Source organism: Ips typographus, linkage group LG5, assembly GCF_016097725.1.
Source record: "Ips typographus isolate SLU linkage group LG5, UJ_Ityp_2.0, whole genome shotgun sequence".
In the NCBI taxonomy this organism is placed as follows: domain Eukaryota; kingdom Metazoa; phylum Arthropoda; class Insecta; order Coleoptera; family Curculionidae; genus Ips; species Ips typographus.
This window is the reverse complement of record NC_138426.1, coordinates 10655016-11609423: the sequence shown is the minus strand read 5'-3', so window position 1 is coordinate 11609423 and position 954408 is coordinate 10655016. Positions and strand designations below refer to the sequence as shown.

General features: G+C 33.6%; 84 protein-coding genes, 2 long non-coding RNA genes and 1 pseudogene across 162 annotated transcripts; 39 read left to right on the top strand and 48 right to left on the bottom strand.

The window, feature by feature from the left end:
* The first annotated feature begins 6789 nt into the window (after positions 1-6789).
* On the top strand, positions 6790-9722 carry LOC145729819 (uncharacterized). The gene is made up of 4 exons (XM_081980739.1): positions 6790-7618; positions 7708-8852; positions 8912-9164; positions 9226-9722. The coding sequence occupies exons 1-4, from the start codon at positions 7582-7584 to the stop codon at positions 9720-9722; spliced, it is 1932 nt and encodes a 643-aa protein (XP_081836865.1). The 5' UTR covers positions 6790-7581.
* A 653-nt stretch (positions 9723-10375) lies between these two features.
* On the bottom strand, positions 10376-12042 carry Trs33 (trafficking protein particle complex subunit Trs33). Its single transcript, XM_081979528.1, has 3 exons — positions 11907-12042; positions 11266-11404; positions 10376-11217 (listed from the first exon to the last, which is right to left on the bottom strand). The coding sequence occupies exons 2-3, from the start codon at positions 11356-11358 to the stop codon at positions 10828-10830; spliced, it is 483 nt and encodes a 160-aa protein (XP_081835654.1). The 5' UTR covers positions 11359-11404; positions 11907-12042; the 3' UTR covers positions 10376-10827.
* A 232-nt stretch (positions 12043-12274) lies between these two features.
* Hph (HIF prolyl hydroxylase) lies at positions 12275-22410 on the top strand. Of its 3 annotated transcripts, XR_014178207.1 has the most exons (5): positions 12275-13572; positions 19356-19538; positions 21645-21807; positions 21867-22059; positions 22121-22410. XR_014178207.1 is itself a non-coding variant. In XM_081979525.1 (4 exons), the coding sequence occupies exons 1-4, from the start codon at positions 12748-12750 to the stop codon at positions 21902-21904; spliced, it is 1209 nt and encodes a 402-aa protein (XP_081835651.1). In that variant the 5' UTR covers positions 12275-12747; the 3' UTR covers positions 21905-22410. The 3 variants fall into 3 exon arrangements, 2 of the variants coding, with proteins under 2 accessions (XP_081835651.1, XP_081835652.1); XM_081979525.1 differs by having other exon boundaries at positions 21867-22410; XM_081979526.1 differs by having other exon boundaries at positions 12277-13572; positions 19368-19538; positions 21867-22410.
* Positions 22411-23913: 1503 nt separating this feature from the next.
* On the bottom strand, positions 23914-27448 carry PolE2 (DNA polymerase epsilon subunit 2). Of its 2 annotated transcripts, XM_081980640.1 has the most exons (10): positions 27221-27448; positions 27007-27169; positions 26563-26954; positions 25713-25832; positions 25521-25662; positions 25224-25462; positions 24523-24706; positions 24290-24466; positions 24142-24233; positions 23914-24080 (listed from the first exon to the last, which is right to left on the bottom strand). In XM_081980640.1, exons 1-10 carry the CDS (start codon positions 27289-27291, stop codon positions 23915-23917), a joined length of 1746 nt encoding a protein of 581 aa, XP_081836766.1. In that variant the 5' UTR covers positions 27292-27448; the 3' UTR covers position 23914. The 2 variants fall into 2 exon arrangements, with proteins under 2 accessions (XP_081836766.1, XP_081836767.1); XM_081980641.1 differs by lacking the exon at positions 23914-24080 and having other exon boundaries at positions 24100-24233; positions 27221-27447.
* Positions 27449-27863: 415 nt separating this feature from the next.
* LOC145729736 (DNA excision repair protein ERCC-6-like) lies at positions 27864-32716 on the top strand. The gene is made up of 2 exons (XM_081980616.1): positions 27864-28138; positions 29584-32716. The coding sequence occupies exons 1-2, from the start codon at positions 28118-28120 to the stop codon at positions 32446-32448; spliced, it is 2886 nt and encodes a 961-aa protein (XP_081836742.1). The 5' UTR covers positions 27864-28117; the 3' UTR covers positions 32449-32716.
* CLS (cardiolipin synthase) lies at positions 32696-34125 on the bottom strand. The gene is made up of 5 exons (XM_081980661.1): positions 33656-34125; positions 33467-33604; positions 33199-33414; positions 32981-33141; positions 32696-32925 (listed from the first exon to the last, which is right to left on the bottom strand). The coding sequence occupies exons 1-5, from the start codon at positions 34025-34027 to the stop codon at positions 32823-32825; spliced, it is 990 nt and encodes a 329-aa protein (XP_081836787.1). The 5' UTR covers positions 34028-34125; the 3' UTR covers positions 32696-32822.
* A 309-nt stretch (positions 34126-34434) lies between these two features.
* spas (spastin) lies at positions 34435-41784 on the top strand. Of its 2 annotated transcripts, XM_081980638.1 has the most exons (7): positions 34436-34966; positions 35016-35186; positions 35262-35357; positions 37101-37325; positions 37382-37659; positions 37711-38203; positions 41100-41784. In XM_081980638.1, the coding sequence occupies exons 1-7, from the start codon at positions 34531-34533 to the stop codon at positions 41261-41263; spliced, it is 1863 nt and encodes a 620-aa protein (XP_081836764.1). In that variant the 5' UTR covers positions 34436-34530; the 3' UTR covers positions 41264-41784. The 2 variants fall into 2 exon arrangements, with proteins under 2 accessions (XP_081836765.1, XP_081836764.1); XM_081980639.1 differs by lacking the exon at positions 35262-35357 and having other exon boundaries at positions 34435-34966.
* Positions 41785-43637: 1853 nt separating this feature from the next.
* LOC145729745 (uncharacterized) lies at positions 43638-55117 on the bottom strand. 2 transcript variants are annotated; one of them, XM_081980644.1, is made up of 8 exons: positions 54951-55117; positions 49387-49621; positions 47563-47958; positions 45821-45961; positions 45614-45765; positions 44196-44389; positions 43957-44087; positions 43638-43888 (listed from the first exon to the last, which is right to left on the bottom strand). In XM_081980644.1, the coding sequence occupies exons 1-8, from the start codon at positions 55077-55079 to the stop codon at positions 43707-43709; spliced, it is 1560 nt and encodes a 519-aa protein (XP_081836770.1). In that variant the 5' UTR covers positions 55080-55117; the 3' UTR covers positions 43638-43706. The 2 variants fall into 2 exon arrangements, with proteins under 2 accessions (XP_081836770.1, XP_081836771.1); XM_081980645.1 differs by having other exon boundaries at positions 43638-43822.
* Positions 48440-49374, top strand: LOC145729760 (calmodulin-like). The gene is made up of 4 exons (XM_081980667.1): positions 48440-48600; positions 48663-48898; positions 48955-49076; positions 49127-49374. The coding sequence occupies exons 1-4, from the start codon at positions 48495-48497 to the stop codon at positions 49317-49319; spliced, it is 657 nt and encodes a 218-aa protein (XP_081836793.1). The 5' UTR covers positions 48440-48494; the 3' UTR covers positions 49320-49374.
* On the top strand, positions 50701-51887 carry LOC145729756 (cilia- and flagella-associated protein 298). The gene is made up of 3 exons (XM_081980662.1): positions 50701-50952; positions 51008-51477; positions 51535-51887. The coding sequence occupies exons 1-3, from the start codon at positions 50772-50774 to the stop codon at positions 51766-51768; spliced, it is 885 nt and encodes a 294-aa protein (XP_081836788.1). The 5' UTR covers positions 50701-50771; the 3' UTR covers positions 51769-51887.
* Positions 55118-58703: 3586 nt separating the features above from the next.
* Positions 58704-81666, bottom strand: LOC145729817 (uncharacterized). Its single transcript, XM_081980738.1, is given in 22 exon segments — positions 58704-59206; positions 59266-59413; positions 59466-59659; positions 59712-59868; positions 59923-60110; positions 60159-60510; positions 60563-60700; positions 60756-60956; positions 61946-62265; positions 63900-64047; positions 64100-64444; positions 64496-64683; positions 64738-64929; positions 64985-65146; positions 65149-65326; positions 66839-67108; positions 73517-74071; positions 74118-74456; positions 75235-75611; positions 75660-75819; positions 75878-76018; positions 81368-81666. Coding segments are annotated over 22 exon segments (5265 nt in total). The 5' UTR covers positions 81566-81666; the 3' UTR covers positions 58704-58892.
* On the top strand, positions 67806-72245 carry LOC145729751 (uncharacterized). 3 transcript variants are annotated; one of them, XM_081980655.1, is made up of 5 exons: positions 67807-68509; positions 68569-68798; positions 68983-69073; positions 69128-70909; positions 70964-71782. In XM_081980655.1, exons 1-4 carry the CDS (start codon positions 68382-68384, stop codon positions 69825-69827), a joined length of 1149 nt encoding a protein of 382 aa, XP_081836781.1. In that variant the 5' UTR covers positions 67807-68381; the 3' UTR covers positions 69828-70909; positions 70964-71782. The 3 variants fall into 3 exon arrangements, with proteins under 3 accessions (XP_081836779.1, XP_081836780.1, XP_081836781.1); XM_081980653.1 differs by having other exon boundaries at positions 67806-68509; positions 68983-70909; XM_081980654.1 differs by having other exon boundaries at positions 67806-68509; positions 68983-72245.
* Positions 81667-82962: 1296 nt separating the features above from the next.
* On the bottom strand, positions 82963-98521 carry LOC145729816 (uncharacterized). The gene is made up of 12 exons (XM_081980737.1): positions 98285-98521; positions 94400-94540; positions 94184-94346; positions 93749-94125; positions 93349-93690; positions 92734-93285; positions 88651-88806; positions 86249-86389; positions 86034-86196; positions 85603-85979; positions 83822-84166; positions 82963-83771 (listed from the first exon to the last, which is right to left on the bottom strand). Exons 1-12 carry the CDS (start codon positions 98441-98443, stop codon positions 83211-83213), a joined length of 3477 nt encoding a protein of 1158 aa, XP_081836863.1. The 5' UTR covers positions 98444-98521; the 3' UTR covers positions 82963-83210.
* Positions 98522-100069: 1548 nt separating this feature from the next.
* Positions 100070-100846, top strand: LOC145729815 (uncharacterized). Its single transcript, XM_081980736.1, has one exon. It carries the CDS (start codon positions 100070-100072, stop codon positions 100844-100846), a length of 777 nt encoding a protein of 258 aa, XP_081836862.1.
* An 8621-nt stretch (positions 100847-109467) lies between these two features.
* Positions 109468-113458, bottom strand: LOC145729747 (ornithine decarboxylase 1-like). The gene is made up of 4 exons (XM_081980646.1): positions 113297-113458; positions 113044-113240; positions 110421-110971; positions 109468-110361 (listed from the first exon to the last, which is right to left on the bottom strand). Exons 2-4 carry the CDS (start codon positions 113228-113230, stop codon positions 109720-109722), a joined length of 1380 nt encoding a protein of 459 aa, XP_081836772.1. The 5' UTR covers positions 113231-113240; positions 113297-113458; the 3' UTR covers positions 109468-109719.
* Positions 113459-113814: 356 nt separating this feature from the next.
* Positions 113815-118722, bottom strand: LOC145729744 (ionotropic receptor 75a-like). Of its 2 annotated transcripts, none has more exons than XM_081980642.1 (7): positions 118447-118722; positions 118026-118328; positions 117849-117973; positions 117291-117461; positions 115770-115981; positions 115246-115720; positions 113815-114039 (listed from the first exon to the last, which is right to left on the bottom strand). In XM_081980642.1, the coding sequence occupies exons 1-7, from the start codon at positions 118567-118569 to the stop codon at positions 113835-113837; spliced, it is 1614 nt and encodes a 537-aa protein (XP_081836768.1). In that variant the 5' UTR covers positions 118570-118722; the 3' UTR covers positions 113815-113834. The 2 variants fall into 2 exon arrangements, with proteins under 2 accessions (XP_081836768.1, XP_081836769.1); XM_081980643.1 differs by lacking the exon at positions 113815-114039 and adding an exon at positions 114722-115185.
* A 3310-nt stretch (positions 118723-122032) lies between these two features.
* On the top strand, positions 122033-127275 carry LOC145729750 (ornithine decarboxylase-like). The gene is made up of 6 exons (XM_081980652.1): positions 122033-122190; positions 123529-123655; positions 124902-125151; positions 126207-126504; positions 126562-127022; positions 127078-127275. The coding sequence occupies exons 1-6, from the start codon at positions 122143-122145 to the stop codon at positions 127145-127147; spliced, it is 1254 nt and encodes a 417-aa protein (XP_081836778.1). The 5' UTR covers positions 122033-122142; the 3' UTR covers positions 127148-127275.
* Positions 127276-130089: 2814 nt separating this feature from the next.
* Ih (hyperpolarization activated cyclic nucleotide gated potassium channel Ih) lies at positions 130090-217829 on the bottom strand. 12 transcript variants are annotated; one of them, XM_081980619.1, is made up of 12 exons: positions 217576-217829; positions 208286-208436; positions 187216-187734; positions 162262-162425; positions 162071-162207; positions 158774-158911; positions 148660-148755; positions 144566-144715; positions 144293-144511; positions 143967-144231; positions 141561-141849; positions 130090-136555 (listed from the first exon to the last, which is right to left on the bottom strand). In XM_081980619.1, the coding sequence occupies exons 2-12, from the start codon at positions 208354-208356 to the stop codon at positions 136228-136230; spliced, it is 2376 nt and encodes a 791-aa protein (XP_081836745.1). In that variant the 5' UTR covers positions 208357-208436; positions 217576-217829; the 3' UTR covers positions 130090-136227. The 12 variants fall into 12 exon arrangements, with proteins under 12 accessions (XP_081836745.1, XP_081836747.1, XP_081836744.1 ...); XM_081980621.1 differs by having other exon boundaries at positions 141573-141849; XM_081980618.1 differs by having other exon boundaries at positions 158774-158917; positions 217576-217827.
* On the top strand, positions 199707-202390 carry LOC145729764 (uncharacterized). Its single transcript, XR_014178460.1, has 2 exons — positions 199707-199844; positions 199905-202390. It is a non-coding gene; the product is annotated as an uncharacterized LOC145729764 (long non-coding RNA).
* Positions 217830-220853: 3024 nt separating the features above from the next.
* LOC145729735 (uncharacterized) lies at positions 220854-228669 on the bottom strand. Its single transcript, XM_081980615.1, has 7 exons — positions 228505-228669; positions 226985-227083; positions 223103-226924; positions 222970-223048; positions 221761-221913; positions 221553-221702; positions 220854-221499 (listed from the first exon to the last, which is right to left on the bottom strand). The coding sequence occupies exons 1-7, from the start codon at positions 228526-228528 to the stop codon at positions 221291-221293; spliced, it is 4536 nt and encodes a 1511-aa protein (XP_081836741.1). The 5' UTR covers positions 228529-228669; the 3' UTR covers positions 220854-221290.
* Positions 228670-228781: 112 nt separating this feature from the next.
* Positions 228782-229650, bottom strand: LOC145729762 (uncharacterized). Its single transcript, XM_081980669.1, has 4 exons — positions 229421-229650; positions 229193-229341; positions 229093-229134; positions 228782-229034 (listed from the first exon to the last, which is right to left on the bottom strand). Exons 1-4 carry the CDS (start codon positions 229521-229523, stop codon positions 228948-228950), a joined length of 381 nt encoding a protein of 126 aa, XP_081836795.1. The 5' UTR covers positions 229524-229650; the 3' UTR covers positions 228782-228947.
* Positions 229651-230226: 576 nt separating this feature from the next.
* Positions 230227-231476, bottom strand: LOC145729759 (uncharacterized). Its single transcript, XM_081980666.1, has 5 exons — positions 231245-231476; positions 231064-231189; positions 230818-231008; positions 230578-230757; positions 230227-230518 (listed from the first exon to the last, which is right to left on the bottom strand). Exons 1-5 carry the CDS (start codon positions 231348-231350, stop codon positions 230423-230425), a joined length of 699 nt encoding a protein of 232 aa, XP_081836792.1. The 5' UTR covers positions 231351-231476; the 3' UTR covers positions 230227-230422.
* Positions 231477-231855: 379 nt separating this feature from the next.
* On the top strand, positions 231856-232945 carry LOC145729763 (DET1- and DDB1-associated protein 1). Its single transcript, XM_081980670.1, has 4 exons — positions 231856-232066; positions 232124-232262; positions 232458-232519; positions 232573-232945. Exons 1-4 carry the CDS (start codon positions 232064-232066, stop codon positions 232675-232677), a joined length of 309 nt encoding a protein of 102 aa, XP_081836796.1. The 5' UTR covers positions 231856-232063; the 3' UTR covers positions 232678-232945.
* An 833-nt stretch (positions 232946-233778) lies between these two features.
* Positions 233779-235222, bottom strand: LOC145729752 (p21-activated protein kinase-interacting protein 1-like). Its single transcript, XM_081980656.1, has 3 exons — positions 235018-235222; positions 234283-234958; positions 233779-234232 (listed from the first exon to the last, which is right to left on the bottom strand). Exons 1-3 carry the CDS (start codon positions 235096-235098, stop codon positions 233796-233798), a joined length of 1194 nt encoding a protein of 397 aa, XP_081836782.1. The 5' UTR covers positions 235099-235222; the 3' UTR covers positions 233779-233795.
* Positions 235223-235409: 187 nt separating this feature from the next.
* Positions 235410-249048, top strand: mRRF2 (mitochondrial ribosome recycling factor 2). The gene is made up of 10 exons (XM_081980631.1): positions 235410-235642; positions 236723-236989; positions 237045-237233; positions 237399-237646; positions 237698-238045; positions 241688-241961; positions 244150-244490; positions 247920-248015; positions 248075-248221; positions 248821-249048. The coding sequence occupies exons 1-10, from the start codon at positions 235498-235500 to the stop codon at positions 248980-248982; spliced, it is 2217 nt and encodes a 738-aa protein (XP_081836757.1). The 5' UTR covers positions 235410-235497; the 3' UTR covers positions 248983-249048.
* On the top strand, positions 248874-282393 carry Mtr3 (exosome complex exonuclease Mtr3). Its single transcript, XM_081980663.1, has 3 exons — positions 248874-249044; positions 281523-281642; positions 281695-282393. Exons 1-3 carry the CDS (start codon positions 249014-249016, stop codon positions 282363-282365), a joined length of 822 nt encoding a protein of 273 aa, XP_081836789.1. The 5' UTR covers positions 248874-249013; the 3' UTR covers positions 282366-282393.
* On the bottom strand, positions 249000-279682 carry LOC145729734 (putative Rho GTPase-activating protein CG5521). 4 transcript variants are annotated; one of them, XM_081980610.1, is made up of 26 exons: positions 279409-279682; positions 279238-279348; positions 278823-278840; positions 277511-277697; positions 277252-277455; positions 276897-277078; positions 276641-276841; positions 273674-274026; positions 273461-273621; positions 273170-273404; positions 272798-273115; positions 270716-270900; positions 270263-270657; positions 269385-269665; positions 269163-269330; positions 268969-269110; positions 265494-265645; positions 260110-260634; positions 258877-259059; positions 258565-258820; positions 258177-258373; positions 257860-258123; positions 256383-256541; positions 252981-253108; positions 252677-252918; positions 249000-249868 (listed from the first exon to the last, which is right to left on the bottom strand). In XM_081980610.1, exons 1-26 carry the CDS (start codon positions 279512-279514, stop codon positions 249675-249677), a joined length of 5547 nt encoding a protein of 1848 aa, XP_081836736.1. In that variant the 5' UTR covers positions 279515-279682; the 3' UTR covers positions 249000-249674. The 4 variants fall into 4 exon arrangements, with proteins under 4 accessions (XP_081836736.1, XP_081836737.1, XP_081836740.1 ...); XM_081980611.1 differs by having other exon boundaries at positions 258177-258358; XM_081980614.1 differs by having other exon boundaries at positions 258177-258343.
* On the top strand, positions 263609-265501 carry LOC145729749 (katanin p60 ATPase-containing subunit A-like 2). Its single transcript, XM_081980651.1, has 2 exons — positions 263609-264786; positions 264839-265501. The coding sequence occupies exons 1-2, from the start codon at positions 264092-264094 to the stop codon at positions 265452-265454; spliced, it is 1311 nt and encodes a 436-aa protein (XP_081836777.1). The 5' UTR covers positions 263609-264091; the 3' UTR covers positions 265455-265501.
* Positions 279798-281372, bottom strand: LOC145729753 (sister chromatid cohesion protein DCC1). Its single transcript, XM_081980658.1, has 3 exons — positions 281164-281372; positions 280035-281093; positions 279798-279982 (listed from the first exon to the last, which is right to left on the bottom strand). Exons 1-3 carry the CDS (start codon positions 281175-281177, stop codon positions 279877-279879), a joined length of 1179 nt encoding a protein of 392 aa, XP_081836784.1. The 5' UTR covers positions 281178-281372; the 3' UTR covers positions 279798-279876.
* Positions 282394-282785: 392 nt separating the features above from the next.
* On the top strand, positions 282786-287415 carry LOC145729761 (uncharacterized). Its single transcript, XM_081980668.1, has 5 exons — positions 282786-282995; positions 283307-283558; positions 284316-284540; positions 284595-284732; positions 287280-287415. Exons 1-4 carry the CDS (start codon positions 282948-282950, stop codon positions 284652-284654), a joined length of 585 nt encoding a protein of 194 aa, XP_081836794.1. The 5' UTR covers positions 282786-282947; the 3' UTR covers positions 284655-284732; positions 287280-287415.
* Positions 287416-288102: 687 nt separating this feature from the next.
* On the top strand, positions 288103-304108 carry LOC145729754 (adenosine kinase-like). Of its 2 annotated transcripts, none has more exons than XM_081980660.1 (4): positions 288103-288225; positions 301449-301639; positions 301690-301854; positions 301903-304108. In XM_081980660.1, exons 2-4 carry the CDS (start codon positions 301482-301484, stop codon positions 302588-302590), a joined length of 1011 nt encoding a protein of 336 aa, XP_081836786.1. In that variant the 5' UTR covers positions 288103-288225; positions 301449-301481; the 3' UTR covers positions 302591-304108. The 2 variants fall into 2 exon arrangements, with proteins under 2 accessions (XP_081836786.1, XP_081836785.1); XM_081980659.1 differs by lacking the exon at positions 288103-288225 and adding an exon at positions 299872-300263.
* On the bottom strand, positions 290273-299740 carry mi (cyclin E-interacting protein minus). Its single transcript, XM_081980617.1, has 4 exons — positions 298218-299740; positions 294913-295511; positions 293138-293430; positions 290273-290963 (listed from the first exon to the last, which is right to left on the bottom strand). Exons 1-4 carry the CDS (start codon positions 299462-299464, stop codon positions 290493-290495), a joined length of 2610 nt encoding a protein of 869 aa, XP_081836743.1. The 5' UTR covers positions 299465-299740; the 3' UTR covers positions 290273-290492.
* Positions 303030-305894, bottom strand: LOC145729748 (uncharacterized). Of its 3 annotated transcripts, none has more exons than XM_081980647.1 (7): positions 305776-305894; positions 305628-305700; positions 305216-305583; positions 304886-305161; positions 304549-304830; positions 304261-304473; positions 303030-303297 (listed from the first exon to the last, which is right to left on the bottom strand). In XM_081980647.1, the coding sequence occupies exons 1-7, from the start codon at positions 305782-305784 to the stop codon at positions 303199-303201; spliced, it is 1320 nt and encodes a 439-aa protein (XP_081836773.1). In that variant the 5' UTR covers positions 305785-305894; the 3' UTR covers positions 303030-303198. The 3 variants fall into 3 exon arrangements, with proteins under 3 accessions (XP_081836773.1, XP_081836774.1, XP_081836776.1); XM_081980648.1 differs by having other exon boundaries at positions 305216-305577; positions 305776-305892; XM_081980650.1 differs by having other exon boundaries at positions 305216-305577; positions 305628-305709; positions 305776-305843.
* Positions 305895-306833: 939 nt separating this feature from the next.
* LOC145729741 (optineurin-like) lies at positions 306834-318876 on the bottom strand. 5 transcript variants are annotated; one of them, XM_081980637.1, is made up of 11 exons: positions 318741-318876; positions 316084-316277; positions 315825-316030; positions 314226-314328; positions 314043-314173; positions 313596-313988; positions 313246-313542; positions 309951-310259; positions 309697-309897; positions 307706-307828; positions 306834-307276 (listed from the first exon to the last, which is right to left on the bottom strand). In XM_081980637.1, the coding sequence occupies exons 2-10, from the start codon at positions 316256-316258 to the stop codon at positions 307721-307723; spliced, it is 1923 nt and encodes a 640-aa protein (XP_081836763.1). In that variant the 5' UTR covers positions 316259-316277; positions 318741-318876; the 3' UTR covers positions 306834-307276; positions 307706-307720. The 5 variants fall into 5 exon arrangements, with proteins under 5 accessions (XP_081836763.1, XP_081836758.1, XP_081836760.1 ...); XM_081980632.1 differs by lacking the exon at positions 307706-307828; XM_081980634.1 differs by lacking the exons at positions 307706-307828; positions 318741-318876 and adding an exon at positions 318081-318229.
* A 152-nt stretch (positions 318877-319028) lies between these two features.
* On the top strand, positions 319029-320254 carry LOC145729758 (optic atrophy 3 protein homolog). The gene is made up of 4 exons (XM_081980664.1): positions 319029-319302; positions 319360-319528; positions 319582-319745; positions 319794-320254. Exons 1-4 carry the CDS (start codon positions 319161-319163, stop codon positions 320087-320089), a joined length of 771 nt encoding a protein of 256 aa, XP_081836790.1. The 5' UTR covers positions 319029-319160; the 3' UTR covers positions 320090-320254.
* Positions 320255-321084: 830 nt separating this feature from the next.
* On the bottom strand, positions 321085-333016 carry GluProRS (Glutamyl-prolyl-tRNA synthetase). The gene is made up of 15 exons (XM_081980965.1): positions 332806-333016; positions 332418-332753; positions 332081-332360; positions 330085-330404; positions 329858-330029; positions 329528-329805; positions 328656-329440; positions 326050-326235; positions 325272-325640; positions 325015-325218; positions 324073-324918; positions 323060-323212; positions 322867-322984; positions 322309-322814; positions 321085-321625 (listed from the first exon to the last, which is right to left on the bottom strand). Exons 1-15 carry the CDS (start codon positions 332840-332842, stop codon positions 321164-321166), a joined length of 5052 nt encoding a protein of 1683 aa, XP_081837091.1. The 5' UTR covers positions 332843-333016; the 3' UTR covers positions 321085-321163.
* Positions 333017-334018: 1002 nt separating this feature from the next.
* Positions 334019-337930, bottom strand: DMAP1 (DNA methyltransferase 1 associated protein 1). Its single transcript, XM_081979697.1, has 5 exons — positions 337681-337930; positions 337397-337621; positions 335132-335298; positions 334256-335077; positions 334019-334205 (listed from the first exon to the last, which is right to left on the bottom strand). The coding sequence occupies exons 2-5, from the start codon at positions 337602-337604 to the stop codon at positions 334095-334097; spliced, it is 1308 nt and encodes a 435-aa protein (XP_081835823.1). The 5' UTR covers positions 337605-337621; positions 337681-337930; the 3' UTR covers positions 334019-334094.
* Positions 337931-338075: 145 nt separating this feature from the next.
* On the bottom strand, positions 338076-339144 carry LOC145729086 (calcium and integrin-binding family member 2-like). Its single transcript, XM_081979698.1, has 5 exons — positions 338966-339144; positions 338806-338914; positions 338585-338732; positions 338420-338532; positions 338076-338365 (listed from the first exon to the last, which is right to left on the bottom strand). Exons 1-5 carry the CDS (start codon positions 339058-339060, stop codon positions 338255-338257), a joined length of 576 nt encoding a protein of 191 aa, XP_081835824.1. The 5' UTR covers positions 339061-339144; the 3' UTR covers positions 338076-338254.
* Positions 339145-339368: 224 nt separating this feature from the next.
* LOC145729087 (ciliary microtubule inner protein 2C-like) lies at positions 339369-340209 on the bottom strand. The gene is made up of 4 exons (XM_081979699.1): positions 339956-340209; positions 339751-339906; positions 339590-339699; positions 339369-339533 (listed from the first exon to the last, which is right to left on the bottom strand). Exons 1-4 carry the CDS (start codon positions 340115-340117, stop codon positions 339386-339388), a joined length of 576 nt encoding a protein of 191 aa, XP_081835825.1. The 5' UTR covers positions 340118-340209; the 3' UTR covers positions 339369-339385.
* A 691-nt stretch (positions 340210-340900) lies between these two features.
* On the top strand, positions 340901-357698 carry asp (microtubule assembly factor abnormal spindle). Its single transcript, XM_081979512.1, has 7 exons — positions 340901-341193; positions 344219-344413; positions 344465-344668; positions 344732-348895; positions 352483-352693; positions 354259-354560; positions 357109-357698. The coding sequence occupies exons 1-7, from the start codon at positions 341182-341184 to the stop codon at positions 357364-357366; spliced, it is 5346 nt and encodes a 1781-aa protein (XP_081835638.1). The 5' UTR covers positions 340901-341181; the 3' UTR covers positions 357367-357698.
* Positions 357699-358117: 419 nt separating this feature from the next.
* On the bottom strand, positions 358118-363239 carry LOC145728944 (caspase-2-like). 2 transcript variants are annotated; one of them, XM_081979515.1, is made up of 3 exons: positions 362943-363239; positions 362439-362876; positions 358118-360980 (listed from the first exon to the last, which is right to left on the bottom strand). In XM_081979515.1, exons 1-3 carry the CDS (start codon positions 363054-363056, stop codon positions 360315-360317), a joined length of 1218 nt encoding a protein of 405 aa, XP_081835641.1. In that variant the 5' UTR covers positions 363057-363239; the 3' UTR covers positions 358118-360314. The 2 variants fall into 2 exon arrangements, with proteins under 2 accessions (XP_081835641.1, XP_081835639.1); XM_081979513.1 differs by having other exon boundaries at positions 362439-363238.
* A 155-nt stretch (positions 363240-363394) lies between these two features.
* On the top strand, positions 363395-371636 carry Wdr37 (WD repeat domain 37). The gene is made up of 9 exons (XM_081980798.1): positions 363395-363716; positions 363814-364043; positions 364933-365040; positions 365108-365296; positions 365348-365520; positions 365574-365826; positions 370531-370669; positions 370731-370946; positions 371001-371636. Coding segments are annotated over exons 1-9 (1467 nt in total). The 5' UTR covers positions 363395-363714; the 3' UTR covers positions 371158-371636.
* A 3182-nt stretch (positions 371637-374818) lies between these two features.
* On the bottom strand, positions 374819-378883 carry LOC145729871 (uncharacterized). Its single transcript, XM_081980801.1, has 3 exons — positions 378743-378883; positions 378560-378678; positions 374819-375635 (listed from the first exon to the last, which is right to left on the bottom strand). The coding sequence occupies exons 1-3, from the start codon at positions 378795-378797 to the stop codon at positions 374838-374840; spliced, it is 972 nt and encodes a 323-aa protein (XP_081836927.1). The 5' UTR covers positions 378798-378883; the 3' UTR covers positions 374819-374837.
* A 384-nt stretch (positions 378884-379267) lies between these two features.
* Positions 379268-398336, bottom strand: LOC145729869 (uncharacterized). Of its 2 annotated transcripts, XM_081980800.1 has the most exons (5): positions 398004-398336; positions 395702-397686; positions 395454-395633; positions 384070-384188; positions 379268-384010 (listed from the first exon to the last, which is right to left on the bottom strand). In XM_081980800.1, coding segments are annotated over exons 2-5 (1116 nt in total). In that variant the 5' UTR covers positions 395703-397686; positions 398004-398336; the 3' UTR covers positions 379268-383194. The 2 variants fall into 2 exon arrangements, with proteins under 2 accessions (XP_081836926.1, XP_081836925.1); XM_081980799.1 differs by lacking the exon at positions 395702-397686 and having other exon boundaries at positions 398004-398334.
* Positions 393429-421167, top strand: LOC145729872 (neuroparsin-A-like). 3 transcript variants are annotated; one of them, XM_081980803.1, is made up of 4 exons: positions 393429-393523; positions 415023-415145; positions 417379-417505; positions 420282-421167. In XM_081980803.1, the coding sequence occupies exons 2-4, from the start codon at positions 415072-415074 to the stop codon at positions 420402-420404; spliced, it is 324 nt and encodes a 107-aa protein (XP_081836929.1). In that variant the 5' UTR covers positions 393429-393523; positions 415023-415071; the 3' UTR covers positions 420405-421167. The 3 variants fall into 3 exon arrangements, with proteins under 3 accessions (XP_081836929.1, XP_081836931.1, XP_081836928.1); XM_081980805.1 differs by lacking the exon at positions 393429-393523 and adding an exon at positions 410372-410672; XM_081980802.1 differs by lacking the exon at positions 393429-393523 and adding an exon at positions 410378-410708.
* A 5711-nt stretch (positions 421168-426878) lies between these two features.
* On the bottom strand, positions 426879-454121 carry LOC145728918 (uncharacterized). Of its 3 annotated transcripts, none has more exons than XM_081979464.1 (5): positions 453816-453852; positions 453530-453730; positions 444184-453477; positions 439429-439709; positions 426879-427397 (listed from the first exon to the last, which is right to left on the bottom strand). In XM_081979464.1, the coding sequence occupies exons 1-5, from the start codon at positions 453835-453837 to the stop codon at positions 427227-427229; spliced, it is 9969 nt and encodes a 3322-aa protein (XP_081835590.1). In that variant the 5' UTR covers positions 453838-453852; the 3' UTR covers positions 426879-427226. The 3 variants fall into 3 exon arrangements, with proteins under 3 accessions (XP_081835590.1, XP_081835591.1, XP_081835592.1); XM_081979465.1 differs by having other exon boundaries at positions 439429-439706; XM_081979466.1 differs by lacking the exon at positions 426879-427397 and having other exon boundaries at positions 439444-439709; positions 444164-453477; positions 453816-454121.
* A 3006-nt stretch (positions 454122-457127) lies between these two features.
* On the bottom strand, positions 457128-458242 carry Dph5 (diphthine methyl ester synthase). 2 transcript variants are annotated; one of them, XM_081980014.1, is made up of 4 exons: positions 457994-458242; positions 457592-457942; positions 457402-457536; positions 457128-457351 (listed from the first exon to the last, which is right to left on the bottom strand). In XM_081980014.1, the coding sequence occupies exons 1-4, from the start codon at positions 458130-458132 to the stop codon at positions 457155-457157; spliced, it is 822 nt and encodes a 273-aa protein (XP_081836140.1). In that variant the 5' UTR covers positions 458133-458242; the 3' UTR covers positions 457128-457154. The 2 variants fall into 2 exon arrangements, with proteins under 2 accessions (XP_081836140.1, XP_081836141.1); XM_081980015.1 differs by having other exon boundaries at positions 457128-457342; positions 457994-458238.
* Positions 458243-458460: 218 nt separating this feature from the next.
* Orc4 (origin recognition complex subunit 4) lies at positions 458461-460992 on the bottom strand. Of its 3 annotated transcripts, none has more exons than XM_081979994.1 (6): positions 460684-460992; positions 460419-460629; positions 460126-460368; positions 459083-459270; positions 458748-459029; positions 458461-458698 (listed from the first exon to the last, which is right to left on the bottom strand). In XM_081979994.1, the coding sequence occupies exons 1-6, from the start codon at positions 460870-460872 to the stop codon at positions 458534-458536; spliced, it is 1278 nt and encodes a 425-aa protein (XP_081836120.1). In that variant the 5' UTR covers positions 460873-460992; the 3' UTR covers positions 458461-458533. The 3 variants fall into 3 exon arrangements, with proteins under 3 accessions (XP_081836120.1, XP_081836119.1, XP_081836121.1); XM_081979993.1 differs by having other exon boundaries at positions 458748-459035; positions 460684-460990; XM_081979995.1 differs by lacking the exon at positions 460126-460368 and having other exon boundaries at positions 458748-459035; positions 460684-460991.
* Positions 460993-461266: 274 nt separating this feature from the next.
* wds (WD repeat-containing protein wds) lies at positions 461267-465962 on the top strand. Its single transcript, XM_081980006.1, has 5 exons — positions 461267-461336; positions 461398-461481; positions 461547-461795; positions 464852-465480; positions 465537-465962. The coding sequence occupies exons 2-5, from the start codon at positions 461451-461453 to the stop codon at positions 465645-465647; spliced, it is 1020 nt and encodes a 339-aa protein (XP_081836132.1). The 5' UTR covers positions 461267-461336; positions 461398-461450; the 3' UTR covers positions 465648-465962.
* LOC145729294 (receptor-type tyrosine-protein phosphatase gamma-like) lies at positions 465886-480772 on the bottom strand. Of its 2 annotated transcripts, none has more exons than XM_081979982.1 (16): positions 480461-480772; positions 476372-476474; positions 476245-476321; positions 473214-473260; positions 472925-473041; positions 472782-472869; positions 472656-472711; positions 472469-472603; positions 469604-469744; positions 469430-469554; positions 469198-469379; positions 468765-469144; positions 468573-468713; positions 468373-468521; positions 466072-466207; positions 465886-466013 (listed from the first exon to the last, which is right to left on the bottom strand). In XM_081979982.1, exons 1-16 carry the CDS (start codon positions 480675-480677, stop codon positions 465963-465965), a joined length of 2145 nt encoding a protein of 714 aa, XP_081836108.1. In that variant the 5' UTR covers positions 480678-480772; the 3' UTR covers positions 465886-465962. The 2 variants fall into 2 exon arrangements, with proteins under 2 accessions (XP_081836108.1, XP_081836109.1); XM_081979983.1 differs by having other exon boundaries at positions 472925-473017.
* LOC145729814 (uncharacterized) lies at positions 480680-488562 on the bottom strand. Its single transcript, XM_081980735.1, has 7 exons — positions 488497-488562; positions 484774-484821; positions 484577-484710; positions 484456-484528; positions 480970-481199; positions 480769-480917; positions 480680-480698 (listed from the first exon to the last, which is right to left on the bottom strand). Exons 3-7 carry the CDS (start codon positions 484613-484615, stop codon positions 480680-480682), a joined length of 510 nt encoding a protein of 169 aa, XP_081836861.1. The 5' UTR covers positions 484616-484710; positions 484774-484821; positions 488497-488562.
* Positions 488563-489674: 1112 nt separating this feature from the next.
* On the top strand, positions 489675-491040 carry LOC145729306 (protein disulfide-isomerase A4). The gene is made up of 2 exons (XM_081980011.1): positions 489675-490469; positions 490752-491040. Exons 1-2 carry the CDS (start codon positions 489769-489771, stop codon positions 490984-490986), a joined length of 936 nt encoding a protein of 311 aa, XP_081836137.1. The 5' UTR covers positions 489675-489768; the 3' UTR covers positions 490987-491040.
* A 2566-nt stretch (positions 491041-493606) lies between these two features.
* On the bottom strand, positions 493607-498516 carry TAF1B (TATA box-binding protein-associated factor RNA polymerase I subunit B). The gene is made up of 4 exons (XM_081979981.1): positions 498167-498516; positions 497908-498112; positions 495361-495527; positions 493607-495311 (listed from the first exon to the last, which is right to left on the bottom strand). The coding sequence occupies exons 1-4, from the start codon at positions 498332-498334 to the stop codon at positions 493644-493646; spliced, it is 2208 nt and encodes a 735-aa protein (XP_081836107.1). The 5' UTR covers positions 498335-498516; the 3' UTR covers positions 493607-493643.
* Positions 498517-498781: 265 nt separating this feature from the next.
* Positions 498782-499995, top strand: Syx16 (syntaxin 16). The gene is made up of 4 exons (XM_081980013.1): positions 498782-498941; positions 498998-499374; positions 499436-499609; positions 499666-499995. Exons 1-4 carry the CDS (start codon positions 498861-498863, stop codon positions 499946-499948), a joined length of 915 nt encoding a protein of 304 aa, XP_081836139.1. The 5' UTR covers positions 498782-498860; the 3' UTR covers positions 499949-499995.
* Positions 499996-500361: 366 nt separating this feature from the next.
* vih (ubiquitin conjugating enzyme vih) lies at positions 500362-501361 on the bottom strand. Its single transcript, XM_081980017.1, has 3 exons — positions 501159-501361; positions 500782-501098; positions 500362-500729 (listed from the first exon to the last, which is right to left on the bottom strand). Exons 1-3 carry the CDS (start codon positions 501263-501265, stop codon positions 500626-500628), a joined length of 528 nt encoding a protein of 175 aa, XP_081836143.1. The 5' UTR covers positions 501266-501361; the 3' UTR covers positions 500362-500625.
* Positions 501362-501512: 151 nt separating this feature from the next.
* Positions 501513-503034, top strand: mdlc (RING finger protein mdlc). The gene is made up of 5 exons (XM_081980010.1): positions 501513-501731; positions 501788-502020; positions 502072-502430; positions 502637-502750; positions 502806-503034. Exons 1-5 carry the CDS (start codon positions 501617-501619, stop codon positions 502984-502986), a joined length of 1002 nt encoding a protein of 333 aa, XP_081836136.1. The 5' UTR covers positions 501513-501616; the 3' UTR covers positions 502987-503034.
* Positions 503035-503243: 209 nt separating this feature from the next.
* LOC145729311 (uncharacterized) lies at positions 503244-504195 on the top strand. Its single transcript, XM_081980019.1, has 3 exons — positions 503244-503466; positions 503516-503742; positions 504068-504195. Exons 1-2 carry the CDS (start codon positions 503244-503246, stop codon positions 503710-503712), a joined length of 420 nt encoding a protein of 139 aa, XP_081836145.1. The 3' UTR covers positions 503713-503742; positions 504068-504195.
* Positions 504114-504864, bottom strand: LOC145729310 (uncharacterized). The gene is made up of 2 exons (XM_081980018.1): positions 504504-504864; positions 504114-504452 (listed from the first exon to the last, which is right to left on the bottom strand). The coding sequence occupies exons 1-2, from the start codon at positions 504750-504752 to the stop codon at positions 504222-504224; spliced, it is 480 nt and encodes a 159-aa protein (XP_081836144.1). The 5' UTR covers positions 504753-504864; the 3' UTR covers positions 504114-504221.
* Positions 504865-505006: 142 nt separating this feature from the next.
* On the top strand, positions 505007-506706 carry LOC145729303 (uncharacterized). Of its 3 annotated transcripts, none has more exons than XM_081980008.1 (4): positions 505012-505246; positions 505328-505750; positions 505798-506010; positions 506452-506706. In XM_081980008.1, exons 1-4 carry the CDS (start codon positions 505137-505139, stop codon positions 506678-506680), a joined length of 975 nt encoding a protein of 324 aa, XP_081836134.1. In that variant the 5' UTR covers positions 505012-505136; the 3' UTR covers positions 506681-506706. The 3 variants fall into 3 exon arrangements, with proteins under 3 accessions (XP_081836135.1, XP_081836134.1, XP_081836133.1); XM_081980007.1 differs by having other exon boundaries at positions 505013-505246; positions 505298-505750; XM_081980009.1 differs by lacking the exon at positions 505798-506010 and having other exon boundaries at positions 505007-505246; positions 505298-505750.
* Positions 506707-507181: 475 nt separating this feature from the next.
* LOC145729295 (delta(24)-sterol reductase pseudogene) lies at positions 507182-511020 on the top strand (annotated as a pseudogene). Of its 2 annotated transcripts, none has more exons than XR_014178328.1 (2): positions 507182-507333; positions 507386-511020. The product of XR_014178328.1 is annotated as a delta(24)-sterol reductase pseudogene, transcript variant X1 (transcript). The 2 variants fall into 2 exon arrangements; XR_014178329.1 differs by having other exon boundaries at positions 507187-507333; positions 507389-511020.
* On the bottom strand, positions 510580-523661 carry homer (protein). The gene is made up of 7 exons (XM_081979996.1): positions 523498-523661; positions 522772-523060; positions 519950-520124; positions 519633-519849; positions 519398-519582; positions 519209-519348; positions 510580-516045 (listed from the first exon to the last, which is right to left on the bottom strand). Exons 1-7 carry the CDS (start codon positions 523521-523523, stop codon positions 515860-515862), a joined length of 1218 nt encoding a protein of 405 aa, XP_081836122.1. The 5' UTR covers positions 523524-523661; the 3' UTR covers positions 510580-515859.
* On the top strand, positions 523634-524264 carry RpS17 (ribosomal protein S17). 2 transcript variants are annotated; one of them, XM_081980020.1, is made up of 2 exons: positions 523634-523761; positions 523825-524264. In XM_081980020.1, the coding sequence occupies exon 2, from the start codon at positions 523830-523832 to the stop codon at positions 524223-524225; it is 396 nt and encodes a 131-aa protein (XP_081836146.1). In that variant the 5' UTR covers positions 523634-523761; positions 523825-523829; the 3' UTR covers positions 524226-524264. The 2 variants fall into 2 exon arrangements, with proteins under 2 accessions (XP_081836146.1, XP_081836148.1); XM_081980022.1 differs by having other exon boundaries at positions 523659-523761; positions 523807-524264.
* LOC145729301 (uncharacterized) lies at positions 524261-528243 on the bottom strand. Of its 8 annotated transcripts, none has more exons than XM_081980005.1 (10): positions 528030-528243; positions 527908-527980; positions 527781-527858; positions 527591-527733; positions 527436-527544; positions 527252-527380; positions 527138-527200; positions 524879-525159; positions 524413-524647; positions 524261-524359 (listed from the first exon to the last, which is right to left on the bottom strand). In XM_081980005.1, coding segments are annotated over exons 1-10 (1143 nt in total). In that variant the 5' UTR covers positions 528061-528243; the 3' UTR covers positions 524261-524358. The 8 variants fall into 8 exon arrangements, with proteins under 8 accessions (XP_081836131.1, XP_081836125.1, XP_081836123.1 ...); XM_081979999.1 differs by having other exon boundaries at positions 524421-524647; positions 527781-527855; XM_081979997.1 differs by having other exon boundaries at positions 524421-524647; positions 528030-528242.
* Positions 527446-542356, bottom strand: LOC145729298 (solute carrier family 35 member F5). Of its 4 annotated transcripts, none has more exons than XM_081979992.1 (8): positions 538214-538508; positions 537698-538159; positions 535461-535643; positions 535254-535407; positions 535047-535206; positions 533113-533358; positions 532984-533059; positions 527446-527557 (listed from the first exon to the last, which is right to left on the bottom strand). In XM_081979992.1, the coding sequence occupies exons 1-7, from the start codon at positions 538316-538318 to the stop codon at positions 532996-532998; spliced, it is 1374 nt and encodes a 457-aa protein (XP_081836118.1). In that variant the 5' UTR covers positions 538319-538508; the 3' UTR covers positions 527446-527557; positions 532984-532995. The 4 variants fall into 4 exon arrangements, with proteins under 4 accessions (XP_081836118.1, XP_081836116.1, XP_081836117.1 ...); XM_081979990.1 differs by lacking the exon at positions 527446-527557 and adding an exon at positions 542338-542356 and having other exon boundaries at positions 532531-533059; positions 538214-538344; XM_081979991.1 differs by lacking the exon at positions 527446-527557 and adding an exon at positions 538786-538804 and having other exon boundaries at positions 532531-533059; positions 538214-538344.
* On the top strand, positions 540974-542184 carry LOC145729313 (flexible cuticle protein 12-like). The gene is made up of 3 exons (XM_081980023.1): positions 540974-541170; positions 541595-541808; positions 541869-542184. Exons 2-3 carry the CDS (start codon positions 541690-541692, stop codon positions 542131-542133), a joined length of 384 nt encoding a protein of 127 aa, XP_081836149.1. The 5' UTR covers positions 540974-541170; positions 541595-541689; the 3' UTR covers positions 542134-542184.
* On the top strand, positions 542216-553928 carry LOC145729297 (BBSome complex member BBS4-like). Of its 4 annotated transcripts, none has more exons than XM_081979984.1 (10): positions 542216-542313; positions 542417-542601; positions 545512-545624; positions 545683-545777; positions 545834-546002; positions 546056-546209; positions 546386-546508; positions 548746-548917; positions 551633-551829; positions 553733-553928. In XM_081979984.1, exons 1-10 carry the CDS (start codon positions 542268-542270, stop codon positions 553853-553855), a joined length of 1377 nt encoding a protein of 458 aa, XP_081836110.1. In that variant the 5' UTR covers positions 542216-542267; the 3' UTR covers positions 553856-553928. The 4 variants fall into 4 exon arrangements, with proteins under 4 accessions (XP_081836110.1, XP_081836111.1, XP_081836112.1 ...); XM_081979985.1 differs by having other exon boundaries at positions 545834-545996; positions 553733-553927; XM_081979986.1 differs by having other exon boundaries at positions 542249-542313; positions 542432-542601.
* A 2481-nt stretch (positions 553929-556409) lies between these two features.
* LOC145729248 (G-protein coupled receptor dmsr-1-like) lies at positions 556410-671694 on the top strand. 4 transcript variants are annotated; one of them, XM_081979927.1, is made up of 5 exons: positions 556440-556555; positions 610592-610716; positions 657893-658450; positions 663495-664181; positions 671566-671694. In XM_081979927.1, exons 1-5 carry the CDS (start codon positions 556553-556555, stop codon positions 671600-671602), a joined length of 1410 nt encoding a protein of 469 aa, XP_081836053.1. In that variant the 5' UTR covers positions 556440-556552; the 3' UTR covers positions 671603-671694. The 4 variants fall into 4 exon arrangements, with proteins under 4 accessions (XP_081836057.1, XP_081836053.1, XP_081836054.1 ...); XM_081979928.1 differs by lacking the exon at positions 671566-671694 and adding an exon at positions 667820-667960 and having other exon boundaries at positions 556442-556555; XM_081979929.1 differs by lacking the exon at positions 556440-556555 and adding an exon at positions 609452-609833.
* Positions 578560-580323, bottom strand: LOC145729071 (uncharacterized). 3 transcript variants are annotated; one of them, XM_081979683.1, is made up of 6 exons: positions 580184-580323; positions 580025-580068; positions 579334-579433; positions 579183-579278; positions 578921-579079; positions 578560-578866 (listed from the first exon to the last, which is right to left on the bottom strand). In XM_081979683.1, exons 3-6 carry the CDS (start codon positions 579427-579429, stop codon positions 578804-578806), a joined length of 414 nt encoding a protein of 137 aa, XP_081835809.1. In that variant the 5' UTR covers positions 579430-579433; positions 580025-580068; positions 580184-580323; the 3' UTR covers positions 578560-578803. The 3 variants fall into 3 exon arrangements, with proteins under 3 accessions (XP_081835809.1, XP_081835807.1, XP_081835808.1); XM_081979681.1 differs by having other exon boundaries at positions 578560-578693; XM_081979682.1 differs by lacking the exon at positions 580025-580068 and having other exon boundaries at positions 578560-578693; positions 580184-580315.
* Positions 585422-587013, bottom strand: LOC145729072 (uncharacterized). Of its 2 annotated transcripts, none has more exons than XM_081979684.1 (5): positions 586873-587013; positions 586024-586123; positions 585873-585968; positions 585611-585769; positions 585422-585556 (listed from the first exon to the last, which is right to left on the bottom strand). In XM_081979684.1, the coding sequence occupies exons 2-5, from the start codon at positions 586117-586119 to the stop codon at positions 585494-585496; spliced, it is 414 nt and encodes a 137-aa protein (XP_081835810.1). In that variant the 5' UTR covers positions 586120-586123; positions 586873-587013; the 3' UTR covers positions 585422-585493. The 2 variants fall into 2 exon arrangements, with proteins under 2 accessions (XP_081835810.1, XP_081835811.1); XM_081979685.1 differs by lacking the exon at positions 586873-587013 and adding an exon at positions 586714-586815.
* LOC145729555 (uncharacterized) lies at positions 590865-593480 on the bottom strand. 5 transcript variants are annotated; one of them, XM_081980360.1, is made up of 6 exons: positions 592487-592618; positions 592328-592371; positions 591638-591737; positions 591487-591582; positions 591225-591383; positions 590883-590997 (listed from the first exon to the last, which is right to left on the bottom strand). In XM_081980360.1, the coding sequence occupies exons 3-6, from the start codon at positions 591731-591733 to the stop codon at positions 590905-590907; spliced, it is 444 nt and encodes a 147-aa protein (XP_081836486.1). In that variant the 5' UTR covers positions 591734-591737; positions 592328-592371; positions 592487-592618; the 3' UTR covers positions 590883-590904. The 5 variants fall into 5 exon arrangements, with proteins under 5 accessions (XP_081836484.1, XP_081836486.1, XP_081836483.1 ...); XM_081980358.1 differs by lacking the exons at positions 592328-592371; positions 592487-592618 and adding an exon at positions 593360-593480 and having other exon boundaries at positions 590865-591170; XM_081980357.1 differs by lacking the exons at positions 592328-592371; positions 592487-592618 and adding an exon at positions 593360-593480.
* LOC145729684 (uncharacterized) lies at positions 594847-597548 on the bottom strand. 2 transcript variants are annotated; one of them, XM_081980541.1, is made up of 5 exons: positions 597449-597548; positions 595628-595727; positions 595477-595572; positions 595215-595373; positions 594847-595163 (listed from the first exon to the last, which is right to left on the bottom strand). In XM_081980541.1, exons 2-5 carry the CDS (start codon positions 595721-595723, stop codon positions 595101-595103), a joined length of 414 nt encoding a protein of 137 aa, XP_081836667.1. In that variant the 5' UTR covers positions 595724-595727; positions 597449-597548; the 3' UTR covers positions 594847-595100. The 2 variants fall into 2 exon arrangements, with proteins under 2 accessions (XP_081836667.1, XP_081836666.1); XM_081980540.1 differs by having other exon boundaries at positions 594847-594990.
* LOC145729909 (uncharacterized) lies at positions 601839-602289 on the bottom strand. Its single transcript, XR_014178481.1, has 3 exons — positions 602189-602289; positions 601979-602140; positions 601839-601927 (listed from the first exon to the last, which is right to left on the bottom strand). It is a non-coding gene; the product is annotated as an uncharacterized LOC145729909 (long non-coding RNA).
* Positions 605687-612777, bottom strand: LOC145729250 (uncharacterized). Its single transcript, XM_081979932.1, has 6 exons — positions 612657-612777; positions 609623-609860; positions 609458-609557; positions 606103-606198; positions 605855-606013; positions 605687-605796 (listed from the first exon to the last, which is right to left on the bottom strand). The coding sequence occupies exons 2-6, from the start codon at positions 609853-609855 to the stop codon at positions 605740-605742; spliced, it is 645 nt and encodes a 214-aa protein (XP_081836058.1). The 5' UTR covers positions 609856-609860; positions 612657-612777; the 3' UTR covers positions 605687-605739.
* Positions 613443-617432, bottom strand: LOC145729252 (uncharacterized). The gene is made up of 6 exons (XM_081979934.1): positions 617258-617432; positions 616974-617202; positions 614815-614914; positions 614150-614245; positions 613827-613985; positions 613443-613762 (listed from the first exon to the last, which is right to left on the bottom strand). The coding sequence occupies exons 1-6, from the start codon at positions 617430-617432 to the stop codon at positions 613697-613699; spliced, it is 825 nt and encodes a 274-aa protein (XP_081836060.1). The 3' UTR covers positions 613443-613696.
* A 2559-nt stretch (positions 671695-674253) lies between the features above and the next one.
* Positions 674254-695220, bottom strand: Cht5 (Chitinase 5). The gene is made up of 10 exons (XM_081979542.1): positions 695079-695220; positions 691755-691811; positions 687848-688017; positions 687383-687548; positions 687098-687320; positions 683419-683542; positions 677171-677368; positions 676826-677119; positions 676519-676776; positions 674254-674471 (listed from the first exon to the last, which is right to left on the bottom strand). The coding sequence occupies exons 2-10, from the start codon at positions 691804-691806 to the stop codon at positions 674346-674348; spliced, it is 1611 nt and encodes a 536-aa protein (XP_081835668.1). The 5' UTR covers positions 691807-691811; positions 695079-695220; the 3' UTR covers positions 674254-674345.
* A 3609-nt stretch (positions 695221-698829) lies between these two features.
* On the top strand, positions 698830-708122 carry tamo (PUB and ZnF_RBZ domain-containing protein tamozhennic). Of its 2 annotated transcripts, none has more exons than XM_081980967.1 (9): positions 698830-699041; positions 699119-699271; positions 699320-699519; positions 699579-699758; positions 702457-702760; positions 703706-704126; positions 706019-706215; positions 706373-706582; positions 707482-708122. In XM_081980967.1, exons 2-9 carry the CDS (start codon positions 699139-699141, stop codon positions 707697-707699), a joined length of 1863 nt encoding a protein of 620 aa, XP_081837093.1. In that variant the 5' UTR covers positions 698830-699041; positions 699119-699138; the 3' UTR covers positions 707700-708122. The 2 variants fall into 2 exon arrangements, with proteins under 2 accessions (XP_081837093.1, XP_081837092.1); XM_081980966.1 differs by having other exon boundaries at positions 699112-699271.
* A 773-nt stretch (positions 708123-708895) lies between these two features.
* On the top strand, positions 708896-711572 carry Trax (Translin associated factor X). Its single transcript, XM_081980968.1, has 4 exons — positions 708896-709052; positions 710374-710596; positions 710655-711058; positions 711184-711572. Exons 1-4 carry the CDS (start codon positions 709037-709039, stop codon positions 711369-711371), a joined length of 831 nt encoding a protein of 276 aa, XP_081837094.1. The 5' UTR covers positions 708896-709036; the 3' UTR covers positions 711372-711572.
* A 6398-nt stretch (positions 711573-717970) lies between these two features.
* Positions 717971-721763, top strand: LOC145729969 (uncharacterized). The gene is made up of 4 exons (XM_081980969.1): positions 717971-718137; positions 718648-718752; positions 718813-718982; positions 721470-721763. The coding sequence occupies exons 1-4, from the start codon at positions 718038-718040 to the stop codon at positions 721563-721565; spliced, it is 471 nt and encodes a 156-aa protein (XP_081837095.1). The 5' UTR covers positions 717971-718037; the 3' UTR covers positions 721566-721763.
* Positions 721764-724387: 2624 nt separating this feature from the next.
* LOC145729970 (uncharacterized) lies at positions 724388-727068 on the top strand. Its single transcript, XM_081980971.1, has 4 exons — positions 724388-724547; positions 726534-726641; positions 726697-726863; positions 726917-727068. Exons 1-4 carry the CDS (start codon positions 724460-724462, stop codon positions 727013-727015), a joined length of 462 nt encoding a protein of 153 aa, XP_081837097.1. The 5' UTR covers positions 724388-724459; the 3' UTR covers positions 727016-727068.
* A 1916-nt stretch (positions 727069-728984) lies between these two features.
* On the bottom strand, positions 728985-734124 carry LOC145729331 (uncharacterized). Its single transcript, XM_081980041.1, has 4 exons — positions 733965-734124; positions 733799-733909; positions 733075-733241; positions 728985-729230 (listed from the first exon to the last, which is right to left on the bottom strand). The coding sequence occupies exons 1-4, from the start codon at positions 734050-734052 to the stop codon at positions 729129-729131; spliced, it is 468 nt and encodes a 155-aa protein (XP_081836167.1). The 5' UTR covers positions 734053-734124; the 3' UTR covers positions 728985-729128.
* Positions 734125-737261: 3137 nt separating this feature from the next.
* On the top strand, positions 737262-737977 carry LOC145728881 (NPC intracellular cholesterol transporter 2-like). Its single transcript, XM_081979394.1, has 4 exons — positions 737262-737420; positions 737473-737583; positions 737633-737790; positions 737846-737977. The coding sequence occupies exons 1-4, from the start codon at positions 737351-737353 to the stop codon at positions 737936-737938; spliced, it is 432 nt and encodes a 143-aa protein (XP_081835520.1). The 5' UTR covers positions 737262-737350; the 3' UTR covers positions 737939-737977.
* On the bottom strand, positions 737968-900927 carry side-II (sidestep II transmembrane protein). Its single transcript, XM_081980734.1, has 15 exons — positions 900831-900927; positions 897490-897622; positions 805762-805970; positions 792160-792259; positions 791892-792106; positions 791682-791827; positions 787363-787507; positions 778024-778154; positions 761486-761645; positions 761030-761130; positions 757257-757455; positions 755293-755592; positions 754962-755216; positions 743089-743246; positions 737968-743028 (listed from the first exon to the last, which is right to left on the bottom strand). Exons 1-15 carry the CDS (start codon positions 900925-900927, stop codon positions 742846-742848), a joined length of 2532 nt encoding a protein of 843 aa, XP_081836860.1. The 3' UTR covers positions 737968-742845.
* Positions 743518-746674, bottom strand: LOC145728880 (uncharacterized). Of its 3 annotated transcripts, XM_081979392.1 has the most exons (3): positions 743850-746674; positions 743680-743788; positions 743518-743599 (listed from the first exon to the last, which is right to left on the bottom strand). In XM_081979392.1, exon 1 carries the CDS (start codon positions 746672-746674, stop codon positions 744413-744415), a length of 2262 nt encoding a protein of 753 aa, XP_081835518.1. In that variant the 3' UTR covers positions 743518-743599; positions 743680-743788; positions 743850-744412. The 3 variants fall into 3 exon arrangements, with proteins under 3 accessions (XP_081835518.1, XP_081835517.1, XP_081835516.1); XM_081979391.1 differs by having other exon boundaries at positions 743680-746674; XM_081979390.1 differs by having other exon boundaries at positions 743518-743788.
* Positions 747076-750603, top strand: LOC145728879 (uncharacterized). 5 transcript variants are annotated; one of them, XM_081979387.1, is made up of 3 exons: positions 747076-750271; positions 750333-750441; positions 750522-750603. In XM_081979387.1, exon 1 carries the CDS (start codon positions 747090-747092, stop codon positions 749706-749708), a length of 2619 nt encoding a protein of 872 aa, XP_081835513.1. In that variant the 5' UTR covers positions 747076-747089; the 3' UTR covers positions 749709-750271; positions 750333-750441; positions 750522-750603. The 5 variants fall into 5 exon arrangements, with proteins under 5 accessions (XP_081835513.1, XP_081835515.1, XP_081835511.1 ...); XM_081979389.1 differs by having other exon boundaries at positions 750506-750603; XM_081979385.1 differs by having other exon boundaries at positions 750333-750603.
* On the bottom strand, positions 890294-892898 carry LOC145729233 (UNC93-like protein MFSD11). 2 transcript variants are annotated; one of them, XM_081979913.1, is made up of 8 exons: positions 892735-892898; positions 892526-892686; positions 892296-892472; positions 891972-892249; positions 891801-891923; positions 891442-891746; positions 891200-891388; positions 890294-890430 (listed from the first exon to the last, which is right to left on the bottom strand). In XM_081979913.1, the coding sequence occupies exons 1-7, from the start codon at positions 892834-892836 to the stop codon at positions 891242-891244; spliced, it is 1293 nt and encodes a 430-aa protein (XP_081836039.1). In that variant the 5' UTR covers positions 892837-892898; the 3' UTR covers positions 890294-890430; positions 891200-891241. The 2 variants fall into 2 exon arrangements, with proteins under 2 accessions (XP_081836039.1, XP_081836038.1); XM_081979912.1 differs by lacking the exon at positions 890294-890430 and having other exon boundaries at positions 891169-891388.
* A 24345-nt stretch (positions 900928-925272) lies between the features above and the next one.
* Positions 925273-947592, top strand: LOC145729017 (glucose dehydrogenase [FAD, quinone]-like). The gene is made up of 6 exons (XM_081979624.1): positions 925273-925621; positions 935303-935757; positions 945246-945884; positions 946636-946833; positions 946888-947226; positions 947282-947592. Exons 1-6 carry the CDS (start codon positions 925331-925333, stop codon positions 947508-947510), a joined length of 2151 nt encoding a protein of 716 aa, XP_081835750.1. The 5' UTR covers positions 925273-925330; the 3' UTR covers positions 947511-947592.
* On the top strand, positions 929537-931120 carry LOC145729018 (uncharacterized). Its single transcript, XM_081979625.1, has 3 exons — positions 929537-930144; positions 930214-930387; positions 930490-931120. The coding sequence occupies exons 1-3, from the start codon at positions 929947-929949 to the stop codon at positions 930991-930993; spliced, it is 876 nt and encodes a 291-aa protein (XP_081835751.1). The 5' UTR covers positions 929537-929946; the 3' UTR covers positions 930994-931120.
* Positions 947593-954408: the final 6816 nt, after the last annotated feature.

Below are 954408 nucleotides of genomic sequence, written 5' to 3'. Positions count from 1 at the left end.
GTAACAATTTGACCCAGCACCGAATTGTTATCAGCTCGTCGCTTTACCAACTGGGCCACCCAGCTGGGTATTACTAGAAATTAGTCAATTTTTTAAGGACCGATAGGTAGATAGGTAGGTAGGAAAACAGCTTAGAGAGTACCAATTGTTAGTAGAAAAACATTTTCTTTCTTGTCTATTTCTATGCGTTTTCTATTTCCTACATAGAAGCAGTTCGCCTCCTGGTCGTTTTGGCTTAGATATCTTTTCCATAACTTATGAAAGCAAAAACCATAAAAACTACGTATGATAATTTAATTATTTTAAAAAGGTTTACACATACTTAGATCCACAACTGGCAGAGTTTTTTTGAACACCCTGTATATGTTAAATCGTGTTGCGCTTAGCACGAGGTGAAAGAGCAGTTCAAGACGAACATTTTGAGATTTTTACAGAAGTTGTGAATTGAAATTTGAACACCCTGTAACTCAGTTATTTTTGGGAGTTCAGGAAGGTTGAACCACTCAAATAAACCGTTTTGAGTTCCTCTTTCCGGTGGTGTAAAGCAAAAAATTCTACCTTAAAAATTGCCTACATGGGTGACAAAAATAGTGAGTGAACCACCATACGTTTCGTGCACACAAGCAAATAATGTCCTGCAAACTTACGGCGTTGGATTAAGAAGTTTCTAATCAACTTCTTCTCACCCTGTAATTCAGTTATTTTTGGGAGTTCAGGGAGTTTGAACCACTCAAATTAACCATCTTGAGCTCCTCTTGCTAGTGGTATTGAGCAAAAAATTCTGTCTTAAAAATTGCGTGTAGGGTGACCAAAAACAGTCAATCTCCATACTTTTCATACACACCCTGTATACTGCAAGAAAAAACGGTCCTGTAAACTTACGGTGTTGGGTTAAGGAGTTGATTAGGAACATTTTTGGTTTCTTGCAATTTTTTTGTAATTTTCACCATTTTTGAGTTATTTAAGAAAAACTGCTTTGGTGCAATAAATTTACAAATCAGTGAAATTGTAATTTGAAAATTAAATACTGTTAAGGACAGTCAGGGACAAAACAACTTGTAAAACTCACTTGGAGTAACCAAATCATGTTTTTAAGCACATTTTTGAAATCCTTATCAAATTTCCCATCTAATGACATAAAAAACACTAAAAAATCAGGTAAAGTCTTGGAGAAAAATGGTGTCAAAGTATAAACTGTCTGAATACGGTTTGAAAGAACAGTTAGGAACAAAATCGACTGTAAAACCCACTTAGAGTGATAAAATGACGGTTTTAAGCACATTTTTGGAATCCTTATTAAATTTCCTATCCAACAAACTGAAAAAAAATTACAAAACATGGTACAATCAGGGAGAAAAGCGATGTCAAAATTTGACCTACCAGAAACACAGTATTTGTAATTTACTGGTAATTTACCCATCACTACTATAAAGTTTGATACAGTCCAGGGGGTCAATTTTTGATATTTTTCGTATACGATTATATGTAAATATAATTATAATAATGCGTGTTGTCAAAAGCTTCTTCGCAAATTTGCGTATAATTTTCATACGTAAAAATGACGATTTCAATTACAGTCTGCGACAAAATCGATTGTTAAACCAACTTGTAATGACCGAATCACATTTTTAGGCATATTTTTGGAATCCTCATTAAATTTCCTATCCAATAATGTAAAAATAACTTCAAAATTTGGTACAGTCAGGGAGAAAAGCAGTATCACAGTATGAACTGATAGAAACACAGTTTGAAAAGACAGTCAATGACAAAACGGCCTTTAAAACCCACTTGGAGTGAGAAAATTACTGTTTTAAGTACATTTTTGGAATCCTCATTAAATTTCCCATCTAATGATTTAAAAAGCAGTACAAAATTTTCGTGCAGTCAGGTAGAAAAGCGGTGTCAAAGTTTGAACTGCCAGAAACACAGTTTGAAAGAACAGTCAGTGACAAAATAGCGTGCAAAACCCATTTGGAGTAAGAAATTTACTGTTTTAAGCACATTTTTGGAATCCTTATTAAATTTCCTCTCCGATAAGATGAAAAAACACTACAAAATTTGGTACAGTCAAAGAGAAAAGCGGTGTCAAAATTTGAACTGCCAGAAACACAGTTTGAAAGAACAGTCAGGGATAATATCGCTTGTAAAACCTACTTAGAGTAAGAAATTTACTGTTTTAAGCACATTTTTGGAATCCTTATTAAATTTCCTCTCCGATAAGATGAAAAAACACTACAAAATTTGGTACAGTCAAAGAGAAAAGCGGTGTCAAAATTTGAACTGCCAGAAACACAGTTTGAAAGAACAGTCAGGGATAATATCGCTTGTAAAACCTACTTAGAGTAAGAAATTTACTGTTTTAAGCACATTTTTGGAATCCTTATTAAATTTCCTCTCCGATAAGCTGAAAAAACACTACAAAATTTGGTACAGTCAAAGAGAAAAGCGGTGTCAAAATTTGAACTGCCAGAAACACAGTTTGAAAGAACAGTCAGGGATAATATCGCTTGTAAAACCTACTTAGAGTAAGAAATTTACTGTTTTAAGCACATTTTTGGAATCCTTATTAAATTTCCTCTCCGGTAAGCTGAAAAAACACTACAAAATTTGGTACAGTCAAAGAGAAAAGCAGTATCAAATTATGAACTGATAGAAACACAGTTTGAAAAGACAGTCAATGACAAAACGGCCTGTAAAACCCACTTGGAGTGAAAAAATGACTGTCTTAAGTACATTTTTGGAATCCTCATTAAATTTCCTATCTAATAATCTAAAAAACAGTACAAAATTTGGTGCAGTCAGGTAGAAAAGCGGTGTCAAAATTTGAACTGCCAGAAACACAGTTTGAAAAGACAGTCAAGGACAAAATAGCGTGCAAAACCCACTTGGAGTAAGAAATTTACTGTTTTAAGCACATTTTTGGAATCCTTATTAAATTTCGTCTCCGATAAGCTGAAAAAACACTACAAAATTTGGTACAGTCAAAGAGAAAAGCGGTGTCAAAATTTGAACTGCCAGAAACACAGTTTGAACGAACAGTCAGGGACAAAATAGCGTGCAAAACCCACTTGGAGTAAGAAATTTACTGTTTTAAGCACATTTTTGGAATCCTTATTAAATTTCGTCTCCGATAAGCTGAAAAAACACTACAAAATTTGGTACAGTCAAAGAGAAAAGCGGTGTCAAAATTTGAACTGCCAGAAACACAGTTTGAAAGTCAGTCAGGGACAAAATCGCTTGTAAAACTTACTTGGAGTAAGAAAATGACGGTTTTAAGCACATTTTTGAAATCCTCATTAAATTTCCTATCCAATAATTTTGATTGATGAGTTTGATTAAATAAAACAAATTCTCTTTATACTCTTTACCTCTTTATACTAAAATGAACTAAAACAAAAAATTGAAAGCAATTTAAATAAATTAACAAAAGAAACTAAATTATGCAAGTCATTCATTCTTTAGAATGTTACCGTCGTTTGGGGTTTATGGTACCAGAGGTCAGAAAAAGAAGTAATTTATTTATTCAGGGTACCATTTTATAGTTTTTTATTTAGTAGCATTGTGTAGTAAGTACTGGTCTAGTTCAGCAAGGTGCCACATTTATTGCCGTCTCAATTATTTTATAGGGTAAGAACGCTTAGACCGGAAAGACTATTTTGCCGGAACAAGACAAACCCAATAAACCTTCGGTCTAAATGGTTTTCAGGTAACTTATATTAGGTAAATGTAGCTAAAATCACGATCCTAAAATATTCTTATAATAAATACCTTTATTGTAAAAGAGTGGCATAGACTGACGCCAATAAAAACTGGCATGCAAGTGCAAAATTGAATTTACTTGCACACCAATTTTTACTGGCGCAAGTAAATCCATGCATGTGTAAACTCTCCTTAATACAAAGTGTATGACATGACATAAGATTAAAAAAAAATAATTATTACACGTGATATGTATAGTGATCCAGTTTCTATAAAATTTTATAACTTTAGCTTCATATGTTTTTTAATTGATATTCAGCTAACTTTTGCTTTGTTTTTAATTAAAATTTGTCTATCCCATAAATCTTTAAACAAAATTCTCATAGTACATTTTGAATTTTTTTCCTAATTTGGCATAATGAACACCGAAAAAAATGAGTCACTTCATTTTTAATTTTTTTTTTCACAATTCACACAATAGCCCTGAAGAAGTTTGTAATATAATCAAAACGTCTGCTTATACACCTACTGAACTAGTCCTAAACATGTGAATACACACTTAATGTACAGGGTGGGCCAAATTGCACGCTTTTAAATGTTCTGCTAATCAGTCATTAGTCACTGGTTTAATCCACCCGCGGATACTACCAATATATAGCATAAATCAAAGTAAAGTGAGATGACGTTATAGTGTAATAGAAACAAATATTTTGAATATACAGTTTGTAAACGTTTGCTTCTTCATATTTTGTCAAATTTAAGATATTTACCTTCCTGTGGCGACCTAGAAGTCTATAAAGTTATATTTCGATTTTCCTTTCTATTACATTATTACGATACATTTTGACAGTTATGCCATTTGGCTGTCAGTTACAGTCTTTTGTTTTGTTCTAAACCTGAAAACTGTCAAATTCCCATTAGAGGTACGAAACAACGAAACATACTTGAAAAGTAACAAAATCAGTGTAACTTTGGTTGAATGCATTTTATACCTTTATCAGTGCAGTTTTGGCATTTATAATATTTGGGTGTGTGTTTCTGACTTAATTTTAGTCTATTTTAAATATGACAACCGTCAAAATTCTTTCCATAGAACTGTAAACCACAAAACAGTCCAAAAATCCAGTAAAATCAGTATAAATAGTACCCAAACGCATTCTATAGCTTTATAGAATGAAGATGATGACTGATTGAATTTTGACAGCTGCGACAGGGTATTGTAATGGCTATTTTCACGTTGACACCAGATGATATTTTAATTTGTTTCTTTCGTTGTAAATACTTACCACAGTCGTAGAAAAAGTATAGTATTCTACAGGCATATAATGGCTATTACTCACTCGATGATTTACAAACTTAATTTTCGGGAGTAATAGCTACCATTACATGCTCGTTGAATAATATACTGTTTTTGATTATAGTAAAGTATTGAAAAAAGTATGCATACTAACATAATTATAGAGATAAAATAATGATTCAACCTCATTTAATTTTTTTCCTATACATTAACAAAATCAAGTTGTTAAGTAGGTACATTTTGTGGAGTAGAAACACAGAAAAACAAACTGATAATGTAACAAAAGTTTGATTTTCTTGTTTTTGTTAATTTTTCTCGAAACTTTCTTATAATTAAAAGAACAATAAAAAAATGCAAAATATGAATTGACACCCCATTGTATATTTAGAAAGCGGTTTGTAAGAAAACAAACAGGGTGTCTGCTGATTTTGGCTCCAGTCAGTGTAGCCAATAGGTAGCCGGATCCGACCCTTAAACGGACCCTTGGCGTGACCAAATAAATTGGGACGTACGGAAAATGGTACCTACTTTTGAAACCGAATAACTTAGGAAGGGATGTTTGTATTTAAGGGCCATTTCTCCCAATGTACGTTCCATTTCCGTTCGAAGTGTCTTTTCAAAAGCATCTTGCAGTTTTTGGAGTCTAGTTCTTGTTCCTCAAGTGTGCAGAATCAATTTGGTAAGTGTATTTTAAATGTTTTTGTGCTTTTGTTTCTATTCAGTGCTGCCTTTTCTTATATTCATTGATTATTAACTAAAATCTAGAGAATCCCTAAAAATATTTAAATTATATCAAAAAATTACGGTAAATTTCAATTTCTCATCTGTTCATTAGGCTTATTATAAGCTTTCCAAAAATATATATTGGTATGCCATTATTTTACCTAAGAAACTGATAATTTAGGATATTTGAAAAGATTTTACAAAAGTAAAGATATCTGATATGCAGGGGGTTTTTTTTGATATTTTTCAAAATAGAATCCAGTAGTGTAAATAGTTTTTTTCTATTGGATACGGTTTTTAAGGCTACGCATATAAAACTGTTTTTTTAAATGAAAGACCCTGTATATTATTTCATTTTTGAAAAGATCTTAAAATTACCATTCTAATGACATATAAGACTTCATAATTTAAAAAATTGTTGGCTTGTACATACATAAAATTTTGCAAATATGTATTAACCCTGAATGCTTACAGTTTAGAATATAAAGAGTGAAACAATTTATTTGTAATATGATTTTTTCATCATCTACTTTTGAAAAGATATTGTGAACGATTTATGCAAAAACACGTCATTTGACAGATTTTGTTGATGCTTTTTTCTTCTTTTTGTGCTTTTACTGCTATTTTTTAAAAATAAACTAAACTAATAACTGCTTTGACAAAAAATTGCTATATTGAGATATTGAAAGCTTCTGAACGACAAAAACATGTTGCAAAATGTATAAGTATCAATTTACAAATTTAAACTGAACAAAAAATGTCCAAATGCTCCTGAAGTAGTCTAAAAAAATGTAAAAACATTCCAAAACACTATAGAACCTTTAGAATGCCTTGCAAAGCTTACAAAGCAGCCTAGAAGCTTCTAAAAGCTTCCAAATGCCTTTCAATTTATCTAGAAGCTCTCAAAAGCTTCCATATGCTTCTAAAGCAGTTTAACAGCTTCCAAAAGTTTCTAAAATCGTCTACAAGGTTTCAAATGCCTTAAAGGCAGTCCAGAACGATTTTTGTGGTTTTTAAACTCTATTCATAAAATAAAGAATAAGGATTAAGCTAAATATTTATTATAGAAATTTTGCCCAGTTTTAATGCACAGGGTGTTTGAGAATTAATCAAACGTTACTTTCACTTTGACAAAGTAGCACAACATTTAAATAAAACGTGTAACTAAATTTGAGTTACAAATTGAGAAAAACTGATCTATTTTACACTAAAAAGTATACTTTTTATGAAATTATCTACCATTCTTGTGATATTTGCTATAATATTTTTTGGTGCGTCTCATTTTATGCGTCTTAAAGAAAAACTTATTTGAAGATACTATTTATACACACTTTTTTAGAAATAAAGAAATTGAAAGAAAATTGTCATTATTGACCGATTTTCACCGTACACTAACGAAAGTTATTGTTTTTAACACTTTTTTATGATCCCTTAATTCGAAAAAATGCAAATAAATCGAAAATCGTAAAAAATGCGAACTTTATAATAAAACAGTTTAAAAGAGCTATAAATCTAATCTAATAAATAAGTTAAATTAAAACCACACCTAAATAAATTTTTCATGTAAATTAACCAGAGCAAAAATTTCATCAATATCAAATTATTATTTTGTTCAAAATTTTGATGTAATTTTGAAAAAAAACGTAAAAAGTCGAATATTGCTAAAACGGTTAGAGTTCAATAATTCAATTTTTTTTTATTATTTCTTGGAAATTTCTTTCTCTCTTTTTTTTTATATGAATAGTATTTTTTGAACTTTGAGAGGTATTTAACATCAACTCGCTTTTATCTAAACAATAAGCAATATGACATTTTGACTAACTGTACCGATTTGTGATTTTCAGATTCATCACATCAGCAATATGGCATGCAAAGCTGACTTAGAGACCATTGAGGATGGTAAGCCTTCAATTAATTGTTATTAATCTTTATTATTGTACTCAATCAAAACTATTTACAATTAACTAATAGAATCATGATTATTTTAGAGATCAAAGAGTCCACGTCGACTTTAGAACAAGCATCCCAGTCAACTGACAGATTTTTTTCGATTAAGGAAAACGCATCAATGGATGAAGGATTCAACAGTTTTGACCAATCCACGTTGAATACTACTAACAATAAGTTTTTTACTCCTAAAAAAACGGAATCGATCGCCGAACATCCAGATACGATCAACTCAGTTGGGTCAAAAGTAAAAGAAATTGCTAAATCACTAGAACATTTGGATTTCTCCGCAATGTCCGTTCGTCACAGTACTCCTGAGAAGTACCTAAACAAAACAGTTTCATGCCAAGATGTAAAGCGCAGATTGGATGAATTTTCCCCAGTAAAATCCCATTCCTTAGGAAACGGAATAGACACTCGTTACCCGCACACAATAACTGATTTAGGATTGTCTCCACGTGCAACCAGACCAAACACTGACGGTTTCAAAGCCCTTTTTGAAGATTACACCAACGATATCTTCAAAAAAGTGATGAAAAAATTGAAGAAATCTCGTATGACGGCTGCTGAAGCCAAATTGAGGTCGGTGATAGACGAGATGGAAGAAGCTATAAATAAGAGTATGGAAGATTGCACTGAACCGATAGCTACACAAGTGTTGAAGCATATAAATGAGAGTAAAACACTTAGAAACCAAATCCTAAATGCAGATGTGACTGTGAATGATCAGGAAGAAGATGTCTCATTAAGATCAAACACTGACGGTTTTAAAACCTTTTTTGAGAATTACGCTTACGACATGATTAAAAATATAATGAAAAAAATGAAAAAATCTGGTATTATGGCTGGTAACCCCAAATTAAGCACGATGATTGACGAGATGGTCATAAATAAGAGCATGGAAGATTCCACTGAACCTATACCTATACAAGTGTTGAGGCATATGTATAAGACTAGAAGCCTAAACGCAGATGTGTCTGTGAATGACCAAGAAGAAGATGTTTCACAAAAACCCTCTGAAGATGCCAAGGAGGACGAGATTTCACAAAATTCTAGCAGTGATATTGAAGATTCTGAAAGCGAAATCTCAAAAACTGAAGATGACATAAAAAAGGTCCCAGTTTCAGCCTTGCTTCTGAAAGATAACGTAAACTGTTTTTCTTTAGCATCAGGCAGTGACATCGTGGTAAGTCCAAATTCATACCCAAAATTAGAATACTTTTTTTAACTCATTATTTTTTACAGACTAGAGATCTGACATACCAAATATTCAAAGACTTCCAAACACTGGCCGGTATTGCATCTTACAATACTACTCTCAGTTCCAGTGTATTGGATGACAGAGGAGACTTGGAGATTGGACTCCGAGAGCACATTTACATCAACGAGCAGATCATTAAGCAAATCACTAAATTGATGAAGTTTGCTTACAAACGCCAACCCAACTTTTTAGGAAGTTTCACCCATTTGGAAGGGGAAAGAATTTTCCTTTTGGCAAGTAAGTTTTGAAGTCCAGCTAGAGGCGCTTAAACAATTTCCTAACATTTTTTTTTTGACAGAAACCAGACGGGATATCTTACTCAGCAACATCTACGAAGTTCCCAAGCCTATTAATGAAGCATCAGCCACCATTAGTGTAGAAAAATTGGCCTGTCGCTTCATCATCTCAAAAAGTTTACATCGACTGAATTTAAATTCGTTCTTCTTGTGTATTTTGGAACACAAAGATACGGTATACAGCACCACCGCTACAATTTTGAGCCCTAGCGGGTCCATCAACTTTGGAGGGCATTTTATCTTTGAAAATGTCTCCAACACTTTCAACATTAAAGTCAGTGTGTATTCATTGGCTATAAAAACTGCCACACCTTCATGCGTAAACTTAGCATTTTTGCGCCGTCGTCCTAAACTGCCCATGATGAGTTTAATAGGAGTTGCACGAATTGGTTTAATGAACGCCAAGGATCAAACGTTCTCCATTAGAAACGCGGGAAACGTCTTAAGACCTGATTACAAGCTTGATGCTGTTGTTGAAGCTAATTTGAACTGCGTTTAACGACGATCAAGAAGACAAGATCTTCGTGAATGGCTGATACTGAAGACGACGTTTGCGTGCTGTTTGACAAGATTAAAGGAATTCTGAAATTGAAACATCAGTAGATAGAGCTGAAACAGTAAATTTGCTTTTGTACTTTTGTTTATTAGGTTTTATATACCTATACCAATATTCTAATAAAATATATATCTTTTATTTTCTGGTTTTTACTGCTACTCCCATTGTAGGGTTACACTACTTATTTATTAAGTTATTTGATCTTAATAATAATACCAAATTTATAAATTAAAAAAAAATTGTTAAAAAACATAATTTTGGTAAACTAAAATATTTCCAGTAGAGGATCACGAAATATAAGATCCATTGCAACACAATTGACTGTTAGGTCATCCAGTTCCAGTAGTATTATCCAGAATTAACGTCAAAAAAATTCCAGTTTCAAGTTAATAAGGTCTCAACCTAATAGGAAATAGAAAATAAGAAAGAAGAAAATAGGATTTTCATTTAAAAAAATCATCATATTTTAAATATTAGAGATACCCTGTATAAAATTAATATTATGTGAAATAGCATTCTGCAAAAGGCTGTAAAAATTCGTTTTGTCAGAAAAATCATTGTCACAGCTATTAATTTTAAATTAATGATACAGCATATTAGGAATTTAGAACACTTTTAATTTCAAATATTTCCTATTGTACCAGCTCATTATAATCAATTGTAAAAGTTTTTAAAGAAGCAAATGTAGTAATCATATGATTACAAACACGATTACAAAGTAATACAATGCAGCATACTCATATTCAGTAAATTAAAGAAAATGACTGATGCTATTTTATTTACATACTGCCATAATTATAAAAGTGGTTTTATTGACTATTTTGTCATCAAATATCATAAATTTACATATAAAATGCATAACTAAATGTATACTAGTTTCACCTTTTAAAACATAAATTACAGACAAAAAGTTTTGCATCTAAATATACCACTACCTAGTTGATTTCATTATTTAAGAATATATTACTTTCTGTTTATAATAATTTCAGGTTACAGCATTGTTTACTCTGAAGTAAACTAAATTTTCATTAAACATCTTAACTTAATGCTAAGTTCTTTGAACTTGAATGTGAAATTTAACAGAAGGTAAACTCTGCACTTCTGCAGTGACCAAACACTGAATATTTAAGTTAGCTAAACTACCCCTAATCATTCCACAAGTAAACGCCACAAATCTGGGTGCAACCTCCAAATACTGTTTCCCATTAGAAAGTCTGCTGAGGAATCTGAAAGAGTTGTCTTGAAGCACATACACACCTTGATGATTGGTTCGAAGATTATCAATTTGTTTTTTATACACTGCAGACCAGAAATCCGTGCAGATAAACTTCATTGTGTCCAGTTCATCTTTGAAACGAGGCATCTCTTTAGTGAGCCTTTCAATCAGCCTGTAGCCTGTTGAGAAGCCAATGTATTCTAATGCAGATAAGTCTTCATCCTAGAAAATTGTTAGTTTTGACTGAAACTGGGGTGTTGTTTAGGTTACCTTTTTGTCTTTATCCTTTTCATCTGCCTTTTGGTTTTGTGTGTAGTGGACTACTTCAGAGTGAAGAAGGTCAAAAATGATGTCGTCTGCCATTATGGAAACTAGAGTTTTCTAAGGAAACGGTTTAATAATTTGTTAAGGGTCTTGTGAAGAATAGCTAACCACGAATTTTGAGTCAATTTTTTTTTTTTGGGTTGGGTTACGTCCTATATAGTACAGATAAAAAAGAAAAAATGCGAACGATCCACAATTTTTGTCACAAAATCGTTCAAAAAATCCATGATTTTACAAGCATTTTGTGGAATTTGATCAGCTGATTTGGAAAGTTCGTCTGCGCTGTTGCCAAATCGCACGCGTAGTCTGAAATCAAATATTACATCATTCTTAAAAATTGTAGAAGTGTTTTGAAAAAAGAATGAATATGAGAATATGTGAACCTATGCTAACCTAGTGGCCGATCACATAGAGTAATCAAAAACATGGTTATGCTGTAATGGTTATTTTTTAAATATTATTAAAAAAAAATGCTTAGGTGAACCTATGCTAACCAAGTGACTGATCACTTAGATGGCAACAGCGGACAAAGCATCTCGTCGTAGTAAATTCATGGTTAGTTATTGTTCACAAGACCCATTTGTTAATTTTATATACTTATGCAGATATCTGTTAAGTATTAATACAAAAAGTTAATAAATTATTAATTTGTAAAATAAACAAAAAATTCAAAATATTTATTTGTCATTTGTCACTGTCAGTTTCAGTGACAAATGTCAACTCGTTAACTCTTCTCTTTTTCTAAGGCAGCATTCGTTTTCAAGCACCATAGAGCGAGCAGGTAGATATTACTCTCGGTTGCAACAAATCTATTACTGACGCAGTTTCAAACCAAACTCGACTTTCCTAAACACTTTTTTTTAAATAATATTTTTTTACTAAAGTCTGGATTAAAGCCCACAGTACTTACTGGAAAAAAGAAGAAGACTTTTATAAAACGCCACTAACCAACAAAAAATCTGTCAAAAGATAACGGTGACGCAAGTGAAATCAACATTAAAAAAATGTCTTTAATAAAAAGCAAACAATATACGAGAAATTGCTGGAAAACTTTATTTATATTATCGACCCCTGTTACATGTCTTTGACTGGAAGGTTATATGAAGTGTACAGAGAATCTGTATCCTTTGTTCGGACACCAAGTCACCCTCTATTTTTAGATCATACATGACTGAAGCAATCCTTGTGTTTCTATTGTTTTTTATTGGTGCATATTAGGATTAGCAGAACACAACTAACTAAGGAAACTATCCGAAGGAAGAGAAGGATGGTTCACTTGTTATATAGAAACTAAAATAGCTAGAAAAAAGTGATAGGTCAGCTGTTTTTAGTGTGTGGCGCCTCCTGGTACAGCGAGCGCAAAGCTGACATTTAAATGGCGCTGTCAAAACAGGGGGATACGTGCATATATTGGACCACATTTCAAAAATGAGTTCACAAGCGATCGTGCCGCTATCGTCCTGTTCAGTGTGCGGCTCTAGTGAACATTTGCTCAGGTGTGCTCGTTGCCGAACAGTTTATTATTGTTCCAAGGAGCATCAACGAAAAGACTGGAAGAGACACAAGGTGCTCTGCAAACAACCAGACTGTGCCAGTGCTCCTTCAACAAGTTCTAGTGTTGAACAAAAGTATGGACACACTTACAGTAACGAATCAGAACTGAACATTTTACCGCTGGAAGGTAGCTCAGAAAGTGAAATTCTGAGTGCTGCAGGTGAAGTGCTTGGTGAGACCATCAACCAAGTGCTAAACAACAACATTGATGAGAAAACATCAACAGAAAAATCCTTAAAGTGTGCTAAGACAGCTATGCCAATTGTGGGGGAAAACATAGTAAAACCTCAGAAAGGTTTGAAATACTTTCCTGAGGTGACACTAGGTAGTAGTGCCCCCCATTTTGAACCTAACATAGATGAAATGTGCAGGAACATTATACAGGACATGAGTGATTATGGGTTGTGTGTTCTAGACGATTTTCTTGGTGACGAAGAGGGTAATAGAGTGTTGGCTGAAGTGTTGAACATACAAAGGAAAGGTGCTTTAAGGGACGGTCAGTTGGTTTCACCTAGGGGCAAAGCAACTGAAGACTTAAAGACTATAAGAAGTGATAAAATTTGCTGGGTGCACGGCAAGGAACCTGAATGTGAACATATAGGTTATTTGATTGGTAAAGTGGACACTCTGGTTACTAAAGCAAATAAAATGGCCAAAAATGGAAAATTGGGACAATACAACATCAAAGGAAGAACCAAAGTAAGTGCTTTTATGTATTGTTTTGTTGACATTTAGAGGTTGGGTTCTTTACTATGACCTTAGCCAAAACAAGCTTTATTGTTTACATTTGTAGGTCATGTCAAGTGTAAGACATCAGAGAGGCAAATTAAGTAATGTTTTGTTAGTTAATTTAGAACAGAAATATTAGAACAAAACTGACTAATCAATATTTCAGTTTTTTAATATTCAGTGTTGCAGGGAGTGTAAATCAAGTAATATCAAAATTTCGCACTAATCTAAACCTACATACATAATTGTATGTTTTGAGGGATTTCACTCTGTATCCAGTACACAAATGTTTGCCAATTTACACTCCGCCCACCGCGCCATCCTCCATCTCACTTCCGCCTGTTGTCCGCCGTATTCATCGATTTATCATCTAGCATAAGGACGTGTGCGGCTAGTCACGTACACAAGGGAAATTCATACACAAGCGAATTTCACACGGCGTCCATTCATTCAAAATTCCATATGATCGTTATTGCGCAAGATCATATTTTGGAACCACCGGAAACTACCAAAAAACAAATCATTTGGATTGTTGGCATAAACGGCAAATGCGTTTTTACAGTCACTTAGGTCCGAAATTTGTTGCCGAAATTATACAGTTTGCCTATGTGACCTGCATTTGCTAGGACTAGTCAAAATTTGATAATGACCCGCTTTCCTTTTCTCTGATTGGGCGGAATTAAATTTGCGCAAACACATTCTGTAGATATGCAAGAATTTTGTTACCAGTTCACTGTATTCATTTAAACTGTATTGGATTACACCAATTTTTATGTTTATATTATGAATTATGATGGTGTTCAAGGGAAGTCTGTTTGTTAAGGAGATCTCGCAAATGATATACCTACATATAATAGAACAAAATACAAAATCTCTTTATTTTCAATTGTGTAACAATTATAGATTGAAGCACAAAACCCTAAATAGTTACAATCCAATATTGAAATAATTACTCAAATAATAATGCTCTAATTTTAAAAACAATTTTTTTCATCTTAATTTTAAACGTTTTCTTATTGGATATAGATTTCAAATTATTTGGCAAACAATTATACAAAAGAGACTAAGTCACATAGAGACTTTTTTCTATAAGTATTGATCTATGTATAGGATATTCAGGAGGGTATTAGAATAAACAATTTTTATGTGTAGAACACTTGCAGAGGCTTTTGGCAATTTTTAGAAGGTTTTCAGTTGTATTTAGGAGCCTCTGGCAATTTTAAACCATTCTTAGGTTTATGACTGGTTAAACTGATTCATTTATAGGCACAAAATGTCACAAGACACTTGTAGAAGCTTCTGGCAATTCCTAGAAGGTTTGCAGTATAGAGAGCTCTAGCACTTTCAAAATGGTTGTAGAGGCATTTGAAAATGCCCTGGGAAAGTTTTAGACAGTTTTAGGGGTAGAGAGGTTCTTAGTAGCATTTAGAGGTCTGTGGCACATTCAAAACGGTCCTAGTGGCATCTGACAATTTAAAACATCTCTGGGAGGTTTAAGACACTTGAAGGCATCTGGCACTTTTTATAAGGTTGTCAGTAGCATTTCGATGTTTCTGGCACTTTCAAGATGGCCCTAGAAGTATCTGGTAATTGAAAAAATTTTTGGAAAGTTTAAGACAGTTGTTGAGGAAACTTTCAAAATGGTCCTAGAGGCGTCTAGCAATTTAAAACAGATCTGGGAAAGTTTAAGACAGTTGTAGAGAGCTCTGAAACTTTTCAGGAAGTTCTCAGTAGCATTTAGACGCCTTTGGTACATTCAAAACGATCTTAGAGACATCTGACATTTTAAAACAACTCTGGGTAGGTACAAGAGACTTGTAGAAGCTTCTGGCACTTTCAAAATGGCCCTAGAGGTTTCTGGTAATTTAAAAACAATTTTGGAAGGTTTAAGGCACTTGTAGAGGCCTCTGGCCACTAAATAAAAATGAGATATGGAGAAGAAGATATAATCATAAAATCTACCAACTTTTCAAGGAGGCACCTATCTCAGATTTCGTCAGACTACAGAGGCTACGATGGGCAGGCCACGTAGTAAGAATGCCGGATAACAAGCTATCAAAAAGGGCCCTCAATAGTAGAATGCAGGGCAGAAGACCAAAAGGGAGACCACGGAAAAGATGGGAGGATGGAGTGACAGAAGACGCGCAGAACTTGATAAATGTCAGAACCTGGAGGAGAGCGGCATTGGATCGACAGAGAGAGAGAGGCCTCTGGCACTTTTTAGAATCTTTACAATAGGCAATCTTCTGGCAATTTAAAACAGTTCTGGTATATCATGGAATGGTAATTTGGTTAAATGAGAACTAAATAGCATTGTATAACTCAGTAACTGTCCTAATTGTCTAGTGTTATCTCAGGCAAAACTTCAAAAATCAAGATCATTTCATTATTAGAAATTGTCATTTGAAACAATTAACTCATCATAAAGTGACATTATCTGAACTATTATAGACTATGTAGAGAGAATATACAGGGTAATACAGAATATGTATTACAAATTAACAGGGCAAAAATGAGCAGAAAATGTTCTCAAGATAACTGTCCTTGAAGCTGTACTTTTGCACTCAAAGTCCAATATTATCAGTGTTTCAGTCAAATTCTACAACGCAGAGTATAGTAAAAAAAAAAATATTTTGGTCATTAATTTGTCAAAATGATTTTTGTTGAGTCAGTTGTTTGGCAAATAATTTATTGTCTTCAGGATTATCTCCTATCAATATAAATATCTTAAAACGCATTAGATAAAAATTTGAAGCCTAAAACATTCACTTAATTAATTTTTTTTGTAGTTGCTGGATCAATGTAGTAATCTACAAAGTATCTCATACGTAGAAATCGTCTCAATTTTGATTGATAATCCAATTCATGGTAAAACATTTGGATCATTTAATAACTCTAAGTAACTAGATATATGAGAACTTACTTTCTAGACAGAGTTCTTCCTATTTTTACCTCTTTAGTGACAAATGCGTTTTTCGTCTTCTATTACGCAAAATTGTGTTATCATCTAATAAGAACAGATAAATAGGTAATTAAGTTGATCAGTTTCTGTATTACTAAACTACTTGGGAGTTGTTGCAAAAAAAACCACGACCCAAATTAGTCCAACTTAAGAACCATGTGGATGTGCTACTACATATGATAATTAAGTAGATCTCAAGGTAAATTTCTAACAACTTATTAAATAAGTAGAGCGGGTCACGATCAAATTTTGACTAGCAGATCCCGTATAATTTCGGCTACGTGACTTTAGGAAGGCAGGGTCTAAAATTCAGACCTAAGTGTGATTAGGTATTTCGGTCTATTTTAGGGTTATTGACTATTTAGGTTGAAAATATTCTTATATATTGTGAGCACATGAAGTACCTTAGGTTAAACAATTTTAAAGAAAACTTTTCTTGTGAACTTTAGGGTGGGTTGTTTCAAATATTACCTCATAATTTTTGCGACAAAAGTGAAAAATTTGCAAGCCTTGGTAAATTAAGTGTTAATGCATTAACCATTAGCCAGTTTATTTGATATTCTCCTGACTCTTAGTGTTTAGAAGTTTTACTGTTTCTTCATCAAAAGTCCTGTAGTTTTCTCAATTGAACTCAAAGAAAAAAAAAGTAAACTCAAGTACAGGACTTTTAGTTTAGTAGTACATGAGAAGACTTTTAAAGAAGCAGCTTTACAGAAACATTAATTTGTTTTTAAGGAAATGTGGATATAAGCACTAACTAATTTCGATTAAAGCTTTGTAGAATTTTGAAAACTAGACATTGTTAAAGTAACTTTTAACATATAAGAGTAGTCACATCATTTACATATATCCTGTATAGTATTACTGCTCTAAAAAGATTCTGTTTTTCTGATTTAAAAAATATATATGATGTCATATTCAACTTGAACTGATTAATGTATCAACCATAGAAATCCATAGTTGGCAATCGGTTCGTAGCTTAGTGGAAGTTTTGGAATGTTCCCAGTATTGTAGATGGTATTAAAAATGCCAGTCAGGAATGTGATGAACTTATCATCAAGAAGCCTGAGGAATTCCGAATGTACTCCATCTGGCTCTGGAGTCTTCCCTTCCTTTTAGAGTAAAACTACCTCATCCTGCATGGGGAGTGGGTCTCCTCTCTCATCAAAAAACAACTGTTCTTTATACTTCTTTCAAGTTTCTCTTTCCACAATCAGCTTTTCTGTATCATTTACAAGTTTTCCCACATTTTTCTTTGTGAACTTTTCTGTAACTTCTCACACTTTCCTATATACATTGGACTCATCGAATCTGCTTTGCAAAAGTTCAGTTTTCATTTTTCCAACATTTCTTTGACCTCACAAATTTTCCACTGTATGTCTCTTTGTATGCTTTTGTACGTCGAGGAGCTGTTCTTTTGTTTTCTCCGTTCTTCCATGAATAAACAAAATTTCTTCATCCTCATCATCTTTGACATTTGTTATTGTTTCAGTCAGTATCATTATTTTTGTCGTTGATGTATTTCTTTATGTTCTTACTATGTTGTTCTTAAGTTTCCTAAGATTATATTTTGGCCGTTTTGTTTTATGTTTGTTATGTGTTAAATTTTGTCCTGTATTCTCCGACAAGTGTATTAGTATTTATATTTATATTGTATCATTTTACGACTGTGTGGTCATCTTGATTTTCCGTATACTCATAAACTTTAGGCTATAAAAACGAATCAGGAAAATATGCAAATTGTTTGCTGTTTATATTTCAGAAACATGTGCAGCCTTCATTGTAACATTGAATGTTTGATCGACGTATTATCAGCACCAACTTCTGGATTTAAAAATGATTCATTTTGAGTATTGGCGGCTTAAATGTAAACAATGAATAATGTGTTAAAATGTTTTAAGAACACAGTTACTATAGGATGCACTATTATAATTTAATAGATGCGGTAGTACTTAGGTAATATTTTATTTAACTAGTAATTTTAAGACAAATCTGAAAATTTGGCCTGAAGTAGATACTGTTATCTATATCTACTATCAACTTATTTTGAAAGCTAAATCAATTTGTAATTTAAGCCATTATTGTCAGTCAATCAAAGTTCCATATTTATTCAAACAATTTTTTTTAAGAAAAAGACAAATTCCTAACAATACAGACAGACGCACCAGTGTTTACATATAAACTGGATACAAAATATTGCCTACATTTTTATCTCACTTTGATAAAAAAAATCCAAGATACAGCTGTTGATAAGGGAGTAATGTCCTTAAATTTGTCTCAAGATACATTTTTTTGTAAAAACTTTAATTGCGTTGCAAAGCCTTCAGATTAAGCCATCATCGCTCCCAAACAAGAATTTGGTGACATGACATCACCAACCTAATCTTGCTAATTCGTGCTAAGCAAATGTTGCCATGCAGCTGGCCGATAAATAACCTGACAATTATTATTACTGTACGTATCACCATTTAAAACTGGGATTTTTTTATGTTTCTCATTACCTTCTGGTTTAAAAACGAGCAAACACAATTGGGGACGATAAACAGAAAATCGCAACTTTATTGACAATACTTGGAACGGGTTTATCTTTTCGTTTTTATTGTCACGTATGCCAAGTGTTTCAAGTATTTCAGGCTTTCAGTTTTATGATTGCAGTTATTAAATGTTTCATTCACACTACTCCTTTGTCATTCACTTCAACACAAGGACAATTTCCTCGTAAATATTATGAATGTAAATTAATGTTACGTTTTCAATATTGTTCTAAATTTGACACACAAACTTTAACTAGGTGTGTTTGCAGGCAATGGTGGCATGTTATCCAGGATCGGGCGCACACTACGTGAAGCACGTAGACAACCCTAACAGGGATGGTCGATGTATCACAGCAATATACTACCTGAACCGCAAATGGGACATAAATAGGTGCGGTGGACTTTTGAGGATATTTCCTGAAGGATGGCGGGAAGATAAAGTAAGTGGGAAAACAGTTCAAGCAAATGCTTTTGAAGATTAGTATTAGAGGCTTAGTGAGTATAATCCAAAGTAGGTAGTAATTAAGTAGAATTTATTCAAGTTGATTTTACATCAAAGTCAACTGTGTGAATCTGACATGAAGAAGTAGTATAATCAATCAATCAATCAAAAAAATAGATTTATTGTCGGAAACTTAAAATCATTGAAACAATATCATTGATGTATATTAAGAACAGCAAAGGTCCAAGAACTACTATAATTTGGTTTATAAAAGAAAACTTGGTTTGGCTTCTAATTGCAGCTGTAACAGAATTGCTGAACAGAAATTATCATCAGCTAAATTAGAGTAAGTAATGATAGATTCCAGTTAGTGACAAGTATGAAAATATAAAATGTACTGTTGTGAGTAGTAAGTGATTCTGTACACGAAATTTGTCTATTCCTTCTGTCCAAGAGGCTCAGACTTTTGTAAACATCCACAATATTCGTACAAGGGAAAATGTTTTCAGGGATAGCATCTTTTCGGTATTGCAACTGTATGATTTCCGTACAGTTATAATAATTAGTACTCAATAGTCATTCAGTGAAAAACTTCTTGCTTTAGTAAAATTCTTCAGATCTTTGAGAAGAACAACTTTTGAGCTTTTTGCTTTTTTATTATTCACTAATAACGAAAGTACTAACACCGACAAATTGCTACATTTGCCTTCACATTCTCCTTGTTACAATATCATTACTGGGAGGATTTAGTTCTTTTCGTTATATTTCCACACTTTGCTGCTCAAACCTTAAAATTTTTCCATATACAAGGTGGAGATTAGAACTTTAGTCAAACTTGTAGCATAGATAGGCGCCCCATAGACAACTAGTTTGAACAAGTAAACTACATACGTCCGAAAACAGCCACAATTGGCGTAAATACTATCAAAAACCTCCTAAAAATTATCAGAAACTTTGTCAACTGTAGTAAACTTTAAAAAAATGTTGAAACTGGCTAGAAGCGTCCAAATACTTCTTAAAATTTGTCAGAGGGCCCTACAAGTGTCGTAAACCTTAGAAATATCGTTTAAAATGACCAGAAGCCTCTAAATACTTTCGAAAACCTCCTAGAAATTGTTTGGAGATTATACAAGGGCCCTAAATCTTCAAAAAAACGTTTAAAATAGCTTTACAAATGTCCTAACCAGTTAAAAAATTGTTTAAAACGCCTAGAGGCATCTAAATAGTATTGGAAACCTCCTGAAAATTGTCAGAGGCGTTCACATGAGTTCTAAACCTCAGAAAAATTGATTACTATCGTAAATGTCCTAAACCTTACTTACAACAATCGTTTAAAATGACCAGATGCCTCTAAATACTAGCAAAAACCTAAAAATTGTCAGAGGCCCCTTCAATTGTTCTAGAAATATCGTTTAAATGACCAGAAGTTTCTAAATACTATCGAAAACCTCCTTACCCAAATCAAGATACGAAAACGTTGGGTATTGAGTTAAAAATTCTGTAAAACTTTGTTTAATTGTACTTTAATCAATGTTTCCTGGTGTGGACTTAGTGGAACTTGTGCACTTCCCATCATTTAGTATTGACAAACAATTTTCCCTTCAATAATAATTGAAAAACCAGCAACGGGAGAATTAGGCACTCCAATGAAATGTCAGAAACAGCTGATTTAAACTTTTGGAAGGGCAAACACGGCCATTAAAACACATTTTCTGGTGAATACATAGAGTTTTACCTTAAATTTTGCAATTTTCTAAAGACTTTCAGTTGATATTTCATAAAATGCCTGCCAAATTGATAAGAAAGTGTGTTTTAATGGCCGTGTTTGCCCTTCCAAAAGTTTCAATCAGCTGTACTTGACATTTCAGTGGAGTGCCTAATTAATAATCACGCTAAAACAGACAACATCACTGAAACGTGCCTCGTGACGTCACACAGCACTTAGCCCGAAATTCGTCGGTTTAGCGCTCTCTTGGTTTGCGTTTTTAAACTTCAATAATTACAAATCTTTAACATTTAATCGAAAGAAAAAAGAGTGCAACGGCTCTATTCTCTTCCTATTCTGACCTTTTCCTAACTGGTTATATAACTGAACAATTTTCAGGTGGCAGACATAGAGCCTTTGTTCGATAGACTGTTGTTTTTCTGGTCAGACCGACGAAATCCCCACGAAGTACAACCAGCGTACGACACGAGGTACGCCATCACGTTGTGGTATTTCGACGCCGCGGAGAGAGAGGAGGCTGTGAGGCGCTTCGAAAAAGAGCGTAAGCCTTTCAAAAATTATCAACTTGAACAGTGTGGTTTTTAGTTGATCATTTTGCAGGTTTAGCATTGGCAAAAACTACCTCGTCGTCAACTTGACTGATAGCGTCGAACAAGCGACCGAAGCTTGTTTGACTATATAACTTTCGTACCTAGCATCGTGTTTGACTTTGAGATACGTGTGATATTTTCTTATTATAGTATTTACCATCTCGAGGGATGCCGAAATGCAATCGTTACGTTGCAACGATTAAGTAAGTGCCATTGGCAAACCGTACTGTTCGGCTAACAAATAATAAGCCTCGTTTATTTCAGAACTGGTTATGTTAATATCTTATCACTTATCTGTATCTAAATCTATATCATAATACAATAATACATCAAAAGTTAGATGTTTTTATGCGACGTCTGATACTGATATTACATTTTTGCCAATTCACTCATTGTACGTCGTTAATGCTGCGAAATTATTCATCATCTAACTGTGTTAGATTGTATCAAATTATGTATGTATAAATACTTGCATATAATATGTTTATAAGTGAGAAACGTCAATATTTTGTTAATAACGATCGAGAAAAAATAAAATTATAACTTATCCCATACTTGAACTTATTGTTTTATTACCTAATGTGCTCATTATTCACATCCAGAGCTAATTAATTTAATTGAAAAATGTAATTCAATTATTTCCAAGTAAATAATTGATTTTTCAATTATTAAACAAAAGTAGTTGCAATTGATAACTGAAGTGGTTTTGTAAGTATGAATTATAGGGAACAAGACCTGTAAGTCCATGAACAACTTTTCTTGATGAAATTCATTAAGTCTGCGAAAAAATTGTAGCTAGTTTAGTTCTCTACCAAAAGTTTACAGATATTTTGTCGTTAAGAGTCTCAGAAGGGAGATATTTGCTTAAGAATGCTTAGTGAAAAGAAAGAAGGACATTTAATTTTCTACGAAAACCTAAAAGGACAATTTGAGTCTGAAGATTTGTGAGTCTCTGAAAAACAATTTTATTCTCTCTCTAAAGAGTCTAAAGAGAAAAATTGTGCTTGTTTAATTCTCTAACAAAACCTTACAGAGGCATTTTGTGGTTAAGAATATCAAACGAGTGGTATTTGCTTAGGAATGTTTAGTGGGTGCAAACTTAATGTCTACTTAGGGAACTTGGCAACCTGTGAAAATTCAGGGAAAGGTTACAATTTGCCCTCAAGGGCTTCAGAAGGGAGTTATTTTACAAAAACTAAAACAAGATCTATAAGTCTATGAAAAACAATTTTATTCTTCTGTATTTTTTTAAGGGAAAAAAGTCTAAAGAGAAAAATTGTGCTTGTTTAATTCTCTATCAAAACCTTACAGAGGCATTTTGTTGTTAAGAATATTGTCACGTTAAGGGTTGGTTGAGGGGGAAGAACACACATGATTCCACAAGTAACCCACTTTATTTAAGTAGTTGTGCCTTATTGTCTAGATAGTTATCTTACCCCCAGATGGCCAAGATGGCTGGGGGCATGATGTGAAACTGGCTAGGCTGAAGATACACGGAGGGCAGCGCTTTAGCGGTGGTGAATGAACCCTAGACTTAGGTCCGAGGGCATTCACCGAGCCGGCAAAGACGTGAAGAACCTAACAAAGGGAGGTAAGCTGGAACGGCAACTTAAGCTGCGCGCCCACACTATTTCCTTTGCTAGGGCTGATCTAGGGTGTGGCACTTGGTCACCTACTGCTCCACGTTAAGTTGCACAATAGGCGTACCCAGACTAACCCAGAGATCAGTCAGTGACCTCCCTCTGGGGAGACCCCAGAGTTCGGTAATCTGTACGTGCTTTTGGTGCAGTATTTATACCCACATCATGACCCCAATTCGCCAATATTGCTGACACAAACATTGTACTGGGGGAGACCGGGGCAACTTAGGGTAACGGCACCTAGTGTAATCTTTATGTTACAATATCAAACGACTGATATTTGCTTAGGAATGTTTAGTGGGTGCAAACTTAATGTCTACTTAGGGAACTTGGCCACCTGTGAAAATTCAGGGAAAGGTTACAAATTTGCCCTCAAGGGCTTCAGAAGGGAGTTATTTTACAAAAACTAAGACAAGATCTATAAGTCTCTGAAAAACAATTTCATTCTTCGGTATTTTCTTTTCCTTGACAGAATTCTTGTTCTTGTTCTCATATTTTTGAACTCACTTACAGTTTGGCGACACCCTGCATAACTAAGATAAATGGCGATTGGTACAACTTTAGTAAAATTAATCTCAAAGGAACTAAAGTAAAGAACTTGTATCAAAATTAAAAAAAATTGTTTAATAAATACAATAACATTACGCTACATCAACCGCACAGTCAACAACCGCCTCGTCTATGTTCTTAGCAGGATAGTACATCTTGAAACTGAACTCTCGAGTACAAAACTGTCCCTAAAACATTACGTAATCAATAAAACGTAATCTAAACACACAGTACAATAACCTACAGGATTCATTACAATGCAACCTTTGTAGTTTTGATCATACCCTTCGGCTTTGTCTCCGATTACTACCAAATCGGGTAAAGGATACAAAGACATGCAATAATCAAAATCCCAGTGTACGTTTAAGGCATTCAAACTTAACGGCGTTAAGTGTCCTTGACCTATTATAGTTTTAGCGATCTGCAACATTTTTTTATGATCATCAACAGACATTTTTTTAATGCAGCAAGTCGTACACATTTGGGAGTTTCCTCTTTGGATGGTTTGTGAAGGGTTCCTTGTATGAATTTGGCCATAAGATCTGCTCTAAAAACCACAATTTCTTTAGAACAGTATTGTATTCTGCAGGGGTTGGTAGCAAAAATTGCGTTTGGCACTGTGCGATGCATTTCTTCACTAACGAATTTAGGTAGTTCTAGTCTGAAATATGTTTAAAGTGTAGAAGAGAGTTTAGTATCTAAGTGACTCCCAACAAATACTGTAACATCTTCAAAAATGTTTGCTAAACAGAGTAGTAAATGTAAATGTAAGAGAAAATTATCAGATAAATTTGTAAAACAGTTTTTAAATTTTATTTGACGCTGGCCTTTGATGATGCCAAAAGAAAAATTGTAAAAAGGTCATAAAGATGTTAATTTAGTAAAATATGTTTTACATCCTGGTGTTACAACTACGTCAGGTCTTATGGAATGACTAAACACTAAACAATAACTCTAATATTCTGTTTGCCTTTAAGTTAAGTTCGTTTTTCTATATTTTAATTGACTTACTAAAAGACTGAAGAAGTTTTGTTTATTCAAACATATTGAGAGTATTGCAAAAGGTAACAAAATTACAATAATGTTCTGTTTATAAAAAGAAATATGATTTACACCAAATTTTAGTACAGTTTTTGTTGGGAGACTATATTCGATTAACAATTAAACAATTAACATACCTGGGGACCACATGAGGCATACAAGGATCCGCCAAACCGGGAACAAATATAAACCGGCTTTGATTTAGTAAAATATTATACTTTGATATCAATTCACCCAGTTGCTTAAAATGTTTGCGCAAATCGTTAAGAGCCTCAATACCATGCGACTCTGACATAAAATTACCCATAAAAACAAACGCGATAGGTGGTGAAAACTGTTCCATTTGCTCAAACAGTTTTTCAAGTTTTATAAAAGTCTGTTAAAATTCACATTTAAAAAAAAAATAAATAAAAATAGTTTAATATATGAAATACCTGAGGATGATCTAACCAAACATCAGAAAGAAACACAAACATTGCTCCAGGATTGTCTAGTAGATGTTTAGTGAGTTTTTTTGAATCTTTCAATGGTTGATTCGAAGGTCCGCCAAAGTAGTTTAAATTTCCAAATGTAGGCCTGAATTTGCTGTTTTAAAATATTATACTCCCAAACATTCTTTTGCTTACCTTGAATTGATATAGTCTTCACCTGTAGGCATAATCATTGTGGAGACATGCAGCACTTTATCTTCGTAATAACCATTAACAAGAACAATACAACATTCAGTGTAAAAGCCAGGGTGATATCTAAAAACTCACAAAATTGGATGCTTCTGATATGTAAAAGATGTTTCACGATAAAAGAGTCATATTTTATGGCCTACTCAACAGAAAAAATAACCCTAAACTTGCTATACAAGGTGTCCTACGATAATGAAAATAGCTTTGACAGTATTCATATTGATTTTTGGTTTACGATTCTCGGTTTGATAGTATGTAGTAGCTTTTTCTTTTTTGGTGGGATCAGGCAATTTCGCCCATGTCCTCTATCCTATCCATCATTTCTTGGATATCCTCTAAAGTTGGTGATAAAATTGCCGTATCGTCTGTATATCTTATATTGTTTATTGAATATCCGTTAATCTTAATTCCTCTACCAGGCCATTTTGCCAATTCCTCTTAGGGCCATTTGAAAGATCTTTTCCAGGTATAGGTATATTAAAAAGTATTCGTGATAATACAGCCCTGGCGGAATCCTTTGCATACATTGAAGGTATCTGTTGTCAGGTTTTTGTTAACTCTTATTTTTCGATTTTCTAAGATATTTTAAATTTTTTAATAATTTTGATTGGGCATGGATAAAATTTTTAACTAATTAAATGAACTAACCTAACCAAAATTTCAGATTTATAGTCATTACATTATTATTTAGGGGTTTTCTATAATGGCACTATATTAATGAATGTATTTCATTGTGGACTAAGCAAACATGACAAATTTATTGTGAAACACCCTGTACATAAAACAAAATAAATACTTGGCATGTGATAAATCAAGTTGTACTGTCCCAGTAGGGTCTTCTAATACATATTTCCCATCAGTAACTTGTAGAAGAGAACCTAAAATTAATGTTCTTTCCAAAGTAACTTCGGACAAAGTTAATAAATAATCTACAGTTTGTAGAGTGAGTTCATGGTCAGGTCCTCTTAATTGTGTTTGGGCAAAAGCCCTTCTAGTTTTTTGCAACACTTGCGAATACCTTTCCAAAAACATTTTGGATTTGGCAGTTGCATCCGCAAGTAACACTCGTTTACGTGTACATGGAAGATAAATTTTACGGTCCTCGTTGTAAAACATTTTAGGGAAATCAAAGGCGTTTATCACGTTACAGATGGTTTCGTGTTGGTCATACCCTGAATGTAAACAAACCTACAAAATTTCACCTGGTCTAGTGGTGGTTCAATGGGGGTGGGTCAAGTACCTCCAGGGCTCTTTCAACCTGCTTAAATTCGACACTCTGCCCAGGTTGGCAATGAGTTTCCAGTACCTGACAGATGTTTAGTACTACTTCGTTGAACCCATTTTTGGAAGACAAATCGACGTTTTCTTCCACGAATTTTTCAACTAAATAAGTGCAGTATTCTCTGAAAAGTGTGAATTACTTAATAAAGTATAATAAAAGTGTGTAAACATACCTTCTTAAGTTAAAACCAGATAGCCGAAGAGCACTTCTGAGTTTTGTCTGAAGTTGCTCTATATTTACCATTGTTTTGAGGTCTTCCAACTAAAAATTGTCTTAAATATCAATTAATATAATAAAACTTTGGTAAACTTGTATATTTTAATCAAAAAATTAAATTTTAAAAACATAAACAATACACATATACACAACAAGAAACTTTTCCCGCCAATTTCAAATTTCTTCTTCTTTTTCTTTTTAGTGGTTCTGTCACTGAACTCTTGACAGCAGTTACTTATACTATATTATTTTTTTTCCATAAACGACTTAAACTTTAGGCGCATTTTGGTGATTATCTTCAGTTTTAAGCTGTATTAACATAGGCCATCTTTTTTCATCAGAAAGAGTTAAAATGAAACAGGCATTGTAAACCAGGATACGGCTTTCATGTTTGTATATGTCGTGATGTCAGTGTCAGCTGATTTTGCGTTGCAACGTTGCCAAATATGGCTAAAATGATCTGTAGTGCAGTAAATGAGCAAATGCCCTAACATTTTATCATAAAAAGTTAAAACTCTTAAGTTATTAATTGTTATAAAACCAAGCTCACCTAACCGGTTGTCAAGTTTCTTAAGTACGAAAATTAAATTCTTCTATTCAAAATATTTAAGCAACATTTATTTATAGGTTAGCAGACAAACTTCAGGCAACATTGCATGTGTCTTAGCTCAGCTGTTAATCACTAATCAGCTGATAAGAATTTGTTTGTTTTCTTTTTTTTTTTCAATAAAGTTAGTTACAGTTACATTATTGGCACATGTTTACTTTAATTAGGGAGATTGTTAAAAGGGGTAGCCAGTATAATTGGTAGATATTGAAGCAGTTTAATTACAAATTGATTTAAAAAATAAAAATGGAGAAAGGGGCAAATCCGGTAAGTGACCATTTCACAATCTTGTGCAGTATAAGACTAAAATAAGATCATTTAAGTTGTAAGGTAACTTTGTTTTTGACTACTTTTTATATGTGTACAGGGTGATTGTTATTTGTACAAATTTACTCAACTGAATCTTTGGTTTAATATGAAACAAAAAATTCATCTGATCCTATGATTCCACAAATGCTTTTATTTAGAGATTGACTTCTACAGTTTCTGAGATATAGGTAGCTATACCTACTGATTGTACGTGCACAGCACTGTCGGTGCTTTGTGATTGGTCAAAAATCTCTCTTCCATCCTCTTAAGGCTATAAATGGCCCCATTTCTTTTTACCCTGCATGGAGCTAGCATTGCAAGCAGAGCGAAGGTGGCGTAATTTGACAGTAGGTCAAATTTGCTCTACAGGTTTGATAGTCAAATTGAATGGGTCCAAAATGTCAAAAATCAAAACAACTCAACCAACCAACCAAATATATGAAAAAAATTTCGTGTACATCCCTAAAATATAGTTTAAAACGTCATTATTTTCATCTTCATCTATGGATGAAGAGGAAGATTCCAAAAGGTCTTCAAACTAGTATAAATAGACAATTTTTTTTTAATGACTGCAAATTCATCAAATATAGTTTCTTGAGACAGTAATGGAATGTATATTATAGTGTCTTACCATAACAAAAAAAAAAAAATATATCTCCTGTTTGCTTGTTACTCTCTTCCAATGAAAGGTTTCAATTATGTTTTAAAAATTAATTTGTATTTTATTTTAAAAAATAATAATTTCCATCAATGTCAAATCTGTAAATTCGTTTTTTTCATTTTTGTACTATTAACTTGAAGGTATTTAGGCAGTTGAGGATAATTTTGAAAATAAAATATTTTTACTTGAAATTTCTTGACAGTTTCTAGTTTTTAATTTATCAAAGTCAAACGGTGCGTGGTACCAAAAAAGTGTATAAAAGGTAAAAGTTGCATCCCATCGAGGTGCATTCTAACCTGAAATGTTCCTGAGATATTGAGTAAAAACTGCAAAAAACGAGAGTCAACTTTGGCGCCCTCTAGCGCCTAAACGGGGCAACTTAGCCGTGCTCGCTCAACGTCACGCGATAGCCCCGTTTATTAGCTTTCTTTTGTTTTACGTTGTGCTTATACAGGGTGTTTCAAATAAGCGAGTTATGGACGATTTTCTGGAAAAGTGCACCAAAATTTCGCTCAAATTGCGAATAAAGTATATGCAAATATCTACAAGATTCTAACTTATTGATTTGAAGTCTAACTTCAAATCAAAATTTTTGGTGGCACATTGAAAGTTGGGATACACTGACAGACCACGTATACATCGTATAAAACTCGATCGGATTAAAAAGTACAGAAAAGGATAGGAACTATACACATACTAAATAACACTTTGTATACATTGAGGCTATTTATATATTTTGCAGGAAGAACTTCAAAGTCTTGTTTCTGAGGGAATCCAAATCTGGAGCACCACTCAGGAAGTTTTAGAAGAACAGGCTAGAAAAGAACTCGAAATATTTGTTGAAGAAAACCACGAGAACCGCAATGGTACAGTTGCACTAACTTCTAGTCCGGTAGACGAGAATCAGCTTCAAATACCTGAAAATGTACCATCAACTTCAACAGGACACTTTAGCGTGCCAGTGCGTCAACGTTATTTGGAGTCAGATGCGTCTGAAACTGAAGATGCTGTAGCAGATGATTCAGGAAGTGACTATGTCCCTAGCGAAGATGAAGTGGAAGTCAATAAAAATAAAAGAAAACCAACCAAATCCAAGAAGAATAGCAAAGTGAATCAGAAAGTTACAGATGATGCTTTGGAATGCAATTATAAAGCCCGGCTAGAGAGTTACTACAAAAAATTAGAAACTGAACTGGAGCAACTAGGAGTACAAAACGAAGTAAACAAAGACTACAAAAAGCTTAAAGGTGGATTGAAAGTTCCTAGGGAAGCTTGGAATAAACTCTATGACTACCAGAAAGAAGGTGTTTTTTGGCTTTGGGAGCTGCACCAAAGATCTAGTGGTGGACTTCTAGGAGATGAAATGGGTTTAGGGAAAACAGTTCAAATTATAGTATTTTTACTTGCATTACAATACAGTCATGTCATATCTAAGCATGGCCATTATACTGGTCTAGGCCCTACAATAATAGTCTGCCCAGCTACTGTAATTCATCAATGGGTTCAACATTTCCATAACTGGGCTCCTGAGTTTAGAGTAGCCATTCTACATCAGTCAGGAACTCATCAAGGTCAAAGATCTAAACTCATTTCCATCATGAACAAACACCACGGCATTATAATAACCACATATGAGGGAATACTAAAATTTAAGGGACACATGGTGGAGCATAATTGGCATTACCTAATTCTGGATGAGGGTCACAAAATTAGAAACCCTACAGCCAAAGTCACAGTAGCAGTAAAAGAAATAAGAACCCCGCATCGGATAATGTTAACTGGAAGCCCTATGCAAAATAACTTAACCGAACTGTGGAGCTTGTTTGATTTCACCAACCCTGGAATGCTAGGAAACCTGGCAACTTTCACTGAACATTTTGCCAACCCAATTTTGCAAGGTGGTTTTGCTAACGCAAGCCCTATGCAGGAAGCCACCGCCCTTTCCGTGGCTTCAACCTTAAAAAACGTGATTACACCATTTTTGTTGCGCAGAATGAAAAGTGAAGTCAAAGCGGATATTCAGTTGCCTCATAAAAGTGAACAAGTGTTATTCTGCTCTTTAAGTGATGATCAACGACTTTTGTACAGAGACTACTTGATGAGTGAACAGGTTAACAATATCCTTGGTAGAGGAGTAAAAACTTTCAGAAGTGATAATTTCTTAAAAGCCAACATTCTCATGGCTATAACAGCTCTAAGGAAAATATGCAATCACCCTGACTTGTTTCTGTATGATGAGGTTCCTAAAGAAAGTGAGGATGTAAAATATGGATTTTACAAGAAGTCTGGTAAAATGGTTGTAGTGTCAGCTCTCTTGAAAATCTGGAAGAAACAGGGGCATAGGACACTATTATTCTCACAAGGAAGGTTGATGCTAAAAATATTTGAGCAATTTTTGGAGCAACAAGGTTATAAATATTTAAAAATGGATGGGGGTACTAGTGTCAGTTCCAGGCCTCGGCTTATAGACCAGTTCAACCAAGATCCCAGTTATGACGTATTCTTATTAACTACAAGAGTTGGAGGGCTTGGTGTTAACCTAACAGGTGCTAATAGAGTGATTATCTATGATCCAGACTGGAATCCTGCAACTGATTCTCAAGCTAGAGAAAGAGCTTGGAGAATTGGGCAACAAAAGCCTGTAACTGTTTATAGGCTACTGTGTGCCGGCACTGTGGAAGAGAAGATGTATCAAAGACAAGTCTGGAAGCAGCTGTTAAGCAATAAAGTTCTAATAGACCCAACTACCAATAAATTCTTCAAGTCATCCGATTTATTTGACTTGTTTTCACTACCAGAGTCCCGCGAAGCTATGCCAGAAACTACAAATATTTTCAGGGAATCCAGGGTGAAGATACAGGAAAAAATTGCCGAAAAAAAGGCAAAGAAAAAAAATAAAACTGAAGAAAACACAGTGACTTTCACAGAAGATCAAGTCAAGTCAATGAAAGAACTGGCACAACAAATTGCCAAAAGCATTACCCAGAAACTTAAACCTGAACCTGTAAAAGATGCTTATCAGCTTGAGTTGGAAGAACAAAGAAAAGCCAAACTAGAAGAACGGGCCAAATTGAAGCAACTAAGCCCTCAAGAACTAATTGATTACAACAGATGGAAGGCAGCTCAACAGGAAGTCAAACTCAATACTTTAGACGACAAAATCGCCCCTGCAAGCTTTGATCAAGCCTTGGAACAAAGCTCTAAAAACGCAAACCTCTACCACAAAATATCCACCAAACAAATCAAACTGAAAACCATTAAAGCTTTAAAAAGAAAACTGGAAGACTCAGAAGAAACACCTGCCAAAAAAACCAAGCGTAATTCATCTATAGACACCTCAGGAAAAATTGATGGTGAACCAGTGGAAGGGCTGGTAAAACGCGAAACCAAGAAGCTTTACTCAAAAGTATCAAAAAGCAATAAAGACAATAACATTTTAGAGCATCTATTTTTGAAGAAAGGTGTTTCAGGAGCTTTGGAACATGAATCAGTGCTGAGTAGTGGCAAGAAGCCGCATAGTCTCAAAGACAGGACTCAGGCTGATGAGAAAGCTTTGAAAGCATTGGAAGCATTGAAAAAGTCTCGACTAGATTCTTGGAAGTGGTGATATTAGTCTTTTATGATTGAATCTTCAGAATCATTCCCGAAATACAAGTACATTATCAATTATTCTGAAACATTATAAAACATTTCGAATAATAATTGTGTTTGTTTAGTGAATATTTTTCACATCCTACATAACAGTGCAAAGGCAAATATCCACGGTTAAAAATGCATAATACCACAGGTTTAACATAAAACTAATCCTAAATGTACTCTTGAAGTAGGTATAGGAAATAATAATAATATTTAAATAAAACCACAATTTCCAACAATTTTATTACCCCACTTGAACTCCCAAAGACAAAATAAAACATTTACGAAAATATACCTTCTAATAAATATTTGTACATACATCTTAAAGAGAATTAACAGACATTTTCACTTACTCTGAGGTTGGGCAGTTTTGCTTAAAATTTTGTATGTATTTTTGGACAAAATATAACTCATTGCTGCTGCTACTGTTGTTCCCGCTGTAACATACCTAAAACATGCTTTAGTAGTGTACAGTTAAGTATGTTTTTTAATTCAAACCATACCACAATCCTTGCAAAGCTGGATGGTTTACATAATCAAATACTGGGGCAGCCAAAGTGGACCCAACTAATAAAAGTTGTACTGCTGTGTTGACTTTACTTATAAAAGTGGGCGCCAATTGGGCTGTTGCATGTGTAGCATCAAAATATCTCAAAAAAGTTCTCTAGAATCATTATTAAAAGTTACGTGACAACTTAATAAAGTCTTAAGAGTAACTTACAGGAGGTGGTAGTGATTTATACCTGATAACAAACCCTGCAATAACTAATAAAACATCCCTAGTTATAATTAGACCAGTTAGTGGAATAGGAATGAGTTCTGCATAGGTTAAAGTAAGAAATAATGTAGCTATAAGGATTTTGTCAGCCATAGGATCCAGAAAACTACCCATTTTGGATGACTGGCTTTCCCATGTTCTTGCAATCCAACCATCCAACTACAAGTTTCTTTAAAACATTAAGCTAATTGAGTTTCAGTAAAACACTTACTAAATCTGTAACTGCAGCAAACCCTAAGACACCCAAGGCAAAATTAAAGTCACCTTGAACTATCAGGAGCCCCAAATAAGGGGACACTACCACTCTAGTGATACATAGTAAGTTTGGGATGGTATAAATGTTTTCTTTCTATAAAATTCAAAATCCTACACATTTATTCAAGCAGTAATAGTAACTTACAATAACAATTTCTTCTACTCTCTCCCTGACTTTACTTTTAGTATCTTTCAAGTCTTGCAGTATAACATAACCCTTTTCTTTCAGTCTTTGTTCCCTGTCCCTGAGTTTTTCCTTGTTATGTTCAAGGTAAGCTTTAATTTCATCTTTCTTTTGGGTGAATTTTGTTGAGGCTCCGTCGGATTTGGTGCAGTACACTCTGCAGGAGTAGCCGCTGAGCCGTTTGAGTATTAAGGATATCAAGGGGTCGTACAAATCGCTGTGCAATTTGATAGCCGATAAAGGACATCTTGTGTATACATTAGGTTTGAGTCTGAGAGGTCGACTTTGATATAAATTAGAGAATAATGAAGTAGGACGTCTAAATAAATTCATAATAATTGTTTAAAAAAGTGAAAAAAATAAACATTTTCTTGAACGAAAAAGTGGGGTTAAGTTTATCTGTATCTGTTCTTCACTTCTTAACAATCGACGTAAACAATACAAATACCTGAAAAGAGAAGAGAATTGACTTGAATAAACCGCTTATATCGCAGTTTTTCAAGCCGCTTACGTTCAAGCGCCTTGATTAAGCCTACGATGTATAGGGGATTCTTTAACTTTTCAGTTTTTCACAGTCTTGGAATGTAATAGAACAAAAAGAAGATTATTTTGATTTCTCTCTTCTCTTCAATTAATATAACATATTTTAAGCTTTGTCACGTGACTATGCATTATAGATAACTTAGAAAGTCACATGATTTCAGTATGTTGGTCTGACAATAACTAAACGAATTGAGCTATCCCTAGTTAAAAAGCCCTTCTCTTAGCCCTATTCCCTTAAGGGTGCAGGGGGATGAAATCGTTAAAATGTCAAACGCAAATGGCACGATTTCCGAATGGTACGTAAAAATCAAACTGGTAAATCTCCGAGTAAAAAATCAAGAAAAAGCGAGCCAGAACCGTCGCATAATGTGATGTTTACCACAACAACATACAGTTCAGTTCATAAACGCAACCTTTATGTTGTCTCCTTCCCAATAATCTTTTTGTTTACAATTCTACGTTCTCTGTTGTATCAAATTTTCGTCATCCTACGTTTTATCTATTGCCGATCCGCGACTTATATCGTTCGTACTCGTAATGAACCAGCAGCCACAACCAACGAAACCGAGTCCAGTAGTTGTATTTTAGTAGAAGAAATCACTGAAATGGCTCAAGTACGAAGTTCAGGGCCAGGCCCTGGAGATCCCTTGTTAGCTAAACAGAAACATCATCACAGAAGAGCCTTTGAATACATCTCAAAAGCTTTGAAAATCGATGAGGAGAATGAAGGTTAGTTTTTTTTCTAGACCTTGAATTTGTTGTTATTGGTGGGTTTAAGGTCAAAAAGAACTGGCAATCGACTTGTATCAAAGGGGAATTAAAGAGTTGGAACTCGGGATTGCTGTGCAATGTTGGGGAGGCCGCGGAGAAGTGTGGGAGCGGGCTCAAAGACTGCACGAAAAGATGAAAACCAACTTACAAATGGCCCAGGATCGACTAAACTTTTTAGGTATTTATTGTTGGTTTGTATGAATGGAAGCAAGTTCGAAGAGAGGTTTAACCTCAAACATATTCTGCTTTATAGAAAATTTGGTAAATGTGCAGAAGTTACAAGTTTTGGAGACTGAAAGTAAAACCAAGTTGAGCAACATTCCTACCCCTAAAGTTATTCCCAAAGCAGGTATTTTATTTTCAGTTTAATTTTTTTGTTGTCCCTATGGTTTTACTAATTAACCTTACATCTACTTAAATAGTTTATAAAAAACCAAACATACTTACTCATGTAGTTATAATTAAATTAACACACATTTAGATAGACTAGTGACATTTTACTTTTATCTGGCTGCTGCCAGAACAAATAAAACATTAAAATCTAGGCTTAAAATGTCTATATCAAAAACACTTAGAACACACATTACAATTACTTATATACAGGGTATCAAACATGTACTGTGTGTCATTACAGGGTGAAAAATGTATATAATTATTGGCCTTTCAAGATAAGAGATACTCCCTCTGTTGATCAGTTATGAAAACAGTTTTGGGCATTCCAGCTGTCATTTCTCCCTTTGTTTAATTTGTTTATCTTGATTTTGGCATATTTTGGTTAGGAATTTAGCCCTGGGTTTCATAAATATGAAGTGACAGTGTCATATTATTTTTGTTATTTAGTGTTTTATTATTTAGATTTTAGTTCAAATGGCACTGCGATCTTAACTTGAAACGCCAATAGTTTAAAACACACTTGTACCACTGTATGTAGATATGTTTGCAGATCAGATACTTGACTAATCAGTCACTGTCACTTTAACTTAAGAAGTAAAATTGAATCAATTTTTGCAAGGGGTAGACCGCCGATAATTGTTTGTACACCAAAATGCCTTTTTGCATACAAAATACCTTGAAAAGCTTTTAAAATATCTCACAATACTTCTATTATTACTCAAAATGCCTTAAACTGTCTAAACTGCCTTGAAATATATTATAATGCCTTTATAGTAAAACGCAAATGCCCGCATGTAAAAGTAGTGGCCCGAGCGAAGCCAGTTTCTGGTTCTTGGCAAACAATTTGGTTATTGGACTTTTAGAGAGAGAACTCTTGTCTTAATTTTAAATTCCACTAAACTTTTGGTGATGACGGTAGTTTAAATATACAGGATGAGTTAGAAGGGTCATATTTTAGGTATGTGCTATACAGGATACATGAGAATTTACTACGAGAATCTGGGAAATCATACAAGATCATTTAAAATGACCCAAAATGTGCGATTTTTACTGTCTTGTGCCGTTTTTATAGGCTGGTTGATCTAAGATGTATGCATTTTCAAGCAAACCGATTTTTCCTGTTGTATAACTTAGAAAAAACTTTAGAAATTCATCTATGTTTTCAAGAATGTGTTGCAATAGCTAGCAAGCTACTTTTTACAGTTTAAGCAAATATTTTCTAAAACTCGAAATTGATTTGATCTGTTTACCTTATACCCTGTACTCCTTATACTGCCATTATTTATTTACATTAGTATTTGAAATTAATATTTACAACAGTGTGGTGGTGCATCGTGTTGTTCCAACAACAAATTGTAAACTTGTTTGTTAACTTTGTTACACTCTTTAAAGAAAAACACTAAATTTTGAACATTTTGAACAAAGAGTCAAGGTGGTTATTGGCCAGCTAGACCGCCAGACTTTAGTCCTCTGGATTAATGTTATACATTATTGGATTCAGTTTAAATACGACCATGAAGCTACTCAAGCTTTTTTGTATTTAAACCTTAATGTTTGAATATATTTGTATTTATTTTGAGTTCCCATGCATTCCACAAATATTAACATTTTCGCCTAACACCCTGTATGAAACGCTTTACTGACATTAACTTGTAAATGATAGTTTTGGAAATTAAACTAACAAACATTACAAATTCAGCTTCTGGACGAAAACTAACCGTTGCGGGAAAACGTGCGACAAACTCGCCATTATCAAAAAGCCAAACCTTGCCTCGCTCAATGGGGTCCCGTTCAGCTCCAATTCAACCAGTTCGGCCTTTTAATAAAGTGTCATCCACACCTCCCGCAGTGAAAAAGCAGCTTAGTATTCCGGGCAATGTTCCTTCTCCAGTTAGACGGGCTAACAACAGTAAAACCACAACTGGTGAGGTCATTTAACTGGGTTTTATGGTTTTGTAATTTAGTCTAAAATATAAACAGATAATCGCAATCGTTTACCCGCGACGCTAAAAGGAGTGGATACGAAATTAGCTCAATGCATTTTGGACGAAATCGTTCAGGGTGGACCTCAAGTGAAATGGGATGATATTGTTGGTCAAGAGACTGCAAAGCAAGCGTTACAGGAAATGGTTATTTTGCCATCTCTAAGACCGGAACTGTTTACTGGGTTACGAACCCCCGCTAGAGGTCTTCTGCTTTTTGGTCCTCCTGGAAATGGGAAAACTCTATTGGCTAAAGCTGTAGCTACTGAGTGTCAGGTACTCACTGCAGTTGTGGAAATAACAATGATCCTACTACTCACATTTCAGGCCACATTTTTTTCAATTAGTGCTGCCAGTTTAACATCCAAATACGTGGGCGATGGGGAGAAAATGGTCCGCGCTTTATTCGCAATAGCTCGGGAGCTTCAACCCTCGATCATATTTATTGACGAGGTGGATTCCTTATTGTCCGAGCGGTCAAACAATGAACACGAGGCGAGCCGGAGGCTCAAAACCGAATTTCTGGTCGAATTTGACGGTTTGCCGAGCAATCCAGAAAGTGAGAAAGTTTTGGTGATGGCTGCCACAAACCGTCCTCAAGAACTGGACGAAGCCGCTTTGAGACGATTTACGAAGCGGGTGTATGTCACTTTGCCGGGTGCTGATACACGTGTGAAGTTGTTAAAAAAGCTTTTGGCAAAGCAGGGCAGCTGCACTTTGTCCCAACAAGAGTTGAAACGTTTAGCCACTGTTACTGAGGGTTATTCTGCTAGTGATTTAACCGCACTTGCCAAGGATGCAGCTTTAGCTCCGATAAGGGGTAAGTAGTGTCAAATATCTGTCTTTTTTTGATGGGATTAATTAAAATCGTCAATTAAGTAGTGAAAAGTGGCTGTTGCAACAACAGTTAATTATACAGCAAGTGACTTACACCATTTTTTATTCACGAAAAGAACAATTAACTAAGTTCTTTGAGTGAATAATAAATAATAAATAATTGTGCCCTTATTTCTGTAACTTTGTCTTGGTCGGTCGAAGCACCCCTGGAGCGATATGCAAAGACAGTTTTGATACATATAGGATACATAGTAGAAATTATTTTTGATACAGCCACAGTCTGCCTTAACTACAACAGAGAATAGCATAACAGCCAGGTTATACTTTTTCGGTTTGTGTTATTTCCAAACCCATCACAAAGAATAGCTATTTAACAAAAAAACAGTTGAGAGAAAACGAATTAGAGAGATAGACTTTTCCTACCAAAGTTTAAGAGACAATCGACTGATATCGGCTTTGATCGTTGAATATCAGGAGTTTTATTGGTTGGTCATTCAGGTTGTTGAAGAACGTTGCCATATCACAGATTACATCAAATATTTGTTTTAAAACATCAGTTTAAAGTTAAGAACAGTTCATAAGGATTGATATCTGCTTCCAATGATTAAGAGGCAAACTTAAAACACTGACTCAAAAGAAATGATGAATGATTATATGAAATTAGTTTATATTTGATCCTGAAAGTTGGGAGATTCTTTGCCCCACTAATAGAATAATTTAGAAGTACACAATGAATAAAAAAATACAGGGTGGTCCAGTTTTAAGTGTCAATAATTCACCATTTGATAGCTAATTAAAAAATAAGTTGACTTGCATTATGTCATTTTTCTGAAAAAGGTTTGAAAGTCCAAATTTGTACTGAATAATCTAAAAATTTTTTTATTACTAGGAATGGTCTTATGATTCGCTTTCTCAGACTGCCATCCTGGTTGAGTGTCTGAAACTGCCATTCAAGAACTAAAAAAAGTCCGGAAATCAAGACAAAAATTGTATTGTGCATGAAACTCATTTTTCACTACTAAAAATAGTATAAAAGTTTACTTTTAATGCTAGAACTGACTTTACTAGGACTAAAGAGTCCAAAAGTATATTTTCAAGACTTTAATTGGTATACAACTCAATTTTCTGGACTGGACAACAAGTCAAGAAGTAAATTAAATTTTCGGACTATTTTATTTCTAAAAATTAGTTCTCAAGACGTATTATTGTAGCATTTGGTACCAACATTTTTTACTTATATTACTGAAGAAACTTGACTTTTGGAAATAGTCTTAAACTCGATTTTTCAGTCTTAAAAAGCACTAAAAACAATCTGAATTTCTTAGAGGTGCTACAATTTATTGCACCTATGAGTGTAGAAGTCAATTTAATAGTGAAGAAGCTTGAAATAACATTTTCAAGACTATGGTCAGTGGACACACTAGCTTTTAGGCCTGATAAGTCAAAAACTTTGTAAAGATAGCCTTGAAACTCGATTTGAGGCACTGAAACCAGCCTTAAAACACTAAAAACAGTCTAGTTTATTAAGAAATACCCGAATTTTTAGCACTGAGGTGTCTAGAAGTCGATTTAATTGTGACAAAGCTTGGAATGCCATTTTAAGTCTATGAAGAATGTAAAAATTGTTTTTTAAGTTTGCTATGTCAATAACTTGGTGAAGATAGTCTTGAAACTCGATTTTCCAAGCTGAAAGCAGTTTTGAAGCACTAAAAATAGTCCAGAATTCGAAGAAAATGAAAAGCAAAGTAAAAAGCACGAAAAGTTCGTTTTCAAGACAATTTTCATGAATCTAATGTCAATGTCCTGCATCTAAGACTATTTTCAAGACTAAAATATTGAAATTTGTCTTCAAATTATGAAAACTTACTTCAAATGCAAATTTTAAGCTTCTGATGTCACTTTTCATTAGTTCAGTTACATTTTGGGGCTCAAGTCAATTTTTAAGGTTTAAATGTTTGAATTTGTAGTAACAAATTCTCGAAAAAGTAGATTTTATGTCTACAAGTAAATTTTTAGTATTAAGTCTCTCGATTTGCATGAAAACTGGTTACAAATACAATTTTTAAGCTTCTGAAATGTTTATCTTTTCTAATTCAATTTTCAAAACTAAAGTCTTTTAGTTTGTCTGGAAACTATGAAAACTGGCTACAATAATATTTTTTAAACTTCTTAAGTGAATTTTCCGTTTCCAAGACAATTTTTAAGTTGGGTTAGGTTAGTTTTGGGTCTTTGACCGTAATAACGTGTAATAAAGTGCTTGTTCCAAATTTGATCAATATTGCTCCAACGGTCTGACAGTTATGACAAAAAAAACGATTTTTTAAACAGAAATTTGAAGGACTGTATTTTCCTTAAGAAGCACTTTTCAGGAAAATGACATAATGAATGTCAACTTATTTTTTAATTGGCTATGGATTGGTGAATTATTGACATTTAAAACTGGACCACCCTGTATAGCAGGAAGGAGCAATAGCAATCAAAGAGGGGGACAAAAATCGTTCAGTATGGCGGCCGTAGACTGTCAGAAAATCAGTGACGATAATCAATCTGCTGTTGCCCACTATTCACAAATCCTAACAACAAATCATTGCGGTTTTTAGCTAACTTTACCCCTAAATATAAACAAAACTGTTTTACGCCTAATTTCGGAAGTTTCATTCAATTGCGCAGTAGGCGAGTGTGGGGGACAAAGATGGCGACTTCCGTCTCGGTCGCTTAATACACAAACTATTTGCTACCTCCTGATACTTGTTCTTTTTGCTCGAAGGAAGTACAGATACAATTTTTATCATAATAATCGCATTTTCTATGCAATTATTATATTTTACTCACTAAATTCTTTACAAATTTCTATTAATAAAATAAATCAAACATTGCAGAGCTACAACCTGAACAAGTGAAGCAACTAGATCCAAACGCGGTGCGCAGCATTACAATGGCAGATTTTCTGGATTCATTGAAGCGAATACGTAGGAGCGTATCGCCCCACAGTTTGGTAGGTTACGAGAAATGGTCGCTTCAATATGGTGACGTATCGCTTTGAACGGCCATTTTATAATTGTTTCGAAGCGCCATTGGTTATTATTTTATCTGTGATACCTATTTTATTGGCTGGATTTTACGGGAATTTGTATGGTTTAAAGAGTTATTGGAGGCATCACAATGTATTTTTTTTTTAATTATTATAACGTCCAGTTTTTTTTCTGTTAGATCATATTATTATAGTTGTCTGTAGCGGATAGTGTAATCAGTTATTGTATTTTACCACTGCAGAAGGTGTTTATAGGGTTAGATTTGCCTATTGTTTTCTGTTTAATGGTTCAGATTGGATCAATAATTTGTTTGTGATTTTTTTACCACTAGCTGTAATAATTAGTAATAGTTAATAATAATTATAGTTTGTTAGAGTGAATTTACTGTATTTTGAGTTGCCTAAAACGAAGAAATGCATTCTTGAGGAAACCTTTCGGACCAAGAAGAACAAATTCTGCTTATTGCTTCTTTTTTATTCATATTTACATTATTTCCATTTTAAGGAGTTTAATAAAAATATTTCGTCTTTTATATCTTTGTTTATCTTGTCCAGTACCAATTACACTATAATCCAGATATTCCCAATGTTGTTCAGGGGCAGTGTTGCCAAGTCAAAACACGGTATAATAATTGGTCAAAACCGTAGATCAAAAAATAAAACATTTTTTAAGGAAACAAATTTTATTTGACATTATTCTACCGGGTGTTTTTTAATAGTGATTGCAATTTTTTTTATTGATTTTATATAAAAAATAATGCCAGTATTCTATATAAACCATACCTCAAAAATACAAATTAGTGACATATATCACGTGGTTTTAATACTGTTAAAATATCTGTCATCTCAGAAACCAATAAATCCATGATTTTTAAAGCTTTTTGAACACAGTTTGACGGTTTTGACGTTAGTGACAGTTGTCAAGGGGTTCTAGAATATTCTAGAATATATTTAGCTAGACGGTCAGCAGACAACTGTCAAAATACCTGTCATAAATCTCAGAAACACGTATTATTTCGAAAACTGTGTTAAAAAGTTCTAGGCAAATTTTCACAGTTTTGACATTAGTGACAGATATCACGTGGCTTTGGAGGATACCTTAGCTAGGCAGCACTGTCAAAATTACTGTCATAAATCTCAGAAACACGTTTTGTATCGAATACTGCAAGAAAATTTTTCTAAACCCTGATTTTTGCAACTTCTGAGAACAGTTTGATAGTCAGTTTTGAAGTTAGTGACAGATATCACGTGGTTTTAGACAATAATTTAGCTAGACAGTCACGTGACAACTATCATAAATCTCAACACGTTTTATATCGAATACTGCAAGAAAATTTTTCTAAACAATAATTTTTGAAGCTTTTGAGCACAGTTTAACAATTTTGACGTTAGTTACAGTTCTGGAGCACTATTTAGCTAGACGGTCACGTGACAATTGTCAAAGTAACTGTCAAATCTTAGAAATCTGTCTTGCTTTGAACAGTGTTTAACTGTAATCTGTAATTCATTCAAATTTGAGTCAAATTTTTCCAGTTTTGACATTATTGACAGATATCACGTGTTTTTTGAGAATAATTTAGCTAGGCAGTCACTTACTTACTGTTAAAATAACTGCTAACATTTCTATAAACCCTGATTTTTTAAGTTTTGAGCACAGTTTGACAATTTTGACGTTAGTGACAGTTGTTACGTGGTTCTTTAACACTATTTAGCTAGACGGTCATGTGACAATTGTCAAAATAGCTGTCAATCTCGGAGACACGTCCTGTTTCGAAAACTGTGTCAAATTTGTCAAGTCAAATTTTAACACTTTTGACTTTAGGGACAGATATGACGTAGTTTTAGAGGATAATTTAGCTTGACAGTCACGTGACAACTGTCAAAATAACTTCCACAAATCTCAGAAACCCGTTTAATAGCAAATACTACAAGAAAACTTTTCTAAAACCAGGATGTTTGCAGCTTTTGAGTACAGTTTGACAGTTTGGACGTTAGTGACAGTTCTCGCGTAATTTTAGAATACTATTTTGCTAGACGGTCACGTGACAATTGTTAAAATAACTGTCATAAATGTCAGAAACACGTATCGTTTCGTTAACTGTATTAAAGTTCAATTCTTGCAGGCTCTAGGCAAATTTTGCAATTAGTGCATGACATATACATCGCGTGGTTTTAAAGGATAATTTAGTTAGGCAGTCACGTGACCCACTTGGAGTAAGAAATTGACTGTTTTAAGCACGTTTTGGAAAAAAAAAACACTACAAAATTTGATATAGTCAAGAATACAAGCGCTGTCAAAGTTTGAACTGTCAGAACACAGTCAGGGAAAAAATCGCTTTAGTGTAAGTAATCCAAGTTGCTGCTGTTGAATATTTAAGTTCTTCAATAAATTAGTAGAAATTTATTCATTTATTACTACTTAAACATAATACTAATAAAACATGAAAATACAAAACTAGTGGGTTTTCTTAGGCCCCGCGTCTCGTCTAGTTATATACGAACTCTCCCTCGACTTATCAGGATCTACCACCGTTACTTCAATTTCCATGTCGTTATTCGGACCTAAACCAGCTAAAACAAATTTTTGGGTGCTTTCATCAGTTTCCTCAATAATTTTTGACTCATTTTTGTAAGCGTCTGCAAGCAGAAGGGTTCAAGTAGCCGCACCAAAGCAACGGAAAGCTCAATTAGGCAATATACTTTACCTTGGTAGCTTAAAGGCTTTTCTGTGGGTTCACCTTCTGTTCCATTTAATAAAGGTGTGACGTGAAAGGGAATGAACGATGGGGAATTTGGTGCTCCTGCACCAAAACCACTGAATAAACCACCTCCAAAGCTGTTAAAAAGTTGAATTATTAACATAAATTTCTTTTAATAAAAAAATAAACAATCCTGTATATTTCCTAAGTAATAACAATTTTACCCAATAATAAACAAGCTTTACCTTTGATCGAGCACGTTTCCACCACCCCCAAATCCTGGATACGGTCCATAACCACCACCGTATCCACCAACTCCCCCACATCCTTGAGGTGACATCATACAGGGTGGAACTTGAGAAAAACCATTTTGATAGTACGGTCCTTGACGATACAGTGGGCCAACACCAAAACTCTCAAAGCATTGTGCAGGACAAGGCTTGTAAATTCCAAAAATATTGATTAGTTTGATGTAGTTTATTATTTGCACATGGTTTCACAAAATTTGATATACAGTGTGTTATACTCAAATTTGACGTGCCCTTACTTCACTGTTATTTATGGCTTAAATGTTAAATGTGACTTAAATGTTACCATTTTTGTCCCTAATTACCATAAAGTCTCACAGACGAGAACAGGGAAAGATTCAGACGACTAGTGACCCTATTAAAGAAACTGTTAAGAAGGAAAAAGAAAGAATGACAAAACAGATAATTAGTTGCACTAAAAGTAGGGAATAATAACACAAGAGAACTTTCTACTACTTCCACCAACTGCTTAATAGAGGAAGTAAGAAAGATCTCTGGATCTGCCTCTGGCGGAGACCAAATCACAGCTGAAAAACATCACAAAATCATCAGTGAAAAGAAAGCAATCCCTGATTACTGGAAGGAGGGTATTATGATACCTAACCAAGAAAAAGCGACAGAATGCTCTTCAAATATTACAGAGGAATGGCCATAATCAATGTATTCTAAGTCCTATCGAACATAATTCTTCTAAGACTCACCCCCTTCACCGAGAAAATATTGGGAGACTACCAATGTGGTTTTAGAGCAAATAGGTAACAACGGACTAGCTGTTTACTATTAGGCAATTGCTGGAGAATTCGACGGAATATCACTTATGCTTTTGCTTGCTAAAACAAATATACAATCAGTCAGAACTGATTAACCCATGGACTAACCTTATAAAGGCACCAAGGTTGAGGTGGGCAGGGTATGTGCAAAGGCAGCCAGAGGATAGAATGGTTTAGTATGGGACAGAACACCAGAAGAAAGACGACTACTTGGAAGACCCAGATTAAGGTGATAATATAAGGGTATAAGTTGGTGAGGGAGACGGTCGGAGACTCCGCCTCATAACACCATGATGTAGTCGTCTCGAATTAATAGTAAACCATTTCCTAAAGTTGATAAACAAACCATTTTGTCATTTAGTTTTAACTGTTGTTTAGTTATTAAATTAGAATTTTCTACCAAGTGGTTTTTGATTCTACCTCTGAAACAAGAACTCGGTAAGGCCGTTTATCAAAGTAATGAACGCACGTCTCGTTTAACTTGTTTGGACAAAAGGGCTTTACAAGTTAACGTGACAATATCAATATTTCAAAACAACAAAAGTATTGACCCTCTTTTTAGTGTGAAAAATTTAAAACTTTTACCTTTCCCTGATTGAAGTTTTGCCCATAACAACCATCGCATTCTGTTGGCGGCTGTATACCACAACTGACATAAGGCCACACACTGGTATAAACACATTTCGGTTTTGGTTGAGGTATGTACGTGGTTTGTTGTTGGCAATTGGCAGGTCGTCCTTAAATTTTCAAATATTTATACTGATCGGAAAAGTTTCTGCTATTCTAAATTACCAAAGCTATCAGTTGAAGTGCATATTTGTCGATTTTCCTCGTGGACAATCTTAGCTGTACAGTACGAACCGCACTGTCTTGATCTAGTATGGAAACATTTCACGTACGGACTTGTAGAAGTACGTTCACATTGTCTTGGACCTGAAATACGTTAATATTTTTAGATTATTTTGAACAATATTACCCTCATTTACACATTTCTGGACAGTTTTCAACGTTAATAAAATGTTTTAAATAGTAATCAAAGTTTCTTTTGAACATTTCTAGATATGTTTGTACATGTTTTAAGCATTTCCAATGTGGTCTGAATATTTTTCCTACAATTTTAAACATTTTTAGGTTGTTTCAAGGATCATTAGATAATTTTGAACATTTTTAGACTTTTTTACACATTTTCGGACTATCCTTTACATGTTTAGCGTGTTTTAAACAATTTAGGATTTGTTTGAACATTCCTAGACAATTTTGACATTTTTCCTACAATTTTAAATATTTTTAGATTGTTTCAAGGATCATTCGATAATTGTGAACATTTTTAGACTTTTTTACACATTTTCGGACTATCCTTTACATTTTTAGCGTGTTTTAAACAATTTAGGATTTGTTTGGACATTTCTAGACAATTTTGAACATTTTTAGATTCTTTTGAACAATATTAGACTCATTTACACATTTTTGGATAGTTTTCAACGTTAATATAGTGTTTTAAACAATAATCAAAGTTTTTTTTTAACATTTCTAGATATGTTTGTACATGTTTTCACTGTTTTAAGCATTTTCATTGTGGTCTGAATATTTTGTTGTCAATTTTAAACATTTTCAAGGATCACTAGATAATTGTGAAAATTTTTAGACTTTTTTGCACATTTTCGGACTATTCTTAACATTTTTAGCGTGTTTTAAACAATTTAGGATTCGTTTGAACAGTCCTAGACAAGTTTGAACATTTTTCTACAATTTTCAACATTTTTAGAGTGTTTTAAACTATTTAAGACATTTTTGAACATTTCTAGACAAGTTTTCCTACAATTCTAAAATGATAAATATCTAAAAAACGACAAAATTTAAAGAGAAACTTTTCATTACTTTTAATTTGCTTTTCAGAAAATTGTCGAGCTCAAGCAGGAGAATTGAAAAATGGTATCAGTTATTAGTGTTCTCGAGCAAAAATCCACTGATTTCATGTAGATGTGGATAATGGAATAACGAATAATGGTTATATACAGAGTGTTCAATTATCAACTCTTTTGCTTTCCATTTAAATATTACTTATATATTGTTATAAAACTCTTAGCCTCCATCAGTGTGAGTTATAGGAAAAATTTGCTAGTCTTTGGCTAAAACACCAGCCATAAAACCACGTTCAATTTCAAATATTTATGGGATTTTGGGACACACTTCGATAAAATACGTCACTGACAATCACGACTGCTAGTAGAAAAAAGCTTGGATAAAAGGAACATCAGGATTATTTCATTTACTATAACAAAAAAGCAGTATTCGAATAGAGCAAGAGACAACGGAGGAAGTCGAGATTTAGAAAAGCGTAAGACAGGGATGTATACTTTCCCCAATTCTATTCAACCGAAGACATCATAAAACTGAGCACTTTCAGAGCAAGATATTAGGACGTTCAGATTGAAAGCGGATGAATAAAGTGTCCAGGGGACATTTTATAGTAGGAGCACAACAGTTTTATGTCTGGACAACTTCACACAACAAATGCAAACACAGACACTCACCTATAACAATGCAACAACCATCCAGTTTATCAGTTTGGTCGTTCTCGTTCAACGTAATATTATTTTGGTTGTGGCACGTCAAGTTGATGGGTATATCCACTAGATTGGTGCTGTTGATCACATTCTTTACGGTAATAATGGTGGTTATATTGGATATCCTAGGGCTGGTGTTGTTGGTAGAGGATTTTTCGGCAGTAATCACAGGTGCCTGGACAATTTTAGGTTCTTCAGGTGGTCTTCGTCTTTCCTGTTCTACCGTATTGTAGCAGGCGCTACGACATGATTTGCGACAGGTAGATGAACGACATTCGGAATTGCACTGCTTATGGCAGCAATGACTGGTTTGACATCGGATATAGTTGGAACAGCATGAATGACAACAATTATCACATTGTCCTAAAAAAAATGTAAATTAGTTTTATTAATTAAAACCTATTAAAAAAACATAGGCACACATCAATCTCCTGAATCATAAGAAAAAAGAAAATCCAATACTTAGGATTAAAATGGTTTACAGATTCCTTTAAACAGCAATCTATAAGAAGGCAGCTGGATAGATAACATTGCATTAACTTTAACCAGACTCAGAAGTGGAAGACTTTTGACTACTTTGCAGAAAGAGGACAGATCATTGCAGAAATGGAAGAACATCAGTCTGAACATAGAATTGATGTAGGCTGTAGCGCTGGTCTTCAAAAAAGACAAAAGATAGAAAACATGTGATACTCTGTCTAGAAATCACGATGAAAACGTACCAATTACTTCATGTGAAAATGATGAAAAAGATGACTTGATAACCCTTTACAGCTCACTATTTACACATTTTTAAGAAACAATTTTTCAGACAAATTGTGAAAACAACGATTCTAAGCAAAATAGTCACAGCCGAAATTTCCATTTTGACATTCGCGAACAGTTTGAAAACGTTCAAAATGACAGAACCAAGTGGCTCGTTAGCTACAATTTCGGAGGTCAGGAACTCCCAAGCGGTTCCAAAGGAAACTCCTCAATCACAAAATACTGAGACCAAAACTCCAGGTATAGATTTCATTTTGTTTATCATAACCAAGCACCAAAAAAATGTTTGTTGTTATTAATAGAAGCTGAGAAACACCATGAAAGGATAAAGCCATCAACATCAATTCTGGGTAAACCAGAGTCAACTTATGACAGACGAGATTCGGACACATCTAGAGATGAAGTTGAGGAATCTTTCGAAGAAATACGTGACGTTTTTCAATTATTTGATAAAGATGGGGATGGCACTATATCAACCAAAGAATTGGGTACGGTAATGAAGGCTTTAGGGCAAGACCCTACTGAAGCTGAGTTGCAGGTTGCATTTACCTAGAACTGTAACAAACAAACCAGTTAACTAGGCAAATTATTTAGGACATTATAACTGAAGTGGACAAAGATGGTAATGGATTGATTGATTTTGAAGAATTTAAAGATGCAATGCAAGGCATTATTAAAGAGTCTAACAATGAAGATGATATCAAAGGAGCCTATAGGTTAGTGCTTTTAACACTTCCGTATACAAGGATTAAGAATATTTTTAAAGGGTTTTTGACAAAGATGGCAAAGGTTTTATTACGGTAGACGATTTGAGGAATACAATAACAAATTTAGGAGAAACGTTGAGTGAGGAAGAATATGAGGAAATTATTCTTGCAGCTGATGTGGACGGTGATGGGCACGTTACTTTGGATGACTTTATGGAATTGATGATGCCCAAAGATAAACACTTATCCTAATGCATTTCATTATTTTCAAGCAAGTTTTAATAAACTTATAAATAAAATAACAAAAGTTTCTACATACCACCACATTGATTGTAAGAGCAAATGTCACATTGACATTCATTGCATTCAAAATCGTATTCGCAGTCTCTTTGGTGGCGCTTCATTCTGGTTCTCACACATTGAAGGTAGTTGTTTCTGTCACTTGTTTCAAGGCAGTCATTTTCGTACTCTTTTTTTAACTCTCCGCAAGATATACTTGATGCGGGAGGGATAATGCAGTAGATGGCCACGAAAAGGCCAAGGAAAGTCCAAGTCTGAAATTTGCTTGTTGGATTATTTTCTAATTTATATATGTACGAAGAGAAACGAAGGTAATGAGTAGTAACTTTGTTGCAAGTTTTTTTACTACTTTTTACAGAAAATTTAAAATGGCGGCCTGCGACGCCATTTTGTCTGTCATTTCTTGAAACTACGTGAAATTTTCTTTAAAATGAGGTGCAAGTGAATATTTTGACAGACAAATTCAAAATGGCGGCCTGCGACGCCATTTTGTCTGTCATTTCTTGAAACTACGTGAAATTTTCTTTAAAATGAGGTGCAAGTGAATATTTTGGCAGAAAATTTAAAATGACGGCTTGCGACGCCATTTTGTTTGTCATCTCATGAAACTACGCATTATTTCCTTTAAAATAAGGTGCAAGTCAATATTTTGACAAAAAATTCAAAATGGCGGCCTGCGATGTCATTTGGGCTGTCATTTCTAGAAATTACGTGACATTTTTTTTTAAATGAGATGCAAGTCAATATTTTTACAGAAAATTCAAAATGGCGGCCTATGACGCCATTTTGTCTGTCATTTCTAGAAACTACGTGAAATTTCCTTTAAAATGAGATGCAAGTCAATATTTTGATAGACAAATTCAAAATGTCGGTCTGGAACGCCATTTTGTCTGTCATTTCTTGAAACTACGTGAAATTTTCTTTAAAATGAGGTGCAAGTCAATATTTTTACAGAAAATTCAAAATGGCGGCCTACGACATTTGAATCATTTCTTTGCCAGGAAATCGGCCGGATTAAAAGATACATGAAATCTGACTAAAAAATATTTACAATAATTTAATATGTGATATTATGGTAAAGGAAATTTGACGCCCTCTAGCGGCCAAACGGTGTTATCAATCAACTCATGGGGGGATATTTTTAGGAAGCTTAAAATCTGCTCTATCTTTCGTTTTCTATGACATTTTGACGTAACTTGTCAAATAAGGGAGTAATTTAGGGTCAAAGCAACGAGTGTCACAAAATATGCTATTTTTACAAAAAGTTATTTCCCATACACTATGTTACTATTGACCAAACTGGCATGTTTCCAATCTCCTAGACAACGATATGTTTAGCTACAAATCAACCCTAAATGTCAGTTTAACAAACCAGTCAGTTTACTGTGAACTTTTGAAACAGAAATGGTCATAATTCACGTAAAACACAAAGATGCAAGCCAATTTTTATACCAAACTCCACTCTCCACTTCCGTGGATGATTTGGTACAAAAAGTGACAGCGATTTACAATGGAAGGCTAAAAGTGCACAGGGTGTGTACGGAAATTGATGAGTTGGCTAAACACGGTACCCTTCTACCTCCAGGTAACGATTTTTTTATTGCCATATCAATTTTTCACTTTCCGCAATCAAATACTAGAAATTATGGGCCTAACGGAAGAACAAGTTGAAGAACTAAAACTAAACGATGATTGGGGTGATAAATGTATTCCCAGCGGGGGTTATACCATCAACAAAGACCCTGTAGAACGTAGAAATGGGAAACAACCGAAAAAAGAGATGCAAAACGTACTCAACGATGCAGTGAAACAAGCCAAAGATATGATAAGCAAAAATTTAGTAAGTCTTGGTCAATGTCTGACAATGAAAAACGTTCAGGAAGCTTTGAACATCTTAAAAGGGGCAGTCACTATAGTGTATCCCATGAAACTACCTCCTCACGATATTATACGTCAGGAATTTGAAAATATTGAGGATTTGAGTGGAACTCAAGCTTCTTTAGAGATAATCGATCCTGCTACAGCTCAAATGTGGTTTTGTGGCAAGGAATTGTATAGATCTGATGGCAAAGTTGTAGCTGATTATGTGGGAAATGTGGAAAATTGCAAGGTTAACAATTTTTAAAGTTTGTAATATTGATTGCTGTTATTAGTAGTTAAATTATAGGTAATTATGAAACTTTCCAAAAGAGGCGCCGGACCTCCAGGTCGTGAACCAATAATGTCTGAAGAAGACCGAAAAAAAATGATGCTGCACGCCTATAGAAGACAGGAAGAACTGAAGAAACTAGCTGAAAACGACGAAGATGATTACATGAACTCTGAATGGGCTGATAATTCCAATTTGAAGAAATCATTCCACGGTTTGCATAATATTTCTTGGAAACCTCTAGCAAAGTGACACATCAGCAAATAAATGTTAGTATGTTGTAGTTAAATAATCCCCATGTAATGGGGTATGGGATGTAATTTTATCTTTACCATGTTTACGTAGAGAAATAAATATTGATAAATTTTGAAGATTTCCTTTGACGTAAATTCCCTGACCTGGTTAATGTGTTCAATATTGACACATAAAATTTGTTTAACAATAACGAAATATTTGATGTTAAACACACTTTATTTTGTATACACTAATTTTCAGTTTGTATTGGCTTCTAAAGTTTACGACAACACGTCACTACAATTTTTTTAAAAAATAATATCTTTATGTTATATTTAAAACAGTTTAACGTGTGGAAAGTTTATTTTCTGTTAAATGTAGAGCAAAACATTAAGTGGTTGGCAACATTTTCTAACGAATTTTTTTGTGAAGGAAAGCTTTTGTTAGGGAAAATACTAAATAACGTATATTTGCAACATTTAAAATATTTTGACATTCTTAAACAAAGTACAAACACTAAAAATTATGTCAGCTTCCTACAACAGCAACAATTTTTTAGTGCCTGTCATTTGCTATTGTTAATCCTAAGAAAATTTAGAAATTTAGTTTGGTGATTTTTTTACCATTGCTGTTGCTAATACGAATAGGACATGTTCTAGTATCACGTGACAACTGCCAGGAACGTCAAACCTGACAAATTTGCCAATTTTGGGCAAAAAGGTCTAAAAATCCACAGTATAGAACGGTTTTCATCACGCGATTGCTGAGACAGACGTCAAAGTTTGGTAAACCAAAACATGAAGCTCCAAACATCAGAGTTCAGTAAATTATATCTTCTTCATCCATAATTTGACAGTTCATATGTCACTATCTAGGTAAATAATGTATTAGTATCACGTGACAACTGCCAGAAACGTCAAAACTGACAAACTTTGACCAGTTTGGGCATAAAGCTCTAAAAATCACAGTATGGAACAGTTTTCTTCAAGTATTTGAGACAAGTAATGGTTTTTATCTTCTCGGTCATTTTTTTGACAGTTGTCACATGACTGCCTAATTAAATAGTTTAACAGTATCACGTGACTGTTGTTACAGACGCCAAAGTTTGCTCAACCTCAAAAACACAATTTGGACCTTTTCCTGCAGCGCTAGACACAAAATGTACTTTAGAATTTTATGATCCCTAAATTGACAGTTGTTACGCAAATTTGTAAGAAAATGGTGTTTTCGTATCACGTGACAACTGCCAGAAACGTCAAAACTGCCAAACTATGCCCAGTTTGGGCATAAAGCTCTAAAAATCACAGTATGGAATAGTTTTCTTCAAGTATTTGAGACAAGTGGTGGTTTTTACCTTTTCAGGCATTATTATGACAGTTGTCACATGACTGCCTAATTAAATAGTTTAACAGTATCACGTGGCTGTTGTTACAGACGCCAAAGTTTGCTCAACCTCAAAAACACAATTTGGACCGTTTCCTGTAGCGTTAGACACAAAACGTACTTTAGAATTTTATGATCCCTAAATTGACAGTAGTCAAGTAAATTTTTAAGAAAATGGTGTTTCAGTATCACGTGACAACTGCCAGAAACGTCAAAACTGACAAACTTTGACCAGTTTGGGCATAAAGCTCTAAAAATCACAGTATGGAACAGTTTTCTTCAAGTATTTGAGACAAGTCGTGGTTTGTACCTTTTCGGGCATTATTTTGACAGTTGTCACATGACTGTTTAATTAAATAGTATACCAGCATCCCGTGACTGTTGTCACAGACGTCAAAGTTTACTCAACCTCAGAAACACAATTTGGACCCTTTCCTGCAGCGTTAGAGACAAAATGTACTTTAGAATTTTATGATTCCTAAATTGACACGTAAATTTGTAAGAAAATGGTGTTTTCGTATCACGTGACAACTGTCAGAAACGTCAAAACTGACAAACTTTGCCCAGGTTGGGCATGAAGCTCTAAAAATCACAGTATGGAACAGTTTTCTTTAAGTATTTGAGACAAGTCGTGGTTTTTACCTTTTCGGGCATTATTATGACAGTTGTCACGTGACTGCCTAATTAAATAGTTTAACAGTATCACGTGACTGTTGTTACTGGCGCCAAAGTTTGCTCAACCTCAAAAACACAATTTGGACCGTTTCCTGTAGCGTTTGACACAAAACGTACTTTAGAATTGTATGATCCCTTAATTGACAGTTGTTACGTAAATTTGTAAGAAAATAGTGTTTTAGAATCACGTGACAACTGTCAGAAACGTCAAAACTGACAAACTTTGCCCAGGTTGGGCATAAAGCTCTAAAACTCACAGTATGGAACAGTTTTCTTCAAGTATTTGAGACAAGTCGTGGTTTTTACCTTTTCAGGCATTATTATGACAGTTGTCATATGACTGTCTAATTAAATAGTATACCAGTATCACGTGACTGATTGGGCAAATAAAATAAATTTTTAAGAAAATGGTGTTTCAGTATCACGTGACAACTGTCAGAAACGTCAAAACTGACAAACTTCACCCAATCTGGACATGAAACTCTAAAAGTATGGTAACAGTTTTCTTGCAGCAAAACACAGTATATGTTTAAGAGCTTCATGATCCGCAATTTAAACATTTGACAACACTTTCATAAACCACCCTGTATATTGAAAAACAATTTTAAACTATTCATCTTAGGCCCAGTACTTACAGTTTAGAATAACTTTATTCTAGGGATAATATCTATGGAAACCGTGAAATCAGACGCTGGCTATTGGTCATTTACGTCATTTCTATAGAAATTATCCTAAGAATAAATTTATTCGGAGGTGTAAGTTTGTTTGATTTTGTTGTTTGAAATGATTTATTCTAAGAAAATCTAAATTGAACAAACAAATTAAAAGCTTAATCAACGAAAACAAATCTCATACAAATTGACACAGAGTTTAATTATTATTATCTACATATACCTACTTACTTAAAGTGATTTTTAATAATTCATTTGATTTTGTTTGTAAAATTTTTAAGTAATTTACTTGTATTGTGTTGTTTGATTCTATATTCAAATTTTGTCTTGCAAATTGAGTGATTATTAAATTAGTTCTTTGATCTCTTTATGCGAAAAATTTTTGTGAATCTTGTTATTATCGTGAATAATTTTACTCAAAAACACCAAACATGCAAAATAGTCCTAAAGTAGCAAAAAAACCAAACTTACCATGCTTGTAGATCTAAAAACCCCTATAGCAAATTTATAAGACCTTTCTTTGAAAAATGGGCACACTGAACTGATATCTATATTAAGCGATAATTCGTTACCTACTTCCATCAATGCTGAATGAACCATTTATTTATTATCTCGGACTTATCTGCTACCTCAGCAAATCGTCTTCCTAAAAAAAATTAAGTAGGTCAGGGAAATAAGAATTGCAACGGACGAGATGACATTTTATCACATTTTTAAACCTATCATATATCATATCACAAATTTAAACCTAGTTTACTTAAAGGTATATTCAGAAATAAAATATCAATGAATAGAATTAAATAAAACCAAAACAAATATGTATTTTGAGCATAAATTTAATTCAAATTAGGAAAGTTAAATTTGCTTTTATAATGAAGTTCAATGAACGAATTGTTGTCATAAAAGTGCTTATTTCGATTCGATACTAAATCAGTTATTATCAATACCAATTTTTTAACCTACATAAGTTTAGTGCAGGGTTTTTACTACATCAGTACTTGCTTGCTAAGCTTTTGATGGATTATTGTTTAACCAAGTGGTATAAAGATACAAAGGTAATCAAAAATAGAAGTTTAAGCGGTGATCAAATTAATGATTATAGTTAAAAAGAGCAATAAAAATACATTTTTAAAACATTGAATTTTTGATTGACTAATTTAACTATTTACACATGGAGTAAAAATCTTTGCGGTTTTATGGCCTGAAAAGTTGCTCAAAAACCAAGAAAACTTTCATGGTGGCAAAAAACCCTTTTTAATAGTGGCATTTGAGTTAGAATTAATAAAACACAAAAAACTAATTTAAAAATTATTGAACTAGCGGACTGTATAAGACCCAAAATAAGATGAAAGAAAATGTGTTGCAAGTTTTTAAAAATTTTTGATTTATTTAAATATCTCAACAACTGCTTTAATAGGAAATAGAACAAAATTGCACTTATCACACCACGTTTTTAAAACCGTTTTCTTATCCCTTGTGGTTTTTGAGATTTTCTGGTCAACTTTAACTTTGTAGCACCCTGTACATTGTATAATGGCTGACATTTCGAGGTTAAGAATCAGTTTTTTCGATAAAAGTACTAAAAATCTCTTTACCTAGAAGATTAGTATGTCAATTAGTTTTTTTTACAACAAACAATATCTTTCATGTACTTGAGCGAATTGCACTTTTCACTGAAATAACAAAACATTGGAATTCTGGTTTTAAGTGTGATTTTCAGGACTAAGTTTAATTTACTAAGAAGGTTAATATGTCAGTTAGTTTAAAGTAATTTAACCAGTAAATGTTTGCGTTGGAAAGCTGCACTTAGAATCCAGCTTTAAACTAAATATTTACAGAAAATGTACAGGGTGATTGTTTATATTTTACTCAGTAGCTAACTGTTAATTTTGATCTGACAGCATAGTTTAAATTAGCAAAGTTGTTGATGTCCAAATTGACATATGTCATTTGTCAAACTTTTGGCATGTATTTTATTTGCCCAATCAAATTTTTTTTGTGATTTCAAATATATCTAACATTGAAGTTATGTTGGTTACTTTTCAAAAATGTAAACTGTCTTGTCATACGTAACAGTGTTGTTGCCAGTAATACAACATCAATTCAATAATTTAACTAATATTGACATTAGTGTCAATTGTGTTTGCAAGTTTAAAATTGCCAAAATTACGTGACGTGTCTCTTTTAAAACTGGCTAAATTTGATTTAGCAGTTTTTCTTAGCTTTTTATGGCCACATAACTGATTTCCAAGTGTCAACGTTGTGCAGTGTTGCAAGCTCACAATTGCAGTGTTACCTGGTTCATACAATTCCAACTTTGACAAATGTCTAAATTTGATTTACCAAAATTTAACGTTTAAACTGATTGCATTATCAAAGTTACGTGACCTATCTCTTACAATCACCATTTACATCTGTTTAAATTTAATTTACCAAATTTTTAACATTTAAGCTACATTTTAAAAGTCACGTGATTATTTTGACAGGTGTCAGCTGTCCTTTACAGCGTTGCAAGCTCAAAAATTGGATTATCCAAATCACGAGGCATGTCTCGAACAATTTCAACTTTTGCAACTGTCGATCTAAATTTAATTTACCAAATTTTGAACCATTAAACTAAATACATTTTAAATCACCTGACTAATTTTGGCAGGTGTCAATTAGCTTTTACAGTGTTGCAAGCTCTAAATTGCATTATCAAAATTACGTGACGTGTCTCATACAGTTTTAGCTTTTAAAAATGTTTATATTAAATTTACCACATTTTTATCATTTAAGCTACATTTTAAAAGTCACGTGACTGTTTTGACAGATGTCAGCTGGCCTTTACAGCGTTGCAAGCTCAAAAATTGGATTACCAAAATCACGTGGCATGTCTCGAACAATTTCAACTTTTGCAACTGTCGATCTAAATTTAATTTACCAAATTTTGAACCATTAAACTAAATATATTTTAAGTCACCTGACTAATTTTGGCAGGTGTCAACTAGCTTTTACAGTGTTGCAAGTTCAGAATTTTTTTTTCAAAATTACCTGACGTGTCTCATACAGTTTTAGCTTTTAGAAATGTTTATATTTAATTTACCAAATTTTCAACGATTAAACTATATTTTAAAAGTCACGTGACTGATTTTGACAAGTGCCAACTAGCCTTTACAGTGTTGGAGGGAAAACTTTTCAGGTAAATTTAGCATTGCTTTGAAAAGCTGCACCTAAAACTCACTTTTCACTAGAATCCTACAGAAAAACATACTTCTGGCAAGTATAAATCACCTTTCTGATTTTGTTAGAAAACGGATCTTCCAGGTAAATTTACCAGTGTCTTGAAAAGCGACACTTAAAACTTAGTTTTCACTAAAATAGTACAGGAATTCTCTTGGCAAGTAAGCCATGACATTACAATAGTTAAGTAGGGTTTACAGTCTTAAGGTTAAGATTTACCAGGAAAGTTAAAATGTAGATATTTCCTAATTTCGTTAGAGCGGTAAGACCTTTCAGGTAAATTTACATACGTTGTGAAGAATTACATCTAAAACTCAGTTATTAAGTACTCTTTACAGGATTGAGGTTAGTTTACCCAGAAGGTTAACATTTCAGTTAGTTTCCTGCTATTGTTGAACAAAGAAACTTAAAAAAAAATAATCTGTGCATGTAAAAGCTCCATCTGTTTTCCTCCAAGCCAAGTTTTCCCTAAAATGATACAAAAATACTCTGTACTATCTACTTTCTACTAGAATTCCAATGTTATGGCAAATTTTCCAGAGTAATAATCGTAAATTCTTATTTCTTCCTTCACACTCTTCTCCCTAACATGCTCTAAATTCTCTCCACTTGTTTTTGTGTCATTGTTTCTTGTTCCTCCACTGTCTCATTCCCTCACTCTCTCTAAAACTTCAATTAATTCTGATTTTTTTTAAATTTTGTATTGTCTGCCTACGAACCTAATTCTCTCCAAAACACATTTTAGATTCTTCGAAGAAACTTGTGCTTCCCCCCTCCTCTTCCTTTTGTTGACTCTGTTACAAAAAATAATGTGTATCTTTCACTTTTCGTAATTTAAGAGGGAAAACAAGCAGAATTTCACTGAAAACTAGGGAATAATTAGCAATTGATGCACGATAGAAAGTTATTGGAAAAATATCAACTAGGTTTGACGATAAGTGAGAGGGATAAATGGGAAAAATATATCATGGGGAGAAAGAAGAGCAAAATAGTGAGCATGTGTTAAATAGCAAATTATGTAATGTACAGGGTGATGATGGTTTATATTTTACTTAATATAGCTAAGTTCGTTAATTATAATCTGACAGCATAGTTGAAATCAGCATGTTCCATTTCACAACAAGATCACAACAAGATTATATCTGTAATGCTAATATAACTAACTAAATAATTAATAATTTACTTTATAATTTACAGTTTAGATACAAGCAACCCCCTAGAATATATTTTATCCCAAAAACGCATTCGTTCCGGCTCTGGATTGCAGTCAATACGTAAACTTTCGTCAATATCCAGGAAAGCAACCTTATTTTGATCGACCACTGGATTCCAGATGATTTCATTGAACAAGGGATCCAGGTACGGACTTGGATTCCCAAATTTAGCAAAATTAGCCCAAAGGCGACACATGCGTCTCTGGGTAATGTCTTCAGAACTACCTGGTTCTGGTGTTGACGTCAGAATGGTGGTGAAGAGATATCCGATTTCATCAGCATGGCATACTCCTACAATTACAAAGGTTGAAGCTTAAAAGGTTAAATTAAAATTGATGATTACTAACTACCTGGTAACTCAATTTGAAGAATTCTTTTGTAAAAACACAATTCTGTATCTATGGACAGACGATACATGTAGATTGGGGTCGATGAAGTTCGACGATGATGTTGTATGGAGCTAAATATTCCTCGCAGGAAGGAATTATCTGTAGTTATCTACGCACAGATTTAAATTATCAAAGGAACATCATTTGGGTGTATTTCTTACGTCGTAAAACTCTTGCAAGTGAGTGTTTCTGGATATTTTGCCACTGCCAAAATAAAACCTAACAATTTCTTCTCCCAATTGTTTGGAAAGTGGACTACCTCTTTCCACGTGAAGTAGACCAGGCACGTTGTATTCCTTGTCAGTCCAGTAAATGTAGTTCATGTCAGGATCAACCATACCATCCACAATCATTCCTGCAAAAGCAAATTTTTAGTTTTAGTTTCAGTTTAGTGATTGAACATTTACCATCTCCAGAATTGTAACCCATTATTAAAGGCACTTTATTGTATTTTCCAGCTAAAAGCAACTTGACAGGATGCTCGGTGAAGAATTTCTCTCCTTTCCATTTTTCCGATTCTACCACAGCTCCAATGAAGCGATATTGGTTTCCTTTTATGGTTTGCTGACCTCCAATGAACAACTAGAATAACTTACCAAGCAAAGTGCCGTAACGTACCTTATCAATTTTGCATTGTGCTTCAAATATTTCTTCAACAGATGCTTGCTGGAGATACTTGAGTAACTCTGCCTCACTCAGGTTGTTGTCCAGCCCTAAAGCTTTCTTAAACAACTCATCTTGCTTGTGAGCATAAGCCCAACTACTGAGCGCAGACCCACTTTGGCAAATAGCTTTGTGGAACAGCCCTACAACAACTGATATGAACATTTTCCAGGACAACTAGAGTTACAAACCTTTAGCCATTGGGGATAGTACCAAGAAATGGACTGCAGCCGCTCCAGCACTGTTACCAAAAACAGTGACGTTACCAGGATCACCCATGAAGTTCCTGATGTTCTTTTTGACCCATTTTAAAGCCAGTACCATGTCTTTGAAAGCGGCGTTGCCTGGTACGTTTAGTTCTGGGTTTTCCAAACTAAGAAATCCTAAAATGCCAAGCCGATAGTTTATGATGACTAGGACTATGTCTTCACTGATGAGTATTTCAGGACCATGCAATTCTCTACGGTTTGAACCAGTTAAGAAGCTGCCTCCGTGAATGAAAACCATCACAGGCTTAAGCAGTTTTGTGTTGGTAGTTCCAAGCTGTCAACATTCAAATGAACTTGAACTGAAAATGGTTTCAAATTAAACTTACCTGAGGGGTGTAAACGTTCAGATTGAGACAATCCTCTGAACCGTCCAGTATTTTAGTAACGTAGTTTTCTTGAATACTGATTTGGCCACTTTGAGTGGTGTCCAATACGCCTGTCCAAGGATCCACAGCTACTGGAGCCTGGAAAAACCTCATCCTGTATATTTATACTTAATTAGTGGTATAAGGGGGTTACCTTGAACCTCCAATCACCTACAGGAGGTTTGGCATATGGTATGCCCATGAAACTATAAAATTTACCACCTCGAACATCTTCAGATACTGTTCCTTTGATTTGTCCTTCCTGAATGGTTACTATAGGACTAGGAAGTGCAGTATCGTTTTGAGACATTTTTGTATCTGGTTTGTAGGTTTTACGAAAGTTTGCAAATTTTCTCTAGAAGTAAAGAATAATATATGCAAGACCAGTTTTGTGCATTTAATTTTGGATATGGCAAGGAAGTGCTCTGGAAGCATGAGTTAGCAATACCAATATTTGCTTAACGATGGTAGAAGCAACTAAAGTTAAGTACGGTTGTTCTATATACGGTATAGTGGAAATACAGAAATAATTACAGAACAGAAATACAGTTTTCTATAAATCTAAAAGTAGCTAACCCCTAAAGCAAAATAATTGCAAAACAAAAAACCGCATAGTTCATTAGTTTACAAGTAAGACATTTTTGATGTTAAGAAATACTTTGGTATTGTTGTATCTTTGTATCTTTGGTAAGGTTGTATCATCTGCATGACCGAAATAATTTAATGGTCATGCAGATGATACAACCTTTATAACTGCTTCACTCATATTTAACTTCTCGAGGAAGTATTCTAAGAAGAATTTTTGTGAATTTTCTGAAATTATTATTTGCATAATTGTGGTGACAAAATAAATCCAAATATCTGGTCTATATCTAAATTACCAATTATCTGGTTTCTAACCTTCATAATGAAACATATCGAATGAACGTGAATTAGCAACTTACCGATTAAACGTTACGTAATAGATTTTACGTAGTATTTTTTTTATTTCTGCACGTTTTTTTTTAAACTGTTTACATTTAAAATATTTTGAATATTTGATATTCTTGTAACAAATGTACCACTAAAATTGCTAAATTGTCGACCTAACAATATATCAAGCAAACGTTGAATGACTAGCGTATTTTATTAAAACCTGTTGGTTATATTTACACTTTTGATCACTGATAACACAGCACATTTAGTAATAATAATTATGGTATATGATTGAAAGTGTTGTAATAACTGATATAAAAAGTTTTGGGTGGAAATTAAAATAACTGGATCTTTGTAACAACTTTTTTATATTAATCAATAAAGTAGAGATTGCAACATTTCATAAAAACAAAAATTATTGAATTATCACAGTTTTGACAAATGAACTTGATGCTCCAGATACACTTTGTCCCAAAATTCCATATACTTCTTGTCTGGATCAGTGAGGAGTCGAAACTCATCGTTATCTAATGATAGGTAATTGAATTGATTTAAAGTAACTGGTTTCCATATTTTAATTTCCTCAACAGGATTTTCAGTGGGGTTTCCGTGATAAGCGAAATTAGTCAACAATTTCATCATTTTTCTAATCAAGTTGTATTCTAAAGTGTCTGCCTTGGGAGGGTCAGTAAAGTTGTTTGTGAATAAGTAGCCAATATCGTCACCGTGTGCTGCTCCTGAGAAATCACCTAAATTTAAATCAATCTTAGTGTCACATTTCAGAATTTACAGAAAAATTATGCAAGAATTAAATAGAAACGGTTACTAATAATACCCTAAAATGCCTTAATTTGTGCAAAAAAAAAATTTCGTTTCTAACTAGGTATTCACAGTCAGACAGTGTTGGGAGCATGACGTTTAAAAAATATTATTGTAGCCAGTTTTCATAGTTTCCAGACAAACTAAAAGACTTTTGAAAATTGAATTAAAAAAGATAAAAAATTCAGAAGCTTAAAAGTTGTGTTTATAACCAGTTTTCATGCAAATCGAGAGACTTTAATACTAAAAATTGACTTGTAGACATAAAAACTACTTTTTCAAGAATTTGTTACTACAAATTCATACATTTAAACCTTAAAAATTGACTTGAACCCCAAAATGTGACTGAACTAATGAAAAGTGACATCAGAAGCTTAAAATTTGCATTTGAAGTAAGTTTTCATAATTTGAAGACAAATTTAAATATTTTAGTCTTGAAAATAGTCTTAGATGCAGGACATTAACATTAGATTTATGGAAATTGTCTTGAAAACGAACTTTTCGTGCTTTTTACTTTGCTTTTCATTTTCTTCGAATTCTGGACTATTTTTAGTGCTTCAAAACTGCTTTCAGCTTGGAAAATCGAGTTTCAAGACTATCTTCACCAAGTTATTGACATAGCAAAGTTAAAAAACAATTTTTACATTCTACATAGACTTAAAATAGCATTCCAAGCTTTGTCACTATTAAATCGACTTCTAGACACCTCAGTGCTAAAAATTCGGGTATTTCTTAATAAACTAGACTGTTTTTAGTGTTTTAAGACTGTTTTCAGTGCCTCAAATCGAGTTTCAAGACTATCTTTACAAAGTTTTTGACTTAACAGGCCTAAAAGCCAGTTTGTCCACTGACCATAATCTTGAAAATTTTATTTCAAGCTTCTTCACTATTAAATTGACTTCTACACTCATAGGTGCAATAAATTGTAGCATCTCTAAGAAATTCAGACTGTTTTTAGTGCTTTTTAATACTGAAAAATCGAGTTTAAGACCAAATGCTACAATAATAGTCTTGAGAACTAATTTTTAGAAATAAAATAGTCCGAAAATTTAATTTACTTCTAGACTTGTTGTCCAGACCAGAAAATTGAGTTGTACACCAATTAAAGTCTTGAAAATATACTTTTGGACTCTCTTTAGTCCTAGTAAGGTCCGTTCTAGCATTAAAAGTCAACTTTTATACTATTTTTAGTAGCAAAAAATGTTTCATGCACAATACAATCTTTGTCTTGATTTCCGGACTTTTTTTAGTTCTTAAGTGCCAGTTTCAGACACTCAACCAGGATGGCAGTCTGAGAAAGCGAATTATAAGACCATTCCTAGTAGTAAAAAAGTTTTTAGACTATTCAGTACAAATTTGGACTTTCACAAGTCTTGAATGTTCAGTTTTAAACTATAAAACGATTTTTTAAATTGAAATTTGGAGGACTGTATCTTCCTTAGGAAACGTTTTTCAGAAAAATGACACAATGCAAGTCAACTTATTTTTTGATTGGCTATCAAATGGTGAATTATTGACACTTAAAACTGGACCTTTTGGATTAATAAAATCTAAATCTACTAACCTTCATCTGTAACTCCACTCATACGTTTCACAAAATTCAACTGAGTGTCCAAATTCAATCTATAAAAATATACCGGGTGTCTGTTGTTCTCGCAGTGTAATTTGGCTGACCGGTACACGTCAGCAGCAAAAGAGTTATGTCCGTACAACTGCAAACTGCATACTTTACATAACATCGTGTATCACCCTCAAAAAATATACCTTCAAAGCCTTCCTCAAATCGTCCGCAACCTCTTTGGATTCATTCCCTTTTATGTCATACACTTTCCGTACCTTTTCAGTCACAATTTTAAATGACGGACTACCAATACGCAAGTTTAAGGTGTGCGGAACCATACTAAAATCATGCAAAAATTGGTTTTTAGGGTGCTTTATATAGGTGTAGAAGAAAATCCCTTCGAATGAGTTATAGCCCATAATCATCGGAACCTTGTTGTAACGTCCTGATTTTATTATGTCTAAAGGTTCCTCGGTTAGAAATGGATCTTTAGCAGTTTTAGGTTCGATTACTGGACAAAACGGTCTCATATGGCTTATCAGGTAAGGCTGAAAATAGTTTACTTAACTATATAGTTACTTGATAAAAAAAGATCATACATCTCTAATTTTATAACAAGCCTGGCTGAGTTCATCAATAGAAACCTTTTGCAGTTCACTTAAAATCAGTTTATCACTGTTACTTTCTATACCCAAATTGCGGGCTACTTCATAGGTGTAGGCAAACTTGCTTCTGGAAAAATTGTTTAAAGCTGTCCCACTTTGAAGAATTGCTTTATGAAACAGTCCTTCAATGTATGTAACATTAATGCGTGCAGCTTTTATCTTTGACAATCAAAAACCTTTAGCTTTAGGGGAAAGTACTAGCAAGTGCACAGCTGACCCTCCAGCACTTTCGCCAAATATGGTAACATTGTTCGGGTCCCCACCAAAATGTCCTACATTTTTTTTAACCCATCTCAGTGCTAGAACAATGTCTTTCAACCCGGCATTTCCAGTCACACCAACTTCTGGATTGGGGAAAGCCAGAAAGCCTGAAGAAGTCTGGTTTACAGTTTAAAGCCCAGTTTTTTGGTTAAGGATTTCTACCTAAATGCCCCAGCCTAAAGTTAATCGTGATTAGCACCACATTATTTTCTACTAAATAGTCGGGGCCAAATAGTTCTGAGCTCCCTGAACCTCGGACAAATCCACCGCCATGTATCCAGAACATCACGGGCAAACGCTTTTTACTGTCAATCTGAAATTGTGCATATTAATTGAGAGTTTAAGTAGTAAAGTTGTATGGCATACTTGTGGTGTGTATACATTTAAGTAGAGGCAGTCTTCTGATCCTACAATAGTATTGGAAAACAGGCTTTTGGCATAACAGTCTGGGCCTTCTTTAGTAGCGTTTTTAACTCCTGTCCATTTTTCGGCAGGTTTCGGTGGCTAAAAGTATAATAATAAACAGTAGTTTTACCACCAGATTTAACGAAGTAGGAACAGATCTACGTAAACTGATCAGGAAAAAGAAAAAAGAGCATGAGACAGAAAAAGTACTTAACTTACAGGCCGACTTCCAGAATGGTAATGCAAGGAGATTCTACAAGGAAGTAGAGGGGCTTAAAAAGGGTTTCCGGCCCAGAAGTGCCACAATGCTATTGCGTAACGATGGTTCAGTCACTGCCTCCAAAGCAGAAGTACTGGAAGTGTTACTTTGACGAGGTGCTTAACAGATTAGTGCAGGAAGAACCCGAAAGTCTTGTATTCCAAACAGCAGAGGTTAATATCCCGCCCGTATCCATGGAGGAGACAACTAGAGCCATTAAGAAACTTCCTAGCAGAAAGTCTGAAACATGGAGGGGACGATCTAGCCATACAAATACATACCTCGTGCAACAGAGGTGGAATCAAGAAATCATTCCCGACGAATGGAAGGAAGGTGTTATCATCCCATTCCACAAAAAAGGACATCAAATGCAGTGTAAAAATTACCGAAGTATGGCCGTCAGATTCTGGAGAAATGTTGGGAGTTTAACAGGAGCCTACATACTCAAAACCGGCATAGATCGATTCCGCTGATGTTCTAGTCTGCATATTTGTTACTTTTGAGCCATTCTACGTCTGCTGGGACCACATTGGAAGCTGAATTTGGCTCCTTCGTGGTCAATCTGTGCCAAATTGTATTCTTTCGTCTCAAAACCGGCATAGATCGATTCCGCTGATGTTCTAGTATGCATATTTGTTACTTTTGAGCCATTCTACGTCTGCTGGGACCACATTGGAAGCTGAATTTGGCTCCTTCGTGGTCAATCTGTGCCAAGCTGTATTCTTTCGTCTCAAAACCGGCATAGATGGATTCCGCTGATGTTCTAGTATGCATATTTGTTACTTTTGAGCTATTCCATATTAACAGACATCCCCAACAGGGGGATGCTTTGTTGCCAGTACTTTTTAACTTTGCACTAGAAAAAGCAATAAGAACATCATCAGGGAAAGCAGAGATTGTTGGCCAAGGAGGTCCCAAACTTATTTTGGCCTACGCAGATGACATAGGCGCAGTAGTACTGTTAGTGTGAAGGAAAATTTCATAAAGATCGAAGAAGAAGCTCAGAGAATAGGTCTAGGAGTAAATGGAGGAAAGACCAAATACATGCATGTCTTTTCCAGTGCGGAAAAGTCTATATTTCGAGAACAATAATAGTGCGGTAATGTTATCATTGGCGCACGCTTGTAGAAAAAGTATTTACAACTTAGGATAGGAAATCAACGATATCAATATTTGAATTTATATAGAGAATTTTGTATTTTGAGCATTTTACAGATTGCAATACTTAAGTCCGCAAAGTTGTTCAGAAACTCCTCTCTATATGACAGGTTGGTTAGAACAGAAATGTTAATGTTAATATTAATAACAATTTCTTACAATTAATAGCAAAGTAAGTAGTACTAAATTATTACCATAAATCTGAGGTTTCCAAGTGGAGGTTTAGCATAGGGAATACCTTGAAAACTGGCATATTTTCGGCCACCACAACTAACACAATATCTACCTTGAACCAGTCCTTCAGCGACTTTCACTCTAGGCGATTCGTTACCATCACCCATGGCGTTCATACACAATCGACTAAAAACACAAAACAAACAGGTTATTCTTAATTTTGTAAAGTGCATTAACTTAAACAGCACTTTAGGATCGGACAATGTAAATTGTTTTAAAAGTTCGCAAACCTGTTATTCGTGACTTGATAACATGTTATTTACTTTTGAAGGAGGCTTGAACTTTGTATCGAAACGGTACGTACGTCTGTGTAGGACAGAATGAATGCTAATCAGTAGTTTTCAGTATTAATCGACCATATGTTTGAATACCGAGGTCGGGCTAAAAATATGAATAGATAAATTTATAGTTAAGGTTTAAGTTTATATAAAAAACATAGTTTGTGTAAAAATACTGTATTAATGGGAATAGAAACAGTGACAAAGTTTCTAAATCGTATCGTACAGTAAGGAAAATGAATTAATCTTAGTTAAGCCTTATCATATTATTATTATTATTATCTTTATTAGAGCAGAAAAAAAACATTTTTCCTATCGTATTATAATATTTACGTTTGCGAGTGAAGTTGAAAATTTTGTAAGATAATAAGTAAAAAATTATCATTTATTAAGTATATTAAAGTGTTGTTAACCGTGGGCTTGTTTCTCCTACTGAAATTGAGAAACTACCAAATAAGAATTTAAATGTAAAAAAATAAATGTGCTAAAGAGGTAAAGATAAAACAATAAAACCAGTGGGTCTTGTGAAGAATAGCTAACCACGAATTTTGAGTCAATATTTTTTTTTTGGGTTAGGTTACGTCCTATATAGTACAGATAAAAAAGAAAAAATGCGAACGATCCACCATTTTTGTCACAAAATCGTTCAAAAAATCGGAAAGTTCGTCTGCGCTGTTGCCAAATCGCACGCGTAGTCTGAAATCAAATATTACATCATTCTTAAAAATTGTAGAAGTGTTTTGAAAAAAGAATGAATATGAGAATATGTGAACCTATGCTAACCTAGTGGCCGATCACATAGAGTAGAGCTCGATTCAGATGAGAAAAGGCCACCGCATCATCAATGACGCAGTTTTTAAAACTATTTCTTTCTCCTTCTACAGTTGCCGTCGCATTAGATATAATCAGAGGCGTCCTATTAAAATATTCCCGAAAATAAATTCTTAAGCGGTCAAAAAGCCACTTGGCAACGTAGTACGGTTTTTTACTTGGGCACAATTAAAACAAATGCGGGTGCGGCCAGGGACAGATGGACCCTTTTACATGCTTTTACTAGCCGGCACTCTAAACGATGTTGCCAAGTTTAAAAAAATGTAGTGGCGGACAGGTTGAGTTTAAAAATTAGGTTAGGTTAGTTTCCGTTTTAGTCTGGTGTTTTGGTTGTATTGTTGATGGTCGCAGTTTGAGTTCACGTGTTATAAGTAAAAATCGTTAATTTGTCATAATGTCTCCAAAAAAGATTGGGAAGAAAGGTGTTGTGATACACAGCCAAGGGCGTGAAATTGTAAGTAACGTCTTAGAATTTATGAAGAAGGAGGCAGAAGGAGTTTCCATTCCTTTGAATAACTACAGGTATTGTCTTTGATTAAAAACGACGAAAACGTTGAATAATATAATAAATATCATTTTAGAGAGAGAACTATAGCAGCTACAGGGGTGTCTAGATCTACTGTGCAGAAGATATCTAGAGAAGCACTACATGTTGAATGGGGAGGGCCAAGCTCATCATTTCACACTCCTACAAAGAAGGGACAGATTAAAAAATTAAAATTGGATAACATCAAACCTGATGAAATCAAAAGAATCAGAGAAATTATTTATGATTTCTATATTCTTGAGAAAAAACTTCCAACATTAAAAGGTAAGTTTATAATACATTAGGTATACCTACAGAGTCTTCAGAGTTTTTCTAGCAGAACTTACCATGTTTTTTACAATTAAATGTAAGCCTAGTTTGCTATATGTATAAACCTTGATAATGTGTTAATTGAAAATTTAAAACAACAAAATTTAGACTAAAATGGGATTATTTTTTATCTTTACAGGTATTTTGCAAAAAATTATTGACCAGCAAATCTTGACTGAATCCATTAGTGTAAGCAGCTTAGGGCGATTGCTTAAGAACATTGGATTTAAGTATGTTTTACATCTTGGCAATCATGTACATCAAAATAACTTTATCTTTTGTAGGTGGCAGAAGACACCAGACAAAAGAAAATTCTTGTGTGAATCATATGACATTCGCTTAAAACGAATAAATTTCATGACTTGGGTAAAAAAGCAATTGCTTCCTAATTTACCTGACCGCTCAGTCCTTATTATAGACAATGCAGCCTACCACAATGTTACTGTTAACAAAAATATTACAACGGCTACTAAAAAAGGAGATATGTTAAGTTGGCTAGTGGAAAAAGGAATCCCAGCAGATCCTCATTTAACAAAGCCAGAGCTGTATCAAATCATACAAGAAAATAAATTTAGATTTCCTCCACAATATAACTTAGATAGGCTGTTAGAACAACATGGGCATCTTGTGTTGCGTTTACCACCCTACCATCCAGAATTAAACCCAATAGAAAAAATTTGGGCTTTGGTTAAAAATTGGGTAGCAGCTCATAATACCACTTTTAAATTGTCTGATACCGAAGCTTTAACAAAACAAAAATTTCAAGAGGTGTCTGAAAAAGAGTGGTTTGACATTTGCCAGCATGTAAAAAAGTATGAAGAGGAGCTCATAAAAAAAGAGCATATTTTTGATGATACAGTGGACCAGCTTATTTTTACTGTTAACACTGGTTCATCTGATGATAGCGATGAAGATTCTGGTGATGATGATGAATGTGATGCCAGTTTATCCGAAGAAGAATTAGGATGCTCACTCCTAGACTAAGTTTTGGATTTTTGTTTTATGTTATGAATTCGTAATTTGTATATGTATATGTATTTATAAATAAACAAAATTATCAAATTTATAAAAATATATGATTATTAAATTTAACAAAGATAACAAATTTTAAATATTACCTCTTCTTCATGAAACCCTGTATATCAAAAACGATGCAAAGGCAAGCTGAAAGTTACTTTGAGACTTCATTTTCAAGGTCTAGCTGCACTGTAGGACCTTCAAATTAAGAATAATTGAAAAAAGAAACCAGCTGCCTATTTTTATCTTCCAATAATTGATTAATTGCCCCAAGACAATGTTTTTTTGTGGTTAACATTGCCCTAAGTTAAGTTATATAATTTGGATTTAAACTAATTGGTATTTAATATTCTTCATCAATCATCACCCTGCAGCTACAGCAGAAAAATAATTTGCACAGATCTTTTTAACCGAAACACACTGTATGTTTTTTTAATTTACCCTTTGCTTGTTTTCTTGTTTATTTTTTAAATTAATATTTAAAGAAATGGGACCAGAGACCTAGGCCAATTTTGTTCTCAAAGCGTCAATATTATGTATGTATATGTATTTGGTTTGTTTTATAAAACCTACTTACCTATCCTGTTTTAATACAATTTATGAAATGAAAAAGCAAAAACTACACCTATTTACGTTAATTAAATTTCATTTCACTGAGCAGAGAATAGCACGCCATTGACTCGCTGCATCAACTTGGAAAGTAACGAAGGCAGCAATATTTAAAGCGAGACGTACAGAGATCGTGACATCATCGTTTGATGACGGCCGTGGCCTTTTCTTAGCTGATTCGAGCTCTATACCTACAGAGTCTTCAGAGTTTTTCTAGCAGAACTTACCATGTTTTTTACAATTAAATGTAAGCCTAGTTTGCTATATGTATAAACCTTGATAATGTGTTAATTGAAAATTTAAAACAACAAAATTTAGACTAAAATGGGATTATTTTTTATCTTTACAGGTATTTTGCAAAAAATTATTGACCAGCAAATCTTGACTGAATCCATTAGTGTAAGCAGCTTAGGGCGATTGCTTAAGAACATTGGATTTAAGTATGTTTTACATCTTGGCAATCATGTACATCAAAATAACTTTATCTTTTGTAGGTGGCAGAAGACACCAGACAAAAGAAAATTCTTGTGTGAATCATATGACATTCGCTTAAAACGAATAAATTTCATGACTTGGGTAAAAAAGCAATTGCTTCCTAATTTACCTGACCGCTCAGTCCTTATTATAGACAATGCAGCCTACCACAATGTTACTGTTAACAAAAATATTACAACGGCTACTAAAAAAGGAGATATGTTAAGTTGGCTAGTGGAAAAAGGAATCCCAGCAGATCCTCATTTAACAAAGCCAGAGCTGTATCAAATCATACAAGAAAATAAATTTAGATTTCCTCCACAATATAACTTAGATAGGCTGTTAGAACAACATGGGCATCTTGTGTTGCGTTTACCACCCTACCATCCAGAATTAAACCCAATAGAAAAAATTTGGGCTTTGGTTAAAAATTGGGTAGCAGCTCATAATACCACTTTTAAATTGTCTGATACCGAAGCTTTAACAAAACAAAAATTTCAAGAGGTGTCTGAAAAAGAGTGGTTTGACATTTGCCAGCATGTAAAAAAGTATGAAGAGGAGCTCATAAAAAAAGAGCATATTTTTGATGATACAGTGGACCAGCTTATTTTTACTGTTAACACTGGTTCATCTGATGATAGCGATGAAGATTCTGGTGATGATGATGAATGTGATGCCAGTTTATCCGAAGAAGAATTAGGATGCTCACTCCTAGACTAAGTTTTGGATTTTTGTTTTATGTTATGAATTCGTAATTTGTATATGTATATGTATTTATAAATAAACAAAATTATCAAATTTATAAAAATATATGATTATTAAATTTAACAAAGATAACAAATTTTAAATATTACCTCTTCTTCATGAAACCCTGTATATCAAAAACGATGCAAAGGCAAGCTGAAAGTTACTTTGAGACTTCATTTTCAAGGTCTAGCTGCACTGTAGGACCTTCAAATTAAGAATAATTGAAAAAAGAAACCAGCTGCCTATTTTTATCTTCCAATAATTGATTAATTGCCCCAAGACAATGTTTTTTTGTGGTTAACATTGCCCTAAGTTAAGTTATATAATTTGGATTTAAACTAATTGGTATTTAATATTCTTCATCAATCATCACCCTGCAGCTACAGCAGAAAAATAATTTGCACAGATCTTTTTAACCGAAACACACTGTATGTTTTTTTAATTTACCCTTTGCTTGTTTTCTTGTTTATTTTTTAAATTAATATTTAAAGAAATGGGACCAGAGACCTAGGCCAATTTTGTTCTCAAAGCGTCAATATTATGTATGTATATGTATTTGGTTTGTTTTATAAAACCTACTTACCTATCCTGTTTTAATACAATTTATGAAATGAAAAAGCAAAAACTACACCTATTTACGTTAATTAAATTTCATTTCACTGAGCAGAGAATAGCACGCCATTGACTCGCTGCATCAACTTGGAAAGTAACGAAGGCAGCAATATTTAAAGCGAGACGTACAGAGATCGTGACATCATCGTTTGATGACGGCCGTGGCCTTTTCTTAGCTGATTCGAGCTCTAATCAAAAACATGGTTATGCTGTAATGGTTATTTTTTAAATATTATTAAAAAAAAATGCTTAGGTGAACTTATGCTAACCAAGTGACTGATCTGAAAAAACTAAATTTGAAATTGTCAAAGTTTAAATGTCAAAAGGATAGAAAAATTGATGTTTAAAACATAATACAGTTTTAAACTTGAAAATGTTGCAGAACAGCAAATTTACACTGTCAAAATTGAAATTAATAAAACAACAAAACCAAAATGACAAAATGCCAAAATGCAAGTGCAAGAAGATGTAACAACCAATCGAATATCAATTAACAGAGCCGTCCGACAAGGAGACACAACATCCACTAAGTTATTTACTCTTGCATTGGAGGAAGTATTCAGAAGACTAGATTGGGACAAAAATCTGAGCAATTTACGCTTTGCCGACGACATAGTTTGAATCAGCAGTACGACGGAAGAACTTCCGCACCTTTCAGGGACACCCTCTATAATCCAGGCTCCAGCTTAGGAAAATTCCACCAAGTCCTCAGGGTACTGATTCTTGACTGACAATGGCAGGTTCCCCCATATATTTTTCTTGATTTGTCTCGTTTCAAGAATATGCACCCAGAGGTCCAACAGATCAGAACTAGTAAGTGCAATACATAGCAATTTTCGGTCATTTAATGAATAAGTTTTCCTTGATTATTATATTTCTTTAAATACACGGTCTTAAATATACTTAACAAAACATTGCAAATTTGCAGCAAATTCTAGGAAGAGTAAAGAAGAGAAGAATAAAAAAGTAAAAATGCACTTCAATCTTCAGAAGAAAATGTCGGAAGGAGTAATAAAGTATGCCCTTCTTTTCAATCAACGATTATATTCATATTTGGTTTCAAGGTGATAAAATTGAATTCTTCATTGACATATTACACGACAAATAACAGGAAGTACAAAAAGTATAAACCTTATTTATCTCATACATCATACATACATCTAACAGCAATTATCACAAAAATTCGTAAACATAATATACAAAATTTCTTATGTTCTGTAATGAGCTTCGTAGATTTCATCCCAAACTTTCAAACGGTCTTCGTCCAAGTTTCCAGTCATTTTCAATTCTTGACCAATATCCAAAAATTCTAAATTATCACGAACCACTGGTTTCCACTTAACCTGATCCAAATGTTCCTCAGTTTGTGGAGTAGGATCGCCGTATCTAGCAAAGTTAGTCCACATTTTTACGAATTTCTGTATGTGTTTGTCTTCCTCGCTTCCCGGTTTAATTGGTGGCGTAAAAAACGTCGAGAACAGATAGTAAACGTCGTCTGCGTGAGAAACACCTTCCACTTGATGTTTAGGTAGTTTACGCAACATTTCCTGAAGCGTTTCCTGCAGTGATGGTAAGTAATTCATGCTTGCTTTACTCAGCAAACAACAGAGAAGCGCTGTTTTAAAGTATTTGTTTAAGGCAAAATTGTAGAAGTAGTTTAGTGAGGTTCGCAGCGTCATCCTGTAGGCGTAAACTGGTTGGTTAGAGTGTTTGGCTTGGAGTTTCAACATCCGATGGATTGCGTGGACAAAGTTGGCATCCCCCTTCAACTACACGAGGATTTCAGCTGAATTACTTAAAACTTGCTTCACTTACCTTATAAACTTGCTCAATTTCATTTTCACTAGGATCGTTGTCGTTAAAGTATTCCTTTCTAAGACGATCTGCGATTGCTTTAGCTTTCTCACTACCTTTTTCTAAACCCAACTCAAAAGGGATTTCTTGTTCCAAGTCTTGAGGGATTCCTACACCGGGGACTGACCTTCTGACCAACTCGAACAAGAGGCCTTCATTTGAGTTGTATCCTATTATGACAGGGATTTTGTGACCACCTTGGAAATGCATAGTTTTGCTCGGGTGTTCTGTAAGGATGGCGTCAGGAGATGGAGGTTCCACCACCGGACCGTATGGTCTGATTTCTCCAGCTGAGAAACACTACAAAACAATTTGTTTCCAATAACACAAAAAGGTTGTAGGAAGATAAACATTTTTAGCGTCAGAGAAGAAGAGTGGAAGAATCTGTTCAAATAGTTAACTTGGATAATTGGCAAGGAAATTTTGATTGAATAATAAGTGAGTGATTTCAAAGTTCAAACATATTGTAAAGTATAATAAAATTTTGTTAGCTTCAGAAAAATAAAAAGTTTTAAAGAATTTGATCGATGATTGATTAAGCTGGCTAATAGCCCAGACATTTTCTGAAGACTGATTTCAAAGGCACTGATAGGATTCAATATTTTAAAGTAAAATTAAATCCTATCAGTGTCAAAAAAGAAGAGCAGAAGAATCATTTCGATTGAGTTGACCAATTGCCCAAAAATTCTGACGACTGACAGCCTCTATCAGAATTTTAGGGAAAGATTGATTTGAATTTGAATGAAAAATTAAATTACATCAGTGTCAGAAAACCAGAAAAAGCGGAAATTTTGAAAGAAGAATGAGTGATTGATTTTAAAAGTCAAACATATTTTAAAGAATTCTATCAGCTTCAGAAAAGAAGAGCAAAAGATTCTGTTCAAATGATTGAGCTGGGGTTTGTTATTTGCTAGTAATGCAAAGATTTCTCTAGTGGATATAAATCTGATGAACACGGAGACTAACCCACACGAAGAGAGTTTTGAACACTATATCATTCAAGTCAAATTTTTTAAATATTACTGACCATTTGGTTGAAACCAGCACCATAAAACATACTAAACCTAAACCTACTTACTTCCCTAAGCCGCCTCTGTCCACTAACCAAACTTCTAGGAGATTCATTCAAAAGCTTATCCAAAATAATTTTTTCGTCATTTTCCTTGTAGCCCAGCGCTTTGGCGATTATCAAGGAGTTGTTGGTACCCCACGACCAACTATTCAAAGCGCTCCCGCTTTGTATTATAGCTTTGTGGAAGAGTCCCCGGGTACTGGGCGCTAAAGTGAGATAATGCACGGAAGCTGCTCCTGCGCTTTCACCAAAAATGGTCACGTTGTCCGGATCACCTCCAAACTTATCGATGTTTTGTTTGACCCATTTCAATGCCATTCGCATATCTTTCAGTCCTGCATTACCTGGAACTTCCAGCGACCGATCTTTGAAACTAGCAAAACCTGCAATTGATTTGGTTACGGGAAGTAATTGTTATAGTGATTACCCACCTAAGACTCCTAGCCTATAATTAATAGTAACCAAAACAATATCCTGGGTGAGCAAATAGTCAGGACCGAACATTGCAGGTTTACTGGAGCCGGTGGTAAAGGCTCCACCATGAACCCAAAACATTACCGGCTTCTTCAGAAGCTCTTCGTTTTCAGGAAGCTATGTTTTCAAAAGCTAAATGTAGTTCTCCATAGAAGAAACCTTAGTAATCACTCACTTCTTTAGTGTATACATTCAAGTTTAAACAGTTATCTTCATTACCGATGTAGTAAGTGAAGTACATGTCGCTGGAAGGACACTCCGGACCTTCTTTGGTTGCATCTTTTACTTCTGTCCATGGTTCTATGGGTTGTGGTGCCTGGAAATATAGTTTAGGTGTTTCTATTCAATGTTTTATTTAAAGAGTGTACAGAAGGAAGCTAATTTACGTCATATGTGAACGCACCATATCATTTTCAGAAGAAATGGTACAACAATCTACAAATAAGTCAAAAACGTGAAAACTCTCTTTGAAAATGTGCATATTTTTTTAGTTTGTTTAGTAATGGGATGTCATTTTGGTTCATTTTTGCTTGAAACTACAGTTCTTATGACAAAACCCAATAAGACAGTGATTCTTATTTTAAAAAAATTTGAAACATGTTATTTGTTGTTTTTGCTGTAAAGACTTTTAGTACCTGGAGGGAATGAAAAATTTAAATCTCCTGTATGTCCAAAGAACAAAAAAATAAACTTTGGGCGTTGCACCCAAACAAATTTTTCTGTAAAAAAATAATCTTGTGACCTTGCCACGAGCTGCCAAATTACTTATTTTTGATAAAAAAGTTTTGTTCATTCAACATTTTTTAATAAATTCATGGTCGGCAGCTAAAATATTGTATGGAGTAATTTTTAGTGAATTGAGCAGTAAATTACTGTACAGCAGGACGTTCCTAATTATAACAACATTAAGTACTCTTGTCATTTTACGCTAATCGATTAGATTTTTTATTACATGCCATTATTAGATACGTACATCAGTTATTAAATAACACCTGCTAATATTTTATATTTTGTAGTTATCAGACAAATTGTAGGAGAAATGTTATCTTGGAAAGATGTTTTGACGTTTTGTAGAATACAATTTACTGACAAGGTTTGACTTATTTTCGAAGATTTTTTAAAAAAGTAATATATATAGTACATTTACAACTAATAGGTCTAATTAATAGGTCTTTTGTTTTTTGTTTCGAAAATTCTGTAAATAATTAGTCATTCGGAAAGTAAGCCAGAAAGTCAAATATGAGTAATCGATCAAACAGAAATCTAAAAGAAAATTGTGATTTACTTATGCATTCTGTTTTAGATAAGTTCCTGATTGATAAATTTTCATTTTCTCTGACATTCCAAAAATAAGTAAACGTGCAGTATTTGCAACGTTTAGATTACAATCTGAGAAGGATGTTTAAGGTTATTTGGATGGGTTCTCGGTTAAAATTCAATGTAAACATGTTTTGATAGATTTATTTGTTTTGCCTGGTATATTCTAATAATTATGACTTTAAGACTACCATCTTATAATTAAGTAATTTTAAATCTCTATTTATCAAAAAATTAGCCTACAAAAAGCACTTTTTTTTATTATCTGAACTTGGTCTATAGTGTGTTTCAAATAATATTTTTTATAAATTTTTGTAAATTTTGCACATATTTTTTTTTAGAAAATAAGGTTTCATTTTCATATTACCTACAGGACACTTATAATTATTAGAAGTAATATCCTATTATTACTATAAAGAAAATTAATATAATTTTTTACTAGATTTTTTGACAAAAAGTTTATACTAGCCGTAATCTAGTATATTTTAATTATTATTTATTTTTTGTGACCTTTGATTTTATAATTAACAGAATGATAAATCTTTGATACAAAATACCATTATGTCACCGGGTTATCAACGTCTGTCTGGTTTAAATATAAATAGACTTTCTTAAGATAAAAAATTTTGCATACAAAAGTTTTTTCAAGAGCTACCGATACCAATAACGTCATCTTTTTACATCTTTGTTTCTCACATATCAAACATATGAAATGAACAATTTTAGCAAAAAGGCACGTTGTTTTATTACAATTTTATTAATTTATGGTAAGGTTATTCTATTTTACTTTGAATTTTGCCATTATACTAGTATTTTACTCTTTCTTATACACAATGTGTTATTCTCTTTATTCAATTGTAGGCTTTTACCTATTTGGTCCTATTTTTCACAGCTTTCTTACTCGAACACTTAAATTACTCGTTTCCTTGCTTTTCTATCAAACATATCTGATCGGTTTATTCTTTTTTCCTCATCTTGTCACTATTTTCCTTTTTTCCATTTATCCGTTCTTTTCTTTTGTCACTAGTATTTTAATTTTTGCTTCTTTTTACTCTGAAATTCTACGCTTATTAACATTGTTTTGTCATTCTTACTTTTTTCTTCATTCTTTTTGTAAAATACCTTTCCTTTAATCTGTTTGTTAACTATTTCATTGTTTGTCTCTTCGATTTTCTCGTTTATCACTCCATTTATTTCCCTTCTTCTTCCACCACCCTTCTTCTTTAATTATTATTTGACATATATCTACTGTTTTGCTCTTCTATCAAGCTTATTCACTTCTCTGATTGCTTTTTTCGCTTTCTGTCTGTTCTGTTTGTTCTTTTCTCCTCATCTTGTCATTGTTTTTTATCCTTTTTTTTCTGTTGTCCCTAATAGTACAATACACATCATCATAATCTACACCTCTGTTACTTTTCTTTTGCCACTTTTACCTTCTTTTTGTAAAGTGTTTTCTGTTTCTCCAACTCTTTATTTTTTCCTCTTAGTTTTGCTTTTTCTATTATTCCAATATTCTTGCTTATATATTATTCATCTTTTCTTTCCCATTCTGTCTTACCCTTTTTCTAGTTATTTGTTTGTCACTGCATTTATTTTACTTCTTTTGGCTTATATCTACTGTTTCACTTAAACCAGTTTCTGAGTGTTTAGTGAAACAGTTTTCAGATTATTTGCCTTTTTTGCTTCCTTCCTTCGCTCTCTGTCTGAAATTTTTACTCTTTCCTGCTCATTATTTTTCTCTTTTGATTCTTCGGCTCTTTTCCTTTGTCATTAATATTTTAATTTTTTCTTCTTATTATTCTCATATTCTACGCATTTTAACGTTTTGCCAATCTTATCAATTCGTTCTATTTCATTTAACTCTTTCATCTTTTTTTCCTTCGTTCTTTGTCTTTCATTCCAATACTCTGCGTTTTTCAACTTCTGAGTTTTATTCTGTCTTACCTGCTTTCTGATGATTTGTTCGCCTCTTATTCATTTGTCACTACATTTATTTTATTTCTCTTTTAACGTATTTGCTGTTGAGAGTGTTTAATCATCTTTTCACTGTGTTATTTAGCATTTTCTCCCTAATTAACAGGATTTTACTATTCCTTCCATCTATTTCCACCTTTCTTTTCATTTATACTTCTTCCCTATTTCTTTGTAATTATTTTAGAATAATTCCATTTTTCTTATTACGTTTTTTTTTATTCTGTAGTTACTCTTTGCAACTATCATTTTTTAATAAACTTTGTATTATTCTCAAGTTTTTTCCAGTTTCTGTTTATTTCTCTTTTTTTCAATTTCTTTGTTTTAGTTTATAATTTTTTTATCGTATGTATTGTAGGTCTAATTTTTTAGTTTTCTATAATTCATTTCATGACTCTGCTTAAAAATTTACATAAAAAGTATAAGTATGTGCTTAGTATATGTATGTTTCAACAGTTGTTCATCTATGTTTATAGTCTTATTGTCATTTTCTTATATTTATTTTACCTATTTTCTCTTTTTCGTCTGTTCAGGCCTCTCTTCCTTCTCTATTTGTCCCTTAATTTAATTTTGTTCCTTATTCAAATAATTTTTTCTTCAGCCCTGTATTCTTCACAACTATACAATTTTCGTTTACATGTTATCTATATTTTGCTATTTGACAAAGCTTTTGTAATCTTTTAATTACGGCTGTTGAAATAATGTACCTTAAATTTGAAACCCCTGTACATTAAAGACAACGTTGGTAAACATAGGATACTGTATTGGTTACTTAATTAGGAAGCAAAAAGTATATGCCGACGTTTTGAAATTTACTGGATTTTTACCAGTGCTGTTTACAAGTAATTTGGATTTAGAAAATTTCTATCTTCAGAACAAAAAAAGATGTATTTTATGCTTAAAATACTGTATGTGAAAATTTTCTGTAAATAGTGGAACTAATACCACAGTTTACTATTTATAAAAAAAAGTTAAACATGTTTATTAATTGTCTTAATAAACAATTTGTTCTAACGAAAACACCGTGACCCAAGTTCATTGGCAATGTACCACTATTCGGAAATTGATTTGTAATTTACTATTTCTATATCGCGTGCCAGGATATTTTATAGGTAATCAATCGTGTATAGTAGGGAGAATCTTTAATAATTTATAAGTCCCGACAAAATAAAGTAAATTACCTTATTTTAAGAATGTTTTTGGTATTTTTCGCAGCGTCTGGGTATATTTAACTGTTGGTAAACAGTCAAAGTGCAAATGCTATTTTTAAACAACCTCACTTAAAGCATTGAACTAAATATATCCTTACCTTAAATCTGAGCTGTCCTATAGGCGATTTAGCGTAGGGAATTCCCAAAAACTTGTAAAAACTTCCGCCGTAGTAGTCTTTGGCTGTAGTGCCCTTTACTTTCCCGGAATGAATTTCCACCACAATATTTGACATTTTCGCAACTTTAACCACTGAAAAACTGAACTGATCGTACTTAATCGTTTTGCTAAACGTTGTAGCTCAGACTGTGTTCGTTGATAAACTGGCGTTGTATTTTGTTCCGTATTCTATAGAATGATCCAGTTTATCTCTTATTTAATTGGAGTAAAGCGGGTTCGTCGTGTTTTGGCCAATTTAACTTCTATTGTGTGGGGTTCATTCATTACAACAATGATTGATTAAGGGTCAAATGTCATCGAAATCATTATTTGCAAACGACGGCTATTGTTGATGACCACAATGCTAAACCTTACACGTAATAACAAATTTTGCAAAAATGTGTTGCTTAATTACAAATTAGATGTTATAGTAATAATTATTGACGTTTTATTGCTAATTATAATTGGTCTAGTATAGAATTAGCTGTAACATGATTGTTGACTTTGCGACAATTTACTTAATTACCAACGATAATTAATTCTGTGCTAGATAATAATAAAATGTGAGTCTTTTAATCTCTTACAGACTTATTGTGTATTGTTGTATTTAAGTTAACTGATCTACGGTAAGCTTCTTTTAGTAATAATAATAATTCTTTAGTAACAAGAAACTTTTTGAAAAGAGAGTTTAGAGCTTAGCAGTTTCTTCAGGGGTTTCAAGCATTTTCAGAAAGTCCAATTTTTATTGTATAAAATTACGTCTAAAACTATCTTTTACTAACAAATGACTGAGGAGTGCATTATTTCACGTTATTCTAATATTCTAAGTTAAAAAAAGTACTTCTGCACATACATTCCACAGTGAAATAACCGAGTTATTAACACATTAATACCAACTTATCTTTACTAAGTAATCCGTTACTTATGCAGTCAAATACTGCATCTTAAGTCAATAATAGCAATATTGATAACACATTTGTTTATATCATTTAAACATCAGTATGTTTACCTTAAATCGTAAGTCTCCAACTGGTGGTTTGGCATAAGGTATTCCCAAAAACTTATAAAACACACCACCATAGTAGTTTTGTCCGGTATTCCCTCTTAGTTTGCCTTGCTGAGTATCGACCACTATGTTTTTCAGTGGTTTACTTATGTGAAAACTTCTCAAACCGTAATAGTTTCGAACTATTCTAAACAACCGCATTTTGCCTCATTAAAATAATGTACTCATCATAAAAATTGCTCGTACATTCTAATGTGTATAGGTTATCATTCGGATGGTGATTTCTTTAAACCGTTTGTAATTGAAACTTTTTATATTTGTGATAATGGTGTATACAGGGTAGTCCAGTTTTAAATGTCAATAATTCACCAATCCATAGCCAATTAAAAAATAAGTTGACATTCATTAGGTCATTTTCCTGAAAAGTGCTTCCTAAGGAAAATACAGTCCTTCATGTTTCTGTTTAAAAAATCGTTTTTTTTTGTCATAACTGTCAGACCGTTGGAGGAAATATTGATCAAATTTGGAACAAGCACTTTATTACACGTTATTACGATCAAAGACCCAAAACTAACCTAACCCAACTTAAAAATTGTCTTGGAAACGGAAAATTCACTTAAGAAGTTTAAAAAATATTATTGTAGCCAGTTTTCATAGTTTCCAGACAAACTGAAAGACTTTAGTTTTGAAAATTGACTTTTCATGCAAATCGAGAGACTTTAATACTGAAAATTGACTTGTAGACATAAAAACTAAGTACTTTTTCAAGAATTTGTTACTACAAATTCATACATTTAAACCTTAAAAATTGACTTGAACCCCAAAATATGACTGAACTAATGAAAAGTGACATCAGAAGCTTAAAATTTGCATTTGAAGTAAGTTTTCATAATTTGAAGACAAATTTCAATATTTTAGTCTTGAAAATAGTCTTAGATGCAGGACATTGACATTAGATTCATGAAAATTGTCTTGAAAACGAACTTTTCGTGCTTTTTACTTTGCTTTTCATTTTCTTCGAATTCTGGACTATTTTTAGTGCTTCAAAACTGCTTTCAGCTTGGAAAATCGAGCTTCAAGACTATCTTCACCAAGTTATTGACATAGCAAACTTAAAAAACAATTTTTACATTCTTCATAGACTTAAAATAGCATTCCAAGCTTTGTCACTATTAAATCGACTTCTAGACACCTCAGTGCTAAAAATTCGGGTATTTCTTAATAAACTAGACTGTTTTTAGTGTTTTAAGGCTGTTTTCAGTGCCTCAAATCGAGATTCAAGACTATCTTTACAAAGTGTTTGACTTATCAGGCCTAAAAACCAGTGTGTCCACTGACCATAATCTTGAAAATGTTATTTCAAGCTTCTTCACTATTAAATTGACTTCTACACTCATAGGTGCAATAAATTGTAGCATCTCTAAGAAATGCAGACTGTTTTTAGTGCTTTTTAAGACTGAAAAATCGAGTTAAAGACTATTTCCAAAAGTCAAGTTTCTTCAGTAATAAAAGTAAAAAATGTTGGTACCAAATGCTACAATTCAAACAAACAATCGGATTTGTTATCTTTTGTTTTAAAATAAGTACAATACAACTCCTTGAGACGTTAATCAAACATCAGTTGAGACTTTAATCTGGAAGCATTTAAAAAATACTTTAAACAATTTATTTGTTGATGTTGTACACCATATTTCTTAAGTATATTACCTACTTCAAATATTGCAGTATATTTCAATAACACAGCAATTTTGTGAAAGCAACAAACCTCTTCCAACTACACCTTTAAAAAGAAATTTAACCTACCATAATATTATTGCATTAAACGGTGCTACTACTGCCTAAAATATCAAATCTTCAAATGCTTCTCGTAGATTTCATCCCAAATCTTCAGTCTATCCCCATCAACGTTCTCAATCATCTTCAGTTCATGTCCAATATCCAAAAACTCTAAATTGTCATGTGACGTTGGCCTCCATTTCACTTTGTTTAAATCTTCGTCAATCTCAGGAGTGGGTTCTCCATGTCTGGCAAAGTTAGTCCACATTTTTACAAACTTTTGAATATGTTTGTCTTCCTCGCTTCCAGGTTTAACGTGTGGAGTAAAATAGGTGGGAAATAGATAGAAGACATCATCGGCATGGGACACGCCTTCCACCTCCTTTTTGGGGAATGTTTGCAACAAATGTGCGATGGGTTTTCGTGCAGATGGTAGGTAGTTGTAGGCAAGTCTGCTTAGCATATTGCAGATAACTGTAGCATAAAAGTATTTACTCATAACGAAGTTGAAGAAACAGTTTAGTGATGTTTGTAGACTCATTCTGTAAGCGTAGACTGGTTGGTCTGAGTGTTTGGCTTGATGTTTTAAGGTTCGATGGATGGGATGGACAAAATTGTTGTCACCTTTCAACTAAACAGCACAAAAGTTAATCAAATGTTGAAAAATTACTGTAAACTTACCTTGTAAACCTTCTCAATGTCATCTTCAGTCAAATGGTTTTTATTACCATCAAAGTATTCTTTTCGAAGACGGTTAGAAATTTCCTTAGACACTTCACTGCCTTTCTCCAAACCCAATTCGTAAGGAATTTCATGCTCAAAATCATTGAGTAAATCCGATTTAAATTCTGACCTCCTAATCAGTTCGAACAAGATTCCTTCGTTAGAATTATATCCAATTATGATAGGGATTTTGTGGCCACCTTGTGAATACATAATTTTATTTGGATTTTCGGTGATTATGGCATCAGGAGATTGAGGTTCTACCACTGGTCCAAATGGTCGGATTTGTCCGGTAGAAAAATTCTGCAAGTAAAAGTTGTATCAAACACTGTTAGGGTTAACGTTCAATAAAATAAGAAATTTAAACTTCCTTCACCCTTTGATTATACTAAACGCAATTTTGTCGATTTTGCAGATACAAGACGCAAATAAGAAGACAATGGAATGAGTTCTTAACTAGGATGGAAGATCACAGGTTAGTGAAGATAGAGAGAGACGAGAGACCAGGAACACAAAAACCATTCTGCAGACCACCAAAAAGATGGAGAGAGCGTTGGACGTCAGCACAACAGGAAAACTGAAAATCGGAATTGAAGGAAAGCTTTTAAGCTTTTAGCTTAATACGAGAAGAAGAAGAAGGAGAAGCAATATTGACAATGACAGTAAGACTAGACACTGTATCAATCTAAAAAAGTTACTCTTACTTTAAGTTAAGATTTAGAAACTATTGTAACTCTAGAAAGGTGTTCATGTCAAGATCAAAATGGCTAGAAATGAAAAATTGTCATGATCAATTTAAAAAAATGATGAAGAAAAGGCTAATAAATGCCCATCAAAAGCAACAATTCAGACAATGGAATTTGGAATTTGGAAATTATAAATTGCCAAGAGGTGTCTTTCTTGGAAGAACTACATTGCAAGTAGTCTTTACAGCTCTATGGAGGCAAATTTGACAGTTCTGAAGTAAAGGAACAATTTTAAACTTTTACGTCACGTGACAACTGTCAGAACTGTCAAAACCCTGTTCACCCGTAACATGAAACTAGAGTAGGGCAAATATGGAAATTTTCGTATTTCTTGCTATACTTTCCGGCAAGATACACGAAACTTTCGAATTAGCAATTTTTGTTTGTGGTTATATGATGTACTTGACATTGACGGTATTGACATTTGGTGTCGTGTCAAACTGTCAATCAACTCGTTAATGTTGTGACGTCACAGACACAACATGTCATGTTGCTTTTACATTACCTTAACATATTGCAAAACTGACGTATTGACCTATTGTGTCAATGACATTTGACATAATAGAATACAAGTACACTAGCTTTACTAGAGTTGCCAGTCGAAAACGCGCGTATTGACTGAACTGACAGGTAAAAATGACATTTGACACTTGACAAATGACGGTAAACGGAAACTTTCTCAGCAAGGTTTATTTAAGTGATATCTTGGATAAATCACATTGCACATTGAATTGAATCAACTGACAAACAAAAAGAAGTGTATAAGAGAATATTCTCGGTAAATTACTGAGAAGAACAAATATACAAAATTCTGAAAGCAATTGTAAAAGAAAATTTTGGATAATTTACCGTTATCCGTAAATTATTCGTGGAGGAAATTACTTTAGGCCATCTCTAATCATGGGTAATTTAAGTACTTCCTTTTTTCAATCAGTTTTTACATACAAAAATCACTAATCTGCTGGAATATGACTAAACAAATAAAAATCATACTTCTTTATGTCGCTTTTGAGCTTTAACCAAATTTTTCGCTGGTTCCTTCATCAGTTTTTCCAATATCGCTTTTTCGTCTGTCTCCTTATATCCCAGTAATTTGGCTATTCTCAAGGCATTATTAGTCCCCCAAGCCCAGTTATTCAAGGCACAACCACTTTGCACTATAGCTTTATGGAATAGCCCTTTTGTTGTGGGTGCTAATGTAAGATAGTGCACTGAAGCAGCTCCGGCACTTTCTCCAAATATGGTGACGTTATCAGGATCACCACCAAACTTGTCAATGTTTTTCTGGACCCACTTTAAGGCCATTCTCATGTCCTTAAGGCCTGCATTACCTGGCACACCAAGTGATTGGTCTTTAAAACTAGCAAAACCTGCGATAGAAATGATTAATTAACTGTCCGTGTGGAATACAGTGGTTTACCCACCTAGAATTCCTAACCTGTAGTTAATAGTCACCAAAACAATGTCCTGAGTTAGTAAAAAGTCAGGACCGTACATTACAGCTTTGTTTGAGCCGGCAGTAAAGGCTCCACCGTGCACCCAGAACATAACTGGTTTCTTCAAAGGCTTATCATCACTTTGAGGAAGCTGAAAGGATTAGTTTTTATATGTGGTGTGTGTAATGCTTGTTATTACTCACTGCTTTAGTGTAAATATTTAAATTTAAGCAATTGTCTTCGTTACCCACGCAGTAGAGAAAAATCATGTCGGTTGAGGGACATTCAGGACCTTCTTTGGTGCAATCTCTTATGCCTGACCATGGTTCTGCAGGTTGTGGAGTCTAAATAATTAAAGACATTCAAATACAATAATAATTATTGTGTTTATTTACAGTTTAGTTATAAAACATACATCTAGCCCAAATTCCTATGGTTGAGTTACATTTTGGATGTCTTATGTTACTAAATTTTCTTACTTTTTTGAAATTTGATAGACTATTTAAAGATTTCTTAGGATGTTTAATTATACTACAAGAAAAAACACGACAAATTAATTACAACATTATGTTCGAATGTGACTTACGACATTAACAGAATTTATGATAATTTTTTTTTCCGTTATGATTTATGTGAATTACTTTCACAGTTTTTTAATTGATAATTAACTGATGTAAGTATGTAATACATAGTCTAAAGTTTGCTTTAACAAGTTTTTTTTAGCATGACAAAAAAGTCTTCCAGTCTCATTATATTGATGATCATTTAGGAAATAACTACTATTAAACCAATTTTGTAAATTATATGGAAACAATATATTACAACAAAAAGTCGTCTGTTTTTAAACATTTATGAGCAGTTTTTAGTAGTAACATCATCAGTGTTGTACGTACAATTTTCTAAAATATAGAGAATAATAATTGTTTTGACCAAAATCATTTATAATTTATTAATAGAAGACATGACAGATAATGTCCACTATTAATCAACAAATAACTTTTTTACACTTAAATAGGACTAATTTGGATTTGGTTGCTAAATATTAAACAAGTTTTGGTTATTTAAGGTTCTCCCAGTTTAATAAAACGACATTTTATTAATTAAATCTTTAGTATTAGTAAATTTAACGAAGGCAGTTAGAAGAAGAAGAATCATTAGAAATCATATCTAATGGAAATTCTTATTTTAATTAGATAAAACACTTAGAAGAACAATAGTCAACTGTACTAAACAGCAAAGTTTTAAACGTCAAACGTCAGAAACTATATTTCTGAGATATTTTTACATTACTTGGCAAGGACACTAGTCAATTGTGCTAAAGTTTAGCTTTGCTGTTTTTAACTCATGGAGCTCTACGTTTTTTTTCAAGCTTAAGAAGAAAATCTTAAATCACTAGGGCACTAGTCAACTGAGCTAAAAGTCAGAAGTTATGATAATATGAAACTGCAATTGTGACAACAGTCTAAATATGTTATTTTAAGTTTGAAAAGGAAAACTGTGAGAAAAATGACCTCGGAAGAACCGTAGTCAACTCTGCCAGAAATAATGGCTTTAAAACAACTAGTAACTGGGAAAAGCTGTCAAAATCAGAAAAATGCTTGTATTTGAAGTACATTTTGAAATCTGTAACAAAGTATGACAGATTTCACATGACAGTAAGTCGTATCGTTGCCAAAAGTGAAATAACATTTAGGATCCAGTCAGTTTGACACATGAGATGTGTGTGTGTCTGACACTGGTCACGTGACACATAACCTCGTCCTAAACTAGCATTGGCATCAGAACTGTCATAATTACATCACTGTCAAAACATGCCACTTGGTTTTTCTGCAGCAAGCAAATATTTGCTTAAAATTAATAAAAATATTTGCTTGTCCGTGCAATAATAAAATTTTGGTTGAAATTTGGATTATTTATTTCAAGGTTTTAAATGGTTCTGATAAACTATATAAGAGCAATATAGTACATACAGAATAGAAATGCCAAAGTTCTTCCTGCTAAAAAAACATATATCTAGAAAAATTAAATGTAAGGTCAATGCCAATGGCTGTAATGTTTTAAGGTTAAATTAACGCATAACAATTATGCAACAACTTAAGCAGCCACTTAGTTATTTGCTTTTTCACTAAAACTTAACCAATATATTAAGAGAACAATTTTGTTATTATTTTAGAGTGCTTTTTTAGTAGGTCTGTGCGTCACTAATATCAATCAAAAACCAATTTACATAATACTAAAAATTGTTTGAATATTCATCAAACAATATGCATCATCGGTCGGAAATTTTATTTTCAGGGATTATTAATTTTAGTTGCTTAAAAGCGAAGGAAAAGAGGTTTTTGTGATGTGCTTGAATGATAATCATGACAAGGTATTTTTCAGATAATAACATTGTAGTGGAACTGATTATAAATGTGATAAGGTTCATGTTACTGAACGGTGACAGTCAAAATACGAGGAATGAATACTAATTACCTCTAGTTCTGACAATATCAAGATCAAAGTTAAAAAATATTTTATTTAATATAAACCAAGAAGGTGATCAGATTTGACAACATTTAACACACAATACAAACCAGCAATATATAAACAAAATGACACTTACCTTAAATCTGAGCTCACCTACAGGAGCTTTAGCATAAGGAATACCCATAAACTTGTAAAAGTCACCGCCATAGTAGTCATTTCCTGTGGTTCCCTTTATTTTGCCTTGCTGCACTTCCACGATTATATCGGACATCTTGTTACATGGGTTTCTTGGTTAAAACAATAAACAAAACTAAGAAAATCGTTTTGCAGCCTGGTTTTATATTTTGCTAGTCGTCGTGTACGCGTTATTCCGATACTGGTGTTCGTTAGATAAATCGTTAATTGGCGCGTTGTTTGGATGATTGCTGATTACCTATGTAATAGGTTTGTGTGTTTTACCCAGTGTCCCAAAATAGTTTTTTCATTTCGGATATCTTTCTTTTTGTGAGATTCTTAACTTTTGATAAAGTTAGCTATTGAATATCTTTCCCACAAAGCACAAATATATACCAGAGGAATACCATAAAACACAAGCCTGGCATATACTAGAAATATATACCAGACATGTGCCTGGCAAAACGTTGTGATGGAAGCTTTCTCCATGTTCATTGCTATAGCTTTGAGAAAGTATAAGAAAACACATTAATGGTTCGTTTTAAGGCTCTAACTTTTAGTTTCTTTTCACTTGGTGAAAAGCAAAATCCTGCAATTTGTGGAACTATTACCTCTACCAAAACTACCTTCTTTTTCAGCATCATTTGAGAAAATAATTGTTACCTATGTAGTTACTACTAACTAACTATCATTCTTGGTTCTTGATTATGCCAAACTTTGTCACAAGAAACCGCATTTTTCTCATTAGAGAGAGATTCTTGCTAGCCATCTGTTTGAGCCTAACTGTACTCATAAAATAACCAGAGTACTCCTATTGCGTTTCTAACAGAAATGTTTCATTTTTAAATCATCATTAAGGATGCAACAAAAAGAGATTTAATTGAAGAAATTTCGATAGGTGTTTTTCGACTTAATTTACAACTGGAATATAGAGCTGGTAAAATATCAGAATATGAAAGAGCTAATCAAACATTTTAGTGACAATATTTAAAATTGGTGCCCTGTGAAAAGAAATATGAAGTTGATACATTTTTAATGAAACACCTTGTATATTTTCTGATGAGTTGATAGATCTGTTTTTACTGATTCTAAAAATATATGATAAGTTGACATTTGGTTTAGCCGTTTTCGAATTATTGGCATTTAAAAATATGGCGAATTTTTGGCATATTATTTTCGAAAATCACAAGTTGGTGCAAAGCAAATTTGACGTCACGATGACGTAGTTTAACACAAAAAAATTTTTTTGAACCAACTGCCAAATAACGTCATTGTGACGTTTTGTGCCTTAATGACGAAAAATGTCAACTTTCACTTTGAAAAGTCTATAAATGACATTTGAACAGTTCGTTTGTGGTAAAGCTGAATAATCAGTTTTGCATAGAATATTGCAAGAAAACTCTTTTGAACTGCGATTTTGACAGATTTTTGACCAATATTGACAGTTGTCACAAAACACTACACCCAAACTTACTAAAACAGTCACGTGACCATTGTCAAAATAACTGTGGTAAAGCTGAAAAACCAAATTTGCATAGAATATTGCAAGTAAACTCTTTTAAATTGCGAATTTGACAGATTCTCGCCCAATAATTGACTGTTTTGTCGTTAATGACAATTGTCACGTGACACTAGACCCCTTCTTATTTAAACAGTCGCGTGACCGTTGTCAAAATAACTGCGGAAAGCTGAAATACAAGTTTAGTATAGAATATTACAAGTAAACTCTTTTGAACTGCGAATTTGACAGATTCTCGCCCAATAATTGATTGTTTGGTCGTTAATGACAATTGTCACGTGAGGCTATACCAGTTCTTATTTAAACGGTCGCGTGACTGTAAAAACGAACGAAACGAAATAAAAACGCGACACGTGATCGTGATAATTTAAATTCGCAGCTGGCAGCACTGTAAAGTTAAATTGACAACTGTCAGTGTCAGTCATGCGACGCCGACACTGTAAAGTTAAGTTGAAACTTGTCAGGAACAGTCACCTGACCCGAAAAATGTAATTTTTAACTTTGAAAGTCTGTAAATTACATTTAAACAGTTGGAAAAGCTGAAATTGTAAAAGCACGGTACGTGGTTGTGACAAATTTAAATTTGCAGCTGGCAAAACTGTCAAGTTAAGTCTAGACTTGTCAACAACAGTCATGTGACCAAAAAAATGTCATCTTCTACTTTGAAAAGTCTGTAAATTACATTTAAAACAGTTGGAAAAGCTAACATTGTAAAATCACGTCACGTGATCGTGACAATTTAAATTCGCTGCGGCAACACTGTAAAGTTAAGTTGAAACTTGTCAATAATAGTCACGTGACCTAGAAAATATTATCTTTAACCTTAAAAAGTCTGTGAATTACATTTGAAAAGTTGGAAAAGATGAAATTGTAAAAGCACGTCACGTGTGATCGTGACAATTTAAATTCGTAGCTGGCAGCATTGTAAAGTTAAATTAACACCTGTCAAAAACAGTCATGTGACTTGAAAAATGTCGTCTTTTACCTAAAAAAGTCTGTAAATTACATTTAAACAACTGGGGAAGCTTAAATTATTGTAAAAGCACACGTCACGTGATTGTGACAATTTAAATTCGCCTCTGGCAGCATTGTAAAGTTAAATTGACACCTGTCAACACTAGTCACGTGACCCGGACAATGTGGCCTTTAACCTTAAAATCATGAAAAACTGTGATTTTAAAACACACTAAAATCACAATCTTTAAATGCCAATAATTCGGAAACGGTAGAATGTACCAAAATTAACAACATACAGGATATAGACACAACATTTTTTTTGTATTGCGTTATTTATGATCAGTTACAAAGTATTCTAATGCCATTTCAATTTCAAATGCACAATTGATAACCTTTACCAATCTGAGTAAGATTAGGCAAGGGTGGCGGTTGGTAATTTGGTTAAATTAGAGGTCAAAATGGAATATGATAAATTTTCAGTGATAGACTTGCTTGATTTAAGTCATTTTTTATGTTGGTTTTCAAAGTTCAATCGTTTAATAACATTGATAAATTGATAATGCTACTTAGTTTTAGAATGTCTTGAAAATGCTTCTAAAAAACACAAAATTGATATTTGTTTGTATATCATATTGTCACCAAATTTAGATCAGAAAAATATATACACATTTTTTAACTAGATTATATTATTCTTATATTTTGATTATATACTGAGCAGTCCTATTTTCTATTAGATCTTTCAGGGACTATACAAACCGAATAAACACATCTACGTTGAAAAAACATTGTACTGAATAGAAGATTGGACAACGTTTAAATAAAGTAAAAATGTTGCTTGAATCAACGTTGTATTAACTTGCAAAAGCAACGTTGATTTGCAAATGGAATTCAACGTTTGCAAAAAATACTTGTTAACGTCTATTTAACGTTATTACTCAATATATCACAACTCCGTCGAAGAAACATTGTACTGAAACGTAACCTTTAACGTTCGTTGGAAAATGCAATTTAACGTATAAGAACGTAACGTTTGTTTCACGTCACTTTGCAAATGTTATAAAACGTTTGTAAATGATGTTGTTGTGCAAATGTATCAAAATAATGTATTAATACATTCCCATTTAGAAGTAACATACAAATCAACGTTGAATTTGAGTGTAATAAAAGTGTTATAAAAACTATACAAATTTTAGAAAAACGTTGCAATCACGTAGAAATTTGATATTTTTGAGATTAACCTCTAGTTATTTAAAATAAGGTTATTATGTAATGTTGTTTTGCCGTTATATGGTGACGGTTTCTGTACAACAACCAATAAACGTATCTTTACTATGCGAACTTTCTTATTGTTACAACATGTTTGCACTCTTTTGAACTGTTACTGTTTTTATCATTGTTTATTAAAATACTGACATTCAAGTAAAAATATGCAACAAACACAACGTTCTACAAGAATACAAATAAATTAACATGAATAATGCTACGCTTAAAATCACTTAAAGCTGAGAGGTTGTACACTAAAACTAACCTTATTTAAAACACCAAAATATCACATTAATTAACTTAAATTTTCAAATACTCTTCGTATATTTCATCCCAGACTTTCAATCTGTCTTCATCAATATTCCGTATCATCTCCAATTCATGTCCAATATCCAAAAACTCTACATTGTCGTGAGATGTTGGTTTCCACTGCACATTTAAATGTTCATCATTTTCAGTTGTAGGTTTACCGTACTTAGCGAAATTCGTCCACATCTTTACGAATCTTTGTATGTGTTTGTCTTCCTCACTACCAATTTTGATTTGAGGAGTGAAAAACGTAGGGAATAAGTAAAAGAGATCGTCCGCGTGGGCAACTCCTTGAATTTCGCGTTTCGGGAGTTTTTGCAGCATTCCCAGCACTGATTCCTTTGCCGATGGTAGGTAGTTGTTGGATAGTTTGCTCAGAAAACTGCACAAAATTGCGGTTTTAAAATATTTGTTCATTGCAAAAGTGTGGAAATAGTTCAGTGGAGTTTGTACGCTCATTCTGTAGGCATAAACTGGCTGGTGTGAGTGTTTGGCTTGGAGTTTTATCACTTTCTGGATGGGGTAAACGAAGTTTACGTCACCTTTGAACTGCAAGTTGAAAAAAATATTATTTAGACTGAAACAGGAAGGTGGGAACTGTGAATGACCTACCCGATAAACTTGGTCTATGTCGTCTTCATTAAGGTGTTCGGTATCATTAAAGTATGCTTTTTTGAGTCTGTCGGACACTTCCTGAGCTCGTTTGGTTCCTTTTTCTAAGCCCAGCTCGTAGGGGATGTCATGCTCCAGGTTTTGGGGCAAAGTCACTCCAGGAATAGTTTTCCTAACCAGCTCAAACAGCATTCCTTCATGTGAATTATAGCCAATGATGATGGGAATTTTGTGACCTCCTTGAGAATGCATGATTTTGTTTGGATGTTCAGTGAGAATGGCATCAGGGGAAGGAGGTTCCACTACTGGTCCCAACGGTCGAATTTCCCCAGCAGAAAACTTCTACAAGTTAACACAGATTACTTCATATCCAGTGATCATGACTTCATTTTTAACTAACCTCCTTAATCCTCCTCTGGCCGCTTACCAAATTTCTGGCAGGTTCCTTCATTAATTTCTCCAAAATCCTCTTCTCATCACAATCCTTGTATCCCATCATTTTGGCAATTTGTTTCGAGTTGTTGTGCCCCCAAGCCCAGTTGTTCAAAGCGCTGCCACTTTGCACGATAGCTTTGTGAAACAATCCCTGGGTGCTTGGTGCTAAAGTGAGGTAATGAACTGAAGCCCCCCCTGCACTTTCCCCAAATATGGTGACATTGTCAGGATCCCCACCAAATTTGGTGATATTCTGCTGCACCCATTTTAACGCCATTCGCATGTCTTTAAGCCCAGCATTTCCTGGCACTTCTAAGGTTTGATCTTCGAAACTTGCGAAACCTGTTTGAATTAACAATAAAGTTGTTGGATTTCCTGGTTCATGCAAAAAACGACTCACCTAAAATGCCTAGTCTATAGTTAATGGCAACCAGAACAATGTCTTGGGTCAGTAAATAGTCAGGACCGTACATAGAGCTTTTGTTTGATCCGGTGGTGAAGGCACCACCATGAATCCATACCATTACTGGCTTCTTCAGAGGTTTGTCATCACTTTGAGGAAGCTAAAAAAAATTTGTTTTATTAGAAATAGTAAAGAAAGTTTAATAAAACTTACTTCTTTGGTATACACATTCAAGTTTAAGCAATTATCTTCGTTTCCAACAAAATAGATGAAGTACATGTCACTTGATGGACATTCAGGTCCTTCTTTGGTGGCATCTTTTATGTCTGTCCATGGTTCTACTGGTTGAGGAGCCTAAAACAATAACGTTTATGAGTAAAGCTATTATAAACTACTTAAAACTACTGAAATTTGACAATTTGTATGACTTGTTTGTCTATGGTGATGGTCAAGCAGGAAACATCTCATCCTTAACCAACTGTCATCGGAGTAAGATGTTTTTTATGACTTTCTTACCTGTATAGTAAATGTATAGTGTTGTCATATAGAAACACACAACCAAATGTTAAAAATGCCAAAAATATACTGATGATGGTATAAAATGCCTTCAACCAAAGTTAAACTGATTTTGTTACTTTTTCAAGTATGTTTCGTTGTTTTGTACCTCTATGGGATCGAATTTGACAGCGTCCAGGTTTAGGATAAAACAGACTAAAATTAAGTTAAAAACACACAACCAAATGTTATAAATTCCAAAAATGTACTGATGATGGTATAAAGTGCTTTCACCAAAGTAACAAGGCTAATATAATGCATTCGGATCAAAAAGCTAAACAGACTGTATGGTAAATAGTCATTTTCTTCCATAATGATAATTCTAATTGATTCATCATCAAAATTGGATCTTATTTTGTGTCTTTATCTCTGCTTTATAATATTCAATTTGAAACAAGAAAGTTTTAACCACTAAACAAATTAATTTGCTATTATCAAACAGAATGGATCAAACAATTTTTTGTCTTCCTCAAACTGTATTTTCATAGTAACTAAAATGTTTCGAAACTGTTATTTCACTATAGATTACACATAATCATCCGATACTGTCAAAAGCAAAAATAATTCTACTTCCTTAAGACGCAAATTTGCGATTAAAATGAATAATAAGTTCTATTGTTCAATAGTAATTTATCAGTTAATTAGTGTAATATACCACAATTAAAAATACGTCTTTGTAATGTTGGTGACTTTGATTTGATATGATTTAAGCGTCATAGTTATCAAAATTTAAACTGTTATATTATAAAAACTTAACTATTTATTGTATTGATAAATGAGAGGAAGAAAAAAATATAAATGTTAGACAATTTCCTTCAATTATATAAAATAAAAAGTTGCTAAATAACAAAAATAAATAAAGTTGTAACGATTCTATTTTTGAATTATTAATGGTTCTACAAATTTGATCACCCCAATCAATTTTTAATTGATTTGTTTGTGAGTTATTTAAATTTAATAATTTCTAAAAAAAACAGACAAAAACAACATTTTGCAACACAGAGAAAAGAAAACTGACGTAACATCTAAAAGTTACATTATTTTGTATAATAATTTCATACTTGCTCGATGACGTTAATGACAGATTAGAAATTTAGCACTGATATACGTTATTAATTTATTTCATAAACTGTTATCAATGTAGATAAAAGTTCATTTATAATGTAACATAATATCGTAATTTGTTTACATATTACATATGATTAAAGTAGCGCGTGTGGACAATCGAGAATTTGCTAAAAACCTTCAATGCATCATTTTTGACTGTTTTCGTTACAAAAAGTTCAAACCAACTGTCGGAATTAGCTCTGACGTTTTATAACAGGCTTATAATCACCTGACAGCTGTCAAAACTCACTAAACAGTGCCATGAAACTGTAAAATGTCAAATAGTCACGCCTCTGATGAACCGTAATGCTGTGGAGTTAAATTTGGCAGTTGTGACATTAAATGACTTATGAATTGACAAATTTGGATCGATGGAACGTAACTTACAATGCAATTCCTCAAAGAAACAAATCTATGTGGCATTCAAGTCACTAGTGAGTGAATTTCGACATTTATAACAGCTGTCTTCTGTGCTTCTTAACGTTTTCCAACTGTCATATTTGCAACCATGTAGCTTTAAACGCAACTTCCAGTGTAATTCCTCAAATTAGCAATTATTTCTAATTTTATTGTTTCAGGTCACTGGTGAACGGGTTTTGATAGTTATGACATCTGTCACGTGACTTAAGAAAACGTCAAAAGTCTGTATTAACGTCAGAACTGACCAATTTGGGCCCATGGAGCTATAAACACAGTTTACGGTGCAATCCTTCAAACAAACCCATCAATGTGGTATTTTAAGCTTTCAGGTCACTGGTGGGTGAGTTTTGACAGTTGTGAATGTTGTCACGTGATGCAAACAAAGTGTTCCTCAACGTCTCAACTGTCAAATTTGGCTCCATAGAGCTTTAAACACAATTTTCAGTGTAAATCCTCAAATTAGCAACTATTTGTAATTTTTCTTGTTTCAGGTTATTGGTGAACAGATTTTGGCAGTTATGACAGCTGTCACGTGACGTAAGATAAATACAAAAGTGTTTCTTAACGTCAGAACTGTCTAATTTGGCTGCAAAGACTACTTGCAGTGTGGTTTTTCTACATTTTCCACTAAAAGCATTTTTTCTTGGAAAAGTATTTGTACGTGTAGTATGTTCCGGCATATGCAACCACAGGAGTCTTTGAACATATTTTGTAGGTACTTCTTTTTGTTATATTTTTTTATCTTTACATGACACTTATTCAAGAACTGGCAACACTGAAAAGTGTTAAAACACACTATTTTGAGGTTAGATTGTAGAAAGTCTGGCAACAGCAAAAAATACCAAATTTTCCTTGCAAAAGTTACACAGAATAAAAAATTCTATAGTTTCATAATATCATGAAGTATACAGACAAAATTTTAGTTAAAATGTTACTCTGCAAATATCAAGTTAAAAATTTTGATATTTTAGTATCTGCTAAACTACTAGAGTTATCTATAGAACATGTTGCATAGATTATAATTAAAATTGAAAATTGTGTAACTCGTGCATTTTTCAAACAACTTATAGAAGTTGCCAGACTTCTACGCACCCAGTATTTAACAGACAAATAACCCAAATAATGACGTAACCGCTATTTGTGTTGGTTGGTACTTTACTAAGAGACACAAATAAAGTAACACTTTTTGTATACCTAATTGGTGAAATGAATAAAGGATTTATATTCACAGGGGAACGAGACAATGGCAGGCTGAACGGAATACATGATTGTGAGATTTGAAATTAGATATACAGGGTGAGTCAGAAGGTCATAAGTAAATCATGACACTACACCAAAAAATAACTTTAGTTGGTTATAGTAGAAAAAAGTATCATTACAAATATACAGGGTGGTAAACCCTAAATTGTTTCTTAATTATTTTTTGGCATTAATTCAGATGCAGGAAGAACTGTTTCAGTTGCCAAACAAAGATTATGACCGTTTAACTCTGATTCACCCTGTATATTACTGCGCCTACTACAATAGTGTTAAGCTCTACTACATTAAGGTAACATTTTGTTGGTCACGTGATAATAAATAATCACACGACATAAGAGGAAGTCACCAAACAATGTTGACTCATGGTCTGCCTTGCAAAATTATGATAATACCAACAATGTTCCACATCGGAAATAATAATTAGCATCGTACCTATTACTAATTAAGGGTGATTTATTTATTAGGTGATTAAATGTCCTGAGTAATTTTAAATAAGCCGATTCTAATCAAGCTAATTGATGATATGACTCCTGCTCATATTTCCTGTGCAAACTGTTTTTAAATTGTTTGGTTTTACAAATACATCCTCATCACTAAATGTCTCTTCCAATAGGAATATATCCACTAAACCTCATTACTTTTCAATTTTCTATCCAGGTTGCGTGCCTGTTATTTTTGTATAAAAAAATCAATATTTCAGTTGGTTTACTAAGAAACTATTCAGCTAGATACTGAATGGTAAATTACTAGACTCACCTTAAATCTGAGGGGACCTGTCGGAGATTTAGCATAGGGAATACCCAAGAATTTGAACAATTTTCCTCCATGGTAGTCTTGGCCGGTCGTTCCTCTCACTTTTCCGGACTGAATTTCCACCACCACATTTGACAGTTGTTTTTTCGATTGAAGTTTCATTGTGTAAACTTGGCTCGACACTAAACCAACTGCTCCCGCGTTTGTGTTCTTATATTTCCCTATCGTTATCGTTTACGCGCTAGACTGAGACTGTGCTAATTTGCGTTGATGTACGTTATGATTCCATTTGCGTAATTATCGTTTAACTTCTTTAAATGAACTAAAAAATCAGTGTGACGTCCTGTTGAAACTAGATTGTGGGATTGCATTGATTGCTGTTGCACTTACGACCTATTCAATTGTTCTCTTATTGGCATAGATATAGGTAGATTAACAAACAGAAAATGTTTTCACTTAGCCCCTTCATATTTAATTTGATAATGGATAAAATAATTGAAAACCTACCCAAAACTGCTGGATTCAAAATGGGAGGCACATTCTTCCATGCCGTCTGCTATGCTGACGATGCTGTCCTTATTGCGGATTCCGAGGAAAATCTCCAAAGATGACTACATTCCTTTAACACTCAAGCAAAAGAATTAAATATGGTCATTAACACCGAGAAGACCAAATGCTTAGTAACATCTAAAGAACCGATAAGATGCAAGTTGGAAATAGATTCTAAAATTATCGAACAGGTAAACCACTTTAAGTATCTGGGAGCAGAAATAACGAGCCATGGAAATCTGTATAACGAAGTTAGAGAGCAAACAATGAAGGGGGCTAGAATTTCGGGATGCCTGAGAGAAATTGTCTGGAAGAACAAATACCTTAACACCGAAAGCAAAACCAGAATATATAAAACGGCCGTAAGACCTATCATAACATATGCGGCAGAGACAAGATCAGACACAAACAGAACTCTACAACTGATGAGAACAGTCGAAATGAAAACATTAAGAACCATACAAGGCAAAACGCTACCCGACAGAATTCGGAATGAAGATATTAGGCAACAATACGAAATACAGGACATAGGAAGGTGGGTGAGACAGAGACGAAGATTTTGGAACAAACATATAAAAAGAATGGAGGACAGCAGACTCGTCAAAACCGCAAAAATGAACAACCCAGTAGGAAAAAGATCACAGGGAAGACCACCAAAACGATGGCGAGAATGCTGGACATCATCCTCCGGGGAGGACATGCTGGCAATGAACAGGCAGTAGCCTACTAATATGGTTCACCATGTTAGAAAGAAAGAAGAAGAAGAAGAAGAAGAAAATGTTTTGTAGTTTGAATGCTATTGCATAAATCGACAACTCAGAGAAATTGTTGAAAGTCAGTTTTAAAATTAACATTAAATGTGATACACAGTCAAAAGCCTTTGAGAGATCACAAAGACCTACAGTCCTAATTTATCTCAAAACCTTCAATAATTTTATTTCAAATTAACATTATGCCAATTGTTCTGTACCTTCATTGAATTAAGAAGGTAGGCCTGTTACAAAGATTTTTTCACCTTCTTTTTGAACCGGTAAAAATTATTAATAAATAAAAGACTTATCACACATTTTACCTTATTTTGTGGACAAATTTCCTTAACTTTATCTCCAGGTGACGTCCTTATGAGTTTTGATGTTGTTTCTTTATTCACTAGGGTACCCATCAAAACGTCTATGGAGCAGATTTTCCACTGGACATCGCCAAATTGTTCAGACACTCCCTAAGCATCACTTACTTCCAATGGCAGCATTCTTCGAACAGAATGATGGTGTAGCAATGGGCAGTCCTCTCAGTCCGGTAGTAGCAAACTATTTTATGGAAACATTCGAAGTAAATGCTTTGGCCACCGCTCCAAAGAAACCAAAGTGCTGGTTTCGATACGTTGACGATACACGAAGACAAACTGCAGCAATCCTTGGTACATCTAAACCTCATAAATCCAAGAATTCTATTTACTATGGAGACCGAAAAAGAAGGACCTTTCCTGGATGTAATGGAAACTTCGAAAACCAACACACACGTTATCGTTATCGCAATAGTGGATATAATCATCAGCCTAGCCAAAAAAGAGGAGTGATCAAAACCCTATCGGAGCGGCCAAGAAGGATTTGTGAACCATCAGAGTTAGAAAAGGAGCTTAAACATCTGGAAAGGGTTCTCGGATGGAACGGATACAGTAGACAACAATTCAACAGATTCACTCGCCCAAGAAACATCCAACTAGGTAGACAACAAACGGGGGATGTTCAAATCAGCAGAGGACACGATATTCGTTTTGAAGAGGTGGAGGTTTTGGATCAATCACAACGTTACTATCCTAGATTAACTAGAGAAGCAATTGAGATCTTTAAACACGAGAACATCATCAACAGAAAGGAAGAGATTACCTTGTTAGAACCGGAGTGGAAACGAATCTTTGATAATGTCCGTCGCAGATGTGGACGAAACATCAGGAAGAAATTCTATTCTACTTTTCTAAACTTCACCATTTTTAGATATTTGATGCTTTTCATTTAGAAATCCGTGTAGTTGGCAGTAACAAATTTTGAACATAGGAAAGGCTGGTTATTCCCTGTCAATTTGTGTATAGGTCTAGCTATACCAGAAAAGCCACGAACAAACTTTCTCTAGTAAGGCACAATTTCAAAAAGCTCTTTAGCTCATGCTTGTCCTTACAAAAATGAATGCTGTAGCTTAAAGAAAATATGCTCTCCTTGTTCTGGATAAAACAAACTATTTTTTACTGAAAACGTGCATGCGACGTCTTTCCAATCGACAAAACATTGATAGCCAACTGAACTGTACAAATTTATTAGCAACACTCTGATTCATCGTGGATCAAACGTCATACATTTTGTTGAAACACATTTGATCCGGTTAGAAAAATAACTATTGATAACCCTAAACGACATTTCTAGTGAAATCAATGATGACGTGTTGTGGGTGGTCATTTGATTGCAGGGTCAGACAAGGATTATCAATTGCGATTTTTGCGAGCACGTGTTTTTGATAGTAATTGCACGAGTGCATAAAAATTACCGATAATTTTGCATAAATGATTGATTTTGATGAGTTTATTTTTATATTTTTTTGGCGAAAGAGCACGACACCGAAGGTCCATCGAACTGGTCCATCTCATTTTTAACGATCAAAAGAAAATATTTTTATACTTGACCCAGTATCAGTAGAAATGTAGTGTATACAGGGTGGTCTTTGATAACGTTCTGCTAGGAACGTTGTTCTGGAAAGAAGTAAAAACTCGTTAATTTTGTTTGTGTGACAGAGAATGGAAAATAAGAAATGATTTGGCTAAACATTTTTTAAAATTGCATATTGACCATAACTGTTGTGATAAATTTTAAGCTTTTAATTTATTGGACAGTATTTTTAAAATAGTGGGTTGACTAGGCGAAGTCAGTAGGATAATCTAATGTAAGAGTTTAAAATTATTTGTAACTTGCAGTGTTAGAATCTCACCTCAAAACTTAAGGAAACTAACTTGGATGCTTCAAATGTTGCTTTTCTGAGTTTCTGAAAAAATATTGACTGGAAAGACAAAAAATTGAACGATTGAAGTGTTTTCTGGCTTGATCTCTGACATTTTTGATAATTTGTAATAACTTGTTTTTAACTAAATTTATCGTAATTTTTTTGTGTAACATCAGGAATATTACCAGATGCACTCTTATCTTATTCGGCAAAATAACAAAACCATTTAAGTACAATAATTTGAATGCTTATTGGAATTTCAATGAAAGTTTATTCTCAAATTTCATATAAATGATAACAAAATGATGTTACTTTGCATCAGTATTTTAACATCCATGTTTTAGAAGGGACCCCATTTTTGTTAATTGAACAATAATTAAATGCGTTTGTACATAAGGCAGTTTAGATATTTTTTTAAATTATTATTGACCATTTACCAATATATTTTGACCTTTAAGGATTATAAAAAATTGAGGAAAATTATAGTCTTTCTAACGCTTGTAGTGCATACGATAATGTTTTATGTTCCATCAAATAATTTTAAGAAAAGGTAGAATAATCGCCAAAAATGTATTCATTGGAGTTATTATTTGTAAAGTGGAGAAATTATAAAGGTGAGATAATGAAAATTAAACAAACCGCAAAATAAAATTTAATCTAACCTAACCTAACCTATTATACAGGGTGAGCCGCCCAAACAGTTCATTAAATGTTTATTACGATCAAATATTTATACAAATTTGAAATTTCAAAAATAGGATAATTAAATGCGTGCTATATTTAAAAATATTTTTATCTTTCTGACAGTACACACCTGCTTTAAAACTTTAACAGGTGATTACAGAGGATTTTAAAGCCTACACAGTGGTCCAAACTGTTTATTTCATCAAGTTTGGTTTTCATGCAATAACTCCCTAACAGTACGCATTTGCTTTAAAATTTAAATAGAAGATTACAGAGGATTTTAAGGGCTACACAGTGGTCGAACTTATAACCCTGTAACTGTCAAAATAATGGGGTTACGAGCTGTCAAAATTAACTGCTTATTTCATCAAGTTTGGTTTTCATGCAATAACTCCCTAACAGTACACATTTGCTTTAAAATTTAAATAGAAGATTACAGAGGATTTTAAGAACTACACAGTGGTCCAAACTAGAACCCTTTAACTGTCAAAATAATCGAGTTACCAGCTGTCAAAATTAATACTGCTTATTTCTTCAAGTTTGGTTTTCATGCAATAACTCCCCAACAGTACAAATTTGCTTTAAAATTTAAATAGAAGATTACAGACGATTTTAAGGGCTACACAGTGGTCCAAGCTAGAACCCTGTAACTGTCAAAATAATCGAGTTACGAGCTGTCAAAATTAACTGCTCATTTCATCAAGTTTGGTTTTCATGCAATAACTCCCTAACAGTACATATCTGTTTTAAAACTTTAATAGGTGATTACAGAGGATTTTAAGGGCTACACAGTGGTTCAAACTAGAACCCTGTAACTGTCAAAATAACCAAGTTACGTGCTGTCAAAATTAACACTGCTTATTTCATCAAGTTTGGTTTTCATGCAGTAACTCCCTAACAGTACGCATTTGATTTAAAACTTTAATAGGGGATTACAGAGGATTTTAAAGGCTACACAGTGGTCCAAACTAGAACTCTGTAACTGTCAAAATAACCGAGTTACGTGCTGTCAAAATTAATACTGCTTATTTCATCAAGTTTGGTTTTCATGCAGTAACTCCCTAACAGTATACACCCCTTCTTTAAAACTTTAATAGGGGATTACAGAGGATTTTAAAGGCTACACAGTGGTCCAAACTAGAACCCTAGTTTGTAAAATAACTGAGTTACGTGCTGTCAAAATTAACACTGCTTATTTCATCAAGTTTGGTTTTCATGCAGTAACTCCCTAACAGTACGCATTTGATTTAAAACTTTAATAGGGGATTACAGAGGATTTTAAAGGCTACACAGTGGTCCAAACTAGAACTCTGTAACTGTCAAAATAACCGAGTTACGTGCTGTCAAAATTAATACTGCTTATTTCATCAAGTTTGGTTTTCATGCAGTAACTCCCTAACAGTATACACCCCTTCTTTAAAACTTTAATAGGGGATTACAGAGGATTTTAAAGGCTACACAGTGGTCCAAACTAGAACCCTAGTTTGTAAAATAACTGAGTTACGTGCTGTCAAAATTAACACTGCTTATTTCTTCAAGTTTGGTTTTCATGCAATAACTCCCTAACAGTACGCATTTGCTTTAAGACTTTAATAGGGGATTACAGAGGATTTTAAGGGCTACACAGTGGTCCAAACTAGAACTCTGTAACTGTCAAAATAACCGAGTTACGAGCTGTCAAATTTAACACTGCTTATTTCATCAAGTTTGGTTTTCATGCAATAACTCCCTAACAGTACACATCTCCTTTAAAACTTTAATAGGGGATTACAGAGGATTTTAAGGGCTACACAGTGGTCTAAGCTAGAACCCTGTAACTGTCAAAATAATTGAGTTACCAGCTGTCAAAATTAATACTGCTTATTTCATCAAGTTTGGTTTTCATGCAATAACTCCCTAACAGTACACATTTGCTTTAAAATTTAAATAGAAGATTACAGAGGATTTTAAGGGCTACACAGTGGTCCAACTTAGAACTCTGTAACTGTCAAAATAATCGAGTTACCAGCTGTCAAAATTAATACTGCTTAATTCATCAAGTTTGGTTTTCATGCAATAACTCCCTAACAGGATACATCTCCTTTAAAACTTTAATAGGGGATTACAGAGGATTTTAAGGGCTACACAGTGGTCCAAATTAGAACCCTGTAAGTGTCAAAATAATCGAGTTACGAGCTGTCAAAATTAACACTGCTTATTTCATCAAGTTTGGTTTTCATGCAGTAACACCCTAACAGTACGCATTTGCTTTAAGACTTTAATAGGTGATTACAGAGGATTTTAAGGGCTACACAGTGGTCCAAACTAGAACTCTGTAACTGTCAAAATAACCGAGTTACGTGCTGTCAAAATTAACTACTTTCAAATGCTAAAAAGCTGAAAACAATAAACTTTTATTTCTCGAAATAAATAGGAATGGTCCAATAGTCTTATAGCAAAATTATATAACTAATCCTAGTCTGACAACGTGACAACACTGTCACAATGTTTTCCCTGTTTAAGACTTTTTATCGGGTTTACTGTCTTTGTCTCGCGCATGCAATTATCAATGTTTCTCTGTCAGTTAAACAGTTTTCCTATGGTCGGTTTGTCTTTTACCACCAGAAAACTCCCTATAAAAGCGCTTTTTGTACACTACAGTGAAAAAAAAAGTAAAACAATCATAATCACGGTACTTGCAATAATCCGTGACTATTCAATATCAATAATAGTTCCTGGTTTTTTTTGCGGTTTTAGTATTAGAACAATAAATCGTCCTTCGAGCTAATACTACCCAGAAATAGCCTTTTTAATTTGATTAGCACTTTTACCGTTAGCCAACAGATAAATTAGCACTAATTAAAAATTTATTATGGCAATATTTAAAAAATCAAGATCAAGGTTCAAGGTAAAATTATAAGGATTTTTGGTATTTGATTTTCCCATTAAAATGGATTCGTTCACATGCAATTAGTGTCGCTTGACAATGGCAAATTAATAGTAATTAATTTTTGACATGTTTGAAGTTATTACCGGAAAATCCACAAGTAATGGTAATAAAAATCTTTTTATAACACTTAAAACAATTTAAAAATATACAACACACAACGTCTGACTTTATAATAGTAAATGTTGAAAAAAATTATTATTTTATTAACATTAATTAAACAAATATATCAGACAGAACCACATACCTTGAATCTGAGTTCTCCTTTAGGTGCTTTAGCATAAGGAACACCCATAAACCGATAAAAAGTCCCACCATGGTAGTCTTTGCCTGTAGTCCCTTTAAGTTTGCCTTGCTCCACTTCCACTACGATATTTGACATTTTTTTTTCACTAGATTACCCGACAATCACGGTTAGTTGTAAACTAATCAGTGGATTTTTATTCAGTGTTTTTATTTTATAGTTCCATTGAAGTTTTAACGTAATCGCCTTGATCGAATGTGTTAATTGTTTTGTTGGTAGGCAGATTTATTTGTACCAGGTGGGTACATTTAGTTCTGATTCCACTTGTAAAGTGGTATACAACATTTTGGTTTGTTTTGAAGTTGATTCACCCTGTTTTATTCCATTTAAGATTGTTTTAAGTTGTCTACTAAAGTCCATAGCAGAGTCATTGATTTATGGTTTTTTTTAACTTACTTAAAACTTTGACACAATTTTAATTATGTGCTACTATTAAAAGATTAAAAGAGAACATCGTTTCTCAATTTGTAGATAATTATTCACCAAAAAGCTTCAAATGTTCTCATTATCATATCATCAAAATATCTTTATTTATTTACTTTTTTTTAAATTTTATTCAACCTGATGTTGCCATCTATACTTAAATAGCGCAAGATGCAAAGATAAGAATAGTGATTATTACAGTTTTTATTTGTTTATTATAAGTGTTATCACATCATGTAGGTAAGAATGTTTTATAGAGTACGCCACATAGTTTATTTGAACGTAACAAGAGCAATCACATAAAAATATTCTACATAGGTAACCTAAATGCTTATTCTATGCATATCTTTTTGGTCACTAATTAGTCTCTAAAAGTCTCTTATTTAAGACACTTGACTCTAAAATGATTGTTAATCTAAAACTCTTAAAAAATTCTTTAAAAACATCCTAATCTGATCCTTTATTTAGCTAGAATAATCCAAATATGAAACTTTTTAATCTCAGAATTACCTCAAGTCAGAAGTTCATTATAAACTACACATTTTCAAATTCAGTTATCCAGTCATTTAGGCAATGCCAGAATAAGCCTTTTAAAATATCATCTTTAAAGTCCGCTTCTGAAGATTTCTTTAAAATCCAAGAAGTAAAATCAGGATATCAAATAGTAAAATTTGCATTTTGAAAAATGTAGAGAAGAATTTGCGTTTGTTTGAATTTTCGTTGATAAAAGTGGAATTCAGTCTCGGTCTTGATACCTAGGAAACCTTCTGACGTTTCGGTGGAAAGTCTACCACCGTCTTCAGAGAAAGAGTATAGGTATAAAATGGCAGTGCACACACTATTGTGCCCTCCATTACTAGAATCTGGGCTGAGGCTCGACTCATCAAAGTTTCTCCTCCATCTTCAAGGCTTTAATATAGGCTAACAGCTGAGTCACGTTTAGAGAAGAAATCCCTCCAGCATTATTGACGTGTAGGGTAGGTAGTGAGGGTTGGAAGAGAAACAAGTTCTTCACAAGTGAGTTTGGTTTATTTAGTTACGACTTATGTTTTAAAAGTTATTCTTACCTCCATAGCAGAAGGATCACTATTCCAACTAACGAAGAGTTTGACATGCTTCACAAGGGTGGCACGCTGCTACAAGCTGCGTGTTCTTATACGGAATGACCAAAGCACTACCTTTGTAACTGATGGTGTAAAGGGTTCAAACGGCCACTAAAAAAGTGCGAGAGAAATCTGCTCTTCTCAGCCTAGATCTCAGATGGCGCCCCAATATTCTTTGGCAGGGAATGCAGCCTCGGATAGATGGGTCAAGTAAGACTACTGCTTTTTTACCCTCCCATCGCTGTAGACCAAAAGGATAGGTCTGGAAGAGGAAGTCGCTACAAGTCTAGGAATTTTCCCTTTCGGGAAGTTCTTAGAGTTGCATCGGGATCCTCTGTCCTGGGAGAAGGATGCCCTTGCTAACGGAGGGGCTCTTCTGGCTCTCTTCTTGTCCTGCATTTCTTCTTTCTTCGTCAACTCGTCCATCTCTGGTGGTCCTGGCAAACTATAGGATGTCCAAACAGCCGTTTTGGTCTGGTGAGTGGGGAATGGTTTTCCCCCTTTTGCGTAGGCAAAGCGGGGGAAAGTGCCAGGAGTGCAGTCAGAGCCCAGTTAGCACCAGGATACCTGCGGAAAGGTTCTACCCAGAGTTTTCTCGCCACCCGCGGGAAAATTCTGGAGGGAATTGTTCTCCTCTTCTTGGCTGGTTGGTCTTGAATTGTCGTTTGTCAACAGCAAGAAAAACTTATTAATAATTACCCGTTATCCAATAACTGGTATCTGGGTCGTTTGTGGGGTGCTTCTAGCTCCGGGTCGTAGTTCACTGCTTCTCGCAATAACTGTCACTTTGTTCCGATGTCCTGCTTGTCATGGGGTACAGTTTTGTTCTGGTCGCTCTGGCTTTCTGTCTGGCGTATTCTATGTGGCTTCCCCACGTGAGTTTTTGTCCATCTTGACCCCAAGGTACGTCTTCTCGTTGCTCCACTCGATGTCCATGTCTTTTAACCTGACGTTGCCTTCTATCCTCATCTTTGGTCTTATTTTGAAGACTATGGTCTGCGTTTTTTCCGTGTGTGAGTCGATCTTCTTCCATTTGTTACACCATTTCTCCAATGCTGTGGTCTACTCTTGCAGGTATTGGGTCAGGATTCGGCAGCTTCTGCACCGGGCCATGATCGCAATGTCATCCGCGTAGAGTGCTAAGCTGGTTCGCTGAGTTCTAGGCGGATCTGAATCATAAATGTTACAGAGAAATGGCCACGGCCAGCTGAAAGAAAAGATCTAATTAGTTTTACCAGTCCGACTGAAAAGCCGGCATCCAGCATCTTAATTAGAAGTCCTCTGTGACAAACCCTGTCAAAGGGCTTGGAGACGCCTAACAGCACGGCTCCTGTCGCTTCTTTCCTGTCGAACCCTTCCGTCTCGGTCATCCTCAGGACTTGGAGTTCCGTTGACAGTGTCCTCCGGAATCCAAATTGCTCGTCGTGGATGACGTGCAGGTCCTCTTTTTGCTCCTTTAGCCTCCTGAGGATGATAACTTCTGTCACTTTTCCCAAGGATGGCAGGAGGCTGATGGTTGGGAGATATATCCTAATTATATATTGGGAAACAATAACAACTGCCGATTCCTTTCTTTTCCTCAATCTTCCCCTCAGTTATCAATTGCAGAAATTGGTACGTCTCGTTGTCACAGAATGAGAGTTCTTTATTGTGGTCAGTCTCTGTTGTAAATTTAATTATTGTGGGTTCCATTGAGTTTAGGTGTGTGATAAAAATTGGTTGATTTGATCATCATGGTATGGACATATTGGAAAAACATAATCACCAAATTGTTGGTTTGTCAGGAATAGCAATGAGTTCACCATTATTTTACTAGTAATATTCATCTTCATATTGAAATATAATATTTATGCTTAAGTTTGTGGGTTTCCCAATACTTTCAGCCTATTTTAAGAAGAAAAAGAAGAAGAACTATATTGTGTATATGAAACGATTGTAGTTGTTGAGCAAGAATGAGCAAAAACTTGCAACTGGGCTTCCCTAGTCAACTGATCTAAATCTTCTGAATTACTTTTTATGGAATTATGTTGAAACCAAGGCACCATAACCAGGAAAAATCTCTACAGAACTTGTATTTTGATTTGTAGTGAAACATTATTGCAAAAATTTGGTTATTTTATTTGATAATCGTGATAATCAATCTAAAATGATCTGTACTGGGTCATCCCTGATTAAAACTACTAATACATTACAAGGAAAAGAAATGTAATGATGGTAAATACTTTTTATTTATATTCTCTCTGTTGGATTACCCACTTTGCACTCCCATTAAGTTAAAAAAAATTACAAAGTTAATTATATAAATTCATATAATAATTTTATATATCCTTCGGATAGAAAAGTAATATTTTGTTCACTAACTAGAATTTCTAGTTATACAGTCGGCAACAACCGATTTTAAAATGAAATCAATAATAAAGCTGTACACATAGCTAATCAGCCAAAATCACATCTCATTGGTTCATCCGACCGTGAGATTGGCGGCAGTGATAGCCGCATAGGCTATCGGCTTCTTCACCGTGTCGGAAGAAGGAATTTTTAAGCAGAACATTTCTCTTTTTTCTGCCAGCGGCTCCTTGACAAATTTGATGTATTCTTGATCCACCGAGAGAACATTTTTGAAAACGGACCAGTCGTTTTCGGTCATCACGTAGTAAACTTTAGGAATGGGGAAACCGTTAAATGGACTAGCCACTGGAAGAGTGTACGCTCCCATATCTTCAAACACCATCCAGTCGCCAATCTTCATGTCTGGCAAGGACATGTTTTCGACAATTTGGTCCAGGGCGTCGCAAGTTGGTCCCCACACGCTGCTCGACACTTTTCTACAGTCTGGGTAATCCTTCAAAGGAATTGGGGTGGGCATTTGGTGGTCGTAGAACATGCAATTAAAGCTGCCATAGACTCCATCATTGATGTAGTACATTCTGTGACTTTCAAACGGTTTGCCTTGGTCATCCTCTTCCGTGACTTTCCGGATAGAGTGGATGTTGCACGCCAAGGTGAAAGCGGAGCTGACATAAAAACGTCCAGGTTCTGAGATGACACGCACGTTCAAGTCGTCGAAAAAGTCATCCAAAGCTTGGTTCACTATGTTAGCAATCTGTAAAATAAATCAAAATTAGTTTAACCAAAAACTGAGGAAGAGAGCAAAGAACAAACCTCCGTGATAGATGATGATCCTTTAGCCCCAGGATAACCACCTCCAAGGTCCAGTAAAGAAAAGCTGTACCCCAGAGTAGCAGCATAGTCAAATAATTCTCTGGATGCTTTAATGGCTCGTTTAAAAACAGCTGGTTCCCTACATCCAGAACCCACGTGAAAACTAACTCCCACCACGTTCAGGTTGAGCGACTTAGCAACTCTAAGCAACCTCGGCGCTTCTCTGACAGGGTCACATCCAAACTTCATTCCCAAAGGACACAAAGCGTCCAAAGCGTCCACCCGAATACGTATAACCAATCTGGCATTCGGGTAAATTGCTTGAATCTTGTATAGTTCGCATTCGTTGTCAAAAGTCATAGTGGACACTCCTACGTCTTGGGCATATCGGATGTGACTGTTTGGTTTGGCTGGGTTGGCAAAAATAATGCGCGCCGGATTCACACCAACAGAAAGTACTTTGCTGATCTCTTTTTTGGATGCGCAGTCGAAACCAGCTCCTAGAGATGCCAATACTTCTATAATGGTGATGTCGTCGTTGCATTTTACGGCTAAAAAAAAGGAAGATATTTATTAGTGACGTCGAAAAATGAGCTAATATGAATAGTCTTGAATATAAATATAAATAGTCTGAAACTCATAGTATGTAGATTATAAGCGGAACCTGGATATCGAAAAGCTATGTGTCATGAGACTTGTGAACTTTTCAAGTTCTTCTGGAACCTTTCAAGTTCTTTTATACTGATTGGGAAGGTTCTGTAAGCTTCTAGTAGTTCTTTCAACAGCTTTCAAGACATTCTAAAAGTTTCTAAACCCTTCCAGTTCTTTCTGAAACCTGCCAAATTCTTCTAGAAGGGCTAAAAAGGTTCTGAAAGGTTCCAGAATATTTTAGTAGTTTTCAACAGCTTTTAAAACCTTCTATAAGTTTCTAAAGCTTTCCAGGTACTTCTAAAACCTAACAAATTCTTTTAGAATGACTAGGAAGATTCTAGAATATTTTAGTAGTTTTCAACTGCTTTTTAAGCCTTCTACAAGTTTTTAAAACTTTCCAGGTACTTCTAGAACCTTCTAAGATCTTCTAGAGTGACTAGGAAGGTTCTGTAAGTTTCTAAAATATTCTAGTAGTTTTCAACAGATTTTAAAACCTTCTACAAGTTTTTAAAACTTTCCAGGTACTTCTGGAACCTTCCAACTTCTTTTATACTGATTAGGAAGGTCTTTTAAGCTTCTAGTAGTTCTTAACAGGTTTCAGAGTAGAATGTACAGAAATTCTGAGATATAGACAACTTCAAGAAGATCTGATGAATAATTATGTAAAAAAAAAGAAAAACGCTAAAAACTTAATGACATTTTACATTAGGTATATCAGAATAGTATATTCTACTTTTTCACTTTTCAGTATGAGATGGACTAAAAAGACGATACCAATTCAACATAATTGTTCTCTTTACAGCTTAAATGCTTTATTGAATGGGAAACTGATATCAGCATTGTTTATATTAAGTTAATTACTACAAATAATAACAATGACAGTAAATAATTTAAATAAAAGTTATCTCAACAGGAGGTGACATTTAGTAGTGGATCAATAACCTGAGTAAAGTGACTTTGGCCTGTTTATAACTTTTAAATAGTATTAACCAATACATGTTTTTATAATGATGTAATGGATATTTTGTAAGTTTTAAGGGTTGAAAGTGAAGGATTATGCCCGACTCCGAAGCTCAGCAGAGTCAATGCTGTAATTGTGGTTTTACGCACTGAATGTTCTTTGTATCAAACAGTTTTTGCAACTTTACCGCCCGTCATTCTGAGAGACGGGCGTAAAGTGTTCATCATTACAGCGCCATTTGTGTAAAATAGTTTTTTACGTGTAGAGGGACGAAAGAAGAAGATTACCCAGCAGAAAGTGCAAAATCTTTCTTTCGGTATTTAATTAAAGCATATTCATTACCAGTGAAATGTATCAGTAAACAATGGGCAGAATCCGTTACCATAGTAGTCATAGTTGACATGAAAATCAGTCAGACGAAATCGATAAAAATCAAGATTTAAGTAAAGGAAGATATTGACATTTTTTTTGGATGAAGTATCATCTGAAGCAGATGAAGATTTGTCGAATTTAAATGTATCACAAGGAAGTCCATTAATACTGTAAGGAAGACAGTCTTGTTGGCGTATCTTAATGATGTGCTATTTTAATTGAACTTTATTATTTTTATTATTCATACTTTTATTACTTAAAATTTTTAGGCAAAAAAGTAAAAAACCAGTTCTGTTTGGTCGAAATATTCTACGCTGAAAAGAACGCTTGTAATGAAGAACATCAACGTCCTACAATAAACTAAATTCCATTTTTAAAGAATTTAACATTCAGCATGGATTTTTACTTTACCATTTGTACCTTTACGAAGGCGTAAAAGGTACATTTTCAGTTCATTTGTGCGTAATCAAATATGCATTAATTGATGATAATTAAGAAGCAACAAAAAAGAGGAAAACAAAAACCGACCTTTAGAGTAATGCAATTTTCATTAAGAAAAATTGTACTAAATAATGATTGATTAGGAGGAAAGTTTTGCCAAAACCTTCATGTAATTTTCCACTAATTTATATGACTTACCATAATGAGGTTCTACTCTCGGCATATTAGCCGTCCATATTTGATGTTTTTCGATGATATCCTTAAGGTCGCAAACAAAGAAAGCTTCTTCCTGGTTGACATTTTTGGCCATATTTCTGATAACCGACCACGTGTCAGTGGTACGGTCTACGTTAACGGATTCTTCGCACAAAGCTTTGATCTTCATCTTGAGTGTTCTGTTTGGTGCAAAAAAATTAAAAACACCGTCGAACCAATCCGTGAAACAACTTACCGAAAAGTTGAGTTTTAAAATATGGATGAAAGAGCTGCGAAGTCACAATGCCGCGACCTGAACTGTGATGTTTCGGAGTTGTTCTCTGAAAGTGATTTAAACTGACTCACTCTACGCTATTTAAACCCTCAAACACCGGCTACGTCACTCTACAAACACACACACGAACCGAAAGTACCCGATATCGTCGCAGGAGGCTTCAAATCATTCAAGTGCGGAAGCGAACAATACAAATCATGTGTAGTACTGGAACCGGGTGACTGTGACGTTTCACCATATTAATAATAGTATTATCGTAATTTGTAAACATCTTTAACCCCTAAAGTGTCCTATTTAATTGAACTGGCTTGATAAGATAAATCGGACGAATCAATTGGGAACACAACGTCGAAAAAAAATGTTGTTGCTATTTGGTTAATAATGTACCTACCGGAAATGATGATGAAAAAACACAAACAAAAAATTACTGATAATTAATTATCCAAACTAACTATTACAACAACAACCAAAGTCCACCAATTGATTTAGGTTTCAATGTTTAATACTGCTTCACTTTCTTCTTGAAAAACTCCATGCTGAGCACCAAAATGCTGACTATGGCCCCCACTAGAAGACAAACTAAAAGTGAATACAACTCTTCAATTCCAGTGCTTATGGTGTGAGTTGGATGGCACTCTTCCTTTTTTCCATGCCAAAATAGGAATTCCTTTTTCATCACCCCACTTTCAGCTAATTTGTGTAAACTGCAAGAAGAATACAAAGAGATTTAGTTTTTTTAAGTTTATAAGTATAGTAAAGTGAAATAGGGTGACGCAACAATGGAGTTGGTTGTGAATGTGACAGAAAAAGAAGCAAATGTTCACATTATTCACATATTGTTTGTTCCTAAGATAACAGAATCTAGTTTTAAACATATTTTTTCTTTCGTTTTCCTAGTTTCAAGGTTTGCAGTACTTCATATCAGTCACAAGATAAAATCAAACTTAAAGTCTCATTGTCTCAAAATCTTCCTCTTCCAAAAGTTTTCAGTACTTTACATTTATTCCACAAGGTATACAGCTGCTTCAAATTGTCATTTGCTAACTTAACGTTACCCAGATTGATAAAACCATCATCTTCAGAAGGTTTTTAGTCTGTTCAACAACCTTCAAAGCGTCTTAATCTAGTTTGTAATCTGCAATGTCACCTTCATAGGGTTTTCGCTACTTCATATCTGTTTCAAAGTTTAAATATCATTTTTTAAGTGTATTCAGACAGTTTTTGATCACCAGGTTGATAAAAAAGTAATTTTGATTTAGTTTCTATTAACTCAGGTCTGTTTGAACGATAGAATGTTTCATTTTAAGCTGTTTTGAACTGGATATGTGCTACAGATTATTGGAGACAGTCGTTTGGTGGTTTGGTGGACAAAATATATACTACAAATTTTTACTATTTATCAGAATTTTCGAGTAAATTAAAGTTCAACAAGCAATCAACAACATTAGATATGCCGACGACACAGTAATTATAACCAAAAACAATGAAGAGCTACAAAATATTATGCAAAACATATACATAGGAAGTGAAGAATATGGACTCTCCCTGAATTAAAAAGACTGGGATCCTTCGAAATGTGGACATATTTTGAAAATATCCTGGACGGAGGCTGGAGTATTTTGGCCACATACCAAGACATGAAAAATACCACCTTCTACAGTTGGTTGTCCAGGGCAAGGTGGATAGCAAGAGAGGACCAGGGAGGAGACGACATTCTTAGTAGCACAACCTACGCCAGTGGTTTGGATTGTCTTCTGTTGACCTTTTTAGAAGCGCGGTAAACAAGATAAGAATAGTCCACGTCCGCAATGGATAAGGCAATGAGAGAAGAAGAAAAAGAAGATCTACCTCTAACAGAGATAACAAATTTATTGCGACTCATTAAATCTTCTAAAACCAAACATACTCACCACACATCCATGATATCTTTAAACGGCGAATGTTTTACATAGTTAGCATAACATTCGATAGGTTTATGTAGTACAACCGTTCCAATTTGACAGGCCTCATTGTATAATCGATGAAACTGATATGCTTTGGCTAATTCCACGTAAAACGCGTATCCTCCATTCCGAATCTTCTCCACGCCATAAGACACATTCAAGTAAATTTCATCTTCATGCCCTTTAATCAAGTTGTTGTACAAGTTTCTAGCCATTTTATTTTTGGTGTTTTGAAAGTATTCTCTGTTCAGTGTGTTATTTTCGATTCCAATGCTCATATTGTACTTCAAAATGTCTTCCACAGTATTGATGGGTGTCAGGTGGATGCTTAGTAGGGAAGAAACCAGACTGCCTGAGTAAAAGTTGTAGACAATTGAGGTGAAGACAATAACGAAGAAGACTGCTGTTCTTCCTGAAGTGGTTGAAGGAATAATAGGGGAGCCTGAGAGGAGAGTTTCAGTATTACTGGATAAACAGAAAACGATGGTTACCTTGCTGGGAAATGATGCTGAAAATTCCAATGATGAAATGACTCCAAGTTAAGTCGTCAACTTCACTCAAATGCCAGTTGCAGATTACTTTGGTGGTAAGCAGTGAAATGATACAAACCACCAAAGCGCAGTACCATACTGAACTGGATAGGGGTTGCAGAAATATGTAGAAATTTGATCTCGAACGCGGTGTGATGAACACAAAAGCAGATCTGAAACATTGTATAGTTTTTAAAGTAGATAATCCTATAATACATCGTTTCGCCAAAGTTACTGTAAATCTTTCAATAGATTTTTTATGTAAAAAAGCTAAATAAATTAGGCGACAGTAGGTGTACTAAAGTAGAATACAATAAAATCCACTTGACTACTGTTTGCAGAGACTATATCTTAAAAGTGATAAAGTCTAATTTGAAATTTTGTCTAGACTGTATAATAGATATCAATCACAAATATAGTTAACGATTAATGTTTTTATACAGGAAAATAAAACAGATTTACAATTTCAGTCTTCTCTTCTTCTTTTTCTTCTTGAAATAGGCTTTCAGCCTGTTTTTCCAGCTTTAAGGAGTTCCTTGCGACTTCAACATCCAGCTATTCCTCCACCTCTTTGGTGGTCTTCTAGAGTGTGGTTTTCCGTCACTCGCAATTTTAGCAATTCTTCTTTGCTTCTATTTCTACTTTCTGGTCTTTGCTTCTATTTTTAGAAAGTAGTTCTTCCATATAATGTTTTTCAAACATCCGGCTATTCTAGAGGTCTTATCTATTTGATTATTTACCACAGATCTCCTGTCTTGATGGGCGGTTATTTCTACCCCTAAGTATCTGCAGGACATCACCTGTTCTACTATTTCGTCGTTAACAGCTAGTTTGCATCTTCTAGGTTCTTTTGCTACAACTAGTGATTTTGTCTTGTTTATAGCAATCGACATATTGAAGCGTTTCGCTGTAAGGTAGAATTGATGAAGTAGTCTCTCATCTTCGTTTTCTGATATAATTGCTGCGTCATCCGCGTAACACAGTATTGTTATTTCATCTTTTTCGGTATCACAGTGTGGACAATTGCTTCTTCACTTTCAACTTCGTGGAAACCTCAAAATTCTATTCTATTCGAACTCAAGCCAGTCACAAAAGTTTGAAGATTTCAATTCTCAACTTTCTTTACAAATATGAAATGTTGACGTAATTGTTTGGTACATCATGTGACCACACAATAGCGTGCAGAGTTTAAGTCACGTGTACTTTGACGTGCAGCTGTGACACATACTGTCATTTACTATTTTAAATATTGTTTGTTTCCCACCAAAAATGTTGAAACCTATTTTTCTGGATGATTAAAATGTTTTTTAGTTTCTCAAAATGTAAAACTGATTTCAAAGACTGAACCTTCATTTAGTTATTTTCTAGGAGTCAAGCTTCTAATATTTGTTTACAAATTACTTGTTACTTATTAGTATTACTTTTTTTTTAAGACTTTTCACTACGTGTAGAATGAATTATACATTAATCTATCTAATTTACTTCAGTGAGTAGGTGTGTCTTCCGTAAGTTATCACTTTAACTCGATCTTCATGCACAAATAGTGGCGATAGCCCAAAATCAGCTTTATGCTTTTGTAACTCTCCAACCAAACCATCCATGGTACCATCTTCTTGCTTGTAGCCAAACGAAGTCAAAACTGTTATTTTGATGCTGAAAAACAACAAAACAAGAATTTTGTTACATTTTAAACGTTTAATTTTTAGGCTTAAGTACTTCAATATTATACAATCAAAATTCATGTTTTTTCTAGATAATCCATTAGATTAAACTTCATGTGGGTTTAAAATAATTGATTAGCTTATTATATTTGCAATCGTGACTGTCATAAAATAGTGAACAAATTTGCAAAGTTTTGCAAGTAGCTCTCCAAATCGGACATAAACAATCAATACTATTGAATAATTCTCAATTATCAAGTATAATTTAAAGTGCAGATATCCGTTCGACATACGTCAAGTTATTTTTTGTTAACGAAAATAGCCGCGTTTACAAGAGGACACTTCAAGATAATTGATGTATATCCGCAATCCTAAATACCTGAAATTATAATGTTTCTGGCAGAATTTCATCAGACGAGCTTGGTACCTATTGTAGGTGTTTATTTCTCGGTGTTTATCATTTTGTATGTAGTCTTCCACTGGAATTGAGTACGGTTCGTGAAGCTGCATTAAAAATAAAATCACAACAAGCACAATAAACATAAAATAAACGTACAACAATAGGAGTGCTGAAAGTCACTCCAGTTAGGTTGCGTCTCTTCCAAAATTTCCCATCATCAATGTTTTTAATTAAATATTTGCTTGCATTTTTAAAGTATCCGGCTTCAGTTTTATGTAAAACACCTCCTCTAGTGGATGAAGGGTTGTAAAATTCGTAAATAAGGTAGTTAGTTGCACTATGATGGGCTACGTAAATGTTGGATTCTACGTTCATTGACACGTTTTCAAACAAATTTTCCTGGTTGGTTGAGAAAATCAGCCAGTAGTACTTTAAATTAAAAAAGTTGTGTCTTTCTGCCTGTAATTTAATACTAACAATATAAAGGGAAAAAGACCATTTTTATTGTTTGTAATTGTTGTAAATCACGTAGTTACTTAATAGACGGATAAGGGTCAGGAATTTTACAATTTCTTACCGCTTGCATTAAATTTCGTGCTTCTTGACAACTCCCATCTAACAAGACACCCATTTTACCATGACCAGTAGTTAAATGGTTAAAAATACTTGATTTTCTGCTAACATTCCAGGTAACCAGCATTTTTTGTTTGTTTATTTTTATCAATTTCAGTTCTTCTGTAATAACAGTTGTAAAAGGTAGACAGCTAATATTTGCGTTTCAAATTTAAGAATAATAATTCATAATATATATTAAGTATAAAATTTAGCACCCGAGTGAGTTAAATCCGGCACTGATAATAATAAGTACTACAAATTCAGATTCTTACCACTTCTGTTCAGACAATGGAAAAATACCGCACGATGTATATTATGAGTTTGCAAAAACACTGACGTTATATTGTTGTTGATAAATGAATTGCATAATATATTCAATTGAAATATTGTAAAAATAAACATACACCGCATGTTTGAGCAATTTAGGACAAGTAGAGCTGGTCAGTATAAAATCTCGATTTAACCGCAAATTCCAATTTGTGTCCAACTACTCAAATCTGTGGTCAGTCATTATTTATGGATTTGTATATCGACTGTTTTGGTCTTAGATACAAAGAGTATCTAGAAAAATGTTTTGTTATTTCTGTAAATATAACATACTAAATTTTTTAATTTTAGAGATTGTTTTAGTATTCTTACATTATAGAACATAACATATACAACGTAAGCTGAATGTGTGCGACAATCCTTTTTTGGACATATCGCCTGAAGAAACGGATTGGAAAAACTCATCGTCCAGGGGAAGATTACCAATCAGGTATGTGAACCACACTGAAGACAAGCAGATATGGAAAGATCTCACAGATGGGTGACCGAATAGGAAGAAGATCTTCATGTATTAGCTAAAATAACTGTATCGTCCGCGTCTCTCCAATTATTTACTATCACAGTTTTAATGCATATGTCCTATTCGTTTTGTGCTTTGTTTACTATATCTTCTGAGGTTAGAGAGAATTGGTGAAAGTAGTAGAAAGAGACTGCTCGTGCACGCAGTTAAAGGGCGGAAAAGACGCTTTCGCAAAAGTACCACTTTCCGAACTTGTTAGGCAAATAACTATATCATAACAGCCATGTCTAGAGCGGTAAGTAATTAGGTATTAGTATTCATTATTTCCTATTCTGATTTATGCAAAAAATTTCATGTCACGGAGTGTTTAGGTTGTTCAACCGAATAATAACAAATTTCCGATAAAAAGAAACTTGTGGTGTAATTTTGATTGATGATATCATTTTTGTGAGTACGATTCATAATTATGATGATAAATTGGCAATTGATTATGTATATTTGATAAATTAGAGAGGATTTATAGATATTCGTTCTTAAGTAGTACTGTATTTATTTTATTTTAGAATGTTCTAGTAGAAAATTGTCGGTACACATTTAGTAGCATTCAGTGCATCAAAATTACTAACCATTTTTGAAAGAACAGTTAACGACAAAATCACTGGTAAAACCCACTTAGAGTCAAAAAATTACAGTTTTAGGAACATTTTTGGAATTCTCATTAAATTTCCTATTCAATAACCTCAAAAAAATTACTAAAAAATTTGGTACAATCAGGGAGAAAAGCGGTGTCAAAGTTTGAACTACCAGAAACACAGTTTAAATAAACAATCAATGACAAAATCGCTCGAAAAACCCACTTCTACTGAGAAAATTACTGTTTTAAGCACATTTTTGAAATTCTCATTAAATTTCCTATTCAATAACCTGAAAAACCAACACAAAGTTTGGTACAGTCAAGGAAAAAAAACGGTGTCAAAATTTGAACTGCCAGAAACTCAGTTTGCAGAAACAGTCAACGACAAAATCACTGATAAAACTCACTGAGAGTCAAAAAATGAGTTTTAAACACATTTTTGGAATTCTCATTAAATTTCCTATTCAATAACCTGAAAAATCAGTAAAAAATTTGGTACAATCAGGGAGAAAAGCGGTGTCAAAGTTTGAACTGCCAGAAACACAGTTTGAATAAACAATCAAGGACAAAATCGCTCGTAAAACCCACTTTTAGTGAGAAAATTACTGTTTTAAGTACATTTTTGAATTTATCATTAAATTTCCTATTCAATAACCTGAAAAACCAACACAAAGTTTGGTACAGTCAAGGAGAAAAGCGGTGTCAAAGTTTGAACTATCAGAAACATAGTTTGAATAAACAATCAAGGACAAAATCGCTCGTAAAACCCACTTCTAGTGAGAAAATTACTCTTTTAAGCACATTTTTGAAATTCTCATTAAATTTACTATTCAACAACTTGAAAAACCAACACAAAGTTTGGTACAGTCAAGGAGAAAAGCGGTGTCAAAGTTTGAACTGCCAGAAGCACAGTTTGAATAAGGAATCAACGAAAAAATCGCTCGTAAAAGCCACTTTTAGTTAGAAAATTACTGTTTTAAGCACATTTTTGAAATTCTCATTAAATTTACTATTCAACAACCTGAAAAACCAACACAAAGTTTGGTACAGTCAAGGAGAAAAGCGGTGTCAAAGTTTGAACTACCAGAAACACAGTTTGAATAAACAATCAAGGACAAAATAGCTGGTAAAACCCACTTCTAGTGAGAAAATTACTGTTTTAAGCACATTTTTGGAATCCTCATTAAATTTCCTATTCAATAACCTGAAAAAATCACTAAAAAATTTGGTACAATCAGGAAGAAAAGCGGGGTCAAAACAATTAGTGTGACAACTCACGTAACCTCAATCTACGTTCAAAACTGACACTCAAGTCAGCCCATGAAGCTACAAAATCCATATTATTTAATAGACAAGCAAAAAATGCTTTTTTCCAACTATTATTCCTGTTGAAATTATTTTGACAGTTCCGCAATAGTCACGTGACTTTTGACCACCTTTTAAATTGACAGAATTGTATAAAAACTCTCGTAATTCAGTCCAGATTGTCAAAACAGTACTACAGTACTTGGTGTAGCACGTTGAGAGTAATTTAAGTCTAGAAATGTCGGAAAACTGGTTGACTTAGTGCTCACGTGACTTTAGGCTACGTTATGGAAGTGACAGCTGTCGCGCAACTGTCAATATTTTTCAAACAACAACATTTTTCAGTTCTGACAGTTATTAACGTAATATTTGACATTTATGGACTTAAATTCTGGCAGAACAGTATTATTTCTATTCTTAACTTAACTTAAAGCAAAACCATTGAAAACCCTAACAAAAACAAGAGGATCCTCTTGTTAACTGTGTTTTGCTTTAAAACCTCTTCCATAGACATACTTTTCAAAAAATTTGAATAGCTTCGGAAGATACATTATTACTGCATTTATGTTTCTTCTCCAACTTTTTTGGCGTGAACTCCCTAGAACTTGCACAGTTTTAACAACAATAAATAAAGTAAACCATAATTAAAATCAAATTTAACACAGTGTAAACACCTTATCATCCGGCTAAAACGGAAACGGTTAAGTTCGAAAGAATGCTACGAAAGAGGATGATAAGTAGATACAATGTTTTTTTTCTACTTAGGAATCAAGTGTTTATTTAAAAATGCTTTGGAGGGGTTTGATGAGTATTAAAGGAAGTAAACTGTCCATAGAATCTTAGTAGTTGAACATCTTTGATTTGATCAACTTTTCTAGTAGTAGTTCTTTGATTCTGGTATAATAAGTTTCGAAATCAATAAGGTGATTGCAATGCCTGCCACTACAATCCGCTCTTCTGGTAATACCTGTCAAACTGAGGTAAGTCTGAGGTTATTTCGTATTTAAGTGTATTTGTAGTAAAAGTGTAACATATTCCTCGCAGATGATGGTAATGTAATTCGATCTACAATTGTCCTAAATCTTTTGGAAAAACCGTTTGAAATGGTCATGGAACTCTACAATCTTTAGAAAAGTCGTTTATAATAACCAGAGAGTTCTAAATACCATCGAAAACATCCTAAAAATTGCCAGAGACTTTTACAAGAATCCTAAACCTTATAAAATTTGTTTAAAATGGACAGAAGGCTCTAAATACTATTGAAAACGTCCTAAAATTGTCACTCTACAAGTGTTCTAAACCATAGAAAAATCGTTTATAAGGGTCAGACTAATTCAGGTCTAAATACTGAAATCAAAATCGAATTTCGAATATCGAAAACATCTTTACACCTATGAAAATCCTAAAAAGTGGGTCTCTCCTACTTTAAAAATTTGAATCTGGCATTATTTAGTATTGACAAACCATTTTCCATTCAATATATTATTTAAGAAAAAAGGAAAGAAAAATTAAAAATCACACTAAAACAGCCAACATCACAAGCGCTAAACGCGGCCGAACTGAAACGTGCCTCGTGACGTCACACGGCACTTAGACCAAAATTCGTCGTTTTGGCGCGCTTGGTTTTCGGTTTAAATTTCAATTGTTAAAAGACTATTAAAAAGGGAAAAACCTTTGCCAAATCGTTTTTCATATGTCATTGATCAACTTAACAAAATAAAAAAAGTGTGCACTTAGACCTATTTCAGAAAACTTGTGTTTTTAATTCAATTTTATCTTTCATTTCTGCATTTCATTTAAAATACCCAATTTTTAATTGAGCTGCTAGTAATGCCATTCTACACAACATTACTTTGTTAACACACTTTTCAAGGTTATGTTCAATGCCAATATCGTTTAAAGATTACCTTATTAGGTTTAAACAATAGGTAAACTATTTAATGCAATAGACTGTTAATATAAACCCAGGACGGTAAAATACAATAAAATACATACACATACAATAAAAGAATGTTTCTAAAAAGTGACACTCTAATTATACGAGTTTTAAAATGTATTATAGAGATAAACAAGGGTCAACAGTTCTTACAATTATTATTATTAACACGTTATCGTAAAACTGATTATAATACACTGACAAAAAACTAAAACTGAACTATTTTACATTAGACATTTCAATAAATATGTGGTTTACTAGACCTAGTTTCCTAGTTAGTGCTAGGAAAATGACAATCCTCGTGTCACCACATAGTATTCCAGATTTTCTGAAAGTAATGCAATTGCATGTGGGCAATGTTAAAAGTGATTCTGATTTGCAGGTTTTCGCCCAAATTAAGAATATCACTCAGCATCATGACGAATCATTCTACGTGTGCAACTTGAATGATGTGGTGGAGAAGCACAAGATATGGAAGAAGAATCTGCCTGGAATCCAAACTTTTTATGGTAAGTTAGTTGTTTTATTGATTTGAGAGTTTACTGAAATGTTTACTTATTCCAACTTAATTCTGCTGTTTGTCCACCATAAACCAGCAGTTTTCTCTAGTAGGTCACATTCTGATTCTTTTCATCTATGGGCAATGAAGGTTATCATTCTTCTTCTAATAAGGTCCTGGGTTGTAGATTTTTTCATCTAAGAACATCCTTAAGCTGGTTACTAGCCAGTACGAAAAAATATCATTATAACCACTATTCTTGCTCTAGATTTTCTATTTTTTCCTTTAGAACTTGATTTTCTCATCAATATGAAGTTTTTAATATAGTAATCAATGAAGCACACTATGCTTCCTGTTTCTTGCTATCAATGTTATTGGCTTCTAATAGTTTAGTTGGATGGTTCAAACTAATTAGCAAAGGACAACTACAGACTGTCCATTCTTAGTGTTGTTATTCACAGAACAAAAATATGGATCATCTTTGGTGTGAGTTATTCTGAAATGATAATAAAGGTCTTAGAACTACAGTAATGGAGATCTTAATAATCACTGGTTAGGAAAGGTCAGGGCAATAATAAATAGGAGAGTAGCTGAACCGGCTGCACTGTTCGGCAACGAAATATGAGGTGAAAGGGCAAATGATTGTAGAGTGTGGAGGTATTTGGAAGCTGCGGAGAAAACGTTTCTGAGGGAGTCGGTCAGGTGTCAATGGCACATCTCCGTGGCATTTGGTGGCCGTCGCAGCCTTCAGGTCTCGAGAATTGCCTGGGAGGGAAAGAATGAGAGATGCAGCGAATGAGAGGGTGGAAGCTCTGGCATGAGGAGCTTGGAAAAGAAGGGTGTGTGAGGATTTGGGTGGATGCTTGCTCGGGTGACTGGAAAACGGAGTAGGATTGGTCATGGAGGGCGGAATATGGTACGACGAGGCGACAAAAAACTGTCTGGAGAGGGGCAGGGGGAGTATCTCCTGGCGGTTGAACTGGTTCAGCAGCCCAGCCTGCATATACACGCCGAGATGGTAGGTTCCTGGGAAAGAAGGAGAAATGAAGGATTCAAAATACCGGATCAAGCCGCCAGAGATGTAAGGTGGTTGAGTGAAAAAGCGTACTGGGGAGAAAAGTGTGGGGGAGAAAGAAGAGTCCTTTTAGGCAATCAACTGCTGGCTGGGTAACATGTCTGCTTGTTTCATGTTCACCTTCATCACTTCTACAACCGTCATCAATCCCCAAATTAATTGAAGTTTTTTTCTCTTTCAGCCGTCAAATGCAACGATGACTTAACCGTCCTGGAAATTCTGGCAGCTTTAGGATGCGGCTTTGACTGTGCCTCAAAAAATGAAATTTCCAAAGTACTGTCACTAGGAGTCAGCCCTGATCGCATCATCTACGCTAATCCGACCAAACCTCTAAGCCAAATTCAGTATGCTTCCAGTGTTGGTGTTGACACGATGACTTTTGATAATGTCAACGAGCTGTACAAGATCCACAAGGCGTTTCCTCAAGCCAGGTAATACTGAAAGCTATCATTGTTACGGACAATGATGGTTAAGGCGTATTTTGACTATTAAGTTGGCTATCTGACTCTCTTTTTGTCGGAATAAGTTAAAATGAGATACACAATGTAAACACTGTCTTCTTCATCATTAATGGATGTTTGCGATGTGTTGGGGTGGAGTGAGTTAATTCTCCTGTGGTTCCTACTTCAGTTCAATTTTTGATATGTCTGAGCCACTTCTTTCTGTCCTTTCTTCCCTCTTTCCTTCTACTAATAGTTGGAGCAAATGGTTATTTGGTTCCATTAAGGGGGTATATTAGGTCTTTCGTTCTATTAAGCTGTTTCCTGCATTTTATCGTATCTAATTCGCGCTCTTTTCCTATCGCCCTCCAAGTTTTCTCGTTGTTTTTATTTTGCTGTGTCTATGAGACTTTCAACATTTCTTGGTTGATCTACATCTTGCACACCCAGCCTATTCATTGTGACACACTTCAATGCCACCAGGAGTCTTTCGAGATCCTTCCTATTGTCTGCTATCAGAACTGTGTCATCCGCGAATCTTATATTCTTGATCAATACCCTATTTAATTTGTCCTTCGAGAGTTTCTTGGAAAATATTTTCATACTCAATGGTAAACATAAGTGGGAAGAGGACACATCCCTGTCACTTCTAAGGATTTTCTGTGCTTTTGTAACTTGGTTGTCAAATCTTTTTGATTTATGTCAAGTTGCCTCAGCAGTTGAACAAGTGTACGATCTGATCATCATCATCAGCCATTTCTTCTTCAATGCTGAACATAAGCCTCTTCCAGGTTTTATCTGTCTTACGCGGTACTAATTAATCCAGTTTCCCGCCACACAACATCATCCGCCCATCTGGTCATCCTCTGCTTAACCTGTCTTCTCTGGGTCTTCATTCCAGGATTCCATTAGTTGTCTTTAGTACGAGCCACGTGTCCATCCCATCTCTGCTTAGATTTTGTGTTATTGTTATGTTCGACATTCTGTCTCTTTTCTATCAGCATCCAATAACCATCCAGTAAACATAAATTCATCTTTTGTTATAGATTGGTGTTGCGGATAAGATCAGACGCTACTCTGTCCCAATATCCAATGGGCATGAAGTTTGGATGTGACTTTCTTAAAGAAGCTCCAAAGTTGCTGCGTGTTGCCAAGTCGTTAAACTTAGAAGTGATTGGAGTCAGTTTTCACGTAGGTTCGGGTTGTAAAGAGGCTACGGCTTATGGTAGAGCAATTGCAGCAGCCCGTCAAGTTTTCGACGATTCCGCTTCTCTTGGATACAAATTCTCCTTACTAGATTTAGGAGGTGGATTTCCTGGTGCACAAGGAACAACTATCAAAGAGGCAAAAACCATTGACGTTTCTAAGAAACTTTTTAGTTATACAACCTCTGAATTACAGATGGCAAACATCATCAAAGATGCGTTATCTCAATACTTCAGTGACCTGGACGTTAAAGTGATAGCAGAACCCGGAACCTTCTACGTGGCATCCGCTTACACTTTAGCCTGCAGTATACACAGCATTCGCAACATCACCAATGACCAGAATCAAGAAATTCGCAGAATGTACTACATCGATAATGGCATATTTGGTAGTTTTAATGGTGTGATGTCGTACCACGACGTTGTCACACCTCTCACTTTGGAGGAATACCCTGGTTGCAAATTGTTGCCTAGCAGTGTTTGGGGCCAAACCTGCGACGGTCTGGACAAAGTTGTGGATGAGGTGTTGTTACCGGATATGCAGATCGGTGACTGGATGGTGTTTGAAGATATGGGCGCATACAGTTTGACGCTGGTCACTTCGTTCAATGGTGCCTCCATACCGAAAGTTTATTATTTGATGACTAAAGAGTTATGGTGAGGAATAATTTAATTTTTACTGAAACCCTTTCTAGGATCCATTTGATTTTAGGTCAGCAGCCAGAGACATAATCTCAATCCCTGACAAGAACATTCGAATAATCGAAAATGGAGTTAAATGACATTTTCTCCATGCAGCTACATATCAAACAGGAAATAGGATCTTAAATTTAATAGATAGTAAGACATTCTGTATTAAGTTTCCTTTCTTCGGCTTGCCAATCGAAGATAATAAAGAGACTAGAGCAAATTTGAGTTTCAATCAACCTTAACCTTGTTGATCATGTTTTAACCAGCTACAACTTTAGATATGAGCTTCAACTTGATATAAATAGTGGTAAATATAAAACACAAGATGGATTTTATGATGTTTAGTGATTACCAAACAGATTCAAGATAAGATAGCCGTGACTCAATGTTATCAGACAGTTGCATATTGGCCCACTATTATGCCACTTTGTGTTGTCAAAATTTAATATTCCTTACTAGATTATCATCCTATTTTAGAAAAACTATCCATTCGTCTTGTTTTGCACGTATTTTCTTCTAAGTAACCTCTTCTACGTCGACATCCTTTAATTTGTTCGTCCTTTATCGATCATCTTCAATAAATACCATCTTTAAAGGATTCGATATGTTATATGATTTAGGAATCAGTCTTGATAAAACCTGTTTACTTTTTAGTATTCTCCAAATGACAGGAAACTCCTGAAGCAGTCTAAAACAATTTCAAAAGCTTCCAAAACGAAAACCTTCCAAAAGGTTTCAGTTACAGTGTCTAAAAGCTTCCAAATGGTCCTGAAACAGCCTCAAAGCTTCCAAAAGCTTTTAGAACAGTCTAAAATCTCTCAAAACAGTTCATAATCTTCTGTATCTTTCTAGAGGAGTTTAAAAGCTTCCAAAAATGTCTATAACCGTCTAAAAGCTTTCAAAGGTCTCTAAAGCCTTTTCACAAACTTCCAAAACCCTATAGAAACACCAAAATGCTTCTAAAGCAGTCGAAAGCGTTACAAAAACTTCCAGAATAATCTAGAAGCTTTCAAAAAGATTCAAAACTTGTCTATAGTAGTTTAAAAACATTCAAAAATCTCTAAAACGTTTCCAGATGCCTCTAAAGCAGTCCAGAAAGTACAATATGCTCTTTAAACTGTCCGAATGCACCGAAAGTAGTCTCAAAAAAATTGAAAAGCTTTCAAAACATTATAGAAACCCTAAACCTCTTCTAAAGCAATCGAAAGCCTTCCAAAACAATCTAGATGCTTCCAAAAGCCTTTAAGCAGTCTAAAAGTTTCCAAAAGCTCTTCAACTAGTCTAGTACCTAGCTTTCAAAATGTTTTAAAACAGTCTAAAAGCTTGCGTATGCTTCTAGAGTAGTTTAAAACTCCCAAAAAATTCTAGAACCAAATAAAAGTTTTCAAATATCTCTAAAGCAGTCCAGAACCTTCACTGTGCTTTTTAAACTGTTCAAAAACCCTCCAAATACTCCGTAACTTGTTTCAAAAGCTTCCAGATGCTCCTGAAGCTTTAAAAAGACTCCATAATGCTTCTAAAGTAGTCAAAAAGCCTTTGAAAAGCTTCCAGAACAGTCTAAAAGGTTCCAAATGCTATGAAACTAGTCTAGAAGCTTTTAAAATATTTCGAAACATTCTGAAAGCTTTCGTATGCTTTAGAGCAGAGCAAAAGTGTCCAAAAATTCCTTTAGTCGTCTAAGTTTTTCCCAATGCCTCTAAAGCAATTCAGAAGGCTCAGTATGCTCCTGAAGTAGTCTAAAAATGTTTTGAAAGATTCTAAAACACTATAGAAACTCCAAAAGCTTCCAAAAACAGTGTCTGGATGTGTCCAAACATTTCTAGAACCTTCTAAGTTTTCAAATGACTCTAAAGCAAATCAGTACTTTCAATATGCTCATCAAAGTAACCAAAAACCTTCCAAATGCTCCTGAAATAGTCTAAAAAGGTTTCAAAGGCTTCTAAAATACCATAGAAACTCGAAAATGCTTTTAAAGCTACCGAAAGCCTTCCAAAAGTTTCCAAAACAATCTAGGAACTTCCAAATGCTTTTCAACTAATCCAGTTGCTCTTAAAATAGTTCAAAACAGTCTAAAAGTATGCTTCTAGAGCAGTTTAAAAGCTTCCAAAAATTTCTAGAACCAGTTTTTTTCGAAACTTTCCTAAATAATCTAGAAGCCTCCAAAAGCTTTTAGAACTGTCTGAAAGCTTCCAAATGCTCTTCAACTAGTCTAGAAGCTTTCGAAGGATTTCAAAACAGTGTAAAAGCCTCCGTATGCTTCTAGAGCATGTTTAAAAGCTTTCAAAAATTTCTAGAATTGCCTAAAAGTTTGCAAATGCCTCTAAAGTAGTCCAAAACCTTCAATATCCTCTTCAAACTGTCCAAAAACCTTCCAAATTCTCCTGCAGTAGTAGTCTAACAAGGTTCCATAAGATATAGAAATTGCGAAATGCTTCTAAAATCGTCATATTTAAGCTTTAAGTAATTTTAGCAAAAATTAGCAACGGATTGCAATTTTCTCTTCTTCAAATTCTTCACTCAAAGCATACAATATTGCCAAGTCTACTAAAAAGCAAAAGTCCAAACTTTTTCACGCAAAACATGTTTTTCTGCCAGATTATTTATAACCAAAACAACACAAAAATGCGTTCAGAGTTTCATAAGTGGCTATTTCCTAGCATATTCCATTATTATTAACCTGCTACTTTAAATCATATTTATGTGACTCTAGTAGGATTCATTCATTTACGCAAACGGAATACTTGAATGAAATTTTTGCCAAATAAAACTATATCTACGTGCTGTAAGCTGTAATCAGTGTCTATTATTGCATAACAATAAAAATTTTTGGAATGCTGGGAATGTTAATTGATCGCTTAACCTTACAATGCCAGGATGCTGGCCAATCTGGATTTTTCTAAATTTTTGCAGAATTTTGTAAATACTTAAGTAATTGTTGTAACAAAGCATCTTGACAAATCAGCTACAAGTAATGAACTGGTCTACAAAAAGACTACTTTTAGTTCAGTATGAAGGATAAAATAAAATTCCAATCTAGATCAATATCTTTTATTTTCTCTAACAATAACTGTGTATGGCTTTGAAAGAGGGCTCAAACCCACAAGACCGTCTGAAATTCCAACCAATCACGACTCAGAACATTCAAGCAACAACACTAACAAACTTAACAGTTGAGGCTTTTGAGCTAGCATGGAATAACAGCGCAGCCCTGGAATCGACTCCCTCATCATTCGTTACTTCCTATTTTGATTTTCGGTTTCCATTCACTTTCGGCTCATGTCCTACCAAAAATTAATAATTGACGTACGAAACGGACGAACGGAACGTTTTAACAGGCTAGTCCTTCTAAAAGAAGAAAGTTTACCCTACTGTAGATAAAACCGTTTTTTTTTTATTATGTAAAATCACTAGTTCGGGGGTGTTTGCTAAAAGAACCCCCTTTTTATTCCTTGTGCAAAGCGCTTAGAGTTTAAATGGTAGTTTACGAGTCAATGTAGTATTATACTAGATTTAAAAGGTTTAGTGTAGAAGCTGTTGGAAATATTGATGATAGTTATGCTGAATATTAAGTTGGAATTGTAGATTTAGTAGTATCTAGTTAATATTGAGTAATTCTTTCTGCCAATGAAAAGACTGAAAGAGAGAGAATTAGGTACTGCATAATTCTTATTTTTACTGTACCATTTCTAAGTGTAATTCAGAACAGTCATTTGAAATTCTGAAATTCTTCCTGATTATACCCAGGACGAGAAGAGTTTTTACGTCTAGAAAAAGCTAGCACCTAATTGGTTGAAAACCGTCTACGTCATATCTAGAATCTCACTTGGTCTTTTCTGAACTACATTTGGAAATATTGTAGAAGCAACAATATTTGGATGATGATATAGCAACAGAACGATGTGTGTACTTCTTTACTATAAAGTTTGATTTACAATAATATATAGAATGGCCACCAGGTTCTCCAGATTTAACTCTCACTAACCCAACAAAAAAAATGTCTATTATGTCGTAACTTTTGCACTTAATTTGTAGAACTAAAGAAAGTTATTAAAAATTATGTTTACAAACTGTTGGCATATCAACACCAATTTGTTCAGACATGACGTAGTTTACTGCAACTATTTACTAGAATTACTACGATTTAATTACTTTAATGCAACAAAAGTGAACTGATAAGCAAATTGTTTCTCTTTAAAACGATAAAGAGTACAGGTCATTTAAATTAATACTAAAAAAGCTACTTTATAAGTGGTTTCAGTACTATTACCAATAAAAACTCATAAAGTACGATCATAGCAGAATAAGGCAAAATTACATATTACTTTACCATTTTTTAAGTGAATAATGTACGAAATTTCTTCCAATATACTGGGTTAGTTAATAAAATCTAAAGTTCAACCTGCATTTACCCATATACAGTGTGTCCAGGATAAGGAGAGCCATTATAGGGACCTTGAAAACGGTTAGAGATTTGGTTAAATGGGAGAAAAGTTGACATTCAGAAAACATTGATTTTTTTCGGTTTTTGACAAGTTTTCATGACTCCCATATATCCCTCCTTATCTTGGCCAAACTGTAGACTATTTTAAAGCCATAATAGTATAGACATAATCAGTCCAACAGATACTTCCAACAACTTCCACGTACGAAAGTAATAACAAAATGTACAATATATTTTACCCTAATATATGCAATCCCTCAAAAAAACTTATCAAAAAAATGCACCCGAGCGACAGCAGACTCTACTATTAAGAAAATCGCGCTTTTTATACTTATTATTGACCGCAAAGTCGAAAATACGACTCTGCCTAGTCGCAGCTTAGTTTCGACAGCTAAACTGATCAATTCCTAAAATGAGAAGAGCTTATTTGTTTTGTACTGGAACAGCTAAATTAAAATAAAACTACTTAAATGTCAGTTATCGATAATTAACCTACACTGTACAAAGAGAGACCCAGTTACTCGAATAAGCGAAAGCTAAATTCGAAATTAAAATAATTGTAGTATTGCTCTTCTATTAGTATAGGATATGTTACATTAAGACGAACAAAAATTTAAATTATTAATTATAATAAAATTATAGTAGTAACAATAATAATGTTGCTATAACAGGGACAGTCACTTGTATTTTAACAAATTTTCAGAAAAACTACCAAAACAATGCAAATAATACAAGTGACTCTCCCTGTAGTTTGTTCTATTAAAATACTAGTTGAGCAAGCTCATTTACAGAATGAAATAATCGATACAACTAAGTATTTTTAACATAGCACAACTGAAATACTGCCTTAAAGAAACTAAGTCCGAAATCTACCGAATATACCTACTAGTCAATGTCATTGTGATCATCTATTATGCATTTTATAGTTTTATGAGATTTTTTTGACAGTTTTGACGTGTAACTGTCTGTTTATTCGATCTGTCAAAATACAACTCCATGAAGCTATGAAACTATTAAAGATTGCTTGAAAGTAGTACAATCAGTACAAATTATATTATTATTTCTGAATTAAACTGAAAATTCAAAAATAATTCGTTTGTAAGTAGTTTTACCAAACATCTAATATCAATCCAAATTAAAGTTTAATGTACTTTTATTCGTTATATTTAAATGTCTTAATGGGAAGTTTAACAATAACAATCACAAATTTGACAATGGTAATGACAAGTTTGACAGTTCCTATTCAGAAAAATGTCCTTTCAAGCACGTAGTAATTTTCCGGTAAATTTCCAAAAATGAAAATTTTCAGATTCAAAAGTTACCGCTTTTACATCCTTGTTTCAGGCTGAATTTTATTTGTTACAAACGTGTTAACTGACAAAATTGGATCCATAGAGCTATTACACTAAAACAATCATTTGAAAAGCAATTAAATAAGTGTTCAAGTTCATACAATGAACGTACTTTAACACTAATTTATTCAGAAGAAGAAGTCAGAAGTTAAATTTAGATAGATGACACGTCTATTTTGAACATTATTAAATCTGTCACAATGATGGTAACTGTCAAACATCACTCCATAAAACTATAAAACTACAAAACTTGCTGAGAAGCACTGTTATAGTTAATACAGATGTAAATCATATTAAATGCTTGTTTATAGGTCCATGAGTAGAAATTTGACAGTCGTGACGTGGTATCTGATTATATTGATCATATTTCAGTCTGTCATAAATTTATAAACTGTCAAATATAACTTCATGAAGCTATCAGACTATAAAACATTGCTTGAAAGTAGTACAATCAGTACAAAATGCTTCTTTATAGGTCTATGAATACAATTTGGACAGTTCTGACATACAAATGTATTTTTCGGACCGAATTTAATTTGTTACAAACGTGTTAACTGGCAAAACCGGATCCATAGAGCTATTAAACTAAAACTACCCCACCTAAATCTGTCTGAATATGTGTTTTCTGTGTTTTCGTCATTTTATCAAAATTTAAAACTGACGATTCGATGAAAAAAAGACTAATGTAAACGATTCACGTAATTGTTCCTTAATGATCGGTTTAAATTAGTAGGTTTGGTGGTTTTGTCCTTTTTCCACATTGGCCAGTTCAGTATTAGTTAGAAAAAGAGCAATTCCAGGGTCAGTTTGGTAGGAAAGTGAGCAGGAAGAGCCAGAGAAGATCCAGTATTATCTATATCTTTACTTTACAACCACTTTTTCACTAGTGCTTCAAAAAAAATACTGTTCTTCCTATGATTCATCTTATTTGGATCGTTTTGCCATTAGTCTTCCTTCAATGGCATCTACTTTGAAAATTTAAATGTTTTTTAACATTTTGACAATAAAAAAGACCAAAATTAGAAAAAATCAATCAAAAAGTGAGTTGAAAAATTGGAAATTTGCCTAGTTTTGACAGAAATTAGTTTAGACTGAATTTAACCAACCTAACCTAAACTGACCAATCCAAATTTCTACAGTGGGGAGGCTTGTAACTTTTTCTTTTGGACAAAAAACAATGAAAATCTGCATGGTTTACCGGATTTCCATAAACAAATTTAACGGAAAACAGTCAATTTGTGTTGTTTTACTTCCTTTATTTTCCCACAACTTAAAAAGTATTTGACAGACTGTCAAAATTGCTGTGTAAAGGTTTACAGCCTTGATTTTTGGCTCAGTTATAGCCTTGGTCCTGTTGATTAAGTGCGAACTTTTTCAGAATTTTTACAGACAAGATACAGGGTTGAGTTGGTCTTGTTTTGGGAGATTTCAAAATTCTTGCTGGCCAAACTGCAAAGTTATGAGGCTCAGTTGGTTTAGCTGGCTATATGTACTTGTTTATCTGACAGAAAACACAAACCTGGCAACACTGTAAATATATGATGTAATTGCGTTGCAGTGATCAAATATGGCAACCACTAAATTTAACGTTGTAAGGTTACAGGGTTGCCAAATCAACCAACAGTAACAGGATTGAGTAACACTTGGAATTTTTTTTCAAACAAGTGGTCACTAGGTGAGGGCAAAGTCACGTGACTATAGCGTGGTTGCCATCTCAGATTTTGTGACGTACCACTCGTACCTCGTATGGTAACTGTCAAATACCACACCATAAAGGTGTAAAATTACAAAAACTGCTTAAAACCGTGTTATAGTTAATTCAGTTGTAAATCATATTAAATGCTTGTTTATAGGTCCATGAGTAGAAATGGGCCTGTCCCACAATTTTTTTTTATTTCATAACTACAAAGACGGATTGGAAATATTATACCCGTATTTTTTTGTTTTCAAAAATATTAAGTCTAAATAGAAAAAAAATGATGATAAAAACTACATTAATGTCATGTTTAAAACGCCCGCCGCCGGTGACGTACTAAACTATCAACCAATCAGCGACAAGAAGTGAAACAGATGGCGTGCAACAGCCAATAAAATCGCCCAGAATTACGTACGTCACATGCGCGCCAAAACAGATCTTTTAAATTTAATGGACAAATTCAAACTAATGTAGGAACATTTACGACCATAATTTTTTCTTCAAGAATATGAAAAATTAGTTTTTTGATCCTATTCTTTCGATTCCAGTCATTAAAACAAAAATTTATGATATGTGGGATAGGCCCATTTGGACAGTTCTGTTTAGTTTGAGCATATTTAAATCTGTCAAAAACTTAAAACAGTTTTAACAAAAAGTAGGTTAGACTGAGCTTAAACCAACTTAACCTAAACTGACCATATTTCTCCAGTGGGAGAAATATCAAATCAAATTAAATGCTTGTTTATAGGAGCATAGGAGTAGAAATTGGACAGTCGTGACGTGTATCTGTTTGTCTGTCATTGGAAACTATCAAAATCTCCATGAAGCTATAAAATTACCAAACTTTCTTAAATCTATTATAATCAGCCAAAATTCACCTTAAATATGGTTTTTAGAGTTGTATGAGCCGGATTTTTTGTCAGATGTGACGTGAAGGTGTGTTTTATTTGGAGCTATTTCCATCATATGTCATAATGCTGCAAACTGTCAAATACCACCCTATGAAGCTACAAAAGTAAGAAAACATTCTCAAAAACCCTTCAGTTCTAACTTTTAAGGAAATTTTTTAAGTTCATGATTGATGCAGATGATTTAAATTTGTTTGAGTAAATTGTGAAGACAAAGCGGTGCCTAGAATGAAAATCTCTATTTATTAAGAACTGAACTCACTCATATTTCCACAGTTTGCCACAAAGTGTATTTTTAAAATTGCACAACTGTATGTCAAGCTGATTTGAATTTGATTGAGTAAAAAACAAAGACAAAGCTGTGTAGAACGTTAAATCAACTGGTAGGTATATTCTATACAAAGGTTGCTAAGGCCGATTACTTTACGTCGCGATTGACTACCCTAAAACCGCAGAAATAAAGTACCTGGCATCACTAAAATTATCGTTTATGTATTGCTTTCAGAGTGTGTTTCTAGTTATTTGTTTTTTTTTAAATGTATTCGACTTTGTTCACGCACTAGCGCCGTGCGACAGAAGACCCTAAAAACTCTTCATTGACAGCGAGACACTTTGTAAGACTCGTTCGCCGGTTCGGTGTATCAACAACAACAAAAAGAAATGCACTCATCCTTACATCCTTCTGACAATAAGCAATTAATCACAGTGAAACCACCGGAATCCGTCTACAAAGCCGACCTGTCAACGTCGCCAGACACTAGTGCGTGGAGTGACGTCATTGCATGTTCATTTGCTTGTGTATGGTGTCCGATTTGTAGAAGAGCGGTCGATCGTTTGAACTGCCGCTAACCAGACCAAGATCTGGGGACGCGAAATTATTTTCCGACTTGGGCCTGGGCAATAATGTCCGTTTTCGATTGGTTTCCGTACACCGAACGTCGCGGTTTTCACTCACGAATTTGGCCACGGATTCCTGGGACATGTTTCCATGCTCGGCTTCTGCTGCCAGCGCGTTTACCACCGCGTTGATCGTTTTGCTCTCACTGCCCATGTCTTCTTCGCGATGGGCGAGAAGTTTCGGGTCTTTGCCGATTTTGTTCAACCTGGAAAATACTCAAAGTATTTGTCAATGTGCTTTAATCTGAATTGTGGACGGCAAACAGGCAAATACATTGTGGTTGAGACACTTGAAATACTTTACTATTTTCATCCGGTAGTACCAAGAACATTTTGTAATACCATGCTATAAAAAGCGAAAGGGAAAGGTCTGGAAAGTGTCCAGAAGTGTGTTAATCATCCTGAAAATCATGCCTAATGACTTTTCAACCATCTCAGTAAAGATTTAGGTTCAATTTTACATTGCAGGGTTAAATTTAACTGAGCCTTACTGTCGAATACATAGAAAAGTTAATTGATGTGATCAATATAACCTCAACCCTAAAACCATGCCTAAACACTGCTTGACAAAAAAAAACAAACTTTTTACAAATGTCAGTGAAAGTTTAAGTGCAAATCTGCACTACACGGTTAAATTTAACTGGACGATTTTGTCGACTACATAGAGAAGTTAATTGATGTGTTAAGCATCCAATTAAACTAAATTTTACTCTGAAAACCATGCCTAATGACTACTTAGTACTACTATTACTTTACTTTAGTAAAAGTTTACCTGCAATTTTGCACTGCACGGTTAAATTTAACTGGACGATACTGTCGACTACATAGTGAAGTTAATTAAGGTATAAACCATCCGGTGAAACTAACTTCCACTTTGAAAACCATACCTAATAACTACTTGACAAAGGAAAAAGAACTTCTTAACAATTTTAGTAAAAGTTTACCTGCAATTTTGCACTGCACGGTTAAATTTAACTGGACGATACTGTCGACTACATAGTGAAGTTAATTAAGGTATAAACCATCCGGTGAAACTAACTTCCACTTTGAAAACCATGCCTAATAACTACTTGACAAAGGAAAAAGAACTTCCTAACAATTTTAGTAAAAGTTTACCTGCAATTTTGCACTGCACGGTTAAATTTAACTGGACGATACTGTCGACTACATAGTGAAGTTAATTAAGGTATAAACCATCCGCTTAAACTAACCTTCACTCTGAAAACCATGCCTAATAACTACTTGACAAAGGAAAAAGAACTTCTTAACAATTTTAGTAAAAGTTTACCTGCAATTTTGCACTGCACGGTTAAATTTAACTGGACGATACTGTCGACTACATAGTGAAGTTAATTAAGGTATAAACCATCCGGTGAAACTAACTTCCACTTTGAAAACCATGCCTAATAACTACTTGACAAAGGAAAAAGAACTTCTTAACAATTTTAGTAAAAGTTTACCTGCAATTTGGCATTGCACGGTTAAATTTAACTGGACGATACTGTCGACTACATAGTGAAGTTAATTAAGGTATAAACCATCCGCTTAAACTAACCTTCACTCTGAAAACCATGCCTAATAACTACTTGACAAAGGAAAAAGAACTTCTTAACAATTTTAGTAAAAGTTTACCTGCAATTTGGCATTGCACGGTTAAATTTAACTGGACGATACTGTCGACTACATAGTGAAGTTAATTAAGGCATAAACCATCCGGTGAAACTAACTTCCACTTTGAAAACCATGCCTAATAACTACTTGACAAAGGAAAAAGAACTTCTTAACAATTTTAGTAAAAGTTTACCTGCAATTTTGCACTGCACGGTTAAATTTAACTGGACGATACTGTCGACTACATAGTGAAGTTAATTAAGGTATAAACCATCCGGTGAAACTAACTTCCACTTTGAAAACCATGCCTAATAACTACTTGACAAAGGAAAAAGAACTTCCTAACAATTTTAGTAAAAGTTTACCTGCAATTTTGCACTGCACGGTTAAATTTAACTGGACGATACTGTCGACTACATAGTGAAGTTAATTAAGGTATAAACCATCCGGTGAAACTAACCTCCACTTTGAAAACCATACCTAATAACTACTTGACAAAGGAAAAAGAACTTCTTAACAATTTTAGTAAAAGTTTACCTGCAATTTTGCACTGCACAGTTAAGTTTTTTTAAGTTAACTATATAGTCGACAGTAACGCTCAACATGCGTTGATAAGGGAGACGGTCGGAGGCTCCGCCTCATAACACCATGATGTAGTCGTCCCGAATTCTGCAATCCGCACCGGGTTCGTAAATTAATTGAATAGTAAACCATTTCCTAAATTATAATAAAACGCGAGTGCCAAACCGTCCAGAAAGCTGCCCTCATCATTGTTTAACAAATGTGTGGATAATTTATTTAATTATTGTAATATTTTGTGCATGTAAAAGGTACGGTTTAAAGTGATACTTTTGGAAATTAGGTTTGAAAGTTTTATTCCGATTCACTAAGTTGATAAACCAACTATTTTGTCATTTAGTTGTAACTGCTATTTAGTTATTAAATTATATTTTTTTACCAAGTGGTTGGATTCTGCCTCTGAAACAAGATCTCGGTAAAGGCGTTTATCAAAGTAATAGACGCAAAGAGAAGAGATTTTTGAACGATACAGCAAGGGTTGTACGTTCCGTTTTCTAAAGTATGGATGAGAGTGAGAATCAGAAAACCCCAACCCAGTGGTGGAGACAGACCGATTATTCTGCTGTTTAAGTTGGGTCTTGGAAAGATCGTGGATAGGAGAGTGAATGTAAGTTTTTTGCTAGTTGAATACATTCTATTGACATTAACATTTGACAAAAACTTTTGGGATCTCCTTTGAATATTATGTCTCTAAAATTAAGGAAATCTATACATATAACAACTATACAATACATAGACTTAGATCCGGAAATCCAGGTGGCCGATGTGCAGCAGTTTGTGAATACAACTTATTCAAATAATTCTTGTCAATTTACGTGAAACTCATCTTCCATTATTCGTGAATCGTTAATAAAGATTCACTACGTTAAAAGTTCTTAAAATAAAGTTTTTAAATTTTCCTGAAAGTTATTAAATGTGTTTTAAACAGTGCTAAGCATAATGGACAGACATTACAAAATTTCTATTATTACATTATTATCTCCCCCTCGATACAGCAATTTGAAGTATGTCACACGCATATAAATCTATTTGAGGTACAAGTACGTAATTGTTACCAGTCAAGATTTTATGAATGCATAACATAAATCAATTATTATTATTAATATAAATGAACGTTTTTTTTAGTTCAACCGATAAAGTATTTCAAGTGTCTCTAACCCAAACGGGTGTGAACATTCTGCAACACCAATACATTTTCTTCAACAAAAAATATGGTGTTGTGTGTGCTTGCGTGTGATGTGTTTTGAATTTTGTGTTGTGTAAAGAACAAAACAAAATTATACAGTGGCCAAGTTTGAAAAAGGATAATCAAATTCTACCTTTACCAGCCATGAAAATGATTTTGATGATTATTAGATTAAGGCTGCTTAGATGATGATAGAATGGGATAAGAAGTGTAAGTCAAAAGCGACACTTTTTACGGTACTACAGGGTATAGTTAATTCTAAGAAACAGTCAGTATACGTCACAAGATTGTTTGTAGAATAGTTTAGTTAATTTGATGTATTTGAGCAGCCAGAAGGAATAACAATAAAATGCCATTTTTGTTGTAAGAAATTAATTCATTCTATTAAAGGGTAATAATGCTTTTAGTACCTATTTATGATGGATACGTACAGTTCAAGACAGTTTCAAGGGTTTTTTACTGTCGCTGAAACACCAAAAAGTAACCAAAATACAGAATTGTGAAAGTTTTGGATACAATATCTCGAAAAGAGTTGCACTTTTTGAAAAAGAAAATGTTTAGAATAACTTTCTGTACCCAGTGGACTAAGTTTACATGCACTCAGAATTGAATAAACGTGATCACAACTGGCAAAGTTAAATTGTTTTTTTAACACCTTGTATATGTTCAATCGTTTTGCAGTTAGCACGAGATGAAAGAAAAGCTTCAGACAAACTCTTTGAGCTTGTTGCAGTCGTTGAAATCCCAAAAATAGTAAAGATACGACACTTTCAAAATTGTGATGCAATTTTCAAAAAAAGTCAAGTATCTCGAAAACAGTTAGAGTTATGAAAATTTTAGATGCGATTAAACAAAAATGTTCTTAATGACATTATGTTTTCTTTTTGTTTTTTGAGCACCTAGTATATGTTCAATCGTGAAACCCCAAAAATAACGAAAATGTTGAACTTTCAAATTTTTGTTGCAATTTTTTAAAAAGTTGTATTTCTCGGAAACGGTTAGAATTACAAAAATTTTACAAGAAACCCAAATTGTTCAGAATAAATTTTCTTACCCCGCGGACTATTAGCTTTCTACTGAAATGTATATGGACGAAGAGTATTGTTCAATATTAACAGATATTTTGTGTTCAGGGTAAAAATTGCACAAAATTTTTATTTCTTTTTGTAAAATAACTTCTTACAACTCTTCTTCATAAGAACCTTGGTTTTTAGCCTAGTATTTTATTTAAAAGTCCGATCTGGAAGAATACTTCCATTTACAGCTCAGAAATCAGGACTGACTTTCTTTTACTACCAAGTTAGATTAAGTATCCAAAATTCCATTGTTTTCACACCAGGGTGCTAATTCATGAAAGCAGGGCTTCTCAGGAGAAGTGCTGATAGAACGTGACAGAAGACTTGATATAATTGGGCAGGTTCTTGTCACATTCTGCATACATTTCTCTTAATAACTCCCTTCCCTTGTTTCAAGAATAGACACCCAGAACAATCTTATAAATTTTCCCCAGTCAGTTGGTTTAAGAGTAACCTGGGAGAGTTTTTAAGCAACCAAGTGAGTTATTTCTACAGAATATGACAGGAACCCGTTATTGTCAGCTTCTTCTGTCACTTTTTCTTTAAAATTCCGTTCACTGCTTTACTGATGGAGTTCCTGCAACCTGGCTGATTGTGTGATCAACCTGTGACGTAAATTGACTGTTTCCTGCACCAAACTATAACAAGACGAGAAAGAGAGAAAAAGAAAGCGGAAAGTCCACCAAATTACACACATCGAACAAGCAAGCGTCACTAAGAATGTAATAAACCCAGTCCGGGTTGTTTAAGTATACGAACCAACGCACTGACCTCTCCGCCGCCACTGATTCCATGGTGCGTCTCATGAGCGGGTACTGGTCGAGTACCGCGTTGAAATGGTCCACGGACAACGAGAACAGGTTGCAGTACGTTTCTGCTCGTACAGAGGCGACTCGTCTCGCGTTGGTCAGTAGGCAAATTTCGCCAAAGTAGGAACCGTCACTTAGGCTGGTGGCCACGTCGCCACTGGCCATCACTATGTCGACGATACCTTCTTGGATAAAGTACATTTTTGTTCCGATTGTGCCTTCTTTTATTATAATATCACCTTCAAAAAGAAAACACAAATTAGTAAATGTTTACCATTAAAAGAAATAACATATTTGCAGAAAAGAGTTGGGCAAACTGATGTAACGTTGTTTACCAGTCAAATTTGTTTCGTATGTGTTAGACAATGATACTGTAGTACTAACATTCTTGAATTCTTAAACTCATTTACCATAAAAGCTACTTTTAGGAGGATAAGTTATTGTTTAATTAAAGATCAATTGTATGGGTGTTGATAAATTTGAATATTAGTAAGTCCAAATGATATGAATAACGTTTGTCAAAATTGTTTAGTAGCGTTGATACAGGAGGATATTGGTCTTTATTTCCCCACTTTATTTTATACGCTTACTGGATATTATTCAAAAATTACAGTTTTTTTAGTTTCCTTGTTCAATTTGGAGAAAGAAGTATTTCTTGTAAAATTTTGATTTAAAATTCTGTTTGCAAGATTACGTTTTAAAACTCAAAAAAAAGAGAGGATTCAAATTTGGTCATCTGGGAGGTTTACAAGTTAATTTTTGACATTGAAAATAGTCAAAGAAATACGATGTTTGGACTAATTTTTTTTTATACAACTCAATTTTCTGGACTGAAACAAGTCTGGAATTCAATTAAACACTGGAAACAGTCCAAATTCATTTTTTTAGACTAATTTATTTCTTAAAATTAGTTTTTAAGACGAATATTGTAGCATTAAGTTCCAACATTTTTAGCTTTATTACTGAAGAGTCTGAAACTTGACGTTTACTATTATAAATAGGCTTAAACTCGATTTTTCAGTCTTAAAGCAATAAAAATAGTCCGAACTACTTAGAAATGCTTCAATTTTTTGAATCGATGAGTGTAGAAGTCAGTTTAATAGCGAAGAAGCTTGAAGTGACATTTTAAAGACTATGTACAGTATACAAACCGGCTTTCAGGTCTGATAAGTCAAAAACTTTGTGAAGATAGTCTTGAAATTAGATTTTTCAGGCTGAACACAGTCTTAAAGCACTAAAAACAGTTTAGATTTTTCAGAAATGCTCGAAGTTTTAGCATTGACGTCTCTAGAAGACAATTTAATAGTGACAAAGCTTGAAATGACATTTTTAAGACTATAGTCTCTAAGTCTCTAAGTCTAAGTCTACTATGTCAAAAATTTGGTGTGAAGGTTGTCTTGAAATTCGATTTTCCAAGCTGAGAGCAGTTTTAAAGCACTAAAAATAGCCAAGAGTTTTAAGAAAATGAAAAGCAAATTTATTTTCAAGACTAAAGTAATGAAATTTGGTTTCATATTATGAAAACTTACTTCAAATGCAAATTTTAAGCTTCTGATGTTACTTTTTATTGGTTCAGATTAACTTTTTGTGGTGTCACAATTTTTAAGCTGCCCAAGTTAATTTTCTCCGTTTTAAAGTCAATTTACTGGTTTCTATGTCAATTTTCAAGACTAAAGTCCTTCAATTTGTCCGCAAATTATGAAAACTGGCTACAAAGACATTTTTTAAGCCTTTTAAGTCAATTTTCAGCCTTTTCGAGACAATTTTTAAGATGAGCTGAACAAAACAATCTTAATGTATCTACGCCACTGGACAATTTTGAGAAGTCATTAACACTACATAATAAGTATTAATTTCATAAGTGTTCCAACGGTCTGACAGTTATGACAAAAAAAACGATTTTTTAAACTAAGATATGAACTGTATTTTCCTTAGAAAGCATTTTTCAGGAAAATAACATAATGCATGTCAACTTATTTTTTTGATGGGCTATCGAATGGTGAATTATTGACATTTAAAACTGGACCACCCTGTATATTAACTAAATATGACGGTAAAATTCCCTGCGGTGTTAAAAATGAGATGATATTTTAATAATTGACACAAATTTGTTTCAAAAGCTTCGAAAGTACCAGAACAATTGCTTCCTAAAAATTTGAAAATACGAGAGCGAGTTTGCCCAATTCCGCATCTTTAATTCATAAACGTAAGCGTAACCTTTCCACCCAAATTGCAAAGTGAAATCCTCCAAATTATTAATTGATGGCCGCCATCCAAGTTTGTGGTGTATAATTTAAGCGAAAAAAACTCGTCTTTATTGCATTTTATCAACTAATTATGCAATTTTCAAACTTACCCGGTTGGAAGACTTCATATTTCAACTTAGTAACCACGTCCGATACGAAATTTGAATCGGCGTTGGCAAAAAATGGCACACTGGCGACCAAAGATCGACAGTTGTAGTTTATGACGTCTTCGCGGAGCTTTTCGGACAGTTCCCCCAGGATAATTTCCTCGTCGAAGAATTTACCCTGGTAACGATGCTCAAAGTATTCTGTGATTCGTTGGCGCATTTCTCGAGGCAGCTTGCGATAGGCCATATACTCCTCCACTTGTTTCACCTACAGAAAATATCATTTCACTTCCAGCTTCTTTTTGGTAGAGGTAATAGAATTAGGTTACCTTTTCCCTGTATTGTCTCCTGGACGAATCCAAACTCTGAATCAAATTAGTGGCATGTCCAAGGAATAGAGCATAGCAAGTCGCTCCGGAAATCATAGAAAGCATCGTCAACCACATATCCACCAATGATTGTGGAGGAAACCGACCATAACCAATGCACAACATGTGAGACATTGCTTTAAATAACGCCCAAGAATACTGTTCCAACCAATAGGCCTCCTACAGGAATACCAGGGTGTGTTTTGGGAATTTAAGCCAACAAAACTAACATACTTGCAACTCATTAATGGCTACCCAAGAATTAGCAGGAAATCCTTGCAACATAGGCACAAGAAACTGCAAACATCCGCTCCAATGGCCGATTAGCAACATCATGCATATCAAGTTGAATATCCGCATGAATACGCTAGCCATATTTAAAAACTGAAAAAGAAGAAACATTATTACGGATAAACTAGGAATGGAAGCGAATAGAGAAAAAGTTCCTTTAAGCCCAGTGAATCCTACCAAAATTGCATTAGTTACCAAGAGAAAAAGGATCTACACTTAAGTACAAAAACACCAGTTGCAATTTATAATACTGTAAATACCATAGCCCCTACAGTTTTTTTTGTGTCCCTCTAATCCTTACTTTGCTGTAATTCCGCATCTGAAACTCAACTTTAAGTAGTATTATCAACATATCAAGTTTTTCATTCAATAAAGGATTTACAATGAAATTGTCTTAAAGACGTCGAATTTTACAGTATCCAAAAATGTGTGGAAAATTATCCATACAAAACCAATGGTAAAGAGACAGAGAGAACCATTGCAAACTAATGCTCGCGACAAAGACAAACCTTCTGTGATTCAGCAATAGTTTATTTGAAAAGAGCAGAGCAATAATGACACTTCTGACAAACTTACAATAAACCTCCTGACGAACTGTCAAATTACGTAACGTTTGTTAGGTTGTCACTGCTATGTTCTCTCGACCTAGGCTTCATAAATGACATGTGACAACCTAACGAGTGTGACGTAATTTGACAGTTAATCACAAGGTGTTCTGTCAAAAGTAGGCAAACTAATCTAAGTCTACATGTGAAGCATTTTCTCAGCACAGTGGGTCGTTTGTGATTGGTCAAAAAAAGCAGCTATCAGCTTGTTGCTTTTTCTTGACCAATCACAAACTACGACAGGGCTGTGTTGTACTACAAATGTGGACATGTGGAATGTTGGTTCTACAATGTGGAATGTTTGCAATGAATATCTCTTTCTTAGTAATTTTTTTAAATGTGTTCACCTGAGGTTAAAGTAAAAATGTTTTAAAAAATATACAGGGTGAAACAAGGTTGTGGTCATATCTAAATCATACATGGAAAGTCAAAAACTAACGGTTGTACTTTGTAAATAAAGTTTCCACACTCTGTATATCAACTTGCTAATCTGCAATTAATTACGATTTTTAAACCACTTTAACCCTGCCACTCTGATTAATAAGACACTTTTCACAGCAAAACTCTGTCTGAACATAACTTGTCAATTTGACAGATTTTTTAATTTTTTGTGTGTGGCGATTTTCATCATTTTATTTATCTTATTACGGACAACGTCAGAAACGTACACACTTCAGAAAAACTACCATTTTTCACTACTGACCATTTTGGAAATTTACTCTAAACTAGACAGGAGCAACAAAAGGAGAAGCTGCCAAAAAATATACTTAATATGGCCATCATACTTACCCAAGCCAATCATCTGAACACCCTGTAAAAATTAAAGAAAATCCCCCCAAACATTGTTTGGAAAGATGGTACGCAGTCAAACATTTTAGATACAATTTATAGTGCAAAAGCTCTGGTGTTTATAATTTGAAACATTTTTTTAACATAGAGTTAGTTAAACCGGATTAAGTACGCTGCATTTTTGGCGTGACTGTGAATATGCAAAAGGTCCCAAAGTGGTGATATTGTTGAGGAAAACCTTTGGTTTAGCACTCGTAAAATTGTGAGGGTGTGTAAAACTTGGTTAGTGACGTAGATTAAGAACACCGCGATTTGATTGTAGTGTCAAAACGAGCCAACCTAAGTAATCATTAGAAAGGAGAAATGTCACATATGAATGAAACTATGTTAGTACATTTCTAAGCCAGCACATCATAAAAACCTGTTAAGTGATATCTGCTTTATTATACCATACAAATTGCGCTTATATCTACTAGTTAATCGGTATTCAAGATCAGCTGATTCTGAGTCTGAGGAACAATACAATAGGATCAATATTAGTCCATTACATGTATGTAGAATTGGAAACATTGGCATAACACTTTTATCCTAGGATGATACTAGGCAGGGTGGATTAAGCTGATACATAATTAAGTTTTCACAAAAGGGTGGGATTTAAGGGGTTTATTTAATGGAGAAAATTTGTTGATGTGCAAGAATAGCTTCAAGTCTAGCTTCGCCAAAAAAGATGACAACATTTCCACAATTGGTGAAGAAAATCTTACTATCTACACATAAAAGCCAAAGTACTGACGCTTGGGAAGATCAGATGAACGATCAACCAAAAAACCTTATTACCACACTTGTCCGGTTTATTCAAAAAATGAGAAATTGCGTTGAAATTGTGACAGCATACAACGGTCTTATATCTTCTAAAATTAATTGGAGCACTCTGGACAAAAGTCACACAAACCAATAAGTTTAAAATCAATGAAAAGGTTTGTTCTTAGATATCAAAGAGGACATCTTAAAGACTTTTCCTCGAAATGAACGTCAATATTCTAATCAACCAGTAAAATGGACAGACTTAGGTCTGTATGATCTAAATAGGCTCCTTTCAATATCTGATGTTTCAACAGATTCAATTAATATCACTGAAGAAAAAGATATTGGTACGCTCACGTGAGAAGAATGGAAGAGGGAAGACTGAAAGAGCACCCGGAAGACCACCTAAGAGATGGAAGGACAGCTGGCAGTCCACCTCCCAGGAACTGATCCAGAGGAACCTGCAAAACCACTAACAGATCGCGCGATCTTAAATATGAATAAGAAGAAGAAGAAGAAGAGACAAAATCGTCATTTGTCGAATAACCACAAAACATTTTAAAGATTTCTGCCTTTTCAAGAAAAGCAATTAAAGAACCCTCGCATGCAAACTAGTCTCCATTAGTATTTCCTACTATTGACCATCTGTATTAGCATTGAAACTTACAGAACCCAAATTTGGATCATTTCTATGCATACATCATTCTTCCTCTGATCTTCCTCACTAGAACGATCTGTAAAAACCACGATAAAGGCAGCAGGAAGAATGGTATACCCTCAATGAGTTTTCTCTCCAGTACTATACAGTGTGTCCCAAATTGCTTCTACATGTATTGGGATCTCGAAAACGGTAAGAGCTACAGAGTCGGTTAAATGGGGAAAGTTTTAGAGAATTTTATGTGAAACTTATTTCCGGTTTTCAAATTAAATTGTCTATCTCGGTTTTCCGGAAAACTGGGAAAACGTCAGAGGCTATTTTACTCACATTCCAACCAAAGAAGATTGGAAGAATGATCTTTCAGTAAAGGCAGATAGTGGTCTAATACATAGATGACTGTCGGAATTTGAAAAAAAAATTGATTGCTAAAAGTAAACTGGCAACAGTGTTTAAAACGAAAAAAACTGATAAGAACACTGCATAAAGGAAGTAAAGAACAGATACATTTAATTAGTAGACTGACCAATGGCTTTCTTTAATGGAAATATTCAATGGTTCTCTCTTCAATGGTTCTCTCTTCTGTATGATGGGCTGGCTGGATTTCACTTAAAACCAATGATTACTTATGGTGGTTTGTTTTGAAACACTGTCTATTGATTTCCCGCTAGAAAACTTGAAAACTAGTCTAACTAGTTAGTTAAAAACTACCTACTTTAAGAGTTTCAAAAAAATCCTACTCAATCAAAAATCACGCATTTGCATCAAGCTTTTGAGCGCTAGTTTCCGTGTCCTAAGGAGCTAGAGACGGTCCCAAAAACAGCCCAAAAAACAGCAAAGTGAAACTAGCTTAAATCGTGTTTATTTAAGATCATTCAAACCTACTGAAACTGAAAAAAAAACGATGCAAATGGGTTCTAATGATGAGTCCCTTACAAACGTCTAATGATGTAAGTGAGTCCCGTTTTCCGGCTCGAGTAACCGCGCGCCCCCTTCTAAAACAAAAAGGAATAACAGCTCTTGTTACTTGAAAAAACGAAACTATATTAACCAACTTGAACTCTCATACAATAAAGAATGTAAGATTAAGTGAAAAATCATAAAATTCTGTGTCGAGACAGATGCGGAAGCGAAGCGCCTGTTCATGCGCAATGCCACAAGCGGGTCATGAAGCACAGTTTTACCTTAAAGATGAGATTGCTCTTCGTGCTCGCCTTGTTCAGGTCGGAACTGTATCTTCCTCTTCTTTCGGTTCGCTTTTTTTGCAGATTCTGCAAGATCTAGAAAGCGAAGAACACAAGATAATAGAATAGGAAGCGTTAGTGGCGTCGGCCTGAAGAACGACGTTCGTTTTTAAAAAGGAAGATTAAGAGACAATGTTAGTGAACTGGCTGCAGTCTCAAGCGCATGCACAGATAATGTGTGATACATTGATAAGCTTTTTTCTTGCATATCATTAAGTGTTAGTGTTTTTTTTTCGTAATTAGTAATATATTATTATTCATTTTCATTATATCTTTTAGTTATATGGTTTTATACTAGAAATGGAAATAACCATAAAACACTTTTGGCACCCGGTTTTTCCAAGAATAACTTAACCGTACTTTATAGTGTTGTCAACTGGGGAATTGAAATCGTCAGCTGTTGGTAGGACAAAATTAGGTTAGAACTACCATTCGTTTGTTCTTTTGTTTTTTTGCGGATTTTTGATAAAAGGATTAGTTGTTATGTTTAATTTAAGTGAGACCATAATTGACAAAACCGTCTACCTGTGCCTAATAGTGTATTTTGTTAGTTATCTCGTGTATTACACTGTTTTGGTTCTCGAATGTCCTAGTTTAGCTGTTTGTGAGAGAGAGAGACTTACGTCATAGTTTGAAGTATAAGAGAGACTAACAATGTCAAGAATATTCCCTTGAATCCATAGAAGCATACACATATAACCAGCTGGGCTAGGACCAGAAGTAGTAGTTAATGATTTGATTGTTGTGTAATGTATTTATAAACAACGTCGAATATACGATGTTAAACAAAAGTATTAGGTGGAGTATTAGTGAAAAAACGTGAGATTGGAGATCCAGGAAAGCAACGAAGACTACGAGGACAGAAGAAACCGACCAAAATTGCAAGAAGTTTGACTATTGAATGCCTTTATGTACCCAACGTTGATGAGATGAAAGCTGAAATGAAAGAGGAAGTGAGAAAAAAAAGCAATTCAAGAAAGTCAAAACCGTAATTTAGAATCAACACCTCTCTTGAGAGTTCCGTTCTCTGCTTTCAAGAATTAGGCCCCTGGACTTGAAGAACTTGAAGAAGATGAGAGCAAACCTGAAAACTCAAAACCAGTTCGAGGCAAAGTTGGAAGCAATGCAAGGAAGTCGAGAAATTAGAGGAAATCAAGCAAGTCAAGACCGTAAGCTGAAGGGCATAAAAGGACAAATTAAGAACCAAGAACAGAAGCTAGATTGTGGGATTAGTAAAGTGAAAAGCGAAATGAAAACCCGGATAGGAACCTTAGAAGAAAAAGTCTACAAGAGAATAGGCGGAGTCGAAAAAACTAAACTAACAGAGGGAAGTCACTAGAACCAATAATGGTTGCTGCTTCGAGTTACTATGCAAATATTAAACTTCTAGTGTTTGACCTTTTAGATTATTTATAAGAAACAGTTTGAGACTGCTGCTGAAGCAACAAACAACTGGACAACGGATGATGAAAAAGGATAGATGAAAGCCATTATATAAACTATGACGACCTGGTCCAGCGCTCAGAAATGAGATTCGGAAACAAGCACCTGGAGAAAGTTTACGAGGCTAAGTTATCAAGCAGAAGGCAGAGAAGCCAACAAACTTAGAACTTATAGAAGGATCTATTTTATTTTCTGCCTTACATCCAGAATCAGCAAATCATATCTGAAATACTTCCATCTGTCACGAAGAACTGATGATTTAGACAGACTTATTGTGTTGGGGAAAGTGGATGGAAATGACCGAGGGGAAGATCACCAACAACATGGATAGACTAGATGAAACTCTTAGTTGGACTGGGAATACAGGTGTTCCTGCAGGCCGCTCAGGACAAAGAAGCTTGGAGAACAACAGATGTTTAAGCACATGCCTTTCAGCAACCCAATCAGACTAGAATTGATAATTGGAAATCCAACTGGAGACCAAACCCATCAAGATTACCAAAGAAACCGTCTACACGATTCTTACGATACTGGAATTGCGATAAAGGACATCAGTGCCTCAAACCAAAAGGAATGGTGAATCAGGATAGAGGAAGACTAGCCAATGTATATCCAAAACGAAAGCTAGCCGAACATCATTATCAAGCTACACCTACAGTTATTAAGGTAACTTGACTTCAGCAGAACAATACCAGCTTAGTAATAAATGGCAAGGTTTAAACTTTGTTTCCCTGTTTTGGGAATCCATGATGCCAATCATATGGTTCTCGTCGCCTACATCTCTGGGTCTGGATCTTATGAAGCCACATAAATTCCATATGAATTTTAAAAATAGTATCATGAAGTCAGGTCGAGACGAGACTGATGTGAAGATGACTGAGCAGGATCTGAAGCAAACAAATGTCCATGAATGTGAAAGAGAGTAGCATTGAGGGATGACACAGTCAGGAAACAACAAATATTGAACACATATCATGGATGCGTCAAGATAGGAATTCCAGGTAAACTCATCCCCGAACGAATTCGATGAGAGAATGAATTTGGAAGAAATGCCGGAACTAGTAGCAGCAGAATCCAAACTGATGACCGGGTCTGATCACATAATCCAGTTTATAAAAAAGAAAAATTGGTCAGATTACATTCGAGTAAAATTGTTTACTTGAATACTCCTTCCAACCACCCAAATTTGGTCTAAGTGTTGCTGGGGACAACAAATATTCTCGAATTTTCTCGAAACGACCAGTAGTGGTTGATTTGAGTGTTGTCCAAGTTTGAAGTTGTCAGTGTCATGTAGTGTGTAGTAATATCGCAACACATTTAAATTTTCTTGTTTTAGAAAGCTGCAAACCTCTAAATTGTAAATTTGAAGGTTAATAATGAAAGAAATCCCAGCAATTTCCACAATATCGCTCAGATTATTGTAGTTTTAGCAGCTATCCGACAAGATTAAACGAGATAATTTAACATTATTTAATTATCCATTCAGAATTAATAAATAAATTATACAATAGATTCATATGATACAATACTGAATCGGTTTCCAATCGAACCGTTAATTACTGGAATAATTATTACACCATATTCATATTGTGATTGTGTAAGTAAATATATTCTTGTTAATGGTAATTTGTCAGATAGGAACTGAATTATATCTGCACATGAATCACAATTTAACATTAATAATCCCATTGTATGCACAAATTGGTTAATATTACAAGGATTCACTACTAAAAATGTACCATTTCTCCATATATTAAGTGCATTGTGTGAATATAAAATTATGTTTGAGAACTTTTTCTCCTAGTTTTTAATTTTTCGAAAAACAAATCGTTTTGTCTATAACTTTTGGGATCATTTGTCATTGAGTATTTCAATTGTCGAACATTTTGTATTCAAATTCGTTCCTATAATATGTTTTAGGTTATGTTTGCCAAGAAATTATTATTATTACATTAGTCATAGGTAGACAACAGAAAGATACACAATACTTAAAATAGATGTGAAGAAAATTGAAAAAACATGCATTAAAAGTCATTCCAAAACACGTTAAACATAGAGAAAAAAAAGTTTTTAAAACAACATGACAAAGGTGTAGAATAAGAATGCAAGAGCTTAAGCCAGTCTAAAATGCTGAAAATGAATGACAGAGAAAAACAGAATTTTCAATGATTTCAAGAGTTATCAGGGGTGGAAATTTCAAAATTATTTTTGGCCTTTTAATGATGCGGACAATGAATGTTCTAGAGATTGTGTTGAAAAGCACTTTGATGCCAAATAGCTTTCAAATGGTGCAGAGTTCCAGAATAATGTAACATCGCAATAAACACACACACACGTTTATTCTACATTAAACGTTTTCTTTGATTATTAATTGTGGGTTTTTAGTTGATTTTATGTTGAGTTAACACGTTACCTAATTTAATTAATTTAGAACTCGTTTCTCAAAAAATTGAAACTTAACAGTTATTGTATGTATGTCAAATTTCAACGTCACTGCAACGTTTCTTAATAAATGTTGAATCAATGTTGCTGTTTCTAATTGATTTAAGCAACTTTTTTACTAAATTTAAACGTTTCTCAATCTACCAAAATCAACGTTAGGTTACGTTTCACTACAACGTTTCTTCGACGTAGTTATTGCTTAAGTTAATTGAAACGATATATTATAATGTGGTGCAATCTTCTAAAATCAACGTTTGGTTGCGCTTTTGCACAAAGTTTCTTCAACGTAAAGTTGTATTTACTGGGATACAAAGTCCAAACTTTGTACAATCACTGAGTTGTGTTGTTCCAAGTAGTTCTCAAAAACGTACAAAAGCTCAATATTGTTCATAGTTATTTGGTAAAACATCTTTCTCCTGAACATTCACGTTCATATCCTTAACTGGCAATAAGTTTTTGTAAATTCCACCTGAAATTTGTTATTGACCAATCAAATTTAGCCAGCAGGACAATCTGTGGTGATTTACCATGTCGCCACTAGAACGAAAAAAACACTTATTACGGAAAAATTTTTAAATTTTAGTTTTTTTCTTCTGTATTTCTGACGCATTAAACATTAATTTGTATTGTTTTTTTAAAAACTGACAGTTCCTGTGATGCAAACTTGTAGTTTTGGCTTATTCCGTCAATTTGATAACTTTTGCGTTACATTTTTAATGAAATGATAAAAATGACAGTTTTGACAGTATCAGTGTTAGAACAGAACTGTCAGTAGACGTCTGAACATCAGGTTTTATTCCTTGAAATTTGACAATTTTTGACGTTTTCCACCATTTTAGTTTACTTACAGCTTTTGATAGTATTAGCGTCAGAATGACACTTTTGACAGACGGAATGACAGATTTTGACATTTTTTTAAATTGTCTAACTAGGCAGCTTTTTGGCAGCGTTGTTACACCATAAAATTTTACTGTATTTCAATATTTTAACACTGAAATTCACTGGAAATAGCGCTCTAAAAATGGTTCATAAAATTTGAATATTTTATTAACGTTTTGACTTTGAAAATAGTCCAGTAAGTCAATTCTCATACAATTTTACTGTTTTACAAAATTTTTACATTGAAAATTCACTAAAATTACTGCAACTAGTCCGGTATGTCAATTTACATAAAATTTTACTGTTTTCCAAATTTTGACTATGAACATTGACTAGAATAATGACTGGAAATGGCGCATTAAATCAAAGTTTATAAAATTTGACTAATTTTTAACGTTTTGACTTTGAAAATTAAGTAGAGTGACCGCAAATAGTTTAGTAAGACAATTTTACTGTTTTTCAACATTTTGACTTTGAAAATTGAATAGGATGACTGGAAATAGCGTGTTAAATCAGTGTTTATAAAATTTGACTATTTTTTAACGTTTTGACTTTGAAAATTGGGTAGAGTGGTCGCAAATAGTTCAGTAAAACTGACTTGACTTGACTTGACTTGGAAAATGTACTACAATGACTGCAAGTGGTGCAGTACGTCAATTCCAATATTTTGACTATGAACATTGACTAGAATAATGACTGGAAATGGCGCATTAAATCAATGTTTATAAAATTTGACTATTTTTTAACGTTTTGATATTAAAAATTGAGTAGAATGATCGCAAATAGTTTAGTAAAACTGACTTGATTTGACTTTGAAAATTGACTAGAATAACTGGAAATAGCGTGTTAAATCAGTGTTCATAATGTTTGACTATTTTTTAACGTTTTAACATAGAAAGTTGAACAGAATGACAGCAAATAATCCTATAAGTCAATTTCCATTAAATTTGACTGTTTTTCAACGGTTTGACCATGAAAATTTACTAGAATGACTGGAAGTAGCGCGTTAAATCAGTATTCATAAAATTTGAAGATTTTATTAACGTTTTGACTTTGAAAATAGTCCAGTAAGTCAATTTTCATACAATTTTACTGTTTTACAACATTTTTACATTGAAAATTCACTAAAATTACTGCAACTAGTCCAGTAAGTCAATTTACATACAATTTTACTGTTTTTTAACGTTTTATTCTTGAAAATTTACTACAATGAATGCAAATGGTCCAGTAAGTCAATTTTCATGAAATTTTACCGTTTTCCAATATTTTGACTATGAACATTGACTGGAAATGGCGCATTAAATCATTGTTTATAAAATTTTACTATTTTTTAACGTTTTGACTTTGAAAATTGAGTAGAGTGATCGCAAATAGTTTAGTCAAACTGACTTGATTTGACTTTGAAAATTGACTAGAATAACTGGAAATAGCGTGTTAAATCAGTGTTCATAATGTTTGACTATTTTTTAACGTTTTAACATAGAAAGTTGAACAGAATGACAGCAAATAATCCTATAAGTCAATTTCCATTAAATTTGACTGTTTTTCAACGGTTTGACCATGAAAATTTACTAGAATGACTGGAAGTAGCGCGTTAAATCAGTATTCATAAAATTTGAAGATTTTATTAACGTTTTGACTTTGAAAATAGTCCAGTAAGTCAATTTTCATACAATTTTACTGTTTTACAACATTTTTACATTGAAAATTCACTAAAATTACTGCAACTAGTCCAGTAAGTCAATTTACATACAATTTTACTGTTTTTTAACGTTTTATTCTTGAAAATTTACTACAATGAATGCAAATGGTCCAGTAAGTCAATTTTCATGAAATTTTACCGTTTTCCAATATTTTGACTATGAACATTGACTGGAAATGGCGCATTAAATCATTGTTTATAAAATTTTACTATTTTTTAACGTTTTGACTTTGAAAATTGAGTAGAGTGATCGCAAATAGTTTAGTCAAACTGACTTGACTTTTGACTTGAAAAATTGACTAGAATGACTGGAAATAGCGTGTTAAATCAGTGTTCATAATGTTTGACTATTTTTTAACGTTTTAACACAGAAAGATGAAAAGAATGACAGCAAATAGTCCTATAAGTCAATTTTCATTAAATTTGACTGTTTTTCAACGGTTTGACCATGAAATTTTACTAGAATGACTGGAAATAGCGCGTTACATCAGTATTCATAAAATTTGAATATTTTATTAACGTTTTGACTTTGAAAATTGAGTAGAGTGACTGCAAATAGTCCAGTAAGTCAATTTTCATACAATTTTACTGTTTCTCAAAATTTTTACTTTGAAAATTCAAATTCATTCATTCTCCTGGACAGGCTGTATTATGCTATCAGTGTCTGACGACTAGGAAAAGCAACTTTGCTAATTTAACTATGCTGTCAGATCAAAATTAATGGATTGAGTAAAATATAAACAAGAAAAATATAATAACTAGAGGTAAGAAAAAGTTTCGATTCTATTAAAAGAGACCTTTAGATCAATCTCGAACAAAAGAGTGTAATTTCGTTGGTAAAGCCGTTCGCTCGATTTCTTATATTTTCCTAAAGGAGGCCTTAGAAATTGGAAACATTACGCCCTATACAGCATAAAAATACTTTTTCTGTCTCTTTCTCCCGCTATTCGCATTGACAATTTGCCGTTTTGCGAGGACTTCAAAAGCTTTGCGCGGAGAATAATAACCTTGAGGGAAAAAAAGGGCATAAGCGTAGGGGGAATGCATTCTCCACCATAATCCCCTTCTCCTAAAGTTTGAACGTGACCCCGAAACATCTCTCCTTACAGCTGATTCTCTCATTTTACGAGCCAGTTTTGTTCTCCGGCTTCAGGACCGTAAAACTAGTCCTATTTCCTTTCCAGTCTAACTAGCAAAAAGCCTTTGTCTGGAATACGCTAATCCAGGAGAGTCAGATGCACTACGGTTGGATTCTGTCCACTTCACTGAAACCACAGCCAGAAACCGAAATATTTTCCTGGCTGGGTTAATAACAAAAACATTCTCCATATCGATCCATGTTTGTCCGTGGCCGCGATCCTCAAAATAAATTTTACTGTGCGTCACAAAAAGGATTCCCAAAGGAATTCCCCGCAACCCGTTACACATGACGGTATACAGGATGTCCCAATAAGGCGTTTGTTTGTCCAAGAGGAAGTGTTGGAAAGAATTTTCAGCTTGCGATACCACTAAAATGTACTAAAACCCTGAAAATGTATAGTTTTTCCATAATATAGTTTCCCCAAAAGCGTTTTACAAAAGTTGGAAGAATCCACTAAAATTCTCCAGAATTTTCAAAATTTTGCTTTTAAACCAACTCTCTTTAAGTGTCCGCTTAAAATGAAATTCTACTTTTTCTTAAAGTATCACGTCTACTCAACACGAAGTTGCTGATTTCAAAACGAACAGAATTTTGTCCTCAGATTTTTAAAACACTTTTAGAATAAGTCACAACCGGTAAAATTCAACTCATAAACCTGTAAAAATTACTTAAAATAATTTAGAAATGAATTGCTTTTAAGGAAGGGTTTTTTTTAAACTTTTATAGCTTCATAGAATATTATTTGACAGATTGCAGCATTTTGACATATGGAAAGACCTCCCAAGAACACAACTTCACAAAATTCCTGCACATGGAACCCTAAAAAACATTTGATGTGAATTCTATCAGATTCTACTAGTTTTAAGAAAGTGTTGTCATTTTGTAGCTTCATGGAGAAGATTTTGATAGTTTTTAAGTTTTTGACAGATTGATTTAGCTCAAACTGAACAGATATATATCAGAACTGTCCAATTTCTACTCATGGACCTATAAACAAGCATTTAATATGATTTACAACTCTAATAACCATAACATGGTTTTAAGCAGATTTTGTAATTTTACACCTTTATGGTGTGGTATTTGACAGTTACTATACGAGTGTTACGTCACAAAATCTGAGATGGCAACCACGCTATAGTCACGTGACTTTGCCCTAACCTAGTAACCACTTGTTTGAAAAGAAATTCCAAGTGTTACTCAGTGCTGTTACTATTTGTTGATTTGGCAACCCTGTAACCTTACGACGTCAAATTCAGTGGTTGCCATGTTTGATCACTGCAACGCAATTACATCACATATTTACAGTGTTGCCAGGTTTGCGTTTTCTGTCAGATTTGTTGATCGTTTACAAGTGTGAGGTAACAAAATCCAAAATGGCACTCGTTTCAAAGGGAATTTTCAGGACAAATTTAAGTTGGCCAGCAAGAATTTTGAAATCTATCTCCCAAAACAAGACCAACTCAGCCCTGTATCTGGTCTGTAAAAATTCTGAAAAAGTTCGCACTTAATCAACAGGACCAAGGCTATAACTGAACCAAAAATCAAGGCTGTAAACTTTTACACAGCAATTTTGACAGTCTGTCAAATACTTTTTAAGTTGTGAGAAAATAAAGGAAGTAAAACAACACAAATTGACTGTTTTCCGTTAAATTTGTTTATGTAAATCCGGTAAACCATGCAGATTTTTATTGTTTTTGTCCAAAAGAAAAAGTTACAAGCCTCCCCCCACTGTAGAAATTTGGATGGGTCAGTTTAAGTTGGTTAAATTCAGTCTAAACTAATTTCTGTCAAAACTAGGCAAATTTCCAATTTTTCAAGTCACTTTTCGATTGATTTTTTCTAGTTTTGGTCTTTTTTCATGCCAAAATGTTAAAAAACATTTAAATTTTCAAAGTAGAAGCCATTGAAGGAAGACTAATGGCAAAACGATCAAAATAAGATGAATCATAGGAAGGACAGTTTTTTTTTTGAAGCACTGGTGAATAATTGGTTGAAAAGTAAAAATATAGATAATGCTGGATCTTCTCTGGCTTTTTCTGCTTCCTACCAAACTGATCCTGGAATTGTTCTTTTTCTAACTAATACTGCACTAGCTAATGTGGAAAAAGGACAAAACCACCATATTTTTTGGAGAACAGTCGCGTGTAGAACTTATTGGGACACCCTGTACATACATACAGGCGTGGTAAAATTGAATCATACATTAAAAAAACCTTTTGCGGCTTAACTACACAAATCCACCCCACGTTTCATTACGCCCATGTAGGGACGAACGAAATGAGGTGCGAAAATAAAAATGACGTTCCAATTTCCGACATGCAACAGAATTGTTCTACGGTATGGTCGGCTCTCTATCGAATTATTTAAAAAAAACAACAAAGCTGGGCCAATCTGGTGCGCGCTTGTCGATACTGCATCTACTCGAACAAAATTTGGAAACGACTTACATAAACTTCCTCCCATTGGCTGACGTAACGGACCAGACGGGATAAACGCAGCAAACGGACCAATGACAGCAACTTTGCTAGACGCAACATTCGTAAGGCTCTTCCGGCGTGCAAGAATTGGAAACTATCACCATATTCCTGGAACTATAATTTTACTAAAAATTTATTCATTTTAGTGTACAAATTTTAAAAATATTTTATCTTTATTCTTCTTTATTTTCAATTACATGAAACATAAAGGAAAACAGCGTTCAGAATGTAATATAAGCATGTCTAGAAGTAGACACACATTCATATGCATACACTCCAAAAACTGTTAATAGAATATTTGACCTAAAATTTCTTCTGCAAAAATTCCTAAAGCCTAAAAATACTTACTTACAGAAAATAACAACTTACCTAGATAACCTAACCCTTATTCCATAACATATCGATGCAAAATTATGTATCAGCCTTTGCACATGTTTTTAAACCCAAAAGTGTTTAAATTACTTTAAAACTGGGTTTCAAGACAATTTTCAGGCCCAACTGTGCCTAAATTACTGGAAAATTGACTTGCCAATCAACTTTTGAAGTTGCCAGTCTATTGTAAAGTCCACAAGAGTCTGAAATACTTGAAAATTGACTTGCCAGTTAAATTTTGGAGTTTTAAGCCAATTTTCAGGCCCAAAAGTCTGATTACTGCCAAATTGACTTTCCAATCAGTATTTAAAGTTTCAGTCCAAAAGTGTCTGAATTACTTGAGAATTGAATTGCTAGTCAAATTTTGGAGCTTTAAATCAATTATTCGATCCAAAAGTGTTTGAATTACTTTAAAGTGACTTTTCAGTTAAATTTTGGAGTTTTAAGTCAATTTTCAGGCCCAAAAGTGTCTGATTACTGCGAAATTGACTTTCCAATCAATATTTAAAGTTTCAAGTCCAAAGGTGTCTGAATTACTTGAAAATTGAGTTGCTAGTCAAATTATTTTGAAGCTTTAAATCAATTATCCGATCCAAAAGTGTTTGAATTACTTTAAAGTGACTTTTCAGTTAATTTTTGGAGTTTCAAGTCAATTTTTAAGCCCAAATATGCCTAAATTACTAGAAAATTGACTTGCCAATCAACTTTTGAAGTTGCAAGTCTATTTTAAAGTCCACAAGAGTCTGAAATACTTGAAAATTGACTTGCCAGTTAAATTTTGGAGTTTTAAGCCAATTTTCAGGCCCAAAAGTCTGATTACTGCCAAATTGACTTTCCAATCAGTATTTAAAGTTTCAGTCCAAAAGTGTCTGAATTACTTGAGAATTGAATTGCTAGTCAAATTTTGGAGCTTTAAATCAATTATTCGATCCAAAAGTGTTTGAATTACTTTAAAGTGACTTTTCAGTTAAATTTTGGAGGTTTAAGGCAATTTTCAGACCTGAAAGTGTCTGATTAACGGAAAATTGACGTTCCAATCAAATTTTCAAGTTTAAATTCAATTTTAAAGTTCAAAAGCATCTGAATTACTTGAAAATTTACTTACCAGTCAAATTTTGGAGTTTCAAGGCAATTTTTAGGGTCAAAAGTGTCTGATTACTGTAAAATCGACTTTCCAAACAAATTTTAACGTTTCAATTCAATTTTCAGGTCCAATAGTATATGAATTACTTGAAAATTGACTTCCCAATCAAATTGTGGAGCTTCAAATCAATTTTCGAACGTAAAAGTGTCTGAATTACTTAAAAATCGAAATTCCAGTTAAATTTTGGAGCCAATTTTCAAGACCAAAAGTGTATGAATCACTTGAAAACTGACTTGCCAGTCAAATTTTTCGAGTCAAGTCAATTTTTAAGCCAAAATATGTCTGAATTACTTGAAAATTGATTTTTCGATCAAATTTTGAAGTTTTAAGCCAACTTTCAAGCCAAAAAGTATTTGAAATGTTTAAATTGATTTTGCAATAAACTTTTGTAGTTTCAAGTCAATATTCAAGTCCAAAAGTGTCCGAATTAATTGAAAATTGATTTGTCAGTCAAATTTTAGAGTTCCAAATTAATTTTTAAACCCAAAAGTGTCTAAATTACTTGAAAACTGAGTTTCAAGACAATTTTCAGGCCCAAATGTGCCTGAATTACTAGGAAATTGACTTGCGAATCAAATTTTGAAGTTGCAAATCAATTTTTAAACCCAAAAGTGTCAGAATTACTCGAAAATTGATTTACCAGTCAAATTTTCGAGTTTCAAGGCAATTTTTAGGCTCAAAAGTGTCTGATTACTAGAAAATCGACTTTCCAATCAAATTTTAAAGTTTCAATTCAGTTTTCAAGTCTAATAGTGTCTGAATTACTTGAAAAATTGACATTCCAGTTAACTTTTGGAGTTTCAAGTCAATTTTCAAGCATAAAAATTTTAAAATAACTTGAAAATTGCTTTGTCAGCCAAATTGACCTTTTCTCTGAGGATTTATGGTAAAATTGTAGTTTTGCAAGTAAAATTTCTGGATGACAGTCAATTTTCCCAATTTATGTAGTCACAAAGAACTAACAAAAATTTAGACACACATTAAACCGACTTAACAGCAGATATCTCAGAAACTGGCATGGATAGATCAGAAACTTTTGGCATCTGTCAACCCCACCTATTACAAAATAGTTGTGCCAAATTTAACAGCTATCACTTGAGTTGTAACTAGACATTTTCACATTTTTTTAGTGGTTTTCAAAGCAGTTTCTAGACAATGGACAAGTTTATGACGGATATCTCAGAAACTACCCAATTGCTTGAAAAAAGTGTAATTTTTTTTAAGGTACTCAAGTCTAAGGGTCGATTGCACTGACATATTTAAGGGTAGCTTGAACTAGGCTTCAATTTGACTGTGTAATCTTCCACTTGTCCTGTCACAGTCAAATTGCAACTTAGTCTAAGTGAGGTTTAGAGTGTACCTAAATGAATAAATAAGTATCTTTAGTAAATGATGTTTATTATGCTGGTCCATTTCTGTTTATTCGTTGAACTTTTTGTTACGTTAGAGCGACATTGCATGACTTATAGTCCTTCACAAAAATACGTATTACATCATTGGCCGTGATTTACTCGTAATAATTCAGGCCCTGAACTAACCGAACGGATCAATTTAAGACACGAACCAACTAGATATCCCATCAATTCGCGGAGGTTAAAAAATAAGGGCAAAAAGGCGCTTGTTACAACCTTCCTCACGCCGGTCGAGCATGAGAAGGCAACTATCGATTTACCTTGAGGGCCCCGAGTCGAAAAACACGGAAACGGGATAGGAAAGTGTTTTCGCGGAAGTCTAGCGTAAGGTTTCCTTACCTTGTTGAAAATTAGATAGATGTAGTCTAAAGGTATCGACGATATCAGGTCCAAAAAGAACCAAGTCCGTAGGTAATGGCTGGCAATTAATTTGGGGTCCAATATCACTTGTTCGGCATTATCTTGTTGCATTATGCCTGCAAATACGTCCAATCACATGATTGTTTAAAACAATTACAAGTAATTCATACCTGTTCTAAAATTAACTACAATATCAATGAGAAATATGGTGTCCGATAGGCAGTTGAACGCTATCCATCGGGTACTCAGATCGTCGTTAAAAAAACTTATAGCCACTGGTAAAATTATCAAGTTAGCCACCAGTAATAATAGCATACACAAGTCCCAGTAAAACCTGGAACAAATAAAAGTCATCAGAACGAGCATCATTAAACACTTGCTACAAATACATAAGTATAGCTCATACAAAAATTGGCATTACGTCATGTAAGATAATGATAAATTGTCACTCATAATTCTTACTTATTTGCCAATCTAAGTTTAGCCAAGCTAAGTTTTGTTTTAAGTAAACGGTTAACAATGTTTGAAAGCTGTGATGGTAGCATTTGCCTAAATTTCAGCACGATGGGTAGTTTGTGATTGGTTAAGAAAAAGCAGCGAGCTGAAAGCTGCAAGTTTAGTGAAAAACTAATGTATCTGCTCTATGAAATACCATTAAATATGGCAATACACTGGTTTTGCACTAAACATGCCCATCAAAAACGCCATTAGATTCCATTGACATATAAAATACTGACATACAGAACTTCAATGACATAACCAAATCACTTCTAACCTTTTAAGTTCTCAGATAATGTCACAAATTTAAACTCCTTAAAATATATTTTAAGGAGTTTAAAAATTATCAGAGATTAGAAGGAATAACGATTAATGTCCAAAAAGTACTTTCCAAGAAAAGACCAAATTGAATTGGAAAACCCTATTCTGGAAACTTCACTTAAATAAAAAATATGAGAAAATGGAAATTTTTGAACGGCAAAATATGCCTTTTTTTGTAAATTAGCACAATCTTGCACAATTTTCGTAACTCTAACCATTTCTGAGATATTCTGAATTCTGTACTTTTTTTTGAAAATTGAAATCACCATTTTCAAACAAAAATCCGCATCCCTATCGTCTTGAACTGCTCTTTCACTTCCTGCTAACCGCAATACGAAGTTATACAGAGTGTTCAAAAAACAAAAGATACACAGTTAAATTAACTAACGTTCTGTATGGCTCTTGCAAAATTTCCTTAATTCTAACCGTTTCCGAGATATTTCGATGCAAAAAGTAATTTTTTGAACATTTTTGATCTTCTGCAACATTTTCCTAACTTTAATCTTTCCCAGATATTGGACTTTTTTACTTTTTTTCGGGAAATTGCATCAAATTTTTAAAAATTCCGTAACTTTACCATTTTTAGAGTTCTCTCAGTGACTGTAAAAAGCTGAAAATGTTTGTCTTTGTCTTTTGTATCTCCGCTATTTTTGCGGATTTCAGCAACTGGAAAAAACTCAAAATGTTTTTCTTGGACTGCTAACCGAAAGGTATTCAAAAAATAAAAAAACTATAGTTAAATTTGAAACTAACCTTTGCTAGTTGTGATCGCGTTTACCAGGTTCTAAGTGAGTGTAAACCTAATTCACTGGGTGCAGAAAGCCATTTTAAATATTTTTGGTCTGATGAAAAATTTCCGTATCTCTAACTGTTTCCGAGATATTCGACATTGTTTACTTTTTTTGAATTGCATCGTTATTGTATATCGGCTACTTTTTGGGTTTGAGGGATCTGAAAACTCAAAATGTTCGTCCCTCAATTGCACTATTGTCAAATTTTGACTAATGAAATCCTGTAAATTACTGGCAAAGCCACACTGATGAGTTGAGCTCTATTCCAACCAGTTTGAATGCAATTATTGTATTTCCTGGAATTTCCAAATAACCCGAAATCTATTCTCCATTAAGCTGGCAGAAAATATTAACGTAATGTTACGTAACATTTCCCTAAATTTAGAGGAATTCTCTATAGTGCCCCTAGTTTTTCCCTAAACTTCAGGAAATCTTTATCTGGTTATGAGGCCTAAAAATTCCTAAAAAATCGTACTGAATTTGAATTAATAAGCTTTTCTACCAAAAAATTTACTACTTCCTTTACTAATCAGAGTATGTATGTCAATTGTATGTAACAAAATGATATTTAAGCTTGTGAATCTATACAAAGAAGTTTGTAGTATTTGTCAATATTCGAACCCTCTGAATACTCAAGACAATCAAGTCAATCTTGGTTAATAAATATGGCTGCACCAGATTATGACTTTATTATGTTAATTTAATGTGGGCAACGTTCAATGACGGTCATTGAACTCCACTGTGTTCAATCAATCATTTTACTTTAACAAAGATTCAGTAAATATGTCAGTGTCAGATATAACATTGGCCACATTCGTTTTTACGCTCCATAGAGCGAGTAGAGCTTTTCTGACGTCACAATGACATAATTTGACAGTTGGTCAAAAAATTATTTTGCTAAATTACGTCATCGAGACGTCAAAAACGCTCTGCTCGCTCCATGGAACTTTTATCACTCATTTGTGTCAAATATACGATGTTGATGACCAAGCAATTTAAACCATTCAAATTGTCAGATATTTGGATAGCAGACGTGCCTTTTCAGCAATCTGCTAGCAAATGCTCATCAATTTATATCCAAGAATAGTTTTATGGTATCTTCTTAAAAGACACCTAAATTAACCCTCAAGTCAAATGTGTTTCTAATTTCTTTCCTATTTTTAAATTTCAACAAAGTGACATTGACTGATGATCTTAATTCCAGTTAAATGAAAATCATCTTACAAAAGGAAACTTCTAATACTTTTAATTCTATATCTCCAATCACTTTAATAATCGAACCGAAAATGTATAAACAACTTTGATGTGACAATAACTTAATAGTGAATATTATAGGTAACCAAATTTTGTGGAAAAAAGATATTATTTCACTGAAATAATAAAATAGAGTCCATATATCTTGCAGCAGCAATTAAACGCAGAACAGTGTACTTCTCTAATTAAAAGTGTCAAAGCATGCTAAAAGGAACAACATGAAAGGATGAGTATATGCCAAATGAGCAATACCAGCTAAAACTCATTAGGAGCTGAAACAAACAATAGAGGAGGGATATGACAATGAATAGAATGGCATTACTCTTTTTGCGTATTCGAGAAAACCTTTGTCATATTTACGGAATTATTATATTTTCCATTTTATGGATGTTCATTAGAAATAAAAGTTATTATTTTGTGCCTTGCTTATCTAAATTATATTGTCAATTTGTTTTCCTCTTTGAAGTGTACCGAAAATTTTGCTTGTTTTCCTTTTATACTGTTCTCTAATTGTTGTTTTTTAGGGTGTTGCCAAGTGATACATAATTGCTTTATTAGAATGAAAGTGTTTGATACGCCTTTTTTATAGTATTAGATTTTTTAAATAATAAGTCATTATTTTATTTGTGTGTTCTGCGTGTATTGCAAGTGATAGAAGTTGAATTGGAAATCCAGAAAGACAGCGTTCGAGGAAAGAAGAAACTGACCAACCTGCAAGAAGTGTACTCGATTACAAAGTGCAAAAATGGAGGACGCAGTGAAACAGCAAAAGGCAATCCAAGAGGAGATTAAAGCAAACTAGAACAGCAAATTTGACGAACTGAAAGCAAGCCAAGCTGAAATTAGAACAACCCAAGTTAAGATCAGTTTGAGGAGAAGTTGGAAGTCTATGAAAGCAAACCAGGACAGTAAGTTTGATGACATAAAAGGTCAACTCGAAGACCAAGAACAAAAATTAGATTGTGTGATTAACGAACTGAAATATTGGAGGAAAAAGTGACAAACACCATTGAAGAAGTTACAGGAAGAATATAGGAGGAGTGGAGAAAACGGTCCAAAATTTACAAAAGGAATCTGAGACTGATCTCTGACAAGTTGCAGGAGAAGACCCTGAAACCAAATCTAGTTGCCAGCTCAAATGCTTGTTCCAACATCAAACCTCCGGTTTACGATGGTAAGACCTCGTGGCAGATTTACAAGAAGCAGAGTGACAAAGCCACCGCTTTGGTTTTGTCACTCAGAGAAGAAACCCTGGAGGTTTTGCAGATCTTGGATGAAAGCCGTTATAAGAAGAACGAAGATTTGATTCAACATCTGGAGATGATGTTTGGGAACAAACAAGTTTACGAGGCACAGCTATCAAGTAGAAGCGAAAGAAGCAATGAAACCTTGCAGCAGTATGAGGCTGATATTGCCCATTTAGTTGGGCTACTCAACTGCCTCTCAAGACATGAGAGGGAGTGGCGGTTTGTGTCTTTGTAAGGGGTATGAAGGATTGTGATACGGAGCAAGCATTACGACTGTCCTTGGAATACAGGAACCGATATTCCATCGCTCAAGCTTTCAATCAGATGTGAAACAATAGTTAGAGACCTTCCGAAAAGAACTAATGGGAGTGTTAAATAGAAGCCAACAGAACAATCGAAATGTTCAAACAAGCTCAACAGCGGAGAGAAAGGTCATAAACACAGAAAAGTAGAGAACAAGGAAATCTGGAATAGGAGAAGACAAGTCAACCAAAATTACGAAACAAGGCCGTCTACACGATTCTTAGAATGCTGGAACTGTGGTGAAAAAGGACATCAGATGCAAAAGCTGACCAGAAATCATTATCAAGCTTCAGCTACAGTTATTAAGGTAGCTCGTCTTCAGAAGAACAATACAAGCTTGAAAGTGAATGGTAAGGTTTGCGGAAGAAATTGTCAAATGGTTGTCGACACTGGAACTTGTTTCACCATAGTAAGACCAGACATAGTGAAGCTTTGCAGAATTAGTGATACCGGAACAAAGTGTGTCTGTTTGCATGGATCTTTGTCGAAAGCTGTTTGTTTGTTTGCATGGTACTTTCATGCATGTTGATTGCTTATTTGCTTGTTTGAATGGTAATTTGATGAATGTCTGTTTGCATGGATCTTTGTGGAAAGCTGATTGTTTGTTTGTTGATTGCTTATTTGCTTGTTTGCATGGTTCATTGTTGAATTTCAATCCTTGTTTGCATGGTACTTTGTTGAATGTTTGGTTTGAATGGTATTCTGATTCACGTTGAATGCTTAATTGCATGGTACTTAATTAAATGTTGAATTTTACTGCTCACATCTGGATTCTGTCAAATTTTACACTTGGTCGTAGATAAAGTCTAGTACGTCACTAAATTTTACGCGCTCATAGAATAACACACTCGCCGCTACGCGGATTCGTGAGTAAAATGCTTCTTACAGCACTAGTTACGTAATATACTAAAAAAACTTTATTTATTGTTATCTTAATCATTAAATAATAACTTAACCAAATATATAACTAAAAAAACATTTTATAGGCTTTTTAAAAAATATTATAATTTGAATTTATCTACAGTCAGCATAAAACACAAATAACCTATAAAACCGGAAACGGACGTTTAATAACCGCAATTCATGCAGATAATGCCGACCGCATAAAACAAGACCGTTTAATACACGCCATAAAATAGAAATCCCGGAAAAGTGGTACATAATTAAGGCACAAAAGTGAGTTATCAATTACCGGGATGATATTAAAATTCCTTTTCTCTAGCTCCGCCATTCCGACGAACCAGTGGGCAATCAATCACAGTGTCTTCGTTTTATTTTTCTTTGATTGCCTTTTATTATAATAATACCGACGTTTCCATGCAAACAATCCTAATCTCAGCTTTCTTCAAACCGTTCTTTGATGTAATTAAAAAAAGCTTACGCCAAACAACACGCCGCTATCATTACATCAGCAGAAAGTCTTTAAGAAACTCTTAAAGGATTTTTTAATTAAAATCAACGTTACTTATTAATGGTTCCTTAAGTTATCAAACAAATTAAACTCACGTTAAGGCCATTTGTATAGGTTATAGTTAAATGCCAATCTGAGGTTTATCAGGAAGATATCAATAGTAATTTCGTAATTTCTGATGGAAGATATAGATCAAAGTTTGGTAATATCCATTTTGAGGGAGACAAAGTGGTTTTATCAAAGCTGTTTGAATGATAAGCCTATACTAATTTACGGTCACCAACACCTACCAATGAGAAAAAATGATGTAAAACTGAACAAAGAAGTTGGAAGAACAACTAAAACCTTAAAGAAAGAAGCATTTGAAGTGAATGAGTCCGAAACCGAGTTTCCTAATAACTTTTTACTTAAAACAACAAGATTTGAAGATTGAAGCAAAGACTGTCGATAATCTGTAGGGATACTACGTAACTTGATCGATAGAGATAGAAATAGAGACTTATAGTAAGATATGCACGAAGTGAGATAAAAAAAGAAGAAGAAGACAAGCCCACCACTTTTCCAAACAAACTACTGATTTACGGTCACCAACACCTACAAATGAGAAGAGAATGGTGTAAAGACGAAATCCACTAAACTGAGCGAAGAAGTTGCAAAAACAACTAAAGGAAGAAGCATCAGAAATGGAAAACTGAATAAATCATCAATGTAGAAGGCTTGTAAGTGACCGAAACAAGAGTTTTGTAATAACTTTAGATTAAAAACAAGAAAATCCAATGATTGCAGCAAATCTGGCGAGGAGACTGACTTGACTTTCGATAATTTGATAACCTAAGCTTGGAGAGAAGTGGATATTAGAGAAACAGAAGATTCAGGTGCATGTCTTTGCAACAAAACCTTCCTTATTTCAAATGCAGTAGAAGAAGAATTTGAAGTACAAAATCCCTTCCAAAAGATCTGGATGAAGCAACAGCGCAAGTTCTGGCAGTCGTCCAGAAAAAAGAAGAATCCTTGACAATGTTTGTTGAGTTAGATGTGACGAAGACCGATAAAACTTTATTAAATCTTTTTCACTGATAAGCCCACCACTTTTCCAACCAAAACTACTGATTTACGGTCACCAACACCTACAAATGAGAAGAGAATGATGTAAAGACGAAATCCACTAAACTAAGCGAAGAAGTTGCAAAAACAACTAAAGAAAGAAGGATCAGAAATGGAAAGCTTAATAAATCATCCAAAAAGCTTCCATAAGATCGAAACAAGGTTTTCCTAATAACTTTTCACTAAAAACAAGAAAACCTAAAGGTTGCAGCGAAGCTGGCGAGAAGACTGGCCTGACTCTTGATGAGAAGTGGCTAGAGAATCTCGCGCTTAAACTCAGTCTGGAAAATGGTTTTAAGACTTCAAAGATATACTAGTAAACAAGAGTTAGTAAGAAACTGAAGAAACAAGAAGCATTTGCAGTAAAACGACTTTTCCAAAAGATCTGGATGAAGCAACAACTCAAGTTTTACCAACATTTAAAAAAAAGAAGAAACCCTGACGATCTGTGCTGTTATGTAAGTTAAACATGCTTAAAAGAAGATGACAGAACTAAATAACGATAAAATAAATGTCAAAGATCCAAAAAGTGTTGTTAAGAAGCAATAGAATATGATGTAGAAGAAAATTTAACACGTAAAACACCTTCTTTATGAGTTTCGATATGCGATACTATTAAGCCTGTTATATTCCATGTTCTTAAAAAGACTACTTTAGAAACGAGTGTTAAAACAATTATTGTTAATGCAAAAGACAATATAACACATACAATAAACATGTTGAAATCACGGAACTGTGTGGAGATGAATTAGTTATTAGCTGAATAATAATCGACTGTTACTGGTTGCGTGTTGTCATAATGCAGCAAACAATAATCACAAAACGTATCGATTTAAAATTTGTTACAATGTCATAAAACAGTTCTTCATTGATTTGTCCACATTATACTGTAATTTCTATCTTTTTTATTAAAGCCACTGTGAGGGTGGTTGTGTAAACGCCTACCTAGCATTACTTAACGCCTCCACTGTTATCAAAGCAATTTGAGGAATGAGACCCTTTTCAGCTCGATAAAGAACTTCCTTCAGGAAGTCGTCATGCCACTGAATTCCCCTTATCGGTTAATAATATTTTAGGGGAGATTTGGGTCAGGGTTGTATCGAAGAACACATTAACAACCTCTTAGGATTGTATTAATAATCGTTCCTTCAAGGAACTCTTAAGGGCTCCTCAATTATAGAATTTTTATCTAATAGTGTATTTTGTTTGGTAATCCCCAAGGAGCACATTTAATTTGGCATAAACAAAGAAGAAATAGTGAGGTTATTTTGTTTGGTTATTTTTTTTTAGAGAAGGTTGGAACGTGGAACACCTTCTTTCTTGTAACAGTTTTACTTTTTGATATCAGTTTAGTATCAGGAATATACGTGGTGTTACCATACTGGTCCAAAAACATATCTCATATAAGAATATCAAAAAGGCCTTAATTCTCACCGACTCAAAAAGTATGTATTGGATGACAATACCATAAACCCTAAAAAGAACCATGTCACTTTAGAAACCAAAAGACTTTTTTAATTGAAGCAAGAGATGCAGGATTTGAGATTTCTTTAGCTTGGATACCAAGCCATTCCAAAATAAACGGAAATGAAGAAGTGGATCAATTTGCAAAATTAGAATTAATGGATAGAAAAAAGAAGACAAGACAAGTGATCTTAAATGCCTTTCCTATATTGTTTGTAGATAAGGTTTCTGGACCCATTTTACTCTCAGCCAGCAGTTCTGTAGTCCTCCTTTGTTGTGTTGTATTTCTAACACTTTCTAGCACCGCCCTTATCAAAGAGGAAGCAAAGCTCAGAAATCACACAATACAACCAATTGATTTGTATACCGAAGCATCAAGAGGCCTGCCTTGGGATAGCCTAGAGTCAAACAAATCCTAGGCAGAAAGAAAACCCCTGGAAAATTGCCCCATAAAGGGAGCAGAAGTCATATTCCCCTAGTTAGATAAAGGATTCAGGAAGGAAGGAAGGAACAAATGACGTACAAATTCACGGTTGACTATCCCATTAGGAAAAATCAACGTAAAACTGTCACTTTGTCACATTTTAAGTGAAAAAACGGACAATTTGATCTTATTTAAGCGTTCCAAATTTTGTGGCAATAGCTATACGAGTTCAGAAAATAAAAGGGGGTCTCATCATTAACGCGAGCACTGTATATCATGTTGTTTACATTCCCGATTGTATCATTTACTCACGCAATTGAATCGGGCAAATATTTAGTCAAAACAATGACGACTTGTCGCAGATAAAGCGGCTTCGTATGGGAGCTCGCTCGGGCTTGTAACCGTCTAATACAAAACTGTCTCGAGCCGTTTTTGAATTATGGCCAACTTCAGGGTTAAACAAAAAAACTGTGCAAACTTGACTAAAGTGGAAGCTGGCTTTTTTTTTGCGGTTGCAGATTATAAAAGTCTCATTGTTTCTGAAGCAGAGGTTGCACTTCACAATTTTCCGGCGTGTTGGTGTGGCATATTGTAAGAAGCCAGCCAAGTAATAGTAGCTATTTAGAGCGGAATTTATTAGCAACATGGTTAATATTAAAAATGTAATTTTCAATTTTTTTTGTAATAATTGGTCTATTTTCCAGTATTTCAGCTTCTGATCCATTTCTGTAGATCAGCATTTCTTAAATTTTTTGATAAGAGAAACCCCTTATAATGTCCATATATTGCTACTGTTTCCGAAAATGTACTGATATAATTTTAGTCAGTATTTGGTCCCATTATCAAGTCAATTTTCATATCTGAAATTTAAATTCCATAAATGATCAACTTTTCAAGTTTCAAATGTCAAAACATAACATGCCTTGTTGATCAAGTTTTAAAGTCAATTCTCTAGCTTGAAACAAAAAAAATGTAAAATTGACTATTTGGTCCAATTATTAAGTCAATTTCCATATCTGAAATATCAATTTGAACAAATTATCAACTTTTCAAGTCATTCTTCAACATTTCAAATTTAAAATCGTGAAAAATGCCATGTTGATATAAAGTTTCCAAGTCAGTTTACAACTTGAAATGAAAAAATGTGAAAATTGGCTATTTGGTCCCATTATCAAGTCAATTTTTATATCTGAAATTTAAATTCCACAAATTATCATCTTTTCAAGTTTCAAAAGTCAAAACATATAAAAAGGCCTTGTTGATCAAGTTTTAAAGTCAATTCTCCAGCATGCAACAAAAAAAGGTTGAAATTGACTATTTGCTCTAATTATTAAGTTAATTTCTATATCTGAAATGTCAATTTGAACAAATTATTAACTTTTCAAGTCATATTTCAAATTTTAAATGTGAAAATTGACTATTTGGTCCAATTATCAAGTCAATTTTCATATCTGAAATTTAAATTCCACAAATTATCATCTTTTCAAGTTTCAAATGTCAAAACATAAAAAATGCCTTGTTGATCAAGTTTTAAAGTCAATTCTCCAGCATGCAACAAAAAAAGGTTGAAATTGACTATTTGCTCTAATTATTAAGTTAATTTCTATATCTGAAATGTCAATTTGAACAAATTATTAACTTTTCAAGTCATTCTTCAACATTTCAAATTTAAAATCGTGAAAAATGCCATGTTGATAAAGTTTCCAAGTCAGTTTACAACTTGAAATGAAATAATGTGAAAATTGACTATTTGGTCCCATTATCAAGTCAATTTTTATATCTGAAATTTAAATGCCACAAATTATCATCTTTTCAAGTTTCAAATGTCAAAACATAAAAAATACCTTGTTGATCAAGTTTTAAAGTCAATTCTCCAGCATGCAACAAAAAAAGGTTGAAATTGACTATTTGCTCTAATTATTAAGTCAATTTCTATATCTGAAATGTCAATTTGAACAAATTATTAACTTTTCAAGTCATATTTCAAATTTTAAATGTGAAAATTGACTATTTGGTCCAATTATCAAGTCAAAATTCATATCTGAAATTTAAATTCCACAAATTATCATCTTTTCAAGTTTCAAATGTCAAAACATAAAAAATGCCTTGTTGATCAAGTTTTAAAGCCAATTCTCCAGCATGCAACAAAAAAAGGTTGAAATTGACTATTTGCTCTAATTATTAAGTTAATTTCTATATCTGAAATGTCAATTTGAACAAATTATTAACTTTTCAAGTCATTCTTCAACATTTCAAATTTAAAATCGTGAAAAATGCCATGTTGATAAAGTTTCCAAGTCAATTTACAACTTGAAATGAAAAAATGTGAAAATTGACTATTTGGTCCCATTATCAAGTCAATTTTTATATCTGAAATTTAAATTCCAGAAATTGTCATCTTTTCAAGTTTCAAATGTCAAAACATAAAAAATGCCTTGTTGATCAAGTTTTAAAGTCAATTCTCCAGCATGCTACAAAAAAAGGTTGAAATTGACTATTTGCTCTAATTATTAAGTCAATTTATATATCTGAAATGTCAATTTGAACAAATTATTAACTTTTCAAGTCATATTTCAAATTTTAAATATGAAAATTGACTATTGGGTCCAATTATCAAGTCAATTTTCATATCTGAAATTTAAATTCCACAAATTATCATCTTTTCAAGTTTCAAATGTCAAAACATAAAAAATGCCTTGTTGATCAAGTTTTAAAGTCAATTCTCCAGCATGCAACAAAAAAAGGTTGAAATTGACTATTTGCTCTAATTATTAAGTCAATTTCTATATCTGAAATGTCAATTTCAACAAATTATTAACTTTTCAAGTCATATTTCAAATATCAAAACATGAAAAATGCCTTGCTGATCAAGTTTTCAAGTCAATTCACCAGCTTGAAACAAGTAAATGTAAAAATTCTTTATTTGATCAAATTATCAAGTCAATTTTCAGGTCTGAAACGTAAATTTGATCATATTTTTGCTATAATTTTTAATTTTAAGAAAGTATAAGTTTTGCTTATTTAAACTTTTTCCTTCATCAATTGATGTGGTTTCAAAAGGAACACACTCGGTATACGAAATGGTAAAAACATTAAAACGAATTCTGTACAAAAAAACGAAATTTTGAAAACAAACTGAAAAACACTAAAAGATATAAGGAAGTTATAGGCAATATAAATATTGTGCAGTAACGAAAATTAAAAAGATTTTTGAAGAAGATAAGAAAGAATAAAGTTATAAAAATGGCAAAAAACTTAATGGAAGACAAATTAGAAGTAGCTAAACAATTATGAAACAAAAAAAAAGAATGGAAGTAACAATGACAACAGTAACTAAGTAAAAATAATCTAAAAATTTTAGTTGGAAAATTAAGATTAGCAGGATAAAGAGGAAGGTGAGATAAAAAAATTGAAAGATTGAGATGATAGAAAATAAAAGAAAATAAATAATAAAACAAAACATAAGTTTAAATCAAACTGTCTAAACACGTAAGGCTATCTTCGTGAGTAATAGCTATCATTACATGTTCGTTGAATAAAACACTATTGTTATCAAATATTTAATAAACTCATTTGTGGTCTCCTGCTGCTGCATGTTACTATAGTTATCATATTGGTAACTTTGGTTTTGATGCCTTCAAGATTGGAAAAATCTGCTTTCAGTATCTTATTCTAGCAACTCTAATTCATATAAAGATGGTCTTTCCAAAACAAAACAGTTTTATATTTCAATTAACAAGTCTCACAAAACCTACCCTATGCAAACTAAACAAATTAGTTTGGTGTGGATGTTCTTTATGAACTAATCCCATTTATCAAACACATGTGAGGTAAAGTAAATGTTTGTTTAAGCTTTATAGGGAGTAAAATCACACCACTTTATGTTTCTCCCCACATTCCAGGGATGTTTTAATAAATCCCTTCAAAACTGAAGTTGGTGTAGCATTTCCGCCTATTGAACTAACCAGGAACTAACCCAGTACGATAATGTTCTATTATCGCTTAAAGCGCAACAGTTCTAGCCGAATATTTAAACAACGCGTTTCCGGAGAGGTCGATAAAACGTTTGGGTCAGTTTAAACTGGCTAAGAGCCCCATTTAGATTAGTGTTACTTGGAATATCTTTCGTTAAGAGCATTTGATAATCTAAGCAGAAATCCCAGTAACTATGACGTAAAAGATCAGACTTCTCAGTTCCTTAATCCAGCCCATTTGTTTAAATGGCACAAATTAGAGAGGTTTTCTATGGTCCTTTGTGTTAATGCTTTAGTCTCAACTAGGGGAAAATGTTGAGTAATTTAAACACTTTAGGTGGTCAAAAGATGGAGAGTTTATAAAAGTAATTGCTTTGAGTGAATACATGCTTTGTGGAAAGTTGTATGATGTTCACACTTGCAATCAAATCAGATTGGGTAAATATTTATAACACTACACACAGACAACCATCATCTAGATGTTTGTATACGTGGAAGTCACCCAGAGATAATAGGAAAGACATCATGATAAGAAATTAATTATATTCTGGTGAATGATAGATACACAAACAGTTTTACAAGCGCGGTTTCCAGTGCAGATGATACAATTCTTCAAACACAAATTTTAATGAGAAGCTCACACAGATAAAGGAAGAGTGTGACAACACGAATCCAGGCCTTAAACAAAACCAACAAAAGTGTCAAAGGAATACTGCTTAAGAGTGATGATAACAACAAAAAATTGTATGTATTCAATTTACGGAAGAAAGGAGAACACATAAGAATGATATTACCAGAAGTACCAGACACTTTACAGAATAGTAGAAAGAAAAATCAAGGAAATGGAGAAAGATGTCAAAAAATAGGAAAACACAATCAAAATTTCTTAATGACAAATCTGTACAAATGTTAACTGGAAATATCCCATAAAGATGGCTTCTATCCAAATTTATAAGTGTTTTCCACCCTCAGTTCGCTTGGTTTAGATCTTGTAGCAATTTTGTACTACCATTAATTAGGTTTTCTTTAAGTTAGTTTTTAGACCAAGTTATTACATCGATCTCCTAATTGTTTTAAAAGATGTTGTGTGTCTTCAAAATTGCTCGTTAACAAAACGGTGTCATCAGCATACCTCATACTATTAATTACTGATCCATTTATAACTATTCCCAATAACTCATCTTCAAGGCTAAAAATATCTTAGCTCTAGAGGTTAAATGGAAGCGGTGACAGAATACTGGTTGGTTTTCTACCATTGCATTAGTATTTTGGCGCCAGTATAGATAACTGATTACTCCAACGTCGTTGGAATCAATGTTTCTACTGACGAGCAGCTGATGATGTAGTCTGTCATGCTTCACCTGGTCAAAGACTCTCTCAAAATCTATGTAACGACACCTTTTGGTTAGCGCCTCTTGTGTTCAAAGTACTTCGTGCAATCCAAATTGTCTGTTTCTTATGTCTTCCTCTAGTTTTTTCTTGGGTATGAGCATAAAAGTGAATGATAGCCATTGTTTAAGAATTTCTCCCTTATCATAAATGCAGTTAAAGATGTCCAGAAGAACATCAATTACATCATCATCAAAGAGTTTGGTAAGCTTTATGAATATCTGATCAGTGATCAGGATCAGCAGCTTTACATAGTTTCCAAGGCGAATATTATTTCTGATCTTAATATTTCCAAGTGAACACTGCATGATGCTAAGACACTGAGGTTTTGGTGGTCTTTCCACATTTCCGACTATTACTCTTTTCACCTTCTCAGTTATTATACGCCTATTTGTATCCTTGATCATATTACTAGCTGCCCTGTTACATCCAGCCATTTCCTTTTATCTGTTTGTGCATGTGAAAGCTGTAAAATGTATTTTCTAATATTTCTAATTCTTCCCATTGAGCTGCTAGATATTCCTCTTTTGCTTTCTTAATTCTTCTCTGCACTGCTTTATTTAGTGTGCTGTACTCATCTTTGTTGCCTTTGCTCTTTTACTTTCTTCCATAATATCAACAATTTCTGATGTCATTAAGGGCTTTTTCTACGTTCTTTTGCTTCTTAGATGTTTTTTAGTTATTACTTCCTTCCACTTTTCACTTTTCATCTATACTAATTTTATCCGATGCACCAATATCTCTCATACAAACATTAACCTCTTCTTAACTCTTTTTAGTTATAAATTTGTCTGCTGATAGTTTTCCAAATACAGTAGGTCACATTCTTAGTTGGCCACCCGGTACATTAACTATTATTGGAGCACAATTAATAATATAGCATTGTGCAGATGCAAATTGTCATTTAAAAAATTCAGTTAGGGAAAGAATGAACCAAACAATAAAACCGTGGTCGCTTTTAAAGGAGCCATTTCGACTGAAAGTAGAGCTCGTCGACCTTGCTCGAACATATTAAAGATCCACATCCGTTGTAGAATCGATTTTTACAACTTTCTTAACACGAACTGGAATCGTCTTTGAGCCAGGAATGAATTCTCGAAATGCAAATAATGAATTTTAATGTCAACCTTCGTCTCTTTGAGACATTTCCCATGCGGTGTACTTTTAAATTATTCAAAGGTTTTCGTCGTTATTTTGTTATCGATTTTAACAAGGTTTTGCTGACTTTCAGTGAAAAAATAATGCAATTTCGGAGGTTTTCAATTTTAATTCAGTCGCAACTCAGATACTTCTGTATCCACTGTTTCAGTTGTTTACTGATTTTCACTATCACGTACATATCTGATTTGGGCAATTAATCAACAATTGATTTGAGGGTGTTTTGGACGTTGTTCAGATTTTTAGAGCGTGAAATGCTCATGTTTTTGGAATTACAGTGGGTGAAATACGAATTAAACCGTCACATATAATTTAAGCTACAAATAATTGTTAATTTGCAGGATATTCAAATAGTATGTGGATGAAATTTAATCTGACCATATAAATTTGTTTGGTTGATAAAATTTGAAAGTGACTGAATTGTCTTGATCTCTTCTGTCAATAAGTGGATGTGGATTTATAAGAGGATACTTGAAAAGATCTAGTAATAATAAGATTGAATCCATATCAAAATTACCCTTTTATGCCACGTAAGAAGCAATTGCAATTTATGCACCATCTTATGTGAAAGAAGCCTTGTTAATCTTTTTTCTCTTACAGCAAATGAATAGTTTTACCAAACTTATATTCTGGTTGAATCGTCTACATCAACAACAATCAATTTTTAATAAGGATTCCAAGAATGTGCTTAAAACTGTCATTTTCTCACTCCAGGGGGCTTTGGCAAGCAATTTTGTCCCTGACTGTCAAACTGTGCTCAAAAGTTGCAAAAATCAGAGTTTAGAAAAGTTTTTGATGCAAAACGTATTTCTGATTTATGATAGTTATTTTAACAGTGGTCACGTGACTGCCCATAGAACATCCTCCAAAAACCACGTGATCTCTCTGTCACTAATATCAAGTAAATAATGTATTTTACCAGAAAAATTGGATCGGTAAATTACCCGTAAATTACATAAACTGTGTTTCTGGCAATTCAAATTTTGACACCGCTTTTCTCCCCCCTGTACCAAATTTTGTAATGTTTTTTTTAGGTTATTGGATAGAAAATTTAATGAGGATTTCAAAAATATGCTTAAAAACTTTATTTTCTCACTCCAGGTGGGTTTTACAAGCGATTTTGTCTCTGACTGTCCTTTCAAACTGTCTTTCTGTCAGTTCAAATTTTGACACCGGTTTTTTCCCTGCCTGTACCAAATTTTGTAGTGTTTTTTATGTTATTGGATAGGACATTTAATAAGGATTCCAAGAATGTTCTTAAAACTGTCATTTTCTCACTCCAGGGGGCTTTGGCAAGCAATTTTGTCCCTGACTGTCAAACTGTGCCCAAAAATAGCAAAAATCAGGGTTTAGAAAAGTTTTCTTGCAGCATTTGATACAAAACGTATTTCTGAGATATTTTTATAGTGGTCACGTGACTGCCGTAGAATATGCTCCAAAAACCACGTGATCTCTCTGTCACTAATGTCAAAACTGTCAAAATTAGCCTAGAATTTGCAATTATTGAGGTACATTTTCCTGTCACACGAAATTTTACTTTACCTCACCAATCGTAAATAACTTGCTTATTTAATCCACACTAGTGATGGGTAAATTACCTGTAAAGTAAGTATTGTATTTTACCAGGAAAATTGGACCGGTAAATTACCAGTAAATTACCATAACTGTGTTTCTGGCAGTTCAAACTTTGACATCGCTTTTCTCCTTCACTGTACTAAATTTTGTAATGTTTTTTTAGGTTACTGGATAGGAAATTTAATAACGATTCCAAAAATGTGCTTAAAACTGTCATTTTCTCACTTCTAGTGGGTTTGACAACCAATTTTGTTCCTGACTGTCAAACTGTGCTCAAAAGTTGCAAAAATCAGGGTTTTGAAACGTTTTCTTGCAGTATTTGATACAAAACGTATTTCTGAGATTTGTGATAGTTATTTTGACAGTGGTCACGTGACTGCTTGTAGTATATCCTCCAAAAACCACGTGATCTCTCTGTCACTAATGTCAAAACTGTCAAAATTAGCTTAGAATTTGCAAGAATTAAGGTAAATTTTCCTGTCACACTGAATTTACCTTACCCCACCGGTAAATAACCGTGTGAACAATTTCAAACTGTAACTTGGCTTCAGGGCAAAATTCAGGAAAATTTTCAGTGAGAAAAATTGTAGAAAATTTGATTGATGAGCCAGAAAAACTGAAAAATCGTTGGAATAAGATCAAAAACGCTGTCAGCACAGGCGTGTTATGTTGTAAATCTTTCATGCAGCCATTCAGTAATTTTCAGTATTTTCATCTGAACTAGACACTGCAAAATTGGAAAAACAAAACTGTTCGACACAAACTCAACAATTAACTGGCCAAAGTGACAGTCAAAAGTAAAACAGAAGTGCAGCCATTCTGGGAGAAGTTGAAACGTATTTTGACTAGTGTATGTTTCTGATACTACCTGCGTGAATGAGAATGAGAAACAGTGGATGAGAGAGAAATGCAGAAAAATTGACGAACTAGAAAGAAGGCACAAAAAGGTGAGAGATAGCTAAAACATAAAAGAAACAACAGACTCTAACGCTCTACGACGAATCAAACCAGCACATTGTTAATGAGACTCCTGAGAGCAATATTTGGAAAACGTATTTAGTGACGAAATACACTCAGGATGCCAGAGGCTGTGTCCTCTCACTCTGAAGGACGCTTTAGAAGACACAGAATATGGAGTGAATGTCAACGGTGACCTACTGAACACATTTAGATACGCAGATGATATCTTGAGTATCTGTGTGAGTACCGTCAATAAGACTAAAGTTATGGTATTCAACCAAGAGAGACATGGTACTGTTCTACTGAAAACTGCCTGAAAGTTCACATTGACAAAATGCCAAAGTTTGACAGAGAAACAGCGTGGAAGTTATATAGGAGAATTCTTCTTTCTTAGGAGAAGAAGAAGTAAAAGGGGAGCTAAGATATGAGAAAATACATTCGACGGAAGTGTACCAGTGCCAATTGAAGAGTACAGCCCAAGGATGATCAGAGACTCTACAAAAATGTGACACATTTGAATAAAACAGTTGGGGATAAACCAGACTGTAGCCAAAGTAATACCTTACGGAGAGATTTTACTGGATTAACTGCAGAATGCACGTAGAAGAATGATGTAAACGAATATGTTCATCAAAGATTGGACCAAGAAGGACTCAAAAACTTGCGAAAGATAAGTTTAAACTAACCAACGACCGGATAAACTTAAGAGTGGACCACACACCAGCAGTTGGAAATTATAAGAAAGGTTGTATCAACCCAGTATGAGCAATGGATTAAGGCTAAGATTGCAACGATCCTAGGAAGAACCATACCAAATAGTCAAGAAAATAAACGAAATACATAATTCAACTGTCACCACGATCTAAACCGAAAGTAGTTTGTGTGGAGGGACTAAGTCCATGTAGAGGAAGAAGTCCTACATCCTGGAACTTCCGGATAAATTTATTCTTCTCAATTCTTATAGAAAACCTCCTCCTGTTCTCCTACAATGTTTATAGACACGACTGAATTGACCAAGAGTAGACAAGATCGATGAATAAAGATGAATAATAATGAAATAAAGACGAAGAAGGATGAATAAACAAAAAGAAATTATGAACACCATCAAGATCCGAAAACTGCAATATCTGGGCCACATCATGAGAAACGACTCCAGGTACTCCTTACTCCAGACAATCATCCAGGGAAAAATCGATGGAAGAAGAGGTCCAGGAAGGAGAAGAATATCTTGGCTGCATAACCTCAGGAAGTGGACCGGAAAAACATCAACCGAACTCTTCCGCATTGCCGTAAACAAGGTTAGAATAAAATTATTCTGAAGTGAAAGAGTCTAGAATTCTTGGATTCTATTCTCTAAATAGTTGTCAGTGTTCTAGCATTTTATCATACAAAGTTTGTAATCAAAGAAGATTGTTTTATTTACCCTGTCATATCTTTTTTCAGATTGCGTTCTTTTGTACTATTAAGATTATATTCTATCTTGTGTTTAATCTGCAAACGGAACTGTAATGAAATAATTATGCTGACATTTTTTTAAACCGTTTCTGGTGAATGATTTGCCTCTAGTAGTTAAGGATATTATACTCTCTAAATCTGAAGAATATCGATGTTCTTTATAGTAGTGATCATTCTCTTACTAAAAAGTTGTTCAAATTGATCAATTTCGTCATAACAGTGAACAGAAACAGTTTTGACTTAAAACTAGTCATCCAATTCACATTCCAAATATCTGTAAAAACCTCCATATATCTCAAAAACAGGTTCTTTTTTTATGAAAACTGAAAATTCTCTTTACGTGGTTCGTAAATTGACTTTCGCAAACGTTCAAATTGACGTACGCCCCTCAGGGTCCCCCTTCAACCAATTTGTCACCCCATAAAGTGTCTTTTAACGAGGAGCAAGTAAATTTAATTTATTATTACACGTCGCACAGGAAGTCGTAGTATTTCCAGGGAATATTGACGGGGGCGAATGTTCGATAAGCGCCATTAAAGTTATCCAGTTTGTCTTATTATTTCCTAAAAAGCTGTTAAACTCGTGAACGAGAATCGTTATTTAGCAATTTGCTTAATGTGCAATTAAATGAGCAACCAGTTATTCCAAAGCTGTTTATATTTTCGATGTTTTAAGTAGTTTTGATGATACTGTTGCATACCAAAATTCTGATACCTGATGGTTTTTAATTATGAAAACTTGTCACGTGTGCAGGGGTTTTACATTATTAATAAAGATGTTTTTGAAATCCGGTTTTATTGGTATGTGGTAAATGCTAATGATTTTTTTGTATCACGTGTCTGTGTGGTTTTGTTGTATGAATTTAAATTGGGTATATAGGCCGGAAGGGTAATTCTATTACTTTCAGGCTCGTAAAGAAAAGTTAAATGCAGTCCAAGGCCAAGTTCACGGGATTAATGGTTTCGTCCCCACTGTTTCGCATGCAATTCGGTATTTAACGTTTCGTGCCAGCAACAAATAGATTTTTCCTATTCAAGCTGAGGAATTATTTTTTAATCGACACTAAATAGTTTCGCCTCCATAAAACTGGACTCCTACGCGTGCTTTTACGAGTCTATAATAATAATTTTTGAGGATATCAATTTGAGCTTGTTTAGAACTCTCTGCGTAATCGCTTTCTAGTTGTTTCCATTACAAATTGTTGTTACAGTTTGCCTTTTAAACGCGTAGCCTAACACTAACTAACTAAACACCTTAAAAAGCAATTTAATTAACTTTTAAGTAGTACTTAAAATTTTTTCGCAATTTTTTAATGGAAACAGTTAGGTACCAACATTTTTTAGCTTTCGGTTGGATTTTTATATTTTTTTATTTTAAGTTAATAAACGTTGAAGAGACTTTTGCTGTGTGATGTCAACCAAACTTAGCCTTTTAAAGCCATAACCTGCCTAAAATTCTAACTGCTAGCCAACTTTAAGTTAAGTGTAGTTCAGACTTTACTCGTTCTGTCACGTCAGAACTAGAAATGGTCCAATTTTCTCCGCAAAAAATGATAAATTATCGAAAATTTTCTTCAGAATTTACATTTTCACATTGCAAAAGCTCTTCAAACCAAATTAGACAAAATTTTTCAGTTTGGCAACATTGCAAACATTCTTCGAAGCAAATTAGTAAAATTTGTTAACTTTGGCTACATTGCAAACACACTTCAAAGAAATTAGTCGGACTTGTCAGTTTGGTTACATTACAAACACTCTTCGAACCAAAATTGTAGAATTTGTTAGTTTGATAACATTGCAAGGACACTTTTGAACCAAATTACCAAATTTTGTCAGTCATTTTGTCTCTGACTGTCCTTTCAAACTGTCTTTCTGTCAGTTCAAATTTTGACACCGCTTTTTTCCTTGCCTGTACCAAATTTTGTAGTGTTTTTTATGTTATTGGATAGGACATTTAATAAGGATTCCAAGAATGTTCTTAAAACTGTCATTTTATCACTCCAGGGGGCTTTGGCAAGCAATTTTGTCCCTGTCAAACTGTGCCCAAAAATAGCAAAAATCAGGGTTTAGAAAAGTTTTCTTGCAGCATTTGATACAAAACGTATTTCTGAGATTTTTGATAGTTATTTTGTTGTATGGTCACCTGACTGCCGTAGAATATCCTCCAAAAACCACGTGATCTCTCTGTCACTAATGTCAAAACTGTCAAAATTAGCCTAGAATTTGCAATTATTGAGGTACATTTTCCTGTCACACGAAATTTTACTTTACCTCACCAATCGTAAATAACTTGCTTATTTAATCCACACTAGTGATGGGTAAATTACCTGTAAAGTAAGTATTGTATTTTACCAGGAAAATTGGACCGGTAAATTACCAGTAAATTACCATAACTGTGTTTCTGGCAATTCAAAATTTGACATCGCTTTTCTCCCTCACTGCACTAAATTTTGTGATGTTTTTTTATGTTATTGGATAGGAAATTTAATGAGGATTCCAAAAATATGCTTAAAACAGTCATTTTCTTACTTCTAGTGGGTTTGACAACCAATTTTGTTCCTGACTGTCAAACTGTGCTCAAAAGTTGCAAAAATCAGGGTTTTGAAAAGTTTTCTTGCAGTATTTGATACAAAACGTATTTCTGAGATTTATGATAGTTATTTTGACAGTGGTCACGTGACTGCTCGTAGTATATCCTCCAAAAACCACGTGATCTCTCTGTCACTAATGTCAAAACTGTCAAAATTAGCCTAGAATTTGCAAGAATTAAGGTAAATTTTCCTGTCACACTGAATTTACCTTACCCCACCGGTAAATAACCAGGACTTTCTCTTGATAATTCCCTTCCCTCGTTTCAAGAATACGCACCAAGGAGAAGAAGAAGTAAAAGGGGAGCTAAGATATGGGAAAATACATTCGACGGAAGTGTACCAGTGCCAATTGAAGAGTACAGCCCAAGGATGATCAGAGACTCTCTCAGAAATGTGGCAACATTGCAAACAGTCTTCGTTCTAAATTAGGAGAGTTTGTTAATTTGGCAACATTGCAAGCAAACACACTTCAAAGAAATTAGTTGAACTTGTCAGTTTGGACAGATTGGAAACACTCTTCAAACCAAAATTGTAGAATTAGTCAGTTTGGCAACATTGCAAACACTCTTTGATCTTAATTAGTAGAATTTGTTAATTCGTCAACATTGCAAAAACACTCTTCGAACCAAAATAGTAGAATTTGTCAGTTTAACAACATTGTAACTAAATTCCGAGTTTGAAGTCGAAATTTAGTTAATTTCTGAGTTTGAAATAAAAATTTAAGAAAAGTAACGCCTGTGGCCCTTCTACGCCTTCGTATGTACAGGATGCCACAAATTCGTGTAGGGGGATCTCGAAAACGGAAAGAGATACAGAGTTGGTTAAATGGAGGCAAAGTTGCGGAATTTGGAGTCAAATCTTATACCGTTTTAACATTTAAAAAAATCCGAAAAAATACGAAATTTTGGAAAAACTTTGTTAGTATATTGTAAGCTTATTTGATGAGATTCATTGCAATTTTTTTCGCTCTAAAACCTGACAACGTCACATTTGAAATCCGACACGTTTCGGTTTTTGCCAGCCATCATCAACTTTATTTTTTTAGATGCCCTTGTTTATTTTTAAAGCAGATTTGGAAAGTTCTTGGTGTTCTGATTTAAATGACTGCAACACTTGATTAATCTCTTGAATTTTAGGTTAGAATTTGCTAAATTATTAATTAGTGATGATGATTGCTCTTAATACATTAGTATGTATGCTGTAAAATCTCAAAAGTAAAATAAATAAAATAGATGATATCGACATTTTAATTTTATGTCCAATAAAAGGCTTTTTTATATCGAAAAGTGCCAAGAAGGAGTTATTCCTATTTTTTATTAAATAACTTCCTCCTGTTAAGTTATTTAATAAAAAATGGTATAAGCTGTATGAATAACTATTAAACGTGCTATTTTTGAGAAAAAAAATTAGATATAGGTACAGGGTGTCCCAAAATTGAGATACGACCTTTCAGTTGACATTTTGAGAATCTCCATTTTTGGTTGCATGTCGTAAAATGTCTGTATTGATACTCAACTATTTTTGCTCTAGTATTAGAGTTGATGGCGGCCAACGCCTCTCAAATCGAGCAGAAATTCCTAATTTAAGCGAAATTTTCGTGCACTTTTCCAAAAAATCGTGAATAACTTGCTTATTTGAAACATCCTGTAGGATACCAGCCATATGACAAAAGAAAGCTAATAAATGGTCTTCTCACGTGACGTTGAGCGAACACGGCTAAGTTGCCTGGTTCGGCCACTAGAGGGCGTCAAAGTTGACCTAGCTTTTTTGTAGTTTTTGCTAATTCAATATGTGATGTAATGAAATTATAGGAAGAGGCAAAACCAGCAAACACCAAAAAAAATTAGGGAAAAGTTTATCACTCGTTCTAGAGACCAAGTAATCAAAAATTGGCCTTAAAAGTCAGTCTAAAAAAAATAGAAGGTAAAGTTTACATTTTTAAAAACATAAAAAATAAAACATTTTAACCTTTGTCTTATTCCCTGTTCAAAATTAGGTTTACTTTGTATTTTTTGAAAAATTAACTGACTGTTTTCTCTACAATTCACAGCAAAAATCACCCCTCTAACTGTTTTGGTTCCCAAAATATGTTTTTTTTTATGTTAAGATGTAATTTTTTGCCTAAACTGTACTTTCTCTAACTCCGGCCCTGTGAAAACCTGCGAAAAGTCCTAGTAGAGGTGTCATTTTTTTGATGTGTCATTCCTGACAGTTTTCTCTACAATTCACAACAAAAACCACCCCTCTAACTCTTTCGGTTCCCGAGATATGGATTTTTTAACGTTTTTTTATTCCAGCCCTGTGAAAACTAGGTTATGTTCCGAGTAGGACTGTGATTTTTTTTAAATATTGTTTCTGAAAGTGTCTTTAATAATTCACAGCAAAAATCACCCCTCTAACTGTTTTGGTTCCCGAGATATGGATTTTTTTATGTTAAGATGTAATTTTTCGCCTAAACTGTACTTTTTTTAACTCCGGCCCTGTGAAAACCGGCGAAAAGTCCGAGTAGAGGTGTCATTTTTTTGATGTGTCATTCCTGACAGTTTTCTCTACAATTCACAGCAAAAACCACCCCTCTAACTCTTTTGGTTCCCGAGATATGGATTTTTTAACGTTTAGTTGACTTTTTTTATTCCAACCCTGTGAAAACTAGGTTATGTTCCTAGTAGTATTTTTTAAAAAGAATCATTTAATTATTGAAAGTAATAACATTACAGTGTAATAATTGCACGTGCTTTATTTTAATTAAATTAAATTTATTCGTGATGTGATGTCATCTAGTCGAGTTCCGGCAAAACCTCCGTTACTCAAATACACACGTTTCCATAAATCTTTATAGAGTAGGAAATAGTACATATTTACACGACTATAGAAATAATAAGATACGGTGGTTCCCACGTAAATTTAATGGAGAATTGAAATGTCAGTGTACCTTGAAAAATGGTCAAATTGCATCGTTTCTATTCACAGGCGATACATTTAATGACCCATAACTACTACCTTGACTGAGCCTAACATTCCACTGTTCCACAAATTTTAAATTTGTTGACCCCTCTAGAGACCTAAAAGCCCATTCTTTTAACGATAAATATGTCAAGTCGGTAACAGATTGTTTCCAGTTCAACTCCGCTTACAAATCAACAAGTCTGAATGGAGGCATTTTTATCTTATTATTATCTCTAGTGATTTATCATTTTAGGACTTACCGAAAACTAGAACAGGGATGTATCACCCAATGGCCAGAATCCTTCTGTCGTATCCGTTCCTTCATTAAAGCCTTCTTCGAACCAAACAGTTTCATCGCCAGCTTGTTGTCGGTGGGCTGAAACAGAGCCTGCAACTGGTTTTTGATGAAGCTTTGTTTCTCCGGTTCCACGGAACCTAACGGATTAGGCCCCGGTTCCTCCTTCGGGGTGCCGTACAACGACATGTCGTCCACCCCAAAATGCACCTTGCCGCTACCCTTGTAGTTCATGTCGTTGGACAGACAGTCGGCGATCAGTAACGTTTCGTCATCCAATGCCGTCACCAGAGAATCCGTGCAGGTGTTGGTGTTTTCTATGCTGATCTTGATGGAGTCATCTTTGGCGAGGCGACGGGGTGGCGGCGATCTGATCTCTTCTTCAGATTGGGCGGCAGCCACCCGCCCGTTGGCTAGGCGCAGGCTAGGAGCTCGACGGGTCGCCCGGCGCTCCTCGCCTCCCCCCTCTCCACCCCCTCCATCTCTGAAAACATAACAAATACCACATTTTATCAAAACTGTTCAAACACTCAAAGCTGCTTTATTTAATCAGAGAACGAGTGGGATGACTTATCAGTAGATTTTATCAATTCGAGTTAAAAAGCTATAAAAGGATGTTGACACCGTTAATTTCTTGAAGTAACAAGCTTCTCCACCACAGACTAATCAGTCTCATGAGTCACACCTTAAGATTATCCACTACAGAATATCAATAAAGTGCGAAAGAAACATCGGATCCACACAATTTGGATTCAGACCAAGTTTAAGCACACATGGACATAGACCAAAAAGACATCCAAAGCCTATACTGGTACCAAATGACTGAAGTCAGAGTTGGTAACGATCTCACTGAAGCAAGACCAATTTGTAGAGGGGTCAGACAAGTGTGTTCTCTCCCCACTTCTCTTCAATTTATATTCTGCAGCCCTAGAAGAACGCAACGTGGGCGTTAAGGTGAATGGTGTATGGGTCAACAATATTCGTTATGCGGATGACACAGTTCTAATTGCAGATAACATGGACGATTTGCGGGATATGCTTGGGACAGTCGGGGAATGCAGTAAGAACATGGGCCTCAATATCAACACCAAGAAGACTAGATTCATGATAATTACTGGAAAGCCACAAGAATTTCCAAACTCAAGCCTAACATATGAGAATCAACCAATAGAGCAAGTAAATACATTTAAATATCTAGGAAATCAGACACAGAAATCAGATGCCGCATTTGAGGTGATGTACAAAATCCTATGGCATATTTCTGACATCAAAATAAGCCGATTTAAAGCAGCAAAAGTTTCTAGAACCGTCTACAAGGCTTCAAATTCCTTAAAAGCAGTTCAGAACCTTCAATGCTCCTTAAACTGTTTAAACACTTTCCAAATGCTTCTAAATTAGTCTTAAAAGGTTTTAAAACACTACAGAAACTCCAAAATGCTTTTCAAACAGTCGAAAGTCCTTCAAAACAGTCTAGAAGCTTCCAAAAGTTTTCAGAACACTATAATGACATTCAAACGATCTTCAACTAGTCTAGAATCAGTTTAAAAGCTTCCTCCATAAGTTTCTAGAACCGTCTATAAATTTTCAAATTCTTTAAAAGCAGTCCAAAACTTTCAATGCCTTTTAAACTCTTCAGAAACCTTCCAAATGCTTCTAAAGTAGTCTAAAATGATTTCAAAACACTACAGAAACTGCAAAACACTTCTAAAGCAGTCGAAAGCCCTTCCAAAAGCTTTTAGAACAGTTTATGCTCTCATAAACATTACAAGACAGTCTAAAAGTTTTCGTATGCTTTTAGAGCAGTTTCAAAGCTTCCTAAAGTTTCTAGAACCGTCCACAATGTGTCAAATACCTTAAAAGCAGTCCAGAATCTTCAATGCTCCTAAAATAGTCTAAAAAGATTTCAAAACACTACAAAATGCTTCTAAAACAGTCTGAAGGTTTTCAAAACAATCTAAAAGATTCCAAATGCTATTCAACTAGTCTAGACGCTCCCAAAAGATATCAAAACAGTCTAAAAGTTTTTAGAAAATTATAGAATCGTCTAAGAATTTTCAAATGCACCTAAAGCATTCTATAACCTTCAATACCAATGTCCAAAAACCTTCCAAATGCTCTTTAAGTAGTTCAAAAAAATTTTGAAAGTTTTCAAAACAAGCTAAAATCTTCCGGATGCTTCTAAAGCAGTTTAAAAAAAAAATATAACTTAAACTCAAAAAAAGTAAAAAAAATTGCATCTCTGAAAGTGTTTTGTGCTGTTTTTCAGATTTTTATGCTTTTTTGAGAAAAATTATTTTGCTTTTTAAGCGCTTTTAGTGCTTTTTAATTATAACCAATGTCACGTGACTATAAGCCACCCTATAAAGTGTCATAACTGTCAAATTAAACGTCTTAAACTGTCATTTGACGTCACAACTGGTAAATTTAATTTCACAGAGTTAGGAATAACAATTTGCGACGTGATTCATCAAAGACACCCAACTACTTGACAGTTTACAGTTTCACGGCACTGTTTTGACAGCTGTCAGGCTCTGTCAAGTGTCAAATAAGTGACAAATTAATGGCGGATTGCACCGACGTAATTAAGGGCACCGTAAGGTTCACCTAAGCTAAGTTGTGATTTGACTGTGACAGATCAAGTGCAAAATGTCATAGTCAAATTAAAACCTAGGTTAGGGTGCTTTTAAATATGTCGGTGTAATTTAACGTCTTAAACTGTCATTTACATACTGTTTATGTTTGTATTTATATTTTTATTAGATCTTGCCAAATTGGCTGAATCAAGAGATTTGGGTCTGGCATCGTTGATTTGAATGTACTTTTCAAGTTTTTCCACTCGGAAAAGGTGTTTTAGAGTTTGAAAAGCTGTCATTTCATCGGTTTGTATAGAATTGTGTTGCAAAACCATATAAAAACTATTTAGCTAAGCTGTTAGATTAGATGAGATGTATTGATAGAGAAGTAGTTAGACCAGTTTTTTTTAAGGGCCAGTACTTTCACTTCAGAATAATTTTATTCCAAAGATAATTTCTATGCTCATTCAATTTTATCAAGAATTCTATGCTCAATTCTGTCATTTCTATAGAAATTTTCCTAAGAATAAATTTGTCCAGAGGTAAGAGTATCGATCCTTAATTGTTAATAAAAACGTATTCCACAAAATAATATGCTGTTTTGAATTCACTTGTGCAAATTAAAATTGAAGACAATGCTTCAGATTTTATGTTTTCATTGTGGTAAAAAGGCATTTATTCACAACCGAGAACATTTGTAAAAGAAAATTCTCGATAATTTACCTTTTAGCGTTACTTTGGACCATTACAAACTTGTAATATGTTTAATTAAAGGAGATTTTTAGGAGAAATTGTCAGTAATTGTAGAAAAAAGTTTTTGGGTTGAATGACCATCAGTATATAAAAAAAAAATCAGTTTAGTACCGCCCAACAGCGTGGTGAATCTCTTGTTGCTAAACGAATCAATGTAAATTGTAAACAAGATTGAATGGCAGTTTAGCAAAATTTCCACCACTAGCCAGTACCTGAACAGTCAACCAAACCAAAGTGGAACCAACACTAAATAACAACGGGTTTACGAACAACAATCGGTCAACGGGCTGAACCTGACACACGCGCGTTTTGGTGGTACCGTTGGTACTCGAAACAATCGAAAAGCGACTCGCATGCTCAGCTGAACCGGCACAAACTGACTGCGGAACGGCAATTTTTTGATTAATCAATAACAAGGAATTGCCCCCCGGGCTGAGGTGACTGATGTTATGATTGAAATTAATTGGATTGAGAGATGCTGTTGGTGGTACCCTACACTCACTTAAACATAAATACACTCCTCGTGGTTTGAACGGCACAATGTTACAGTAACAACTGAAGTTTTAAGACTGTTAGCAATTATTACTGGTAGCCATTGTCAATTCTTGGTTTTTTTTTCCCAACCGGTAAATACTTGAAGGACCTTCATGGCAATGAGGAAAAAACGTATTAATTCTTCTGTATCGGCTGGATCGAATGGGAATAATGAGATATTCACGCGTCAGCATAGTGAAACAGTTTTTATGCGCCGATTCAAGAACTTGACTTAAAAACCCATTAATTTCTATGCAAAATGGGTTAATAAATTTTGGGTGCAGAAAGTCAATTTCGTTATTAACCGGTTATGAAGAATATCATAAAGTTTTTATTCGCGAACAGGTATCTTGGACAACTGTAAAAGATACCGCAAAGGTTAAGCAAGAAGTGTTACGTAACAGAATTTCTTCAAAAAACTTATTTTTATTCCAAATATATTCAAAGTTTTTTTCAGTTTGTTACCTTGAATTCATGCTGCTTTTAGAAAAGTTGTTATGTAAAGTCTTTAAGAAGTGATACGCGTTAGGACAAATATTTTATCCTGCATCGTTTAAATCGTCTATTGCTAATATTTTGTTTTCCAGTTTACTAAAAACAATCTTTTTTGTAGAATTTACCACAAGTTATATGCTTCTTTTGTACCGACTAGAGTTGGCAAGATATAGGCTTAAAGCATTTTTTTAGTTAGTTACCATAACATACCGGTATGCTGACGATACGTCATGTATGAGAATTTTGAAAGAGATACAGAGTTTGTTAAATTATGGCAAAATTGCTCAATTTGAAGTACTTCTGGGTCAAAAAAAAAACAAATTTTGAAAGTTGGTGAAAATAGTTCAGTTTGGCAAATTATTGTAGATAGAAATTGAAAATATACCAAGAAACTATTTCCAAAGATCGACGTAGAAAACTCTGAATAATTTTAATTTTGTTATCAAAATTTGAAGGAAGGTCACACTTTTCTTGAATTCTAACCTAATTTTCAAACTGACAAACAAGTGTTTTTTCAATGACAGTAGTATTTTCACAATCTGCCTTTATTTTAATTATGGAATTTCAGTAATTAGGTACGATTTCACAAACATCAATTTTGTCGCCTCAATTTGGTGGTAAGTACAAATTTTCCGAGAATATTCCAGAAGTTTACCGCTCAATATTTGATCTTAAATGACTAATTTCGGTAATCTACCGATTTTACAAATGTTATTTTAATAGCGTAAATTTACTGGAATAACCCTTCTGAGAGTATTCTAATTCTGTTTTAAGTGCTCTAAAAACATTTTAATGTAGAAGGTTCATCTCTGAATCTACCGAAAATTGAGCATTACAATTGACATTTTTAAAGTCAGTAAAATACTGAAATTAGTTATTTTTCTACGAGCGTGCGCAAAATATAACATTTCCGCACTATTTTTGTTCTCGAAATATAAAATTTCCCGCACTAGGGTGGGAAAATTAAATTATATCAGTTTATGTTTCATAATCTAAATTATTATTCCATATAATGATTGTTTATTTATTATTAGTAAAGTTTTAGTAAGTTTTTAGTAATCAAGTTTTATCTTTAATGTGCTGTTATATATTTTAGTTACATACATTATTAAATTAGTTAAATTTACTATTATTAAAAATTTTATTTTCAATTTTAATTCATCATTTATTTTCAATTATTGTGTTTTCCATTTAAATGATGTTCCTATCACGTGCGGAAAGTGTCTTCCCCGCACTCGACTGATGCCTTAAAGTGTAATCACTTTCCGCACTTGTTAGGAAAATATCTATTTCTAAGGTCAAATTTTCAGTGGAACACCTTTGCCTTTTTGTCAAATCTGGAGCGGAAAATTTCTAGAAAAGTTTCAGGAAGGTTATTCCAGTAAATTTAAGCAACAAAATTGACTTTTTCAAAATTGGTAGAATTCTGAAATTAGACCAAATTACAAGCGAACATTGATTAAAAGCTATGACAGTTTAAAACAAACAGACAGAGCAAAACTGTTTTAATGTCCTTATTTTAAGTTTATGAGATCTGTCATCCGGTAACCATTTTAATTTTGACAGCTGCCAAAAATTTATTATAGTAAAAAAATTAACACCTGTCAAGCTTTGCAGTACATATGACCATAGGTCAGAAAAAGATAAAATTTTCATCTATCTCATTCTAGTTAAAATCTATGACACTTTAAAGTGTAAAAATGTCATTTTTTAAACGTCAATATCTCGAAAACTTTAAATTGATAGGAAAAGTATAAAATCCACAATTTAACAAAAGAAGCATCAAAATAATCGAGATTAGTGAGATGGTAGAAAAAATATTAAACAAGAGAAAATATTGATGGTTTTAGGTTAGGTTAGGTAGCTTCTCATGTTCATGGTCTTCTCGAAGTAAATTTTTCTCTTGAAGAATGTATTAATTATCATTTTTATCATTATTTATCAAGAACCTTTAATCTTATTCTTATTGCTTGGTAATGTTGAAACAATATTATTAGAATGATATAATTGGAGAGTAAAACCAAGGAATATAAATTTTGTACTAATTTTGGAGTATTGCACAATTTGTTACAAAATACATAATTCTTTTGTTTTTAATTGTATTTTTTTGTGGTAGTTTAAATTATCATTTTTAACATGAGACTATTCGTTCGTATCACGTGAGGATTTCACTTTTAAATTCAAACAGATCACGTGACTCACAGAGACTGATAGAAGGGCAACAAAAAATCAATTTTTTGAGCTTTTAGGCCCTACAACCACTCTGAATACTTATAATAGGGAATTGATTGAACCAAACCTATAAAACTACCCCATATTCTCAAATGGTTTTGTTATAAAATACATTTTGAGAGGGACATTTTCAGATTAAATTAATAACATTCGCCCAAATTTCTTAAGTGCTCCATTAGCTCTAATTGCTTTAGAGCAATATATCTGTTTAACTGGAAAATGCGCAGCACAAACATTATTATTTACCTTTAACAGAGGAATATCAATAAAATCTCAAGAAGTAACTATTCTAATCCATTAAGTCCTTTAGTAAATTTGTTTTGGCCAAAAACATTTGCATTTTTATGTTAATGCTTCGTTGATGATTTTTCTAATTCCTTATCACACAGTGCAATCTTTCCCAAATCAATGTAAATTTCCATTTGCATGCTAAACTTATAGCATTTTTCCTGCATTTTTCAAAATTAAAAAAGAGAAAAATGTTTACTTGTTAAACGTTTAAAGTACAAGGTAGCCTAGTAAACGAGGTAAACGACCATATCTCAAGAACTACAAATGCTAGGTTCAAAGAAAAACGTAATGGAAATATGTTATTGATTGTCGCCTTGTCATTTTCACATAAAACTAGTGAAAACCTTCGATTTGTGTTTGATAACACGTTTGCTGTAATTTAAAGAGTTTGCTCAAATAAATTGATGATTCAAGGCAGGAATTTCCAGGAACCTAGCAGAACAACACATGATTTAATAAAACAGAATGATAGAAGTGGGTGTTTGGTAGTTATATTAAATTACCTAAAAAAAGTGGTGTAAAATCAGGAGATTTTGCGAACCAAATCCATTTCAATGTATTTAAATAGTTCAAAAGTCACTTTACTGATGAAGAAATTCAAGTGGTAATGGAGACTAGACATTAATGCATGTACTTATCTGACTCATCTATCCTCTGGCAATTTTACAAATTTCTTAGAAGATTTAGGACACTTGTAGAAGTTTCTGTAATTTTTTGCAAGGTTTTCAGTAGTATCTAGAAGATTCTATGATTTCTATACTATTTAGAGGGCTTTGGCAATCTGTGAGAGATTTTCAGTTGTATTTATAGGTTTCCAGCATTTCAAAAACGTTCCTACAGGCTTCTGTCAATTTCACAAAATTCTTGGAAGGTTTATGACACTCTTAGAAGCTTCTGACAATTTTTGCAAAGTTTTCAGTAGTACATATCTAGAAGTTTCTATGATTTCCAAAATGATTCAGAGGCCTCTGGAAATCTGTGAGAGGTTTTTAATTGTATTCATAGGTTTCTAGCATTCAAAAAATCTTCCTACAGGCTTCTGGCAAGTCTCACAAAACTCTTAGAAGGTTTAGGACACTCTTAGAAGCTTTTGACAATGTTTGCAAAGTTTTCAGTAGTATTTAGAAGTCTCTGGGATTAGTCGGTACGTTTTGCTTAAATTTTTGTTGGAAAATAACGATTAATTAAGTTAACGAATTAATTAGTTATAGATAGTACAATGGAAAATAACAAAACTACTAAAAAGACAACACACTGTAGATTAAAAATACAGAATTTCTCAGCCCACGTGACTGTGACGTATTTTAGTTACCCGTTCAGTACTCCGCTGGACCTTATTCTGCCTAACCTAACCTAATTTTTAAAAAATTCTACCATTTGTAATTTTTCAAGTGCGCCCCTAAAATTTGACAGGTTTGATTAGTGATCCTAGTGATACAGGGTGAAACGTCAACAGGTCATAACTTTAGTTGTGTGAAAGCTACTGAGTGAATTTTTTTACCAAAATATAGCCAAAATAACGTTTTATTTGACCACTGTGTACAACTTGACGAGATTTTTATTTTGTGACAGCGCCAGATGGATTAGAGTCAAAGTGATACCAAACTCAAGCCAACAAAGCACTGTCTGGTTTAACAGACCATAACTTTGGTTGTGTGAGAGCTACTGAGTGAATTTTTTTACCAAATTGTAGCCAAACAACGCTTTACTTAACCACTCTGTACAACTTGAATAGAAAAATTGTTAGTTACAGCGCTAGATAGAGAACTGTCAAAGTGACATCAAGCTCAAGCCAGTAAAGCACTGTTTGGTTTAACAGTTAATTAATATAACTTTGGTTGTGGGAAAGCTTCGGTTTCTCTAGGTTTTTCTACAAAAATATATAAATTTACACTTAAACAAAAAAACTTAAACTTATTTGACTTGTCAATGTTGACTAATGTCAAAGTTTGACAATAAAAAAAAGTTTGAACCCGCTGTATATTGTTAAAAAAAGTATGATAATTATATTCAAAATGTATACCAAAAAACCCAAAAACATACAGTGTAGGCAAGCAAATAAATTTGGAAATAGTTATTTACCTTACAAGTGCGGAAAGTGGTACGTACCTTTCCGCACGAGAGTGCAGTTGTTAGGTAAATACTTCTAAATTTATTTGCCTGTCTGAATTTTGTAGTATGTCATTGTTTGTTGATTATTTAGTCAACCAATAACAAAATGACGAGCATACCATTAAAAAAGCAGAATTTTCTGGCAGCAACTTGTTCCAAATTTATTACCAAAATTTATTTTCGAGACTGAATTAACAATTTTCTGGCCTACTAATAACAATAAAGCAAACAGATCTGCAACAGCCCAAGAATTATATGTTCGAAACTTAGCTCGAACTTTTCAATTTAATTGAGGTTGAACATATATTTCCTAAATTCCGTACCAGAGTAGCAATTTACTGTTTCCGAGTTGCCTTAATTAGTAAAGTTTTCGGTTGAGCATGTAAGTTATTAGAAAATAACCAGGCAATGTAAAACTGCTTATTAAAAACATTGCAAATTGGATTTGTTTTATAATTTTTATGTCAACCAAGCAGTGTTGTTTATTGTGGTTTTGCATAAATAGCCAGTTTTCAACTACTTGACAAACCAGCATAATGGACTAGTTCCATGTAATTAAGTGACAGACGATAGTGTATTATTAAATAAATTATCTAGGGGAATAATAAATGAATCTGGTCGAATTCTATGATGTATCGTTATTGTTGTTGAGAGCTGTCCACAGTGGAATTACTTTAATACAATTACTTCCAAGTAATTAAACTACTATAATTGAATTACTTTTCAGAAACAATAATTGTAATTGATCCTTTAATTACTAAACAAAAGTAGTTTCAATTGGTAATTAATGTTACAATTTTTTCAGTAGTTGAACTACTTTAAAGTAATTCAATTGCTTTTAGAGTACTTGATCTACTTTATTTTAACTGAAAGGAATAGGGTGTTTTGTGAGTATCAATTATTGGGGACAAGACTTGTGAGTCCCTCAAAACAATTTCAATCTTCTGTGTATGCAATTTCTTGACAGAATTCTGCAAAAGTCTAAAGGGAAAAATTGTAGAGCTGGTTTACTTCTCCACCAAAGCTTTGGAGAGATATTTTACCCTCAAATGCCTCAGAAATAAGATATTTTCTCATGAAAATTTAGTGGGTGCTCAGTGTGAAAGTCTACTTACGGAAATTCGATTCCTCGTAACTTGGTCACGTGGTAAAATTCAGGAAAATGTTACAGAACAAACATTGTAGGAAATTTAATTTTCTACTAAAACCCAAGAGGGACATTTTGCCCTCAAAGGCGTCAGAAGGGAGATTTTTGCTCTTCGCTTGAAGGATTGTTTAGTGAGCACAAAGTGTCCGAATGCCAAAATTTCAATTTTTTCCAATTTTAAACCAGCTGATAATATTTTCTAGGACAATGACTAACTTAATAGTTATTTGATAAGTTAAAAAAAATAGTTTACTGTTATGCTGTGACGTCATGCATCGCCAATTACCTTGATTCTCCGCATATCTGCCTACTACGTTGGTTTTTAGTATATTTTTGACATGACAGTCCCCTCATTCTAGAACTCTGGCAACTTTGACATTTGCGGAAGAACTGTCAAAATCAGTGACGTTTGACATTTTTGACTTATCCATGACAGTTGCCGCAGCATACTAGGATACTTTAACGTGAATATTTACGTCACAGCTGTCAAAATACGCGTCGTAAAGCTGTAAAGTTTATCTTGATTTTATTAGTGAAAATCAAGAGTTTTTGACTTGGAACTTTATATTTCTGCTGTCTGTACAGCTAATATTTGACAGTTGTGTGGTACATGACAGGTGTTACATAATCTTAGAACTCTGACAACTTTGACATTTGTTGTTAAACTGTCAAAATATGGATCATAAAACTATAAAAAAGTTTAGTAAAAATCAAAATTGGTCTCTACGTCGTGAATTAGCGACGTTTGACATTTTGACATATACATGGCTGTTGTCATAGCATACTAGGACAATTTAACGTGGATACCTACGTTACATCTGTCAAAATACGCCCCGTAAAGCTATGAAGTTCATCTTGTTTTTGTTAGAGGATGTCAATAGTTTTTGATTTGGAACTTTATACTTCTACGGTCTGTATAGGGAATATTTGACAGTTCTAGTGTACATGACAGGTGTCCCATAGTAATAGGGCTCTGGCAACTTTGACAATTACGGCAGAACTGTCAAAACACCGACCATAAAACTACAAAAACCGTCCTGGGTTAAGTACCACACAAAATCTGTTTCAACAGTTTCAACCTCTGAACTTTATAGCTCTACGTCGCAAATCAGTGACGTTTGACATTTTTGACATATACACGATTGTCACCATGGCATACTAAAATACTTTCAGGTGAATATTTACGTCACAGCTGTCAAAATACTAAATAATAGTTTGTTTTGTTTCTGTAAAAGTGGAACTCAAAAGTTTTTGACTTGGAACTTTATACTTATACGTGTCTATATAGGGAATATTTGACAGTTCTAGTGTACATGACAAGTGTCCCATAATAATGGGGCTCTGGCAAAACTTTGACAATTGCAGCAGAACTGTCAAAATACCAACCATAAAACTACAAAAACCGTCCTGGGTTAAGTACCACACAAAATCTGTTTCAACCTCTGAACTTTATAGCTCTACGTCGCAAATCAGTGACGTTTGACATTTTTGACATATACACGATGGTTACCATGGCATACTAAAATACTTTCAGGTGAATATTTACGTCACAGCTGTCAAAATACTAAATAATAGTTTGTTTTGTTTCTGTAAAAGTGGAAGTCAAGAGTTTTTGACTTGGAACTTTATACTTATACGGTCTGTATAGGGAGTATTTGACATTTCTATGGTACATGTCAGTCTCATAGGGTTCTGGCAACTTTATCTATATCTATGGACCATAAAGCTATAAAACCCACACGGGTTTTGTCCACACAAAAACTTTTTATAGCTCTTATTTACGAATCAGCAATGTCTGACATTTTTGACTTATACATGACATATGCCATAGCATACTAGGACACTTGCACTTTTACATAAGTTTGTTGGCACAAACTGAAACACTATTTTATTATTTAATTAATTATTTAGGTACACTATTTAACTTATTTTCAACTAATTTATCGATATATGAGTAGTTCAATGAATTCGAGTAGTTCAACTACTTTACAAAAGTAGTTGATAATTCAACTACTGCAATTGATAATTGAATTACATTCATACATTTTACAGTACCTACTTAGTTGGTAAATGTAATAATTGTAAACTTTGTTTGTTTTCCATTGGTGGGTTCAATGCAAAACTATTTCAGAGCAATTGCATCCTGCTCTATCAAACATCATTGAAACAGTACAAAACGAAAAACACCATAACAAGAACCACAAACAAAAACTGAACTGATCGGACTTACCCAGAAATCACGTGGTACATAACATTTCTAAACCTGGAAACCGACATAACAACACAGCACCCAACAACAAGCAAATCAACGAATTGGCAACTCGACAAAAACTTTTGCTGATAATAAAATTATTAAGCAGATACATTACACATGCAGCGGTACCTTGCAAGGTACGGAACCGTCTGCGTGTTTCCGTTCAATCATCTTCGAATACCTAATATGTTAAAATATTTAAGGTGAAGCCCATTAGGTGCAATTGGTCAGCAGAAAACAATGGTTTTTTGTTTGTTTTTCAGACTCGGAATCCTCCTTCACGGACATAATTAATGAGCGGTCGTCTTTACGACTTGATATAGTGGGTCGTACCTGGACGAACGGTACCTGTGAGATAACTTTTTCGCTCGAGGAATTTTGTGACAGAACCGGATTCAGTTTAGGGCCGAAAATTGGCCAAACTGATAACAATTGCCTTCCTGGAAGCCCTTTTTTAAGTGAACAAACCATGAATTTTTACACAGAAAGTCTTCTACTTCTATAGCATTAGGTACTTTCGTGGAACGTGGAACAAACCTTTTTGTGTAGTGATTTGCAATGTTTACCTGGTATTGAGTACTACTAATTGTACGTCGGATAGTTTCAAGACTAGATAGCTTAAGTAAGTAAATGTGAAGTTTTTAGGTTATTAATAAGTGAGAAAAAGTACAGTACAGAGTGTTAATGTGATTACTAATAGATTTTCCTATTGAGCAAAGAAAATTTATTTAAAACAAGCCAAACATGTGTAAAAAATTTGACAAGCAGTTGACATATGTCAATTTTGACATTCGATGGTGGCGATTCAAAAAAAAATACTGAAACTTCACTAATTTTGACTATGCTGTCAGATCAAAATTAACGCAGTTTCGGTAATGTGTCTGAATCGCCACCATCGAATGTCAAAATTGACATATGCCAACTGCTTGTCAAATTTTTTTTGACACAAGTTTGGCTTGTTTTAAATTGATCACCCTGTATTTTATTTGCTCAATAGGAAGATCTTTTGAAGTTTTGAAACGTAACGTTTTTACAACTGTCTAAATTTGATTCACCAATTTTTCATTCACATTTTGAACGTCACGTGACTGTTTTTGACAGTTGTCAACGGGCCTTCCACTGTTGCAAGCTCAAAAATGTATTATCAACGTCACGTGACGTGGCTCTTATAATTTCAGTTTTCAAAACTGTCTAAATCTACTTTACTAAATTTTCAACTTTTAAACTACATTTTAAAAGTCACGTGACTGATTTTGACTAATGTCAACTAGCTTTTACTGTGTTGCAAAGTCAAAATTGAATTATCAACATCACGTGACATGTATTTTAAAATTTTAGCTTTTACAACTCTCTAAATTTGATTTAGCAAATTTTCACAGTTTAAACAATTTATTTTTGGGCACATGACTGATTTTGACGGGTGTCAACTAGTCTTTACAGTGTTGCAAGCTCACAATTACATGATTAACGTCACGAGACGTGGTTCTTAGATTTTCAGCTTTTACAACTGTCTAACTCTACTTTATTAAATTTTCAACGTTTACACTACATTTTAGAGGTCACGTGACTGATTTTGACAGGTGTCAACTAGCCTTTACAGTGTTGCAAGCTCACAATTACATGATTAAGGTCACGAGACGTGGGTCTTAGATTTTCAGCTTTTACAACTGTCTAAATCTACTTTACTAAATTTTCAACGTTTACACTACATTTTAGAGGTCACGTGACCGATTTTGACGGGTGTCAACTAGTCTTTATCATGTTGCAAGCTCAGAATTGCATTATCAACGTCACGTGACGTGTATTTTACAATTTCAGATTTTACAACCGCCTAAATTAGATTTTTAGCAAATGTTTACAGTTCAAACTATTTTTTATGGTCACGTGACTGTTTTGACAGGCGTCAATTGACGCTTGCAGAATTGCAAGTTCAAAATTACATTATCAAAGTCACGTGACATGCTTCTTCCAAATTTCAACTTTTACAAATGTCTAAATTTAGACTACCAAATTTCCAACGTTTATATTACATTTTAAAAGAGAAGTAGAAGTTCATTTTCTCTCATCAGGGAAATTTTATGAATTCCACTGTCAAAATTGTAGGTTGACAGCTGTCAAAAATTTCAGCTTCTGTTCTAGTTTCTGAGATACTAGACATCAAACCAACCTAGTATTTAAATGTTTGATATTCTTTTGGGAGCCATTAATTGTTAATTTCAATTCTTCTGGTTGCGGGAAACTGACAGCTATCAAATTTAATACATCAGTCATAACGGCGGGTCAGATTGACAGCTGTCAAAAATTTCAACTAAATTCAATTTAGACATTAAACTTCTCTATAATGTCAAGTTTTTTGATATTCCATTAGAAACAAATGTAATTTTAAATACTTCGGACTAAAGGAAAGTGACAACTGGCAAATTTTGTACAGTTTGTATTGTAAGTTAGAGTGACAGTTGTCAAAATGTTCCGTTTAGTTCATAAGCTAGTTTCTGAGATACCAGACATCAAAGCAGCCTAGTATCCAAGTGTTTGATATTCTTTTGGGAGCCGTTGTTAATTTCATTTCTTTTGGTTGCAGGAAACTGCAAGCTGTCAAATTTAATATAGTTATTACGGCGGGTTAGATTGACAGCTGTCAAATTTTGTACAGCTTGTATTGTAGGTTAGAGTAACAGCTGTCAAAAATTTCAACTACATTAATTAGGTACTCTAAGAAATTAGACATTAAATATCTCTATAATGTCAAGATTTTTGATATTTTATTTGAATCAAATGAAAATTTTAAAACTTTTGGTTAGAGGAAAGTGACAACTGTCAAACTTTGTACATATCGTATTGTATGAATATGAACACTGATTGCACCGAGTGCATTCGTCAGTCTTCACGTCAGCGTTGTCAGCCTATTTGACAGATGACACTAATGATATATTAATGACAGAATTGTCAACTAAACAGAATTTTAATGCATTTATAACTACTGTATCATGCTCTGATTTTTGACCATCACGTGACCAAAGTAACTGGCGGGATTAGACAGTCTTTTTCTATAACAAATGTCAAACGTCAGTTGTCACGTTATTAAATAGTACTAGTGTCTACTGCCTTAATTCGTAGGAATTGTCTTTTGTCTACGTGTCACGTGATGGTCAACTTTCGAGAATTGGACTGTAAGTTCTGTTATTCTTCTCTACAGAAATTAGACGTTAATCTGACAGTTATCACGTAACTGCGCTGATCTATAGTAATAGTACAAAACGTAGTGTCACGTGTCACGTGACAAGTGTCAAATTCCAGTCTGTCCCAGCGGAAAATAACCGAACACAACAAGTGTTAGAATAAGTTGAAGTAGACCAATATCTAAAGACATACTGGTTTTGGAATCAAACATGTCCAAAAGACTAACCAAATGTTTGACAGCTCACTGTTAACAAATGATATTTAAAAATCTTGTCATTTTTGACAAAATGACAGCATTTTAAACAGATACTTTGATTTGGGCGAATCATGATATGAAACCTTGAAGCGTGTAAAGCTTTCTGATGAAGATTGGCTTTCTACAAATCTCAATTTGTTATTATACAAAAAAGTCTATGGTTAGTAGCATGGGAAAGTAGAAAAGGTAATTTAAAACTAATGAAGAATGGTTCTTGTTAAGTACTTTTACGTGCTTAAAGTCTTGATGATAATTGCTCTCCTCCTACAAGCTATGCAGCAATCTAGTTTTTTCCCCAAAATAAAAAACATTATTTCTACACTTGAACTTACTTTCAACTTGTTCATAAACAGCCGTGGCAAGTGATACTTTACGAAATACTGCCGGGCGACAAAGCAATATAAAGGACTAATAAACTGACGTAAAAGATATCCTTGAGTGCCTACTTACTACCCTGCTTGTTTACCCTTTGGCACGAAAACAAACCTATTTTCGTGTAAAGAGTTTTGCAAGTCGCTGTTGCGGCCCTGGCCTGATTCTTTCTCCAAATTAGTTCACCGTTAAAACAGCCCCGGTGCTTATATACGTTTTGTGTATGCAACTTTTAAATAATGGCCTGTTTCATGTCTAAAACTGTTACACCAACGTTGACTGGTTAATTATGTACCGACTGATGGAAGCCCTCCCACTCAATTCTCCTTTGTAATGCATTTTTCAGGAAGCGAAAGCTATACTGTAATTTGTTCAGTGTAAGATGGCGACCAAAGTAGGTTATTGATTTGTAGGGTTTACTTAGTTACTGCTATGTCTTTTAAAACATCTTCCAACAGGGGCAGTTTTATTATTAAAGAAGACATAGCAAACAATGATAAGAAGAGAGAATGAGAATAAATCTTTCAGTCAATGATTCCAAAAAAGACAAAATAATGCAGGAAGCTCTAGGACCTCTAAATATCTCTCTAATACTAGCTTAGTAGTAATTTATTGACATGACTATATCCCTCATCCATTGAAACTCAAATGGAATTTTCACTTGATTACAGAGACAATTGCACTCCTGTGAAAATTGCATTCTTCTGGTGACCATATTTTTCAAATTATAGCTACTGTATAACAAATTGGTGGCACATCTAATCAAATCTGATAACTAAAACTAGAAAAAGGTTATATTATAGAATTTGAATGAGTTATATCATTGAATTGCATGGTGGGTTGCTCTCTAAAAATCACTAGACCTAACGGTTTGCCTTTTTTAAAAATGTATAGAGATTTTTCTGGATTTGATGTTGACGCTTTCTCTGTTCATCTTGATCAAATTAACTGGGATTACCTTTACTCTTAAACTGATATTAATCAAATGGTTCACTTTGTTAGCTCTAATATCTTCTTTTTTCATGTGCCTTGTCCGGTCTCCCTGACGTTGGCGATCATCATGGCAAAAGCTGTACGGTCCTCCTCCAAGCGAAAAAGTTCACCAGCCCCTCTTATGCCGGTCCAAGCTCCCCTTAATCTTGCCCTTTAGTATGAGCTGTAATGGACGATATTTATCACCTCTCAAAATATGTCCAAGATATGATCTTCTATTCTTCTCTTCTCTATAATATCAGAGTTGTGTAAATGAGTTGTCTTTCAGTGTTTGCTCTTCGTAGGAGATTCTCGTTTGTAGCATGTTGTGTCCACGGAATACGAAGCATTCTTCTGTGAAGCCACATTTCGAAAGCTCCAGTTGGTTCATTGTCCTGACTTTCAGAGTCCACGTCTCTATTCCGTACAGCAATACCCACCATACATAGCATTCAACCATGCGTTGTCTTAACATCAGATTCAGGTTGTCATTGCACAGAAAAGATCTCAAAAGTTGCCCGAGCAATCTCTATTCGGCACTTTATCTCGCAGTCCAGGTTTAGATCCTCTGTAACAAGGTATTTGAACTTTGAGACACGTTCAATTTGGCTTCCATTAAGTTCTAGGGTAGTGCCATTGGTTGCCTGCTGAATATCATAAATTTGGTCTGTCCTAGATTGATTTTTAGACCTTGTGTCTCTCCCACGTCACTGATTTTGTTTCTAAGCAACTGTAGTCCCTCGATTGTCAAAATCACTGTATCATCAGCATATCTGATTGTTGTTATTGGCTCTCCATTTATTTTGATGCCGAGGTGTGATATTCCTTCCGATGCTTCCTTAAATATTTGATCAGAATATAGGTTGAAGAGTAAGGGAGACAGTATACCACCCTCGCTGATCGCATTTTTGGAGGAGAAGGCTCATTCCGAAAAGTGCTTCACGTGTTCCGAAAGCGTTTCTGAATCCAAATTGAGAATCAGCTAGATCTTCCTTGCATCTACATCTGATGCGAGCGTGAATGATACGTAGGAATGCTTTGAGCAAAGGTTGATTATAACCAGTCAGATGGAATTTCACCTGTCTCATAGATACTATTAACCAGTTTAACTACGAAGCCAATATTTTCCTCTGTAATGAGCTTTAGAGCCTCGGTCGGAATCTCGTCAGGTCATATAGAGAATGCATGTATCACCTCGGATTTAAGAATAGTTGGTCCCATGCCCTCATGCACGTATACCGCATCAGCTCAATGATCTTTAAAGTTGGCCTCTATACAGGGTGGTCCAGTTTTAAATGTCATCTAAATTCACCAATCCATAGCCAATTAAAAAATAAATTGACTTGCATTATGTCATTTTCCTGAAAAGTGCTTCCTAAGGAAAATACAGTCCTTCAAATTTCTGTTTAAAAAATCGTTTTTTTTTCTCATAACTGTCAGACCGTTGGAGCAATATCGATCAAATTTGGAACAAGCACTTTATTACACGTTATTACGGTCAAAGACCCAAAACTAACCCAACCCAACTTAAAAATTGTCTTGGAAACGGAAAATTCACTTAAGAAGTTTAAAAAATATTATTGTAGCCAGTTTTCATAGTTTCCAGACAAACTAAAAGACTTTAGTTTTGAAAATTGAATTAGAAAAGATAAAAATTTCAGAAGCTTAAAAATTGTGTTTGTTACCAGTTTTCATGCAAATCGAGAGACTAAAAATTGACTTGTAGACATAAAAACTACTTTTTCAAGAATTTGTTACTACAAATTCATACATTTAAACCTTAAAAATTGACTTGAACCCCAAAATGTAACTGAACTAATGAAAAGTGACATCAGAAGCTTAAAATTTGCATTTGAAGTAAGTTTTCATAATTTGAAGACAAATTTCAATATTTTAGTCTTGAAAATAGTCTTAGATGCAGGACATTGACATTAGATTCATGAAAATTGTGAACTTTTCGTGCTTTTTACTTTGCTTTTCATTTTCTTCGAATTCTGGACTAATTTTAGTGCTTCAAAACTGCTTTCAGCTTGGAAAATCGAGTTTCAAGACTATCTTCACCAAGTTATTGACATAGCAAACTTAAAAAACAATTTTTACATTCTTCATAGACTTAAAATGGCAAGCTTTGTCACTATTAAATCGACTTCTAGACACCTCAGTGCTAAAAATTCGGGTATTTCTTAATAAACTAGACTGTTTTTAGTGTTTTAAGGCTGTTTTCAGTGCCTCAAATCGAGTTTCAAGACTATCTTTACAAAGTTTTTGACTTATCAGGCCTAAAAGCTAGTTTGTCCACTGACCATAATCTTGAAAATGTTATTTCAAGCTTCTTCACTATTAAATTGACTTCTACACTCATAGGTGCAATAAATTGTAGCATCTCTAAGAAATTCAGATTTTCAATTTAGTGCTTTTTAAGACTGAAAAATCGAGTTTAAGACTATTTCCAAAAGTCAAGTTTATTCAGTAATAAAAGTAAAAAATTTTGGTACCAAATGCTACAATAATAGTCTTGAGAACTAATTTTTAGAAATAAAATAGTCCGAAAATTTAATTTACTTCTAGACTTGTTGTCCAGTCCAGAAAATTAAGTTGTACATCAATTAAAGTCTTGAAAATATACTTTTGGACTCTCTTTAGTCCTAGTAAGGTCCGTTGTAGCATTAAAAGTCAACTTTTATACTATTTTTAGTAGTAAAAAATGAGTTTCATGCACAATACAATCTTTGTCTTGATTTCCGGACTTTTTTTAGTTCTTGAATGCCAGTTTCAGACACTCAACCAGGATGGCAGTCTGAGAAAGCGAATCATAAGACCATTCCTAGTAGTAAAAAAGTTTTTAGACTATTCAGTACAAATTTGGACTTTCACAAGTCTTGGATGTTCAGTTTTAAAATATAAAACGATTTTTTAAATTAAAATTTGGAGGACTGGATCTTCCTTAGGAAACAATTTTCAGAAAAATGACACAATGCAAGTCAACTTATTTTTTGATTGGCTATCAAGTTTTTTAGTTCTTGTTTTTCCAAAATTAGTTGGTTACTATCATTTGTAAGTGACATAGTCGTTCTCTTCCTGTGGACTCCAGCTACCTCCTTTACTTTTCTGTACGTATTAAAAATATCATGTTTGGAGCAAAGATCCTCTATCTCTGCACAGTTTCTTCCTTCCATCCATCTCTGCTTGGCTTCTTTGATCTCCCTTCTTGTGACCTTTTGCATTTTTTTATATTTGTCAGTTTTGTTTCGCCAGTCTTCGCTGCTTAGAGGGTTAGAATGTGATCTGTCATCCACTTGTTTTTAAGGGTTTAAGGGTCTCGCGGAGATGTAATTTACACGTGTTCACAATGATATTCTTGATGTTATTCCACAGAGTCTCTATATCTTGGAGCTGGTTCTCCTGCACACTTGTTAACTTGTATATTTCTTCGGCAACAATATGTCTGACTTCAACGCTCTAATATACTAACCCTTTTTGTAGTTCATGCTCCATTAAAAAAAGTAAGAATTTCTAAGTCTCTGTTTGATTATATTAAAGAAAATCAGGCAAATTCTGCAACGACTAAAAAACTCAACAATACCAACACCATTCTGATATTTTCAATACATGCAGGTTAAACTAACTTTTAACGTATGTAAACTAAGACAAGATGGATTGAATCTATGTAACCAAGTCAAGTCTACTTTGAGGTATTTTGAGAGACTTTTGTAAGCAAAATGATTCTCTTCGACTTGTCAATATCTTACACTGAACAAATCACCAGCAACCTGTAAATCTAAATGAACTAGAAGAGGTAAAACGATAAAAAAAAGACTAAACTAGCAATACTAAGAGTATATAAAAAAAATCAGATCAGCCGACCTGATTAGCAGCCTGGACGGCTGCCGAAGAGAAGTATCGACTGAGTGAGGCATAAAACAGGAAATGATCATCTGAGGTCTCGTCGGAGATCGGCGCACCGCATCAACACTGCACTAGTCACTGGATCGTCCATCAGTACCAAACTAGGTCTCTAAATTGGGGTGCAAAAGATTGAAGAAGAAGCATTTTCGTGTAACGATTTGGTAAAGCAAATACTGGTGCACGCGAGCATCGACTGTAACCAAAGGACTTGCAACTAGTATATGCAATATCGTCAACGCTAGAATATCCCGAATTTGAATATTCACGCTTTCGCAATTGTTATTAAGAATCCAGAACATACGTACAGAACAAAGCTATTAATCACTCTACTAATTAAGCTGGTTTAGTAACAGTTTCATTAATGCAAAGGCTGTGACTTGACGCATTGCTCACGTGTGTCTGGAACATACTCAATCAAACTGAATATAGTAAATCTGGGATAAAAGGTCCAGGATCAATCAAGCCTACTATATAAGGGAATTTTAATTCATCCTTTAATGTACACCCTAAATAATACGATTTAACGGTTGATGTAAGCTGATAAACGACATGGGAAAATTAAGTGGTTTATAAAAGGTTATTTTTGATGTGGGATTCAATAAAATATTAACGTTTAGTTTTCGTGTAGCGGAATGAAAGTCACTCTAGAACTAAACAATTATATTCAGAATGTTCGATCAACAAGATGTGTGTTGTATAAAGAGTGCTTTATACATGGTGATACAATGAAAAATATGTCTTTTTGTGTACTTTATCTTCTAAATATCTTACTACTAAGATCAACCCATAGGATGCTCTTCTCATTGCATTATTGCAATAAAATATAAAATTTATGTACAAGGCAATGTTGCCAGGTCTACCGTTAAAATCACCATAATTTAAAGAAATTTGCATTATTAACTGGGAACTCATGAAAAGAGGGACACACTGTATAACCTACCGTATTTAATAACATTACCATTATTATGTGAGTTGTGGAACATTTTATTTACTGCATATTGTCAAATCCACGTGATTTATTTTATAGTGTTTTTTCAGGTTATTGGATGATGATTTTGAATTGAATTTAATGACAATTCCAAAAATGTGCTGAAAAGAGTAATTTTCTCAGTCCAGGTGGGTTTTACAGGCAATTTTGTCCCTGGCTGTTCTTACAAACTGTTTCTGGCAGTTCTAATTCTGACACCGCTTTTCTCCCTGACTGTACTAAATATTGTACGGTTTTTTAGGTTTTGAATAGGAAATTTAATGAGGATTCCAAAAATGTGCTTAAAACTGTCATTTGTTCACTCCAAGTGGGTTTTACAGGCGATTTTGTTCCTGACTGTTCTTTCCAACTGTGTTTCTGCCAGTTCAAATTTTGACACCGCTTTTCTCCCTGACTGTACTAAATTTTGTACGGTTTTTTAGGTTTTGAATAGGAAATTTAATGAGGATTCCAAAAATGTGATTAAAACTGTCATTTTCTTACTCTAAAGTAGGTTTACAGGCAATTTTGTCCCTGACTGTTTTTTCAAACAGTGTTTTTGGCAGTTCAAACTTTGACACCGCTTTTCTACCTGACTGTACCAAATTTTGTAATGTTTTTTCACGTTACTGAACAGGAAATTTAATAAGAATTCCAAAAATGTGCTTAAAACATTAGTTTTCTTACTTCAAGTGTGGGTTTATCAGCGATTTGTTCCTTGACTGTTCTTTCAAACAGTGTTTCTGGCAGTTCAAATTTTGTCACCGCTTTTCTCCCTGACTGTACTAAATTTTGTACGGTTTTTTAGGTTTTGAGTAGGAAATTTAATGAGGATTCCAAAAATGTGATTAAAACTGTCATTTTCTTACTCAAAAGTGGGTTTTACAGGCAATTTTGCTCCTTACTGTTCTTTCAAACTGTGTTTCTGGCAGTTCTAATTCTGACTCTCTGACTGTACTAAATTTTTAAGTGTTTTTTTCAGGTTATTGAATAGGAAATTTAATGAGAATTCCAAAAATATACTGAAAACAGTCATTTTCTCACTCCAAGTGGGTTTTACAGGCAATTTTGTCTCTGACTGTTTTTTCAAACAGTGTTGACTTTTGGCAGTTCAAACTTTGACACCGCTTTTCTCCCTGACTGTACCAAATTTTGTAATGTTTTTTCACATTATTGAACAGGAAATTTAATGAGAATTCCAAAAATGTGCTTAAAACATTAGTTTTCTTACTTCGAGTGTGGGTTTATCAGCGATTTGTTCCTTGACTGTTCTTTCAAACAGTGTTTCTGGCAGTTCAAATTTTGACACCGCTTTTCTCCCTGACTGTACTAAATTTTGTACGGTTTTTGTTTAGGTTTTGAAAAGGAAATTTAATGAAGATTCCAAAAATGTGCTTAAAACAGCAATTTTCTCACTCGTGGTGGGTTTTACAAGCGATTTTGTCCCTGAGTGTTCTTTTAAACTGTCTTTCTGGCATTTCAAACTTTGACACCGTTTTCTTCACTGACTGTACCAAATTTTGTAGTGCTTTTTCACGTAATTCAATGGATAATTTAATGAGAATTCCAAAAATGTGGTTAAAACATTAATTTTCTTACTTTAAGTTAATTTTATCAGCGATTTTGTCCTTAACTGTCCTGTCAAACTAACTACTAAGTTTTGTACTTCAACTGTCATGTTTTTACTCTAAGTGGGTCACGTGCCTAACTAAATTATCCTCGAAAATCAAATTGCCTAGAATCTGCAAAAGTTTAACAAAGTTTTCAAAACGAAACCTGCTCCTGAGATTTATGACAGTTATTTTGACAATTATCACGTGACCGTCTAGTTGAATAGTGTTCTAGAACCGCGTTACAACTGTCACTAACGTCAAAACTGTCAAACAGTAGTCACGTGACTGTCTAGCTAAATTATACTCTAAAACCACGTGATATCTGTCACTAATATCAAAACTTAAAAAACAGTTGTGAAAATCTGAATTTTTGAAGTATTTTACTCGATAGTTTGATCTACTGTTATCTACCGTTTTTTGACCGATTATTCTACCGATATTAAACATTTTGACGTGGCAACACTGGTACTGGATGATATTTTATTCAACCGCTAACTCGGTTAGTTTCGATCTGAGAGCTTAGTTTATTAAATTAGCAAAGTTGCAGTATTTTTCCTAAATTGATTTCAGAATTGACATACGTCAATCACTTGTCAAACTTTTGACACATATGTTTTGATTATTTTAAATAATACACCCTGTATTTTATTTGCTCAATCGATAAATCACGTTTTTCTGATTTCAAATGCATTTTTTGCAGTTATATTGGGTATTAATTTATTTTTTATTTTAATTTTTTCTTTTATATTCCGGTCGCGCCAAACGCTGAATTAATTTTATACAATCGGTCACGTGACTTTTAAAATGTAGTTAAACTTTTAAAAAATTGCTAAATCAATTTTAGACAGTTGCAAAAGCTGAAATTGTAAGAGACATTTTTACTTTTCTTTGATAATCCAATTTTTGAGCTTGCAACACTGCAAGCCAGTTGCCACTTGTCAAAACAGTCACGTGACAGGAAAAACTGTGATAATTTACCAAATTAAATTTAAACAGTTGTAACAACTGAAATTGTAAAATACACGTCACTAAAAGAAAATTCCTCACAGCTAAGCTGGCAGAGAGATAAGGGAGTGTGGAGTGTTGGGGAGAGTCCACAGGACAAGAAAAGTGTCACAGTTAAACAGGAAATGTGTAGGAATTAAGTGAAAAAGAGAAAAGCAATACTAGTGGGCAACGCAAGAAAAATGGGACTGAAAGCATATTCGGATGAATTGTGGTACAGAAAGAGAATAAAGAAGACAGCGAACGAATGGGGAATGATGGACAAGAGGAGTAGGAATAGTTCGAAAAACGGAAAAAAATGGGAAAAAAGTGTATGAGGGGTGTAAGAAGATTGGAAAGGAAAGATTGCCGTTGCGTTTTAGAAGGACACAGTTACTCAACCTAAAAGAGTACTTGGCCAAACACAGATTGACACATGTGAGTTTGGTAAGGAAGTAGTAGAGGAGGTAAAGGAATGCGAGAAGGATGTTAATACTGGAGCTATTGGAACAGTTAAAAATGAATGAAGGAAAAAAGTGATCAAAGCAAAAAGATAAAGAAACTCCACCAGGTCCTATAGGTGTCCTATTCTTGTAGGTACAGTGCAAGGAATACAACTTTGGTTCTATCCAGAAAGTTATATATAATATAAGTATATATTATAAATTGTTTCCTTTTAAGATAATAACTGCATAGAATGTTGAAAACAACACAAGTTGCTCTGCTTCCAATGCTCTTTACTGGAATAGAAGGAAGATACTTATCAATTTTCTTTTAAAGTATAATTTTGAAATACTGGAAAGATACTTTTTAAAGTTAATCTATGAAATGAAGAACGCTTAAATTCGGATCTATGCGGAAATCTAGGTACAAATAATGATGATGTTCTCGACAATTTCTTACAAAGTCAAAATAACACAGAAGTATACGGCAAAGTGAGGATTGCTTTCTAATTTCTCACTAAAAGTTATTATTAATTTCTCTTGAGAACTAAATTTTATTATTAGTAATTAATATGAACTTTCTACACCACATTCAAAGATGAGTCACTATGTGTAACAAAAGTTAAAGGAAATTACTTAGTATTACTTATATTATTATCATTCATCAGTAATCAGACCAAGCATATACATCTTAGTTACAAATAATCTATGATTTGATTTATTATTGTACTTTTTTCATATTCTTGATTTGTTTGATTGTTTTGATTACTTACATGTTAAGTACTTTTGAATTTGTGTTACCTTTTTTCACCAACAAATCTACATAAACTGTTCATTTCCTAACACACATTTTTCACTCAATGTGATTGAAGGAAAAGTTTTAGGGCGAAATATCACCTAAGTGAAAACCACTAAAATCGAAGAAATTTCAATAATGGTCGGATAAGGAAATAAGACAACAGAATGAACCAGTCCATTTATTGGATTAAGCAAAAAGCTTCCCGATTTACTTTACTTCCCGAAGGACTGGTGATAAAAAGTTCTGGGTAAACGAGCATGTCGGAAAACCCGAAAAGAAAATGCGGTTATTACGGTTAAGATCTGTTCAGAGAAAAGCCAGATAATTCCACCAGCGTCGGCTATCAAACTGGAAATTAGCCAAACTATAGAGCATACGATCGAAGTGCACAAGTTTCAACCTGGCAAACTTATAGAAAGCCTGTAATTGACGAAAGATGATTTTGGAGAATCGAGTTTCCCCAGCGAATTATAATGGACCTACTTACTAAAGGCTAACGTTTCGAAACCTTACAACGTTCAAATTTGGAATGAATTTCAAATTATGTCAATTTTTACGATTATTAGTGCGTGGCATCCTTAAAAAATTACATTTTTACAAATGGCATAAAATGTCGCAAAAACTACAAAAAACCAAGGTCAACTTTGACGCCCTCTAGCGGCCGAACCGGGAAACTTTTCCGTGTTTGCTCAACGTCACGTGAGAGCACCATTTATTAGTTTTCTTTTGTCATATGGCTCATATATACAGGATGGTGCATATAAGCGAGTTATTCACGATTTTCTGGAAAAGCGTAGGAAAATTTTGGTCAAATTAGAAATTTTATTTTCATTTTAAAGTTCAAAAGTGAATTGCATGAAAATTTACTTCCCAATCAAATTTTGGAATTTCAAAACAATTTTAAACTCCAAAAGTGTCTGAATTAATAATAATAATTGATTAATTAATTAGTTATTACTCAAAAATTGACTTTCCAGTCAAATTTTGTGGTTTCAAATCAATTTTCAAGCCCAAAAACTGCCTTAATAACTTGAAATCACTTGATTCACTTTCCAGTCAAATTTTGGAGTTTTAAGACAATCAATTTTAAAGTCCAAAATTGTCCGAATTACCTAAAATTAACTTTCTGATCAAATTTTGGAGTTTCAAGACTATTTTAAAGTCCAAGAGTATCTGAATTACTTCAAAATTGACTTTTTAGTGAAATTTTGGAGTTTAAAATCAGTTTTAAGCCCAAAAGTGTCTGAATAATTTGAAATTGACCGTACAGCCAAATTTTGGAGTTTCAAGACTATTTTACAGTTTAAAAATATCTGAATTACTTGAAACTTGATATGCTAGTCAAATTTTTAAGTTTCAAGACAATTTTAAAGTCCAATAGTACCTGGATTATTTGAAAATTGACTTTGTAATAAAATTTTGGAGTTTAAAGTCAGTTTTCAAGCCCAAAAGTGTCTGAATAATTTGAAATTGACTTTCCAGTCCCATTTTGGAGTTTTGAGTCAATTTTCAAAGCCAAAAGTGTCTGAATTACTTGAAAATTGACTGTCCAGTCAAGTTTTGGAGTTTCGAGACTAGTTTACAGTTTAAAAATATCTGAATTACTTGAAAATTGATATGCTAGTCAAATTTTTAAGTTTCAAGACAATTTTAAAGTCCAGTACTATTTGAACTATCTAAAGTTGCATTCTGGTTAAATTTCGGAGTTTCAAGACTATCTTAAAGTCCAAGAGTATCTAAATTACTTGAAAATTGACTTTCTAGTAAAATTTTGGAGTTTCAAGTCAGTTTTCAAGCCCAAAAGTGTCTGAATAATTTGAAATTGACTTTCCAGTCCCATTTTGGAGTTTTGAGTCAATTTTCAAAGCCAAAAGTGTCTGAATTACTTGAAAATTGACTGTCCAGTCAAGTTTTGGAGTTTCGAGACTAGTTTACAGTTTAAAAATATCTGAATTACTTGAAAATTGATATGCTAGTCAAATTTTTAAGTTTCAAGACAATTTTAAAGTCCAGTAGTATTTGAACTATCTAAAGTTGCATTCTGGTTAAATTTCGGAGTTTCAAGACTATTTTAAAGTCCAAGAGTATCTAAATTACTTGAAAATTGACTTTCTAGTAAAATTTTGGAGTTTCAAGTCAGTTTTCAAGCCCAAAAGTGTCTGAATAATTTGAAATTGACTTTCCAGTCCCATTTTGGAGTTTTGAGTCAATTTTCAAAGCCAAAAGTGTCTGAATTACTTGAAAATTGACTGTCCAGTCAAGTTTTGGAGTTTCGAGACTAGTTTACAGTTTAAAAATATCTGAATTACTTGAAAATTGATATGCTAGTCAAATTTTTAAGTTTCAAGACAATTTTAAAGTCCAGTAGTATTTGAACTATCTAAAGTTGCATTCTGGTTAAATTTCGGAGTTTCAAGACTATTTTAAAATCCAAGAGTATCTGAATTACTTGAAAATTGACTTTGTAGTAAAATTTTTGAGTTTAAAGTCAGTTTTCAAGCCCAAAAGTGTCTGAATAATTTTAAATTGACTTTCCAGTCCAATTTTGGAGTTTTGAGTCAATTTTTAATACCAAGAGTGTATGAGTTACTTGAAAATTGACTGTCCAGTCAAGTTTTGGAGTTTCAAGACTATTTTACAGTTTAAAAGTATCTAAATTACACTGGAATATTGACTTTCTAATGAAATTTTGGAGTTTAAAGTCAGTTTTAAGCCCAAAAGTGTCTGTATGATTTGAAATTGACTTTCCAGTAGAATTTGGAGTCGAGTCAATTTTCAAGGCCAAAAGTGTCTGAATTACTTGAAAATTGATTGTCCAGTCAAATTTTGGAGTTTCGAGACAACAACATTTATATATTATGATATTACATCATTGTTTGTATCTTGCAATTGGTTGGAGGACACATTATTCTCTATTACAATCCAGGAAATTCAGGGATGGAAGACCATAGATGCACTAAAGTCTTAAGGAGAATGCTTCTGAGTTTGAGCACGTAACGGACATAATTTTCATTTTTTCTCATCATGTTTGGCATTTTTTGTTGTTTGTATTATACTGCATGTTGCAAACCCTTTGTGCTGCTACATCATTTATTATTAATAAAACTACTGTTTAGTGTACCGGGTGGCCAACTATGAAAGCGAGGTAATGTAGTTGGGAAACTATCTAACAGAGAAGCTTTACATGAAATCAGTGACAACAACGGATTTTTGTTTGGCAACTCTAGTAAACGTTCATCTCAACAATTGTTGTTTTGATAGGTATCTCTCTAAATTTTGTATTTTTCGATATTTTACAGGCTGTAGCAGGCGAACTTATTAATAACATTAGATACGCAGACGACACTGCCATCATAGCTAGTAGTCTTGAAGATGTTCAGAGTCTATCACAGAAGGTGTCTGATATATCTGAGGAATTCGGACTAAAACTAAATATCTCAAAAACAAAGTGGATGTGCATTAACGAATAGTAGTAGAAAGACTTACACTAAACCCATAGAGCACGTTGGAAAATAGACATATTTAGGAAGAATTGTCTACAATTCATGGAACATAACCATAGACATCAAATCCAGGATTGAGAAGGCAATTAAGATCAACTTTGGTTAGAATGAATGACATATTTACAGGAAGAAACATCTCACTACCACTAAAAATTAGATTGAAAAAATGTTACATATTCACAGTCTTGGTATATGGAGTAGAAGCATATGGACCATGACAGAACAACTTATGATGTTGTTGATGTGATGTTTGAAATGTGGATATATCTGCGTGTTCTCCGAATATCCTGGCAGAATCACGTCACAAACGAAGAAGTACTAAGAAGAATCGGCAAACAATAAGAAGTCACATTCATGGTAAAGAAAACTGGAATACTTTGGCCATCTGATGAGGGCAAAAGTATACTGTAGAAGGGGAATCTAAGAAAGTGGTTTGTTATCTCGTTTTGTCCTAACTTTGCTGCTACAGCCTTCTAAATATTGAAAAGTTCAACGTTTAATGGTAAATATCTCAAAAACGACAAAATCTTCTGAACAAAAATTGTCGAGATCAAGTAGCAGAATCAAAAAATGATATCAGATATTAGGGTTGTCTAACAAAAAATCCTTTGTTGCCACTTCATGTAGATGTGGCAGCGCTGGAATAACAAAAATATTTTGCTGTGTTTCACTTGGTTTTTGCCGCGAGTCTCTACAATGGTTTTCCAAAAAAGGTACCTTGCATTCTTAGTTGGTCACCGTGTACTGTCGTGACTAGGAAGGCTTCTACTATGTACAGTTCAGTCTATTTTCCTTACTTCTGAAGCTAGCGACACACAGTAAACAGTGAAGATATTCACCATAATGGGAGGATTGTTGAAAAATCATAAAAATTAAAAAGAAAAAAGCAGAAAAGAAAGCCGACGGCCTTAGTTATTATGTAACTCTCAAGTTAAATACCGCTTAGACTCCAGAGTAGTTCTTCGTGATTTGCGACTAACTGGTACAAAATTGACACTAGAAACGAACCGTGTAACTGACAATTTGCAAGTCCTTCGTGTACAGTGGGTGCTGGTTTTAAATTGACATTACATACGAGTCCGTGTCGGTGGGATGTTCCGGCTGTGACCCGGTCCGTCGCAGTCGCCAGATGGCGTGCCGGGCGGCCACCAGGCGGGCGAGATTGTAGCGCGCCACGATGACGAAACCGCGTCGGCACGTGTTCCTTTTGTACTAACTTCGTTCGTCCGCTTTCGCACCTCATCCAACCGACTGCGCAATCGTGCCGGAACGGTTGTGCGCGCCTGTCCGTGACGTCACCCTAAAGATTTCCCGTTTTTGGGCGAAGTCCTTTGGGGAGGATTAATGGCCGGACGGATACGTGTTTTAATGATCAAAGGGGGGGTTGTCTGTACTGACCGTTTTATGGCGATTTAATTATTACGAGAATTTTATTATATCATTTTTAGATCAAAATTTTTATTTATTTATACCGAGATAAACACAAAATTGTGTATATCTCGTAATAAACCGCCTAGTCACCCTCTCTCTCTCCGAGGGATTGCGTGAGTTTTTATATGCAAATATACGTTTCGGCCTTCATGTATTCAATGATATTTATTTATAAGCCTCCCCATAATATGCGGAGTCGGAATTATCGACTTTCCAAGCCAAGGTTTAATGTAGTAATATAACGCTGGCTCTTTTTTAGAAAAAAAGGTCCGGAAACATGAATTACCCATTAATGGAAATCTGGAAAGGTTGTCGGGGTCAGTTTTATTTTTTAGAACCGCTTCGCCAGCAAGTAATACGCTTCATTTGCGTGGGAGTTATTTTAATAGAATAACAGCATTATTGATTCTAATGTGAGAACTAAAAGGAGTGTGCCTTCTTCTTCTTTCTTTCTAATATGGGTGTCCATATAGGTAGGCTAATGCCTGTTTTGTCCTATTATGCCTTTTCAGACGTTTTGGAGGTTTGCTCCAAACTAGCCTAAATGCCCCACAATTGAGTCGTCTCTCTCTCTCTAGTCGTTTACTTGTCCAGGAGTGAATTTCCTGTGAAATTTTTTATTTGGTCCTGTATCACAAGATTTTCCAAATTGTCATCCTTTCTCCTGCTCACATGTCCAAAAAACTTCAGTCTTACATTAATTTGAAGTCTTCTAATATTGACACGTTGGTTCTGTGAGCAAGTCCAAGGAATTCTTAAAAGCCTTCTCCAGACCCACATTTCAAAGCTCTCCAGTTTAGCAATGCCTGTGGCCTTCAAGGTCCAGGTTTCTGCCTCATATAATGCTATTAGCAAGATAAGTGCCTCGACAATGTCATTAACTTAGTTTTTTTGTCGATTTAGTTTTAACCCATACAGACTTGTTATTCTTTCCACTCTTTCAATAAGTTCAGCCATTTCCTGTTCGTCCTTTGTTATAAGTGTAGTGTCATCGGCATCTTCTTCTCAGCCTGTATTTATCCACTCCTGGATGTAGGCCTCTTCCAAATCCCTCCACGCCTTTCTATTTCCAATTCCTTCCTGCAACATTCTGGATATCGTCTCTGGGGCCTACCAATGTTCCGTTTGGTCTCTCTAGGGCGCCAAACTAGTATCCTATGTGCCCACCTGTGGTCGTCCTGCCTTGCCACATGACCAGCCCATCTCCATTTCAGTTGTGCCACAAGCCTTAGAACATCTGTCACTTTAGTTCTTCTACGAATTTCCTCGTTGCTATCCCTTAGAGTGATTCCTATCATAGCCCTCTCCATTGCTCGTTGGGTAATTTGCAGTTTATTGGCAAAATTGCGGATAATTGCCATTGTCTCTAGTCCATATGTGAGATCCATCAAACACTCTCCTTTTCAAATTTATAGGAAATTCACTAGATTTAAGGATAAATCCTAGTCTGCCAAAGGCTGCCCAGGAGAGGCCTATTCTTCTTGTGATTTCAGAAGATTGATTTTCTTTGCCAAGTTGAATTTTGTGGCCTAAGTAATCATATTCCGAGACACCCTTCAGGGGTTGGTCGTTAACAGTCACCTGGATGTCTTCTGTACTCATGATAGCATGTTTTTCAGATCTTCACTTGTGCTGGCAACGACCACAATATCGTCGGCAAATCGTAAATTGCAGTCCATCGATATTAGTCCCGTTCTCTTGCCAGTCAAGACAAGTCATCGGCATAACAAAGGTTATTTATTCATCTGCCACCAATGTAATTCACCATAAATGTTCAATAGCAATAAAGGAGATAAAATACACCCTTGTCTTACGCCTCGTTGTATGCTGAAGGTTGAGGAGGTTTTGTTCTCCGGTTTGAGCCCTCCAAAGCTTTTGCCAGCTAACACACAGTGAAACGATTTTGTAGCAATCAACAGATAATATCATGTTCTCGATTGTTCCAGACGAAAAAGAGACTGGAACATATTGATATCCATAGATCGCTGGTTTATATCCGGCTCGAAGGACCAAAAAGTTCCAGAGTAAAAAAAGGCTGGACGTTCCAAGAGAACACAATCAAACACATTTGTGTCGAAACGATGATTGAGAACCCACTTTAGAATAAAAAACTAAATTAGTTTTCCCTTATAATTACATGTGGTTCACCATATTTTCAATAGAGTACACCGATTGTAATAATACTGAAACTAATCGGCAAAAATCACCGAGTAATTCTGATTCCAAGCGGAACAAAAACGGATTATATGAATAGATTTCAGGCATTTTAGGAAAATTGTGCACGCTCAAAGCTATACAGCACCGAAACCATAAAAACTCTTGACGTTTTAGAATCTAATGAAAATTCAGTATGCACTGTGTGAGTTTTAAAAACAAGTATACTGGTTCAATGTGTAAACAGAGTAAGAGGTAATCAAAAAACAAACAGCAATAAGGCTTCTGCTGTTTACATATTACAATTATGCAATAATAGTCGCTGGTTAGAAGGCCCAATTTTTAAAGCAAAAGTCCCTAACTGGCCAGAAGTAATAGAATTGAAATAGTTTTGGAAAATAGTCTTAAATACAGGATATTGACATTAGATTCATGAAAATTGAGTTAAAGACTCACTTTTCAAGCTTGTCATTTTCTTAGAACTTGTACTATTTTTAGGGCTTTAAAACTGCTTTCAGCTTGGAAAATCAATGGAATCAATGGAAAATCAAAAAGTCAAGTAATTGTTTACTGTATGTATAGTTCTTCCTCCTCTCAGAATTAAGAGTCTGCTTCATAAATAACATAAAACATGGTGTGTCAATCATTTTAATGGCATTTAATAAAAAATAGAATTTCCGATTTATATTGCAATCCTAATTAAAATAAACTTAATTAGATATTATAGAATAGAGACAATAATTAGTAAAATAGATCTCATCAGGCACTCTTCCGGATGACCTTTACCGCATTCCTGATCCAGGGCAATTATTACCGGCCTTGATATACGAAGAAGCCCTGTCAGCATGCGATTTGAATCTGGAGCGCCCTTTTAAAGTGTGATCCAGATAATTCTGTCGCGACCCTATAAGACAATAGCTGGAATATCAGCGTGCTGGCAATTTTTGCCACAGAAAAATCAGATTAAAGAAATTTTTTACAAAAATTTATAAAAGAAAATATAACATATGTTTGTTAACAATGATCATATTATACACAATTAAAATTAAAATAAATGTACAGAGTAAGTCTAGCTTAGGATATGCCGTTGGAATCGCAATTCTTGTCGTAAAACCCCATCAAAAATAGCCTCAGGTTCTATAACTCTTATTTGGGAATGTTTTTTAAGAACTCTGCTGTATTTACTTTTATTCTCAATTGTTGATATAATGTATAAGTTATCAGGAGGAGCTGAAGGTATTTTTGCTATACATTTACCCCCGCAGGACTCTATAGCTCCTAAAAATACACAAAATTAACTACCAACCTACAGTTTTGTACCAGTTACACACCTTTAAGAACGTCAGCAGCACTAGTTACCTGAATATTAAAAGTATAGTCAGCGAGCAATTTTTTGTCTTTACTACGTTTGAGGGACTCTTTCAACGAAAATTGCCACTTATCCTCCGCTTGTTGATCTGTCAAGATGTAATCCCAAGGATCTGAAATCGTTTCGAGGGGTTTTAGTAGTGTGGAAGATGATTGATATGGGAAAGTCACCTAAGAAGTCGTGTTGTTTTTTCGAATCGGTTACCCATTTGGGAGAGCAAATCGGTATGCCAAGCCCTATAGCGCTTAACAACTTTTGTGACCTTTTTACATGTTCGGTGATCAACACTGAACATGTTTTGATCGAATCGACAATGCTACCTCCTGCAAAAGAAAAATCACTCTAAAATACTGTTTATGTAGTAAGTTAGTTTACCTAAAACGTTAATATAGTTAAAGCAAACCTACTTGTATCTTGTATATTAATAAAAAAACATATTCTATTACTTGTAAGCCTTATTAGCTAAAAATAAAAATTCTTGGCACGACATACATGAAACAAAGACTAGAACTTTATCTTATAATGCATCAAAAATGGAAAGATTAAGTGACATTGCACGAAACAGTTTGACCATGACGTCATTGCCTTTGGAAATGGAATCTTCTGGCATAGTTGGCGAGATTAAATGCAAATTACGATAAAGGTGTGAGAAAACCCTTTGAAATTAATATAGTTTCCCATAAAGGTCAATACAGGATAAACTCTAGTGGAAAACCTATGGCCCCATGTAGCCTGGCAGAACAGTATAAAAAGATAGACAGTAATAAAGCAATATGAAGAAACTGATGATAAACAATTCACGAGAAATGTTGCAAGGTTGACAAATTGTCTCTTTCTTTCTTTTCAGAATCTTCCTTTTCGTTGTTAAATCAATTAATTCAGTTTGCAGGAAACTTGTTGACATTAGGCTGACAAACACTTAATCTCTTCGCAGTTGCTGTTCTTGACTTCTAAGCCAGTGAAATTCGAGCCAATACGAGAAAAACAAAACCAACAATGATAACAAGAGAGTAGTAATCAAAACATAGGAGAAGATAGTGCAGTACTGAAGGAAATACCATGTCAAGCGGATGGATGATGTCTTTGTGTCAAATGATAACTAAGAGTTGTTTTTTACAGGCATTAACTTAAAAGTTAAGGGTTTAATTTCTGGGCCAACTGCAGTTAGTAAAAGATTGAATGTATTTCAATTCAATGTATCAAGTACTCGTATTTTGACACCTTATATTTCGTCACAAAATGGTCGAAAAGAAAAAATCTATAAAACAACACAATCTACAATCTAGATTAAACAAATTGCAAGTAAGTACGGCACTATAATTGCTAAACAAGTTTTTTCTAGCGATTTTAAACCACTCCTTATTATCCTCTTAACTTACCCATGGTTTTAATAAGTGATTCCAATTGGGGGCTCTCCATCATAGTAAACACCACTTTAGGTTTTTGCCTTCTTCCACGCTGTGCATGAAAATCAATTTGAAACTAACGCGCTTCCTCGTATAACAATCTTACCTGTGATGTGCTTAACCCAGTCTGGTTTAACTCAATTTTTTGCCTTTTTGGAGAATTGAGATGTTCTACCACCAAATCAGGTTCACTTTCAACTGACTCGATCTTCTTCCTTTTAGCTCTAGATGGTTTACTGTTAGTGACTTCCACAGAAGACTTGGATGAGTCTTTTCTAGTTTTTCTGCTTGTGCCTGGTTCGACTTTTTGCTCTGTTTCTTCTCTGGTGTTGCCTTCAACTGGTCCAGCCTCCGTAACTTTTTCATTGCTCTCAACCAAAGATTCTGAAGACTCAGCTTTTTTGCTTTTATTGCTCTGACCCAAAGATACTGCTTTACTCTTCTCGCCTTTATTTCCCTCAACTTCTTTCATACTATCCAAGATCTCGATATTTTGACTACTACCAGCGGAATCAACGACACTTCCATTGGTGTCAACCAAAGACGCTGAAGGTTTTCGTTTACTTCTTCTACTTGGTGCCACAACAGTTTCCTGATTTTCCCTGCTACTACTAGAAGGTTTAGTACTACTTGCTTTAACAGCTCTATTAGTTCTTCTAGCATTAGGTTTAGCTGGTTCCAAAGTAGTTTCAGCTGTTTTCGTAGCTTTACGGCCTCTTTTTGCTTCAACAGAAACGCTTGCTTCGCTAGCATCTTCAGCTACTGATGAAAGTTCAATGCTGTGCCTTTTTTTAGGGACTGACAGATCAATTTTAGAGACAGTCTTGGCTTTACGAGTTTTGTGAAACTTTGCCTCCAAAATTGCGATTGACTGGTTCATTTTGGTGTTGACGTTGATGGAACTTTCATTGTTTGTTGTATCCTGTTCTGGTGGATTCGTTTGTACAGGCTCAGGTACTTTAGGTTCACTATCTTTCCTGACAATTTCGACACTTGTCAACGAAGAAGCATCACTTTCCACCTGGTTAGCTAACTGTTCTTTAGGTTCATTCCCTTTTCTGTATATATTACTTTCAAAATCTTTCGGTTCAGAAGGAGGGACATTGAAGTTATTTTCGTTATTTTGTACGTTTTCTTCTTGGTCTTTTAAGGTTTCAGTGGCTAATATCATACTTGTCCCACCATCATTTATTTTAGATTTTACAGGGGTAATACCAATAATCTCTGATAATGACTTCTCCAAGTTGCATGGAACTTTTTTGAAAGTAAACACTTTTTTCTTGCCTTCCTCCATTTTTGTACCGGCATCCTCAGTTGCAACTTCTTCTTCCTGTATAGTAGGTGACAACTTGGATCTAGCTCCCACATCAACTATTTGAGTAGGAGCAGAACAAATATCGTCTAACTCAAATTTCCTTTCTGAAGCTTCTGTATTAACTTTCTGTGTTGGAACATCATAAAAATCATCGTCTTTGATATCACTAAACTTCTGGGGAGGAGCCAGACACACATCGTCTTGTGTTGACACTTCTACAACCTTTTGTGTAGGAGCCATAAAAAAATCCGTATCATTCAGTTCATTATTAATGCTTTTTCTGTTAGGAAAGTGAATTTTTTGAGTTGGAGCACAAAACAGATCATCATTTTCTTTATCCACAATTGATCGAGTAAATATCTGTGTAGGGCCATCGTAAAATTCCATCTCTTCCTCAGTTTTCTTGGTTTCTGTTAAAAGTTTCTGAGTGGGAGCCAAAAGCACGCTGTCTTGTGTCGATAATTCTACAACTTTCTGGGTAGGAGCTGTGAACAAATCCGTATCATTTATTTCGCTAGTTCTAGAAGCAAAACTAATTTTTTGAGTTGGAGCAGAACACAGATCATCTTCCTTATCAGCAAAAAGTCTAGTAATTTTTTGAGTGGGACCATCGTAAAATTCTGTTTCTCCGTCACTTTTCTTAGTTTCAATCACGGAAGCAAAACTAACTTTTTGAGTTGGTGCAGAAAACAGATCATCGTCTTCCTTATCCACAACGGGTTCAGTATTTTTTTGAGTAGGACCATCGTAAAACTCTGTCTCTCCTTGACTTTTTTTAGTTTCTATCACGAATTTCTGGGTAGGAGCCAAAAATGAATCGTCAGCCTCCTCATTCACGTTAGACTCTTGATTGGGATGTCTTTCTTCAACCTTTTCGACAACAGTTTCTTTCAAATTAACCACTGTGGACCCTTGACTAGGATTTCCTTCTTTATCGTCAGTCATCATTTGTGTCAGCCCAAGTTTAAAACTTTCCTCAGTTGATTGACTGCGCTGATTGAGATCCTGCGTAGCTGGAATGCAATCAGTTTCATCCAAGTCAGTACCAGTTACATCCTGAGTTGCTGGGATACTGATATCACAATCTGTATAGTCTTTAGTTGATATGTCATAAACCTGAGTCTCAGAACTTTCAGTGAAATCCTGCGTTGACAAAACCATAAAGGACTTTCGACTCCTTCTGGAAGAAAGAACCTCGTCACTTGAGTGATTTATTTGTTCACTGTCAGCAGTAGATGGTTTATCTGGATCGTCCTGAGTTGAGATCACCATTCCACACTTTTTGCTTGTATTTGGTACACCAATAATGCTGTCAGAGTCTTCTGAATCGCTGTTTTCATTTACATCAGCAGAAGTGTTTGGTAGCAAAAATTTCACAGAATCATTACTATCTTCCTTAACTGTATCGGGTGGTTTAAAGTCGTCATCACAATCGGTAAGGTCATCATCATCATTTTGAACACTTTTAGGCAAGGAAGCAGTTGGCACTGTAGTTTCTTTCGGTTTTTCCTCACAATCAGTAAGATCACCATCATCTACATCTTGCTGAAAGGAAGAAGTACTCGCTACTAGAGGAACACTTGCATTATTTGTAGGCTCAGGATCTTTTCTAGAATTCGCTGTATCTTCTTTACTATCAGTAGGATCATCATCATCACACACATCTTGCTGAACGAAAGAAGTACTTGGTACTACAGAAACTTCATTTGTGGCATCAGCTTCAGGATCTTTTTTAGAATTGGCTGTATCTTCTTCACAATCAGTAAGATCATCATCAGCAACGTCACGAAACACTGGACAGGATGGTCTTTCTGGTTCCTCAACTGGTTTACTACTCTTTTGTTCTTCAACACTTTCTTCAGCTGTAACATGTTTAAACGGCTCTTCCTCGCAATCCGTAAGGTCATCATCACTAGCATTCACCTCAACTTCCGTGTTTTCTTCACAACCTACGCCTATACCAGAATAGACTGAATCTGACAGATCATTATCTTCAACTTCAGGATAAAAAGTGATATTATTGCTATGAGCTTCTTCAATTGTTACTTCATTACCAACTAGTTCAACTTCAAGATGGTTTTGAGAGACTAATTCAACATTTGCAGCAGTCTCTGAGTTTTCATTATTTACAATTTCTTTAGTTACGCTAGTTTCATTCTCTTGAACATTCGAATGGTTTATCTGGTCTTTTTTTAGTGTAGTTCCATTTTCTTCAATGTTTGAAGGGATGTTTACTGGTTCTTCAAACACTGCCTTAGGCACAGGAGGGAGTTTAGCCTTACTTTTAACACTAGACCAAGTAAATTCTTGAGTTGGAGCATCGTGAAGATCCAAGTTCTGAGTCGTATTAGTGTCTATCAATTGCGTGTTCTTTTCAAAAAATGATTGAGTTGCAAAACTAGTTTGACTTTGAACTTCATTAGAGAATTCCCCATCACTCACAAAAGTACCGGATATTGTGCCAAAAGTCAGTGTCGAATTATTTGTTAATGGGTGAAGTTTCAGTGGAGTTAATTTAGAGTCATTCAGAAAAGTGCCATTGCTGGATTTCAAGTCGCTGATGTATTGTTTTCCATCTAGGATGATAATTATTGAGTGATTCTGGCTGATATTCTAATATTAATTAAAAACCAAGTTAATGAACTTTTGGCGGCTGAAGTTTGTATTACTTACCAAGTTTGCAATATTTACAACAGCCTGGCGGTTTCGACCTATGGTGTTAACCCCTTCATATAATGGATAATTGCGATTGTTAATTCTTAGTTCTGCCACCTGCAATAACATCATTATGTAATACATAATGGAAAAAGGTTTTTGGGGAAAAAGAGAAACAGGATTTTTTAGTTTTTTATTTTTAAGTTTGGGAAATCGGTGAAAATCAAGGTTAGGGTAAGCAGGGTAAATGGAAATAGAAGCTATTTTTGTTAAAATGGCTGTATTTGCTTTTGCACAGTTGACACATTTTCCTTTTTCAGTTAGTTTTCAAGTCTGCGCACTTGACATGTTAACTTCTCTTTTATTTTTTTAGTTTTTGATTGGCAAGATTAATGCAAAACTATTGTAAATGTATCCTGCTCTATCAAAAGTCATTGAAATGGTATGCCAATTCACTAGTTTTGCACTAAACATGCCAACCAAAACCGTCATGTCAACTTGTTATTTGCTTAAAAAGTATGACAAAGCAGTGTAAATGAAGGGGAGATTTGAATAGGAGGCTAAAAGCCAAAGAGCAAAATATTTAGGAGAATCAATACTGATTGATTTAAGATTTAACCAACCCATCATAATAAACACAACATTCCTTTCTTAACTAGTTTGTTCTGAAAGATAGAAAATAACTCATTAAAATATAAAACATGTTTCCTTTTTTAAGCAGTTAACCCTAATTGTACCCAAATGTTACCATTACCTAACTATTGTCTTGACTCTGATATTTGGTGTGTTATATTTCACATTTAAAATGCACTGCACACTCAACCATTAGGCCCTAATTTAAGTGTACTTTTCAATTAGAAAGAAAATGCAGAAATACAAAGTCTGAACATTTAAGAATTGTCTTGATTGGGCATTTGGACATTATAGGTAATATTGCAAAATTTTCAATCTTTTCTATATAGATTTAGTAGGTATTTGATAATATCAATATCTGTCTTTCATGGTGGGACATCCAGTATATGTAATCAGATGCAACCAAATCTATACAACAGTCCAGTGGTAGATCCAAATGGTGATATGAATAAAGATGACTACATGTTACCTTTAATAGGAATTCTCTAAAATTAAGTAAAACATAAGCCATTTTTGACTTAGCTATAGTACTGTAAAATAGAGTTAACTTCATCAGGGGCACATTAATCAAGTGCCTGGTGGATGTATAAGCAAATTAAAATAATCTTATTAAATGAGGCTTTTCTCTGAGTAATACAGAAGCACCATTGACACAACAGTTGTCTCAGATCGTAACTGAAAGGGAAAAGGAACTTGTCTGTCCTATTCGAACTTCTTTGCCATTTGGAAAACTACTAGTCTATTTAGGTCCAATTTAAATTGTCAAATTAAATTGTCATTTACATAGAGTATACTTTTATAACTAGTTAAGCATCCACAAATTGTGCATATTTTAAAAATACCAACTGTTAAATTTACTAAAGACAATTTGGAACCAATCTTCCTACAGTTTACAAAGTACTTACCGGTATCAAAATTTCTTTCTCCATAATACACTTCCTGTAATTACGTGTAGTTTTAACAATTAGTTTCTGTAAAAAGTTAATAATTTATATTTTAAAATCACTACAAACAACCTCTATTTACATTATTTAAAAATTTCAAATTGAAAACAAACAAAATTTAGTTAAGAATTTGACACTAACCTATAAATCTTCTTTTTTATATTTATCCGACTAGTCGGATGTTATGACAGTCCCTCTAGTGGCGGTTTGGTAAACTACTTATATAGGGAAAGAAAACTTATTATTTACTTTTAAGAGTCAGTTTATTTTAACATTGCACATACAAATAAAAGAACAAGTGCTTACAAACATTTACCGAACCAAGTTTAAAGGAAAAACCTTCAGTAAAACTCTTGAATGTAAGAAAAAAACTTGTTCTACAAAACAGAGACTAAAATACATATTTAGTCCTGTTTAGAATTAGATGTGCTGATACCACAATAGTACCCCACATTGCGGGCCAAATTGACCAGTCCACCAGCAGTGTTTACCTAAAAATGAGTGACTTGAAAAAATCAAGAGTATAATAAAACAAAATATGGGACTTACCACCCCAGTAGCTGCAGACTTTGCATGGTGGTGGACTTCTTCCTATATAAAACATAAATGTGCAGAGTATATGGTGCGCTGCATAACTTTATAGTCTTACCTTGTGTTTATTATAGAAATGATAAGAAATAGCTCCCACTGCAACGCCAGTCCCTACGCAAAACAGTCCTGTCCATGAGCATAACCAACATACTGCTTCCTTGAAACCATGTGCACATTTTGCAACTGCATGCCCCGGCGCAACAAGATCTATAGAGTGGAGGTTAATATAAATTTATTATCATTATTATAATATAATTACTAAACTCATAAGTAAGTTAAGGCTCACCTTGCCAATTTAGTGGTCTGGTAGTTAATCCTCTACTTTTCCAGAATAAAAGATTGTTAGGGTTTAGTTGCTTGGCTCTATGAATTAAAGTTGCCAGGTCCATTGTCTCTGTGAAATTGTCAGAATTGTCTCTGTCCACAACTCTCCTTATAAGCTACAGAGGTAATTTACACTACTTTACAGTTAACAGATAGGATGACAGAAGATACTCATTTACTAATATAAATAAATACGCGTTAAGATCTAAAAATCAGATGACAGCACGATTATCAAATCACATGAAGGACACGTGACCATTGGATTATGGACGTGTTTGGATCTGTAATTACGTAATTTTAATTTTTAAGTAGACTTGTTGAAATCGGTGGTTCCCAAGCCTATCACGTTGTTCGAAAACGAATTGTCGCCAATTTTGTTTGCTGAAATGAATGTTTGTAAACACTTTAATGCCTATTATCTTATTTTAGCACATTCTGACAAAACAATAAGATAGCCTAGAAGTTATTTAAAAAGTTACAAAAAAGTGTAAATAAGGAAAGTTGTAGCAAACTTCATCCTCTACAAGATAGTATTAAGACGTTTTTGCCCTTAAGGAGTTACAAGCCAAAAAGTGACAATGTACACCAAACTGCTTTTTTTAATTAACTGCAACTCGACTGAGCGTAGCTCCGTTATTTACGTTGTTACAAAAACGTCTAAATAAGAAAAGTTGTAAGAAATCTCATCCTCGACAAGATTGTATTAGGGTGCTTTTGCCCTCAAGGGCTTCCTTAAGGAAAAGTGACAGAGGGTGCACCAAGCTCAGGTTGTTTCAAACAGTTTCATTTTATTACAAAAGTGGTTTATAAATTCTGCTGATATAATATTAATCTCAATCTAATACATATTTTAGCTGTCAAAATAAGTAAGTAAAAACATAAAACTTAAAAAGTCAACAATTAGAGAATCAAATCAATTGAACAAAAAACTATTAAAGACAAAAAAAAAGTGCATAAAATACATTTAGTCAGATTCAGGTTTGGAGTCTTTGGGTGCATTAATCCCACAGTAGTACCCCACACTTCGAGCCAAATTGTACAGTCCCCCAGCAGTGTACATCTATAAAAGCAATATTGAGTTAACACTCTAGTGTATTAACCCAAAAGCCTGTAACTTACCACACCAGTAGCTGTATAATTATATGGAGTAACAACACCATATCTCCATAGGTAACTGTTTGTAACAGTGTCTTTAGTACTGCTATAATAACCTGGCAAGACAGCCATGTTACTCACAATGCTGCTTTTTGCATTGTTGTAGTATAAGGGAATATTATTTGCATAATGGTGGATTTGTTCCTTTTTGATTTATAAAATTGTATATAGTTTGAATTAGTTGTTTCACACAATTTGTCTTACTTTGTGCCGAAGATACAAATGATACGAAATAACTCCCACTGCAATGGTAGTGCCTAGGAACAACAAACCCTTCCATGTGCATAGCCAACAAACTGCTTTGTGCAGCCCATGTCCACATGTTACAAGTGTCTGATTTAAGTACTGTCCCCATGAAGGGACAATTGTGATATATTTATGGGTGTACACAAGCTCTGTTATAAAGCTGGTAGTTAATACTCAAGTGCTAGAAACTATTTCGTAGCTGACCTTGCCAATTTGGTGGTCTTTCACTGAATCCTCTGCTTAACCAGTATAGAGGGTTGTTAGGATTGAGCTGATTGGCTCGATTGACCACAGCAAATGCAGTCATTTTTGTTGTTTGGCTGATTATTTCTTAAAAATTTAAAAAAATAGGACTGGGGGTTGTCTCTGTATTAACATCTGTTACCAATCCATTCTAGGGGTTTTCCTGTGAACCCCCTGCTTAACCAATATGCAGGGTTATTGGGGTTCAGCTGGATAGCTCTAAGAGTTATGGCAGCAGCCACGTCCATTGTATCCAAGGTTGATTTCACTTGTAACTTAAAATCAGAATTTCCAAAAACAACTCAAATTCAAAGTTATGTTATGTTGACCTGCTGACCCTTTGAAAATCATCATGATAGGAACAACTTGGCAACAGGCAAGGCGAGAACGCGTGTGACGTCAACTGAAACCTGATCACATGATCGCTTGACTCGATTGATATGCTAAGTTCACGTGATCTAATATTCTATTACGTCACACTCAACATATTGAAGTTAGTTGGAATTGGAAGAACTTAAGAAGGAAGGCCACCAGTGGCGTGCGAACGAATTTCTTTTTATTTAAAATTAACTGATACTTGGAAAAAAGTAAAATTGGTGGTCGACGCCACTGCACGTAAAACTGCCATCTCGGTAAATTTAATCGGCTCACTTTGAATATTATCTGTCTTTGTCTAGCCTGAAAAACACGTTATCAAAAACTGAAACAAAAATACTTGCTGTCATTTGTCAGTGTCAATAGCGTTCACTGTCAATACAATAATCGATACAATAAACACACAACCCACAACCACACTACATTTTTATTCAACATCGATTTACTCATTTGAGATTTTAGCAAGTAAAAGGGTGCTTTTTTAGCAAACTATTCTCATTTCACTCATTTTAAGAAGTAATTAATTTAATAAAAAAGGTAATGATTGTCTCAAAAGTCTAGTTTCTCCGGTACAACCAACTTTAAAATGGTAAGCAACCTTCTTCAGCTAAAAACTAGTCTATTACTAAATCTGGAATGTTTTCAGTCGGTCGCCCAATTTCTCGCTGGTTTGCCCTCTTTCAACGAGAACAACTTTTCCAAGTTTCACTCTGAGGGCAGCCACAGATCCTCTGCAAAACGCCCATCTGTCTATACACCAACTAGGGATATACCATCTCAACAAAGTAAGTTTTTGAAGGGTGTTTTATTAAATTTACTGTCTTAACAATTGCATTATTATGATGAACTTTACAACATTGAGTTAGTTTAAGACTAACAAAAATGATTCAATTTAATCTTCTCTCTGACTTCAACAATTTGTTTTCTGTTCTTTAACTTCCATGTTTAAACCCAATTATAACATATTATCATTGTTTCAGTTATAGTAACCGAAAAACACAGTATTCTCTTAAAATACATGCAGAAACACTGGGATAAAATGGTAAGACTGTCATATTCTTTAGCAATTTAATGTAAAGGTGTATTTTGGATTAGGGTTCCACTAAAAAAAGAGAAGTGGCTCCCTGTGAAGAACCAAGCAGGAAGAGGCCTAGACTAGATCCTCGGACTACCCCTGGCCCTAGTAATATGCAAGATTAATGGAATACTAGTGTATTATGGTAAAAGAACTGTACAGTAAGACAAAAGGTGACTTTAAGCTTTATCAATCCAACTTTTATTAATTTGTGGAAGCTGAATATGATCTAGATTTGGGAAATGAGTTCTGTTGATTGAGTAATTTTTTTAATAGGCATAAATATGGTTTTATATTTTGAGGTAATTTTTAATTTAAAAAAACACATTTTTTCATATTGATTACAAGACTAATTAAGTTTTATTTATGAAATATATTGAATTTTGAATGCAATGTAGTGTTTCTCTCTTCTTTTGGATTATTTATTTAACCTAACCTAACCAGGAAATTCCTTCCTACGCCATTCGAAAAAGCATAAAAAATACTACAAAATAGGTTAAAAATGGCCTCTCTAGCTCCTCATGTTACCGAGATATTGAATTTCAAAGAGTACCTAAAAAACCTCTCTGGTACCCCCCCCATTCTTTCAATTTTTTTGAAAAGTTAAAAATTGTAAAGTGCTTTTTTTGTGCTTATTTCACCTAATTTAAGGTTCCTTTGTATAAATATGTCCTTTGCTGTGCATTGGAACCCTCCTGGAGCAAAATAAAAAATTGCCAAAATTGCACTTTTTGCAAAAAAAGCATTTTTTCAATTTTTGAATGATTGTAATTTTTTATTTGAATTTTTTATTTTGCAGGGAAAATCAAGATTTTTAAAACCTCAGAAAAATTGACAGTGTCATATTATTTATAATGTTAGGATAGGACAGATTTAAATGTCACAATGAAGGTAACTGTCAAAATACCAGTAATACCACTTCATAAACCTATAAAACCTAAAATGATACAGTTTTCTTTGGAGTTTTCCATGTCAAAATGTTACAAACTGTCAAATATTAAGCTATAAAAAGTAATATAGTTTTAAATCATTTTAAGTAAATTTTATATGTTTATGAGTTGAATTTTGCAGGTTGTGGCATTTGCAAAATATAAGTAGAATTAAAGCAAAAAACTTTAAAAAAGTCTGGATAAATTAGTAAACTTTTTAAAAACTCTTTTGAGAAAATTATATAATTTATGGGTTGGCAACACTAATTGTAACCATAAAATAATTAAACACACACAAAAATTTCTATCCCATTTTATTTGCTCTTATTTTTTAATTTATTTTTCTTAATTTTTGATTTTACCTTAAGTTTGTGCACTCCTTCAACTGTAACTTTTTGCTTTTTCTTCACCACCACTGGCCTCTCATTTATATCACTCTTCTTCTTACATTTTTTCCTTTTTGGTTTGGCTGCTTGAACTTTGCTTGCATCTTCATCTGAACTTTGCTCTATTTCCACAATCACTGTGCTTTTAGTCGGTCTAGGTGCTACCATTTCTTTGACAGGTAAACATTTCTCCTCTTCTTCTTTCTTTATGTCTGCCATTAGTTTTGTGATTATCAGACATGTGATTCTGCAGCCTGTATTTACTTTGCTCAATTCTCTTAGTTTGTGAGTCCAAACTTTGATTTCTCCATTGCTTGATGCTGTCACTAAGCAGTCTTCATAATGGGCAGCAACTTTTACTCTTCCTACAAAAATGTAAGCACATAAAACTATTTAGTAAAAAAAATTAACTTACCATTATGACCGGTTTTCTCATGTTTTTTCCCACTTTCCACATCAATTATAGCAATATTTCCATCTTCATAACCAACAAACAACTCTTCATTATTCAACCAAATACAGCAAGTCAGTTTTTGGTTGTGTTCTATAACATTTAACACTCCACCAACTTTAATGCTCCATATTTCACTGTACTTCCCTCCATAGATAACAAAACGCCCATCATCTGGTGCAAACTGTATTTTTTCCAAACTTTTAGGATCTCTGCATTTAGTTTTCAAATTAATCACATAAGCCTCGCGGCCTTTCACTAAATTCCATGTATGCACAGTGGAGTCATTGCCTAAAGTCAAAGCCAACTTTCCACTAGAATGCAGTGCAATATCAATGACAGCCCCCTCTTTGTGAGCCTTTTTCCATTCCTTTTCTAGTTGCCAATTTCCCACTCTCACAATAGCCAAAGCTCCATCCTGACTGGCTGATATGACATGTGAGTGGTTACTAGTGAATGCTACACATGTTAGTGTGCTGGAGTGATGTGTGAGCATACAATGCTCTTTGCGGGTTTTCAGATCGTAGACTATTATTCTATCATCTGATCCACCTGAGGCTAAATAGTTGTCACTGGAGGCAAGGCAACGGATGCTGCCACTGTGGTCGTGCGATGCGAAACTTTGAATTAGTGATTTTTCCTGTAAATTATTTACAATTTTAAGTTTTACTTGAACAATGCAAGAAAGGTTTACACTACCTTAGACGAAAAGATGTATCCCAGCAGGTATTCTTCATAAGTGCCCACTATAACTTCAAAAACTCCTGTATTTATAGACATGTTTTGGGGGCTTCAAATCAAATTTCAAATCAAAATAAAATAAAAAAACATGTTTAAATTGTGAGGTTATGTATTTGATCACGTTTTAGCTATCTTCTTCTTTTCCTATTTTGAGGTTTTAGATTATAACGTACTTGTGAAAAAATACTGGAAACAGACCCTGATTTTCTTAATCAAAATTTACAGACTAAATTAAAAATAAAATAGTTATTAAAGGATTATTCAACATTTTTGATTATTTTCAATTTACAGTTGTCAGTCGCCATGTTTACAAAAAGTAGCGGCAGACAACACAAAGAAGAAGTGGGGTTATGTCAGATAAAATTTAAAATGTTTTGATATCTATTTGTTTTTTATTGTTTTTATGTAATACCTCTAATAGCCAGTACTTTATTAATAATGAATTTGAATAAAAACATATTAAAGTACAGTTCTTACCAAAAATGTAAATATGTGTATAAACTGTTATACAGCACCGGCAATATTCCGAAAAGTGATATTTCTAAAATTCGGAATATTGGAATTAGTGCTCACATAGATGCAGGTATGTGTAATATGAGTTTGATATATTTATAATTAAGCGTTGTGCTAGATATAGAATTTGTCTTGAATTATTGGTATACCATAATCTTCCTAACCGGCAGCTTTTTGTTGCATTTCTCCCTGACTCAAGATAATGGTACATTATTGTATTAACATGTTTCAAACAGTGCCATAATATGGAATAACAGGATTTACTGAGCAACATTTTTACTTTTTAGTATGCATAGGAATTGCCATTAAGGGTAAATTTTATTGAAAAACATACAATTTTATTACTACAGAAGGGGAGGGGTAAACTGCTAGACATTATTGGGCATTAGTAGGCATTACTGAGGGACATTAGTACTTTGAAAAATATTAATAGAATTGGGAATCTCTTAATTATTTTAAGTTTTAAGTTTATATAAAGTGTTGCAAATAAGCAAATTATTCAGGATGGAACAAAAAAAATGTACCAAAAAAGTCATAAAAAATAAGTCAACTTTGACGTCTAACCTATTAAGCCAAGTTGGTATACTTTTAGAAAGCTTATTTTATTGCCTATCCATTGACATATAAAACTCTGCTAAAAATGGTGAAAATAATCGAGTTATTTAAGATTAATCAAAAGCTCATTTCATTGGCCATCTATTGACCTATAAAACTCATGACATATAAAAAAATATTCAAAGTGTTACAAATAGGGGTGTTATTTACGGTTTGGTGACAAGGTGGACCAGAAACACTTTTGGATTGAAATGGAAAATTAGGAAAAACATGGTCATGCGATCTACAAGGCCTACCGCGACGTAATGCTTGAAAATTTCTAGAAAAATTATTTTTGCAAATGATAATTTTGGTAAGGGTCAAATTTGTCTGAAACACCGCCACTATCCTAATGGGTTTTGCGTTATGTTGGCCACTTAGTGCAAACGGAAATCGACCTTAATAATTTTATTTCTACAAATTTGCTAGGGCCCTAGATTCGACAATCACTGTGCGAGGTTTTTGATGTGCATTTAGGTATTAGCCTTTTTTTCCTCATCCCCTTAAATTCTTTAAATTGTCTTGGCGTTTTTCCATTTCTTAAATGTTTCCATAGGGAAAACAACAACAACAGAGCGAATGCTCTACTACTCAGGTCTTATAGACCACATGGGCGAAGTACACGACGGCAACACCGTCACCGATTTCATGGAACAAGAACGCGAAAGAGGCATCACAATAACCTCAGCCGCGGTGACCTTCTTCTGGAAGAATCACCAGTTCAACCTCATTGACACACCAGGTCATATAGATTTTACTATGGAAGTGGAACACGCGCTCAACGTTATGGATGGCGTGGTGGTGATTTTGGACGGTTCTGCAGGTACCAGGTAATAATTCGGTTACGATTTCATCACCAGAATGTGTCAGTTCTAAAGGTGTGGAAGCGCAGACCTTAACAGTATGGCGGCAAGCGGATCGGTTTAGTTTGCCACGTATTGTGTACGTTAATAAAATGGACAGGAAGGATGGGGATGTTCACATGTGTTGCGCTTCTATAGAGAAGAAATTGGATGTGCCTGCGGTGTTGTTGCAATTGCCTGCAGTGAAAGACGGGAAATTGTTTGGTAGGTACTACTTATTTTATACATGGAAAATCAAATTATGCTTTAAAATTATCAATCAAAAGAATGTATGGCAACAATGCACACTTTGTCCGCTGTAACCCAATTTACTTTGATTTTCTGTATATGTCTACTAAAATTGTCTTTATAAACTTGACCAACCTGCAGGGACGGTGGATGTGTTGTCTTTAGAATTAATTGACTTCAGCAAAGGTAAAGGAGTGACCAAAGTGGATTTAAATGAAAAAGATTGGCCCGAATTATACGCAGACGCTCAGCAGTATAGAGTGAAACTTATTGAGCAACTGTCAGACCTTGACGATGACCTGGCCGGTAAAGTTATCACTTCTGAATCGTTTGACAATGTCTGCAGTTCGGACGTTGTCAAAGCAATACAAAAAGTCACACTAAATAGGGTCAGTTTTCTTCACTTTGCCTGAATTATTACTAATTTGTGTACATTTCAGACTGCTGTGCCAGTAGTTCTAGGCAGTTCATACAAAAATATTGGCGTACAAACGTTAATGGATGCGGTAATACTCTATCTCCCTTCTCCGGAAGCTCGCAGTCAACTATTCAAATCGTTTGAAAACCATTTCTGCGGAAGGGCTTTTAAAGTTAAACACAGTAAACAAAAGGGTCCCCTTGTTTTTGTTAGGGTTTTCAATGGTTTTGCGAAGAAGAACCAGAAAGTCTTCAGCGTTCAAAGACAAGAGTCTGAGCAAGCTAATCGACTTTACGTAGCCTACGCTGATGACTTTAAGGAAGCTGATACGGTTGAGAATGGAAATATTGCTGTTCTGTCAGGGCTTAAGGTGAGTTAATAAGACGTCAAATGTGACAGTAATAACTGTCAGAACTGTCAAAAAGTTTGAACATTTATGGGCTTTATTTCTGAATAATTTTATTCATTCAAAACTTTCGTAATTTTAATAGTTTTTTAGATATTCGACAATAACAAGTTACACGGTATTTTGACCAAAATTTTCGAAACGGGCACTTAAATTTTAGAAATTCAGTACCTCCGCCATTTTTTGACTTACAGGGTGCATAAACCACTCAAAATAAAGCTTTTTTAGTCCTCTTTCCCGTCCTACCAGTCACTAGTTCGGTTCTTGTGAAATGTATACAGGGTGTGGCAAATTACAGGGTGAAGTTTGTTTGTTGGACCCTGACGTCCCTTCGGGACTTGGGAGCGTATTTAAAGTTAGGTAACCAGATTCCACGGTTAGTTTTGAACAAATTTGCTCTCATACAAAATTTTCGAAATTTTAACCGTTTATGAAATATCAGACAAAAACCAGTTGAACTGACAGACCCTTTTGAATGGGACACTTTTATTTCCAAAATAGAATACCTCCGCCATCTTTTGACTTACAGGGTGCATAAACCACTCAAAATAAAGCTTTTTTAGTCCTCTTTCCCGTCATACCAGTCACTAGTTCGGTTCTTGTGAAATGTATACAGGGTGTGGCAAATTACAGGGTAAAGTTTGTTTGTTGGCCACTGACGTCCCTTCGGGACTTGGAAGCGTATTTAAAGTTAGGTAACCAGATTCCACGGTTAGTTTTGAACAAATTTGCTCTCATACAAAATTTTCGAAATTTTAATCGTTTATGAAATATCAGACAAAAACCAGTTGAACTGACAGACCCTTTTGAATGGGACACTTTTATTTCCAAAATAGAATACCTCCGCCATCTTTTGACTTACAGGGTGCATAAACCACTCAAAATAAAGCTTTTTTAGTCCTCTTTCCCGTCATACCAGTCACTAGTTCGGTTCTTGTGAAATGTATACAGGGTGTGGCAAATTACAGGGTGAAGTTTGTTTGTTGGCCACTGACGTCCCTTCGGGACTTGGAAGCGTATTTAAAGTTAGGTAACCAGATTCCACGGTTAGTTTTGAACAAATTTGCTCTCATACAAAATTTTCGAAATTTTAACCGTTTATGAAATATCAGACAAAAACCAGTTGAACTGACAGACCCTTTTGAATGGGACACTTTTATTTCCAAAATAGAATACCTCCGCCATCTTTTGACTTACAGGGTGCATAAACCACTCAAAATAAAGCTTTTTTAGTCCTCTTTCCCGTCATACCAGTCACTAGTTCGGTTCTTGTGAAATGTATACAGGGTGTGGCAAATTACAGGGTGAAGTTTGTTTGTTGGCCACTGACGTCCCTTCGGGACTTGGAAGCGTATTTAAAGTTAGGTAACCAGATTCCACGGTTAGTTTTGAACAAATTTGCTCTCATACAAAATTTTCGAAATTTTAACCGTTTATGAAATATCAGACAAAAACCAGTTGAACTGACAGACCCTTTTGAATGGGACACTTTTATTTCCAAAATAGAATACCTCCGCCATCTTTTGACTTACAGGGTGCATAAACCATTCAAAATAAAGCTTTTTTAGTCCTCTTTCCCGTCATACCAGTCACTAGTTCGGTTCTTGTGAAATGTATACAGGGTGTGGCAAATTACAGGGTAAAGTTTGTTTGTTGGCCACTGACGTCCCTTCGGGACTTGGAAGCGTATTTAAAGTTAGGTAACCAGATTCCACGGTTAGTTTTGAACAAATTTGCTCTCATACAAAATTTTCGAAATTTTAATCGTTTATGAAATATCAGACAAAAACCAGTTGAACTGACAGACCCTTTTGAATGGGACACTTTTATTTCCAAAATAGAATACCTCCGCCATCTTTTGACTTACAGGGTGCATAAACCACTCAAAATAAAGCTTTTTTAGTCCTCTTTCCCGTCATACCAGTCACTAGTTCGGTTCTTGTGAAATGTATACAGGGTGTGGCAAATTACAGGATGAAGATTGTTTGTTGGTCCCTGACGTCCCTTCGGGACTTGGAAGCGTATTTAAAGTTAGGTAACCAGATTCCACGGTTAGTTTTGAACAAATTTGCTCTCATACAAAATTTTCGAAATTTTAACCGTTTATGAAATATCAGACAAAAACCAGTTGTACTGACAGACCCTTTCGAATGGGACACTTTTATTTCCAAAATTGAATAACTACGCCATTTTTTGACTTACAGGGTGCGTAGACCGCTTAAACTAAAGCTTGTTCAGTCGTTTTTCCTACCATACCAGCCACTCGATCAGTTTTTGTTATACAGGGTGTGGAAAATTACAGGGTCGCGTTTGTTTGGCGGTTCTTGGGGTTTTGGAGCGTTTTTAAAGTTACATAATCAGATTCTACGGTTATTTCTGAATAATTTTGTTCTCATGCAAAACAGGAACTTGAATTATTGATTTTGACAGTTGTGAGGGAGCACTTTTATGACGTAGTTCACGGTCACGTGATCACTAAACTGTCAACTAGTTTTCTGACATTTCTAGAAAATACTCAAGACTTTTAACTTTGCTTTGAAAAACTGGACCAAACTACGAGTTTTTATCCAACTCGGTCAATTTAGAACGTAGTCAAAGGTCACGTGATTATCGCGGAACCGTCAAAATAACTTCAATAGGAATCATTGTTGGAAAAAGTAATTTTTTGCCTGTCTACAGTGCCTATCGAAGAATATGCACTTTATAGCTACATTTAGTTAACTTGAGTGTCATTAAAAGTTTTGACAGTTTGTGTCATCGTGGCATACGGTCACGTGATCACTGTCAGAACGTTCAAAGTAAGCTGAATATTACCCATAGTCAAAAAACAGCTTGCTAGGAAATTTGTCATTTATGGTTTGACAAATCATCTTCAACAAATCTCAAATCATTCTAAAAATTACAGAGAATTGATTTCCTTAAAAAAAACCCACTTGACAAGTTTGAAAATGAAAAAATAAGGTTAAATTGACAAAAATTGCAAATTGAGCTTGGATAATTCTAAAAATTCCAAAGAACCAATTACCTTGAAGTAATCCTGAAATTGCCTTTGTAGCTTGATAAAGGCAAATTTGACAGTCATAATCTACAGTCACGTGACAACTGACAGAATTGACAAAACAGTGCCGGTATCCACAAAATACAGTTTTAAACCCACCTACTAGTGATTTTGAATTTTATAGTGTCATGTATTAAATTTTGATATTTGTGACACACCCGTCAATTTTGCAGGTAGCCTATGATCACGTGGTTGTTATCACGCACGTCACAAACTCACAAAATACGCTTTACAATACACAAAGTCGTTTTAGACAGTTTAAATGTCACGTGACAGTCACAACTATAGTGACAGCTTAGGGGTTTACCAAAATTTTTAAAGGCTAAATTTCGTATTTTTTAATCGTTAATCCTTTATTAAAAGATGGTTTATGCGGATATTATTTCTTAAAAATTATAACGAAATACAAAATGTTTTTTGTCCCAGATATTGGAAAAACTTTGGTTTGGATAAGCATTTCCTGTTTACGTAAATCCATATCTCTTACAAATTCAAATTTAATAAAAAAGTAGGGTAAAGTTGGGCTTAGTGTTTGTGTTTGTTTACAGAAAACTATGTCAGGAGATTTGGTCACGAGCTCGCAATCCGCATTTGACAAAGCTAAGAGAAACGCTTTAAAACACTTAAACAAGGACGATCAGGAAGCTGATTCGATATTTGGATTGTGCGCCTCAGTACCTGAGCCAGTTTTCTTCTGTTCAATTGAACCGCCATCAATGGCAACACAGCAAGCTTTGGATCAAGCTTTAATTCAACTGCAACGTGAAGATCCTAGTTTGAGAGTTTCGTACAATACTGAGACGGGCCAAACAGTTTTAGGAGGTAAGTTAAGTTGTACAGGATGTCCCAATGAAGGAATTCAGTCCTTTATCTTATTTGACTTAAAAAGATGCGGAAAGTACAGAAATTTTTTGTAGCAAACTGCTTCCTAGTTTGGGATGGTCAAAACAATGCAGCACGCTAAAACCTTCCAACTTATTAACTAAAATTGCAGTATTTTAAATGGAACACCCTGAATATTTTTACGTCATTTAATTTTGCTTGTTAAGGCCTACAAACTAATATAATATGTCCTATAGATAGGGTGTATAAATTTCAAGATATTTAGGGGGAAAGTTGTCATTTCTATCAAGTTTCTTCTAAGCTGTATTAATTGCTTTCAAAGGGCTAAAACTGCACTATTTTAAATGGAACACTCGGTATATTTTTACGTTATTCAATTTTGCTTGTAAATGCCTACAAACTGATCTAGCTATTATCACTATTCGTTTAATTATTCTTTGTTTTTGATTTTTACGAAAAATTTTTTTTGGCCACGCTGTATCAAGTTAGCGTCAGACTTCTGCCATTCAAAGCTCGGAATTAAATTCTCTAAACTCTTTTACGCAATTTTTGCCCTAGTTTAGGAGATATTCGACAAAATCCATTTTGGCGACCACAAACAAAATTTTTCTAAAAAAGTGCTTCAAAATTTTACCTCTCTACAGCTCTGCTGTTTTTTGAGATACAGCAACAATAAACTACTCAAAAAATTCCGTTTTTTCTACTCTTTCAAGTGGTATGCTTCAAAATCACTATTATGGCGTTTGGTGTGCAGGATGAGTAAAAAAATAAAGGTTGTTAAAGTTTGGTCACTTTGTATTCAGTTTTAGTGAGAATTTATCGGTTTAAAGTCCAAATTCCGTTTTCTTGGCCTTTTTTACGCAATTTTCATCCCTTGCACTTTTTTCGTATCTTTACTAGGTTAGGATATATTCCACAAAATCTATTTTGGAGACCAGAAACGCTATTTCCTTGAAAATGTGATCTATACCAACAATTTTCACAACTGTTGCTTTGCCCTTGAATAACTCTTTTATTTGATACACTTCAGTATGACTTTTTGTCTATGGATAGCCAATAAAACGGGCTTTCCATCGACGTATAAAAGTTGATTGGTTGGTTTTCAAGTTTGGCCGCTAGAGGACGTCAAAGTGAAGCGAGTTATCCAGCTCAACCATTTTGACACTCTTTGCTTTAACTTCGAATAACTTCCTTATTTCCTACACTTGTCCAACACTTTTATACGTCAATTGATAGCCAATGAAACCGGCTTTGTATTGATGTATAAACGTTGGTTGATTGGTGGTAAGGTTTTGCCGATAGGGGGCGTGAAAGTCAAGCTACTTTTTCAAGTCAACACATTTAACACTCTTTGTGTTAACTTACGAATAACTGGCTTATTTGACACACTTATGTAGGACTTTTATATCTCTATGGATAGCCAATAAAACGGGCTTCCCATCGACTATAGAAGTTGGTTGGTTGGTTTTAGAGTTTGGTTGCTAGAGGACGTCAAAGTGAAGCGAGTTATCCAGATCAACCATTTTGACACTCTTTGCTTTAACTTCGAATAACTTCCTTATTTCCTACACTTGTCCAACACTTTTATACGTCAATTGATAGCCAATGAAACCGGCTTTGTATTGATGTATAAACGTTGGTTGATTGGTGGTAAGGTTTTGCCGATAGGGGGCGTGAAAGTCGAGCTACTTTTTCAAGTCTACACATTTGGCATTTGTTTGTGTTCTCGTGCTTATTTGACACACTTTTCTAGGACGTTTATATCTCTATGGATAGGACTGTTATAGTTCCATTGATAGCTAATAAAACTGGTTATTAAACGACGCAAAAAAGTTGATGGGAAGTTAACATATTTTTGGAAAATATAATATTTGAAATCAGAAAAAAAGAGAAAGAAGTCTTTTGACATCAGGTTCTAGCTTATTTTCAAGTAGTTCAACCACTATTAGTAATTGGTAATTCAACTACTTTTTAAATTATTTGCAATCAATAATTGAATTACAATTACCAATTTTAGAGTAGTTGGTTTCAATTCCTTTTGAGTAATTGGTACAGTTCTGGATCCAGTGTTTACTTGTCTTTCCAACTTGTTATTAACATTTTTCTCCTAATTGTTGATATCAATTTTTGAATTTAGATCTTTTCCAACTAACCGGAAGCGTTTTAGGTATGGGAGAATTGCATTTAGAAATAATACACGATCGGATTTTGAAAGAATATAAAATCGAGGCGGATTTGGGCCCCTTGCAAATTGCTTACCGGGAAATGAGTCTGACTAAAGTCACCGACAGTGTAAAGGTGGACGTTAAGATTGGCTCTCACAAAAACTCAGTTTTGGTTAAAATGTCTCTGATACCTAACGAGGATTGTGGTACTAAGGACGTGCTGAAATTCGATAAGAATCCTGACAGTGCCAGTTGTATTGCGGGTATTTACCATAAACACATGCAAGCAATTCGGCATGGATTGAATGTTGGGTTGTCTCGTGGACCTAAAGTTAATTGTCAGGTAAGATTTTTTTGTTGTTGTCATTATTGTCAAAATTTTACCAATTTTAAGTTGACTTCAGGCATGAAAAGTATGCTAATTAAGTGCCTTGTAAAGTTTTGATATGTTTTAATGTGCTATAACAAAGTTATTAAAAAACCAAAAACGTCAGAGTATACCAGATTTCAGCTCAGTGTTGCCAAGTGTATTTCACATTACTGAAAAGCAAACTCTTGTACAAACATATTAGACGTTTTAATATTTTATGCTGCGACTTGTAAATCAAAATATCGAATTTTGTTTTCAATAGAAATTAAAACAATTATAACAAAGCGACACAATAACAGGCCAGTAAACACAAAAGATAGAAGCAAATTGAAGATGAAACTAATCTTAAACAGTTAACGGTCAACTCATTCAGCACAATCAGAAATTTAACTATTGTACAAGCTAAGCTAAATGTATTCTTGGTAAATTTGGCATCAGCGTCTCAACAAATACGTCCACGTCACAAATTTTGGGAACGAATGCCTTGGGATTTAAGTTTGTACGTTTAAAATTGTAATCTTTTAGGATTTAAATAAAAATAGGGAGGCAATTAGAAAACTTTAAAATTGATATTATGTCATTTACAAAACATTGCAAGTACCCTATTTAGGCAATCCAATTTTGAACGAGTGATCAACTTTGCCAAAGCCAAAACTTATGATTCAGCCATTTTGGCAACGTCAAAAAGCTCAAGCAGCTTTTAATTAGTGTGGTTGCAATAATTTGGACCAATTTGATGAACCACGCCGCAAATTGTTATTCGAAACCCTGTGAAGTTAAATTTGACAGTTTAAGACGCTAAATTTGACAGGTTCGATACTTTACAGCGTGGCTTATAGGCAGGTGACACTTGTTATGACTATTAAAATACATTCAGCAGTGAGGTGAAACTATCAAATGCTAAACAGAGTTGTACTGTGTGTTTACAGCTCAATAGAGCCCCAAATTTGACATTTGTGAGGCTAAGTGACACTTCGATATGTTTCTTAAGTCACCTGACAGCTGTCAAAACTCATTCAGGGCTAATATATAGGTGTGTGAAAACACCGGGTGCATTCGTTTGCACTGAATTACCATGAATTTACAAATTGTCGTTACGTCAGCATCGACAGCCTGTTTGACAGATGACACTAATGACATATTAATGAAACTTTTAATTTTCATGGTTTACAATAAAAGTATAAGAGTTCTTTAAGAACTGACAAATTTGGCTTCATGGAACTGTAGACACAACTTACAGTGCAATTCCTCAAAGAAACACATCTATTTGGTATTTTATACTTCCAAGTCACTAGAGAGTGAGTTTTGACATTTATGACAGCTCTCACGTGACGTAAGAAAAGTATAAAAGTGTTCTTTAACGTCAGAACTGACAAATTTGGCTTCATGGAACTGTAAACACAACTTACAGTGCAATTCCTCAAAGAAACACATCTATTTGATATTTTATACTTCCAAGTCACTAAAGAGTGAGTTTTGACATTTATGACAACTCTCACGTGACGTAAGAAAAGTATAAAAGTGTTCTTTAACATCAGAACTGACAAATTTGGTTTCATGGAACTGTAAACACAACTTACAGTGCAATTCCTCAAAGAAACACATCTATTTGGTATTTTATACTTCCAAGTCACTAAAGAGTGAGTTTTGACATTTATGACAGCTCTCACGTGACGTAAGAAAAGTATAAAAGTGTTCTTGAACGTCAGAACTGACAAATTTGGCTTCATGGAACTGTAAACACAACTTATAGTGCAATTCCTCAAAGAAACACATCTATTTGGTATTTTATACTTCCAAGTCACTAAAGAGTGAGTTTTGACATTTATGACAGCTCTCACGTGACGTAAGAAAAGTATAAAAGTGTTCTTTAACGTCAGAACTGACAAATTTGGCTTCATGGAACTGTAAACACAACTTACAGTGCAATTTCTCAAAGAAACACATCTATTTGGTATTTTATACTTTCAAGTCACTAAAGAGTGAGTTTTGACATTTATGACAGCTCTCACTTGACGTAAGAAAACTATAAAAGTGTTCTTTAACGTCACAAGTGACAAATTTGGCTTCATGGAACTGTAAACACAACTTACAGTGCAATTCCTCAAAGAAACGCATCTATTTGGTATTGTATACTTCCAAGTCACTAAAGAGTGAGTTTTGACATTTATGACAGCTCTCACGTGACGTAAGAAAACTATAAAAGTGTTCTTTAACGTCACAAGTGACAAATTTGGCTTCATGGAACTGTAAACACAACTTACAGTGCAATTCCTCAAAGAAACACATCTATTTGATATTTTATACTTCCAAGTCACTAAAGAGTGAGTTTTGACATTTATGACAACTCTCACGTGACGTAAGAAAACTATAAAAGTGTTCTTTAACGTCACAAGTGACAAATTTGGCTTCATGAAACTGTAAACACCACTTACAGTGCAATTCCTCAAAGAAACAAATCTATTTGGTATTTTATACTTCCAAGTCACTAAAGAGTGAGTTTTGACATTTATGACAACTCTCACGTGACGTAAAAAAAAGTATAAAAGTGTTCTTTAACGTCAGAACTGACAAATTTGGCTTCATGGAACTGTAAATACAACTTACAGTGCAATTCCTTAAAACTTACAACAGTAACAGTAATGTCCAGGCTACAAAGAGTACAAGACGCCATTTACAAACGCAAAGAGAACAGAATGAAGAGAGCAACCGTTCAACCAAATTTTGCTCTCTACATAACCATTCTTCATCGTGATTGGTTAACGTCAGAACTGTCAAATTTGGCTCCATGAAGCTGTAAAGACTAATTACAGTGTGGTTCCTCCAAGAAACCCATCTATTTGACATTTTATAATTTCCAAATAGTCCAAATTTCATTGTCTTGAATTGTTGCTTTTGATGTGCATTTTTCTTCATTATTCTCTTGAGTTCTCTTTAAAATTCCTTACATTCTATTGGCATTTTCTTTAATGCTTTATATTACACATAATTGTCGCAAACAATAATGACTTTTTGACAGTTAAAATTAGCAATGAGGCTTCTGCCTTGTAGCCCAACATAACTTTGGCATTTATTTACTTCTGACAGTAAATTTTTTTGATTAGACAAAATAACCATATTAACGACCAACTTTTTTGTGAAAGTTTTCCATTTCATATGTTTTATATGCGAGAAAGAAAGATGCTAGCCTAAGTAAGGTAAAATTCAAACTATAGAGGGTGATTTTTTTTAGCTCAGCACCAAACTTAGGCAGATAAAAGGTTAGGTCATTTTAAGAAAAAATATTTGTATAAACATTTGTCCGATTTTGAAATTATTTAAAGAAATGTCTTTGAAAGTAATCACCTTGTATAGTTTCTTGGTATAATTAGACAAATTAATTAACACAAAAAATATTCACAGATAATTAACACGCAAGTTATGTTACACTGGTTTGAGGTAGGCCGAGGAACTTCCGATACTATTATCTCTTCGGCTGTAACACAGCTAATTCAAAAGGTTTGTCTTTAAAGTGATTTTTTAATAAAATTGTTTATAAGGATTAACTTGATTTATAGCTGCTGAACCAGTCTGGAACTTGCGTTCTAGAACCGGTGATGCTGGTGGAAGTTATCACGCCTCCCGAACATTTTTCCGCCGTTTTAGCCGATCTTACACGCAGAAGGTCGATTATAAACAGTATTGACATTAGGGGAAACTCGAAGGTAAACACTTTGTTTATTTTGTTGGTGGATATTTAAAAAAACTAAGGGAATGGATTGAAAAAGCTTGACTTTGAAAAATTACCCAGATTTTAGGACACCACATTTAAAATTAGCTATTCAACTTATATGATTTCCGCTGTGTAAATAGTACCGTAAACCGACCAGTCTTTTTGTATCAGTATTGCCAACCTAATTTGCAATCGCTCTCTTGGTTTCTAAATTTGGTGTATTATAGCTTAATTTTGAATGTCTAAGGTAAGTTTAAATGTTAAATTTACTCAGCAGTAAACTTAAAAAGGAAAGACAGGTTCAATCAATACAGAAACAAAGAGCTTTTGAACATTTTCAATTATCGCATTCACTTTTCGAGAAAATCCACATTTGGCTGAATTGTATTGTTTAATGGCGTTTCCAACTAGGGTATTTGCCAGCTCAATCCGTACGAAGCTCAGAAAGTCCCTGAACCTCTAGAATTTTCACAAAAATTTTTGTAGCCATACTTTGTATAGTTTTCGAGAAACAGCTTATTGGGACACCCTGTTACAACATTTTTTCTTTTGTAAATAATGACTGGTTGTGTGTAAACAATCCTTTTTTAGGTTGTAAACACAACTACGCCACTGGCAGAATTGATGGGTTATTCGACCGATCTGCGCACAATCACATCGGGCACCGCCATATTTTCCACCGAATTTTTGAACTACCAAAAAATGTCGACGATAGACGAAGAAGAGGCGGTGAAAAGCGTTCGGGGATTTTGATTAAAGAGAAAACAGTGTTCAATAGGTGAAAATGGTTTATTATCTTCATAAAGCTTTCGAAAGTAAGTACTCGTCCGTTTTACATTTTTTTTTAGTCGTACAAGTATATAAATTGTTTTTAATACCGATTAATACTGCCCGTTGCGGAAATTCCAAAATCAGGCGCATCCGTAAACAACTTTTTTTTGTATTACTTACAACCTTTACATAAGGTGCATTGTTAGGCGGAATTAAGCTGCCCGAAACGGTAAGACAGTCTTTAAACACAAAAAAAAACCTACAAACACAACACGTAAATGCACAAGTTAGGGCCATTAATATTACAACTATTAAACAATAAATAAGTTAATAAATTATGCGACAACAATAATAAGAAAATATGCATCTGCCTCTATTATAGGTACAAAATACTTTTTTTTTGTTAAATCACTAAACAACAGTCATGAATGCATTGGGAATTGTGGGAACTATTTTTACAGCTTACCTAACCTCCAATGCGATTACGAAAAAACTTTAAATTAATTGAGAATATTTTTCGTTCATCAATTATGTACATCATCTTCTATGTACTTTATTAAATGGATTGTTTGGTGCAAAAATGAGCTAAACACTGGAATTATTTGAATTAAAAATCGATTTTTTCTTGTAAAAGCACTGGAGAAATAAATTAAACGGCATTCTCTAATACTAGACTACTTCCTTTTAGTCATTTGCAACGGACTTTCAGGCGGTGATTCGTAATGTTCGGGTTTATGGCTTTTTTTCGAACCTTTAAGGTTACTGCTCAACTTTTTTAAACTTCTCGGCGATATGCTCGATTCGGCGCTCTGCGACTCGGGCTGATGGTTTAGCCACACTGAATTTCTTGAAGATTCATTGGCTGAAGCTAAAAAGAAAAACTTGCTTGGAAAATGTTTGAGACTAAGTAACTCGACGATTAAATACTGAGACCGCAGCACAGTGGACAAATTTATGGAACAGAGCACTTGGACAGTCTAAAAAGGTAGATTGTAGACGAGTCTACAAACTTTTGGAAGCTTCTAGAGTGTTTTGTAATCAAATAGAACGCTCCTTCGACTGTCAGAAGCATTTTCAAGTTTCTATGGTATTTTAGAAGCTTTAATATTTTTATTAGACTACTTCAGGAGCATTTGGAAGGTTTTTGAACAGTTTAAGAGGATATTAAAGGTTCTGGACAGCGTTGGAGACACTTGGGAACTCTTAGACGGTTCTAGAAATTGTTGAATGCTTGAAACTTTCTTCAAATCTTTTGAGAGCTTCTAGACAGTTTATACAGCATTTGGAAGCTACTAGGCTGTTTTCGAAGCATTTGGAAGGCTTTTGACTGCTTTAGAAGCATTTTGCAGTTTCTATAGTGTTTTAGAAGCTTTTGAATTCGTTTTAGACTATTCAGGAGCATTTGGAAGGTTTCTAGACAGTTTAAAGTATGTTGAAGGTTCTGAACTGTTTTAAAAGCATTTGGAAACTCTTAGATTGTTCTAGACATTTTTGGATGCTTTTAAACTGCTCGAAAAGGATTCGGAAGCTTTTAGACTGTTCTGAAAGCTTTTAGGTTGTTATAGAAGCTTTTTAAAGTCTTTTGATCGGTTTAGAAGGTTTTGAAACATTTGTAGTTCACTTCCGAGCATATTGAAGGTTTTGGACTGCTTTAAGGCATCTGGAAGCTTTTAGACGGTTCTAAACATTTTTGAAAACTTTTAAACTCCTCTAGAAGCATACGGAGGTTTTTAAACTGTTTTTAAATCTTTTGAGAGCTTCTAGACTAGTTTCTATAGTGTTGGACGCTTTTTAAATCCTTCTAGACTACATCAGGAGCATCTGAAAGGTTTTTGAACAGTTTAAAGAGCATATTAAAAATTTTGGACTGCTTTAGAGGCACTTGGAAACTCTTAGACGTTTCTAGAAATGTTTGGAAGATTTTAAACTGCTCTAGAAGCATACGAAAACTTTTAGACTGTTTTGAGAGCTTCTAGACTAGTTGAAGAGCATTTGGAAGCTTTTGAAGTCTTTCTAGACTAGTTCAGGAGAATTTGGACATTTGAAAGAGCATATTGAATGTTCTGGACTGCTTTAAAAATTCTTAGACGGCTTTAGAAAGTTTTAGAAGCTTTTGAAATGCTCTAGAAGCATTCAGACTCTTTTGAGATCCTTTGGAAGCTGGACTAAAAAAAGAGCTTTTGGAAGCTTCTAGAGTGTTATGGAAGAAGCCTTTTAAAGGCTTTCCACTGTTTTAAAATCATTCTGGAGTTTCTGTAGTGTTTTAGAAGCTTTTGAAACATTTTTAGTTTACTTCCGAAGGATGTAGAAGGTTTTTCGAATGTTTAAAGAGCATATTGAAAGTTCTAGACTGCTTTAGAGGCATATGGAAACTTTCAGATGGTTTTAGAAAATTTAGGAAGCATTTAAATTGCTCTAAAAGCATACTGAAGCTTTTAAACTGTTTTGAAATCTTTTGAGAGTTTCCGGACTAGTTGAAGAGCATTTGGAAGCTTTTAGAGTTTCTATAGTACTTTGGAAGCTTTTTAAACCATTTTAGTCTACTTCCGGAGCATTTGGAAGGTTTTTGGACAGTTTATAGAGCATATTGATGGTTCTGAACTGCTTTAGAGGCATCTAGAAACTATTAGACGGTTCTAAAAATGTTTGGAAGTTTTTAAATTGCTCTAGAAGCATACGGAAACTTTAGATTGTTTTGAAATCGTTTGAGAACTTCTAGGCTAGTTGAAGAGCATTTAGGTTGATTCAGGAGCATTTGGAAGCTTCTAGTCACAGTTTTGGAAACTTGAAATCTTTGGAAGCTTTTGAACTGTTCTACAAGCATACAGAAGCTTTAGACTGTTTTCAAATCTATTGGGAGCTTCTAGACTAGTTGAAAAGCATTTGGAAGCTTTTAGATTGTTATATAAGCTTCTGGAAGACTGTCAACTGCTTCAGAAGCATTTTGGAGTTTCTATAGTGTTTTAGAAGCTTTTGAAATCTTTTTAGTCTACTTCCGGAGCATTTGAAGGTTTTTAAACAGTTTAAAAAGCATATTGAAGACTGTGGAGTGCTTTAGCAGCATTTGGAAACTTTTCGACGGTTTTATAAATTTTTGGAAGCTTTTAAATTGCTCTATAAGCATACGGAAGTGTTTTGAAATATTTTGAAAGCTTCTAGACTAGTTGAAAAGCTTTTCGAAAGCTTCTACACTGTTTCAGGAGCATTTGGGAGTTTCTATAGTATTTTAGAAGCTTCAAAATTTTTTATTAGTCTAATCAGGAGCGTATTGAAGGTTTTGGACTGCTTTGAAGTCATTTGGGAACTCTTAGCCGGCTTTAAAAATTGTTAGAAGCTTACGGAAAAGCTTTTAGACTATTTTGAAACCTTTTGGGAGCTTCTAGATTACTTGAAGAGCATTTGGAAACTTTGAGACTGTTTTAAAAGATTTTGGAACGCAAAATCTGCTCAGTTCCAAAACCCTCGCTAATCCCTGTTTTGTTTTAAATTTTCTTGAAAAACATATATTCGAAAAAGCTAGGTTAATAACTGTTTAGCAGCTAGAAATGTAAAAATGAGGTTAAAACGACTCTCATTGGTGAAACTGAAAAGGTTCTCTGAATTGGATTGGCTGCTATAGTAAGTAAGTACAATGAAGGAATTAATCAACTAAAAACAGTTAAACGTATGGACTTACCTCTAAATTTCTGCTGATCTACTCTCGTAGCTTTATGCTGGGCGGAATCTAAAAGGGCGGCAGCCAACGTAGCTGAACTAGTGCTGAACGAACCACTATCGATACTAGAAACGTTGGAGGATCCTCCAAAAGGACTAATAGTAGGCGCGGGGCTGTACACTTTAGCTATAAATTCCTCGAAGGTTGTCGTGCATTTGTGCTTTGTTACCACAGTTTCGAGGGAACGAGCTCGTTCTTCATAGCTAATAAAGGCGGATTTTAGTTCAGGTTGACCTTTCGAAGCGTTATTGCGCTGTAGTCTTACTATTGTTGGTAAAATTGGTAAGTCATGCGTTTAGCACGGCTTGCACAGATTGCGGTCGCCCGTATTAGACCTGGCAGGATGTTGTTCTCGACGATCGCTTCGTCGAATAATACACCAAAAGATGGTACCTGAAGAAGAGAACCTTAATAATGGGTTTGACAGTTTCCGGTAAGAATATTAAATCAAATTATTGAAAATCGTCACGTGACCATTTCCACCTTAAAAGGAGTCACGTATTTTTAAAAAAACTCAGTTCAAACTGAAAAACAGTCATGTGATCTTCAGGATTCCGTTTTGGCATTAAAAAGAGTCACGTATTAATCACGCATTAATAATTATATTCACGCACAAATTATTTTAACTGGAAAAATATTTATACATCTAAAACAGTCACGTGACCTTTAGGATTTAGTTTTGACGTGAAAATGGTTGAAAATCGTCACGTGACCATTGGCACTATAAAGAGAGTCACGTGTGTTCAGGAATATCAGTTTAAACTGAAAAACGATCACGTGATCCTTAATAATATTTTGATATTTAAAACTGTCACCTGACATTATAAATTCCATCATTTTTAATATTAACCGGGTCACGTGACCTTTAGGATTTAGTTTTGACGTGAAAATGATTGAAAATCGTCACGTGACCATTTGCACTATAAAGAGAGTCACGTGTTTTTAGGAATATCAGTTTAAACTGAAAAACGATCACGTGATCCTTAAATTTAAAACTGTCACCTGACATTATAAATTCCATAATTTTTAATATTAAACGGGTCACGTGACCTTTAGGATTTCGTTTTGACGTGAAAATTATTGAAAATCGTCACGTGACCATTTGCACTATAAAGAGAGTCACGTGTGTTCAGGAATATCAGTTTAAACTGAAAAACGATCACGTGATCCTTAATAATATTTTGATATTTAAAACTGTCACCTGACATTATAAATTCCATCATTTTTAATATTAACCGGGTCACGTGACCTTTAGGATTTCGTTTTGACGTGAAAATGATTGAAAATCGTTACGTGACCATTTGCACTATAAAGAGAGTTACGTGTTTTTAGGAATATCAGTTTAAACTGAAAAACGATCACGTGATCCTTAATAATATTTTGATATTTAAAACTGTCACCTGACATTATAAATTCCATCATTTTTAATATTAAACCGGTCACGTGACCTTTAGGATTTAGTTTTGACGTGAAAATGATTGAAAATCGTCACGTGACCATTTGCACTATAAAGAGAGTCACGTGTTTTTAGGAATATCAGTTTAAACTGAAAAACGATCACGTGATCCTTAAATTTAAAACTGTCACCTGACATTATAAATTCCATATTTTTTAATATTAAACTAGTCACGTGACCTTTAGGATTTCGTTTTGACGTGAAAATTATTGAAAATCGTCACGTGACCATTTGCACTATAAAGAGAGTCACGTGTGTTCAGGAATATCAGTTTAAACTGAAAAACGATCACGTGATCCTTAATAATATTTTTACATTTAAAACTGTCACCTGACATTATAAATTCCATAATTAATATTAAACGAGTCACGTGACCTTTAGGATTTAGTTTTGACGTGAAAATGAGTGAAAATCGTCACGTGACCATTTGCACTATAAAGAGAGTCACGTGTTTTTAGGAATATCAGTTTAAACTGAAAAACGATCACGTAATCCTTAATAATATTTTGATATTTAAAACTGTCACCTGACAATATAAATTCCATCATTTTTAATATTAAACGAGTCACGTGACCTTTAGGATTTAGTTTTGACGTGAAAATGAGTGAAAATCGTCACGTGACCATTTGCACTATAAAGAGAGTCACGTGTTTTTAGGAATATCAGTTTAACCTGAAAAACGATCACGTGATCCTTAATAATATTTTTATATTTAAAACTGTCACCTGACAATATAAATTCCATCATTTTTAATATTAAACGAGTCACGTGACCTTTAGGATTTCGTTTTGTGAAAATTATTGAAAATCGTCACGTGACCATTTGCACTATAAAGAGAGTCACGTGTGTTCAGGAATATCAGTTTAAACTGAAAAACGATCACGTGATCCTTAATAATATTTTTACATTTAAAACTGTCACCTGACATTATAAATTCCATCGTTTTTAATATTAAACGAGTCACGTGACCTTTAGGATTTAGTTTTGACGTGAAAATGAGTGAAAATCGTCACGTGACCATTTGCACTATAAAGAGAGTCACGTGTTTTTAGGAATATCAGTTTAAACTAAAAAACGATCACGTGATCCTTAATAATATTTTGATATTTAAAACTGTCACCTGACAATATAAATTCCATCGTTTTTAATATTAAACGAGTCACGTGACCTTTAGGATTTAGTTTTGACGTGAAAATGATTGAAAATTGTCACGTGACCATTCGCACTATAAAAAGAGTCGCACGTCTATCTTTAAAAATATCAGTTTGAACTAAAAAACAATCACGCGATCCTTCAAATAACATTTTGACATTTAAAACAGTCACGCGACATTATAAATTCAATTTTTAATCTTCAAAGAGTCACGTGAGCTACAGGATTTGTTTTGAGGTTTAAAAAAAAGTCACGCGATTTTAAAAATGTCAATCTAAACGTAAAAACTGTCACGTGACCTTTAGAATTTAGAAAAGAAAGAAACGATAAAACGTATCAGTGTTTACAGGTTTTAAGTTTCTAACAATCACTAGACTAAGTCAAATTGACATCAAATTACAATTTGTCCAGTGAAATCAAAAAGTTGCCGTGCTATAAAACGTGTTATTTGGCAACATTGAGGATATAAATCAGGAGGACAAAAATATCGCCGGTACACACTTCGTGAAGTCATTTGACAGTTTGACACGTGACACCGGTTCGTTTTGTAAATATGTTGATCAGATGACACATTGTCAAATTACGGAGATAAGATGCTGTCAACCATCAGACAGCCATAGCCAATAAAACTGCTGAAAGTCGTCTACGTCATATACGCGGCGAAACTGTCGAATTTATTTACGCATTTTCAAAGTCCTGTAAATTACCAAAAAACCTTATTTTTTGTAGATAAACTACAAATTCCGATATTTCAGACTAAGTTTCCCAATTTATTTTGTTTGTAACTAAAATCGGACAACCCGTTCATTTTAACCTTACATTTTTTGTATATTGCGGTACCGTTTCTTCATTACACACGTTTTCTCAACTTCAGCTAACGGAGGAAAATTCCATAAAATTATGAAAACAGTGCTAAATTAATAATCAAAATCAACGTAAGCAAACGGCTTAGAATGTCCGAAAATGTTCCAAAAATTACCACCAGAAAGTGTTTCTCCCACTTGAAACGCCAATAGGAAATGAATTTCTTCTTGTACTAAAATATTAACAAGTACTTACATCAGCTTTACAGTTGACTGTCACCCGGTTCAAGTTATTCCCCAAAGGATAAATCACTATCAAAATATCACAGAATTCAGTGGGAATAATGTCCCGTCTGTAGTCCCTGTTATGCTCCGACCATACTATGTGCACCTCGTCGTTACCTAAGTGCCTTATCTGCAATACCAAGAAAACACCCAATAAAAAAGTAATTCAGTTTTACTGTAATAGAACAAAAAACAGACATTAGCTACTATCTTGAAAATAAGGATTTTTTTTTCAAGAAAATAAAGAAAATTTATTTATTTATATTATAGAAAATGTACATTTTTGTAGGGATGTCAAGTGTTTACCGGCCCAACCGTACTTTTGAAAGCTTCTAGGTTGTTATAGAAGCTTTTTAAAGTCTTTCGATCGGTTTAGAAGCTTTTGAAACCTTTGTAGTTCACTTCCGAGCATATTGAAGGTTTTGGACTGCTTTAAGGCATCTGGATGCTTTTAGACGGTTCTAAACATTTTTGAAAACTTTTAAACTCCTCTAGAAGCATACGGAGGTTTTTAAACTCTTTTTAAATCTTTTGAGAGCTTCTAGACGAGTTTCTATAGTGTTGGAAGCTTTTTAAATCCTTCTAGACTACATCAGGAGCATCTGAAAGGTTTTTGAACAGTTTAAAGAGCATATTAAAAATTTTGGACTGCTTTAGAGGCACTTGAAAACTCTTAGACGGTTCTAGAAATGTTTGGAAGCTTTTAAACTGCTCTAGAAGCATACGAAAACTTTTACACTGTTTTGAGAGCTTCTAGACTAGTTGAAGAGCATTTGGAAGCTTTTGAAGTCTTTCTAGACTAGTTCCGGAGAATTTGGACATTTGAAAGAGCATATTGAATATTCTGGACTGCTTTAAAAATTCTTAGACGGTTCTAGAAAGTTTTGGAAGCTTTTGAAATGCTCTACAAGCATTCAGAAGCTTTCAGACTCTTTTGAGATCCTTTGGAAGCTTGTAGAGTGTTATGGAAGAAGCCTTTTAAAGGCTTTCCACTGTTTTAGAATCATTAAGGAATTTCTGTAGTGTTTTAGAAGGTTTTGAAACATTTTTAGTTTACTTGCGAAGGATTTAGAAGGTTTTTCGAATGTTTAAAGAGCATATTGAAAGTTCTAGACTGCTTTAGAGGCATTTGGAAACTTTCAGATGGTTTTAGAAAATTTAGGAAGCATTTAAATTGCTCTAAAAGCATACTGAAGCTTTTAAACTGTTTTGAGAGTTTCCGGACTAGTTAAGTAAGAGCATTTGGAAGCTTTTAGAGTTTCTATAGTACTTTGGAAGCTTTTTAAACCATTTTAGTCTACTTCCGGAACATTTGGAAGGTTTTTGGACAGTTTATAGAGCATATTGATGGTTCTGAACTGCTTTAGAGAAGAGTCATTGCCGCTAACCCTGGGATAGAGTTTACTTAGCTTCTAAGCAACTGACTACGGGTGAACGTACGCTTTTACCTTGCTAAGAACAGCTTCAGAACTGTCACCAGGCATACGGGTGGCCACATGAAAAATAGCCTCCATGAAACTACTGGCCACGTATGGGGCCGTCAGGCCAGTAGAACCCTGTTTTTGAAGCCCGCCCAAGAACCCGGTGTGATATTCCAATTCAATTTCCCATGCCAAACCGGCTAAGAACTGTTCGTAGGCAACGCTTCCGCTCTGATTGGACAGTATAGAAATTTTGTCTTCCTGACCCGGTGCCACATAAATTACTGCAAACTAAACACGGCCAATTATTTGTGAGAATTGGTGATTGTGGCGGTAATTCTCACTTTATGCGTTTCCCGACAGCTTTGATTGTCCAAATTACGCAATTCTCGCAACAGTCGGTCGTTCTTGTCGAGCAAGTGGACTTGTTTTCTGCGATCCCAACCTGCGAGCCCCAGTTGCGAGAAAAGAAGGCGGCATTGTTGGAAAGCTGTTGGTTCTGCGATGGGTCCTAACGAAGGGATACCTGTTATCAACAAATCTACCTTAAATAAAATTTAAATTTGAGAGAAAAAATATTTTTAAAAGAATCAGGTACAATTTTTTTAACATTTAAGCTAATAATTACCGTTCAGCTGAACGGGAAGTAATATACAGGATATCAGTTTTCTCCTTTCTCTTTTCGAGATCTCCGATAGAAACATCGAAATTTGCCCACCCCTGTAAACTTACCAGATTGAAAATACGAATTGGATTCCGAACTAAGTAAGTTTTGGAACCGTTTCGGTCTCGAAACTGGCTTCCCCAGGACTGACACGCTTTGCTGTATCAGTCGAGACTCCTCAACCTCGACGTTTCTTTGACTTATAACGGAAGCAATCACCTCCTGCTCCAGCTCTAAAGTGAGAGGCGGCGGGCTTGGCTCGTTTAATTTTATATTAGGAGATTCTAAGCATTCTGGACTAGTGTAGCCCAAGTATTGTAGCAGCTAAATTACAAGCTTCAATTAGTTTCCGTTTAAAAGAAAAACGCATGGAAACTTACATCATCTAACTGATCTAAATCAGGTGCGGAATTGGATACTTCTGGTAAAATATTAGGAGGACGGTGCCTCATGGCTCTTTGAGGTAATATTTGGGGGACTAGAAAAGTTATATTTACAAGACTTTCAGGTTCGGGGTTTGGATTGTCTTCGGTTGTTGCGGTCGAAGAATTTTGGTCCGTTTCCTAGAACATGTAATATAATTGTGGCACCCTTTTTCCAATTTCTGACTAGACCAGGCATAACAAATTTATCAGCAATTCAAGTTTAAACGTAAACCAAGCGCGCCAAAACGATAAATTTCCAGTCTAAGAGCCGTGTGACGTCACGAGGCACGTTTCAATTCGTCCGCGTTTAGTGTGATTATTAATTCTTCCTTTGCTAGTTTCTCAATTATTATTGAACGGAAACTGGTTTGTCAATAATAAATGGTGTCCAGTGCACAAGTCTACAACATTGTAAGTATGTAAGTAGCTAATTAACGTAGGGAGGACCCACATTTTTGAGAACCTTGTAAGGAGGTTTTCGATAGTACTTAGAGGCTTCTGCCCATTTTAAACAATTTTTCTAAGGTTTGGGACTCTTATAACGGCCTCTGACAATTTTTAGGAGACTTTCGATAGTATTTAGAAGCCCCTGGCGATTATAAACAATTTTTCGAAACGTTAAAGACACTTGTACAGTCCTCTAACGATTTTTAGGAGAAAATGGCTAGTATTTAGAGACTTCTGGCCATTATAAACAATTGTTCTAAGGTTTAGGACTTTTGTGAAGGCCTCTAATCATTTTAAACAATTTTTAGGGGGTTTACAATGGTATTCAGAGGCTTTCTAAGATTTACGACACTTGTAAAGTCCTCTGACAATTTTTAGGACGAAGATCAACATCAGCAATTTTGAACAACAATTTTACTGCTAATAAATGATTAGATTGAGCTTTTTACAACTCCTTCTTCACCCATTTGGGGAACACTTTATGCAGTTGTATTTTTTTAGCAAGAAAATATATTCAAAACACTACAAAAATGCAACAAAGAATTGATACTTGATAGTGAGTGGTAAAATCGGACCTGAGTAAAACTTCTACTACTTCTAGGCGACGGGACGTGCCTTGTGACGTCATTTTTACGTAGAAGGCAGTGACACTTAGTTTTTTTTAATACGATATCATTTTTTGCACGTTTTGCACCAAATATATTTTTGAAAACCCCTATTGCATGAAATAATAAAACTTACCTCTAAATTACCGTCTGGCGTTCTGTACAAAATTGAGGCGTCCCAGCTTGACTTTCCCGACATATCTCTCAACAACACCCGCACTTGTTCATCCGCCGTGACTAAACCGGCAGTGGCTCCACCTCCCGGTGAATCCAAAGCGGGCAATTCCACCAAACTGGCAATTACATTCGTTGTTAGAATAAACAACTGAATGTTGGGCGCCGAAAATATGACATTGGACAAATCGTCGGCGGGCAAATTAGGCACGTCATCGGGCTCGGATACCAAGGAGCTTAGCCGGGCGGCGCCGATTGCCATCGGGAAATGTCCCAGATGGTTCACTAGATGGGCCAGGACGGTTTCGGCGCACAAGGCGATCGCTTTCTGGCCTTTGGAGGTCGCTTTGTTAGGGGAGAGATCAGTTTTGGGAGAGTAGCGTTCTGGTAAATCATCGGACGCTATTGTAGGATCAAAATCCTCGGAAGATAGTGCTCGAGGTGAATTAGTTTGGACGGTTGAGCCTGTTATTATAGTGTGTAGAACCTGAAATTTGTTAAAAAACATGAGTAAACTATACAGAGTGTCTAAATTTTTTGTTATAACAAATGACTTTTTCAACTTTAAATTTCATAAGAAAGAATGGCAACAATCAAAGTTAAATTGGATGACGGTAACAGTGTAATATAGAAAGATACCTTTATATTAAATTATGTAATGTAAAATACATGTAATTGTTTCGTCGTGTAAGGTTAGGTTAGGTTAGGTTAAAACCGAAAAAGTGACTTAATAGTCTAGTCTTTACACTTCAAAGTCACTTTTTAAACTTACCAGCTGAAATGTTAGTTTTTAAAGCAACTTTTAATAAATAAAAGTTACTTGATAGTCCAGTTTCAAGCTTGCAAGACAAGTTTCAACGTCGAAAACTTAAAAACTGCCACTTTTCAGTATGAAACTGCGTGAAATAAGTCGAAAAGACACAAAAATTGACTTGATAGTCCAGTTTCAAGCTTGCAATTCAAGTTTCAATGTCAAAAACTTTAAATTTGACTTGACTATTAACTTTTAGACGTTGAAACCGAAAAAGAGACTTCATAGTCTGGTTTTTAAGCTTCAAAGTCACTTTTCAAACTTACCAGCTGAAATGCTAGTTTTCAAGTCATATTTCAATCTGTAACTGCTTGAAATAAGTCACAAAAACATGAAAATGTACTTAAGAGTCTTGTTTTAAGCTTGCAAGACAAGTTTCAACGTTGAAAACTTGAAAATTGACTTGACTGTAAAGTTTTAAAACTTTTAAGCCACTTTTCAGCCTGAAATTATTTGAAAGAAGTCTGAAAGACACGAAAATTGAATTGATAGTCTCGTTTCAAGCTTGCAAGTTAAGTTCCAACGTTGAAAACTTGAAAATTGACTTAACTGTAAAGTGTTTAAACTTTCAAGCCACTTTTCAGCCTGAAACTATTTGAAATAAGTCTGAAAGACACGAAAATTGAATTGATAGTCTCGTTTCAAGCTTGCAAGTTAAGTTCCAACGTTGAAAATTTGAAAATTGACTTAACTGTAAAGTTTTTAAACTTTCAAGCCACTTTTCAGCCTGAAACTATTTGAAATAAGTCTGAAAGACACGAAAATTGAATTGATAGTCTCGTTTCAAGCTTGCAAGTTAAGTTCCAACGTTGAAAACTTGAAAATTGACTTAACTGTAAAGTTTTTAAACTTTCAAGCCACTTTTCAGCCTGAAACTATTTGAAATAAGTCTGAAAGACACAAAAATTGAATTGATAGTCTCGTTTCAAGCTTGCAAGTTAAGTTCCAACGTTGAAAATTTGAAAATTGACTTAACTGTAAAGTTTTTAAACTTTCAAGCCACTTTTCAGCCTGAAACTATTTGAAATAAGTCTGAAAGACACGAAAATTGAATTGATAGTCTCGTTTCAAGCTTGCAAGTTAAGTTCCAACGTTGAAAACTTGAAAATTGACTTAACTGTAAAGTTTTTAAACTTTCAAGCCACTTTTCAGCCTGAAACTATTTGAAATAAGTCTGAAAGACACAAAAATTGAATTGATAGTCTCGTTTCAAGCTTGCAAGTTAAGTTCCAACGTTGAAAACTTGAAAATTGACTTAACTGTAAAGTTTTTAAACTTCCAAGCCACTTTTCAACCTGAAACTATTTGAAATAAGTCTGAAAGACACGAAAATTGAATTGATAGTCTCGTTTCAAGCTTGCAAGTTAAGTTCCAACGTTGAAAACTTGAAAATTGACTTGACTGTAAAGTTTTAAAACTTTCAAGCCACTTTTCAGCCTGAAACTATTTGAAATAAGTCTGAAAGACACGAAAATTGAATTGATAGTCTCGTTTCAAGCTTGCAAGTTAAGTTCCAACGTTGAAAACTTGAAAATTGACTTAACTGTAAAGTTTTTAAACTTCCAAGCCACTTTTCAGCCTGAAACTATTTGAAATAAGTCTGAAAGACACGAAAATTGAATTGATAGTCTCGTTTCAAGCTTGCAAGTTAAGTTCCAACGTTGAAAATTTGAAAATTGACTTAACTGTAAAGTTTTTAAACTTTCAAGCCACTTTTCAGCCTGAAACTATTTGAAATAAGTCTGAAAGACACGAAAATTGAATTGATAGTCTCGTTTCAAGCTTGCAAGTTAAGTTCCAACGTTGAAAACTTGAAAATTGACTTAACTGTAAAGTTTTTAAACTTTCAAGCCACTTTTCAGCCTGAAACTATTTGAAATAAGTCTGAAAGACACAAAAATTGAATTGATAGTCTCGTTTCAAGCTTGCAAGTTAAGTTCCAACGTTGAAAACTTGAAAATTGACTTAACTGTAAAGTTTTTAAACTTTCAAGCCACTTTTCAGCCTGAAACTATTTGAAATAAGTCTGAAAGACACGAAAATTGAATTGATAGTCTCGTTTCAAGCTTGCAAGTTAAGTTCCAACGTTGAAAATTTGAAAATTGACTTAACTGTAAAGTTTTTAAACTTTCAAGCCACTTTTCAACCTGAAACTATTAGAAATAAGTCTGAAAGACACGAAAAATGAATTGATAGTCTCGTTTCAAGCTTGCAAGTTAAGCTTCAAGGTTGTGAACCTGATAATTGACTTAACTATCAAATTTTTGACTTTCAATAACCAAATGAGTCAAAACTGCTCTTGAAAATAATCCTGATTGGCCCTCTCGTCCACCTGACTTAAATCCCTTAGATTTTTCATATTTTAGCTGTTAATTTGTTTATTGTTGTCATGTAGTTCCAAACTTTGACAACAATGCAAATGATCTCGTCTGTAACTGGGGATTTCAGACAATTTCTATTGAGAGTTAATGGAAATTCATTTACTTTGACAGGGTTTACACCTGATTTAGTTGAATTTAACTAAAAATGTGACTAAACACATGTATAGTCTGTTAAAACAAATGTTAAAGGAAACAATGTAAACTTAACCTATTTTAGCCAATTTATACTATTTGTTTTGACTGGGTTTACATCTGATTTCCTTCAATTCAAAAAAGAGTTGCTAAACACGTGTAAAGTCTGTTGAAACAAGTCTAAGAAGAAATAATAAAGATTTAGTTTAATTCATTAATATTTAATGAAAATTCCCATTTCCTGGTAATGGAATGTTATTCAAACGGGATTAAGTTAAATTAGGTTGAGGTAGGTTGTTTAGGGATCAGATTGGCCGCTAGGTGTCGCTTTTATTACACTGAAAGCTGTGTTTAGATTAAATATTAAATTTTGTGTCTTACTTGTCAATAAGAAGTTTTAGCCCTAAAACAAAACTAAATTGGTGAAAAGTGAGCCGCCAGAGTGCTAAAGGGGCGACAAAAAAAACTGTCAAGACTTTTGCAGTAATTATCATCAAATATCATTAAATTACAGAAAACTAGTTCAGTTTTATTGATTTTTCACTTCCGCCTATTAACAGACACCCCTGGTAACCTGAAAGTTTAATCAATACTTTGACAAGCAATCAGCAGCCAGTAAAATGGCAAATTGCACTCCAAAACACAGCTACAGACGTCTCCCAAACCATTTGGAGAAAATTAAAAACGAATCTCGTGAACGTCGCCGTAACGTTCTGTACTTAATACTAGGATACTTGAAAGAGAATATGTTAGAAAACACCGCTGACACTCTTATAAAAGAAGCCCAACTGGACGGTTCCTACCAACTGTGCGAAAATGTGGAACTGGACGTGATTTTGCAAGAGTACCAAAGCTACTACTACACTAAATTCCAGAAGTACCCGAAAATTGTAAGGAAACTGGATGAACAGGAGTTGAAACCTCCAGGAGCTCGTGCGCAAAGAAGTAAAAGTGCCAAAAGGGTTGTATCATCCAAACCACCGGAGGAAACAATGGAAAACGAGGATTCAGACTTTCAGTTTGAAATTGTCCCTCTAAACGCAACAAAACCTCAAGAAGAAATTTGTCCTCAATCTCAGGAACTCTTAGTGGACAACGGATCGAAAACCTCCTGGTGCGAATGTATGGGATTGGAAAATGTTGTTGAAGTCCTGAAGGAATCTACCATTTACCCAATAATCTACCCCGACCTGTTCAAAGATGTGGCAACATGGAGAGGAATACTTTTACACGGTCCTCCCGGGACAGGCAAAACTTTATTGGCGAAAGCTTTAGCGTACGAAACCCAGACTACATTTTTTAATTTAACCTGCAGGTGATTCGATTTCATTCAGTAGTTTGTTAGTATTTATTGTTGTGGTTTGCAGCGCTTTTACGAGCAAATGGCGTGGAGAGTCGGAGAAAATGATTAAAAACCTTTTTGAAGCTGCCAAACTTCAAGCTCCAAGCACCATTTTCCTGGACGAAGTCGACGCTTTACTGCCCTCAAATAAGGAAATTCAACATGAAGCATCCAAAAGGTTCAGAAGCGAGCTTTTGACTCAATTAGATGGCGTGATTCCCAACGATCATCAAGTTTTAGTACTTGCATCCACTAATTCTCCTTGGGAGTTGGATGGTGCGGTTTTGCGAAGATTTGATAAGAGAATACTAGTTGAGATGCCTTCCAAGGAAACTCGACAACGGATTTTGAAGCAACAATTAAACAAACTGGCTACTAAATTATCTTTAGATGACCTGGACGAGTTTGGACAGTTAACTGACAACTATTCCGGTTCGGACATTAAAAACATAGCAAAAGAAGTTACAATGTTGGTCATTAGAGAGAGAATTAAGGGACTGGAAAAGGGTAGAAAAAATGTTGTAACACGTGCAATCAGTATGGACGATCTTAAAAAAGCTCTGCACAAAATTAGACCTTCAACCAACAAATCAACATGTAAAAAATACTATCAGTGGCAAAATGAGCACGGAGCTTGTTGAATACAATTTGAAAATATGCTGTAATAAATAAAAACTTACCATAAAAACTTGAAGTAGTAAACAACTACCGCGATTTTCTCCATATTCGTTCGGTTCTAATAATTTTTCTGGTCCTAGTCTCATGCACCACTCTCCCAAACAGAGGAGGAGCGCTCTACTTAACGCTCGATCGTTTTCAGAAGCTGATATTCCTGTAATTGATAGTTTAAATAATATTTTTGTTTGCAGAAGATATTATGTAAATTAGTGCAAATTTTATTCGAAAAATTGAATTGCTTGATTCTTATGAACCTTGAGAGCTGAGAATGAGAAATTACCACGCAGTTAAAGTTTTCAAGAGGAAAAGGGTTAGCAAGGGGAAATTAATTTGCAAACTTATTTGTCGAGTATTATGCACTTAAACAACTTTCTTAAGAAATCGTCAGTGGTGTCAAAGTTTGAACAAACAGTCAGGTACAAAACTCTCTGTAAACCCACTTGATAAGAAAATTACAGTTTTAAGCACATTTTTGGTGTTCTCATTAAATTTCCTATTCAATAACGTGAAAAAACACTACAAAATTTGATACAGTCAGTGAGAAAAGCAGTGTCAGAATTAGAACAGTCAGGGACAAAATTGCCTGTAAACCCCACTTGGAGTAAGAAAATGACAGTTTTAAGCACATTTTTGAAATTCTCATTAAATTTCCTATTCAATAACCTGAAAAACACTACAAAACTTGGTACAGTCAGGGAGAAAAGCGGTATCAGAATTAGAACTGCCAGAAACACAGTTTGAAAGAACAGTCAGGGACAAAATTGCCTGTAAAACCCACTTGGACTAAGGAAATGACAGTTTTAGGCACATTTTTGGAATTCTCATTAAATTTTCTATTTAATAACCTGAAAAACACTACAAAATTTGGTACAGTCAGGGAGAAAAGCGGTGTCAGATTTAGAACTGCCAGAAACACAGTTTGAATGAACAGTTAGGGACAAAATTGCCTGTAAAACCCACTTGGAGTAAGAAAATGACAGTTTTAAGCACATTTTTGAAATTCTCATTAAGTTTCCTATTCAATAACCTGAAAAACACTACAAAACTTGGTACAGTCAGGGAGAAAAGCGGTATCAGAATTAGAACTGCCAGAAACACAGTTTGAAAGAACAGTCAGGGACAAAATTGCCTGTAAAACCCACTTGGACTAAGGAAATGACAGTTTTAGGCACATTTTTGGAATTCTCATTAAATTTTCTATTTAATAACCTGAAAAACACTACAAAATTTGGTACAGTCAGGGAGAAAAGCGGTGTCAGAATTAGAACTGCCAGAAACACAGTTTGAATGAACAGTTAGGGACAAAATTGCCTGTAAAACCCACTTGGAGTAAGAAAATGACAGTTTTAAGCACATTTTTGGAATTCTCATTCAATTTCCTATTTAATGACCTAAAAAAAAAACTTGAAAGTTTGGTACAGTCAGTGAGAAAAGTGGTGTCAAAGTTAGAACTGCCAAAAACACAGTTTGAACGAACAGTCAGGTACAAAATTCTCTGTAAACCCACTTGCAGTAAGAAAATGACAGTTTTAAGCACATTTTTGGAATTCTCATTCAATTTCCTATTTAATGACCTAAAAAAAAAACTTGAAAGTTTGGTACAGTCAGTGAGAAAAGTGGTGTCAAAGTTAGAACTGCCAAAAACACAGTTTGAACGAACAGTCAGGTACAAAATTCTCTGTAAACCCACTTGCAGTAAGAAAATGACAGTTTTAAGCACATTTTTGAAATTCTCATTAAATTTCCTATTCAATAACCTGAAAAACACTACAAAACTTGGTACAGTCAGGGAGAAAAGCGGTGTCAGAATTAGAACTGCCAGAAACACAGTTTGAAAGAACAGTTAGGGACAAAATTGCCTGTAAAACCCACTTGGAGTAAGAGAATGACAGTTTTAAGCACATTTTTGGAATTCTCATTCAATTTCCTATTTAATGACCTCAAAAAAAAACTTGAAAATTTGGTACAGTCAGTGAGAAAAGTGGTGTCAGAATTAGAACAGCCAGAAATACAGTTTGAAAGAACAGTCAGGGACAAAATTGCCTATAAAACCCGCTTGGAGTAAGAAAATTACTGTTTTAAGCACAATTTTCAAATCCTCATTAAATTTCCTATTCAATAACCTGAAAAAGCACTACAAGATTTGGTACAGTCAGTGAGAAAAGTAGTGTTAAAGTTTGAACTGTCAGAAAGATAGTTTGAAAGAACAGTCAGGGACAAAATTGTCTGTAAAACTCACTTGGACTAAGGAAATGACAGTTTTAGGCACATTTTTGGAATTCTCATTAAATTTTCTATTCAATCACCTGAAAAACACTACAAAATTTGGTACAGTCAGGGAGAAAAGCGGTGTCATAATTAGAACTGCCAGAAACACAGTTTGAAAGAACAGTCAGGGACAAAATTGCCTATAAAACCCACTTGGAGTAAGAAAATTACTGTTTTAAGCACATTTTTCAAATCCTCATTAAATTTCCTATTCAATAACCTGAAAAATACTACAAAATTTGGTACAGTCAGGGAGAAAAGCGGTGTCAGAATTAGAACTGCCAGAAACACAATTTGAAAGAACAGTCAGGGACAAAATTGCCTGTAAAACCCACTTGGACTAAGGAAATGACAGTTTTAGGCACATTTTTGGAATTCTCATTAAATTTTCTATTCAATAACCTGAAAAACACTACAAAATTTGGTACAGTCAGGGAGAAAAGCGGTGTCAGAATTAGAACTGCCAGAAACAGAGTTTGAAAGAACAGTCAGGGACAAAAATGCCTGTAAAACCCATTTGGAGTAAGAAAATGTCAGTTTTAAGCACATTTTTGGAATTCTCATTAAATTTCCTATTCAATAACCTAAAAAAAAACTTGAAAATTTGGTACAGTCAGGGAGAAAAGCGGTGTCAAAGTTAAAACTGTCAGAAACACAGTTTGAAAGAACAGTCAGGGACAAAATTGCCTATAAAACCGACTTGGAGTAAGAAAATTACTGCTTTAAGCACATTTTTCAAATCCTCATTAAATTTCCTATTAAATAACCTGTAAAAACACTACAAAATGTAAAACCCACTTTTTAAACTAGTGTAAATGGACCTATGACTTTGTCTTTGAAAATCTTGCTGACAATGTCAGAAAGTTAGGTTAGTAATCAGGAAAAGGTCAGATATTGTCAGTAATACCAATCCTTCTAAAGCAGATTTTGCTTTAAAACGCCAAATGCCACAGCTACAAAATGGAAAAGTGCGCTTGTACCACTTTAGTTTGAAATTTCTAGCATCATAGGCAGGTTTACAATGTACAAAGACTGTCCCACTTTTTTATAAACACAACTGTATATCAGTTATCACTGTAGTGACGTTTTCAGGTTTTATGTCTCTTAAATTAACACCAAACGTGTTGAATCATTAAAATATCCTAACTCAAATGGTGGACAACCTTTCACACTTCATTATTTTTTAATTGACAGACAATAATCACTCACCTGCATGCCTCATTAGAGCAGCACAAAGTTCACTGATGACAGCGTTTCCTAAGCGCGGATATCGACTCCATAAAAGCCCTGCATGATCGCAAAGCAGAAATAGAATGTCGCTAGCCAATTGAGCAATCATTTTATTGTTGAACTGAAAAAATATATTTAAAATTTCCAATCAGATAGTGCTTATTTAATCCTACCTTCAAAGCCAACAAAAGTACATTGACAGCCTCGACAATTTTAGGATGAAAACTATGATTGGTTAACTCCTTATAGACAAACATTCCCAAACCGGACAGAGCCACGCATCTGGCTTTCCCCGACGGTTCTCTTCGGCCAGCCCGCAACAAAATACTAACCACATGCTCCTAAAACAATTTAGTCGTAAATAAACCAACAATTTGAAGTCTGTAAGTCAATACTTTTATGTCCGGACAGCTGCTTAACACAGTTAAAACCGGTTCGGGTTGTAGAACGGAAACCGTGCTGAGATCATCGGGCAAACAGAGTAAATTCGCTAAAATCGAGACGGCTTCCGTTCTAGGGGTTGTTTCCGGTTTGTCTGACGTGTTCAAAACGTCATTACACGCATGCACTATATCGAGTAGAAGGAGACTAGATCCAGGAAGTTGAAGCGACAAAAAACGAGGTCCCAGGTACTTGATTGAAGTGCTTTTTGTTGATTTGCTTGATCCTGTTAATGCTGTTAAAATCGGTGTCATTCGATTATACTTAAAAAGCCTGACGAAATTACAATTAATTTCCAAAAAAGTTTTTATTCAAAACTCAAATCTGATTTTGTAGAGTTTTGGAATATTTTTAATGATTATAACGTCGTTCTTATTGTGATTTGCTGCTTCGTGAAAAATGCGAAAATTAATTATAATCTAATTATAAAAATATTATAACCTAACCTAACCCCCAAAAAAAATATGTAATTCCATAGTGTATAATTTATATTCAGTTATTTTGGGTTTTAGTTAAATTTTGAAAAAACGCTCTTTAATTGCAAAACTCTATTCTGGAAACTGCATAAAAATTTTGAAAAATCTGTATCTTGGAGAATTCTGTATTTTCGAGGTACACTATACAAAAAATGTGTCTACAGGGGTCTCTAGTAGGTACGGCAAAAACCCAACTTACATTTGTTCCAAAATGAATAATTTGTGAAACCCTGAAGTAAGGTGTACAAAAAGTACCGAAAAAGTTTTTCAAAAATTCAATTTGACGGCATCCACAATGACGTAACAGCCAAGTACAATAGTATAGCATCAAATTACTCTATAAATTTCACACTTACCTGTATGAATGCAGCAATAAAATTGAGGCAAACAAGTGCGATACTTGACGTCACAATTCAACATTACGGTAATCAACAGTCTGAGCGCGTTCAATCTGCCCGACTCATAACTGTCGGTTAGGCACAAAGCGCCAAAACACCAAGGAAGAATTAAAGTCAAGGGCGGAACAAGTTCGGACGCTTGCGGAGTACTCAAGTTGTCCAGGGACACGCCTTGATTCTTTTTGATTTTGATCAAGGTGTCGGTCAGCTTGATTAGGTACTCAAACACTTGCGCGTGCAATTTGGGATCGACGATTTGATTGACGTCACCTAAAGCGCCCAACATGCGCTTCCACAAAATTACGGCCACGTCGGGTAGCCAGCCTCTGATCGAACCGCCACAAACCACACCCCTAAGAAGAACACTTTGCATTGCCATTTTCTAAACATCGCCAGTAAATTTCAATTAACCTGTTTTCTCCCGGAATATCGCTTCCTTGATTTTCAACCAATACGTCGAGCGGAATTGGAGAATCTTTGATAGAACTACTCTCGATGCCACTTGAGGGCGCTGGAGACGGTGAACGAGTTCTATCCGTCGATTCAGTATCAGCTGGTGGTAACAACTCCAACGATTTCGTTTTTCTTGGTTTACTCTGTTTATATTCAAACCAGGCAGAGTTATAAAATTTAATTTCATTCAAAAAAATTTAAAAGATCAAAAGGAAACAAAACATCATTAAATATCTGCACAAAACTATCCATTGATCATTTTTAATTTTTGACTTATACACACAAAAGAAAAATTAATAAGAAATCAATCAGCTAGACAAAGATAGTGACAAACTTTATTATTCATTACTAACACTGTCCGCCGAAGCAGATGTGACGTAATTGAGCAGTTGTCACAAGATACCAATCAGACTTTCTGATGACTTCTTTCGACATTACCAAAATGACTGAATTCAACAGGTTTGGCTTTTTTTTGGCTTAGAGCCTGTAGAACTGACATTTTTTAGGTTTCTGACGGTTTCGCATGAATTTATAACGCCAAAACTACTCGTCCAAAATTTCATTGCTTGAATTGTTGTAAATCCATACTTTTCAGTTTATTTTTGGAATCTACTTGAAATTGTAAGAAATATTATTATTATTAACAACAGGTTTGGCTTTTTTTTTGACTTAGAGCCTGTAGAACTGACATTTTTTAGGTTTCTGACGGTTTCGCATGAATTTATAACGCCAAAACTACTCGTCCAAAATTTCATTGCTTGAATTGTTGCAAATCCATACTTTTCAGTTTATTTTTGGAATCTACTTGAAATTGTAAGAAATATTATTATTATTAACAACAGGTTTGGCTTTTTTTTTGGCTTAGAGCCTGTAGAACTGACATTTCTTAGGTTTCTGACGGTTCCGCATGAGTTTAAAACGCCAAAACTACTCGTCCAAAATTTCATTGCTTGAATTGTTGCAAATCTATACTTTTCAGTTTATTTTTGGAATCTACTTGAAATTGTAAGAAATATTATTATTATTAACAACAGGTTTGGCTTTTTTTTTGGCTTAGAGCCTGTAGAACTGACATTTTTTAGGTTTCTGACAGTTTCGCATGAGTTTAAAACGCCAAAACTACTCGTCCAAAATTTCATTGCTTGAATTGTTGCAAATCCATACTTTTCAGTTTATTTTTGGAATCTTCTTGAAATTGTAAGAAATATTATTATTATTAACAACAGGTTTGGCTTTTTTTTTGGCTTAGAGCCTGTAAAACTGACATTTTTTAGGTTTCTGACGGTTTCGCATGAGTTTAAAACGCCAAAACTACTCGTCCAAAATTTCATTGCTTGAATTGTTGCAAATCCATACTTTTCAGTTTATTTTTGGAATCTTCTTGAAATTGTAAGAAATATTATTATTATTAACAACAGGTTTGGCTTTTTTTTTGGCTTAGAGCCTGTAAAACTGACATTTTTTAGGTTTCTGACGGTTTCGCATGAGTTTAAAACGCCAAAACTACTCGTCCAAAATTTCATTGCTTGAATTGTTGCAAATCCATACTTTTCAGTTTATTTTTGGAATCTTCTTGAAATTGTAAGAAATATTATTATTATTAACAACAGGTTTGGCTTTTTTTTTTGGCTTAGAGCCTGTAAAACTGACATTTTTTAGGTTTCTGACGGTTTCGCATGAGTTTAAAACGCCAAAACTACTCGTCCAAAATTTCATTGCTTGAATTGTTGTAAATCCATACTTTTCAGTTTATTTTTGGAATCTACTTGAAATTGTAAGAAATATTACTCTTTACCTCAATCAAAACCTTCAAATAAAATAAACTTAAGAGAATATTTGTAAATGACATTTTACGAACATTTTTTTTCCAAAAGCTCTGTGAGTAATCGTTTTGTCAAAAAAACAAAAACAACACTTATTTAGACACCCTGTACAATATTATAACTTTTCTTAAACTTGAAATATGGACGTTCTCACTCACTTTTAAGGTAACTTAATTTTTGTGTACACCTAAATCAAACAATGTATCAGAAAACTTACCGAAACAGGTTTTGATCCAGAACTCCGTACTTTGGCGCTAACATTTGTCTCACTGTAACTCCTGGACAGTCCAGATTTAAGCCTTTTTGACGAAAAAATATTTCCGTCTGGCAACGAAGAGTCTTGTCGGGACACTGGTTGGTGCAAGTTCTCGTTAGGGGTCTCTGCCGACGCTGTGGACATGTGATTTTCCGGACGAGTCGTTATTCGTCTCGTCCTCTTTGATTTCTGATCGATTAACCGGTCCAATGGCAAATTATTGAGATCCAGGTTGTACACGTGCCTTGCCAGTACTCGAGTTAAAGTCTCCATAGTTTTCTGTAAATCCCTTTAATGGAGAAACACTAAAAGTGCTGGTTGGTAGCAACTTACAGCCCATTCTTTAATAAGCTCCTCCCAGTTAGTTAGGGAGGTTAAAACGTCCAAAAAACGGTCCCACAACTCTCTAGAAATGGCCACGTTTAAGTTTGCTTTAATCCATGTTACTATAAGTGTTTGGAAAATAGCTGGGGCTAATTTACCCCCTAAAGTAAGGGATTTCTTTTTTGGTGGTGTTTCACCGAGAACTAAAGAAGTAATTTGGAGTAAAACCACCAACAACTGCTCCCTAACAAAAAAACAACATTACACCCACACTCTTTATGATCAAGAAGCTATTTTTACCAAGTACTACTGTCCATTCGAACATTCATAACCATGTATCTATAAATGTTTAGAATCCTTTTACACGCGTCGGTTTGCTCTTCAAGTAATCTAGGAATATGAGGGTTTACTTCAAGTAAAAACACATTGGCAGCATGTGTCATAAAAAGTTGATAGAGATTCTGCAAGACAACCCATATCACCAAGTGTTAGTGAAACTAACAAAACTACAACCTGACTACCAGCCCTGACCAGGAGATTCTCCTTGTGAATTGCACCTAAATACGAATCATTCCTCAATCTGCTTGCTCTAGAACCGTCCGTATCGTGCGAGTTCTTGGACGGTATTTCGTCCGGCGGTTCTAAAGCGTACGGAGGCATTTCGGTAACATTACCTTGAATAAGGTCTTTGTATACCAAAACAATTTTCCGTATGGCCACTACGTGACTAAAGTTAAGAAGAAAGGCTTGTCTGAATATTTCGTGAATGAAGTTGACGTTGTCCCGAGTGGAGCACAAGACTTCACGGACGATTTGTTGAGCGAGTTCTTCGTCGGTAGCGGTTTTATTTGTTTGAGCAGATAATGCTGGAATAAATCATTCTTAGAGTAACGAAAATTTTCAAGGTTATCAATTATCATTAAACAGAAGATTGGGAATTAATTACATAAGTGAGTATGTGGAAATTCTATGAAATAACGAACATAAATCGAAGACATTCAGGAATCGTCGTTAACCACAAATATGAAATTGTAACACTAAATACGAATAGAGAAATATTTAGAATACAAAATTAGACATTGAGAGTTAAACTACACATAATAGGGCCTTTCCAATTTTTTTTTTAACTCTCTTTAAAAATGTTAAAATTAAGGACACTAGTCCTCAATTTTTTTGTAGCTTTGTTTAACAGAAAAAGTGGTATTTTTTTTTTTGGCGGAAAACTTGCAGTTCCGCAACATTTTCAAGTTTAAAACTGTATTTATTAAGGTCACAACTGTTTTTGACTATTTTTTAAACATCAATTTTTTTCATTTTATAGACGTTTGAACTTTGACAGTTTCAAATTTACTTTTTCCAGGGTCACCTAACTGTTTTACTGAATTTCAACTTTGACACTTTAAATTTTATATTTTGCTACATTTTCACGATTAAATTGGTATTTATCAGGGCCATGTGACTGTTTTAAGGATATTTAAACACAATTTGAACTTTGACAGTTTAAAATTTAGTTTTTTCAGATTCACATGACTGTTTTACTACATTTCAACTGTGACACTTTAAATTTAACGTTTCGCAACATTTTCCCGTTTAAATTTGTATTTATCAAGACCATGTGACTGTTTTAGTCATTTTTAAACTCGATTTCTGTATCAATTTAAACTTTGACAGATTTAATTTGATGTCCCAGAGCATTTTCAATTTCAAAACTGTACTCATTAGGGTCACATGACTATTTTGACTCCTTTTTTAAACTAAATTTTTTCAATTTGGACTTTAACAGACAAAACTTGACGGCTGAGACAATTTTCAAAGTCAAAACTGCTTTATTTACGGTCAGGTGACTGTTTTAAAGAATTTTAAACACAATTTGAACTTTGACAGTTTAAAATTTAGTTTTTTCAGATTCACATGACTGTTTTATTACATTTCAACTGTGACACTTTAAATTTAACGTTTCGCAACATTTTCCAGTTTAAATTTGTATTTATCAAGACCATGTGACTGTTTTAGTCATTTTTAAACTCGATTTCTGTATCAATTTAAACTTTGACAGATTTAATTTGATGTCCCAGAGCATTTTCAATTTCAAAACTGTACTCATTAGGGTCACATGACTATTTTGACTCCTTTTTTAAACTAAATTTTTTCAATTTGGACTTTAACAGACAAAACTTGACAGCTGAGACAATTTTCAAAGTCAAAACTGCTTTATTTACGGCCAGGTGTCTGTTTTAAAGAATTTTAAACACAATTTGAACTTTGACAGTTTAAAATTTAGTTTTTTCAGATTCACATGACTGTTTTACTACATTTCAACTGTGACACTTTAAATTTAACGTTGCGCAACATTTTCCAGTTTAAATTTGTATTTATCAAGGCCATGTGACTGTTTTAGTCATTTTTAAACTCGATTTCTGTATCAATTTAAACTTTGACAGATTTAATTTGATGTCTGGTGACTTATTTAAACAATTTTAAACACAATTTGAACTTTGACAGTTTAAAGTTTAGTTTCTTCAGGTTCACCTGACTGTTTTATGGCCGATTGCACCAGCGAATTTTTAAGCTCATTTAAGCTAAGTTGCCATTTGCGTGTGACAGTTCAGATTGCAAAATGTCACAGTCAAAACAAGACTTAACTAAGTCAGCTTAAATACGTTGGTGCAAATAGTTCTTATTGAATTTAAACTTTGACACTTTAAAATTTAACGTTCCGCAACATTTGAACGTTTAAATTTGTATTTATCAGTCACGTGACTGTTGTGGTTTAATTAACAGAGCGAAAGTGGGTGCAACTCGACCATGTCAGATTTGATTGGCTATGGACGCATTGACGTAGAAGTACACAGCCAATAAGAATATTAATAGATTTAAATTTTTAAAATGTATATCCAGTTAAATGTCAAAAAAAGTAACACCTAGAACCAATTATAATAAATATGTTTTAAATTTTGATCATGAGGGGAAGACCCCATTATAAAAAAGCAGCAACCTAATCTAATTAACCTAATAAACAATAATCATATATTTTTAGATTTTCATCATCTTGAATAATCACGTGAAGTGAATGCATTTTGAACGTTTTGATCCATTCACAAATAGTGGTAAGATCATTTTCAGATGGTTTTACATTCCTAAATCTCTAAAACCCTGTGCCAAAACCCAGTTTTAAAAAAAGTAGATTTTTGTGATCTCTCAGTGAGGAGAAAGAAATTACACACAGTATTGTTATTTCAACCATAAATCAAAGGCTTGCTTAATCAGTTTAGGATATAAAAATACTTATTTTCAGAAGCTCAAATCGCAACTTAGGTCTCTGGCTATCTTTCTGTGAATATGTACTCGTATCAATGTAATCAATAAACTAAGAACAAAATTAAGTTTGCTCTTTTATAACGTCCCGATGAATTGAAATGTAATAATACTCTTTTACAACAAGTTTACACAAGAAACAAAATATCAGTTTTACAAACTTACTTGAATCTAAGCTCGGATGAGCTGAGTCTCCTTCATCATCATGCACCGGAGTACCAGTACTAACATGACCTTGTTGCAGATTGTTATGATGCGTGTGATCTCTCTTACTTTGATGCACATAATTGGTCACCCAAATAATCAAAGAAACCCGACAGAACATGAATTCAGTCTCGTTTTCCATCTTCCTCAGCAACGGTAGTTCTGGCAAAACCATTGAATATCAGCCTTTCATACAACACAACAAAACCATACTAACCTAAATTTGGTTTGTACAAAGAAGTCTCTTTATTGAAACCAGGGCAAATCTTTGGTAAGTAGTAAATTTTGAACTGTTCCAGTAGGAAACTAAAACACCTGTGGTGATGAGACCCTTTATCCTGCCATTCGAGTTTTATTACAGTATGAACCATATGGTCTAGTAAGGCGTCCAAGTAGAACCTTACAACAATTGGAATAATGTGTGAACATATACGAAAAATCAAACTAAATTAGGAAGACGTCAAAACTCACCTCAAATGAGGTTTTTAGAGAAAAATTACTACAATGCAATTATTTTCGGTTCTGACGTCATCCTAGTTTACTTTGATTTACACAGAAAATGCTAAAGTTACCTGCAAGGATGGTCTAGAGGTTTTTCACTATTTGAAGGTGGTAAAATAGGCAACATTTCGGGGGCACTAACTGGTTGTTGCGCATCGTGAAAAACACTACCACTAGCTTGAGACGCAGTAACTAATTGGTTGTGAAAACCTGGCACTAGTGACGCAAACATTTTATGAACGTATTCAGGGGCGTTATCATTTAAAGCTTGATACCTTTAAAACCAGGAATTTATCACAACAAGACAATGTAGAACCAACTATTGCTTACCACATAAGAAAGTACTTGATGCCTTGTCGTCTTAAACGAACAGAATTGCCTGAATGTAATAACTTGGCAAGCATACGTCCTAGTGAATGTACCTGCCATCTTCGATGGATCAACTCCGGTAAAAGGCAGATTACTTGTTCTAGGATCCATAATGTGCAATCCAGTTCCTCTTTATGCGCTTTATGGACTAAAAAGTTTGCAAATACTTTAGCAATCTTTTTTAATACTGGAGGACTGTATTAAATATTTCAGGCGCATGCGATGTTAACAAAATAGAAAGGAAGGAAATACGATAACTTATTTAACTGTGTTGTTACATAGTACAGACAGTTGTTAGTAAATGTTGCTATTATTTACAATACAATTTCTGAATTTGTGCCATGTTTACATATTGCTAGTTCTAAAATTAATGATGAAAAGACTAACAGGAAAAAAACTTGGACAATTAACAAACAACCTCTTTTGTCAGATTTTGAACCTTTTTAAATTATATTTAGTCTAAAAACAAGATTTTTCAATACTAAACCAAGCTTTTTTTAACCTGAAAATGTACAACCCTAAAGATTCTTTTTTTCCATAATAAAACCTAAACCACACATCCTTATGTTGAAATGAAACAAAAATTGGTTGTCTAATTGGGGTTAATTTGAAAATATACCTCTTTCTCTCTGAGCAAATATAAATGCTTTTCAAGTGATTGTTGTGGAAAATTAAGTAATGGCCATTATCCAAACCACCCTAAATTATTTACTCAGTCAAACTTTCTGTGACTTTAAGCCTCTAAAATAATCCATTGAAAGAAAGTTATACACAGAAAATCATTAATAAGACAGGAAGTAGGAAAAAATGTATTATTAACCCTGGAATCCAAATGTCCTACCATCTGTGCAATTATGCTGTAGCAAAATATTATCATAAGCACAAATCCAGACTTAAGCATTAAAGTTAGCTAAAAGCTATATCTAAAAAGTGTTTTTATTTACACTTAAATACACACTGAAAAGCAAGAAAGATTTTAAGCTGCATATGAAACTGTACATTGCAAGACATTTTAACACAAATAGAAAACCTTGCAATTGAACTAGATGCTGCCCCATTAAATGCCAACAACACCAGTTATGTGAGCATAAAAGTAGGCTGCTAAGATGAATGCTTGGCACTAAAAATAATATAATTCCTTTAATATTGAATGCAATTAACTGAAAATAGGTATGGCATCTGTAGGCAAAGTTACAGTATTTCCTTATTTGGATTTAAAATTTCAAACTACTTTCATGTATGCTGTAAACCAGATTGTATATCGTGGACTTACCTAAATGAAAGGACAGCTCTGGAAGCCCAAAAAAGAAATAGAATCCATATTAGAACTATTTTTACAAAAAGGTCAGCAAAACACCAAATTGTGCTAATTTTATATGGAAACAGTTATTAAATTGTTTATGTGGTTATCATGTAAAACTGGGTAAATGTCTACAATTTAAGGTGTTAATTATTTGGTTAAAACATTACCAAACATCCATAAAATTGCAAATTTAACACAACATAAAGATGACATAATATGAAAAATCAACAAATCTCCTTTGATTTAGTGAATAAATTGTATTTAAACTTAATGCCATATAAACTCCATTAGCTAATTAGTGACAGCCTGTTTACCCAGAATAAAGGTGTAATTGTGTCCCAATTATGGTGACAACTGGTGCATACTAAATCAAATGAGTTGATACCTCTTTGTCGTAAATTTGTTTCCATTTGAAGGAAGCTTTCATATAGAATATTGTAGATGTGGCTGAAATTGGCCTCAAAAAGTCCTTTAGCCTCTGCTGTGTCCACATTATCTACAACATACAATACTATAAGTAAAACTAATCTAGACTGTTTATAAACCAGTTACTCACCTAGGATTAACTTTAAATGCTTTATTCGAGTAGCAAGATCCTTTTTAGGGTCTTGCAGCTTAGCAGTGGATTTTCTGATGTCCACTAAATTTTTTTTGCTGAACATTATAGAAGTTCAGCATTTAAGGAAATTTGGTAAACATTCAAACCTTGTGTTACGCTTTATTAATCAGTGCAGACATAATTTATGTCCTGAAAACTTCTGAATCACCTACATTTTTATTAAAAACAGCATTTACAGTTTTTTTATTGACATTTCTGATATTATCAAAACAACAATGGCGCATGCATAACGATGACATTTGTCAAAAGTCAATTTGATTTTGAAGTTTAGAGGTTAGGTTCACTATTAAAAGTACTGAGGGCGCTGCGTTAAGTAAACAAACAGAAACAGAGTATTTTTGAAATTTTATTTAGGCTTACTTCTATTAAGTAATCACAGATAACAGTTTAAACTAGTTGTAAGTATTACTTTAGGTGCTTAGCTGAGTAATACTTAACACCGTCCAATTTGGAAGCTCGAGCATATTTTGCTAACATTGCATTGACATCTAACTTACTAGTAGCCAGTTTTCTGAAATATACATTCATGTGCTGATGATTTTTTAAAATATACTTACACTAACTTTATGTATGGTGCAATTTCAGGTACCGTCCACTTATCCTTGTTTTGGAATAACATTCTAAACCTTTCATTAATATCATCAGGAAGAGTGTTTTCCTCAAACTCCCAGATAGCTTTAGGGGTGGATTTCCTGTCAATAATTGCCATTCCATACAGCATATCTTCGGTAGGGCTCATTCCGTCAGGAACAGATTCTCTCCAAGCTTGCAAAAATTCTTCCAAATTGAATTTTCCAGCTGTTCGAAGAATTACTTTGGCAAAAAACCGACAAACATCTCTTTCCTTATACTTGTATAACTGTATTCCATCTACAACAACTGATGGTATGGTGTATTTTTTAAATACTGCACTAATCACTTCTTCTGGGACAAAATCTTTTAAGGCATCACAAGTTTCATCATAGTCAATAGTGTCCAATGCCCAGGAATTCTCATCAATTAACTTCAACATGTAGGATAACACCCTGAAGTGATACTCAAAGTCTAACTCTCTAATATAACCATTAATTTCAAAAACATCCATGTCATCTAAAGCTTCTAAAAGCTCTCCATCAGAGGCTTGAATAACATTTTTTAATTCATCCAGTGTGAACAATTTGGCTGAGTCAATTTCACTTTCATGTTCAGGCCCGCTGTAGACTGAACATTTAAGCAATTCTGAAATCCTGACAAACGAGCATTTGCCAATATTGGCTTCCAAACATTCTTGAAATACACTACAAACTGTGGTAACAAGGACCTCTTCTTTGTCAAATTGTGTGAGATTTTCATACAACCTAGCTGGTTTAGTTAGTAGTAAATTATTAGAGGTTTCGGCGGAAGTGACGTGATAAGTGGAGTTTTCTGAGCAAATCACTAAATCATCGTTATCACAACCCTTGATAACTAGTTTTTCATTGTTTTCAATGGACCTTAGCAGGTCATTGTTTAGTTCAAGAAGACGAAAAGCATTAGTGTGCAAGTTGGTATCAGTGAAAACTAAAGCCTGGGAAGCTGGTAGTAAGTCTTCTTTTGACAGCTTTGCAAAGCCTAATATCTCATTGGAAGCAGCAACTGTTCGTCTACATAATAAACAGTTTACTTACTAACTAAACTTATTATAAATTTGCTAAAAATTAATCAGAGACTTACATGGTATTCTCCATACTGTTTGCTTTCACTCTTGACTTAAAACACTGTAAATACTAATACAAACTCTCAATAAACTGAAGAAAAACAATAAATAAATAAGCTTAAAATTTTGGCGCCATTTGTTTATGGTTAGGTTAGAGAGTTAATAATCTTCTTTTTCTCATTTTAAGTCCTTGATAACTGAAAAAGAAGAAGAAACCAACGTGTTTGAAAAAAAAAAACAAAAAAATAGGTTAGGTAATTTTTAAATATTTATTAATCACTTTTTGTTTTTTTCTCTATTTTACCTACATACCGAATACAAAAAGCGCACGAAAATTAATAATATTAAAAAAAAAAAACGAAAAACATGCCTTTAGATTACAGGCGAATAAATGGTCCTGAAGAAAGTGTCCCCTATGAACTTTTCCTCAGAAAGGTAAAACCTTCAGAGGAAGACAGTAAATTGCCAAAATCAAGTGGGGAACAACGTAAAATCTGTAAGTAGTTAATGCATTGTAATACTGCTTGTTATTAGTTAACAAATTTTAGATCTGCAAGCTGGTGTAGTTAGCCAGGCTAAAGGTTCTGCTTATATCGAAATAGGTAAAACTAAGGTGGTAGTTTCTGTGTTTGATCCCAGAGAAATCCCAAACAAAAATGACTACTGTCTTAAAGGGGAAGTTTACTGTGAATTTAAATTTGCGCCCTTCAGCTGCATTAAACGCAGACTGCACCAGCAAAATAATGAAGAGAAACACTTCAGTTCTATTATGAAAAAAGCCCTGGAATCAGCTATTTGCCTGCACGAATTACCAAACTTTCAAGTTGATGTCTATGCCATGGTGTTGGAAGATGATGGGTCAGCTTTGAGTGGATCAATAACAGCTGCTGGGGTAGCTTTGGCCCAAGCTGGGGTGCCTATGTATGACCTGATCACCTCTGTGACATTGGGAATCTGTGATGGGGTGATTGTGGTACCACCCTTTTCAAAAGAAAGTGGTTTAAGTGGGGAGTTTACAAGTGCCAAAAGTAGTGGAGTTTTAGTGGTTTCTAAACTTCATACACACAAACAGATATGTCAGTTCTATCAAAGTGGGTTTATTTCGAAGGAACATGTTAAAGAATGCATGAAAGTTATTTCTGACCAGTGTGACAATCTTGTACCTGTGGTTCAAAAATGTTTAGTTAAAAATGTTTTAAGTAATATTAACCATTCCTGAACAATAAAGTTATCTCATAGAAAAAAAAGTGTTTTTTTTTCATTAAGGCACTGTCAACAACATGTTTATATAGGTTATGTTAAATTAGCAACTTCAAGAAAACAGTTCATTTAATCGGAATCACGTGTCCGTAATGAGTATCTCGCTTAGTTAGTCACGTGACTAGAAACTAGATCACTTGGACCACCTTATGCTAGAACTTGCAATCGATAAACGGATCGATCAAAAACAAACAAAGCAATCTAAATTTGCTTTTTCCTCTTTATTTTTACCGCCTTCAGCTGTATAGACTAATGGAATCGCTGTTTTACTTACATTGTTTAAATTTTCAGTCGATTAATACAGGTTTAAATGGTTAAAATTGGTATTAAAAAAATTTCCCCAGCACTACAATTCAGTTTTGACAGCCCGCAGATGACATTCTTTCTTTACCAGTTTTCCGACTCCGAACACAAACTCAAACGTACGCGGTTGAAAAGTTTACAAATTGCTTTAGTCTAAATCAAGTTTTGAGTGGTCAAAACGCTTTAAATACTTAAAACTCAGTTTCAAGAAAGTTATTCCAGTTGATAATCACCCAAAATGTCAACTAGGACAAAGCCGGACACCGCCGCTGTAACATGCAATTTGGTAAGAGACGCGTTAATATGGCGGTTCTGTATTTTGTTTTTAACAATTCTAACTGTATTTTTCACGGATTGTATTTGTTTAGACAAATTCTGTGTATGTGCTTCTATGTACAACTGATTTAAATAATTCGTTACAAAATTCGCGATATAAATACCACACACATACACAGAGTTTTCCGTAAAACATTACGATGTTGTATTTACAACATGGCGCCGAACGGGGTAACAATCCTAATTTCAATATGAATTTCAAATGTATGTACAGGGTGTCTAATTTTCGACACTTTTGTAGGTTATTTTTTGTTGTTGCAGGATTTACAGCTTAATGACGTAAGAAACGCCGTCAAGTCCTATACACTCTCCAAGAAATATGTAAACCGTTTGGTAAAGATAACAGTGTTGAATGTGTTGTATCATAGAATTGAGATACCTAGGAACGAGTTCGAAAAGAGAGATTTTGATAATGTTCCCTACGTCAGTTTTATAAAACATTCCAAAAATAACTTCATTCGAATTTTTACTGCGGCAGCCACTGGAATTATCGATGCCATTGAAAAGGATTATGTAAGTATATTGTTATTACCCCAATAACACAAATGTCATCAAAATATCACCTACCAGAGTGTGATGGTCAAAAAAAACCAGCTGACCAATCACAAACCACCATTTCGGAGATATTGCACCAAACGGTATTGACTGGCATCCTCTAGTATCCAAACAGTACAATAAAAAGTATTAAGTGATGATATTTTTACACAAAATATGAGGAATTTGGTGAAATTCTGGATTACTTAAAGGCAAAAAGCACTTTTGGTGTTATTGCTGTTAAAAGGTTATTTGTGCAACAGTAGGAGCGTTTTTAATAGTTTAATTTTGACACCGCTTTTCTCCCTGACTGTACCAAATCTTGCACTGTTTTTTAGGTTTTTGGATAGGAAATTTAATGTGGATTCCAATAATGTGCTTAAAACAGACATTTTCTCACTCCAAGTTGATTTAACAAGCAATTTTGGTCTGACTGTTACAACACTAGTTTGTAACTTTTACCGATTGCCCGCTTCAGATTGTCAAAGTTGAACATTTTAGTACACGCATTCTCTTAATTCTGAATAATTCGCTTAATATGTCCATGGATAGCCACTAAAATGGGCCTTTTCCAACGTATGGCAACAACGGTTTGTAGGTTTTACCGTTTGGCTGCTACAAGGTGTCCAAATTCTGCAGTGATTTACCCAAATAGGGACTATCAGTATCAGGCATATCTGTGTTATGTGGGTAATATACAAGACCAACTTATTTACATTAACTGTTTTTTTTGTAGCTAAAACAAATTAACATGTATATAGTAAAAAAGAATACTCATCAGCCTTTAGAAACTTACACAATTAAAGTGAAATATAACAAAGATGAATCCGCAGCCCCAACTCGCAAAAGCCCTCAATTTAAATCCATTACAAAGGAATATCTTGCGGGTCTCAATCAATTGCCAGGAAAACAGTGGAAGGAGGACGAAGTGGATTCTACATTGAGCTTTTGTACAACGAAGGTTGGTAAATCATGCATTTTCGCGCAAAAAATTAGATAAAAGTTTTGTCGTCAGATACTCCAAAAGAGTATGAACCGCCTAACTTCCAATCTGCTGACAAACCATTTGGTTTGATGCCTACAAACTATTTCCTTGTTGGAAAAGTTGACACTGGTTTCCATAAAGTTATCGCTCATGGAAATGGAAAAAAACGTAATAATTCTTTTTATTATAGTTCTCAATTGGGACAGTAATTTTTTCGGTTCATTTTTAAAGCCTCACAGTTTCGAAACTAAACAACGAATTGATTTATTTATTGGACAGACATAAATTAGTGGAGGATAAGAAGACAGACAACTGTGGGTACAACAAAGAACTATCTATTTGACAATTTCCTGTTGCTACAAATGTGGGAAAACGTTAGCACTGGACATATTAGTGAAATCAGTACATTTCGACTCTCTGTTTTCAGCAAAAACCGGTAAAAGAACATGTTTAAATCAGCTTCATTTGGCACAATTTCTCGAAAAGCTGATAAGATCTCATCAGCTCTCAATAAATCCAAATACCTCCTTGCATTACGATTGTAATCAAATGTAAATGGCCCTATTAAACGATTTCCTAAAATGAGAAACATTGCTCAGACATTACTGAGTCGCAACTTTATTATAAAAGTAATATATTATTTGCATATCAATGATTCCACAACAAATCTTGTCTATCCGTTCATTCACAGCCCAAAATGTCTGTTTTGTGCTTATTAAAAACACCACAATTAGTAATCTTGCTTTCATCAGTCCATACAACAAAATTCTGGGTCTTTTTGGCTACCAATTCGAGAAACGCAGTCTTCTGGGATAATCGGGTCTTCAAAAGTCCTTGTACAACTGTTGGCTTATAAGGATGATATCCAGAAGTTTTAAGAACTTGGTGAACAGTTGATTTTGGCACGTTTGTTCCATTGTTGTTCCAGACAGTTTGCAAAATATTCCGATTCCGGATTTCATTATGAAGACGGTATGATCTCTCGGTTTTTCAAAAGCACCGTATTCTAATAAATTAACAACTAGATTTCTAAAGTGGGTCTTGTGAGGTTGGCATCTGTTGGACTGAAGATACAGTGCCAGCATGTCAAATTTCTCTTCATTTGAATACTTATTTTGTGGCATTTTTAATACAAATATTAATTACAACCACGAACGAAAGCTTATCTAATACGAAGCAAAAATTAAATATTTTTAAAACAGTGTTAGATTGTCTATTAAATTCTCTAAAAGTTTCCCCATTTAATCTTTGAAGTAGCTCTTACGGGAAGCTATATACAGGGTGTCCCACGACGAAAGACATCGATTGATATTGGAAAAAGTATAAATAGGAGAGTTTTGAAAATTTGGCAGAATACTGATGTGGGCATGCCCAATCTAACTAAAGTGTAAACTGTAGAATCAGGCATATCCAAAACCTCAATTCAAAGGATCCTGAAGAAACTAAAATAAATTTCACCCTTTTTCATTTAAATTAGTGAAACACTTAAAGAGGGTTGACTTTCCGAAGAAAGTGGTTTTTAGTGAGTTTTTGCTGACTAGTCACTCTGGAGAAGAATTGTTTTTGAATAATATTATTAGAGCGACGAGGCCAAGTTCACTAAAAATGGAATGTTCAATAGACATAATTCACACTACTGGGTATGACATAAATCCACACGTAATTAGAGAGAGAAATTTTCAAGAAATCTGGAGTTTTATGAATAAAAAATGTTTATTCCCAAATAAAACGAAATGGATTGGATTTAGGTATAGGCAAGGTAAATTGAACGTATAGTAATTTTTAATGCTCAAAATGATTTCGTCATAAAAATGTGGCTTCTATTTAAAAACTTGAGGATTTTTCATTTTTTTTAGTAGCAAGTTTATGATTTTTTTTTGACGACCCTGTATACAAATGACTCATTACGCACCCTCAGTTTAATAAAACGATCCTTATTTACAATAACCCAAAGTTTCATTGCAAATGAAATACGGTTTTGACAGAGTACAAAAAGATGTTGAGCGTTGCAATCAAATATTTCGAAAACGGCTAGAGATAGGCATAGGGCATTGTACACAAAAGTTGGTCAGAATTTTGTGAGGAATCCAAATATGTAATAATATATAGGGTGCTCTATCTAAAATAAGAAAGTTATGATCGAATCGGTATAAACGGAAGTGCAACCATCTTGAAATATTTTAGTTAGATTGGGCATGCCCACATCAGTATCCTGCCAAATTTTCAAAACTCTCCTATTTATACTTTTTCCAATATCAATCGATGTCTTTCGTTGTGGGACACCCTGTATACTGTATGTAGCAATAATTAGTAAGATCTCAAAAAGAGAAAAAATAATGAAAACTTACATTTTTAAGAAATTAAAAAACAATTTTACTAATTTTGAACAGAAAAGCACAGTTCTGTTTGACAACTCTGCTAGGGTTGTTGGTACCGCTGGTACCGATCAAAAACAAGTAATTTATGTTTAGTATGGAGAATGTCTGATAAGAAAGGAAATAACATGAAAATATGAGTTTTCCCTGCGGGAAATTGATTCATCCACCTTATTTTGGCAAAAGTAAGTTAAATAAACAATCTGACATCGATTTCATCAAAAAAATAACTAAAAATACAGTGGCACCTAAATCTGGCAAGGTTTTAAAAATCACCCAAAAAAATCACTGTTCCGTTTGACGTGACGCAACCTAATTTATTTTTGCGTATCTAAAATAGTTTGTTGAGTCTCAAGAGTCCACTCCAACTGCTTCACTATTCAATACACAAGATTATATGGATGCAGAGGTGATCGAAATTGAAGATGATGAACCTACCCCGGAAGATTCGACTTTAAAAAATACAAATAAGTCCAAAAACCTAGAAGATACAGCTGTGAGCGGTAAGCATTTAAGAATTTAAGAAAAACTCCAATTTTTCCACAGGAAAAATTATATGCACGAGGGATGTTTGGTAAAATTATTTCCTGAGTTAAATAAACATTTTATTTTAATTAAAACAATAATTAATAAGAACAATAACTTTCAAGCTAGTAAGGGTAACACTATTCTTTATGTTGCTGTGAGGAGTGTGCAATTTTTCGAATTTTTTTCCGGAAAAACTGCTGACAGCTAAGTTGACAGTTGTTAAGTGATTTTTCCACTTAAAATTTACATTTGTTATACTAATTCTTGATAGCGATTGGTCACAATTGATAGGAAGGAAATAATCATTATAACACACGTTTTTACTAGAACTAGCTTGGGGCGAATTGGCTCACACCGATGAAGAAATTATTGAGTCAAGAAGTTGCCCTTGTGCTAACGCACTACCAGAATGGTATAAGGAAGTCACATGCACAAAATGCCATAACGCTGTCCACATTACTTGTCACGGTTATTTTGATTTTGAAGAGGGTCGATAAAAATAGTTTCATCTGCTTAGCCTGTGTCTCTAATCCTGTAATCGAAGATGTCCGATTGTTGATGAGATTAAGGTATTGTTTTTACCACACAAATTTTAGTAGTTTATAGGCAGGAACCAAATTTGTTTACAGAACAACAGTTTACGGAATTCATCACAAGAAGAGTTTGTCAACAGATTTAATGCCTCTATCCAAAAAAGACATAGGCGCCGTTCTGTTAAAGTTACAGGAACTAAACATACTAAAGACAACCGATCCATCGTAAGTATTATGTTTGCTTATTTTTTGTTTTTTTTCAAAAAAAATTTCTTGCAGCAATATTGATTTTAATGAACTGCTTAAAGCAATCGACCAGTTATTTACTGACGTTAATTCTCAATTTTTAGAGTGAGATGAAGCAATATGCTAAATAAGTTTTGCGTTTTTCCTATTACCTGATAAAATTTTGTTAATAATTTATAATCAAAAGTTAACCGTTTGCAGTTAACTTGCATCCTTAAACTTTAAGCCAAAGCTTAAGTGTTGGAATGTCTAAGATGATTATTAATGTTTGTTCGATAATCAAATAATAAAAATTTACTTAAAATTTCAATTGATTGATTGATTTGACATTCTCAGCTTGGCTATTTTATTGGGCTTTTTTCACTTAAGCGTGTCTTTAACACAATTATTTAGAAACAAATAATTATTTGATTGGGGAATGGTACTTGCTTCAATTCATTGATTGATTGACAATCCTTTATCAATTTTTGGTCGTTTTATTCTAGTATCCGCTTGTTATTACTTTGATTTTTGTCTACTTCAATAAATCTTTGTGAATTGTTAATATCAGGTGTGACAAAATTTTCAGAAGAGTTTTGGTACTATCTTGATTCTCACTTTCTCACCCCTAACAACCAAAAATGCACCAAAATTAAGAAACTGTTTACTGAGGCCACAGGTATCACATTTTCCCCTTTGTGTATAGAGTGTCCTAAGTTTTTGTAGCAGGCTTTTAACCAGGTTTTCCACATACAAATATAAGCCTACAGTTTCAGTCTGCTACCAGAGTGTTTCGTAAAGTACCTACTTGTACTCATTTTCAGAGGTACATCATTAATCAATTTTAAGCAAAAAAGTTTGTATAAATATCAGTATGCAATAATTAATTCATTCCTTAAAGTTTTGTACAAGTTCTTTTGACAGCCAAGTCTAATCTAGGTTTTTATTATGCAAAACAATCCAGGGCGGTTAAAAGTGGATTTCAAAGGCTACAAATTGATATATTGAATCACACTGTACCTGCCAAAATAACCGAATTATAGACTGTCAAAGTGACGAGTGTCATAGGATTCAATTTGTCTTTATTTTTAATTTACTAACTCATTTGACATTTGCGCTTTAGAAAACTGCAGGGTGGTTGAAAGAGGATTTCAAGGGCTACAAATTGATATATTGAATCACACTGTACCTGCCAAAATAACCGAATTATAGTGTTATAGTGACAACTGTTTAACTCAGAAATCAATTTGTCTTTATTCTTAATTTACTAACTCATTTGACATTTGCGCTTTAGAAAACTGCAGGGTGGTTGAAAGAGGATTTCAAAGGATAAAAATTGATATAATGAATCATCCTGTAACTGTCAAAGAACCAAGTTATAGAGTGTTAAAGTGACAACTGTCTAATTCAAGATACAATTTAGTTCAATTTGTTTTTATTCTTAAATTAGTAACTCATTTGACATTTGCGCTTTAAAAAGGATTTCAAGGGATACAAATTGATATATTGATGCACCCTGTAACTGTCAAATTAACTGAGGTATAGAGTGTTAAAGTGACAACTGCGTAATATAGGTTTCAATTTGTCTTTTACCGAGTTATTTGACTAGTGCGCTGAAAAACTATACAGGGTAGTCAAAAGGGGATTTGAAGGGCTACAAATTGATATATTAAATCACCTTGTACCTGTCAAAATAACCGAGTTACAGATTGTTGAAGTGACAACTGTAATTCAGGATTCAATTTGTCTTTATTTTAATTCACTGAGTTTACCTAACCTACAAGGTGGTTAAAAGAGAATAAACACCCCAGAGACAGATCCCAATGGTGAGGGTCGAATTTGATTGAATGATCCTGAATAGCAAACTAGGATTATCTTTTTGGCATAGAAGACGTGATTTGCGTAATGTCACATGACAATTGTCAAGTTTCTGTCTACTTGTCCTATCAAGAAATAATCAAGTTTTTGTTTTAAATACGCAAAAAACCACGTTTTTTATTGTCCTTGTTCGCACATCAAACTTAAAAAAGAATGATAAAAATAGACATTTCTGTGAAGCACAGTTTTATTCAACAAGACATTTATAAAATACAAAACTAACTCTTCAGACCATTGGGTATGACAAATGGTTTAAAATAATAAAATTAAAATGACAGATCAAGTTATTACAATTATTAGTATAAAACAAACACTTCTGTATATTTCAAACTACTTCCCGTGTATTTGTTTTATGTTCACCATAAACACAATGTCTTACCTAATCGACACTAAAAGTCGTCCCCGAAACGAATAACTTTCCTAATACGTTCGATCCTGTTATCACTTAGAACCGGTTTACTGCCTTGTTGTTCCATCCGTCTTTTCTCCCAACTCTCGATCGTATTAACGCGATCCTGAAACACGTTCTCTTTCCCTCCAGAGGGAGCTTTCGTTTTCGTTTCGGGCGGCACGTAACCCTGAGGACGTTGCGGCACTTTGGAAGCGCGATTTTTCAAATATTCGGCCACGATTTCGTCCACCGATTTGCCCTTAATGACGCTGATGACATGATAACGCGCTATGCGATGCATCCGTTCGGTAGTGCCCACGTCAGACCGCGCCCCGCCCATTGCAGTCATTTGACTGGTGAAAAAACGTTTTGTCACGCGCGCCAACACTGAGGCGAACACTTTCCATTGCGGATGCGTACTGGTGATGTTTTTGCTCTGTAGAGCGCCACTGACAGCCCACAATAATTTCTGTAAAATGAATAATGTCAGTCAACTTAAGTTACAAAATGTAATAATTTCCTACACACAAACCTTCCCCCATAACTGATGCTATTAAGACAATATAATTAACTAGGTAACTTAGAAACTCGATTTAATATCTAAATTTGTTAATATCCTGATTGGCTATGTCCACTTCGACGTGGGCGTGCTTAGAGCAAATTAAATATGACACAAACCGGCAACTATGCCATAAGATGACGTTGGCTTTCAATTTGACATTAGACCCTTTAACATTTCAACTCATCCAACATTCAACAAGCCATAACCATAAATAATTGTTTATGTTTTTCTGTTACATTGCCTCTAAAGTGAAATCTGTTAGTGATAATCGGTTAATCGGAATTGTGGTGTTCTGGTTATTAACTATTTAAGGCGCTTAATTCAGATACAAAATTAAGGTGTTTGTCAGACATTTTCATCAACATTGATCCTAAAATAGCATGCAGTATTTAGATCACGTGAGTTGCGGTTATAACTGGTCCTACACGCAAATAAAACCGTCAATAATTCACCAATCCATAGCCAATTAAAAAATAAGTTGACATTCATTATGTCATTTTCCTGAAAAGTGCTTCCTAAGGAAAATACAGTCCTTCAAATTTCTGTTTAAAAAATCGATTTTTTTGTCATAACTGTCAGACCGTTGGAGCAATATTGATCAAATTTGGAACAAGCACTTTATTACGGTCAAAGACCCAAAACTAACCCAACCCAACTTAAAAATTGTCTTGGAAACGGAAAATTCACTTAAGAAGTTTAAAAAATATTATTGTAGCCAGTTTTCATAGTTTCCAGACAAACTAAAAGACTTAAGTTTTGAAAATTGAATTAGAAAAGATACAAATTTCAGAAGCTTAAAAATTGTGTTTGTAACCAGTTTTCATGCAAATCGAGAGACTTTGATACTAAAAATTGACTTGTAGACATAAAAACTACTTTTTCAAGAATTTGTTACAACAAATTCATACATTTAAACCTTAAAAATTGACTTGAACCCCAAAATGTAACTGAACTCATGAAAAGTGACAGAAGCTTAAAATTTGCATTTGAAGTAAGTTTTCATAATTTGAAGACAAATTTCAATATTTTAGTCTTGAAAATAGTCTTAGATGCAGGACATTGACATTAGATTCATGAAAATTGTCTTGAAAACGAACTTTTCGTGCTTTTTACTTTGCTTTTCATTTTCTTCGAATTCTGGACTATTTTTAGTGCTTCAAAACTGCTTTTAGCTTGGAAAATCGAGTTTCAAGACTATCTTCACCAAGTTATTGACATAGCAAACTTAAAAAACAACTTTTACATTCTTCATAGACTTAAAATGGCATTCCAAGCTTTGTCACTATTAAATCGACTTCTAGACACCTCAGTGATAAAAATTCGGGTATTTCTTAATAAACTAGACTGTTTTTAGTGTTTTAAGGCTGTTTTCAGTGCCTCAAATCGAGTTTCAAGACTATCTTTACAAAGTTTTTGACTTATCAGGCCTAAAAGCCAGTTTGTCCACTGACCATAGTCTTGAAAATGTTATTTCAAGCGTCTTCACTATTAAATTGACTTCTACACTCATAGGTGCAATAAATTGTAGCATCTCTAAGAAATTCAGACTGTTTTTAGTGCTTTTTAAGACTGAAAAATCGAGTTTAAGACTATTTCCAAAAGTCAAGTTTCTTCAGTAATAAAAGTAAAAAATTTTGGTACCAAATGCTACAATAATAGTCTTGAGAACTAATTTTTAGAAATAAAATAGTCCAAAAATTTAATTTACTTCTAGACTTGTTGTCCAGTCCAGAAAATTGAGTTGTACACCAATTAAAGTCTTGAAAATATACTTTTGGACTCTTTAGTCCTAGTAAAGTCAGTTCTAGCATTAAAAGTCAACTTTTATATTATTTTTAGTAGTAAAAAATGAGTTTCATGCACAATACAATCTTTGTCTTGATTTCCGGACTTTTTTTAGTCCTTGAATGCCAGTTTCAGACACTCAACCAGGATGGCAGTCTGAGAAAGCGAATCATAAGACCATTCCTAGTAGTAAAAAAGTTTTTAGACTATTCAGTACAAATTTGGACTTTCACAAGTCTTGGATGTTCAGTTTTAAACTATAAAACGAAGCACAAAAACTTTCTGCTAAAACTTACCTTTTTATGTTGCTCGCTGAGTTCACTTTGACTTTTATTCAAGGATATGTTCATCTCGCTCTGAGTACGAATCACACTTTTGTTCACGGTGGCCGTCACAGGTTTCACGTCCATCGACATGCTTCGAGCGAATTTGGACGTTTGCGGCACATCGTCCGATTCGCTTCGCTTCCTCTTTTTCTCGTAACCCAGCCACAGTCCATGTTTCATGGGGGACTTTTTGCCTTTGGACGGTGACGTAAACAACGCTCTTCGAAGCTGAGATTTTTCTCCAGACCTCTGAAGATTTGAGGCTGAAAAGTAGAAAAGTCAATATTTGTTGTCCTGTTTGTAATAAGTGGTGCAATCAAGAAGCACACTTTTGTGAAAATAACAAAATATTAATATAAAACAATATTCCATCACTAATAGAAGACAATAGTATATTATTCAAGGAGCATGTAATGATAGCTATTACTCACGAACATAAAGCTTGTCGTTAATCAGTGAGTAATAGCTATTACATGCATGTAGAATACTATACTTTTTCTACGACTGTGGCCAACACCTATTAGATAGTTCTCGGTACTGCATTTCAGAAAATACCGTAACCCTATCTGACAGTTTTAACGGGGCTTTTTATCGTACGATATTTGACAACTGTGACATCAAGTTCGTCAAAAAACATCTGTTTTGCCATTTCCCATCACAAAACATTATACTCTTATGCCCGTTCGGGGTTCTAATCCACATACATTTTGTGTAAAATGATTTTTGGTTGTGTTCTGTTTTTACGTACGTTAAAACTTGGAAAAGAACTTAAAGAACAGTCAAAAACGTTACATTACCGCAAATTCATAACATATCAGTCCCGCGAACTCTCTATTGGTCGGTTTGGTCCCGGACAATTTGACAGCAAAAATTAATGTAAACTGAGTAATACTGATACTTATCAAGTAAGTTTCCTTGTTTTGTCCCTCCATGGGATTGTATTTGACAGTTTTCAGGTTTAAAACAGCACTATTGGCGTTTCAAGATAAGAGATACTCCCTCTGGTGATCAGTTATGAAAATAGTTTCGGGCAGTCCAGCTGTCATTTCTCCGTTTGTTTACGTTGATTTTGGCATATTTTGGTTAGAAATTTAGCACAGTTTCATAAATATGAAATGACAGTGTCACGTTATTTTTAATGTTAGGTTAACGGGTTGCCTGATTTTAGTTCAAATGGCGCTGCGATCTTGAAACGCCAATAACTCACGGCCCAATGTCATAACTGTCAAAATTCCACTCGTAAAGCTATGCTCCATTCATAAAACTGCTGATTTTGCTTGATTTTAAGAGTGTTTTATGGTTCTACAGCTTTATGGAGAGGATTTCGACGGTTCATGTTTAAAAATAAACTAAAATTAAGTCAGAAACAAACAACCAAATGTTACAAATGCCAAAAATGCTCTGATAAAGGTATAAAATGCATGCAACCAAATTTACAGTAATTTTGTTACTTTTCAAGTATGTTTCGTTGTTTTGTACCTCTATGGGATTGAATTTGGGCAGTTTTAGAACAGAACAAAATATGACGTAATAATGTAATAGAAAATCAAGGTTTAGGAATAACACCATGGACTTGCCACAGGAATATTATAAATGAAGAAGCAAACGTTCAAACATTTATGTTTCTATTAACTGTTATGTTAGACCATTTTACTTTGACTGAATCAGTGAGTAATGGATGTTATTATCTATTCAAAATTGGTGAGTAATAAGCATATTATTAAACAGTCATAAAAAATACTTACAGTTTAATAGACTAGAATAGTTATCACGACTGGGGCTTTGAAACAAGGTCCTTTTGGTCAACCTGGATTCACTTTTAGCCGCTTTTACTGGACTTTTAAACAACGTCCTGGACACCGACGAAGCCACCTCAGCTGAATTAGTAACCGACTTCTCAATTTCGCCCGTCAACTTCCTAAACCTCATAGCGAGCTTCTTTTTCGCCGAACTGGACGGAGTTCTCGTTTTCAGTTTGGGACTAGTACTGGGCGTTTTTCTTGGAGTTTTCCTCGGACTTTTCTTCGGGCTTCGACGCCGATTTAGTAACTCGATTTTCTTGGCGTCGACTAGGATTTGTCGCGCCCGCGATCCCACGATCGAGGAACTGTTACCTTGCAAATTAGAGCTGGAGAACGTGATTCGTCTACGTGCCAAATGGCTCAGTCGTCGTCCTGGCGATTTGCCACCCCAGCGCGGTTTTAGGTTTTTGCGTTTTGAGGGACTGTTGGCCAAGTGCGATTCGAAGATGGTGCAAGTTGACTGCGTTTCAGCGCTCACGCAACGTTTCTGATATTTGTCGCACAAGTCCACTATTTCTTCTGAAGTTTTACCGCAGTTGTAGCTGAAATTATAAGAGATGACAACAGTTACATTTTTTAAACTAAAAATAACTGTTAGAAACAGTTTATTAAGAGGACCAGTTACCAAACAAAATACTTTAGCAAAAACTATAAAGATCACAGAGTTTTATAAGTTACATCACTAAACAAATACACTTATGCAATGTTGTCAGATATGTGTAACCTTCTGAGTAGCTTGAGAGTGTGTGAGACAAACATTTGAAACCAATTATCAACTGTGTCTCTCATCAAACAACGACTAATGCTCCATTACTTTTATCCTATTTACTACTATGTCTCTCTCTTCTACACATTCTATCTAGAATTTAAACCAGAGATGGAGGTCTTTATAGAGGCAGTTGCCAAATCTCAGTTGCTGCAAATCCCCATTCAAATTACGCCCAGTATTAAGAAAAAAAAAAACAATTTTTGACCAAAAATATAAAAAACTATCCTAAGAGTAACAAAATATGTAAACCAGTATAAAACTTTGTTTAAGACGTGTACCTAAAATAAATGGTTGATTACAGAAAACCACTTAATTTTTACACACTTGGCAACGCAGCAGGTTTCAATTTACTTACTGGAACAGCTGATTGTCAAACTGTCAGGGGCTTGAAGTTTGATGGTGCAAGTAATTGAAATTTGCTTAAAAGATATCATTTTCCTGTGATGGCTGTCATTAATTTCATTCAAGTGATAAATCTGAATCACTACACTTTTTCATGCACACCCTGTATAGTACCGGCACTGACGGCCTGTGAAACCCCCAGGGATGAGCTTAGCAGTTCTTTAGGAACATTTTAGGTCTCTTTAAAATTTTTCGTAACTTTCACCGTTTCTGAGTTATATAGCAGAAACTGGTTTGGTGCAAGAAACGTTAGAATCAGTTGAAGTTGTGGATTTGAAATTTGAACACCTTGTAAATTGGTTATTTTTGGGAGTTCAAGATGGTTTAACCACTTAAAAGAACCGTTTTGAGCTCCTCTTTCCAGTGGTGTAGAGTAAAGAATTCTATCTTAAAAATTGCGTACAGGGTGACAAAAATAGTGAACCACCATACTTTTGCTGAAATATGAAAATTATCCAGGCTTATAAGCCGTGGTCCAATGGAATTTCTTCCTGACGTTTCGTCCACATCTGCGGCGGACGTCAGTCTGATAAAACACCCTACTTTTGTTGCACACCCTATGTACTGGAAGTAATAACCGTCCTTTGTGATCTGAACATTAAATAGGGTTTAAATAAAGGACAGTCAGGGACAAAATCACCTGTAAAACCTACTTGGAGTAACCAAATCATGTTTTTAAACACATTTTTAGAATCCTCATTAAATTTTCTATCTAATGACATAAAAACCACTACAAAATCAGGTAGTCAGGGAGAAAAGTGGGGTCAAAGTATAAACTGCCAGAAACACAGTTTGAAAGAACAGTCAGGGACAAAATTGCTTGTAAAACCCACTTGGAGTTAGTAAATGACTGTTTTAAGCACATTTTGGAATCCTCATTAAATTTCCTATCCAGTAACCTGAAAAAACACTACAAAATTTGGTACATTCAGGGAAAAAAAGGTGTCAAAGTATAAACTACCAGAAACACAGTTTGAAAGAACAGTCAGGGAAAAATTGCCTGTAAAACCCATTTGGAGTAAGAAAATGACTGTTTAAGCACATTTTTAGAATCCTCATTAAATTTTCTATCCAATAAACTGAAAAAACACTACAAAATTTGGTACATTTAGGGAAAAAAAGGTGTCAAAGTATAAACTGCCAGAAACACAGTTTGAAAGAACAGTCAGGGACAAAATCACTTGTAAAACCCACTTGGAGTGAGTAAATGACTGTTTTAAGCACATTTTTGGAATCCCTCATTAAATTTTCCATCTAATGACATAAAAAACCACTATAAAATCAGGTAGTCAGGGAGAAAAGTGGGTTCAAAGTATAAACTGTCAGAAACACAGTTTGAAAGAACAGTCAGGGACAAAATTGCTTGTAAAACCCACTTGGAGTGAGTAAATGACTGTTTTAAGCACATTTTTGGAATCCTCATTAAATTTCCTATCTAATGACATAAAAAAACCACTACAAAATCAGGTAGTCAGGGAGAAAAGTGGTCAAAGTATAAACTGCCAGAAACACAGTTTGAAAGAACAGTCATGGACAAAATTGCTTGTGAAACCCACTTGGAGTGAGTAAATAAATGTTTTAAGTACATTTTTGGAATCCTCATTAAATTTCCTATCTAATCACATAAAAAACCACTACAAAATCCGATAGTCAGGGAGAAAAGTGGGATCAAAGTATAAACTGCCAGAAACACAGTTTGAAAGAACAGCCATGGACAAAATTGCTTGTAAAACCCACTTGGAGTGAGTAAATGACTGTTTTAAGCACATTTTTGGAATCCTCATTAAATTTTCTATCCAATAACCTGAAAAAACACTACATAATTTGGTACATTCCGGGAAAAAAAGGTGTCAAAGTATAAACTGCCAAAAACACAGTTTGAAAGAACAGTCAGGGAAAAATTGCTTGTAAAACCCATTTGGAGTACGAAAATGACTGTTTTAAGCACATTTTTAGAATCCTCATTAAATTTCCTATCCAATAAGACGAAAAAATACAGTATTCTCTCTCTAGAAACTTCAATTTTCATGTAAAACCTTTACTAACATTTTTGCAATAACAATTAGGAAATACTTACTGTAAACCATGGGTGCGAACATCTGCAACATCAGGCCAAGCTTTCAAAGCATCATCCACTGGTCCAGTTAATAAAAGTGATTTACTGAAACCACTCCCACTATCTTTACTGGAATTAAGAGAGTTGTTTTCACTCTTCTCTCCATTTTCTTCGGTGCTGTTCCAAAACCAGTAACTTTTGTTCAGCTCCAATTTGCCTAATATGTCATCAGCAGACATGTGCACCACTGTAAGACTTGGTGGGGGCAGAACACCGGTAACACTTTTGGTGATTCTTTTTAAAAGTTTTTGATCAAGTTTATCACTAAGTTTTTCACCTTTTTGCTGAGTGATTGGCAGGACTGGTGCACTTTCCAGCTTTTGGGGCTCAAAGTAAGTTGATTGACTAGTGGTTGGGATGATTTCATCATCAAATATGTCAGGACTGATGGAGCAATTCATTTTAGGTAATTGCTTTTCAGGGGTGAGGCTTGGATACTTCCGCTTTACTGAATAAGTGTCTTTCTTTTTGGAAAATACTAGAGTAAGCTTTTTCTTTGTTTTTGGTTCTTGCTGTGATGTTGATGGTAAGTTAGGTGAATGTTCATTCTGAGTGACATTATTTTGTGGCTTCTTTAAAGGAGTGTGACATTTAGATGAATTGGGTTGCACAGTGGGTAATTTACCATCAAAACTGTTGGTAACACCCTCTTTAGTTTGAGTTTGAGTGGTTTCAAGGCATTTTAAGAAACGATCATTATAAAAGCACACTGAACTGGGTTCTTCAATTTCAAGTGATAAATCCCTTTCCGAAGCACTAATAGTAAGAACGTCTTTATCCTCAGTTTCCTCACTTGTGAAAAAACTTGGATTTACCTTAATTGTAGTTTCATGAGGTATTTCTGCAGAACTTTCAGACTCACTGTCATTTTCCAATCCGCTGTAAACAACCTCTTGGCTAGGCTCTGATCCCTCAATAACCTCAGGTGAGAAAAATAGCCTCCTGCTTTCCTCATGATCTTCAGGGTTGATATCATAAGGCAAGTTCACAGTCCAGTCAAAGCTAATATCAGGTTTTTCAAGCAGAGCATCCTCACTCAAATAAATGTTCTGGGGCACAGCAGAACACGGATTCATAGTCACTTCTTTAGAAGACTCGTTACTGGACGATGAGGTAGTTTCAACTCCCTCCACATAACCGCTATCATGATCCATCATTAGCAGCAAACTGGTGGCATCCCTGAAATGTTTCCTAAACTCCAGTTCCATACTACACAAAATGAATAATGGTATGAACACATGAAAGGTGAGCACTTTGTTTTGCCGCCACTAGACACGCGTAAACACTTTTAGCTGTTAGCTTAATGTACTGTTGTAAAGTTAACACACCACCACACTATCCTGTTTATATACAGGACAAGATTTCATTATTCAATTTAGGCAGCTGAATTTTAATTTGGATTGGGCTTTGATTTGATAAATCGCCAAAATGCAAAGCCAAACTTGGGGGTTTCTTGTCAAAAGTCAATGAACGAAACGTACAAAAAAAATTGAATTCGTGTAAACTTTTCAAAAGTCAAAACTAATCTGTCGTTTGTCACTGTCATTTGTCAATAACAGCTGCCGTTCGTTGTATGTGATTGTTTTCTCACAGCGCCCTCTATAGTAGTAGATGTCTTATTTAATTAATTACGTTTTGACTCACTAATAACTTATTTATTTTATTAATTATACCGCGTTTTCTTATATTTTCGTTTTCTATGCTTCGTACATCAATATCCCGTTAAATTGAGCTTGGATAAATCAATACATGTGTAATAAATGCATTGCGTCACAATAATTCCTAACCTAACCTAACTGATATTATTTGTTTTCTTTTTGCCCTTGATCTTGATATCATTTCAATGGAAGAGTCTATTCAAATAACAGGCTTTAATATCCACGTTCCTACTGTTTTGGTTATCTCTGAATATTCTGGCTAGAAGCAGTTAGGAGTAGTAGTTGCCAGACAATAAATGGCTGAGTAAAAACATTATAAACGCCAAAGGTGAAGAAAAAAGATACCGCGGTAAGGTTATTCCTTATTTTTTGTTTTATATTACAATATTCTTAATAAATAACTGTAACTACAAATTTAACATTAACCCAGAGAAACAGGCAATATGAGTTGAGTAAAGAAAAAAGATATAGACTATGGGACATGGGACAGGCAGGGTTGCCACTGTTGCCAGATCTCTCGACTCTATATTTCCACAGTCAAAATAAAAAAAATCCCCAACAACTTGTTATTCTTGGATTTTGATACATTTCATCAGAGTTTCTATCTGTGTCTCTCAAACTGCTATTTTTCTTTTGTTTCTTTAAAGATAACAGCTGTCTTTATTTGACACATGCTAATTTAGTTATTATGACAGCTTGAAGCAGTTCAAACGTCAAAATATAGCCCACAATTTCAGCTTTCTTTTATCTCAACACAATATCCTTTAAAAAATTACAAATAACCGAATTATTTGATCGGAAATAGAGCAGTGCAAGTAAACCAGTTTTAATGAAAATGTCATAATTTGACAGCTCCTAACTTGGTCCCTATGACCGCTAGGAGGTTCGTTCAAACGTCAAAATGGGGCCCAAAACTTCTACTTTTTTTAGAGTTTTTATGAAAACGCACTAATAACTGAGAAAACCGGCCTAGAACACTGTTGTGCACGTCACACTTAAATACAAAACTTTAGTGTACTCCCAAAGATTTTGAAGTGCGTTCCTCATAAACTGTCCCAAAAGGGGTTCAATCCCCCAGAAAAAATATCCCTAAAGAATATACCAAGAAAAAAATCCTCTATTTTTTGGGGAAATTCCGTTGTTAATCAAAAGTACAAAATTTTTAAACTCTTCATAATGTAATTCCTCAAATAAGCAACTATTTGTAATTTTATAGTTTCAGAGGTCACTGGTGACCAGGTTTTGACAGTTATGATAGCTGTCACGTGACGCAAGAAAAGTATAAAAGTGTTTCTGAACGTCAGGACATTTATCAGTCTTTTCTTCCTCATTTTGATAAATTCTCCTAAAATTTCTTAAATTCTCTTTAGAATTTTCTCTCTAAATAAATTTCTAGTCCGATTAATCCAATTTAAATCTCATTTCATCACTCAATTTCATAGTAACCACTTGACAAAACACTCTTTTAATTAGAAAAATAACCCAAAAATTACCTCTACATAATGTCATATTTTACACTGGCTTTTTAACGCAGTTGATCATCAAAAGTGTAAAAAAACCAACGGTAATGAAGTCGATCACTGCTTTCGGAAATCCCCTGTACGACGTCACAATCATCTCAGAAAAACACGTTCCACAATTACTAGACAAGTACAGTCTTAAAGCAGACGGTCAGAAAGAGATCAGTAGATCAGAAATGATGTCATTAACGCAGGATATTAAGGGGTGAGACGCGCCATTTTAGGTCAAAAATTTCGTTTTACCTGATTTAAAAGTTTAGAGCAGTTTATATCTCCTGGAGGGTGTTCTCAGAACACGTTGAGAGTCATGCAATGGATTTTGAGACGACAAAGTCAAGCTACTATTTTTGGATCTGTTGGTAACGATCCAGAGGCGGATTATTTAAGGAAAAGTCTTAGATCAGAAGGTGTCCGGACTAGGTAAGAAGGATTTAACTACTTTCCGGTATAATGTAAAGTTTCTTTCAGTTACATAACCCAAAAAGACTTACCAACAGGAAAAACCGTAGCTCTGGTAAGCGGTCTTAACAGATCTTTAGTGGCTCATATCGGTGCTGCTGAAGTACTTAATCTACTCTCACTGCTTACCCAACCAGACTTCTCGACACTTTTCAGCACCAATGACATTATCTTCATCGAAGCTTACTTCCTTACCAATCGTTTTGAAGCCGCATCACACATTGTTGAACTATGTCAAGACAAAACTTTAGTATTCAACTTGTGCGGCGATTATGTATTCAGCGTAGTGCCTGAACCAGTTAAGCACCTAGTGCTCAGTGCTAACCTAATATTTGGAAATCGTGCTGAATATAATGCGTTAGCGAAACTTTTAAACTATGAAACTACAGAAGACTTGGCAGTTAATTTGGCTAAGACTAAAGGGAAAACGCTGGTGATTACCGACGGTCCAAGACCCGTAAAGTGTTATTCCCTGGAAGAAGTGTTTGAAATTACACCTCCTCTTATAGATGCAACTCAAATAAGCGATACTACAGCAGCTGGTGATGCTTTTATAGGAGGATTTCTAGCTGGATTGGTTTTGTCTATGGATTTGAGGAAATGTTTGAGTGTCGCATGTTATGCAGCTGCTAGCATTATTAAAGAACGCGGTTGTACTCTTCCAAAATATGATCCTCAAATTGATTTACTTTCTTGAATTGTCAATAATGTGTTATCTGATCTCTCTATAAGTTAAAACATGTTTAATTGAGCATTTTTTTCTGGCAAAAATGTCAGTTTTAGACAGAAATTTAACTTAGTTTAGTACTCTAAATTGTAATAAATGTAAATTTTGTGTCTTCTCAATCATTGGTTGAGAGACGTTGGTGACTTTTGCCCAGTCAGGTGCCCCTATATTCATGTACTTTTTACTCATCCGATGATTCCAAAACAATTATAGAGATAGAGAAAATGGTGGAGCAATAAAAATAATAAGGAATACGGCGCTATTACAATTTTTGATTTAATGGCAAGTTTGAGGGCTTGCTTTTCCAGTGTGTGTTGGTACAGCCGAACATAACAATTAGAAGGATTCAGAGAGGATGTAAAACCTAAATCCATAGGTTAGGTTAGGTTGAATGATCCAGAAACAAATGTTATAATGACAATTTTTTTTAATTTCATTTAGTGGCACTTTTTATGATATTTGGCTACGTTTGTAAAGTGCTAGAAGGCGATATAAGTAATATAAAAACAAAATTAAAGTACATATTGCTAATATTAAAACAAGACTATAAGATTACCTTATTTTTTGGCCTGTACATTTTAAGTCATGCAGTGATAAACATGATATTCAGCGTCGCGCTGACTGAAGTTGTGAAAGGTATTATGACACTTAGGACATGTGTAATATCCATGGTAAGGCTACAAAGAAAATGATAAACTGTATTTTCAGATTGTAATTGAAGATGATTGATAATTAGGTACAAATGGGTTCATCCCACATCACATAACGTAAGCTTAGTCTGAAATGTCGGAATTTGTAGTTTATTTACAAAAAAGAAGGTTTTTTGGTAATTTACAGGACTTTGAAAATGCGTAAATAAATTCAAATCGACGGTTTTGCCGCGTATATGACGTAGACGACTTTCGGCAGTTTTATTGGCTATGGCTGTCTGATGGTTGACAGCATCTTCCAATCAGCTGATTTATAACCTCAAAGTTAAGTCTGCAGAGTGCAATGTTGCCAAATAACACGTTTTATAACACGACACGACAACTTTTTAAATTCACTGGACAAAAAGTAATTTGATGTCAATTTAACATAATTTCTTTAGTTTAGTGGTATTGTTAGAAACTTAAAAACTGCAAGTATTGAGAAGTTTATAGAAATAAAGAATGTGTTTTATCGTTTCTAATTTGTCAACATTAATTTGAATCGGTAAAAGTTTACAAACTGGCAACATGAAAGCGGGCCCTAGAAAAAGAGTGGCTCCTCGCACCTAATTGGTTGAAAACCGTCTACGTCATATCTAGCGGACGTTTTAAATGTCACTATAAAATTTGAATCTTTTTATTTAATTCTTGTCATGTTAGACTTAGTAGTAAATATTTAATGGAATGTTTTGAATCGCCTTGTATAATACTTTATTAAACCAAAACTGAAAAAATAGCAAAGCATTCATCCGAACAGACGAGTCATCATAATTATGGGAAATAAAAGTTTCAAAATGTTTTCCCGAAAGGATTTCCTTCAATACACACATTCCCTAAGACAGTGTTTCCCAAATTTACGTTTTTTCCTGTGAGTTTAAGGATTGTTTATGAGCAATAATGTAACATTTGGGAAACACTGCCTTAGTATACAATACAGACTGAAAAACTTACCGGAGGTGGTGGCATGCAATAAGCACTGGGTGCACAGCTCTGAGGTGCATATCCTGGACTATACATATCCCTCCTCAATACATCCACTTCTTCCTGAAGCATCTGATTACTCTTCTGGAGTTGTTGCAACTCTTCTGACATTTTTTTAACTCTGTCTTTCTCTGTTTGCAACGAATTACGTTCGGCGTTAAAATCGGATTTGTACGACTCCACCTGAATAAGAAATACCACCAGTCATACACACTCCACTGGCTTTTGGCTCCCCTTTACCATCAGACATCTCATTACCTGAGCTTTCACTGCAACCAACTCATCTTCTTTCAACTTTAGAGTTTCCAACTGACGATTTGCTTCTGCCAAGTCAGCTTCAGCGATATCCTTCGCCTGTACAGCGTCATTCAGCGCTAATTGAGACTGAACTAATTTCTGACGAAGATAAGTTAGTTCAGCACTATCAGACTGCTGTACCAACAATTGTTGAGCTTTTGAATCCAAATTTCTTTGTGCCCGTTGAAGTTCCTGCTCCAACTCGTTTATTCTGTCTTTTGCTTTAAGATTTTCCAGTTTTACCTATCAAACTCCTGCATATAAGTTGGTCGGGAAGATTAAAAGGGTTTTATTTCACCTGTTTTTCTCGGTTTAGTGCTTTTTGTTCGGTTTCTTGCAATTTCTGTTCCAGACTAGTCAGTTTGGTTTTCACATCCGTATATTCCAGGTTTTTCGCTTGCAATTCAGCAGAAATGTGGTTGCACTGCGCTAACGCATTTTGTAACTTGGATCGTAGTTTAGAGGCGTCCTCAGATGCTTGCCATGCTTCATTCAATTGGGTTTTTAACATTGTGATTTCGTTTATTTTGCGACTGACCTCCATTTCAGATTGGAAGAGTTTTTCTTTTAAATTCTTGAAGTGTATGATAAAATTAATTTAGTTACCTAACTAAAAAGTTCAACTAACCACAACTTCTTCAACATCCGCCTCTCCTTTCGCCTTAACAACCTGATCTTCCAGCCATTTAATTGTTTTATTGGACTCCTCCAACTCCTTTTCATAACCCTCAAACTTCTCCTGCATCAACTTTTTACTGGCTGCGAGCTGTTCATTTTTCTGCTCCTCTACCTCTTGCAATCGACGTTTCAATTGTATGATTGTGACGTTTGCGGCTCTCAACCTCTCCTTGTAATCCTCCTCATTTATTTTCAACGCAGTTCCATACACTTTGTTGCCTCCGTCTTCAGATTCACTCACTCGTAAAGCCTCTAAGTCTTTAATTCTTTTATTAGCCAATTCAAGGTCTTTCAAGGATTCCCTGATAGTGTCTGTAACTAAGAGTGTTGTGAAATTGAAAGGATTAGTGGTGAATTTTTACCTGTCAAGTGTTGGTCCCTGTCAATTGATTGGTCTCTTTGGGGTTGGAACATTTTGGGTATTTCCCTTTCCATCTAGATAAACTTTGATTTGTTAGTGCAATTTTTATGAATAAATATAATAAATACACAATATAAAAAACAACTTACCCTATTCATTTTCAAACAAACGTTGTGTTTAGATGTCCACTTCAGTCGAATTACTCATCAGCTTGTTTGTTCTATTGGCAATTAATCCTGCTTATCTGTTGTGTATCATTATTTTATCTAAGTGATACTATAGATAGAAGACACGTCATAAACGGAAATAAGGCTGTTTTTTAATTATTATTCTGGATTTTTCCACAAAATTTAAAAAAAAACCTCTGCTTTGAGAAATAAACCAGACAAGTCTGAGCGATCAATATCAGAAATTATTTACTAATTTCCTGGTTGTAACCTTCAAAAAATCCCTTAGAGTGCACCAATCCAGTGAGTCAGTCCTGTATCTTTTACAGGACTGATCTAGAAGCAAGTGTTTCATCATAGTAATAATTCCTTCTATTCTAAACTCAATTATCCTGTAATCTGACAGGGACGGTTCAGATAACATTTTCGATATCACGTGCTGATTGTGATATCAAATTGCCGAAAATCATGCGTGAAGGTTGTTGCTCTAGAAAGCTAGCTTGAATGAATTTTATGGTTATTTGGCAAAAAGGGATCCAAAGGAGAAGGCACTTTTCGATCGATATCTTTCGTCTAGGGACACCCTGTTATTATAGCAAACTTGATGCATTATAAAGTCCTGAAATATGACACATTTTTCGTGGAACACCTTGTATTTATTTTTGGGATTCCCTGCAAAGTTATGTTTAGAACTTTTTCAGTAAATACGTTTTTGAGTGAAGCATTTCATATTAAATTTATTATAATAATCACATATTAAGAAACCCTTTATTCTTAGTTTCTGTGTTTTGTCAGATTATATAATATAATAAATTCTAAATAAATACCAAATTTCATAAAAATAAAAAAATTGTCAAAAGGAACATCCTTAGTTTATTTTATTTCCCATTCAAAATTAAGGTAAGCTTGGATTCAAACTTTCTGAAATAATCAGAAAGAATGTTTAACGCGAATATTGTAAATAATAGGTAGTTCCGCAAAAAACTGAATGAATCAAAAAAGGAATAATAATTTTCTTTTAACCACAAATAAAAACAAAGTTTCAGTTAACATAGTTTCTTTTAATATATCACATACTTAAAATATTAACTAACAACTGAATTACTAATAATTTGAATTCGTCAAAAACTAGTTGAACGAAGGTTAATAAACTACGAAAAAGTAAATAGAAAATGCCAAACTATGCCTCTAAAGAAAAGTATTATGCTTCTTTCACATATGAACGTTAACATAAACGCAAAGTTAATTCTTTTCAAACCATTTTTTTACTTTTCAATCCCTAAGGAAAAGAGGCATTACCGTCAAAACGTAAACAGAAAACCTAAACCTAATAAAAATACGGTAGTAAGTTATAACAATGTGGTTATTAAGATTAGGGTAGGCTATCCTCCAAATCAAGGCAACGGTTAATATGAATTTCAGCTGTGCGCAGGTCGTTACAAGCGAAATGGCACTTAGGACATGGATATGCGCCACGCTGATGCTAAAAATCAAGTAAATTTCCTAGTAATTACATTGCATTATACACTGTTTATAGCGTTTTACTGATACGAACAAAGAAACTTAATGTTTTTGACAAAAACAAGAAAACTTTCTTTCACTCCGTATCATTGAAACGCAATAAACTGTATTGAAATTTCACTCAATAGCGCAATAATTGCAGCTAAACTAAGTATACTTCTTACCAGCACACAGGAACCTTTTTCTTCAGAAAACCAGAGAAATTAAACTTCTACAAAATGTGGTAACACTGTATAATAACTACGTACTACCTCTAGATGTGCCTGACATTGAACTAACTTTAAATGTTGGCAAAAATGCATCAATTCGTCAAGTTTATATAAATGAAGCAAAATAATGATTGTTAGTAACATGTAGAAAAAACAAACGGAAAATTGCCAACGCAGCTTACCTAACCTATATCTGACTACCATGGATCGTGGCATGTGCTGAGATCCAAATGTTCGGTGATCATTCTTTCCGAGCGAAACTGCATATTGCAGAATGGACAGGTATAACGCTGCAGCTCCGGCGACTAATGAGCAGATAAAACAGAGGTAAGGCAAACTCGACGTTTTTGGCATTTTTTCCAGTTTGCACAAACGCAAAACAAACAAGATTTGACCGAAAACTACTGATGCGTGCAACTAGAGATGGAAAATTTATTTGCGGAGAAAATGCCAAGCGAATTTAAGGAAGTTCCTTGGAAGAAGTAGTCTTTACAGCTCCATGGAGTCAAATTTGACAGTTCTGACGTTAAGGAACACTTTTGTACTTGTCTTACATCACCTGACAGGTGTCATAACTGTCGAAACCCGTTGACCAGTAACCTGATGCAATAAGGTTACAAATAGTTGCTTATTTGAAGAATTATACTCCATGGAGCTAAATTTGTCAGTGCCGACGTTATGAACACTTTGATACGTCAATTTAATATGTCACTGTCAAATTTCGCTCCATATAGTTATAAATACAACGTGCAGAGTGATTTATCACAAGCGATAAAACTAAAATGTTGGATTGGTAATAAAATTGTAAATTGTAATAAAATTTAACTCTCTGGGGCTATAAATCCAATCTGTCTTGCAATTTATTAGAGAAATACAACTAATTTGCATAAGTTGCATGTCAGCGCTGAATAAGTTTTGACAGTTGACGTAAGAAAGATATGAAAGTGTCACTTGTCACACAAATGTCAAATTTGGGTCTCTATTGAGATGTAAATACAACCTACAACTGTTTTGCCATTTATAGTGTCATGTCACTGCTGAATGAGTTTTAACAGTTATAACCTGTTACCTGACTATGAGCCACGCTGTAAAGTACCATTAAGCGTCACATTTGTCAAACTTTTGACATTTTATAGTTTCACGACACTGTTTAATAAGTTTTGACAGCTATAAGCGTGTCATTAAACGTCATAGCTAGTTTAGCTCGTTAAAGTGTTGCACGTCTGTCCAACCACACGAATTAAAAGCTTCTTGATTTTTTTTAATGTTGCCAAAATGACAACGTTGATTTGAACTCCTCTTTTCACACTCTTTCCACTCATGCTAAGCTAAATAAGCATAGTTGCCAAATGTCCGCAGTGGATCTCTCAAAACGCAGATTCCCTATTATGTTTCTAGGGTCTAGCACAACAAATAATCATAACTCGGTTATTTATGGTCCTTCAGCGTGCAGTAAACGCCCACTAAGATGTTTTTCAAGCCCTCTATCCCATATTGACAACTAAAAACCTCTCACGGCTGGCCAGAGGCCTCTAAATCATTTTGGTAATCACAGAAACTTCTCGATACTACTGAAAACTTTGCAAGAATTGCTAAAAGCTTCTACATGTGTCCTAAAGAATTTTATGTAATTGCAAAACCTCTCACAACTGGCCAGAGGCCTCTAAATTATTTTGGAAATACCAGAGATCTCTTGATATCACTGAAAATCTTGCAAAAATTGACAGAAGTCTGTAGGAACATTTTTTTAAATGCTAGAGTCCTCACTACTGAAAACCTCGTACAAATTGCCAGAAGTGTCCTAAACCTTCCAATAATTTTGTGAAATTTCCAGGGACTCTTTCAAAAAATGCTTGAAAGTATTTGAAAGAGATGCTACAAGTTTTCAAAACCTTCCAAACTTTTTTTTAATTGCCAGAAGAATTTAGGAAGATTTTCAAAATGCTACAGACCTGTAAATACAACTAAAAACCTCCCAAAAATAGTATTTTTGTTTCTTTTCCGCAAAATCGTCACTTATAAAGATGCAAAGCTGTCAGTCAAATTTCCATTTTTCCAGCTCAAGCACGAGTGTTACCAAATGTAAATGACTTTTTTTCAGTTTACAATTGGATGTCAATTAGGTTATTATAAGAGTTTGTTGAATTGAAAGAATAAAAAAAAAAAAACTTACAGAAGTATGTGAGTTACTGGAACTAGAAGGTGGTGCGCGCGGAGCCGTAGAATTCTGCCCCCTCAGTAACTCGACTTCCTCCTGAAGCTGTTGGTTGCGTCTATGCACCTGCTGCAAATCTTCCGACAATTTATTGGCCCTAGCCTTCTCCTCTTCCTTCGCCTTCTTTTCAGCTTCAAAGTCGGCTCTAAACTGCTCCAACTGTAATAAAAAACAACTGCTTCCCCCGTAATAGCACCGCTAGCGACTTTTACCTGAGCTTTCAAAGCAAATACCTCGTCCGACTCTGAATTTCCTCTAGTTTCCAGCTGTCGGGTGATGCTTTCTACTTCTCTCCTCGCCACTTTCAGTTGTGCATCTGTCACCGCTTTTTTCTGAAGCGCATCGTTCAGTGTCAAATGAGCCTGAACTAACTGTTGACGAACGTAAGTGAGTTCGTCGGGATTTGACGACTGCTGACCTAAAACCTGCTGGGCTTTAGCTTCCAAATTCTTCTGGACCAGTTGAAGTTGTTGTTCCAGTTCGGTGATTCGTTGCTGGGCTCTCCATGTTTCTACTTTTGCCTACAGAAACGATAGATTTACAGTAATTTGCGCGTCAAAGTAAAATATGTTGAATATTCTAAACCATGTAAAAGTCTGATTATACTTGCATGGTCCGATTATACTTTAGTTGCATGTCATAGAAAGTAACTCTATTGCTAACCGAACAATAATATTGCGTAGATACGGATAACCGTATACTACAATAAATTTGTCAGTTGAACGTTTTAGCACAAAACGTGAACGTTTTACAGAATGTAAAGCTACTGTTAATAATTGTCCCAACTGCAGTAAGTTAAAACTAAGTGACCGAAATCACACAGCCCGCAATCCAAATTGTCCAGTATTTAACCAAAGGATTCAACGCCAACAACAGCTTACTAATTAACACATCATTCAATAAGTCCCGGGACTAACCCACAGGTGGCACTACAAATCGCATTTTTATATTTTTCCCTTGAAGTGCCATCTTTCAAACGACAGCTGTCAAATCCTGAGCACATTCCCTCCAATATTTTGCTTGTGAGAATTTTTTAAAATGAACAACTTTTGAGTTTTTTTAAATCATGGAAAAAAGTGATTTTCGAGTGCTGATTAAACACTGTTTCCTGATGGGAAAAAACACCGTCCAAACAGAACAATGGCTTGAAAAATGTTACGGGGACTCTTCTCCATCGAAAACAACGATTTGTAGGTGGTTTGCTGATTTTAAACGCGGTCGTACAGACACAAATGACGCTGAACGGTCTGGACGCCCAAATTGGGCTGTTGTTCCAGAAAACATCAAAAAAATCCACAAAATGATATTGTCTGATCGTAAACTGAAAGTGAGTGAGATAGCAAAGATATCAGAAGGTAGTGTGTTAACAATTTTGCATGAACATTTGGGTATGCGAAAGCTGCTTTCGAAATGGGTGCCGCGAGTGCTCACTATTGACCAAAAACAACAACGAATTGATGATTCAGAGCGCTGTTTGGAGCTGTTTAACCCTAATAAAAAGGATTTTTTGCGTCGATATGTGACCATGGACGAAACCTGGATCCACCACTACACACCTGAATCAAAACGGCAGTCATCTGAGTGGACTGGACCCGGCGAAAGCCGTCCAAAGCGACCAAAAACGCAACAATCGACTGGCAAGGTTATGGCCTCTGTATTCTGGGATACACACGGTATATTGTTCATTGACTATTTGGAAAAGGGAAAAACAATCAACAGCGACTATTATTGTGCATTATTGGAGCGATTGAAGGATGAAATCGCACTAAAACGGCCCCATATGAAAAAGAAAAAGATTCTCTTTCATCAAGACAATGCACCGTGTCACAAGTCCATAAAAACGAAGGTCAAATTCAACGAATTGGGTTTCGAATTGCTTCCCCACCCACCGTATAGTCCAGACCTGGCCCCCAGCGACTACTGGCTGTTTTCAGACCTCATAAAAATGCTCCAGGGAAAGAAATATCAATCAAATGAGGAAGTCATCGCTGAAACTGAAGCGTATTTTGAGGCCAAGGAAAAATCGTTCTATAAACATGGTATAGAAAAGTTGGAAAATCGTTGGAATGATTGTATCACCCTAGAAGAGAACTATATTGATGAATAAAGACGAATTTCATGAAAAATAATTGTTTTTCTTAGTTGGTCCCGGGACTTATTGAATGAAGTGTTAGAAAGATGATTCAAGAAATGCTGTAAACTTATTGCTTGTTACTTTGTATATTTGCTATGTACAGGGTGCTGCATTTTCGATGGTTTTACGGGGTACAGAGAAAACGGTAATAGATAGAAAAAAAGTAGCATACGTGTTCCGATCTCATTTTCTGAGCTGAGATGACTGGCGAAGAGTGGGCTGCGCAAACTTCTTTTGTTTCAAAGATACGGGGGGTTTTTGAAAATTGGTCATTTTGGAACATCCTCTGTATTTCATTTGCTATTAAAGTTATCAAAAAAGGAAAAACTGTTTCCGGTAGAAGTTTTGACGTAGAATCCAATGGCGTAGTCAGTTTTTTTCTATTACGTTTAGTTTCTGACATATGACAGTAAGTTATATTTTTTTAAATGGAACACCCTATATATTTTTAGTTCATTTAATTCTGTTTATTTTTCCCTTTTCAACGGTGTATTACAACATATAAGTTTGTAGAGGTTAATCCTGTTATTTTAAAAAAAGGACCTTTGCTAAGCTAAAAAAAGGCCAATATCTAAAATACCAAACAAAATCGGAAATCATATAAACTAACACATCAGAAAATTAAATATTTTTAATAAATCTTATTAAAAATCTAAGTTACAAACAGTTCTACCGTCACTTTAATAAGAAAAGTGGCTATTTCTATTTTCTACTATTTTTAAGTAGGAAGTTAAAAAAACTGTTTATAAACGACATGTAACATGTTAATATGAATATAGCCAAATTTGGTTTCGACTGTGGGTATTTTTATACATATTATTTAGCACTTTTTTATTAAGGAAACGCTTTTTTTCTAATTACGAAGATTAACGTTTACAAACTTATATATTTTAATACACCGTTGAAATAGTAAAACTCAACAGAATTAAATGACCTAAAAATATATAGGGTGTTCCATTTAAAAAAATATAACTTAGTGTCATATGTCAGAAACTAAACGTAATAGAAAAAAACTGACTACGCCATTGGATTCTACGTCAAAACTTCTACCGGAAACCGGTTTTCCTTTTTTGATAACTTTAATAGCAAATGAAATACAGAGGAGGTTCCAAAATGACCAATTTTCAAAAACCCCCCGTATCTTTGAAACAAAAGAAGTTTGCGCAGCCCACTCTTCGCCAGTCATCTCAGCTCAGAAAATGAGATCGGAACACGTATGCTACTTTTTTTCTATCTATTACCGTTTTCTCTGTACCCCGTAAAACCATCGAAAATGCAGCACCCTGTACATTAATAATTGTCTTTAACCAACCTACCCTATAATTGGATGTATTTCTGTGGGGTTTGTAATCAAATAAATAAATAAATCTTACCTGCTCTTCGCGCTCCATCATCAATTGCAAATCACTTTGAGTCTTACATTCGGCTTGCAACAATTGCTGGTTCATTTCGTCCACTCTAGTGTTCAAATCCACTATTTGCGAATTCCTAGCGTCAAGTTCGGCAACCATCCTATCTCGTTCGGATAGCGCAATTTTAAGATCACTCTCAAGTTTGGCGATATCGTCACTAGTACATAAAGTTCTAGCTAAGTGTGTTCTCAATGATTTGATTTCGTCACACATACGATCGTTCGACATTTCGGAAGTGAACAGTTTTTCCTTTAACAACTTATTTGAACTCTATTAAGCAAAATTACTAACCAATTTGTTATGGTACTTACTTTTAATTCTTCAACTCCAACGCTTTCCTCAGTGCGATTTTGTTCCTGCAATTCTTTGATTTGTCTGTAGCAATTTTCCAATTCCTTGTCATAACGCGCGACCTTTTCTAACAGCATTGTGTTGTTCATAGTCAGTGAAGCTAACTCTTCCTTTTTCTTCTCTTCTGCCTCTCGCAATTGCAAAATTGTTGTTTGCGCTTGTAGTAGAGAATCTTCAAGCATCTTCGTGGCCGTTTCTTTTGGATTACTTAAGGTCAGCTGTGCTACTAATCCTTCCAAGTCTTTAATCTTGTTATTAGCCACGTCCATTTCATTATTAGGTGTGTTTATTATATCATTTTCTGCTTCCAGAAAAGCAACTTTGGCTTTCAAAGCGGCTTTTTCCTTTTTCAGCTGAAATGCATTTAATTAACATAAAACCTTTGTAAATCAAATATGTGTAGTTACAGTGTCAATATGAATTTTTGCTTCCAACAGTTTTTTCCTGTGCATTTCGTGCACTTCCCTGGATTCTTCCTGCCAGACAGCAATTTTCTGTTTCTGGTTTTCCATGGTTTTGCTGTCCTGTATAATGGTATCTGTTGAAAATTTAATTGAAATATTTAAACAAAATTATACACGAGTTTGAACCTTTCAAACGTTTGTTATGCATTATTAATTGAGCCACTTTGAATTCAATCTCTTGAGAACAAAAGTCACTCCTTGAGAACTTGACAGTACCCATATCATCTAACTGTAAGAGAAAACATTGGAATAAGCAATAAGCACAACCAAACCGTCTAAAATACGAGGTGCATTCCATTTCAGTTGATCCACTAAGTAAAACTTAGATTTTGCTGAAAATGTGAGATAGATTTTGAGATATGGCCGAGGAACAGTCTTATAAATCACCCGGTACATTTACCCACTCTTTGTTGTAGAAATTAGTCATCCTAGCCTGGATTTAAGTTGTAAATTACACAGGGTGTCCCATTTGAATTTCGTGACTTTTGGAACTTTAAACGCAGTGAATTCCAACAAACAATTTCTTCACGCAGCTAAAGCAAACTTTGACTTCAAACATCTCGAAAAGGGACACTTTTTCTATAGCACTTTTTGGGCCACTGTGTAGTCCTGAGTGTGCGCAAGCTATTTATCTAAAAGTGTACAGAGTGTCCCATTTGAACTTCGTAACTTTTGGAACGTTGAACGCAGTGAAGTCACACAAGCAATTTCTTCTCGCAGCTAAAGCCAAATTTTGCTTGATTACTGTCGTTCATTAAGTATCAGTATCATCATTTTTTCTCTTGTTTCATAACATATTGTTTAGTGGTTCAGGAAAACTGAAAATTTGGCAATTATCTCATTACTCTTGGATTGGGGTTTCCAAATCCAAAATCTTTCTACTTTCGCAAAATTAGCACTTTTTTCAGATGCCTCTTAAATATTACAAAACAACCGTAAAAACATTAATTAAGTCCGTAGATTTTGCGTAATCTACGGACGCGATAAATGCGATATTGGCCTAAATACGGATTTTCATGAATTTGTTCCGACTTTCCTGGAAAAGCAACATTTTGGCAACGCCGCACTATGTTTAAAGGGGTGTTTTGAAATTAACGAGTTCGCGTGAGGTTTTGTCGAACAAAAATTCACGGTTTTGTTCTCCAAGCTTTTAATTTTTTAATCATGCGATATTTCAAAAATAAAACTGCAATTTTGGACATTTTGTTGTGTCAAAATTGCACTAAAAACAAAAGATCGTCAAGACTGTTTTTTTTTGCATTCTCTCATCTGTAGCATTTTGTTGTAATAAAAAATGTATCCAAAGAACTGGTAAAACTAATACAGAAACCAAAGATAAGAAAATCGAACAAAATTATCTGTTTGGCAACGCCGAAATAGTCGAAAAAGCCAAATTGACCAAATTTACTGTTTAAATTTATCTTTTTTTCCATTAAAAATCTTTTCTAAACACTTTTGAGACACACTCTGCTTTGTTCCTTAATAAACTGATGGTAATTTGAAAAGTTTCATCCACAGGACATTAAGGTTAATAGACAGTCCAGATTCTTGATATACCAAACAATTCTTACCTAAAACTGTAGCTTTCTAATTCTAATAGAGGGCGCTCTGTTGAACTTGCGAACATTACCGAAACTTTTAAATATTAATTAAGTAGAATGTAAGGAAAACCAAATTTAAAGACAATGATAGACCAACTGAAATGGAACAGGCTGGTATACTTACACTATCCACTGAAAGATAAGATTGCGTCATCACACTTGATGGTTCACCATTCCCATTTTGAAAACCATTTGTAACTCGCTCAGTATTAGCCTCTGAGTCAGTTTCGTCTGGCGTTGACACCCTCGGAGACGGTAAAACATATCTGAGGTGAGAATTTCGCAGTTCTTCCTCTATTAGCTGTTTGTTCGCTGACAGAATGCTGACATCTGCACCAACGTTACATTCAAATTCAAGTTACCTTGTTAGAAGTGAAGCTTACTTTGTGAAACTTCATTGTCATCATCAGACAGATTATCCAACTCTGCTGCAGACTTAATGATCACAAATGATTGTTCTTCAGGACTATTCGGCGAGGGGACAATATCCCTCAAGCTAGGCACTGGTAAAGGCTCTGAAGGAAGGTAGAATTGAGGTGTTAACCCATTGACATCCATGTTGTTGGGTTTTTGATTTCTGCAACAAATTTATATTTATGTATTTAGCTTTACCAAAGTCGAAATAGGCAAAAAACACTCCTTAAGTTTTTAAGCTGTTCTGCACTGTTCTGGCAGCATCTCATACATTCTGGAAGGTTTCGAAAACTTCTAGAACCATTACAGATGATTTTGTGTGTGTTTTTTCATGGAATTTGCTAGTTTAAGAATGCCATAGATATAATTGAGGTTCAGAACACCGCGCGCAAGTTGCAATATCAAGTCAAAATACTTGTAAAATATCAATCTGAAAGCTTCTGAGAAACTCTTAAAGCTTTTAAGCGATTCTGCACTGTTCTGGAAGTTTCTGGGATTCTGCCATTTCCTCACTCTGATAATAGCAAAATGTTTGATAATTTAGAGTGATGAAGGTCATAATGGAAGCTTAATCAAAATTTCCAATGTGTGTACTATAATAAAAGGAATCCATTAAAAGAAAATATAAGAAAAAAAACCTTATCACAATTAGTAATCATAATAGTTTGTCCCCTTTCATAACTTGACTAACTACAGAAACTTGTTGCAGTGAAAAATATGGAATTCATATACATAATTAAATATTATCAACTAAACATTATGTACTTGTATAAACGTTTTTAAGATTGTAAACCAGTTACACAAACAAATCAACTATAAAAACATGAGAAAAGTAACAAGTTTTTACATACCTTTACAAAACAATAACTCACAAACTTTTAAAACATGAGAATATTAACTAACCATAGAAACAATTCATACTAAGTACTAATAATGATGTGTTTCAAAATTTAAGTTTGATAATGATAAGGAAATATGGTTATTTAAAGATGAGTCATTTGAAGTTTAAACAATTAATCTGGCAAGTAATTATCAATATAACTATTACGACGTCAATTTATCTGGTCTAGATAGACAATTTACTAAACTTATGGAAAGTATAAATAATATGGTATAAAAGAAACAGCATAGAAATTAGCATACTCTAGTCATAAACCATTTTTGATTTGGAATTGCATTTAACAGTCAATGATAAAGATAAGTATAGTAAGATAAGTATTTGACATTTTAGTACATTTAGTACAAGAATCAAATAAATGTATCAATTTTCTTGCATGGTTGTTTTGTTTTACATCTAATCAAACTTTTATATCAAGGCTGTCAATTTAAAACAGTTTTGCCAACTATAGTTAACTTGTAAATTTGTATTGTTGTTTACACTTCAGAAATTAAATATACTTGTATTGTAATTTAAAAGTGTATGCATAATTCCTGATTTGGTGTTCTAAGTTTCAAGTTTCAAGTGATATTTGTCTGTGACTTTTATGTTTGTAATTAGTAAAAATGTTTAGAGTTACTTCTTCTGTGTTGGTGATCGAATCAGAACCAGCCAAATGAGATGGTGGGTCAGAAAAGGGTCAGGAGATTTGATGTTTTGATGAACAAAGGGTAGTTCAGTGAAAAACGTGTGCAAATTAAGTTCCTCAAACTTATTTGAATCAAATGCCCATAAGAACAATACATTTAGAACATAACCCTCTAAAAAATAAGCTGTATCACCATATTGCTAGAATTTAATTTTGGTCTATTAATTAATTAAACCTAAAAAGAAAACCCTACTACACATGTAATGGATTTCATATTAACCAAATATGCTATTAAAACCTTGGAATACTCACTTTAAAGTATAAAGCTGAGTTTTAGAGTCAATGAACTACACAAGCAATGATAATAAAATGATGCATGCCAAACTAGAATTGTGAGTATTTAGAATGTATAAACAGCTGTTGGGGAACCACCTACTCACCTGAAACAGCGCTGCCAACTGTATAATTTGAAATCTCTCTCTTGATACAAAAATAGGTGTGTTATTAAATATCAATTGTCAGTGTGTGTACCAGAAGATGTTTAAATAAAGTAAAATCAACTGCAGGTTATTATGAAAAATGGTGTGATTGAAAACAATCATGAATTATTGATAATTGTGTTGTTGTGAGGTATTATGCTAGTTCTCATTCTAGATAACAGTAATTATTACTGTTATCTTGTTGGGTTAAACTCTCACATAAAAACTTTAGACTGTACTGAAATCCTTATTTTCTATCATTCTAATAAGTTGGTTGGTCATGTTCTTGATGAACAATAACTAATCTTCTTTACTAAAAGTATATTATTGCTTTCTCATCTTAGCAGTATTGGAAGCCCAGTTAATAAAAAATGGGCATAGCTGCAGCTTATCTTTGCATTACAATTTGAGCATTACCAAAATTGGAACTGTTCTATGAGCTAATTTTTCATTTTGAAGAACACAGGAGCACCAAAACATAAAATAAAGATAAACTTGGAGTAAAACTCATCATACACTAGCTAGAACCTTCATACTTCAATTACAACTAAATACTCTTGTTGTAAACACCTATTTGATAATGTAAGACTAATATTCAAAGCTAATAAAATGTGTACTTACCACAGAATTAAGGACAGAGATGAATTATCTAAATGGAAATAGGGGATTCACGAATTTTATAGGTCTTTAACAAAATAACAAAACAAAGAGAAACCAAAAGAAAATAAACTCAGGAACATCAGGTACACTGTCAACAGTGTCAGTTTAAACAGTCAAAACATTACTAATGGGTTTCGTTCATGCCTGATCACATGACCTTTACAAACAATTTATTAAAGTAATCACGTGATGCTAGTTTAAAATAATTTTGATTATTTCAATTCAACAGCCGTCAAAAATTATGTCATCATGGGATTTAAGTGAGGTTAGAGGCAACCATTTTTTTTACTAGAGCAAAATTTTGTACTATGAGGATTGAATAAGGACTAATATTTAATTACTACTCTAAAATTTAAGTGGCAACTAACTTCCTCTATAAATATGGTAATAGGAGCCTTTCCCGCAGCAAAACTAGGTGCCCTTTTAATAAAACAAATTAGTAAACCTATAGCCAGTGTTGTGAAAAACCAGGCCAAGTCTTCCCCAATTTTTCGCAAATATGTTTGTATGCCTCCAGCCCAGTGTAAGTAGTACTCGGTCTAGACGCGAAGTCACCTTAAAATCGTCACCAATATTGTAGTTTATAACTGGTGCGAAATAAAATCTAAAATGTGGATCTTAAATTTGGGTAAGCCAGTTAATATCCCTGTATTAAATGAAGCACAAGCCATAGAATTGGGAGCCAACCTGTTAGGTGAAGCCATTATATTCGTTATAGCCGCTGCGATATTGATAAGTGAATATGCTAGGTTTATTGATTTTAATGTTTTCTTGTGTACATCATTTAAAATCAGAATTCCAGGTCTTCAGCAAAGGATGCAGCAAAAGAGGCTGCTAGAAGACAAGAACTTGATGATTTACGAAATGACATAAGGGAGTTGTACATACAGGCTGAAGAAGAAAGGGCACAGATTAGGGAACTGTTGAGAAAAGTGGGTGATCACCATTCGAAATTAGAACACTTAGGTGAGTGGTTTTAGTGGTTGAATTCACACTAAAATTCAATCACTGCAGCTTCAAAGTTGGGTGTAAAATCAAAGAAACCTCAGGTGGAGGAACCCAGTGAAGGTATTGTTGTACCTCCATATTCTCCAGTAAATGATGATCCAAATCTGAGTAAAATGTGCCCAGCACCACAACAAAATTATCATCTTACAAGTAGCCCACAAAGGGATTCACCAGTTTTGCTGTTAAGGTCTGTAGATGAGATTACTCAGGAATTCTGGAGTTTCTCATCAAAACCTAGAGAAGATAGTTATGTACTACAGGCTTTGTACTATTTAAGTTTAATATTTAGGTTTCGGACATAATTTGTTGTTGTTCTAGTCTGAATTATATGCAATTGTAATTTTTCTTGTATATAACTTTAGTAATTAACTAGGAAAATGTTTATTGGTTGAGAATGTTGTAATTTATTTCAGTAGCTATATGAGGACCTAACATTTTGGTATTATATATATCCTTTTATTTAATAATTGGACTTTATTTCATTTTTAAATCCTGGTTTTCTAGTCAAATCAAAACAGTCAAGTGTGGCGCGTAAACAAGAGTGTTCTAGGCCGATTTACTCAGTTATTAGGGTTTTTTTTCGTAAAAACTTTATTTTTAGAAAAAAGTAGAAGTTTTGAGGTAGATTTTAACCTGGGAACAAATTTCCTAACTGTCACAGGAACCAAGTTAGGAGCTACCTAACTGTGACATCTTTAAAAGTCTTGTTCACTTGCACTGCTTGCAAAATGGTATAGTACATATTATAATGACTGTAGTTGTGTTCACTATGTATTAACATTTATTTAAAAAATCGGATATTGTTGCAAAAGTAATTTTTTCAATTTTTAAATAGGGACTATATCAAAGTAGATATCAAATGAAAAAAATGAGGTGTCAGCAGAAATTTTGAACCTAAAAACATATAAAATACCTCTAAAACCCCTTGAAATTTTTAGACACTGAATTAAAGGTATACTTTAATAATAACTTTCAAAATACAACTACTTCTGCCGAAATGAAAAATAAAAAACGGACATACATAAAAAATAGCTTTTTCGGATTTTTCTCTTCTAAGTTATGTATATGAAAGTTGTACATTTTTTCAATATCTATAACTTTTCACTGAAAATTGTAATAATACGATTTTATCACCTCCTATCCTGTTTACAATTTTCTTATTTTTTTGCTTAAAAATATTATGTTAATTTGCCTGGACTATTACCCTTATGAAAAATCACTAATCACACTTTAAGAGCAAAGGAAATAAGGACGGAAAATTAGTGGAAAATGTGACTTTTTACTCCAAAACTGGCAGTACATAAAAAACTTCTTTTTTTTATTGCCTTTCAATAAATATCAAACAATTTTTTTCACTTACGTTAGCCAGGTCATCTTTAGTAACTTCGTCCAAATAACGTATAGTACTTCGGTTTGTTCGCACAAGCAGGATGAATGCACTTATCCTCCGGCTTGATGGGCGCAGGCTGTTCCAAAGGTATGCACAACGATTTGGCCCCCATAGATGGGGCTCCGGGTTCGGCGTCTTCATCCCTGGTGCTCTCGGCCTTAATGCGATCCTCGCAGTCGCTTTCGCCGCAAAACGGGGCCAGGATTATGTTTTTCTGGTCTAAACTGTTTGAGAACTTGGACCAGTCGGTCAGTAGCACTTTGTGCGAGTTCAAGTCTTCTTGAGCTTTTTTGTACAAGCTGGACTGGATTTGCTCAAGTAAATTGGTGATTTGTTCGTTTGCCGTTTTTCTAGGAAACGTCAGTTTTTCACCGGTGTCCCTTCTTACCGCCACTACTTGGTCTTTTTCGATGTCTTTAGGTCCGAGTTCGATTCTGATTGGTACACCCTGAGAAAAAAGTGTTCTTGTTACTGTACCAGTTTTCCTAGTTGTATCAAAACAGTGCTAACCTAGACTTTGTACGTCTTAAGAATAGATTAACTTTATTCTAAGGAAACCGTGAAATCAGATGCTGCTATTCGTCAATTCCGTCATTTCTATAGAAATTATCCTAAGAATAAATTTATTCGGAGGTGAAAGTACCGGCCCTTAATAAGACGACAAAAATCCTGGACTTTTTTTTTTTGGTGAGAAGAAATTATACAGAAGAAGGTTTACAATACCAATTTTCGCCCTTCAATAGTTTTATATATTTTGTATGTGGGCGATTTAAGACATCTTGAAAGTTGAATTACTAACGCATGTAGATAAATGAAAACATAGATTGGATTTGATTTATTTACAATATTTACATAGTATTGTATTTCGTGGTGCTTTTCCAGGAAATTTTGTATTTCTTTCTTTTTATGTTACGCTCAGTAGCAAAACTTCATGCAAAAATCATTGTAGAAACAAGTTTTGTATTCTAAAACCAGGTTTCCCCAAAAGTTGTAATAGTTTAAAATAAGCAAATTTGTCCTATAACGGGGAGAACCAGCATTGTAAAATGATTGAATTTTTCAAGTCAAATTCAGCAATACACACAATCTAACCTAATACAGTCAAAGTTGAATTAAATGAAAGTAACATACCTTTAACTCCCAATGGTTAAACTTCCATCCAGGCGAATAATTCTGCCGGTAATCTCCTTTTACTCGAACCAAAGACTTAAGCTCAGCTTCAAGGCTATCGCAGGCCTCCTGCAGCTTTTTCTTCCCTTCCTCCGACAAACTGGCGGTAATACCGCACGGGACAATCACCACCTGAATACTGGCAACTTTGGGAGGCAAAACCAACCCTTGATTGTCCGCGTGCACCATAATCAACACGCCAATAGTTCGGGTGGTGATTCCCCAAGAGTTTTGGTAAACATATTTTTTCTCTTGAGTGTCAGGGTCTTCGTATACAATTTCGAACATTTTGGAAAAGTTCTGACCCAGATGGTGGGAAGTGGCGCCTTGAATTCCACGGCCGCTGGCTGAAATAAACGCTTCCACTGTCAAAGTGTAGTCGCCGCCCGCGAATTTTTCTTTTTCAGTTTTCCTGCCTTTGATCACCGGGATTGCGAGCAGGTCTTCGTATATTTGAGCGTAAAGATCTACAAAGTCATTTGTAAGTTCTAGTTCTAGTTTAGATTGTAGTAAATGCACCTAAAATCGTTTTGACCTCGACGTCTGCGTCTTCTTTTAGGGCGTAAGCCGAATGTCCTTCTTGCCAGAGAAACTCTCTAGTACGTAGAAAAGGTTGGGGGTGTTTGAATTCCCACCTCTGAAAAACGTGATTAAAGTTAAGCAACCGTTTTAATTTTAAAAAAAGCTTGGAAAATAGGACACTTTTACTTACAACAACATTATTCCATTGATTTAATTTGATTGGTAAATCTCTGTATGATTGAATCCACTTGGCGTAGGCTGGATACATTACGGTTTCAGAAGTAGGACGTACTGCAATCGGTTCTGCTAAGTCTGAATCGCCAGATTTGGTCACCCAGGCAACCTAGAACAGTGTTGCCAAGTGAAATTTTAATTTTAGTTTATAAAATTTGACTTAGAAGCTTTGATTGTAATAATTGTTTTAAACTGAAAAATTGGTTTTAGAATTTACTGGTCAAGTCATTCTTCACATTTCTAAAGTGTCAGGGCTTAAAATTTGTTTTTGAAGTCAAATTTTATTTTCAAATTTACTTTGGAATGTTTTCAGTACCATTAAAGACCTCTAGCATTTCCAAAATGACTATAGAGGACTCTTAGGACTAAAAAAGGTTTCACACAAAAGGAGAAGCGTCTAACAACTCTTGAGAGGGTTTTAGGAGACATTTGAGAGTTCTGAAATTACCTTAGAAACCTATGAAAATTTTGAAAAATGTTTTGGACACTTGTATCAATTTCTGGGAATTTTTGGAAAGTTTTTCATGGCGTTTAGGATTTCCGAAATAACTGAAAAATGATTAGCAAAATCTTGGAAGGTTTAAGACATGTCTCTGGATATTTTTAGAAGGTTTTCGGTAGCATTTAGAAGCTTCTGACATTTTCAAAATGACTCTAGAGGCCTCTGACAAATTTGAAAAGCTCCTGGAAGGTTTAGGACATTTTAGAGGCTTTTGGCATGTTAAAGAACAATCTTGGAAAGTTCTAGATACTTGTAAAAGCCTCTAACAACTTTTGAGATGTTTTCAGTACTAATTACAGTTTTCTGATAATTAAAAAAAAAGGACACAAGGTTTTTAGTAGTATGTTGAGGCCTCTAGCATTTCCATAATGATTCTAGAGATATTTGTCAATTTAAAAACCATTATTGAAGTGTTAAGAACACTTTCAACCTGACAAACAACCAAATTACAATTAAAAAACACTTACCTCAGGTGCAAAGTCGGCAATATGAGTCTTTTCTTTTTCGAGCACACTTTTGGAGACAAAAATCGGGAAATAACAATTCTGCACGCCCAATTTTTTAATTTCCGCATCGAACCAATCCTTGATCGCCTCCCATATGGCGTAGGACCAAGGTCTGAAGATGTAACACCCCGAAACGTCGTAATACTCGATCATCTCCCCCTTTGTAATGACTTGAGAATACCACTCAGATAACGCTTCTTCCTTTTTAGCTTCCAGGCCGAGTCGCGTTTGTTTTTTCGGTCCGCCGTCTTCTCCCCCCTCTACAGGAGATTTTTCCTTCTGAGCGGGTTTTTGTTTGGCGGCTTTCTGAGGCTTCGGTTGTCCCGAAGACTGCCTACCGGGAGTGGGAAAGTCTTCTCCGGTTAACTGTTTATATGCTGCTTTTAGGTCTAATAAGACCTTGACAGCTGAGTCAATTTGTTCTTTTGGGGCTTTCTTGTTTTTCAAATCGCGCACTTGGTTGCCCTGTTCAGTGATTTTAGTGGTGAGAGTTTCCTTGCTGTCTCCAGCAGGAGCTATAGTTTCGGGTTTCATGCCTGGCTTCCAATCTTGTCCCGTTAAATTTTTGTAGTCAGATTTTAATGCTAGTAACACTTTGACTTCTTTATCGATTGTAGATTTGTCGGCTTTTTGTGTTTTTAGGTCGCGAACTTTAGCGCCTTGTTCGGCTATTTTGGTGAGAAGTGAGTTGGCGTCACCTGCAGGAGGTGTTGGTTCTGTCTGAGTAGGGGTGGGGGGTGCAGCTGCACCAGGTTTCCAGTCCTGACCTGTGAGCGCCTTGTAGTCGGATTTAAGAGCCAGCAACACCTGAAATACTCGTACAATTGAAGACGTAAATAGATGCAAGTTTAGGTAGGAAAAGTATACACTTTAATCAACTAACATCTTCAAAAAGTGACTTACTTTCACTTGAGTGTCAATTGTAGCCTTATCTGCTTTCTTTGACTTTAAGTCTCGGACCTTGTCACCTTGCTGATTAATCTGATCTGAAATTAAAGTTGCATCACCTGCAGGTGCAGTCACTGAAGTTTGAATAGGTGGAACAGCACCAGGCTTCCAGTCTTGACCAGTCAATGACTTGTAATTCCCTTTCAGAGCCAGCAAAACCTGCAATTAACCACCATAAAATCGGCAAACAAAATGTAAACAGAGCAACAAACTTTAACTTCAGCGTCTAGAGTGGCTTTGTCGGCTTTCTTCGCTTTTAAGTCACGAACTTTGTCGCCTTGCGCAGCAATTTTTTGCAAAACAGTGCTGACGTCACCAGCACCAGATTCTTGAGGTTTGGCAACAGGGGCAGCGCCAGCCACCCAGTCTTTCCCGGTAGCCTGTTTGAATTCCGCTTTTAGTGCAAGTAGTGTTTTTACTTCGGCATCAATGACGGTTTTGTCCGCTTTTTCGCTTTTCACTTTTCGCACTTTATCAGCTTGAGCTTGAACTTTTGTGTTCAGTCCCTCACTTGATATTTGAGGCATTGGAGTGGATGATGTGGTGGTAGTAGTGACAGGTTTCCACTCTTGCCCAGTTGCCTGTATGTTGTTAGATTATTTAATAGTGCGTAATTGAAAACTGTACATCATGTTACTGTACAAAATGTTATCATAAAGAAACAAATTATCAGAAATTTGTTTTGTTTAAAAATTCCAAGAGAATTTATGAAATTTTAGGAGAATTTACGACAATGGCGAAGAAAATACTAATAAATGCCCATCAAATGCAAAAAATCAATGTAAGCAAATTATAAAATGCTAACTAACATTCCAAACAGAGAACAAAAAAACAAAATGTTGCATATTTATTATTTTGTAAAAGAAAATCCTCGATAATTTGCCGTCTTCCGTAAACTCTTCGTGAAGTAAATTACCTAATCATAGATAAAACCAAGTAAGAATTTAGGAATAACCCAACACCGAATACAAATTAAACATGAAAACTTACTTTTTTAAATTCTTGTTTAAGGGCAACAAGTACTTTAACAGCTTCGTCAACTTCACCCTTTGGTGCTTTCTGAGCTTTTAAGCCCCGAACCAAGTCGCCTTGTTTAGTTATCTGTTCGTTTAGATCTCCAGAACCACCGACAACTGCAGCTTGCGCAGGTTTACTCGAAGGTTTACCAGCAGTTTTCTGTTTACAAAAATTGTTTATGTTTAAATTTTAGATCAAAAACAAACTCAAGTTAATTGATACAATGATTTAAACGAATTGCTGCGATCAGCTAATAAAAAAATTAAAGGTTAGTACAGCTTGCATATGTTACCGAAATTTCTCACGTGATGCTTTGAACTACTTTCACCAAAACTGGTTCGAAACGATCAACGAGGAGTCTTTGCAGTTGATGGTCGTGTTATTCTTAAATAAGTATATTGTTCCAAAATTGTTTCAACCTAATTTGTAGTGAGTACTGTTAAAACCAATTTGTATGAGATATTGAAATGACTTAAATATATATTTAGACAAAAAATCTCTTGCTAAATTATGTCTAAGTGTTGAAAAAGAAACTATTTTGTATTCAACTGTAATTCAGAAACGAAAAACACACAAATATGTAAAACATTAACCAGTCAAATAAAAAAACAGCACAATAAAATGTAAGGTATTAACAAAACATCAACTACAATTAGTATTCTTATAATTTACAGCTTTTGATCTTGCCTTTTTAACTAATCTGGCATTTTGTTACAACTGACAAAGCCACTAAACTTGACAGAACCATAGACTAGTTTTTTTAGAAAAGTGAGAGTGTAAAAGGGCAAACATAGTCCAGGGTAATAGAAAAGAAACCACCAGGAACATAATGGAAGGAACGTGAGAAGCAAATGGGTGGGATAGTGCGGTGAATGGGAAAAAATAGAACTGACAGCTTTTTATAGGTTTAGTTTAGTTTAGTTTAGTATGCTTTATTTCATAATTAAGATGTATAAAACAAAAATAAAATGAAATGACGTCACAAAAACATTACCCACACAAAAAAGACCTACCCCAATCTTATGTGCCTAACTAAAATAATCCTGAAGACTATATGGTTCGAGATCTATAAGAAACGTTTTTAATTTTCTTTTAAAAATTTTTTCTACAGTAATCTTCTTAATATCAACATTTAATTTATTATAACATTTGATGCCCATATAATATACACCTTTTTCAAACAATGCTAGCCTATGTTTCGGATAAGGAATGTCACTTGTGCGAGTAGGATAATTGTGATTGACATTTGATACAAATTCAGCTTGGTTTTTAAAAACGAACATAACTATTTCATATATGTATAAAGCGTAAACAGTAACCAGTCTTTTAGACTTAAATACTCCTCGGCAAGATTGTAATGGTGACATTTTATAAATTATTCTTAATATTCGCTTTTGAGTAACGAAAATGTTTTGAGCTTTAAAGTTTATTCCCCAAAAAATAATACCATATTTCATTGCTCCTTCGAAATTCGCAAAGTAGAGTGTTCTCTTGGCTGCGTCATCCAGATATTTAGAGACTACACGAATACAGTAGCAAACTTTATTAAGTTTATTATTAAGATATTCAATATGATGAGACCAGTCTAAAAATTCATCAATATAAATTCCCAGAAACTTGGTTTTGTCAGATATCTCAAACTGACTGTCACAAACAAGAATAGACTCAGGCTTAGTGATTCTATTTAATTTAGTTCTAAATAGCATACTGCTGGTTTTAGATTTGTTTAAAAGTTATTTATTTATTTCAAACCAAGAACTTGCTAACGAGAATAGCTCATTTGCATTTGCATTCAGTTCACCCATTGGCGGTACACAAAAAGATATTTGCATTGAGAGGGAATCCATTTAACACACTTTTCTAATCCTACTTCTAAAATAGTTGTGGGAAGATACGGTCTAGGCACGAGAAATGAAAGAGGAGAAAGGCTGTTCTGCCAAGAGACAGACATGGCAGTCATGAATACATTTTGCAAACTACATCCCAGAAGGCTTTATACATGGAAAGCTCCCGGAGATACTCCAGAGCGAATTATGAGGAACCAAATTGATCAAAACTCTATCACCTCAGGAAAAAAAAACATATTCAGGCGCAGATTTCTTCTCAGACCACAATTTAGTTCGAATCAAAATAATTCGTAAGAAAATGACTCCCAAAAAGCACATAATGAAAAAACATAACAACCAGGCAAAAAATCAAAGAAGAGCTTAATGAAAACTTTGCCAAAATAGCTAAAAACTACATCAACGACATAAAGGGACAATGGAATGAAATGAAGACATTTATTACCACATTAACATATTAAAATCTAAAATAAAAAAAAAAGAAACAAGAATGGATGACAAATGGATGTTGCAAGAGAATAGTGAGATATTTGAAGGTGATATGGCTACATTAGGTTGAACCCTAAATGCAAACTTACTTTACACATTAACTACATCTATATTCTATGAATCAGTCAGTTTTTGAAATTTGTAGAAATGTTTATTCACTTAACTGCAATTCATTCCAGATAATTGACAAATATCCGGTTCTAATGAGAAAGTGAGTATTGTAAAATAAAAAATCCAAATTCTTACCTCTTTGGACACGTTTACAGCAGATTGACCAGCTCCACTGCCCAAGCGAGCTTCTTTCGAACTCCCATCCGGCACGTAAAACAACACAACAGGCTGCGCCCTCCCTGTAAAAGGACTTGGAGCTTCGTACGCCCTGTCAACCTTAAAGAACCCTTTTCGTTGTATCTGAATAATGTCGCCCTTCTTCAATTTTCGCAGTTCAGGGTCACCCAAAACTTCCACTTCTTGTCTAGTCTGATGCCCCACAAATTTCTTAAAATCTTCGTCTTTCCCCAGCAAAGGTTTGCTGATCAAATGATCAAAGTAAACACAATACGTTGGTGTGAATGGGGCTTTGTCACTGTGAGCCAGCCAGGTGAGTTTCAATGTTTTTTTGTAGTCTTTATTGTCCAAATTTAGGTCGGCTTCCACTGAGGTTATCTTTTCTCCGGTGGCGCGATGAATTTTCTTAATGAGTAAGTTGCCCCAGTTAATAAAAGTGGCATTTTCGCCCTCTTTGAGCGATTCAGCGTCCGCGCGGTCTATTAAAATTTTTGGTCCTGTCCACACTTCTTTACTACCAACGTCAGGATTTTTCGGGTGTAACGGGGCTGTTAATCGTTCTTGTTTAGCATTGTTTACCGTAATTAATACCGGTTCTAAAGCATCCACTGCGGTGTAGCGTGGTGCTATAGGATCGATGATTTTTTTGTTAAAAGCCCAGATTTTATCCCACTCCATAAACACCACCGAACGACTGGATCCTTGTGCTATGATAAACTCTTTAAGTCCTTCCACTGTCATGCCTGACAAAGCCAAAAACATTTAAAATGCTGTCTGTTTTATTTTCAACATTTTAACACTAATTATTATGATGACAGTTTGGTTTTTACCTCGACGTAATACGCCCCGTACTGTAGGCATTCTAGGATCATCCCAACCATCAACCAGCCCTTCTTCCACAAACCAAGTCAGTTTTCGTTTGCTGAGAACTGTATTAGTCATTGACAGTCTGCTGTACTCCCAAATGTACGGCTTCCTCAGTCCTAACGCATCAATAAACCAATAAAACTGAGCATCCCTATCGTGGTATTCCATCGTTCTTAACGTGTGAGTAACTCCCTCAATAGCGTCAACGATAGGACAAGCAAAATCGTAGGTCGGGTACACTCTAAATTACAGCAGGACATGAATTGATGTAAATTGTTACTAATTAAACTTACTTGTATTTATTTCCGGTCCTAGGATGTTCCTCATTTTTGCATCTGTAAATAGTAGGATCCCTCATACAACCATTAACTGACTGCATATCAATTTTAGCTCTAACGCAGTACTTTTGACCGATCTCTGATCCCTTCTGCATTTCTTGCCATATTTTCAAATTGTCTGCAACAGCTAGACAAAAAATAAATCAACAAACGCTTCTTCCTTGATAAGTGTACAGTCTTACAATCATTCCGATGCACAGACTCTACTTTCTGCTCTCTTTGCAACTTCATCAGCTCAGGTTCAGTGTCATCCACGTAAGCTTTCCCTTCTCTAATCATTTTTTCGCAATATTCCAACATCAAATCAAAATACTGCGAAGTGTGAGTAAACATGTCTGGTTTAATTTCAAGCATTTCTACATCTTCAAGAATCACTTTTTCAAAGTGAGGGTTTTCCTTCGCGGGATTCGTATCGTCAAATCTCATTATTAGTTTGCCTTTGAACGCTTCTTGATAGTATTGATTTAGTAAAGCAGCTTTGGCGTGGCCAATATGTAAGTATCTAGAAATATGGTCCAGTTACTCAAGTTTGTGTAATAACAGTATTCTACCAATTAAAAACGCTTTTATAAGGTGTTTTAAGTCAAATAAACTGTTAAATAATAATCGAGATAGCACAGTTTCAGGACATTTTCAAAACTCAGTATATCTGAAATGTCTTAAAGTACGAGTCTACTAGCGTCATGTACAACATTGATGCAATACAAATATACCCAGTGGAATCGTACATTTAGCCGAAATTAATGATACTAGAAGTAATCAAAAGTTAATTGGTTTTAAAATCTAATAATCTCATAAAGTAACAGAGGCTTTACCGATGAGTACTTATTTTTAGACGTTATTCTGTATTACACTGTCATTGGGCTTGATTTACAGGCTTTTTGCTGACCTGAAAAACCTTACAGGGTGATCAGAGACAGTAAGTTCAAATTGTTCTCTCACTGTAACTGTCTCTAGACACCCTGTATGGTTTTAGCTATAACAGGAGTTGACTTAAAATTATGTCACAAATATTATGGGACCTACACCGCTATTAAGCTTGGTTCTTGTAAATGAATATTCGGACGAAAAGTATGAAAATTTGGTAAAAGTGACAGATATCATAAGTCATTCAAATAATCTAGTTCTCATAGCCCACAAATTTTCTAACAATTCTCACCACAAAAAACGATAATTGGCAACATTTGAACGTCTGACTGACTCACTTATATGAGTATTATTGTTCTTTGTTTTAATTTTATTTTATTTTATTTAGACACCTTATGTGCAAGCTACTCTTTCTTCTGCAGATAAGGCATCGCGGTTCTTGCAAAGTTTTGTAATCTAAGGTCCAATTTCTGACAAATAAATTGTTAAACAACTGTTTAGGTAGGTTTAAATAATAATCATTCAAACACATTTCTTGATTAAGCTCCTTATTCTGGTCTAAGTTAAAAAATCTTCCAACAAGAAAGAAAATTATGCTGGTGATCAAAGGAGACTGAGAAGAATTTTTTTTATTTATATCTATCTGTAATATACACAAAATTAAGGTATGTCACACCAAATTTGAAACACCCTGCAAGCAGTTAATTTGCCAGCTCAATTAAAACTGTTAAAAAGAAAAGAAAAAAGAATAAGATTGGTGTGAGCAAATTTGTACTGTTATGATATTTATTGTCTTTTTGCTTGACTATTTTAAATTTAATGTTCTAAAACAAAAGTTACTATTTATGCATGGTAAAATCTATGGAAAAAAATGTATACAAAAAAAGTAAAGTTGTCATCAATTAACAATGTTTTTGTTTGTTTAATTGAAACCATTTTCCAGCTCAATATTACATTCAGTTATGGTTTAATCTGCTATAGGTACTATAATGCCATACATGTTAGTCTAAGCTAAATTTTCCATAATATTTCTTTTTAAATAATTGAGGGGGTTAGAACAAAAGGGGTCTAAACTAAATCAAAGTAACCTTCAGTCTGTTATACCATTTTTTTTTCTTAATCCTTTCAATTTGTGTTATTAGACTAGAGAATCTGTCGTTTAACAAGTGTTGGTTAGTAAACTGTTGAGACATACCCTATTCATTGTAAAGTAGTGCTTAAAATTTAAAAACAATATTTAAAAATTGAGTGTCAGTATACTTTAAACTATAATTAATTTCAACTGATCTTAAATATTGTAGTATATCTTACCCAGATGCTTCTGGAGGAAATCTGACCACAACTTTGCCCATTTCAGCACCAGGTAATTCAACAAACTTTCCTTCCCTAGCCCTTCCTGAAGCTGTAACATTACCATTTTCCTGAGGGGCATTACTGCCCTTATCCTGAGGTATTAAAGCTGCTTTTTGTGCAGGAGTGAGCTGGTTTAAACTATTTTGCACTGCCTGCTGTGCTGATATAAAACTATACCACCTTTGAATGTTAACTGGCACTGCTTTTTTAGATACTAAGTCTTGAAACTGTTTACTTGCTAAAAAATAAAAATCAACTACTTATTAAGGAAAAACCTTTAAAACTCCATTTTTACCATACAAAACTGCAAAAACAATAAAGTCAGCAATGCTCAACTTTTTGTTGGCTAAATAAGTCACAGGTGCTAAAGACCTATCTAAAACTTGAACAGCATTGAAAAAATCAAATTTGGCACTTAAAGGACCTAAAGCAAAGGTAAGCCAGTGATCCACCTCGGTGGTTTCAATGGCGGTAGTCCCATAAAGTTGGGGTAAAGCTATTTTAGCAACAGCTCTAGCAACATCATTACTGGTTCGACATTGAAAATTCTCCACAAATGTCTCTTCACCCCAAGTGACTTCGACTGGTTGTTTGGAGTTGGATTTTACGTAGTTTGCCACAATTAAGCCCCCTACAGAGACCAAATTTTATAAATTCCCAGGTTTGATGTCAAGACAGCTTACCTAGTGGGGGACTGATAGACTTCAAAATCACTTTCATGATGCCCAAAAGGGGTTTTTACCGATTTTTCTATGGAAGGCTTAGTTCCGGGTGTAAAATATGGAAAGAAGTGGTATGCCAGCCTATTTCCAGACACGTTGTCCTAGTTGGAAAACTTTCAATAGTCCTTCAGCATAAAAACCACAATAAACCGAAAGTTAGGTTAGGGCCACTAAGTAAAAATATCCTTCTATTTTTAGAAAAACTAATCTAATAATTAACTGTCATTAACTTATATCTGTTTCACTCTTTTCTACGGACTTAAACAGAGACAAAACATGTATAGTCACTGCTACCATTGCGGCATTTTGAGTCAATTATTCATCTCCTGGACGACAAACAAAAGTTTTTGCTCTAAAAAAGGAAAAAAAAAGAAAATTTTCTGGTGAAATTTTCGGAAATTTTACATCCCTGCTGACAGTCTTGTCAGCAAGTAGTGGTTACTTAAATCAGCAAAGGACAGGTATTGTCAGTAATACTAGTCCTTCTAAACCAGTTTTTGCTGTAAAACGCCAAATGTCACAGGGAAATAGTGAACAAAGAGCCTAATTTAGTATTTATCATAAACTCTTTTGGAAAAGTACGCTTGTACCTCTTTATTTTGAAACTTGTACCATCATAGGCAGGTTTACATTGTAAAAGTAAAAGTGCCTTCCAGTAGCCATTTTGAGTCATTTATTTATCTCCTGGAGGACAAACACGCTTACTATATTGTACTTGATCAAATTCACTGTTTTGCCTAGAAAACCTCTCTAATACATCCTGAAGAACAAACTGTTTGTCTAGAAAATCGTATTTTTACAGTCCGCACACTTGAAAAGGTGTCCATGTTGCATATTTTTTCTTTATCTACAAATCTTAACAGGTCATCCAAATTGTGCTTTTCCATCCCTGATCTTCTTGAAACTTAGCAAATTTATTAAACACATATTATTTTAATTATGCTGAAAATTTCAGCATTTAAGCTTGCAACTTTTTTTTCAAAGTGCAGTTTGTCTGAACCTCCTGGTAAGAATAAGGCAAAATTCTTACCTTCCTTTGTGGTTCATCCATTTGGGATGATGATTGATTGAGAAGATATTCCAGTGTGCCAGTTTGTAAAACGATCCTCTTCCGATCATAATAAAAATAGATATTAATTTATTTCCTCCAATAAATTGGTAAAAATAAAACATCTTCCTTCAAAGGAACATTATATTTAACTGACAGTTTAACATTACAAGCATTATATTCTTAAATTTAACAGCCTTAGCTAGGTGTTTAAAGGTGTCCCAGGAGACCCCACCACATCAATAATCTCTCCACTATTAACTTTAGCAGCTTCCTGATCAGTATTCGTTAACTGAGGGGGGATAACCAAAGTCTGAAAAACAAACTCAACTAAAAGTCATCAAAATAAAAAATTTAACTTACCTTGCCAGGGGCTAACGCCTCGTATTGATGTCGCAAAGACTGCAGCTCGTAATCGCACGTAGTCAAAGCCGATTTGATCTCCATTAGTAACACTATATCGCTACGGAGTTCGTTAAAGTGTTGACAAACTTCTTCCGAAGGTGTGGGATTTAAGTCCAGTGCCAGCTCTTGTAGGGTTTGTTCGATACCTTTTGACTTCTTTTGACCAATGTTTGCTGGTAGTTTCATGCGTTGCGACCTTAAAGATACGCCACTGTTTTTGTAGTCTGGAAACTTAATGCCAGCAGTTTCCACCACTTGCAATATGTAGTTAGTGTCCACTCTGGATGGTCTAGAAGGGTTAGGGACTTTCTTTTTTTGTATTTTCTTGTCAGTTTTACGGGGAGTGTCATTCTGACTGTCAGCCTGACTAATTAACTTCTGCAAGTCTTGAGTTTTTCGCTCGCGCTCCTTCTTTCTCGCATCAATCTTTTTCAGTTCGCTCAACAGAAATTGTTCCTCTTCCATTTGCTCCGTTGTCCGTTCGTACAATTTGTTCAGTTGTTCTTTCCGTTTTCTTTCATGTTCACAGTCGTAGGTATAGATTTTCTTATCTCCGTTCAGTTTTCCTAAAGTTGCGTGCACTTTATAGTAACGGTCTTTTAAATCCTCCACCGAACGTTTAGAGAACTTTTCCGTATCGTAGCGATCAGACATTACGATGAATCTCAAATCGAACCTTTGGGCTAAATCCATTAAATGATCCGTTTCCTCTTTAGTCCACGTGTCTGATGTTAAGTGTTGTTGGTATTCGACGTCCGTGTAAGTGGGTATTTCGACTTTCTGGATGGTAAAAATGCATAAGGTTGTATTAATGTGTCAAAGACCTGAAAATACCTTATTGAACTTTGCGAACGGATATTCTTTAGGCTCATCGCTGGGTCTGCGCCAGTGATAAAAAGTTGCATTATCCGTTCTTGCAGGGTTGGTAAAAGGCATCCACTTCCATTTACGGGGCTTGCGCATGCCCAGTTTAATCTTTGTTTGTTTATAGCCATTACCAGCTGAAAGAAAAAAAGCCTCACCTCAAAATGTCTAAAAAAGCATTGTATCTGATTTATCCACAAAAATAGATAAATATTGATCTTGCAAAGTGTTAGACTACTTTTGACGTTAAAATTCACATTATTCACGAAATGTGTGTAAAAGTAGAAGAAACTATATTATAATCTATACAGGATGCTTCATATGAGAGCAGTCAAATCACTCAAAATTCATTATACAGTGACGTGAAACTGTGAAATGTCAAATAGTCGCGTTTCTTTGATTGTTATTCGTAACTTTACGGTTACATTTGGCAGTTGTGACGTTAAATTACAGTTTAAGACGTTAAATTTGATAGTTATGACATTTAATGACACTTCACAGTGTGGCTTATAGTCAGGTAACACTTGTTATAACTATTAAAACTTAGTCAGTAGTGACATGAAACTATCAAATGCAAAACAGTTGTACCTTGTAGTTACATCTAATAAACCCAAAATTTGACACTTGTAAGGATAAGTGGTACTTTGACATGTTTCTTACGTCACCTGACAGCTTTCAACTGTCAAAACTCGTTCAGAGCTAACATACAACTGGAATAACCATATTAGTTGTATTTCTTTGATAAATCGCATTGCAGGTTGTATTTCTAGCTCTGTAGAGTTAAACCAGTTAATTCAAAAACATATCAAAGGGTTTGTTAATGTCACAATCAACAGTTGTAAACACAACTTACAGTGCAATTTCTCAAAGAAACACATCTGTTTGGCATTTTATACTTTCAGGGTACTGGTCAGTGAGTTATGACAGCTGTCACGTGTAAGAAAAGTATTAAAGTGTTCCTTAACGTCCCAACTGTCAAATTTAGCTCCATGGGCTGTAAACACGACTTACAGTGCAATTCCTTAAGAAATCACATTATTTGGCATTTTAAACTTTCAGAGTACTGGTGAGTGAGATTTGACAGTTATAACAGCTGTCACGTGACGTAAGAAAAGTATTAAAGTGTTCCTTAACGTCCCATCTGTCAAATTTAGCTCCATGGAGCTGTAAACACAACTTACAGTGCAATTCCTCAAAGAAACATATCTATTTGCTATTTTTCACTTTCAGGGTACTGGTGAGTGAGATTTTACAGTTATGACAGCTGTCACGTGACGTAAGAAAAGTATTAAAGTGTTCCTTAACTTCCCAACTGTCAAGTTCAGCTCCATGGAGCTGTAAACATACCTTACAATGCAGTTTTCCAAAGAAACACTTCTATATTGCATTTTATAGTTTCAGGTCAATGGTGAATGCGATTTGACAGGTTTAACAGGTGTCACGTGACATAAGAAAAGTATTGGAATGTTCCTTAATATCTCAACTGTCAAATTTGGCTCTACGGAGCTGTAAACTCTACTTACAGTATCTACTTAGTATTTTATAATTTCTACATAATTCAAATTCCATTGCCTGAATTGTTGCATTTGATGTGCATTTATCAGTCTTTTCTTCATCATTATTGTAGTTGTTTGCTTATGAGGTATAGCAACACTGCTTTATAAATGTCATGTCAATTGCGGACTGACAGAGAAATGTCACTACTGTCATTGGGGGGGATAGATTTTGATTTTAGAAAGAGAAGTGAGAACCACACTTATGTTTTTAGGAGTTTTAGGGTTTGATGCAATTTCAAGAATTATGATTAAATCCAACTAAAATTAATTCATCTCACCCCCACATTATCTTAAATTCTCCTAAAATTTGTTAAATTTTCTTTAACTTTTTCTCTAAAAATAAATTTCTTTCATTTCATCTCTACATGTATCTATATTAATAAAATGGTGAATGATTTAGAAATTAATTAACCAAATTTTAGCCAGAGAGAGTGTTTGTAATATGATTTTACCTAATACCTACCAGGATCTTGAATATGATTTTCTATTAAACCAACAGTAAAACATGAAAAATATAACAGACTGCATAAAAATCCTTGATATTGGACAATATAATATTTAAAAGACAATAAATTTATACAATCATGATTTTGGCATTGTCCCAGCAATATTTAAGACAGGACAAATTCTTATAATTATCAAGATTAAAAGCATCTTTCAACATAGTTAACACACTTACCAGTATCAGAGGGAAATAGGGGAGGAACATCCTTATTGTCATTATACAATAAAGCAAACACCTCTCTGTGCATACCCTCGGGTCTTTTAGGAGGTTTTGGTCCGGTTGATAGCCTCTTTTTGGGCTTTTCCAATCCCATTATTGCCTCCCGAGTTAGTTCGGGAGTCAGAGGCCTGTCTATTTCCAAAATATCTCGTACGTCTGCCATGGTTAGACTGTTGCGTCCTGTAATATTAGTAAACCCTAATGTAAGTTATGTTCTGATTAATGAAAGAGTTATAAACCTTTTTCTTATTTGTTTTATTATAAATTACTTGGGACACTTCAGAACACAAAACTACTTCATATACTGGTTTTGTATGAACTTGAGTGGTTTAAACTAAAAGCATTAATGTTTATTTATGTGTTTTTTGTAGATTTTTTCATACAGATTGTTGAAAAAGTCAAAAAGTAAACAATTACAATTACAATTTACATAAATATTTTTTTCAATTTCAGCTTGTCAGTTGTCAGTCACTACACAATAACCTCACTTCTTCTTTTCTTCTGTGTTAGCTCCTATACCCATTTTGTTGTAATTGCCGCAACTTTGAAATCCAAATAACGTTCGACTCTGATGATGGTAGAACATACGGCAAAACGTTGATAATTTTCTAAAAAAAGCGGTTTCAATGTCCAATTTTCATTTAAATTGAATAGCAGCAGCATATATTTACTTAAAAACTAATTTAACATTGCGTTAGCTGGATCACATATTTTCACGGACAGTACAATCTTCATTTTGAACTGTTTTAAAAATTGATCGATACATGCACTTAATTCAACTACTAATGTTAGAGTAACATCATTTACTATACTTTAAAAGCGGAAACAAAAAGAATGGGGAAACTCCGACATTTTTCCAACTGCATGAATAAACTCCTGAACTGATATTTTCCCTGAGGCCTCTATGTTCATTTCGTCTATTAACTGAAAATGTTTTCCATTATTAGCCACAAACCGTTTTTATGCATATTGTATTACTATTTTGGTTATTTGGTCTTGCTCTATCTCAGTGATGTACCCAGCTCTACGGGTCAGCCGATCGATTACCATATTCAAATCCTCTTTTCCTACATAATTGTCTTCGTCAAAATCTGCAAAAACCACTTGTGGTCAAACAAATTTTCCACCAAACTGAATTATTACCGAATATTCGAAAAGCCCAAGCAGCTTTAACGGTGTCTGGGCATTTTTCCGACATAACCGAACACAAATCCAAAATATCCTCAAAAGACATTCTCCCATCCTTCTCCGAAGAGAATACTTTGAAAATGCGTTCTCTAAAAGGATTATACTGTAAAACAGTATTATCTTAGTTTGATGATGATAAGTATATACCAAAAACCAAAAGGGAAGTTATGTCATACCTTCAATTGAGTGAAGACTTCTTCAACGTATTGTGAAGGAAATCTAGCATTCACATTCTTTCTCTGGAGAACTCCAGATCGGTCAATTTGGCTAAACACTTTGTATATGCTGACAAAGTAAATATGTATAAAGGTACTTACTACATGGTGTTCTACTCACTGTAAAATTTCCGCTTTGTTTAAATAAGTCAGAGTGGAGTATTCTTCCAGAAGAGCTTCAGTTAGGGCTGAAAATTTGCTTTTGGAACTCCCCATTTTATTTCGGCAAAAATATTGTTTATTGTTTGATACGAATTGTCGACTATTTAGTTATTAACGCTTTTGTGTCTCACAATCAAATCCAATTACGTTTGTTGTAGGAGATAAGATAAGTTTCAATAATATCATGTCCTGTGATATGGGATTTACTTTTTTAGACCATAAGAGCAATGAAGAATTTTATTTGTTGTAAGAATAGTAGATTTGAGAAACAAAGAAACAAGTTACCGAGTAGATTAGATTAACTTTACATGAAAGATAGTTGGAGGTAGAAGAACTTCATTCACTAATAATGGTCCAAATAATGGCATTTAATCATTTATTACCTCCCCACATAACTACTCCTGTTATAAACACCGGTAAGAGCTTTTTCCGGATACATCGGAGCATCATATGACCTCCCTAGAGTTAACGGAAACACTAAGGGGTCTTTGTACTTCACGTATCGCTCAGGAGACTTCAAATATGCACTGAAACGAAAAAAAAATTGTGCAAAAAACACTGAAAATATAAATTGTTGCAGTACTTAGTTGGGTTATCAGGACAATGATACATGTAGGTGGAGGATTTGAAGTAATCCAAAGGGTGCAGGGTTCCTGTATGGTCTTTGTATTGGTCTCGGTGCATCTGACAAGCCTGTAATTCACTTAATTGAGCAAAAGTATCGTTTGAGTTGGATCAACTAACTTTATAAAAATCATCGACTTCTTGTTGTCTGGCAACGTCCAACATGCTAATTTCAGAAGGAGGGAATGTAAGGTGTTTGCTGGAACTTTTATAAATTGACGCGTCTGGATGGGGAGTGTAGAAGCTGGGAGCTGAACCCCATTCATCTTTTACCATCTATAACATTTTGTAAGTGAACTTGTGGACGAAACTGTTGAATTCTTACTCTTAAGCGTGAAACTTGCTCATTTCTGAACGTATCAAAGTAAGCTAAATGCCCTGGATCGTAGGTTGGTGATTGTGGAGGCGGTGGTGGACCTAAGAACCCTGATGTTACTGTGGGTGGATAATGGGATGCGCTGATATCAGTTTTACGCACAAACGCCATGGATAAAGTTTAGATACTTGGAATTTTGGTAGTTAAAAAAAGGGACAAAGAGCTGACGTTTCAACTGGAATTTTTTGACAATATACAATAATTGTAGGTTGACTGGAGTGTTCAATTTGGTATGGTTTGTACTATATAGGTCGTTAGGTAACGACTGAACCATTTTTGTGGTAATAATAGCTATTTATCATACCAAGGGCGTTAGGGCAGGGAACATAATGTCCTGATGGACATTATACTCTCCCTAACGCCTGTGGTGTTAAAGTTTTTTACCTAAAAAGTCAAGGGCATCCTAGGATAGGGAATACGAAGTTTTCATGGTATGGAAGTACAAAAATGCCATTTCTAATATTAGAAACGGTTTCAGGGCGTTATGATAACGCCTGCCTTGGTTTTTCATAACAGTTCAGTATAATCAAATAAGCAGCTGAAAATAGGGTAAAACCATTAAAAGCTACTTTCTGAGGTTCCACCTCCATTTTTGGTCTCATAAATTCGATAACAAATCAATTAATCCCAAAAAACAATTTTAAAGCAAAAAGTACGTCCACTAGCGCCATAGCTTGTAGTATATAAAGAAAATGGTATATGATTAATTAAATTGACAGTTGACATGATCGAAAACCGTTGTCAAGCAGATCCGCCATTGCCAGATCGCCACGAGTATCATTAAAACTGATTATTTACTTGTGTTACCGTCTAAATTTTTAAAAATTTGAACCTCTATTTTAATATAATTCAGTTGTTACCTGTTATGCAGCTTTTTAACTGTTCAACGAATGAATCTCTCTCAATTGAATTATTTACTGGATGGGTTTAGTTTCAGTGTGTAATCACAAACTTAGGGAACTTTGGCAACATTGCTGACCGTTTCATTTTTTAAATGTTGTTGGTGAAACATCAGATTTAAATTTGTATGTCTCGTTTTTTAAGCATATTTTAAGGCAAAAAAGTGAGTTTTATCTTTAAAGAGTGTGTTAGAGTTAATCCTGTAGAAAGTCCCGTCTTTTACCGTACTTTAACTATACAGAAACACTTTTCTTTCTGTTTAGTTCAACTCGATTATGTTTTTCCAGGTAAGCTAACATTATTTTCAGTTTAATTTGTTGTTTTGTGTGTTTTTTCTACTTGTGTATAGTTGTATTAAACGTGGTTGTAGGGCAACGTTGTTAAAACTTAACAGAGAGATCATAAATACAAAAATCCAGGTTGTTTAGACAATATGTACACAACAAAGCATATACCTACAGAATATTACATTACAATAGACTTGTAGCTAAAATGGTCTTTCATTCTATAATTTGATGACATACTACCACAAGTGCTATTAGTAAAGCCCTTGTGGTAGTATATCATCAAACAGAATTTTTACAAAAATATTTCTGGACACTGGTAACTGAGCTGATAATTTTACTCCTAGAGGACAAGTGCTGTTCCTAGTTTTTAAGTTGAAGAAGCAAAGAGTATATAATAATTATATAAAGAGGAGACATTGGTCCAAGTGCTTCATTAATCATGGATCTTTAAATTGATATGAAATGGTAAACCACATTGCCAGTATTTACAAATTGTCACAAACTTATTGGCAATCCTGTAAAATTAATGATTTAGAGCTGGTACTTGGTATAGGGTGGTCCAGTTTTAAATGTCAATAATTCACCATTCAATAGCCCTTCAAAAAATAAGTTGACATGCATTTTCTGTCATTTTCCTGAAAAATTCTTCATAAGTAAAATACATTCCTTTTAAATTTTAGTTGAAAAAAACAGTTTTTTGTCATAACTGTCAGACTGTTGGAACAATTTTGATTGAGAGTTTTTAAAGTTTTCAGACAAATTGAAAGACTTTAAGAACCTTTTCTTGAAAGTCTTGAAAATTGACTTAGAAACTATAGTAATATGACTTTGAAATGGCAAAAATTGACTTTTTAAGAGGGTTAAAAGAGTTTCAAGATTATATTCACAAAGTTTTTGACTTATTAGACCTGAAAGCTAGTTTGTACACTGTACATAGTCTTGAAAATGTCATTTCAAGCTTTTCCACTATTAAATTGACTTCTACACTCATCAGTGTAAACATTTTTAGCTTTTCTAAAAAATTCAGACTGTTTTTAGTGCATCATGACTGAAAATCGGGTTTAAGACTATTTTATAATAGTGAAGTCAAGTTTTGGCCCTAATTGCTACAGAATTAGTTCAATAATTTAATTTGAACTGTTTCCAGTGTCTGATTGCATTCTAGATTTGTTTCAGTCCAGAAAATTGAGTTGTACACCAAGTCCTAAAAATAAACTTTTGGACTCTCTCTCTCTTTAGTTTTAATAAAGTAATTTCTAGCTTTAAGAGTCAGTTTTTAGACTATTTTTAGGTAAAGAATTAGTTTTATTCCTAACAATCTTTGTCTTGATTTCCGGACTGTGTTTAGTGCTTGAAATCTAGTTTCAGACACTCAACAATGGATTGCAGTCTGAAAAAACAAATTTTAAGACTATTCCTACTAGTAAATAACAAGTTTTTAGACTATTCAGTACAAATTTGGACTCTCACAAGTCTTGGAAGTTTAGATTTACCTGACCTATAGGCAAAAAAATTTAACCTCAGTAAAAATTAGTCCAAAAGTCCTGTTTTTTGGCTTTTTAATTGATATACTGGGATTTATTATCATGTAAGCTGAAATTTGTTACTGTTTCACTTTTTTGCGATTTTATTACAGGACACCCTGTATAAAAATTTAAATGAAATTGCTGCTTTAGTTTGACATGTCAACATTTTTGAAACATACTTAAAACCGTAAAAAAACTCTTCTAATTTGTACAGGGTATTCAATTACAAAAAGTGGTGTTTTCCTGTGTGAAAAACTTATAAAAAAACTGTTATTTTTGAATAATATCCAGTGAGTGTAGATAAAAAGAGTGAGAGAACTAGCTATTTTCGCATATACAGGGTGTTAAACCACAAATAAATTTCAGGGCTTGATAGTACATATTTGTAATGAAAAAGTCAAGTTCATTTTCATATGCCAATTCTACATCAAAAAGTGCCCAACAAAAAATAATAAATACATGTGGAGCAAATTATTGAAAAAGTATTCCCTGATTCTGATTTCTTTTGACAACACTGTATAATTTACAATGTTGTCAAAACAGAATTTCAAGGGCTACAAATAGATATTTTGAACTACATTGTAACTGTCAAAATATCCGACTTTTAGCCTGTTGACGTGAAAACTGTCAAACTCAGATTGCAATTGAATCCACACTCTATTTACTATTATTAAATCACTTAGTTATTAAATATTTTGTGTTTATAATATACAGTGTGGTTGAAAGAGAATTTCAAAGGTTACATATTGATACTTTGAACCACACTGTAACTGTCAAAATACCCAAATTATAGCATTTTGACATGAAAACTGTCAAACTGTGACAATATATGAACTTCTGCTTCATTCTTGAATATACCTACTGTACAGAGAGTGTTTTAGTGGAAGCTGCAATAGGTATATTCAAATCATAAGTTCATTATACAGGGTGACCCAGAAACCATGCATAGCAGTCTGGATTTATAGATTGATAAAAAATAAAGGGTTTAATTATAAGCTAAGTACCTATTATAGAAATCATGTTAATTTTATTACTTGCTAATATACTCAAGCAGAATTTTTTTTTTCACAAATTTAATTAACTTAAATAAAATGTGTTAAATTTGAAGGAGTTGTTAATAAAGTTATAATAAAGTGTGCAGTTAACTCATACAGTTTGTGAGATATTGAGTTTTTCACACGTCAAACTCACCTAAATTGGTTTGTGATTTAATTAACTATAAGTGCTAAAACGTTGAAATTCAGTCCAGTACCTACATTTGGATATCCTTTGGTTTATGTCGCATTCTATTAAAATGACAGAAAATTTGTGTATATGTGTCAGTGGTGCCACCTATATAAGCTACAAATTGTAAGAGTTATTGGAACATAAAAAAGTCTTGTGTTAAAAATGAGTAACATTCCCATAATACATTTTTAGCTGATAGTTCATCTTTCCTGCATACTACATATTTTTAATCTGTAATGACCCTGACTTTTTGTGCATGATGTATATTTCAGATATCTCCAGTGGTTCATAAAAGAACCAAACCAGCTGTTAGAAATACAAAAAAAGAAGATGACGACACTAAACCCGAGGTGTTGTCTCTCGCACCTTTTACTCCAAATCCAAAAATTGTATTCAACGATGTTGTAGTAGGCACTACCCAAATCAGGCAACTTTTAATAAAAAACCTCAGTCAAAGCGATGTGCATGTAAGTTTCACGGTGGAAATTACTACTGAGTGTGAATGTTATAATTTACAGCTGTTTGTAAGGAAACCCCTTCCCAGCGAATTAAATCTTAGTTTAAGTTGGGACGAAATTGAGGTAAATCAAAATGAGGAAGTGCTTTTGGAGTTAACGTGGACTCCTACCGTTGCAGAAGCTTGTCGGCATACTTTTACTTTGTCTGATGGGAGGAAAATTAACCGGGATATTGCAGTTATTTTGAAGAGTGTCAATCCTAAGGTAAGTGCAACAGTTCTTTGATTAAACTTCTTTTTTTAGACAAATTGTCTTTTACATTTACAGGGAGTCAATACTGGAAAAACTAAAACAAAAAAATCTGCAACTCTTCCGTTGGTGCGAAGGCCGTCGCCCCCCAAAAGAGTAAAACCCCCAAAAAAATCCCCTTTTAAAGTTACACCATCAAAAAATCAAAACTTCTCGATATATTCACCGACTGCAAGACCAAATGTCCCTCATATCAAAACAAGCGTTTGGCATGACGAAAACAAGGAAAATCATGTGTCCTCATTTACAATCAGTGATCAAATGAAGGAAACCTTTAATTTGGTTGGGAGAGAGACTTATGTGGTACCCCCAACCCCGTTAAAGTTCCATGACAGTCTTGAATCCCCATCAACGACACCATTAAAAGAGTTAAAGAGGAGCAACTCAAACACCCCCACTTTGGAAAGCTTGTTAAACAACCGCACTCATTTGGTGGATAAATTGAATTCACCACGAAAACTCAATCTTTCATCCAGTCCTAACAGTTGCAACACTAGCAGTTTAAGTTTAATGGGTTTTGTACCAAGTCTCACTTCTACAATCAGTAAACCACCTTCTACAAACAATTCTTACGAAACAACGTCATTTCTAGCTTTCAATACTAGTAAGGACACTTATATAAAAAACAATATAAGCTCTGAGACTTATGTCAAAGATTTGTCTGGGGAGACATACGTTAAAGGGGATTTAAGCGCCAAAGATGAGCTTCAGTTAACCCGAACGTTAGAGGTTGGCTGTGTATCTCCTTGTTTTAATCGAACTGGAAGGGTTCCATCTCCTGTGGTGAATTTTAGATCACCCCAATTTCTGTCTGTCATAGCGGAGGAGTCGGGAATTTTTAGTGAAACTAGCTTAAGACCAGGAGCAAAACGTAAAATTTTTACTTCAACCGATCAGCCAGCAGTTAAACGCGAAAAAAACGACAGCAGTTACATAAAAGACTGGTCGAAAACTGGGGTAAGTGCTGTAAGAATATCCAAATGCTCTACAGGTTTGAAGTTAAGACAAAACGCAACTTCTCCCACTCACTCGGCAACTATTACAGAAACCTACACAACCACTGTAATTGTGAAGAATCCATTTTTATACGCCAACATTATTGATCCTTTTATGACTTCCTCGGTTTACCGTAGCGAGGAATGGCTGGATGAGCAAGAGAAAAACTTCACAAAATGGCTTAACGCTTTGTTAACACCTCCGGCGGAGTTAAGCGCTAAAAATGAGGTTGACGTGGCAAAAGTATGGCAAGTTTGTACTAAAAAAGAAGTCCCCCTAGCACCAACTAAGGAAACCGTATCTCTTTGCTATCACACTAATAACAAGTTGGATAAACTGCGGCAGGCGGCTCGGCAACTGTTTTACTCCAAGGAAATGAGTACGGTATTACAAAAAGTGTGTAGCGCAATTGATGCAGGCAAATTGTCTATACGGGAAGACAAAAATGTTCACTTAAACTTGAAGTTAAAGTCTGAAATTGTAGGCTTAATTTTAGGTTACAACCCTCTGTGGTTAAGGCTTGGACTGGAAACAATTTACAACGAAATCATTCCTTTAAAGTCTAACTCTGATTCTCACGGTTTAACCGACTTTTTGCTGCAACGGTTCTTGTGCGATCCGTATTTGTTGCGGAAACACAAATCTACAGTTTCTCCTAAATACACTGCAGACTTGAAGAAGTTTTTATTAAAAAAACTGTTGATGCTAGTGTATTTTTTGGATCAAGCCAAAAATGCTAAACTAATCCCTCACGACCCTTGTTTGTTTTGCAAAAACGCTACAGACAAGGATAGTAAAACAGTGCTTGCGCATTTTGCTCGAGAAACTTTGTCTGCAGTGGGTGATATCAATAAATACCTCAAGTCGCACGGATATGTGGTTACTCACGTACAATCGTATATCCATGAATTTGATTACGCGGTTAACAATTTGGGTGGGGATTTGCGTGATGGCGTCAGACTGACTAGAATAATGGAAATCATACAAATGAGAGATGATTTGACCAGTAAATTGCGAGTTCCAGCTATTTCAAGGCTACAAAAAGTCCACAACAACCAGGTTGTATTCAACTCACTGCTTGAAAGCGGTTATGAGATACAGTTTGAAATAACCCCTAAAGATCTGGTGGATGGTTATCGAGAAAAGACTCTGTCCTTTTTGTGGCAGATTATTTACAAATTTGAGGCGCCGTTAATGTCTAAAAGTGCCACAACCATTCAAAAATGGTTTAGAAGTCTACCTGTTATGCTGAAACGGCGAAAACTGGAGAAAATTCGTAAAAGTCAGGAAGAAGCAGCTTTGAAGATCCAACATTGGTACTTTAGACTAAAAAAAGCTTGGTATTACAACGCCTTGAGTGAATTAGTTCGGAATTATATGGAAAAACGTCGAAGACACAACGCTGCCTTGAAACTACAAGCCTTCTTTAAAATGATCGTTAATCGCAAGCGTTATCTAAAATTACACTCAATTACAATTCAATTACAAGCTTATTCAAAAGGTTGGTTGATCAGACATAATTACGCATTACGAAACACTTCCGCCATAATTATTCAAAGAAAATTCAGGACTTTTATGGGCCGGAAACAATTTTTGAAACTAAAACATTCGGTAATAATAGCGCAAAGAAGGTATCGGGCTAGGAAAGAGGGTAAAAATGCCATGCGCTCTTACCAAGCTATGAAAAACTCCACCATAACTGTACAGAGAAGATTCCGGGCTTTGTTAGCAATGAAGGAGTGTAGAGCCAAATATATTGAAATCAGGTTGGCCACCATAAAATGCCAAACCTATTTCAGAATGTACAAGGTGCGCAAAGAGTACGTCACTTACCGAAAAGCGGTTGTGACAGTCCAGCAACGGTTTAGAGCCCTACTAGCCATGAAACATCAGATGAAAGAGTACCAAAATTTGAGGCAAGCTGTTACTAACATTCAAATGAGGTTTAGAGCCAAACTGATCGCTAAACAACTGCGAGGGGAATATTTAGCAAAACGACATTCAGCAATTACGATTCAACAGAGATTTAGAGCCTGTAAATTGATGAAAGTTGAAAGAATGGCTTACCAAGAGTTCCGGGGTCAGGTAGTGGTAGTTCAGCGAAGATTTAGAGCTAATGCGGTAATGAAAATCTACAAAACTTACTTTGAGTCACTGAAAAAGTCTGCCATCACTCTTCAAAGGCGTTTCAGAGCCAACCAGGCTATGAAACTACAGCGACAACAGTACACTCAACTCAAATGGGCAACCAGTGTAATTCAGCGTGCTTTTAGAGCCCGGAAGCTCCTTCAAACCTGCAGGCAACACTTTATTGAATACAAAAACGCTACGGTAACCATACAAAGGAGGTTCAGAGCTACGATACTAGCTAGAACAGCACAAACAGAATATTTGGAGAAACGACAAATAATCATCAAAATACAAACCCGTTACCGTGCTTTAAAAGTAATGAAATCACAAAGAACTTACTTCCTGGAAGTGCGCCGTAGTGTTGTAGTAATTCAAAACTGGTACAGAGCTACAAGGTTAATGAAAATCCAGAAATTACACTACAACTCGATTAAGCAAGCTGCAGTGACAGTTCAGAGAAGATTCAGAGCTCAACAGGCAATGAAACTACAACTTCAACATTACAACAAATGCAGAAACGCTGCAGTTACTATACAGAGCTGGTTTAGAGCTAGAAAAGCAATGCAAATCTGCAGGTCAGAGTTCCAGCAACTTAGAAATGCCACCCTAGTAATTCAAGGAAGATATCGAGCTGTGTTAGCGGGTAAAAAAGTGCGTGCCGAATTCCAGGAAATACAACAAACAGTAATCAAGATCCAAACCAGATTTAGAGCTCTACAGGCAATGAAAGTGCAAAGAAAACAGTACTTAGAGCTGCGCCAAAGTGTACTAATTATTCAGGTTAGATTCAGGGCAATATTGTTAACGAAGAAACAAAGGGGAGAGTTTGAAGCTTTGAGGTGTGCAACCCTCAAAATTCAAAGATTTTATAAAAGTTACCGGGAAATGAAGAAGCAGAGAGCTATATTTTTGGTGATTCGTGCTAGCGTTCTGCGTTTGCAGCCTTTAATAAGAGGATATCTAGTGAGGAAAAAGTATTCAGCCTTATTGAGTCCAGAAGCAATCCAAGAGAGGAAACTTTTGAAAATTCAGAACGCGGCGGCTGTCAAAATTCAGGTAAGTTTTACGTTACAGAAGGTTGTAAGGGTCTTAAGTACGGTCGTTTATTATGTTCTAAAAGTTTGTATTTTTGACTAAGGTAATTTTCTTAAATTCTTTACAGAAAACCTCAAATTATCGAGATTCGTGTTTTACAAATATTCTCAGAATTTTGAATAGTCCTTCTTCGTTAAATTCTTAGTAATTTACCAAGAATATTCACTTACTCTGACGTCACCTGACTCTGAGTCAACTGTCAAAACACTCAGCGCTAACATACAACTGGAATGCGGGAATTACTTCTATTTCTTTGATTAGTCGCATTGCAAGTTGTATTCATAACTCCACAGAGTTAAGTTTAATGACATTAGCGGACACTGGAAAAGTTTAAGACAGTTGTAGAAGGATCTGAAACTTTTCAGAAATTTTTCAGTATCATTCACAGGTCTTGGCCTTTGACAATTTAAAACAAGTCTAGAAAGGTTTAAGACACTTGTAGAGGTCTCTAGCACTTTTTAGAAGGTTCTCAATAGCCTTTAGAGATCTATGGAACTTTCAAAATGGTCCTAGAGGCCTCTGGCACTCTAAAGCAGCTCTAAGAAGGTTTAAGACACTTGTAGAGGTCTCTGGCACTTTTTAGAAGGTTCTCAATAGCCTTTAGAGATCTATGGAACTTTCAAAATGGTCCTAGAGGGAGGCCTCTGGCACTCTAAAGCAGCTCTAAGAAGGTTTAAGAAACTTGTAGAGGTCTCTGGCACTTTTTAGAAGGTTCTCAATAGCCTTTAGAGATCTATGGAACTTTCAAAATGGTCCTAGAGGCCTCTGGCACTCTAAAGTAGCTCTAAGAAGGTTTAAGACACTTGTAGAGGTCTTTGGCACTTTTTAGAAGGTTCTCAATAGCCTTTAGAGATCCATGGAACTTTCAAAATGGTCCTAGAGGCCTCTGGCACTCTAAAGCAGCTCTAAGAAGGTTTAAGACACTTGTAGAGGTCTCTGGCACTTTTTAGAAGGTTCTCAATAGCCTTTAGAGATCTATGGAACTTTCAAAATGGTCCTAGAGGCCTCTGGCACTCTAAAGCAGCTCTAAGAAGGTTTAAGAAACTTGTAGAGGTCTCTGGCACTTTTTAGAAGGTTCTCAATAGCCTTTAGAGATCTATGGAACTTTCAAAATGGTCCTAGAGGCCTCTGGCACTCTAAAGCAGCTCTAAGAAGGTTTAAGACACTTGTAGAGGTCTCTGGCACTTTTTAGAAGGTTCTCAATAGCCTTTAGAGATCTATGGAACTTTCAAAATGGTCCTAGAGGGAGGCCTCTGGCACTCTAAAGCAGCTCTAAGAAGGTTTAAGAAACTTGTAGAGGTCTCTGGCACTTTTTAGAAGGTTCTCAATAGCCTTTAGAGATCTATGGAACTTTCAAAATGGTCCTAGAGGCCTCTGGCACTCTAAAGCAGCTCTAAGAAGGTTTAAGACACTTGTAGAGGTCTCTGGCACTTTTTAGAAGGTTCTCAATAGCCTTTACAGATCTATGGAACTTTCAAAATGGTCCTAGAGGGAGGCCTCTGGCACTCTAAAGCAGCTCTAAGAAGGTTTAAGAAACTTGTAGAGGTCTCTGGCACTTTTTAGAAGGTTCTCAATAGCCTTTAGAGATCTATGGAACTTTCAAAATGGTCCTAGAGGCCTCTGGCACTCTAAAGTAGCTCTAAGAAGGTTTAAGACACTTGTAGAGGTCTCTGGCACTTTTTAGAAGGTTCTCAATAGCCTTTAGAGGTCTATGGAACTTTCAAAATGGTCTTAGAGGCCTCTGGCACTCTAAAGTAGCTCTAAGAAGGTTTAAGAAACTTGTAGAGGTCTCTGGCACTTTTTAGAAGGTTCTCAATAGCCTTTAGAGATCTATGGAACTTTCAAAATGGTCCTAGAGGCCTCTGGCACTCTAAAGCAGCTCTAAGAAGGTTTAAGAAACTTGTAGAGGTCTCTGGCACTTTTTAGAAGGTTCTCAATAGCCTTTAGAGATCCATGGAACTTTCAAAATGGTCCTAGAGGCCTCTGGCACTCTAAAGCAGCTCTAAGAAGGTTTAAGAAACTTGTAGAGGTCTCTGGCACTTTTTAGAAGGTTCTCAATAGCCTTTAGAGATCTATGGAACTTTCAAAATGGTCCTAGAGGCCTCTGGCACTCTAAAGCAGCTCTAAGAAGGTTTAAGACACTTGTAGAGGTCTCTGGCACTTTTTAGAAGGTTCTCAATAGCCTTTAGAGATCTATGGAACTTTCAAAATGGTCCTAGAGGCCTCTGGCACTCTAAAGCAGCTCTAAGAAGGTTTAAGAAACTTGTAGAGGTCTCTGGCACTTTTTAGAAGGTTCTCAATAGCCTTTAGAGATCTATGGAACTTTCAAAATGGTCCTAGAGGGAGGCCTCTGGCACTCTAAAGCAGCTCTAAGAAGGTTTAAGAAACTTGTAGAGGTCTCTGGCACTTTTTAGAAGGTTCTCAATAGCCTTTAGAGATCTATGGAACTTTCAAAATGGTCCTAGAGGCCTCTGGCACTCTAAAGTAGCTCTAAGAAGGTTTAAGACACTTGTAGAGGTCTCTGGCACTTTTTAGAAGGTTCTCAATAGCCTTTAGAGGTCTATGGAACTTTCAAAATGGTCCTAGAGGCCTCTGGCACTCTAAAGTAGCTCTAAGAAGGTTTAAGAAACTTGTAGAGGTCTCTGGCACTTTTTAGAAGGTTCTCAATAGCCTTTAGAGATCTATGGAACTTTCAAAATGGTCCTAGAGGCCTCTGGCACTCTAAAGTAGCTCTAAGAAGGTTTAAGAAACTTGTAGAGGTCCCTGGCACTTTTTAGAAGGTTCTCAATAGCCTTTAGAGATCTATGGAACTTTCAAAATGGTCCTAGAGGCCTCTGGCACTCTAAAGCAGCTCTAAGAAGGTTTAAGAAACTTGTAGAGGTCTCTGGCACTTTTTAGAAGGTTCTCAATAGCCTTTAGAGATCCATGGAACTTTCAAAATGGTCCTAGAGGCCTCTGGCACTCTAAAGCAGCTCTAAGAAGGTTTAAGACACTTGTAGAGGTCTCTGGCACTTTTTAGAAAGTTCTCAATAGCCTTTAGAGATCTATGGAACTTTCAAAATGTTCCTAGAGGCCTCTGGCACTCTAAAGCAGCTCTAAGAAGGTTTAAGACACTTGTAGAGGTCTCTGGCACTTTTTAGAAGGTTCTCAATAGCCTTTAGAGATCTATGGAACTTTCAAAATGGTCCTAGAGGCCTCTGGCACTCTAAAGCAGCTCTAAGAAGGTTTAAGACACGTCGAGGTCTCTGGCACTTTTTAGAAGGTTCTCAATGGCCTTCAGAGGTCTATGGAACTTTCAGAATGGTCCTAGAGGCCTCTGGAAATTTAAAACAATTCTGGGAAAGTTTAAGACACTTGTAGAGGCCTCTGGCACTTTTTAGAAGGTTCTCATTAGCCGTGACATATCTCATTATGGAATATGGTGTATATTTAAAAGAAAGTTTTCTATCTTCTTCTAGATTTAATAAAGTTCAAGCATGTGTTAGACGACCGTACTTATACTAAATCAGAACAAAATACAACTGTTAAACCTAAAAATCAATTACCAGGCTTATTGGAGAGGACACTCAGTGCGAACATCGAAAATTCCGGAAATTCTTTCGCTGAGAGCGAATCGTCAGAGGAAACGTTGTCCTACTCCCAGTAAACTAGAATCGAAGAGAAAACGAACGTTAGCAGAGCGAAGTGAGGCCGCATTACTTTGCGTAACTGGGCAGAACTCATCATTGAAACAAATGATTACCGCTCTAGAAGATCTAGGTAAAGTTTACACTACAAGTTTTCAGTTTGTCAGATATTTTACATTAAATTTAGGCCAGGTTTACCTAAGTTCTTAGTCGTAATCGTAATCATAAACTTATAACAATACATAAGTAAACAGTAGTAGTAACCTAAGCTACTTGGTTTACTATCCGTTGTTATAGACAAAAATTAAGTTTATGACCAAAAAACTCATTCTTTTTGTTTTAAGCAGTTAGGAAAATTACGTCTCAAGAACCTTTCACGTTATTCAACGTTAACTTAACGGCCTAATGTCAGAGTAATAGTGACGTAAATTAGTTCGTAATAATACGTTGATGAGTTACCAATAACGACCACACCTCAAATGTAACGTCACACAGGACTATACAGGGTCAGCCACCCAAACTGTTCATTAAAACTTTATCAGGATCAAATATTTATAGAAATTTGAAATTTTGAAGTTAAAAGAAATTAGATGATTGGAGTTCTATGTTTTAAAATATTTTCATCTTTCTGTCACTTTCGGTTTAACCAGAAGTAGATGTCAACTTGCTTACTTTAAATGTAAACACCCTGTTTACAGGGTAACATTTGAAATCGATAGGACTATTCAAAAATACAATAATATACCGGTATAATATTGAATCCTAATAATCTTTTCATGAACGGTTTGGGTGGCTAACCCTCTGCAGTAAATATGCATTATTTTTTACCTATCTCCTTAGTGTTTATGAAGCTTATTTGGTTTAAATTAGGTTTTGGAGTGTAATTTAATTTTAATTATCTCAAAAACAGCAAATTTAAAATGTATAATTAGGTTAGGTTAGCTGCAGCTCTTGACAGATAGAATCATACAACCCTAAATATACAAAGTGTCCTATTTAAATTATGGCTTTAAAACCAAAAATTGACAGAAAAATGGCTGTTTGATTTTTGAAACAAAAAAACGAGAGATGTTGCCAAATCTTCTATATTTGCCAATAGGTTTAATGTTTTAGAAAGAGTTTTTTTTAACTGTTAATATGATACACATTATGAAGCGTTGCCAGTTTTTCTGATAATTTTTTTACTTCTTGTTAAGTCTGTCTTTGGTTTGATTTTCCGCTGCTGCCACAGTAATTTTATTAGATATTTTTATGAGCATTGTAGCCTATTGTCATACAGAATGTTCCAAATTGGTGCAGCAAACCAAATTGATAAAATAACAATATGCAAAACATATTCTAGATTACATAAAGCACGTACAAAACCCTTTCAATCAACGCAACCATTCATCGCTTTGAAGTTCATTAGTCCTGGGTTAATTCATTTAAAATTTTGGGTCTCAAAACGAATATGAATTTGAAACCTTGTTGTATAATGTTGTAAGACGTCTTAGGACGTTCCTTCATAATGTAATTTTTAATACATAGAAGGTTACCGTTAGATGTTACGGTGACAAAGCTATCAATTTAGACTTAAATAACGTCTTCTAGTCGTACTTTAACGTCATTGGTCATTGCTTGCTCACTGGGAGAGTACTACTTTTTCCCACTTCGTATCCTAAATAGCTGTGAATCTATTTAACTACAATTTTTTTCCAGATTTCGTTACTAGACACTGTAGAGAGATATGTCAAAGTCTGAGCGATTTGTTGCCTGGCATACTGTACGTTTGTATGACGTCCGCCAGTCGTTCAGCGCCCGAAGCGGACTTGGTGAACAACGCCAGTCTTATCCTCGTCAACTTTTTCAAATATACCGCGACTAGAAACAAAAGCTGGGACCCGGCGCACGTTACCGATCTATTCAATATAATGTTGCATTGGTGCGATAAAGAGACCAATTTGTTTCCATCCGTGTGTACGTTGGTTTGGTTGTTTGCCCACGAACCGAAATGGAAAAGGGTGAGTGTGATTTTTTACTTTTTATGTTTTTTTGTGAACCAGTTCAACCTCTAACTTTGGATAGTACAGTATTTTTGATATCCTAGCAGATTAGCTGCATCTCTTTTTACTTTAACTGTAATATAGTATTTTTAATACCCCATCAGACTAGCCGCAGCTCTTTCTAATGTAAACGAAATGATGGAAGCTAGAAAATTGTATTTCTTAGCACATGCCAGGTGGTTTTACTTTTGACAAACAATCTGACAATTAAAGTCATAATAAACTGACAAAATCAAGAGAATAGATTATTCCAGAAAACTAATACCAAATGTAGTAGGTATTAGTACAGCATGTGTTAGGTACCTAATACAGTTTTGTTTGTTCTTCTGATTTTAAACAAAATTAACTATTATGTGTCTCTTAAAAAATCAAAACTGACGTTTTTTCTCATTTTTATCACCTTTTGGCAATGTTGTCAAATTTCCATTTTCTGTAAATAAAGATAAAACTTGCAATGTAGCTTTTTTAATATTGACAAACTGACTTTTTTCCTAATTCTTACTAACTTCTTAGAGTCTTGTCAAATACTCATTTTCTGTAATTTCAAAAAACTTGTAACTTTGCTAAGTTGACCTTTTTCCTAATTTATTACCAAATTTTTGCAATATTTCCAAATTGCCATTTTTTGTAATTTCTACCCAATATATTTGCAATATGGTCAAATTGACATTTTTTTAAATTTAAATTAAAACTTGCAACGTTGCTAAACTACCAATTTTGCTACTAATTTAATAAATTTTTGCAATGTTGCCAACTGACATTTTTTCTAATTCTTATCAACTACGAGGAGTGTTGTCAAATAGCCATTTTCTGTGATTTTAAAAAAGATTGTATCTTTGCTAAACTGACATTTTTCCTAATTTAGTACCAAACTGTTCCAATGTTGCCAAATGAACATTTTCTCCATGTTATGGTCAATTATGTAATGCTTTGAATTGAAATTTTTTAAATTTATTACCAAATTTTTGCAGTATTGCCTAACTGACATCTTCCTTAATGTTTACAAATTTTTTGCAATTTTTTGTAATTTCTACCAAATATATTTGCAATATGATCAAATCAAATTTTTGGCAATTTAAATGAAAACTTCTTGCTAAACTACAAATTTTAGCAATGTTACCAAACTGACATTTTTCCCAATTTTTCCAATGTTGTCATATGGATATTTATATTTTCCCTAATTTATTACGAATTTTTTCCAATTCAACTGACATTTCACTAAGTTTTACCAACATTTTGCAACGCTGTCAAACTGACATTTTTTTCCAATTCTTACCCACTTCTAGGATAGTCTCAAATAGCCGTTTTCTGTAATTTAATAAAAAGTTGTAACTTTGCCAAATTGACATTTTTTGTAATTTAAAAGAAAACTTGTAACATTGCTAAACTACCAATTTTGCTGCTTTTTAAACAAATTTTTGCAATATTGTCACACTGACGTTTTTCCTAATTGTTACTGAATATTTCAAATAGTTATAATGCAATGTTGCAATAACCATTTTTAATACATTTTAGCAACGTTGCTAAACATATTTTTTCCAATTGATTATTAAATTTTTGAAATGTTGCCAAACTGTCATTTTTCTGATTTAGTACCAAATTTTTCAAATATGATTGCAAAAACTTGTTTATAAATTAGAGAAAATGGCTATTTAGCAACATTTCAGAAAGTTGATAAAAATTAAGAAAAATGATAGGCAACCTTGAAAAAATTTGGTACTAAATCAGAAAAATGACAGTTTAGCAACGTTGCTAAAATATATTAAAAATGGCTATTGCAACATTGCATTATAACCATTTGAAATATTTATTAAGAATTAGGAAAAACGTCAGTTTGACAATATTGCAAAAATTTGATAAAAAAAGGTCAACTTACAACGTTGCAAAAAGTAGGCTATAAATTACAACAATTTTGGATTAAATAAGGAGAAATATCAGTTAGGCAACATTGCAAAAATTAGGACAAATGTCAGTTTGGTAATATTGCAAAAGTTTGTTTAAAAAGCAGCAAAATTGGTAGTTTAGCAATGTTGCAAGTTTTCTTTTAAATTACAAAAAATGTCAATTTGGCAAAGTTACAATTTTTTATTAAATTACAGAAAATGGCTATTTGAGAACACTCCTAGAAGTCGGGAAAAATTTTCAGTTGGACAACGTTGCAAAATGTTGGTAAAACTTAGTTGAAAACGCTGTAAAAATGTGTGTTCCAACTAAACTTACTTCAACTTGAAATACTTATAAGCCAATATTAGGTCTGTTTGCAGAGGCAATCCCTGACTGGTTTCCAAATCAGAAACAGTAAATGTCAAGTTTCATTGGTTGAATGTTCACGTGACTATGACGTTTTCTGACTTGTGGCCAATGGATGTATCTATTTCTCTGATTACTAGTTGGAGATTATCTCTGCGAACACTCTCTTAAAAATTTGTGACGTCATTCTTGTTTAGTGTGATTTGTTGTATACCTAACCAATCTCTATTAACTGTATTTCATTATTTTGTTGCAGGTAATACTTCGAGTGCCAAATTTAAATCAGAAAATAGGAAAAATCTACAGTCTGGTTCACCGTAAACAAAAAATGGTCCTAAAATCACGACAAGTCAATAACAGTTCAGTGTTTGGTCATACCAAAGAAACTAAACTGCCTTGCCTGAAAGCGAATTGGGGCCTCGATTACGATGGTCCTAACGTTTTTACTAACTCAGTTCTGGCCATAAACAATTTAGTAAAAATACTGAATCTCCAGACTTCAGACTTTGTGTAATATCATTCGTGTGTGCCATCCTGAGAATTATTATTTGTTTTGTAAGCATTTTTTTAAACCGTGTTTAAGCCTTTTTGTGTTATATTTTGGTTAAATTTTATTGATTTTTCAATTTAATTTATATAATTATTAGTTTCTTAGTTGTATGATTTTATTTTATTAATCAGACTGAAACAACAGAAGGGCAGTCTGCTTATTGTGTCATTGTCAGTATATCCAATACTATACTAACAATGCTATAATAATATTGTACCTAAAATAACAAGAATATGTTAGTACATTAACTAATTTATCTGTTACAATTATTATTAATAAACACTTATACTTTTTTATTAAGAATATTTTTGCAAATAACCACAACCCATATTGTAACTATAATAGAGGCTACTTTTGGGCACAAAATGAAAGTTTGGAGTGATTACAAACAGTACAACAGAATAAGCAACTTTGTACAGGGTGTCCCATTTTCGACCCTTTTGTAGGGTATCTCACTTATTTTTAAAGATGCGGTTTTCGCGACAGTGTGTTACTTATTTGTGAAATTTAACATGGCGTCAGCAGAATTAATCATATCAAAATAATGTAAAATAATCATCATAAAATCATAATCCATTTGTTGGTAAGATACAGGGGAAAATTCCTCCATTTTCCATTTTTTCCTAAATTCTCCTCAAATTCCTTAAAAGAGTGAATTTTTGCTGACTGAAAACTGCATTTTATACTTGTAGTCAGGTTTAATAAAACAAAATAATATTTACAATTCCTTTATTATAAAATATGTAGTAAAAAAATTGTTTTTGTAATTCAGGTATAAAATATAATTTATAAATACATAAAAAACTATTTTGTTAACGCGGGAGCCCAATTTGAGATACGATAATATATCGCCTTTATTACAGGTCTAATGTACAATAGTACTGGGTGATTCAAATAGATTAAAAATGTATATAATGAATATATGAAAATGATTGCACGATTTTGATAGGCAAATAATTATAGATTAAAAAATAATAAAACAAACACAACTATAAAGCGTTATTGTTTATAAATTAATATCTAAAATTGATTTTAATATTTTTTTACCTATATTTAGTCAAAATGTGAGACACACCCTATATTAGAGTAGATATGGTACAATACAAAAATTAATTTAGTAATGAAATCAAATTTGACTACTTGAATGATGAAAGTTTATTAATGTGCAGGGTGTTCCAAAAAGTCGATATTTGGACACCCTGTACAGTTTTAAAAACGTCCATGGAGTTCAATGATAACTGGAGTTAACTCAACACCCCGACAAAACGCATATACAGGGTGATCCACCACGAACTGAAAAAACTGTAATTCTGAAAATTGTATTACTTTTTAATTACGGTTTTTTCATAATGAATCAAAGAAATGCACACAATATGACAGAGTGATATGATCAAGGAGAAATTATAATACGTAGAGGGTGTTTCGTTATAAATCCCCCCTCCCTTTAACTATTTTGTTTATTATTTTAGAAAAAAACATGTTTGAAAGAATTTGTTCTAAAGATTTGAACGCAACTTACTTGAATTATACGAGATGTCCCCAAAAAGTGTGACAGATGTTTTTTTAAATGGAACACCCTGTATATTATTCAATTGTTGAACAGAGCACGTCGAGACGATTTCAACCATGTATGGTTTGTTGGATTTATCCATAATACTTTTACAAAACCACCCTATGATCGTTAATTCAAAACCAATCAGCTGCGCAGCACTCTGGTCAAACGACAATAACTCGGTTATTTGACAAGTGACAGTAAAAGTGATTAGAAATAAAATTGTAGAGGACATTCCGAGGTTTCCAAAAATACCATAAAATCAGGTGATCGAGTTCACCGTTTGGCCGCTAGAGGGCGTCAAAGTTGACCGTTAATTCAAAACCAATCAGCTGTGCAGCACTCAGTTTAAACGTCAATAACTCGGTTATTTGATAAGCGAGAGTAATTTGTCTGTTATAATACTCGTTTTTTGTTTCAGTTTTTTGGTAAAAATATATCACATAAATCCAACTAACCATATAACGTTGAAATCGTCTCGACGTTCTCTATTGCAACACTTGAATAATAAACAAGGTGTTCCATTTAAAAAAAAAAATAAGTTTGTTCTGTCACACTTTTTTGGGACATTCTGTATAATTCAAGTAAGTTGCGTTCAAATATTTAGAACAAGTTCTACAACAAAAGCATGACTTTATTCATGTAATTTGAACCTTTTATTAATTTCTTTTCAATCTCTACCATTAAAACTCAATGGACAGTACCTTAACTTCCATAAAAAATAATTATTTAGCATTATGCGAATTGCAATCATTCACAGGACAAATATTCTCTAATACAAAAATTAACTAATAAAAATAACACTACAAAAACAAGAATAATAAAAGAGACTCACATATAAATCACGAGCCACAAATAAAATAAATGGGGAAAACCGGCTTAACAACCTAACATGACTTTATATGGCATGGCCACACAAAGTGGCAATATGACACGATAATGAGCATTATGATTGCAATTTTTAGGCGAAAAATTGAACTTAATGTATTTCGATGTCATTTTTAAAGTCTTGGGGTAAAAATTCATACAAAAATATTATTATTGAACCTTTAAACACTAATTACGGAAGATAAAACCAGTGCGGAGTAGCACAGATAATTACACAAACGATGAACAATTAAATAGTAAAAAAACTCAACTATAGAATGACAAACAGACAAAACGTTACCTCCGCACTGGTATGAGCAATACAGCTGGGGCAGTGTTTTAAAAGTGTCATTATTAAACATCCTTTTTAAGGATTTTATGACTTCTGAACATCAATTTGGTTCTAGAAACGAGAGAGCCAAAAGAGCTTCTTTACACTAGAAAGTTGGCTTAGATATCACAAAGGTTTAAGACCACTCCGGGTTATTTAAACTTAACTATACTTTTGCATTTTTCCTTCCGCTTCAAAAATGCCAGGATTTAAATAAAGCTTATTAAATCCTTTGACAGTTTGTTCGGATGTTTGCACCGTGTTATATTCGGATACACGTCGTCTCAGCTCACTGTCCACTTTCATTAGTAGATTATCAACTGGCTCTACTTTGGCAAATTCCATGAAATTCTTGCATATTAACTCAATGTACCAGGTGCCTCTAAATGGGTCACGATGTGCCTTAGAGCCTTGCATTGTAGCGTGGCCGATTAACATATCTTCCACAGGTCGACGACTAACTGGCATTCTAGCATTTTGTTTTTTTCCTTTATCAGTGACATTCGGATGATTGCATTTCCCATCGTATTGGGTCTTTTCCGTCACTCCGATATCCAAATCATGACCTCGACATACTTGGTAAATGATTACTTTCGGTTTGCCTTTAAACAAAGGACAGTTTTTGTTGATGAAATAGTCCTCGATTTCGTTGTCTCGCAAATATTTCCCATCTGATCCGTACACTATGGTGGTGTTCAAATCTTCTGAGCCGTGGCTCATGATAAATACGAAGCAAATATCGTAAGGACTTTCCGGTTCTGCACCGGCAAATTCCTTTAAAGCTTTGCGCATTTGTTCGGCGGTTTGGTTGATAACGATTGTGATTTTCTGCAAATAAATAAATCATCTATGTCCCAAATACAGAGTGAAATAAAATCTCTACTATAATATCTATTTTAAATTAAAAAGAAAGACAATTTTAAATGCCTTAAAAACCTTTGAATAAAATACACACACCGACAAAATTAGAGGAACGGTCAAAATTTAGACTTAGTTTAACATCAATTTCCTCTTCAATCCTTTGCTCGATTTTGATCATCTTTTTTATGAATTGTAGCTTAATTCTACATGAATTCATTTGTCTTATTACGAATTAAAAAAAAAATCTTATTCCTAATAGAAAGTTTATTTATTAAGGTCAAACACAGAGTAAATCTCATTTAAACCATAAAGTGACATACATCATTTAATTCCGAATAAAGTGGGCTTTGAGAATCTGATATTAAAAAAACAATGACTGCATTTAAAAAATTGAGGTTGATGATGGTTTTGCAAAGAGGAAACGTAGGAATGAAAAACTGATAATGCCACTTTAAAGAGCTTTCAAAGTTGCTGTGGAGAAGTGTTATTAATTTTGGCCTAAGTCCAATATTAACATCACAATTTTCCATTCATCCCAACTTTTCTCCCAATTAACCAAATAAGTATGTATCTCTATAACCGTTTCCACAATCCCCATACAAATGTGGTTCAATTTTCTTAGAGGTGGGAAATTTTTGGAAATACTGGTTGAGACTGTTGGAAAAAAAGAAAACTGACAAAAAAACACTTTACAACATTTCTGTTACTCAGATGGTTATAAATCATATTTCAAAATAGTTTCTAACTTAAAGTAAATAAATAAATGATTTAATTAAAATTAAATCTTCAAAATAAGTACTTCTATCTTCACTTTGAGTACTCAGTCCAACCAACCACTTGAGATAAATGATTTCATTTCTTTGTAAAAATTATGACTGTCAGTAAATATAAATAACACAAAAGAAAACTAATTCTCTCTAATGCTTATTGATGACAAATAAACTAAAGTACCTGTTGCAGTTTGTATTATGCACTGTATATCTTAATTTAAAATGCCAATTTTAATGAAATTAAAGATACATATAACCAGGAATTCAAGAAGTATTCCACCAGTGTTGAAATGAATTATATTATGAACAATATTATCTAATATCAAAAATAATTCTTATTCAAGGCTTTGTCTCTAAACAATCTTCCTGTTTCCCTCTTAAACTTTCAACCCTCATTTGAGCCTAAATTAGAAGTGGAACTAACATTTTTATGTCTATAAATCAAAAGCATACCCACACAAAAAGAACCCAAGATAATCTAGTCTAATCACCTACTTTTCAGTATTTTAAGTGACTTTTGACCATCATAACACTGACTGATATGTGTATACAAGAAAACTGATAAATCTCTTCAGTCTGTGATAAAGATGGAGCTAATTGGTTGCACAAAACTATTCACCACAATGTAAGTAAAAACGCAACAAATCATACTCACCCAACCACCCATTTGTTCAAAAAGCTTATTCAAATTAGTTTCATCAACTCCAGCTCCAGTTCTGGGATCATGGTTAGTGCCAGGAAAGTCATAGTTATTGATAATAAGCACCCTCCCTCTATTCTCGGACCTGCAATGATAAAAGGGAACATTGGGGTTGTGTTGTGGTGTGTCCATAAATTCGGTGGCTGGAATCACATTAATTTCCAGTGGGGTTTTGCTTTGGTCAAACTCTTGCGGAGCCTCAGTTTCAATGGAAGTGGAAAACTTGTCATCATCTTCATCTTCATCTACTTCATTGTGTGCATCGAATGTTTTAGGACACATCAATCTGGCTAACTCGTCATGCCCAATCATTTTAAGCCATCGCAGTAACAGGTCAAAAATTTCGTCTATATCTTGTTTAGTAATGATTTCAGTGAAAAATTTTTCTTTGTTCTGAAGTTCATCATTCCCACCAAATAGATTAGATATATCAGTTTCAGTGAACTTGCTATAACTCACTAGCATCCTAGCAAAGTTGTTCACCTCAGTTAATTGCAGTAACTGATTCCAGTGCTTTCTTAGCACATCCCTTGGCTGAACTTGCATGTTTACTTCCTGTTTTTTTTTGTCCATTTCAAGTATACAACAAACTTAAGATAAACGACATTTTGAAGATCGTACAAGTGTTAAAAATGCATTTTGGTACAAATTTTTTCTTGTCTGAACCTGCAATCTACCCTACTAGTCTACACTGATAAACTATCCTAAATGCTAAACCATTGGTTAGTCACTCACATAAACAATAAACAAAGGAGTTGAAAATTAATAGGGTTAAGTTTTTTTCTGTCACTAGTGACACATGACAGATTTGTGGTGGTTCCTTGTGTTCCGTATGCAAAAGAACGAGATAGAAACATTAAAGTGGTGTCAGAAATGTTGTTTTGACAAATGACAATTAAAAATTTGGGAAAGTTTTTAAAAATAGAAGGGAAGCCAAAAAAAACAACAAATGTCTCCAGCTTAGTTGTTTTCCTGATCCATTTAATAACAAACAATTAAAGTGTTGCAGTAAATAGTAAAAAATAACTCAACAATTGTTTGTAACCTTGACCTCCAGTGCGGATTCACCGCTATTGATTATCCATCTAATTAAAACAATTTCAAAAAGTAATTACATCAAAACTACAATCATTACAAAAGAGTGTGGGAAAAAGTGCAAAAGTCAGCTAATTTACTAAACATTATCACCATTGCAAGGTGAACTGTGTCTGGAAGTTCCAATTTAATTCTAATGTAAGGCCTCCATACTAGTTTCAGCATGAAAAAACCTATTTTAACCAAAACCATTTTTGCTCTAATTATATGTAATTTTAAAACCTTTTATTCCTAGGGTCAACATGTCAGTCGGCCAAAGCACACCTTACAGTAAACTCCACAAAACTAAAAGAGGCTCTGTTAATAGACCTCAAAGTGCTGCCATTATGGACAGCGATTTTTCCACAGGTTTTAAAAGTGACATAGAAAACGACTCGGTGGCTATGGCATACAAGGCTAGATTACACACCTTGTTTGCTCAAATTGAGAAGGAGTTTGATTTACTCTACCAGGAGAACCAAAATTGTAAGTGTAATTCAGTTTCTTACAAAGTGAGTTTTATTCTGGAATGAGAAAACTGGTTGTCAGCAGATGCCTGTTCTAAAACTCAGGACAAAACAACCAAGTTTTCATTTCTAAACTGTATATTTTTAATTGTGTTTTAAGGTAAAGTGGGTTTATACAAGTTTCTAGTTGTAATTTCCAGTTTTTCTTGTTTAATAATTGTAATTTTTATCATTTTTAAGCCCACAAAATTCTTCACAGAAAATTGTAATTTTTATTACTTACCTTTCCTCTTCTTATTTCACTTTTACAAGGCTCATCTGCCACCACTATTTCTATTCTTTATCCTGAGTATTTGATTTTAACTTTGGCATTTTTTGCAATAATTTCTTTTAATCATAGTTCATAAAGAACATTTAAACTTTATGTGAATATGTTAGATTAACAATAAATTTAATATTAATCCTAAGAAGAAAGGATGTTTATCAAACTCCTAAATTGCACTTTTGCTACATATTGCAATATTACTGCAGTTATTCAGGATAAATGGCTTTTTTTGAGTTTATGCTTATAAGTAAACCACAAACTCAATCATTTTACACAGGAAAACATTACAAACTTAAATATGTTTAAAATATAGCACATATCGGATTTATTTTAATTCCAAATTTTAAATTACAATAAATATGTGATTTTAATAAACAGTTTGTGTGACTTTATTTATTATTTAAAATTTGTACTATTTTCTAAGTTTCTCCTATTTCTCTGTCAAATCAGTTCAACTGTGTTCTCTCACACACATTTTCTCCTGTTTTTAACAAATTTTTGGTTTATATTTTGAACTAAGCTTACTACTTTCACTGTAAGAATAAATGTAATATTACACTTTGGAATGAAATTACTGTTTTAGTACAAGACAAAATCGAAGTTTTGAATGAAAAACTGGAAAAAGACACTTACGACAAGCCCGACTGTCCCGACTTTGAAAGCAATTTTTCTAAAGTGCTCGGTAAAAAACGTAAGTTTCCATTGACTTGTGGTTACTTTGAATCTTCCTTCTCATACTTATTTCTGATTCAAAACAGTAAGCTCGTCCTCCCAAAAATCAAAGACTGCGCATAAACTGAAGGCGCAGACCAGCAAAATTGTGTCCAGTTTCAAAGCGCCTAATTACAGTTGCGGACTAATCAAAGAGTACATGGGACATAAAGATGGAGTGTGGGAAGTTTCAGTAGCTAGGCCAGGAGTTGGAGTGATAGGAACTGCTTCTGCAGGTGAATTTTTAAACTTCCAGTTAACTTTAACTGTTAAAAGCTAACTTTCAGATCATACGGCGTGTATATGGAGCATTGACTCTACTCGTTGCTTGTTGCAATATCAAGGCCATGCAGGTTCAGTTAACTCCATTAGGTTCCACCCGTCTAAAGACTTAGTTTTGACTGGAGGAGGTGATGGCGTTGCTCATATATGGCAGGCTGCTTTGAATTGGGATTTACCAGTAATTAAATCTTGAAGTGTTTATCGCTGTTTTGGTTAGAAACTGATTTATAGAAAGGTCATTCTTCGGAAGAGGAATTGGAGGAAGGCAACGAACAGTTAGTGCCTGGTGATGACGCATCGGATATGGTGTCACAACAACGCGGTGCTTCGCTGAGAACGCCTATTGGGGAATTGTACGGGCATTCTGGGGCTATTTCAGCGGCCGAGTGGTTGTCTGGGGCTGAGTTGGCTATTACTGCGTCATGGGATCGTTTGGCGATTTTGCACGATGTAGAAACTTGTACTCAACTTTTGACTTTATCAGGTAAGTCAAATTGTTATTTGTGACTCTAATTTGTTGAGTTATGTTTTTGTGTTTTTAAATCCAGAAGAAGAAAGTCTCTGACACTTTTTAGTAGATTCTCAGGTATCTGACATTTTCAAAATGGTTCTAGAGGCCTCTGCAAATTTAAAACAATTATGGGAAGATTTAAGACACTTTAAGAGGGCTCTGGCACTTTTTAGGTTCTCAGTAGAATTTAGAGAGGTTGGCACATTCAAAGGTCCTAGAGGTCTGTCTCTTGGACAGTTTAAAAGACTTGTAGAGATTTCCAGCACTTTTTAAAAGGTTTTTTCAATAGCATTTAGAGGTTTATGGAAGTTTTAAGACATTTGTAGAGGATTTTGGCAGTTTTTAGAAGGTTCTCAGTAGTATTTAGAAGTCTCTGACACTCGAAATTGTTCTACAGGCCTCTGGCACTTTTTAAAAGGTTTTCAATAGCATTTAGCGGTTTATTGGACTTTAAAAATGGTTCTAGACGCCTCTAGAAATTTAAAACAGTTATGGGAAGGTTTAACACACTTGTAGAGGATTTTGGCAGTTTTTAGATTCTCAGTAGAATTTAGAGAGGTTGGCACATTCAAAGGTCCTAGAGGTCTGTGGCAATTTAATACAGTTCTTGGACAGTTTAAAAGACTTGTAGAGATTTCCAGCACTTTTTAAAAGGTTTTTTCTTTAAGAGGTTTATGGAAGTTTTAAGACATTTGTAGAGGATTTTGGCAGTTTTTAGAAGGTTCTCAGTAGCATTTAGAAGTCTCTGACACTCAAAATTGTTCTACAGGCCTCAGGCACTTTTTAAAAGGTTTTCAATAGCATTTAGAGGTTTATTGGACTTTCAAAATGGTTCTAGACGCCTCTAGAAATTTAAAACAGTTATGGGAAGGTTTAACACACTTGTAGAGGATTTTGGCAGTTTTTAGAAGGTTCTCAGTAGCATTTAGAAGTCTCTGACACTCAAAATTGTTCTACAGGCCTCAGGCACTTTTTAAAAGGTTTTCAATAGCATTTAGAGGTTTAAGGAACTTTCAAAATGGTTCTAGAGGCTTCTAGAAATTTAAAACAGTTATGGAAGGGTTTAAGCCATTTGTAGAGGATTTTGGCAGTTTTTAGAAGGTTCTCAGTAGTATTTAGAGGTCTCTGACACTCAAAATTGTTCTATAGGCCTTTGGCACTTTTTAAAAGGTTTTCAATAGCATTTAGAGGTTTAAGGAACTTTCAAAATGGTTCTAGAGGCTTCTAGAAATTTAAAACAGTTATGGAAGGGTTTAAGCCATTTGTAGAGGATTTTGGCAGTTTTTAGAAGGTTCTCAGTAGCATTTAGAAGTCTCTGACACTCAAAATTGTTCTACAGGCCTCTGGCACTTTTTAAAAGGTTTCAATAGCATTTAGAGGTTTAAGGAACTTTCAAAATGGTTCTAGAGGACACTAGAAATTTAAAACAGTTATGGGAAGGTTTAAGACACTTGTAGAGGATTTTGGCAGTTTTTAGATTCTCAGGAGAATTTAGAGAGGTTGGCACATTCAAAGGTCCTAGAGGTCTGTGGCAATTTAATACAGTTCTTGGACAGTTTAAAAGACTTGTAGAGATTTCCAGCACTTTTTGAAAGGTTTTTTCTTTAAGAGGTTTATGGAAGTTTTAAGACATTTGTAGAGGATTTTGGCAGTTTTTAGAAGGTTCTCAGTAGCATTTAGAAGTCTCTGACACTCAAAATTGTTCTACAGGCCTCAGGCACTTTTTAAAAGGTTTTCAATAGCATTTAGAGGTTTATTGGACTTTCAAAATGGTTCTAGACGCCTCTAGAAATTTAAAACAGTTATGGGAAGGTTTAACACACTTGTAGAGGATTTTGGCAGTTTTTAGAAGGTTCTCAGTAGCATTTAGAAGTCTCTGACACTCAAAATTGTTCTACAGGCCTCAGGCACTTTTTAAAAGGTTTTCAATAGCATTTAGAGGTTTAAGGAACTTTCAAAATGGTTCTAGAGGCTTCTAGAAATTTAAAACAGTTATGGAAGGGTTTAAGCCATTTGTAGAGGATTTTGGCAGTTTTTAGAAGGTTCTCAGTAGTATTTAGAGGTCTCTGACACTCAAAATTGTTCTATAGGCCTTTGGCACTTTTTAAAAGGTTTTCAATAGCATTTAGAGGTTTAAGGAACTTTCAAAATGGTTCTAGAGGCTTCTAGAAATTTAAAACAGTTATGGAAGGGTTTAAGCCATTTGTAGAGGATTTTGGCAGTTTTTAGAAGGTTCTCAGTAGCATTTAGAAGTCTCTGACACTCAAAATTGTTCTACAGGCCTCTGGCACTTTTTAAAAGGTTTTCAATAGCATTTAGAGGTTTAAGGAACTTTCAAAATGGTTCTAGAGGACACTAGAAATTTAAAACAGTTATGGGAAGGTTTAAGACACTTGTAGAGGATTTTGGCAGTTTTTAGATTCTCAGGAGAATTTAGAGAGGTTGGCACATTCAAAGGTCCTAGAGGTCTGTGGCAATTTAATACAGTTCTTGGACAGTTTAAAAGACTTGTAGAGATTTCCAGCACTTTTTGAAAGGTTTTTTCTTTAAGAGGTTTATGGAAGTTTTAAGACATTTGTAGAGGATTTTGGCAGTTTTTAGAAGGTTCTCAGTAGTATTTAGAGGTCTCTGACACTTTCAAAATTGTTCTATAGGCCTCTGGCACTTTTTAAAAGGTTTTCAATAGCATTTAGAGGTTTAAGGAACATTTAAAATGGTTCTAGAGGCCTCTAGAAATTTAAAACAGTTATGGGAAGGTTTAAGACACTTGTAGAGGATTTTGGCAGTTTTTAGAAGGTTCTCAGTAGCATTTAGAAGTCTCTGACACTCAAAATTGTTCTACAGGCCTCTGGCACTTTTTAAAAGGTTTTCAATAGCATTTATAGGTTTATTGGACTTTAAAAATGGTTTTAGACGCCTCTAGAAATTTAAAACAGTTATGGGAAGGTTTAAGACACTTGTAGAGGATTTTGGCAGTTTTTAGAAGGATCTCAGTAGCATTTAGAGGTCTCTGACACTTTCAAAATAGCAGAACCCTCTGGCGCTTTTAAGAAAGTTCTCAGTAGCATTTAGAAGCCTCCGGCAAAAGATGACACGCTGTTTATTTATGCCAGCTTTATACCTCCCATTTAAGAATTAAATTAAATTTAAATTTCCACTAAAATTAATATTTAAACTAAGAAATCTTGTTTAGGTTTATACTACAAATTAATAATTAGAAAAATAAATGACTGTTTTGACTTACTGGACGTTCGACGTTGATGTTTGACGTTGACGTTTCTATTGTCATCGTCATTACGCGTGTTTTGTGGATAAAGAAAATTTTTATTAAAATAATTTAAAAAATTTGTTCTTAAGCCACTTGTTCGGTAAAAAATCCAATTATGGAAACAGACGATTCAAGTCTAATAGACTACGTATCGCAATAGAAGACAGCAATTTACATCATGAGTGATGACAAGTATGACAGTGATAGTTCCGAAAGTCAACGAATTAAGCCGAACTTTAATAAAGTTGGTTTAACTTTAATTTAAAATTAATTTTAGTTTAGTGTAAATTGAAAGTATAAATGGACTCGCTTGTAAGTTCACTTTCAGCTTTGATAAATTAATTTTAGTTTAAATGAAAGTTTAGTTTAATTGTTAATTGAGAGGTATAAAGCAGGCATTATGGAATTGATAAAAACGTCAAAATAACCTGACATTTATTGAACCGTCAAACTGACAATAACTAGTAGTGGTTGCATTCATTTTCAGGCCCCATGGAGCGAGCAGAGCTTTTTTGACGTCACAAGGACGTAATTTGACAATTATGATTTTGCCAAATTACGTCATTGTGACGTCAAAAACTCTCTGCTCGCTCCATGGAGCTTGAAATCGAATGCAGCCCATATCATCAAAGAATTCAATTTCAATAAATCAAATTCAATATTCAACAAGAAGGGATAGCCGGCATAATTCCTTTGATATTGGGGTGATGTTTTTTGCTCGGTTTGCCTTTGGTAGGAAACATGTTGCCGGTTGTCTCTTATCTTATTTCATTTTGAAATAAAAATTGTCAAGGGAGAGTCAAATTTAAACTAATTTCTTATAATCATTGTTCACTTCTTTTGAGTGAATTATTTTAAGTTTGCCTTTTAATCATTGGAAGATATCAATCCTTATGAACTATTAACTGATGTTTTAAAACAAATATTTGATGTGATCTGAGATATGGCAACGTTCTTCAACAACCTGTATGACCATGCAACCAATAAAACTCCTGATATTCAACGATCAAAGCCGATATCAGTCGATTGTCTCTTAACTTTGGTAGGAACAGTCTATCTCTCTCTAATTCGCTTTCTCTTCTTGTTAAATAGCTATTCTTTGGTATCATGTTATAAAACACATATTCTTATTCGATGTTTGTCTAATACACAGGGTGTCCTATTTGTTGTAACAGAGATATTTGCTGGTGAAAGGACTGCCGGCACTTTCAGTGCATTTCTTTGTTAAAGGTTCTGCTAACTTTAACCCTAAATATCTCAGACACTGTAAGATATTTCTACAGCACATTTTATGTCATATAGGCCTTGAAAAGCACAATCGAATGACATAATAATCACAACTTCAATGCAATCGTAAATGGTAAACAAAAAAAACTGTCAAATTTTCGCTGAAAGCGTTAATTTTATAGGCCACGACCAAGAATTAACCCACACCGCTAGTCACCCCATGCAAAAACTGGCAGTAACATCATCCAGAGACACCACGTTTCGTTTATGGGACTTTAGAGAGGCAGTCCACGCTGTTTCCGTTTTTCAGGGACACACCGAGTGAGTTTTCTCCCGTTTTCGGCAATTTTCTCCTGTTATTGAAAACGTACGTCACATACAGGAGCGTGACGTCAGCAGTGTTTGCCCGTGAAGACAAAGTAGTGTCCGGCTCAGACGATCGTAGCGTCAAAGTGTGGGACTTGCGCAACATGCGCTCTCCAGTGGCTACGATTCGTGTGGATTCGGCTGTCAATCGATTGTCTGTGTCTGCTCATGGCGTCATAGCCATCCCGCACGATAACCGACATATTCGTTTGTACGATTTGAGCGGAGCTCGGTATGCTTTACCCAAATTCTTTCTGAAACTCATTGTACATGAACTGAATTTTAGTTTAGCCAGACTGCCTAGATCTAGTCGGCAGGGTCACAACCGTATGGTGGCTTGCACCGCTTGGTCCGAGGAAGCAATCGGGGGAGTGAATTTGTTCAGTTGTGGTTTTGACAGGCGCGTTCTAGGATGGTCGGTGACGTCACTGAAAGATTTGTAAGACTTTTCCTTTTTTGTGATATAATATGGTTGACACTATAGATAATTTGTTCTTGAAAACAGTTCTAAGCCGGCCTAAAGTGACTTAAAAGCTAGGCTTTAGACTTTCTGTTGGTTTTTTTTTTGTTAAAGTTTTTGGTGCAAGCGAAAACAATTTTAGATCTGTTTTAGGTTTCACTGTTTTCCATTTGACACATTTATTAGTTTTTAATTTCTAGTCAGACAATAATAACAAAGCGTGGTGTTTGTTTGTTTTAACCGTTTATTAAGGTAATACTTCAGATATATGAAAAGTTTATGATTATACACTCAGACATACAAATATTGCATATTTTTGTTTTTACCAGTTTCCAAGTTTTTTATTAATATATATAATATTATATAATAAAGGTGTCTGCCATTAAAAAGCTTAAAAATGGTAAAAAAAACACTTTAAATTAATTAGTAAATTATGTAATATTTTTGTCTGAAAGTGAAGTATACTGTGTTTTTATTCCAATCCATTGTACCTAATATAAACTTAGTTTTTGTTTGAAATACTTGTACAGGGTTTCTCAAATTCGATTGGAAAGTGGTAGGCAAAGCCCTGTATGGTTGCCCACCACTTGTTTCGCGGTCCACCACAAACCGCCGCGATCCTAAAAGTCTAATAAGGAGGAAACTTTGCGGCAGTGTTGTCAGATCAATTCCTCAAAAATTGGATAATTATGGAAATTTCGGGAATGTTTCATTATAGTATAAGGAGCTTTTTATTATAGCCATTAATCCCTAGGTGGGATTGACCTGTTGGGACAATTAATAATTTGGCAACGGTGCCTTGATTTTAGCCTTTTTTGGTCTAAAATTTGGACGAAAAAAAAATTAATACGTTTCCAGCTTAATCTGTCATTAAGGGGATCGGTAAAGACTTTACGTTTTCCGATCGCGATGCTTGGCCTACGTGTAGAAAAATATATAAAAAACACTGTTCGTTCTTTGTTTCTGTCGATAAAACTACGGCAGTGTTAACGCAGACATTACTGTTTAGCGACGATGCTCCTAGAGTGATATGGAACAAAGATGCAAGATTTCCGCTCAGAAATTCGAGCAACTTTTTAGTACTATCTTTTAACCCAAATTACGACTTTAATTTTTAACTTATTTGCCTGATTTTTTTTTATTAAATAGCTAAAGGTTTGGGGAATGTGCGAAAGTTATTTTTGTCACCAAAAAAGTTTTGCAGGTAGGAAAAATAGTGACTTGAAAATTATGGTAATTTTAGCATTTTGTTAAAATGCTTCTAAATATTTTAATTGACGTACTATTAAAATTATATTGACTTTCGCACATTCTAGCAAGTGTCTTCTTTCATATGCCGTTTAAAAAACAGCAATATCTAGCCTAGTTTTTTTTTAATTTGGGTTAAAAGATTGTCATAAAATGCATTGAATCTCCCATAAGACGTTTTGCTTTACCGATGCCCTTAACCTTCGAAAATTACAATATTAACCAAAATTATTAGTTCTCTAGTGTCAATACTTACTAACTAACCAATAATTGACAGGCTCAAACCAATAGTTTGACAGGTCTATTGTCAGTATTATCTTTTTTGCGCCCTTTCTTATTAGTCGAGCGTCACAGTGACATTCTAATGGCAAATCAATAACTTTTGTGAATATGACACATTAGACAAAAAAAAATGTGCTTTATGTGACAGCTGTCACGCCACTGTCATGAATAGGACAATACTTTACAATAACTGTCAAATCTTTAACCATAAATCTCTAAAGTGCATTTCCATAGAGCGAAAAAATTGCAACAAAACAAACAAACAAAATATTCATACAAATTACACTTTTATAACTCCATGTGCGGAGTTTTAGGACAGCTGTCAAACTACATTATGAATAGACAACCGTGACGCAGCTGTCAAAAATTTTATTATAGACATACAGTGCGTTTTTTTTAACGCGCAACATAGGATTTTACGTGTTAAATTTTTAAGCCCATGTTAGACCATTTTATTTTGGAACTGCAAGTCTATAACTTGACGGGTGTGTCTTTAGTACCCTGAAGCTTAAGTAAGTCTACCAATTTGGTCTAAAAAGTGATTAAAAACTGGAAAAAAATCACTTTTTTTCGAAAAGATTTTATCGTTTCATACTCCCTGTACACATTGTTGTTCCTTGTTGTTTTCGATACTGGCAGGGCAGGTAGCAGGTAAAGTGACATATTTTGACTGCATCACGATCCGACATCTTTTGAACGTCAAGAGGGCATTTTATGATTGTTTGGAATACTGTTTGGCTTCAAACGGAGGTCACTTTGAACAATTCACTTATAAAATAACTTCTTTTGTTCTTAACTTTCTTGATATAAAGTTAATGATCACCCTGTTTTACTTTCTACGCCAAATTTTACCTGCTACCTGCCATGCCAGTATTAAAAACAACAAAGAACAACAATGCATACAGGGAGTATGAAACGATAAAACCTATTCGAAAGAAGATGATTTTTTGCAAGCTTTTTAACACTTTTTAGGCCGAATTGGTAAACTTACTTAAGCTTCAGGGTACGAAATAGCCACCCGTCAAGTTTTATACTTGTAGTTCCAAAATAACATGGTCTAACATGGGCTTAAAAATTTAACACGTGAAATCCTATGTTGCGCGTTAAAAAAAACGCACTGTATATAATAAGCTTAGTTGAATTTTGATCAAGTGCTGGTAAAATATTATTCCAAGCAGCACTTTATAGCTCTATGAGTCGAGTTTTGACAGATGCTCTTTGTGTGACAGCTGTCAAATCGCATTCTAAATCGAAAACGGTGGCACAACTGTCAAAATGTCAACTATATGGACATGTAAAATAATTATAAATTTTCAATTGACGCTTGAAAATAGTCGTGTGACCTTTGTAGGTAAATTTGATACTTAAAAACAGTTACGTGAACTTAACAAAAATTATTTTCAATCGTAAAAGTGGTGATGTAACGTCAGAGCAACATTTTGACATTAAATATGGTCATGTGACTGCACGGTAGCTATTTTAACCGTAAGCAGAGTCACGTGACCTTTAAAATTTCAATCTACGCTTAAAAGTACTCACGTGACCTTTGTAGGTAAAGTTAATAATTGAAAACAGTCACGTGATTGTAGGTAGTATCCATGCTCACCGTAAACAGAGACAAGTGACCTTTATTAAGCCATTTGACGGTTGAGAATAGTCTCTTGACCTTCGTAACTCAATTGGATAATTGAGAATAGTCACGTGACGTACAGAAATTCCTTTCAATCGTAAAATATCCACGTAACCTTCGGTACAATATTTTGACTGCAAGGTAGCTATTTGAACCTTAATTAGATAATAGATAAATTAGCCGCATTAGTTTTCCCGGTCCATGGGAGTGAGTAGAGCAAATGTGACGTCACGATGACGTAATTTGACAATACTAAAATTTGACCAACTGTCAAGTTACATCATTGTGACGTCACATTGGCTCTGCTCGCTCTATGAATCGTAAAAACAAACGCGGATGATACAGGAAACATATATTTAGAATTGCTAGGAGGAAAATGTACAATATGTTTAATAATTAATATACTGATAAAATTGGTAAAATTTTCAAGAAGCTTCATGTTAAAATCTTGATCGAAATAAGTTGAAATAAAACTATACTCAACCATCTTTCCATCTGCTTCTTTATTTAACCGAACGCCTAAGCCTTTCAAGAAAATGCTGCTTACACAAGGGACAATAAAGTGATATTCTCAGGCACTGTTTCAAACAATACGGATGAAACAAGTGATTACAAGGAGTTATACGAGCTCTGGACATGCGGTTCAAACAAACCGCACAAATATCATCCCACTCTTCAATGTCGTTATTTGAAGCTACTTGAAAGCTTGAGAACGCTTCTTTTTCCACCACGAGCAGTTTCCAATAGTTGTAATAAGCGTCCTTTATCCGCAAATACACCATAAAGTACATACTTGCTAACACTAGATTGGAATATTTAACGTACAAACTGCACATTCCAGCTATGGACCCCATGCAAATTGCTATGCTATTCATGAAAAGTGGTACATAGAGATGTTCCAAATTCTCCAGTCTTTCAATGTTTAAAGCTTCTACTAATTGGGGTAAAACTTCCACGAAAATTTTTTCGGTGCAGAAGTAATAAAGGAAGGTTATGATACTGTAGACTGGTTTTGGTTCATATTGAATTCCTTGCTCCCGCAAGCAAACCACCACCACGACCGCTTTAGCCCATTCCAAGATGATTTTGCACAACCATTTCAAGTAGTTAGTGAAAGAGGGAGTTGTGGTGGTAAGTCTTTCTCGATTACCGTGGTAAAGGTCCCGTATTCTGGTGGTGAAATAACCGAAAACTGAGTAAAACATTACTGTAGTTAGGGCCACTACTATAATCTTGTCAGTGCGATGCTCGGAGGACTCTGAGTTGTTCAGCAATTGTTCACAAAGCAGGAAGAAGCTAATCTACAAAATTTGGGTCATTAATTTGATTAACTAAAAGGTGAACAACCAACGATTCTCAACTTTTTGGTAAAAATGTAGAGAATAACAGCAATAATTCTGGAGAGAAACATCATTTGATCTAAATTATACGTGGAAGTAACTGACTCTAGGGTGTCTATTCTTGAAACAAGAGAAGGGAGTTATCAAGAGAAAGGTATTCAGAATGTGACCATTATATCAAGTCTTCTGTCACGTTCTATCAGCACTTCTCTTGTAAATCCTGTTCCCTGCTTTCAAGAATTAGCCCCCTTAACTGAGTTGGTTACGTTGGTTATTTGGAAATCGTGAAGAAAAAGGTCTTTTCTATTACCGGGCGTTTTGGGAAATTTCCCGCACGCAAAACAGTGCGGAAAGTCTTTATTTTCCGCAGGCACTGGTTTCACTCACATTTCCAGAATAATAATGTTGTGTGATTATTCTGAATCTTTGAACTATCATAGAATCGTAACGGTAGTAGAAATATATTTGCGGAAAGAGTATTTTCCGCACTTGCCAGCTTGCGGGAAAGTATTACTTTCCTTAATTGCTAGGAAAATAACTATTTCTCGACGATTCAGTGTCGAAATTGAATACATGTACTCCTAGATCGGGATTTCAAGAAGATCAAACTGGCTTTTTTGATGTCATTGTCTTAATTCTGTTGAGAATCGCTGATGTGTGTCTAACTATACAGGATGTCCAAGATAAAGATGCATTGCATAAGGAATCCGGAATCGTAAGGGATACGAAGTTGGTCAAATTAAGAAAATGAAGCATTTCTTTTTGAGATATTTGGAATGAATTATCATTTTTATTTTTTTATTTGATATGTTTTCATGTTACACTTCACAACATAGGTATGTGTAGCTGTCGAAAACATCATATGTACCAGAAATAGCCTGAAATAAGGAGGCTATTATTCAGGATATCTTGTTTGAAGGAGTACGGGTCATTAAAAACCATGGCAAAACCCACTAAAACCAGAGGAAAAAGCAAATATATTTACATTTTATGTACCAACGTTAGGAAGATCGATTGAAACTTATGGTGACGTTTTCTGGCCAGCACGATTACCAGACTTGACCGCACTTGATAACTCCCTTTTTTCCTAAGGAGTTACATTAAAGCACAAGTTTACGTTCACCATTTTGACACTGGAATACCAACTTTTGAGGACTGTTACGGAAACATTTAGTTCAATTATTTTAGATGTAGGTTCCATGATTGTAGATTTAATGGTTAGAAGAGCGTAGATTGTAGCTTGCTCCCCGTTTACTAGGATTTGGGCTGAGGCTAGTCTCATCACAGTTCTTCCTCCAGCTTCAAAGCCTTAATAAAGGGCCAGGAGCTGAGTCGGTTTTAGAGAAGAATCTCCCCATCATTGATGATGCTGCTAACAAACAAGTTGGTCCTTATGTTTGAGACTGCATCACTTTTACAAAGAATCTGCAGTTTCAGTGTTTTCCTAGGCCTATCCTAGGTTGCCTCTCAAATGACAGTATCCTGAGAGGAGCAGAGTAACCTCAGAGTGCGCCAATCCAGTGATAGTCGCTCCCAGATGAGCTTGGCTTTTTCGTGTTTCTCCTTCAATTTTGAGTTCGTGTTTACAGGTGTGAACCCCTATAATCCACAGAAGGGTTCTGATCCTGTAAAAGGAGTCTCAATCCGTTTTTTAGCCAGAATGTTGCGTTTCTTACTTTCCTCAATTCCTCTGTGTCCTGGAATCCAGAATATGGTAACTTAATTATTTTTGCCTAGACATTCCCATATCATTTTAGAGCTGACTTTCTGTTATGGCTACTTATTGACTTATTGACTATCTAGTACTACTCCCAGCATTGGCTCCGCGAGTATTTGGTTCTTGGCCCAAACATTCCTGCTCCTGTTGTGTGTCTTCGACCCATCTGCATTCCATTTAATGGTGTGTTCGCTCAGACGGTAAGTAAACAGCTCCATTGGTCCACTCTCTCTTGTTTCTTAACTTAGTGAAAGACGAAATTGTGTTTCCTGATAGTTTCATGATGTCCAAGCTCTCCTACTAACCAGCATTCCCCTTCCAACTTCGTTCTTAGCCATTCTAACCAAAGCTGGCTCAGCGGCTTTCTGCACCATCAAGGCAAGTGTGTGAGGTAAAGCATGACCTCCATTGCCGCCGTAGGACATGCTTTCATGGCTCCTGGTATGCATAAGCATGCCAGTCTTTGTACTTTGTTGGGTATTCCTTGTTTTATTGTGCCCATACGTAATAATGGGTCTAAACATGGTGGTAAATGCTTGGGTTACAACCCCAGGTCTTTCCTGCCAGGCTTCTACAGGGTGCCACAAGTATGGGGATCTCGGAAACGGTAAGAGATACTGAGTTGGTTAAATGGAGACAAAGTTGCGGAATTGGGAGTTCAATTTTATGCCGTTTTAACATTTAAAAAAATCGGATTACTTCCGAAAAAATGCGAAATTTCGGAATAATTATTATTGTACGAAAATCGAATCACTTACATATCACAAAAATTAAAAGAAATTCTTAGTTTTTGAAAACGCAATTTTCCGCATATTTTTAATTTAACTGACTTATTTTGGACACCCTGTATTTTCAAATATGGTAATAGGAACCTTCTGGCTTTTTTCCTCTAAACTTAGCCTGCTTTTCATTAAACTGGTATAACCAAAGGACACATGAAACCTTCTTGATAAGATTATTGCTATTCATTATACTTTCATACACTTTCTGATGAATGCAGGTGTGTAAGATATAATCCCCAATTATAATTATAATATGTATAGACTTTAATTGTGACTTTAATCACTGTCATAATAATAAGTAAAGCATCAAGACATTCACATTAGTGTAAACATTTGATTTTTCTTGATTACCATATTTGAGTCTATATGCGCAAACTATAACTTACCTGACAGAGAAAAGTGTAAATATTATTCAACTTTATCACCACCTGCTCCATGTTATGGATTCCTTCCATCAGTTGAGTGTTCAAACTTGATAATAATTCTAACACTAACGGACCCCACCCTACAAATAATCAAGTGTAGTGATGAGCATTCAGCGAAAAGTGTTGTAAACTATAGTAACTTACTAGTGTCTGAATTGATTGAAGTGTTCGAATCCGTATTGTAAAAAAATGTTGTCATGTTGAATGCATACAAAAATTTTGAAATGACCGTTTTGCTGTTTTGATTAGTGTCAGGACAGTATAACCAAAAATCTATACTCTGTCAATTACAGCAGTTATTAAAATGATTGATGAAGCTGCAGCAAAGAAAGAGGTAAACGAAGAAAGATTTTGAAGATATGGGGCAAAAGTCTTTGGTCAACAAAAAAATGCAAATGAAACCAAAATAAGTTTTGGAGCTAAACAAAAATCTGGATGCGGAACGGAAAAAGGAACAAAAATTTTGATTTTTTTGAAAATTGTCCACAATATTTTGCTGTAATTTAACCAACACTGTGTATCTCTTACCGTTCTCGAGATCCCTATACTTACACACGAATTTGGATCACCCTGTACAGTTTGGTAGTTTGACAGACAAGAATCAGAGATTTGGTTCTTCCAGTTTCAATGTAAATCAACCAAACAAATTACATAATGAATGAAACACGGTTATTTTAGCATGTACAGAAATAAATACATTTATTTATAGTTTTAGGCAAACTACATATAATATGCTATTAAAAAACGTACAAAATTACTCTAGCTTAAAAGACAATTTTACAAACTAGAAGCAGTCACAAGTTTCTCCATTTTTTTTCTAAAAATAAACGAATATTTAACTTAAACAACAGAAAAAAAAACAATACGATTTGTATACTATAATATAACGAGTATAATACAAAACACTCTTGACAATGTACTGACGTAACGACGAGGGTTTGCTGCTAAATTTACTAGTTTTTCTGACAAATGCATGTAATAAAGTGATTAACTGAAAATTAAGTTTGGAAGTTAATAACAAAACGAACATCCAAAGTTAACGACCATGTGCACCATACTGGTGCTCACTTTGTTTTTTTTTTACAGACCGCGTGACCCTATTTGGACACAGTCAACCAGAAAAGTTTTAGTTGGTTGGTCGTTTTGCAACACATTTTGAGAAGATTGTTGATATCATAATTTTTAATTAGCGTCACTCTAACCAGACTTTTTAACCTGAAAACAAAATGGTTATTCCCTTGGACCACAAAAAACAACTTGAAGGCTCCGGGATGTTAGGCGCCATTTCAACCGGAGCCCACTTATCACGTCTTATTATAAAGTGACACAGATTTATTAGAAAATCGGGCACGAGCCGCTTTTAATCACTTTGTTATGACCCAAGGGAGAAAAACAAAGTTCTCAATCAATAACCAGATTAGTAAGGAAACGCCTAAATTTAAACAGCGGACACTCCTCGGAATGTCACTACATTGACACTATTTCAATGCACAGACCGGAAACTTTACTTTCAAACATGATGAAATAATACGAAAAGTGTAATTTTGAGTCCAACATGCTCAGCTCAAAGTGTTGGAATGTAGTTTTTCTTTGCAATCCTTACCAGATGAGAAAAGAGAGATCGTAAAGAACGGACGTAATCACTTACTTCTGTTGAAAATGTGTCAGAAACTCTTTCTGAAAGAAGAAAGAAAAGATGAATGTGATTGGTCAGAAAAACCAGCTTTCTGTTTTTCTTGACCAATCACAAACTACTCGTACAAACAGTACTGTGGTTTACGCAAGTATAATGCTTAAATGATTTGTGATTGGTCAAGAAAAATCAGCTTTAAGCATGCTGCTCTTTCTAGGCCAATCACAAACTAGAAACAGTACTGCGGTTTAAGCAAGTACAGTGATTGGTCAGAAAAAGCAGCTTTTTGCTGCTTATTTATTCTACTTATTACAGATAATTCTGATCTTTCAATTTAACTAGCTTCCTATTGATGTTGTAAATTAACCAAAAATGACTTCAATTCTTCTTCAGAATTACTTATTTTTAAGTTATTATCTTTGAATTTGACAAAATTCTGATCAAATTTAAGCTATTTTTTTTTAAATTGCTTAAGCTAATTGCTTTTTGAAGTTGCTTTGTCAGGTTTAGGCAATTTTAGGTCATCATTTTGTCAATTTTAGGCTGATTTTCATTATTTTATCCAAAATTTTGATCTTTTACTACTTTTACACTGATTCTCAGCATTTTATGCTTTTGGAGATGGAAGTTACTTTTTAGGATATCAGTCTAAGTTACTAGGTTTTTATCAAAAAAACTATCACAACTCACATTCTAAACGTAGTAGAAGGGTGGTTTTAGGAGGTCAGGTTGTTCAGACTGAAACTTAGCTAAAAAATCAGAACGATCAGACCTAGCGCAGAGCGGTAGTAACACCAGAAAAACAGTAAAAACGTGTAAATCAGTGTTTGGAAACGGAAAAATTAGCTTAACTCACATTCTAAACGTGGCGGAAAGGTGAGTTTTGGTGTGGAGGCTGTTCAGACTGTGACTGAGGCTCAGTTAAAAAAAAATCATACCGATCGGACCTAATACAGAGCTGTAGTATCACTAGAAAGAAGAAAAACAGTAAAAACGTAAAAATCAGTGTCCGCGAACGGCAAAATTACCATAACTCACATTCTAAACGTGGTAGAAGGGTAATTTTTGGTGGAGTGATTGTTCAGACTGTGACTGAGGCTCAAGTAAAAAAAATCATACCGATCGGACTCAATACAAAGCTGAAGTATCACTAGAAAGAAGAAAAACAGTAAAAACGTAAAAATCAGTGTCCGCGAACGGCAAAAGTACGATAACTCACATTCTAAACGTGGTAGAAAGGTAATTTTTAGTGGAGGAATTGATCAGACTGTGACTGAGGATCAGCTAAAAAAATCTGAACGATTGGACGTAGTACAGGATGATAATATCATTAGAAAGTGGGACAAAGAGTCAAAACGTGAAAATCAGTGTCCGCAAACGGCAAAATTACCATAACTCACATTCTGAACCTGGTAGAAGAGTGATTTTTGGTGGAAGGGTTGTTCATACTGTGCCTAAGGCTCAGCTAAAAAAATCAGATCTATCGAACTTGTACAGGGTGATAGTAACATCATTTTCATTATTTTAGCTTAAATTAGTATATTTTTTGCAGGCTGATCTTCAGTTTTATCTTATTTTAGACCAATTTTCAACATTTTAGCCTAAATTTGTATGTTTTAGGCTGATTTGCAGCATTTTTAAGTTAATTTTTGTAGCATATTAGCCTAATTTAATGCATTTAAACTATAATTTGTGTGTTTAGTCTAATTTTTAACGTTTTACGCTTTTCAAAGTTGATTTAGTAGATTTAGGCATTTCTAAGCCATTTTAGCAATTTTTAAGCTAATTTTCTTCGTATTAGCTTTGACACTTTTAGGTTAACTTTTAACATATTAGCTTAAATTAGTATATAACTAAACTTAAGCTATCATTTTACCATTTTAGTCGTTTCCAGGTAAATCTAAAAATTTTTAGGCTAACTTTCATCATTTTATCCTAAATTAGGGCATTTTGGGCTAATTTTCAGCTTTTAAAAGTTTTCGACGTAACTTTGATAATTTTAAGTTAAGCAGTTTAGCCTAAATTACTGCATTTCAGTCTAATTTAAGGCATTTTAAACGTTTCCGGATGGATTTAACAATTTTAGGATAATTATCATCATTTTAGCCTAAATTTCACTTCAGCCTTAAGCCCTTCAGGCTAATTTAAGGTATTTCATACGTTTTCAGGTCAATTTAGTAATCTTAGGCTAAGTTTCATCATTTTAGCCCAAAATAAGTGCATTTCACTATAACTTAAGGCAATTTAAACGGTTCCAGGTCAATTTAACAATATTAGGTTCATTTTTATCATTTTAACCGCTATTTTGGCATTTTAGGCCAGTTTTCAATTTTTTTTTATTTTTGACGTTAGCTTTGACAATTTTAGGTCAGGTTAGTTTTTTTTTCAGGTTATTGTTTGCATCATTTTACTCTAAATTAGTGCATTTCAGACTAATTGAAGTCAATTTTCATTCCAGGTCAATTTGACAATCTTAGGTTAATTTTCATCATTTTAGTCTAATAAATTAGTGCATTGCAGTCTAATTTAAGGCATTTTAGACGTGCGAAGGTCAATTTATCAATTCTAGGCTAAGTTTCATTATTTTAGCCGAAATTAGGGCATTATAAGTTAATTACCAGCTTTTTAGGTTTTTTGACGTAACTTTGACAATTTTAGATGAATATTTAGCATTTTAGTCCAAATTAGTGCATTTAAGACTATTTGAGGTCGATTACACAATTTTAGTCTAATTTAGAACATTTTAGTAACGATTTTAGCCTAAATTTATTCGTTTTATTATAAAACGGTCAAAATAACGTTTCTACCATGATTGAGTTTCAATACCAGTCCGTTCTTAGTAATATCTCTTTTTCATCCATTCCCTCGTTTAGAGGGAAGCCACTCAAATTGCTAACCTACTCAATTTTAATGTTCCCGGTCAAATACACTATAATAAACAGCACTAGTGCTGTATAAGAACGTTAGTGCACGAAAATATACTCTCTCTTGCATATGGGACAGTTATTGGAGTTATTCAGACAGAGTCTAAGACAACTGGCATGGAACATGTGCTGACAAGGTGTAACTCTAGCCCGTTCCATTGGGAACAAACAAACTGCACACACATCGTCACAATTTTCGATTTCTTCAGCAGTAGCCTGACGAAATTGCCCCAGCATTGCCAGTTCCTTTTTCAACGTTTTTAAGCAGTTCAGTACTGTGTCTTTCGCTTTTAGATACACGGTGATATAGAATGCAAATATGGTGAAATAAAGCTGACCATACAGTAACAAGCAAACTGACATGATCAGTGCTATTGCTACAGTGTAGTAGCGTAGGAACACTGGGGCGTAGAACTGCTCCAAAGCTTCCAGCCTCTTGAATTTGAGCATTTGTAGAAGAGGCAGAAAAAGGTCGACGAAAACTTTTTCAGTGCACATGTAGTAGGTCCATGTAAGGAAAGTGTACAACGCTGTAGGACGGTAGTGCTCCAGACCCTGTTCCAGTCCAAACACCAGCAACATAAAGGTCACCGTTATGATAAAAGTGACAGCTTTAGTCCATTCCAGCACGATTTTGGTTGCTGACATTGCTAAGTGTTTGATGTTGCTGTGTTGCGTCATGTTAATCGTCACAGACCAATCTTCCTTTTCTATCAGTTCTTTGATGTAGCTGACGCAGTAAGCGATGACATTGTAGAACATCAAAGAGTACAGTCCAGTGACTTTTTTCTGGGGACAGTGTTGACCGCCAAAACTGCAGAGCAAGACTCTGTCGCACAACATAAAGAACACCAGCTACAATAATAAGTGTAAAGTAGTTAAAATGAGTTTAATGGCATATGATGGAAAGTTACCTGAGTTACTAAGTTGGAGATGTTTTTCATTTTCATGAAACTTCGTTCGCATCGGTCTAGTGGTGCATACGCTTTGCAGATGATGGTCCATGTTGGTTTTGCGTATTTTTTGGCCACACCTGTAACATACACCAATTAGATTGCTTAAAATAGGTTTACTTTTAGGCATTTGTTGGTGCCAAACTGGCCTTCAATTGGATTATACAACCAAAACAAAAATAGCAATTTACCAACAAACGTGCAGTAAAACTTCTGATTTTTTGACAGAATGTGTGATGAGATGGAAAATTGTCAGAAAGTGAAAGTGCTAAGAGAATTTAAAGAATTTTAAGTGAATTTAAGAGAGAAAAGAGGAAAAAAGGTTAATAACTGCATATCAAACTCAACAATTCAGGCAGTGAAATTTGAACTCAAATTAGAAAATTATAAAATTTCCAAGTAGATGTGTTTCTTGTAGGAACTACACTGTATGACGTTAAGGAACACTTTGATACTTTTCTTGCGTCACGTGACAGCTGTCATAACTGTCGAAACTTACTTGCCAGTGACCTGAAACTACATAATGCCAAACAGTGGTATTTATTTGAGGAAGTACGCTGGAAGTTGGGTTTATTACTTCATGGAGCTAAATTTGATATTTGTGACGTTTCATACTTTTCCTACGTCACGTGACAGCTGTCATAACTGTCATAACTCACTCACCAATAACTTGAAACTATATAATGCCAAATAGTTGTACATATTTATTTAAGGAATTACACTGGAATTTGTGCCTATAGCTTCATTGAGCCAAATTTGACATTTGTAACGTTAATGAACAATTTTATATTTTTCTTACGTCAGGTGACAGGTGTCATAGCTGTCAAAACTCACTCACCATTACAAAAATGTTTAAAATCCGATTTAATCAATTATGAAGGCAAAAATTATAAAAACAAGTCAGTCAACCAAAAAATGGTAATTTCGAAGTAAAATATACGTCACGTGAATAGAAATGCAATTTTTGAACTGGCAACATTGTAAAGACAAAGTGGAACAAGTCAAAAACAATCACGTGACCATAAAAAAGTAGCCCAAATTACAAAAATGTTTAAAATCTTATTTAAGCAGTTATGAAGGCAAAAATACAAGTCAGTCAACCAAAAAATGGTAATTTTTGAGCTGGCAACACTGTACAGGCAAACTGACACTACAGTTAAAACAGTCACGTGACCATAAACATGTAGTTTCAACTGTAAAAATTCGCTAAGTCTAATTTAGACCATTGGAAAAGCTGAAACAGTAAAAATACGTCACGTGACTTAAAAATGCAATTTTTGAGCTGGCAACATTGTAAAGACAAAGTTGGACTAGTCAAAAACAGTCACGTGACCATAAAAAGGTAGTCCGAATTACAAAAATGCTAAAATTTGATTTAAGCACTATTGAAGATAAAAATTGTAAAATACAAGTCACTCAACCAAAAAATTATAATTTTTGAGCTGGCAACACTGTACAGGCAAAATGACACTGCAGTCAAAAACAGTCACGTGATCATAAACATGTAGTTCCAACTGTAAAAATTCGCTAAATCTAATTTAGACAATTGTAAATGCTAAAACAGTAAAAATACGTCACGTGACTTAAAAATGCAATTTTTGAGCTGGTAACATTGTAAAGGCAAAGTGGAACCAGTCAAAAACAGTCACGTGACTATAAAAAGGTAGCCCGAATTACAAAAATGTTCAAAATCTGATTTAAGCAGTTATGAAGGCAAAAATTGTAAAACACAAGTCACTCAACCAAAATATGGTAATTTTTGAGTTGGCAACACTGTACAGGCAAAGTGACACTACAGTTAAAACAGTCACGTGACCATAAAAAATAGCCCGAATTACAAATATGTTCAAAATCTGATTTAAGCAGTTATGAAGACAAAAATTGTAAAATACAAGTCAGCCAACCAAAAAATGGTAATTTCTGAGCTGGCAACACTGTACAGGCAAAGTGACACTACAGTTAAAACAGTCACGTGTCATAAGTCATAAGGCACATGTCACACGTTATCGTCAATAAGAGAGTGTATGTTCGGTGAATCTTGGCCTACACCTGCAGACATAAAAGAGATGTCCCCTAATGACTTGTCCACCTTCCTGGGAAAGGCAGGATGGACGGTGACCTAGGTGGACAACTCGGGAGGATGTACAATGGGTCACATGTGGCCTAAGTGCTGTGGGTCTACACTCACCCTCCCCACTCTACAGATACAGATACTTCAGCATATTGCTGCTGCTTGGATTATTGTGGAGGGAAAATTGAATGGTAAACGACCAAGAGGTCTCCGACGCGCTGGGTGGATCAAACCAAATAAATCATTGGTCACGGTCTGGAAGAAGCTTTTCTTGCAGGTCAAGACAGAGCAGGATAGAGACATGATGTCTCCATGCTCTCCCGAGAGTAAAAAGGACAAGAGAGACAACTCCTAACCAGAATGAGCTAAGCAAAACGGCTTGCATGTTCTTATCTTAACTTTTTAAAATCTTTGAATTGAAAATCGAACAAAAAATACAATAATATACAGGAAGTTCCATTTAAAATAAGCAAGTTGACATCTATTTCCGGTTAAACCGGAAGTGACAGAATGATGAAAATATTTTTAAAATACATACTACACTTATTTTATCCTGATAAACTTTTTTTAATTTTGGGTGGCTAACCCTGTATTTCAATGGGTTTTACTTTTGTTACTTATTATTATGATCTTACCGTCGAGATTACCATGCTGTTTTCGAGTTTTCTAATGTAATTCCAATTAATTGATAATAAAATGTCATTGTTCTATTTATACAGTTCTCGTTTTATTTTTGTGGGCGCCGCTATACCAAAATAGAATGTTTTAAGTCGAGCCGGCGATAAATCGGTTCATTTTTGTTTACCGTTTCTAAGAAATTTTATAAATTTACTTTGAAAAATGATAATCGTTGTTTACGACTTACTAGTACCGAAAATCAACTTCTTATTGATTTAAAGCCTAAACAAACACTTAGTCGTCTGCCATGAGTGATATGGATGACATTGTATCAAAATGTTCCACCACACATAATTATTTATCCGGCGCCCCCTGGCTATGAGTTACCTAATAAGATTCAGATCAGAGTTGTAAACAGCTTTAATCGATGTTTTCTTTTTTTTTGAAATAACGGTCGTCCAATTAAAAAGTCATATTTTTCTGCTGATAACCGTGAGAGTAAACAATATTGTCTAGCCATAAGTCCAATTCTAAAAATAACAGTGATTTTTCTTGGGATGCGTCCTTCTTATCAGTGTTTATTTATATTTACCAATTTGAAAATAGTACATAACAATTGTCTGATAAATAAGCCGGTAATTGAGTAATTTGAATTGAACAACAAGTTGTTGTTAGGCTGTTATTTATCAGATGTACCAGGTAGAAGTAGGTTTGTTCCAATAGCAATCAAAGAGGGGGACAGAAACAAGGGGGAGGCGGGGGGAGTAATATGGCGGCCGTCAACTTCCGGTTGGCACTATCAGATCTAAATTTAATCTTGTCCACTGTACAACTTAATTTAAATTTGCAAAACTCAACTGTTAAAGAACCACAAACAAACAAAACAAACTAACACTATACTACAACAAATACAAACAACAAATTTTTGCGGGTTTGAAACTCCAAACTTTCAATGACTGCGTCAATTCAACTGCGCAGTAGGCGAATGCGCAATCAAAGATGGTGGACTTCCGTCCCCCTCGCTTAATGCACAAACGGGTTATAATTTGTATTATTGTTACCTCCTGATACTTGTTCTTTTTACTCATTGGTTTGTTCCAACCGGTAGTAATATTACCGTAATTTGTCAGTAAGAGCGTTAATGCGGCTGCGTGAACAAAAACAGTAAAATCACTTACTAAACACAAACTGATTAACTACTGGTTGGACCGTTTTCTGAACTATTGGTAGTTGAACGAAAGTAGTGAATGAATTTTTGGTCACGTGACCTTAATTTTACAATTTTTTGAGGAAAATCGGATTTTGCACATTTTTGCAGTTCAATTTATATTTTTACGGTCACGTGACTAGTGCCGCCAACCGTGTTACCAGCACAAAAATTGCAAAATCACGTAACATGAATTTTACAATTTAAAATTTTACCACCGTCAAAGTCTCATTTAACAAATATTCACAACCTAAAGTATCTTTTTTATGGCCACATGACTGTTTCTGAATAGTGCCAAGTTGCCAGCTCAAAAATTACCATTTATGGTTGAGTGACTTGTATTTTACAAGTTTTGCCTTCATATAAGAATATAAGTGAATAAATTGGATTTTGTACATTTTTGTAATTGGAGCTACCTTTTTATGGTCACGTGATTGTTTTTGACTAGTGCCATTTTGCCTTTACAATGTTGCCAGCTCAAAAATTGCATTTTAAGTCACGTGACGTATTTTTGCTGTTTCAGCTTTTCCAATTGTTTAAATTTGATTTAGCGAATTTTTACAGTTGAAACTTCATATTTATGGTGACGTGACTGTTTTTAACTGTTGTCACGTGGCCTGTACAGTGTTGCCAGGTCAAAAATTACTATATTTTGGTTGAGCGACTTGTATTTTACAATTTTTGCTTTCATAACTGCTCAAATTGAATTTTGCACATTTTTCTAATTCAGGCTACTTTTTTGTGGTCACGTGACTGTTTTTGACTAGTGCCACTTTGTCTTTACAATATTGCCAGCTCAAAAATTGCATTTTTATTTACCTGACGTATATTTTACTGTTTCAGCTTTTCCAAATGGCCAAATTAAATTTAGCGAATTTTTACAGTTGAAACTACATGTTTATGGTCACGTGACTGTTTTTAACTGTAGTGTCACTTTGCCTGTACAGTGTTGCCAGCTCAAAAGTTCCCATTTTTGGTTGAGTGACTTGTATTTTACAATTTCTGCCTTCATAATTGCTTAAATCAGATTTTGAACATTTTTCTAATTCAGGCTACTTTTTTGTGGTCACGTGACTGTTTTTGACTAATGCCATTTTGCGTTTACAATGTTGTCAGCTCAAAAATTGCATTTTAAGTCACGTGATGTATTTTTACTGTTTCAGCTTTTCCAATTGTCTAAATTAGATTTAGCAAATATTTTTACATTTGAATACTACATGTTTATGTAGTCACATGACTGTTTCTAACTGTAGTGTCACTTTGCCGGTACAGTGTTGCCAGCTCAAAAATGAACATTTTTTGGTTGAGTGACTTGTATTTTACAATTTTTGCCTTCATAACTGCTCAAATTGGATTTTGCACATTTTTCTAATTCAGGCTACTTTTTTGTGGTCACGTGACTGTTTTTGACTAGTGCCACTTTGTCTTTACAATATTGCCAGCTCAAAAAATGCATTTTTATTTACCTGACGTATATTTTACTGTTTCAGCTTTTCCAATTGTCTAAATTAGATTTAGTGAATTTTTACAGTTGAAACTACATATTTATGGTCACGTGAAGGTTTTCAACTGTTGTTACGTTGCCTGTACAGTGTTGCCAGGTCAAAAATTACCATTTATGGTTGAGTGGCTTGTATTTGCAATTTTTGCCTTCTTAAGCGCTTAAATTGGATTTTGCAAATTTTTGTAATTCGAGCTACCTTTTTATGGTCACGTGATTGTTTTTGACTAGTGCCATTTTGCCTTTACAATGTTGTCAGCTCAAAAATTGCATTTTAAATCACGGGACGTATATTTTACTGTTTCAGCTTTTCCAATTGTTTAAATTAGATTTAGCGATTTGTTACAGTTGAAACTACATATTTATGGTCACGTGACTGTTTTAACTGTAGTGTCACTTTGCATATACAGTGTTGCCAGCTCAAAAAATCCCATTTTTGGTTGAGTGACTTGTATTTTACAATTTCTGCCTTCATAACTGCTTAAATCAGATTTTCAACATTTTTGTAATTCGGGCTACTTTTTTATGGTCACGTGACTGTTTTTGACTAGTGCCACTATGTCTTTACAATGTTGCCAGCTCAAAAATTGCATTTGCATTCACGTTACCGTATATTTTACTGTTTCAGCTTTTCAAATTCTCTAAAATAAACTTAACGAATTGTTACAGTTGAAACTACATGCACAGTATACTGTGCTACATGTTTATGGTCACGTGACTATTTTAACTGTAGTGTCACTTTGCCTGTGCAGTATTGCCAGCTTAAAAATTTCCATTTTTTTGGTTGAGTTCCTTGTATTTTACAATTTCTTCCTTCATAACTGCTTAAATAAGATTTTAAACATTTTTGTAATTCGGGCTACTTTTTCATGGTCACGTGATTGTTTTTGACTAGTTCCACTTTGTCTGGACTTGAACGGCTTTTTCATTACCTCAAAACATAAGCCAAAATGCAATGTTTTGATGCCAACTGTCAGTGAAGATGACAATCAGAAGAAATATTTTGTTTACGTAAAAGATTAGCTGTAATTGGTCTATTTCATATCGCACGCTGAAGATTGTCTGTGATTGGTCTATTTCATAACGCACAGTTGCGGCGGAAAGCGGAAAGTCTAGGATTCTGTATTCGTTCAACCGTTGGCAATTGCCTACTTATCCAATCTCTAAACTGTTAAGGAATGAACCAATATCCCTGTAGGATTAGAAAAAAATATTTTTAAAACATATAACACTCATCAAATTTCTTTTAATTCCAAAGTTTCAAATTTCTATTAATATTGGATCCTAATTATCGTTTAATAAACGGTTTGGGTGGCTAATTCTGATGTATAGTTGCTGGACAAAACAACCAGATATGCAGGTATAGTAAATAACATTTAAATTAGTCAATTATTGACTAGCCAAAAGAGTAAACACCTAAACGATCCTTGGGAATTTTTCATTCGATTATGTCTGATGACGTTTTGATAAGTTGTCAAGGTCCAATAGTTCACACATTCTTTTTATGCATAACAATGCTATTTATTTACACAATCCGGTTGTTGCCCTAATCGATACTGATCGAAAACAGTCTTCAAAATAACTTAAACGTTGTCTTTTACTGTTTACATTGTACTTTACTCAACTACCCTTAAAAGGGTCAGTTAAAGCGAAACAATTCTTTATTTTGCGAAAACTTTGAGAATGGGAAGAGTTGAGTTTCATTTCAAACATCAAGTGGTGCAAAATGATATAGGAATTAAACTAATTTCCTAAATCAACAAATTTGGTCATCGACTTAATATAGATTCCAAAAAAAGTAAGATAAGAACATGTAAACTGTTTTGTCCTAACATCCAATTCCAAATTTCAATATTTAATGATAAATATCTCAAAAACTACAAACTTAGGGAGATACAGCAGGAGCGGCCTACTCCTGATCCGATACCTGCAAGAGGAGACCACAGCATTGGAGAAATGGTGCAACAAATGGAAGATCGACCTAAACGCGAAAAAAACGCAGGCCATAGTCTTCAAAAGAAGACCAAATATGAGGATAGAAGGCAACGTCAGGTTAAAATACATGGACATCGAGTGGCGCAACGTACCTTTGGGGTCAAGATGGACAAGAAAGTCACGTGGAGAAGCCACATAGAATACGCCAGACAGAAAGCCAGAGCGACCAGAGCAAAGCTGTACCCCATGACAAGCAGGATATCCAAGCTGTCACTTCGGAACAGTGACGCTCATCAAGTCGGTTCTTGAAGAAACTCCAAGCTGTGGACAATATTGCGCTCAAGACAGCGGTGGACACTCCATGGTGATGGACCCCCAGATTTGAAGTTCACCACCGCAATAGAAAGCCGGCTGTTTAGACATCCTATAGTTTGCCAGGACCATCAGAGATGGACGAAGAAAGAAGAAACGGAGGACAAGAAGAGCGCCAGAAGAGCTCCTCTGTCAGCGGGAGCATCCTTTTCCCAGGACAGAAGACGCTGATGCAACTCTGGGAACTTCCCGAAAGGGAAAATTCCTGGACTTGTAGCATTTCTTCCTGTAGGACTTCCTCTTCCAGACCTATCCTTTTGGTCTACAGCGATGGGAGGGTGAAAAGCAGTAGTCTTGCTTGACCCATCTATCTGAGGCCGCATTCCCAGCCAAAGAATATTGGCGAGTACCTTGCATTCTTAGTTGGCCACCCGGTACAGTATATACAGTGTATCTTTTTGTAGGAGATCATTACTGTCTACTGATCTAAACTGTAAAAACAATACAAAATATCTTCTGGAGAATCCAGTGGCGCAGTTAGTTTTTTTTTTTAAATGGTTGCTTTTAGAATTTTTATGATCTGTAGTTTGGCTCTCCCAAGGAGGACCTGGATTGCACTCCCTCTCGGGCTGTCACTGTTCTACTTTCCCAGATCTCTCTGGTTGACTCATATCCAAAGGATTTTGTCCAAATTTTATTTAAACCTGAGAAACTGCTGTATTTGTCTAACATATAAAAGTATGGAAAGCTAAATAATGCCGATTTTCTTTTTTACTTTAAAAATCTCTGAGGGTGATTATACAGGGTTGTCTGTTGTAACCATTTGGCGTACCAAAAAGAAGGAATACCTTTCTCCCAGTAAATTGTAATCGATATGTCATCAATATTATCAGTCATAATAAAGGATTTTAAAATCTTCTAGAATCAGGACCGTCATTCATTTTGCCTCAAAAGTGATTTCTTCACAGATATACAAAGTAAAAAAAAATGTGCTAAAAAATTTCATCCTAAAACATTTTTCCTTATGTCCTTTCATGGAGTTGGTTGATATCTCGGGACATGTTTCAATTTTTGGTCTACAACAGAAATTACGGGGTGTTTAGGAAAAAGGACACCCCCCCCCCCCAAAAATGTTGCAGTATCGATCTTTTCTGTGAAGTTGATTGCATTTTTGTTTCCAATGCTACAGTACACTTTCCTAGTAGATTTGGAATAACGTTGGGAATATTTGAAACCTTTTGTGACCTGCTGTTTTCTTCTTTTTTTTTGGAACTTCTGTTGGTACTGTAAAAAGATCTTTTCTGGATCTTCCAGGTCAAAAGCCATTCATTATTCTTCAACTTTAATGTCTGTATATTTCTTTTCAGTTTATAACAACACTTAAAAGTCTTAGAGAGTTGTAAAGCTCCAGAGATAATCAACAGAATGCTAACACTTCTTGATCCTATTAAAACAGCAAATAGGGTGTTTCAGCTAACAACAATATTTTGAACTAAACCCCTATTTTCTCTCTTAAATTTAATTGACAGATGCCAATCAAGTTTGATGACTGACCCACATAGTCTCCAAGACGGCGACATTGCACGCGGAATAATTTTAACTATTTTTAATTAATATGCAAATCTGGATCGAAATAACCGAAATGTCAACTTTTGAGAATCATCGTAAATTAATAACGGGGGTGTTAAATGCCTATAAAAACCCTTAGCGTTTACAAAGATGTATCACAGTTCTTGTGTGGTTCTTGCAGTCACTAGAAGCCAGATAACCAGTAAGTTTTAATACTTTTTTAATTGTTACTAAATTGTGGTGGTAAGTAGTAATATTTTTCTTACAAAAAATGATAAAACAGAAATTAATTATAAAAACGTTTTTTTTCCTGACTTATTGCCTAACTTACTCTTGGATTTTTTTAGTTATTATTCTTTTGTACTTTATTTTGAAAAATGGATCTTAACAAAATTCACTTAGATCATAAAATTTAATAGTAGAATAGTGTTTTTTAACCTCGTGAGAGGTCTAAATTTGAAGATAATTTAAAAAGAAAACTTATACTTACTCTATAAATAATACTTATTATTAACTTTTTGATTTTTTTTTTGTTCTTAAACTATAAAAATAATTATTCATTTAACGCAGTTGCCTAATAATGCGCCTAATATTTTTTGAAACTAAATATGCTTTACTAACCAACTAACCTACAAAGTTGTGATAGGAGTAATTTACAAACTCGTGTCTTTAGTCGTAATTTATGAAATGTTCATAAGGTTTACTTTAGCTTATCATTACTGTCAGTTACAATGGAAAATCCCGTTAATTTAATGAGATATTTCAAGCAAATTTCGATTCAATTGACATGAACTTTTTAAAAGTAGTTTCACGCAATTGTAACAACAAACATAATGTATAAGTCAACATCAGGGTTGCCACATCTGTCAACTCGGTTTCTCCAGTCGAAATAAAAGAAATCCCAAGCTGTCACTTCTGTTTCTTTTAAGATGACAAGTGTCCTTATTTGACACTTGCTACCTTGGTTACATTTGACAGCTCCTAGCTAGGTCCCTATGACAGCTACGCGGTTCGTTCAAATGTCAAAATGTAGCTTCTAATTTTGGCATTCTTTTACCTGAATACAATTTTCTTTCAAAAGTTACAAATAACCGAGGTATTTCGCGTGAAATACAACAGTGCATCTGTACTAGAAATAGTAAAAGTGTCACAATTTGACAGCTCCTAACTGGGTCCCTATGACAGCTAGGAGGTTCGTTCAAATGTCAAAATGTAGCTCGTAGTTTTGGCATTCTTTTACCTAAATACAGTTTTCTTTCAGAAATTACAAATAATTCAAATACTTGACATGAAATACAACAGTATAACTGTACTAGAAATAGTAAAGATCTCACTATTTGACAGCTTCTAACTTGGTTACTATGACAGTTAGAAGGTTTGTTCAAACGTCAAAATGCAGCTCAAAATTTCAGCTTTCAACAAGATTTATTGAATGTGTCATAATTTGTCACACACACTGAGGAGAAACTCTCCTTGGAGAAAAATATTGGAGAAAAAATATCCTCTATTTTTTGGTGGAAATTCCCTAATCGGGCAAACATAAGAAACCTCAAACTGGATATCAAATCCTAACCACACAAAATTCCAAATTGTCCGTAGACAGATGTCACTTGTCAAAACGTAAAAAACTGGCGCGAAATTTCATTCAACATTTTGTTATTTTATTTTAAAACAATTTTATACAACATACTTATTAAGACGGGATTGGTAGAAGAGAGAACAGTTTTGTTTTGTCCATGCACATATTGTAATTTAACTCACAGTGAGCTGGTGCTCCATCATGTGGCTACAACAAGTCCCTAAATATATTTTAAAAAAGATTGATTTTACTTTCAATCCCTATTTAGAGGAGACACGTTTCTGTTTATTAGATTTATAATAACAGAAATCTACCAAATTATGACTGTTATTCTGATAATTTCAGACATTGAATCAGTTTTTGGACTTAAGCGTTGTCATATCACTCTTTTTAGTCGATTTCAGCACCAATTTCATAGACTTCCAACGCACTGACTGCTCATTAAACAGAAAATTGCGACATTACAAGCAATTCATGATTTACATATGAATTACAATATTAATGTGCCTGTTTCAGCAGCACGTGTGTTCCAAATTGGTTCACATTTACCTACCTGGTAACTTGCGCATTATATTCCTCAGCCATCGTGCTGGGTACTTGTAATTGGCTGAAATCAGAATGGGGAGCACCAGGAAGGAATAAGTGGTGACAAACCAGCTTCCTAGGCTGACTAGTAAAGGCACATGTCCTCTGGAGCAATAAGGCAGGAGAAAGAGCACAGATAACAGGCACACTGAAAAAAATAATGTCAAATTTTATTCCCAGTAAGTGGTTGTGACCGGTTAAGGTCTATTTTATTACTTTAATAGGTCAATTGTGCTCGGTTTAAAATGGTCCACTTTATGTGCCAACCGTCAATGTATTTACCATTAATTTTAATAGCAAAGCGTTACTTTGAAAATTTGATTTAAATCTTAATTTGGGAATGGAATTCAATATTTCTCATCAAGTCAGTCATCAATTTTACTTTACCAGGTAAATTACAAATACTGTGTTTCTGGCAGTTCAAACTTTGAAACCGCTTTTCTCCCTGAGTGTACCAAATTTTGTAGCGTTTTTTTAGGTTGTTGAATAGGAAATTTGATGAGGATTCCAAAAATGTGTTTAAAACAGTAATTTTTCTGTCCCAAGTGTGTTTTACAGGCGATTTTGTCCCTGACTGTTCTGGGAAACTGGGTCTCTGGCAGTTTACACCACTTTTCTCCCTGACTTTACCTGATTTTATAGTGACAATTTAATGGAGATTTCAAAAATGTACTTAAAAATTTGATTCGGTCACTTCAAGTGGGGTTTACAGGCAATTTTGTCCCTCACTGTCCTTTAAACTGTGTTCAAATTTCACACATCACAATTTTACTGATTTGTAAGTTTGTTGCACTAACCCAGTTTTTCCTGAATTACTCGAAAACGGTAAAAGTTACGAAAAATTTGCAAGAAATCAAAAATGTTCCTAACCAACGCCTTAACACAGCACCGTAAGCTTGCTGGACCATTTTCCCTTCCAGTATACAGGGTGGGCATGAAAATTATAGTGATACTGTTTTCGATCACCCTGTACGCAGTTTTTTAGATAGAATTTTTTACTCTACACCACTGGAAAGAGCAGCTCAAAACGATTCTTTTCAGTGGTTAAACCACCCTGAACTCCCAAAAATAACCAAGTTACAGGATGCTCAAATAACAAACCACAATAGGTTTGTTTTCAACTTATTTTACTTTTCGTCAAAATGGAAATCTTAAAATTCAAACTTTTGTTTCTCGGTTATTTTTGGGAGATCAAGGAGGTTAAACCACCCAAATAAACCGTCTTAAACCCTTCTTTCCAGTCGTGTTAGTCAAAAAAACGTAACCTAGAAAATACGTACAGGGTGTGTAAAAAACCTGACACGTGTAACTTTTCACTCACCCCCTGTATACCACCAATCATTTTTAGCTTTCAAATTTACAGAGCCCGATTTAGCGTGTCATTAGCAACATTTTTGGTCTTTAACCGAATTTTCGTATCTCTTACCGTTTTTGAGTTATCCACCAAAATATGTTTGTTTTCAGCTTATTTTACTTTTCGTCAAAATGGAAATCTTAAAATTCAAACATCTGTTTCTCGGTTATTTTTGGTAGTTCAGGGAAGCTAAACCACTCAAATAAACCGTTTCAAACTCCTCTTTTCAGTGGTGTTGGTCAAAAACCCGTAACGCAGAAAATACGTACAGGGTGTGTACAAAACCTGACACGTATAACTTTTCACTCACCCCCTGTATACCACCAATCATTCTTAGCTTTCAAATTTACAGAGGCCGATTCAGCGTGTCATTAGCAACATTTTTGGTCTTAAGCCGAATTTTCGTATCTCTTACCGTTTTTGAGTTATCCACCAAAATATGTTTGTTTTCAGCTTATTTTACTTTTCGTCAAAATGGAAATCTTAAAATTCAAACTGCTGTTTCTCGGTTATTTTTGGAAGTTCAAGAAAGTTAAACCACCCAAACAAACCGTCTTAAACTCTTCTTTCCAGTGGTGTTAGTCAAGAAAACGTAACGAAGAAAATACGTACAGGGTGTGTAAAAAACCTGACACGTGTAACTTTTCACTCACTCCCTGTATACCACCAATCATTTTTAGCTTTCAAATTTACAGAGACCGATTAAGCGTGTCATTAGCAATATTTTTAGTCTTTAGCTTAATTTTCGTGGCTGTAACCGTTTTTGAGCTATCCACCAAAATATGTGACTTATTACTGTACATGAAAATGGTGATTTGGCATCGACGCAACAAGAAAAATTGGCATCCTAAAAATAAAAATCACTTAGGTTTTGTTTACTTGAATGTATTTGTTAGTTATATTTCCGCCAAAACGAATAAAATTTATGTTTTTTTTTTAAAAAACCAATTTTAGACGCGATATGCGTCAATGTGGTACATATAATGACTGACCCTCTCAAAAATGTATATTTAGACGCAAAAAATAAGCAGAAGCGCAGAATATCCGAAAAACATAAACAACTCGCTATTTAGGGCATCGTAGTGCTTTATTAATATGTCACTGATATCAATTTTTATAGTAAATGTAAAGGATTCTTCTGGTTGGTTTAGGTTTCAGGCTTACCAGTTTCTGCAATTCGTTCATCCCGCACTTTCTCATCAAGCTTGGGCAAGGTGTGAAGACTCCGAAGCCTTCCTCTCACCCTCGTAATCATTCCCATTTTTTTCTAGAAGACAAAGGCACAACAATAAAAACTCCCGTGTAAAGAAAAATCAAGCAAAACTCAATCTAGGACCGTTGGCACTGATTAGATCAGGATACGTGGACTGACTGAGTGCGACTTTCATTCATCCCGTTGTTTTTCAGTCTTGTTTTTTTTTTCGGTTTCGTTTTCTGGAATACGGACATCTACAGAGTGGGACGAGTTTGATCGAATCGTTGCCAAAAACTGAGTTGTTTGGCCAGGACGCCCACTTTTTGCTGATGACTGGTGTCTGATGGGTGTGGTCAAAGTCACACCAGTTCCGGTGTTTTTTTTTGTGAACCAAAATAAATCCGTTTGACTTTTGTATCCTATAGCATTTCTGAAATTCGTCTGGTTTGGTATCCTCTGCTGTTTGTATCTTCAGTTTTCCTGTGGAAATCATGGAAAACGTTTGATCTTCATGTTCTCTTTCAATTTTCTGAACATCTTCAAGTATTTTGTCACTGAAAAACCATAAGAAACTTTTTTTCCAGAAATTCTGAGCAATATTGCATCTTTTAAGATGATTCAGATTCACTTTGCTTGGTCAATTTTATTCTATTTTTCCTATGGAATAAAAACAATTTCAAAAACTGGTCTAGTATGGTCTGGTATTCTCTGCTGTCTACATCTTCAGTTTTCCTCTGGAAATCATGGGAAACGTTTGATCTTCATGTTCTCTTTCAATTTTCTGAACATCTTCTAGCTTTTTGTCACTGAAACACTATGTTCAGTAGCTTTTTTACCCTTACACACAAAGCTGTTCATACAAGAAAATGAATTCTAAAATCATGTTGCAAATTTCATGTGAAATGCATAAAATTAATAAAAATATCTCAAAATATCTAAAGATTAATAAATGATTAATATATCCTAAAACTCTGGTAAGATTCAAATAGTATGCTTGAAATCACGTGACCATTTTTAAGATTAATTGAAATTGTTGAAGATCACGTGGCTCTTCTTAAGGTTTTTAATGCTGCATTCACATGGCCATATTTAAGATAAAAATGTTGTTTTGATGGTCACGTGACCATTTTTACAGTTGAAAGGTAGGTCACGTGATTGTTTGCAATTATCAAATTCACCTACAAAGGTCACGTGACTATTTTCAAGCGTCGAAAGGAATCTCGAAGGTCCCGTGCAGGGATATAAAATGTATGTAAATTTTTCCAAAAAGTTTTCTCATAAGAATGCATGTCAAGTTTGACAGTAATAATAACAAGTTTGACACTTATGTACATTTTAGGAAAATTTACCTTCAGTGTCAGAAAATAGAAATTTTCCGACTCGAAAATTACCGCCTTGTAGGTTAAAATAGTATCCTTGCAGTCATGTGACCATATTTATGGTCAAAATGTTACTCTGAAAGTCACTTGATCATTTTTACGACTAAAATGAATCTCTGTACATCACGTGTAGTGTGGTCATGTTTAATTATCAAATTCACCTACAAAGGTCACGTGACAATTTTTAAGCGTCGTACGAAAAATGAAAGTCACGTGACTGTACTTAAGTTTAAAATAGTATTCTTGTAGTCACACGTGACCATATTTAAGATCAAAATGTTGTTTTGAGTGTCACGTAATCATTTTTACGATTAAAAGGTTTTTCTGAAGGTTACGTGATTGTTTTTAACTAACAAATTTACCTACATAAGCCACGTGACTATTTTCAAGCGTCAAACTAGATCTTAAAGGTCACATGACTCTACTTAAGGTTAAAATATTATCCTTGTCGTGATGTGACCATATTTAAGGTCAAGAAGTTGTTCTGAATCATTTTTACGACAGAAAGGTGTATCTGTAGGTTACGTGACTGTTTTCAACTATTAAATTTACCTACAACGGTCACGTGACTATTTTTAAGCGTCAAAATGAATCTTGAATGTCACGTGATTCTACTTAAAAATTAAATAGTATCCTGGCAATCACGTGACCATATAATTAAAATCAAAATGTTTTTCTAAACCACGTTTACGATTGAAGAGTATTTCTGAAAGTTACGTGACTGTTTTCAACTATTAAATTTACCTACAACGGTCACGTGACTCTTAGCAACGTTGTGTAAAGCACCCATTGCGCACAGCTCAGTTTTGTGCCATTCTCCAACTAGTGTATGTGTATCCTTCTCTAACAAACGTCATTGAAACAGTAGAGCAATGCTCTAATTTTGAACCTAACCGTACAAATACAAAAGTCAACCTAACCTCAATTGGGACGTCAATGATTACATCCAATAGCAACGCACAAAGTTAGCTACGTCACACTGCCCGCGAAATTTAAATCTAATCAGAAAAGTTTCGTAAAAACGTCAGTAAGTGTGATTTTTGGTTGATAAAAACTGACTCTTCTTTAAGAGTTTGATGTGTTGTTTTATTAAAGAAACTTATTAGGAATTTTGTATTGGTTAGACGTAAAAATGAAAGAGAAAACCCAGTTTTCACTTAATAGTGCTTGAACGTATTGATCTATATAGTTTTATGTGGCTGTTGTCTGCCAGAAGTTTCATTCACAGATTCGCCATAAAAATGATGTTTTACCAAGCCAAATGTATGATTAAAAAAAAAATAGACACGAAATAGTAATGGAACTTGTGTTCAACGTAATTATCGAACACGTGTGTCAAAGATCACCTTTATTATTTTCGATAATATGTTGCTCAGTATTTTCCGGTCAACATAGAAAATCTGGGATCTATGGCCAAAAATTCGCACTAAGGTTTAAATTTAGATTTTTGTTATTGTTGGATATGGACCACATTTCTGGTCGTAAAGCTCGCTAATCGTGACACTTGAAGCCCATCAACAAATCATTCGAAATTGACCTAAATGCGTTTTGGAAGCCGTTTGGTATTTTTACAGTCCCAATGATCCCAAGTTCATTGTTTTGCATTTAAAATTGATAATGCTGTGAAACCTTTTTCTAATGCGAATCTGTGAAACTTTTAATCTTTATATCGATAAAAAAGCAACATTAGTATATATCCCATAGACAAAACAATCGTATCTGCATGAGGCACGCGAATGTAATTCAAGCCAAAACAGTTTGATAAAAAAAGTTGTTGTAGGAGTTTGTACTGGACTAATAAAATTTATTAAATTTTTTTAATATTTTAAATTCCTGATTTATTTTAACATAACTGACCCCAAAGCTATGAAAAGATATTATAAAGGAAAACACTCTGTCTGCAATGTTGCCAGGTCTACCGTTAAAACGCTATATCTACCGTTTTTGTAGTCCTTCTACCGTTCTCTTACCTTTATTTTTGTAATCAATCTAACGTTTTTAGCCATTATGTGGGTTGTCAAACGTTTTATATAATGCGAATTGCCAAATCCATTGGTGTTATTTTGTAGAGATTTTCAGGTTATTGGATAGAAAACTTAATGAGGATTCCAAAAATGTGCTTATAACAGTCATTTTCTCACTCCAAGTGGGTTTTGGAGGCGATTTTGTACCTGACTGTCTTTTGAAACTGTGTTTCTGGAAGTTCAAACTTTGACACCGCTTTTTTCCTTCATTGTACTGCTTTTTTTAGGTTATTGAATAGGAAATTTAATAAGGATTTCAAAAATATGCTTAAAACAGTCATTTTCTCATTTCAAGTGGGTTTTGGAGGCGATTTTGTACCTGACTGTCTTTTCAAACTGTGTTTCTAGCAGTTCAAACTTAAACACCGCCTTTCTCAGTCATTGTACTGCTTTTTTTAGGTTATTGGATAGGAAATTTAATGAGGATTTCAAAAATGTGCTTAAAACAGTCATTTTCTTACTCCAAGTGGGTTTTGGAAGCGATTTTGTACCTGACTGTCTTTTCATACTGTGTTTCTAGCAGTTCAAACTTAAACACCGCTTTTCTCCCTGACTGTAGTGTTTTTTTTTTCAGATTATTGGATAGGAAATTTAATGAGGATTTCAAAAATGTGCTTAAAACAGTCATTTTCTTACTCCAAGTGGGTTTTGGAAGCGATTTTGTACCTGACTGTCTTTTCATACTGTGTTTCTAGCAGTTCAAACTTAAACACCGCTTTTCTCCCTGACTGTAGTGTTTTTTTTTTCAGATTATTGGATAGGAAATTTAATGAGGATTTCAAAAATGTGCTTAAAACAGTCATTTTCTTACTCCAAGTGGGTTTTGGAAGCGATTTTGTACCTGACTGTCTTTTCAAACTGTGTTTCTAGCAGTTCAAACTTAAACACCGCCTTTCTCAGTCATTGTACTGCTTTTTTTAGGTTATTGGATAGGAAATTTAATGAGGATTTCAAAAATGTGCTTAAAACAGTCATTTTCTTACTCCAAGTGGGTTTTGGAAGCGATTTTGTACCTGACTGTCTTTTCATACTGTGTTTCTAGCAGTTCAAACTTAAACACCGCTTTTCTCCCTCATTGTGCTGCTTTTTTTAGGTTATTGGATAGAAAATTTAATGAGGATTTCAAAAATGTGCTTAAAACCGTCATTTTCTTACTCCAAGTGGGTTTTAGAGCCGATTTTGTACCTGACTGTCTTTTGAAACTGTGTTTCTAGCAGTTCAAATTTTGACACGCTTTTCTTTTGGACTGTACTAAATTTTTTAGGTTTTTTTTAGGTTATGGAATAGGAAATTTAATGAGGATTCCAAAAATGTGCTTAAAACAGTCATTTTCTCACTCCAAGTGGGTTTTGGAGGCGATTTTGTACCTGACTGTCTTTTCAAACTGTGTTTCTAGCAGTTCAAACTTAAACACCGCTTTTCTCCCTCATTGTATTGCTTTTTTTAGGTTATTGGAGAGGAAATTTAATGAGGATTTCAAAAATGTGCTTAAAACAGTCATTTTCTCACTCCAAGAGGGTTTTAGAGGCGATTTTGTACCTGACTGTTTTTTCAAACTGTGTTTCTGGCAGTTCAAATTTTAACACGCTTTTCTTTTTGACTGTACTAAATTTTTTAGTCTTTTTTTAGGTTATGGAATAGGAAATTTAATGAGGATTCCAAAAATGTGCTTAAAACTGTCATTTTCTCATTCCAAGTGGGTTTACAGACGATTTTATCCTTCACTGTCTTTTCAAACCGTGTTTGAAGTCAATATTTGGCAGTTCAAACTTTGACATCGCTTTTCTACCTAACTGTACGAAATTTTGTAGTGTTTTTTCGGGTTATTGAATCGGAAATGTAATGAGAATTCCCAAAATGTTTTTAAAACAGTAGTTTTCTTACTTTAAGTGGGTCACGTGACTGCCTAGCTAAATTAATTGTCGTCTAACAGTTTGCAAAACGAGACGTGTTTCTTTATGACAGTTATTCGAACAATTATCACGTGATCGTTTAGCTAAATAGTGTTCTAAACCACGTGATAACTGTCACTAATATCAAACTGTGCTGAAAGGTGGAAAAATCAAGGTTTAGAAAAGTTTTCTTGTAGTATTTGACATAAAACATGTTTCTGAGATGTTATGATAGATATTTTTTACTGTTGTCACGTGACTGCCTAGCTAAAATCTTCTAAAACCACGTGATATCTGTCACAAATGTTAAAAATTAGAAAACGGTGTACTAAAAATAAAAAAATCGGTAATTTTGATTTATACAGCAAATTGATATTATTTTTCGATCAAGAATCGATGATTGAAATCATTAAAAAAAATGTAAATTGTTTATTTTTGATATATACCGTTATCTACCGTTTTTTGACCGATTAATCTACCGCTATTAAATATTTTGACTTGGCAACACTGTCTGAAATGAAAGATGTTTCAAGTATTTTGGTCGTGAGACTGGGAATCAGTGAAGTTTAATAACACGACGCCAAATAGCTCTTGAGTGATATTTTTAAAACTGTAAATATGTTTTGCCTTAAAATAACTGGCATTCGATGCTGTTTTCAGCATCTTTGCAGTTCAGCACTTTTTGCTGAGTCAGTCATATCAAATAATGTCTAGGGAGATAAAGATTTGTTGCTTGAAAGTACTTTCTGTTATTATACCCTTTAAACAGTGACAAAACATAAACATGCTTGTATTTTGACCACAATATACACAGTGGTCCGTTTAAGACTTTAGATGTTTATTTTCTCTAGAAGTAGGCCAAAAATGGTGTCATGGATAGTCAATGAAATGGGCTTTCAAATGATATGGCTACATGAGTTTATAGTTTGGCCACCAGAGGGATTCAAAATTGAACTAAAACATTTTTTGTGCACTCTTTCATTCAAACCCAAATTACTCACTTATTTGAGCCACTTTGACAAGACTTTTATACGTCAATGGAAGGTTACAGCATTGAATTTTAGCACATTTTGTCACTTTTGACATAATTGTCACTCCTCTCAAATTGTTGAGCTGTAATTCAAAACAGGGATGTAAAATTTCCGGAAAATTTAATTTATGAAAATTTTTCCAGAAAATTTGTTTCATTCAAAAATAATTCGTTTTTTACCTCCAACCTGAAACGTTCCTAAGATATTGAGCAAAAACTGCAAAAAACGAGAGTCAACTTTCACGCCTCTAGCGGCTAAACGGGACAACATAGTAGTGCGCGCTCAACGTCACGTGATAGTCCCGTTCATTAGCTTTTTTTTGTTTCATGGTGTGTTTATACAGGATGTTTCAAATAAGCGAGTTATGGACGATTTTTTGGAAAAGTGCACCAGAATTTTGCTCGAATTGGGAACTTCTGCTTTCTAGGATGGTGATCAAAGTAAGGCTGCTAGAGCAAAAGCAATTGAATATCAATACAAACATTTTACATCAAGTAGGCCTCGAATTTGACGTAAATTCCAAAAATCGAAGTCTGGTCCAAAAATCTGGTTTGTTGCTCAAATTTGGGACTAATAAAGTAAATGCAAATATCTATCTACAAGATTCATATTTGGTATTTTTTTATAAAATGAAAGTTAAACAAGTTACAAGAATCTTAAAAATTCATTGAATCACCCTATAAACTACTCTCTTTTGACCACCCTGTATAGCGTTTTTACCTGAAACATCTAATAAGTGAGTTATTTACTGTTAAAACTGACTTGTTTGATTTTGACAGTTTTTACTGTGACAGCCCATAACTCTGTTATTTTGACGGTAATAGGGTGGTTCAATATACCAATTTGTAGCCATTGAAATTCTCTTTTGATCACCCTGTATAGCGTTTTTACCTAAAACGTCGAATAAGTGAGTTATTTACTGTTAAAACTGACTTGTTTGATTTTGACAGTTTTTACTGTGACAGCCCATAACTCTGTTATTTTGACAGTTACAGGGTGGTTCAATATACCAATTTGTAGCCCTTGAAATTCTCTTTTGATCACCCTGTATAGCGTTTTTACCCTAAAACGTCGAATAAGTGAGTTATTTACTGTTAAAACTAAGTTGTTTGATTTTGACAGTTTTTACTGTGGCAGCCCATAACTCTGTTATTTTGACAGTTACAGGGTGGTTCAATATACCAATTTGTAGCCCTTGAAATTCTCTTTTGATCACCCTGTATAGCGTTTTTACCCTAAAACGTCGAATAAGTGAGTTATTTACTGTTAAAACTAAGTTGTTTGATTTTGACAGTTTTTACTGTGACAGCCCATAACTCTGTTATTTTGACAGTTACAGGGTGGTTCAATATACCAATTTGTAGCCTTTGAAATTGTCTTTTGGTCACCCTGTATACCATATATATAGTAGAAATGTCACGGTACCGAAAGATTATAAGATATTTTTTTCAAAATTCATATTATTTTGAGAAGTGTTGAGGTTAGGTATACGACATTTTTCAGAAAGTTTTTGGTAATTTTCCGGAAGAAATTGAAAAACCTGAAAATTCACAAATAATTCGTTTTTTAATTATAATAATTGTACAACAATCCAATATCAATTCAAATAAAGTTTAATGTAATTTACCCCCGTTTGGACCGTCTTTTTGTAAACCGAGCTTAATTTAAGTGTGGGTCAGACTGTGACAGTACAGGTGAAAAAAGTCACACTCTAAACCACACTTAACTCTAATGCAACACACAAAATAGCCCTAAATAGTGAAATGAGATTTTCTTGTATATTTGTAGTCTTACTACAGCAAGATTGTCATTCCTCATTGTGTTGAGAAAGTTCAGTTTTCGTCATCATCAGTCCAAATGATAAGTTATTCGGTAATACTTTGCATTGATAAAACGAGCACTATTTTCTTCTTTTATGTGTGCCCCTGAGGGTCGTCCAAAGTTCTAATAAAATGTCAAAGCCACTGACAACGTCATCGATACGGAATGAGGGCCATTACGTACCGATGATGGTTACGAAACGGCCTCCAAACTAGCGCAGCTTCGACAAACAACCGGACACGCTTGTTTTCCGTGTCTTCCATCAGTAAATAGAGTAACTTTTTATTTATAAAAACGCCATTCAAAACACCATTGGAATCTGGATAAAAACAAGCTATCAACGAGCGCCCCCGGGGTCATGAGGGCGGAACCTTTACATAAGAGATACTTTTACCAGAAAATAGAGTTTTTGGTCTGCTGGGTGGCCAACATATCATTCAACTGAAGAATTCATTAATGAAAATAACATTGTTTGCTAGAATTTGTGTGGAATAAATTAAAATTCAACCTAATCTACTCAGTTGGGGTAGATAAAGCGAATACTTTCTGTCACGGTTCTCTACGAAATGTCAAAGGGCAATTCAATTTTGCTAATACACCCACCAAACCGATTAAATTTGTTTAATTGAAACGTAATGTTAATTAATAAGTAAACCAGATTACTTGAAACGTCACAGGGTTAAATGAATAAAGAAAATTGTTTTAATATTAAATGTTCTTATGAAAAGATTATTATTGAGTAACCAGATTTTACAGTCCATACATTCATGTCATGTCTCTAAAATTGTTTTACAGTATATTACGTAACTAGTGCTGTAAGAAGCATTTTACGTCCGAAATGGAAAAAGTTCAGTAATTCCATGAGTGCGTAATATGCCTTGTGCTACTATACTTTACCTACCTGATTTTATAGTTTTGCCCACTTTGAACAATTTTTAATGTGAAAGTATAAACTGGACTTTACCTTTACTAATTAATAAGTAAGTCATTAAGAACTTGCAACAACTAGATTACGATTTAAAAGCCATAACTGGCCACAAACGTTTAAGGCAACACAACTTTTTCTTCTGGTCTACAAAACGATGCAATTCGACACGGTTTTAGAAGTAAACAGGGTTGTTATTCAGAAAATCATGACTTATATTGAGAGTTGTTTGTCAGAAGTGAAATTTCTTATATTTTATCTCCTGAGAGACTTATTATTAGTTTAGTTTTATGGTAAAATATGAAGTTAGGACCATTTTTTGGTAACATTTCACCTATATCTTCTATCAGACTTTAATGTTACTCAAACGATAAATAGAGTTTTCAAAGCTGTCAAATTTGTATAAAAAGTCACTGGTCAGTTTTGACAGTTATGACAGCTGTCACGTGACGCAAGTAGAATATTAAAGTGTTCTTTAACGTGACAAATGTCAAAATTGGAGCTTGAAACACAACTTCCACTGTAATTCTTCGAATACAAGTCACTATTTGAAAGTTTATAGTTTTAAGTCGCTTTCAAACCAGTTTTGACAGATATGACAGCTGTCACGTAACGTAAGAAAGCATTTCCTAGTGTCAGAACTTCATAAAGCTGTAAATTGAACTTACAGCGCATATCCTCAAAGAAGCACATCGATTTACTATTTTATACCAGATTGTATAGACAGGACGTATAGTTTTGCGTCACTGCTAAATGAGTTTTGACAGCTGTCACGTGACGTAAGAAAAGTATTAAAGTGATCCTTAGAGTCAGAACGCCCAAATTTAGCTCGATGGGGCTGTAAAAACAACTTACAATGCAATTTCTCAAAGAACCACATCGATTTGGCATTTTATAGTTTCAGGTCACTGATGAGTAAGTTTAGACAGTTATGACAGCTGTCACGTGACGTAATAAAAGTAATAAACTGTTCCTTAACGTCACAAATGTCAAATTTGTCACCATGAAGCTGTAAGCACAACTTCCAGTATAGTTCCTAAAGTAAATACAACTATTTGGCATTATCCAGTTTCAGGACAGTGGTAAGTGAATTTAGACAGTGATAATGACTGTCATGTGACTATAGGTCACGCCGTAAAGTGTCCTTAAACGTCATAACTGTCTAATTTGATTCCATAAAGATATAAACAATATTTGCAGTGTGATTCGTCGAAGCTAGACAAGATGTTTTGCATTTTATAGTTTCGCGTCACTGCTGAATGAGTTTTGACAGTTTTGACAGCTGTCACTTGACGTAAGAAGAGTATTAAAGTGGTCCTTAGAGCCAAAACGGCCAAATTTGGCGCGACCAGGCTGTAAAAACAACTTACAATGCAATTTCTCAAAAAACACATCGATTTGGCAGTTTATAGTTTCAGGTCACTGAGGAGTTAGTTTAAACAGTTATCACGTGACGTAAGAAAAATAATAAAGTGTTCCTTAACGTCACAAATGTCAAATTTTACTCCATGAAGCTATAAACACAACATTCAATGTATTTCCTCAAATAAATACAACTATTTGGCATTATTTAGTCTCTAGTCAGTGGTGACAGAGTTTTGACGGTTGTGACAGCTGTCACGTGACTTAAGAAAGGTGTCCAAAGTGTTCCTTACCTTTAGAACTGTCAAATTTGGCTCCTAGAGACTGTAAAAACATCTTAAAATGCAATTTCTTAAAGAAACACATTGATTTGGTCCTTTACACTTTCAGATCACTGGGGAGTGGGTTTTGACAGTTATGGCAGCTGTCAAGTGATGAAAAATAAGTATTAAAGTGTTCTTTAACGTTACAAATGTCAAATTTGTCTCCATGAAGTGTTCTTTAACGTCACAAGTATCAAATTTGGCTTCATATAAGGAGATAAAAACACACAGTGTCATTTTTCAAATACATGTCACTATTTGAAATTTTATAGCTTTAAGTCGCTTATAAATGAGTTTTGACAGTTATGACACATGTTACGTGACGCAAGAAAGATATTAAAGTGTTCCTTAACGTCACAAATGTCAAATTTGGCTCCATGAACCTGTAAACCGAACTTACAACGCAATTCATCATAGAAATCCATCGATTTGGCATTTCATACTTTCAGTTCACTGGTGAGTCAGTTTTGACAGATATCACGTGACGCAAGAAAAACTTTAAAGTGTTCCTGAACCTTGCAGATGTCAAATTTGGCTCCATGAAGCTATAAACTAACAACATTCAGTGTATTTCCTCAAATAAATACAACTATTTGGCATTTTTTACTCGCTAGTCACTGGTGACAGAGTTTTCACGGTTGTGACAGCTGTCACGTGACGTAAGAAATGGAACTGTCAAATTTGGATCCTGGAGACTGTAAAAACAACTTAAAATGCAATTTCTTAAAGAAACTCATCGATTTGGTATTTTATACCTTCATCAGATCACTGGTGAGTGGGTTTTGACAGTTATGGCAGCTGTCACGTGACGAAAAAAAGGTATTAAAGTGTTCTTTAACGTCTCAAGTATCAAATTTGACTCCATGGGAATATTAACACAACTTCCAGTGTAATTTTTCAAATAACAGTCAACAGTTCAGATTTTAGTTTTATGTAACTTATAAGCGAGTTTTGACAGTTACGACAGCTGTCACGTGACTTAAGAGAAGTATCAAAATGGATTTTCATCACTTTTTTGTTATTTTTTTATTATAAAAATTGAAATTGGCGACACTGTTTATTATCTGATATTGATTATTGATTACCAAGTGCACGAACATAAACTTTTAATTTTTACTCAAAAATGGTGCATTTATAGAGAAAAGCAAAAGAGAGGGTTTTTGAGCTGAATTGAGTGGAGAATCCAAATTTGACTTCTATTTTATGAAAACCAGTGGCCAGGTACTATTTTTGACCACAAAAGGTAAAAATTTCGTCGAACTACAGGTAAAAGACAAGATTCGCAGGTAATGACCATTTGGCTTGGTTTGCACCCCAAATTTACAACCCAGATGATTTTGATATATTAAGAACTTTTAACGGTATTTATTAAATTTGTTTACATAAAAAGCCCAACTATAATAAAGTAAAAGCTTAAATGTCTGTGAAATTAACTAAAAATATAAACACTGAAAGTGGTACCGCACGCATTCTTTATGGGTACCACCACGCAATGACATTAAACCGCGACCAATCAGAGCACACACGCGCCATATCCACTATTTACCTAAGTGGTACCGTGGGAAGGTTCGGGTACCGAAAAATCGACCAAAATATTGACACACCACCCATCGAGGTGATATTCTACTGGTCGACCGGACGGTCCGTAGTGGTGGTAAATCAATTCGTCGATAAGACGTCCAGTTCCACGACAATTCAATTTAGTGATCCGGGTACTGCCTCTTGTGGTACTGTCTGGCGCTCCCGTACGCCCCATTTTATGAAGTGACTGGTGTTTGTTAGCTCGCGCTCCTTTTTTCTCCCGCGAAACATTTTTTATAGATGTGTGAGACAAGCGGGTGCAGTACGACAGCGATAGGGTGGTACCACTGTACTTTACCGGTACGGTACTTAAAAATTGCACTTTTATATTACAAGGTAATTTTCTTTTATAGTTTTATAGTTGCTGTAGCAATCTCTAACAGTTTTCAAGATATTGGATTTTTGTCACTTTTTTTTTATTCCTGACATTTTCTATTTTTTACTGTCAGTCTACCTCTACAAGTTTCTAAGACACTTAATCAACGGCAATAAGGTAGCCCCCTAAATAATGCAAATCTACCGGGTGTCTCTATCAAACAAATTTCAGTTGAGAACCGTTTTTTTCTAATATTTGACACCCTGTATTTCAGTGTCTCATTTGATACTTCCTGATATGCCTGTTTCCACGACACTTCCAAGTCGATTTTAAGTACAACTTAGGCTAAGTTGAGGTTTGATTGTGACAGATCAGGTGCAAAATTACACAGTCTAAACTAAACTTATCTAAGCTGTCCTTAAACTTAACTTAAACGGATATAATTAAGTTAATTCTTGACAGACTTTGACATAATGACAGTGAATTTTATATGAAAAATAACCAAATTTTACTCAGCTGTATAAAGAAAATTACTTAATTATGATCTAAAGCAGCAGCAGAATTATAGGTTATGTTTTTGGTACATCCACAGGAGTTTTGAATATCTCATTTCTTCCAGGTACCAAAAAGGTTTAATTGCAGCAAAAACAACAGATATCATTATGATTCAAAATTGCTTGAAATATTCCACTGTTTTAATGAGTTTTGCCATAAGAACTGCGAACAGTTTGAAGCAAAAATATACCAAAATGTCTTGTGATTTGTTACTAAACAACTTAAGAAACTGTGCATTTTTTAAAGGGATTTTTAAGTTATTCAATAGGAAATATAATGAGGATTCCAAAAATGTACTTAAAACAATCATTTTCTCACTCCAAGTGGGTTTTACAAGCAATTTTGTCCTTTACTGTACTTTCAAACTGTGTTTCAAACTTTGACATCGCTTTTCTCCCTAACTGTACCAAATTTTGTAGTGATTTTTAGATTTTTGGATCGGAAATTTAATGAGGATTCCAAAAATGTGCTTAAAACAGTCATTTTCCCACTCCAAGAGGGCTTTACAGGCAATTTTGTCCATAACTGTCTCAAACTGTATTTCTGGCAGTTTAAACTTTGACACCGCTTTTCTCCCTGACTGTACCAAATTTTGTAGTGTTTTTTTATATTATTGAATAGTAAATTTAATGAGGATTCCAAAAATGTGCTTAAAACAGTCATTTTCTCACTTCAAGTAGGTTTTACAGGACATTTTGTCATTAACTGACCTTTCAAACTGTGTTTCTGTCATTTAAACTTTGATACCGCTTTTCTCTCTGACTGTACCAAATTTTGTAGAGTTTTCTAGATTATTCGATAGTAAATTTAATGAGGATTCCAAAAATGTACTTAAAACAGTAATTTTCTCACTCCAAGTCTGTTTTACAGGACATTTTGTCATTAACTGACCTTTCAAACTGTGTTTCTGTCATTTAAAGTTTGATACGGCTTTTCTCCCTGACTGTACCAAATTTTGTAGAGTTTTCTAGATTATTGGATAGTAAATTTAATGAGGATTCCAAAAATGTACTTAAAACAGTCATTTTCTCACTCCAAGTCTGTTTTACAGGACATTTTGTCATTAACTGACCTTTCAAACTGTGTTTCTGTCATTTAAACTTTGATACCGCTTTTCTCTCTGACTGTACCAAATTTTGTAGAGTTTTCTAGATTATTGGATAGTAAATTTAATGAGGATTCCAAAAACGTACTTAAAACAGTCATTTTCTCACTCCAGGTGGGTTTTACAGGCCGTTTTGTCATTGAGTGTCTTTTCAAACTGTGTTTCTATCAGTTCAAACTTTGATACCGCTTTTCTCCCTGACTGTACCAAATTTTGTAGAGTTTTCTAGATTATTCGATAATAAATTTAATGAGGATTCCAAAAATGTACTTAAAACAGTAATTTTCTCACTCCAAGTCTGTTTTACAGGACATTTTATCATTAACTGACCTTTCAAACTGTGTTTCTGTCATTTAAACTTTGATACCGCTTTTCTCTCTGACTGTACCAAATTTTGTAGAGTTTTCTAGATTATTGGATAGTAAATTTAATAAGGATTCCAAAAACGTACTTAAAACAGTCATTTTCTCACTCCAGGTGGGTTTTACAGGCCGTTTTGTCATTGAGTGTCTTTTCAAACTGTGTTTCTATCAGTTCAAACTTTGATACGGCTTTTCTCCCTGACTGTACCAAATTTTGTAGAGTTTTCTAGATTATTCGATAGTAAATTTAATGAGGATTCCAAAAATGTACTTAAAACAGTAATTTTCTCACTCCAAGTCTGTTTTACAGGACATTTTGTCATTAACTGACCTTTCAAACTGTGTTTCTGCCATTTAAACTTTGATACCGCTTTTCTCTCTGACTGTACCAAATTTTGTAGAGTTTTCTAGATTATTGGATAGTAAATTTAATGAGGATTCCAAAAATGTACTTAAAACAGTCATTTTCTCACTCCAAGTTGGTTTTACAGGACATTGTGTCATTGACTGACCTTTCAAACTGTGTTTCTGTTAGTTCAAACTTTGATACGGCTTTTCTCCCTGACTGTACCAAATTTTGTAGAGTTTTCTAGATTATTCGATAGTAAATTTAATGAGGATTCCAAAAATGTACTTAAAACAGTAATTTTCTCACTCCAAGTCTGTTTTACAGGACATTTTGTCATTAACTGACCTTTCAAACTGTGTTTCTGTCATTTAAACTTTGATACCGCTTTTCTCTCTGACTGTACCAAATTTTGTAGAGTTTTCTAGATTATTGGATAGTAAATTTAATGAGGATTCCAAAAACGTACTTAAAACAGTCATTTTCTCACTCCAGGTGGGTTTTACAGGCCGTTTTGTCATTGAGTGTCTTTTCAAACTGTGTTTCTATCAGTTCAAACTTTGATAACGCTTTTCTCCCTGACTGTACCAAATTTTGTAGAGTTTTCTAGATTATTCGATAGTACATTTAATGAGGATTCCAAAAATGTACTTAAAACAGTAATTTTCTCACTCCAAGTGTGTTTTACAGGACATTTTGTCATTAACTGACCTTTCAAACTGTGTTTCTGTCATTTAAACTTTGATACCGCTTTTCTCTCTGACTGTACCAAATTTTGTAGAGTTTTCTAGATTATTGGATAGTAAATTTAATGAGGATTCCAAAAATGTACTTAAAACAGTAATTTTCTCACTCCAAGTTGGTTTTACAGGACATTTTGTCATTGACTGACCTTTCAAACTGTGTTTCTGTCAGTTAAAACTTTGATACCGCTTTTCTCCCTGGTTGTACCAAATTTTGTAGTTTTTTTCATATTATTGGATAAGAAATTTAATGAGGATTCCAAAAATATGCTTAAAACTGTCATTTTCTCACTCCAAGTGTTTTTCTTACAGATTTTAAAACAAGATGTGTTTCTGAGATTTATGACAGTTATTTTGACAATTGTCACTAAATTACTGGCAAATTACAAATTGTTTAAATAATAATATTTTGTCATTTGTATTTGTCATAATTTAAACGAGATAATAAAGAATAGTGACAAAAAGCTGAAAATGTTTTTGTTTTTTTTTTTAGAAAAGGCTATTTGTTCATAAAAAGGTTAGTAGGGGACGTAGGGGAGGAAATTTCCTAAAACTTTTCTTATTTACCCTTTTTTGGTATCTCCCCATATAACGCAGCTTAGTCGATTTGGAGTTAATACAATCTTGTAGACTTGTAGACAAAGTAGAACAATTTAATGTAGCTTTTGGAATTATTCTTAAAAAAGCAGAAAATTAGATCCTTGTCTCTTTGATAAAGGACCTTAAAATCATTCTGTAACACTGTTTTCAACTGAATTTTTTGGAAGCTTTTATATAAAAAAGCACTACATTATGGCCTTATTGGTATAGAGATTAAAACATTTAAAACCTACTTCTTTTTTAAATTCCGTATTTAATTTCTTATTGAAAATATACTTTTTGACTACTTTGTCATCTTGGTTAACGGCTTTTCTGGTTGTAATATAGAAACAACGCAACCTATACGTCACTCGTTAAGTCATAAATAACCCAAACCAACGTGTGAGCATACTTGTAATTAAAATCATCACAAATTGCATAGTTGGGAACAATGCTAGTTAGGCAATAAATGTCGTCATTAAAGCTTGCGAAAGCTAATTATCCTCCGAGTCCCTGTAACCTGTGTGCAAGGTTAAAAGTGAACCTAGTCTGTAATTTATATCTTTCTTGTATGCCGTGTACAATTAATTTGGCAAAAAGTGGTGTTAATAGTACAGTACAAAGATTATTTTGTTTAATTGCAGGGCAACTTCCACGAACCTTACCACAAACCAGACTTAGTGCCGCCAAAATATGCATCTCAGCGCCGTTGTACTTCTTACCACTTTGGCTGTTCTCTACTCGATTACTTCTAGTGCAAATGCCTCGTAAGTATTACTTTAGATGTTTGGTACTACTTGTAATTAAGTACCAAAACTGTGTTTTTGTAAAAATTAGAAACAATGAGCTAATTCAATGGGACAAAGCTTAAAAAAACCACTTTGCCTACTTGAACTGGTCTATTGTTGTTAAAGTGTGTTAACCTTCTTTGCAGGTTTGTTTTTAATTTTTTTTGTTTTTCAATTATTGAAAGTTTATTTATTCTGTTTATTAAAAACATTTTAAATGTCATTTTAAAGAAAAACATGTTTGAAACTTCTCTATTACACTGTACAAAATGTAATTGTACTATTTTAAAAGTGACTTTTCCAGTACTTTATATCAAAACAACAGTTGCAGTTTTGAATTTGTTTGTTTTTCCAATTGAGATACTGTTACACGTGCAAAATGGTTTGATTTTGTTTTTGTTTAACAAATTGTATGACACTATGCAGTTTGGTCGGATTGAGATCTGTTTGTTTGTTATTAAGCCACCCTGTATCTCCAAAACAAAGCAACTAATAATGAAACATGTTGATCTGTGTTAATCCTTATTTATTTTTTTTTCTATTATTTCCTATTACACGTTTCTTGTCAATATTTTAAATATTAAACAATACACCAATTAGAGTTTAATTACATTTACATTGAAAGTTTCTGTTGCTTGACTCGTCTCTGATTCTTGTTGTCCTTATCCTAATTTAGTATTAAATTTTTGCAATAATGCCATACTGACATTTGTTCTAAAATTACATTGCTAAATTGAACATTATTTTAATTTAGTACCACACTTTAGCAATGTTGCAACATTTCCCATATGTTTTTCACAAACATGACAACTGTCAAAATTCGTTTTATAAAGATATACAACCACAAAAACAGTAAAATTGGTTTAAATTTATTGTCAAACGCATTTTATAGCTCCAGTAGTATTTTGACAGTACTGACATGTATTCGTGTGTTTTTCATGTAACTAGATATCTCACAAAGGTGGTAGCTATCAAAATCAGTTAAAAAAACCATAAAACTTCACAATAAGCTTAAAAGTTTGTGACTAATTTTAAAATGAAATATAAATTGCACTTTATACCTTCCTGAGTAGGATTTTGAGAGCTGAGCTGTCTATTTGAGTAGTAACTGTCAAAATCGTTTCAGTATCGATAATAAATGCATTTTATAGCTCTATAGGAGCAGTGTTTTGACAGTATTGACTGTTGATTTCCATAGACGTTTGATATGCTATACACATGACAATAACTGTCAAAATCCACTTTATAGAGCTATAAAACATACTTGAGAAGTCTGGCGGTATGACAGTTACAGAGTGGACTTTTTTACCAAAATGCAGTGAAAACAATGCTTTATTAGTCCACCCTGTACAGTTTGTGTTAAAAATTTGTTTTTTTGGTTTTTGGTCATGTGACTTAATCATATTTGGGTTAAAGATCCAGAGTTTGCAAGCTTCTAGAATTGTTAAATCAGTGTGACTTGAAATTTTGTTTAAGTTTACACTAAAATTACTTTTTATTTCCCATATGTCATTTAAACTTAAACTTGAAAGTGACAAATTATAGTTTTTTTCTTGTTGTTTCTAACGTTGAAGTTTTTAAAGTTGTCAAAACGGCCAATCAGCTCAAAATACCAGTCAGTGCCAAAAAAGTCTATAAAATACTGAAAATTCGAATTTCACAGACATAAACTTAAATTTTCAGTCAAATTAGTGACAGTTTGGCATTCCAAAGTTAACTTTCAAAATTTTCTAAAATTGTCTCCTGTGGTTGGTTTTCATGCTCACCAGAATTCTTCAGTTTCAAATCCTTTCTGAAATCAATCAGCTGGGTTTCAGTGATTTAGGATTATTTTAGTACCACAAAAGTACCTACTTTCTCTAAAATACCCATTTTGTCGTGGTTATCTACTAAATCAACCAGTTGGAGTAGAAGAGACGTTACATCTTTTCTGTTTTAATTCTGCCAGGTTCTTTAATTAGAGTTTTTATATTAAATCCTAAGGGATCAAGTTATTCTGTGGTAAATTATCCAATTCTAGACCGGAGCAACGAACGCAAATTTAACAATCTGTAAACATTAAAGACGTCCAACAAAAAAAACACTTTACAAGTAGTTAACAGGCGGAAGGTTATGAATCTGCCACTAGGTCATTGTAGTAACAATACTAATTATAATCCAATCAGGACTTTATACACATATCATTATTTATAATTTGTTTATCTCATTTCAGACCATTGATGGACATCAATTTCGTGTGTAAGAAATGCCTTACCACAAGAGAATGTGATGAAGATCCTAAACAACTCTGTATTTGGGGTGAAGCCAGAGACGCCTGCGGTAGACGGATATGTGCAAAGGTTAGTTCTGTATTAAGTGCATTGTAAATGCTATTTTACCAGAAAGTTGTGAAAGAAGTTCATTACATTCACTCATAAAATTATCAACAATTTTCTCTCTTTTGAAAATACATTTTTTAGTTGCCAAAGCAGTTAATCCGTATGACTTCAGAAAATTAGAAAAATTTCAGCACAAAGGTGCTTGCTTCAATCCATAAATTGACTTTTGTAGACGAAATAGTTTACCAGAACTTTCTTCATCCATCAGGTATCTGCTCATCTAACTCTCCATATAAGTCTACTAATTCCCTAACTTCTAGTGATTTCTTTTCTTCATCAATGGCTCTCTTCCAATTTTCTTCTTCTGGGCTGTTGATTACTTCTTCATATGTCATCATTACATAGTCTTCACATTTCTTTGGCATTTTTCTGATTCTGTTCTTTCTTTCTTCTTCTAATAATACTTCTCTTCCTTCATCTGATGATATGTCACTTTCGTCATCATGTTGGTTTTGCTCTGTTATGAACTTTTTCAGTTTGGTTTCCTCTTTTATTCATCTGCTTCTTTTCAAAAATGACATCCCTTGACAATATTATTTGTTGATTCTGTTCATCAAACAAGCGATATCCATTTAAGGAAGATCCCACAAAAATGTACTTTTTACTGCGAGAATCTAGTTTAAGTCATCCTAAAACTTTAGCAAATGTTGTACTTCCAAATTACTGTATTTTCGACATGTCTGGCTTGATTCCTGTCCAATGTTCTATTGGCGTTTTTTGTCCATCTATTCTGTTGGACTTCTACTAAGCAGATAAGTAGCTACATATACAGCTTCACCCCAAAACTTTTAATTCAATCCAGAGTCAAAAATTGATGCTCTAGCTTTCTCCAGTAGTGTTCCGTTTAGTCTTTCTGCCTTTCCATTCAATTGTGGTGAATAAGGAATTGTATAATCTAGAATTATTCCTCTTTGGCGACACCACAATTTAAATTCATTGCTTTTGAATTTTCCTCCATTATCGCATCTAATTTTAGAAACTTTCGTTCCTTTATAAGCTTCCAATTCATTTATAAACATTTTTAGGCCCTCTTTGGCTTCATACTTGTTTTTTAGAAGATAAACAGTAATATAGTGAGTAAAATCATCCATCACAGTCAAGAAGTATTTCTTCTGATCCCATGTGTCTGGATCAATAGGTCCACAAATGTCTGTATGTATGAGTTCTAGTAGTCTTGCTTGGATACAAATTTCAGAAGTATCTTCTAAAATTACACAGTCTTTCTTTGTTATATTCATTCCAGTTGACATATCGATCAATTTTTTCATATTTTTAATGGTCATGTGACCTAATTTTCTATGTCACTCATTTAAATCCAAATTTTTCTCTGTTAATAATTTTTCACTTCCAGTTTCATTCTCATTATGTTTAAAAAACTTAATTGAGTATAGTTAGATGAAGAGAAAAAATCTTGATTTACGTCTGCAACAAAGATACAACGCTAACAAGCAAACTACTGTCATTTGACTTAACTTGTCATTTAAAAATGACAGATGATGAGCAAACGAGTCGTCAAGTATTGCGAAATAGTGCTACTTTCCACACCGGTGGTAACAGTGATTATTCCAAAATTGCTATTAATATATTCCGTCATATCCAGGAAACTTGTGTGTAACTAACATTGCAATGTGCATTAGCATACTTCTTAGAATAGAACGAACACTTGTGCGTAAAACGCCAATTTCTCCCGCGTGCGTAATCTTCATCTTTCAGCCCTTCATACGTAAACTAGATCATCTTTGTTTTTTTTTTAATTTTGATATACATACTATATACAATTCGAGATGAGTAAAGTTAATCTTTTATTATCAGTCATATCCTGGAAACATGTGTGTAACCAACATTATAATGAGCATTAGTGTTCTTTACGTATGATTATGTCCCCGCATGGGTAATCATCATTTTTCAGCTCTCTATACGGAAACTTGTCCTCCTGCATCATGTTGTTAACTATTTAAGGAGAGAAAAACCATGAATTACTCTTGCAACAAAAATAGAAAGCTGTTACAAGTAAACTATGGTTGTTATATGATAATTCATTCAAATAATGCCAACTTGTCGGTTAAAAATGACAGATGTTGAGTAAAGTAATCGATTTGTCAAGTGTTGTGCGGAATAGTGTCACTTTCCACACCGGGCGTATAAATAACTATTCCAAAATTGCTATTAATTTTTACGCCCGACGCTGTGTGTAACCAACATCAAGATCATGTGTGCGTAAAGCGCCACTTTCTCCCGTATGATTAATCTTAATCTTTCCGATCCCTGTATGTAGGCTTAACTTATGTTACAATTCGAGTCGACTAAAAGATAATCTTTTGATATCAGTCATATCCTGAAAACTTGTGTGTAACCAACATTATAATAAACATTAGTGTTCTTTACGTACAGAATGATCGTTTGTGCGTAAAACAGCAGTTTCTCCCGCATGGGTAATCTTCATTTTTCAGCTCTTTATACGGAAACTTGTCCTTTTGCCTCAGGCATCATGTTATTAACAATTTAAGGAGAGAAAGACCATGAATTACTCTTGCAACAAAGATAAAGAGCTGTTACAAGTAAACTATGGTTGTTATATGATAACTATTCCAAAATTGCTATTAATTTTTACGCAAGACATTGTGTGTAACCAACATCAAGATCATGTGTGCGTAAAACGACACTTTCTCCCGCATGATTCCGTATGTAGACTTATGTTAGAATTGGAGTCGACTAAAAGATAATCTTTTGATTTCAGGGTCCTGGTGAAAGATGCGGAGGAGAATACGACATCCTGGGGGTGTGTGGAGAAGGCATGATGTGCAAATCTGACGAAGTGTGCCACGGATGTTCGATGCAAACCATGCAGTGCTGGAACTAAACCTAAATGTTCAGTATTACGTAGTAGCGTAACTGCTTTGGATTTTACGTTGACGAGGAAACAAATCAAACGCTGTGATTTTCCTTTATTTTTGCTGCCATCCCCGCCGATTCTCCATATTATGTGATAAAAACAACAAAACGGACTTTCTACTTTTTTTGGAAAGATTATAGTGTTTAGTTACTTTTTAAGTTTCTGACCCAGTTTTGTTTGGTTAGGATGCCATTTTTTACTCAGATATAAATTTGTTTATATCGCCTCGGGTTTTTATTTGTGATGCTAGGTTAGGTTTGTTTTTACTGTAATTCAATTCAGTGCCGTAAAGTGGAACTTTATGACGTAGACCAGATCTCACCGCTTTACGGCATGATTGGTCTCATCAGTTTAGTTTCAAACTGTGGTCCAAATAAATACGTAAATAGTACAAATCAAAAATCGTGTAATTCCCATTGAAATACAACTGTACATATTTAGTTATATTGCATAACGATTTACACGGTTACGCTACTCACCTGTATACTAAAAAGAGTATCCAAAATAATCTCTTGTTCTAAGATATGTGATTCCCGATTACTGTATTCATTAATGTTTCTTTGAAATGGCTGGAATTATTGTAATACGTCTCTGTACCAGGGTAGTATTCAAGTAGAACCAGTCAACTGACTAAATGTTATGTATTTATTACTATTACTGTTCATATTTATTTTCTTATTAGCAAGTTTTCCGTCAATTTGGAAATTATAAAAGGCATATTACTAGCATGGTTTTATTGTGTTATTTACTCCTCGCTGTAAAGCAACCTATTGATTGTTACATATACAGTATGGAAAATCAGTCAAAATTACAACGTAGGAAGCCAGTGTGATGAACTAAACAAAGATGGCGACAAACTTCGTAAGTAAGCCATACTATCAAAAAAAGTCATTTTGACAGGAATTTACAGGAAATGTCCAGTGTGCACTGATACATTACACGTTACATTCATAATTTCGTAAAAGCACTGAAAGGGATAGTGTTTTTAGGAAAAATATCTTGATTTTAGTTGTAGAAGTTATAAAAATGTCATAAAGAACATTTTTATAACTTCTACAACTCGTCAAACTTAGAAGCTTTGGATAGCGGATTGGACAGTTTGTCGCAAGAGTCTTTCTGACAATGTTTGGACAGACTGACACACGTCACGTACAAAGTTTGGTTATATCTAGTCATGGATAAATTACTGGCAAAGTGAATATTTTACTTCACCAGAGAAATTTGACCGGTAAATTACACATTTGTATTTCTGGCAGTTCAAATTTTGACAACGCTTTTCTTCTTGACTGCACCAAATTTTGTAGTGTTTTTTCAGGTTATCGGATAAGAAATTTAATGAGGATTCAAAAAATGTGCTTAAAACAGTAATTTTCGTACTCCAAGTGGGTTTTACAAGCGATTTTGTCCCTGACTGTTCTTTCAAACTGTGTTTCTGGCAGTTCAAACTTTGACACCGCTTTTCTACCTGGCTGTACCAAAATTTGTAGTGTTTTTTTGGGTTATTGAATCGAAAATGTAATGAGAATTCCAAAAATGTGCTTAAAACAGACATTTTCTTACTCCAAATGGGTTGTACAAGCGATTTTGTCCCTGACTGTTATTTCAAAGTGTTATTTTGGCAGTTCAAATTTTGACACCGCGTTTCTGCCCGACTGTACCAAATTTTGTAGTGTTTTTTCAGGTTATCGGATAGGAAATTTAATGAGGATTCCAAAAATGTGCTTAAAACAGCCATTTTCTTACTCCAAGTAGGTTTTACAAGCGATTTTGTCCCTGACTGTTCTTTCAAACTGTGTTTCTGGCAGTTCAAACTTTGACACCGCTTTTCTTCCTGACTGCACCAAATTTTGTAGTGTTTTTTAATGTTATCAGATAAGAAATTTAATGAAGATTCCAAAAATGTGCTTAAAACAGTAATTTTCGTACTCCAAGTGGGTTCTACAAGCGATTTTGTCCCTGACTGTCCTTTCAAACTGTGTTTCTGGCAGTTCAAACTTTGACACCGCTTTTCTACCTGACTGTACCAAATTTTGTAGTGTTTTTTTCGGGTTATTGAATCGAAAATGTAATGAGAATTCCAAAAATGTGCTTAAAACAGTCATTTTCTTACTCCAAGTGGGTTGTACAAGCGATTTTGTCCCTGACTGTCCTTTCAAACTGTGTTTCTGGCAGTTCAAACTTTGACACCGCTTTTCTACCTGACTGTACCAAATTTTGTAGTGTTTTTTTCGGGTTATTGAATCGAAAATGTAATGAGAATTTCAAAAATGTGCTTAAAACAGTAATTTTCTTACTCCAAGTGGGTTCTACAAGCGATTTTGTCCCTGACTGTCCTTTCAAACTGTGTTTCTGGCAGTTCAAACTTTGACACCGCTTTTCTACCTGGCTGTACCAAAATTTGTAGTGTTTTTTCGGGTTATTGAATCGAAAATGTAATGAGAATTCCAAAAATGTGCTTAAAACAGTCATTTTCTTACTCCAAGTGGGTTGTACAAGCGATTTTGTCCCTGACTGTCCTTTCAAACTGTGTTTCTGGCAGTTCAAACTTTGACACCGCTTTTCTACCTGACTGTACCAAATTTTGTAGTGTTTTTTTGGGTTATTGAATCGAAAATGTAATGAGAATTCCAAAAATGTGCTTAAAACAGTCATTTTCTTACTCCAAGTGTGTTCTACAAGCGATTTTGTCCCTGACTGTTCTTTGAAACTGTGTTTCTGGCAGTTCAAATTTTGACACCGCTTTTCTACCTGACTGTACCAAATTTTGTAATGTTTTTTTGGGTTATTGAATCGTAAATGTAATGAGGATTCCAAAAATGTGCTTAAAACAGCCATTTTCTTACTCCAAGTAGGTTTTACAAGCGATTTTGTCCCTGACTGTTCTTTCAAACTGTGTTTCTGGCAGTTCAAATTTTGACACCGCTTTTCTACCTGACTGTACCAAATTTTGTAGTGTTTTTTTCGGGTTATTGAATCGAAAATGTAATGAGAATTCCAAAAATGTGCTTAAAACAGTCATTTTCTTACTCCAAGTGTGTTCTACAAGCGATTTTGTCCCTGACTGTTCTTTGAAACTGTGTTTCTGGCAGTTCAAACTTTGACACCGCTTTTCTACCTGACTGTACCAAATTTTGTAGTGTTTTTTTCGGGTTATTGAATCGAAAATGTAATGAGAATTCCAAAAATGTGCTTAAAACAGCCATTTTCTTACTCCAAGTGTGTTCTACAAGCGATTTTGTCCCTGACTGTTCTTTGAAACTGTGTTTCTGGCAGTTCAAATTTTGACACCGCTTTTCTACCTGACTGTACCAAATTTTGTAATGTTTTTTTGGGTTATTGAATCGTAAATGTAATGAGGATTCCAAAAATGTGCTTAAAACAGCCATTTTCTTACTCCAAGTAGGTTTTACAAGCGATTTTGTCCCTGACTGTTCTTTCAAACTGTGTTTCTGGCAGTTCAAATTTTGACACCGCTTTTCTACCTGACTGTACCAAATTTTGTAGTGTTTTTTTCGGGTTATTGAATCGAAAATGTAATGAGAATTCCAAAAATGTGCTTAAAACAGTCATTTTCTTACTTCAAGTGGGTTGTACAAGCGATTTTGTCCCTGACTGTTCTTTCAAACTGTGTTTCTCGCAGTTCAAACTTTGACACCGCTTTTCTACCTGACTGTACCAAATTTTGTAGTGTTTTTTTTCGGGTTATTGAATCGAAAATGTGATGAGAATTCCAAAAATGTGCTTAAAACAGTAATTTTCTTACTCCAAGTGGGTTCTACAAGCGATTTTGTCCCTGACTGTCCTTTCAAACTGTGTTTCTGGCAGTTCAAACTTTGACACCGCTTTTCTACCTGACTGTACCAAATTTTGTACTGTTTTTTAGATTATTAGATAGGAAATTTAATTAGGATTCTAAAAATGTACTTAAAACTGTCATTTTCTCACTCCAAGTGGGTTTTACAGGCCGTTTTGTCATTGACTGTCTTTTGAAACTGTGTTTCTATCAGTTCATATTTTGATACTGCTTTTCTCCCTGACTGTACCAAATTTTGAAGTGATTTTTACATTATTGGATAGGAAATTTAATGGGGATTCCAAAAAAGTGCTAAAAACAGTCGTTTTCTTACTCCAAGTGGGTTTTACAAGCGATTACCACAGTATTATAACACTGTAAGCACTTCTTTCCGTCACCAAGCCATCAAGGGAAGTAGAATAATATAAGCGGTTTTGGAATATTTTGGCATATTGCTGCTTTCAATTCTTCAATGGTTCGGGGTGGTATTAAAAAACCTTTGCTTTCAGGTAGCCCCCAAAAAAAAGTCGCATGGAGCCAAATCGGGTGAACGCGCAGGCCACCCAACATGTCCACGTAACGAGATAACTTGTCCTGACAACATTTTTCTTAAAACGTCCATTGTTCTTTTTGTCGTGTGAGCCGTAGCTCCATCCTGTTGAAAATGGCTACCAAACCAAATACTCTAAGCTCTCCATCTCTCCAATATTTCGAGTACAGTGGCGTTACAAAATGTGGGAGATTATTTTGCCCGACCCTGTACTTGACAACAATTTTTTTCATTTTTAAAAACGCACCATTTTACTGCAAAAAAAACGTCCGTGAAAACCATATATCTGTGACGTAGAAAGAGACATGTGCTCTATTTCTCTTCTGTTTATAGTGAGTTGAGTGAGACGTAATGCATGGACGTACGTCTAATATCAATTTTAACCAAAAGTCAATTGTCGAAGAAGAGGAAACTGAAATTGTAGTTTGTGGTTATTTTATAGTGATTTGTGTTTAGAAGTAGTTATCTTCTGCTGGAAAAAATGCTGTTTACTTCTGGTCATAAAAGTGTACCTACATAGAACAGTTGGCTCTTACCGAGATACAGTTATGGTAAAAAACAGTGAATAACCCCGTTCATTAGCTATTCAAGGTCCTAACATGTACCGATAGAGTTATTTGCAATCAAACAAGAAAGATTTACAAAAAATATGGTAGAAAATCGAGTTTTGAATTCTGTTGGGGTGCGTCGAACCAAAACGCCATCTATATGTCACGTGATGAGGCCCAAAGCTCTTATCTTCTTCTTTAAGTGCCATCTCCTCTCAGAAGGTTGGCAATCATCATGGCTATCCTCACTTTCGATGCTGCAGCTCTAAACAACTCAGTGGAACTACAGTTATACCATCCTCTCAGGTTATTCAACCAAGAGATACGTCTTCTTCCTCTGCTTCTTTTCCCCTGTATCTTTCCCTGCATAATGTTCTGCAAAAATACATATTTATCTCCCCTCATCACATGGCCCAGATATTGCAGCTTCCTTATTTTAATTGTGTTTAATATTTCCTTTTCTTTTCTCATTCTTCCCAGTACCTCCTCGTTTGTTACCATGTCCACCCAACTTATTCTCAAGATCCTTCTATATGACCACATCTCGAATGCTTCCAGTCGGTCGCTTATCTCTTTCTTTAACGTCCAGGATTCCATCCCGTACAGCAACACCGAGAAAACATAGCATCTCAATATTCTGACTCTAAGGTGTAGATTAAGATCTCTACTGCATAACACATTCCTCATTTTGTTGAATATGCTTCTGGCCTGTCCAATTCTTGCTTTAATTTCTTCGGTGTACTCATTATCTTCATTAACCGTTGTTCTCTTATGCTTTCAGGCAAAAAGCTAAACTAGTCAGAATTTAACCATGAAGAAAGCTCTATAATTTGACTCTTTGTTGGATGATTTGCAAATGACAGTAATTGATATACAAAACTATTTTTTTGACTTTAACAATAAGATGTCATATAAGACTTTTACCATCTTTTACTAATATTTTGAAATGTTTATGACCAATTTTCTTGGGAAAAATATAGTCTAGTGGGACTGTTTCTGGTGAAGTTGGTGGACCATGTAACAACTGCCAAATAAAGGGATATGCCTCTATCTTATAGAGAACACAGTTTTAACGAATTTGAGTTCCAAATTTAGATTTGTTGAGGGTAAAGGCTGAATCATAGTTGTTCCTAAAAGTTCCTTGATAAACCACACCAAAACACAAATTTGTTGATACCTTAAATTAGATTTCCAGGCATCCTGCATCATAAATATAAATGAACTTGTAACCGTTTTCCAAAGCGCATCCGAGTTTCATGGTCGTTTTCCTAGGCTATGTGTCACCAAAATGCATCAGTAAAAGCATTCGGAGTTTCTGAACTCGTAACATTGAACAAGCATTACTTTCAGACAAGCATTTAAAATTTGCGCAACTTAAATTCCGACTCGTTTCATGTATTTGACCTGAATTCGCGTGGAAATCGGTACAAGCGAGTAATTTATGTTCTTATGGTATTTTTCGCTTTATTTTGGGAATCCTGCTGATTCACGATAATGTTTATACATACAATAAATGTGCAGGGTAATTTAAGAAAAGTACACGTCAGGAATAAAGGCATTTTTTTGTATTTACATCTTTGCAACCTCACTTAAATGTAATAATATAAGAATACTGATGAATAAAATAGAAAACTATTTATACGTGTAATATGGTTTAGTTAAATGCCAACAATAAACTCTACAAACTCAACACGATATCTTACATATACCTAACGGTTAGTCACCACTAAAGTGAAGATAATCAATAAGGATGACATTATCCCTAACCAACATTCTCCCTAATCAACTACAAAATATATATTCACTAAACCTATTCATAATAATAAACAAAGATCATAAAAAAGAATGTGACTTCTAGATTATAAATATTGTAAGGGAATTACAGCTAAAAGCTAACTTCAGGCAGAAGCTGAAGAGTTGTTGGACTGTTTCTTCTGTCTTCTGCGCACCAAGAAGCCACGAACTCCAGCCTGGATTTTCACCGCAGATTTTTCTTCCAGTTCTGGACTTTTGATGTTTTCCTTTGAGCTTCTCTTACGCAGTTGACGTTTTTGGTCGATGGCTGCAGTCTATGAAGAAAAAAGATGTTAATACTAAGTGCAAAACATTTTTTTAATTCAGTTTTAGATAAATGCATTAATAGAAATTATGTATGGAACAAGTTTGGACATTTGCTACGCTCGTTTGCAGAAATCTTTTTGTTACCATAAAATGGAACTTTTTGTAACGTAAATAGCTGCTTTCTTCCTTAAAATTCAATCAAACTGATATTTTTCCCGGTCAAATTGGTACATTTTTTGGACCACAGTAGCAAAATCAACTGATTGCAGCACAACTCTACTTTGTACGATACATTAACAACATTCACAGGCTTACAGGATACAATAGGATGGTACAAATAAATGTATGATAATAGTATATTCTATGTTGGCTTTTAAATCTGGAGGATGGACTGTTTAAATAGCATATATTGAAGGTTCTGGAATGCTTTAGAGGCATTTGGAATCTTTTAGATTGTTCTAAATGATTTTGGAAGCTTCTAGACTATTTTGAAAGACTTCCGACTGCTTTAGAAGCATTTTGGAGTTTCTGTAGGGTTTTGAAATCTTTTTGGACTTTTGGAAGCTTTTAAACTGCTCTAGAAGCATACGGAAGCCTTTGAAATTTTTGAATAGCTTCTAGACTAGTGGAAGTTTGTTTGGAAGCCTTTAGAGCGTTCTAAAAGCTTTTGGAAGCTTCTAGACTATTTTGAAAGGCTTTAGACTGCTTGAGAAGCATTTTGGAGTTTCTGTAGTGTTTTAAAACCTTTTTAGACTACTTTAGGAGCATTTGGAAGGTGTTTGGACTGTTTAAACAGCATATTGAAGGTTCTGGAATGCTTTAGAGGCATTTGGAATCTTTTACACGGTTCATAAAATTTTTTGGAAGCTTCTAAACTACTTTAATATCTTCTGGGAGCTTCTAGACTAGTTGAAAAGCATTTGGAATTTTTTAGACTGTTCTAAATGATTTTGGAAGCTTCTAGACTGTTTTGAAAGACTTCCGATTGCTTTAGAAGCATTTTGGAGTTTCTGTAGTGTTTTGAAATCGTTTTAGACTACTTTAGGAGCGTTGAAGGTTCTGAACTGCTTTTAAGACATGTGAATTTTAACTTTTGGAAGCTTTGGAGCTGCTCTAGAAGCATACGGAAGCTTTTAGACTGCCTTGAAATTTTTGAATAGCTTCTAGACTAGTTGAAGTTTATTTGGAAGCCTTTAGAGTGTTCTAAAAGCTTTTGGAAGCTTCTAGATTATTTTGAAAGGCTTTAGACTGCTTTAGAAGCATTTTGGAGTTTCTGTAGTGTTTTGAAATCTTTTTAGACTACTTTAGGATCATTTGGAAGGTGTTTGGACAGTTTAAAGAGCCTTGAAGGTTCTGGACTGCCTTTAAGGCATTTGAAACCATCTTGTAGACAGTTTTAGAAACTTTTGAAAGCTGGTAAACTGCTTTAAAAGCATACGGAAGCTTTTAGAGTGTTTTAAATGCTTTTGAAAGCTTCTAGACTGTTTTGAAAGGCTTCCGACTGCTTTAGAAGCATTTTGGAGTTTTTGTAGTGTTTTGAAACCTTTTTAGACTACTTTAGGAGCATTGAAGGTTCTGAACTGCTTCTAAGACATGTGAATTTGAACTTTTGGAAACTTTTAAACTGCTCTAGAAGCATACGGAAGCTTATAGACTGCTTTGAATTTTTTTGACAGCTTCTAGACTAGTTGAAGATTATATGAAAGCCTTTAGAGTGTTCTAAAAGCTTTTGGAAGATTCTAGACTGTTTTGGAAGGCATTTGAAACCTTGTAGACGGTTTTAGAAACTTTTGGAAGCTGCTAAACTGCTTTAGAAGCATACGGAGGTTTTTGAGAGCTTTTAGATAAATTGAAAAGCATTTGAAAGCTTCTAGACTGTTTTGGAAGGCATTTGAAACCTTGTAGACGGTTTTAGAAACTTTTGGAAGCTGCTAAACTGCTTTAGAACCATACGGAAGCTTTTGAGAGCTTCTAGATAAATTGAAAAGCATATGGAAGCTTCTAGACTGTTTTGGATGGCTTTAGACTGCTTGAAAAGCATTTTGGAGTTTCTGTAGTGTTTTAAAACCTTTTTAGACTACTTTTAGGAGCATTTGGAAGGTGTTTCGACAGTTTAAAGAGCCCTGAAGGTTCTGGACTGCCTTTAAGACATTTGAAACCTTTTAGACGCTTTTAGAAGATTTTAGACTGTTTTGAAAACTTTAAAAATTGTTTTGAACTACTTGAGATCATTTGGAAGGTTTTTGGACTGTTTAAACAGTATATTGAAGATTCTGGAATGCTTTAGAGGCATTTTGGAGTTTCTGTAGTGTTTTGAAATCTTTTTAGACTACTTTAGGAGCATTGAAGGTTCTGGACTGCTTTAAAGACATGTGAATTTGAACTTTTGGAAGCTTTTAAACTGCTCTAGAAGCATACGGAAGCTTTTAGACTGCCTTGAAATTTTTGAATAGCTTCTAGACTAGTTGAAGTTTGTTTGGAAGCCTTTAGAGTGTTCTAAAAGCTTTTGGAAGATTCTAGACTGTTTTGGAAGGCATTTGAAACCTTGTAGACGGTTTTAGAAACTTTTGGAAGCTGCTAAACTGCTTTAGAAGCATACGGAGGCTTTTGAGAGCTTCTAGATAAATTGAAAAGCATTTGAAAGCTTCTAGACTGTTTTGGATGGCTTTAGACTGCTTGAGAAGCATTTTGGAGTTTCTGTAGTGTTTTAAAACCTTTTTAGACTACTTTAGGAGCATTTGGAAGGTGTTTCGACAGTCTAAAGAGCCTTGAAGGTTCTGGACTGCCTTTAAGACATTTGAAACCTTGTAGACGGTTTTAGAAACTTTTGGAAGCTGCTAAACTGCTTTAGAAGCATACGGAAGCTTTTGAGAGCTTCTAGATAAATTGAAAAGCATTTGGAAGCTTTTAGGAGCTTCTAGGTTGCTTTGTAAGCTTTGCAAGGCATTTTAGAGGTTCTATAGTGTTTTGGAATGTTTTTAATTTTTTTTAGACCTCTTCAGGAGTATTTGGAAATTTTTTGGTCAGTTTAAATTTGTAAATTGATACTTATATATTTTGCACATGTTTTGGTCGTTCAGAAGCCTTCAATATAGCAATTTTTTGTCAAAGCAGTTATAAGCTTGTTTGGAGCCATGAAACTATAAAATCTGACAAACCGAAGTTGATCCACTGTAAAACAAATATTTAGAAATAATTGTTTTTCCAGCAGCGGCTTATTACGCACACATTCACAAACGATTAATCGAAAACAAACTTTGCCACCAATTAATAAAAATAACCATTATTATTTGATAGAAAACAGCAATGAATGCCACGACCACAATTGACGAATCTCAATCAATAAAAAAGTATCAATAACAGTTTAGTGGCTCTAAAAATGGAAACGAGCGTGCGTAATCCATTAAACTCGTGTGGCTCACCAATTAAACTATGGGAAGTGTAAATGGCAAATTAAACCTTTGTGTTGGCTGGTATAATCATTCAACTAGACCAAAACGCACTAAAAAGTATGTTTACCCCATAAACCAGGTCAACTAAACCAAAGCAATATGATATGAGTAAACAAAGACAATATAACGGCATTAACGAGGGATTAAGATGAGCTAAAGCTCGTTCTACAAGATTATTTTAATCTGGCGTGACCTTAAGAAATACGTTTTTCAGCACAAACTAATTTGTCACATTACTTGATATTTTTATTGGACAAAATCTGGCATCAACTTGTTGTAAATTTCGCATTAACTTTAATGAAACTGTTTGTTCCATGAAGACCAAACAATTGCATGTTTTGGGAAAAACAACGCCATTTAACCTGTTTTGTGTTAGATTTTATGTATTTAGTTTTAAGGGCGGAATTCAGAAATTTTCCTACATATTTGTTATTTCACACTCTACAAGGTTGCCAGTTCTGTCTTTATTTTTGTAATCAATCTAACGTTTTTAACATTGCAATTATGTGGGTTGTCAAATGTTTTATATAATGCGAATTGCCAAATCCACACGTTTTGTGCTGATTTTCAGGTTATTAGATAGGAAATTTAATGACAATTCCAAAAATGTGCTTAAAACAGTCATTTTCTCACTCCAAGTAGGTTTTAGAAGCGATTTTGTCTTTCACTGTCTTTTCAAACTGTGTTTTTGGCAGTTCAAACTTGGACACCGCTTTTCTCTTTGATTGCACTAAATTTTGTATTTATTTTTCAGGTTGTTGGATAGGAAATTTAATGAGGATTTCAAAAATGTGCTTAAAACAGTCATTTTCTTATTCCAAGTGGGTTATATCAGCGAATTTGTCCCTGACTGTCCTTTCAAACTGTATTTCTGTCAGTTCAAACTTTGACACCGCTTTTCTACCTGACTGTATCGAATCTCATAGTGTTATTTAAGGTTATTGGATGGGAAATTTAATAAGGATTCCAAAAATGTGCTTAAAACAGTCATTTTCTTCCAAAGCCTTTTGGAACCCCCTAAAACCTTTCAAATGCTCTTGAGCTAGTTTAGAAGCTTTCAAGAGATTTCAAAACAGTCTTAAAGCTTCCGTATGCTTCTAGAGCACTTTTAAAGCTTCCAAAAATGTTTAGAACCCTCTAGGAGTTTCCAAATGTCTCTATAGCAGTTCAGAACCTTCAATAGGCTCTTTAAACCGCCAAGAACTTTCCAAATGCTCCTGAAATAGTCTAAATAGATTTCAAAAGCTTCCAAAACTCTATATAAACTCCAAAATGCTTCCAAAACAGTGTCTAGAAGCTTTCAAATGTTTCTAAAACTGCCTAGAAGCTTCCAAAGCCTTTTGGAACAGTCTAAAAGCTTTCAAATGCTCTTGAGCTAGTTTAGAAGCTTTCAAGAGATTTCAAAACAGTCTTAAAGCTTCCGTATGCTTCTAGAGCACTTTTAAAGCTTCGAAAAATTTGTAGAACCCTCTAGGAGTTTCCAAATGTCTCTAAAGCAGTTCAGAACCTTCAATATGCTCTTTAAACCGCCAAGAACTTTCCAAATGCTCCTGAAATAGTCTAAATAGATTTCAAAAGCTTCCAAAACTCTATATAAACTCCAAAATGCTTCCAAAACAGTGTCTAGAAGCTTCCAAATGCTTCTAAAACTGCCTAGAAGCTTCCAAAGCCTTTTGGAACCGCCTAAAACCTTTCAAATGCTGTTGAGCTAGTTTAGAAGCTTTCAAGAGATTTCAAAACAGTCTTAAAGCTTCCGTATGCTTCTAGAGCACTTTTAAAGCTTCCAAAAGTTTTTAGAACCCTCTAGGAGTTTCCAAATGTCTCTAAAGCAGTTCAGAACCTTCAATATGCTCTTTAAACCGCCAAGAACTTTCAAAATGCTCCTGAAATAGTCTAAATAGATTTCAAAAGCTTCCAAAACTCTATATAAACTCTAAAATGCTTCCAAAACAGTGTCTAGAAGCTTCCAAATGTTTCTAAAACTGCCTAGAAGCTTCCAAATCCTTTTGGAACAGTCTAAAAGCTTTCAAATGCTCTTGAGCTAGTTTAGAAGCTTTCAAGAAATTTCAAAACAGTCTTAAAGCTTCCGTATGCTTCTAGAGCACCTTTAAAGCTTCGAAAAATTTGTAGAACCCTCTAGGAACTTCCAAATGTCTCTAAAGCAGTTCAGAACCTTCAATATGCTCTTTAAACCGCCAAGAACTTTCCAAATGCTCCTGAAATAGTCTAAATAGATTTCAAAAGCTTCCAAAACTCTATATAAACTCCAAAATGCTTCCAAAACAGTGTCTAGAAGCTTCCAAATGCTTCTAAAACTGCCTAGAAGCTTCCAAATCCTTTTGGAACAGTCTAAAAGCTTTCAAATGCTCTTGAGCTAGTTTAGAAGCTTTCAAGAAATTTCAAAACAGTCTTAAAGCTTCCGTATGCTTCTAGAGCACTTTTAAAGCTTCGAAAAATTTGTAGAACCCTCTAGGAACTTCCAAATGTCTCTAAAGCAGTTCAGAACCTTCAATATGCTCTTTAAACCGCCAAGAACTTTCCAAATGCTCCTGAAATAGTCTAAATAGATTTCAAAAGCTTCCAAAACTCTATATAAACTCCAAAATGCTTCCAAAACAGTGTCTAGAAGCTTTCAAATGCTTCTAAAATCGCCTAGAAGCTTCCAAAAGTTTTTAGAACAGTCTAAAAGCTTTTAAATGCTTTTCAGCTAGTTTTGAAGCTTTCAAGAGGTTTCAAAAGTCAGTCTTGCTCTCTTTAAACTGTCCAAATACTCCGGAAGTGTACTAAAAGTCAGTTTTACACAGTTTAGTTAATCTTGTAGTTAACTAAAATATGTTACACCTTGAAATTGACAGTTAAATTTTACAAAAATCATGTCAATAAGAACGAAGTTACTTTCAAACAAAACACTTTCTTAACGAGGTTTACTGTTTGAACTAACAACGGTCAGATAGTAAAATGAACCTTATTGACACCTCCTATTTACTAATTCTGTGTATTTAAGGGTCAATTTACACACTCAAACCTTAACTGGCAGTTAACTCTTCAAACTGTGTTAAAAGGCTCAATTGTGTACAGGTACAGTTAACTATACTGTAAAAGTCGCCTTAACGGGTTTATAACGTAATTTTCGTCTTAAGAGTACTATGAACTAGTTTTATACCGTTAAACTTGTAGTTAACTAAAACATGTTCGTGCACCTCAAAAATGACAGTAAAGTTTTACAAAAATCATGTCAATAAGGACGACTTTACACTAAAAATAATCACGGTGATAAAGAGATTTATCGTTGCAACAAATAGTGATGAGAATGAAAATTGAACCTTACTGACATCCATTTAAATTGTTTAAAACTGAAGACTGTTACTATAAGGTCTAAGGGTGAGTTTAACTTCTGGTTAACTCTAAGTATTATGTTAAGGTTTAATCAGATTTGTATGTTATAGATTGATGTTTAGCTATAACCTGTACAACCGACCTTAACTCGGTTAAATCGGTATGAAAAAATGTAGTTAAAAATCATGTTGATAGGGTTGAAATTTGCTTGAAACAAACCGGCAAGCTAATGAGATTTACCACTATAATCAACAGTGGTGACAAGCTAAATTAAGCCTTATTAATTAGGAGTTTTATACAGTTCAGAGGATGAACCAACTTTGCAAATACCTTGAAACCTTTAGCAGATTATTCCCGTTGTTGGTTTTTTCGAATTAACGACGAAAAATCAAAATTTCCCACAGTTTTGATATAACGAGGAGTTTTAGTTAAAAAATCGGTTTAGGTGGGAAGTTTATTTACCATCTGCAACTTAATGAGCAAAACAAGAAAATTTTTAATTATCTACAAAATCTCAGATGATCCAAATATTTTTTAATGAAGTATATGATATTTTCTACTGAATGAACAGATTTTAGGCGAGTGGCCAGAACAAATACTTTTGCCAGATTTAAGTTGAAGGTTTTAAATTTGAACTATTTCAGTTAAATTGTCGGAAAATGTAGGCAAATAACTTATAACTGACAAACACGTGAATGGAAATACTACATCGAAGTTTTTAGGTTAATATTAACGATCAGCATCATTATTTTCACATAACAATGTTGTAGCAGGAAAACAGCATTAACAATAGACAATTTAGAATGCTAATCAAGTTAATTGCAAAAATTGTTGGGTTTTTTTTAAAACTCATTCAGAGTCAAACAATGACAATAAATTAAGGAAGTTTTGTTATTTTTTAGTCGCTTTTAGTGACGAGAATAACATTTTTCTCTATCCAAAATGCGTCCGAGCAATTAGTCGGCCAAAAATACGATTATCGCTGTGGCTAAAAACGTATGAGAGCGGTAAAAATAGAGCACTCTTTTTGTTGAAAAAGTCTGATCTGACGTCCGGTTGTGACGCTAAAAAGCTATTAAAACCTTAGCTTTTTGTGTTTTGTTAAGGACAAATTTACACGAAAAGTCTAAACAAAAACGACCTTACGCGTGCAATATTGGAACAGGTCAGTTAGTGCGCAAACTGGACACAAATAAACAATATAAATTGAATGTTTTTGTTAAACTTACGTTGTTAACCATATTGAATGAGGTTTTAACTAGTTCAACAAATTGACTTTTAAACTGCACAATGTCACGGTGAAACTGGTAAAAATCATTAAAGTGTTTGTATCTTGGTACAGTATTAATTATTCAACAGTCAATTAAAGGCTTGATAAGTTGGTCAAATATTTATAACTTGTGGCAACAATGGAAAAGAAATTAAGGACAGCAAAAACTAAATTTGACTTGTTAGTGGAATTTCCAATTTTTTGAATTGCAACTTTAAAAGTTTATAAACATATCAAAAATCACTTTTGACCATCAAAATTGCAAATTATATTTCTGGTTTTAAAGCTGGAAAAAAATAATATTTTAAACAACTCAAAGTTTGAAATTAACAAGTTAGTTTCAAGAAACTGATATGTAAAAGTTTAGGACATTTTTGGTGTGTTGGTTGATTATTAGGCGAATATTCTTAAAGGTAAAACCAAAAATTATAAAACAATACTCTAAATAGTCTAATTTTAAGGTTAAAAATCAAATTTTTAGGCTAAATTAGAGATTTAGAGTGGATTTAGATCAAAAAAGTTGAAATCAAAGCTATAAAACATAAAAATGTATGGATTTTAGTCCAGTTTATTCACTGCTATTTCGATTTTTCTAAGTTTAAAATGAAACGGATTTCAATTTTTTGATAGATGACGTATGAAAGTTTTGACAATTTTGACAGCAAATACCAATTAATTTATGATTGACACACTGGAATTTAAGATTACATTTTGACACCTCAATTTGAATTTTCAACTGTAATGGTAAATCCGCATGTGCAGTATTTGCGTAAATCACAGTTCCTAGTTTGTGATTGGTCAAAAAAAGCAGCAAGCTTAAAGCTGCTCTTTTGACCAATCAGTGATGCTTTGAGGTCTAAGTTTGAAATTTGATTAGTAAAATATGTATTTTTGCTGGAAATTACTGGTAAATTACAAATAAGTTCATACTGTGTTTCTAGCAGTTCAGACTTTGACACCGCTTTTCTACCTGACTGTATCAAATTTTGAAGTGGTTTTTCATGTTATTTGATAGGAAATTTAATGAGGATTCCAAATATGTTCTTAAAACAGTTATTTTCTCACTCCAATTGGGTTTTACAGGCGATTTTGTCCATGAAACAGTGTTTCTGGCAGTTCAAACTTTGACATTACTTTTCTTCCTGACTGTACCAAATTTTGTAGTCTTTTTTCATGTTATTGGGTAGCAAATTTAATGAGGATTCCAAAAATGTTCTTAAAACTGTCATTTGTTCACTCCAAGTGGGTTTTACAGGCGATTTTGTCCCTGACTATCCTTTCAAACAGTGTTTCTGACAATTCAAACTGTGACATCACTTTTCCCACTTAATGTACCAAATTTTGTAGTGTTTTTCCAGGTTACTAGACAGAAAATTTAATGAGGATTCAAAAAATGTTCTTAAAACTGTCATTTGTTCACTCCAAGTGGGTTTTACAGTCGATTTTGTCCATGACTGTCCTTTCAAACAGTGTTTCTGGTAGTTAAAACTTTGACATTACTTTTCTTGCTGAGTGTACCAAATTTTGTAGTGTTTTCTCATGTTATTGTATAGAAAATTTAATAGAGATTTTAAAAATGTGCTTAAAGCAGTCATTTTCTCACTCCAAGTAAGTTTTACAGGCGATTTTGTCCATGACTGTTCTTTCAAACTGTGTTTCTGGCAGTTCAAATTTTGACACCGATTTTCTCACTGACTGTACTAAATTTTGTCGTATTTTTCCAGGTTATTGAATAGGAAATTTAATGAGGATTCCAAAAATGTGCTTAAAACTGTCATTTGTTCACTCCAAGTGGGTTTTACAGTCGATTTTGTTCCTGACTGTCCTTTCAAACTGTGTTTCTGGCAGTTCAAATTTTGACATTACTTTTCTTCCTTACTGTACCAAATTTTGTAGTCTCTTTTCATGTTATTGGATAGCAAATTTAATGGCAATTCCAAAAATGTGCTTAAAACTGTCATTTGATCACTCCAAGTGGGTTTTACAGGCGATTTTGTTCCTGACTGTCCTTTCAAACTGTGTTTCTGGCAGTTCAAACTTTGACATCACTTTTCCCACTGAGTATACCAAATTTTGTAGTGTTTTCTCATGTTCTTGTATAGAAAATTTAATAGAGATTTTAAAAATGTGCTTAAAACAATCATTTTCTCACTCCAAGTGGGTTTTACAGGCGATTTTGTCCATGACTGTCCTTTCAAACTGTGTATCTGGCAGTTAAAATTTTGACATTACTTTTCTTCCTGACTGTACCAAATTGTGTAGTATTTTCCGAGTTACTGGACAGAACCTTAAATGAGAATTCCAAAAATGTGCTTAAAACTGTCATTTGTTCACTCCAAGTGGGTTTTACAGGCGATTTTGTCCCTGACTGTCCTTTCAAACAGTGTTTCTGGCCGTTCAAACTTTGACACCGCTTTTCTTCCTGACTGTACCAAATTTTGTAGTCTCTTTTCATGTTATTGGATAGCAAATTTAATGACAATTCCAAAAATGTGCTTAAAACAGTCATTTTCTCACTCCAAATGAGTTTTACAGTCAATTTTGTTCCTGACTGTCCTTTTAAACTGTGTTTATGGCAGTTCAAACTTTACCACCGCTTTTCTCACTGAGTGTACTAGATTTTGTAGTGTTTTTAAGGTTACTGGACAGAAAATTGAATGAGGATTCCAAAAATGTACTTAAAACAGTCATTTTCTCACTCCAAGTGGGTTTTATACGCGATTTTGTCCCTGACTGTCCTTTCTAACTGTGTTTCTGGCAGTTCAAATTTTGACACGGATTTTCTCACTGACTGTACTAAATTTTATAGTGTTTTTTCCAGGTGATTGGATAGGAAATTTAATGAGGATTCCAAAAATGTGCTTAAAACTGTCATTTGTTCACTCCAAGTGAGTTTTACAGGCGATTTTGTCCATGACTATCCTTTCCAATTGTGTTTCTGACAGTTCAAACTTTGACATCACTTTTCCCACTGAGTGTACCAAATTTTGTAGAGTTTTCTCATGTTATTGGATAGCAAATTTAATAGAGATTTTAAAAATGTGCTTAAAACAGTCATTTCCTCACTCCAAGTGGGTTTTACAGGTGATTTTGTTCCTGACTGTCCTTTTAAACTGTGTTTATGGCAGTTCAAACTTTGCCACCGCTTTTCTCACTGAGTATACCAGATTTTGTAGTGTTTTTAAGGTTACTGGACAGAAAATTGAATGAGGATTCCAAAAATGTACTTAAAACAGTCATTTTCTCACTCCAAGTGGGTTTTATACGCGATTTTGTCACTGACTGTCCTTTCCAACTGAGTTTCTGACAGAACTTTTATCACTCCAAGCGTGTTTTACATTAGGAAAATTGCATTTACGACTTTTATCACTAGAACAGGGCAGTTTAGTTAAATAAAAAACCTTTGACAGGTAATGCAAATCTTACTTTTGATCGCACTGACAGAATAGACGTGCATTTGTTATAAACTCACAAAAACGCGCAAATGTAACGTAAAAATGTAACCAAACGTGTTGTGGGCTTGGTAGTGTTTTTTACATCCAAATGGGCATGACAGTTTGCTTTTAAAATGTTAATAAATCACCTATTAAATTACAATTTTATTACTGAACACCCGTTTTTAGAATCTCGAGAATAAACTTAGGTATAAATTTTCAATTTAATTGCCATATCATACTAAACTCTCATACTTTGTGGTTTTCAGCTATTTGTTTGTATTTTATGTAATTTGTGTTTTTAAGCAATCTCGTTTCTGTTGAATTCACTCTTTCAAATCAAATGTTCCATACAGGGTATTCCAAAAGGTTCCGGAAATTTTCTAATTGGCCAGTATCAGGTATTTTATTTGCTCAAAGTTTAAGCCCAGTTTTCGTAAAACTGCCTGATTATAGGAATTTTCACGAAAATACCGTTTTTTAACATTTGGAGCACCCTGTGTATATATGAAACAAACGCACGATTATATAAAATTGAAAAACTTACCTTAGCTTTTAACTGCTTTCTGACCTGATAGCCCCTGAAACCAGCCTGGATTTTAGTGGCAGCCTCGACCTCCATGTTTTTTTCTGGAACGTTACTGGTGATCGCGTTATTCTTTTTGTTATTGTTGTTGTTAGACTCGCTTTCCATGGCCTCGTTTGCGATGCGCGTCGGCGACTGAGCCGGTCCGGCTGAACCAAGTCCGGCGGGCGCGGTGTCCTTAAGCGACGGCTGCGCCTGGTTTGCGTCGTTGTTACGTCGCGACGTCACTGCCTTAACACCTGCTGTATTGTTTGAGTTTTTATTAATTTTCGTTTGTCTTTTTTGTCAAGTTTTTTTGGTTAACATTTGATGATGATAATGACGTTCAGCCAGAGCTGCCGAAAATTACTTTCTTTCAAGTCAATCTTTTACTTGACCAGGAAAATTTGAATTTTTTTTTCTGGTACTGGTTTCTGACTGTACCAATTTTTGTAGAGTTTTTTTTAGGTTGTTAAGTAGGAAATTTAATGAGGATTCCAAAAGTGTGCTTAAAACTGTCTTTTTCTTACTCCAAGTAGGTTTTATCAGTGATTTTGCCCTTGACTGTTCTTTCAAACTGAGTTTCTGTCAATTTAAACTTTTCTCTCTGACTGTACCAAATTTTGTAGTGTTTTTTTCAGGTTATTGGATAGGAAATTTAATGAGGATTCCAAAAGTGTGCTTAAAACTGTCATTTTCTTACTCCAAGTGGGTTTTACAGGCAATTTTGTCTCTGATTGTTCTTTCAAACTGTGTTCCTGTCAGTTCAAATTTTGACACCGCTTTTCTCCCTGACTGTACCTAATTTTGTAGTGTTTTTTCAGGTTATTGAATAAGAAATTTAATAAGGATTTCAGAAATGTGCTTAAAACAGTCATTTTCGCACTCCAAGTGGGTTTTACAGGCGATTTTGTCCATGACTGTCCTTTCAAACTGTGTTTCTGGCAGTTAAAACTTTGACATTACTTTTCTTCCTTAGTGTACCAAATTTTGTAGTGTTTTCTCATGTTATTGTATAGAAAATTTAATAAAGATTTTAAAAATGTGCTTAAAAAAGTCATTTTCTCACTTCAAGTAGGTTTTATTAGCGATTTTGTCCTTGACTATTCTTTCAAACAGTGTTTTTGGTAGTACAAACTTTGACACCACTTTTCTCACTGACTGTACCAAATTTTGTCGTTTTTTTAGGTTATTGGATAGGAAATTTAATGAGGATTCCAAAAGTGTGCTTAAAATTGTCATTTTCTTACTCCAAGTAGGTTTTATCAGTGATTTTGCCCTTGACTGTTCTTTCAAACTGAGTTTCTGTCAATTTAAACTTTTCTCTCTGACTGTACCAAATTTTGTAGTGTTTTTTTCAGGTTATTGGATAGGAAATTTAATGAGGATTCCAAAAATGTGCTTAAAACAGTCATTTTCTCAGTCCAAGTGGGTTTTAGAGGCAATTTTGTCCCTAACTGTCTTTTCAAACTGTGTTTCTGTTAGTTCAAATTTTGACACCGCTTTTCTCCCTGACTGTACCAAATTTTTTAGTATTTTTTTCAGGTTATTGTATAGGAAATTTAATGAGGATTCCAAAAGTGTGCTTAAAACAGCCATTTTCTTACTCAAAGTAGGTTTTATTAGCGATTTTGTCCTTGACTGTTCTTTCAAACTATGTTTCTGTCAGTTCAAACTTTGACACCACTTTTCTCACTGACTGTACCAAATTTTCTAGTGTTTTTTAAAGTTATTGGATAGGAAATTTAATGAGGATTCCAAAAATGTGCTTAAAACAGTCATTTTCTTACTCCAAGTGGGTTTTCCAAGCTATTTTATCCCTGACTGTTCTTTCAAACTGTGTTTCTCGTAGGTCAAACTTGGACACCGTTTTTCTCAAATCTTAAGAGACAAAATTGTAGGGAATTAAATTTTCTACGAAAAACTTAGAAGGGCATTTTGCCCTCAAGGGCACCTTCCTGTATTATCTTTTTCTTGATAAAATTCAGCAAAAGTAGCAAAACATTAAGAAAGAAAAAAATTGTAGGGAATTTAAGTAATTGTAACAGCTCTGCCCTCAGTTGACTTAGTACACTTAGTTAAAAAGTTAAACAGGAAACACCTAGACTGGGATATTTGTTTATTTATTGAAGAGGAATGTTTACCGAGCTTGTGGGAGTTAAATTAACTGAAATTAGTAGACTAAAGCGTTACGTGGCCGTAAATTACCGGACTTGTTACCAATTCAATCGGTTTTACTCAAATAAACAATTTAACAACCGTACGGACAGGTTTTTGGGGCTTCCTCAATTTGCACCATAGGTCAGCTAACCCAAAAAACCTTTTCATCCCTAATTAAACCGAAATAAATCTGCTGACCTTAAAACGGTTTTCCGGGGAATTGGTAACAAGTTGACAGGCTGTTGAAACATAATTAATATGAACTGTTGCAAGTGTCATTAAAAATAACTTTTTTTTTCCTGTAAGTAGACCGTTAATGACGTCTGGCGTGCGTCACTTAAAAATTAAGTTTTTATGAAAGACGATATGGAATCTATAAATACACGATGGGAGATCAAATATGTTGTTTAGAAATTTTTAACGAACGTAACAGTTTTGAACACTTTGGGCGTAGGATTTAGGAAAACGTAGGAATTACTCATATTTTAGAAAAAAAAAGGAATTTTGTACTACTAGTCTAGTATAGTTAGTCAGAAATTTCTTTAAAATTGAGTTAGCATGCAGTAATGCCACTTTAAGGAGTGCTCTCGCTAATTTGCGTTTTTAGGTCAATTTATCATGAAAATTGACTGACAACCAAATTTGATGTCCCGCATAAATTTTCACTTTTCTCTTTATTTGTAAATTGACTTGCAAATTCAAAAATGGATAGCTGAAATTGAACTCTCAGGGCAATTTTCAGAAATTTCCAATTTATCAAGAAAATTGACTAGACAAACAAATGGTCATGATCATCAAATCAATTTTGTTGAGGTTTGATTTTTTCTTGAATTTGTTAATTACTTCCATAATATTCAAAAATTTACTTGCACAGCTGAAATTTTACAATTTTTGCTAATTTACATTTTTAGGTCAATTTATCATAAAAATTCACGAGACAATCAAGTTTCATGTACATCGAGTCAATTTTCGTGAGTTTTGACTATTTTACATTTATTAATTGACTCTCTAATTCAAAAAGTGACTAACATAGCTGAAATTTGACTATTAGGTCAATTTTCAGAAACTTGCGTTCTTTAGGTGAATTTATCATATAAATTGACTAACTAATCAAATTTCATGATCGTCAAGTAAATTTTCATAAGTTCTGACTTTTATTTTCATTTGCAAATTGACTTGCGTGGCTGATATTTGACCACTAAGTCACTTTTTGCTAATTTGCGTTTTTAGGTTAATTTGTGATGAAAATTGACTGGACAACCAAATTTGATGTCCGGCAAGTCAATTTTCGTAAATTTTGACTTTTCTCTTCATTTGTAAATTGGCTTCCAAATTCAAAAATGGTTAGCTGAAATTTTAACTATCAAGGCAATTTTCAGAAATTTCAAATTTATCAAGAAAATTGACTGGACAAACAAATTTCATGACCAAAAAGTCAATTTTGTTGATTTTTGGTTTTTTCTTGCATTTGTTAATGACTTTGTTAATAAAATTTTACAATTTTTGCTAATTTACATTTTTAGTCAATTTATCATGAAAATTCTACAGTTTAAATTTGACTATCAGACCAATTTTTACAATTTGACATTTTTAGGTCAATTTACTATAAAAATTCAGGAGACAATCAAATTTCATGTTCGTCGAGTCAATTTTCGTGAGTTTTGACTATTTTACATTTGCTAATTGACTCTCTAATTCAAAAAGTGACCGGAATAGCTGAAATTTGACTATCAGGTCAATTTTCAGAAACTTGCGATCTTTAGGTGAATTTATCATATAAATTGACTAGCTAATCAAATTTCATGTAAATTTTCGTAAGTTCTGACTTTTATTTTTATTTGTAAATTTTAAATTTAACTTTTGTGGCTGAAATTTGACTACTAAGTCACTTTTCGCTAATTTACATTTTTAGATCAATTCATCATGAAAATTGATTAGATAATCAAAAATAATAACCATCAAGTCAATTTTCATAAACTTTGACTTTACTCTTCATTTGTTAATTCACTCAATTCAAAAATTGACCGGAATAGCTGAAATTTGACTATCAGGTCAGTTTTCAAAAATTCGCGTACTTTAGGCCAATTTATTATACAAATTGACTAGCTAATCACATCGTTAAGTAAATTTTCATAAATTTTAATTTTAATAGTGACACATACTACAGCTTTCATGTGTATAACGGTACTTTACGTGGTGAGTACCCTTTTCCTTAGATTCGTGGAACCAAAGATGACTACCAAATAGAAAAGAGAAGAAGACTTTAGGTTCTGCTCAGAGAACTCTTCGGCAACATACAAGTAACAATGATGAGAAACTAAATTAAACCTTACTGACATCCATATTGTTTTTCTTGAAGAATTACAATAAAAGAACTTTCGTTGGACAAAAGGACACCAAAACAACGGAAGGACATGAAGTTGCACACCTTCTAGATAAGAAGGTAGTAACAAATAAACTCCTATGTTGATTAACTTTTCTCATAGCAACTTCATTTAGCAATTATACCTAGAAACCTAACCTAAGTGCTACAAATGATTAAGTGAAATCCACTTACAATGATAACAAATACTTGACCTGGAGGCTGTTGATTGGTTTGATTACCACTGTCCATCCGATTTGCCAAGCCTGGCGCCTGTGGGCTTTGTGGACTGGTCTCTCTGGAAGCGTTGGTGATTTTCACGTCAGCGCCGCTAGGTAGCGGCACCAACACCGTGTCGTGGAACTCACTGGTGTGCTTCAGCTGACTTTGGTGTTCTTGACTACCCACAACCAACCCTCCTAGACTGTTGTTAACCAAGACACTATCATGCATTTCTCCAGTGTGCATAAGTCTGTGATGTTCTTTCCCTATTTCTATATGACCGTCATTGATTATTATTTCATTAGTCAGGTTAGTGGATACTTCCGGAGAATCTTCTTCTTCTAGAATATCGGGAAGTTCTCTTAAAGGGGTTTTGAGAACGCTATCAAAACATGCTGGATCTTCTGGCTCGAAATCGTAGAGGTACTCCAGCATCTCAGGCTCGTGGGACACATTAGGAACAGCTGTTTCCTCATCGTCTTTGTAGATGGTAGCTGCATCGTGTAGCTCTTTGCGTAGCTGTTCAATATCAAATTTGCTTTTACTACTTTTGCCAGACAGTTCGTCCAGAAGAGAGTTTTGCACTTGGTCCAAGAGCTCAACACGGTCTTCCAAAGCGCTGGTAGAAAACGCCCTGCCTGGTAAAGGTCTAGTTTGTTCCTGGTCTTGTTTCGGCTTCATTATAACTGTTACCACTGAATCAGCTGAGTCTACACTACTTAAATCATCAGCCACAGGTTCTGATTCTGTAGACTCAGCTTTACTGGTAAGTTGCTCACTGGTAGGTACTGAAGGGAGGTTTTTCAGCATTGCTTCAATAGCTTCAGCATCCATTTTTCGAGTTTCTTTAATAACTTCATCAACTGCTTCTCGCACTTCTTTCTCTAAACGAGTTTCCTCCTTGTTAGAGTTGTTGTTGTCGTCAGTTTGGTCATCCTGACTGTCGTCACCTAAATGCTGGATGGTTTTTTTAATTAAAATCGGTTCTACCACAGTGTCAGCCCTATAAAAATCTGGTTTATTTGGGTTCTTATTCTTCTCGTTGGTTCCTTCTGATGTGTCAATGTTTGCTTGATTAAAGGTTTTGCTATTGTCAATTGGTTCTTCATCACTAATTTTCAACAGACGTTCAGATTCAAAGTCTTTAGCTCCACCAGATTGGTTTAAACTATCATCCAAATTAGTTTTGGTTTTAAGAGAATTCTTCTGATCCACGCTATCAACATGCTTTTCAGATGGTTTCTCAAGATTCATCAAATCAATAGATTTGGCGTCACCATTGAATGAGTTTGTTGTTTCAGCTAGTTTAGATGCCTTTTCTTTGGTTTTGGGTTCAGATTCAGTTTTATCTAGTTTGTTCATTATATCAACAGTCGAATTAATTTCCTGGTGAGAGCTGTTTTGATGCAAAACGTTTTCTGCGCTTCTTTCAGTGTTAACTTCCTTACATTTTGGTGCATCTATATTTTCTTCATTCTGTTCCACTTTAGCATCAGACGTTATGTTGTTTGGGTCATCATTTTCTTCTACTTTCCTTGGACCAGCCTCCCTAACAATATGGTTTCCAATCATGTCCAGCAGTTTTTTAGGTGTCTCGTTTTCTTGATGAACTCTACCAGAAATCCAGTTGTCCTGTTCAGCTGTAGTATCAACATCTTCTTCAGTATGTTTGCCCTTATTGGTATTAGTATCCACAATATCCTTACAAAGAACCTCAATATTGGTTTCATCTTGACTTGAATTAATACCATCTTTGGATATGTCACCATCAATTTGAGCTTTGACCTCACTCAAAAGCTTTCTGGAATCTTCTTTACTGACACTTTGAGCATGCGGTTCAGTACTGGCTTCTTCCCTAACTAGATTTGTTAAGTTGCAATCCTTATTCACTCCATTTTCTACTTGATTCCCAATGCTTTCCGTACTGTCCTTTCCAACTGCCTTTTCATCAACTTTGTTCTTCAATTCGTCATCAATTTGGCTGTCTAATTTTGAAACTAATGATTGTTCATCTTCCGGAACTTTCTTCTCATTTTCGTTTTCTACTCCAGCATTCCCTAAATCAAGTTTGTTCTGATTTTCGTCCTTTGATGTAACACTAGCAGTTATTGCATCTTGATTCATATTACTTGACGTGTTTGCTTTATCAGCTTCAATGTAAGGTTTGTCTTTCTCTGATATTTCTTCTGGTTGTTTACTATTAACATCTTGATTTGTGCAATCAACGTTAGTTTTAATTTCCTCAGTGCTTCCAGGTTTCTTATATTCCTTATCACAAGCATCTTCTACATTATCTTCCACTTTTACCTTCTCTTCACTTGTGTTTTCTATTCCAGAATTTACTTCATTATCAGATTTATCCTGATCTTTGTTTGTGGTTGCAGTATCCTTGATTAAACTAATACTAGGTGTATCTTGATTACAAGTTAAATCTTCTAATTTATCAGTTATAATGTCTTCTTCTGATACGTCTTGGGATTGTTTGCTATTAATATCTTCAATTTTAGGTGGTTCAGTACTCTTGATGGCATCAGTTATACTGTCAGCTTTCTTTTGCTCTGCCTCAGAAGGAACTACTACATTATCTTCCAGATTCTTTGTTATAACCTGCTCTTCTTCATTTATGTTTTTTGATTCTATATCCAGCTCATTGTCGCTTTTGGTTACAGTATTCTTTGATGAAATACTAGTATCTACTGTATCTTGATTCCTGTTAATGGATGTACCACAAGAATCGTTTGCTTGATTAGCATCAATGCCACTTTGTATCTCTTCGAGTTGTTTGGCATTAGTATCTTCAATTTTGCTTAGAGGGACAGTACTAACGTCACTCTTAATTGCCTCAGTTATACTGTCAGCTTCCTTTTGCTCTGCCTCAGAAGGAACTACTACAAGGTCTTCCAGATTCTTCATTATAACCAGCTCTTCTTCAGCTTTGTTTTTTGATTCTATATCCAGCTCATTGTCGCTTTTGGTTACAGTATCCTTTGATGAAATACTAGTATCTACTGCATCTTGATTCCTGTTAATGGATGTATCAAAAGAATCGTTTGCTTGATTAGCATCAATGCCACTTTGTATTTCTTCAAGTTGTTTGGTATCAATATCTTCAATTTTGGGTAGAGGGTCAGTATTAACGTCATTCTTAATTACTTCAGTTATACTGTCAGCTGTCTTTTGCTCTTCCTCAGAAGGAACTACTACATTATCTTCCAGATTCTTTGTGATAACCTGCTTCTTTTCAATTTCGTTTCTTGATGTTATATCCAGCTCATTATCGCTTGTGGTTACAGTATCCTTTGATAAAATACTACTATTTACTATATCTTGATTCCTGTTTATGGATGTATCACAAGAATCTTCTCTTGATACGTCTTGTGGTTGTTTGTTATTAATATCTTCAATTTTGGGCAGAGGAACAGTACTAACGTCACTCTTGATTTCCTTAATTATACTCTCAGCTTTCTTTTGCTCCGTCGCAGATGACACTTCGAAACTATCTTCCAACTGCTTTTGAACCTGCTCTTTCTCAATTTTCGTCTTGGATTCTGTTACCAAGTCGTCATTCCCTTTACTGTCAACCTCAGACACTGAAGACATACTATCTTCATACACAACTTCTTTATCGTTTACTTTGTTTTTTATTTCAACATTATTCGGTTCATACGGCTTGTCCTTATCAGACGAATCATCTTCTTCTTGCTTAACATTATCCTTATCAACTTCAGATTTGTCCTCACTTGACTGTTTCTGAGATTTTTCTTTAATAACATCATCAGGTTTAGAATGATCTAATGCATCTTGATTTACATTACTCAAAACTGTAGTTGATGTGTCTCTTTCTTTGTCTTCTTTATCAATTCCAAATTTGACCTCACTTGACTCTATCTTAGGTTTTTCTTTTATATCATCTCTAAGTTCAGGAATGACTGTTTTCTTAACGTTATCTGTAATGGTATGCTCAATTTCAGAATCAACCTGTTCCACAACACCTTCTGCCTTCTTCTTCACTTCAACTTTTTCTGATTCAATTCTGTTACCAGATTGTTCTTCACTATTTGTATTATCTTTTCCAGAAATTTCAGTTTTTTCATCTTGATTGCTAACTTCCTTATCTTCTACTTTCTTTTCCATGTCAGCTACCAGCTCATTAGGTTTATCCTGACTGTTATTAAATCCTGGTTTGACGTTACTTGATTTATTTTTGGATTTTTCCGTATTATCATCATCATCCTCGTTTTTAGGTACAAGTTTAACATCTTTCATCTCAGAATCAACTTTTTCTTCAGGTTGCTCTTTTAGTTCCAAGGTTTTTCTATTGTCTTCTACAGAACTTACAATACCTTCATCTTGATCTGCTTTTACCTTTATTTCCGGTTGGTCTAGTGAGTCGTTTGTTATTTTCTTATCTTCTTCCAGAGTAGCATTGGTTGATCCATTATTGTCAAAATTCTTTAATACGTTACTCATGGAATCAACTTCAGTTGTTATTGTCTCGCTGATTTGATCATCTGCAGTGTTTTCCTGAGCTTGTCTTTTCTGCCTTTGTAGTGTGTCATCCGCATTGCTGTCTTGAACTGTTGATGTAATGCTGGCTTTTACATTGTTTTCTTCAGTTGTACCAACCTTTGACTCACTAAGTAATGAGGATGTTCCACTGGAATGAGTTAACTCACTGTTCAGTTTAATATCTTTCTTCTCATTAATCTCGGTTGCAACTTTCTTGTTTGTTGTATCCGTTTGATTTACAACTTTATCTTGATTGTCAAAATTGGTTGTATTAATGGTATTTTCCTGTCTGGTCAAAGAGTCTTCATTTATAGTTGTATCGGAATGATTTGTGAGTGATTGAACTTTAATACTAGAAGAGCCTATTTGATCAACCTTAGCAATGTCAGAAGCGCCTTGCAGAACTTCGTTTATATGCTCTAGATTTGTAACCACTTCTTCTTCTTTATCGTTTCTGGGTATTGCATTTTCAATTTTGTCTTCTGTGGCAACATTGCTTTTAATATCTTTGCTGTTGTTGTCTTCATGATCATTTTTAGAAGCTTTTTGGTTACCTTTGGACTTTTCTGCAACATTATCAATTTTGGTCAGTTTGATGATTGGTTCAGCATTGACGTGCTCTGTAATATTATTCACTGATTTTGTGATATTCAGTTCTTCTATATCTTTCAGAATATTTTTTTCTTTGTTTTCGCTTGTCTTCTCTACTGCAGATTCATCACTTACAGTAGCAGTTTCTTCAACTGAAGCTTTTGTTGTCATTTTCTCATCTGCTTTTGTATCTTCAGCAGAATTCTTGTTCTCTACAATAGCAATTTTGTCATCGTTGCCTTTGTTGGGTACATCAGTACATTCTTCTGGTGCAGATAAATCTTTATTATCCTCTGGATCACTGTTAAACTCATTGTTTTTACTAATCTTATGGTTTGTTCCATCCAATGTGTCATTATCCTTTGATATTGTGCTACCTGGAAGCTCCATGATTTGATCGCCTTTTAAACTGGTGTTTTCACTTTTCGTCTCATTTTCTAATCTATCAGCTTTAACTTTATCAGTTGCATTTTCTACGGTGTTTAGATCACTTTTGGTTGCTCTAGTTGTTATATCTCTGCCATCTTTCTTTGCTGGTAGAGTTTCATCTAATGTTGATGAGTTTTGGCTCCTTTCTGTATCCAAACTGACTATTTCTTTAAAATCACTTAAGTCTGTACTCTTTAACCCAACAAATGTATCAACAGCAGCGTCTTTTTCCTGTGCACCATTTGCATCTTTATCTTCTTCATTGATTTCAACTTTACCATCTTCTCTTGATTGATTCTCTTGTTTTTCTACAGCGTTTCCTTCATCATTGACCACAGACTTAATTGCATCGTGTTCTCCATTTTCTGCACTGACTAGTTTTCTCACATTTAATTTGCGATAGCGCATTCTTTCCAAGAAACCTCTACTAGCTGCTTGGATTTTCACAATTGCTCGTAACTTTTTTGTTTGGGACTCTTTCAAGTTCTTCCTGGTTGTAAATCCTTTCCAGGTCGACTGAATTTTAACTGCAGCGTTCAATTTTTCTTCCTCCCTGACATCATTAGCTTCTTCTTTTACTGGAACATTTTGTTTGTCTTTATTCTGGGTGATGTTCAGCACTTGTCCTGCAAGTTTCTCCACACTTTTCGCCACTTTCTTTGCTATTCCTCCCACTTGTTTTGGTGCCTTAGTCTGTCTGTTTTTTGGTTTAACCGAGCTGTCTTTTTCTGACTGGCTGGATTCTCCATCAGAACTTTTAGACCGCTTGAAATTCAGTTTTTCCGCTAATTCTCTACTGCTAGCTTCTGGCTGTCGCAGCAAAGGTCTTCTCCCAGCTGACCTTCTGGCTGACGTGGGGATATTGCTAATTGAGGATGATCCTTCCTTGGCTTTCATCACTCCAACTGACCTGGCTCTTTTCATTCTGACTTTATCTTTATCGCTGCCATGTAAATTGGAATGAGACAGTGATCGTTCTGGTTTGGTTTTTGCAGTCAGTTTACTTGATCGTTTAATTGGTTGAGGTATTTCTGAGGCTGCTTCTGGTTTAAAGACGCTATTTTGCTCGTTTTGTAGGAAATTGGTTAAGTATTCTTTTGGAGGTATGCTAGAGGTTTTCTCTAAACTGGTCATGTTCTTCACTACTTCAATTACAGAAGCTACTTGCTCAATTTCTCCTATTTTAGGTCTTTTCTTCACAATGTCTGGTTTCACGTTATCAATAACATTTTTGTTTGTTTCTTCTGGGGAATAGCCTTGAGTTTTCTTTAAAGTGTGATTTGAAAGCAAGTTTAGAGCTTCACTTTTAGCTGTGTCCAACTTTTCGCATGTAGTAACATCGCTTTTTAAAGTACTATCAAAACTTTCTGGTAAGACATTTTCTTCATGTGGAATGCTACTTGAAAGCTGAGTTACTTTAGTTTTATTAGAGTGTGAAGATAACTCCTTTAAAGCTTCTGGTTCTGTTCGTTCTATTATTACTGTATCGCCAGAGTCTGCTACTTCGTTACTAACTATTGTAGAGTCATCTTCATTTAGTTGATCTACTGGTTTTACTGACTTAACAGCTACACCTTCGGTAGCTTCTTTGATGTCTTTAGATGCTGAATTTCCTGTACTAAGTTCCTCACTGTTACTAGAAGCAACAGTACTAGTACTTTTTCTAGAAAATTCACCTGAACTTTGCTCTATTTCGGTATTTTTACTATCTGATTCATCAATCTGTGCTTCTTCTTGTATAATGTCCGTAACATCTTTAGCAGTATCTGTGACATCACCTGACTTGCTACTAGAATCGGTTTTACTGTCATTAAACCCCAGAGAAAGTCCTCTTAAAGTTTCTTGTCCAATCAAACCGCGTTGCTCCACCACAACACTATCTTCTGCATAAGATCCCAAATCATCAACATCTTCTCCTTTGCTTTGATTGGCGTTGCCATCGCTAGAGTTTTCATCTACAATAATCAGCTGGAGGCTTTTAGTATCAGAACTGCTAGTTTCACTTGAGTCATCTTTAGGGATAATAACGTCCAACTCTAGAAGATCTTTGACTGAGTTGAACGTCTTTGACTTAATTGGAGCTGAATGTGTAGAAGCAAAAACGTGGTTTTGTTCATTTTGAATGAAGGTGTGGAGGAAGTCTTTGACTGGAGAGTCGACATGCCCATTTTGTAGGTCTGGTTGCAAGCCAACTGCTTGCCGAAGCTGTCCTAGAAGATCTTGTGGTACAACCAGGTTTTCATTCTTCCGAAAAAACTGAGTTTTCTGGCCAGATGTTTCTGGCGCACTAGGTTCAAGTTGCGGCACAGAAGGTTGTTCTGATAAACTGACAATGAGAAGATCATCAGAGTCTCCCATTTGTTTCATTTCAATGCTGACTACTTTGGGTTCAGAAGATGACATTTGCAGGTTTTCGTTAATTGCTTTATTGTCTTCACTTGGTCCATTATTACTAGATTGAGGTGCATCTTCAGATTCCAGGACATTAACTTTTGCCAAATTCATAGGAGCATCCACCAAACACTCACGTGTATTTGAAATGTTACTTTCATTTATTTCGTGCTGTACAATTTCTGTCTTGTCACTACTTTTTTCATCTGGAAGATCCTTAGGAAGTTTTTCTTCTTCATGACTCTTGGATGTGTCATTTCCTTCATTATTGGTAATTTCCACTGTCTGTTGTTGATCGCCATCTTTATTAACTTGTGTTTGCATGGTCTTTTCCAACTCAGCAATTTGAGTTTGACCAGACTCTTGTATGATTTTGTTATCCTCAGTTATCACTTCGGTTTTCTCAGTTGATGCAAGTTTTTCTGCGTTTATCAGGGTCTTGGATGTTGCAACATTTATTTGTTTCTGATTGTGGAAAATTGCAGCATCCTTTTCGTTAGCTGCTTCCTTGGTTATGTCTTTTTCTTGATTATCTTGAATGGTGGATGCTACACTACTGGATACTTTGGCTTCTGCGTCCCTTGTAGATTTCTGATCATGTAGTCTTTCAGCACCTCCATCATCCACACATTCATGTGTACTCTTCTTACTAACTTTATATTTCTCTTCAGTGTCATCTTGGTTTTTTTCAGTGGGTGCAGCACTAGTTGTAACGATATCTTTGTCAGACTCTTCTGCTTGTATTGCTGCGACTGGTTTTTCTTCAGTTGTGGTTTCAACCACTTGCACCAGATCCCTAACTTCTTCATCTTTCGTGGCTTTACTAGCATTTGCTTCTGCTTGAGGTTTTACAATGTCTTCTGCTAAGGCGTGTTCAATTTCATTAGAGGTAACTTCCTGGGAAGTTTTCTGATGAGCTGATATTGGCTTACCATTTACTGCATGATTGGTTTCTTTACTTCCATCAGCTTTTTTCGCATCCTTTTTCTTTTGGTAAATATTCACTTTTCTAGATCCTTCTACAGCATGTTGAGTGTCTTTCTTTGCAACACTTTTGTTAGGTGATTTGGTTTTTGTCTGATCAGCTTTATTACTTCGAGGTGTGGTTCGTTTGCTTTCTCTTGGAGTGCTCTGATTACTACTACGATTAACCAGCTGAGTTACTGATGATGAGTTGATTTTAGATTGTTCAGCAGTAGTTTTGCGTTCTTTACTTCTCTGGTTGAGTGTTTTTTGCTGGTTTGGTGCGGGTTGTCCTCGCACACTCAACTGTCTGGATAAATGTCTTGTAGGTCTAGGGAGGGAGGTTGGGGTGGTTTCTTTAGTTTTGACTTGGGTCACCGACTGTACCGTTCTTATTGGATATGCTAGTTTAAAAAGTAATTACTATGTTATAGGACACTTTTGACTTAACTAAACCTTTATGATTAGAACTGCGCTGTCTTAGTATGATCAGCCTGGAAAAGTACTCCGAAGCGAATAAGTACAAGTCTTTGGGTTTCTTCAAGAGTACCTCTTTGGTGAGGCCCTCCATTAGTTCTTCCAACCCCACAGGCACACTGACACGTTTCACTATCATATCCAGTTTGCCTGGATCTTTTTCTGGGATGCTTTGCATCTCTTAAGGTTATAATACAACAAAACTTTCACAAACCTAAAAGTCTTAAGGAAAAAAAGCAGTTTTGCAAAACTGGCTTTAACTTACCTTTTGCTGATATTGTGCACATGCTAACCCACACAAACTTTCACTGTTTAATAGTCAGCCAGTTCGATATCAGGCGTCTGGTTGCCATGGGGCAAAAATACAAACTTTGCTTCAGTTACAGGAATAATTAGGATTTTGGATTGGGGTAAATCTCCTGGTTTGACCTTATGTAGAAAGCCATGAATTAATGAGTGAGTCATTGATGATGTGGCAATCATTATGTATTTTTATATGTTGAGGGATTTTGCGTTGTATTAGGTAGATCAATACACCTCTAAGGTGTTGTAACTACGTGACTGAACAGTTTTTCTAGTAACTGTAACGAGGAGGAATGGAATTGAAATTTCCTGTTATGTGTGTTTTCTCGAATATTCCTGTTCCATTATATAAAAGGTCCGAACAAAAAATACTAATCTAATTGCATTAAAAGGTTAATCAAGTCGGTGAGTGCAAAGAGAGGAAAATTCAATAAATAACCTTGTTTTTGCAAAAAAATAAACACTTAATACGTTTTCTTGGTATATGATGCAGTAATGAATGTTTCTTGCACTAGAGATCCGGTATATCCCACAGTGGTCTATTGTGGCTATCTAACTGCATGGAGACAATGTTGGATTTTTCTTTTGAAATTTGTTAGTAATAATAGTAATATTAACTTATACTTCAAGTTTTGCTTGTGTTAACAATCTGGTCATAAGGCTCATAGTCATTTATACTTAAGATTTAAAACGAGTCTTATTTAAAAACCCGTTTGCAGAAAGTTTCATTCAAGGAAGAGTAGCATTTAGAGTGTTTTGAAATCTTTTGAGTGCTTTCATATTTTAGAGTATTTAGTTGAAAAGCATTTGGAAGGTTTTAAACTGGTTCTAAAAGCTTTAGAAGCTTTTTGAAGGCTGTTGAGTGCTTTAGAAGCATTTTGGAGTTTTTATAGTGTTTTAGAGGCTTTTGAAATTATTTCTAGACTACTTCAAGGGCATTTGGAAGGTATTTTGGACAGTTTATAGAGCACATGAAGGTTCTGGACTGCTTCAGAGAAGAGAAACTCTTAGAAGGTTCCAGAAATTTTTGGCAGCTTTTAAACTACTCTAGAAGCAGACAGGAAGCTTTTAGATCTTTTGAAAGCTTCTAGACTAGTTGAGGAGCATTTGGAAGCTTCTAGACACTGTTTTGGAAGCATTTGAAGTTTCTATAGTGTTTTGAAAGCTTTTCAATTTTTTTAGACTACTTTCAGGACGCATTTGTACAGTTTATTGAAAGTTCTGGAATGCTTTAGAGGTATTTGGAAACTTTTAGATGGTTTTAGACCTTTAGGAAGCTTTTAAGCTGTTCTCGAAGCATAAGGAAGCTTCTAGAGTGTTTTGAAATCTTTTAAAGGCTTCTAGACTAGTTGAGGAGCATTTGGAAGCTTCTAGACACTGTTTTGGAGGCATTTCAAGTTTCTATAGTGTTTTGAAAGCTTTTCAATTTTTTTAGACTACTTTCAGGACACATTTGTACAGTTTATTGAAAGTTCTGGAATGCTTTAGAGGTATTTGGAAACTTTTAGATGGTTTTAGACCTTTAGGAAGCTTTTAAGCTGTTCTCGAAGCATAAGGAAGCTTCTAGAGTGTTTTGAAATCTTCTAAAGGCTTCTAGACTAGTTGAGGAGCATTTGGAAGCTTCTAGACACTGTTTTGGAGGCATTTCAAGTTTCTATAGTGTTTTGAAAGCTTTTCAATTTTTTTAGACTACTTTCAGGACACATTTGTACAGTTTATTGAAAGTTCTGGAATGCTTTAGAGGTATTTGGAAACTTTTCGATGGTTTTAGACCTTTAGGAAGCTTTTAAGCTGTTCTAGAAGCATACGGAAGCATCTAGACTGTTTTGAAATCTTTAGAAGGCTTCTAGACTAGTTGAGGAGCATTTGGAAGCTTCTAGACACTGTTTTGGAGGCATTTCAAGTTTCTATAGTGTTTTGAAAGCTTTTCAATTTTTTTAGACTACTTTCAGGACACATTTGTACAGTTTATTGAAAGTTCTGGAATGCTTTAGAGGTATTTGGAAACTTTTAGATGGTTTTAGACCTTTAGGAAGCTTTTAAGCTGTTCTCGAAGCATAAGGAAGCTTCTAGAGTGTTTTGAAATCTTCTAAAGGCTTCTAGACTAGTTGAGGAGCATTTGGAAGCTTCTAGACACTGTTTTGGAGGCATTTCAAGTTTCTATAGTGTTTTGAAAGCTTTTCAATTTTTTTAGACTACTTCAGGAGCATTTGGAAGGTTTTTGGACAGTTTAAAGAGCATACTGAAAGTTCTGGACTGCTTTAAAGGCATTTGAAAGCTTTTAGACTGCCCTAGAAATGTTTGGAAGCTCTTAAACTGCTCTAGGAGCATACGAAAGCTTTTAGACTCTTCTAAAATCTGTTGGAAGGCTTTTGACTGCTTCTGGAAGAAGCATTTTACAGTTTCTCTAGTGTTTTGAAAGCTTTTGAGTTTTTTTAGACTCCAGGAGTATTTGGAAGGTTTTTGGACAGTTTAAAGAGCATAATAAAGGTTTTGGACTGCTTTAGAGTCATTCCAGAAAAGAAACTTTTAAGTGTCACGTGACTGTCTAAGTAAATATAGTGTTCCCTGACATGTGACAAAACTGTCATAAACATTAAAATAACTGTCAAACATTTTCCAGTGTGGGCAAAAACACCTAAGAATCACTGTTTAAAACTGTTTTCTTGCAGTCTTCAAGAGAACACAAAATTTTTTATTCCATATGACCATTATTTTAACAGTTGTCAGGTGACTGTCTGTGTATAGGGTGTTCGAGTTTTATGTGACGTCACAAACGTCAAAACTGTCTAACTTTATCCAATCAGGGTATGAAGATGTAAAAATCACAGTGTACAATAACCATTGAATGAACAGTTAACTTGCAGTATTCGAAACAAGACGTACTTTTTATACGTTCCGGACATTTAGTTTGACCGCTGTCACGTGATTATCTAAGGAAGTAGTGTTCTAGTATCACATGACAACTGCCAGAAACCTCAAAACAGAAAAACTTTGCCGCATGAAACTGAAATCACAGTATATATATACGGTTGTCCTGAAACACTCTAAAAAAGTCCTTCTCTGCCAAATTTTGACAGTTGTCACGTGACTGTCTAATTAAATAGTGTACCAGAAGATTGCAGTCACAGATGTCAAAGTTTGCTCAACCTTAAAAACACAATTTGGAACAGTTTTCTTGCAGCCTTAGACAACAAATATACCTCTCGCGCCCCATTATCTATAATTTCCACTAGTTGTTTGTAAAGTACCTTAAAAAAATAAAACACAAACATAGTAAAAATAAAACAAATTTATTTGGTTATAACTTTTTGAATTTTTTCAAATAATCTTGCTCTAAAGGATGCAAAATTGGTCCAGGAATGATTAGTGAGTGTAATGGTTTGCCCAAATCAACTTCAGCCATTTCTCTTAAAGAGCACACCACAATTTGTTGGGAATCTGCTCCTACTCTGGCTAAACCTATGCTCAAACTTTCTTCTGTTACCTCTGAAAATGCTTTTTAATTAAATTCACTAACATTTATATAATTTTTGATTGAGTGTTACCTGTTGTTTCTGATTTATTTTTGAGAATATCTAGTAACTGTTGGGCAGCTTCACTAACCGACATAAATCTAGGTGGCATGTATTCCTTCTTCTTTTTCACCAAACTTTCCAAAGTAGGCTCCTTTACCTTGATATCTTAAACTGCAAATTTCAATCAACAGTTTTTACAAATTTTTCAACACTCTCTCACCCAAAAGACATAAAGTATGCATGTTATTCCTGTAGTTGTTTAAAATTTTATCATAAAAACTGTCTGGCTGCCAGCTATCAGTCCAGTAGGGTATGGACACAGTTTCACCAAAACTGTACAACTGTAAACCACAGCAACCCACAGCATTCAAAATTGAAGCATTATGTACAACTTTAACTGGAATTCCCTGTTCTTCTGCCCGGAGAACTAAATCTGTGTGAGTGGTTGCCCCAAAAGGATCTCCAACTACCAGTAAGGCCACATCAGAAGTGGACGCCCCATTTAGAATATCATCAGCACCTTGTTCAACCAAGTCTCGGTCTGCCACTATCAGTTTTCTGCCATAAAATTCTTCCTATTTATACATTCTACTAAATTCTTGACTGAAAGTATGTAAAGTACTTGCCAGAGCTTCGGTACCACAAGTTAAAATTGATGTGTAGGCTTCCAGGTACACTCGATCGCACTTTTTTACAATCTCCAAACCTTTTACTGTAATATCTTTACAGTCGCCTAAACCTAAGCCTATAATGTAAAACATGCTTATAATTTATTTTTATTAATAACCTGCAACAAAAGTTTATTTTGATTAAAAACTAACAATGTTTTTAAAATGGAATTGTGAGGTTATGTTTGTAATCACTGTCAAATGTCTTTGACACAATTATGACAGTAACAGACATATAAAAACAAAACAAAGAGGGCGGGGGAGTACCATCTATAAACAAATAAAAGAAAGCGAGTATTAAAGACATTTTATTCATTCTTCTGTAAATAACTTGACTGACTGTCAATGACTATCCTTGCATGCAGCCGTTAATTTTAATTTTATTTTCTTGGTGGTTTTTGCATAGAAATATGAAATAATAATAAAATAATAACAACTTTTATTAACAAAAAAGTAGAAAAAACAGTGACGTCATGTGTAGTACACGTTTAAATTTAAACCAAGGAACTGGCGGCCCATTGTACTATAGCGGTAGGCAACCACGACATTTTGCTTATAGCGTTGTTGATCTGTTGATTGGTGACCAGAAGTTTGAAAAACTGGAATTCCTTCTGCACATTGTCCAGTCTGTGGTTCATCATTGAAATCAGTTCCAATTTCTGTAAAAACTGCCCATAATTACCGCAACAAAACAGTAAACAAACTCACCTCAATGTGCTCAAAAGCTTTCATTACAACCGGACGCTGGACATTCTGACTGGACAGATGCTTGTTGACAAACTTCACGTATCTGGTATAAATCATTTCGAAATTCATGTTGTTCAAGTCGAAAATGTCGCGATGATGCTTCATGGCCACTATGAGACTAATTTCCAAAGCGCTCAAGTCTTGCAACACTGCGGTCAGATCGTCATTTTCGAACGCGTTCAATTCCATTTCAAACTGGTGCACTGTCAAACTTGGGTGGGAGTTTGACAGGGCGCAGACGACCTTGAACTGTATTTGAGGTTAGTTGTCCAGAAAGTAGGCAACGTTGAACGCACCAGAATGTTTTTTAGGGTGCGTTCGTTTAATGTTAAGTCAGTCAGGCGCTCAATTACAGTCACAAAATTTGGATTTTTGATTAATTCTTCCACTCTGGAATTCCATTCTGTTCGGTCTGAGTCGGTTATTCCCGCAGGGCGCTGTTCGGGTAGTTGCAAATACCACGTGATACGTTCCAAAACATTGTCTGCAATAGTTTTATAGAAACCTCCAGCAATAGTCTGTTCACGAGGTTTTTGAATTTACTCTATGATGACAGATTTAAATATGTCCAAAATGGACGCGTTATCTGTCAAAATTGTACATATGACGTAGTTTGACTCTAATTTTTTTTTTTTTTTTTTTTTTTTTTTGACACTAATTTAAACGTTTTTCAAGTCATTCAGTCATTCAGTAGATCTATGGATCCGATTTTGCCAGAATACGTTTGTAACAGATTAATTTCAGTTCGAAACATAATTTGTATGTCAGAACTGTCAAAATTGTATTCATAGACCTATAAACAAGCATTAAATATGATTTGTACTGATTGTATTGCCTTTAAGCAATATTTTATAGTTTGATACCTTCATGGACTTTTATTTGACAGTTACCACCATTGTGAAAGGTTTGAAATATTCCACAAAAGACAGTTACACGTCACAATTGCAAAAAAGCAACTCATAAAACTATAAATTGCAAATTAATATCATTTACACTAATTGTATTGCTTTTAAATGTTTTGTAGTTTTATTGGCGTTTCAAGTTAAGATTGCAGAGCCAATTGAACTAAAATCGGTCAACCGTTGTTGTTTAGTGTCTTTTTGAATAATTAACTATGAAAAATGTGCCATTTAATTATATTTATAGATAGAGTAGATCCAAAAAGATCATAAACAGTCTCTAGTTTGAAAATTCAAAATTATCCTTAAAAAAACAACATTTACAATGTGTCAACAGTGTCAGTCACATGGCCCCCCACTAGTAGTTCTCTCTCTCATACTCACTTTGTACTGATAATTTTGAATTTCTTATAACTGTTTGAAGCAAACAAATATGTCACCTAAATAAGTTTTTGTAGAATCAGGATGAAGAAACATTTGCCTGTGTGAGAATCTGGATTTGACCCGTTTTTCCAACAGTTGCACCACATCAATACGACAAGTAACCCCCACAACGCAAATTGGAGCTTGGGCGCTTTGCGACACATCAAACAAATTATAGAGCAATGTTTGGTTGTGATGAGTGCAAAACAAATCAAACTCTTCCAACACAAAAATTACACTCTTTGAAATCTCTCTCTCCCCTAAAGTTTCACGTTAGACACCTTCATAGAGTAAAAAGGGGGATTCTTACCTGTCTTGAGGCAGGCTAGCAAAAAAGCCAAATTTTCTGCAAAACTTCCAAACACTTTACCGTCAACCACATTATCCAAGTGCATTTGTGTAGTAATGTCTTTCAATGCCAGCCTATCATTTGTGTGTACTAAGCCGTGTAGTTTAACCACTAAACAGTCTTGGTGGAAGCTTTTCTGGGACTCCAATTGTTTCAATACACTACAAACCAGCTGAAATACACTATTATGGTTATTATAACACTTGAAGCTAGAAGGACTGCTTACAGTGGTTTTTCCTATCCCTTTAGGTCCTATAAGTAGTACCGAATTCGACTCTCCACTGGTAACAGTACGTTGCAGAAGTTCCAGTAGTTCAGTTTCTTCATTTTGGTGACCCGAGTAGGTTTTATTGTACAAAATCTTTTCTTTCAAGTATTTACGAATGTTGTTGACAACCACAGGTTCGGTGGGCATTTTTAAGTGTTGCTCGCTGTTTGTTTCGTACTTTTTTTCACCACTTTAGTATAAAATACAAGATAACATTTTTGTTTTTGAGGTTATGATGGTTAACTGATTTCCCGCTTTTACTGAAAAAGTCTTCAGCAGCAGTGTTGCCAATATGGTGCGTGTCTTGACGCAGTCACGTAAACAAAGTCGTGTGAAAGGCCATGCAATTATTTCTTCTGCAAGAAGGGAATAAAAGATTATTTTCTAATATTCTTGATATTAATAGGAACCCAGAATGTTCAAATAGCTTTCAGTAAGTCTGAAGTCTTATCCAAACAACAAATAGGTGGCAACACACAGCGATTGTGTTAGAAAGAGAAAACAACTAAACAATCTGTCAACAGTCAACTACCGTTTTGACAGTTAACCTCAAAATCGGTCCGCGTTTGTGATTGTGGTGATGATGGCGTAGCGTTGTGTGTTGTTGTCAAGTAATTAAATACACGTTTCTACAGAGAAAATAGCACTTTACTCGGTGTTTACCATTATTAGATTCAAGCAAGTTCTCATTGTTGAGAAAAGCGTTTGAGGCTTTTGCCGCCAACATGATGCCCATGGGCGGCACAACCCCTACAGGTAAACAACATTGCCGCCACCTCTTAACTAGTAAAGTTCCATGTAATAACTTTGGTTTGGTGTAGGGTCTCTACCACAGTCGACCACACAGAACTCCTCATTAACCCCCACCGGGAGCTCAAACAAGTCGAGCAGTAATGTGAAACCTAATTACACACTAAAGTTTACCCTAGCGGGGCACACTAAGGCTGTATCCTCAGTTAAATTCAGTCCAAATGGCGAGTGGCTCGCCAGCTCTTCGGCTGACAAACTGATCAAAATTTGGGGAGCCTATGATGGAAAGTTTGAGAAAACCATCAGTGGACATAAACTTGGTAAGTTACTTTTATAGTTTTGTATGTTCTGTTTAACTGTGACTTAGATTATAAACTGTTAATATTGGCATGATAAAGCTATTTTAAATGTGGCTGCAGTTGTTAAGATTAGTATTTTACCTGGCATAGGTTTTGGACCTGCAATTACCTAAGGAAGACAATTTTTTTTAAGCTTTTTGATATTATCAGATACCAAAAGGTTAACCATTTAAAGCCTAAATAAGTGCATAATCTAAACTGTGTAGGCAATTAAAATACAGTTATTTTTCTACCAAGAATAAAAAACTCCACTATTATACCCTTACCTGCAAGTGAGAGTAACAATCACATTATTTCTTTTTATGTACTAAGTATCACTTTCATTAACCTTGTGTGTGTTGATCATATTTTTCACAAGTGTCTTTTTTTCTGCTCCCAGGCAAAAAAATGTTATTTCCAATACCCATATTATTTCCAAAATCCTCTAAATAATATGCAAACAATGTAAATTCAGCTCAAATAGGTTTACCTACTTTTTAAAATGGTAAAAAATAATAATAAAAGTTCATTTGTCTATGGAAAAAGTTAACCAGACAGAAAAATTTACTTTTTTATGTAGAATCTGGTATTTATAGTTTAAAAAGATTATAACACTTCTAGTACCTATTTATGACGGTTTAAAATGTAATATAAGATAAAAAATAGCTTAATCTCCAGCCACAAGGGGAAAAATTGTTAGAAGTTGGTATATTCATTAGTTATTGCTTGAATGTGACCATCTTCTCAAAGTAGTCAGGTTCTTGTGTCTTTATCCTATTTTTTATGTGTTTAACGGTGTTTTGCGGCTCAGGGAAGATAAAAGAGCATTTCAAGACAAACATTTTCAGTTTTTTACTGTTCCTAAAACCCCAAAACTAACTGAAATATGGATTTCATTCAAAATTTTAAATCAAAAGTAAACAAGTTGAATAATTCAGAAATGATTAGATCTACGGAAATTAGAGAAGAAAAAGAGACCAGAAATGTTTAAATTGACTTTCTGGACCCAGTGGACTAGGTTTACACCCAGGGTTACATTTGGCAGAGTGTTACTTTCAAATTCAACTCTTTTTTTGTGTTTTTTGCACATCTTGTATATGTTCAATCATGTTGCGGTTAGCACGAGGTGAAAGAGCACTTCAAGACCAACATTTTGAGCTTTTTATAGTCGCTAAAACCCCAAAAATGGCGGAGATACGGTCATTTTCACAATTTTCATGCAATTTCCAAGAAAAAATTAAAAGTCGACTATTTCGGAAAATTTTGCAACATACCAAAACTGTTCAGAATGATTTTTTGCTCTTTGACTAGGACAGTTTACACCCACTTCAAACCTGGTAAACGCAGTGACAACTGGCAGAATGTTAAGTTCAAGTTTAACTATTTTTTAAGTTTTTTGAACACCTGTATATGTTTAATTTACAGACCAAAATTTTTGAACTGGCAATGTGTAAAAGAATTATAGAATTTATGAACCACTGTAATCTAATTAACAAAAACCAGCACGGATTTATAAAGGGAAAATCAACACAAACGGCATTATATCAGTTTATACAATCAATCATTAAGCACTTTGAAAATAGAGAGGCCGCACTTGGAATATTCCTAGATCTTTCGAAGGCCTATGACTGTCTACATCGAGAAATCTTATTAAATAAAATGGAAAAATATGGGATAAGGGGGCTACCATTGGAGTGGGTAAGGTCATACTTGCAAAACAGGCAGCAAATAGTGGCTGTCACTAAAGATGGTCAATCTGGTAGGTCAGGGACTCTTTCAAACGATTATGGAATAGCACAAGGTAGCATTATAGGGCCAATCCTCTTTGTAATCTTCATAAACGACTTGTATTCGGTAGCAGATGAACCATGGCAAACTATTATTAACTATGCCGATGACACCAACTTGTTGATTGGAGACAAAAATAGTTTGAACCTAGTAAGCAATAGTCAATATTTAACGTCTAAAATTGAAGCATGGTTTGCTGATAACGGCTTAATTTTGAACGCAGAGAAAACTGATTTAGTCCTGTTCAGGACAAAACAATCAAACTTTGGTAAACTGGAAGGACTCCCGATTGTCGGAAAAGACATAACAGTATCTGAAAACACGAGGTTCCTAGGGGTTTATCTGAATGAGAACCTTGACTGGTCTTTTCATTTGGATAAACTCTTGAAAATTTTGGGAACTATCTGCTACGGAATACGATTCACTGGTAAATATCTAAGTGAGCAATGTCTAAAGATTCTGTATAGCGCCAATTTTGAATCCAGACTGAAGTACGGTATTATGTTCTGGGGCCGAGATGGTAGGGTTCAGAACATTTTTATTGCTCAAAAACGAGTTATGAGAATAATTAAAAAAATGGATTATCGGCAATCATGTAGAAACACTTTCAGGTCAATGGGACTAATGACAGTATACGCTCTGTATATATATGAATGCTTAATGTTCTTTTTCAACAACAGAAGTTTATTTTTTCAGAATCCACAGGTAAACAAATATAATACAAGATTAACCCATCAAATTATGTATCCAACACACCGGCTGCAAATAACAGAAAAAACACCCCACTATATGTGTATAAAGCTCTTCAATAAGTTACCTATGGATATTAAAACAATTGTGAGTAACCAAAAATTTAAAAGGGAGCTAAAAAAGTTATTAATCCAATTGGAACCCTATCATCTCGACGATTACCTAAACATGTAGAGGTTGAACTCTCCTGTATTGAATGAGTATATTATATCATAAGTATAATAATATACCTAAGTAGTCTTTCTCTTGCTGACGCAATTTCATTTTGTTGTATACGTTGTTTATGACAATCTTGAAATAAAGTTACTATTTCTATTCTAATTATGTTGTGCAAACGGGCATAAAACATAAAGCAATGCATTTTCATAATCTCTTAAAAGTAACCGTAATCTAAATGTAAATCGCAAATGAGATTCAGTGACAGCTGACAAGCAGCGTTGCCCCATCTTAAACATAGTAGCAGTTTAGTTTGAAATTTTAATGCATTACATTAATTTTAGGAATTAGTGACGTGGCTTGGTCTAGTGATAGCCGATTGCTAGTATCGGCTAGCGACGACAAAACCTTAAAAATTTGGGAATTAGTCTCAGGGAAGTCCTTAAAAACCCTGAAAGGGCACAGCAACTATGTGTTTTGCTGTAACTTCAATCCCCAATCAAACCTAATAGTCTCAGGATCATTTGATGAGTCAGTGCGAATCTGGGATGTGCGCACTGGTAAATGTTTGAAAACATTACCGGCTCACTCAGACCCTGTTAGTGCTGTGCATTTTAACCGAGATGGTTCGCTAATAGTGAGCAGCAGCTACGATGGGCTTTGCCGTATTTGGGATACTGCCTCAGGTCAATGTCTCAAGACTCTGATTGACGATGACAATCCGCCAGTGTCGTTTGTCAAATTTTCACCCAATGGCAAGTACATACTCGCGGCCACCCTGGACAATACCCTCAAACTATGGGATTATGCTAAAGGAAAGTGCCTGAAAACGTACACGGGCCACAAAAACGAAAAGTATTGTATTTTTGCGAATTTCTCTGTAACTGGAGGCAAATGGATTGTCAGCGGGTCTGAGGATAATATGGTCTACATTTGGAATTTACAAACTAAGGAAATAGTCCAGAAATTACAGGTGAGTGTAGGTTAAATAAAATTTGAAAATTATTTTAATCAAAATGTAAATGTCAGGGTCACACGGATGTGGTTTTGTGCACAACGTGCCACCCAACTGAAAACATAATCGCCTCTGCCGCCTTGGAAAATGATAAAACCATCAAACTATGGAAAAGCGATACTTAAACTTAAGCACCCTCTCTAAGAGCTTGAATTGTACAAATCCTTTTTTAATATGATATTGTAAAGTTAACTGGTTTTTTATGATTGGGAGCTTTAAACCATTTATAGAAAGACACTGTCTCGTATGCGGAAAATCAAACAAAAAAAACCTAAAAAAAACCTAGTGACACGACAGGTAAATGTTTACTTATTTCAAAACATTCACCCGTCAAGTTTGTTTGATTTTCCCCACGTTTTAGTATTTTAGTTTTGTAAGTTACTTTTATATTTCTAATGTGAATTACAATGTCTCTAAGTTAAGAAAGTTTTCTTAGTGAATCATCGTTTTAAGTAGGCGAGTACAGCTCTGTACAATAATTCCAAATGCTCCTAAAACCCATTAAAGTTTTGAAAAAAAAAACAAATAATTACCACACAAATAGCTTACCTTAGTTTGGATAAACTCTTTCCGGTAAGTCCTCAGTTCTTGGACAGTTTGACACACGTCACATTCGTTTTGCTGTTCAATTTGGTCGTAGATCCTGGATAAAGCGATGTAGATTCCGCTTGCGGTGGCTCCATCACTAAAATCATGGAAGAGTAAAAAAAGGTCCACGGATTGTAAATTTACTTTTGTGAGGTCAAATAGATGCCTATTCCAATTGCTAGACACCAATATTGTTGTCTTTTAAACCGTAAAACTTACAAGTTTGTTTAAATTATTGACAAATTTGATCTTGAGATACTGTTTGTTGCCAGAAACTTTTTTATTAATAAACCAACAGTGAAGCTGGTCGAAAATAGGGTTTGTTGTGGTGACACAAAAAGTTTTAGTTTTAGGGTTTCTCCTTAATCACCTAAAAGTGTTATTGAATTAAATAAAAAATCACGAAAAGGATAAATACAAATACAAAGTTATTATTGATCAGTTGTCAAATTACGTCAAGTTATGATTACGTTCAGTCCGTTTACTTATTTATGGCAACTTGACTTGTGAAAAACAACAACGTTACAATTACAAAAACTTCTAAACCCCAATTTTTGCAACTTTTGAGCACAGTTTGACAGTTAGGAACCAAATTGCTTGTCGCACCCACTTGGATGACTGTTTTAGGCACATTTTTGGAATCCTCATTAAATTTCCTATCCAATAACCTAAAAAAACACTAAAAAATTTGGTACAGTTAGGGAGAAAAGCGGTGACAAAGTTTAAACTGACAGAAACACAGTTTGAAAGAACAGTTAGGGACCAAATCACTTGTAAAACCCACTTGGAGTGAGAAAATGACTGTTTTAAGCACATTTTCGGAATCCTCATTAAATTTCCTATCCAGTAACCTGAAAAAACATTACAAAATTTGGTACAGTCCGGGAGAAAAGTGGTGTCAAAGTTTAAACTGGCAGAAACACAGTTTTCAGTGACAGTCAGAGACAAAATCACCTATAAAATCCACTTGGAGTGAGAAAATGACTGTTTTAAGCACATTTTTGGAATCCTCATTAAATTTCCTATCCAGTAACCTGAAAAAACACTACAAAATTTGGTAAAGTCCGGGAGAAAAGTGGTGTCAAAGTTTAAACTGACAGAAACACAGTTTTAAGAGACAGTCAGATACAAAATCACCTGTAAAACCCACTTGGAATGAGAAAATGACTGTTTTAAGTACATTTTTGGAATCCTCATTAAATTTCCTATCCAATAACCTGAAAAAACTACAGAATTTGGTACAGTCCGTGAGAAAAACGGTGTCAAAATTTGAACTGCCAGAAACACTGTGTGAAATAACCGTCAGGCACAAAATCACTTGTAAAACCGACTTGGAGTGAGAAAATGACTGTTTTAAGTACATTTTTGGAATCCTTATTAAATTTCCTATCCAGTAACCTGAAAAAACACTACAAAATTTGGTAAAGTCCGGGAGAAAAGTGGTGTCAAAGTTTAAACTGACAGAAACACAGTTTTAAGAGACAGTCAGATACAAAATCACCTGTAAAACCCACTTGGAATGAGAAAATGACTGTTTTAAGCACATTTTCGGAATCCTCATTAAATTTCCTATCCAATAACCTGAAAAAACACTACAAAATTTGGTACAATCCGTGAGAAAAATGGTGTCAAAGTTTGAACTGCCAGAAACACTGTGTGAAAGAACCGTCAGGGACAAAATTACCTGTAAAACCGACTTGGAGTGAGAAAATTACTGTTTAAAACACATTTTTGGAATCCTCATTAAATTTCCTATCCAGTAACCTGAAAAAAACACTACATAATTTGGTACAGTCAGGGACAAAAGTGGTGTCAAAATTTGAACTGACTGAACTACAGTTTGAAAGGGCAGTCGGGGACAAAATCACCTGTAAAACCCATTTGGAGTGAGAAAATGACTGTTTTAAGCACATTTTTGGAATCCTCATTAAATTTCCTATCCAATAACATAAAAAAACAGTACAAAATTTGGTACAGTCGGTGAGAAAAGCGGTGTCAAAGTTTGAACTGCCAGAAACACTGTTTGAAATAACCGTCAGGCACAAAATCACTTTTAAAACCCACTTGGAGTGAGAAAATGACTGTTTTAAGCACATTTTTGGAATCTTCCTTAAATTTCCTATTCAGTTACATAAAAAAAACACTACAAAATTTGGTACAGTCATTGACAAAAGTGGTGTCAAAATTTGAACTGACTGAATTACAGTTTGAAAGGACAGTCAGGGACAAAATCACCTGTAAAACCCACTTGGATCAACTTACTAGCACGTGATGACCGTACCAATGTCAGCCCTGACAAGTGACTTGGTGCTAAAAACAAAATCAGCCAGGCTGGCAATACAATACTCCGGAAACGAGGTACTGCTCGGCCACCTGGTGAAACTCAAAATTACAACGGTGAAATTGGTGACCTGCAAAAATATCTTCTAAAACAGCTAAATAGAAGTTTTGACCTGTCTCACTTCAAATAAGTGGTTGACCTGATGCTCAATCTGGACGCGACGATAGTGTAATATGTCCGTTCTTTCCTCCTCTATGTGGTTTATGGTTAAACCGTTCTCTAGTTTCATCATGAAGCGGTCCGCTGTAGGCCAAAAGATTTCCTGCGCAATTCGTTTAGTATTTACCTCCTCAAAGTTATTGGTGTATTTTACCGATTCTGCTGGGAGGTTCAGGTTAACGATGACGTTGCACTCTTGTTCGGACACCATTCGCCAGAAATCTGACACGGTATTGGTTAGAGGGTGTTGCGTCACTATAACCCCGCCTACGTTGATAGCGTTGATGTACTGGGAAGCGGCAGTACTGTCCGGTAACTGTTTAAGGAAAACTTGACACGTTTTATCGGGAAGCAAATGTGGTTTTCGGTTTTTTTTGGATAAGGTCGGCACTTTTGACATGACATTTTCCGATTTTGAGACTTCGTCCTGCCATGCGCACTCCTCAATATATTCAAATTGTTTGGTTACTTTCTGCTGGCTTAGTATTTGTTCTATGGCTTTCTCCATATTGCCACTAATCCTGGTATCCATAACTAAATTACTAATTTAGTACGTTTGGTGAGCAAAAAGCAAAAAAAAAAATTACCAGTCCCCGCAGCCAAAACGACCAAATGCGCCAACTTGTACAGATCAAAGTTTGGTACCATATTGGGCCGCTCCTGCCGCATGCGCTGCACGCAACTGCAAAAATCTACAGCGCCCTCTGCCGCTGTCATTCTCAACATTATGTCGCAAAGAATAATCACTCCGGTGCGTCCAATACCAGCGCTGTTTGTGCAAATGTTTTAATCACACAAAACTGTAACTAAAATACGTACCTGCAGTGTACTAAAATTGGCGCCTTGGACCGGAGTTTCAAAAGTGACGTCACAAAAGGTACTAAAGTGCGTGGATAGAGGGCGTTGCCTTTTTTAGGCCACGCCTTAAAGTGACGTTGAGTGACCTGCGCGCAAATTTCATGTAAAAAACGCAGTTAGACGAGTGAAACTTACCGTTTTGGTGACCTGACCAAAGCTCACGTTCATCACCCTGACGTCATAAGTTGGATATGGGACAACAGATTGAAGCTTTACCATAAGTTGACCAAACTTTAAGATAACATCTGGTTCCGGCCAGTACTGTTCGCATTGTTTCTATCCCATAAGTGCAAATAGTTAGGTTTAGACCAATAAGGTAACTGGCGGCTACGTCATTATTTTGACGTTAGTTTCAGTCGTATCGTGATTGGTCAAAAAAGCAGCTTTCAGCTTGCTACTTTTTCCTGACCAATCACAAAGCATGAACGCAAACGCTGCACATGTGGCCTTACTAGAATCTCTTACATGCGTACTAGGAATACGATGACGTAACCGCCAGTACTGTATACAAAGATTGTGTTTTTAAGTAAATTGTATTTTATTTTTTTTAGCGTTTGTACGGTTGATCTAACTGAAACACTTTTTAAATAAAACAGGTTTTACCCCGCACTTTAATGTCAAAGAGGTTGATAATTACTTTTTTTAAATTTTTAACGTTTTTTGGACACTAACCTAACCTATAATTTTGGGACACTTTTGTTCAAACAATATTATTTTTGACGTTTTTTGCACAGTAACCTGACATTATTTTAGAACACTTTTGTTCTAAAATTACATTTTTATGATCTGTTTGTTTTGGACACTAACCTAACCTATAATTTTTAGGACATTCTTTTTTAAAAAATTATTATTTGGACACTTGTACCGCGGATTTCGCCAAAACAACTCAAAAATGTACTAGAAATCCTCAAAACAGTGGAAAACCTGAAAATTGTCTAAAATTTTCATGTTTTGATAAATTTTCATGATTTTGCTCATTTTTTAGTTTTTGGGCCAATTTTCATGTTTTGATCAATTTTCATGATTTTGCTCATTTTTTAGTTTTTGGACCAATTTTCATGCTTTGATCAATTTTCGTGATTTTGATCAATTTTCATAATTTTGCTAATTTTTTAGAGATATGTTCTATATGTTTGTTGAGACGAGTTACTCATTTTTTTCTTTGTTTATTGGGTCTTCTGTCTCACACAAAAAAAAAAAAAATTCGAAATTCCATTTTCCCAACAAACCTTTTTTGTGTGAGACAGAAGACCCAATAAACAAAGAAAAAAATAAGCTAATTTTTAGTTTTTGGGCCAATTTTCATATTTTGAACAATTTTCATGATTTTGCTCATTTTTTAGTTTTTGGACCAATTTTCATGTTTTGATCAATTTTCATAATTTTGCTCATTTTGTAGTTTTTGAACCAATTTTCATGTTTTGATCAATTTTCGTGATTTTGCTCATTTTTTAGTTTTTGGACCAATTTTCATGTTTTGATCAATTTTCGTGATTTTGATCAATTTTTGATAAAAAAGTTGAAAATTGACTACACTCTGAGGTGATTTGGACACTAACTTAACCTATAATTTTTGAACACTTGTTCTAAAATGATATTTTTGTCACAATTTTCTGTAAAACTTGAAAAATGACTATGAATCCTCAAAACAAAGCGAAAAACCTGAAAGTTGTCTAAACAATTTGAAAACAACCAGTCAAAAACGTGATAATTGACTGCAAATATCGAAAACACAGTCAGAGTCTTGAAAATTGACTAGAAACGTTGAAAATAAAGTAAAAAACTTGAAAGTAGACGAGAAATGTTGAAAACTAAGTCAAAAACATTATAACTGACTAGAAATACTTGAAAGTCTTGAAAAATTAGTCAAATATTTGTTAATTAATTGTTAATGATGAAAAAAATTTTGATGACTGACAAAACAAATGATTTGGCAACATTGAAATAATTTCGTATTAAATTAGGAAAAATGTCAGTTTGACAACATTGTGCAAATATTGTATGTTTTTACGAAAATGGTCGATTAGGCAACGTTCCAATAATTTCGTTCTAAATTAGAAGATTAATTTGTCGATTTGACAACACTGTAGAAATGTGATTATTAATATTATTAGTTTTTTTTACAAAAGCAGTTGATTTGGCCACATTGCAAAATTTGAATTAGTTCAGCAACGTTGCCGTTACTGTCGAATACAAGATCCATACTTAAAGTGTCATTTAGGGATTCAGGCTAGACAGTTGAAAGGGATTATCAATGTGTTGGCAACACTGTTAATCGATTATTGTCTGCGCGAGGACATAGGAGATGTCACGTGACCTGTCAAATCAAAGTTGGATCGGTTTAGCAACGTTGCCATTACAGTCGAATGAAAAATCAACTTATAGTGTCATTTTGGATGGACAGTTCAAAGTTTAAGGGATTTTGAATGTTTTGGCAACACTGTTAATTGATTATCGTTTGCACGGATGACATAGGAGATGTCACGTGATCTGTCAAATCAAACTTGGATCGGTTTAGCATCGTTGCCAAGTCGAAATAATCAAAGTCAACTTAAAATGTCATTTAAGTATTTAGGCTGGACCGTTCAAAGTTCAAGGGATTATGAATGTTTTGGCAACACTGTTAATCGATTATCGTCTGCACTGATGACATAGGAGATGTCACGTGACCTGTCAAATCAAACTTGGATCGGTTTAGCATCGTTGCCAAGTCGAAATAATCAAAGTCAACTTAAAATGTCATTTAAGTATTTAGGCTGGACCGTTCAAAGTTCAAGGGATTATGAATGTTTTGGCAACACTGTTAATCGATTATCGTCTGCACGGATGACATAGGAGATGTCACGTGACCTGTCAAATCAAAGTTGGATCGGTTTAGCATCGTTGCCAAGTCGAAATAATCATATTTATTTGCAATTCTACTTAGGTTACAATGTTGCTAAAACTTTTAATTTCAAACCGGGTTGTTTAAGTTTGGCAACAGTGTTCAACGGTTTTTACCTTAGTGCCTTCGTAAAGGTTGGTTACCATAACAACATGTTCGACATTGTTCTCCCATATCATGGTCCAGAAATCTGTAAGAGTGTTTGGAAGTGGATCTTGCGAGGCTATATACGAAATGGATTTGTCGTAGCCCTACAAAAACTGTCAACTTTTGTACGAACATAACCTCTACAAATATACTTACTTTGACGTAGTTGGCGTTGATGTAACCGATAGAGAGTTTCACTAAGGTGTGGTCAACTGTAAGTAAACAACCAATCAAATCAGTTTCTCTCCCACCCTTCTGACACCTAATAACCAATCAACTTACACGCTACAACGTTGGGGTAACGATTTTTTTTCGTGTATTCCGGTGAAGTCCCGTAAGTGCATTTAAGTTTTTCATATTTAGGGAGTTTCTAGGCAAAATTACAATTGTAAGCATTTGTTGCATTTAGCTGATTCTCTTATTACCTTAAATTGCTTACGAAGACTTCCATTTTCTAGAGATTGTTTCACGTAGTCGGCGAAGATCTTGTCCAATACTTTGTGTGATTGGACTTCGTACTGATGTTGTAGACAATCGACATACTACAAATCGATGTGTTTGTTGTAGGCCGCATTCGTTTTCACGCTCCATGGAGCAAATGTGACGTCACAATGACGTAATTTGACAGTTGGTCTTTACGTAATCTTGACGTCACATGGAGCGTGAAAACAAATGCGGCCATGATATTTTTTATGTGACATCTGTCAAACTTACTTCGCCTACTCCTATAAGCGCCAACGTCGAGTCGTTTTGACTTGGTCCTGTGTGTATCAAATACGTTTTTTATTATACAATGCGTCTCAAGATAACCACACGAATGTAGTGAGACACACTGTAGATATTTTAGCATAGAAAACACAGTTACACAACAGAAGTGCGGGGACAATGTTGGTTGAAAGGTTTATAGCTAGTTGCACTGATTTTTCAAGTCATTGATGCAGTGTTTTTCTACTTTAAGCCACGCTTGTACAGGGTGTCCAAATTAGAGTAGCTCTGGGTTGTAAGTTTTTTTTTAGATCATATAGCTAATTGTGACCACGTTTACCTGATCGAAGAGGACGTAAACTTAGTCCACTGGATGCAGAAAGTCATTCTGAACATTTTGAGTTCTAAGCAAAATTTTTGTAACTAGTCGTTTCCGAGATATTCAACTTTTTTTGCTTTTCTTGGAAGTTGCATACAATTTTTGAAAATTTCGTATTTCCGCTATTGGTACAGTCCGTGAGAAAAACGGTGTCAAAGTTTGAACTGCCAGAACCACTGTGCGAAAGAATAGTCAGGGACAAAATCACCTATAAAACCCACTAGGAGTGAGAAAATTACTGTTTTAAGTATATTTTTGGAATCCTTATTAAATTTCCTATCCAATAACCTGAAAAAACACTACAAAATTTGGTAAAGTCCGGGAGAAAAGTGGTGTCAAAGTTAAAACTGACAGAAACACAGTTTTAAGAGACAGTCAGATACAAAATCACCTGTAAAACCCACTTGGAGTGAGAAAATGACTGTTTTAAGCACATTTTCGGAATCCTCATTAAATTTCCTATCCAGTAACCTGAAAAAACACTACAGAATTTGGTACAGTCAGGGACAAAAGTGGTGTCAAAATTTGACCTGACTGAACTACAGTTTGAAAGGGCAGTCAGGGACAAAATCACCTGTAAAACCCACTTGGAGTGAGAAAATGACTGTTTTAAGCACATTTTCGGAATCCTCATTAAATTTCCTATCCAGTAACCTGAAAAAACCCTACAGAACTTAGTACAGTCAGGGACAAAAGTGGTGTCAAAGTTTGAATTGCCAGAAACACTGTTTGAAATAACCGTCAAGGACAAAATCACTTGTAAAGCCCACTTGGAGTGAGAAAATGACTGTTTTAAGTACATTTTTGGAATCCTTATTAAATTTCCTATCCAACAACCTGAAAAAACACTACAAAATTCGGTAAAGTCCGGGAGAAAAGTGGTGTCAAAATTTAAACTGACCGAAACACAGTTTTAAGAGACAGTCAGATACAAAATCACCTGTAAAACCCACTTGGAATGAGAAAATGACTGTTTTAAGCACATTTTCGGAATCCTCATTAAATTTCCTATCCAGTAACCTGTAAAAACCCTACAGAACTTGGTACAGTCAGGGACAAAAGTGGTGTCAAAATTTGAACTGACTGAACTACAGTTTGAAAGGACAGTCAGGGACAAAATCACCTGTAAAACCCACTTGGAGTGAGAAAATGACTGTTTTAAGCACATTTTCGGAATCCTCATTAAATTTCCTATCCAGTAACCTGAAAAAACCCTACAGAACTTGGTACAGTCAGGGACAAAAGTGGTGTCAAAATTTGAACTGACTGAACTACAGTTTGAAAGGGCAGTCAGGGACAAAATCACCTGTAAAACCCACTTGGAGTGAGAAAATGACTGTTTTAAGCACATTTTCGGAATCCTCATTAAATTTCCTATCCAGCAACCTGAAAAAACACTACAGAACTTGGTACAGTCAGGGACAAAAGTGGTGTCAAAATTTGAACTGACTGAACTACAGTTTGAAAGGACAGTCAGGGATATAATCACCTGTAAAACCCACTTGGAGTGAGAAAATGACTGTTTTAAGCACATTTTTGGAATCTTTATCAAATTTCCTATTCAGTTACATAAAAAAAACACGACAAAATTTGGTACAGTCTGTGAGAAAAGCGGTGTCAAAGTTTGAATTGCCAGAAACACTGTTTGAAATAACCGTCAAGCACAAAATCACTTGTAAAACCCACTTGTAGTGAGAAAATGACTGTTTTAAGTACATTTTTGGAATCATTAAATTTCCTATCCAATAACCTATAAAAACACTACAAAATTTGGTACAATCCGTGAGAAAAACAGTGTCAAAGTTTGAACTGCCAGAAACACTGTGTGAAAGAACCCTCAGGGACAAAATCACCTGTAAAACCCACTTGGAGTGAGAAAATGACTGTTTTAAGCACATTTTTGGAATCCTCATTAAATTTCCTATCCAATAACCTACAAAAACACTACAAAATTTGGTACAGTCCGTGAGAAAAGCGGTGTCAAAGTTTGAACTGCCAGAAACACTGTTTGAAATAACTCTAACCGTTTTCGAGATATTCGACTTTTTTATTTTCTTTTGAAAATTGCTACAAAATATTGAAAATACGGTAAATCCGCCATTTTTGGAGTTTCAGAGAATGTAAAAGGCTCAAAATGTTTGTCTTAAACTGCTCTTTCATCTTGTGCTAACCGCAACACGATTCAACATATACAGGGAGTACAAACACAAAAAAAAGCTACTTTTTTTAGAAATTGCCTCAAAATTTTAAAAATGTTGTATCTCCTCTATTTTTGGAGTTTCAGCGACGGTAAAAAGTTCAAAATGTTTATATTGAACTGTTCTTTCACCTCGTGCTAATCGCAATCCAATACGATTTAACATATACAGGGTGCTTAACAAACAAAAAAAACTGAAGGTACTGTCATATACTGAGGCGGTAAAACTGTAGGTTTTTGTAAACAGCGCCACCTGTCGACGAAAGGGTACAATCTTAAACGACCATTTATGTCATGATCTGTCTGATCATTTTTCGATGCTCTACCAATAACTTAGTTGAGTAAAAAAGCCACTCTTATCTGAACACCCTGTACTGAGTGAAAACGACACTTAACTTCGGCTTAAAGTTAAAGTTTTTCTTCTTCGAACGAACTTCTGCTGTGTAGTTTACGAGTATACTAACTAGTTAATCGATTCTGTCCAATAATGCAAAAATCGCTTTGTCGTCTCTTTACTGTTCTAGAAATACAGCATATCACCCTAGAATAAGCGTTGTCATTGGTTCATTAAAACAAAATGGCGGTTTTTACCCAAAGGATATTAAACAGCCCACCAGGAATAACGTCAACAACGTCCAGTAAATGTATGTATCTGTTGTAGGTGCTGGTGACGGTGGCCGTAGATTATAGGTACCTATGACCATAAACACTAATGGGAGCGATGCACGTCATCAGTGAGTTTGACGTTTTGAAAATGCATTCGTTTTGCTTAGCGATTAGTTGCGACCTGTACCGCTCTCTTTCTAACTCGCGCTTATTAACTGAACGCAATTCTGACACAAACGTGACCTTCTCGATCTCCACGTTTAACGAGTTGTGTGCGTTGTTGCCAGATTGCTAGTTGACCGTTTCCTGTTTTTGTTTTTGTTGTTGATGACTTGACTAAAAACTGCTTACAGAGAGAGACAAAGAAAACTCAATATTGACTAACATTGTTATTCAAAATTCTCTGTTCAATTTCTATATAAGAAGTAAATAAAAACAAAATTTATGTAAAGTTCGTGTTTTAATGAAAAGAGTAAACATCTGGCAACGAGGCGGGTTAAACGTCAATGACGTGCATCGACCGATATATTGCCTTCTACTATATAACAACTTTATGACGTAATTGAACTAAACACTATTTTGTCTTAAATTACGTCATATTAACGTGAAAATCGCTTTGCACGTCAAAACGAACGAGGCCTTGATGCACCGCCTACTATACTAGAAAGCCTAGAAGGTGCTTGTCAAAAATTCCAATATGGCGGAAATAGTGGTGACAGTTTGTATTGTGGAAATTGAGTTTTTTGAGGATTAGATGAATTTTTACGGTTTAAAATCAAAACTTGAGGTTATTTGTGTAAGTTATTTTGGTTCATAAGTTTTTCAAGCCACATTGTAACAGCAGTTCAGGAAAAACCCCAACCGTGTCAGTGTTTTACTTTACCAAAAACCGGATCTAACTCAACAGTGATTGAACACTTTGAAGTGGAATGATTTTACTCCAACACTATACTCAATGGTAGGTACGAGTGCTTTCTAGTACAGTAAACTTATTAGGTACTTGTTACATGCCCAGATATGTGAGTTACATTTTAAAGCATCTTTCATTGTGAGAGCCACAAAAATAATTTTGAATGAATGTTCTTGGTAATAACATAAGAACCATTTAACAGTTCTGCTTACCTAGTTTCAAGGATTTACAGATTTTCTTACATTGAACAGTGTTTAAACTAGTTGTACTTTCCAGGACAAATGTTGTAACCAATTTGTTTATGCTGGACTTGATTGTTTATAAAAAGCTCTATCTATACATATCTGGATCAGGAACCTTTCTTTGATTTTTCACTCACAACTTGCAATCAACTACACGAAATAATAAAAAATACTACATCTGAATAGGTTTGTATACAAAACGAAAACCGCTAACGCCGCCATTAAAAGTGACATTTTAGGCTTTCTAGTATAGAGGGCGGTGCTTGATGTCTTACAAACTAACGGCTATAGTAACATTATAAATATAGATCTCTATCTCAAATGGGAAGCCATGAAGACACGAAAGTTGACATTTGATCAAAAGCTATTTCGATAGAACCTGCCACTGCTGTTGTCAATGAATAAAAAAATATAGCAGGAAGGAGCAACAGCAATCAAAGAGGAGGACAAAAATCGTTCAGTATGGCGGCGGTAAACTGTCAGAAAATCAGTGACGATAATCAATCTGTTGTTGCCCATTATTCACAAATCTACTCGTCAATAATAATTCAACTAATTTAAGTTTGAAAAAGCTAACCTTTAACGGACCGAAAAGCAAAACAAACAAAAACAACAAATCTTTGCGGTATTTAGCTAACTTGCGCAGTAGGCGAATGTGGGGGACAAAGATGGCGACTTCCGTCCCGGTCGCTTAATGCACAAACGGGATATTTGCTACCTCCTGATTCTTTTTGCTCGAAGGGTGTTGTGATCTGAAGATCATTAATAGAAACAATTTTACATTATTATACAGGGTGTCTTTCAAAAATGTTAATCTTGCTATAAATATAAAAACCGTACCTACTTCAAAAATACAGATTTTTAATTTTTTTTATTAATACGTAATTGTTTTCTAAGTTTTGACATTAGTGACAGATATCACGTGGTATTAAAGGATAATTTATCCAGGCAGTCACGTGACCATTGTCAAAATCATAAATCTCAAAAACACTTTTTTATCGTATAAACAGCAAGAAAACTTTGCTAAGCCCTGATTTTTGCAACTTTTGAGCACAGTTTGACAGTTTTGACGTTAGTGACAGTTGTCACCTAATTGTAGAACACTATTTAGCTAGACGGTCATGTGAGAATTGTCAAAATAACTGTCATAAATCTCAAAAACACGTTTCATATCAAATACTACAAGAAAACGTTCCTAAACTCTGATGTTTGAAACTTTAGAGCACATTTTGACAGTTTTAACGTTAGTGATAGTTGTCACGTGATTGTAGAACACTATTTAGCTAGACGGTTACGTGATAATTATCAAAATAACTATCATAAATCTCAAAAACACGTTTTATATCAAATACTGGTTGAAAACGTTTCTAAACATTGATTTTTGCAATTTTAGAGCATAGTTTGACAGTTTTGACGTTAGTGACAGTTGTCACCTAATTGTAGAACACTATTTAGCTAGACGGTCATGTGAGAATTGTCAAAATAACTGTCATAAATCTCAAAAACACGTTTCATATCAAATACTACAAGAAAACGTTCCTAAACTCTGATGTTTGAAACTTTAGAGCACATTTTGACAGTTTTAACGTTAGTGATAGTTGTCACGTAATTGTAGAATACTATTTAGCTAGACTGTCACGTGACAATTGTCAAAATAACTGTCATAAATCTCAGAAACACCTTTTATATCAAATACTACAAGAAAACGTTCCTAAACCCTGATTTTTGAAACTTTAGAGCATAGTTTGACAGTTTTGACGTTAGTGGCAGTTGTCACGTGATTGTAGAACGCTATTTAGCAAGACGGTCACGGGACAATTGTCAAAATAATGGTCATAAATCTTAAATACACGTTTTATATCAAATACTGCAAGAAAACGTTTCTAAACCCCGATTTTTGCAACTTTAGGGCACATTTTGATAGTGTTGACGTAAGTGACAGTTGTCACGTGATTGTAGAATACTATTTAGCTAGACTGTCACGGGACAATTGTGAAAATAACTGTCATAAATCTTAAATACACGTTTTATATCAAATACTGCTTGAAAACGTTTCTAAACCCTGATTTTTGCAACTTTTGAGCACAGTTTGACAGTTTTCACGTTAGTGACAGTTGTCACGTGATTTTAGAACACTATTCAGCTAGACGGTCACGGGACAACTGTCAAAATAACTGTAATAAATCTCAAAAATACGTTTTATATCAGATACTGCAAGAAAACTGTTGTAAACCTTGATTTTTGCAACTTTAGAGCACAGTTGGACAGTTTTAACGTTAGTGTCTCGAATTGAGTGACAGTTACTGTCATTTTGACAGCTGAAATGGAAAAAAGTCCCCAAATTAGTCGAAAATGAGTACCATCAAGCCTAGTGAAATCGGACTGGTTTTGACGTTATTAGCTGTCAAAGTGACCGGAACAAAACCAAGATTAGAGCCAGCGAACGACAATTTGCGACGTTGCCAAGTCTCATCATACCACCCATGTTTTGAAGTACTAGTCTATGTTATGTTTTGAAATGTGACTTAACAATATGATTAATAAAAATAAGTAGTTTTCACCAATATCATCGAATAATCTAATATAGAAGTGGGTTTACGTTACACTACACTGAAGCTATAAAAGGAATATGTTGAAGAGAAATGGAATTTAAATTTGATTTAAATTGATTGAGAAAACCTGCTATTTGTGTAATCTAGTTATTGATGAGATGTCCACCATAAGACAGCAAGTTGAGTGGACAGGCTCAAAATTTACTGGGTACATTCACCGTGTGTCAAAACGCTCTCTCGCGGCGAATTTATCGTAATAGCTTTGTCCAATTTACAATCTGTCAAAAAGTGACTTTGCGTATGTGTCAAACAGGTTCCATTGACATGTAGATCTATATATTTAAAAGATTTCCTGTGGTAATGGACTTACTTGTAGCGTATGATATACTCTTATTACCATTCACTTCGTTCAATACAAATACTGCGACTGTCAATTTTTGGTTGACTTTTAGTTTATCCGGTACGGGTACATTCCAAGAGCTTCCTGATTGGTTGCGTAGCCCGACAGTATCGTTTACTTGCAAAACTAAATTGTCAGTGGACGCGTTTCCTTCTTCGATTAAGGCTTTAAGTTTCCAATTTGGCATCCCTAAGGCTTCGTTTTTCGGCTTTTTATAAGCGTAAACAAAGATGGTCGACAAAAAATCGTCTATAAAACTCGGTTTAAGGATGACCAACTTTTGATTTTTGACAAACACCGTTGTCATGTCAAACTGGCGCGGTAATGGAGGTTTGATTATGTATGACGTTTGACAACGCGATTTTGTTCCACCTGACTCGACTTCAACGCATATTCCTATTTGTTTTAATTGATGATTTTGCCTGACCTTAAACCAATCAGTTATTGTAATCAGTTTGTTAGTGGTACATATAACTTACGGACAAGTCCCTCACTATTAAAAAAGTCTGCTTTGGATTAGCGTTTTCATTGTGAAGTCTATTTCCAATCTCTTTGTTGCTTAAATTGAAGCTAACGGTGATATTATCCGGGTAGTTCCTGCACCAATCTGACTCGTAAGCAGGGTTCTGCCAACTGACATTTAACTGATAATTGGCAGTTCCTACCAACCAGGTGGCGCTGATGTTGTATGGCGTGTTAGGGTCTATACCTACATATAAATTGACCATACAGCAGAGATGTAAAAGCGGTAATTTTCGAGTTGGTAAATTTCCATTTTTGGAAAATGTGAATGAAAGATTTTCTTGATATGGAAAACAACTGTCAAACTTGTCACTGTTATTGTCAAACTTATCATGCATTTTAATGAGATAATTTAAGACATAAGTACATTAAACTTTATTTGAATTGATATTGGATTGTTGTACAATTAATTAAAATTTTCAGACTTTTCAATTTTTTTTCAAAAATTACCGGAAACTTCCTGAAAAACGTTGTATACCTAACCTTTTCAAAATAATAAGAATTTTTAAAAAAATTAAATTTATGCAAGGGTATAGTAATCTGTACAGTCCGGATTAAAAAACACAAAAATCGTTTTTTTTCAAAAAAGCAGAAAATGCTGTAAAAAATCTTTAAAAAAGCACAAAACTCTTTCAGAGATGCAAAATTTTTTTTCAAAATTCTTTAGAAGCACGGTAGAATTTAGACTGTTTTGAAAACTTTTTTGAACTACTTGAAAGCATTTGGACTGTTTAAACAGCATCTTGAAGGTTCTGGAATGCTTTAGAGGCATTTGGAATCTCTTACACGGTTCACAACATTTTTTAGAAGCTTCTAAACTGCTTTAATATCTTCTGGGAGCTTCTAGACTAGTTTTAAAGCATTTGGAAACTTTTAGACTGTTCTAAATGATTTTGGAAGCTTCTAGACTATTTTGAAAGACTTCCGACTGCTTTAGAAGCATTTTGGAGTTTCTGTAGTGTTTTGAAATCTTTTTAGACTACTTTTCAGGAGCATTGAAGGTTCTAATCTTAAGACATGTGAATTTAAACTTTTGGAAGCTTTGAAGCTGCTCTAGAAGCATACGGAAGCTTTTAGACTGCCTTGGAATTTTTGAATAGCTTCTAGACTAGTTGAAGTTTGTTTGGAAGTCTTTAGAGTGTTCTAGAAGCTTTTGGAAGCTTCTAGACTATTTTGGATGGCTTTAGACTGTTTGAGAAGCATTTTGGAGTTTCTGTAGTGTTTTAAAACCTTTTTAGACTACTTTAGGAGCATTTGGAAAGTGTTTGATGGACAGTTTAAAGAGCCTTGAAGATTCTGGACTGCCTTTAAGGCATTTGAAACCTTGTAGACGGTTTTAGAAACTGTTAAACTGCTTAGAGGCATACGGAAGCTTTTGAGAGCTTCTAGATAAATTGAAAAGCATTTGGAAGCTTTTAGGAGCTTCTATGCTGCTTTGTAAGCTTTGCATGGCATTTTAGAGGTTCTATAGTGTTTTGGAATGTTTTTACATTTTTTTAGACTACTTCAGAGGCATTTGGAAATTTGTTGGTCAGTTTAAATTTGTAAATTGATTCTTATACATTTTGCAACATGTTTTTGTCGTTCAGAAGCTTTCAATATCTCAATATAGCAATTTTTTGTTTAGTTTCAAATTTTTTTTATACTTTCAAGATCTTGCAGCGTGGATTTTTTACATTTGTCAGTGTAATGACAGTTCAAATGACCAGGCAAACTGACATTCCCACGTCAAAATTGTTTAGAAGAATTGTTTATAGTTTTATGGTCTGGAAGCCTGGATTTTGACATTTGCCAAAGCAATGACAGTTTAAGTGACCTGTCAAACTAACAGTTACATGTCAAAATCGTCAAAATTACAACCATAGACTTATAAAATGTTTTAAAACATTTTTTATAAAATTTGTGGGGTTTCAAGAATTGTTTACAGTTTCATGGTCTTGCAGTGTGGATTTTGACATTTTCCAAAGCAATGACAGTTCAAGTGACCTGTCAAACTAACAGTTACATGTCAAAATCGTCAAAATTACAACCATAGACTTATAAAATGTTTTAAAATATTTTTTATAAAATTTGTGGTGTTTCAAGAATTGTTTACAGTTTCATGGTCTTGCAGTGTAGATTTTGACATTTTCCAAAGCAATTACAGTTCGAGTGACCCGTCAAACTAACAGTTACATGTCAAAATCTTCAAAATTACAACCATAGACCTATAAAATGTTTTAAATTTTTTTTTTTTCAATTTGTGGGGTTTCAAGAATTGTTTACAGTTTCATGGTCTTGCAGCCTGGATTTGGACGCTTGCCAAAGCAATGACAGTTCAAGTGACCTGTCAAACTAACAGTTACATGTCAAAATTACAACCATAGACCTATAAAATGTTTTAAAACATTTTTTATAAAATTTGTGGGGTTTCAAGAGTTGTTTACAGTTTCATGGTCTTGCAGTGTAGATTTTGACATTTGCCAAAGCAATTACAGTTCGAGTGACCTGTCAAAATAACAATTACATGTCAAAATCTTCAAAATTACAATTATAGACCTACAAAAATGTTTTTTATAAAATTTGTAAAGTTTCAAGAATTGTTTACAGTTTCATGGCCTTGCAGCCTGCATTTTGACCTTTACCAAAGCAATGACAGATCAAGTGAACTGTCAAACTAACAGTTACATGTCAATATCGTCAAAATTACAACCATAGACCTATAAAATGTTTTAAAATATTTTTTTTTTAAATTTGTAAAGTTTCAAGAATTGTTTACAGTTTCATGGTCATGCAGCCTGGATTTTGACATTTGCCAAAGCAATGACAGATCAAGTGACCTGTAAAACTAACAGTTACATGTCAAAATTGGCAAAATTACAACCATAGACCTATAAAATGTTTTAAAATATTTTTTTAAAAATTTGTAAAGTTTCAAGAATTGTTTACAGTTTCATGGTCATGCAGTGTGGATTTTGACATTTGCCAAAGCAATGACAGTTCAAGTGACCTGTCAAACTAACAGTTACATGTCAAAATCGTCAAAATTACAACCATAGACCTATAAAATGTTTTAAAATATATTTTTTTAAATTTGTGGGGTTTCAAGAATTGTTTACAGTTTCATGGTCATGCAGCCTGGATTTGGACATTTTCCAAAGCAATGACAGTTCAAGTGACCTGTCAAACTAACAGTTACATGTCAAAATTGTCAGAATTACAACCATAGAGCTATAAAATGTTTTAAAATATTTTTTATAAATTTGTAAAGTTTCAAGAATTGTTTACAGTTTCATGGTCTTACAACCTGGATTTTGACATTTGTCAGTGTAGTGTTCAAGTGTTAATGTAAAACATGTGAACATACAGTAAAGCACATTATCGTTGTTGTTCATTAATTTTCATTCAAAGTTGTCAAATATAATTGGAACAGTTGGCAATGTTGCCAAACGTTATAGACCTACCCGTAGTTGATTTAAATCGCAATGTTTCCTGTACATTTTTATTTTTTGGATCATCACTAAATCTGAGAGTAATCTAAAAAAGAAAGTTTTGACTCATTTTTTAGCAATCGTACACACTCACATTTAGCTCATAAGTACTGTTATCGAACTGGGATAGCATGCTTTTCTCCAGTTTACTGCATTGATCACCATTATACCATGTTATGTATTTCTTGTCAATTGTAAATTTCCTTGGCAAATTGTGTGGGACACTCCCTGAAGAGTCGGAGTACGAATATTTGACCAAAAAACTTAAAATATTCTGAGATGCCTTCTTACATAGACTGATCTCATTCCTAGCAGTACATGTTAGTTTCACCTGGTTACCTAGAATTATATTGCGCATTTAGTATACAGGTGTGGTAAAACTAAAACCGTGCAACTGACAGAGAAACATTGGTAAGTGCATGCGCCAGACAAAGACAGAAAACTTAAAAAAAGTCTAGAAGGCGAAAACTTCAGGACAATGTTGCCAGAAGTTACCTGGATTAGTTACTTCATAATTTTGTTATTAACCTATTAGACCACTCCTATTTCTTTCGATGAATATGTGTTTACGGTTTAGTTTAGTTTCTGCCAATGTTGCCAGGTCTACCGTTTTTGTAGTTCTTCTACCGCTCTCCCGTTTTTTGTATATAATCTACCGTTTTTAATAACGCTATTGCCATTTTGTTGGTTGCGAAACTTTTTATATACTTTTTCAGTTTATTGAATAGGAAATTTAATACGGTTTCTAAAAATGCGCTGAAAACAGTCATTTTCTTACTCCAAATTATTCTCTAAAACCACATGATGTCTGTCACTATTGTCACTATTGTCAAAATTTTACTAGATTTGCAAGAATTACATTTAATCACAGTTTTCGAAACAAAACGAGTTTCTAAGATTTAACAGTTATTTTGACAATTGTCACTTCATATAGTTTAGCTAAATAGTCTTCTGAAATCACGCGACAACTGTCAATAACGTCAAAACTGTCAAACCATGCTCAAAAGTTGCAAAAATCAGAGTTCAGAAACGTTTTTTGCAGTATTTGATATAAAACGTGTTTCTGAGAATTATGATAGTTATTTTGTCAATTGTCACGTGACCGTCTAGCTAAATAGTATTCAACAATCACGTGACAACGGTCACTAACGTCAAAACTGTCAAACCATGCTCAAAAGTTACAAAAATTAGGATTTAAAAACGTTTACTTGCAGTATTTGATATAAAACGTGTTTCTGAGAATTATGACAGTTATTTTGTCAATTGTCACGTGACCGTCTAGCTAAATAGATTTCTACAATCACGTGACCACTGTCACTAACGTCAAAACTGTCAAACCATGCTCAAAAGTTACAAAAATTAGGATTTAGAAACGTTTTCTTGCAGTATTTGATATAAAACGTGTTTCTGAGAATTATGACAGTTATTTTGTCAATTGTCACGTGACCGCCTAGCTAAATAGATATCTACAATCACGTGACAACTGTCACTAACGTCAAAACTATCAAACCATGCTCTAAATTTGCAAAAATCAGATTTTAGGAAAGTTTTCTTGCAGTATTTGATATAAAACGTGTTTTTGAAAATTATGACAGTTATTTTGTCAATTGTCACGTGACCGTCTAGCTAAATAGTGTTCTACAATCACGTGAGAACTGTCGCCAACGTCAAAACTGTCAAACCATGCTCAAAAGTTACAAAAATTAGGATTTAGAAACGTTTTCTTGCAGTATTTGATATAAAACGTGTTTCTGAGAATTATGACAGTTATTTTGTCAATTGTCACGTGACCGTCTAGCTAAATAGTGTTCTACAACCACGTGACAACTGTCACTAACGTCAAAACTATCAAACCGTGCTCTAAATTTGCAAAAATCAGATTTTAGAAAAGTTTTCTTGCAGTATTTGATATAAAACGTGTTTCTGAGAATTTTGACAGTTATTTTGTCAATTGTCACGTGACCGTCTAGCTAAATAGATTTCTACAATCACGTGACCTCTGTCACTAACGTCAAAACTATCAAACCATGCTCTAAAGTTGCAAAAATCAGATTTTCAGAAACGTTTTCTTGCAGTATTTAGACACATACGTGATTCAGTTTAAATTAAAAAACGGGCACGTGACTTTAAAAATATCAGCTTAAACGTAAAATTCGATAATTAAATTATACATTAATTTAAATAACTTCAAACAATATTTTGACACTTAAAACGGTCACATTTTTTCAAACTAACTTTATTTCGACTGTGCGTAGCTCCGTTATTTAAAGAGCTAAAAAAAGTGTAAATAAGTAAAGTTGTAGGAAATTTCATCCTCTACAAGATTGTATTAAGGTATTTTGGCCCTTAAAGGCCTCCCTAAAGAGCTACAATGCAAAAAGTCAACCTTCCATTGACTTGAAAAGTGAATGAAAGGCGAGATAGCATTGCATATTGTACAGGGTGCTGCATTTTCGATGGTTTTACGGGGTACAGAGAAAACGGTAATAGATAGAAAAAAAGTAGCATACGTGTTCCGATCTCATTTTCTGAGCTGAGATGATTGGCGAAGAGTGGGCTGCGCAAACTTCTTTCGTTTCAAAGATACGGGGGGTTTTTGAAAATTGGTCATTTTGGAACATCCTCTGTATTTCATTTGCTATTAAAGTTATCAAAAATGGAAAAACGGTTTCCGGTAGAAGTTTTGACGTAGAATCCAATGGCGTAGTCAGTTTTTTTCTATTACGTTTAGTTTCTGACATATGACACTAAGTTATATTTTTTTTAATGGAACACCCTATATATTTTTAGGTCATTTAATTCTGTTGATTTTTACTATTTCAACGGTGTATTAAAACATATAAGTTTGTAAACGTTAATCTTCGTAATTAGAAAAAAAGCGTTTCCTTAATAAAAAAGTGCTAAATAATATGTATAAAAATACCCACAGTCGAAACCAAATTTGGCTATATTCATATTAACATGTTACATGTCGTTTATAAACAGTTTTTTTAACTTCTACCTTAAAAATAGTAGAAAATAGAAATGGCCACTTTTCTTATTAAAGTGACGGTACAACTGTTTGTAACTTAGATTTTTAATAAGATTTATTAAAAATATTTAATTTCCTGATGTGTTAGCTTATATGATTTCCGATTTTGTTTGGTATTTTAGATATTGGTTATTTTTTAGCTTAGCAAAGGTCCTTTTTTTAAAATAACAGGATTAACCTCTACAAACTTATATGTTGTAATACACCGTTGAAAAGGTAAAAATAAACAGAATTAAATGAACTAAAAATATATAGGGTGTTCCATTTAAAAAAATATAACTTAGTGTCATATGTCAGAAACTAAACGTAATAGAAAAAAACTGGCTACGCCATTGGATTCTACGTCAAAACTTCTACCGGAAACCGTTTTTCCTTTTTTGATAACTTTAATAGCAAATGAAATACAGAGGATGTTCCAAAATGACCAATTTTCAAAAACCCCCCGTATCTTTGAAACAAAAGAAGTTTGCGCAGCCCACTCTTCGCCAGTCATCTCAGCTCAGAAAATGAGATCGGAACACGTATGCTACTTTTTTTCTATCTATTACCGTTTTCTCTATACCCCGTAAAACCATCGAAAATGCAGCACCCTGTACAGGGTGATTCAAATTCGATCCTCGCCATTGGGTTCTCGGAAACTATAAGAAATACGGGAAGATTTTTGGATGATTTTAAGTAGTATTTGCAGGTATCAAAAAGATTCTAAAGGTCCCTAGGGGTTTGGTTGAAGATTATCAGGTGTACTGATATTCCAAGAATAATTCTAGAGACCTTAAGAAATTTTGACATTTTTTTGTAACTTTTAAGTCACTTTTCGAAACTTTCTGTACATTTTTGTATCACAGTAGTAATTAAAGGACAGTTCCAAAAAAAATTCAGGGGTCTCTAGGGAAAGCAACTATCAATGTTTCTTTGTCCGTTGCATGGTTTTCCTATGGCCTGTATATTTAGAAACAGAATTGAGAAAATGCGGAAAAACTTACCGTAACTAAAACAAAGTGAAACTAATCCTGCTATTATCACTAGAAAATATTGAAATCGTTTCAACATGACGGTTTGAGAACAAAACAGTGACTATCAGTCATATACAGGAAAACCTCAAATTTATGCATTACAAATTTAGTAGGTATTAATAAACCGTTTATCTAGCTTTATAATTAAACATTTTGCATAATAAGTAACCTAACCGAAATACCCGGTTCAACCTCAAATGAAACTTAACTAAATAATTGTTGTGTTAATTAATATGCGAATTCGATTATTCTCAGTAACACTCATATATTGGTATTTTTTTATTCTTATTGACATTTATTTACTTAGTTTTGCAATAAAATGTTAGTTTCCAGAATATTCGATGGTTTTCCATATCTCATTCCTTTTTCTATCCATCAATTCTTGCCTTGTGTAAGGCAAGTCTTATGTCCAGGTTGCAAAGGAACATTTGAGGTTTCTCCCTAATTTTACAAATTGATCCACTTTCCGTCTAAATATGGACATAATCGGGGAAACTCCCATTAATCTGCTCCAGGAAAGACTCCCTAACCCTGGGATCATCCTTCCGCAAGTTTAGGTTAACTAGCGGAAGATAGAACCGTCATCATTTTGTCTGTAGTTGTCCCGGAAATTCTTGGCATTTGAGTGCGTTGTCAAAGAAGTTCGTTAGGTGGGTTATGTAAAGGGTTATTAGGATGTCTTCTAAAAATGCCTTCTAAAGAAAGAGTTCAAAATCTGCAGTGATTTTCGTGCAAAACCCCCTTTTTTCTCTCCAGCACAAGATCCATGATATCAAATTTACTTTGACGGAAAACGACGTGGAAAAATTATGTAAATATCGGCTTTGAATCGATATGGGGAACTTACTCGTATTTGCACCTTCATACTTTAAGTCTAGCTTAAGTTAAAATGGTAGAGGGAATTTATTATTAGTCTTGTTTTTATCCACAAAATTAATGAAAAAGTAATTCAGGGAAAGTATAATTACATTACATACATTACATGGTTATTTATTATGGTATTATTTTTGTGGTTGCATACGATTTGTGGGTGTTTTTTTTCCCTAAATGAAAATAAACTCATCTCTACTTTTTTGTCAAGACCCATCTCTACTTTTTCTCAAGCAGCTGTCTTATGTCAGATTTTTGACTGCTGTCTGTCAAACAGGTGGCAGTTTTTTAGTTAGGTTAGGTTAAAAGTTTACTTGACTGTTGTTTTAAAGACCGAAAGTTGAAACCGAGCTCCACGTCCGTTAAAATAGTATGAACATGGACTGGTACTTTCTTCTCCTGCTTCTTCCAGCTCTATTCCACCACGTGCAAGGCGAATTGGAGCAAATCCAAGACGAAGACTTGGTCAATTTGATTCGTAGCGAGCGTTACGTGGTCGCCCTGTTTTCCAGCAAGTATTGTCAAGAGTGCGAAAACTACGAGAATGAATTAACAGGGCTGCGCGAAGACCTAGTGGAAACGTTGAACGCTTGGGTAGTAAAACTAATTGATAGTTCAATGACGCGTTTGTACACCCCAAACAAGGAGCCTGCTATAGTATTCTTCCGGCACGGGGTGCCTCTGTTGTACGACGGCCCCCTCAATGATGAACTAATCTTACACACTTTTACCAACAACAAGGAACCAGTAGTGAAGGAGCTCAATGATGACACATTCGAACATTTGACTCAAGCAGCTTCAGGGGCCACAACTGGTGATTGGTTTGTGCAGTTCTACACTGCAGACTGTGTGGACTGTCAGCGATTGCAGGCCCGATGGGAGGCAGTGGGAGCCCACCTAAAAAGTCGCCTTAATGTTGCCAGAGTAAATCGCGGTACCACAGGAGCCCGCACTGCCAGGAGGTTCAATGTGTTTGAGGTACCCACTTTTTTGCTGTTCAAACAGGGGAAAATGTACAAATACCACAATCACGACTTTGATGTCAAATCCTTTGTGGCTTTTGCTCAAGACTGGTAAGTAGTATCACCACAAAAATGCAAGTTTTTTTCCCTGAGGAGGTCCTTTAGGGCAAAAGTGCTTAATAGTGTTTTAATTTCTGTTTTCAAAGTCATGTGACACAGGCACACACAATTTCGCCATTTTGATTGTTTTTTTGTGAAGTGTCACGTGACTTTTGGCCCCTATTTTGACTCTTTTTGATTTTCAAACAGATTTTAAATGCAGTTTTCAATTACAACAAAAACAGCAAACTGTTTTCTCATGTAGCTAATTGCTGAATAAAGATTATTTTCCAGGTACAAAAATGTTAAACCTGATGTGGTACCAGCGCCCAAAGCGCCTTTTGACGACCTGGTGGCGGCCACTGTAACTTTTATGAAGGACAATCCATACTTGTGGCAAGTGGGCTTTGGAAGTTTACTCCTGGGGGTGGTATTGTCGGCCATCATTAAATTTACCAGTAAGAAGAAGACGAAAAGTGATGTTAGTAGTAAAAAGAGTGGCACGAAAAAGAGCGCCAAACGGGAATAAGTAGTCTCTGGGTTTGTTTATGGTTTAAATAAATTTTTTCCTATTTTTTTTTAACATTGAGTTTCATTTTTTCTGGATTACCTTTATTATCCAATGATTTCAACTTTATATACGAAAAATCTAACTAAATTAGGGTGAGGTGACAAGTTTCAAAGTTTATTTGCTGGGGAATCAAGATTTTGATTTGACGTTTTGTTGGATTGTTGGGGTGAGCGTGGTTGCCAAGTTTAAAATGAAATCGTGCAAGTATCAGGAGTAACTGAAATTTATCTCCTTGTGTTCCTGCTCTTCTGATAATAATGCCCGGTTTTCTGTAGAAAACCAGAAGTAGTAGGATGTCAATTTAGTTTTCTTGATTGGAAGTAATTAAAATTTACCTCTTTCCGTTTCTACTACTAGCGGCAGGGTTGTCACTTAATCTTCTTTTACTTTAACACATGTAAATCAAAATCGTTTTTTGCTTTGATGTATCAACTTTATTTGAGTCCCTACGTTTATTCGCGTGTCACCAGTGCCTCCTAATCGACTTCAAAGTACTCCTAATCTCCTGATTGGTAAAATTCTGCCCAGTTGCTTTGAAGGACTTCAGCGTCTTTAGAAGGAGTTTCCCTCAAATATTCAGTGATGTGTTTGTCTTGGCCGGTGGAAGTAATTCGAACTACCGTTGTGGTTTTTTGAGTTTTGTTGTTGTTGTAGAGGTGGAGGTAGGGTTGGACTGTAATACAGTCATTTTGCTGGATTTTGTAAGTCCCTAAGGCTTGTAGGTAGGCTGTTGTTCAGGCAGTAACCTTTCCAAAACAGTCTTTAATTTCACAGTAAATAGTGCGAAGAAATTTGGAAAAGGAAAAATTTGCAAGAACAACACGATGAGTATAACCTACACAAGAAAACAACAGAAACATCTGGAATATATAGGAACTGATTGACTATCTCTGAAATATAAAACCAAGCAATGGCACAAGATAACGTACAGAAGAAAGTTATTTGCGAACAATATTTTACAGCAACCTCTTTGTAGATGATAAGACTTCAGTTTGAAGATAATCTGGAGGATGGCTTGTCTGGGCCTGAAAAATATCATAAAAGTCCCGCGGGCAGCAAGAAAAATCAACGAGAAAATTTTGAGGACGATAGGAAGAGAACGTGAATTGCTGGACACCATAAAACGCAGAAAAACTACTATTGCATCAGCTATTAATTGAAGGAAAAATATTAAGAAGAGATAAGAGATGTCAAACATTGGACAATAATAGGAACCACAGAAGAATTAATTTACACCACCAGAAGGAGAGAATGGGTCAGAAATTATCACAAACATCCATTAATAGCAGCGGAAGATGAATTTAATCCGGCTGAGGCGCTTCGGAGATGTAGAGGTCATTAAAAATTGTAAAAAAATCATGCTCAATCTTTCAAAAAGGTACTCGATGCTAAAAAAACAAAAATTTATTCGATAAACGAAAGTTTATTCCCATTTCTCGGTCACCAATGTTTCCTAATCGACTTCAAAGTACTCCTAATCTCAATCACCCCATTCTTCTCATCTTTATTCACTCCCCGACCAAAATCAAAGTTAGCCAAGTATAGCTCGGTGGTGAGAAACTCCCCGTAGAAGTCGTTCGGTTCCTGTTCCACAACGCGCGCACCCTCTTCCACCACCTCCCGGAAGTAGGCGGGCCATTTGTCCGACAACTCCTCCATTAATTGCTGAGATAAGTAGACGTTGTAATGGTTGAGAGGTAAATTCAACCAGTGACGTTGAAAAGGTTGATAGTGGTGGGGGTAGAGAATTTCTGTTTTGCTGGGCAAAAGTTCACCAATCAGGGGTTGATGCCTTTGAAACTCTGATTGGTAAAATTCCGCCCAGTTGCTTTGCAGGACTTCAGCGTCTTTAGAAGGAGTTTCCGTCAAATATTCAGTGATGTGTTTGTCTTGGCCGGTGGAAGTAATTCGAAGTCCCTAAGGCTTGTAGGTAGGCTGTTGTTCAGGCAGTACCCTTTTCAAAATAGTCTTTAATTTCATAGTAAATAATGCGAAGAAATTTGGAAAAGGAAAAATTTGCAAGAACAACACGATGAATATAACCTACACAAGAAAACAACAGAAACATCTGGAATATATAGGAACTGATTGACTATCTCTAACATATAAAACAAAGCAATAGCACAAGATAACGTACAGAAGAAAGTTATTTGGGAACAATATTTTACAGCAACCTCTTTGTAGATGATAAGACTTCAGTTTGAAGATAATCTGGAGGATGGCTTGTCTGGGCCTGACAAATATCACGAAAGTCCCACGGACAGAAAGAAAAACCAACCATAAAAACTACTATTACATCAGCTATTAATTGAAGGAAAAATATTAAGAAGGGGTGTAGACAGAGAGAAGATGTCGTGGCTCCGAAATGTCAAACATTGGACAATAATAGGAACCACAGAAGAATTAATTTACACCACCAGAAGAGAATTGGTCAGAAATTATCACAAACATCCGTTAATAGCAGCGGAAGATGAATTTAATCCAGCTGAGGCGCTTGGGAGATGTAGAGGTCATTAAAAATTGTAAAAAAATGATGCTCAATCTTTCAAAAAGGTACTCGATGCTAAAAAAACAAAAATTTATTCGATGAACGAAAGTTTATTCCCATTTTTCGGTCACCAATGTTTCCTAATCGACTTCAAAGTACTCCTAATCTCAATCACCCCATTCTTCTCATCTTTATTCACTCCCCGACCAAAATCAAAGTTAGCCAAGTACAGCTCGGTGGTGAGAAACTCCCCGTAGAAGTCGTTCGGTTCCTGTTCCACAACGCGCGCACCCTCTTCCACCACCTCCCGGAAGTAGGCGGGCCATTTGTCCGACAACTCCTCCATTAATTGCTGAGATAAGTAGACGTTGTAATGGTTGAGAGGTAAATTCAACCAGTGACGTTGAAAAGGTTGATAGTGGTGGGGGTAGAGAATTTCTGTTTTGCTGGGCAAAAGTTCACCAATCAGTGGTTGATGTCTTTGAAACTCTGATTGGTAAAATTCCGCCCAGTTGCTTTGCAGGACTTCAGCGTCTTTAGAAGGAGTTTCCGTCAAATATTCAGTGATGTGTTTGTCTTGGCCGGTGGAAGTAATTCGAACTGCCGTTGTGGTTTTTTGAGTTTTGTTGTTGTTGTAGAGGTGGAGGTAGGGTTGGACTATAATACAGTCATTGGCTCCTTTATGCTGGATTTTGTAAGTCCCTAAGGCTTGTAGGTAGGTTTGGGGATGGAATAAATAGTCTAGGGAAGTGTTCTTAAAGTCCTGATTCACTGTCAAATTATGAGAGAGCAAATTGAAATAGTCATGGTAAGGAGTTAAGGTTGGTTCAAAAAACAATTCCTCCTCACGTTCTTCAGGCAGTAATCTATCCAAAACAGTCAAATAGTCTTTAATTTCACCGTGTGTCTGCCCGGAAAACCCTTTAAAACCCCCTTTTTGGTTCTTAATATAGTTTAAATACAAATCACTTGTCACCTTCGTGGGAGGGACTGAAGGGAGGTGCTGTTGCTGCATCACTTGTCTGCGCATTTTAATTAACTCGAGCCAGTCAAGAAAATTAAACATTTTGTTGCTCAACTCCAAGTTATTCACCAGTTGACAGTACTCTGACAGTTTTTTCTCTGTAACTCCATCCAAACCGAATAAAAGTTTTAAAGTAAACACCACTAAACTCATGGCGCGTCCTTCATAATTTGGTATCCACTTACAGTCTTTGAGCGACATTTTAGGTTTTGTATGCTCCAAAAGATTTCCAACACACTCGCCAACTACTTCAGGAAGTTGAAGTTCCTTACAGTACCGTACACAAAGTGGCTTTAAGTCTGGAGTGGTCACGTAACGCGCAATATCCAAAAAGTGCACCATTTTAGCGCATCTCTGCCGCAACGCAGCGTGACAAAACAGTCTCTCGCGTCTTTGAGGCAAATTCAGACTTTTCTCCGTTAAATCTTCGGGTAGAAAGTGACGGTAACATGCGAAACTCAAGTGTCCCTCTTTGAGAAAACGCAACAAATCCCCCAATTGTATTGGGTCCCTAACAATCAGCAAACCAATGTAAAGGAGCTCATAGAGCACGTAAGAGGTTAGGTTGGTAGGGTTTACTCGCATGTGAGTGGACAAATTACGCGTCGAAACCTGATGACAGGTCAAGTCACCCTCCAAGTCCTGCCGGTGACTTTCCATATGATTTTTTGACATTTTCTCACAGAGTAGTTGTTTGGTAAATTTGTTGAACGTCATTTTTGCGCTGGAATTCGACGATGCCAAGTCGTCTTTAATGCTGGCTAAACTCTCCTGTTAACAACTTGATATACCAAAACTAAACGGTAATAGAAAATGGTACCTGCGTTTGATCCAAAGATTGCGACTGTGACAGCTCCTGGTATTGGCTCTGCACCAACGCTTTCATTTTCCGTGATCTTTCTCTGCGCGCACTGGTCGATCCTGTAGAATACTTGCGGCGCTTACGTTTTTTCAGGTTATACAACACCGCAATGTCCTTTTTGCTCCCTGGAATAATTTACATACAGGGTAAAGTTGCGCAAAGTTTTAAGTTGATTTACTTCCAAAGACATACGAAAAACAATGAACATTTAATGAAAGTCAGTAGGTCACATGGAATTAGTTGCATTACACATACTTTCAATGAAAATTAAGAAAAAAGAGACAATATTATATTAAAGTTTATCACAAATTTTCAAATAAATTAATGATTTAACTTGGAAAGTATCTTAAAAGGCAACATTAACGATATTTATTGGTCAAACCTTGAATAAATTTGGTGTTTTTCAGAAGCTAAGATCAAGTTACTTAAACTTGCAATTTTGTCTAAAAAAAAAGCAATTTTATACAAACGAAATGCTCAAAATGATGACATTTCTCTTGGAGACAAAGCAAAAAAAAACTGTCATCAGCAGCTGTTGGAGGAACAAAATTAGGTTAGGACTACTATTTGTTTGTTCATTTTAACATTTTTTTTTTGTGGTTTTTTTGGTACAAAATTAATGGTTACATGTAATTTAGGTGAGACCTTCATAATGATCTCTTCTTGTACAATAGTTGATTTTGTTAGTTGCAGAGTGTTGAAAACAATCAAATTAATTGTTTTCTGAAAGTGTCTATTTTTTTTCTGGTAACTGGTAAAATTGACAAGCTAAAATTCGGAAAAAATTTTGGGTGAACCTACTATAATAAGGCTAACTTAGCTAAAAAAATCAAGGTTATAGCATTGAAATTGAATTTTATGTGGCAGTTCAAAGATTAGGTGGCAATTAAGTTTTGAAGTCTGAAATACCCGCCATTTTGCCTTTTGTAACGTCTGAAATTGAAAATCTAAAAGTCTGAACAAATGCTGGGTTAACTACTATAATATCCCTAACTTAGCCTAAAAAATGAAGGTCATAGCCTTAAAATTTAATTTTTGGCAGCAGTTCAAAGGCTTTGTGGCTCAATTTGGTTTTAAAACCTGACACACCCACCATTTTGCTTTTGTAACTTGTGAAATTGAAAAGCTAAAATTCTGAAAAAGTTATGGGTTGACCTACTATACTAAGGCTATCTTAGCCTAACAAATTAAGTGTCTATAAAGACAGGTTAAGCATCAAAACTAACCTAACCTATAAATTTAGTTGTGTTGCCAGTTTTGAGGAAAATTCTCCACCTCTAAGGAATTTGATTCACATTTGGATATTTGGAAAGACATTGAAATATGTTTGAAATCTAAGTAAATCTTAATTTAACACTCTATTTAACTTATCTATTGAAGCAACAATAATATTTGTCTTTATATGTGGTTATACAGGATATTTGGATCTCTCACAATGGTGATAACTGTAAAATACAACACCATAAGCCATATAGAACTATAAAACATGACTTAAAGGCAGTACAAATCATATGTAATGCTTGTTTATAGGTGTATGAATACAATTTTGCCAGTTCTGACATACAAATGTATGTTTTGGACAGAATTTAATCTGTTACATCCATGTCAACCAGCAAAATCAAATCCATAGAGATATTAAACTAAAACATCTACTTGTTCTTAAATTAGTGTTGAATTGCATTAAATGTACTTTATAGCTTCAGATGTTAAATTTGACAGGTAATAAGTCAATTTTGGATACATTTAATCTGTCACAATGGGGATAACTGTCAAATACCACTCCATAAAGCCATAAAACTTCTTAAAAACCTTCTTAAAAGCACTGTTATAGTTAATGCAGTTGTAAATCATATTAAATGCTGGTTTATATCTCTATGAGTAGAAATTGTATTAGATCTGTTTAGTTTGAGCATATTTTAATGTGTCATAAACGTCAAAGACCACTCCATGAAGCTATAAAATGACGAAACATTCTTCAAACAAGTACTATCTGTTAAAATTCACATAAAATGTTTTTTAGCTTCATTTTTGAGAGATGTGATAGGAAGCAGTTTTCTTTGGAGCTATTCTATATGTCAAATATCACTCAATGAAGCTCTAAAAGCAATTCAGTTCTGAATAAGTAAATTTTATAGGTTTACTAAATTAATTATAATTTTACCAGTTGTGACTTATTGTTAACTCTTTTAAGAATCCAAGAACAAAATTTTGTTGGTTTTGAGATAAACAAATCCATGTTGATAGATGTAATAATAGAATTTTTAGTGATCACTTAAGGAATTGCAAAGAAGAAAGTACAATTAAAGCAAAACTTTAAAAAAATGTGGGTAATTTTAGTGAAATCTGGCAACTTTTTTAAAAAGCTTTTGGAAAAATTGGGTTGACCACACTGCAATGTAGTGCTAACCAGGTAACCATCAAGCACAAATAATTATGTCCACCCTACTTTCATCAAGCCTTTCATACCAATTTAAAGAATATACACTAATAAAATGTTGCTATTACCAAAAATGTTGATTTTAGGCAAATCATTGTTGTGCAACTGGAACACTTCACATTTGTGCAGGTACTTCATCCATAAACACTGCACAACCAGTTTCAGCTCAGGTTTGGCCCCCAAACCTAGCAGCTCATTTGTGAGACCTTTAAGAACGTAGTTGTAGCACTCCCAGCTGGTCAGTTGCTCATCACGCTTCGTTTCTTTGGGATTCTGCACCAACTCATGGTTACATTAATTGCTACCACAAAGATCTTCCCCACTAACCTGAATTTTTCTGGCAGACTTTTTGTTGATAGTCTCCTGCTCAAACACGTGCTCACGCACCTGTTGGGACTGTGTCTGACACTCGCTACAGTAGAAATGACCAGTTTCTTTGTAGAAATTGGTGCCCCCACACTCTTCACACTCCATTGAGGGTATGTCACCCTCCATTTTAAAGGTTTTTACCTTTGTAAATGTTGTTATTGATTAAGTTTTCAGTCTAGTGAGTATTTTTTCAAAATTAAGCTTTGTAAATAAGAAATATAAAGCTAAAATTAATGAATTTAACTGAACCTTAACTAGTCACAAGCACAAACTAACAAGTGAGGTTAAAAACGTAAACTTAACCTTAACCTAATTCTTCTACCTAACTTCACTTCCTAGTAAAATAATCTTCCTCGCCGCCATATTTAGGCAAAGACTACTTGTCATGTGTTTTTATAAATTTGGAATAAAACATCTTTAGGTCATAGAATATTGGACTTTTAATGAGGGCCTTTCAGCAAAAACCTTAACTTTGATACCAAAAATCTACAAAAACATTTAAACAAATCCGTTAGTTAATTTTCCATATAGGTGGCGCCATGAACCAGTTGTAGTCCAATTGACAGTGTTTGATTTAACCTCAATTTTTTTATGTAAATAAATATGTCACTAAATGTAAACAAAAAGAGCCCCATCTGGTAATATAAACAAAATGGCTCAGCGGAGCCTCACCGACGTATTTTTGTTAATGAGAAACAACGCAATCCGCAGCCGGCAAATTTATCCGGAACAAGTAAACCAATTTTTTATTTATCCTGCTATAAACGCAAAAACAACCCCTTGTTTTAGGATGCCTCTGAACGAATGCATTTGGTGTCGCTGGACATGGACGACAGCCCCAGTCGACACGAACGCATGCCCCCAGTTTGGATAGACTACTGGGAGAAAGCCCAAATGATCTTGCCCCGACTCAAAGGTAAAATAAATGATTTGAAGTCCTTACATTCCCGACATTTGCACCGATCTACGTTTGATGACAACCCCGACGATGAAATTGCTATTGACAATTGCACCCGCGAGATTTCTCGAATGTTTAATGAGATACATCGACTTTTGCAAATCATCAAAAGCCACTCCACTGAGAATGATGTGAAAGAACAACGGCTCACCATTAACATTTATCAGGCGTTGGCGGGGGCCTTACAAGACTTGTCTTATAGTTTTAGGTTAGCAGTGTATTTGGTGTACTGAAAAATGATTTTTAAGTTCACTTTGGGGTGATTGCAGGTCCACCCAGAACCATTATTTAAAACAATTGCAGGGAAGAGAAGACAGGTCAAAAATGTACTTTGACCAAACTCAAGAATTAGACCTGGAAGGTGAAGACATTGACAGTTACTTTGTCAACTCCCAGAGGGTGTCCCAACAACAATTGTTACTCCTGGAAGAAGAAAACACCAGGTAAGAACATTTTTGGGGAACTTTACAGGCAAAACATTCTGAGAATTCTGCGATAGATTTGCGCAAGAACGTGAAAAAGAAGTCAATGCCATAGTCAAGTCCATACTAGACTTGAATGACATTTTTAAGGATTTATCTCAGATGGTCCTGGAACAGGGTACTGTTTTGGACCGGATTGACTATAATATAGAAAACACTCAAGTTCAAGTCTTTGAGGGATTTAAACAGTTGCAGAAGGCTGACGCGTATCAAAGGAAAAATCGGAAAATGTGTGCTATAGTTAGTCTAGCGGCTGTCACGATTTTATTGTTGTTTATCTTGATTATTGTTAAGTCCTAATTTATTTGTACAAACCTGACAAAAGTATTAAAAATTATATTTAACTGCATGAGTGTTTTATTAATGTCTTAATTGTGAGTTCATTGCTTTAACGACATCATAAATATGCACTGTGCAGCAATCTAAAATTAGGAGAAATAGAGGGAAACATAGTAAATTTCTTGACAAAAAATAAAGGTACTTTTTGTGACGTCGCCATGAGGTCATTTGGCAAAATTGAGCCACATTACCAACAGCAACACTTTTTCCCAGTCACCTGACTTTTAGAAAAATTTCATTTAACTTTGCAGTGTTGCCAGTTGCAAATTTAAATTGTCAGGATCAGGTGACGTTTCCCAACTGTTTAAATGTAGTTTACCAACTTTTCAAAGTCCTGCTCAAGGAAATAATTCTAAATTAGAACAAAACTCTAATTATTATAATTATTGACAAAAATCTTTTATTCAAAATAAGCACACTACAACATCTCTTGAATATAATAATACAAAATTGAATTCAATACTGCAACCTCACTCCACTCTCACAAGGGGGCGCTGTCCCCCATTATAAACTCCACAAAAACATTCACCATGTAATTTCACTCCTTTATCAATCTTTGGATTTTACAAACAAAAAAAAAACAATTACAAAAACATTCCCATAATTATTGTAAACAAATTGACTAAACTACACCGTCATTAAACTTCCTTGTATGTTGACATTACATGCTTTGCATACTCATCTTTTTTGGTCCAAGTTTCAGCTGCAAGAGCATTCAAAGGACTGTCTACGTTTGGTTCACCTAAAAAACACTCTATTTGCTATAAAACACAAAAAATAAAAGTTTAACTGACCTAGCAAAGCTTGTATTGATAATAGAACAGTCCGCACATCATATAGTGCTGACCATTTGTCTTTTAATATGTCCAAACAGATATTTCCGTTTGTGTCCACATTGGGGTGGAAACAGGGAGTGATAAACTTAACCACGGGCGCTGTATAAGGATAGGAATTGGGAAATTGGAAACTAAGCTTGAATTTTAGTGTTTCGTATACTGAGTCTTTGGGGCCTGAAATTGTCCCAATCCAAGTGAACAGATTTTCCCCATCTGGAAAGGCGGAGATACTCTTATCCTGAGCCATCATCAGAGTCATCAGTTCTTTATGCAGCCTACAAATTTACTGGTTCAGAACCTCATATAAGGGTGGCGTAGCCTCCAGTTTTACTTACCTTTTTGTAACTGCGTGTCCGTCGTTTTGGGGTCTTTTAGTCACGTCACTTTCTTTGGCCGCGCTGGCCGTCTGTTGTTCGTAGAACGGATTCACGTTTTGAGCCATTTTATGTGTACACTTATCTTGGAATTTGGGGCTTTTTCTACCCTATGTCCGCTTGATCGAAAAATACGTTAAGCACATTGACACTATTGACGCTTGACAGCTGATTACAATAGATTTTTTGAATTGACCTATCAGAACCGTGGATTTATATTGTTTTGATTGGTTCTCGGCAAGGTGACTTGACATTAATATATTGCTGTCTCAGTTTCCATGCTGAATCTCTTTTCTGTCTGTCATTAAGAATTCATTGTGACATTAACCTCACTTTAATGTTTTCGTTTTTACTGTTTACAGTTTTGTGTACATTTTTAACTTTATTTCTAACAAATTGTTTCATATTTAAAGTGACAAATGTCGGAAACCGATAAAACAATCGATGGAGCCGGCTGCAGTTTTATTTTTAAAAAACGTCAAGTCAAAAATCGCGTTGTTCGTAAAAGACCTGAAACCCCCTCAGACCAGGAAGGTAAACCCAACAAATTAAACCACGCAAACAATTAATCACTAATTACCTGTACCTAGATAATAAGGACTCTAGTAGCAGCTCGGATGAGGACACCACCTCAGCAGTGGTGCGCCCCACTAAACGTAAATCCAAAGTGAATCCCAACATCCAAATGACCAGCAGACTGGAAAAAAAGCAGAAAACCAGGACCAACTCAGGCTCGGACAGTGATGACATTACTGTTAGCTACAAATCCAAGAGAAGTGCTATGCCGGAGGGCCCTCAAGATCAAGGAGCCACTGCTGTTTTAGTATGTTTTTGGTTGGATAATTAAGAGCTGATTAAAGTGATAAATGTGTAGGAGATTGAAACCGAAAAGGACCGAGATGCCCAGGCAATTTTTGAAAAACGTCTGGAGGTCAACAAAGAACTGGAAGGTAAGCAGGACGACAAGGTTTACAGGGGTATCAACAACTACCACCAGTACTTCAAGCCCAAGGACACTGCCGCGGGAAATGCCAGCTCTGGGATGGTGCGCAAAGGCCCCATAAGAGCCCCTGAAAACTTAAGGGCGACAGTACGCTGGGACTATCAACCAGACATTTGTAAGGACTATAAGGAGACTGGGTTTTGTGGATTTGGGGACAGCTGCAAGTTTCTGCACGATCGTAGCGATTACAAACATGGTTGGCAGTTGGAGAAGGAATGGGAGGAAGGCCGGTAAGTTGAGGTTAAGTTTCACTTTGTTTACTTATCAGGTTTGGACTAATGTAATTTTCTCCATGAAAATACATACAGATTTGGTTCCATGGAGCTGTAAAGGTTTCCTCCAAAATACTGTGAATTGTTGCTTAATTCTCTTGAAATGCTAAATACTCGCGGCATTTTCTCAAAAAATAATTTTTCTGTTAATTTTCCGTCTCTAGGTATGGAGAAGAGAGCGACGACGACAAAAAGTACGAAATCGACTCGGACGAGGAAGAGTTACCGTTCAAGTGCGTGATTTGTCGTAGTAGCTTTGTGGACCCGATTGTCACTAAGTGAGAGCATTAGGCAAGTAGAAATTGAGGTGGAAAATTGGCAACACTGTTTCAGGTGCAAACATTACTTTTGCGAAAAGTGCGCTTTGGAGCGTTTCAAGAAGACGTCGAGGTGTTTTGTGTGCAACGCGCAAGTCACCACTTTCAATCCTGCTCGTAATTTGATAGCCAAACTGAAAGGGATGGAAGATGAGGGCAAAAATAATATTGAAGAAGACCAATCATCATCAGATTGAGGGTCAATAAAAATGTTCTAACTTAAAAATAAAGTTGTTAAGCTGTTATCTGTCAAAATTTTCTTTGAAAACTCACCCACAAAACCCTGGAGGTATAAAAATATTACAGTACTTATTCAATCATGCCTTCAATCAAGCCGTTTTAATTCCCGAATCTATAAATACAACAACGTTGCCATATGCACATTAAATGTTAAAAATAGCGTACGAAAGATAAACAAGAACGCTTTTCCCCAAACCAGTTTAGCGGCTAAAACATGGACGGCGTGGACGCTGAACTGATGATGGAATGTTTGATTTATTTGAACATGTTTCATTTCTCTATAGTGGCCACTTGCGACGTGATCATGACCGTCGCGAAATATTTTAGCATTATACAAACGCCGAAAATCGGACAGGACGCCGCTGTCGTGTTCTTCCGGTTGACCTGTGAACTGGTCAAAATTATCGTGTATCGATGCTTCAAAGAGAAAAAGAAAAGTAAGTTTCAATCATTTAGACGATTTGGGTTTTAAAAAGGTTTTCGCAGTTTTAGTGACCGGTTTTGCCGTTCTGCTCACCGTAGGCACTATACTCAGTCTAGCCTATACGTTTTTTGTTCAATGTCCGGTCCTGAAGCTGGAGTATATTCTGAACTCTCTTACCATCATGTTGACCACAACTGAAGTCTTTTTTGGTCTACTGCAATTGGGCACTAAGTGTTTTGTTAAAAACCCTTATTACTGACGTTTGTATGAGCACTTTTCAAGTCCACACGTGCGTAAATCACAGTACTGTGATTGGTCAAAAAAAGTAGCTACACATTACATTTATGTGAAATGTTTGAAAGAAGTGTCAATTAGTTTGACCATCTGTCAAATGTGTACATTTAGTGCATAAATCAATCTGTTAATTAGATTAAAAAACACTTTTATAGGTGTAGTTTAGTGTAAAACTAAAGTTATTAAAGATTCCAATATTAGGGGTAATATTTCTTAAATTTCAGATTTTAACTTTTCCTAAGACATAAAACTGGAAGAGATGTTACATTTAATGCTTCGTTTTACTGGTAAAACATTAATTGACAAAATACTTGTTTTAGGGTTATCAGGAGGCCATTAAAAGTGATAAATCAGAAAACACATACATAATTATAAAGACACATTCATTCACACACAGGTACAAAGTTAAAAGTTTTGTCTTATCGTATAAGATAAAAAAAAAGAAAAACATTCAGAGAGACAATGAAAAAGTCATCAAAGTGTCACCACATAATCAATAAAATACTCCAAATTATTGCTGGGACGTATTACCTCACTATATGGAGTGTTGGTAACCACTTGAACAACCAGAACCACCTCATTAGCATGCACCTGATTCAAATTAGAGACAAAAGCCAATTCAGTCAAGCCGCACCTTCGGTGATCCAAATTATACCTTAAAGCTTGATTCAAGTAGTCCTGCTGTATTCTAATAAATCTAGAAACCTGTTTTTGTGTTTTAGTTTAAGGTTAAAAAAGTATTTCAGAAAAACAAACCCTGTAGTATGGGGTATTTGGATTGGCAGTCAATAGTAATTGTTCCCTGATAAGACACTGTCCCAAATCATGCATATTTTGAATGCGCATAATCTTCTTTATTGTCCTGGGACGGATAAGAGCCTTCAGCACCCCAGAAGCCACTTGGTTATACTCCTTACTGTTACAGTCCAATTGTACTTGGTCTGGTTTATTGCTCTCCCAGTATTTGGGAGCATAGGGCATTATTATATCCCTGTACACTGACATTCTAATACTGTTTAGAGGTTTGTCAAGATAGTTTCAAAACTTGTTCTTATCACAAATTTTGGAATTTAGGTGATTCCCCCAAGCCCCCAGCCAAAATTTTTAAATATTGGTGACAGCTATCATGTATGCCGTTCCGTAAAGTGACAGAAAATTAATATTATCATCGGTCTGTCTCACTTACTCTGATTGATTTAGAGAGAGAGGAGGGAGGTGCGCTGACTGATGACAGATTGGAGTTATTTTGTATTTTAGGTTATGGTCACATCAATGACAGTGACGTTTAAAAAATTACAATTTACAAAACAAAAATGTAAACAATACAAATTAAAGTTTAAGAGACAAACAAAATAGCAATAGAGCATAGAGGGAAACAACTAAAATAACATGACGTCAGTGAAAGTGAGTGAGTGGCAGGAAGGTCTAAATTCGAGTGAGGAAGACAGCCACTTTATAGAGCTGAAAAAACCTCCCTATGAAGACCTAACTTTTGTAGGGTAAGTACTACTCTGCACAAACCGTTCCCTCTCACCCCCTTCATGTTCCAGTAACCCAAATTTAGTAAAACAACCCCTTAGTGAGGATGAGCCCCTCGATCCAGACCTTTGTCACACTATATTTGGTTTGGAGGGGTGTGTCAGTGCTGAAATTGTGGAAGTGCTGCCCGAAATCAAGGAAGAGGATATATTAAGCAAATTTCACTTTGAGGATAAAGATCTCACTATAGTGGATGAAGCTGATGTGCAAGGGGGTGAGAAAAAGATTTTGGTGCGCCAAAATGATGTGAATGGGTTTAGCTGTCCGCTTTTCTGCAACTTTACGTGCGCGGAACAATCTAGAATGGTCACCCACTTGATTAACCACAGAAATAGAATTCTGACCAATACTTTTGATAATGAAATCACCTTTATATGTCCAATGTGCTCTAGCCAGTTTGTTATGCACACTGCCTTTGTAGGGCATATAGCCAATCACAAGAAAGTCCCTAATTTAGTTTGTAGGTAAGTAAGTTGAATATTTTAACACAGTGTACTAAATGTAGATTCAGTGTGTGTTCAGGGGCCCAGCCCACTTTGACAGCCCTAAAAGTCCATATAGCTAAACATCACACTCAAATGTTGCGCTGTACTTTGTGTCCATTTCGCAGCCGAAATAGCAAAACATTCAACAACCACCTGAAAAAATGTTCATTCAAAACCTCACAGCCATTACAGCAATGTCATTTTAGTCCCTGCCCTTATGAAACTTCTTCACTTCAAAGGTTAGTGTATAACTGTATACAGGTGTGGTAAATCCAAAAGCGACCATAGGAAAACCGTGTAACGGACAGAGAAACGTAGGTAATTGCATGCGCGGGAGAAAGAAAAAAATATCAAGTAGGCCATATTTTTAGCGCGCTGTTGCCAAACGCCGTAAGTATTCAATACCCTCGACAAACTTACTTACGGCGTTTGGCAACAGCGCGCTTAAAATATGGCCTACTTGATATTTTTTTCGTTTTCTGTCTTTCTCCCGCGCATGCAATTACCTACGTTTCTCTGTCCGTTACACGGTTTTCCTATGGTCGCTTTTGGATTTACCACACCTGTATACGTCATCAGTGCGTTTGACGTTTTCAAACTGCATTCTGGCTAAACGTCAATGACCGAATTAGTGCTGACTAAAAGACTAAAAGCGTTTAATAACTTTTTGGTTTGTGCAGTTTAAAAACTCATGAATGGATCCAGCATCAAATTGTATCCAGTAAAGTCAAATCGTACCGATGTGAGGCAGAGTTGTGCAACTTTGAGACATGTCAAATGGATTTGTTCAATGTCCACAAACAGCTACACGTTGGCGAGGAAATGTCCTGTTCTTTGTGCTTTTTCAGGACGTTTAAATTTTATATTTTCCGCGATCACCTGCTGGAACATATCAATTCTTTCTGGTAAAATGTAAATAAAGTGTATCATCAAGCTGTCTGTCTATTTTTAAATAGTGGAAAACATAATTGGGTTCTTAAAGAGCAGTTAAGAAGGAGTTAATCCTGATTACAGCCATTTGTAAGATTTACAACTTACAAGCACAACACCTAAAATCCTTAATGCCAAGCCTTAAATTATATAATTTTTCTTAACAGTGTTTTAAAAAAGTTGCCGGATTTCTCAAAAATTTTACAAACAGGATTTTGTTCTTGAATTTTTAAAATAAGTTTTCCCCAAATATTAAAAAATGTTATTCAAATTCCTCAGAGGTAGAAAATTTTCCCTAGGCCTGGCAACACCATTGCAACAGCGCATTTTTAACAATTCCAATGTCTACTAGACATTTGGCAACATCGGGCAGGTAAATCTAACCTTTCTTTTTTCACCGACCACAATGCGTTGTCACATGACCGTACAGTTGCCCACACACCTGGTGTCACGTGATTTACTCAACCTGATGTCATGAAAGAGCACTTATGACATATGTCACCGTTTGTTTACATACAAAATGTTTTGTTGTGTTTGTGTATTCAAATGAAATTGATTTTTATTGATTAAATATTAATTTGTAATAGTCACAGGCTGTTTATAGTGTAATATTGACCGATTTTAGTAGTAAGGTAAGTTAGGTGAAAGCTAAGAAGAAATTGCTTATATAATCAGGTTTAATAGTAGATTATGGCTCGCAACTGGAAAAACACTCTGATTAACCTCCTAGAAGAGCAAAGAGGCCTTGTCATCCTGCTTTTCTGTCTGCCTGCCAGCTTTCTCTTTGATCTCGTACTTTCCTTAAATACTAAACTGCATAGAGCAATATTCAGCAGCGCTGCTAAACACAATGAACGAGTTATAGAAATCCAACGCAAAGTGCAACTACACCACAAACTTCCAGCAGATAAAAAACTGTTGTGCACCTCCAGACCAAACTGGCTCAGTTTGTCAACCACTTTCTTCAATAAAAACCAGTGTCACCAAATCAATGTGAATTTGTTTGACATTCTTGAGCTGGATGAAGGGAATTTAACGGTTCGCGTTGAGCCAATGGTTACTGTAGGAGAAATCACCAATTTTCTGATTCCTAAAGGATACACTTTGGCTGTTACTTTGGAAATTGCTGACGCAACTTTAGGTGGTTTGGCTATGGGAACTGGAATGACCACTCACTCACATCGAGTGGGTTTGTATCAAGAGAGTGTGGTTTCATATGAGGTGGTTTTGGGTGATGGTAGTTTGGTGGTTGCTTCGCTAAAAGAGAATGAAGATCTGTATAAATGTCTTCCCTGGTCGCATGGTAGTCTGGGTTTTCTGGTTGGTTTGACTTTACGGATTGTCAAGGTTAAACCTTACATTAAAATGACCTATCTTCCTGTTAAAGGTCAGGAAAGTTATTGTGATATGTTGAGGTTGTTGGCAGGGGATTCAAGTGCAGACAGTCCAGCTTCTACATATTTAGAAGCTACAATTTTTAGTAGAGATGAGGCAGTGATTATGGTGGGGGATTACTCAGATTATGACCCCAATCTCGCAGTAAACTACTTAACTAGGTGCTACAAACCCTGGTTTTACAAATATGTAGAGTCGTTTATAAAAAAAGGAAAACACACTGAACTTATCCCTTTAAGGGAGTATCTGCTCAGGCATAATAAGGCCATATTCTGGGTGGTGGAGTCAATAATACCTTTTGGAAATAACTTCTTATTCCGGCTGTTATTCGGGTGGCTGCTACCACCAAAACCAGCCTTTTTGAAGTTTACCACCACTCCAGGAGTCCGGGCATTCACTTTCACTAAACAAGTCTTCCAAGACATTGTCTTACCAATTCGAAAACTGGAGCAACAAATTGACAAATCCACGGAACTATTCGACGCGTACCCGTTGCTGGTTTACCCTTGCCGAATTTACGATCACGGACCAAACTCCGGACAAATAAAATCCCCTAAACCAGAATATTTGGTTGACGGTACCAACTACGCGATGTACAACGATTTAGGGATATACGGAGTACCTGGTTTTGTCAAAAGGAAAGCACCCTACAATCCTGTTAGGGCTATGAGGGAGATGGAGAAATTCACTAGGGACGTGGGAGGATTTTCCTTCTTGTACGCTGACATTTTTATGACCAGAAAGGAGTTTGAGGAAATGTTCGATTTGAGCTTGTATGAAGTAGTGAGGACGAAGTACAATGCTGAGGGAGCGTTTCCGCATTTGTATGATAAAGTAAAGCCTGAGATTGACGTTTTTGAAATAGGGAGACAATACAGTATTGAGTAAATTTTGAAGTTAAGGAAAAAGGATTTTTTTACAATACCACACTCCTATAAGTAGCTGTAAGGTACCAGGCGGTCAAATAAATGTACAAAGTCAGGAACAAACATTTTTTTAACATAATATGGCGTCTAAAATAGTTTTGTAACTTCAACGTTACCCTATCTGCGTGAAATTAGGTTGTTTGACAACCCTACCTTCCTGCAAACAAAGATATTTTTAGATTTTTCCACTTTGTTCTAATTACTTTGAAAAAACAGGAAAAACTTAATGTGGATAATTTTAATTAACGGAAAACATAAGTAAAAAATACTACTGGAAAATTCTCAGATTCAGGCAAAAAAAAATTTGAACTATTGGGAAATTACAAAATGCCAAGTAGAAATGTTTTTCGGAGGAACCATACTGTAAATAGTTTTTACAGCTCCATGGATCCAAATTTGACAGTTAGGACGTTAAGGAACACTTTTATACTTTTCTTACGTCACGTGACAGGTGTCACAAATGTCAAAACTCACTCACCGGTGATCTGAAAGTATAAAGTGCTAAGTATATGTGTTTGAGGAATTTCACTGTAATTAGTTGTGTTTACAGCTCCATGGAGCCCAATTTGACAGTTGGGACGTTAAGAAACACATTAATATTTTGCTTGCGTCACGTGACAGCTTTCATAACTGTCAAAACTCACTCAGTAGAGATCTGAAAGTATAAAGTGCTAAGTAGATGTGTTTGAGGAATTTTACTGTAAGTTGTGTTTACATCTCCATGAAACCATTAATGCAAAAAACGAAAATAATATGATAAAAAGAGATTTAACGTCTAAAGTATTAGTTTGTATTACTTTTTCATTACTAACCATTTTGACAGTTGACCACAGTATAAAGTAGGGTTAACCTGAAAGAACCGAGTTCTTTCCCTCTGACCCATCACTAGTTAGTGCTGAATGAGTTTTGACAGTTGTCAGGTAACGTAAACAAACATTAAAGTGTCACTTAGCCTCACAAAAGTCGCAAATGTCAAATTTTGGACTCTATTGAGGTGTAAATACAAGGTACAACTGTTTTGCATTTGATAGTTCCATCTCACTGCTGAATGAGTTTTAATAGTTATAACAAGCGTCACCTGACTATAAGCGACGCTTTAAAGCGTCAAATTTAACGTCTTAAACTGTCATTTACGTCACAAATGTCACATTTAACTCCGCATAACAATTCGCGGCGTGATTCATCAGATAGAAGCCAGTATTTGACAGTTTACATTTTCCCGACACTGTTTAATGAGTTTTGACAGCTGTCAGGTGACTATAAGCTTGACATTAGCTCCTCGACATTGCCAAAATGACTTTGGCAACGTTGATTTAAAGGTAATAATCAAGCTTTTTTACTTTTTCAGTTTAAAATGCTTAGGTCACTCATCCAAAATTCTATTTCCTGAATATTTTTTTGACAGAAGAAATATTAAAAATTTTGAGAACATTTTGTAAAAGAAAATTGTGTTGATAATTAACCTTTTTCTGTATACCTTGGGCCTGATTGACCAATTTTCGCTTGAAACTTACCCTATTCTGATCCGAAGAATAAAGGGTTAAATCAAAACGACCATTGTAAAAAATTGTATATTTCAATTCTTTAATATCTTCGTTTCAACCAGTGCATGACAATGATACAGGCTGTAATGCACCGACATTTTAAAATTGTCCGGTTACTAAAACATTTTTTTTAATTTTTTTTAATATAAGATATTTATGGCATCATCTTATAATTTTATTAATCAGTTCAAGGCTAACTACTCAGAACGTAACGCAAAAGTTTGAGTAGCAATTTAAAAAATAAATAACCAAAAGAAAACAAACAAATTAGGACTGAATGTGTAATATTGCTTGTCAGTCCAAAATAGCTGTACAAACATCGTATAAAAACTCTGCCAATAAATCAACTTTTAAATACAAAAGAACTAAAAAAACACACTATAAAGTACCGTGAAAAATACTACCTTAAATTAAATTTTAGTTCTTGCGCTTGGACTTGAAATACTGAACATGTGGTTAACTCTTAGTTTTTATAATTACTATAAAGAAATTCGAGTATCTATTACAAACTATGTGACTGATGGTATATTTTGATTAATGTGACTTTGTAGCACCTCTAGGTGTGTTTATTTCTTAGTTGCAATCTATTTTAATGCTGTTTATGAGTATTTTTTTGTGGTAGTTACTAGTGGGGTTTTGGAGTGCTAGTTCATGATAAAACACATTTTATGGGAGTTCAAACAATAATAAAGTTAAATGCTATAGTTGTTGGAATAACGGAATTTATTTAAGTATTTCCTTATCCGGAAGTTTTACCCACTCTGTCTATTCTTAGGAATGATTTTCTTGTTGAATGTTGCAACTTCTTTAATTATAATGGAAAGTCAGAAACTTACGGATTAATTAGAATGTCTCAGTTTATAACTGGAAATTGAACGTTTTTATCAGATTAAATGAAATAAGCTACGCACAGGGTGATTCTATTGGCGTTTCAAGTTAAGATCGCAGCGCCAGTAAATAATATGACACTGTCACTTCATATTTATGAAACCAGTGCTAAATTCCTAACCAAAATCAACGTAAAGAAACGGAAAAATGACAGCTGGAATGCTCGAAACTGTTTTCAAAACTGATCACCAGAGGGAGTAGGTATCTCTTATCTTGAAACGCCAATAGTAGTTTAAAAACTGGTTGCTGGCATCAAGACAATTTTTATCATTAAAATGGAATTAGTGTTAAGTATTATTATTTTTCAAAGAAACACGTTGTATGATAATGAAGTTAATTATACAGGGTGGAGTATTATTGCAAGTAATAAAAAAAGACCAAGTTTTGCCCTTAGATGTCTTCAATATGGAAATTTGGAACCAACGACGATAATTTTGAAGAATCTCTGATATTAAATTGAGGATCGCCATTCAAACTTCAAAAAATGCGTTGAGCGCCAAAATGACGACTATCAGTCAGAATATCTCTACCACTACACACTTTATCTAGGAAATTACTCCAGAGATATTTACAAAAAACGATATTATTTTTTTTACTTGACCACCCTGTATTTAAGAGTGTATGTTTATAGGAACTTTTCTCATATTTTTTGATGTACTATCTCTCCTTGTTCTCTCTCTCCAGTTTGTGACACCAATTCAGAAACACCCTGAAGACTTTACACTGATGTTGTACAGGGTGTCCGGATTTAGAGTGTTTTGACAGGAAAACCCCATTTCCCGGCTAGATAGAAAAAAACTAATAGTCTATGTTAATTTCTACAGCTTCCTTTATCCCTTTATGAACTGGTCAAAGAAATTGAAGATACTTTTTATTTGAATTTATACAACTTTATTTTTCTGACATAAGCACACTCGAATAATAATTAACGTCTATCTTCCTTAACCTGAGTATCTTAACTTGTCAATTGATTATTTTTAAAATCTGGAGCAGAAAGGACTAAAAGTATCTTTAATCTCTTTGACCAGTTCATAGAGGGAGCTGTAGAAATTAACAGGTTATGGGCCCAGTCCAGGAAAACCGGAAAAGTAAGCAGTAATTATCCTGTTGTGAAACGTATTTTGAAAACCTGAAGGATAAGACAAATTATGGCGACAATCCCTAGTAATTTAATTGTAAAGCCATTTGATGGAAACAACTTCTCAAATTGGGAGTTTCGAGTAAGATTGTGTCTTGAGCAACAAGGTGTTTTGGAAATGTTGGAGAAAGATCCTCCAGAATCAACAGCCACAAATGAACTTGCAGTTTTTAATAAAAACGATATAAAAGCTCGGAATTTAATTGTTCAGTTATTGGCTGATAATGTTCTTGAAATGGTGAAAACGAAAACTACAGCTAAAAAAATCATGAATGAGTTGAAAGGTACTTTTCAAAAACAAGGAATAGCAAACCAGGTACATTTGCAAAAGAAATTAAGAAACATGAAATACTTTGGAAAAGGAAAACTCAGTGAATTTCTTTTTGAATTTGAGAAAACAGTCTCAGAGTTAAAAAAACTGTGGTGGAAACATAAATGACACAGAGGTAGTTACACAGTTATTGTCTGCAATGCCAGAGAACTATCAAGTAGTTACCACTGCAATTGATATTATTTTTTGTCAAGGTGAAAGTAACATCTCTCTTGACTTTGTAAAAAACAAATTACTTATGGAGGAATCAAGACGAGAAAAGGTAAAAGAGGAGAATGAAGACACATCACAGCCACATGTTTTTTATGGTAGAGGAGATGAAGAAAGAAAACATTTTAGAAAAGGATATAGACATCCAGGAAGTCAGCCAGTAAACAAACGACCATCAACTACAAATCGTTATGCATCTCCTGATTATAGAAGCGGTGCTTCCATACAAGTGTCATTATTGTGGTATAAGGGGACACAAAAAATCAGAATGCAGGAAAATGTAATATTGCAGAGGAAGAAGTAGCTTTTTGTAGTTTTAATGAAAATAGTGAAGCAATGACAAGTGAAACTAGTAATGAGATACAATTTATTGTGGACAGTGGAGCAACTCATCATTTAATTGGATCAAATCAAGGACACCCAAGTATTTAACCCAAGTGAAAAATATTGACATTAAAATTAATGTGGCCAAGAAGGGAGAAACTGTAACAGCAAAGAGACGAGGAATTTTAAAACTGAAAACAAGTGATGGTAGAAAAATAACCATGGAAAATGTTCTTGAGTGTGTAGGTTTGAATTATAATCTTTTGTCTGTGAAAAATCTGGAGCAGAAAGAACTAAAAGTATCTTCAATCTCTTTGACCAGTTCATAAAGGGATAAAGGAAGCTGTAGAAATTAACAGTCTAGAGGTCGATTTTTGAGAAAAGCTTAATGACAAAAACCGTATTTTGATATCTTATAGTCAGTTCGCGGCGCTAGAGGGCGTTTTTCAAATTGTCGTCTACTTTGAAAACTCCTCACAACTTTTTTGTTTACTGAAAAATCAAAGTGAAACCAACACATTCTCTATACACTTTTTCGATGTGATTCCAGTGGCGTGCTTGGTTTTTTGCTAATGTCTACTGTTTTCTTTAAAAATTACCTAACTTTATTATTTTAAATTTAAATAAAAATGTTCATTTTATGCAGTTTACTAAAATTAAAGTGTGTTTTATAGTCTATCTATAGTTAATCTTAAAAATCACTGAGATATTACACTATTTGTTTTTATTCAAGTTGGCTATGACTCTGGTTTTAAAATCAGCTGGCAAAAGTGACGTTCATTTATTTCTTGTTTCTATGATAACGAATGTTTAAAATTACTGCATTTTTAACATTTTCTACCGTTAATTTAAAAATTAGTTCTTTAGTCAATTAGTTACTTTAATGTGTGTGAAAATACTGAAAAAGTAATTTTTTGTTGGGTCTATATCTGGTACTCATTGCAAGTTAACTTCATATTTCAGTTATTTGTAGGAATAACTATAGACAATGTTTAAAAATAGAAATTTTTTAAAGTTATTCAATTATTGATAAAACGAAAGGCAGTAGCAAAAAACTAAGTACGCCACTGGAATCACCTCGAAAAAAGTTGTGTAGAGTTTTCAAAAGGGCGAAACTCAAAAAACGCCCTCTAGCGCCGTAAACTGACAAGATATCGAAATAGGGTTTTTGCCATTAAAATTTTCTCAAAAATCGACATTTAGACAGGTATACAGGGTGAGTTTTTTTCGTTTTTAGTGAAGGGATCTAGGAAACTAGCAGAGTTACGAAGTCGGTTAAATAATACGAATGCATTTTCAAAACGTCAAACTCACTGATGACGTGCATCGCTCCCATTCACAAAAAACAAAATTTAACGATTTCTTTTAATTGATCTAGACGAGTTATTATTTGTTGTAGGAAAATTAGGTAAATAGGAAAGTTGTAGATAATTTTACCCCGAAAAAGTATTTTTTTTATGACAGCTCTCATTTTTGGGGAGCAAAGAAGTTTATTGCCTATTTAGAAAGGTCTTTTTCCAAGTTTTAAAACGGTACCATTAAGTAGATTGTTATCTCTCAAAATGACAGTCTTTTTCGAATTTGCAATTTTAACATAATTTGCCATGAAATCGTTCATATTGATTTATTATTTGTTTGACTCTAACAGCTGAAATAATTTAACTCAGTTATAAGTTTCATTACATTTTAAAGGACAAAAAACTCACCCTGTATACTAGTTTTTTTCCTATCTAGCCGAGAAATGGGGTTTTCCTGTCAAAACACACTAAATCCGGACACCCTGTATAATTCCACTATACACACATTATGAATAAACTTTTTAAAAAAAATAAGTTGAGGTGCTTTAAAAACTGTAAATAAACTAAACTGAGACAGTTTCGGAATGAAATATACGTGAAATTGACGATTTTTTACCTAAATTTTGGCCATATACGCGCGGCATAATACTTATTCCATCTCATTCACTCGCTAAATGTTAATAGCTGCACAAGTTCCATTTCCCTAAAATTGTAGAACCATAAACGAGTTCCTTAAATAACTGTCGGCATAATCGTAATCATATAAATATCAACTCTTATTTAAATAGTTATTAGCCATATTCACAGCGACTCTAAACAACAAAAATCCTAACAAAGTGCTCTTATACAGTTCGTCGTGACGTAATCGCTTCAAGGGTCGGTCCCTTCCTAAACGAAATTATTAATCGGCAATTTACGAATCCTAAACCTAAATTTGTACACGCGACAACCGAAATAACTTCTCACTACACGCAGGTACGTAAAAACTATACAAAACAACCCCCTCCATAGTGACCGACCCTGAAGCAAACTGTAGTCAGCGAAACAGGTAATAAACGAATACGTTACCCGATTATTTTGTTTCTAGCCGCGCATAAAGGTGTTTCATGTTTGCAGGGCGGTCGTCATTTCGTCGTGTATGGTCACCAGTTCGTGTATACGAGCCGCGAATTGTTGATTGAGCGTTAGCAGGATTTGTTTCTGAGATTCGTGCGCGCTCAATGCGATGTCCAATTCGGATTGAGCGAGTTTCACCGTGGCTTGGAGTTCTTGATTCTCTTTTTGTAGAGACTGAAATGATTAATAATTGTTTACAGTTTACAGGGCGAGTTATAGTGGGATGGTACAGTTTTTGGTTGATTTTAAGGGGAGTGCATGGAGATTTAGAAAGTTACAGCCCAGGTAGCCAAATGGCTATTTCGTCATCAGGTTTATAACGTCATTGTTACTCCATGTTACTCATTGGAAATTTCGACTGTGAAATGTCAAAGTATTAAGTGTAGAGATAGAAAAATCTCAGAAGTTTACTTTTGTAGAAAATGCCAAGAGAATTTAAGGAATTTTAGGAGAACGATGAAGAAGAAGCCAATCAAAAGCAATAATTCAGAAAATTGAATTTGGAAGTTATACAATGCCAAGTAGATGGGTTTCTTTGATGAACCACACTGTAAGTAGTCTTTACAGCTCCACTGAGCCAAATTTGACAGTTCTGACGTTAAGAAACACTTTTATACTTTCCTAACGTCACGTGATAGCTGTCTAATTGTCGAAAAATCAGAAATAGTTGCTAGTTTGAGGAATTACACTGGAAGTTGTGTTGAATGCTCCATTGAACCAATTTTGACAGTTAAGGAACCGTTTTGCCAGATGAGTTGGAAAGAACAGCAACTTTTGATTTTCAAATGGAACACCCTGTTTCTAATCTCATTTTTGAATTCCGCGTAAGAAAGCTAATAATAATTAATATTAATACTTTCCTATATGGTATATAGTTATACAGGGTGGTCCAAATTAATTGTAACATACTTAAAGGGTGGAAAGTACATAAAAAATAAACTCGAAAGTGTCATATAAACTATGGTTGAAAAGCGCCCCCTGACAGAGCTAGCAAACCCTAAAATATGCGCCCCAAAAAACAGTTTTTTTTAATTTTGATTCCTAATCAATAAAAACAAATGAAATTTGGCAAATTTGTCACCATTTTGAAGTAACAATTTGGAAATTTTTATTTTTTTTTCAATATTCCGAACAAAAGCGATTTTTTTTATTTACGCACAAGTTTATAAAAATGACTGTATCTGAAAAACTATGCAAAATGAAAAGAAATGCCAAGACAAACTTTTCATGGAATCTTCATTAGAATGTCCTAAAATTCTGTCTTGGTGCCTCACCTTTACAGTTCGCTAGATCCGCTAGAGGGCACTTTGCGACTATAGTTTATATGACACTTTGGAGTTTATTTTTTATGTACTTTCCACTCTTGAATTATCCTACAATCAATTTGGACCACCCTGTATAGGGAAGGACACCTGTCAAAATCAGTCACGTGACTTTTAAATTGTAGTTGAAACGTTGAAAATTTGATAAATTAAATTTAGACAGTTGCAAAATGAAAAAAACAAAAATGACACAAATGAAATTGTAAAAAAAAGGTCACCTGACTTAGATGTAGCAATTTCTGAGCTTGCAACACTATAAAAGGCCAGTAAACACCTGTCAAAACTGTCACGTGATCATAAAAACTAGATTAAACTGTGGAAATTTGCTACATCAAATTTAGACAACATTGATGTAAAAAACTGAAATTGTAAAATACGCGTAACTTGACGTTGATAATGCAACACTGTAAAAGCTAGTTGACACCTGTCAAAATCAGTCACGTGACTTTTAAAATCTAGATTAAATGTTGAAAATTTTATAAATAAAATCTAGAAAGTTGTAAAAGTTGAAATTGTCAGAGACATGTCACATGACTTTGATAATGCAATTCCTCAGCTTGCAACACTGTAAAAGGCCAGTAGACACCTGTCAAAACTGTCACGTGACCATAAAAAGTAGTTTAAACTGTGTAAATTTCCTTAATCAAATTTAGACAGTTGCAAAAGCTGAAATTGTAAAATACACACGTCACGTGACGTTGATAATGCAAATTTAAGCTTGCAACACTGTATTGACAGGTTTATCCTGTGACTTTTAAAATGTAGTTTAAACGTTGAAAATTTGATAAACTAAATTTAGAAAGTTGCAAAAGTTGAAATTCTAAGAGACATGTCATGTGACTTTGATAAGCCAATTTTTGAGCTTGCAACACTGTAAAAGCTAGTTGACACCTGTCAAAATCAGTCACGTGACTTTTAAATTGTAGTTGAAACGTTGAAAATTTGGTAAATTAAATTTAGACAGTTGCATGATGAAAAAAACATAAATGACAGAAATGAAATTGTAAAAAACAGGTCTCCTGACTTTGATATAGCAATTTTTGAGCTTACGAACCTGTAAAGCCAATTCTGAGTTTGCAACACTGTAAAGGCTAATTGACACCGGTCAAAATCAATCACGTGACTTTGAAAATGCAGTTTAAACGGTCAAAATTTGGTAAATTAAATTTAGACAGTTGCAAACGTTGAAATTGTAAAAAACAGGTCACCTGACTTTGATATAGCAATTTTTGAGCTTACAACTCTGTAAAATCCAGTGGGCACCTGTCAAAACCGTCACGTGACCATAAAAAAAGTTTGAACGGTGAAAATTTGCTAAATCAAAATTACACAATAAGTTATTAAAGCTAAAATTGTAAAATACACGACACGTGACGTTGATAATGCAATTCTGAGGTTGCAACACTGTAAGGGCTAATTGACACCAGTCAAAATCAGTCACATGACTTTTAAAATGCAGTTTAAACGTTGAAAAATTGCTAAATCAAATTTAAACATGTAAAAGCTGAACCTGTAAGATCCACGTCATGTGACTTTGACAATGCAATTCTTCAGCTCGCAACACTGTAAAAGGCCAGTAAACACCTGTCAAAACTGTCACGTGACCACAAAAAGTAAGTTTAAACTGTGCATTGTTGTCCCAGGTCAAAGTTGTAAGACTTTCAAGTCTATGTTTGTATGCGTTGGCTTACCAGGACAAATTGAGGGACAAATTAAAAAAATATTGATAATAAAAAACTGATGATTTTTGATATTATCAGGATGATAAAAGATGTCTCCTAACGTCATTAATAACACCTAATCAGAATCAGGGATTATTCTGACGTTAATGTACGATTTCGAATGACACTTCATTAGAACGAGACATTCAGACAGAGAATGCCCTCTATTTACTCCATCTGACATGTTTTTGCTACCTGGGCGGTTTTTAACTTTAAAATGCATCTTGTTAGTTTGTACCAAAAATAAATATTTAAATGTCACATAACATCAGCTTATTCCTCTACAAAACTTACCTGTAAATCAGCCGACCGTCCACTATTAATCAGTCTTTTAATTTCATCATTCTTATTCTGCAACTCCGATTCTAAGTGTTCTACTTTAACGCGCAACGATTGAATTTCCTTTCGTAACTCATCGCCCAATTCACCACCTCCTGCAAGAATTTTTATACTTACTCGCTCTTTACTGTGAGAACACCATACCTTTACTATTTTCTAAATCGTTTTGGTACTTCGCCTTCATACGCATATTCTCCTCCTTCAGACTAGCCAACTGTCGTTTCCACTCTTCTACGTTGGCAGTACTTTCTTGCAGAGCACTTGTCAGACGCGCATTGTTGCTCTTCAAAGTGGTCAATTCAATCTCCCATTTTTTGGCATTGGCCGAACTGCATCGCACTTTATTCTTAAGTAATCCAAGTAAACCGTGTTCACTCACCTTTGTGCTAAAGCTAGCTTGAGTCTGTCGTTCTCGTATTTCAGTTGCATTTCCACTGAATTGGTACCACCAGTACCGCCCCCGTAGCTGCTTTTTTCCATTTTATTAATTTGATGACTAGGACTTTCGGTGCTTTGTATCGCTGAAAGTGAATGACTGCGCCCGTGCACGGAATCCTCCGATTCCTGTTTAATTGTCGTGGGAAGGGCGGCGTTTCCTTTTAAACGAATAAATACTGTAAGTTTCTTATCAGTTATGATAAGATAGGTGTGTAACTAATCTGATGGGAGATTTACATAATGTATGCTCAAGTATACCTGGAGGTTCTAAAAGGTTGTCATTGGCATTTTCTTGGGCAGCTGAACTGGCCCTAGCATTTATAGGACTAGCATTGGCACTGGTAACTGGAGTTACTGCTGAACCTCCATTGGCAGTTACTTTGCTAATTGCAGATCTAGTAGCTTCTTTTACTTCATTAAATTTGTCAATAAACTGAAAATGTTTATCATATGTACTAACTGTTGCTGTAGTTTGGTTAAGTTAAACCACAAGGCATTTTATTAGTATTACAAGTTATAATCAATAGTTTAAATTAATTAATTATCAAAGCAATTCAAGAGACTTATGGTTATGGTGAGTAAGATAGATAACATGAAAAATTAAAGTAAAAATCTTTCTACAAACAAAAGAATGTTTTAAAGATTGATAATTAAAACTTTAATAATTTTGCACTTACTGACAGAATTTTCTCCAGATATTTATCAGAAGACACCTTGATCAAAATACTACCAAATTTTAGTCAATTTGACTTTGAAACATCTTAATTTAATTGAAAAAAAGGAGAATGTCTGAAAATAAATCGGATACTTTTCCCTTATGATTATATTCTGAAATTCAAACAAATATGCTGTCTCATCTGGCATCTTCAAATAATTCTAGAGGCCTCTAACAATTTTAAACAATTCCTGAAACATTTAAAATACTCCCAGAAGTCTCTAACAAGTTTTTTAATGTTTTCCGTAGTATTTAAAAGCCCCTGACATTTTCAAAATAATTCTAGATGCTTCTAGCATTCTTAAAAAGATTCTAAAAGCTTCTGACAATTTTTCAGACATTCTTAGCAGTATTTTGTGACCTCTGACTATTTTAAAATACTCTTACACTATTTAGGACACTTGTAGTCGTCTTGTAGAATTTTAGTAGTATTTTGAGGCTGCGAGCATTTATCAAATAACTCTAGAGGTCTTTGACAACTTTGGGAGAATTTTAGTACTATTTAGAGGCCTCCGGAATTCTCAAAATAACTCTAGAGACCTCTGGCAACTTTTGGGAGGATTTCAGCAATATTTAGAGGGAAATTTAGAACACTTGTGGAGGCCTCTGGTAACTTTTTCAAGGATTTCAATAGTATTTAGAGGTCTCTGGCATTTCCAAAGTAACTCTAGAGGCTTCTAGCAACTGTTGGGAGGATTTGAGTAGTATTTAGTGGACTCTAGCAATTTTAAAATACTCTTGGAAATTTTAGGACATTTGTGGAACCCTCTGGCCACTTTTGAGAGGATTTCAGCATTATTTAGAGGCCTCTGGCATTTCCAAAATAACTCTACAAGGCCTCTGGAGACTTTGGTATAATTTTAGCAGTTTTTAGTCGCCTCTAGCAATTTACGATAAGTCGAAATGCCTCTGGCAACTTTTCGAGGGATTTCTGCAATATTTTGTGGTTTCTCCAAATTTTAGAACACTGTTGGAAGGCCTCTAGGCCTAACCCTAGAGGTCTCTAGCATTTTCAAAATATTTATGGAAAATTTAGGACACTTGTAGAAGCTTCTGGCAACTTTAAAAAGATTTAAGCAGTATTAAGTGGCCTTTAGCAATTTTAAAATATTCTTAGAAAAATTTGGACACTTTGGAGCTGTCAAGATAGTTTTACTTAATTAATACACTTCCTAAGCTGTTTAGACATTTTTCACTTAACTTAACCACTTTAGAAGCTGTCTAGACACTTTTCAGTCAATTTAGAAGCACTTTGGACATTGTCTAGACAATTTTCACTTAATTTAGACATTTTAGAAGTGGTCTAGACATTTTTCATTTAATTTAGACAATTTAAAAACTATCTAGACTTGTGGAGGCCTCTGGTAACTTTTTGGGCTATTTCAGTAGTATTTAAAGACTTCTGGAATTTCCAAAATGATTCTAGAGACCCCTGACCACATTTTAGAAGATTTTTGCAGTATTTAGTGGCCTCTAACAATTTTAAAATACTCTTCGGTCATTTAGGACACTTGTGGAGGCCTCAGAGGCAACTTCTGGGAGGATTTCAGTAATATTTAGAGGAGACTGGCATTTCCAAAATAACTCTGGCAACTTTTTAGAAGATTTAAGCAGTATCTAGTGACCTCTAGCAATTTTAAAAGATTTCTAGAAAATTTAGGACACCTGTGGAAGCTTCTGACAACTTTCACGAGGATATCAGTAATTTTTAGAGACCTCTGGCATTTCCACAATTTTTAAAAGTTTTTGAATATTTTATTTAGAGATCTAGTTTAATAAGTTTCACTTTTGCTTGTGATGACAATCTAATGTTAACTGATTTTTGGTATTACAATTTCTGAGTAGGAAACTACTGTTTACAGTAATTAAAGGTTAACAAGAAGCAACATTTTACCCAGCTATTTAAATTTTTAAAGAGTTAATCAAACTTGTTGCAATACCACTCATAGAAGCATTAATATTACTACAAAATTCATATGAATTCTAACTTAAAACTCTCCAATTTCAGGATATTGAAATCAATAATTGGTTGTACACATATAAATTTGAAAATAAAGGAACAATAGTATATTAACACAAACAAGTAACAAAAGTTAGCTGAATTTCTAAAAAATAAATCCCAAAGCTGGATTGATTGATAAGACCCAATATCAACATTTTTCCCAAAAAGACTCTTGCATTTCTAAATTTGTGGATATTTCACTCTGTATCATTGGTTTAGTTAGAAATTAAGTGATAAAACAAATCCAACTTATCATAAAAACTCACATACCATTCAAAGTAGTAATCTAATCTACTAGTTAAAGAATTTGATTTATTAAAATAGGTTTACATTATTATTTATAATAATGTTAAAGTCACCTACCTTTTGTAATTCATTCTCTGATGAAAATCCCAGCCCATACACTGTATTGGCTCTCACATCAGACCACTGTCCAAATTTCTGAGACGTCTTGGTAAATGTCATGTTAGGTGTGACAGTGCTATTTATCACAGCTTTCTGGCCTTCAACACTGATAATCCTGTACAAACTGCGAGAAGAGTCATAGAAGAAAGAGACACTGACTGCTGTGCTTGAGGCTGGCATCCACGACCTTTTGGTCTTTGGATCAATGTGAAACACATGAGCCTTGCATGTGAATATAGGCTGTTCCCTATATAAAAAAAAATAGTTTTAAAGAAAAATCTTTGTTATTGATACCACACCCTGTACTGTTGTGTTAGTATTTTTGTCCTATCAGGCTTATTGGGAGTTTAATATAGTTGTAGACAGTAGGGGGGAATTAGTAGCAAATAAAAAGGATCTTAATTGGTGTAACACTTACATTGTTAATAACAATCAAGGTATTTAAGTTATGCAGTAATTAATTCAAGTAGGTAGTTTAATTACCTTAAACCTGGTCTGTGACATTAAATTAAAACCAATTACATTAAATATTTCAAAAAAATCAAAGTATATAATTTTATGCAGTAAGGTCAGGGGAAAAAAGAATTGGGAAAATGGGTGTGATACACCATTTACGTATTATAACGCGGAGGCGCATTTTATGAATTAAATAAACGAAAGCGAATGTTAATTGTTGTAACTTACCCCATTGTTTCCTTTCCTGAAGTCATTAATGTATGGAAAATTAAAAAATTCTTATTAACAAATTCCGAAATCAACAAAGCTGCAATCACTGACACTGACAGTTTTAAGATACGACCCGATGATTGACAATTATGACATTTGACATAAATCTATCGAAACTGTCAGTTGTCAGTTTAGTACAGCGCTTTCCGCCTTTCTCCTTGATTGCTTGTGCCGTGTAGACACGTGTTTTTCGAGTTTTCATCGGAAATTATCCATAAACTGGTAAGTAAACTGCAAATTTACCTTAAAACTTATCAAAGCTAATAGCCCTTCAACCTGTTGCAGTCAATATGGGTCGCGTACGTACCAAAACGGTGAAAAAAGCCTCCAAAGTGATCATCGAAAAATACTACACACGGTTGACTCTGGACTTCCACACAAACAAGAGGATTTGCGAGGAAATCGCTATTATTCCCACAAAACCTTTGCGTAACAAGATCGCCGGCTTCGTTACTCATTTAATGAAGAGATTGAGGCACTCCCAGGTTAGAGGCATTTCAATTAAACTGCAGGAAGAGGAACGTGAAAGGCGTGACAACTATGTGCCTGAGGTGTCTGCTTTGGAGCACGACATTATCGAGGTGGACGCTGAAACTAAGGAAATGTTGAAAATGCTGGAATTCAACAACATTACCGGACTACAGCTTTTGCAGCCCACCAGCAACTACAATAACCGTAGGGCTTAGATTGTAACAGACTTTTTAATTAAAAACAGTTAAAAGTGAGTTAATGTTTTATTTTAAAAATGTATCTAAAAGTACAGGTTAAGCTATGAAGGGGGCCACAGATATTCTGGAGGTGGCTGGAACAGTTGTTGTGTCTAAAAACAAAAAGGAGTAGTATTTAGGTAAATAGTTAAAATGTGGTGGTTACCAACTCACTGGGATTGTAAATATCATTCCCACAAACTTGAACACACTGCTTATTCCATAAATAATACCACCACCAATGTATTTCATGAATTGTTTCAGTGTATTTTCTGGTGGTTTTGGTATGAGCAACTTGTACAGTTTGTTTCCAGAAAGTAGCCACACTATTAGTGCCAAAATTCCAATTGCACACAGGTAGGCACTTATGTTAAGCAGTGCAACCATTTGGGGATGAGGCTCTATGAAAATAAATAGAAATTTTTGTTTTAACAAAAAATTGCAAAATTTCATATAAAGTCACATTTTTTTTTACAGGGTTTTAGAATAATATTACAAACTTATCAAGGCATGTAGGAAATGCAAAAATAAGACAAAAATATTCTGCAACAACACCCTGAATAAGTCTATAGAATAATTTTGCAATTTCTAGATGCCCTATAAGTTTGCAATATGCATTCTAAAACACGCACCCTGTATATTCACTCTAAATATAAACTCCATTGGTTTTGTACCGTGATTGTATTTGTATGGTCTTCTTGGTGGTTCTAAACACAAAGCCGAATCCACCTCACTACCATCATCGTACAGATAAGTTTTCTGGTCTGAATATTCTCTAATTCGGTTGTAATACTCTTGAGTGGCCGTTAAAGACGGTCTGGAGTTGCAAATTGGAAGTGTGTGCGACCTTTTCCAGGGTATTTTTAACAGGGAGTACTTCTCTGTCAATCTCCGGTCATTCCACATTGGATACCTTTCGAATACCAATTTATTTAGCGATAGAAATTTACAGGGTGGTTCACCACAAAAACGCAGCGAGATGCTTTATGAAACGTAATGACTATAATTCTGAACATTTGTTTAAAAAGTTTATCTGCTAAAATGTTTTCAAAATAGAACCATCAGAAGTATTTACCAACTTGTTTATTTTAAATGAAATGCCCTGTATATAGCTTCTTTTTTGGATTCTACAACATGGTATTTCATCTAAAATATACCTATCTAAATCCCTTTTCTGAGATATTTATAATTTTATGTGAAATTTGACATTTGGGCGCAATACCTAAAACAATAATTGCAATTTTCGCTTATCAGAAAACGTTTTTTCTAGGTTTTTGAGTTCTGTTGTGTTGGTTCAAAAAGTGAGTAAATAAAAATATTTATTTTAAAAAGTTTTAAAAGTCAAGTTTTTCAAACGGAACATTTTTTGGTTTATTTTCCGTCTACAATTAGGGAAGTTTGTATTATGGTACTTAATTGGAAAATTGACTCTTATTAAAATATCACAAATAAAGGAATTGCGCTATGCTGCAAAAAATACAAGAAAACAAATAATATAAAAATACAATACAAATTCAGTCCACTTGACATTTTCAATACAGTCACTAAAAGATGACCAAAAGGGTATCAGCACCTACAAATTAATATATTGAACCACTCTGTAACTATCAAAATAACCGAGGTACAGGGTGTTAAAGTGGAGAGTGTCAAAAGATCAATTCACTCTGTATTTATTATTAAATAACTCAGTTCTTTGACAGTTTTACTAGAGACGCTATACAGGGTAGTCAAATAAAGATTTCAAGACCTACAAATTGATATATTAAATCATCCTGTAACTGTCAAAATGACCGAGTTAGAGAGTGGAAAGTGTCACACTCCACTCTGTATTTATTATTAAATAACTCAGTTATTTGACATTTTTACTAGAGACTACGCTATACAGAGAGTAGTCAAGTAAAGATTTCAACACTTACAAATTGATCTATTGATGAACCACCCTGTAACAGCCAAAACGCCCGAGTTACAGGGTGATAAAGTGAAAAGTGCCAAACTGAGTTCACTCTGTATTTGTACGTAAATAACTCAGTTATTTGACATTTTCACTACAGACGCTATACAGAGTAATCAAGCAGTGATTTTAAGACTTACAAATTGATATATTGCACAACCCTGTAACTGCCAAAATGACAGAGTTACAGGGTGTTAAAAGGTTCTGTTCGTCGAGGCAATTTCAAACTGGTTTCCAACTGAAAATCGGAAATTGTTGGCTTTTATTGGTTGAATGCTCACGTGACGTTGACACTTTAAGGGTACTGGCCAATAGCTGGACATATTCCTCTGGAGGATATTAGTTGGAGATTCGTTCTGCGAACAGACCTAAAGTGGATAGTATCAAACTCAGTTCACTTTGTATTTATTATTAAGTAACTCAGTTTTTTGACAGTTTTACTAGAGACGCTATACAGGGTAGTCAAATAAAGATTTCAAGACCTACAAATTGGTATATTCAGCCACCCTGTAACTGCGAAAATGACCGAGTTACAGGGTGATAAACTGAACAGTCCACTCGATATCCGCATTGAATTCAGCTATTTGTCCACTCTGTATTTATACCTAAATAAGTCAGTTAGTTGACATTTTCTTGTCCTAATTTTAGAGGGAGAACAAGATAAATTGTACGCAAAAATTACAATTTTCGGTATTGCAAACGTCAAATATCTCAAAAACGGATATAGATAGGTATATGACATAGGCCTAGAATTTGTCGTAGAATTCATAAAAAAAACCAATATACCGGATGTACCATATAAATTAAGCGAGTTACGGAAGTACCACCATTTTGAAAATGGTTCAAAGTTTTGAAGAAAATTGTGGACATTATGTTTTTTCTATAATGGATCGCGCCCCGGTTTGTTATGGACCACCTTGTATACTCTGTAAACACTAACCTAGACTGTTCACTAGTGCTCAACAGTGATGGATTTTCGGCCATTAAGTGGTCAAAATAGTTCCTAAAATTAGTCAATATAAATATTTTAACAGTCAAAACCGCAAAACTCAACTCGAAAGATTGATCTTTTATCAGTCTTTTCCCTTTACAGCTGTTTTCAGTGCCAGGATTAGGTCTGGTCATGGTGTAGGCAGTTCGGTATGATGGTTCACTAGGGCTAATACCACCATAAGCACAAGTGCTGTAATAATTTTTTTTAAATTATTTCCAGTACCAAACTTATTAATGTATTTCACCTTTGTATGGCCGGACTGCTCGGACAAATTTGCTTTCCATTGGAGCGTTTTTTGTCCAATCTGGTAGACAACTCCGATTTCGACTTTAAAATCTTAGGATCTTGAACTCCTACAAATCTAATCTGAATAATAAATTTAAACTACTTTAACGCAACTTTCCTGTGTTTTGTACCTATTTGATATAGGTATTTTGACTGGTTTACGCCTTACTAACTCTTTGCGTACAGGATTTAAGTTTGATGTATAAGTTTTGGCTAGTTTTTTAAGGGCTGTATTCACTGCTCTACGAAATTTACGCCTACATTAATCAGTTATTTACCACCGTCAAGTATAAGTAATATTTACTCGTTTTTGTCTTCTTTAAACTCGTTTTTTGACTGTTCCTCTAACACTCTGTACAGGGTTGAACTAATTTTTTGACTACTACAAAACGAACAATTCAGATTAAGCAATCTCGGTTTCACTTACGTACTCTTTAAAACTTTTTAACGGTTCGTTCATCACTGCATCACATTTGTTTCTAAAGTCAACACATTCGTCTTTATCTACAAAACTGCGTGAAATTATATGCGTAATTGTGAAGGGAAAACTCACAAAATATTTTCAAATCAGAGTCGCGTTGCATAATATCACTGTGGGAATTGGAGTCAAAATTACAACAAAAACTTTAAAATTAAGAGGAAACAGTGACATTGCGGTGTCAAAATGATTGTGATTGTTTTCATTTAGGTTATCACAAATAAGTACCAGAGAAAATTTGTTTATAAAATAAGGTGGATTTATACAAGGTAGCTCTATTTGTCATTTATCATTCGATAAACAAAATCAGTTGCAGGAAGAAGTTTGTCCTTTCTTATGTTACCTTAAAAACCGTATTACTGTAAAACTGTATTGGAAAATGTCTATAAAAAATCGTGGTATTCGTTAAACTGGCCAGAACCAAACAGAAAACACACTCAATTGACATGACACACAATTTGAGACATAATTTGGGTATTTTGAGCAGTTACGGTCCTGAAACTTTCACTGGTGCTAAGTAAATTGAACCTTAAAACCAGGGTCGTACTGGAAAATGTTTAGAAAAAATCCTGATTTTTGTTAAACTGGAATAATAAAACTTAAAATGGCAGAAAACACATTCAACTGACATGAAACACAATTTGGCCCATAATTTGGGTATTTGGGCTGCTACGGACCTGAAACTATCACTGAAACCAGTAAATTGAATCTAAAAACCAGGGTTGCACTGGGAAAATTTGTAGAAACATTCCTGGACTTTGTTAAACTGGAATAACCAAACAGAAAATAGCAAAAAACACAGTCAATTGACATGAAACACAATTTGGCCCATAAGTTGGGTATTAGGGCAGCTACGGACCTGAAACTTTCACTGAAAGCTGTAAATTGAATCTAAAAACCAGGGTCGCGCTGGGAAAATTTGTAGAAACATTCCTGGACTTTGTTAAACTGGAATAACCAAACAGAAAATAGCAAAAAACACAGTCAATTGACATGAAACACAATTTGGCCCATAAGTTGGGTATTTGGGCAGTTACGGTCCTGAAACTTTCACTGGTGCTAAGTAAATTGAACCTTAAAACCAGGGGCGTACTGTAAAATGTTTAGAAAAAATCCTGATTTTTGTTAAACTGGAATAATAAAACTTAAAATGGCAGAAAACACATTCAACTGACATGAAACACAATTTGGTCCATAAGTTGGGTATTTAGGCAGCTACGGACCTGAAACTTTCACTGAAAGCAGTAAATTGAATGTAAAAACCAGGGTCGCACTGGAAAAATTTGTAGAAACATTCCTGGACTTTGTTAAACTGGAATAACCAAACAGAAAATAGCAAAAAACACAGTCAATTGACATGAAACACAATTTGGCCCATAATTTGGGTATTTGGGCAGCTACGGACCTGAAACTTTCACTGAAAGCAGTAAATTGAATCTAAAAACCAGGGTCGCACTGGGAAAATTTGTAGAAACATTCCTGGACTTTGTTTAACTGGAATAACCAAACAGAAAATAGCAAAAAACACAGTCAATTGACATGAAACACAATTTGGCCCATAAGTTGGGTATTTGGGCAGTTACGGTCCTGAAACTTTCACTGGTGCTAAGTAAATTGAACCTTAAAACCAGGGGCGTACTGTAAAATGTTTAGAAAAAATCCTGATTTTTGTTAAACTGGAATAATAAAACTTAAAATGGCAGAAAACACATTCAACTGACATGAAACACAATTTGGCCCATAATTTGGGTATTTGGGCTGCTACGGACCTGAAACTATCACTGAAACCAGTAAATTGAATCTAAAAACCAGGGTCGCACTGGGAAAATTTGTAGAAACATTCCTGGACTTTGTTAAACTGGAATAACCAAACAGAAAATAGCAAAAAACACAGTCAATTGACATGAAACACAATTTGGCCCATAAGTTGGGTATTTGGGCAGTTACGGTCCTGAAACTTTCACTGGTGCTAAGTAAATTGAACCTTAAAACCAGGGGCGTACTGTAAAATGTTTAGAAAAAATCCTGATTTTTGTTAAACTGGAATAATAAAACTTAAAATGGCAGAAAACACATTCAACTGACATGAAACACAATTTGGCCCATAAGTTGGGTATTTGGGCAGCTACGGACCTGAAACTTTCACTGAAAGCAGTAAATTGAATATAAAATCCAGGGTCGCACTGGGAAAATTTGTAGAAACATTCCTGGACTTTGTTAAACTGGAATAACCAAACAGAAAATAGCAAAAAACACAGTCAATTGACATGAAACACAATTTGGCTCATAAGTTGGGTATTTGGGCAGCTACGGACCTGACACTTTCACTGAAAGCAGTAAATTGAATCTAAAAACCAGGGTCGCATTGGGAAAATTTGTAGAAACATTCCTGGACTTCGTTAAACTGGAATAACCAAACAGAAAATAGCAAAAAACACAGTCAATTGACATGAAACACAATTTGGCCCATAAGTTGGGTATTTGGGCAGTTACGGTCCTGAAACTTTCACTGGTGCTAAGTAAATTGAACCTTAAAACCAGGGGCGTACTGTAAAATGTTTAGAAAAAATCCTGATTTTTGTTAAACTGGAATAATAAAACTTAAAATGGCAGAAAACACATTCAACTGACATGAAACACAATTTGGCCCATAATTTGGGTATTTGGGCTGCTACGGACCTGAAACTATCACTGAAACCAGTAAATTGAATCTAAAAACCAGGGTCGCACTGGAAAAATTTCTAGAAACATTCCTGGACTTTGTTAAACTGGAATAACCAAACAGAAAATAGCAAAAAACACAGTCAATTGACATAAAACACAATTTGGCCCATAATTTGGGTATTTGGGCAGCTACGGACCTGAAACTTTCACTGAAAGCAGTAAATTGAATCTAAAAACCAGGGTTGCACTGGGAAAATTTGTAGAAACATTCCTGGACTTTGTTAAACTGGAATAACCAAACAGAAAATAGCAAAAAACACAGTCAATTGACATAAAACACAATTTGGCCCATAATTTGGGTATTTGGGCAGCTACGGACCTGAAACTTTCACTGAAAGCAGTAAATTGAATCTAAAAACCAGGGTTGCACTGGGAAAATTTGTAGAAACATTCCTGGACTTTGTTAAACTGGAATAACCAAACAGAAAATAGCAAAAAACACAGTCAATTGACATGAAACACAATTTGGCCCATAAGTTGGGTATTAGGGCAGCTACGGACCTGAAACTTTCACTGAAAGCAGTAAATTGAATCTAAAAACCAGGGTCGCACTGGGAAAATTTGTAGAAACATTCCTGGACTTTGTTAAACTGGAATAACCAAACAGAAAATAGCAAAAATCACAGTCAATTGACATGAAACACAATTTGGGCAGCTACGGACCTGAAACTATCACTGAAAGCAGTAAATTGAATCTAAAAACCAGGGTTGCACTGGGAAAATTTGTAGAAACATTCCTGGACTTTGTTAAACTGGAATAACCAAACAGAAAATAGCAAAAAACACAGTCAATTGACATGAAACACAATTTGGCCCATAAGTTGGGTATTTGGGCAGCTACGGACCTGAAACTTTCACTGAAAGCAGTAAATTGAATCTAAAAATCAGGGTTGCACTGGAAAATTTGAAGAAATATTAGAAAAAAAATTCCTATAAAAAATATAGGTTTTTGTTAGACTGGAACAAACAGAAAATGCCAAAAACACACTCAATTAACATTAAACGCAATTTGGCCCATCAAAAAGCCCTCAAAATCAGGACTGTACTGAAAAATTCTTTGGAAAACTCCAGGTTTTGGTTAAAATGGAATAATCAAACAGAAAACATACTCAACATACATGAAACACAAGTTGGTCCATAATTTTGGGTATTTGAGGAGTTACGGACCTAGAACTTCCACTGAGGCTAGTAAATTGAACCTAAAAATCAGGACCGTACTGAAAAATTCTTAGAAAAAATCCAGGTTTTTGTTAGACTGGAATAAACAAACAAAAAATAGCTGAAAACACACTGAACTAATATGAAACACAATTTGACCCATAATTTGGGTATTTGGGTAGATACGGTCCTGAAACTTTCACTGGGGGTTAGTAAATTTAAATTCAAAACCAGAACTGGACTGAAACATTTTTAGAAAAAATCAGAAAATGGCAAAAAACACAATGTAATCTTGATAGCTCTGCAAAAAGTAGTTGAAAAATTCCACTTTGGTGCATTCCGTCACTTTTTGCTCTGTAACTCTTTGAAGAGGCCATTAGGGATAAAAACACCACAAATGCAATCTTGTAGAGCCTGAAATTTGCTACAACTTTCTATATTAACACTTTTTGATAACTTCGCAAATAACAGAGCTATGCTCAATTGATGGTTGAAAAAAATATTATGTAATAGTTAGTCAGAACACACAAAAATAAGGAGAAGTTTTCATATAAACGTATGAGATATTTGATTTAAACTTTTGTAATAGGTTTCAACTGAATTCCTGAAAAAGAAACTAAAACTTTTGGCAAACCAAAGACTATAAACTTAATGGTAAACTGGACCTGTTTCTGCAATAAAAATTCCTCGTATCTTAAGGGAAATATAGATACTTTAATATCAATATAATAAGAGAGTATGAAGTCACAGTATTAAAAATAGACCACTTAATATAAGAAACTTATCATACTATACCAATCTGGTTGATTAAACTCTATTAATACTGCCTTCTCTATACTTTTAGTATAATATACAAATAAATATTTTAGATAGGAGACAACTTAACAATAAACTGGCCTTTACACAGCTTTGCAGTGGTTTCAGACAAACTTAACAAATATCTTTACCATCACAAGAACATTTTGGAACATTTATTAGAAGTAGAGATCTACTCAAGAAAATTACCTACCCTGTAAATATGGCTTTATATCTTGCATGTAAATATTGTCAGATACACACTTATTTTAGTAAAAGATTAATAGAGAAACAAGCTAATAAACTAACTCACTTTAACAACTAATAAATGACTAGGTAAATTAGAACTTACTGAAACAAGAAACTACTCGAGTTCTGATCCCATTAAAGGCTCGGAACATGATGTGGTATCAGTACTAAACCTGGAACTGATTAAAAATCTATTAAAACATTAATTGCTGAAAAATGGGTAAACACTTACTGTAATGCCATGGTTTTATGGCAGAATTTAATGTAGGCACATCGTAACACATTTAAAATGGGGTCCCAATTTTCGAAATGCGAGTAGGCAGTGATCATGAGAAAACCCACCACCATTGGAATAGTTCCCAAATAAAATAAGGGAGGATAGGTGATGTGCTTTAGTATCACGTCCGATAACATTGTCATTGGTATAGTCATGCTTATGGCTACGGTGGCCATTAGAGAAGAAGTTAAAAAGCAACCCCTATAAATAGTCATATAAATCAGACAAGTAGGTATAGTCTGTTCAGTGACTTCTGAGTGTTAATCAACCAATCAATGTTTATATCCCAATAATTAAACAATTTTTAGAAGGTTTAGAACACTTGTATAGGTCTGTGGCAAATTAAATCAATTCTAGGAAAGTTCAAAACAGTTGGGAGACCTCTGGCAATTTTTAAACCTGTTTCAATAGCATTTAGAGGTCTATGACACAATCAAAATGGTCTTAGAGGTATCTGGCAATTTAAAACAATTCTAAGAAGGTTTAAAACATTTGTAGAAGTTGATTGCAATTTTTAAAAAAATTTTAATAGCATTAAAGGTCTCCGACACTTTTAAAATAGTTCCAGAGGCCTCTGGAAATTTAAAACCGTTATGGAAGGAAAGAGATGTGTAGAGAACTTTTTAGAAAGTTATCAGGAGAATTTATGGATTTCTGTCACATTCAAAATGGTCCTAGAGGCCTCTGGCACTTTTTAGAAGGATTTCAATAGGATTTAGAGGTCTATGGAACTTTGAAAATGGTCTCTGACAATTTGTAACAGTTATCTGAAGGTTTAAGACACTTCCAGAACCCTCTGGAACTTTTAAGAAGGTTCTCAGTAGCATCTAGAGGTCTCCGACACTATCTAGTTGCCTCTGGCAATTTAAAGCAGTTATGTGAAAGGTTTAAGACACTTCTAGAAGCCTCTGACACTTCTAAGTAGCATCTAGAGGTCTCCGACACTTTAAAACAATTATGTGAAGGTTTAAGACACTTCTAGAACCCTCTGGCACTTTTAAGAAGGTTCTCAGGACGATCTAGAGGCTTCCGACACTTTCAAAGTAGTTTTAGAGGCCTCTAGCAGTTTAAAACAGTTATGGAAGGAAAGAGATGTGTACAGAACTTTTTAGAAAGTTATCAGGAGAATTTGTGGATTTCTGTCACATTCAAAATGGTCCTAGAGGCCTCTGGCACTTTTTAGAAGGTTTTCAATAGGATTTAGAGGTCTATGGAACTTTCAAAATGGCCTTAAAGGTCTTTGACAATTTAAAACAGTTATGTGAAGGTTTAAGACACTTCCAGAACCCTCTGGAACTTTTAAGAAGGTTCTCAGTAGCATCTAGAGGTCTCCGACACTTTCTAGTTGCCTCTGGCAATTTAAAGCAGTTATGTGAAAGGTTTAAGACACTTCTAGAAGCCTCTGACACTTCTAAGTAGCATCTAGAGGTCTCCGACACTTTAAAACAATTATGTGAATTTAAACAATTCTTTAAGCTTCTGGTACTTTTTAACAATAGCATTTAAAAGTCTAATCCATTTTTAAAATGGCCCTTGAAGCCTCTGACACTTTCAAAATGGCCCTAGAAGATACAAGCAAATTTTTCAAGCCACTTTTTACTTTTGGAAATAGTCTATAAAGTCGTGATATAATAATTTGTTCCTTACAACGTAAACGGCATTTTGGACACAAAACGGGTCTAAAATATGGTTTAGTAAGTTGACTCACACTGTTTTTTTTTTTACGAAACTGATAAAACTCCTATAACCTCCATCAAAATAACCTCACTATGATGTTATAACTAAAACACAATACTCTTATTCGATTTTCGTCTAATGAAATGAGATAAGAAATGTGAACAGTCAAAAGTCACTGAACAGAGTATAGTTAGGTGTTTTATCATGCTTACCAAAGCCATAAAGCCTCAGAAATGACAGTACCCAAAAGCCCATTAATGAACAGAAAAGTAAACTGCTCCTTTGTGGGCCATTCGAAAATTTCAATTTTAGTGACGTGCAACAGTAAAAATACTGGCCAGAGCAACAGAAGATTGAATAAACCGACAAAACCTAAAATTCTAAACTCCAGTCCTGCTAATTTAACCCCACAGCCTTACCGAAAAACATTGGAATATCAATTTTATCCTCGTTCTGAACCATCCTTTTTAAAAACACTAAATAAATGGCATACAAAAAAGCGCTCACTAAAGACAGCATTGCGCCAAATGGAATGTTTCCTTCAAGTTTTAAATCAGACACGCTGACAACCACCTAAACAAATTTCAATTCAAACTTGCAATAATTATAACTAGCTAATTACTTACAGTTCCAGCCAAACTAAGCAGAATGGCGACTAGTTTTGATATGGTGAACTTATCAACGTTACTGGAAGGGTAAATCGCTGCCAGGATGAGCGTAAACAGACTTGAGGTAGATGATAGAATGTTTACAACTCCTGCCTCAGTTCTTAGTAGAGCTACTTGATAAGTATAATTAGCAGAAAACCACTAAAATAAACATATTGTTTAATATTAGTTTTTTTTGTATAGTAAATTATCTAATCAAATAGCAGAATTTACAACAATTAGCAGAAGACTTAAAGGCAGCATTACTTGTTGACCTAAAAACTTAGCTTCTTGTTATATTTAAACTCAAAAGTAAAAGTTAATTTTAGAATTATGTTCTTATTCATTAAAGAAATTATATGCTAACAATATTTATAATGTGATAATACTGAACAATGAAATATAGTGAAGTTAAGTAAATAATATAGAGTAATTAAAATCTGGAAAACAGAGTCTCACATGATATGAGTACATAATATGAACACTTCTGTGAAAACTAGCATCTACTAGTACAGTGTATAGTCTTTCTCATCTTTCTTTCTAATTGAAGTGAAAATGGAATTAACCAATCATAAACTTATAATATAGTATTAAATTTTCTATCTAACTTTTGCCTAGTTATTCTCAAATATAAATGTAACTAGAAAATATAGATGACCAAAGGCAATTTTCTCCACGAAGAATTTACGGAAAACGGTAAATTCTCAAGAATTTTCTTTTACAAAAGTTCTCAGTCATTAATTGAATGCTATTTTAGAATATATTATACTATTTTAGAGCTTGCAACACTGTCCAAGCCAACTGACACCTGTCAAAAACAGTCACGTGACTTTAAAATGTAATTAAAATGTTAATCATTTGTTAAATTTAATTTAGACAGTTGTTAGAACTGAAATTGCAAAATATATGTTATGTGACGTTAATAATGCAATTTTGAACTTGCATCACTGTAAAAGCCAGTTGACACCCGTCAAAATCAGTCACGTGACTTTAACAATGTAGTTTAAATGTTGAAAAATTGGTAAATTATTATAAAAATTTGTAATGAGTATTCTTTCAACTCAATATCATGTAACAAAGATTTTACCATAATAATTACATGTGCCTATGCTGTTCTGTTCAATTTTCAGTCAATTTTGTTATATTAATACACTACATTTTGAAATGTACAGACAATGCCTCAAAATACTCTCAAATGCCTTATAAATATCTCAAAATGTCTCGTAATAATGGAAAAGTGCCTCATAATTGCTGTCATTGAATTATTTATGCAGATATATTCAATAATTTAAAAAGCACATATTCCTTTTCAAAGGAAAAATTACATTCCAGACAGTAGATACAAATTTGACTTAAATTTAATTTTTGTTAATTAATATTTGTTTTTAAATTGTTATAGTGGACTTATGTAAATACCAAACAAATTATGATAATAATATGTATTATGTTGGTGTCTGTAGGATTAATTTGCTGGTTGCTGATTGACATAATTCAATTGCAATGAATCAAACAACAAAATGGATGTAACAGAGAAAAAAAACAAATGTAGTTGCTAATCTGCTTGAAAATATACCACTACTATACAGGGTGTGTTATGTAGTGCAAGCCAAACATTACATACTCCAGAACTCCATAAGATTGTATAAAATAAAATATTATGACTTTTATTAACACAATGAGTTATTACCAGAAATGATTTTTATAAAATTGACAACATCTTTGAAAAGGTTTGATTTCTAGTTCAAAAGTGTGATCCATGAGACATAGGTAGGTTAAGATTATTTGAATTTATTTAGGTGACTGGTGAAGAAAAGTAATACATTAAAAGCCTTTGTACCTGCTTCCTTTTATAGGCTACATAATCTCTTTAAATTTATTTTTTTATGGTTATTCTTTCATCAAAAAATCTAATTCCAAAGGTAAAAGGTTACTACAAGTAATTTAATGGTTTTTAACCTTAATGTCAAATGAGATCATATAATGTAAGCTTTTATAAGAACTGGAATTAGACAGTAAATAAATTTCTAATAATTTATAATAATTGTAAAATCACATCACAGTAGACAAAACCTATTATCACTAGGTCAAAGTAGATAGACAAAACAAAAGCCAGACACAAATACAAACAATAATTATTATTTATTTTCTTTATTTGCTTTGTCCACTCTGACCCAATTTTACTTATGACATGATGAACAAAATTCATGATTACTTACCAGCAAACAAAACACAAATGCTAGCTTGGATACTTGATGTACAGGCAACTTCAAATTGGCCCTTTTAGCAATCTCATGGGCCCTTAAATATGCTTGGTAACCAAGCCTGGCCATTAAAGCATCTGAAGCTTCAATCTCAGACAACTGCCTCACTTCAGCCACTTTACTGAATCTCACCAAGCGCAGTGAGGAATCGTCACTCTCAGTGCCTGAACTTTTATCCAAATCCCTGTCTGTTTTGATGGGGACGTAAATAGGGTTGCTTAGTCGAGCATTGATTGGTTCATCAAGCACTTCTTCTTCTGGCTCAGATTCTAGGTAGGCATAAGTGGAGGGATGAACACAGTAGGCGTCGCGCCACGGGGGCCAAATAAGAAAACCCAGCAAATAGAGGCTGAACATGGAAGTTTTGAAGTAGGTGCAGAAAAATGGTTTTTCATAAGTTTCATGTTTGTAGATGTACTATTAGGACAATACAGTTACTTGTCATGTTTGTGTTGTTATAAAGGGGCTTACCTTAGTCAGTTCGGATGAAGAAACCCAAATAACGTCCACTAAAACTAAAACTATTAATCCTAGAAAGATTCTTTGGCTTTTTACTAGTGGTGGTATGGGGTCCATTTTACATCATTCTCAGTTAAATTACCCTAAAAAGCAATTAATAATTAAGCGCAGGCAAGCGTACTTAGGCATTTTCTTGACAAACAAGGCATTTAAAGCAGTTTAACACTAAGAAACAAACTGAAAAACGTTAAAATTAGAGGACGCAAAGCTTTCAACACCCAGAAAATTGAAAAATCAAAACAAAAAACAAAACACACACATAACCTATCAATTTGTCAACTGTCAGTTTTTTTTAGATATCAGTTTGTTGCCTATCACGCGACCACTTATGTGGTATTAGTTACAAAGTCACGTGACACTAATTAATTTTGTTAGGTAACTGTCAAAGCAAATAATTAGTGAGTAGTGGCTACCGTACCCTTAACGGGTGTTTTAGGAGATGTAAAAGCCGCGATTTGCACTGGGGTTTATCGGTTAATTATAACAGTTAGTTCTAATAATTATTACAATTTTTACAACTGTACCATTCGTCTACATTAGTACTTGTAAGTTCTTAAAGCGAATTTTTTATGTTGATTAATTTCACGTCAAACGAGACATTTCCTGCTCTAGTACCACTTTTTTCATATACTAATTGGAACCGTCGCTTGGTTCATTGGGTACTAGTTCAAGGATGGAGACAGCCGACAAAGATCCGTCTTTTTTTGGCAAACCACCTTTACATTGTGCAAGGTTGCCAGATTAAAGGATTTTTCTCAACCAATAGGAATATTTTTTTCTTTGGAGTATTTTTTGGAGATATTTTTTCGAGTAATTCCTTCCGGGGAAAAAATATTTAATAAGGGAATAACTGGGGATTTTAGGTCTAACACTTACTACTCGAAACAGTTTGAGTTTGTGAGGAACGCACTATACCTTAAAAATCTGTGTTTTGTATTTCAGTTTGGGGTGCACAACAGTGTTCTAGGCACGTTTTCTCAGTTATTAATGTTTTTTCCATAAAAACTCTATCTTTATAAAAAAAAGCAAAAGTTTTGGGCTACATTTTGAAAAGTGTCTGAATTACTTGAAAATTTACTTTGTAGCCAAATTTTGGAGTTGTAAGTATATTTTGAAGCTCAAAAAAGTTTGAATTACTAGAAAATTGACAATCCAATCTAATTTTGGAGTTTTAAATCAAGTTTCAATGCCAAAAGTGTCTGAATTACTTGAAGATTGATTTTTCAGTCAAATTATGGAGTTTCAAGTCAATTTTTAAGCCTAAAAGTGTCTGAATTACTTGAAAATTGACTTTCCAGCCAAATTTTGGAGTTTGTAATCAATTTTCAATGCCAAAAACTTCTGAATTTCTTGAAAATTGACTTTCCAGTCAAATTTTGGAGTTTCAAGTAAATTGTCAAGCCGAAAAGAATTTGAATTACTAGAAAATTGACTATCCAGTCTAATTTTGGAGTTTGAAATCAATTTTCAAGGCTAAAAGTGTCTGAATTATTTGAAAATTGTTTTTTCAGTCAAATCTTGGAGTTTTAAATCAATTTTTAAGCCCAAAAGAGTTTGATTTACTAAAAAACTAACTATCCAGTATAATTTTGGAGTCTCAAGTCAATTTTAAAGCCCAAAAGTGTTTGAATTACTTGAAAATTTACTTTCTAGTCAAATTTTCGAGTTTCAAGTTAATTTTAAAAGCCAAAAATGTCTGAATTACTTAAAATTTTACTTTCCAGTCAAATTTTGGAGTTTTAAGTCAATTTTTAAGCCTAAAAGTGTCTGTATTACTTGAAAATTGACTTTCCAGCCAAATTTTGGAGTTTTTAGTTAATTTTCAAAGCCAAAAATGTCTGAATATTACTTGAAAATTGACTTTCCAGTCAAATTTTGGAGTTTCAAGTAAATTGTCAAGCCCAAAAGAATTTGAATTACTTGAAAGTTGACTATCCAGTCTAATTTTGGAGTTTGAAATCAATTTTCAAGGCTAAAAGTGTCTGAATTATTTGAAAATTGTGTTTCAGTCAAATCTTGGAGTTTTAAATCAATTTTTAAGCCCAAAAGAGTTTGATTTACTAAAAACTAACTATCCAGTATAATTTTGGAGTTTCAACGCAATTTTCAAGCTCAAAAGTGTCTGAATTACTTGAAAATTTACTTTCCGGTCAAATTTTGGTTTCAAGTCAATTTTTAAGCCCAAAAGTGTTTGAATTACTTCGAAATTTATTTTCCAGCCAAATTTTGGAGTTTCAAGACAATTTTAAAGTCCAAAAGTGTCTAAATTACTTGAAAATTGACTTTCCAGTCTAATTTTGGAGTTTCACGATGGAGTCATATGAGGAACGCACTATACCTTCAAAGTTTTGTTTTTATGTTTGGGGTGCACAACAGTGTTCTATGCCGGTTTTCTCAGTTATTTGTGCTTTTTTCATAAAAACTTTATCTCTACAAAAGAAAGCAAAAGTTTTGGGCTACATTCTGACGTTGGAACGAATCTTCTAACTGTCACAGGACCCTAGATAGATGCTGTCAAATTGTGACATCTTTAGAAAGCTTGTTCTCTTGCACTGCTGTGTTACCCGGCCAATATTTCGCTTATTTGTAAGTTTTGAAAGAAAATTATGTTAAGTTAAAATAAGGCCAAAATTACAGGCTATATTTTGATGTTTGAATGAAGCTTTTAGCTGTCATAGTAACCAGGTCATCTTTGGAAAAATAGAAGGAAACTGATGAAATGTATTAAAATCCAGGAATAACAAATTATAATCTGTGAAAATGATTTTTTTATTTCGACTGGGAAAATCGAGTCGATTGATCTGGCAACCCTGATATTGGGTTTGACCGGATTCTAAGTTTCATGAGTCATCTTTGGGGGTACCAAGAATTGATGTAATTAGTTTCACAGGACCACAAGGAAATTAATGGTAATGTACACTAAATAACATTGTCAAAAGAGGAATTTGACTGAAAAAAACTAGTATTACGTATTGTTTACTGACCTTTTCAAAGGAACCTTGAAATGTTTTGAAGGAAGATGATACTCAGTTAAGTAAAAGAAATATATTCGGTTGTAGGTACCAAAAACAAAAAAAAATCTACATAGGCGTACAACTTACATTTTAATGTTTACAAATTTTCTTTCAAATTTTAGAAGTTTTACACTTATTTGGTTTTTTAATTATTCCCTAGGGTTTTAAATGGTTCTTTTAGAATGTAAATAGTTTTGGCATAATTGCTGGTAAAGGGTTCTTGCAGTAAATTTTTTAAGGACGACTCTGATGATTAAGTGGCCAATGCTCTTTTGGTGTCTTCACGTTACAATGCAGATTTTCCTTTATTCTCATTCAGGAACCGTTGAACAATCCCCCAAATAAAAAAAATTGGTACTTGGTATAAAAATTAGATCGATGTTATCTCGATAGTCAGATCGACGGGTCACTAAAATGGTACTGCTAAAACGGGTACCTGTTTGTCTTGTAATAGTCCCATTATTGTTGTGTTTGGTGAGTTGCAATCCAGTTTTTTACAACTACAATTTGCTTGATAATGGATATTATTACGGGTAAGATCAACTGTAGATACTAAATGCTTTTAGTTTTGTATATAATTGAATTATTCACAGATACAAAACAGATACAGGACAGGAAAGACACGAACAGGGTACCTTAAAATCCACCCCAACTGGTCAAGTACCATCAGTTTCGGGTTCTTACGAATACGAACTAGACGGTATAATTACTGTAGTGACTTATGTGGCTGACGAAAAAGGTTTCAGGCCTATAATACAACTACGCAAAAAAATCGAAAATCAACCTCTTGGATTCACTCTAGATAATAGGATAGACCCTAAATTGCTAGGATCTTTAGCTGGAGGAGGACTAGGATAAGTTTGTCATTAAAAAATGTCACATTTCAAAGTAATATAGATGTGAAATAGATTATTTGTTTTTTTCTGACCTAGTTGCCAAAGAAACCTCTGAATACAAACATATTACTAGTTTGGTTGAAACTTTAGGTGAAAATGCTTCAAAATGGTAAAGAAAACCTTCACTCTTCAACAATTAAAGGTAACTTACTTAATTTTCACTGACCTTAATTCAGCACTACATGCAAGGGTTTAAAAGAGCGATAAACACTAAAAGCACGTTTGTTTTTCCTATCCCACTGTAGGAAGTGAGCTTTCAGGAAAGCCAATTAGCAGGGATATTGAGATGTTGGAACCAGCTCCGATGGAAAAATTTAATTGGTTAGTCCACTTGCAGCATGTTCGAGGCGAAATTAACGCTTGCAAAAATCTAATTAAGTCCGAAATTACTAGGTGCCAAGGCAAAAACGAATACGTGCTCTTTAAGCAGGTAATAACCTAATTATATGTCACACTAATTAACTTTCAGTGTTTTACATTTAAAGTTTTGTTATTAGAATTTGAACGTTTAAAAATTTCAAATTTTAAACGTCAATGTTATGCAAAAAAAGGCCATTATTTTGAAAACTTATTTTTTTTAAGTTTTATTTATAAAACTTCAAAAACTAACGACTAACGACTCTAACCGTTTTTGAGATATGTAGAAAAATGTCCGAAAAAAGGTAATCAAGTTTGACACCCTCTAGCGGCCAAACGAGGCAACTTAGCAGTGCCCGCTTAACGTCACGTGATAGCTCCATTCATTATCTACCTACGATCATTAGATGTGTTTATACTGAATGTTTCAAATAATCGAGTTATTCGCGATTTTTTGGAAAAATGCACCAAAATTTCGTCCAAATGAAGATTTTTCTTGGCTTACTATACTGACCGCCGCCATATTGGTTCTAAACCTATCAACGTGGACATTTTTACTAATTTTGGCATGGAGAAAACGAATTCGGTGCCCGTTTTGCTGTAACTGCCGCCATATTGTCCCTGACCTTGAAATTATGGTATTTTTGACAGTTTTCAAAACATGACACCCATAAAAAATGACATTTTGACAAATGACACTTTATGTGACATTTCCACCATTAATCTAAACCAATTAAGGCAGTTGAAGACGATTTTCAAAATTCAAAAATGTTGTTTCTAAAAAAAATCAAAGGATTACTTACTTACCTTACCCTCTTTAAAAATGTAAAAAACCTTTTTTTTTATTTTTCAATGCCAACCGGTACGTTGTACGAAAAAATGATATTTTTAATAAAAGTTAGGTCTCTTTAAGGGGCATAGACTGTAAAAATTTCACACTGCTAACTTAAGCCGTTTTCGAGATATTTAGAAAAATGTCCAAAAAAAGGTAATCAAGTTTGACACCCTCTAGCGGCCAAACGAGGCAACTTAACAGTGCCCGCTTAACGTCACGTGATAGCTCCATTCATTGTCTACCTACGATCATTAGATGTGTTTATACTGAATGTTTCAAATAATCGAGTTATTAGCGATTTTTTGGAAAAATTCACCAAAATTTCGTCCAAATGAAGGTTTTTCACGGCCTACTATACTGACCGCCGCCATATTGGTTTTAAACCCGTCAAGATCTACATTTTTACTAATTTTGGCATGGAGAAAACGAATTCAGTGCCTGTTTTGCTGTAACTGCCGCCATTTTGTCCCTGACCTTGAAATTATGGTATTTTTGACAGTTTTCAAAACATGACACCCAAAAAAAATGACATTTTGAAAAATGACACTTTACGTCACATTTCCACCATTAATCTAAACCAATTAAAGGAGTTGAAGACGATTTTCAAAATTCAAAAATGTTCTAAAAAAAATCAAAGGATTACTTACCCTCTTTAAAAATGTCAAAAATCTATTTTTTTTTTTCAATGCCAACCGGTACGTTGTACAAAAAAATGATTCTTTTAATAAAAGTTAGGTCTCTTTAAGAGGAAAACAATGTAAAAATTTCACACTGCTAGCTTAATCCGTTTTCGAGATATTTAGAAAAATGTCTATACGGAATGTTTCAAATAATTGCAATTTTTTCTAAAATTGCACCAAAATTTTGTCCAAATGGCCTTGGCCTACTATACTGACCGCCATATTGGATTTACACGTGTCAAGGTGGCCATTTTAACTAATTTTAGCATGGAGAATACAAATATGCTGTTTGTTTTGCTGCAACTGCCGCCATTTTGTCATTGACTATGAAATTAGAGCATTTTTGACAGTTGCTTTTACGGTTAGTGTCTGATTTGACAGGCCATAACTTTGGTTATGTGAGAGTTACAGAGTGGTTTTTTTTACAAAAATGTAGCCAAAACAACGCTTTATTTGATCACCATGTATAACTTGACCAGAAAATTTTATAGTGAGCGCCAGATGGAGAAATGTCCAAGTGACACCAAGCTCAAGCCCAAAAAAGCAATGTCTGCTTGGACAGGCCATAACTTTGGTTAAGTGAAAGTTATAGAGTGGTTTTTTTTACAAAAATGTAGCCAAAACAACGCTTTATTTGATCACTATGTACAACTTGACCAGAAATTTTTTTAGTGACAGCGCCAGGTGGAAAAATGTCCAAGTGACACCAAGCTCAAGCTAACAAAGGCCACATTCGGTTTCACGCTCCATGGAGCGAGCAGAGCTTTTTTGACGTCACGATGACGTAATTTAGCAAAACCATAGTTTGACCAAGTGTCAAATTACGTCATTGTGACGTCAAAAGGCTCTGGTCGCTCCATGGAGCGCGAAAACAAACGCGGCCAAAGCAATGTCCGGTTTGACAGGTCATAACTTTGGTTATGGAGTGAATCAAGAGGAAAAATTGAAATTTTGCTTAAATTTTTTGTTCGAAAATATCCATTAATAATACAGTAGTAAAAGTAGTAAAAAGAAAACATACACACATTAAAAACAAACAAAATCTCAGATTACGTTACTGTGACGTATTTTAGTTGACCGTTCAGTACTCCGCTGGACCCTAACCTAACCTAATTTTTAAAAAAATTATCTTTTTCAATTACAATTTTTTAGATTACGGTCCTGAACTTCAATGTTGATTTGACATTTGGTTAATTGACATTTTTACTTTATTTCAACCTTGTTCAATCTTTTAAAATCAACATTAGGTTGAATTTTAGTACAACGTTTCTTCAACGTGAGAACAAAATTCCAAAAAAGTTTTTTCTGAAATGTTTACTTGAAAACATACTTAAAAAGGTTGCAATTGCTGAAAATTTTCTAAATTTTTTAAAAACCAATTTGTTTTACGTACACTGACTATTTTGGTATCTGAATTCTCTGTTCCAATTAAAGTTACGTCAAAAGCTTAAATAGTAACAAATTTTAGGGTATCATTCAAAAGCAGGAAGGTAGCATTCAAGAAGCTTTGGACACTTTCCAAAAATGCTTGAAACTGAATCCTTTAAACGTATCGATTCTGAAACAAGTTGCAAAATGTTTGTGAGTAACGTTTTCTATTAAATTCCCTAGTGATTAAAATGCTTATAATCTTTGCCAGGTATGACATGAAACGATTCCGTCTGTCACTGAACGCTTTTCTGGAAGTGGAACAACTGTCCAAAGCACCGGATTGGCAACTTTACTACTTAATCGGTAATTTGCCACACGTGATAAAACAGCTCTAACAAATTACCTCTATTTTTTTCCAGCTCAAACTTATATGAAGTTGGGAAATTCGGTGAAGGCTAAGGAATACGCCCATAAAAGTGTCAAGGTGGGAAAACAGGAAGAATCGTACGGTTTACTGATGAAAATTTTGATTTCCGAAAAGGATTTTCGATCGGCGGTGGCTGTAGCCAATGCAGCTATTGAGTATTTGTTTGTAAAATTGTTTTTTGTTTTTGTTTTTCTAGAAAAATGAATGTTTTTAGTTCATGTCCTGATAGTGTAACCCTACTAACCGAAGCAGGTTTGTTGTATCTGAAAACAGGACAATCACAACACGCATTTGAACGTCTGAGCCAAGCTTTAGCTTTAGAGCCAACGTGCGCTAAAGCTCTTTTAGGGGTGGGATATATAACCCACGTAAGCCACCCTTATTTTCATTAATTACAAAAGCTTTTTATAAGTAATTTTTGTGTGATTTCAGTTTAATTGACCAACCACAAATCAGATTGAAATAGGAGATTAATATAGAGTCTAGTTGTACTTTTAAGAGATTTTTTCATTAGTTTAAAAATTCGTAAATTTCTAAATTTCAGAAACACGAAGAATATGACGTGGCATTGGGTAAATACAAAATAGCAGTCCTCTACGAACCGGAATCTATTGCCTTATGGAACAACATAGGAATGTGCTTTTACTCAAAACAGAAGTATATTGCTGTAAGTTTTTTTTGTTTTTATTCTCTTCTGAGCAAAATTACCGTTGAAAGTTATACAGTATGATGCAAATCATACTCAGAATGTTCTCAGTAGCACTTAGAGGTCTATGAAACGTTCAAAATGGTCTTAGAGGCCTCTGGCAATTTAAAACAGTTTTTGGAAAGTTTAAAACAGTTGTGGAGGGCTCTGAAACTTTTCAGAATGTTCTCAATAGCATTTCGAGGTCTATGGAACGTTTAAAATGATTTTAAAGGTCTCTGACAATTTAAAAAGAAGTTTAAAAGAGTTGTAGAGGGCTTCGAAACTTTTTAGAAAGTTCTCAGTAGCATTGAGAGGTCTATGGAACGTTTAAAATGATTTTAAAGGTCTCTGACAATTTAAAAAGAAGTTTAAAAGAGTTGTAGAGGGCTTCGAAACTTTTTAGAAAGTTCTCAGTAGCATTGAGAGGTCTATGAAACTTTTAAAATGGTCTTAGAGGCCTCTGGTAATTTAAAAAAGTCATGGAAAAGTTTAAGACAGTTGTAGAGGGCTCTGGAACTTTTTAGAATGTTCTCAGTAGCATTTAGAGGTCCATGGAACTTTCAAAATAGTCCTAGAGGCCTTTGCCAATTTCAAAGAGTTCTAGAAAAGTTTAAGACAGTTGTAGAAGGCTCTGAAACTTTTCAGAATGTTCTCAGTACCATTTAGAGGTCCATGGAACTTTCAAAATAGTCCTAGAGGCCTTTGGCAATTTCAAAGAGTTCTAGAAAAGTTTAAGACAGTTGTAGAAGGCTCTGAAACTTTTCAGAATGTTCTCAGTACTATTTAGAGGTCCATGGAACTTTCAAAATAGTCCTAGAGGCCTTTGGCAATTTCAAAGAGTTCTAGAAAAGTTTAAGACAGTTGTAGAAGGCTCTGAAACTTTTCAGAATGTTCTCAGTAGCATTTAGAGGTCCATGGAACTTTCAAAATAGTCCTAGAGGCCTTTGGCAATTTCAAAGAGTTCTAGAAAAGTTTAAGACAGTTGTAGAAGGCTCTGAAACTTTTCAGAATGTTCTCAGTACCATTTAGAGGTTCATGGAACTTTCAAAATAGTCCTAGAGGCCTTTGGCAATTCCAAAGAGTTCTAGAAAAGTTTAAGACAGTTGTAGAAGGCTCTGAAACTTTTCAGAATGTTCTCAGTAGCATTTAGAGGTCCATGGAACTTTCAAAATAGTCCTAGAGGCCTCTGAAAATTTAAAAAAGTTTTGGAAAAGTTTAAGATAATTGTAGAAGGCTCTGGAACTTTTCAGAATGTTCTCAGTAGCATTTTCCATGATACTCCTCCTCTGGCAATTTAAAACAATTCTGGAGAAATTTAAAACCGTTGTAGGAGCTCTGGAACTTTTCAGAATTTTCTCAGTAGCATCTAAGTAAGTCTATGGAACTTTCAAAATGGTCCTAGAGGCCTCTGGAATAGTTAAAAACCGTTGTAAACGGCTCTGAAACGGTCTTTGGCACATTCAAATATAAGGATTTGATCTTTTCTCTATATCTGGACGGTATTTTGGACACAGAATTGCCCTATACAAAACGACTCTGTTTATAATCTTCTTTACAGTCTTCCTTACAGCATTTGGTGGTAAAATCATAATTTCAAATCTTTCTTAAAAACCTAAATTTTACATTTTTTAATCAGTACTAAACTATCGAAAAAGTATGGAAAATACAGTACATACAGTTTCAGGTTGGATCAGAATGTGTAATTTTAATCTACAGGATGGTTTCACGTCAAAAACTGTCAATTCAGAGCTTAATTCCCATTCAAAAGAATGAATGAACCTTGTTTTGTATTTATTTAAAGTTTTCATATCAAAAAAACAACTTTAAAGTAGAATTTTGCTTCAAACCAATTATTTTGCAATTATCTGCTGAAATGACTGGTCCTGTTAAATTAAAATCTAAAAGCTAGTTATAATTGGGGTCAGATACAAGTTTTTTCATTAAGAATTTATCAAAAGCAATGTCGCTTTACTTCGAAATGCATTAGTACAGGAAATGGAACAAAAAGTCACCATAACGAGAAACACACAAAGTTGTAGTTAATATTAAATAAGTTGCATCTGCAACTGGAAATTCACGTGACTATATTATACTTCTCTTCTAACTTTTATATAAAATTAAATCCTAAATTCCTAACACTTTAGCTTTATGTGGGTCAAAACGATAGAACCATCACACGTAAACAAACTCTAATACAGGACAGTTAACGATTCCAGGCCATTAGTTGTTTGAAACGAGGATTGTGGCTGGCACCCTTAAACTGGAAAGTGCTTTTTAATTTGGGACTGGTTCACTTGGCCACCAATCAGCCGGCTTCTGGATTCAACTTTGCTTGTGCCGCCGTCAATTTACGACCCGATTTGGGCGAATGTTTCGCTTTACTAGGACGTAAGTTTGTCTGTTTTTCTACCCGACAATTTTGAAATTAGTTAGTGAAAGTTAAGAGAAACACAGTTATTTGCAGTAATACAAAAGGCATACTGTATAACAGACATTAATAATAATTGGTACTGCAAACAAAAATAGATGTAAAATTTAAAAACTCCTAGCCTACATCGCGTTGATATACTTTCCAGATTATTTTTAACCGAAGGTTACAATGTTCGTATTTGTTACTTTAAAAAACTTATATTTACATCTTAAACCTTAGGAAGTAATGTACCTTTTATTTTATACCTTCTTAGAGTAAAAATTCACTTGTAAGCCTAAAAAAATGTTGTTGCCTTGTAATTGCTGGACAATCAATGGTAATAATTGTAATTGTAATGGTAATAAAATATTTTCTGATTGTTTTACTTAAAATCTCATCTAGTTGTACTAATCGAAGAACTTTGTTTTTGTGTTAAATTAGCTTTTAATAAGGTTAATTACCTGAATTCATTCACAACTTAAATTGATTATTTGCGTGTAAAGACACTTCTTCTTCTCTTCTTCTTCTTCAGCCACTTCCTGTCCACTCCTGGACGTAGGCCTCTTTCATGTTTTTCCATGCCGTCCTGTCCTGTGCCATCTGGAACCACCTATTTCCCGCTTGCTTTTTGATGTCATCAAGCCATCTTGTCTGTGGTCTTCCTGTGCTGCGCTTTGTTTCCCTTGGTCGCCAGTGTGTTAATCTATTTGACCATTTAGTTTGGTCTTGTCGGGCCACATGTCCCACCCATTGCCATTTCAGTTCTGCAATACGTTCTATTATATCTACGACCTTGGTTCTTTCTCGGATTTCTTCGTTTCTCTTTCTGTCCCTGAGACTAATACCCAGCATCGCCCGCTCCATCGCTCTTTGCATTATTCTGAGCCGATTTGCGGTTTTTTTGGTCATTGCCATCGTCTCGAGGCCATAGGTCGCCACCGGCATTATACAGGTGTCGAAAACTTTTCTTTTAAGGTTAATAGGGATGGTACCATTTCTAAGTATATGCTTCATTTTTCCGAACGCTGCCCAAGTTAGTCTTATTCTTCGTCTTATCTCCGCCGACTGGTTTTCTTTGCCTATTTTTATTGTGTGTCCCAAATATATATACTCTTCCACGTTTTCCAATTCTATCCCATCTATAAGTATGTGTTCTTCGTTGTTACTTATTATTTTGGTTTTTGAGATGTTCATTTTTAAGCCAACCTTTTTTGAAGCATCATTCAGTTGTTTTACCATGTCACTCAATTCATGTCTGTTATTACTTATCAGGACGATGTCGTCGGCAAATCGGAGATGATTTAGGTAGGACCCGTCGATGTTAATGCCTTTTGTTTCCCACTGTAATGATTTGAAGATGTTCTCTAGCGCCAGGGTAAATAATTTCGGAGATATGGTGTCACCCTGTCGTACTCCCCTATTCACTTTGACTTTATCTGTTTTTAAATCTTCATTTATTTTGACATGAAAAGTGGCATTTTCGTATATATTTTTCAATAAATTTGTATATCTGGAATCTATTCTAGCGTCGTCCATTGCTTGTATAGAAAGACACTTAAGACGTATTAAATTAATGAATCTTTTCCCTAAAGGCGGCTCTAATTAACCCAGACTCTAGTTCATTAAACAGTGACTCTAATTCACTCTTAATTCACTCTGAGGGAGTTATGACCTTACTTAAAGCCAAGACCACACTAAAGTTGTAACAAGACGCAATTTGGTTTAGAGCACGCAGACTTGACAAGAACAGATTTAATAGGACTGGAGAGATTATTTTGGGTCACTTTGGCTTTCTTAAGATATCAAATTAAGATAAAATTCTGGTAGGCTTTTAGGCTCTAACAAAATGTACAAAAATCAAGTTTTAAAACACCCAAGATGAGAATATTCAAACTGATGGAGGCTCGGAGTTTTTAAATATTTAAATTTGGTATTAGGTAATAGTAAAAAATAAATAATTAAGTTACCTAACATATATTAGCACAAATAGTATATTAACAATGAAAACAGTTTTAAACAAAAATAAATACGTAAGTTTATGTATAAAAGATAAGTTTCAAAGTTCCTAGCCTTTATCACTTTGGTTTATACAGCCAATTTTGGTTTCTTCGACAAACATTTGCTTTAGTTCGATTTTTGGTGACATTTAGTATATTGCATTCAACCCAGTCAGTTAGTATAAAGGGTGTTCAAAAAACAGTTAAATTTGAAACTAACACATTTTTTGTCTCTTGAACAATTTCCGTACCTCTAACCATTACCAAGATATCCGATTTTTTTACTTTTTTATGGAAAATGCATCAAACTTTTGAAAATTCCGTATCTCCGCCGTTTTTGGGTTTTCAGCGACTGGAAAGCGCTCAAAATGTTTGTCTTCAACTGTTCTTTCATTTGGTGCTAACCGTAATACGATTGAAATTATACAGGGTGTTCAAAAAACAAAAAGAAAAACAGTTCAATTTGAAACTAACACTCTCAGTTGATATTTCGTATTTTGTTAGCTAGGTAAGTAGCTAAAGGTAGCTTTCCTTAGCTGTTGCTGTTATTAGAAAATTATTAACTAAAGCAAATGAGGCTAAATAAACTTTTAAAAAAATAATTATAAAATTTATTTCCATATAACTTTAACATATTTTTTGTATGTGACTTTCTTAATAATTTATGATTTTGCATATAACCAGTTTTATTTTTAGATACACTTTTCGAGTTGAAAGACACCGAAAACGCCTTAAAAGCGTTCAAACAAGGCCACAATTTGACCCCATCCGACCCGATTATTACAGCAAATACCGCATTACTTTCCTCCTTATTGGGTCTGATGGAAGACAGCGGGGAATTTATCCAGAAATTCGACACGCTTTGCGAGGAAGGCCAAAACATTACTCGGGAGGTAAGCGACCATTTCCGGCACGCGTTCACTCAAATTGTTTTAAGTAATGATAAACAAATTAGCACAAGTTATGTTGCGCCATCGTGATTTTCTAATAATAACCGATAGACAAACATTGTCAACGATAATTATAGATGTAGCGCCAGATGGGTATTTGAATTACCCAATAATTGTGTTTATTATCGATCGGGAAAACAATCGAAAAATGGTAATTATAAACAAATTCAGTTTCTCTGACGGGCGAAACAATGTTGTTAATCACCCTCAGGGAGATTAGTAATAAAACCACCCTTCTACACTGTTAAAAAATGAATATTTATGGAATTTTAACGTCAAATTCTAAGCAGGGATGCAAAATGTGCTTAAAACAGTAATTTTCTCACTCCAAGTGGGTTTTACAGGCGATTTTTTCCTTGACTGTGCTTTCAAACTGTGTTTCTGTCAGATCAAACTTTGATACCACTTTTCTTTCTGACTGTACTAAATTTTGTGGTGTTTTTTCATGTTATTGGATAGAAAATTTAATGAGGAATCCAAAAATGTACTTAAAACAGTAATTTTCTCACTCTAAGTGGGTTTTACAGGCGATTTTGTCCTTGACTGTCCTTTCAAACTGTGTTTTTGTCAGATCAAACTTTGATACCACTTTTCTTTCTCATTGTACTAAATTTTGTAGTGCTTTTTCATGTTATTGGATAGGAAATTTTATGAGGAATCCAAAAATGTACTTAAAACAGCCATTATCTCACCCCAAGTGGGTTTTACAGGCGATTTTGTCCTTGACTGTGCTTTCAAACTGTGTTTCTGTCAGATCAAACTTTGATACCACCTTTCTCTGTGACTGTACCAAATTTTGTAGTGTTTTTTCATGTTATATGCTAGGACATTTAATGAGGATTCCAAAAATGTGCTTAAAACAGTCATTTTCTGACTCTAAGTGAGTTTCACAGGCAATGTTGTCCTTGACTGTGCTTTCAAACTGTGTTTCTGATACTTCAAACTTTGACCCCACTTTTCTCTCTGACTGTACAAAATTTTGTAATGTTTTTTTATTTTATTGGATAGGAAATTTAATGAGGAATCCAAAAATGTGGTTAAAACTGTCATTTTCTCACTCCAAGTGGGTTTTACAGGCGATTTTGTTTCTGACTGTCAAACTGTACGCAAAAGTTGCAAAAATGATTTCACGCTGCTTTCTTCGCTGCCATCCTCATTTTCGTCATTTTTTGTATTTTTGTGTTTTGTATTTTAAATTGCTTTATTTTTATTTTTTGTCTCTCACCTGTGCAAAACAATCTTGTTGTTAATGCATCAATAAAAATATCTATCTATCTATAAATTTACGCAAAATAACATAATTACAGTGTTATTTTCTGTACTATCGCAAATCTTGTTTAACAGTGTAAATTTGTTGAATTTTTTAACGTATGTCTTTGAATGGTATTAACTGTTCTTCTACAGCAATTTGTAAATTACTAATGCTAAGATTTCCCAAGTGGTTTTATTCGCAGCTGTCTGGAAGTTGAGCTCCAATCTACATATTGAACGTTTTCAATCTACTTTTAGTCATCCAGATTTCAGTACATTTTCTGTAATTTAGTAAAGTGAGTTAGGAATTCAAAACACTTCCACAAAAGAAGTAAATCCTCAACCAAAAATAAGTGTAAAATGAGACCCATGTAAATTGCACATACAAATATCTCAAAAGTTGTTCATATACCATATTTTTTCATATTTTTCATGTACTATAACACTCTGTATGTAATTTGTATGTAATCAAGTAAAACATTGATTTGGGTTCTAACCAGTTTTGATCGTTTGTTCTTAAAACAAGCTTAAAACAGTAGTGAACGTAGTTTAATAAAAATTTACAATACATTTTATATTTTTGTAACAATTTCAGGCTTCAGATTTGATCGAAAAACTGAAAGATGCCAAACACACCTTGGTACCAGCCGTCCAGAATCCAGAACCCATCCAGGAAGCCGAGGAGAAGCTGTCAAAACTAAATGACGATGAAGTGTAACTTTTTAATTATTATTAACAATTTGTTGGTTCTTGCAGATATTAAAATTGAAAAAAAAATTGCAGCATTATTATATTTATTGTAAAAGCAAATTAAATGCAAACATTTACCTTTTTACAATTTCCATATAAAAGGAATTAAAGAAAACTTTTGATACATAAATTAATTTTACTTTTTAAAGGACTAATAAAACTAATAAAATCTCGTCTTTAAATTGAAATTCTTTATGATCAGGCAGCTAAACTATAACATGAATAATTCATGTCAGAGCTTTTCTTATTAAGGCTCATTTTCAATGCCATTGCAAGACGAAGGGCATTAGGTTAGGTCTTTGAATTATATTATGTTCAGGACTTGGTCAAAAAATATCTAAATTTATAAGGTTTTTAGGTCACTTTTTATTTAATAAATTTTGTAAAAAAATTCCTAAATTCTAGGTCAAACAATATTATTTAACAGGCATCTTAAAGTAGCGCTCTCTAGCGGTGAAACGGTGCTCCGTATAAACTCAACTGAGCATATTTCTGGAAGGCTCACAGTCTAGACTTTTCACTTTAGTGTCATTTTGACAATTAGACATCACAACTGCCAAAAAACAACTCATAAAACTGCAAAATTATGATCATAAATATTAATATGATTTACACTGACTGTATTGCTTTTAAACATGTTTTGTAGTTTTATAGCTTCATGGAGTGGGATTTGACAGATTGACTGAAAGCTGAAAACTTCTGTCAATTTTAGTTATGTTTGAAGTGTCATAATCTATATCTGTATTCAATTGTTTTTTTGACGTTAAAAAAGTAAAATTTTTACAATTTAGAGTAGAGCTCTTAAAATGATTAAGATAGAGCAAAACGGTTTTCATGTTCTTCTTAACATTTTGAAGTCCCGGTCACATTTTGACAGGTGTCAAGCATTTTGAAGCTGTTATAAAAATGACAGCTGTCAAGCTTTGCAATATTACCCTGCAATAATAGATCATATGATATAAACATACAAACAGTTTTACTTTCTTTCAATCTGTTTGTTTGTTAATTTGTAATTTATTTTTTATTTTTTCATTAGTCACAAGAAACAAATAAACAGAAAATATCAAAATGTTTATTAACAATAATTTTGCTAACTTGCTGGCTTTTTTATTATGTTTTATATCCTTGTTATCTTATCTAAAAGTGAGCTTTAATATTGATTTTATTATTCTTTAATAACCAATTTACCTGAATAACTTATGTAAACAATTTTTATTTTATTTTTGGAATCTACGTCAAATTGCAGGCCTCCTTGATGGAAAATGTCTGTATCGATCCTCGACTGTTTTTGTTCTATCAGTCTTGATTGGCCGCCCCCCCAAATCAAGCAGAAATTCTTAACTTGAGCAAAATTTTCTTGCACTTATCCAGAAAATTGTGAATAACTCGCTTATTTGAACCATCTTGTATATACGAACCATATAACAGAAGAAAGCTAATGAATGGTGCTCTCACGTGACGTTGAGCGAACACGGCTAAGTTTCCCGGTTCGGCCGCTAGAGGGCGTCAAAATTAACATTGCTTTTTTGACGGAAAACCGTCAAAATTGACACAATTTCCAGGTCATCCCCAAAACCGTGACAGTTGGGGCAAAATGGATGTCAGTGTGATACAGGGTGTCTCAGATTAGCGGCTGAATACAGGATGCCCCAAAAAAAGTGAAAAACAATTTTTATTTTGCGGAAAATATCTCAAAAACTGTGTAAAAAGCAAAAATGGCCAAAATTGTCAAAAAACTTAACTTTGACGCCCTCTAGCGGTCAAACTATCACACTAATGACCTTTTTTGAATACACCGTTGATAAGCCTTTGGTCTGGACTATATTTTACATTCAGTAACCTTTTGTTGTAACTATTAAAATAACTGAATTATTTTAGGTTAAAGCAAAAGTGGTTAAATCACTTTGAAGGTTTGTGAAGCTTGACTTTGAGACCCTCTAGCGGCCAAATGGTGCAACCGATTAACTTAAATGAGCACATTTTTGGAAAGCTTACAACCTGAGCTATCTTTTCACTTCAATCCCTTTTGGTCGTCAACTGTCAAATAAGCAAGTTATGAAGAATGTTTGGAAAAAGTGCACGAAAATTTTGCTAAAATTAGGAATTTAATATAATAATAAAAGAAAAAATATTTTTTATGTTTTTTAATTTTATTTAATTAAATTTTTTAATTACTGTTTTTTATTATTATTGAACAACCTGTTTATCAAATTTTTTCATCAAAAAATACGCGTTTGAAAATAAATAACACACATTTTGGTGAACAAATAATTCCCTGAATTTTAATCGAATTTATATTTCCATATTTTATGGACACACTGTATACATACACACCCCTCATTTTTCTGGATCGAATTTAATAAGTTTGCGATTGATGGGATAAATCACGCTTTCTTATCTATTAACTAAAAATAATCAAGTAGATTGCAAACATCAACAAATTATTAGCGCCATTAGTGAAAATGTTGTTAAATCGCGAATTTTAGAGCACATGCGCCATTAACATATCCAGACTGGAAAATTCGAAAAATTCGGTCAGTTTCATCTTGTAGAGCGCTGAAGCTGGATGTAGCTGGATCTCGCACACACGACAACTTGTTGCGCGTTTACCTCGGAAAGTGAGAGTTTTCAGTGAGAGTTTCAAAGAAGTTTTGGAATTTGCTTTATGGTAAGTTTTACTACATTTTTTATGTGTACATCAGTCTGTCAATACACGTGGAGAAGGGTCGTAAAAATTCTTAACAAATATTTACATATTTCAGTAAATTGGCTCAACAAAATATTCTTTGAAATTAGATTTAAACGAATTTGTGTATATTTTTGTAATTAATCAAAAATAGTTTTGGTTTAGGAGAGTTTGTGGAGTAGCAGTAAGTAAAAGTCTTTCAAAGAAATTGAAAAAGAAATTTGGGCAAAACTTAAGCTAACCCAAATTTCTTTAAGGGTGCAAATGAGATTACATAATTCTACTGTTCATGAGTTATGGACCTTTTGGAGTTTATTACAGTCATTATTATGGTTGTTTACTACACCAGGCTACAGAAAATTGCTTTTCATTAGTAACTCATTTGATACTGAATTTATAGAACGGATTATCTAATTAAGTTTATAAAGTATTTCTGTATAACACAAGAATTAACATCAAAAAGTGTTATTTTCTTCTATTGGAACTAATTATTAGATTTCTGGTTCAGTTTGATGTTAAGCTAAAATAGGTTTTATTGATTTTAAAATTTTTGTGAGAATAAAATTGTACAGGCTGAATTAACCATAACACAACAAAATAAAGTAAAATAAAATTTTATTAACTAATTTGTTTCGGAGAAACAAATAAATGTTGGACGCGTTTTAAAAACTATTAAAATTCACATTTTGTTTTTGACTATACAAGGTTGTTCAAAAAAACCGAGACAAATACAGGGTTAGACACCCCTAACCGTTAATTCAACGATTCTTATGACCAAATACTTAAATAATAACTAAAATCTGTCACTTCCGGCATAACCGGAAGAAGATGTCATCTTGCTTATTTTAAGCGATTCCTATCTGTATCCGTTTCTGAGATATTTACCATTTTATGTAAAATTTGACTATTTTAGTCTTCAGAACAGTTTTTGGGTTTTGTTATGATGGAAAAGGCTGAAATGTCACAAATGTTGTGAATGATGGTCAAAAAAGAGCATCAAAGCAAGTTTTTCAAATTGAATTGAACATCCCTATTTTCATAATTTTATCTTACTCCCTGTTCAAAATTAGAGTAAATTTGTAAAGGTTACTAATCTAAAAAATTGATTTTATCAAAGTATGATCAAATTTTCGTTTTGGACCTGAAAATTGACTTGAAAATTTGACCAAATAGATATTTTCTTGTTTCAAGCTAGAAAACTTACTTGAAAACTTGAACAAAATGTTTTGTCACTTAAAACTTGAAATATGACCTGAAAAATTGATATGTTGATTAAATTTGCATTTCGGATATGTTTCAAGCTGGAAAATGAACTTAAAAATGCGAAAAATAAGACATTTTTATGTTTTGACTATTGAAATTACAGAATGTCTTGAAAAGTAGATAATTTAATGCAATTTACATTACAGATATAAAAATTGACTTCAACATTTTTCCAAACAGAGAATTTTTACATTTCCTGCTGTCAAGCTGAATAAATTACTTGAAAAATTGATCAACAAAGCATTTTTCATGTTTTGGTCTGATAAGTAGATAGTTTAATCAAATTTACATTTCAGATATGGAAATTGACTTGACAATTTTACCAAAGAGTCAATTTTCACATTTTCTTGTTTCAAGGTGAAAAATTGAATTGAAAACTTGATCAATAAGGTATTTTTCATGTTTTGACATTTAATACTTGAAGAATGACTTGAAAAGTAGATAATTTCATCAAATTTACATTTCAGATGTGAAAATTAACTTGATAATTTTACCAAAGAGTCAATTTTCACACTTTCTTGATTCAAGGTGGATAATTGAGTTGAAATAAAGTTGATCAATAAGGTATTTTTCATGTTTTGACATTTGACACTTGAAGAATGACTTGAAAAGTAGATAATTTAGTCAATTTTACATTTCAGACGTGAAAATTGACTTGATAATTTTACCAAAGAGTCATTTTTCACATTTTCTTGTTTCAAGGTGAACACTTGAGTTGAAAAGTTGATCATTAATGTATTTCTCATGTTTTGACATGTGACACTTGAAGAATGACTTGAAAAGTAGATAATTTAATCGAATTTATGTTTCAGGTATGAAAAGTGACTTGATAATTTTACCATTTGCACATTTTCTTGTTTCAAAGTGAAAAATTGAGTTGAAAAGTTAACCAATAAGGTATTTTTCATTTTTTGAAATTTGACTGACACTGAAACCCTACAAAGTAATAACAAAAAAACGTTTTTAGGATAATTTGAGATTAAAGTGATAAAAATAATGTATTTTCAAACAGATTATTGTTGAATAGCACACGTGGTTTGTAGCATATGTTGAAACAATCTGGATTCAATATTAGCATAGAAAAACCCTTACAGATTTACAATAAGGGATTTACTGAAAGTTTGTGTGTTAGTTTTAGACTGGATACTGGTTAATAAAATGCAAATTAACCATTTAAATTGAAACATGTCAAGCGAATGGAAAGTAGCAATTTCCCACAAATTTTCTTAACCTAATTGGTTTTCTTAGTAGTTTTAAAAATTGTACGAGAAAATTTTATCCTTTTTTGTGACTTTTGCTTTAATTGACCCTTGTCGTTTCAGTTTGAAAAGCAAATGACGTGGCTTAATCAAAGGTTAGGGCTTTTTTCAAAGGATTGTGCAATACTAAAGCTTTTAGAGTGGCTAATCCTGCAAGGCTATAAAAGCTAATTAGGTTAGCGTGAAAATATACCTTCAATTAACCTTGCTTCTGTAGTGTTAATGGGTGTTTAATTAACTTGCTCCCAGGTACAAATTTTCTTATTTATATTTTCGTTTAAACTGACTGGGTTGCTTACTCAAAGGTCCTTTGTGCATATGAGCTAAACTTTATCAACAGTCAGGTTTAATATTGTTACGAAATGGACATCTTCATATTATACAGGGTGAGTCAGTTTATACTAGTAGGAAAGCAACTTAGTTTAAGATAAAAAAAATCGTATAAACATATGTCGGGAATCACTTCCTTTTTTGAGATACAGAATTTTTCATTAAAAAATCTTTTTTAACCAAATTTTGCTCTGCAAGAGGCAATTTGATACTGTTTCTTTTTCTATCTAACTCTCTTAAACTTATGATCCAATTATATTGGCATTTTCCTCATAAAAATGTCGCAAAACACTAAAATTGCAGACCTTCGATGTTACTATCGTAAATCCAACCAAATGCACTTTCAGTAGCTGCAAAGTCTGGACCCAGTTTTATGGTGTCAATAAATAAAACCAATTTACTGGCTGCGTTTGATTTCGTTTTGGATTATTTGCAAAGTTCCTTGTGTGTTACGAAATACGCGACTTAATTGCCTTTTAATTGTTGTATGTTCTAACCAGACATTGCAAATAAAAAACTATCACTAAACAAACGCGATTCAACTATCAGGACTCTTAATGATAAAGCGTCAGCGTCCGTTATCTCTAGCTTTTGCTTTCGGTGGATTTATTGAACGTTGTATATTAATATTTGCGAAACCGTGTAATAACATGAGCATTAAATTGATCGCGTTATAACACTAGGAAAACCGGATCAGCGACGGTAAACACAAATCCAGTGTTTGTGTTGTTATTAGATTCGTCTAACTACTAAAGTATAGAGAAAGGAAATCCCTGAGATACTTACTACTATCATTATTTTTTCGACGACTGACTTTGAAACTTGTGGTACATGATGATATGTTGATACATATCAATTTGGTTTTGTTGTGTGATTTATTTAACATGTTTTTTCAATTTCAATTTATTGGGGTCACGTGACTATTTTGAATATTTTTGAAGCAATTATCACTTTGACACCTTACGTTTGACGTTTTGCAACATTTTTACATTCAAAATATTGGATTTATCAGGGTCACGTGACTGCTTTAATAATTTTAAAACACAATTTTTTTTCAATTTGAACTTTGACAGCTTCAATTTGACGTCCCAGATAATTTTCAAACCTGTATTTATCAGGGTCACGTTGACTATTTTACTAATTTTTACCAACTGAATTTTGGTAGATAAAATTTGACGTCTGAGATCAATTTTTAATTTTGACTCTTTAAATTTGCCGTTCTGCAACATTTTCAAATTCAAAACTGCATTACTTGGGGTCACGTGACTGCTTTAATAATTTTAAAACCCAATTTTTTTCAATTTGAACTCTGACAGCTTCAATTTGACGTCCCAATTAATTTTCAAGTTCAAAGCTGTATTTATTAAAGTCACGTGACTGTTTTGAATATTTTTGAAACCATTATCAATTTGACACCTTAAATTTGAAGTTTTGCGACATTTTCACATTCAAAATTGGATTTATCAGTGTCACGTGACTGCTTTAATAATTTTAAAACTCAGTTTTTTTCAATTTGAACTTTGACAGCTTTAATTTGACGTCCCAGTTAATTTTCAAGTTCAAAACTGTATTTATTAGGGTCACGTTACTGTTTTGACTATTTCTGAAACAATATTCACTTTGACACCTTAAATTTGAAGTTTTGCGACATTTTCACATTCAAAATTGGACTTATCAGGGTCACGTGACTGCTTTAATAATTTTAAAACCCAATTTTTTTCAATTTGAAATTTGACAGCTTCAATTTGACGTCCCAATTAATTTTCAAGTTCAAAGCTGTATTTATTAAGTCACGAGTTAAGTCACCCTAAAGTGCCGACTATATATTTCTAAGTGCTTAGTATACATTTATAAATGCTTAGCTTGTTGTTTTCTCCTAGATAGTTGCGCTTCCAGTTTGGTTAGAGTTAGTCAGTTGAAGTTAGTTGTAAGATACACTTATTTGTAATTTTTAGTAATTAAATAATTTTTTAAAAAAGCAATCTCGGCTTTTGACTAGTTAACTGGCGCAGTCTTAGTGGATAATTTTCGGGCTCGTTATCGAATCGACGGTATCGAACTAACCGAGAAATAAAGAACTTACGTTTATTGTGGAGTGTTACAAAACCTCTTCAATAAGGAGATTGGACCAACTTTGCCCAATTCTCGCGAGGACCAGCATTTTTGGAAGGACCACATTGCCAACCGAGGTGCCAGCCCTTATAGATGATGATTAAGTCCATAATCGTTTTTATGTAAGTGTAATTGACAATTTTTCATGTCTGAAGTTGACGACCTAAGAGTATTTTTTGATAATTTGCGTTTATCTGCACCTTCAACTGGCTCTGCTTCTAGTTTACATTCTCAAGAAGTACAAGAAATTCAAACTATTAGTAATAAAACATTAAAAACTAATCAAGTCAAAATGCCTGAATTCAAAGCTGAATACTTGAACTGCATTCCTACTTTTGATGGCAAACCTAATGATCTCCAAAGATATCTAGCAGTTTGTCAAAGTGTGATTGATGCATTCTATAAACCTAATCAACCCAATGATTTTCAAAATATTTACCTACTAAATTGTATTATTGGTAAATTAACAGGAAATGCAAAATTAGTATTAGGAACCCAAAATGTGACAACATGGGACGAACTTAAACATATTTTGAATAGGAATTTTGCGGACCAAAGGGATGAAGCCTGTTTAAATCGAGATTTAGTCATGCTTCGTCAACAAAATAATGAAAAACCAAGTCTGTTTTATGACAGAATTTTGCATATCCTAAATTTACTTTGCTGTTATATTAATGTACATGAGGATAGTGATGCTGCAAAACAATTAAAATTTAACCTTTATAACGAACTAGCTTTAAAAACATTTCTCTCGGGACTTAAAGAACCGTTAGGAACCACAATACGTTGTATGCGTCCAAGAGATCTTCCACAAGCTCTTCAATTCGTAACTGAAGAATATAACACCCACTATTTCCAAAACACTAATAAACTACCTACACAATCGGCAGTAAGACAACAATCAACAACACAAAATTTTAAACCATTTCAAAATCAATTTATGCCTCAAATGCCCCAATACAGACCAAACTTTAGTAATTCATATAATCCTCAAACACCTAATAATTTCTTTAGGCAAGGACCTCAGTTTCCTTCACAACCGATTCCAATTAGACCTGACTACTCTAAACTTAGACAACATTTTCCGACTAATTCGCAAGTTTTTAAACCTAGACAGGGTAACAACGTTTTCCGCCCTAATCAAAATAAGTCCCTTCCAAATCCAACTCCGATGAGTACGACGACTCGCAATTCGACAAATATGTTTAGGCAACCCCAAAATTTTCAACGACACTATAATCAACCAAATTATACAGTAGAGGAACTTTATAATACACAGACATTTGATGACGTTAAAGAACATGCTGACAGTCAAAGTAGTCAAGAATATTGTAATAATGCCTATTCTGAAAAACAAATTTTCCTAGAAAATGAAGAAACATTAATACCACAGGAAAATGATTATTACACCTCGCAATACACTGAACCTTACCAATCAGACAATGACCCAAGTTCATTTTACAATGCTGACGCAAATTTTCAGGTACCAGGCCCCAGCAACCAAGAAACATAATACCTGAACCTGAAATAATACCCTTTAATAACGTTAACACAAGTGAACTCTCATATATTATCTTCCCAGAGCATAACTTAAAATTCTTAATAGATTCGGGTTCCACAAAATCATTTATTGATCCCTATGTAGCCAAAAAGTATTTTTCAAGTTGCATATCATTTGACCCTTTTGTAGTTTCAACTGTATTCCAACAATCATCTCATCAGCAAAGTGCAGTCATACCCGCTTCCAAAATTTTCAAATTACCTAATCCCCAATTTCTCAAATTTTATCTCTTTAAATTTCACAATGTTTTTAACGGTTTGATAGGCATTGATAATTTGAAATCTTTACAAGCAAACATCGATTATAAAACGGGATTCTTAAATACACCTTATGCCAATATCAAATTACAGTTCCATGAAACAAAAATGCAAGTAAACAATATTACTGTTGCTCCTCGTGCACAACAAGTTGTTCGAATTAAAACAAGTGTTCAAGATGGTGAAATAATAATACCATATCAAAAACTGCATAATTGTGAAATTCCAAACTGTATTACAGTAGCTAACAACGGTTATGCGATAACCACGATAACAAATAACACTTGTAACCCTGTAACTCTAGATCTTTCAGAGCCTTTTGATGTTGAAAAATATGACACCAAATATGACCAACTAATTGATAGTAATTTGCATAATTTTGAGAATGGCAGCGACATACAGAACCAATTCAACCCCTCACAGATAAGAACCGATCATCTTAATTCGGAAGAAAAACAAAACATTTTAAACTTGTGCAAAGAATTTTCCGATATTTTCTACTATGAGGGAATGCCACTAACTTTTACAAGCAAAATTAAGCATGCAATTAATACAAGTGATGAACTACCTGTGTATGCAAAGTCATATAGGTATCCATTTATACATAAAGCAGAAGTAGAAAGTCAAATAAACAAGATGTTAAAACAAAATATAATTCGCCCAAGTAATTCACCTTGGTCAGCACCTATCTGGGTTGTACCCAAAAAGGCTGATGCATCGGGAAAACAAAAATGGCGTGTTTGTGTTGACTTTCGGAAGCTAAATGAAAAAACAGTGGACGATAAATACCCCCTTCCGAATATTACTGATTTACTCGATAAACTTGGCAAGTGTCAATATTTCACTACTCTAGACCTTGCAAGTGGTTTCCACCAAATTGAGATGGAGGAAAGGGATATCCCAAAAACAGCATTTAGTACTGAACAAGGACATTTCGAGTACACGCGAATGCCGTTTGGACTAAAAAACGCTCCGGCGACATTTCAAAGAGTCATGGATAACATCCTCCGAGGAATCCAAAACGAAAAATGTTTAGTTTACTTAGACGATATCATTATATTTTCCACTTCTCTACAAGAACACCTAGAGCGACTTAGATCAGTATTTCAGAGACTTCGTGAATCTAATTTTAAAATCCAGTTAGATAAGAGCGAGTTCTTACGTCGCGAAGTGGCATATCTAGGACATGTAGTAACACCCGATGGCGTTAAACCTAATCCCGATAAGATACAAGCGATTAGAAACTACCCCCTACCTACGACAACAAAACAAATCAAAGGATTTTTAGGCTTGCTTGGATATTATAGGAAATTTATCAATAATTTCGCCAAACTAACAAAACCACTTACTAAATGCCTAAAAAAGGGTGCAAAAATAGAACACAATCAAGAATTTGTTGACTGTTTTGAAACATGCAAAACTTTGCTTATGAACGAACCAATTCTCCAGTACCCAGACTTTACAAAATCTTTTAATTTGACATGTGACGCAAGCAATGTTGCTTTAGGAGCAGTACTTTCCCAAGGCACTATAGGACAAGATAGACCTGTAGCGTATGCTTCAAGAACACTGAACGAGTCAGAACAAAATTACTCAACGATTGAAAAAGAATGTCTTTGTCTCGTATGGGCTACCAAATATTTCAGACCATATTTGTTTGGCAGAAAATTCAATATAATTACGGATCATAAACCCCTTCAGTGGTTGTTTAGTTTAAAAGATCCAAATTCAAAATTATTACGCTGGCGCATAAAACTTGATGAATTCGATTATAATATCATATACAAAAAAGGAAAATTGAACACCAATGCCGACGCCCTTAGCCGAATAGAACTACACATTAAAGAAACGGACAACTTTCAAAACTTAGTTGAATATATGAACGAATTCAACAAAAGTCTAGAAAAACCCGACAACAAGGATGCTGATGACCCGAATGACGACCCGGATGAAAACATAGATCAGATGTCAACAGTAGTGCAACCTGACCTAGACCAACACAATTTGCCTGAGGAAACAGCAGAGGACGATGACCAAACAGTACACACTAATAGAGATCAAGATCCGATAGTAGGTGTCCCAATTATAGAATCAGCTGTTAATTACGGCGCCAATCAAATAATAATCACACGAGTACGTCATTCACCAGCAAACACTAAAACAGTTATCATGTTTGAGAAAAAACGTCGATTTCACGTTCAATTATCCGAAGATAATTTTGAAGCTGACATAATGAAATTCATTAAGGAGCATATTGTACCGGGAAAATTGTACTCGATTTATTTTGATGATCCAAATGTGTATGAACCTTTCTGTGACGTAATTAGTAGAAACTTCAGATGGCCCTCCTTAAAGTTTAAGCGATGTACTATAAAACTCATAGACGTAATTAATAATGATGACGTAAAAGCAGTGATCAAAAATTATCATGAAGGCAAAACCAACCACAGAGGTATCGACGAAACAGAACAACGAATAAAAATGAGATACTACTGGCCCAACTTAAAAAATTCTATTCAGTCTTACATCAACGAATGTGAAGTATGTCAAAAAAGTAAGTACGAACGTCACCCAATTAAAATGGAAATGAATATCACTCCCACAGCATCCAAACCATTTGAAATCATTCATCTAGATACATACACACTAGACAAAACTAAATTTCTAACTATCATTGACAGCTTTTCTAAATACGCTCAAGCGTATCCGTTGCATTCACTAGCAGCCACAGAAATAGCTGAAAACTTAATCACATTTTTCTCCCATCATGGAATTCCATCTAAAGTAATTGTAGACAATGGTACTGAATTTAAAAACATAACTGTTACCGAACTTTTACAACTACACAAAATTCAGATACATTTTTGCTCACCTAACCACCCCCAATCAAACGGAGTCATCGAACGTTTTCATTCGACATTGACTGAACATATTCGACTCTTAAATAATCAAGGATTTGACAAAACACCTATCATACAAAAAATTAAATATGCTATACTGGCATATAATCACTCGATCCATTCATGTACCAACTTCAAACCTATTGACATTATAAGTGGTCATATTAACAATGACGACCCTTTTAATATCCAATTAGATCAAACGTTAATGAGTAATTATGTTTCAGAACATAAAGACAGAGTCAAAATATTATATTCAAATATTAATGAAAATTTAATTAATAAAAAGGAGAAAGTTATTGGTAAACTCAATGAAGATAGAGACCCACCGACCTTGTTTACACCAGAAACTCAAACTTATATAAAAAAACATCAACGACAAAAATTAGGCAATACATTTCACCCGCCTACTAATATCGAATTAATCGACCCTATTCGAAAAACTGTGACTACAGTTGCTCAAGGAAAGACCCATATGGACAACCTTAAACGTCCTTTTAGACATAAATATAGTTTTAATAATTAAAATTTAACTATAAGTATTTAATATAAGAAATTAGTTCAAACTCTCGCACTACATGCTTTGTAATACTAAGCTATTATATTTCAGCGTTTTAAGTTACGTGTTCGGAACGCAAGAACAAATTGTGTTAAGACAATTAGACGACAACATTGGACTTATACCCGTTAAATTAGGAACTGCAAAAATCACTGACTACTCTCATACATTGATACACTACTACGACTTAAATCCAATTATTGACGAGATAAATATTTTACATCTAAAATCAAATGACATAACGATGCTATTAGATAAACATCAAGAATATTATAACGAAATCAATAATTACTTGAAACTTTTAAATTTGACACAAAATCGAGTTGAGAACAAACTAACAGAAATAATACCACACACTGGCAGAGTAAAAAGAGGATTAATAAACGGTTTAGGCTCAATATTTAAGACAATTACGGGTAATCTTGATGCGTCAGATGGTATACATTACGAGCATCTCATCAAGGAATTGCAAGGTAACCAGAAAAATTTAGAAGCAAGTATTTTGAAACAAAATTCATTGTCATTGGTAGTGATTAGGAGATTTAACTCTACGTTACAACAAATCAATCACAATGAGAAACTACTGGAGTCTAGAATTAATAAAGTAGCAGCTTTGCTAGAAAATTCAGCTTATAAACAAAATAACGTATACAATCTTAAAGATTTAATCAATCAGGTAGTGAATGTATACGAAATTATTGATTCCATTTTGCAAGATTTGGAAAATTCATTAGCATTTTCTAAATTACGCATTATGCATCCATCGATCATTCAAACTAAGGATCTTTATGCTGAACTCAAAGCCCTTCAAGACAAAATAGGGATTGAAAAAATGGTGATGCCTGTTACTTTACAGAACACTTTGCTCTTTGAAAAAGTAATCACGCTAGATGCATATGTATTTAATAATAAAATGACATACATAATTCGTATACCAATAATGGCACCTGAATATTTTGATTATTTCCATTTATATTCAGTACCAGTATACCATCAGAGCCTGTTTAAGGTTGTACTACCGCGAAATAAATTCCTCCTAAAAAATCAATTACACTATGCATACTATGGTGAAGAATGCATCGAAACCAACCCACAATCTTTCACTTGTACAAAAAAGGACCTTGAAGACATCCAGGACACTAGCCCCTGCGAAATCAAGCTTTTGACCTCCGAGAAGGACATTTCCAAATGTAAACAAGTTGAAGTCAAAACAAGAACAATTTTAGTCAATCGATTGGAATCTACAAATAAATGGATTCTTGTACTCCCACAAAAAGAATCTGTACAACTTAAATGTAACAATCAAAATGAAGTTGTGCGAATAAAAGGGACATATTTGTGCCAAATTCCTTTGAACTGTGAAATGACGGTAAACACCGTGCATATAAGTAATGATGTAGATGGAAAAACTAGTGAACAACCAATCTTATTTCCTGATTTTGCTGACACTGCTGCATCTCTGCCTGTTCTCAACCTTAGTGTACATCTTAGACAAGTGAAGCTGGATGAACTCCATCAATGGGAAAACGAAATTGTCAATAACCAACCCTCGATGATCTTCTCCGAAGTGTCGACAGTTCCTAGCCTTTGGACAATTCTCATCTACTTCGTTGTTGCCATACTCTGTGTGTTCCTGATCCTGAAGAAAGTTCTACCCATCTTACTTTACAAAAAGACCCAGAACACTAACGTAAGGTCCAGGGAATCCATAGATGTTGAACTTCCTCGTCTAGCCTAGAAGTTCATTCTCAACGGGGGAGGAGTTAAGTCACCCTAAAGTGCCGACTATATATTTCTAAGTGCTTAGTATACATTTATAAATGCTTAGCTTGTTGTTTTCTCCTAGATAGTTGCGCTTCCAGTTTGGTTAGAGTTAGTCAGTTGAAGTTAGTTGTAAGATACACTTATTTGTAATTTTTAGTAATTAAATAATTTTTTAAAAAAGCAATCTCGGCTTTTGACTAGTTAACTCACGTGACTGTTTTGAATATTTTTGAAACAATTATCAATTTGACACCTTAAATTTGAAGTTTTGCGACATTTTCACATTCAAAATTGTATTTATCAGTGTCACGTGACTGCTTTAATAATTTTAAAACTCAGTTTTTTTCAATTTGAACTTTGACAGCTTTAATTTGACGTCCCAATTAATTTTCAAGTTCAAAACTGTATTTATTAGGGTCACGTTACTGTTTTGACTATTTCTGAAACAATTTTCACTTTGACACCTTAAATTTGAAGTTTTGCGACATTTTCACATTCAAAATTGGACTTATCAGGGTCACGTGACTGCTTTAATAATTTTAAAACTCAGTTTTTTTCAATTTGAACTTTGACAGCTTTAATTTGACGTCTCAGTTAATTTTCAAGTTCAAAACTGTATTTATTAGGGTCACGTGACAGTTTTGACTATTTCTGAAACAATTTTTACTTTGACACCTTAAATTTGAAGTTTTGCGACATTTTCACATTCAAAATTGGATTTATCAGGGTCACGTGACTGTTTTGACTATTTTTTAAATTAAATTTTTTCAATTTGAATTTTGGCAGATAAAATTTGACGTCTGAGATAATTTTGATAGTCAAAACCATCAAAACTGCATTACTTGGGGTCACGTGACTGCTTTAAGAATTTAAAAACTCAGTTTTTTTAATTTGAACTTTGACAGCTTTAATTTGACGTCCGACAGGGTCACGTGACTATTTTTGAAACAATTTTTAATTTGACGTTTTGCGACATTTTCACAGTCAAAATTGTATTTATCAGGGTCACGTGACTGTTTTAAACAATTTTAAACTCTTTATATCCTGTTGACATTTGAACTTTGACAGTTTTAAATTTAATTTAGTCAGTGTCACCTGACTGTTTTTTGACACTTTAAAGTTGACGTTGCACAACATTTTCACGTTTAAAATTGTATTTATCAAAGTCACGTGACTGTTTTAATCATAAATTAAATTACTACCTTAATAAAAGTGATATTTCTGTTTGGTTTATGCCGTTGACGTCACAATCAAAAACTCCAGAAAGTGGCAAAATACATTACCACAACAAACACCAAAAAAGTTTTTTTCTGAAAATTTTAGCTTAAAAATAAGCATTAAAAAAATTCATAAAAATTTCCCATTAAATATCTAATAACCCAATTAAACTCGTGCTCTAATACAAATTAGGCCAGAATGAGTCCAAATTCAAATGCAAGCAAACCCTAGGAAATATATTTTATTTAATTAATATTGCTGGAACGTAAAATAAATGCTGCAATTAATCGGAAATCAGGTCTATTACACTCGTTTTGTATTACATTCTAGTGCACATTTATTGTACTTTTTCTATTACAATCATTAATTTGACAAAAATGGCTCAGTTATGTCATTCTATTCTAGTTCTTCTCATCCTATCAGTTTATTTCTTCAACTTTATTATTAAATTTGGACGCTTTTAAGTTGGAATTTCCTGCTTTTCTAGGTTTAAGTTTCCAATATATTTTCTATATCAGATAAGAAATTGCCTGCATTTGCTGCTACAGTTTCCAGCTGCGTATTTCATATCCAGACAATTTTTCACTAATCCAAACAATTTGTATTCAGTTCTGTTAATAAAGATTGCTGAGATTCCGCAAGTTACTCACATAAATTGGGTTAAAAGATGATACATATCTTCATATAAATAATCAGAATATTCAAAGTTTCCAGGTAAAATAAAATAACAAATTATCTGGAAAATTTTCTGTTTTCCTTCTACTCAGAGTGGGTAATCCGTATTTTTCCGGATTAGTTCGTAAATAAGGATTGACCCAGAAAATACTAGCACGGATTAAAACTCCATTTTTAGTTGTTGTAGGAGTGCCTCTCGTGTGGTCGTAAACACGTATTTATCAACACCGACCAAGTAAAATAAAAAATAAAATACACACGTGTGCTTTAAGTTGATCATACCGTACGTAAGTTCACTAATACGTCCACACAATGCGTAAATGTAAACTAAAACTACGAAATCGTTTGTTTATACACGTCTTCAATTAACTTATATATTTGACGTCACTGTATAGTGACGTCAGTAATTTTGTAGTTTAGTAAAAGCAAACTAACCAAAAAAGAGCGTCAGTTGGATGACAGTGTGTGGGTTAGTGCTAAATTCAGTATTTATAGAGAAAATAAGGAGAAATTTACAGAAAATGATAAAAATCAAAAAATAATACAAACTTCTGTATTAAAATTTTCACCCTGTATAACTTGGATAAGGAATAAAGTAGGCCAGGATAAGCTGACCCGAAGTTCATAAACTGAATAACCCTAGAATTGCTTGAATATACGGGGTGTCCAATTTGAAATATTGCACTTTTTGGCTTTTTAACGTACCGAGTTTAGGGCAATTCAAATTTTGAAATTTTCACTCTGTATATCTTGGAAACTGTACGTTTTTTCTACAGCACTAGTAGACTGTCAAGTAAGCCATGACAAACTGAATCGAATAGGCTGTAAAGTGAAGTATGACAAGTGAATGGAATGACGTAATAAGATACAGGGCGTCCCCATTTGAAATAGTACACTTTTGGACTTTTAAAACTCATCGACAATCAGTTTCGTGCAATTTACTGTTGAAACTCTCACCCTGTAGATCTCTGAAACTGTATATTTTTATGAAACACATAGTACGCTGTAAAGTTGAGCATGACAAGCTGGATCGAATGACGTAATAATATACAGGGTGCCCCATTTGAAATAGTACACTTTTAGACTTTTAAAACTCATCGACAATCAGTTTCGTGCAATTTACTGTTGAAAGTCTCTTTATGTATATTTTGGCAACTGTATTCTGTTTGTAAACCACATAGTAGGCTGTAAAGTGAAGTATGACAAGTGAATGGAATGACATAATAAGATACAGGGCGTCCCCAATTTGAAATAGTACACTTTTGGACTTTTAAAACTCATCGACAATCAGTTTCGTGCAATTTACTGTTGAAACTCTCACCCTGTAGATCTCTGAAACTGTATATTTTTATGAAACACATAGTACGCTGTAAAGTTGAGCATGACAAGCTGGATCGAATGACGTAATAATATACAGGGTGTCCCCATTTGAAATAGTATACTTTTTGACTTTTGAACTCATCGACAACGAGTTTTGTGCAATTTACTGTTGAAAATTTCTCCGTGTATATTTTTGGCAACTGTGTTTGTTTTGTAAACCACCTAGTAGGCTGTAAAGTGAAGTATGACAAGTGAATGGAATGACGTAATAAGATACAGGGTGTCCCCATTTGAAATAGTACACTTTTGACTTTTAAAACTCATCGACAACCAGTTTCGTGCAATTTACTGTTGAAAGTCTCTTTATGTATATTTTGGCAACTGTATTCTGTTTGTAAACCACATAGTAGGCTGTAAAGTGAAGTATGACAAGTGAATGGAATGACATAATAAGATACAGGGCGTCCCCAATTTGAAATAGTACACTTTTGGACTTTTAAAACTCATCGACAATCAGTTTCGTGCAATTTACTGTGGAAACTCTCACCCTGTAGATCTCTGAAACTGTATATTTTTATAGAACAAGTAGTACGCTGTAAAGTTGAGCATGACAAGCTGGATCGAATGACGTAATAATATACAGGGTGTCCCATTTGAAATAGTACACTTTTGGACTTTTAAAACTCATCGACAATCAGTTTCGTGCAATTTACTGTTGAAAGTCTCTTTATGTATATTTTGGCAACTGTATTCTGTTTGTAAACCACATAGTAGGCTGTAAAGTGAAGTATGACAATTGAATGGAATGACAGGATAAGATACAGGGTGTCCCCATTTGAAATAGTACACTTTTGGACTTTTAAAACTCATCGACAACCAGTTTCGTGCAATTTGCTGTTGAAACTCTCACCCTGTAGATCTCTGAAACTGTATATTTTTATAGAACAAGTAGTACGCTGTAAAGTTGAGCATGACAAGCTGGATCAAATGACGTAATAAGATACAGGGTGTTTCCATTTGAAATAGTACACTTATGGACTTTTGAACTCACCGACAACCAGTTTTGTGCAATTTACTGTTGAAAATTTATCCGTGTATATTTTTGGCAACTGTATTCTTTTTGTAAACCACATAGTAGGCTGTAGTGAAGTATGACAAGTGAATGGAATGGCGTAATAAGATACAGGGTGTCCCCATTTGAAATAGTACACTTTTGGACTTTTAAAACTCATCGACAATCAGTTTCGTGCAATTTACTGTTGAAACTCTCACCCTGTAGATCTTTGGAACTGTATTATTTTTAGAACACTAGTACGCTGTAAAGTTGAGCATGACAAGCTGGATCAAATGACGTAATAATATACAGGGTGTCCCCAATTGAAATAGTACACTTTTGACTTTTGAACTCACCGACAACCAGTTTTGTGCAATTTACTGTTGAAAATTTCTCCGTGTATATTTTTAGCAACTGTATTCTTTTTGTAAACCACATAGTAGGCTGTAAAGTGAAGTATGACAAGTGAATGGAATGACATAATAAGATACAGGGCCTCCCCATTTGAAATAGTACACTTTTGGACTTTCAAAACTCATTGACAACCAGTTTCGAGCAATTTACTGTTGAAACTCTCATCCTGCAGATCTCTGAAACTGTATATGTTTATAGAACACGTAATACGCTGTAAAGTTGAGCATGACAAGCTGGATCGAATGACGTAATAATATACAGGGTGTCCCCCATTTGAAATAGTACACTTTTGACTTTTGAACTCACCGACAACCAGTTTTGTACAATTTACTGTTGAAAATTTCTCCGTGTATATTTTTGGCAACTGTATTCCTTTTGTAAACCACATAGTAGGCTGTAAAGTAAAGTATGACAAGTAAACGGAATGACGTAATAAGATACAGGGTGTTCCCATTTAAAATAGTACACTTTTGGACTTTTAAAACTCGACAACTAGTTTCGTGTAATTTACTGTTGAAAGTTTCACCCTGTAGATCTCTGGAACTGTATATTTTTAAGGAACACATAGTACGCTGTAAAGTTGAGCATGACAAGCTGGATCAAATGACGTAATAAGATACAGGGTGTCCCCATTTGAAATAGTACACTTTTGACTTTTGAACTCACCGACAACCAGTTTCGTGCAATTTAATGTTGAAAGTTTCTTCATGTATATTTTGGCAACTGTATTCTTTTTGTAAACCACATAGTAGGCTGTAGTGAAGTATGACAAGTGAATGGAATGGCGTAATAAGATACAGGGTGTCCCCATTTGAAATAGTACACTTTTGGACTTTTAAAACTCATCGACAATCAGTTTCGTGCAATTTACTGTTGAAACTCTCACCCTGTAGATCTTTGGAACTGTATTATTTTTAGAACACTAGTACGCTGTAAAGTTGAGCATGACAAGCTGGATCAAATGACGTAATAATATACAGGGTGTCCCCAATTGAAATAGTACACTTTTGACTTTTGAACTCACCGACAACCAGTTTTGTGCAATTTACTGTTGAAAATTTCTCCGTGTATATTTTTAGCAACTGTATTCTTTTTGTAAACCACATAGTAGGCTGTAAAGTGAAGTATGACAAGTGAATGGAATGACATAATAAGATACAGGGCCTCCCCATTTGAAATAGTACACTTTTGGACTTTCAAAACTCATTGACAACCAGTTTCGAGCAATTTACTGTTGAAACTCTCATCCTGCAGATCTCTGAAACTGTATATGTTTATAGAACACGTAATACGCTGTAAAGTTGAGCATGACAAGCTGGATCGAATGACGTAATAATATACAGGGTGTCCCCCATTTGAAATAGTACACTTTTGACTTTTGAACTCACCGACAACCAGTTTTGTACAATTTACTGTTGAAAATTTCTCCGTGTATATTTTTGGCAACTGTATTCCTTTTGTAAACCACATAGTAGGCTGTAAAGTAAAGTATGACAAGTAAACGGAATGACGTAATAAGATACAGGGTGTTCCCATTTAAAATAGTACACTTTTGGACTTTTAAAACTCGACAACTAGTTTCGTGTAATTTACTGTTGAAAGTTTCACCCTGTAGATCTCTGGAACTGTATATTTTTAAGGAACACATAGTACGCTGTAAAGTTGAGCATGACAAGCTGGATCAAATGACGTAATAAGATACAGGGTGTCCCCATTTGAAATAGTACACTTTTGACTTTTGAACTCACCGACAACCAGTTTTGTGCAATTTACTGTTGAAAATTTTTCGGTGTATATTTTTGGTAACTGTATTCCTTTTGTAAAACACATAGTAGGCTGTAAAGTGAAGTATGACAATGAATGGAATGACATAATAAGATACAGGGCGTCCCCATTTGAAATAGTACACTTTTAGACTTTTAAAACTCATCGACAATCAGTTTCGTGCAATTTACTGTTGAAACTCTCACCCTGTAGATCTCTGAAACTGTATATTTTTATAGAACAAGTAGTACGCTGTAAAGTTGAGCATGACAAGCTGGATCGAATGACGTAATAATATACAGGGTGTCCCCATTTGAAATAGTACACTTTTGACTTTTAAAACTCATCGACAACCAGTTTCGTGCAATTTACTGTTGAAACTCTCACCCTGTAGATCTCTGAAACTGTATATTTTTATAGAACACGTAGTACGCTGTACAGTTGAGCAGGACAAGCTGGATCAAATGACGTAATAAGATACAGGGTGTTTCCATTTGACATAGTACACTTTTGACTTTTGAACTCACCGACAACCAGTTTTGTGCAATTTACTGTTGAAAGTCTCTTTATGAATATTTTGGCAACTGTATTCTGTTTGTAAACCTCATAATAGGCTGTAAAGTGAAGTATGACAAGTGAATGGAATGACATAATAAGATACAGGGTGTCCCCATTTGAAATAGTACACTTTTGACTTTTGAACTCACCGACAATCAGTTTCGTGCAAATTACTGTTGAAACTCTCACCCTGTAGATCTCTGAAACTGTATATTTTTATGGAACACATAGTACGCTGTAAAGTTGAGCATGACAAGTTGGATCAAACGACGTAATAATATACAGGGTGTCCCCATTTGAAATAGTACACTTTTGACTTTTGAACTCACCGACAACCAGTTTTGTGCAATTTACTGTTGAAAGTCTCTTTATGAATATTTTGGCAACTGTATTCTGTTTGTAAACCTGCAAGTGAATGGAATGACATAATAAGATACAGGGTGTCCCCATTTGAAATAGTACACTTTTGGACTTTTAAAACTCGACAACTAGTTTCGTGCAATTTCCTGTTGAAACTCTCACCCTGTAGATCTTTGGAACTGAATTCTTTTTAGAACACTAGTAACTTAGAACAATGATAGTTTTTACTCTGGAAGAATCATTTTTTCTGATGGGCCAACGTTATTTGTTAATTTTTAAGAAATGAACTAATTCCTGACCTTTGTGTTATGTTTCCAAATGATGAATCAGTTTGTTTTCAACAAGATCACCACAATTTTGCAGGAAGGTGCGACAATATTTAAACAAAGTACTTCCGGATTGATGGATCTTTTGATAAAAAAATTCCTTGAATTTTTAACAAATTTATGTGGGCCTTTATATTTTTTCAGAGTCACTATCATAATAAGTATGATAATTAATCCATTTCAAGCCAACTCTACGACCTAATCATAAAAATCATTATAAAGTGATAAATTACTAGGTCCGAGCAACATTTTTTGTGATGACGTACAGTAATTACGACTTAACCTGTAAGTTTATATTTTCATTGGATCAATGTTCTAATTTAAAATAATAACTGGCGTCATTACAGAGGATGTTACGTCAGTATTACTGCCAATCAAATGTAATGGAAATGAATCACGATTCAATAAACATAAATCAGTTTCCAGGGTCTTTGTTCCTCAAAGTTTACCTTCGATATGAATATTTAACCGTGTTGCTGTTAGATATTTGTTTTGACACGTTCTGGATAGGAGTTTCACTGTTTCACCACCAAATTGATGGAGAATAAAATATGTAAATAACATATTTTACAGTAGGTTTTATATGAAACCCAATATTGTCAGATCATATATCTTTTTTGGTAAAAACTTTCTGGGAAAATACAAAGATGCGTCCTTTGTTTAATCCTAAAAGACTCTAAGAAAACAAAACTTTCTAAAGGTTTTAAGCTTCGTCTCCTAAACCGAAACTGTCAAATTTCATTCTGGAAGAAACAAACGTGAAACTCTTCTAGCATTAAGGGCTTTATTGAGTTCGAAAAAGGGTTTAAAGGAAATCTACCTGATATTGGAATTGGAAACTGTGTTGAAAGGAAACGTCAACAAATTGGAAACTGGAAAGCCAATCAGTAAAATTCTGAACAGCATTTTGTCTAACTTTGTATTAAAAGTAAGTATTCAACTTATTATACAGAAGGAGTTTAGTAGAAATATACATAACAGTCGATCGACAAAGTACCTGCTTAAAATGGAAAGAACATTGACATTGTGCAAAAATTATTATTTTCTGCTATACAGATTTTTTTCAGAAATTTTTAAAATAACGGTAGAAAATAATTAAAAATGAAATAAAAAAAAATAATTGAAACTAACTCAAAAGTTGAAAACGTAGTAATTTTAAACATTCAAGTGTTATAGGAACAAGAAATAAATAAGTGTCACTTTTGACAGCTGATCTCAAAATCTGAGTTAAAACCAATTTGAATAAAAACAAAAAAGTGTAATATCTCAGTTATTCCCATTAAACTTTTCTCAAAAATCCACCTCTAGACATGTATTGGTTAGGAAATTTAATGGGGATTCCACAAATATGCTTAAAACAGTTATTTTCTTACTACAAGTGGGTTTTACAGGCGATTTTTTTCCTGAGTGTCTTTTTAAACAGTGTTTCTGGCAGTTTAAATTTTGACACCGCTTTTCTACCCGACTGTACCAAATTTTGTAGTGTTTTTTTCAGGTTTTTGGTTTGGAAATTAAATGAGGATTCCAAAAATGTGCTAAAATCAGTTATTTTCTCACTCCAAATAGATTTAGCAGGCCTTTTTTCTCCATGACTGTCCTTTCAAACTATGTTTCTGGCATTCAAACTTTGACACCGCTTTTCTCCCTGACTGTACTAAATTTTGTAGTGTTTTTTTAGGTTATTGGGTAGGAAATTTAATGAGAATTCTAAAAATGTGCTTAAAACAGTTATTTTCTCACTCCAAGTGGGTTTTACAGGCGATTTTCTTCCAGACTGTCCTTTCAATCAGTGTTTTGGCAGTTCAAACTTTGACACCGCTTTTCTACCTGACTGTAGCAAATCTTGTAATGTTTTTCAGGTTATTGGATAGGAAATTTTATGAGGATTCCAAAAATGTCATTTTCTCACTCCAAGTGGGTTTAACAAGCAATTTTGTTCTTGACTATCAAATTGTGCTCAAAAGTAGTAGTAACAATCAGGGTTTTGAAAAGTTTCTGGCAGTATTGGATGCAAAACGTGTTTCTGAAATAATATCTTTCAAACAAATTTCAATATTAGATAGACCCGTAAATTTACTGGTCAAATTCGAATTTAATGGTAAAATTGTTAAATTTTCCTGTCACACTTTTACTTTACCTTACCGGTCACGGTAAATTTGCGCTCATCACTACTTCTTACCATACAAGTATATACAAGTTTATGCCTTTCTGAGCTAGAGGGTGTTGAAATTTATGGAAAAAGGTGGTTTTGTAATATTTACATTAAATTATAATACAACTTTGACAGTTTTTTTATAAGAGATATATTTACTACAGTGAGTTTAGAAAATCCACTAAAGGTATTTCATATTCCTAGCGTAGAAAAGCAACTTTTCCAGACTTGTCCTGGTATTGATATGTTTACTGTATAATCCTCTCTTGCGGTGCTAGATAAAAAATTAATTAAAACTTCTATTGTTTGTCGAAATTTCAGCAAACTTCTTCAATCAAAGTTCTCTTAATTATAAATCCAAGGTTGTCTGTACAACAGTAATAATTATACTGTTCTCTTTTTCATGGTTTGATATAAATTGAATACAGAAAACCACAGTTGAACATTCTGTTTAAAACAGAAATTATTACTAAAATAAAATTTTTCTACAAATCAACTTACCTTTTTCAAATGAACGAAATTAGCTTCCATAAAGTAAAACACTGGAAAGATGTACACTCTTTTCGACACATAATTTTGAATTGTTCGGTATGTTTTCATTGATTCGAGCTTCCAGTCATACCACCTCATTTCATAAAACTTGTCAGCTAAATCTTCAATCTAAAACGTGAAGAAAATTGATGAGAACATTATTTGTTAGTAGAAAGCAAAATTACTCTAAAATGGAAACTTAAACGAGTAAATTTAAAAGAAAAATACTTACAGAATCTTCGTAAGCTTGATATTCGACTGTAAATTGGTACAACGTCCAAAAGTAACCAATCAGGGACATGAAAGTAGTGTACAAACTTACAGTTTCCTGTAATTTTGATGTTTGTTAGACGTTTTTGATTAAGTTTGACAGGTACACTCACGGAAAAAAAGGAAAACACGGTGAACAAAATAATCATTTGGCCGGCGAGCATGAAGACAATATTTCTGTACAAACCTTCTGTTTTTATTGAAGCCATGAATCTACAAATGGAAACAGTCAATTAACAAACAAATATACAGGGTGTTCCATACATTAAGAAACCATACTAAATTCGACCTTAAAAAAACTCAAATTTTGGGTCAAATTCTCAGATATTGACATTTAAAACTGTACATCAAAATTGATTTTAAAAAAAAATAAAATTTGGAGGAAAAAAATTAAAGGTAAATTAGTAAAGTTGCAATATTTTTCCTCAGTCGCCAGATACTGATGTTAAAATTGACATATGTCAATTTTCGCACACTATTCTTAACGATTATGTATAATTTAGGACAAATATTATTAAAATATATTTAGCGAGCAATTTTCCATCATTTCAGTCAACTTTTATGGCTAAAATGTTGAAAATCAAGTTTTATGAAAATTAAAACTTTAAAAAACTGTCAATTGTCATAAAAATTGACTTACTATTTTAAGTCATGCCTGTCAAATTTTTAAAGTCAAAATAATAGAAACTGGTATAATTTCATGAAAATTGATTTACTGAACCATCTGCAGTCATTCTAGACAATTCACAAGGTCAAAACTTGAAAAACTGTAAAAACATTCAAATATCATGAAAATTTACTTACTGGGCTATTTGCAGTTATTCTAGTCAATTTTCCAGACCAAAATTCTGAAAAACATTAAATATCATGAAAATTGACTTGCCGCACTATTTCCAGACATTCTACTCAATTTTCAACGTCAGAATGTTGAAAAACAGTCAAATTTAATGAATATTGACTTACCGAGCTATTTGCAGTCATTCTAGTAAATTTTCAAGATCAAAACGTTGTAATTGACTATGATTGATAAAACTTTGAGAAATAGTATAATTTTATGGAAATTTACTTATCAGACTATTTGCGCTCAAAAAAAAAACTTTTGGAAATATCTGGCGTTCCATTTAACATGGATGTCAAGAAGACAAATGTCAGGATGTTAGATGTCAAATTTGACATCAGATTCTGGCAAATCAGGAAAAATCACTTTGCTGATTTAAAATTAACAGAGTTGACTATAATATTGAGAATTGTATATTGAGAATTTTGAATAATTCAGTTCAGTTTCAGTTTTCAATATAGACATAAAATTGTATGACTAAAATGAATACAAATATGTTTAACCATATCTGATGTTTTGATCATAAAAACTGGGTCATCCTGTATACAGAAAATACACATACTAAATTAGGATAACGTCACCAGTTTTTACAGAGTGTCCCAAACAAAAACACCTGCTTGCATAGAGTCCTTGGAAACAATAAAAAATAAAGAGCAAAAATTGGGATTAAAAAAATGTTTTTTGTACATACAGTAGAAAGAATTTGGTTGTTATACTCAAAATCAAACAAATCTAGTGTGACGTAACACTCGTAACAGTCACGCAATTTAATCAACAGTTTTCAAAATATCCATGTAGCGACTTTTTTTTTGGGACACTATGTATACTGGAAATTTCTCATGTTGGCGACTGCCACCAACTTAATGTTTGTTTCTAACCAATCAAAATTTTTCTTTCCTTCTTTCTCTTCAGGTGTGACGTCATCTTACCTTACTTTGGTTTTTTCTGTATATTTACCCTAAAATTTCTTGGTGTCTTCTTAAAAACATTTTGAGCACGTTCAGCGATTGTTCTTCTCCTTGTCCAAGCGATTTCCACATTTTGTGCTTGCAACCAATCATATCAATTAGCATGTACACTTGAAATCTAGCGCACATGATTGGATAATGGATGGACCACAAAGCAGAAACTATAGGAAAACATGCTAAACATATTCCTGGAGTAAGAAGTATGCAAAGGAACACAGCAAGCTCTGAAAGATTCTCTATTAGTTTAGTTTCTTATGGATTATTGCACCAACATGTTTTAATCTAGGAAATCATCATAAAACCATAATTAACTGGTGCAATAACTCATGGTAGGTTAAATTGGTTTACTGGGATAATATTTGTATATTTCAGCACTAATTGCCCAAACATTGGTGTTGTCAGTGATCAAATTGTAACTAACACCAATGCAAGACAATTCAACAAAAGCCATTTGTAATCTATGTCGGTAAAACACCATTATTGCTTCTTTTTCAATCCTTTTTCTAGTATTTTCTGATGCACAACTTAAACTCCAAAAAAAGGTTTTTTTATACTGTCGCATGTCCATACTGTTTGAGTGGTAACCGTGCATGTATAAATGTAAGCAAATAGTCGCCTATAAGTAAAATTAAAATAAAAAAAACAGTACAATATGAGAAAACTTACATATGTGGATACGAAAAAGAAAGGGGCGTACTTTAGAAAGTATCTGAAAGTGAAGTTTTTAATCATGAAATAGACTTGTCCTAGGGAAATTAGGGTTGAGACCGTTTGCGCAAAGTAAAATAGTCGTTTTACTGCCTTGTAATTAGGTAAGTCCAGAAGAAAACGCAAATTTGGTATGTATTCACCTAAAATTTGCTTACTTTTACCTACCATTACTAAAATGTGCTAACTTACCATTATTAAGATATTCGATACCACCACTCATCCTGTTTAGATGTTTCTAAACAAGTTAAATTTTAAATTAAGAAATTGCTTAAGTCCTTAACATTAATATTTCAGTAATTACGTATTAATTTAAATTTAATTCAAAAACATAAAATGACTATATAAATATTGAATTAGAAAGCCTTTACCAAAACAGGAAATCTATTACAGAAGCCTTATTTTATGTAAGGAAAGATACAGGGTGAAACTGAAAATTATCACCCATCAGTATAATATAGTCATTCCAATAATTACATAATTATGTATTTTATATGTATAATTACAAGTCAGTATTTAGGCTTTTTAGGATTAGGAATTTTAAATTCTAATAGCAGATTTCACCAACATTTTAAACTTTATATATTTGGCAATGGTTAAACCATATCAGTTAAACGAGCCTTTAGAGTTTTGAATATTATTGTCAAGAACTTGGCAACCATGGATTTGTTCAATTTAAAATTAGCTATGTAAAATCACGTGACCATTTTGACAACTCTCTGAATGTCTTAAATTTGAATTTTATTAATTTGACTAGTTTTTTTTTATTTTAAGGCCACGTGACCCAAAACGGTTGTCTGTAAAGTGTTGTTTTACTTCTAGAGACATAGAACAACGTTTTGTCACTATTTTGAGTTTTATAACCGCCGCCATATTGGATTTTGCTCAATCAGAGTGACTTTTCTAATTAATTTCAACCTGGCGAACATGATTTTGCTATTTCTCTCTGAGTGGCACAGTCTTGCCGATGATCTTGAAATGATTTAAATACTGACAGTTTTTAGGACGTGGCACTCTTAAAAATTGACATTTTGACAATTTACGTCATATTTGTGCCTCTACTTGTAAGGTTTTGTAGTCAAAATTAATTTTAAAAATTCAAAGTTGTCCAGAAAAAAATCAGAGGAGTCCCCTTACAATTTTTTAAAATTTGTGCTTTTTATTTTTTGAGGTCACACGATGCATACTATAGACAAAAAGTAAAGATAACATTTGTGGTAAAAATTTCAAACCTCTAACTTGAAGCGTTCCTGAGATATTCAATGAAAACTACAAAATACGAGAGTCAAGTTTGCCGCCCTCTAGCGACAAAACGGTACAACTTAGCGTCGCCTGCTCAACGTCACGTGATAGCCCCATTCATTAGCTATGAAAAACCCCATAATATGTTTATACTGAGTGTTTCTAATAAGTGAGTTACGGAGGTTTTTTTGGAAGAATACGTGCACTTTTAATCCCTAAAGTGCATAAAAATAGTTTAAACAGAAAAACGGTCACATGACACTTCAAATAATATTTTGACTTTTAAAACGGTGTCTTTTTTTAAAACTAACTTCATTTCGACTGAAAATAGACTAGAGAGAAGTTATCACTTTCAATGTAATATAGTTAAAAGTAGTGACATTTCTTGTTTTTCTCTAAATAATGAAATATATTATTCATATGATTTATTGCATTTTTGTGAATGTTTGTTTCCTGATGATTTAGTTTAGTATATTTGTGTTTCTCCGCATTTTACCGCCTTTACAAATCTACCGCCAAATGCTTCTAGTACAACTAGCGCCCCCCCCTAAATCCGGCATAGTTGGGACCTATCAAAATCAGTATTTCTGTTGATTATCCTATCAAAATTAATTGAAAATTCAATTTCAAACAGTTCGTCAGTGGATTAGTGCTTGACATCAAACTTTGCCGTTTAGGTGGAAATTTAATCTTAATCTAGACTTAATTGGAAATATTCAATTATGTACACATATTAGTCTGACATGAAACATCGAAGTACCCAAATTCCTGAAGACAATATCTAAAACCGTGGATAGACAAGTTGAAAATTGATTATGTATTTGGATTCATTTAATATCAAAATAAACATAAATAGCCAATCCACAAAGTACGTAGGTCTAGAAAAACTTGGATACCAAAGTTTTAATTAAAGTTTCCAGATTGCAACTCTCAAAACTCTTCGACTTTTTTATTAAGAAATTAATTAGTTCAAGGTTAAATTTTGTGATGACTGTGTTTTTTTGTATTTACTGTTATTAAGTTGAGAATAATAATTTTTCTATGGTTTACGTGTAGCTGTGGTGTTTCACATACAGGGTGTAACAGGTAAATTACAAATAATGTGTTTCTAGCAGTTCAAACTTTGACACCGTTTTTCTCACTGACTGTAGCAAATTTTGTAGTGTTTTTTCAGGTCATTGGTTAGGAAATTTGGGATGGGGATTCAAAAAATGTGTTTAAAACAGTTATTTTCTCTCTCCAAGTGGCTTTTACAGGCGATTTTGTTCCTGACTGTCACTGTGTTTCTACCTGACTATAATAAATTTTGTAGCGTTTTTTCAGGTCATTGGTTAGGAAATTTAATGAGGATTTCAAAAATGTGCTTAAACCCCTTATATTCTCACTCCAAATGGGTTTTACAGGCGATTTTGTCCTTGACTGTCCTTTCAAACTATGTTTCTGACAGTTAGTAGTGCTTTTTCACGTTGTTAATTAGGAAATTTAATGTGGATCTCAAAAATGTGCTTAAAACAGTATTTTTCTTACTCCAAGTGGGTTTTACGGGCAATTTTGTCCCTGACTGTCCTTTCAAACTGGGTTTCTGGTAGTTCAAACTTTGACACCGCTTTTTTCACCGACTGTAGCAAATTTTGTGGTGTTTTATCAGGTTGTTGAATAGGAAATGTAATGAGGATTTAAAAAATGTGCTTAAAACAGTATTTTTCTCACTCCAAGTGAGTTTTAGAGGCGATTTTGTCCGTGACTGTCTTTTCAATCTCTGTTTCTGGCAGTTTAAATTTTGACACCGCTTTTCTCACTGACTGTAGCAAATTTTGTAGTGCTTTTTCAGGTTGTTAATTAGGAAATTTAATGAGGATTCCAAAAATTTGCTTAAAACAGATATTTTCTCTCTCCAAGTGGGTTTAACAAGCAATTTTATTCCAGACTATCAAATTGTGCTGAAAAGTAGCAAAAATCAGGGTTTAGAAAAGTTTTCGAGCAGTATTGGATAAAAAAGGTGTTTCTAAAATGATATCTTTCAAACAAATTTCAATATTAGATAGACCCGTAAATTTACTGGTCAAATTCGAGTTTAATCGTAAAATTGGTAAATTTTCCTGTCACACTGAATTTTACTTTACCTTACCGGTCACGGTAAATTTGCGCTCATCACTACTTCTTACCATATAAGTATATTCAAGTTTATGCGTTTCTGAGATAGAGGGTGTTGAAATTTATGGAAAAAGGTGGTTTTGTAATATTTACATTAAATTATAATACAACTTTGACAGTTTTTTTATATTAGATATATTTAGGACTACAGTGAGTTTAGAAAATCCACTAAAGGTATTTCATATTCCTAGCGTAGAAAAGCAACTTTTCCAGACTTGTCCTGATAGTGATAATGTGTGATAATGATATGTTTACTGCTAGATAAAATATTAATTAAAACTTCTATTGTTTGTGGAAATTTCAGCAAACTTCTTCAAAGTTCTCTTAATTATAAATCCAAGGTTGTCTGTACAACAGTAATAATTATTCTGTTCTCTTTTTCATGGATTGATATAAATTGAATACAGAAAACAACAGTTGAACATTCTGTTTAAAACAGAAATTATTACTAAAATAAAATTTTTCTACAAATCAACTTACCTTTTTCAAATGAACGAAATTAGTTTCCATAAAGTAAAACACTGGAAAGTTGTACACTCTTTTCGACACATAATTTTGAATTGTTCGGTATATTTTCATTGATTCGAGCTTCCAGTCATACCACCTCATTTCATAAAACTTGTCAGCTAAATCTTCAATCTAAAACGTGAAGAAAATTGATGAGAACATTATTTGTTAGTAGAAAGCAAAATTACTCTAAAATGGAAACTTAAACGAGTAAATTTAAAAGAAAAATACTTACAGAATCTTCGTAAGCTTGATATTCGACTGTAAATTGGTAACACGACCAAAAGTAACCAATCAGGGACATGAAAGTAGTGTACAAACTTACAGTTTCCTGTAATTTTGATGTTTGTTAGACGTTTTTGATTAAGTTTGACAGGTACACTCACGGAAAAAAAGGAAAACACGGTGAACAAAATAATCAGTTGGCCGGCGAGCATGAAGACAATATTTCTGTACAAACCTTCGGTTTTTATTGAAGCCATGAATCTACAAATAGAAACAGTCAATTACGGAACAAATATACAGGGTGTTCCATACATTAAGGAACCATATTAAATTCGACCTTAAAAAAACTCAAATTTTGTGTCAAATTCTCAGATATTGACATTTGAAACTGTACATCAAAATTGATTTAAAAAAAAATAAAATTTGGAGGAAAAAAATTAAAGGTAAATTAGTAAAGTTGCAATATTTTTCCTCAGTCGCCAGATACTGATGTTAAAATTGACATATGTCAATTTTCGCACACTATTCTTAACGATTATGTATAATTTAGGACAAATATTATTAAAATATATTTAGCGAGCAATTTTCCATCATTTCAGTCAACTTTTATGGCTAAAATGTTGAAAATCAAGTTTTATGAAAATTAAAACTTAAAAAAACTGTCAATTGTCATAAAAATTGACTTACTATTTTAAGTCGTGCCTGTCAAATTTTTAAAGTCAAAATAATAGAAACTGGTATAATTTCATGAAAATTGATTTACTGAACCATCTACAGTCATTCTAGACAATTCACAAGGTCAAAACTTGAAAAACTGTAAAAACATTCAAATATCATGAAAATTGACTTACTGGACTATTTGCAGTTATTCTAGTCAATTTTCCAGATCAAAATTCTGAAAAACATTAAATATCATGAAAATTGACTTGCCGCACTATTTCCAGACATTCTACTCAATTTTCAACGTCAGAATGTTGAAAAACAGTCAAATTTAATGAAAATTGACTTACCGAGCTATTTGCAGTCATTCTAGTAAATTTTCAAGATCAAAACGTTGTAAAACAGTCAAATTTTATAAAAATTTACTAATTGACTATGATTGATAAAACTTTGAGAAATAGTATAATTTTATGGAAATTTACTTATCAGACTATTTGCGCTCAAAAAAAAACTTTTGGAAATATCTGGCGTTCCATTTAACATGGATGTCAAGAAGACAAATGTCAGGATGTTAGATGTCAAATTTGACATCAGATTCTGGCAAATCAGGAAAAATCACTTTGCTGATTTAAAATTAACAGAGTTGACTATAATATTGAGAATTGTATATTGAGAATTTTGAATAATTCAGTTCAGTTTCAGTTTTCAATATAGACATAAAATTGTATGACTAAAATGAATATAAATATGTTTAACCATATCTGATGTTTTGATCATAAAAACTGGGTCATCCTGTATACAGAAAATACACATACTAAATTAGGATAACGTCACAAGTTTTTACAGAGTGTCCCAAACAAAAACACCTGCTTGCATAGAGTCCTTGGAAACAATAAAAAATAAAGAGCAAAAATTGGGATTAAAAAAATGTTTTTTGTACATACAGTAGAAAGAATTTGGTTGTTATACTCAAAATCAAACAAATCTAGTGTGACGTAACACTCGTAACAGTCACGCAATGGTATATTTTACAAATACTTTGGTTTTTTTTGTATATTTACCCTAAAATTTCTTGGTGTCTTCTTAAAAACATTTTGAGCACGTTCAGCGATTGTTCTTCTCCTTGTCCAAGCGATTTCCACATTTTGTGCTTGCAACCAATCATATCAATTAGCATGTACACTTGAAATCTAGCGCACATGATTGGATAATGGATGGACCACAAAGCAGAAACTATAGGAAAACATGCTAAACATATTCCTGGAGTAAGAAGTATGCAAAGGAACACAGCAAGCTCTGAAAGATTCTCTATTAGTTTAGTTTCTTATGGATTATTGCACCAACATGTTTTAATCTAGGAAATCATCATAAAACCATAATTAACTGGTGCAATAACTCATGGTAGGTTAAATTGGTTTACTGGGATAATATTTGTATATTTCAGCACTAATTGCCCAAACATTGGTGTTGTCAGTGATCAAATTGTAACTAACACCAATGCAAGACAATTCAACAAAAGCCATTTGTAATCTATGTCGGTAAAACACCATTATTGCTTCTTTTTCAATCCTTTTTCTAGTATTTTCTGATGCACAACTTAAACTCCAAAAAAAGGTTTTTTTATACTGTCGCATGTCCATACTGTTTGAGTGGTAACCGTGCATGTATAAATGTAAGCAAATAGTCGCCTATAAGTAAAATTAAAATAAAAAAAACAGTATAATATGAGAAAACTTACATATGTGGATACGAAAAAGAAAGGGGCGTACTTTAGAAAGTATCTGAAAGTGAAGTTTTTAATCATGAAATAGACTTGTCCTAGGGAAATTAGGGTTGAGACCGTTTGCGCAAAGTAAAATAGTCGTTTTACTGCCTTGTAATTAGGTAAGTCCAGAAGAAAACGCAAATTTGGTATGTATTCACCTAAAATTTGCTTACTTTTACCTACCATTACTAAAATGTGCTAACTTACCATTATTAAGATATTTGATACCACCACTCATCCTGTTTAGATGTTTCTAAACAAGTTAAATTTTAAATTTAGAAATTGCTTAAGGCATTAACATTAATATTTCAGTAATTACGTATTAATTTAAATTTAATTCAAAAACATAAAATGACTTTCAATGTAATATAGTTAAAAGTAGTGACATTTCTTGTTTTTCTCTAAATAATGAAATATATTATTCATATGATTTATTGCATTTTTGTGAATGTTTGTTTCCTGATGATTTAGTTTAGTATATTTGTGTTTCTCCGCTTTTTACCGCCTTTACAAATCTACCGCCAAGTGCTTCTAGTACAACTAGCGCCCCCCTAAATCCGGCATAGTTGGGACCTATCAAAATCAGTATTTCTGTTGATTATCCTATCAAAATTAATTGAAAATTCAATTTCAAACAGTTCGTCAGTGGATTAGTGCTTGACATCAAACTTTGCCGTTTAGGTGGAAATTTAATCTTAATCTAGACTTAATTGGAAATATTCAATTATGTACACATATTAGTCTGACATGAAACATCGAAGTACCCAAATTCCTGAAGACAATATCTAAAACCGTGGATAGACAAGTTGAAAATTGATTATGTATTTGGATTAATTTAATATCAAAATAAACGTAAATAGCCAATCCACAAAGTACGTAGGAGGTCTAGAAAAACTTGGATACCACACCCAAGTACCAAAGTTTTAATTAAAGTTTCAGATTGCAACTCTCAAAACTCTTCGACTTTTTTATTAATTAAATTAATTAGTTCAAAGTTAAATTTTGTGATGACAAAGTCTGTGTTTTTTTGTATTTACTGTAATTAAGTTGAGGATAATAATTTTTCTATGGTTTACGTGTAGCTGTGGTGTTTCACATACAGGGTATAACAGGTAAATTACCAGTAAATTTACAGGCAATTTTGTCCATAACTGTCTCAAACTGTATTTCTGGCAGTTTAAACTTTGACACCGCTTTTCATCCTGACTGTACAAAATTTTGTAGTGTTTTTTTAGGTTATTGGATAGGCTGTTTAATGAGGAAAAATGTGCTTAAAACACTTATTTTCTCACTCCAAGTAGGTTTTACAGGCGTTTTTGGCCCTGACTGTCTTTTCAAACAGTGTTTCTGGCAGTTCAAACTTTGACACCGTTTTTCTACCTGACTGTAGCAAATTTTGTTGTGCTTTTTTAGGTTGTTAATTAAGAAATTTAATGAGGATTTCAAAAATGTGCTTAAAAAACTTATTTTCTCACTCCAATTGGGTATTACAGGCAATTTTGTTCCCGACTGTCTTTTCAAACAGTGTTTCTGACTGTCCAAACGTTGGCCCCCGTTTTCTCACAGACTGTAGCAAATTTTGCAGTGCTTTTTCCTGGTTTAAAAAAATTTAATGAGGATCCCAAAAATGTGCTTAAAACAGTATTTTTCTCACTCCAAGTGGGTTTTACAGGCGATTTGTCCCTGACTGCCCTTTCAAATTGGGTTTCTGGTAGTTCAAACTTTGACACCGCTTTTTTCACTGACTGTAGCAAATTTTGTGGTGTTTTATCAGGTGGTTGAATAGGAAATTTCATGAGGATTTCAAAAATGTACTTAAAACAGTATTTTTCTCACTCCAAGTGGGTTTTACAGGTGATTTTGTCCCTGACTGTATTTTCAAACTGTATTTCTGGCTGTTCAAATTTTGACACCGCTTTTCTACCTGACTGTACCAAATTTTGTAGTGTTTTTCCAGATTATTGATTAGAAAATTTAATAAGGATTCCAAAAATGTGCTTAAAACAGTAATTTTTTCACTTCAAGTGTGTTTTACAGGCGATTTTGTCCCTGACTGTCCTTTCAAATTGGGATTCTGGTAGTTCAAACTTTGACACCGCTTTTCTACCTGAGTGTAGCAAATTTTCTAATGTTTTTCAGGTTATTGGATAGGAAATTTTATGAGGATTCCAAAAATGTCATTTTCTCACTCCAAGTGGGTTTGACAAGCAATTTTGTTCTTGACTATCAAATTGTGCTCAAAAGTAGCAAAAATCAGGGTTTAGAAAAGTTTCTGGCAGTATTGGATGCAAAACGTGTTTCTGTAATGATATGTTTCAAACAAATTTCAATATTAGATAGACCCGTAAATTTACTGGTCAAATTCGAATTTAATGGTAAAATTGGTAAATTTTCCTGTCACACTGAATTTTACTTTACCTTTCCGGTCGCGGTAAATTTGCGCTCATCACTACTTCTTACCATATAAGTATATACAAGTTTATGCGTTTCTGAGCTAGAGGGTGTTGAAATTTATGGAAAAAAGTGGTTCTGTAATATTTACATTAAATTATAATACAACTTTGACATTATTTTTATATTAGATATATTTAGGACTACAGTGAGTTTAGAAAATCCACTAAAGGTATTTCATATTCCTAGCGTAGAAAAGCAACTTTTCCAGACTTGTCCTGATAGTGATATGTTTACTGTATAATCCTCTCTTGCGGTGCTAGATAAAATATTAATTAAAATTTCTATTGCTTGTCGAAATTTCAGCAAACTTCTTCAATCAAAGTTCTCTTAATTATACATCCAAGGTTGTCTGTACAACAGTAATAATTATTCTGTTCTCTTTTTCATGGATTGATATAAATTGAATACAGAAAACATCAGTTGAACATTCTGTTTAAAACAGAAATTATTACTAAAATAAAATTTTTCTACAAATCAACTTACCTTTTTCAAATGAACGAAATTAGCTTCCATAAAGTAAAACACTGGAAAGATGTACACTCTTTTCGACACATAATTTTGAATTGTTCGGTATGTTTTCATTGATTCGAGCTTCCAGTCGTACCACCTCATTTCATAAAACTTGTCAGCTAAATCTTCAATCTAAAACGTGAAGAAAATTGATGAGAACATTATTTGTTAGTAGAAAGCAAAATTACTCTAAAATGGAAACTTAAACGAGTAAATTTAAAAGAAAAATACTTACAGAATCTTCGTAAGCTTGATATTCGACTGTAAATTGGTACAACGTCCAAAAGTAACCAATCAGGGACATGAAAGTAGTGTACAAACTTACAGTTTCCTGTAATTTTGATGTTTGTTAGACGTTTTTGATTAAGTTTGACAGGTACACTCACGGAAAAAAAGGAAAACACGGTGAACAAAATAATCATTTGGCCGGCGAGCATGAAGACAATATTTCTGTACAAACCTTCGGTTTTTATTGAAGCCATGAATCTACAAATAGAAACAGTCAATTACGGAACAAATATACAGGGTGTTCCATACATTAAGGAACCATACTAAATTCGACCTTAAAAAAACTCAAATTTTGTGTCAAATTCTCAAATATTGACATTTGAAACTGTACATCAAAATTGATTTAAAAAAAAATAAAATTTGGAGGAAAAAAATTAAAGGTAAATTAGTAAAGTTGCAATATTTTTCCTCAGTCGCCAGATACTGATGTTAAAATTGACATATGTCAATTTTCGCACACTATTCTTAACGATTATGTATAATTTAGAACAAGTATTATTAAAATATATTTAGCGAGCAATTTTCCATCATTTCAGTAAACTTTTATGGCTCAAATGTTGAAAATCAAGTTTTACGAAAATTAAAACTTTAAAAAACTGTCAATTGTCATAAAAATTGACTTACTATTTTAAGTCGTGCCTGTCAAATTTTTAAAGTCAAAATAATAGAAACTGGTATAATTTCATGAAAATTGATTTACTGAACCATCTGCAGTCATTCTAGACAATTCACAAGGTCAAAACTTGAAAAACTGTAAAAACATTCAAATATCATGAAAATTGACTTACTGGACTATTTGCAGTTATTCTAGTCAATTTTCCAGACCAAAATTCTGAAAAACATTAAATATCATGAAAATTGACTTGCCGCACTATTTCCAGACATTCTACTCAATTTTCAACGTCAGAATGTTGAAAAACAGTCAAATTTAATGAAAATTGACTTACCGAGCTATTTGCAGTCATTCTAGTAAATTTTCAAGATCAACACGTTGTAAAACAGTCAAATTTTATAAAAATTTACTAATTGACTATGATTGATAAAACTTTGAGAAATAGTATAATTTTATGGAAATTTACTTATCAGACTATTTGCGCTCAAAAAAATACTTTTGGAAATATCTGGTGTTCCATTTAACATGGATGTCAAGAAGACAAATGTCAGGATGTCAGATGTCAAATTTGACATCAGATTCTGGCAAATCAGGAAAAATCACTTTGCTGATTTAAAATTAACAGAGTTAACTATTGAGCTAAATATAAACAATCACCCTGTATATTGAGAATTTTGAATAATTCAGTTTAGTTTCAGTTTTCAATATAGACATAAAATTGTATGACTAAAATGAATATAAATATGTTTAACCATATCTGATGTTTTGATCATAAAAACTGGGTCATCCTGTATACAGAAAATACACATACTAAATTAGGATAACGTCACAAGTTTTTACAGAGTGTCCCAAACAAAAACACCTGCTTGCATAGAGTCCTTGGAAACAATAAAAAATAAAGAGCAAAAATTGGGATTAAAAAAATGTTTTTTGTACATACAGTAGAAAGAATTTGGTTGTTATACTCAAAATCAAACAAATCTAGTGTGACGTAAAACTCGTAACAGTCACGCAATTTAATCAACAGTTTTCAAAATATCCATGTAGCGACTTTTTTTTTGGGACACTATGTATACTGGAAATTTCTCATGTTGGCGACTGCCACCAACTTAATGTTTGTTTCTAACCAATCAAAATGTTTCTTTCCTTCTTTCTCTTCAGGTGTGACGTCATCTTACCTTACTTTGGTTTTTTTCTTTATATTTACCCTAAAATTTCTTGGTGTCTTCTTAAAAACATTTTGAGCACGTTCAGCGATTGTTCTTCTCCTTGTCCAAGCGATTTCCACATTTTGTGCTTGCAACCAATCATATCAATTAGCATGTACACTTGAAATCTTGCGTACATGATTGGATAATGGGTAGGCCACAAAGCAAAAACTATAGGAAAACATGATAAACATATTCCTGGAGTAAGAAGTATGCAAAGGAACACAGCAAGCTCTGAAAGATTCTCTATTAGTTTAGTTTCTTATGGATTATTGCACCAACATGTTTTATTCTAGGAAATCATCATAAAACCATAATTAACTGGTGCAATAACTCATGGTAGGTTAAATTGGTTTACTGGGATAATATTTGTATATTTCAGCACTAATTGCCCAAACATTGGTGTTGTCAGTGATCAAATTGTAACTAAAACCAATGCAAGACAATTCAACAAAAGCCATTTGTAATCTATGTCGGTAAAACACCGTTTTTGCTTCTTTTTCAATCCTTTTTCTAGTATTTTCTGATGCACAACTTAAACTCCAAAAAAAGGTTTTTTTATACTGTCGCATGTCCATACTGTTTGAGTGGTAACCGTGCATGTATAAATGTAAGCAAATAGTAACCTATAAGTAAAATTAAAATAAAAAAAACAGTACAATATGAGAAAACTTACATATGTGGATACGAAAAAGAAAGGGGCGTACTTTAGAAAGTATCTGAAAGTGAAGTTTTTAATTATGAAATAGACTTGTCCTAGGGAAATTAGGGTTGAGAGCGTTTGCGCAAAGTAAAATAGTCGTTTTACTGCCTTGTAATTAGGTAAGTCCAGAAAAAAACGCAAATTTGGTATGTATTCACCTAAAATTTGCTTACTTTTACCTACCATTACTAAAATGTGCTAACTTACCATTATTAAGATATTCGATACCACCACTCATCTTGTTTAGATGTTTCTAAACAAGTTAAATTTTAAATTAAGAAATTGCTTAAGTCATTAACATTAATATTTCAGTAATTACGTATTAATTTAAATTTAATTCAAAAACATAAAATGACTATATAAATATTGAATTAGAAAGCCTTTACCAAAACAGGAAATCTATTACAGAAGCCTTATTTTATGTAAGGAAAGATACAGGGTGAAACTGAAAATTATCACCCATCAGTATAATATAGTCATTCCAATAATTACATAATTATGTATTTTATATGTATAATTACAAGTCAGTACTAGGCAAACAAATTTCTCTATTAGATAGACCCGTAAATTCACTGGTCAAATTCGAATTTAATCGTAAAATTGTTAAATTTTCCTGTCACACTTTTACTTTACCTTACCGGTCACGGTAAATTTGCGCTCATCACTACTTCTTACCATATAAGTATATTCAAGTTTATGCGTTTCTGAGATAGAGGGTGTTGAAATTTATGGAAAAAGGTGTTTTTTTAATATTTACATTAAATTATAATACAACTTTGACAGTTTTTTTTATAAGAGATATATTTACTACAGTGAGTGAGTTTAGAAGATCCACTAAAGGTATTTCATATTCCTAGCGCAGAAAAGCAACTCTTCCAGACTTGTCCTGATATTGATATGTTTACTGTATAATCCTCTCTTGCGGTGCTAGATAAAAAATTAATTAAAATTTCTATTGCTTGTCGAAATTTCAGCAAACTTCTTCAATCAAAGTTCTCTTAATTATAAATCCAAGGTTGTCTACACAACAGTAATAATTATACTGTTCTCTTTTTCATGGATTGATATAAATTGAATACAGAAAACCACAGTTGAACCAACTTAAAACAGAAATTATTACTAAAACAAAATTTTTCTACAAATCAACTTACCTTTTTCAAAAGAACGAAATTAGCTTCCATAAAGTAAAACACTGGAAAGTTGTACACTCTTTTCGACACATAATTTTGAATTGTTCGGTATATTTGCATTGATTCGAGCTTCCAGTCGTACCACCTCAATTCATAAAACTTGTCAGCTAAATCTTCAATCTAAAACCAGAAGAAAGTTGATGAGAACATTATTTGTTAGTAGAAAGCAAAATTACTCTAAAATGGAAACTTCAACGAGTAAATTTAAAAGAAAAATACTTACAGAATCTTCGTAAGCTTGACATTCGACTGTAAATTGGTAACACGACCAAAAGTAACCAATCAGGGACATGAAAGTAGTGTACAAACTTACAGATTCCTGTAATTGTGATGTTTGTTAGACGTTTTTGATTAAGTTTGACAGGTACACTCACGGAAAAAAAGGAAAACACGGTGAACAAAATAATCAGTTGGCTGGCGAGAATGAAGACAATATTTCTGTACAAACCTTCGGTTTTTATTGAAGCCATGAATCTACAAATGGAAACAGTCAATTACGGAATGTTCCATACACTGAAGAACCATACTAAATTCGACCTTAAAAAAACTCAAATTTTGTGTCAAATTCACATTTGAAACTGTACATCAAAATTAATTTAATAAAAAATAAATTTTGGAGGAAAAAATGGTAAATTAGTAAAGTTGCAATATTTTTCCTGAGTCGCCAAATACTAATGTTAAAATTGACATATGTCAATTTTCGCACACGATTCTTAACGATTATGTATAGTTTAGAACAAATTTCATTAAAATAGATTTAGCAAGCAATTTTCCATCATTTCAGTCAACTTTTATGGCTAAAATGTTGAAAATCACGTTTTATGAAAATTAAAACTTTAAAAAACTGTCAATTGTCATAAAAATTGACTTTTTAGGAATAATGGAATTTCAATGAAAATTTATTTACTGAATCATCTGAATAATGGAATTTCATGAAAATTTATTTACTGAATCATCTGAAGTCATTCTAGACAATTTTCAAGACCAAAATGCTGAAAAACATTCAAATATCATGAAAATTGGTTTACCGGACTATTTGCAGTCATTGTAGTCAATTTTCAAGACCAAAATGTTGAAAAACAGTCAAATATTATGTAAATTGTTTTATTGAACTATTTGGGGTCCTTCTACTCAATTTTCAATGTCAAAATATTGAAAAACAGTCAAATTTTATAAAAATTAACTTACTGGACTATTTGCAGTTATTCTAGTCAATTTTCAAGACCACAATGCTGAAAAACATTCAAATATCATGAAAATTGACTTACCGGACTATTTGCAGTCATTCTAGTCAATTTTCAAGACCAAAATGTTGAAAAACAGTCAAATTTTATATAAATAAACTTACTGAACTATTTGAAGTTATTCTAGTCAATTTTCAAGACCAAAATGCTGAAAAACATTCAAATATCATGAAAATTGACTTACCGGACTATTTGCAGTCATTCTAGTCAATTTTCAAGACCAAAATGTTGAAAAACAGTCAAATTTTATATAAATAAACTTACTGAACTATTTGAAGTTATTCTAGTCAATTTTCAAGACCAAAATGCTGAAAAACATTCAAATATCATGAAAATTGACTTACTGGACTATTTGCAGTCATTCTAGTGAATTTTCAAGACCAAAATGTTGAAAAACAGTCAAATATGATGTAAATTGTTTTATTGGACTATTTGGGGTCCTTCTACTCAATTTTCAATGTCAAAATATTGAAAAACAGTCAAATTTTATAAAAATTTACTTACTGGACTATTTGCAGTTATTCTAGTCAATTTTCAAGACCAAAATGCTGAAAAACATTCAAATATCATGAAAATTGGCTTACCGGACTATTTGCAGTCATTGTAGTCAATTTTCAAAGTCAAAACGTTGCAAAACAGTTAATTTTTATAAAAATCTACTTACTGGATTATTTGCAGTTATTCTGGTCAATTTTCAAGACCGACATTTTAAAAACGTTCAAATATTATGAAAATTGACTTGCCAGACTATTTCCAGACATTCTACTCAATTTTCAATGTCAAAATGTTGAAAAACAGTCAAATTTAATGGAAATTGACTATGATTGATAAAACTTTGAGAAATAGTATAATTTTAGTGAAATTGACTTATCAGACTATTTGCGCTAATTCTATTCAATTTTCAAGACCAAAATGTTTAAAAACAGTAAGATTTCATGAAAATTGACTTACCGGACAAATTCCAGCCATTCTAGTCAATTGAAGACAGTGCTGTCAAAACTCGCATGGTTTGACAAACAAAAGAAAACCTGACATTTCAAATAATATTCTGACACTAAAACTGTCAGAATTACAGTAAAAGAAAATGGTTGAGAACGTCAAAACGTGTCAAATTTAAATAAATAAAAATTGACGTTTTGACTTAAAGCTAATCTGGTCATTTTAACATTGAAACAGTCAAAACTGTTATTTTTAATATTTTATTGAAAATGTAACGCGAAAGTTGTCAAATTGACGAAAACAGTCACAACGACTATTTTCTGTCAGTTTTCATTAAAAAAAAAACAAAAAATCTAAATATAGAGTGCATAACAAAAATAAAAACGTACCCAACGTAACCTCAAAAAATAAACATTTGAAAATACATGGTGTTCCATTTAACATGCATGTCAAGAAGACAAGTGATTGACATATGTCAAATTTGACATCAGATTTTGACGAATCAGGAAAAATCACTTTGCTGATTTAAAATTAACAGAGTTAACTATTGAGCTAAATATAAACAATCACCCGGTATATTGAGAATTTTGAATAATTCAGTTCAGTTTCAGTTTTCAATATAGACATAAAATTATATGACTAAAATAAATACAAATTAGTTTGTTTAACCATATCTGATGTTTTGATCATAAAAACTGGGTCACCCTGTATACAGAAAATACACATACTAAATTAGGATGACGTCACAAGTTTTTACAGAGTGTCCCACACAAAAACAGATGCATGCATAGAGTCTTTGGAAACAATAAAAAATAAAGAGCAAAAATTGGGATTCAAAAAATGTTTTTTGTACATACAATAGAAAGAAATTGGTGGTTATACTCAAAATCAAACAAATCTAGTGTGACGTAACAGTTACGCAATTTAATCAACAGTTTTCAAAATATCCATGTAGCGTCTTTTTTTTTTGGGACACTATGTATACTGGAAATTTCTCATGTTTGCGACTGCCACCAACTTAATGTTTGTTTCTAACCAATCAAAATTTTCCTTTCCTTCTTTCTCTTCAGGTGTGACGTCATCTTACCTTACTTTGGTTTTTTCTGTATATTTACCCTAAAATTTCTTGGTGTCTTCTTAAAAACATTTTGAGCACGTTCAGCGATTGTTCTTCTCCTTGTCCAAGCGATTTCCACATTTTGTGCTTGCAACCAATCATATCAATTAGCATGTACACTTGAAATCTTGCGTACATGATGGGATAATGGGTGTGCCACAAAGCAAAAACCATAGGAAAACATGCTAAACATATTCCTGGAGTAAGAAGTATGCAAAGGAACACAGCAAGCTCTGAAACATACTCTATTAGTTTAGTTTCTTATGAATTATTGCACCAACATGTTTTAATCTAGGAAATCATCATAAAACCATAATTAACTGGTGCAATAACTCATGGTAGGTTAAATTGGTTTACTGGGGTAATATTTGTATATTTCAGCACTAATTGCCCAAACATTGGTGTTGTCAGTGATCAAATTGTAACTAACACCAATGCAAGACAATTCAACAAAAGCCATTTGTAATCTATGTCGGTAAAGCACCATTATTGCTTCTTTTTCAACCCTTTTTCTAGTATTTTCTGATGCACAACTTAAACTCCAAAAAAACGTTTTTTTATACTGTCGCATGTCCATACTGTTTGAGTGGTAACCGTGCATGTATAAATGTAAGCAAATAGTAACCTATAAGTAAAATTGAAATAAAAAAAAACAGTAAAATATGAGAAAACTTACAAATGTGGATACGAAAAAGAAAGGGGCGTACTTTAGAAAGTATCTGAAAGTGAAGTTTTTAATCATGAAATAGACTTGTCCTAGGGAAATTAGGGTTGAGAGCGTTTGCGCAAAGTAAAATAGTCGTTTTACTGCCTTGTAATTAGGTAAGTCCAGAAAAAAACGCAAATTTGGTATGTATTCACCTAAAATTTGCTTTCTTTTACCTACCATTACTAAAATGTGCTAACTTACCATTATTAAGATATTCGATACCACCACTCATCCTGTTTAGATGTTTCTAGACAAGTTAAATTTTAAATTAAGAAATTGCTTAAGTCATTAACATTAATATTTCAGTAATTACGTATTAATTTAAATTTAATTCAAAAACATAAAATGACTATATCAAAATCAGTGGCGCAGGCAAAATAAAATGCTTTTCTGATTATTCCTCATAAACTTGACTAATTAAAGTCCAAAAGAGAAACAACACTAATTATGGAATTATTACAAGGAAATGTTGAATTATAAAGCCTTTATCAAAACAGGAAATCTATTACAGAAGCCTTATTTTATGTAAAGAAAGATACAGGGTGAAACTGAAAATTATCACCCAGTATAATATAGTCGTTCCAATAATTATATAATTACGTATTTTGTATGTATAATTACAAGTCAGTATTTAGGCTTTTTAGGATTAGGAATTTTAAATTCTAATAGCAGATTGCACCAACCTTGGTTAAACCACATCAGTTAAACGAGCTTTTAGAGTTTTGAATATTATTGTCAAGAACTTGGCAACCATGGATTTGTTCAATTATTTAAAATTAGTTAAGTAAAATCACGTGACCATTTTGACAACCTTCTGGATGTCTTAAATTTGAATTTCATTAATTTGACTAGCTTTTTTTTTATTTAAAGGCCACTTGACCCAAAACGCTTGTCTGTAAAGTGTTGTTTTACTTCTAGAGACATATAACAACGTTTTGTCACTATTTTGAGTTTTATAACCGAGATATTCATTGAAAACTACAAAATACGAGAGTCAAGTTTGCCGCCCTCTAGCGGCAAAACGATACAACTTAGCGTCGCCTGCTCAACGTCACGTGATAGCCCCATTCATTAGCTATGAAAAACTCCATAATATGTTTATACTGAGTGTTCCAAATAAGCGAGTTATGGAGGATTTTTTGGAAAAATGTACTGACATTTATCCCAAATTAGAGATTTTTGAGCCCACTATACTACCCGCCGCCATATCGGCTTTTGTCCAATCAAAGTGTCTTTTTCTATTAATTTTAACTTGGGGAATATGAATTTGCTGTCTATTTTGCTCTGATTGGCAAAATAAAAATTGTTTACAACAATCTTTCAATGTATTAAAATCCTGGAAATTTTCTTTGAAAAATTTTTAAATTTTTTAAATTGTGTGAAAAAAAGGTTCATTTGCCTCAAACTGTTTTCAAAGTGAAAATTCCTTTTCAAAAAATGCATAGTTTCTTTTCTTTTGTTACAAATAAGATGTCATTTTGGTTCATTTTTGCTTCAAACTATTCTCAGTTCTTATGGCAATTCCCATAAAGGAGCATATTCAAGCATATTTAAACGATAATGATATTTGTTGTTTTTAATGTAATTAAAGCTTTTTGTGGGGAAATGAAATATTTAAATCTCTTTTAGTTTTGACAACAGAGAAAACAGAAAGTTTGATCAAAAAACTTAAAATTACTGGAAGGTAAATTTCATATAAAAATATATTTTACTCTAATTGGTTCTAAAACCTGATTAAGAATAATTGCCAAATTATCTTCAAACTGTCAAAGCAAATTGTCCATTCGTTTTTAGTTTTTCCAAAAATTTTTGTCTCTTTAAGGCTTTCTTCTTCATGTAAAATGTACTTTCTTAAATACAAATAGTTTTCTTTACTTTTGTTCTCTTAATAAAGATTTTTGCTGCTTTTTAGACCTCTTAATAACGCTAAAAGATCATTTTCAGAAATTTTTTTATTTTAGATTGTCGTTTTTTTTACAACTCTTAAGTCTTTTAAAAGATCTCTGTCTAATTTTAGGGGTCCAAACTGTTTCTGGGACTTCCAAGAGGTCAGTTACATGAAGTGGTTTATGAATGGGACACTCTAAATTTTCTTCTTCAATAATATTTCCAGTTGGTATGACAATTGTTTCTAAAGAGAAAAAAATGTGTGTAAGAGATTTAAAAAGAAAATTTTATTGCCAAAAATCAGTGTTTTTGGCAATAAAGGACACTTTTCAGGTAGTTTTCCATCACTTAGTTTAAGTATTCAGTACTTAAATTGATTATGGACCATCTAAAACATAAGTAAGTACCCATTGTTCTAAATATCCTATTTCTGGAAGAGTGTAAGAGCTTTCTATCCAGAAAACTTTTTTTTTTCTTTTCCTTTTTCTTAATTATCCGAATTTTTTTAAAGAAGATCCTGGATTTCCTAATATCCTATAAAAGTCCCCTTCAAGCGGTTCTTTCAAAATTCAAATTTAGACTTATCACCTTTTTTCGTATGAAAATAACAGATTTTGTATTTTATTTGTAGAAAAAGTGTGGTCACAGCAGAAATAAAAAAGCGTAATAACTTTAAAATTTCTATTATTTAATGGTTTAACTTTTACATTATTTACCTTCTGGACACCCTGTTCGTTGAGTAGTATGCATTACAAACTGTATACCACCACTTTATAACCTGCCAAATAAAAAATTAATAACCCAACTAAAAATTCAAATAACACTTTACCTTTCCCAGCAATGTAAAATTGGAGTTAATAAAAGAAGGTAATGGAAATCGGACTATTTCTTTCGATATGTAATAATGGGCCGTCCTGTATATTCGTCTTATTTCCTTGTTTTCCCAGTTGTACCAATCAACGTTATAAAATAAACGCGCTAGTTCTGTAAACTGAAATTTTTCCCGTATTTTACGCATTTTATGGACTGTGACACTTACGGCATCTTCGTACTGTTGACATTCCAATGACAGCTGAAAAGTGCCCCAAAAATACGTGGCAACAGATACAAGAGCAGTAAATATACCGGCAGATTCCTAAAAAATAGTTTGGTTAATTTGTTAGAAAAAAATTGTAAAAGCACGTCACGTGGTCGTAAGAATTTAAATTTCCAACTGGCAACACTGTAAAGTTAAGTTGAAACTTGTCATGTGACGCAGAAAATGTCATCTGTAATCTTCAAATATCTGAAAAATATATTTAGACGGTTGGAAAACTGAAATTCTAAAAGCAGACAACGTAATTGTGACAATTTAAATTTCCAGCTGGCAACAGTGTAAAGTTAAGTTGAAACTTGTTAACAACAGTCACGTGACCCGGAAAATATAATTTTTTATCTAGAAAACTCTGTAAATGACATTTTAATAGTTGGAAAAGGTGAAATTGTAAAAGCACGTCACCTGACCGTGACAATTTAAATTTGCAGCTGGCAACACTGTAAAGTTAAGATGAAACTTGTCAATAACAGTCACGTGACTTGGAAAATGTTTTCTTTGATCTAGAAAAGTCTGTAAGTTACATTTACACAATTGGAAACTCTAAAATTGTAAAAGAAGCTCACGTGATAGTGACAATTTAAATTTCCAGCTGGCAACACTGTAAAGTTATGTTGAAATTTGTCAACAACAGTCACGTGACCCGGAAAATGTAGTCTTTCATCTAGAAACGTTTGTAAATTATATTTAAACAGTTGAACAAGCTGAAATTCAAAAACCAGGTAACGCGATCGTGACAATTTAAATTTGCACCTGGCAACACTGTAAAGTTAAATTGACACCTGTCGACAATAGTCATGTGACCTAGATAATGTCGTCTTTTATATAAAAAAGTCTGTAAATTACATTTAAACAGTTGGAAAAGCTAAAATTGTAAAAGAAGCTCACGTGATGGTGACAATTTAAATTTCCAGCTGGCAACATTGTAAAGTTAAGTAGAAATTTGTCAACAAAAGTCATGTGACCCGGAAAATGTAATTTTTTTGTCTAGAAAAGTCTGTAAATCATATTTTAATAGTTGGAAAAGCTGAAATTGTAAAAGTATTCCACGTGATCGTAACAATTTAAATTTTCGCTGGCAACACTATAAAGTTAAGTCGAAATTTGTCTACAACAGTCACGTGACCCGGGATAAATATTTTTTTATCTAGAAAAGTCGGTAAATCACATTTTAATAGTTGGAAAAGCTGAAATTGTAAAATCATGTCATGTGATCGTAATAATTTAAATTTGCAGCTGCCAGCACAGTAAAGTTAAATTAAAACCTGTGAATAACGGTCACGTGACTTGGAAAATGTTACCTTTCATCTAAAAAAGTCTTTTTTGAATTTTTAAATGTAATTTAAAAAAAAATGGCGTTCATAGCTCTACTGGTTGCTGAGATATCCTAATTCAAGTAAAATGGTAATTTTCTTTCTAAAATCTGATCAATGGTAATTTTTGAACTTATGAAAAGAGGTTACTAACTCAAGCAAGGTTAGTGAATTTCAAACATATTATTCTGCATTACATTCTATATGATTCACACCAAAAATGGCGTTCATAACTCTACTGGTTGCTGAGATATCCTAATTCAAGTAAAATGGTAATTTTCTTCCTAAAATCTGGTCAATGGTAATTTTTTAACTTATGAAAAGAGGTTATTAACTCAAGTAAGGTTAGTGAATTTCAAATATATTATTCTACATTACATTCTATATGATTCACACCAAAAATGGCGTTCATAGCTCTACTGGAACAAAATGTTTGTCGCCGAGCATTTTTTACACTCTCTCATTTAACCTTAAATAACTAGCTTATTTGATAAATTTTGTATGGACATTTATACATATCTGGATAGCTAATAAAATAGGCTTTTTAACAGTATATAAACTTCGTATTGTTAGTAATACAGTATGGCCGCTACAGAACGTCAAAGTTGAACAATGAAGTAAAGTGAAATTATTTTGTAGCCTTTGTTGCAATTAATTGAGTTATTTCAGTTGCCATTAATTAAATCATATTGATTTGACTTTTAGATTCTTTTATTATTCTTTATATTATTTTATATTTATTTACAACTGAAATTTAGGGTCAAATTTGTGTTATATCAGAAATTAATCGAATTTGGCAACAGTGTCTTGAAATCCTAATTTGTCATTAAGTTTGACAGTTTTTGCCTATAACTGAACTGACCTTGTAACTCTTACGTTTTAGCAATTTGATCACCCTGTATATGGTTGGTTTATTGTATTACACTACTATCCCAAGACATCAAAATCAGTTTGGTAGGCGTGGTTGCATAACTAATAATTTGTACAGTGTCAATCGTACTTTTGACGTCACTACTCACTTACGAATAATTTTTGTCATCTTAGAAGTTATTATAATCAATGTTTTTAGTGGAAAAATTGATTTTATTAACTTACCGAAAATACCGTAAACACTGTGTACAAAATAATAAATTGACTGCCAAAGAAATATGTAACATTCAGTATCAAAGTTTTCTCCTTAAGTTCCATCATAAACCTGAAATTTTGTCAATAATAATCTAAATATACATTAGTAAACTTACTTTAAAATTTCTCCATGCCGTTGTAAGAAACACTTCAATATAACTAATCTCTCGTCATTATTTCGTTGTAAAAGTGGCTGGATAAGATCACCAAGCATGTAAATTTGATATTTTGTGTACAAAAGTAAGTAATATGAGTGCCAAATTGAGAAAACGATTGGGAAAAATCCTAAACATATTATGGGCGACAGTAACCAACAAAAAACCTGGTTAAAACCTGAAACATGGTAGCATAACTTTTAAAATGTATGACATCATGACATTTACCTGGAGATAGTTCTGATGCAATTACTGAACTGGGAGCAAACACATTCACACTATCAGTAATCAACTGGTAAGCTATACAAAAACAGGAAGTAAAAGTTAAGGTTAGGAAAACACGGTTCATGTAAAAGCTCCTAAGCCCATCTCTAGTAATTCTTTGCTGAGTGGTCGGTTTGGCCATGGTTAAACTCCAGAAAAACCTGCTTTTATACTGGGGAATTACCAGTTTTAAGGAAAAATATCCGTACATGTACAAATGTACGACTAGCATAGCCTGAAACTTTCCCTATAAACCACTTTAGAAACTTTAAAGTTGACTTACAAAACCGAAACAAAACGAAATTGGCCCGTAACGTAGGAAGTATTGAGAGTTAAAGTGTTTTGCAATTAGGTAAACTTGCCAGAAGAAAATTGAAGTTGAATAGAGTTGTCCTAGATAAAAAGCCCACCTCACAAGTTTATATTTGGGGAAATCTAGAAAATAGCGCACGTGTGGTAAGTACTCCCCTGGAAAAGCAAACTTTCAGAAAGGAAATGGTAGCAATCTAGTTTGGGTACCATCATTAAGGTACTGTAAATCCATTTCTTACTGTAGTAAATAACGAGGGTTAGTGAAACACTGAACTATTCAGAAAAAAAAAGTTTTATTTGGTGTTTGATCAAGACAAACTAAACTCAATTAAGTATTCTTCATCGAGTAATACAGATTAAATATTGTTAACCATAACTGTGCAATCTGAAAATAATATAGTAAATTGAAATACTTTACTGTATAACATTTTTTTTTAACAAACTTTTGTTAGTTGTTTCATGTTGGGTTCCAGAATCGAAAATACTGGTAATGTGTTCACTTTTTGTGACACGTAACAATGTGCAACCATAAAATCCTTCATTTTTTTGTTGTCCCAATTGTACCAGTCCAGTGAGTAAAATGTGTCAGCCAGTTCCTCAATCTAAAATCGTTTTTTAGTTGAAAAATTGTGTTTTTTTTAGGTAATTTTAAAATTCAATTTCAATTTTCAAATTCAATTCAATTACTTACGGTTTGTTCAAACAATTGAGAATCGTACGCAATTTGCCAGGCTATTAGGATGTAACCGGTCATTTCCACTACAGCCATAAACCATCCGAGCTGTTTCTAAAATATGGAGAAAGGAAAATTTACAAAGAGTTTTTCAAAGTTATTCAATAAATATACCAAATATTTCAAATACGTTTTTCCAATTTTTGCATGTTTTTAAAACGTACATTATTACACAAATCTGGTGATTAGTAAAATACTTTTTCTACATATGACTGTTTAATAAGATGCTGATTACTCACTACTTTTGAATAGAACACCCATTACCTACCAGAGAGTAATGATTTATTACTAATATTACTCACTACAGTTCAGGACACTACCAATATAGGTATAGCAAAAATCAAATTCAAATCGAGTGACGTAACAGTTAATGTTTAGAATGTAACCTTTGGAACGTTTGTTCTTCATTTGTCAAATTTAGACTATTCATTTTCCTGTGGCGACGTAAAAGTCCATAGTGTTATTCCTAAACTTTGATTTTCCTTTCTGTTACATTATTACGTCCTATTTTGACAGATGACATTTGGCTGTCACTTACAGCTCTGCCTTTTGTACTGTTCTAAATCTGGAAACTGTCAAATTCAATCAAAAACAAGGAAACATCCTTAAAAAATAACAAAATCAGTTTGACTTTATCTTATCATCAGTGCATTTTTGGCATTTATAACATTTGTTTGTGTGTTCCTGACTTAATTTTAGTCTATTTTTGAATATGACAACCGTCAAAATCGTTTCCATAAAGCCGTAAAACCACAAAACACTCCTAAAATCCTATAAAAACAGTATAAACAGCAACAAAGGTATTTATAGCTTTATGAGTGGAGATTTGACAGTTATGACGTTTGGCTGTCAATTACAGTTCTGTCTTAAACCTGGAAACTGTCAAATTCGATCCCATAAAGGTAAAAAACAAGGAAACATCTTTAAAAAGTAACAAAATTAGTTTTACTTTAATTGAATGTATTTTATATTATCATCAGTGCATTTTTGGTATTTATAACATATTTGTTTGTGTGTTTCTGACTTAATTTTAGTCAATTTTTATATATGACAACCGTCAAAATCCTTTCCATAAAGCTGTAAAACCACAAAACACTCTTAAAATCCAGTAAACTCGGTATAAACAGTATCACAGGTATTTTATAGCTTGATGAGTGTAGATTTGACAGTTATGACGTTTGGCCGTCAGTTACAGCTCTCTTTTGTTCTATTCTAAACCTGGAAACTGTCAAACTAAATCCTATAGAGTTACAAAACAACGAAATATCTTGGAAAATTAATGAAATCAGTTTGACTTTGGTTGAATGCAATTTATACCTTTATTAGTGCATTTTTGTCATTTTTGTTAACTGTCAAAATTGTCTTCTTAAAGCTGTAAAACCACAAAATACTCTTAAAATCCTGTGAATCAGTATAAACAGTATCAAACTTATTTTATAGCTTGACAGTTATGACATTTGACCGTCAAGTACCTCCTAAACATGGAAACTGTCAAATTCAATCCCATAAAGGTACAAAACATACTTGAAAAGTGACAAAATCAGTGTGTCACTTAATTTACTTTGATTTTTTCTATACCTGTCAAATTGTCTATATTCGTTGTAAATACTTTCCACAGTCATAGAAAAAGTATAGTATTCTACACGCATGTAATGGCTATTACTCACTAGATGATTTACGCAAACTTTATCTTCGTGAGTAATAGCTATCATTCCATGCCTATTGAATAATGTACCTACTATGAAGTAATAAGTAGTAAATAGTCGTCCTTTCAAATAATGTACTTAAAGCATTAATCAAGTAGTAATGTGCTTTATCGATTCTTAAGTAATTTGATCGAGTTGAAAAAGACAATGTATGTACTTTGACGTGTCAATTCATTTGACAGCTGTCACATGAGGCTGTCAAAATTTATTAAATTATATTCTAGAAGTAGCGCAAATGCGTAATTTTAGAAATTGCCAACAATAATCATCAATCCAACTTAACCTAACCTAACTTAAGCTGAATATTAGCAACAACAGTCACGTGAGTTTAGATACACAATTTTATTGGACGTTTATTAGTTAAAAGTGTCAAAATGTCGTGTACGAATTGTAAGAGCTGACATACCACCTAACCTAACCTAAAAATTGTCACGCCGTGACTTTGAAAAATCAGTTTTAATCTTACTGACATTTTTTAAGGTGAATTATTTGGAAAATCAGTCACGTGACCTGAGGAAGACAATTTTATTGGATTTTTATAGTTACATGTATCAAAATGTTGTTTACGAATTGTAAACAGAGACACGTGACTTGAAAAAAATTAAAAATCTGTCATGTGACCTGAGAAACACAATTTTATTGGATCTTTGTTGTTACGAGTGTCAAAATGTCATGTACGCATTCAAAGACCAGACATGTTGCCTAACCGAAGCTAAAAACTGTCACGTGACAGTGAAAAATTAATTTCAAGCTTTAGGCTTTTAATATTGACACTTTTAAGGTCAAGTAAAATGTCAAGAATTTGGAAAAACAGTCACGTGACCTGATGAACACAATTATATTGGATATGCCTGGTGTCAAGTGTCAAAATGTTGAAAAATAACACATTAGAGTCACACGTGGCTTAAGCTAGTCTTACCTGACCTGGAAATTTAAAAAAAACTTTCAAGTAAAGCCTGAAGCCTTGAAAAAGTAGTCACGAGTCTTTAGAAATCAATTTGAAGCTTTGTGACTTTAATACTGAAACTTTTCAAGATCAAATTGAGTGTCAAAAGTTTGGAAGAACAGTCACGTGACCTGATGAACACAATTATATTGGATATGACTGGTTTCAAGTGTCAAAATGTTGAAAAACAACACATTAGAGTCACACGTGGCTTAAGCTAGTTTTACCTAACCTGGAAATTAAAAAAAAACTTTCAAGTAAAGCCTGAAGCCTTGAAAAAGTAGTCACGTGTCTTTAGAAATCAATTTTAAGGTTTGGGACTTTAATACTGAAACTTCTCAAGGTTCAATTGAGTGTTAAAAATTTGGAAAAACAGTCACGTGACCTGAGGAACGCGACTTTATTAGATTTGCATGCTTTTAAGTAATAAAATGTCGTTGATGAACTGTAAAAACAAACACACGTGACTTCACGGTCAGAATTTGGAAAAATTGTCACGTACCTAACCTTAAAAAATCAAGTCAAAGTCAAGTGTCAAAAAAAAAAAATTGAAAAAGTAGTCACGTGACTTTAGTAAGACAATTTTATTGGATCTTTACAGTTACAAGTGTCAAAATGTCATGTACAAATTGTAAAAGCAGACATCCTACCTATTACTTACCGCAAACACTGCAAAAACAATGTATAACGTAATAAACTGACTGAATATCATGTATATAAATATTAATATAGCACATTGGGGGTACAAGTTATTCAAAAACCTAAAATGTAATAATATTAGAATCAAAAACATGTCATAGTACCATCAGAAACATGCGATTCGTACCCGAGTATTTGGTGATGTCGTTGTAAAAAAAACTGCAACAAATTTGTCTCCTTTCCAGTTTTTGTTCCAAATTTCAGCGATTTGAAAATTGGATTTTCTTTTGAAGCTATGACGTCCCTAAGCATTAGCAGCTGAAATCTGGTGTACAAGAGCAGATAGTGACATTGCCATATTGACATAAAAATGGGGAAGAAGCCCAAACTGATTAGAGGTGAGAACATTGTCCAAATCATCGAATCTAAACGAGAAATAATGTTAAAAAATTAATAATTTTTAGAATATGCTCATTGAAATTGTGTTTTTATTATAAAGTGTAGCAAAACCAATGTACCTTTTATAGTACATGAACAGGACAAGATCAAAAGCATTTAACATCTGTCTGAAATCTCCAACAATAAGCAATTTCATAAAAGAGCAATGTAAACGTTGATAGAGACATGCTCATCAGGTTGCTTATGCTAAATTTTAACTAAAAATTGTAAAATCCGTTGGATTTTACTAAAATTTGTTTCCTTTTGCCAACATGGTTAAGTAGAGTGCAAATCATTTGCTCAAATTCGGTTTTAAACCAATTATGTTTTTGATTGAAACTTTCCTGAACATAAGCGAGTAGATGGTTTAGAAATAATTATCTAAATTTAAGGAAAAGTGCTGCCTTTTCCATTAAAATGACGTCACGCAAAAAGTTGCTACGTCACAAGGCACGTCCGAGTTGCATGAAATTCCTACTTTGTAAAATTGCGACCAATTTGAATTTAAGACTTATTTTCTTTCTTGTTTTGCATGCAATGCAATCTGTGTTTTACACTAGAGTTGTCTTTGTATTGTTTGTCATATATTTTTTTATCAGAAACCAAAATTAATTAAAATTTTAATCAAATACCCAATACCAAGAACTTATGATTGGTCGGTCATTTAACGGTCTAGGTATTTTAGAAAGTTAATTTAAAGGTTATATTTGTATTCCAGATTGTCAATCAAATGTGGCACAAGTCGGCAACTCCGCAGACAGTTGACGTTAGTGCTTTCAATTTGACTTTTGACATTTCAACACAGTGTTGCCAGATTATGGATTTTGTTTTCTTGGGAGGGAGGTATTTAAATTATTTACTTTTGAGTGTTTTCATTAAAACTTGTTTACTTGCACTGCTCTTTCTTCGATCAAATAACTCAGTTATTTGTAATATTATCAAGAAAATTACGTTAAGATAAAAAAAACTTGAAATTCCGAACTATATTTTGGCGTTGGAACGAAATTTCTAGCTCTTATAGTAATCAAGTTGACACGTGTCAAATAAGGATACCTGTCATCTTTAAAGAAACAGAAGAAATATGGCAGGTTGAATGAAACCGAGAGAGAGTTAAAGACAATTAAAGAAGATAGAGAAACGGTAATAACAGTTAACAAAGTGAAGTATGTATATGTTTGACAGTAATTTATCTTTTGACAATTCTAGTAAAAATAACATAGTTATTTGTCCAATTTACTAGAGACACCATATAGGTTGATTTAAAGGGAATTTCACACAATCACAATCAACTCGATAGCTGTCAAAATAACCGAGTTACGGGTTGTCAAAGTGAAGACTACACATGTTTGACATGTTTGATAAAGCTTGTACAATTTTGACATTCAATTTTTTACCTCAAAAAATGACAGTTAAAAGTCATATTGCCACTGTCATAAATATGTTAGCTCTAAAATGACCAAAAGTACTAATAACCTATATTTTTAAGTTTTTTAATTAAGTTTAAGTTTAGACTGTGAATTTTCAATAGTATACACTACAAAGAAAATCACAGTCTGAACCTAAATTTTTTAAATTACTGAAGAGAAGAGAAGATTACCAACATTTCTTTTAAATTAAAATCTTGTTTTTTGAACTTATTAAATTACTTATTATCGGTACTGCCATAAGCTTGGAAGTAAAAAAAATTCAAATTTTCAGCATAAGGAACCAAAATTGTTAACTTTTTAGTGTCAAATTGCCAAAATTGTACTGAAAATCATAGATTGTTTGATAATCTTGAATTGGTTCTCTATTTGACGTGAATTGACGTATTAACTGTTATAAAATGGCTATTTAATGGCTGAAAGTAGCAAAATATCATGTTTTTATCTTTAAGTTTATGTTTTTTGGCTGTAAATATCAATTAGTTCTTCTTTAATTTTCAAAGTGTAACAATTCTACTGAAAGTCGAATCGTTTCTTAAATTGGTTGTTTGTTGTCCAAACTATCATAATTTAAGTCAGAAGGCTGAAAATAGTAATAATAACCCTTTTTCTCAATCAACAATTTTCAAATTTCTGGAATAAGAAACCTAAATCCCCAGTTTTTAGATCTGCTGGTAAGGTTGTACTCATCAGAAATTAAAATTTTTCCCATGTTAACTGAAAATTGTTAATTTTTATCCCTAATTCTCAATTTTCTGATAAAATATTAATGATTATCAATTTTATAACTACAACAATATGAATAAGATCCTAAAAAGTAGTAGAACGTAGATTATCTGAAAAACGTTTCGTTGTTCAATGATACTGAAACGTGCCTCGTGACGTCACAGGGAACCTAGACTGGAGTTTTAAACTTCAATTGTTGGTAAATTCGTTATGGCTTGTCAGGATAGGCAACAGAAAACTGTTTTTCAAAAAAAAAGAGCCAAAAAATAGAGAAAAAGGTTAGGGAGGTTCACTTTACGTGGTGCATACTCTTCCTAAAACGTTGTAGAACTATTTGGAACCTTCTAGAACATTCCAAAATGTCGTTCTAGTCTTCTAAAACGTTCTACGACCTTACAGATATTTGTAGATCGTTGTAGAAGTTTTTAAAATCGTTCGAAAACTTTCTGCAGATTTGAACATTCCAGAACATTTTAGTGCTTTCACAAAAAAAAGTTAAAATGAATTTAGACTGGTTTTCTACTAATTTGAGGAAGAGGAATTCGGTGGTGATGATTATTTTTGCCTTACTTTATTGTAAACCCTAAATTTTATATATTTTTGGGTAAATACTATCTGGATGATTAGACTTACCTGGACGATATATAGAAATATCCGCACTGACTGCAAAAAAACTCGGACCATCAACAATCAGTTTCCGAGATAACGAGATGCAAGTAAGTCCAGTGGTTACTATAATCGATCGATTTAAGTACTTAGTTACCTGACATTGTTGCAAAATTGCTTTTCTAGTTTTCACTGAGGCCATACTTAAACTCCAAAAAAATGTTGACTTAAAACCCTGAACTCGAGAACTAAACGAATGATATCCGTAAACGTACAAATATAAAGTTACTATAACCTACAAGTTTTGTATTACAATCTGGTAACATTCAGTAGATTACTTACAAATCCAGATGCAAAGAAAGCTGGGGAATAGTTTAGAAAGTAGTTTATTTCAAAGTGTTTCAACATATCGTAAGCTTCCCACAACCAAATTATGGTTGCTATTATGGTTGTGACGTAAATTATTATTTTGACTACTGTAAATCTTAACAGATCAAGATGATATCGTATGAAAGGTATGTAGTCGTCTACAAATTGGAGATTTTACAGTGTGCATGTGAGAAAGTAACACTGAAACTTACCATTATTAAGATACTCAATTTTGCAGTCTTCCATTTGGTTTTTGCTTAACTAAAAGCTGTATACTAAGTTTTTCTCTGTATTTAGTCCCATTAAGCCTTAGCAGTAAAGAAGGTTATAATCAATAAAAAACTAATCTTTGTTCAGTATGCAGCAACGTGAAAATAAATAATTCAAACTATTTTTTGAGTAATAATTTAATTAAATGGTAAAAATGGTCAATCTAAGGGAAAAAACTAAAGAGGAATCATTCACTTAATTGTTGGTAATAAAAAGCAAGTACTGAGTATTAGAAAAGCAGGTGATTTAAAGGTAAAATATACAGGCTCAAAATGTTCCTCTTCAACCGATCTTTCACCTCCTGCCAACCGCAATACGATTGAACATATACAGGATGTTCAACCTAATTTTTAATCTGCATTAAAGAGAAAAGAAAAACCTAAACATACATTTACCATAACACATTTTTATTACTACTACATTGGTGATTATCCAGACATGGCTTTCCTCTGGGAGTAATAGAAGTTAAATATACTGAACCAAAGTTGTGCCACCTGAAAGTACAGTACAATAATATCTTTTAGTACAATTTGAGAAAAAAATCAGTGGTTTTGGTACTTTTTTCAACTGCTCAAAATTTCCTTGTACAATAGACATCATCGGAATTTTGCTTCGTCCTTTAGAAATGAATTGGTGAGCAATCATGTACGATTTCATAGTGTCCAAGTCCCAATTATACCAGTTTATGGTGTAGAAGGCGTCTGCCAATTCTTTTATCTTCATTTTAATTGTTTCAATATTATAAAGTATCAAAAATTATACTCGACGCACTAAACAGATGGTAAAATGAAAATTTCATGGATATTTTAGATTTTATGGATCTGCTGAGTGATATTTCCGTTTGTTTTTAGCACGTTGAGTGTAATAGTAATTTTACTCACAGTATCTTCAAATTTTTGACATTCAAGCGCACTTTGACAGCCGCAGAATACGTAAGCACTCATTGAAGCGCAGGCAATAAACCAACCAGCATGACTCTAAAATACAATTTAGTAGGAAACTAGTGATTTACTTATAGAGGGCTGAAAGAAGCAGTTTATAGTACTAGTTGACATACATATAAGATAATATAACCACAAAGCACATAATTAAAGATATTCTCGTCATTCCAGCAGTGACAAAATTTGATTTTTCTTCGACAATTCAAAAAAATTAATATAGACAATAATTTGTGTTCACATTTTAGGGAACTAACATGCAAAAAATGATTTTTTTAAAATATTTTTCTGAACCATTGAAGTTTTATCAAAACTTTCTGGTTCCTTTTCTGAACTTTGTGTATTTTTTGTTTATAACATACATTGGTTTATTTTACGGCCCGTTGTCAATAACAACTGACTTTTTTGGGTCAACTTTACGGCCCGCGGCTCTCACGGACTGGGCTGTAAATGCTGGGTGGTAAACTCGTTCGCCATAGAAGTCTAGGCGTAAACAAACATTGTAGTGCGTAAAACAATTATTACCGCTCTAGAATGCTCTAAACTGAGTTATGTACGAGAATGATTATCAAGCTAGTTGAATTAAAAGGTATTTTATTCATACTTACTGAAAATATGAAAAAAACTGTGTATAATATGATCAGTTGACCGCTAATCACGTAGGCACTGTTTAGAGTATAACATGCCGATTCTATTTTGGCCAAAAATCTGAAATATAGAATAAAAACAAGTAAAACTTAACAATAAAAATACATAAAAGTATATTCATAAACATGGTCATGACAGGCATATACTTGACATATGCTTTTTGAAAATCATTATGAAATTCAACTAATTTTGCAGCATAACAAAGTAGGTAAATTTAATGCCTAAAACTTTGAATATATAGGGTGTCTCAAATTTGACGGTTTTACGGTCTTCAAAAGTAGCAACAGTGCATTCTCCTTAAAAATGCGTTTTTTTAAAGAGCATGTTTATCTTATTTTATTTATCTTTGTTTTTAATTTTTTTTTGCAACTCAAAAACACCAAAATGTCACCAGTGTTTTTGAAACTGTCTTCTGAGTATTGAAAGTATTACAAAAGGATCTCAAACGGTTTTTTTAGGTCAGAAACACCAAAATTAGTAAGTACCAACCAGCGTTGTCATATCTTTTGATTGACGTATAGTGTGGATTAAATAAGCAAGTTATTTACGATTAAATCAAACACTGCACTAAAAAAAGGAAAAAATCAACTTTGACGCCCTCTAGCGGCCCAACCAATAAATCAACCAATCAGTGTTGCCATATTGCTGGAAAGCCCATTTCATTAGCTATCCATTGATGTATAAAAGTCTACAAAGAAGCTACCAAATTGGAGAGTTATTTACGAGAGAGTATTTTTTGAGTTTCAGTATTTTTGAGTTAAATACTGATCAGAAAATTTTGACGCGCTCTAGGGGCCAAACCGTCAAACCAATTAACCAAAACTGTCATATTTTTACAAAGCTCAATTTTTTGGCTATCCATTGACATATTAAAGTCCTTATCATGTCAGTCAAATAAGGAAGTTATTTAGGTTAAAGCAAAACAGTGCATAAAAATCGAACAGGACAACATTGGTCAACTTTAACGTACTTTAGCAGCAAAACTATTAAACCGGTCAAGCAAAGTAGTTATATCGTTGGAAAGCCCATTTTATTGGCTATCCATCGACATATAAAAGACCATCCATTATGTGTCAAATAAGATAGTTATTCACGATTGAATGAAAGAGTGTTTGAAAAGTTTTAACGTAAATTTGGCAAATCTGGTAAAAAAAAATTATTGAGTAATGATGAAAAAAGTCAAGTTGTTTTTTTTTTCATTTTACATGAAAAAAGTTAAAATAGCCGCCAAATGTCACGTGTGACACTTCATCAAACGTCACGATGACGTAATGTGGCAAAACCATAATTTGACCAATTGTCAAATTACGTCATTGTGACGTCAAAAAGCTCTGGTCGCTCCATGCAGTTTTAGAACAAATTTTGACCGTTTTTTGATGATTTTTTTCCTTTCAAATGAAAAAAAAAATCACGTGACATTTCTCATCATTAGCCAATAATTTTGTTCCACGTGTTTTCTAGATTTGCCAAATTGTGTGTGTCACGTGACTTTGAAATTTTACGAAAAAGCAATTTAAAATGGCCGGGAAAATATTCACTTGGCTTTGTGAATGAAAATGGCGGAAAAGTCACGTGATCTTTAAAAAAAGCTGGTTCAAAGTCAATGTCCTGTAAGTTTTAATTTTTTAATGATTTTTAATGCAAAAATGTTCTTCTTTTTTGCATTTTGCTATATTTGCTGTGCTTTTGTCATCAAACAAGTCGATTTAAAAAAAAAAATGTTGCAAAACCCATGCAAAAAGTACTTTTTTATAAAATCGTTAAAAAAATACAACTTTTTTGAATAGTGTTCTATATTTTTGAAAAAGTAATTTTTTAGATTTTATTAGAGATTTTTTTAGATTCTAGAAATTTCTGTAAGAAGCCTTTTGTAGCTTTCCTGCTTCGCCAATGATAAAGAAAATTCGAGAGGGTTTCCAAATTGTCTTATTTTCACAATCACCCTGTAGCTCAGAAACGGGGGCTTCTTTCACAAAAATCAAGAACAGATTCGCAAAACTCTCTACCTTTGCTACTTTTGTAGATATTATTTCGTAAAACCATCCAATTTGAGACACCCTGTACATACAATAGTAAGTTGATAGATCACACATCTTTTGCTATTACTAAATATTCTCACTCAATAATTTCGTAATGCCTTTTCAGAATTCCTTGAAAAACTTTCAATCCGTCTTCCTTCTCGTCTGCTGGAATCAAATTTACTTTCCCATTAATCACATCAATTAGCATACAAATTTGATATTTCAAGTACAGAATCAGGTAGTACGAATGCCATATTGACAGAAAAATTGGAAACACTCCCAGGCAAATTAACGGAGCAAACATCCAGCAAAATACCATGTTCAAATCTAAAATTGACTTGTACAAGAAAACAAAGCAAATTAGAATAACTTTGTGACAAACCTAAACTGTATTTGGCCATTACAGCACTAGGAGCAAAACAGTTGGTACTGTCAGTAACCAGCTTGTATGCCACACAAAAACATGCAATTTCAACCAAAACTAATTGAATTCTGTTCATGTAACGAGTTTGATAGCTCTCATCCACGATTCGTTTTCTTGTACTGGGTGATGCCATTTTGATACTCCAGTAGAAGTTTTTTTTGAAATATTCCACGTGCGGACTGAGGGAATGGTATCCATAGATATACATGCACAGGGTTATGCTGGACTTCAATGCAAATTTCAGTTACTAACTGTTCAATAAGTTTAAAGTTACTTACATAGGTGGTTGCCAGCATGAATGGGGAATATTTCAGAAAATATTGCACATCAAAATTAGTTAAAATGTAATATGTTTGCCAAAGTGACACCAATATTGCGAATGCAGTTCCTACATACACTATCACCCTCAGTTGTTTGTGTTTGATTAGATCCAGGAAAATCCTGATTCCTGGTATGAATTCTTCTACAATAGAAGAAACTGAGAAAGTCGTTTTTTTGGTATTTCCAAACCTACCATTGTTCAAATATTGGATATTAGTGGTTTTTGTTGTAGCATCACACTGAATTGTAGTCTCCATAAATTAGCAGAAAATGTCACAATTTCACATGGAGAATCAAGTGTAAATGATCCTTTAAGGTTAGTTAAACTGGACAACTAAATGTCCTGTCTTATTTGGTTTTTTGTTGTCTAGAGTTGGCAGAGCAGAGGATTACAAAAATAACGAGATTTTTGACATGCAGTCTTGCAGTTGTAATTTCCGGATCTAAATATTGTTTGATATCTGTTTTTCAAGAGTCCAGCATCTGTGCAGATTGTCTAGTAATTCCACTTCACATTCAATTTCCCCAGAATTAAACAGTGATTAAAAAACAGTCCAAACAATCAAAATTAAGTCTGTCAATGTTGTTAATATAATCAAAAATTTTAGGAAACAAATTTTTTTCCCAAATACGGCCCTGTAGCCTTTTGAGCAACCCTTTTATTTCCTCTATTTTCTGATAGTTTCTTACACGTTTTTACAATAATAATAATAGTGAATTACAAAATGCAGAGTAGGGAAATTAATAACTGATGTGTCAGAATAAGATTTTTCAGACCATTGTCAAAAATCAGCAAAAATGTGCATTTTTGTCCTCCAAAAATTGTTTAAAACTTTTCAAATCTTATAAATGACGTAAGTTCGCAATTAACAGATATAACTCACAAAAATAACTCATTTTGATTGGTTAGCACAATACAACAATCACTCATCAAAAATCAATATGAAACAAGACAATTAATAATAAAAAGCAAACTAAAAGTTTTCAAAAGAAATTGAAGGAATATTTCTGCTTGATTTTCATTTTTTTTTTAAATTACTTTGAATGTTCCTGATTTTTTTTTCCCAATAGACTGATTTTTTTCTTTTTTGAAACACTCTGAATATAGTAGATTTTCAGATAAACAAAATTACTTACAGATTACCTTGTCGAAATTGAAACAATATTACGTCATTCCACTTAACTTTGATTTTTAGTATAGACACAAAGTTAATCTCATATGGAGTCTATTCAGTTTGTAATTAATTATTATTGATTGACATTATTTTCAACAGGCAACAAACACTAAACTGTGGACATCCATTAACTTTTACTCTGTATTTAAAAACTATAAGGAGCAAAATTAATACCAGAGCTAATGACAAAAAAATTCGTTTAATGACTTTAGAAATGTACTAATGACACTTTCTTTAACTTTTACAGAAACTACAGATTAGAAATTATAGTTATTTATACAGCAAGGGACTTAAACCATTTTTTATTCACGAAAAGACACTTCTTCGAGTTTAAGTCACGTGTTTAATACAATATTTTATTAAAAACAAGTTTGGTTACATCTGTAAATAGGCTAATGTCATTGTGATTTAAAAAATGTTTTTCGACGACTGACTTTGAAAGTACCTCATGTACGCTTCCATTTAGAAGCAGAAAGGGGTTATTTGCCGCGCGCGAGCAGAAAGAGAGATTTTCTGCTCTAGAGCGTTTTCGCTTTCTACTAACAATCTACTCACCAACTTTTTTCGGCGTTTCCATAACAACGCTTGACATACCTGTTTGAAATAACCACATTCCGTCAAAGTGATTTATCGGTGACAATGAGTTCGAGCGACGAAAATGATGTGAGTTGTCCTTCTCATCCACCCCACAGCAGTCGTCGAAAAAATATCGTCTATATTTCGAGCCAAAAGTACTTTTGCCGCTTTTACATGATTGCAGCGTTCGGCTTCGCCTCAAGCTGCAAATTTCATGTGCAAGCGGCAAATATATACTTTCCGCTCTTAATATAGAATATACTATTAAATCGTTGAATAATTGACTGATAACAGGACGAAATTTAATAAAATTACTTATTTTTGTTCAAAACATACTAAAAAATATACAGGGTGTATCGGTTTTTATGATTTTTCAGTTACTTTTGTCTTATAAACTGATTTTCTGACATATACAGTTACGTCGTTCTAACTCTTGCAGTTTTCGAGATATTTTAATCAAATTTACACTACATGATTACGAAGGCATTACAAGTTTTAGTAAAATTAGTTTAAATTTTTTTGTTTGGTTTGTTTTAAATCCAATATGGCGGAGTGACGTGAAAGTAGAAAGCTGACATTTTTCTAAAAAAATTCACTTTTTTGTAAAACGTACCGTTTGGCATTAAAAAAAAAACTAAACTTCTAGCAAATTTAAATTTAAAATTGAATTTCTGCTAAAAAAATCTTAATTTTTTGAAAATGAACAATTTAATGAAACACCCTGTATGTTTTAGTATCGATGGATTGCGCCCATTCAAAGCTACACGGTGACCCAATATTATCCATACAAAATTCTTACAGTTTCTGAAATATTTAGGGTTAAAATTGGTGTTAACCAAACCAGAGAATTGCTTTGAAAATGACAGTGTTGCGTTCAAAGGAATAAATTTCGGACACACTGTATATTTTGGTATCGATGAATTCCGCACACTCTGAGCTACACGGTGACCCAATATTATCTATACAAAATTGTTACAGTTTCTGAGATATTTAAGGTTAAAGTTGGTATTAACCAAAACCAGAGAATAATTGCTTTGAAAATGACAGTGTTGCGTTCAAAGGAATAAAAGTCGAAAATTTCGGACACACTGTATATTTTGGTATAGATGGATTGCACACACTCAGAGCTACACGGTGACCCAATATTATCTACACAAAATTGTTACAGTTTCTGAGATATTTAGAGTTAAAGTTGGTGTTAACCAAACCAGAGAACTGCTTTGAAAATGACAGTATTGCGTTCAAAGGAGTAAAAGTCGAATATTTCGGACACACTGTATATTTTGGTATCGATGGATTGCGCACACTCAGAGCTAAAACTCCACAGTGAATTGGAGGGGAAGGAAGGGCAAAACAGACAGTTTTTTCAAAAATTCAAGAATATATTTCTATTAGAGGATGTGAGGACTGTAATTGACTGAAAACAGCTTTTGGAGATTAGTGGCATTGTGTATACAAAGTGACCTAAATAACTTCACTAGCATGTTATAGGTACTTACAAAAATAGAATGAAATTTACCATAGAAAAAATACAGTTTTTTTTCTCATCCTGTATATAAAAAACACACTTATTCTCAAGTTAACCAAAACTAGGACTTGCTCATGGAATAATAGATGTTAAACACAGTGGACCAGAGTTGTGCCACCTAAAACCATAATTTTAACCTCAATTGATCTATCACAGTCTACTTACTCTTTTAAGTTGATTATAGTTGGGTTCTATGACGGATATGACAGGAAATGCTGTTGTTCTTTGACACAGATAGAAATGAATAGTTCTGTAACACTTAATATTTTTGATATCCCAATAGTACCAATTTACATTGCAGAACTCGTCCACTACTTCCTCAATCTGAACAAGGGTTGTAAAGTGACATTTTGACATGTTCTGCCATACTTACAGTATCCTCGAAAGCTTGACAATGCAACGCAACCTGACAAGCCCCGAAAACGTATGAAGCCATTGACATAGAAACAGCAAACCAGCCCACATTATTCTGTAATCAAACTGTCATAAACTGATTGATTGGTCACTGAAATAACTGACAGAAAACATTTGAAAAACCGTATACAGGATGATGAGTTGCGCCGCAAAAAAGTAAAAACTGTTTAGAATAACGCAATCTGAATGGGTTTTGTCCATGAACCTAAAAGTTTTTTTCATCACTTGACACTTCCATGGTCTCAGTTACTTACGCAATTATTTCCTGGTGTCGTTTGAGAAAAAATTTCAAAAAATCCCCACCTTTGGCGTGTTTCTTCCATATGGAGTTGGCGTTTGGGTTTTGGGCAGAAACGATCACATCAATAAGCATGTAGTACTGGAATTTCAGGTACCATATGATGTAGTAGGCGTGCCATCGTGAAAAGAAAATGGGAAAAGCCGCCATACAGATAAATGGTGCAAATACCCAACAAAAGATCACATTCAGGCCTAAAATTTGTTGGTTTTTAGATTTAAAGTTTGTTTTAATCTCAAAATAAAATCAAATCAGGCTTATTATACTAAAACTGTACGTAAAGTCCAGGCAAAAAATGCTCGAAAAATAGTACTTATATCAATATACAATATGAATCGATATACAATAATAGTAGTAGTAGTACGTTTTGAAAGTCTCATTTTCTGGTTTTTCGTTTATATCTCGGAAACTGTGTGTTGTACCGACATGATCACTCTACAGAAAATAAAAGCTGATTAAATTTGCTACAAGTTTCATTCAGTCCAGTTTTTCGATATCTTTTATAGTTCTTCTTTCAAACTGTGATAAATACAATTAAAAACATAAGTGTGTCAGTTAAAATGTAATAAAACACAATTTCAGTCAGTATTTTCAAAACTGGGGGTTAAGGTCCTGAAATTTGTTGTGTAGGCAGTAAATTAACCTTAAAATCCAGAGACGTACTCTGTTTTTCCATAAACAAACCTTACTTTACTGAAACTGTGACCATTACCATCAAAAATGAAGGAATGTCAGTTAAAAAGCAATAAAACACAATTTCAGTCAATATTTTCGAAATCTGGGGGTTACGGCACTGAAACTTGCTATGTAATCAGTAAATTGACCTTAAAAACCAGAGATCTACTATGTTTTTCTATAATCAATCCTTACTTTACTGAAACTTTGACCATTATCACCAAAAATGAAAGAATGTCAGTTAAAATGTTATAAAACACAATTTCAGTCAGTATTTTCGAAATCTAGGGGTTACTGCCTTGAAATTTGCTATGTAATCAGTAAATTGACCTTAAAACTCAGAGACGTACTCTGTTTTTTTCATAAACAATCCTTACTTTACTGAAATGTGACCATTAACATCAAAATTAAAGAATATCAGTTAAAATGTTATAAAACACAATTTCAGTCAGTATTTTCGAAATTTAGGAGTTACGGCTCTGAAATTTGCTATGTAATCAGTAAATTGACCTTAAAATCCAGAGACGTACTCTGTTTTTCCATAAACAATCCTTACTTTACTGAAACTGTGACCATTATCATCAAAAATGAAAGAATGTCAGTTAAAATGTTATAAAACACAATTTCAGTCAATATTTTCGAAATCTGGGGGTTACGGCCCTAAAATTTGCTATGTAATCAGTAAATTGACCTTAAAATCCAGAGACGTACTCTTTTTCTCATAAACAAACCTTACTTTACTGAAAATGTGGCCATTACCATCAAAAATGAAAGAATGTCAGTTAAAAAGCAATAAAACATAATTTCAGTCAGTATTTTCGAAATCTGTGGGTTAGGGCACTGAAATTTGCTATGCAAAACGTAAATTGACTTTAGAATCCAGAGACGTACTCTGTTTTTCCATAAACAATCCTTACTTCACTGAAACTGTGACCATTACCATCAAAAATTAAAGAATGTCAGTTAAAATGCTATAAAACACAATTTCAGTCAGTATTTTCGAAATCTGGGGATTACGGCCCTGAAATTTGCTATGTAATCAGTAAATTGACCTTAAAATCCAGAGACGTACTCTGTTTTTTCCATAAAAAATCCTTACTTTACTGAAACTATGACCATTAACATAAAAAATGAAAGAATGTCAGTTAAAAAGCAATAAAACACAATTTCAGTCAGTATTTTCTGAATCTGGGGGTTACGGCCCTGAAATTTGCTATATAATCAGTAAATTGACCTGAAAATCCAGTGACGTACTCTGTTTTTCCATAAACAAACCTTCCTTCCATACCTTTTCATTTACTGGGCTAGTATCATATGAAACTTTCTGCTTAAAATTATTTCAAATTTTGATTTGTTAATAAACTAAATTTGACATGATTTTTGTCCTAAGAATGGGCCTACTATAAAGTGCACAATCTACCTGGATAGAATTTAATAATATCAGCACTTGGAGCAAAAAAATTGGCACTATCAGTAACCAACTTGTAGGCAATAGAAATGGAGGTTAACTCCACCAGAATCACTTGCGTTCTATTCATATATTTAGAAAGGTGACTTTCCTTGATAATCCGTTTTCTTGTACGGGGTGATGCCATATTAATGTGCCAGTAAAAAGTCCTCTTAAATTCCGGTATTTGGTGTTTGAAAGTCTCGTAACCGTAAGTGTACAAAAATAAAGTGGCAGCCACCTAAAATTGTTACTCTTTTTGTGTTTTTTGTTTGCTTTTGTATGGTGGAAAACGTACAAAACTTGATATGAAGAGAAATGGAGAGTAGAGAAGAAAATACCGGGCATCAAAGTGTTTTAAAATATAAAAAACTTGCCATAAACACACTAGTGTTGACACTACTTTTCCTGCAACGATCAAAAGTCTAATCCATTTACATTTGGGAGCATCAAGAAACAATCTTATTAAAGGTAGAAACTCATCTGGAAATCGAAAAAAACACTTTTAATGTTACTGTAACATGAATTTGACTCTTTTACCATTATTTAAGTATTGTATATCATCCATTATTTGTTAATTATTTCTGCTTAGACCAAACTAAGAAATATTTAAATCATTGAATACTAAAAACGTTTAAAACTGGAATGGTACATGAAATTAATAGCAGATATTTAATCCAATCTATTAACATTTATAAGATACTTTTAACACAAATAAAACTTCGAAATTATTGTATTTAAGTAACTAATCTAAATATTTACTATCATTAACCTAGAAAAATGTTATTAACGATTTGACTATTTGTAATAGGAACTAAGAAAATTTCTGTTATCTGCAGCATTATTGTGATGGTTTTGTTTTTAATTCTCATTGTAACATGAATTACAATTTAGTAATAATAATAATAATAATAAAAACACTACTACTAAATTAAGTGAAGTTAAAACTCACTCTGTATATACTTTCAGAGATAGTTATTATAACTGAGAAATAAATAATCGTGTTTGTAAACAACCGGAAATATACAGGGTGCAGTGGAAGAAGTGGCTCTGAAAGTCACGTGGTTATTTTTACGACTTAAAAAATTACTGTATGTAATTAACGTGATTGGTTTTATTTATTAAATTTAGTTATGAAAGTCACGTGACTATTTTCAAATGTCGAATGAAACCTTGACTTTTCTTACGGGGTTAACCCCGTAAGAAGTAGCATCCTTGCAGTCACGGTGACTATAATTAAGAACAAAATGTTGCCCTAAAGGTCACGTGATGTATGTATGAAAGAGTGACATAACAAGTGTGACATATTATGGTTTTACGTCATATTGAATATACTTGAAAAACACTTTTTTATTTGGTACAGTGAGGGAAAAAACGGTGTCAACATTTTAACTGCCAGAAAGACAGATTGAAAGGACAGTCAGAACCAAAATTGCTTGTCAAACTCACGTGCAGTGAGAAACTGACAGTTTTAAACACACTTTTGAAATCCTCATTAAATTTCCTATGTAATAGCCTTAATAAACACTACAAAAATTGGTACTGTCAGGGAGAAAAGCGATGTCAAAGATTGAACTGCCAGAAAGACAGATTGAAAGAACAGTCAAGGACAAAATCGCTTGTTAAACCCACTTGGAGTAAGAAAATTATTGTTTTAAGCACATTTTTGGAATCCTCATTAAATTTCTTATCCGATATCCTAAAAAATCACAAAAAAATTTGGTACAGTCAGGTAAAAAAACGGTATCAAAATTTGAACTGTCAGAGACACAGTTTCAAAGAACAGTCAGGGACAAAATTGGTTGTCAAACCCACATGGAGTAAGAAAATCACTGTTTTAAGCACATTTTTGGAATCCTCATTAAATTTCTTATCCGATAACCTAAAAAACACAAAAAATCTTGGTACAGTCAGGTAAGAAAACGGTGTCAAAGTTTGAACTGCCAGAGACACAGTTTCAAAGAACAGTCAGGGACAAAATTGGTTGTCAAACCCACTTGGAGTAAGAAAATCACTGTTTTAAGCACATTTTTGGAATCCACATTAAATTTCTTATCCGATAACCTAAAAAAACACAAAAAATCTTGGTACAGTCAGGTAAGAAAACGGTGTCAAAGTTTGAACTACCAGAGACACAGTTTCAAAGAACAGTCAGGGACAAAATTGGTTGTCAAACCCACGTGGAGTAAGAAAATCACTGTTTTAAGCACATTTTTGGAATCCTCATTAAATTTCTTATCCGATAATCTGAAAAAAACACTACAAATTTTGGTACAGTCAGGTAAGAAAACGGTGTCAAAGTTTGAACTGCCGGAAACACAGATTGAAAGAACAGTTAGGGACAAAATCGCTTGTCAAACCCACTTACAGTGAGAAAATGACGTTTTCAAGCACATTTTTGAAATCCTCATTAAATTTCCTATCCAATCACCTAACAAAAAACAATACATAATTTGGTACTTATTTGGTTTTTACTACGCTATGCTCAGTCAAAATAAAGTTGGTTTAGGAGGCCCTTAAGGGCAAAAACACCTCAATACAATCTTATAAAGCATGAAATTTTCTACAACTTTCTTAAACTCTTCAAATAACGGAGCTAGTAAAAAAATGTATAATACATGAGCGTATTATGCTTCCCATCCCTGCATTTCACTAATTTTCTAGAAAGTCATAAATTACTCAACTAAAGTTTAAAGTTAATTTGAAAAAGTTGTCACTAATGAGTAAAATTCCGGGAAAGTTACTTTTCACAGCATTTCTAAACGCAATTTTACTGTTTGGAACGGATATTAACAGTGTGGACACACCTTTACACTTTCGTTTTATACAAACAATTCTCTAATGGAAATGTGACTAATAATAAAATGGAACCGCAAATAAACGGCATGAGGATGTATTCAAATGTTTTCGACTTGGTATAAGTGCAAACAAGTTCAAATTTACAATTATTCTTTATTTATGAACAAACCTTTCTGTTAATTGGATATGTTTATTCCAACAAACCTACAACCGAAAAAGGCAAAACATAAAAATACTTTTACCCAATACTAACTTCTATAATTTAAATTAACTTACAATTTACTTATTTTATAACATAAATCAAACAAAAATAAAAGCATATTCAAATTTTTGTACGATCACCAAACATTTATAAAATCTGTCAGTTTGAGTCACTAGGGCATTATAGTGTACACACTGTAGGAATTAGTGGGCATTACTTGGGAATTGGCAACATTACTAAGAATAAGTAGGCATTACTGGCCATTAAATTAGTATTATGGAAACTATTAATAAAATTGAAAAGGTCTAAATTATCTACCATTCAAATATAAGCAAAAATATAATAAATAAAGTTTGGTAATTTCAATGAAATCTGTTGGAAATCAAGGAAGAATTATAAATTTTGTAATTTTACGTTTCAACAATTTTGACTGTCCTTTAGGAGCAAAACCGTACTAGTAATCAATCAACTTTAATACGTCAATAAAAAGCTCATTTCATTGGCTATTTATTGACATATAAAAACTTAGACAAAGTGTAGCAAATAAGCTAGATATTGACGATTGAACGAAAAGATGCACCAAAAAACTCATGAAAAAATGAGTCAATTTTGGACTTTCTGTCCTTTTTTAAAACTAATATTTTGACCACACTGTATTATATATTTTGACGTTTTTCTGCACCCACTCCTAGAACAAACCTTGTCTAACATGATAAAAATACAAAAATCAAAAAAAAAAAAACCTTTCCTGATGAAATTTCACACAAAATGGTAAATATCTCAGAAACATCCAAAAAAATATATACAGAGTGTCTCATTTAAAATAAGCTGCAGTTGATATCTACTACACTTTCTGTCCATTTTTAAAACTAATATTTTGACCACACTGTATTATAAATTTTGACGTTTTTCTGCACCCACTCCTAAAACAAACCTTGTCTAACATGACAAAAACACAAAAACCAAAAAAAAAACCTTTCCTGATGAAATTTCACACAAAATGGTAAATATCTCAGAAACATCCAAAAAAATATATACAGGGTGTCTCATTTAAAATAAGCTGCAGTTGACACACTTTCTACTACACTTTCTATCCTTTTTTAAAACTAATATTTTGACCACACTGTATTATATATTTTGACGTTTTTCTGCACCCACTTTTAGAACAAACCTTGTCTAACATGACAAAAACACAAAAACCAAAAAAAAACCTTTCCTGATGAAATTTCACACAAAATGGTAAATATCTCAGAAACATCCAAAAAAATATATACAGGGTGTCTCATTTAAAATAAGCTGCAATTGATATCTACTTCCGGTTAAATCGTTGCACGTATATTTTCTTATTTTTACTTTTTTTTTATTAAAAAAGGTTTGTTAGACTCAATCAAGTTTGTAATTCAGGAAGTTAGTGGGTATTGTTAGGCTAGGTTAGGTTAGTTATTAGAAATTATTAGGAATTACTGGGCATTACAAGAAATTAGTGGACATTACTGGCATATTAAGAATTAGTGTTTTAACAAATTTTAGATAAATTTAGGTAGATAACTTTTCATATCAAACGTGAAATTTTATTCAAAATCTGAAATAGGGCTGATTTCTCTATCATGTACCTCAGGTATATTTTGGTTGGTTTTGGCCTCGTTTTGACATTTCCAATTCTTTATGAATCACTCTGTATATTTACAAAATCAAAATACCCTTATTTACATTCAAAATTTGAAAGTGTGGTTTTGTAACTAAAATAACATTTACAGAATCCGGTTCATCATTTTAAAATCCTACCTAAACTGTTTCTTAAAAATAAACTACTGCTCGTTGATTGATAAAACCTGATTGAAGTCGGCAATATTGCAATATTATTATTTATTTATCTGGTTTTGTACGGAAAAAATTAATAAACCGTTGCACCGACGTATATTTACGTGGTCTGTGAGGAACTTCTCAGGCTTAATAAATACAACAACACTCGGTAAAATAGAAAAATTATCGAAAATAAACGATCAATTTTAATTATACACAGTAATTGTGGTGAAACGTAGATCATATACCGGTTTGTTTATTTGAGTTTTACGTTTACGTTGAAAGGTTTAAGTTGTTGACGTCGGTTCTTGATTCATTCTCTGATTTTCCTAAAAACTCATTTCCTTTATAGTTTTATGTACAAAGTAGGTTTCTGCATAATTTTTTTACACATTCTTTCAGAAATGTTTATACAAAGTGGTCCAGTTTTAAGTGTCATAATTCCCCATCAAAAAACAAGTTGACATGCATTTTGTTATTTTCCTGAAAAACGTTTTCTAAGGAAGATACAGTCCTTATTATGACAAAAAACACGATTTTTGAAGCTGAAATTTGCAGAGCTGTATTTTCCACAGGACTCTCTGTATATTGCGCAACGTTTTGTACTAAATTATTGAACACCCTGTATTTCAATCCCAGGCACGGTTAGCACAAAAAATGAATTGCAGCAATTTTAATTGAATACAGGGTGTCCTGAAATAAAATTCGAAAATGTGAAAGGTGAAACCAGTCTGGGGCAATTTAATTATTATTAATTGTAATTTTTACTTTAAAATTGTTCAAAAGAATTCAAGTCTGGTCATCTGGGAGGTTAAAAGTTAATTTTTGACAATGAAAAATTAAAAAAAAAACAGAATTTTTGGACTAATTTTTACTGGCGTTCAATTTTTTAGACTTGAGACTATAGTTAGTGTAAAACTGAACATTCAAGACTTGTGAGAGTTGAAATTTGTACTGAATAGTCTAAAAACTTGTTATTTACTACTAGGATTAGTCTTAAAATTCATTTTTTTACTCTATACAATTTGTCGAGTGTCTGAAACTGGATTTCAAGCACTAAAAACAGTCTTGAAGTTAAGACCTAGATTGTTGCTCATAAAACTAGTTTTTTACTACTAAAAATAGCCTAAAAATGGGTTTTAAAGCCAGAAATAAGAGAAAGAAGACTGAAGAAAGTCGAAAAGCCTATTTCAGGACTTTAATTGGTGTTCAACTCGATTTTCTGGACTGAAATAAGTCCAGAAATCAATTAAACACTGGAAACTGTCTAAATTAATTTTTCGGACTAATTCATTTCTAAAAATGAGTTGTCAAGACTAATATTGTAGAATTTAGTGCCAAAATTTCATACTTTTATTACTGAAGTGTCTGAAACTTAGCTTTTGCTAATATAAACCATCTTAAACTGGATTTTTCAGTCTTAAAGCACTAAAAACAGAACGAATTTCTTTGAAATGCTCAAATTTTTTGCACTGAGAAGTCAATTTAATAGTGAAGAAGCTTGAAATAACATTTTCAAGACTATGGACAGTGTACAAACTGGCTTTCAGGCCTGATAAGTCAAAAACTTTTTGAATATAGTCTTGAAACTCGATTTTCTAGGCTGAAAAGCAGTCTTAAGGCACTAAATAGGTCTACATTTTTAAGAATTGCTCGATTTTTTAGCACTGAGTTGTCTAGAAGTCAATTTTGTAGTGACAAAGCTAAAAATGACATTTTTAAAGCCATGGAGAATTTACAAATTGTTTATTATGTCTGCTGTGTCAAAAAATTAGAGAAGACAGTCTTGAAATTCTATTTTCAAAGCTGAAAGCAATAAAATATTGAAAAATGGTTAAATTTCGTAGAAGTTGACTTACCGGACTATTTCCGGTCATTCTAATTAATGTCAAAATACTGGAAAATGGTCAAATTTCATGGAAATTGATTTACCGGATTATTTCAAGTCATTCTAGTCAAAGTTTTATGTCAAAACATTGCAAAATGGTCAAATTTCATAGAAATTGACATACCGGACTATTTCCAGCCATTCTAGGCAATTTTCAATGTCAAAATATTGAAAAATGGTAAAATTTCATGAAAAGTGACTTACCGTGATAGTCATTCTAGACAATTTACAAGGTCAAAATATTGAAAAGTCAGACATTTTATGAAAATTGACTTACCGGACTTTTTCCAGTCATCTTGGTCAATTTTCCATGTCAAAATATTGAAAAATTAATAAGTTCCTTGGAAATTGGTTTACCGGACTATTCCCGGTCATCTCGGTGAATTTTTAAAGTCAAAATATCGGAAAATTGATAAGTTCCATAGAAATTAACTTACCGGACTATTTCTACTCATTATAGTAAATTTTCAAGTTTAAAGTATTGGAAAATGGTCAAATTTTATGAAAAGTGGCACACCGGACTAATTTAAGTCATTCTAGTCAATATTCTAGATCGGAAATATTGAAAAATTATCAAATTTTATGAAAAGTGACTTACCAGACTAATTTAAGTCATTCTAGTCATTTTTGCAGATCAAAAATTTTGAAAAATGATCAAATTTCATGGAAAGTGACTTACAGGTCTACTACTTCTAGTCATTAGTCATTCTAGTCAATTTGCAAGGTAAATATGTTGGAAATTAGACAGATTTCATGGAAAGTGACTTACCAGACTACTTGTAGTCATTCTACTGAATTTACAAGGTAAATATATTGGAAATTGGAAAAATTTCATGAAAATTGACTTACCGGACTATTTCCAGCCATTCTAATCAATTTTCCAGATCAAAAATTTTTAAAAATTATCAAATTTCCTGGAAAGTGACTTACATGTCTACTTCTAGTCATTCTAGTCAATTTACAAGGTAAATATTTTGGAAATTAGACAAATTTGATGGAAAGTAACTTATCGAACTATTTTCAGTCATTCTAGTAAATTTGCAAGGCCAAAACGCTGAAAACGCTCATTTTATAATAAATTATTACAAAAGTCTTATTTGCTGTCATTTTAGCCAATTTTCAGCTGCTGACAACCCTGGTCACGGTTTGGCAACGCTGTCAAAAATCGACAAAAATAAATATGCGAAAACCTGCCATTTCTGTTTATTTATTTTTTTGTCAATTAAAACTGTCAATAGCTGTCAGAATTAGAGTAAAAGATAATGGTTGAGAATGTTAGATCGTGTCAAATTTTAAGAAAAAAAATAAAAAACTGGCGATTTTCACATTCAAACGGAGAAATTTGTTATTTTTTTACATTGTTTCAAAAATGTAACGCAAAAGTTGACAAATAAACATCAATGTTTAACGCGTCAGAAAGGATATAGAGAATATCTAACCTAACCTGACCTAACCTCAAAAAAAAACATGTATTTAAAATCAGAAGGAAGATATTTTCCGATTGTGCAAATAAAATACAGGGTGTTCCATTTAAAATAATCGAAAAATGTGTCAACAGATTGACAAAATGACAACACAGAAAGTGATGTAGAAGAAAGCAAACTATACTGAAAACTTTTAAGTTTAAAAATATTTGTCGTTGTAGTTCGGTAATTTAAACTTGGTTAACAAAGGTAAAACAAACTGAAATTAATTAATTTAATTAAAACAGAAGTGAAATTATAACTTTTGTTAAGTCTACATAAGTTACAGGCTGCGCACCAAACCTATTCTCTATGTTTATTCAAGAATTAGTCCAACTTTACCAATTAGCCGTAAATCGATTAAAACTTCAAGTTCAGCAACTCTCTCAACTCATTGTCAACTCAAACTTTGTTGGAAACCCTGAAATGTGTTAAGACTTACTCAAATATTAATAACGGAATTGTATAGTAATACACGTGCGACATTTTTTCTATCAAAAATTGATTCCAAGTTTCTTTTTTTGTTTTGTACATACTTATTGGGAAAATTCCTATTTTTTTGGTGTTTTTTATGGAAGTTTCAGTTGAGGCAATCAAAAATGCTGGAAAACAAACACTTTAGTTACTACCAACTCTCATACAAATAAACTTTCAGATAATAAATTACTGGTTCCAGGAAACAGAACTAATCTGGTGGAGAAAGTTTTTTTTATTTTCGTTACAAAAGTACAAAATGGCATACATCAAGCTTTACAACTGAAATTCTGTTTAGCTTATCTGGTGGCATATTTATTTCCATAAATTCTTTTTCATATTTTGCAGTTACAGATTGTAGAATTATAGGATCAAAAGCTTTGCAGGGATTTTCTGTTTGAAGGGGTAAAAACAGTACTTTATGTTTTGGTAAATCCTTAAAACTTTCATTTAGCCCGAGAGAATCCTAAACATGTTCTTGTATGAACATTCTTGATTTTTATGAATTTTATTACAGGCAATTAATAACAGAATCTCATTTTCAAATACCTTTTAGCAAGGAATTTGCGACTATACAGATTGTAACATTTTTTTATTATAATTTTAAGAGCCTGTTCACAATAATTATACAACACAATATTCACAATTCACAAACCCTTGTTTTTCCTTATTAAATGTTTTACATTTTGTAGCTTCATGCTTTCTTAATCTGATATAAAGAAGTTCCTTGGTGTCTGTCAAAATAACTGAGTTACAAGCTGTCAAAATTGCAAAAATACAAGTTTGACTTGATTTAGTATAATATTGTGATAAAATAACGGTGTTGTTTGACTTTTTTTTTCATCATTCATTTCAAATATCAACTTCTGAACTACAATTTGATATCAAAAAGTTACCTCAATACCTGTCAAAGTAACCAGGTTTAAGACTGTCAAAATTGCAAAATTTCTGGTTTAACTGAATTTTAGTGACATTATTGTGAATTAGTGCTGAAATAACTGAGTTGTTAGACAATTGTTCCAGAAACGTGTGGCATTTTAAAGCATTCTCATCTTTTTCTTTGCATTCTATCTGGAACATTGTCCCGATTAAAATTCTTACATTGTTATTGTGTAACTTTTTCAATAGACACTTAAAAGTTTCATTATGTGCACTAAACACTGGAAACTTAATGTAATTACTCTCGAGTATTGTTTGATTGTGTGCTTTTCAAACATGAAGTTTTCGTAAATAGTTATGTCACTTTGTTATGAGGTATGCATCGTTGGAAAAGATTATTTACTAGTTGAAGGAAAATAAGAAAATCTCGGAATAAAATCCAATCTCACCGTTTCTGGGAAGAAAGTTTATTCGGTGAAGTGACAACGTCGACGCTAAGGAAAATAAAAACTTACTTTTAAAGTCGGTTTTACTACATTTTCAGCTCGTCTACACATAAAAATCCCTAAACAATAAAGCTGTAAGCGTTAGAGATCAAGAAAATGTAATTCGTGCAAAAAACTAGTAATGGTTAAATTAACGGTAAATATTTGATTTCTCCAGAAAAATTTGACCGGTAAATTACCAGTAAATTACAAATACATATTGTGTTTCTGTCAGGTCAAACTTTGACACCGCTTTTCTCCTTAACTGTTTTCTTAGGTTATTGGTTAGGAAATTTAATGAGGATTTCAAAAATTAGCTTAAAACAGTCATTTTTACACTCCAAGTGGGTTTTACAGGCGATTTTGCACCTGACTATCTTTTCAGACTGTGTTTGGGCAGTTCAAATTTTGACACCGCTTTTCTCCTTGACTGTACCAAATTTTGTAGTGCTTTTTTAGGTTATTGGATAGGAAATTTAATGGGAATTCCAAAAATGAGCTTAAAACATGCATTTTCTCACTCCAAATGGGTTTTACATGCGATTTTGTTCCTGGCTGTCCTTTTAAACTGTGTTTGGGCAGTTCAAAGTTTGACACCGCTTTTCTCCCTGACTGTACTAAATTTTGTAGTGCTTTTTTAGGTTATTGGATAGGAAATTTAATGGGGATTCCAAAAATGAGCTTAAAACATGCATTTTCCCACTCCAAATGGGTTTTACATGGGATTTTGTTCCTGGCTGTCCTTTCAAACTGCGTTTCTGACAGTTCAAAGTTTGACACCGCTTTTCTCCCTGACTGTACCAAATTTTGTAGTGTTTTCTTAGATTCTTAGATAGGAAATTTAATGTGGATTCCAAAAATGTACTTAAAACAGACATTTTCTCATTCCAAATGGGTTTTACATGCGATTTTGTTCCTGGCTGTCCTTACAAACCACTGTTTCTGACAGTTCAAATTTTGACACCGTTTTTCTCCCTGACTGTACTAAATTTTGAAGTGCTTTTTTAGGTTATTGCATAGGAAATTTAACGAGGATTTCAAAAATGAGCTTAAAATAGTCATTTTTACACTCCAAGTGGGTTTTACAGGCGATTTTGCCCCTGACTGTCTTTTCAAACTGTGTTTGGGCAGTTCAAAGTTTGACACCGCTTTTCTCCCTAACTGTACCAAATTTTGTAGTGTTTTTTCCGATTCTTAGTTAGGAAATTTAATGGGGATTTCAAAAATGTGCTTAAAACAGTCATTTTTGCATTGCAAGTGGGTTTTACATGCGATTTTGATCCTAACTGTCTTTTTAAACTGTGTTTCTGACAGCTGAAACTTTGACACCGTTTTTCTACCTGACTGTATTAAATTTTGTAGTGCTTTTTTAGGTTATTGGATAGGAAATTTAATGAGGATTCCAAACATTAGCTTAAAACAGTCATTTTCCCACTCCAAATGGGTTTTACATGCGATTTTGTTCCTGGCTGTCCTTTCAAACTGTGTTTCTGACAGTTCAAAGTTTGACACCGCTTTTCTCCCTGACTGTACCAAATTTTGTAGTGTTTTCTTAGATTCTTAGATAGGAAATTTAATGTGGATTCCAAAAATGTGCTTAAAACAGACATTTTCTCATTCCAAATGGGTTTTACATGCGATTTTGTTCCTGGCTGTCCTTACAAACCTGTGTTTCTGACAGTTTAAATTTTGACACCGTTTTTCTCCCTAACTGTACTAAATTTTGTAGTGTTTTTTTAGGTTATTGGATAGGAAATTTAACGAGGATTTCAAAAATGAGCTTAAAATAGTCATTTTTACACTCCAAGTGGGTTTTACAGGCGATTTTGCCCTTGACTGTCTTTTCAAACTGTGTTTGGGCAGTTCAAAGTTTGACACCGCTTTTCTCCCTGACTGTACCAAATTTTGTAGTGCTTTTTTAGGTTATTCGATAGAAAATTTAATGGGGATTCCAAAAATAAGCTTAAAACAGTCATTTTTACACTCCAAGTGGGTTTTACAGGCGATTTTGCCCCTGACTATCTTTTCAAACTGTGTTGGGCAGTTCAAACTTTGACACCGCTTTTCTCCCTGACTGTACCAAATTTTGTAGTGTTTTTTTCCGATTCTTAGTTAGGATTTAATGGGGATTTCGAAAATGTGCTTAAAACAGTCGTTTTTGCATTGCAAGTGGATTTTACATGCGATTTTGATCCTGACTGTCTTTTTAAACTGTGTTTCTGACAGCTGAAATTTTGACACCGTTTTTCTACCTGACTGTATTAAATTTTGTAGTATTTTTTTAGGTTATTGGATAGGAAATTTAGTGAAAATTTGAAAAATATATTCAAAACAGTCAATTTCTCACTCCAAATGGGTTTGATAAGCAATTTTGCCTCCGACTCTCAAACTGTGCTCAAAAGTTGCAAAAATCATTTATGATATTTGATATTTGATTTATGATATGATTTACTTGCAGTATTCGATACAAAATGTGTTTCTGAAATTTTTGACAGTGATCACGTGACTGCCTAACTAAATTATCCTCCAAAAACCGAGTGATATCTGCCACTAATGTCAAAACTGTCAAAATTACCCTAGAATTTTAAAAAATTACATTTTAACACAGTTTCCTGGCTTCTCTGTAATAATTGGTGTTTTACTTCTGGATTATGGGCTTGATCAAATTAAGGAATTTATCAAAATTTGTTTGGCCCAATCTTAGAAATTGCTTAAATTGATCTGGTTCTTCTTGAAATTCTTCTCTCCACATCTTCAGCCCTGCTTGGTTTGCTATGTTTTGTAATAAGGGTCTCGCCCACCATCTCCTTTGAATTTCCCTTGGCTCCTCTATAAGCATACTGGCAGTAGCAAGAATTATTGCAAGCAGACCTGCTCTTCTTTGCCTTTGAGCAAATCCTACTATAGAATGTTTAATCTGACGATTTTTGAACATTACTACAAATGATACAATACAAAGATGAGCCAGCAAAATAAATTAACATAATTAAACCTGGCAAAAACAGAACGGAGAAACTAAATTGAAGTTGAACTAAATGATACGCGGAATTTTGGTAAATAATATTTACATTAAATTTGAATAGTTAGATAAAACATCAACAAGCATGTACTAAATAGGTATTCAATTTATTTTTAAATTTAAGTTGGTTGGTATATCTGTTGACAATTATTGACAGAAATGGCACACTTCACCTAAAAATTGATTGGCGTAAAACACATTAATTATATCAATAATTATCGTGAGTTAATTGATGTACAATTTAATGAATAAATTCACGGAATAATTCTAGTCAATTTCGGTGTAAAGCTAGTATTACAGTTTTCGAAAAAAGGCGTGTTTATGAGATTTATGACACTTATTTTGTCTGTAAATGTAAACTACAAATTGCTTAAATAGGGACTTAATAGTACTTTGTAGAAACTACCATTTAAAAACAAAGTCAAAGAAACGTTGTCACAGTTTCCAATTTGACATTGAAACAGTTTGCAAACAACCAGTTTAACAGACTTGAACTTAACTAAAATGCGGTTGACCACCTCTGAATTAACACACATTAATCATTCCACGAAAATGTATTACAAAGGTAGCCCAAAATCATTAAACAATACTTCATCCCTCCAACAAAGGACCACTGTTTCAATCTGAAGTTCGATCCATCAGTTTGACGTATGATGCAAAGGTCACACTGTGGGACCTTAAACGAATAATCTCGCAACTTCAATATTTAAACGGGAGTTAATCGCAAAAACTTAAAGCGGTTTCAAAGCGTCAGCAGAATAAAATTTCAAGTTTTAATGTCAGTTTTTCTTTTTTAAATCCCACAAAGTGATGCGTCAGCACGATGTTCACATTTAATTTGGTATGGAAAAGTTTTTTCGAAGGTATTTTGTAATTAGTTTTTAGATTGCAACAAACAAGTCAAGAAGTGCTATATTTGGACTGTAGTAATTTAAGTCCTTATCTAGTTAAGTTTTGGATAATAGAGTTGTTGAGAGTTTGTGAGCTGGTCCAATATTGATTGTAGTTGTTATTTTTAGTGTTAATTATGACTACTAGTCTATGAGAAATTTACAATAAATTACCATATTGCATGTAGAAATTATTACTCAGGATAGCAAAACTACTAAAGAAAATCTTAACATGAGATATGCGGATGACACTAACTTACTAACAAGTGGACCGACGAGGAGTCCGCTGGGGCATACAAAGTGTAGGAATTACTAAGAATTAGTAGGAATTACTGAGTATTAGCCGGCATTAAATTAATATTTTGGAAACTATTATCATCAGATTGAAAACGTCTAAATTAAATAAAATAAAAACGTATTTTTTCTTGTTATTTATTTCTAACATTATTAGAAGAGACATTCCAAAACTAAAATCCAAACAACTTTTCTACGTCAATGGATAGCTAATGAAATGAGCTTTTTTATACAAAATAATACATTTTTGAAATCTTCACTAAATTTCCTATCCAATAACCTGAAAAAACACTACAAAATTTGGTACAGTCAGGGAGAAACTTTGAACTGCCAGAAACACAGTATGAAAACAGTCAGGATCAAAATAGCATGTAAAACCCACTTGTAGTTCAAAAATGACTGTTTTAAACACATTTTTGAAATCCCCATTAAATTTCCTAACTAAGAATTGGAAAAAAACACTACAAAATTTGGTACAGTCAGGGAGAAACTTTGGTCTAAAACTTTGAACTGTCAGAAACACAGTTTGAAAGGCCTGTAAAACCCACTTGGAATGTAAAAATGACTGTTTTAAGCTAATGTTTGGAATCCTCATTAAATTTCCTATCCAATAACCTAAAATAGCACGACAAAATTGAGTACAGTCAGGGAGAAAAACGGTGTCAAAGTTTGAACTGTCAGAAACACAGTTTAAAAAGACAGGATCAAAATCGCATGTAAAACCCACTTGTAGTGCAAAAATGACTATTTTAAACACATTTTTGAAATCCCCATTAAATTTCCTAACTAAGAATTGGAAAAAACACTACAAAATTTGGTACAGTCAGGGAGCCACTTTGGTCTAAAACTTTGAACTGTCAGAAACACAGTTTGAAAGGACAGCCAAGAACAAAATCGCATGTAAAACCCATTTGGAATGAGAAAATGCCTGTTTTAAGCACATTTTTGGAATCCATATTAAATTTCCTATCTAACAGTCTAAGAAAACCCTACAAAATAAGGTACAGTCAGGGAGAAAAGCGGTGTCAAAGTTTGAACTGCCCAACACAGTTTGAAAAGATAGTCAGGGGCAAAATCGCCTGTAGAACCCACAAGGAGTGTAAAAATGACTGTTTTAAGCTTATTTTTTAAATCCTCATTAAATTTCCTATCCAATAACCTAAAGAAGCAATACAAAATTTAGTACAGTCAGGGAGAAAAACGGTGTCAAAATTTGAACTGCCAGAAACACAGTTTGAAAGAACAGCCAGGAACAAAATCGCATGTAAAACCCACATGGAGTGTAAAAATGACTGTTTTAAGCTTATTTTTTAAATCCTCATTAAATTTCCTATCCAATAACCTAAAAAAGCAATACAAAATTTAGTACAGTCAAGGAGAAAAACGGTGTTAAAATTTGAACTGCCAGAAACACAGTTTGAAAGGACAGCCAGGAACAAAATCGCATGTAAAACCCATTTGGAATGAGAAAATGCCTGTTTTAAGCACATTTTTGGGATCCACATTAAATTTCCTATCTAACAATCTAAGAAAACCCTACAAAATTTGGTACAGTCAGGGAGAAAAGCGGTGTCAAACTTTGAACTGCCCAAACACAGTTTGAAAAGACAGTCAGGGGCAAAATCGCCTGTAAAACCCACATGGAGTGTAAAAATGACTGTTTTAAGCTTATTTTTGAAATAATCATTAAATTTCCTATCCAATAACCTCAAAAACCAATACAAAATTTAGTACAGTCAGGGAGAAAAACGGTGTCAAAATTTGAACTGCCAGAAACACAGTTTGAAAGGACAGCCAGGAACAAAATCACATGTAAAACCCATTTGGAATGAGAAAATGCCTGTTTTAAGCACATTTTTGGGATCTACATTAAATTTCCTATCTAACAATCTAAGAAAACCCTACAAAATAAGGTACAGTCAGGGAGAAAAGCGGTGTCAAACTTTGAACTGCCCAAACTCAGTTTGAAAAATCAGTCAGGGGTAAAATCGCCTGTAAAACCCACATGGAGTGTAAAAATGACTGTTTTAAGCTTATTTTTGAAATACTCATTAAATTTTCTATCCAATAACGTAAAAAACACTACAAAATTTAGTACAGTCAAGGAGAAAAACGGTCAAAATTTAAATTTTAAATTATCCATTGACATATAAAAGTTTATAAAAAATGTTACGAATAAGCGAGTTATTTACGGTTTAGTGACAGGGTACACCACAAAATACTAAAAGGATTATAATTGAGAGAAAATTGATTGAATTGCATTTTGTAGCTCCATGAGTAAGATTGTGACAGTGTGGACGTTTGACACTTTTTGTACATAATGTTTCACTTGGCATGAATGTGGGAACTGTCCAACTTTGTTCCATTAAACTGTAAAACAGCAAAACATACCTAAACATTCGAGTTTTATCAATGACTGTCATTTTAAAGTCATGAGCAGGATTTTGACGTTTGACTGCAAAATTAAAACGTGTTTTAGTCTTTAAATAAAATTTTGACAATTATGACGTTTTGACTAACTGTCAAAATTAGTTCCATAAAGCTATAAAACTACAAAACATACTAAAAATAAATGTAATTGAGTAAGAATTAAATAAATTGCCTTTTGTAGCTCTATGAATACAATTGTGACAATTGTGACGTTTGAAAGTTTGTTTTCAGTTTCTTTCACTTGAACCTAAGTTTAATAAGTTTTAAGCATTACAATAAGCAACTAAACTAAAAATTTTCATTTACTAACCAATTAACTCCTCAAAATTAAAAACAAACTTCTATTATCATAAAAAACCAAGTTTGCAAACTTTGTGTAAACCAGTCGATACAAGCTTCAAATCGTTTTGCTTAGTTTACATAAAAGCCTCAAAGTGAAATCAATTTAAAACTGATGAAAATACTTGTTGAAGTGTTGTTTCGTTCAATAAATCAACGGGAAATAGGTTAGAGTAATACAGATAAAGCTGGTAAGCATTTTAGTACTTTATAATCCTTGGATGAGAATCAAAATATACTAAAATCTGGAATAGACATCGCATTTAGTAAAAATAGAAAAATACAGGTGGTATTTTAGAACAAAAATAATGTTAAGCCACTGTCTTTTTGAATTAAAGTTTGTTGAAAATAGTGTTTAATTTGGTTTTTGGTTAAATTTATCTAAACCGTCTAAAACTGAGTTTTAAACACTTTTAAATTACATTATAACCCCAGTTGCTTTATACAGTTTGTAGGCAAGTTAATAATTTTGTTATTTAACTGATTTTTTTATCATAACTTCAAAAATGTTATAAAATTTATCCTAATTCCAAATTTAAAAGGATTCGTTACTATGCTACTACTAAACCAAACCAAACCAAAACTAAACTGTATCCGATTACTTTTGTCCAGTTTTGCATTTCATTTTGTTGAAATAATCATCGATTTACATGTTCAAGTCAATCAACTGTGTCATAGTTGTCATATCATATCAATTGCTGTTTTTATTTTACCCCGTAGATTTAAAAAATATTGTTGTTATTTGACAAAAATCGATCAAGTCATCTACAAACGATTTGTGTCATCAAAACTGTCATTTAGAATGTTTTTTCAATTTTTAAAAACTCTAAAAAATTTAAAAAACTTGATTTTTTGCTTAAAAGTGGTTTTATACAACTTTTAAAGTGAATTACAATCGATTTGGCCCATCAAAACTGTCATTTTGACTGTTTTTTCAATTTTTAAGAAGAAGCATCAAAGCTGTGTTTTTTAGTTGTGGTTTTTATCGTCTTGGCCTTTATTTTGTCACTTGGCACGTGACTGCCTAATTAAATAGTCTACCAGTATCACGTGATTGCTGTCACAGACGTCAAAGTTTGCTTAACCAAAACCTGAAGCTGCAAAAATCGAATTCACTACATTTTTTTATACTGTTCGAAACAAGACCTGTTTTACTAATTAAATAGTTTACCAGTATCACGTGATTGCTGTCACGGCCGTCAAAGTTTGCTTAAGAATGTTTTTTTTTTCAATTTTGGCAAATTAAGACAGTGTGCTTTTGATGAAAATCGATTCTATGACATTTTTGAACACTTGATACACGGAAATTACATCAAAAATCCGTTAAAGGCTACATTTACAGGTTTCAGCTAAACTTAAGTTTTAGAGAATAAATGAAACAACACACTGACTGACAACTGAGCCTGAACACAGTTCAAAAAGTTCACTGCAAGTTGGAATTTGACTATGAAAATTGACCTTAAACAGGCAGAATAAATGTCGATAAGGCTCATTTTTCTTTCCCATTATTATTTGTTACAATAGTAAACCGCTTTAAGAGAGGGTTTGGTTTTAAAGCAATTTTGTTCTTATGGTCAATTTTTGAAAAATTTAGCTGTCCATTTTAAGGCACAGAAATATATTTTAGTTAAGTTTGAGACCTTCAAATTGGTAATTGAAATTTAACGAATGGTGTCAAAGTGATAGATTAGCTTGAATAAGAAATTTACGACTTAAAATGTGCTTAAGGTTAGGTAACTCAGAAATGATACGACCTAATGTAAATTTGACACCGGAATTAACATTTTCAGACTGAACTTAATCTATGATGTGAATTTATCGAGATTTTTAATAAAAAGTAATAAAATTGCACCACAACTTTTTTACTTGCATTTGCGGCTTATAATTAAGAAACACCCTGTTTTTCCGGGTGGAGGATGTTGCATTTTAAATGCCAACTGAAATAAAGAATTCAAATTTGTTTGCATTTACTTAAAATGTAGTCAGTGGATCAGTGGAATACAAAATGTGCAACATTATAAAACATTCATGTTAGAGCTCATTTTTCTAAATAAATCAGTTAGTGAGGAACCGCATAAATGGGAAAAACTTTCACCGACCGCATTTTGCATTTTCAAACTTTCCCGAACAAATAGAGAGAACTTCAAATGGTTTGTTGGTAAAGTAAACAGTTTGAGTTCAAGAATCGTTTCACGTTCGAATAAATTGAATAAAATCTAAAAACATTGAAAATTTAAACAAATGCATATTATAATTGTTCTTAAACTCAAATGATTTGCGTGTAACCAAAATATTAAATACAATTTTATTATACTGTGTGTGTCATACTCAAAAACACTTTATTTACTTTCAACAACCAGACCAAACTAGTACTAAATATGGTTATTTTCAAGTTTAAATTGCTTTATTAACCTTTTTTAATCATTTTCGTATGTTTCATATCACTTTACTTAGTACTCAAAGTAGACAGTCACGTGACTTTGACAATTTACTTGAAAACTTACAGATTAGAAAATGTAATAGCATTTCGGAAATATTTAGGTCAAATTTGACATTAGCAAGTTTTCCAATGTTTAAACTTTTTAGTGAATTCACGACCAATGTTAGGTTAGGTTAGTTGCAAAATGTGTTGCTAACTGTCAGTTTATACATCAAAGTAAAGTTATTTTTTATGTAGATTATCCACTAAATATCTGGTTTTCCTTGAACAATTATCTCTTTCACAGATCTGTTTAAATACTATATTAGCAAAATTATTGTTCTTTGGTATTATGCTAAATTTTCCGAACTCTTACAATTCATTATTTTCACAGTTGTAACGTGACTGTGTAATTAAGTAGTGTAGCAGTATCACGTGGTTGCTGTCACAAATGTCAAAGTTTGCTCAACTTCACAAACACAATTTGGAACAGTTTTATTGCAGCGTTAGACATAAAATGTACTTTAGAGTTTTATGATCCCTAATTTGACAGTTAGCACGTAAATGTTTATGGAAATGATGTTCTAGTATCACGTGACCATTGCCAGAAACGTCAAAACTGACAAACTTTGCCCAATTTGGGCATGGAACTCTAAATATCACAGCACAGAACAGTTTTCTTAAAGTATTCGAGGCAAATCGTGGTTTTCAGCTTCCTCGGTCATTATTTCCATAATTGTCACGTGACTGTGCAATTAAGTAGAGTACCAGTATCACGTGATTTCTGTCACAGTCGTCAAAGTTTGTTCAACCATAACATAAAGATTCAAAAATCGAAGTTTAGTACATTTTTTTATATTTATTCAGTTTTATTATTCAATATATTTTAGTTGAAACAAGACGAGTTTTATAGCTTCTTGATTCGTAATTTGACAGTTTATAGGTCACTCTTCACGTAAATAGTGTTCTAGTATCACGTGACCATTGCCAGAAACGTCAAAACTGACAAACTATGTCCAATTTGGGCATGGAACTCTAAATATCACAGCACAGAACAATTTTCTCAAAGTATTCGAGGCAAATCGTGGTTTTCATCATCCTCGGTCATTATTATAATTGTCACGTGACTGTGCAACTAAGTAGAGTACCAGTATCACGTGATTGCTGTCACAGACGTTACAGAATGGAAAATGTAATAGCAAAGTTAAAATAATTCTGGGGTAACAATTATTTCATGTATACTGTCATTTACATCCATTTCAGAAATATTTAGGTCAAATTTGACATTTGCAAGTATTTTTATATGTTTTAGTAAATTCTCGTCCAAAATTAGGTAAATTCGAATTATGTTACTAAGTTGCAAAATGTGTTCTTTTTAATGACTCTATAGTGTTGCACAAACTAATGGTTTCTGTCAATTATCGCTTGTACGTCAAACTGTCATATGTCATTTCGTGCATCATGTGGTTGTTCCAATCTGATGGTATTATGCTGAATTTTCAGAACACTCGCATGGCTCATTACGGATTTAATTTCCTGGTCCACCCTGTACACAAATAATATTTGTTTTCACATAGCAAAATAACACTCGTTACACGCAACCATATCGCAATTAACACATAAATTAATATCAATTGAAGCTAATAAAGGACAATAAACAACTATTTGTTTTAATTTACTTTCTGTATTGATTAAGTGCCTAATTAAATGATTTACGCCTCTGATAATTACTGAAACTCAAATAGTGCATACAAATATATTTCACACTGCAGTTTGGTTAGTTTTCACAAATTTAGTTATAGAATAGCAACTTATTTTTTTTGGCTGTCAAAAGTCTTGTCACACTAATTGACAATGTCAACGTCAGTTTGCGACTTTGACAGTGACGTGAGAAAGTTTATTAGTTTGTGTTAACATTATCACTCATATTTTGTTCTAAAAAGTATTAAGTTTGCATTACTTTTATTTTTTTCAAGTAAAGTTTCTGGGATAAGGGTCATTAAATAACAAAGTCGTTATTATCAACTTGTCAACGTTTTGCTCATTTATACAGGGTGGTTCAGTTTTAAGTGTCAATAATTTACCATTCGATAACCCATCAAAAGTTGACATGCATTATGTCAGTTTCTTGAAAAATGCTTCCTAAGGAAAATACAGTCCTTCAAATAAGTACATAATGAGTCAAAATTTTCCAGATTGGTACAGGAAGATGGTTTTGATTTTTCCGCCTTATTTTCTACGTCACTGGATATTTTCCAAAAATTACAGTTTCTTTTAATTTCCTTGATCGAGTTGAAAAAATAGTACTTCTTATAAAATTCTGATTTAAAACTTTGTTTACGAGATAATTGAGTTTTACGGTCAAACACCCAAAGCCCTTAACCAGTCAAAAATCATTATCCATGCCATTACCAATTATTATTAACCAACAATATGGCATTTTAGGAAATTAAACCATTTTTCCTTGAAAATGAAAAGCAAATTACTTTTCAGATTGAAATTTAACCTTATCCTTTTCCAGTACGGTTTTTTTTCTTTTATCGGTTTTAGAGGATTTTGGGATTCTAACGTATTTCAAGTGTGAACATTGGGATTCCAGGAAACCGAAAGGGACTGACCATTTTTATCCTATAATCCTGTGGGTTACAGCATTTACACTTGAGGAAAACTTCCAGAATAATCTACAATTTAATAATACATTTGTGGCATTATTACCCATAAACACTACTTTTTCCTAGATTTTCTAATAAAGACGCCAAAGAAGATTACACGCAATAGGCTTTCTGATAATTGAAATTAATAGCCTTGTTTTCTTTAAGGAGAAACGTTTAACTATTTATTCGTTCAGGATGTTGTAAGTTTATTTACGAAACCATTATAGAAGAAAGAGAATAATTAGAGCTTGGCGTTAATTTTTACGAAAAAAACAACGAAGCTTCCAATTAGTCAAAATTAGCTTTTACAATTATTTTTGTTCCTTTTTTCTAACCAGTTTTAACCCAACTCACGTGGCCAGTTGACACTTTTCGAAAGTTAATTAACCTAACTCAAGTAATTGATTTAAATGTTAAATTTTGTGCATTTTTTTTTAAGTTATCATTACTCATTACAATTCAATAATTACTTTCAAGTAATTGAATTACTTTTTAAAAATCATAATAATTGTAATTGGTTTGTCGTTTTACTAAATAAAAGTAGTTGGAAATGGTAATTGATGTTACAGTTTTTTCAGTAGTTGAACTGCTTTAAAGTAGTGTATAGATTTCGCTTTTGCGAAAAGAGGATGAAAAATACTACAAAATGAGCTAAAACTGGCCTCTCTAGCTCTTCATGTTACCGAGATATCGAATTTCAAAAAGTAGTCAAAAAAGACCCCTAATACTACTACCTTATTCTTTTAAAATTTTAAATTGCATTTTTTCTACTTATTTCACCTAATTTAAGGTCCTTTGGTATAAATATATCCTTTGCTGTGCATTGGAATCGTCCTGGAGCAAAATAAAAATTGTCAAAATTGCACTTTTTGTAAAAATAGCATATTTTTTGACCCACGTTGCTTTGACCCTAAATTACTCCCTTACTTGACAAGCTACGTCAAAATGTCATAGAAAACAAAAGATAGAGCAGATTTAAAGCTTTCTAAAAATATCCTCACATTGGTTGATTGATAACTTCGTTTGGACGCTAGTGGGCGTTAAAATTCTTTCACCATAAAATCACATATTTTGTGACACTCGTTGCTTTGACCCTAAATTACTCCTTTACTTGACAAGCTACGTCAAAATGTCACAGAAAACAAAAGATAGATCAGATTTCAAGGTTTCCAAAAATATCCCCACATGAGTTGATTGATAACACCGTTTGACCGCTAGAGGGCGTCAAATTTCCGTTACCATAACATGACATATTATATTGTAAATATTTTTTAGTCAGATTTCATGTATCTCTTAATTCGGCCGAGTTCCTGGGAAACAAATGGTTAAAATTTTAAATCTTAAATCTAACTCTGTTAGTTTTTGAGATATCAAAAAAACGACTGCACCAGCGTCTATTCCGGGAAATTTTAACATAAAATGACACCGAGACCTCAACTGTGACTTGACAAATAAAAAAGTTGTATTTTTTGACGGTTCCAGGCCGCCATTTTGAATTTTCTGTCAAAATATTGACTTGCACCTCATTTTAAAGGAAATTTTACGTAGTTTCAAGAAATGATAGACAAATTGGCCTTACTGTACCAACTCTTGTTTGGTACAGTCAGGGAGAAAAGTGCTTTTAAGGTTATTGGATAGAAAATTTATGATGATTATTCCAAAAATGTACTTAAAGCTTTTATTTTCTCACTCCAAGTGGGTTTGACAAGCAATTGTATTGTTACTTAAACTGTGCTCAAAAGTTGCAAAAATCATTGTTTAGAAAAGTTTCCTTGCATTATTCGATACAAAACGTGTTTCTGAGATTTATGAAAGTTTTGACAGTGGTCACGTGACTGTCTAGCCAAATTATCTTTCAAAAACCACGTGATATCTGTCACTAATGTCAAGATTTGTCTAGAATTTCTGAAAATCTCTAGAAAATCTGTCCAGACGTGTTTCTGATATTTATGACAGATATTTTGACGATTATTGGTAACTTACTAGTAAATTACAAATTTTTAAATAATAAAATCTTAAAAAACATGAGATAATAAGGAAAAGTGATAAAAAGTTTTACTGTCTGGCTGGAATTTTGATTTATGTGGGAAATTCATCACTGTTTTTGTTTTTGTTCATCGCAGCTACAAATCGAGACAGAAAAAGTTTTAAAATATTAAAAAAATATCAGTGATTTTTCTTTAGAGTTTTGACACAAAATACAGTTGAATTGTCTGCGATATCTTTCTTAATTCCACAGTATACTCAAACCCAGAAAAAAAACCACAAAACCCTTATTTTTAAACCTTAATCGCATCGACTAATGCGCTAACAAAGACGTAAAAACACCCCAAATTAACTCCCCTATGGGAGTAATCTCACGTTCTTAAGAGCCAGGACGCAGTCAAGATAAACTATGGATTTTTCTTAACTAAAACTAAAAAAAAAAACTCCATTTTCACTGCAACATTTTACGGAAAGTTAAAATAAACAGCGGAAACGTGACTCAAACTGCTTATAATCCTGCTCTAAATTAGACTAATTAAATTTCGAGTTTGAGCAATAAAATTATCTTTCCTATGGTTGAATAAACCTTTATTACGACACTAGTCTTTGGGACATTCGCTTTAAGCTAAGGTACTTTAAAAAGCAAACATTGTATAAATGGGGATTTTGTCGAAACTTGTTCTAAGTTCTTTGCAAACACCACTAATGGCTGTCATATCCTATAAAGTTACATCTAGTCAGTTCTATTGCTTTTTAAGTGGGTTTTAGCACGGTAAATAAGCATCCAATTTAACAAGATATTGTTTAGTGTTAATTGATTTTTGGATCCAATTAAGAATTCCAATCGAACAGCTTAACAAAGGATATTGTTTCTTATAGAAGGTTAATTCCTGGATTAAAATGCTTTCATTGTTTCGAACAAAATTGCTTCTCTATTAAAAGCGTATCTAGTTGAACTGGAAATTTCCTAACGGTTTCCATAAAGACGTGCTTTTAAATCCGTAACTATTTCATTACATACAGGTGAGGTAAAATATTGACATTGCGCCTGGGAAAAGGATAAATTGAATATTGCACCTGACGCGGGATTTCTTTGAGATTTTCCCTTAAAATATGAGCCAATTTGTAGTAAAAAGTATTGAAATTTACTTTAACCTAGTATATGTAAAGTGGTTCTGGTTTTGACGTTATTATTCGTTTGCGATACCACATCTGCTGAGTTATTTGAAAATGTTAATTTTGATTGAATATTCTTAATATTCAAACTCAAATTCGGTAATACACCACTTTAGTAGAGTAAGTTATTTTCTAACTAAGAAAACATTAACTCTATTATTACTACAATTTATGTACAATCTTTTCAGATATAAGAAGATTGTGAGGATTACAATCAAATGTCTTTAGTAAAGTCATGAAAGGCCTTCAAGACAAATTTCATGTGACAGTAAGATTCTCTGGAAATACTATTTCACAAGATTGCTCACTTACTCTTAGTAAATTGTATACAAGGTGGGTAAATTATCAGTAAAGTAAATATTTTACTTTACCAGGAAAATTTGAGCAGTAATTTTCCAGTAACATTGTTACAGCTTTTCTACCTGACTGTGCCATATTTTGTAATGCTTTTTCAGGTTATTGGACGTGAAATTTAATGATAATTTCAAAAATGTGCTTAAAACAGTCACTTTCTCACTCTAAGTGAGTTTTACAAGCGATTTTGTCCTTTGAAACGGTGTTTCTAGCAGTACAAATTTTGACACCGCTTTTCTCCCTGACTGTACCAAATTTTGTATTGTTTTTTTAGGTTATTGGATGGAAAATTTAATGTGGATTGCCAAAATGTGCTTAAAACCCTCACTTTCTTACTACAAGTTGGTTTTACCGGCGATTTTGTCTCTGACTGTCTTTTCAATTTGTGTTTCTGGCAGTTCAAAATTTGACACCGATTTTCTCCCTGACTGTACCAAATTTTGTAGTGTTTTTTAAGGTTATTGGATAGTAAATTTAATGTGGATTCCTAAAATGTGCTGAAAACACTAATTTATTACTCCAATTGGGTTTTACACGGGATTTTGTCTCTGACTGTCCTTTTAAATTGTGTTTCTGGCGGTTCAAACTTTGACACCGCTTTTTTCCCTGACTGTACCAAATCTTGTACTGTTTTTTTAGGTTATAGGAGATAAAATTTAATAAACATTCCTAAAATGTGCTTAAAACACTCAATTTCTTACTCCAAGTGGGTTTTACAGGCGATTTTGTCTCTGGCTGTACTTTCAAACTGTGTTTCTGGCAGTTCAAAATTTGACACCGCTTTTCTCCCTTACTGTACCAAATCTTGTACTATTTTTTTAGGTTATTGGATTGAAAATTTAATAAGGATTCCTAAAATTTGCTTAAAACACTCACTTTCTTACTCCAAGTGGGTTTTACAGGCGATTTTGTCTCTGGCTGTACTTTCAAACTGTGTTTCTGGCAGTTCAAACTTTGACACCGCTTTTCTCCCTTACTGTACCAAATCTTGTACTATTTTTTTAGGTTATTGGATTGAAAATTTAATAAGGATTCCTAAAATGTGCTTAAAACACTCACTTTCTTACTCCAATTGGTTTTACAGTCGATTTTGTCTCTGGCTGTACTTTCAAACTGTGTTTCTGGCAGTTCAAACTTTGACACCGCTTTTCTCCCGGACTGTACCAAATTTTGTAGTGTTTTTTAGGTTATTGGATAGTAAATTTAATGTGGATTCCAGAAATGAGCTTAAAACACTCAATTTCTTACTATAAGTGGGTTTTAGAGGCGATTTTGTCTCTGACTGTACTTTCAAACTGTGTTTCTGGCAGTTCAAAATTTGACACCGCTTTTCTCCCTTACTGTACCAAATCTTGTACTATTTTTTTAGGTTATTGGATTGGAAATTTAATAAGGATTCCTAAAATGTGCTTAAAACACTCACTTTCTTACTCCAAGTGGGTTTTACAGGCGATTTTGTCTCTGGCTGTACTTTCAAACTGTGTTTCTGGCAGTTCAAACTTTGACACCGCTTTTCTCCCGGACTGTACCAAATTTTGTAGTGTTTTTTAGGTTATTGGATAGTAAATTTAATGTGGATTCCAGAAATGAGCTTAAAACACTCAATTTCTTACTATAAGTGGGTTTTAGAGGCGATTTTGTCTCTGACTGTACTTTCAAACTGTGTTTCTGGCAGTTCAAAATTTAACACCGCTTTTCTCCCTTACTGTACCAAATCTTGTACTATTTTTTTAGGTTATTGGATTGAAAATTTAATAAGGATTCCTAAAATGTGCTTAAAACACTCACTTTCTTACTCCAAGTGGGTTTTACAGGCGATTTTGTCTCTGACTGTCCTTTCAAACTGTGTTTTTGGCAGTTCAAACGTTGACACCGCTTTTCTCCCTGACTGTACCAAATTTTGTAGTGTTTTTTAGGTTAATGGATAGTAAATTTAATGAGGATTCCTAAAATGTGCTTAAAACACTCAATTTCTTACTCCAAGTGGGTTTTACAGTCGATTTTGTCTCTGGCTGTACTTTCAAACTGTGTTTCTGGCAGTTCAAAATTTGACACAGCTTTTCTCCTAGACTGTACCAAATCTTGTATGGTTTTTTAGGTTGTCGGATAAAAAGTTTAATGGCAATTTCAAAAATGTGCTTCAAACACTCGATTTCTTACTCAAAGTGGGTCTTATAGGAGATTTTGTCTCTAACTGTCCTATCAAACTGTGTTTCTATCAGTTCAAATTTTATCTACCAAATCTTGTAGGGTTTTCTTTAAGTTGCGTTAATGTGATCAAAACATCGTCATCTTCTCACTTCAAATCAGGTTTGGCTACATTGCTCATCTATGACGTTATAATCGTCTATGACGTGCACGCATAGTCATTCTCGACTGACAAAATTTTGACAATACTTTGGTGTTACTCAGGTGTCTTGTGGGGCATTTTAAACGATATTTGTTACTAAATTTTGTTGTTTCCTTCAAAAACTTTTTCACTTTTTTTGACATTTGAGTAATTTTTAGAGTAAAATTTTACTAACATAAGTAAATTTGAGAAAGAAAAATGTTTGTTGGGTTATGTTTTGTTTCTGATACTACTCCCCTTAAGCAACAGGATGCATATCTGTTAAAAGTTTAAAATGTTGTTACCAAATCTTTTTCTTCTCCGAAATAAACATATGAGGCAAGTATATTATTAAACTTCCCAGAAAAATATCGAATATACATCTCCCACATAAATTGAATACAACACAAATATTCATTTCAAATTGAAATTCCCCGAACAGGTAAACGAGTCCTTTTATTAAAGGGCACGTGTACGAATTTCCTCGAAAAAGTCGTAGTTCTTGGATCCCTATAATCGTATAATACCTACTGCATGCAAAGGTACACCTTAGCATCACTTAATATCCAGAGCCCATCTTCCACTACTTATTACGATTCAACCTGAGGCTTTGCCTGTTTTAAATTGTTAGCACACAATACTGATTAACAATTTGACTTTTATTAGATCGTTTAAGATTCATGAACCGGAGCTTTTGCCACACGTCCGCGACGGGTATTGAAATCACGGATTTGGTTGGATTTAAATTCGTTTCAGTATTTTATCCTCGTGGAAGAAAAAATGTTTTAAACGGTTTCTTAATAACGAGGAATTTTTCCATTGGGAAATTTTACTCCACGTTATTAATGCCCGCGGTTTCTGAACATTAAAATCTATCGGTTCAATAGTTATCTTACTCCCATATATCTTACTCCCACTAATTATTAAAAAAAGGGACGAAAAAAAAAATAACAAAATAAATATAAAAAAATATATTAGACATCACAGATAGCCCAGGCAATGAAAAGGTAAAGAGGGAAATGCTTGGAACACAATTTTTTACTTCATAACTTTGTTGGACTAGGAGGTCAACATATCAAAAATCCCCAACTGGCCATAGGGATGTAGAGCATGAAAATCTTTCCAATAATGTATATTTCTTTACTGCTTTATCTATTGTCTCCTTCAAATGTTAAAGCAGTTTCAGTGTTGAGCGTAAAATCTGAAGCTTTGAGTCAACTGTCGTCGTTCGGTTAATTTCTTGCTTTCTTGAGGGGAGAAGGACTTTGATCTTCGTCTTCGTTTTCATCTTTTGTTTCACTATCGTCTTCTCCATCGGATCCCTGTAAAGAAACGGTCACAGGATCTTCCTGATCCTCTTCATCTTCGGAGTCAACTTGAGGGACCTCATTCAGGCAGTTTCCCTCTCACTGTGCACGAGGACCAGGCAGTTGTTCTCAATCTTCCACCCATACATCTGAGGAGGCAGGTCACTTCCTAGCCACAGCTGAATTTGATGGAATGTTCTGAGGGAATGCTGATTTACTGCTCCTTCGGTGGGAGGAAAACAAGAGATATCAGGTTTGATGGTGGCCACCGATTTCAAGAATGACTTGTACCTTGAAAAATTGTCTGGATATGAAATACGCAGCTGGAAACTGTAGCAGCAAATGCAGGCAATTTCTTATCTGATATAGAAAATATATTAGAACTAGAAACCTAAACCTAGAAAAGCAGGAAATTCCAACTTAAAAGCGTCCAACTGATAGGATGAGAATCAAACTAGAATAGAATGATATAACTGAGCCATTTTTGTCAAATTAATGATTGTAATAGAAAAAGTACAATAAATATGCATTAGAATGTTCCAATGTAATACAAAACGAGTGTAATAGACCTGATTTACGATTAATTGCAGCATTTATTTTACGTTCAATCAATATCAATTAAATAAAATATATTTTCTAGAGTTAATGAGCTTGCATTTGAATTTGGACACACTCATTCTGGCCTAATTTGTATTAGAGCACGAGTTTAATTGGGTTATTAGATATTTAGTGGGAAATTTTTATGAATTTTTTTAATGCTTATTTTTTAAGCAAAAATTTTCAGAAAAAAACAGTTTTTTTTGGTGTTTGTTGTGGTAATGTATTTTGCCACTTTCTGGAGTTTTTGATTGTGACGTCAACGGCATAAACCAAACAGAAATATCGCTTTTATTAAGGTAGTAATTTAATTAATGATTAAAACAGTCACGTGACTTTGATAAACACAATTTTAAACGTGAAAATGTTGTGAAACGTCAACTTCTTAAAGTGTCAAAGTTTGAATTCAGTAAAACAGTCAGGTGACACTGAATAAATACAATTTTGAATGTGAAAATGTCGCAAAACGTCAAATTAAAAAAATGTTTCAAAAATAGTCAAAACAGTCACGTGACCCTAATAAATACAGCTTTGAACTTGAAAATTATCTGGGACGTCAAATTAAAGCTGTCAAAGTTCAAATTGAAAAAAACTGAATTTTAAAATTATTAAAGCAGTAACGTGACTCTGATAAATCCAATTTTGAATGTGAAAATGTCGCAAAACTTCAAATTTAAGGTGTCAGAGTAAAAATTGTTTCAGAAATAGTCAAAACAGTCACGTGACCCTAATAAATACAGTTTTGAACTTGAAAATTAACTGAGACGTCAAATTGAAGCTGTCAAAGTTTAAATTGAAAAAAATTGGGTTTTAAAATTATTAAAGCAGTCACGTGACCCTGATAAGTCCAATTTTGAATGTGAAAATGTCACAAAACTTCAAATTTAAGGTGTCAGAGTAAAAATTGTTTCAGAAATAGTCAAAACAGTCACGTGACCCTAATAAATACAGTTTTGAACTTGAAAATTAACTGGAACGTCAAATTGAAGCTGTCAAAGTTTAAATTAAAAAAAATTGGGTTTTAAAATTATTAAAGCAGTCACCATTATTAAGAATGGGTCCACAGGAATCTTTTCGTCGTTGATTTGAACCGATGAGTTCACTGTTGAAGGAGGAAGATCTTTTTGAGTCAGTTTGATGTTAGAAAATGTTGAATTGACTATTTTAGCCATTGCTTGCTTACCAACAAACCCTACAGCCAGCATTCAGCTTTTCGGTGCATGGTTAAAGAGTTCAATAAGAGCGATAATGTGAAGAAAAAAATTTTCAAAATTACACACTTTCACGAGGGGATATCTCGAAAACTTTAAAAAATATTAAAAAACTTGACGGAATAAAACTTGTAGCAAATTTAAGCAGCTTTCATTTTGTTTAGAGAGGTCTTGTCAGAAGGACACATAGTTTCCGAGATATAAGCAAAAAACCGAAAAATGAGATTTTCATTTCAAAATTTCAAAACTCTCTTTGGCTTTGTTAAAGAGTAATTGTTTGAAATGCAGCCTCTGACGTTTTCTCAATTTTCCGGAAAACGGAGAAAGATAGTTTAACCGACTCTGTAGCTCTTACAGTTACCGAGATCTCAATACATGTAGAACCAATTTGGAACACCCTGTAAACAGGGTGTGACAAATTATATTATTAGCAACTTTTTATTATAATTTTAATTATAAAGCAAATTATAAGCAACTTTTTATTATAATTTTAATTCCATCATACACCGCTTTTATACAAAGTGTCCTAAGTTGCTAAGAAGACCATTTTACTGTAATGTAACCATTCTTTTTTGGAATTTGAACAGAAAATACATGAAAACACTTATTTTAGAAGTCTGCTGCTCCATTTTGTTAAAAAGACTTTGGATTTTCCCAGTTTGCAGGAAAAATAAATAAAGTGTCAATAATTAGGGTAGAAAATGGTTAAAAGTACTCTGGCATCTGACATTTTATTTATTTACATTAATATACACAAAATATTGCAGTATATCAAGCTTTCTACAAATAAAAACCAAACTTTTATACAATTATATGGACTACTTTACCACCTGGATAATTTCATCCAATTTTAACGCTCCGTTACTATAATGACGTTATTAATGATCGTGCCAACAAATTGAATTAAACATTAATTTTTTAATTAAAACAAAACAGCTGCTTTTTCATTATATTTACCTTGTTGGAAAACAAAATGGCTAGATTACGTCAAAAACTTCCTAAAAGCCTTTTATCTATACCTAACCGGCCTATCAAAGTTTTAATCCCTTTTAAGTTTAAATCACAGCAAAATTCAATTTAAAATTATACTCTAAATAAAATGGTAACACCCTACGTGACTTTATCACGTAAAACTATGTTTACTTCAAGAAAATATGATTTAGATTTATGAACAGAAGTGAATTTGCATGTGAAATGGGTGTTCGCTGCATTTCAGAATTTGCATTGTTAAACATACAGAGAAAATGCAGAAACGTGTCTTAAATAATACACAGGGTGCACCAGTTGAAACAAAAAAGTATAAATGTCTGATTCATTTTTTTAACACAACTTTTTTAACCAAAGGGGGCCGTCAGGAGTCGATAAACTAACTTGACTTTCTAATTTGCCACACCCTGTATACATTTCACAAGATCAGAACTAGTGACTGATATGGCAGGAAATAGGATTAAAAGAGCATTATTTTGAGTGGTTTGCGCACCCTGTAAGTCAAAAAATTGCGGAGTTATTCAATTTTGATTGTTTAACTGTCTGTTTCGAAAATTTTGGTCAAAATAGTGTGTAACTGGTTTATGTCGAATATCTAGAAAACGATTAAAATTACGAAAGTTTTGCATGAGAACAAAATTGATCAGAAATAACTGTAGAATCTGATTATGTAACTTTAAAAACGCTCCAAAGCCCCTAAGGGCCGCCAGGGGTCGACAAACAAACGCGACCCTGTAATTTTCCACACCCTGTATGTATATAACAGGAACTGATCGAGTGGCTGGTATAGTAGGAAAGAGGACTGAACGAGCTTTAGTTTAAGTGGTTTACGCACCCTGTAAGTCAAAAAATGGCGGAGTTATTCAATTTTTAAAATTTAAGTGTCCGTTTCGAAAATTTTGGTCAAAATACCGTGTAACTGGGTTATGTCGAATATCTAGAAAACTATTAAAATTACGAAAGTTTTGCATGAGAACAAAATTGATCAGAAATAACCGTAGAATCTGATTATGTGACTTTAAAAACGCTCCAAAGCCCCTAAGGGTCGCCAGGGGTCGACAAACAAACGCGTCCCTGTAATTTTCCACACCCTGTATGTATATAACAGGAACTGTTCACAAAACACGGTCACGTGATCCACAAGGCTTATGACCTCAAATCTTGCAAATTTCTTAAAAAACTATTTTTTCAAATGACTATTTTCGTAAGGGTCAAATTTGCCTGAAACACCGCCACTATTCTAATGAGTTTTGCGTTATGCTGGCCACTTAGTGCAAGCGAAAATAGACCTTACTGATTTTATTCTACAGTTTGGCTACGGCCCTAGATTTGACAATCACTGTGCAATGTTTGTGCCAAATATCAGGGTAGTACTTGCCCAATTTAAAAAAAAATACTTCAAAGAAAATAGAGTGGTTAGAGTCAAAAAAACATTTAGTTAGATTTGGAGCCCTCTGGCGGGCAAACGAAGCAACCAATCAACACAAGCGGTCATATTTTTGGAAAGCCCATTTTATTTTCTATCTATTGACATATTAAACTCTATACAAAGTGTTGCAAATATTGAACAAAAAATCAAACAAAGTTAAGAGAGTAAGGAGTGTCAAAAAAACATTTAGTTAGTTTTGGAGCTCTCTGACGGCCAAACGAAGCAACCAATCAACACAGACGACCATATTTTTGGAAAGCCCATTTTATTTTCTATCTATTGACATATTAAACTCTGTACAAAGTGTTGCAAATATTGAACAGAAAATCAAACAAAGTTATAAGAATAAGGAGTGTCAAAAAAACATTTAGTTAGTTTTGGAGCCCTCTAGCGGCCAAACGAAGCAACCAATCAACACAAGCGGTCATATTTTTGGAAAGCCCATTTTATTTTCTATTTATTGACATATTAAACTCTATACAAAGTGTTGCAAATATTGAACAGAAAATCAAACAAAGTTATAAGAATAAGGAGTGTCAAAAAAACATTTAGTTAGTTTTGGAGCCCTCTAGCGGCCAAACGAAGCAACCAATCAACACAGGCGGCCATATTTTTGGAAAGCCCATTTTATTTTCTATCTATTGACATATTAAACTCTGTACAAAGTGTTGCAAATATTGAACAGAAAAACAAACAACATGTTTACCCATTGAAAAAAATACGTTTAATCAATTTTTGATTTCAGGTTGTGTTGGGTGCCAAACAATGAGGCTAAAAACACAATGTCATTTTATATGGAGAACCATACAGTAATTTGGCATCTAGTCAAAAAATTGGTACTGTCACGCAGTGGTAACGTATCGGACGAGTACATCAACAAAATCGTGGATCGCACCAAAACTAACCTAAAAATGAACGAGACCGTGAACAAATCTGACGAGTGCGGAGGCCAGTTGAAGGATGTGGTCACCCTGTATGCGGACGAGTACCATCCGTACTGCGCCATTCTGGTGTGCGTACTGGGCATTGTTGCCAATTGTTTCAACGTCATGGTGTTGACGCGAAAAGATATGGCAGCGGCGCCAATTAATCGAATTTTGACAGCTTTAGCATTGGCAGATATGCTGTTAATGTTTGAATACATTCCATTTTCCGTGTACTACATGTACGATTCGAAGGAGAAAGTATTGCCGTACTATGGAGCTGTGTTTATACTGTTGCACATGCACGTCACGCAGATTTTGCACACCACTTCAATTTGTTTGACATTGACTTTAGCAATATGGAGATTTTTAGCTATAAGGTAAGTTAGAATAATCTTTCAACGCCCAGTTGTACAATAGTGGTTCAAATCAGCAAATCAGCAATGCATTTCTTAATGAAAGTTCAACTGAACCGGTCTTAGGACTGCGATTGTACAACTGGGCCTAAGAGTGTTTAAATTTGTCCTTATTTGCTATGAAGAATTTATCAAGTTTCGAATAACTAAAAAGTGTTTTGACTTAACGTAACATTATAAAATACGTTGACATTTGACAGTAAAATGGCAAGTAACCCCCAAAATTTGGTTACTTCACAGTATTGCCAACTCAAGCTAAAAAAATCAACACTGTAACTATAGTCTATCCGGCGAACCCTCGGAGTAATAAAAGCGAAATTTAGGAGCCCCGTCCATTAGTATTGGTCTATATCCGGTCCGTTTTACAATATAATATCTTCTTCTCTCTCTAATATAAGGACTTCTCGGGTCTCATGTCTCGATTCACTTTTACGTACCTGTTTTACAGTGTAATGCGGGCTGACCAAAGTTGCCGCCCGAAATTTTTACTCCGTAGGTTCGCCGGATAGACTAAAGTATAAGTGAAAAACAGGATTTTTTAAATTTAACTCATGAAAGAGTTCCAGTGACTTTTAAGTCATTGAGGTGATCTTCCTTGAGAGTGTTTTAGTGAATTAGGTCATTTAAGTGATCTGCCCTACTACTCAACTTAGAGGGCTAAAATTTTTAGTGAGAATATTCTACAGTATTGCCAAGTCACACTAAAAAATTACCAGTCTGGTATAAGTGGAAAACAGGAATTTGTTGAATGTGATTCAGAGTGAGAAAGAGTTGCCTTAAGTTTTACCTAAATGATCTTTTCTCAACCACGCCCTTACTACCTACCTACCTAGGGAGCAGAAGCTTAAAGAGAGGATACTTTACAGTGTTGCCAAGTCAAGCTGAAAAACGAATAGTCTTACTTGTATGAGTGGGCAACAGTGATTTATGAGAAAGTTTTGTGACTTAAATCATTTAAGTAATCTGGCCTTAACCACGCCCCTACTACTCAACTTAGAGAGCTGAAATTTGTAGTGAGGATACTTTACAGTGTTGTCAAGTCACCTTAAAAAAAGAGCAGTTTCACTAGAATGGGTGGAAAAAAGACATTTTTTTGAATGTTACTTATGAAAAAGTCTTAGTGACATTTAAGTGTCAATTACGCTCTTACTACGTAAGAAGGCTAAAATTTTTAGAGACGATATTTTACAATGTTGCCAACTCACCCTAAAGTACAGAAAAGAGGATGAGACAAGTTGTGAAATAACTTGTAGAACTGCTAAAAAAGTCTTTTACTTAAAACAAATTAAAAATTGACTGAAAAATCCACTTGGAGTGATAAAATGACCGTTTTAAGCATACCTTTGAAATCCTCATTAAATTTCCTATCCAATATTCTAAAAAAACACTACAAAATTTGGTACAGTCAAGGAGAAAAATGGTGTCAAAATTACAACTCACAAACACAATTTGAAAGAGCAGTCAGGGACAAAATCGCCTATAAAACCCACTTGGAGTAAGAAAATTACTGTTTTAAGCACATTTTTGAAATCCTCATTAAATTTCCAATCCAATGCTCTGAAAAAACAGTACAAAACTTAGTACAGTCAAGGAAAAAAGCGCTATCAAAGTTTCAACTGGGTGAAACACAGTTCTAAAGGACAGTCAGGGACAAAATCACCGATAAAACCTACTTGGAGTGAGAAAATTACTGTTTTAAGCACATTTTTAGAATCCTCATTAAATTTGCTACTCGATAAGCTGAAAAAACGCTACAAAATTTGATACAGTCAAGGAGAAAAGTGGTATCAAAATTTGACCTGCCAAAAACACAGTTTAAAAGGACAGTCAGAGAGCAAAAAGCGCTTATAAAACCTACTTGGAGCAAGAAAATGATGGTTCTAAGCACATTTTTAAAATCCTCGTTAAGTTTTCTAATAACCTAAAAATACACTATAAAATTTGGTACAGTCAGGGAGAAAAGCGGTATGAAAGTTTGAATTACCAGAAACACAGTTTGAAAGGACAGTCAGGGACAAAACCGCCTGAAAACCCACTTGGAATGAGAAAATGACTGTTTTAAGCACATTTTTGAAATTTTCATTAAATTTCGTATTCAATAACCTAAAAAAACACTACAAAATTTGTCATAGTCAGGGAGAAAAGCGCTATCAAAATTTGAACTGCCAGGAACACAATTTGAAAAGACAGTCAGGGACAAAACCGCCTGAAAACCTACTTAGAATGAGAAAATGACTGTTTTAAGCACATTTTTGAAATCCTCATTAAATCTCCTACCTAATAACCTGAAAAAACACTACAAAATTAGTTATAGTCAGAGAGAAAAGCGCTATCAAATTTTGAACTGTCAGAAACACAATTTGAAAAGACAGTCAGGGACAAAACCGCCTGAAAACCCACTTGGAATGAGAAAAAGACTGTTTTAAGCACATTTTTGAAATCCTCATTAAATCTCCTACCTAATAACCTGAAAAAACACTACAAAATTTGTCATAGTCAGGGAGAAAAGCGCTATCAAAATTTGAACTGCCAGGAACACAATTTGAAAAGACAGTCAGGGACAAAACCGCCTGAAAACCTACTTAGAATGAGAAAATGACTGTTTTAAGCACATTTTTGAAATCCTCATTAAATCTCCTACCTAATAACCTGAAAAACATTACAAAATTTGTTATAGTCAGGGAGAAAAGCGCTATCAAAGTTTGAACTGCCAGAAACACAATTTGAAAAGACAGTCAGGGACAAAACCGCCTGAAAACCCACATGAAACGAGAAAATGACTGATTTAAGCACATTTTTGAAATTTTCATTAAATTTCGTATTCAATAACCTAAAAAAACACTATAAAATTAGTTATAGTCAGAGAGAAAAGCGCTATCAAATTTTGAACTGTCAGAAACACAATTTGAAAAGACAGTCAGGGACAAAACCGCCTGAAAACCCACTTGGAATGAGAAAAAGACTGTTTTAAGCACATTTTTGAAATCCTCATTAAATCTCCTACCTAATAACCTGAAAAAACACTACAAAATTTGTCATAGTCAGGGAGAAAAGCGCTATCAAAATTTGAACTGCCAGAAACACAATTTGAAAAGACAGTCAGGGACAAAACCGCCTGAAAACCTACTTAGAATGAGAAAATGACTGTTTTAAGCACATTTTTGAAATCCTCATTAAATCTCCTACCTAATAACCTGAAAAACATTACAAAATTTGTTATAGTCAGGGAGAAAAGCGCTATCAAAGTTTGAACTGCCAGAAACACAATTTGAAAAGACAGTCAGGGACAAAACCGCCTGAAAACCCACATGAAACGAGAAAATGACTGATTTAAGCACATTTTTGAAATTTTCATTAAATTTCGTATTCAATAACCTAAAAAAACACTATAAAATTAGTTATAGTCAGAGAGAAAAGCGCTATCAAATTTTGAACTGTCAGAAACACAATTTGAAAAGACAGTCAGGGACAAAACCGCCTGAAAACCCACTTGGAATGAGAAAAAGACTGTTTTAAGCACATTTTTGAAATCCTCATTAAATCTCCTACCTAATAACCTGAAAAAACACTACAAAATTTGTCATAGTCAGGGAGAAAAGCGCTATCAAAATTTGAACTGCCAGAAACACAATTTGAAAAGACAGTCAGGGACAAAACCGCCTGAAAACCTACTTAGAATGAGAAAATGACTGTTTTAAGCACATTTTTGAAATCCTCATTAAATCTCCTACCTAATAACCTGAAAAACATTACAAAATTTGTTATAGTCAGGGAGAAAAGCGCTATCAAAGTTTGAACTGCCAGAAACACAATTTGAAAAGACAGTCAGGGACAAAACCGCCTGAAAACCCACATGAAACGAGAAAATGACTGATTTAAGCACATTTTTGAAATTTTCATTAAATTTCGTATTCAATAACCTAAAAAAACACTATAAAATTAGTTATAGTCAGAGAGAAAAGCGCTATCAAATTTTGAACTGTCAGAAACACAATTTGAAAAGACAGTCAGGGACAAAACCGCCTGAAAACCCACTTGGAATGAGAAAAAGACTGTTTTAAGCACATTTTTGAAATCCTCATTAAATCTCCTACCTAATAACCTGAAAAACATTACAAAATTTGTTATAGTCAGGTAAAAAAACGCTATCAAAGTTTGAACTGCCAGAAACACAGTTTGAAAGGACAGTCAGGAACAAAATCGAGTGAAAACCAACTTGGAATGAGAAAATGACTGTTTTAAGCACATTTTTGAAATCCTCATTAAATCTCCTACCCAATAACCTAAAAAACATTACAAAATTTGTTATAGTCAGGGAGAAAAGCGCTATCAAAGTTTGAACTGCCAGAAACACAATTTGAAAAGACAGTCAGGGACAAAACCGCCTGAAAACCCACTTGGAATGAGAAAAAGACTGTTTTAAGCACATTTTTGAAATCCTCATTAAATCTCCTACCTAATAACCTAAAAAACACTACAAAATTTGTTATAGTCAGGGAGAAAAGCGCTATCAAAGTTCGAACTGCCAGAAACACAATTTGAAAAGACAGTCAGGGACAAAACCGCCTGAAAACCCACTTGGAATGAGAAAAAGACTGTTTTAAGCACATTTTTGAAATCCTCATTAAATCTCCTACCTAATAACCTAAAAAACACTACAAAATTTGTTATAGTCAGGGAGAAAAGCGCTATCAAAGTTTGAACTGTCAGAAACACAATTTGAAAAGACAGTCAGGGACAAAACCGCCTGAAAACCCAATTGGAATGAGAAAAAGACTGTTTTAAGCACATTTTTGAAATCCTCATTAAATCTCCTACCTAATAACCTAAAAAACACTATAAATTTTGGTACAGTCAGTGAGAAGTGTGGTGTCAAAATTTGAACTGCCAGAAAAACATGATTTGTAATTTACTGGTAAAATTTCCTGGTATTTATGGACAACATTTTACAAATCTCTTTCTTTGAGTTACCCCATTACTTTTTGTTGATAAAATCAATTTGTTTCAGGTTCATCGAGAAAAACCACGTTCTTTGCTCACACCACAGATGTACGGTGGCGATTACCAGCTGCTTCATTCTACCCTTATTCCTTTGCATACCTCAATATGCTACCTTTAAGATTGCTTCCAAACAGATCGTGGAAAATGGCGTATTCTACACTTTGTACTGGGTCGAACTGACTGAACTAGTAAACCAACACAAAGCTTTACTAAAAGTCTGCTTCTGGATCTACTCCATATTCCTCAAACTGCTGCCCTGCGTTATACTGATTATAATCAGTGTTTGGCTGATCAGGACCCTGTTTAAAGCCAAAAAGGGCCGACAGGTCCTTAAGGGTTACGACAGTAACTTGTTAACGTCCAACGGAAGCGACAACAAAAGATTGTCCAAGTACGAAAGACGAGCGGACCGAACAACGAAAATGTTGATAGCAATTTTATTTTTGTTCCTACTAACTGAAATGCCACAAGGACTGTTTGGGCTGGTGATTGCCCTTAAGGGAAAAGAACTGTTTTTGACTTGTTACCAGCATTATGGGGAAATAATGGATATGTGCGCCCTGCTTAATGGATCTATTACCTTCATACTGTACTGTTGCATGAATCGCATGTTTCGGATCACTTTCGGTCAACTATTCCGAACTAAAATCTTGAAACGATGGGTGCAACCAACCGCGTCAGACACACCCACGGTGTAAGTATTTTATTAATTTTATTATCTCACTTTAAAAATAGGCAGTAAAATGTCGTAACTCGTGTGGAAAATCCAATAAACGCAGTCTGGAAAATTATTTTTTCGTCGAAAAATTTCCGTGACGCATTTTTCCAAACTCAAATATTTGTACCTACGCAGCAAAAACTCACCCTCTATAAATGAATTCATCCCGTTTCGAATTTGAAACGCTTCAGGCAGTTTGGAAGTAATTTAATAAAGTTCAACTTTGAATATATTTGTGCCATATTACATTTCAAAGTTTTGAAAAAGGACAGACTAGTTATTTTCCTAACAAGTGCGGAAAGTGATACTTTCCCGCAAACACTGACTGAAATTGCTTAAACGAGGGGGGATTTTACAGACAGAAACATCAGTTTTTCTACGAGCGTTTTCAATAATTGAAAATAAATGATACATTAAAATTGATAAATAATATATAAACAATTATTATATGATGAATAACGCCACAAAAATTGACTTCTAATTCATCAAAATTGACTTAAAAGCTTAAAATGTGTCGGTAAAGACAATTTTCATGATTTTCAGAGTAATTTCAAGTCTGCACACTTGAAAATTGACTCGGAGGCTTAAAATTTACCAGTCAGTTTTCACGCTTTTCAGACTAATTTCAGGTGTACAGTTTTGAAAATTGAATTCAAACCCTAAACATTGAGCTTGAAAACTTGAAGATTGTCTTTCAAGGAAGTTTTCATACATTTTAGACTAATTTCAAGTCTCTCGCCACAAAAATTGACTTCTAACTCATCAAAATTGGTTTGAAAGCTTAAAATGTGTCTGTAAAGACAGTTTTCAGGGTTTTCAGATTAATTTCATGTATTTAGTCTTGAAAATTAACTCCAAACCCATGAAAATTGGTTTCAAGGCTAAAAAATCTGCTTTATAAGTCAGTTTTCATGATTTTCAGAGTAATTTCAAGTCTGCACACTTGAAAATTGACTCGGAGGCTTAAAATTTACCTTACCAGTCAGTTTTCATGGTTTTCAGACTAATTTCAGGGGTACAGTTTTGAAAATTGAATTCAAACCTAAGACAATGGGCTTGAAAACTTGAAGATTGTCTTTCAAGTAAGTTTTCATACATTTCAGACTAATTTCAAGTCTCTAGCTTTAAGAATTGACTTCTAACTCGTCAAAATTGACTTGAAAGCTTAAAATGTGTCTGTAAAAACAGTTTTCAGGGATTTCAGATTAATTTCATGTATTTAGTCGTGAAAATTATCTCCAAACCCATGAAAATTGGTTTCAAGGCTAAAAAATCTGCTTTATAAGTCAGTTTTCATGATTTTCAGAGTAATTTCAAGTCTGCACACTTGAAAATTGACTCGGAGGCTTAAAATTTACCTTACCAGTCAGTTTTCATGGTTTTCAGACTAATTTCAGGGGTACAGTTTTGAAAATTGAATTCAAACCTAAGACAATGGGCTTGAAAACTTGAAGATTGTCTTTCAAGTAAGTTTTCATACATTTCAGACTAATTTCAAGTCTCTAGCTTTAAGAATTGACTTCTAACTCGTCAAAATTGACTTGAAAGCTTAAAATGTGTCTGTAAAAACAGTTTTCAGGGATTTCAGATTAATTTCATGTATTTAGTCGTGAAAATTAACTCCAAACCCATGAAAATTGGTTTCAAGGCTAAAAAATCTGCTTTATAAGTCAGTTTTCATGATTTTCAGAGTAATTTCAAGTCTGCACACTTGAAAATTGACTCGGAGGCTTAAAATTTGCCTTACCAGTCAGTTTTCAGACTAATTTAAGGTGTCCAGTTTTGAAAATTGAATTCAAACTCAAGAAAATAGGTTTGAAAGCTTGAAGATTCTTTTACAAGTAAGTTTTCATAAATTTTAGACTAATTTCAAGTCTCTCGCCTTAAGAATTGAATTCTAATTCATCAAAATTGACTTGAAAGCTTAAAATGTGTTTGTAAAGACAGTTTTCAGGGTTTTCAGATTAATTTCACGTATTTAGTTTTGGAAATTAACTCCAAACCCACGAAAATAGGCATCAAGGCTAAAAAATCTGCTTTATAAGTCAGTTTTCATGATTTTCAGAGTAATTTCAAGTCTGCACACTTGAAAATTGACTCGGAGGCTTAAAATTTGCCTTACCAGTCAGTTTTCACGCTTTTCAGACTAATTTAAGGTGTCCAGTTTTGAAAATTGAATTCAAACTCAAGAAAATAGGTTTGAAAGCTTGAAGATTCTCTTTCAAGTAAGTTTTCATAAATTGTAGACTAATTTCAAGTCTCTCGCCACAAAAATTGACTTCTAACTCATCAAAATTGACTTGAAAGCTTAAAATGTGTCTGTAAAGACAGTTTTCAGGGTTTTCAGATTAATTTCATGTATTTAGTCGTGAAAATTAACTCCAAAACTATGAAAAATGGCTTCAAGGCTAAAAATCTGCTTTATTCATCGAGTCATTTTTTATGATTTTCAGACTAATTATTGTCAGTTGTCTAGTGAATTTTGGTTGGTCAAGATGACTGACAATGGTGGTTTTTTTGGTAATCGTTTGATTTGAAAAAAAAATTTAAAGACTTAAAATGGCGGATTTGGTCAGCCATTTTGAACTATTTGTCTGTATAGCTTTATGGAAAAAAATTGAAAAAAAAAGGAAAATTTGAAATCAGAAAATGTCGGACTAATGTTGGCCATTTTGACTTTGGAATTATAAGGAAGGTTTGGAAACACTTAAAATGGCGTTGAACTCTTTCTTCTTTCTTGTAAATGTTACAATGAAAACCATTTACAAAATGGTGGTTAAAAGCAAATTTTACCATTAAACATGAGTGTAACGTAAATCAGATTATTAAGAGCCAATCTAAGGTTCCATTGTCAGTATAAAAGCTAATGCAGATTATTTTATAAAAAAAAGCTTTTAGCCTTCTTTTGGGAATAAAATCCCATTTAACTTCATTACTTTTTACGTGTAACTGTCATGGTACAAGTGTGTAAATACATCACTCAGTATAATTTTTTTTAGATAAATTATTGAAATCAGTTTCCTACTTCAAGTAGTTATTTTCCTAAGTGTTCCCTAGAAAGATTTTTTTTATGATATTGTTATGTAGTAGCTAAGAAAACAATAAAAATGCTTTATAGGGCGATTTGATTGCGTCTATGAACTTTTATTACTTAAAATATTGCTTTTTGAAAACTTTGTATATTACACAATAAGGATATGGTTGGAAGTGGGTTAGAGCAATTTTTTTTCTAAATATCATGGGATATGGCAACTATATTTAGAAACACAATCAAATCACAGACGGACACTTGGGAAATTGAAACTTTCTTTTCATTTTGCATAGAGATTGATTCAACACGAAATGTTTTTAGTGTTAGTTCCAGTTTTGCCCACCACAACCAACTGAAATGGGATAAACTAAAAGTAAGACAGAACATTTCTATTTTGTAGTAATGTCCCACTTATTAGTCGTGTAGTAGTTTGCAGAATGTGATTGCCTATACTTTTAGTTTCTGTCCTTTTTTTTTACTTTGTTTGAAAAAACACTGACAGCCAGCAATTTACCATAAAAATGCATGCAATAGTTTTGATGTGCACCATAAAAAGGTGTGAAATGTTTTTGGTTTGTTTCAGAACAATGGCCAGCACCAAGACCACTATTGTCTAAGCCAAACAGGATGAAGAATGTAAATATGTAAATAGAATAATTTATGATGTGTCAGCTTTCTAGTCATGTTACTTATTCTAGTAACAAATATAAGGTTAGTTTATGTATTTATGGTTTTTTATTAAGTCTCCTGGAATCCTATATCAGTTATAAAATAAATCTACAAAAAACAAAGTGAGATCCAGTGTATTACACAATAACCAATTTATTGGATAAAATTAATTTGTTTATTATTTGCATAGTATTTGTTATTGGTTTTGTAAAAAGCAAATACCTAAAATGATTTAAAATAACACAATCGCCCAGTTAATAAAATTATATTAACTACATATAAAATATCATATTCAAATAAATTGAACTTTGTTTTGTATTAAAATTGATATTTTTACGTTTTTTATTTCTGCATGTTCGAAGCATTTAGGAATAATACAGAAACTTAATTTTTTTTATATTGTTAATAATGGCTATGTATGTAACCATAAAAATAGTAAAATGGGCAAACAAACTAACTATAAATGATATAGCACTTAAAATCTATTCTAATGTGCTGGAATTAGTTAGAATTATGGTTATTTGGTTAGTAATTACGAAAAGTTTAATAGTTACGCAATGAAGGTGTTTTGTCACTTGGTGTAACTACGAAATTTGTTCTTAAAATGTAATAAAAATGAGAAGAAAGTACTTGATTACACAAATATCTACCTCGACGAGGGTTAAGAATTTTCTAATTTACTTAGTTACAATTTTACACTGCACGGTTAAATTTAACTGGACGTTACTGCCGACTACATAAAGAAGTTTATTGATGTGTTAACCATCTGGTTAAACTAACCTCATCCCTGAAAACCATGCCTAATGACTTCTTAACAAAAGAACCAACATTTTGACAATTTCAGGGAAAGTGTTTGTTGTTATTTTCATCAGTTCGTACAACGACAAGAACAATTTATTTTAACTTATGTCAAATTTATTATATTATTTATTGTTGCATCAGTTTACCAAGATAGAGTTTTCTCCAAAAACCAATAAATTTTCCATCATTTCCTTATCGAGTTTTACGATACAACCAGTTGTAAAAACCCTCCATAAAAAAATAAACTAAACCGAAAAATTCGATATCCCTTAACCTATAAAAACCACCTTATTTTTGTTTATATTTACCTTTAGTAAGAAAGTGTATAAGCATCCAATTAGGATTGGTCTTTTCCTCTAATTTAAGGGCTCGTTTAATCCAAACCACTCTAATTTCAAACTTTCAGAGTGACAGTAAAATCGGCTTTAAACTGGAAGCAACAAAAGCAGGCCTCGTAAAAGCGTTTTAGGCCTTAATGGACAGTGCTTTCTCTTTCGTTTATAATCGAATGGTTCAATCCACTGTCTGTCAAAATAAACGATCGTATTTTAGGAGTATTTCTCGAACCAGGTTTAAATATTTGGACTACGGAAAAAAACTGACAGTTCGATGTAATTAATCAATCATTTCCATCTCGAAATTATAGTTTATCAGAAGGTTTTTGGGATTTCCGTTCCCTACAAATACAGATTGAGACCGTTTTCCTATACCAATCTGAGGTAATGTAATGCTTTAAAGCTTATATATACTTATAAATCATTTCAACTAAAAGCTTTTTAGATAAATTTGTTTGCTTTGTTAAATCCACTGTCAATATAATTTTTTTTATTCGGTTTTCCTCTAATATTTCTAATCTGCAATCGACAATAATTCACCCTGTATATTTTTTCATTGACTGATTTAATTAATAAAGCTTCAATCAACATAGAACTGCAGTTAACTATTCAAATCCAATAATTATTATACAATTCTCTAGCAGTTAACACTTGAATAAATACAGCGATGAAGGTCAGGAGTTATTAAATTATTTTTTTTTTAAGTTACCCACTTAATCATTAAAAACATACATTTCCATCAAAAAAATAATAATTGCATATTCGAATTCTTTCTACAGTTTCTACAATGTTGCCAGACTGACATTTTGCTTGTCAATGTTTCTCAAGTGACATTCTTCCAACTCATAAACAAATTTCTGCATTGTTGCCAAATGGACATTTTACATCGTATTTTACTAAAACTGATTCATCTGTGATAAAAAAAATTTATGCAACCAAATTAACATATTTGCAATTTAAACTTTTGCAACTTTGCCAAACTGTCATTTTATTTTACATTTTACTATAAATCTCATTAACTAAAGTCAAAATGTTTTACTAAAGTTGATTATTCAATGACCAAATTTTGTATTGATACCAAATTCACGATATTCCAATTGATAAACAAATTTCCGCAACGTTGCCAAACTGACATTTTACCGAGCACATTACTGAAACTGGTTAACCAAAAAACAAACTTGTCAATGTTTCTAAAGTGACATTTTACCAATTCATAAAAAAAACCTGCAACGTTGTCAAACTGACATTTTGACTGACCAAATTTGTATTGTTACCAAATTCATATTTTTTCTATTCACAAATGCGTTTTGCAACGTTGCCAAACTGACATTTCAATAACCTAAGCAAAGACCAAACTTTTCAATTTTTCTAAAGTGACATTTTACCAATTTCCAAAAAAAATATTGCAACGTTGTCAAACTGACATTTTTTCAAGTGGTTTATAAATTATCTAGATTTGTATAATGTTGCCAAACTGACGTTTTGTCAGTTTATAAAAAAAAGAATCTGCACCGTTGTCAAACTGCCATTTTTCCTCATGTTTTACTAAAACTGATTAGTCAATGACAAAATTTGTATTGTTACCAAAGTCTAATTTTTTCAACTCATAAATGCATTTCTGCAATGTTGTCAAACTGACATTTTTAATAACTTAAGCAAAGACCAAACTTTTCAATGTTTCTAAAGTAACATTTTGCCAATTTATAGAAAAAAAAATTGTAACCTTGTTGTCAGAGTGCGGTAAAGTTACTTGACAACATTGCAGAATTATAATTGCTCGATAAAATGTCAGCTTGGCAATGTTGTTAAAATTTGATTATAAATTGGAAAAATGTCAATGTAATTATATTGAAACTTTTTATGTCCATTTGGCAACAGTGCAGGAATTTGTTGAAAACAAATAGACCGTTATTAATCTTTTATTTAAATTTGTAAAAATAAAATGAGTACGGAAAAGTGCACTTTACCGCAATTTCAAAACTCCTATCCTTCATCGCTCTATTTAAAAAAGTGCTAGTAAAGTGTATAATTATTGGATTTGGTTAATTCACCAATTTTGTACAATGTTGCCAATCTGACATTTTACCAAGCATATTACTAAAACTGCTTAACCAAAGACCAAGATTGTCAATATTTCTAAAGTGACATTTAGACAATTTATTAACAATTTCTGCAACGTTGCACTGAGTGCGATAAAGTTACGTTTACTCTGATCGTGTGGGAAAATACCACACTCCGCACTTCTTAGACATTTTCAACTGTCTCTTTTTTCTTTTTAACTGTGAAAATATAGCAAATTAGATGATCATTTACCAAAGGACACATGTGAATTTTTACGTCGTTATCTCAATGCTCTAACATTAACAGAATCGCCTTTGCCTATATAACACGAGTTTTCCAGCTGTGTTAAGTGCCACTTGGGAATATGAACGATCAATCTATTGGATAGGACGTGTAAAACGTTGAAATTTCTCGAAAACCTCTCACAAATATACTTTTATAACGTTATTTTGCTTTGTTTCAGGATAGTGGCACAACAGTTGGCAACAACAGCCGTATAAACAGTCAGAAACTCCATCAATTTGTAAATTTACATATTTTCGTACATCAATTCATTGTTATCATTGTAAAATAAATGTGATATTGATCAGTTTTTTTGCTTGTTTTGATTAAATTGATGTCAATTTGCTGAAATGGCGGCGTTCAATTACAGTGGACGTTTTAATTTATACCCTGCCAACCCATTTATTTTGTATGGATATTGGATATCCGCGTGTTCTATTAAACCTGCTTTTGGAACCAGTGCAGTGACAAATGATTTTTCCTTTAATTAACCTAAAAAAAAATTGAAAAATACTGGACAGAGGGGCGATTTAGAATACGCCACTGGAGACACGCGTTTAGCTTAAACTTTCACCATAATGACAATGTGGGCTAAATATAGCAATTAATTGCCGAGTCACTCATTTATTGCGTTTTATGCTGCAGCAATTTGTTAAGAAACTTAATTAGAAATTATTTGCTCCTGAGAATTTGCTTAATACTGAGAAATTTCACATTTCACCAGAAGTTTCTTTGACTGAGCGTAGCTCTGTTATTTTTGGAGCTACAAGAAAGTATAAATAATTAGAGTTGTAGCAATTTTCATTTTCTACAAGATTATATTAAGGTGTTTTTGCTCTTGAAGCCCTCCTTAAGGAGTTACAAGGAAAAAAGTGACAGGATGCACCAAACAAGTTTTTTTTTAAACCAACTCTATTTCGACTGAGCGTAGCTCTCTTATTAGAGGAGCTACAAAAAAGTGTGAATAAAGAAAACTGTAACAACTTTTGTGACACATCAAGCTCTGCCTATAACTGACAGCTAAATGTGACAACTGTCAAATATCCATCCATGAACCTATAAAGAGTCATTTAGTTTATTTATACTCATTAACCGTGTTTCAGGTATGTTTTGTCATTTTTCAGCTCTATGATTAATGAACAGGGTTTTTGACAGTTTCCACGTTTATGACAGATACAGGTGCGTAGATAACTGACAGATACACGTCACAACTGTCAAAATTCCGTTCATGAACCTATAAAGAGTCATTCAGTTTATTTATACTCATTAACAGTGTTTCAGGTATTAAGTAAGGTTAAGGTGCACTAAACTGCACTGTCAATTTTGACAGCTCGTAATTCAGTTATTTTGACAGATACAAACGTCTAGTTTTGACCACCGTGTAGCCCTGGAAATCTTCTTGAAATTTCTATCTATTAATGTATACGTGTAAAATGCGACAAATTAGGGAGTTATTGCACGTAGAAGCGTAACTTGTTTTCAAAATGCGCTGTGAATTTTGACAGCTCGTAATTCCGTTATTTTGACAGTTACAAAGGTTTAGTTTTAATTCTTGTGTAGTCTTTAAAATTTTTAAATTCCTTATAGAGTGTTACACGAAATGTTCACAATTAGGGAGGTATTGCATGAACGACTTCAGATCACCAGTTGGTAACGTCAACTTTGACAGCTCGTAATTCAGATATTTTGACAGGTACAAAGGTGTAGTTTTCACCACTGTATAGCCCTTGAAATCTTCTATTAATATATGCCCAAAAATTAACAAATTATGGAGTTATTACACGTAGAAACTTAACTTCTTTTCAAATTGCAGTGTCAATTTTGGCAGCTGGTAATTCAATTACTTTGACAATTACAAACGTCTAGTTTTGACCACCGTGTAGCCCAGGAAATCTTCTTGAAATTTTCTATTAAATGTATACGTGCAAAATGCGACAAATTAGGGAGTTATTGCACGTAGAACCATAACTTGTTTTCAAAATGCGCTTTGAATTTTGACAGCTCGTAATTCCGTTATTTTGACAGTTACAAAGGTCTAGTTTTAATTCTTGTGTAGTCTTTAAAATTTTTAAATTCCTTATAGAGTGTTACACGAAATGTTCACAATTAGGGAGGTATTGCATGAACGACTTCAGATCACCAGTTGGTAACGTCAACTTTGACAGCTCGTAATTCAGTTATTTTGACAAATACAAACGTCTAGTTTTGACCACCGTGTAGCCCTGGAAATCTTCTTGAAATTTTCTATTAATGTCTACGTGCAAAATGTGACAAATTAGGGAGTTATTGCACGTAGAACCATCACTTGTTTTCAAAATGCGCTTTGAATTTTGACAGCTCGTAATTCCGTTATTTTGCAGCTACAAAGGTCTAGTTTTAATTCTTGGGTAGTCTTTAAAATTTTTAAATTCCTTATAGAGTGTTACACGAAATGTTCACAATTAGGGAGGTATTGCATGAACGACTTCAGATCACCAGTTGGTAACGTCAACTTTGACAGCTCGTAATTCAGTTATTTTGACAAATACAAACGTCTAGTTTTGACCACCGTGTAGCCCTGGAAATCTTCTTGAAATTTTCTATTAATGTATACGTGCAAAATGCGACAAATTAGGGAGTTATTGCATGGAGAATTTTGACTTAATCACCAGTTGGTAACGTCAACTTTGACAGCTCGTAATTCAGTTATTTTGACAGTTACAAAGGTCTAGTTTTGACCGCTGTGTAGATCGTTAAATCCTCTGTAAATAAATGTTAACAATTAGAGTGGAGGAATATTTAAACATTCTAAAATTTAACTCTCTTATCCCATATTTCTGTTGTTTTTGCTATTGTGTCATGATTCTGGATGAACGCTGACAAAGCTAAATTTTAAAAATCCTTGTATTTATTCAGATATACTAGGTATACAAACTGTTGTTTATACAGGATGGTAAAATAAATTAATTAAAAATTACAAAATCACTCTATTCTGCATTCGTCACGATCCGCATTCGCTGGCCAATTACAAATGTGGCTGACCGTGTGATAAACCAATCCGGATTGACAGGTAAATTCGGTGGGTTTGCCGTGATCACACCTGTAATACTGAAAAAAAAAGTCATTTATAAAAGCAAATACAGAGCAAACGTATTGGAAAACAGATACGAACATCGCATTGCTCAATTTACTGAAAGTCGCAAACATTTACTGTTTTGGTATTCTGTTATAACATTTTCCAGGATAAGAACATCAAAAGGATGTTAATGTGTGTCGCATAGAGCGGTTTCTGCTATTTATATGGAAATACAACGGTTTTCAAGAATGTCAGAAGCTCTGGTATAATTAAGCTTAAGCTTTAATAACTATCTCAAAACCCCAAATTTAGGGTTTCTTGCCCTAGTTAGCGCTCTAATTAAATTTCTGACAGCAGCAAAGACTGATTAATTATTTGCTAACCTTTAGGGAAAGTATATTTCTAGGTGTTTGCCAAATCCTGATTGCAAAAAATCCGATAATGCAAAATCAAATTCATCCCTTTTACGTTGTTGCAAAAAACAGATTTATGATGAGACAATTATAAAGGGATTAGATTGGTTGTTTGTTCACCGGAAAGATCAAATTACCCCTAGAAATACATGTTTTTCTTAAATTAGGGAGTTACAGTTAGGAGTTAGTATTTTGACAGCTGTCAGTCTAATCTAGGACATTTTATAGATTAAATTTGACAGCTGTCATTTTGATAATACCAGAAAATGTCAATTGCAGTTGCTTCAAAGAAAAATCAACTATTGAGACTCTTGAGGAGGTTTATAAGACTTTACAAAGTACAGCATACTATTCTCAGTATTATGACAGCTGTCAAACAAATTTAGGACAATATATATACTAAATTTGACAGCTGTCATTTTGATAATACGAGAAAATGTCAATTGTAGTTTCTTAAATGAAAAATCAACTATTCAGACTCTTGGGGAGGTTTAAAAGACTTTACAAAGTACAGCATATTGTTCTCAGTATTTTGACAGCTGTCAAACAAATTTAGGACAATATATATACTAAATTTGACAGCTGTCATTTTGATAATACCAGAAAATTTTAATTGCAGTTGCTTGAAAGAAAAATCAACTATTGAGACTCTTGAGGAGGTTTAAGAAATCTTAGAAACTACAGCATATTGTTCTCAGTATTTTGACAGCTATCAGCCTAATCTAGGACAATATTTAGACTAAATTTGACAGCTGTCACTTTGATGGTTCCAGAAATTTTAAAATTTGCACTTGCTTGAAAGAAAGATCAACTATTTAAACAGCTGGGGAGGTTTAAAAGACCTTAGGACCTTAGAACCACAGCATATTGTTTTCAGTATTTTGACAGCTGTCAGTCTAATCTAGGACAATATTTAGACTAAATTTGACAGCTGTCACTTTGATGCTTCCAGGAATATTGAAATTTGCACTTGTTTGAAAGAAAGATCAAATATTTAAACAGCTGGGAGGTTTAAAAGACTTTAGGAACCACAGCATATTGTTTTCAATTGTTTGACAGCTGTCAGCCTAACCTAGGACAATATTTAGACTAAATTTGACAGCTGTCACTTTGATGCTACCAGAAAATTTTAAATTTGCAGTTTGTTGAAACAAAGATCAACAATTTCGCTAGCTGAGGAGGTTTAAAAGACCTTATATAGGAACTACCACATATTGTTGTTAGTATTTTGACAGCTGTCAGCCAAATGTAGGACTAAATTTGACAGACGTCACTTTGATGCTTTCAGGAATATTGAAATTTGCACTTGCTTGAAAGAAAGATCTACTATTTAAACAGCTGGGGAGGTTTAAAAGACTTTAGGAACCACAGCATATTGTTTCTAGTATTTTGACAGCTGTCAACCAAATGTAGGACAATATTTAGACTAAATTTGAGAGCTTTCACTTTGATGCTTTTAGAAATTTTAAAATTTGCAGTTTGTTGGAACAAAGATCAACAATTTTGCTAGCTGAGGAGGTTTAAAAGACCTTATATAGGAACTACAGCATATTGTTCTTAGAATTTTGACAGCTGCCAGCCTAGGTCTAAATTTGACAGCTCAAGACCCACAACATGGTTAAAATACACCAGGATCAATTATTCTTACCCACGAAAACAAACTTACCTTAGAACAATCAGGATGAGGCATAAAATCACCCTTACAGTCTTTGGGGTAATCAATCTCATTAGATGCTCCTGCTCCTACACTTGGTGGATTTGTTGTAGTAGTCGTAGAAGCTGTTGTAGTCACTTTGGTAGGTCTTCTAGACGTAGTGGTTTGGGTTGAACTTTCTGGAACCCATTCTCCTGGTCTTGGTGTTGTTGTGGTTGGTTGCTTTGAACCATCCAACGATGGAGTACTTGGTGGTCGTGCCCATTCCGGCTGAAAATGTGGATGTTACCCAGAGTTGAGAAAATGTTTTTTAATTTACTCTTGGAGAGGTGGTAATGGTGGGTTCAGGTACACTGTACCCTTTCATGTTGGCGTGCAAAAGGTGCAGCAAAACATTCTTCGGACCGCAAATTCCACGGAAGTCATCCATGTCAATAGACCAAGTCATGGCTCCTCCATATCCTTTAGATTTGATGAAATCCATTTTGATTTGGATGCTTTCAGGGTCTTCGTAACCAACCCATTGAGTATCTTTATAGGCATATGGGACCATACCAGCTTCATCCCATTTTTTCGACCAACCACCTTCCTTATTGTTTACTTCTTCACAAATCTGTAAAACATTCAAAAAGTTAACTTAAAGAGCTGAGATTTTCAAACTTGCCTCATAGTAAGCCAACATTCCTGTAGCATTAGTGTAAGGTCCTGGTTCTCCACCTCCAGCTTCCTTATTAATGTAAGTACCCAAGTTGTAGTTGTTGTTGCCTTGGCTTAGAGTGAAACTCCTCCCATAAAATGGTACTCCCACTATAAGCTTCTTGGGAGAACAACCGTAGTTGACCCATAACAATAAACCATCATTCTAAGGACAAAACTAGATGTTTGTACCGGAGAAACTTGGCAACCATGCCGAAGCAGATGCCGGGGACGAAGAAGCGGCTGCGTCGTCGAGACCCGAGACGAAACGTGTGTGTGCTTTTTAGAAAGACAGCGTTGTGAGCGGTCGCCTTTCTTTACGCTCCGCACATTGTCGTGCTATTGCACCATTTTTTGACCAGTTAATGTCAGTTTGTCTTTCAATAAAGTGTAATTCAAGAAAACTAGCGTTTCAGTACGCAACATATGGTCCTTCGTAGCCCAATAACCAGAAAGAAGTGGATTTTAAGACGTGAAAACTAGTCAAGGCGCAGGCAGAGCGGTAAATCAGCACGGCGCCGGCGTAATTCCAAGTCGAGGTCGACCGACGTCAGGCGCGCAGACAGCCTACTATACAGAGTTTCGGCCTGAGTTTATGAGGCAGTTCGGTGAGTGCGTTCCTTTTTACCACTTTTCCTTATATTATTCCAATTTGTGACAGTACCTGTGCTTGATTTGGTACTGTGGTGTTTAGTAAAAGCTAAGCCAAAAAATTTTGTGGTTGTTTATTTAGTTCTGGCAGGTAATCCAGGTTTTCTTTGCAATGGCCGAGTTAAAGGCATTAAAAGCTCAGAAAAAACAAATTAAATCGTCATTGACTCGTTTTCAAAAGTTTGTGGACAATCAAATGTCTGATGAAAGTAGTGATTTAGCGCAATTGCGGGTTCGAATGTCTCAAATTAATGATTTGTTACAAAAATTCGAAGAAATTCAAGTTAAAATTTGCATGCTTGTTGATTCAAGTGAAGAATTCGAGTCGGAAATGGACTCGGAAACGGAAACATTTGAAAGTACATACTATTATGCTCTAGGTACGGCAAATAGCATTTTGGAAAGTAACATAGTAAATACAAATATTATTAATAATCCTGTAAATGCAGGTAATGCTTCAGTTGAACAATCTACTGGTTCTAATGAAAGTGTTTCACTGAAGCTTCCTCCTTTAAGCTTACCCAGTTTTAATGGAAATTATAATGATTGGTTGTTTTTCCGAGATAGTTTTGATTCTATCATTAACCAAAATTCTAACTTAGATAAAATTCAGAAATTACATTATTTAAGACTTTCTTTAAAGGGAGATGCTTTGCAAGTTGTGCAAAGTTTAGGTATGTCAGCTGCCAATTATGAAATGGCCTGGGATTTACTTAAAACCAGATATGAAAATAAAGCGTTATTGGTAAGCAATCATGTACGTTCTATATTTAACCTACAAAGTCTGCATGAGGAGTCTCAGGTAGGCATACGTCAGTTATTAGACGGAGTTATACAACATACTCGTGCACTTCAATCTCTAGGTCAACCTGTGATCCATTGGGATACGCTGTTAATACATATAATTAGTAATAAGTTGGATGCAGCATCCAGGCGTGATTGGGAAACGGCGAATAGCAGTAATGAGCTTCCCACATTTAAGCAGTTTCTAGATTTTCTTCAAGAAAAGTGTCGTTTGCTTGAAGCCTTGGGTATGTCTGAAACGTCTAAGCCAACAGGTCGTGGGCGACCAAGAGGTTCGTATACTGCGACAGGTCAAGCATTGAAGTGTAGCTTTTGCAAAAATGATCACCTAATATATAATTGTAAAGATTTTTTAAAACTTAACCCCAAAGATAGATCAGCAGAAGTCATTAAACTAAAATTGTGTTTAAATTGCTTGCGTAGGGGACATCACCTTAAGGATTGTAAATGCCAACCTTGTTCTAAATGTCAAAGGCGACATAATACCTTATTGCATTTCTCAAATACTAGAAACGAAGTGGTTTCTGATCCCCAGGAATGCCCAAGCTCTGAAAATGCTAATGTTTCTAATAACTCTTTACATTCACGCAGAGATGATCATGTCAATACACTATTATCCACTGTATTGGTTCAAGTATCAGATGTCAATGGTCAAATTCATGAATGCAGAGCATTGTTGGACAGTGGGTCAGAATCCAACTTTATTACAGAAGACCTTTGTGATACATTAAAACTTTTAAAACATAGTACCAATATAACAATAAATGGTATAGGTCAGGTCACTTCTAGAATAATTCATAGAACGTCGGTACAAATGGAATCAAGACTAAACGCGTTCAAGATTAATATTCCTTGCTTAGTAATAAAACGCATTACTAATAACATACCTCATGTTTCTTTTGATGCCAGCAAGCTGAATATTCCTAAAAATTGTTTTCTTGCTGATCCTAATTTTAACGAATCAGGTAATATTCAAATTTTGATTGGCGCCCAAATTTTCTGGGATCTTCTTTGCGCAGGTCAAATTAAATTGGGAAATGACTTGCCAACTCTACAGAAAACTCATTTTGGATGGGTGATATCTGGACCTTTGCCTTTACGATCTCATTCACTTTTGTGTAATTTATCATTGTCAGATTTGGATAATTCTTTATCAAAATTTTGGGAGATAGAAGATTACCCCAGAACAAAAACCTTATCAACTGAAGAACAATTATGTGAAAATCATTTTGTTTCTACCACCAAACGTTCTATTGAAGGGCGATTTATCGTTCAGCTGCCTTTCAAGGAATCATTGGACTGTTTAGGGTACACTAAAGATAAAGCTTTGAAACGTTTCTATAGTATAGAAAGAAAACTGCATAAAAATGTTGATTTATATAATGAATATAAGTCATTTATTGACGAATATTTGCAGCTAGGTCACATGTCATTAGCTGACAGTGATGAACAGGGTGATTATTACTTGCCCCATCATGATGTTTATAAGGAATCCAGCACAACCACTCGATTGAGAGTTGTGTTCGATGCCTCCGCCAAAAGTTCTACTGGTAAATCACTGAATGACATCATGATGGTAGGGCCAACCATACAGGACGATATATTCTCCATTATATTGCGGTTCAGACTGCATGATATTGTTGCCACTGCCGATATTGCCAAAATGTATCGGCAGGTGCTAGTCGATGAGTCTCAACAAAGGTTGCAAAAGATATTATGGCGTGATCATCCTTCAGATTTAATTCAAGCTTATAAACTACACACTGTCACTTATGGGACAGCAGCAGCTGCTTTCCTAGCGATAAGATGCCTTTCGCAACTTGCATTTGAATGCAAAGATACACATCCAAAAACGAGTGAACTGATTTTGAAAAACTTTTACGTCGACGACTTATTATTTGGTGGAAATAGTGTTGACGAGGTCTTGGAGATGAAGAATGATGTAATCAACATCTTGAAGAAAGGTGGTTTTGAGCTTCGAAAATGGAACTCGAACGATAGACGAATATTAGAGAATACTTCTGAAACTCAAGCCAACTTTAACATCAACACAGGAGATAACCATTCGGCCGCGACTTTGGGTCTGCGTTGGTTATCAGAAAGTGATGAATTTAGCTTTAAAGTCGGTTCATACAATTCTGAGCGAGTCACAAAACGAGCCATTTTATCGGCTACCGCTCAATTGTTTGACCCATTGGGACTTTTAAGTCCAGCAATAATAATTCCGAAGATGATTTTACAAAGACTGTGGCAGAGAGGAGTTCAGTGGGACGAGTCTATTCCATTGGATTTGCACACTCAATGGCTTACTTTTCGTCAAGATTTAAATAATATTAATAATTTGTCAATTACTAGGCAAGCTACATGCAAACAAAAGGTTTACACGGAGTTCCATGGGTTTGCAGACGCTTCCGAGCTTGGATACGGCGCTTGTTTATATTTGAGAACTATAGACAAGGATGATAAGATTTCTAGCAGACTTTTATGCTCTAAAAGTAGAGTTGCTCCTTTGAAGACGCAAACTATACCACGGCTCGAGTTGTGCGCAGCGGTATTGCTTGCAGAGATTGCCGATAAGTCTAGGATTGCACTTAATCTAGTGCCCAATAAAACTTACTATTATAGTGATTCAAAAATTGTATTGTCATGGATTAGATCTCCTTCGAACAATTGGAAGACGTTCGTTTCTAATCGAGTATCCAGAATTCAAGAATTAACTGACCCTAAGGAATGGAATTATGTGCACACCTCCCAAAATCCTGCAGATGCGATTTCCAGAGGTATGAGTCCGAAAGCTCTTTTGGAGCATGATCTGTGGTGGTTTGGCCCTTCATGGCTTGCTCAACGTGAGCAGTGTTGGCCAAGATATGACACAATCTTACTTGACGAACTTCCTGATAAAAAGGCCAAAGCAATTACCATTTCATCGTTAGCTGTGACCTGTGATACAGATTTTAATTTATTTGAAAGATTCTCTTCGTTTTCTAAACTACTTAGGGTAACAGCATTCATGTTACGATTTATTCACAATTCAAGTTTGAGACGTGAATTTAAATCAAACCGACGAGTCGGGCATTTACAATCTCTTGAACTCAGACAATCTTTAGAACGTTTACTGTCTATAGTACAAAGAACATCATTTTGCAATGAATATGATTGTCTTGGTTCAGATAGGGCATTGCATCCGAAAGGCAAACTTTTACCCTTAAACCCCTTTTTTGATGGACGGGTTATAGGAGTAGGTGGACGGCTTGGTCGATCCAATTATCGGTTCGACAAAATTCATCCAATAATTTTGCCGACTAAACACAATTTTACTAAGCTTCTTTTTAAGTATGAACACCTCAGGCTCCTACATGCTCCGCCCAATTTATTGCTGTCCTCGATCAGAGAAAGGTTTTGGCCAATATCTGGGCGAAACCTAGCGCGAAAAACTGTACACGATTGCCTAAAATGTTTTAGATTTGCTGCCCAAGGTCAGAAATATTTGATGGCTGACTTGCCCCAAACTCGATTAACCCCTTCGAGGCCATTTTTAATTTCAGGATGTGATTATGCTGGTCCATTTCTAATCAAGGACCGAAAAACTAGAAATTTCAAGTTGACTAAATGCTATATTTGCCTATTCATTTGTTTCGTCACTAAGGCCATCCACCTCGAATTGGTGTCTGATCTTACGACGGAGGCATTCTTAGCTGCATTGCGGAGATTCTTCTCTAGGCGTGGACTTTCTAAATCGATTTATTCCGATAATGGAACAACCTTTCAGGGTGCAAAGTCGGAACTTGCACGTTTTTTAAAAAATAATTCTCGTGATTTTATATTGGAACTAAATAATCAATTTGTGGATTGGAATTTTATTCCTCCCCGTGCACCGCACTTCGGCGGACTTTGGGAAGCGGGGGTAAAATCCGTGAAACATCACTTAAAAAGAGTCATAGGGGAAACTCCACTTATGTTTGAGCAATTAACCACAGTACTATGTCAGGTGGAGGCCTGTCTCAATTCCAGACCTCTTTCCCCTCTATCCTGTGATCCTTCCGATATGCAACCCCTAACTCCAGCGCACTTTTTGATTGGAGAACCGTTGTTAAGTATGCCCGAAGATGACCTCACTTATGTGAAGAAAAACCGCCTATCACATTACCAACATTGTCAGCAAATAGCTCAACATTTCTGGAAACGCTGGATGAAAGAATATGTGGGTGAGCTCCAGACTAGATGCAAGTGGAAAACATCAATGCCACAACTACTTAAGTTGGACAAGCTGGTCCTCGTGAAGGAAGATAATACCCCTCCGTTGAAATGGAAGCTCGGACGAGTGGTAAAACTGTGCTATGGAGCAGACGACGTTGTAAGAGCTGCCGTCATTAGGACTTCCAATGGACTTTTCAAGAGGCCAGCTACCAAGCTCTGTGTTTTACCTGAGGAAAGTCAGCCGTCAGATGTTGAAAGACTGGAGGCTTTCAAGGTGGGCGGCGATGTACCGGAGAAACTTGGCAACCATGCCGAAGCAGATGCCGGGGACGAAGAAGCGGCTGCGTCGTCGAGACCCGAGACGAAACGTGTGTGTGTTTTTTAGAAAGACAGCGTTGTGAGCGGTCGCCTTTCTTTACGCTCCGCACATTGTCGTGCTATTGCACCATTTTTTGACCAGTTAATGTCAGTTTGTCTTTCAATAAAGTGTAATTCAAGAAAACTAGCGTTTCAGTACGCAACAATGTTTCTTGTGTTTTTTTTTGCATTACGTAAGCTACATACCACATTAAGTTTCTCATAAGCCCATTGGTCGTGTGGTCTTTTGTAGAGGGCGCTGTGAGTGTCAGCGAAACCAGCCCAGTTACCTCTCAAATCGTAAGTCATGACGTGGATAGCATCCAAAGTTCTGTGCCAAAAAAGGATAATAAAATGTACAAAAGAAATTATAGAAAAAAGTAAATTACTTTTTTAACTACTCTTAGAGCTATAAAGTAAAACAAATAACATAAATGAGTTTGGCTAATAAATTATCCATCGATGGGTGTTAACATGAACTCTCGGTCGCCAAATTCCCTAATGAAGCGTTTATTTCATCTGTTGTTGGAGATAAAACCTATATAAAGCTGATGATTTATTATCTAGTTTTATTTTATGTACTTTAATAACGGTTTGTATTTATTACTCCACCGAGAACGATATTTCTCTTGATAAACATGCCAAATTCTGCTGTAAACTTTTGTTTTGGGGTTAACTTTTATAGATACCACATAATGGTACTTAATACGCTGAATTTTACGGTTTATAGTGTGGAATTTAAATTGTTATTCTGTCCCTTTCAAAAATTGAGATTATTACATATTTGAACAGATTGGGAGTAGTTTCAGTAAATCATGGTCCTATATTGTTTAATTTGAACATTTTTCTATTTTTTTTTTAAAAACAAAAAAATTGAAATGAAAAATTCAAAAATTAGTATTTCCAAAACTTGCTTGAAATTTATATGTTTTTCTGAGTGATTAAAGGTAAAAATAATCCTAGTTTGCTAAAACCATGGTCCAAAAACGTTTCGTTAAGAAGATACATAATGTTAAAGTTTGGATAAAAAATATATAAATTTTATTTATTTTTTTAAAATGGCTGCATATATTTTTATACAACTTTTTAAGTGTCAACTGTCAAAAATAAAGCACGTTTTGCAATGAAACAAAAATTCAGTTTTGCCAGTGACGTCTAATCCAACAAGTTACTGAATATTTTTGCAAAAAAAATTGTAATAATGCAATTCTGTGCTTACAACACTGAAAAAGCCAATTGACAGATGTCAAAAAACAGTCACGTGACTTTAAAAATTAAGTTTAAACGTTGAAAATTTGGTAAATTAAATTTACAGTTGTTGTGAAAGCTAAAATTGTAAGAGCCACGTCACGTGACGTTGAAAATGCACTTTTGAGCTTGCAACACTGTAAAGGCAAGTTGACATTTGGCAAAATCAGTCACGTGACAATAAAACACTGTTTAAACAAAGAAAGAAAATTTGTTAATTCAAATTTAGACAGTTGAAAAAGCTGAAATTGTATAATACAGGTCATGTGACGTTGATAAAGCAATTTTGAGCTTGCAACACTGTAAAGGTCAGTTGACATTTGGCAAAATCAGTCACGTGACCATAATAAAGAGTGTGTACTAACAAAATTTTCTAAATCAAACTTAGATAGTTGAAAAAGCTCAAATTGTTAAGGACACGTCACGTGACTTTGATTAGGCAATTTTTAATTTTCAACACTGTAAAAACCAAATTGACATCTGTCAAAAACAGTCACGTGACTGTTAAAATGTAGTTTAAACGTTTAAAATTTGGTAAATTAAATTTGGACAGTTGTGAAAGCTAAAATTGTAAGAGCCATGTCACGTGATGTTAAAAATGCACTTTTGAGCTTGCAACACTGTAAAGGCCTGTTGACATTTGGCAAAATCAGTCACGTGACTATAAAACAGAGTTTGAACAAAGAAAATTTGTTAATTCAAATTTAGACAGTTGAAAAAGCTGAAATTATAAAATACACGTCACGTGACGTTGATAATGCAATTCTGTGCTTGCAACACTATAAAGGCTTGTGGACCCCTGTCAAAGCAATCACGTGACCACAAAAAATAGTTTGAAATGTAAAAATTTGCAAAAAAGCTGAAATTGTAAAATACACGTCATGTGACATTGATAAAGCAATTTTGAGCTTGCAACACTGTAAAGGCCAGTTGACATTTGGCAAAATCAGTCACGTGTCCATAATGAAGAGTTTATACTAAGAGAATTTGCTAAATCAAACTTAGATAGTTGTTAAAGCTCAAATTGTTAGGGACACGTCACGTGACTTTGATTAGGCAATTTTTAATTTTCAACACTGTAAAAACCAAATAGACATCTGTCAAAAAGAGTCACGTGACTGTTAAAATGCATTTTGGAACTTGCAACACTGTAAAGGCCAGTTGACATTTGGCAAAATCAGTCACGTGACTATAAAACACAGTTTGAACAAAAAAATTTGTTAATTCAAATTTAGACAGAGTTGTAAAAGGTGAAATTGTAAAATACACGCCACGTGACCTTGATAAAGCAATTCTGAGCTTGCAACACTGTAAAGGCCAGTTGACATTTGGCAAAATCAGTCACGTGACCATAATAAAGAGTTTATACTAAGAAATTTTGCTAAATCAAATTTAGACAGTGTTGTAAAAGCTGAAATTGTAAAAAAAACGCCATGTTACGTTGATAAAGCAATTTTTAGCTTGGAACGCTGTAAAATCCAATTGACATCGGTCAGAAACAGTCACGTGACTCTTAAAATGTAATTCAAACGTTGAAAATTTGATAAATTACTTTTGGATAGTTGTGAAAGCTGAAATTGTAAAAAAACGCCATGTGACGTTGATAAAGCAATTTTGAGCTTGTAACGCTGTAAAATCCAATTGACATCTGTCAAAAACAGTCACGTGACTCTTAAAATGTAATTCAAACGTTGAAAATTTGATAAATCAATTTTGGACAGTTGTGAAAGCTGAAATTGTAATAGCCACATCACTTGACATTGATAAAACAATTTTCAGCTTGCAACACTGTAAAAACCAGTTGACACCTAGAAAAATCAGTCACGTGACTATAAAAAAACCAGTTGAACTAAGAAAGTTTGTTAAATCAAATTTAAACAGTTGTAAAAGCTGAAATTGTAAATTAAACGGCACATAACGTTGATAACGCAATTCTGTGCTTGCAACATTGTATAGGCTATTTGACACCTGTCAAAAACAGTCATGTGACTTTTAAAATGTCGTTTAAACGTTGAAAATTTGGTGAATCAAATTTAGACAGTTGGGAAAGCTGAAATTGTAATAACCACGTCACGTGACGTTCAAAATGCAATTCTGTGCTTGCAACATTGTATAGGCTATTTGACACCTGCCAAAACAATCATGGGACTTTTAAAATGTCGTTAGACTTTTATAAAGTTGGTAAATTAAATTTATGAAATCTGAAATTGTAAGAGCCACGTCACGTGACGTTAAAAATGCAATTTTAAAGTTGCTATACTATAACTAGTTGACATCTGTCGAACCAGTCACGTGATCATAAAAAATATTTTGTGAAAACTTGCTATGTCCAATTTAGGGCCATTTGCACTGACATATTTAAGGGCACCCTAGACTAGGTTTTAATTTGACTATCACATTTTGCACATGATTTGTCACAGTCAAATCATCACTTAGTCTACGTGAACCTTAGGGTGCCCTTAATTACGTCGGTGCAATCCGCCATTAGACAGTGTTGTAAAAGCTGATCCTTTGATCCCTGAACAGGAAACAAAATTAGGACTTTCTAAGATTCAATGTGATTCAATTTGAAACAAAACGTCACTTTGACAGTATTGAATGTTACAGAATAAACTGTACCGAAATAGTCTGAACTTACTCGCATAATTCTGGAACGTGATAGCCTTCATCCAGCCTAAACTTGGCTACAGGAACTGCCATCGTAATCTCCCAGCCTTTACCCTCCTTGTCAAACGCCCGTCTCAACTCCTGCACGAAATAGAGGAAAACGTCCTTGTCTGAGAATTTTCCTCCACGATCAGCGGCTCCAGGATACTCCCAATCCAAGTCGAAACCGTCAAATCCGTACTCGTTCATAAAGTCTGGATAAAACAAGATTTTCCTTTTACTGTTTTAATTTGAAATCCAACTGAGTGCAACATACTGACGACGCTTTTAATAAAAGTATCTCTCCTAGATTTCTGCGAAACCATTGCCGAGTACTTTTCGCCACCCTCCGCCCATCCGCCCACTGCAACTTGGAATTTTACATTTGGGTGTAATTTCTTCAATCCGGTGAAATTCTTGAAACCGTTTTGTTCGATGTCAAACTGGAAATTTTTCCTTTTAATTAAACCATCAAAAAAAAAATCCTCAAATCAACTTTTAAACCAGAACGAAACCCCTCGCAGCGTTTTATCTTTATATAGCCAAAGGAGAAATTTCAATTTACATAAAAATTCGTTCTCTTTGCTTGGCATAAAGTGCAGGCGTGCTTTTGCATGCCATATCGGCAAGAGAATTACGGACATGTCGACGTATTTTGCAAAAATCAAATTTATGCTTCCTTCAATCTGATAGAACGCTTCAAAGAAGAAGCAAAATCAAATCGCTCCTGTCAACTACCGACCTCTGGATCGATGATTAGTATTTCCCAGTTTTTGTCGTCCACACCGATAAAGGAATAGATCACGTGAGTGCACAGGTCCACGGGAATGTCATCGAGGGAATAGCTGCCTATTCCTGGACGGTAAATTGCCCATGTACCCCAATAACACACCACTCTGGATGAATCAGCTTCTGTAATTTGAATAATTTCTGGTGGTGAAAATAACTGATGAGTTGGATCATGTGACAAGTTGCTAATGAAACATATAACTAACACTAGACACAATTAGTTTGACAGCTGTCACGTGACTATCTAAGGAAATATAGTGTTCCAGTATAACATCGAGACTGACAAAGTTTGTCCAGATTGAGCATGAAGCTGCAAAAATCACAGTTCAGTACTTTTTGGTTATACTGTTCGAAACAAAACGTGTTTTGTAGCTTCTTGATCTATAATTTGACAGTTATAGACCACTGTCTAAGTAAAAATAGTGTTCTAGTATGACGTGACAACTGTCAGAAACGTCAAAACTGACAAACTTTACCCAGTTTGAGTATGAAGCTCAAAAAATTACAGTATGAAACAGTTTTATTAAAGTATTCGAAGCAAGTCGTGGTTTTTGGATTCTTGGTTACTATTTTGACAGTTGTCACGTGACTGTCTAATTAAATAGTGTACCAGTATCATGTGATCGTTGTCACAGACGTCAAAGTTTGCTTAACCAGAACATGAAGCTGGAAAAATCAAAGATCAATACATTTTGGTTATACTGTTCGAAACAAGACGTGTTTTGTAGCTTCTTGATCCATAATTTGACAGTTATAGACCACTGTCTAAGTAAATAGTGTTCTAGTATGAAGGGGATGACGTGACAACTGCCAGAAACGCCAAAACGGACAAGTTTTGTCCAGTTTGAGTATAAAGCTCCAAAAATTACAATATGGAACAGTTTTCTTGTATTCGGACCAGTCGTATTTTTTTGTTTTTTGTTTTTTTACCATTATTTTGACAGTTGTCACGTGACTGTTTAATTAAATAATGTACCAGTATCACGTGATTGCTGTCATAGACGTCAAAGTTTGCTTAATCAAAACATGAAGCTGCAAAAATCAAAGTTCAGTACATTTTTGTTATACTGTTCGAAACAAGACGTGTTTAGTAGTTTATTGATCTTTAATTTGACAGTTATAGACCACTGTCTAAGTGAATAGTATTCTAGTATGACGTAACAACTGACAGAAAAGTCAAAACTTACAAACTGCCCAATTTGAGTATGAAACTCTAAAAATCACAGTATGAAACAGTTTCATTGAAGTATTGGAGACAAGTCGTAGTTTTTGGATTCTCGGTTACTATTTTGACAGTTGTCACGTGACTGTCTAATTAAATAGTGTACCAGTATCATGTGATTGCTGACAAAGACGTCAAAGTTTGCTTAATCAAAACATGAAGCTGCAAAAATCAAAGTTCAGTACATTTTTGTTATACTGTTCGAAACAAGACGTGTTTTGTAGCTTCTTGATCTTTAATTTGACAGTTATAGACCACTGTCTAAGTGTATAGTGTTCTAGTATGACGTGACAACTGCCAGAAATGTCAAAACTGACAAACTTTGTCCAGTTTGAGTATAAAGCTCCAAAAATTACAATATGAATCAGTTTTTTTGAAGTATTCAAAAGTCGAAGATTTTAGCTTCTCGGTCACTATTTTGACAGTTTTCACTTGACTGTTTAATTAAATAATGTACCAGTATCACGTGATTGCCGTCATAGACGTCAAAGTTTGCTTAACCAAAACAACAAGCTGCAAAAATCAGAGTTCAGTACATTTTTGTTATACTGTTTGAAACAAGACGTGTTTGGTAGATTCTTGATTTATAATTTGACAGTTATAGACCACTGTCTAAGTAAAAATAGTGTTCTAGTATGACGTAACAACTGACAGAAAAGTCAAAACTTACAAACTGCCCAACTTGAGTATGAAACTCTAAAAATTACAGCATAAAACGGTTTCATTGAAGTATTGGAGATAAATCGTGGTTTTTGGCTTCTCGTTCACTATTTTGACAGTTGTCACGTGACTGTTTAATTAAATATTGTACCAGTATCACGTGATTGCCGTCATAGACGTCAAAGTTTGCTTAACGAAAAGAAGAAGCTGCAAAAATCAAAGTTTAGTACATTTTTGTTATACTGTTCGAAACAAGACGTGTTTTCTAGCTTTTTAATCTTTAATTTGACAGTTCATAGATCACTGTCTAAGTAAATAGTGTTCTAGTATCACGTGACAACTGCCAGAAATGTCAAAACTGAGAAACTTTGTACGAAATATTTACAAAAAAATACGAAAATTAATGACCAACTTTCACGCCATCTAGCGGCCAAACGGGGTAATTAACGTCACGTGATACCCACATTTATTCCAGTCCTTATTTTTTTAATATCAGATTCTAAAAGCTCTTTATTACACTTTATAGTTTAAATGGGTTTTACTCTGTTTTTATCTTTTAATAAAGAAATGTCCTATTACGGATCTGAAAATAAAATAAGTTGTATACATAATTGAATTTGAAGTAAAAAAACATCAGGACCGTATTTAAAAAAAAATTAAGTTGATGAAATCTTGTTGACAATGTTACAAGCTATTTGAAAAAAAAAATGTTTAATCAAATTAAGCACTAACCACAGGTTTGAAACCATATAAAACTGGCCCTTAGAAAACCAACGATACAAGGAAACCTTACATTATACTGATGTTATTAAGGTTTAATTTAGCTTATCATCATTGACATTTGCAATAAGAACTCTCGTTAGGACACTGACATGTTGCAAGCTAATTTCGACCTTACCAACAGGATTTTTCAAAAAATTAATTAAATTTTAAGGTGTACTTGTCAAATTAAGAATTTACATTTTCTGTGGGCTAACTGGAAGTTTGTAAGTATAGAAAACTGATCCTTAATAAACCAACAAGGCGAGGAAATATTAGATTGTCGTTAAGGTCTAATTTAGCTTATCATCAATTGCGGTTACAAGAGTAATTTCGGTTCGTTTTTGATGAAATTTACTTTTGGTCTGAGGGTTTACAAATATTAAACTGATCTTAAATGGCACCCACAAAACTGTTATTTTATTAACTCGTGCCTTTAGATTATATTAAATTTACTTTAGTAAAGTCTAATTTGGCTTATTCATCAAGAGCAAATTCCGTTAGTTTAATTACTACATGTTTCAAGCAAATTTCGACAAAATGTTTAATTAGTAAGTTAACTCAACAGTATTTAACTGAATGTTTGTACAAATATTATGAAATGTCAATAAGGTCGGATTTAGCTTATCTATCTCTCACCTACAAAGAAAATTCCCATTAATACACTGATATGTTTCGAACAAATCTCGACCCTATTATCACATTTTTTTCTTAAACAAAATTCACGTTTATGCTAAAATTAAACCAAAAGCAATGTCGTCAATCAAACTTGTAGGTTCTTCTGCAAAACACCGATTATTCCGCGTTCTTACAAATTTTCCGGGAAATTTTTATTTCACGGTAATCTAGACTCTAGATACGGAAATTCCGCTGAAAAGTTGAATGGCTTCACTCTGCATAAACAAATTTTATTCAGGGTTGTCTTATTTGAATTCAGGTGTTTCAGAGGAAAATATTTTCAGTATCAGTGAATGAACAAGTTGCATACAAAAGCTTAAAATTTGTGTTTGCTTTAAATTCAAAATTATTGTATTAAATTTTATTTTTTTATTATAACTTTATATTTGATATTAATTTTTTATATTAACTACTTTAAATCTTTCATTACCAAAGTCTTGTGCACTAAGACTTATTAACTTGACAACTTCCTGATATTAATTAGAAAAGTTTCTGATACACTTTTTCTTTAATATTTCTAGAATTTAAATAAAATACTTACGTATAGAATTGCAGAGAACAGTGGCAGTCACAACCAGAAGTAACCATCTCATTTTAGCTGTAATGGTACAATTTGTATTACTGTTTAATTTAGCAACAATAGCAAGTAAATAATGTACGGTTTAGTCATGAATGAGTGATACGTCCATTTAGACCGTGAAGGTAAACAGAAAGTGATGACTGATGATGATAAAGTGTGTTGATAAAGGTTGCCAAACAAATATGGCAAGTAAAAGTGGAGTAGAAGTTTGTTTATAAAGTATTTAATTAGTAATTTAAATTCTTAGTCACAACCAAAGCTGTCGCAAGTACGTCAAAAAAGTAATTGAATCAGAATTACCAACTACTTTATTATATTTAATTTAATTAATGCAAATAATTTTAACATAAATAGTTGAATTACCAATTACTTCTGTAAAAATGTTGAACTACTCGAATTAATTCAACTACTCACAAATCGATGATTTTTTGGAGAATTATGAATTGTTTAGAAACTCACAGATTTTGTCTTAGTCTTCGGAAAGTAACTCCCTTCTGACGCACTTGAAGGCAAAATGTTCGTCTTAAGTTTTCGTAGAAAATCAAATTTTCTACAATTTTTCTCACAGAAAATTTTCCTCAATTTTGCCCTGAGGACGAGTTACAGTTTGAAATTGTTCACACGGTTATTTACCGGTGGGGTAAGGTAAATTCAGTGTGACAGGAAAATTTACTTTAATTCTTGCAAATTCTAGGCTAATTTTGACATTAGTGACAGAGAGATCACGTGGTTTTTGGAGGATATACTACGGGCAGTCACGTGACCACTGTCAAAATAACTATCATAAATCTCAGAAATACGTTTTGTATCAAATACTGCAAGAAAACTTTTCTAAACCGTGATTTTTGCAACTTTTGAGCACAGTTTGACAGTCAGGAACAAAAATGGTTGTCAAACCCACTAGAAGTGAGAAAATGACTGTTTTAAGCACAGTTTTGGAATCCTCATTAAATTTCCTATCCAATAACATAAAAAACACTACAAAATTTGGTACAGGCAGGGAGATAAGCGAAGTCAAAGTTTGAACTGACAGAAACACAGTTTGAAAAGACAGTCAGAGACAAAATTGCTTGTAAAACCCACCTGGAGTGAGAAAATGACAGTTTTAAGCACATTTTTGGAATCGTTATTAAATTTCCTATCCAGTAACCTAAAAAAACATAACAAAATTTAGTACAGTGAGGGAGAAAAGCGATGTCAAAGTTTGAACTGCCAGAAACACAGTTATGGTAATTTACTGGTAATTTACCGGTCCAATTTTCCTGGTAAAATACAATATTTACTTTACAGGTAATTTACCCATTACTAGTGTGGATTAAATAAGCAAGTTATTTACGATTGGTGAGGTAAAGTAAAATTTCGTGTGACAGGAAAATTTACCTTAATTCTTGCAAGTTCAAGGCTAATTTTGACAGTTTTGACGTTAGTGACAGAGAGATCACATGGTTTTTGGAGGATATTCTACGGGCAGTCACGTGACCACTATAAAAATAACTATCAAAAATCTCAGAAATACGTTTTGTATCAAATGCTGCAAGAAAACTTTTCTAAACCCTGATTTTTGCTATTTTTGGGCACAGTTTAACAGACAGTTACAAAATTGCTTGCCAAAGCCACCTGGAGTGAGAAAATGACTGTTTTAAGCACATTTTTGGAATCCTCACTAAATTTCCTATCCAATAACATAAAAAACACTACAAAATTTGGTAAAGTCGGGAAGAAAAACGATGTCAAAGTTTGAACTGAGAGAAACACAGTTTGAAAAGACAGTCAGGGACAAAATCGCTTGTAAAACCCACCTGGAGTGATAAAATGACAGTTTTAAGCACATTTTTGGAATCCTCATTAAATTTCCTATCCAGTAACCTGAAAAAACACTACAAAATTTGGTACAGTGAGGGAGAGAAGCGGTGTCAAAATTTGAACTGCCTAAAACACAGTTTATGTAACTTATTGGCAATTTTGCGAGTTATTAAATATTGCATCAAAAAAATTGGTTAACTCAATGACGCTCTCTAGCGGCCAAACCATCAAACCAATTAACCAAAGTTGTCGTATTTTTAGAAAGGCCATTTTATTGGCTATCCATCGACATATTAATGTCCTCACTATGTCAGTCAAATAAGGAAGATATTTAAGTTCAAACAAAACAGTGCTTGAAAATTGAACAGAAAACATTGGTTAAATTTGACGCTTTTTAGCGGCAAAACGATTCAACCGGTCAAGCAAGGTAGTTATATCGTTGGAAAGCCCATTTCATTGGCTATCCATCGACATATAAAAGTCCATACATTGGGTGTCAAATAAGATAGTTATTCACGATTGAATAAAAGTGTGCAAAGTTTTAAAAATCGTTAATTTGGCAAAACGTAATTTTTTTCATTTTAAATAAAAAAAAAGTCAATATAGCCGCCAAAAGTCACGTGACACTACACCAAAAAACGGTCAGAATGGCGGAATTGCATGTGCGTGTGTCACGTGACTTTGACAGAACAGAAAAGTAAAAAAAAATTGGAACCACACCTTGGAAAAACTGGTTGGAATAAAACAAGTCAGAATGGCGGAAATGTCACGTGATTCTAAAGAAAAGCTGGTTAAAAGTCATAACCATTATCAAAACCGAGTTGAACAAACTCAAAAAAAATATTGGAAAACCTCCATGTTCAGCTAAGCGTAACTCGGTTATTTGACAAAATATGAACAAAGTATAAAAGAAGAAAGTTGTAGAAAATTTTATCTTTTACCAGATTGCATTAGGGCACTTTTGCTCTAAAGAGCCTTCCTATAGAGATATTTTTGAAAAACTGTGTTAACGCCCAAAAAGTGCTTTAAAAAACTCTAACCTAAAGTTTAACTGGACGTTGCACGGTTATTTGGAAAAATATCAAAAAAGTGTAAAAGGGTTGTTTTACAATTTAACTCCACAGTGTTATATATTTTTGAAAATTCAACAAAATCACCTTGTAGCTCAGAAACGGAGGCAGTGTTACCCAAGTTTCGCCTTACAGCATCATCAGAGACTAAAATACAAATTCTAATTTAAATACTAAGAATATTATAAAAATGTTATAATTACATTGAATCAAAATAAATTCAACTACTTAAAAACCAATTGCAATTACTTTGGTTTAGTAACTAGAAAAATCCAATACAATTTGTATTTTTAAAGAGTAGTTACTTGAAAATTACTTGAGTTAAAAGTAATTCAACTATCGACAGCTCTGATCACAATCAATCATCACCAAACATGATTAAAAAAATCTAATTTTAATGTGTAAGACTTACCAAAAAATCTGTAAAGAAATCCAAAAATCAATAAAAAAAACCCACTAAAAATTGGATAACTGTAAACAAAATCAACTTTAACGGCCAAGTTCTTGGCCTAAAGTGTTCTTCATACAAAGCCTCTTCATTTATTTATATGCTGGTGGGTTTGACATTTTTTTTTCGAGTCATCGACCAAGGGATTACGAGGTATCATCCTGATGCATATGGAATTCCTGCATTAATAACGCTGGTATACCGGGTGTTGTCCATCAATTGGTCTGTATAGAGTTTTAATATTAATTACTACAGCCACACTTCAACTTATACATCGATTCCGTATATGTTAATGAATGGTTAATTAACTAATCAATGTTGGTTCAATAGAGTAGTAGGTACAAAAATGTTGGTTCACTGGGTATTTGCTCATCCTGGGTGTATGGTTTTCCGTGAGGAAATATTAACGTATTCATTGGGTATCCGAGGTTATAAACACCTATTTGCTACTAATGCAACTGATATATCATATAAACGACATTTTTATGGGAGTGAAGTGATTGGACTTAGTAAAAGGGTTGACTTCCTCAAGTTTTTTTTTTATTTATGTAATAATCACAATAAAGGTTCATCCGGATATTGACCTCTCTCGACTTCTTCGTCTGAATAATCTCCTCATTACCATACTCTCGTTGCATGAAAAATTTGCATTTATGTGGGTTGTTTAATTTAAATACTTCAAAACAAATCAGAGTGTATTTCCTGAAAAAATTTGTTAAATAAAAACAATCAATATTCTAGTTTCAGGCTATAATGGAATAATTTTCGAATAAATCTCTCCTGTCCGCGCCTATTCCACATACAAACTAAATATGAATATTAAGCGGAGTCCTATATGCATAGATAAACGTGTGTTTAACTGTTCACATTGGATCTCCCCAATAAAAAATTAAGCTCGAGATGTTTGTGACAATAAATATCAAAGCCCGTTACCGTCAAATACCGTATAACGACCTATTACACTAGAATTTTATTAGAGGCAAATCAATAAGCAATTCAAATTAATTTGACAAAAAAATATTAAATTAGAAAAAGTTGTTTTTACTGTTTAACCAATGAGTTTATTGGATGAGATCAAAAAATAAATAAAAATTTAGAATAAAGTAAAAGTTATGGTTAATATAAAAAAATCCATATAATCATCAGGACTGTTTTATGTCTGATGATGCCTTATCGTTCATAACGCGTGTCAGTTTTCCTGTTAATCAGTACTTTTTTCTATCATTAAATTTTGAGACTTTCTTTTGGGCAATTTTTTTAATTAAACCAAAGATTCTGAAACTGTGTAAAAATGTGTGCATTTTTTGGCACTTTGCAGCTTCGTTCCTGATAATGAACCGATGATTTCGAAACGTTGGAACACCAATACAACACACTTTCCTTTATTAAACTCGCTTTTTTCAAGACTTCATAGTAAAATTCCTGACTTTTGCTACGTATAAAACACACACAGAGTTTATTTAATACATTTTAAAAGTTATGTAAGTTTTGAATTATATTTTGGATGTGACATAGTAATAATAATAATACCTATTATTGTCTAAAAAAATATGCTTACAAAATTAATAGTTTACTAAGTTTTACATTTTATTATTAGTTTTGGCCTGAATCAACTCATTTACAACCACTAGAGACTGTCCTTGCAAACTGTGTTTCTGGCAGTTCAAATTTTGACACCGTTTTTCTCCTCGACTGTACCAAATTTTGTAGTGTTTTTTCAGGTTATTGGATAGGAAATTTAATGACCATTCCAAAAATGTGCTTAAAACAGTCATTTTCTCATTCCAAACGGGTTTAACAGGCGATTATGTTCCTTTGTTTCTGGCAGTTCAAACTTTGACACCGCTTTTCTCCTTAACTGTACCAAATTTTGTAGTGTTTTTTCAGGTTATTGGATAGGAAATTTAATGACCATTCCAAAAATGTGCTTAAAACAGTCATTTTCTCATTCCAAACGGGTTTAACAGGCGATTATGTTCCTTTGTTTCTGGCAGTTCAAACTTTGACACCGCTTTTCTCCTTAACTGTACCAAATTTTGTAGTGTTTTTCAGGTTAATGGATAGGAAATTTAACAAAGATTGCAAAAATGTACCTGAAAAAGTGAATTTCACACTACAAGTGGGCATTACAGGCGATTTTGTTCCTGACTGTCCTTGCAAACTGTGTTTCTGGCAGTTCAAACTTTGACACCATTTTTCTCCCTGGCTGTACCAAATTTTTTAGTGTTTTTCCAGGTTAATGTATCGGAAATTTAATGAGGATTCCAAAAATGTACTTAAAAGAGTCATTTTCTCATTCCAAATGTGCTTTACAAGCGATTTTGATCCTGACTGTCTTTTCAAACTGTGTTTCTGGCAGTTCAAACTTTGACACCGCTTTTCTCCCTAACTGTACCAAATTTTGTAGTGTTTTTCAGGTTAATGGATAGGAAATTTAATAAAGATTGCAAAAATGTACTTAAAACAGTCATTTTCTCATTCCAAATGTGCTTTACAAGCGATTTTGATCCTGACTGTCTTTTCAAACTGTGTTTCTGGCAGTTCAAACTTTGACACCGCTTTTCTCCCTAACTGTACCAAATTTTGTAGTGTTTTTCAGGTTAATGGATAGGAAATTTAATAAAGATTGCAAAAATGTACTTAAAACAGTGAATTTCACACTACAAGTGGGCATTACAGGCGATTTTGTTCCTAACTGTCCTTGCAAACTGTGTTTCTGGCAGTTCAAACTTTGACACCGCTTTTCTCCCTGACTGTACCAAATTTTTTAGTGTTTTTTCAGGTTAATGGATCGGAAATTTAATGAGGATTCCAAAAATGTACTTAGAACAGTCATTTTCTCATTCCAAATGTGCTTTACAAGCGATTTTGTTCCTGACTGTCTTTTCAAACTGTGTTTCTGGCAGTTCAAACTTTGACACCGCTTTTCTCCTTGACTGTACAAAACTTTGTAGTGTTTCTGTCATTTTCTGAATCCAAGTCGGATTGACAAGCAATTTTTTTTCTGACTTTCAAACTGTGCTCATGTGGTCATGTAACTGCCTGGCTTAATTATCCTTTAAAAACCACGTGATATCTGTCACTAATGTAAACATTTTCCTAGAATTACAGTTTAACACGGTTTTCTTACAGTTTTCCAAACAACACGTGTTTCTGGAGATTTATGTCAGTTGTTTTGACAATTGCCAGTAAATTACTGGTTAATTACAAATTATTTAAATAATAATATCTTCAGATTTGCGTCAATTTTTTGTGTGTTGGATACATTGGAATTTTAAACGAAAACTGCTTTAAAATGACGTTTTGGTTCTGCCAATTTGCATTTATTTTGGCTTCTACAAGGTTTAACTTGAAAATGGCAAATCCCATTAAAATGCCGTTTTGTTACAAGCATATCTCGACCAAAAAATCATTAATTTTTAGTCTTTTTTGTGAGTATTTTCAGAATGCTTACCTTATATAACTTCTGTCATCCTGGGGATACCCAAATAAGGGGCAAAACGCCAATGGTTTTTTCAAAAATTAGTGGCTATATTTACGAATCTTTCAATTTTCAAATTAAATCGTATTGCAGTTCAAAATACTGAAAAATTTGTCAAACTCATAAATACCGCTTCTCCAGCCCATCCCTACTACGTTCACCTCATCTCTACCAAGTTGACCAAACAACTTTCATGACAAGATTGACAAGTGACATTTACCCTACTATAAAACGTCATTTAATTTGTCATCTATTTATCAACAAACATTGATAATAACTTAAAAAGGCAAAATATTTAAATTAAAAGCCTTTTCTTTGTAATTACGTGTATTGTTTCGCCTTTTTTAAGTGTTACACCCTATTTTAACCCTACTTCTAGTGTCCTATACAGCTGACATCAAGATTAATATGTGTTAAAGCTCCAAAGTGAAGGTTGGCTCCTTTGGGTAAGTGTTCCAGCAGCTGTACCTTTGAAAAGAGGACACCCTGCACAACATTGACCCTTATTTATCCAAGGTTTTAGAATATTCACTTCAACTTAGTATGGTGATCATGGAGAACTACTATGCTCAAGAAAAATGTCGAGATTTGTGGATAAAAATAGACCAGCTCCATTTAGGATATCTGGAACTGGAAGAGAGCCCAGAAAAAATTAAACAGCGCGAAAAGCTTGAAGGTAAACCGACATGCAATCTAAGAACTCCTCAAAACAGTTGATTTCCAGAGTGTATTGCTGAGTTTCTATTCTTGGCTTCCCACAGAGGTAAATTTGTTTTTGCTGAGACTGAGGATGTTCTATACCGGTCAGCAGCCTTTAAAAAAGATTTTAGCGGTTACAAAGCTGCTCCTGGTTGGAATGCTTTACAAATGTATGCAGCCAATTTACTCACTCAACCCTGGAGGAGAGAGTACAGGCAAATCAAAGTATGACCAAGGTTAGTGCATATTTAGGGGTACTACCACACAGTTTCTGTTGGTTTTAGACCTATTGTGGATTTTACAAACATCAAATTGAAGCAAACTTGTTAGGTGCTGAGACTATGTTCGAAGCTATGGGTTATAAACATGTGGGCAGTGGTGTTTTGGTTTTAGATGGTCCTATTTGTCCTGATAAGGTTTCAAATATATCTCGGGATTGTTTGGTGGCCTATGTTGAATGTCAAGTATGTCATTTGATTTGTATAACAAGGGTTATCCACCACATTAAGAGTTTAATATTTGTATTAAAGGAAAATTTTTGTTTTCTTTGGTTTTTAAAAACAAAAATCTACAACTTGATTAGGAATGAAATATCTGAACAACATTTGAGGTGATAAAATATTACATTTTGTAATTTTAGAGAATCTAAAGAAATAGCACATTTAGAGTCATGTGACCTTACTAGTCTTTTCACATTTGGATACTTACACAGTAAATTTCAACCATAAAATAATTACTTTTATAACTTTAAATTATGAATTTAAAGCTACATTTTATCAAATTTGAGCACTTTGACCGAGGGGTAGACCGCCGATAATTTTTTGTACACCAAAAAGCCTATTCGCCTACAAAATACCTTGAGATGCCTTTAAAGTACCTCACAATGCTTTTATTATTGCTCAAAATGTCCTCGAATGCCTTAAAACTGCCTAAAATGCTTCATATTGCCTTGAAATACATCAAAATGCCTTTAAATTATTTAAACTGCCTCAGAATGCCTACAAATGTTTACCTACATGTGTGGCATTCTTAAATTTAGTTATAAGTCCTCTGGTATTGAGATAATGATAAACCTTGATAAAATACACTCTTGAAAGTAATTTTTTATGGTCACATGACAGTTTTTAGGTCAGATTCATTAAGTAGCATGTCTGATTTTACAATTTGTACATAACATTTTGACCCTTGTCAAAGTTGATTTTTTTTTAAAGTCACCTGACAGTTTTTAGATTAGGTGATAACGTAAAAGTTTTTCCAAATTTTTGACACTTGATTTAACCTTGTGCCGAAAGCAGAATTGATTTTCTAAGGTTAGGTGACTGTTTTTCCAAATTCTAACAAACAAAAAATATTTTTTGTGGGGTTGTCTGAATTACGGGTTATTTTTTGACGTTTAAACGAATCTTCTAACTGTCATAGTAATCAAGTTAGCACGTGTCAAATAAAGACACCTATCATTTGAAAGAGAACAGTTGAAAAAATAAATATATAGTATTTTAAATTTAGACAGTGTGGTAAAATTGTGAGAACTACGTCACGTGACGTTGATAATTAAATTTTTGAGCATGCAACACTGTAAAGACCAGTTGACATTGTCAAAAACAGTCACGTGGCCTTCAAAACGCGGTTTAAACTTTAGAAAATTGATGAATCAAATTTAGACAGTTGTACAAACTTAAATTGCAAAATACACGTCACGTGACGTTGATAATTAAATTTTTGAGCATGCAACACTGTAAAGACCAATTGACATTGTCAAATACAGTCACGTGACCTTCAAAACGCAGTTTAAACTTTAAAAAATTGATAAATAAAATTTAGACAGTTGTACAAACTTAAATTGCAAAATACACGTCACGTGACGTTGATAATTCAATTTTTGAGCATGCAACACTGTAAAGTCCAATTGACATTATCAAAAACAGTCACGTGACCTTCAAAACGCAGTTTAAACTTTGGAAAATTGATAAATAAAATTTAGACAGTTGTGCAAACTTAAATTGCAAAATACAAGTCACGTGACTTGGATAGATAGATAGATAATAATAATAATAATAATAATAATATAATAATAAATTTGTTTATTTAGCTAATAGCTATATACAAAAAACACACAACAGTAAGTATAGGTATACAATTCTAAATATTTTCAAAATGCGGACATATTTACAATGTGTTCGCGTAAATGGACTTTAAACATTCTCACAGTATTACATTGTTTTATACATTTTGGTAGCTGATTATAATTAAGAAGTCCTCTATATAAAGGCGAATTTAGGGCTTGATCTGTATTACAATGTCTTAAAATAATAAAATCATCACAATTTCTTGTGCTGTAACTATGGACCTCAGAAAAGGGTTTTATTTTTCTACACAGGTATTCCGGCAGTAAATAGCTTTTATATAGATAGATAACAGCTTTTATTTAAAACAAATAATTACAGGGTAATTATGTTTAAACGCGTCAAAGATAAAGAAGAAAAAAGTATCTAGTATCGATACTTTTTTCTATAGATAATTAAATTTTTAATTTTTTAGCTTGTTTGAGCTTGCAACACAATAAAGGCCAATTGGCATTGTCAAAAACAGTCACGTGACCTTAAAAACGCAGTTTTTAAAAAATTGATAAATAAAATTTAGACAGTTGTAAAAACTTAAATTGCAAAGTACACGTCACTTAAGTGTCTTAAACCTCCTAAGAAGTTTTTTAAATTGCTAGAGCTTTCTAGAGCCATTTTGGCAAAGTCACAGGCATCAAGTAACCTTAAAAATGTCCCAAAATGTCCTCCAATTGCCAGGAGGGTTTACAAGTGACCTAAACCTACTAAGAAGGTAAAAAGAGGACACTCAAAATTTCAGAAACCTCCCAAAAATCTCTTAAAATTGCCAGAGGACTCTAAGAAGGTTCTAAATCTAGAGAAGACGCCCTAGAAACATTATATAAGTAGTATATTTTGAAATAACCTCTGATTTTTTTCCATCTACTCTCCCTTATATTTACGATGTTCAACTGGACTATTAAAAATATTTAATGTAAATTATATATTATAATAATTTCCTTGGAATGAATTAACATTTGCAGCTACTCTGTAATAATAAACTCTTTGTGGTGGATTACCCTAATTTCGTCCAATAACTCAACAAAGTAACCCATTCCCACAGATTTTAAAACATATTTGGGAAGAAGTATCTCCCGTTTTTAACATCAGTTGGCTGGACGTCCTGGAACATCGCGCAGCCTATCCCGGAAACATCGATCATTGCATTCGTAGTATTAAAATCAAGTATAACTCAAAACATCCGTTAAGGAGTACTAGAGCTAGTCCGCACGATAATGGCGCCCAATTAAGTAGCCAAAGCTCGGTGTGCAATAATCTAATGCCGATGTTAAACGGACAAAGTTATGCTGCTGCTTTAGCAGGACATAATCATGTTTCTTTATCTGCACCGGTTGTTGTTCCAACAGGTAAGTTTTTGCTTAAAACTTTTCTAGTATTGCGTATAAATTGGTTAGATACAGGCAGACAGTAAATTCACAAAAAAAATTATGTACTACTATTTAAAGCCTTCTACGTAAGAATGAAGTAACGCAAAAATGGCTCCTACGTCACGAGGCACTAGATTCCTACTCAGCGAATTTTGAATCACTTCTGTAATGTTTTGAATATGTTATCTTATACAAAAACTTTACAACCGCATAAAGTATCCCTAAAAACGCTCAAAGTAATAGTTTATTAGAGGTAAAATCATTCAAAATTGCTGATGTTGATCTTTATCAATTCAAGGCAATACGAAGATCTTCGTATTTAACAATTTTGTATATTTTCTAAGTAAATCAATCAAAAAATCGTTTAAAATGGCCAGAAGCCTCTGTGACAAGTGTCCTATTGGTATAACCCTTAGAAAAATCATTTGTAATGGCAAGATGCTTCTAATAATACTATTGAAAACTTCCTAAGAATTGTCAGGGGTTTACCAGAGTCCTGAACCTTAGAAAAATTGTTTCAAATGGGCAGAAGTCCCTAAAAGTTGTCTGAGGATCCTACAACTGTCTTAAATCTTAGAAAAATCTTTTATAATAACCAGACGCGCCTCTAAATGCTATCGAAAACCTCTTTACATCTACAGAGATCCTAAAAAGGTGAGTTAAAAATTTGAGCATCCATCTGAACTTTTCTTAATGACACTTTATAATTTTTGTTTTCTGGTGTGGACTTAGTGAAATTTGTGCACTCTTTATTTAGTAATGGCAAACCATTTTTCCTTCAATAATAATTTAGTAACAAGCAAAGAAAAAATCCATAATCACACTAAAACACAGAACAACGCAAGCGTTAAACGCGACCGAACTGAAACGTGCCTCGTGACGACACACAACTTCAATTGGTGATAAATTCGTTATGCCTTTCAGTACCATATTATGTATCGCACGCCAATGGATGCATAAACAATTTGCCATACGGTTACGCCACTTATCCTGGTCAAGTTCCGGTAGTAAAACAGCCACTTTTACCCTCCATACCGACACAAAACGGTTACTATTACAATGGCGCTCCAATGATGCCAAGTACAGCGCCGGTAGTTCCCTATCCCATACCTACGGCTCAACTAATTGAATTAGACAGTAGAAACGGTTACGACGTGATTGACGATGGAATGTCCTCCAGAACGCGAAGATCTCGGTTAAGTTCTTCTAATGGCACTTTAGAGAATGATAGAGGAGGTAGAAACGAAGCTGTAGGTAAAAATGGATTTGCGTCAGGTCCAGAAGATAGTAGACAGGACGTGGAGGAAAATTGGGATTATGTTTACAAGAATCTAGAACGTCAAGGGTAAGTGTTCTATAAAGTCACTTATTTGAGATTTTGTAATTTATCGAGAATTTTCTTTTGCAAATGTTCTTTTTCTTCTTAAGTAGATTTTTTATTTGTTAGTTATGAATAAAAGCTTGCTGTTTTCCCACAATCAAAACATGATAATGCTCAAATAAATTCAAAACAGCATATTTGTAGATTACATTTTTATCAACAAAATATTATCAAACTATTTAAATGGAATAAACTTGTCTAACTACTTGTTTATCAATACATACAATCTAGCAGCATAGCTAAATGATTGATATGATTCTTAATATGTAGATTCCAAAAATAAACTCAAAAGTATGATTTTGCAACATACAGGCATTAGAATTTTGGACGAGTGGTCTTAGCGTTTTCAACTCACGCTAAACCTTTACAAACCAAAATAAGGTTAGTTTTCAGACTCTAAAACATCATTTCCAGAAGCTTGAAAATTACTCCTGATTCAGGTAGTTAACGTCGAAAAGCTCAAGAAGCTTTAAATTCATGTATTTGAAAAAACAAGCAGTGTCGTGAAATTGTAAAATGTCACACAGTCGCGTCTCTTTATGATACACACCGCAAATTGTTCTTTGTAACTTTGTGGAATTAAATTTGGTAGTTGTGACGTTAAATGACACTTTAAGACGTTATACTTGACACTTTAGACACTTAATGATACTTCACAGCGTGACTTATATTCAGGTGACACTTGTTATAGCTATTAAAACTCATTTAGTAGTGAGATTAAACTGCCAAATGCAAAGCAGTTGTGTTTTTATAGCTCCATAGAGTTGAATTTAACAGTTGTGACATTAACAGACACTTTGATATGTTTTTAACGTCACCTGACCGCTGTCAAAAATCACGCAGCTGTTATGCTATGTTTGAAAGTGTTTCTTAACGTCAGAACTGTCAAATTTGGCTCATAGAGCTTTAAACACAACTTATGGTGAAAATCCCAGATACTTTTTAGTTATATACAGACAATATCCTATATCACATGCTACGGTGCCTACCAATGAAATGACACTTTATATTATGTCAAAACAATATTTTTCATCGGTGTTGCCAATAGTTGCGTTTATTCCTTATTTTCCTACAATATGTGGTTCAATTCTCACTTGAAGGTTACAGGATTGTTACTTTCATTAATAGTTTAGTATTAATCATCCTTTGTAATACAAAACTTAAAAAAACTACAAAAAAATATTTAGTTAATAATAAAGTCTATTAAGTTTGTCACGTGCTGGTCCGTATTTCGTCAAAAAAATTTTAAAGATACGACAACATTGCCGTAGCGCATGCGCACTCCAAAATTTTTGACTAATATTTCTTATCAGTCACCTTTTTCGAACAAAACTAACGGTATATAACCTCTAATGTATTTGGAAAATCCTCACAGCATCTATTTGGCATTTTATACTTTCAGGTCACTGGTGAACCAGTTTTGACAAGTATGACAGCTGTCACGATGCGCAAGCAAAGTATTTAAGTGTTCTTTAACGTCCCAACTGTTAAATTTGTCTCCATTTAGCTGTAAATACAATTTACGGTGAAATTCGTCAATATAACTATTTCTAATTTTATAGTACCAGGTCACCTGTGGTGAACAGGTTTCGACAGTTGTCACGTGACATAAGAAAAGTATAAAAGATTTCCTTAGCGTCAGAACTGTCAAATTTGGCTCTATGGAGCTGTAAAGACTACTTACAGTGTGGTTCCTCCAAACGCACATCTACTTGGCATTTTATAATTTCCTAATAGTCTAAATTCCATTGCCTGCGCATTTATTAACCTGTGATTCACCATTATCTTAAATTCTCCTAAAATTCGTGGCATTTTATCCAAAAATAAATTTCTGAGAATTTTTTATTTCTATTTAGGTACAGCAAAGATTTAGGTGAGCGTGGGGATGTGTTAGGACTAACGGTGAGCGATCGGCAAAGAAAGCACAATAAAGAGAGCAAGAAAGTGAAAGCGACCAATCTCGATGACGCTTTAAACAGTTTGACAGTCAGTGATAGGCCACTGAAGATGACTGAGGCTTTAGAGCAAATGAACGCTAATAAAGTAACCGAGAGTAAGTAGTTTTGTGTTTTTGTTGTGTCTTCCGTTTTGTAATTCAACTTAAAAAGTAACAAAAAGTTGATCACAATTTTCAGCATCTTGAACATCATTTCTTTAAGACTAACCATTGTTCATCACTGCTAATTATAACTAATAAAACTTATATTTAGAAATTCCTCCTAAAGAACGGAGGAACTCGCAGGGAAGTTCTTATGAAAACGTTAACCCGACCGAAACAGTGAAACAACCCCCAAAATCGAGTGGAAAAAGTGCAACCCTGAAACATGCCACTTTAGTGTCGACCAAAGTGTCCGTTAAGGAAATACCAGAGGCGACCGTACCGAAAATTACTCTACCGCCAGAACTTAGAAAGGCAAAAGGTACGTATAGTGTGTATCAAATATTTTTTTTGTACGAGCGTTTTGATTGAATTACACAGTTGGGATCTTTCCCAGGGTTGCCAAATTAGGGGATTTCCCCCAAGTAATATTTACATGAGGACTAACTGGGGAAACCACCCAGTTTGGCATAGTTTGAGTTTATGAAACACGCACTATACTTTCTCAGTGTTGTTGTTGTTCTCGGTTTGTCTAGGTAAAAGAAAGCAAAAGTTTTTAGCTTGATTTTGACGTTTGAACGAACTTCCTAGCTGTCATAGAGACCAAGATAGGAGCTGCCAAATTGTGACATCTTTGAAAAGCTCACTGCTCTATTTAACGGTCAATATCTTGGTTATTTCTAATTTTTTAAAGAAAATTGTATTCAGGAAGAAGAAAGCCAAAGTTACGAGCTACGTTTTGACGTTTGAACGATCTTCCTAGCTGCCATAGAAACTAAGTTAGAAGCTGTCAAATTTTGATACCTTATTCAATGTTTCTAGTACAGTTACACTGTTGTTTTGATGTATAATATCTCGGTCATTTATAGTTTAAAAAAAAACTGTGTTGAGATAAAAAATAGCTGAAATTATGAGTTGCTTTTCTATCTGTCATAGTAGTCAAGTTAGCACGTGTCAAATAAAAACACTTGCCATCTTAAAAAAAACCACAGGTTTAGGGATTTTTTTTATTTCGACTGGGGAAATCGAGTCGACGTATCTGGCAACCCTGGTCTTAACTGCGTTTAGTAATAAATACGTATTTTTAAATGGGACATCCTGTAGTTTTCACAAGATAGAGCAGAGGAAGCCTATTTTGCTATTTTATGTAAAAAAGACTAGCCTGTATATATTTTCTACTTCTCTCTTTTAACTATTACATTTTGCATTTATCTGTACTAGTGTCTGTTCAAAAATGGGAATGTAAGTCTTGTACATACCTCAACGACTTAACCAAAGACATTTGCGAGATGTGCAGCAAAAGCAGAAACATCGACACCGATCAACGCATGGAAGTGGGTGGACCTGAGTGTTCTACCTGCACTTTAGTAAATCCTAGGTCGGCCAAACTTTGCCAAGCGTGCGGAAACGATTTAAAAAATTCTCCCACTTATATTTAAGTTTTTTTGTAAAAAGTGTTTTAAGCCGCAAACTGCGCACAAAATGCGCCATTCTAGTTGTTGAGTAATTTTTAGGTTTTATTTTCTAGGTTGTTTTGAGCAGTATGTTTGCCTTTTGAATTTTATTTATTAACTACAAATACGGTTTTTCACGCTTATAATTATTTAAATAGTCAACCTTCATAATAGAGAATCTCTATTATTTTAGTAAAAAGTTTGTTTCTATACAAGAGTCCACTTGTTGAACATTATTTATTATAGAAACAAACAATGTTTTTACGTGTTTTATCACCTGGTATATTAGTATATACAGGGCGTTACTCAACAGTTTTTGACTGACATAACATATTAGTGAGTAAGCTTAAGTATGTTGAATTAACAGCTTTATAAGTTGCCAAATTAAAATTACTTTTGACTGTTGAATATCGTTTTATTCCTTTAAAGTTCAAATTACAGGTAAAATTTATATTGTATATCTAAAAAAGCTTTCAATAAGTAATTCCTATTAGGCACTTAAGGAAAACAGCTGATGTACGACAAAAATTTTAGTTAGGGCAAACACCGTAAAATTCAGTGTGGTGTCTTATGAGCTTTAAGGTGTTACTTGCAGTTTTCTTGTGATTTTGAGCTTTTTAAAGCAGTTAAAAGTGATTTATAAATTCTAATCAGAGAGAGAATAAGTATGAGTAACTACTATGTAGTTTAATAAGATGCTTTTTGTGATTTGGGGTTAAAACACGTGGAATACGGAAAAACCCTACATTGTCCCTGTTTCCTCTACTTCCACATTTGATCACACAACAAAAACCGGGCATATTCTTCTTGTAAATTTCAAAAACTATAAATTTATGATAAATAAATCTCCATTTCCCATAAGAAGGTATGGACTGTTTGCCCTAACAAAAATTTACGTCTGTCCAAAACAGCTGTTGATGACAGTTTGTCGAAGTGCCTAATTCTTTCTAATAGCAGCTAATAATAATTGCATTAGCTTGATGTATTTGACAAAGCAGTTCCTTTCTAGTTTGCTTGCTTGCTCATAGTTCACTGCTTGACAGATATACGGCTGTAAAGAAGGGATTGACGTATTGAGCAGTACACCACATGACTATCATGTAAAAACCCACAAGGAAGGTCACGTGCTGCACACCAACATACTACTCTAAAGTTTTTGATAGGTGTCAGTTATAAACTAACCTCACTTTTCTTGTGTAAGTTGGTGAATTTGTTTATTTATTGTTTTTGGAACTTAATTTGTTTACAGTAAATTGAGAGGCTTTGTTTCATCGAAGATTGTTAGTAAGCAACTTTGATTTGCTTATTTGGAGTCGTCCATCATGTCCAAGTTTAAAGGTAAATTTTAGTATTTTTTTTTAATTGTAATACTGTAAACACAAATACTTTTCTATTAATTTACCCACAATCCTATTAGTATGTGTATACTTATAAGCAAAGGGGGAAGGTACTGAGTAGGAAGAGGCACTTACATATTTAGGGATAGCCTCGGGGATAGCTTAAGCTTATTTGAGTTTTGAATGTCAGGAATAGTATGTAAAATATCACAGTCAAACCAAAACTTACCTGAGGCTATCCTAAAACATGTTGGTGCCTTAAGCGTCAAACTCCACATATTTATTCCTGATACTGTCAAGGGTGTAAAGTTACAGGTTGCTTTAAGCTGTATATCCAAACTCTTCTCTCTCAAACTCTCTAATTCTAAGAACAGCTTTGGTGCTGCTTTTATATACATTGACACTCATTCCACTAACCTTGCTCTAGATACCCATTATGGGGTGTACAGGGTGTTTTAACTGAAACAAAATGTTTTTAATAACATAAAATAAATTGTTAAAATAGGCATTTCCTGTAGTGCTAGACAGAATCTGAACAGAAGAACTATGACAGCAACATTTTTGTAATAGAACACCCTGTTTTGTAATTTAAAATTGAGAAATTCAGATCTTCTAATCTCAGATATTTTTGTTTTTAACTTGTTTAAATTGTTTAAAAATGTTAGATAGAGTTAGATTTTTGGAGAAAAAGCCAAAGGGAATTTTAGGAAAATTTAAGACAAATGATGAACAAAAAGCTAATAAATGCACATCAAAAGCAAAAATTCAGGCAATAGATTTTGGACTATTTGGAAATTATTAAATGCCAAGTAGATGGGTTTTGAGAATGAACTACACTGTAAGTAGTCTTACAACTCCATGAAGCCAAATTTGTCAGTTGGGACATTAGAGAACACTTTAATATACTTTACTGGGATCACATGACAGCTGTCCAGCTGTCATAACTGTCAAAATTCACTCACCAGTGATCTGAAAGTATAAAATGCCATATAGATGTGTTTTTGCTGCTACTAACATGGATGTGACAATATTACTAACAAATAATATCACAGATGATAGTTGTTGTGCAACATCTGGTGACATCTGTACTCAACTCTATGAGTTAGAAAGTAAAGATGGCGTTCCCAAATTTCGGAACATCTGTAACTCATAGAGTTGAGTATAGATGCTACCAGATGTTGCACAACAACTATCATTTCTGGCATCCAGTTGACTATACTGGAATGAAGGTTTTGTTCTTATAAGAAAAGTTATTACTTTATCTGTCTTTTCCCTTTATTTTTTGTTAAATTTTCTGCCAACTTTTGGTCTGTTTTTTGCAGGTCAATATCGTCATAAAAGAAATAAACCACCAATTGGTAAACAATCAAAGACAGTTTTGGAATCACTTGACGAAAACAATCCAGTCATAGTAATGTTCAAAGAATTTGCCACTGAACTAGACGATAAACATGACAGATACGAGAGAATCGTCAAATTGAGCCGCGACATAACCATAGAGTCAAAACGCATAATTTTTCTACTGCACAACATTAACGCTGATATGCAAGTAGTATTAAGTACAACTTTAAGGAATGAAATTCACTCCCCATTTAATTTATAGAGAAGAGAAAAAGAAGTCAGTTTTACTAGAAGCAGAGTTAAGACTGCGTAGCTTATGCCAGAACAATTTTAAAGCTATAGCCACAGAATTGGTGGGTCACAGTGGTTATTTATACCACAAAGCTTTCACTTGTGGTATGCAAGAGTTTGTGGAGGCTCTCTGTTTGTTTCACTACATAAAAGAGGATAGCATTCACAGTTGGGCTGATGTGGGCAAATACTTTCTTTTTGAGGATGGGGATACTGTTAATACTTTGTTGTTCACTCCTTATGATTTTATATTGGGTATTGCCGATTTTACTGGAGAGTTGATGAGGAAGTGTATTAACACTTTAGGTTCTGGAAATGTTAGTGATTGCTTTAAAATTTGCAATTTTGTAAGGGCGATTCATACTGGATTTTTGGGTAAGTTGAATGTAAACTATTTTGACTGAAATATGAAAGTTATCCGGGCTTATAAGCACGGATAACTTTCATGGTAAACTATTTTTTTACCAAATGTTCTGGATGTTGATGAACTGTTAATTTAGGTTTGTCATATTCTGGTAATCGAGAAATATCCAGAAAAGCTTACGTTTTACGTCAAAGTTTGTCAAAAATGGAGCTAGTATGCTACAACATACAAATTCGAGGAAGTGAGGTTCCCAAACACATGCTGATCAATGTGATTGAGTCTCAAGACGTGGATAACGAGTCGGATGAAGGATTTTGCTTGTAGTTTGTTTTTAATCCAGGTATTTTAACTACTTATTTATTGAGTAATAAATTTACAGACTTTAAAGCAAAACAAATTGTATAACGTTCTGATTTTTTTCCCGTATGTATTCGTATAAGGTGACAGGTGATTGTATTTTCGTGAAATCTGCAATTTTCAAGTGTTTTCAGTAAACATTCTAAATAAATAACAGATTTGATAAGATTGAATTTATTCTTAAAGTAGTCGGTCTAAAAATAACCAATTGATACGAAATCTGGTACTAAGCCACTACACAACTAAATGACGCTTTTTTGCACGTAAAATGCGACAACGCGGCTTTGTTTAGGGTATTTTAAGTATTTTATAGCTTCATCGACGCTATGTCAAGCACTTTTTTGATTGAGTGTTTTCCAGCCTACAATTAATCAAGTTTACCGGTAATCTATAAACGTGAAGGTAAGGGTTGCCTGGTGCGATAGTGCTTTTACAGAGAGTTGCTGAGTCAGATAACATTGAATTTGTATCTACTTGAAGACTGTTACTTAACTTTGGACTTGTATATTTGTTTAGCGTGGTAATTCCTGAAACGTCCAGTAAATTATGGCTTTGCAACAAATCAGGCCAGTTGGAATGTTGGACGAGTGATCTTGGTGTTTTAAACTCACGCCAAACCAAAAAATTGTCAGTTTTGAGACTCTAAAACATCTTTTTCACGTGGAAAAGCTTGAAAATTACATTTAAGTCAACGTTGCCAAAGCCAAAACTCTTGATTCAGTTATTTTGGCAACACCGAAAAGCTCAAGAGGCTTTTAGATCGTGTGATTGAAAAAACCTCGACCACTTTGACTAACTGAACTAGCTAAGATGTTTAATGACAGGCTTATCAGTCTCCTGACAACAGTGAGGGTGAAACTGTAAAATGTCAAAGCCGCAAATTGTTATTCGTAACTCTGTGACGTTAAATTTGACAGTTATGACAGTTCACAGCGCGGCTGATGATCAGGTGACATTTGTTATAACTATTAAATCTCATTCAGCAGTGACATGAATCTGTCAAACGCAAAACAGTTGTACCTTGTATTTACACCTCAATAAAACTTCAAATTTAATATTTGTGAGGGGAAGTGACACTTTGATATGTTATGTCACTTTACAGCTGTCAACTGTCAAAACTGATTCAGCGCTAACCTACAACTGGAATACGCAGATTAGTTGTATTTCTTTGATAAATCGCCTTGCAAGTTATATTTATACCTCCATAGAGTTAAATTTAGTATATGTGACATTAACAGACCTTTTGATATGTTTTTTACGTCACTTGACTACTTGACAGTTGTAAAAAATCACGCAGCTGTCACGCAAACTTACCAATCCAAAATAGTTCTACCGCTTGGATAAATCGCACTGTTCCTCAAATTGGCAACTACCTATTTCTAATTTTATAGTTTAAGGTTACTGGTGAACAGATTTCGACAGTTATGACAGGTGTTGAGTGATGTAAGAAATGTATAAAAGTTAAATCGCCTTGCAAGTTATATTTATACCTCCATAGAGTTAAATTTAGTATATGTGACATTAACAGACCTTTTGATATGTTTTTTACGTCACTTGACTACTTGACAGTTGTCAAAAATCACGCAGCTGTGACGCAAACTTACCAATCCAAAATAGTTCTACTGCTTGGATATATCGCACTGTTCCTCAAATTGGCAACTACCTATTTCTAATTTTATAGTTTAAGGTCACTGGTGAACAGGTTTCGACAGTTATGACAGGTGTCGAGTGATGTAAGAAATGTATAAAAGTTTTTCTTAACGTCAGAACTGTCAAATTTGGCTCCATGGAGCTGTAAACAGAACTTACAGTACAAATATCTCAAAGAAACACATCTATTTGGAAGTTTATACTTTCAGGTCACTGGTGAGTGAGTTTTGACAGTTGTCACGTGACACGAGCAAAGTATTAAAGTGTTCCTTCTCGTCTTAACTGTAAAATTTGACTCCATGGAACTTTTAACCCAACTTCCTATGCAATTTCTCAAACTATGTCTAATTTTATAGTTTCTGGTCACTGGTGAATGGATTTTGACATTTATGACAGCTGTTTTGTGGTGTAAGAAAAGTATAAACGTGTCCCTTAACGTCAGAACTGTCAAATTTGGTTTCATGAAGCTGTAAAAATTAGTTATAGTGTGTGGTTACTCCAGGAAATATATTTACTTGACATAAAATAAAATGTCATTTTCCAAATTTCATTGCCTGAATTGTTGCTTTTTATGTGTTTACTAACCTATACTAAAATTCGTTAAATTCTTTTGGCATTTTCACCAGAAATAGATTTCTGGGAATTTTTCTTCTCTTATTACAGGGAAAATTATTTTTAAACCTGATTTTTATAAGCTTGAGCTGGAAGATCCGACCAACTCACCAAAAACTAATAAAATTGACTGCAACAGAATTTCTACAACAAAATCTCCACCAAACTTTTGAACATATTAGAGAAGTCTCAACCAGATGTTTGGAAGTGTTTTTTATTGTTATTACAAATTGATGTAGAATCACTAAATATAGTTTATTAAAAGCAGTTATAAGTTTCTTTCACAAAGAGCAATTTTTTGTTTTTTGGTAAAATGTACCAAGGTGTGACAGATGGTTTACATTACTGTAGTATGTTTCAGTAAAAAATCGCACCAGTAAAAGCAACATTTAATTTTAACTTGTTAAAACACCTTATATAGTACATACAAGGGTGATTTATAATTAACAATGTTTTAATTTAATACTTTCTTGCAAATCTAGATCTGAGTGACTAACTATATAAATAGCCATCTCAAGTACAGCTCTTAGATATTTTAAGTAATACCTTTAAGTGTCATAAACGAAACATGAATATTTTTGGTTTATCGAGTATAGTTGCAACATTGTTGCACTAAACTTTAAAACAATAAGATATTTAATAATCAATCTAAATTAAATTCTGGATGGACCTCAAAGAAAAAATGTGCAAATCGTGTGTGAAAAATTTGTAGTAGTAAATTAAGTAAACTCTTATCATTCAAGGATATTATGCATTCCTTGCAAATTCTCAAATTGTATAGCAAAGGCTTAATAATTTGGTATTGTACAACATTTCAAAACTGGAGGTAGTTTAGAGAGAAGCTCCAATAGTTTTAAAGGTATTATTTATTATTTGATGTGATTTAATAGCTAAATCAAAGTATTTTTTTAGTTTCAATATCACAGAGACGTTCCTTTGTTGTTTATACCCATGAAAAACATTATTCCAGTTCATCATGGTTTTAAGATGCCCAAATGTACTGTATGATCATACAGCTACAGACTGAAAATGGAATTGATTGATTATAGAGTGGTAAGTGTTTTGGATTAGGTCAAGAATCGAATTACTATACTGTGGATCTATTAAATCAGACTTATTTTTGATTGTTTTGAAGCAAAACAAAATTTCTGCAGTATTTGTTTTTGGTACAGTTATTATCTCAAAAACTGTCCACTTCTGTTCGATGAGCCATTATTTAATAGAGAAGCAACATTTCTTGGATTTTCCTCCTTATTATCTTTATATTGGGGATTTTTATCTTTATATGTGACATTTTCAAGGTGTACTAAATACTAATCAGTGTGCAAATCTGGATTTGGATTACTCTTTGGTTTTTTAATTGCCTAATTTCTATCCGCGGATGATACAGAATGTCCTAAATATGTGTCAGCAGACTAATTAAGAATTATTTATGATTATTAATTAAATTCATTATCGTAGCCGATATAACGATTACAGATGACGATATCTAATAAAATTATAGGTATTTTTCAAAGAATTTTGACGTCAAGAACAAACTTCATGCAAATTGGAAATGCTGCTTGATTCAATATCTGGATAAGTAGTACAATTTGAGCTATGAAAATAGCTTGAAGTGGAAGCTTCGTTTTTGAATACTCATATTTCAGTTAAAATATTTTGAAAACAAGATACAAATTTCTGGTTTAGAGTATAGATAGTCACTCGTCAAGAAGCTATTTCGGTTTGTCAGTTTCCCAAATATTTCTTTTAAAGTAGCGTATACAGGATGATTTATAAAATGGTTACATTTTTATGAACATTTTTGATTTTAGGAAGTTTCAAAAACAAGCAAGTTTAACCGTTTTTGTTTGTTGCCACTACTTTTCAAGTAAATTCACCTTTTGTGGTTATAATATAGTTTATTATAAATTTAGCTTGGATCTTAAACAATGAAAATTGCCACAACATTTTTAAATTAATACCTCGTTAACGGATGAATTATGACATATTTTTTATACAAAGTGTTAAATATTCAGAACAGTTATTATTTCCAAACATCAAACGAAACTTAACTACAGATATTGACAATAATAATAATAAGTCATAACACACAGTTCATCGAAAAATATTGAAGTTATTTTAGTTGAAGTACCTTTTACATATATTTAAAACTGTTTTAAGGGTGTTTTGATGTTGAAATTGAAATTTACCGAGCATCCTGCCTGTTTTCTTGTAATTCAGCACTCTTGGTTGATAAAGCTATGGAAAAAATACTTTTTCTCTTAAGTTACAGAATGATTCAGTTTCAGAAGTCTTATCAATTTTTATAAAACTCCTGACCACTAAATTGTAAGAGCAAATTTCTTGTTTTAAGCTGACATCTAACAAGGGTTATTACATTTGAGGACGAATGGTTTTGAAAAGCACTTCTAGAATTACTAATAAAGTTATTGGCAATATTTTTTTGGAACATCTACTTGCAAGAACAGACATACAAATTTATTTAAAAAGAAAACTGTTTTGAGTGTGACAAATAAGAGAAGCTTCCACTCCATGACATGATTGTAACGTCATTGCATTTTCCTCTGAATTTCGACTGAACCTAGCTCCGTTATTTGACGAGCTACAAAAAAGTGTAAATAATTAAAGTTATATAAAATTTTATCTTCTACAATATTGTATTATGGTTTTCTTGCCCTTAAGGGGTTCCTTAAGGAGTAACAAGGCAAATAGTGAGCAGGTGCACCAAACTGCCTTTTTTGAACTAACGCCATTTTGAGTGAGCGTAGCTCCGTTATTTGAGGAACTACAAAAAAGTGTAAATAATGAAAGTTGTAGGAAATTTTATCCTCTACAAGAAAAATTGCAATGTTGCATTTTTCTACTTTTTAGGCCAAACAAATGTCGTCAATCTACTAATTTTTCTAAGTTGGTACCAATGCTTTGCATTTTTTTCAAACTGCTCATTTTCCTTATTAATTAGAAAGTTTTTGCAATTTGTAAAGTTGTCAAACTGCCTATTTTACTAATTTGTTGGTTGACAAATTGTCCATTTTTTTAATTATTTAGAAATGACAAAATTATTAGGCCTTTTTCCTATAATTTAATAATGAATTTAGACACATCTGACAATTTTTCTAGTTCAGTGCCAAAATGCTTTGCAATGTTGCACGACTTATCCTTTTTCTTCTAATTATTTAGAAATGACTGCCATTCAAACTAGTTAATTTAGTATTAAATTTTAGCAATATTTTCTAATTGTCGCGTTTCTTAATAATTAGAAACTCACATTTCTACCACGTTGCCAAACTGATCAGTTTCTTTCAATTTGTAAATCAACGTATTAAGGTGTTTTTGTCCTTAAGGAGTTAAAATGTAAAAAGTGACAGGGTGTACCAAACTGTTTTTTTTAAACAAAACAAAGGTGTTTTTGCCCTTAACCTTCTCCTTGGAGTCTTTAAGGAGTTTTAAAACAAAAAGTGACAAATAATACTGATAAAATGCATTTTAATTACTTTCTGGGTATTCCCTTGTACGCTAATGAGTAGATCTACACCGCATTGTGTTTTTCTAGAAAAATATTAATTATTTTGAAAATTTATTTAAATTGAAATTTCAATCTCAAATTTTAGAGAGTTATTGTAATTCATCTTTGTTGAGTCGTGTCGGCGCCTAATCACATATTCAGAAACGTCAAGATATGTCAAAGGAATGTAATCTAACATAGATTTTTTTGGATTGTTTAATTTTTGCGTTTCAATTGTTAGGTTAGAACAATAGAACTAATAATACACTTGACAATGATTTTTGAGCGAAGAAAACCTAACTTTTTGTAACTGAGGTACACATATTCTGATTATTTTGTCTGCCAGCACAAGAATCAAAGTCTAAACGTATCAAAGTTCTCACATTCGGTTGTTGTAGCTAATTTTTTCAGGGAAACCTTTTTGGAAACTTCATTATAGGTTTTCAAGTCATTTTCACGCTGTACAGTTAGTGTACTTTTTTTGAAATATGAATTAATAATTGTTTAAAATGTGGCCGCATTTGCCATGGAGCGAGTAGAGTGAAATTGACGTCATGATGACGTTGTTTTGACACTTATGGTTTCATTAAATTATGCCATCATGACGTCAAATTCGGTCTGATCTGTAATTTGACAACCTCTTATAGCATTTGGTAGTTTGGTTCTTTTTACATTTTTGAACTAAATATACTTTTTTTTTGCTGAACTGATTTGTTTTTCACGGTCAACGTCACAATCAATGCCACGTCACAATCAATACCAGTCCAGGTATAAAATGGAACAAGTAATTTTTAAGTGTTTAGTCGTGATTCGAGGAAGAATTTGGAATAATCTATCAATAATCGAGCATCAAGTGTAACACAATGATGTGTGGGTTTGTTTCGCGTATTCAGCTTCGACATGTTATATTTGTGCTACTGTTTGGTTTTGGTTTCGGTGGCATTTTGGATTTTACTGACTGCGGTAAGTTTATATTAAGTTTAACTGTCGGGTAATTTGACGCTAAATGCTCTTAATTAGTAAGCTGCAGGCAAAACCAACAATTAAGTACTGTAATAATGCTTTAAAGTCGTAAATATCATTGAATGTATTAACCTTTTGATTTTGAGATCATGTTTACAAAAATCTTATTTAAAGAAATTACACAATCAGTTTGTCAATTTGATGTAAATGACGTATTGTTATTTTAGTTTATATTTGTCTGATTCTAGTCTACTTTAAAATATCTAAGCAAATTGCGCTTCAATAAAATATCACACAGATTATCGTCAGAAATGACGCAAATAAATGACGAATTAAATTATTCAGATACCTCATAGTTGTTATAGTGTCTGTCCACTATATTATAAACAATCGTTTTACACCACTTGAGCTTGAGTACCGTTTTTTATTGTTTTAATCAATTTTCCGAATTAGCTTTTTGTTTCAATTATTTTAAGATATTAGGTGATATATGATTGATTTTTACTTCAGGTGGAGATGCTATAACTTCGGTAGAAATTGACGAGTGTGAAGAAATTCCTTGTATCTTAAAAGTCGACAATCAATACCACATTAAGATTCGGCCGGAGGTAATAAGTGAGTGTCACTTGAATAGCATTGATTGACAAGTTTACGTATCAAGTGCATTGTTTTCAGATCCAACCGTTGATACTTCTCACATAGATGTTCATCTGGTTCAATATGGCGCTCTATTCAATCAATCTACCACCGTATCCAATCCATGTATTAATAGTTGTCCGATTACAAATACGCTCTATGATCCTGAGTTTAATGTCACTTTTACAGTAGCCAGCTATATGGTGGTAGTAAGTATTTTCTTTATTTTAGATGTAGAGTCATTAACTATGCGAGAAAATTGAAACAAACCTAGAATGGAGTAGAAACGAATCAGAAAGAAAACGTTTTACGTTATCTATGTAGTAATTGACCACCAAATGTTTTCTTTAGCAAATTCTATTCTAAATAATAATTCCATCTTTAAGTTTACATAAAAAAATATTACTAGATGAATTAATGTAAGCTAGGACCATTTTGAAGGTTCGGTAGATCTCTAAATGCTACTGAGAACCTTCTAAAAAGTGCCAGAGGCTTCTACAAGTGTTTTAAACCTTCCCATAATTATTTTAAATTGTCAGAGGCTTCTAGAACTATTTTGAAAGTGTCAGAGACCTACTGAGAACTTTCTTAAAAGTAACAGAAAGTTCGACAAGTATCTTAAACTTTTCCACAACTGTTTCAAATTGCCAGAGGTCTCTAAGACCCTTTTAAGTTCCATAGACCTCTAAATGCTATTGACAACCTTCTAATAAGGGTCAGAATCTTCTACAAATGTCTTAAACCCTCCCATAACTGTTTTAAATTGCCAGAGGCCTCTAGAACCATTTTGAAAGTTCTACAAACCTCTAAATGCTACTGAGAACCTTTTAAAAAGTGCCAGAATCGCCTACAAGTGTTTTGAACCTTCCCATAATTGTTTTAAATTGCCAGAGGACTCTAAAACCATTTTGAAAGTTCTATAAACCTATAAATGCTACTGAGAACCTTTCAAAGTGTCTTAAACCATTTCATAACTGTTTTCAATTGCCAGAGACTTCTAAATGCTACTGAGAACCTTTTAAAAAGTGCCAGAATCGTCTACAAGTGTTTTAAACCTTCCCATAATTGTCGAGACCCATTTTGAAAGTGTCAGCTACCTCTAAGTGCTACTGAGAACTCTCTAAAAAGTGCCAAAGGCCTCTAAGACCATTTTTAATTTCCATAGACCTCTAAATGCTATTGAGAACCTTTTAATAAGTGCTAAAATCCTTTACAAATGTCTTAAACTTTCCCATAATTGTTTTAAATTGCCAGAGGCTTCTAGAACCATTTTGAAAGTGTTAAAACTCTAAATTCTACTGAGAACATGTTTAAAAGTAACAGACGTTTCTACAAGTGTCCTAAACCTTTCCACAACTGTTTTGAATTGCCCAAGGACTCTAGAACCGTTTTAAAAGTGTCAGAGACTTCTAAATGCTACTGAGAATCTTTTAAAAAGTGCCAGAATCGTCTACAAGTGTTTTAAACCTTCCCATAATTGTCCAGACCCATTTTGAAAGTGTCAGCTACCTCTAAGTGCTACTGAGAACTCTCTAAAAAGTGCCAAAGGCCTCTAAGACCATTTTTAATTTCCATAGACCTCTAAATGCTATTGAGAACCTTTTAATAAGTGCTAAAATCCTTTACAAATGTCTTAAACTTTCCCATAATTGTTTTAAATTGCCAGAGGCTTCTAGAACCATTTTGAAAGTGTTAAAACTCTAAATTCTACTGAGAACATGTTTAAAAGTAACAGAAGTTTCTACAAGTGTCTTAAACCTTTCCACAACTGTTTTGAATTGCCAAACTACTCTAGAACCATTTTGAAAGTTCTATAAACCTCTAAATGCTACTGAGAACCTTCTAAAAGGTGTCAAACTTCTCTACAAGTGTTTTAAATCATTCAGACTATTTTGAAAGTGTCATTTACCTCTAAATGCTACTGAGAACCTTCTTAAATGTAACAGAAGGTTCTACAGGTATCTTAAAATTTCCCTTAACTGTTTTAATTTGCCAGAGGCCCCTAAAACCATTTTGAATGAGTTCCATAGACCTTTAAATGCTATTGAGAACCTTCTAATAAGTGTCACAATCCTCTACGAATGTCTTAGAAGAAGCTTAGCTATAGTCGCTGTTTCCGACAAGGCTCTGTTATTGGAGAAATGAAGAAAGTGGGTCGTGGGTTATGTGGTTTTGTTTGCCAGTGCAGCATTTGCGTAAATCACAAACTATCCACTGTGCTGAGGTTGTGTCTCCTTTTAACTTGTATAATTGTAACTCAATCATAAAAAATATCATCTGACCTCACAAGTTACTTTAAGTAATTTTTAAGAATCAGACAGTAGCTAAGTTGTATAAATAATAGAAAGCTATAATTGGTTTCAAGTTCAACTTCAAGATAAAAAAAGACACATCCTGTTGAAAAAGTTAGCCTGTGCGAGGGTTTTTCGAAATAATCTAGTAAAAACGTCGCTGATGGTTTATTTTCGATGGACCATCCTGTATTTTCCAAAATTAGTGGCAGTTGGCTTACACAGAATTTAAAAAAATTGTTAGGTTAGGTTAGACGTTCTCTCTTAATCTTCACATATGTAAAGCGTGACTTTTTACGAACGTGATTTAATTGTACAGATAAAAGTCCAAACAATATATTTACTATGCTTTTAAAATTGTCATATTAAACTAACGGTTTTCTTAAAAATTGCCTTTTTTTTCAGTTACCAGCTTACCTACAAATATCGGGCAACTACTACTTAGGAACGGAAGTTTCGGGAGGATTTTGTGCCCGAGTGTACGTCAGCATAGACAAATAACAAAACAATCGACTTAGTTGTATATTTTGTTTGTGTTATTAAAAAGTACGTCTCGTCGTCATTTACTTTAACGTCTCTATCTGTTTTAGCTTTAAGTTTGTGTTTAGAATTAGGCCAAATTTGTAAAATAGGATAGACTAATCGAATTTGAAGTATTAATTTTGTACCATATAATTATTAAATAATTCCTCCCCTCAATCGGTTGATTATTAGTTTTTTTACTGTTGTGTAAAGTACCTTGAACGACTTTTTTTGGCGTCAGACCTTGTTATAACAATCGAGTTACATCAATTATTATCCTTATCGAATACAATACTGCAATTGGATTATTCGATCCTCCAAAGTCCAGCGGATTTACTCTGTGTGACAGATGATGATGAATTATCTTAAGTGTACATAGAAAAGTACTTGATATTATCAAACTCACTCGTCCATCATCGTTGTTTGTCATGTACATACGTAGGTTTGCCGGAATGTGCTGTTTGGTCATGAGACAACCTGCAATTGAGCCTTAAAGTCATACCAAAATACAAGTAAAACCACTTTTTCTACGTTTATCTTCTTGAAACTGAAGTGGTTTGGTGCCAGAAATATTTCTAGTATTTTTAGATCTTAGCTGCTAATACAGCACGTGAATGGTATGCCGCTTAATCCTTAAATTGTAATCAAATCAACATTTGTTAGTGATTGTATAGTCAATATTAGTTACTACCTTTATCTCGAGGGATTCAAGTCAGGTGAACTAGTAGAAAAACGCGACATAAACGGATCGGATTGATCATTAGGATTGACTAGTCATGATTCTTTCTTCATCTCACCTTGACTTGCATGTCTTTCTATAAATCTGCCGTATCACCCACGAACTAGTAGAAAAATATACCAAGGAACTAAAAAACAGAAAAGCCCCAGAAATCGACGAATTGAACAACAAACTGATAAAGTACGGAGGTAAACCACTAAGCGAACAACTAGCCAATCTTTACCAGAGGATCTTAAATGAAACAACTATACCAACTGATTGGAAGAAAAGCACAACTATCCCTATCTTCAAAAAAGGCTACAAAAAACAACCAGGAAACTACAGAGGAATAACTCTCCTAAGCGCCTTGATGAAACTATTCACGAAAATCATATGCGGTCATCATCTCAGAACAAATACCCATAATGGAAGAACCACAGGGATTCAGGAAAAACAGGCCTACCACAGATGCCATATTCATCATTCGACAAATAGTCGAGAAATCAATCGAATACGAGAAACCAGCGTATATGTGCTTCATAGATCTGAGCAAAGCGTTAGATCGAGTGAGGCTAAATGACATCACAACCATATTGAGACGGGGCAGAATTCCGGAAGAAATGGTTAGAACTATTGAAAACTTGAACACCAAGGCGACCAGAATACTTGTGAACAGCCTGACCCAAGAATCAACAGGAATAAGACACTCTAAGTCCGGTACTCTTTAACCTAATCATGAACGAAATAATAAAAGACGTTAAAAACACAGGGCATGAAGGGCATTAGGGTAGTAATGAAGCTACAGAGACTTCTTCATCAATTCTACTTGACAGCGAAACGCTACAATATATATAAACAAGACAAAATCACTAGTTGTAGCAAAAGAACCTAGAAGATGCAAACTAGCTGCTAACGACGAAATAGTAGAACAGGTGATGTCCTTCAGATACTTAGGGGTAGAAATAATCGCCCATCAAGACGAGATCTGAGGTAAAGATCAAATAGATAAGGCTTCTAGAATAGCCGGATGTTTGATAGACATTTTATGGAAAAATCAGTTCCTAAAAATAGAAGCAAAGACCAGAATATATAAATCATGTGTAAAGCCAATAATCACATATGCCGCAGAAACCAAGGCAGACACCAGCAGATACACGCTACTTGACAGAATACCCAACCAAGAAATAAGACGAATCTGCGACATACAGGACAATGTAAGATTGACGAGACAGATTGACCAGACAAGACAATAGAATTGCTAAAATTGGAAGAGACGAAAAACTACACTCTAGAAGACCTCAAGGCAGACCACCAAAGAGGTGGAGGGATAGCTGGATGTCGACGTCTCCTCAGGAACTCCTTAAAGCTGGAAAAACATGCTGAAAGCCTATTTCAAGAAGAAGATGGAGAACAATTCGGTTAGGTTAGGATTCAAATTGTTTTCTTTTTTTTAGTCATATTGCTATCCTGTTTTGATTCTCAAGGTTCAAAATATAAACTTAATACAGTTTATGCTTTACAATGTTTTAATAAGTCTTGATTTTCTATTCCGTGACGTAATTAGAGACTCTTCACGTAGGTGGAAGGTTAGAGTCGAATTATTTATTCTTTGTAACCAGTGCATTGTTGCCAAAGTTATTAACACTTGCCTAATAATGTCTAATTCTATGTAACTAATTTAATATAACTACTTAATTAATAATGTAACCAATTTTTATTAATTTGTTTTGTTGGACTTTGAACTAGTGCAGCCCTAAAAAGTAAGAAGCTGCAAAAAGATTTTTTTAGTGTGTGTATATTAGAATGTGATTGACTGAATTGAAAATTGAGACATATACGTTCATACATATTTTGTTTTGCTCAGTTCCCTATAAGTAGAGGAGAGACGGATAAACTGGTCTTTCTACATGGAACTTTTTCGTATATGGTGTACCAAATGTGGTTTTTTGGAGAGAAAAAAACACATGTGTCTCATATTTTTCCGAATACTACTAGTTACCACAGAAAAATGTTTTTTTAGACGACCCCCTTGTTGACAATCCGTTATCTGTTTCTCGAGATAAACGTAGTCAATTGGCTTTTATAAATACTATACACTTTACAATAAACTTTTTCATAAAGTTTTGTTGTTTGTTATTCTCAGATCGTTGTGAGAATGATACTGCTCAACCACTGGCCTGCATACTTTCTGAGTGTTTTTCTACTATTTGAATTGTCTTCAGGACTTTCGTTTACGTCATGCGGTAAGTTTAGTGCACATTTGTTACAGGTAAAGTAGAAATAAGTGTTAAACCTAGGTTTACTAGGGTAAAGTTAAAAATATCTAAGAGGCACGGGTAGCACAGGGTGAGTCAACGCTAGAGTAAAGTTTATTATCTCATTATATGTCTCCAAAATACAAAAAAAAATGTTAAATACATAAGTTTTACAGAACATCGATATGCATGGTTTAAAATTACTTTAGGATACACAAAGTGTTTCGTAAAGGGGTGGCAGATAAAATATTAGTTTTTTTAAATAGAACACCGTACTTTTAAAAACATTTTTAGATTCTAAAATTGAGAGCATATTTTTTTTAGAAAAACGTAATTTTTTTTTATTTTTGTACGTCACTTACAAGAAATTAAAATGTATTTTATTATTTTAGTACCGTTAAAATATTATAAAACTCAAAAAAAAAGAGTACTAAGAGTAATAGTAAATCGCAGACTATTAAAAGTTGGTACACATAGTTTAGTATTTAGATATTATTTTGACAGGAATCACGTGACTGGTGTTCTCTGACACGTTATGAATATCAAAACTGTCAAACATTGCCCAATGTGAGCAAAAATCACAGTTTAAAACAGTTTTCTTGCAGTATTCGAGAGAATACACGGATTTTGACTCCATGACCATCGACTTTAACCTTTGTCACGTGACTGTCTATGTGAATGATGTTCGAGTTCCATGTGACAGTTGTCACAAACGTCAAAACTGACAAACTTTGCTCAGTTTGAGCATGAAGCTCTAAAGATCACAGTATGAAGCAGTTTTCTTAAAGTATTCGAGACAAATCGTGGTTTTAAGCTTCTTGGCCATTTTTTTAACAGTTGTCACGTGACTGTATAATTAAATAGTGTACCGGTCTCACGTGATTGCTGTCACAAGCGTCAAAGTTTACCCAATCAAAACATGGAACTGCAAAAATCAAACGTCATACTGTTACTGTTCGAAACTAGACTTGTTTTATAACTTCTTTGTATATAATTTGACAGTATATAGGCCACTATCTAGGTAAATAGTGTTCTAGTATCACGTGACGGTCAACGTAACGTCAAAACGGTCAAACATTGCCAAGTGTTGGCAACAAGCTGCAAGAATAACAGTTTTAAACACAGAGAATACACGGTTTTTGACTACATGACCATTATTTTAAGAGTGGTCACGTGACTGGCATGTAAATGGTGTCCGAGTGTTAAGTGACAACTGTCAAAAACGTCAAAACTGTCAAACTTTACCCATTCGGGGCATGAAGCTGCAAAATTCACAGTGTAGAATAATAGTTAACTCTTGCAGTATTTGAAACTTGAATTGTTTTTTTATAGATTCCTGATAATTAGTTTGACAGCTGTCACGTGACGGTCTAAGGAAATAGTATTCTAGTATCACGTGACAACTGCCAGAAACGTCAAAACTGACAAAATATTCTCAGTTTGGGAATGAAGCTCTAAAAATCTCAGTATGAAACAGTTTTCTTAAGGATTCGAGACAAGTCGTGGTTTTTAGCTTCTTGGCCATTTTTTTTGTCAGTTGTCACGTGACTGTCTAATTAAATAGTGTACCGGTATCACGTGATTGTTGGCACCGACGTCAAATTTTGCTCAACGAGAAAGACCGATATCTGTGGAATGACTAATTCGCGTCCTTACTTTAGATTTCCGGAGTTATAAAAATGAAATGTCCCTTACTACGTCATAGGAGACCGTGCCTGGCTCATTTATTTCACTTTCTTTTGAAGCTATTTATAAAATTATTGTGTAATATTGAAATGTAAGACAATAGCTCGATTTAAAGCATAATTATTAAAAAGTTATACCTCCTGGGGCTCCTGGTTTACATCTTAATAATATTTTGGACTTTACCCAGTTTATTTCGGTGCTTCTTTATCCGGGTAAACTCAAGTATAACTTTAATTTTATCTTTACTTTTATCACATTCACCAGTGTAAACTTTTGAAAAATTTTCAGGAGGTGACTATATTGAAACTTTACATATTGAGGATTGTGCGTCAGGTCTGACCTGTCATCTCAAAAGAGGTCATTCCTATCAGGTGTACCTCACTCCTGAGCACATAAGTAAGAGTTTTAGTTGTAAACAATTGTTCTGAATGCTAAATTTTAAGTGCACCAGGTCCTCCATTGGTAGAGCCATCGGTTCAAGTTGGGCTGGTTCAGATTGGTGCATATTTTGAGCAGGAATCGGATTGCATCAACCAGTGCGTCTCCTACTTGACAGAAAATTCGGAAGTTATTCCCCAAGTGGAGCTTAACATCACCATAGCTGACAATGTTATGGCTGTAAGTTGTCTCTAGCTTTAAAGGGCATTTGGATCGAAAAGTTTTATTTGCAGATGTCTTCCACTCTACGCATCAACACCACTTTTGTGGACAGTTCGGAGCAACATGGCGGATTTTGCGTGGAAACTTCGGTCACCGTTACTAGTTCTTAAAGTGTTTGTGTAGTTTAACTTTGAAATAATATACACAAAAGCCATCACTGAAATTTGGGATTTTTTTATGTTTTGGTAGAATAGACAGGCAGTGCTACAGAATATGAATAAAACGATTTTTTGACAAGAAAGAATGATTACAAAACGGTGATTCATTTACACCGACTTTAGTGGCAGAGAGCTGCTTTTTTCTTTGTATTTTTATAGGTTTGTCTTGTTATCCATTTTTATGGAGATGTCCTGATATTGTGGGTCAAAAATTATAGAATAAACAAAAGATATCAAATTTTGCTGTCTAGTAAACTAATATTACTCCAGTCTTCTCGCTGAAAACACAAATCAAAGCAAAATTTTCGTATGACATAGCAAGACAAAGACAAAAATGCTACCTGGGAATGTAATAGACTGGTAGATGATTTGAGTGTGATAAAGAACACAATTTTTCGTCTAACCTAACCTAACTTATATAATTTTTTAACGTTTTCTTACCTTACTGAATAAGTCGAATATCTCAGAAACGGTTACAGGTTAACTATTGTTATTGAACACCTTGTATACGTTTAATGGTACTGAGGTAAAAGAGCAGTTCAAGACAAACATTTTCATTTTTTTACTGTCCCTAAAACTGAAAAAATAACCGAGATGCCGAATTTTAAAAATTTTCTAAACAATTTCCAAAAAAAAGTAAAAAATTGAAATTTCTTGGAAACGGTTAGAGTAACAGAAATTTTGCAAGAGACCAAAAATATTTGGAATGACTTTGTGCATCCCACAGACTACGTTTACATCATCCCACCACCGGGTAAACGTGGTCACAGCTGGCAGAGCGATATAGTTTAAAATTTAACTGTTTTTTGAACACCCTGTACATATTCTGTTGTGTTGCGGTTAGGACGAGATGAAAGAGCAGTTCAAGACGAACATTTTCATTTTTTTTACTGTCCCTAAAACCGAAGAAATAACCGAGATGCAGAATTTTGAAAATTTTCTAAACAATTTCCAAAAAAAAAGTAAAAAATTGAAATTTCTTGGAAACGGTTAGAGTTACAGAAATTCTGCAAGAGACCAAAAATGTTTGGAATGACTTTCTGCATCCCACGGACTAGGTTTACATCATCCCACCGCCGGGTAAACGTGGTCACAGCTGGCAGAGCGTTATACTTTAAAATTTAACTGTTTTTTGAACACCCTGTACATATTCTATTGTGTTGCGGTTAGGACGAGATGAACGAGCAAGTTCAAGACAAACATTTTGAGCTTTTCACAGTCGCTGAAACCCTAAAAATAACCGAAGTAAAGGATTTTGAAAATTTTGGATACAGTTCTCCAAAAAAAAGTGTAAGAAATCTAATATCTCGGAAACGGTTAGAGTTACGAAAATTTTGCAAAAGATCAAATATGTTCAGAATGAATTCAATAATGTCACAAGTGGACGTTTGTTTTAAATTAAACTGTTTTTATTTTTGTTTTTCGTGTATATACAGGGTGTAGTATATGTTCACTAATTTTGCGGTTAGCACGAGATGAGAAAGCGGATCAAGATGAACAATTTGTTTTCTTTTACCATAGCGGAAACCCTAAAAGAGGTGGAGATATAGAATGTTGAAAGTGTTGAAGTAATTTTCAAAAAAAAGTAAGAAAAGTCGAATATCTTGGAAAAGGTTACAGTTACAGAAATTTAGCAGAAGAACAAAAATATTCAGAATGCAGCTGCTAAATTCGAAAATTTAAAAGAAACTTGGAAAAGTGCTCTTTGGGTAAAACAGAAAATATCATGAATTTGAAGTTATAGAAAATATTAAGAAATAACAAAAACAATGGAATTACTTAAAAATTGAATTAACTTATATATATAACCTATAATAATTTTGCTTGTATTTTCGCCATAAGAAAACTCATTTAGGTAAATATCTACAAAATTACTTAAATTTAATTAAAGGTGGTTTCATCACAAAGTAAAGCACTCGTATTTAGTTTTTAACTGGTTTTACTAAAAAGATACAAAACAACAACTACAAAGCCTGCAATAAATAAAAATTCTACCAACTAAATGAGTTATATTATTAAACGTACATATGGTCAACTATACAACTTGTGGAATTTTTCGTATAATTTAGCTGTTGAGTATAAAAATGTCAAATTCCACGCAGAATCGACTCCTTCTGACACCTCCATACCAGTAAGTGGCGTTTAGAAACAGTCTGGAGGAACCGATCTGTTGGAAGCAAAATCAATTAGCAAATATAAAATTAGTTTTTGTAACTAGATACGAAAAGTTTGATGTTGATGTGAAAACAATAAAAGTTAGTCAGTTAGAGATTGAGATATTTACAAAACTATGAGGGACTCAAAAGTTCTCTATCTTTTAAAAACATGCAAATGGTGTATGAGACTTTCCTTGAATTGACTCCTCGTTTTGTAAATGAACATTAAAACACTTTATTTTGGAAATTTCCTATTTACTCACTTAAAAAAAACACTTAAAAATTCACTGAAAAAACTCAAAAATTCGGTACAGTCGGTGAGGAAAGCGTTGTTAAAATTTGAACTGTAAAAATGATAAAGGCAAGTTCGCGACAAAATCGCCTGTGAAACCCACTTGTAGTGACTGGATCTCATTTTTAACCACATTTTTGGAATCCTTATTAAGTTTCCTATCTAGTAACTTGAAAAAACACTAAAAAATGTAATACAGTCCGGGCGAAAAGCGCTGTCAAAGTTTAAGCTTCAATAAACACGGTTTAAAGGACAGTCTGCTACAATATCCCCTGTAAAACACACTTGTAGTTACTAAATCTCATTTTTAACCACATTTTTGGAATCCTTATTAAATTTCTTATTTAATAACCTGAAAAAACATAAAAAATGTGATACAGTCCGGGCTAAAAGCGCTGTCAAAGTTTAAGCTTCAATAAACACGGTTTAAAGGACAGTCTGCTACAATATCCTCGGTAAAACACACTTGTAGTTACTGGATCTCATTTTTAGGCACATTTTTGGAATCCTTATTAAATTTCTTATTTGATAACCTGAAAAAACATAAAAAATGTGATACAGTCCGGGCTAAAAGCGCTGTCAAAGTTTAAGCTTCAATAAACACGGTTTAAAGGACAGTCTGCTACAATATCCTCTGTAAAACACACTTGTAGTTACTGAATCTCATTTTTAAGCACATTTTTGGAATCCTTATTAAATTTCCTATCCAATAACCTGAAAAAAACACTTAAAAATGTAATACAGTCCGGGCGAAAAGCGCTGTCAAAGTTTAAGCTTCAATAAACACGGTTTAAAGTACAGTCTGCTACAATATCCTCTGTAAAACACACTTGTAGTTACTAAATCTCATTTTTAACCACATTTTTGGAATCCTTATTAAATTTCTTATTCAATAACCTGAAAAAACATAAAAAATGTGATACAGTCCGGGCGAAAAGCGCTGTCAAAGTTTAAGCTTCAATAAACACGGTTTAAAGGACAGTCTGCTACAATATCTTCTGTAAAACACACTTTTAGTTACTAAATCTCATTTTTAACCACATTTTTGGAATCCTTATTAAATTTCTTATTCAATAACCTGAAAAAACATAAAAAATGTGATACAGTCCGGGCGAAAAGCGCTGTCAAAGTTTAAGCTTCAATAAACACGGTTTAAAGTACAGTCTGCTACAATATCCTCTGTAAAACACACTTGTAGTTACTAAATCTCATTTTTAACCACATTTTTGGAATCCTTATTAAATTTCTTATTCAATAACCTGAAAAAACATAAAAAATGTGATACAGTCCGGGCGAAAAGCGCTGTCAAAGTTTAAGCTTCAATAAACACGGTTTAAAGGACAGTCTGCTACAATATCTTCTGTAAAACACACTTTTAGTTACTAAATCTCATTTTTAACCACATTTTTGGAATCCTTATTAAATTTCTTATTCAATAACCTGAAAAAACATAAAAAATGTGATACAGTCCGGGCGAAAAGCGCTGTCAAAGTTTAAGCTTCAATAAACACGGTTTAAAGGACAGTCTGCTACAATATCCCCTCTAAAACACACTTGTAGTTACTAAATCTCATTTTTAACCACATTTTTGGAATCCTTATTAAATTTCCTATCCAATAACCTGAAAAAACACTTAAAAATGTAATACAGTCCGGGCGAAAAGCACTGTCAAAGTTTAAGCTTCAATAAACACGGTTTAAAGGACAGTCTGCTACAATATCCTCTGTAAAACACACTTGTAGTTACTGGATCTCATTTTTAGGCACATTTTTGGAATCCTTATTAAATTTCCTATCCAATAACCTGAAAAAACACTAAAAAATGTAATACAGTCCGGGCAAAAAGCGCTGTCAAAGTTTAAGCTTCAATAAACACGGTTTAAAGGACAGTCTGTTACAATATCCCCTGTAAAACACACTTTTAGTTACAAAATCTCATTTTTGACTACATTTTTGGAATCCTTATTAAATTTCCTATCCAATAACCTGAAAAACACTAAAAAATGTAATACAGTCCGGGCGAAAAGCGCTGTCAAAGTTTAAGCTTCAATAAACACGGTTTAAAGTACAGTCTGCTACAATATCCTCTGTAAAACACACTTGTAGTTACTAAATCTCATTTTTAACCACATTTTTGGAATCCTTATTAAATTTCTTATTCAATAACCTGAAAAAACATAAAAAATGTGATACAGTCCGGGCGAAAAGCGCTGTCAAAGTTTAAGCTTCAATAAACACGGTTTAAAGTACAGTCTGCTACAATATCCTCTGTAAAACACACTTGTAGTTACTAAATCTCATTTTTAACCACATTTTTGGAATCCTTATTAAATTTCTTATTCAATAACCTGAAAAAACATAAAAAATGTGATACAGTCCGGGCGAAAAGCGCTGTCAAAGTTTAAGCTTCAATAAACACGGTTTAAAGGACAGTCTGCTACAATATCTTCTGTAAAACACACTTTTAGTTACTAAATCTCATTTTTAACCACATTTTTGGAATCCTTATTAAATTTCTTATTCAATAACCTGAAAAAACATAAAAAATGTGATACAGTCCGGGCGAAAAGCGCTGTCAAAGTTTAAGCTTCAATAAACACGGTTTAAAGGACAGTCTGCTACAATATCCCCTCTAAAACACACTTGTAGTTACTAAATCTCATTTTTAACCACATTTTTGGAATCCTTATTAAATTTCCTATCCAATAACCTGAAAAAACACTTAAAAATGTAATACAGTCCGGGCGAAAAGCACTGTCAAAGTTTAAGCTTCAATAAACACGGTTTAAAGGACAGTCTGCTACAATATCCTCTGTAAAACACACTTGTAGTTACTGGATCTCATTTTTAGGCACATTTTTGGAATCCTTATTAAATTTCCTATCCAATAACCTGAAAAAACACTAAAAAATGTAATACAGTCCGGGCAAAAAGCGCTGTCAAAGTTTAAGCTTCAATAAACACGGTTTAAAGGACAGTCTGTTACAATATCCCCTGTAAAACACACTTTTAGTTACAAAATCTCATTTTTGACTACATTTTTGGAATCCTTATTAAATTTCCTATCCAATAACCTGAAAAACACTAAAAAATGTAATACAGTCCGGGCGAAAAGCGCTGTCAAAGTTTAAGCTTCAATAAACACGGTTTAAAGGACAGTCTGCTACAATATCCACTGTAAAACACACTTTTAGTTACTAAATCTCATTTTTAACCACATTTTTGGAATCCTTATTAAATTTCCTATCCAATAACCTGAAAAAACACTAAAAAATATAATACAGTCAGTCAATACAGTTCGTGCTAAAATTATCGTCCTCGTGCGATAAGGACATCTTTTTCACCCTTGTCGTACAATATACTATTATCCACAGATAATGTATTTTATGGAATTGCTTTTGAATGTTCTTGAATTTTATTTGATGGTTTCTGAATTGCAGTTCCTTATTCTGAATTACGTTTGACCTTTTCTGAACTACATTCCTCTCTGAACTTTAAGTTCCTCAATTCAAGGAAATTCTCATAATCAATCACCTTTTGTATTAAAATAAATATGAATCTTACTGGATTTAATGAGGTATCTAACATAAATTCAATGGGAATTTGAGGCTCAGGAACGACATCAGTAACAGGACATGGAATTCCACATGGTTTCCTCAAATTGGAGGCAACTTGAAAAAGCGCTCCACGAATCATCGCATTCACATTTAAAGTAACACTGTCAATTCTCTCTGAAAAAAAAATAATACATTTGAAAGATTGGAAAAATCTGTTTTACGACATTCTAGTAATATTCTGTCTAATTAATAAAAAACAATATAACAGAAAAATTTACTTTAGTCAGCAATATAATTTTCAAGATACTATTGTTATGTATACTCATTTACAAAATTTGAAATGGCTATGTTGCTAAAAACTGTGTCAAAGCACAAAAAAGTGCTTTGAATGATCTCAGCTAATTCAACTGAACATATCGGCACTATTTGACAAAATATCAAAAAACTTTGTAAAGGAAAAGTGATAGCAAATTTAATTGTTTATAAGATTGCTATGAGGTAGTTTTGTCCTACAAACTGTGTCAAAGCACAAAAAGTGCTCTGAAAGACTCTAGCTAGTTCAACTGACTATATCTTCGTTAATTGGAAAAATATCAAAAAACTGTAAAAAGGAAAGTTATAGGGTTTTTCACGTCAGCAAAACGCGAACAAACCAAACGTTTAAACTGTGCAAATTACAACAAAATAACGAAGCTTTGAGTGATGTAAGAATAGAAACCCTCAAAACTTACCTAAAGTTTTTGGCACTACAGTAACATTATAAATCACTCCTCTCCTGAGAAAACATGGTGTATTTTGGCAATTATCCACCAAAATTTGGTTAATATAAATTGCGTCAGACCCTAAAAAATACAATTTTGCTTTTTCTTTCACTTGATGACAATGATAAGCACTTACCACAATCAGAGAACGCAATTTCAGCTACAATCAACTGGACTAAATAGCTTAACACAGCTACAGTTAGTAGCTTAGTATAAGCCCGCATCTTGACAAAGACATTAATCAAAATATGGTTATTACCAATATACCCTTTATAAATCTAATCAACCTTTTCGGTTATCTAAAGTGGCCAAAAGATGTTTTTTGTTGAGTGATAGTTTTTTTGGTTGTTTTTGGAAATTGTGTTTTGATGTAGTAGATAACTAGATAACGCTTCTATTACACAGGGATTTTATCTATTAAAGCTTAATCTAGTCGGGTAGGCTTGAATGTCATCAATAGTTGACCACAACACCTGCAATTCCGGGTTTACACAAAAATACAGATTAGATTGTAATTTGAGAAGACATTTTCGTACTTGTAATTGGCACTTCTGACGTCATTCTGATTTGATTGAGTGGGTATGATTTTATAAAAGTGCGTAGAATATGAATGACTGAAAGTGCAAGTTAATTAATCTGGTGTCCCATTGAGTTTAATTATTGATAATTGTCAAAAACTGGTTTGAATTAGCTTAGAAAATGTGAATTTTTAATAATCACCAGAGTTTTGAATATTGGTTCCATTTTCATTGACTATTTAGTACCTACACGATACAATAATCACAAACTACGTCAACTCTCATTTTTTACCTAAGTAAGTGATTGTTATGATTGATTTGGTATAAAAATCATTATTGGATTAATAAGCCATATACTTCGCACTATATGTTTATTAAAAGATTACACAGCATATGTAATTGGATTTATCAAAATCATAATTAATTCAATTCCAATTAATAGAAGGTAATGGGAATTAAAATTATTGATTACACACCATATTGTAATACGGTTTGTTATGCCACAATGAGACAGTTTTGGTTATTTAGACGACTTTCCCCATTGAGATATTGGAAACTATAAAAGATAAGAACAAGTTTAGATTGAAGCCAAGTTGTGCAAATTAAAGTTGAACCAAATGCAGTTTTAAAAATTTAAATTTTTCAAGTATTTTTTCTGTTGTCTGAAAAAAACTAAAATTTAATTTTTTTTTGAGTTATAATTTTTTTTGTATTTAGAAGAGATATTCCAAAACTAAAAGAAGGAAATTCTTCAGGAAATTCAAAATGGGGGCCTGTGACGCCATTTTGTCTGTCATTTCTTGAAACTACGTGAAATTTCCTTTAAAATGAGGTGCAAGTCAACATTTTGACAGAAAATTCAAAATGGCGGCCTGGAACCGTCAAAAAATACAACTTTTTTATTTGTCAAGTTACAGTTGACGTCTCGGTGTCATTTTATGTTAAAATTTCCCGGAAAAGACGCTGGTGCAGTCGGTTTTTTGATATCTCAAAAACTAACAGAGTTAGACTTAAGGTTTAACATTTTAACCTTTTTCTTTGCCAGGAATTCGGCCGGATTAAGAGATACATGAAATCTGACTAAAAAATATTTACAATATAATGCGATATTATGATAAATAAAATGTAACGCCCTCTAGCGTCCAAACGGAGTTATCAATCAACTCATGTGGGGATATTTTTAGAGAGCCTGAAATCTGCTCTATCTTTTGTTTTCTATGACATTTTGACGTAGCTTGTCAAGTAAGGGAGTAATTTAGGGTCAAAGCAACGTGTGTCAAAAAATATGCTATTTTTACACAAAGTGCAATTTTGGCAATTTTTATTTTGCTCCAGGACGGTTCCAATGCACAGCAAAAGACATATTTATACCAAAGGACCTTAAATTAGGTGACATAATTTTAAAAATTGTCATCAACTGCCATAATTGGTTTAGATTTATGGTAGAAATGTGACCTGAAGTGTCATTTGTCAAAATATGATTTTTTAGGGGTGCCATGTCTTGTAAACTGGCAAAAATGCCCTAATTTCAAAGTCAATGACAAAATGGCGGCAGTTACAGCAAAACGGACACCAGATTCGTATTCTACATGCCAGAATTAGTTAAAATGGCTTCCTTGACATGTATAAATCCAATATGGCGGCGATCAGTATAGTAGACCAAGAAAAACTAACATTTAAACGAAATTTTGGTGCATTTTTTCAAAAAATTGCCAATAACTTGATTATTCGAAACATTCCGTATAAATACATCAAATTATCGTAGATGGCTAATGAATGGAGCTATCACGTGACGTTGAACGGGCATCGCTAAGTTGCGCCGTTTGGCCGGTAGAGGTCGTCAAACTTGATTACCTTTTTTTAGACATTTTTCTAAATATCTCAAAAACTGTTTCATATAGCAGTGTGAAATTTTTACCATGTATGCCACTCAAAAAGACGTAATTTTTACTAAATTTGTCATTTTTCTGTACAACGCACCGGTTGACTTTGAAAAATAAAAGAATAGATTTTTGATATTTTTTAAGAAATTTTTTGAAAAAGAAATTAATTTGAAAATTTTCTTATACTATCTTAAGTAGTTTAGGTTAATGGTAAAAATTTGACGTGTCATTTGTCAAAAATGTCACTTTTTAAGGTCAAAATGGAGACAGTTACAACAAAACGGACACCGTCCGTGAATCGAATGACGTAACAAAATACAGGATGTCCCATTAAATAAAAAACATTCTTTTTAATGAAACCACTAGTTTATCGAGGAAATCATATCAAAATTTCAATATAAATATCTCAAAAACTGTACACTTTGAGTATATAGCCAGATTGTAGGTCGGAGTCAGCTGAATCGATTGACGCAATAATATACAGAATGTCCCGTTTTAGAAAACGTAGTTTGCAAATATGCATTTCAGCACAGAATATTTTGTAGAAAGTCAAATTACTTATTTTGAGCTAAATATCTCAAAATTTATACACTTTAAGTAAAGGAGTTATATAGCCAGACTGTGGACCAATGTCAGCTGAATCGAATGGAGGTATATACAGGGTGTTCTGTTTAAAAACGCTCCTGAATGAAATATTTGCATGTTTGTCGTAACAACTATCAAAAACTATTTCAAAATAGGGTTTTTGAAGCCAAATTGTGGAAAGTGATAGCCATCAAAGACTGAAAAAAATGTACTTACCTACTTTTCTGGAATATTCACATTATTTTAGGGAAAAAATCGTTTCACTTTAATGATATAACATTTGATTATATTGACCTTTTTCATGTTTTGTGTTGTTTTCCTAGATTCTTTCAGGTTTCTTTTCTAAGACATCCTGTATACTAGTTCAAACTGGTCAAGAACCATTAGAGGCAAAAGAAAACACATTTATCGTCTTATTATAAATACTAACCAATTAATTTGGTTAATTAAGATAAGGTTTTAATTTATATCAAGCCGCCAAAACAAAGTGTAATAATATTGAATCACAGTCGCAAGTTTGTAATTTTTGAAGTAAAATGTTAAAGAAATGTTTACTTTTTGTTATTTTAGTGAGTGCGAAAGCAGAAATTTTCTTTACCGATTGCGGTGAGTTATACTTTTAAAAAACTTGTGTCAAATTTGTTATTAATGTTTGTAGGATCAGAAAATATGTTTGTCAAGAAAATTGAATTGTCGGGGTGTGAACAAACCCCTTGTTCCGTTTATAGAGGGTTGTCATATTTGGTTAGTGTCACCCCGGAATATATTAGTAAGTTTGCAAAAATTTTCCATTCCAGTGTTGTAGAATCGAAATTTAGGTCCAGATATTGATTCTATACAAGTGGAAGCTTTTGTAAGGCTTTTTGGAGCTTTATTTCCAGTTAATGTCACCATTGTTACTCCAGGACAGCACCAGTGCTACTCCATATTCAACCCCATTGACTTTAAAATTCATTTCGGTGAGACTTTATTAAGGGTACGTTGTCTAGTAAATTGCGTTTATTTTGCTCAAAATCTTGTATTTTTTTCAGAATAGTGCTGTTTTGATTCTACAATCAAGACACTTTGTAGGTCAAGAGCAAAAATCAAGTTTTTGCGTTTCATTCAATATCAACTTACTGTAATGTAGTAAAACAGTAAAACAACTCAACTGTTACATTAAAGTTTTCTATTTCCTAACAATTTCCTTAAAGTAACCTACGCAAAATATCACATATCTGTAAATTCACCTATTTGGTATTTATAATATTCAAGTTGCAGCTGACTATTTAAACATTTCAATCCAATTTTTTGTTTGTTAAATATAATGTGGTTATACAAATTAGTGGGTTTGTCGGTGGGGTCAAAATGACATTATACTTACATTCTATCAGCTTATTAGACTTAAATTTAGTTTATACAAAATGATGAATGATTTCACGTGTTATATAACAAGAAAGTTATAAACAACAATGGATATGTTAATATGACGAGTTTTAACCTAAAAAATGTACTTAAGAATAACATGAACAATAGAAAAAAGTAACAGTTTTGTACAATTTATATTACACTTAGTAGAATCAACAAATATTTACAGTGTTAGATATATTTGCGTTATGGATATGTTACAAGTTATTTATGTAAGTGTGGGTTACAGAGAGTTAAAATTATAGATATTATACAAGCATTCTATATGTTGGATGCTTACTCAAATGTGTTTTGATGTCTCATCAGCAAAATTAGTGGTCCACCCTGTAGAACTATAACAATTAAGACATCTCATCGAGTTTTAGAGCAGCAAATTTCAAATTTTCCACCATCTTACTTGGTCAAAACCGTGTTGCCCATTACAATTTTCACTCTGTATATTACTAAAAAAAACAGTACAAATAAATGTAATTACAGATTTTAGTAAAACTTTTCTGCTTTACAAACAAATTAAAGTAAAAAAAAATTAGAAAAAGCTTTTTGTATTAAATTTTCAAATAGTTTTAAACTATTAAAATGATACTTTTTGATATTTGAAAAGCAACTTTTACCTGATTGACTTAGAATGAAATTCATTAAAACTTGTAATTTAAATAGCTGATGTTATAAAACTAGATTTTAAAATGATAAACAAGTTGCTTTTATTATTAAAAGTTTTTCAGTTTTGCAAAAAATTTAAAAACGAAATGTATTTTGATTTTTTTTAAATTTAAGTATCTCGAAAACGTGAAGAGCTAGGGATGCGAGTTTTGATAAATTTTTTAGTATTATTAGTATTATTCATGCTCGTTTTGAATGGCGTTTGATTAAAATCGATTGGAGTTTAAATAAAGCTGCCATGGCCTGTCAAAATAAAAAAATTCGAAACTTGTCAAAAGTGCAGTTTTGTCAATTTTTTATTTTGCTTCTTTCAGGTAAACTAAACACAAAAAAGTTTATTAATCAGTTTTGCAAAAATTACAAAAAATTGGGTATACGAAGTGTATTTTAATATTTTTTCTTAAATTTAAATATCTCTGAAACGTGACGAGCTAGAGAGACGTGTTTTGGCCCATTTTGTAGTATTTTTAATGCTCTTTCAAACGACATTTGAATGAAACTGATAGGAGTACAAATAAAGGTGCTATGAGCTATTTTTATCAAAAGTGCAATTTTGTCAATTTTTTTTAATTTGCTCCAGATCAACTGCAAGTAATAGCTTTTACATCAAAGAACGTATTTATGCTAAACTGTTATAAATTAGGTGAAGTAAGCTTTATAAAATCACTTTTAATTCGTTCACTTTTTGAGAAACTAAAAAAAGGAGATTTATGAGGTGTTTTAAAGTATTTTTTGAATTTCAATATCTCACGGAAACGTGAGGGGTTTATAAGACGAGTTTTGGCTCATTTTGTAGTAATTTTTATGCTTTTTTGAATGACGTGTGAATGAAATTGATTGGAATTCAATTAGGTGACCTACGGTCTTTAATGAATGGAAAAATGCAAGTTTTGTCAAATTTTTCTTTTGTTCCAAAAGGGCTAGTTTGCAGAGCAAAGGTTATATTTATACTAATTGATTATAAATTAGGTGAAATTAGTAAAAAACAGCCGTTTTTAATTTTGCAAAAATCTGAAAAGATATCTAGTATATGACAAGTATTTTGAGTATTTTTTGAGTTTTAGTGTCTCAAGAATTTGTGCTTATTTTGTAGTATTTTTTATGCTCTTTCAAATAAAGAATTCAAATATGCTATGACCTGCCAAAAATTAAAAAATATTATGGATTTTACTTTATCTTGTTCAGTTCACAAATATCTACTTTTATTTGAAAGTAATTTTTCTGAAAGCAATAATAAATCGACTGGATGGAATAAAAGGAATTAATCAAAACGACAAATTTTGGTTTTTGCTAAATATTTCCACCCATAAACTTATTCAAAAAACTAAAAAACGGTTTTGAATTGGTCTTCTAAAACTGCAATTCTTTCCCCATTTAACCGACATTGCTACTCTGCTAGTTTCCGAGATTCTTTCACTAAACCTTGAAGAAAACTCACAAGATAGAGATGATTCACTGATATGCTTAGTTTTGAAATGATCGGTTCATGAGGAGTGTTTCATCAGCTTTATCATAAAGATTTTTGTGTTTTCCTAACTGAACTGAAGTTAATTTAAAAAATTATATCAAAGTGAAATTTTGAGGATTTATAGGCAAAATTCCTGAGTTTCAAAATGATCAGTTGATCTAGGCTCCTCTTCTGATAGACTTTTAATGTAGAAACACCAACAAGATCAATATACAGGACGAACAAAACAAATGCGTTTTCTCTCTTCATAATACAGGGTGTCCTAATAAGGGTGCTCAGACAGTTCCAAAAAATTATTATCTTTATCCTTATTTACCCATTGTCATTTCTTCATTAAATTTGAAAACGCCATTAGATTTTTTTTTAAACTGTCACCAACATCAAAACTTTGATTAGTTAGGTTAGGTTAGCAGAGAAAATTTGACGTCACGATGACGTAATTTAACAAAGCCACAATTTCACCAACTGTCAAATTACGTCATCGTGACGTGAAATTTCCTTTGCACAGAACGCGGCTTTACTAGACAGTTATAAAAATTAACTGGCGGTTAATTATAATAAATAATTAATTAACTGACATTATTTGCAATAAAAATGGGTAAACATTTTTGCAGAAAAACTATGAATTGCGAAAATTGAGAAGAAAAGTTTAAAAATTGTCTTTGTAGTCAGTCGTCATACTATTCAGATAAATTAAAAGACTTTAGTATTGAAACTTGATTTGGACACGAAAAAGTGACTCTAAACCAAGGAAGTGTACATTAGAAGCTTAAAATTTGCATTTGAAGTAAGTTTTCATGATATGAAGACAAATTTCAATATTTTAGTCTTAATTACAGGATATTGACATTAAGTTTATGAATATTCACTTGAACAGTAACTATTCAAGTTTTTTTACTTTGATTTTAATTTTTTTTGAACTCTCTGGACTATTTTTTGTACTTTAAAACTGCTTTCAGCTTGAAAAATTGAGATTCAAGACTTACTTCACCAAGTGTTTGACAGAGCAGACTTAAAAAACAATTTTTACATTCTGTATAGGCTTGAAAATGTCACTTCAATGTTTGTCACTATTAAATTGACTTCTAGAGACGATCTAGACTGTTTTTAGTACTTTAAGGCTGTGTTCAGCCTGAAAAATCGAGTTTTAAGACTAAGTTTTTGACTTATCAGGCCTGAAAACCAGTTGGTTCAGTGCCCATAGTCTTGAAAATGTCATTTCAAGCTTTTTCACTATTCAATTGACTTCTACACTCATCCGTGCAAAAAATTGGAGCATTTCTAAGAAACTCATACTGTTTTTAGTGCTTTAAGACTGAAAAATCCAGTTTAAGACTATTTATAATAATAAATGTCAAGTTTTAGACTCATCAGTAATAAAAGTAAAGAATTTTGGCATTAAATGCTACGATATGTCTTGAAAACTAATTTTTAAAACCTGTTACCAGTGTTGCTGTACAGCAATTAAAATAAAAATACACTTTTGGACTCTCTTTAGTCTTAGTAAAGTAATTTCTAGCCTTAAAAGTCAACTTTTAGAAGTAAAAAATGAGTTTTTAGCACAACAATCTTTGTTTTGATTTCCGGACTGTTTTTAGTGCCTAAAATCCAATTTCAGACACTCGACAATGGATTGCAGTATAAAAAAAGAATTTTATGACTATACCTTAATAAATAACAAGTTTAGACTATTCAGTGCAAATTGAACGTCAGTAAAAATCAAAAAAGTCCAAAAATCCTGTTTTTTTACTATTTTCAGTGTCAAAAATTAACTTGTGAATCTCCGAGATGACCAGATTTGAATCCTTTTGAACCATTTTAAAGTAGAAAATACTTTCACTCAGACAGACAGTGGTAACTGCCCCAGACTGGTAATAAACTAATTAAGTAGATATACAGGGTGGATTGGTTATCATGCAAGTTGAAGAAATTTGCTGTTTCACTTTTTTGCTGTATAAAAGTGATGCTGCTGTATTAAAATACAGGATGTTCAAAAGTTTTTAACTTAAAACAGTAAGAAAATTATTCAAATTTGTACATGGTGTCCATTTTTTATACTGAAATTTGGAGGACTGTATCTTCCTTAGGAAATGTTATTTTTTGATGTGCTATTGAATGCTGAATTATTGTTCATATTTTTAATATGAGCTTTTTGACATCTAAACTTACTCGGCAACGTAGTTTTAACTTTTAATGATAGAAAAAAAAACATCTGGCAACGCAGCGTTTTAAACGTCAATGACTGTAGTTGTTAGTAGAGTACCTACATTTTTCCTTTTTCACCTTGTATAACTGAAAAGGATATGAATAGTCTATGCTGTACATGATTTAGTCTTACAAATAATCCACTTATACACAAAATTCACAGATAAACACCACTTCCACTTTATGTACACGAAAATCAACAACAAAGTGAATCAATGTTGTTTGGGGGTTGCGAAAGCCACAAAACATTCTTGGACGGCACTCTCGCAACAATTATTGTTAACCAAACTTTTAGACGCAACTTTCCGGAAGTCTGTTTGCCATCAACCGTTCCTTAATCGCCATACCGTTCAGTTCCAAGTCCGACGTTCTGGCCAATGTCGAAGAGTTCCCATTACCCAAACACAAGTCTTTGGGTCGCGAATCCCGTGGAAATGTGCCCATCATCGCCACCGGATTACTGTACTGATGATACTAATTTGGTTAGAAACAGGTGAAAATTTATATGAATAGTTAAAGGAAGAATCGAGTTACCTGACTAACTTGCTTAATTGAAACTGGACTGACTGGGCCGGTCCATTGGGGCCCTGGCACTTCCGAAGGGTAAGTGATGTTAACCCCAATGCCGCTATGCGTTGGCATTTGGGACCCGTTAAGGGATATCATATGGTTATCCTCGCTTTCTGCTGCCCCTGTTGAAATGTATGGTAATCCCAAATTAATTAATATGTTCTGTAATTTATACAGCAACAAAATGTTTTCCAATTATTTTCAACCACGAAACTGGAAGATATTGTAACGTAAGAGCTACAGAATCAATTAAGTTACAAAGCAATTTACATTCATTTTTTGAGAGATTGTCAATACTATTAAGAGTTTTTAGATGATCCTAATGATTTAAAAACATCTGGAAACTTTCAGAAGCTTTTAAAATATACGAAAGGAAGGAAATGACAAACAGTCTTCTCCACAGTACTTTATTATGACCTTAGATGGTAAGGTCTGCTCAACAAGTTTCGGTCACATAAATGACCATCTTCAGGAGCTACAAGAATAACCTACTTTACATGGTGTACCATAAGTTTAATGTTAAAAAACGAGATGTTAAAAAACGAGAAAACGTACCTTAAATCGATCGATCAATGTGACTACTGTCTTTTTACAAGGGGAGAGACAGAGAGACCCATGTTATAACGAATTAGTGACTATAACATAGTTAAGTAGGTGAACAATGCTGTAAAATTTAACACATGTAACAATTGATTAAAGGGATTATAGGGAAATTTAATAGTTACCTCATTATGGAGAAAAAACTAACTATAGCACATTAAATTAAAATTAAACAAAAAACAAAAAACTTAAACTAGACCCATTTAGGGCTGGGTGAGACCCTAGGGGGAAAAAAAGATCTTAAAACTCGTGCACCATCCACTGAAGAGGCGATCAAACAGGAAACAAAATGGAGGTGCAAAAATTTTTAAAAAATTTCACATTGATAAGCCGTTAATTTGAAGGCAGAGGGGGAACCGTTAAGAGGGGGTTACAATAAAATAAAATAAAATCAATAATTTAGCTGACAACAGGTGGATAGTTCTGCAACCCACAAAACAAGTGAAGATCAACAATAGAAAGGTTAAAACCCGCAACCATTCATACCGCAGGTGGTGGAGTTGAAAGTAAACAATGCACCAAACCAGCAAACAGGTGGACAACGTATTAAGCCAGATGAGGGTGGCTAATAGGGGTTCAAAAATGGTGGCAAAACTACAAGAAATGCCGACACCGACACACGCCACGGTGAGGGAGGGGAAAGTGAAAAAGGAGGTGTTAGGGTTGTGTAAAAGGGGTATGTGAAGCATTAAAAGGTTAAGGACCTAAAAAAGGAGGTTGATGTATGGTTAAGCTGGTCATTCAGGCAGGTGCACCCACCATCATCAGAAGCCTTGTTAATCTCAAGCACCTCAAGGTGGTTAAGTAGGCTGCCCTTACCACAGACATGCAGAATCTTGAAACCCTGTTCGGTGTTGAAGGTATGATTATTCTGACGAAGATGTCGAGAGAAATTAGATTTCATGTAAGAAGTATTTAGGTTAGGGTTGTTGGTGAACTTCAAGTACTCCCGAGTGTGTTCATGAATGCGAGTGGAGAACTTCCTGCCCGTCTGACCAACATAGAGAGCATTACATCCTGGGGTACAACAGGACAGTTGGTAAACGCCTGATTTATGGAGTTGGGGAGTAGGGTCTTTGGAATGGGAAAGGAATTGTCTAGAGGTGTTGGAGACTTTGAAGCAAATATTTATGTTATTTAACCTGAAAATGTTTTTAACCTGAAGTGACAGTGGGCCCATAAAAGGGATGGAAAAGAATTTGGGGTTTTCAGGTTTGTCTGAATGTATTAAGTTCTTATTGACAAATTTTTTAAAATGGTTAAAATAAATTTTATTAACTAATGTGTTTGGAAAATTATTATTGGTTGCTACTGTTCTGATCCAGGAAAGTTCTAAGTTAAAGTTTGTTTCAGACATTGGTATGTTAAATAGACGGTTAAAGAAACAGTTTAATGACGCAACCTTTTGATTAATTGGATGATTGGATTGGAAGGGGATTATGCAGTCAGTGCTTGTGGGTTTGTGATAGATGGAAAACTCAATGTGGTTACAAGACCTGTAAAGCAAAATATCAAGGAAAGGTAGTTTATGGGATGACTCTAGTTCCATGGTGAATGAGATTGAATGGTGTAAATCATTAAGAAACAAGAATAATTGTTGAAGGTCATCTAGAGACCCATCAAAAATACAGAAAATGTCATCCACATATCTTTTGAAGAAGAGTATTTTATTGAAGGAGTGGTAGGATTCTAGGGAATGTTCAATGTTGGACATAAAGATCTCTGCTAGCAGAGGGGAAAGGCATGAACCCATAGCCAGGCCTCCGGACTGTGAATAGAAAGTGTTGTTGAACTGGAAAAAGTTTTGGTCCAGTACCAGAGCCACCAGGGTTAATAAGTCTTCCACCTGGAAAGGGTCAAGACCTTCCGAAGAGGACAACAAATCCTGGACCAAGTTTAAACAATCAGGTGGTGGGATGCTGGGAAAGAGGTTGGAAACATCGAAGGAGACCATGATTGCTGTGTCTGGGATGATTAAGTCTTTGAGTTGGGAGCAAAGTTCAAATGAATTTTTTATGGAATATTTACTTTTAAATCCGGTGGTTTTAAGGATAATATCATTTAACCAGGCAGAAAGATGGTGGCAGGGAGAACCGCAAAAGGAAACCACTGGTCTGATGGGGATATTGGGTTTGTGGATTTTGGGAAGGCCATAGAGTTTGGGAACGGAGGGGTTGATAGGTATGATTTTGTATTTATTAAATCCCAAAGGTGTTAAAGTAGTCTGGACTCTATTAATAAATGACTTAAATTTCACCAGGAATTTGTCCAGAGGGGAGGAGTTTAAAATTTCAAAAGAGTCCGAATTCAGAAAATCCAGGACCTTGTCCATATACTGAGTTCTGTCAAGAACCACTACGCAATTGCCTTTGTCAGCTTTTGTTACTATCAAATCGTTGTCTTTGACTTTTTTCTTAAGTGAGGACAAGTTCCTGTTTTCTGTCCTGCTTACTGCAGGAACCACTGAAGAGAGACCTCCTGCGTGAAACCTGTTAAGATGGACAGCGCAAGCAGATCGAACTGCACCTTGTGAAGCTTCAGGGAGACTTCTAGAGATTACGTTCTCCAAATGGGCAGAGAAAACTTGTAAATCATTTACTCTAGGTGAAAAAGTGAAATTGTATTTAAGTCCTAAATTTAAAATACTTAAATCGTTTTGGGATAGGGCACAGTTTGACAGGTTTAGAGTTCGAGGGTGGAAAGAAAAATCTGAGCTATGAATGGGTTTAACACCAAAATCACCAATGAAGATGTTATTAACAAAAGTGGCTCCATCTGTCGGACTATGTGGGGAGTTATTGGAGGCTAGATGTGGGGTAGAGGACGGTGTAAGGGTTACGTTGGGAGTTATGTTGGAAGTGGCTTGATTGACGTAGTTAAGAGTCGGCACTGTTAAGGGGTTCAATCTTGATAGTTTACGTTGTAAAACCTCAAATTTGTTACTACCCATGTCACACACAAATTGCAATAAGGAATGGTGCAGTGAATCAAATTCAACAGGGTGCAGAACACTGGTTAGTTTGAAAAATAAACACTTAAGTTTAAGGTCAGTATTACTAAGTCTAAAGTATAACCTCTTGACCTCATCCTTAATCCAGACCCGTGTGGCCAGCTGGATCGCCCTCTTAGATGATGTAGACTTGGAGTTGCAGCGTAGGGAGACATAATTCGGTTTTAGATTCCGCCTCAGGCATTCGCCATTGAACCAGATGTCAAGTTGAGTAAGCTTCCTCGCCAGTAGATTCTTCTTGAATTCACGGACTAAAATTGCTCGACCAGCAGTTTTCAGAAAGAAGTAGTAGTCCATATTCTTTCAGTGGAGTCGCAAGAGTACGAAAGGAATCTTGCGACTCCACTGAAAGAATATGGACTACTACTTCTTTCTGAAAACTGCTGGTCGAGCAATTTTAGTCCGTGAATTCAAGAAGAATCTACTGGCGAGGAAGCTTACTCAACTTGACATCTGGTTCAATGGCGAATGCCTGAGGCGGAATCTAAAACCGAATTATGTCTCCCTACGCTGCAACTCCAAGTCTACATCATCTAAGAGGGCGATCCAGCTGGCCACACGGGTCTGGATTAAGGATGAGGTCAAGAGGTTATACTTTAGACTTAGTAATACTGACCTTAAACTTAAGTGTTTATTTTTCAAACTAACCAGTGTTCTGCACCCTGTTGAATTTGATTCACTGCACCATTCCTTATTGCAATTTGTGTGTGACATGGGTAGTAACAAATTTGAGGTTTTACAACGTAAACTATCAAGATTGAACCCCTTAACAGTGCCGACTCTTAACTACGTCAATCAAGCCACTTCCAACATAACTCCCAACGTAACCCTTACACCGTCCTCTACCCCACATCTAGCCTCCAATAACTCCCCACATAGTCCGACAGATGGAGCCACTTTTGTTAATAACATCTTCATTGGTGATTTTGGTGTTAAACCCATTCATAGCTCAGATTTTTCTTTCCACCCTCGAACTCTAAACCTGTCAAACTGTGCCCTATCCCAAAACGATTTAAGTATTTTAAATTTAGGACTTAAATACAATTTCACTTTTTCACCTAGAGTAAATGATTTACAAGTTTTCTCTGCCCATTTGGAGAACGTAATCTCTAGAAGTCTCCCTGAAGCTTCACAAGGTGCAGTTCGATCTGCTTGCGCTGTCCATCTTAACAGGTTTCACGCAGGAGGTCTCTCTTCAGTGGTTCCTGCAGTAAGCAGGACAGAAAACAGGAACTTGTCCTCACTTAAGAAAAAAGTCAAAGACAACGATTTGATAGTAACAAAAGCTGACAAAGGCAATTGCGTAGTGGTTCTTGACAGAACTCAGTATATGGACAAGGTCCTGGATTTTCTGAATTCGGACTCTTTTGAAATTTTAAACTCCTCCCCTCTGGACAAATTCCTGGTGAAATTTAAGTCATTTATTAATAGAGTCCAGACTACTTTAACACCTTTGGGATTTAATAAATACAAAATCATACCTATCAACCCCTCCGTTCCCAAACTCTATGGCCTTCCCAAAATCCACAAACCCAATATCCCCATCAGACCAGTGGTTTCCTTTTGCGGTTCTCCCTGCCACCATCTTTCTGCCTGGTTAAATGATATTATCCTTAAAACCACCGGATTTAAAAGTAAATATTCCATAAAAAATTCATTTGAACTTTGCTCCCAACTCAAAGACTTAATCATCCCAGACACAGCAATCATGGTCTCCTTCGATGTTTCCAACCTCTTTCCCAGCATCCCACCACCTGATTGTTTAAACTTGGTCCAGGATTTGTTGTCCTCTTCGGAAGGTCTTGACCCTTTCCAGGTGGAAGACTTATTAACCCTGGTGGCTCTGGTACTGGACCAAAACTTTTTCCAGTTCAACAACACTTTCTATTCACAGTCCGGAGGCCTGGCTATGGGTTCATGCCTTTCCCCTCTGCTAGCAGAGATCTTTATGTCCAACATTGAACATTCCCTAGAATCCTACCACTCCTTCAATAAAATACTCTTCTTCAAAAGATATGTGGATGACATTTTCTGTATTTTTGATGGGTCTCTAGATGACCTTCAACAATTATTCTTGTTTCTTAATGATTTACACCATTCAATCTCATTCACCATGGAACTAGAGTCATCCCATAAACTACCTTTCCTTGATATTTTGCTTTACAGGTCTTGTAACCACATTGAGTTTTCCATCTATCACAAACCCACAAGCACTGACTGCATAATCCCCTTCCAATCCAATCATCCAATTAATCAAAAGGTTGCGTCATTAAACTGTTTCTTTAACCGTCTATTTAACATACCAATGTCTGAAACAAACTTTAACTTAGAACTTTCCTGGATCAGAACAGTAGCAACCAATAATAATTTTCCAAACACATTAGTTAATAAAATTTATTTTAACCATTTTAAAAAATTTGTCAATAAGAACTTAATACATTCAGACAAACCTGAAAACCCCAAATTCTTTTCCATCCCTTTTATGGGCCCACTGTCACTTCAGGTTAAAAACATTTTCAGGTTAAATAACATAAATATTTGCTTCAAAGTCTCCAACACCTCTAGACAATTCCTTTCCCATTCCAAAGACCCTACTCCCCAACTCCATAAATCAGGCGTTTACCAACTGTCCTGTTGTACCCCAGGATGTAATGCTCTCTATGTTGGTCAGACGGGCAGGAAGTTCTCCACTCGCATTCATGAACACACTCGGGAGTACTTGAAGTTCACCAACAACCCTAACCTAAATACTTCTTACATGAAATCTAATTTCTCTCGACATCTTCGTCAGAATAATCATACCTTCAACACCGAACAGGGTTTCAAGATTCTGCATGTCTGTGGTAAGGGCAGCCTACTTAACCACCTTGAGGTGCTTGAGATTAACAAGGCTTCTGATGATGGTGGGTGCACCTGCCTGAATGACCAGCTTAACCATACATCAACCTCCTTTTTTAGGTCCTTAACCTTTTAATGCTTCACATACCCCTTTTACACAACCCTAACACCTCCTTTTTCACTTTCCCCTCCCTCACCGTGGCGTGTGTCGGTGTCGGCATTTCTTGTAGTTTTGCCACCATTTTTGAACCCCTATTAGCCACCCTCATCTGGCTTAATACGTTGTCCACCTGTTTGCTGGTTTGGTGCATTGTTTACTTTCAACTCCACCACCTGCGGTATGAATGGTTGCGGGTTTTAACCTTTCTATTGTTGATCTTCACTTGTTTTGTGGGTTGCAGAACTATCCACCTGTTGTCAGCTAAATTATTGATTTTATTTTATTTTATTGTAACCCCCTCTTAACGGTTCCCCCTCTGCCTTCAAATTAACGGCTTATCAATGTGAAATTTTTTAAAAATTTTTGCACCTCCATTTTGTTTCCTGTTTGATCGCCTCTTCAGTGGATGGTGCACGAGTTTTAAGATCTTTTTTTCCCCCTAGGGTCTCACCCAGCCCTAAATGGGTCTAGTTTAAGTTTTTTGTTTTTTGTTTAATTTTAATTTAATGTGCTATAGTTAGTTTTTTCTCCATAATGAGGTAACTATTAAATTTCCCTATAATCCCTTTAATCAATTGTTACATGTGTTAAATTTTACAGCATTGTTCACCTACTTAACTATGTTATAGTCACTAATTCGTTATAACATGGGTCTCTCTGTCTCTCCCCTTGTAAAAAGACAGTAGTCACATTGATCGATCGATTTAAGGTACGTTTTCTCGTTTTTTAACATCTCGTTTTTTAACATTAAACTTATGGTACACCATGTAAAGTAGGTTATTCTTGTAGCTCCTGAAGATGGTCATTTATGTGACCGAAACTTGTTGAGCAGACCTTACCATCTAAGGTCATAATAAAGTACTGTGGAGAAGACTGTTTGTCATTTCCTTCCTTTCGTACTCTTGCGACTCCACTGAAAGAATATGGACTACTACTTCTTTCTTTTAAAATATGTTGGAGGGATTTTTAGGACATTCTGAATGCTATTAGAACCATCTGGAATGTTCTGGAAGCTTTAAGAAGCTTCTGGACTGTTCTGGAACGTATTTGGAAGATTATGAATGAGGAGCAAATGACAATAGGTGCAAATTAGAGATTTTTAAGATAGACATTCTTTCCTTATCTTCACTCAAGTACAAATAGACCGTTCTTTTCAAATTTGAGCGAAACTTGATATGTGCTATATAAAACAATTAGTTTAGAAGCATTTGGAAACTCTTAGACGATTCTAGGAATAGTTGGAAGATTCTAATCTGGGTTAGAAGCATACGAAAGCTTTTAGAATGTTTTGAAATTCATGGAGAACTTCTAGACTGAAACAGCATTTGAAAGCTTCTGGAGCTTCTGTAAAGTTTTGGAAGCTTTTTAAATCTCATTAGATTATTTTAGGAGCATTCAGAAGGTTTTTGGACAATTTAAAGAGCATATTAAAGGACTGCTTCTAAGGCATTTGGAAACCCTAGACAGTTCTGGAAATTTTTGGAAGCTTTTAAACTGCTCTAGAAGCATATGGAAATATTTAGACTGTTTTCAAATCTTTTGAGGACTTTTGAAGAAGGTGGAAGTTTCTAGACTTTTCCAAAAGCTTTTGAAAGCTTCTATGCTGTTTCAGGAACATTTGAAGCTTTTAGACACTGTTTTGGAAGTTTTTGGAGTTTCTAGTGTTTTGGAAACTTTTTAAATCGTTTTAGACTACTTCAGAAGCATTTGGAACGTTTTTGGACAGTTTAAAGAGCATATTGGATGTTCTGGACTGCTTTAGAGGTATTTGGGAACATTTAGGCACTTCTAAAAAGTAGTGGAAGCTTTAAAACTGCTCTAGAAGCATATGGAAATTTTTCAGACTGCTTTGAAATCTTTTAAGCACTTTTAGAACTAGTTGAAAAGAAGTTCGAAGTTTTTAGACTTTTCCAAAAGCTTTTCGAAGCTTCTAGGCTGTTTCAGGAACATTTGAAGCTTCTAAACACTGTTCTGGAAACTTTTGGAGTTTCTATAGTGTTTTTAAATCTTTTTAAACTCCTTCAAAAAAGTTTGGATAGTTGAAGAGCATAATATAAAGGTTCTGGACTGCTTCTAAGACATTTGGAAACCCTAGACAGTTCTGGAAATTATTGGAAGCTTTTAAACTGCTCTAGAAGCATACGATAATATATATATTAGACTGTTTTGAAATTTTTTGAGGACTTTTAGAACTATTTGAAAAGAAGTTGAAAGTTTTTCCACTTTTCCAAAAGCTTTTGGAAGATTCTGGGATGTTTCAGGAACATTTGAAGCTTTTAGACACTGCTTTGAAAGTTTTTGGAGTTTCTAGTGTTGTGGAAACTTTTGTAATCGTTTTAGACTACTTCAGAAGCATTAGGACAGTTTAAAATGCATTTTGCATGTTCTGGACTGCTTTAGAGGCACTTTGGAACCTTTAGGCAGTTCTAGAAAGCGGTGGAAGCTTTAAAACTGCTTTAGAAGCATATGGAAATCTTTTAGACTGTTTTGAAATCATTTGAGCACTTTTAGAACTAGTTGAAAAGATGTTGGAAGTTTTTAGACTTTTCCAAAAGCTTTTGGAAGCTTCTAGGCTGTTTCAGGAACATTTGGAGCTTCTAGACACTGTTCTGGAAGCTTTTGGAGTTTCTATAGTGTTTTTAAATCTTTTTAGACTCTTTCAGGAAAGTTTGGATAGTTGAAGAGTATAATATAAAGGTTTTGGACTGCTGCGAAGGCATTTGGAAACCTTAGACAGTTCTGGAAATTATTGGAAGCTTTTAAATTGCTCTAGAAGCATATGGAAATCTTTTAGACTGTTTTGAAATCATTTGAGCACTTTTAGAACTAGTTGAAAAGAAGTTGGAAGTTTTTAGACTTTTCCAAAAGCTTTTCGAAGCTTTTATGCTGTTTCAGGAACATTGGGAGCTTTTAGACACTGTTTTGGAAGTTTTTGGAGTTTCTAGTGTTTTGGAAATCTTTGTAATCGTTTTAGGCTACTTCAGAAGCATTTGGAAGGGTTTTGGACAGTTTAAAGAGCATATTGGATGTTCTGGACTGCTTTAGAGGTATTTGGGAATTTTTAGGCAGTTCTAGAAAGTAGTGGAAGCTTTAAAACTGCTCTAGAAGCATATGGAAATATTTTAGACTGTTTTGAAATCATTTGAGCACTTTTAGAACTAGTTGAAAAGAAGTTGGAAGTTTTTAGACTTTTCCAAAAGCTTTTCGAAGCTTCTAGGCTGTTTCAGGAACATTTGGAGCCTTTAGACACTGTTTTGGAAGTTTTTGGAGTTTCTAGTGTTTTGGAAACTTTTTAAATCGTTTTAGACTACTTCAGAAGCATTTGGAACGTTTTTGGACAGTTTAAAGAGCATATTGGATGTTCTGGACTGCTTTAGAGGTATTTGGGAATTTTTAGGCAGTTCTAGAAAGTAGTGGAAGCTTTAAAACTGCTCTAGAAGCATATGGAAATATTTTAGACTGTTTTGAAATCATTTGAGCACTTTTAGAACTAGTTGAAAAGAAGTTGGAAGTTTTTAGACTTTTCCAAAAGCTTTTCGAAGCTTCTAGGCTGTTTCAGGAGCATTTGGAGCCTTTAGACACTGTTTTGGAAGTTTTTGGAGTTTCTAGTGTTTTGGAAATCTTTGTAATCGTTTTAGGCTACTTCAGAAGCATTTGGAAGGGTTTTGGACAGTTTAAAGTGCATTTTGCATGTTCTGGACTGCTTTAGAGGTATTTGGGAACTTTTAGGCAGTTCTAGAAAGTAGTGGAAGCTTTAAAACTGCTCTAGAAGCATATGGAAATCTTTTAGACTGTTTTGAAATCATTTGAGCACTTTTAGAACTAGTTGAAAAGAAGTTGGAAGTTTTTAGACTTTTCCAAACGCTTTTGGAAGCTTTTATGCTGTTTCAGGAACATTTGGAGCCTTTAGACACTGTTTTGGAAATTTTTGCAGTTTCTAGTGTTTTGGAAACTTTTTAAATCGTTTTAGACTACTTCAGTAGTATTTGGAAGAGTTTGTGACGGTTTAAAGTGCATATTGCATGTTCTGGACTGCTTTAGAGGCATTTGGGAACTTTTAGGCAGTTCTAGAAAGTGGTGGAAGCTTTAAAACTGCTCTAGAAGCATATCGAAATTTTTTAGACTGCTTTGAAATTTTTTGGAGATTTCTAGGACTAGATGAAAAAAGTTGGAAGCTTTTAGACTTTTCCAAAAGCTTTTGGAAGCTTCTAGGCTGTTTCAGGAACATTTGGAGCTTCTAGACGCTGTTCTGGAAGCTTTTGGAGTTTCTATAGTGTTTTTAAATCTTTTTAGACTCCTTCAGGACAGTTTGGATAGTTGAAGAGTATAATATAAAGGTTCTGGACTGCTTCTAAAGCATTTGGAAACCCTAGACAGTTCTGGAAATTATTGGAAGCTTTTTAACTGCTCTAGGAGCATACGGTCTTCTTTTAGACTGTTTTGAGGACTTTTAGAATTATTTGAAAAGAAGTTGGAAGTTTTTCCACTTTTCCAAAAGCTTTTAGAAGATTCTGTGATATTTCAGGAACATTTGGAACTCTTAGACACTACTTTAGAAGCATTTGGAAGGGTTTTGGACAGTTTAAAGTGCATTTTCCATGTTCTGGACTGTTTTAGAGTTATTTCGGAACTTTTAGGCAGTTCTAGAAATTGTTGGAAGAAATTGTAAACTAATTGAACAGCATTTGGAAATTTATTTCTTATAAAATTTGTAGTAGTAGTGACCTATCTAAGACTGTTTTTGTTAGTTAACATTGGTTAACTGACTTAGTATAAGACATGTTTTTGTTTACAAATAATTTTTTCTTGTTTATAACATCCATGTTAAATTTTTTTGAGCTCCCTGAATAGTTTTTCTCTATAGCTTTCAATCCTTTTAAACATTTTAATGAAAATTTTATAAAGAAATTGAGTTTTTTTATTATTAATTCTGAAATAATACAAGACCATAAATCTAGCATAGCTTAAGCTGAAACGTGAGTTTCCCACTTGGTCTTCTGAAAGTTAGTAGTTTCATTTAAGACAGTTTTACCAACTTTCGTGAACTGAGATACTAAACGAACTTTCAGTCTTAAATCATACTTTGCAAGATCATAGGAAACACGCACGCCAATATTTTTTTAGAGTAAAAAATAGTGTGTGCAACTAATAAAATAAATTTAAACTTATATGGTCAAATATTAGTGATTTTATTTAAAAAATTGTATTACAGGGGCAACATTTTATTACCGTATTTAGCAGGTATAATATCCGGGTCCTTTTCATCCAAATCTCTGGGAGAAACACTCCTCAATAGAGGTTTAGTGGATGACATGGTGTTACAATGACTCGGTACTCCAGATATCTTCTCGTCCAGTATAGCTTGAGGAAGATTTTGTCTTCGTCTCACTCTAACAACCACAATAACTGTGATAACTACTATTGTCACAAAAGCACCGACTAGGATACCCAGTATTGGGGAAATTCCAAAATCCCCATCTACTGCTAGAAGAAGATCAAAAGTTATGTCAACACAACAAAAGCAAATTTTCCAAATTCTTCAAAATCTCGTAAAACACACCTGTCCTTTTTTCTGCATCTCTAAACGTAATTTCCTCCAGTACAACACCAGGGCTACGCCCTTTAGCGTTTACTGCGTACACCTCTATTCTGAAGGTAACGTCCGTTTCCAAGTTGTCCAAGAAAAAGTACGGTTCAGTGAAGGAAGTGATGTTGTAGCGTGGTTTTTTTGCACCTGCCGAGTACAACTCCAGGAGGAAATGCTGAGGAAGACCTCCATCAAAGCTTGGCAAACAGGAAACCTCCACCGAGTTGGTGGTTTGGTTTGTTAAGGTGCAGTTTCGCACTGCTAACGGTTTACCTGAAATTTGTTCGTATTATTAGTCTAAAATTAGTATTTGTTTACCTAACCAGTTATGAAAAGTTCTATTTTTGAGAGAAGAAAACTCAATGTAGTATTGAATATTTGAAGTTTTAGATTGATGTAGGTTGGGAGATTTCTAATTTTTAGTTCATTCTGAACACCAACTTTTGTTTTGGCATTTTCTCCCTAATTTATTGAAAAATAACTGTTTTTGGGCCAAAATCCACGGACTTACTGTCCAAGTGTCCAAGTTTGGTTGCTCAAAAGCGCGCTATAAGAGTTATACTAAAGATGGGCTTTAGGGATTCTTGCAGAGGTAAATTGAGGGCAGATAGTCTATTAACAGTTTTTGGATTGTACGTATATGAATGTGTCATTCTTATTTAAAAATAATACTTTATTCTGGAAACGTTGCATACTTACAACACCAGAACAGCAGAAATGCGATGGATGTGCCAACGAGCCTTGTAAAGGCGGGCATTGTCGTGCATTAGCAAAAAGTTTGGGGAGCAAATGGTACGATATGCTCTTGTAGAAGATTACGAATGTATCCATCTGCATTTAAAGCTCCATTAACAACAACCAACTCTGTTTTCCAATTCCACACGAGACCATCACTGAGCCTCCACCATAGAAGATAGTGGGAGTAAAATTAAATTGTTCATCTTGTTCTCCTCGGCGACGATATAACCTTTCTCTGCCGTCGATGGAATTAACATAAAATCGTGAACAAAACATTGACCCACTGATCAGCTGGAGTAATGGAGCTTTCTTGGTTCTATAGCCTCCAAACCAACTTTCTTAAACCTTCTGCTAATGGTCCAGGAACTTGTTCTTCTTCCAGTTCGCGTACTGTTTTATGCCCATTCAAGACTATGAATCTGTCATCTCTAGCCGTGGTTGACCGTTTTCTTCCTTGACATCGTCTCCTCACATACTCTCCCGTTTGTCTCCAACATCTTACATTACGATATATCGCAGATTTTAATTTTCCTAACATGTCAGCAACATCGCTGTAACTTGTACCAACTTAAATCAACGCTACAGCCTTCGCCACATCACCCATGTTGGAAACAGGTGTGGAAAAATAAGATCAATATCCAAATTTTCTTCGAAACCCTGTATTTTCCTTAATAATTGAGATATCAGAGGGAATAAAAAAGGGAAATGTTCAGAAAATAACGGGCTACAATTTGATGTTATAAACTCTTTTCAATTCTCAGTTGTTTTCTCCACAGGGTGTCTCAAAAAGCACAGAAAATTGAAGGATTGAAGAAGAAATTGAAGTTGTTGTATTACCTTAGACATGCTTATACTTTGTTTCCTTTTATGTTGTATATTTCATGTGAAATGTATCTATGTAAAGATAATAATTATTATTATTAGGTAAATGTGTCATTGACGGTCAATGGCTATACACGTGAAACCGTTTAAACCCTGAATATAGCACAATATTGTTGTTGTATTTGACACCCGTATCGAATTAACTGTATCGAAACAGTCCAAACTGATCACTATGTAACACAGTATGTAACATCTCCAGGGTAAACTGGGAAGCTTAGAAGCAGAACGCCGTTGAGAGGGAATTAACGGGCACAAACACGGCCTTAGGAGATTTTCGTATCGGGGTTGTGTTAAGCCTAATTTACACTAAAACTTACCTGCCGCGACCACTTGGAACACGCAAGGATTAAGCTGATGTCCAACCGTATTCGATGCCCAACACGACAACGATCCATAATCCTGTTCCGTTTTCGGTGTGTAGTCGAGTATGCTAACTGTGCCGTTGCTACTTTTCGCAAACCTTTCCGAATCGATCTCGAAAGTTTCGCCGGAATTATTGAATTTCCATTTGTAACTCTGCAAAAAGACGATCGTTTTATTTTTCGAACGTTATGAGTGTGTTAGATCGGCTGGAAAATGGTTTAGTGCCAATTCGAATGTTATCGAGTTATGGAGTAAAACATGTTTACTTTCTTTATTTTTTTTTACCGCAATGAAAAGAACCAAAAAGGCAAAAGCCGAATTTGTCTTGCGGTTTTGAAAACTTTGACAATTTTGATACAGCTGTCGCATTTGGGATGTGTTCTAGCACTTTGTAGTGTTATAGAAAACTGTTCAAATTTGCTCAGTAGGCAGATGTGTGCCAAATCATATTTACTGTCAAAACCTACTGCGAACTGAACTTCAGTGCGGATTTGACAGTCTTGTGAGGAGCCGGGTTTTTGTCCCTGACTGTCCTTTCAAACTGTCTTTCTGACAGTTCAAATTTTGATACCGCTTTTCTCTCTGACTGTACTAAATTTTGTACTGTTTCTTCAGGTTATCAAATAGGAAATTTAATCAGAATTCCAAAAATGTGCTTCAAACTATCATTTTTTCACTCTCAGTGGGTTTTACAAGCGATTTTGTTCCTGACTGTCCCTACTGTATTTCTGGCAATTCAAAATTTGATACCGCTTTTCCACTGACTGTACTAATTTTTGTACTCTTTTTTCAGTTTACTAAATAGGAAATTTAATGAGGATTCCAAAAATGTGCTTAAAACAGTGTTTTTCTCGCTCTCAGTGGGTTTTAGAGGCGATTTTGTGCCTGACTGTCCCTACTGTGTTTCTGGCAATTCAAATTTTGATACCGCTTTTCTCTCTGACTGTACTAAATATGTACTATTTTTTTAGATCAATAAATAGGGAATTCAAAGAGGATCCCAAAAATGTACTTAAAACAGTCATGTTCTTACTCCAAGTGGGTTTTACAAGCGATTTTGTTCCTAACTGTACCTACTGTATTTCTGGCAATTCAATCTTTGATACCGCTTTTTCCACTGACTGTACTAATTTTTGTACTGTATTTTCAGGTTATTAAATAGGGAATTTTATCAGGATTCCAAAAATGTACTTAAAATAGTCATTTTCTCACTCCAAGTGGGTTTTACAGGGGATTTTCTCCCTGACTGTCCTTTCAAACTCTTTCTGTCAGTTCAAATTTTGACACCGCTTTTCTCTCTGACTGTACTAAACTATATACTCTTTTTTTAGGATATCAAATAGGAAATTTCATCAGAATTCCGAAAATGTGCTTCAAACAGTCATTTTTTCACTCTCAGTGGGTTTTACAAGCGATTTTGTTCCTGACTGTCCCTACTGTATTTCTGGCAATTCAAACTTTGATACCGCTTTTTCCACTGACTGTACTAATTTTTGTACTGTATTTTTAGGTTATTAAATAGGAAATTTAATGGGGATTCCAAAAATGTGCTTAAAACAGTATTTTTCTCCCTCTCAGTGGGTTTTAGAGGCGATTTTGTGCCTGACTGTCCCTACTGTGATTCCTGCAATTCAAACTTTGATACCGCTTTTCTCCCTGACTGTACTAAACTTTGTACTCTTTTTTTAGGTTATTAAATAGGAAATTTAATCAGGATTCCAAAAATGTGCTTCAAACAGTCATTTTCTCACTCCACGTGGGTTTTATAGGGGATTTTCTCCTTGACTGTCCTTTCAAACTGTCTTTCTGACAGTTCAAATTTTGATACCGCTTTTCTCTCTGACTGTACTAAACTTTGTACTGTTTCTTCAGGTTATCAAATAGGAAATTTAATCAGAATTCCAAAAATGTGCTTCAAACAGTCATTTTTTCACTCTCAGTGGGTTTTACAAGCGATTTTGTACCTGACTGTCTCTAACTGTATTTCTGGCAATTCAAACTTTGATACCGCTTTTTCCACTGACTGTACTAATTTTTGTACTGTATTTTCAGGTTATTAAATAGGAAATTTAATGAGGATTCCAAAAATGTGGTTCAAACAGTCAATTTCTTACTCCAAGTGTTTACTGGCGATTTTGTTCCTGACTGTTTTTGCAAACTGGCTGTTCAAACTTTGGCACTGCTTTTCTCCTTGACTGTACTGATTTTTGTACTGTTTTCAGGTTATTGAATAGAATATTTAATGGGGATTCTAAAATTATCCTTAAAACAGTCATTTTTTCAGTGGGTCACATGACTGCTTACTAATGTCAAAACTGTCAAAACTTAACTAGAATCTCCAAGAATTACAGTTTAACACAGTTTTCGAAACAAGACGTTTTTTCGGAGATATATGACAGTTATTTTGACAAATGTCACGTGACCTTCTAGGTAAATAGTGTTCTAGAACCACGTGTCAAAAAATTGTGCTCAAAAGCTGCAAACCTCGGAGTACGGGTTTCCGATATTAATGACAATTATTTTGACAGTAGTCACGTGACTACTCAGCTAAATTATCCATTAAAATCTACGTTATATCTGTCACTATGTCAAAAACGAGCAGAATCAAGTTAACAAGATTAAAGAGTATTTTACACCTTCTTTCTTCGTCTTGTCTGTCATTAAAGTGTCAACTGTCAAAAACCTGTCCAAAATCCAATAAAGCAATAGGGCATACTTGAAAAACTTAAAAAAGGTTTAACGTACAAGGCTGCTACTAAACTGAACTTCATACCTCAATCTTTTGACAGTTGTGACGTGTTGGCTTATACAGAGTGTCTCAAGTTTGAATCCGCCCAGGAGATAAGACACACAAAGAAATAAGGACAAATTATCGTATAAATATGAACTTCTGTGTTTTTGAAAAAACTACTTACTTTCTAATAAAAAAAAGACAAAATAATTTTTTTTTATACAAATTTCTGTTAAAACTAGATAAATTACAAAACAAAATCAACATACACGTTTATAGGATAGGAAGATATTTGATTATTTTTTTTCTCCTGATGCTTTCTTCCTATAAATCCTTGAGACACCTTGTATAATAAATTAGTTTACTAATGTCATGCCATAGTTGTCAAAATTGACTAGCTAGAGCAAAAACGTAACCAGTTTATACAAAAAAACAAAAACTTTTTAAGTTTTCTCAGTATTGCACGAGCTTTTTGCAGTTGTAGGGAAACGTATGTGAAACAGCTGCAAGATAGTTTCAGTACAAGATTTGACGTCACTGTCACGAACGTCAAAACTGACAAAACAAACCGAATACGACGTAAAAGTGTGCAATACTTTCCATAATGTTACAAGTTGGTCTAAGTTAATCTTTGACAGTTTTAGTATACAGTTCTGTTGACATAGACGTCACAAAGACAGAGCCTACAAGTTGACTGATCTCTGTACGACTGATTACACTTGACAATTGTCAAAACCAGCTGAAATTGTTGTGGGAGTATTTCTTCAAGACAGTATTTCTTAAATGATTTGACAGTTGTGACGTTGGCACTTGTCAAATTGTTTGGCCCTGGACGTTTTTGCCTTTGATAAACTAACCAAATTGACACACTCGCTAAAATTGTGTGTGGTTCAACCTTTTTCAGAGCTTTACAGAACAAAGGCGCAATCTGTCAAATAGCATTGTCATTGTCAAAAACTGTCAAAATCAGTGCCAATTTGATGAATGTTTAATTACCTTTGCTGGTGGATCCGACTCAACTTCACAGACTACATCAACAGACTCATCTCGTGATGCTCCAACAATCATAATTTTGTCGTACTTGCATATCGGCGCATCTACAACAAATTTATTTATTTAAACACACAAATCCTGTTAAAGCAATTGCATATTTGTATTTTTTCTTTTGGTTGCACCGAAATCGTCAAAACGGGTTAAACAAACATAAGGAAAGTCAAGAATGCAATTTAAAACTTTTGAAAGATTTAAGTGTCAGTTTAGTGGCTTTATGTTTCTTTCCGAAACTCATTTGCATATTAAATAAACCCGTTCTGTTTCGCATTCGAGCCCAAAGAATATTACGGCTCCGGATAAATCTTGTTTATAAACCAAATTAAAAATTACTGTATCCTTTGGGAAATCTGTTTCGCGTTTTTTCCGGCAACGATGATGATTTTTCGGTGAAAAACTTACATTGAACACGAAAATTGAGGTCGTCGCTTACGGTTTCACCTTCGGAATTGACAACCGAACACCGATAAACTCCCGCACTCTGCTTGGTTACTTTCTGGAGTACTAGACTTTGGTTGCTGTGGATAATCCTGCTCGACATGTTGTGCGGCAGAAAAATATCCTGAAAATAAGTAAAAACGGGTTTATTATATATCTTGTAAATACCCAGAGGCTTGGAAAATCCAACAAAACACAAGGAAACTTACTGCTCAGTGTTTAGTGTTACTTCTATTTCAGTTTTGTTTATTATGCTTTTATCATTAAATAACTCCAATTTTTGAAATTTTTACTGGACTGAATGGTCAAATTCAGTTTCAGTTTCAGTTATTCCTTAAAATTATCCACTACAGAATATCAATAAAGTGTCAAAGAAACATCGGATCCACACAATTTGGATTCAGACGAGGTTTAGGCACGAAAGAAGCATTAGTTGCGACTCAAGTACTGATTAAGAACTGGAACTATCAGAGAAAGGACATAATGCTGTGTTTCATTGATTCTGAAAAGGCGTTCGACAGAGTCCAACATAAACTGGTCTAAATCTTAAATAGATTGGACATAGACCAAAAAGACATCCGCCACATTCAAAGCCTATATTGGAACCAAATTCCTGAAAGCAGAGTTGGTAACGATCTCACAGAAGCAAGACCAATTTGTAGAGGGGTGTGTTCTCTCCCCACTTCTCTTCAATTTATATTCTGAAGCCCTAGAAGAACGCAACGTGGGCGTTAAGGTGAATGGTGTATGGGTGAACAATATTCGTTATGCGGACGACACAGTTCTAATTGCAGAAAATATGGAGGATTTGCGGGATATGCTTGGGACTGTCGGGGAATGCAGTAAGAACATAGGCCTCAATATCAACACCAAGAAGACTAAATTTATGATAATTACTCGAAAGCCACCAGAGTTTCAAAACTCAAGCCTAACATATGAGAATCAACCAATAGAGCTGTGTGAAAACTGGACATCAGACACAGAAATCAGATGCCGGATTGAAAATGGCCGCAGTGAGTTCATGAAATTCAAAAAAGTGCTCATCAATACTGATTTCAATCTTGGCTTGAAAATTAGATTTGTCAAATGCTATGTCTGGACAGTGCTGCTTTATGGCATGGAGGGATGGACACTGAAGGTGAGCACTATGAACAAACTAGAAGCATTCGAGATGTGGGTCTATACGCGTGTACTGAGGATTCCATGGACTGCAAGAAGAACAAACGATGGGGTCTTGAGAATAATCAATAAAAACTGCAAACTGTTAGACACCATTAAACGTTGAAAACCAGCATACTTGGGCCACGAGAGGTACCAATTCCTGCAAATTGATAATTGAGAGGAAGATTGAGGGAAAGAGAGGAATCGGCATGAAAAAGATGTCATGGCTTCGCAACGTTAGGACTGAGGACAATGCAGGAACTAATGCATACCATACGTAATAAGGAAGAGTGGACAAATGTGATCATCACATCGCAAACATCCATTAATGGACACGCAGCAGAAGAAGAAGACGTTAGACCATATTCTCGACTGGATGTGATGACGTTATTCAACATATTTTGAAGGTCGGACATGGTTTCGGCAAGAAGTACTGTATCGTCCGCATAGCGCAAATTGTTCAGTGGAATGCCGTTAACTCTTCATTCAACTTCTTAATTTTCGAGGGTTTTGGTGAAAGTTTTTTCTGAATACAGGTTGAAAAGGAGTGGCGAAAGAACACAACTTTGTCTGACTCCTCGTTTGATTTCCACTGAGTTAGTTAGTTCGGATTGGAAGCGGACAGACTCACTTTGGTTTAAATACAAGTTCACTATTATTTGTATATCTCTTTTGTCGAAGTTTTCTTGTTTCGTAGCTGCTATTAGTTGTTTGTGTCTCACTTTATCAAATGTTTTGTTATAGTCAATATAGGACCTTTTGGTTGACATCAAGACATTGTAGGCAAACATGGCTTCCCTCGTACCACTTCCGTTTCTAAATCCAAACTGAGTATCGGCGATATTTTCTTCCAGCTTTTTATAAATTCTACGGTAGATTACTTTGGGACAAACGTAGACCGAAGCCACTCTTCTGGTATTATTCCTGTTATTAAACAGAATTGTCACAGGACCTAAATATTGCTCTTCAATCAGCTTAAACACATCTGCTGGTAGATTGTCAGGACCAGGAGCTTTCCCATCTTTTGCAGACTTTATTGCTACTTGCTCTTCTTCTTTTTAAATTGATGGTTCAGTTTCATTTTGTGTGTGTGTAGAAGTTATTTCTTCTCTTTGGTTATTAAAAAGGATATCAATGTATTTTTTTCAAAGGATCTTTAATATTCAACACAACATTTCCTCCTTCGTCCGCCAGGATGTATGATTTTTACTTCCAATCATATTACTAATACTAAAATTAAATGAATTTCTTTTAATAAACTAGGCTAAAGACTGTGAATTCTAAAAACTTCTCATAATAATTAATATTAATACATTTCTTATATTCTACATACTTTATAAATATGACTAGGATTCCAGAGTTATAATCGTTGAATTGTCCTTTATCTTTATTTATACAATGCTCATTAAAATAGAAAATAATTTTTTTCGAATAGTCAATATTTTGAAAAACCAATAAATTTTATGTTTTTTTAAATAAAATTTCGAGCAGTATATTTTGGTAGTAATTTTTGGATTCAATTTTTTAAATTACATAAAACGGCTATTTCAGTTTTTTAAAATTTTGAAACTGAATTATTTAAATACTATTTTAGCTTGAAAATTCGCTTCTTCATCAATATTTTGATGTTCGGGTGTTTCGAAATTTCCAAAGTTTCCGCATACACAATTACACTACAGGATTTCAAATTTAGATTCGCCGGTTGGTGTTTTAATTTATTATTCACTTATCAAACTTCTTGCGTCAGCTGGCACGCCATGGATGTTCGACTAAAATAGATCAGGAATAGAGGCAATTCCAGCCTTTTTAGCGAAAATCAGAGCTTAGGAATTTGAATTGAATAAAAACCCTCAAGAACACGATTCGAAACCAAAAGAAACGAACATTCGGTTTTAAAATCAGTGGTAATTTAACAGGATTTAAGACTTTTAGGACGACTTAACAAGTTGCAAAGGGGATTTAATAAGCTGGTGTGGATTAAAGTTTAAGTTTATTTTCCAAGCCTGAATATTACTTATTAAGACCTACTTTTTATGTTTAGGAATAGTTTGAAGGCTTATTATGCGTAAAGTGAGTTTTTCCGGCGAGATTTCGTGACATTTAATCATACTCTTAGCTGAACTGAAAATTACCAGATTTGACTTTGTATAAGTTGTTAAGGTTGTTAAGAAATTATTGTTATTATGGAAATTTGAATAAAGGAACAAGAAAATAATGTGGCAGAGGCTTAAATGTCTATCATTAATGTGTCAACTGTCAAAATCCGCTCTACAAACCAATAAAGCTATAAAAGGCACTTGAAAAAGAAGAGAATCAACTTAAAGAAATTTAACAGCATTTTACACCTCCATATCTTATCCACCATAAAACTATCTGTCTACAATAGTCTGTCATTTAAGTGTCAACTGTCAAAAACCACTCCACAACTTAATAAATATAAAATGTACATAAAAAACAGCACAATCTGGTTAACTAAGTTTAACAGCATTTTACATCTCTATGAATAGGGTCTTGACTATTTTGAACAGGTAGATAGTAGACCTTTTCTCCTTTTCACCTTTATTGACAAAACCTTTCTTCTGTATTGTGGTTAATTTAGTCGCAAAATGGTGGATAAAAACGTGTTGTACTAAGTAAACTTTAGTTTTCTTTTTAATGTTAGGTTAGGTTGTAGTCCTTCCTGAATCCCTTATCTAACTAGGGGAATATGGCTTCTGCTCCCTCTATGGGGCAATTTGCCAAGGGTTTTCTTTCTGCCTAGGATTTGTCTGACTCTAGGCCATCCCCAGGCAGGCCTCTTGGTGCTTCGGTATCCAAATCAATTGGATGTATTGTGTGGTTTCTGAGCTTTGCTTCCTCCTTGATATGGGCGTACGGTGCTGAGTATTAGAAAGACAACACAACTACTGGATGAGAGTAAAATGGGTCCAGGAACCAGGTATTTATTTAGTCGGTTGATTAACATGTTTGTTGGGCACTCAATTAAACTAGGAAAACCCATGGGAATACACCTCCATTCTGCAGGTCTCTATAAAGGTCAAAGACTCCATCAGAGTTGATATAGCATTGGAAAAATATGTGATTCAAGTTCTCGATTGTTCCGCATTCACAAAATGGGGAATCTGCCACCCCAATTCTAAATTGATGTTCCTTAGTCAGGCAATGTCCTGTTCGCATTCTTATAATGGTTGTGATCATTTTTCTGTTTTTATTTTTTGAACCAAGGCACTCGGTTTAAGGCATCCTTTTTTTCCCACATAATGTATCCCTTTTATTTTAAATTGCATCTCATTCCTTTTTCTATCCATCAATTCTTGCCTTGTTCAGGTCTAGTTGCAAAGGAACATTGAGGTTTCTCCCTAGTTTTGCAAATTGATCCACTTTTTCATTCCCGTTTATTCTGGAATGGCTTGGTATCGAAGCCAAAGAAATCTCAAATCCTGCATCTTTTGCTTCAATTAAAAGTCTTTTTGTTTTTAAAGTGATATGATCATTTTTAGGGTTTATGGTATTGTCATCCACTTTTTGTATTGGATTGTTGGAGTCGGAGAGAATTAAGACCTTCTTGATATTCTTATATGAGATATCTTTTTGGAACAGTATTGCAACACCACCGTATTTATCCATCCCAATCATTCCTGATAATATTGTATCCCTTAATGTAAATGTTTTTATTATTTTTCATCCTTGTTTCATTCAGTGCTATTATTTGTAGGTTGTATTCCCAAATGAGAGAAAGTAGTGCAGGTTTATTACTTACTAGGCTCCGAATATTCCATTGCAAAAAAGTCTTTGTGTTCAGTCATTTATTAATATCTGTCTCATGATTTCTCTTCTTTGAGAACATCTATACATTATTTACTATTTTGGACCTATTTGGTCATCCTGAATTTCCTGGCTGTTTATAATAATTGGCATTAATGTTTTGATAATAAGCATTATTAGGCATTTCCTTAAAATATTTCCTCTTTTGCAGAGAACATTCTGTTTTGTGGTCGATGATCTCTGCACTAGTTGGCAAAGTCTGTTTTAAGGGTGTATCTGTGGTTTGTCTTGTTGTATTAATGGGTTCTACTTGAGTTCTTGGGGTTTTCCTCTCTTTATATGGTGGGCTTCTCCCATACTTTTCTTATAAGGCTGTGCATCTTGGGTGTTTCGTTTCTTAGCTTGATTTCTAACTACTTGATCTTATGTGTCTTCTAAATCCTGACTGCTGCTCTACTACCTCCCTTCTTTGCATTATGGATAGTCTATTAGTTTCCTATTTTCTCGATGGAAAGGGATGGTGTTCTCTTGGGTTATACTGGAAGTCCCTTTCATTTGTTCACACAGTCCTTTTCATATGTTTTATGTTTTATGTTCTTTTATATTCTGGGTATTCTCTCTCACTTATGTGGAAAATGCCCGACAAAAATTTTACTCTGAGGTTAATAATTCTTCAAGCAGACAGACAGTCAACAAAGATTTATATCGCGCTGAAACTATAAAATTCATTTCGCTCTATCGTCGAGAACCAATCAAATTGAACTTTATCGACTGTTAATTCGGCTATACAAATTCGAGTCATGCCTCATAACGCGCGATTCTCGACCGTATCGAACACCTCTGCCACATTTTGCGATATTTTTTTCCCGAATAACCCCCAACATTGCGTCCGTTTTCCAGGATCGTAAATATCGGAAAATGGGGTGCATATTAATAACATTTAAGTGACGACATCTTCAAATTTCCTCCAAAAGCCATTTACCGATCCCGAAACACGTGGATCGACGTGCGGAACTTCTGTTCGATTTATGCACGGATCATTAATTCCCTCATTTTTTCCCGTTTTTTGCTGTTATCGGCGTGTTCCGAAAATAAGTTATCCCTCAAGGAATTTCAAACTGATTATCGGAACTCGGAAGGCGGTAATTGACGCTTTACTCTGCACCGTTTAAGGGTGCAATCAACTTATAAATAAATGAGACTCCCTTGTGAATAACCATTAAAATTCACTGGAAAATAGTATCAATATTATTATTAGTAATTACATTTTATGTGGTTTTATACCTCCATGTGTGAAATTTTGACAGTTGTGACAAAAATGTGACAACTGTCTCAATTTGCTCCATCGTGCTATGAAAGTAAAAAACATTTTTAAATGATGCTAAAATCAGTATAAAATTGCATTGGACATCTCAGAGAGTTTATCAAGCTATTCTAAAAACAGTACAAACTAAAATCATCAAATTGAGCTAGAAAACTAGTAAATACCCTCAGCAAACAGCCAATCACATTTTATAGCTCTATGAGTGGAATTTTGACATTTGTGACGTCTATGGGCGTTATTCGGTCTGGCATAAACGTCACAATTGTTAAAATCTACTCCATCAAGGTATAAAACTAGTGAATACCCTTAGCAAGCCGTGATTTATGTATTTTTACATTTAGGAACGTTGTTCATTTTGTTAAAAATATGAAAACAATAAAAATTTACTTTATCGAGCCACAGAAGTAGAAAAGATGCTAAAGCTAGTATTAATGTTAATTTACAGCTCCATAATATTCTTACTGCACTATAAAACTAGTAATTACATTTTATGTGGTTTTATACCTCCATGTGTGAAATTTTGACAGTTGTGACAAAAATGTGACAACTGTTCTTAATTTGCTCCATCGTGCTATCAAAGTAGAAAACATTTTAAAATGATGCTAAAATCAGTATAAAAGTGCTTTGGACATCTCAGAGAGTATATCAAGCTATTCTAAAGACAGTACAAATTAAAATCATCAAATTGAGCTATAAAACTAGTAAATACCCTCAGCAAACAACCAATCATATTTTACAGCTCTATAAGTGGAATTTTGACAGTTGACGTCGAGGAAGGCTTATCGAAAAACCCGACGACTGTCAAAATTCACTCCATTGAGCTCTGAAACTATTAAATGTCCTTAACAAACAGACAAATTTACAATTTAGTGGTTTTGTAGCTCCGTACGAGTATTTTTGACAGTTGTGACGTTTCAGGACATTATTCAGCCTCTCTCAAACGTCACAACTCTAAAAATTCACTCCATCAAGCTCTAAAATTAGTAAACAGCTAGATAGTTGATAATTGTGATTGCAGATAACGTTAGAGCTCAATCTAAATAGGTATGGTCAATTTCAAACCCATATTCATATAGAAAAACTTTTTTTACTGGCAACAACATTTTAGGGTCTAAAAAATTAGTTACTTTCATAACTCAGCAAGCAAAACAACGAAAAATTAAACAAAACTTAATTTTTCTATATCAGAAGTTTGATTAGTTAATTTTTTCTCAACAACAGAAAATTTGACAGTTTTCACATGACTCTATAAATTATATTGAATTGATAGTCACGTGGCATTTACGTAATCATCAGTTTACATCGATGCTGTCAAGAGCAGTCAGAAAATGTTTTGTTCAATAATCTTGCAATACTAGGGTTTAGAGATTGTCAAATTTTTGACATTTTTGGAAAAATTCCAAGAGAATTTAAAGAATTTTAAAGGAATTGTTTAACAAAAACTGAAAACTGCACATCAAAAGCACAAATTTAGGCAATGAAAATACTGTAGATAGTATAGAAATGTTGCAGAAGAGTGTAGTAATGTTTGGAAATATTTTAAAATATTGTAGAAAGAAGGAACATGTTTCAACACGTTTAAAAATATTAATGAAGGTTTAAATATGTTTTAGAAAGTCTAGAAATATTGAAGAGAATTTAGAAAGGTTGAAAAAAATGTAGAAAAGTGACAGATTGCATAAAAATATTGTCAAAGTTATAAACATGATGCAGGACGCCTAATATTGTTTTCAAACATCAAAACATGTTGTGAAGAGTGTATAAATGTTGCAAAAAGCTAAACATTTTGTAAAAGTCTTAAAAAATGTTTTAAAAAGCCTGTAAATGATGTAAAGCATCTAAACATGTTGATAAAATATTACAAATGTTGGAAAAGGTCTACAAATGATGCAGACAGTTTTAAAAGGTATAAAAATATTGCAAAAAATATAAAAATATGACAGAAGGTGTAAACATGTATTCAAAGGTATAAACACTTTGCAATAATGTTTAAAAACATGTTGTAGAGAGTCTGATGGAAATGTTGCAAAACAGTTGCAGAACAGTTAATATTTCAAAATAATTTTTTATATTTTGCTAGGGTCAAGTGACAGCTGTCATAACTGTCAAACCCCGTTCATCATTGGCATGAAAATTTAAAACTTCCAAATAAATGTGTTTCTTTGAGAAATTGCAGGATATGTTGTATTTACAGCTTCATAGAGAAAATTTGACAGTTGTGACGTATAAGAACACTTTAATATGTCGCTAGCTTCATGTGACATATGTCAAAACTGCCAATACTCAATAACCCGTACCTTGAAAGTACAAAATGGCACATAAATGTTTTTCTTTTGAGAAATTGCACGATAAGTTGTATTTACAGCTCCATGGAGAAAATTTGACAGTTGGAAAGTTAAGAAACACGTTAATACTTGGCTTGCGTCACGTGACAGCTTATTATAGGCAAATCTCATTCTTCGGTGACTTGAAAGTATAGAATACCAAATAGGTGTGTTCCTTAAGGAATTACTCACTTCATAAACACTGTGAAGTGTGTTGACAGCTCCATGGAGCATGATTTGACAATTGTGACGTAAAAAAACACGTTAATACTTTGCTTGCGTCACGTGACAGCTGTCATACTGATAAAACTTATTCACCAGTGCCCTGAAAGTATAGAAATCCAAATATAAATCGGTTTTTTTGAAGAATTCACTTCACGTCACAACCGCCAAATTTCACTCCATAGAACTACAAATACTATATAATATATAAGTACAGTGTGATTTATCCAAGCGGTAGAACTATTTTGAATTGGTAATGTTGCGTCACAGCTGCGTGATTTTTGACAGCTGTCAGGTGACGTAAGAAACATATTAAAGTGTCACAAATGTCAAATTTGAGGCTCTATTGAGGTGCAAATACAACTGTTATGCATTTGATAGTTTTATCTCACCGCTGAATGAGTTTTAATAGTTCTAACAAGTGTCACCTGACTATAAGCCACGCTGTAAAGTGTCATACTTGTCAAGTTAAAATGTCAAAACTGCTAAATTTAACTCCACAAAGTTACAAATAACAATTTTCGACGCGATTCATCAAAAAGACGCAATTATGTGACAATTTACAGTTTCACGGCACTGTCCAATGAGTTCTGACAGCTGTCAGGTGTCTATAAGCCTGTCATTAAACATAGGTTATTGTGCTTTTCGATGTTGCCAAAATGATTGAATCAAATTGGCTTTGGCAACGCTGATTTGAATGTAATTTTCAAACTTTAGAGTCTAAAACATTTTCTTTGTGAAGGTTTGGGGTGATTTTAAATTTTTTTCTGGTGAGATGCAAAAATGGTTCTTATTAACATTTTTAGCTTGTAAAATTGAAATTTAATGGTCAAGTTGAAAAAAAAAATATGAAAATAAGTTTGAAATTGACTTTACCAGATTTGCCATTGATGTTCATCTTAATTAGAAAAATCGACATTTTTAATTAGTTTAATTAAAAGTGAAAATTTAGCAAAGTGTGTATTATTTACTCACTTTTTATTATAATAATTATATTTTACCTAAAAACTTGTAGGTGAATAGGTCGAAATTGGCTCGAAACTAGTTCAGCTTTGTGGGAAGCTAAAATGACTCTTATTGACTCTAATTTTAGTGTTAATCTAATAGAGCCAGTCGGTTTTTGGAGTATCCGTTCATCAATAAGGACGAAACTTATAATAATAATAAAAGCAATGTTGCCAAGTTGATTCAAAAGTGTTAATATAGAACTAAATTTTTCCTAAGTGTTGATGAAAATTAAGTTAATCTTTTAACTATCCCTTTTTAAGGAAAAAAAAATAAAAGAAACGTTTTGCACTCTTTTCTAAAAAAAAGCACATTTTTTACATGAATTATAACGCACACCGTTTCCCTGGAATAGATGTTGCAGAATTAAAACGGAATTACAAAAGTAAAATCCGAATCGGCTCTATTCTGTCGTTTTGTTGCAAGAGGTGTGATTAATGCGATAAAAGTATCGAGGATTGTACAGAGCTGCTTTGTTCATGGAACCGCGTTTATCAGTCATGTATAAAATGCATTCTAAGCGAAGGGAAATGAAAAACAGCGTGAATTTTTAGCAGAAAATTTTTTTGAAATAAATTAATTTTTTTTCACCCTCGAAACGATCAATCTTAAAAGCATCTGGAATCTTCGAGACGTAAAGAAATAAACTGGCCGCAATAATTCCTTTCTATTAAATTTCCTTTGTTATTCGCCCTATACCAGCTGATTAAATACCCGTCTGATAAAGTCGCCGGCACTCATCGGCCATAATTAGTTTTGCGGAGATGAAATAAAAAGGGCGCACTTTGCTTCAAGGAAAAAATATTCGCACAAAGAAAATTGGCTTTGTTCCATTGCGGACGGTTTATTCGCGATTCAAGGGAAGAAAGCTCATTAGAATAGCTATTCTTGGCGTTTACCCAATGGACGGTTACAACAGATTCCATGCGGTTCTAATATCGTTTCGTTTTAGATTGTCTAGCTTTACTAACTACATTACTATACAGGATAAAAGAAAAACCGTGTAATTGACAGAGACACGTTGATAATTGCATGCGCGAGACAAAGACAAAATACTCAATGAAAAGACTAGAAGGCGAAGAAAATTTTGTGGCAGTGTTGTCACGTTGTCATACACACATACATTACAACTGTATACGTATTTTTTAGTAAAGTCATTCAATATTTGTTTAGCTGTTTCACATTCAAATTACTGTTGTGCTACGACAACTCTCTAATCCCTATCATTTGCGAAAAGTTAAAGTGGTAAATGGTAAACAAAAAATGGTAAACACCGACTAGAGTTAAGTTTTCTGGAGGCCTGCATTGTAACGAAGACGTAGAGAAAGAAAGGATTTAAACTCGGTTATTTGACACTACTATAGAGGCTATATAGGGTGATTAAAAAAAGATTTTCAAGAACTACAAATTAGTATATTAAATCACGCTCTGTGAAATTAACCATGTTAAGCACTGTTTTCATGGAAACTTTTAAATTCCTTGCAATCAATTCAATTAACAGCTAACTTGCTAACAAGATATACTTTATAGTTCTATGGTTAATTGTGACGCAACTTCTTCAGTTTTCCTGCTGTCAAGGTGAAAATTCAAACCAATAGATCTACCACTGAATTCTTGACAGTTGTGACGTTTGTCTATATAGTATGACAGTTGACTGACGTATATGCATGCAAAAAGTCATTTTACATTTATATAACTCGAACATATTAAACTATTTAAACGTCTATAGGTGACATTTTGACAGTGGCAGTGATTAGAATGTGATTTGACAACTGCCAGATCTATAAAGTGCTACTTGAAGTGATATTTTACTACCAATTGGACAAAATTCAACTTAGGCTACTATATACGTCTATAATGGAATTTTAGTCTTAATAGACTAATTTTACTTTTTCAAGTCAATTTTTATGATTGTCAACATAAAATGCAGTTTTCAAGTCAATATCTGGTTTTTTTAAGTCAATTTTTAGCCGCAATATGTCTATTTAAAGTCATAAATCTAGAAAATTGGAAAACTAGGTATTTTCAAATCATGATTTTATTGATTTTAACTTTACTTGCAGTTTTCAAGTATAAATTTAAGAATTTTTAACAGAAATCAAGTCGCAAACCTAAAAAATTTATTTAAATTACCAATTCTTGATTTTCAAAATTTTCAAGTTGATATTTCGTTTTCAGTAACTTTTTCAAAGTATCGATTTCAAGTTAAAACTTCGAAACTTGCAGTTGCAGTTTTCAAGTCAAATTTTACGCGTTTTAAATGAATATCTGGTTTTTAAGAACATTTTTAACCGAAATATGTCGAAATCCTCGGAAATTGGTTTAATAATATTTTCATAAAATTTTGCATATTCAAGTTAATTTTTGAAATTGGCTAAACTTTAAAGTTTTCAAGTTTATTTAAGTAAATTTTCAATCGAAATATTTCAGTTTCAGGTCGCATACCTCCAAAGTTAACTTAATACACTAACTGTGCATTTACAAGTCAATTTTTATAATTCCCTACTTAAAATGCAGTTTTCAAAATATAAATATTTTATCGAAATATGTTGTTTTCAAGTCGCAAAAGTAGAAAATTGATTTAATAGACGAATTTTGCATTTCTAATTTAATTTTCAAGGTTTTCAAGTTATTAAGAAGAAAGTGTTAATCGGGTAATTCCGCAAAAACAGTAAAGCAGAAAGGAAGGATGATATCCCGGCGACACGTGTTTCTGCTTTTTGGCTTCATCAGGCAGGTAACTCAACTTATTATTTGGTTTTTAAGTAAATTTTGCATTTGAAATGGCCAAAGATCTCTAAGTACTACTAATAATCTCTCTAACTGACCACAGGCTTTTAGAATAACTTTGGAAATCCAGAAATTTTTAAATTGTACAAAAAGTTTCCTGAGTTTTCTTAAAGCTATCAGAGGCCTCTACAAGTGTCCTAAATCGTTAAAAAGCTTTTTAAATTGCTGTAGGTCTCAAAAATTATCTTAAAACTGGCAAAAGTTTCAAAATTTTACTCAAAATCTCTTAAAGTTAGTTGACTTTAGTCTACCAAAATGAAATTGTAATTTTTGTTATTAAAAATTTCAAACATTTTGAAGTTGAGATCTGAAAACCCTGTTGCCAAATTTTGTTTGGATTATACTGACAAACAGGACAATTATTGAACCAAATTAATCAAAAAAATTAATATGTATTTGTGACCTCATACCAGTTTTCTTTGATTTTTGGTATACGTATACTTCTGTCTAAATTGGATTTCAGTTCGTTAAGAAACTTTGTCAGGCTGGATCACCCTGTATATTACTGAATAAAAATGACTTTTTAATTTTTTAACTTTCTCTCGTTTAACTAACACAAGAAAATTGCGTGATGATATCAAACATTCTGATAATTGATTGAATTTTGGAATAACTAGCAAAAATATAAAATATTCCTGAAAACTAGAAAGTCTAGTTAATAAAACAATAAAACCATTCTAACAAACTGTGGCCAATAAAAAACCACAAACAAAAGCGCCTAAATATTTTAGCATAAATGGTATAACAAAACAGATTTAAATAAACCTTTTAAAAACAATCAGGCAATAGATATTTCAGCATGCTTTGCGGTATGATATAAATAATGTGTATTTAATTTTTGATGAATAATTATTCATAAACGTAATTGCAAATTTTCCAAAAGCCACGTTGAATTATTATATTTTAATTGAGGATAAAATTAAGCACAGCCAAATTTATTACGTAATTTGGGCTTGTTACCTGTGGTTTACATGAAAAAGGTTGACCATTATTGAAAACAAATTGATTTATTAGTAATATTAATTATTGATTGGCAAGCAAAATTAATAATAAATTTATATTATAAAACATGTTTGTAATTAGATTTCACAATTAATATGATGGAGGAATAGAAATGCTCAATTAAACTACACAGGATGGACCAAACAGGGTTGATGCATGAGAATTTTGTTTATTAATTTAGAACATACCCAGAGTAGTACACTCTTAGAAAAACATATAAAAAAATCACAGTGCTTCTACATAACCTAGTTTTAGAAAAAATGTACAAAAAAAGTCAACTAAATAGGAAACAGTGCATATCTCGTAAACCAAAACTGTTAGAGAAGTGTTTTTTGCTGTGGATTATTAAAAACACTCTCAGAAACGACATATTATTAGAAAATGAAAAAAACTTCAGAGGGCTGGAACGAAAAAAATGGACAAGAAAGTCAACTAAATAGGAAAAAGTTTATATCTCAGGAACCGAAAGAGTTACAGGGCTTGTTTTGCTGGAATTATTAAGAACACTCTCAGGAAATAACATATCAGGGTAAATCATATCATCACATATCACCTATTAAAGACACTTTCAAAAACTATATACCTATTAGAAAATCACAGTGTTATTTGGAACATAACGTAGTTTGCAGAGGGCTGGAATGGAAAAATGTACATAAAACAATTCAACTAAATAGGAGAAAGTCCTTAGAAACCAAAAGAGTTAAAAGGCTAGTTTTTGCTAGGAATATTTTCAGGAAAAAATTTTAAAAACTTGTTATTTACTACTAGGAATAGTTTTGAAACTGAATTTTAAGCACTAAAATTCAGTCCGGAAATTAAGATAAAGGCTGTTTGTTAAACTCGTTTTTTACTACTAAAAATAGTTTAAAAATTGAATTTTAAGGCTAAAAATGGCTAAAGAGAGTCCTAAAGTCTATTTTCAGTCTATTAACTCAATTTTCTGGATTAAAACAAGTCTAGAATTCAATTAAAGACGGTAACAGTCCAAATTACATTTTAGAACTAATTGGATTCTAAAAATTAGAGTTCAAGACTATTATCGTAGCATTTAGTGCTAAAATTTTTTATTTTCATCTTTTCCTAATAGGAATAGTTTTAAACTCGATTTTTCAGTCTTAAAGCACTAAAAACAGTGCGAATTTCTTAGAAATGCTCCAAATTTTTTCCAATTAAATATACCGGGTGATCCATTAGAAAAAACACTCGGAACTCACTTTGGAACTCATTTTTGGATTCAACTTTTTAAACTACATCACACGGTTTTCAGTTTTTTAAATTACATACAGGGAAGCTAAAAAAGGAGATTGGTCAGTCCCCAGTGAAGGACTCTGTACAAACTGGGCTTTCAGGACTGAAAAGTCAAAAACTTTCTTAAAACTCGATTTTTCAGGCTGAAAACCGCCTTAAAACACAAAACAAAATCTAAATTTTTAAGAAATGTTTAACACTGAAGTGTCTAAAAGTCAATTTAATAATGACAAAGCTTAAAATGGCATTTTTAAGCTTATGGAAAATGAAAAAATGGTATTTTAAGTCTGCTATGACAAAAACTTGGTAAAAAGGTCTTAAAACTCGATTTTCCAAGCTGAAAGCAGTTTTAAAGCCCTAAAAATAGTCCAGAGGTGTAAGAAAATGAATAACAAAGTTTTCAAGCAAAATAACTTGAAAAGTTAGTCTTCAAATCAATCTGTCCTGTATTTAAGACTATTTACATTGAAATCTGTTTTCAAATTATGAAAACTTACTTTTTGAATCCAAATTTTAAGCTTCTGATGTCACTTTCTCATTTTTTGGTGTTAAAATGTGTGTAAATGTAGTTAAAAATTTTATAGAAAGTATTTTTTCATGTCTACAAGTCAATTTTCAATACTAGAGTTTTCTAACTTATCTGAAAACTATAACGTTACAAAGACCATTTTTAAACCATTCTAGTCAATTTTCAGGGTTTTAAATTAAATTTGGTGGTTTTTAAGTCAATTTTCAAAACTAAAGTCAATTTCAATTTGTCTGGAAACTATGAAAATTGGCTACAAAGACATTTTTTAAGCTTCTTAAGTCAATTTTTACCGTTTTCAAGATAATTTTTAAGTTGGGTTGGGTGGGTTTTGGATCTTAACAAACATAATAATTCAAGTATCTGGAAAACAAAGTTTTAAATCAGAATTTTATAAGAGATACTGGTTTTCTTCAAATTGAACAAGAAAAGGAAATAAACTGTAATTTTTGAAAAATATCCAGTGACGTAAAAAATAAGGCAGAAAAATTACGATTATTCTAGGAGCGTGCGCAAGTGATAATATTCCTGCACTATTTTTGTTTTTGAAGGATAGATTTGCCCGCACTAGTGCAGAAAGGAATGATTTTCCCACACTGTGTACTACAAACTTACAAAATAGCAATAATTGTTCATTTATTGTTAATATTAGTAACAACCTATTAGAGGGAGTTCATCAGATTAATTTATGGTAATCAAGTTTGTAGATTTTAATCAAGTATTAATTTTGTACTTAATAACTTTAATGTGCTCTTATATTTTAGTTCTATATCTATAAAAGAACAATATTACTAAATTCACTATTATTAAACATTTATTTTTCAATTTAATTTTTTTTCCAATTACTGGAAACGAACGTAGAAAAAATTATGTTTCTATCACGTGCGGAATGTGCCTTCCCCGCACTCGACTGATGCTTCTGTCAGCGTGCGGGAAAGTATCACTTTCCGCACTTGTTAGAAAAGTAACTATTTTTAAACTGAACTTTTAAGGCCTGTATTTTCCTTAGGAAGCATATTTCAGGAAAATGACCTTATGCATGTCAACTTATTTTTTTGATGGGCTCGAATAGTGAATTATTGATATTTAAAACTGTTGAGTAAGACAACAAAATTGATCATACAATAATACTTACATTATGTAGCCATGTAAGTTTTCTCATTGGTGGATTAGCCCTTACTTTGCATTCAAAGTAAACGTCATCTCCTTCCTTGATGTCGTCCGCATTCAACGTGCTCCCCAAAGACAAATCAACTATTGGAGGATCTGGAAAAAAGCAATTTTTAAAATAACTCTTCTCTGTAGAAGCATTTAAAGTTAAAACCAGCTTAATTTACAGTAAAACCTCGTTCCAGCAAGAAAAATCACTGAAACTTCGTCGATGTCAACGTGTCTTGTATTGTTTGCTCCAGGAAATAAAGTACACGAAGAGGGTGTGCGGCCTATTAATGATTTGTGCGCTTCGCAATGTCTAAGTTGTCGCTTTTTGCTTCCGCTTTCTACAAAAGCTCCATTGTTTCCGATCTCCCGGGGGAGATGAGAGAGGAAGTGATTTCTTTTTCAGCCTAAGTAATTTTCAATGAGGTACCAATACATAAGGCGGCACTAATTAAGAAGTCGGGGATTAATTAATTCACGAAATTTTACTTTCGACTTTCTTCTCTGTTTTGCCTCCGGGCTTGATTCATGTTGCTAATAAATCCACGTCCGTAAAATTTGCTCGGCTTTGCGGTTTTACATGCATTATTTTCGTACGCCCTGGATTTTCGTACGTCAGGGGGTTGGGAGGGGGTGTGATTAATCTAGATTCGTGGTGGTATGTTACTTGGATTTTGTGGCGGGCATTAAAAATGCATTAAGCCGCTTAAGAAGTGCACAAAAGGCGTTAATTTCCTTTTCGTTAAGCTAATTTAAAAAGTGATTTTTAAGATGAACTCTAGTAATTGAATTATCTTATAGACTCTCTCCTTGTTATTGCCTAATTAATTATACAAGGTAATTCAAATTTCCATCTCATTTCCAATTCTGATTTCTGTATGACAATTTATGATTTACTTCATAAATGGCCAAACAATTTAATAAAATAGTATATTACGTTACTAGAGTTGTAAGAAGCATTTTACGCACGATATGGAGAAAGTTATTATACTGACCGCCGCACTATTGGATTTAAACGTGTCAACGTGGCCATTTTTACATAATATTGACATGACATGTAACTGCCGCCATTTTGTCACAGTTTTCAAAACGTGACACCCAAAAATATGACATTTCTAGAAAAAACACTTTACATCACATTTCTAGTGTTAATTTAAACTAATTAAGGCAGTTGAAGAGAATTTTAATGGTTAAGACAATTTTAGCAACAAAAAGCCAATTTAACTTCAAAAAACTAAAATTTTTAGAGGGTCTTTGAAACAAATTGGATTCTCACCCCAAAAATTTTAATTTAAATGATTTTAAGATGGAATTTTATCACTTGGCAGTACAGCAAATTAAAAACTGTCAATTTTGGTTTTTTATATCCAAAATTTTACCTTTGACTTTGATGAGTTTTTATTACTATTTTTAATCTTTTGATACCAATCTGATGATTAAAAATGGATTATTAGTAAGATTATCAGCAAAAAAAATTATATTTCAGGCAAATACATTCATTTTTGCTACTTTCAACCGTCAAACAACTTCAAAAACCTAAGATTTTCAGTGCAATTTTGACACTTTTAGACTAACAAAATAACGATTTTGGTTTTTTATGCCCAAAACTTGAATTTTTGATGACTACATGAAATTTTGTTACATTTAAAATTATGACAGCAAAACTGAAAATTAGAGCCTTTTAATTTGACAAAATTTGACTTTGGATGGTACAAAGATGGGATCTTATTACTTAAATTATCATAGTTTTACGTAAAAGAATGCCAAAACAGCCAATTTACGTAAAAGAATGAACTTTTGCTACTTTAAAGCATTAGACGGCTCAAAAAATAGTGATTTTTTAGAGCAATTTTGACACTTTGAGATGATGATCATTACAGATGAATTTGTGCAACATGTGACAGTTTTGGCAACAAAAAAGCAATTTTTAAAGACAACACAAATTTAATCACAAATCATAAATAGTGTTGCAAGCTGCGATTTTAAGCATCAGTTTTATGATGAGTTATTTGACAAGAAATAGTCACAGGAAGTGTCACAATTTGACAGCTCCTAACTTGGTTGTTATAACAGTTGGGATGTTCGTTCAAAAGTCTAAATGTAGCTCGTAATTTTGGCATTCTTTTACCTGAATACAATTTTCTTTAAAAACTTACAAATAACCGAGATATTTCACATGAAGTAAAACAGTGTAACTGTACTAGAAATAGTAAAGGTGTCACAACTTGACAGCTCCTAACTTGGTTACTATAACAGTTAGGATGTTCGTCCAAATGTCTAAATGTAGCTCGTAATTTTGGCATTCTTTTACCTGAATACAATTTTCTTTAAAAACTTACAAATAACCGAGATATTTCACATGAAGTAAAACAGTGTAACTGTACTAGAAATAGTGAAGGTGTCACAATTTGAGAGCTTCTAACTGGGTCCCTATGACAGCTAGAAGATTCGTTCAAATGTCAAAATGTAGGTCGTAATTTTGGCATTCGTTTACTAGAATAATTTTTTTTTTCAGAAATTACAAATTATCTAGATATTTCACATGAAGTACAACATTGTAACTAAGGGAAATAGTAAAGGTGTCACAATTTGACAGTTCCTAACTTGGTTACTATAACAGTTAGGAGGTTCGTTCAGACGTCAAAATATAGCTTGTAATTTTGGCATTCTTCTACCTGAATACAATTTTCTTTAAAAACTTACAAATAACCGAGGTATTTCACATAAAGTACAACAGTGTAACTGTACTAGAAATAGTGAAGGTGTCACAATTTGAGAGCTTCTAACTGGGTCTCTATGACAGCTAGGAGATTCGTTCAAATGTCAAAATGTAGCTCGTAATTTTGGCATTCGTTTACCGGAATACATTTTTTTTTCAGAAATTACAAATTACCTGAAATACAATACTGTAACTGTAAGAGAAATAGTGAAGGTTAGCTCGTAATTTTCGCATTCTTTTATCTGAATACATCTTTCGTAAAAAAATGTCAATTTGGCAACATTTCAATTACTTATTTGATATTGAGAAAAATGGTCAGTTTTCACGTTGCTAAAATGTGAATATTAATTATTTATGGTAGTTTCAGGAAAAATGTCAATTTAGCATCATTGCAAAAATTTGTTTCTCAAATAGAAAAAACAGGTTAGTTTGGCAACTTTACTAAAATGGGAATATTAAGTAATTACCAGTTATTTTAAGAAAAATATGTAAATTCACAAACATTTTAAATGTCTGGTACTCTGTTAGGAAAATGGTCAGTTTGGCAACATTGCAAAAATCAGTTTCTCACTTAGATTAATCAGGTGAGTTTGACAACGTAGCTCATCAATTATTTATGCCAGTTTTCGGAAAAAATTACAATTCGAGATCGTTGCAAAAGTTTGGCACTATAAATTAGAAAAATAGTCAATTTGGCAACATTGCAAAAATTTGTCTCTTTATCAGAAAAATCAGGTTTGTCAACGTTGTTGAAATGTGAATCTAGAGATTTTATTAGATTTAGCAACATCATCAATTTTTATATTCTGAAGCTTTAAAAATATGAAAAATTTGGGATTGTCAGCCTAAAAAATTGAAATTTTCATTTCTTCTTCTTCATTTCTTGTGTGAGCTTTTTGGATAATTTATTATTATCTTGTGTTATTTTTTTAACTTACCTGTTTCTCGATTTTTCTAATCGATTTACCGCAACACCTTCTAGCTCAAGTAATTACCAGCCAGGAATTCATCACTTAATCATTTTAAGCACAATGCAGCCAGTGTCTGGTAAAAGTAATTTTTCAAGCTGGGCTACTTTTTTTTGCGCAAAAACGTTTCATTAGCGGCGTTAAACAAAACTGTTTTTAATTAGTCGGAATAAATTGTTGAGCAGAAACAGTTTTTTAATTATCGCTACTTGCGTTTTCCGCTCGCTGCTGATGATATAATGCGTTTCTTAATTTACGACCGTTGTGTTCCTCTTCATTTTTCAGGGGAATATTGCAAATTAAACGAGGCCCCTAAATAATCACAAACATTAAACGCTTCAAGCTTTCTGTATGCAATTACTGTTGCTCATAACTCTATTTTTCGTTTATTTTTCGCTTTTGGGATGCATAAGACGTTATTTATTTAGTTTATCTACAACAGTGCAGTAAGAGTTCAAATCTAGCCACGCTGTATCCAATTAGACTTTTGCTATTTAAAGCACGGAATTACTTTCTTTAGGTATTTTTAAGCAAGTTTTGCCCTTTGAACCTTTTACATATCTCCACTAGTTTAGGAGATATTTTACAAAATCCATTTGTAAAATATCTCCATGAAAAAACTTTGCCTGTCTATAGCTTGGCTGGTTTTTGAGTTACAGCAACGGTAAACTACTCAAAAAATGAAGTTTTCTCTCCTCTTTCAAATGGTGTGCTCCAAAATCACCTTGGTGGTCTTTGGTGTACAGGATGAGCAAAAAAATTAAGGTTGTTAAGGTTTGGCCACATGGTATGCATTTTTAGAGGGAATTTGTCAGTTTAAAGTCCATATTCAGTTTTATTAACTTATTTTATGCAATTTTCATTCTTTGTACTTTTTTCGTATCTCTACTAGGATAGGAGATATTCCACAAAATCTATTTTGAAGACCAGAAATTCCCTACCAAGAATTTTGACCCTGAATAACTCACTTACTTGATAAACTTTATTGTGACTTTTCGTATATGAACAACGGGCTTTCCATCGACGTATAAAAGTTGGTTGGTTGGTTTTTGGTTTGGCCGCTAGAGAGCGTCAAAAAATGCGCGTTATCCAGCCAATTTTGACAGCCTTTGCTTTAGCTTTAAATAACTTGTTTATTTTCTACAATTGTGTAGGACTTTTATACGTCAATGACTAGCCAATAAAACAGGCTTTGCATTGATATATAAAAGTTGGTTTGTTTGTGCTAAGGTTTTGCCGATAGGGGGCGCCAAAGCCAAACGAGTTTTCCAAGTTTACACATTTGACACTGTTTGTTTTAACGTTGAATAACAAGCTTATTTAAGACACTTCTCTAAAACTGTCATACCTCCATGGATAGCTAAGAAATCGGGCTATTTAACGACGCCTAAAAGTTGATTAGAAGTTAACATATTTTTCAAAAAGTTACATACAGTGTGTTCATAATGTATGGAATAAATTCGATTAAAATTCAGGGAATTATCTTATTTTTAAAGGCGCTTTTTTTGAGAAAAAAATTTGATGTACAGGGTGTCCCAAAATGTAGATATGACCTTCGTGTTGAAATTTTCAAATGAGAACCCCCATTTTTTTTGCATTTATGGATTTTACGTAAAGTTCTGGGTATTTTCTATATGTCAGAGGGTTTCAATGTTTCTCTGGCAATTTCCTGTTTTTCTATGGTCGTATTTTGTTAATAAGCTTGGTTTAGCTATAACTGATAGTATTATTTAAATAAATTGTAAATCAGAAGAGCGTACATAAAATTCCAATATTTGTGAAAACGCCCGTTGGAGATTGCACAGTTGCAAATAGCTTCATACGAAATGCAAAGGATACATTATTCAAAGCCAAATCCGGCAACAAAATCGGGTCTAGTTGAAATCGATAATCACAAAAGGCATGCTATTTGCTTCCAGTTTATTAAAACTGGGCCCAAATTTGCATTTGAAAAATGTACAGCCCGTCATATATAGCATGCGATTATCGATTCTGGTTTGATTGCCCTTAACCGTAAATTACTTCGTACGTATACAGGGTGTCCCAGTTTTAATTAACCAAACTCTATTAACGCATAATAAAGTTAACTGTACCAACTAATATCCAAAAAGACTTCCTAAATACACAACTTTCTACAAATAAAATTTGTTTGTGCACCTCAAAAGGGACAATTACATTTTACAAAAATTACGTCAATAAGGGCGAATTTACGTTAAAATGAATGACGGTTTTAACGAGATTTACCTTTGTGACAAACAGTGTTGAGAAGCAAAATTTAACCTTACTGACATCTATCAAACTATAGTTACATTAAATGATAATCATCCTGTCAAACTAAGAACATAGAAAAAACAATTGACATAGAACAAGATTAGTTCAAAAGAAGCATTTAGAGAAATTATATATTATTTCCAAAATGTTGTCTTTAAATAAGAACTGACTCATGTGTCATTCACGTCAAAAAACAGTTGTAACAGTCAAAAAGAAAATTGAATTTCAAGAAATTTCCAAAATTTTGTTTTTTGTTCAAAACAAAATTCTCTCAGTCTAAGAGAGCTAAACTTTTACGTTTGACACTTGAAGTCAAAATAACTTGGTTATTTGACAATTTTACTACAAACATTATACAGGATGATTTGAAGGAAAATTCACTGCCTATACGATGGTAAAAATCCGTTGCATTAACTGTCAAAATAACCGAGTTACAGGCTGTCAAAGATAAGGTTCCACATGTTCTTAAGAGCAATTTTACTCTTAACACTTCAAGTCAAAATAATGCGGTTATTTGACCACTTTACTTCAAACACTATACAAAGTGATTTCAAGAAAATTTCACGGTTAAAATTTGGCTAAAAAATTTTGTTGCACTAACTGTCAAAATAACCCAGTTACAGGCTGTCAAATTGAAAGTTACACGTGTTTGACAGCAATTTTACTCTTGATCTTGCAAGTCAAAATAATTTGCTTATCTGACAATTTTACTACAAACACTATACAGTATGATTTAAAGGAAAATTCACGGCCTACACGATGGTAGAAAAATCCGTTGCATTAAGTGTCAAAATAACCGAATTACAGGCCGTCAAAGTTGAGGTTGCACATGTATGACAGCAGCTTTTCTGTTGACACTTTAAGTCAAAATAATTCGCTCATTTGATAATTTTGCTTTAAGTACTATACAGGGTGATTTTAACAGAATTTTACTGCCCACAATTTAGTGAAAAAACCGTTGCATTAACTGTCAAAATAACCGAGTTACAGGCTGTCAAAGTGAAGGTTGCATATGTATGAGAGCAATTTTACTCTTGACACTTCAAGTCAAAATTTCCTTAAAAAAACAACACTTGACTTTGTAAATTCAAAACCTTATAAACACCTGATATAATGACAGATTTAACTCATTTTGACAGTTTTTACGTTCAGCTCCTAGCTCGGTTATTTTAACAGTTACAGAGTGGTTTGATATACCATTTTGTAGCCTTTGAAATGTACTTTTGACCACCCTAAATAGTGCCTAGAGTCAAAATGTCAAATAAGCGAGTTATTTGACTGTAAGGACAGTGTTGACTGAATTTAACAGTTACCACTTTAACAGACAACCTTGTTATTTCGCTACTTACAGGGTGGTTTAATATATCATTTTAAAGCCCACTAAACTTACTTTTGACTGCTCTATATGGTGTCTCTAGTAGACTAAATTTGACGGTTGAGATTTTAACCGCCAATAACTCGTTTATTTTTACAGTTACAGGGTGTGTACATGTATCAATTTAAAGCTCTTGAAACGTATTTCCGAGTACCTTATACAGTGTCTGTAGCCAAACTGTCAAATAACCGAGTTTTTGACAGTTAAAGGTAGCTTTGACTAAATTTAACAGTTGCTACCTTAATCGCCAATAACTCGGTTATTTTAACACTTACAGTGGTTCAACGTATTATTTTGTAGCTCAGAGCATGTACATTCAGTGCAGCGTTGACAAACTGGTCTCTTTTCTCAGACATTCATTGCAAAGTTGAAAAAACTGTGACTTCTTCAAAAATTCTTTGCAATAACTGTCCAGAAAACGAGCTCCGAGTTCCATTTCACTCAAAGTAACTCGGTTATTTGACAACTTTGCAGCAAACACCATATAAAGGGATTTAAAGTAAATTTCACAATCTACACGATGGTACAAAATTTCGTTGCAATAACTGTCAAAATAACAGAGTTACGGGCTATCAAAAACCACCGGAAAATGTCTCTTTGTGTAAATATCCCACTAATTTGGTTAGAATAGTTTACAGCCCCGTGCTAATAAGTTGACAGTTAGTTTGACGTGTCTGTCAGTTATGGCAACTGTCAAATGTCATGTAAACGTCAAAAATTGTCTGAAAAACAGTGACAGGTCAGTCAAAGTACCAAAATAAAGTGTTTAGGTTAGATCGAGCTTAAATGTGTCTGTCAACTAGTCAAATGTTCGTGAATCTGCTGGATAGGTTCGGAAAAGTATATAGTCTCAATAAACGGCTTGACAGGCGACTTGACGTGTCTGTCAACTGCCAAACGTCCGTGAAACATCAAAAACTGTTTGATTGATCCAGAAGAGTGGCTTGACGTGTTTGTCAACTGTGAAATGTCCGTGGAATGTCAAAAACTGTCTGAAAACCTGTTTGATAGATCCAGAAGAGTGTAAAGCACTTGTAAACGACTTGACAGGTGACTTGACATCTTTGTCAACTGTGAAATGTCAAAAACTGTCTGAAAACCTGTTTGATAGGTTCAGAAGAGTGTATAGCAATTCTAAACGGATTGACAAGTAGCTTGACGTGTTTCTCAACTTTGAAATGTCCGTGAAATGTGAAAAACTGTCTGAAAACCTGTTTGATAGGTTTAGAAGAGTGTAAAACACTTGTAAACGACTTGACAGGTGACTTGACGTCTTTGTCAACTGTGAAATGTCCGTGAAATGTCAAAAACTGTCTGAAAACCTGTTTGATAGATCCAAAAGAGTGTAAAGCACTTGTAAACGACTTGACAGGTGACTTGACATCTTTGTCAACTGTGAAATGTCAAAAACTGTCTGAAAACCTGTTTGATAGGTTCAGAAGAGTGTATAGCAATTCTAAACGGATTGACAAGTGGCTTGACGTGTTTCTCAACTTTGAAATGTCCGTGAAATGTGAAAAACTGTCTGAAAACCTGTTTGATAGGTTTAGAAGAGTGTAAAACACTTGTAAACGACTTGACAGGTGACTTGACGTGTTTGTCAAGTGTGGAATGTCCGTGAAATGTCAAAAACTGTCTGAAAACCTGTTTGATAGGTTCAGAAGAGTGTATGGCACTTGTAAACGACTTGACATATGGGTTGACGTGTTTGTCCACAAAATACGTTTCGTGCATGTAAAATTTTAGAAAATCTTGCATTCAGACTTGTTGCACTAAAGAAACAGCTTTCATGCAATTTATGGTTATTTTCCTAAAAATGTGTAAAATAACAATAAAATTCATTCAAACTGTTTCTAAGGCAATATTAGACTTAACATAGTACTATTGAGAATTGTTTATGTTAATTTGATTTGTGATATAGCAAATTCTCATTTAAGTTTTGGGCAGTAAAAACTAGCACATCCTGTCTAAAACTATACTTACAAACCACATCGATTTTCCACGATGTTTCCAGAAACAGTCCAGTTACGTTAGGATTTTCAGCTCGGCACGTTATAGACTTGCCGTCATCTTCAGTTGTTGGCACGAAACTCAACTCGCTTATCGTCACATTTTCTCTAGTCTCCTCCTGCAAGTAAAAAACGAGCATAAGCTGCAAAAACTTGCCGAGCTCAAAACAGAAATAATTAATTTAAATGGGGCACTAAAGGCGCGAAATCGTCCCCCTAAATCATCATAATCCCAATTTGAAATTTTGCCCTCCATTAACGTAATTACTTTTCCAAAACATACCCCCCATTGTTGTCTTTAATGGGGCAACTTTTCAAATTCGCGCAAATCTTCCTATTTAAGTGTGTAAGAAATAGCAGCGAGAGAAAACGGCCAGAAGTCCGACTTTGCTTATGACAGATTTTCGGAATTTATCGTCTCGAAGCATTAGGGCGAAATAAACAATTTTTAAAATGCTTGTGGAGAACAATGGATTTCTTGGTCTTGATGTGCAAGAAATTGGCTTTAAATTTTTGACAATGGGATTTAAAAATGGATTTTTACTTGCATAGAACCGCTTATTTGTTTTTTACTATAGTCTATATAGAACTGTCCTGTCTTTGTCTGTCCTGCAATTACTCTATATACAAAAACAGTAATTGAAACTCCTAAATAATGATATATAATACAGACAGAACAACAAAATCAATCAAATGTGCACACAAGGATTTAAAAATGTCTCTCATTAATAAAATGAAGAAAAACCAATGTGTTATGTTAGAATAACCTTTCATAATAATTAGAACAGAAAAAATTTGTTAGGTAAGCAGCCATTTTGAAAGTGATAACATTACCAAGCGCCATCTTGTGGTCGCCATTTTGTAATAATCCTCATGTAATGACGAAAAATTTGGAAAGTAGAAAAATGTAGTAAAATTGTTAAACAAAGTGCAAGCGATTCAATCATTGATGTTTGACAGTAGTGACATATTTGACAGGTGTCACGTTATCCTAAACTAGCGTATTCATTGTCTTTGACGTCACAAATGTCAAAATAAAAACTGCAAAACATGTTATAAAGATTTGTTTGATTACGAACGAGTTTTTACGTAATTGGCATTTATCACGTGACCTGTGGCAGTTGCCAAAATATATCATAATGTACAGGGTGTGTCAACTATTTTTAGAGTCGTCTCAATTGTAAATGAATATTCATTTACCTACCTCAGTAGGATATACCCTTTACACATAGAAGTCAGCGCTCATTCAAAACATCATAAATTTGACGAAAACCTTTTTCAACAGTCAGACTTTAAAATATTACTGAGTGACTCTTAAAAATGTCAATTCTACTAAAATCTTCACAAATGAGAAGATTTCTGATGAGATTTCCCGGAGTCTTAAGAATTATTTAAAAAATGCCAGAAGCCTCTAAACGCTACTAAAAACCTTCCGAAATTTACTTTTAAGACCTTTACAAGTATCTCTAATTCTTCAAAAATGTTTCTATAACTGCCAGAGTTTTCTACAATTATTTTAGAGATGTCCAAATGTTCTAGAATTATTTTATAAATATCAGAAGTCTCTAAACACTACTAAAAACCTTCCGGAATTATCCAGAGATCTTTACAAGTATCTCTAATCCTTCAAAAATGTTTCTATAACTGCCAGAGTTCTCTACAATTATTTTAGAGATGTACAAGGGCTCTAGAATTATTTTAGAAATGTCAGAAGCCACTAAACACTACCAAAAACCTTCCGGAATTATCCAGAGATCTTTACAAGTATCTCTAATCCTTCAAAAATGTTTCTATAACTCCCAGAGTTCTCTACAATTATTTTAGAGATGTCCAAATGTTCTAGAATTATTTTAGAAATGTCAGAAGCCTTTAAACACTACTGAAAACCTTCCGGAATTTACTTTTAAGACCTTTACAAGTATCTCTAATCCTTCAAAAATGTTTCTATAACTGCCAGAGTTCTCTACAATTATTTTAGAGATGTACAAGGGCTCTAGAATTATTTTAGAAATGTCAGAAGCCTTTAAACACTACTGAAAACCTTCCAGAATTATCCAGAGATCTTTACAAGTATCTTTAATCCTTCAAAAATGTTTCTATATCTGCCAGAGTTCTCTACAATTATTTTAGAGATGTACAAGGGCTCTAGAATTATTTTAGAAATGTCAGAAGCCACTAAACACTACTGAAAACCTTCCGGAATTTACTTTTAAGACCTTTACAAGTATCTCTAATCCTTCAAAAATGTTTCTATAACTGCCAGAGTTCTCTACAATTATTTTAGAGATGTACAAGGGCTCTAGAATTATTTTAGAAATGTCAGAAGCCTTTAAACACTACTGAAAACCTTCCAGAATTATCCAGAGATCTTTACAAGTATCTTTAATCCTTCAAAAATGTTTCTATATCTGCCAGAGTTCTCTACAATTATTTTAGAGATGTACAAGGGCTCTAGAATTATTTTAGAAATGTCAGAAGCCACTAAACACTACTGAAAACATTCCGGAATTTTCCAGAGATCTTTACAACTTCAAAACTGTTTCTATAACTGCCAGAGTTCTCTCAAATTATTTTAGAGATGCCCCGAGGTTCTGGAATTATTTTAATGTCAGAATCATTTAGATACTACTTAAAACCTCCCAAAAATAGCCAAAAGGCTCTATAAGTGTTATGTACCTTTCAACTTATTTAAACTTACCAGGGTCTTCTACAATAATTTCAGGTATTCCAGAGAGCTCTATATGCTACGAGAAACCTCCTAACAATTTGCCAGAGGCCTCTAAAACCTAAACCTCCCAACTAATGTTTATAAAACTGGAAAAGGCTTCTAGGTATGATTTGAAACATACCAAAGCTCTCTAAGCACTACCAAAACCTTCCCAAAAAGTCCAAAAGGACTGTATAAGATCCTAAATCTTTCAAGAATTTTATCAAAATCCTTAAGAATTATTTGAAAATCTCCTAAATATTGCCGAAAGCTTCTAGAATTGTTTTAGAAATGCCAAATTTACCAGAAGCTTCTAAAATTAATTGAAAAATGTCAAAAACCTTTAAATAGTACTGAAAACTTCCCAAAAATTGTCAGAGGCTTCCCAGTGTCCTAAAGTTTTCAGTATTTTTTTAAACCTGTGGTAGTCGTCTAATATTATTATTATAGAGATAACTAAGGCCTCCACAAATTATTGAAAGTGAGTCTCATGGTAATATTTGGAAAATGCGTCTGAATTCTATCGAAAATGTCCCAGAAATTATCAGAACCTTCTAAATTCTCTAGCACTACCACATTTCTTTAGAATTATTTTAGAGATGCCAAAAGCCTCTGATTACAACTGAATACTACCCAAAAAGTACAAGACTCCTCTAAAAAATTCCTAAACCATCCAAGAAGCTTTCATAATTGCCATACGCTTCTGCAATCATTGTGAAAAAGCCAGAACTTTCTAAAATCTAAGTGTGACTAAACCAGAGCAATGATGTAAATAAAACATCAAAAATTTGCCAAATTATTCTTAGAAATTGGCAAATTTTCGATGTTTGGAATGTTGAATTTTGAATTTCAATTCTTAGAATTTTGAATTTCACTGTATAGGTAAACGTTTTATTTTATAAGCTTAATCATCTTGTATAGTTGGAACAAGTTTTAATTGTCTAAGTAAAGCATTTTAGGTATAAATTTAATAAATTTATTGTTTGAATATTCTCTATGATTGCAAAATATCACAGCAATGAGCAGGAGTAAGTTTTTCAAATATAGTTATAAAACTCTTTTCCCATATCGCGTTGATATTTTACGTTGAACCGTGTAAGTGCTATTTCATATAGTTGGAAAAGTTTAAATTACAGTATTTAGTGTAAATAAATGGTTCGAAACTCTTTATGGTTGCAAAATTTGACAGCAAGAAGCAGAAGTATAAAAAATGTTGTTAGAAAATTCGTTACCTTAATCGCTTTGATATTTTACGTTGTAACGTTTAAGTGCTATTTTCCTAGTTTAAAATAAACAATTACGGGACTCAGTTAAAGCCTTCTAGACATACCAAATTAAGTCTATTCAATTTCTTGAGGAAATAGTTCCCGATGTGCCCGGAGCAGAATCGCATAACAAAACCGACAAGAACGCGTTCACAAAAGCGTACAATGCCGGCTTAAGTAAATCTTATCAAGCTATATAACAAACATTTGCCTTGATTTCACGCTCGACTCATAATTTCGTAATGCACGAGACACAATTTATTCGTAAACCGGAACGGGGCCGAGTCGTAATTTTGAAATTGCTTTAGTTTCCCCACGTACCTTTGTCCTGCGAAGCTGACGTTTCCCTTTATACCATGTAATTATAGCGGGAGGACGAGACCCGGCCGACTCGCAGGTAACTTCATACCTCTTATCGGCCACCAGGGGGCTCTCAGTTTTCAATATGTTCACCGTTAACGGTTTCACTGCAATATAAATAAGTCCGCAGTCTTGTAGTTGCACTTCAGTGCCTCTAAATGCACTACTTACGGAGCAACTCAAGTGTTACAATAGCATCTTTAGGTTCGGTGAGTTTGGTGTTTTCAGCCTGGCAAGTGAAAATGGCGTCCAAATCCTTCCGGGATACTGAGGGCCAGGTGAGTTTGTTGTCAATCACGTCACCTGCTTGGTGTTCTGCTACGTCATCAACCAGTAAACCATTCACCAACCATTTGACTGTAGGTCGTGGATGTCCTCCAACTGACCTATAATTCAACCAACATTAAAAAGCTAGCTGGAGTGATGGTGCAACACTAACCTGCAGGTCAACACCACATCGTCACCGACCTCATGAGGACCGACGGTGTAGTTTAACTGTCTGCCATATTTGTTGAGGATTATCGGGTGTTGTGGAGGCACTGCAACAAAATTAACAGTGTATTCAATTTATAAAGTAAAAACTGAATTTTTCATGGCTTGAAGCAAAACGCTGGATTTATGCAGCGCCAGGGATCCAATTTATGGATTCTTTTATTTTTGGAATAAATTTTCTTGGCTGGAGAATTGCCTGATTACTGTCTCGGATTGTTTCCTAGAACTGCATATAACCAGCTGCTTTTCTAGATTTCTTGTGATTGCATGGATATTAAATTAAAGTATATATTTCTGTGTAAACCAGTGTTTAGATACAGTGAGTAGTAACCGAAGATTATAACCCCATCATTTAAAAGCTACATATATGGAAAAACGTACTTTTGGTTTAATTGAAATATTGGTGGAAACAAAATAGAAAAAAAAAGTAAAAATACGCATATTGCCAGTTAGGGTAACTTGTTTGTAAAGTGTGAGGGTAGTTAACATGCTGGAAATTTGGCACACAACAAAGGAAAAAAGGAAGCATAGAAGATGGAAAGGGAGGCATATGTCCAGGTGTGGACCACAAAAGGCTGTTGAAAGAAGAAGTAGAACAAAGAACAACGCTCCACAAGAACACCTCTATGTATATGACGAACAATTAGAGAAGGTTACAAGATATAACTATCTGGAAACAAACATCATCTGCACCGCTGATTATTCATCATTCAAGATCCGTATAGAGAAAGCACGTTTTTGTCAAAATGAAGAAAATGCTTTGTAATCGCCAGCTGAGCTGACAACTTGGACCCTTAACGGGATGTACGAAATAAAAATAGAAGCATTTGTGATGTGGACCTACAGAAGAATGCTCAGAATATCGTGGGTAGAACAAAAGTACTTGGAGGTACAGTTGGAGGTGTTGAAGATTACTTATCTGGGTCACATAATGCGGGGCTCAAAATATGAGATACTCTACTTGATAATCCAGAAGAAGACTGTGAGCAAACGGTCGATTGGAAGATGGTGAAACTGCGAGAAAGGTTTTTTGCAGATTTGTTCAGAACAGCAGTTTTCACTGAAACATTGACAAAGCTACGTGAAGGAAAAGAATGATTTTTCCTTAATTTGAATAGTCATCATCATCATTCTTCAGCGCTACAACCCTGGGTGGGTCTTGAAAGACTGCACCACTCTCTTCAACTCAGGTTTTCCATCAATCTATGGTCTAAAGGAATATTCATTTTTGGAGGTCTGACTTAATGTTGTCTCTCCAACGCATTCTGGGACTTGATTTTCCTGTTGGAACATCCTCCCACATGAGCTTCTTTGGTATAGAGAATTCTGCCATAGCGTTCCAGATTTGGCTTCTCTCTAAGTCTATTAAGAGGTTATGTACCATTCTATTATATTTCCATGCTTTTTCTAGTAGCTGCCTTAGTGTAAAGAGTTGGTCTATTGTTGATCTGTTTGTCCTAAATCCGGCTTGGTACTCTCCCAGGAAGTTTCTGCATATGGGGTTAGTCTAATTAGTAGGATGTTTGATGGAACTTTATATGCAGTGTTTATAAGTGAGATTCTTCTAGAGTTGAATGCTTTCTTTCCATCATATTGGTATTTTTTTCTTCTTGCCATATAATATATTCGGTCGATTTGGCGATGTAGTGCCTCTCCCCCATATTTAAAAAAGTTCTGCCGGTATCTCATCCGAGCCAGGTGCCTTCGAGTTCTTTAGTTTATTTAGTGCCTTTTGGGTTTCCCCATGGAAGGTTCATTAACACTGGTAGGTTCACTGTGCTGTATGTTTCTTCTTTGTGTGGTTCTTCTTGTTTCACGTTTAGAAGGTCTTTAAAATACCCTTTCCATTCCTCAATTAGTTCTTTGTCGTTGAGTATCATGTGCCCTTGGTTGTTCTTCAGTGTTGGTATGGATCTGGGCTTAAATCCTCTCTTCTCTCAAGAGATTGCTCTGTAGAATTCTCTGGAGCCTGGTTTGAGGCGATCTCTTTCCATTGCTTCTTACTTCTGTCGTTCATATCTTCTTATCTTCGCTCTTATTAGTTTTCTTGTTTCTTTTCAACAAATTGCGTACTTTTCTCTACTTTCGTTTGTTTGTAGTTGTATCATTCTCTCCCTTTCTGTTTTTGGCATTCCTCGTCGAACCATGTTTTTGCTCTTTCGCTTTTACTTTTTCCAAAGACACGTGGTTCTTCAGAGTTAGTATGGATCTGGGCTTAAATCCTCTCTTCTCTCAAGAGATTGCTCTGTAGAATTCTCTGGAGCCTGGTTTGGGGCGATGTCTTTTCATTGCTTCATATTTCTGTCGTTCGTATCTTCATATCTTCGCTCTTATTAGTTTTCTTGTTTCTTTTCAACAAATTGCGTACTTCTCTCTACTTTCGTTTGTTTGTAGTTGTATCATTCTCTTCGTTGCTGTTTTTGGCATTCCTCGTCGAACCATGTTTTTGCCCTCTATCTTTTACTTTTTCCAAAGACACTTTCGGCGGTCTTTGTTATAATTTCTGCAGTTACGTCCCATAGCTTTTCAATTTCACTTTCACTACCTTCTGTTTTAAAGTTTAGTGTTTTCTTGACTTTTGCTCTATATTTTTGTTGTTTTGTCCAATTCTGCAGTTCGTCTATGTTCCATTTTGGGGTTAACTTGGTTTGGTTGGATTTTTCCGTCGATATTCTAATTCTGACTCTTGCGCAGACTAAGTAATGATCTGTATCCCCAAGCATCCCATATGTTGATCGCGTGACCAGCATCTGTAATGATATGGTCGATCTGGTTTAGGGTGATGTGATCATTTGAGACCCAAGTCTGTTTATGAATATCCTTATGTGAGAACACATTATCATTGATTATGGAGGCTGTGTTTGCCTATTGTTAGGCTCTTTGCCTATCTTTGCGTTAACATCCCCACAGACTAGTTGCATGTCTTGTTTGGGCATTGTATCTATAGTTCTTTCTAGGGCACCGTAGAAGGCATCTTTGGTAACTTCATCCTTCTCCTCAGTTGGTGCATGCGCTGAAATGATCGAGATGTTGTACCATTGTCCTTTAAGTTTGATGTAACATATTCTTTCACTTATTGGTTTGATTTCCAGTATGTTCTGCACTAAATCTTCTTTAATCACAAAGCCCGTTCCAAATTCGTGCTTTCCGTTTTCGTGTATTTGTTTATCTTGATATTTCCTTTGTCGGGCCATCTTGAACTGCTCTTATGTTCATTCCTATATTCTCTTTTTGTCGTACGGCATTTGTAGAAGTTGCATTATAACGTATCCCACCTGACACTAATATGAACTTACTAATATATTAATCAAGAAATTGTCAACATTGCCTGCAACAAACCAAAACTTTGCTGCTCAATACTTAATACGTTATTTCAGCGACACATGCTCTAAAGTTATGCGGTCGTACAGGGGATTAGTTTATCCTCTCGTTTGAACGGGGAAAACAAACAGTATTTTCGAAAACCAAAAAGTTTCACTTGAACGTCCCGCACTAGCAACATAAATTAAGCAAAACTTTGAAAACTGCTACGGTTCCGTCCTGGCATCATAGTTTCATAATTCCATTAATACCGGAGCAAGTTTGCAGTTTCGGAGCAGTATAACAGTGACAATCGATCGAAAATATAACGAGGAGAGCGAAATTAATCAACAACAATCCGACGGACTCAACTGTTTTAACGACTGACAGATGCGTTTCATTACTGCCGGATTTGAGCCGGCAAATCGCCAGCTGGGGTTCGCACGTGGTTGTCTCGTTCAGATTTACCGTGACCCTTGCCCTAACGTTCATTTTCCTTTGGATTACTTTCCCTATTTTGGTAATTAATGACCATCATCTATATTTACCACCAAAACGATTTTAATTATTATTGTTTCATAGTTTTATTGATTGGGAACAATCGCTCGTTGGGGCTCTATGAATTATTATCCTTAATCACTGGTAAAATGGAATATTTACTCCTGAATTTGATTTCATTGTTTTAACCATTATTCACTGAAACTGTGTAAAATTACAATAGTAGTGCAAAAATTATATTATATTATATATTCAATTATAGTTTTTTTTTTGTAATTTAGTCACTTTTGGGGTGTCTTGGTTCTAAAAATTTGTTTGAGATTTGAGCTTTTGAGCTCAAGGTATAAGGATATTGAGGAAAAAATATATGGTGGGCAAAGTTGTACGTACGTTTTTTAAAAGCATTAATTTACCAAAAAAATCTTCTTTTTTAAATTTTTTTATAAGAAACGTAAAAAAACCCACAAATCTGGGTTAATCAAGGTGTTGATGTTGTTTGCTAATTATTATTAGCCTAAAAGGCAAAATCAATGATAAATCCAAAACATGACCAACATTGCTCACTTTTATTATATATTAACAAAAAGCTGTTAAACTTATGTGTTTTTCCGCTATACAGGGTATTGCAAATGTTTCGAAACGGTCTACCTTTTTCCACAAGGTGAAAGCTATAAATATATGGAATTTTGGAATGTCACGTAAATCGTGAATAACTCGCTTATTTGAACCGTCCTGTACATACGAGCCATATAACAAAAGAAAGCTAATGAATGGTGCTCTCACGTAACGTTGAGCGAGCACGGCTAAGTTTCCCGGTTCGGCCGCTAGAGGGCTTCAAAGTTAACCTTGCTTTTCTGCAGTTTTTGTTAAATATCTCAGGAACGCTTCAAATTAGAGTGTCATTTGAAAAAATGTCAGTTTTTAAGGGTGAAACCGTCAAAATTGACCGAATTTCCAAGTCATCCCCAAAACCGTGACCGTTGGAACAAAATGGATATCAGGGTGATACGGGGTGTCTCAGATTAGCGGCTGAGTACAGGGTGTCCCAAAAAAGTGAAAAACTATTTTTAGTTTCCGGAAAATAAATGAAAAAGTGTGTAGAAAGCAAAAATGGTGAAAATTGTCATAAAGCTGGACTTTGACGCCCTCTAGCGATCAAAACATCACACCAATGACCTTTATGACTATATTTTACCTTTAGTGACCTTTTGTCGTAACTGTTCAAATAACTGAATTATTTTAGGTAAAAAGCAAAATTTGACAGATTTTACTTAGGTCCTTACTTAAATTTGTCAAACCTTACTTAATTCACAATACTTTTAAGACAGTTCAATAGAGTTTTATAGCTCTATGATATAACTCTAAGGCAATTGCCAAACATTTGGGAGACTTACAACACTTGTTAAGTGACTTTACAGCTCTAAAGTGAATTTAAGAAGGACATTTACAGCTCTATGCTTGCTCTAAGACAGTTTACAGATACTTGACAAACATTTGAGAATTTTAAGGCATTTATGAGTCATTTTACAACTCGATAGTCAATTTAAAACAATTTGACAGACCTTACTTAAGTCCACGATACTTTTAAGACAGTTCAGTATAGTTTTATGGCTCAATGAAATCTCTAAAGCACTTGCCAAACATTTGGAAGACTTACAACACTTGTTAAGTGACTTTACAGCTCTAAAGTGAATTTAAGACAGACATTTACAGCTCTATGCTTGCTCTAAGACAGTTTACAGATACTTGACAAACATTTGAGAATTTTAAGGCATTTATGAGTCATTTTACAACTCGATAGTCAATTTAAAACAATTTGACAGACCTTACTTAAGTCCACGATACTTTTAAGACAGTTCAGTATAGTTTTATGGCTCAATGAAATCTCTAAAGCACTTGCCAAACATTTGGAAGACTTACAACACTTGTTAAGTGACTTTACAGCTCTAAAGTGAATTTAAGACAGACATTTACAGCTCTATGCTTGCTCTAAGACAGTTTACAGATACTTGACAAACATTTGAGAATTTTAAGGCATTTATGAGTCATTTTACAACTCGATAGTCAATTTAAAACAATTTGACAGACTTTACTTAAGTTCACGATACTTTTAAGACAGTTCCATAGAGTTTTATAGCTCAATGACAGATACTGCCAAACATTTGGAAGACTTACGACACTTGCTAAGTGACTTTACAGCTCTACAGTGAAATTAAGACAGACATTTACAGCTCTATGCTTGCTCTAAGACAGTTTACAGATACTTGACAACTATTTGACAAATTTAAGACAATTGTGAGTCATTTTACAACTCGATAGTCAATTTAAAACAATTTGACAGACCTTACTTAAGTTCACGATACTTTTAAGACAGTTCCATAGAGTTTTATAGCTCAATGACAGATACTGCCAAACATTTGGAAGACTTACGACACTTGTTAAGTGACTTTACAGCTCTAAAGTGAATTTAAGACAGACATTTACAGCTCTATGCTTGCTCTAAGACAGTTTACAGATACTTGACAAACATTTGAGAATTTTAAGGCATTTATGAGTCATTTTACAACTCGATAGTCAATTTAAAACAATTTGACAGACCTTACTTAAGTCCACGATACTTTTAAGACAGTTCCATAGAGTTTTATAGCTCAATGACAGATACTGCCAAACATGTGGAAGACTTACGACACTTGCTAAGTGACTTTACAGCTCTACAGTGAAATTAAGACAGACATTTACAGCTCTATGCTTGCTCTAAGACAGTTTCCAGATACTTGACAAACATTTGAGAATTTTAAGGCATTTATGAGTCATTTTACAACTCGATAGTCAATTTAAAACAATTTGACAGACTTTACTTAAGTTCACGATACTTTTAAGACAGTTCCATAGAGTTTTATAGCTCAATGACAGATACTGCCAAACATTTGGAAGACTTACGACACTTGCTAAGTGACTTTACAGTTCTACAGTGAAATTAAGATAGACATTTACAGCTCTATGCTTGCTCTGACAGTTTACAGATACTTGACAAACATTTGAGAAATTTCAGACATTTATGAGTTATTTTACAGCTCGATAGTCAATTTAAAACAATTTGACAGACCTTACTTAAGTCCACGATACTTTTAAGACAGTTTCATAGAGTTTTATAGCTCAATGATATCTCTAAGACAATCGCCAACCATTTGGGGACTTACAACACTTGTTAAGTGACTTTACAGCTCTAAAGTGAATTTAAGACTGACATTTACAGCTCTATGCTTGTTGTAAGACAGTTTACAGATACTTGACTCACTTGTGAGAAATTTTAGACATTTATGATTCATTTTACAGCTGTATAGTCAATTTAAAACAATTCGACAGACCTTACTTAAGTTCACGATACTTTTAAGACAGTTCAGTGTAGTTTTATGACTCAATGAAATCTCTAAGGCAATTGCCAAACATTTGGGAAACTTACAACACTTGTTAAGTGACTTTACAGCTCTAAAGTGAAATTGAGACAGACATTTACAGCTCTATGCTTGCTCTAAGACAGTTTACTGATACTTGACAACTATTTGACAAATTTAACACATTTGTGAGTCATTTTAGAGCTCGATAGTTAATTTAAAACAATTTGACAGACTTTACTTAATTCACGATACTTTTAAGATAGTTCAGTAGAGTTTTATAGCTCTAAAACAATTGTGAAACATTTTAGGGACTTACGACACTTGCTATGTAACTCTACAGCTCTACAGTGAATTAAGGACAGTTTTTTAAGACATTTCAGTCAAATTTCCGTTAATTATAATTTCTGAAAGAATACCCATTATTATATCCTTGTGGCCATATGGTCATACTATTAAGCTTATTAAAGGATAAGCCAGACAGGTTTTACATCACTCGATACTGATTGAGAACATGCAAATCTTCAAAATTGGTAAATTATTGACGATCCAAAGCTTCAGCTGCTATGAATACGCCATGAATTGAGCGAACCATTGTGCCTTTGGGCGCATTACAAATGCAAATGAATTATTCCTAGGATGGTCCGTCCCAACTTGCTCCTAATTCCGCTTTGATATAGAAAGCGGCGTTGCCATTGATTAATTATGAAACCTTTTCATACCATTGCTGAGTAAATATGTAGTAAAAATTGAACCGTTCATCGGCACAATCACTGCGAAACTCTAAACCCTCCGAAGCTCACAGAGCTAACGCTTTCCATTAAGATTGATAGGACAAGTGTAAACTTGAAACTGACCGAAACGTCTAAATGGATTTCAATCTCGCCATTGCAGAAAATTGATTGCTAGGAAGTTGAACTAAGGTCAAAAACATTTATATAAATCTAGCTTAAAGCTTGTTTTATTATTGCAATCAGAATTTCCGTTCGTAGATAAATAAGAATATATTAAATATATTGTGTTTATGTTGTGGCAACGCTGCTTGTCATCTGTCACTGAATGTCATTGCTCTGTCACCGAATGTGAGACCCAGAGAGAATTTAAGAGGTTTTTTTGAAAATTGCATTGTTTGTTTTAATTGTCTATAGAATAAATTTAATTTTAATTAATCACAGAATTGCAATACAAGCAATCACCAGAAAAAAATTAATGGTAATTTTTTGGTGTTAATTACAAATCAAATAAATGCTTTTTCCGCCCTTAGAAGTTGTTGTTGGTGTAAATCCGGCTAAAGGAGGAAAAAGTGTTTGATTTTCAATTCATGTACACAAAGCCAAACAATCTCCATTATAACTTAAAGGACTCAACTGCACCACAATTAAACTACCACTAATTAAATCTAGCAGTCTATTCATGTGCATTAATTATTTTACGATTGTTCCTGGGTTTCACAAGAGAAACTGAAACAGTTACTGATTTAAATTGCATTTATTAAATACACTGCCAGCTAGTACATTTTAGAATGGTGATTTTCAATTTGCTGCACGGACAATAGATTGATTATTCCCTATAAATTATAATTACTATTATTATTATTTGCGGCATGTCACACAAACGTAATAAAACTGAACGACCAGACATGCGGTTTAATCATTTGTCCTCGATGGGTTATTACCTAAAATGCCTGTCAATTTTCTGGTTTTTCGGTGTGAAGTTGTTATATAGAGGGTTTTTAATAAATGGTGAACGTTTGTTTGAATTTTTATTAGAAACCGACTTTGGTGTTGTGAACAGTTGAAATACTCCTACGTTCAACTAAAACAAGACAGGAAGTAGTTGATATTACAATCAGCATCACAAACATATCTAGATGAAGAAAGTGTCATCTGAACCGTCCCTGTCAGATGACAAGATAATTCAGAATAGAGGAAATTGAGGATGATAATTTCTAGAAGGAAAATCTGATTGGCCCTTTTACAAGACTGATCTTGCAGAAAGTTTAATACAAGATGGACAGAACACCAATTGAAACTAGAAAATGTCAATTTGGTTAGTAGGGCATTTATAATTAAATCTGATAAGGTTCTCCGTGGTCATTTGTTATACAACTTTAAGATCTGAGGTCCGTTCAATAAAGCAAAGAGAAACAGAAATGCAGGCAAGTGAACACCAAGAATTTGACCCTTTACAACAAGGAAATAAGAAAGGCCAAAAGGTAAACTTTTCGTAAAACTTCCTCTCCAGCATTAGCTAGACTACATAAGGTCACGTCCAAGGAATCCTGTAATGACACTTAGGAAACCAGACGGCAGTTATTTACAATGAAAGTGAGGAAGAGAGGAGGAGAAAGAGGGGAAGGAGGAGGTCGGCGGAAACTACAGTGGGTAGTAACACCATTGAGTTTGGAATGACTCGTGGTACTCCTCAAGGAGGGTTTACCTCTGATGTGGAGCTTAGCAGTAGATGAACTACTTAACATGCCAACAAGCATCTCTGAAAGATGGTGCACTGTTGTATCATTCGCAAGAAGAAGAAAGCTGGCAAATCTGAAAACGATCCAGATATCTGCAGAAGTCATGGAATTCAAGCAAGAAGTTAAATTTCTAGGAATGAAACAAAGCACATTCAGAAAACTGTCAGTAAAACCACAATGGCTTGATGATGTGGATAGACTTGGAGTTGTAAAGCAAACATTCTGAGATGAATGTATACCACCATGATTACATATGGGGTGGCTGCTTGGTGCAATAAAACCTGACAGGGTACTGCTAGGAATACCCTTAGCCCAAATATTGACATTCTTATGCATAAAACGAGTCATTAAACCATGTTCTACAGCAGCAATGGAGGCCATGCTTCACCTTTGCACCTGATGGTGCAGGGAGCCGCTGAGGCAGCTTTGATTAGAATGGCTAAGAACGGGATTGAAGGAAGAATGCTCTTTCGAAAAACATTCCACATCTGATGTATCCGAAAGATAAACTATCAAGAATAACTTTGGAACTACGTTTTTTCCACTTTCACTAAGTAAAGCAACAAGAAAGAGTGGACTAATGAATCTGTTACTTACCCTCTGGGCGAACACACCATTAAATGGAACAGGAGCGTTTGGGTCAAGAACCATATACTCGGAGACGAGTATAAAAAGATATTATGCTCAGTTCAGCACTGACAACGGCGATCGAAAGCAGCCTACTGTAAGAATCTGATGGCCTCAGAAGAAGAGAATGCGCAGAGCAACGAGGATCTAAATAAAATCCAGCAACGCAAACCTTTAGAAATCTCTTGGCTTATAACATCATCGCTGAAATGCTGAAGAGCAGCGGTAACAAAGGCACAGATCTACTACATCAAAGAGAGAAAGAAAAGGATAAATGACCCGAAAGATGGACAGAATCAGTCTACATGCCTAGAAATAAAAAGGGAGCCAGAAATGAATATGGCATGTATGTAATATGGCAATTATAGACTCATCGCTTTGATTACCCATGCCAGTAAAGTTCTCTTGCAAATCATACAGAAGTGATTCAAGAGTTTCTACCTCAGATCCTCCCAGAACAAGCATGAATCTACTTATAAACTTACGACAAATTATAGAAAAAGCATACGAGTAGAACCAGCTATATTGTGTGTTTCCTTGAATACACCAAAATCTTTGACACTGTACAATAGGAACGACTATGGGGTATCCTGAGTGAGATGGGAGTCCCGAAATATCTCATATATATCATAAAAGTCATTTGTGACAAGAATAGAGCAAGGAAAACCTTCAATAGAATTCAGCGTCGGGAAAAGTGTCAGACAAGGCTGCATCCTCTCCCCAATTCTAGAAAACTGGAAGGGCAGAGTCTCTATTTGTCAAACCTACTAGTTCTGGCACAATACGAACAGGAAATGCTGGAAATACTGTTGATTGTGGATAATCTTCAGGCAATCTCAATCCCACTTCGACTCATCCACAATATACAAACCAATGACATCTTAGTGCAAAAATAACCAACAGAGGATGCTCTGACCAAGAAATCAGAAGGATTGGATTGGCAAAAGAAATTTTGGGCAAAATGGCTAAAACTTGGAAACACCACAATATCCGGAAAATGACCAAGATGAGACTTCTCAAATCGCGGACATTCTCCATTGCAACCTAAGGGTCAGAATCTTGGACTTTAATAAAAAATAGAAGCGTTTCAAATGATATGCTACCGCAGGATGTTGAGAATCCCTTGGACAGTCCGTAGGACAAATATTTCCCTAATTCCTAATTCCCAAGAACTGAATATTCAAGGCTCCTCTCAACGTTCCAGAGGTGCATACTTAAATAGTTTGGTCACGTGACACGGAAAAGATTGTGATACAAGAGAAGGTAAAAGAACGAAAGGCAGATCTCCTGTAAGATTCATCGACCAAATCAAAGACCGTACAAATATGTTAATGGCAGAAGTAATGAGAACTGTGGAGGATAGAGAAGGCTTATACCATGAATAGTAGCGAGCAACGACTGAAGAGAGAGAGATCGCAATCAGGATATTGTAACTTTGATCGATAGTCAGCTCTAAAATAGTATGGGAATGTTTAGGCAAAATCAATGAACAAAACAGAGATATTAGGGTCACCTTGCTCTAGGTTCTAGGACACAGAAGAATTGAGGGAAAAGAGAAAACCAACATTCTGGCTAAAAAGAAGGAGCCTTGGGGGATCACTCCTGTAAATAAGAGCTGAAATTGAAGGAAGAACATGAAAAAGCCATTCTCTGGGAGCTTTTGGACGTTACAACTGGGATACAAGTAAAGAATTTGAAAAATTAGACTCTCGCTCAGAGGTTCCCCCTGGGTGCGTATTCTTGAAACGAGGGAAGGAAGTTATCAAGAGAAAGATTTGTAGAATGTGACAGGAACCCGTTATTGTGAGCTCCTTCTGTCACATTCTATCAACACTTCTCGTGAGAATTCGGTTCCCTGCTTTCAAGAATAGGCCCCCTGTTTGCTTGAGAAGCCACCTGAAGCGGATAAGCCTAGGAAAACACTGAGACTGCAGATTCTGTGGGGATGATGAAGATATTCCTGATCACCTGCTTTGTGGATGTGATGCAGTCTCTCAAACTTAAGAACCAACTTGTTTGGTAGCAGCATCTTCAATGAAAGGGAGATTTCTTCTATAGAACCTGGACGAGGAACTGTGGTGAGACTAACCTCAGCCCAGATTCTAGCACAATAGGCCTCAAGTGTGCAATACATTGTCACCCCAACAGCTAAAATCTACCTTTTTAAAAGGTATCTATACTTTTTTTTCCTGAATTTATACGGATTAGCAAACACAATTACTAGAAATTTTTGTGGTAAAGCTTTAAGCTGAATTAACTCCGCACACACACACATATAGACTGGATTAAAATTAACGGTTGAACTTCCACTATTATGCAGAGGCTTTTATTGGAATATTACTAAATTAATTTATGTTGCCTTTACGACCGTTGCAAAGCTCCAATATTCATTTTGCGAGCGCCGAGAGGACATTAAAACCAAATGTAAGTATCTAGCACAATACAACTGAAGCAATATACGGCCTTAATTTATGGAGAACGGTTTAAATCAGTCTGTGCTTGTCAAACGTGACATGAAACTTAAGCGGCATTATTGAATTAAATTATCACATTGATAATTACTATTTTCCAGCTCAGTTTTGATGTTTATGGGGTTAACGCAATGTTGTAGCAAACTAGAAAAACTGATATTGAAAAATTCCTATCACATGGAACGTCGAAATATAAAAATCCCGGACGCTTCTGTTATTGAAATATTGAACGGCTTCTAGTACACTGCATGCATGCGAGATAAGAAAATTAAGTAGATTACGTCCAGGAAGCAAAGTATTTAATATTTCCCATAAGAAAACCGTAAATAAATTCCTGGTTCTTTTTAGAAAATTCTCTCGAATATCCACCTTAATTTGAATATTTTAGTTTTAAAGCAACTTTATAATGTGTTAAAAAAATCTAAAAAGGAAAATTTAACTAAAAGAAGCATATTAGTTTCATGTACGGGAGCTTTTTCAGATTTGTGAAAACTCGCGGCCCTCATTCATCAAGTTTATTTAGGGTTTCGTTATTTATGAGCTTTCTGAACCGATTAAATCGTGGCAGGTTTTAAGAAAAGAGCCGCTGGTAATTACATATTAATTCAACAGTCATTAATAAAGAAGATTAATTACCAGTTTAAAATTAAATTAGCCTCAACGGACCTTTTTAATTCCCGTAAATATTTACCAAGGGGCAAATTTACCAATAAATAATCACGAAGAAACATCCAATAATCCTCTAAATCGATCCTTTCAGGATGCAAAATTTACCTTCCACTTACCGATAACTGTTAAATTGTAGTAGACGCTTCGAGTTTGAGCATTTCTAAAATCCACTCGACATCGGTACATTCCTCCATCTTTGAGAGCGACTTGCTCTATGACTAATTGAGCCGGATCGGTGACTGTACGGAAAAAGGCTCTAGTTCCGAATACGTCTTTGTCTGACCAATGACTTGCTTCGGCCAATGATTTTCCTCTACCGTCAAAACTGCAAAAAACACAGTTTGTTTTAGTATTGACAACCATATAAGACAAATAAAGCAGTGTCAGAAACAAATATCAAACAAAAACAGAAAGATAAAAGACAGTAAAAAACAACACTTATTGAATGACGAATTATGCTAAAAATATTCAAAAAATATAAAAATGTTTGTGCTTTAATATATTATTCAGCGAGTATGTAATAATAGCAATTACTCACGAAAATGACTTACGACTTACACACCGTAAATCATCGAGTGAGTAATAGCCATTACTTACGAATAGAAAGATAATGGCCGCATTTATGGAGCAAGCAGAGCAAATGTGACGTCACAATAACGTAATTTGACAAGTTGACAATTTGACAGTTACGACATCGTGACGTTACATTCGTTCTGCTCACGAAATGGTTTAGAAAAAATCCTGATTTTCTTTAAACTACACCATTATTCACCTTATTTCAGAATCTATAACTTGTATTTCATTATCGTAAATTTGGTTTTAGAAAACGTAAGTTGTATTTCAGATTTGTCACTTGTATTTCAGAAAAAGTCACTTGTATTTTAGAACGCGTTATTTCAATTTTAGATTTTTTTATGTTTCTATGTGGTTATTAGTTCATTGTTTTTTTTTTAATATCACTTTAAGCAAAAAAACCCGCCCATCGGGAGTATTAATTTATATAAAATATACAGGGTGTCCCATAACTATATGACAATCTCTCGGTGGCATATAGGGGAGGTCAAAATAATACGATTTGTTCATATAATTTTTTTTTAAGTCACTCCTAAGGGAAATATCGAGCCCCAAAGAACTGTCTTCCAATTAACGTTTTTGGCCGTAACTTTTGAAACACTTTGTATATTGTAATGATTATTGGGTTTAATGTTTTATCGAAAGAGACCTTCTATTTGACATGAAAACCAGGTATCTCGTGTTCGAAAGGCAGGAACTAACTGGACCTAAGACACAATTTGCTTTAACTTTGACAGCTGTCATTATTTTCTGCTGCAAACGCTATTAATGGACATTTTTATCGAAAAATTGTACTCTTCCTTTATTTCGATAAAATAAACGAGATACGGTTTTCGAGATAAATCCATTTTTCATTGAACTGCTTAAACCACAATGTTATTAAAAATATTCGTTAAATTATTTCCTTTTTTTACTTATTTACTTTTTTTTATTTACTTTTTTTGCTCAACTTTAATTTTCCAAATTACAAATGACCATGTCTAAAATCCAACTGCTCTTTTCTATAATACAGCCTTAGTAGGAGTAGTAGTAGTAGTAGTTTTGGACTCGGACACGAAAAAGTAAAGTAAGTAAGTCTATAATACAAGTGACTAATCTGAAATACAAATTGCAATTTCGAAAATCAAAGTTATTATTCTAAAATTGAAAGTGCATTTTCTGAAATACAAGTGATATTTTTTAAATCCATCTTATGGTTTCTAAAATTCAGCTGACGCTTTCTAAACTACATGTGTAAATGGTGTAGAATAACCAAACCGAAAATGGCAGAAAACACCCTCTATTAACATGAACACAACAAGTTTTAGTGAAAAACTGAGACAATAGGCAATTTAAGCTTGTGAAAACTGGTGAAACAGTGAAATATGTTATTGAGCATTAAATTCCCTACAATTCACACGAAAAATGGCGTCGATAATTGTACTGAATCCTGAAATATTCTAATTCAAGTAAAAATGAGAATTTTCAACTAAATCTTAGGCAATGGGCAACTTGAAGCATATGAAAACTAGTAAAGGAGAAAAATAAGAAAAACGTACAATTAAAACAAAAAATGGCGTCGATAGCTCTACTGGTTCCTGAAATATGGTAATTCAAATAAAAATTCGAGTTTTTAAACTGAAACTCATACAAAAGTCAATTTTAAACTTATGAAATCTGGTAAATGTTAGCAAAGTAAATTTTGTATTTGTTATTCAGCATTAAATTTCCTACATTATACACAAAAAATGGCGTCAAACTTGAAGGCTTGTGAAAACTGTTGAAAGAATAAAGCTTTAGACATTTTTGGAACCACTGACAGATTATGTTTGGACATAAAATGTCACTGATGGACAGTAAAATTTCAAAACTGGAAAAACATTTTGAGAACCGCTGATACTGCATTCAAGTTTAACTTTGTTCTTCTTGAGTCAAAAGTGTTGTTGAAACCACTGACAGATTAAATTAGGTAAGACATGAAACATTTTAAGTGTCACTGTTTTAAAGGCAGTCGAATTGCAAAATTAGAAAAATATTTCAAAAATTTGCTGGTATTACAAAAAGGTTTAAAATATTTCTAAGAAAATATCTCCCTTCTGAGGATCTTAAGGGAAATAGATATTTCTAAGGTTTAGGTAGGAACAATTTTTTCCTTTAGACTTCTACAAAATTCTGTGGAAAGGAAAAGACAATACAGAATTGGTTTCATTAAAAAATCAATTACAATTTTTGTTTCTTAAAAGTAATTCAATCCCAACAGTTCTGCTGAACAGTACTAACACTACACAAAATTTTAAAGAAATTTTGAAACTATCCACAACAAATTTTCATGTATAAGCTACATACGTTGAATAGAAAATATTTCGATTTGCTCTTTGAGCTGCGCTAAAAAACACTTGGATCGTTTTAATGGCGCCATACCATTCCACAAACAACCTAAAACCCTTTCGGCACGGAAATCCTCAAGGGAAAACTTCAAAAGAGACGTAACGAATCAAATCCTCTAATACCAGCTCCATATTATGTCGCTAACAAGATTGTAATGCCACTACAGACGGCTCCTGGCAAACGTAACATCTCAGGTTAAATGCCACTATATGCAGCGAAGCACTTTTATGGCAAAGAGACATGGAGACTATTAAAAAATATAACAGCTGGAGATGGGAAAATAAAGGAATATTAGCGTCTATTAGAGTGCGAGAGTACAACGTTTTGAACAGGTCGTATAAGTGCAAAAAGGTGCTTAAAAAGAAAAAGTGTTTTTGTTAGTTTCTCTTAACTGTTGAGATCAAAACGGAAATAAACTTTTCCTTATAATAAATCTTCCAGTTTCAGGCTACAGGGCGGAATCAATGAGGGAACAGACATTGATGAATTTAAGGCAAATCACTTGGGTTTCTAAAGAAGGGCGTTAAGGTGTATCTTTTTGCTTTTTCCCTACACACTAAATTGCTACACTTAATTAATCTTCCTTCCAGGTTTCACGCTAAACAATTGTTTAAATCCGGCATACGGGAATGTCCACTAAATTATCGACAAGCTGTAATCTTTTTGAGCTATCTTCGGGTAAATCCTGGCAGCAATTATTCGGGAAAGGGTGTCCCTAATTAATCTTAAAAGACTTTAGTGTCGCAAACTTTGGAATCCAAAATAATTGTAATGTTCTAATCTAAACTAATGGCTGCACAATAAATTTTATAGGTATTGCCTTTGTCTTAGCTGGGTCAAAGTTTTAATGCTTTTAGGGTCAAGGTTTAAAGGTTAAATTACATGGTTTGGGCCAAAAACTTGCAAAACCAGCTAGGAAGATGACAAACTGCAAGAAAGCGAATTATGCAACTTCAGTGAAAGTGGAAACAAGGAAGGAACGAAAAAGTGGAAAGAAAGTATTATTACATTCACAAAAAACGAGAAAAAAACTCTCAAACATACAACCCTAATATACCTTAATCATGGGAGATTTTTTGCTTAACTCATAAATCAGTATTATACTTACATGTAATGGTCATTACTCACTCGATCATTTGTTCGAACTGTGAGTAATAGCTATCATTACATGCTCGTTGAATACTAATAAAAATTGAAATTTAAATAATAACAAAAATTGTTATAATAGAGTCACAGTGGCATTTTCATAAAAGTTCCATACCTTTTATGAATATGACACGTTTGACAAATAAATGTCAAAGTTAAGTCACACTGACAATTGTCAACAACAAAGAAAATTTAAAAGCTTTTTTGATAGAATTTTGACCGTTGACATTTCGGCTATTTTGACAGTTTGACTCTTTAATATTGCTTTCTTTCTATATTTGCCATTTTTCTAGGTTCAATTTAGTGCCTTCAGTAAAAAATGTATCTCTGTAGCTGCCCAAATATCCAAATTATTACACAACACACACAATTATTAGAGTTTTCACAAGCTTAAATTACCTATTGTCTCAGTTTTAGTGAAAAACTTGTATTTTTATATGAATTTTTATATGGCATTGTCACGTGTAAATTTGTGATGCTTTTTGGTCCAACAAGTTAAAAATAAAATGTACATTTCTTTAAATATTGGAAAAATATCAAGATTCTTTAATTTATAAATTGTTGACATTAAATCATGCATCCTAACAGTAGTAATATATCACATTCCTATAAATGAAATTATGGTTATTTAAGGAAGATCATTTTCACTATGGTTTATTGTTAGGAAAATGGCCAATTTTCGGCAAAATTTTTAGCTGGATCACTAAAAATTACAATCTAAAAACTGATTGAACAATATCTAGGGCTTCGGGCAAAGTTTCCGAACAAATAATCTTTGATAAGGGTCCTTTTAACAGAGCAATCGAGTCGCCAACAGACCCACTCGATACGAAATAATAAATTTATATCGGCGAGATTCGGAAAAGAGAATCCGAGACTATTATAAAGACAATAAAGTCGCAGCGATAAAACTCTGTTTATTTAACCGCCTATATTTATTTGACAGTGGAGCCTTCCTATCCAGGAGCTGGATATTTGTTTTGTACTTGACTGTATTTCTTTCGATACGGTTAGATTTACGACCCGAAGGACTTCGGGGAGGTCCTTTACAAACACTGAATCAGCTGCAGAACGTCTGAGGGCCCTTCTTATTCCAGATGGCACCGAAGATTTATAGATATTGGATATACTTATTCCGGTATAAATTTTCCGGGCTCGGTCATTTTAAACTTGGGGACTCACTGACAACACAATTAGGATTTTTTCCAAAAAAAGGAATGGGACATTTTTGAGTGTGATTTATACTGCTGATCTGATGCTAAAATGTTCAAAATTTACATAATGGAAACACACATTAGTGTCTCATATTATTTTATATCGGTGGTTAGAATAAGTTAAATTCAAGAAAACGGTGAGTTTTTGAAAGATTTGAAACTCAAATAATAAACAGGGAAGCACAACAAGGCTTCAGATGAAACAGATCCACGACCGACGCCATATTCATTATCAAACAACTAAAATACAAATCAATCGAATTTAATACACCAGCATATGTCTGATTCATCGATTTGACTAAGGCATTTGATAGGATTGGCCTTTCCGACATCATAAATATACTGATAGCGAAAAAAACGCAGTCCGCAGGATCAATATGAAAAACATGACTAAAGTAAATGCAAGAGACACTTATACGGAAGAGATACCGACACCAGGAGGCATCAGACAAGGTGACAGCCTTATCCCATTTCTGTTCAATCTTTTAATGAACAAAATTATAGAGGAAGTATCATCATTAAATATGGGATACTGAATGGGACAGAATAAAAGAATCAGCATGGCCGATGATGCAGCTATTTTCGCTGAAACGGAAGACGATCTACAGAGATAACTACACAAGTTCTGCCAGGTTGGCCAATTGATGAACATGACCATATCTATAGAAAAAACGAAAAGCATAACCTTTGCTAAAGATCCTGTAAGATGTAAGCTGTAAGTCTCACAATTCAAATATCTGGGTATGGATCTGTCGAGTTATCACGACCCAGTGAAGGACCTAAGAAGCTAGATCAACAAAGCGACTGCCATGTCGGGGTGCTTAAGGCAGATAATATGGGAGAACGAATACATGTGAAAGGATAGCAAGGTCAGGATCTTCTTCTTCTTAGGACGCCGTCTCCCTACGGAAGTTGGCGATCCAACTGGCTATAATGGTTCTTGAAACCGCACCCCTGAAGATCTCTATAGATGTCCGTCCGCACCATCGACGTACATCCCCTGCCCACAGATCGTTTGCCCTCGATCTTACCTTCGATAAGGAGCTGGAGGAACTCGTATCGCTCCCCCTCATAACGTGCCCGAATTATAGAAGCTTTCGTTCTTTGATGGTTGTCAGCAGTTCTTTACCTTTACCTATTCTCCTTAGCACTTCCTCGTTGGTTATCCTGTCAACCCAGGATATGCGTAGTATACGGTGATACAAGAACATCTCAAAGGCGTCAATGCGGTTCTCCATTGCTTGACATAATTTCCAACTCTCGAAGCCATAGAGTAGCACTGGGAAGAGACATCTACTAGTGAGGAGGTTCTTTATGGAAATGAATGACCTGTTCTATCCTTGATCTGATTTTCATTTTAGGGTCACTGTTCTCGTTGACGAGGCTCCAAGATATTTAACGGATGGCACTTGTTCCACAGCCTGGTTGTTAATCTGAAGGATCGCCCGTCTTGGTACCTTGGAGAACACGACCACCTTGGTCTTGGAAACGTTTAGGATTCTTAGGATCTATATCATCAATGACATACGGAGTAGAAACCAGAGAAGAAAAACGAAAAGAATGCTTAAAGTAGCTGAAATGAAAACACTCAGGACTATAATGGGAAAAACAAGAATAGACCGAATCAGGAACACTGACATTAGGGAACAATGTGGAGTGCAAGACATTGTAAGATGGGGGAGATGGGGGTGAGAAGAATGGAAGAGGGAAGACTGCCCGCATTGCACTTGAAGGAAAACCAATAGGAAAAAGAGCACCCGGAAGACCACCTAAGTGTTGGAAGGATAGCTGGAACCAGGAACTGATCCAGAGGAACCTGCAAAACTAACAGATAGATCAATAATGCCTAATAATTTATAAGTAGGACAGTCGCAAGCAGTATTCACTTAATTAAATCGTAATTACCGAAAACCCAAAGGCATTTTTCGAGTTGCAAAGCGGTAAAATCCCATTTCAAGAGACGCCAGAAACTTTCCGATCCCATTTATACCGACCAGTAGTTTTTCATTCCGACTCAAAAACAAGAAACCGATCCGCAAACTTTCACCAAAAACGGCATAATAGATCTGTCCGCATTAAGAAGTCGAAAACTTGGAAACGGGCCGCGAATTTCCCTCATTGTTTTCCCCCGGTCTAATTAATAAGCAATCCCATTGTTTGATCTACAAAAGAGTGAAACGACTTCTTAACAAATACGCCCTCGATAGTTTAACGGGCGGATTGTATTGTTTGGCCGGGGAATAGGTAGCCCCTAAAATTGACGATATTTTATTTTCCAGCCCTGGTTTCCATTGTTGTTCCCGTTGATATGCCCAACGCAATTTGCATTTGCTTTCACTGATATGGCCGCTGCGGAATTGGTTTGTAGCACTGAATGCTCTTTTGTTTCAGATTTAACTCGTTTGTTTGTTTCTCTTCGCGATGCTTGTTACAAATTTTCATTAGCTTGCCCTCCAGACAACAACGAAATCGATGCATGTTACAACAAATGCATGAATGTACACTTTCCTGTGATTCATTATATATAGGGTGGTCCAGTTTTAAGTGTCAATAATTCACCATTTGATAGCTAATCAAAAAATAAGTTGACTTGCATTATGTCATTTTTCTGAAAAACGTTTCCTAAGGAAGATACATACAGTCATCCAAATTTCAATTTAAAAAATCGTTTTATAGTTTAAAACTGAACATCCAAGATTTGTGAAAGTCCAAATTTGTACTGAATAGTCTAAAAACTTGTTTACTACTAGAAATGGTCTTATGATTCGCTGTCTCAGACTGCTATTCTGGTTGAGTGTCTGAAACTGGCATTCAAGAACTAAAAAAAGTCCGTAAATCATGACAAAGATTGTATTGTGCATGAAACTCATTTTTTACTACGAAAAATAGTATAAAAGTTGACTTTTAATGCTAGAACGGACCTTACTAGGACTAAAGAGAGTCCAAAAGTATATTTTCAAGACTTTGATTGGTGTACAACTCAATTTTCTGGACTGGACAACAAGTCTAGAAGTAAATTAAATTTTCGGACTATTTTATTTCTAAAAATTAGTTCTCAAGACTATTATTGTAGCATTTGGTACCAACATTTTTTACTTTTATTACTGAAGAAACTTGACTTTTGGAAATAGTCTTAAACTCGATTTTTCAGTCTTAAAAAGCACTAAAAACAGTCTGAATTTGGTGCTACACTCTACCTATGTATTGCACCTATGAGTGTAGAAGTCAATTTAATAGTGAAGAAGCTTGAAATAACATTTTCAAGACTATGGTCAGTGGACACACTGGCTTTTAGGCCTGATAAGTCAAAAACTTTGTAAAGATAGTCTTGAAACTCGATTTGAGGCACTGAAAACAGCCTTAAAACACTAAAAACAGTGTAGTTTATTAAGAAATACCCGAATTTTTAGCACTGAGATGTCTAGAAGTCGATTTAATAGTGACAAAGCTTGGAATGCCATTTTAAATCTATGAAGAATGTAAAAATTGTTTTTTAAGTTTGCTATGTCAATAACTTGGTGAAGAAAGTCTTGAAACTCGATTTTCCAAGCTGAAAGCAGTTTTGAAGCACTAAAGATAGTCTAGAATTCGAAGAAAATGAAAAGCAAAGTAAAAAGCACGAAAAGTTCGTTTTCAAGACAATTTTCATGAATCTAATGTCAATGTCTTGCATCTAAGACTATTTTCAAGACTAAAATATTGAAATTTGTCTTCAAATTATGAAAACTTACTTCAAATGCAAATTTTAAGCTTCTGATGTCACTTTTCATTAGTTCAGTCACATTTTGGGGTTCAAGTCAATTTTTAAGGTTTAAATGTATGAATTTGTAGTAACAAATTCTTGAAAAAGTACTTAGTTTTTATGTCTACAAGTCAATTTTCAGTATTAAAGTATCTCGATTGGCATGAAAAGTGAATTTTCAAAACTAAAGTCTTTCAGTTTGTTTAGAAGCTATGAAAACTGGCTACTAATAATATTTTTTAAACTTCTTAAGTGAATTTTTCGTTTCCAAGACAATTTTTAAGTTGGATTAGGTTAGTTTTGGGTCTTTGACCGTAATAACGTGTAATAAAGTGCTTGTTCCAAATTTGATCAATATTGCTCCAACGGTCTGACAGTTATGACAAAAAAAAACGATTTTTTAAACAGAAATTTGAAGGACTGTATTTTCCTTAGGAAGCACTTTTCAGGAAAATGACATAATGAATGTCAACTTATTTTTTAATTGGCTATGGATTGGTGAATTATTGACATTTAAAATTGGACCACCCTGTATATGTCCTGTAATTTTGAAAATCCTCTTTCGCTGCCTGAATTAGTTTAGGTTAATGAAAGAAATGTCACTTAAAGTGTCATTTGTCAAGGTTAATAATATAATTTTACGAATATCTGTATCTGTAGTAGAGGGTGAGTGTAGACCCACATGTGACCCATTGGACATCCTCACGAGTTGTCCTCCTAGGTCACCGTCCATCCTGCCTCTCCCAGGAAGGTGGATAGATCACTAGGAGACATATCTTTTATGTCGGCAGGTGTAGGCCAAGACTCACCAAACACACACTCTCTTATTGACGATTCATCTTCTTGTTCACACATCCTGCATAGAGGTGTGTCCACTAGCTCCATTGTATGGAGGTGTTTCCTTAGATGACAGTGGCCAGTCAGAAATCGTACTATTAAACGTAGGTTTTTCCTGGTCATCGTCAAATATTTCTGCGGCGCCATCTTCCCAGGGTGATCCTGGAAAGACTGCATCCTTTGATTTCATCCCATCTCTTTAGGGATTTTAGCGTTTGGCTAGTTCCGCAATTGTCGAAGTTATAAGTCCTCCGACACTACTCATAAGCCACATATGCTCTTTTTGCTCTGCTTTGTAGGTGAGAGTTCCAGGTTAACTTCCTGTCGAGGGTAATACCAAGGTATTTCACCTCTTCAGAGAAGTTTAGTTTGCCTTTAAGATTTCGGGAGGTTTTAAGCCCGATAAACTTCTTTTCCTGGTGAAAAGGACCATCTCAGTCTTGAGGGGATTGATCGACAGTGAGTGTTCCTTACACCATGTTTCTATTAATTTCCGCACATCCTGCCCTCTATCGCACAGTGTGTTCACAAACTTTTGCCGGTCTGCAAGATAACTATGTCATCTGCGTATGAAATTGTGTAGAATCCATTATTGTTGAGGTGATTAACTAGGGTATCCAGAACTATGTTCCAAAAAAAGGGTGATAACCCCCCTCCTTGTGGACATCCCTTCATGAGCAGTACTCTCACTGTGATGTCTTCTACATTGATACTTCTTGCTCTACTGGAGAGCATCTTAAGCGTCCATTCTCCAGGGGTACATTCCTGGAGTTAAGTTGCTGGGTAATTGTCGGAAAGGTTGTTTTATCAAACGCTTCCTCGATATCTATGAATATACCCAGGGTGGATTCTTTATTGTCCAATGATCTTTCGATTCTGCCAACCACTTGGTGAAGTGCCGAATCAGCGGACCTACCCGGAGTATATGCATGCTGATTTGCAGAAGAACGATGTGAGACTAATTGGTCGGAATGCGTTTGGTAAGGTGTAATCCATCCTAAGTAAAATCCATAAGTAAAAATTCCAATACTTAAGTGTTCCAATAACTAAATACAACAGATTGAAGTTAAATTGAACCTATACATCTTCAACAACTTATAAAATTGTTAATATAGTAGAATTTTGGGCATTTCATAAAAAATTGCTTTTCCAATATCCAGCAGTTTCATTACATATTTGGCACGTTGCCAACTCTGTTTAGGTAAACATTATAAATTTCCTGGCAGCGCAGCCAAAACGTTTAACTTGAAATATTCTTTACATCGGAAAGAGTATGAACGTACCCTAAAAAGGTTTTCAGTTGTCGTTATATTTTTCGCTTGACAAACGTATTATGTGCAAAGCTACGCGGGGAATTTCAAGAGATTTAGCGTTTTTGGGGAGGGAAAAATGTTGCTCTGCTCATATATGGCTCGGACCATTAGATCGGTTAAAGGCCGCCATAATTAACAATGTACTATCCCATTTATACTGGATATACAAGCCTATTGGAATATCTGACAAGTATTGTTAATACTAATGCATCGTTTTACGATTTCATTCGTGAGAGTGGATAATGTGATTTACGTTGGTTTCTAATTATCATATATTATCCCTATTGTGTTCCGCGCATGCATAATAAATCTATTATGCGATATTTACAGTATCTATTTTAGCGTGGATTTTCCAATCGGTTTCTGTACGTCATTTATTGGTCATGGGGGCACGTTTGATGCATATAATGTGTGGGCGCGGATCACCAACTACACGCATTCATCACATTCTAATCAATGGAAAAGGTTTGCACGGGACACCGGTTTAAGCTTTAATCTTTTGATGACCTGCTTTTCAAAATAGCTGAAAATACATTCAAATCTAGTTCAATCGCGTAACGATTCCGTTTTCATCTATGCAACGCTGCCATTTGTTGAAAGTCCATTATGTGCTGATCATTAAAACAATTTAGAAGTACTCAATAATGTTAAAATATCCCAGGAGAAGTGACAGTGACGACAATTTCTAAGATTTTCTTTGAGATTTTGTGTTTTTTTTTTCGGGTGATTTAAAAAGTGTTGTTTTTGTTGAACCAGATATCCAACAAGGGGCATTTTTGGGTAAAAATTTCCGACCTGTAACTTGAGGAGTTCCTGAGATATTCAGAGTCAACTTTGACGATCTTTAGCTGCCAAACAATGCAACTTTCAACGTCACGTGACAGCCCAATTCATTAGCTTTCCTTTGTCATATGGGTTCACAGGGTGCCACAAATTCGTGTCCATGGGGATCTCGAAAACGGTAAGAGATACAGAGTTGGTTAAATAGAGGCAAAATTTGGAGTACAATCTTATGTCGTTTTATAGCTATTTATGCACCAAGGGCGTTAAAGAGAACATAATGCCGAAACAGGCAGAGATTTAACCTAATTCAGCGATTATTTACTATTTCTGGCATTGAAAAGTAAGGTATATGTTGTTTAGTGTTTATTTTACCTGAATAATGTGACTCCGATAGTCCTGTCAGTCAGTAAAAATGGTAACTTTCTCCAAAACCCGAAATTGCGATTTTTTTAAAAAACACTAAAATTTTGTCCAAATGAAGGAGAACACGAATGTGGTGTCCGTTTTGCTGTACCTACCGCCATTTTGTCACTGACAAATGACACTTTACGTCACATTTCAATTATTAGCCTAAACTAATTCAGGCAGTGAAAGACGATTTAAAAAAAATACAGCAGTTTTAAATAAAACAAAAAAAAAATGTTTCTAGTAACTTATAATACCCTTAACATTTTGATAGCCACTACGTATAGGTTATTTTTGTTTAATATAAATCGCTTACTGTAAAAAGAAGTTTGTTTTAAGTCAATTTCACCCTTAGAAGGGTTTTTGGCAAATATCTCTCTTTATAGGAATAAAATTACCTACAATTTTGTTCTCAGTGTAGCAGTGGTTCTCAAAATGTGACCCAAGTGGTGGAGATTAGGGACTAAAAAGTCCACCCTGATTTGAAATATTATGAGCTGGGATTATCATTATGCAGACCAGAATGCAACGTTTTATTCATTTGATCTTCTCTTACGATTTCCATATATGTTCACCAATGTAAACTGAACACTCTGTATAATACAGGTATTAAATTCACTTAATTTACGTTAAAAAATAATAATGTTCATATTTCTCAACGTGAAAAATATCAAATCTTTGTTAGAAGTTAAAAACTATTTTCGTGTAAATAATGTTAGAAAACTCCTAACCCTCATCGGTTTATTAGTTCTTAGTAACTTATTTTCAAAATTAATTCTTGCTGTTTGAGAATTTGAGTAATTTGAGTTACATTTTGAGTAATTTTTGTTAAATACACAGTAACCAATTCTTTAGTTTACTTTTGTTAGCTCTTGGTTTAGTTTAGTTAGTACATTTAAAAATAAATAGATGCAGGAATTTATATTTTGGTACATTTGGGACCAACAACACAAAATGCCACCAACGTGTAAACCTTTGAATTGTGAGGCAATTTTAAGAAGTTCGAGGTAATTGAAAACAATTTGAAGCATTTTCGCCAATTTCACGGTATTAAATGGGATTTTATGCAATAGTTATTGTGAGATATTTTTAGGAAATTTGAAAACTAAATAAAAAAATAGACATTTGAAATTGTTTTTAAACTGTTTTCAGTGTAACATTTCAAGATCTTTCTCTTTTACTTGTTGTGGTCGTTTTAGCAATTTTTTTGTGATTTTTTGACTGTTTTTTTTAATTGTTCTGTGTGTATAAATTGTTAGACTATTCTACGAGTTCCTAAGTCACCACACTTAAAGTTTTCTGGATTTTTCTTTTTGTTCTGGTTGAAAGCAGTCTAGTTGGATTAAATGACAGAAAAACCCCCTGACACCTTTACTATAGAATCTTATTGAGGCCAATATTTATTTCAGTGTTTACCTAACAAAGCAGAGTATTTACTGCATTAAAACCAGACTGGAATATTTCATTTCTAATCTCATTATTGGTTACCCAAATAATGGGGGGAAATAAGCATTATAACACCGATTTCTGAAGATCTCGGGCAATAATCGTAAAGTGGAATCAGAGGCTTGCTTACAGAAATTATCCCGGCAGCATAACGACGGGGGGATTCTCCTCGTTATTTACTCTTTCTCTTCTCCACCTCGGTGAAAAAAATTATAAAACCCACTCCACTCACAGAATTGCCGCAGTAATCCGCGAATATGTGAAACTCTCCCAATGGTTTCTGGATAGAAACTTGATACTTTGCCAAGACAGACACTTTATATCCCTAAAGGGATAATGATCTTTTTCTAAACTTTGCGGGCGTCCCATCTGAATATTTAAAAGTCTCCGGTAATTCCTAGTGCTTTAGCGAGCATACTCCAATAATAAATAACATTAAGTGGCCGAAGGAATCCCACGGTGCATAGTCGAGCATACCTTGTGTTCGAATAAATTGCGCATAAAAATTTCATGAGCTTTCGACTTGCTAAGCTTTTTCAACTTCTTGATGTATTGCCGGAGTATTGCAAGCTTGAAATGTGGATTTTTCACCTAGTAAGCGGTTTCCTGTTATTGGGGCAGCTCTATTCCGTCAAGGTTCATTTTTTTATTTTTTTAAGGCCATTTTTAGGCAAAAGTTTGTATAGTTTTATGCTGTAACCGAAATTAACTGTTTGTTTAAAGTAATTATCCATACTACAAACTAATTTAAGTTGCTATGTTAAAAAGTGAGAAAAGGTCTATCTTAAGCATCCAAGTCAAATGTTTCAAACTTTGAAAGAATAGTTCGAATAGTAAAATGTAGACTTTTACTGGCTAACCATAATAAAACAGAATTTTAGAAAAACTATGAACACAACAATAATTTATTATTCAAAAAGCACACCATGGATCCCCGAATTCTAGACAATTGACATACTTAACTCACAATTACATTTGACAGTATTGCCTAAATGTTATTGTATTTCCCTCTTCTTTTCTGCACCGTTTGTTTGGTAATAATTAGAGTCCGGATTAAAAAGCACTAAATTCGTGAAAAAAAGTAAAATTATTTTCCGCAAAAAAGCATAAAATCTGTAAAAAAAAGCCCAAAACTCTTTTAGAGATGCAAAATTTTACATTTTTTGAGTTTAGGTTCTAGAAATTTTTTGAAGCTTTTAAACTGCTTTAGAAGCATATGGATATACGAAAGATTTTAGACTGTTTTGGATTTTTTTTTTAAATTCTTGAGAAGCATTTGGCAGCAAGGTGCAGTAAATACTTTAGAGGTATTTGGAAATTATTAGACGATTCTACAATTTTTTGGAAAATTTAGACTATTTTGAAATTTTTTTAGAGCTTCTAGACTAGTTGAAGAGCCTCCGATTGCTTTAGAAGAATTTTGGAGTTTCTGTAGTGTATTGAAATCTTTTTAGATTATGTTAGGAGCATTGAAGGTTCTGGACTGCTTTTAAGGAATTTTAAACCTTGTAGACGGTTCTAGAAACTTTTAGAACCTTTTAAACTACTCTAAATACATACGGAAACTTCTAGACTGCCTTGAAACTTTTTGAGAGCTTCTAGACTAGTTGAGGATTATTTGGAAGCTTTTAGACTGTTCTAAAAGCTTTTGGAAGCTTCTAGACCGTTTTGAAAAGCTTCCGACTGCTTTGGAAGCATTTTAAAAGCAACTGAAAACTTATGGACGGTTCTAGAAACTTTTGGAAGATTTTAAATTGCTTTGAAAGCATACGGAAACTTTTAGACTGTCTTGAAATTTTTTGCGAGCTTCTAGACTAGTTGAAAAGCTTTTGGAAGCTTCTAGACCGGTTCGAAAAGCAGGGTTGCCAGATCCGTCGACTCGATTTCTCCAGTCAAAATAAAAAAATCCCTAAAACTGTCGTTTTTTTTAATGGCAGGTGTTCTTATTTGACACGTGCTAACTTGACTACTATGACAGCTAGAAGATTCGTTTAAATGCAACTCATAATTTCAGCTATCTTTTATCTCAACACAGTTTTTGGAAAAAACATTATAAATAACCGAGATATTAGACATCAAAACAACAGTGTAACTATACTAGAAACTTTGATTAAGGTAACAAAATCTTGAAAATTTAGTTGGAAACTAAAAATTGACGTCAAAATCATGAAAATTTTCTTAAAAATTGCAAGTTGACTTCAAAATCTTGAAAATTGAGCTAGAACCTAAAAATTTACGTCAAAATCATAAAAATTTACTTAAAAACGGCAAGCTGACTTCAAAATCTTGAAAATTGAGTTGGAAACTAAAAATTTACATCAAAATCATGAATTTTTTTTTAAAAATTGCAAATTGACCTCAAAACCATGAAAATGTACTTAAAAACTGCAAATTGAGTTGGAAATTAAAAATTTACATCAAAATCATGAAAATTCACTTAAAAACTGCAAATTGACTTCAAAATCTTCAAAATTGAGTTGGAAACTAAAAATTGACATCAAAATCATAAAAATTTACTTAAAAACTGCAAATTGACTTCAAAAACTTAAAAATTGAGTTGGAAACTAAAAATTGACATCAAAATCATGCAAAGTTACTTAAAAACTGCAAATTGACTTCAAAAACTTAAAAATTGAGTTGGAAACTAAAAATTGACATCAAAATCAGGAAAATTTACTTAAAAACTGCAATTTGACTTCAAAAACTTAAAAATTGAGTTGGAAACTAAAAATTGACATACAAATAATAAAATTTACTTACTCATAAAGTCAGTTGTGATGGAAGCTACTTGGATTCAAAAACTTTAAGCGTTAAAATTGACTTAGAAACTTCCAGATACACTTTAAACCTATAAAAACTGTCTTTAAAGCTTAAAATATAGACTACTCACTTGATTTTCATCAATCAAAAAGTTAAAAACTTAAAATTGACTTAGAAACTCACTAATTAACTTAAAAACTTCGAAAATTGACTTTAAAGCATAGAAATTTCAATATAAAGTCAGTTTTGATGGAAACTACTTAGATTCAAAAACGTTAAGCCTCAGCTACACTTTGACGCTTTGAAAACTGTCTTTAAAGCTTAAAATATAGACTATTCACTTGATTTTCATCAATCAAAGATATTAAACCTTAAAATAGACTTAGAAACTCACTAACTAACTTGAAAGCTTCTAACTTAGTTTCTATGACAGCTAGGAAGATCGTTTAAACGTCAAAACGTAGCTCGTAACTTTGGCTTTCTTCCTTCTGAATACAATTTTCTCTAAAAAATTAGAAATAACCGAGTTATTGGCCGTTAAATAGAGCAGTGCAAGTGAATAAGCTTTTTAAAGATGTCACAATTTGGCAGTATCTATCTTCGTCTCTATGACAGCTAGCAAGTTCGTTCAAACGTCAAAATCTAGCTCAAAACTATTGCTTTCTGTTGCCTAGACCAACTGAGAATAACAACAACACTGACAAAGTGCGTTTCTCATAAACTAAAACTATCCCAAACTGGGTGGTTTCCCCAGTTAGTATTTTTCTTCCAGGAGAAATCTCCAAAAAAATAATGCCTATTATGGGGAAAATCCCCCAATCTGGCAACCTTGTGCCCTGCCTACTCTAACGTCTAAATTTCCACGAATTACGGCCCTGTATTCTCACATATTGGACTCAAAATGTGCGTGAGTACTGCCCTGGTCTTGAGTTTGCGAGGATCAGAAAAATTTGAATTTTTTTTCACTTTTTTCTGGAAAAGTTAATTCTAAAATTACTGAGTAACTAAAGTAAAGTTTACCTTTAACGACACTAAGTTGGATTTTTTAATACAAGTTTTTAATTAATTTATTTTAAGGTTTGGTTAGTAATTTATTAATTTATATTCAGAAGACACCTTAGGCTTTCCAGAACCCAAATAAAAATTCAGGATTTAATTACTCCTACAAAAACTGATTTTCTAAATTTGAAGTTTTTAGGCTCACAATACAAATGATAGCCCTGAAACACTACTTACCAGATTAAATCTTAAACCGTGGAGAATAAGATACAACCACGAGATCTACCAGCTCTTCTTCTAACAGCTAAGCAGAAGCAGACTTAGCAGCAACAATAAGATTGCAAAGATTTAAATGGGCAGGGCATTTGCAGAGGATGGAAAAGTTAAGAGCAGTCAAGAGGATTTTCAACCAAAACAATGTAAAAGACCGGTTGGAAGACCAGAGAAGAAAGGCGGCGGAGGACAAGTTTGGCTGGAGGAAGAAAATAGAGGAGACCAAGGTCCGATTTGGGTTGTAGCGCCATTGGATGGTTGCAATACTTAAAAACGGTCAAATTGATTTTCTCTAACTTGTAGATAGAATCTGTGACACCGTGTACATAAATTAAGTCGTAGGGATTTATTCAGATTCAGAACAATTCCCGAATCGTATACGAAAGGAAACTATGGGATCTCATTCGACTTAATTGTTGGTTAGCTTAAGATCGAAATCCAGGACGTTAGGGAACCGAAAGCTGTTAAAGTTTGTTTTAGTAATTATAATTTCTCTGCTTCATTGTTGTCGAAACCTTCGGCTTTATCAAAACGTCTCTCATTCCACATCGGGAGGGTGTGGAAATACGTTGCCCTTTGGCCATCTTTAAACTTCCCGAAAGCGCTGATAAGGAATTGTTCGGAATTATTGGGTCTATTCGTTACAGTTCAACAGCAGGAGAATCTACAAACTTTCCGGTATAATCATGGAACTGCTAACATTATTCCATTTGAAGCGACATCACATATTACGCGATTTCGAACATTCCGCCATCTCTCCAAATTTAATCCGCTATTTCGGGCTCTAATTAAAGCTTCAAAATGTAATTTGACTTTCAAAGGGTTTTAGCTATGGCTCTGTCACCTCTCTTGCAGGCCCCCTACTTTGTCCTCAACAAATAAAGACAAACACCGACATTATATGGAATTTAATAGGGTAAGTGTGAATACGTTTTGTTTATTTTCAGAGCCGGATATTGTGGTTAGCGAGGCGGATTTTGAAAGGTTTTAATTGATGCAAAATGAAACGTGGGATTTAGGAAATCAAATTTCCGTACGATAATTGAAAAATCAGTCCGTTTTTGACGTTCGTTAATGCCTTTTCAGTTTGAATATATTCGGCTGTTTTGTGGTAAAATTATTCTTTAACAACCATAAGTTTTAATATCTTTTGAAACGACAGGAGTTACTTGAACTCGTTTTTTAAATAATAATTGTATTTTACAAAATACAGAGTGTTATACCTGACAATTAATGGAAATAATGCCAGATTAACATATTCATCATTTCAGTATCGTAAACTGTCAATAAGCAACTATAACATTATTATTTTCTTCTTCCTTCTTGTCTCAGGTCTTGTTTCAGAGGTAGAATCAAAACTAGAAGACAAAACTTTTAACATAATTCCCAAAAGTTTGAACAATAACTTTTGTTTTCAAATTTGTTAGACGATTATGAGGGCAGCTTTCTAGAACGTTTGGCACGCGATTATTATAATTTAGAAATGGTTTATTATTTCATCTCTTTTGCTATTTTTTAGTTTTTGGACCAATTTTGATGATTTTGATCATTTTTCATAATTTTGCTATTTTTTAGTTTTTGGACCAATTTTCATGTTTTGATCAATTTTCATAATTTTGCTATTTTTAAGTTTTTGGACCAATTTTCGTGATTGATCATCAATTTTCATAATTTAGCTATTTTTTAGTTTTTGGAACAATTTTCATGATTTTGCTCATTTCTTAGTTTTTGAACCAATTTTCGTGATTTTAATCAATTTTCATAATTTTGCTATTTTTTAGTTTTTGGAACAATTTTCATGTTTTGATCAATTTTCATGATTTTGCTCATTTTTTAGTTTTTAGAATCCGGTGCGGGTTGCAGAATTCGAAACGACTACATTTTGTGGCACGAGACGGAGTCTTTTGGCTGTCTTCTATTGCTTCTTTACTAACAGATGAAATCTATCGTTCGTCGCTCGTTTTCATATTCCTGCATAGCAGTAGCGGTGATTTGTAATCGCTAAAAATAGGTAGGATACAATACGTGACAATATTTTTGGTTGGGATAGCAACAGTCAAGTAATACAGAAACTTTCTGTTACTTAAATGTGAGCACACCAAGCAGTAAACTCCACTTTAATCTGTTATGGAAAATATGGAAAATAGGTAAGATTTTATTGGATAACTCAACAAAATGCGTAAGTTTCCACCAAAATCCGGGAAACTAGAAGAAATTTGGTAACACTGGAAACGGAATATTAAAAGTCTCTAAAGCAGTTTCCTTATTTCACTAACCTTGTTTATTTTCCAACAGAATCCTCCTTCACAAAGTTTTTTGTTAGGTTAATGTTTTCACGAAAATACACCAGATGATAGAAAAATATATTAAAGTGAAATGGGATGAATGTAGGAAAGGTTTTTAAATGTGACAAATAGAGAAAACCCTTCAGGAAGGTCCTATTCGTCTTACTGAAAACTTGTGACCAAATCAAATGATATCACATTCATTCCAGTCTTTTTTGAAAATTGTTGGGCAATTAGCTATCTCAGTTAATTCAACACACTTTTCCGCTCACCTTTTCTAACACTCTAATATAAGTTACACAGTTTGAACTAAGAAAATTTGCTAAATCAAATTTAGACAATTGTAAAAGTTGAAATTTTAACATACACGTCACGTGACATTGTTAATGCAATTCTTTACTTGCAACACTGTAAATGCTAGTTGACATCTATCAAAAACAGTCACGTGACTTTTAAAATGTAGTTTACAAACGTTTAAAATTTGGCAAATCAAATGTAGACAGTTGTATAAGCTGAAATTGTAAGAGCCACATCTGTGACGTTTATAATGCAATTATAAGCTTGCAACACTGTAAATGCTAGTTGAGATCTGTCAAAAACAGTCACGTGACTATTAAAATATAGTTTAAGTGACCGGTTAGTGAAGTGAATTATGGTTTTCTTCTCATATGCAGAAACTTGAATTTGAAGTTATTTAGAATGGTTGGTGTAACTTGAGTACTTTATAATCATCATCTCTTAAGGGTCAGATAGTATTAGTTATTTACATTACTAGTGTGGTATAAGCATTTTTATAGTCACGAGTGTGGAAGCATTGCTATTGGTGATCACACGAGTCCATTAATTTGCAATACCACACGAGTATTGTAAGATATTTTATCTAAGATTAACACAGAAATTATAAATTTTTAACTCTAACTTTGAGTTACGTTAGGAAGGTTTTACAGTCACTAGTGCGATAATGTTTTATTGTACTCTTACGGTGCTTTAACGCACTAGTGCGATATAATCAATTATTATCGCATTAGTGATTGTAAAATCCCTCATTACGTAACTCAAAGGAAGCTATGTAATGGTCACATGTACTGGACGCAGTGCAAATTTAATAGAACTGTATTTTAAGTTTTTTTTAATATGAGAAGTCGAAATTTATTAAAATATTGTATAAAACACGTGACTTAAACCGGTTTATTTACTCAAAGAACTTAATTGTTCTTTTCGTGAATAAAAAATGGTTTAAGTCACTTGCTGTATAAATAACTATTATTTTGTTCTGCACTTAATTAGTAACATTATAGTGTTCTGTTCAAGTCCAGGGAAAAGTGGTTTGTATTGGTGCACAACTTCAATTAATAAAACTAGTTTTAAATCTGTCAGCTTGGAAAATAATATATTAGAGAAATTTAGAGCTACCCCTCCCAACTTTAAATATATTACGGTGTAAAGTTCTTGCGTCCGATAGCTTTATTATAAAGGGTAGTTTCGAGTAAAATTGTTGGGAACCAAACTTTCGTACCGAATTATTCCTGCGGCTTAAAAATACCGTTGCAGTTTACAACTAGAAACTTTAATAATTATTAAAATTTACCCCGTAGAGCGTACACGTTTTCCAACAATATAGGAGCTATAATGAGTTTAGCAACAAAAAAAAATTAGTTTAATTTGTGCACTTTGTAATATGGGATAGCACCAAACGTGCGGAAGTACCGACTAGTTTAGAACGAATGTCCGGTTCGGATAACAAACAGCTTGGTCATTTGCACAATTTCATAGTTTTGGCACGTCGTTGGTCGGACGTGTCATCGTCAAAACTCGAAAACTGTACCAAACCACAACATTACCAGGCTCGATTGTAAAATATAATGAACGATGCTCCGGATGTAATGAGGAACTCTCACCGCGTTATTATTTGCCCGGTTCTCGTTTTGTTTCGCATTTTGCATCAATTTACCTCTGATCCATTACACATCCGCAAGTACCTGCAGTTTAGTTTTAGATAAAACACATTTTTCGGTGGAAAACATTTTCAAACAACTCAGTTACAATATTAACATCCTCCATTTTTGATTCACTTTTCGGTGTTTGCTATTTTTTAGTTTTTGAACCAATTTTCGTGATTTTAATCAATTTTCATAATTTTGCTATTTTTCAGTTTTTAAACCAATTTTCATGATTTTGCTATTTTTTAGTTTTTGGACCATTTTTCATGATTTTGATAAATTTTCATGATTTTGTTAATTTTTAGGTTTTAACCCAATTTTCATGATTTTGATCAATTTTCATAATTTTACTATTTTTTAGTTTTTGGACCAATTTTCATGATTTTGATCAATTTTCATAATTTTGCTATTTTTTAGTTTCTGAACCAATTTTCATGATTTTGCTCATTTTTTAGTTTTTGGACCATTTTTCATGATTTTGATAAATTTTCTTGATTTTGTTAATTTTTAGGTTTTAACCCAATTTTCATGATTTTGATCAATTTTCATAATTTTACTACTTTTTAGTTTTTGGACCAATTTTCATGATTTTGATCAATTTTCATAATTTTGCTATTTTTTAGTTTCTGAACCAATTTTCATGATTTTGCTCATTTTTTAGTTTTTGGACCATTTTTCATGATTTTGATAAATTTTCTTGATTTTGTTAATTTTTAGGTTTTAACCCAATTTTCATGATTTTGATCAATTTTCATAATTTTACTACTTTTTAGTTTTTGGACCAATTTTCATGATTTTGATCAATTTTCATAATTTTGCTATTTTTTAGTTTCTGAACCAATTTTCATGATTTTGCTCATTTTTTAGTTTTTGGACCATTTTTCATGATTTTGATAAATTTTCATGATTTTGTTAATTTTTAGGTTTTAACCCAATTTTCATGATTTTGATCAATTTTCATAATTTTACTATTTTTTAGTTTTTGGACCAATTTTCATGATTTTGATCAATTTTCATAATTTTGCTATTTTTTAGTTTCTGAACCAATTTTCATGATTTTGCTCATTTTTTAGTTTTTGGACCATTTTTCATGATTTTGATAAATTTTCATGATTTTGTTAATTTATAGGTTTTAACCCAATTTTCGTGATTTTGATCAATTTTCATAATTTTGCTTTTTTAGTTTTTGGGCCATTTTTCATGATTTTGATAAATTTTCGTGATTTTGTTAATTTATAGGTTTTAACCCAATTTTCGTGATTTTGATCAATTTTCATAATTTTGCTATTTTTTAGTTTTTGAACCAATTTTCGCGATTTTGATCAATTTTCATAATTTTGCTATTTTTTAGTTTCTGAACCAATTTTCATGATTTTGCTCATTTTTTAGTTTTTGGACCATTTTTCATGATTTTGATAAATTTTCATGATTTTGTTAATTTTTAGGTTTTAACCCAATTTTCATGATTTTGATCAATTTTCATAATTTTACTATTTTTTAGTTTTTGGACCAATTTTCATGATTTTGATCAATTTTCATAATTTTGCTATTTTTTAGTTTCTGAACCAATTTTCATGATTTTGCTCATTTTTTAGTTTTTGGACCATTTTTCATGATTTTGATAAATTTTCATGATTTTGTTAATTTTTAGGTTTTAACCCAATTTTCATGATTTTGATCAATTTTCATAATTTTACTACTTTTTAGTTTTTGGACCAATTTTCATGATTTTGATCAATTTTCATAATTTTGCTATTTTTTAGTTTCTGAACCAATTTTCATGATTTTGCTCATTTTTTAGTTTTTGGACCATTTTTCATGATTTTGATAAATTTTCATGATTTTGTTAATTTTTAGGTTTTAACCCAATTTTCATGGTTTTGATCAATTTTCATAATTTTACTATTTTTTAGTTTTTGGACCAATTTTCATGATTTTGATCAATTTTCATAATTTTGCTATTTTTTAGTTTCTGAACCAATTTTCATGATTTTGATAAATTTTCATGATTTTGTTAATTTATAGGTTTTAACCCAATTTTCGTGATTTTGATCAATTTTCATAATTTTGCTATTTTTTAGTTTTTGGACCATTTTTCATGATTTTGATAAATTTTCATGATTTTGTTAATTTATAGGTTTTAACCCAATTTTCGTGATTTTGATCAATTTTCATATTTTGGTATTTTTTAGTTTTTGAACCAATTTTCGCGATTTTGATCAATTTTCATAATTTTGCTATTTTTTAGTTCTTGATCCAATTTTCGTGATTTTAATCAATTTTCATAATTTTGCTATTTTTTTAGTTTTTGAACCAATTTTCGTGATTTTAATCAATTTTCATCATTTTGCTCATTTTTTGTTTTTAACCCAATTTTCGTGATTTTGATCAATTTTCATAATTTTGCTCATTTTTTAGTTTTTGGACCATTTTTCATGATTTTGATAAATTTTCATGATTTTGCTCATTTTTTAGTTTTTGAACCAATTTTCGTGGTTTTGATAAATTTTTATGATTTTGATCAATTTTCATGATTTTGCAAATTTTTTAGTTTTTAAACCAATTTTCATGATTTTTTACAGTATTCAGGAACATTAAGAAATTATGAAATTAAAATATTACTGCGAAAAGGACATTTTCTTCTCGGGCGCTGTAAAGTTACTTTACCTATGACCTCAGTGTAAATAGCTATTTACTCATAGTTTTCCGTTAGGTAATGAACCTTTTTACGCACAGTTGTAAAAAAAGCGGACAGTTTTAAGATCCGCTACAAACTATTGCTCTATTAGCGCTTATCAGAGCACCTATATTAGATGGAGATCATCGCGTAATGCATACATTACATACATACATCATTGCGTATTGTTCATACAGTTTTAAGTAACTACCACTTCGTTAATTAGGTAATATTACTGAAAGTTTTTCCTTTCTTCTTAATAATTGTAATGTCACCATAAATAATTATTTTAAGTAACATGATTTGTGAAGTTTTTTCATTACTTTTTTTTTTTTTTTCTTTAGAGGCAAGAACAAGAGGAAACGAAACCCCAGAGTAGAGGATAACGTGGATTCTGTCCAGAGCTTTACATATCTAGGTGTTGAACTCAACACGATAGGATCAGAGGAATCGGAGATACAACATCGAATAATATCGGCAAACAAAGCCTACTTTGCTCTGTCCCATATATTCCGCTCCAAAATCATACACAGAAAATCAAAAATTAGGATATACAAAACCATCATCAGGCCGATACTATGCTATAGATGCGAGAGAAAGAACTCACAGACTAAACTGGAGGTGTTTGAAAGAAGAATACTAAGACGGATCTTCGGGCCACTAAATGAAAATGAGATATGGAGAAGAAGATATAATCATGAAATCTACCAACTTTTCAATGAGGCACCTATCTCAGAATTCGTCAGACTACAGAGGCTACGATGGGTAGGCCACGTAATAAGAATGCCTGATAACAGGCTACCATAAAGGGCCTTCAATAGTAGGATGCAGGGCAGAAGACCAAAAGGGAGACCACGGAAGTGTTGGAGGCGGAATATAGAGGAGGCCAAGGCTCAATTTGGGCTGTAGCGATATTGGAGAGAGAGAAGGAGGCGTAATACCTATGATTAGTACAAAATGATGTAAATACGTTGAAAATATACTTTTTTAATGAAAAGTTACTCTGAATTATATGAATTGCGAAAACAGGACTTTTCATTTGGTCGTAGGTAAAGTATAGTACGTCGCACGTGCTCTAAGGCATATTTTACGCACTCATGGAATTACACACTCGCCGCAACGCGGCTTTGTGTGTAACTTTTTCCATATCGTGCGTAAAATGCTTCTTGCATCACTAGTTACGTAATATACTATTACACCACTTTGTTGGCATGTGATTTTTGATTTGTTAATTTTCACTTTTCACTTCACTTTCCTTCTCTTAATTTGTTGTTATTGTATTGAGAATGACACAAAGCCTTAACCTTTGTCGTTTCTACACATGAATTAGCTCTATGCCAGAGAAATGTATTAAGCAGCTATGCTTATGCTGTGATTGGGTTGTGCTTGTGTCAATCTATAAGTCGAGCTTCAAAATTTAAACTTTAGAGATTAGGCAAAAAAAAGATGAAATTATTTAGACAAAATGTGATAATCCATAAGAACGGTTGTTAAGAAAAACATCGTTCAAGCGTAGATTGAAAACAATCAGGGACATATTGCGCTATCCGCCCAAAACTCAACAAGCTCGTGAAAGCTGACAAAATATGTCTTCAATAATGCATCTGGGCGCTTCGGAAGCGGCCAAGTTTATTTTGAGTTTCTTATATATGACATTCAGCTCGCCAAGAACCGCAACTTTCTTATTAAAAAACCATTAGATACACCACGTTGCGGAAATCGCTTTCCGGGAGTTGCCTCTTCGCCGTTGTCATTATTAGAGCGCGATTTTAAGCTACTTTTTTTCGAATTTGTTTTTCGCTAGGGACTTTTATTATACTCGAGATTAGGGCAGATGTCGGTTCTCTATGCCCCACTGGAATGACTGGGGGGAAAAAGTTTATTAAACCACGTTAGAGGAGAAAAAACGCTTGATCAAGTTTGCAGCAAAATGGATAAAAAAAAACAAATTATAAACGTTTCACCTTTGCCTTGATGTAAAGCTGTTGTAATCAATATTTATGATTGAAATTTGCTTTCGAGCTGATTTCTAGAAATGCAATTATTAGCCCTTTAATATGAAGTTATTTCCTGGTAGCAGAAGGGGGAGTGAACAGCAATAAGGGATGAAATACGCTTACCGGAAATGTATAACGTAAAGAAGCAAATTTATTTTGCGTTAAATGGGTTTAAATAAATAATCCACGTGTTTGCTGATTGTCTAGAATTAGGACAAATATACTAAATAAAACAAATAATGTAACAATGTAAATAAGTTCAAAAATATTTTCAACTTTGACGACCTTTAGTGGCAAAAGGGTAAACTCAACAATCTCACACAGGTTTGTGTAATAAATCTGTTGTTAATGCCTTTTTGATGAATTATTAACAATGAGAGCAAGTGGTTTTCCAATAATGTAAAGCAATTTACATTTCTCAGAAAACTAAACGTTTAAGTTGAATAATGGTAATTTGTTAGAAAGTAGGTATGTTTTAAATAGCAAAGTAGAACTGACAATTCATCCAGGCAAATTTTTGTTGAGTATTCTTAACAATTTTTGTAAAAAATATTAAAGTTTCACACTTGTAACAATGCAAAAGTTGAACTTTAATCTGGACTTAATTCAGTATTTGTATTCAGTTTGTATTCAGTTTGTATTCAGTTTCTTGCAGTATTTGATATAAAACGTGTTTCTGAAAATTCTGACAGTTATTTTGACAATTATCACGTGACTGTTTAATTCAATAGTGTTCTGAAAACACGTGACAACTATCACTAACGTCAAAACTGTCAAACCATGCTCAAAAGTTGCAAAAATCAGGGTTTAGAAACGTTGCAGTATTGGATATAAAGAGCTAGCTAAATTATCATTTAAAATCACGTGACATCTGTCATTATTGTCAAAACTGTCTAACCATGCTCTAAAGTTGAAAAAAATCAGGGTTTAGAAGCGTTTTCTTGCAGTATTTGATATAAAACGTGTTTCTGAGAATTATTACAGTTATTTGACCATTATCACGTGACCGTCTAACTAGATAGTATTCTACAATCACGTGACAACTGTCACTAACGTCAAAACTGTCAAACCATGCTCTGAAGTTGCAAGAATCAGGGTTTAGAAATGATTTCTTGCAGTATTTGATATAAAACGTGTTTCTGAAAATTCTGACAGTTATTTTGACAATTATCACGTGACCGTCTAATTGTATAGTGTTCTGAAAACACGTGACAACTATCACTAACGCCAAAACTGTCAAACCATGCTCAAAAGTTGCAAAAATCAGGGTTTAGAAACGTTTTCTTGCAGTATTTGATATAAAACCTGTTTCTGAAAATTCTGACAGTTATTTTGACAATTATCACGTTACCAACCAATTGAATAGTGTTCTGAAAACACGTGACAACTATCACTAACGTCAAAACTGTCAAACCATGCTCAAAATTTGCCAAAATCTGGGTTTAGAAACGTTTTCTTTCAGTATTTGATATAAATCGTGTTTCTGAAAGTTCTGACAGTTATTTTGACAATTATCACGTGACCGTTTAATTGAATAGTGTTCTGAAAACACGTGACAACTGTCACTAACGTCAAAACTGTCAAACCATGCTAAAAAGTTGCAAAAATCAGGGTTTAGAAACGTTTTCTTGCAGTATTGGATATAAAGAGTGTTTTTGAGATTTATAATTTTTGACAATGGTCACGTGATTGCCTAGCTAAATTATCCTTGAAAATCACGTGACATCTATCATTAATGTCAAAACTTTAAAAAATCATTAATGATTATTTCCTTCCTATCAATTTTGACCAATCGCTATCAAGAATTAGTATAACAAATGTAAATTTTAAGTGGAAAAGTCACTTAACAACTGTCAACTTAGCTGTCAGCAGTTTTTCCGGAAAAAAAATCGAAAAAATTTCACACTCCTCACAGCAACATAAAGAATAGTGTTACCCTTTCTAGGTTGAAAGTTATTGTTCTTATTAATTTTATTGTTCTTATTGTTTTAATTAAAATAAAATGTTTATTTAACTCAGGAAATAATCTTACCAAATATCCCTCGTGCATCTAATTTTTCCTGTGGAAAAATTGGAATACTCGTTTGTTTTAACAAATTACTTAGAAACTCGTTTTTCCGAATTTTTCCGGAAAAATTAAATGCACTAGGGATATTACCCCCGACAAATTCTGCAATTTTGTTATCATTTTAGGTGATGTTTTAAATTGCATTTTTACCACTTTTGATCAATTTTAACTTTAGATTCCTTCATTATATGGTAGATTCCGTAATTTGAGAATAAATTTGACAACTATTGCATTGACAAATTTTGCAATTTTGCTGTTATTTTATGTGATTTTTTAAAATGCATTTTTCTCCACTTTTGATCAATTTCAACTTTTGATTCCTTCACTTTATGGTAGTTTCTGTAATTTGCGAGTAAATTTGTTAATCATTGTATTGACTAATTCAGCAATTTTTTTGTCAATTTAGGTGTTGTTTAAAAATGCATTTTTTACCACTTTTGATCAATTTAAACTTTTGATTTATTCACTTTATGGTAGTTTCTGTAATTTGCAAGTAAATTTGTTAATAATTATATTGATTATTTCCTTCCTATCAATTTTGACCAATCGCTATCAAGAATTAGTATAACAAATGTAAATTTTAAGTGGAAAAATCACTTAACAACTGTCAACTTAGCTGTCAGCAGTTTTTCCGGAAAAAAATTCGAAAAAAATTCACACTTCTCACAGCAACATAAAGAATAGTGTTACCCTTTCTAGCTTGAAAGTTATTGTTCTTATTAATTATTGTTCTTATTGTTTTAATTAAAATAAAATGTTTATTTAACTCAGGAAATAATCTTACCAAATATCGCTCGTGCATCTAATTTTTAGGGAACTAGGGATATTACCACCGAAAAATTTGTATTTTTGAAGTACGGTTTTTATAGCAAGAATAAAAACTATTAAAAGACACTCTTACATAATAATGTAAAATGAATGAATTTGTTTTGATCTACCGTTTTTTGACTGATTATTCTACCGGCATTAAATATTTTGACTTGGCAACACTGAATGGAAAACGGCCAAAACCGTCCTGATATCTGGACCTAAACAACACATCCCTGTGTAAAAATAAAACCAAGTTATAATTGACAAGGCTTTAAAAATGCCTTAAAAATCACTGTCCTGGTTGGGATGGTGCGCAGTTATTTCCACTGCATTTTTTCCTAAGACTTTTAAACTTTTTTTATGTTAATTAAAACCGACCACAAAATTCCCATTAAAAACAATTCCAATTATCTCGGGCCGTTAAATTTGAAATAATAAAATCCAAGTGAGCTCTATTTTTCTCGAAAGGAAATAATCGTCCATTTTAGACAATAAAGTTTTTAATCACCCTGACTATCAATTACTCGTCTGCAGCGTTTTATTAGCCTAAATGTTTTCGGCCAATAATGCCCGTCCACGAAAGTCAAGGAGATTTTCAAAGGAACTAATATTAAACTTCGGAAGCGACATTCTTTACATTAAATTAGCCAGGCTTCTTTTAGAGTCGCGACTTTGTCGTTTAAAGCGTTTAAAAGAGCGAAATTCACTACCGTGAATTTCTAACATTCTTGCATTCATTGAAAAAAATGAACCACCAACAAATCAAACAGGTGACCTTTCCAGCAAACTTTTAATTACAAATTCAAGCTGGAACTCTCTAATCCTGTTGCTTTTATGTCCGAGTTGCAATTTCAAAGGAGTGTACAGACAGAACTAGGACAAAAGACTGACAATAAAGTTAGCAGGATCCGAAATGAGGAAAGTTCCTTAAAATGGAACATCCACTTGCGTATGACACAATGTGTCGGGGGTTAAAAACCCTTTTCGAAGCAGTCAGGCTGTAGGAAGGAGGATTTAGAACAAGCTTTGCGACACTTTCGGTATTAAATTAGCGAGTCCTTTACGCTTTGAACTTTGTCGCATCAATTAGTCTTGGTGATATTTTGGTTTCACTCGAACTGTGTTAATTGACGATAACAAACCGCCGTGGAATTTGGACAAGTTTATAAGAGCCAGTGTACATAAATTTCAACGGTAGTGAGGGATAACTTTTCACGAATCCCCACGAAAAAATATATAACTCGAATAAAAGTCAAAATGGAGAAACGCGCGTATCGTTTCGGCAATTACGAGGGTATAAATGAACACGGTTTCAATTAAGGGTACAATATATAGCGGAGCTTCTGCTGCTTTATGGCCGTACGAAAACGTTCCCTAGAAATATATATTCAGCTGTTTCATTCTTCTCGTATACCGTCTAGGTTTACACAACCATAATTTATTATTTAACGGTTTTCTGTAGTAATTCAATTAAGAAGTATTAGATTTTATCTATTGCCTTTTACTTAATTGAGTTTATGTTTCACTACTTATACATTATGAATCGATTTCGGATTAGAGAACATTCAAATCGTAAAAAAAAAGCAAAATTATTTTCTTCCTCAAAAAAGCATAAAAATCTGTAAAAATTCACAAAACTCCTTCAGAGATGCAAATTTTGTTACTTTTTTTGACAATTCATCCAATTTTGGCAAATTTTTGTTGAGTATTCTTAACAATTTTTGTAAAAAATATAAAAGTTTCACACTTGTAAAAATGCAAAAGTTGAACTTTAATCTGGACTTAATTCATCATCAACAATATAAAGTCGCAAAAATCAGGGTTTAGAAACGTTTTCTTGCAGTATTTGATATAAAACGTGTTTCTGAAAATTCTGACAGTTATCACGTGACCGTCTAATTGAATAGTGTTCTGAAAACACGTGACAACTATCACTAACGTCAAACCATGCTCAAAAGTTGCAAAAATCAGGGTTTAGAAACGTTTTCTTGCAGTATTGGATGTAAAGAGTGTTTTTGAGATTTATAATTTTTGACAATGGTCACGTGACTGCCTAGCTAAATTATCCTTTAAAATCACGTGACATCTGTCATTAATGTTAAAACTTTAAAAAATTCAATTAAGAAGTATTAGATTTTATCTATTGCCTTTTACTTAATTGAGTTTATGTTTCACTACTTATACATTATGAATCGATTCCGGATTAAAGAGCATTCAAATCTGTAAAAATTCACAAAACTCCTTCAGAGATGCAAATTTTGTTACTTTTTTTGAGTTTAAGTTCTAGAAAATTTTTGAAGCTTTTAAATTATTTTAGAAGCACACCGAAGATTTTAGACTGTTTTGAAAACTTTCAAAATTCTTCTGAACTACTTGAGAAACATTTGGAAGATTTTTAGACCGTTTAAAGAGCATATTAAAGGTTCTGGAATACTTTAGAGACATTTGGAAATTCTTAGACGGTTCTAGAATTTTTTGAAAGCTTCTAGACTGATTGAACGAAAGCATTTGGAATCTTTTACACTGCTTTAAAAGCTTTTGGAAGCTCCTAGACCGTTCTGAATTTTAGTGTTTCAGTATTGTTTTGAAATATTTTTAGATATAGAAGCATTGAAGGTTCCGGACTGCTTTGAAACTCTGTAGACGGTTCTAGAAACTTTTGGAACCTTTTAAACTGTTCTAAAAGCTTTTGGAATGCTTTCGACTAATTTAGAAGCATTTTGGAGTTTTTTCTGTAGTATTTTAAAATCTTTTTATACTACTTTAGGAGCATTATTATTAAGGTTTCTGGAAGGTTTAAAAAGCATCAAAGGTTTTGGACTGCTTTTAAAGTATTTGAAAACTTACGGACTGTTCTAGAAACTTATAGAAGTTTTTCAACTGCTTTAGAAGTATACGGAAGCTTTTAGACTGCCTTGAAATTGTTTGAGAGATTTTGGAGTTTTTTTTGTAAATCTAACCGTTTTCGAGAAATTTTACAAAAATTACTTTAATTCAGGCGGTCAGTATAGTAAGCCAGGAAAAACCTTCATTTGGACAAAATTTCAGTGCATTTTCCCAATAAATTGTGATTAATTTGATTATTTAAAACGTTCCGTTCTGAACCAAAAGTAGCCAATGATTGGAGCTGCTAACTTGCTTCGCCTGGCCGCTAGAGGGCGTCAGACCTGATTACCTTTTTTTGGACATTTTTCTAAATATCTCCAAAACGGTTTGAGTCAGCAGTGTGAAAATTGTCTTCAATTGCCTTAGTTAGTTTAAGTTAATGATAGAAATGTAACATAAAGTGTAATTTGTAAAAATATAATTTTTAGGGGTGCCAGGAAAACTGTCAAAAAAGTCCTAATTTCTAAAAAGATAAACAGTTCAATGCTTGTTAACTTTTTTTGAACATTGTACCCAAATTTTTCAAAATTCAATTAATTTTTGAGACGTTTAGGGACCGTAAAACACTCAAAATGTTAGTTTTGAACTGTTGGAAATGAAAATAACTTCAAATAAACTCAAAATTTCAATTTTATATAAGTTCTTTTAAATTTTGAATTAACGGTTTGAATGACTAACACCTTAGAGTTTGGTTAACCAATATTTGTCATCTTGCAATAAAAATAACAAATTTTTCCGAAAATATGTCCTTAACTTCACTTCTGTATCACATGTGAACAAATATAAGCGAGATGCTCATTGTGAGGCTCGAAAATCGGACACCCTGTATACCATAATAGAAAATACATTTCCTGACGTTTTGTTAGAGAAATTCTTCTTCAGCAATAATTATTTAAGCATGGTTTGACAGTTTTGACGTTAATAGCAGGTGATTGTATAACACTATTTAGTTAGACGTCACGTGATAATTGTCAAAATAACTGTAATAATTCTCAGAAACACGTTTTATATCAAATACTGCAAGTAAACGTTTCTAAACCCTGATTTTTGCAACTTCAGAGCATGGTTTGACAGTTTTGACGTTAGTGACAGTTGTCACATGATTGTAGAATACTATTTAGTTAGAAGGTCACGTGATAATTGTCAAAATAACTGTCATAATTTTCAGAATCACGTTGTAAATCAAATACTGCAAGAAAACGTTTCTAAATCCTGATTTTTGCGACTTTAGAGCATGCTGTGACAGTTTTGACGTTAGTGACAATTATCACGTGATATTAAAACACTATTTAGCTAGACGGACACGTGATAGTTGTCAAAATAACTGTCATAATTCTCAGAAACACGTTTTATATCAAATACTGCAAGAAAACGCTTCTAAACCCTGATTTTTGCAACTTTAGAGCATGGTTAGACAGTTTTGACGTTAGTGGCAGTTGTCACGTGATTGTAGAACACTATTCAGATAGACGGTCACGTGACAATTGGTAAAATAACTGTCATAAATCAAGAACTCGTTTCTAAACTCTGATTTTTGTAACTTTTGCGCATGGTTTGACAGTTTTGACGTTATTAGCAGATTTTTAGATGACCCATTTTTTAATTTGATTTTTGGAATCTACGTCAAATTCTAGGCCTACTTGATGTAAAATGTCTGTATCGATCCTCAACTGTTTTTGCTTAAGCTGTCTTGATTGCCCCTCAAATCGAACACAAAATCCTATTTTGAGCAAAATTTTCGTGCACTTATCCAGAAAATCGTGAATAACTCGCTTATTTGAACCATCCTGTATACGAACCATATAACAAATAAAAGCTAATAAATGGTGCTATCACGTGACGTTTAGCGAACACGGCTAAGTTTCCCGGTTCGGCCGCTAGAGGGCTTCAAAGGTAACCTTGCTTTTTTACAGTTTTTGCTAAATATCTCAGGAAGTCTGAAATGTTTATCACAAACGCACCTTAAGGGAATGCAACTTTTACCTTCAATGCTCTTTTTTGGAACCAGGTGAAAGACAATTTTTAGTTTCCGGAAAATATCTGAAAAACCGTGTAAAAAGCAAAAATGGTCAAAATTGTCAAAAAGCTTGATTTTGACGCCCTCTAGCGGTCAAACTATCACACCAATGACCTTTTTTGAATACACCGTTGATAAGCCTTTGGTCTGGACTATATTTAACCTTTTGTCGTAACTGTTCAAATAACTGAATTATTTTAGGTTAAAGCAAAGTGGTTAAATCACTTTGAAGGTTTGTGAAGCTTGACTTTGACGCCCTCTAGCGGCCAAACGGTGCAACCGATTCACTTAAATGAGCATATTTTTGGAAATCTTACGACCTGAGCTATCTTTTCACTTCAATCATTTTTGGTCGTCAACTGTCAAATAAGCAAGTTATGGGAAATTTTTGGAAAAAGTGCCCGAAAATTTCGCTAATAAAAAACAAATTATTTACCTATTTTAATTTTATTTAATTTAATTTTTTACAGAATAGCCTTTGCTTATTTATATGAAAACCACTGATTTATATTATAATTCTCTAAGTTTTATGTACTAATAAAAGACACACAGACATACACTGTTTTATACTGCAACAAAAATCCATTAATAAACACCCAGAATCAAACAATCGATTTTACACACAAAATGTATTGGAATAATTATGATAATTTGGTTGGATATTTCAACGTGTACACATGTTTACTGTTAGCACAACTGGAATTTACCCGCAACATAAATAGAGAATCAAATTAACGAACACCTAGAGAATAAAATTGGTGGAGCTCGAAAAACAAAAACATCGACAACTATTAAACAAATACATAACCTACACATTGTATGTAATGTATTTATACAGCAAACATCGGCTTAAAATATTTTACACTTTTAGCTTTTTACTGGTGCTAGAATAACAGTATAAAACTACCAGTAAACATAAAACATTAGTCTACACACACACACACTTAATGTGCTTATTTATTTTTTGAAATGTTAGATTTTAAATGAAATAATAATCACAGGGAACTGTACGTTAGGGTCGTAAAAAGTTTAGAGCCGGACCCATTTAAATTAAATTTTAATCGTCCCAAAACGCCATTTGGTTGTGAAACAGTCATTACTGGAGATTTATACGACTTCATCTATAAAGTTACGAAATTAAATTATTTTAAAGAAAGAATATGCAGGTTTATTGCTGGTAAGTGTCGGTTTGCATGCAAAAGTAACGGGACCTAACAAATGGTCTGGAAGACTGTATTTTGTACTGAAATAGGGGCTATTATTATGAAAATGAGAAAAAAACCGTAATAGAAAATTTCAATTGCCTTGGTGCATTTCAATTGTGCATTATTCCATGGAAACTCAGTTTTTTTGATGCAATTGCTGAATAACTCATAAGATTTTGTTTTTTTTATTCTAATAATCTCTCGTGAGAGGTATTTACAAAAAACACACATGAATAGTTGAAGTGGAAAGTACATATTTTAACAATCAAATAAATGCTTAAGAATTTTTAAAAACAAATTAAGTAGTGTAGATGTTAGAATAAGGAAAAAAGTAAATTTTTACTTATCAACATGATTTTTTTTTTAATTGATAACTGAAATATTTCATCTGACAATTTTTAATGTGAAAAGAGTTACAGTTACAGTTCAAACTAAAAAACGGTCATGTTAATATTCAGTATCGGTTTTGATGTTAACTGAAAAATGGTCACGTGATTGTTTGCGCTTTAAAAAGAATCAAGTGATTTTCAAAATATCAGTTCAAACTGAATAACGGCCACGTGACTTTTCAAATAATATTTTGTCATTTGTGAAATTTCCTTTAAAATGAGTTGCAAGTCCATATATTTTGACAGAAAATTTAAAATGGGTGCCTGGGACGCCATTTGGTCTGTCATTTCTTGAAACTACTTGAAATTTCCTTTAAAATGAGGTACAAGTCAATATTTTGACAGGAAATTCAAAATGGCGGTCTGCAACGCCATTTTGTCTGTCATTTCTTGAAACTACATGAAATTTCCTTTAAAATGACGTGCAAGTCAATATTTTGACAGGAAATTCAAAATGGCGGCCTGCAACGCCATTTTATCTGTCATTTCTTGAAACTACGTGAAATTTCCTTTAAAATGAGGTGCAAGTCAATATTTTGACAGAAATTTCAAAATGGCGGCCTGGAACCGTCAAAAAATACAACTTTTTTATTTGTCAAGTTACAGTTGACGTCTCGGTGTCATTTTATGTTAAAATTTCCCGGAAAAGACGATGGTGTAGTTGGTTTTTTGGAATCTCAAAAACTAACAGAGTTAGACCTAAAATTTAACATTCTTTGCCAGGAACTAGGCCGGATTAAAAGATACATGAAATCTGACTAAAAAATATTTACAATATAATATGTGATATTATGGTAAAGGAAATTTTGAGTTTTGAGGTTACAAAGTCACGTGACCATTTTCTATGTAAAACGAGTAACAAGACACGTGACCATTTGCACCTTAAAGGAAGTCAACTGATTTTCGTCAACCAAAAAAAAACGGCTACATGACCCTTTAAATAACAGTTTGACTTTTAAAACCATCACTTAACGTTATGAATTAAATTTTCAATCTAAAAAAAGTCACGCTAGTTTCATGATCGTCATGTGACTTTAAAAATATTAGTCTAAACGTAAAAACTATCTCGTGACGTTCAGGATGATATTTTAAGCTTCAAAATTGTCGCGTTATTCGGTGTATCAGTTTAAAACTATCATCTGACCTTCAGGATTATATTTTGACGTTAAAAAAGAGTCACGTGATCTTCGAAGTTAAATTTGATGATTGAAAATAGTCACGTGACCATTTGCACCTTAAAAGAAGTCTAGTGATTTTCAAAACGTCAGTTCAATTCAATTTTCGAGTTCGTATCAGAAAAACGGTCACGTGACCCTTCAAAGAATATTTTGCCATTTACAGTCACGTGACCTTCAAGATTCCGCTTTGACTTAAAAAATTGTACACTTAAAAACGGCTACGTAACTTTTCAAATAATAATTTCAAATTTAAACAGTCACAATACATTTAGGATTCCGTTTTGACGTTGAAAAACAGTCAGTAAATCTTTAAAAGTAAATTGCATGACTGAAAATCGTCACGTGACCATTTGTAATGCAAAGAAAGTCACGTGTCTTTAAAAATATCAGTTTAAACTGAAAAAACGGTTACGTGACTTTTCAAATAATAATTTGCAATTTAAAACAGTCACGATACCTTTTTGATTTTAAAAAAGAGTCACTAGACCTTTAAAAGTAAATTGGATGACTGAAAATCGTCACGTGACCATTTGACAACATTTTCGCATTTAAAACTGTCACTTAACCTTAAGAAATCTATTTTCAATCTTAAAAAGTCACGTGACTCTCAAGATCCGTTTAAAAATATTAGTCTTAACGTAAAAACTGTCTCGTGACGTTGAAGATGACATTTTAAGCTTAAAAATTGTCCGCGTGTATCAGTTTAAATCTATCATATGACCTTCAGGATTATATTTTGACGTTAAAAAAAATCACGTGATATTTAATTTGACTTTGGAAATGTCAGTTTAAAAAATCACGTGACCTTCCAAATAACATTTTGACATTTTCAACTCTCGCGTGACGTTGTGAATTCCATTTTTAAGATGTGCATTACTACTTTGGAATAACTAAACGTGGTTGTAAATACTTCTAGAATACTACTCTCTAAATCTAGCAATATCAAAGAATTTCATGTAGGTCAAGTTGAAAATGCTGCAAATTTGATTATTTTTCCAAAACTAATTTTCGTGGAACAAAAAAATAATGTCAGTTGTCATGTTAATTAATTCCGAAATAACTAAATTGTTTAAATAATTTTGAAAGAATTTAATAGATTTTCAAAAATGCAAACAACGTAGGTAATTGAACTGTGGAGCATTTCGGTCAATGTAGCTTCACATTTTCCGATTAATTTTAGTTTAATCGAATAGAAAAATGAAGAAAAATGTTCAGTAATGTTTTCTGAATGTTTTTTGAAAATGTTACCTAAACTGCTACTTTATTAATAGTAATAATAATTTCAATGTCACCATAAATAATAATTTTAAGAACCACACTAAAAATTAGTGTTTATAACATGTTTTAATGAAAAAATGCATCACATTTATCTCATGAACAAATATAATGTTATAAAACGTTAAAGATAAACTTTTTCGCTGAAAAATTTGAAAAACTGTGTTATATGTGCTAAATTACTTACTTATTAATTACGCTAAATCGTAGGTAAAGTATAGTAGGTACGTCACACATACTAACTCATTTTGTGCGTAAAATGCTCTTTTACAGCACTAGACTATATTCTCTATTTTTTTTGTATAATATAGGGGAAAATTTCCATTCTAGAAAGCTTTTCCTGATATTTTCTTTGGTCGTTGCGGCGTCTCGAAATCACGTTTCCTCACAACTCAAACCACCCGGAAAATAATCAGTTTAATCCCCCCAAAGCTGCTTAACTTCGCTGCACGTTCTTTAACAAAACAAGTGGGAAAAGTAACTCATCCAGTGCCAGATAAAGATTTAATTCCGCCCTCATATTCACACACGATTATTTCACGGATACATCGGTTTATCCAGGCAGAGATAAGGGTCCGATTTAAGGAAATCGGCTTTTCTCATCTCAGCGGAAAATGAGAAACAGCATAAAGGTGTCGAAATGACATACCAAATATTGCGAAACTGGCCTGTTATTTTAGGATTGTGTTGTTTTAGTTACGTTTATATTGCCAGGTCTCTCATTAAGCGAGCTACTACAAAGCTATGTTTAAATTAGAATTCCAATTTCTAGTTAAGCACAATTTGCAAAGTGCAAAGGCGTACACACAGTCTTAATAAACACTACACCAATAACCGATACAATTGCAATAATCTGCAAGGCGACGATAGTCGAAATCGCTTCGTACGTAAATACGAGAAAATTAATGCAGTTCGCTATTCGCTAAGTTCCGCAAGTCAGCTATTGGAGATTGCTAATGGATGGCTGTTTCTGGGGAATTAAAATTGTAATTACAACCTTTTTGGATTTAAATGAACGAACGAAGTTTCCTGTTTTCCCATGTGTTTTTTTTCCGTTTAGCTCTATAAACTATACTGGCTCTTATTGCCTCTGCCAGTCATTAATCGTTTTGTTGGACAATCAGAAATTTCTTGTTTTACATTTGAAAATTGTTGTTGATAAAAACTAAATACAAAATTATTTTTTGAAACTGTAGTGTGCAAAAGTGCTGGTTTTTATAATAGATGATGGTGTAAAGGGTGAAAATAGTTATTTATGCAATAGGTGCAAAAAGTACATCTTTCTTGCACGCAAGTGAAACTTGAAAACACGTAAGGGCAAAATAGTTATTTTCCTAACAAGTGAATGTTATACTTTTCCGCACGCTGAATAATTGGAAAAAAAAAACAAATGATTAATAAAATTGAAAAAGAAATGTTTAGTAATAGTGAATTTAACAATGTTGTTCTTTTATACATGATCATACGTATGTAACTAAAACCAGCACATTAAAAATATTGAGTACTAAAGTAAAACTTGATTAGCATAAATGGATTATTGATGTGATAAACTACCTCTAATCTGCTTGTTACTAATATTAATAATAAATTAACAATTATTATGGAATAAGCAGTTAGAATATAATACATAAATTGACCAATCCTAGTGCGGAAAAGTCTATATTTTGAGAAGAAAAATAGTGCGAGAATGTTATTATTTCCGCACGCTCGTAGCAAAACAGCAACAACAATCTTATTCACCCTTGTTGTACAATATACTATTACCTACGACCTCAGTGTAAATAGCTATTTACGCATAGTTTTCCGTTACGTAATGAACCTCTTCACGCACAGTTGTAAAAAGAACGCACAGTTTTAAGATGGAATGCTGGGAAAAATTGATTTAGTTTACATTTCTTCCTTTATCAGATTATATTAGATGGAGATCATCGCGTAATGCATTGTTCATACAGTTTTAAGTAACTACCACTTCGTCTAGAATATTATCTGCAATAGCAAACACATCAAGTAATATTACTGAAAGTTTTCCTTTTCTTCTTAATAACTGTAATGTCACCATAATTAATTATTTTAAGAACAACGCTAATAATTATTTAAGTAACATGAGTTGTGAATTTTTTTATTACGTTATTTTTTTTTCTTATGATTAGTACAAATATGATGTCAATACGTTGAAAATATACTTTTTTAATGAAAAGTTACTCTGAATTATATGAATTGCGAAAACAGGATTTTCCATTTGGTCGTACGTAAAGTATAGTACGTCACACGTGCTCTAAGGCATATTTTACGCACTCATGGAATGACACACTTTTTCCATATCGTGCGTAAAATGCTTCTTAAAGCACTAGTTATGTAATATACTATTATGCATGGGATGCATACAATTTTTTGTATAAAACCTACTTGTTTGAGGACAATGGCATAAAAGCACACAGACTTTGTTGCACTAGTGCCAAAAAGAAGAACGGTTTGCACGATTTTATAAAAAGTACTATTTTTAACCAAAACAATCACCTGAATAAATTCATTCATTCTCAATCAGGTGAGAGTTTTAAATTATTTTATTAAAAAAGCTTAGCAATGGTCTATTTATCTGGAAATTTATGTAAAATGTACCAAAATCACGTAAATCACTTAATTGAGCAAATTTTGATTTAATTTTAGTTTATTAAGTTGGTAATGGTTTGTTTAATTTTACAGGCTGTTAAAAATTCGAATTATTAGCATTGATATATCAGCAACTAGAGTTTTTTTAGTTAAATGTAGGAAAGTTGTGCATTTTATTGCTAAATAGTTTGTTAAAATAAATCCAAAATTCTTTATTACATCTGGAGATTCAGACAAAAACCAAAAAAGTCAAATTTTACTTCTATTCAAGAAAATAACTTTAATTTTCAGCTCCGACGTTTTGATTTTTAAATACCATCATCAACTTGTATGTGTACTAGATAATTTTTGATTTGTTTTAATAATTAAGTTTATTCCTCTTTTAACACTAAAAATAAAGTTTCAAGCTATTTCATCCAAATTCCACACCGAATTCAAACATGGGAGTTTCTGAAAAATAAATAATTAAACAAAATACCAAAATCAAGGAGCACTAAACCTTTCTCTCTCTTAACTAATTTCAGGTTATACAAAATTGCATTCAAGTGTCGTTAAAGGAGTTACAGGGCAAAAAGTGACATAATGCACCACAGTGCTATTTACTTCTTAAAGAGTTACAGTTCTGAAAGTATTAGAATGCACTAAAGTGCTCTTTTTCAACTAGTTTGATTCTTCAAGGGAGCATAGCGCCGTTATTTGAGGAGATATCAAAAAGTGTTAATAAAAAGCAGCAAATTTCATGCTCTACAATAATAGATTAAATATATTGGGTATAATTAAAATTTGTCCAGAAATATAGTAGACATTTGTAATTGATCTTCTAAAACTAAAAATAAAGCTGCTAATAGGGTGGTCTAAATTCAATAAATATAGAGCATATTACAAAAGTAACTAAATATTGATACAAAACTTATTGGTCAAATTGGCCTAGAATTTATAGTAAAAACCAGGTTTGCAAGCACTATTATAATATAATTTAGAGACACTTTGTATAATTAGAATTTGTGTAGTAATATATTGGATATTCTTAGCTGCAATTCTTTGGAAGTTTTCTTCGAAAGATAAAAATTAAGCTTCTAAACAAAAAAAATAATTCAACGTCTTCTATTGCTTTTATACAGAGAGATTTTGGTACTGGTACCTATTTTAAATTACTTTTTACTTAAAAAGCTTTGCTTAGTGTCACTCAAAAATTGAATGCTTCTTAAATTATGTTATTCTGTTATCGAAATATTTTTTTCAATTTTACTTAACTTTAGTTTTCATAACATTTAAATTTGCATGTTTTATAATTTTTATGAAAAGAAATCATCAAATTAACTAAACAAAGGTAATAACAAACTAGCGCAAGCAGAAATTGGCAAACATGCACAAATTGCAAAAGACGAAGAAACGAAGTCAATTAAAAGAACAGAGGCACAATTTCACGTTCAATTTCGTCGGGAATATAAACAATGCCGCTTCCCGTTCCGATAAATCGACCTATTCCGAACAAAACAATAAACTTACGTGACAATCTGATAAAAATTCAAGCAGAAATCCAATTTTCTTAAGTTGTACGAGTTCAGTTTTCTCGAGAAGATCGCAACGTGTCTCGGCGGATTTGCGAAGTCAGTGGCTCACAAAAAAGTGCCATGTCTGAAAACTTCTGTTTGTATCAAGTTTTTAGGGGGTTAGAAACTTCCGTCATTTTTATATTAGGAAATTTTCCCGTAGGGCAAATATACGGAGTGTCCCAGATTTAATCTGGTAAGTAGTGTTTCAGGGCTATCATTTGTCTTCTGAGCCTAAAAACTTCAAAGTTAGAAAATCAGTTTTTTTAGGAGTAATTAAATCGTGAATTTTTATTTGGGTTCTGGAAAGCCTAAGGTGTCTTCTGAATATAAATTAATAAATTACTAACCAAACCTTAAAATAAATTAATTAAAAACTTGTATTAAAATAATCCGATTAATTTGGTCGTGACAGTTAAAATAGCAGGACAGTACCCAGAAAAACAGACAACAAAATTTAGTCCAAAATGTGGGAAAACAGGGCCGTGTTTTATGAAAATCTAACTCAGTCTCGTTAAAGGTAAACTTTACTTTAGTTACTCAGTAATTTTAAATTTAAATCTTCCAGAAAAAGTGAAAAAAAATTCAAATTTTTCTGATCCTGGCAAACTCAAGACCAGGGCAGTACTCACACACATATTGAGTACAATATGTGAGAATACAGGGCCGTAATTCGTGGAAATTTAGCCGTTAGAGTAGGTACAGGGTACAGGGTTGCCAGATTAGGGGATTTTCCCCAAAAATAGGCATTTTTTTTTGGAGATTTCTCCTGGAAGAAAAATACTAACTGGGGAAACCACCCAGTTTGGGATAGTTTTAGTTTATGAGAAACGCACTTTGTCAGTGTTGTTGTTATTCTCATGACGTTTGAACAAACTTTCTAGCTGTCATAGAGACCAAGATAGATACTGGCAAATTGTGACATCTTTAAAAAGCTTACTCACTTGCACTGCTCTATTTAACGGCCAGTAACTCGGTTATTTTTAATTTTTTAAAGAAAATTGTATTCAGGAAGAAGAAAGCCAAAGTTACGAGCTACGTTTTGACGTTTAAGCGATCTTCCTAGCTGTCATAGAAACTAAGTTAGAAGCTTTCAAGTTAGTTAGTGAGTTTCTAAGTCTATTTTAAGGTTAATATCTTTGATTGATGAAAATCAAGTGAATAGTCTGTATTTTAAGCTTTAAAGACAGTTTTCATAGCGTCAAAGTGTAGCTGAGGCTTAAAGTTTTTGAATCTAAGTAGTTTCCATCAAAACTGACTTTATATTGAAATTTCTATGCTTTAAAGTCAATTTTCGAAGTTTTTAAGTTAATTAGTGAGTTTCTAAGTCAATTTTAAGTTTTTAACTTTTTGATTGATGAAAATCAAGTGAATAGTCTATATTTTAAGCTTTATAGACAGTTTTTATAGGTTTAAAGTGTATCTGGAAGTTTCTAAGTCAATTTTAAGGCTTAAAGTTTTTGAATCCAAGTAGCTTCCATCACAACTGACTGTATGAGTAAGTAAATTTTATTATTTTTATGTCAATTTTTAGTTTCCAACTCAATTTTTAAGTTTTTGAAGTAAAATTGCAGTTTTTAAGTAAACTTTCATGATTTTGATGTCAATTTTTAGTTTCCAACTAAATTTTTAAGTTTTTGAAGTTAATTTGCAGTTTTTAAGTAACTTTTCATGATTTTGATGTTAATTGTTAGTTTCCAACTCAATTTTTAAGTTTTGAAGTCAATTTGCAGTTTTTAAGTAAATTTTTATGATTTTGATGTCAGTTTTTCTTTTCCAACTCAATTTTGAAGATTTTGAAGTCAATTTGCAGTTTTTAAGTGAATTTTCATTATTTTGATGTACATTTTTAATTTCTAACTCAATTTGCAGTTTTTAAGTACATTTTCATGGTTTTGAGGTCAATTTGCAATTTTTAAGAAAATTTTCATGATTTTCATGTCAATTTTTAGTTTCCAACTCAATTTTCAAGATTTTAAAGTCAGCTTGCAGTTTTTAAGTAAATTTTTATGATTTTGACGTAAATTTTTAGGTTCTAGCTCAATTTTCAAGATTTTTTTAAAGACCGAAGAACTAAGTGTATTCTGAACATTTGAAAGATATAAAATTAATTAGAAACGAGATGAAGAAAATTCTATTAATGTAATAGAATATGTTAAAAGTTAGTTATGAGTAAATTATCGCTACGTATAGTAAATATTTTACTTTACCAGTAAATTACTGGTAAATTACAAATAATGTGTTTCTGGCAGTTCGAATTTTGACACCTCTTTTCTTCCTGATTGTACCAAATTTTGTAGTTTTTTTCAGGTTATTGAATAGGAAATTTAATAAGGATTCCAAAAATGTTCTTAAAACAGTTATTTTCTTACTCTCTTTAAGTAAAATTTTAGACAATTATCAAGGCTTAAAAAAAAATTTTTAGGTCGCTCGTCAATTATCACAGTTTCATACATGAAAAAAGAGAAAATTTATTTTTAAAATTTACTATTAATTTATGCTTTTTCCTCAATTAGTTTCGATATATATATAAATAATCTTTATTTTCAACAGAAAAAAGGCTATCGACCACTTGGTCTTTCTGCCTCAATTAGTTTCGATTAGTTCAATGACTTTAATAAACAGTGCTTCACTTTTAAATCTAAATTTGCATGTGTTTTGCCCAGAAACAATTTAGCAACCACCTTAAAAAAATATAAATGTTCGTTTCCCCAACATTGGCTAAGTTGAGTTTAAGAACAGCTTAGACAAGTTTATTTTAGACTGTGTTATTTTGCATCTGATCTGTCCCATTCAAACCTCAACTTAGCTTAAGTTGTACCTAAAATTAATTTGAAAGTATCGGTAAAACAGGCTTTTACTCTCTTACAGTGTCAATGATTTAATTATTGTGTATCAATAACAATTCCCATTGAAACAATGGTTTAACAATTAACACTTTGTGATTTTTTTTAAGTATTCGGGGCTTCTTATGAAATAAAAATTAAAACCGTATTACTTTACTCGTATTTGGTTGTCCGGTAACCGAGTACGAGAGCATTAGGGTTTCCAGAGTTTCCAGTTGTACAAACCGCAGGTTTCGATGAAACTCGCGTCGAGAGTTTCACCTTCCTGAAAATTTAAAAGGCAATCATTGTCAAAAGGCTTTTGTTTGATTATTTCGAAGCACACTCTAAAACTAAATGGACAATTCGGCTTAGTTTACTGTATGTCTATTGTTTTTCCGGTATTTTCGATCGTGAAAGTGCCAACTTTTATGGGCGTTCGTCCGCTCTATTCGAACGCTTTTCCGAGTCCGTTTTGTTTGGAAATTCACTTTATTCTTCCCCTAAAGATGAGCGTCTAATAAAATGAATGTTTTTTTTTTGCTGCTTTTGTTTTGTAATATTCTTTACATTGCCTTGTTGGTAATGGATTAACTTCTGTTACTACACTGTCGTGTTTTGTATGACAAAACAGTTAATGTTGAACAAAGCAACATTCCACATCTAGAGAATATGTCAAATTTAGAATTTTCTGAATTGATCTACACCATTTCTAAGTGTGCATTTCCAACTAACTAATCTTCTCCACAAAATTGGTAAACATGTCAAAGAATTCAATAGATTCACCAACAATCCCAATCTTTGTAAAGCCAACATGAAGTCCCCTTTCTCTAACCACCATCACCCCTTCAACATAGAAGAAGGTTTCAAAGTCTGACACCTTTGTGAAAAGGGGAACTTACTTGATCTGCTTGAGTCCATGGAAATTGCTAAGGCATCTGCTGACAGAGGGGTTTTTTGCTAGAATGATCAAATCAAACATGTTTCCACTCCTTTCTTCAACTCCTTACTCTTCTGACAGAATCTTCCTTTGTTTCTTCGCCTCCTCTACTGCTGTGCACTTACACTGTTGATTTGCGTCTGTTGTGAATTCCGAAAATATGATTTGGTCACTCCAAGTTGGTTTTACAGACAATTTTCTCCCTGACGGTCCTTTAAAATTGTGTTTTTGGCAGTTCAAACGTTTGCAGTTGCAAAATTCCAAAAATGTGTCGTCACTAAATGTCACATATGTGTCCCATTCTTCTCCATGAAACTGTATATACAAATTGACTGTCATTTTCCAATGATACTTATATTTGTATGATTTATAGCTTTATGACAGATGGAAGTCAATTCTGACAGTTGTGTTATCTGTCACGTGACTCAAAACAATGTCGTAAACTGTCACCAAACTATGCATCTCTCAAAATTACATCCATGGACCTCTGAATAGCACTTAAACTATAAGTCATAGAAATGATAGTCAATTGTGATAATTTATAGTTTTGTGGCGACTCTAAGTGCATTTTAACAGTCTTGACAGCTGTCATTTGACATAACCAACGTTCTGAGGTATAAAAAATGCCACAACTATCAAATTTACCTCCATGGAAATGTACAGACAACTTCTACTGTAGTTTACCGACGCGATTTAGTGATTTTATAACTTTATGGCAGTGTCAAGTCAATTTTGACAGTTTCGACAACTATCACGTGACTGAGGACAATGTCGTAAATTGTCACTAAATGTTGCATCTCTCAAATTTACATCAATGGGCCTCTGAATACCACTTAAACTATAAGTCTTCGAAATGATAGTCTATTGTGATAATTTATAGCTTTGTGGCGACTCTAAGTGCATTTTAACAGTCTTGACAGCTGTCATTTGACATAACCAACGTTCTGAGGTATAAAAAATGACACATCTATCAAATTTGCCTCCATGGAGGTGTAAATACTACTTCTACTGTGGTTAGTAGTACCAAAACGATGCAATATGAATGTGACACATTGCATTATTACTGTCACGGTCTAAATGCACGTTAATTCAATAAATTACACACAACTAAGTTTAAAAGTGATGTGTATTATTGTGAAACGTTTCAAAATGATCAGATTGCTAGGGAACAATTTAAATATAAAAATATGGACTTATTCCAGAAAACTAAAAAAATTCTCATTGCAAACGGATAAAAACCAACATTATAAAACGGATTGTTCAAATTTAACGTTAATTAAACATTAAACACAACGGTCGTGCACGTTATGATATTTTATTACATCTGCATCAGCATTGTTTTCTGTTTATTTATAATTAATGCCATTTGTATCCATTTTATGTTTACTGATCCGTGTTGGATATTTACTTTAAAGGTAATAGTTTTAATGGATTATTGGTTGTGTATTGTCGTGTTGGCGTATTTTTGATATCAACCAAGCAGATTATAATCTGTAGTTTTAAGTTAGGAGTAAAGGTAAAAAGTGATTGTTGACTAGTGATCGGTAAATTACCGGTAAAGTAAACATTTTACCAGGAAAATTTGACCGATAAATTACTGGCAGTTCAAGTTTTGACACCGCTTTTCTCCCTGACTGTACCAAATTTCCTAGTGTTTTATCATGTTATTGGATCGGGAATTTAATGAAGATTCCAAAAATGTACTTAAAACTGTCATTTTCTGACTGAAAGTGGGTTTTACAAGCCATTTTGTCTCTGACTGTCCTTTTAAACTGTGTTTTTAGCAGTTCAAATTTTAACATAGGTTGTCTTCCTGACTGTACTAAAATTTTTGGTGTTTTTTTTTAGGTCATTGGCTAGGAAATTTAATAGGAATTCCAAAAATGTGCTTAAAACTGTCACTTTCTCACTCCAAGTGGGTTTAACAGGCAATTTTGTCGCTGAATGTTCTTTCAAAATGTGTTTCTGGCAGTTCAAATTTTGACAACGCTTTTCTCCCTGACTGTACCAAATTTTAGCGTTTTTGCAGGTTATTGGATAGGAAATTTAATGAGAATTTTAAAAATGTGCATAAAAATATGATTCGGTCACTCCAAGTGGATTTTACAGGAGATTTTTTTCCCTTACTGTCCTTTCAAACTGTGTTTTAGGCAGTTCAAATTTTAACACCGGTTTTTTCCCTGACTGTACTATTTTTTTGTGTTTTTTCAGGTTTTTGGATAGGAAATTTAATTAGGATTCTAAAAATGTACTTAAAACTGTAATTTTCTCACTCCAAGTGGATTTTACAGTAGATTTTCTCCCTTACTGTCCTTTCAAACTGTGTTTTTGCCAGTTCAAATTTTAACACCGGGTTTTTCCCTGACTGTACTATTTTTTTTTGTGTTTTTTTCAGGTTTTTGGATAGGAAATTTAATTAGGATTCTAAAAATGTACTTAAAACTGTCATTTTCTGACTGAAAGTGGGTTTTACAAGCCATTTTGTCGCTGAATGTTCTTTCAAACTGTGTTTCTGGCAGTTCAAATTTTGACACCGCTTTTCTCCTGACTGTACCAAATTTTAGTGTTTTTGCCGGTTATTGGATAGGAAATTTAATGAGAATTTTAAAAATGTGCATAAAAATATGATTCGGTCACTCCAAGTGGATTTTACAGGGGATTTTCACCCTTACTGTCCTTTCAAACTGTGTTTTTGGCAGTTCAAATTTTAACACCGGTTTTTTCCCTAACTTTACTTTTTTTTGTGTGTTTTTTTCAGGTTTTTAGATAGGAAATTTAATTAGGATTCTAAAAATGTCCTTAAAACTGTAATTTTCTCCCTCCAAGTGGATTTTACAGGGGATTTTCTCCCTTACTGTCCTTTCAAACTGTGTTTTTGGCAGTTCAAATTTTAACACCGGTTTTTTTCCCTAACTGTACTATTCTTTTTGTGTTTTTTCAGGTTTTTGGATAGGAAATTTAATTAGGATTCTACAAATGTACTTAAAACTGTCAGTTTCTCACTCCAAGTGGGTTTTACAGGCGATTTTATCACTGAATGTCCTTTCAAACTGAGTTTCTGGCACTTTTCGCTGTTTTTCTCCTTGACTGTACCAAATTTTGGTGTTTTTGCAGGTATTCGATAGGAAAATGTAATGAGGATTCCAAGAATGTGTTTAAAAATGTAATTCGATTACTACAAGTGGGTTTTACAGGCGATTTTGTCCCTGACTAAAGAAAAATTCAATTTGAAAATTTGTTGCACCAAACCAGGTTTTCCTAATAACTCAAAAAACGGTGAAAGTTACGAAAAATTGGCGAGAGACAAAAAATATCCCTAATCAACTAGTTAACTTAGCACCGTAAATTTTCAGGACCGTTTTTGGTTCCACTCTACAGCGTGTGCATGAAAATTATGATGATTGACTGTTTTTGATCACCCTGTACGCAATTTATCAGATATAATTTTTTTCTCAACACCATTGGAAAGAGGAGATCAAGACGGTTAATTTGGGTGGTTCAACCTCCCTAAACTCCCAAAAACAACCAAGTTACAGGGTGCTCAAATTTCAACTAATTTAAAAATTTGTTGCATCAAACCAGTTTTTACTCAAAAGTTACGAAAATTATAATCACTATTATTTACAATATACATTTATGAAATTGAAGACCTTTTTTTGGACTAATCTACAGTGTTCCACTCTTACCGATAATATCAGCTTTTTCCAGAAACAAAGCTTGACAACATAACTCGTATAAGTGGAACTAAATACGAACAATTATTGACGTTCCTGTTCGATCAAATAAAGGCAAAACCACCTAAAACTTGGACGATCCTTAACAGAATCACAAAACCAGTTATACCGCACAATTACACGACGATTTCGGGTGGGAAAAAGGAAAATACGGCAACACGCGAACACCTGTGAACGTGAAACTCATTACGGTAGAGTTTACGAGACAGTTATTCGAAAAGGGGCCTGTTCGGTGCTCCAAGGGGTTCCCGTAGGTTTTATGTAGATTACCCTCTTGGTTGGCCGACCTGATTTCTTTTTCCTTAGTTTCCCAGCGATGTCAAAGTGTAAACTCCTCTGGATAGTGCTAAAGCATTTAAATGTCCCGCCAAGTTTCACAGTTTCGTTTGCTGTAAAAGTGGCAACACTGATTGGTTTTTTTATTGTTATAAAGTTATCTTTTGAAGGGGGAAGAAAATGCTTGTTTCAGGTATATTTTTTGAAATCTTTATTGTACAAGTCAAGTTGAAAATAGTTTATTGTAATGATGTAGTTTACACTGTTTACAGCAACTCCCTAAAGTTTGTTTACACAATTTTAGTAACAAAAATAATTCTCATCAAAATAAAAGTATCTAAAATTAACTAGCAGAAATGATCGATACAGAATAATTAATTTTTAACGGTCGACCGTTATTGATTATTAATTTTTTTATGATTTAAATATTAAAAAAAATTATATTTGTTTAATATATATTAATAGACAAAAATAGTTTTCTGTCCATTTTTAATAATTTTGGTTCAAGCTTTTACTTATTTTGTATCATATGAGTTTATGCAGTTGCACTGTTTAAAAGATTTTTGATATTACATCAAATAACGCTGTAACTTTATTACAAATTCTTCTCTCTGTAAAAATTACAACAAAATCACATTATATCTAATGTAATTATTAATTAGTACTTAACCAAACCATAATTTTACTAAATTTAGTTAAAATAATTGTATATGACGGCTACTTTAAATCGATATTTTACTGTTATTCAAGTTTAATCATTTTTTAGTTTAGGTGGAGATTTTAACGTTTGACACTTTAATGACAGATCGAATTACATGTCAATTAAACTTGACTTGCATTGCAAACATTCAAAACCCCAAAAAGGTGTACAGTACTGTCAGTTTACTTTAAATAAATTTTACAGCTATTTAAGCGTGTTTTATAGTTTCATGGAGAGGATTTTATCAGATGACATTTTAATGACAGATTAGTTTACAGGCCAAAAATATTAACAAGAGTAAATTTAAGAGTTTAAAAATTAATAATAATCATATTTAATTAACTCATTTCAAATTGTTCTCAAGTCAAATTAATTTAATATTTGGTTAAGGCAGATTTTAGAAATTAAAGGTCACTTTTTGAGTCAATTTGAGTTAACCTTAACATAACCCTCAGTTAACTTTACTACGGTCTTAAAATTGCAGTTTTGGTGACATTTTGAGGTTGCTTAACACGGTCGACATTTTGTTTCAAAAACTCTGACTTTGTGAAAAAAATATTTTCTCAGGTTACCTCCAAAATTTGAAGATTCAATTTTTGAGCTTACAACACTGTAAAGACTAGTTGACATTGTCAAAAACAGTCACGTGTCCCTCAAAGCGCAGTTTAAACTTTAGGAAATTGTTAAATAAATTTGGACAGTTTATAATACTTAAAATTGCAAAATACACGTCACGTGACTTGGATAATTCAGTTTTTGAGCTTGCAACACTGTAAAGACCCGTTGTCATTGTCAAAAACAGTCACGTGACCTTCACACGCAGTTTAAACTTTGGGAAATTGTTAAACAAAATGTAGACAGTTGTAAAAACTTAAATTGCAAAATACACGTCACGTGACTTGGATAATTCAGTTTTTGAGCTTGTAACACTGTAAAGACCCGTTGACCATTGTCAAAAACAGTCACCGTGACCTTCAAAACGCAGTTTAAGCTTTGGGAAATTGTTAAACAAAATTTGGACAGTGTTAATATTTAAATTGCAAAATACACGTCACGTGACTTGGATAATTCAGTTTTCGAGCTTGCAACACTGTAAAGAACCAGTTGACATTGTCAAAAACAGTCACGTGGCCTTCAAAACGCAGTTTGGGAGAATTGATAAGTAAAATTTAGACAATTGTAAAAACTTAAATTGCAAAGTATGTACACGTCACTTGACGTTGATAATGCAATTTTAGAGCTTGCAACACTGTAAATTCCAGTTGAATTTCCTTTATTTAGGCTTTACTTCGCTCAAAAACACTTTGAAATATACAGTCAATGTCTTAAAATACTCTGAAATGCCTTATAAATACCTCAATACTGGGAAAAGTGCCTCATGATACCTCGAATTACCTCGAGTGTGTACACCAAAATATTTCCACAATCTACCCCTCGATTACCCTGTACCAACAGAATCTATGAATAGAGTATACATAATGAACTTTGATCTTACACACCTTTAGAATCATTATTAGAGCCGTCAATTAGAGATGTAATTTCACTGTAAACTGGGAGTAGATAATACAAGGCGTATTTCTCTATTCTTCCCTGGGAAACAGCATAACAATAGGGTAATTTTCAATATAATATCATATCCTTACAAAGCTGCTCAATTGTTGGTAAGTACGAATGCTTTAAGTGGACACACTGGAAATGTTCCCAGTGGATTAAATGATAGTCACAATACAGGGTGGTTCAAATTGATTGTAGGATAATTCAGGAGTGGAAAGTACCTTAAAAATAAACTCCAAGTGTTATATAAACTGTATTCGAAAAGTGCCCTCTAGCAGAGTTAGAGCACCTTAAAGGTGAGCCACTAAAACCATTTTTTTTATTTTTAATTCCTAGACAAAAAAAGTACTCAAATGAAATTTGAGTTTTTTCAATGCCATTTGGCATGCCAAATGATAAAATAACAAAAAAATATATTTTTTTTTTCTTGTGGCATATACTTAGGGTCCGTTGCTCCAAAATAGGGCACTTTTCAACCATAGGCATTATTTTTTATTTACTTTCTACCCTTCATTATCCTACAAATCAATTTAGACCACCCTGTATTTTAGTTTGTCGTGATTTTATCAAGTCCTAATGTTTTTTACCACAATCCAATCAGCATAATGATAAAACAAATCAATTTAAAAAGTTTCACAAAGTTTTATTTGATTTATAAGAATATTTACAGCCGGAATTGTTAAAAGGGCAAATTACACACGCTTAAAATCCCATCGGCGAAAATTTAATATTAAATAACTTTCGAAATTATCCGGTGAAACTCTGCGAAAACTCGCCGGCGGGATTGCGAAACATCGGTAGAATTCATGGGAAAATCCAGCTGCTTAAACGGTCAACTTTTATTTCACAGACTTAATCCAAACTCTGGAGAGAGACAAAAACCCGGTCGAGAATTTTCTTCGGAGACGGGCTCGTCCGCTTACCTTGTACCTTTTAAATTTAAAAAAGAACCCCAAGCTGAAATTTACAATATGAGATTCATTTAGTGGTAAGCTGGAAACGTTTTAAGAGAAGTGAGGCCGAGAAATATTGCTGCTTCGTGGAAATTGCTTAGCCTGCGGAATTACGAAGACAGTTAAAGGTTTAGCGAAGTTTCGGATTCGTATACCTCGTCCAATCTCGTTACATTTAATATATGTAATCGGGTTAATCAAAACCTTAATACTTGGGATTTTGTAGTTTGGATTACCCTGAAATACAACACAAAATAAAAGGTGATTAATTACAACACGTATTAATTCGGAAGAAAGTTAATTACATTCATCATTTTGATTCATAAAAAGTAAACAAAGAGACAGTTTTTATTTTTGATGTAAATTTTACAATATTTTATGGAGTATTTTGATTTAACTTGTTTTTAACTGCGATACTACGTGTGAGACTAGATAATGTGTGTGAACAATGAAACAAATCTAGAACATATAAACGTTCTTCTGCAAGGCGCTTCTGACATTGCTAAGGTTGATCAAATAGGCTCTTCTAGTATTAAGTTCAATCACTCACAAATGATCATTCCGATACAACTATAAATGACGACTCTTTGTCAGACAGGAAAATACCATTAATACAACCAATTTTGACAATCAAGATAAATTTAACACCAATGCATAAAAAGAAAAAGTTGTAAATCAAACAGATCCAACAAACAAGAAAGTTTGCAACCGAAATTAATGAAAAGGAACAGATATTAAACTGAACAGTGAGTTAACTCATTCCAGTGGAACATCCTCATTACTTAGTGAGTCAAGGTTGGTACAACTGAAGAAAACCAAGAGTAAAAGCCAGCATTACATCAACAGGTTCAAGACAGCAATGCGGATGACACACTACAAAGGCAGAAAAGAGAAGCTCAGGAAAACACTGCAGATGATAAATCAGTGAGACAATAACAACTGAAGTTGATTCTATGAGTAACGTATTAAAGGATTTTGACAATAATGAATCAAACCAATGCTACTCTGGAAGAAGATAAGAACATAACCAACGACTCACTAGACAAACCGGAAATAAAGGTAAAAGCAGATCAAGATAAAGGTATTGTAAGTTCTGGAGAAGACAATAGACAAACCTTGGAACTAAAAGAGCAACCTGATGAAAAAGTTGATTTTGAGATGAAAGATGTTAACTTGTACCTAAAAACGAGGATGATGATAATACGGAAAAATCCAAAAATAAATCAAGTAACGGCAAACCAGATTTAATAAGAGTCAGGATAAACCTAATGAGCTGGTAGCTGACATGGAAAAGAAAGTAGAAGATAAGGAAGTTAGCAATCAAGATGAAAAAAACCGAAATTTCTGGAGAAGATAATACAGATAGTGAAGAACAATCTGGTAAGACAATCGAATCAGAAAAAGTTGAAGTGAAGAAGAACGCAGAAGACGCCACCTTCTTAATACACTTACAACTATCAAGGAGCCCAGTGAAACATTCTGAAGGAACTAGAGTTTGTAGAACAGAAAAGGATGCCTTTTCTAATAGAAAACACTGTCACAATGAAACAGCCCATATATTTACTTACTCCAAGAAGAGTTTTTACAAGAACACTACAAAAACCAAGTTTATTCAAGCCAGTGGTTCTCAAAGAAACTTGGATATAGAGTAAGGTGTATTTAGCAGAAGCTGACAAGGTGATTTACCTAATACTATAAAAAGGACTCTGGTAGAGGTATTAATGAGCTGCCAATACTAAATAGCTTATGTTTCAGGTACCTCTATTTGCCTAATCTGAAGTTTGCTTATCATGCTTTGAAAGGGTCCAAATTTAAAAAGTCCCATTATCAATTGCTCTAAAAGACTCTAAACAAAAGGTGTTTGAAGCTATGGTTATAATGGTGTTGTTAAAATCCATATGCAAAGTGTTGGAAAAACAAATTTCTAATAAGTTTCAGGTAATATTAGAGAGATACAAGTTACTTAATACATAAATTTGATCAAATTCCATTATTTTGCAGAATTAGACCTTATAAATTTTGCTGTATCTTCTCTGACTAGAAGGCTAGAAAACAGATGGTGCTACTGTTAAATACTTTTAATCAGATAGTAGGTTAAATTAACTATTTTAATTGTATTATTTACACATTATGAATTATACAAATAAAATCTTTAAAAGTACACTCAAGTTTCTTTTTTCTCTAAGAAGTCTAGTTTCTTCATAAACAATCATAAAATTAGATAATTTCTTTAACTGAGGTACCTACCTGCTCTTACAATAAATTGAACTGAAATTGAAAAAAACTGTTAAATAAATCACACAACAAACCAAATTGATATGTATTTAATGGTGGGTAAATTTACAAAAGGAAATTTCAATATGGCGGAGCACTTGATGACGTAACCGCCACGGGAAAAAAAATGAACCATATTTAATTTACTGTTTAAAGCAAACCACCATTTTATTAACGCAACTAATAATAATAATTAATTAGTAAAGTTCGTTGCAAAGTAATCATCATGCAATTAGCCCACCTATTTGGAATAATTTTTCTTCAATCATTCAGTTTAACCAAATTAACATTAATTACTAATTAACACAAATAGCCTGGCTTTTTAAGTATTCCTATTAGATTAATGGAATGTTACCATTTTAGGAATGATACGATAAATTGCATTAATATTCTGTTGAAGAAATAATAATAATTATTATAAAAGGTCTAATTAACTAGATTTAATTCACCTTTTGTACCTTTCTCTAACAATTTAACTATGAATCAAATTAAGAAAAACTTAAATTGTGAATACATATTAGAAATAGTCAATAAAAGACAACTTCACGCCCATTTCCGATTTTTTTTTTTTGATTAACGCTTTACAGTGTGTCTCAAATTGCTTCTACATGTATTAGGATCTCGGTAACCGTAAGAGCTACAGAGTCGGTTAAATGGGGAAAGTTTTAGAGAATATTATGTGAAACTTATTTTCGGTTTCCAAATGAAATTATCTTCCCAATACATGTAGAACCCATTTAAAAAATATTAGAAGTCACCCTAACATTGTCACATCTTCTTGTCTTCCTGTTTTTTGTTCAAACTTTCACTCTGTATATCTCTGGAAGCTTGTCTTTTGTACAGTAAAGCTTATAACAAGCTGACGTCAGCAATGACGCCATAATATACAGGGTGTCACATTTGAAATAGAGCAGCAAAATGACCACTGCCAAAAATTTGCTCTATGGAGCAATTAAACTATAAAACTATTGTATTTTATAACTCCATGAGTGATATTTCAACGGTTATGAGTGTCCAACCAAGACGTTAATCCGCAGAATGATAACTACAACTGTGAAGCTTTGCTTCTTTAGAGCTATTTATGTGTAAAACTTACTTGGAAATTAGCAAAGCCAGTGTAAAGTACATGAATTCAATTTCATATCTCTATAAGTAGAATTTTAGCAAATTTTGTATTTGACAGTCTTCTGACTTGCATATCAGAAGAATGACAACTGTCAAAATTTACTTCATAAACTTATAAACTGTAAATCATACTTGCAAAATAGGAAAATCATTACAAGCATTTTTTTTTGCGTTTTATACCTCTATGAATGAAATTATAATGGTTCTAATGTTTAACTGTGCAACCAAGACGTTAATTGTCATACCAGCATAATGGCAACTGTAAAATTTGCTCCATGAAGCTATTAAACTGTAAAACTTTCTTGGAGACTAGCAAAGCCAGTATAAAGTACATGAATTCAGTTCCATACCTCTATAAATTAGAAAATAGGTACACAAATTTTCTGTTGAAACTTTCATCCTGTATATCTCGGAAACTGTACGTTTTTTGTACACGACAAGCTGAATCGAATGACGTAATCATATACAGGGTGTCTTGTTTAAAATTAGTGTACCTTCCGGGCTTTGAACTGCACCGACAACCGGTGAGGTGCAATTTCCTGTTGAAACTTCCTCCGAGTATATCTCCGGAAATGTACGCTTTTGGTACAGTATACAGGAATCGAATGACATATAAATTTACAGAGTGTCCCATTAGAAAAAGTGAATCTTGAAATTTAATCTAGAGGCATCTGGCAATATTAAAAGTTTCTTGGTCGGTTTGAAGAGATTTAGAGGTTTCTGAGAATTTTAAAACAAATTTAGAGGCAACGGGGTATCTGAGAGATTTGAAAATATTTAGAGACAACTGTCATTTGTAAATTGATTCTGAAGGCATCTGGCAATATTAGAAGTTTCTTGGTCGGTTTGAAGAGTTTTAGAGGCTTCTGGCAAATTGTAAAATAATTAGAGGCAACGAGGTATAAGAGAGATTTTGAAAACATTTAGAGGCAACTGTCATTTGTAAATGAATTCTAGAGGCTTCTGGCAAATTTAAAAATACATTTACAGGCAACGAGGTATATGACAGATTTGGAAAATATTTAGAGGGAACTGTTATTTGTAAATGAATTCTAGAGGCTTCTGGCAATATTAAAAGATTTTTGGTCGGTTTGAAGAGTTTTGGAGGCTTCTGGTAAATTTAAAATAAATTTAGAGGCAACGAGGTATATGAGAGATTTTGAAAACATTTAAAGGCAACTGTCATTTGTAAATTAATTATAGAGGCTTCTGGCAAATTTAAAAATAAATTTAGAGGCAACGAGGGATATGACAGATTTTGAAAATATTTAGAGGCAAACTGTCATTTGTAAATGAATTCTAGAGGCTTCTGGCAAATTTAAAAATACATTTACAGGCAACGAGGTATATGACAGATTTGGAAAATATTTAGAGGCAACTGTCATTTGTAAATGAATTCTAGAGGCTTCTGGCAATATTAAAAGATTTTTGGTCGGTTTGAAGAGTTTTGGAGGCTTCTGGTAAATTTAAAAATAAATTTAGAGGCAACGAGGTATATGAGAGATTTTGAAAACATTTAAAGGCAACTGTCATTTGTAAATTAATTATAGAGGCTTCTGGCAAATTTAAAAATAAATTTAGAGGCAACGAGGGATATGACAGATTTTGAAAATATTTAGAGACAACTGTCATTTGTAAATTGATTCTGAAGGCATCTGGCAATATTAGAAGTTTCTTGGTCGGTTTGAAGAGTTTTAGAGGCTTCTGGCAAATTGTAAAATAAATTTAGAGGCAACGAGGTATAAGAGAGATTTTGAAAACATTTAGAGGCAACTGTCATTTGTAAATGAATTCTAGAGGCTTCTGGCAAATTTAAAAATACATTTACAGGCAACGAGGTATATGACAGATTTGGAAATATTTAGAGGCAACTGTCATTTGTAAATGAATTCTAGAGGCTTCTGGTAAATTTAAAAATAAATTTAGAGGCAACTGTCATTTGTAAATTGATTCTAAAGGCATCTGGCAATATTAAAAGTTTCTTGGTCGGTTTGAAAAGTTTTAGAGACTTTCTTCTTTTTAGTATTAGTTTATTTAGTATAGACGTCATATTAATTTTGTTACATTTTTGGTATATGTATGAGAGTAGTTTTGATCCAAAAAATGTCTAAAATATCAAAAACTTGAACGTTGTGGTTTAGGTTAGGTTAAAAAAAAAGAATAATAATTGTATATGAGGAATCACCCTGTATAGGAAATATATTGGAACTCTATATCTACAAAACAAATCGTCTCGTTATCATAAATACTTTGAAGAGTAATGACATAATCAAAAATTGTATATTTAAAAAAATGTGTTACTAATTAATTTTTTTAACAAATTTTATTTAATTTCAGATATTCTGGTTGTCCTAGGTCTGTCCTATTTCTAGTTCATTAAACAAAAATTATGAATTAAAAATTTACTAAATAATTTAAAATAAAAATTAACTCTGTATAATTGAAACTGTAAAATGAATTCCTCTACACGAATTTAAATGTTTATTTAGCGACCAGAAAATTACAGTTAAATATTGAGAAATTAATATTTTTGATAAACCGTTATTTGCTTCCACAATTAAACCGTAATACTGCATCGGTAAACGAATGATTTTTACCGCCACTTTCCCAATTATCAGGTTTGAATAATTACAAAATTACTATTTGCAAACAAAAAAGCATGCGACTTGTATTATTGATTATACACGGTATGTGATTAATTAAAACGCACAGCAGTGTGTAATTAAATTTTAGATGAGCCGATTTGAAAAACGTTCCTTTTGCAATTTACCCGACGGAATATTATATTTCCAGCCGGTTTTGTCGGTATGAATTTTCCAAATTCAGTTGTGATTAACGAGTTACTGAAAAAAAAAATCATTCCGGGTTTTAATGAACAATAATTACTATCACAATACGCATAAACTGATACAAAAGTGAGCAATTTAAGCGGAATTTTCCGGGTCGATTTCTCTGGAAATCACTTAACCCCCAATGGATGTTAAGAGATATATTGCGGCTTAAACCCTCTCGTGTGTACAGGAATTTATTAGCACGTATACGGGGGGTATAAGCTTCATATTTTATTCAAATAACCACCAAGGTAGGGCTGGCCTTCTGTCTGTGGTAAATTACTATCGGTTCTATAGGCCTAAAAGTGATACTTCTTTTTTATGACCCGTTTCTCCATTATGAATTTTGGAAACCATCTTAGGAGGATTTATTTCAGTAGAAACCGTTATTCAGACTACAAATACTTAACTTTGAATTTAATTTAAAAAAAAAACGAAAGTAAATACAGAAATATTGCAGAAAAACTTAAAATGGCGCATTTCAGTTTTGGATCATAAGTACATATTGACAGATTGCTTGACAGCTATCAAAATGTGACAGTTTTTTGACCTGACGTGATTTGTTTTTTTTTGCTGTTAGATTTTCCGATTTTAGCAAATTTTTTTTGTTAATATCTTAGAAGTAGGTACACAGAAAAGTAAAACTCATATGGTATTGACATTTTGACAAATTTGACATTGTCATGGTCCATTATCCGTAATTTCGATATTCGATTAATGTTGTACTTCAAATCGACTTAGCAGTGTCGTGTGTAAATAATACTGTAAACTACCCAAAACTTGCCAGAACCTAATCAAATCTTTGAGAAACGTTGAGAGTACTCGTAATGCTACTGAAACCAACCCAACAACTGTCCAAAGGGTCCCAACCTTTTTTTATACTTTCTATTGGTCTTTGAAAATGCCAAATACTAATGAAAATCTTCTAAATATCGCCAGAAGCTTCTGCAAGTGTCTCAACTTTTTAAAGAGTTTTCAGAGGCCTCTAAAGTCGTTTTGGTAATGCCAAAGGCTCTAAATACTACTGAAAACCTCCAAAAAGTTGTCAAAAGTGTACAAAACTTAAAAAAAAAATGAAAATGCTTAAAAGCAGTGTTTTGGAAAATACCTAAGGCCTTTAAATAATACTGGAAACCTACTAAAACCTTTCAGAGGAATCTACAATTGTCCTGAACTTGTAACTGTGAGATTTTTTGGAAATTAACAAACGCCATTATACGATGAAAAAGTATCTATAAATTTCCACATATCTCTACAAGTGTCGTAAACTTTACAAGAACTTTTTAAAATTATCTAGAGCCTCTAAAATCATTTTGGAAATACCAGAGGCCTCTAAATCTTTACTGAAAATCTTCGAAAAATTCCCAAAGAGTTCTGCAAATGTTTCAACCTATCCAATTTTTTAAACTTTCTAAGAACATCCTAAATTATTTTGGAGATGGCAAAGGGTTTATAAATTACTAAATATCTTAGAACCACAACCTAAAAATTGATTATTAAATTACTAAAATACTACTGAAATTCACCCAGAAATTGCCAGTTCTAAATTTTTCAATATTTCCAAAAGGTCCTGTAAGTGTCCCGACATTTGTTGAATTGATTTTGGAATTGCCATATGTCCCTAAATGTTACCGAAAATCTTCTGAATATTGCCAGAAGATTCTGAAAATGTCACAACCTTTCAGAGAATGTTTTAAACTTTCCAGAGTCATTTTGGGAATGCCACAGGTTCTAAATACTACTAAAAACTTCCAGAAAGTTACCGGAAGTCGCTACAAGTTTCGAAAACTTTACAAAAACTATATAAAATTATCAAGGGCATCTAAAAGCATGTTGAAAATTTCAAAGGCCGTTAAATACTACAGAAAATTGCCTGAAACCTTTAAATATTACTTAAAACTACCTACAAATTTTCAGAAGCTTCTACAAATGTCAGCAATAAGTTGTCAAAATGTCTAAATTTGTTTTGGAAATGTCAGAGGTCTCTAAATTATTTTCAGAAACGTCTATAAGTGTCTTAAACTTTAAAGGAAATTTAAAAATTTGCCAGAGTCCTCTAATTATTACTAAAAACTACCTCAAAAATGCCAATATTGTTTCTAGAAGTGTCTTGTGATTTTAAAATTGCCAAAATACTCAAAAATAATTCTGTATGTTATCAAGTTTGCAAATTGTCAAAAGATATTAATTAAGATTAGATTAGATTTAAAAGACTAAAATTAATTTCAAAATGTCGTTTAATATATATGATTACCTATTATATTATGTATTTTTTATTTACCTAAAAAGTCTAAAAGTAGTTTTTCAGATGTCTGAGGTCTCTAAAAACTAGTGAAAATCTACCATAAATTTTTAGAGGCCTCTATAAGTGTCTAAGCTGAACTTTACAACAAATTTTTAAAAATGCCAAAAAATAATGTATAATGTGTAATGAACTTTGTAAAATTGTCTAAAATCATTTTGGACATGTCAAAGGATTTGAAATACTACTAAAAATGTAATAAAATTTTTCAGAGGGTTCTAAAAGTGTTCAAAATTTTACTACTTTAAAAGTTGATTGAGAGCTCTAAATAATATTAAAAACCTAACATACATTTTCAAAGACTTCAATAAAGATCATAAACTGTAAACGAAATTTAAAAAATAATCGGAGGCCTATAAATGCTATTGAAAACTATGATTAAAAATTTTTACAAAAAAAGCTTTTACAAGGTTCTTAAACTTTAAATAATTTTCTAAAATTACAAAAAAAGTCTAACTAATAATACTAAAAACCTCAAAAAAATTATTTTGTAAAATTTCTAGAAGCTTCTAAAATCAGTTTGAAAACGCCAAGAAATAATACTTTAATAACTCTAAAAATGTCCAGAGACCTCTGCCGGTGTCCTAAACCAATAATTTTTCTTCAGAATTTGCTAAAAGCCTCAAAAACTAATCAAAAGGGTTAGAAAGCTTTCAAATTTTCAGAATCCTCTAAAGCTGATTTAATATGCTTCGTATTCAAAATGAAGAAGTTTGACATGGTTTTTCATTTGATTTAAATTTGGAACCGTCAGAAAACTGTTTTTACGTCTTTACGGTCCATTTTGGCTTGCAATTATTTCCAGTTCTTACCTCAAAATTCATTAGGACATTGATCTATTTCAAGCCAATTTGAGCCAGAATGAAATCTGTTTTTGTTTTTTATTAAAACATTTTGATCTTTGAACTCTCTGAAAGTAGAGGTACTAAAAACATAAAAAAATGTATTAAGAAGTTAACAGATATTTTTTTGTCATGTTATTATGATCTATTTTTGCTTGCAATTCTTATGACCAAACTATTAAGATGTACAACTTATTTCAAACAAATTTGAACCAAAATGACGTTAGTTTTTTTTTTGGTAAAGCTGACTTATATGCTAGTTGTATAAACGTCCAAATATTTTCAAAAAGTGTTATTAAATGAACTTATTCGTTAAATTTTTAGGGTGTTGCAAAATTGTGCATCACAGTAAACTGACTTAAAACCAATTTTTTTCCAAAAAGAGGATAAAAACAACAACAAATTGGTAAATTTTTATTAAGATCTGCAATAGTGGATAGGAAACTTAAATCCAGTGGCGTGTATGTTTTGCACTTTTATCATTAAATTTTGCTGAATTACATCCTCCAATCCATCCTGCAACAAAAAGACAAACTGTACGTATTAATGTGATATAGTTTGTTTTCCTGGAGTTGTTATACAGAGTATATTAAAGAAGTCCTTGTACGGTGTTTACAAAAAAAAAAACAAGATTAATGCGTTCCTGAATACCATCATCCGACAACAATACGGCACCCTAAAAGCCTTTAAATATTTTTAATCTGGATCCGTTTGAACTTTTCATATTTTGCATTACAAAAGCGAGGCGCTACTCCTCCTCTATTAATATCGCTCTGATGTGCCATATTACTTTTCTTCTACCGAATGATTTATCTTCCCGGATCGATTTCGAAGCGAAGCGCAAATTTATATATTTTTACTTTTATTTATAGGCTTCCGATATTAATTCTCGTGAACGAGATCTATATACCTTTTGGGTGATAAAACACAGGAGAATATTGCGCGTGGATCGACCCTTTTCGTGTTTTCTAAGGAGTACTTAGCGCTAATCTCCGGGAATTAGGGACGCTTTGAGATTCCTTTATTTTATGAGATATCGTTTCAGGGAGAGGTCGTTTCTGTTTTGTTTTTGTGCCCTTTTCGGCACTGTAAGGCCGCTTTTATCGGCCAGTAAAAATACGAATGAAACTTATTGAGATTAAAGGAACGAAAATTAATTTGTTAAGGTTTTGTTTTAAAATCAATATTGATCATCCTTTCCGTATTTCACAAGTTTTTATAGTTTTAAGTAATTTGGCAAATCAGAAATTTTTTAAAATGGTTATTCTTTACTACTACTATATCTAAGATTCTACGTCAGTATGTCCATAAAGTATGGAATAAATTCGATTAAAATTCAGGGAATTATCTTTCAGAAAAATGTTCGGACACGTATGTTATTATTTTTAAAGGCGCATTTTTTGAGGAAAAAATTTGATGTACAGGGTGTCCCAAAATTGAGATATGACCTTCGGGTTGAGACCATCAAATCAGAACCCCCATTGTTTGTTGCATGTCGATATTCAGCTGTTTTCGAGAAAATAACGGTTGAAAATATAACATGTTTTATTGAAAATAGTGTTCAACTATAATAAAAAAACAGTAATTAAAAATTAAATAAAAAAATAATAATATTTTTTTATTATTAAATTAAATTCCTAATTTGGGCTAATTTTTTTGTGCATTTTTTCCAAAAATTGTCCTTAACTTGCTTATTAGACAGTTGACGACCAAAAGTGATTGAAATTAAAAATAGCTCAGATCGTAAGCTTTCCAAAAATATGCCCATTTAAGATAATCGGTCACACCGTTTGGCCACTAGAGGGTGTCAAATTCAAGCTTTTTGACAATCTTGCTTTTAACACAGTTTTTGAGATAATTCCCGGAAACTAAAAAATTGTTTTTCATTTTTTTGAGACACCCTGTACTCAGCCGTTAATCTGAGATACCTTATATCACCTTGACATCCATTTTTCCCCAACTGTCACGGTTTTGGGGATGACCTGGAAATTATGTCAATTTTGACGGATTTCAGTGCGGGGCACCCTTAAAAAATGACATTTTTACAAATTACACTTAGACAGTGGAAATTTATTCCAAAAATTCAACATTTTTTCTAAATAATTTCAAAAGTTTAAATTTTTTGAAAATTTTTGTTTTTAATTTTTCAAGTACAAACGGTGCCTGAGACCAAAAATTAGCATTGAAGGTAAAAATTGCATTCCCTCAAGGAAGGATTGTGATAACAATTTCAGACCTCTAACTTAAAGCGTTCCTAAGATTTATTAATTAGCAAAAATTACAAAAAAGCAAGATTAAATAAAATAAAAAAATTAATTTTTCTTTTATTATTCAATTAAATTCCTAATTTGAGTGAAATATTCGTGTACTTTTTCCAAAATTTTTTTTATAACTTGCTTATCTGACAGTTGACGACCAAAAGTGATTGAACTGAAAAGATAGTTCAGGTCGTAAGTTTTCCAGAAATATGCTCATTTAAGTTAATCGGTTGCACCGTTTGGCCGCTAGAGTGCGTCAAAGTAAAGTTTTTTGACAATTTTGATCATTTTTGCTTTTTACACAGTTTTTGAGATATTTCCTGGAAACTAAAAAATGTTTTTAATTTTTTTGGGACATTTTGTACTCAGTCGCTTATTTGAGACACCCTGACATCCATTTTGCTTCAACTGTCACGCTTTTGGGGATGACCTGGAAATTATGTCAATTTTGACGGTTTTCAGTGCGTGGCACTCTTAAAAAATTACATTTTAATAAATGACACTTTACGTCAATTTTGTATTATTAACCTGAAGAAATTTAGACAGTGGAAGTTTATTTTAAAAATTTAAAAAAAAATTCTAAATAAATTCAAACCCTGTACCACCCTGTACATTTTTTGATAATTTTATTTTTTTATTTTTCAAGGACAAACGGTGCCTGGTTCCAAAAAAGCGCATAGAAGGTAAAAGTTGCACAAGCTGCGTTTGTGGTAAAAATTTCAGACCTCTAACTTGAAGCGTTCCTGAGATATTTCGCAAAAACTACAAATAACCAAGGTCAATTTTGACGCCCTCTAGCGGCCGAACCGGTAAATTTAGCCGTGTTTGCTCGACGTCACGTGAGAGCACCATTCATTAGCTTTCTTTTGTTATATGGCTCGTATATACAGGATGGTTCAAATAAGTGAGTTATTAACGATTTTCTGGAAAAGTGCACGAAGATTTCGCTCATATTAGGAATTTCTACTCGAATGGCCAATGGCTTCTAGAGCAAAACCAGTTGAGTATCGATACAGACATGTTACATCAAGAAGGCCTAGAATTTGACGTACATTCAGAAAATCAAATAAAAAATTGACCATCCTATTTAAGAAATTATAAGTTTAGTTTGTTGCTCAAATTTGGGACACTCTGTATACTAATGGATCTAGGAAAAAACAAACTTTTCGACAAAAAAAAAAACACAACCCCGATGTGTACGACTTTTTTTTTGAATAAATTTTTCGAAAACAGCTGAATATCCACATAGGATATGCTATATAAAAAAATATCCAGAAATGTACGTAGAATCCAGAAATGCAACAAAAAAATGGGGGTTCTCAATTGGAAATGTCAACTGGAAGGTCGTATTTCAATTTTGGGACACCCTGTATGTCTGATTTTTGTCTCAAAAAAAGCGCGTTTAATAGTAATTAAGATAACCAAGGGCAGGTATAAAAGATACGAAGGGCATTATAAGGACAATAATGCATGAGGTCGATAGGGTCTACTGCTTCGATCGAGGGCATTATTTCCTATAATGCCTGTGGTGTCTTAAAAATGGTCAGACGGTATTATAAAAAATAATGCCCTCATCGGAGCTCTAGGGCATTATTTCTTAGATAATTGACCTTAGTAGGTGTCATTATTGAGGAAATAATAGCCCTATCGGACATTAAAATAATAACATACGTGTCCGAGCATTTTTCTGAAAGATAATTCCCTGAACATGATGAGCTACATTGGTAAGATTATCTTCATTTGAACTTTATATTTTAACTCTTTAAAAGTCTTTTATTTATGCAATATTTTTAGCTTTGTTGGTAATATTTTAAAGTGGTTTCCTTGTACTGAAAGCTAATTGGAAGGTTTGTTGTTAATCAGCCAATTATGCTTTGGTTTATACTTTGATGTGATTGTTCCTTAACTAGCCAAGTCAGCTTCTATTCAAGTCAATAGACTGGCAGACTGTATTAAAGTGCCATTAATCAGCATCATCCTGGCTGCAAGGGCCATAATTAACAGTCATTTCTGGTCAATCCCATCTGTCCCATGTCTACCATACAGGAACAATTCAGCATCCGTTTCCGTTTCAGCATATACTATCTCCTTTAGTACACCCAATGACCCACACATCACAAGCTTACACAACAGCAAACACAGTCCCTTAATTAGATCGAGTGCGGAATAATAGAATCGCCCCGGCAAGTAATTCATTAGAGATACACAAACACATTTGTGTTTCCGGACCTGAGGTTACCGGTGCCGCCATTCGCAGCAACAAAAGAGTCATTCGGAGCGTGTGTTTAGTTTTGCCTCTATTTTTGGCCGTACGAAAGGCGTTTAAGTTTGCCTGGAGCATACGTGTTTTAATCTCCTAGTGCGAGGTTTATGTTTAATTGAGACCCGTAAAAGTCGAGCTTAATTTGTTCCTTGTGCGGTACATTGTAATTTCGTTCCCGTATTGTCCCTCTCAGAAACAAATAAAATCAGGCTCGATGTTATCACCTTAAAAATGGATTTTATAAACTGATATAATACATGACAAGCACTCTCGTAAAACTAACGGCGCCGTTATGCTAAATTTTCGTCATGAACATTGGCTTTTATGGTGCATAACACGCTCTACTTTCGGCCCATTCATACACTAGTGTTATCAGTTTTTTTTTTAGCTCTTCCTAGACCAGAACGTTTGCCTTAATTGGATTTTTCGCTGCCGGACATTAAAATGTCAAGTTTTGTGGCCAGCGTTAGCTGTGGGGGTAATAGAAAACGCTAAATACATTGTACCGTTTTTATACTACTCTAAAGCTGTGAATTTCACATTGTTTAAAAACTCGTTACCCTTATCAGTCTATTTGTTACACGTTATGTTTGGCCTAACAAGAATAACTAAGACATTTTGTGTATTATTATACGGAGTTATTTATGTTATTTGATACAATTTTTTTATTTTGGTATTAGTGGTATTTTTCAAGAATTCTTAATATGTACAAGGTGTCCGGATTTAGAATGTTTTGATAGGATAACCCCATTTCCCCGCTAGATAGGAAAAAAGGTCGATTTTTGACAAACCGTGTTCGTCTGTTATATGGTGTGTTTTGTTATATGGTGTGTCTTTACAGAATGGTTCAAATAAGCCAGTTCTGGAGAATCTTTTGAAAAATTGCACGAAAATTTGCCGGAAAATTAGTTTAGTCTCCGCAGATTACTAGCGCCATTTTGGTATACTATTCAATTAAAACTTAGTACGGTAATTTTTGACTTTGCGAACATGACGTTGCTGTCAAAATCACAAAAAACGAAAAAAATTGTATTTGTTATATCAAAATTACAAACACAAATACACAAAATAATAACTAAAACAAAATGTGAGAAAACTGTCAAAAAATTCAAAATTTATATATTTTTCTTTGACTTTTTAAATGCGTTGATCAGATGGCACATTGTCAGAATTACGGACGCCAGCTCCGAATTTAAAACTTCATAAATAACATACGTCAAACTGCCATTTCGCTCAGTTTACATGTAATAGAAAAGGAACGACAATTATTACGTCACTGCCATTAGCCTTGTTAATAAATCACCTTGTATTTGTTGGGAAAAAAACGTTATTTACAGTGTGAACACTTTATCTTTTAAAAACAAATATCATCTGCCTAAATGTGGGTAGGAATCTGAAATAAATTGACTAATTAAGAACCAGTGAATGCAATCAGCAGGAGGTAAATATCTTAGCGGTAGAGTAGAGAGCGTTTTTCAAATTTTGCCCATTTTGAAAACTTTTCAAACTTAACGCACTTTTTCGATGCAATTACAGTGGCGTGCTGGTTTTTTGCTGCCGTCTTTCGTTTTCGCAAAAATGTACCTAACTTTATTATTTTAAATTGAAATGACAGTTGGCTATAAACATTTTCTAAAAAAACTATGGGGTAGCCCCTATAAAACGTCAAAAAATCTGTTTTATTTTTATTTTTTAAGGTCAACCGGTGAGTTGTACGGAAAAATGTTATATTTATTAAAAAAGGCGTCTCTTTGAGGGGTATACATAGTAAAAATTTCACACTGCTCACTCAAACAACCGTTTTCGAGAGATTTAGCAAAATGTCCGTAAAGTCCGTCTAGCGGCCAAACGGGGCAACTTAACAGTGCATGCTCAACGTCACGTGATAGCTTCATTCATTAGCTACCTACGATCATATGATATGTCTACGGAATGTTTCAAATAATCAATTAATTTTTGGAAAAATGCCTTTTCTTCAAATGAAGAATTTTCTTGGCCTACTATACTGACCACCGCCATATTGGATTTAGCCATGTCAAGAGGCCATTTTAACTAATTTTGCCATGGAGAACGTGAATCTGGTATCCGCTTTGCCGTAACTGCCGCCATTTTGTCATTAACTTTAAAATTATGGCATGTTTGACGGTATTCAAAGTTTTTATCGTACATCACTGAATTCAATATGGCGTCCATAACAAAAAAGAAAGTTGATGATTGCCGACAGACGAAACGTTGGCGGCAAATATGAAACCGTCATCGTATAGCTGATAAATAGTGGCAATGAAAATGTTTTTTCGGTTTTGGGATATCTCTGCAAATAAGGTTAGAAATAAATAAAAACAAAAAATCAAAATTTCTGTACTTGGGAAATCGTAATCGTAAAACGTTGTCCCAATTTAAACTTTTGCGTATCTCTTGTAGTTTCCGAGATCCCAATTGTGAGAGTCGAATTTGAATTACCCTGTATAGTTAGTATTATCAGCCGTATGACCCTAAACTTTAACCACAATTGCTCTAAAACTGTCAAAATCCTCTTCATAGAGCTCTAAATACGATTTTTGTGATACCCTCTAAAGTTGCCGAAGAAATTATGTTTTATAAGTGTTTTATTAGGTGCACTTTGACAGTTTCAAATTCAATAAATAGCACACATTACAAAAAAAAATTCCAAGCAACGTATACAACAGTCGACAAAGATTATAAAACCAAAATTGAATGAAACCTAACCCTAAAAATTAACTTTTACCTTAAGTAATTCCTTCAAATTGAGGTTATTATTACAGTCAAATTTTGAAGCAAAATTATCAGGTGAAAATGTGTCACAGGAGTACCCAAGTTCTGGTTTGCCTGTTTTTCAAAAATTGTTTTACCAGTCATATAGTACACGTTTAAAGTACCTGAAATTTTAAAATCTGGAAAGTTGATGGTAACGTGATTAAGAAAAACTAAATTCAATTTCTAAAAAGTGTCAAAAACTGCTTCAAATTGAAAACGTTTTTGTTTCTGCATTGTTTGATGTTTCAAGTTAGTTTTCAGGATATTTGTTAGTTTAATTTGACCATTGACCGTATATTTGTTACTCATTACAAGTTACCTTCATATTTCAGTTATTTGTAGGAATAATTATAGACATACTTACGTCGTAGTGAATGTTTAAAAACAGACTTTTTTAAAAGTTATTTTTGATTATGAGTACCGTTTAAAATAAGAAAGATGTGTTAATTATTGAGAAAAGGGAAGGCAGTAAAGGCAAAAAACAAAGTGTTTGTGTTTCACTTTGATAATTAAAAAAAAAAGTTGTAAAGAATGTGAAAAATTGGCGAAATTTGAAAAACGCTGACAAGATATCTAAATACAGTTTTTGCCATTAATAACTTTTTTTCAAAAATCGAGCTCTAGACATGTGAACTGATAAATTATTAGCATTTTTCAATAGAACCCCATATTTTGTAAAACATTTTAAATTATTCGTTAAATTCTAAAACTTTTTTGTTAATAATATCCTATACTACAACCTAACCTAACCTAACCTAATATTTTCTAATATTTAAATTTTTTCAAAAAAAAATAAATTTTTACTGTGGCAGTTTTACAGGGACGCCAAAAATAATTACATGGCATTCATAATTTTAGATTATATTTTGACTAATTCAACTTATATTAATTTTTTTAAAGCTTTTATGAACTATGTCGTATACTCTTATACTACGCTTTAATAAAACTTGAAACTTGAATACTTTATTATAAGAAAAGTTGCTTAAACGTAATTAATCTTCATTGTTGTTGTTCAACTAGTTGAAAGCAGTGCAAATCATTGTCAACGCAACGTCAACACTAAGATTATCTAAGACCATATAAATCTCGACCGTAACTTCCCGAGCTCGTGTAGGCTTCTTACCGCACTAGTTGTGTAACGTATGGAGTTCGGAGACAACAATTTGTGGCCAGGAATGCAGTTTATTACGTCTTGCTTACGACATTTTATAAATAATTGTAATAGTTCCTTCAAAATTCTATGACTGCGTATAATAGCAAAAATCAAGATTTACTTTTCGTTTCACAGTTTTAGCTAGACATTACCCCAGTTAAGAAACATGAAGGGTTAAGTGGTTTTAAATTTTTATAGCGTGATTGTTATCGTAACACGAAAAGTGTTATTTACCTCGCGATTTAATGGAATATTGTTCAAACTGCTATACTGTGGGAGGTTTTGTAATTATGGCGATTTTACAGCAATAAGTCATTTTTAACGTCAAAAAATTGTTAGTTTGGTGCAAACTAATTTAACCTAAAATAGTGCTTATTTTTGAAATAATGAGAATCACCTTTTAAAAATAAAAAAATGAAAATCCATCACTAGAAAAATTAGTATTAACAGTACAGTAGTATAAAAAAAATTCAGTAGAAAGACACCATAATGATGCTATAAAAGATGGAACCAAACTGTACCAAAAAAATTAGTTTATAAGAAAATTAATAGACTGATAAAGGTTGAGAGTTTTTTAACATTGTTTAAATGAACTTAGTTTATAACTTCTAAAACAGCAAAACATTGATATTTTTGATGTTGAGAAGGTTATGTAAGGAACATTATTCTTTTTTAAGGGAAGTTAAGCGAGTTTAACACTTATCCTATACAGGGTTTTCAGTTAAAAGTAAAAGGTATTAACCTCAAAAAAGAATAACAACTCTTTATAAATGGCTTAAAATCCATCACTAGAGAAAATATTAACAGTATAGTAGAACAAAAAAAAATCAGTAGAAAGACACCATAATGATGCTATAAAAGATGGAACCAAACTGTACCAAAAAAATAATTAAAAAAATTAGTTTATAAGAAAATTAATAGACTAATAAAGCTTGAGAGTTTTTTAACATTGTTTAAACGAATTTAGTTTATAACTTCCAAAACAGCAAAACATTGATATTTTTGATGTTGAGAAAGTTATGTAAGGAACATTATTATAAAAGTAAAAGGTATTAACCTCAAAAAAGTATAACAACTCTTTATAAATGGCTTAAAATCCATCACTAGAGAAAGTATTAACAGTATAGTAGAACAAAAAAAAAATGCAGTAGAAAGACACCATAATGATGCTATAAAAGATGGAACCAAACTGTACCAAAAAAATAATTTAAAAAATTAGTTTATAAGAAAATTAATAGACTAATAAAGGTTGAGAGTTTTTTAACATTGTTTAAACGAATTTAGTTTATAACTTCCAAAACAGCAAAACATTGATATTTTTGATGTTGAGAAAGTTATGTAAGGAACATTATTATAAAAGTAAAAGGTATTAACCTCAAAAAAGTATAACAACTCTTTATAAATGGCTTAAAATCCATCACTAGAGAAAGTATTAACAGTATAGTAGAACAAAAAAAAAATGCAGTAGAAAGACACCATAATGATGCTATAAAAGATGGAACCAAACTGTACCAAAAAAATTAGTTTATAAGAAAATTAATAGACTGATAAAGGTTGAGAGTTTTTTAACATTGTTTAAACGAATTTAGTTTATAACTTCCAAAACAGCAAAACATTAATATTTTTGATGTTGAGAAGGTTATGTAAGAAACATTATTTGTTTTTAAGGGAAATTAAGCGAGTTTAACACTTATCCTATACAAGGTTTTCAGTTAAAAGTAAAAGGTATTAACTTCAAAAAAGTATAACAACTCTTTATAAATGGCTTAAAATCCATCACTAGAGAAAGTATTAACAGTATAGTAGAACAAAAAAAAAATGCAGTAGAAAGACACCATAATGATGCTATAAAAGATGGAACCAAACTGTACCAAAAAAATTAGTTTATAAGAAAATTAATAGACTGATAAAGGTTGAGAGTTTTTTAACATTGTTTAAACGAATTTAGTTTATAACTTCCAAAACAGCAAAACATTAATATTTTTGATGTTGAGAAGGTTATGTAAGAAACATTATTTGTTTTTAAGGGAAATTAAGCGAGTTTAACACTTATCCTATACAAGGTTTTCAGTTAAAAGTAAAAGGTATTAACTTCAAAAAAGTATAACAACTCTTTATAAATGGCTTAAAATCCATCACTAGAGAAAGTATTAACAGTATAGTAGAACAAAAAAAAAATGCAGTAGAAAGACACCATAATGATGCTATAAAAGATGGAACCAAACTGTACACTCCTACTACTTATCCTATACAGGGTATTACCTCTTTATAAATGTCTGATTAAAAAGTTAGTTCTTCAGACTAATTTCCAACCAAAAACTGGTATTTGACTAAATACTGTCTTTTACCTGTAGCTTTCCTAGTACAAGATAATTATTTGAAAATTACACTGAAAACAGCACAAAACACAAAAGTCCGACCGTTATAATTACGGTTTGTATTCAGACCCAAAAAGGGCCACTAAACACAGTTTGCAGGCCCTTAATTTTCTCGAACGAAGGCAATAAGAGAAGGGACTGCCCATAATGCTTCTTGTTTAGATGAAACCGAACCAATTCGGTGAGTATCTTGCATTATAATCTAGGTAAATTGGCATCGGAGCCTCTTATTGCAACCAGGGTAGAATACGAAATCGACCAGAGGCCGGTCACTTAAATTTAAATCTTGGCATTACCTTCAAGAAGCTTCTCCACAGGGCAAACTGAAAATGTCTCTTGAAAAAAATATTAGAATTTATGGACTGTAAAATATTTAAAAAGGTTACACGAGAAAAAAACCCAACAAAATGTTCGTAAAAGTAAACATTAAAGTTATGGAAATGAGTTTCTCTCTGCAAAGATTTAGTCATTCGGTGTTATCTTCGTTTTGATGTATGGTTTATATACGCTATAGTATGTAGGTCACACGTTTTGCAAGTGTAGATTTACTTGGCAAAGCTGAGTAAACAAGGAAAAAGCATTGAAAAGTTGAAAGATCGATGGTAGAAAGTTCAGTTTTGCAATAAACTATGTGAAACACTCATTATTAAACAGTGAATAGTTTAAATTCCAGAGTCAATATAAGAAAGAAAATCGACAATCGTTCGTATATTGTCTGTTCACGACTATTAAATATTTATAGAGGGTTGCATGTAACTTGAAATGCACTCGTATTACAATTTGTTTGCCTATTCTAAGTCGAATATATCGCGATATTCACTTTTTCAACTTTTCTGAAGAAAAATGGTAAGCCAGTAGTTTAATGAGGTATATTAGCAATCTGAGACAATTGGCATTAGTTACGATTATTCGAGTTGGGAAGTCATAATTACCAATTCGTGGTTAATTATCCCGGTCCCAATTTGACCATTGTAGGAATGGTGCTAAATTCAAATACAAGCGAAATCCTGTTACTGCAATAATCAAGAATCATTAAGTTGTAGAAAAACAACATTGGCAACATTGTTTTTTGCTACCTGTGTTTGTTCCACAGTGATTGTTAGTATATTATTTTTTTTAGTTAAGCTATGATTTTTGGAAATATTTATGAGATAATTTATTATAACCATGCTGCCAAATTGTTCATGATTAATATAATGTGTTTTTTTAAGTTATTGCTTTTGTGCTTCTCTCCCTTCCTCTCTTTTTATGTTTTTTAGTAAAATGCACTTTGAGACGAACATTTAGGGTAAAATTGATCTCTTTTATTCGAATAAGACAAAATATAACACAGTAATATTTTTTATGTGGCAATTAAACGATCATTCCTTTTTGAGGATAATGACATTAAATGCTATAGAAAATAGTGTTTAACTCTTCTTTTAAGGTTAACAACTTACTTAATTAAAAAATCTATTAAAGTTAATTATTTATTTATTGACCATTAATTTATGCAGTTTTTGCTAGATTATTTAGGCATTATTTAGCTATGTGAATTAATTTAATTTTGGTGGGAAAACCATAACGACGACATGTGGAACTAACGAAACATCAAATATCAAAATCTTTGTAATTTAAAAACAGCTTTTTTCAACGAGATCAAGTTTGTTAAAATAGGCTTAACCGTTTTCAATATACAGGGTGTTATTTAGGAAAATTTTTAGAGAGTTTCAGTACGATGTATAGTGTCCCAGATATATTATCTTGCATTGGGCCAGTTGGCCACCCTGTAGATAGTAAAATTTAGAAAATTTGGTAACGTAGTAATGCCTACAATGCTTCTTTTTATAAACCGTTTAAGTTACTAGTTTCAGTTAATCAAACAAAAGTTGTCAAACTTGAAAACTTAAGGTAAACACGTCACAACTGTCAAATTTAGCCTCAATAAAACACGTGGAGGACTTTATAGTTTCAGGGACGGCTGTTTGACAGTTGTGACGTCACGATTCAGTTAAAAAGTGTCATAATATCACGTGACACTGGTCAACCACGTCACAACTGTTCAAATATGTTTTAATAAAGAACGTGAAGCTATAAAAGTGAATGTTTTAATTTCTGTTTGAGCAAATGAATTTTGTAGCTTTATGGAACGGTATTTGACAGTTGTGACTTAACGATTAAGCTATAGAGTGTCATAATATCACGTGACATTGGTCAAATACGTCACAACTGTCGAAATATGTCTTAGTAAGGAGCATGGAGCTATAAAAGTGAAAGTTTTAATTCCTGTTTGACAAAATGAACATTTGTAGCTTTATCGAACAGTATTTGACAGTTGTGACTTAACGATTAAGCTATAAAGTGTCATAATATCACGTGACACTGGTCAAATACGTCACAACTGTCGAAATATGTCTTAGTAAGGAGCATGGAGCTATAAAAGTGAAAGTTTTAATTCCTGTTTGACAAAATGAACATTTGTAGCTTTATCGAACGGTATTTGACAGTTGTGACTTAACGATTAAGCTAAAAAGTGTCATAATATCACGTGACACTGGTCAAATACGTCACAACTGTCGAAATATGTCTTAGTAAGGAGCATGGAGCTATAAAAGTGAAAGTTTTAATTCCTGTTTGACAAAATGAACATCTGTAGCTTTATCGAACTGTATTTGACAGTTGTGACTTAACGATTAAGCTATAAAGTGTCATAATATCACGTGACACTGGTCAAATACGTCACAACTGTCGAAATATGTCTTAGTAAGGAGCATGGAGCTGTAAAAGTGAAAGTTTTAATTCCTGTTTGACAAAATGAACATTTGTAGCTTTATCGAACAGTATTTGACAGTTGTGACTTAACGATTAAGCTAAAAAGTGTCATAATATCACGTGACATTGGTCAACCACGTCACAACTGTTCAAATATGTCTTCGTCTCAACGTCTCAACTTGACGTGGTGATCAAGTTGAAAAGTGTCATAATATCACGTGACACTGGTCAATCACCTCAGGTCAAGCATGGAGCTATAAAAGTAAAGGTTTTAATTCCTGTTTGACAAAATAAACATTTGTAGCTTTATGGAACGGTATTTAAGAGTTATGACCGTATGACTGTACTTATGGGTTAACAATAATGATTTACCATACTTAATTATAACAAAAATGTGATTGTAAACTAATAATAAATGGATTAGACTAATAACTTACCGAAAAAGACTGTCGGTAGATTTTAATGTTGTAATAGAGATATCGTGACGGTAATTCATAACAGCCTGGGACATTCAAGACAGCTGTGGTAATAAACTCGTAACAGTTTATCTGATAACACGGGATTTGTACATTTGATTTAAATTTAACGGGAACAGTCGTAAACATGCAACTAGGTAATATGCTGACTAGGAGATTAATTTAAAATTAGAATAAAAAAAAAGCGTAGGGAAAGTGATATTTTATGGTTTTTGAAACCGTTTTTTTCCAATTGTAACGATGCTATTTTACAAATAGAGCTTGTTGTTTTAAAAATAATTTTTTATCAAAAAAATAGCTGATATTTTAAGTAACTGTAGTTGACATGCAATTTGGTCGTTTTAGGTGACATTTCAAAAATTTAATAAGCTTCCTCCTAACTGGTAGCACAATCGAGTAATTCCACCTCTACCATTCATCATGATGTTCGCTTTAAATCGTCATCAAGGGATTAAATAAAGTGTAATTGTCGTTGCCTGATAATTGATGAAACTTACCGAATTTGCATTTAAATTATTGGTTTCTGCAGACTGTTGTTGCATTGTTGCCTGGCAAATTTGCATTTACTTGTGTACTACAGCAAAGTAAAAAAAAAATCCCTAATTCACTAGCTTTAAAGTGTCATTATATTATCAAGGGGTGAGATAAAGTTTAATTGTTACTAGTAATTGATGAGTCTGGTAAATTTGCATTTATTGTCCGATCCAGACATTTTTACTGGCACGATGCATTTTATTGTTGTTGTCTGTGCACTGATTGACAGGTTCGGGTGCGAGCAGATTAATGAATAATTTACGTGTCTTTCATTCGGATTTTTTTTGCCGAAAATTCGGTATGCGTTGTTTGGCCTTTCGTTATAGGTGCAAATGCCATTAGTTTGCGGGAGGAACGACAGGCAAAACGATTTGCCGTCACTTTACAAAAAAATGTTCAAATTGCGAAACGAGTTTGCTTTATCGAGCACGTTTCAGTGTTTAAAAGACAGGAATTGTCCCTATTATGGACACACTGTATATTAAATTTGTTCAGCTTTTTCTAACATTATTTTATTGTGGGTAACTTATAGATTGTAATTTTGCAAGAGTATGTGTGTTCAGGGAAATAATATTACGTGGAAGACGATTTTGGGGATTAAATTTCTATAAGAATACCTGAAATAATGTTTCTTAAGTAGGGTACCTTTCAAAGGAAAAACTATGTAAATAATTTTTCTGCAATATTTTCGAAACAGCTTGCTCTACGAATACGAAATTCAGTACAGCTTACCCAATTGGAGATACCAAAACAACAAAGAAGGTTAAAAATTAACCCAAAAAAACCTTTTTCACGTAAATATACTTCTGTTTTTTGATCATATTTCATACACTCACTTATTTAATTCTGAATAGTTACCTTGTTTTACCCATAAGAAGAAACTTTATGTCCATGGATAGTCAATGAAATGATCTTTCCAAACTTTTGATAAATACTCAAAACAGCATAACAATGATTGTGTAAAATAATCTAAACAATTTGGCAACACCCCTCATTTTGACATTTAATAACTTGGTAATTAAAGGTCATTGAAGTTGATGGAGTAGATAGAGATAAAGATCTTAAAATTCTAGCTTCATCAAAATGGAGCTAGGCAGGGTTGCCAGATTAGGAAATTTTTCCCAAAAAATAGGTATTTTTTTCTTGCGGTTATTCGAGTTTAGGGTGACACCTACAACTTCCACTACTTTTGAGACAGTATATGAGGAAATAAAGTTTTAAATTTAAGTGTGGCGTGCACTACAGTGTTCTATGCCAGTTTACTCAGTTATTAGAACTTTTTTCGCAAAAATTGTATCTAGTCAATAGAAGGCAGATGTTTTGTGCTACAATTTGACATTTGAAAAAACCTCCTAGCTGTCATAGGGACCAAGTTAGGAGCTGTCAAACTGTGACGTCTTTAAAAAGTTGTTTACTTGCGCTTCTTTATTTCGGTTCAAAAATCTCGGTTTCTTCTGACTTTTTAAAGAAAAATCTATTCAGTTGAAAAAAAGCAAAAATTACGAGCTACAGCTTGACGTTTGCACGAACCTCCTAAATGTCATAAGGACCACCTGTCAAATTATAAAATATTTATTAAAACATATTTACTTGCACTGCTTTATTTCCGATTAAATTACTTGGTTATTAGTAATTTGTTAATAGAAGTAAACTAAAACTATGAGTTACAATTTGACGTTTGAACGAAATTTTTAACTGTCCTAGTAACCAAGTTGACATGTGTCAAATAAGGACATCTGTCATCTTTAAAAATCTTACAAAATCAAAAAAAAGATGGCAAGTTGAAGGAAACGGAGAAAGAAAGACACTTAAAGAAGAAAAGGAAAGGTCAATGACAGTTAACGAAAGAAAATAAGATAAATGAAGAAGAGAGTAGTAAAACAGAAAATTACATAATAATCGGTAGAATCGACTATAAATCGCAATTATAATCCGTTTATACCAATTTGTCTACATTTTACGACTTTTTTGAATAGTTTAGATTTATGAGGAACGCACTGGACCGTTAAAACTATACTAAAGTTTTGTATTTAAGTTTGACTTTCACAACACTGTTCTAGTCCGGTTTTCTCAGTTACTAATGCTTTTTTCACAAAAACCATTTCTTGACAAAAGCAAGCAGAAATTTTGTGCTACAATTTAACGTTGGAACGAATCTCCTATCTGTCACAAGAATCAAGTTAAGAGCTGTCAAACTGTGACATCTTTAAAAAGTTTGAGACCAAGTCAGGAGTTCTCAAATTATAACATTCTTATTAAAACTTGTTTACTTGCACTGCTTGATCAAATAACTCTGTTATTTGTAATTGTTTAAAGAAAATGCTGTTGAGTCAAAAGGTAGCTGAAATTATACGGGCTATATTTTGACGTTTGGAGAAATTTTCTAGCTGTCATAGTAACCTGCAAGTTAGCACGTGTCAAATAAGGATATCTGTCATATTTAAAGAAGCAAAAGATGAAGTGGCAATATGAAAGAAACGGAGTGAGATGGGGAGCTGATGAAATGTATTAAAAATCAGTAATAACAAATTATAATCTATAACAATCTTTTTTGGATTATATTTTGACAGACAGAGTTCTTTAAGCTTTTGGATGAAGAATTAATAAAAATGATCTGCAAAATATTTAACAATAGGCAACATCCCGAAAAAATGGCTCATCTCTGAATTTATATTGCTGTCCAAGAAACAAAGAAATGCGGAGAATACAGAACCATAACCTTAATGAGCCATTTATTCATCGCAGAATATACAAGATATGCGAAGAGAGAGTAGCAGACACACAATTTGGCTTCATGAAAGGAGTTGGAACAAGAGAAGCACTGTTCAGTATACAAGTATTATTCCAACGGTGTAGGGACATGAATTGCGACATTTATACCTGCTTTGTGGACTACCAGAAGGCGTTTGACAAATTCCAACACCCGAAGATGATACAAGTGCTGAAAGGCACCGGAATGGATGATAAAGACCTCAGAACTATACAAAACATGTACTGGAACCAGACAGCCACCAACGCTGGAGATGAAACAACAGAGGCAGTTAACATTAACAATCTGTATTCAGAAGAGATATTTAGAGAGGCTTTGGAAAACGATCATGATAATGGAATTCTTGTAAACGGTGAACTGCTGAATAATATCCGATATGCAGATGATACCGTCATATTTGCAGATAGTATAGAAGGTCTAGAACAGCTAACGAACAAAGTAAATGAAGTAAGTGAAAGTGGACAACAACAAAACGAAATTCATGGTCATAAGTAAAGAAAAGAATGAAAATTGACAACTATTTATTAAAAATATCCAGTATGCAAACTTGGCTACCTGGGAACCTAAATAAATGAACAGTGGGACCACTCGCAAGAGATCAAATGTAGAATAGAAAAAGCAAGAGATGCCTTCATCAAAATGTCTAAGCTCTTCAAAAGCCATAATCTCCAATTAGATATCAAAGTAAAACTCCTGCGCTGCTATGTGATCTCCATATTGGACTATGGCCTATGGACATTGACCGAAGCTACACAAAAGAAGCTCGAAGCCTTCGAGATGTGGCTATACAAAAGGATCCTTAGAATATCATGGGTAGATAGAGAGACCAACGAAACAATACTAGAAAGAATGGGGAAGGAAAAAGAGGTGATGAAAACGATTAAGAGAAGGAAACTGGAATATCTCGGACATATAATGAGAAATGAGAACAAATACAAACTCTTAAAATCCATCCTCCAAGGAAAAGTGTTTGGAAAGAGAGGGCCCGGAAGAAGAAGGATATCAATGCTCAAGAACCTAAGGACATGGTATTCAAAAACAACTACAGAACTGTTTAAAGCAACACTCAACAAGGTCATCATAGCCAGGATGGTCGCCAATATTCGAAACGAATAAGCACTAGAAGAAAAATCAGCCTGTATGTTTAGCATTATACAGGGTGTCCGGAAAATACGTGTACAACGTTTGACGACAGACTCCTGACGTCAAAATATGTCGATCTAAGCCGACTTAGTTATATCCAAAATTGTCTCGTTTAGCCGGTAGAGGGCGTCAAAAATTTGTAAAAATATTGGTTTTTTACTAAATTACGTGAAAACCTGCTAATGGATTTTAATGAATTTTAGTATGTAGACTAATACTATAAAATGACGTTTTCTAGTAGTATAGTCACCGGCTGTAAATAAGTGGAAGTGTTATAAAAGTGATATAATACGTCAACATTTCTCCTCATTTTTTATATGAACGGCGTTATGACAACCCAAATATTTTTGTCGAGTGACCGGAAGTATTTTGAAGCTATTTTACCTCTTTAATATTTCCCGGTGGATGAGCTGTTTCGCCAGAAAAAAAAAATTTACAATTACCTGCATACATCAAAGTAGGTATAATAAAGTTGAAATTATTTATTGTAAGAAACTAAGTAAACCAAAAACATTACTTAAGCAAATGTGTAAAATGACCGCCATCTTGCTGAATACACTTATCAATACTCTTTAAGAAATGAAATTGTACCCAATATTTTTACAAATTTTTGACGCCCTCTACCGGCTAAACGAGACAATTTTGGATATAACTAAGTCGGCTTAGATCGACATATTTTGACGTCAGGAGTCTGTCGTCAAACGATGTACACGTATTTTTCGGACACCCTGTATTATGGGTGTACAAAGAGTCCAGAAATAACATCCAACTATTTTAGAAAATGATTTAAAGGGTTAAAATAAGAAAAAAAAATTTGTTACAATGTTTCTTAAGTGGGCTAGAAAAATGGGCTAATTCTAATTAATGGTTTGGCACAGTTTTGTGACAACTTCAAATTTCTTTCCAGAAGTAATACAGTCGAATAAAGGTTTGAAAGATCATAATATAAAGCAATATAGGCAAAAAGCCGGTGAAACTAAACTAATAAATTTTGTCGTCGTAATCCCATGACCCCTATACATCGACCAGATGTTGAAACGGTACCTTCAAGAGGAAACTTGACGAAAACGCTAAATTCACCGCACACCTGCATATAAAAGGAGCCATATTCAAGGCGCGTTTCTCGAAATATTGCTTTTAGAACTTTCCGCTTGGCATATACTTTTAGCCGAGCCGAAGTAATGAAACATTTAGAATTTATACTGTACAAAGTTTGATCAGCTTTTATATCAAGCCCTTTTAAACGAAGCCGCTGTTTTTAATAAAGCCTTTAAGGGAGAAAGTTGTTTAGGGCGTCCTGTTACTCTTTTTTTATATCTTCGAACTCGAGTCTATTCGCCCAAATTTCGAATCGTGGCGTTGACAGGAAAATTCTTAAAACGCTATAAAATCTCCAGCGACGGGGCTGGAAAAAAAGCAATTTCGCTGAACGCAATTTCAAATTCTAGAGGCTAGAAAATTAGAAAATATATAATCTTGACGTCAATAGTGCAGCTCGACACCATGCCAAGCCAAGTCAAATTGCATTACAGCCTTTCGGAAATAGTCTTTGGTACGTGGCGTTTCAATTTTCACACACTTGTAAGCTTGCTTAGGTGGCGCTTTTGTATGCTCACTCGGGAAAAGTTGGATGGAAAATGAACAATCGACACGGGTTTAATTTGGAAAAACTCTTAGAAAAATTACACTCTTCAGTAAACTGCAACAGTTAAGTGGAAATTAATTTTAAAATGTTAACAGCCTAGGAAAATTTAAATTACAAGAATTAATTATTATTGATAAAATAGTCTTGCTGCTCAGTTAATTTTACAGGTTATTGCGAAATTTTCTTTACCATGAGATGCAAGTCAATATTTTGACAGGAAATTCAAAATGGAGGCCTAGAACGCCATTTTGTCTGTCATTTCTTAAAAATACGTTTAATTTTATTCAGAATGAGGTGCAAGTCAATATTTTGACAGAAAATTCAAAATGGAGGCCTAAAACGCCATTTTGTCTGTCATTTCTTGAAACTACGTGAAATTTCCTTCAGAATGAGGTGCAAGTCAATATTTTGGCAGAAAATTCAAAATGGCGACCTAGGACGCCATTTTGTTTGTCATTTCTTGAAACTACGTGAAATTTCCTTTAAAATGAGGTGCAAGTCAATATTTTGGCAGAAAATTCAAAATGGCGACCTGGGACGCCATTTTGTTTGTCATTTCTTGAAACTACGTGAAATTTCCTTTAAAATGAGGTGCAAGTCATTATTTTGGCAGAAAATTCAAAATGGCGGCCTAGGACCCCATTTTGTCTGTCATTTCTTGAAACTACGTGAAATTTCCTTTAAAATGAGGTGCAAGTCAATATTTTGGCAGAAAATTCAAAATGACGACCTGGGACCCCATTTTGTCTGTCATTTCTTGAAACTACGTGAAATTTCCTTTAAAATGAGGTGCAAGTCATTATTTTGGCAGAAAATTCAAAATGGCGGCCTAGGACCCCATTTTGTCTGTCATTTCTTGAAACTACGTGAAATTTTTCTTTAAAATGAGGAGCAAATCAATATTTTGGCAGAAAATTCAAAATGGCGACTTGGGACGCCATTCTGTCAGTCATTTCTTGAAACTACGTGAAATTTCCTTTAAAATGAGGTGCAAGTCATTATTTTGGCAGAAAATTCAAAATGGCGGCCTAGGACCCCATTTTGTCTGTCATTTCTTGAAACTACGTGAAATTTCCTTTAAAATGAGGTGCAAGTCAATATTTTGGCAGAAAATTCAAAATGACGATCTGGGACCCCATTTTGTCTGTCATTTCTTGAAACTACGTGAAATTTCCTTTAAAATGAGGTGCAAGTCATTATTTTGGCAGAAAATTCAAAATGGCGACTGGGACACCATTTTGTCTGTCATTTCTTGAAACTACATACGTGAAATTTCCTTTAAAATGAGATGCAAGTCAATATTTTGGCAGAAAATTGAAAATGGCTTCCTGAAACCGTAAAAAAATACAACTTTTTTATTTGTCAAGTTACAGTTGACGTCTCGGTGTCATTTTATGTTAAAATTTCCCGGAAAAGACGCTGGTGCAGTCGGTTTTTTGATATCTCAAAAACTAACACAGTTAGACTTAGGATTTAACATTTTAACCATTTCTTTGCCAGGAACTCGGCCGGATTAAGAGATACATGAAATATGACTAAAAAATATTTACAATATAGTATGTGATATTATGGTATAGGAAATTTGACGCCCTCTAGCGGCCAAACGGTGTTATCAATCAACTCATGTGGGGATATTTTTAGAAAGCTTGAAATCTGCTCTATCTTTTGTTTTCCATGACATTTTGACGTAACTTGTTAAATAAAGGAGTTTTTCGAATTTTCAAAACAGCAAGAATATCGTCTATAATTATTCTCATGTTATTAAATAGTAATTAAGATACCAAGGGCCTTCTAGAGGGGTCTATTTCGACCGAGGGCATTATTTCCTATTATGCTTGTGGTGGTTTTTAATGTTCGATTTTCATTCTTTAATTTTATATTTTCTTTGAAAATAAAAAATAGAAATTTAAACAATTTTATTTAAAAAAATGGTCAGAGAGCATTATAAAAAATAATGCCCTCACCTGAGGGCTTTATTTCTTAAATAATTTACCTTAATAGGTGTCATTATTGATGAAATAATAGCCCTGTCGGACATTAACAAAATGTATTCCAAAGAAGTGATTTTTGGTGTTATTGATCGTTTTGCTCTGATACTGATTACGGATTTGCAATTTCTAAATAGATATTTTACATCATCAAAAAGATTGAAATTATTGGACAACTGAGATTTTTTTATTTCATATGGAACTCAGGTGATTCACTGAAACATTTTTTGGAAAACATTTTGCAAAGTAACGAAAAATTTGTACATTAAAACTTTAGGAAGGAAATTGCTGTTGAATGGAATTTAATGGACTAAACCTTGTGTCTTTAAAATGTTCCTTCACAGAATTTTTCAATAGTTCAAATTAAGTCCAATTCCTGACTAAGTCGCCAATCAACCAAAAGAAACGCACCAGTCCCAACTAAGGCAAACGGTATTAAAATCCCTAGTTGTATGTAAATTCCAACTTGAAAAATGTAGAACATTGACACAAATATTCCAATACTCTACAAAAAAAATGCGGTTACAATCTGTACTTAACTCTACAAAGAAAATTCACCTGAAAAAATTTGTAGATACTAAACACCGCAATACTGTCAGGGACGTAGTATAACCCTAACAGTGTTATAGTTTGGGTAATAAAGCACGCATTACCAAATCCAAGCAATCCACAACATATTACTGACAATGCCGGATTGGTAGTGATTAAGGCATCTTCCTCGGTAAAAGTCATGGGAGAAGTGTCTGGGATGTTTAAAAATACAAAAAGGAATCCAACTAGTTGCAATAACAAGCCAAGAACGAGAATAGGATTCCAACCCCATAACTGAACAATTCCTCTTATAAATGATATCATTAGTGAAGCTATTAAAAATTATTATTAGTTTCATCTGAGTTGTTTCAAACTGAAATCGATACCTAACAATCCTCCAATAGCCATAACAATCCCAGAAAGTAACGACTGTTTCTTTTGATTTTCCATGTCATAAGTGTGGTATAACGCAACCTCATAAACCCATTCACAAAATATGGACAGCATCCCTATAAATCACTATTTACATCACAACACCACTTATATTCAAAGCTTACCAATGTAAATAATCGTCGAACCTAAAATCAAAATATTTGAACTGGATAACAAATGCAACTGTCTTTTGAATGCTATTAGAGACTTTGCACAACGATGTCGTACGTTTGTCTTTTCAGCTAATAGTTCCACTCGAGGGTGTGGCAGAAAAAGCATCACCAAAACACCAAGAAACGTTATGCCCAAATAAACCCAGAATACTATAGTCATGTCGGGAATAACACGATCAGCGTCTTCTTCATGTTGTTTAATGTACATTGCAACATTCGCAAACAGGTCACTACAATCAATCAACTCGCAAAGCACTAAAAACGCTTGGAACTAACCTCAAACTATAGAAAATCCAGAAAATTCCAGCGTTTCGTGCTACTGTAGTGCTGGTGGAGTAGTTAGTGAGGTAGTAACCCTGAGGAGGCAGTATCAGTATCCAAATAAAATCATCTATTATCCGAAATGTTATGTTAGCCAGTTTGATCTTCAGTGCGTTTCTCAACAGTATTGTACTGCAAAACCTCAATTTACTCAACCAGCTATCAAAACATGGTTAAACACTCACAGGCTGAGACAACCACTAACAATAATACTGATTTTAGCACCAAAAAAGGTCACAAATGAAGGAACCACCAGAAAGAACAAGGAATCCACAAGTCCAGTACCACCAGCCACAAACAGATACGTTTGATGTTCAGTTTTGTTGAGGTAGTTTGTTTCTAAGGTCTGTAATTTTGCAAATTACCAACAGAAATCACTTGAGGGCTTACGCACGTCGTAAATTGTCGAAACTATTAGTCCCATGTAGGCTAGGCAAGTTGATACTCCCAAAATGACAATTCCGTAAAAACCTCCCTGAAGAGGTATGTGATCCATCTGGTTTTTGTGAGGATTTTTGATTTTCTTATTAGAGACACACTTGAGTTCAAGTCAATGTCATTTTGGTTAACTGTCATGTCAGAAAATGAAATGTGTGTGCAGTATTTCCGTAAATCACAGTATGGTTGGTCGTTTGTGATTGGTCAATACCATAAACTATCCACTGTACTGAAATTTACACAAATACCGAACATCTCTAAATTCTAAATAAAATAAAGAGTGTGTTTAGAAAACTCCTAAATTTAATAAAATTTTTATCTGGACATGAGAAAATTTGTGTTTTTCAACATTTAAAAATTGCTTCACTAAAAAATTATTAATTGCCATTCATTTAATTTACTTATTTTTATCATTATTGTTTATTTTTCTTTTCAACGTAAGTCGTCCATTACAAACATGTGTGCATTAGAAATTATACTTATTTATTACCATTATTGTGCGTATTTTTTTTAATTATGCAATATGCAGTATATGCAAGGTGTAATTGTTAGTAAACCAAGATCATGCCTAGGAAAAAATTATTGTCATTATTTCCTAATTCAGCTGTAACGTGATTTACTGACCGTTTCACTAATTAAAATGTGTGTGTTAGTGAAGGTTAAACCACAATAACTATAATTTTTAGCGTCTTGGATATAATAATAATTAATAATAGAAAATAACTAGGTATTTCTATAATAACTATAATGTTCTGCAAGTGTTTCCAAAGCCAAAAATTTGAATAACTTTAAAATAATCAAAGAAATGCTGTCGTTTGATAAAAATAGAAATTATTTTTGGAAAGTGAGAAAAATCAGTTAAATTTGAACTCGAAGAGGTTTAATTTAAATTAGGTACACAAGTAAAATACGTTTTGAAAATGTATGATTTCTTTAATATGGACATACTGAATTTTACAGAATAGAGAATTCAACAAAACAGGTACACTTCAGAAGAAGACGATTTTATAAAACTAATCACAGTGAACAGCATCAAAAGACTTTGAGATTTTCTGGGAAAACAGAAAACTGTTCTGATATCAGTTTTTCTACACATCGAAGATGCACAAGTATCAAGATTGGAAATTATTCATGTAGTCTGGAAGATAAGCACATATTGCGAATTGTGAAGAAAACCGGTTTCGACAATTGTGACAGCTGTCACGTGATGTAAAATGTTTCTTAATGATAGAACTAAAACACTACTTACATTGCATTTTTTTAAAGAAACATATCTATTTTACTTGCAGGGCAATCGCGAGTGAATTTTGACAGTTATGACAGCTGTCACATAATATAAAAGAAGTACAAAAGCCTTTCTTACCATTAGAGCTGTCAAATTTGGCTCTATAGAGCTGTAAACAAAACTTCCAGTGTAATTCCTTAAAGAAACATATCTATTTGGCATTTTATACTTTCAGGTCACTGGTGAGTAAGTTTTGACAGTTATGACAGCTGTCACGTGGCGCAAGCAAAGTATTAAAGTGTTCTTTAACGTAATAACTGTTAAATTTGGCTCCATGTAGTTTTAAACACAACTTACAGTGCAATTTATCAAAGAAACGCATCTCTTTGGCATTTTACACTTTCAGGGCATTGGGGAGTAAATTTTGACAGTAATGACAGTGGTCACGTGACGCAAGGAAAGTATAAAAGCTTTTCTTATGGTCAGAACTGTCAAATTTGGTTCCATAGAGCTGTCAACAAAAATTGCAATGTAATTCCTCAAAGAAACACATCTATTTGACATGTTATACTTTCAGGTTACTGATGAGTGGGTTTTGACAGTTATGACAGCGGTCACGTGACGCAATAAAAGTATAAAAGCTTTTCTCAACGTCAAATTTGTCTCCATGGAGCTTTAAACACAACTTACAATGCAATTCCTCAAAGAAACGCATCTCTTTGGCATTTTACACTTTCAGGGCATTGGCGAGTGATTTTGACAGTAATGACAGCTGTCACGTGACGTAAGAAAAGTGTAAAAGCATTTCTTAACGTCAGAACTGTCAAATTTGACTCCATGGAGCTATAAACACAACTTCCAGTGCAATTCCTCAAGAAAACATATTAATTTGGAATTTTATACTTGCAGGGCATTGGCGAGTGAATTTTGACAGTAATGACAGCGGTCACGTGACGCGAGAAAAGTATAAAAGCATTTCTTAACGTCAGAACTGTCAAATTTAACTCCATGGAGTTTTAAACACAACTTTCAGTGCAATTCCTCAAGAAAACACATTAATTTGGATTTTTATACTTGCAGGGCAATAGCGAGTGAATTTTGACAGTAATGACAGCTCTCACGTGACGTAAGAAAAGTATAAAAGCTTTTCCTAACGTCAGAACTGTCAAATTTGGCTCCATGGAGCCTTAAACACAACTTCCAGTGCAATTCCTCAAGAAAACACATTAATTTGGAATTTTATACTTGCAGGGCAATAGCGAGTGAATTTTGACAGTAATGACAGCTCTCACGTGACGTAAGAAAAGTATAAAAGCATTTCTTAACGTCAGAACTGTCAAATTTGACTCCATGGAGCTTTAAACACAACTTCCAGTGCAATTCCTGAAGAAAACACATTGATTTGGAATTTTATACTTGCAGGGCAATAGCGAGTGAGTTTTGACAGTAATGACAGCTCTCATGTGACGTAAGAAAAGTATAAAAGCTTTTCCTAACGTCAGAACTGTCAAATTTGGCTCCATGGAGCCTTAAACACAACTTCCAGTGCAATTCCTCAAGAAAACAGATTAATTTGGAATTTTATACTTTCAGGGCATTGGCGAGTGAATTTTGACAGTAATGACAGCAGTCACGTGACGCAAGAAAAGTATAAAAGCATTTCTTAACGTCAGAACTGTCAAATTTGACTCTATGGAGCTTTAAACACAACTTCCAGTGCAATTCCTCAAGAAAACACATTAATTTGGAATTTTATACTTGCAGGGCAATAGCGAGTGAATTTTGACAGTAATGACAGCTCTCATGTGACGTAAGAAAAGTATGAAAGCATTTCTTAATGTCAGAACTGTCAAATTTGACTCCATGGAGCTTTAAACACAACTTCCAGAGCAATTCCTCAAGAAAACAGATTAATTTGGAATTTTATACTTTCAGGGCAGTGGCGAGTGAATTTTGACAGTAATGACAGCTCTCACGTGATGTAAGAAAAGTATGAAAGCATTTCTTAACGTCAGAACTGTCAAATTTGACTCCATGGAGCATTAAACACAACTTTCAGTGCAATTCCTCAAGAAAACACATTAATTTGGAATTTTATACTTGCAGGGCAATAGCGAGTGAATTTTGACAGTAATGACAGCTCTCACGTGACGTAAGAAAAGTATAAAAGCATTTCCTATCGTCAGAACTGTCAAATTTGACTCCATGGAGCATTAAACACAACTTCCAGTGCAATTCCTCAAAAAAACACATCTATTTAGCATTTTATACTTTCAGGGCATTGGCGAGTGAATTTTGACAGTAATGACAGCGGTCACGTGACGTAAGAAAAGTATAAAAGCATTTCTTAACGTCAGAACTGTCAAACTTAGCTGTATAGAACTGTAAAGACTACTTAAAGTACGATTCATTTGGTATAATTTCCTTTAGTCCAAATTCTATTGTCTGAATTGTTGATTTTGACGTTTACTTCATAATTCTCCTAAAATTCCGTAATAAACAATTTTGACATTTTCTCTAAAAATTAATTCACTCAAAATCACTAAACACCCTGTATTTTTTAACAGTAAAAAAACTACAAGAAAATGATTTTTTCAAAATTTCGTAATTTTTTGGATAATTTTAGAACAAATCGTCAACCTAACCTAACCTAACCTAAAAATTCAAAATGACTGACACTTCACAATATTGAAGTGTTTCTCTAATTATTAGATATAGATTCTAGAATTGTTTGGGAAGAACTGGATGAGTTAAAAATTTAGTGTTACCACCAGGCAAGGGATCAACAAAACAGATCTGCACAAAGCAGTAAGGAAACCATTTTTTAAGTAAGCTCTTGGCCACTTGCAGTAAAAAATAATTTTGAAGATCTTGAAGAATAGCTGTTAAAACACTATTAAAACCTAAAAAAATCTCTGACAAGAAAAACTGCCTGTTATCTGAAGTTGATTGTAAAAGTTGTAATGACTTCAATGAAAACTAAATTTCCCAACAACTTTTATGGAAATGTTTGCGTTGCAACATGAAATGCTTAATTTAATACAGCTATTTTCCATCTAGCATAATTTCTGTTAGCAGTCAAGTTCTGACTGGAACATAAAATATTAGTTTCCACTTTGGAAACTTTTACATTAACGTACACGACTTCATTAAGGACTGAAATATGTACGGCAATTCGACCAAATCCAGGGGCGCATTCACTATAGCAACTAAACTGAATTTCCAATAAAATAAGTTAATAGGACATACCGATTAAAACAATGCGGTTTAGCAGTCAAACGCGAATTTGAACGTTAAACAGACGGGCAAATCCAATATAGAACATGTGTTACGGTTTAGCCGAATGTTAGCTAAGAGTTGTTCGCGTGCATGGTAATTGTTAATGCGAACGTTAACATGATGAACAGCAACGATAGATTCCGCATGCGAGTCGAAATTACTAGTTTGCGGAAATAAACGCAAAACTACTAAAATATACCAGCATACCTGTAAATGGGGAAACCGGTACCATTTCGGAACCAGAATACCATGTAAACCTTGTCGTGACCTGGTGGCGTCACGTCACATGGTAGGCTAACGCTTTTTCCTTCCACTGCCTGTATGTCTAAGGTTATTGTCCCTGCAAATAACAATGACAAATTAATGGGACGTTAAAACATATCTGTATCTGTTAAAAGTGGGTTTGGAGTTGTTTGTAATTAATTAACACTCTGTTATCAAGTGTTACATGAAAAGGTCGTTAATTTACCATTTAGTAGTCAATAAGAGTTATTTTATTAGTTAAAAGTAATTTGTTTGTATGTGTTTACACTTAATTACTAATTAAATTACTTATTCACATGGGCTTTTCACAATATTAAACAGTGTTCCGCGAAAAAAATGGTGTAGAATCATATCTAATTAACCACCATTCTGGGTTTCAGTTAAGTTTAACTAAACTGTATTAAACTTACTTTTAAAACCTTTTAATGCTACTAACGTTAATAAGGCTGTTTCAAGCACATTTCAACCTTATCAACATGATTTTTAAATGCCCTTTTAGACATTGAAACATGTCATTTTCATCGAGTTAGGGCCAGTTGTTCAGGCTATAGTTAAACATCACTTTATAAAATATTAATGTTTCTTAACATGGTACCCACAGTTAACTAGTAGAATAACCCTGAAGAGAATAATTCCTGTATAAACTGTGAAATCAGACGTTGCCATAGGTTAATTCTGTCATTCTTATAGAAAGTATCTTGAGAATAAATTTATCCGGAGTTGAAATAACCGGCCCTAAGACAGAGTAATGACAATCACTTTTAAACAATTCAAATGGATGTTAATAAGGTTTAACTTTTTAAATGTCGATAAAACGGTGATTAGTTTTAACATAAATTCGTCTTTATTGACATGATTTTTGTTAAAATTTAATTGCCAATTTTAAGGTGTACGAATATGTTTTATTTTAAATATTAATTTTTTTTGAAGTAACTTGATTCCAAATTAACTTAGTTCGGTTATTTGAGGAGCTACAACAAAGTGTAAATAAAGAAAGTTGTAGCTAATTTTATTCTCTACAAGATTGTTTGAAGGTGTTTTTGACATTAAGGGCACCCTCAAGGAGTTACAGGGCGAAAAGTGACAGGGTGCACCACACTGCTTTTTATGAACTAACTTGATTTCAACTGAGGGTAGCTCCGCTATTTGAGAAGTTTCAAAAAAAGTGTAAAGAAGTAAAGTTGTAGAAAATTTCATTCTCTTTAAGGTTATATTAGCGTTTTTGCTCTGAAGGGCTTCCTCACGGACTTACAAGCCTAACAGCAAACGGTTTTTTTCAAATTATATGAAGATAGTTTAAATGTCTAATCTTGATTTTAACTGAGCGTAGCTCTTTTTTTTTAAGATTTTTAAAAAAGTGTAAATAAGTAACGTTGTAGGCAATTTCCACCTTTACAAGATTGTATTAGGATATTTTTGCCCTTAAGGGCCTCCTCAAGAAGTTACTAAATCGGCTATTTTACACTAGTTTTGAATTTCAAATTCTTGAAAACTAAAAATCTGGCCTAAAATTTCAATATTTATAGAAAATCAATCTCAGATGTCTCTAAAAAAAATTATAATTTTCTTAAAAAGTACACTTTTTGAATATGTTTCAAATTTTTGAAAACTGAAAAACAGGCCTAAAATTACAATTTGTTTATAGAAAATCAATCTCAGATGTCTCTAAAAATTCTAATTTCTTTAAAAAAAGACACTTTTTGAAAATTTTTCAAATTTTTGAAAACTAAAAAACAGGCCTAAAATTACAATTAGTTTATAGAAAATCAATCTCAGATGTCTCTAAAAATTCCAATTTCCTTAAAAAAACACACTTTTTGTAAAATAATTCAAATTTTTGAAAACTAAAAAACACGCCAAAAATTTCAATTTATTTATAGAAAATCAATCTCAAAGGTCTCTAAAAATTCCAATTTCCTTAAAAAAACATACTTTTTGAAAATTTTTCAAATTTTTGAAAATTAAAAACAGACTTAAAATTACAATTTGTATATAGAAAATCAATCTCAAAGGTCTCTAAAAATTCCAATTTCCTTAAAAAACACATTTTTTGAAAAATTTTCAAATTTTTGGAAACTAAAAAACAGTCCTAAAGTTACAATTTGATTATAGAAAATCAATCTCAATAGTCTCTAAACATTTCAATTTCCTTAAAAAACACACTTTTTGAAAATGTTTCAAATTTTTGAAAACTAAAATTCCAATTTGTTTATAGAAAATCAATCTCAAAGGTCTCTAAAAATTCCAATTTTCTTAAAAAATACACTTTTTGAAAATGTTTCAAATTTCTGAAAACTAAAAAAAAAACTGAAATGACAATTTGCTAATAGAAAATCAATTTCAGATGGACCAAAAAATCACAAAGAATTGAATTTATTAAAAAAACATACTTTTTAAAAATGTTTAAAGTTGTTTAAAACAATAACTCAGGGCTAAAATGACAAAGTAAAAATATTAGAAAATCATTTCACATTAAAAAAATTTATAGAAAATATCCATAAAAAATACATATTTCTGAAAAGTTTAGAAATTTTTTTACTTTTGGCTTTTTTACTTAAGTTGCCTTAACCAGTGTTTTCCAAATAGAACGGTGTTTTGTTTTTCTTTAAAAAAAAAACATACATTATTTAGAAACAATTTTTACTTTTTTGAAATCAATTATTATCGTACTAATGTGTTAAAATTATTCATGTAATGTTTTCCAGAAAATTTAATCATTTCCCTTATAATAAAAGTTTTATTAAATTGTCATATTTCAATCCAAATAACTTCATCAATCTCAGTCAAGAGTCAATCTGTATCAGTAAAATAAAAAAGGTTTCTCTAACCGTTTTTCGAACATAAACTCTAATTTACTACGCTGAAAACTGTTTAGCATACTAAAAGCTGGTTTAGCTTGGTACAGTATACATTCACCTAAAGGGATGAAAGCTGTTGCTCATTTTCCACCCTTGGAAGTGAAACTCATTCACTTACGGCTTCAGAACCAACTGCATGTTGTATGTTACTCTAAACTAATGGGTTTTACTTAGATTACTGACCCTTTATGTGAGCTGAAAGCTGCCTGGTTATTTTACAGCAAAACTGTTTGGAAAACAAATAATTTTTTAGGTAAAAAGATTCCCGTTCTTGTTGTCAAGAATGCAAATCAAAGTTTGGTGTGAAAGTACCTTTTTAAATCGAAACAAAGAAAAGCTTTCAGTTTTACCCTCAAAAGGGCACGTCAGCTTCGACAAAAACTATACGAAAACAAATTACATAGTCAATAAAGTTTGACAGGTCACCGTAGTAATCCCAAAAGTTGTGCGGATGTTTTGTAGTCAAATTGGAACCTAATAAATTTTTCTCCTTAAAACGTCGTTTCGCAAAAGTTTTCCGCATGTTACTCGGAAATTTATACAAGCGGAACGGAAAATGTGACAAAGTATTCTCGCCTCGTTTTACGGGGTGGCAGAAGCGAACTTCCCAGGAATTTTTTTGCGTTTTATTGAACTTTCGGATTTACCTACAGTGAAATTGTTTTACTCGGTTTTATAGTTTGTGGTTTTTACAAAAATAAACTAAAGCAAAGAGTTAATCAGCTTAGAAAGTATACGGCAGTTGCGTAATTAGTCGGGGCGATGCAGCTAATCCGAATAAACGTGCGAGTAAAGCGCTAATTATAAAGTTTAGGCTGTTAAAATATGCAAATTTAGTTCCTTGCTCTAATGAGTGTTCGGAAAAGTAGCTAAATTTGATTTAGTACCAGGACACCGCTTTAAAAGGCGCTAAAGACCGGCAAATCTCCAACTATATGTTTTCTTTAATTATGCAGTGAAATTTGTCAATTTTTACTATTTTGTTTAAAGCCGAGTAACTGCCTTATTTCGGTGGACAGCCATTGAAATGGACTCTATACCGATATGCAATATGGGTTGATTGGTTAATTAGTTTAGCCCCTAGAGGGCTTCAAACTTGACCAAAGAATTCTCTTCAATTTTAGTGCACTGTTGCATTTAAACATGATAAACTGCCTTATTTGATTGACATTATATGGACTTTGACTGAGTGGTCCATGTGAAAAGGCTCTTAGACAACGGAGCGGGATAGAGGACATAGGAAGGTGAGTAAGACAGAGAAGAAAATACTGGAATAAACACGTAAACAGAATGGAAGAAAACAGACTTAAAAAAAACACACTTTTTAAAAATGTTTCAAATTTTTGAAAACTAAAAAAAGCCTAAAATTATAATTTGTTTATAGAAAATCAATCTCAAAGGTCTCTAAAAATTCCAATTTCCTTAAAAAAATACATTTTTTGAAAATGTTTCAAATTTTTGAAAACCAAAAACATGCTTAAAATTACAATTTGTTTATAGAAAATCAATCTCAAAGGTCCCTAAAAATTCCAATTTTCTTAAAAAAACACACTTTTTGAAAATGTTTCAAATTTTTGAAAACTAAAAAACAGGCCTAAAATTACAATTTGTTAATAGAAAATCAATCTCAGAGGTCTCTAAAAATTCCAATTTCCTTAAAAAACACACTTTTTGTAAAATAATTCGAATTTTTTAAAACTAAAAAACAGGCCTAAAATTACAATTTGTTTATAGAAAAACAATCTCAGAGGTCTCTAAAAATTCCAATTTTCTTAAAAAAACCCATTTTAAGAAAATGTTTCAAATTTATAAAAACTAAAAAACAGGTCTAAAATTATAATTTGTTTATAAAAAATCAATATCAGATGTCTCTAAAAAAATTTCTAATTTCCTTAAAAAAATATACTTTTTGCAAATGTTTCAAATTTTTGAAAAAAACGTACCTAAAATTACAATTTGTTTATATAAAAACAATCTCAGATGTCTCTAAAAAAATTCTAATTTCCTTAGAAAAAACACTTTTTGAAAATGTTTCAAATTTTTGAAAACTAAAAAACAGGCCTAAAATTACAATTTGTTAATAGAAAATCAATCTCAGAGGTCTCTAAAAATTCCAATTTCCTTAAAAAGCACACTTTTTGTAAAATAATTCGAATTTTTTAAAACTAAAAAACAGGCCTAAAATTCCAATTTGTTTATAGAAAAACAATCTCAGAGGTCTCTAAAAATTCCAATTTTCTTAAAAAAACCCATTTTAAGAAAATGTTTCAAATTTATAAAAACTAAAAAATAGGTCTAAAATTATAATTTGTTTATAAAAAATCAATATCAGATGTCTCTAAAAAAAATTCTAATTTCCTTAAAAAAATATACTTTTTGCAAATGTTTCAAATTTTTGAAAAAAACATGCCTAAAATTACAATTTGTTTATATGAAATCAATCTCAGATGTCTCTAAAAAAATTCTAATTTCCTTAGAAAAAACACACTTTTTGAAAATGTTTCAAATTTTTAGAAAACTAAAAAACAGGCCTAAAATTACAATTTGTTAATAGAAAATCAATCTCAGAGGTCTCTAAAAATTCCAATTTCCTTAAAAAAACACACTTTTTGTAAAATAATTCGAATTTTTCAAAACTAAAAAACAGGCCTAAAATTACAATTTGTTTATAGAAAAACAATCTCAGAGGTCTCTAAAAATTCCAATTTTCTTAAAAAAACCCATTTTAAGAAAATGTTTCAAATTTATAAAAACTAAAAAACAGGTCTAAAATCATAATTTGTTTATAAAAAATCAATATCAGATGTCTCTAAAAAAATTTCTAATTTCCTTAAAAAAATATACTTTTTGCAAATGTTTCAAATTTTTGAAAAAAACATGCCTAAAATTACAATTTGTTTATATAAAAACAATCTCAGATGTCTCTAAAAAAATTCTAATTTCCTTAGAAAAAACACTTTTTGAAAATGTTTCAAATTTTTGAAAACTAAAAAACAGGCCTAAAATTACAATTTGTTAATAGAAAATCAATCTCAGAGGTCTCTAAAAATTCCAATTTCCTTAAAAAGCACACTTTTTGTAAAATAATTCGAAATTTTTAAAACTAAAAAACAGGCCTAAAATTCCAATTTGTTTATAGAAAAACAATCTCAGAGGTCTCTAAAAATTCCAATTTTCTTAAAAAAACCCATTTTAAGAAAATTTTTCAAATTTATAAAAACTAAAAAACAGGTCTAAAATTATAATTTGTTTATAAAAAATCAATATCAGATGTCTCTAAAAAAATTCTAATTTCCTTAAAAAAATATACTTTTTGCAAATGTTTCAAATTTTTGAAAAAAACATGCCTAAAATTACAATTTGTTTATATGAAATCAATCTCAGATGTCTCTAAAAAAATTCTAATTTCCTTAGAAAAAACACACTTTTTGAAAATGTTTCAAATTTTTAGAAAACTAAAAAACAGGCCTAAAATAACAATTTGTTAATAGAAAATCAATCTCAGAGGTCTCTAAAAATTCCAATTTCCTTAAAAAACACACTTTTTGTAAAATAATTCTAATTTTTTAAAACTAAAAAACAGGCCTAAAATTACAATTTGTTTATAGAAAAACAATCTCAGAGGTCTCTAAAAATTCCAATTTTCTTAAAAAAACCCATTTTAAGAAAATGTTTCAAATTTATAAAAACTAAAAAATCGGTCTAAAATTATAATTTGTTTATAAAAAATCAATATCAGATGTCTCTAAAAAAAAATCTAATTTCCTTAAAAAAATATACTTTTTGCAAATGTTTCAAATTTTTGAAAAAAACATGCCTAAAATTACAATTTGTTTATATGAAATCAATCTCAGACGTCTCTAAAAAAATTCTAATTTCCTTAGAAAAAACACACTTTTTGAAAATGTTTCAAATTTTTAGAAAACTAAAAAACAGGCCTAAAATTGCAATTTGTTAATAGAAAATCAATCTCAGAAGGACCAAAAAATTACAAAGAATTGAATTTATTAAAAGCTAATCAAATTTAGCTAAATTTGATTTAGTACCAGCACACCGCTTTAAAAGGCGCTAAAGACCGGCAAATCTCCAACTATATGTTTTCTTTAATTATGCAGTGAAATTTGTCAATTTTTACTATTTTGTTTAAAGCTGAGTAACTGCCTTATTTCACTTGAAATAATTTTTTTTATGTCAATGTATAGCCATTGAAATGGACTCTATACCGATATGCAATATGGGTTGATTAGTTAATTAGTTAAGCCGCTAGAGGGCTTCAAACTTGACCAAAGAATTCTCTTCAATTTTAATGCACTGTTGCATTTAAACATGATAAACTGCCTTATTTGTCTGACCTGATATGGACTTTTATATGTTGATGGATAGTCAATGGACTGAGTGGTCCATGTGAAAAGGCTCTTAGACAACGGAGCGGGATAGAGGACATAGGAAGCTGGGTAAGACAGAGAAGAAAATACTGGAATAAACACGTAAACAGGATGGAAGAAGAGGAAGCATAATAGGCAAAACAGGCATTAGCCTACCTATACGGACACCCATATTAGAACGAAAGAAGAAGAAGAAGAATAAATCTACCTTAACAGAAGGTAAACAGCAAACAGCTGTTTTCTGGTATTTCAATGCATTTGGATATCTAGAAAAAAATACAAACTTGCAACCTTACACAAAAATACGTATGCAGTCAAAGTTACACACGAAGACCAATTTCAATAGACAAATTGTCACCTTTTGGTTAATAAACTTATCTAAAATCCTCTAAAAATGTGAAACTTTAATGCAACAACCTTATTACTAAAGCATTCCCTTTTAAGTGACCAAAGTCCGGCCCGGCACAAGACAAAGACACGTTCGCTAAGCGCCCATTCATATGGAGATTGGTAAAGTTAGTTCGAGCTCGAGTTTCACTCGAAACAAGCCGTCTTTCCTTCCAGCCTGGCAAAGATTACGTCTTCGCCGTGGAAGTAGCATTATCTGCCTCTAACTTATTCACGTTACGACAACAACTGTCGTAAGTCGAACTGCCTGCCTCTAAACCCGATGCGAAGTTACGGGCCCCAAGTCCCGGTCTCTAAGTAGAACTTAATACCGTCCGCTGGAAAGAGACGACGCTCACTTTATAATCTCGGCTGATATGGAGATTAAAGAACGCCATAACAGTTGAAGATTATGTATATTAGTTTAGTACTATGTTGGTTTTAACTAGGTAGGGGGATAAAGATTGAATGTGTTTGATAAACCAGCTCGAAGGACCGCAACGCAGGAAAACTGGAAAATTCCTGCGTTTAGTTTAGAAATCCTTTGTGATTTTATCACAAAACGTGTTTTCTGGCATTTTCAGAGAAAGAATAAATGTGTAAAACTAGTTATGTGTACAAATTATTTGGTCCCACAATTACGTAATATAAACCAAACTTTTACAAATACCCCGTGCATTATTGTCCCTATAATGCCCTTGATGTCTTAATTACTATAAAATTGAGTAATTCCGCAATTTTTTTTAATTGTTCTACAGAGTGCCTAAACCACTCAAAGCTCTATCCGGTATTAGGTCACTTCCTGTCATCTGTATACAAGGTGTGGCAAATTACATGGTCAGGTTTGTTGGTCGGGCCCTGACGGCTATTAGGGGAATTGGAGCGTTTTTAAAGTTACATAACCAGATTTTGCGGTTAATTCGCAACAATTTTTGTTTTTGATATATTTTGAAACACTGTTTCAAAGGAGTCAGGGAGAAAATTGACTAAAAAACCCACTGGAAGTGAGAAACTAAATGTTTTAAGTACATTTTTGGAATCCTCATTAAATTTTATCTCCAATGATATAAAAAAGACTACAAAATCAAGTAAGTTCAGGGAGACAAGTGGTGTCAAAATTTGAACTGCCAGAAACACAGTTTTAAAGGACAGTCAGGGAGAAATATGCCTAAAAAGCCCACTTGAAGTGAGAAAATGAATTTTTTAAGTACATTTTTAGAATCCTTATTAAATTTTGAATCCAATGACATAAACCCAATATACATCTTAAAAAAGACTACAAAATCAGGTAAGGTCAAAGAGAAACATTGTGTTAAAATTTGAACTGCCAGAAACACAGTTTCAAAGGACAGTCAGGGAGAAAATTGCCTTGAAAACCCACTTGAAGTGAGAAAATAAATGTTTTAAGTACATTTTTGGAATCCTCATTAGACTTTTAATCCAATGACATAAAAATAAGCACTACAAAATCAGGTAAGGTCAAAGAAAAACGTTGTGTCAAAATTTGAACTGCCAGAAACAGTTTCAAAGGACAGTCAGGAAGAAAATTGCCGAAAAAACCCACTTGAAGTGAGAAAATGAATTTTTTAAGTACATTTTTGGAATCCTCGTTAAATTTTGAATCCAATGACATAAAAAAAGACTACAAAATCAAGTAAATTCAGGGAGAAAAGTGGTGTCAACATTTGAACTGCCAGAAACACAGTTTCAAAGAACAGTCAGAGAGAAAATTGCCTAAAAAACCCACTTGCAGTGAAAAAATGAATTTTTTAAGTACATTTTTGAAATCTTTATTAAATTTTGTATCCAATGATATAAAAAAGACTACAAAATCAGGTAAATTTAGGGAGAAAAGTTGTGTCAAAATTTGAACTGCCAGAAACACAGTTTGAAAGGACAGTCAGGGAGAAAATTGCCTTAAAAAACCCACTTGAAATGAGAAAATAAATATTTGAAGTACATTTTTGGAATCCTCATAAAACTTTTTATCCAATGACATAAAAAAGACTACAAAATCAGGTAAATTCAGGGTGAAAAGTGGTCTCAAAATTGGAACTGCCAGAAACACAGTTTGAAAGGACAAAATCGCCTTTAAAACCCACTTGGAGTGAAAAAATGACTGTTTTAAGCACATTTTTAGAATTCCCATTAAATTTCCTATCTTTTGACATAAAAAAACACTACAAAATCGGGAAGAAAAGTGGTGTCATTTATTAACTAGTTTGACAGATTAATGTACTAATTATTACTACGTTGGCATAACTTTACGAAAATTAGAATAAGAGTTTATGCCAAAATTTGCCTTATATTTTAGCAGTGAGCAGAAATTTTCCGTGATTTTGTCAATGTGAATACCCCAAAGAAACCAAGCTACGATTTTGGATAATCTACTTAAATTAGGTCATTTTAAGCCAATTTTCACGTATTTCAAAGCCTTTTTCGATTTTTTCTTACAGATATTCTAAAAGTTGTATTTTTTAATCGATTTTCTATAAAAGGACGAAAGAAGATACATATTAAATAGAAAGGAATTGCTCCACACCAATGGGCTTGGCTAAAATATCAAAAGATATCGTAAATTTAGCTAAAAACATGGACTTTTACGATTTTTACCGATATCGATCATCTATGTAATTGTAAGGACAAGCACAATTGGACAACATTGCAAAAACTTGATACAAGATTAGGCTACTGGTTTTATTGGCAGTATTATATAATTATAAGAAATTTAAATAAAAAAAATTACTAATATACCACATTTCAAAAATTGAATACTAAATGAGGTCATTCGTGTTTTTGGCAATATTGCCAAATTGCGTTTTTCGATCAATCCCAAGTAATTTTAGCAAAAATTAACAACGCAAAATTTTAGTTTTATTTTAGTTAAGAAAATCGTTATTGATTAAGAAACTTAATGTTATTAAGGATAGTTATTTATCCTTGCTATTATTTTTTTTTTTACGGCGAATTTCTTTATTTTGGCTTCAACAGCCAATTTGACATAATTTTTTTATGCAACTGAATTTATGGAGAACTTACAGTAAAAACGTTAGATGTTTTCATATAAACTAAATTCATAAAAAACTTTGATCTTAAAATAACCTGCTCTATCGAATTATGAGTCTTGCTGCTTAAACTGACTCACCCTGTAGATTTCTTAGAACATTTGATACGTTTAGATCACATTTCGTTTGGGGATGAATTTTTTCGCAGATTTCGATGGCGTTTGTTAGCGGATTTACTTTTTCCATTTACCGTCGACGATTTTCGGCCCTAATTCATTTTCGCACGTACGCTGTAAACCGTAACGCCCCTGATGGGCAAAAAGGACAAGTGCTTATGGCCGGTTTTTGCTGTCATTTTTAATTAAAACGTCGCACTTTTATGTTTGAAATATGAGAATAGGAAACGGACGAAAACTCGAATCCTGGCCGGTGCGGTTCGCCACCCTCGGGAATCATTAACGGTCAGAAAATTTTTGTTGCTACTTTCAAATCCGTTAATTAACTTTCTGGTCGATGGACGTTATTTATTGGACGTAACCTGCGATACTAACAAATGTTAGCGGATTTATGAATCCGTCAGGATACGTGAATTTTTATTATTGGTTAATTCGGATTGAGGGTAGTGAAACTCCCTATTGGCCGCTGGTGTACGAAGCAGTAAATTCCGATTAAATTACACCGGATGCTTTTTAAATCGTAGACGCAAAGCGTGAAAATAACATACATAACTTCGAATCAGATTTTACGGTTAATTCCGACTAATTTGGCTCTTTTGCAAAATTTTCGTATACTTAACCATTTTCTCGATAATCCACAAAAACTGGTTGCAGTACAGGCAGTAGTTCCTCTACTTTTTGACTTACAGGCTGCATAAACAATTCGATATGAAAGTTACATAAACAGATTTTGCGGTTAATTCTGAACAATTTTGCTCTCCAATAATATTTTTGTATCTCTAACCGTTTTCTAGATATTCAACAAAAATCAGTTGAAGGGTACTTTGATCAAATTTCGAAACGGACACTATAATATAGGGTGAGTAAATCATTTAAAATAAAGCTCTTGCAGTCTTTTTTCCTGCCATACCAGTCACTTGATCGGTTGTTGCGAATTGTATACAGGGTGTGGCAAAATAGAGCGTCATGTTTGTTTGTCGGTCTCTGACGGCCTTTAGGGGCCTTGGCAACATTGTAAAGTTACATATCCAGATTCTACGATTAATTCTGAACAATTTTGCACTCTTGCAAAATTCTAGCAATTTTAATCATTTTCGAGATATTCGACCAAAATCAATTATTCGGTAATTTGACCAAAACTTTCAAAACAAACCCTTGAACTTTCAAAAACTGAATAACTTTGGCATTTTTTGACTTACAGGGTGCGTAAATCACTCAAAATAAAGGTCTTTCAGTTCTTTTTCCTGCCATACTAGTCACTCGGTCGGTTCCTGTATAATATACACAGAGTGTTGCAAATTAGAGAGTCATGTTTGTTTATTGGTCCCTGATGGCCCTTAAGGGTTTTTGGCTCAATTTCAAAATTACATAATCAGATTTTGCGGTTAATTCTGATCAATTTTGCTTTCTTGCGAAATTCTCGTATATTTAACCGTTTTCAAGATTTGACAAAAACCAGTTTCGCTGTATTTTGATCAAAATTTCTGAAACCGACACTTAAATTTTCAAAATTGTATAACTCAACCGTTTTTTAAATTACAAAGTGCGTGAACCACGTAAAATACAGCTCTTTCAGTCCTTTTTCCTAATATACCAGTCACTAAATCGTTTTTTTTTTAATTATACACAGTGTGGCAAATTAGAGAGTCATGTTTGTTTATTGGTCCCTGATGGCCCTTAAGGGTTTTTGGTTCAATTTCAAAATTACATAATCAGATTTTGCGGTTAATTCTGAACAATTTTGCTCTCTAGCGAAATTCTCGTATATTTAACCGTTTTCAAGATATTTGACAAAAACCAGTTGCGCTGTATTTTGATCAAAATTTCTGAAACCGACACTTGAATTTTCAAAATTGTATAACTCAACCGTTTTTTAAATTACAAAGTGCGTGAACCACGTAAAGTAAAGCTCTTTCAGTCCTTTTTCCTAACATACCAGTCCCTCAATCCTTTTTTTTTATAATTATACAGAGTGTGGCAAATTAGAGAGTCAGGTTTGTTTATTGGTCCTTGATGGCCCTTAAGGGTTTTTGGTTCAATTTCAAAATTACATAATCAGATTTTGCGGTTAATTCTGAACAATTTTGCTCTCTAGCGAAATTCTCGTATATTTAACCGTTTTCAAGATATTTGACAAAAACCAGTTGCGCTGTATTTTGACCAAAATTTCTGAAACCGACACTTGAATTTTCAAAATTGTATAACTCAACCGTTTTTTAAATTACAAAGTGCGTGAACCACGTAAAGTAAAGCTCTTTCAGTCCTTTTTCCTAACATACCAGTCACTCAATCGTTTTTTTTTTTTTTAATTATACAGAGTAAGTCAAATTAGAGAGTCAGGTTTGTTTATTGGTCCCTGATGGCCCTTAAGGGTTTTTGGCTCAATTTCAAAGACGGTCATTCTTAACAATTTTGGTCTCATGCTAAATTTTTGTATATTTAACAGTTTTCTAGATATTTGACAAAAATTAGTTGCACGGTACATTTACTACGTTTATATTTTATAGCTTATTCAATCCGATCAAGTAAACCGCCATAAAATCCTCGATATAAACAACGCATATTGGATTGATTAGTCTATTCTAAAGATTAACAGGATTGAAACACTGAATCCGATCAAAACGTCACTTTTTAAACGAGATATACGGGATTGAATAATCTGGCATTTGACAACTGACGTTAACAAAGACAAGTGAATAAGAAAAACAACTCCTATTTTTCGTTTTTTTGTTTAGAAACGACTTCTGCTTTGAAAAACCGAACACCCCGAAAACGAAAAAGGTCGTTTGACAGCTGACTGCGACAAAATAGGAATGTTGTCATCAGTGTCAAATGTCAATTCTATTTCTATTTTGTATCTTTTTTTATTTTACTGCTCTGGTTCTATCGGCTTGTCTACATATCTGGAGGATTGAACTTATGATTGTTCTATCCGCTTCAATATTCGGATTAAAGTTACACGATACAAACGTAGTCAATGAGTCAAAAATATCGTAACGGACACTTGAAATTTCTTAATTGAATAACTACCCCATTTTTTGAAATGCAGGATGCGTAAACCACTCATAATACAGCTCTTTTAATCCTCTTTCCTGCCATACAGTTACTCGATAGATTCCTGGATAATATACAGTCTGTCCCAAATTCGATGCGCACCATTGGGATCTCAGTTATTATTGAAGTAACAAAAATGTCTAAATTAGAAAAGTTTTAAAGAAATATATGGCTAGTTCAAATCTTTTTTGAAAAATATTCTATTATTTTTTGTTTTCAAGATATTTCGAAAAAACTGAACAGTGATGATTTCTTACATGGCCATTATTTTGCTGTTTATTGGACATCCGGTAATCTTCGACATTGTTAGGACACTTTGTTCTGAAGAATAATTTGGTTGTCCCAAAAATGTTTTATCTTTATTTATTTTTGAGGTTAGGACACTAAATTTTGTTTTACTTATGTAAGCCATATCTAATTTTATTATCATCTAATAGGCCAAAAAATCATCATTTTTCAGTTTTGTTTAAATATCTCGAAAACAAAAAAAAATTATTTTAATAATTGTACGATGTAATTATGTGTGATTCATATTGTGTGTGTAGTGTAATAATTATGTATGTTCTTTTTTGCTGCTTTTGTATGTTTTGAGATATTTGACAAAAACTAGTAATTAAAGGTAATTAATTTTTATTATTGATTAATCCGGATTGAGGGTGGTGAAACTCCCTATTGAGCACTGGTGTACGAAGCAGTAAATCCTGATTATATTACACCGGATGCTTTTTTAAATCGTAGACGCAAAACGTGAAAATAACAAATATAAATAAAATATCGGTGAGCAACAAGCCAAACTCGAACTGCACATCCCCATTTAATCCAACAATGAAATACATTTATTCTCATTTGTGCTACATCCAGGCAATGCGTTAATATTGTTTGTTGGAGGGCTGGCAAATTGGTTCCCGTTATACTTGTAAATTGGCAAACCGGGAATTTTAGCTGATTTCAATTCAACGTATGCCACGATTTATACCTCGTCCAAATATTAAACGCCGCTGCTTTGCCAATCTCTCTAATCTATCAATTATTATTGTTCCCATTACTCCTGGAAATTGCATTATTTAACGGTGCAGCGCCAGATGGCAAAATGATTCGTTTTTGCCAAATTTTAATCATCCGATTATTTGGTAGTGTCGATTGGTTTCGGTTTATCGGTGATTTTACAGCTATACAGCAACAAGCAAACTGAAAACAGTACTGAGTGCGTAAAAAATGGAACACTTTTAGGTTAGTTCATTTCAATCATTTCAAAAAAGGAGTAATAAACTCAGAAATGAAAAAATAATAATTGAAGACATTTTGTTTCGTGGATCTTTACCTACAAATCTTACTTTGTTTAGAAGTATATTTAATAGATTTTTGAAAACCCCACAATCAGCCTAATAAAAATAAATAATAATATACAGGATGAGCCTTAAATAGGCAAATAAAATGCTTATACCAAACTGAAACGTTTCAGAAAATGTTATGTTGTGTAGCAGTTTCCCTTCCTTTCTATCTGACATGATTCTAATGCTGTCGTGGAAAGATTTTCCTTTAAACTGCTTCACCTGGTCCAGCCATCATTTTGGAAAACGTCCTCTAGGTCATGTTCCCTCCCTTGGATCAAAAGTTTTTCGAGATTGTCATCTTTCCTTCTGCTGACATGTCCAAAATACTTGAGAATCAGTTGTTTGATTTTAGTGACTTCGATGATAAGTTCTTCGAGTATGGATACGTTAGTTTTACGGGCTGTCTAGGAAATCTTCAGTAGTCTTCTCCAGACCCACATCTCAAACGCATCCAACATGGCGATGTCTGTGGCTTTTTTAAGGTCCCGGATTCTGCTGCGTATAGCGCAATTGGAAAAACAAAGTTGTCTACTAATCTGCATAAAATGCTTATACCAAACTGAAACATGTCAGAAAAATACTACTTTGCAATCACAACTGATCTCTCTTTAGTCATTAGCTTCATGTTTGAAGCGTCGTGATCCTATGTTTGTCTCATGTTGTGTTTTTAGGAGTTTCCCTCCATTCCTTTCTATCTGACATTTTTCTAATACTGTCCTGGAAAGATTTTTCTTTAAACTGCTTCACCTGGTCCAGCCAAAAAACCTTAGTCTAAAGTTTGCATATCTAATATCTCAAATTAAGTAAATTTTCTAAAATAATACAAAATTCTTTTTTTTGGGATTTTTTTAGTATTAAAATCCGTAATGTAATAAATAAAACCTAAATCAGTATTTTACAAATCCGCCGGCATTAACACAAAACCGCCCCCAATCAATTCTCTCACTAATCAGTTGAAAATAGCGTTGTTAGACCGCGACCGAGAAATATAAATTATCGATAAACATTTATAGTAAACCGCGCGTAAATTTGTCGTTACGATTTTGTAATCAATTACAAAACCACATTCATATTTTCCTATTTAGCTCGGTCAAAAGTGGATTACAATTTCAATTTCGCCCACCCTCATAAACCTGCGTAAACAAAACAAACCGGAAGACAGCAAAATTCCATTTAGCGGAATCCAAACCGATCTAACACTATCCGGATTGTTTTTTCTTTTATATACAAAGGCGGCAATTCACGTGTACTCCCTCTGTTTGCACATCTTCCAACTAAATCCCCCCGGGGGAATGTTATTTCATCTTCTTACCATAAGTGGCCGAATGTTTATTCGAAATGTCGTGATGCCTTTTTGCAAAATCGAATCTTTAATCGAACAAAAATACGTCTAGAATTCGTGTGGCTCTCGAATTCGGACCCACGAAAGAGGCTTAGCGACCCAGGAGAATAACCTCAATAACAACGGGAATCCAAAAAATATGAGGAGGGACACCGTTTATTTTTTCAGTGTATTGGGAAATCAGTGATGTGAGTGGAATGACAATTTTTCTTTATTTTTAGTTTATAAACCACCAGCAATAAAATCTTGTAAAAGCGTATGAGCAGCCTCCAAAAAAACAGAAATTTAAGATATTGGTTGGATTTTAGGACACTTGAACTGTGAGGCATTGAAGTACGACTACTGGAGAGTATTCCTAGAACACTCATTTATAATATCCGATAGTCGTTCAAAACGAACGAGGACGATTAAAGTGTCCAGTGGGCATTTTATAGGAGCACTACAGAGAAAACATAGAAAGTACGACTACTGAAGAGTATTCCTAGGACACCTATTTATAATATCCAATAGTCATTCAGAACGAACGCGGACGATTAAAGTATCCAGTGGACATTTTAAAGGAACACTACAGAGAAAAACATAGAAATTTAAAATATTTATGATATTTTGGGACACTTGAACTGTGAGGCATTGAAGTACGACTACTGGAGAGTATTCCTAGGACACTCATTTATAATATCCAATAGTCATTCAGAACGAACGAGGACGATTAAAGTGTCCAGTGGACATTTTTTAAGAGCACTACAGAGAAAACATAGGAAGTACGACTACTGGAGAGCATTCCTAGGACACTCATTTATAATATCCAATAGTAATTCAGAACGAACGCGGACGATTAAAGTGTCCCGTGGACATTTTATAATAGCACTACAGAGAAAACAGAAATTTTAAATATTTATGATATTTTAGGACACTTGAACTGTGAGGCATTGAAGTACGACTACTGGAGAGTATTCCTAGAACACTCATTTATAATATCCAATAGTCGTTCAGAAGGAACGAGGACGATTAAAGTGTCCAGTGGACATTTCATAGGAGCACTACAGAGAAAACATAGAAAGTACGACTACTGGAGAGTATTCCTAGGACACCTATTTATAATATCCAATAGTCATTCAGTACGAACGCGGACGATTAAAGTATCTAGTGAAGATTTTAAAGGAACACTACAGAGAAAAACATAGAAATTTAAAATATTTATGATATTTTGGGACACTTGAACTGTGAGGCACTGAAGTACGACTACTGGAGAGTATTCCTAGAACACTCATTTATAATATCCAATAGTCGTTCAGAAGGAACGAGGACGATTAAAGTGTCCAGTGGACATTTCATAGGAGCACTACAGAGAAAACATAGAAAGTACGACTACTGGAGAGTATTCCTAGGACACCTATTTATAATATCCAATAGTCATTCAGTACGAACGCGGACGATTAAAGTATCTAGTGAAGATTTTAAAGGAACACTACAGAGAAAAACATAGAAATTTAAAATATTTATGATATTTTGGGACACTTGAACTGTGAGGCACTGAAGTACGACTACTGGAGAGTATTCCTAGAACACTCATTTATAATATCCAATAGTCGTTCAGAACGAACGAGGACGATTAAAGTGTCCAGTGGACATTTTATAGGAGCCCTACAGAGAAAACATAGAAAGTACGACTACTGGAGAGTATTCCTAGGACACCTATTTATAATATCCAATAGTCATTGGAACGAGTCATTTGAGAACGAACGCGGACGATTAAAGTATCCAGTGGACATTTTAAAGGAACACTACAGAGAAAAACAGAAATTTAAAATATGTAAGATATTTTGGGACACTTGAACTGTGAGGCACTGAAGTACGACTGCTGGAGAGTACTCCTCCTGGACACGGGCGGTTAAGTTAGGTTAGGTTTTTACGTAATTTTGTGGAGATTTATGAATAACTTCACCCAAACTTATTTTTATCACTTTTTTAGTAAAAATAGTATTTATCTTATAACGAATGACGAGTGAGTAATCCCAAATTCAAAAACATCGTAATTACCTACCAAATTCATTCAAGATAAACTATAGTATATGACTGAATGACCCCAAGTTTGGGTTATTTCGATAAAACGTATTTCCTAATAAACAATTAACGTAATTAATGGCCGGCGCCTTAAGTCACGATTCAATAATTGTTTTTTGTTCTTAAATTGGTGACAATTTTCCCAGAACTATTCAAACTATCAATATTTATGTACGTGTTTGTTTAACAAATTAAACGGGAAACTGTGGTATTTATATAGTTTTGTAGAAATTCCCTGAGAGTAATTCAACACAGTCATATTGCAATCAGGATGTTGATACGGAATTTTACTCGATTCTGACAGATACAGGGAGACAAAAAGCAGGATTTTACTGAAAAAACTCAATTATTAACATCATTTAGCCACTAAAATTTCAAATTACAGTAAGTTGTAAGTTTAAATTTAAAACATTTTGAATGACTGAAACAATGTCTGAATATTGCTTAGTAATTCAAATCTCTCAATTGATCAATTGATTTTTCCAAAATTCAGTGGAAAATTGAATTATGTCATTTTTGGGATAGTCCCCATACTTATACAGACCAATACAGATATTTTTCCGCAAAACTCAGTGTCTGGTGACTTTTTTTAAACTATAGGCAAATATATTTTAGAAAAGGAAAAGTACTTTTATGAGATTTTTCTAGTATTAAGATAATTTGTAATAATATCTTAGTTTAATAAAAAATTTATTTAAGTGAGTGTCTAAAAAGGTGATTATTTCTATGAGTTTCACACGTGAAAACCAATTTTCCAACAAATTGTTGTAGAGCAGTAAAAGTGAAATAAACATTTTACGTTGATGATAGTAGGATAAATTTTAAAGTATTGCTAACCTCTTATGGAACAATGATTTTCGACTAAACACTTTTCTCCTTCTTTCTCTTAAAATGAGTATTATCGGTTTATCAACAAAATATTTCATCCTAAAGTAATAGAGTCCATCTGAAAGCAACCACTTTCAAAAATAATACGGTTATTTCGTTGGAATTTCGCATTTCCGCGTTTACCCTTGAATTGAGCAGAATGCAATTTCCGTTCCGATAAGATGACAGAACGAGAAAATGAGACAGCAAGAGGAGGAACGAGAGCAAAGGTACAGCTTTTACATGATACATTTTCCATGCAACGTATTATATCCAGCGGATAAAAGCCGGATAGTGTACCGATACCGTGTTTTGCGTTGACGTCGATCTCAAAGTTCGGAAACTACTTCAACGTTTCCAATATAGTTTGACAGTTCATCGAGCCAAAATGAATTCGGGAAGTTCGCCAGACTTATGCCCGAAATTGTTTCGCCAGTTATGGATGAACTACAGACAAATTTCCAGTATTATTAGCTGCGTATATAAACTGGATATTTTCTGCAAGCCAATCGATAGTTCACTAATGCTAATAGACAAAACTGTCAAATTGTCAAAATCCAGCTTGCTGTTAAGCAAGTTTTACACCGCAGAATTTTACCAATGTAAAACAAAACTTCCAAATGTCAAATTCACCATAAAATAGCTTGTATTTGTATAAATCACCTAAAAGACGCTAGTTATTTAGCTTTGTCAGTTTTGAAATCAATCAACTATTGTAACTCAAATATTCAGCCTGCAAATATGTAATAAAATTAGGAGATTGTCATGTTTTTAAATAACCAGTTTAGTAGACCAGTTATTCAAGAAGTCAGTCAGCAGAACCAAAAATTACCTATTAACTAAATTGCATATATTAATAAAAATAACACGGTTACAGTTTAAAAGTTGGCCTTGTCATATTTTTGTTAGTGTATCAGCGCATAACCGAATACATTAAAAACAAGACAGTTATTCAAATAACCTTCTCTTCATCAGGTTATTCCTAGTCAAGTTCAAATCTGCCTTCAGGGCATGTCAGATTGTCTACTTTAAAACAAATTTGGTTATAAGTAATTTGAATACAATTGACTATTTAAAAAAATCTACTTCCATAAAGTATTATGCGGTGTTGTGTGGTGTGGTTAGTAATAAATATAGTTTAACAGCCATTTTGATTGTATTAATACATTTGTGTGAATTGTAGGAAAAATACTACTCGAAATATGAAAAGATTGTTTTTTGAGTCCAAATATTCTGATCCAGGCTATAGCTTATAACAGCTAAAGATATAGCTTGTAAGCTTAATGGAAAGTTGGAAAAAATAGAAATAACACAAAGTAAAATCAGTCTGCTTGTCAGGTGTATTTAGACTTGCATTTGTTTCTTAAAAAACTTAGCATAAGTAATAATACTAAGTTTTCTGTATTGGAAATACTCCAGTAACTTCAGGTAGTCAGTGACAAATCTGTACTTTTTCTAATAAAAATGGTGCAACAATGCTTGTATAATAATAACATTTTTTTTTTCTAGTAAATTTCTAAATAAAATTTCAAACAAACTTCAACAAAACCTAATACTTTTCTGGGTACAGTTTGCCTGTGACATAGTGGAAAAAGTACCTAATTAACCAATTTTTACCAGTTTATAACTTATATTTTCTCTCTCTAGTAACACAGTTTATTGCTTTGCCTGATTAGTGATGAACTGAAAATTCTAAACTTTAAAAAGTAATTTCTTTGTTTCTAGTTGGGTCTTCTGTCTCACCGTACCAAAAAGGTTTGTTGGGAAATAGTTATTTACCTAACAAGTGCGGAAAGTGGTACTTTTTGTTCGGGCAAGCAGTTAAAGGGCGGGAAAGACGCTTTCCGCATGATGAGTACAACATTTTTCCTACAAGTATCAATTTTCATTAAATTGAAGGGAAGTGTATAGTAAAATTATTGAAATGAGAGCTTCTGTTGCGAAGATGATTAAAAATATATTCTTAATTATTGAGAAATCAAATAAACAGTTATGGTTTTTTGATTTAAATGCTCTTTTTTTTGAAAAATAAAATGAGAATTTTGTAATTTTATGTATATCAAGTTTCTTGTAGATTCGTCTTCATTGTGAGGTTTTGTTGTAATTGTGTGATCTTAATATGTTTTGAGTTTTGAATATTGTTCTGATGTTATATTTTTTAACTATTTGTTTTATTTTGTCAGAGATACCTGGAATGGTAAATTTTGATTTTGATTTTCAGATGATCTTGGATGTTCTAAATCTCTAAAACATTTATTAATAAATGTTTCAAGATAGTCATTTTGTTTTAGAACATTTTTAATCAACAGTTTTATCAAATTTTAAGGAATTTGATGTTAACTTGCTTATTTTAAATGGAACACCTTGTCTATTATTGTATTTTTGAATAGTCCTATCGATTTCAATGATGTATCATAACCTATATCTATCTAAAACGGTTTTTGAGATATTGACTTTTAAAAAATGACACTTTCAGATATCCAAGTGTCATAACTCCTAACCAGAATGAGATAGAGCAAAACGGTTGGCATGTTCTTATCTCAACTTTTTGAGCTTTATCATTTGATAATATTTTTAATTTTGACAGGTGTGAAAAACAGTAAAGAAATTGACACCTGTCAAATTTTCTAATATGACCATGCAATAGATCTCAAAAAGTTAAGATAAGAACATGCAAGCCGTTTTGCTCTATTTTATTCAGATTAGAGCCGCATTCCTTTTCACGCTCGATGGAGCTTGCAGAGCTTTTTTGACGTCAGAATGACGTAATTTGACAATTGGTCAAATTATGGATTTGTCAAATTACGTCATCGTGACGTCAAAAACGAATGCGGTCTAGGAGGTATGACACTCCAAAAACTAAAAATGTCATTTTTCAAACGTCAATATTTCGAAAATTGTTGCTATATGTTATGATACATCAAAAATATTTGAAATCGATACGCAAGCTGACAGCTACTTCCGGCTAAACCGGAAGTGACAGAAAGATGAAAATATTTTAAAAATACAGTGTGTCTCAAACTGGTTCTACATGTATTGGGATCTCTGTAACCGTCAGAGCTACAGAGTCGCTTAAATGAGGAAAATTTTAGAGAATTTTATGTGAAACTTATTTCTGGTTTCCAAATTAAATTATCTTTCTCCGTTTTCCGGAAAATTGGAAAAACGTCAGAGGCTGCATTTAAAACACTCTTTAACAAATCCATATCTCGGAAAAGTGCCTTAATAATGTCTTAGTTTCAAAACTCTCTTTAGCTTTGTTAAAGAGTGTTTAAAATGCAGCCTCTAACGTTTTCCCAATATTCCGTAAAACGGAAAAAGATAATTTAATTTGGAAACCGGAAATAAGTTTTACGTAAAATTATCTAAAACTTTCCCTATTTAACCGACTCCGTAGCTCTTACCGTTTTCGAGATCCCAATACATGTAGAAGCAATTTGGGACACACCGAATTTATGTTCCTTTCAAAATTTCAAAATTCTATAATTATTTGATCCTGATTTTAATGAACGGTTTGGGTGGCTAACCTGTATATCTTCACAAAATTGTTGGTTTGTAATTAAAATTATTAAAATTATTTTCTTCGAAATGTTCCATAAAAATATTACTTAATATTGGAGAAAATGGAGAACCCATTGCCATCCCACAATTTTGTTGGTAATCCCCATCTCCATATTGGAAAAATGTTGTTTTTACACAAATTGTTAAAAGTTGAGTAAAAACACAAGTGTTTCAAGTTACACAAGTGTTTCAAGTTGAGGAAATGAGAATGTTTATGTAAGATTCTGTGTTACCTACTAAAAGATTTAAAATATTTAGTAAGAATTAGCCTTAATGCCATATTGTTTTTATGAATTTTAGGAACACCATATTCGATGTTTCTTTAAATTTGCAATTTTTTCTGTCTGGTTTGTATTTAGTTTTGTGCAATTCATTTAAAAGAGTCATGACTTTGTTGTGGTAAGTGATATCTAACTCTATTTTTCCAAGTATTTTAGCCTAGTTTTATTCTTCAATTTTTGCAGCCAAATTGCTATGCAAAAATTTGATTTCCTCACTGTGAAAAGCCACATCTCAAATTAAATTGACTATACCAAAATCCACTAGTGGGTTTATGGTTTAACATCAGTCACAAACCAATTTGCACCTTAGTGTTTTTGAGGATTGTCAAAATCCTCTTTCACACCAGGGAAATTATGTATAAAAATTGATTTGCCCTGTTGCCCTGACTGTATTAGTGGAAAAATCACTGTTGAATATCCAAACCACAAAGCTTTGGTTAATTTACAAACTGGAAAGTTTGGTTAGGAAATATCAGAAGTTTTGTATTGTAACATTATCGATGTAAAGTTAAAGTTTTTAACTAACTAATTTTCATCGTGTTTATATGTGAAACTTTTGTAGTCCTTTGGGCTTAATATTTGGTTTATTAAACTAATTTTAAACGTGATTTAAATTTTTTGCTCGTTTAACAGCAAAACTGATAAATTGTCACCGCGTGTAAGTTGCATGCATTTAATGAAAATTGCCGCTTTTAAAATAATTAGAAAAGCAACGTCCCTAAAAAGATAAAGTTACCGTTTTCCATTAAATTATGAAATATCGAGCGCGGACCGTTTTTCTTCAATTTTCTCCCGGTCGTGATAAATTCGAATTACCTTGATTACTTTTTCTTGTTTTCCGACAAGTTTTCACTCACTTAAATATTATTCAAGGCCCTCCGGGATACGGAAGAGTTTTGCAAAGTTTTCAGAAAGTACCGTTATATTTTAATAAATTGAATTACAAGCATTGATAACGAATGGGCGAAACTTAGTTTCACAACGGCCAAAACAGAAACAATGCGGCGGTTGGTATTAAGCTAAGTGGAAGGCATAAATTGGAGATGAGGGTAATTTATTCTAGCGGGGGATTTTTAAACAATGCAGGATTTAATTTCCTTAAATATTGCCTTAAAATTTACCAGTTTTAGGTAAATATTTGATTCATAAAAGCTAAATGTACCAGGTGAGCAAATTTAACTTGGACTGTACCGGATAAGCTACAAACTAGTATGTAAATAATTTTATCGTATTAAAGAACTCAGACTATAAAATGTAAATTTAAAAATGTGAGAAACACACAGTTTGGCTTCTATCAAATATAAACGAAACTAAACAACAATTTCCTCATACAAATACATTTCTGTCAAAAAGTGTATTTTCTGCTAGTTTTTAGTAAACTTGACAATCATTGTCAAATTCTGTAATTTTAGACAATTCAAATGACTAATTTGTTTAGGTATGTAATTTTTGCTTTACAACCTACTATTTTCCTCATTTTTCAATTTAGGCGAATTTGTAAATTTTTCGCCACATTTGATCAGTTTTAACTTTTGATTCTTGCAAAATATATGGTATTACCGGCCATTTTGCTGTAAACTTGACAAATTTTGGACAATTTTTATGAATAATTTTATATGCAATTTTATTGCATGAATTTTATTGCAAATTATATACTTGCATTTTTTGTTCAAATTGGACGACGATATAATTAATGCAATTTTGAACAATTTAAATGTACAATTTTTACTATAGTATTGCTGTCAATTTAGGTAATTTTTGACACTTTTGTCTTTGATCGTACTTTTCACCATTTTTTTAATATTGACAAACATTCCATTAGCAAATTCTGCAATTTTGGACAATTTAAATAATTACTTTTAATATGCAATTTTACCTCAACATTTTTTGTCAATTTAGTTGTACTTTTGATCAATTTAAACTTTTATTTCCCCGAATAGAAGAAATTTTCCGCAATTTTGCAAAAAAACTTGTTAATCATGGCTTTGACAAATTTTGACAACAATTTAAATGTTTAATTTTTATATGTAATTTTACTGTTAGTTTTAGCAATTTTTGCCAAGCAACTCTTACAACTAATATAGTATTCTTGTCGTTTTGTAGTAAATTATTGACAAATTTTGTAATTTTGAACAATTTAAATGACTAACTTTTGTATGCAATTTTACTGTTAGTTTTTGTAATGTTGTCAAATTATAAATTATTGCAGTTTTGCTTGTTGTTTATCAATAAATGCTATTTCTTGTCATTTTGCAGTAAACTTCACTTTGCTTTGGCAAATTCTGCACTATTTGACAATTTAAATGATTAATGTTTGTATGGAATTCTAATGTTAGTTTAAGCAATTTTTGCTAAATTAGAAATTAATTTAATTTTGTTTTAGTTTCTTGCAACAAATGATATTTTTCGCCATTTTGCAGTAAACTTGACAATCAATGCCGTAACAAATTCTGTAATTTGAGACAATTTAAATAACCATTTTTTATATGCATTTTTTGACAAATAAGCTGCATGTTTGCTGTTACCTGATTATTCCAATTGGATTTTTTGCCATATATTTGACCAATTTAAACTTAAGTAATATTAAATATATGGGATAGTAAGCAATTTTGCAGTAAATTTGATTGCAATTTTAAACCATTTAATAACTAATTTTTATATAGAATATTGCTGTTAGTTTTAGCATTTTTTTGTCAATTTTGATCAATATAAAATTTTGATTTCTCACTATTTTGCAGTTAACTTGACAATCATTGCCCCGAAAAATTGTGCAATTTTGAACAATTTTTATGACTAATTTTGATATTCAATTTTTGTCAAATAATCAGCAATTTTTATGTCTTTCTAGGTGACTTTTGATTTCTTCACTTTATGGTAGTTTCTGTAATTTGCGACTAAATTTGACAATCATTGCATTGACAGATTCTGCAAATTTGCTGTCATTTTAGGTGTTGTTTAAAAATGCATTTTTTGCCACTTTTGATCAATTTAAACTTTTGATTTCTTCACTTTATGGTAGTTTCTGTAATTTGCAAGTAAATTTATTAATAATTATATTGACAAATTCTGCAATTTTGTTATCATTTTAGGTGATGTTTTAAATTGCATTTTTACCACTTTTGATCAATTTTAACTTAATATTCCTTCATTATATGGTAGATTCTGTAATTTGAGAATAAATTTGACAACTATTGCATTGACAAATTTTGCAATTTTGCTGTTATTTTATGTGAGTTTTTAAATTGCATTTTGCTCCACTTTTGATCAATTTTAACTTTTGATTCCTTCACTTTGTGGTAGTTTCTGTAATTTGCGAGTAAATTTGACAATCTTTGCATTGACAGATTCTGCAAATTGGCTGTCATTTTAGGTGTGGTTTAAAAATGCATTTTTTGCACTTTTGACTCCTTCATTTTTTGATAGTTTCTGTAATTAGGGAGTAAATGTGACAATCATTGCATTGACAGATTCTGCAATTTTGCTGTCACTTTAGGAGCTGTTCAAAAATGAGTTTTTTGCCACTTTTGATCAATTTTAACTTTTGATTTCTTTATTTTATGGTATTGCAATTTTAGCGTAAATTTGACAATTATTCCATTGAGATATTATGAAATTTTCCTGTTTTAGCTGATTTTCTAAATTGCATTTTTGCCAGTTTGGACAAATTTAAACGACGCTTTAAAATAATGCAATTTTGCTCTACATTCCGGCAAAAAATGCTATTTTCCACAATTTTACAGTAAACTTGACAATACAAAACAAATGTGACAAGTAACAAATTTTGTATTTTTGAATATTTTAAATGACGATTTTTGAATTCAACTTTCCATCATTTATGTATTTAAGATTTTTCCAAGTTTTGATTTAATTGACATTCTTAATTTTGCATTTTATTTCGTTGTGACAATTTCCATTTAATTAAAACATCTATTTTGAAATGCAAATTTAATATAAATTTTCGCATTTTTTTTAAATCACAAACTTAAATTTTATGTGAATGCTTTCAAAAGCGCCTAAAAATTACTTTTTAAAAGTTTGTCTCCTAAATTCCGATAATGTTAGTTAAACACGCAAATTAAAGTTACTGACCGAAATCACTTATCAGAATTTGATTGCATTGAACCGCGTTATATTGCAAAACTTTCTACGTGTCAATACAAAACATTTTTTTTTTGATACAATCGTAGTACAACCGCATAAACAAATAAAAAAATAACAAAATCACTATTGACAAACCCTAATCAACCGAGTTGCGGTTTGTTCTGCTTAAACGATCGAATTAAAGCACGAAAATTCCCAGGCAAATTTCCCCATTAAATTCGTTACTTTGCCCGGTCATTTAGACGATTCATACCACTGTGTCGCTTCTTCAATTCTACTGAAAAAACCGGCCATCTGATTAACAAGTACCAGTACCACCAGTAGAAAATCTCAGGTCAATCTGACTGGTACGACTGGTCTCACTTCGAAATGAACTGCGGTTGTGCGGATACTTATTTGGGGCCCCCCTTAACCAACACGTGCGGGGGTGGCACTTTTATACTGTTTATGGGACTTTTGGACACTTTTCTACGGAAAAAGTGCGATATTAGCGAAATGTGCGAACGTGTGACACCCAGATTGGCACCCGACTTGGAGTACGACTTTGTGGTGGTTGGGGGCGGCAGCGGCGGAGCCGCCGCCGCTGGCAAACTAGCTCAGGCGAAGGGGTGGAAAGTTTTGTTAATCGAAGCTGGAGGAGATGAACCACCAGGATCACAGGTAAATATTTTTACTGTGAGGTTTATACCTCCAAATTAATAAATAAAATTTTAATTTAAATTATACATGTAAAACTAAACTAAAATGTGTTAAATTAAAAAAATACAGGCAGGGAATGAGAAAAAAGCACGAAAAGTGATAAAGAGTTTATAAAGTAAGCCAAATTTCACCCAAAAGTTGGTTAAGTTAAAATTAATTTTAGTTTAATTTTAATTTAATTGTTAATTTCTAGATATTAACCGGGCATTAACCAAATTAGTTAATTTATTAATGCGTGTAATATGTAAAAATAAATCAAACTTCACGCTTCATTCAATCAGAACGAAACTTGATTTTTGTTTATATCAGTTGCAGTTGCCCTCATTATTTTTATGTAAATTGTTTCAAAAACAATAACAATACAGCGTTTCTTTTACTATCATAATTGGATCACAATAAGTCATGATAATAAACGTTACTTTAGTAAATTAATGTAGAAAGTAAAATAAAAATGCAAATTACCTTTTGATTCTTGCAAAATTGTTTTTGCAATTATTTCTTTTTCCGCCATTTTGAGTAAACAATTCCAAAAAAACTGTGCCAATTCTGTAATTTTGAACAATTTAAATGACAATTTTTGTATAATTTATTCTCAATTTTTCCATTTTTTTGTCAGTTCTGGGATCAAACACATTTATAAGCAACTTTGAACAATTTTAGACATTTTTATCTAGTTTCGACAATTAATAGTCAAGTATCAAAATTTGTACCTTTTTGAACATTATTAAACTGTTTTACACATTTCTGAATAGTTTTCAACGTTCTCCCACTGGTTTAGATAATTGTTATAAGTAATAAGTTTCTTTCGAACATTCCTACACATGTTTGAACATGTTTTCACTGTTTTAAGCATTTTTAGAGTGGTCTGAACATTTTGCTTACAATTCTAAATATTTTTAGGTTGTTTCGAGGATCATTTGAACACACTGACATTTTTGAACATTTTTATAGTGTTTTAAACAATTTAAGACTCTTTTGAACATTTTTAGACATTTTTACACATTTGCGGACTATTCTTAACATTATTAGCGTGTTTTAAACAATTTAGGATTCGTTTGAACATTCCTAAACAATTTTGAAAATTTTTCCTAAAATTTTAAACATTTTTAGATTGTTTCGAAAATCATTAGACATCTGTGAAAATGTTTAGACTGTATTGAACACTATTAGATTCATTTACACATGTTTGGACAGGTTTGCACTGTTTTAAGAATTTTCAGACTGGTTTGAATATTTTGCTCACAATTATAAATATTTTTAGGTGGTTTCAAGGATCATTAGGTATTTGTGAACATTTTTAGATTGTTTTGAACATTATTAGTCTCTTTTAGACATTTGGACTTTTTTTAACATTTTTAGACTGTTTTAAACAATTTCATACTCTTTTTAACATTTCTAGACAATATTGAACATTTTTCCTACAGTTTTAAACATTTTTAGATTGTTTCGAAAATCATTAGACATCTGTGAAAATGTTTAGACTGTTTTGAACACTATTAGATTCATTTACACATTTTTGGACAGTTTTCAACGTTAATACAGTGTTTTAAACAATAATTAAAGTTTCTTTTGAACATTTCTAGATATGTTTGTACATGTTTTCACTGTTTTAAGCATTTTCAGAGTGGTCTGAATATTTTGCTTACAATTACAAAATTTTTTAGGTTTTTTCAAGGATCATTAGATAATTGTTAACATTTTTAGACTTTTTTACACATTTTTGGACTATTCTTAACATTTTTTTCGTATTTTCAACAATTTAGGATTTGTTTGAATATTCCTAGACAATTTTGAACATTTTTCCTACAATTTTAAACATTTTTAGATTGTTTTGAAAATCATTAGACATCTGTGAAAATGTTTAGACTGTTTTGAACACAATTAGATTTATTTACACATTTTTGGACAGTTTTCAACGTTAATACAGTGTTTTAAACAATAATTAAAGTTTCTTTTGAACATTTCTAGATATGTTTGTACATGTTTTCACTGTTTTAAGCATTTTCAGTGTGGTCTGAATATTTTGCTTTCAATTTTAAAAATTTTTAGGTGGTTTCAAGGATCATTATATAATTATAAACATTTTTAGACTTTTTTACACATTTTTGGACTATTCTTAACATGTTTTTCGTGTTTTAAACAATTTAGGATTTGTTTGAATATTCCTAGAAAATTTTGAACATTTTTCCTAAAATTTTAAACATTTTTAGATTGTTTCGAAAATCATTAGACATCTGTGAAAATGTTTAGACTGTTTTGAACACTATTAGACTCATTTACACATTATTGGACAGTTTTCAACGTTAATACAGTGTTTTAAACAATAATCAAAGTTTCTTTTGAACATTTCTAGATATGTTTGAACAGGTTTGCACTGTTTTAAGCATTTTCAGACTGGTTTGAATACTTTGCTTACAATTACAAAATTTTTTAGGTTCTTTCAAGGATCATTAGATAATTGTGAAGATTTTTAGACTTTTTTACACATTTTTGGACTATTCTTAAAATTGTTTTCGTGTTTTAAACAATTTAGGATTCGTTTGAATATTCCTAGACAAGTTTGAACAATTCTCCTACAATTTTAAATATTTTTAGATTGTTTCAAGAATCATTAGATATTTTTAGATTGTTTTGAACAATATTACACTCATTTACACATTTTTGGGCAGTTTCCAACGTTAATACAGTGTTTTAAACAATAATTAAAGTTTCTTTTGAACATTTCTAGATATGTTTGTACATGTTTTCACTGTTTTAAGCATTTTCAGTGTGGTCTGAATATTTTGCTTTCAATTTTAAACATTTTTAAGTTGTTTTAGAGAGAATCAGAGACACAGAATTGTGAACCTTTTTAAAGTTTTAAACTTTTAAAATATAAGACTGTTTTGAACATTTCTAGACACATATACACATTTTTCTTTTAAGCATTTCTAGATATTTTCGAAAATCAATAGACAGTAGTTTTACATAGTTCTACACAGTTTTCATCGTTTATAGAGTGTTTTAAACAATTTAAGACACTTTTGAACATTTCTAGACAAGTTTTCTTACAATTTTAAAATGATAAATATCTAAAAAAACGACAAAATTTATAGAGAAACTTTTCATTATTTTACCTTTATTCTTAATTTAATAAGTCGAGCTCAAGTAGGAGAATTGAAAAATGGTATCAGTTATTAGTGTTGTTGAGCAAAAATTCGTTGCTTCCACTTTCATGTAGATGTGGCAACGCTGGAATAACGAATAATGGTTATATACAGAGTGTTCAATTCTCAACTCTTTTGCCATTTAAGGTGGAGATGGGTACAAAGAGTACCCTTTGTCTTTTCTCTAAATAAAATCAAGTTTTTCCACTTTCTCTATTTGCTTCGTGTATTCTGTAATTTTTATCTCTACAATCTTAATTTAAAAACGATTTAAAGGTCAAAAAAACGAACAAAAATTACCAAAATACTTTTTCATAACTAATAATACAAAATTTGAGATAATAATAATATGTAATTAATAATTGTTCCTAAACTAATATTAAATTATTACGTAAAGTTATAATTAATAATTCTTTTAGGTTGTAGAGAATAATGAGTGGGTAGATAAGTTAATAAAGTTTTGGAACTAGGATTACATAGTTTTAATTGACTTGAGGATAATAGACGTTATATCGATTTTTATTAATTTGTTTCATTATGATTGATTTGATGTTTCTAGTAAATACGAAAAATTTTAATATTTGACTAGGAATTATGTTAATAATGTTTGTAAAAACAGTTGCAACAAAAAACTGTACTGTAAAAAAGAATTTCTAAAACTGGTATTAAATTTTCAACTTTTTAGTGTCAAGACTTCGAGCACAGTTTCCTGGAGTGGCACTCTGTAACAAAATAGCGATAGACATTCCCTTCGCTTCGCTATTCCGTACTCCGTAAGTACGTTCGTTCATTTACGCGACTAATCGAACGTGACCGAAAGTTAGATAGAGAAGAGATTTATAACGACAGTTCGAGAGGTCTCTCTATCCCAAAAACCATATATCTGTCTCATTCTGTTCCATACTTAAATCTTTTTGTTATCTTTGTTCCTTCCATGAAAAAATTATAATTACCTTCTTTGAGGTTATGTAGGTCTGTTCTGTTTTGTTTATTTGAAACTGAAAGATGAGATAGAAGTTTCAATCACATAAAAAATATTAAATATAAGAAATTGAAAAGTAATAAAATAAAGTGTAAGTTTAAACATTTCATTTTGATGTTAAATGAATTATTTTGTTAAATTTATTGGTTTATAAAAGCATGTCGTTGAGGGCTACAAAAACGAACCCAAATCAATGGGAAGTTCTTGTGAACTTTTTATTGGAACACCCAGAAATGGTCACAAAATCATTTATTGGTCTAGATGCACGACAAAATTATAAAAGTTTGTGGGAGCAAGTAGCAACGCAGTTAAATAGCATGGGTTATGGCTCAAAAACAACAGACAAATGGATTGAAGTAAGTTTTGCAGCTACTGCTACCTGCTACTACATTACAAATACGGTTTACTGTCACTACCACTTGTAGGCTTTCAGCAAATGGAAAAGCAAAGTGAAGGTAAAAGCGCAAAACCTGAAGCTCAATATAAGTAAAACAGGTGGAGGAGGACCCTTACTACCTTTATCACAAATTGAGGAAAAACTTATGGGTATAATTGGATGGACTGTGGTAGAAGGAGACACTACATCAGAATTGGGTTTTGTAAGTATTTTAAAAACTCCAGGACTGAGTATTGACATATTTGCTGATATCAATTGAATTTGTACATACTGAGGACCATACCTACCACTATATTATTTTTAGGGGAATGGTGGTGGTTGTGATGTAACTAATAAATCAATACAAGATCCTTCTACACCTGTAGAAGAAAATGCTCAACGGGAATTAGAAAAAATTCCGAACCTTGTTTTTATAAAGAGAACACAAAACACTCCTAGGACAGTCATTTCTGCCACACCCTCTAGCTCAGCTACCATGTTAATTTCGAGTGAACCAAATCATGTTACTTTAGAACAAAACAATGTTTCTTTTCATGGAAATGAAATAAAGAAACGAAAATGGGTTACCAAAAAAGAGCTTCAGGTTAAAACCAAAGCAAAAAAGATTGGAAATAGAACCAACAGAAAGGGAGATGAAATTACACTGCTAAGAATGCATCAAGAAAATATGGTGGTGTTAAAGAACATTAATGAAAATATAGCAAGAATAGCAGATGGCCAAGAGACATTTCTTAAGAAGATTAATTTGTGCCCACGTTGCTCTGCAGCAAGACCTAATGAAAATTTTGAGAGTGAGATTAATTTCTAGAAATGTTTGTGTTTTTTTTTCTGAAATTAAAGTAGTGAAGTAGAATTTATGTTCCTTTTCAGTGGTTCCTTAATCAATGTTTGAATTAAAAGAATATTATTAATTTTATAATAAAAGTTGATGTTAACTTTTGATGTTTAAATAAATAGTTACCAAAAAATATTAAAAACGTTGTATATTGCAACATTAAACCAGTAATTGTTAAGAATTTTCTTCAATTGTGAATAAAACACATAATTACACATTGGTGAAATATCTATTAACAACTTGTTGTCTTGTGTGTCTAGCTTCGTTTAAAACAGGGTAGTTGCCATTGCCATAATTATCTTCATATGGTTCATTAAATATATTCAAATCTATGTCGTATTCTACTCCTGCCCTAAGTAGCAAATTATGTAATACTGCACAAGCATTTATAATTACACCAACTTTCTCAGGGCTGTATCGAAGTTTTCTCTCTCCTAAAAGACATCTAAATACTAGTTTGAATCGTCCATTGCAGCGTTCAATTATGCTTCTAGTAATTTTGTGTGCACGATTATAATGACCTTCCGGTGTATTTGGTTCCGGGTTTTCATATGGGGTTAAGAGCCATGGCTCCAATGGGTATCCTGAATCTCCCAGCAACCATTGGTTTCTTTCACCTACAAAATTAATTCCTTAAGTCCTGTTAAAACAGTAATAAAAAAAATAAATTTAGGCAAAAAAAGTAAAAATAAAAATCATTTCATTAAATTTTCGTATTACCTCTGTTATAGTCTTGATTTAAGACATGCTTTACTTGTGAAGCTCTCCAAATAAAAGCATCATTTACAGATCCAGGGTATCTTGCATTAATATTTAGGATTTCTAAATTATAGCTGCAAACTATTTGCACATTTTTTGAGTGAAAACCCTTTCGGTTTACGTAATTATGCTCCTCACGAGATGGACCCAATATAGCAATGTGTGTGCAATCAATGCAACCTATTACACCTGGAAAACCAGCTTTTTCCATAAACCCCGTTTTTATATCATTTTTTGATTGTTGATCAAAAGGAAATTTAATCCATTCAGCTCCCATATGTATTGCAATGCAATTGGCAACCTCATGAATGCAACGGCTTACTGCTTGTTGACTTGACGATAATAACAATTCTTCTCCAATGCCTGAAACCAAACAAATAATTTGTTTTAGTTCTTTATTTCTGATAAGCAGTTTGGAACTAATTTAATTGTAAACTAAATACACCTACCTCTTTGATAATTGCCAATAGCAAAAAAGCGCAAGGCTATTAGAATTCTTATTTGGCGAGGGATTCTTGTAGATCTGTGTTCCTGATCCATGTGGGGAACTAGCTGTGTGAATAAATAAGCGACTAGGTCCTTATTTAAACGAAACAGTTCAATAAAGCGCCTATCATGTAAACTGAAGGGATCACTATTACTTCTCATTACACGCTTTTCCACTCTAGTTTCGTGCATTCGTGCGATGTTTTCGATTTCGTTAACGACAAATCTATGCACTGGCAACATTTTTAATCGCAATTAAATTAAAACTGATTTTTAATAAAAGATATTAATGGCGGCTAAATTTTGAATCAAAATAATTAAACACAAATTGAGGTTAATTTTGATGTCATTCGAGATTTGACAGTGCGCCTCTTCTTTTTTCTTCTTTTATGCGTGATTTCGGTTAAATTTGTTGATGTTTTCAGGACTATTAATACTACATTCTCTAAACGAAAGAAGTATACGAAATTTAACGAACCATGGCCGAGGCCATAGAGATCAACTTATAGAGTACCCCTAATTTTAACAATAGCGATCTCGTCGCTTGCCTATTCCTATCGCTTTCCTTAAAAATTACAGATACAGAGTGCCTTTCCTGGTGTCCTTCTCAGGTTATATTAAAATCTCTTCAATATACGTTTTCTTGAGTTTGACAGTTGTTAAGAAAATAAGATAACAAAAACCAGCTAAACAGCACTGTAAACTGGAACTTCTAAAACATGTATTGAATTTTAAACTTTTTACAGTCAAAACTTCTGGCACAGTTGCCTGGCGTCAACTTATGAGCTTGTGTTATTGCAGAATTTGTTTACTCAACTTTGAGGCTTTTAAAATCTAATAAATTAATTTATTGTAAAATGTACATTGGCACAGTTGACCAGTGTACTTCTACAGGGTTTTCTTGGAACCTAACTAACTCATGTTGACATATCCGTCATTACTGTCAATACTGTCAAAATACCTAGGTTCATGAAGTAAAAATTCATTTCCATAAATCCACACCAGCAAAAGCAAATCAGTTTAATCTACTCTGAATGCACCTTTCACACCTCTATAGACGGGTTTTTGACAATAGTGGCAGATCTGTCATGTTGGCATATTTGTAATTACTGTCACTACCGTAAAAATATCTGTGTTCATGAAACTTAAACATAAATAGTAAAATAAAGTACGCAGATTTGTGGTAGTTGGTTTTGGTAGTGTTTTAATAGGTTTTTGACAATTTTTGACGTTTGGAATGTCATATAAGTCAAAAGAGTGTCTAAACTACTAAAGAAAAATCTACATAAAACGAGATTATTGTTCAAGTATTTTCCATAATATTTCCATAAAACCACACCGTTGATAGCAAAAGCAAATCAGTTGAAACTATCCTGAATGCACCGTTTACACCTCTATTGACAGACTTTTTACAGTTTTGTCATGTTGACGTAACTGTCATTACTGTCACTACTTTCAAAACACCTGCATTCAGCAAGCAGTAAATACATCAAACGTAAATAGAAAAAGAGATGGTAATTTGTTTCAGTAGGTAGTGTTTTAATAGGTTTTTGAAAGTTTTTGACGCTTGACATTGAAAACTGTCAAAAGGGTGTCTAAATTAAAAGAAAAACTACAAAAAACTAAGTTATTGTAACAGCTGTCCATGATGAAAGTAATTTCTAATAAACCACACCATCAATAACAAAAGGAAATCAGTTGACACTACCCTACACCTTTATAAACGGGGTTTTTGACAGTTGTGACAGATTTGTCGTTACTGTCACTACTGTCAAAATACATTCATCAAGCTATAAATACACTAAACATAAATAGAAAACGAATAGAGTTGTTGCAATTTGTTTTAGTAGTGTTTCAATAAGTGTTGGACAGTTGACATGACGTTTGGGGTGTCATACGCATCACAAATGTCACAAAACTACGAAAAAATGGTATTATTTTGACAGCTTACCGTTACAGTTCTCAAAGTAATTTCCGTCAAACCACACCATCGACAACAAAAGCAAATCAGTTGAAACTGTTTTACATTACTATAAGCGGGTTTTTGACAGTTATGACAGATCTGTCATTACTGTCTCTACTGTCAAAATACCTGCTTTCATCAAGCTATAAATACACTAGTCATAAATAGAAAAAGACACAACAAAGTTGTTGTAATTTGTTTTAGTAGTGTTTTAATAAGTTTTCGAGAGTTTTTGACGGTTGACATGATGTTTGGGTTGTCCTTTACGTCAAATTGTCAAATAAGTGTCTAAACTAGTAAAAAAATATAAGAAAAAATTAGGATATTTTAGTAAAACCGCACCATAGCCAGCTCAATCATTTTAATAGATTTTTCCGTTATTCTTTTAAACATTTTTCATTTAAGTCTTGAATTTTGGCACAATTGACTTGTGTCCTTCTTGGGTTATGTTGAAACTTCTTCAGTTTTTTTTTTAAATAATTATTTGTATAATTGAAATTTGGTTTAGTAGACTTTTTTGTGAATTTAGAAGCATCTGGCATTTCCAGAATTTTTTTGAGATACTTAACAAGAGAATTGGTACTTTTCAATCCAAAAATTGATTTGAGATAATTAAATATTTGTTTCGGTATACGAAATTTTTAAAAAGATTCTGGGTTAACTACGACATTTTTTTAATGGAACCATTTGTATATTTTAATTTGTAATGAAAGAACGTTAAATTTCAAATAATTTCATGTATACTTTCCTTATAGTGAGCGTGATTAACTATTTTTCCTTGAGAAAAACAAATATTTTCTATTTTCTCTAGTAAACATTTAATAAACACTCAATTTCGACTATCCCACAAAACTAGCAGATAACATAATCAGTAAGAAAACAATTTTTAATCCGCAAAATTAATTCCATTTTGAAGTGATTAATTATTCATTTTTGCTGGTAATGTAGGCAACGCACAACATGATGAAAGCAAGTTCAGTGAACGCCATTGACCTTACTTTTTTTTTTATTAATATAAATCTAGACCAACTAAAGGTAAATTAACTTCTTCTTTCTTTAACTAATCACTTTCAGGTACCAGCAATGGTGGTGAACTACTTTGGCAACCCTCAAATGGACTGGAACTACCACACTGAACCAGAACCAGTGGCGTGCCAAGGCTATCCAGAGAAACGTTGCACCTGGCCTAGAGGCAAAGTATTAGGTGGTTGTAGTGTTATTAATGGTATGATGTACACCAGAGGCACCCCTAAGGATTACGAAAAATGGGTGAGAGCTGGCAACCCTGGTTGGGGCTATAAGGATGTCCTGCCCGTTTTTAAACGGTTCGAGGATAATAAAGATATAGGAAGTCTAGTGGATGCAAAGTATCATGGGGTAAACGGTCCCTTGACCACGTCGAGGTTCAAACATCAACCACAAATGGCTTTTGATATTCTCAAAGCTGCTGAAGAGATAGGAGAAAGGGTTACTAATGATTTGAATGGGGAGAATTATACTGGATTTTCTATTGCCCAATCAAATACCAGGTAAACGTTCTTTGAAGAAACCTCTATAATAATGTTAAAACACTAGTGCACGAAAAAATAGAGTAATTCAACTATTTTGCTGTAACTGAATTCGGTTTCTCGTGCCGTAATAGTATATTATTCAACGAGCATGTAATCATAGCTATTACTCACGAAGATGAAGTTCAAGCAACGCGAGCCAAAGGCGAGTGAGTAACAGCCAATACAGTGTAGAATAGTATACTTTTTCTACGATTATGTAAAGTATTCACAACGAAAGAAACACAAATTAAAATATCATCTGCTGTCAACGTGACAATTGCCGTCACGTGCTACTGACAATTTGATAGCTATAGCAAAAATCACAGTAAATTGAATCACACTGATTTTGATACTTTTCAAGTATTTTTCGTAATATTCGTACATTTTAAGAGTGTTTTGTGGGTTTACAACGTTATGGAGAGAATTTTGACGGTTGTCATATATAAAAATTGACTAAAATTAAGTCAGAAACAGACTACCAAATGTGACAAATGCCAAAAATGCACTGATAAAGGTATAAAATGCATTCAACCCAAGTCTAACCGATTTCGTTACTTTTCAAGCATGTTTTGTCGATTTTTACCTCTATGAGATTGAATTTGACAGTTTCCAGGTTTAGGACTGAACTGCAACTGACGGGCAAATGTCAAAACTGTCAAAAATCCACTACTAAAGCTATAAAATAACTCTCATACTGTTTATACTGATTTTACTAAATTTTAAGAGAGTTTTGTGGTTTTACAACTTTATGGAGAGAATTTTGACGGTTGTCATATATAAAAATTGACTAAAATTAAGTCAGAAACAGACTACCAAATTTGACAAATGCCAAAAATGCACTGATAAAGGTATAAAATGCATTCAACCCAAGTCAAACTGATTTCGTTACTTTTCAAGCATGTTTTGTCGATTTGTACCTCTATGGGATTGAATTTGAGAGTTTTCAGGTTTATAACCGAGGAAAATGTTATATCTGTCAAAGTTCCACTAAAAAGCTATGAAATATCTTTGGTACTATTTATACTGCTTTTACTAGACTTTAAGAGTGTGGTTTTACTAACTACTCATAGAGAGGATTTTGACGGTTGTCATAATTAAAAATAGATTAAAATTAAGTCAAAAACAGACAACCAAAGATTACAAATGCCAAAAATGCACTGAGGAAGGTATAAAATGCATTAAACCAAAGTCAAACTGATTTCTTTACAAATAAGTTTCGATGTTTTGTACCTCAATGAGATTGAATTTGACAGTTTCCAGGTAGAGATCAGAACAAAATACATAACTGTAACTGACAGCCAAATGTCATCAGTCAAAATATAGACTTCTACGTTGTAAGAAGGTAAATATTTTAAATTTGACAAATGAAGGAACAAGCGTTTATTCAAAACATTGTTACGTCATTCCACTTTACTTTGGTTTTTGCTATAACTGCGTGAACCAGTGAGTAATGATTTGTTATTCAACGAACTTCAATCGCGTACGGAAAAATATCGCTTTCCTCACTTGTTAGAAAAATAACAATTTTTGAAGTTGGAAAAACAATTTTTAATTACTTTAAGCATTTTCCAGGTTGCTACCTCTCAACTTTTTGGTAATAAACGTTGCGATAAATACCACGGAAAACAACTATACGGAGAAGTACTAGCTTTGAGCTTTTTGTTTTCGTGTAGTTGACGCTGCTTTTATCAAATTGGGGTCCATTGCGGTTTGTCAAAGCTTTCTCTGGGAAAATTCCGGCAAAAAGTCCTTCACTCGTAGACCGGCTAAAGTGGCTTTTGTGAAAAAGTCGAGCAGTCGGATTTTACTTTCGAAAGGGCACTAAATTTGTTTTTTTTTTTGCTTCGTTGTATACAGTCTCCAGTTTGTAAACTGCCAGGTTTATTTATAGCGTTTGACTGTAAACTTGTAATTATCTTCTGTTGTTTTTTTTTTTTTTTTCCTTACAAAAAAAATCTGAAAATTACTATTAATTGCAGCAATAAATTCGATCACCCTCTTTTCTAAATTTACGGCTGACAGAAGGCAAGACCCTTTTCACTCTCAGTATAGGAAATTAAATTAAATCTGGAATGTTTGCGATAGTATTAAAATATATTTACTTGACCTACTTGGTAATGCTTACTATTTGATATATTGTCGAGTGGGGGCTTTTCTTCAAATTAATACAATATAACATGTTCTCGTGACAATATAGAAATTACATTCCATTAGTCTGGGCTAAATAGCCACTTTATTAGAGAAATTTAACAGGTTTGTTCCTACACTCCTACATAAATAAGAAAACGGATATTGAATAAAAGAAAATATGTATTTTTGCTTCTATTTGTTAAAACAATTAAAATTACAGTACATTGTAGATCTTTAAATCTTTGAATAGTATCACACCCTGTATAATGTGATAATGGAGATAAAAGTGGAATAGTAATACTGAGAAACCAAGGAATTATAACGAGTAAGAGAGAAGAAATGTTAGCTATACGTAAGTCAATTTTCAAGACAAGAAATTAGTCTGAAAACCATGAAAACTGACTGGTAAGGCAAATTTTAAGCTTCCGAGTCATTTTTCAAGTCTGCAGACTTGAAATTAGTCTGAAAATCATAAAAACTGACTTATAAAGCAGATTTTTTAGCCTGGAAATCAATTTTTATGGGTTTGCAGTTAATTTTCAACACTAAATACATGAAATTAATCTGAAAACCTTGAAAACTGTCTTTACAGACACATTTTAAACTTTCAAGTCAATTTTGATGAGTTAGAAGTCAATTTTTGAGGCGAGAGACTTGAAATTAGTCTAAAATTTATGAAAACTTACTTGAAAGACAATCTTCAAGCTTTCAAGCTTATTTTCTTGGGTTTGAATTCAATTTTCAAAACTGGACTCCTGAAATTAGTCTGAAAATCATAAAAACTGACTTATAAAGCAGATTTTTTAGACTAAGTACATGAAATTAATCTGAAAACCTTGAAAACTGTCTTTACAGACACATTTTAAGCTTTCAAGTCAATTTTGATGAGGTAGAAGTCAATTCTTAAAGCTAGTGACTTGAAATTAGTCTGAAATTTATGAAAACTTACTTGAAAGACAATCTTCAAGTTTTCAAGTACATTTTCTTGGGTTTGAATATAATTTTAAAAACTGCACACCTAAAATTAGTCTGAAAACCATGAATACTGACTTATAAAGCAAATGTTTTAGTCCTGATGCCAATTTTCATGAGCTTGGAGTTAATTTTCAAGACTAAATACATGAAATTAATCTGAAATCCCTGAAAACTGTCTTTACAGACACATTTTAAGCTTTCAAGTCAATTTTGATGAGTGAGAAGTCAATTTTTGAGGCGAGAGACTTGAAATTAGTCTAAAATTTATGAAAACTTACATGAAAGAGAATATTTAAGCTTTCAAGCCCATTTTCTTGGGTTTGAATATAATTTTAAAAACTGCACACCTAAAATTAGTCTGAAAACCATGAAAACTGACTGGATAGGCAAATTTTAAGCCTCCGAGTCAATTTTCAAGTCTGCAGACTTGAAATTAGTCCGAAAATCATGAAAACTGACTTATAAAGCAGATTTTTTAGCCTTGATACCAATTTTCATTTGTTTAGAGTTAATTTTCAAGACTAAATACATGAAATTAATCTGAAAACCCTGAAAACTGTCTTTACAAACACATTTTAAGCTTTGAAGTCAATTTTGACGAGTTAGAAGTCAATTTATAAGACGAGAGACTTGAAATTAGTCTATAATTTATGAAAACTTACTTGAAAGACGATCTTCAAGCTTTCAAGCCCATTTTCTTGGGTTTGAATATAATTTTCAAAACTGGACACCTGAAATTAGTCTGAAAACCATGAAAGTCAATTTTTAAGTGTGCAGACTTAAAATTAGTTTGGAAATCATGAAAACTTACTTATAAAGCAGATTTTTAGCCTGTAAGCGAATTTTTATGGGTTTTGACTTAATTTTCAAGACTAAATACATGAAATTAATCTGAAAACCCTGAAAACTGTCTTACAAACACATTTTAAGCTTCCAGTCAATTTTGATGAGTTAGAAGTCAATTTTTGAGGCGAGAGACTTGAAATTAGTCTAAAATTTATGAAAACTTACATGAAAGACAATATTTAAGCTTTCAAGCCCATTTTCTTGGGTTTGAATTCTATTTTCAAAACTGGACACCTGAAATTAGTCTGAAAACCATGAAAACTGACTGGTAAGGCAAATTTTAAGCCTCCGAGTCAATTTTCAAGTCTGCAGACTTGAAATTAGTCTGAAAATCATGAAAACTGACTTACAAATCAGATTTTTTAGCCTTGAATCCAATTTCCATGGGTTTGGAGTTAATTTTCAAGACTAAATACATGAAATTAATATGAAAACACTGAAAACTGTCTTTACAAACACATTTTAAGCTTTCAAGTCAATTTTGATGAGTTAGAAGTCAATTTTTAAGGCGAGAGACTTCAAATTAGTCTAAAATTTGTGAAAACTTACTTGAAAGAGAATTTTCAAGCTTTCAAACCTATTTTCTTGAATTTGAATTTAATTTTCAAAACTGGACACCTGAAATTAGTCTGAAAATCATGAAAACTGACTTTAGAGGCAAAAAGAAAAATAAAGAACAGAATAGAGAGAAAAAACACTAGGTAAACAAAACCAAGGACAAAAATACGTTGAATAAAGTAGCAAAAAAGAAAGTAACAAAAACAAAAAGAGGGAAAGCAAAACACACAAACTAGAAAAACACAAAGGAGAATAAATGTTGTCAAACCACGAACATTTTCCTAGAAAAAGTAGGAATATAAGAAAAATAAATTTTAATTAAGTATCAACAATGAAATGAAGAAGGAGAAGAAATTAAGTTGGGGTAGTAGAAATTAAGATAATGAATAAACATAAAGTTAAATAAAGGAACAAAATAGGAAATAAAACAGAAACAAAAAAGTAAAAAAGTAGAACAAATGTAAAATTTTAAAAATTTCATTAGAAAAAGCTGGAATATACTCAACAATGAAGAAGAAAAACAGAAGGAAAAATTTTAGATAAAATATTAAGTTACATCTAAAACAAATAATTTTTCTCTAGGAAAGAGAAAGAACAATAGGCAGAGGGCAAAGAAAATTATATTAGAAAACCGAGAAGAAGAAGAAGATATAAGGAAAAAACGTCTAAAGGAGGGGTGGCATTGGATGTGTGAGTTAATATGAGGAGGTGCAAAAGGTTAAAAACAACGCAAAAATTAGTGAATAAAAAAATAACTATTAATTTACGGTGCACACATATGAAATAACATCAAAAACAACAAATTTTCAACTAAAATAATAAAAAAGAAAAGGAAAGAAATAAACCCTAAAATTTGCTATAGAAAACGAAAGAGAAAAGTGACAACAGAAGAAACATTTAAAAAAATAGGGTAAAAGTAATAGACGAAAGTAATTTTAGGTAATAATAAAACATACAATTTCACCGGACATGCGTTTTTAAAGGATAGTTAAGAAAGTAACAAAATTATCTAAAATAGCAATAAAAAAACACAATACTGTTAAAAAAAAGAGGAAGAAAGGAAGTTAAAACAGGGACACAGAAAAATAGATAACAGAAATGGTTGACAATAAAAAGTAAGTAAAAAAATTGCCAGAAAAAATAAAATATTAAAATATACTAATGTAAATTTGTTGTGTTTTGTCATTTTTGCTTCATAAATTTTCTAAAATACGGATTAAAATTCCAAAGTGATTCATTCATTTTTTATACTGTTTATGGCTTAAAACTATGATTTTATTGCACTATTTCAACACTAAATAACCTCTTAAAGGTGGTTTATATTAAGAATGGACTGGAATATTCCTGGTAAATGTCATTGAAACTAATTTTGTAACATTTAGTGCATTTAACAAGGTTTATCTCTGCAAATCAATGACTTAGAGGCAATAATTAGCTACAATCCTTTACCAAGCAAGCAGTATTACTTTAAGGGAGAACCTTTCCCTCAATAGATGCTTTTACTCAGTTTGTAAAGCGATATTTAATAAACTTGATTCAAACTGCATCATATTCATGTTAAGTCGTTAATTATAGTGGAAGTAGTTTTGATTAGCAGTAGTAAAAACAAATTTATTCTGAATTCCTAAATATAGGTAAATGTTTTCCTGTTATATCTAGCCAGAAACAATGTCCAATATGTTAATCGAGCAAAAATATATCCAGTCGAAATTAGTCTAAATTGAATGGCTGACAGGAAAATGATGTTTTTCACCATGTCGGTGAATGGAAACAATCACAGAAATTAGTTACTGTTCTGTTAATAAATTACCAACAGTAAAAATCGTTTTAAAATTTCCAGAAGACTTTTACTGAGTAATTAAAAATTATTCTCGCAAAATTAACCCAAGTTTGGTATCAGTTTGTTTGCCAAAAACCATCAAAACCAGTCCATTTTATTAATTATGGGAATAAACTGGATATTTTTTCCGTAACTAAATGCTCGTTCAATTTCGAAGCAATTTGCCCGTATAAAGGCAAACACTGGAATCAACATTCCGTTGTTTGCCCGAAAATGATAATGGATAATTCAGGAGCACCGTACCGAAATTTAATGCAACATCAAACATATTTGCGGTCCAAAATTTTGTTGTTGGGGACAGTTTTTAATGTTTTTCTCCCAGTTTCGATTTACTCTTATGCGCATAACAAGCTCTAAAACTAGTTGGTTCGGACAATTATTTTTAACGAGAGACTCTCAGATAGAAGAATATATTAAATAACCCAATTATAACTAGAAAGAAGATAAAGGCGTCGAATAAATTACTTCCTGATTTTTATCGAGTAAAATCTATCACCGTCATTTTATTCTACTAAAACACGATAGGATTTTTTTTTTCAAATATTCTGAAATATTCCTGGATCTGTTGAAAAATTAGAGTTTTGTAAGTCAGAAAGCTGTCAGGTAACGTAACGAAAGTATAAAAGTGTTTATTAACGTCAAAACTGTCAAATTTGGCTCCATGGAGCTGTAAACACCACTTACAATAAAATTCCTCAAAGCAACAAATCCATTTAGCATTTTATCCATTCAGGTCACTGGTGAGTGACTTTTGACAGTTATGACAGCTGTCACGTGACACAAGGAAAATATGAAATTGTTCTTTAACGTACCAACTGTCAAATTTAGCTTTATGGAGCTGTAAACCCACTTTACAATGCAATTCCTCAAATAAACACTTCTATTTGACATTTTATAATTTCAGATCACTGGTGAACGAGTTTTGACAGTTCTGACAGCTGTCACGTGACGTAAAAAAATATGAAAGTATTTCTTAACGTCAAAACTGTCAAATTTTGCTCCATGGAGCTGTAAACACAACTTTCAGTAAAATTCCTCAAAACAACAAATCCATTTAGCATTTCATCCATTCAGGTCACTGGTGAGTGAGTTTTGACAGTTATGACAGCCGTCACGTGACGCAAGCAAAATATGAAATTGTTCTTTAACGTACCAACTGTCAAATTTCGGTTTATGGAGCTGTAAACACACTTTACAGTGCAATTCCTCAAATAAACACTTCTATTTGGCATTTTATAATTTCAGATCACTGGTGAACGGGTTTTGACAGTTCTGCCAGCTGTCACGTGACAAAAAAAAATATAAAAGTATTTCTTAATGTCAAAACTGTCAAATTTTGCTCCATGGAGCTGTAAACACAACTTACAGTGTAGTTCCTCAAAGCAACAAATCCATTTGGCATTTTATCCATTCAGGTCACTGGTGAGTGAGTTTTGACAGTTATGACAGCTGTCACGTGACACAAGCAAAATACTAAACTGTTCCTTAACGTCACAACTATCAAATTTGGGTCCATAAAGCTGTCAAAAATTGTTAAAAGGTTCATTTGGTATAATTTCCAAATACTCCACATTCTATCTGGATTGCTGCTTTTGATGTGCACTTATTACCTTTTTTTCCATCATTCTCTTGAATTCTCCCAAAAATTCTTTAAATGCTCTTGGCATTTTCTTCAAAAATAAATTTTTGAGAATTTTAACGAAAGTTAAATAAATAAAAAATTTTGTAGTTAACAATGTTAAAATTTTAATACAAAAAATTATGATTTCTTAGATTTTAATTTGGTTGTACTTAATTTGATACTAATTTCAATAGCCTGTCATTTTTCATATTTATAATGATTGAATTTTGGCTACAGTACTAATCTAGCCTCTAGTTTTAGAGTTCTAAACGAAAAACGAGTAATTAAGGTTCAAAATTGTCTACAACTAATTGAAATTATTACGGTAAATCTCATTAAAACACTAAGTGAGTTTCATGCCAATTTCGGCCTTAGATACATAGAATTTTGCACTGAAATTGATGTATTAAATGTACAGCTTGGTCTGCCTGAATACGTACAGGGTGGTCAAAGATCTGTTAGTGTTAGAAAAAAAAGTTGAATACAGAAGGTTTTTAGTGTCTTACAAATTTTTTTATGTTTCAGCAAGTGCATTTTTTTATGAAACACCCTGTATATTAGGTATGGTATTTTTAGAGAGTTCTATAGGATAAAAAAAAGTTTTGATAAATAAATGACACTTAATAAAATAAAAAATTCAGTTCATTTTAACACAATAAAATTTGTTTTATTAAAGATACACACTTCATGTAAATAAGGTTGAAAATTGTCTACAATTATTTTCAACTATAACGGCAAATCCCATTAAAGCACTAATGAGTGTCATGCCAATTTTGACCTTACATACTTTCAATTTTGAAGAAAAAAGTCTGGTTTTGTGGGAAATATTAACTTATTCTAATATAGAAACTAATCTAATAACAGACGTTTCGTTTATTTAGGATAAAAATGTATTAATTGATTTAGAAATGACTAAAAATGAGGGAAAAATGACTACGGTAATAGTAATTATTACATTGAGTTCCTAGAACTTTTGATTATTCAAATTTCCTAAACTGAAGGCTAGTAAAACCATCTAGAATGAATTAAAAATAATTTGATACTGAAACTTCTGAAAAAAAATAAGAATTTTCAGCATTAATTGTGCTATTTTCAGATGCCTAAAATTACTTGAAAATGGACTTAAAATTTATTAAAATACTCCAAATTGTTCTCTGTAAAGCGACTGAAACCCACCACAATAACTTTATGTTTCTTGAAATTATTTGAAATACCTGGAAATTCGGGAAAGCTTTGAAATTTTCGATTACAGCACACAAATGAAATTCAGTAAAAAAATGACTATAAACTCAAAACATAAATAATTTCACCTAGTTTTTCTTGACTTTCGTATCGATTTTCCCTTTGAATACGTAATTTCCTTAATGTTCCCGTTACTTACTGCTACTTTTTCCTGATTACCTCGTGAATTATTAATATGCAATAATTTGTAGAGGAATCGTAGTTATTGTATATTAGTTTTTGTTTAAATAGATTATTAATTGGTTTAATTTACAGGGATGGAATCAGATTGAGTAGTGCTAGAGCATACGTGAGACCTCAACGGAACAATCCTAACTTCCATGTAATGCTCAACTCCACCGCCTCCAGAATCCTCCTCACTGAAGTAAACGGTATAAAAAAGGCTGTGGCAGTGGAGTTTATCCACAACGACCAAACCTACTCAGTAAGAGTGAAAAAAGAGGTGGTTTTAGCCGCTGGTGCTCTCAACACCCCCCAAATCCTCTTGCTGTCTGGAATAGGCCCCAAAGAGGAACTGGACAAAGCCAATATAAAACAACTGCACGATCTACCCGGTGTAGGGAAAAACTTACAAAACCACGTAGCATTTTACATGGGATACAAACTGAACAAAGTTCCTGCCACAAATGATTTGAATTGGGACTCTGCTTTGGATTACATTCTCTATCATAGAGGCCCAATGAGTTCTACAGGATTATCGCAAGTTACTGCCAGGATTAGCTCTCCCTACGCTGATAAGAGCGGAACTGATCCCGATTTGCAGATTTTCTTTGCTGGGTACACTGCCAATTGTGCTGCCAGTGGCAATGCTGGTGATCCGGAAGATCCAGAACATCCAGAAGCAAAGAAGGAGTTTACGTTTTCTCCAGTTACTTTGCATCCCAAGAGTAAAGGGTAAGTTGATTTAATTAGTTTTACTAAACCAGTGAAAGGATCTCGAGAACAATCATTTGTCATTGTTTCATTTCAAGGGGAATAAACTTTACCCTCAAAATGAATGAAATGTAGTATCAGTACATAGTATCAGTCAGTTCATATTTAAGTCTGGAAAAGGAGAATCTGACAACGTAATAAAATACAGGGTGTACCATTAAAAATAACCTAATTTCCTGGAAGGCCAGTAAAGCTACATATGATGTAGTAGTCATATCAGTTTAAGAAACCTATATTTTGTCAAATATCTTGAAATTTCTGATGTTTTTGTAAATACATATTTATGTCATAATAATGACCTGGAAAAACAGAATCTGAAAAAGTAATAAACTACAGGGTGTCCGATTTAAAATAATGGAAATTCCTGAAGGTAAAGGCGCAACAAAGCAGTTTAGCGCCAAATTTGAACCAAAATTTGATGTTATCTCGAAAAGTGTACGCTTTTTGTAAATACATATTCAGGTTTTAATAAAGGCTTGGAAAAGCAGTATCTGTAAATGCATAACATGTTCTATTAAAATAACGCAAATTCCAGAAGAAGTCTAGAATAGCAGGAAATCAGTACAAACTTAAGAACATACAGGGTGGTCAATGAACGAAAAAAATACTTAAACTTCAAAGAGAGAGGTAAACTTCAAGAGATTGATTTCAAAGAGATCCATTCACTAAAAATCTCACAAACCTCACCCTGTAACTGCAATTTGGTAAACAGGTATATAGGGTTGCACTCAAACAACCCTCTCGACCCTCCTAAAATGGTAGCCAACTACCTATCCCACCCTGACGATGTTAAAGTCTTGGTAGCCGGAATTAGGGTAATCCAACGACTGGCTAACACTTCGGTGATGCAAAATCAATATGGAATGACTATAGATTATGAAGAGTACGGAGATTGTGCTAAACGTTTCGGGTTTGTAACCCTCCATTTTTTTTTCTTCTGATAACCTAACCTATTACATTACAGATATAATACGGACGCTTTCTGGAGTTGCGCAGTTAAGTACTATACAGGGCCGGAAAACCACCAGGCTTGCTCATGTAAAATGGGACCCAGATCTGATCCTCTGGCTGTTGTGGATAGTAAGCTTAAAGTCCATGGATTGAGTAATGTACGTATTATGGACGCGTCTGCTATGCCAGTTTTGGTATCCGGGAATACCCATGCTACTATAGTAATGATGGCAGAAAGGGGTGTGGACTTTATAAAAGAAAAATGGTTGAATCCTGATCTTGGTAGTAGATTTGGAAGCAGCAGCGAAGAAGTCACTCAAAGAGCACCAGGAGTTCAAGCCCCTGTTACTCAGTAGGTATTCTCGCGACTAATCAACACATTTAACTAACTTTTTTCCTAATTACAGTTACGGTAAAAGACCAAGTTACCCATCATCAGGGTTCCACCACAACACAGATTTCCACAGGCAGCATCCACACTTACCAAATCCTTACTTGGGTTATAATGGAAAATATCCCAGCATCGACAGTTATTTCAGTAATCACAATCATCAAAGTGGTTACCATGACCGGGATTACCTTAGTAAACTGAGTGAAAAAAGTGATCCTTACACCACATCAACTAGAAGCTATTAGTTTTCAGTGTTGTAGCTGAGAAAATTTATTTTTTTACATTTTTTGTTTGCTCAGTAATTAATACAAGTACTTACTAAGCTAACTTGTTTGGTGTTTTTTTTGTAGCTTACCTGGACCTGAAACAAGAAAAAAAGATAGATAGATAGATATCAGTAAATATAAAGCTTGTATTTTTGTTTGACAAAAATCATTTTTGAAAAAGAGGTTAAGGCCTTCTTCACAAATTAAGGAGAAGATTATGTGTCCTTTACCCATTTTCGTTATTAAACTAACAAAAATTGTTAAATAAAATTTGGACAGTTTACATTGTAACAGACATGTCACGTAACTTTATCTAATTTTTGGGATTGGAACCCTGCAGTTGACAACTGTCCAAACAGTCATGTGACTGTACAAAATAGTTCAAACTGGGAAAACGTGCTAAATCAAATTTAGACAATTTTTGTAAACACACGCTGTAGAAATCAAGATCTGTGAAACTATTTTTGGACATCTGTCAAAAACAGTCACGGGACCTTAAAATTGTATTTTAAATTTTAAAAATTTCTTAAAAACTGTACATTTTTTCAGTAATTTACTGTAGTTAAAGCATTTTCAAATTTAATGTGGATTAGTTATTCGAAACCAACCGCCAAATCCTCAAAATGAATATAAAAAAAAAGAGAAAATCGCGTGACAAGCAATGTTAAGTCAAACATAGAGTCACGAGTTTTAAAAGTTAATAAATAATGCAACTAAATGCTATTTCTGTGGCTGAAGTTATGACACAAATCCAAACGTTTCGTAGTAAAGTGAAGAAAAAATATAGTAAAACGTATAAAAAAAAAGGTTTCTTAAAATTTCACTCTTTTCTTTATAAGTCTGTCATTTTGCTCAAAAATTGACTTTTATTGGTTTACTTATCACAAAAAAAACAACTAAATGTAAAAAAAAAACAGGAAAGAACGTGAAAAAGTATGAGAAACACATCAAGTGACACAAAACACAAAAGTTCCTCTAGTACGGCCATTTGGTAGCATTTTTATCAACATTTTCATTAATAATTCTATTTCTTCTTCTTCCTCATTGTTGATACGTAATTAAAATTTGATCTTCTTCTAGGTATTCCTTATTTTTCTAGCGCAATTTTTGACAAACAAAAGTACCTTATTTTATGCCCATTTTACTGTTCTGTTTTTGTTCAATTTCTTTATTTGCTTCTTGCTCTTCTTATTTTCGTTACTCTAGGTTATCTGAAAGTTAGCTTTTTGTTGATAAAAGTGTTTTGAAACTATTCACGTATTTTGTTTTTTCTATTATTCTTTTCTTCTTTTATTCAAGTTTTCATTTTTTCTCTTTCTTTTTCTGAATTTTGTTTTTTTATTCTCTTGATACTTTTCTTTTTGCTCCTTGTCTAAAAATGAGGTACTCTGTATCTACGTTTTTTATACAATTTTCTGCTTTTGCTGTCTATTTTTTTTTTCGTGTCGCGCAACCACTAAATTTAAATATTCCTGTTTTTTCCATTTTTTGTATTCAGTTTTTCCTATCATTCTCTTTTTGTTTACAGATAAACGTTGTATTTAGTTCCGTTTCTTTCTCTCTCTCTCTAATGTTGTGACATGAACGATATTTTGTTAAACGTAGAGGGTGAATCACGGTAAAGTTTTTCAGAATTTTAATAAGCAAAATAATGAAAAATAGAAAAAAAAAATCAAATTTCAAAAACCTGAAAACTTCAGTAATTTAGCTTTACAGTTGGTTCCCTAATTTGAAAACCACGTCAAATCTGCCAAACAAAAAATGTTGCAAGCATCTTGCAATGAAAATCACGTGCCAAGCAATATTACAACAAACATAAGGTCACGTGCTTGAAATAATGTTGTTGCTGTGGTTGTTATGACAATTTCAAGTATATCACCAGTTCCAAAATTATTCGGAAGAAATATACATAATACTGAATGTACATAAATATGTATTATCCAAAATCATACAAGCTGAAACAAATTACAGAATTCTGTTTAGTCATCTTGCTACGTAGTAAACCGCAAAGTTACCTTGAACTTGTCAAAGCAATTAGGAAATATCCTGGCGAGTTGAGACCCAAATCAACACACTCGGTCCTTAATTAAAAACACCCCCAAAGCGATTAATAATCCCCCCGAAAATTACAACAACTAAACATGTTGTGATAGGAAGGGCGGAAAATGCGGCCGAGCAGTAATTTTTCCGCTCGGGGGTTTATATGCGTGTGCATGGCAGGTAAAGTGCAAAATCTCGAGTAAAATCCCTTACAATTTTGTACAGGAAATTAAAAAAAGCCCCTACGACCATGTATATTACGTTTAAAGTTATGTATGGTATTTTTGTGACTTATTCTTCCGTCGTTTGTGCAGCGAGTCGAGCCATAGGCAAGACCCTCGGGAACGAAGCATTTTATGTTTGTTTTGTACGTAAAATATTTTAGGTTCTTTTTAACTGCTACTAAGCGTGGATTTAAATTTATCCTTCGGAAGTTTTGAAATACGTTTTACCGTGTTTTTCGAAACCGTAAAAATAAATGAACGAATCGGATTAGCAATTAAGACATTATAAAGATTTAATTAATAATTAAACCAACTTGATCCAGGCGAGACATCAAAAGTAAAATCTGACATTATTGTTGTCAAAACTGTCAAAGTTTGTTTTAAAAGTTGCAAAATTTAAGTAAAATATAAAGTGGAGAAATTAATGGAACCAAAAAAACGTTTTTCCGAAATTTCGTATTTTCGGAAGTTATCGGATTTTTTTAAATGTAAATAAAATTGAACTTTGCCAAAGGCCAACTTTGCCTTGATTTAATCAACTCTGTATCTCTTACCGTTTTCGAGATCCTCATACTTAAACACAAATTTGTGGCACCCTGTATTGTTGGTCATAACAATCATACAATTATGACAGTTATTTTGACAATTGTCACTCCATAGTCTAGCTAAATAGTCTTCTAAAATCACGTGACAACTGCCACTAACGTAAAAACTGTCAAACCATGCCCTAAAGTTGCAAAAATAAAGATTTATAAACTTTTCTTGCAATATTTGATATAAAACGTGTTTCTGAGAATTATGACAGTTATTTTTCCAATTGTCACGTGACTGTCTAGCTAAACAGTCTTCTCAAATCACGTGACAACTGTCACTAACGTCAAAACTGTCAAACCATGCTCAAAAGATGCAAAAATCAGTGTTTAGAAACGTTTTCCTGCAGTATTTGATATAAACCGTGTTTCTGAGAATTATGACAGTTATTTTGACAATTGTCACTTCATATTCTAGCTAAATAGTCTTCTGAAATCACGTGACAACTGTCACTAACGTCAAAACTGTCAAACCATGCCTTAAAGTTGCAAAAATCAGAATTTAGAAACGTTTTCTTGCAATATTTGATATAAAACGTGTTTCTGAGAATTATGACAGTTATTTTTCCAATTGTCACGTGACTGTCTAGCTAAACAGTCTTCTCAAATCACGTGACAACTGTCACTAACGTCAAAACTGTCAAACCATGCTCAAAAGATGCAAAAATCAGTGTTTAGAAACGTTTTCCTGCAGTATTTGATATAAACCGTGTTTCTGAGAATTATGACAGTTATTTTGACAATTGTCACTTCATATTCTAGCTAAATAGTCTTCTGAAATCACGTGACAACTGTCACTAACGTCAAAACTGTCAAACCATGCCTTAAAGTTGCAAAAATCAGAATTTAGAAACGTTTTCTTGCAATATTTGATATAAAACGTGTTTCTGAGAATTATGACAGTTATTTTGACAATTATCACGTGACCGTCTAGCTAAATAGTGTTCTACAATCACGTGACAACTGTCATTAACGTCAAAAGTGCCAAACCATGCTCTAAAGTTGCAAAAATCAGGATTTAAAAACGTTTCTTTGCAGTATGTGATTTAAAACGTGTTTCTGAGAATTATGACAGTTATTTTGCCAATTGTCACGTGACAGTCTAACTAAATAGTGTTTTACAATCATGTGATAACTGTCACTAACGTCAAAACTGTCAAACCATGCCCTAAAGTTGCAAAAATCAGGATTTAGAAACGTTTTCTTGCAGTATTTGATATAAAACCTGTTTCTGAGAATTATGAGAGACATTTTGCCAATTGTCACGTGACAGTCTAGCTAAATAGTGTTTCACAATCATGTGACAACTGTCACTAACGTCAAAACTGCACTTAGTAGTTGAGACTGTATAGAAGTGGTTAGTAAAAATGTCATTTACAATTTGGTGCAAGGCAAGTGCAAAAATAAACAATTAATGTAAGTAAGTAAAGTCAAAGTGTCAAATTTGTCTCTTCTATTGTTCAAGTCATAAAAAGTGTCAAATTAAAAATAAATAATTATGAAAATTGAATAGTGTACATATTGTCAACCTATTTGTTAAAACTGTAAAAGGTAAAAATTTCAATTTTTTTTTTTAAATAAACAAAAATGGACATTTCAGTCAAATTAGTTTTTTTTTCAATTCATCATTTCTTCATGATTGTTTTGATATCATTTTGAGGTTAAATGACAACAATTTATTGTAAATCTGAACATCGCAAGGAAAAGGAAGAAAATTTAAACCTTAAGAAGTTGTCATTTTGATGTATTATTTGACATTTTAGAGCTGTTAAATAAAAGACCAGGAATTTCAAACAAATCGAAATATTGTGTGGAATAGTCTGGCTTTATGTTTTACTGTCAAATATAAGTTGTATAAGCTGTCAAAATGACAGGAGTTTAAAAAAATCCGACAATGCGTTAAGAGATAAACTGAAACTAACTAAAAGTCTATTTTACTCTTAATTTTGATTAAAATTAGCTTGAAACAAACCACTGACGTAATAGAATTTGGTGTTTAATTTTAAAAAATCGTAAAATCTTTTAAAAACTAGGTTTCTACTGAAATTGCTTGTTGATTTTTAAAAAAATTTGTAAGATAAGGAAATAAAAGTAAGTATTATTAATAATACAGTACAAAGAACATGGTTGACAATAAAACAATTTACTAGTGGGTAAATACATTGTAAATGCCTAACCACTAACAATTTAAAACAAATTTACATTTTATCACTTTGAGGTTGAAATGAAATTGGAATAAAACAGGAAAATAGAGACAGGACTTGTTTTTAGTAAACGTGTACTGGTGAAATTCTGATAAAGCATTGACATACGTAAAAAAAAAAGTTTTTCATTGACATAATTCGCAAAAAAAAACTGCATTTTACGCTCTCACAATTTTTAATTTAGAAAATTGAAATCCATCATTTTTTTTTCGCGTTGAATTTGGCTAAAATTTCATAAAAAAATGATTTGGTAATTTGATCACAGTGTTGATTTTCTGGAAATGGGATTACGGTTATTTCGCGGAAAACAGAACTCGTCAATTGTCTCGTTTGTATTCACGTTTAATTTTCACAGCGAGTCAACAAAAGACTTGATTTGGAAAAAAAATAATAGTTGCTTGATTTGATCGAGAACAGTTCAGTTTTTGTTATAAATACTTAAAAATTACACTAATGATTACCAGAATTACTCGGTGTCAAAAAAATCATCAATTATGATATGGAAAACCTATGTAAATTAGAAATAACACAATAATTTTCAAAAGCATCTGACAGTTCTGACAGCACTGATATCATGAGAAAAATTACATAAGTTATTGTAAGATTTTTTATAAAAAACGTTATAAACAATTATGAAAAGTGTCAAACGAGCAAATGTGTTGGTAGTCAATTTAGAGCTTTATATAACATTTTGTAATAGTTTAGAATGTTACATTAACTTAATTGTAAGAATTTGATCAAATAAACCCAAAATAAAAAACAGAGAATTGAAAAAAATTTTTTTTTCATTTGGTTAATTTTTTCTTTCAGCCCACATAATGTATTATATCTATTTTTTAACTGTTTTGTCAAAATATATTTTAGAATTATCGGAAAATCGTCAAATACGGCAACAATGAATGAAATATGTGAAATGTTGTAACATCAGATACGTCACAACTGTCAAAGTTTGTTTTGAAAAGCCCAGGCAGTGAAAGGATAGTCAGTTTATTTTGCAGTTTTAATTTCAGAATGTGTTTTACAGTTTTATTTTCAGTATTTTGACAATTATGACGTTACAATTTACTAAATGGTGTTCTAGTCTCTCGTGACGGTTGTCTAATACGTCACACCTGTCAAAATTTAACCTGTAGACCTCAAAATATCAAAATAATATCCGTTTACTTGCAATGACAGAAACAGATTGGATTTTATAGCTTTATGATCATTATTTGGCCAGTTGTGACGTAACTATTTGTCAAAATATGTTCGAGCGTCATCTGACAACCGTCAAATATGTCATAACTGTCAAAGTTTGTCTTGAAACGCTAATGAGTGCCAGGATATAGTCAGTTTATTTGCAGTTTTATTTCCAGAATGTGTTGACAGCTTTATGTGTACTATTTTGACAGCTGTGACGTCACAGCTTACTAAATGGTGTTCTAGTTTCTCATGATGGTTGCTTAACATGTCACAACTGTCAAAATTTCTCTTGCAGAACTCAGGGAGTGAAGAAATAATCAGTTTGTTTAGAGTTTTACTTTCAGCATGTGTTTGACAGCTTTATGTGTACTATTTTGACAGCTGTGAGGTCACAGTTTACTAAATGGTGTCCTAGTCTCTCGTGACGGTTGTCTAATACGTCACAACTGTCAAAGTTTAAGTTGTAGACCTCAAATTATCAAAATAATATCCGTTTACTTGCAGTGACAGAAACAGAATAGATTTTATAGCTTCATGATCATTATTTGGCCAGTTGTGACGTAACTATTTGTCAAAATATGTTCGAGCGTCACCTGACAACCGTCAAATACGTCACAACTGTCAAAGTTTGTCTTGA

Excerpts from the sequence above, each read along its gene's own strand:
- LOC145729749 (XM_081980651.1), top strand. The coding sequence starts at position 264,092 with ATGGCAAATTGCACTCCAAAACACAGCTACAGACGTCTCCCAAACCAT. Across the intron at positions 264,787-264,838 it reads TTTTTTAATTTAACCTGCAG|CGCTTTTACGAGCAAATGGC; the intron begins GTGATTCGATTT and ends TGTGGTTTGCAG.
- LOC145729744 (XM_081980642.1), bottom strand. The coding sequence starts at position 118,569 with ATGCTGGTTACCTGGAATGTTAGCAGAAAATCAAGTATTTTTAACCAT. Across the intron at positions 118,329-118,446 it reads CACGAAATTTAATGCAAGCG|GCAGAAAGACACAACTTTTT; the intron begins GTAAGAAATTGT and ends ATTAAATTACAG. Across the intron at positions 117,462-117,848 it reads CAGAAACATTATAATTTCAG|CATCAAAATAACAGTTTTGA; the intron begins GTATTTAGGATT and ends GTTGTTTTTCAG.
- Wdr37 (XM_081980798.1), top strand. Across the intron at positions 365,521-365,573 it reads CTTTGAATTGGGATTTACCA|AAAGGTCATTCTTCGGAAGA; the intron begins GTAATTAAATCT and ends ACTGATTTATAG. Across the intron at positions 370,947-371,000 it reads TACGATTTGAGCGGAGCTCG|TTTAGCCAGACTGCCTAGAT; the intron begins GTATGCTTTACC and ends ACTGAATTTTAG.
- LOC145729752 (XM_081980656.1), bottom strand. The coding sequence starts at position 235,098 with ATGTCTATAAATACAGGAGTTTTTGAAGTTATAGTGGGCACTTATGAA. Across the intron at positions 234,959-235,017 it reads GATACATCTTTTCGTCTAAG|GAAAAATCACTAATTCAAAG; the intron begins GTAGTGTAAACC and ends AATAATTTACAG. Across the intron at positions 234,233-234,282 it reads TGAGAAAACCGGTCATAATG|GAAGAGTAAAAGTTGCTGCC; the intron begins GTAAGTTAATTT and ends ACATTTTTGTAG.
- LOC145729331 (XM_081980041.1), bottom strand. The coding sequence starts at position 734,052 with ATGCGGGCTTATACTAAGCTACTAACTGTAGCTGTGTTAAGCTATTTA. Across the intron at positions 733,910-733,964 it reads AATTGCGTTCTCTGATTGTG|GGTCTGACGCAATTTATATT; the intron begins GTAAGTGCTTAT and ends TGTATTTTTTAG. Across the intron at positions 733,242-733,798 it reads TGTAGTGCCAAAAACTTTAG|AGAGAATTGACAGTGTTACT; the intron begins GTAAGTTTTGAG and ends TTTTTTTTTCAG.
- LOC145729761 (XM_081980668.1), top strand. The coding sequence starts at position 282,948 with ATGTCAACTAGGACAAAGCCGGACACCGCCGCTGTAACATGCAATTTG. Across the intron at positions 282,996-283,306 it reads CCGCTGTAACATGCAATTTG|GATTTACAGCTTAATGACGT; the intron begins GTAAGAGACGCG and ends TTGTTGTTGCAG. Across the intron at positions 283,559-284,315 it reads ATGCCATTGAAAAGGATTAT|CTAAAACAAATTAACATGTA; the intron begins GTAAGTATATTG and ends TTTTTTTTGTAG.
- LOC145729751 (XM_081980654.1), top strand. The coding sequence starts at position 68,382 with ATGTCTCCAAAAAAGATTGGGAAGAAAGGTGTTGTGATACACAGCCAA. Across the intron at positions 68,510-68,568 it reads ATTCCTTTGAATAACTACAG|AGAGAGAACTATAGCAGCTA; the intron begins GTATTGTCTTTG and ends ATATCATTTTAG. Across the intron at positions 68,799-68,982 it reads AAAACTTCCAACATTAAAAG|GTATTTTGCAAAAAATTATT; the intron begins GTAAGTTTATAA and ends TTATCTTTACAG.
- GluProRS (XM_081980965.1), bottom strand. The coding sequence starts at position 332,842 with ATGAAAGTGATTTTGAAGTCTATCAGTCCCCCACTAG. Across the intron at positions 329,806-329,857 it reads AGGACCGGAAATAAATACAA|AGTGTACCCGACCTACGATT; the intron begins GTAAGTTTAATT and ends GCTGTAATTTAG. Across the intron at positions 325,219-325,271 it reads CTCTAGACGCTGAAGTTAAA|GTTTTGCTGGCTCTGAAAGG; the intron begins GTTTGTTGCTCT and ends GGTTAATTGCAG.
- LOC145728880 (XM_081979391.1), bottom strand. The coding sequence starts at position 746,674 with ATGGGTAGTAACAAATTTGAGGTTTTACAACGTAAACTATCAAGATTG.
- mdlc (XM_081980010.1), top strand. The coding sequence starts at position 501,617 with ATGTCGGAAACCGATAAAACAATCGATGGAGCCGGCTGCAGTTTTATT. Across the intron at positions 501,732-501,787 it reads AACCCCCTCAGACCAGGAAG|ATAATAAGGACTCTAGTAGC; the intron begins GTAAACCCAACA and ends ACCTGTACCTAG. Across the intron at positions 502,021-502,071 it reads AAGGAGCCACTGCTGTTTTA|GAGATTGAAACCGAAAAGGA; the intron begins GTATGTTTTTGG and ends ATAAATGTGTAG.
- LOC145729763 (XM_081980670.1), top strand. Across the intron at positions 232,263-232,457 it reads GGATATACCATCTCAACAAA|TTATAGTAACCGAAAAACAC; the intron begins GTAAGTTTTTGA and ends TCATTGTTTCAG. Across the intron at positions 232,520-232,572 it reads AGAAACACTGGGATAAAATG|GGTTCCACTAAAAAAAGAGA; the intron begins GTAAGACTGTCA and ends ATTTTGGATTAG.
- LOC145729970 (XM_081980971.1), top strand. The coding sequence starts at position 724,460 with ATGATACTGCTCAACCACTGGCCTGCATACTTTCTGAGTGTTTTTCTA. Across the intron at positions 724,548-726,533 it reads ACTTTCGTTTACGTCATGCG|GAGGTGACTATATTGAAACT; the intron begins GTAAGTTTAGTG and ends AAAAATTTTCAG. Across the intron at positions 726,642-726,696 it reads CCTCACTCCTGAGCACATAA|GTCCTCCATTGGTAGAGCCA; the intron begins GTAAGAGTTTTA and ends TAAGTGCACCAG.
- LOC145729816 (XM_081980737.1), bottom strand. The coding sequence starts at position 98,443 with ATGAAACTTCAATCGAAAAAACAACTGTCAAATGTGGTGGTGGAAATT. Across the intron at positions 86,197-86,248 it reads TAAATATTTACACTAAAGCA|CTTCCTCAAAGTGATGATAA; the intron begins GTGAGTAATAAC and ends TAATCCTTTCAG. Across the intron at positions 84,167-85,602 it reads CTCAAAAGCGACATAAAGAA|AATTTTTCTACCGGACAAAT; the intron begins GTATGATTTTTA and ends TTTTACTTGCAG.
- LOC145729869 (XM_081980799.1), bottom strand. The coding sequence starts at position 398,100 with ATGGGAATGATTACGAGGGTGAGAGGAAGGCTTCGGAGTCTTCACACC. Across the intron at positions 384,189-395,453 it reads TATAATGCGCAAGTTACCAG|GTGTGGCCAAAAAATACGCA; the intron begins GTAGGTAAATGT and ends TGTATGTTACAG. Across the intron at positions 384,011-384,069 it reads TCTCCAACTTAGTAACTCAG|CTGGTGTTCTTTATGTTGTG; the intron begins GTAACTTTCCAT and ends TTATTATTGTAG.
- asp (XM_081979512.1), top strand. Across the intron at positions 344,414-344,464 it reads TCAGTCAAAGCGATGTGCAT|CTGTTTGTAAGGAAACCCCT; the intron begins GTAAGTTTCACG and ends TATAATTTACAG. Across the intron at positions 352,694-354,258 it reads TACCGCTCTAGAAGATCTAG|ATTTCGTTACTAGACACTGT; the intron begins GTAAAGTTTACA and ends ATTTTTTTCCAG.
- LOC145729071 (XM_081979681.1), bottom strand. The coding sequence starts at position 579,429 with ATGGCTTCAATAAAAACAGAAGGTTTGTACAGAAATATTGTCTTCATG. Across the intron at positions 579,080-579,182 it reads ATCAAGCTTACGAAGATTCT|ATTGAAGATTTAGCTGACAA; the intron begins GTAAGTATTTTT and ends TTCACGTTTTAG. Across the intron at positions 578,694-578,920 it reads ATTTCGTTCATTTGAAAAAG|CACCGCAAGAGAGGATTATA; the intron begins GTAAGTTGATTT and ends TTTTTTATCTAG.
- LOC145729871 (XM_081980801.1), bottom strand. The coding sequence starts at position 378,797 with ATGACAACATTTTTTTACAATACGGATTCGAACACTTCAATCAATTCA. Across the intron at positions 378,679-378,742 it reads TTCAATCAATTCAGACACTA|GGTGGGGTCCGTTAGTGTTA; the intron begins GTAAGTTACTAT and ends GATTATTTGTAG. Across the intron at positions 375,636-378,559 it reads TTTACACTTTTCTCTGTCAG|ATTAGCTTCTTCCTGCTTTG; the intron begins GTAAGTTATAGT and ends CAAATTTTGTAG.
- mRRF2 (XM_081980631.1), top strand. The coding sequence starts at position 235,498 with ATGAATTTGAATAAAAACATATTAAAGTACAGTTCTTACCAAAAATGT. Across the intron at positions 237,647-237,697 it reads AAAAAGTCACACTAAATAGG|ACTGCTGTGCCAGTAGTTCT; the intron begins GTCAGTTTTCTT and ends TGTACATTTCAG. Across the intron at positions 248,222-248,820 it reads ACATTAGGGGAAACTCGAAG|GTTGTAAACACAACTACGCC; the intron begins GTAAACACTTTG and ends ATCCTTTTTTAG.
- LOC145729250 (XM_081979932.1), bottom strand. The coding sequence starts at position 609,855 with ATGATTTGGACAATGTTCTCACCTCTAATCAGTTTGGGCTTCTTCCCC. Across the intron at positions 609,558-609,622 it reads CGACATCACCAAATACTCGG|GTTTTTGAATAACTTGTACC; the intron begins GTACGAATCGCA and ends ATTACATTTTAG. Across the intron at positions 606,014-606,102 it reads CTCAATTGTTTGAACAAACC|ATTGAGGAACTGGCTGACAC; the intron begins GTAAGTAATTGA and ends AAACGATTTTAG.
- LOC145729301 (XM_081979997.1), bottom strand. The coding sequence starts at position 528,060 with ATGCAACGCGACTCTGATTTGAAAATATTTT. Across the intron at positions 527,381-527,435 it reads AGCAGTCCGGCCATACAAAG|CACTTGTGCTTATGGTGGTA; the intron begins GTGAAATACATT and ends AAATTATTACAG. Across the intron at positions 524,360-524,420 it reads GAATGATATTTACAATCCCA|ACACAACAACTGTTCCAGCC; the intron begins GTGAGTTGGTAA and ends TTTTGTTTTTAG.
- Dph5 (XM_081980014.1), bottom strand. The coding sequence starts at position 458,132 with ATGTTTTACATTATAGGCTTAGGTTTAGGCGACTGTAAAGATATTACA. Across the intron at positions 457,537-457,591 it reads GCATACTTTATGTCTTTTGG|ATATCAAGGTAAAGGAGCCT; the intron begins GTGAGAGAGTGT and ends TTGCAGTTTAAG. Across the intron at positions 457,352-457,401 it reads AAATAAATCAGAAACAACAG|CATTTTCAGAGGTAACAGAA; the intron begins GTAACACTCAAT and ends TTAATTAAAAAG.
- PolE2 (XM_081980640.1), bottom strand. The coding sequence starts at position 27,291 with ATGGTAAATATAGAGCAACTTCAGACAAAACTCAGAAGTGCTCTTCGG. Across the intron at positions 26,955-27,006 it reads AGGTTGAAAGAGCCCTGGAG|GTTTGTTTACATTCAGGGTA; the intron begins GTACTTGACCCA and ends GAAATTTTGTAG. Across the intron at positions 24,467-24,522 it reads AAGAGGAAACTCCCAAATGT|ATCGCTAAAACTATAATAGG; the intron begins GTACGACTTGCT and ends AAAATGTTGCAG.
- LOC145729310 (XM_081980018.1), bottom strand. The coding sequence starts at position 504,752 with ATGTCAGTGTACAGGGATATAATAATGCCCTATGCTCCCAAATACTGG. Across the intron at positions 504,453-504,503 it reads CAAATACCCCATACTACAGG|GTTTCTAGATTTATTAGAAT; the intron begins GTTTGTTTTTCT and ends ACACAAAAACAG.
- LOC145729745 (XM_081980644.1), bottom strand. The coding sequence starts at position 55,079 with ATGGTTCATTCAGCATTGATGGAAGTAGGTAACGAATTATCGCTTAAT. Across the intron at positions 49,622-54,950 it reads TTTTTAGATCTACAAGCATG|ACTTGGACTTTCCTTGGCCT; the intron begins GTAAGTTTGGTT and ends AGCAAATTTCAG. Across the intron at positions 43,889-43,956 it reads AAAGCCTTTAAGCTACCAAG|ACGCTTACAAAAATGAGTCA; the intron begins GTAAAGTATATT and ends TTCTGCTTGCAG.
- mi (XM_081980617.1), bottom strand. The coding sequence starts at position 299,464 with ATGGAACTGGAGTTTAGGAAACATTTCAGGGATGCCACCAGTTTGCTG. Across the intron at positions 295,512-298,217 it reads GTTCGCACCCATGGTTTACA|CTACAACTGCGGTAAAACTT; the intron begins GTAAGTATTTCC and ends TTATAATTTCAG. Across the intron at positions 290,964-293,137 it reads TCAGCGAGCAACATAAAAAG|AAATTATTGTGGGCTGTCAG; the intron begins GTAAGTTTTAGC and ends TTCATTTTACAG.
- side-II (XM_081980734.1), bottom strand. The coding sequence starts at position 900,927 with ATGCGGAAAACTTTTGCGAAACGACGTTTTAAGGAGAAAAATTTATTA. Across the intron at positions 757,456-761,029 it reads AGTCGGATCCACCAGCAAAG|AGTTACAAATGGAAATTCAA; the intron begins GTAATTAAACAT and ends GTCTTTTTGCAG. Across the intron at positions 755,217-755,292 it reads AGATGCAGAAAAAAGGACAG|CAGTAGATGGGGATTTTGGA; the intron begins GTGTGTTTTACG and ends ATCTTCTTCTAG.
- LOC145729306 (XM_081980011.1), top strand. The coding sequence starts at position 489,769 with ATGAACATGGACTGGTACTTTCTTCTCCTGCTTCTTCCAGCTCTATTC. Across the intron at positions 490,470-490,751 it reads GTGGCTTTTGCTCAAGACTG|GTACAAAAATGTTAAACCTG; the intron begins GTAAGTAGTATC and ends ATTATTTTCCAG.
- LOC145729747 (XM_081980646.1), bottom strand. The coding sequence starts at position 113,230 with ATGAAGATCAAAGCTTTGTGCGAAGAATCCGTTAACGTAGACCGTACC. Across the intron at positions 110,972-113,043 it reads GAGAGTAGAACCTCATTATG|CCGTAAAATGCAACGACGAC; the intron begins GTAAGTCATATA and ends CCTTTTTTTTAG. Across the intron at positions 110,362-110,420 it reads GATCATCATCTATCACGGAG|ATTGCTAACATAGTGAACCA; the intron begins GTTTGTTCTTTG and ends TTTATTTTACAG.
- LOC145729753 (XM_081980658.1), bottom strand. Across the intron at positions 279,983-280,034 it reads GAAATTGCACCATACATAAA|AAAACTGGCTACTAGTAAGT; the intron begins GTTAGTGTAAGT and ends TGTATATTTCAG.
- Cht5 (XM_081979542.1), bottom strand. The coding sequence starts at position 691,806 with ATGAGATGGTTACTTCTGGTTGTGACTGCCACTGTTCTCTGCAATTCT. Across the intron at positions 688,018-691,754 it reads TGTTCTCTGCAATTCTATAC|AAGCTGATTCATCCAGAGTG; the intron begins GTAAGTATTTTA and ends TTCAAATTACAG. Across the intron at positions 677,369-683,418 it reads CTTATGAGAAACTTAATGTG|AATGATGGTTTATTGTTATG; the intron begins GTATGTAGCTTA and ends TTTTGTCCTTAG.
- LOC145729748 (XM_081980647.1), bottom strand. Across the intron at positions 304,831-304,885 it reads CACTAAACCGAGAAAAACAG|GTAAAACTGGAAAATCTTAA; the intron begins GTGAAATAAAAC and ends GGAGTTTGATAG. Across the intron at positions 304,474-304,548 it reads TGGTTGCAGTGAAAGCTCAG|GTGGAGTCGTACAAATCCGA; the intron begins GTAATGAGATGT and ends TTTCTTATTCAG.
- LOC145729969 (XM_081980969.1), top strand. The coding sequence starts at position 718,038 with ATGATGTGTGGGTTTGTTTCGCGTATTCAGCTTCGACATGTTATATTT. Across the intron at positions 718,753-718,812 it reads GATTCGGCCGGAGGTAATAA|ATCCAACCGTTGATACTTCT; the intron begins GTGAGTGTCACT and ends CATTGTTTTCAG. Across the intron at positions 718,983-721,469 it reads TAGCCAGCTATATGGTGGTA|TTACCAGCTTACCTACAAAT; the intron begins GTAAGTATTTTC and ends CTTTTTTTTCAG.
- LOC145729819 (XM_081980739.1), top strand. The coding sequence starts at position 7,582 with ATGGCATGCAAAGCTGACTTAGAGACCATTGAGGATG. Across the intron at positions 8,853-8,911 it reads CATCAGGCAGTGACATCGTG|ACTAGAGATCTGACATACCA; the intron begins GTAAGTCCAAAT and ends TATTTTTTACAG. Across the intron at positions 9,165-9,225 it reads AAGAATTTTCCTTTTGGCAA|AAACCAGACGGGATATCTTA; the intron begins GTAAGTTTTGAA and ends TTTTTTTGACAG.
- LOC145729814 (XM_081980735.1), bottom strand. The coding sequence starts at position 484,615 with ATGCTATCCCAGTTCGATAACAGTACTTATGAGCTAAAT. Across the intron at positions 484,529-484,576 it reads ACAGTACTTATGAGCTAAAT|ATTACTCTCAGATTTAGTGA; the intron begins GTGAGTGTGTAC and ends TTTCTTTTTTAG. Across the intron at positions 480,918-480,969 it reads TAATAGTGAGGGACTTGTCC|GTCAGGCAAAATCATCAATT; the intron begins GTAAGTTATATG and ends GATTGGTTTAAG.
- LOC145729735 (XM_081980615.1), bottom strand. The coding sequence starts at position 228,528 with ATGGAGAAAGAAATTTTGATACCG. Across the intron at positions 227,084-228,504 it reads AGAAAGAAATTTTGATACCG|GTGGCAGAACTAAGAATTAA; the intron begins GTAAGTACTTTG and ends ATGTTATTGCAG. Across the intron at positions 221,500-221,552 it reads TGCTGCTGACGTTCTTAAAG|GAGCTATAGAGTCCTGCGGG; the intron begins GTGTGTAACTGG and ends GTGTATTTTTAG.
- LOC145729017 (XM_081979624.1), top strand. The coding sequence starts at position 925,331 with ATGAACTGCGGTTGTGCGGATACTTATTTGGGGCCCCCCTTAACCAAC. Across the intron at positions 945,885-946,635 it reads TTGCATCCCAAGAGTAAAGG|GTATATAGGGTTGCACTCAA; the intron begins GTAAGTTGATTT and ends TTTGGTAAACAG. Across the intron at positions 947,227-947,281 it reads GTTCAAGCCCCTGTTACTCA|TTACGGTAAAAGACCAAGTT; the intron begins GTAGGTATTCTC and ends TCCTAATTACAG.
- LOC145729252 (XM_081979934.1), bottom strand. The coding sequence starts at position 617,432 with ATGGCATCACCCAGTACAAGAAAACGAATCGTGGATGAGAGCTATCAA. Across the intron at positions 617,203-617,257 it reads AATGGCCAAATACAGTTTAG|ATTTGAACATGGTATTTTGC; the intron begins GTTTGTCACAAA and ends AGTCAATTTTAG. Across the intron at positions 613,763-613,826 it reads ATTTTGAGCAGTTGAAAAAA|GTGGCACAACTTTGGTTCAG; the intron begins GTACCAAAACCA and ends CTGTACTTTCAG.
- LOC145729298 (XM_081979990.1), bottom strand. The coding sequence starts at position 538,318 with ATGGACCCCATACCACCACTAGTAAAAAGCCAAAGAATCTTTCTAGGA. Across the intron at positions 535,644-537,697 it reads CATTTGTGTTTTGTTTGCTG|TGGTTTTCTGCTAATTATAC; the intron begins GTAAGTAATCAT and ends TGTTTATTTTAG. Across the intron at positions 535,207-535,253 it reads TGATATTCCAATGTTTTTCG|GTTTTGTCGGTTTATTCAAT; the intron begins GTAAGGCTGTGG and ends TTAGAATTTTAG.
- LOC145729313 (XM_081980023.1), top strand. The coding sequence starts at position 541,690 with ATGGTACTGCTAAAACGGGTACCTGTTTGTCTTGTAATAGTCCCATTA. Across the intron at positions 541,809-541,868 it reads GATAATGGATATTATTACGG|ATACAAAACAGATACAGGAC; the intron begins GTAAGATCAACT and ends AATTATTCACAG.
- Ih (XM_081980618.1), bottom strand. The coding sequence starts at position 208,356 with ATGATCATTTCCTGTTTTATGCCTCACTCAGTCGATACTTCTCTTCGG. Across the intron at positions 187,735-208,285 it reads CCGTCCAGGCTGCTAATCAG|AGATGGAGGGGGTGGAGAGG; the intron begins GTCGGCTGATCT and ends TTATGTTTTCAG. Across the intron at positions 148,756-158,773 it reads GCCAATGGGAGGAAGTTTAT|ATCTTGCAGAATCTGCAAAA; the intron begins GTAAGTCGTTTC and ends TTCGCTTTCTAG.
- LOC145729297 (XM_081979984.1), top strand. The coding sequence starts at position 542,268 with ATGCTTCAAAATGGTAAAGAAAACCTTCACTCTTCAACAATTAAAG. Across the intron at positions 542,314-542,416 it reads TCACTCTTCAACAATTAAAG|GAAGTGAGCTTTCAGGAAAG; the intron begins GTAACTTACTTA and ends ATCCCACTGTAG. Across the intron at positions 551,830-553,732 it reads GCCAAAACATTACTCGGGAG|GCTTCAGATTTGATCGAAAA; the intron begins GTAAGCGACCAT and ends TAACAATTTCAG.
- LOC145729303 (XM_081980007.1), top strand. The coding sequence starts at position 505,137 with ATGACGTCAGTGAAAGTGAGTGAGTGGCAGGAAGGTCTAAATTCGAGT. Across the intron at positions 505,247-505,297 it reads GAAGACCTAACTTTTGTAGG|TAACCCAAATTTAGTAAAAC; the intron begins GTAAGTACTACT and ends TTCATGTTCCAG. Across the intron at positions 505,751-505,797 it reads GTCCCTAATTTAGTTTGTAG|TGTGTGTTCAGGGGCCCAGC; the intron begins GTAAGTAAGTTG and ends ATGTAGATTCAG.
- LOC145729760 (XM_081980667.1), top strand. The coding sequence starts at position 48,495 with ATGACAGAACCAAGTGGCTCGTTAGCTACAATTTCGGAGGTCAGGAAC. Across the intron at positions 48,601-48,662 it reads TACTGAGACCAAAACTCCAG|AAGCTGAGAAACACCATGAA; the intron begins GTATAGATTTCA and ends TGTTATTAATAG. Across the intron at positions 49,077-49,126 it reads GATATCAAAGGAGCCTATAG|GGTTTTTGACAAAGATGGCA; the intron begins GTTAGTGCTTTT and ends ATATTTTTAAAG.
- LOC145729759 (XM_081980666.1), bottom strand. The coding sequence starts at position 231,350 with ATGGACGTGGCTGCTGCCATAACTCTTAGAGCTATCCAGCTGAACCCC. Across the intron at positions 231,190-231,244 it reads AAAACCCCTAGAATGGATTG|AAATAATCAGCCAAACAACA; the intron begins GTAACAGATGTT and ends TAAATTTTTAAG. Across the intron at positions 230,758-230,817 it reads ATTTGTATCTTCGGCACAAA|GAACAAATCCACCATTATGC; the intron begins GTAAGACAAATT and ends TAAATCAAAAAG.
- LOC145729248 (XM_081979927.1), top strand. Across the intron at positions 610,717-657,892 it reads TTTGTTTTCTTGGGAGGGAG|GTTGTGTTGGGTGCCAAACA; the intron begins GTATTTAAATTA and ends TTTTGATTTCAG. Across the intron at positions 658,451-663,494 it reads TGGAGATTTTTAGCTATAAG|GTTCATCGAGAAAAACCACG; the intron begins GTAAGTTAGAAT and ends AATTTGTTTCAG.
- TAF1B (XM_081979981.1), bottom strand. The coding sequence starts at position 498,334 with ATGGAGGGTGACATACCCTCAATGGAGTGTGAAGAGTGTGGGGGCACC. Across the intron at positions 495,528-497,907 it reads GCCTAAAATCAACATTTTTG|GGAGCAAAAAGGACATTGCG; the intron begins GTAATAGCAACA and ends AAATTATTCCAG. Across the intron at positions 495,312-495,360 it reads AATCTTTGGATCAAACGCAG|GAGAGTTTAGCCAGCATTAA; the intron begins GTACCATTTTCT and ends AGTTGTTAACAG.
- spas (XM_081980638.1), top strand. The coding sequence starts at position 34,531 with ATGGTACGTAAAAATCAAACTGGTAAATCTCCGAGTAAAAAATCAAGA. Across the intron at positions 34,967-35,015 it reads AATCGATGAGGAGAATGAAG|GTCAAAAAGAACTGGCAATC; the intron begins GTTAGTTTTTTT and ends GGTGGGTTTAAG. Across the intron at positions 35,187-35,261 it reads GGATCGACTAAACTTTTTAG|AAAATTTGGTAAATGTGCAG; the intron begins GTATTTATTGTT and ends TCTGCTTTATAG.
- LOC145729758 (XM_081980664.1), top strand. The coding sequence starts at position 319,161 with ATGGTAATAGGAGCCTTTCCCGCAGCAAAACTAGGTGCCCTTTTAATA. Across the intron at positions 319,529-319,581 it reads TTGATAAGTGAATATGCTAG|GTCTTCAGCAAAGGATGCAG; the intron begins GTTTATTGATTT and ends TCAGAATTCCAG. Across the intron at positions 319,746-319,793 it reads TTCGAAATTAGAACACTTAG|CTTCAAAGTTGGGTGTAAAA; the intron begins GTGAGTGGTTTT and ends CAATCACTGCAG.
- homer (XM_081979996.1), bottom strand. The coding sequence starts at position 523,523 with ATGACTTCAGGAAAGGAAACAATGGG. Across the intron at positions 519,850-519,949 it reads CAACCTTTTAGAACCTCCAG|GAAACGCCGCCCTTCCCACG; the intron begins GTATACTTGAGC and ends TTCGTTTAAAAG. Across the intron at positions 516,046-519,208 it reads GACGGTCGGCTGATTTACAG|TCTCTACAAAAAGAGAATCA; the intron begins GTAAGTTTTGTA and ends TAATCATTTCAG.
- LOC145729294 (XM_081979982.1), bottom strand. The coding sequence starts at position 480,677 with ATGCCAAATTGGAAACTTAAAGCCTTAATCGAAGAAGGAAACGCGTCC. Across the intron at positions 472,870-472,924 it reads GTCTTCGTAAGCAATTTAAG|AAACTCCCTAAATATGAAAA; the intron begins GTAATAAGAGAA and ends AATTTTGCCTAG. Across the intron at positions 468,522-468,572 it reads AGGTCAACCACTTATTTGAA|GTCACCAATTTCACCGTTGT; the intron begins GTGAGACAGGTC and ends ATATTTTTGCAG.
- LOC145729754 (XM_081980660.1), top strand. The coding sequence starts at position 301,482 with ATGAAGTCGATCACTGCTTTCGGAAATCCCCTGTACGACGTCACAATC. Across the intron at positions 301,640-301,689 it reads TTAACGCAGGATATTAAGGG|TTTAGAGCAGTTTATATCTC; the intron begins GTGAGACGCGCC and ends CTGATTTAAAAG. Across the intron at positions 301,855-301,902 it reads TCAGAAGGTGTCCGGACTAG|TTACATAACCCAAAAAGACT; the intron begins GTAAGAAGGATT and ends AGTTTCTTTCAG.
- LOC145729750 (XM_081980652.1), top strand. The coding sequence starts at position 122,143 with ATGCCTGCCACTACAATCCGCTCTTCTGGTAATACCTGTCAAACTGAG. Across the intron at positions 122,191-123,528 it reads GTAATACCTGTCAAACTGAG|GTTTTCGCCCAAATTAAGAA; the intron begins GTAAGTCTGAGG and ends TCTGATTTGCAG. Across the intron at positions 127,023-127,077 it reads TTGATGACTAAAGAGTTATG|GTCAGCAGCCAGAGACATAA; the intron begins GTGAGGAATAAT and ends ATTTGATTTTAG.
- LOC145728881 (XM_081979394.1), top strand. The coding sequence starts at position 737,351 with ATGTTAAAGAAATGTTTACTTTTTGTTATTTTAGTGAGTGCGAAAGCA. Across the intron at positions 737,421-737,472 it reads AATTTTCTTTACCGATTGCG|GATCAGAAAATATGTTTGTC; the intron begins GTGAGTTATACT and ends TAATGTTTGTAG. Across the intron at positions 737,791-737,845 it reads TCGGTGAGACTTTATTAAGG|AATAGTGCTGTTTTGATTCT; the intron begins GTACGTTGTCTA and ends TATTTTTTTCAG.
- LOC145729072 (XM_081979684.1), bottom strand. The coding sequence starts at position 586,119 with ATGGCTTCAATAAAAACCGAAGGTTTGTACAGAAATATTGTCTTCATG. Across the intron at positions 585,969-586,023 it reads CCGTGTTTTCCTTTTTTTCC|GAAACTGTAAGTTTGTACAC; the intron begins GTGAGTGTACCT and ends TCAAAATTACAG. Across the intron at positions 585,770-585,872 it reads ATCAAGCTTACGAAGATTCT|ATTGAAGATTTAGCTGACAA; the intron begins GTAAGTATTTTT and ends TTCACGTTTTAG.
- LOC145729872 (XM_081980803.1), top strand. The coding sequence starts at position 415,072 with ATGCATCTCAGCGCCGTTGTACTTCTTACCACTTTGGCTGTTCTCTAC. Across the intron at positions 415,146-417,378 it reads ACTTCTAGTGCAAATGCCTC|ACCATTGATGGACATCAATT; the intron begins GTAAGTATTACT and ends ATCTCATTTCAG. Across the intron at positions 417,506-420,281 it reads GTAGACGGATATGTGCAAAG|GGTCCTGGTGAAAGATGCGG; the intron begins GTTAGTTCTGTA and ends TTTTGATTTCAG.
- LOC145729734 (XM_081980610.1), bottom strand. The coding sequence starts at position 279,514 with ATGTTCAGCAAAAAAAATTTAGTGGACATCAGAAAATCCACTGCTAAG. Across the intron at positions 260,635-265,493 it reads TACTACTTCAAGTTTTTATG|GTTCTACACACTATAATAAC; the intron begins GTAAGTTTTTAT and ends AACAAATTTCAG. Across the intron at positions 253,109-256,382 it reads CAGTCAACTGTAAAGCTGAT|GTACCATCTTTTGGTGTATT; the intron begins GTAAGTACTTGT and ends TCTCTTCTTCAG.
- LOC145729756 (XM_081980662.1), top strand. The coding sequence starts at position 50,772 with ATGGTCATAATTCACGTAAAACACAAAGATGCAAGCCAATTTTTATAC. Across the intron at positions 50,953-51,007 it reads CGGTACCCTTCTACCTCCAG|AAATTATGGGCCTAACGGAA; the intron begins GTAACGATTTTT and ends ATCAAATACTAG. Across the intron at positions 51,478-51,534 it reads GAAATGTGGAAAATTGCAAG|GTAATTATGAAACTTTCCAA; the intron begins GTTAACAATTTT and ends GTTAAATTATAG.
- Trax (XM_081980968.1), top strand. Across the intron at positions 710,597-710,654 it reads CACAACATTAACGCTGATAT|AGAAGAGAAAAAGAAGTCAG; the intron begins GCAAGTAGTATT and ends TTTAATTTATAG. Across the intron at positions 711,059-711,183 it reads GATTCATACTGGATTTTTGG|GTTTGTCATATTCTGGTAAT; the intron begins GTAAGTTGAATG and ends CTGTTAATTTAG.
- vih (XM_081980017.1), bottom strand. The coding sequence starts at position 501,265 with ATGGCTCAAAACGTGAATCCGTTCTACGAACAACAGACGGCCAGCGCG. Across the intron at positions 501,099-501,158 it reads GGACACGCAGTTACAAAAAG|GCTGCATAAAGAACTGATGA; the intron begins GTAAGTAAAACT and ends GTAAATTTGTAG. Across the intron at positions 500,730-500,781 it reads ATCAATACAAGCTTTGCTAG|GTGAACCAAACGTAGACAGT; the intron begins GTCAGTTAAACT and ends AGTGTTTTTTAG.
- Trs33 (XM_081979528.1), bottom strand. The coding sequence starts at position 11,358 with ATGGCAGACGACATCATTTTTGACCTTCTTCACTCTGAAGTAGTCCAC. Across the intron at positions 11,218-11,265 it reads AAAAGGATAAAGACAAAAAG|GATGAAGACTTATCTGCATT; the intron begins GTAACCTAAACA and ends ACAATTTTCTAG.
- DMAP1 (XM_081979697.1), bottom strand. The coding sequence starts at position 337,604 with ATGGCAGACGTACGAGATATTTTGGAAATAGACAGGCCTCTGACTCCC. Across the intron at positions 335,299-337,396 it reads CCTATTTCCCTCTGATACTG|CTGGTAATGGCTATAAACAA; the intron begins GTAAGTGTGTTA and ends TTTTTCTTTCAG. Across the intron at positions 335,078-335,131 it reads CGTTCGCAAAGTTCAATAAG|AAAGTCGAAATACCCACTTA; the intron begins GTATTTTCAGGT and ends TTTACCATCCAG.
- RpS17 (XM_081980020.1), top strand. The coding sequence starts at position 523,830 with ATGGGTCGCGTACGTACCAAAACGGTGAAAAAAGCCTCCAAAGTGATC.
- Mtr3 (XM_081980663.1), top strand. The coding sequence starts at position 249,014 with ATGGTTTATTATCTTCATAAAGCTTTCGAAA. Across the intron at positions 249,045-281,522 it reads TCTTCATAAAGCTTTCGAAA|ATTACAGGCGAATAAATGGT; the intron begins GTAAGTACTCGT and ends ACATGCCTTTAG. Across the intron at positions 281,643-281,694 it reads TGGGGAACAACGTAAAATCT|ATCTGCAAGCTGGTGTAGTT; the intron begins GTAAGTAGTTAA and ends AACAAATTTTAG.
- CLS (XM_081980661.1), bottom strand. The coding sequence starts at position 34,027 with ATGAATTTATTTAGACGTCCTACTTCATTATTCTCTAATTTATATCAA. Across the intron at positions 33,415-33,466 it reads TTGCTGCAGTTACAGATTTA|TTGGATGGTTGGATTGCAAG; the intron begins GTAAGTGTTTTA and ends AGAAACTTGTAG. Across the intron at positions 33,142-33,198 it reads ATAAATCACTACCACCTCCT|AGAACTTTTTTGAGATATTT; the intron begins GTAAGTTACTCT and ends TAATGATTCTAG.
- LOC145729086 (XM_081979698.1), bottom strand. The coding sequence starts at position 339,060 with ATGGGGAGTTCCAAAAGCAAATTTTCAGCCCTAACTGAAGCTCTTCTG. Across the intron at positions 338,915-338,965 it reads AACAAAGCGGAAATTTTACA|CATATACAAAGTGTTTAGCC; the intron begins GTGAGTAGAACA and ends TTACTTTGTCAG. Across the intron at positions 338,733-338,805 it reads AAGTCTTCACTCAATTGAAG|TATAATCCTTTTAGAGAACG; the intron begins GTATGACATAAC and ends ACTGTTTTACAG.
- Hph (XM_081979525.1), top strand. The coding sequence starts at position 12,748 with ATGAGTTCACAAGCGATCGTGCCGCTATCGTCCTGTTCAGTGTGCGGC. Across the intron at positions 13,573-19,355 it reads ACATCAAAGGAAGAACCAAA|GTGTGTTTGCAGGCAATGGT; the intron begins GTAAGTGCTTTT and ends AACTTTAACTAG. Across the intron at positions 21,808-21,866 it reads GAGGCGCTTCGAAAAAGAGC|GTTTAGCATTGGCAAAAACT; the intron begins GTAAGCCTTTCA and ends ATCATTTTGCAG.
- LOC145729736 (XM_081980616.1), top strand. The coding sequence starts at position 28,118 with ATGGAGAAAGGGGCAAATCCG. Across the intron at positions 28,139-29,583 it reads TGGAGAAAGGGGCAAATCCG|GAAGAACTTCAAAGTCTTGT; the intron begins GTAAGTGACCAT and ends TATATTTTGCAG.
- LOC145728879 (XM_081979387.1), top strand. The coding sequence starts at position 747,090 with ATGGACTACTACTTCTTTCTGAAAACTGCTGGTCGAGCAATTTTAGTC.
- Orc4 (XM_081979993.1), bottom strand. The coding sequence starts at position 460,872 with ATGCCCACCGAACCTGTGGTTGTCAACAACATTCGTAAATACTTGAAA. Across the intron at positions 459,036-459,082 it reads GCACCCTAAAAAACATTCTG|TTCAAGGTCGTCTGCGCCCT; the intron begins GTGCGTTCAACG and ends CCTCAAATACAG. Across the intron at positions 458,699-458,747 it reads AAGCTTTTGAGCACATTGAG|AAATTGGAACTGATTTCAAT; the intron begins GTGAGTTTGTTT and ends CAGTTTTTACAG.
- LOC145729555 (XM_081980357.1), bottom strand. The coding sequence starts at position 593,475 with ATGCTAATTGATATGATTGGTTGCAAGCACAAAATGTGGAAATCGCTT. Across the intron at positions 591,738-593,359 it reads AGACACCAAGAAATTTTAGG|ATTCATGGCTTCAATAAAAA; the intron begins GTAAATATAAAG and ends TTCTATTTGTAG. Across the intron at positions 590,998-591,224 it reads ATTTCGTTCATTTGAAAAAG|CACCGCAAGAGAGGATTATA; the intron begins GTAAGTTGATTT and ends TATTTTATCTAG.
- Syx16 (XM_081980013.1), top strand. The coding sequence starts at position 498,861 with ATGGCTCAGCGGAGCCTCACCGACGTATTTTTGTTAATGAGAAACAAC. Across the intron at positions 499,375-499,435 it reads GACTTGTCTTATAGTTTTAG|GTCCACCCAGAACCATTATT; the intron begins GTTAGCAGTGTA and ends GGGTGATTGCAG. Across the intron at positions 499,610-499,665 it reads CTGGAAGAAGAAAACACCAG|ATTTGCGCAAGAACGTGAAA; the intron begins GTAAGAACATTT and ends ATTCTGCGATAG.
- LOC145728918 (XM_081979464.1), bottom strand. The coding sequence starts at position 453,837 with ATGTGCACAATATCAGCAAAAG. Across the intron at positions 453,731-453,815 it reads GTGCACAATATCAGCAAAAG|AGATGCAAAGCATCCCAGAA; the intron begins GTAAGTTAAAGC and ends TATAACCTTAAG. Across the intron at positions 453,478-453,529 it reads GCGCAGTTCTAATCATAAAG|CATATCCAATAAGAACGGTA; the intron begins GTTTAGTTAAGT and ends TTTTTAAACTAG.
- LOC145729762 (XM_081980669.1), bottom strand. The coding sequence starts at position 229,523 with ATGGACCTGGCAACTTTAATTCATAGAGCCAAGCAACTAAACCCTAAC. Across the intron at positions 229,342-229,420 it reads CAGACCACTAAATTGGCAAG|ATCTTGTTGCGCCGGGGCAT; the intron begins GTGAGCCTTAAC and ends TCCACTCTATAG. Across the intron at positions 229,135-229,192 it reads ATTTCTATAATAAACACAAG|GAAGAAGTCCACCACCATGC; the intron begins GTAAGACTATAA and ends TGTTTTATATAG.
- LOC145729233 (XM_081979913.1), bottom strand. The coding sequence starts at position 892,836 with ATGGATCACATACCTCTTCAGGGAGGTTTTTACGGAATTGTCATTTTG. Across the intron at positions 892,250-892,295 it reads TGGATTTTCTATAGTTTGAG|TGACCTGTTTGCGAATGTTG; the intron begins GTTAGTTCCAAG and ends GATTGATTGTAG. Across the intron at positions 891,747-891,800 it reads GGCTATTGGAGGATTGTTAG|CTTCACTAATGATATCATTT; the intron begins GTATCGATTTCA and ends AATTTTTAATAG.
- LOC145728944 (XM_081979513.1), bottom strand. The coding sequence starts at position 363,056 with ATGGACAAAAAAAAACAGGAAGTAAACATGCAAGTTCAGCCAAGGGAT. Across the intron at positions 360,981-362,438 it reads TTGAACAAATGGGTGGTTGG|AAAATCACAATCGTTATCAA; the intron begins GTGAGTATGATT and ends ATTTATTTGCAG.
- LOC145729087 (XM_081979699.1), bottom strand. The coding sequence starts at position 340,117 with ATGGCGTTTGTGCGTAAAACTGATATCAGCGCATCCCATTATCCACCC. Across the intron at positions 339,700-339,750 it reads AAGTCGATGATTTTTATAAA|GCTTGTCAGATGCACCGAGA; the intron begins GTTAGTTGATCC and ends AGTGAATTACAG. Across the intron at positions 339,534-339,589 it reads TGTCCTGATAACCCAACTAA|TGCATATTTGAAGTCTCCTG; the intron begins GTACTGCAACAA and ends TTTTCGTTTCAG.
- LOC145729311 (XM_081980019.1), top strand. The coding sequence starts at position 503,244 with ATGGACGGCGTGGACGCTGAACTGATGATGGAATGTTTGATTTATTTG. Across the intron at positions 503,467-503,515 it reads CTTCAAAGAGAAAAAGAAAA|TTTTAGTGACCGGTTTTGCC; the intron begins GTAAGTTTCAAT and ends AGGTTTTCGCAG.
- LOC145729018 (XM_081979625.1), top strand. The coding sequence starts at position 929,947 with ATGTCGTTGAGGGCTACAAAAACGAACCCAAATCAATGGGAAGTTCTT. Across the intron at positions 930,145-930,213 it reads CAACAGACAAATGGATTGAA|GCTTTCAGCAAATGGAAAAG; the intron begins GTAAGTTTTGCA and ends TACCACTTGTAG. Across the intron at positions 930,388-930,489 it reads CTACATCAGAATTGGGTTTT|GGGAATGGTGGTGGTTGTGA; the intron begins GTAAGTATTTTA and ends TATTATTTTTAG.
- tamo (XM_081980967.1), top strand. The coding sequence starts at position 699,139 with ATGGTGATCATGGAGAACTACTATGCTCAAGAAAAATGTCGAGATTTG. Across the intron at positions 699,759-702,456 it reads TGGCCTATGTTGAATGTCAA|ATTTTAAAACATATTTGGGA; the intron begins GTATGTCATTTG and ends CCATTCCCACAG. Across the intron at positions 706,216-706,372 it reads CGCTAATAAAGTAACCGAGA|AAATTCCTCCTAAAGAACGG; the intron begins GTAAGTAGTTTT and ends ACTTATATTTAG.
- LOC145729684 (XM_081980540.1), bottom strand. The coding sequence starts at position 595,723 with ATGGCTTCAATAAAAACCGAAGGTTTGTACAGAAATATTGTCTTCATT. Across the intron at positions 595,573-595,627 it reads CCGTGTTTTCCTTTTTTTCC|GAATCTGTAAGTTTGTACAC; the intron begins GTGAGTGTACCT and ends TCACAATTACAG. Across the intron at positions 595,374-595,476 it reads GTCAAGCTTACGAAGATTCT|ATTGAAGATTTAGCTGACAA; the intron begins GTAAGTATTTTT and ends TTCTGGTTTTAG.
- LOC145729815 (XM_081980736.1), top strand. The coding sequence starts at position 100,070 with ATGGCAGCATTCTTCGAACAGAATGATGGTGTAGCAATGGGCAGTCCT.
- wds (XM_081980006.1), top strand. The coding sequence starts at position 461,451 with ATGATGCCCATGGGCGGCACAACCCCTACAG. Across the intron at positions 461,796-464,851 it reads CATCAGTGGACATAAACTTG|GAATTAGTGACGTGGCTTGG; the intron begins GTAAGTTACTTT and ends CATTAATTTTAG. Across the intron at positions 465,481-465,536 it reads AAATAGTCCAGAAATTACAG|GGTCACACGGATGTGGTTTT; the intron begins GTGAGTGTAGGT and ends TGTAAATGTCAG.
- LOC145729741 (XM_081980632.1), bottom strand. The coding sequence starts at position 316,258 with ATGGATGTCAATGGGTTAACACCTCAATTCTACCTTCCTTCAGAGCCT. Across the intron at positions 314,174-314,225 it reads GCATAACAAACGTTTGAAAG|ATACCATTATACAGGACAGC; the intron begins GTTCAAACTCGT and ends AATTTTCAACAG. Across the intron at positions 309,898-309,950 it reads TATTTGCTTTGAAAGCTCAG|TTGGAGCAGTTTAGAGCCGA; the intron begins GTAAAAGTCGCT and ends TTTTTATTACAG.